The 1,082,268-nt window shown below is 39.1% G+C and overlaps 16 protein-coding genes and 1 long non-coding RNA gene across 66 annotated transcripts; 6 read left to right on the top strand and 11 right to left on the bottom strand.

Annotated features, from left to right (window-relative positions):
* The first annotated feature begins 124,624 nt into the window (after nt 1-124,624).
* Nucleotides 124,625-617,904, top strand: LOC127482446 (poly(rC)-binding protein 3-like). Of its 24 annotated transcripts, XM_051812771.1 has the most exons (17): nt 124,627-125,145; nt 227,935-228,072; nt 319,342-319,398; nt 385,731-385,881; nt 442,274-442,370; nt 554,150-554,300; nt 567,720-567,743; nt 567,839-567,871; nt 570,536-570,652; nt 576,016-576,147; nt 578,823-578,951; nt 581,060-581,203; nt 585,883-585,939; nt 586,426-586,501; nt 588,306-588,358; nt 597,366-597,535; nt 603,304-604,300. In XM_051812771.1, the coding sequence occupies exons 6-17, from the start codon at nt 554,223-554,225 to the stop codon at nt 603,647-603,649; spliced, it is 1,359 nt and encodes a 452-aa protein (XP_051668731.1). In that variant the 5' UTR covers nt 124,627-125,145; nt 227,935-228,072; nt 319,342-319,398; nt 385,731-385,881; nt 442,274-442,370; nt 554,150-554,222; the 3' UTR covers nt 603,650-604,300. The 24 variants fall into 24 exon arrangements, with proteins under 24 accessions (XP_051668741.1, XP_051668742.1, XP_051668731.1 ...); XM_051812781.1 differs by lacking the exon at nt 385,731-385,881 and having other exon boundaries at nt 124,625-125,145; nt 581,060-581,134; XM_051812782.1 differs by lacking the exon at nt 385,731-385,881 and having other exon boundaries at nt 124,626-125,145; nt 581,060-581,134; nt 585,883-585,924.
* Nucleotides 599,357-825,049, top strand: LOC127482463 (uncharacterized). Of its 6 annotated transcripts, none has more exons than XM_051812823.1 (4): nt 815,479-816,384; nt 820,619-820,986; nt 821,748-821,896; nt 824,508-825,049. In XM_051812823.1, the coding sequence occupies exons 1-3, from the start codon at nt 816,243-816,245 to the stop codon at nt 821,751-821,753; spliced, it is 516 nt and encodes a 171-aa protein (XP_051668783.1). In that variant the 5' UTR covers nt 815,479-816,242; the 3' UTR covers nt 821,754-821,896; nt 824,508-825,049. The 6 variants fall into 6 exon arrangements, 5 of the variants coding, with proteins under 5 accessions (XP_051668781.1, XP_051668783.1, XP_051668784.1 ...); XM_051812824.1 differs by lacking the exon at nt 824,508-825,049 and adding an exon at nt 823,115-823,221; XR_007908607.1 differs by lacking the exon at nt 815,479-816,384 and adding an exon at nt 818,576-819,967.
* ZNF830 (zinc finger protein 830) lies at nt 612,820-624,133 on the bottom strand. Its single transcript, XM_051812804.1, has 10 exons — nt 623,511-624,133; nt 623,274-623,373; nt 622,077-622,197; nt 621,503-621,536; nt 620,348-620,553; nt 619,911-620,001; nt 619,199-619,262; nt 616,674-616,754; nt 615,246-615,322; nt 612,820-613,490 (listed from the first exon to the last, which is right to left on the bottom strand). The coding sequence occupies exons 1-10, from the start codon at nt 623,630-623,632 to the stop codon at nt 613,307-613,309; spliced, it is 1,080 nt and encodes a 359-aa protein (XP_051668764.1). The 5' UTR covers nt 623,633-624,133; the 3' UTR covers nt 612,820-613,306.
* BAG1 (BAG cochaperone 1) lies at nt 626,947-637,795 on the bottom strand. Of its 2 annotated transcripts, XM_051812829.1 has the most exons (7): nt 637,543-637,795; nt 633,645-633,773; nt 633,412-633,494; nt 632,582-632,695; nt 631,971-632,078; nt 629,860-629,922; nt 626,947-627,634 (listed from the first exon to the last, which is right to left on the bottom strand). In XM_051812829.1, the coding sequence occupies exons 1-7, from the start codon at nt 637,583-637,585 to the stop codon at nt 627,545-627,547; spliced, it is 630 nt and encodes a 209-aa protein (XP_051668789.1). In that variant the 5' UTR covers nt 637,586-637,795; the 3' UTR covers nt 626,947-627,544. The 2 variants fall into 2 exon arrangements, with proteins under 2 accessions (XP_051668789.1, XP_051668790.1); XM_051812830.1 differs by lacking the exon at nt 632,582-632,695.
* On the bottom strand, nt 637,903-648,031 carry CHMP5 (charged multivesicular body protein 5). Its single transcript, XM_051812816.1, has 8 exons — nt 647,850-648,031; nt 643,221-643,325; nt 642,439-642,485; nt 640,779-640,872; nt 640,627-640,698; nt 639,481-639,589; nt 638,985-639,097; nt 637,903-638,498 (listed from the first exon to the last, which is right to left on the bottom strand). The coding sequence occupies exons 1-8, from the start codon at nt 647,916-647,918 to the stop codon at nt 638,448-638,450; spliced, it is 660 nt and encodes a 219-aa protein (XP_051668776.1). The 5' UTR covers nt 647,919-648,031; the 3' UTR covers nt 637,903-638,447.
* On the bottom strand, nt 648,825-664,735 carry FH (fumarate hydratase). 2 transcript variants are annotated; one of them, XM_051812752.1, is made up of 10 exons: nt 664,570-664,735; nt 659,766-659,900; nt 658,900-659,010; nt 656,495-656,671; nt 655,513-655,695; nt 654,398-654,563; nt 652,402-652,605; nt 651,677-651,804; nt 649,596-649,749; nt 648,825-649,032 (listed from the first exon to the last, which is right to left on the bottom strand). In XM_051812752.1, exons 1-10 carry the CDS (start codon nt 664,690-664,692, stop codon nt 648,890-648,892), a joined length of 1,524 nt encoding a protein of 507 aa, XP_051668712.1. In that variant the 5' UTR covers nt 664,693-664,735; the 3' UTR covers nt 648,825-648,889. The 2 variants fall into 2 exon arrangements, with proteins under 2 accessions (XP_051668712.1, XP_051668713.1); XM_051812753.1 differs by lacking the exon at nt 664,570-664,735 and adding an exon at nt 664,143-664,161.
* On the bottom strand, nt 666,088-682,146 carry SDHA (succinate dehydrogenase complex flavoprotein subunit A). The gene is made up of 15 exons (XM_051812731.1): nt 681,994-682,146; nt 678,365-678,451; nt 677,900-678,061; nt 677,013-677,156; nt 676,716-676,880; nt 675,358-675,506; nt 673,978-674,102; nt 672,755-672,923; nt 671,992-672,187; nt 671,021-671,192; nt 669,575-669,693; nt 669,114-669,225; nt 667,896-668,026; nt 667,215-667,328; nt 666,088-666,432 (listed from the first exon to the last, which is right to left on the bottom strand). Exons 1-15 carry the CDS (start codon nt 682,057-682,059, stop codon nt 666,346-666,348), a joined length of 1,998 nt encoding a protein of 665 aa, XP_051668691.1. The 5' UTR covers nt 682,060-682,146; the 3' UTR covers nt 666,088-666,345.
* CCDC127 (coiled-coil domain containing 127) lies at nt 682,757-687,435 on the top strand. Of its 2 annotated transcripts, none has more exons than XM_051812818.1 (3): nt 682,757-682,766; nt 683,077-683,205; nt 683,854-687,435. In XM_051812818.1, the coding sequence occupies exons 2-3, from the start codon at nt 683,085-683,087 to the stop codon at nt 684,525-684,527; spliced, it is 795 nt and encodes a 264-aa protein (XP_051668778.1). In that variant the 5' UTR covers nt 682,757-682,766; nt 683,077-683,084; the 3' UTR covers nt 684,528-687,435. The 2 variants fall into 2 exon arrangements, with proteins under 2 accessions (XP_051668778.1, XP_051668777.1); XM_051812817.1 differs by lacking the exon at nt 682,757-682,766 and adding an exon at nt 682,776-682,805.
* Nucleotides 696,032-718,460, top strand: SLC6A19 (solute carrier family 6 member 19). 2 transcript variants are annotated; one of them, XM_051812734.1, is made up of 12 exons: nt 696,032-696,107; nt 704,863-705,003; nt 706,489-706,626; nt 707,670-707,851; nt 708,590-708,700; nt 709,446-709,558; nt 711,832-711,960; nt 712,725-712,881; nt 713,460-713,664; nt 714,124-714,283; nt 716,486-716,648; nt 717,781-718,460. In XM_051812734.1, the coding sequence occupies exons 2-12, from the start codon at nt 704,871-704,873 to the stop codon at nt 717,985-717,987; spliced, it is 1,698 nt and encodes a 565-aa protein (XP_051668694.1). In that variant the 5' UTR covers nt 696,032-696,107; nt 704,863-704,870; the 3' UTR covers nt 717,988-718,460. The 2 variants fall into 2 exon arrangements, with proteins under 2 accessions (XP_051668694.1, XP_051668693.1); XM_051812733.1 differs by lacking the exon at nt 696,032-696,107 and adding an exon at nt 696,413-696,786.
* LOC127482430 (sodium-dependent neutral amino acid transporter B(0)AT3-like) lies at nt 720,181-747,063 on the top strand. 2 transcript variants are annotated; one of them, XM_051812735.1, is made up of 12 exons: nt 720,181-720,922; nt 729,993-730,133; nt 731,690-731,827; nt 733,527-733,708; nt 734,113-734,223; nt 738,872-738,984; nt 739,267-739,395; nt 740,046-740,202; nt 741,476-741,680; nt 743,269-743,428; nt 743,895-744,057; nt 745,127-747,063. In XM_051812735.1, exons 1-12 carry the CDS (start codon nt 720,766-720,768, stop codon nt 745,337-745,339), a joined length of 1,869 nt encoding a protein of 622 aa, XP_051668695.1. In that variant the 5' UTR covers nt 720,181-720,765; the 3' UTR covers nt 745,340-747,063. The 2 variants fall into 2 exon arrangements, with proteins under 2 accessions (XP_051668695.1, XP_051668696.1); XM_051812736.1 differs by lacking the exon at nt 720,181-720,922 and adding an exon at nt 721,036-721,319.
* LOC127482481 (uncharacterized) lies at nt 725,816-748,582 on the bottom strand. Of its 9 annotated transcripts, none has more exons than XR_007908610.1 (9): nt 747,429-747,639; nt 745,091-745,356; nt 744,157-744,340; nt 743,226-743,413; nt 740,112-740,230; nt 738,231-738,307; nt 736,284-736,398; nt 730,121-730,215; nt 725,816-729,384 (listed from the first exon to the last, which is right to left on the bottom strand). It is a non-coding gene; the product is annotated as an uncharacterized LOC127482481 (long non-coding RNA). The 9 variants fall into 9 exon arrangements; XR_007908612.1 differs by lacking the exons at nt 725,816-729,384; nt 730,121-730,215 and adding exons at nt 734,538-735,026; nt 747,666-748,582 and having other exon boundaries at nt 747,429-747,560; XR_007908613.1 differs by lacking the exons at nt 725,816-729,384; nt 730,121-730,215 and adding exons at nt 734,538-735,026; nt 737,450-737,582.
* Nucleotides 748,953-780,496, bottom strand: TERT (telomerase reverse transcriptase). Of its 7 annotated transcripts, none has more exons than XM_051812672.1 (16): nt 779,822-780,490; nt 776,838-778,722; nt 773,686-773,881; nt 769,247-769,436; nt 768,079-768,261; nt 766,614-766,775; nt 766,136-766,231; nt 764,121-764,206; nt 761,614-761,727; nt 759,800-759,871; nt 757,754-757,939; nt 756,093-756,219; nt 755,747-755,808; nt 753,940-754,064; nt 753,452-753,589; nt 748,955-749,909 (listed from the first exon to the last, which is right to left on the bottom strand). In XM_051812672.1, exons 1-16 carry the CDS (start codon nt 780,437-780,439, stop codon nt 749,806-749,808), a joined length of 4,344 nt encoding a protein of 1,447 aa, XP_051668632.1. In that variant the 5' UTR covers nt 780,440-780,490; the 3' UTR covers nt 748,955-749,805. The 7 variants fall into 7 exon arrangements, 6 of the variants coding, with proteins under 6 accessions (XP_051668633.1, XP_051668635.1, XP_051668632.1 ...); XM_051812678.1 differs by lacking the exon at nt 779,822-780,490 and adding an exon at nt 779,374-779,810; XM_051812674.1 differs by lacking the exon at nt 748,955-749,909 and adding an exon at nt 752,966-752,984 and having other exon boundaries at nt 779,822-780,493.
* On the bottom strand, nt 787,117-816,635 carry CLPTM1L (CLPTM1 like). 2 transcript variants are annotated; one of them, XM_051812742.1, is made up of 17 exons: nt 816,361-816,635; nt 815,353-815,453; nt 812,956-813,145; nt 812,022-812,164; nt 810,000-810,078; nt 806,135-806,252; nt 803,729-803,823; nt 802,013-802,097; nt 800,244-800,347; nt 798,591-798,656; nt 797,454-797,504; nt 796,736-796,818; nt 794,474-794,508; nt 794,119-794,174; nt 793,979-794,023; nt 790,795-790,910; nt 787,117-789,399 (listed from the first exon to the last, which is right to left on the bottom strand). In XM_051812742.1, the coding sequence occupies exons 1-17, from the start codon at nt 816,535-816,537 to the stop codon at nt 789,315-789,317; spliced, it is 1,629 nt and encodes a 542-aa protein (XP_051668702.1). In that variant the 5' UTR covers nt 816,538-816,635; the 3' UTR covers nt 787,117-789,314. The 2 variants fall into 2 exon arrangements, with proteins under 2 accessions (XP_051668702.1, XP_051668703.1); XM_051812743.1 differs by lacking the exon at nt 790,795-790,910.
* Nucleotides 825,050-826,340: 1,291 nt separating the features above from the next.
* Nucleotides 826,341-889,865, bottom strand: LPCAT1 (lysophosphatidylcholine acyltransferase 1). The gene is made up of 14 exons (XM_051812744.1): nt 889,531-889,865; nt 882,835-882,977; nt 881,057-881,271; nt 871,238-871,350; nt 870,507-870,567; nt 868,028-868,086; nt 862,966-863,000; nt 860,404-860,458; nt 857,489-857,571; nt 846,013-846,138; nt 839,011-839,164; nt 838,081-838,179; nt 833,860-833,998; nt 826,341-831,502 (listed from the first exon to the last, which is right to left on the bottom strand). The coding sequence occupies exons 1-14, from the start codon at nt 889,645-889,647 to the stop codon at nt 831,318-831,320; spliced, it is 1,584 nt and encodes a 527-aa protein (XP_051668704.1). The 5' UTR covers nt 889,648-889,865; the 3' UTR covers nt 826,341-831,317.
* Nucleotides 889,866-999,448: 109,583 nt separating this feature from the next.
* On the bottom strand, nt 999,449-1,000,616 carry MRPL36 (mitochondrial ribosomal protein L36). The gene is made up of 2 exons (XM_051812842.1): nt 1,000,556-1,000,616; nt 999,449-1,000,480 (listed from the first exon to the last, which is right to left on the bottom strand). The coding sequence occupies exon 2, from the start codon at nt 1,000,468-1,000,470 to the stop codon at nt 1,000,165-1,000,167; it is 306 nt and encodes a 101-aa protein (XP_051668802.1). The 5' UTR covers nt 1,000,471-1,000,480; nt 1,000,556-1,000,616; the 3' UTR covers nt 999,449-1,000,164.
* Nucleotides 1,000,617-1,000,629: 13 nt separating this feature from the next.
* Nucleotides 1,000,630-1,007,559, top strand: NDUFS6 (NADH:ubiquinone oxidoreductase subunit S6). Its single transcript, XM_051812840.1, has 4 exons — nt 1,000,630-1,000,817; nt 1,001,865-1,001,918; nt 1,005,475-1,005,597; nt 1,007,413-1,007,559. Exons 1-4 carry the CDS (start codon nt 1,000,659-1,000,661, stop codon nt 1,007,476-1,007,478), a joined length of 402 nt encoding a protein of 133 aa, XP_051668800.1. The 5' UTR covers nt 1,000,630-1,000,658; the 3' UTR covers nt 1,007,479-1,007,559.
* A 63,833-nt stretch (nt 1,007,560-1,071,392) lies between these two features.
* On the bottom strand, nt 1,071,393-1,081,404 carry IRX4 (iroquois homeobox 4). 2 transcript variants are annotated; one of them, XM_051812756.1, is made up of 7 exons: nt 1,081,266-1,081,404; nt 1,080,671-1,080,867; nt 1,076,040-1,076,198; nt 1,074,855-1,075,106; nt 1,074,193-1,074,299; nt 1,072,921-1,073,243; nt 1,071,393-1,072,730 (listed from the first exon to the last, which is right to left on the bottom strand). In XM_051812756.1, exons 3-7 carry the CDS (start codon nt 1,076,082-1,076,084, stop codon nt 1,071,973-1,071,975), a joined length of 1,485 nt encoding a protein of 494 aa, XP_051668716.1. In that variant the 5' UTR covers nt 1,076,085-1,076,198; nt 1,080,671-1,080,867; nt 1,081,266-1,081,404; the 3' UTR covers nt 1,071,393-1,071,972. The 2 variants fall into 2 exon arrangements, with proteins under 2 accessions (XP_051668716.1, XP_051668717.1); XM_051812757.1 differs by lacking the exons at nt 1,080,671-1,080,867; nt 1,081,266-1,081,404 and adding an exon at nt 1,080,369-1,080,522.
* Between the last annotated feature and the right edge of the window lie 864 nt (nt 1,081,405-1,082,268).

The following is a 1,082,268-nucleotide window of genomic DNA, read 5'->3' as shown; positions in this document are numbered from 1 at the left end:
TTGTTTATTAACTATAAGGAAAACTTCATCTAATTCACCACATGCTTACAATTAGTTATAAATATTCCACTTATATGGCTCTTTGAGACCACTAGCTATAAAAAGCTGCTAGCTCAGGCATGGCAAAAATCAAGATTACAACTTCTAGTTTATCCCCGTGAAAACAAAAACAAACACAAAACCCAAACTACACAATAATAAAAAAAAAAGGTTTTTTTTTCACTGACAGATGGTATTCTGTTTGCACATGGATGGTTGTATTTAGTAATAAAAATGGTGATATATCTCCTCAGAATTAGAGATGATCATTGTGAACTGTTTAGATTCTTGGTTTGTGGCAATCTTCCACTCAGGGAAAAAAAAAAAAAACCCAACTAAAAATGAGTGTTTTACATGAACAAAACCCCAGCAATTATACTCGAGTTGTAGCAGAAGCAAGCATGAAAATATATTTTTGGTGGCTTAAGTGGAAGGAGGCTATTGATTCAAATCACAAGAATATGCTTCAGCACTCAAAGGACTAACTCCAGCTCTGAAGCAGGTTCATAAAAGCATTGGCATGGCCCTTGGGATTTTTTCCTAAATATCTTATTAGAAGAAGAATCGGTGAGAAGGCTGTGCCTGCTTGATGGCTTGCTGTGCGTCCCCCGACACTGTCAGGGCTGTGAGTAATAACACCCATAGGTGCTTAGTGCCACCTCAATAGCTGAGGAAAAGCATTTTAGGAAGGGAACGTGAGAGCAGACAGGGAAACAGCCCCTCAGCCATGGCCGAGTGGAGTGGGAAAGACACAGCCCTGCCAGAATTATAACCCTGTAAGCCTCTGCATCCTCCAGCCCTTTGTGGTCAACCACTTCCAAGACAGTATGGCCATACAGCTTAATACTTCCCCTATTAGGGCCAACATTTCTAAACAAATCCAGATCAGCAGGTTGAGAAGAATCCTGACCCTTCAGGACAGGCCACACGAGAACCTTAAGCAGAAACACAGGTGCTGTGGTGATTTGACGGAACTAACCATGCATCCAGCAGGACCAGTTGCCTCTCAATGCCACGCCCCTTTTGCTCTCCCATTCCACTAATGCTCAGTGTTTCTTTCTACCTTCAGTCTGCGTGTGCTATCCACTTCTTCCTCCAGTCTGTTTGCAACACACTTTCTCTTGTAGTTGTCTTTAAATTTGACTAATTCTTGCTCACCAGTGATGATTCCTGAAACAGATCTGATTCCTTACAAAAATAGCAACTTATCAAGAGATGGGAAAGAAACCCTTGATGGCACAGCTGGCACATTCTGTCCCATTTCCACACTTGACTTCAGGCCTGTGTTTTTAAACTGTAAACTCTAGAACAAAACCCTTTTTTTTCTGCTGTTACTGACTATATTTGTTCAGTGTTCATTGCAATCAGCCCCTGTTTTGAGGCAAATACCAGTCCCCACCTTAGATGGCAAGTGGTGAACATCTAATGGGTTTAGGCCATAAGCACGGATGCTCAAGGAAAGTATTTAAGTCCTGAAAGTGCTATTATTAAACTTTATGTTCAAAGGTTTTAACAGTTATTAAAATATGATTTATTACAACAGCATGACAAAGCTTTGTGCTTCTAATGAGAATCCAGAAGTTCAAAGGAAGACTTGATCACATAAGCCTCTGCTTTCGAAAGGTTGATTGTGTTGCAAATATGACATGCACGAGCTTGACAAACAGTAGGTAGGCCTCTTTCATTAAGTCATTCTGTCATTTCTGGATGGAAATGTGAGAAAAACTGAAGGACTGAACAAAATGCCAACCTAAAAGTTATTTTAATAAGAGGGACAAACCTCAATGTTTTTGAAGAGCCTTGTACCCCATATGGAGACCATAATATTGCTTGGAATTCAGGTTTTACTATTTGATCTTACCCATATCACCTGCCCAGGCAGGACAGTTTTATCATGAGTTGCCTGTTACAAATCAATACTGTGCACAGAAATTAACATAGTGGTAATGCAGGACTAGGTTCAAAATTATAGTCTTTGTATCGTAGCACATCCAGTATGGCTAGATTTGCAAATGCATGTGGCATACTAATACATTTTGCTTTTAATGTAATGTATCCAGACAATATAAACACCTTCTATCTCTGACACAGCTACAAGAGTCAGGAAGATATTTTATACTGAATTATTAATGTGGTTTGGAGAGTCATAATCTTGCTGGTTGAGGCTTAGTGATACTGACTTTAAATGGCAAAACAGCTTTTTACAGTTACAAAATCCAAAACATTTCATATATCCACGTGCAGAAGCGCAGAGAAGATTTCTGTACTGCACAGTAGATGCAATGCAGTCATGTATGTGTTGTTTATAACCATGAAGCTTACAATTTACACCTGTTATCACAAGCTATCCAAAAACATTCCCAGCGGTTTAGCTTTAACACACTGGCAACTTTGTAAAAAATTTAATTCTCTTTCTTTGAAATAACTTTGCAGACTTAAAAATGTATCTAAATATGCAATAATGTTTCTCATCCAACTTCCCATTCTTAAAGGTTTTCCATTACCATTTGATTGTTTAGCTTGAAACATTCAGCATCTTTTGTGCAGACTAAAAACCAATATGAAACAAATATATGATGATCTACTCTTACCAGTTGAGCTTCCTTACTTTCAATATATTGCTTTACTTTTAGGGTACTCACTGTGTTTGTAGGTAATATATTTGAGGTCTCTCTTCAGATACAAGCTTACAGTATATTTGATACCATTGATCGATCAACTGTCACAGTTTAACCCCAGCTGTCAACTAAACTCCAAACACCCACTTGCCCATTCCTTCCAGTGGAATGAGGGAGAGAATCAGAAGAGTAAACCCAAGAAAACTGATAGGTTGAGATGAAGACAGTTAAAAGTTACACATGCAAGCATATTAAAACAAGGAATGCATTCACTACTTTCCATGGGCAGAGAAGTGTTCAGCCATCTCCAGGAAAGCAGGGCTCCATCATGCATCACAGTAACTCAGGAAAACAAACTCCATCACTCCAAACATTCTCCACTTCCTCTTTCTTCCCCCTGCCTTAAATGTTGAGCAACATCAGCCCAAGTCCATGGAGGCAGATGGGATGCACCCAAGGATACTGAGGGAGCTGGCAGAAGAGCTCATCAAGCTACTTTCCATCGTTTACCAGAAGTCTTGGCTAACCAGGGAGGTCCCAGGTAATAGGAAGTTAGCAAACGCAAGACTCATCTACAAGGAGGTTTGGAAGGAGGATCCAGGGAATGACAGGCTGATGTTGCAAGCAAGTGCACTGACAAGTGATAAACCCTGAAAGTTAGTGCTTATATGGTTACATAACTGTGTCCAAATGCCTAATTCAAAAGGGGGACTTAAAATCACACTGCACAGTGCTCCTATTAATACTGAGTTCATTAAAACTGAGTTCACTGGGTTGTGTGCCATAGAGGTTCCCTTAGTGCTTATAGTCTGTTTTCCAGATTAGATGCCACAGAAAAATATTTAATCTTAATGTACTGCATTAAACCTGATCATTCTGACTCCGGACTATTGTGTGTCCTGAACCCTCTTCCAACTCTGTATTCACTATCAAACACATTTTGACTTTGCAGATTGTCTATTTCTGGATAGAAAAGGACTGCATAATTTCATTGAATCATAGAATTGTTTGTCTTGTAAAGAACCTTTAAAGCCTTTAAAGTCTTCATCTTCAACTAGACTTCTATCAGCTAGATCAGGTGGCTCAGAGTTCCATCCTACCTGGCCTTGAATTTTTCCAGGGATGGAAAAATGCCCACCTCTCTGGGCAACTTGTTCCAGTATTTTACTACCCACCCTCATTTATAACAAAAGAGTTGAGTTTCAACACCACTGGTGTCAATGAAGGACACTAGAAGCACTTTCTCGCACTCGAATGACTTCAGAGTTTGATTCAAGTCCATGGTTTACAATAGTAAAGAGCTACATTGCTTAGCCAAAGAGAGGAATAATCACCTCATGTTGAGTCTAAGAAAAAGATTTTGGAATTGAAATTAAATGACTGCACAGTGAAACTTGTGCCAATTTACGGTTAGAATTTGGAGCCAGATGCACTGCAGCAACACTGCAAACCTTAAATTTCATGGTACACCCTTTAAAAGTTTTCACTTAAATTTTTTATGCTTAGCTTTATAAAAAATTAAAAGAGAATTTTCCTGCAATTAAGAGTACCCCATGTACTTTTAGAAGGGACATTTTTTAAAATGTTGGGAGGTAGCATTTTGTAATTGGAGTTGGCACTTAGCAAACTGAACATGCACACTTGACCCTGCTACAAAGTCCCTCATCTTGCATGTGGAGACATCTCTCTACAGAATCTGACTGGCAGGCAGCAGCCCTCAGTCAGCTCTTCAGCTTGCTGAAATATCTGGGTAAAGCACTAAAAACAGTCAGAATTTATACTGCACAACAAAGAATAAGGGAATTTGTGAAAAGGAAGTGAAAAAGGAGTAATTTCTGGCTTTCTTCAAATTCATAGAAATTCATATTAATAGCATAAAGAAATAAGAGAATGTTGTATAAAAGTGAAAGGGCAGGGAGAAGCACCAGGCAAGTATCCTTTCAAACATCAGAGACACCTACCTGCCCCCTATCATATAAGGAAAAGGAGTTAATGTCAGACCTTGACAGGCAAGTCTGAGAACTTTTTTACACTGAAAGTACTCAGGTTTTGGGGAATTTTTTGTCTTTACAAGGCCTCTGAGACAGTAGCAAATGAAGAAATAGGAGGAAAGGGAAGTTTTGTAAATAAGACAAAGAGGGAATTCAAGTCAATCTCATAAAGGTTATGACAGGAATATAATGAATATAAATCTAAATCTATTACCCACAGCAACAACAAGCTACTTCTGGGATTTCTCTTTGAATGACATACCAAAGACTATCTCAGCTTTTCAATATCTAGCCAAAACTGTGGATAGATAAATCTCTCTGTGCTGGCAATCTTCATATCATTGCTGCGTGGGTCTGGCAGCAGTGCTCACAGTCTTGTGCTGACAACACTAAAAGCTCACCATTTCTAAAAATCAGAGATTCTTGAATTTATAATGAGAAGTTACTGTCACTTCAGAAAAATGCTGCCATGCAGCTTCAAATTTTTCAGCAGCCAAGTCATCCAAAATCACCCTATGCCTATCATATGAGTTCTTGAGTCAGAAGTCTGTGGCTAGGTACTGACTGAAAAGATAATCTGCTTTGCTTAATGAGATGCAACCAAGGCTTTTTGTGTTAATTGGTACTCTGAGAATTTCTTGATAGCAGCAACTGTACAGTAGTTAGTGTTAATAAAAGCATCAATGCACCCCTCTGCACCTAGTCAGAACTAAAACTGTGCAAATCCTATAAATTATAACAAGTTACATTTTTGTTCATTAAAACTCTGTGTAAATAAAGAAAATGTCACTTGTCCACATTACAATTTTTAGTATGGTTAATAAAAAGAAATATTAGCTTACAGCAAAAGAGACAGCACCATGCCAACATTTGCAAAACTGTTATTGGCAAAGCAAATAATTTATTTGCAATAACACATGCTCAACATTTTTGTCTCCAGATACATATCCAAAAGCTGAAGAAAGGAATGTGCAGAGTAATTTAATTTATTTATGAAATATGTATGATTAGAAGCTTGATTCTAATTAGGTCATACAATTACCATAAGTCTCTTTGAATCAAGACCTTGCCTTTGATAGTAACAAATAAACATTCAAGCATAAAGCACAACAAAAAAAAAATTCAAAAACAACTACTGACTTATTTTTAACTATTTCTTGCCAAGAAAAGCAATGATTTAAAAACTACCATGAACTACATTAGTGTACACCATTTACTTATGTATAGATCATAAAGACAAAACTAACAACATCACTGGCTTTGTATGCAGGAATTAAAGGAAGGATTTAGCCTTAGAAGATCTAGACCTCCAACCCGCTGCCTTGGCCCCTCATTTCTCTGCTATGCATCTACCATACATGAGATCAATTTTCCTAAAACCAAGTGAGCAGAGACTAGGAATACTACAAAAACATATGAGGGTTTTCAGGAATTTAAAACAGGGATTGTGGAAGGCAAAAATCATTTACAGGCACTCTCAGCAAACTGCAAACAAGCCAAATGGAAGAGTTAAAAGGACTATTACCTCTCTCATAAGAATGTACAAATTTATAGGATCCAGGGATGGTGAAGAACTGAGATCAGGACGACAGCATTTTCACTGTGTCAATGGTAAAGTTGATGTTCAGGAGCAGAACAGGCTGTTTATCACAGGAAGGGTATGCATATTTTTGTGACTTAGTAAAATATCAAAGGCTTAGCAGATCCTTGTAGTTTTGTTCTACTATTGTAAACTTCCATTTATCTTATGAGCCATTTAAAAGAATATTACACAAAGAGACGAGTAAAATTCTATGAAATGCAGACTGAGACTTGTCCGAAATTTTGAAATTCCCACATCAGTTTACTATTTGGTGAGTTCAGGTGGGGAAACACAACAAAATACAAGATTTGGATTCTTATTGTTACACAAGACAGCAGGAAAATGTTAAAAAAGGTGTTTCAGGGTCAGAGACAACTTCATGATAGTAATAGATGAAGCCAGCCTCTCTCCTCACTTCACATGCTTTCTCCCTTTCTAGTCAGGAGAGAGAGATAGTTGGTCTTGTTTCAGGAATACAGAAGGAAATCTCTTCCTTGCTGTAAGAACTTGAAAAGTGAAGATCTTGAAATGTTTTTTTCCGCAAACAACACTTGAAAAAATTATTAAAATTTCCAATCCTGTCATTCCAGGTTACATAAACGCTTCTAGACCTGTGGCTGACAAATGCTGCCTCCGCACCCCACCCTGCACCCTCCGCCTCCAGTATTTATATTTCTTGACATGTATGAGCACTGTATAATAAAACAATTAGTAATAATGATATTTTAGCTTACATAATGTTTCTCAACCGAAGTTATCAAAACATGTCACAAAGCTTAACAGTCACAAGGGATTTAAAGCCTCAGTACTCCACAGTGTAAGCCAGCCTCACTATGAGACAAAAAGAACAGCAGGGGGAAATCCTAAATTATTTCAAAATCTCTTTGATTTAGTGTTCATGAGCCTTTCTCTGGAGCATATATATTACTGATCTTTCTCAAGGGCCAAAGAGTGTTGTGGTCAATAAGATAACGATTTTTGTTCCTACTCCGTTTTTTAGACAGGAAAGCCATGAGGTATGGCTGAGATACCATTGTATATAACCAAGCTGCCTTTGAGTTGATCAGATAGAATGATTTAGATACGGCCACAAACACAGACTGGCAGTATAAATTTTCCCCTTCTCAGTCCTATACTTTGACCAGTAGATCACACCTGTGCTCCCTGAAGCCCATTGCCATTCAGCAGTTTCAGAGCTGTGGTGTAAAATATTGTAACCAAGGCTATTTGTAGCATAGAAAGAACTGAAGCATTGCTACATATATACCTCAAAGATGTGTATATTATTCTATTATGATAATCTTACATAACATGTTGCTTGTTTGTACTGTGTACTGAAAGAGGTTCCATTCTTAAAGTAGAAAACCAAAATAAAATGAAAAAAAAGTTGGGGTATATTTCAAATGACTCTGAAATTAGAAAAATACTGATTTTTAAAATTACTGATGTTCATTGCTGCATTGCAAAAAAGTGAAAGATTAAGGACATTTTTCACCTTCTATTAAGAACAAAATCTGTTAAAATAACAAGAGACTTAGTTGTCACGGTATTTGTGATAAGTATCACACTACATCCTAACAGAATAATGAAAAACAATCATCTTCTGCTTGCACACATGCAATAGTCATCCCTGAAAGCTTTCCAAATCCCAGTGCAGGTGATGTCAATAGAAAGGATCAGAAAGTGATGAGTGATGCGAGAGGATACAAAGAAGCTGTACTGGCAGACACAGTCAGAGAATTTTGAACAGAGCTTTATCCTCCTAATGCACAGTTCTATCCTAGGTTTCCAACCTACATATGGCAGCCAGGATAAAGCCACTGATTTAGGAAACGATGCAGAAAATTTGAACATTGTGAAAAAACTCCTTTCATAGATTCACCAGCCCTAGAACCACAACCAGGGCTTCAAATCTTGTAAGAATCTTGGCATTCCTGAGCCAACAACATTAATACACTTAAGCTATTACCTATGACTACTGTAAAAAACATTATAATTTTAATTTGGGACGAGTGACTCCATCTCTCATTCTTAGTTTAACTGCAAAGCTATGTCTGAAAAGCATATGTGGCAAAACTGTACACACTAACGTCATAATATCTATTGCTGAGCAAGCTACTTAATTTAAGTTTCTATACAAGTTGGGGGAGCAACTCGCTGGTATAATCTGTTTTTCTCTTTTTAATGCTATTCCTTCATTTTTATTTTAAATCACAACTCCAACCACTCTTAACTGATCTTATTCCTTATGCACAGCTCCCCTTACCTGTAAACTGTTGTCCTTCCTTCAGCAGGTGCTCACTGCACATACAGAATCTTGCAGCTGGAGCTCCTTTCCTTTAATGAGATGAATAATGGACTCAAGACAAGGACATTAACATCACTTCCAATGAGATGTAGTGTAAAGCAGAAGGCTTACTCCTTACTCATGAAGGCCCCCATGGCCTCAGGCAGAAAGTGAAAATCAGGCCTGGAAGTACAAGATTCAAAACTGAAAAGCCTCAATAACATATGTTTCATTAGAGATTAAATGTCTGTAAGATTGACAAAATCAGTATTGTACAGCATACTGCCACGTACTGGGAAAATCAGTCAATAATACTAGAAGAGAAAGAAATTAGCCAAGTGACAAAGGCTGTACCTGTAGTACGTCCTCCATGTCAGGCTGTTGGCAAAGCCGCCAAAGCTGTCATCCTGCAGAATGTTGCCTAGTGCATGCTCTAACCCACATCCCCTCCCATCTTAAGAGCTGGGTGACCTGGTGTCAGAAATCACCAATTGCTTGGCCTCTTCAAGTGATGTGTGTATAGAACCTAGAAGAAAGCTTTTGCTTTTTTGGTAGCCTGAGTTTCTCACACACAGCCTGAAGATGTCATTATCAGTTCCTCTGAACTCATCTATTCTGAATTGTAGAAAATGGTGTGACATTTTTGGATTTCTGTCTAATGTTAATTGGGGTTAATAGATGATAATGGTAAGGGTAATTAGTTTTAACAGGCACTAAGTCCCATAACCCAAGCCTCTTATGTCTTATAACTGAAATAGAACAGCAGTCAAAATGTGGCATGAGAAATAACATGGCAATATCCAGTTATCTGCGAATGTAGGGAGGGTGGAGATTACATATGCATTTGTATGAACTTACATATGTTTACATGCATCAAACTACTTTAGAAAAGGTGTAGTCTTGTCCAGGGTGCAATTCATTGCATTTTTGTTATTGACATTGGCTGAAATGCAGCAAGCTGAGGCTTGCCAACAAACACTCCAGCATCACGTTGGGAAGTTACACCACTTTGTCCAGGAAGAAACAATTCCTTGAACTATTATTTAAAAATAGATTCGGGTGTCAGTGCAAGTTTACTAAAAGTCAGCTAAATCTTGTACATTTTTGGAGGATTCCTTCCCCCTCTCCAAGTTTGGTGAAGCATCCCATATGAAAAGAGAAGAGAAAGCAAAGTCAAAAGCAAAAGTTACAATTCTTCAGACTAGTGCAATGGCTTGAAATCTCAGGCAGGAGCTGTCACACTGAAAACTGAGATGACAATATGCAAAAATTAAAAGACTATCTCACTTGATCTTCCCACACATCCCTCCCATTTCCTCTCCTATCAAAGGTTTTCTCATTGTAAGGCAGGCACCCCTTGGGTTGGCATCAGGTTGTTTGGGGTTTGTCACCCTAACAGTGCATTTAGATGACCCACAGCTTGACAGCTGTACCAACCAGGCATCACCCATGTTCCTGCTGATCAGCTGAGACTGGCCTACACATTGTATGCTGGGACCCAAGTTATTCAACTTATTCAAGTTACACAATATTCAAATTTTTTATTGCAATTTCGGGGGGTGAGGGAATCACCAAAAATCAGTGTTAGTTCTGTTTTTACTGCAAGTACAGTAAAGCATAAAAGATGGGTAAAACTATTAGTCTGTGAAATTTGGCAGAATGTGGAGAAAACCACATATCCTGTTTGGGCCTTGTAGTGGGTTTCTGTGGCTGGGTTTTGGTAGCAGGGGGGCTACAGGGGTGGCTTCTGTTAGAAGCTGCTAGAAACTTCCCCTGTCTGGTGGAGCCAATATCAGCAGGCTCCAGGATGAGCTTCCTGCCTCTGGCCAAGGCCAAGCCAATCAGGAGTGATAGAAACACCTCTGTGATAGCATATTTAAGAACCAAAGGTTGTTGCGCAGGTGAAAATTCCAGCCAGGGAAGAGCAGAGTGAGAACATGGAACAACACCAAGATCAGTGCAGCCTGCTGCAAGCCTGGAGCAAGATGTGCTCCAGGTGCCAGAGCTGAGGCCACTCCAGCCCATGGTGAAGACCATGGTGGAGCAGGTAGATATCTGAAGTAGGCTGTGACCCCATGGGAGGCCCAAGGTGGAGCAGAGTCTTGCCAGGGACCTGCAGTCCGTGGAGAGAGGAGCCCACACTGAAGCAGGCTTTCCTCAGGTAAGACTTGTGGCCCCTGCAGGGGACCCACACTGGTACAGCTCCTTCATGAAGGACTGTACCCCATGAAGGAGTGACTCACAGGACAGCAGTTTCATGAAGAACTGTTGCCTGAGGGATGAATTCACGCCACAGAGGTCCATCAAGGACTGTCTCCCGTGGGAGGGACCCCATGGGAGCAGGGGAAGGACTCCTCTCTCTGAGCAGCGGCAGAAAGAGCAGCTGACCATAACCCCCATTCCCCATCCCCCTGCACCGCTGGGGGGGAGGAGGGAGAACATGGAAGGAAGGAGGGTGGGGGGGAAGGTGTTTTTAAGATTATTTTATTTCTCACTCTTTTGCTCTGACCCTGTTAGTAATAAATTCAGTTAATTTCCCCATTTTGAGTCTGTTTTGCCCATGATGGTGATAAGTAACTGACTTCTCCCAGCTCCTGTCTCAACTCATGAATCCTCTGCTGGGCTTTTTTTGTCTCCTCTGTCCAGTTGCAAAAGGGAGTGAGAGAGCAGCTGTGGTGAGTACCTGACATCCAGCCAGGGACAACCCACTACACACCTTATAAGCAGCTTTAATTGTAGAGGCAGCACAAAGTAATGGTGTTGTTGCCTAAAGACTGGGAGCAAAAAAAACTCCAGGTGAATTTACTATAGATAAGATAGAGAGCAGGTCTTTAATGAAGGCCTTCTGGCATAAGCAGTACAAAGGTGCATGCGCATGTCCAGTGGTTCTACAACTTTATAGTATTATACATCCAATCCGAGAACTATCCACCCTCCAGAAGCTCCCCAAATCTGCCCCTTGGCATACCTCCCTGGGATAGTCAGGGGTCCCAAGACCCCTTTCTTCCTCATCTTCCTCTTCTTCACAGCACGTGCTGTCTTTGGAGCTTCTCAGTATCTTCTTGTTCAGGCCTGGGGTGCATATGTTCTTAAACCAAATGTTTTTACTATAGTCCTGCCTTGAAAGGAGCCTAAACAACCCTAAAGAATTTAGAAAATTCAATATGAAATGGAGGAATAGGTTTTGGTAAGTGTTATCTACTATTCTAAAGTGTGGGAGACTATATAATTATACTAAAACCCTATATTTACTACACAACTACTTTAAAATCTACAAAAATCTAAAAATCCTAAAAATTCTGAGGCATCCTCTTATACTGAAATTAATGAAATCCACACTTATAAAAATCACCCTGTTTCAGAAAGCTTGACAAATATTTGAGATTGAGACACAAATATTTGAGAAGATACAGGACTGTCTCCTCAGGTTGCAGGGAAGATGGCCATTCCCAGGACTACATCATAAGAGTAACTTTTTAGACCTCTTGGCTAGGCTGATGGAAGATGACTGGGGGTATAATCACAGTGTGACAAGGAAAGCTTATGGTCGGATGGCATAAAAGCCTGATCTTAAGTTTTCCTGAAGTCTCTAAAGCAGATATTAAAATAATAATGCAGGTAGCAAGCACTTGTAATCCCACTGAGCTCAATTACTTCTGAATGTGCTCAGCACTTTTGAACACTAAGCTCTTTGTTTACTTGTCTATGTGTACATCCAGGCACACATTTAGGTACCTTGTCTTAGACAACAAATTTGACAACACAGGGTTTAATCATTCCACTCTCTTACCCTGAAATGCTACTATAAATCCTTTAAAATGAATAGTCTTCCTTCAGTTCTGTTTTCATAGGAATAATCTGTGTTTCAAACATCAGTAGAAAGACAAACCAGAGATGACATTTTACAATTTCAGTATCACCTGCTTGAGGCTGGAGCATGAAAGCTGGATAGCCACTTCACTACGACTTGGGTTACAGAGCCGACATGAAGGAAAGGTGACTGTGAGTCCAGTTTAGCCTTAAGACTGAGAGATGAGGTGACTGTTAGCAAGATTCCTATCTCTCACCCATCCTGTGTGCACGTTTTTCCAAACAGCTTTCAGCTGCACATAACTAAGTTGCATTACTCACAGCTATGTTATATCCCTGCCCTACTTACAGGAACAGAATCCAATCCAAGGATTTTTAAGCATTTTGTGAGTGCTGGCATTGTGAGCATCATCCCGATTGCCCAGTAAGAGGAATTGTACTTCATTACCATACAACACATTGCAAAGTTACCACAGGACTTCTTGGGAGGCCTGTGTGTACTGCCAATTAGATGTATAGGTTCATCTAATATACTGTAAAGTAATAGGTTTTAAGATCAAAAGTAACTGGCTACAATCCTGTAACCACACTCTGCAGGTCAGAGGAATCTCCTGAATGAATTTATTTTCTGTCTAAATAAGGTTTCTCTGGGGGGAAACATCACACAATCTTGATACGCCAACTTCCAGCTACGGGCAATCTACAAAAATCTTTGACGAGTTGCTCCAATTCTCAGTGACCTCAAGGCTAAGAATAATGGAACAGATCAGCTCTGTCATAGTAAAATATAATCAAGTATTATCTCTATTTTCCAAAATACTCACAATAATGTTAAGATCCTAATTTAATAGACAAAATTTCTATATTTGAAGAAGCATCTGTATCTCTAAATCATTATTTGCTAATGAAAACACCATAAATAAAAAGCTCTGTTAAATACTGTGAGTTACTATTCAGGTAAACTCCCTACATAGCTTAGTGTCACTTGTTCTGTAGGAAAGACCTTTTGCGTTATTGCTTGTGAAAAAACAGATATTAGCAATAAGAATCCTTAGAAAATGTCATCTTGATGCCACCTCTATCATTCCATCTAGCACAGCATTAATCTTTCAATTCGCTTTAAAGGCTACTTCATAAGAAATATTTTACAGAAATTTTGTGGATAGAAAATAATATACAGTAGTGACTCTATTAATAGTTATGATTCCAGGAATTTTGGGGCAGAAGAGGTTTCTAAATTAAGCTAAATGTCTCCTTGAACCAGGCATCAGAAACATCAGCAGAAATGTTAATATGAACCCATGCCAGTGGCACAGTCATGAACCTCCGGGCCCAGTTTGAAGAGAATGAGCCCTTTAAAGATATCTAGGAACATAAGGCTTTGTGGCACGTTAAAAAACAAAAGTCCTTTGTACTTTCTATAAGGTTAAAGCCTTTCCTTTCACTAGTTATTTCTGGTTTTCAATCTGGGGAAGAACATCCCTGCAGCCTCCTATTTCAGTATTTTTCTGAGCCTTCAGGAACTCAAGGAACACCAAACAGTGCCTGGCAGGATCAGAGGATCACAGAATATGATGAGCTGGAACAGAATACAAGGATCATCAAGTTTTGTGTCATCTGCAAACTTGCTTAGTATCCCTTCCAGTCCTGCATCCAAGTCATTTATGAAGATGTTGAAGAGCACTGGACCCAAGATGGAGCCCTGTGGAAACCCACTAGTGACAGGTCACCAACCTGATGTCACCCCATTCAATATTACCCTCCGTGCTTGACCCATGAGCCAATTGCAAGATTTGTTTATCCAGCTGTGTGCTGGACACTTAGTCCAGAAGAATCCTGGGAGAGTCAGTATTGAAAACTTTACTGAAATCCAAGAAGATTACATCAACTGGCTTCCCTTGATCAACTTGGTGGGTTACCTTGTCATAAAAGGAAATCAGATTTGATAAGCAGGACTTTTCTTTCATGAAGTCATACTGGCAACACCAGTAACAACAACTACCATTGTCTTTCAGGTGTTTTTAATTACCTCGCAGAATAATCTTCTCCATAACTGTACCAGGCACTGAAGTGAGACTGACAGGCCTACAGTTTCCAGGGTGCTCCTTCTTGACCTTCTTGAAAATTGAGACAATATTGGCCATCTTCCAGTCAGCTGGCACCTCTCCGGATAGCCAAGACCACTCAAAAATCAAGAGAGGTTTTGCGATGACATCAGCAACTCTTTGAGGATTCTCAGATAAACCCCGTCTGGCCCCATAGATTTGCAGGTATCCAGCTGGAGCAGCAGACCCCACACATCTTCAGGGTCAACTGGGAGTTGATTATTCTTGCACTCATGGTCCTTCAGCTCAGGGCACTGAGACCCCCCTGATCTGTCATCCATGTTGAAGACAGAGGCAAAGAAAGCATTAAACACCTCTGCCTTGTCTCTATCCCTGTTTGTGAGGTGACCATGCTCATCCTGTAACGGGCCAATGATCATAGAATCATAGAATCATAGAATCAGATGGGTTGGAAAGGACCTCTGAGATCATCAAGTCCAACCCTTGATCCACTACCACCACAGTTGCTAGACCATGGCACTAAGTGCCACGTCCAGCCTCATCTTAAAACCTCCAGGGACGGAGAATCCACCACTTCCCTGGGCAGCCCATTCCAATGTCTGATTACCCTCTCTGTAAAGAATTTCTTTCTAATATCTAACCTAAACCTCCCCTGGCACAGCTTAAGGCCATGCCCTCTTGTCCTACTGCTGATTGCCTGGGAGAAGAGACCAACCCCCACCTGGATACAACCTCCTCTCAGGTAGTTGTAGAGAGCGATGAGGTCTCCCCTGAGCCTCCTCTTCTCAAGGCTAAACAACCCCAGCTCCCTCAGCCTCTCCTCACAGGACTTGCGCTCAAGTCCCTTCATCAGCCTTGTTGCTCTTCTCTGGACCTGCTCCAGCACCTCAATATCCTTCCTGAACTGAGGGATCCAGAAATGGACACAGTACTCCAGGTGAGACCTCACCAGTGCTGAGTACAGGGGCAGAATCACTTCCCTGGTCCTGCTGGCCACACTGTTCCTGATCCAGGCCAGGATGCCATTGGCCTTCTTGGCCACCTGGGCACACTGCTGGCTCATGTTCAGCATCCTGTCAATCAGCACTCCCAGGTCGCTTTCTGCCTGGCTGCTCTCCAACCACTCTGCCTGGCCCAGCCTGTAGCGCTGCATGGGGTTGTTGTGGCCAAAGTGCAGGACCCGGCACTTGGCCTTGTTGAACCTCATCCCGTTGGAATCAGCCCAACTCTCCAGCCTATCCAGGTCCCTCTGCAGAGCCCTCCTGCCTTCCAGCTGATCAACACTCCCTCCCAACTTGGTGTCATCTGCGAATTTGCTAATGATGGACTCAATCCCTTCATCTAAATCACCGATAAAGATATTAAACAGAACTGGGCCCAACACTGATCCCTGGGGGACACCACTGGTGACCAGCTGCCAGCTGGATGCATCCCCGTTCACCAGCACTCTCTGGGCCCAGCCCTCCAGCCAGTTCCTAACCCAGCAGAGAGTGCCCCTGTCCAAGCCGTGGGCTGCCAGTTTTCTCAGGAGTATATTATGGGAGACAGTGTCAAAGGCTTTGCTGAAGTCCAGATAGACCACATCCACAGCCTTCCCCTCATCCACCAGGTGGATCACTCGATCATAAAAGGAGATCAGGTTGGTCAGACAGGACCTGCCCTTCCTAAACCCGTGCTGGCTGAGTCTGATCCCTTGTCCATCCTGTAGGTGCTGTGTGATTGCACCCAGCATGATATTTCTATACTACCTATTGCCATTAATATGTTTGAAGAAAACTCTTTTTATTGTCCCCCGCGTTTCTGTCCAGCTTCAGTTCCAGCTGAGCTTTGGCCGCCTGATTTTTCTCCCTACAGTGGCAAGTAGAATCTCTGTATTCTCCTCATGTCACTTGACCTTGCTTACACTGGGCATATACCTTCCTTTTTTGCCTTATTTACAAGAGAAGATTGCTGCTTAGCCAAGCCAGCCTTCTGCCTCTCTTGCTTGACTTCCAACTTTCAGGAATTGCCTGCTCCTGGTGCCCTTAGGAGGTGATGTTTAAAAAGTGCCCAGCACTGATGGACCCCAGCACCTGCAGAAACACCTGCAGCAACAAGCTCTCGAGCAAAACAAACCTACTGCACACACGTTGTTCTTTGTATCCTCATTTTTGAGGACCAGCTTTATGTTAAAATAGAGTGTCACTTAAAAGCTAAATTGAGGAAGCTTACTTCCTCTGGAAATAGTTCAGGTCTACGAGTGTCCTTAAAAGAAGTTCTTGATACATTTTCACTAAATGCCTTCTCTTGGAAAGTTTTACTCCAGGAACTTAATGTTTTTTCATCTTTGACTCATTTGTGAGGGTAAGGCAGGCTGCTAAGGTGGTCTGGGTTGGGAAAAGCAAAGAGAGCACTAGTACTGGTAAGAGTTCAAGTTCTCTGATTTTGGTGAGAGAAGCACTCACTATGCAGAGAAGGATGTAAAGAAACCGAAAACATTTATAGTGCACTATTTCATCTGTGAGTTGATTAAACAATTTCCAGGGAAGTAGTTTTCTACTGAAAGATGCCAAGTCAATGAAATTTAAATGTATGTCAGGTAGTATTATTATAAAATGCTGACAAAAAGTTATCACAGCATCTTGATACAGTTGAAACAGTTTGTTTTTAAACACACACAAAACTCAGATGCGCCTTTACTCACAAGATTACATTTTCACTATTGATTGCATTCTTTAAATTTCTCATCCTATTCTAGGAAGAAATTAAGTTTTGATAAATCCTACCATTTCCTAATAAAATAAAAAAGTAAGTCATTCTGTTTTTTGAGTAGCTTAGTTTAGTGTATCTCCATAAATTCATTGCAGATTTTTTGGTTTGAAAATAATCTCTCCTTTCTTCTTTTCTTATTAAATTCTTCATAATCCTGATAGGTTCTTTTTCAAGAATACAAATTAGTCAAATGTCTTTTGCTGAATCTCACCCTGAGGTATTCTCTCTGGCCTAAAAGTTTCTGATTGTGTTCTCTGTAACAGTTGCCCTCTCACTTGCCTCTGATATGTTCCATGGATGGTTCTTAAACAACTCTGTTGATAAAGTACAAGAAAAAGAAATCAAAGCATCTCTCAGCAGTGGTACCTCTGCAGGGCAAACAGGAATAAAGCACGGTGAAGTGTATTTGTGTCACTCAAATTAGCAGATGGGAATCTACTCTACAAGAAATGCAGTGAGAAAAACTCCCTCTTTAATGTAGGTTCATTTCAGAAAAGCACTATACTTTAGGAAAAATATCCCACTACAAGTGGTTTTTGAGATCTAAGTGACTATCTTCTGGCTTGTCAAAGTTACTCTTACACTAACAGATTGCAATGTTTTAAGAACAGGTAGAAGTGCAGAAGAAAGTGGAAATGTAGCTAAACAATCCTTCTGAACAGTGTTTGTGATGATACTAAATACCGCAAATACAACTATTTCTGGAGTTCATAGTTGCCTTTTTGAAAAGCAGTTGATATGAGAAAAAATTTAGGGCTGTTAGCTTTGAGACCTCTGTGTATTACTGGCAAAAAATAGTATTAAATATGGTATCAGCATCCTATTTGGTGTGAAAGGTTGAATTCTCTCCCAACAACATTAGATTATAGAGGAAGAAATAGCTCAGTTCATCATTCTGGAAGAAGTAAAACAGAGGGAAATTGAATTTTTGAGCAAGCAACTCAACTCATCATATTATTTAAAATCAGTAAGGAATGCTTCATTTCATTGCAAGCCTCATCACAGCAGTCCTGGGACATCTGGACAGGTGTCTGGTAATAAGCACATTGAAGAAGCTTAACTAGAGCAATTTTAATCAATATTATTTCAGATATAATCTATCTTTATATAGCATTAAAAGACTAGGAAAATAGTGAAAATTAATTACACTTATCTGCAGTCTGAACCATTCTGGTTAGTCTTCAGATTTTAATATTGTGTGATTTAACAAATCTGATACCATTGAAATATCACCGTTGTGCTACAAAGAAAGACAATACAGAGGCAGTATTTTAACTGACTGATATCAACCCTAGATTGTAAATTGTCTGCAACACAACAGGTTCAATGGAGGGAAAAAACCCAAACAAAATCAATAGTTTGATGCTGAGCTGATGGTTAAGAAGCAAAGTATACCACAGGTATGGCCCCTTTTGTTCAATATCTTCATCCACAGATTTGATAGTAAGAGAGCACACCCTCAGCACATCTCTAAGGAGGTTCCATCCAGAAAGACCTTTAGAAACTTTGAGCCAATACATGCCTCAAGAAGCTCAGCAAAAATCCCGAAGTATTACACTGGGGATAAGGTGATCCCAACTGTCAGCACAGCTGGAAGAGAACTGGTTTAGGAGCAGCCCTGCTAAAACGGACCTATTTCAGTCAGAACCAGGTCAAACAAGCCAACTCTATGCTGTCACTATCAATGAAGGAAACTAGTGCTGAGCTACATGAGGTGGAACTTTCCTCTCATTGCTGTTGAGACTGCAGTTGGAATACTGTGTCCTGTTTTCAGCCTCCCCATTAAAACAGGATGCTGAGGAACTGGAGAGGGCCTAGTAGATTGCTGTCAGGGCAGCTGGAGCCAAGAGCTGCTCCTCAGAAGCTGCCTGCTAAGACAGCTGAACTTTGTCTGATGAAGAGAAGACTAAGGGATAATTTGCTAATAGCCTACAACCACATGAAACAGTTAAAAGACGATGTAATTGACCTCTTCTCAGCAATGACAGTCAGTATAAAACAAAGGGAAATGGCTAAGACCTACAGCTTGAGAGGTCCAAATGGCACAACAGGAATAATTTCTTCACGAGGAGAATAGCGCAGCACTGGAATAAATTACTTTTGGAAATTATGATGATTTTTGGAGGATTTTCTTACTTGGCTGCAGAAAATCATTGCTAAAATATATGGAGATGCATGCTTTTGAGTGGTTGAAGTAGATCGTGCTTTGGCAGTGGTTGAAGTAGACAACCTTCAGAGGTCCCTAATAATCAACACTTCTATGGCTGTGCCATCGGTTGCTGATGATCTGTCTGCAGCTCTTAGCAAGGACATAGAGCTGGCTTAACCCAGTTCTCCTCCCTCTTTTCCAGTTGAGAGAACTGTCATAACAGACAACTCTTCTTTTGTCTCTCAAGACTGATTTAATTTTTCCAACACTAACACCAGCCTACTTTGGAAGCATATGAGACAACACTTATGGAGTGCCTCAAAGCAAACCTTGAAAAGCTCACAGTCAGCAAAACAACTGCACATCTATTTCTACCACCTTCATTAATATGCTCTAGATTTAGTGAATTCTTGCTGATTTTAATGGGAGTGTTCATTATAGATCTAGGGTAATAAGTAGGCCTTAATACAGATGGCCTCTCTTTCCACCTTCAGCAGAAGTGCATGAAGGTTTTCATGTATAGCATTTAAATATCATAATAAAGACTGCTTTAGAAACACTCATGTTAGAATAGAATTTGAATGCATCTTCAGTTCTGTGTAGCTTTAATTTTCCCATTTCCCTGGGGGATTCTTAACAGTCATAAAAAACATTGTTTGAGAAAAACATTTTTTCTTTTAAAGATTCGAATTTTTCAAGTGTGCTTTTTGGACATTTGTCTGGGAAACAAGTTTCCATAATAGGGAAGCAAAGGGGGATTAATACACACTAAAGAGAAATTTTCTATTCAAACTACCGACTAATTTTTATTTTGGAAATTTTCCTTTATTTCTCTTAGGACTGACATCAAATTAAAGGATTGAACTGAACACAGATGTTTCAGTTGATCCATCCTGGAGTCTTCTTTGTGGATGGAAATTTTAGGCATTGTCTCTTGTTACTACATGGATGTCATTCAATTTGAAAGTTATCCTCAGACAAGAAAATCCAGCTTCATTCCAGTTCAAAATTTCAAGCTCGTGTTACATATGTCTTCATGAGGAAGGCAATATTTATGGACAGCAATACATAATTGCTAATTATTAAGAAATACAAGGGTTATACTATAAGCTTTATATTTCCCTGTTTCCATTCCATAGATTCTCTTCATGTATGTCTGAGCAGGAGTGGAAATACACAGTGTAAGCAATGCCAATACTCCTTTTTCTTCCTGTTCTGAGAGCTGACCTTGCTCTTCTGAGGTTAGAGAAACCGACAGCTTCATGTCCTAGCAGCCATATGTGCAGCACAAAGCAGCCTGACACCTACTTTCTGCAAGTTTTTATGATACAATGCTCCAAACCAAAACAGGGGGGGAAAAAAATCCAGTTAGTCACTGTGCTTAAGCTCAGAAATACATTTCTGGTGTGGCTTGACCCCAATCAGACACCAAGCCCCACACAGCCGTTCGCTCTCTCCCCCGCCATCAGGATTGGGTAGAGAATCGGAAGGGTAAAAGATAGAAAACTCATGGTTTGAGATAAAGATGGTTTAATAGGGAAAGCAAAAGCCACACACAAGCAAAGAAAAACAAGGAATTAATTCACTGTTTCCCATAGGCAAGCAGGTGACTTGGGAAGACAAACGCCATCACTCCAAACATCCCCCCTTTCTTCTTCCTCCCACTGAGCATGTCATATGGTCTGGAATATCCCTTTGGTCATTTTGAGTCAGCTGTCCTGGCTGTGTCTGCTCCCAGCCTCCCATGCACCCCAAAATTCCTCACCAGTGTGACAGTATAAGAAGCAGAAAAGGCCTTGGCTCCGTGTAAGCCCCACTCAGCAATAACAAAAAGATCTCTGTATTATCAACCGTGTGTTCAGCACAAATCCACAAATTCAAACCATTAGATAACTTAAATTTAAAATTTAAATCAGTTAACCTTAGTTTCGTGATAAATTTAAGGGATTATTCCACAAAAATAAAGATAATTTTTATGAACCAGACATCAGCTCAGCCGGTACAGGTCCTCAATTATTTAAAGTTTGAACACTTACTGTGTTCTATTTTTTCCTACTACTCTTGAAAAAATCATATGATTGGAAAGCCCTATGCTTTTTTGCTAAATATATCCTGAAAATGGAAAGCAGGGCCTCAAATTGTGGCAATACAGTAATTTGCCTTTTTTTCTTTCCAATTCCCCTTGCTCATGTAGAATTAGATTCTCCTATTAAAAAAAAAGTCTAAATGGCTTGCTCTGTTTTCAGAGGATAAAACAAAGTCAAAGGATTACAACCACAAAGCATTCCTTTGCCCTCCATAACGTATCTCATTCTGCTACAGCACATATCAAGTGGACCGACAGTGTCTGCTGATGTTCAGTGTCTGCTCTGGGCAGGGGAATTCAGAGCCTGGCAGGGCTTCTTGCCATGCAGAGGCAGAGGAGAACATTTGATCCAGCATTATTTCAGTTCTACATCTACCTTCTGCTAAGCCTGGTATGTGTATGATAAAAGTATTTTAATCAGTTGTTCATTTTGTTGTTTCTTGTTTTATTTTTAGCTATATAAGACAAAACTTTGAATTAATAAAGGCCAGCTAGTATGATACTACTTTACTTGTGAAGATAGTATTTCAAATGCCTATTGAATTCCTTCATGTGTGATTACAATACTTTGTGGAGTCTCAGTTGCTACAGCACAAGCCTATAATTATGATTGTTCAATCAATATTATAGATTCAAAGAAGTAGCTTTTCTTCTGTTCCCTATCTTGTGATCAGAGTAATGTTCAGTTTGTATATACAGACACATACTTTGCTTCTGTGAGGCTTTTCTTCCTCCTTTCAATACTGCATGCCAGCTCATCACAGGATCATTCCTGTTTCTTTCAAGGTGGAAAAATGCCTACCTTATTAGGAAAAAAAAAACCCACCTCCCACCAAAAAAACCCTAAACCAATGGACTGAGTCAACAAAAAAGCAGTATATATCACAACAAGCTGGAATAGCACAAAACAGCTTTCAGTCCTCATGATACTGTGGGGTTAGATGTCTTGAGGAGTGCAGACTTCAGGTAGCAAAGGGTAAAACCTGCTCTTCGCTGTATTCATTTCACTACTATAAGGAATATCTTGTTGTGAAGATTTGTATCTCCCCGTGAGCAAAGCACAGTCCCATTACACCTCAGAAAGCTATGGTCCTCCTCACCTGTCCCTCAGCTCACACTCCTCTTATTGTAAGAGTCTTATACCAGGCAGTCAAGGTGTTGTCACAGTTCCTGAGATTGCTTCCCCCAGCTTCTACCTTCACTTGAGTAGGAAACAAAGTAATTCAGTGGGCAATGAAGGTGGATTGAGCCTCCTTCCCTTCTACTCAACTAGGTGATGGATTCTTTTTGTCCACAAAGTAAATTCATGCTGTAAACTATCCGTTGTGAAATGTTACTTGAGATTCTAGTATAATAGCTATTATTCTGCTACTGATTCATAGTCAGCTCATCGTAGTTAGGAAAAACATGAAAGAGAGGTGATTCAAGAAGGAAACAGCACAGGACAAGGATCAGGAGTTGTGCACCAATGACTAGATTCTAAGTTCTTTATCCTCATTATCATCTGTGTGCTCATAAACCCAGAGTGGTACCACATAAAGGAAGGACTTTAATACTGATCCAAACAACTGGATGTCAAGATTATGTAGCAAAGTTCCCATGGATTACATTGTCTCATTGAACAGAATGTAGCAACTTTTGAAACTCGGAAATAAATAGGCACAGTCTACTGTAGCTTGAAGTTTTGAAGTAATGGGGAAAATCTGCAATACTGCCCCTATGTGAAGGACTCTTCACATAAATGGGACTTTTGTGTAGGCAACCAAATGGATAAAATATTTAGGAGTTGGAATAAAAAGAAACTTGAAAAAGAAAGCCAAATTTATTTTAAAAACAGGAGTAAGTATGGTAAAAATGGATATAGGCAGATGGAACAGAACTGAAAATCTCCCTAGAAAAAGGCCAGTATTGCTAAGATAAAGATTCTAAACTACTCTGTATTTTTAGCTTCTCCTCAGTATATATATACTGGTTTCCAGTAACATGGTGCTGTTGCTCTACTCTCAAAGTTAAGTTCTTTTTAAAGAGTTTCAAGATCTGACATTACCAAAGATGTGTTCCATATCAGAAAATGAATAGGGATTGCTTCATTTGTATCCAAATGATGACTGAGAATGTTTGCAACCCAGGAAGTAAAACACCATGACAGAATGAAAATGATAGGTAAAATAACTAGAAAACTAAGTAAAGAAAAATAAGTGGATTTTTTTTCTATTCTTTTCACTGTATGAGGCATCTAGCCATTAAAAAATAGTTAGCAAGTAGAAAGGGTAATCAATAGTAACGGTGCAAGGCAGTATTAAAATTTACTTGATGTTGTGTTGACTAAGTTATAGTAATGCTGATAAGAATTTCTCCATTTTATACTTAGCCGTTCTATGTATTGTCTGTAACACAGCATAAAAGCCTTTTAAAATGACAGAGTAGGAAAGATTCCTAGCTGTCTGGGAGGTGATGGAAAGTGCAGTTCTTAACTGAAAGCTGGAAGATAACAGGTCTGCAGAAATGCCTAAGAGTTGATTCTTGATAAAAGTCTAGTCTTCGTTTTTCAAAGGAACCAAATTCTTCTCCCACCACATCCCACTTGGTGTTTCTCCACTGGAGCTTTTAGCAAGTTCTCAGAATCTTGCATCTGGCCCTGCTGGGAGTAACTAATGCAGACAGAGCATCTGGCATGACTTTCTGAGCATAGTCTATCTGTTTTCTGGGTAAACAGCTTTTCCTTCTTTTCCTGTTTCTTTGTGGTGAAATAGGCGAAGGATTTATTCCTCTGACTCAAGTAGCCTAAAAAGTGTTTGATGGAAACCTGAAAACTAATATCCCTGACATTCCCAAGATGGCCTTACTCAAACAGAAGTTTCTGTATTCTACTCTGAAATTACACAGATCTTTGGCTTCTCCTAATGTGATTCCATTGACCAGGGCTTCTGTTCAAAGCCATTCCAAATGTAGAGATAAAGGTAAATTTGGCCTTAAATGCTTTCTTGACTGGGGAAGGCAAATAGAAGCAGCGTGGAAATGCAAAGGCTTCTCCGATGAAGTGGAAGCACACAGAAAACAGTGAATCCATAGAATAGAAATACACAGAATCTATGTATTCATAAAGCTGTATTTCTGAGGCATTACTCCTGATTTACACGTGTGTGTAATCTTAAAACACATTCCAAATCAGGTATAGAAACTGTGGACCCAGTTCACCCCTGTATTACACTATTTTGACATCTGTATCTACCTACACCAAGAGACTAAGGTGGGCACAATGAGGAAACACAGTCATTAAGTTCTTGGATGCTGACTTTGCTTCCCCTCCCCTCATCTGTGGTTTTCTTAAAGAAAAAAGACTTACGAACTTTGAGATTGTCCAGCTTCTTAAAGTCTGAAGGGGTTGAGAAGAGAAGATTCTGGTTTGGTCTGCATCTGTGTTGAGTTTCAGTTTTGTTTTGCTCATAATATGTGAAAGTAAGTTTTTGAACAGGCAACTAAAGATTCTTCCAGTACTTCCAATGTTGTCCATATCCTCCCCACCCCACTTAGCTTTCCCAGTCAAAGAAATAACTTGCTATCACTGATCTTTCATTTTGAATTTGGGTTATTTATTTATAGTCTGGATTTATATAACACTACTTTTTACATCTTTGATAATACAATTCTTTCCACATTTTCAATAACTCCAGAGCTGAGTGATATGGACAACAAATATAATTGAGCACCCAAATATGTTACTGCCTGTCTGGAGAAATAGTTATCATAAGCACCTACTGAAAAAAAATCACACTTCATTAAATACGTGTATAATGCACTAAAGAAGATTATATAAACATGCACATTTAGTAAGGAACTTCCAAATACTCAGAGGAAATGCCTACAGAGACAGGCAAAATCATCCTCTGCTTGCAAAAAATTGTGCCTAAAACTGGCAGCAATATGTCAATCGAAAATCACCTGCTGCATAGAGGAAGAAGTGCATGAAATCTGTATTACCCGAATCCCCACAGCATAAAATGCATTTAATTGCCAATTCTGTCCTTTGTTAAACATATATCTCTCACCCTTCATGATAAAACTTGTCCCATCAGTCAAAGTTTTACCAGAGTATCGTTCTGGCACCTTAGATTTCAGCAAGAAAAGCTCAGAGGGAATCTCCTGACCACACATTTATGCCCAAGGTAAAGAAAGGCATACAGAATTCATACTCACAAAGTCACTGTCCAAGGGTGTTCAGATCTTTCTGCAACTCTTCATTTCCTGCTGAAGAAAAGCAGTCATTTCATTGATGGCTAAGGAAAACACATTGTATTTTACCTCAGATATCACTGGGATAAATATGATTAAGTTATTTACTCGGCCACCTGAATTCAAGACATAAATCATAAGATAGGTTGGTTGGTTTGTGATTAGTAATGCATTATATTTATTTATACATATTTGTGTCACTAAGAAATGTGCATGCCTTTGGGAGAGAAATAATCCTTGAGTTTAGTTACTCTTATTTATACTAATATATGCAGATTCAAAGAGTTTATGTGGAATTTATAGATAAATTGCATCAGGTTCTCCAGATGTTGGAAATAACTTACTTTGCCTGTCCTGCAGCATTACTATTTGTTTATCATTTCAAAGTTCACGAGGTAGTGGCCTCATTAGCTGTTCATCTAATTTCACAGAGAAATGACAATTTCTAGCTGCTGAGGTCATGGCCCATCAAAAATTATACTGTCTGTAATTTTATATCTGATCTCTGGTAGATTTTAATTTGCTTATCTCCGTTCTCATATATCGACTAAATTGCTGAATTCTATTAAAATCTCTACCAGCTCTCCAAGATTTAAGACTGAACTACTGAATTGAGACTTATTGAATTATTGAGACATTATTGCCAATATGAGTCAGTAAAACAATAATTAAAATATACAAGATTAATATGCCTTTTCGTTTCCTGTATACCATTTGAATTCAGTCTGAATGTGTCTCTGTACACCATACATATGATATTCTATCATTCCAGAGACAAATCATGTCTCTATATTTTTTCTTTTATACAATTACTGACCTTAACTGCAAGAGCCCGGAGGAATAAAGATATTAAAACTATTTTGCAAATTTTCTTGGGTAGATAGTGCAGTATTTTTCGAGTTGGATTTTCCTGTATAGTGCTTAAAATCGAACCCTTTAAAATGTTGTTCTGCAGTATACACTGAAGATCACTTCCTCTAAAGAGTTAAACTTGGCACTGTATTTAGCTTCCCACTCTAATGTCCCAGTGGCAGATACTCTTGTGATTGGTCAATCTTGGATTCACATTTTCCATTTTTGGCACTGCTGCCACATTTCTGTTGCTGGAGGAGGGAAGGAGATTGCGTAAGTAGCAAACACAGTATTTAATAAAACCCTGTTGACTAATCATTGCCTGGGTCTGGCAAGTCATGGTGAAATTTGTATATCTTCACATCCCCCTTCACCCTCCTGCATCCTTGCTGGGTGAGACTGTGGACCCTTAGGAGATCCCACTTGAATAGGTAACTCCTCAGAAGTATTATCCCACTCAGCTATCTTATCACTCTAAGAACTACACTTATCTACTCCTATTTCCACAAAACTGTTGTTTCTGACAGCAGTTGCATTTTCACCACCAGTTAAAAGCATTACCAGCATAAGTGAGAGGCAGTGATAGTTGCTGCATCTTCTTCCACTACTCACAAATCTGTAAATTTGCAAACAAATATGTTTCAGCTAGATTTGTGATTTCAGTGCCTGTTGACCAGCACCTCTGCTTTACCACTTCATCACAGCAAAACTAAGCTAAGGCATGTGTCTGAAAGATAATTTCCTCTCTGAAAAGCAGGTTCCCAAGGTGACATGCAGCCTTATTTTCTACTAGGGTACAAAAGTAGCCTCTAAATGAAAGTTGTAATAGAGAAAACAAATTTTCAAAATATGCCCAGAAAGACTGATTCTTCACTAGAAGAAAGATTTAACTTCTCATCACCATTTTTCTTACATGGCAAAAATGCACTCAAAATCAAAAGAGTTTGTAGCATTCATCACCAAAGGGAAAAACAAACAAACAAACGAAAAAAGACAAAAGATGCTTACCAGCACTTCCCACAGTGCTGCTACTTGTGGATGCATGGAACTTGGGAGATGATTAATCACAAGGCTGAAAGATCAGGTTATCATAAGCTGTTTCAGATATCCTTGGTACTTCATCATCAGCTTGGTATGGTACAACAGAGAGGAAAGTCGGCATCAGAAACAATGCACCCTGAGGTCACTTGCCTCTCATGCCTCTCGTTGCCAGAGGTAGAACTCTGATTGCTTTTGTTCTTGTAAGTCATTTACCAGTTTGTTCAAAGTGTAGTACTGCATCACTTTCTCTCTGTGACTTCACTTGTGTGTGTCTAGTGACAGGCTCAGAAGTACCCTGTTATGATGCTTCTCATTGGCCTATTTTAGCAAAGTGAGGAGGTCTTGCTACATGCTGGTTTGAGTAACCAGGAGAGAAGGGAGGGAGGGAAAAATCATAGAATGGTAAAATATGCTACGTATATAATCCAGCATTCTGTATTTCTTATGCCCTGGTATGTTGTTCCTTCAACACATATCACATATGGGTTCCTTCACATATGGGTGTTTGAAGTCCCCCATAAAGACGTGGGCTTGTGAACATGAAGCCACTCCTCTTTGTCTATGAGGGCTTCATCTGCTCTGTCCTCCTGGTCAGGCAGCCTGTAGCAGACTCCCACTATAATGTCACCTGTCCCTGTCCTCCTTTAATCCTGAGCCTTAAGGTCTCAGTCAGCTCCTCATCCATCCCCACGTGAAGCTCCATGCACTCCAGCTGGTGATTGACATAGAAGGTGAAACCTTCTCCTCATCTCCATTGACTGTCCTTCTTAAAGAACCCATCCATTCCAGCATTCCATTCATAGGAGCCATCCCACCACATCTCTGTGATGCCAGTAAGATCATAGCCCTGGAGGCATGTGCATATTCCTAATAAATCTTGTTTATCTCCCATGCTGCATGTTTGTTTTCATGAACATCTTCCAGGGCAGCTAACAAGAGACTCATTCCATACAAATATTTAATTAAAACTGGGTGAGTGTATATTGACTGGGAACGAATTCATTTTTTTGCTTCAAACTGACTATGAGCAAGTAATCGTTTCTATTAACATATTCCCTAATGGAAAGTACTTGCCAGCTAGTTTGGACATACCATTTCTTATGTCAAACTGTCTGCTTGCTGTTCGTGGTTCATAGAATCGACTGAGTTGGAAAAGACCTCTGATATCATCAAGTCCAACCTTGATCCAACACCACTGGGGTTATTAAGCCACGGCACTAAGTGCCACATTCAGTCTCATCTTAAAAAACCTCCAGGGACAGTGAACCCACCATCTCCCTGGGCAGCCCATTCCAATGTCTGATTACTCTCTCTGTAAAAAATTTCTTCCTAATATCCAACTTAAACGTCCCCTAGCAGAGCTTAGGACCATGCCCTCTTGTCCTACTGCTGGTTGCCTGGGAGAAGAGACCAACCCCCACCTGGCTACAACCTCCTTTCAGGGAGTTGTAGAGAGTGATGAGGTCTCCCCTGAGCCTCCTCTTTTCCAGGCTGAACAACCCCAGCTCCCTCAGTCTCTCCTCACAGGACTTGTGCTCAAGTCCCTTCAGCAGCCTTGTTGCTCTTCTCTGGACCTGCTCCAGCACCTCAATATCCTACCTGAACTGAGGGGCCCAGAACTGGACACAGTTCTCAAGGTGTGGCTTCCCCAGCAGGAGGAAGCCTTCCCTGGTCCTGCTGTCCACACTGTTCCTGATCCAGGCTAGGATGCCATTGGCCTTCTTGGCCACCTGGGCACACTGCTGGCTCATGTTCAGCTTCTTGTCAATCCAAACTCCCAGGTCCCTTTCTGCCTGGCTGCTCTCCAGCCACTCTGTGCCCAGCCTGTAGCGCTGCATAGGATTGTTTTGACCAAAGTGCAGGAACCGGGACGTGGCCTTGTTGAACCTCATCCCGTTGGAATCAGACCATCTCTCCATCTTGTCCAGGTCCCTCTGCAGAGCCCTCCTACCTTCCAGCTGATCGACACTCCCTCCCATCTTGGTGTCATCCGAAAATTTGCTAATGGTACACTCAATCCCCTCATCCAGATCATCAATAAAGATATTAAATAGAACTGGGCCCAACACTGATCCCTGGGGGACACCACTAGTGACCAGCCGCCAACAGGATGCAGCCCCGTTCACCACCACTCTCTGGGCCCGGCCCTCCAGCCAGTTCCTAACCCAGCAGAGAGTGCCCCTGTCCAAGCTGTGGGCTGCCAGCTTTTCCAGGAGTATGTGTGGGAGATGGTGTCAAAGGCTTTCCTCAAGTCCAGATAGACCACATCCACAGCCTTCCCTTCCACCAGGTGGGTCATCTGATCATAAAAGGAGATCAGGTTGGTCAGATAGGACCTGCCCTTCCTAAACCATATTGGCTGGGTCTGATCCCTTGTCGATCCTATAGGTGCTGTGTGATTGCACATAGGATGATCTGCTCCATAAACTTGCCAGGTCAGGCTGATGGGCCTGTAGTTTCCTGGGTACTCCTTCCAGGCCTTTTTGTGGATCGGTGTGACATTCACCAACTTCCAATCATCTGGGACCTCCTCAGTGACCCATGACTGTTGGTAAATGATGGAGAGCGGCTTGGCGAGCTCTTTCATCAGCTCCCTCATCACCCTAGGATGGATCCCATCTGGTCCCATAGACTTGTGAGGATCCCAGTGGCTCAGCAGGTCGCTAACTGTTCCCTCCTGGATTACAGAGGGGCTATTTGGCTTCCTGTCTCTACCAGCTCTGGAGGCCCGTTGTCCTGAGGACAACCTGTCTTCCTGTTGAAAACTGAGGCAAAGAAGGTGTTAAGTACCTCAGCCTTTTCCTCATCTTTAGTGACTATTTTCCCACCCATGTTCAACAACTAATGGAGGTTTTCCTTGCCCCTCCTTTTGTTACTGATGTATTTGTAGAAACACTTCTTGTTATCCCTAACAGAAGTGGCTAGATTGAGTTCAAATTGTGCCTTTGTCTCTCTAATTTTCTTTCTACATGACCTAACTATATTCCTAAACTCTTCATTAGTAGCCAGCCCTTTTTTCCATGGTCAGAAAGCTCTCTTTTTTCTTCTTATTTCCTTTGAAATATCCCTGTTCAGCCAGGCTGGCTGTCCTCCCCGCCAGCTCGCCTTTTGGCACACTGGGACAGCCTGCTCCTGTGCGTTAGAGACTTGCTTCTTGAAGCATGTCTATCCCTCCTGGACCCCTTTGTTTTAAAGGGCTGTTTTCCAAGGTACCCTCTGAACCAGTCTTCTGAGTAGGCCAAAATCTTCCCTGTGGAAGTCCAGGGTAGTAGTTTTATTGATGGCCCTCTTTGTGTCCCTGAGTATTGGAAACTCTATTATTTCATGGTCACTGCGCCCCAGACGGCCTCTGACCACAACATCTACCACCAGCCCCTCTCTGATTGTAAACAGCAGGTCTAGTGGGGCCCCACCCCGGTAGGCTCATGGATCAGCTGAAGCAGGAAATTATCCTCCATACACTCTAGGAATCTCCTAGACTGCCTCTTCTCTGCCATGCTGAGTTTCCACCAGACATCCGGCAGGTTAAAGTCATCCACAAGAGCAAGGACTGGTGATTTTCAGACATAGCTAGTCCTGAGTTACCAGACAGTATTTGTGCTTCCTGATTAAAGGTATGAAACTTTTTAAACAAAAGATGACGAAACAATAAATAGCAAATACTGAATTAATAACACACATCACATTTCTGATAAGAACCCGTTGATGAAAAATCACCTACACTAAGGAATCAGGAATCATGCAGAACTCATGAGCACTTTCAGAAGTATTTGGCAACTGTTACAAACAACAAATAATACAGCTAAAAACAGCTTCTGAATGAAGCAAGCCTATTTTTTCAGATTGTATTGATGAACCTCCATTAATCCATATTTATTGTCCCATAAGGATCTTCCTCCCCACTGCTGCAAAAAGTTTTGAAATATCTGCTTTACTCTCACTCAAGCCCCAGACAATTACAAACAAGCATGATGTTATCCCTAGCACAATACAATTATTCAGAATCTGCTTTTATACATTAATAATATGTTACAGGGCTCCCCAACAACATGCACTGTCTTTGTTGAAGTGTTGAGTCTGTCCAACTGTTACCTCAGCCACCTGCTAGTTGTGATGTCTGCTATTTACATCAATGTCCTGGCTAGCAGGCTGATGAAAACACTTCTGATTGTATTGGGAACTTAAAAAAAGAAAGCATACACATCAAACACATGTTAACTCCTCCTTAATTCACCTTTACTTCCATTTCATAACATCTGGTTGTCCTTTTGCTCTTAATAGTTTAATAGATTGTGAGAAGAGGCTGCATGTTCTTATAGGGACTTTTTTTGCTTTCTCCAAAATTTTCCTATTTTTGACAACATAACAGATTTTTCTGCCCTGAAATTTTGCTTTGGAAATCAGTGGTCATAAGAATATATAAAAATGTAAGAAAACCCATATTGAGAAGATAAAAGGTCTAGGTAGCCTATCACCGGCCTTCAGTCATATGATAATAACTCATGCCAAAGGAAGAATTAAGGGAGGAACATAGCAACAGTGGCTCAGCATCCTCTCCTAACCTAAGGTGCTAGCTGCTTTAAGGGCTTCCTGAAGCGGAGATGGTGCCTTAAATATTTAATAACCTTAATTAGCGTTTCACCCAGTAACATGCCCAATTCCTTTTCAAACTTTGAAAACTTTACTGTCTGTTGCACTCTATGGCTGGGCATTCCACAGCTCAACCACAGGCTTTGCCATGGGGTAAATCTTTACTTGGTATTAACTTGGCCCATGCTAGTTTTAATTGATGCCCTGCAGTCCTCGTATACACAAACCATTTATTCCTGTAAAAAAATATACAGATTTTATATATCTGTATATATATATAAAAAAATTAGATCAAAATGCATATTGTCAATAAGATAATTGTCATCTTTCTATTATCCAAAGGCAAATAGAAAGTACAAGAATAGGCTGGGAAAAGGTACTAGCAGAGCTCCAGCAGAGATTCTGCCTGGTGCTCTAATATGAAGACTGTAACCATTGCTTTTCAGCATTAGTCATGCTTATGGCCAAAGACAGCCTCCATAACATCACCACTCCTTGCAAAGCATGCAAAATTCCAAAATAACCCCATTCATTTATCTGCACAGGAGGAATCCAGGCTATCTCAGGTCCTCTCAGGATGACTCTGGATGCCTGGCAGACTGAAGAGCTCTGCAGAAGCACGATGTGTTCCTTGCAAAGGAGGAAAAGCAGAGCCACCTGAACCCACTTATGAACAGGCACAGATCCATCTGTCAAACCCTCTGGGCAGCAAAGCTTATGAAGACCGGATCCTGCACTATTATTACAAGTTAAAGCATCAACTATGAAGTAGTCCAGATCCTGAAAAGACTTTCCTAGGACTGTTCAACCGAGTAAGTGTAAGCTATGCACAGGGCTCTCATCTATCAAGACAAGCAAAATTTGAATACAAGTGAAATCTTCAGGTCTGGGTCAGCATACCCCTCTCCCATGTTTGAAGACTCCCAGACACTTCCTTTGACAATATAAAGTATTAACTAAGGTTATTCAGCTTCATATATAACTGAAAAATTTCCAAGGATAAATTTCTCAAAATCTGCAAGGTGATGTTTTTTGAAATGGAATATCTCACAGAAACAGAGCTGGCTGCAGCACATTCGGGATGCTACCAATGGCCAAAGCAAAAGAGGTAGAGCCAAAAACTCTACCACAGAAGGGCCAGTGATTATGATTAGGCTGCAGGAAATGCCTAGGTATTTGGCACAATTCTGAATCGGGGATGAGATTTTAACCAGTATTTCCTTAGCAGCCAGCATATTGCCTACTCTGTGAACAGAAGCTCTGTTGCAGACAACAGCTTTTCATGAGATGCTGAGACTTTACTCAAAAGACAGCAAGTTGGCCAAGACCAAATCAGAAAACTAGGTGATAACTTGCACATGCATAAAGTCACTCAGGCTTAAATAGTTTCCTTCTTCTTGGGGAAAAAAAATCCTACCACTTTTCTGTCTAGGTTTTAACTAGATAGTTGCAAGTCATCAAAAGAAGATACTCCTAAATAAACATGAGTCATGCCAGACTTAATGTTGTATATTAAATAAAGCAGTTCCCACTATGTGTACGTTGTGTAATATTGCTGAAAAAGTGTCAAGGGATGGAGATCCTACAAAGCATCATTATCTCTCCCTGATGAGGAGTCTCCTATTTAATTCCTCTAGGATCCTACTACTGGAAACATTGTTGCTCTGATTAGGCCTGTTTACATGTTAGCCATTTTCTGCAAATCCAAAGATGAAAATGTTTTGAAAGTTATGATTAAAGCTATTTGCTTTAACTCTAGATGTTCATTCAACTTGTGATGTATGGCCTGCCATAGTTCTGAGGTATTTCCTGCAGAGATAAATCTGGAGGAAATGAGTCTTTTATCGAGAGTTTGCCATGGAAAGTTATAAATGCATAAAAAGCAATCTTTGCAGCTTAACCTATATGAACAATGTGCCATCCTAATTCTATGCAGCCATGTGGAATTTGTTTTTATGTAGATTACACTTCATCTTATTAATTACCATCATATAAACAACATCATTAGCAATCTGAAAGAGTTGCTTAATAAGAAATGTATATCATATTGTGCTGCTTTATCTGTGTTCAGAAATCACAGTCATTTAATTTGCTATGGGAGTTGGACAGTTGCTACCATATTACTGTACTTGAACCTAATTCTACCGCTGCCTTGCCCTTGGAAACAGTCCCACTAGCCTGACTGGAAATGGCAAAGAAAGGATTTTGCACTTGGACAAATATCACTTTGGTCAGAAGGAAAGAAAAACTAAATTTTTTACTACTGTCTCTGAAGCTAAAAGGCACTTTAGTGCCCAGGCAAGTGATTTTGCTCTTTGGGGAAGGTGGAATCAGATAAATCAATTGCATAAATTCAGAAGCTCTTCTCAGGAAACTCACATGAGCTTAGCCCATCCCACTAACTGGAAGCCAGAAAACCCTGCTCTAGGTCTGCACATAACTAATTGGTTTGATGCAAGTTTCATGCATTTTTCACTTTGAACAAATCTCTGAAGTCTCATAAATCTAGGTGTACCGTGTTTATAAAGCTACAGAACTCCCAATTTGTACTCTAATTATGTTTTGTTATTGTTATTATCAGCTTATTCTTGCTATGAATGTTTTTTTATCACTTGAAATTGATGCTAATACTCCCTGACATACAACCTGACATGTATTAAGAATGCAGGAAATGAAATGACAGAACTAATTAAAAAACCATCTGTTCAGTTAATTTAGAGGTGTGCCAAACAGTTTAAATGAGACTTGGTCAGCAGCAAATCACATCCACCTGTACCATTTGCTTAACAGCTACTGTCCCAAGTAGTGTTATTTCCTTAGAAACACTTCTACTATTCAGTCCAGAGACTGCACACTGAGCAGTGAGAGCATGAAATCATAGCTATTATTCTTGAACAGAAATAGTACACATAAAAATGTAGTATGAGCCTACTAAATGAAAAGAAGACATACAACAAAATGCTGTATATCATGTTGACTTGCTCCATTAATTGTAATGACTGTGCCTCCAAGACACGGAACAATCACATCAGTATTACCTATAGAGATATTGCAGCTCCCTATCCAGGAAAAATTTCCCCCTTAATGTCAATGGTCTGTGCTTTTCTCTCCTGTAAGCCCATCAAAGTTAATAGAGTTGTACCAAGAATACATTTGGTCTTATCTGATTATGGCACACTGAACATGTTATCTTATAGTCTGGCTGCTGTGTTACTGCTTTACATGCAAAAAACATAATAATTCAAAAAGCATTCAACTGGCAAGCTACATCTTTTTTCTTTTAAAAAGAAAGGAAAATAAGCATGTTTCAGTCTGGTGAGCAGCAGTCCATCATTTGGCAGAACTATATTATCAAAGATTAGGTATATTTCCTCTATACCAAAGAAATTTTGCTAGATTAAGGAAAGCATCTATATGTAAAATCAGCTACTTGGCATTTTCTTCCTTCTAGTTTTGCAGTCAGCTTCCCTCCAGCATGTACCACTTGGATTTACATTCCAGACTCCAGAGAAGGCAGTGTGTGAGCACTCCCACGCACAGAGGGATTTCCTTAGGTGGTCACTTTGATTTTTGAAAACTGCAACCAGTAGGCCACTTAAAATTGTTTAAAGCAGACAGCTTCAATTGGAGGCAAAGCAGACAGCAGCCATCTGCCTTTAACATGAAGCTAATAAAATAGCCATTAAGGAACAGCAAAACAGCAGTTTCAATTACATGAACGAACTATTTCTCACCAGAAAAGCTTGTGCCATTTCCTGTGCTCAGTATGGTTTCAGGTCAGTATTCTTGTTATTGTTCTCCAGCTTCTAATTTTTGTCATTCTGGTATGCTCAGGAATATGAGCAAATGGATGGGCAAGTGCAAAAACACTGCAAACTGCAGTAGAGCCAGGAAGGGGAAGCTCACCAGAAGTAGGTTATCAGTGTACCAGCTTCCATGGACAGACAATTTGAACATTACCTCCCTAAACACGGGCCCAAGGATGGATGCACACCCTTTGACATGCTTTTCTACATTTCTACAATCATGAAAATGAGGGCAGAGCTGGCTGAGGGCCACAGTATCAGTGTGGGCAGACAGAATCCAGAAGGCATGAAGAGAGGAAGTGGAGAGAGAATTTTTACTGAGACCAATTTGGGGACTTTAAAACTCATGACTTAGCAGTGGCAGCGAATACATTGAGGAAAAAGTGAACAAGAGAGATGAGCAAAAAAGGTTGGACAAACTAAGACGGAGGGATGCGAATCAGGATTCTATCAAGATCCCTGAGTGAGTGAAAACTCAACTGCTGTAAATCGTTCAGCAGCATTGAAAGTATTTCTCTCCTGTTTATTCCAAAATCGCTAAGGGGATCATATGTCTCTAGTTATATTAAGCCTTCAGAAGTGCAATGTCCAAATCCATGAAGGTTTTTATCAGGGAGTGGGGTGTTCACTTCAGAAGCATTCACTGAGCAAGGAAGCAACCTATGCCAGAAACCATATTTCACTAACTTGCTGGGATACTGGTTATTGTATCAAGTGATGTCTGGGACAGCAGGAATCTGACTATGCACAGAGGTGTAAAAGACAGTCTAGTAAGAAATTCAATATTGATCTCAGAATGTGGGATCTGATTAGCACTTTACTTCTATTGTCAACAGAAATAATAATTTATCATCCTTTTCAGTGACAGCAACTCATCGAGAGACAAAAAAAAAATAAATCTCACAACTGATTTATATCTTACTAGGACAAAATTAAACTCCAACAACCAATCAGGGAGGCATCACTATTATCAACTAACAAGGACAGGTTGCTAAAACTCTGTGTTTCAAAAACTGTAATGATCTGTCAGACATCTGAAAAAAGCATTTCAGCTTCCTCTCTGTGTGTAATGTGACTTTTTGCATTGAAAGGGAGAGATTTACTAGATGCTGCTGCCCTTTGGGACCAGTATTTAGACAGGCCTGTAGGAACATCTAAAGTTACAGCTACACCTTTGATGTTTCTGGTCCAAGCCAAAATAATCTTTTCTGGGCTTGCTCTGCACAGTTTTAGGACAGAGCTCACCCCAGCCTGTTCTTAAACACCCACATCAAGACCCAGCTGTGAGAACACATGGTCAGGCTGTGGGAGACTTCATTTTGGAGCAGAGTCTTCACCCTAAGCACTGAGGCTTAGAGAGGAATTCTTTAATTATGGAGAAACAGGGAGAGCAGAGAGTTTGCACTCTCAGTCCCCAGTGTGGAAGACTTCCATGTTCATACACCATGTTAATGAGCTTGAGTGGAAAAAAGTAGACTGGTTTTGTTTTGTCTAGTTGGGTAGCTCCTAGCAAATGAGAGAGCTTCAACAGGAGATACTGAGTCACTGCGGTCTCGTTGGAGCACTGTAGCCAGACCATCGGTGTGTAAATAGATGGTTGTTTTAGATTCACATCCCAAATGGAGATTAAAAAGCTGGGCAGCACAGGAGTTCACTGTCTTATGGATGAACACATCGCCTGGGAGTCCTTGCAGGGCTTTGTGCGAGGCTCATGTCGGCGACTGCGCTCCTACTCAGACCTCACAGGTGACACCAGCATAGCATTGTCTGGTTTGGGGATCTCTACATGAATTTATCTGCTGAGGTGTTTGGCGCCAGTTTTGTGTTTGATTATGTCCACCAGCAGATGTGGAGAAATATAGGTGCTTCAGAGATTAGGCTGACTCCAGGATTTGGAGCTGAAACTAATGGTAGCTACTAGGCTATCTGATTCTAAAACCTTGTTCAGACACAGTAGGATGGGAGAAAATTTTATATTTTTAGAAGGTAACCTAATTAATAGAGGTGTAAGAGCAGAGTGAAAACTCCATTTACAGAAGGGAGGATGGAACAGCTCAGTCAGAATTTAGGTGAAGATCACTGAGGTTTACTAAGAAGTGTTCAGTTACGTTTCTGTGGTACCACTTTCCAAGGAAAATTCTCACTCCCTAAAAAAAATACAATCATTAAGCAATATATGTGTTACTTTCCCACAACTATACCACTTTTGTAATTTCTTATCAACCCTAGAAGAAGATTTGCACTATGATAAATCTGTAATGTCTATATCCCCAGGAGGAAATTAGCATGCCATTACAATTTGTGTTAATATTTGTTTTAATTTCCAAACATTTGCTGTTTCTTTTTTTTCGTTGAAAATCTGGGATAAATTAAATTAATAGCATGGGTGGCTGTATTGTTTTGTAGCTTTCAGTTAACTTCCATGATCACTCTTGGAATCTAGAAATCGCCTGAAATACCTGTTACAAAGTTGTGAAGCTGAAGGGCTGCACTCATAGCAGCCCCAGTTTCTAGACTCCTTGAGCTGTAAGCATATTCATATTCACTGCTGAAAGTGAATGAAAAGACTCCATTTGGTAAGCCAGTACTCCAGGAAAATGTTATCAAATATTTAGGTCTATCTTAGAGCATCCTCTGAGCTTATTTTCTGCACAGTTAGTTTATCACAGTTAGGTCAAGGCTATCCACACCCATTGCCTCAACTGATCTCAAATGCCATTTCCAAGGCTTTCCAGGTTTGCATGCCAAGACCATTGAGTTCTGACGTTATTTGAAACCCATTTGGAGAAACCCCAAGACTGAGGAAGCCAGAACCATCACTATTTAACCCAAACAATATTGATAGATTTATAGTGGTTGTAAACCCATGAAACATTCTGAAAAGACAGATCAAAGCCAGTTGAGTGAAGAATAGAGGTTAGGGTTCATTTAGCATATTATTCCCTGAAAATTCTTTCAAAATATTTTAAGTATCCAAGAAAAGTTATGTCCCCCAAATTGCTGGAAAGTACTTTGCACTTCGAAAACACAGGTTACAGTATGCATATCTTTACCCTTTGTACATTGCTGACATTGCTTTACATTTCTACATCTCACAATAGACTGAAATCCAAGTTGCTCATTTTGTCTCTCCATATGTTTATACCACACAGCCTAAAAAAATTGATGTTACAGTTATTAAATGTTAGATGCAATTTAACATTTACTCCCCAGAACATATTTATAGCCGCAAATAGGTTATTTTCTCTTCATTTATGCAACATTTTGCCTAATGAGCTAAAACTTACTGATTCATTTTATTTTACTGAATGGAGATATTCATATGCAATGAGCCTCATTTTGTTAAAAGGGTAAGCCTGGTAACTGAGATTCACTGAGCCAAGAGCTCATGTCTATGTGCATAGCAGTGTAATTCAGCATTCAGTCAGCAGATATATGATCAAAGCAAGTTACCTATCATGAAGACAGCAAAGACTAGTGAGGTAGGAAAAACAGTGTTGCATATTTTAACTTATACCTTCTTGTGTTTCTTTCTTTGTAGCTACATTCCTGACTGTAGGACCTAGTGTTTATTGAATTATAACCAAAAAGCTTAATTTCCTGTTTTAAAACTCTCTCTCCAATTCTAGTGTCCACTTGCTAAAAGGCATAATGAAAAAAATAGGACAAAGAAGCAAAAAAAAAACCAAAATTTGAGAGAAAATGCCCTTCAGTGAGGACCTTCATCTGTTTATACTGTCAGAAAAAAACATAAGACATAGCTTCACAACATAATATTACCTCCTTTGCAGAGAAAGAAAAAGGGTTTAGGTGGTGATTCTGCCAATACCTGGAAGATGACACTCAGCAGATTTGTATTTGAACTAAGATGTTCTTTGAAAATTGATCAACTACTGGAACAAGTTTCAAGGAGACATGACTTCACCCTTTCTTGTTGTCACTGTCCAGCACAGTGATAACGGAAGCACTCCAAGCAATATCATTGCTTAGAGGAAATGCCTGGAGGCCCTCTGCAGTGCCCACCATCCTCCAGAGAGCACACAGGCCACCTCCACACTGTGTACTGCTGCCCTAGAAACACACCTCAGAATTCTGCTCCTATGGGGCAGACTCATCTACAACAATTTCAAAGCACAGGTAGAGCAAGCTCCAGCATGCTGCTCGACAAAGCAACATACCTTTCAAACAAAAGTTATTCACCTTGGTACAGTAAAAGAAAACTAGACAAAATATAATGCTCTGATATTCAGAGGTCAGGCAGCCAGGCTTCCCACCAGCCTCAGTGCACAGCTAATACCTATCATATGCTAGCTCCTTCACAAAAGTGTGCCTTCTGTTACACCAAAATATTATGTCACCCACCACCTCCATACAGGCTGCAAAACAGCTGAGTAGTTTACCCAAAATCATAGATGTCCAAACAATGCAAATACAAGAAAGCATGCTAATTCCAGTGTGGAGAAGTCAACCCTAAAAGTGTAATGTCCTGATTATTATACAGAAACACTGAACATGCAGAGAGGATGAGCAAGCCAATTTCTCAGGACTCTTCTGCTGAGGCTTTTCCTCTGGGTAAGTGTCTGCCCAATTCTTTCTGCTCTATAGACTATTTAAGTGGAAAATGGCTTATTTCCAGGGGAACCTGACTGCAAATATAAATTTTTATTTTTTTTTAAGATGATAGAAGATTAAGAGCTTGAGAACACTGTGCCAGATCCATAGCAGATGGAAGTTTGCTATAATTGCTGACTTGCAGAGCTAAAGTGTAGACAAATTGACGTCTAAATTAGGGGCTTTTTCAATTCACTAAAACATGAAAAAGACAGTTCATCATGGGCTAAGGATACATTCAACTGTCTCTGCTGCAGTTTGTTTCTTTTCAAAAATCCCAGAATAAACTTCACGAACCACAGACACATACTATTTTGCTTTACCCCATAACATTTGGGTTCCAGGATTTGGCATGATGGAAGGGGAAGACTAAAAAATCTTAAATCTTGCTTCCATCTGAGACAAGTGTCTGTTAAAGTTTGGGCAAGACACTTAAAACAAGAACATTGGCCCTTAGTAGCTAAACTAGGCTCCTAGGAAGTTTCCTGTGCTTCCAAGGTTACACCTAAATCCAAATTTTTCTAACACATTGTAAAGCTTAAAGAGTTTATGAGCTGAAGCCTCAGATGAAGTTTGCTTAAAGTGTTCTAGGATCCTCAGTAAATTGAAATCAGGGAAGCATACCACATCACTCTTTACTCCCATTTTGGTAATTTTTAACTTTGCATTTATTTTAAACTATTTTAAAAAATATGTCTCTGACGCTCTTACTGTTAAATATTCAGCCCAGCTGAATATTCTTCAGATGGATAATTGATCGTTTTACAGTACCGTAAGAGAAATTAGCAACATTGAATTGTAGCCGAAAGTGATTTATATATTTGAATTCCTGACCATGTTCAAACTTATTACAGGGACAGACTTTTTCATCCTCCTGTTTCATGGCTCTTCATTTCATTTTTGTCTTACTGGCTGTTTTCACAAGGAGACAACTCTTTTACCAAGGATTCCCAAACATTAGACCAATGGATTCCTGCATACTCTCAAGATATCCCATGGGGCTCAATACAGCCTCATTATCTAAATTATAATTTAGAAAAATAATTTTTTCTGTTCTGTACAGTTTCATAAGCTATGCCACCACTGCCTGCTGGATTTGTTATGGAGACAATCTCATGAGTAAGATCAATAGCATTACTACTTTTGACAGCTTTCAGGTTTTTGTTCCAAAAAGAGGGGGAGAGAAGGTTTTCGCAATACAGGGTGGTTTTCTTTGTTTTGATGTTTCATTCTCATGTTGGTCCTTGTGTTCCTTTCTTGTCCCTCTCTCCCTTATTTTCTGTAGCCGATAATAATATGGGGGAAAAAAAAAAAGCTGTACAGCAATGATTCCCTGCTAAAAAGGTCGGACATGCAAGATTCTTGAGGTACATTTCAGATACCTCCCCCACTCCTTTTCTCTCTTGCCAATTATGATGTACTTAAGATTAAAGTGTGATTTTTTTCTTTGAAGGAGAGATGAATGTGTTTTCCCACTTTACTAATTACAACATGATATATGTGGCAGAAAGCCTTGGAAGAGGTAGCACAGCATGCAAGCACAGATGAATAATAATTAGGCTCACATGTTTCAGAAATTAAGATTTTATTAGAAGGTTGTTATTTGAAATTTTTAGTGCTGTTTGTAAGTGCAGTTAATATAAGTGGGCTTTTTAAAAAAAATGCAATCAACCAAGTCTTGCTTATAATGTAGAGGCCTCTACTAACTCTCAGTAAATTCAAAGACTTTCACTGACTTCAAAGGGAATTGATTCAAGCCCTAGAAAAAGGATTTGTAAAAGTGATTAGTGTCAGGGCTTTGTTTTAGAGCTAAACTGTAACTAACCAGAAAAAATGTTTTTATTATAAAGATTTAATATGCATCTGGGAATAAGGATTTCTCTTCCAGTTACTGTAAGACACCCAACACTGAGGAGAAAGGAGAGTCCTATTGCTTTGTTACAATCCATGATTTCTTCATTGTTGATAAGTTTGTGCTGATACGACAGCATATCAGAACAGTATTTTCGTTACCAAAGTGTACATCTCCAGGAACACAGTGGGAGAGAAGCTCTAGAAAGATGACTAGCTAAATTATGCAAAGCCATCTTTTCCAGCAGGGCATAGGACAACATGTATCCTTAGCATCACTCATCTAGCACTAAAAAAAAGTAACCCAAAAAACATTGCTGTTCCTAAGCAAAGTCTCTATAATAAATCACCTTTATTCTTACAACTAAGTATTTAATTTAATATGTCGGTATGGACATATTCAGTTTGCAACCTATGGAGGGAACTCCTGCAAGCCTTTTATACCAACCCAACCGTCAATGAGGAGATCAGGCACCAATACTGGTATAACGATGGTGACACAGAGTTCAGAGTGTTCTTTGTTGACCTGGGTTGCAACATGCAGTGTTACAGGCATCCATTTTAGTTTAAAACAGCATCTTTCACAACTGCCCAGATACAGCAGCTGTCAATATATGAAAAAGTGTGGCTCTATCAGTGCTTTATTTATACTGTGAGCATTTCCAAGTATTTAGGGTTTTAGGAATAAAAAGGGTCTGCAAATAAATTTAAAAATTAAGCACAAATGATAGATATGTGCTTAAGTTACCATGTTCAAATCCAAGTTCAAACCTCAAATTCTGGTGATGTGTCAGTTTGGGATATGGGTTCAGTTTAAAGATGCAGAAGTGAGTGCATGGGGAGCTGACCAGAGACCTGCAGCCACAGTGTGAGAGGTACTGTACATGAAACACCAAGCAGCGAGCAAGGTGAAACATCTGTGCTTGAACCTGAAAATGCTGGAGGTGCCCACATCTTTGTATATGCTTTAGTTGTAAAACCAGATTAGCATAGGAGTTCTCGAATGCATTTCTTCCTAGTAAGGTCTCCAGGAAAGCATGACAGTGACAAGTATACTGACATGGAAGAGCTTTCTAGCCACTGCCCCTTCAAAAGGAGATCTTTGACTCTGTTGCAAACCAAGGGACTCTCCATATCTGTTTGCAGTAGGTTATCTATTGATTTTACCTGCTTTAAGTCTAGCAGAGCTTTAGTAAATTTCATACTGATCTATTAAACTTAATCATTATTGGTTTTATGGGTTCTGTTAAAACATATAGTGTCCAGGTGTCCCAGTCAATACCTATATACTGTTTTCAATTAACTCTCTTCAAGGAAAAAAAAAATCTGTGGAGCATATCATATTTATTTTGCTAGTCCATGTCTGGACTGCTTATGCAACTGACCAAATCAATTTTTAAAATAATGTAACACAGATGCAAAATATCATTGAAATTCAGGAGGAGTCTTCTAGTATTAACTGCTTAAGACTGCACTAAACATACAAAGCAATGCAAATAACAATAACCTGTTTTAGTTTCATTCCCAGTTTAATTTTCTCAAAATATTATGGGGTCCACATTTGTTTGCACTGCACTGTGGATCCTTCATAAAAAGGGTTCTGAACATGCCAAGAGGAATTAAAAGATGGAGCTACACACTGCATCAGCTCTACCAATAACAGGAAAGAGAAGGTTTGCTCAGCGTATAAAAAGTCTGCATGGCATGAGGGAAAGGAATCTTAATTTTGCAAGATACTGTGCCAAATTATTATTTTTTTTTTTTAGAGACCAGATTTCTTTGCTAGTTTTCATAGAGAATATTCTCCTTTGTTACAAAAATAGGAAAAAACCATTCTTTTCTCTCATTCAGGACCACACTAGTATTGTCAAAGATCTTTTCTGTGGTTTATTTCCACCAGTCAAAGTGTGTCCTGCCAATTTTACATCAAGCTTATCACAGCTGGTACAAATCATTCCTGTCCATCACAGCTGCAGTATACCTCAGTCATCCCCTGAAATCTAGAGAATGCTTTAATCATTTTACTGACTTCTGCTGCTGTTCTGACACTGCAGAACTATTAAGTAAAGGAAAAGTTCTAAAACTGGGTCAGATGAATTGTTGGCATAATAAATGAGTTTGTTTAAAATCTGGTTTTATTCCACTTTGCAGTTTTGGAAAGTGCTAATGGTACATTCTTCAAACTTCATTATTTAAAAAGCAACTCCTTCCTATTTTTCTCATTTCTTTCCTCCAGATTATACATGTTTTGAGTTCCATGATGCAAATTGCCATAGGCTGCTTCATAATTGGATAACACTTCTATTCAGAAGAGTTTCTTGGACAATTTTAGTGAAGAAAATCTAACATAATCTGAACCTAGATTTTAAAATAGCTATTTTCCAGACACGTATTGTACTCATGGGTAAAGTGGGCAGTGCATTTAATTTAGGTTATGTCTTCTCTATTTGCAATTTATCTATTCAAGTTTTGGGAATAACATTTTTAACCACATAAGTAAAACAAATTCAATTTTGAATGTACAATGCATTTTGAAAGGGAAAGAGACGTCAGTTTGGCCTACCAGCCTGGAGGCAAACCTTACCCCCATTAAAACACACTTAGAAAGTCTACTTGTCTAAGTTGTATGAAAAAGTTTGTGCTGTCAGCACAAGAAATAAACTATAAAGGAATATCCATTTCTTCAGGAAATCAAGGAAAGAAAGAAGTATAGGAGATGCACAGAGCTCACAGTTAATCCTTCAAAACAGTGATTTAGCAAAGATTCCCCTCTTTTTTTTAAAGAGATGGGTTACTAGGTTTAGATTGCAAGTACATCAGACACATGTTCCAGTAAATCCATTTTACCTAATCTCTACAGTAAGAAAACGGAGAAAAGAGGAGCTAGATCTACTAGTTAAAGTTCTTCTTAATTCTCTAAAAGTCTTCTTATGTAGTAGATTTCTGGGTTTTATTATGTTTTGCTCACATATTGTGATCTCTGTTCTGCAGTTAGCTTTCTTAGCTGCTGTGTGATATTTTTATGTTTGTTTAATCAGGATCTAGAGTGAACAAAAATATAAAGTTGCACCCACATGTGTTTTCTGTAGAAAGAAGTTCATATTGCACAGATCAGAAAGCCAAAAAGTCAAACAGAACAGCCATCATCATTCAAATCTTTGTCTATCAGGGTTTTCATTTACTTTCTTCTAGAACTACTAGACAACTCAGTTGTCTTACTACTTTCTAAGGAGTTTAAAATGGGTGTAGGTTTGTTTCTAACTTGAACACCACCCTCACAATGACCTCAAAATGTGAAAATTGCTTGTCTGAAAAGAATTGCAGCTTTCCATGGCAGATCCAGGAGGCGATAAGATAACACTGCACTAACTCCTATTAATGTAGGACAGCAGTTATTAATGCAGCACAACTTGCTAATTTACTGGTAATGGTTCTTTCAGTTTTATTTTCACAGTTTTACAACTAAAACATTAATTTTGCTAAGTGTATGAAATTTTCAATTATTATTATTCCTAAATAAACAGACAAACAGGAGGGAAATAAGAGGGATGAGTAAATTCTTCAAGTTAACAGATGAAAACAAAGCATGATAGAGTTAACTAGTGTGGGAAAAATTACTTCTTTGTTTGGTAGAGATCCATCCGAAAGAGGCAGAGGATATCTGAATTTAGAAAACCCTCACTGGAGCTGAATATGAAGGATGTGAACAGACTGTTGTGGAAAGAGCCTTGAATGTTACAAGCACAACAGACTACTTATGTCTTTCTCAAAGACAAAATTTCCAAAGCTCATGATATTTGTGGGTGGTTGGGGTTATTTTTTTTTTGGTTTGGTTTGGTTTGGTTTTTTTGTGTGTGTGGTTTTTTTGTTTGTTTGTTTCTAAGAAAGCAAAACAAAGAAGCAGCCCCTCATGATATACATATCAAGATCACAGAAGTTACTGCAGAAAATGTGAGACAAAGTAAAGAAGTTTCTGAGCAAAGGGTCCAGAGAAATATTTATCATTGTTTCCTTTTACGAAAATACAGTTCTAAACAAACCTTTTTAGGTAAAGACAATCACAGGGCCACAAAAAACATATCAGATAGATAATGACATGTAAGGGCAGTTAGTCTCAGCCTGGTTTAAAATTTTTACAAGAGGAAACTATACTGCAGGCACGAGAAAAATGACTGTCAGTAGTGGAAAAGGGCATTTGAAGACTTGTTGACAAGCTGTTGCAAATAAACTATTCAATTAACAGGTTTTCTCTTTTCACCTACTCCTGTGGTAGGATAACTGCTGAATACAAACCAACAGATGTGCATTTCTTGACTTAAAAAAAAAAAAGGTGACAATAAGCTTATGCCCCCCTTTCACCTGTTCTGATTCCATCATGAAAAAATATTGCATGCTCTTTTTAATGGCACAACTGATTGCAGGAATCAAAATTCTTTGCTAAGAACTGATAAAAAATCAGGCATGTTTTCTCTTGTAGTCTAAGTTTTAAAGGGTTTTAAAGACAGCCAGATGGAAGATCATGCATATAAATTAGATGATCTTTGGCCTATTTCAGAAAACAGTGACTCGGTCTATCATAGAGCAACTCTCCAGATTATTTATTGGGATGCTTGTCTCCTAACAAAAACATCAGCAAGCTTCTAATTGTGTTAGGTTCAGCTAAACAGAAGTTCCACGTTGGCCTGAGTGAGAAGGCAGCATTTAGCAACCATGAGCCACAAAAAAAAAAAAAAATCTTATGTCTGTTTCACAAAGGGGAATAAGATGCTTTAGCCAGTATTAATGCAGATTACCTCCCTCTTTAAGGAGGCATTACTTACAGCAAATGCAGTTGACGTGCTTATTATCTAAGGTGGCTCCCCACTGTGTCCCTGCTGCAGGGCATTGCCACCTCTCCCAAGGAAGGCGTGCCACCCTGCTTGTGCACTAACACAGCCCTTCATTTCAAGCTCTCTGGAAGCTAGGCCAGCTTCCAGCAGCACAGCAGGTCACATCAGTCTGGTACGTCTGGTGCATGAGTTGAGGGTGTGAGACAGGCACTCTGCTTCTGTGCACTCAGCAGGGCTGTATCACCTACCTGGAAAGGCTGAACCCAAGGGAGCCTCACTATAAGGTACAATCCACTCCTGCAGCCTGGCATCACCCCCAAAACCCATTCCATGGTGTCCATCACACACTCACTACTCAAAAGACAGATGCTATGAGACTGCTGAAATATTAAATTAAGCATCAGATATGTGCATTAAATAATCAACAATAAATAAAAGAAATACTTATCTCCAAAACCCAGAAACCTCGCTCCATCATTATTGACAACTGGTTAAATCCCATACCCTCTGCTCAAATAAACCAGGTGAAGATTTATATTTTTTTTCCTGTATGAAAATCTACAAGAGGAAACAGACAAGCACAAATATTGCCTGCAAATCCCTGGCATGCTGAGAGAAACTCTTGGGACTATGAGCAGCTCATACTGTGCCGACCAAATAAACTGAGTCATCCTCTCTCTAGACATTTATCTAATTCAGCCTGCATGATTTGACCTTGGAGTTCATAAACGTACATCAGAAAAGAAAAGATCTCAGCCTATAAATCCAACAGAAAATTTCTGAGTTTTGAAAAGAAATTTCCTTTTTCTCTCTGGAGAAGAAATAGAACAGTTTGTGGGAGTCTTGTGTTTGCATACAATTGCTATCACACTAATTATCACTTATAGATGTACATGTACAGATGTACAGCATGTTTTACCAGCAAACAACAGTATGTCCTGAATACACTGACCTTGTCTGCAGCACAGAATTCTGCTACAGCAGTAGGTACAGGATGGTTTAACCTTAAATGGGTGGGCAGAGTGCTGGAGGAGCAACAAGGCTGAGCACATGACGTACAACACCACTACTAAGATTCAAACCATTCATCTGCAATCTAAAAATATTTTCTTCAGCACAAAACACCCCTTAATTAAATTTGCAAAATGGTTAATTCTTTGCATAACCTTTAACAGCTTGTTCTTAAAAATCTCTGCAGCCGAGATACATAGCCATTTGATTAGGCAAATCTACATTCATTCCTATTCACCACAAACTTGAACAGCACCTGTCTCACTTCTGCTCCTCCTATTTCCATTCAAAAGGTCAACAGGATTCAGTTGGAAGTGGGCCTATAACACCTTTGGGGCTTTAACATTTTGTGACTTTCTTCTACCCTTGCAGAATTTATGTTCCATCCTGCTGTAGCTGGTTGCTACTACATAGACCTGAAACGCCACGTGTTGTGTGACTCAGTTTCAAGCCTAAATAAAGCAAAAAAAAGCTAGACAGAAAGCTTGTTTTCTATAAGGGTAAGAAAGGATGCCATGACAGTGCTATATATCGTTCAGTATATATATATAGCCTTTTGCTTTACCTTGACACAGGCCAGACTTCTGGTTTGTTTTTTTTTTTTAAGAAAGACATATGCAGAGATAAACCTCAGGGCTAGGAAGACTTTGTACTAACTAGCCAACAGTTCATAGTCAGTTTAAATGAAAGCATATCCCACCTGGTTTGGATTGTTTTTTTTTTTTTGTAAACAAGCTTTCAATGCACTGAGATAACATAATAAGGGATGTCTGGAGTCCTGTGAATAATTTATGCAAAAGCTATTAAACAATTCCTCTGTTGGTGTGCTTCCTAAGATGTTACATATATTTAAATGCCAACATCGCATTTGTACCTATATATTTTTCTTCAATGAGAGCACATTTCTCTCTATTCCTCTTTCAGAAGTTATATTTGAGCCTCAAAAGTGTGACAGTAGTATACATAGCTTAAGCAGAATCAGAAAGCTTGAAGTCATGTTTTCCTGTAAGTCCATTAAGTCAGGTGATAATGAACAAGGGACAAAAATGTTTGGGAGGAGAATTATTACCTTCTGAAGGAGGACAGAATCCCAGCAGTAAACCAAACATTATCCAGATGGGCAGCTGGTATACTAAGGAACACCAGAGCAGCAACTTTATCCAAATAATACAACTATCAAAACTTAATACTGGACCTAGAAAGCTGGAAAGGTAAAGGAGAACACCACCAGAATTTATAATGTTCTCCAATGCATCTGAATTTTATTAGAGCTCAGAAGATGGTCAGGTGTGATCTATCAACAAGGCTGTCTGTTAAAGCCCATTAAGCAACTTGAAGAATTTCTATAGGGCACGTCCATCAACTGCCGAGTGTTCTTTCTGAGTGTTTAAGTTTCCTATTTTTCTGAATTTCACTGTTCCTTGCACACTGGTAGAGAGAATATTCTAATTTCTTTAAGCCTTACAGATCCTAATATTTAATCCTATGCTAAACAAAGCTGGTGGCTTACATTAAGACAAAAACCCAAGATAGGTTACCTGTAAGGATTATTGATTAGAACCTTTTGGAAGTAGATTAGGGTTTGGGTTGTCGTCCTCAGGGGCAGGTATGATTCAGTTGTTCTTAACTGACATGAAGTAGATGAGACTCTCTCCTCTGACCTTGAGCTTCTGCAGTGATAACAATTATGTAGTCTTTCCTGACAGTTTATTCTTTGTCAATTTTCTTTTATACTGGAAAGTTTTCCCTAATATCAAAGTTACATTTTCTCTCTCTGCTTGAAGCCTTTGGCTTCTTATCTTCCTCTCTAGATTAATCAACCATGACTGTAACATGTTTAATATAGAGATTATATCTCCCCATAATCAACTTATTTCTTGACCAGACATACACGACTCTGTTTTTTCCTTGTACATTCTTATTTTACACACCATTTACTGATGCTTTGCTATCTCTAAATTTTCTTCAATTTGTCTGTCTTTCAGAAAATGTGGCACCCATAATCAAGTGAGGAACTCTGTAAGAGCAATGAATTCTTACTTGTAAAATTGACAGTGTGGCATAATATCACTCTTGCTTTTCATATTATGCTGACAAAGAATCTGTGTGTTGTTTTGATCCATTATCATCCTCACTGCTCAAACATCTTGTCACTGTGTGTCTTATGGTTGATTGAAACTCAAAAGATATCAACAGTGCATTGCAGGTAGAGCTGTCAGTGCAACTGGTTGTCAGGATTTGATTCTAGAGAGAGCACACTATCTCTGTCTTATAAGTGAACTGAAAGGATGATGGAAAAAAATACAGCAGTTCATCAAGAACCACAAAGATGTGGGAGACCTGCAACCTATAAGATTGTTTAGAAAGGAAGTAGGAAATAAAGATGAAGATGGAAGGGGAAAACCAAATGGAAAAGACAAAGTTTAAATAAATCTAAACCAGGTAAAAATGCAAATTTAATTTTGGAAAATAAAGCCCAAATAAATTATGGGGGCTTATTACGTTGATTAATTACCTCTTCCCTAGAACTTCCATCCAAATATGCTAACATACCTCCTCACTTATGTTGTATTTACATATATATATAAATAAGTAAGACTGTTCCTCTGGAGTTTAGAGTACAGGTGCTTGTAAAATAAACCTCAAACATGGAATGGGAGACATTTGTGTTTATTTTATCTCAATTTCTAAATTTAGGGTTTCATATTATTGATATTAAATCCCAGTCTTGTAAACTCAACCAGCTTCTGTGGGTTCTAAACGAGGAAATTAAGCTTGTGTTAAATAAATTGGGATGTCCGTTATATCCACAGAGCTTCCATTGTCTTCAAGTTATGTTCTCAGTGGCACTGAAGAAAATTTGCTGTGCAACTAAGTGAATAAATCTTGTTGATGTGCAATGTACCCAAGGTCTAGAAGAATATTAGGAGAAAAAAGCTATTTTTATTTTTGCCAGTGAACGTAGCTGATAGAGACTGCAACGCAAAGATCTGCACTCAGATCAAGAGAAGAGGGAGTATTTTAGGTTCCCATTTTTCCAAACTAAAATACTCTTAAAGATTTCATTTCACTTTCATTTTACTGTCTTACAGTTTGTATTTAAGTCATTCTCCCAAAGCATGTTAAACTCCACCTTGATATGTATTCTCACTGCTTTCAGTCCTCATTCTGTTCTCCAACTTTGCATTTCAGCAAGATGCTGCTGAAATTGAGATGCTGTGGTTTTTTCACTAAGTATTTTCCAGTTCAATGGTGTTTAAACAGACAGGTATGTAAGCTTAATGCTGTTTCAAGACATTTGGTGTCTTATTTTCGATGATGCTAAAAAAAAAGAGAGCTCCTTTTCTGTCATCTTTGCACTCTCTGGGCTGTAAAGCGGATGTCAGAGTGTCTGGGCACTCTGCTCGCCGCTCATGTGTCCCAATGTGGAGAATCACACCTCAGATTTTTTGGCTACCAATCGTGTATGTTTAGATGACAGCTGTTTCCTGCAAGTAAAGTCACAGGAACAGACTGTTGGTACATGAAGATCCACCTCCTTGTACAGCGTGGAGTTATGTGGATCAGTAAAAAGAGAATTAGTAAAAGCAGCTCTCCTTTGAATTAAAATTTATTGAAAAATTCTCGCCATAAAATTCCTGCAATTCTCCTCAACATATGAGAGAGAAATTGAGACCTGTGCTTTTATATCCATTTCTTGTTATGAATCATTGATAATGAACAGCTAATTCACTAAAGGGAATTGTTGTATCATGTGGTGCTTTACTGTGGCTAAAGACTTTACTCAAAGTAACATATCCCTTTGGAGCTTCTGTGCCAGTTTTTGGACATAATGTCAATGTTTTACTGATATTTACTAGACTTGCTCAGAGAAGTGACAGATTTTAAGGGACCACACTCAGCATCCCATTTTACCTTATCTGTAATCACTCAAAATCACAGCTTGTGCCATTATAATTGAGACAACTGTTTGTGTTTGCTTGCATTTTGTTTTAAGGTCTCCCTTTCCCCAGGTAGCTCCGTCTGAGTGGTACTTTGATAGAGCAGTAATGCGTGGTTTGGGCGGCACTCTTGCACTGAGGTCAGCACAGTGGTGAGGGACTGAAAGCAGTTTTCAGAAATGACTGAGACCATGATAGACCTGGAAATCACAAGGTCTTGTGAGAAAATTTCCACCACTAGAGAATGTTTAAGCCTCTAATTGCTGTCAATGCAGGTTGCATCAGTTCATAAATTTTCAGTGGCTTTTTGGAAAAGACATGGACTTCCGTGACTTTTTTAGAAATCTTGCAAACAGGCTCATGGTGTGTTACTGCATGTTCCTGTGATTTCTGTGGTCTTGAGAGGAGACTTTAGTAGTTATAAAAGAGCAAATTATTCCACCCACCCACCTCCACGTCACCCTCCCACCTTGGAAATTTTTTGGGAAACCACTCGGCCTCTGATTTGCAAGGTTAGGAGTTGTTCTCAGTGAAAATCTTTTCACTCCAGTGGGCCAAAGATTGTGCCATTGTGAGGAACTGGACACTTTTAATTGCCTTAAAACATTGTTACTATAGAGAACTGTGCAAGCTTCCTGCCAGGAAAGTGAGGATAAAGGCTAAGGGGAGGAGGCCATAGCCCACAGACTCTTAACTTTGTAGGCCTCCAGCCTCTGCAAAAACTGTCCCCCCCATGTGCCCACAGTGGAGGCATCAGAAGGGTTTCTGAGGGTATATAAACCCATCTAACTTTATGTTTCATGGGCTTCTCTGCCCCACCACTTCCTGACGGACCAAGACACCAGCGACAGACAACAACCAAGTTTTCCAGCAACTTTTCAGTGAAGACTGTGAACTTTTTATTCTTTTTCTCTCTGTTAACTATTATTCTCTCTCTTTCTCTCTTTCGCCTTATACATTTTCTTTGATGATACCTTTATGCTACTACATTGCTATATTACAACCAAAATAACTAAATAGCTACTTTTCTTTGCAATGTCTTTGTGCTTTTATATTGCCATGTTACTATAGGTAATAACAACCAAAATGGCTGCATACCTGTTTTCCTTTGAAATCAAATTGTTCTAAAATAAACCAAATACATATATCTGTAAACACTGACCATCTAATGTTGACTTACTTTAATTCACTCCAAGGGATATATTAATAAAGCAAAAGTTAGTCCTGCCTGGCAGAGTAGGTCATAACAGCTATAAATAAAAAATAGTGGTGAAACATGGGTGATATGGACACTATGGATAAACAGGTCATTGGAGCTTTGATGAAAATTTACTACAAATCATTAACTCTATTCTTTGCATTCTTTTTTTTAGTTGTATCATCACCCACAAAGAACATGTTCTTTAGAGACTACTGGAACAATCACAGTAATTTAGATGAAAACACAGTGTGAAGAAGGTAAGCAGTTGGTAGTGAGCGTGAGTAATTTACTACGTATTCCCCTCTCAGCATGGATATAGAAATAAATGTTCTTTATTGGAGTAGTTGGCACGCACAATTTTGACATTAACTCCAGGCCATTCTGTTTTACAGTTGCAACTGTTAAACCATTGCTGTCTTGATGGCTCTTTCAGTACATTTTTCTTTCTCTAAAAACTGTGTGTCTTCATGCTTGCAGTTGTAGACACTCTTTTGCTCTCTCAAATATTCTGGTCAGGATTTTCAAGGTACCTTTATGGATCAAGCCCTCAATATGAGAAATGAGGAGAACTGCATACCTCACTTTCATAAGCGCACTTGAAAATTCCACTTTTCCATGCAAGGTCAGGGCTAAAAGGGTAAAAAACATATACTTTCAGGCCATAATTGTGTAAGCATTTCTGTACACAAGATGAATTAGGCATGTGCAAAAGCATTTGCAGTATGTAGATTTAAATGCAGATTTGATTAGAAAAGGACCTTTATATATGCAAGGAAATGACATTTTGAAGGAACATTTTAATACACTGGTGTGTCTGTGTTTCCTGGATATTTAGCAATGGAAAAAGGAAAACTTTTTAGCTCCAGTATAGCTTTGGATTAGCAAGCAGGTCCTGTACACACATTGTATTTTATATACCGTGAACAGTTTCCTCTGTATTAATCCAGCATGCAAGGCTTTCATTTCTTACTGAGGCCCATTTTTTTATTTCTTGCAGATTTGAAAATCTGTTGTGTTGGCACTTCACTTCTTGGAGACCACTGGTGTCATTTGCTCCAAATTGTTACAGTAAACAGTCTGTAACTCGAGTAAGCCAAATGTGGGTGTATTAATCTTCCTAGTGCCAGCTAAGCAAGCCTGGCAAGGCACAGTTTAATTCTGATATCAGAAAAGTAGTAAATAATAATCATTTTTTCCCCCTTTTTGGTGCTGAAAGACCTTGATCCTTTTAAGTATATTTGGTTCTTGTAAGTTAGAAGATGAATAGAAGATGAAGGAAATTCTTTTTATAACCATATACAGGAGCAATGGTGAGCAAGTTAGGAGAGGAAAAGAACAGCGTGGAATATTTTAAATAGCGGACAAAAAGGAGACTGGCATATACAGATAGTTGGCATCATCAGTGTGAGCTAAAAGCTGACTCCACTACATCAAATAAAGCAACACATGACTTAGCAAGCATTCTGCAAGAATATTAAGCTAAAACTGGCTACTGTTAGACTTTCAAGATATCTGCCACTCTACTTAGGGAGAAACCTGTCTGACAAGCCAATACCTCAACTTCAGCATATGGCTGCATCGTGAGATACCCTCCTATACTGTGGCCATGGAGTAGTCCAGGTCAGCTTCCTGCAGGACGCTCAAGCCTGACTTTCAGAACTGAGGGTGTAATTCAATCCTCAAAGCTTGCTCTGTGTTAGCAGAAGGTGTGGTGACAGATTTCCCACTCCTTGAGTTGAATGTCAGGAGCTGTTACTTCCACAGCAATGTTCCCCTTGCCCTGCAGCCCACAGACAGAGCTCACTGGGTTTCTGGATCAGGATATATGGCACAAAGGTAAAGGAGAGCAGGAGGCAGGGTGAAGCCAAAGGAAGGATCCAAACTGTCCTGGCAACAGCATACTTCAAACAAGAAAATATGGAGAGCCTCAGTCAGTAATGCCATATTTGCAAGGGCATTGCTGGTGCTTCAGGAATGTACATGAGCAACTCACTACCCTCAAAACATTTGAAACATCCAGGGAGATTATCAGCATTCTGTAGCCAGTTTCATGCTTTCTCCTAGGAGGGTAAATGTCTCTCCTTGCATTTGTAATCAGGAAGCAGAGAGATCCCATCACATGTCCATTCCAGCAAAGCTCACATGTAACCTGAATCCCCATGGAATTATTAAGCACTATCTTTGTGTATTTTGTATTCATATTCCACACTGTCTTTAAATGCCTTGCTGGGAGAGGGCCAGAGCTCCCTGTCATCTGAGCATGGGTTACTAGGGAAAGAACAAGCTAACATAACACCAGCTTTAGCCTCATAAAAAACATCATGGATCAATTCATCTATAGGCTTCAGTATGACCTCAGATAAATCACCCAAAGCTTTTGAGATCCAAGCACTCTTAATTACTGTTGATGTGAACAGGGTGAAATGGGTTGCTAAGTATCCTACCATCCCTAAAGTTTCAATATTTACATCTAATGGAGAGGTTTGCAAACACAGAGTCCTGTATTTCTGTAATGTTTTCCTTTACAGGAGATAATAAAATTCCTCAGGAAAATAGGGTTGAGTAATCTGTCCCAGAAGCTTTACATGTAATAATTTACTGCTGTGCTTTCAGGTTTCTCAGACACGCACAGTATTCTACCCCATGGAAAATTACTGATACACTCTGTCAGAATTCAGGTGTTGCCATATGAGGTCAACAACATATCTCAGAAAGGTTCTGAAATGGTTGCTCTGTTTTGTTTGTTTTGGTGAGAAGGAGAATCCTCCCTGATCTGCAATGACTGTTCTGTTCCTAACAGAACAAAATCCAGCTCCTTCCTTCCAGACATAGACAGCCAGCTAAAATCTACTGCTCTCTGCTCCCCACTAATAGCAGAGAATGCCATAGTTGCTGCTTTTCTGTGGACAACAGAACAGCAGAGAGAAGAATGGTGGGGCTGCTGAATACTAACAAAAGCATTTCTGGATTTGTGCAAATAGGTAAACATACACTTTAAAATTTTACTTTAAAATTTAACTGTAGCTACAGAGATGTTTGTACTTAAAAGAAAGCATTGACTTTTCCTGCTTAAAATCAATAATTAATATTGCATTTTCTCTGACATTCCTGAAATGAATGCAAATAATCATAAATGCACAAGCAAGAATAATTTGTCAGTCATAGTCCATCACTACTTGTTCTAGAAGTGAACAAGTCCAAAATATGGGACAAGAGCCAGTAAGTAAAATAATACTCCAGGAAGCTTTAATGCTTACTGTAACCACAGCCTGAAGCATTAGCATTTCATATATCAATAATTTACAGGAATAGATAATCACAATGGTTTGATTCAACTTCTCGTATGCCCCACAGGGAAAAAGCCAACTCAGGTAAGTGGAGACACAAAGCAGCGAATTCTGAAATGCCAGATTCTGTAAATTTGGGTCTAGTACTGTTTCTGAAGCTACTAACAGATGTGAGGGGTGGGCTCAAGTTTGTTGATGTAAGGGAGAATCTTACCATTTGTTTCAAGAGGCTTTTCAATGAGGCCCTTCATGGCATTTCTCAAGAGGCTTTAAGAATTAAACCAAATCACCAGCTTAGTCTTCTAAGAGAAAATGCTTAATTTTGTCCATTCACAAAATTTAGACACCTCTGGGATGTCAGGCAGCAAACATTAAACCCAAGCATTATTGTCCCACTGAAATAAATGGGCATTTCATCATTGGTTCTGAGACTAATTTCCTATGGTGCCAACATGCAAGCACAGAAACAAAAGGAGGATCTGCAGGTGATTTAAAGAAAGTCTATACCCACTTTTCTTAAGTGAAAAGTAAAACCTACATTAAAACTGAGAAATTTTGACATTGAGAGAAAAGTACATCAGCAGAAGGCTAATGTAATTGCATTTTTCTAAAATGGCAATGTATTTTTAAATATCTTCAATTCATTCTCTTTTAAATAAAATACAGTGAGATAATAGAACCAGAACAAAATGCTATCAAATTATAACGAAACCAGCTACTTTAATCTGCAGGTGACAGAACCAATACCACCTTCATGCTTTATTGAAATGTGTTATAGATGGGCTCAATTTCCTTATTCCCTCCGCTTCAGGACAGTTCACTATTTAAGACTAAGAAGCATGGTATGTATTGGATTGGTACTGGGTAAAGGAAAGTCATTAGAACAAGACAGAAACTGAATAGTACACAATCTATATTATGTTGTTTTCCATGTCTGACATATGTGACACTTTTTACTAATCTAACATCTACATTCTCATCACTATGAATCAAACGTTTTTCTAAGTCCCAGGTGTCCTAGTTAGAACAGCTGGGACCAGTTCATCACTGTGTGGGTGTAACCCAAAACTGTATATTCTATAGCCTTACATGCCATTTCCCAGAAACTGTCAACAATAAACCATTTACAGCAGCTGCCCAGACTATGCCTGACTCCTCAGGCTATAAGCTGGGTGTTAACAGGCCTGTGAGATAGGAGGATGCTCCTGTCCTCACACCCATTGTGGAACTCACCGCCCTGAGGGAGGTACTGGGCATTCCTGCCTGAACCGGAGGATATATAATCTTGGGGGTCTTGGGACTTTGGTACCACTCGTGGGATCCAGAGAAGAACTGTGACCATCACTCTCAACCAGACTGCAACCACCACTCTCAACCAGACTGTGACCGCCGTTTTCAACCAGACCACGATCACCACTCTCGACCAACAGGTTTTCTCTCTCCTTTTACTTTGGACTCAGGGGACCCGAGGAACACCACTCTGTTCATGCCCCAGGGTGCTGGGTTATACATTTGGGTTTTGTGGGTTAAAACCAATTGTTTGTCTGTATAATTGTATTTATTGTATTATTTTTATTAAATTGTTATTCTGACTTATAATCTCTCTTTTGAGTTGGGTTCATTTCCCCTGCTGGTTTACCTTTAAACCAGCACACCAGGTCTCTTTTCTATTGATTTGTGTGGCACCTCATTCAGGCCCCAGGTAAGTGTCAGCCCTATATATTCAAATGCCAGGTGGTTCAAAGTACATCATGAGATTGTTTTTTAAATTGTAAAAATCTAAATCAAATCAGGCTGTGGGGTTTTTAAATATATTTAGCCTCAATTTTTGTGACTTTCAAATGTTGATTTTCAAAACATATCTGCAGCTGTGACAGCTAGAAAGTATTTCAGAATTAAAATGGGTATTATTTACTTGTGTGACTACTGATGCATTATGAAACACAAGCCATATCATGAACACAAGAAACATCAAAAAGCACATAACACATTTTAAGTTAATAAGACAAGGCATGTTGTGAGAAAATCCCTATCTAAATAACCCGTTTTGCCTGTCTGGGGGCTTCGAGCAAGATCTTACAATTTTTCTGTCCAAAACTAATAGGTCTTCTGGTTCATATTGAAGATGTGTTCACATGCTTATCAACAAACAGGTATTTATCAGTATAAAATCAGAGAACACCTCAAGAGGGTAGGACAGAATTTTTGACATTTCAAAATTTCACTAACTTTTATTTCTGGACTGAAACCATTGCCACTGTGGCACTGCTGCCAGGACATAGCCGATGGAAGTAAAGGAGAGGAAAAGACATTTGTGACAGCCTGAGTAAGGTCTTTCCCAAGCACTGCCCCAGTGGTATGAAGGGACCCAATATCATCCTGTAGTTGTGATAACATCCATAAGTTGCTGTGGACCTAAGCTAGGATGGAAGAGGAAACAGAAGCAGTGGGCCCATCGACATACAATTCTTTCTAGTGGACTACCTATGCAGCCCAGCCTTCCCAAAGGCGAATGTTATCCCACCAGCTTTCTGGCACATGAGGGTCACACTGGGAAGCAATGAGTCTCACAGACTCACTTCAGGCTTTTTACTTCCCACTGTGGCTAAAGCAGATGCCCAAAGGTGTCTGTATGCTCTTCTTCCTTAGATTTGACTGTCCATCAAACTGAAAGTAGCTCAAGAACAGCCAGCAACATACCTGAACCATTTGGTACTACTTGAATCATAGGCTGTACATGCTCCCATTACACACAGGGAACAGAGTATTTGAAAATCTAAGAAAAAGCAGTGGACTACAGAGGTCAACACAGAAAAGATGTGCATCGTCAGGGCTGTTCAACACCCTCCTAACTCAATGCTTGTTCCCATCTCCATGTGTTGTCTGTCACCACAACTGAAAGCACCTATGAAGGAGCAACTCTCTCTTAGGTGTTCAGGTAAGCTCTGAAATATCTTGAAAATCTGTCTCTAACAAAGAATACAAGTCCTTTGAAAAATCTAGTGTAAAGGAAATAAGGATCTCTGTCCCACAGTCTCTACATAGAAAATGTCAATTAAAAATGGAATAGGAAACAGGTTTCACCTAGACATTTATTATCAATCACAAAGGTATCTTCTAATAAATCAAGTTATTTCAAACACACTGCATTTACATTTCACTTAATTTCCTTTCAAAGTTGTTACAGGTAATATAACAACATGGTCATTGTTTTAACTCCACAGGGATGTTGTCAAGACAGTATATCATTATACAGGAAGTTAAAAACCCCATGTTGCCAAATTTATATTATCATGCAATTCAGTTCCCAGTGCCATAAATTTCAGGTAGCAAGTTTAGCATTTTGAGCAATTCATCTGAAAAAGTGATAGTATATTTATTTCTACCTTATTTCTCCTCTGATTTAACATAGTAGAAGTAACTGGAAAGCTATAGCAGACTTGTAATGTAGTAAATATAGCACTGCATAAGATATTTGGGAGCCTTTGACAAGGCAAACGCATAAATGTAGCCCTCAATAAATTTCAGGTTTGGTATAGCACCTGTTGACCAATGTCATTTCCTCTGCCCAAGTATTGTGCAAATGAGTTCTGGGGAAGATTTACTGGGAAAGGGAGAGAACTGAGAAAGGGTTTTTAGTCTCAGCCATTAATCTCAGCGGTGCAATGCCCTCTCTCTTTTTCAGATGACTTGGGGTAAGTCCAAAGATACTTTACCAGTTATACTGAGGCTCTGCCTGACTCTTCCATGTGATGTGCACCATAGACATATATATCATAAGCACATTGTTCAGTGGCAGCTCTTATTTGTGACAAATGCAAGTGGCACACATATATATTCAGTTCTTTTTGCTGGGTGGTATAAACTGACCCTCAGTAATTCGTTATTAGGAAGCTCCAGCTTCACAGAACTGACATTATGACACCCATAATATTTTCATAAACTGTGAAGGCTATTAAGTGTTATTATGGAGTAAGTACTTCTGTCTTTTCATGAAGTGCTTGATAGGATTGGACCTTCTCTAGAGGTAGGATATGATTAATATAACCTTACCTCCAGATCTAAGAATACTTTGATTATTTGCCCAGATAATTAAAGCTGTTTACTTGTGCAATGAAAGGCCAGTTTAAACAGATTGTGAATCTTAGCCTAGGGAGCACTAAAGAGTTCTGTACCTTGTTACTGGTAAAGGATGAATTTTAATTCTAACATAATTATTTCATCATTATGAACATACTGAAATTGGTACAGATGCTTCCTAAAAATGGGATTATGATCCAAGTGTGCAGATATACAGAAAGCTGTCAGCTATTTCACAAGCCTGCCTCATGGCTAGGAATAAATTATTCTATAAAGAAAGATGGAGCACTAGCTATAACCTTTAAACAGCTAAGGTAATTATGTTAACAAATATAAATATGCACATGTATGTAGTGTAGCAGAGTAACCAAGTTACCATCATTTGGAGCATCCAAACATATGTTAAGCTATATTATTTCTTTCCCTGCAGGTTCTGGTAGCAGGGTTTTTTTTCTTCGTACTAAGTTCATCTGTATTCCCTTAGACCTCATGGGAAAATGGATTATTAGAGGCAGGGATGATAGCCAAAAGGTATGGGCTGTAAAATCTTTGCAAAGGGCTGGCAGGAAAAGAAGAGGATGTGTTATAGAGCCATGTCTATGTCAGGAGGTCATGCCCTTATCAGGTACAATGGAAATTTAGCAGGCATTATTTCTGTTCCTTTAACTCTCTCTTCAGGCATTCATATTCAGAACTAAGAGAGAAATTTTTGGCTTGGGATTAACCAGAAAAGCTGCTGGGGGTTGAGGAGGAGTGATATCAGGAGCCACTGTTTCTGAGAAGGGTGCTGTGAGCTGCAAGGATGACTTGCATTAACAGACTGAGTGGATGCTCTTAATCCTCTTCAGTGCAATTGCCAAGGTTAGAGGAAGTGACCACTAAGCAATATCTCCTGTCTTCATGTGGTTCACAAATTCAATGTTTTCTGTATGTGTGCAGAACTAATGACTGCCCTAAAATAAGTAAATAAGTAAGTAAGTAAATAAATAAATAAATAAATAAATATTGATGCAGGACCGTGGAGAGGTCCAAAATGTCTGTCTGTATTCAAACCTATGCATACTTATAGTGTCTTCTGAGGACTTTTATTTTTCACTTGTGGTGAAAGTTAACAGATTTTGTATGGAAGGGTTTTTTTCCAGTTTCCAACGTGTCGTGGATACAGACAAACATCAAACTGACTTTGTTTTAAAGGCGAGAAAAGAGTGAAGGGAATCCTGACTGCAGTCCATTTGCAGTTCCAATAGGAACTCTCATTTTCCTCCTCTAATTGTAGGCATAACCTCCAAACTGTGATGTCACTACTACCCAGCGGCAGGGAAAGATCTTCTGTGGAACAGTATACTCCCACAGAGGGAAATCACATAGATAGAGAAAAAGGAAAATGGAAACAGTACTCAGTTAATGAGATATAAAATAGTGGAATGGTAGCAAAAAATACATTTGAAAGGGAATATGTGAGTTCATGTGGGGCCTATGTGATATAGTTTACACATCCATTGATATTTTAAAAAGATGTACTTCTGGTCAATTATTATAATACTAAATTCCACCCAAGTCTCATGTAGATATATTTTTTTTTGCATAAAAATACATTACAGGAAACAGTTTTAAAATGTTCCTCAACTCAAGAAACTGAATTTCTTCTTGGAACATGTTACAAAAAAACTTGCTAAGGTAGTATTTTGACCCTTCTACTACACTTAACTCTATTTTCTTCAGCTGGGTATAGGTTAGATGAAGCACAGTAAGCTAAATCTTTTCTATTCTTGACAGCAGGAGACAAAACAGCAGGGAGAAAAAAAAAAAAAAAACAAGCAAAAACAAAACAATAAAACCAAAACCTGAGCTCTTAAGAAAATCAAGAACTCTCTGCTAAATGAGTCAGCAAGATCTAGATCCTCACTCTTCACACAGTCATGTGCAGAAGTGACTCTGTGACAAGAAATCCTTTTAAATAACTACATTTTTAGGTAGGAGCATGAAAATCAAATATAGGGTTTAAAAGCCATTTGATCTCTTCTCCAAAATACTCTAATGCTTTGCTAGAAAGCACTGACATGCCGAGATGCCATCCTCTTTGATTTTAAAGTAAATAGGAAATGAGAAAAATAACAGAAAGTATCCTTAACCTCTAATTGTAAAATCCACTTTTTCTTTTGTTCAGTTATTTAACGAAAAATTAAAAATCAGAGTGAACTTCTGATACATTAAATGTTTTAATTAAAGTAGGCTAAGGAGGTATCTGTCCTCAGAAGACCATATGGCTTAGAAGTAAGTAATTCCACATCACTGATTTGCTGGCAATAATGGAGTGAGGCGGAAGAATGAATTAATTTTAAATCATATCCATAAGGGAATGGATTTTTCAGAATGTTCTTTGTGCCACACAATGACTGTAATTTTAAACTGCTAATACCTTACAATAAAACCCATAAATGGGTTATTTCTTGCCTTTCGTAGGGCCAAATTCTTCTCTTTTGATGTTCTTGTATAGCTCTTATTAAGAACAGTAGAAGCCGAGCCAACTTTTACAAGTGTGGGATTTGTTTGAAGTCTATTTGGACACAGATAAAGCTGGGCTGCCCAGCTCAGCTGTTCCTCCCCACATGCCACAAAGCACCTGCCGCATTGTGATGTGCAAATGTGAGTTTCTTGCCCAACTACCCTCTCTCCCCACTTACAAGGAGTCCTTTGGGTCAGGGGTTTGCATTCAATTTCTTCTTTGCAGACCTGGTTAGCTCAATGGGTCTCTCTTTCTCTATCACAAGTTGCAAGCGCTGGGGCCAACGTGCCTCATGAGCAACTTTCCTGGAAAACATAAAATGTGAGGATGTGTCTTTGAAGCAAAGGATGCATCAGACAAAGCAGAAAATACAGTTATTGATTTAAATAGTTCAAACTATTGCACCTTCATTGCCTGTAGAAGAAATCTATTGTTGTTTTGGTTGTTGCGTGTTATGCATGGTACAGTCAAGCTGGAGGCCTTGATCTGCAGGATCAATAGGAGGTTAAAATCCTCGCTGTGTCTGGAGTGGTTATTCACCAGCAGCATCTAACACATTGGCTATTGGCTGATTTATATACGGGAGCGTGGATACAGGTACTTAATTAAATATAACTGAATTACAATGATCATATCCTTGAAGGACTGAAACGTAAGTGATAGCACTGCAGGGCTTTGGAATTTTCTTCCTAGTTTCAAGCCTACCTGAAGAGAGAGGGACTATGTTGCAGCCCCAAGGGCAGCTGGGCAAAGGATATGAGCTGTCCTGATGTAATAACTGCCCACAATCTCAGCAAGGCACAGCCTGCCCCTGGGGCTACAGCCTGAATGTGCCTAAATCTCCCTGGTATAACCAAAGGGCAAGCCTCTCAAATTCTAGACCCTGTTTAATCTGCCAAAGGGTCTGCCAAGCAGACCTACAGCCATAACTGAATCTCCACATATCTTGCTTAAGTTGCCAACCAACCCTGAAGACACCTGAAGCCCAGAGGTGCTCAGCTTCTCATTGACAAAGGTCCCACAAATCCACTGATGATGCGCTGAGCAGCTGTAATCTCCAAACCAGGAGCTGCCTTGCTGATGCTGCCTTACTGGCTGGGTTCCATACAAAATAAGAGGTAATGTGAGGCAGCTCTCTGTTTTTGGAAAAAAGATCTACAGATAGAAAATCTGGATGTAGAAGACCTCAGTTAAATTCAGTCCTCTCTCTGAAGGCATCTGAGTCCACTTCTAGGAACTTGCGAGGCATTATACCATGTAGTAGGCAACAACGGAGCATTAGTCTTCTTCCCTGGCAGGATTGCTCCCTGTCATGTGACATATCTAAAATACCTAGACCACAATGAATGATATTTTAACTCTGAAATCTATACTGTTTCACTCAGTATTAAACTAAATAAAGCCTTTACTAGTGTGAGTAATGGCACTCAGGTTTCCCTGATTCACATTATTAAACAACAGGACCAGACCTGAAACCCTTTCTTTGTATGCTGAATATCTGATTTTTCTGTGCTGGGCATTAGACCTCAAATCAGAATAAATCTAAGGAAATCATCTACTGTCAGAGGACAGAGCTATTCCTTTCGTACCACTTCAGGAAACATTTTTAGGGGGAGGTACTCTGTTGAAACCCTGCTAATGAAGCAGCTGCGCCTCTGCGCAGGTATGGCCTTGAGATCTCTTTTCTACAAAAGATGAATGTGAGATCAGGATTATTAACTGTATTAATGTAGAGAAGCGGACAGAGAAAGATGGCATGACCTAAAGGGAGGTCCATAGGAATCTGACAGGAATTATATTGATGCTTTCCTATATTATTAATATTCATGTTCAGGTGTATTCTCCTCTTAAAACATTCATCAGCAATCATATACCATGCAAATGTACTTCTTTTTTCCTCATATGGAATCAGAAAACATGCACTTGCACATTTCTCTTTCCTGTATTGTTTTCCATTAAGTACATTTGTAAAAGAGTAGAATTGACTAGAAGAGCTCTGCAATGCTGTTAGTTCAGAGATAAGCATCCTACTCAATTCCTTTCTGTAGCTAGAATGTCAAAATGATGGAAAGAGGCAGAAGAACAGTGGCAGAAATAGAAGTATTATGGGGTAAAGTAACAGAATAGAAAAATTGGAAGAGGCTTAAAAAACCTTCAGTGATCTTTGCATATATATAGGCAGTTTAGAAAATATTGTCCTAGTTGGAATGTATCCACTGAAGTCTAATCAGCCTCTGAAATTCTATTAAGAACAACCCAGAGCAACAGCTAGGTCATAAGAATGGAGATAAGCTCAATTTTTTTGAGTCCTTACAGAGACTGAAATTTCAGCTCATGTTCTACAGAGCAGAGAACCTAAACAACAATGGAGGCCTGCTCAAAAATGAGCAATACTTTTCTTCTTACAAGCAAGTAAGCTCTGTCAAGAATTTTAAACAAGCAGCTCCTCAGAAAGGAACCCCAAACATACCTACAGCTTTGTAGCAGTAAACCTGCATTATATGGGAAAACTGTTGTTTAAACATGTCTTAAAATGGCTTTTTGTGGTCTCTTTACAAACACATGCTTCTTCCCAACACCCCCCACAGCAACTGTTATCTCCCATGCAGGAATGTCCTGGGAAGATGTCCTGAAGTCTTCTCATTGGCCCCTTTTAACCTCTTCCTATTGGTTGTTAGCCCCTTCCTGCGACCTGTAATTGGTTACCCTGTGAATCTTCCTAACCCTATAAATGTAACATCCCCAACAATAAACGCTCTCTTGCCTCCTCTCCACGCAGGTGTGCTGTCTCTGTGCCGGCCATGGAACCATGTGGGTGGGGGGAGGAGGGGAGAGCACCTCTCCTCTCCAGGCTCAGGACCTGAAGAAAACCCTGATGCTGGAGTTCCCTTTCCCTATCCACCTCAAGCCGTCGGAAATGGTTCCTCAGATGGAAATGGAACTAGAACTGGGCCACCCCACGCCATGGGGGGAAAGGGATCCAGACAGCTTAGCCCAGCCACAGGAGGAATGGGTGCCAGGGTGGGTGAATAAGAGCCTCGTGTCCTGGGAGCATGTATGTGAGCCCAGAGCAAGCTCAGCTCACAGGACAGCACTTGCCTCCTGCTTAGAACTGACTGACCTCGATTCCACTGCTGCTGTGGAATCTCTGCTTTCTACCTCTGCAGCTCCCATGGGAGAGACACTGAGGTCTGAAGCAGCTATTGTTTGTGTCAGCTGGTGTAAATTGCTGAAGGAAAGGGCAACTTTTGGATCCTGTTTCTCCCTTGCCTGTCTCCACTCAATTTTTAGTTTTCCTTACAATTGTAATAAAGATTCACCTTAGTGATCACCTCTAGCCCAGTTCCAGCAACAGAGAACCTGTCACCTTTGTGAAGAAATTACTTCAACCATACCAAAATGTGATCAAAACAAGAATGACCTGGCCTTAACCAGTTCTCCTTGTTCACAGTGATATGATTACAGAGCCTTCTTTTCTCGGCAGGGCATCCACAATTTTTTTTTCCTGGAATCATTGAAGTACATGAAGGCTCTCCACAAAGAAGTGAGTGTCACAAAGGAACTGTCAGGGACAGAGGGAATGACTCTCATTCTCTTATGCCCTGAGATTGATTTATGTTCTGCTGCACATGTGATGGACCTCAGAGTGTACCTGAAAAAAAGAAATCTGTTCATATCTCCCTAGCACTCCTAGGATGTTACAGCGGGTCATCGCATGAGTTGAAACAGGTTGTCTGTGTGTCATCTGGGGCTTGCACTGTGTTTTGCTTTTACTGTGTACAGGCAGTGTCCTAATGGAAGAAAATTTTAATACAACTGCACTGAAGAGCTCATGGAGGAACAAGACGCTTACTGGAAGCAGAATAAAATATCCCAAGTCCAGCTCTCAGACATGCATCCTGTATTCTCTGCCAGTGCCTTCCTGACAGAAAAACTGCCAACCATAGCAGCCAAATGTGCAGCACTTCGTCTTGCAGAAGCTGTTACTGCCACACTCTGCAAACGTACTCTCCCCAGGCATCAATTGTGGTAGGTATTGTACCAATGTAGCAGCCAGCCCTAACTAACTTCATTCTGTTCCCAGATACACTTATGCAGCTGTCTTTGTTTTGCTCTGCTGTCGTTTTGCATAAGAGAACACGTAGAAGTTCAAATCCTCTGAAACTAGCCAGTGGTAGAGTGGTGTGATGGTAAATAAAAGTGACAACTGTTGGACATCCTTGACTCTGTTCCTGATCTTGACTTATTTTGGGACTGTATGCAAGTCATTCTATCACTTTGTGCACTTTCTGTCTGCAAACTTTGCTTTGACTGCTTGGATGACTGCTTGGATATTCCTCTTCCAAATGAGTCTGTTCATTTGGATTCTAGTTCAAACTACACGATAAATAAACAAACAGCAGTAATAAATGCCATTTCTTGGAAACTGTGTTAGCAACACAGGAGCGGATCAGATAAATCAAGGCTCTCCTGTGCACTTTTTCCAGGGGAGCAGTACATATGAGCTAAGACAGATGTTGACCTCCCCCTTGGTGAATCAGGATGGCTGCATCACCTGAGAAAGGACTAGCAACCTCTGCAACTCTTGTGACTGCACTGCAACACTAGCCAGCCCTGGACACAATGGGGAAACTATTCAATAGCACTGAGCTTCAATTTGCTGAGAGGGGTAAACACTTTTAAGGTAGAGTGCTGCTGCCACATGGTCCTGTCCTAGCTGACGAGAGCTGAAGAGCTGGCCTTGACTGTTACTCCAGGTAACACGGCTGCTCCAAGTCCTCACTAACCTTCACATGGTACCAGGAGTGCTGACACAAATCCTAAAGAGATTTTTTAAAGGCAACCAGAAAGATACACCGGAAGAAAAAGATAAGGACTGGGAGCTAAATCAGAACCAATCAGGCCTCCAGCTTCATTGTTTACTGTAGAAAATATGGACTGTCACTGGAAAAGTTTTAAGTTACATCTCAACAATTTTTGCAAATTATAAGCCTGATAAACACAAATTAGCCTTGCTTCTTACAATTTCAGAGTCATTATTGATAGTTTTAAAGCATTACATGGGTAGAATAAGAAGAAAAACGATGGCAAAAGCATTTGGTATCATTTATTTTTATCAACTCAAAGCAGCTTTTATTTTGGGGGAAATACAATGCTGGAATGTTTTCTCATATTTCAGTTTTACATTTTCTCAAAAAGTAGTTGCTAATTTTCCATTGTTAGGCATCTGAAAGGTTCTTATTTCATATTTAAGTTAAATATTTTATTTGCAGATCTCATGCAATTTTGTCTTTACGCATGTATGCACCTAATCGTGAATAAAGGTCATAAGTGTTAGTCATTTATGGAGAATGATTAACCATTATGCAGTGGATTCACATATCTATTCTTAATATTCCTGTAAATCTATTCATTTTATGGTAAATTTAAGAAGCATCTACATTGCATTATTTTATTTTTTTTTTTTAGATAAATGCTCCATAAACAACCAAGACTATAAAGCTAGCTGAAGTCTACACTGTTTGGTCTCAAAAATTCAATACACTGCAGTAAGCAAAAAAGATTAAATGACTTGAGTTCAGTAGTTTAAAAATATTTTCCAATTCTCCTCCGAGAGGTTCGAGATTGTTCACATGACTTTCTCCCACTGAATTACGATCACAGAAAGAAAGCAATTACTCTTTCATACTCAGCCCAGAAAAGAAAACTTACATTGAAAGAAAACTGCTGAAGTTTTACAGTTCAGCACTCCAGCAATAAGAGATAGATACTACATTTGCCACGCATTAGCATCGCTATATCAGTATCACCGTTTTACAGACGGGAAATCCTAACACAGAGAGATTAAGGTAAAAAATACCCACTAATTCTGGTTGCTGTGTTTGAAATACCCTGGACCTACTTTTTCAAAGGATTTACTGTATACAGCAACTATATCAAAAGACAGCTTCCATGGATTTCATCAGTATTTGAAACTTATCACTATTTCTGCAAATGAGACCCTGAGGTATCAACTCAGATATCCAGAAAATGAAGAAAACACAGTAAAAAGACTACCAGTGAAATATCTGCTTTATATGATTTTTCAATGCCTTTTTCTGCATTTTCTTTCTGCGATGCCTGTTTTCCTTAACTACACCTCTTCCAAATCCTGAATGTCTCCCAAATTCTGTGACTGGTTTCCAACAGAAAAGGAAACCACATTCCTAGAAAAATTGCACACCACTCGTAAACTGAAGAAAAACCAGTTGATGCTTTCCTGTAAATTGGTGATGTATTGAAAGGAAATAACTTTGAGGAATGTGCTGTCTTGAGTTCTTTGAATTTATTTTCTCAACTACAAAATGTTAGATTATCATAGTTGCAGAATAATACAGTTATATCTGTAATTAAAAGTCACTTGTTTTGGATGTATTTTATTTTGTGGTGTAACAAAGCTTAAAGGGATAAATGTCAAAACTTTTCGAACATTATGAATAAGAAACATGTCACTTGACTTTTTTTCCCCAAATTAGTCTGAAAAATGTTTGGGTTTCTATAATTCTTTGGTTTCCTTTGCCTTTTCAGAACATATCTCTCAGTCCCGATCACGGAATTTCAGAATTTCATACAAACTGGAAAAACTAGATCTTGCAAATGTCACAAGGCACTTTAATATACATATGGTCTGTTTTTCAACTTGGCCAGTCTGGGCTCTTTTTTCCTGCTTCTTTGCTCATCAGTTTCCATTTTCCTCACCATATTTATTTTCCAACCTCCTTCACCTTCTTCATCCACTTCTGTTGATCGTTATTCCCAGTTTTTGCATCCTGCCCATCACATCTTTTTCTCCTATTGCTTACCAACCTCCTCCCTTATTTCTCTTTCCTAAGGAGCTCCTTGACAAACTCCCCTTTTCCCCCCAGTCTTGGTTTCCTCTTCTCTTTCTCTGAGAAGCAGCAGATTTTTTTTCTGAGCTCCAGTACAACAGCATGGAGAGCTCTGAAACAAACTTGTTACTCATAGTCCAGTTGGCCAAATGAAGCCAAGAAAGTTGCTGCTTAAAACTGTACTTGCCAGATGCTGTACAGCATCACACTGGACTGTGCTCACCAGAGACAGAAAGTTTGGGGAATTTTGCCCATTAGCAATGACGATACGTTAAGATCCTTTTTAAAAAGCTTACTCCTTGTACAAATACATGATGTACCTCCCTGTCATAACAGTCTCTCTTCACAAAACTTCTTGACCTTACTTCAGGTAATGAGGAATAGAAAATAAAAATTACTGATGCTTAAAGAAAAAGACTGCTAGGTACCATTTTGGTTTTTAACTTGTGTGAAATAACCAAAGCTTGTCAGGCATTATTGTTTAATAGAGCTGGAATGTATTGAAAATAAATACCTAAATAAACCCCACAAATGCAGACAGAGGCAGAAGCCTTATCAGCATGAAATTTTAAACATCAGTAGTTAAAACCTTGACAAAGTTAAAAGAAACTGAGAGGAGTTTCAAGGGCAACATCCACCAATTTTAATAGTAGGCAGTGCTATCTGCTCCACTGATAATAAAATAAGAAGTGAAATTACCCATGAGTAAAGTAATATGTTAGCAACAGTGTTAGCAGATATTAGTCTCCCTCTAGTCAAATCCTTCTGGCCCAACATTAAACCCACAGGGTATCAGAAAAAAGTTGACAACATGCTTTGGGATTGAATTAGAGTCTTCTAAAGTTACCTTGCCCTTTTTAAGCTCAAATCACACAAGTATATGCTTGAGTTTCCACTGCTAGTATGAACCCTGCTTGAACCTGAGCTGATCTGTAGAGAGCCAGATAAAATGCTTAGGTATTGATGTTACAATTTCTAAAGAAAATCTGCATAAAGCATCACCCATGAAGATGAAGGAACTGGACATACCGACACTGGCAGTGAACAGGACTCACTACAAAACAGTTTGTGTTATATGAAGGATGCTTTAAAAGGTGCCAACATTGTATGACCAGTTATTAAAAAAAAATAAAATTAAAAAAGAGTGACTTAGGTACGATTTGCATGAGGTTTACTGAGAGTATTCCCTTTCAGCAGAATCACAGTGACTGATGATGACTAAAATCTTATTTCTCTTGTAGCAGCATTTGGTTTTATTTTCATCAGTCATGAGATTGACTTCATTCATTGTTTTTTATTGGGTTGAGATGTAACGAATAAAAAATGGCTGGCAGTTAACTTGGTCTACTCTAAAGGAACAAACTGTGTGGGATGAGTCTCATCAAAGCCATTGTGCTGATCATGGTTATTCAGACAATGGTTAATAGCTGCTAGAAAAAAGAACTTTTTATTCCTTTTGGGGGTTTTTATTTTTAAAGAGGAGTGAATGTCTTCTGACTTGCCTAATACTCTACTCACTTGTTGGAAAAAAAAAAGTCCTTTCTTAAATTTGGATAAAAGAGGTATCTAATGGGGTTTTCTGGACAGGATGAGGATCTCAGTGTCCACTCCTCATAGTGAGTTAATTACAGGTCTTGGACAGCTATTAAAGCAGTATTTGACTATGGACAAGTGCAGTCATTAGTGCCTGTGCCCTCGAGACCACTACGGTGTGTGTCTTGGGATGTCAGGGAATTTTGACAAAGTGGTCCATCCTTTCTGAAGCTCATTTGTGATCTGCACATAAATCCACACACAAAGCAGCCCCAGCTTATATTAGTTGCATAGACTGTCATTGACTGTTTATAAATTGGCACCAATATTTGTTAGCCAGCATGTTCAACAGAGGAGGAAAGGCATCATGAAACTAGACAAAAGGTGTCAAATGACAAAATGCAACATCATATTAACATACTTAATGCATCTAGAATTTTCCACAGATACAACACACTCTTGGTAGTCATTCAGGCAAGAATTTGTTTTCTTCTGAAAGGAGATGAAACTATGGAAAGACAGAGTGAGATAAGGGTGTCTTTATATATATTTTTACATATTGGGGTCAAACAATATTTGCAGGATCCAGGGCTCATATTTCACTCACCAGCCTAAAGCCTGGTGAAAGAGAACAAGCCATGACACAGATATAGAAAATACTCCCCCCTCCAAGAAAGAATGCCTTGTTTATGAGATAATTGGCTTCATATGTGAAATCAAAAAGGAGAAATTTTTGAAGCATTTATAGCAGACTTCAGTTTGGCAAGTCTGACGTGCTGTTTGTAGGGTTTGTACAATCTCTAATGCAAGATCAGATTGTAATGGGCCTCAGAGACATGGAACAGAGATTAAAAATAATACTTCTGAGAACAGGTTTAAAGATATCAGAATAAGAAATTGAAATTTGCCAGCCTGCAAAATGTACTCATATCAGATTACAAGTTTTGATTTCTCTTTTTTTGGCTCCTTGGTGCCACAGTGGACTAAGTTTAAAAGAAAAATAAAACAAAACCAGGAATATTCAGAAACAAAATAAAAGTGAACCTGCAAGAGGAAACTGTTTTCCAGATTGGAACAAAGAATGTCAAGACGACAGTGATAAGCACAGCACTAACTTGCATTTGGCAGAGTTGCTCTCTCTGTAAAGAAATAAAGCCATTACCCCACAGACTCACTGACAGCACCTAACAAAAAAAAAAAAAAGGTATACATATACATTAGTTAGTTGCAGAAATTGATCCAAAAAAAGTCACATCCACTGTCTGGAATACTACCTAGAAGCTTTGACATTCAGGAAATCTCACAAGTGAGTGTGATATCTGAAGTCAGAGTTCAAGGTTTGGAGAGAAAACATAGGTATAAGGAAAGCGATAACAATGATGCATTGCAGAAATTACTCTGAGAGTGGGTGGATATGAATGGGGCATATAGGTAAGATACATTCTTGTAAACAAAAAGTTTGAAATTGTTTCAAAAATTTTTGGGATGAATACATGTAATATACTAAATACCAATTACAGTTTATTTTATAGAAAGGCAGGCAGCCAAGAAGGTGGTAAACATGGATATTCAAATAAAAATGGAAAGAGTAGCCATGGTTTCAGCAAGTAGCCATATAAAGGAGAAAGATTTCTCAACTTTTAGAAATCATGGTAACAAAGAAAAACACATAGAAATGTATGAAAAAGAAATGATATAAAAAATATCGGTTTGTATCAGATTGGTTTGGAACTGTTAGTGCTGGAACATTTGTGAACTGCTTCTTAATTTATATTCCCATTAAACACAAACAGCACTGAGTCTTCATGTATATCCCCATCTATACAACCAAGCATCACATTAGGGTATTTTAGTTGTAGAATTTTTCAGGATGCTTTTACTGACCATCTTTTGTGAAGTTTCGGCTTTTAAATTTTCATATATTTTGGCTGGTCTTTCACCTTCCTCTAGATTAAATGTGGGAACTGTGTTTGTGAGACAAGCTATTTTGGAAACAGCCTGGTGTACTGAACAGTAAACTTTTCTTTTGAGCTGGCACCACTTAATTGTTACTTTTCACTTAAATATTTGTGCCACCTTAAAATGTCATCACTGACATTTATATTAGTTGGTAGGTCACGGATAAGAAGGATGGTTTTGCCTCTAGACACAAAATGCCTGCTGGCTCCTACAAATCATGAAAATGTTACATTATTTTATGAAAGAAAAGGGAGAGACAAGCCAGGAAAAAAGAATAACACTTTTAATCTTTTATCGGGCACTCAGATTCATTGATGGAGAAATGCAAATGTGGAGAATTTATGCTTAATATAAAGAGAGAGCGTAATCTGCACAAAAAAAAGCCTTTGGAAAAATCCTAGAAGTCACAGAGAAAAGATCACTGGCCTTTTTTAAACATTTACGACATGTTTAATATGAGGAGATTTTCACACACATGGCATAAGAAAAAGCTTAAAGTAACAGATGTTATGGATCTCTTTGTAGGGAACATGGGGCAATTTTTGATAAAGCAGGATACAGTACAACTAAAAAACATAATTGAGGAAATAGACATTGACGACAACTTTGAGGTGGATCTGTCCAGGCTTTCATCTCCAATGAACTCTCCCTCCAAGACAAAAGCTTTTAAAGTCAGACAAGTCAGGTTTTCTTGTAGTATTAACTAAGATCCTTAACTTGTTTGAAGAGAGAAAATCTGAAGTGACTATGCCAGATGGAGTCTAAATACCAACAATTAAATTAAAAGGTTCATAAATAACTCCTCCTTCCCACTGTGTCCTTGCAGGTGAGTCATTTCCTCAAACCTACTTTCAGTGACAATTCAGAGACTCTCTAAATTGCAGCAAAACCACATTGCAGCTCCTGGTGCCTGGGATGTTTTTCAGCAAAACTTGCCTGCTGCCTGAGTGAACGGCAGGCTCCCTGCTCTGTACTTATACCCTCTTTTCTACCATGCGCAGCGGGCCCCAATATTTTGGCCCCCAAAACAGGCTCAATTCTCCACCACACTCCCCTCCCTTCTGGGAATTTCACTCAATTCAGGCTTTTTATAGAAAAATAACACTATTGCAAATATATATATATGACAAAAATTATAATATTATTGTGCATCACTGATGTGTCTGGTGTCATGAAACAAAGCTGATAGAAGCTTGATGCATACAAAACAAAGGAGGTAGCTCTTCACATGGAATGCAGCAGAGCACTCAAATGCCTTCCAGAAAGACCAAACCATTTTTAATGGCTGGCAAAACTTTTGCATGGTTACAAGCAGAAGCTAAAAAAGTATTTGGAATAAAACTCCACTGAAGGCTACCAAGCTCAAGAAATCTTCAGAGTTGCAAGTAGTTGAATGCTGGGAATGTATGAGAGTAAATATCATGTGCTTGCCCTGTTCTTTGCCCTAGGAATCAACTTATGACCACTGCTGAGAGAGAGTACTGGACTAGCACTCTGGCCTGAATCAGCACAGCTCTTCATAAACTTTTGAATAACAAAGAAAAGCTTAAAAAGTATTGATATCCCAAACCAAAGATATGGATGCTTACGAGCTCAGCACACAGGCTGTCTCGTGCTTCTTATGTCTCAGTAGGACTTTATTAATACAGTACAGACCACTGACACATCACTACAGTAGATTCTCATCAAGAAATCTAGACAGATATATCTGTATGTACCTATATGTATTTGCGTGCATATATGTATGTATATATGCCTGTATATAAGTACGTGTCTATAGCTCTCTCCATCTCTCTTTCTCTCTCTCTCTCCACCTATCTAACTTTTTTTAGTCCATCTTTCTGTGTTCTGAGAAATGTATTCTTTCCTCTGTTGATCACAACCAGCATCAATCTCAGAGTGCAAAATGCATTGAACACCAATTACAACTCTTTATTCTTCAGGTAATCTTACTTGTTTAGTTTTATTTTCTTTCCAGTCATGACCCATTTGGTGCTTTTATTCCTCAGAATACCTAGCTTGGATTATTTTTCCTTCAGTTAAGGTTTGCTTCACATAAAAGCAGACTGCAAACATATCATTTTTAGATGAGCTACCTAGATATTTTCATTGCTGTTATCATGTCCCATTTTTGTATAATTGTACTTCTTTACCAAATGTTTACAGAGTCTCTGTGGATCACCTTTCTTACCATTTGCTGAAGGATTGAGCACCAAACTCCAGTTTAATTATTTCAGGGCTGGTCACTTCTTTTTTCACTAGCACCTTAGAAGACTGTCAATAACCTTCTAATAAGGATGGATTCTCAATTTGAAAATTTCTCAGTGTGAGATCTCTCTCTCAGTGAATCAGCAACTCCACATTAGAGTTGGGCCCCAAAGAGGGAAAGAAACCTGGTGCATAATGAAATGAGTGTTATATTTTTGAAAATATTCTTTATATGTTTCATAAATATCATAATGATGGACCAGATGGGGACATTTCACTGTAACATACAACAAAACATAGACTTCTACTATGTATTATTTATTCTTATTATTTATCTATTTTTATTTGAAGCTACTTATCACTCACTACCTTGTGAAATGTGTAGCTCAGAGTGACATGCCCAAGATCCTGACACCCTTGCAGAGACTCTAGTCTGCACAAGAATAAAAAGGAGTAGATGGTAGCTGGGCCATCAGCACTGAGTACTTATATCAGGAAATATATGCAACCAAAAAGCAACACACAGGAGTGACCAGCACTCAAATACCAGGACATTAAATCAGCACTGCAGGATCCAGGACAAGGAGCAAACACCAAATCAAGGGTAAATTTTTGGTCTGAAGGCACAACAAGTAACATCTAGGCAATGCCTATCTGGATCAGGTTTACTTACACTTAGTTATTAGGGAGAAGACAGTGAAGACTTGCTACCACCAGCTGCAAAGGGCCAATGATCTCAGTAGGAACAGAAACTATTGACTGAGATTCCTCTTGAGGTAGCAACTGCAGAAACTTCCGAATCCCAAACAGACCAGATAGTCCAAAAGTAGTACTGCTGTAATTACTGCTTGTTCACAGAATCACAGAATCACAGAATGGGTTGAAAGGGACCACTGGAGGTCATTTACTCCAACCTCCCTGCTCAAGCACAGTTCCCTAGAGCACTTTACTCACAGGTTTTGAATACAGCTCAGTTCTCATGGGCCTTGTAAGGTAGTATCAATAAGTTGTGCAAATGGTACAAATACTGAATTTCACCAAAATCTGTCTTTTTTTGAACTGAAGTAACTCATTATAATCAGCAATTTGAAGGATATAAGCAAGGGAGATATTTAGCGTCTCTTAACTACATAACTGTGACAGAAACCAGAGTCAGCCAAGGTTTTGCAATGAAACTACCTAGACCTTTTCTTTGTAATGAGATCCCCAAAGAAGACTGAAAGACTCTGAAATCAGAAAGCAATTTTTTATTAAACCTTGAAGCAAAAGCACAAAATTGAAAACCAAACCTACAAAATTACCAGTTCAAGCAGATTAGCAATAAATAAAGATCTCCTAAGCATGTCTTCCTCAGTTACAAGTTTGCTTTTGGTCAACTCAGTGACTTTCTAAGTTTGTCACAAACTTGACTAATCCCCTCTGATCTTAGGAACTCTTTTCCACCAAACCCTGAAGTCTGCCTGTCTGCTCCTCTTGAGCTGCAGGATCCCAGCTCTGTGCTGTAACTCTTCTACATGCCACACTCAGCTGTCTTGCAAAGTTTTTCCACCCACATATGCCCAGCTGCTGGATAGACAGGAACCATCTGCTTTATCCTCCAAGGGACTGCACCTGACCTAGCCTTCATAAACAGACGTATTACAACTGTGAACAAAGGAGAAAAAAAATCCTGTCCAGTATGCAAATCTTCAACAATTTAATGATAATCTGTTTATGGCTTTTAATATAAAGGGGAATGCTACCCCTAACAGATGCAGCACCACCCTAAAATTACTGTTTCTGAAATATAAAACTTAGACAAAAATACAATTACCTGCCTTGTCCACATATATTTGACAGTAAGGCTGAATATGTTAGCCATAGCCTTTTTAAATATCTGATAAAAGAATTACAGAGTCACAGAATATGCAGAGTTGGAAGGGACCCACAAGTATCATCAAGCCCTGCATAGGACCATCCCCAAAAGTCACACTGTTTGTCTGAGAGTACCGTCCAAATACTTGAACACTGTCAGGCTTGGTGCTGTGACCACTTCCCTGAGGAGCCTGTTCCAGTGCTCAACCAGAGTCTGGGTGAAGAACCTTCTTCTAGTATCCAAACTAAACTTCCCCTGACACAACTTCAGGCCATTTCTTTGGGTCCAGGCATAGAGTAGAAGTGACTGGATTTTACATTTCTTTGTGAGGTTGATGCAACACAAAAAAAGATGTGTTCTTTAAATGGTATAACACAGTAAACACATAAATGTCTCAGCTGTCACCATTGTGGAAGTGGAACAGAAATGGATACCTGAATGAAATGTCAAAGATTAGCACAAGACACTGATACACTGGAGAGGAAAACATTGTAAAGTTTTGAATATGGGTATAAGGTGGTCAGAAGGGTGATGTTGATGGCTGAACATAGGCTAACCATGGCAGTTCTACTGGTTCAGCATGAAGTATGAAGGATGAGAGCTCTAGAAAGGCATAGAAAAGCATAGCATCATGGTTTAACCCCAGCCTGCCACCAAGACCCATACAGCCAGTCTCACTCCCCCACCAGCAGTATCAGGGAGACAATCAGAAGGGTGAGAGGTAGAAAACTCATGGGTTGAGATAAAGACAGTTTAACAGGGAAAGTAAAAGCCATGCATGCAGAAAAAGCAAAACAAGGAATTCATTCATTCACTGCTTCCCATTGGCAGGCAGGCATCCAGCCATCCCCAGGAGGGCAGGGCTCCATCACATTTAACAGTTGCTTGGGAAGACAAACACCATCACTCCAAACATGTCCCCTCTTCTTCCCCCCAGCTTGATATACTGAGCATGATGTCATATGGTAGGGGATATCCCTTTGGTCAGTTTTGGGTCACCTGTCCTGGCTGTGTCTCCTCACAGCTTTCCACGTACCCCCAACTTCCTCACCAGCTTGGCAGCATGAAAAGCAGAAAAGGCCTTGGCTCTGTGTAAGCACTGCTCAGCAGTAACAAATGCATCTCTATATTATCAACTCTCTGCCCAGCACAAATTCAAGACATAGCCTCATACTAGTCACTGTGAAAAAAATTAAGCAAAACCCCAGTCAAAACCAGCACACATGGGCACGGGAGACAACGAATAAGGACAAAAGGACCTGGATCTCATATGGAATCAGACCCAAGCATCTTGCACATGCCTCATGCAAAGGAGTTATTTGACTTAAGTTTAAGGGTAGTGCAGAAAGTATATAAACCAGTCTGTCAGACTCTGCACAGGACTTTACAGAGCTGATGCTAATAGGAAGCCTATGTGCCCCCCCCCTCCATGATGATTTTTGCAATCAGGGTAGCACTGGCCTGAAGAAAGCAGAGAGATGAGCTATGACCTGGTACCGTTCTACCTCTTGTTTATGCTTTAGCTTTAACTGGTGGGAAACTAAAAGAAAAATGCAACGTTATGTAACAGCCTATGACCAGCTTATATGACCTACCAGCATAAGTGTCAAGACTGGGAAACAAGGGGGTTCAAATGCCAAAGATACAAAGGAACAGCCAAAGGTTTTAAATTTGCCTGCCTTGTATGAATTAAATAATCAAAATGATTTTCCAACTTACATAGAATCAACCTAATTTATTTCAATTTCACTAAGTTATACAATCAAACATTTAAAATCATGCTACAATATAAAAGAAATTAGCATATTCATAGGCTCAAATTTTAAATCACCTAATCAATATAACATATATTCAGATTCACAACAACTGTTTCATTGAAACCTGACACTGATAGCACCATTTAAAAGTGGGTACATTTGCAATATACGGTAAGTGACAGAATCTCTACATGAGGCTGGAGTAGACTAGTAAGATTTGAAGATCTGACAATAGGGCTCTCCATAGCCAGTAAAAATTTGGCAATAATATTGAATTAAACATGCCTTGCACTTGGCTCACTAAGAACATTTCATTTCAGCAGAATACTATGTTCACTAATGACTGAAAATTTTTTTGTTAAAATTGTCTAGTATTTGACTTTATTTGCTTCAGTCACGGGAGCTCATTCTGTCTTTCTTTTTTATTAGTTTGGGATATAAGGCCTAGTAAAAGCTCTGTCAGCTCTGGAGGAACAAACTGTGTGGGCTGAATCTCATCAGATTCACTGATGTTATGCTGATCATGTTTAATATCTGTTCAGGGATGTAAAAAATTTTTCCAGGAGTGAAATTGTACTGGCTCTGCCCAGTTCCTATGAAAGAAAGCTAATTTAAGGGCAACTGAGGGAATACTATTCATTTGTTAAAAATTCCTATTTTGAACAGATTCTAAAGCTGGCTCTAAGCAAAGACACTTTTTCCAGATTAATAACCCTCTCCTTTCTCAGAATACTGAGCAGATTTACATAGAGTCCTAAAGTTAGTTCATAAAACATGTTCAAACTGATGGAAGAGAATTTTATAAAAGAAGTAAGTTCACTCATTTTTAACCTGTACAAAAATGAACTCGATATTTCTATTAGGTACCTACGGATATGTTTATTATTTACTGCCTCCTTCCAGTTAAAATATCTTTAAGTGCAGCCCTCCCTTATTCTCAAATTACTCAATTTCATATCAAAGAGCTGAAAGAGATGCCTCTTTTTAAACCTGTCCTTTAAACAAAATAAATCAAGAGGCTAGAAGAGCGTCACATAGCAATTCATTCACAGCTCTGACTTTCCAAAAGACGTAAAATCAAGATGAGTCTGAGACATGCATATGCAAGTCCCTGAAGAAGTGAATCTTTAAACCTGCTTTCTCCTTTTCAGGTGCTTGCAGAGCTCCTCCGCTCTTCCTCTGCCCGATCTTCTCACTCTGAGGTCTTTATCTGCCAGCCTCCCTCCTTTCGTTTTGTTACCACTGTGGGACAGGTTTATCTCCCCCACTCCTCTGCCGCTACCCTTTTCTTATATCTTCCAAGGATCTTTCTTGTTTTTAGGCATCCCCTCACGCACAGCAAAGCCCTCCCACTTACACCTGCAGTTGCCCACCCCAGTAGGTGCCTGTCAGTGGGGGACTGAGGGCTGCTAGTGGGCAGTCAGCCACACTAACCAGCTATGAGATCTCCCGAGTCCTGCTGAGTCTCCCCTGTTCCCTGAGTTTAAATGAGAAAATGCCTCCTGGATGCGGCAGGAGGAAGGCTGGACCATCAGTAAGGCATCAGAGAGCAAACGATCTGATTTCTGAGATCCCAAAAACTCCTTGCAAGGCACAGGGTGACCTTGTTGCGCTCTGCCTTCTATGGAACGTTGACTCTGTTCAGTAACTTTTTGGGTCAGATATATACAGCAGCTAAAACTTCTAGGCCTGTTCGGATAACTCATTTAACAGAAGTAGAATCCCAAGTGATTAGTTTTCTGAGGAAAATCTTCTACTGAAATATTCTGTGTCACATTCCTCCTATCCTTTAATCTACGGGCAGTGCCTTGAAAACTTATTTGGGGGTAATTTGAATTTAAAAGAGGAAATAAATCCACCCAAATCATCCCAACAGCAGCTGACTTCACTAATGAGAAAGATTTTTACATAGCCATGGATCTTTCATCAAAGACATCAGGAAACCTTCAGTGGAGTCACTCAGGACTTTGCAGGATATTATAACGCATCTTTCATTCAAGCACTGTCTAAAATTCATTATTAAACTAAGACTGTAAAAAAATGAGGGTGAGGTTGGGCAAGCCTTGTATGAACATAAGAAGCTCTCTTGCACAGAGCCTCAAACAATTCCAGCACCTGTACTCCACTCAGACACCTCCTGTGGGCAACCCTAGAGGATGGAGCCTGCAGCTTTCACCTGTGTTGAGCCGTGCTCACTTGCTACATGGCACAAACTCTCAAGAGTACTGTGAGGTGGCATGTGAGTTCTGACCATCTGATTTTCATACCCATTATATTCAATTAATGAACTAAAGAGTTGCCTTAGTTGCCTTAGTTTGCTTTTGATTTTGGAAGTGTTCTCTGTGACAGACAGAACTGCTTCAGTTCCTAGAGTAAAATTTCAGAAACATCTCACTGAGTGGGAGGATGTTAGCTTGATCTCCCATTGAAATGAGGGTACTTTCCTTATTCAGTCTGCACATGCAGATACAAGGTGGTTGCCTGATTTCTAATCAATTGCTGGACTTCAATGAAATTTGACAGAGATTCTGTTAGTTGGTGAAAACAAGGCAACAAGCTAAAGAGCTGTTAATTCCCACTGTGAAAAAGACAAATAAAATGACAGTCATTTTTCTTAGGCAATCAGAGGCTCAAAGAGTTGAGAGAATGAAACAGTGTAAGAGAGATATGTTGAAAGCCAGGTTTTTCGCTTCTTCCACCCAAGGAACTGCTTGTTCCATTGTTTTTTTCTATTCCTGAAGGTAGGACCTCCATCATTCCTGCCACATCAACCATTACAATTCCAAGTTTTTTAGGGAACACAGTGCATTCTTGTTTCCAAAAATTTCTTTTGACTTTTTTTTTTTATGTGTAGTTGGAGAAGCAAGAGCCGAGAGAAAGAGAACCTGTTACTGCTTATGATGGGATTTGTTGAAGTTGTCCTGCCAATATCTTATATGTCAGCAGTCACTACTGTGTGAATTATTGGCAGTTGCTGCTCTGCACTATTTTGTTCCCATCCACTGGCTCTGTAAATAGTGTGGCAGGTGACAAACTGCATGGTTCAGTGCTCAGCTCTTGCTAACCAAAGGGCTTCCAGGAAACATTGAGTTGCTCAGAGTCCTTGCTGTGAGGCAAGTATGAATCATATTTGACAAAAAAAACCCACCAAAACCTTGATTAATAGAACAAATGTGATCTTTTCTGCTTAACGTTTAGGGTAATCCTTTGCGTCCTTGAATTAGGAAGGCCAATGTCATGCCAGCTGTATTGGCATGGTTTAAAATTCAGCCTTTAGCACAGAATAATGATGAAACTTGGCTTTAAAGGAGAAAATCTGATTGAATTCCAAAGATGAAAATACACTCCCCCAAAATAGAAATAATGTTAGTAATTAGCTAAAAAATAGTGAGATTCAATGACTTAATAGTACCATTCACAGTTTTAAGCTCTTTATAATTAAGAAAAAGTTTAGAAGAACAGATTATGAACTCTCCTGTTATGAATGGAGGTAGTTTGCTAGGGGTGTTTTGGCAGCAAAGTAATTCCCAAAATAGAGTACTGGATTCACTCCCAGCTAAAAGGAGCAAAACTTGCAGATGTTGCTAATGCAGACAAAAACCAGAACATATATATGTGACCAGATGCGACAATTCTAAGAATTGCATCTGGCACAAAACATGTGGCTGTTTTAGCATCACACCAAGAAGTGTTACTCAGTACTTATGTACTATATCTTTCAGAAGAAAAACCTTTTAAATACATGCTGAACTTTAATATGTAAGGCATCCCGATGGAATTACTCAGGTGCAGAGGGACAGGTTTAAGCAACTTACTGAATCAAATAATAAAACCCTTAACAACCTGACCTGACTTTGAGTCAACTGACTAACAATATTCACCATTTTTCCTGGAGACAAAAGCTCTTTCATTTTTTCTGTACTTTATTTGCCTCACTCTATTTCCTTCAGATTTATTTCTTCTCTTGGGTTTTGGATTGCCTGCTTCCTATTGTTATTGTTCATCAAATATTTCACGTACAAGTGCTTTCCAAAACAAGGCAATCAATCCAGAGCAACATATTTCCAGTAATATATAATTAACTGAGTACTTTTTCTGTCATGCAATTGCTCTAGGATTTACAAAATTATTTTTCTGCATGCATTTATGCTGATAAGCTAGAAAAGTAAATAAAATTTCATGCAAAACCCTAAAGAGAGCAATAGAATGATAGCTATTTGGCCTCACTTTATGCATAACTACATTTTGGATTTTCAATTATATTCACAACATGATGAGGAGTTGTTGGGAAATTATCCACTTCACTACTTTCTTCTTCAGCTTCTTTTTTCAGCTCTGGACTCTCCCATCTGTCTTGCATTCATGAATTTTCTGTCTGAGGACTACCAGAGATGGTGCAATGCAAAGGCTTGAGGGTATTGATTGATCATGGGAAATAGCAGATGCCAATGTTTCCTTAAATAAATAAAAAAGCATAACACAAAATTTCCTGCTTCTAACAAAGGAAATAAAAGACCTGTTAATCAAACATTATAATAATCCCTTCTACTTTTTTTTTTTTTAATCCTTACTTTATTTCCTTCTTTCTCCATAATTCTTTTCAACACTGGGACTTCATACCCTGGCCGGTGAAAAGGAAATGACAGAAAAGTGTCATTTGTTCCCATCACCACACAGAAGAATTGACTGGGAGACATGTTTATAAGGGGGTATTTTCTTCTTGCCTGGTGCTGTCCCTGCCTTCCTCACTCCATGGTCTCTCTCTTGATTGCCCAGATCTCTCATTCTCCCTCATGCCAGCTCTAGCATTCTTCACTCTCATGAGGCAATGTAACATGCTGACACAGCAGTTAACTAGCCAGAGTTGTCACTGCGTTTGCTTTCTGCTGTCAGGGAGGTCCATGGCAGTTCACCGACAGGCCTGGCAATCGCCAGAGCCAGCCCAAGACAAGTGGTGGGAATGCATAGCCATGAGCAGGGTGGTACGTGGGAGAGAAAAGTGGGAACTCCATCACTGAACACTGTGCAGTTCTTCAACTGATCCACAAAACAGTATGCTTAAGATGATGCAGGTTTCCCAAAGAACTTGAACCAGAACCACTGGCAGTATTCACTTCTGATGGATAAAATTTCCATATGTCGTCAAGGGATAAAATAGTGCCATATCTCCTACGGAAGATATTCCAGACATCCCAGTTCCACATGTTCTGCAAAGAGTCCAGTGGAGAGCTGGGTACTGGAGGGAAAAAAAACATCAAAGCAAGTGCTTCTTTAAACTGTTGACAGCAACTTATTTACCTAGCTCTAATGCTTTATCTACAAGAACATTATGAGGATTAGTTGTTGTCTGTGAAGTGTTTTATGGATGAAAGTGCTAAGTGTCCACGAAGGAGGCTACTGACACCAACTGCTTTCTGGCATTCTGCAGTGTATATGCAAAGAAAGCAATGAATTAAGACAGGTTTACTAAAAACCATTTGATTAGAAAAGAAAACATTCCTGAAAGTGCTCAAAGGCAAAACTTCTTGCAGGAAAAGAGGACAGTCTATTTCGTCATTCTGGTGCAGAAGGACACAGTAGTCCTTGTCATCTAAAAAACATGCTTAAAATCTTCCAGGTGTGTGAGAAAACTCATTCATTAAACAGAGCAATGCAGTGAAATCCTTTCCTTGAGATCTAAAAAGCAGAAGATTGCAGTTAAGTATTTCCTGATGCCTCCTTGAAGACAGCCCTTTCAAAGCTGAGCAGAGGGGTCACTTAGGCCATTTGCCCTGGGAGCAGGTCACCCAATTAATCCCTATTTAGAAGAGCAGAATAAGTGGTCTCTGAAGTAAAAGGTACTCATTCAGATAAAATCTAGATGTTGTAAACTTTGAGATTTATCTATTCCTAGTTATTAACTTTCATCAAACCTAATTAAGCCCTGTGGGTAAAGCTCAAGCAGTGAGAGATTTTATACTCATGTCATGTTTTCAAAAGGGAGTGTAAGCACAATGTCCTTTACCCCCTTTGCTTTGCTAAGTGGGAATTCTGTCATCCAGTAATTTTCTGCAAATAGTGGAGAACATCAGAAAGTACTCTGTCTGGAATAACCTACATTTCTGTGGTTCCCATAGAACATTAGGCATCAACGCTTACTTCAGGAACCCTAATTACTGCAGCCATGTAAGTCTGTTTACCTTAAATGTCCTGTGTAATTCCTCCATCAGCACTAAATATATGACCAAGTGTGAGAAGCTCCCTAATTTAGAGAGAGGAGCTATAGCCCTGAACATTTTGTTCAGTGTCTCAGCAAACAGAGCACGTCTGTATATCAAGTTTATCTAGATATCCATTATCAATGCAGTGATGGATACTGAAGCTACTGTGATGGTTTAGCCACGCATGACCTAAATCTCAGTTCTGCAACAGTTCAATTGTTTTATTGGAAAGATGTATAAAAAGACATCTGACCCTTTAAGATTCACAACTGAGTCACACATAGCTGAGGTGAAGCTGATGTGAGAGATTCATATTCTACAATTCTCATTGGGAAACTGTTCCAAGAAAAGCCTGTAAGGACTAGGCCTTGTCTGTCTATACAAAAATAGGGAAACATTTTTAAAGTAAGTATTGTGCTATGCCACAAAACTGTAGAGACTTTAAAATGATGGAGTATGTTCTTTTTTTTATTGCAGCAGTTCCTGCTAGATTTCTTCAATCCCTGGAGATTTTACTGTGCTTCAGCGATTAATTTATAAGTTCCATGTTTGCAAGTGGCATGAGTGCAGTATTAAAACCTACAATGGTGATTTTCAAACTGTAGTCTTTTTTGTCCATAGGGAGCCAAGTAGCTCCATGATATTGCTGGCAAGAATGCCTTAAAGCATGGAATTGGAACTGCCGCTGCTGGGACTGCTACATCAGACAGAACCACTTCAAGCCCAACAGGTAGAAGCATGTACCACCAGAAATTCAAGAAGATGGGAGAATGGGAAGTACTGCTGCCGTAGAAATAGCCACTGAATGGGATTTGCTATCCTCACCAAGAGAGTGGAAAAAAGATCAACCACTACTGTGGTATAAGGCTACTTCTAATGAGATCTCCCACCCATTTCATGAGAAGGGATGAGTTTAAGAGGACTGCAGGAGGATAATAAGGTCTCTATCTCTCTCTCTCCTGAAATGCCCATCTGATGCCGCATCAGATATCCAGTCTTCACCTCCTGCAAGGTGCAGCATGTGGTCCCTGAACAGCTGGTATGTACCATGACATGCCTTCCCAGCATTGCAAATGAGGTTGGTGGTATGGTGGCAAGTACAAACCAAGAAAAAAAATGGGTTGTTGGACTCGTTGCCTGGAAAATCCCCTTCACAGACCCCAACAGGAGCATAGATCAATGGAAAACAAAGGCAGTCCTTTCAGCATGAGCACTAATCTCTTATTGCATAAGCAAGGGAATCATTCTGTCACTTAAGACCAGAAGGCAGAGTTGATTCAAAACCTCTCTGAGATGGCAAGAAAAACACACATTTTTGCTGAACATGTCAGCCTTCCAGAGCCTCCTTCCCCTGAGGTTCAGCAGAACCTCACTTTGTGCATGCCAAACAAAACAGGGAGCTTTGTTCACCAAGTGGGAATTAGAAATGTTTTCAGGAGCACTGTCATCACTATCATCTTCACCCGCAGGTTCAGAGATGACTCAGTGCATCTGAGGATGCCACTTAAGGAAATCAAGTTCTGCCACTCATGCCAGAGACGGGGCTGATGTCAGGCTTGCTAAACAGCCCTGGCAGTCATACACTAGTTTTAGGTGTTGAGGTTATTTGGCTTCTTTAATTGAAGGGAAAGGGGGCTGTGTATTACAGTTCTGTGGCTAAAGTCATTACAAAAGAGCTTAACCAGATCTGGCTGTGAATCAGTGGTCAGAAATTGTATGAGTATATAATTCAAATTATGTGAATGCATTGTAGGACTGTATTTGAATGATCATGCACTTTATTTTTAAAGGCTGATATGTAAAATCTCTGCAGCATCTTCAAGCTTCAGTGAGGGACATAGAAAAGATACACCTTTTTCTTTGAATGCAATACTATTTCCATTGCTAAGATGGTACTTCTTAAAGAAGTGAAAATTGGTTTCCTTTAAGCTTAGTTGATCTTATTTCTTTTATATTGGTAAAGATACTTGCTATTTCTAATAATCGTTAATGATCAAACTCAAAAATATCTAGAAATCAAGTTCATTTTTAAACAAAACCACATTTTTCCTGATTGTATCTCAAATGCTAGTGATGAGATAAAGACAGAAAAAGCAGCATGAACTGCTTTAGTGGAGCAGCAGAAGAAAAGAAATCTCCTAGGCAAGATTTGCTAATACCAGATTGGGCGGCATGGTACGATCCAAGTGTTTAAAAATAACAGTATGACATTACTGTATCAATGGCGTAAAATCAAAGGACCGCTGTCCTGGTTCCTAGGTCAGGAGTCTGGCATACACTGCTATTTTAAGTGGCAGTAAAGTCTGCATGGTGACAGTAAAACCAGGAAAACTTTACTAAAAGATACACTGGTCAATTGTACCAGTGACTGAAGAAAAATTTTAGTTGCAAGGCTGCCTGTGCATTGCAGGTTGAATCTGTCCTACTTGTCATGTATTTATTCTGGCAAAAAAAACTGCACATGTAAATGTTCACAAGCAATGTGGACATGATGAAGGATGCACAGGTACTTGAGTAAAATCCATTAGTCTGAGCAAGACAGCATGCCTGGGTCTAGTAATTATCACTTGACTCTGGGGCCAAAGTGTGATGATCGTGGAATTGGCTGCCATGGTAATTATTCTATATTTGTCACTGCATTTGTGACTTCCATGTTAATACCAGTGAAATTAAAAAGCTTATAGAAGTAGGACCCTGCTCTGTCAAGCATATCTGGATGAGAAGTCCATCCAAGTTTATTCTTTGTTCTTTTACATATATATCAAATCACTCAGATTTTTCAAAGGTGATGAAATCTATCACCCATCTTCAACAGTCTTAACCTAAACTTTACAAGTCTTCTTTCCTTGGTTGCCAGTAAAATAGGTAAATTTCTCTCATTAAGAGATTCACAATCAGAATTTTGTGAACAGCGTGAATTTTCTGTCAATGTTTTACTCTTAGTTAAATATAGAAATGGTAGAGTAACTCTCTCGGAGTGGATCATTTTAAGTCTTCTAAGAGGATTAAAATATCTGATTCAGAGACACGGCCATTAGATGGATGACTTTTCAGAGCAGAGCAAAGCTCAGCCCTGCTCTGATGTTTATCCTGAAACTTCTATACTTATTAAAGTTTACTTTGAAGGTATGTTACCAGTGTGTTGATTCTGTATTTCAGTAATACTAAATGCGATTGCTTATACTTTAAGTGACTTTTACTTCATTCAGTAAGACATGCAAAGCTATAAATAAGGAATGCGATTTTTTTAGCTATGCTTCCCATTGGCTTAAGTTTACTGGGAATTTGAAAGCCTTGCTGATGCTCTGCTTTAGGATTATACTGGAAAAAGAAGTAGACTTTTCCTCATTCTAGACCCAAAATCCTAATGCCAAAAGGATGAGTATTACTGCTGCTATTCCTATTGCATTGCTACCTACAGCTCATACCTGACCCTCATGCCCAGCACAGTGCAAAGCCTCAGCATGACATGTCTTTCACCTAGCAGCTCATCTTGTCTAGATAAGAGATGATGTATCTAGGTAACATCTATCATTTACATGTTTTCTCCAGTAGGGATGGCCATCATTTTGCCCAAACACTTTGTTGATACTACATCAGTTACAAAAAAAAGAGTGTCAAGACCCTTGTATTACTCCTAAATGGTAACAAGTTGAATTAGCTGTTGAACTTCCAGTGTTATTTCCACTTCAGCAATAAACTGCAGCACATTGTCCTCTTGAACTGTATGCTATGTCCTTTTATACAAAAGATATAGTCAGAAAGACAGCTTCATGTATCTGAAAGCATGGTTCCAGATTTTGTGCTGAGACACAACCAAGGTATGCCAGCATGCTTGTGCTATGTCTGTGTGCTGCTTTTTTCAATTTTTGCATAAATTAAAGCAAGTGAATAAAACTTAAATATGTGAGACAAAATTGGACATCTTTAGACACCTGTGACTCAGCACTAAATTAGACTCTGATCCAAAAACAAGCATTGCTCCAGCAATCTTAAATAGTTCTTTGGTAAACTTCAATCAAACTAAGGTAGAAGTTTGCAGGCTCTGACCTGGAGCACAACTTAAATTAAATTTGTGGAAAAATGTATTATTAAAAAATAAAGGAGCAGACACTCCTTTTGAATTAACTGGGAACGAATTATTACCTTCTTGGAAGTGACAGCTGGAAGAAAGTCTTCAGACTCTGTTCCCCATGGTTTTCCATGGAGATATGACAACACAGTTTATCAGAGAATGAGTCGAACACAGTAACTTTACTGTATGAACACAGGAGACTACTATTTACAGTGGACAGCTGGAATTGGGAAATACTTCATGGTGCCACGACTAGACTGGTACCGCTTGACTCACTCTTGATCTGTCTTTCTTTTTCCTTATAGCACGCCCTTTCATCTCAGAGAATCACAGCCTTCTCAATGTGCAGGGGTCTTCAGCTGGAGATGCCTAGGCTAGCACTGGCTTGTCATGTAGTTTTCTCAAAAGCATTCAGCCTAACAAGAAATAAATAGAACTGAAATGTTGAGGTGAATTTACCAAGCTATGGTGCCATTGCATTTATATTAATTCATTCATACAGTCATTCAATCAGCTCTTCAAGTTACTAGGTTACTTGCATGAGCCTCAGTAATTTAGTTTACAAACAGAGCATCAAACGAAGCTTACCAGCTACATAGAAAAAAAAAGGTGCAATCTTGTAGGGAGTCTCATATTTTAGAATATCTGCTGTCTGTTTTGAGCTTAGGACTGAAAAGCTATTTTCAAGGCTGAAACAGTAGAAATTAGTTTTGTGCATTCCTTTCTTAGAGCGCATAGATGGAAATGAGATTTTTTTTCTTAAGTATGTCTTTTACTTAGCCAAGGGGTAAGCTACATGCTGTAAAGGCTTTCACACCCTGAAGGCATGTCTTGAGGCAGATGCATAGGATCCAGCCCTTGCAGATGAAATTGGGTTCTATAAAGCATGCACATGTGTGAGCCCACCTGTCTCTCCCTGCTCTATTTCTTTTCAGAACTTTCCAGGAGGAGATTTGCTAAACGCTGAAGGAGGAAGGTGATAGTCCCTCCATCTCTGTCACTAACTTTCTGAATTACTATTGCTTCCTCCAGTCAGACCTGGCTATGTGTTTTGGATGGACAATGAAACAGATCCTTGATTGCTAAAACTCAGCCATAGTAATTGATGGAATTTTTACTGATAGCCACAGTAAGAGTCTGTCCCACTCCAGTGGGTGTCTGGTGATGTGTGTTGCAGAGTGAATGCATGTGAATCTCTGCAATTTATATATAAAACACATTGGTAGAGCTTACTTTCAATAGGTATAATAATCCTATTGTCTCCAGTTTTTTATGGTTCATAGCACGCACTAAAGAGTTTGCTCATATGAATAAGAAGCACTGAGAGCAACTGAGTTATTGAAAGATTTTGTCTTTTTACAACATTACTATGCTAAACAGTCAGATGCATGTGATGTTCTGTTTTTTCTAACACATCCCTGTTTATTCCCATAGAAAAGCCAAATCATCTTTTCTAAATTTGTAGTTTAATCACCAACGTAATACAGGTCCCAACATTTCTAACGTTATTTAAGTTGCACATTTTTCTCTGATACAATATTAAGAAGTTAGGTTCAAGTTAATTAACAATCAATATTAAAAGAAAGAAAATGAAACCATTAAAAATAAATCAAAGTAAAAATTCACATTCAATATCACTACCCTTAAACATTCTCCATTGCACTGAAATTTATATTTTGAATCAAAGTACGTGGTTCATGTTTACTGTTTTCTTGTAAAAACAGAATAATTTTGACAAAAATAAGCAGAACTTAACAATGGTTAATTGCATTTCCATACCACATGTCATTACAAAGAGAGTAATACTGATAAGGGTATTCCCTTGACATGACTACCTATTCCATCCCATGCTTTTCAATAATGATTCTTTAAATAGTGAGACACTCACAGGGTTTAATTTTCCCAAACTCATTCTATCTATGTGGAAAATAGAAATAGTGATTAATTTTTCAAAAGGCTTTGTTAAAGCCTTCACTGTTGAAAAATTAGGCAGTAGGATGATAACGCAAAACATGATTGTTGCTGTTGTCTTTATAATGGTTTCTCTTCTGAAGTATTGGATTTCACCAACTGATGTGTCTAATTACTATGTAGAAATTGGCACTTGTTGAACTGAACATCGGATTTTTTTAAACTGAGAAATAAATATTGCTAGAATTGAAGTTTTTGCCAATAATGACCTTGTTAGAATACAAATCTCTATACTGATAAGTCATCATATACATGGAATTTTTTTAACGCTTTTTATTATTGTTTTTGTAACACTTTATAACTACAGTTTTGTGCAACTGAGCAATGGAATGTACTGAGGAAGAAGGCCTTTCACGCCTTTCAGAAAGCAGTAATCAGATGTCCTAGACCACACTTGGGAACAGGACTGGCATGGTGGGTTTTTTTCCCTGAATTTTATTGCACAAGAAGAAACACAGTAAATAGGAATCATGGTTGTAGCAAATCAATAAGCACCAGAGACAGAGACAGCAAGCAGAAGACAATTCCTCATATGCCCTTCTCATTCAATTTTCTGTGCATTTGGCACTGTTTGTAACTACTTATGCTGAATCTCGTGACCTAAATGCACAAGGGGTACCTTTTCTTTTTAATTATCTAGCTGTAGAAGGAGGAAGTGGTTTAAAACAGCACAACCCAGTACCAGAAATAAGGAATTTTAGGAATTAATCTTGCCTCTTGGTGATGTCAACAACAAAACTAATGTCCTGATCTTTAGCCACTGAATATTATATCCATCAAAATACAAAGTAAGGAGAGGGAGAAACCCAAGCAACACTTTATAACACAGGATTGCCAAATTATATGGATTTAGTACGCAGGCATAAATACTTTGAGCAGGGCAGGGTAGAGCAGGAAAAGCTACTTGAAAAAAGCTTCCTCAATTTCTCATTCAGCTTTTAGGCTGAGAGCAACTAAACTTATTCTGTCTGGTTAGCACAGGCCACACTAATGAAGACATGGGCTAGCAAGCAAAGTCCAAGTCTAAGTTTTACAAGAAGTTTATATTTAGTTTGCCAACCCACAAATCAACCCTTTACAGTATATTATTACTACTATTATATGCAGTCCCTGAACCAGAGCTCACATGTGCATGTCTACTTGCCATGCAATTGCATATCTATTTCCTACACTTATTCTTGACACGAAGCATGAAAGATAAAGTCCAAAAGAAAAACGGATCAGATGTCTTTGTGTTTCTCAACCCTTTTTCCTCTCTTCTCTTTATATTTCAGACCTTATTTAATCAGTTCATTGACCTACCTGCAGGATTGTGCCTCAAGTTATATTTGTGCCACTCATAGGATATCACTTACACTCACTGATATCCCACCTTTGTCAACAATCTTTAGGAGTAAGCACTACCCTGGTGTTCTGTTATCCTTTAGTACCATACTTAGAAGCATACTTTATTCCTTTCTGTGCTAACTCTGATGACAGATGTCTGTTGTATCTCTTCCTTTAGCATGCATGAAAGCAGCAATGGTTTTGATTTGCCCTTTGATCCTTTGAGTTTTACTTTGCTTTAATCAAAGGCTGAAAAAAACATTTTAGCAAGACAGCAGGAGAGTAAGTGTCCAGGAGAAACATAAGTGTGGGGTGTGGCCTCTGTGTTAAGCAGTATCAAGATAGCATCTCTCTCAAAAATGAAGATAAGTTTGAAGACAAAAAGGATAACAGACCATTTTATATGTAAAATGGGGACATTCATAATGTTTCTCTAATCACAGAAAAGTAATGTAGGTACCTATAGCAACTAGATATTTCCATTCTGCTCCAGGTGATCATTTAGAAAAATTAAAACTGTCTCACATAAGTATGTGAAGATTACTAAAATAGAAGGCAACAGTGCAAAGATAGAAATAGAAGTAAAATAAAATTATTTTAAAATACGCCCTCTATGCAAGATGTCAAGTCCTAGTCAGATTATAAAAGGGATTAAATAACTTCAAAGGAAAATTAATACATAAAGTTGATTCTTAATATCAGAACCTGGTCTGTCTAAGCACAAATGTTAGAATTTCTTTGGATATCAAAAATGTTAATTTCTTTCTGCCTGCTATCAGTACAAATTGCCTTGCTGGCTAAAGGACAAATGCCCATCCAGTAATTTGTCAGTTTTTACCTAGCTAAAACCTCTGTGTGTCTTTATAAGATGGAAAAATATAAGGAAGGTAGATGCTGACAAATGATAAACTGTCATCACTTTACTGGATATATTCAGTAATTCTCTTGTGGCTATTTTTAGTCATGCTGGAATTTAGGAAGATTTACCGACCTGCTGATATTGCCTGCCCTGTGGAAAAAAATAAAACCTCCTTAGATGTCCCAAATGTTTTTAAAGCAGTGAATAAAAATGCAGTAAGAACTGAATGTTCAGAATTTTTACAGCATCATTTTATCTCTCCAATTGTTTGTGTTTTATATTTTAATCGCAGCCATTTTATGTTGCAGCAGGTTTGCATTTTCTGAACACAATCCTGAACTAAACTGCAGCTAACCTTACTCTTTGCCAGATTCCACTCATTTTGGTTAGTCTATAGAATGTAACTGCCCCACGAAAACTGTGCGATTTTAATTAAAATTGGTTTTGGAGCCCCAGACTAAGAACACAGTGTAGTGCTCAAGAAATCTAAACGTTAAATAGTGCAACTAAAAGCTAGACCATTTTAGTGTTTTTGGTTTGAAAACAAAATAGGACACCAGAATGCCCAACTCTCTTAATATTGAAGGAAATATTTTATCCTAAACTAATATAATTACAATTAAGAACAAATGGATATTTTCCACAATTCACAAATTAAAGGAGAATTAACTGTGAGTTATTTTTCTTACATCTGATTTTCCCAAGCCTCCAGGATTTTTTCAGAGGATCCTGACTTCAAAGCAACTAAAATAACTATTCAGTATGTCACTACAGGTTTTCTAGTGTCACTTTCTAATGAGAGTCTCCTGTTGGCCTTTTTTTGGTTTCTAGTCTCACCCAGATAAATCTTTTTAATCAGAAGCATTGTAGTGACAGTTGTTGTGTTCACAGTCAGGACAGGATAATGAGGATTGCTGGCCAGATCTCTGGGTTTAGGGGAGTTTTTGATGTACACCTACAGTTCAGCATGAAGCAACTGGACAGTTCACAGATGCTTTGTGTCAACACAGGTATGGCAGGATTCAGGAATCACTGCTTCCTTTCTGGTCTCAGAGGAGAGCTGTTGTATGTTGGCCACAGTCTATTCTATCTGTTTTGCTCTCTGTTTCTTTCTTACCTTTTATCCCTTGTTCACAGTCCTTTCCTTTCTTCAGGTTGTTTATCAACATCCTCATTGCATACAATCTCCTCACCTCACCTCAGTCTTTTCTCCAGACTGCCAAGATCTGATTCCCCCATGTACTGTTACCTCTATACAGGTGCCATATTTCATTGTTTAGCTTTGCCAGCACCTCACAGAAATATCCCTCCCAAGTCTGTGAGAAGTTCTTGCCTTCCTAGGCTTTATCTTGATGCGTAGTTCCAGACTAGGTGTCCTGCAGGGCATTATAGCTAGTGTCTTGTCACAGAAACAAAGGGATGGGACCTTTCAGCCCATATGACTTTCTCTTTTACTGTAGGAAACTGTTTCCTAAAACAGAACAAACTTCAGACAAAAATCAAATATTGTCTGTTCCAGATCTCCCTTAACTTGCACACCACACTTCACCAGATACAGTTTATGTTTGTACCCTTTTCCTTTGTGCCAATATTGTTCACACTCCATGTTGGCTGATTTACTTAAAAAGAGTAAGCATGTCCTCTTTTTTTATTTTTACTAAACTAAACAAGATATGCTCTAAAATAAATGATTTCTGCTGATGCCTTAAGCCCCTAATGGTTTTTTATTTTTCTAATTTTCGTAAGCCTTGTAAGTTTTATAAGTAGCAAAAGTAGATTTTAAAAGCACCATCCCCCACTCCCTTTCCCTGTAGTGCAAATAGTTTACAGATTCCTTAACCCTCTTACCCCACTTTATGCTCCCTATATCACTCCTACCCCCGAATCCAGTAGAAATGTTTAGTCTTTTGTCAAGGCAAGGCCTAGATTGTTTGAAGAATGCTTGTATCTTGGCCTAAACTGCAGAACACGGACAAGAATTAGGTGACTATGTACCCTTTGTGCTCTGAAGAAGGTGAAGATGATGAAGTAAAAGCCCCCAGACCCATTTTTCAGGGGGTGGACCCAGGGCGGTCCAGAGTAAAGGCCACAGGGTGGACACATTTGGGATTGGATGGATGGTATTATAAAATGTAACATCTCAGGCATGGCCTGCACGTGTCTTGTAACATCTTTTGCCTTGGTACAATAAACCCTTTCCTTATCTCACCCCTAATTAACTGTTCCGGAGATTTTTTAGCACCAGCCGAGCAGGCATCACTGCTATTCTAATTTCCCTCCTCTAGGTAAAATTTTCCATTACCCACTCATTTTAATTCTCTTGCTCTGCACCTGTTCAAGTCTGGATTCATCTTCATTAAACATTACCACCCAGAATAGAACAAAATATTGCAGACTTGGTCTTAGATATTAGCACTAATACTTTCTTTACTGTACTGGAGATGCTACGTCTTAAGCTTTCACATATATTTTTAAGGGTATGTGAGACGGATGCCTCATATATTCCCATAATAGACTTAGATTCCCTGTTGCTTTATCCTCATCAATTTTTAAGAGTTGACAAGTTCCAAATTAATTGATGAAATTAGCATTATTCATTCCTAGGCCCACTTCCAGCTACTGTACTGAACCCTATTTGTGCCACTCCAGTTGTCAGTGATATTATGAAGTGTACCCTGAATGATATCCTAGCTCTTCTTGAATATTGTCAGCGCCTCACAACTGCTTGTTATCATATTTAGCACACTGCCATTTTTGGTGTCAAGGTCATTAATAAAAATATTTAATGAGTTCTGTCTCAAGACCAATCTTTGAGGAGTAATCACTCTACAGCCAGATAAATACTCTTTCAGCACATTCTAGAGCTCCCTCTCATTTTTTCCTTACTAATCTTATAATTCTTCTATAAAAACTGCATCTTCTACAGTTTAACTAATAGTTTCCTACATGACATCAGGCTGAAGAAAAGACAGACAAAGAAAATGCAGTATCCCTAATCTGTAAAATCAATTCCCTAACAAAAAAAGGTGTGAAGTTGGTATAGTGTGAGACGTCTTCAGCAGGATCAAGTCATATTTAATTGCATTTTCACTTATTTTAAGCTTTTAGTTATTCTCCCCACAAACATTTCCACAAAGACATACCATGCCTAGGAGACCAAACACATAGAACCTGTTATAATGATCATCCCCCCACCACACACTTATTTAAAAGATTTTTATTGTACTTTTTGTCATTTTGTTATACAGTCCAAACCCACAACATAATAGTTCTGTTCAAACTCCTTGTTATGAACCGTTCAAACTTGTGTGTCAGTTCTTTCTGTATTCTGTAACAGATGGTGTATCCAACTACAGTGGTTCGAGAGCCCTGTGTCCTCTGTATGCTATTTCCAGTTCAGATGAGCTTATTTCTACTTCTGAACTCTCACCTCCTTTACACTTCCTGCCTTTGACCCTGTACTAAACATCCCATCCTCCTTATCAAGGCTGGTATCTATTAGCCAGCTCTGCAGAGGTTCAAAATCAACAACCATTGATTCACCTGCAACAGTAAATATTCAGCATATTTGCAAACCAGACTACAGTAGGATGTGAAAAAGGGTGTGACCCACAGCTGGCAATTATTTTAACACAGGAGGAGAGTGAATCCTGCTTCCAAGGGCAGAGAATTCAATTATTATTTATTTTCTACTCAACTCGTGACTCTCAGTCCAAGGCTATGTGTCTGCCCCGACGGCCCTGTTCTCTTGCCAGTCCTGCCAGTTGTTATTTCCTTATGCAAACTGGCAAGTTAGCTACACCCAGTCCACCACTAATTTTCTGTGCAAAGGGATGGCTTGAGGGATGTTGCAATGCAAGTGGCAGTCAGGCTGGGAAGGATGTGGCTTTCAGCTGTTAGGCTGGCTCTCTAGCTGACACTTAACAGAAACCAGATGAAACTGAGGACAAGATCATGGTTTTGAAAAATGAATTTAAGGCAACATGATGCGTCTTCCAGCTGAACCTAGGATTTAAGGACACACCAATGTTACCGTTTTAATTTGGGGTGAGAACACAGAGCCTCAACCTGCTGAGCACCCACCCTGCTTACCTGCTCATTTGTAATCTAGTACATGTCAGCTGGCTCTCCAAGCAGGGGTACAGGGCTAGGGTATGCCAAAACTCCGCTGCACTGACAAGCAGTTGGCACCGGCAATGCTCAGAATGAGGTTCCTTGTGAAAGAAACTCAACTCACTTTTCTGCATAGCCAACTGAGGAATATCATACACCTCTGGACTCCTTTAAAACCACAAATAGTGTCAAAATAGAGGAGAAATCTTTGCCACTGTGATGCAGTACAGCAGGCTCTGACTATAAATGGTTTGTTCAAAGTCAAGTAGGAAACCTGTTGGTATAAAAAGGAAGGCAACTCAGTTTTTCCAAATTTCAGAGATAATTTCAGCCATATTTTTTTCAAAATTTAAAAGAAAAATTTAAGCTTTACAGTTGAAGATGGATGAACTATTCATAGCAAATAATGTAGCCATCAAACAGAGACTTTTAGTCACTTGATGTATTATCAATGAATAGACTGATTTTTATGAATATGCTCATTAGCCGTAATTGTTTAACAAATGATTTATCTGAAACAGTTTCATCCCCTGAGTTGTCTCTGATCTACTTGCTCTTTGATTATTCACTAGATGTGGTACATGATTATTTTGCTCCCTCATAGAATAAGTAAAATATTAGCAGTGCCTGTGAACACTTGCAACATGAATATTCCTCTGTGAATGCACATGTTATATGACCTGTCATTAAAGGTATCCATTATCCTCCTATGAAGAGTAGTTTGACTCTTTTTAAAAATAAATGTAATTTATTGTGGCATTTATTCATTAGCAAGGTTACTTAAAATATAACTAAATAATTACTTTTAAATGTTAATTCATCCCTTGCTGCAAATATTTTTTCTTTTAAATACAAATTTTAAATGCTGCCATAAACATAGAAACTGGCTTCTTAACTCTTGTGCTGCCAAATACACATTTTAGCATGGGTTATTTTCAGAGAATCAGCATGTCTACACAGAAACCCATTGAATGATAATTTGCATTCACATATACTATGTTTTCCTAAAAGAATTTACACTGTAGGAGACTGAGAAAAGTGACATGCATGAAAAACTAAACTACCCAGGAAACAAAATATTGTCATAAAGAACACAAGTTGAAGTGCTGTGGAAGAGTTAAAAACTCAACAGCATGTAACAATAAATAACTCAGGAGAGGAGGACACTGAAGCTGGAACCTCTACTTGTAACTCAGGTATATTAAAGGAATCTTTAGATCTGAATAAAAGGCTGGCATTAATTTATTTGCTTACACTGGAAAATATTATAAAAGCTGTGATAAAACTTTTAAAAAACAAAACTTCAAAAGCCATAGAAAGAAATTCAGATCCCTGCTTGGTGCCACAGAGTTTCACTGAACGGTTCACTGAATAATTGCATAAAATGCTTCCATAGACTTCAGTAGGAAGTTGACAGCATCTTACGTTGTCACTATTGCTAATGAGAGTATAGACATTTTTTATTAACTATGAGAAATGAAGCAGACTATGTGATGAAATGCAAACTAAGTTAAAGCTTTTTCATCTATAAGACTGTGAATATAAAAAGAACAGGAAAACATGGGTCCAGAAGCAAGTGTCTCTTTGAAAGATGTTATCTACTCACTTATTGCAGCAATTGCTGAGTAGATCAGCAGGAGAAATAGGAGGCCTTCTCAGACATGTCTCCAAAGGAAGGAAGAATAGAAGCTGTACTCTAAGCCTACAAATAGTAAACCAGAATGAGCCAAAAGGTACCCAGTGGATCAGACACCACCATGGGATGTGCTGTGTAAAACTGTCCAGAAACTGAAACCCACGACCTATTGTGAATAAATACAAGACTGGAGAGACTGAGTCAGACTGTTGTGTTTTAAATATTGTATATCTTTAGTCAGGAAGATGGAGATATTTTACAAAGCAGGCATTTAGAGCTGGGGTTTGGCATCCATGGAAAATCCTACTAGAAATCTGACTCTTGCTCTTTGCATTTTACCTTTAGCTTTAAGATTATGAAGATATCTGTGGGATTCCAATGAAAAATTTCATTATCTACAAGTGGAGAACTGTACTTGGTACCTGGAAACAGAAAAAAAGAAGAAAAGATAGTGGAAGAACAGCAGGGCAACTAAAGAATCCAATGTGGAAGAAAACACAGATCTAAACAGATATGTACTTTTGGATAGAGTTCCTATAATAGTGAGAAAAGAAATTGTTTTGCAAAAGATTGTAAATAAGAATAAAAGGCGCTGATAAGAACAGAAGTGTATGCATTTTCAAAAAAGAAAAGTATTCAGGAACAATCAAGATCATTATAATAGCATCATTAAGGATTTCTAGTGGAAGAATTAGGTCCAGCAACTTGAATAGTACCTTGAATATAAATGGAGCATGTGTTAATTTTAAATTGGATGGCAGAAATCAGGTCCAGTTGCACATCAAAATTACAATTAAAAACTCAAAAGAAAACCTAGTCATGTGGAACACAGGTGGTAAATTTAACATTCTACAATAGAAAGGCTACTTCTAGTGTGAATATTTGTGAACTGGTTATTAAGAGAAGTAAAATCCTGAAAAATTATGTAAATTGGCTCTGGTTTTCCTTTCCATGCTCCACTCTATGTAACTGAATTTGATTTTAGTACTAATATCCTGAAATTTGTGCTGCTTATAAAGGTTAAGGTACCAAAGGTAAACCAAGCTATTTGAATGTCTCACTTTAAATTATTCTTTTCTGGTTCTTCTGTCTTAATATAGATGTTTGAAATTTCAAAAATATAACTGAAGCTGTTCTGCCTATGCCCATCTTTTTATTGATATATTATTCATACAATACAGATTGAAGACAAATTGCCTCAATAAATTGTGTTATTTCATGCAATAGTGGGTATAACGTTGTTCTCATTGCATTGGCATCATTGGAAAGATATTTGATTTTTATAATGTCATAGAGATTTTTATTTTTTATTTAGTTTAGCCCCATGCAGTTTATTGCTTTTAGTTTATGCTTTGATTTTTATTCCCCTGCCACCAGATATCCCATTCAAAAATCATAATCATATGACTTCCTTTATGGTGAATGAATAGTACTTTGTAAAAATCCCTAATAGAATTTAATTGGATTCATTGGAGTTTTCAGCAGTTCATTCTATCCTGCTAAAAGAATAGATAAAAAATTCTCTTTCTCTAAACTAATGGTGAAAACATAGTTATTATAATATGAGATTTATGAATAGAAGATTTTCTTAGATTCCCACTTGAAATACTGCACCATCAGTTACTGGCTTAAAAATTTTTAAGGCATGAAGTAGTTGCTGAAGGTACAGGAGCCTGCAGGAAAACCTGAATCCCAGTATTTGCATCTCAGGTTTAAGAAAAATCTCATCTGAAGCCTGATTGCTTTTATTAACTGATTAATTTTGTCCAAAATGGTGATGTGGTAGAAGAGCTGCAGGAGTAAAATTGGGAATTTTCTATATTTTGGCTAAATATATTCATAAATGTTGTCTGTCTAGCTGGTGTGTTGGGTGTCTATTCACTGATGCTGTTATCCTATGTGGATATAGTTAAATGAACAGGATTCAAAAAGGAATAATATTTCAAGATTTTAAAGTGCTAAGGTAACTTGTACTACTTTCTCCATGTGTCAGCATACAACCCAAAATGGATGGTGACACCCTCTCTCTAAAATAATTTCTCATCTTTCTTGTGAGTTTCCAAATATATGACAAAAGAGAGTGAGAAAAAAGAGACAAATATAGATGCTGATAATTATAGGAAAAGCCTTCTGGCACGTCCAGAAATAGAATGCAAACTTCTGACTCATAGGTCTGCATCCTTGCCACTGCACCACACTGCTTTTCCTGGAGACTTATTTTAATGGAGTACATGCATATTTCATAAATATTAAAATTGAAATATATTGTAAAATTGTCACAAAAATCTCCTTCTAAATAGTGTTATGAGTTTACTGTGTCTATACACATTTTAAAATAATGCCCCAGAAAAAAACCCCCAGACTGCAAGATGTTATTACATCATTTCATTACTATATACTTAATATTTTATAAATCATCAGTGTTAATCTATCTGAGCTGGGCTATAAAAATCTTTCAAGCGTAAGTAATTGGAATTTTGCAAGGGTCTTTATTTTATGAGGAAATACAAAAATGCCAAATGATTGAGGTGTTTTCATGAACAGAGACATTATGCTATTGTGAATGAAATTAGTTTTAGCTTAACATTTTGTCAACATGGAGGAAAGCTGTGTGTCTCTGATCTTCATTATTCACTCTCTCTGATTTCATTGTATTTAGGAAGACATCTTGTAAACAGTTTGAAGGAGATTTTAATTAAAAAATCCTAAATATAAAATATTGTAGTCTCTAAGAAACATGTCTTAAACGTGTGCTCTATGTAGTGTTTAGTGTCTTAACTCAGTTCACTGAGTTCTATAAGCTCCTTTGGCACTTTTTGCATACAAGTATCACCCTGCTTCTTGGATACATAAATTATACAGAGAGATTTCAGTACCTGAAGGGAGCCTACAAGAAAGATGGAGAGGGACTTTTTACGAGGGTATATAGCGGCAGGACAAGGGGGAATGGCTTCAGACTGAAAGAGAATAGCTTTAGATTGGATATTAGGAAAAAATCCTTTTCTGTGAGAATAGTGAGGTAATGGAAGAGGTTGCCCAGAGAAGTTGTGGATGCTCCATTCCTGAAAGTGTTCAAGGTCAGGTTGGATGGAGCTCTGAGAAACCTGGTCTAGTGAAACGTGTCCCTGACCATGGAGGGAGGAAGGGGTTGGAACTAGATAATCTTCAAGGTCCCTTCCAACCCAGGTCATTCTATAATTCCATGATTCTCTAATACAGGTTGGGGAAGCACAAGAAATACAGATCTAGTGTCTCATATTTATGCAGATTTGTAGAAATAATATACATATATAAAAACATTCTTTACATGTTACGGCTTTTGGGTGCGGGAAAATCAGCACTGTCTTATACTTTAACATATTTTAATATATGGGAAAGGAAAGGGCTTGAAGTTTGTAGAACGTTGTTTTCCATTCTGCGTGCACAGGCAACCAAGCAGTTGGGATGATCTACTTGGCACACATGAAACTATCTGCAGAAGAATAGCCTAGCTGCAGCCAGTGGTGGTACCTGGGCAACAAAAGGAGACAGAAATAAAGTCAGCTCATATTTAGTTCAAAATCTAAATGTTGAGAACACAATGAATCAAAATACCAAAAGAAATGAAGATTCCTATATGCTTATGTAAGAGAAACAGGTGAAAGATATTCAGACTGCTTCCTTATGAGCACACATTTCAGTTATTCACTGGAGCAGGAAGGGGGCATATTTAAATCCTAGATATATTCTAATATATTCCTTCTAAGGAATGAGACAGCAAAAGCAAAGGGGGACAGAGTGTTCTTGCTCATTCACCACTCCCAGGACGTTCAGCACTTGAAACCAAGAAGTCTTCAGTTGTCATGCACCCCCATTCCAACCAAAAAATCACAGTATGAATAAAGTAAACATGTTCCTCCATCAAATCTGAGTGCAAAGTGAGTACCAAAAGTAATTTTTAATAACATCCAGGCAGGGAAATTAATTATCGTGGCTCCTTTCTCACCAGCTGACAGATGTTTCAGCAAAAACTACACTTCTGCCCCTGGAACTTTTAAAACTACAGATGAATATACCCTGACCTGCAAGCGTGTTTGACCTGAGGACGTTGTGTATCACCGAGTGCTCAATTATCAGGTTAGTGATGTCTAATTCAGTGAAAGTGATGGGTTCTGATTTACATTTCTTATGTAGAAACAGAACCAAATACATAACTGTGTAACCAATATGTTCTAGATTTGGTTCTTTAATAGGACCAACTTAGAAATGCTGAAAATAATTATGAATCACATCAGTCAAGAAAAAAATATAAACAGAAGCATCTGAGAGATGACTGGAACTATTTCACATTTTATTCAAAATCCACAATCCAAAAAAGTGGAAAAATATCCACACTGCCTAAAAAGCAATTTAATAAGGGGGGAAAGCAGGTACAACATTATATTCAATTTATATATGTACATGTATTTTAAAAATGGAACAGAAGTAATCTATCCATAACTGTTCAAAGTGTTCTGACTGTGGTTCATTATCTTAAAATGTGTATAAACATGGCGTAAACTCTCAACATAGTGCTCATAATAAGCTTTTGATGAGAATACTGTTCATTCCTCTGTTTAATATTTATGAAATAAGCATTTACTTAGTGAAAGTAAGCCTTTAACTGAAGCAGTGTGGTTCTGTGACCAGAATGAAATGAATATAAATAACATAAGTTAGAAACTAAGAGCTGTAGAAAATATATAAAAGTAGGAAACAGGAACATTATGAAAAACCTCTAGTCAGCAGAGTTAAAAACAATGCAAATGAGACTTTTAAGTAAACTAGGAACAAAAGAAATCCTGAAAACAGTGTCAGTCCATTGCTTTTTAGATAAAAAATTCTAGTCTTTGTCTTGACTTAACTCAGAATTACACTGTGACAATGATGCAGTCTCAGTGCAGGGAGAGGTGGTAGACGTATCCCACTTAATTCAGGGAAAGAAAAGTGATCTATCAGAGATGTGCCATCCAGCAGTGGGATGCTGCAGCAAAGCCCTGCGGTGATGAGGACACTGCAATAGTTCCCACATCACCAATACTCTGGTCAATGCCACTTCACTGCTTCCTGAAGTGAGGTGTTTTAAATGAGCACATCCTTGTAACCTGTATTTTTGTTGTCTTGATCTTCCAACTGGGAGCTAAGTCTTTAGCTTTTGTTTGTTTTCTCTGAAGACTCCCTGGAAGGCTGTATGAAGAGGATCTCTGCAAGATCTTGCATTCCCACCTCACCTATAGCATGCCAGTCAGACAGCTGTAGAAGAGCCTTGATAACCTTCCAGAAAAATGGTGGAGAACCAGAAACCTAGAAGCTCAAAGATTACCAACCTGCAAACTGCTAAGCACCTGGCTACTTTGCAATTCAAACTCTCATGGGAATCTGGAAGGCTGCTAAGGACCTAGGAGCAGCAAGGGCCATAGGGTCTTCAGTTATGGGTCAGAGTGTCACATGAATTGCCCCAGAGTCATGATTCTTGGCCTTTCCTTTTCCAAAAGGATTTCTTGATTTGTCAGGGCCTGACTGTATACTCCAAAAGTGAATGTATTGCAAATCCTGTGCAAAAAAATTGTCTACACAGGTCCTGACATTGGCTACAATAAAAGGTAACCTAGGAGAATGTTATATCAATGGAGAAGACTTAGGCTCTAGTTTCTCTATTGAGGAGGAGGTGAAAAGAAAAAATCTCAGCACAGGGCACAAAGAAGTCTTAGGCAGTGTGAGGTAGAAGAAAACAGCATATCATCAGAACTGTGCTATTGGAGATGGAAAAATAAAATGGGAATTGTATTGCTAGTCCCACAGACACGGGTACCTATTGATGTTAATGCACTCAGGCAATGTCACTATGCCCCAAACAATTATTTAGTCAGGCTGGGGTTTGGGGGTTGAATCATTAATCAGTATGGCAGCATTGCTTGTGAAGGTATAGCAACACATTTACAGCATAGCAGAAAAAAGGGGAGGTCATAGGTGTTTCTGTAGGATCTGTAACCAGAGGAAGGCACTGCCTAGAATTTCTGGATAGAGGTTTGGGAGCCGGTCTCAAAAGCTGTCACAGTCTCTGTCATCACACTGTACCTACCAACATCCTCTTCAGTCATACCCTCAGTCTCACAATAATAAGGTCTAGATATCTTGTTTCCATTCTGATGGACAGTACACATACATAAATGGTAGAAGGACTACTGTGTCCAGAGAAGTTTCGTAGATACAAAGAAAATCATTAAATAGAAGCCAGTTTTTTGTTTGTTTGGGAGTTTTTTGTCCTTTCTGGTCCACTAAGAGCATTTTTAAATTACTTTTATGTAAGCTGCCTTTTCCTTCTCCTAAACAATGCAATGCTGTTCAGGGTTACTTACAGTTTTGCTTAGTCCCCTCTCATAGTTTTAGTACCTCAGTCCTACTGAGGTTCTGCACCTACACCCATCTGTCGGCAACAGATGTGATTTGGGAATGCTCAGCACCTTTCCAAGTCAAGTCCTTCTTTTCGACAGGCCCTTTTCTAATCACACAAAGTTGATTGTCACACTGCTGTGAGTCCCATGCCAGAGGCAAGTTTTCAACTCCGTTCCTCACATGCCTGGACTAAAACCTGCAGTACAGTCTTCCAAAAAAGGCACTATCCCAGCTTTAATGTGGCATACTTAGTTCTCTTAAAGCCCAGGGCATTTCAGCAATGTTGGACTGGAAAATCAATGCAGTTTTACATTGCATTGAAGGTCACGTCTGAAGTTTTTTTATGTTAAGCAGTCATAGACCTGTGTTTCCAAAAGCAATGTTATTTTGGGAGTTTCAGTTTTACAGGTGCTTAATCAAAAAGGCTTTAAAGAATTAATTTTCTCTGAAATTCCTGAGAATTTGCCTTAGGAATCAACTCTTACAAAAAGAAGAAACATTTAAAAAAAAAGAATAAAAGAGGCAAATGACAGGAGAAATGGGGAGTAAAAATTTTGGGGCACTATCCCTTTGCTTTCCCTACAGTAATTTTTTTTCCCTAAGTTTTAAAACAAATTGATTTTTTGAAAATGCATCAAATCTCTCTTTTCCTTTCTATATCTCTCTTGGAATATGGTTTGAACTAATATTTTAGACACATGTATTTTAAAATATTTACTTTAAATTGTGATTTACATACTGCCAAGTATTCAAATGTAGTTGTAATTACGGTGGTTGGGAGTGACAAACACCAGGAGACCATCTATCTAGCTAATTAATCTCCCTATCTGTATCAGTATCAATCCACTCACTGTTCTTCTTTTACAGTAACAGAGATAATATGGTATTTACAGTGTTACATGTTTGCCAGATGCATATTAATTAAGAGAGAGGAGATTTAAATGTATCTTTGAATGGTTTCTTCATTCAGCTGTCTTGAGAAATACTCAAAAGTAATTTCCATTAACTGCTGTGCTATTTACTGGAGAGGACAGAAATGGTCATTAGTGACTCCCTGCTGCTGAAAGCAGCCCTCTCCTTCTTCATCATAATTCTTGGGGAAGGTTTGTGTTAAAATAGGAAAAGAATGCCAAAAAGAACTTTATCTATCATTGTTCCAAACTTGCTGCCTTGTCATAAATGCCAGCATAGACTGATATCCATTTTTCACCTTAGGATGTGAGTTTTAACAGCTGAAGCTAGGCCTGGATTTTCAACATCTTAAACCAGGAAAAGTTTCTGGAAGATTTCTTTTACATCTTTTCTGTTTCCTTCTTTTTGCCAATATGATGTGCAGAATTTCTGGAATAGGATAGGGGTGGCATCCCTGCCAGTTAAACACAGGGAAATGACTTACTGTTTACTGCCCTGTGCCATTCTATGCTGTAGCCTCCATAGGGCTGAATTTATTGAATGAATCATTTTAGGGCATAGCGACCTTGCATGGTAGGCCTTCCTGGGTTATATTTTCACATGGATGAACTATTCTTGAACGGTTTCTCCATTCTATAGGACAAAAATAGACTTTTCTTCAACAGCAGATGAGTACTGTACATACTCTTGTCACACCCAACTATTTCACAACCAGTATATTTATTGCATAACTAGTATATTTGTTGTGGAAGTTGGGAGAAAAATCAACTGGCATTATTTTTATAGTTCCCATGTTTTTCTCTCACTGAATCCTGAGGTCGTAGCAGAATAGAGTCTTATTCTCCACCAACATTGTGACAGGAAAACGTGATAAGTATTTGTTGGGGTTTGGTTGGGTTTTTGTATAGTATTTTTTACTTTCCCCACAGCATTTTGATTGTTCAGGGACGTGACAAACTTTATCTTTCTGGGAAGTAATTAGAGGGTGCTTTTTTTGTAGGAGTTCAGCCCTACTTAAGAAATACAATGTGAACACACACAAGGCAGTAGTTTTCAAATATCATAATTAATGGGCTCAATACCATCAATAAATCAATCCATGATATGGTAAAAAAAGCAATACAAGCTATTTCCATGATCACTGCACTTTTGGCAATCTCATGTGTTCAGTCACTTGTGAGGGCTGTCTCTTTTAGGTAGACTGTCTTGCAGAGCTACCAAACCTTTCCCTCCACACAAAATTCCCTGTTAGTCTTTTAAATAGACTCTCCTCTCCAAAAGAGCATATGAAATATCCCTATAAATATACAGACACCTAAAACCTACCCATAAATTGATGCTAACATGCATATCAAAGTTTCTCTACAGAACTGCAGAATGCCAGAAGCACTTTTCTTTTTCATAAAAATCTTAATGAAGCTTAAAACAGCAACTTAAAACCAACATCTTTACTTAGAGATATAGAAGCTTGTAGGTTTTTTAATAAACATGTTCACTGATTTCTTTAATTATATGCAATAAAGTGTATAGGTTTATATACACATCAAATGAATAAAGTGATGTTATCTAGATAAATGATGTTCTGGCACATGGGGAAGATCTATTAAAATGGGAATGAGTACTCCATGAACTCTGACTGTTCTGAGAGAAGCACTGAGATTTATGACTTACAAGTGAGGTGTCCTCTCCACCAAGAAACTGTCTCTCATTCCAAAAAGCATCTGCTCTCTTCTTTTTTTTTTTTCTTTCCAATTGGGGAAATTTTCATAAAGCATTTTAGGTTAGGAAGTACTGATCAGATATTGGTTACAGATAACAAAAAAATACAGGAAAATTCCATTTTGCACCCACACAATTGTGGCCAATGGGGAGGCTTGTGGTTTGCAATATTAAAGGAAATGCACAATCTTTGCAAGTATAGGGTTGTAGTTATTTCCTTTCTTTGGGGAATGATAATGCAGTAAATCATACACCTGTGAAGTTTTATCAAATATTTATCACAAAGATTTACCATTCTTATTAGTTTCACCTCTGCCAGCAGTGGAGCTTTCACAAAATGGAATGTGATTTCTATTTTCCACTTCTCAGCCTTTGACTACAATGCATTTATTTTTCCAGATGTGTTTTTCTTTCTTTGTGCTTAATTTTCTTGTTGTTTTGTTTAATTTTACACTTGACTGAGGTGTATAAACTGAAGGAGCCGAGGTAGTTTTGAGAAAATACATATGGGAGTTAAAAAATGCTTCAATTATGATTTTGAAAAAAAAAAACCAGTTGCAGCAATAACATAATTGTCTGGAGTCTGTGTACAATTTGCTTAAAAAAACCCTATGATTCATAACAATGGCACAGCAGTGGTGTAAGAAGCACTTTTCCCAGCTTAGATCAAATGACGGATGGAGGTATGTGCTCCATTTCTAACTTGACCTCAAGCTTTCTCACTCATGTTGAGACTCAATAAAGGCTACCTAGAGTTGGTTACCTAGGACTGTGTCCAGATGGTTTTTGAACATCCCAAAGGTTGGAGACTCCACAGCTTCTCTATTGAACACTCTTTGAGTGTTCAATGATCTTCACATGAAAAAAAAAAGAAGTGTTTTCTGATGTTCAGGAGGATTTTCATGTGTTTCTATTAATTCCCATTGCCTTACATGCTGGAACACAGTAAGTGGACCTTGAGGACAGTGGAACCTCACACTCCATTCAACAGTGAAAATCCAAATGAGAAAAAAAGTCCTCAAAAATGCCTGAAGTTGCAATTATGCTAAATATGAAATGAGATCAATGAGTCAGAACTGGAGTTTAGATTGTCTGTATATTACAGACAGTCAGTTTGTTATTTCAGGTCAATATTCTAGTTATGTACTGCTCTGTCTGGATCTGTCCATCTTCCTCCATCAACCTAACAAGATTTCAGGCTTTGTTCAAGGCAACAGTGCAAGTTTGCTGTGTGCTTCTGGCATTTTCTAAATGAAATCAGCATTGAATTATTAACTAAAGCCATTCGTGATGTCAATAACCTGAAATATGGTCCCAGGCCTTGCAAGCTGTGCTCCCCACAACATTGTGTCTAGTTGCTTTTGTTTGCTACTATCATAGCTGTGATGCCTCCCAGATAAGCATATGCCATCTCTGGGCTCCTCAGCAACATGACCCTGTCTTCCACTGACTTCTAAAAGATTGACCCCTGGACTCACTCACATTTGAGCCCAGACAGGTTGCAGTAGAAGCCTGCTGAGTTTCCACCAACCCATTTGTACCAGCAAACCATGTGGCTGGCATTCCTCCTGTGTACAGGCGACTGTCTAAGGAATGTCTGTTCTCTCCTGGCTTCAGACTACCTCATGTTCTCCAAACCACTGTGGTATTCCCATGTCTGCTTAGGTATAAACTCCATCCTGTTCCTGACTAATACATTTGTTTGCAAAACACCTGACAAGCAGCATTAAAAATGTTTAAATACCATTACTTCTGCAGAAGAAAATGACTCTCTGACTAAGGAGATCTATCTTCACAAAGACCTTATGCTATTTCCTAGACACTGATGCAGCAATAAATGTCCTCTCTTTCTAGGTCCCCCATCCTTTGGAAGGAATATGGCATGAATGTGCAGGAGGGGAGAAGCAGTCCTGGTTGTGTCCATGGCCCCAAGAAATGCGTCCAGATAAAGGTACTTATGTAAAGGTGACAGAAGCTGTGAGAGTTTCCCCTGCAATGACCTTGCTCACCTACTGGCCTTGATTTGTATTTCCTACTGCTCAGCTCCATGCCACCTCCTTGGACCTCGTACTTGTCAAAGCAGGAACAACACAACCCCTACTTCAGTAATTATCCACTGACTCCCAAGCCTATGCCAAAGACCACCAGTCTGTATCAAACCAACTTAGGGTCAAAGGCCTTGATCTGCTTTATTGACAAAAACAAAAGACAAAACCAACCAAACAAAAAAACTCACCCAAAACCAAATGAACAAAAAAAAAAAAAAAAAGAACAAAAAAAAAAAAAGAAAAAAAAAGAAGAAATAAAAGCATTGTTGCTGTACAAAATTTTACGGGTCATGTGTGATATCTTGCTCAGAACCAACTCAGGTATAGGCTAAGGGATCATCTCTTTTTATTACAGGAAGGCATACTAAGTTTCCCTTGTACTATTAAAATCTGTATCTTCGCAAATTCATTTACCCACACATCCAGAAAACGAAGTCACTTAGTGGGGTAATTTTCCTTCCCTAAGCCTTGAATTTCACTTCTTTACCTTCTACTACCTATGGCTTTTTCTTTCAGTCGGAAAGTAACTGTTTCTGACAGCTCATTAATTGGTCTCCTGTATTGCAGTTAGGAATAAGAAATGTCCCATTTGCTTTCAGTTTGTGCTGTTCTTATGGTATTTATTTGAGAACTCTCTCTTTGACGTTTTCATACCTTTCTAGCTAAACCCTCCATTCCTTTAATGTTTTGGATTTTCTGTTATGTCCAGACTGCAAACCATCCACAAATTAAAGGCTTGTATTACATTACTTCTTTTGCTTGGTAAATTCTATTTGCTTTAATGATGGCTTAATTCTGTGTCTCCTCTTTTCAAGATCTGTTCTCTTATCCAAGGTACAAGTACTCAGAATTGCAAGTCTTATATCAGTCAGAAACTCCTCTATGTTTTTCTCTCCTTCAGGTAATCTCTGCTAAAATGCATCTCTCTATATATGTATTCATATTCAAATGAAACACAATACTCCTCAGATTTCTGCAATACAGTTTCATAGTCAGCCTCCCCTGTCTGGGATAGCTGAAAACTATGAAAAAAATTGCTGCTTAAGAATCTATTATCAGAAATAGACCTACCTCCACCTGCCTTCTACTACTGGTGGGCACTTTTTAAAATCTCCTTTATCTCTAGCACCGTGTGCTGTCCATTAATCACTCTGACATGGATTTTATCAAAGAAATGTTTCTTACTACATCCAAATTCCAATAAACCATCACATTATATTATGGGGTTTGGCATAAAACAACAACCCATTGACCAATTCATACCAGAAAATTCTAAGGCTTCCTACAAGCTCTATAGTAGTAGAGCTCTTGCATTTTTACTCCTTTTTTTTTTTCCTGAAACTATTCTGAATTGGTCTCTATGCTGTTTGGTGGTGGTGGTGTTTTGAAGGTAGTAAAACAGTTTTACCTTAAATAATACTCTCTCCATTGATATCATTAATACATTTCCTCTGGGAAAGGAATGGAAAATTCACAGAAAAATTGTATCTTAAAAACCTTCAAGTTTTTCACTATTGCTTCCTCATGACTCTTTCCCCCCATCCCCTTCTTGTAATAGCTTTCACTATATATTCTGAAAATTCACAAAGGGTTCTTCCAGATAAGAAATTGTCACAGTGCAATTCAAGTCCGAGGTTTTGCACATTCCAGAAGCTTTTAATGTTTTCCCACCACTGACTTTCCCATAGAAAGGAGATAGCTAACATCTCTTTTTTATTACCACACACAGAGCAAGGGAAAAGAATATCCCTACTATTTGGTGAGCAAGGACTACAGACAAGCCAGAATGACAATTCAATTTTCAAAGTTTTATTAAACTTGGTAGGTTAAATGCTAATTATGGTTTATCTGCAGTTATTTTGAAGCTGTGAGGAGCTTCTTGCTGCTTATCACATCTGAATCTGGATGTCAAAATCTCACAGGGCAGACTCAGGAGCCCTAGTACAATAAAAGGTAAGAAGAGTAGGAGCCATTCCATCCTATCCAGAAGTTTGCAGAGGTGCACTGCACCAAACTGCATTCACATGCCCACTACTAACCTTACTCTTCAGACCTCTCTTTGGCAGGGAAGGAGGGATCTAACTCTCACTAAGCCCCACTACAAGGCAATGCCTCCCTGTCAGAAGTTGTTACAGCCGGTAACCTGCAGATAGAAAAGTTCGTAGGCTCTATCTCACCAGAGGGAAAATCCATTTAAACTGTTTACACTAACCCAGATGATTTTGCCTGAGGCAAACTAGAGAGCATTCACCTCTGCTGGTGGCTGTGACTCCCACCCTGTCCCCTGGCACCTGGGACTGGAGAGGCTCCAGGCTCAGGGCCACAGTGAAATAACTCTGGGACATGGTTGGAAGGCTGTATTTGTGCAAATGAGACTCTTGAAAGCACTTCTAAATGATCCAGGACGGTCCCTGTCTCGAGGGACACTGGACTTTTGGTTCATCTGCCTGAGGCATGTTTGTGCTGAGGAGTGACAAGTGAAAACAATTGGTATTGAGTGCCAGTAAAGAAAAACTTCTGAAGAAGGTCAGATTGGTGAATAAAGGTTCTTGTAGAATGGGGATCAGCATGGAAAGATTCTTAAAATATTGATGGAAGCTGATATGTCAAGTGGAAAATAAAAACAATTTTCATTGTTGGTTGAAGCAAAAATACAGAAGATTCAAATTATTCACAGAATCTGCTTCTTCCTTGATGACATAATCAAATAATACAAATGAATACATATACTAATTCAATTCATTTGGCAAATTACATGCTCAACACTCCATATTTAACAACTTCAAATAATAAATATAATTTATTATTATTTAAATCAAAGTAACTTGAGTATGTGCCTCCCATTTCCATACTAAAGGACTACATCCTGTGTGTTCTTCTTATCACATACTAGAAATAGTAACACACCTTCTACATGTCAGTTTAAAAATAAAAAGGGATGTTTTTCCTGACAGCCTCTACATAAGACTTGATTTAAAGTATTTAGGTTCCATAAATCTGATGCTTCATGCATTATTATCTGAAAGGAAAAATTAATTGTGGTAACTTAGATTATCAAATCTGTCAGACCATGCATGAATTTAAGTATAGGAGTAAGAGTAAATTTGATTATGGGTCAGATTAATAAATATTAGGGTAAACTACACTTAATATGGTTGATTTGACTCTGATTAATTCACAGATAGCTATCTCTTTTCAAATATAGCCAGAAGAGACTGTCCACAATATGTGTGCAATTATTAAGTAATATCTATGTTCCATTTAAATATTTTTTTTATTTTGCTTCATATTTTCATTCCACTTGTCTTGGTAAGTAGCATTTTAATTCATACTGTCGTTCAATTATTTTGAAAGCAGGATGGGTACAAAAAGAATCAGAGGTAGGAATAATTTTTCTGTTGTAAAATCTTGATAAGTTTTCTACTTTTTCCCTGTATTCTGTTTATTAATTGAATTTAGATCATGAAACGTAAAAAAGGTAAAATGATGTGAAATACTAAAGTGTTGTCAGATATTTTAACAGAACAGAGTAATACGAATTTACATTTATCTTAAAATACACTTCTGAATGTGGAAGTATAAAATGATATTGCAATTGATTCTTATTTTGTAAAATTGCACATTCGTCCAAGGTTGACAAGGACAATGAGAATTGTGCCTAAATCTGTGATTAGGAAGCAGGAGGAAAATGGCATTGAGTAAATCTGAGTTGACAGAAAAATATCATAAGAACTGATGATGGAAGGGCTGAAGATGCATGAAATGGGAAGTGGCATCATTAAGTAGAAAGAAACATTTTAAATTGAGTACATGGGTTGAGAAATCATTAGGCCCAAGTAACAGTGATCTGATCTAAGCTCTCCTGATGTAAAACTACACTCACATCACTGCAAGTTCAAAGTTTGATTTGCTTTAAGTCAGTAGTCCCTTTCTAATAGAGTAAACAGTGAGCCAAATACATACCTAAGGAAAGAGAGTAAAATGCAGTCAGCTATAGATTTGATGCTACTTTGGCATTAGGAAATTCTTGGCACAGCTCAGGGCACAGAAGTTGGAAAACAAAAGGTAGAAACAAAGGGGAAAAGAGCCATCTTCACACACATCTTGGGTTGGTTTTTTTCCTTTTTCTCCAGTTTATAATCACCCATCCTCTACCTCCCTCTTTTTATTATTTCTAGAGTGGTTTATTGCTATACACCTAGTTTGCATCTCCTCTCTTGTTCTGTGGCCCCTCCTGTTAGCACAAAAATACACAAAGGAGCAAGCAGAGTTCCTTTCACCATCACTTCTCCAATTCCTCTTGGCTCTGAATGCATTAATAAGCCTTTCTGCTGCTAACCAGCCTTACCAGAGGCCTTGACTCACAACACTGCCCAGGGACACAGAGGCTTTTTTAAGCTCTTAATCTCTTTTTTTGGCTATGCTGTAGGAGTATTGGTCTTGAGCTCAGCCACAGCTACGCCTGGCCATGTGTGGTTCTGATCTGCAGCCTGAATATCCAGCTTAATCTCAGACCTTCTCTCTTATGATGGACATGCCCAGAAGTCACTGGACTTGATCTTGTTGTCCCTGACTTGTGGATCGATTTCATGCAAACTTGCCTGATTATCTGGATTCTTGCTTGAACCTGACCATTGATTCTAGGCTTGTTTTGTTCAACTCACTTGGCTGTTGTGGAATGAGCGCTGCAATGGTGGAAGGGGTTATCCCCCTTGGTTCCTTGTTCCTTGCCCTTGAGGGAGTTTCTGGACCTTGCTGCTCCTTGACATCTGGTCTGTTGAGTTCTAGGATATTCTTAACCCCTACATAATCCAGCTTTATCCTAGAAGTTAAGAAAATGCTTCCATTAAAAAAAAAAATCTATGGAGTAAAAAAAAATATAATCTTCTATTGCAACTGGATTACTACTTCGAGGATTCTCTTGGGTTAGGGCTCTAGAAGTTAGGGGGATCCAAGACAGCTGGCTAATACTCAAGCATCACTTCCTCTGAGCTCAAGATCAGTGCATTCCTATGAGTAAGAAATCAAACAAAGGGGGCAGAAAACGTGCAGGGACGAGTTGGGAGTTTCTGGTAAATCCGAAAGAGAAGAAGTAAGTTTACAGAATGTGGTAAAAGGGATAAGCCACTTGATACAAAACTGGGAGGAGTAGCTGGTACACCAGAAGGCTGTCCTGCCACTCAGCAGGACCCAGACAGGCTGGAGAGTTAGGTGGAGAGGAACCCAATGAAACTCAACAAAGACAAGTGTAAGGTCCTGCACCTAGAGAGGAATAACCCTATGCACCAGTACAGGTTGACCTACTGGAAAGCAGCTCCACAGAGAAGAACCTGGGAGTCCTGCTGGACAATAAGCTGTCCATGAGTCAACACTGTGCCTTTGTGGCCAAGAAGAAAGCCAATGGTATCCCGGGGTTCATTAGGAAGAACACTGCCAGTAGATTGAGGGAGGTTATCAATCCTCCCCTGTTACTCAGCCCTGGTGAGGCTGCCTCTGGAGTGCTGTGTCCAATTCTAAGCTTCTCAGTTCAAGAAGGACAAGTTGCTATGGGACAGAGTCCAGAGTAGGGCTGTGGAGAAGATTACAGGACTGGAGAACTCTTTTGTGAGGAGGAAAGGCCAAGATAGTTGGGCCTGTTTAGCCTGGAGAAGAGATGACTGAGAGGGAATCTTGTCAACAGACACAAATATCTTAAGAGTAGATGTCAAGAGGATGGGGTCAGACTTTTTTCCATGATGCCCAGTGGCAGGACAAGGGACAATAAGCACAAACTAAAATACAGGAAGTTCCACCTGAATATGAGAAAAAACTACTCTTAACAGTGACAGAGCACTGGAACAGGCTGCCCAGAGAAGTTGTAAAGTCTCATTCTCTGCAGGTATTCAAAACCTGTCTGGACATGATCCTCTGTAACCTGCTCTAGGTGAACCTGCTTTAGCAGGGGGTTTGGACTACATGATCTCCAGAGGCCTATACCAACCCCAACCATGCTGTGATTGATTCTGTTATTCTGACTGCTTACTATCCTTGGTATGCAAAAATTTAAAAAATTCTCTGGAATTTAAAAGAATTCTTCTGCTGTTGATAGTTTTTTACATGCACAATGTCAGAAGAGGGGAAACTTCATGTCTTTCTCTCACAAGCATGACAGACAAAGAAAACAAGGCCAAAAAGGCAAAGTATGTGTATCCATGAGTGGAGTAGGACTCTTCTATATGTTGCTCTTCTATTTTATTGAGTTGATACTGCCAGTGGTGTCCTGTAGCACCACTCAGCTACTGCACATGTCTTGCAAAGTCAAGGAATCCCATTCTTATTGTTCTCAGCATATTTGCTATAAGTACTTGAGATGAGTTGTAATCTCTGACTCACCGTATATGATGGGAAAGACAGATTTGACAAATGAAGAGCAAGTTTTGACTTTTTTTTCTGACAAATGAAGAACAGAGACTGACAGCTAAATGAGAAATCCATTCTAGTCTCCCTTTAAAATGGATGAACCTGTCAGTAATCTTCTTGGTCAGATAAGAATTACCAATAAGTCTGAACAGATAGCCTACCAAAGTTTAATAAATAAGCTAATAGTATGGGGGAAGAGCTAGTATAATCCTGATCCATTGGAAAGAGCTTGTAGAGGTCAGCCTTGTAGGTATGGTGCTAGGTGCCAAAATAAAAAGCATGCTCACAGGTAAACAGAACATGGTACATTGGCCAGGACTTGGCGCAGCAGTTCATGCAGGCAGGGTGAGCAGGAAGGGCACTGAGGTGCTGTCGTTCAGGCAGTTAGTTCAGTTGGTGGTCCACCACCCTTGCTGAGAGAGCTCAGGTATGGTGTCCACTTGGAGGGGAGCCAAATCATCTACACTTGCCAAAAAGGATGCACCGATCCAGGTAGAGCTCCCAAAAAAACATGCAGCTGTCCAGGTTTCAGGCTGTAGGGAGTGCCTAAGCCTTTCACTGGATTGTAGCAGAAATAGCTGTTGTGTCAAATGTGACCAGGTGGACAACCTGCTATGATACACTGGATTATTATATTAATTATTGGCTTGGACCAACTCAAGAGTGTGCGTGGGGAGGGTGGAAGGGACAGGTCAAATTTCATGAAGGTGGAATAGTGCCTTGTTCCATACCCCCAGTCCCTTCGAGACTCCTTGGGCAGCCCCAGAGCAGCTGTCAGTCACTGGCACACTGGGAGCACTGCCCCGTATCACACCTCAGAGCCCCTAATCCAGCCTCAGAATGGCTGGCACACCAGGAACACTGCCCCATACCCTGCGCCCTAGGGCCCCAATCCAGCCCCAGAGTGGCCAGTGGGCCAGAAATCCCACATGGGGGGGGGGTGACCACAGAGGACAGAGCTGATGTGTGGTCTCCATGTTGTCTTGGCCTTGCCATTTCTTGGTCTTCTGGTAGCTGGATCTACACTGGACCTAGGGTGCAGTCTCTCAAAGTATACAAAGAACTGAAGGCCCTTTTAATAAATTTGGTGGGTAGATCTTTGGATCCTTGTATATTTTCAATGTAAAACCTCTTCGATAAGCTCTTAGGGCGAGCCTGGGGTCTTACACCTGCTCAGTGTGGTAGCAGAGCTATGGGATAAGGTAGACAGGCTAAAGGTATACTACAGAATCAGAAGGGGAGATAGACTGGTGGAACCAAGCTCTGGCCTCCCTGAGACAGAAGCAGACACCAGAAATAATTCAAGATCAAGGGGATCCTCTACTTATCCCCCAGCAAGGAGAAGGTAGCAGTTGTAAAAGAAGGAGTGCATGGAGGGTAGTCCGTGTTTGCTCTGAGTGGCAAGCGAAATCCTTCTTCACCCACCTCATCCCCCAGATGTCTCAGCACAATAGGTATGAGGTTTGTATGTGGAAGGCCAGAAAAAGATGAAGAGGATGAAGGTCCAATTACACCAGAGGTGCCTCCATAATCAGCAAGGTCAACCCCCACCCTATTACAACCACTTCCAAGAGATAGAAAGATGGGTAATAGTTGTAGGCAATTCCCTTCTAAGAGGAACAGAGGGCCCATTATGCCAACCAGGTCCAACCCATAGGGAGGTCTGCTGCCTCCCTGGGGCCTGGGTTAAGGACATCACCAAGAAATTTCCTAGCCTGGTGTGGCCCTCAGACTACTACCCATTACTGATCTTCCATATAGGGGACAATGAAGTGGTAACACGTAGTCTGAGCATGATCAAAAAGGACTTCAGGGCCTTGGGATGGTTGGTAAGGGAATCTGGGGTAGAAGTTATTTTCTCCCCTATACTTCCAGTTGAAGGCAGCAACATTGGAAGAAACAGACAGACCGAGTCTATTAATACACGGTACTGCAGCTGGTGTGACCACCAAAATTTAGGAATTGTTGGCAATGGAACAATTTCCTCAGCACTGGGCATGATGGGGGGGTTGACACTAGATGACGTTTAAGATCCCTCCCAACCCGAGCCATTCTATGATTCATTTTTTAAAATGCAATTGTAATTTCAGAAATCACTGACGCAAAACGTCATTTTGAGAACTTGTCGATTATTTGCTGGAAAAGGTATGTTTTGTGGTGGGAGACAAGTAACTTTGAGTAGCTTCTGGTAAGTTTGCGACATAGCTGTTGAAACATAAAAAGCGAATGGGAGTAATGCATCTTTCACAGAATCCCAGTAGTTCTAGTCTATGTGACATCCTTGGAAGAATGCAGGAAATAGACCGATGTTGTTATTCAATAGTAAAAAACAATTAATTGGTTGGGGGATGGGGGCAGGTGGGGGGGAAGTGCTCATTGCTGTCATTTACCAATTTATCCTAGAAAGGACTGTTCACTGCTCACACCTTACGTGACCACAGTATAAATGAATGCGGAAAAGTTAGGTATGACAACTTTCCACAAAACCCCTTACAAGCCAAGGTATCACATTTTGAGTAGTTTTGACAGGAAGTAGACACTTAAATACAGCTGTGTCTCCAGACTAGTGATCACAATAGGCATTTTCTTGGATAGAGGGTAGAAACTTCATATTAATAGAGAACTTAAAATAACAGCTACTTCTCTGCTGAAGGAGAAGGGATTTCCCTCCATAACTCCATCATTTGTCTGCCTGGTTTCCAGCTCAATTGCTCTGCCTCAGTCTGGAACAAAAGATTTGCTTGCAAGTGCACATTATTAGGCTAGTTCATGTTAATTCAAATTGGTATGTAAAATTGTATCCAGATCTATCACAATGTTAATAATTTTAGAAGAAAAATATGATAATGCATGTCAGATTTATATTAATATGTAGTTAGATATTTAAAATTGCTGACAGTTGCATCAAACTGCAATCAAATACCAAACAAAACGCATTCAACACCACACAGTATTAGGGATGTTTAGCATTTTAAAGACATGTAGGATAGAATAATTCTAACATTTCAAAAGAAGTCTTTGATAATAATTGGTAAAGTGCATAAAAATATTAACAAAGCAATAACTATAAGATCAGAAGACTTATTCATGTTGGTCATCTATTCCGAAGTGTTTCATTTCAGTGTTGTTTTCTATTTAATTTTTTTTTTTTTTTCAATTCAAAAGCCTGTTTTATTTCCTGGTCACATTTTCAGAACTTTAACATCACATTTTAATATCACTTGTGAAATAAATCTTCTTTCACAAATGTGGTAAATCATACTGTTAAAACCCATGGAACATATGCTTCTATTGCATTGTACAAGAGAAAACAAAGTTGCAAGGCTACACCCCTTACAGAGCAACAGGTAACTGAGAGATAATTTCTTACAGGGTACAGTGTGAAGTAATTGGCTTTTGTGATCTCTGGGAACTTCCCAACCATCTTCAAGTACTATTGCTTGTACATTCACACTAAATTTGACAGTGTACATTAAATGAATGTTTTGACATGCTCCATGAAAAGTTCCCAAGGATGTCTATAACCTGTGAAGTGATGAGTGGACTTCCCTCACACCTGGCCATGATTCATACACTTTACCGTACTCAGGTGAAACAGAAAAAAGTCTAGACATCAGGAACAGAGGATCTCAAATGGACTGAAACAATAAATACATGTATTTCCATTTGCGTGAGATAATATTATTAAAGACAGTCTACTTATTGGCCTGAAATTCACTTTCTAACTTACACTGATAAGAACAGCATCTGCATATACCACTAGCAAGGACAGAGAGACTGGTACCATGCCTCTTCCAGACATATCACTAACATGCACCATTCAATTCATGCTTGGTGATCTAGAAAGAATTTTTTATTATGTCTCTACCCACGAGAAGAGATGAGAGGAGATGAGACGAGAAGAGGTGAGGGGAGCGGAGAGGAGGGGTAGGGGAAAGGGAACAGGAAGGGGAAGGAGAAGGGGAAGGGGAAATTTTGAACCATTCCCACATGGCCTGTTTTTGGGTACCCAAGAGAAGAGCTGAGCACTTCTCTCCCCGTGTCCTGTCCTCAGGGAGCTGTAGAAAGCAATGATGTCACTCCTCAGCCTCCTTTTCTCCAAACTAGACAAACCTAAAGTCCTCAGCTGCTCCTTGCAGGACAGCTTTTTCACCAGCTTTGTTGCCCTCCTTTGGAGGGGCCCAGAATCACACACTACACAAGGTGAGACTGCACCGAAAGTTCACCTCGTGTTGGCTACAGCACGGTTTTGAGGGAACAGTTCTAGTCAGCAGAGGAGATCTGCAGACATCTGCAACAGGTTGAATGCAAAGAAGGTGCTTTTCGGCTAGGTCTACCCTGCAGCAGATAAAATTTCTGCTAACAGGTACTACCAACTGACAAGGATCCGTATTGGCCTGGTTCATACCTCTCAACAGTGTAAGGACATAGTCTTTATCTCCCTACCTCAAGGACTTCTTTGTTGCTCTGTCAACATACGTGATTTGTGTGTTTCATATTGAACAAAACGCAAAGTATGTCTTCCTCTGGACAGCCTGAATGAAAACCAGAGGAAAGCTGCCCGGCATTAACTGTTTGCAGCAACAGTGACACCCTGAAGCAATATAATGAACTGTGACAAATGATTTTGTTTGTGTCAGTTTAGATGTTCTGTCTTGTTCTCTCAATAACCTTTCTGACTAGGTTTGAGTCATTTGAGCAATTTAGGCAATTATCTGTAATGTAGATATATTGCCTTCTGGAAAAAGGATTTCTACAGGAGCTCTGTAGATAACAAAAATCTCTGATTTTAACCCTTGCCATGATTTCCATACATTTAAATGTATGCTTAAGCTGTAAAAACTCTCTGCTTCCCAGCATGTAAATAACTTGAGTGCCAAGTTATGCTTGTAAATCAGACATTAAATATGCAGATCCTATGATGTGGCAACTGAAACGAACGTTTTAAAAAGATATGCTGGTTTTTAAACATTTTGTGTTTAGGTGTTCCTTAATACTACCAGTGTGTGTGCTTTTCATTCAACTATATTCATCATTTAACTATAACACCATTCATCAGAGAGGGGTTTGGGTTTTTGGGCTTGGGTTTTTTTGGGTTTTTTTGTTTGCTCATTTTTTTCATTTTTTTTTTCTGGAGAATTAGAATTAAAAATAATAAGTCTGTGCAAATTTGGGAAAGTCAATAGGGACAGAGAGTTATAATTTACAGTATGTACCACCCCGATATTCCTGGGCATAGAGTGACTCAGGGAACTGGTAATGGTCAGAGCCTTGTACTGCATACCAAATGCACCCGTGGTTTACAGTAAATTTATGCTTTTGCAACAGTGCAAGATGACTCATAAATATTAAAAAGAAAGTTCATGTAAATACATGCTAACTGAGATATATTTTCTTGAAAATGAACTGAAATTAAAGAAAATATGTACCAGCATAATGGATAAAACATTACCCCCATTTCAATGTATAAAATGTTTCCCCAACTTAGTTATTGCAGAAATCAAGACTCAAAGTAGCACAGAGTTTATTTCCAATATCTTTAATCCCCTTCATGGGGTTGTGAATAAGTTTGCATATATTTTTTAAAAATTGAGACACATGATCTTGGATTCATCCTTAAACTGCTGAACAATTTAGTTCACAGATGAAACTGCAGAAGAAATGGGCAGAAACTGAGCCTGCAACAAGACAGAAGAGGATCTTCTTCCTCTCAGTCCTGTGAGAAGATCACTAAAGGAACTATATCCTCTTATTTTATTTATACTTCATATGAGAGGTTTGGAAATTTTATTATTCCTCCAGTTCCTCTGCTGTAAACCCATAGGAAGCACCTCTTTATCTGGAAAAAGAAAAAGAGTTAAAATACAGGATAGTGAAATTGTTGATTGTTTCTTAGAATGTATTTTTCTATTTAATTTAGCAAGGATGTTTTGGTTCCAAGAAACACTTCAGTTCAGAAATATTTTACCTCCTCCTCTATTTCAGCTGATAATGAGTGATAAGCCAGAGTACAGAGATAACTAGTTTATCCCTGGGAGCCCCTATGGGAGTGTTCTAAAAGCTCCTGCAAGGCCAGAGTCACTCTCTGAATGGAGAATAAAACTAGGCACTCCACATCCCTTGCCATATTGCACTAATGGTATGGTATCCAACAGTTTGGCCGCCATAACATGTTTAACTAGATTGCCTGCAGAACCCACAAAGGCAGCTAGTACATGTAACATCCTCTCTGTGGGTACTGAGGCCAATATTTAGGAGCAACCACTACATACCTCCACAACACTCATTCCAGATAGCTTTATCTACTGCCAGGTATCAACAAACGATACTAGTGTAAGTGTCTTTCTTAGCATCACTTTACATCCTGGAACATATCCTTTTACTATTTACTATATCTATTTACCATATATACTTATGGAGTAAATATGTACAATTACAGAGTTTACATACTGGAGCATATCTTTCTACTGTTTACTATATATGCTTATCTCAGTGTAACAGAGGTGCTGAAGCACAGCTTGTATATCAGTTGCAAGTTGTGAATCCAACAGCTTGGCCTGCATTTGCTCTCATCATTTATGGGGCAATGCCAATTCAAAATCGCAAGTCATAAACAGACATATTTACTTACTGTTGTTAATAGCACTGTAGATAGAAATAAAGCACTTTTTAAAGCTCAATTATTTCTCTTAAATTTTCCATCTCTTCTCTTTTTTTTTTTATTTCTTTTGATCTAGACAATGAAAATATAAAAAGGTGTCTGGATTTTTTATATTTATCTGCTTAAAAACAACTTCCACGGGATTTATTTTTAGTCACAGAGTATTCCTGGGGGTGATAAGTCGGATAAAAGCTTCCTTCGGTAACACCTAGATGTTTGCTGGATTTTATCAGCTGTTTGAGATAAATGTGACCAGCTGATAGTCCTCATCAACAAAATGCTGTGAGTGGCTTCCATTTGGACCAAGGATGAACATCATCTGCTGGCGCCGCTCTCTGTGAGCCACGCTTCTGTATTAAAGGCAAGGCTGGATGCAGTTTTACTACTTTTAATACAAATAAGTGCAGTTCTCAGCCTCCTTGGTTTGTTGCTGCTGCTTTTCCCAACGATACCGAGCGCCGCAGATGTGCCGCCGATAAAACAGCATTGAGCTGTCCAAACGCCGGCCGCCTTTCACCATGCCCAAGTTTCGCTTCCCAGCCCCGAGCTCCCTTCACCCCACGGGCGCCGCGGGAGGGCTGGGCGCAGGAGTGGAGCCCGGGCTCCGCACGGAGACCGCGGGCAGGGACGGGGCTCCCCCAGACCCGCACCGGCACTTCTGCCCCCGCAGCCGCCCGCTCGGCTCCCTCTCCGCGGCAGCAGCCGCCGGCACCGCGGAGAACGCCCGCTCCGCCGCGCTCCCGCCCGCGGGCGCGGCTCTCGCCGCCGCCGTCCCGCTGGCCCGGCCCCGCAGCCTCCCCGCGCCCCGGCCCGCAGCGGCGGGCGGCGGGGGGCGCCCGCGGGCGGCGGCGGCGGCGGGAGCGCGGGCGCGGGGGTGGCCGAGGAGCGGCGGCGTGAACGCGGCTGCAGAGCCCCAGCGAGCCGCGGGAGCGCCGCGCCCGCCGCAGCCGCCGGAACCGGGCGAGGAGCGAGCCCGGCCGCCCGGAGCCGCCGGGAAGAGGCTCGGGCCGCGGCAGTCCCGCGGGGAGGCAGCGAGGGGACCCTCGCCGAAAGCGCGAACAACACCCCCCCACACACTCCGCCGCGCCGCCTCTGCCCGCCCCCAGCGAAGAGAAACAAAACACAACCCTGGCACAGCCACGCTCTCCCTCTTTCTCCTCTCGGCATTTGGTGGTTGTTTTTTTTTTATTAAATTTTTTCTCTTTTTTTTTTTTTTCTTGGGGATTCTTCTCTCTCTTGCCAGACTGACTTACACGTTCTTGATAATTTCTCTTCCCCTCGTTTTTTTATACTCTTCTCCCTGCTTTCAAACCCTGTGTCTGTGTGTTTCAATACTATCACAACCTCTGCTAAAAATAGATCTTTTTATATACCCTTCCTCCTCTCTGACCCCATCCAACACCCCTTGTTAAGGTGAGTTGTGTCTTTTCATCACTTTTTTCCTTGTGTGTTGTTTTTTTTTTGTTGTTTTGTTTTAGTTGCTTTTTAGGTATTTTGATTTTGGTCGTCCCCTCCGCCCCCCTCCCCCATTTAGGACAGGTTTTAGGGAGAAGGGAATGTGGAGGAGAGAATTTCATGGGGAGTCAGGCATGTTTGCAAAGCCTTATTTTGCCTTCTGCAGCCTCAGCATCATTACGGACTGCTCCCTTTTATCCCAAGGATGTAGCTAGCTGATGAAAGTGGGGAACTACTCTTCCTTAGCTCTGTATGCTTGGGAGCCACAGCAACAGCAGGAAAAAAAAAGCTTCTCTTTACTTCGCCCTCTCCCTCTCCGCACCCCCCCCCCCATTCCCTCCTCCTTTCTGTGTTTTGTTGTTTTTTGGTTGTGGCCTTTTTTTGGGGGGGGGGGGGCGACTAGTTTTTTTTGGTGGGGTGTTTTTTATTTGTTTGGGGTTTGGTTTTTTGTGTGGTTTTTTGTTGTGGGTTTTTTTTTTTTTTTGGTTAATTGGTTTTTTTGTTTCTTTTTTGGGGGGGTTGGTTTTGGGGTTTTTTTTTGGTGTGTGTATGCTTGGTTTCTATTTTTTAAGCAATACACAGGGGACTTGGAATGAATTGCATGTGATGCCGGGGGAGTGTGTGTGTGTGCACGTGTGTCTTGAGAGTGAGCGTGTGTGCGCATATGTGTTTGTGAAGTGCATTTGTATTTCGTGTTCATGGGATGATGAGTGTTAAAGCTTCCAAAGTCACTGTACATAGAGCAAGGAGCACAGCAGAGACTGCTGATGGAGAAATCGGTCAGGGATGCAGAAAAGCTACAGAGCTCTCCACAGAGTTCAGTTCCCTGTGCTCCAGGACATCTTTCCATAGATCATTACTGGCACCTTCAAGGTGATGGCTCCCATTTCTCTCCCGGCTTCTCAGTAGAGGAGTGCTGAGAAGGAAAACTTTACAGCTAATGTGAATTGATAGCATTTCTATTCCTCCAGCAGCCTGAGACAGTATTATTCCAGGGATGAGTGGGGAAAATAGCATTGTGATCCAAAGCAAATGGATCATTTGCTGTCACATATTGGTATTCAATGAGAAAAAGAGAGATGAAACATCATTTTGGCCAGCCAGCAGAAGCATTGCAGTCCGACTTACTTCCCAGTTCCAAAGTTGTTTTAAACCATTTTTCATTCTTCAGCGAACTGTGCCTATTGATGTCAGAAATGTGTTTCTACAGTAAAACAGTCTATTATAAATCTACTGGGGAACAATTTATTATTCAGAGGCAATCAAGTAATTTATATGTTTCATGGATTTGCCCCAAGTCTTTTAGTGCACTTTCAATTATGTACTTTACCTGTGTGTGTGAAGTGGGGTAATATAGATTTTAGTTGCATTTTAACAAGGAGTTAAGGCATAACTTGCAGGATGCCATTTGCAAAGTGTCACTTAATATAAAGCAAAATAACAGCCTCTAGCTCTTTTTCATGGATTTTTCACATCTCTCTTGTTTGTTTCAAAACACGCGGTGATTTTGCTTAAGAACTTGGAAGGAAAACTGGCTTCACAATGATACACGGTTTCAAGTATTCAGAGCTCAAAAGCAGTACACTTAGTCTGACTGTGAAACTTCAATTTACTTATGAAGTCTAGTATGCAAAGTACATGAAAGAGCACTTTGTATAAGTGGTTTTCTAACAGATTGAATCATTTTTGCATCTAGAAGTTTACAAATGAGCTAAAACAGTTGTTTTTATCTGTGTTTGGGGGCCTTCATGTATACAGGAACATCAATGTTTCCTATCTGGTTAATGCAATTCCAGAATAACCTGTCTTTCCACATGTTGTGTACATCAGCAAAAATGAGCAGTCATGGGAGTAGTCTTGTGCTATCAAGGGTGATTTCATCATTTCTCGTTAGCCTAAATTAAAATATTTTACACAAGTTTGCCTTGGATTTTTTTTTTTCTGCTGTGGCTGGCTGATTGTTGTGAAAGTGGGAAGCATACTTTGAGTGAGTTGTGGCATTCCTAAAGCTTAATAGCAGTGAAGGGAGAGACACCTGATGTGCTGTGCACATCATCCCTGAAGGTATGCAGGGTAATAAAAAGGGATGGGAAACGAGCACAGTGCACCAGCAGTTTAGATAAATAAATATTGGTGATGCATGTTACCTTGTCAGCTGCTGTTCTGCTGAGCCCTGATTACTAGCTAATCGCGTTTTCTTGGTAAGCGCTGCGATGTGATACAATTTTTCTGATTTGATAGAGTTTGCTGTTAAAATCACATGTAGCACTGAGCAGCTCTTGTTCTGTTGATAAAAATCATGCCTCCTCGTTTTAATCCACAGAAGGCTGAAATATCCACAACTCCTGCTGAAGTCACTAGGAGTTACTTGTGTTCAGCAGTCGTCAGAATTTTTTCCTCAACATGTCAGGATTTAGGATATTTCCAAAGGATGTAATTGCCAACAGATCTGCAATGCCTCATTTTATTTAGACTTTACATTGGTGCATATTGTATGTTTACAGATAAATGTTTTCTTTTACAACAGCAACACTAAAACATGTCAGAAAATGGAAAAATTTTAACATTTTTTTTTCTCATGAGCTTTTAAAGAGGACTGTCTTGGTATCCTTTAACTGTTTCTGGAAAAGCAGCACTCACTTCACAAAAATACACACTAAGTTCCCTATGCTGGTTGTTTAGCTGTTGACAGTGGTGAAGAAAAAAAAAGATGGAGCGTTTGACAACAAAAAAGAGCAAGTCATGTGTTTGTCTTTTTTTATCATAACAACTGAAAGGCAAGAGTGCTTTCAGCTGGATATGAAAATGTTGAAGCAAGGTTAATGTTGAGTTGTCTGGTGGTTATTCCCATTGACATGAGTGGCAGCACACCAACACTTTGCTTATTTAAAAGTCCCTTTAATTTTTGTTTTGAGTCTTGGATAAAACCTCAAACCTAGGATTTATTCACCTCTAAAGCTTTTTTTGTTTGTTTTTGAAACAAACAAAGATGTGAGTTGCTATAACCAAAGTAATGGAGTGTTCAGAAGTCACTCTGACTTTGTGGATCCTGTTGCTATAAAAGTAAGGTGGAATTTCCCTATACTGTTAATCAACTGAAATGATTTTCTTGTATTATTGCACCTTACTATTCTGCAATATCAGTCTAAAGTACTTAGTCCAAGGAGTTTTTATTCTGCAAATGTGGAGGGTTCATAAAAGAAGAACATATATTTTGTCTTGTCCTACAACTACCGATCAGATTCAGCGACATTTTGTTGCAGAGCAAAATTGCTGTTACATTTGGATATAATTATTGAGGAAACTGTATTGATCACAGTTTTTTTTAAAATTTTTAGCAAAGTAAATGAAAACTATCACAATGTTGCCTGGTATTTTTCGGAATGGGGTGCAGTGATTTTATCTAGATCCATGCAGAGTGCAATCCCAATATACATTAAAAATCAGTAGCGTAATCCACCTGAAAGCAAATTAATCCATTCCTCTCTTTCAGTACCTCCTTCTTTACTAGCTTTAAATGGTACTATGTGAGTGTGGTTTCCATCTGAGTGTATATTTGTAATTCTAAAGTGTTTAGATGAATGAGGTTCCTTATGTGAAGATGACTATTTGTGTTTTGTCCACTGATAATATAGTTTTTGTAATAAAATAGATATTTTTCTTCTGCTGTACTTGCTCACACATAGAAGAAAATTAGTGTTTTCCTCCTGGGAAACACGTTACTCTGAAGAGCCAGACACTGAACAGGTCTACAAGTAGTTAGCTTCTCAGTCTTGGTGAATGTAGATGAGCGTCAGCAGTAACAAGTGCTTAGGCATAGCAGGGAAAGGAGAAGTGTGTCTCTTCGGAAAGCAGAGTGTCTGACGATCTGGTGCTGGAGTGGCTGAGTTTTTCAGCGCTAAGGTAGCAAGGTGCTCCCTCACCCTTAACAATATTAAAATCCTCTACCTCGTGGTTGGCATTTGGCAATTTGCTTGGTTTTCCCTTTTTATGAGATACGGAAGACTTAATTACAGTCTGGTAGTGCTAACACAGCTCTCTGATGACAACTGTTTGTAGGAGGTCAAGTGGAAAATAATTGTTGGGAGGGGTCTCCAGACACAGTGTTTCTTCTTTGTGATATGTTTTTATTTACTCCAGTTTTCCCTGGATTTGCATCCAGCTATTATACTCTACTTGCCCGCATAGGCTGAAGGCTGTTTTGTATGGAGAAAGTGTTCGTAGGAAAGGGAAAAGAATATTATTGTTAATTATGGACAACACAATGTAATATCTCTACGAACTCCAACCAAATGCAAGAACAGCTGTGGCATTGTAGGTAAAACATTCAGAATTTGCTTGACATGAATATGAGATGTCATGTCTCATGAGGGGAGACACATTTTTAAACATAATTCAAAGGGAATGTTTTTTTCAGAATGAGAACTCAGTATAAGTCAGTCCCCCAACTCCTGTCCTGTGAGATCTGCTTGGAGGAGCCCAGTTAACTCCTTGGTTGAAGTGGACTGAGGGCAGTTTCTCCCATTCACTCCCCTACTTGAACTCCATGCTTGAAAGTGGGTACCTGTTCCAGTGTTCCTGTCGTATCAGTAACACCTTAGGTTTTGTTTATAGAGCAAAATATATAACACACTATTGATTTCTGCTAACGGGCAATGCTTTTAACAGGGTGTATGAATCCAGTAATTTTGATTATGGATCTATGTATCTTGCAACATCTGTGACTTTCTCATCTGTGCATTAAATTTATTTAGATGCTGTGGACACTTAATAGATTGCAGGGAAGCAAAATGCTTATCATCCATAAGAGACTGATAAAATAATTAATTCATTTGTTTTTCAGAGGTGTGGATAGTTCAGGACTACACCTTATTTGATTGCAATTTGGCTCTTGGTTTGCTTATAAATAGTCACAGAAGGATTTATTATTAATATATTTAGACAGTCTCTTCTGTATGCATTTTAAAAAATGGTTAGTTTTATAGCAAGGTTTTAGGACAGACCACTGAGGTTTGATGAGAACTTTGTCCTCTTAATAACTAGTTGTTATCATAATTTCATTAATATAAATTAATATGGTTGTGGTTTAACCCCAGAGGGCAACTAAGCCCCACACAGCCACTCACTCACTCTCCCCCCACCAGCGGGATGGGGGAAAGAATCGAAATAGTAAAAGTGAAAAAACTCATGGGTTGAGACAAAGACAGTCTAACAGGTAAAGCAAAAGACATACAGACAAGCAAAGCAAAACAAGGAATTCGTTCATCACTTCCTATGGGCAGGCAGGTGTTCAGCCATCCAGAGGAAAGTCTGGCTCCATCACCTGTAACGGACTTAAGAAGACAAGCACCATCACTCTGAGCATTGCCCGCTTCCTTCTTCCCCCAGCTCTATGTGCTGACCATGATGCCATATGCTAAGGAATATCTCTTGGGTCAGCTGGGGTCAGCTGTCCCAGCTGTGTCCCCTCCCACCTTCTTGTGCACCTCCAGCTTCCTCACTGGTGGGGTTGGGTGAGAAGCAGAAAAGGCCTCGATGCTGTACAAGCACTGCTCAGCAGTAATGAAAATATCCCTGTGTTATCAACACTCTTTCAGCAAAAATCCAAAACACAGCCTCATACTGTGAAGAAAATTAGTTTTATCCCCGTCAAAACCAGTGCACATATATGGTGACACGGTCTATTTCAAATGTATTGGCACTTTGCATGAAACGGTATATTTTATAATGAATCATTTGAAGTTCCCATAAAGATTTTTTTTTTCATCTGCAGTGAAAGTATGAAAATTTTAAGCAAATCAAAGCAAATCAAAGTGGTAGAGTTCTTTGAGCTCTGGTAGAATAAAACACCCATGACTGTATGATTCCCTTATCAGTCATACTATTGGTGTTCTTTCACCTGGGTGAGCTCAGTATAAACCAGCTACAAGCCAACCTTAGAAACTTGGAGCAATATCTTTAGGTCATGATGGCTGCTTCAGTATCCTTAATGACTGCTTCTTCAGCGTGGTGAAAGACAGGGAACATCAGCTGGGAAGGAAATGGCATCCTGAGGTGGGCTTAGAAAACCCCTCAGGATAAACAAAAACATTTGTCTTTCTGGAGGAGAAGACAGCGCATGGCCATGACATACTTGTATGTTTCTTTGGACTTCCTTGAGTGACAAAATCCCAGTGTTTATCAGTAGTCCAGAAACTTAATGAAATTTCATAGAATGACTTGGGGTTGAAAGGGTCCTTAAAGATCATTTAGTTCCAACCCTCCTACCATGGCCACCCTCCAGGGACACCAGGTTGCAAATTTGTATAACCCAGCAGAAGCTGTAACAGGAACAGAAAGGAAGAACTTTGCAAGTGTAAATACTTATATTTAAATCAGAATATGAATGGTTCCTTTTCTTGTTATGATACCAATGGAGAAGTGTGTTCTGTTTCATTTGTGTACCTTTTGAAAACATTTATACATTTTGCCTTATAGTATTGAATGGGGAATGATTTAGACTATAAAAATATGAGAATTCAAAGTTAACGCTTATCTCTCACTTAGTAACTATTACAGAGGTAAGGTCCATGTCTTGGGAGTTCTTGTTGCAGGTCTGAGAAACATCTCCTAAAGTGGCACTGAGTGTGGGGTTTGTGTGATGCTGTTCCTACCTGTAAAATAGGATAGCATAGCTAAGGCTAAATTCAGCAATTCCTATTTGTGTTAAATAGTTGCTTAACTTCAGAAGGATTGCTTACCTAAGCTCCTAGAACAGTGACAACAGGGAAGGTGTGAAGTATCTATTATTATTACCTCAGAGGAGCTTATCTTGTATGAGGTGGCTCATGTTTCAGGCAGTCTGCATCACTAGACCAAAATTCCTTGGCACTTTCACTTGATTTCTGCAACATGTCACTGCTTGGTTCTGTGGCAGGATGAAATAAATTGAAAGTCCTTTCTAAAAGCTAAAGTCTGAAGAAAGCATACCTCAAGAATAGGAACATTTTAAATATATTAATTCTATATGATACAAAAATATAATGTTTTAGCTGTATATTCCTGGATGTCCATCCATGTGCGAGAAATTATTTTGTCTATATTTGGATTTCCACCTAATATAAAAATGTTTTATGAATTCTGGAAGCAGATGGATACTTCATTGGTAATTCTTTACATGTCACAGATGAGACGTTGGTGAGACACTGGAACAGGCTGTGCAGAGAAGTTGTGGATGCCCCATTCACGGAATTGTTCAAGACCAGGTTGGAGGGGGCTTTGAGCAGCCTCGTCTAATGGAAGATGTTCCTGCCCATGGCAGGGGGATTAGAACTAGATGATCTTTATGTTTCTTCCAACCCAAACCATTCTGTGATTCTATGTTAGACATCAACTAATTAGTCATCTCAGCAACCCCTCTCTTGGGTTTTGTAGTACATAGACAAAATTTTAAGAAGCAGTAATAGTAAAATGAAAGAGCAGGAGAGGATAACTTATTTTCCTTCTCTTTTTATAGTTAGCTTTCAGTGGTAATGTGGGGTAGAGACCAGAAAAGAATTGTAGATTTGACTGTTCCTAGCCAGTGGCTTAGTTTAAGACTGCTTTTTGAGTGGGGATAGGTGCTTGTATTAGCATTTGGGCTTGGCAGGATTCCCCTGCCTAGCAATACGCAAGAATCTGGGAAGAGAAGGATTTTGATTCTTTCAAGTCTGAAGGTGAAATCTGCAGTGCCATATGGATAATATCAGATCATCCACTCCTGTGAGATCTTTTCAGCACATATTGCAAAGGCAAACTCAGGCTCGATCTTCAAGGCTGAGATCTTAAAAGCAACTTCTAAATTTGCACTCTCACTCAGATTTTGCTTGTGTATGACACCTATATGTGCAGTCTAGAGATATAAGCAATGGAAGGCAGAATCAGGGATAGTAAAATACCTGGAATCGAGAAAAGGATTGAAGAAAAGGGTAAGAAAGTACCTCTATAAGCAAAAATGCCAAATAAAAGGTAAGTTTGGGGACGTAGTCCTTGCTTAGGAGTGAAGATGGAAGAGAGAAAGGCACTGCACAGGAATGGGATTAATAAGATTTAACAGAACACAAGAGATAAAAGGCACAAGACAAATATCAGAGATGGAGGCTGGATTGGAAGAAAGCGCAACTAATGTTAGAAAGCAAAACCTCAGGCTGAAAGGGAGCTGTACACTGTCAGTTTAAAGTATAGTTTCAAGCTTAAGTTGCTCAAAATTCCAGATGCTTCTGCAGAGGGAGTCCTGCACACTCCTCCTTCCTTTCTCCAAATGGTGTGCTGCAAGTAGTGATATGAAAAAAGAAAAATTCATCCCAATCAGATCTTTGATCCATCTGACTAACTGCTCATATTAACATTACAGCCTCCTCAAGGCAAAGAGAAGGGGGGGCACAGGAAAGGGCAGCATAAAATTCATTTAGGCTGATGACAGATCTGTGCTCTTGGTCTGAAAGTCCTGATGAAATTCTGGGTTATAAATTATTTAGAAGAGAGGCTGGCTAGGAAGACATGGAGTGATAACACAATGGAAAGAAGAAGCCACCTGGGACAGTGCTTACAGTGAACAGTTAAAATGGCTACATGCAAAGGAAAAAAGATGCTAAAAACACTTAGGAGGCAAAATCAAGCATTTAAAAGTTACAAAAAGCCAGTATTTGTATTTTCTTTGTATTTATCTCATCATCCATAGGCACACCTGCTAATGTAGTTTTTAATTACATGATCAAGTAGGGCTTTTTTTCCTTGGGGACAGCTTGAACAGTGGCAGAGGGTCCTGGAGTACCATACTCCTCACAAATGGCTGCCCTGTCTCTCATTACCCCTGCTGAGCTGAGCCGTGCCTGCGAGCTGGGGCTGACTTCACCTCCTTGGATCATGACTGACAAAGTCCAGTGCTCAGCATTCCCACCAGCAGCTTCGCACTTCATCTCACAACCTTCTTGTGCATTTCCTTCAAGGGCCCCACATATTCCATACTGACTTGTTACACTATTTATTAACCCAGTGTTTATGGCTCCCAAGCAAAACGTCTTTCTGCCCCTTTTTGTCTCACAGCTGCACCTGCAGTGTGCTATACATGTGCAGACCGTGTTAAGCTTAGTTTTAAATGGTAACATATGCTTCAGGTTTCTCTTGGAATAAGAAGAAACAATATAGAAAAATAAAAGTAAATTCGGAATAAAATGCCTTCAGAGAAAAGGGGGCAAAGACCAGAATATGTTTTGTAATAAATGAAATATAAAGCTCCCAGGTCTTATTGGTTATCTTTTTAATGATTTGTTTTAAAATATTAAATGGGGAAATCAGATTATGCAGAAATACACGCACGCTAAACCACATTATGGATTCCACTTTTTAAAGGAGAGGGTTGAAAAAGAACAGTGTACCCAGCCCTGTAAGAAATAAGATGCTGGCAGATGATGTCATGCTGTCTAGACTGGAATAAAAGATGCGTTTTAAAAAATCTTAGCTAACTTATTTAAATAAAATATTTTGAAAGTCTAAGAAATCACAAGTGCTGGCTGATGATCTTAGATTTTACTTTGATCATGGCCTATGGGTTCTGGTGTCTTTTCATAACAGATTTTTTAAAAGCTTCGTTTTCTTCCTTTAAGCGTACCTATAGAGAATTGCATGCTCCTAAGAAGATATGACTGATTCTTCTGGGTTATCCAGTTCAGTCACTTGCTTGTGCAGCCAAGATGTCATACAATTCCTTTCATGTACTGATCAAACTCTTTCTTACAACTATTTAGGGATTTTTTTAGTTCCCATACTCTGTTTGGAGGCTGTTTCAGTTTTCTGGTTTCTTTTCCCCTTAAATATGTTCACATGGCCTGCTTTTATTACTTTGTTCTTAGACTAATTTTGTACTTGAGCTTCAGTGGCCTTTTCTGTATGATGTTTACTGACCCAAAGTATGGAGCAGTCCTGCTCACTGCTAGGCTTAAAAAGAAAAGTTCTTGCCAGACAGGGGTCAGCTCTGGTGATGACTCCTAAATTCTTGCAGAGGGTGGACAGTGGTCTAAGGGTAGACACAAGAGGTTTCTGATCATGCTGCTCATTCATGGATGACTAATCTTAAACCAGACTTCACTACTGACCCTCAGAGAGTGTCAGAGATATGTTAAGTGCCTTACCCACACTTCTCTTTTGGGAGGTTTGGTCTTCCAGTGCACAGTGTTCCACAGGGTTTTTAGCAGATTCATTTTCATTTGTCTTAGTTCTGGTTTCTTACTATAAATAGTTCAAGTAAAATAGAAGAAACCTTTGTTTTTAGCTTGAAAAAAAGTCCGGTTTCCCCTTTGGATTAAATTTCAGTTGGTGAGAGTTGATATTTTAACACTTACACAGATGCAATATTCTAAGCATTAATCTTTCAAATAGGAGGTAGCCATTATGCTCTAAGCAAACTTATTTTCCAGTCAGACTATCTAACGGTCTTAATCAAGAATGCATTGGATTTCATGTAGCTTTGGCACGAGTACTTCATTTGTGAAGCTGGAAATTACTGACTTTTGATTCTGCACACATTTTTTAACTTTAAAATTACTGGGACAGGAAATAAAAGTGTATTTCTAAAAGTGAAGGGCATCAATGTTGGTATAGCCTCACCTTGAGTACTGTGTGCAGTTCGGGGCCGCACAGTTTAAGAAGGATGTGAAGATCCTTGAATGTCTCCAGAGGAGGGCAACAAAGCTGGTGAAAGGGCTGTAACACATACCCTGTGAGAAGCTGCTGAGGACTTTGGGCTTGTCTAGTTTGGAGGAGGCTGAAGGGTGACCTCATTTCTTTCTGCAGCTTCCTGAGGAGAGGACATGGAGAGAGAGGTGCTCAGCTCTTCTCCATGGGACCTGGTGACAGGATTCATGGGTGCAGTTCAGAACTGCACCACGAAAGGTTCAGATAGATATGAGGAAGCATTTCTGTATTGCAAGGATAGTCAAACACTGGAACAGGCTTCCTACAGAGTTAGTTGATTCCCCAAGCCTATCAGTGTGAGAGACATTTGGACAGTGCCCCTAATAATGTGCTTGAACTTTTGGTCAGCCCTGAATTGGTCAGGCAGTTAGACTAAATGATCATTTTAGGTTCCTTCTAATTGAAATATTCTATCCATTCATGTTATTTTCAGTTTGCTGTTTCTGGTCTTTTTCAGAAACCAAAGAGAAAAGTTGTAATATTGAACCTTTTAAATAATTTGCAGCTTTAAAGTCATTGCCTCTGTGTGTGAAATATTTTAACCAATATGATTTTACAAGGAAATGTGAATGCTTCATAGTTAGATTGATATGACTCTCACTGTCATTATCAAGTTTAGCCAAATGTAAACTATTTTATATATTACTATGTTATACAGGTAGGTTAGTAGCTACCTAAAGTGGAATTACTGCATTTGTCAATTTAAAAAAAAACCCACTCTTTCCTATATTACTTGTCATTAATCTTCTGTTGGAAATGTAGTATGGATGGATAAGATACAGTTCTGCTATATTTATTAGATATTTTAAATATCACAGTAAGCAGCATCTACTACAAAAATGCTATAATACTGCTACAATAAGCATTATCTGAATACAGTAATATTCCACAGTGAATGAAGCAGCTGGAACTGCACTCATATCAGCTGCATGACACCAAACACTCCCTTCTGCTTTCTCCTGGGGCCACTGACATTTGTCTTGCCTGCAGAATGACTGTGCATGTTATCTGCAAGGTATTAGCCCATTAGTAATGAGCCACCTTTAATCCTGGTGTAGACATCCTCTTCATGGAAAAGGGTGTGTGTCACAGCATTAAAGACTTCTGTATACCTGGGTGTGCAAATAACTTTACTCGCTGGATTTGTCCCATTTAACCTAGCAGGGCTGCTGTTTCGCATTTCAGTGTTTATAGGTGTCAGCTCCAAGTCATATTTGTCCTGCAAACCTGGGCATGGAAGGGATTCAAAATCTGTGTAGGGGAATAGATTGCCATTGTGTGCATGCAGAAAGGTTGGGGCTGGGAAGAAGCCTGGAGTCCTTAGCACTAACGATTCATCAAGCCAGAATGTTTATGCTGGCTGAAAAGAATGCAGCAATGCACGCAGAAATGTTATGTTGCTGTTATTAAAAATAAAATAAGGGTTTTTTTAATTAAAAAATGAACTCTTGTCTGGGAAAAATTTATAGTAATATATCCTATCACAGTGTGTGACCTGTTTTCCTGTGATGGTTTGAATGTTTTTTGATTTTGAATTTCTTTTTTCCACATGCTGTTGCTATGGTAAGAATCAGCACATCAAAGAGAGATATCATAGCAAATAATATCATAACAAATAACCTGTAAGAGCTTTGTATTTCCTGGGACAGCATAGGATTAGTTTGGAGTTTCTACTGAAGCCCTATCAAAAGTTTTCAAACTGTGAGTGGCATTCAGGAACTAATTTTTCATGACCAAAACAAGAAAGTTAACCTTTTTATCAATAAGGTTATATTAACTACAGATTAATTCTTACCTCCTTTAGGAAATGTTAGGTCTTCCATAAATCAAGGAGAAAAAAAAACAACAAAGCAGCCAGAAGGAAATAAGATAGGGTAATGGAGATGAAGCTAAGAAAAGCAAAATCAGAGATTTTCAGGTTTTGCAGGATGTGGGAGCGGAGAGGGAGCAAGAAGGGATGATGTAGCCCAAGGTTTATTCAATTTGACTTTTAGTAATCAAGTCATGATAAAATTGGGTGAGTACAAGAACTTGGAAATACCAGCTGTGGCCTATAATGGCATGCCAAGCTCCTACATAGTAAAGATTGATCAAAGTAGTTGAGTATTGAAAAACAGGTGGCATCATCAGATGGTTTCAGACTTAATTGCTGCAACTCCATTACCAAGAGTACTTGTGTGCCACAACCTACTGAATAGAGAACCTGTTGAAGACAAGTTTTGAATTTAGTGAACAGAAGCTACCTACATTTCGGAATGTGACAAATCAAATTTATCATGAGATGAAGCTCTACATGGTAGATTTTTAAAATAGTAACTGTAGCTACACAGGTTAATTAGATGCATGAGAAGAGGTGGAGAGGGGATTGGAGACTCCAATTTGTCTAAATAGCTGAAGATACAGGAAGGTCAGGAGATCAAAAAAATAGTACTTACTCAGCACTGGAAGAGAGCAGGTTTACCACACAAGTCTAACTCCAATTTCTGCAACGAGATGCTGGAGGAAAATCTATGAGAAGACTGTTGGTCCTCTCCAGAGTTATGGAATTGAATACAGGACACTCCAGTCTGACCTGCCCATTAGATAGCCAGAACTAGGGAGATTGACCAAGAGAGTTTAGTCCAAATTTAATGTTTGTCACCATGAACCTGATGGGGTTTTTTATATAAATGGTTCCATCAATCCAGATGTTGCTCTAAACATGTGACCCAAATGCCACATAGAAGAGTACCTCCGTAAAATTAAACCATTTAAAGTGGAAAGTATAAAAATATGTTTATTTAGATGTTTAGTTAATTCTTAAGACTGTAATGACTTCAGTTATTTTTCAAGCAGACACCTCCTAAGTTACAGTCAGTGGCCTCATGCCGAGCCCATCATCCATTCGGAATCATGCAGAGTTTGCATTTCAGTAGTGTTTTAGCAATGTGACAGGCTTGCCTTCAAATGTCCTGCCTGCACTTTGCTCACAGTGACATCATTCAGACCCAGCTTTGTGTCTCAAGAATTTAACTTTCTGCTATTCAGCCTGCTTAATGTTTTGATCCAACATACCAGAGCTCACTTGCAGAATGGTTTGCAAACTCATGGGGCAGCAAAGTTGTGATGAAGGTGTCTCCTTGGCAGCAGAGGGACTGTTTTTCTCCTGAGGAATGCTGCTGAAGGCCAGCAGACTTGGCCATCCTGAGATTGGATGGTCCTGCTGCCTGTAAGCATAGGTGCTCTCACATAGTGTGATGACAGTGGAGTTCAACTAGAGTTGAGGAAGCAGGGGGATAAGCTGTATAAAAACTTACTCCTCTTGGAAAATCTCACTGTGACATGTTTCAGTCACTAACTTCCATCAATATTAAAACAGATTTTATGCCAAAGATCTCTGAAAATCCTGCTAACCTTCTGTCTTTGTCGGTATTAAATGTGGATGTTTCAAGTCAGAGTGCAGAATTACTGTTATTTTTCGACTGATTTTCTGAAAGGCTCTTGGCCATGTGCTTTTTGCCTTCCTCCTCTTGTCTCTGGTAATTCTTGTGTTCTTTTGCTGATATCAACCACATCTGCCATGAGACTGTAAAGCTCAAAATACGATCCAGTCCCTAAAAGTTTCTTCCAGATGTGTGCCTGGATAGATGAGGAGGACGCTGTGATTGTCTGTGTTGGGCTCCAAGCAGACCCTTGGCATACTCCGACAATAGGAGTCAGTCAATGGCTGGACCTTCTGAGACAACTAAGACACTTGCAATCAATAAAAGTTTGTAGGCCCTCTCTGTAGTGCTTGTGTTCATAACCCTGACTTGATAACCATCCATATGTTTCATGGCTAACCATGGCATTTCGGGATGCACGGCGCTGTGAAGACCTTTGTTTTCTGCTGCAACTTTTGTTAGAATTGTGTTGATTTACATTGTTATTACAGCTTCTGGTGCATTTCGAATAGTCATATATTTCACTAAATAGTTTATTTAATATGCTTCTTTGAGAAGGGTAGCATTTTGAGATTCTAAATGTGGAAGGTCTGAATAAAAAGGAACATTCTTCTTTGTAGCCCTTTTTTGAGGATGTCTTCTGACACATGAAACTTTCATTATACTTTAATTATTGATAGGAAGCATTTTCTTACCAGCATAGCACTTACGCACAGTGAAATCACTTTTCAGGAGAAATTACTCCAAGCAATCTTTGGATGAGTTTCAGTTTTTGCAAATTGCTTAGGTTTTTTTACTTTGTTTTTTTCTTAGTACCCTATAAATTAAAGCACAAATTATAAGCAAGATCATTATACTGTCATGAATCACTCAAGTACTAATGGCCTAATGCACTAAGCCTTAATTAGTAATATTGTATTTTTAAAAAGACAATATTGTGAATGAAACCTGAACATGCACTGTTTTATGACTGGGTTTCCCAGAAGATTTTAAATGGATTCCTCTTCTTAGTGTGTTTTTAAATAATTGATACGGCCACTTCAAGCCCTTAGTAGACAAACAAATTATTGGCTGCTAGTGACAAAATTTGGTTTGGGCATAATAACTTCACAGAGACATGGCACTGCATACATCTGCTGCTCTAATTAGAAAGTTTGCCTGGGGTGCTTGTATCAGAAAGAGTGGGAAAAAATAGTGCTGCACAATCTGTTGTAACAGAGTGATTCCTGAAGAATGTGATTTATACAAGATTTCTGGTTAACACTTTCACTTCTTGCTGGAACACTCTGATACCATTTCAGCAAATTTTATACAGGCAGAACTGTACTGGCCTTACCTGAATGGCCTGCCTGCTTGGAAATGCCACTGTTGTATGCTAGATTTAGGGACTGCAAGTGCATTGTTCCATGGTGCAAAAGACAATTTTGTTGTCTTCTGTAGAGCACACCATTGAGACCATTGCTGCTCTGTCCTACAGAAGTCTGCTAACAGGCTGTGAGCTGCTCCAGCCACAGAGAATAGCAAACAGCCCTAGTGCTATGTCCCTTTATTCCAGATAGGCTTTCAATTTATATTTTTTTAACACAGGTAGCAAAAATAAGGACTAGCAGCTTAAAAGGAGTTTTAGTAACCCAGTGACAGCCATGCATTTTAGAGGGGAAACTTTTTAAGCTGGGATGAAAAGCAGTTGCTGTGACACAACGATTAAGTGCATCTTGTCTAACCTGGGAGCATCCAGCACTCAAAACCAAGACCCTTCTTACTGGAGCAGCTGTGTCTCATCTAGCTGAACAGCATTCAGCTCAAAATAAATAGCTGTGGTTATGGGAAGAATTAATTGGAAGTGTACAAGAGTGGCTTTTCTTGTTGCTGACTTAAATTTACCAATTCACCAAATATTTCCTGGGAAAGGATCAGTTTCAGCAAATACCATATGAGTTCCATGACAACACACAGCAGAAGTTTGGTATCATGGAACGATAATTTATTGCAGCTTTCTGCAGAAACATGGTAGGCTTGTTGGAGAGTATAGAGAACCAGGTCTTGTTTTCCTTAGACTCCACTTGAGTTAGTGAATAATTTCAGAACAAGACCCTTTAAGAGCACAGAAAATAAAACAATACAAATGTTTCAGAAAATAGATAAATGTCTTAAAGGCAAGTACAGGTGTTTTGGGAGATGAAACTCGATTTTACATGTCAAATTATCTGTTCATACTACACTATTGTGGAACAAGAAAGAGTCAGAACAGGCCTTCAGATGCTAATGAAATGTCTGTGAAAGCAAAATATGATATCAGAAATCGGAGAAATGTAGCAACCTGGATGAAGCTGTATTTCTAAAAATCTGTTGTTCTTTTGAATTTTTCTTATTGATATCTTTACAAAGAGTCAGAAAGGATGAAGCAGTATGTGACATACATTTATAGACATACACCACAACATACAGCTGGATCTGAATTTATTTTTTTTTACAGTTTTAGGCTCTAGCTAATCCAAGTACTTAAGTATGTTGTTAACTCAATGGTCGATGTAACTGAAAGTCTGTCTCCTTTTTCCAAGGCCACAAATTATATTGGTAGAATGGTATATAGACTATTTATACATTAATAAATCTGTGCATAAAGAGCATAAAGTCTTTATATTATTTCCATGAAATATCAGAAATTTTCTAAATAATGGAAAGGTAGTGGTTTTTTGCCAGGATATGGGGGGGAAATTAGAAAGGAAAGGAGAAGAGGAAGCCAGAAATTGTTGTCATTTATTTGTTCCCCCAGCAGCAAACACCTAAAAATCAAAGAAATCTGACTGGAATGATGAGAGACTTTAAATCATCTGGTGTTGAAGTTAAGTTTATTTTCCCTGTCAGGTATGCTTATAGTGTTCTATTTATGGGTATTTGAGGTTTTTAATTTTCACTGAACTGCAATATATGGTTCTAGGGAGGATCTCATAAGGGACGACTGTATAAAATTCCTTTCTTATCCTTCTAAATTATTCTTCTTTTTCAGTGGGTCATTACCTTTCATACAGTGTGCTCTGTTCATTTTTGGACTAACTTTTGACATAAGTATTATTCATGTTGTGACCGGTATTCAAGTTTTATCAATGATTTCACTGTCCAAAAGAACATTAGAAAGAATGAGGAACATAATTTTTAATGCACTCTACATACTTGTTCATGTTGGACATAAACCAAGACTTTTTGCATATCCTTTCTCAATCACTCTTAATACACAAGTGATATTGAATTAAGTATAGAATTATTATTTCACCTTCAGCAAAGATGCATTTTATTCTCATTTGTCCTGCTCACCTCATCGACAAAAAGACCGTATATACAGGTAATTTCTTTTCTGCCCTTTCAAGTCCCCAGACAATGGCACAAGTCCAAAAGCACAACAGGAGATAGTTTTTATGCTCAGATTGCTTCCTCATTTCAGAAATTATCACTCTTCAAAAACAAACAAAACAAACAAAAAAAAAGAAATGAAAATCAGAAACTAATGGTCAAAAAGTACAAAGGCGGCTAAAACCTAAAATGCGACAGCTTGAAGATGTTTCTGTGGCATCTTGTGTCCATGGCCTGAAGTTCAGGGGCCTTACATCTTTTTGTGATTTGAGTTCCTGACCAACCAGTGTCCCCTGGTGTAAGGAGAAGCCTTTTCCCTTTTCTAGTGGATTATGGGAATCTAATGGCAGACAGCATCATGGAAGATCTAGTCAAGACAGAGAAATGAATGAAAGTAAACACATTTCAAATCACATGTGGGAAAAACTGTTACTTCCAAGTGCGAGTTTTCCAGCTTTGACTAACGCTGGAAGACTTTTTCGGTCAGACATTTTCGTGGACAGCAAGTTTTTCTGCTGAAATGGGGTGAAAAAGGTGGGCATGGAATATTTATCACCAAAGTATTTTTCTGTTGAAATGAATTTATGAAACAAAGTGTTCAGTCTAGCTCTTGTGTAATAGCACCACATGAGCAGGATAACACAGGATGTGTCATAGCACCACATGATCAATATAAGAAGGATGAGCAGCCAAAACCCCAGCTAAACATCTTTTTGGACACTTGTTAGTAGACCTTGAAGGTTCCTTGGATCTTGTCTGTAACTGTAACAGAGAGCTAAATGAAATACAGTACCTGAAAACAATAAGGAAAAAAATCACTCAAAAATTTGAGTGTAGTACAACTATGTGCCAGCAGGCAGCAGGGATTCACAGAATGAAATTCCTTATTAAGCTGTTATATATGTATTCATACAGATAGATATATGAAAAGAAATTTACAAGAACTTAGAATTTATGTGATGTTCTTAATGGAAAAGTAGACAGCACTTGTTAAAAAACTCAGGTAATTATTTTTTATGTCACATGACCTAAAGGTTGGATGAAGAAAATCTAAAAAGTGCTGTCAGGTGACTGAAAGGATCCTACAGTTCTTGTTTTTTAGGCACACTTTCTTATCCACTACCAATTTTGAAGTTACTTATTGTTGGCAATCTTTTGAATGTCTGAAGCTCTGTCACTTTGTTGCAGTGCAACTTATTGCAAGATAAAGAGCTGGACTACAGACTGGAATAAGCTCTAAGAAAAAGGATAAGATCTCATTCTTAATAAAGTAGCTCTCAAACAGAAATAGTGGAAGGAACAACAGAGGAATCACTCAAAAAGTCTAGTTGCATATTGTTATTTACACATGTTGCTTCAAATTATACCTAGACTGAGTAGATATAATTTGACACCTACCCTGCTCTCAAATATTTGTTGTGTAATAAGCAACATTATCTACAATGTCTCTCTTTTTTTTTTGTTATTAGAATATCATTGTGTGTGGCAGACTGTAGGAGTCACCTCAATATATTTTCATTAGCATTTCTTTCAAGGAGAGTTGCTACCCTGCCTGAGCTCCTACAGATTCCCTCCAATACTTGAAGCATATTTTCTGCTGGTTGGAGAGTGGGTTGGGTAGTCACACTGATATGAATTGGGGACTTAATGAATAAGAGTGTCTCATACAGATGCTTAAAGAAAATTTCTCCTCCTGAGCTCACTCTTGTGAGATTTATTATGGGGAAGAATATTCCAGGCCAGTATTTGCTAATTGCGTAGTTACAACTGAGGTTTTTTTCAATCTGCTATCTGCCTAGATATTCACAGTTTTCATAAAACTCAAAGCTTGAGAAATGCACATATGTGTGTAGTTACTCTGTGCTTTATTTCTCTGCAATGATATTGCATGGAAATGCACTTGTATATTCTGTGTAGAGAATCAGGTTGCAATTTTCTTGTTCAAGCCCCAATGTAGTTACAGTCTTCTATGGTTTTGATTTTTGTTGTAGAACTTCTCACAGACAGCTTTACTGGGCTTTTACTATGAGTCATGGTAGTCTGCTAGTCTCATCTGTTTCTGCCTAATCTCATCTAAAACTTTGAAAATAATATTGGGTTTCCTTTTTATTGAAATTTTAACCAGTGGGATAAAATATAAAACATTACTAAGATATTGCCAGTCAGCGTAATTCAGTTTAGCTGACATACTTCCTTCGAAATCTACCCCAATAGCTAACATGTACAAGCACTGAGGTTTCTGACTCTCTGGGTAAGCTCGATGTTGAAATCCCTTGTATTTGTTTCACCATTTTGAACACTTTAACATATTCCACCACAAGGTCTCTTGCTGCACAGAAATATTTTAAATAGCTCTGTTAGAGCAAGTTCAAAGCATGATATCTCTGACATCCATTCTTCAAAGCAAGACTACTTTTCTCCGCAACAAAAAAAAATGTGTCTTACCTCTCCCCCTTCCTACTGTGAGTTGTGCCAGAGCTGTCATTTTTTCCGTAGGGATTGTTTATAAAAAGGACCTATATTCTGCTGTTCAGCACAGCAGAAACCCTTGAGTTTTCAGTTTCAGTGTATAAATATTGATTTTGTACCTCACCGGTTTTGTTAGTTAACTCAAAGGTTATAGCATTTTTTGTTGAATGAATGTCTTTAAGAAAACAGAATACTGTACCTTCCTGAAGAATAAGGGCTTGTTTCAGAAAGTGACCATTTAATCCCAGCAGCTAACTACAGTTTGTTTGGGGTATTCTGTCTTGAATCTGATGTGTTTTGTTGCTTAAGGAAACCACCCTCAAAAACAACCACAGATGGCTGTTTATTCTTGATGCATTTCCTATATCACTTTACTCAATTCTTTTAACATAACTTTAGATTAAACGTAAGTATTATTCCTCATTGGAAAACACTGGATTTTGCAGGCTTTGCATTTCTGTTTTCAGTATTTCAAGAAATTAGGAACAGAGGATAAGTTAGAACTGAGAAGGGTCCCATGCTTTGATCCAGTGAAAGTGATTTTCATAAAAAGCCCTTAAAGCTAGTTATCCATGGAAAAACTGCACTTTGAACAGCAGGCTCAAGCTATGGGACTTGATTCCTAGAAGTCATATTTGCAGCTCAGTGACCAGCCTTCACTCCTCTTCCTGTGAACCTGACTTCAGAACTCCAGCCAGTTGGAAAGCACTTCTGTAACCAGAATGAGAACAGCCTCAGGCTTGCAAAGATAACAGATAGAGGATACTTGGCAATATGAAAAATCACCCTCACTGGTGTATATTTCAACACTTCTCTGGAAGCTCAGTTTTTTCGTGTTATTGTGCATAACTCATCTGCTATCAATTCCTCCTGAAACCAGTGGACCAAACCCTCAGCTTCAGAAATCAGGGAAACTGCTACTGTCCCAAATATATGCTTGATTACTACAGAAAAAAAGTCACATCAAACCTGAAGATGGTCTGAACTCTCAAGGCTGCCTATTTTAAGTCTTCAGTTAGACACAGTGCTATTTGGTAGGAGGAAAAATTTCCGATCAAACAGGTTTTTGGAGCATAGATGAGGAAGTTCCTTTATTTTTTCTTTTGAGAGAGTAGTTTTTTCCTTTCCCTTCTAAGCATTGTGAATCTCTTCTCCTCCATTGATTAGTAAGATATGAAAAACCATCTCTTACTTATGAGCAATTTTTCTCTTTATTCGAGTACACTCAGATGATGGTTGATGAGCATCACCAGTTGTGCAAGTAGCACCATTTCGGTTACTCTGGGCAGGTATTCTCTGCCTCAGACTTCATGAATTGAAGACTTGATGGTGTTCCACAGCAAATACAAGAAACAGATCTTCTTGTGTTGAGTTTTCCTAGGAGATTATGGAAAAAAACTGAGGAAGAGTGAACACAGCTATTCACATAACCCAATAACATCTCCTGCTTTTTTCAAAAATGCCACAAATTTGACAAACACAGAAAAGAGCAAGGAGGGAATGGAAAATGAAAGGGAAACAAGTATTCTTGTGTCTCTACTTGTCCTCCTCCTATAGTCTTCCAGAGAGTCTCACAAAATGTTCAACACCACGCAAGGTTTTTCACCCTGTGAGCCCTGGAAACTCCGTAGAGTTCCCCAGTAACTCTCACAGTCTTGCCCATATGGAGAATGACAGCTCAGGGCTCACTGTCAGAAGGCTTTTTGTGCATTAATGAATCCCAGTATTTCAGACTTGCGGGAAGGCACTCCCTGCTCAGAACCACTACTTTCTTAATGTTGTTCCTTTCATATTTAATTTTGAAGCAATTCAGCAGGGCATCCACTCCTGGCTGTCTCCTTCCTCTGCTAGGCTTTCATGCCTTCCTGTTTCATCCTCATAATGAAAAAGACATTTCACATGCACTTGCAGCACCTGCGTGACTCAACTGCAGACTTTATTTGGGGCAGCAATCCGACCCTGGTTGGGCGAGCATGTCTTCACAGGTGCAGTGGTGGCAATTTTATGTGTCTTTTAGTCCAAGTTAGGAGTGAATGTTCTTGCTATGCTATTTATTTAGTTAGAATCTGAGTATTACATCTTTGCCTTTGAATTGTACCCGGACATAAAGAAGGCTCGATTTTTCACAGCTCTTTTATAGTTTAATGTACTGCAGTTTCTTTGGTCACTGAAAGTGTCAACTTTGCTATAGGGAAACAACACCTTGCAAGCCATCTTAATGAAGATGAAGATATTGCTTCTCCATAACTGTCTTTCTAATCCTTTAAACCTTTCCTAGCCCAAATTCCTGTCAAATTCATAGGAATACAAGAATCTAGGACAACAACTTACAACAATTACCAATCTGGTCTCTGTTTGAATAATGCAATAGTTGTATAAATATTGAAGTTAGGAGTCTACATTTCTGTTTGAGTTATTTCTAGCAACTAATCCTTCAAGAAACCAAGTGGTTCATAAGTGAGAAGTGCTGCTAGCTTACATAACCCTGTTTTGACACTTGTTTTCTCTGTGAATACTTGCCTGGACATAGAAAAGAAAATGCAACTAAAATTCCATTCGCTATATACAAATTTTTAAAAATTTTTAATTGTCTTTTATTCGTTGTACAATAGCTAGCAAAGAAGCTGCATCTGCATGTATTATTTGAGACAAATTTCTATTTTTAAGGCAAGGGCTGTGTAAAATGAGATAACTTCCTATTTTTAAGATAGGGGCTGTGTAAAAATGATTTGAATAATGTCTGTTGGGGTATGGCAGCACCACACAAATCTTACTGTCAATAGAGCTAGTAGGAAGAAAAACAATTCAGAGAGCACATTAGCATTCCAAAGCACATACTGTTAGTTCCACAAAAAAATACTTACAGAGCTGACAAACACTGGGCAAGATTTTCCTTGCTGCACTTTAGGTAAGGGCAGCTTCTCATTCCCATTTTAAAACAATACTTGCAATTAAATGTGTAATCAAAGTGTATATACGGAAAGCAGACATGCTGATAACTATTGGCTCAAACTTTCTCACCACGTGTGCACCGTGATCTCCTTCTTTCCAGAGTCTTTGCATTGTACTGCTAGCATCCATTTCCTGTTAGGCATCAGTGCTCAGTATCTCTGAGAATTAGGGAAGAAATAACTTAGAGAAAGAGATCACTTTTCTCCTTCTTTTAAAACTAAAACTGATATTCTAAAGCAAATGTAAAAAACTCAAACAAGCCAAAAATTAGTAGTTTGGAACATGGGGCACTGACAAGGCTATAGCTCTGTGTTCCTCCCAGGTAAAGGCAGAGTTCCTAGCAGAGTTTTCACAAATGATGTGCCATCAGCAGTCAAACTACCAGTTCTCTAAGAGACTGGTGTCCAAGTGGCAGTATTCTTGACTAATTTTGAATCTTCTGTTACAAAATACACTGCTTGTTTTGATTAACATAATGCTTAGAGAAATCTATATGGGAATCTGTTTTGAACATAACCTGTGTGAGAAATTGATATCTTTGCCCATTTGCAGTGACCTAAAAAAGGTATGTACAGGACCCAGTCTCTCAAATGTACCAAACTCCCATGATGTTTTCTATGAATCTTGACATGAGTACTTTTGAGGATCTCAGTCTTGCCCTTTTGATAACCCAACCTCAACTGATGTAGCTAAGCCTTTAAGCAACTACTGCACTGAAATACTATTTTGTGAATCAACATCTGTCACAATAAGTCTTATTTTAGTATCAATGAGATATGCATCTTAGGATGAGAAGCCTCTCCAGCCAACCATTTATTATAAATATCATGCATTTCCCTTCTTTAAGCTCTTGAGCAGCTGCCTTAAGCACATCTGTTAGTCAATGTAGAGAGCAGGGAACTTTCAGAGAGGCATTCAGTTATTAAATGGATCTACTTACCCCCAGTTTTAAGAGGATGATAGACCCCGGTAAATGAAGTGTTTTAATTTGTCCTGCAAAGACTTAAGAAAAATTTCTGCGGGAACATAAATAATAATTGTTACATGGATCACAGTAGTTTTCAGTTGTGATTTACAGACCCTGCAGGTATCTGTGGACTACTGATGTATCAGTGAAAGGTGATTAACAATAACAACCCACTGGTAGAAAATTTTATTTTGTTATCTAGGCATCCATTCATTCATTATAAAATTATTGAGGAATATAAACAGAAAAAAATGTTGAAAAACACAGAGAGATGCTTCATCAGAGCCAAATGATATTAGCAGTTGGATGAACACGCTAAATAATGATACAAAACCATTCCTTGAATAGCTCAAAATTTTAAAGGGGTTTTATCAACATCTAGAGACAATAGTGATCTTACACTATTTCTGTCTGGGAGTTGTATTTCCTATATGACTATGTTTTCACAGGGCTCACTGAAACTGTGTTTCTCCTGAAACCAAACATCTTGAAATAGGTCTATGTTTCTGAGGCAGTTCTTCCAGCCTTATATTCATGAGTGAGAAATTGGACGTTTGAAGTGAGGTGTTGTGGTTGTCCATATGTCTGTCTGTGGCATCTGGTTGCCCAGCAGGCAAAGGGTGAGAGCTTTCAAGAGTCCAATTCTTTGAGATCATTCTGTTCACACTGATGGCAAAGAATACTAATAAGATGCCATATAAAGAGAGAGAAGCAGTTCAACTCAGAAGACCACAGCTAGTGAAAAGAACAGGAACATTTACACAGGTGTTGCCGGAGGTTTTGGTTTTAGGGCATACTGTCAGAGGGGGGATCACTGATTCACTTTTATTTACTGCCCAGCAGCATTTTTAGAGCATTTCTCTTTCTCTTCCTTGTATTTATAAAGATTTGTGCGTAATTACTGTGCCCGAGGTTCTCATGACTAACCAAGAGGGACAATTTACATTAGCAACTTTACAGAGAACTGTGTAGGTTCTGTGCAAGCAGTTGAATAAGAAGAGATCACACAAAAGGATTTCGTTCAGAAAATGAAAATCTACAAAGGAAAATAAACCACCACCCCAATAAGTAGTTTAACCTGAAGTGAAAATTGTGCTTATGCATCATTTGGGTGTTTAAACTTTTCAAAAGAAATACAGCTAGTTTTACTCAGAAGCAAATATTAGAATGATTTACAACTCCCTAGATTCTTTTTCTTACACAGACAAAAAAAACCCAAGCCTTTTTACTGAATTCATTTGTTCGTGGTGAATTTTGCCAGGGCAGGCCCATGGACTTTTTTTCTGTGTCCTCAGGAGAGTGGCATGTCCAGACCTAGTATCTGCACTTTTTGAGTATGGCAAATGCTAAGTTTGAAAAGGTCTGTGATTTTTCTTTTCCCCTTTTTTTTCTTCAGGGAGATGAAAATGTTTCTGATGTGATTGACATTGTCTCAAGACGTCAAATGCCTAGAACTGGAAAATGAGAAATGTTTGATATAGTAGTCTGAGTCAGGCTTTGTGTGTGCTTTGTAAATAGCTATTTAGTTGTACAGAAATAAATGGAGACTTCAAATTCATATCTTGTCTTATTAGCACATGTAAATTATATTCAAAATATGCAAAAAAAAAAAAAAGACCATACTGCATTGCCCATAAAATGCTCTTGAGGTATGGTAATCTGATAATAAGCAAACCACATGGAATAGTCTTGTTATTTTTTATAAAACCTTACTAGTTATGTGAGCAGAAGTATGCGGAAAGAGATGAGATTGCTCATTTGGAACAGCTTCTCTTCAGGTTATTAATCTCTTCCCTGAAATGTTGATCAGCTACTCTTGAGTTCCTCAATGGAATCACTTCTGGGAGTAAACCCACATTATCTGTAAGCAGTGTGACTTAATGGAGGTAAGGAGAGTGATCCAAACTCTTGAATTTTCTTAAAATAGGGAGTGACAGAGAGATTAATCATTTTGGTGGTGGCTTTTTCCACCTTTCCTTTTGCCATATGAATTTTGCTTGAATTTTGAGCAAGTCGTTAACCTTGAGCAAGTTGTTAATGAGTTGAGCTGTGTGCATGTGTGTGCGTGTTAGAGAGTTTCAATGCATGTGGTGAGTTTTTCAAAGGACCTTAACACCTAAAACCTTTCCATGTGTCTCAGGCTAAGATCAGGGCTCACTCTGGTGAGCTTTTATAAAAAGCTGGACATGAAAGTAAGCAGTCAAACTGAGGTCTCAACTGGTATAAAATCACACTCCATAAATTGATTCTGCAGAAAGAGACCCAGGAAAACCGTCAGTAGGCAGATGCTTCCCTCTCAGGTAACCCTTTAACAAGGGGTTAGATTTTCATGGAAGTGGTTTCTGTAAGCTATTAAATCAGCAAGCTATTCTTGTCCAATTGCCATTCTTGGTTGTCAGAAACTTCTCTTTGAGCATCAATATGTAATGCTAGAATAAAAAAGAGAACAGTAAAATCAGAGTTCATGTGGCTCACATTTCTATCCCTATGTCTACAAGTTATAGGATGTGATCTCTTTGTAGTCATTTGCTATTCCGGCAGAAATTTTCTGAAATCTTCTATTTGTGAGATGATTGTCCAGTTCTCTATCCTACAAAAATATTAGGATGGCTCTGCTGCTATGCTGAAGAGCTGACAGGAAAAAAAAATATAGTCAATCTCTGCTACATGTTGATCCCTACAAAAGCAAGGAGTTCCACGTTCAGATTCAAGAATAAATCAGGGCTGGTGGTCTTCAGCGTTTATGGCAGCAATTGCAAGCTTTCAGGTGACATCAGGAGCATGCTAACATTTTGAATGATGAACCCACCTGTTAATTCATCATTCAAGACTACCTGCTCTTGAGCAAATCTGGTTTGGGATCTAGTGTGTCTCCTCTGAAACCCGTATGTGTTTGTATGAAGGTATGAACAAAGTCAATGGACAACTTTTTCTTCCAAATTGGTTTCACTTAAAGGGAAGGCTCACTGTAGACCAAACAACTACTATGTGTATTTCAATCAAGTAAGGCACTTTAGTCAGCAGTTCCAAGATACACTGAATGAAGGTCATTGACAATGCTAATTAACATTAAACATTCTGAGCACTAAATCTTTCCACCTGTAGAGAGGTTCTTCATGAATCATGTTTCATCATTAGAAATCTTTAGGAGTGAGTTATGATAGTGGCAGTGCTGCTGCCTCTTTCATGCATGGAAGGTGCATCAGGGATATCTCATAAATAACCGGAGATAGTTTCACACCCTGAATTTTAGCAGATGGGATTACTGGTCTGAGGATTGCCATTGTCACAGGCTGGTTTTTGTAAGAGCATCATGTTTTAGTTTTCTGGCAATAAAATACTAATTGGCATTTTCTTGACTGAAAGGTTTATCAAGCACATGGGAACAGGCTGCCCAGGGAAGGGGTTGTCACAATCCCTGGAGTTATTTAAAAGACGTTGATGTGGCACTGAGGGACATTATTTAGGGATGGACTTAGCAGTGTTAGGTTAATGGTTGGACTCAATCATTTTAAGGGTCTTTTCCAACCTAAATCATTCTATGATTCTATGATGTATTTTTAAGGGGAGTGTCTTGAATTGTGTGATCATAAGTAGTTATCAAAACATATATAAATATTTACAGTAAATTTAATAAACAACTGAAACAAAACTGAATGGGGAAATTCATGAAGAAAGGCAGTATTTAAATCCTCAGTACTACATTTATGTTGTACAGTTTTATCTCCCAACACATTCAGCATAATCTTTTAAAATACTAAATTGTCTTCAGAAAATTATTTCTCAAGCATTATTATTCAACATTATTTAATCAAACTCATGTTTGTTCTTATTTGATGCTTTCACATGTAATTTTCATTTTAGGTCATAAGAACCATGAAATTATTCTACCCAGTAAAATAGACATATAGGAAAAAAAATAACACCTGCACTCACATACTTACTTAACTTATTAGGGCACGTGATGTGACTTCTGAGGATGGTCCTGTGCAGGACTAGGAGTTGGACTTGATCCTTCTGAGTCCCTTCCAACTAGCATATTTTGTGATTCTGTGATTATTACCTATAGATGTTTCCATTTGTTCATAAAATTTTGAAAAAAGAAAATTTATTGTAAATTCGGGGATAGGGAACAACTTTTCACCTTGAGATGGTGTACAAACATAACTTTAAAGTTTTGAAACATTTTTGGAGGGAAGGGTTCAAGCTTTTGTCTTGAAGTCTTTGAAAGGTAATATGGTAATAAAGCAGAACGCAGCTGAGCAAGCACTGGGTAAAATATGTTTTGAAGTGACCTCTAGAACATACAAATGTTTTTTGATGCTTTTCGTGGGTGGGGTTTTTTGGGTTTTTTTGCTTTAAGCATTAAACTTTCACATGTTCAATCCTGTGTAATCAAGATAGTTCATGATTGTGAGGCACTGAAGCTGCCTGTCCAGTCCTGAACTCTTAGTCGAGTTGATAAGTATGTGTCCTGTTGACTGTTTTTTACTAAACAACAATTAAAAATTATTCATTGCCCTGAATAACATTTTTTCTGTTCATATACTTCTAATTTTTAGCATCCAAGAAGAGTCTAATATGAGTGAATGTAAATATAAATTGCATTTCCTCTTCCCAAGCCAACCCTTCTGCAATTCTACATCATGGGCTTTCTCTTCCATCTTCTGTACTATTACTGCTCGTACTTGCTTAATACTGGTGGCTTTCTCCTTATATGTCTGACTAGGTATTATTCTGTCTGAATTTATGCCCATTCCTGTTCAAAGGAGAAATATTTGCTCTTCATATTCTTACACAATTTCACATCTTTAGGCAGTGTAATAATTGGAGAGTATATTGGGACCCCACTTAGACTATGAATAATTCATGCCAGCGTGCTTTCTTTCAGTGTACATTTGACTCAGTAGAACAATTCAGTGATAGGGATGCTAAGATTTTACTGACACTTCAAGAAGAGCTGTTATATATGGCTTTTAGGGTACTTAAAAACATTGGTTTTATTTAACTTCTGGTCAGGTACCTCACCTTAGGTTTCATAACCTGTCTCCCTACTGTATTAGTCTTGTGCTGCTAGATACCATCTCAGTGACTCCAAATAAGTTTTTCAGTGTACAACAGGTAAATATAGCAGTTAATATATCCCAGCTAAGTATGACATTTGACATAAAGTGTAGAGACCTAGAGTGTTTTTATCTTAAAAGATTTTTATTCATTATTTTTATGTGTAATAATGCTTTTATTGTTTCACTGGGTGTAGTGACAGTATCAGTTACCTAGGGTGGGTTTGTTGGTTAAAATCAGCTTTTGCTGCAGTGCAGAGTGCAGAGTTGTGATCCAAGTACTATGAAGCGATACTTTAGGTTGAATGATTCATCACGGAAAACAGTATTTTAGGTGAACCAGAGGGTAGAATGGTGTGATGATAAATGAGCTGATTCATGGACCTTGTTCACACGGCTGGCTAATAATACCTCTGTGATGGTCTGCATTGACTCCTCTCACAAATACAGCCAGATAGGGTTACTGCTTTCATGTGGTTTTGGTTTGGTTTTCTTCTTCCTTTTTTCCACCTGCTTGTGAGAAATACTGAAAATTATACACTGGACTTAAGAACTTGTAAGAGGAAGTTGGTGTCCTGTTTGTCAAGAATACAAAAGTTAACTATTAAATAGTTGTTTAAAGCTCTGACACAAGCTTTATCAAGCTTATTTTTCCTACCTGCTGTGCTCAAGTTATTACTGATGTCCTGTACTTTAAATGACGTAGAAAGTATGGCATTTTCTTGGAGGAAGCCTCTGTGAGATGAATTACTGGATAGAGCTGACTGATTTAGGAGCTTCAATACCATCCTTTCTCTGAAACCTTATCAATCTGCTGAAATGAATGACTGAAGGTTAACCATATCCCCCCCCTTTAATCCTTCATCGCCTATCTCTGCTTGCTTTTTTGCACTAATTTGGAGCACTTCTTCTGCCCTTCTGAGAAACTCTTAACTCATTGATGACACTTGAAACTCAGGAGCATCACAGGGCAGTGTAGTTAATAATAACACCTTCCTATCTCATGGATTTAGTACTTTTACTGTAGCCACTAGCAACTTAATTTGCTAGGTATATAGCATAACAAGAAATCTATCTGTCTTTTGATTTGTCCAGAAATTAACATTGTCAGCTGGATTGACTAGGAGCATGCTGCGGTCCTTGATGTCACATGTAAATCTGCCTTCGGAGATCTGAAAAGTACCTTGGGAGAGAGAGGGAAACAACATTGAAATTTTTTTTTTCTCTTTCTCTAAATATTCAGTGTATTTAGCTAAATGTGTTTTGATTTTCTACGTATTTCCTATTTGTAGAACTGGGAATTACAGGTTGAGTACAATCTATGCTATGGCCAGAACATTGCAGGAGTCATGTTTTCACTGTCTGGTTGGACTGCGTCTGACCTGTCAGTCCATGCATTTGGGTTATGAGAGCAAGAAGTGAGTTTTGATTTTGCAGCACTCACCATTTCACAAGGAGCAGACAGAAAGGGTCTTCTTGCCCTGATGAAGGCAGCACATCCCACCACCTGTTTCACCAATAGCTCCTCTTTCTTATGGTTTTCCCTAGAGCTGAAGCCTTGCCCATGGCTCCTCTTGCTTTGGTGTGCTCTCCCTCCTGCCTCTCCAGCTGCCTGCCTGTGGCTGTGGCAGGACACTAACTCCACACTGGCTTCTAAGCTTATAAGCCATGAAACTTATTACCTCTTATTGAGTTTCATGTGCCACTTGCTGGCAACCCAGCTGCCCAGAGACATGTATGATTCACGGGTATCGCATGTAGCATGAAGATCTCTTCCATTTACATAATGACTTTTTTTCTTTTTGAAAACAACACTGCTGGTATTTTCCATGAGAAAGCTTCTGAATAAACACTTTTCCTCCCATTTTGTTTTTGATTTGATAGAATTTTCAACAAAATATGAAAACCAACAAAGTTCAATGTCCCTTTACTCTTCTTTGCTTTCCACCTTTTTTTTTTTTTTTTTTTTTAATATATGGTATATCTTCCTTCTCCCACAAACAAATCCCAAATCCAGAAGTTAGGAAAATATTTTCAATTTACTTTTTGTCACCATCATAGGTATGGTTATGTGTAACAGTAGTTTACATGATGGAATGTGCAGACTTGTCACTATTTAATTTTGAATAGGAAAAAGTTCTAGGGGGGAACCAGTATAAAAGTTGGCACGTGCAGTGATTCTCTCTTGTTAAAATACTTTGAAAAATAACTACATGTTGAAAGTAAAGTAATAGAACAGGAAGTGGATAAGTATTTTCAACCTATAGCCCCTGATGTTTTATGTCAACTTCATTGTGACTTGTAGGAAATGGGACATATTCACAGCACCAAAATGAAAATTCCCTTCTTACTGTGGCAAAGAGAAAATGAAAAAATGTAGGGAGGTAAGATAAACAGAAAATTTCACTGCGGCATTAGGCACCAGGAATAGCGAGGTACTCTTTGGAAGAAAAATGTTGCAATTGCTGTGATAACTGGCATTATCTTTGAGTTAGTATTCATGAAGTTTATAATTAATTAGAATGTGGTGTTACTCTTGCACCTGAATTTTAACTCTACAGCATTTTAGCATGCTCTTTTTTCTTTGACCTAAATCCATCTAATTTTTTGTCTTCGTTAAAAGCACAGAACAAAAACACTATTGTGTCTTGGGTTGTGCTCAAGCAGATCAAGTAAGTTTGCATTGCTAAGCAAAGCCATATACATTTTAGTCATCCCAGAAATGTTTGAGCTTGACATAATTAAGTGAGATGAGTGTCGTGATGGAAATGTTAACTGTTTTTGCTTAAACCTGTTTGCAAAACAGGCAGTCCAATAAGGGAACAAAAGAGGGGGACAAATCTGAAAACGTAATCAGGCATAATAGCACTTAAGTTTAGAGAGGCGAAAAGTATTTCATTTGTAGATGTAAATGAAATGTCATTACAATTCAGTGTCTTCAGAAGAGTTCTTCATTTATGTTCATTAACATTATCATTTCTTAAGGATGATTTAATGTATATATTTGAAAGCTTTTTTTTTTAACTGAGAGATTATTCAGAAAAGCATGACTACATTCTTGCAGATATCATGCAATCAGTACTTTCCAATCCTGTGATTAAGATTTCCATTCTAACCAGAAGAAAATGGAATACATTTTAAAATGCTGTGAAAAATAATGAAACACCCTACGTGTTAACACATTCAAGACAATTGCTCATGGTGTTATTAGATTCTGTTTTGTTATTTGAAAGTTTGTTCTATTTACTCTCTTTAAAAAACTTGATTTTTATTAAAAACATTCTGTGGGTTTTTTCACCATGAAAACAGAGATCTTTGATCAGTTGATAGAACAGGACAATATTTCATCCAGGCATGTCTTGCTGATGCCTCATGGCCCAAAGTGAAAGAAATTGTCCTCACAGCCCAGTGGGTGTGTCAGTGTGTACTCACAAGGCTTGTCCTCTAAATAAGATGTGAACCTAAAGGCCATGTAATGCCAAACCAGGAGACGCTTCTGCCTGCTAGGAAATGGGGTGGCCACTAATTCTTTTTAATATGAATAATGAGCTGAGATTCTAGGAGAAAGGCTGATGTGAAGATATGAGTATTTCTCATCAGCAGTGTGAAAAAAACAGGAGGTACAGAATTCAATAAGTTTTGAAGCCTTTAGAACTGAGCAGATCCTGCAAACTACTATTGCCTATTGCAATCTTTATTGAAGAACCTCCAGTCTTGTAACACTTGCATAGACCTCTGGTTCACATCTTTTGCAAGATGCAGCACTTAGGTCCTTCTGTAAATATGAAAAATTATCAGTACATTTTAGACTTTTTAATAGGTTCCATTGTTTTTTTCAATCTCCAAAACTTCTTAATGCACTGGCAGCTTTTCACGAAAGGTTTTTCTGCACTTCACTGTCAAATGTACAACCAACAATTACCTATGGAATTTTTTTTTAGGAGTATCTGTAGCCACCAGACACCTTGTTTCTGCATTTCATTAGCTTGCTACCCTTTTACAGATAAAACTGTGGACAAATAAAACATCCTTGAAATGCAATAAACGTCTGAAGGGGGAATTGTGCGTAAGAACAATTGCATATGCAGGATCTCACAGCAAAGAGAAGACACACAAGAAGTTAGAAATCCTGCTCTTGGTGTCTTCCCTTCTTCTATCTGAATCAGTTTCTGTGGATTGAGATGTAAAGATAGTGGGGGCCTTTTATTCCCAGGAGAAGATTTTCGAGGCAGATTTAAGAAAAATGTAACTCCAGACTGAACTTTCTGGTGTCCTGGTTGTACGCACAAAGCACTGGTGGAGCTATAGCAGAGTGAATTCCAGGAGGTGGATTATTTCTGAAGGCAGGCAAAAAGAAACGAAGGTCTGCTCACCCTATTTCAGGATTGTTTTATCACATCTTTATTCCACAGTGAGGAATGCGTTTATACACATATGGTTTAAACTGATGACCCAGATAGAAAGAGGTATGTATCATCTTACCATACCTAAGCTACCCAGTCTCCTCATAGCTTTTGTTATTTTTTTGGACAGGTTTCACCTTCCTCTATGACATTTCCTCTGTTTAGATGTTTTAGAGGCATGTAGTTTTTTTGGATGGCTGGGTTTCAGGTGTGCTGATGATCAAGGTGTGCTGATTAATTTTAAATGTTGGCAGTGCTGTTTCAAATGTGATTTTATGATATTTGTTATGAATGTTTGTTATCATGCTCTATATTTTTTCTTTTTTTCTTTTTTCTTTTTTTTTTTTTTTTGCCAGTCCCTGGAGGTTTTCAAGAGTTAGCTGAGCATGGTCACAGCTGACATCATCTTGTGTTAGTGGTAGTCCTTACTTTGAGGGGGAGGTTAAACTAGATGACTTCCAGAGGTTTTTTTCCAAGCATTATTTCTATGATTCATCGTGTATTAGTCATTCGTTTTCTGTGTATCAAACATGTCCTTAACTTTATATGCTTCTTGTGACTTCTTAACAAGTTTGTGATGGTAGGGGAAATAATTTTCTGTTCTGCAGCTGGTTGAAATCTCAAGAGAGACAAACTCCTGTTAGTGACAGAGAATGTCACATTCAGATGGCATGCGCTGTTAATAAAAATCTGAGTTATTCTGTAGTTGTTACCTGATCTTTCCCTCATGGAAGAATCGTTGCACACTTGCAGTGATGGGGGAGACCTCAGAAATTGTGTGTTCAGACTTATTTCAGTGGTTGTCTGAAAAGCTTCACATTTTTTGCACAGATCTGTGAGGGCTGAATTTGAGCAGATGGTTAAATAGCAGAGAGGAAAAAAAGAAATTACCTAGTTGGAGAGGAGGATGTAGCAGTGGACAGTACATCTGGAACTTAATTAACTAGTGTTTCTCCCGTGCTATGCCAGATGCAAAGTTGACAAAGCAGTGGGGTTATTTGAGACCTAGGCGCTTGATATTTGCTTGAATAGACATTTGCAGAATTGTAAATGTGCTACATGTATTGCTATATTTGTTGGGCCAAGGTGTGGTATCTCGCTGAAACCTCCAGCAGACCTTGTACCCATGCACTTTAACATGGCAAGAGATAAATAGATTGGCAATGGGTAATGGAAAAATGAGAATCAGTTGGGGAATGAAGAAGGTTGTTAATTGAGCTGAAGATAAAAAATGAATAAAATTTAAATGCATATCTTGGCTAAGTGAGAAACAGATGGAAGAAATCTACAAATTTTGGGGGTGTGAAAGCTCTCCTGGAAAATGCAGCTCTGTTGAAATCAAAATACTTCACAAAGCAGGTCAACTGCAGTAGACTTTTGCTTCAAAAAAATAAAAAAGTGTGTCAGACAAAACAGATTTTAATATTTTGGAATACATATTTTTAAATTCTTCGTTTTGAAGTGATTCTTTCATTTTTTTATCTTCTTTGATTTATTTAGAAATTAGTGTGAACAATAAACAAATAATCAAAGGAGCCATTGAATTTTCCTTCCAAGATTATTTGAAGTGTTTCGGTTTTGCTATAATTTGGAGCAAAGCCAGAGTATAAAATCCTTGGCAATTGCTATCATCCGATCAGTTCCCAGGGGGGCCTGAGAAGGACTCTGTTCTGCATCGCACTTCAGCTAGTATCTCTTGAGATGCAGAAGCACCAGTAATTGCCTAGAGCTGTACTACAGCTCATTTGCTTTGCACTCTGGATTGCAAGGGCTTGACTGTACAAGTGGTTTCAACATCACACTATGCCTGATGTCCAGCTGTAGTGGTAGTGCTTTTCCTGTCACACTGCACTGAAAAGTAGAAGCCTTGTTCTTTTTTTCCCCCACATGCTGCACCTAATCTCTTTCAGGATCAAAGCATTTGTAAGGGAAGATTTTCCTATTGACACTTTCTGGGGACTATATAAGGGATTTAGCAGAGCTTTTCTTTCTCTGACATCCTTTTCCTGTAAAATCTAGTATGAGGTGACTGAGACAAGTGCTGACTTTGCTGTCTTACAAAAAACAGATCAGTTGTGCCATTGGCTATTAACTAATTGTTGTGTACCATTCAGAGATTCTTCCTGTGTTTGCACATGAAGGGTTCGATGATACAATCTTATGCTTGAGTGTTTAAGGTGTTGTTTAGTGCTGAAAATGTTATTGTTCTTGTGGGAATTCACAGAAAATGTGTCTTGGAAAAATATTTGCTATCATACTTAACATAGTCAACAATAAATCTTTTGAATTACAGCAAGTTGGTTTGCTCTTTTTTTAAAAGATAAATTTCATTGTTTTTCATTATGTCTTGTAGGTAGGATATTTAAAGAAACACATAGATAGGACCTCATTTAGAAGTCAGACAATTGATTGAGGTTCTCAACTGAGCATGAAAACCGAAGAAAAAAAGACTTGTAATTTTCATCCTGGTTCTGGATTCATGTGGTTTGAGAAATTTAGCAGGATCCATTCAGCATTTTTCTGTCCACTTTGATGCGGTGCTGTTGTTACTGTGAAATCCATGTTCGAGGGCATTTTTTCCTCTCAGGCATGCACATTGCTTTCACTGTGGATAATTGGTTATGTATGGGAAGCATAGGAAGAAGACTTTTCTCAAGTGCTTGCAAAGATACTACTTCAGAGAACTGCAGTAAATAGTTACTTTAGCAAATGGTTTTAAAAACTAATTTATTAGTTTGTCCTTTTTAGACATACTGACCTTTAAACTAGCAAATACAAATTGCTCTATGGTTTAAAGACGTTATATGACATTTTGAAGTGCTACTCAAGAGCTTTGTGTGCTTTTAAGATCAGTGGCCAATTTGGGGAATGGAGGAGCTAGGTGCTCCATCTATCTATCTTTTCAGCAGATTCCTTACTAGAAAAGAAAGTAAATTTGTCCCTGTTAAAACTTCAGTTCTTCTGTTTTGTTCTCTGTAAAACCAACTTTGCTCTGCACAATAAGTAATGCCACTCCAGTCTGCGTGACAGCTGGGGTAGGATGCTCAGAAAGTCTTTGGATTTCTTGTACTGTGTGAAATGGAGAGTGATGAGTCTTTCAACAGAAATGCCTTTATAAGATACTGTTTACGAAGAACTTGTATGTTTGTGCTTTGTACCACTTTAACTGGGATTCACTGTATTTCAAGTAAAAGGTTTTTATTATAAAACATAAAGAGAATATTCTATCATATTAGTGGGGTTAGATATTTTGAAATTATAAAGTGTTTTTAAAATTCAAATAAATTACTTGAAGGTGGGGAAGCAAAAGAAAGATTTGTCATTTCTATACCTATGCAGGGAAGGTACTTAAGAGCTATTGTGTCTTTAACAGATAGTTAACATATGTAACATGGAAATTCGCAAAACTTACAGGCCACATTGCAAAGTCCTGATTAGAGCTACAAATGTAAATAGTGCAAAAACTGGAGCTGTCTTCAAAAGAAGATGTTAAGAAGTTCAGATTTTTAGCTTTGTTATTTTGGTTTGGTTTGGATTGCTTTGTTAATGAAAAAGACCAAGCTGGATATGAAATAAATAGCATTATGTACAAAAAAGCATCTAATAGCTTTACATAATATCTGCTGAGTGAATTGTTAAAGTGCGTCATACAAGCTAAATTTTGTCAAACTTCAGCTCTTTGTGTGTGACAAAGAGATTTTCTAATAGTAGATGCAAAGAAGTAGCCAGAAATCTATGCCGATCTAATGACAAAGCAGGTTATGAACTCAGCTTCATTTAGGACGGAGATCAATGTAATACCAAGATGAGGGCCATTAAGGTTTATTAAATTTGTCTGACAATATCAACCATGCTTAATTTAAAATAATACATTTATTATTTATGAAATATGTACAGTCTGGAGCTAGTTTGCTTTCAAATCATTCCTGTGAAAAGTAGTCCTTTATGATGATTTTATAAAGCCACTAAATGGCTAGACTGAATATATTATTAAAGTGCTTAAGGAGATATTTCATACAGCAGCAGGAAGCAATGTGTGTTCCTGTTGTGATGCTTTTCCATTCCTGAGACAAAATGTTCTTTTTTAATATATAAATACTGAATTTGTAAGATATATGTAGAAAAGCTCTAGTAAGATCCTAGGAGCTCCAGTTCAAGGCTTAGCTTGTAGAATGTCTGCATGAGGTGCAGATGAGTCCTTTGAAGACAGATAAGCAGAACAATGGTGGTTCATCAAGCAGGATCATGGAGGAGACTCTTCGAAGTGATGGAGGCACAAGCCACCGCCTTTCTAGCCAGTGTGGTGTTTAACAGACATTTACCTGTCCTGAGGTGGTCACCTGGGGTGGGAAGGACTGCTTCTTGTCAACGCTGGGAAGGCCCACTGCTAGCTGACTTTCTCTCAGGTGACCACAGACCTGAGAGCTGGCTGTGCTGATCTCTCAGAGGGGCAAGATCCAGGGCTGCTGGGTAATACACGGAAGTCCTATTCCTTGGTCTTCTAGTGCTAATTGGGCTCGATCTAAAATGCCTTCACAGAGCAGACCCTTGTGACTCAGAGTAACACGGTTCTTGAATAATCTTTTCTCAAGATGTATTTTGGTACTGCATTATGTAGGCAGAGGTCAAACTTTTTTGCAAATATTATACAAATGTGTCACTGCTGACTTCTCCTGATGTCTGGCCTTCAGAGCTCAGTGCCGTGCTTATTCAGGTGTAGCCTCATAAGCAACCACAATCAGTCACAAAAACACCTACACTGGAGGGTACAATGTGAAGGTGGAAATAGATACTTAGTTTAGATCTTCTCAAACATTCAAGAAAGCAATTAGTTAATGGCATTTTGACCTTTTAGGAGACATAAAAAAAGATGTCTTCTCTTAGTGATTTAAGATTTCCCTTTTTGAACCTGTCTTCTGTATCTTGTGCTGATCTTTTCCAAGAGTCACTTAATTGCTGCCTCACAGGAGCTTTTGTGGAGTAACTTGAAGCTGTGCAGCAGTCCTGAAGCCCATGGATAAGCCAAGGGAGCATGCTGAGAGGTTATAATAATAGAGATACCAACTACTCTGTTAAAAACCTTGGTTTGCCCCTGAGCTTGTCAAAGATTTCTACACTATCTTGCCTCTTTTCAGTACCCCTAGAAAAGCTCAGTAAGCAACATTCCTTTTCAAAGCCTTGCTAGTCTTGCACTGCTATTTTTGTACTAGAGAAGCCCTAAAAGGAGCGCTCAGAATTCACTAATTCTCTTTTTTTTTCCCTTTCCTGCAAAACGTGTGGAGATATTTTATTCCATTTCAATATGTTTATTTAGTTAATCATACAGACAGAAACCCACATTTCTGTCAGGCACATTTCCAGTTCAGTGGTCCATCAGGGAGAGTAGAAAAATATGAAATAGATTTACTGGAATATATGGAAGTGGCACAAGCATCTACACCCAGGTAATCTATCTCATAATGTTATCTTTATTGCTATTTGTACATGAGCATCAGACATACTTCAGGCGTCATGCATTGTGAAGACAGACCCATCGGATGTGAGGTTAAATAGCTTGTGTTATTTTTAAAAATTTGAGCATCAAATAGTAATATAGCTGGCTAATTTTTTAATAGGTTCAAATATAGTATTTTTGCTTATGTTCAGCGGTGTTCATGAATCAATGATGAGTTGAAAGGGCAACAGTTTTCAGAATTAAAAACAATTTCTTTTTAGTGGGCTGAAGAGTCAGCATTCTTTATGGAAAGAGTAACCTTTTTTTCAAATTCAATTAATAAATACAATACTGATTTAATTACAGGAGGAACTTGCCATCCCTTGGATATGATGGAATACATTTCCTATTTCACTTGTTTCTTGCTGATTATGGAGCAAACAAAACCCTAGACATGAGTTCTAGGTTTTACAGAAGTGCGTAAAGCAGTAGTGGGTCAGATCACTTTTGTTGATAGTTGGATGAGACATGTGTGTTCTAATTTACAGACTCTTTAGGTATTAAACTACTAATTCAGAACAGTTTTCTTCTTAAAGGATTAATTTGTTTGTAGATGAGTGTGTTACTGATATAACTTTTTGATCCTAAAACAACTGGACACGTAGAACAAGTAAGGAGTTCAAAAAACTGCTTTTAGCAATAGAATCTTTCAAAAGAAATAAAGCAGAAACAAGTTACAATTGTATTAACAAAAAATCATAAAATCAAAATTAAATTCATTCATTCGGTGAAAAGCACTCCCTGATGTACAAAAACCACTCATAAAAATTAATGAAAAATATATAAGATCCATGATTTTGCTTTAGTTTTGTGAAGAGGCAATTCTTCTTCACAGTATAAGGAGAATTCTTGTCTTTTTACATACATAAGCATCAGCTTTGGAAACTGTACAAAAGTAAAAGAAGTGGATGAGTAGGCCACCAAGTAGAGAATGTATTGCACACAGAGTCTTAAAATACAGTGGTTTACTCTTGACTACAGCTATTCCTTAATTTATTATTATGTTTACTTATTTCAGCTTGTATCATTCACACAATCTACAAAATAATTGTCTGTAAGGAGCCTTTTTTTGCATAGAATAAATAGTCTTCTAGATAATATGAGAACACAGTAATCCTGAAACACCATTTATTGTGGGTGTGGCCAAGTGTTGTATTCTTTAGTTGGGGTCAGCTAGGTTTGTTGTCCTAAAAACATCTGTTATGGATCATGGAGAATTTGTGGTGTTTTTTGACAAGAACGATTCAGTTGTTCTATATTAATGTTGATCATCCCTTCTAGACTTTCAGAATTGTTTTAGGCTTTAAAATCTGTTTGTCAGAAATGCTGTAGGAGCTATGATAAGATGTTTTGCCTGACGTAAGTTCCATTTTTATACCTTACTGTCTTAAAAACAGCAGGAGAAAAAAAATTATCCTCAAACAAAACAAATTGTCATGCAGTAAGATATACCCTAACCTATCAGTTTAAAAAATGAAGCATATGACTTGTCTTACAAACCAAAAAGCAGCATCATTCCTACCTTAATTTTTATCACTCTTTCTGCATGTTTCTGTTGTTGTGGCAGTAAATCTTTGCCGGTGTGATCTGTCATGCTATCGGTTATCTTCTCTAGCTTCTGGGATTTTGAAGCTTATTGTTGTCTTCATCCATGATTCAGAGGACAGTGGGGCCTGCAGCAGTGAACAGAGTTCTTTCATAACTGGCCATCTGTGATGAGTTGCTGAGGAGGGCAGTACACACAATCCACCATCATAATGGGCAGATGAATAGGAGTAATAGTGAATAGGGATTAAACAATCATTTTTTTTTCCAGTTCCTTCCTGTATGGAAGGTTTCTTTGTTATTGAAGAATCCTCAGGGAAAGACATTTCCCTGGCTGACATATCCTGTCCTTCATTTCCAGGCATTTCCAAGCATTTCCAAGCTGGAAAGTTCCTGTGGAGCACAGTCCCTTTACTCTGCTGTTTCTTTGAAAGCAGTGACCTTAGATCTGCAGTCCCTAAACATATACTTGATTATAGGAAGCATTTCTGAATGGGATAATTCCCCCACTGCCCAGCTGTAGCATCAATGAGATTTGTGATTTACATTTCATGACTCTAGCTGCTAGGAGTAAATAGCATTTGCACTTTTTACTTTAAGAGCTTTTTGGAAATCTGAAATTTTGCTCTTCCTTTTTAGACTGACTTCTGAATCCTTCCCTTTTCTAAAAGAGATGTAATTCTTGTTGAAGTAATTTTTTTGAGGAAAAAACCTCTCAGTATGTCCTCTTGTCAGTGAAGTTTTTTTTCTTCCAGATTGTCTGGCCTTCAGATATCTGTGGATCAATAGCTGTATATATAATTATTATTTTTCAACATTTTCTAATCAGTGTGGTTAGTGTATATTAGTTATAGAACTGGAGTGGGTAGACCCACACAAGATCCATGCAAAGCTACCCCGGATGATGATCATTACATTTGCAAGAGGCATCCTGTGATTGTTCTGACATTGCAAGAACCAGTTATTTTATATTCAAAACATAGTAGGTGTGGTTCTCACTCACCTGAAAAAGATGTTTTGATGACTCTGATTCTAGTCAAAAGTAGAGTATAGTAAAAATATCTCCAGAGGCAGACCTGCAGATCTGGGGCTCCCTGCAGGATATTATCCTCAGGTTGGACCATTATGGCAGTTCTGCTCCTACAGTGAAAATCTTGATCCTGTCTAGAAGTTTTGTAACTATTAATCAGACTGGGATGAGGCAGTAAGAACTGCTCTTGGTTAAACACTGCTGTCGTGCCACTGAAGCTTACAATACACGTTTTTCTCCCCAGGAGTATAATTGGATTGTAGGCTTTTGTAGCAAACTACAAAGTGGTCCAAACTTCCTCAATGAATTTCTGCTAAGATTTTCATTTCACACAACAAGAAGAGTATAGAACATCAACTAATAAGCCTATATGGTATGACCTTGCCCATGGAGAGCAGCTGAGTGTTGCTGTCCAGGAAATTTTACTTTAACAAGCCTTTGAACATTAGTGATGCTGAGTCTTATAATAACATAACCTCTCCAAAATCTGTGAGATCTTTTGTGTACTGAATACTGAAGTAGACTGCTGCAGTAGTAGTGCTGTTTTATATAAATGTTAAAGCTACATATGTTGCTAAATAAAAACTACTCATAGATTTATAAACATATCTCTGTAGAAATGTGACATAGAAATTCTGACGTCTCTAAACACAGCATTTTTTTATTTGGTGTTTCTTTTCACTTGACAGATACCTCAACTTAAAAGTAGCCACACGGTTCCCAGCTGAATATGAATTTGAGAGGGCTGATGCACATTGCTTAGTCTAAAAGTCTAAAATAAGATACTCTAAAGCTATTTGCTCTGAAGTTGCCAGACTTTACAGGATATACATAAATAACTTTGTGCAAAATTTGAATCCACTCTCAAAGTTAAGCCATATGCCAGTATCAAGATCTCCAGCACAAGAGCATTAGACATATGAACCATTCCCTAATATTTCAGTGGAGCACATGTTTCATAGGAGGCTGCAGCTCATGCCTCCTGGGGCTTGAGTCAATGGAATGACTTCTGTTCACCACCATAGACTTTTGCTCAGGCACCATCTGTCTGGATTTTTCCCCATCTTGGTAGTAGACATCTGCTTATTTGAGAACAGGATCAGGTCTTACATAATACTGTCATGTATTTAACGGGCCATTGAAACAGGCAAAGTAGAGCTGATTGTCTGGATAACAGTCTCAATAAAACAAAGCACCCAAAATGTTTCATTAATAATGCAACATTAATAACGAAGGAGTAAGCTGTTTTCTCAGAGAAAAGCATTTCCTCAACAGATAAATCCTTTGGAAGAATGTAGGACCTACTTATGAGAAAAAAATACTGGAAAACTCAAGGAATTTAAGAAAGGAGGATGAAAGGAATAAAAGCCCTTTTTCCTCCCTTCCCCCATTTGTTTTGTTCAGAGGGACACTGTGAATCATATGCCTCTAGACACTCACAGGAATGATCTTACTGTCCAAATGGCTTAAAGAGAGCTTCACTAGGAAAGAAAATAACCAATAGCATGAGATATTAAAAGGGATTTTTTCCCCTTCTTACTCCAGGCAGCACTGTCTACTTTCTATTGAATTTATGATCTACAGGAAATTAAACACTGACAGCATCACCAGCAAAGATAAGCATATATTGCTTAGGGTTAATGACTTGCTGAATTTTCTAAATCAAGCTATGTATACATTAGTACCTCAGCTTTTTATCAAGTGACTGTTGGTAAGTAACCATGGATAATGATAGCAAACGAAAATTCCTTTTATAAATGACAAAGTCGTGATGTTGCATTTTAAACTCTGGATTTCCAAATGTCTACCTACTGTCCTGGCAGAACTCATTTACATGTGTGCAGTATTTTGTTTGAATAACATAATTGTTGTGTCATCCACTTCTGCACACACTTATAAAGCTCTAGAAAACGAATTAGAGATGCCAAAGCAGTTTGCAGTCTGGCATATTTTGAAACGTGCCCATGGTAGACTCTAAATTCATAATTAGGCATCTAAATTAATGGTTCTATTTTAAAAAATGGTGGGTTCCCAGGAGTTCCTTTATTTGCTTGAGATATACTTATCCTAAAATTTGGCCCCAGCTCATGGTCTCTGCAGCTCTGATCAGATGTTTATCTTAACTTTCCAGCTTCCCCAGAGCTCTAGGCTCCTTCAAGCTCAAGGCATAAACAGATTGATTAAGCCTGGAACTTTTTAGTTTGCTTCTGTTTTAAATCACACAGTAGGGTCAGGCTAGTGGCAGATCAGTATCCTTTTCCTTTCAGTAGTACCAAAGACCAGTTGCCTTTCCAGACTTGCCTCATTGACATACCATGAGGAGACTCCTTGGTCACCAGGGCTGATGTTCTTTGTGAAAGCTACCCCACAAGATGATCAGTGGGAACTGGCTGATAAGGAAAGGGCTGAGTGATACATGCACAAACAGAGAGCCTTGCTACTGTCAATATTTAGGTTATCTATTTGGTCACAGGGCAGAGAAACTCCACGCAGAATGTTCTGAATAATCTGGAGGATCCTGTGTCTTTCCACTGGTCACAGGGGGAACCTCATTTATCAATCTAAACTAGATATATGAAATTCATGCAGCAATTCTCTAGTATGGCTGAGTGAGTTACTGTAGATAGTGTTAACTCACTGTTTTCTGTATGCTACCTATGTGATCTATTCATTTTTCACTAGAATTGAAGGAGGCAGTTGCAAAACAGGTTTATTTTTTGTTTTAATGAGGAAACGTAGTGGCAAAGAAAAAGCAGTTCTGCCAAAACTGAAGGAAGAATCTACAGAGCAAAGAACATTTCCTTTGGGATGCATAATGTGGTACATACATCTCCTTTACTTTTATTCCTTTGAGGGCCTCTGTTGGGGCCCTGGTCAGACACAACATACCCTTGCTTGTGTGAGCTGAAAAGATTAAAGCATAGTTAGTTTGGTATGCTTGGTTGGTACTGGGTTTGGTTTGGTTTTTTGTTGTCGGGTTCTTTCTTTTTTTTTTTTAAACTATTACTTGAAGCCTCTGGGGGTGACAAAATGGAAAGAGGAATAAAATCCGGGTCAAGTACATAACATTACATTAACAGATCACTGGCACTGGGTTATCAGGAGGAAAAACCAAAACCATAAATATTGTGTATGAGTAAATTTTCCTTAGAAATTATATATGAAAATGAGAATTTTAGCAATAAACTTTCCCCCCTCATGCCGCTTCATATCTAAAGCATTTTGTGGCTTGCTCAGTGTTTTACAAACAAAATTACAGTTGTCAGAATTCGTGGCAGACCAAATATAGTTAATACAGACAAGAAATAGGCCTTTCCTTTGTATGCTGCTCTCTCTCCCACCACTGCCGTTCTCTCAAATTCCAATCAGGCAAAGCCACAGCCAACAAAATAACTCAGATATAGGATTAAACAGAAGAAACATTCTTCATTTCCTGCCTTATTATGAAAGACAAATGCCACCACTCTAACACAGACGCAAGCCTACTGCTTGTAACATCTCTTCCTGGTCAAGAGTTAATCATGTTCAAACCATTTTGGTTTATCAGCCAGATGAAAAAACAAATTCACTTTGCCAAAAAGAAGAGTGGCAATCTAACCCTTTTACATTAGCTATCTGTTAGTGAACCTTTATAAAGATCTCTCTGGTAAACTCAAAGTTGGCATAATTACAAGACTGCAATTTGTCTGCATCGCTGATAAATGCACTTTGGCACCAACAGAAAAAAAAGGCAAATAATAGTATATGAAATTCATTAAATTTCAGAAGTCTCCCACACAGGTCTTTAAGTGAGGAACAGATGATGAACAAAAATGTATGAATCAATTGTCATGTGGCAGATTCAAAGCAGGTGAAAAGCCAATATTTTAGCACAGTTGAGATTTTGGTGGCAGTTTAGACAAGAGCAGACGTCATGAAGAATTAAGCATTTATGGAAACACAACCATCAGAGTAAAAATAGTACTAAAAAGAAAAATATTTATAGTAATACAATTTCTTCTATTTCAGTCTTTGGCTGTTTTTCCTTTGGGTTTTGGACAGGTTAACTATGTGTATTTCTATTTAGGGGCCATTCAGGCAACTTCTTTCTTAATTAAACAAAAGTACATATTTGCTGGATAAAAAAAGAAAGTGATACTTCATATTGAATCCAGAATCCATCTATGAAGACAAAGACTGATATACTATTGTGATGCCTAAAAGCAGGGAGGCTCAATTTCTGGTCTCACAGAAAAATCCTGAGAATGTAGAGGGAAGAAGAGCATCATTTGTTGAGTTGTGGAACAGATACTGTCTTTCCTGCTTTGTCCCCATGGTGTCAGGGCTCCTTTTTCTTCTGAGCAGAAGCACTGGTAGGCCCCCGTGTTTGCATGCTGCAATCCTCAGGGAAAGGCTTTCCTTTCAGAACACATACATTGTTGAAGAGAGAACTAATTTTTGTATTTTTGGTAGGTGCATGCAACAGGCTAATCATTTGGAAATGGTACATGTTGAGTCTTGGATGACCAAGTTATGAAATGCACTAGTTTTGTAATTAGTGAGTTTCATAACTTGGTCACACCAGACAGGGAAAATTGCTATACTGTACTTGAATGCATAATGTCAAAAAAAAAAAACAAACAAAAAAAAGGCATTTCATATAAGTATTCAGGCAAAGAACGTTTTCCAGATGTTCAGGATCAACTTTTCGGATAGGTGGATGATCACTGAGTTTTTACAGAATAGGTGTGTGGAAGATCAACATCTAAAAATTTGTTTGTAGGGAAATTTCAAGTTGCAACCAGTCAGACTGTTAGGATATTTTGAGTACTCAAAGAAGCTGGTGGGACCATAATGAGAATCCAAAAGTAAAACAGTCACAGAATTGAGTCTAAGTTAGGTATCTAAGTTCTGTTAAAAATTCTAGCAAACACCTACACACTTCTTTTGGCAGAAATAAATGCCTCTTAAAATCATGCCTGAAATTACAAAGGAATATCCTGAACATCTATCCTACTGTATTTTTATCAGTGAACTTAAACAAAACAAGCAAACAAAAAAAAAAAAAAAAAGAGGGAAAGTGTTTTGATACTTGTAAATTTTCAGAGATTAACAACAGATTTTTCCTCTGACACCCATTTTAACTTCAACTTTCTTTATAAAAAAGCTCATTTCTAGCCATCCCTGTTACAGAAAAAAAAAAAAAAAGCTTGGAAACCTGATTCCACATATATTTTCTTTTAAATTACCACAAAAATATCTACTAGATATTATATGTTTTATATGACATTGGATATCTATTAGATATTTTTTATGTTATTTTAGGAAGTCAAAAATGTCTTTACAGCTCAAAATCCTTTTCTTTGGCTTTTTGCTACTTTGAAAACATTATATAGTGTCAAGGTGAATAATGTGTGAATCACAGTAATAACACAGCTGTATCTAGAGACACAAAGGTCCATGGCATTCCTGTTTTATTTTGTGGTTTACTTGTTCTGTGTATTCTATCAGTAGTGTGGGGTGACATGTAGTCCAGGAAAATAATCAGAGGTCTGAAAAGAAGCAGAATTCATAGTAGCAAATTGTTGTGTTTTGTTTTTTTTTTTTTTTTAGTTACTGTTTTCCATAGCAACTCTGTTAAAATAGAACAGAATTTCTGATGAAAGTGTGGAAGGCTATGTGTCACTCCCTTCTCCTCTCTGGCAGAAAGAGAAATTAGGACAGGGTACTTTGCACTGCTTAAATTACACTGCTCTGTCCTTCTAGATTATTGTGTAGAGCAGAAACTTAACCAGGTGGTCAGCAGTCCATTGAAGAAATATGCCTGTCTGCATTAACTGTGGATGACAGCTGAGAGACAACAGCCGCCTTAAGCTTTGGTGTGCTGTATACCATATCCTCCCTCCCTCCCTCCCTTCCTCCCTCCCTCCCTTCCTTCCTTTCTCCCTTCCTTCCTTCCTTCCTCCCTCTCTTTCATTCTCCCTCATTCCTTGCATTATATCTTACATACCTTGGAAGTTCATGCTGATCTAGGTGATGAATTACAGACCTATGTAAGAGATTATTTTTTTTTACTGTATCACCTCATCTGTTCATGTATTACCAGTTCATCTTCCTGAGCACCTATTTGAGTGTTCAGAACTTTGGAACTGCTTCAGATCACTGATTTAGTTTTCAAAATAGCAAGCAGTCTAACCTGATGCTATTTCTTTTATTTAAACTATGGCCACTGTATCTATAGTCAACAAATACCAGAAACCACTACTTGCAAGTGATCTTCTGGCCCAAAGTGAGGCAGATTGGGCTGGCAGCACCCCCTACACAGCTGCAAGTCCACTGCATCACTGCTCACAAACAACTTGCTTCATGAGCCAGTCAGCATCTTCCCATTCTCCTTCGGCTCTACCTCATTGATTTCAAAGTGCCAGTTCCTTTTCAGGAACAGCCCGTTAGGGGATTTGCAACACTCAGTTGGGAAACTCACTGTATTAAAATTATCTTTGCCATGTTGTACCACTGGTTTTCAAGCAGGCCTCTCCACTCACCAGGGTGTCTGATGTAAACCAGGGGCATAGTTTGGCTCTTTAGCAATAAGGTTTGTTCAAATAAGAGCAATCTCTGTTGCAGTCACAGGAATACTTCCACACTGAAGGAATAAACGTGCTTTCTATTTTAAGCCTGACTTTGAATTGCCATCCTGCCCATCTCAAAATAAAAGTTTCAACAACTCCATATTTCTTACTGCCTGCCTAACACATTTGAGGGTAACTGGGACAAGATAGCATTGAAATGCAAAAGCTTGTTGAAAGGAGATGATATTTTCTTTCTCAGAGCAACGGCAGCATTCGTGCCAAGAAACAACTTTATGCCCCGCCCCTAATCTCAAGAAATAGTACTGCAGCTCTGTGTCATGAAGTCCTGCATGCATCAGATAATTTGTGATTTCCCTCAGTCTTTACAGCCCACTATAAATACATGTGTTAACAAAGTAGTGCATTCAGGAGATGGTCTTCATTGTTTGTTCTCTTTCACCACGCTGGCACTCTGCACATACGTCAGGTACCCTGGAGGCACAGAAAACAAAATTTTTCTCGGGGCATTTGTTCCTGGGCCAAACAAGACAAATTAAATGTTTTACTAGACATACACACTTTCAAAAGCAATAATTCTAAAGGAATCACCTAATTTTACGTAGATAATGGCATGAAGGACTTCCAGCAGCATGTGCAAGATCCAGTGCAGTTCCTGAGAGGAGTACGACATACAGCAGCATATTGATGGAGAAGCAAGCAATCTGTTTGCAGCCTTATCTCAGCCCCAGCTCCTTATCAGGCAATCTTTTATAGACATGCCGATCCTGCAGAGAAAGGCGTAATTAGTAGCTGTAATTGCTTCCTGTGCTGGAGTAGACTGTTTAAAAAAATACTGTATAGAAAATATAAGTATCAGAGCTGCATCTGAAGAACAGTGAGAACTCAAGGCATCCTTTTCCATAACCAGACTGTGATTTTATGTTTAATATATGGAAAAATCAGTAATGTTTTAAAACGCATCATTTCATGTATTAAGCAGTACATATTAAAGTAGATTTTAGGCAAGACAGAAAGGTTAGACACTGATTATTTATGGTTTGGATTTGTAATTTTACTGGGAAGTCCTGTCCACCTATGTTTGGTTTTGGTTTTTTTGCTTTTTTATTTTATTTTATTTTATTTTTAGTCTTCCCTTGGCAGTGAACATGAAGGTCTGTTTAAATACTGCTTATTAAAATGAGTGAGTATTGAAATTTTCTGTTCAACCAGCTTCCTACCACCATTTTTTAATTTTTTTTTTCCCCAAAAATATGTTTTTTGGCTACGTTAGTAAACACATCAAAATAACCAGTTTGTTTATTTGAGATATGGCTTAAAAAATGAGCAGCAGTATCCAAATTGTCTGTTGGATAAACTTTGACATTCTGTTTTACAAAGTTTTTTGGATTCCAATATTGACTCACAGGTATAATTTAAGATAATGACCCAAACACAGTGATAATTATAATAAGCAAGTACTTCCTTAGGAGTTTCAGAAATAATTCTCCTCATTTCTGTCAACTAGAAAAATGCTATACATACGTTGCATAATAAACAGTGTAATATCTAATAAACCTTTAATGAAGATCTTCAAAAGCCATCTAGATTAGTCTTGGGCAACCTGCTGTAGGTAGGGGTTAGACAAGATGACCTCTAGAGGTCCCTTTGCACTTCAACCATTCTGTGAGTCTGTGATTCTGTAAAGATGTGTTATAACTCCCTTTTTTCATTGGTGAGCCTGTCACCACTTGGCATCTAACATCCTCTGACCTGCTAAAGTATTTATTGCATACTGTTGAAATATAAGGATGGCTTGGTTTGGATTTCTAAAATATTAAAACTATGACATTATCTTATTTTAAATAGAAAACATACATATCTTCACTTTATAAGCGTCTGATGTTGATCTCAAACACACCATCATAGCTCAGGAATAACTTACTATTTTCTAGCATTGCAGTAGCCTATAAGCTGAAGGGCTATGGAATATCTGATGTGCATATTTTTCCCTATGTCATAATTAAAAAAAAAAAAAAAGCTGTTTGTTGCTCAGAAATCATACAAGTCCCTCCCATGGTGGAGGTTTTTTTCAGATTTTCTGGGCCACCTTCAACAGGAAGGAAGACTGGTGTCCTTTGTTTACCTCATTTGGGTTTTCTGTATAAAAACTGGAGTTTCTCTATAAAACAAGCAGATTATACCTATAATCTAGAGTGATTTTTTAATGTCTTTAACTATTTATTTACTCACAGGTGAAAAAAAATTAGTTTCTGTTCAGTAGTTTTACCTGTAAGGAAGAGATTTATCTCTGTGAAGCCCTGAGTACATGTCTGTACTACAGATTTTAGTGTTGTGAAGAGATACTAGAGTGAAATTTAAATATATAGGTTGATTAGTCAATGCAGTCTTGTCACAAAAGCACAGGGTCATAACTCCATTTTTAGCATGTGTGGAGTTTCCACTGCTTAGTACAAATTCTTCTGATGCTCAAAAAGCACATTTAAGGCAAAAGTGTAGCTGCACCAGATCTTGTTACAGAAGTCAGTGTCACAACTGCTGACATGATTCCCCAAAGGGAGAGCAGCTGACAGCCATCCAAGGAACCTCTCCAAATACATTGATTTGGGGAAAGAGTTCCTTTTCTGCAGTTCTCTGTTCCTGTAGAGTGACTGAATAGCCTACTCATAAGTCTAACCCTAGTGGTGATGCTTTTAGTGTGATAGATCATACTTTTGCTTCTTTAACAGGCCATGGAACTGTGTCTAGAAAAAAAAAAAGGCATTTTGAAGTGTGTTATGAAAATCAAGGAGCAGAAATATTTATGTTCTGGTCTTCTGAATCAGAACTGGATTTTGGCAGAAGGTCCTAGAATATGGTGGATACGATGGCAATACAGTAAGTGTGACTTTCAGCTGAGGAAAATTTAACGCTGTGACTGAGAATCAGATGGAAGTGTTGGTTTTCACTTGCCTTTTCATCACAAAAGCAAAGCAAGGACACATTTCTCAGAGTGTGCCAGACTGGGCCCTCATTAGAGGACGAAAAGATAAAGATTCAGCAGTAAAATATACTGGGCAGGACAGGACAGGAAAATAGGGAGGTGAGAGTATAGAAGCCATAGATTATCATTCCTGGTTCATCTCAGAGTCCAGCCATGTCAGTGTAGGTAGCCATGCGCTTCTGTACCCAGACTGGCAGTACAGCTTCAAGTCAGAAAGACAACACTGTGCTTAACCTGCTACTCTTTCTGCAGAAATCTTCCTAAAATAAGAGCTTTCCCAAATCTCCAAAATGTTTGAAGATAACAGCCTTGCATCTCTTAGCCATTAGTCAGTACGAATATGCAATAGTGACAACTCCCTGATATTTCTGACATTTAGGTGCCTCATCACACTTGTTCTGTGATCTTCTCAAGTTTTGGATTCTTTATGCTTCCTTTATAACTATTATTTGCATTTTACCATGTCAGTCATTGCAAACCTCTAAGCTGAAGGCAAATTTCAGTCCAGCCAACTTGCCATGGCCTTGATACAAAAGTTTCACATTGCTTCTTTAGTATGAGCAGAGGTGAATCTAAGTCCTGGCTCCAAATATTTATAAGTTCTGGAATATTTGACATCCATATATTTCACTTGGGGCTTGTTTTTTCCGCTTTCTCTTTGTGGTTCTTTATGTGAGCAACTAAGGATTTTTCAGGCATCTGTGAGGTTTAGCAGTACAAACAGGATCCTAGTCCTAGGGGAACTGAAGAACCACAGGGCTGTGTGCCAGCATTTTCCTTTAGTAAGGTTCTCCCCTTACTGACTCCTCTTTGTAAGTTCTCATCTCAGGCCATTAAGGGAAATGACCTACCATTTTTTTGGCAGCTGCATTAAAATAAGACCTTACTGTATATTTGTTAAGAGAAGGGATTAGGTAAATGGGAGCAACAGAGAGCCCAACAAATTCCTTGGCTAAAAAGAGACCTCTTCATAGCTTGAGTCAGCAGTGCTCCACTTCACCCCAGCAAGTGTCTCCTGTTTCTGTCTCTTTTGTTTCAATATTACATTTAATGCAATGTTGTAGGGGAAGGCATGTCCTTGTTCCTTTTCATGCCATTAAGTCACTACCTTTAGAAATAGTACAGGATTATCAATGAGATTTCAAGGTGTCATGAAACTGTAGGCATAAATGCTGCACCTCCAAATTTCCTATGGTAAAGTAGTAGTATTTCAGTTGATTCAGGGTCCTAATTGTTGGTGGGTGGCACTCAAATATTTTACAGGGATGTGGAAGTAAAATATCAGGCACTTCCAGTCTTGAGTGCTGTTGTAAACCATAGATCTTGTGCTCACTGGGAATACACTGCAAATGCACTTCTCCTTCCTTGTATTTTGAAGCCACTTTAGAAATTATCCTACAAATTCCATGCTCTGCAAGTCCATTCTGGCAGGTCACGATTTGTGAAAAAATGGAAAAATTAATTTCTTGATCAAGGAGGAGAAGAGGAGGAGCCTGAACTGTCTCAGTTTTACCAATAATTCCTCATTTACTAAACTTCTAAGCTTAGTAGTACTCACGTTTATCCACGCAGATGAATTTTCTTAACATTAGGTATATTGGAAAGTATTGGAGCATCAAGCCTGAATGAGCACTTAAGAGAGCACGGAATTACCATGGGGAGAGTTCTGTTAATGCTTCTTTTCACTTGGCAGCAGTCTTTTGTCTGTGAGGGTATCCCTAGCATTTGTTGTTGAGAGGAGGAATGGAAAGGAGAGATCAGCTGTTGGACCAAGGTCCCTCATCATTGCCTATTAGAACAGTGCTGGATTTTATATGCTAGGCACCAATAGAAGCCATTCCCTTAGTGAGTGTTTTTACAGTTTTTTGGGGGGGGTAGTCACTTTTTCTGGGAGAACATTACTGGGAGTTGTGTATTGTATTGTAAATATGCCCATTGACAAATTGGTCTACTTCAGCAGAAGGCAGATTAAGGTTTAAAACTCTTTAAGAGGACATGACTGTTCCTTTTTATGATTATTCTTTTCCTGTTCCTCCCTCTTTTTCCTTTTCAGTACCATTTCCATATGGATTTAGTCCTGTTCCAAGTCCACTAGCCACTAATGCTGCATTAATGTTGACTGTCTATATAAGATCCTTCCTGATGTATGGTCCTAGCTCCCATGGCATGTATAACTAAAGCGACTTAGTTTCCCATGGCTTCTCTCATTCACTCCTAATGTATTAACCCACTCTGCCTACTTTTTTGAATCAGTTTTATCACTGGCTATGTTAATGCTGCCCCTGAACAATGAGTGGATTTGGAGATATGAAGTATTGAAAATTTACTCTGAAAAGATTGGAAACTGGAAACAAATGGAAAAACCTTGCTGAGGGTGATGTGTTCTTCTTAAGAACTGTAATGTTCTTAAGCACATTTAATGATTTTAAATTGTCTGAATATCAAAAAGAAGAAATGGTACTAATAACTATGTGTTTAAATGATGTTAGGGATACTTTTGTCCTCCCTCAAGTACTGTAATTCATTCATACTACTAAATTGCTTTAGTAACTTTTCAACCTGCTCTTTTCATTTGGCAGTTTTCCTTTGTGAATATAACAGTAATACTTTAGCTTAAATACTTTTTTTTTTTATTTTATGAAAACAAAGTATTTGTTTTCATTTTATATTCGTCTACAGAATGCAATATAATGTTTCCTCAGTACTCATATTGAAATTGTCAGATGTGCATGTGCACTGTCAAAATAATTGTAGAATGTTAAATAAATTGTGACATCTGTGAGCAGCCTAGAATGATAAGAAAGGATGACTCTGTGGAGAATAAATGTGATGGCATGATGGATAGCCAAGGAAACATGTGAAATAATTTTTTCCCCTATTCCACACTGTACACTCTTGGCTGTCAGAAAGAGCTTGTGTTATTTAGGTATTGTGTATGTGTGAATTTGTAAAATACAGAGCTGATGGGTTTCACTCAGGAAGGAGCTATTCCTTTCAAAACATTTGTATTTAGAGGGGAAGAAGAAAAATTTAAGACATTGTTTGGGTAAATATGCTTAGGATCACCATAGACTGAGGTGGTTGTGTGTAGCCAGTTTGCTTATTCCCTTCAGAGGACACTGTACCAGCTCCCTCTGCTGAAGACCAGAAGGTCAGGGAGTGACGGTGGGGGACAGGGACCAAATCTGGCCCAGTGTCTGGTTGGTCTCAGGCAGCCCCTTTGCAGGTTCCCAGTCACTCAGCTGCCTGATGGATTGTCATTGCTGCCCAGTGCTGACTACTGCATCAGAATTCTGCCAGGGAGCAGTGTGGCACTCTCAGCAAAAGGTTCCCTGGAGGCCCAGAGACAGAAGAGCAACTGGTTCCATCCTCCAGCAGTTCTTGAATTGTCAAGTTAACTGTTATCCTTTAACAGGAGTTAATGCAGATGGGATAAGACTCATATGCATATGTAGGGTACATGTCTGTAAAGAAAATGAACAGGGAATTCTGCAAGTTGCATTCAACAGAAAGCTTTAATTCAGGACATCTTGTTGTCCATATCCAATGAGGAAATTGTGTTTTATATAGTTTATCCTTCTAGTAGAGTTTTCCTTATGGCGTAACCCAGGGGAAAGCTAAAATAAAAGCAATTCTAGTAGGTATTTTGTATAAAGACATTTACTACTAGACTAAACAAATCTAATATATATTTTAGCAGCTCCTTTATTAAAATTGCTTAACCTATGAGCTGCATTCTGTTTTATTTTATTACTGAATAGGATCCTTCTGTTACTGAAATATTTAGTGGAATTGGTAACCTATTATATTTTCATATTGTAAAATTCACCACGTACCTATAGTAGGGGATAATACTGGTTATTCATATGTACATTTGTTTAACCTTCCCTAAGTTGTATATAGTGCATCTGTTACTGCATCGGGGACATGGTTCTTTGTTGTTCATTGTCCTAAAATAAATGATGAAATACTGTCCTGAGGAATGATATGAGTAAATTCCATTTTGTTCATGCAAGAAAAATGGTCATTTAATCTTGGAAAACCTAATTTCTTTTTTCTTTTTTTGGGGGGGGGGGGTGGAGGAGGAGTGGGGTGGGGTAGGAGGATGAAGGAGGGGGCATGGATACTCCTAAATGCAGTGTGTTCTACTTACAAAAAAAGGCCAGGCAAAAAAGTGTGACATTGAAGAAATAAAAGTAAAATAAATTACTTGTAGTCGGAAACCGTGATCTCATATGCAGAGGGAGGAACATTTTCTTATTTTAAATATGCAGAGTGGATGACTGGAGGCTAATAGTAATTATTATTAAAATAAAATTCCACTGTGTTCTAACCATTGCAATCATTACACTCTTACCGATGACTGAAATCAACCACTAAATGCTTTGAACAGGGCAAAATTATTCCCAGGGAGTAGTTTGATCTCTAGCACCACTTTGTATTCTGATACGAATCTGGATCAAGTTATTACCTATAATGTCTAGATAATGCTATGAAAACCTATGCTAATGCTATGAAAGGTTTCAAACAGCACTAGGTGTACTTAGTAACCAAGAATGTGGCCTTGAGCACTTTTGCATGAATGGTAGAAAGCTGGTATTTTCAGGCAGGTATTGATGAGACAGGATTTGGGTCATACTTGTAGGAGGCTATGGAAGAATTGTCTCTACCAGGCAAAGCCTCATACAGCAGCCTGTTTGTTAAGGTTACACTAGGTTGATTTTTTATTTTCTTTTATGAAAAATGACTTGTACTGTCACAAGGTCAGTTCCTTCCTTTGCAGTGCCATCTGCAATATATTCAGCATTTTTTGTAGTCACTGAAAGGTCTTTCTCTGCCCATTGCACCTAAAAAAAAAAATAAAGAAATTGAAATATTTACACTCGGTTCACTCAGCTCGTGAATTACAGTTCTTATTCTATCTTTTACCTGTAAGACTTTCCAGCTGCATAACAGAATTTCAACATTGTGGAACTGAAGATAGATGACATATAGGAAAAAAAAATGTAATTTTACATATACCAGAAGGCAAAAGAAGATTTGACTTGGAGATGTTCTTAATCAGATCTGAAGAGCAGAGTAAATGTGGATCAGCAGTATAAAGAAGTAAGGCATAGCAAATTACGCATAGTTTTCATAAAGCAATGTTTAAGCTCTCCTTCTGGCTGAAACAGGATTGTGTGGCTTAATAAATGAAAACACAAAATAATATTTTTAATTTATATGCCATTTTTCAAATTTCTGTCACACTCATTGCTTTACATTGCTCAGTCTATGCTTACAAGTTTGCTCAAATGCAGCCACCTTACAGACAGGCAGTAGGTAGCAGTTTCATAGCATACTGCAAAACAGTGGGAAGGAGGAGGAATTTTGCCAAAGATATTGACATAAATGTCTCAAGAAAAATGCTGCAGAGCAAGCAAGTAACACAGTTTTTAATACATATGGGTGCATTCACACATGGGCAGGCTCTATGTAATCTATTTCATCTGTAGTAAGCTGGTAGGATGAAAAGCTACAATTTTACTGATTCTAGGCACCTCATGCCTGACGTATACAGCCCTTACATCTTCCTTGTGGTGAAGTAGAGGCTTTAGAGAAAACTACTTTTAGGGTAAAGAGATTTTTAAAGGCTGTGAATATCCAGCCTGGAAGGCTTAAATTTATAGATGAAACTGTTATAGCTGGATATGGAAGAATAACCTACAGACAAAAACAGTGCTCACAGCCTGATATTTCAAACATACCGCATTGCCGGTCATTTTTTCAACAAGTGGGGCTATAGCCAAGTGTCAAATTTAATTGTGATCACCATATATTATTGGTATGGGACTAGATGATGAATTTTTCAGTCATGATTTTGAGCAGTTAATCAAGTGGTAAGTTGTATTTGCAGTGCATTCTTATGTATTTGTTTTAAACTTGCAGATCCTTAAATTTCTTCACTTTTTCAATTGAAAATTATGATGGCTTTTGTTCACTTCTTTTTTGCATTTACTGTGTCTCTTAACAGAAAAGAACAGGGTAATAAAAGAAAGCATAAATGAAGAATCATCCACTGACATTTTGTGTGTTCAGTCATTCAACTGAGATCTAATAATCCAAGGATATTGTCCAGGCCCTTCAAAATAAGTCCCTTTTATTGAATAAGGAATTTTAAATTATTTTTTTCCCAAGTACTGTCCACTGTCCTTCTATGACTCACTGTGAGGCTGACTTCAGCACCACAATGACTCAAAAAATGCCTGTAATTCTTTTCCCATAGTAGATCATCAAAGACTGAAACACTGAGATGACAATTGCTGATCATGTTTTCCTCCCTCTGAATTGGGTGTGATGATAGTACATGCATTGTGGAAATAACAGGCTTCATACATGACATTTTGCCATGGAAATCACAGAATCACAGAATATGCTAAATTGGAAGGGACCCATAAGGATCATTGAGTCTGACCCTTAGCCCTGCACAGGACCATCCCCAAGAGTCACAGAATGTGCTTGAGAGTATTGTCCAAACGTTTCTTAACTCTGTCAGGCTTAGTGGTGTGACCACTTCCCTGGGGAGCCTGTTCCAGTCCCCAGTCACCCTCTGGTGAAGAGCCTTTTTCTAACTGCCAACCCAAACCTCCCCTGACACAACCTCAGGCCATTCCCTCAGGTTCTGTCACTGACCACCACAGAAAAGAGAGGGGCAGTGCCTGCCCCTTCTCTTCCCCTCACGAGGAAGCTGAAGACTGTGATGAGATCTCCCCTCAGACTCCTCCAGGCTGAACAGACCAAGTGACCTCAGGCACTTCTCATACAGCAAATAGCCATGGACTAAATTGGCTGACTATTTGTATTGGTTTGTGGTGGTGGTAGTGGGTGGTGGTATCATTTTAAGCAAGCGAAGGCTGAATATCTAATTTGTTTTGTCTGGTTTGCTTGATTCTCAATTCAATCAACAATGACTCAGTAGCCTCAGCATAACAATGATTACTGGAAGCTACTTCAGTGTGCACTTTGGGGTATGTATTTGTATTCAGAGTTAAATAATCACGGTTTATATGGATACTCCATGAAACTGAGAAGGTGAATATAGTTCCGATCTTATTCAGGTCTATGCAAAAGCCTTCACCAACTTCCCGGGGACTGAGAACTGTCATCGCATTATACATGATGATATTTTTAAGGAATTGCCACTAACTCTTCCAGAAGGCATTTTTTAAGATCAAGTGCCCCTTTAAATGTGGCATAGATACTTAAAAGACTTCAATGAAAAACTTCAGGACCATGCGTGAAAAAATTGACACACTTTTCCAACATTATCAGAACAAATAAAACCATAGGCACTTGTTTCTATTGGCCTGACATAAAGTATCATAAGGGAAACATTGCATTCACATTAGAAAGTGGTAGGTGCAAGAACTTAATTTGGTCACCATGAGCTAGAACATATGTACTTTTTGGAGGTGTCCAAGAAATACTTCTTGTTGCTTATTGATGGACACCTTCGTCACTTCAAGTAGTACTTTTCCCTGTTTTCAAGTGTTTGTTCATGTATCATAAGAGATGAGTTATGAACAGGTTAAATTGGGTCAGTTACTTATATTTCCACTTTATATATCACCTGCTTTAAAAAAGAGCCTGCTATAATTATTTTATTTCACAGAATATTCAGATATTGACAATGACAATCTAGAGTCTAATTCTGCTATAGCTATGTTACTCTAAGGACCAGAAGTCAGATGAAATTCAAGGTCTTCTGTGCATTTTACTGGAAATCCATTTCCATCTTAACATAAAAAATGCATTTTCTGTCTCTGTAAATGCTCACTCAGTACTAGGTGACTATCAGGTGATTTTTTTGAACCTTTTCCTCTCTTTGTTCTCATGAAGTGAATAAGACAGATTGGAAAAGTTCTTAGAAATGTTGAATTTTTCCCCACTATTTAAAAATCAGAAGTGTCAGAAACACCTGTTCTGGTTCTTATTTTTGGAATACTTACCGGAAATCATGAGGATGTATATTGCAAGTTCTCACACTTAAACTGAGACAAAAAGTGTTAACAAAAATCTCTTCTCCAAGCTGTCAGTCATTGGAGTCGCAGAATTTTTTAAAGAAACAAAGAATTTTTATGTCTAACAGCATCAACAAATTCTTTTATTTACCCAACTTTTATTTCCTTTTTTTCATAATGTCCCTTTTTTAATGAGTTACCTTGTCATTGTAATTTACTGAGGTAAACAAACTTTTAATTTGAAGTAGAAAAAAAGTAGGAAAGTAAAACTAATTCTTTCCCCCAAAAAAAAAAAATCATATTCTTGATTTGCTACACAAGGCAAGTCAAAGAAACAGGACAGAATGCCAGCCTTGTTCCATGCTTTTTGCTAGTTCCCTTTACAGGTAGGTCTTTATTTATTGGAGGGCACCCAGAATGACTTTGAATCCAATTTAAAATGTTTTGCATAAAACTTCCCTTCCTCTTTTTCACATCCAGCTTTGTCATAATTTGGTTCCCTAAAATGTTAGGGATTTGGATTTATCAATTACTTTTTGCCTCCCAGGTAATAGGCACTGCATATTGGTTATGTACTGTACTGCACTGGTATCAAATACAATACAAGAAAAAGTCATTATTTGTTCAAAATTAGTCACCACTACTAATAATTTCTGCAGGAAGAAATTTGCACTTTTTCATGGATGTTTCTGCCATTGAAGTGAACCAAACAGAACTTTTATTTCTGTGGGATATCTGCTGGACTGGACCCTTTCTGGTAGTTACTCCTGTACTCTCCCAGAAACTGAACTTTAGAGCATGTCTGTATAAATGTGATATTTAATGGATGAATGGGTAGAAGTTAATTCTGTAGATATTTCACAGACTACTATTATCCTATCTGTTTTAGGGCTATAAAGTTGATGAGGGAACAGTTAGAAAACAATTTTGTGTTAAAAGCAAGACAGAGTATTTGTAATAATTGATAATTCGGATCTTTTACTCCAGATATGAGGCAGGTAGTACATAGTCTATTTGACCTGTTTTTGATAAAATGAGGAAATGATAGTGCTGGAAAGAATAGCTTGATAGTGTTCATTGCCTGAGGATTGATTTAGATTTATGCAACATGGCATGTATTTCCTAAGATTAACTTATTCTTCTTAGTATCAGAATTAGCTTTTTACTTAGTCACAATCACAGTTTCATCTCTGTAAATAAAACCAACTGTAATGTGTTCTTCTATCCTTTCAAATATTATCCTGCAGCTCCAGTTGTATTGGATATCAATCAGTTTTGCCCACTTATTCTGATCTTGCAGCAGTTTATTCAGATTGTGTGTGTTATGCTCATTATTTTCCTGTATTGTTCATGTTTCAACAGCTCATTCCTTATGTTTTCCTTTTAAATAGTGTGACTCATCTGTAACTGTCACACCAGTTTACTAAGAATGTCATTTTATCTTTAGAGAAAATAAGGCTTAGAGAAGTTGCATGATGCGGAGGTCAAAGGCAGCAAGAGACTTCAGGTCTTAATTTGCATACACTGCCTACACACTCATGCTACTTAGATATTATATGATAACCTTGGAATGACAGTGAAAATCTAGGGGAGAGAGAAAGATTCAGGAAAGAAAATCATCATCATGGCTAGGCTTCACGAACGAAGATTTGGGAAGGGCTCTACCCATGTTTGTCACAAGCACACTGGTGGCTAAAAAGGCCAATACGAGACAGGCATGTCCGGTTGCAAAAGGCACAGCAGAAAGACTCCTTAGGTGCAAGGCACGATTCTTTCTGCATTGTCTTTTCCAAAAAAAAAAACAAAAAAAAACTTTTCAAAACCAAAACAAACAAACAAACAAACACATTGGCTTTCAGGTAGAATTCCTTCTGCTATAGCAGGAGACAGAAAGATTCAGGAAAGAAAATCATTTAACCCAGAACTGCATGTTTCTGTATGTTCGTGTGGATGTGCGTGTGGAGTTGAATAATCAGGAAGAGGTGCTACTTCCCTTAACCTTTAACAGTTTGCAAATGATTCAATGGAGGTATAGAATCAGGGCAAAAGGATATGATTAGCTTAGTTTGGGCTGGAAGTGGTGTCAGCATGCGTAGAATTTCTTTATTACAATTATGGACTGATGACACTATTTGTGGCTACTTGTAGCACAGCCAGGAACTGAGTGGAGTGGGTTTTTTCTCACAACAGAGACAGTGCATCTCAGGTAGAAGTGACCACAGCCTCTGTGGTATCATACTGCATGGTGACTTAAGGTACAAGAGTCCTGCAGGAATTGCCTTCAGATCACCAGTCACTATTCTCTTCTGGCTGATATTGGAATGGGAGGGATTTTTCCACCCCCTAAAAAGCAATTAAGTACTGGCTGAGTCCAAATATTCTTAATTATTTAGGTTTGTGTTATAGCAGAAGAAAGACTGAGTCAGAATACGCTTATGGATGCTCTGTGTGTCTTTAGAGGAAGAGGTAACTTGGTCTTGCTTAGATTAGCTATGTCTTGTCATATGTTAGTCCAGCACCTACCAGCAATTCCAAAATAAATTCTTGTAGAAGCAGAAGTAATCTATAGCTGGACTGTGCAGAAGAACTTTGGAACTAAGTTGGATTTTATGTGTTCATGCTTGTAATACTGGAATGATTCCTTTTGTGTGCTAGATTTATTTACAACTCTAATCTAAAGCACAGTATAACCCCTTTGGGTATTTCAAGAGGACCACTCACGAAAAATTATGAGGTAGCTAGAGATGGAATTTATGGTCCACATTCACTCTCTTGGCTAATACGTTTTTCAGACCTATTTAGGTTATGCAAACTCCATGTAATGCGCCATTTTATTCCCTGTCAAATCAACATAGAAGAATACTACAATTTTAAGGCAGTGTTTGAGGTATTCTACATTTTTATAAAAAAAAAATTATCATGTTTATATTATGTCCCATAGGGGGCATTTTTGATTAGCAAAGACTTGCAAGTGTGAGTTCCATGGATCTTAATAAATAAGAATATACTGCAACTGAAAACAACCAGAACTTCACCAAACATCTAGTCAACACTTTGCAGAATGCAGAAAAATGTCTCTGTTTCATTCAAAACCTAATTATTGTATTACAGAATTTTAAGACACTAATAAGGATGTATTGAACGTCTGCAAGCCTATTGCAAGTAGGCAATTTATTGCACAGTAAATGCTCCTCCCGTGATCAGATAGCTAATGGAAAGTGCTCCAGACTTGAAATAACAGCATGTTCTTTCACTATTAGCCCAATGTTTGCATTTAAAAGATCAATGAGAATTTTTATTAGCACAATATCTACCGAAGAATGTTCAGATTGACCCTGGATCGTTGAAAAATTATGTATTTTACATCAGGCTTTGAAAGAGTCCCCTGGACTTTGGTCATGGGCTAGTTTTCCCCTAGTTTTATTTTCAGGCCAACAATGTGTTTGTTTGGGTATTTTTTCTGCATCTATTACTGATGGATATTAAAGTTCTTCCTCAGCAATAAAAATCTGAAGTTTATCCTTAATGTATTCCTTCTAGACATATGCTGCTTTGCACAGTACCTCTCTATAGCTTATTTAAGCTTCTTCTCTGCCAACTGCCGTAGCTGTGGGGTCAACTCTCATGTTTCGTCAAGAGTACTGTCAAGACAGAACTGGAGTCTGGGGCTGCTCTGTAGAGACGTTTGTGACTCCCTTGTGGAGATAAATGTACAAGGATGTCATGATGTTGTTGAAATCATGGCATTGTACTCACAGAGTTAGTTTCTATATATTGATGAGTAGATAGATTGTTTTGATTTTTTTCCCCCACTAACCTGGAGCTCACCATTTCATCAGCAGAAATACCACGTGGCTACAATTAATTGTGTTAAATCCTGTATTTCAATATCCCTTGTTTGCATAGGCAACCTTAGCCCACATAAAGTTGAGAGCACAAATCTATTTGTTGACCAGTTCTTTCATTAGACTTGGCTACATTTGGCATTAATCTGCTATCTGTGTTGTGTCTCATCTTGCAGCAGGTAGTCCAGAAACAGACAAACTGGACTCTAAAATTGCATTCAACTGTTAATAGGTACTTTATATTTATATCTGAACCTACAGCTAAGATTGCTTCTGTATGAAAAGTGTTAGAACTGCACTTGCCACTAAATTACTGCGGATATTCCTCATGTATTGTAAAGAAGAATATGTATGCCTGTGCTGTCTCTTGGAAGTTGACCTGAGTCAGCACACAGTATTGCCAGATTATTTGTTGATCCAAACAAGGTCCTAGATATTTACCGAGGAATCTTCCCTCCACAGAGTGCAGGACCCAGAATATGCACTGGCTTGGTCAATGCAACATCTACAGCATTTCTTTAGTTATGCTACGGTCTGCCTATGGGTGGATTTTGGAGAACTACTAACCTCCTTGATATTTCTGAGATATAATTTCAGACTGTAACTGCCATGGACGTATGATGACTTCTGATGACTGGGGACAGAAATGGATGAGAAGGAGGTCGTCTCATACCATTATGAAAAGGTTTTGCAGACACAAGAGAGGTGTTGCCAGGTTACCAAACACACAGAGCAATGCATGCTGTTTTCTTACCCACTATTGATAATTTTAGATGCTTAATATAACAGGCTTCTAACAGTTTGATATCTCCTCTATTTGTAAATATTCAATCTTTAAACAACTGAGAAGGGACCTTATCGATGTCTGTAAATATCTGAAGGGAGAGTGTCAAGAGGATGCAGCCAGGCTCTTTTTGGCAGTGCCAAGCAATAGGACAAGAGGCAATGGGCAAAACTGATGCAAAGAAAGTTCCAGGTGAGCATGAGGAAAAGCGTCTTTACTATTGCAGACAACCGAGCGCTGGAACAGGTTGCACAGAACATCTGTGTCTGGAGTTTCCCTCATCGGAGATATTCAAGAACCGTGTGGACACAATTCTGTGCAACATACTCTGGGATGGCCCAGCTTGAGCAGAGAGGTTGGTGATCCACTGTGGTCTCTTCTAGCCTTACCCATTCTGTGGTTCTGTAATTCTTAAGAATAACCTCTTCATTCTAAATGAATTCTCAGTAATAATCGCATAGAAAAGAAGTGCAATGCTAACAATTTAGACCATGGCTTCATCATGAACAAACAAAAATGACTGTTTGGCACCTGCTGTATTGCCAGATATATATAAAGTGTGGGAGTGAGTTTTATAAGGCTTCTTATACCTGAGCACACAACATCTTGAAAGTTTAGAGATAATAGACCTTGTATACAACAGACCTTTTGCAGGATATAATTTGGTTTCCATATATCCTACAAGCATTAGGATGCCATTTATTTGCTAGGTAGCACCGAGGGAAATAAGGGTTCAAATTCTTTCCTTAAAAAAAGTTACTCATGTCTGCATAATAACAGTCTTTTATTTCATTAGAGTGCACCAAGTAACCTGATGTATATAATTTAATTTGCCAGAATTTTCAACATGCCAGTAATGATGAGAAGAAAAAAAAAGAATAAGAAAGCAGGGATGAGAACAAAAAAAAAATCAATGATGAAAAATGCGAGAGGAAGTAAATCTTTCTTCTTATTGTGTTGCAACTCGCTGAGTCACTGGGCTTGAAATGAGATCCCTGGATCTGCACTTCACTCTCGTGTCTTGCTCAGTTGAGATGTGAAAGCTTCACAATCTTGAGTTAATTAAAGAACTTCCATTAATGCAATTTTGTTTGAAATTAGCTTCCGTGCTGCATGCACAGGGTAGAAAAAAGTGGCTGAGGGGCAGAAATCTATGCGCGCATCTGTGTGCATCTTCAGAGTCCTAGGTCACCTTTGGAATCCAGCTCTTCTGTACATGTGGAAATCATCATCGCTGAGGTACAGTTCTCTCATGGAGTACTCATTTCAGTGAGGTTCTGGTCTGCACATCCATAAAAGCTTTTTCTATTTGGATAGGACATTTAATGTGAACTGCAGAAGATGTAACAGTTTGCATTAGCTTGCTACTAGTTGATTATGTCCCTTGTGCAAGAATTTCCAAAATCGTCTTGGTACTCTCTAAGACCATGTGGGTGGTTTTCCTGCGAACCATTTCTCAGTCCTAATTTAATCCTTTCATGCTCTGTATTAGACCACCAGGACAGAATTTTCCTGCTACCCCACAATGTGTATTCTTGCGTGGATATTTATTCACTCCGACTCCACAAGTGTGGTGACCTTACTAGCTAGCCAGTGTCTTTGGTCAACGAGGGATTCATTTTACAGAGTATGTCAAGTCATCTACCAAGATGAGTTTACCTTATGTTATCAGAAGATAAGATGAGATGCAAATTATGGGCAAAAAGACTCTCAGATCTCTGTTTGAAAACCAGACCCTTTTTCATTCTCAGACTTAAGTGGAGGGAAAGAGATTAAGTGTTGTCACTCGGATGAGGATACGACTACTATACATCTTTAACAATTGGACTGCTTTTTCTTCTGCCCTCCATTGTTGCTTTCTAGGGTACCTCTCCTGAATATATTGTAAGCATTATTTGTGTTCATTGGGGGATATAAATTGCAGGCACACAGCTAACAGTGATGACCTAGATTGTTTTTCTGTGCAAGTAAGCTTCCCATTCAGGATTATTAGAATGTAAATATGACATGTCCTCTGATCAGAATAGTGAAGACTTTGAAAATTCATTTACCTATCAAGTATTAATGGAAAACTCACACCAGATAGAGATTTTTCATCATTTACATTTTAAAGTACTCCCTCTTAGAAAGATTATACTGCATCAAAAGACTTGCATTTAAGACATCATTTGAGTAAAGTAATGCTGCAAAAAATCTAATTTGGTTTAAAATCAAATTAGAAAAGGAAGCCATATTTTTTCTCTAAACAAAAGTCAAAGGTAGCAATTTGTAGATAGCCTCCCACATATCAAACTGCTGATCATGTAGGCAAAATGCTGGGGAGAGCATGCCTTTCTTATTGAACATAGATTATGGGCTTGTTAAAATGTTATAGTGAAGGTTAATGGTTTGATAAGTGAAAATGTTAACCTTTGCACTGCTCTTTCTGGGCTGGACATGCACCATCCATACTTCCTCTTAACATTGCTCTAGTACACACCTCATCATCACTAGATGAGATTTAAGTTTTCATTTCTTCAGTATAGCCTCTGATCAATGTCACAGCTGCCTTCAGTCCTTGAAAATGCGTTCCGTAACTAAGGAAAAATAATACTTTTTAGATGAAACATATAGCGTGAGCACTGTTGTCCCCTCTGACTAGGGGAGTAGGTTTCAGTGAGTGTACAATGACTGTAATGGAAGCAGAGTGAAGTCCTTTACTTGACAGCTTGAATGACAGTGTCCTTTACACAGTCGCACACTCAGAAAGATGAACTTCCTTTGGCCTCCAGGAGCATGAAGTGCAAGGAGATAAACTTTTCTGTAAAGTGGACCTGTGGGATCTGACACAGTTCTTCCTGTCCATAACATACAGATACCCAGACTGCAGAAAGGGGATTATGACTAGCTCTAATTAGTTCTCTAACATCTTGCTAGGACCTGTGAGCATCTGGTGTGCTGTGGGGCCTGAATTCTCCATTGTGCTCAGAGACGGGAGCCTGATTCCCGTAGCTTTGGTGTTACCTGATTCTCTGGTATCTGGCTCAAGCATCTGTGCTAGCAAATAACTATAAAAATTATAATTAGAAAGAACTTATCATTATTTTGCGTAGTTTAGTAACTGACAGCAAAAGGCATAAATGAAACAGATCCAGGTCTTGCTGGATTTGGGCTGGTCATAGAAGTAGAGCAGTCTGTTGCTGTCATTGCTTTTGATGTGTCCAGCATGGGTAAAAAGGGGATGTTGCACCAAACACTGATACAAAACCCAAACAGAGTTTTATTCACTGGAGCTTTCATACCAGCTTAGTTCTTGATCATTACATTCATAAGCAATAAGAATAAGAAAAGTAAATTAATGGATTAAAGTGAGTAAGTGGAATATAATGCTTGAAGTATTGAATTATTTAAAAGAAAGTAGGAGATGAACTATGATGGCTTTATTTTCCTTTTTGAATCAAAAAATTCATTGAGCCACTAAATTAGACAAGCAGATTTATGTTTTGTTTCTTGTGTTTTTATGACTGGCATTAGCTACATGGGCATTGAACCATTTTGGAAATTGACAGGAAAAAAAAGTACTGAATGACAAATGCCTTTATTCCTGCTTAAATGAACTAAAAAGAAAATAATTCTTAGATTGTAATGTAGAACTGTTGCAGTGCTATCTAACCAATAGGAAATAGTGTCCCAAAGAGGGTAAAAATTTTAACAAAACATACAAGCTTTTTGTTATCATGTCGGAATTCTCAGCAGTGCAGTACCCAGCAGTACTTTTGTACATTAAAACAGATGGTCATACCGTAGGTTTCTCTGCAGCATAGCTTAAAGATGCTGACTAATTTTGCAACACAGCATTTGTGTCATGTTGCAAAAAAAAAATGGAGAATATCTTTCTAATGTGATGTCCTCATGTCGGCCATTGAGACTAATCAAATCATATAAAAAACCCCAATTTTTTCCTCTTTGCCTTTCTCTGTACAGCAGTTGGCCATCTATGATGCTCATACAATGCATTGAAAATTTTATCTTGGAAGAATCATTGTGAGGTTTTGTAGGAATATTTTTTTTTCCTCAGTGGGCCAGTCTTTCATTCTGTCTAACAATAAAATAGTACATTTATACGAACATAGACTGCCTTGTGTTTATAGTATTTTCTGCTGAGTTATTTTTTCACTGAATGTAAGTAAATAGTCTTTAGTGTCACATAGATAAGAAAAAAATCAGGTCCAAATACCCTCTTAAAAATAAGGAGAAAAGAGAATGCTAAGAGCTTAAGATTAGTTGTTGACGTTGTCAATGGGTCAGTGTGTTTGACAGAGATTGGGAGAAATTTCAGCCAGTGTGAATTTGTTAAGTCCTGTCGATTTGGTTAATTCATCTTGTACTTCTTCTTTTACTTTCTGAGGAGTCATAATTTCATGCTGATCTGTGCCGGCAGCAAACTGTAACATGTTCAAACAAATACATTTCCTCAATAAGTTAGTAGAGAGCAAAGCACAAGCCGTTTGTCAATACTTGCTCAAGCCTTTGCCAACAGATCGTGTCTTCCTCAACTCAGGGGGCTTTTCCTCTTTTGAAGGGTACCATCACAAACTGTTAGATATGATTGGTCCTGCTGTAGGTTTTAATGCTTAAAATGACAAATTTAATAAGGTCACAAGTGGATCAAGCTTTGCTGAATCTTACTCCAGCACAGCAGTGTGAAAGGTTATAGCATCTTTTGGGCTGTTCCTTCCATCCTCCAGTACCCAAGGGCCCTAGAGCAGAAATAACAAAAGAAAGCATGTATCAGCTTCTTGACCACTACAAATTAGTCCAACATATCTACTTCCACCGCCACTGCATTAATAGGCTGTCAGCTGGAGCCTTTAAAGAACAGCCAACTTTGCTACAGGAAGATTAACATCCAGAAGTGGAGAAAGAGAGGGTTCAATCAGTTGACCAAGAGCAGAATAACCATGGTGCTGAAATTTAGATTGTTGTCCAGTTTACTTCTTTTTTTTTCTTTCCCTATCTGTAGCTTTTTGTTGCTTCTGTACAGTAAAGGCTGACTAACAGTTTTTTTGTTATCATGACTTCTGTTTGTTTGCTGAGCAGATTTAATCCCACAAGAATCTTTTATATATTCTTCATAAGTGTCCATCGTGCTTTAAGACAAAGGAATTTAAAGAATACAGTAAACACACTGAATGCAGTGAAAATGTACATTTCTCCCAGTATCTGCCAGTCCAAGCGTTGTATCTAGCATATATGTACTGCTGAGCAGCTTATATTTTTTACAAAACATAAGATGTTAATGATACAATATGGCTTTACTTAAATATTTCCTTAAATCTCCATTCTTACCGGTATGGTATTACTCAATAAATGTATGAAGATTTGAACATCTGTTCTAGAAGTCTCTCATTAGGCTTCAGATTCACTGAATTATTAGCCTACTTGAGCAAAATGATAACGCAATGATATTTTCACTGAAAAATTCACCAAAGAAAGGATTTTTTTATTTTTTATTTTTTTTTTGCAAATACCAGCATGCTGATTTTACCTCATGGATATTGACATCATGACAAAGTTTATGAAAATGATACTTCTAAAGTACTACCAAGCTTTGTGACTGCAAAACTTCAGGGCTATATTTTGTGCCTTGAGTGAACTCAGAAACTCCAATGAAAAAATCAGTGGATCCCTCACATGTAATTATGGAAAGATTTCCATATAAGAATATGTTCCAATGAGATTTTTTAAGGTGTCTAAAGGAATGAAGTGCCTTGTTTATATATCTGCGTAAAATTTTATTCTCAATCAGTACTTTCATCCCACAGCTGTTAGAGAGCAAAGCTCCCCTTTGATGCATAAATGCCCTGTAACTTAAATCACAGTTTGGGGGAACACATATGTCAGTCAGGCATGGCTGATCAAATTACTGAGCACAATGGCTCAATATGAAATTTGCCTTTTTAAATTTCCTATTAGGCAAACAAAAACTATGGCCTCTCTTTTTTGTTGCATTTGCAGAGTGAGAGTGAAAGGTGAAGGCTGTAAGAGAGAACTTCACTTGGAGCTCAGCAGCCCTTGAATTTGGCATGGGATGCTTTTCACTCTGCTAATATTTTTTTAATAGAATACAAGTCACTAATACCTTGTGTGTGCCGGACTAGTAAAGCAGCCCTGCATAGCCCTGCCAAAACAATCTCTTCTATGTGATTCTCTTGTTTCAGTCCCCTCTCTGTTTGCTCTGATGTTGCCAAGACAGAAATGCTGACAATGATGGGGGAGTAAGAAAGGAGAGGTGGAAAAGGAGATAGAGAATTACAAAAAAAACCCAACAAACAGTGATCCTGAGGTGTTGATATAATATAATACAGTGAGATATTTAGCCCTGAAATTATTTAAGCCACCTTATAAAGTTCAATTTAAAATGTCCTGTTCCCATTTACATTAATGTGGTATTATGTTTGGCTGGTGTTCCACCTCTTTGCTATCCCCTTCCTCTGTTCTTCTCCTCCTACTACTCATTTCATTACTGACTGATTGAAAATCTTGCAAACTGGTAGGTGTGGATGAGACTAGCACTGACAAGTGACTGTAACTGGCCTTTTCATTTTTGCTTCTGAGTGCATGTGGATTAGCTGTCACTCTTTCTGGTATTTATATCACTGATGAAGATACTAGGCTTACTGCTTGAAAGCTTTTCCATTTGGGGGAGATTTTTTTTTAAACACTGTAACAACAATGCAGGTTTCTACTAATAAAATAAGAAGCAAACAAGACCCTCAGAAATTACAGTACAAACAATAATCCAAAGATAATTTATATTACTGTGTCCTTCCAATTTGTGCTGCTAGATGGGCAAATTATGAAACTCCTGTGGTAATCCATATGAGCCAGGAGACATTTTCCTTTGAGCTCTACAGTGCAAATTTTTTCACCTTTGGACAGCTCCATGAAGAAGGTAGGATGCTGCAGTCCCAACAAACCAGCCCAATTTATACAGGCATTCTTGTGTGTAATGGGTCTTGTTGAACAGCTCAATATATGAGTTACAGAATCCAGCCCATTCTGCGAATATTTAGAAGGACTACTTGACTGCAGTATTTTAATTCCAGGTTTATCTCACAGAATTCAGTCTAAGCTGTTTAGGTCCTCTCCAAATTAATATTTTTTGCTTTTTGCTGGTTTCAGCCACACCATGCAGTATGAAGCAAGATATATATATTTACAAGTAGGTATTCACAGATTATTGTTAAATTTAAAAATAATTTTTTCTGTATTTAGTTATTGATAATGTTCAATGGCAGCTAACAAAGTTTATTTTTGAAGGGGCTATTATAGCTTGGGATTTTTCTGTGCATCAGATTTTTCTGTGCATTTTTCTGTGCATCTGAAGCAGGTTAAATCTACCCACTGAAATAATAGGATATATCAAATTTTTTAATCACTTTTCTGAAGTGCAAAAAGCAGTCTTGTGTTTCTCTTACATCATTAAAAAAAAAAGAACACTGAAGGACTTAATTGGATTACAGCAGTAAATATACATACTTTTATTTCACCGAACCACAGCATCATTGAGTTAAGGTTGGAAGGAGCATCTTGGGATCACACAGTACACCCCTTCTGCTCAAAAAGGCTCAAACTAGAATAAGCTGACAAGGACCCTGTCCAGTCGGGTTTTGAATATCTCCCCAGAATGAGACCCCACAACGTCTCTAGGCAATCAATTCTAGTGTTTTTAACAATTCCCGTTGCTAGCAGTTGTTAAATAATGCAGTACAACATATGGTAAAGATAAGTTATAAGGATTTTTTTTAAAACTTAAATAATGTCTTCAAATGTATACAAGATCACCTGATGGAAACTAGATTTAAAAAACTGCAGATCTGAACCTCACCTTGCTCTCAAAAAAGGTATAAAGTATAAGTACAGAACATGGTTTTCTTTTGCATTTTCTACATTTCCTGTGGTTTTGGAGCTGGGGTTTTGCTCCTGTCTGGAAGACATAATAGCTCTAGATATTTATTTGAAAATAAAATGTGGGATTTAGAGCAGGAGAGGGGGCTTTTTTTACCTCTGTGAAGGTATTAACATTGCTTTTTCACATATTGTATTTCTTTCACTATATGAGTAAACAGTTCACATGATCTATACAATATAAGGATTTCTTTGATGGCAAGTAGTTTTCCATATCCTACAATTCCTATCAATATTTGGACATTTGAGAATGTTATATGGGTTTGTAACATTTCCTAGAGATTATAGGTCCATTAACAGTATCCACGAATATTTTTCTATGATATCTATATATAGGCCATATTAATCCTGCAGCAAATAAGAAAAGGTAATTTAATTTAAAATAATTCGACTGATCATTTTAGGTTATTCTTTGTGTCCTTATCTGAACATGTCAAAGTGGAAACTGGTAACCAAGCTATACATGAAATTTTGCAGGGTACCAGGTGTCTTTTGTGAGGCATGAAAAATATACTCATATGTACTGAAGAGAAACATGCTAAAACCAAAAAATGAAGTGTTCATTTGGGCAGTAAATATTTTAAGTATAGATGATAAAATTTTTGCTAAAATAAAATATTTAATGACAGCACTATGTCTGTAAAAGCAGATTACAACAGTCAACTGAGTAATGAAACAAGAAGAAAGCACTAACAAAATTTGTGAAGATTTGCTAAGACAAAAAAAAAAAAAAGAAAAGAAAGAAATGTCTTAGAAACCGAGGAAAGTTCGTTCTTTCTAGAAGGGACAAAGATGACCAGGCGTGTGTTTCAAAAGCAGGTGTTTTATGTTGTTCAGACTACTTCTCTCAGGACTACACAGGTGATCCAAGAAGATGTGGACAGATAGCGGATAAACTTGGAGGGAATTCGCTGCCGTCCATTAGGCAGGCAGTCTCATATTCCAGTGCATTAATGCACCTACACACCAGTGGGTGTACAAGGCAATACTTCTCAGTGGAAGCAGGAATAAACAGACCCTGCAAGAAGCTAAATGGTCCTAGTTGAAGGCTTGATCTGAGGCTTTGGGCAGAATGAAATGTTAGAGGGAAACTGCCTGGACTGTGGCTTGTGCTTGGTAGCGGAAATGCCAAGTTGCAGGAACTAGCTATGGAACAAAATGATCTGGGAATCTGTGACTGTGACCCTGAAAAACAGGAAGAGGGGAGACTTCTTGGGCACAGGGCTTGTTGTAACAGAAAACCTGATCAGAATAAAACCTGTTTCTTTTTTTTTCTTTTCTTTCTGCTGCATTCAGAGAAACAGGACTTGTCTTTTTATTTTTTTTCCTTTTGTGTGTATGTAAGGAGCATTACACAACCAAAATGCTTACTTTAGGAGAAAAATCATTATAAAGGCCACAGTTTTGGGTAATGTTCAAGCCAAGGAAAAAATGATTACAATAACAATATTTTTGTCACCACTGCACATCTGTGAAAATCTCTGATCTGATGGTCAGATCTGAATAGCCTTCATTGAATGACATTAGAATTTTATTGAGAAAATGAAACCAGTTCTTTCTTCTAGGAGTAAATCTCTGAAGTCAGGAAAGGTTATACAATAACTAAAACCCAAGAGCTGTATTCAGAAAACTTTACTCTGGTTGAAAAACATTGTAAATAATGTCACTGAATTCAGATGAGAAACATGAGTGTAATTCAGCTAGCCTCTGGGTCAAGGTGGAAAACTTTGATGACCCAGTATTTATTGTTTATCCCAAATCTTCGTTTGCGAAGCCTAGCCATGATTTATTTGTTTATAACTCTAAGTGCCTTAAGTATATTCTTTAATCTTACTGAATAATTAGAGTATAGGTCTGTGCTGTGCATTGTGCTCCACTTTGAAAGGAATACACAGATATTAGCAGAATGCATCAGAAAAAATATCCAGAGCGTTGTGGTTGTTAACTGGCAGCTTGTAACCCAGTAGATTGGTCGAGAAGGCACACTTTTTCCATCCTGTGGACCTTGGCATTAAATGATATGATAAGGTAAGATGGCAAAAGACTGCTCTTGAATCCTACCAGGTAACCAATGGTAACTGGTCTATTTGGGCATTGTGTCTACTTGGGAAAACACAAGCAGATTACTTTTTTGTTCAGAAACAGAAGGCAAAACAGAGAAGTGTCCATTAATAGATGTGCTTATCCAATGGGGCTGGGCTGAGGACAGTCTGAAAAGACAGTGTGCATTTCTGTTTAGCAGAACTGGTGCCTTGAAAGGCAAATACAGAAAATGAATAGTTCAAGGACAGTGCTTATAAACCAGAAGGACTTTTGTCGTGTTCCTCTGAGGTAGCTGACAACTCAAATTCAGTAGTTTCATTCCTGTCAGACCATTGTAACTGGGACCAAAATCAATTCTGCTTTGTTTAGGAACAGTTCTGGGAATGTTTGATTGATATTCACTTCCCCTTTTGCCTCTGAACACTTAAGTGATTTGTACCTTTGTTCTCCTATATAGCATTTGTTATGCACAGACCTCATTGTGCAGTGTTTATCAGCTGAGAAGTCCATGACTTAGAAGAACACTTTATTTGATCCACATGGGACTGTCAAAAAAAAAAGAATACCTTTTTCTTCAGAGCAAGATCTAAAGACTCATTTTATAAAACAGTCATGTAGACAGAAGAGATGGCCAATTTACCATTAACAAGTTAACCACAGTTGAATATTTTTCCCCCTGGAATGCAAAGGATATGTAATGACCATTCCCTCTCTTATGGGTAACAGTATAGCAAACCCATTACCTACGTTCTTGTCCATTCTTGAACAGCCTTTAGCTCTCAGCAGTGATATGCCACTGTCTGTAATCACTTTGGGTGGAAAGCAATAGGGACATGTAAATAATTGTTAAAAATCACAGAGTTGTGAAAACTGGTCTCTACCTACCCAAGTGCCAAGTGGCACAAAACAAAGAGGATTCACTTGTTCCATTCAAAAGTACAGAGCAATTTAAGCTTTCCAAAGCCCACAGGGTTTAGAAAGGAAAAGTTCTTGTGACTCAAGTGTGTATCAGCTAACAAATTCCTGCACAATTGACACAGAGCTAGGAACTTCTCCTATTGTCTTCATTGCACACAATGAAAACACCTCTCCCCTTTCTCCCAGAAGTATGTGATAATTTAATGGGACTTTAGCCTCATCAAGAGGCAATAATATTCTTGAGGTGGCTACCAATACAGCAAACCTGTCATGAGGCTACATTTATTGCTTGAATATACCTTTCTTCACAGGCTTAGTGAAAGGGTGACCAGTCTTTTCTCCTCTGAGATTTCTTGGTTAGGTAACAGCCATTCATTCAATCATATTCTCATTTGCACTGAATTCACTGAAAATAGAATCGTCATAAAATGATAGAATGGTTTGGGTTACAAGGGACATGTCATCTAGGTTTAACCCCCTGCCATGGGCAGGGACACCTTCCACTAGACCAGGTTGCTCAAAGGCCATCCAACTTGACCTTGAACACTTCCAGGGATGGGACATCCACAGCTTCTCTGGGCAAACTTTTCCAGTGCCTCACCATCTTCACAGTAAAGAATTTCTTCCTTATATCTAGTGTAAAACTACCCTTTTTAAGCTTAAAGCCATTTCTCCTTTTACTGTCATTGCATGCCCTTGTAAAATGCCCCTCTCCAGCTTCCTTGTATGCCCTCTTTAAGTACTGGAAGGCTGCTAGGAGGTCTCCCTGGAGCCTTCTCTTCTTCAGGCTGAACAATCCCAATTCTTGGCCTTTCTTCCTAGGAGAGGTGCTCCATTCCTCTAATCATCTCTGGCCCTCCTCTGGACTTGCTCCAGCAGGTCCATGTCCTTCATGTGCTGGGGGCCCCAGAGTTGGATGCAGTACTCCAAGTGGAATCTCACGAGAGCAGAGTAGACGGGGAGAATCACCTTTGTGATCTTCTGGTCATGCTTCTTTTAATTCAGCCCAGGACACCACTGGCTTTCTTGGCTGCATGTGCACATTGCCAGCTCATGTTGAGCTTCTTGTCCATTCATACTCCCAAGTCCTTTTCCCCAGGGCTGCTCTCAATCCATTCTTTGCCTGAATTTGTGTTTGGGATTGCCATGATCCCCATGAAGGATCTTGTGCTTGGCCTTGAGGTTCACAAGGAACCACCTCTCAAGCCTGTCAAGGTCCCTCTGGATGGCATCCCTTTCTTCCGGGGGGTTGATTGCACCACAAAGCTTGGTGTCATCAGCACACTTGCTGAGTGTGCACTCAATCCCACTGTCCATGTCATTGACAAAGATGTTGAACCAGTGACGGTCCCAGTGCTGATCCCTGAGGAATACCTCTCGTCACTGGTCTCTCCTTGGACATTGAGCCATTGACAGCAACTCTTTGACTGCAACCACCCAGCCTGTTCTTTATCCACTGAGTGATCCATCTGTGAAATCCATGTCTCTCCAGTTTAGAAACAGGATATCATGTGGGACAGTATCATATGCTTTGCACAATTCCAGGTAGATGATGTGAGTTGCTCTTCTTTCATCCACCAACACTTTAATCCTATCATAGAGGGCCACCAAATTTGTCAGACATACTTTGCCCTTACTGAAGCCATGCTGGCTATCACCAATCACCTCTTATTTTCCATGTGCCTTAGCATAATTTTCAGGAAGGTCTTTTGAAGGTATCAAATCCTGGAGTATCAAAATACTCTGTTCCCTTTAGCAATGGCCATTATTTTTCCCATCACGTGTCAAAGAAAAAGTAATTTTGAGCTCCTGCAACCTGTTGGATCTCCCTGAAAAAAAAGAGACTCTTAAAAGGCTTCTCTCTATATTTCCATCTAGCATATATATTGTTTATGGTGTTTATATCAATATTTACTTGACTGAAAAGATACTGCAGATAAAATATATCTGCAGAATGTCTTCCACTTATTATACATTCTTCCAGCATCTAATGCACCATCTGTATTTTAAGATAACTCCAGAGAGCACAGAAGTTCCTTATAATTTTCCCAACTTCTTTTTTTTTCTTCTTCTTTTCCTTGGCTTATTTGAAATTAATTCATGAACTTTTGGATCTGATCTCCTGCCAGCAATTTCAGACAATTACAGCCTGAGCAAAAATCTTGATCTAGTTCATCTTCTTTCAAAGTAAACTTTGCTGAAATGGGACACTTTTGTTCAGTGTCTTACCTGTGTACTACCTGTGCTTCTCAAATAGATGACTCTCTTGGGATGGGAGCAGGGGATCATACAATGAAAACTGCCTTTGAAATTTCTCAATTCCCAGGATTTTGAGGGGTAGAGTTACTCATGCAGAACAGTCATTTTGTCATTGCTCTTTATGTTGCCTTTCAAACCAGTCTTCTCTGGTTTAGCTGCTGCAACAGACTAAGAAATTTATGTGGCAGTAGCAATCCTGTGTTGAAATCCTTCACACCAGACTTATTTATCTATGTGACTTGGCTATTGATGCTGTCAATATGATAGCTTGATACATGGCAATTCTCATAAATCTCTATTTTCTAAGATTGTATTTCTATCTAAAGTCAGTATCACTTCATGAAGGGAGCAGTTTAGTTATGCACCAGAAGAGAAACACTAAAAATCTTCGAAAGGCAGGTTATTTGTTAAACCAGAATAAAGCAGTACTTTACCATAACTCTTCACATGCCACTTAAAACCTACCTTTTGAAGTAGCCCCTTTTGAACAGCTGCAGTCTGTTCTCTAGCAAGTGTGACTGCAGTCATTTGCACTTCTGGTTTTCAGGTGTTGGTCATAGGCAATTTTATTTTCTGCAAGATTATAAGGTCAGACATTATTCTCATTATTGTGAATCTAAGATACTTACCATAGAAAATTATTTACTTACAAAATCCAGAGAATTATTTTCTTTCTCCCAAGTAGAATTTTTTCATTCACTTAAGTAGTGAGTTTTCTAGACTCACTCCAGCAGGTTCAGTTTTTCCATTGCCATGGGAGGTTTTCAAAGACAGAAGTTTCCTCTAGGTCTTTGAAAACCTTCCACATGCTTATTTTCATTTTTTGTGCAACCATTTCCCTATGTCTGCTGCTTTTCAAGCCTCTATAGAAACACTCGTGAACCTGGAGGAAATATGTGTTCTATAGTCAACTCCTAATTGCCCTACTGGGTCCATCTCATTAAATGTTATGTTTTATTATCCATCTATATCTTAGCCTTCAAACATAAAATGTGACCTTGGGCTGTGCTTCAACCCACGATCAGATTTCACTACAGCTTGTACAAGAGATCTTCAAGGGGAAACTAAGATATCTAAAAAAGGGGTTTAATGATTGCATAGGTGACCTCAGTGAACCACAGTATCAAAGGACCTGATACGTACTATCTCACCATTTTGTGAAAAAATTGCTGCATTTTATACCAGTTCTAATCATTAAATACTTGATGTCATTTTTCCCAAGAATCAGTTAACAAAAAACCTTAACTTTATCTCTGCACATCAAAGCACTTAAACTCATGTGCAATGAACTCAACTGCCAATCTGTCCCTTCTGGATAAATAAAGCTGATGACCAAGTCCCATAATTGCTATGGACTTGGCAATCATGAGTCAGTAAAAACTATCAAGCAGTGTCTGGTGGAAGGAAACTCCTCCCCAGGATAAACAGTGTCCCCAGAAGTCTTTGTTGACACCAGCATAAACCATTTCTCCTTGGGTTTGGTCATATAAAATGCTCACTACATGTAATTGTACACATATGATACTTTCATGAAATGGTATTCTAATCAGTCTATATTTGGCTTCTGGAGATTTAAAATATGTAAAATTATGACTTAGGAAAAATTCTGAATGTTTTTATCAAACACCTACTAATAAATGGTGGATCCCTCCTCCAAGTGACATACTAAACACAATACTGTCCCTTTATGCAAGTGACAAGACTGATAGAGCCAGAAAAATGCCTCCATTGTGACTAAGATTTCTATTTTAGTAATAGAAATTTTCATAATTTTCATAATTTTAAACATCTGAAATATTTCCATATGAAAAAAGCATATGATGATAATATGTTAATCTAGGCTAAGAACACAAGTATTAAAAATAGTATTTATTTTTGTGTATAAATGCATACCCATATCCACATGCACGTATAGACAGACATATGTTCATATAAACACAACAGCTGTCAAAATGAAAACAAGATGGAGCAGTTGAGTATAAAACTGAGGAGTAAGATACAGGGAGTTAGGGGGAAAAAAATCACACACCTGACTCATCATGGTTGAAAAGTAATGAAGCAAGATAGGATAATTTTCTTTTCCTCTTGAATCAACTAGCCAAAACATACTGTTAAACCGGAAACATACCACTCATTAAAAATGGTGTTCCAGGAAGGAAATACTTTCCTTACCTCTCTGCATAGCAGAGAATAACATCAGAGGAGAAAGGGGTAGTAAATTAAGTCTTACAGGAGATAATTCTTTAATTCCTCTTACGGTACTTGCAAAACTGTAGACTCAGAGTCATATAGAAGAGAACCATGTGAATCTGGATTAACCGCATTTGTCCATACCTTTCCCATGGACTACTTCTTCCTCTATGGTCACGTACTTGCAGAAATCCACGCACTGTTAAACTCATGGATGACACAGTACAACTGGGTTTTTTTCTGTGCCTCTTAGATCGTTCTTTACTTAGTTTCCTTTAAAGGTAAGAACAGATTCTGTCAGAAGTCATGTATTATAGGGAACTGCAAAAAAAAAAGTGAAGGATTGGTGGAAAGGTCTGCTTGAAAGGTGAGTGAAGCATTCTCTACAGTGAATACTTTACTGTAGGCTTCTTGAACTCAGCAAAGTAGGGGATGTTCCCAAATTAGCATATACACCTTAACAGATACAACTGGTCCAATTCAGATGTGACATAAATAGGAGCAGACAGAGGGAGTAAGCAACACTCCTTGGTGTTCGTGCTAGAGTTTGAGGTGGCATCACTTGACTAGCAAAGCAATTGGAGAATACAGCTGAAACAGGCAAGCTGACTTGCAAGAAGAGAAATACAGAGCATAGCGCAGGACTCTTACTGGTTTTGGAAGACAGACAGATGGGAAAGAATATATGCACTATGTAGGCCAGAGACTGAGCCTTCAAATGTTGGATGTTCAAGCCCAGGTTGGATGGGACTTTGAGTAACCCTGTCTAGTGGAAGGTGTCCCTGCCCATGACAGAGGAGTTGCAACTAGATGGTCTTTAAGGTTTCTTGTAATCCACACTATTCTATGACTCAGCAGTATCTCCATGGGTTTTTCTGAGTTCCAGTTTGTATCAGTGGTGATCTTAATCAATGGCACTTTCAAGTTTTAGCTCATGGGCTACCACATGAACAACCTGGCAGAAGGATATGAAAATGTGTCTGTGTGCTACTTATTTGGAGACACTTGTGGTACCAGTAAGTGCTGCAGGTAGTTGCAACCTACTTACTGAAATAGCCTTCCACTTTTACTGAGGAAGAAAGCCAGATTTTTTTCTACTGTTCTCTGGAGCTAAGATCTACAACTGTTTCCAAATTTATTTATGCATATCACAGGTCACAACTTGTACCCCCTGCTAAGTTTGGAACTTATAAATTACCTAGATACAAGAAGAAAAAAATCAGAATACTTCCTCAAAAATAGGAAAGATATTTGCTCAAGTATTAGTTTAATTAATGTTATGTTATGTTATGCAATTAAATCTGCCTGGAAGAATGAAAAATGGAGTAGAAAGAATGAAAGCAAATGATACATGTGAGCATACAAGCCTTGGAAAATATGTCCAGTGGAAATGGAAGACTTAACAAGGGGAAATAGATAAATCATGTGTTCAAAGAATATTCTATAAGACTTCTTCCTCAATGTGTTGTTTACTTTCCAAGATAGTCTTCTGTGTGTCAACGGAAGCATTCCCATTAGTAAATTTATAGAAAATTATATTGTAAGTCCTTAAAACATGAAGTATTTCTTACACAGTTAAAAGAACTGGTTGAAGAAATTATATGTAGATAGTTTGTTCTTAATTTCAGTTACATAGCATTTATTATCATGCTTCAGTAATGCATGGAGTGTCCTTTCCTTTGGTGCAGTATTGCGTCTGACAGCACAAGTGAAATCTGCCTATAGTAGATGTTGCCTGTTCTGGATGGAAACATTTATTAGGTCTAGTATGTGCTGCTCCAACAGACAATAAAAAAGATAAACAATTGATTGCAATCAAAAGCCAAAACAAAAACATTACAATAATGCTACTTATTTGCATATCAGTAATTTATGGATGATATAAAAGTCACTTTTAATACATGTACAAGTGTCTACACATTTTAAAATTAATATAAAAGCCTTTGTACCTTATCAGTAACACATTTCACATCAAAACAGTCCAGCTACATTTCTCCCAATATATTGATAGCATCAGAGGTCACACTCCTAAATAGTATCACATGTTAATTTCTTTACAAATAACTTTTATGGAATAGTTCAAGAAAAACATTTACTGTATAATTACTTATAAATAATTTCTGTCATTTAGATCAAAAGACCGTCACAGGATGTCCTTGATTCACTGCCCCCATGTATCAGAGGAACGGGCTCAGCTGAGCCACATGTCTTGTAGAATTCCAAATCGATGTTTCTACCTGTTTGCACCTGTAGGATTCTATGTGCCAAAATCTTATTCTTTCTCCTGCATCTGTGAAGAGCCTCTGAGAAGCAACAGCTAGCAAAGCATTTCCCCTCTCGCTGTCATGGTTCAGAAATGCCGATGAGCCCTCCTGGAACTATTCAGCAGTATACAGTTGCTCCTAAATTTGAGACAGAGAGTTTTGTTGCCAAAATGAGAAAATAAAATGGTAGCACTAGAGCTTAGAGAGATGAATTCCTAGGTGATGTTTTTTTAACTGACCTTTACATAGTGAATGAATTTAAGAAAATGGCGTGGGGAGATAGACACCAAACAGTATTAGATTGTGTGGTAACTATTGGCCTCTTTTGTGCTGAATATGAAACTCATAACCAAAGCCTGGCAGAAATAAAAGAGGAAACTTGATTTCAAACTTGGTGTTGAATGGGCAACTAAACTGCCTAGTTGTGGGTAAAAATGGCAGTTTGTTCTCAGATGAAGGTTTTGGTGGAGTTTCTCTATGAAATTCTGCCTCTTTAAGAAAGATAAGTTTCTTTCTCCAACATAACTGACTGGCAGTAACAGTCAAAGGCAAAGCCTTCATGGTAGTTATTCCTCTTCAGAAGTCTTTAGAAATTGTAATTTCCATTTCACCGAACATTGTGATTCCAATATTTGAATTTCCAAAATAGAATACAATACTAAGTAACACTTTTCCATTTTGTCTCTGAAACAAAGCTGATGGAGGAAAGAGTGCAGAGAGATATTAATATAAATAAATATATAATCTTTTTCTGTTAATGACCAGCTCTGGCTTTAGTATGTACACATCATTGTATGTTGCTGTGCAATGGAAGTGCTCTGAGGAGCTGACCTCTTTCTACCTGTATTCATTAGGAGTATAGGGCATAATTCTGGAAATCTGAACCTGTCCCATCTCAATTGTATTTTTTTTTTGTCGCACCAGAGTCTTAATTGAAACTCCCAATGACTTCAGCGGAAGCAGCACTGAGACCTAAATTCCATAAAAAAATAAATTTAAATGAAACTCAAAAAGCAATACTTCACCTGTTCCCAAAATGGACTAATACATTGATTTTGTAGCCATGGTTTGGAGAATCAATCACAGATTAAGTGAGGCTTTTTTTGAGATGGGAATTAGAGATATAGCAGTGGGAAAATACTTTAAACAAATTGTTCATATTGGCTGCCAACAACTACTTGTTTTTTGTAATTCAGCATTACTGATGGTGCTAAATTAGAACTACATATTGTAAAATGACATGATATCTATTCTATGGGGGCAGAAGAATGCTGATGTGAAACCACCTTCTAATGAGGAACAATTAATATATGTGAGGGCACTTTTATAGTTTTGTCAAACAACATAAAAGTGTTATTATGGATTTACTAGCAGGAAATAAAATCTAAATTGAAATTAGATTTTTAAATGGCATGAAGTTCCAACACTTTTCATATCACCACTAAAATACTCACATATCCCATTAAATATGGAGCCTTAAAGTTGCAGTCGTATATTGAACAAAAACCAAAGAATATTATCTTCTCAAGGAAAACTTCTTTCTGTGTTACTGCCACTGGAAAATGAATAAGTATTATTCTCTATATTGTCTTTTTTATAATTTAGTTGCAATTATTGATAGAAACACTGGCTCTGCCATATCCTTTAAAATATGTCTGTAGAGGGTTCAATCCTGACATCTTGTCTTGCCATCCTTCCATCTTGAAACCTCAGCGAGGGTTTAGCTCTATAACAATTGACATGCAATTTGGGGCAGTTTCAGGACACATACTTTTAGTGTTCAAATCTTAGAAGTACAGTCCTGAATAGTCTCTTGAGTCAAACTATGGTTATTGACTTTTGAAATAGAAGTGATAAGTTTTGTTCCTTTTTTTCCATTTTGGAATGGAATATTTATGGCCAAACTCAATTTCTCCTTATTTGATCCATATCATCAACTTTAATGGAGAGAATAAGAGACAGGGTTCGGCCAGTGGGCACATAATATTGAAAAACAGGCAATTTCATCTTTATCATATTTCACATTTTTGCATCGGTGTCTGCAGGGCACTCAGTTGTTTACGCTCAAATTTTGTGGTTCACCATTGCTTGTAGCTGCATATAGTCCATTTTCTGTTCCTTTTCAAGACTAATTCATCTCTTTCAGTGTTCACTCTTGCTTTAGCTAGTTTTAGGACAGAGGAAGGTGATGCAGGCACTAAACTTTATAGAAGCAGGTCTGCTTGTTTGATATGTTGAGTGTTTGTCTGTGAAAAAGTAAATCTATTTACAATGTCTTCAAAGCAAGAAAAAACCCTCTTTTTCTCTTTCTCATTAAAAGAGAACCTCTTTGTAGAGTGTGAAGTGCTTGGGACAAGATAAATGATGAGGTTTTTTTAAAATAGTCAAGCAAACAGTTTTCTATAGATTGGGTTGCATTAAAACATATTTTTCTTCCTAAAAGACAAGTGCAATGACTCCTTAATCTAGATTTAAAATAATTTTAGGTATTATTGACATTATCAACAGGCAAAGAAGAGAGCTTGTTTGCCTGCTTGTGAAAAGAATCTGAAAGTGAAAAGGTAGGACTTGTTGACTCTTTTCTGACAAGCAGGAGTTCACTGACTTCAGCATGTAAATCAACATGGTATAGTCACAAACTGATGAAGATCACCTCTTGTCTGGGAAGAAGAGCTCAGAACGACTATGAAATTACAGCGCAGGATTTAGAGTAACCTATCTGAATTATATTATAGGTATTCTTCCCTTGAGCAGTAAAAGGTATTTTAAAGGGAAGGGAAGCAAAGCCGTGTTTAACCTAACTGTGCTCTGCTGTGATATCCCACATTGTGGGACCAAAGTCTAGCCTGTATTGTGCTCTCCTTTCTGTCCCTTAATGCAGAAAAACAAAAAGGCACACTTCTCTGGTATTTCCTGCTGTTGTAGGAGGAGGAAATAAACTCAGTCCATGGAAAGACAGTCGTTCTGAATTTGAGGCAAAAGTGTTGGCTTAGAGACCTTGAGATGAGGTGATCTGGGGTGAGAAAAAGCAGGGGTTTGCACTCAAGAGCATTGTGTTGTCTGCTATAAGGATTGGTAACCAAAAATGTATTTGTAACTGGAATGTAGCAAAACTGTGTGATCTGAAAACATAGTAAGGGCTGGAAGGCCGGAAAATCTGAGCAGAAAAATTTACTAATATCTCAGACAGTAGTCTGAGTTCAGTCATTATTTTTGATAGCTGAGAGCAGGTTAACCTGTTGTCTTATTTCAGCCTCAGGTTGCCAGAGAAGGGAAGTGCTGAAGAAAAAACAGTCAAACAACTAATGACTGGGAAATCTTGGAACTGCGCTATTTTCTCTGACAGGTTTAGACAAATGGTGCACTCCCAGCCAGTGTGCCATCAATTTATTTCATATGGTCATTTCTTGCTGTGTGGCAAGACTGGATTAAATTGTGCTACTAACTGCAAAGAACCAGCTCAGAAATCAGGGAAGCAAGAGTGCTCCTGCTCAGACTGTTTACTTCATCTGTTCCTCTGATTTATGGATGTAGTGGGGGATTGACCTTATCATGTTTGAAAACATGAAATCCCATAAGAAATGTCAGGATACTGAGTTGCAAACAGGCCACGATGAAGTAGAATTTTAGATGCTGTAGATTTCTGTGAACGTGCAGGTAGGATCTATCCTGAAAAGAGATTAGATCCTCCAGTTACATTGGATAAAGGAACCAAACTAATGTATGTATTAAGGTTTTTAACTTACACTGATCAGAATTTTATCAATTTGGTATGGCAATTTTGAATATAGAAATCTTTCAAAATTCACAATATAGAGTCCTAGGTGATTTGTAGAAGTAAAATACCTAGAAATATTGCACGTTAATGATGCATACGTTTTTATATGTTTTAATATCAAGTCTGAAAAACTGATTGTGTATGATCTAAATGCACCCGTTGTTTTAGAGTAATCAAGCCTGATTATAATTTTCCCTTTTTAGTCTTCTTAAAAAACAACCCTAAACCCAAACAAAAATAACAATTTTCTCATCTTCTGGGGTAATATGCAAATGAACTGCTCACTCGTAATTACTTGTGTTTTGCACAGATTGCCAGCTTGAGAAAAAGTTATGAGAGACTGCAGAATTTTGTATCTAAATATGTTTTACTGCTTTTGAATTTTCTAGATGCTACTTGCTAATATTTACATGGGGTTTATGTCAGTAAAAAATCAGTATTTTATCCTCCAGACCTTCCATTTAAAAAATTAACCTGTGATCAATAGCTTCAGTTACTGCAATGCAGATGGATTTTGAAAGCTTTTTGACAAAAAAATGCACCTTTGGATATTTTAAATGCAGCAGCTGTAGAGCACTCAGTAGTTTTATTTTGTATTTTTTTATATTCATAGTGATTGAAAAAGCAATTTCAGTTAGGATCACAGTATAATAGCATCAGTTTTATTCTTCTCCAAAGTTTGATTTTCTATTTGTGTTTAGGAAGTTGACAACCATGTCTGAAACTCATTGATTAACTGCTTATAATAGCTCCTCGTCTCAATGGAACAGATCCACAAACGTTTTCCACTTTGTTGAATGTATTCTAAATAACAACAAAATGGGGGCAAAGATTTTTTAAATTGAATTAGAGTAATTATAATCTAAAATGGTTTATTTATTCAAAAAAGCATTTTTTAAAGAATAATTTGTGATCCATTTAAATGGAACCATTTAAATGAATTGTTCTCTTCAATGATCCAAAAGAGTTATATTTATCTGTGGGTTATAACATTGTCTCATAATAACATTGTCTCATAATTTTATTTGCTTTTCATCATAAATTATAAACATCTTAAAACAGAGCATGCGTTCAATTAACATTATTTAATGTACTGAGTCTAAGGTTTTCTCTCCTAAATTTTTTTAAAAATCATATAATATCCATTGCCCCATGCACCAATATTTTATAACTTGATGTTTGCTACTTCCTTGTTAAATCTCACCAGATTAACATTGTTATTCAAGTGGGTTGGCTTAGATGGATTTCTTTTTAACTTTGTATTTAAAATCCAGATAATCTGCTGTGTATTCTTTTTCCAGTTCCTCAGCCTTCCAAACATGCCAGAAAACAGAAATGTATCCTTTCTATGATGAAACCAAGGCAACCCAGAGAATGTCTCTGCTGAAGAACACAATTGACTATCACAAATGAAAACAAATTGATAAATTACAGTTTGCAAATCCCTACAATAGAAAATTAACGTAGTGATTTGGAATAGAGCAAATTTCAGTGTTTTCAGACAGTTGCTTACCACTATCTGTAAAAGAAAATTTTGTTTCTTTTTCGTTGAGTGTACAGAAATTTTTATATAAACAGAACTGAATCCTTTCAAGAATCTGTATTTGCTCACAAGAGAATGAGATGATCCTTCACAATGACCTTTATATATGAACAGGCCCGTTGATTGACCTCTTATTTTTGAAGAACTTTCAAAACGCGAAGTAGAAAGAAATGTAGTTCTCTGATGTTTATTTTGGGGAGCAAGTTTGGGTTGAACCATATGCTTTAAGTGACTCAATCCTGGATGTTTGAATTTCTTATCAATATTTTGACAGAATGGATGTAATGCGCAACCTTAAAACCTGTTAAAATGGTAGGCCAGGATGCCTGTGAACATAGCTCAAAGATGTGTATCATCCTAGGATACTGTCATTTGGTTTTGATAATTCAGTGCAGCAAAAAAAGCAGCAGTGAAATGTGGACCTATCAGAAACAGATTTTGTTTGAATTAATGATTTTAGTGTTCAGTCATTTAACATTAGTAATGTGTAAAAACCAAAGAAATTTTGACATCGGTGTGTCAACCCTACATTAGTTCATAGAAACACTTGGAACAGGAAATTATGGCATTCTTACATTGATCCAAACGGAGACGTATGTCATGGCAGTTCCTGTCCTGTACTCTTCTTGCTGAGGCCAGGCAACTTAGCTACCCTGAGTTTGTGTGACGGGGAAAATAAACTAACTAGAGCTCTGCTTCTGTGGAACAGCATTGCATCATCATGTTCTGAGACTACTACCAACAAAATGCATGCGAATTCATCTTTCACTTTTAGATGAGTCAGGTTTCCCTTGGAGCCTTTCAGTTAGAAGAAAGAAATAAATACTTAGCAAAGGTTACTGATAAAATCTACAGTTTTACTTCTTTTCTTTTTTTTTAATTTTATTTTAAATAGGAAAATGTGCAACCTCCCTTCTAGCAAAAAGATGTAAATTGTGGATTTTAAGAAACAAATCCTGCTGCACAGCAGGTTTAGACAGTCTGCTACAGTTGGGGCCTTAAGGCATTCTGTGGCTTCCCTGTGGTAAGCCATGATTCTAATTTGTAAAGCCAGGAGAATTCCCACTGTTGCTATAATCATATGCATGATCCTTCTTCCATCTCAGTGCTTCCAGCATCAGTTAAAAAAAGAAAAATAGGGCAAATGTTGGTTGTCATATAGCCTTTCCATAAGCTTAGGAACTTTGTGTGTTTTGCAGGATTTAATTTTGTCCTCAGGAAAAGAATTAAGCCTTTTAGTGAAAACCTGTGAAAAAAACCAACAAAGCACCAACTAACCAATCAAACCAAACCAAACAAACAAAAGAAAAAAAACCCAACAACAAAATCATACCAAAACAAAACAAGTGACAAGCCACTGAGCTGGTGAATGTTTTCCTGATTCAGACATGGCAGAAAGGCATGAGAATTTTTTTCATTGAGATTTTTTTAGTTAAAATATTCTCATTTTCCCTGAACTCCAGTTTTCCAAATATGGAAAATCCTTTCAGAAAAGACCGAGTTCATCCCATGATCCTTGCTGTGGTATACTTTCTGTGTTCTTTATGCCATTACAACTTGGTGACTTCCTGCCCAGTGTTTGATTCTGCAATTTTTCTATTAACAGCCCTTGATGAACTTGTTTCAGCATGTCCTTTTGATTCTCGCTATTCTTTTGATACCCAGAAAATATAAGTCAGTGTGTTTCACAGGTGATTTGTGCGTAAAAATACTTTGTGGTCTTTCAAGCCAGCCTTCCCTTTGAAAATTTCACTTTATATCCTCTTCTTCCTGTACTGTGAAAAAGGCTGAATATCTGTTCCCTACATACCTTCTCTAGGTCTTTCATGATGCTGTAAACCTGTCTTCCCTCTTTCTGTCCTCTGTCATTTTCTTTTCATTGATAAAGAGTGCTAGTCTGCTGCTTCTTGCCTGCTGTGGAAGCTGCTTCGGAAATTTCATTGTGCCTGCTGCCATCCTGTCTAGAATCAGGGAAAAATCTTGATTGCAAGGGGCCTCTGGGGGTCATCTTAGCCCACCTACAGTTGACAACAGGGGTTTGAACTAAGTTACCCATTGGCCCAACAAGACAAGTCTTGAATTACTTACAGTAAGGGACATTCCACCACTTCTCTAAACAACTTGTTCCAATGTTTAGTTGTTCTCACTGTGAAGAACTTCTTCATATATATGCTTTTCTTCTCTCTGTGTCTTGCGAAAAGAGTATCATCTTCTCTATAACTACTTTCTAGATATTGAGAGAATGTTTTAGTTTAGCAAACCGAATTCATTCCACCTTTCAGCAGGCATCAATGTCTCCTATCAGGTTGGTGGCCCTTCACTGAACCTTCTCCAATATTTCAATGTCTCTTCTGAAGTGTGTGACCTAACAAATGCCAAACAAAACAGTCATAATCTTTCATCTGCTGGTTTTACTTTGGCTGCTGAAGTCAAGGCCCCAGGTTGGTTTCATTGCTACAAGGATGCACACCCAACCCAGTCAGTCCTTGACCTGTACTGCTGTTTGGGATTATTCTGTCCCAGATGCAGAATCCTATAAATATATTTGTTAAACTTTATGCAGTTCCTGTTGGCCCAGTCTTCCAACCTGTTGAGATCTCTGTATGGTTTAGTGTATAATATATACCTTGTTGTGTCTTGCTGTATTTTTTCTCACAGAGTGTGGAGCAGAATTCTGTGCATCAGTGGAGGTATGGACCCATGCTAGTTTTACACATTATCATAGTAATAACAAATAAAAACAACAATAGTAGTAGTAGTAGTAGTAGTAGTAGTAGTAGTAGTAGTAGTAGTAGTAGTAGTAGTAATAATAATAATAATAATAATAATAATAATAATAATAATAATAGTGTATTGTTTATTATTATTGTTATTATTTGTTTATTATTGATATTGTTTTCTGTTTTGTTCTATGTTCCTTTACACATTATCAATAATTATATGTTTGCCTTTTGGACCAACAGTGAAAGTGACTGGATGTTTTCACAAAAATGTCCATGGTGATTCTGAGATCTGTTTCATCAACGGCAATAGCTAGTTGTATAGCAGTGTATTTGACTAGCAAAAGGACATTTTTTTTCTCTCAATATATGCATTTTAATTTGTGAACACTGAATATCATGTATTATTTTATTGCCTAGTTTTTCATCTTTGAAAAAAGAAAACTGAGATGAGATATGGTCTAATATGAAATGGTAACATTAAACAAAACCAAGCATTCAGTGTTTCTGGCAGTGCAAGAAACAAAAATCTTCAAAACAAGTTGCAGAATTTTGAAAACACACAGAAATACTTTTGTTTCTACACTATTTTCAATGTTGAAAATATGTATGATTTTAATACAAATTTTAAAAATTTATTTTACAGTGATCTTTCAAGACTGATTAAGGTCAAAACAGTCCAGACTCAGAAACTCCCAGTCACAATGATCACAAAAATTTCTTTACTTGACAGATTCTTATATGTTTTTTTCACCATGAGTATCTGTTGTTAGCTATTATCAAAGTTAGAGTACTGAACTGTATGTTGTGATCTAGTACAGCCATTTCATGTTACACTTCTGAAGATAACCTGCATCAACTGCTCAGTTGAGCACTGACGAATAACATGTATTTTGAAGGAAATGATGGTGAGAAAGTTCATTGCAAATAGCCAAAGGAATGTGCACAGAAATGTGTTTGAAAGACTCATAAACAGATGCTCCTGTACAAGAGCTTTTAAGTGTAGTAGTGATCAGTGATGTATAAGGAGCAAGCTTTTCCAAACTCACTGAAGTTTGAGACAAATACTAATATTGACATAATTTTATAAATAAACCATTGGGAGAGTCCACAGACTGTGTTGGCAAGCAGTATATGGCTAAAATATCTAGTAATGTGTACATGCGTTTATATTTTACTTTTGGGATTTTTCACCCAGCAAATTTACACCCTGTGTCTCCATTTTTTGTTTCCACAGAGCATCATTCCATTTTTAAAATTCCCATGTCTCCTCACAGACATAATTCTCTTTAATTGCCAGATATTTGTCACTCATCCTTTGGTATGCTTTCCTATTAGAAGGTCTTCAATTCTACAGTGTTTGTTGCTATAATCATATTTTCTTCTTTTGCTAGCAAATAATGGAAATACATTCTTGGTTGGGTGTGGCAGATAGTTCTGGAATGTAGAACAAAGAGTTCCTTTTGTTTCGGGTTTGCTCCCTTTTCTGCTTCTAGGAAAGAGAGTGGAGATGAGATCAAGCACTTTAAGCTTCTACTGCCACTGAAGGCATCGATCCTGTCCTCCTTCCAACCCCACTGCTTTATTTTTTTGCCTGCGTTTTCTCTGGTGTTACCACAAGTGTTTCTGGAAGGAACCGGCCTTGGTTAAACCCACAAAGGCAGCAATAACTGAGAGATCCAGGACTACATTTGGAAGCAGCATCTGTTCGTACCAACTTAAAGTGTTAACACTTTAGCTTAAACAGGCTTTATTTGCTAATATTTGCGACTTCAATGAGCAGCTTTTACACTTCCAAATGGCTGTATATGGGTAATCGCACATATCTACCTCACAGCTAGTCCCTTAAATTGGTACTGAATGGCTAAACCAGCTAATTTTTGTTTTCTCACCCTTTGATAGAGAAATAAAAAAAATATGGCTTTAAGAGTAGACCTTGCAAGACCTTTAAAAGTAGTATATTATAGGTTAATTCCTGATTTTTCCCCATGAAATTTCTTGAATGTTCCCCATTGAGCTACTTGGTAGTGTAGAAGTCAGCTTCTTACTAAAATAAAATGGTATCAGTAAGTGCTTGTTAGCTGAAGAGATGGCCTGGAACTGCACATTTAAGTTAATTTTAGCAACTATTCAGACAAATTCTCACCTCCTCCCCTTCACAGATATGTTCTAATTCCCAAGGAAAAAGGCATAAAAAAAGCCTGAAAATGATGTTTCCAATTAGTGTAGCTTTCTCATGTTTAAATTCTGTGTGTCTCTGCCAGATAATTGAAAAAAATGTGATACATGCTTTTGATCTTTGTTGAGATGATGTAGGCTGTAAATATTGTTTTGTTATACCGTTCATGTTGACATATATTGTATTGTGCCACTTATAGCTTCTTTGGCACAGCTCTGGAATAAAGTGTTCAGCAGTGATTAATGACCAAGAATATACAGACCTACTGTTGAGTTTAGGAGCTCTCTAATCTCTGCTCCTGTTCTTTCCCTCAATTCTAGCATTACTTCACGTGGCTTCTGTGAACGCAGCATTTCTGATGACTTGTCATACAGCTTGTACTGCCAGCAACTAGCTTAGTGGTAGCATAGAGCTAATGATCATTAAAAGCTCAGTTTTCTTAATTCTTGCTTATTATTGTATCTCTGATGCCCTTTCTCACCCTTGCAATTTTTTATTTAGTGTTTAATACAGAAAAGGCTTTTAAACTTCTGCTAGCCTTTTTTTTTTTAGTCCTTACACACTGTACAATCATTTAATAGCCTTTGATATGTTATGCCAATTAAGTGATATGTGTGTTAACATAAATATTTAATTTTTAAAAGAGAGATCACTTTGGCCTAAAGCTTTAATTAAATTAGATGCTTTTCATATGATTGCCAAGATTAAGCAGTCCATTATGAACATTTGCCATTGCAGGAGATTTCTTCTTATTGAAAGACAAAAGGGTAATTTCATCTAGGATTGTTGTAAACTGTACGAGTCCTTCATACTGATAAGGGAATTCTCCCTCTTTTAACCTTGATATGTACTGTAGTAATGAATTTGTGAATCTTTAAATTCAGTCACATCATTAAAGTGGGGATATGATATTAATACTGTCAAGTAAATTAGAGGGATGAAAATTTGTCTACATAACAGTTAAAGAGATCAGAGTCAATACCAATTTGTCAATAATTACCAATGCTTTAAAAGCAAAACCAACATGATAAAAATAGACAGCTATGGATCTTTAGGCAGCTATGGATCTTTATTTCATACTAACTGGAGTTTGATTAGTTCCACCTTAGATTAGGCACCTAAACTATAATTCCCACGAAACACACTCATGCTAATATGGAATTCAGCTGTTTCATTATCAACCCAAAATATTTCTGGTTTGGGGCAAAATGTTCCTGTATTGCAGTTTTGCCTAATTATGTGAACATCTTCCACAGATCAGAATCCTGTTTTTTTGATATGCTGTAGACTGTAGTCATGTGTAATCTCACACTGAAAACACGTCACAGCAGTTTCCTTCAAAATATAGTACAGCTATGCATAATGCATGATAAGACTAGAGAGATGTGCAATGTGAATCAAAGTTTTAATGTCCTAGTTTTCCAGATATTATTATCTATTCACTGTGTTTTTAAAGGAGCTCTGATTAAGAATCATGTCAGCTGTGACAAGCCATAAAGCCAAGCAAGACTTCCAGTGAGAACCTGAAAAAGACTCTCACTGAAAAAGTTTTAATATTAAATCATTATTGAGGAAACTCATTCTTATTTTGCCAGGGGGTGGAGGATTGCATCAGTAGAATTCCACTTGCTGGCAAGGTGTTGTCACCAAAGACCTTCGGGCAAAGTAATTCAAAGCACAATAGGTTTTCTCTTTGTGTCCGACACAGGTGTCCTTGCTCAAATGGTTGGTCTGTATTGGCTCCTTTGTATTTGTTGACCAGGTCTTCAAAAGAGAGGATGCAAAATTTCAACCAGCCTTGTCATCCTGGGACATGTTCTTAAGCCGAACATTTGGCTTGACTTGAAGTCTTATCTGCGTCCTTGATCTGCAAAGCATACAAATGTCTTAAGGGATGTTTGAATGTAAAACAAACAGCTCAGTTTCATGTTTGAGTGCAATCCTGTTGTGCGACTTGACCCTCTCAGGCTAGCTGATGTATTGTCCTTACCCAATATCAGACTACTGGAGTCTACCTGAAATTTTAGGCTAAATGAGGTTCCTACATAGGCTGCAGCCTTATGGAGAGCCCAACCATATCCTGAGTTGCTTACTGTTCAAGGCAGACACAATGAAATTGTGAAGGGTGACTAAGATTATGTCTACACAAGTAAGGGAAGTTATATCTAGAATAAAATGGAAATGAAAATCAAACACCTTGCTACTTTTGCAGGAATATTGGGAAAGGTTCTCACCAATGTGAGAAGCTCTACTTTTTTGCTGTAGGGCAAGATACTTAAGCAGGGATGATGATTTTCTCTTGTTCCTCACTTTGTGTCCACAGAGATAGTGAAGGAATAGGTTTGTGGAGGTGCTTTTAGGGTTCCAGTCATGTAACAAGTCTAAAATTAATTATTTTAGGTACTTGGATAATTCTGTTGTCATGTTGTTTTCTTTAATAAAAACTATTTACTGAGCAGTATATTATTGAGTGTATTTATTGAGTCATAAGCAACATTTATTTGGTAATTTGTCTATAGTTGATGGTAAACGCAGAAAAAAAAAAGACAGCAGTGCAAAACTGTTTTCTATACTTTGAATGGTTGAGAACTGATTCTGTTTTATTTAAGAATTTTAAGTGTTATTAAAGTGGTAAGCTAGAGAAGGTGCTGTTTGGCTGAGTGCTTTACTGTCCACTAGTAAGGCAGATGATAAATTTCTATTGAAAAATCATTTGAAAACCTAATACGTGGGATAAGTGCTTACTGGGTTATGGATGCTCATTGATCACTTTTCTAGTTGTATTTTTTTACTCTACTGGGAACCATAAAAGGAGAAAAAGACTGGTGGGAGTGCAGGAGGATGAGGACCAGTATGAGGAGCAGGTTGAGAAAGTGGAAAGGAATCAGACCAATGAGGGAAAATACAAAGATTTACTTATAAATGTGTTGGCAGAGATAGGAGAGAGTGTGCTGGAGGACACTTCAGTAGGAGGTGCTTACAAAATAAAGGAGCAGATCCATGTAGCAGGGAGGGATCAGGAAAAACAGGCACTGCTTAATGCCCTGTTTCTCATTGGTAAAGGTGGGTCTTGCTGCCACATCTCTATCCTTGCCTTCTGCTCTGTGACTGGGGCTGAAGCAGAATTGACAAGAGCAAAAGGGTCAAGGAAAACCTGGTTTTCATCCCCTGCCATATTCCCTTCCTCCTGCTGCCCTTGTCCATGCCTGCCCTTACTAACGTGAGTAAAGCTGAAGAGCAAAGCATGTCCGTTCACTTGAGGAGGTGAACCTCACATATCAAGAGCAACATTTTGCGGCTGGTTTTGCCAGAGAAATTGGGTGTAATGGAAACTGAGCTGGGCAAGAGCGACCAAGAGTAGTCTTTGAATCTAAGTGTCGTCTAAGTGACAGTCTGTGGAGAAGGTTGTCCAAGGCCACTAAAAATACCATTAACTTGGACATCTCCTTTATAGATGACTTGACCTGTTAATGGAGATACCAACCTTTAAAGACTTTGCCTGCCCATACCATGTGAAAGGCTGCATGGGACCTGCAGTAAGATTGCTTTTGGTGCCTTCTGCCAATGGATGGGAGGACACAGTGCACAGACTATTGTGTACCACTTTTGTTTTCCCTCTGCATTCCTCTCCAGTATGCTGATGCTCAGCGAAGCACCGTAAGGGTTAGATGGTGTGGATTCAGTAAACTATCATTACTGTCTCCAGACTGAGTGAAAATGCATCTACCCAGGGAAAATTATGCATAGGAATGGCTCATGCTCCCCTTCCTCATGCCACATTGTCCTGGGGCTGTGCTAAACATCACAGGCAAGCATACACTGCATTTAGCTCACTGCATAATCTAATGCCAGCTGTCCTGTACTGTATAATCATAAAATGTTGGAAAAACATAGTGTTTGCTGTGTTTTAAGAAAAAAGGTCTTTTAAATTAGAACTTTAGCTAGCTGAAACAGATGAATTCTGTGAGAATGAGCTTGTGATCCTAAAGCAGATGTGCATACCCACATAGTGAATTGGAGTAACCGAAATAAAGCAAAAAACACAACTCTGAAGAGAGTTTGTTTTTACAAGCATTGTTCTTGCACATGTAGATTGGTTCAACTTACCACATAGAAGGGATTTTGTGAATACAGTTTTTGCAAATAACTGCAAAAAACTTACTTTCTTTGCAAATTCGGAAGTCTGCTGAAAATTCAGCCTTAAGCAAATGTCTTCATAGCTGTATACTAAAAAATTTGTGATGGTCTGTAGATATACAACGAAGAAGCTCAGGCAGAACATTGACCTGCACTGAAAACCTTTGTGTTTTTACTACTTACCTCTGTATTGGGCTTGTGATTTAGTATGATATGGGTGAGATGTTGATACTAGTACACAGGAAACCCTTGAACATGGGAAATAGTACTTACTAAAATAGATCACATTCCCAAGGGGGAAATTACATGATATTTGTAGAATAGGGAATAAAATTGCCCAATTATTTAATCCGAGGTATTTTTTCTATCAATATAATATCTTGCTGAGCTTCTGGAGCATAATTTAGAGTAGGCATTTTGCCTCCAGATCACAATATAAATATTTTATATGATCTCCCACACAATTAGAATTATAGATGTAGTGTTATTTAATCCACTCCTGGCAAAGGAGATGCTTACCAGAATGCATAAAGCACTGAAGGACCTGGTTTTGTTGTCATTGAAACTGGTTGATAGAATGATTTATCTGAAGTTAGACTTCTCATTGCGGAAGTGGATTTGATGATGCTTGTGAGACATAATTTAAGATTGTGTTGAAGTCTCATAAAAAAAATACATTGTCCATGGAAATGAGGTTAACAATAGGAGGATGAAAAAAGCCTCTCTGAAAGGTAAGCGGATAAAGCAAGAGTCTTGTCTGGGTGGGAGGGCTTGAAAATTCTTTGAGTCACTCAGTAGAAATTGTGACCACAGATAGTGGAGTTGAATACACCTCTTGAAAAGCAGCTGCAAGCATAGGAACTATGAACTTTAGCAGAAAGCATGCAAGTGCTGTGATGTCTGCCTAGTGGTCTCATGAAGTATGTTGCAAGCCAAGAGGGGTGGAGAACTGTAAAGTTTAATAAAGCTTTTCCTAAAAATACATTTGGAGTGTAATTTAATGCCTCTCTAGACAGTCATTGTCTCTTATTCTTGACCAGCAACACACGTTTCAATATCGGCTATAGTTACCTATAGTTGATATGCTCCAACTACAGTCCTTGGGTCTGAGGTGGGTGTCACAGGAGGTAGGGTAGATGGTCCAAATACTTCTTTAGCTTCCATTTCCACAAAGTGGATGAGAGATGAGTATTGATTGCTAAGCATCATAATTTTGCACACTTGAAGCAGGGTTTAATAATCAGAATTCTACAATCCTATGGAAAACATTTCATGCTATGTCCTTTTTCCCCAGGGTGATTCTGCCTAAAAATGCTTTGCATAGGGAAGGATAAAAAGATGACCATTTTCGTGTGCATTTGTACATCATATACTATATCATTCAACACTTATTCTATTTATTTATGCTTTATTTTTCATTCTTATTGTAGCTTTTATTGATATGTTTGATAACATGGCATCAGCTGCAAGGCAGAAATGTTTACTCTGTTGGGGTTTTGTTAAACTTTTCAGTATAGATTAAAAAACTTCAGCAGCCCCTGGATGGATAGACTTAAGTTGAAAATTTACATGGGAGTAACAAATATTATAGTGCAGATGAGCCAGACAGCAGAAAAGGAGATTTATAATAAAGGACTGCTTTGGCAGTATTAGTCTGCTTTGTGTGTATTGTGTGATGAATCATCCCATGTCACCACAAGGACTGCTGCTCCTGCTGCTCCTGAGCTCTGCCAGCAAGTGGGACAATAAAAAGTGTGCGTGGAAGGGTGGAGGGGAGGGTACACGCAAGAGAAGAGGAAAGGGACAAAAAAAGAACAGCTATTTAAAACTGGACATCCCAAGCCTGGCCAGTAGTTCATGTTATATATAATTCAGCCAATTCATTGCGTAAATTATTTCATATGCTCCATGAAATGCAATTTGCTTCCATGGCCAAGCATGACAAAGGTTTCACAGAACTGCAGCTGGATAGTTAATTCAGGGCCTGTGAGATTGCTAAGGCATCTTGTCAGAACATTAAATAATCACACAATGTCATAAGGGAATATCTAATTAAGAGCTCAATTTCTCGAGGGCCTGAGTACCTGTTACAATGTTCTGAGAACCCTTAATTCCCACTGACAAGAGCGCCAGCTTAGGGTGTTCCCAGCAGGAATTTAATAGGATTGTGCCCTTACTTCATTTGGCCGGTGTAAGTCCAGGCCAGTCAGGTGAAGAGACAGTAATCAAACACGACAAGATAATGACAAATAGGGTTACATCCCAGCAGGCATGTTATTACTTGCAGATGATGAAACATACCCACGTGTGAAGTCTCTGTAAAAAATAGGGACAGATTTAAGAATGCACTCTTAGGGGTTAAATTTGTGCCTTTGAGAAAGATCTGTCTGTATTCAACCCATGCAAAAAGATCTGTAAAAGGCAAAATTAATCATTTATCACCCCAGACTGTCATCCTGTATAAACAAGTGACGGAGATTCCATTGGCAGTTTGATCCCAAGAACTTCAGTGATTTAGACGACCTCATGAGGGCTGTCTGCCTTACAAAGGCAAACAACACTTCATCCAGTGTTGGGGAAGGATAAAGCTTCAGTAAAGTTGGGAAATGTGGATGCTGAAGTTTCCTGAGTAGCTTTCTTGTGACTTGAGAGGTACAACAAAATTTGAGGTGGACAGATGAAGACTTATCAATAAGACTTTTCTCCCCTTCTGGTATGCCTGCAGTTATATAAAGGAGAATAATGTTAAATGCAGCCAGAAGAGAATAAACATTGGATTTTGGCTTATGATGCTTCTTTTAGTCAGAGATGAAGGTAGAAATAATATTCTTTTTTGTCGTGAAGTGTTACAAAAGGACTAAATGTGTAAGGAACATGGCATTATGTTAAGCACTTTTGGGAGAGTGAAAAGTTAAAATCTATCTTTCTGCTGTCAGGCTCTTAAGTAAGGAATGATGCATTAGACTATATGATTTTATTAGATTTGTTACTAAACCAGAACTGCAGTGCTGTTCCTTGAACAGAATTACAGGCTTCATTTGAAAAGAGATGCAAAGCACACACATCATTCTGGAGTAGATCAGCACAAGCATTTTCTATATCATGAGTAATGTTTACTGGAAGAAATCAAATTACTGTTACACAGACCATCTGTTTTCCTTGCATGCAATCATGTAAGTGTTTTAGGACAAGCCATCCTTTTTAATCAATTGTAAATCTCTTATCGGAAAGCACTGTTTTGTGTAATAAAATCTATTTTTATGATAAATGTAAGAGTTTTAAATACTGGTTTCTTCTGCATAAATATATATTATGTTGTGAACATATTGTTCATAACATAAAGAGTAGGGGTGTACAGCATTAGTTATTATCTGTCAAGAACTTAATGTTAGGGCTTTTTGCAGAGCCATTTTTGGATATTTGTTGGATCTGCAACTCATTGGTGTTCAACTATTATAACAGATAACATAATGAGTAATAGTTGGAAAGTTGCTTCCTATCTACATTTAGTAAATGTAGTATAAGACAGTCTCTATTTTGTAGTATGACTACTGTGATAAAAGTGAATACTGTGGAAGATCATTGTCCATTGTCTAAATTCTTACACTTGGAAATACTGAAGAAAACAAGGCATGGCTTATTAGAAAATGAGTCTTTGGTATGGCATAATGACATTAAAAAACTTGAATTTATGGTCCAAGAAGAAGTCAATGATAGAGTGTGAGATTTACTTCATGTTTAAGGGTATCACATTCATAGATGTACGTGGTCCCATTCATTTTAGTGGGTGCTAAATTAAGCTCGCCATTTTATTTTTTCAGCACTGCTGTGCACTTCCCTGATTCATATATTTTCTGTGGGTGCACATAGATTGCTCTTGAATTCAGAGGAAGCTGAAGGTCTGCATCTTAAGCAAAGTCTTCTCTGGTTTCAAAAGAAGCTGTGTGACTGCAATACCAGAGGTTGCTCTGTATTGCATCAGATGACCCTGAAATAAAGAAACAAGCATTGTAAGTAACGCAATTGGAAAGTCCCTGAGCAGGTTGGCTGTCCTTCTCAATGAGGTTGTCAAGCCTGAATTTCATTTGTTCAGACACTTCCAAATCAATGGTATTTTGTCTGGATAATTAACCTGCTTACTCAGGCTTGAAAAGTGTATGAGGGTAAATTCTTGCACTTGTTTTTGGTAAACATGAAGAGGCAAAGAGGGAGAAACTGATGGACCGTGCACCTGGAGAAATGATAGTGCCTACAGTCTAGTGCCATCCCATGGTACAGTGGAAGTTTTCTGATCAGAGAAACATCACATGAAATGCAGGGCCCCTGTAAGTCCTTTTGTGAAGGCTGGACTCATGACCTGTGTATTGCCACTTATTAGAATGTCTCGTGAACTGACAGTATGTGGCACAGGGAAAGCTGCCTACCAAACCAGGCTCATCAATCCTAACACTTACCTAGACTAGATCAGTCAAAAATCTGCTGAGAACTAGGTCATCAGTGATTTTTTTTTTTGTCAGTCTGCACTAATTCAGTAAAAGGAAAAAAGCAGAACAAGATGAATGGCTTACAAAATCATACAGGTAATAGAGAGTGAAAGATAAAAATCAAACTGCAATTAGTAGTGGTCTAGTAGTTTCACCTGTCTGTTTGTTGTTTGTTTGTTTGTTTGTTTTTTAATTCAGTATTCTTTCTTTGAAAAAATTATTAAAAATGAGATATTTTTTACTTTTTTTCCCCCCCTGGTTTTTCTTCTTACTTTTGCCCTTCTTTTATTCAGAGGGAAGAAAACTGCAGGCAAGTTAGGTATGTCAGAGAAACGCAGCATTGTGTTGGTTAGAACAGACCTCTGGAGGGCATCAATAGTGTCTTAACCCAGGCAAGAAAAAATTACATAACGGCCATGCTCAGCTGAATTTGGAGGATGGACATTCACCAGCCTTTCCCAACAACCTTTTCTTCAGTTGTCCTTTTGTTCCCCTAGATGCTCATCTGGTTGCTTCTTGTGTTCCTCAGTGTTCCTCACCCATTTCAAATCCAGCTGAGCTCTGGCTTCCCCAATTTCATCCAAGCAGGCCAGGATGAGGAAGTTCTGCTTTGCTCCCAAGTAGCCCTCACAGCCCCTTCATCCTCTGCTGCCCATCTGCTGTGCCTGCATGACTTCCCACTTGGCGAGCTGGGAAGTCCCAGTGTGCTGGGGAAGCAGCTTCCTCTTCTGGACCTTTTTGCTGTCTTGGCTTTCAGGAGACACATTTCAGTTTGAACTGTCAAAAAAGTTGATGAATATCCTTGGTTTAGATTTTTCATGCCATTCTTCTTACTTTCATCTTCACATCCCCAAGTCTTTTTCAGCAGGATATATCAGGGTAATGCGAAGGATGTGAAAACAATCTACTTCCACAAGGTTTTATTTTTTAGCATGATTTTTCATTTGCATGTGAGTAAATTTACTACATTTTTTTATTTTTTTATCTTGAATTTTTTTTTTTTTTAGCCAGAACTTTGGAACAGTCACCATAAGTTCTCTAGCAGCTTTAGTAGAATAGGCACTATATTTTCCATCTGTATGGTCTGGTTTTATCCAGTAAAGACATTGATGTATTTACAATTGTCATAGAAGATATTGACCTAGTTCTAAGACAGTAAATGCTAATAGTACTGCTTGCAAATTATCACATTTTTATTATCAAGAAACAGTTCGGCAAAATTACAATAATTTGCTTAGTCATAAAGACAGTGGTAAACTATGAATTACTGTTGTCATAGTTACAGTGTATTTTGATACAGTAGATTTGTTCATCTAAACCATAATAAAATAATTTGTTCAATAGCAAGTACAATGCATATCTTAAATTACAATTAATTACTTATTGCAGTGAATATCTTAAAATATAAATGCAGAACTCCTGATCCTTTTTAAGTGCAGTAAGGAGAGAATACGGATGTTTATTTTGGGAATTTCCTGTGTCTGCAGTGCTGATTACACTGAAGTGCGAATCAATGACAATGTGCAATATAGAAGACTTTATTTATAGTAGGTTTATAACTGATCTAAAGTGAGACGATAGGTTTTGATACCCATGACCTTTAATAGAAAGCTCTCTGAAGAGAAGTTTCCAATTTTACCTCCAAAGTAAACCCTAGTGAAAGTCCTTTGTATTTGAGACTTTGTGAGACAATTAAAATAATAATCTATTCTTGGTTTCTTTTTTTTTCTGAATTATTCCTATTTTGGCTATTCAGTTGGCAAAACAGAAAAGTTATTCAGGAGAGATCTACAAAGTTAGACAATTTGCCCATTTCAGTTTTTTTATAATATTCTTAAGTGCAGCATGTTTGGGAGTTGGCACGTTTGCTTTTCTCCCCTTGACCTATCGCAGCCCAGTGGCCATAGAGGATATCATCTGTGCATGTGTTCCAAATTCTCCTCTTCTGCTTCTTTACCAGATGCATGGTATTTCTGAAGGAAATGGAGTAGAAAAGTGCCATAGACGATTGGACTCCCTCAACTCACTTGGTGGTACTGGAAGCAAAAGAAGGAAACAGAAATGATTGGTCACAATTTTGAGATATATTAGGTCTGACCAGTTTGTCCTTAAAGAGGAAAAGTCTATAGGTATTCCACAAAAAAAAGCAAATAATCTTTAAGGAAAACTTTCTGGAGTGAAAAACAAGTAGAAAAAATAGTTTAGAGATGGTACAGGGAAGAGATTATGTGTAGAATGGTGAGATTAAATGAATATTTCAGAAAGGATCTTGGCTATTGCTGTAATATCCAAACAGTGGGATAGAAACTAAAAGTAAATGCATTTAACATTGACAAACAAAACCCCAACTTATTATCCACTAGTTAACAAAGTTAAAACAAAGTTGGGATAATAAGTTGGGGTTTTTTTAAAGTCTGTTAACTAATGGAATTAATTGAGTAAACCACTGAAAACTCTCCTCACACGTATTATTTCTTTACAACTAAATAGGTCAGCATAAAAGGTTCTGGCCCTTACTAAACAACAATCCCCCCAGGCTGCTTATTTGTAAACCAACTCTTGGGGTTTTTACTCCTCCATATTGGCTACTATTGAAAGCAGGAGGTAGGAACTGCTTGAATTACAGTATGATTGGAAATGTTTGTTCCAGTGCTTTCATATGCCACATTTGGTCTCTATGTCCTCTCTGTCACAGGTAACCATCTTACACACAGATCAAGAAACATAAATTCACTTGGCTGTCCTGTATCTCTAAGGAACCTGATGCATGACTGGACTAGAGAAGGGGAAGACAGAAAAACTCCAAAGACCTACATATCATCTTGCTGGCAGGGTGAGTAAATGTCCTGTCATCTCAGTGATTTGTTGTCAGGTACAAAATGACTGAGCCTGCTTTAAGCGTTGGCTCAGAAATTTCTTACCAGTAATTATTGAGAACAAGATGATCAAAATGTCTCATGTTTCCAGGACTCTGATGCCCCACATGCATTCAGAAGCACTAAGCCAGACACCTCCTATATTTTCAGGTTAAGCCTTGAACAGGGATTTAATAAATAGGCAGTTCTGTGTAGTAGGGTTTTTTAATGCACACTGTGCTGTTAGGGCTTTTTTCAAATTGGGTGGGTGAAACAAAAATGTCTAACTATTACTGAATGAGTCCAAACTCCTCATGATTCAAAAAGAGATCCAAGAGAGGAAAGAAAGGAAGAAAACTCATTTTCCCAGTGCTGACTGTACTTAAATTCCTACAGATGTGGGCCTGTGTTCTCTGCTTTCCCTGGGCAACTTTTTCTTGCTTACAAAACACAATGGAAAAAATTACCTAGCTGAGAAGCAAGCATGTAGTAGCTTTATATGATAGTCAGAACCTAATTAAATTATCCCCTTTTCTCTCTGGGTTTGCCTGTTCCAAAAGGTGGTAGAAGAAGAGACTGCAGCAGGTTCTGGAGAATTTCCTCCAGTTCACAGCAGTGAGCCAGGGGTTCTGTCAAGTAGCAACAAGCCAATTCAAGAGAATCAAGAGTCCCATGTACAAAGGATGACTTATTTTTCAAAAAGTTGATGCAAATTGAAACAGATGACTAATATGGCAGAAAATCCAAACAAAACTTGAAAAGATTCCTCTGTCTGGTGGTTTGTGCCTCTACAAGAGACATAATAAAAATGTTGCCCTCCTCCATTGGGATAGCTGTTGTTCCCCACTGTATTTGGTCCTGCCCATTTCTGCACCCTAAACATTGGCAAGGCCCTGTATGCTTCTGACTGCTCTGCTGGGGCAAAAAGCATGAGCACAGCAAACCCATCTTCCCTGCACCCCAGGCCCAGTGGACACTTCTTTTTTAAAGGATGATGTAGAGTACCTGAGTTACAGTTTTAGCTGTGTGAAAGTCCACCCTGACTAGGAATTGTAAGACAACTGGCCAAAGCCTTCAACACAATAAAGCAAACAAAACAAAAGGTACTCCAGAGGACAAGCACTTTCCTGTCAACTGCTCTCTGATAGGGAAAGAAATACCTAACAGGAAAATAGTACCTTCACAATTGCTATTATTTGATGTGTTTAGTATCAAATGTTTTTTTCTTAGCATATAAGCAATATTTTGGCTCTTTCCTACTCCATATTCTTTGAGGGGATCTGTCTGAATGCAAAAGCTGTCTGGACTTTGCTTTATGCTCCAGTCAGAAGAAGGTCAATTATGCTATTTTTGCTTTTTTTTTTGCTTTGTTTTTTTTTTTTTTATTATTATTTTCAGTAAGTACTCCTCTGAGTGTGCTGGAAGATGAATTTAGTGTGCAGAATTTTTACAGAAATTGCCAAGGGTAATTCCCTTGGCCACTCTGAACCCAACAGGAACATCAACAACCAGCTCTGCTCTCTGTTGCTGGACTCTGGAATCGATAGGAGAAGGTGTTCATATGCTGAGGAGACACTTTTCTGTTCTAGCAGCTGCTTCTTGCCTCCCTGTGGAAAAGGCAGTGGTGCAGATACAACCTTGGGTTATAGGTTTGTCCATACTTCACAAATAACTTAGTGTCTTCTTCAGCAGTGGAATTACACTCTATTTTAATACAGTATTGTACTTTCTAAGCCACCACTTTTTTGCCCCTTAGTTCTACTTTACTTTATATAATATCTGTGCAAAGGGTATGGGCTTGATGTGTTTTGACACAGGGGTATCATTAATTGAGGATCATTGTGACTGAGAGAAATAAAGGTGTTCAATAAGATGTCGACATAGTTGAAGCTTAAAGTTAGTATTATTTTTATTCTTAAAACCATTTCTATGTGTATTGCGTTTTCAATTCGCATATAAAATAAAGTAAAATCATCCTTAAATTAAAATCTTATTGACACTTCTTGAACGTTACTGCAAGGAAAATAAGAGGGTGGCAAATGATTAAATGTATAATTAAAGGTTTCGCATTTAATCCTGTCACTGTAGTGATTTATGGTTTATTATTTTGTTTAAGTAATACACTTTTTTTTCCTAGTGTTTTTCTTTCCTTCATTGTTTTTAGTGTCTGTATTATTATGATAAGGAAATTTATCTCAAGGACAACACTTTTGTTCTCAGAAGCAGATACAGAGGAGAGTTAAATCAATGCATAGAAGATGCAATACACTTCCCACTGCAGTTGGTGGGGGAATTGTGACGTGTTTACAACGTTGGGCCAGAAATGCTTAACTTGTAAGAACAAAGGGCAGGATGTAGCCTCTGTGTTCTCTGCTGTCATATTTAGGGCTGAAACAGGTGTCTTCAGTAGCCAGTCCCAGAAAGGCTCAATAAAGACATGGGGCTGAGACACACAATCTCCCTCTGTAGTGCATGCCAGAATTGGGTGGAAACATGCAAACGCAGCAGAAACAGCCTTGAAATAGCCCATAGCCAAGCCTGAGCGGAGTCCAGTGCCTACAGGCTGTGGCGTGCAAGCTCTTCTCCAGAGGTAGGTCCCCATAGCAGGATTTTTTAAAAGGACTCATCAGGCTTTATGGTCACCATAGCTGCCTGACAGATATGTGGGACCTCACTGTTTGCATGAATTGATGGCTCTTCCCTCCCTTTCTAAGTTGCCCAGCCACTGGGCTGTGCTATCCTCATGCAAGGCTTTCTTGCAGCTACATGAAATTTGCAACTTTGCTCTGGCAGGGCTGTAGTATGCCTAGTGGAACAGTTCCAACTCCTGTTTTCCAGACTAGCTTGTAGTTCTGCTGGAAATGGGGTGTCTACGCTTCCTCAGAGTGGGGAGAGCCTGGAAATGAGATCCCTCACACTCAAGTGTGAGTGTTCCAGGTTATGCTCACGTAGTACAGGATATTACTTCTTCCATCTGCACCCTAGAAAACAAGCCTGAGCAGATCTGATGTTTTGGAACTTAGGTGTTGTTTCACTGTCACATGGGCTCCTGAACTTGAGATGAACGCCTTGTTGCTGAGGTGGAGTTGTTTGTGGGACTTCAAAGGAAGAGTGCGAACTCAGTTTTCTGTTGAAAGTTTTCATATTTAGATATGTAAATTTTTATGTGCTCCAAAATTCCCCTTGATTAAGAACCCACTTAAAGAAATAAGATTTATTCTCTTACCAACATATGGCACTAAGATTCTCCTATTCAAGTGATTTCGCACAAGAAGTGTTGTTCTTTTCCAGAATATTGCAGGATGAAATAACTTGGGTTTTATTTCCGGTTAGGAGTTTGAATTCACACTCATATTAACTTCACCTAGAGCTGTTAACCTGAGCAGAAAAAATATGTTGTCATCTTCACTGTTTTAACCTAAACGTGACTAGTAGATACACTTCACAGCAAGGTTTAACAAAATTTAATTATGCTCTGTTGAAGGTATTGTAATTTACATTCTCCATACTATTCTATAATATTATTGTGATTCTTCATATTCTTTGTCTCACTGAAAATACTGGGGCCATTTCTTTTAATCCTCTGCAGCAATTACAGTAGAAACTTCTGAGATATCTTTACAGAATTGTAGCTGAATAAAAAGCATAAAAATAAATTTTCTTGAGAAATAGTTATGTAGAAAAGTTTAGTATATCTCTTTGTCTTTGAGCAAGTTTTTCATTGCCCTAATATTTTCCAGCTATTGTTTCTTTTTTGTTGTTGTTTCTCTCCTTTTTTGTTTATTTTAAGGTAGGCAACCAGCAAGAAAATGCTGTTCCAGGAAGTTATAAGAAGTCATAACTCGAGTAGTACCTTTCTTAATATTTTTTGAGGCTGATATTGCTGCTTTTTGAGCAGGTGTGTGTTTGTTTTAGAGAAAGACTTGTTCACATGAAACTTGTAATTTTTCCTGGAGTTATAATAGCTAGTTTAAGATCTAGCAATCAACGTTAGAAGTTCCTGCTAATCTACTCAATCACCAGACCTTTAATTGGCAGCCTGGCATTTTCCCTGCCATCACAGACTACATTTGAATCAGAGGTCACTCAAAATTTCATAACAGCTTTCTTTAGATCTCACTGATTTAATTAGTGGTTGGTTATTATCTCTTCTTCAGAATAATAATTAAATATATGCAACAAATCGAGGCCCACACAAGTACTGTGTTTTACCATCTTATGCTGATGATACAATACTGGGGGGAGTGGCTAATCTACCTGAAGGCTGTGCTGCCATTCAGTGGGACCTTGATAGGCTGGACAATTGGGCAGAGAGAAATCTAGTGAGGTTCAACCAAGGCAAGTGCAGGGTCCTGTCCCTGGGGAGGAATAACTCCAAGTACCAGTACAGCCTGGGGGCTGACCTAGTAAGGAGCAGCTCTGCAGAGAAAGACCTGGAAATCTTGGATAACAAGTTGACTATGAGATGGCAGTGTGCCCTTGTGGTCAGGAAAGTCAGTGGTATTCTGGGGTGCATCAGGAAGAGTGAGGTCAGCATGTTGAGGGAGGTGATCCTCCCCCTCTACTCGGCCCTAGTGAGGCCACATCTGGAGTGCTATGTCCAGTTCTGAGCTACTCAGGACAAAAAAGACAAGGAGCTACTGGAGAGGGTCCAGTGGAGGGCTACAAAGATGGTTAGGGGTCTGGAGTATCTCTCTTATGAGAAGAGACTGCAGTAGCTGGGCCTGATTAGTCTAGAGAAGACTGAGAAAAGATCTTATCAATAAATATCTCCAAAGCAGGTGCCAGACTCGTTTCAGTGTTGCCCAGCAAAAGGGCAAGGAGTAATGGACATAAACTAAATCACAAGAAGTTCCACCTCAACATGAGGTTCTTACTTCTTTACATTGATGAAGGCAGAGCACCTTCTGCCAAGGGAACACACTGTTCATGGACATTGTGGAGTCTCCCTCTCTGAAGACATTCCAAAACCACCCAGATATGTTCCTGTGTAACTTGCTGTAGGTGACCCTGCCTTGTCAGGGGAGTTGGATTAGATAAATTCCAAAGGTCCCTTCTAACCCTACTGATTCTGTGATTCTGAGATTCCCACCTTGCTGTTGTTTAAAATCTTTTGGTGTAATCATTTTATAGGTACAAAAAAAAAAAGTGTGGTATCAGCTACCCCTTAGGATGCTTGGTACTTCTAGCCTTGCACTGGGAAGCACAATTGTAGGTCACCTCACAACAAGGTCCTGGTGATTTCAGTGATCTTCCTTGCGTGAGTCACAGTTTAAAGATTGCAGCATTTGCCTTCCTCATGAGAAGCTTCCAGAAGAGCATTACTATGTCCTGCCATCCATAATATTTAGCCTTTTATGTGCTTAGAAGTGATAATTTATATTTTGTAACTGCCATATACATGCTTATTTTGAAAATACTCTGTTTGGTTGGTTTTTTTCATTTATCAGGCAAATACCTTCTTTTCATAGTAGACTGAACGACTTTTGCTTCTTCTGAGCCATAGAAACCTAGTGTGTTAATTCATTTGAGCTTCAGGATTACTACCCCTTTAGGGTTTATGATGAAAAGCATTAGCAAGACCCTGGGGCAAATTCTTTGCTGGAATGAAGTGGCAGAGGTTATTCAGAGTCAACTGGTTGAGCTGATCCGTTACGCAGCAGAAAGGAATTCGGCCTCTGGTTCATATGCCAATGGACTATACTGGAGTTTTTGCATATACTACTAGCGTATAAATAGTACAAAATTTGTAGGCAGAGTATTTTTTACTGTTGTCTACCTGACTCAGTATTAGAATTACAAAATCATTAATGTCGGAAAAGACCTTTAAGATCATTGAGTCCAACCATTAACCCAATACTGCCAAGTCCACCACTATACCATATCCCTCAGTGCCACACCTATATGTCCTTTACATACCTCCAGGGATGGTGACTCAACCACTTCCCTGGGCAATCTGTGCCAATGCTTTCAGTAAAAAAAATGTTTCCTAATATCCAATGTAAACCTTCTCTGCTATAGTCTATAAGCAGCTGGGAGAATATTTCATCAGCTTCTTCATCTTGGTTGGGTGGCCTATAGCAGAATCCCTCCAGGATATCAACCCTGTTGGCCTTCCACTGATTCTTACCCATAAACATTCAGCCCTATAGTCACCATCATTAAGCTCTAGACACTTCCTATCATACAGGGCTACTCCACCACCTCTACTTCTTTGCCTATTCCTTCTGAAGAGTTTATAGCCATGTTTTTTGGATTTTCTAGATGCTACAGTGTTACGTATGCCATATTTAAACTTAAGAGATAGAACAGATATTTTAATGGATTGAGAAGCTATCTGCAAAGTTTGAGGTCTGTAGTGGAGGATGCAAAAATTACGGTTGAGATCCCTGAGAATGCTAGTTCAAAACAAACTTTGCTGCTCAGATTGGAGTTCTGTTGAGGTAAAAAAGGTCCTTTTTAGTCTCATTGTACATCTTTTTGCCTTTTTTAGCATGGAGCTGTTATGCGACATTACAGCTGTTTCTTCAGAAAACATTGCCAAAATCTGCTTTCTCTAGATCACAATAAAGAGGAGACACAAAGGAGAAAATGGTGCTTGTTTTCTAAAATGCATGTTTTCTGAAAAAAAAGCCATTCCCAAGAGCTGCTGTAGTCAGACTGTTCTGGAATTCATGGCAGGGACCCTACTTTCTTGTAGCACTACAATGCACCAGGATGAAGCTTTTTAGCAGAAAGGATACACTCAGAGAGAGAAATAAGTGATGGTAACTTTGACAATTGTATGATGTACCTTGAATATCACTTTCTAGATTTTCAATAAAAACCCTATAAAAATTATTGCAAATATTATTGGGTTAATCTGGACTGTCAGTATTCAGAAAAGAAGCATGAGGGTTCTGGAACTTCATCACACACCTTCTGATGTAAAAGAAAGGCAACATTATTCTTTCTAACCACCAATTCCATACTGACTGAAAGACTAAATTTATTTTCCACAAACTACTAACAGTTACCTCTTCTTGCTTACCTGCCGCTGCATCTACTTTGATGAAATAATTGCATTCATTCTTTTTGAAATATTAGAATGAAATTATTAATATTTGCATCTAAAGCAATGTGTGTTTAAGCATCATAGTTAATATTATGTTAAGGGGGAAAAAGATTCACTGTGATATTATATATTTTGGCAGCCCAATGTTGTACAGAGAACTGAAGTTTATTAAGCCACACTTCCAATTATAAGCAACAAAAAGGCTTCTACTTTGCGTGACATATAGTGAACTTGGTGTACCATGTGTAGTATCTTTTAAAGATTGACAGCAAATTGCTCTATGGTATTATAAAGTTTTACAGGATAGGCTGTAATCATGTTTTAGATATATGATAATGGTTTTTGATGGGTTTGAGAGATGAATTGAGACTAGAAAGTATGGCAGTTTTTTTAGTGAGGCTTATTCCTTTTATCTTGTTACACATTTTTGTGGAGTGGGAGGTAGGAAGTAGGTATGGTAAATGGGAGTCCCTGGGGAATTTTTGAGGCTGAATGGAAGAAAAACAATTCCGGTGGGCTTGAGAGTAGAATGACTGGTTTCTTCACTTGCGTGATTGCCTCTGGTCGTTGTATTTAAGAGTCAGTAAACTTTATATATAGGCAGAAAAGATGCTTTGAAGCAATAAAAATTGAAGATTAAGGAAAATGAGAAGTATCTTAAGTAAATGAGGAAAGCCTGTGGGAAAGAGCAGAGTGACTAAAGCAATATTCAAGTGAAAAAAAGTTATTTGGGAGATGGGGAGAAAGAAAATTGGTGTGGTGGGACTGATAATATCTTTGTTCTTGCAATCTTTGGGATTTATTCGCTGTTTTATCTGCATGCAAATAAACAAATCTCACACCAACCTGTGTTTCAGTGTATCTGACTCCACTTACTACATTAAATTTGTCTCCATGCTTACCAAAAAGTTTTTGAGAAAAATACTCTAAATTGGAACCCAAAGTAACTTAAATGGATTTCCTTTAATTAAGTAAAAAATTGAATATTAAATCCATATCTACACAGTTTCCTAGCCTTTTGTTTTTTCCTCAAACAAACCTGGAATAACCTGGGAGATTTTACTGACTTCAAATGCATTAAACATATTGATTCGCAGAAAGCTTTGGCGTCAGGCTGTCTGTAGCCTGTGTCATGCTGTCAGAAAGTAAATGCTTTTGATTTTTTCTACAGAAAAAAAAAAACCAAAAATGAAAAATATTATCAGGGTTTCAAATTACTCTGGAAGCTGGAGAGGCCAGGGGAATTGGCTAATAACAGCTGTATTGCAATTAGCGGGGAAGAGCTTGGCTAAGAGCAGCAATGATTCTTTTTAGCATCTCAGAAAACATTAAATGTGCAATTTTGAAAAATCATTTGCTCAGAAATAACCTATATAGTCACTATATACCTTCTCACCAGGGTCAGCAGCATTTTGGAGGGGATGTTTTACTTATCCTTTCCTATTTATAACACCATGTTCTTTCTTCATAATGAGGTTCCCTTATTGTCAGTACAGTCTTCTTTGCACTCTGGACTAGTTTCAAGCTGTGAGTGGGTTGTATAAAGCCACTCAGCTTTGTCTCCTATTTTTCTTTTCTTTTTCAGTAAGTTGCCTAGGTTCAGTGACTTGCCCCCTTGAGTGTCTTAGTGCTTAGTCAGGTGAAAGGTTAGTTATCCAAATACACTCCTCCTGCAATTACAACTCACACAAATTGTCCTCCACCATCTTCTCACAGGGGCACTAAGTCAAAGCTACAACAAATGTTAAATCATTGTGGTTTTCCTGGCATAGAGTTTAACTAACGATGTGACTTTGGTCATCAAAATCAATCTGGGTTCAACAAAAATAGTTAGAGGATATGATTGCTGTCCCAAGTCACTTCCTACTCCCTTGATAATGACTTTTTCCATCAGTAATTGCCTGAAGAAACTTTTCCTTTAATCAAGCCTAAATAGGACTTCTAATGATCTTTAGCTGCACTACATAAACACATCCCCTTAGAGCATCCACCACTTTAACGCTACACACTACACAAAACTCCCCTGCCCCCATCAGCAGCCATCCACATTTCCCTGGTCCCATCATATTCCCTTCTTCCCTGCCAGAGAGCACTGAGCTATCTACTGCATTTTGCCACACAGTACATCTTCTACCAACTGTTACCAGCAAGCCTTGCATATACATCTGCTTAATGTGTGGGTTTCTGCGGCCTCAGGTGCCTCAAGTCCCTGCCTCTTCTCTCTTGAATGTAGTGTAAAGCAGTGCAACTGGGAGTACCAACAGGAGGAGGACTGGCATGGCATCTCTCTCCTGAGTTAACCACATTGTTCTGAAAATTAGGCATGCTTCTGGGTGCTGTTCACTCTTCAGATAGGGTAGTTGGTTTGAGTTTTGTGGTTTTTTTCAAAAAATGTTGCTATATGAATGTTCATCCTTTTTTTTTCTTTCTAAAACATTTTTGTAAGTATTTCCACTCTTACAGTAGTTCACACCTCAGTGCAGAGATTGCAGCTGGTTTATATTTATATTTTACTTAGGTAACATATACTCTCATAAAGTACCCAGTCTTGCCTAGAAACTTTCTACAGATTTTTCTGAATGTCAGTGCCACCTTCACAGGTGCTGCTGTTTTGCTTTCTTTATTCTGATATTTAATTATCCACCCAAAGAGAACAAGAACCTTCCTTTATGGCCCAGGTTAAAGGTCTCTTCTCATTACAGTCAGTTCTTATCTGGTGCCTACCAGCTAGCACTAGGGCTCATTTTTGCTGTGGAGCTCTGCTGGAGTAAGACAAGGAAAATCTTCTGGTAAGATAAACCTGCATTGCAAATGAAAATAGGGTGTGTCTTTTACATTATATCTAATGGTTAGTTACCAAAAGTATGTATAATAATATAGTTTCCTAAAGGAAGTGTTTTATTGGTGTTGTTTGTCTGGGTTATCCTTCAAGTTTGAAATGCAATATCATATAGAGCATGAATAGAGGTGCTGCTGAGGTGAATTAAAGTTATTTTCTATTGTGTATCTGTAGAGTATTCTATTCTCTCAGTGGTAAGGAAGGAAGAGGGATTGGAAGCTGTCTTTTTAAGTTTTCACTATCAGGACAGAGGTGATTTAATTGAAGAAAACAATAGGCCTGCTTATTCTATCTGGTACTAGAGGCTTAGGGTCAGATGAAGGCAGAGGGAGTTGTGATGCTGATGAGATGGGGAAAGAAGAGGAGAGATTTGAAGTTGTATCTTGAATTACCTGAACACTGGTGCTGTTTTGCTCTTTGATCAGCTTGACCTCTGCTATTTAGTAGAAACTGAAATTAGGAGCATAGGATTGGAAGGGACTTGCTGAGTAATCCTGTCTTTCCTCTTTCCATCGCAGCTGCTGTAGTATATAAATCTCTGAGAAGGTTGTTACAGTCTATCTTCAGTTTGGCTCTTTGCCCTGTTATAGGCTGGCTGTTCCCCAGTTGAGCTCCTGTGAAAATTGAAAACTAATTTTTTCATTAAGGCAAGTTCAAAGCCAGTTTATTTTGGTTATGGGTTTTTTTTTGGTTTTGTTTCATTGTTGTTGTTATTTTACTGCTGGTGTTGTCCTTTAGCTTAAATTGTTTCACTTCTTTGTTGCATGTGAGATTTCCTCAGGTTTTATTTTTGTGAGAGTTGACAAACTAAGGCCTTTTTATGTCTTTTCAGATAAGTGAGATGGGGAAGGGAGGTTTTGTTGTTTGGCCCTTTCAATTAGGTGTTTAGTCTACTTTCTCCATTTTTAAATTGTTTTTGTTCTAGAATGTGTAAAGCTATAATCACTCTGTATTTCAAATCACTTTTCCACCAGTTTCTACAGAATTGATGCTTCCTAATGTAAAAACATTTATTGATAAATCTTGGCTCTCCTATGGAGAGAGACCTTATTGGTAGCTTGTAGACTTCTTGAATAAGATGAATCTTCCCTTTCTCTGTATACCTGTGTCAGAACTAGCCACCTTGGGCTGTCTGTATAGTCACTAGAGAGAAACAGGTAGGTCTTGGTTGAGATTAATCTGACCTATTTTAGGCATCCAATTTTGGATGAAAGGAATTGCACCCTAAATCTCTGAGAACCATCGAAGCCTAAGGTGACTTGCGTTGATGATAATTTTTGTACTTCATCAGAATAATCCTACTTGTTTTGACTGATTAGCTCCTGGTTTATAGTGGTAATTCCTGTTACTTTCTATGAATGTATGTACTTCTGTTTATAATGGGAACATGCTAGAATACAATGTTACTGCTTCTCAGTTCTTAATGTATGATGTCAAATGCCAAAGAGAAAAACTAAGACCTGCTACAGACCTACTTGTACAAAATTGATTTCTTTTCAATATGTTTCTGAAATAGTAAATATGGAGGACTGATTCTGCTCTGAATCTTGCAACTCCCTCCAAGACTTGAATGTTGGCAAAGCAGGATTTTCTCAAACAAAGTCTGGGAGTATTTTTTCTGACATCTAACAACTTAAAGTTGTTAGATTTTAGACAGGACAGAGGGATTTGGCTGCTGTCAAGGAATAGGAAGGCAGATGGAAGACCTCAGTGTAAAACCTTCTTTTTAATGTTTTTAGTAAAAAAATGCTTTTTGCTATATAGCCCACTAGATAATATTCAAGTAATATTATCGAGGACCTAGAGCAGATTAAGAACTTTCAAGGTTGGTCAGTGCTACACAGGCCTTGAAGGAAATATAAAGATGTTCAAAATGCTTGAAGCCCAGGTTTGAGTCTCACACTGAAGCCAAGGATAAGCTTGGACTTGTATTGATTTAGTGTTCTCAGTCAATCTTTTTCCTAAGGAGGCAACAATGTCTGTAAAGTCTTGCTGAATGATAGTTATTCAGAATTATTTGTAACAGTCTGTTTGGAAATGCTTCACAGCTGTCTGCAAGCCTTGTAAGTAGTATTTCAGGAAACATGCTCAAAGCTAGTACAAAGTTATCAAAAAGTGACTTCTCCAACATACATACAGATGGTCAGTGGGATCATAAGAGCTACTGAGTCTACTTGTACTTAAAAATTTGTCTAGCCTGCCACTCTTCCCCTGCCCAAAGTGGAATTCCTCACCTAGAGGAATGACTTAATTCAAGAAATATTAGTCCTTCAGGGCTGGAGGGCAGTTCAGGCTGGGAAACACTTTCCACTTGGCTGGGTAAAGGGGAAACGTTCCTCCCTTTGCAGACAGCATTTGTTCAGAGCTGCTCTTACACAGAGAGAAGAGATGGATAAGAGGAGTAAATGCAACTGAGACAGTCCTAAGCCTTTGGATGAGCTGATGGTCTGTGGCAGATAATGGCTGATGGTCTGCGGCAGAGGGTGGGGCAGATAATTGTGTTCTGTGGTAGGTGCATTCGAAATGAATGGAAATGCTGTTATTACTATGAAATGTAAAAAGAATGAAATTCCATGGAGGATGTTGAGGGAGTTTAGGATTAGGTATTTTGTCTTGCTCACACCATCCAATGTAACTGGAAGTCCCACTGATAGATTTGTCTGTCAAGGTAGAAAATGAAGTGTACAGATTTTGTGTCTTGCCACTTTATAGGTTTTGAAATATTGATATGTTTATTTTCATGGCAGAATTGCACTTTCTGAAATAATAATAACTTTCATCTAATTTACATCTGCCAATAAGATGTCTAAGCATCACCTTGATGGCTTATGAATGGACAAAACCAATTTTATTCCTGAGTCATCCTTACTCACAAGTCATTCTGCTGTTTGACTTGGCGTGCATGAGCTTCACTGTACAATTGCTCTTTTGTGGGTTCAGAGCTGATTCCATCCGGAGTCTGTGTTCCTATTGAGAAGCATATGCCAGAGCCTTTTCATGTCACTCCAGAATTTCTGTACTTCTTTATCCTTGCAGTTGCTCCTATGGTTATAGAACTGAAGAATTATTTTTAGGGTAGTGTGGTCTATATAATACTATATTTCATATTGAAAGATTGACCCATATGACCCAGTACCTTGGATCTCCTACAGTGACTTCCTCTCCTTCTTCTTCATGGCATCTGCAGTAGCTGATACAAGAACCAATATGGGAGTAGTTTTGGTGTCAGATTTCAGTACAGGGGGTTGTTTTAGACTGTATACCCACTGTTTCTTTCAACTGTGCTGGGTTACAGGAGTGCTCTTAGTGGATGCTGCAGGCAAAGCCTCTGACATGGCTAGTATGAGACCAATATGGTAAGAGTAAGGGAAGGATTTAGAAAACAAGAATCTGAAGGAGAAAGTTCCAACTTCTTATTTTTTTTACTTGATGAGTGGACTGGGATACGCTGTGTGGTAGGAAGGGATGCAAAGGAAACAGATCCAGGTGGTGAAAATGGAGTTGTATCTAGCCAGGGCACTACAAAAGAATTTGTGAACTTTTCTTCTGTCAGACTAGTACATGTCTCATTTGCTTTGTTTTAACTGATTCCTCAACCTGTAATCTCTGGAGATGTGTATTTTCGACTACTCCTTTTTCTTAGTTGTACATATACTATTGTAGTATCTAAGAAAAGAAGTTTTTCTATTCTTTTTTTTCAGAGTTAAAATATTTCCTGTGTTCTATTTGAACCACATGGTATATTTTGAATAGACTTGGGCAATCAGTTGGATTCAGTTTTTTCCTGATTAAAAGAAAAAATCAATATCTGAGTGAAGATAAAACCTAGTCATATAAGAAATTATTAAAAAACTTGTACAAAATATTTGTTAGATGCATGAACAAAATATTTTTCAGCCTTCTCCTTCTGTTCCTCGCTACCATGCAAGACTACCCTTTGCAACTGTTCTGTACCTCTCTGTGGAGAATTTGTCCAGTTCTATGTAACACAGAATATAGTAGTCTGACCGTTGCTGGAGAGCGTGTTTAATTCCAAAATATCCTTCAACTTATGAGACAATAAAAAACTAATTTCAGACTTTTGAAGGCTAACACAGCATAGTGTATACATGTGGATTTTTGAGCCATGCAAATCCTTAAATGGTGCATATGTTGCTGTTAGTACAGGTAAAATGTGTTTTCTGGAGGTTCACGACCTGCATGTGTCTTTGTCTACATCAACCAAAACCATATCACGACAAACAAAAGCTGTAATTCTTTCCTGTTCCTTTAGAAGCTCTGTGACCATCACTGCAGTAGCCATAGTTCTCATTTTTTGTCAGTGCACTGGAAAGGGTGATGTCTTGAGATGTCCAGGCAGTGGAAAGCTAGTACAAAGCTTCCATTGCATTAAATACAGCATGCCATTGTTAATGTAAAAGAATTCTTTTCTATCAATACCAGGTGACCCTAATGACCATGAGATTTTTAGTTCCTAAATATTGTTGTATTAAAAGTCCCTCTATATTTTATGGCCTGGCCCCATATCAATTTTTAATTTAAAAATGCAATTTTTAGAAATGCATCTTAAATTACAGTCTTTGTCAAACAAACAAAGACTGAGGTTGCTTTACTGGGAAGAAGACAAGCACTGATACCTCTGTTGCTCTGTTAAAGCACCTAGAGCTACCTTTTGCTCTTAAAACTGGAGATGTAAATTTCTCTCAGCTACAAAAGATGAATTCATGTCATGTTTGTACAGCATCAAATATGATGGGGTCCAGACCTGTGATTAGGATCTCTAAATGCTGTGATGTATCAACAAAAATGGTTACAAGTGGAAATTTCCAAATTGGTTGTAACTTAGCCTCATTCCTAGTAGCAAGACTTATTGAAAATGTTCATCCTGTGTTTCTGAAATATAAACATATGGTTCAAATATTGCTTAGGTCATAATTGTGAATGACTGGCTCAATGGTAGTGAGCAAACCTAAAGCAAGGCAGACCTTGTATAAGAGCAGGTTTTCAGTTTGTTTAGTCCAAAGAGACATTCTGGGGCCTTTATCAAACTAACCACTGCCAGTTTCCCTCCCCTGAGGAAATGAGAATCCTCAGTGAAGGAAGAAATTACTTTTTGGAGGTGTAAGTTGCATCCACCCTGCCATAGTCTTTGCCTTTCAATGAGCAGTTTGGGACATCGGAAATAACATGTTAAAATATACTACAATTTCCTCAAAAGATCCTGAAAGAAAACGTAAGCAGAAACAAAGACATCCATTTCAATCATAGTTAAAAGAGAAATTCTCACAAAGTATGCAGACAGTTTGCATTTGGGGATGAGGAGGTGAGTATTTTGAGTTTCTTTTGGTTTTGTTTTTTTAGCAGGTGCTATATAGCATACTTCAGGGACTCAATAGAGTTTTCACACATTTCTATTTTCCTTCCCATTTTGAAGTACCAAGAAAACAATTGCCATCTTTTTCTCACTTCCCTTCCGGCATTATTATAATATATTTCCTGAGCAGCTTCTGAGATAAATGTAACAAGTGTTAGCACATAGCTATTAAATCTTCTAACACTGCGAAATAGCTGTTCCTGTCTGTCCATTTGCAGCCTAGTAATAAAGCACCTTTTAACTACAAAATCTATCAAAGGTATAGGAACGTTCTCACATTCTGTTTTCCCATTGTACTCCCTGTTAAGCCTTGAATGTACAAAATAACATCAGTGTCAGCTGTTACTCTAGATTCATATATGCACAACTAAGAGTGTAATAGAATTTTTTCTTTTTCTGTTTTCATCATGGGACTCAATTGATAAAATCTTTGCTGTTCAATACTAATTTTGATTAGATCTTCCAGGATGAGATCTAGAATACAGATGCTGTTTCAATCATGTTTTTACTCAATAGTATAAATTATTGACTTTGTTTTAAGCTTAGAATTCGTTCCACCTTTAGGAAGGTTTAAAACCTATTCCCCCTGTAAGATCTGTTCTACACTTGCACACAGCTCATCTTGTCTCTATCATAAGCATGCAGCTTGTTATTTCTGGCCCATTACTCTTAATAATGCAATACATGTGACTATGAAATTTTGGAGACAGGAGATATTCTAATGCTAGTTTAAGACTTTTTTAGTGGTGAGGTTTTTTTCCTTCCATTAATTCTACTACAAAGATTATGTGATTTTCAAAGCAGTAAGATGAGAATATAGATGAGGAACTTAGTTCTACCGTATCTTCAGACACAAGCATATCCTTCTTTCATTTAATTTAAACATCTTCCTAAAAAACATGGTCCACTAAAAATGTTCCTAGAAGACGTGAAAGTATCTGCTAATATTTTTAAATTAAAGGTTGTACAACTTTGTTTTCTTTCATTCTGCACCTTCAGATCCACATATGGTTTTATTACAATTCTTTTATTCCTTTGGGTAAGCTAAACAGTTGTCTTCAATGTTATCTCCCAGATTTTCTTGTCTTTCTGTTCCCTTCTGTGTTTATAATTGAGAAACAAGACACTTGCTAAAGTTCTTGAAGGGAAATTTTTATTTTACTAATAATCTCCATTTTAGGAAGCTTTAAAGTCATATTCCCTTACTATTTTGTAAAGGAGTAATGCGAGTACAAACCAAATAAAACATTATCCTGGATTGAATTTCTTAAGTCAGTGTTCCATTAGTAAATTGAATAATTCCACAGTACCTTTTTACCGTTTCCTAATGCACTGTTTAAGGCCAGATGTTGTGTGAAGTGGGCTGCTGTTGTTCACTAAGCAAGTAATTTTATTCGTAGGTTACTTTATTGGACGAATTTGTAGAGTCATACCATTACACAGACTCATCCCTCTTCTCCCTGGCAGTAGCTGTATCTGCTCTAGCCAGATGTGCAGCACTGCTGTGCCTACAGAGATCTGAGCCATCTGCTCTGTGTCAGTTGGACGTACCATCAGTTGTTAAATAATTAGGTGGTCTTAGCAATAATTTTAAGATACAATATTTGACATAGGCTGCAGGGAGAATAGGTTTCAGATTGTGAGTTCTGCATACATTTTTGACTCCTTTATAACCATAGCAGTCAGTTACTTCTCTAGTAAACTTGATGTAAATCATCCAGTGAAAGAACAAGAGTGTGGTTTTCACACAAACAGAAAAGAAAGTCTGGCTTCTACCCACTCCCCTTCCTTCCTCATTCTTCTTAAAGGGCTTAACCCTAGAGTAACAGCCTGATATCTGCCTGGGTTTCTCTTCAGTAGGACTACAAGTCACAGTAGCAATCTATCTTCCTCTTCTTACCTCTGCTCTAACTGGTATGTGGTGCAAGGTGTTTTACAGCCCCACAACACTATTCTCACTGATGAGCAAAATATTTCTTTCCATCTCAAAAAGGGAGAAAAATATCAGTTTTTTAACATTACAACATCGCAATTTCCAGAAAAGTAATTTTGAATCATTTTAGAGAGTATAGCAGTGTATAAATACAAACTTCTTGACAAATTGTAGCTTTGGTGCTTGCAGGATATAAGACAAACCAGCATTAGATTATGAAGAACAAAATAGTGCTGATGCCACAGTATTTTACTGTTGTTAGAAATAAATTATTTGGAAACATTTCTGGAAAGGGATATATTAGTCTTGATTTTGTGCCTGCAGTGTTGTTGTTCCACTGATTAGACACTGAATATTCCCTCTTATTCCAGAACCGAGCATTGAATTATCCTCAGTGTGATCTGAATTGGTTCATTCATTGGAGGTAACCCCTGTGAATTGCTTCTAATTTTGATGCATTTAATGTAGCTACTAAGGTGTTCTTAGAGTCATCTTATTTGCCCAGTCTGGCCCTAAACCTTTAATAAAACCTCTAGGTCTGTCTTATGATGTTGTTTAAAATAATTTAGCAAACTTACACTGATACTAATTAGATCTCCACTGACACAGAACCTCACAGAATGGTTGAGGTTGGAAGAAACTTCTTAAGATCATATGGTCCAACCCCCCTGCTCAAGCAAAGTTTGCAAGAGCAGCTTACCAGACCTGATTGCAATGGTCTTAAAGTAGGACAGGATGCTGTTGGACTTGTTTACCATGAGTGTACACTGCTGGGTCACAGTCAGTTTGTGGTTCACCACAACCCCAAGATTGTCCTCTGCAAAACTGTTTTCTAGACACTTTTTCCCCAGCATGGGTACTGGTGTTTGAGATGATTCCTGCACAGATACAGGACTTTATACCCCCACTTGTTGAAGTTAATGAGATTCCTCTCTGTCTGTCTGTCCAGGTCCTGCTGAATGGCAGCATATTCCTGCTGGATAGCACAGACTGATACCATCTGGTGTATCACTCAGTCCTCCCAGTTTTGTATCTTCTACAGACTTGCTGAGAGTACGGTCAGTTTTATCATCCAGGTTATTAATGAGGGTGTTAACAGTATTTGCTCCAGTGTAAGCCTATGGGATATACTACTAGTAACTTTCCTCCTGCTGGACTTTGTGCTACTCATCATAACCCTCTGGCGCTGGCAGCTCAGCCAGTTTGCCATCTATCTCACTGCTTACTTATCTAATCCATACTTTGTCAGCTTGTCTGAGGCGGTTATGTCCATTTGGAAATGGTTTCCAAAGTAAGTTGATCTATCACTTTCCAGGACTAAGGTGCAGCTGACTAGCCTGAGCCCAAGCCCACTCCCAGGTGTATTAAATATTTCCTCCTGTACATAAAGCACAGATCACACCAAGTGTTTTGACATAAAATAGTAATAGTAATAACCATCAGGTATTTAAGCATAGTGACTCCTGTTTTTCAGGTTAGAGGCTTCTGCTCTGTGATGCAGCACTGTGGATCGCTCTAGTCTGGCAACAGGGAGGCACTCAACCAAAGGGAATTTTAGATGTTCCTAACATTTGACAGCATATATGAGAAGTAGGCAGACTTCATCAGTGATAAAAGGTGACATTCCTATCTTCATTATGGCATGTTCTTGTTCCAAGAAGAAAAAATGGTAACAGGTTGTTCTGACCCTCCAGTGCTATCTGATGTTACCCCTAAGTGTGGAGGTTAGACCAACTGCAGAATTGGCAATGAGTCAGTGAGGTTTCCTTGCTTCCTCCTTGTTTCAAGCTCTTACAAGTCTGTCTTAAATGTTTTCTGCAACTGTAATTGGCAAGTTGATGTACTTGAAGGTAACTTCCCTTCAAGTGGAGTATCATGCCTCATTATAATTTATTTCTAGCCCAATACAGCTGTTCCTCATGTTAAAAATATGGAATTTAAGAGTCTTCTGATGAATTGTGCTTCTTATACAATGAGGGGTGGGTGGGGAGGAGCTTTTTAAGGCAGCTATTTCATCTGTGCTCAGTTTTACCACAGCAGCATGCTGTAATATAAAATTTAAGAGGTCAGTAAACAACTTGGCAGTAACTAGCAATTAAACAAAAGCTTCTCCTCAGTATTTGGTGGCTGGGGAGAGAGGAGGAGAACCAGGGTTCCATTGCGTAATGTGATACCTGAGTTGCCCCATTTTTGAAGAATTGTGTTTAAAAAACATAGTAACTTTTGTGTTAAAATAGTAGATTTTTTCCCCCAGATCATCGTTGAATTTGTTTTTTGAAAGTGATTACTGACATATTGCTGCTAATTTGTCCTGTATCCTCCAATGAATGTAAAAAATGTAAAAAACTCTCCACATTGGAGAATTTACAACTGAGTTACTTATGTCACACTTTTTAGCAATTAGAAAGATATACAGTCTGCATGCAACTAATGAAGGTACTGATTCATGTTATTTTTTTTCTTTAAGGCATTTATGTGCTCTTTTCCTGACCTAAAAATATTTTAAAATATTCAGTCTATGATAAAACTTACTTTCATTAGCGAAGCTGCACTAGTATAGTGATATGGCTTATTTTATGCAGAAAACATCCTGCATGTTAATTATTAGACATATGATTGTTTTGTTTGACTACCAGGTCAAGACTTTTTATAGACTATTGAATAATGCTATAATCCTCTAACAAATGGATGTTAGATTAGCAAAATATGTAGATCTGAATTCTTCATCTATGTGCATCTCCTCCTGCGGTGATGAATTTTTAGTTACTCTTTAACTATCTTCAAGGAAAATTCTGATTATAATTCAATCAGTTGGATATTTTTTGTGTAATAAGTGAATTCATACCAATAACAGATGTGAATTTTGGCATAATACACCATATTTGCTTTTGTTATTTGGACAGAAAGACTAGCAGGAATCATGGACTAAATTAAATATCACTGGTTTTGGAAACAACCATATAAACTGTTCTCAATGAAATTGAGAATTCAGTAATGTTTGACTCTAAGGTTTTTGGTCTTAACCTTATCTGCTGTTTCACAGATCTGCAGGCACAAGGTTAGCATCATTCACATTGGTCCTGTGCATGTGCATGTGTGAGTGTGCACACACAGGCATGCAGGACAGCATCTGCTGGAGCAGGACCAAGCATGGAGATGGCACCAGGATACAAGTGATGAGGGGCTGTCAGTCAGGGCAGGTAGACACTGCAGCAGCACCAAACCTAACCAGTGGCAATGCACAGCCCTCCTAATACCGTACAAGCATACCAAGCCTTCATCTTCTCCATGCTGGGAGCACTGTGCAGAAGGACCAGTAAGGGATATGGGGCAGGTCCAGAGCCATTGCTTTCAAATTGCTTCTTCAGCTCCAGATTTTGAGAGCGCAAGTTTGGTGCAAAGTGTTGCTCAGGAAAGTAGTGAGTGCTGTTGCTTTAGTCCATATATGCACATGCATACATACATATATATACCTTTTTATGTTTCATACCTGCTATTATCTCTAATGATTTTTGTTATATGATTGGAAAAGAGCAGCATAAAGTGATACAGGTGTGGCAGGTTGATATTGGTCAACAACCACTAAGCCAGTTACTTGCTCACTCTCTACTCTTGCAAAATGATGAGAAAAAAGAAGGAAGGCAAGTAGATGGATAGAGATAATGATAGTTTAATAGGAAAAGCAAAACCCATGTGTACAAGCCAAACAGTGGGAGGCACATTTGATCCTCCCATCCCATTCCTTTTTTTCTTCTTTCCATTTTTATGCCTGAAGTTTCCTCTCACCAACACTTACAACTTACACTCCATGCTAAAAATGTATTTACACTTAACATTCAAGTTTTTATATCCTCATTAATCACAATTGTCTGTTCCTTTACCTATACACAGATATGATCTTCATGTTCCATACGGCTCTGTCAAAAGTTCTTAAGAACATTTGATAACTTGGGCTCCATCTGTCAAGGTGGTCTCAGGGCAGGAGAGTAGGCATGTTGGGTTGTTGACTTCGAAGACCAGTTTGTGCTGAGTCATAACCATGCTTGCCTGTTTGTAGTGATGTTCATTCTCTTGAGTTTTGAGTAATTCCTACTGTAGTATTTTCTATAACATTCAACTCAAATCATGGATCGTTTTCCCTCAAGATTAAATCTCCTTGAGGTACACACTGAATTTCTTCATCCTTTGTGTTTTCCACCAAGTGTACCTGGGTCCTTGACAGAAGGCAATCTCAGTAATGGACTTGACTTTTCCCAAGGAAGGAGAAGCCCATGCTGCTTTTTCCAGCCACTTTCCTACTTTCACTATGAGATCTTTATCTGTTCCCATAGTATGTAAGTGCTTTGTTTGGGCACCTGCCTAGGATGGACATCTCCTTTAGTAGCCTGAAGCTTTACACTTCAACAGCACTGAAACCTATGATTTGTTGAGTTAAAGCTGTAGAGAGAAGGTATGATAATGCTTTTCTCAGGCATCTGTTTCTGAAAGTATCACAGAATCACAGAATATCCTGAGTTGGAAAGGACCCACAAGGATCATGGAGTCCAACCCTTTGCCCTGCGCAGAACCATCCCCAGGAGTCACACTATGTGCCTGAGAGTATCATCCAAATGCTTCGTGAACTCTGTCAGGCTTGGTGGTGTGACCACTTCTCTGGGGAGCCTGTTCCAGTACCCAACCACCCTCTGGGTGAAGAACCTTTGAAGGAGGGCTGTACAAAAAACTTCTTTCCAAATGTGGTTCAGCCTCTAATGAGGATAGAAGACATTGGTGGTTCCTTTCAGCAGCTTGGAAATGCTTCTCCACTGGGAAAACCTGTCCAGGTAAGCAGGAAAAATGTAGTTTCAAGTACAAATGCTGGCTACAGATAGATGTAGTATCTTTGGTGACAATTGCTTCAGTGTACTACTCTCTTCAGGTAGCACTAATTTCCTTGTTAATTTGAACAGAGCTAGAAAGTACTGCAGAGATTGCCAGGAGGCTTAGCTGTTGGCATGGTCTTTAAGCTGGGGTTTTCCCTGAGGCCTGGGAAAGTGACTTAACTTCATGTAGATGAGACCTCAGCTTTTACCTGTGAAGGACTCCAACCTGAGTCCCTCAGAGAAGTGAAGGGGTGCTGTGTTGACAATTCTTACCTGTTAATTTCTCTGTGATGATAATGTGCTTGCTGCTGTGTGCCTTGGATGCTAATTGCATTACTGTTGGACCCACTTGAACTAACTAATCACAACAAATGCAAAAGTAGTGGTGATTATGCTTTGGATGATCTGATACCTATTTGCATATTGGAGGATGTGTAAGCATTGAAAGAAAGGTTTTTGCCAGGTGTGAGGCTGAAGGGAAATGGTATAGCTCTGAAGTTCTCCTGATGTGACACAGTGGTTCAAGTTAAACCCTTTGAAAGGCAGAAGACTGGAGGGCTGACTGAGCATGCAGCACTTGTGTGTTGGGCAGCTGTGACCTGCCAAGGCACACAGAGCTTCTTACATGGAAGGTACTTGCTTCCCTGGAGGAAAACTTACTTAGCAGTCCTTTGTGCTGGTTCAAATGCAAGGATGAGGCAATTTTAAGGAAGCATAACTTTGCAACCAGTGGTGAACAAATCTGTACAATGCTTTGCTTCGGAAGGCTTTCTTTGGTCTGAGTGCAGGGCACTGTGATGGGTGGCTGTAATGTGATCACTGCAGCTCTGTCCCTGTGGCCAGTATACTGGTGCATGCCACACTAATTGTGTGAGGTAGGAAAACCCTGTGAGGAAACTTAATACGGAGAGAATTACAATAGCTTGTCTTTGTGGCTGCAGGGGCATGTGTTTTGCTGTTGTGAGACTGTACAGGGATAAATAAGGGGACAACCTGTTCAAACTATGCAGCTGCATGAACTCTTTTCATGGTGCATCTGATGCTGTGCCTTTTGGTGGAATGAGCAAGGTCAGAAGTATTGTAAGGGTTCCTGAAGTGCCACATGGCTTTCACATATCCTGAGTGGCAGGCATGATGCTTCATGTCACATTTCCAGGGGCAGGGTGTCCCTCCACTGAGGATGGCTGCTTCTTGTTATGGAGATGTCTTTTGACCAAACAACTCTGTGGAAGTGGATCCAAGTTAAGCAAGTGGTTCAGAATGAGGAATATCTCTTTTTAATACTCATATGCTGAAGATAACCTGAAAATGAGTTTATTCACACACTTTCCATGATTCTATGAAATACTGCTTCTGGTGTATGTCTCTCCAGTATCGTAAGTTCTCATTTTGTGGAAGGAAGGGAAGTTTCACAAGCATCACACAAGACAATAATCAAATGCTTCAAGATCATGGCTAGGCTTGGCGAGCGAAGATTTGGGAAGGGCTCTACCCACATTTGCTACAAGCACGCTGGTGGCTAAAAAGGCATATATGAGATAGACACGTCTGGTTGCAAAAGGCACAACAGAAGGATTCCTTAGGTGGTATTGGCAAGACCTGATTCTTTCTGCGTTGTCTTTTCTCCTCAAGAGTGATCCTGCGTGTTCTCAAAGGAAGCAGCAGCGTTATAGATGGTGTGTCTCCAGACCTCCCAACTGGAGGCCAGAGTAGACCAGTTATGTTGATCAATATGGCCAAGGCTGAGATGTTGTTTCAGGGAGTCCTTGTATCTTCTCTTCGGGGCTCCTCTCTTGCAGCAGCCAGTGTCAAGTTCACCATAAAGCAGGATTTTAGGGAGGTGGTGGTCCTTCATCCTGGAGACATGCACTGCCCAATGCAGCTGTGTTCTCAGTAACATGGCTTCAATACTCGTAAGTGCTGCCTGTTCTAGAACAGATGTATTAGTCACATAATCTGACCAGTGGATGTTTAGGATTGTACGGAGACAGCGTTCCATAATAATGTGGTAGCCAGTTAGATTGATTTTTTTTTTTTTCTGATCTGAAACTGAGAAAAAAATTGTTTCAATGTAAAAAGAATCAGTTTTCAGTTTGAAATTATTAGTGAAATAGAAGAAATGCTGAGATTTTCCATTGATGTTCTCCTCCATCAAGCTTTGTGACTTCTCCCTGCTTACACAGGGTGTACACAGCACATCACAAGCAGGTGATTATTGCCAAGTGACACAGATTGTTCATTTTAGTCCAAAGGGGTGAATGTTGTTATAGAAGTGCTCCCATTCACTGTCAGGCAGTGTTATCATTAGCTTTGACTAACTTTGCTTCTTCTCTGATCCTCTGGGATTCTTTTTTCCACATGTCTGACTGCTGCTGAGCAGAGAGCTGAACGTATTTTTCCTGATCAATGCCATGCTGAATCTGACTGCTGACAGTATAAGGCCTTTTGCAGCTCATTAAGTCCTTTCATTTCTTTTTTTTGCTCCCCTGTTTTTTGCATTTCATAAGTTATTTGTATGTCTGTGTTGGCCCTTGTTAGCATAATCTCTGTCCCAGAATTTCTCACGTATGCGAAGAAGGAGGAGGAGAAATTAAGCAAAGTCTACAATGGTTTTCTTCATCAGTCTAAATCTAATTTTTTTAGTTTCACGATATTCTGTGATGGATAGGACGACCTCAGGGCCACAACCTTACCTCAAATACATGAAAAGTTTTCACTATTCAGAGAGTTTGTTATTAGACTGTGTCTGTTTCATTCCCACTGCAGGAGAACTTACTACCACAGTGCTTCAGGGAACAAATCGAGTACAGGAGGTCAAATATGGGTGTCTGAAGAGGAGATAAATCATGCAATGAAGACACAATTTCCTATTTTTTCCCCCATGTACAGTACAATGCATGCCCTAGCAAGGCTAAATGATACTAACCTGTAAAGTAGAGTGGTTTTACACTTATGTACCTTGTAATGTCATTACTACTTCATACTTGTATGCACCTATTATATATGGAAGATTTGAAGCTTTTGTATAAAGATGAATTTTATAGCTTGCTTTCCTCTTGGTATTGGTTGTACTAATTATCCTTCAGTTCCTCAGGGCAGTTTGAAAGAACCAAAAGGCATAGGTTGGTTTGGTTTTAGCTATGAAAAATCTGGTTCTTATTGAATGGTGATCTGACATTTGTATAATTGTAGATTAGGGATTGAATAGGAGAATATGGCTTACTTTGTTGTGTTGCAAGTTTAACTGGTGGTCTGGGACTGAGGTTTTTTGCAAGTGGAGAGTTAAGAAGGATGAGTTGAGTGGTGAAACTTCCACATATCTAATAGTCATTTTCTGAGGACAGAAGAGGAAGTGAACATAGGAATAATGCTGTGTCTCTGTAAAGCTGCAAAGACTAACCTCTACTCCCTTCTGTGCCTTACCACGTGACCTAACCACTGACAGATGGAAACTGGTTTGCTCAGTTTTGCATCTAAGTCACGTTGTGGTTTAGGAGTGGTACTCTCCAATTTACAGAATCACAGAAAATGCTGAGCTGGAAGGGACCCACAAGGATCAAGTCCAACTCTTAGCCCTGCACAAGACATCCCCAAGAGTCATACCACATGCCTTAGAGCACGTGCTTCTTGAACTCCAAATGCTTCTTGTACTCTGTCAGGCTTGGTGCTGTGACCACTTCCTTGGCAATCCTGTTCCAGTGCCCAAACACCCTCTTCCTCTGGGTGAAGAACAGTTTCCTGATATCCAACCTAAACCTCCCCTGACACAACTTCAGGCCATTGCCTTGGGTCCTGCCACTGGTCACCACAGAGAAGACACTTAGTGCTCCTACTGAGACTCTCCAAACCGTGCTGCCACTCGCTCCCCCCATCCCCCTTCTCCTCCCACTTTGGCAGGATGGAGGAGAATTGAAGCAGAAAAGGAAGGTGAGGATCATAGGTTGAGATAAGAGCAACTTGCTGGAAGCAGCAATGAGATAATAAAACTAAGCGTAACAGCAATAGTATTGATGACAGAGGGTACAAGAAAGAAGTGAACAACTCACATGGAGCCCCCCAGGGCAATAGACAATACTCAATTGCTCCCTCCATCACGCTACCCCAAAAATGATCCCTTTTCCCTGAAAGAAAATCCCTCCCTCCCCCAGCAATGACGTGAGGTGGTATAGAATAACCTCCATGTCCTAGCCATGCCCCTCCTGGCTACTGCAAAAATTAACCCTGTCCTGGCCGGAACCAGGACAGTTGTTTCTTTAGTTCCTCTGCAGAAATCCCGGTATCCATATAGAATCATAGAATATATTATTTATCTAGAAGTATAAATATAATATATTTATTATATAAATACTTTAAATGTAAAATATAATATAAATATAATTATAATATTTATATGAATAACATATAAATATAAAACATCCATTTTCATGGCCATTTGCTAATACCTCTACTCTTGCAAATATTCCAGTTTCATTTGCTTCTATGAACAGACTGTTACTGCAAGGATGGGATATTCTGAGCTGGGGTTATCTTTCCAGTTCTGCAGCTCTGTCACACAAAAGAAAGGTACTTATCGAGCAAGACAGCAAGTGTTTATGTTGTCTGAGAGACTGAAGATTTTTATTCACACGTCTGCTCCAGTGCATGTATAATGGCAAAATTAGCAACTCTGACTTAAGTTTTACACCACCCCAGAAAAACTGATATGCAAGCAGTGAGATTTCTCCTGGCATATAATTGGTTTAATTTAGTAGGACTAAGGAAATACTCTATGCAGTAGGATATTGGTTAAAAGGGAATGATTAGGGCTTTCTACTTCTGTATGTGTGTGCATCCTTTCTTTCTTTTTAAGTGCTCAAACTTGTATATTTAATTTTGGATTTAGTGGAAATTTTCATTTGATCTGAATACAAACAAAACTGTTGTGAGGTTTGTATGTTCATGTTTGCTTTTGTTCAGTGGTCAAACCAAGAGACGTTATCTACACAGTCTTACATTTGACTTCCTTTGCAGGGACGGTGGTGAAATGTGTGGGAAATGTGAGAGCTCTCTCATTGTAGTCTTTCACCTGTGTGCAGAGTTCAGCCAGGGTTACAGGTCTTAAGCTGCTGTAACAAGTTCCTTGGGTTTTTTTCCAGATTGGATCCAGATAAGGTGTGTGACAGCTTCTGAGGCAAAAAGTGGCTTAGATCCGTGTTACATTAAGCACAAGGGCATGAACTTTAGGGTAACAATAGTTTCATTACATCCTAAAAAAAAAAGACCTAGTTGGATAGCTTGTCTAAGACATAATTTACCTACAAGGACAGGAAAATTATTGTATGATAAACCTGTTAATGTTCATCTTCAATTTACATTTTGGAATGTACTGTTAAAGGGAAAATTCCTAATAGTATCTTTGTGAATGAGAACTTGCATTACTCCTCAATTCCAAAGTTTAATTGTGAAATTGCTGGTGAAATGTTTTGCTGTCAGGGCTGGTTGCATAGAATTTGTCAGTTTGCCAAAGAGCCTTTAATAATTTTCCTAGTTTTAGGGCATTTTGCTTCCAAACTGTTCATGCTCAGAGAGACTACAACACAGGGTCTTGTAAATCCAAGTCATTTCTCAGGCAGAGGCATCCAGAACAAAAGGACCCTTTCGGTTTTGCTTTGTTTTTTCTTTTTGGCAAGATGCTGAATGGTAACTGTGAAGCAGTTTGGGCTACTCTTTGTAAGCCTGAAGTATCTTTGCACTGGCTTCCATGCATTGGGAATATGAGAATAGACTTATAAAGAGGATACAGCAAAGCTGATTTGAGTATTGGAGCAAAGAACTGCTTGAAGTTCATATTAATGCTCACTGAATGGTGTTCTCAATTTCGGTTAAGTATTCTTGTTTCATGGAGATGTTACAGAGATTTCTTTAACCCCATTCCCTACTGTTTTGCAAATGCCACTCAACTGATGCAAGAGACTCCTGTTTATCTGTGGTGGAAGGAGACAGAGTAGAGAAGGACAATTACACTGTGTGGCTGTGGAAAGCAAATACAGATAATAAAAAGCATATGCAGATCACAATATAAAAATATACAGTAAAATGGAGATGAGATGTCAATGAGCTAATACTCACCTGAGCCAGCTGGACAATTGCCATGTGAGCCTGGTTATTTGGGTACTTAGTCCAAGCTGGCTCTGCCTGGAGCCAACACAAATGACTCTGTGCCTGCACCCTGTGTAATCCAGCACCTGAGTATTCTGACCATGATATGTAGTGAGTTGGCTGGGTTTGATGTAAACTTATTTGCCTAATTTTCAATGAGTCCTTTAGCACTATATTTTTTCCTTAAGTGTTTTTAACCCACTTTTAAGCCTATAAAAACCTTCCTCTTTGATAGAGGATCTCTTGTCTTTGGATTGAAATTTGTGGCTTTTCTAGGAATGCCATGAGATTTCTTTCTACAGGATGGGTGATATCCCAAGATTTCGGTTATGAATAGATATAGATCTATACAAGTATATGGTTTTTCATTAAATTATCATTAATAATATGTAGATCTTCATAGTTGATTTTAGTAGAATATGACAAGTCTTCTAAATCCACAAAAGAAAAACAAGTCTTTTAATGATAAACTAAGGCCAAGCATAAAATTGGTGTGAACATGAGCACATCTCTTTCTATAGTGCGAGTGAAATACTCAGTAAAACTTCCTGACTGAAGTGAACTGAAACATGGGATGGAGGGAATTCATCCCTGCTCCCCAGCGTCTGCTGCAGACACCTGCATTGCTGCCAAACGTAGACATCCTCTGACCACTACAGCCACCTTTCACTCTTTTATTTCTTTATCCTAGTAAGCTGACTTTCACCACAGTTTTGGAGCAGGTGGATGGTAGCTTGCATGAGGCTCTTAGTGACCTCTCCCTCACTTTTAGAAGTAATGGTCTTTCCACCATTGTATAAGCCAGGATAAGATTTTAGCAGAAGTACGGCATAAGCTATGTCTCATGCCTTTGAACATCAAACAGCAAACATCCATGTTGTTTGAATGCCATTTGGAAAGCTTAACCTCTGCTAAATCCTGCTGCCTTTGAAGTCCATGGAAGTCTTGCCACTGAGACCAGTTGGCATAGAATTTAGATGACAAAATTTCTATTTACCTTTGTTTCACATAATTTTTACATAGATTCTAACAGACAATAATATCTACATATGATCAGGACTGGATGAGGGAAGAGGGGATTTATAAGCAATATGTCTCTCTGGCCTAGTGATGGAGAATTTTGTATTTCACTGATTTTATGAGGTTATAATGCCAGTTAAGTTTTGATCCTGTTGTCTTTTCTCATTCCCTTTTAGGAATCATTTACTAGTGGCATGTCCTGACAAAGGGAAATTTAATTACATGAACTCGGTCATCATACCAATTATCTAAAAATCAATTATTCATACAGTGCTGCTTTTCCTGAACGGTGAAGAAATATTTACCCTTGTTAGGAAAAGCAGATGAATGATTTCAGACACTCTTGTAGTGATTGATTGTATGAAATATTTAATCTTTTGGTAATATGCAGTTCCACACCGGTGGAATGTATAGTCTTTTATTTCTGGATCACTTACATGCTTGTGATGTGTAGTATGCTTTTAAGCATCTGCTTAGCTATTGCCTGCACTTAATATTTTCAGGATCTGTGATTATACCATGTGCTGTCATGGAGAGGATTATACTGTCAGTGTTGTGTCAGACTAGCATGGAATTGCAGTCTGATGCATAATTAGAAGGATATATTCAGGAACGTTTTTTAGTTGGCTGAATTTATATTGATTATTCAGAATAAGTGCACATCAAGTTACAGACTTTGCATCTATGTAAGAAGCATACATACACTTCAAATTCCACAGGCTGAGAGGACACTGAAAAAATATGGAAGGATGAGCAGAAATGGATGTGGACCAGATCAAGTGCTCAGAACAGATTAGGGAGAGGTGTTTTGTGCAAAATGATTTTGTACTTAGTGGCTCCTCATCTTTCTTAGTGCTAGACTGTTCCTGTCACACAGATTAGAGATGGCTGGAGGGTGGATTCCATTCGGGGAGCTCTGAAGGGCCTTGCAGCAGTCAGCACCTATAAGACACAGCAGCATGTCCGTTTGGTGCTGGGATATACAAGGAGAGGCTGGTTTCATAGAATTTTTTGCAGATGGGAAGAAACTACCCTGTTCTGGTACATGCTAGATTTATCCATGGCAGGATACATCAAAGCAGCCCTAGAGCTTTGGGAAAACTGGCCCTATCAACTGCTGCAGTTCTGGTGCCAGATAAAGAGGAATAAATGGTCTAAATTGCCCAAGATAAAGGCTACTTTGCTTTTTGCTGACCAAATAAAAAATAATGGTTGAAGAAAGTCTCCCTTTTGCCCTTGTTTTTTCTCAATCCAGAAATGCAAATAATAACAAATAATGTGAGTTAGATTTAGAATCTCCAACTGTTATTTTAGGGATACCTGGGGGGGGTCATATTAAAAATATAATAGATAATATTATAAATAGATGATTTCATATTGTATGAAACCAAAGCGCATTATTTAACATCAGACATAAGTGAACTTCCAAGTGCTGTATTTCAGTGCCTTGATGTCTGTCCCTCACTGATGAGATACAAACCCATATAACTGAAGAGCTTGTTCTTATATTTCGCTTACCAGATGCTAGATTGGAGTTTCAGATGCTTATCAATGTACAGTTTAACCCAGAAGAAAACATATGTCTTCAGTGAGAAATCATTGTAAATGTAGAAACAATAACTATTACTAATTTACATGGGATTGTTTATACCAGATGTGTTATCAGAATCTTGCCTGATTTTTGTATCACTGTAAAGCTGTAGAGCTCACTGGAGTTTCTAATTTGCAAACCTGAAAAGAAAAGGATGATCATGACTTCTGTCTGTAGAGTTGTGTGTAAGAATGCACAGCACTTGTTATGGTTGCCCTGCACAACTACTCAATATTTTATATGAAGTACTATTTTGAGTATTCTATTAATTATTTAAAGCTAAACATGGTTTCCCTTTGACATATGAGAGATTTGTGAGTGTCAAATGCTAAAGTGTATGGAATATTGTTGCCAAAACTACTTAGTTTTTGCGGTAATCTGCTAAAGACAGATGTATTGGAGCAGCGATGAAGGTAAGATTTATCTCTTAGATAAAACTAGTCACTGTAACAGGAATTTATAAATGATCATTTAGACCAGCTTTGTGGCTTCTTAGATTTAGTGTCCTATCCCTGTTTCTAGCTGCTCCTAGATTTTTTTCCATCTATAGAATTGAGATTTTTTTTTTAAGACTGTGGTTAAAATTAATTCATCAGAGTAATCTCATTGGTTCTCCTTTATCTCCATATATTGTTGATGAATTTCAGCTGTATTCTATGCTGCTGAAATTGTAAGTAAATAACACAGTTTCTGTTTATTAAAAATGTTCCCTTGAAAAGCAAAGATAAAAACTATTACGAATATATAAACTATTGCAGCACCAACTGTGAGACACCTACATGAAAAAATCCCTGATATTTTAGGGCTGAGCTATCTGGGGTTGTTTAACCTGGAGAAGAGAAGGCTTCAGGGAGACCTGAAGCAGCCTTCCACTACCTAAAGGGGGCTTACAGGAATCTGGAGAGGGACTTTTTACAAGGGCTGAAGGATTAGGTATAATAAAGAAAGTTTTTGCAATGAGGGTGGTGAGATGCTGGAACACGTGGCCCACAGAAGTAGTAGATGCCACAAACCTGGAAATGTTCATGGTCAGGTTCAAAGGGGCTCTTAGCAACCTAATCTAGTTAAAGATGTCCCTGATCATTGCAGGGGGTTTGGACTAGATGACAGTTAAAGTCTCCCTCCAACCCAAACTATTCTATAAGTCATTTCAGTCCTAGTAACCCAACCTGATGGTCTTTTTTTAGCTGTCTTTTACCAGTAGCATCATTTATTGACAAAATTAATAGGTTACATTATATTATTGCTTTTTAAGGTTTCTGGTAACAACCTTTTCAGATGGGTACATCACCTAATTTTAAACTGGTGTACTCACAACACTTGTTCTATATACCTCTTCCATCATACAAGAAAATATCTAAATTTTTTTATTCGATTATTTTGCTTTATAGTGCATACTTTTCCTGTTTAAGAGGTTTAGGGATTTTCTTGACCAGAAAAAAAAAATGCTAGACAGTAGTAGTATACCTAATGATGTTTAGAATTCTGTTCAGTTCAAGGAATTGAAAACATGCATAATCTGATCTAGAGTTCATGTAAATAAATCAGGCTTTGAATACTGCGGTTAAATTCATACTTAAGACTTATGAGAGACTATGTCTCTGGTTTTAGTATATTATACGGAAGCTTGTAAAACTCATTCTTTCTTGTCACAGTCAGTGATACTTGGATGTAAATTAAACTGAGAAGCATCATTGCATTCACACATTTCTGTTCTTTTAGCGAGGGCTTACATTTATCTCCCTGTCGTATCATAGATAATCATTATGTGTAGGTCTAGTCCCATGGTGCTGTTTATCAGATCTGTAACCTTGCTGTAATATTGCAGGAAGAAACAAGGGTGCAGCACTGAACAAAAAGTTCTGTGGGTCTGTCGCTTCACTTCTGAGTGGCACTTAACAGCTTGTGAAAGTGAGTGAGTAGACTCCTGGGATCTCGCCTTTCCCTGCCCACCTTGGTGGCAGGGTTCTCTCCATCCTTCAGCTCTGGGAGGCAGGCAGGCATGCCAGAAGGGCGATGTATTGGCCCCTTTGTTAACCCATAAAAAGAGAACCCTACGTTTCTTTTGCATTAGCCTATATCTCTTTTGATTAATTTTCTAAGTGATTGTATCTATGCATTTGAATCCTTAAATTTAATCTCATAATCTCTCAATTTTTGGAGTTGTGACATAGGATTTGCAGGTAAGCAAGAGTAGCTAGATAACTGTGCAGAGTATAACTAAAGCATAAGTTTTTGACTCTCTCTTCACAAATGTTTCCTAAGCTTGAAAGTGAGTATGAGTGGACTCCACAAGATTCCTTTATACATAATTTGTAGCGTTACAGAAAAAAAAAACTAGTCATATGTATTTGTTTATTAGTGTACAAATATATTATGGTTGTCTGTGGATCTCCTTTTTCTCTGAATATATTTGGAGACATTTGAGATTTAATGGATATATTTGATATTATATGCTTAAGAGGGGCTTAGAAGAAAAAAGTCGACTTGGATTAAAAATTGATTTATTTTTTTTCTTGTAGCTAAAGAAGCCATGTGCCTTTTTTTCTAGGCAGTGGTGGTGCATACTGCTTCTCAGGGCTGCTGCGTGATGGGGTGTTTCCTCTCTGTTTGAGTTTGAGATTTTTAATAATATTTTTTAGAGAAGCTGTTTGGATCTGAATAAGTACTGTTTAAAAGTCTCAACATATCTCCTATCCCACTTCTGAAGAGCATGACAAAATCAGGCTTGCATACTATTCTTGGGATTCAGTGGTACTGTCTTGTACTTCATTGTTCATTCAAAGGGTGGAAGTCCTTCTGTGAGCAAGGAATTCTTCATTGCACTCTGATTCCTACAAACATGTTCAGTGACAGTGAAGTGGTTTTGATGGTAAGAGGTGGTGGCTGTGGGGTTTGTTTGAGAACACAGGGTTGCTGCCAGTCAGTGTTTTATCTGAAAATTTTCTCTGTGGGGAGGATGCAAGTCTTCTGAAGCTTTCATACATTGTAGTAACAGCCGTGACTCATCAGTATTAAACTTAATCTTTTGCCAAAGTTTGGTTTTATATGTCAAAGTGTATATATCTGACAACCTTTAAAATTTAACCCTTACTTCATCTAGAAACTATGTTGTGCTTGCAGTATCTGCATGGTCCTATTATACAAAAGGATGTTTTCTGCATCTTTGTTCTCTGCCTTTTCTACTTTTTTTTGCTTTTCATTTTCTCTTCTAGTATTTTCCTGACACTTTACCCATGATATTTTTTTCCCTTCCTTTAAAGCAAATAATTTCTCCAACTGCTTTCCTACCAACTGGCTATCTGCTTTTGAGGATAAGTGAGATGGGTGAAACTGTTAGGTGTTCCCATCCTAATTTTAATGTCATGGGAGCAAAGAAGCAAAGCTATTATTTGCCTTGACCTCATAATTGGTCCCTTCAGGATCAGGAACATGAAAACATTTTGGCCCCTTTTGTTTAGGCGGCAGTACAGGGCACACTATAAAAGCACATTCAGGTTTGGGTTGTGTCTAATTTCTTGCCCACGAGACTCTTTACGGCAATCCCTATGCTGAGGATTTGACGTTCTTCTCACCTTGCCTCCTTCTCTTCCCTGCTTCTGCCCTGGAAGGACCTGGATACAGCAACTGCTACCCACATGGGATGCCGGCAAAAACCCAGCAGGGCTTTTCTTCATTAAAAGCAGACAACCTGTGGATTAAGAGGGTTGCACAGGGGGGGTAGAGTCTAACACAACTAGCCAGCTTTCTGCTTATGCTATGAATTCTTTAAGCCTTGCACCAGCAGCAGTGGTGTGTTGCTCACTTTGAAACACAGCCTGCATCAGATCTTCCTTTGCCTGGTTGCGACTGAGGCTTCCTCTGCTCTTTACAGGTGGCTAAAATGGATCATTCCAAAGGTGAATGTATTAAGCATGTCTTATGCCTAATGCTGGCTGTGTTTCGTACTGTCAGTGGAGGTGGAATGCTTCGGCTTTTTTTGGTTTTGGAGTTATCCTATTCTGTTACCCCAGGTAATTGAGTTGGCTAAGTGCCCTCTTTTGTAGGGAATTGTGCCAGGATTTACTAATAGCAGTAGGGCATCCCTGTTGGTTGCTGTGGGTACATCAGCTTAGGTCTTGTACAAATACGTCTAAAGCATCAGTGATGCTAATAGGAGTATCATCACTGACTTCTGCCAAGTTCAGGATTTTCTATGTGGCTCTAAAGAGAGATCTGACTGTGCAGTTGTTCTCCATTTTCGTACTTAGCTTGTGTATGACCTGTATTTAACCTTGATGCTCTTGATACCAATATTTCTATATATGCTCTCTGGTTTCCTATGTCTCAACTTGGCTGCCTAATCAGGAAGAGGATTTTTAAACAATTCTTTAGTAGGCATAAGAAACAAGTGTGCTTAACATAACTGCAAGTGTGAAATAAGCAAGCTTCTGCTCAAAGTTCGCATGCCAAACACAACTAATCCACCATATGTGTGACCTAAAAAGTACAGACATATGGATATTCTTCCCTCCCCCAGTTTCTCAGTCTTTTCATGGCTGCTGCAATTGTAAGTAGCCCAGTAACAGTATATGCTTGATCATTGTATGGGATCTGTGATGGTATTTTGCAGTTAGGGTTGCTGCATTGCATAGCATGCCTCTCAGTGAAATGAAAGGAATACCATAAGCTTTTCAGCTGTGACATGCCACCTCAGCAGTCGTGGAAAAAACATAGAAGTGTTACAGCCTTTCAGTAGCCCAGGCAGGATGCTCAGTACCACCAATTACTCTGTTCTTGATTCTTATTTAAGCAGTTTGTATATTGCTGATGAGTTTTTCATATGAGGGACACAAATCTGTCCTTGCCTCTGACTGCATCTGCTATAACCCTGGAGTTACCCTGGTTCCAGTGTGAAGAAGAGAATAAGACTCATGGTGTCCTGGACTATAGGAAAATAATAAGAATACATGCTTTTAGAAAAGAGTCTCTTTCTTGGCCATAAGATGGGGAATATATGGCTGTCATACCCTTGGGATTTGTTTTCTTGCCTCCAGTTACAAAAGATTAAGCAGAAGCCAGTGCTGCAAAGTCATTTGAGGTCTGATCCTGCACAGATGTCACATAAATGGCAGAGTTTTTACTCATTTTCAAATAGTTTGGTACTCATCATGTGTCCAGTTTTGTGACACCTAACTCATGTCACTTATTATGTAGATTGGAAAAACAAGCACAGTATGTACTGCGTCATAGCCAAAGTGTAAGCACGTGCTTCACAACTCTGTTGTAGGCAGAACACAGTGTGACCAAAGTGAGTATAATCAGTTCATTTGTATGCACAACTAAAATTACTGAAGTTTCCAGATAAGGATTCATTTAAAGAATGTGGCAACTACCTAATTATCTATAGGTATGGCTTTAATTGCAGTCTGTAGCTGATAAAGAATATATTTGGTCTATAGAAACAGGCAAAGAAATAGAATATGTGCATGAGACGGTTTAATATTTAAAGTACTGTTTGCAAATGCAAGCTATTAAAAAAGTGAATCATGCTGTAAAATGGTCCCAAGCCATAAAATATTAATTGATCATTAAGTCCTTGTAAGAGCCACTGATATATACCCTGTATCTAAATGTGTCCACTTTTAATTTCCATCTGCTGTTTGTGTACACCAGTGAGGGGGAAAAAACACATTTCTTAAGAATTAGAACAAAACAAAATGACTGCATTTTACAGAGAGTAGGGTGTACAAAGGTTGACCAATATTTCACCAATAAAAGATTTTGTTTTAATGGAATGATTGCATTAATGTTAAGGTTTTTCAAAGCAAGAGAATATGGATAACCATGTCTCTTTGTCATCCCTTCCCTCCAGTGCATCTGCACTTACAGCATGGTGACATTAGCAAAATTTGCTGAGGTTGTACTCAATCCCACTCTCCATGTCGATGACAAAAATGGGTGCCAGTGCTAACCACTGAGGAACAACACTCATCAGTGGTCTCCATGTGGGCCACTTCACATGAAAATTAGATCTCCCAGCTTAAAATGTCGCTATGAGCTGTCCAAGGGGGTCGAGTTAGACACAAAAGGAAGGAGTCAGTTAACCAAAACACGTAGCTGTGAGTCTGTAATATTAATTGACAACATCAATTGTACAACAGGTAAATGGTTGTATTGATCTGCAATACATGCATACATGAGGAGAAAAACTGCAGAGCACATACTGAAGTGTGCTGGATTTTTCTTGTGCTTATTGTTTTCTCTGTCTACTTATCTGGGAAAATCTGAGTTTTTCTGCTGTGAAAACATACACAAAAGAGGATGCTATCTGCATTACTTAAATACTTAACATGCTAGAGCAGGACTAAAATACTACCAAACAGTACTATATATACCGTCTTGCTGTACCTTTTCCGAAACTGAAGTATGGTGGCCATATGTTAAAATAAAGGAACAGGGATTTCCCTGAAAGGTAATATTTTTTTTGCTTTTAGCAACAGATGGATGTAGTGCTTTCTGCCAGTGAGAGGGGAAACATCATAGTTGGGAAAGGGGATGGAACTGGGACCTGTTGGCCCACTCACAGGACTAGATTTCTCTTTACTTTTTTTTAATTTGTGATTTCTAGCCTTTCTGAATACAGACTAAAATTTCTGATACATTCTAGTGGGAATTTTTGGTTGTGTCGATCCTTCCATTAAAGAATAAAACTTGTCAAACTATTCTAGTGTAAATAATTAACCCAAGGAATATGAAAGTATGTATTCCAAAATTAATACCTTAATTTCCTAAAGTGCAGGAATATGTACCCCCTACTTCAAAATAGTCTCTCGGGAGGTGGGGGGAGTTCTTTTTTTTCCTTCCTAACTTTTTAAAGAAAGTTATTCCCCAAATTAAAGCACGGATGAAAATCAAGGAGGAAATGTCTACTTCACTTACAAGTGTTAGATACTGCTTCTTTGCATTTAAATTTTGTGTTTTCTCTGACCTGATGACTATCGGACAATTTATTTTAATATTTGTATCATGTATATTTTTGGGTTCTTTCAAACTATTGCCCCCTAGAAAGTGAGTTTATGGCAAGTAAGAAGCATGGCCAAACAACAGTAATATAGTTGTCTGCCTATAAATGGTGCACTATGGGTACCAGTTTCATTGTATATTTGGAATTTTTGTAAAATGTTTTGCAGAATTACTAAGAGAAATTTTTTACTTACCAAAACAGTCATATTTTATTCACTGAGTAATAGTAATGGAAGTGGACTCCTCAATTTCAAATGTTTTAAATGTTTAATTTTGCAAACTTTAGATTTGTTCAGTTTCTCACTACCAGAATATCTTGGTCACTGCTTGTACCATGGTAGAAAAGGAAATACTTGGCTTCCTCCTTGTTCTTTTAGCAGGGCATGCCAATGTATCATACTTACTATACTGTGTGATGTGCACCTGTCAGCGTCAAAAATAGCGCAGGGAATAGTGGGACCAGTACTTTTTCTCCTCAAAGCTGGACCAACCATACCCATGGTACTCCTCTGTAGGTCTCACTTGTCTTTCATGGACAAATCAGCTACTCTCTGTGTTCTCAACTAAACTAGTTCCACACATGTGCTACAAATTAAAACCTGTAAACCCCATGGATTTCTTTATTTCTTTTGCTTGTTTACACTGATAGTCATGGCAGTCCCTTTCATCACCACATTCATACCAATCCCCACCCATCCTATGACATTGCAGGCAATTCTTCAGTGCTGTGAAACCCACAGTATCTATTGCCTGTGGGCAGCCTACAAGGAGCCATAAAACATTTATTTGGTGACAAACTTTAAATTAAAGTTAAGATAAAAACCAACAACTTCTACTGTCCTTTCCCACAACAGAGTCATTGCCCAGAGATGCTGTGAGGAATTGAGGTCATTATAAACACACAGTCTTGCTACAGCACAAGACTTGGTTATAGCAAAACTCATTGCTTTAGACATTATGCACACTTTGTGTTCATATACTGTGTTATGTGGAGACTATTTAGAGCTGTCAAGTCCAGAAGGAAACAGGGAAAGGGTCCTGAGGGAGTTTACAGCATGCTAAAATTAAGGGTTAGATGTTTGAGGACTTTGTTATTATTCAGTATTCTGTGTTGGAAAGACAACTAGGACTTTCTTTCTCTGGAATTTGAAAATAACCTGTAACTCTCTTCCATGGTCAAGTAGGGATGGTTGTTAAGTTTCTCTAAGTGGCCCAGTAGCTGGAAGGACTGATGCAGTGAGGTCTGAAAGTTGGTGGGAAATTGAGTGGCTGACTGTGGAGAACTGGATCCTTTCTCTACTGACTTTCTGCTGTGTGAGAATTACTAGTGTTCTTATATTCTTACTGAGAGCAGATTTTAGAGCCATGAAACTCAATGCCTGAGACTGTCATCAATCTAGTGACATACAGAGAAAGAAGGATGGTTTCTTTTGTGAAATGCTGCTGATTACAGGCAGAAAATATTGACATAGTTCGGCTTTGCAGATTTTTATACATCTACTCGTCACTTAACTAAATTCCTCACCTGAAGCAGGGATAAAAAGTTGAAATAACATTCTGAAATTTTCTCCTAGGTTGGACCCAGTTAAATAAAGCAGTATGGCTTGATTTTTGCCCTTTTATTTCCTCTTTTTTTTTTTTTTACCTGAATGCATACTTGTTCTTCAAAGGTTTTGGGGTTGTGGTTTGTTTGGGTTTGTGTTTTGGGGGTTTTGTTTTTTGGTTGGTTTGGGGTTTTTGTTTGTTTTTTGTTGTTGTTTTTGTTGGGTTTGGGGTCTTTTGGGTTTTGTTTGGTTTTTTTTTTTTTTTTTACTTGGGAATGGGCACCCTAAACTTGTAAAATTTTTCATAATTTATTTTTGCTTAAAAAACCCCCCCACAAAAAACAACAAAAACCCTTATGTAAAGGCATTCCCTATAAAATGTCAATAATAGGTTCCAAGCAGGCCAATTGTATTCTAGCTGTGTAACTTTGTTTCTGTGACTCCAGCTAGATTCATTGAACACTTCTTGCTAATCAGAAAGAGAGATCATAATGAAGGACTATGGAAATTACTAAGGTAGTTTGGGTACTGGCATCACTGTTGCCATATTAAAATAGTGTTGCAACATGTTTAATTGATGCATCTGTTATCTCTCAGACAGGTAGCATTACCTGTAGGTCAAGTAAGTTTGTTTAACTTGATGAAATCCCTATTCTCTGTTGAAGGAGAATACTTTTCTGTTCTTTATTCAGTGTTTAAGCTCTTGTTCTGAAACGTGGAGGTCCATAGGAGTCCCTGGTGCAAATTAATCTTCTCTAGTCTTCTTTCAAGTGAAACTAACTTCCATGCTAATCTTTTCTGTGTGGCTGTCAAGCCGTTTGAAGACATTGATCCTTGCCACGATAGAACAATGACACTTGAGCAACAGCAAACTGCTTTTGAATGTTTTCTGATGTATTGCTGGCATTAATGTTATTCAGGTTAGTAACTGGGCCAATTATGTTGTTTTGTTTCACCTGCTGTTGCTCTGTTCTTTGTATATTGTCTTTAAATATGAAGATGCTTACAATCTAATTTACAAAATACCCTAAAAACAGACCTCCCTTTTTTAAAGTAGATTGCTGTGTACTACTGTGGGTTTTATGAATAGAGAAGCAAATACACCCTAGCGTTGTAGTTTGTTCCAGTTCTGAAAAAGGAGAGGAAGACTCGCTAGAATCTGTATTACACATGAAGCCACGACTGCTAAAGTGTCTGGGTCACTGAAATCCTCTGGGCATGTGGAGGCAGGGCAAGTATGTGTATATATACTCTTTTTTTGAGTGTATAGGTAATGGAAGCCATATGGCTGCACTAGTCTTTGGACATAAATGAATTGGAAGAAATATCTGTTATAACTGAGACCTGTGAACATCTTATGGCAATTTAGAGAAGCAGAGCATTGCAGAGCTTGTTTCATATGACCTGTTCAGAGATATTTTTTTTTTTTTTATTGAACTGCACTGAAAGGTGCACGAGAAATTTAAGGAGGCTTCATGGCAAAGGGGGAGGAATGTATGGTAACTACAGCAAGAATGCATATGACAGCAGGAACAGTGGGACAGTTGTCATACTTATTTGTTGGTGTCACTTCTTTCCAGAAAAAGAAGCTGCATAATATGTCAAACTACAGGAAAAAAAGAGAATAAAAGGACAATGTGTAGAAATAGGGCACAACTCAAAAACACTCCAGTTGGACACAGTCAAACTTTATTCTAGTATGTCCAATATACTGAAGCTTTTATGAATAACCTTGCAGGTTCTCTGGAATTTCAGGCCATGCTTTTGGGTGGGATTGTTTGCTCAAGGGCAGTCAGGAGGATCTCGAGATCACACACAAATAGCTAGATTTAGATAGTGCCTACACTCAGAGAGGCACATGAGAGACTTACAATTTCTTTTAGAAAAGTAGGCATTGATAAAATACTATTGAAAAGCCATTTTCAAGAAATACATCTCAGGGTAGCAGTCACACAAGTCAGGTGTTTGATGCAGCTATTTTTATATGGCATGTGGTAAATGTGCTGAGTAATATTCTTATTAACCAGCCTAGTGTAGCTCCAGACCTACAAGAAATATGTCTTTTGTATTATGCCCAGGGCTGGAAACAGTCTCAGAGATGCAATTTGGCAGACAGGAAATAGATGAGGGTTTCAGCATCTTCTCCAATGACCACTCAGAAACGCTACCTGCTGTCTCCTCTGGCTGAAAAGCAAAGATAAAAGGCACAACTGGTAGCCCTTATAAACAGCATCAGTTTGACAACAGCTTTTTTCACAGGAAGAGGTTGTGGGGGAAGAAGAAGGAAGAGGAAGATTGCAAGCTCTGCTGCACAACAGCAGAGCACAGGTTAGAGGGTAAATTGAAGACTTTTCTTTAGACCAAGGTGAAGCATGTGTAACATGAGGTGGGAAGAGGGCCAGGCATTGTCAAGGGGACCAGAAGATGATGGGGACAAAGAAATAGTCTTTGAAGGGTCCTGAAGACGGTGCTCTGTTAAAAATAAAAGTACGGTTTATCCCTTCTGCCTCTTTCCCCCCGCCCCCCCCCAATTTGTGTGTCTTTGTCAACATATGACCAGAAAGTGGAACAGCATGGATATATTGTTTCTAAGTTGTGACAAAGCAGGTTGCTTAATCTTCTTATGAAGATGTAATAAAGAGTTATTTCCCTTTCCATTATCCTGAGGAACTCTGAAAAGTGATTAAACATTGGAATGGGACACCCAGGGAGGTGGTAGAATCACCATCCCTGAAGGGGTTTAAGAAAAGACTGGACATGGCAGTTAGTGCCATGGTCTACTTGACGTGGCGGTCATAGGTTGGACTCCAATGGTCTCAGAGGTCTTTTCCAGCGTAGTTGATTCTGTGATTCTGTGAATTAAAATAAGAGATTTTTTTTTAATTGAGTTTACCATTTAAAAGTCTTACATCGCCCACATTAGTGACAAAATGGAAAAGAGAAAATCTGAATATGTATGAATGTAATGCATGAGAGGTGACCATCGCTCCGGGGGTAGCTGTCTGCTAAACTCCATATTCAGCTGTCCAGGCTAGGCTGCATCCACCAGGACATGCTCACTAGGAAAGGGCATTGCAGCTGTCACCTGACAGGGCCAGAGGGGAGCCATGTCTGCATTTGGTATCCTGTTGCTGATGGGCAGACAACACAATGTGGACAGACAGCACAACGTGCTCCTCCATTCCCTTCAGGACCGTGAAGGTCAGATCGTGGTTGGTGGAGGCCCTGCCTGGTGATATGAAGCAGAAAGAGCCTTGCTGAAGGAGCAGGGAGATGAGAGGCTCTTTGTCTCCCATAGCTTGAATAAAGAATCCCCTTTACACTCCTTAGAATTCAAATACTGGTTTCACTCTGCTAGGAAGGATCCTGCAGGCACCAAGGACGGGGAAGGTGCTTAATAAGTAATAAAGAACAGCAATAACAACTGATTAGGTCTGGGAAGGTAAGAAGAGGGGGAATACTTTGTGAGTATTTAAAATCTTAAAATGTATTGCAAGCAAGTTCCTCCACGCACTGTTGTTAATTACCTAGACAACAGAAGCTGTGCAATCACCTTCAATCAAAGTCTTCTATTTAATAAGCTTATTGTAATGTATTGCAATTAAGGCTCTTCTAACAGTTTGTGCAAATTTTTGTTTTTTTCTCCCAGGGCAGCATTGTAAATCAGGCTATAAAATTCATTGGTAAAGCTACTTTCCCCCTATTAAAGTAAGTGGATGAAATTACCTAGTGGGAGAGATAAGAGCGGCATCCTCTGGGTGGTGCAAGGCATTGTCAGGCAGCACCGGACAGCCGCAGCTGTGCTACCCAGCATGGCATGGCTTAGCCAACTGATTGTGAAAACTCTTGGGGGAAATCTCACATATCCAGTAGAAACACGTGCACATTCACACTTTCAGTGGCAAGAACAAGATCCCATTTGTTGCTCATGTATAGCTAAATCAACCAAATTCCTGCTCTCTTGTACCAGCTCTTTTCGGAGCAACACCATTATGGGAAGTTGCTCCAACTAACATCAGAAAAATGAGAGCAAGGTTTATCCCGGTAAAGTTCCCTCTAAGAATTATTTGCCAGTTTATGGATTTGGCTGAATTTGTTTCTTAGGTGTATCTAGAACATCCAGAAATATCTGTATGCACTCGTGAGATTCTGCTGGCAGTCAGCTCTAGTCTGTGCGTATTAGTAGTCACAAAAACTAAGTAATGAGAGAGAACACATGAGAATGATTCTGCAAAGATAATACTGCCCAGGAAACAATTTTTACAGGCCAGATAGTACTGCCTAGGATATTATTCCTTGGCTATTTTTGACCATAAACTTCCTTTATGATATTTTTTTGTTCCAGTTTAGATTTAGGTAGTGCACTAGAATGCTGAAATAAAAGAAGCAGTGCAGTATTTTGACACCCTCCACCCTAGCAATAAGCATTAAACTCTCAGAAATATTTCTCCTGTCCTAATACTTTGTTTAGACTATTTACAGAGTTTGCAAAATATTTATGGAGGTGAAATATCTGCAGCACAATTATCAACAGGCAGATGAGATATTTTGCCATTTAAAAAATGTGTATGTGTGGTATCTGAAGATACCACCCGATGTGTAACTGGACAATATAAATGCCCTATGTGATGTTTATATCTGTATGACTCTTCAAGCTGGAGGTTGAGCAGGGGAAAGAGAGGAAATTCTAAAGAGATAAAACAAGGGCAAATAGAGGCAGTTTTCTCTGCTGCCTCTTCTCTCTTTTTGAAGTGTTTTCTAAGCAGAGAGCATTTTATTTTAGAGATGATTGGACCTTTTATTGAAGAACTTATACAAGGGATGGTACTTAAGCTGCTGTCGCTAGTTCTTGTAACAGGTTCTGGTGCCACACAGGCTGTCCTGTGGAGAGTCTAATGTTCAGAGTTCCCCCCATCCTGGTTGCCTGGCAATTTTGGGAAGTCCTGCAGCTCCTTCTGATGCCTCTGCAAAGGTCTCCTTCCTGGAGGTGTGGGAATAAAGGAGGCTGAGGCAAAAATGGAAGGGAAGGAGGATGTAGGACCAGAGCTCAAGCCTGAGCTGGAGGGAAGGTGGTAAGAGGAGCGCAGCCAGCTCCCACAACAAACCAGCCAGCCCCTATTGGATACCCACTGAGGGAAAAAAATTCCTCTTTCGGGAGAAATATGAAAACTTCAAAATGAAAATATTTGGTTTGTTTCCTTTTAATACCTGTCTTCATCTCCAAGTAATCAGGCTTTCAAATTAACTTTGTTGGTGGGGGGTTTTTTGTTTGTTTTTAAGTTATTATTCTCTCCCCTGTGAAAGTTCTGAGTCAGTTCTGTTTTAACAGTTTCTGTTATAGAGATGGACAGGAGGCAAATGCTTCAGTTAGAGGGAACAGCTATAGCTTTAATCCCATTCGCTTCCCACCTCCCTCCCTTTTTTTATAGTATTCTTTCCTTCCACATTTTTGCATTGGTAAGAAACAGGCAGAGAATAGCTTCTGTTGTATAGGGGGTGGTTGCAACTGCAGCTTGAATGTGAGATGCTCAGAGACTCTGAGCTGGGTCCTGCTGCCTAATTGGTGATCACAGAATCACAGACTATGCTGAGTTGGAAAGGACCCACAAGGATCATTGAGTCCAACTCCTGGCCCCACACAGGACTATCCCCAAGAGTCACATCATATGACTGAGAGTATCATCCAAACGCTTCTTGAACTCTGTCGGGCTTGGTGCTGTGACCACTTCCTTGGGGAGCCTGTTCCAATACCCAACCACCCACTGAGGCAAGAAGTTTCTTCTAATACCCACCCTAAACCTCCCCTGACACAACTTCAAGCCATTCCCTCAGATTCTGTCACTGGTCACGATAGAGAAGAGATTCAATGCCTCCCCTCTTCTTCCCCTCATGAGGAAGTTGTAACTGCAATGATGTCTCCCCTCAATCTCCCCTTCTCCAGGCTGAACAGACCAAGTGACCTCAGCTGCTCCTCATACAGCTTCCCCTCAAGGCCCTTCATCATCTTCATTGCCCTCCTTTGGACAGTCTCTAAGAGCTTAATATCTTTCTTATACTGTGATGCCCCAAACTGCACACACTATTCTACGTGAGGCCACCCCTGTGCAGATCAGAGCAAAACAATCCCCTCCCTCGACCGGCTGGTGATGCTTTGCCTGATGCCCCCCCGGACACGGTTGGCCCTCCTGGCTGCCAGGGCACTGCTGACTCATATTCAACTTGCCATCGACCAGGACCCCCAGGTCCCTTTCCATGGCAGTCTTAGGGCAAGCAACATTTTGGTGCAAGCAACCACGACCTCTGCCAGGCTGTTGTTCTTTGATCTGAATTGCAAGAGCTTCTCTCTGTAAAGTTGAGTTTTTACACATCTATGAAATATTTTGATTTTTCTGGGTTATGGGACATCCAATGCATCATTATTGAGTTCTCAGCTAGTAATAGTGATGCTGTGTTGTTGTTATGAATGTGTTGTCACTTTGATTAATGGGCTTAAAGGGCTCAGCTGCATTCCACTTCTTGTAATATATATTCCTATCGCAAATGTTGTCTTAGGTTTGCAGGATAAGTCAGGAACATTTTTAACTGCACAGACCAACGAATGTGAGAACAAGGCAAACTGTTGGTAGTGTTGAAAGACCTACTGGGTCTTAAAGTTCGTGAAATGCTACAAGCTGGCTGTCTGTTGAAACCAAGCCCCCAGCTGAGAAATAAAAATGAATATTGTATAGATTAATTTTGTTTTCATGCAAGGCAAATCTGTTCACCCATAATGCCATCTATTTGTGGAAATTAAAGGCAGAAAACAAGTTAATTGAGGTAACTACTACAAATGTCCACTAAATGCAAGTATGAATAAACCACATATTCATCTTTCCTTGAAGTGAGAAAAAAAAAGATTTCAAAATATTAGTTTTGCTTTTTTTGGCTTTGTTTTTTAGTTAAACTTATGGGAGAAAACAAAAATCTAAGGCAAGAAATAATTTGGGGGAGAAAAATTCAGAGAAAAGATTTTCAGAAATAATAACGTTGAAAATAACAAACTCCAACCAGAGAAATATCTTCTGTATGTCAAAATTATACAGCTAATATATTTTGGACATTTTTTTCTGTGCTCGTATGATGTTGTTTGATAATTGATCTTTTTCCATGTGCCCTTCATCATGTATGTAGTTTGAAGAATATCTAGATAATTATTCTCTTTCCTTTTTTTGCTTAAAAGAAAAAAATCAACAAACAAGTTCTTATAACATAAGCAGGAAATATGGAGTAGGATATCCATAAATTAGGAACCCTTATTTTTGCTCCATATGACTGGAGCATTTTGATTGTAATGTGTCTGTCTTCCAGCAGAATCCTCTGAGACCTTTACCACAACTTCATTCAGTGATGTTTGATATGTTTAGAGGCTTGAAGGGAAACTTTAATTAAAAGAGGTTATCAAAGCTTGGAAGGTATCACTTGCAAGATGTCTGTGCAGATGTGACAGCTAGAGTCAACCTTCACATATCTGCACAATAAAACTCTTCCTTAATGATTCAAACACCCTATAGATTTGGGAAGGGTACGGATGGCTAGTACGTGTTACTGCCTTATCCTCAGTCATTGGTTAGGCTTGTTTCCACTGCAAGTTTTGTTATTTTTGCAGTGGAGTTACAATACATTTGCCTTTTCTCTTACATAATTTCTCTCTAATTACTTATACAGAGAAGTCATACATAAGATGATACAAGTTTTATAAGAGACAAGGAAGATTTGGCAGAAAGAAAACATCTATCAGGGAGTCTTGAGAATTCTGAGATTTCAATGACAAATCTTTCAAGGAGTTCTTTCATCTTCCAGTTTCTTAGTGAGAAACAATGGTCTTGAAGTACAGACTGTATGTCTGTAACCAGGAATGGTGACTACTGAATTGTGCTAGAATTAGTGTTGTAAAATGGTGGGGGGAAACTTTCACAAATCTTGTATGCTTGGATTGGAAGTATGGGAGTTGATTACTGTCAATATTTAACAGATAACTGTTCAACTTACCTATACGTAAAGTCCCTGAGATCCTGATGTTGATGCACATAAATATAGAATGCTTTGTTGCTTAGCAGAAAAATAAAATCTAGCATTATGTAGGTTTTTAGGACATGTCTCTTGATACATAACAGATGTTCTGATTTCTGAGAAATGCTGAAATAGTTTTGATTGTGCATCTTGCTAAAAGCAAATAAATAGACAAAGATATTTTGCAGATTCCTAGCTGGGAAGTGTATGAAAATGTGTTTAGTGCCACCGTGTTTCTTTTTGCAGTGTAGAACTGTCCTTGAGGTCAAACCATATTGTGAAGGAAGTATACCCACATCGACTCCTTGGATATTGTTCTTCACAAGCTTATTTGCAGCTGAAAGATAAAAGGATATTGGGAGTGCAAGAAACAGTGATGCTTGTGTGGTCTGTGGGATGTCATGATTCTTTATAAGTAATACTGACTAAAAGATCTTTCACAGGTAACTTTGTGAAACAGTACTTTGATACTGGAATGATTTTGGAAATTGTCTTTTAACTTAAGCCTCTATGTAGCTGCACAAAGAGATGATACTTGGGAACAAGCTTTATATCATCAGGAAAAAGAAAGATGACATCTGGAAGTTGAGGGAACTTCAGACTGGGAATGTGGCACAATTTCTCAATAGTGAGGGTAGACCACTATTAGAATGCTGAAGTATGTGGGTAACTTAGCACTTCTAGACCTTTAGATCAGTATCAGATGGTTTTGGGAAAGATACCTTTTGTCCAAGTGTATCTTTTTATGTGAAAGGTACTCTTATTAGGCATATTAAGATTGAATATGAGAATTAGGAAATAAAATTCTCTGATAGCATATTAAGAAAGGGTGACTAGATAATTTCAGTAATACAATAAATTTTTATTTCCATCAAGAGGTATTGGTAAGGAGCTTTTTGTTTCATTTTGCAGTTTAATAGTAGTTTTCCATACTAGATTGTAATGTATACATTTCATACTTGTGAGTTGGAGGCATATCTTTTTCACACAGTGCCATTGGTCCTGTTAACATCTTCACCTTTTGGATGCTAGTTGCTGTCTTACTAAGGCTTTGACAGAGATTCTGGATTTTCCCTCAGCCCTAAAGATGCCATTTTTCTACCACCAACAGCAGAACCCAAATGTTCTCAATACAGAGCAGAGGCAAATGTCAATGAGTTTTTGTACTTCTGCCACTTCTCAAAGTGGAACATCATTCATGAGAAAAGCTTTTCTGTATTATTTTTTCTAAGGCAAAGGTATTCACTCCAGATACTGAAACCTCCTCTATGTTATGAATATGACTGGAGATGGCAGATGTTTTATTTTCAAGAAGTCCATTCAAGGTCTAGTTCTTGAGCAAAGAGCACAAACTGTAGGTAGTGCAGTAGGGCAGAAAGGCTAAAATGTGTATCCAGTATCTTTGTCTCTTCATTATAACAAAAATCCTCTTACTTTTCTGTCCTTTTGAGAAAGGACTTGGGCTAAATCTGCTCTCCTGGGTAAAGGTAGGGTCTTCCATTTCTGAGTCATTGGTTTTCTTCCCCTATTCAATTTCCATGGACTCCTCACTTTGGAACTCAGATGACAAGAATTGATTCAGGGTAAGATAATTTTTCTTACCCTGATTACTTCTTCTAAAGTCTTGTATCTGTTGATAAATGAAAGTATCTATTGGACTGTAATCTCAAAGGGACAAGAATTATTGTGATGCTTTGTGGACAGTCATGCAGTCTAACAGATTCATTGTGTATATTCCCAGCTATTTGAGTATATATTCAAAAAACAAACCACCAACAAAAAACAATACAAGCTTTTATAGGCATGAAATAATGTTATAATTTATGTCAACACTTATAGTATACGGCATTTTTCAGTATAAAGGAAACCTCATTTGAGATTTACTATTGCCAGAAATTTGGTCTGCAATGTAGGTTATCAGTCAAACATGACTAAACAACACTGGAAATATAGTAGGTGGAAAAACTTAATTTATATTGCCAAGAATTAACTGAATATGCTGGGGGCACCATGGAAAAAAAATGGAAGAGAAATAGAAATTTCATATGCATTAAATCTGTGTTGCCAGAAGGTATGCATCTTGAATGCCACCGAAAATCCTTACTATCATTATATAATGAGGTTTCAACAGGTTTGGGGGTTTTATTACACTAGAGAAATTATCCTGCAAGGAATTAATTGTTGGTAATGATGAAAGACAGGAGTTTGAATTTCTAGGTGTACCTGAACAGACTTCCTCATGTCTAGCTTGCTACAAGGTCAGCCTAAATTTTGTGGAAGGAAGTTGATGATGCTCATAGGGAAACTGGGGGAAACAGTTGCAGATCTAAACAGAAATCAGTATGTAGCAGTATCAGAGAGCCTGATAACTAAAGAATCCTTGCTAAAGTGATGAGAGATTTATGTTACAGCTTTTTCTGAACATTCACATTGACTTGATTGCACACATATCCTTCCTCAAGATCATTTTCCTGAAAGGGCACTTTTCCCTTTCTCTGAACTGGGAAGAAGGAGAAGGTTCAGCTAGTGAAGTCCTAGAAAAGAGAGAAGGGAATGCAAAACAGCTGTCCATTTCTGTGGGTGAATTGAAATATCTGAGATCAATAAACGTAACTCATATCTTTATTTTAATATCTATTAAAAGAAATTTTTTTTGTTGTTGTTTTTATGGCCTGAGAATTGAGCCATGTGTTATGAAAAATGTAAGCCTGTTTAAAAATTGCATTTTCATTTAAACTAGTGGAATTGGGAGGTGGGGGGGAAAAGTCATCTTCAGAATAGAAGGCCTTTGTCTTCATGGGGTTTTTATTTTGGTTTTTTTGGGGGTGCTTTTTATCTGTTCAAAAATAACACATATCCAATATTGTAAAACTTATGCCCTATGGTCAATTTCAGGAACTTGTTTAGTTTTACATCTAGCAGGCTACATATAGGCATTACAAAAACAACAAGGTTCATGTGAAAAACTGAAAATTAGGATATTAATCTTCACCTGTCAAGTTTGCTTTTTTCCCTGTTTCCAGAGAGAAGTGCTTTTTAAAAATTGCTTATATATCTAGAAGAAAACCTAAAGCCCACTTAAACAGCATGGAATTAATCTAGATTCCTTTGTTTTCATAAAGGTATTTATTGCTCTATACAGAACACAGCTATAAATATCAAACAACGTGAATAAAATATTATTGCACTGAAAAACTCATTTGCATTTTTATAATGATTTATTTCAGATATTAGTTAATCTACTTTAAGTGCAAGTATGCATTTACAACATCCATATACTAATGAATTATTTATTCATCCATTTGTTTTAAATGTATCATAGTAATTTTATTTTTCAAATCACCATACTTTAAAAAGATGTAAATGCCTCCAGTAATCAACAGCAGGAACAATGGCTGTGGAATCTCAAATTCCTCTCCCAGTTTGAAAGTATCCTTGTCTTTGGCTTATAAAATATCTTTCCAGAGAACAGGCAGGTTCTCTAGACATGCTCATTGGCCTTGCAGTTTTGGAGTGGGCCAGTGACTCCCAGCTGTCAGAGCTTCTTCAAGTAGTACCTCCTCATGTGAATCTGGGGCCAGAAGAGATTTGGGAGCTCAAGTAGGAAAATAAATAAAATAATATTTAGCAGAAGTTCCATTTAGGATTTTTGCTTTCCCGAGGATATTGAATGTCACCTGTGGCTTGCTACGGTCAATTTTAAGTATTTGAGACTTGATCTCTTAAGCTTTTGTGCAACTTAAGTAAGTACTGGCTTACAGTAGTGAAAAAATCAGACTAAGCCTCTTCAGGTGGTAAAGCAAGACATTTGTGTAATGAAGTTTTACTGAGCCAGCAAAGTTAGAAGCTTATCCTTCTCGGAATGGGACTTCTACACTTCTTACTGCCTTTGGATGTGACAGAGAAAAACAGGATTTTGTTTATGTCTGGTCAATTCTAAGTTTATGCTAGAATGGGCATAAACTGAAAAATGGGACAACAGACTTTTCAAAAAATATCTGCAGACTGTGATGCCCTCAATTTTAACAAGAGATTTACAAAGCAAGAGGTTTACAAAGGAATCTTGTCTTAGCTCATTTATTCATCAAATGAATTCAAATTTATTTTTGTCTGTAACCCTTCCTCACCCCTTCTACTTCCCTCAATTGTCATGAAAACATAATTTGGCAAGATCTTTGAACTTTAAAAGTATTCACAAAATATTTCAACTAAAATTAACTATTCTGCATGGGCTTGGGGGGCATTGTAGTGGATTTTTATTGTGTCTGTGTTTTGGTTATTTAGGTTCTTGTCGTTGGTGAGGGGAGGGGTTGAGAGGGGAAGGGTAGAGGTCTTTTTAATATAAGGTCAGTTCGAGATCATTGCCTTTTAAAAGAAATAGGTGCCAACATACCTGAAAGGGTCAGTTGAAAATATGTAAATATGAGGAGTCAGCTCTGCTGCAATGAATGAAAAGCTTATTCCAACTGAGAATTTGCTCGAGTATTTTGTTTTTAAAATTCTGTAAGCCTGCATGAAAATATGCTTATTTTTACAACCCAAAATAAACCTTTTTGCAGATGCCCTGCAGGCTCATAAACAGCTTAAAAGCAATTCTGAGAGCTGATGTTATTAGCAACTGAAACTCTGTTTTGATTGACTGGGAGTATTAAATCAAGAGCCCTCCGCTGAACCTCAGAGCATTACATCAGTAACTCTGAGTAAAAATGAGATCATGCCATCATCCTTCTGCAATCTCAGCTTTGTACTGTACCCACTGCACATGCACTTTCTGGGTTGGTTAGAATTGCTATCTCTTTGCTTTCATGGGAACTGATTTCATTAACAAGTTTAATATACAGTAATGAAGCAGACTTTTTTTTCCATTGCCTTGTGTTGTTGGGTTTTTTTTTTATTTGCTACCTGAACCATGAAATGTGAAGGTAAGACTACTGTATAGTGAACAGGGAGTGAAGAGTGAACATGTTTCTGATTTTATTTATTTTATTTTAGAAAGATTAGTATGAGTCAAAGGATGAGCCTAGAAATAGCTGATTTGGGAGATAGTCTTCTCTAGCACTTCAGGAATGGTGTAAGCAGAGGAACTTGAGATCCAACAGATGGTTATGTGTCTGTGATTCATTGTCACAGCTCAGGGTAGAGCAGCCTGAAGGCTGGTTTAGTTTTTGTTCACTGGGTACAATGACTAAGAGATCATTAGTATTGGAGAAGACAGCAATAAGACAAACTGTTTGAATCCTTTCCTGGTTTCACTTTCAATGGGACTTCAGAGGCAACATCTGAGAGAGAGTGCATTTATTACATGGCTTCATTGCTTCTTTCTTTTTAAAATACAAAGCGGGATAAAAGATTTTTACCACTAAGTATTGATTTTTTTCATTGGTTTTCAATATTTTTGATCCTCAAGTAAATACATGGAACACAACAATTTCAGCTTACTAAAAGAAAAAAGATATCCTATTTGATATTTCCTCAGCACCAAGTTTGGTGGTAGGGGTGATAGCAACTGAAGACAGGTAAGTTGCCATGCTTTCTAAAGTAAGTTTGCCACACAACATCGAAAAGATTTTTCACCAAAAAAATTTTTAAGCCCTAGCACTATTATTCCTATTATATTGTTCTTTTTCCTTCAACAATTCCAATAAATTCAATATCGGATTGCATCTACTGTACAACAATAAAACATAATGTACAAATTGATTTTTCACCCCCAAAGAGCTGTACCTGTCTCAAACATTATATTTGGAAGTCTTCCATGACAGTCTTTTTTTGTTAAGTTTCTTCTGTTGCTGGTACACAATTTTCTTTTCTACTTTTGCATGGTGTCTATGGCCATTTTTAATAAAGTTGGAGGAACGAGACACTTATTCCCACATTTGTGTTCATCAGGGATCATTTCTTAACCGGAGATTCTTAGATGGACTTCGCTACTGAAGAGCATTTGAGGCTCAGGTAATTCCTGTGGTGATGAACAAGTGACTTGTATTTAAGAACTCATATAACTGGAGAAGTTGTAATAGTTTTCATTGTGCATAAGAAACAACGTGATGGCCGGTGGCTGTCCTGCTGGACAGTTAACTTATTTTGTGTTTTATACTTGTTAAGTTGAAACAGTCACCACCATTGAGCAGTGTGCCGTGTTGTTGTCCGACCACGACTAGTCTGCATTGCTGCTTTTCCTTTATTCCCTGCATTCTAGGGTGTATAAGAGCTTGACTGCATAAGAGCTCAAAGTAAACTTCAGGAAAATTTTAGAGGTCTGCTGTGGCTGTGTTCCTCTTTTGCAGGGTCAGGAGAAAAAAACACTGCTTCAGTTTATTCCTGCAGTGACTGGGAGTGGAGAACAGTCCCAAGGAGATGCAGAGCTTCACCAGTCCCAGGAGGAACTGATATTCATGCATAAAGCTATGCAGTTATATGTTATAGCATAAAGCTATATGTTCCAAAATGTTCCCCAATCAAACTTTTGTTGTATTGTTCTCTGGACAAAGAGGAAATCTGTCCTATAACAGTGCAATTTTTACTCTCAGGAGCTCTGATTAATTTGTTTTCATCTTTCAGAGAGTAGTATAAAGGTCTTTGGGGAACAGAGTTTTTTTCTTCTTACATGCATGCAGTACAGCAACTTGCTCAATAAAGCAGATATTCCCAACTGGTGCTTCTACCTTCTGTCCTAATGGAAATTATCTAAAACTTTCATTTTGAGTTTTTTTACTCCAGAGTTTGTTTCTCCTAATGATGAGTCTTTAATTAATGGTCAATCTCTCACTAAGTTGTTCATTTTGATTAGCATATTGCATCCATCAGCCTGGGTACGTTACCTGCTTGATTAGTGACTATTAAGGAATCCTGTATTTCTTAGAATTTTTATTAATAAATATATGCTTCAGTAACACAGATCATCAGGGTTATTTGTGTTCCTGTTTGTACAGTTCCGGCTGTTTTTCAGGTTGATCCCTTTGTCATCAAGGGATGTAAGAATTTTGGATGTGGAGTCAGTCTGCACATACTCCCTTATCCAAAAATAAGCAGCAGAAGCATTTGCTTATGCAGGGGTCCTGGCAAATGCCTGCTATCTACTCTTGCAAAGTAAACATATCATTTCCATAAACACTCCAGGTATGCAGCTTCTACCCAGTTTGAAAGGCATGGTATTTTAATATGTAGAGAAGAGGCATAAATCAATCTTCAGGTTTCAGGAGCATGGCTCTCTTCCTGATAGATACTTTTTGTGCTTAGTTTGATGAGCAACAGGTTATATTGCACACTCCAAATATGAAAGTTTCTTACCAGAACATGGCACTAGACCAAAACTGATATATTTGAAATGCAACCAGGAGACTCATTAGCATTAAACTCAGTGGATGATCTCCTCTAAGAGGAAAGGAAATATAATGCCTGGATTGCATTTATGAACAACAGGAGTCAACTATTTGTATCAACATTTCAAACCTTGTTCTTTTTTTAAACTGACCCTTTTTTGACAGAGTAATCTAGAGAAGAACAATGGCTCTAGGAAAGCGACATGAGAATCATCAGCAGAACACTAGCTATTGTAATGGGCACAACTGTAATTAGCTTCAAGGGGATTGAATTCTATGCATCACTTGGCAGCAGGACAAGGACTTTGCCTCTTAGAATAAAATAGCACCAAAGGTGGGCTTTCTAGTCGCATTTCTAATGTGGTTAGAGCCCCTTCCACTTCTCTATGTTCCATAATCCTTGCTTGCATTTATACGCTACTTGTTTTTAGTTGCCATTAAGCACATCATAGGAAGCTTTATCTTTCATAAAACTGCTATATATACTTTGCTTTCCCCTTGTCCTTTGTATTTTCTAGCCTCAACACTAGGAATTTTTGCCACTTGCCTTTTCAGTTGATTGCTGATTTATCGTGTAAGTGTAATCAGACATGATAAAACTGGTAATTAACAGTAACCCCCTTCTTCCATTCTGAGATGTTTCTATCACAAGTACTCAGAGCTATTTATGACAGTTCATCACATGCTGATGTAACTATTCCTTTCTGTAGGTTCTCTAGAAGTGCATGTGCATACATATGTACACACTGTCATAGTATTAAAATAAAATATGGTTCTCCATATTTTAAACTGATATATTGCAAGTTGTACTTGCAAAGAATCTATGAAAAATACTATGAAAAATAAACTTGTTTTTCTTATTGTTACTTTAGTCAGACTGGCTATCTCTTCTGTCTAGTGATATCTGTAGTTACATTTTTTCTTTACACTCAGCTCAAAACTTGGGGTTAGTTGAAGGTTACAGTTAAAACTTCTGAATTTCTCTCATATTTTTCCTGTGATATAAATTTCCTCTTGAACGTGTCTCTTACATGAGAAGTACTGTGATTATTTTTTTCTTCTTCATGCTGAGTTTAATCACTTTGGTAACTATACAGAGTTTCATAAATTTTAATGAATGTCAATGTTGTGCTTAACTTTCTGAATATCAAAATTACTTCTTCATTAATTTGCTTGTGTTTCCAGTATATCTGTTTTAGAGGCAATAATGAAGGTTCTACATAAGAACTTTCATGAGGACTTCCATTGACTTCAGAATGTATAGAATCATAAAATATCTCAAGTTGAAAGAGACCCATAAGGATCATCAAATACAACTCCCTGGTCTTCACAGGATTGCCTAAAAGTAAGCTATCTGACTGAGTTATATTCAAACACTCTTTGAACTCTGTCAGGATTGAGGCCATGACTACTTTCCTGGGGAGCCTGTTCTAGTGATCAACCATCCTCTCAGAAGAACCTTTTCCTAATGTCCCATCTGAACTTGTCCTGACACAGCTTCACTCCAGTAGGATGTGTCTAGGGAACTGAAGGACTATGCTGACAACTTTAAACCTTTCTTCACTTTCCACTTATCTTTTTACATTTGCATTATGCACGGCCAAACTTTGCAGGCCCTTCTGTGAATAAAAATCTCAGGTTTAAAATTGCTGTTTAAATACAGTACTTCACCTGCTTCAATGAGTTAAAATTCTTAAAAATCTGATATCTCTAATGTGCCTCATACATTTGAAAATTAATTAGATAAAATATGTCAGCTTCAGGAATGGGTTTGGGTTTTTTATAAATTTTGATGTTTTGTGAGACTGTTTGAGTAAGCTTGACATCCCATTTCAATTTATGTACAGGTATAGTCCATACAGAACAAGAAGAAACCTGTCTTTTACAGACTAGTCAAAAGGTGTCCTTTATTATCTTTCCCATTTTTGTCTGTGTTGTACTGAAGTGTGCTTAATCTGAAATTAATTTTACGTCTCAAACTTATTCTATGTCCAAATTTAAAGAGAAGAAAATTCTTTAAATTAAAAGGACATTATTTAAAAGAATTTTTTTTCTACACATTTTTTGAAGGAAAGACAAAGCAGGCGGCACATTCTTTAAAAGTGCATGGGGGGATTAAGAGACCACCATGTCTTTGCTTGTCCTGCAGAGGTTAAACCAGCTTCCTAACCTTTTCTGAGTGATGTTTCAACAGTGACACTCAAGAAGCAGACCCCACTCTTTGAAATAGCTTCTCAGGTTGCAAAAACTTACTGACCTAATCCAACAGCTGGTTGTCATCTAAACTGGTAATCCTGTTTCCGCCTCCATCAAAACTGGCTAGGTGGTCTTGTCTTCTCCCTTGCTTTGACCCTGCTATTTACTGGTCAGCCAGCATGCTTTGCCAGCAAAACAGACAATGATGGCTTTTTATCTTTTTTTCCTTTCCCCCTCCCCACCCCCAACTTCTGGTTTAATTTTTGTCTTAGCAGGAGGAGATGTTTTATTATGTTGTTAGTCACTTAACACAAATTCAAGGTGGAAAGGAGGAATGTTGGTGAAGGCGTGAGATGAGGAAAGGGAGCAGACACACATCATGTCTCTGTCAGGATCTGTCCTGTGCCTTGTGCTCCAAACCCATGGTTTGTATGTGGTGATCTATCTGCTAGGCATTGTAGACCTCTGAGGCAGCATAAATCTGAAGCAACCAAAAATTGTTTATTTCCAGTTGGTTTTTTTTTTTTTTTGTCAGCCTATTTACTGAGGTAAAATGTCCAGGCACTGGCTCAGACAAGTGCTTATGTCAGTGGTGAGGAGGCAGGGCAGCAGCTGGCAGTTGGGCTGGTCTGTTCCTCTTAGGACTGCAACATGTCCTAGAACTTGAAGTCAGAAGATTCTGTCCTACTTGGAAAGGGCTGATCTTTCCCAAAAAAGGCCTTTAAGATTTGTTAAGTTCTTTTTTTACCTAACGCTTGCCCTCCTGTTAGCTTGATCTACCAAACCTTACATCTTGATTTGCAACATATCATTGAGATGGATAAGGGTAATACTTCTGAACCAGCAACCATAAGAGCCCATCTCTAGCCAGATTTCTTCAGATGCAATTCAAGAGCCACCTTCTTTGTGTCTTAATTATGCAGAATTCCCTGAGGCTTCAGCAGGAGTTTTTACTGCACAAGTGATGCTGAATAAGATCTCTAGTTTACAGGTCTAATTGCCCCTAATTGCCCCAGAGTACTTTGCTTTGGCTCAAAGTACGCAATTACTTCTGGAGAAGGTAGTACTGTAAGAAGCCATCTCAAGGCAAAATTGGTTTAATTAATGTCTTTATAAATTAATGCTAGTGATTCTTTGCCCTGTTTCTTACTATCCTTTTTGCACTCTTCCAAGACAAAATTTGTATTCAACCCGGTGTGAAAAAAACGAAAAAATCTGTACTTCATACTGCAACATTTGCCTCTGTTATTTGTTCACAAGTGGTATCTGTAGCTGCAATGACTGTCGCCGTGACTTTTTTTTTCTGTTACATGTTGGCTTTCCCAGTAGACTTTTGGTTTTCCCAGAAGGTTTCAGCATATTTTCCAGCATCGCTAGCAATAAAGAGATCTCCCAGAAGGACAGATTTTACTTCCAACTGGGATCTGCAAGTGACTTGAAAAGTCTTGATAACTCATGCAGAAAGTGGCTTATATTCCAGAGGAATTACTTAAATTACTTCCTTTCTTACTTCAACTCTGAGTTCAAAGTGGATTCATATGGCACCCACACCACAAATTCTGTCTTTAATTCAGAGGCCAAAATGACATCAAACAGGAATGAAAAGCCCCTCTACTGTCCTCACCAGCTGTGCAGTGAACTTTCAGCTCAGGGGAACTATGATACCCAAAAACCTTCTAAGAGACCAATTGTTCAGCAGCTCTTTCAGCTGCCTGCGGGAGCAGCCCCACAGAGCAGTGCTGCTGGATGCTGGAGAAGTCCTGTTACAATAAATTATGCATGATAGTGGTACCTGCTGATCCCATATCTGATGCACTTTGAATTCAGCTGGAGTATATTTGATGGACTCAGTACCTCTTGCAAACTCCACTTTCATAAATTATTGCTAATTAAAAATAGCTTAATGTTCAGTGGTGCTTAGAACTGCAATTCCCATTGAAGTCAGTGAGTATACTTACAGCATTAAGTGAGTCTCCCAGCAATGCTTGTGAATTGGGTACCAGATTCTGATTTAATTCCTGTATGTTTTTTGCCTTGGTGAGCAGGCATACTCGTCTAAGAAAAATATTTTGGTTTCAAATCTTTTGTGACTTTGTTTTTTAAGAGTATTATATATGCTACCTTTTTATGTGGTTAGTGAATGCTTTTTTCCTCCTCATTTCAAGGAGGTTAAAGACGGTCAAAGTAAATGCTATAAAGGACTTATATTGGAGTAACTGTGGGAAAAGTGTCTTCATCAATTAAATGCTGGAAACTGAAGACACTAACAAAGCTAGTGATCTTTATTCAGAATTTTTTGTTTAGAATTTTCAATAACAGGATCTTTTCCAAATGCTTGTTTTTCATTTTTTCCTTTTTTTAAAAAAAAAAAACAAAAAACAAAAAACAAAAACAAAAACAAAAACAAACAAAAAAAAAAACAAACACGAAAAAAGGGCAAGCTGTAAATTCCAATCCAATTCTTACCCTTTTGTATTGCTCCTTCAATCCTCCTCACAGATGTCAATGATAGATCTTAGTGTCTTTAAAAAAGGCAGAATTTATTTTTTTTTAAAAAATCAGGGTAGGAGTAGTTTTTTTGTGGATCATGATTTCCTCTTTTTAAACTTAGTTAACTGGCCCTTTGTACCATGCTTGATACAGACCTCTTACAATAGAAAAATTATGATTTTGACACATGGAGTATCTATCTACCTAATGAGTTATAATAATTTTACTGTTTTGATTTAGTTTAGATAAAAAACTAGGCTCCCTGAAGAAAATAATATGTGATATGTTGCCTAGTGCAACTGACTTCCACAGAATTGGGTACGCAAACACACACAATTTGAATTTTTCCTTACTTATTTTTCTCTTTCTCTCTATCTGTCCAACAGGTTGTTGTTGGACAGAGGATAAAATAGAATTCATGGCTGTGATGTGTCAGTGGTTGATAAGTGAAATGCTATTTTAAAGGCCATTCAGCTCCACATTGTTTTTCTAGTCAGTTGTTCCTGTCATTCAAATTATGATTACAGTAGATGTTAAAACAATCCCCACAGATACTGCTGCTCACTTGGTATATTTAACTTGATTTATTGTGGTTCATTGTCAGGATGCTTTGAGGGACAATTACATCTTCCCTTAACATTTTAAACAATGTAAAAATGTATTAATTTACTTCAATGAATTCATACCGAACTATAATTTCTAGATCAATTGCAGTTAGCCATTGGGGAATAATGTGAAGATTTATTTTAATGCTCTTTTCTCTTGAACCTGATGAAAAGCTAATGGATCTTTGCGAGCAGGACAAAACAAGGATTTAGCTCTTTTGTTTTTTGTCGTTTTCCTTCTCGTGTCTATGTGTTTTGGCATAACATGGGACAGGCAAAGCAGCATGGGTGAAATGATGAAAGAATCAGTCTCTGAGCATCTGCATTGCTGTCAGTGCAAGGACAGGCTCTGGTTCGCTGGGGGATGCTGCTGCTCTTTTACCTCATTCTCCAAGGCTTCTAAATTCCATTTTTCTCAGGTACCATAAGGAAAATTAAATATATCTAAGATTTTTGTATTGGTCTGTTGTCTGACTGTCAATGTGTTTCCCTTTTCAAATACAAAGCATGTGAGTCTTGGTTTAGGAAGAAATAAACAGCTTGGTCTGTGGTGAGGGGTCGTTTGGTGTGATATGGGATACCTCACCTCAGGTTTTCGCTCTGTTCAATTCAAAATAGTTTTACATCCTGTATCACTCACTGAGACAGCTCAGACACTTGAACCCGGGCTTCCAGCTTCCTAGCTGATGGTATTTGTCTTAGTTTGCTTTTCTTGTTCCTAAAAAATAATTTCACTGAAAACATTGTTGAAATGGAAGTGCCTGCATGGAACATGTTGAGTTTGATGAGTTAGCATATATTTAACAGACTGCACAGATCAATCTTAGTGTCTAAAGTTGGCAGGGTAGAGAAAATGCATAAACAAAGTTGCAAGCAGACTACAATGGAGTTAATGCTGAACAGGGATTTTTGTAGACAGTGAGAGAGGTGCTGTTTATTTTTAGCCAACACACGCTTTGTTAATTCAGTTACTGTCAACTGGTCTGGGATTTGAGTCTCTCCATTTTGACTCATGAAAACTTAATTTTGCATGACAAAAATGCAGAATGATGAGTATGTGTTTCCAATTTTGAGAATATTGTTAAGGAGGATCCAGTCCTCTGCTAATGGAAATCCTGCTGCTACTCTTGTGTAGTGGAAAAGCAAGACTTGAAGGGTTGCACAGACAAGTGCTCCACTTAGCATTACATAGGGGATAGCATTTCAGCTAATGTGCTGGGCTCATTTCCTGCCAATTCCCACTCCTGTTCTTGGTTTTTCTCCTCTTTTCCCTCTTGATGTAAGAGGGAAGGCTTCAGAGACTTTTATTGCTCGTGACTATGGTCTAAGCCCACCCCTTGGCCTTCCTTGCACTTGGTTACCTTGTGCTGGTGCTGGCATGCATAAACTAGAAAATATGCTTATTCTATTAGCTCATAAAATTACCAGAGTCCCTGGTATCCTGACCACTAAGGCAGGTAAAAGTGATATTGCAACATTCCCAGAATTTGATATTTTTATATATGAGTCCTGCATCTGTTGCTGAACTGGTGAGGTTTATCTACTCAAACCATATTATGGATTGGTGTACATTTGAGGGCTTTTTCTAAACTTAGTTCTACATTTTTGGCTATTGGGCCAACTTCTATAAAATTGAGAGTTTCAAAATCAGATAATTAATATGCAAAACAGAGCTCTGTTATAAAATGTATCCCCGTTGTAAACATTGTATGTGTAGAAGAAAGGGGAAACTTTTGCAGTCTGGGCCTTACATGTTTTAGAAAAGCACTGTATGTGTTTATTTGAGCCAGTAATATTTAAATCAATTTGAACTGCACGTAGAAAATCCTGTAAAGAATATAAGCAATGACAAGGCCACATGCTAAACTGTGGGAGAACAGCTTGAAGGATGCTACTCTCTGAGGCTTGTTTTACAGTTTCAGTTTTGAATGTCACAATTTTATTTTTAATTTTGGGACTCCACGTAGAACCTCCAAGACTTTTATTGTTTCACTTGCCAACTACCATCATTGTTTTCCTCTGTTCATTTGCCTTTTTTGTGGCATTGGCTAACCTACTCAGTGCTATGAAGCTAATCAAGCACTCTGCTCAGTGAACACTCTGCAGTGTTCACTCCTTCATTGTGGATTTCCTCCTTTGCACTTGCCAGTGTGCAGTGGATTACTATCAAGCCATTCCCTTCTGCTGCTGGTTCTGTGGCTATGCCCACCTTGGGCTTTGTCCATCATTTTTGTCACAAATGATGCTGCAACTTCTGAGAAATTATTAGAAACTTACCATAAGTATGTAAGAAACAGGAAATCATCAATCTTGATGCTGTTCTCTTCTGGCTTCTGTTGCATTTGCTGTTCTGACTTCCCTCCAAATCAAGAATCCCTTTATATCTGTTAGTGGCTTTAATATAGATTAACCATGCTTTTAAATGAAATCAAGATTGGGCCAGTTGTACACTGGCTTTGCATCTTAAATGGTGCTACTAGACTAATAGGTATTTCACAAATGCTAAGGTTTCTGAGGTGGGAGCCTTATGAAAGTTCAAAATGACAATGTACAGAATTCCTTTAGGTCGTGGCTGGAATTCCTGCCTTTGGAACTATGATCCTGTCTTATGTACCTTATGAAGTTGCATTTTTAGCACATTCATTAAATTTTGATTCCACTAATGCTCAGATGGCATTTTAGAGAAGTAGTGTGGAGCAGTATTTGGATCCAGTCTTGAGAGATAACAATATGTATAACTTGGAGCATAACTTGAGATGTACTATCCCATTATTAAGACAGAGAAACTTATTTTAATAAATGCCATTTGAAATATTTAAAATACTATCTTTAAGCTTCTATAGGGTGCCTCAACATATCATGTTTGTTTTACTTTGCACTTGTAAACAATAAAATAATAATAATTAAAATCCTACTCAGATTTGAAAGATTAAATATCAGCAATTAACAACAGAGTACATTACTATAAAGCTCATTCCTCAATGAGAAAACACATCATTTGAAGAAGCTAATGTTTCTAATGGATTTCCTCCGATCTGGTATCAGGGAATCAAACAAATGCAAGAGCTGCTAATCTGGTTCTGCTCATAGTATAAGGATCCCTGAAGAAAACGGTTTTGCTACTGTAAAATTGGGACAAATGAAAATGGAGACTAGTTTAGTAGTGCTTGGGGTGTTAGGTCTTGGGGGAGGGGGGATCCTTGTGATCGGTTTCCCCATGGTTTGCAGGGAATAGCCCGAGTCTAGGTGGGGACAAGGGAAGAAAGGAGTTCGTGGGAGATATGGTTGCTTCTGTGAACTGATTAACAAGATGGGTAGTTAAAATTATTGAGTGTTATGTAACTTAGAGTGAGAACAGTCCATCTTTTCAGTCAGGTATGCATTATTCTGAATATACACTTCTGTGGCTTTGACCCTATGTAGTCATTCCTATTAAAAAGCGCTGTGCTAGCACTTGCTGTAAGGGTACTGAAGGTTCTAGAGAGGGAGCTAGGGTGACTGCAGACGGTATTCATCCCACAGAACGAAGAACTAAATAGGCATTCTTGAGCTCCACCTACAGTCAAATCAAAGCTGTGCCAAAGCACGTGTAGGTTCACGCCGGCACCATGCCCACAGCTAAATTTGCTTGCATTTTTTCACAGCATGGTTATGTTAGAATGGTGCTCTGGGGGCTGCTATTCCCTGTTTCTCAGTGTAGTCTTGAGCATTTTGCTGATAACTTTATATTACTGGCAGTGTTGCTGCTGGCATGTTCGTGTCTACCTTGGGTATCTGCATCTGATTTCCTGCTGCACATAAATGTGCCCAGCTTGGACTGGTTTGTACTGAGAGCAGGTGCAGTTTGAGAAGCTGCCTTGGACAGATCACTTCTATTTTTTTTTTTTCCCTGCCTTTCTTGTGTGTGAGTTGAAAATAATGCTTTTGAAATTGCTTTAAAAATTTAGGTACAAAGAGTGCTGCATAATATCCTCAGCATGTTTAAATGAAATAGTTTACATGGTGAAGGGGTGGAGATAGAGGTCTAATGTGCAGCTGGGCTGTGTCCAACTTGGATTATGAGCCTCTGAATTTAGAGGCACTGCCTTTAGGGAGGGACAGTGCTTCTCTTTCTAAATTGTACGGTGGTTCTTAGACACAATCTTAAAGGCTCAAAATGCAATCAGACTGTAACTCTCCAACTTTCTGAAAATGTCTCCCTTTACACCCTTTTGAACAAATTTCCTTTCTCCACCTCCATTTCCAGCATGTACATTATACCAAGCAATAGTCATACAAGACAGAAAGGAAGTAAAAGTTTAAGTTTTTACCATTGTCTCCTTCTCAACTGGTATAAAGATTCCCCATATGGAGTCAGACAGAACATATTTTATTCCCTCTGCTGCTGTGTACCCTACTGAGGTTAGTAAGAGTGATTGCCCTGCTCTGAGCACCCCTAAACCCCTGGAGAAAGAACAGGTTGGTGATTCCTTCTCAAAGTCACTAGAAGATGTTGCTCCTCAAAGTGAGGGAGAATGGGTGGGAGAAAAGAGGGGTTATCCCAGGGGTTGTGTACTCACTTATTGCATCAACTGCTGTCCTATCATCCACTTCATCTGAACAGACTGTTCTAGGACTTCTGAGAATTATCGCCTACTTTTTCTCCCTTTCACAGGCCCACAGTATGGTGCTTTACACTTCACCCTTGTCTTTTGCCTGCTCTGGTGCTTTCAGGATTAAGCTGAGAAATGTGACTCTAGAATAGAGATCTTGAAGGAAAATTCAACTTGCATTGCTGGGATCTTCTGTTATAGGTGCTGGAAATAACAATTTTGACTTAAGTGGGGGGTTTTTTACATTTATTTAGTTGCTCTAAAACATATGCTTAACATCCACTGCTATATCCAAGACTTGTTCTCTGTTAATCAGCAGCAAAAAAAACCAAGCCAATGTGGACCATGTGTGTAGAGAAAAATCAAATGAATGAAGACATAATCAGAGCTATTCTTCTGTTAATATTCAGAGTGAATATTAACAAGTGTTTTATGATAAACTATAATGAGGACATTAACTTACTGGGGCAAATAACAGGCACATGTTGCTGTTTCATCAGATGCTGACTTAAGCAGTAGTATCTAGTTTTCAGTAAGTCTGCCTGCATAAATGTCTGTCTATAAAAGGGTGGTTTATATTTATGATGCAAAAATTTTTGTGAAAGTGTTCCTGATTCCAATTTGATTTTCCCACTTGCTTTCTCTTCTTATAGAGTTAAACAGATTTCATCTCTATTCACATTTTTGCAGCTACAAGCATAGCCAAATACGTATTTATCTGTACCCATGCATATTTAGTTAGATGTGCTTTGCCAATTGCCATACTATCAGAAGCTTTTATGCAAAGGTAAGCCTGATTTTTGGTCCAAATTTATATTTAGATTATGCTGTCTTTTATTCTTGCATGTTTGAATCTGTGTAATTCTGTTGGAATCACTGTCAGTGCATCTCAGATGCACATTTGAAATAGAGAGAGGAAAGCTATGACCCTTAATCTGTTCTACTGTTGTGTTGTATTTGTAATAGAGCAAAGAACTTCAGTCTAGACTATGGCAACAAAAATGGAAATGTTAACTTAATTAAAAAAAAAAATCACACCCCTCCCCCTTAAAAATCCCCCCACATTGTTCACTATCAGCAGTGGAAGTAACCCAGGATAAAAAAGCATTGGTTCCACTTAGGATTATACAGAAGAAAAATGGTCTGTGTGATTTTGGAGGGGGTTTTGTTTGTTTGTTTTCCAGTGGAATATACTCTATGCATGAAAATTATTTTTGTTTGCTATAGCAGCAACAAAAGTGGAAACTGATCACTATAAATTCATGTAATATCAGAAAGAAAACAAGCAGAAAAACACATGCAGTAGATTAATGCAAAGATGGAAATGGGCAAGATCCTTGTTCCATAAAAAAAATCCCAGTAATCTTCAATTTTATTTTGGCTGTGGTGATTCATTTTTCTTCATAAGTTTCTTAACAGCAACAACTGTTGTATGCTGTCTTTGAGGATGTCTTTGAAACCCACATGCTCCCACTGAAGCAGGGTTTGAATTAGCATGGAATTTGGCTTATCAGACTGTGTCTGGGAAGCCAGCAGTTTTTGTCATGCCAGATTGCATCTGGATTAAAAACTGAAGAAAAATGTAGTGACACATTGTGAAAAGAAAAAGACAAGCTTTACTGGCTTCAGTAAAATCTCATAATCAGATAAATGTTTCATACTTTGGATATAATAGTTATTTAAGAAGTAATTATATTCATTAAACATGTGCTTTAAAGTTAATGTTGTTGGAGATATTTCAAGTATTAGAGATGTGCATATAAGTCACTTTCCATATTAAGACATCTTCTAATCCTCATAAGAATTTCATGCTTTTTGATGTGTTTATATGAAAATCAGGATGGAAGAACAGACTATTTGTCTAGAAGCCACAAATACAAAATAGTTTCATTTGTGATCATGTCTTAGGAAGACTGATGCCATGTCCTAAACCAGTATGGTTTTAACTGAGCAGTGGCTTATTTATCTCATTCTGAAGAAACACTAAATGCTCTTTAAGTGTACATTAGTAGTCTGGACAGCAAATGAGTAAATAAAAGTTCATATCTTTATTTACAGAAGGTTAGGTAGGTTGAAATTGATTCTTTTTCCTGGAGGGAGTCTGGCCAGCAGTCTTGTACCTCTTTCTCAGCAAGTATAGAGAGCACTTCAGTGGCTGCAAACTGAATAATAACCTAGGAGAAACTGATTGCAAACTAGATTGCGAACACCCTCTCCTGAAAATTTGTCAAAAGCATAGCTGTGGAAATTGGCCATTTCTAGCTAATCATAGCTAGATTATCAAGAATGTCCATTTGATGGGGATGAGGGAAGAAATGGGCAGGAATGGGACTGTCAGAGTTACTTCTGCAAATGACATCTGGCACAAAAACAATTAAGGTTATTTGGATAGCTTGCCCCAAACAGCATATTTCTAGCCTTTGTCATTAATGGAAGGAGTAACTGCCTGTACTAGATGTGGTTTTGTGTAAAAATATCAGGATTGTGCTGCAAAAAAAAAAAAGGTCATGTTTAAGCTAGCTGTTGTAAAGTTTAAAACTGAATGGGTAATCTTAGTCTAATCCAGTCATTACAATACTAAACTTTTATTAAAAAAAAGTGGCAGATCAATCTGCATTTTATGTTAAATCACAGCACAAGACCCAGTGAAATCCGGTTTTATCACTGCCAGCACTATGTGCACTGGAATACTGAAGACTGAGGTGTTTTGACTCTGAGAAAAGAATGTCAGAGTTGCAAGGGTCTTGAGATGTAAGACAGAGAAAGAAAAATGTAAACTCATACTAGTCTGAAACCTCAGCAGTTTGCCCTAGTTTTATAATAAAACAAAACAGAACGAGATGACCAACTCCCACAGCATACCACCACCAGAGTTAAGTTAGTATGTTACCAGCTGATGACAGTGATAATGATGTTAAAGACTGCCCATATAGCCCCCCCCCCCCCCCCCAGGATTAATTTGCAGATAAAATTATGGAAATTCAGTTCTGTGAATATTAGCTGGGAAGAACAGATGAAAATATTGGCTTATGCAAGGGCTTTTGAGAAGGATTGGCTGATGGAGGTGGAATAACAGCTCATATAACCTAGAATGATCTGGGACACCAGAGGAAGCAGATCTCCCTTGGTTTCCTTGGCACCAAATGATGCCTGAACATAGCTGGCCTATCCATGTGCATGTAGGTTCCTCCCCAAGTTAAAGGATTTGCTCTGGTACTTCCCTTTAGTTCTAAAGCTCTTCCGAGGCTTTCTGTAAATGTCAGCAAGGTTTATCAGGTTCTTACTCAATTTTTCAGGAAGATGGTAACTATCGGGATGCATTAAGATCTGAACTTGTCTCCCACTAACATTAGCTGTAATGAGACAAGGCAAACACAGGTCATCATCTAACACTAGCACAGTTGTAGAGCTTGAGATTTTGTTCTTGGTTTTTTTTTCAGATGTGTTTAACATGCCTTATCCTTTTTTTCCTTTGCAGTAGGGGCAGATTTTCATGCTGCTTTCCCACTAACCAGATGGTACTGCAATCACGGAGCATGCGGGCTCACGTGAGGTTAAATGGTTTCCTCCATTTCAGATTTTTTGCAGACCAGATTTAAATTCAACAGTGTTTGTTTAGGATTCTGTGCTCAGCACTTCTCTATTAGATGAGAAGAAGCCCTGCATTTAAATTATTCAGTCTCTAGGACTGATGAAAATTGTCAATCACCTTCTAGCATATTTCACTTATCCTAAAGGATGCTTACAGGTGCAAAAATTCACATCTAGTTTCATTTATGTATCATTGGGTTTATTTTGTCACTGAGTGACTCCTTGCCTTCTGGTGTATTTTTGTGTTGCTCTGCAGACAGTGGGCAGAAATCAGTTTTTGGGTATAAAAATAATAAATTCCATTTTCCTCACATTGACAAGACTGACAACAAAACAAATAACATGGAAACATTAAACATTTTGTGACATTAAAAAACAATGGCCAACATGTCTTGCCTAAAGTAGGAGAAATGCCACTGCAGCAGGTTATTTACTTGGTGCTAACTGCGGAGTCAGTAAGTATTATAATTATTTCTGATATTTACATTCTGTCCAGGCATAAGGAGAACAGACGGTGTTAACTATGAACTGACAACAGGGCTGAAGTGAAGTGGGGTTGGGGTGTGGAATCCGACAATGTGTGTGCAACACACCTGAACTGGACACCCACCTTTCCCATCCCGCAGCGCCAAAATTCTTCCACCCCACATCAGGATAATAGCCAGAGCCTCACAGTGTATGATTAAAATAAATAAATAGGTAAAAAAATGGCAGGATCCTTCCAGGACCAGCCTTTTCAGAAGGTACACGAGGCTGCATGGCCTAGGCCTGCTTGGAATGGCAGAGGGACATGAGGGTGGCTGCCTGTGACAGCGTGTCCCTGGCATCCAGCCATCACGGAGGCAGAGGCTGGAATGAGGATTGGGAACAGTGGGGATAAGGTGGTACAAAGTCCCAAGTCAGCACCTCATGGATGTCCAGGGTGCAAGGAGTGGCACGGAATGTGTAGGCTGCCAGTTGAAATGTCTCCTCATGGAGGAGTTGGAGGCAACACTGCCCCTGAAACAGGGTGGCTGTGGGGTGCTGAAGGCTGGCAGGCACTGTGTTTGCTGGCTTGGGGCTTGGCAGAGTAGGGAATTCTTCCTGACATGGGTGTGGTTTCATTAGGAAACTCCCAACCTGCTCTGCCATTTGTGAAAACAGCTTGGTCAGGGCAGCTGTGTTCTCCCTCCAAAAGTAAGCCCTTGTGAGCACAGTGAGCAAACCACAGAGGGAGAGGTTTGTGCTTTTGAGCTTTTTCTGGGTTTGAGGCTATTTCAACCAAAAGAGATAGTCCCAGAGAATTGGTTGGTAGCCTGAAAGTCATGTTTATTCATTGCACATTTACCCTTCTGCAGATGAAGATCAACCAAGAGAAAACAGTTGTCTTTATGCCATGTCTCAGTCTTGAAACTAGAAGGACAAAAGCCTGTTGCTAATCTCCATATGGTAACAACCTTTATTAAAAAGATGTTTCGAAGGAGAGTGATGGTTGAAGTATCACCATTGATAAGTGATTATTGAGCCAACACTTCGAAACTCTTTAAGTAAAACCATCTAAGGGAAATTGCCACATCCCATGTCCCTCAGAGGGTACTGTGGATTCATACAGCTTGTTATAGGTTAGAAATCTGAGGGGGGGAATTTTTCTTCCCCCTGCCCCCACTGTAGGAAAGAGAGTTTGAATGGAAAAGGGGGGCGATTAGCTTTACAAAAGAACCTAGCTGGCCGGACCGCATTCCTAACAGATGGCCCATCTGAGGCTTGGGGGAGAGGGGAGGAGTTTTGGGGAGGGTTTTGCTGGCTCTTCTCAGAAGGGAGAGGTCAGTTTTTGCAGAGCTCTCGCTCTGGGATGGAGACGGGGGTCTCGCGTGCCTGCTTTTGGAGAGAAGGCCTGGAGGCCAGTCTTTCTGGTTTCTTGCCCTGGTCAGCCCTGACTGCTGGCCTTGACTTGCAGGCAGGCTGTTTTTGTCTCCAGCCTGGACCTGCTGCGTTTTCATTGGAGAGTTTTTGTGCTCGCTGGGAGAAGAAAGGAGGAGCCTTGAAACACCGTCATCTGAGGACAACAGTGAGTTCCGTGGGGGTGGACTGTTTTCCTTTCCCCCTTCTTCCATTGGGGGAAGGGTCCTCATTTTCTTTTCGGCTTCTCCCGCGATCCGAGACCACCCCCAGACCCCTCCCACGCGGTGACCACCAGAGCCCGACAGCGCCCCCTGCAGGCCAACACTGAGCACTGCAGGCCCTGCACCTCCGGTGACCCAACAGCGCCCCCTGCCGACCGTGATTAGAACTGTGCTAAAGACAGGGAAGTATTCAGACTTTTGTTTGAAGGGGACTTTTTGGGTACAGGACTGTTGTCTAGGTTTTTTGTGTGTTTTGTTACTGTTCTTGCCAACATACATATATCTTTTAATAAAGGGTTTTTATTTCTTCTGTTTTTTCCACACTTCCTTGATTAAAGCCCCTTAATTTTGAATTTACAATTGCTGAGAGAGAGAAGTTTGGTTTGTCTCATAACTCATCCTCTTTAGCAAACATTCCAGTCTCTTCAAACTGAGACACAGCTTCATGCTGCAGTGCTTTTAGTGAACCTGTGGTTACTTTGTCCTTCCATGATGATATGGATTTCTGTGAGAACCTCTTTATGGACTTTCAAAAACCCCATCCGTAATGAGGAGGTAGAAATACCAGCCTCTGACCTGCATGCATATACTCCCAAAAGGACAGTATAAATAACATGTTTTACTTCTTCATATCTAGAAACTTTCCCTAAGTCTACTGAGCGAGGGAGTTAAATTCTAGGCTACGCATTTTTTTTTCTACATCCTGCAGTTCTCTGTACTCTTTTTCTTTTTTCTTCTTGTGAATCAGGATCACTTTTTTGTAGGATCATTTTTTCGTAATATCATTTTCTGCCTGACTCAGCAGTTGTCTGTATGATAAATCTGAGGGACAGAGGAGGGGACAGCTTTTATCTGGCAAAAATTTAATGAGGTATGTGTTTCTTTCAGCTCTCAGTGGGAATAAAACTTTCTTTGTAAAAACCTCTGAGAAATTTATCCAACTGAGAGTTGTCAGATTTATGTGAGCTTTTTTCACTGGCTTAAAAAAGAAAAAAAATCAGGCCTAACAGTCAGGTGTACAATGTAGATGTGCAATACACCCTAGAGGACTATGAAACTAATGAATAGTTATCTATAATGCAAAGTATCTCATCCATGATATAAAATAATCTTAATTTTTTAATGCTTTCAGAAATTCACATGTAAGGGAGATTGGCAAAATCAAAGCATCCATATTAGAAAACAGAAAAACACTTTGTTTAGATCTCTCTTTTTCTTCCTTTATGATAAATTGATGGGAGTAATTACTTCTTTTATATAACTATTTATGATGTTTCTAACTGTAGAAGGATTAGAAGTACTTAACTTGAATGTAAGATTGCAGTTTCCTCATCAAGGTTCAGTCCTAAAATATTGTTTGGATGGTTTTGAAGTTTATCAGGTAAAAAGGAAGAAAGAAATAGGGGATTGAATCTTTAAAACTAAATTAGCATGATGTCTGGGGGGGAATAGCTGATTAATGAATGTCAATAACATCATGTCAAATAATCATTTATTGGAGCTACAGGTGTCCAACTGTCAGATGGGTCACCACGTAATTACTTACCCATTTCTGAAGACCTTTGCTTTTGTTGTTGTTTTATTCATTTGAAGTGAGGGGATCATGCTGTCATTTTTATCACTGATACCTGTATTCCAGTTTGGAGTGTGCCTAGGAATCATAAAAGAAATAAATCCTTGCGGTTTATCAAGAACCTGAAACTCTCACTTCTGATAATCTGCCAGTCATTTGCAACTAGGGAGATGTCCATATGAAAGGCAATTATTTTTAAAGGGCTTGGGAAAGAGAATAAATTCCTATCTCTTGTCCAGCTGGTGTGTGAAGGCACCAAATATCTTTGAAGATACTTACATTGTTTGAAATCAGTTTATGACTTTTCTGTGTGCTTTGAAGAAGAGTGCCCAAACCAAATGGGTAAGCTGTTACATAAGCCATCTTATCAACTGTGTATTGCATAGTTACATTTCACTACTATCCATATCTAGGCCTTAGTACTTATATCCATTCCCTTATTTTCATAGCCTCTCTTTCCAACACAAACTTATGCACTCACATTTTCCACCTTTTATGCAGTGTAGCAGTACTAACACTGACTCTTATCAGTCAAAGGGTCCTGCCTATTCTCTGGATTTACAATTCAAAATGCCACTTTTTAGGACTCTGATTTGCCATTTCATTACAATGCGTATACCTGTTTACTTCTCTACTGAGGTGTTACCCATGGTGACCTTACATAAACATGTATACTGGGGCAAGGTTCAGAAGAACCAGATCTGTGAGGAAGGAATGTGAAGAAATTATGGTTTCTTGGGGAAAGTATTTGTGTGTTTGCAAGCTGTTTGGGTGTTAGAATTGGTACATCAGGATGATCGGTTGTGTAACTAAAATAGTCCTAATGTTTGCTGAATTGGGACCCTTGAAGTGGTTCACTGATGTCACTTCAGTAAGGGGTAGTGCTTTATCCTTTGTTAGCCCTGATTATTTTCTGAATGTAGTACAGATTTCTCCCCATCCCTGTACTTGTCAGCTTCATCATCACCACAAGGCAGAAAATGGTCTTTTTGTTTTTAAGAAGATCCAAAACCAAACCTTCAATGTCACTGACACACAGTCGACTTGCAGAATTGGACCACAGTGAACAACTTTTCTATGTCCCTGAATGCCTTGGAGTCAATTGTTCTGTGAAATAAGATTGGGATGCTTTGTCTGCATGAAAACTGAGGAACTACGTATACCTGCTGTGGGCATTTCTCTGCTCAGTGCATATTTACCTTACTTAGCTGCAGGGGAAAAAGGTCTTGGTGAAAAGATGCAGGTGCAAACATATTCCACCTGCCTCTGCACAATCCAGCTCCATGGAGAGATACCGGCTAGGGCAGGCTGGGGCTGTTGTCTGGCGACAGCAGAGTTGTTCCCTGTAAGGTAGCTGGAGTTTGCTGGCAGGGCTCTGCAGCTCATGCTGAGCTCTGCTGTGGTGGTAGTGTGGTTACTGATCCCCGAGTTAGCATAAGTGTGCCCACAGAGGGCATTGGTTGCACTTTTGGGGTATAGTCAAACTGCTCAGACATTTGTGAAAGTGTGTGTCTTTGCATATATGCGAGAGCAATTTTCTGCAGCAAATCACAGGTGGACTAATAATGAAAGTTGCCAGCACCTCAGGATGCAGTCAAACTTTTCTGAATTTTTCTCAGAGGTATGCTCACCATCTCTGTTCAGAGATTTATTAATGAATAAAGAGACTTGGAATGTTTTGGCTTCTACAGTACAGATGTAGTCATGAAACTTGAAATAACAAAATAATTGTATCCCTAATTTTGTTTGCCTGGAGTATTTTTGTTTTTACTCTGAGAGAAAAAATATATGTAGCTGAAGAGTAGCACAGTATAAAGTATATAAAAGTATCTTTTTCTTTCAGAATAGTTGATCTGTGTGTAATTTTGCATATCCTTGGATATTTTGGAAGTTCATTAAGGAATTTATTATCTGCTTGAGGGAATTAAATAGGACTATTTCAGCCTAAGTTGTTATTTTTTCTCAGATGGTTGGGTCTTCAATGAATTGTCCCCTCCCTCCTAGTCCTCAAAAAGCACAGTACTTCAGGATATCTCTCAAGACACAGATTAAAATACTTTTTTCACAGTGGTACTGCCATCTAGCCTGTGAATTGCAGCTTGTGTCTTTCTGTTGCTTCTATACTCCACTACAGACTCTGCTCTGTAAGCAGGGTAGCCCTAACCAGACTGTACCAAGGTACCCCTGTGTTTTGCTCCTGTGCTGTTTTTGACTGGGATAGAGTCAATCTTCTTCATGGCTGATATGGGGCTTTGTTTTAGAATTGTACTGTGAACAATGTTGATAATATAAAGATCTTTTAGTTTCTGCTGAGCAGCGCTTGCACAGCATTGAGGCCCTTTTTGCTCCTCACCCCACCAGAGAGGAGTCTGGGAGTGCTCAAGGAGTTGGGAGGGGACACAGCCAGGACAGCCAAACCCAGCTGAACTCAAGGAACATTCCATACATACGGAATCATGCTCAGCATATAAAGCTGGGGGAAGAATAAGGAAGAGGGGGCCGCTCAGACTGATACTGTATGTTTTCTCAAGCTATTTCATTATTGGGCATGATGGAACCTGGCTTTCCTGGGGGTAGCATCTGCCTGCCCATGGGAAGTGGTGAATGAATTCCTTGTCATGCTTTCCCTATTAAACTATCTTAATTTCAATCCATGAATTTTCTCACTTTTACCCTTCCAATTCTCTCTGCCATCCCACCAGGGGAAGTGAACAAGCGGCTTTGAGGCGCTTAGTTGCTGGCTGGAGTTAAACCATAATAGCTCCCTGCCTGTCTTTAGGTAGTCAGGGCTACAGAGCAAGGCTGACAGACAAGTGCAAGTGCAAAACAGGTTGTGACAGGGTGAGTTCTTTGGAAATGTTCTACTTTGCTTGGAGGGGGGAAAAATATTGCCCAGTCAAACATAGTGTTGATGATGACTGTGACTGCAGTGCAGTGTCAAATTTGTCCACCAGAATGCCTAAATTTTCACTTTCTTACTGTATTATTTCTAAGTTTTGGTTCTGTATTTTGCTTGCCATGTCAATTTTTTAAGTAGGCATAATGGATTTTTTGTCATTTAATAGGAATTACAAGGAAAGATATACTAGCAGAATTTAAGCTTCTCTGATTAAGAATTTGAATTACATGAGGCCAGGGAAAGTTTGTGGGTCTATTTATTTTTCTGAAGTATAAAATATTTAAATTGAGAACTTCAAAAAAAGAGCAGATTTCAGATGATCTGGAAAACAGGAAAATAATAACAAGACCAGTAAAGCTACATAATCAGAGGACAGTGTTTGTTGTCTTAAGGTAGAACTATACAGATGCACAGTGGTTATTTTTAAGCACTTAAACCAGAATGCCTACAGCAGATTTACATGTTTCAGATTTTACGAGGTGTGTTCACATATTGTTCATTCTGATGACTCCTGTTCCAATTAACATCATCTTTTTTGTTTTAATGAACAATCTATTACTCTAGAGTTCTCTCTAGCAAGACACAGAACATAAGATGTGGTTTGTTGAGTGATCCTTGCAAACGCAGACCTTTCCCAGTAGTATCAGACGTTATTTGATTTACCTTCAGCTATGCATGCCTTTGAAGTTTTAATGGAAATCTGCCAGAAACTGTTGACAAGGTAAAGAACTGCATTTTTTCAACATCTCCCATCTCCCTGCTTTATTTATAGTTAGATCTTCATGTTTGGGCTCAGAGACTCTATCTAAAGTTTATGGTATGTGATTTGACAACAAAAATCTACAACTCAGTATCCCAAAGCTTTAAACATTAAATCCCAAAAGCTTTTAACATTAAATATAATGTTGAAATCACCCCAGGATACTGCCAGAAAGCAATAAAATGGTTTGGTGTTCCAAACTCAGGTGTTATCATGGTGCTCTGATTGCTCTGCAGCAATGGTGGGTTATGACCTTACCAGTAACTAATGAGGGATGCATTCACAAGCAAAAGCATGCAAATGTGTTTTTGGAAAAAAAGGTTTTGGAAAGCACTAACTCAAATCAAACACTCTTGACAGTGGAAAGTCTTCCTTATGTCCATCTCGTAGCTGTCTAAAATTGCACCAAAAAGAATAGTATTTTTGGCACTGAGTCTTTTATCACCAAGGTTTTGACCTACAATTTTCAAAATATATAATATCAAAATTCACCCAATTTTCACAAACATGTCTGTGATGCCTGAAAATTATTTATGAAACTTTCTGTTCTAGGAGATATTTTATTGGTTTTATAACTTACTGGCGCAACTTTGTAGTTCTTCTGAGAAAGAATTTATGGAGCTGTAGACCTTAGCTGGGTAAACATTCCTGATTTTTCTTTTCTGATACTGACCAATGCAAATGTAGGCCAGAGGATAGACAGGACAGAAGAAGAGACTGAACTAATTTTCAAATGAATTTAATGACATTTTTATGGCACCATAAATACTAACAGTAATCATCGTTACTAGAGACCTCATAAATCAGATTAGGAGAAAAGTGAAAAAGAGCCCTGTGAATTTGAAGAATTTGGTTTTGCAAACTACGGAGAGAAACACCCTTACATTGTATCCAAAGACCTCTTTCACTTAAAAAACATGTCACATATAAGATGTTAGAAAATATTTTGAAATCTTTGCTTTGGTCTTACCCTTGAAGTGTAGGGTAGAAATATCTTTATTATGCATTATTACCATTTTATAGGGAATTGATCTTCCTTGTTAGATGCTGCAGCCTTTCTTTCAAGGAAAAATTGCACTGAAGTATCCTGACAGATATTTTCTCTCCCTCTTGCCTTTTCAGAGGCATAGTGAAGGTTTTGGGGCCAAACAGAAGGAGAAATAAGAAGCCATTTTTGTGTTTTCCTAATGCAGAGATGCCTTGAAGGCAGAAGGGATCCCCCGGGTAAACTGGCCAGCTCTGGCCACCTCTGTAAATTGTGATAGTCTCTCTGGAAACTGGCTGCAGCTTGATGAAAACCATAAAAGATTTCATGGCGCTGAATGCTGTGGCCCTTTTTTTCACACCACTGCTTGTAGCAGCATCTGTGGAAGGCAGCTTATAAGTCATCTTCCAAAGTACCTGGGAAAGGGAAAATTTTCCACTTTAACCTAAGGCTTTGGGACTATCTTTACATCACTTGAGCTTGCTTAATTATTTTCTAGTAGTTTTGTGTCAACCTTATAAAGAACTTCTGTAGCAATTATTTGGAAAAGTTATTCATTAACAGAGCCGTATTTTCAGTTGCGTTCAGCTCCTCACAGTAAACACAAAATGTCTTTGCTTATGGCTAAGTTTGCTGCCCATGGTTTCTTAGCTTTTGTTCTGTTTTGGGCCAATCTCAGAATAAGAAGAGATCAAACCTTTTGTGTTTGATGATGGGATGTAGAGGGACTAAATTGCTTTGTGGCTAGGGATAAGAGATACCTCTTATTCTAGCAGTTTCAATATTGATCTCATAAGTTGGTTTATATTACACTGTCACTTGTGTTTAAAATATAAAAATAAAAAAATTTTATTCAATCATTAAGGACTTGACTTTGCTTTTTGAATAACACATGTGACAGGCCAGGATACAGGTTACGGTACCTTCATCTTTAGTCCAATGTACAAGGTTTTAAATTAACAGTGCCAGGTGTTCTTCATCTTTGTTTTGTACTTTCTAGGAGGGATTTCTTTTGGAAGAGATAGTAATAAACTCCTGACTTTGCATAGATCTTGTTTCTAAATTTTGTATCTTGTTTAAGATTATCTTAATAATTATCTTCTTGAAGTGGGAGGTGTGAGACCAGCAAGAATGTTCCATCAAGAAATATTGTGATAAATAAACATTTATGGGACACAAAAACCTTGTTTGTCTTAGAATTTGTATCTTAAAATAAATCTGATCATCTGATATATGTTTCAAAATAGAATTAACTAGGCTGTTACCTGAAGTATAGAAAAGTAACATGGTTTTAGGGGATTCAGAATCTCCTTAAACCAAGATGTTAAAAAAAACCCTAAATATACTTGTATTTATAATTTCTAAGTGTACCATAACTGTGCTACATTATCCTGGATTACCATTTTCCATGTAGTAGTTTGCTTCAAAACACAGACATCCAGTCCTATTTTGTAATAAATTAATGGGGTCTATGACCTCATCAGATCATTGCATTTCATATTTTCTTTCACTGGCTGTTCACAGAAAAAATATCTCTGAGTATACATGAGATACAAAGTAAGAAACTTCCCTTCTTCCTGCTTTCCTCATGAAAATATGGAACTTGTATCTGAAGTGGCAGTGTGGGTGCAGTATCAGTTCCAGTGATTTTGCTGATGTTCTCCCACCATTAAGGCTGAGAATAAGTGCACATCTCCATTCTTTCCAGCCTTAGTGGCATGAGATTGGGTCCCCTTAGGGTAGTAATGCTTTGGTGCAGGGCAGGAGGCAGTGCTGTCACTGGGAGCCAGCTCCCATCTGACAGATCATGTTCAAGTATGTGTGGATCTGGATGTGGATGGATTGCTTCCAGGGCTAGATCTGGGGTGGAAGAACTGTGGGGTGGGTCTTGCAGTCTGAGATCTGGGGAAATAAATCTCCCTGGGAACCAACTGGTTCCATGCACATCCATGGCAGGTGTGTCTGTGCTATACTTCTTTTCAGAAGTCTGGGAGATAGTGGTGGTCCTGAGCAGCCCATGCTCATCTCAGCTGACTGATTGGACCCAGTCTTGTTCCTCAAGAGCTACTTAAAAACACAAGAATCCTACTTCCTAGCTTTGCTGTTCCTTGATAATTTTTTCATTCATGGAATGACATATACTGTGGGTACATGGGACATATCAGTTCCTATGCAAAACCAGGCTGGACCCCTTAGTAGTTGTTAGCTCAGTAGATGTAGAACAGCTAAAAAAAAAGGAAAAAACAAGTATCCTATTTCATACAAGGGTGTCCTGCTAAAAAGTCCAAGCAGAATCCATAAGACTTCAGGCAAGGAAACATTTGTATGAGGGAACAGAGCTAAAAACTGAATCAGTACTATTAAAAAAAAAAAAAAAAAAGGCTTCGGATGAATGGTTTTAGCAGACTGATGAAGAATAAGTATAATGATTTAAGAACCAGAAAGTAACAGGCAGTTTAGGCAAATGCCTCTTTTTTTAGACTATCTTATGTTTTAGAGCTCGAAACTTCCCTGGTTGACAGCCCAGAGAAATACTGATGGGCCCAGAAGGGAAACTCTGCCTGTCTTAACTGCGACAAAATCTTTGAAAGGAGACACAGGAATAATGTCAGCATTTTCAGAAAGGAGAACAACACTCGAGAGTCCTGAAAATGCTTCAGAGCAGCTTCCCAGTGGGGCTTTGTGAGCAGTTGAAAGAGGCCGTGTGAATTCACAGAAGGGAACTAGGTTGCCCTTTGTCCTTTGTGTCAGATAGAGAGTTACCTTTCTCCCAGTGAGCAAATAAATTGCTTTAGGAGGTGAATAACTAATTTCAGGGGAGAGAGCAGCATTCAGTGATGGATCTCAGTGCCTGCAAGAAGCAAGCACTTCCTCCAAAAAGCTGAAGACCCTTTAGACACAGAGTCCAGAGATATGGCTGTTGGCATTTTGGGCTCTTGTATAACTACCAGAAGACCCAAGATCTGATTGCATAGATGAAGCTTGAAAATAATCTTATAACCTCCTATGAACAATCATTGACCTTTGAAGTAATTCTCCTCATTCACGGCACAAGCAGAGGGCTCTGAAAGCATGGCCAAAATCCAGCCCTTGTTAGTGCTTCAGAGGCAAGTGAGAGTCCTTTCTTTCTAATAGGTAATGGAAGTAAAATATGTCACTGTGGAAAATGGAGATCCTAGAATGACATTGCCAAGCTTTGACACTTCTTGCAGATGAATCTCATGTGGAAAGACAGCTGATCATGATATCAGTACCACACCTAGGAATTTAGGCTTTGGAATCAGCCATGTATTTTACATGTGAAATGGAAAAGCTGTTCACTTTCAAGTTCTATAATGTTCGAACCCATCCCTGCCTGGCATGCAAAGTCAAAATGTGTCTGACCAATGGCTGAATGATGTATTATTGTGTCTTGTGGTATCATGAATGATAATTGCCTGATACCCTACAGCCTTAAGAATTATGATAATAACATTTTTATTGGGTGCTGTAACTATTTTTTCAAGGAAAGAAAGGATTGTGGGGAGAAAACATGGAGGGCAGGGCATTTTCAGCAAAAGCAAAATCATTTTTGCACGTCTGTGTACTTTATAAAGATAACATGAACATTTAAATTCCTGTTGTGGACTTACAGTGTTTGATCAAGGAATGTATATTGGTTACCTGCAGTAATGTATTTACATGGCAGCTGTCAGCAAGGACATGAACCTCAGCACACAACAAAATTTAATTTTGAGGGAAAGACTCCTGTTCTACCTTTATCTTTATTCATTTCCATTTCTTTTAAGAAGCATTTTAGCATGTTCTGTTAAAATGAGTCTTATTGATTTTCTTTTTACTTTTTTTTTTTAATATTCTATTATGAATTCAAATACATACTGGCATCTACAGGCTCTTTTCAGAACCAGATTGAGGCATACCATGCTTGATGAACCTGTAAATAAAAACTTTTACTTTCACCGCTGTTTTAACCAGGGAATAACTATTAAATTGGGGAAGAAAACAGAACACAGTTTTCCTTCAGTTGTGCTGGGTTGTCTGAAAGATAGAGACGGAAAAATGTGTTTGAAACCTTTTTGTGTAAAACTAAATAAATTGAAAAAACCTTTTCTGAAAATTTTTAGTATGAGACTGTTCAAGGAAAGGAGAAAATTTACATTCACATGCATCTTAAATGAAGGTAGATAAAGCTGTGATAAAGCTGTCGAAGCAAGAATATTTTACCCTCTTGTAATACTTCAACTTTGTGAAGGAAGCTAAGGTATATAAAATTTGGTAACAGTTGAGAACTTTTTCAGATTGTTTGAGATAGAAATCAAAATAACTAATAGCTACTATTATATGTCAGCAGTACAGTTGCTGGGTGTGCAACCACACACAACTGCACAAAGTCTTTCAGTTGTGCATTTTCCCCCCATATTCTAGGAGAAATAATACATTATAGAAGGCTCTTATTGCTCAGATTTCATTTAAGTTTTTGCAAATTCAGGGCTTAAAGTGTCTATAGTCTTGCATGCTAAACGTACATTTTCCTGGACTTTTTAAAAGATTAAAGAGAAAGTTTTTTTTTCTGGAGTAACTGGAAAAACCAACCAGAAAATTACTGCATATGTTAGCACTGCCTGTGGAAGCAACAGTTCACACATGTATGTGTAGTAAGCTGATAGCCATTTGAAGTGTTTGGTATTCTAGTATCTACAGAGTTGCAGATTTCTATTTCTCAGTAAAAATTCTGATATCTAATGCATATTCTTTTCCAGTTGCTTTCTTGTCCGCTGTCAATTTATACCTCCAAGTGGTAGAAAGTGGCCTTTGTCAGTGGTTAGGACAAGAAGACTCTTTCTTTCCTCCTAAATTTGATATACTTAACTGTCTGCTTTTGTTTCTACCTTCATTATTTTTTTCCATTTGAATTGAAATGTACACTATCGTTTAAACATACTTGCTTACAAATACTTTTTGATTTCTTTTAAAACCATGACTACTTCAGTTACCAGTACCACTTCTCCAGAGAGAAGTAGTTAAAATAAAATAAAAAAAATCTTCTGAAGCAGTTCTTATACAGCTGACAATTTCACGTGTTACTTGGATATTCTGAAAGTTCAAAACAACACAAATTCAGTAATTTCTGGAGTCCAAGGAGTCCATATATAGCACTCAGAAAAACAACCTTTAAATAACGTGGACAAAATCCAAATCACACTTCTGACTTTGCAGAAGAGTGAAGCAGAAACGAGTGCAGATAGATCTACTGAAAAAGCCTTTCAAAGGTAATGTGGAATATGTGTAAAAGAAAACTGACCCAAAATTTAAGACATAACCTGCTTTGACTTTTTTTTTTTGTGATATCTATTTTTTCGTCAGCTGGTAACAAATTTTTACCTGGTTTGTTCTGTCTCCCGAGCCAGTTTTAAATTTGCCCCTGCCCTACCTTTCCATTTCCAACCAAGTGCTTCCTCTCTCTTTTGATTGGACCTAATTTCCTACTTGAAAATAAGCCAGGTGAGACAGAGTTCAGATGCCTGTTTATTTAAAATGCTGAAACACACAGGGTGTCATCACTTCATGCATCAGGCACTGCTTATGAACAGTGAGTGGGGTCTTGTAGAGCTAGTCCCAGGTAACATATTCAAGATACTGCACTCAGCATGGTGATTTCTCCTTAACGCAATGCTCACCCTTCCTTCTCCTGCAGTGAAGTGGAAAAAGGATGAGGATAACACTTGGTACTTGTTAAAAAAAACCAAACCAAAACAAAAACATGTAACCATAATTTTTGCAGAGGAAAGCTTGTAAATGTGGAAGAGTAAATCCCAGAGACTTGAAAACAGGAAGGCAAATGAAAGTACTCAGTTTTAGAAATACGCTATTTTATTTAACAGCTGTGAAGATGTATGTATGCTCTCACAGTTTAGCAGAAAGCATCTCTTCCATCAGTGGTATCATTCCTGTTCCTGTAATGAGCACCAGTGTTCAAGGCAAAGTGCACAGTTACTCGCCTTGGCTAAGCACCTGAGGAGGGCACAGTGAGAAACTCTGCCAGTTGCTTTAGTTAGGGCAGCACTGCAGTTGGAGATGAGGTGGGTATGTTTGAGTAGTTTGGGGGATCTGGAAGCTGTGCTGGGAATAAAAGTGGTGCTATGTCCTGTGCTGACAGCATGTTGCTTTTCCCTGTGGCCTCACAGTCAGACCCAGACTTCTTTGTAGTGACCAAGAGAAACAGTGGTTGGGATAACTGTGTGGGCTGCCTATTCAATGCACATTTTCTCTCCTGCCCTTGGATGTTTCCTTTAATTGGCTTCTGCTTGGATTCTGTTTAACAAGATGGCTTGTCTATAGGAAAGTATTTGCTAAATCTAAATGCAAGTTAATATTGTCATTTATGTGGGATTTTCTTGCTGTGAAAACCAGTTTTACAAAACTATGAGATAGTGGTCATATTTTTCATTACCTGATAGTTTTCTATTCAATACATTACAAACATTTGTATTAAGGTCAGTTTGAAGATTTTATATAAAAAATGGCATATAAAAGTGGGTTTTTTGATAAATAATGGTGAAACATTTCCTCAAGATCAAAGAAAGTCATGCAGTTATTCTTTTAAAATAACTGCATAATTATAATTACATGTTGATTTTTAATTTATTTTACAGTTCCAAAACAGCATCTAAACTGAAGAGAAATCCAAGTCTCTTGCTTTTCTATAGTCATTGGCTCTAGTTAAGGGATTGTTTAGGAACCAATATGCAATATTGAAGCTAATTGACCTGAGAAGGTGTTTGCAGTAATTTTATTGGTAACACTGAAAAAATTAATCATAGTTTTAAACCAACTTCCCCCAATCTGGTAAATTGTTCTAAGTTGTTAAAATAACGATAGTGGTGGATTTCTGGAGACATTTATTTGAGTCATCAAGCACAGGGAGAGGCATCCTGCTGTACATGTGCCTCCAAGTACAGTAATTTTAAAGCTGTGTAAATGCTGATCAGGGAGGACTACAGACTGAGGTAGTTCAGAAGATGTGAAACCTTACACCTGAAGTCCCTTTTAAGGTCTCAACTACTAGCCATGTAATGACTCTGAAAACGTTAGAAAGATCATAGTTTCAGATTGTTAAAATTCAGTGTACTAGTTTGGAGTAAAGCTAAGCTGCAAGCGTGAAAAGTCAGCTGAGACCAACTCAAAGTCAATGCTTTACAGGCAGCCAAGAGCAAAAGAAAAGAGGGGTGAGTATAGTAGGAAGCTGTGTGCTGCCCTGTGCTGATGAGAGCCTTCCTGACAGGGAGTTGCTGTACTGGAGGTTCCCTGATTAAAAAGGCTGGGAGGTGTGGGTGTGGGGACCTGTGGACTAAAGAGAAAAGAAGAAATTCCTGTGTGGAGAGTGTGCTTGAAGAGAGAAGGGAGGCAGAGGGCTTTACGCCACATTTAAAAACGAGAATTCTGTTACTTTGGAAGTTGTATCCAACAAGGTTTCTCAAAACAAAAAGAAATGCTGTCCCTATTAAGTCAAAAAGGAGTTTTATGGATGACTTTGGGGCTTAAATTTCTGTGGCAGGAATTATTATAATTATATGCTGAGTGCCAGCGTATTAAATTGCTGATTAAAAGCTGGGCTAGTTTTCAAATGATGGAACAGAGAGCACAAATGTTGTTCTTTGAAGGTGGAGACAGAAGAGAGGTTTGTGTAGGTGTTTAACGGTATAATGGTGTGTTTACTAATAAGATTCTTGCTAATTTTAGTGCCATTACAGCAAGTGCTGCAGTATCCACATAGGAGTAAGAATAATGCAAATACTGCCTCCCAATGTCAGCTACTTTGCTCTGAATCTCACGGGTATTTTGGATAGGCATGATATTTGGAAGCGTCTGCCAACAAGAAATACCCTAAGAAACAAAATTCATAAACACTATGTATGATTTTAAACTAATTATTTTTTTCCTTTTTGTTCCTCCCTCACTTCCTTGAATAGACAGTACCTTTCTTTCCCCTTTCATCTTTGTGAGTTGACCACTTCCATTACTTTCTTATTTCTGCTGAGGCTGGTAAGCTGGTTTGATGCATTCAGCAGTCAAAAGTGCAGTTCTGTGTGCATTTTTGTTGGCTGACTAAGCAAAATGAAAGAGGCTGACTGTGAAAGTGAAAAGGTGATTTACCCTGGTGTCATAGTACTGTGCAGTAATAACGCACAGGGATTGTTGGACACACATTATATTGTACAATTATATAATTATAAACAATATAATTGGAGGCAGTTGAGCTTGAATGCAGCAGGTTGTTATTTAGCAATCATCTCTTTCAAGGCTCATTAAACGCAGATTTATACACAAAATAAAAGGTTTGCTCTATAAAGGCTAACTATATAGTGGCATTTATTCCCCAAAATGTAATACATAGATCTAAAGCTGTCAACGCCTATAATGGATTTAGTCAGTGATTGTGAATGAAGTGTTTCAGAAGGTATGAGAATCTCAAGCCCTTTGCCTTTATTTACAGTATTATTTCTGAGACTTTCTTTGTATGTCTGTTTTGGAAGGCTAAAGAGCCTGGACATATAGCTGTGATCTTAGATTTTGAAACCTGACAAGAAGAGACACTACAGATGGTAAAGTGTTCTGAAAGGTAACAAAGATCTCTTAAAAATAATCCATATTTTGGTCTTATTTTAGCCCTTTAAAGTTTTATAATTCTGAAATTATGAATGAGTTTATGGGGAAGAAAATTGAGAAGCTAAAATATTTTGTTGCTGCTATCCCAAGGCATTTAGTTTTATTACCTGATATAAAATAAGTTTGTATTAAAACAAAACAAAAGGATAAGAATCTTATCAACAAAGAAGAAAAGCCACAGAACTAAGAACCTTCTATGATGTGGAGATCTACAACACATATAGTGATCCAATCTCAAACTTTTAACAGTTGGCAGAAGTTTGGAACAGAAATCTATATTCAAATATATATATAAACAGAAATTTATGTGCTTAAATTTTTTTTTGGTTTTTTTTTGAACATCTAGAACTCCACCTGACTTTTAAAGCAAGTTGTTAAAGAACAGTATAAATAAGGAGCATTCTTGAAGAAGAGCCTCCATATTCTGAGCATGGTTCTGTGAGAGTACAGCTTGACACCATGAAGTATCTGGCCCACATGTGCTCAAGACACTTTGTATTTGTTATTTCACACATGAATTTTTAAATGCTCCATTTTAATGCTACTCCTGGCATGTCATTAGCACCAGTCTCATTTTGTAATTCTGTGTGGTGTGTTTAATTTTCATTCCTTCTTTAAGTGATTCACAGGAGCCCGATAGATGCAAGGCTCCTATGGGTTTCATCATTCCTCTGCACGGTTACTCTGGCATGGTACAGGTGCTGCATCACTGTTTCCAGCCTCTTACTAAGTTACTGCATTTTACATCACTAGCTTTCACTTTGCTACATCTGAAATTTTTTCTGCACAATAATTGCATAAATTCACTTATTATACTGGAAAATATTAATATAGTATGAGTAATTGTAGCTAAATATTTTGAATGTATGTAAATCATGTCTTTAGCAACTGTATCTTAGTTTTAGCTTTTGGTAGTTGCGATGCAGAGCTGTGTTTCAGAGCTGTTTTCCTTCCCCCACTTCTGCCTTGTTTGCTCATTTATCTAAATGTGTTAACTCACAATGTTTATCAGAGTCACATTAGTGAATTAACAAGGTCCATCTTCTTGTAACACCATTTTAAAACTATTTAGTCTTTTTAAAGTTTAGAGATAAAGCATTCCCAAATGCCAGCCATGAAATTCAATCTTTCTGGTAAGGCTGATTTTGTCTGCTTTTTATAAAAAAAAAAAAAAAAAAAAAAAAAAAAAGAAGAAAAAGAAGTGAGTATTTTAGGAACAGAGGGAGCATAGAACAGTCTTCACTGGCTCCACTGTAAAATGGTCTTACAACATTATGACAGTGGTTTGATAGAGAGGTTTTGGGGGGAGGGGTTGTATCCTTTATGCGAATCTGCACAATCTAACTAGACAATCTCTTATCTCTTACATTTGGGTAGTTGGTTTGGTTTGTGGGCTTGGGTTTTCTTTTCCAGAAGTCCATAGATAATGAACTTCGGCTGGAAACAGCCTTGGAAAAGCTTACACTGCTCATGTTCATTCTGTATCTTCTGAGTGCACAAGGAGTGCATAACTCAGATCCCCAAACTTTCAACTCCTCAATTACATTTTAAAAGAAAATACTGAGTTATGTTAATCAACACTCCGTTTTTTGTTTCTATTTAAAGTTCTCTCCGTTCAGATAAATTCCCGGTGGTCTTCTGGTGCACTGGATGAAAGAATTAATCCTTATCTAGTGCTTACAGCATTTCATGGCTAGAACACAGATCAATGTGAAAATTTGTCCTGGTTGATCGCTATAGTAGGGTGTGCAGCCTTGTATGATGTGCAAAAAATTGGAGTTAGAACCTAAATCAAGAGCTCATCTTTCCACATGTGTTTTGGGTTTTTTGTTTCAATTTTGAGTTACTGTCTCCTTATGCTTCATAGCTATGACACAGGAATTGCTAAATTACAGGGTCTTATGACCCTATGGGGTGGCATAAAAGAGAGGCAGTGTCATGGGATTTCTCTTAAAATTCATGTTAGCAACATCTCCCCAAGGTGCCCAATCCCTTGAGAGCCACAGACGGGATGATCTCCACCACAGGAGTCCCACACTGTCTTTGCTTTGCATGACTTTGCTGTCTGTCTGTCCTTTCCATGAAGGGTAGCAGTTTATTCTCTAGGACATCTAGTTTTGCTCCGCTTATTCCATCATGACTTGCCTATTGGGAAGCTCTGCACAGGGCCAGAGCGGTGGCTGACCAGCCTGTGTCTTTAGAGGCGCTGTGATATCTGAACTGTTGCTGTTAATGTCTCGTCTCAGACATTAGGGAATAATAACTTAAAGTTGAGGATCTTTAAATTGCCATTTGAGGGAGAATAAAATAACACGTATGCTGTAAACGTAAAACAACCTTAAGAGGAAGATAGAATAACACTGCATGCCAAATAGTTCGTATCACTCACTGAGTAATCAACTCTTTTTTGAAGCTTTAACTCTTTTAAGAAATTGTATGTTGGTTTGAGTGACTTGCATGTTTTCCTACTCTGACAGTTTAGTCCAAAGATAAAATGTTCTCTATTGTAAACAGCCATATTGCAGAAAAACAGTAAAGAGCACATCTAATAGGATTCACTCAAGGACCTTTTCCCTCATTAGTATTGCACAACTGTGTGTTGTGCACCGTAAGGTGATGGTCTTTTGAAAGAAAGAAGCAAAGAGAAGGTTGAGTCATGAACTCCATCTTGATCTAAAAAAGGAAATGGTACTTCATTTCTCTATATGAGGAAATACAATATTTGAAATTAAAAGAAGAAAGGTGTTGTGTATCAAACTTACTGTGTGAATTTTCAAGGTAATTTTTTTTATCTAGATAAACATACGTATCTATGCTTGAATAGGTTGCTAATATATTTCCGTTATACTGAGGTTGATACATAAACCTTCCTCTAATCAAAAATACAAATAAAGGCACTATAGGTTGAAAATATGATGAGTAATATTCTTAAAGATATTATGGATCTGAAAGTTTTAAAGAAAAAATCTTTTCCCTTCAAACTTTAGCAAAGAGATTATAAAGATTAGGTAGATATGTGAGTGTTTATCCTGCCACTCGCCTTTTAAATGTTTTGAGATCCTCATAGGAAGAGCTGTGAAAGCCCTTCTCAGTCATGGCTGCTCAAATGCCTGGACTACCCACTAAAGTCCACAGAAATTGTGCACCTTCAGAGGAATGTAGAGAGAGACCCTTCTGAGAACAGCAGGGGACTAAAGGAGCTAGTTTCATTTCCTACTCCTAATAGTTTCAAAGACAGAGGTTTGATTTCTTCCAAGGACCTAATGCAAATACTACTTCAAAGGTATTCAAGCCACAGGAAATGTAAATCAAAGGAAAGTATAGTTCACAAGGTTGGGGGTTGTCTCAGTTTAAAGAGATTGGAGTGTTTTGTTAAGGAGGATGAGTTATGAGGTAGACCAACCTCCTCTCTCTCAGCAATTGTAAATCTGAAATTAAGAGGCTCCAATCGAGGAAGTACGGAAAAATGGAAGAAATAACAACCCTTTATTAAAGGATATATGTATATAGGCAAGAACAGCAAAAAACCACAAAAACAACTAAACAATAATCCTGTACCCAAAAAGTCCACTTCAAAAAAGGAAACCGTTTGATACTTCTCTGTCCTCTAGTGCAATTCTAATCACTGTCGGCAGGCGCTGTTGGATCACTGGAGGTGCAGAGCCTGCAGTGCTCGGTGTTGGTCGGTGGGGGGGCTATTGTTCTCTGGTCGCCACCTGGGGGCCCCGGACTGCAGGGGAAGCCAAAAAACGGAGATTTCCCCACACACACCCCGAGGAGGGGAAGGGGAAAAAGGGGGAAAGAAGGGCAGTTTCTTTCCCACTAAACTCACGCTGTCTGCAGCTGGCTGTAGACAGGAGTCCCCCTTTGTTCGTCAGTGAGCACAAACTGTACGATGAAATCTGAGCAGATTCGGGCTGGAGACAGGGCAGCACACAGGCAAGCCAAGGCCGGAGAGCAGCCAGATGACCAGGTCAAAAGAAAAACGCCTCAAAGCTTTTCCAACACACATACACACCTTGTCTCTGTCAAGGCAGAAAGTGAAGTGCCCTGCATTTGCAAGGAGAGGAGAAAAATTCCTCCCCCCTCTCTCAGCCTCTATCAGGCTGGAATGTAGTTCTGCCAACCATCTCCTTTGTGTAGGTAATCACCCAAGGCAGAAAACTGTCCTCTCCATTCAACATCCCTCCCCTACATGCATGTAGCAGGGGAAAGAAAATTCCTGTTTGTTTTTTTTAGAACAAGTAAACCCATGACAAGGGTGGAGGATCAGCTTTGAGTTGTTTGTTTGAAAGCAGTCGATACATTTAATCTGAGCTGCAGAACATTGTCCAACTGACTTGAAGCTAATCTCTTTTATTATTGAAATGTTCCCTAGGAATATTTTGTAGTAGCAAACAAGTGATGCAAATCAGCACAAAGGGCTGTGTAACTCTTCTCTCATATGGAAGGTGTGTGTGACAAGGCAATTTGCTGGCAGGCAATATTAGAAACTTGATGGTCTGCATCTCTTTCCTCTTTATGCCATGCAAGCATGTGTGACACTATTATTCCAGAGGAAGTTTCCTGATACAAAGCAGATTGCTGTTTTTTTCCTTGCATCATGTAACAGTGTTAGTTTTTACTTTCTTGTTTGTACTTGGCTATGTCTAAATGTGGCTCACCACAAAACAAAACATGGAAATAATCCCCTCTCTCAACTCTATCAAATAACTGAATTTTTTTTCTTTTTTTCTCCCTCTTATATCCTAAAATATTGATGGATATAATTCTAGCCCAAGGTAAGTAAAAGGGACATGCAGGATATCTTTTGCCATTCAGGCACTGCTACAGCTCCTAATCAAGTTAGTGGAAGTTCTACCACTCAACTGAGTAGAAATGGGATTCAACCTTTGCTTACTGATCTCATTCTGATGCAGTGGAGTTTCCTGCATTCATGTGACCAAGGGAAAAATAGGAAGGCCCATGTAAATAGATATTGCGTAAAAAAATCAGTATGAGGTGTCATAGATTAAATGGTCCTGACTTGACATATTTTTTCTTAGCTTAGTCTGAAACAAGATTTCTTGTGCTGCTTAAGTGGAGTCAGTGAAACAATTTAAGTCAGTAATGGTGAATTCATGTTTTGTGCTTCACTTGGGAAGCAACTAATATAGCACACTTACAGTTCTGTACACCAGAAGATTGTGTACTGTGTCATCTCAAACTCAAAGTTAGCTAATAAAAATTAATGTTATATTACTGTCATATTAGTAGGGACTTTAAGCTTGACCTCTTTTCTTTTCAATAATATTAGCATTAGGAATATATTTTACATACATTAATGAGTATTGGGCACCTCTGACATCTGCCTACTTTCTAGTGAATGTAGGCTACTAAAGAGTCTTGTTTGCCTTGCTTTACAGATCAAGAAATTCCAACAAAACTGTTCAAGATCTCAGTTAGGTTGTGTGAGTATAAGAAAACTAAAAACTTGACAACTACGATTTTCGGAGAGATGCTTTTATAAAAATGCAATTGATGTAATGGTACTTTTGGTATAAAAGAGTCCCCTCATTTCCCCGACAGTCCTTACTATTTCTTTCCATTTCCTTTCTTTTCCTCCCTTCTTTTGACTTTACTCTGAGAGAGATAAAATATACAGAAAGGAGAAAAGATGAAAAGCAGAAGTAAAGGAAGAATAGCATGTTTTGTTTTCTGGTCTTTGCAGATTTGTTCAAAGGGCACCATAAGAATTTGTGTGTACCAATTTTTAACAATCAATAGCCTTCAGGGGTTTTTGTACATCTCTCTGAGATACTTCCCAAAACTAAATGCTGTATCCCAGTGAACATTGTATAAATATTAAAATGACATAGAGTACTGACTGGTAAATCTAAGTTATCTGTAAGTATTTGAATTGCAACAGAAGATGGAAACAAATTTTGGGACTCTAAGTTGTCTCTAGTGCTAAAGTGCTTTTGGTTCTTCGTCACAAAAGTTGGTGACCTGTTAGCCTGTTCTAAAGAGTGCAAGACTTCATCATGAGTGAAAATGTGTTGCTTCATATTCAACAGGTCAAGTTTTCTTCAGATTGAGGCAGAACTGTGGCTCGTGAACATCTGATGTGATAGGTAAGTTGAATGTGACACATCTTTTTACATTATCACCACACGAAAAATATTGATCTTGATTATGCTAGTGTAAGTGAGCTCAGAAAATCTGGTGTAACTGAGGCATAGCCCACGTGTTCATAAAACAATAGATAAGTGTTTGGGTATATTAGTGGTGAACATTGCTAAATAACTTAGTGGCACTGTTTTCTTTTCAGCTATTTAGTCAGATGGGCTGTGTTGTAAAAAAGGTATCCTAGCATGTCATTAGTGCATAAAAGAGAGACTAAGGTAAGGGTAGAGTTTTATATTGTGTTTTTTTGCTGAATTTTATTATTTGTGGCAACTGTTCAATACCTAGGGCATACATCTTTAGACTGGTTTAGTCTTATAATCCTGAAACAGTGGTGTGACCAAGCAGGAGTTTTGCTTACACTGATATATGTGAGGCTGCTCCAGTTCCAGAGAAATGGTGAAGAAAATGTGAAAAAATTTCAGTTAAGCTAGTGTGAGGCTCTAGAAACCCCTTGTCACAGGGACATCCACCATGGAAATGATTCCTAGAAGGGTTTTGGCAGTCAGAAGCAGGTAGACAAATGGGAGTGTTCTGCACTGCTTGTGTCAATAAAACAGATGCCTTGTGGAGAAGTGTATTTAATGGTATAGAGTTGATCCGACAAATAAATACAAAATTTCTTTTGCAGTAGAAATTTCTAAGTATGTAAAAAAAAAAAAAAAAAGGAAATGACATAAAGTTATTAGTTTCCCATCTCTGGAATCCAGTTTAGGAGACTCCTTAATGATGTAATTTTTCAAGTTGAAGGGTAACTTTTTCTGAAGTAATCAAGCCAAGATATATATGCCTAGTAGGATTTTGAGTCCTATTTACAATATATGTTGTTGTCTACATTCACTTTTTTATGGTTAGGATTTAAAAATGAAGGTAGGAAAAACCATCAGTGCTTTCTCTACTAGTCTGAACATAATGATAAATTTCTAGAACTTCAATGTTGATACTTCAGAGTTTTCTTTTTACGAAGCTATGTAGGAGAGAGTTTAACTCCTTTCAGTCTGTTTTAATTCCATCACTTCTTTCAAGGTATCAGATATGTTTCGGTTTTTTAACTTGCATTTTTCGTTCATTTTGATACAAAGGCAAAGGTAGTCTGGTAGCACCAGACTAATATTGGGATGATGAAGTGACAGTAAATGTAATGACAGGGAAGGTAAAACATATGATAATATTTTTAGGACCAGAAGAGTTTACCATCCAGACCTATGTATCACACATAGATTAAGCAGTTTCTAAAACGTCAGTACATTGTGATTTATATTTCATAAACTAATCCTTTCCTAGATAAAATGAAACATTAATTTGTGTGTGTGTAATATCTTGCAATTAATTATACAGGCAGACACTTAATGGGGTCTGATCATGAATGCCTCAAATGGGAGGTGCATTCATATTGCACGAGTGCTTGAGAGAAATTGGTGTTGCATCTGTATCTTATGTAAATGCGATTGGTAACACTGGATCAAATGGATATCTTTTTCCATTGCTGTGTAGCCTTTCATTATGGATTGGATAAATCCATTCTTACTTATGGGAAGAAGAAAAAGGAAAAATGGTGCTGCAGAAATTTGTGGATCTTTCCTTCCTTGCAGAAAGGGAAGGACTCATCTCAGAGGAGAACACTCCATGAGCTCACGTTTTCAGTAGAGGTTTTCTTCTCTGTGTGTGTGCTTGTGTTTGTGAGTATCTCTTCTGTAGCATAAAAGATCAAGGTATTTTATAAATAGATCTTCCCTTAAAAGAGGCTGCACAAAGAGGATCAATTTTTCCCTAAATGTGTCAGGAGCAAGTGTCCAGTGTTTTGGAAGGTCTGATCATGAGGAAACGGAGTATAGATAGGCTGAAGGTGGAAACACAAGACTGAGAGAATACAGTCTGTAATGCACAGACAATGCTCTCAAGCCTTTAACACACTCAAAATTTTTTGAGGTAGCATAATCACTGTTTTAAAAGCGCACCAGGAATATAGATGTCAGCCAGTGGATTTGATGTGTATATAGCTCATTATGTGGGCAGAGGGATAGAGAGACTTTTATTGTTGCAAGAGGAGCAGCAATTTGCTGAAAAGGGGAAGCAGGCACACAGGTAACTGTTTCAGGAAAGGAAATTCCAGCAAGTTGGAAATATAGGGCTGAGAGAGAAATGAAGAGCACAAAAGTGAGGGCTCAGTAGCAGATATTATAATGGAGGAGCTACAGTGAGAAGCTGATGGAGGTGAGAAAGTGAGCAAACACAATGAAAAACATCCTTCATTATCCCTGGCTCGGTGGATTGGGTTCTGTCGTACTAGTGCTTAATTACCTGTTGTGATGGTAGCTCCCCATCTTGATTCATTCTGCTTTAATTACCAGTTGTATGGCTTGAACAGAGCACAAGGACAAAGGGAATGAAGTCGAATCCATAATGGCCAGGTTCAGACAGGTCCTCTAGGGATGGCAGAAGAGAATAGAATCTGCTGAAGGTATTTGTGAGAAGTTGCTTCTCTGTTAAGGAATAATGCTGACAACTGGTGTGTTGAGAAAATTAAGGAGCATCATCCACATGTAGTTCAAATGTATGGGAGAGGTAAATTGTGCAGTGAACATGCACTATATGTGTAAGAACTCAGAACAAACTCACCTTTAAAAATTAGTCATCATATTACTTTGCTTTTAAATTGATTATTAGAATTATTTATTACAGTGACATCATTATTTATGGTTCAGCAGCCATACATTGGATAGTGTTCCACACAGAGATAAATTGGGAATTGAAAAAAACTAAGATCAACTTTTAGTGGAGACAGAACTGAAAATGAGACTATTTCTGTTCTGGCAGTGTTGTTTCTATTAGAGGGCACTGCAATGTGCAGAGGCTCAGAAAGATGTCAGTAAAAATAACAACTTGACATTATATGTGTAGTAAATACTGGAAACTAGAGACTGTTTTATTATTTTTGTTTTATGTGTGGGTTGTTTGGTTTTTAGTTAATGCTAATCTGCTTTATATCTCATTATTTTTCTCCTTTGGTTTCATGGCAGTGTAGCAGTCTGTGTTAATGCCTATTTCTTTATCCAGTCTCATAAGGTCATCATTTGACAATGGTAACTTAGTTCACATAAATATTTCCATAAGTTAATATCTCTTTTCATTTAATATGGGCAGACCGGAAAATTTGGGACCACTTACTTTCAACAAATTGTACTAATAATATAATTAAGTCCTTTGAGACTAAGGTGCAAAATTCACAGTCTATTAGATTGGATACCTAATCAGAGTTCATGACAATAATATAATTATTTGTGATTAAAAAACCAAACAAAAAAACCCCAAACAAAAACAGACAAAAGAAACCAAAAAAATCATTCCTAGTGAGGACTTGGACGGTTTAAGAAAAGCAAAAACCCTTCCTCTCTATCTCAAAAAACCTCCAAAGCTAGAATTGGTGCCAGTGTACTTACTCCTGCAAGTATCAAGGTACATAGGTCTTAAAAAGCTGTATTGTAGTAAACACTGGACTGAATACTTTAAAAAATGTGGGGGTGAACGGGGAGTGGAAGCGGTCGCTGAATAACTCGGGTGACTTTAAGCAACTATGTGAGAAAGTGTTTGATTTTTATGATGAATGTTGACTAACTCTTGGATGTAACTGAGGAATCCTAGCCACATGAATGAGCCACGCAGTGCTGGCTAGGTTGCACAAGCAGGAAACTTACCATTGGACTTGGCTAAGGTTGGGAGCCACAGGGTCAGCATAGTATGCGGAGCAGCATACTAAGCTAGCTGATCATCAGCCAGGAGGTAGTCCTTGCTATTCTTTCTATTTTGTGGCATTAAACATGGAATTTGGAGCAAGGCCACGGTTAGATTTTGATAAACAGGGTTAGATTTTAATAAACTGTATTTCCTACAAGGAGGTCACTTACTGCAGTTTAGTCTATCTTCATGTTGTCTAGGAGGACATATTTGGTTGAGCCTTTTTTCCATCCCTGCATTCAGGTCTACGTGTATGGCAATGCTTGTACTATACTGAATTAGCAAGAGATCTTCTATAAAACTTTGTTGTCTGCTCTAGCAGTAATTTTAAAGTAACGAAATAACAGGATATCTTGTAAATTATTGTATGTCCTAATAAATTCATCACAGTGTGAGGGAAATCTTCCTGAATAGTGGAGATAATGTGATTCACCTTTTCTCAGTCCACACCTTGCTGCTGTGGTTGTTCTGAAAATCCTTTGAGTTTGGCTGGTGGCTCATGCCATGGCTCAGCAAACCATAAGGCTCACATTCTTGAGACCTTAATAAGACTTAAAGATATGCTGAAATGCCTTTTCCTGAACAATCACATAAGTGTGATCGAAAATTTTAATGTGACCTTAACTGTTATCATAAAACTTAACTTTGTGTTAAAATATTCTGTGTTTGAAAATTGAATACATTTTAAAAGCTCTAGCTTTCACTTGCCCATGTATGTCACATGTATACCTCATAGATTGAGTTTGAAAGTATTACTGTTAATACCTTGAGGAAATGTCATTTCACAAGTCTGATGTTGCTACCACCTCTAGATCATTATCCTTCTTGTGCTCTTTCATTAGTTCCTGGTAGGAAAAAATGTCTTGTGCTATTACGTTTTGGTATAATTTGAGAAATCAGAATATGCAAACAAATATATGACTTTTTGTCTGTAACTGCACTGAAGTTTCCTTTCTGCAGCTAGAGAAGAAGGAAGCAACTGTGGGAGCATGTGTGTTTGAAAATGTGTAGTTTCACAGTGTGGTAGATTTGTTTTGTGACAGGAGGGTCTTTCCTAGAGTGATTATTCTTGTGCATAAGGCTTTCCTTGACCTGCTGCTTCTCTTGGATGCCAACTCACTTTTGCTAACCTCAGAGGAAGGGATGGGGGAACTGGAAACTCAAGTCCTTCTGAGCTTGTGGCATTTATATTGTGAGACAGTTGAGATCAAGTTCATTTTGCTAAGCTGCTCACCCATAATGGATCTGTCACAGCAACTTGACAACATATTTGTATCCATAGTGGACATTTTGTTGCTCGGCGTTCTCCCTGTGAAAGTTTCCAGGAGACCACTCAGATTCAATGTTAGTAACCACCCTTCTCTCCCCCTCAGAATACATCTCTCCTTTTCATAAGCTTAATAGGCAGTTGCTTGTTCCAACCATGCTTTACCTTTGAATTAGTACCATGTAGCTGAGAGCACCTCTTAATTTGATCCCAATTTTCTATTGTTCAGTTGGCATAAAGATGGCCCAGCCAAATAATAGAGGGTATTTTGTGTCAGAAACTCTATTATATTTAACTATATAATTAAAATAAAAATTTGTTTGATTTTCTGGTTTGTTGGTAATTTACAAAGACTTTTTGGATTTTTTTTTTCTCATGTAAATATGTGGCAAGGGTGGTGGGAATGAGAGTAATGGTATCTCACACACTGAAAATCTGACTTTCCTGCCAACTGTATCTGGGGAACCAAGTTATCTTTCAGAGACTGGAGCTGCTAACAGATGAAGAAATAAATGACTGCCTTTTTGTTTCCAACCACTAATGCTGAAATTATGTAATTGTATTTACCTCCAAATTCTGATTCAAAATTGGATGTCTTATTCTACTGCTGACTTAGTTGATTCTGAAATATAATTTCAGTCTTAACAGCACAAGAGGATGTTTTCACCTTGCCCTTTCTCTTCCCCCAGTAAGAGAATTTTTTTCCAGTTCAAATCCCTGAATAAACCTGCAGGAATAAATCCATTTCTAAATATAGGCAGCTGTACTAAAGGTTTTACCAAGGCCTGGGGAACCAAGTGAAAATGAAACTACTGAAAATGAAACCACTGAATCTCTTCTCTACTAGTTCATCCCCTGTCTCTCTACTTTTCAGATTTCTTTTTTTCCCTTCCCCTCCTTCTTCTTCCCCTTCTCCCTTCAGTACTGCTTTTTCTTTAACAATAGTTATATAATGCTGTCTCTCCGTTGGGATGCGTCCTATATAGTATAACTTGTACATGTATTAGTAGATCTGTGCAAATCCTTAGGTTTTCAGTTCATTGCAGAGATTTGTTTCCAAGCTTGAGTTCAAATGAGCAGTGGTTTTCCCGGAGAGCGCCAGTTCTCACAGCAATGCCCTGGTTCCAGGTCAGTGCGTGGAGTTTAGGTTTAATAGGATGTCCTTGTATTTTCTTTGTTCATCCTACGCAGCCCAATCTCTAGTATGACAGCATCAGAAGTGCTCTTTTTGTGTTTGCTGAGGCAGATAGAAATAATAATACTGGTCAAAGGGTAATGCTTGAAGGGGCATTTCTTTTAAAAACAGACACAAGTTCAATGAATTCTACCATCAAAGGGTGGCAGTTGAAAGTTAACTATGAAAAGAGAGTGAAGCTGGCTTCATTCCAAACAAGGTCCATTTAGCAAAGCTGATCTTGCTCACTGGTGAAACTCACTGCAAGTAGTAAATAAATAAATTTTGCATCTGGTGCTTCTTTGTGGGATTTTTTTCTTTTTTTTCTTTTTTTTCTTTTTTTTTTTTTGGTAGCATTCTCTACTAGAACTGTCCATCTGTAGCTTTCTAATTTGCATGATGTTGGTATACTTACTGTTGGTCTTCCATTACCCCCCCTTGAAAATGCATGTGGGAGACAGGGAGACCACTTGACAAATCTGCTGGTCTTCTGAGATCTTTCCATCACTTCCAGTGTGTGTTATAATTGTAAACGCTGAAATGAAATACTTTGGGCTGCACTGACCTCTTCATCTGTTTTTTAAATAGCATATCCATCCCATAAATCCTCTTAGAGATAAATTAAAAATGCCTGTAGAAGAGATATAGCCTGAATGTAATAATTAAGCAGGTGCTAAGCAGCAGTCCATTATTCATATATCTGGTTTTCATATGATAAAAAAATTTAAAAAGTTATTACTGCTTGAAGAGAGACTTAACTGATCACCATCTCCAGCTGCCAAAGGGTAGAGCTGAGTGATTGGAGAAAATCTTCTGAAAGGGACCAACCATCAGCAGAACAGAAGTTTCCTCCTAAGAAAATCAACTTTTTGGAGTTGCTTCCTCCTTGCTAAGCAGTTCCTTTACATTTTTTGTCTGAATGCCAAATTAACTCTGGAGGGGCAAAAACGTTCTCTGAGTACAAGGTGTAGATGGAAACAGTATTGCTTCTGTACTAGTGTCATTTAAAATCTATTTTTAGTTATGCATACAAGATAAAAATGGCAAGCCTGTGGTTAAGCAGTGGTGTATCAGACACTGCTGTTCATGAATCATTCAAACTAAGGATTACGGGGTGGTCCCAACTTGCAGATGAGAAAACGTGCAAAAAATTTGATACTATTTCTAAATTGGAAGGTGGAGAAAAAACAAAGGCATTTATTTAGTGTCACAGTAAATTCAGATATTTAGCAAGCAACTTCTGCAGCAAGTTTACTATTTTCTACATAGAGAAAGTAACCAACTTGGGGTTTTGATTTCGTTGGGTGTTTTTATCTTTTTTTTCCTTTTCTAAACTGCTTCTCATGAAATTATGATCACTAGCAATTTGGGAGTAGAAATACCACACGGGAAATGAAAAGCCTCAGCTGCTTTTTCAAAATGAAATAACTGTGTCTAAAAGGACTCTGCCTAGACAGCTTCCAGAGGGCTGTGGAGCACATTGGCTCTGTGTATGCTGTGCTGGCGAGAGGACAGCCTGGAGCCTGGGTAACGTGTGGTTTCCTGAAAAGTCGGTGGAGAGATTTCAAATGCTTGATTGTCTTCAGAATAAAACCTTTATGCATGGAGTTGATAAATATTACTTTAAATCTTTGTGTGAAATTGCAGCAATGTCACTGGAGAAGGACCTGTATGCTGGCTATGACTGTGCTATCACCAGTAAGACACGTGTCACAACCACTGGATTATAAGCAATTTGGGGCAGATAAAACATCTACCATCGTGCTTTGTACTGTGGTTGGCACAATGAGGCCCTACTGCTACCTGGCTCTGCTGGGCATTATCAGTCTGGGAGCATTACAACAGCCAGGAAATTTGTAAAATGCACAGACAAGATAATTCAGATAGAAGGGGTACTGGAGCAGTGTGAAACTGAAAAAGCTTTTGAGAGATTTCCTGGTTAAACATTTGCTACTCTTCTGTGTTGTTCTGCTACTCTTCTGTCCTTTGTCATCACCCCCAAAAATGTAATTCACTAAATTCATTAAAAAAAAAAAAAGAAAGAAAAGGTATATATTTATTTATTTATTTCTATAGGGAATGCCTGCAAAGTCCAAGTCAGGACTCATTCTATGTGCATATTTTTGTTTTATTTTTTTGTTTAATCCAAAATTGTTAGCAGAACTGAATCTGAGCATTTGGGTTTGAAGTGATGGAAAGGTTGAATACTCTCCCTTCTTTGCCTTCCAAAAGATTGCATTGCTTTTAATTAGCTGTAGTCTTTTTGATAAGTAGAATGAAATTGCCCAGCTGTGTAGGAGGTGTGGGCCAGCAGAAGGTGTTGGAAGCTGGAAGCGCTGAGACCCTGTTTCCAACAAAAGCATTCATGAGCCAATCTCATGTTCAGAATGAAAACATCAGTGCAGTGCTTTGCAGTGCTGCTCTATTTGCAGATCTGGACTGTAACCACATCTTATCTGGCCAAAATGTGCTGGTTTTTGGCTTTTAAACTTAATTGTAGTTAAACATTATTATTGAGAGTTTTCATATTTCCCAGTGCAATTACACACTGTGATCTGAGCAGCAGTGCCAGTCCTGTGTTTACCAAGAATACCAGCTAATTCTTTAACTTGATCCTTCCCTGGTGTTTGCTTGATGGGTTAATTTGGGGCTTTCTTTAGAATTATTCATGGAAGATCAAATGGCAAAATTAGTGGGGGCCCTTCTGCAAGCTGATGATCATTTACTGTATGCATAAATTATTTTTTCTGCTTTGTTATGTAGTCTGCCTTCAGAGTGAGACCACCTTGTCATCTCATGCTTACAGCTGATTCTATTGTGTGTTGTAACTTATGTGTAAGTGGGCTGCTTGTTTAACTTTTTAGTTACTTTATGCCATCTAGGACTTAGTCTGGAAACATGAGCTGGAAAAATGGGTAGAGTGTGATGTAGCTTCTAAATTTAACTTTGAATTATGATTAAACTGTTACATTTTTTCCTCCTTTTTTTTTTTTGGTGCTGGTTGGTTCACCTCCTTAAAATAGTCACATGGAGTTACTTAGCACTTCTACGTAGAAAGAGATGTGTCTTTAGTATTAAAATCAGTGACCACATTCTCTCAAATGTGCAATCCCAACATGACAGAAACAAGATAAATGCCACATTTCAGGGTATCTTGTAGGAAAAGGACATCAATGAGCCAATTCTTTAATATCCTTTTTAACTCATAAAGCACATAGTTTGTATATTTGGGAGGGGGAGTCATATGTGTATATATACAATCCTACAGTAAAAGAAAGCTACAATAATTTACTGATTTAATATAGCTCCAAGAGCATTTCAAATATTATTTTTACTTACCTTCTGCATATTTACTTAAGCAGGATTAAATACTTATTTACTTTAAATCCAAACAAATTGCTTGAAAATGTTAATCTTGAGGGGGTTTATCTCTTTTGATTAGTTATAAAAGCACTGTAATCCTAAAAGAAGTGTGGTTTTCTTACTGCACTGTTTGATCAGCAGAAATTGGATGCTGTCCTGTTGAAGACAAAGCATTCTCATATGTATGTGTTATCAAAATGTTTAGCTCACTAGTTCTTTATTCTCTTCAAGGTTTAATTCTTTTTTGCTAGGTTTGTCAAATTATTAAAATGAATAGTTTAAATGTGGATAGTACAGAAGTGGCCAACTTGGCTGATGAGACCAAATGATTAAGGGCAATGAGAGCTAACTCTTGTGGCAAAAAGTTCTAGGAAAACTTTACATTATAGAATGATTTTTCAGTAAAATAGAACATGAAATTTCAGATTCAAATAGTAAAATTAATTCATATTTGGAAATAGCCTACAGTATACATATTGTATTAATGGTTCTGAAATTAGCTATTAGCATTTAGACAGTAGGTCTTGGTGCAATGCTATATATCGGTCCTTGAAAACATCTCTTCAAACTCAGCAACAGTCAAAACTGGGCACTATTGAGAAAGAACACTAGGCAGAAAATGTCATTATGGTGTTACGTATATACTTACATAAATCCATGGGGTGTGAATGTATTGAAGTTTTCATGATGGTGAATGTTTCCTTCTCAAAAGAGAAAGAGGGAAATTACAAAAGAATAAAATGGTCAGCAATTAAGAGTACAAGACAACTTATAAATAGGAGATGAAGTTCACTTTATGAGAAACATATCTGAACAATAGCTCAGGGTTTTATATACCTTTATATACCTTAACGGTGTGGAAAGGAACAGGCTATTTATTCTATTTCTTATGGTGGTGCAATGAATCAGGGCATCAAACACAATTTTTCAACCTGAAAGCTTTCAAAATTTTTAAAACTGTTGGAAATTCTTTTACACAAGCAGGCTGTGAAATCATTTAATGAATTCTTGGCAAAAGCCCCCTAAAGTGCTATCAGAGCAAAGGTATAGACACAAACTTTGGCTTGGGAATTCCCTTGACTGTTGAGAAAATATTGCTGCTATTCCCTCACTCATTTACTCTTTCCTTAGGTGTCAGTTGCTTATAGTGGTAGTCAGAGACAGAGTAGTGAAAAATGGACATTGCATCTGACTGATTTTTTTTTACTGCCAATGCCATGCACCATGCACATATAATTTTTTAAATAAAAATATATTTTAAGGTTTGTTTACAGTGCTTATTTGATTGATTTAGTAGATGAAGGGAACTGGTTTTCTTTAAAGTGTAACATCTGTATGTGTTTCATGAAAAATTCTTAAAATCACAAATACACTGAATGTGTTTCCAGACAGAATTTGTTATTAACTAGGGAATATTTGTTATTAACCTGCCAGTCCAGGTTCCGATTTTCTTTATTATCAGCTTCACTATACTTGTTTTACCTTTTGGGCACACAGAGACCCGCCTGTGATGAACAAATTGCGTGGGATACAGTAGGAGCTCATTCACATTCTGGTTGCAAAAGGCTGCAATTGCTATCCTGACTGTGAGAAACAATAACGTTTTACAAGACTGATTTTTAATTGCATCTTTTATTTGGGTGCAGAGCAATCTCTGGAGAATGCCTTTTCCATTCTTAAAATGAAGAAAAAAGCAGTGCAAAAAGATCACGTTCAAGGTAGAAGCAGTGTATGTTTGGAACTTGCTTGCTTGCTTGCTTATCTTCCTTGTTTGTTTTTAACTGAAGAAATACTATATCTGAGACAACCTTGTTAAAAAAACAGTAGGTTTTGAAGAGAGCTTTCAGTTTTTTAATTCTAGTTTTACAAAACAAGTCACCATGATTATGATTTCCTAGCTTTGGAATGAATTAACTGAAGTTTTATTCTTTTTAGGAGCTCTTGGATAAAGAATTTGTATGTATAATATCATTATATTTGATTTCATTAGTATGCTTAGTATTAATAAAAAACATAATGCATGTGACAGGTCTTGAAAGCAAAAGGCCTCCTAATTCACTGTGACTGTGTTTCATTACTATACTTGCATGGAGATCCATGAGCTACTATTAAAGCCTAAAGGAAAAAAAGCAAGTTTTTTGTCAATGAGATTGAACTTGCAGTGCTTCCACTGTGAAATTTTTAAAGGTTAATCTCAAAATAGTTGAGAAAAAAAATTGAATTTGGGCACCTTCTGTCTTCAACTGTTCTTTGCCAATAACTGGCAAAGTGTGTTATGTTAGGCAAGAAGTAGCAATGGGGCTCTCTGTTATTGTGCATATCTACACCTACCTTGGACTCAGTGGGGTACAGTGCCTGCAAGCCACACATGGCATTCCTGATTCTTTGTTTTTAAATACTTTTTGAATACATGACCTGCCTGGAAATTGGAGCAGCAAATATGTTAAAAGTTTGTGTGCTGTGGGTCACCTACACCAGAGCGTAGGTCTGGATTGGCAGCGCTTAGTGAAAGATGATGCTTCATCTGAGAGTCAGATGATCATGACTCTATCGTATGGTTGCTGGTATCCAGTGAATTTAGTGAAGAGCTGCCTCAGGTACTCTGTAGGTGACTGAGATTTGCTTGCTTTCATTCCTGTCAGGTACTTATGCTATTCAGAAATCAACTTTCTTCCTTTTACTGACTGTATTCAGAGTCCAGGATGGTGGGTTGGTTATATCTCTTATTTCATCTGATCAGATTTGGTCTACTGGGAGTTATGTTCTGCATAGTGCAGCAGAAGGAAAAATTTTTCCCTAGGTATCTGTACATAACTAATCCTGTGGGTATTTAATTACTTGGAAAGTTGTTGGATGGTATTCGAGTTGGAAACTGGAAGTGGCTCCAGCAGTTTTATTCCTTTGCACTGGTAAAAACCCTTTTTTTGGTTTTGAGAGGAAAATGAAGGAAACACAGGATTTATGGTAGTGATTATTCTTCTCTGAGATTTCATCTTATGGCTTGGAAGATTATTTAGTGGCCTATGCCAAATAGAATAGCTGCAGTGGAAAACAGAAAAGCAAGTAGATTATTGATCAAGTCAAAGCAACCTGGAACATACTGTTTCATAAAAATTTCTCAACTGAAAAAAGCATTCAAATATTTCCCCCCAGAAGGTGTTGAAAGAAGAGAGAAAGATTGTTTGTTAATGTTTTTTTTTCCTTTGGAAGACACTTTTGATGGGAAGATGAGGCATATTTTGAAGTAAAAACCTCCAGTGAAGTTTGATAACTGATGTGTAAGGACAGTAGCTAAAATTTGTGCCTCTTTCTGTCCAGACTTTTGAGGCTTTAAATTTAGAGTCATAGAATAGTTTGGGTTGAAAGGGACCTTTAAAGGTCATCTAGTCCAACCCCCCTGCAATGAGTAGGGTCATCTTCAACTAAATCAGGCTGCTCAGAGCCCCTTCCAGTCTGATCTTGACTGTTTCCAGGGAAACCACCCCTGGGCCACCTGTTCCAGTGTCTCACCACCCTCATTGTAAAAAGCTTCTTCCTTATAGCTAATTAAATGCCTCTATATTTGGTGCATTTAAGTCTGATAGCTAAAGTTCTGGAGGATACTGTATGTATTATAATTATAAAACTTTTTTACCAAAAATGTAAATGCTTACAAAATTTTGAAGAATACCAGCTTCTAACTTTTACAGGAAAGAAGTACTTCCTGGGTAGTTTTGTCAATGCTTACATATTTTTTTAGCTGTCATATTTCAGATACATTCATATTTGTATGCCTGGTAACACTACAGCTTATGAGGTGACATGAATTACTCATATAGTATTCCATAAATTTATGCCACATAAGATACACACAGACAACTGATTCTGACTGTATGTTTTTCAGTCCAAGATGGTTCCCGGTAGTTGTGCTTATAAGGACTCCTATTTGCAGGTTATGAACTGTCCATTTCTGTCTGTTTTGTGGTATGAAGAGATGAAAGTGCAGCAGTCTGGCTGCCAGGTAACACTGCAATGCACATTGTTGATATTAAATAAGAGGTGAATGCGCAGCTAATATTTTCCCAGTTCTGCCCTTTCTTGTGTTAAATGGATGAGATCAGCTCTCCCTGCTGAGGCAGGCTCCTTGGAAAGTCAGTCAAATGGTGTTCTCCAAGTAAGGGAGAAAGAAGAGCATCAGAACTCTGTTCCCATTCTGCAGATTACCAACAAGGAAAACATAACATACCATCAAGGGAAGACTTCGTGGCTGATGCTCAGAAAATCAAAGTGGGTTGAAAACTACATGGATGCAGCCTGACAATCTTACTTTTTAAAAGCAGGGCTGTCTGAGGGTTTGTGGAGTGTACCAGACTTAGAAAGGGAAGCAAAAACAAACAGTCATTATGATTCTAATAAAGGCTACAAACCTGTTGTCTTAAGGAGAGAATGAATAAGTCTATGGGAATTTAATTTATTTCATAGTTCTAGTTCTCAACCAATCAGGTTCTGTGTCTAAATTTTGTAAGCTGTTAGTAACCTAAATGTTGTCAGAGATTCCTAAAAATGTTAAAAGTTTTTAATAGCCGCTAGCTAGTATGATCTGTATTTATTGCAAATATTTTCAGTTGTAATTAAAATTAAAGACTTTTTTTAGAAACTTGAGGTGTTCACAAAAATGCAAGTTCTGAAAGCTACTACTATTTTTTTCTCTGTTAAAATCGTATCTAACTGGAAGTACAATATGATTTAATGAAATTCCTCTGATATTTGAAACTGGAGATAGAATGCCTTTTAGTTTTAATTCCAGTATTTCATTGTGGTATGTAGCATCTAGCAAAGGATTTCTGCAAGCTTAGAAATAGTTGTAGTAGTAGCCTTCTATAATTTGGTTCCCTTCTGATTACACTTGTTGGAATAGCTTCACATTTTCAGGAAGGATTTAATAGGATGGAAGCAACCCTCCCCACCAAACTTAATTAATCAGTCCTTTAGGTGACTAATTAGACATGCAGAATTTTCGGTGAGGTGTAATGTTTCATCCTAGGTCTTCACGCCTGTCTTACCCAGCTGATATCTGCAAACTGAAAGAGGATGTTGTTACAGTGCATACTTCCTAATAAAACTCAAATTAAATAATCACCTCAATTTTAGATTAAAAACTCAGGTTCAACAATTACCCAAAAAGCTCTACTTCATTGAAAACCCATAGTCATGTAACTACTCCTTTCTCTTCCTGTCTAAATTTATAGCTCTCTCACACAGACATAATTTAGCTCTAGCTTAAATTTTGCCCTAAATTCTTTCCATTATCTCAGCCTGGAGCAACCTATGTCTATTTCTGTGGGTACTGCTGAATATTAGATATGTGCTACTGACAATATGCCTAATGCAAAAGGTGTATATTGCCTTTTGGGTGCTTTCAGAAGAAAAACTTGCCTTGGACTTCTGTGGAGGTACAATGCTAGCAGTGCCATTAGACTGAAAAACTCAACTGATTGATCCACAATGCAAACATAGAATCTTGGAATAGTTTGGGTTCGAACGGACATTTTAAGGTCATGTAGTCCAACTCCCCTGCTGTGAGCAGGAAGATTTAACTAGATTAGGTTGCTCAGAGCCTCATCCAACCTGACCTTCGGTGTTTCCAGGGATGGGGCATCCACACAAATTCTCTGGGCAACCAATTCCAATGTCTCACTATCCTTAAAATAAAGAATTTCTTCATAATATCTAATCTAAACCTACCCTCCTTCAGTTTAAGGTCGTTCCCCCTTGCCCTATCACTACATGTCCCTGTGAAAAGTCCCTCTCCAGCTTTTTTGGAGGCCCTCTTTAGGTACTGGAGGGTGCTATAAGGTCTCTCAGACCTTATATGGATCTCTCTGTTCTCCAGACTGAAGAACCCTAACTCTCTCAGCGTGTCTTCATAGAAACAGTATTCTATCCCATCAACCTTCTTTGTGGCCCTGCTCTGGACTCACTCCAACAAGTCCATTTCCCTCCTGTGCTGAGGACCCCAGAGCTGGAGGAAGTGCTCCAGGTGGGGTCTCATGAATGTGGAATGGAGGCGTCTCCAAGGGACTGCTAAAGCTTTGGCTCTACTAGTCAAAGGTGAAGTGCTGAGGCTGGAGCAGCTTCCGAGGCTGAGACCAACCTCAGGAGAAAGCAAATGAAGAAAAAGCTGAAGGGGCTAATTTAATGTTCTGACTGCAGCTTGTGCCTCAAGTCTGTGTTGGCATAGTCACTAGGAACAGGAGTAAGGAAGGAGAGGGCTATCACTGCCTATCAAGGGGATAGTACAGTTAATTGGAATTTAATTTACAGGCAGAGCTAGCAGTCCATCAGTGCTGCCATCTGCATAAGTGACAGGCCAGATCATTCAAGACAGAATTACTTGTCCTGGGGCCAGGAGAATGAGTGCAAATGTGAGACTAGTCTTCTTTTTTCCTAAGAGGGCAATATTCAGAAGCTATAGAGTTTTTCCAAGTGTCCCTGGAATTTCAGGTCTGTTCACATCCATACCTGGTTGTTCTTGCTTCCTCTTCCACTTCAGAGAAAGCTGGACAAAGAAGCATGTGGCATCAGGAGGAGTCAAGAGGCAGGGCAATGGCCTGGTGCTGTAGAGTTGCTGCTGCAGATTTTCCCATCCCATTTGCCAAGGGGAAGGGGGCTTTGGCTATGGAGCAAGCCAGAAAGATTAAAGAGCTGGCAGAGTTCATGGTGCTAACTGGTGTTTCATTGTGTGATTTTCAAAACCTTTTAAGCTTAATATGTGAAACCTCTTAAGCTATCCAGCATGATGTGGTGTTTGTAAAGATTTCACATCACCAGCGTGATGTGGTGTTTGTAAAGATTTCTCAACTTTTAAGTTTCCATGCTTTCCCCTCCATAATTCCATAAGGATTTTGAAAGAGCAAAATGAGAGCAATCTGAGAGTGGACAAGAAAACCTATTTGCCCTACCAGAAAAGACACAGAAGTGAGGGTTGTGCCTGAAATAACTTAATCTGGAACTCTGTCATCTTTGAAACTTATGTTTGTAGCTGCCTTTTATGTTCACATTGTCTTTTATGAGAATGTGGATGGTCTTGTATTTAGCATCTTCTCTTAAGCTCTTGCCATATATATTGTTCCATGAGGTTAACCAGTAAGAAATTACCTGTTTATAGGAAGGCAGATAGAGCCCATGTACCTTCTCACATGTTATATTTACTTCACTGGTTGGTTTGAACCACAATGTAATAGCAGAGATCCAGTTTCAGTAGATGGCTCAGGTATGTCTTCATGACCTAATGACCATGAAGATGGTATCAAACTAGTACTAAGCATGAATGGGAGAACTCCAAGATTATGAATCCTGTAAAGAACGACTTTAGAAACGGGTCCATCACAGCAGCAGCTCCCCGGAATCAAGCAGAGTGAAAAAGCAGCAGTGATTTGCGTTCTTTATTGTACAGTTTTCCCTTGGTCTATGTAACCACACGGCCTCCCCCCACTCGGCACCATATTGTCTCACCTCCTCGAACATGGTCCCCGCCTCTGCACGAGCAGGATTGGTCATCTCCCCAGTCCCTAGCCTGTTATGGGACCTCGGTCCTCCTGTATCCCCCGTTGGTTAGCAAAGCCCTCCAGCCACTCCCTTTCCCCTGGACCTTATAAGCTGCAGGAGTTTCGAATAAAGGACTTTTCGCCTTGGAATCCAGAGAAGAGATTCGGTCGCTCTCTCCTCCTGCCGAAGGGGGACCGTGCGACTGAGACCCTCTCTGAGAAACCGCGAGCGAGGAGTTGATACTCACCAATTCTGTTAAGCATGCACTCATGTACTTTGCTAAATGAGACATTGATTAAAAGCTGTCTGGGATGATCAGATCTACTGAAGTTGAATCACTTCTACTTCACTGTCAAGTGACAGGTTTTTTGTTGATCACTGAAAATTGTTACCATTTTTTACCGAGACTTCTGTTGATTACACAGATTTTTACAATATATTATTATTATTTACTTAGCTTACTAAGGAGTAGAAAGAGTTATTTTGGATTTTGCACAGTTGACAGAGAAGAAAAATAATTACTCTAAATGCAGGAAAAGATTCTATTTTCCTGATATATTTAAAATGTAATTTTGTCTGGCATTTAGAGCCTATAAGAGACTGACTGCCTCGGTATATCAGGTTATGGCCATGATCAAAAAGAGTCCACTTTAATTAATATGATTATTGTACATTTTGTAGTACTCTAAAATTGTTTAGATTCCCTGACATTTATTAAGAATAAACTTCTCTTTTACCCAGGGATGATTGCATGATGCAGAATTATTAATAGTTAGTCATAAGAAACTAATCAAGTTAGAGGCAACGTGAAGTAAGGGAATGAGCACAGAACCAGCGCCTAAGTTCTTATGTTAATTTGATACATGGTCTTGGAAAAAATCACTTACTGCTCATTGCAGTTTCTTGATTTTCCTTCAGCTAAGGAAGGAATATTAATACTTATCTCCCGACTTTACCAGTGTTGGGAGAATTAGCTAATGCACATGTTTATAATCAAAATGTCACTGTTTCAAAAATGTCAAATTTTTTTAATCAAATATTTATATATGTGTTTATGTGTGTATGTGTGTGTTCAGATAATTAATAATGAAACTGGAGACCCAATTATGCTATTTATACCTTTAGTCAATCCATCCATTAGGAAGGAACATTATCTATTACCTACTTAAATTGCTTCTATCACTGACAGGAGAACTAAAACTCAAGGAGAATCAATGCTGGTTTTTGGGGCCTTTAGATGTACCTGTAATTCAAAATTGTACTTGCTCTTAGCTGCTCACTGTTTTATTTGGAGTGAAAATTTTTCATGTATGTTGAAGTACCAATGTTTTGATTTTTTTTTTTTTTTATTATTTTTTTTAAGTTGTTTGCTTAAGGAGATACAGTGTAGAAGGAGTCTAGGAATAGAATTTGATTGTATTGGACTCCTCCTCATTTATACCATGTAATTGCAAGGCTCTGTGAGTTAAATAACTTGGGCTCGCCTGTGGTGTAAGCTTATTTAAATTAAAGGCTCAAGCTCTGAGATAAACCTTATGTATTTGTGTAAAAACCCATTTGCTTTCACTCCAGCAAAGCACTGTAATCTTTTGGCTACCAGAATTCTTTCCTCCAGGGTATGAAATGCTGTTTGACGAAAACACTGAGCCTTGAAACAAGAGAAGGCCTCAGTCACGTTGTGTGTTCCTTATCGAGCGATTGTACATTTATAGTAACAAATATTAAAAATTGTGGAGTCATACAATAAGTGAAACCAGAATGGACTTCTGAAGGCCATCTGGTCCAAGCCACTGTTCCCCTCAGCACCTGCACAAAACAGGGCTATCTTCAAAGTTGGAGCTAATTTCAGATTTAGATCATGTTACTTGGGGCCATCTACAAAATGTCTACCACTTCCATGTTCCTCATAACTTATTGTGATGGGATCTCTTATCTGGCATCATCTGGGTACTCCTAGAACTTAGTCTTCTCCTACTAAACTGAATAATGGTACAATCCAGCTGAGTCAGTCCTTGATTGCCTTGTCTACATTTTCCTGGACACTAAGCTTTCTCAGATATGCTTGTGATTTTGGAGGTAAATTTTAGGCAGGCGACAAAATCATAAGGAAATATTTGCCTTGAACAGTTCCTAGACCATTTGACTGGGCTACAAATAACAACCTCCAATGTTGTTCTGCTATAGTGCATTTAAAGGCAAAATTTAGTATCTTATGTTGAAATAATGTTAATGCTCAGAAAATTAATATTAAGGTTCTGTGCCTCAGAAAAAGAGACGGGGGGGAAGAAAAGAAAAAAAAAAAGGAATAAATTAAAAAAAAAAAAAAATCTAACAGATTCCAGGACTATTTCAGACCCTTTTTAAGCCTACAGTGTATGCACTGAAGATACAGGTTTATGCAGTCTTAGTCATCGGACAGATTTGCTTGAAAGGTTCTAGATACTTGCCTGTGAGGTAGTCTTAGGATTCATCACGAGGTAAACTAACATGATGTATGAAAGTATTCATCCCCTAGATTTATGTTAGATTAAGTGACATCAGAAGTAGGCTGTTTGGGTTTGCTGTTATGACAGATCAGAACTACTGGAAACCCGAACTTTTGTGCAAAATAAAGCAGGTGAAACAAATAATTCTCCATAGCAATTGTGTCAAACTTTTGGTTAGAATTGAAATGAAAGGAAACTGTGCCAGAAATGCTCAATGAAACCGTTACAGAAAACCTAGCTTTCAGACTTCTGCCAGAACGAGCCCACTGCACCCACATGACATGTTTTCTAAACTCACTTAGATAAGCTCACAAAACATTGACAGGAGCTTTGTTCCAGCAGGCTTCATGCCCCATTGCATATCATCTGTTCTTCCGCAGCCAGCATAAACACATCTACAGTGTACAGTGTGCCTCAGTGGATTTCAGCGCAGTGCCGCGGTCTGTCTGTGCCTGATTTGGAACATGCTGCTACTGCTGAGCAAACCAACAGTGCACAGCTCCAACCCTTGGGACCATGGCAGTATGACTGCTGGACGCTCACATAAATCTGCTTCAGTTCTTTGGTAATGCTGCTTATTAAAAGTAGAGTTCTAATTTCTCATAATAAGGTTTGTTAAAGTAATTTTTAATCACACAGGGATGGGCTTTTCTTTCCAATTTTTCCTTCTGTGGCATTTGCAAAATGGCTTTTTAATGACTTCTAAGACAGGAAACTATTATGAGTATTAGTAGTACTCAGAAAACTCATTCTTTACCTGAACAGACAACATGCTGCTTTCCTCAGGTGTGAAAATTCAAATCGATACCTTACTTTCAAAGCATAAAATGGTCTCTGCTCTGAGACAGAAAAAAACCCATGGGATAGGCATAATAAGCAACTTGAATGTTGAATAGTTTATAAAGTGAATAAAATTAACATTTAAATGTATATTTTTTTTCTGAGCTGATTAGTTTCTGAAGATATGGTTTTAGTCTGAATTGTCAAAATATTGAATATATGTATTAATCAGTTTGGACGGACTTTTTGCCTTTCACACACTAGCTGGCTTTATCTGGTTGCATAGTTATACAAAAATATATTTTAGTATCTCCTGTTACTTATATTGGAAATAAAAGGTTTTCTGAGGGCTCTTATAACACCAAAATTATGGTACAGCCAACACAATGACATCTTTCTGTGGTAATGGTTTGACAAGTAACTTCCCTGAAATCAATGCAACAAGTTACTTCTTCAAAAATACACTAACATATCTGTTGTTTTTTGGGCACTGACCTGTGAGCACTCATAATAATCCTATGCAATGACTTTTTAAAAGAATTACATGAACTACTTACCCCTGCACTGAATTTAACACCACAGACACATGTGGTAAAATAAAAGATGATGCTTGTTTTCACAGTAATGAAAATATTGTATGGATATTTTAAAAAGCACCTAGAATATATGTTTTTTTTTCTTAGTGACCACTTAAAAATCAAGGATTTGTTTTCTCACTTCAGGAGCAGCAGGAAACAAAAAAATAAATCTGAGATTAAAATATGTTTCATCTCTGTTAAATGATACACATTGAAAGAAATGGAACAAAAGCAAAAATATCTTTTTTCCCCTGTTACGTAAGTTTTACGTAGTACAATATTATAATATAATATCCTAAGGAGGAATTGTAATGCTGCCAATTAGGTGGTGAAATGACAGTTGAAAATGGAGACAGTAAGCAACACTGTACAGAATTAGTAAGTTCAAGGGAAAGACTATCCTTAAACTTTGGGCAAATTTTAATCCCTTCAGAAATTAAAGACTTGTGGCCTCTGAAACACAATTAGTGTGGATATGTATTCCACTTTCTGCTGATTTACAGCAATATAGCCACTTTCTGACAGTCTGGTAATTGTGTATGGTTTTATACCTGTAATGTCTGAACAGTTTATGATTCTCAATGGCAGTTTCTATCCCTCTGAGTTTGGAAGTGCAATTTTTATATTAAGTCAGGGCACACATAAAGCAGGGTCATTTCATGGAAATATAGGAAGAATATACAGTCAGGATTCATAGTCAGATACTCAGCAATCATCAATAGTGTTTCATTCTAACTGTATTTCTCATCTTTTTTTCCCCTTCTTTTTTTTTTTTTCTTTCTTTTCCCCTCCTTAAACCTAATTTCCTAAGGAAACAAGACTCTTGTGATCATTCTCGGGTTGTATTTGATAGTTATCTGCTTTTTAAACCAGCTTCAGACAAAGTTGAGAGAGGAGTGGATTTCTAAAGCTATTGAGCTACAGTGACTGCCAACTGTCTGTGCCCTCACTGAACAAAAAACAAACAAAAAGATCAGTCTGTATTGAAAACTAGGCACTGCACAGTCACCTTGAGAAATCTGTGCTTATTGGTACTGATTCCCATGATTATTTATTTTATTTTAATATTAGTTGTATTGGGCATTTTCTTCTTGTTGCAGACAAGCTATCAGTTGTACATCAGTGTTGAGTGTGTTTTATATATACATGATTTTACATATGCATACATGTGTATATGTCTCCTGACCAAAGTATGTTCAGAAAACGGAAGAACCCATCCTATTTCCTCTGTAACTTCAGACATTCTTAAATAAATTTTCTAGTTTCCAGACTGAAAGGAAGCTAATGAGCTTTCCATGAGCTCACTGTGTAACCTTATCCAAGTCCCAACTCCTTTGTGCAGAAAATGCATATTTTCATTACACATATTTAAATATGGTTCCAAGTGAGGAGCAGTGGTTTGGGTATGCCAGATGTTGTTTCAATGATGGAACTAATGTATTCTTGCCATGAAAAAGAAGGGGGCTAATAGCATAGAAATATTTACACCAAAAAGCATTGGTGGTGGGACAAATAGAAAAAAAACACCATCAAAACTAAAATTTGGAGAGATTGCTGTAACCTCTTCGTTCAGATGTTGAAGTAAAGTACTGCCTAAATAGTTACTTGGATTGGCAATATTTATTATACATTTTTTCATTTAAATAATTGGAAAGTTGTTCTCATTAATAAAGACTTTACTGAACAGCAGAGCACTCTTGTAAGGTTTGCAGGTTTTTTGGTTGGAATCACTTTTGTGTTTCAACCTGTATTGCAGGTCTAATAGAATTAACATTGTATTGTGCTGAAGTCTGAAGATAATAATCTCTAAGAATATGTCAGAGCTCTATTAGAACAGTCAGATGAAAATTCCTCTGTCACAGCCTGTCGAGAATAATATATGTTTTGGAATAGACTGTTACTATTTATTATTTGTACTGTAACAATACATTCGGTTCATTGCTCGGGAAAAGAACCCTCTGGAACTATAAATGTGTCCTCAAGACCTTTGGTGTAGGAGTCTCCCTTGATGTCTACTGGGACATTTGCATGTGGTAGCACACCAAACTATGTTCCTGCCTGTTAGATTTCCAGCTCTGGATTGAATCCCACCCTCAGAGCTGGTGAATATTTGAAAACAGTCTGTTTCTGTTTTCTCCTGGCTTTTTGCTGAGCACAGTTTATTCTCTTCCTGCCATGTACCTATCCAAAATGCTCATGCTGCTCATGCATGGGTGGATAATCTCTGAAGCTGGCATGCTAATGACACTCTTGAGAACTGCAGCTGCATGTCCAGTCATGACTGAAAAGGGTAAGAACTATGCAAGTGATTCAATGACTATTGTGGTGTATATTAGGATGAAGAGAATTAGATATGGTTGGGTTCCGTTCTTAGCACTCCTGGCTAGTGGAAGGGAATGGGTGCCAGACTGCATTTGCAGTATAAAGAAGGGGTACTTGAAATGGGATAAAGGCTGGCAGTCAGGTCAGCTGGAAAACCCTGTGCAAGATGCACAAATATGTAATGTGCTGTTTAGAAATAATGGACAGGGGAAGAATCACATGCACATTCTCTGGATCTAAAAGATCCTACATCAGATCAAGGCTGATGCATCACTGGTGTGGTGCCTGCTCACTGTATAGTCTGCAAGCACAGCTCAAGACACAGAATGGAGACAGACCCGAGTGGCTTCCTTTTGGCAACAGACCTATGACAGTAGTGCCATATTGGATAATGTTCTCCGAAGTTTTTTCTTTAAGAACAACCATGATTTTGATTTCCAGCTGATTATAAGGTGACATAATATTTATGTCAGACCTAGTTTATTAAAAATGGTGATACAGCCCAGAGGTAGTATTCTCAGGACCAAGATTTCTAAAAAGAGTAAGAACTTGTTTGTGCAAACTGCCAGACTAGGATGCCAAGTGTAGAAAGAAAAGAGTTCTGGAAGAAGGATGAGAGTTCAAATATGATCTTTCTTTTTTTTTAATTGTTAATCTGTGATGTGTATTGAGTTAGGAAGTCCTTTTCTGTGGAAAGAAAAATGAAATTTGACAGACCGTCAAACGATTTGTGTGATTGGTGGGTGAAACAGTTTGAGTTACTTTTTTTTCCCCTAACCTTTTTATGTGAGCATGCACAAAGATTATATTTTTGTTCTCACAGTAAAGAAAGCAAGATATTAATGCCCTTGTTTGCAGAAAAAATAAAAAATTAGAAGGTCATAACACTGCAAATAACCTTTCTCTTGTCAACATTGTTACATCCCTGGTTTACAACTGATTCAAGGCAGATGTTTTCTAAGAAAGGAAAACAAGAATGGGATCATGCATGCATGGATATTGGTTGGGTTTTACAAGCAAATATAAAACTCGAGTGATTTGTGTGTTCCTGAAATGATTCATGACTTTGACACTTTTTAACAGCTTGAATTAAAGTAAATGTAATATAGAAGATTGCATGAGACGTATAAACATAGGTAGAATTTGATGCAGTTTAGACACTGAATTTAGTTGTACCATAATTCTCCCTCATAATTCTCCCGTCTAAGTAATCACTGCAATTGGTCAGTTGCTTTGTGTGGGGCTTAAATCACTACCTAAAAATATCGAAAAAGAAAAGATTATAAGTGAGGTGAAATTTTGTAAGTGAGGTGAAATTTTACAAGAGAGAAAAAACCCATCAAGTTTACTGAGAAAAGTCTGATTTCTGTCAAAATACGGAGACGCTGGTATTATGTTTCATGGGTTTTTTCACTGAAAGGCACATGTGAAAGACATCAAGGTCATGGCAACCTCTACTGCAGTAAATAAAGTAGTTCTAGCATGTATCTCTCTAATTTGTAATTATTTAAAAATGAAAGATTATGTTGAGAATTTTTTTAACTCTTTCTCAAATTTATGGCTGAACAAGATGACATTAGTGCACGAATGAATGTTGGGGTTGCTTTAAAAGATATCTGAAAGTGGCTTCCATTAGCACTGCTCCCAGTTAGAAATGAAAGGGTTTGGCTGTGTGTTACATATCCCAAATTCAAGGCATCGCTTCTCTGGGATTGTGTCCTCACTCAGGACAACCAGTGTGTGTGGAGGGGGGTATTACTTCGCATAGCTTTGGCCGAATCCCTCTTGCAGAACCAGAAATTTCAAGGTCTGCAAAAAACAACTGGTAGCTTTTAAAGAAACTCATGCCCTAGTCTGGTAAAGCAAACAGTCCATATCACCAAACACTATATGGATTCACAAACTGTAACATGATCTCATTGACACTGATTTCAAACTTTTAATAAGATGAGTTAGTCTTTATCACCTGTAGAACAGTTCCCTCGATTTGTTGTGCCTGAAACAATCTCATGCTTATCCTCTCTCTCAGGACCATTTCCTCCTTCCTGCATACAGGAGCAAGCACTGTCACACTTGGCACTTGCACTTAAAATCGGAAGACCACGTGAACAGAACCCTGCAAAGGTGACGCAAATTACAGTGGAAAAATCAGGCTGTCAGGGGAAAGTTGAGCAACATGAAGGCAATGGGTTTGTCTTCTCAATAGATCTGCTGTCTTCACTGACACAGGACAATGGTTTGATATTTGCTCCTCAATTCAAGTTTCCAACTTGTCAGGTAGTATGCAGCCTCTGTGCCTTTGGGCCAGCTGTTCGATAGACTGCACACATAAGGCTTGCACAGGTGTTCTTACAGGAGAGGAAGTAAATCTCTTCCTAAATAGGCCATCCCATAGGTTCTATAAATGTGGCACTCTCTGTTAACTGTACTTTAAATAATTCAACAGCAGGGAAGATCAAATTAGGATCTACCAAGAAGGTTTGGTAATTTTGTTTTTTAGTTCAAATTTTATAAGTTTTTCTCCTATTTCTGTCATTATCTTGTTGTCTTTTCCCATCACGTGCAGTTTCTCCCTATTTAGAGAGCAGTTGGGGGTGTCACACCTCAGGATAGCCTGGGAGTTGCCCTGTTGATTTGAAGGCGGCTGGGGACATCTCATGCCTCTAGAAGAAACCAATGATGAGTGATGATGCTCATGTGGCTGAGTGCAGTATGTTGAAAGATTTCTGGGGAGCAGGAATTCCTCAGACTCTGGGGAGTGGACCTGGGAATATGGAGTGGCAGATGGGCCTGGCTTCCCCAGCAGGATACAGGGACGAAACTTTGGAGTATAGAGTGGAAGGGCTGATGAAGCAGGAATGCAAGTCATGTCTGCTGTATTCTCAAGTTATGGAGAAATGATCATGCTACTAGGATGCTGCAGTGGGCTTTCTGATATAGACCTCCCTTTCCCACAAGCTTCTTTAGGATGAAGTAATTTCCAATGGACATTTTAGAAGTATGAGCTTGCAGACATAAAATGTCTCTCCAGTCTTAAACCTGATCTCTCACATAACTGGCTTACTGTATTTACTCACAGTTTTAGAAAACTTCTTAGCAAAACCATTTTCTGGGTTAGCTGCATATTATTTCTCTTTCTTATTGTGAGGCTCCTCACATTGAATCTCTCATTGAAGGGATGTATTTGTTAATGTTTTTATTCTGCTAAGAGTTCCCTCTCTTTTTCCTAGCTCTCTGTTACATGACACCACACTTTTGCTGAAGCATATAACCAGCTAGAGACGCCATTCTGAGCTGAACATATTTCTCTGTCTGACTCAGTATTTCACTTCTTGTGACACAATAAATGTTCAGGTGATTCTTTGGAAAAAGCAAATGCAATATTTTCCCAACTGCCTCTGCTTAATGGATGAGTCACTGTCTCTTCTCTAGAGAGAGACAGTTTTATCCTGTTATATACAAAATTACCTAAAGGCAGATGGCTTTTATTTCAGTAGTAGTTAATTCTTACAGCCATTTTAGAGATTCCCATTCAAGTTTTGAAACATCTGCAGTAGGTTCTTTACAAGGCCACAATAGATTTATTGTATGCCTTGTTTGTGGTCACAGCTTAAATACGTAAACGAAGAATGATTCTGCTGAGATAAAGGATAAGTTTCTGTGCCTTTGAACATGGTGCTATATCTGTCACTTGTCCCAGGCACCTCCCAGTTTGACCAGAAAAACAGAGATGCTTTCATGAGCAGGATGAAAAGAAATGAAATGTGTACTAAACAAGGGCTAAAAATCCTACAATCTGTATTTGTTTTTTGTGGTAGCCTTTGCCTCACTTGCAGATGACTGCTGTAGCAGTGCTTCTTAATAAGCCCTGTACCTGAACTACTGATGGGTTTCTAATTTCAATTAATCAAGCCTCCCTAAGATAGCGAACTTCCTTTGCAACTGTCTGTCTCTAAAAAATTACATGAGTGAGTGATGTAGAGGAGTTGGAGGATTTTGGTTTTATTTTGGAAAATATTGTGACTGTTTGATAGATTACTTTTTTCCTTTACTATCTACTTTGCTTCCTCTCCTGCTATGATTTTCTTTGAAAAGCAATATTGTGTTTACCTAGTGACAGTGAAAGATCGGTTGTTCTCAACTGTCAAACAGGAAACTTCAATTTGGGTTTGACCGAGAAACAGTTAATGGCAGTGTCTTTTTCAGTGTCAAATAGGAAAGCTGGGGAAGTTGGGAACGATCTATGAGATGTTAAAAAGGGATCTACTTCACAATGCATGGAAAAATAAAATTTTGTGAGAAGTAGAATAGATCTTTCATTGTTTGTTAGAAAGCAATACGAGAAAATCTTTTTTTTTTTTTTTTTACTGGTAAGGAGATATTTATAAATGCAAAGTAACATAAGGTAGATTTTTATCTCAGGGTACCAGACGCTGCTTCTTCTCCTAAGCGTACAACCTAGACACCACTGTATGGAAATTTGCTGTCCGCAGAACAAGTTACAGAGGCTGAGGTTACTACACACTCTGCCTTAGATCTGTGGGTTCAGGCATGCCCAGGTCTACCATGAAGCACTTTACCATATTGAACAGGTCAGTCTGGCCTTTGCTCAAACACTGGTGGACGTTAACATCCTAGATAATTGCCTATTACTATCCCTTCTTGTTTTGAGTAAATATAGGGAGAAAGTTATGTATGGGGAACTTTATGACATTTTTCACAGCGACAAACTTGGTTTTGGCTTAGTAATACATCTGGAATATTTTGTTAATTTTTCTCTTTATACCATGAAGTGTCATGGCATGTGTTTATTAAAGTTTTGACTGAACATAAAGAGCACTAAGTAGTCTACTTTTCTTGCTTTGATTGTGAGTGGTGTTGCAGCATCCTGCACAGCTGAATTGCTAGGACTCTTAACTGTGATAAAGTTGTAGGTCTTGTGTACATAATATTGGTCAGATGTAGTAGCTGTCTGCACTAATTTCTGCATATTAGCTTTTATAGTCTGCTGAGTGCTTATTCCTCTTTAAATTAACCTTAACTAGCTGCTAGGTTCACTTTGTTCTAGTTAAAAAACTATTTTTATACTGATATCTAATTACATAGCATAAGGTGTTTGGGTTGGTTTTTTAATATTTTTTTTATTTCCTGATCATATAAATATCAGTGTCCCTGGCTGTGTGGATCCTGTACATTTGATTGTGAGAGTTCTAGGACTCATTACACCCCGATACTTTAAGGCATCTGTATATTTCTCTTCTTTCTCAAGGCTATGAACTTTATACCCTTTTCATTATAAAAAATTGATGGCTTGTGCCTGTAGACCTAGACTTACATTCCATATATATGGATATCATTACAGGGTTTTTTATATTTTGTATTCACTGAAAGGCTTTTGTCTTAAAACGCAGTAGCTGTTCAACTGATATTCTCAAAAGAACAGTCAGTTTCCCAGACAAGGAATCTGATTTTTTACAATGCCATTGACTGTCCATGAATAATGTATGATTATGTCAGTCCACCATGAAGGCTGAAGTACTTGAGAAATCTATTTAATGACATTTTTAGCCAAGCTGCATTGAATGCTGTTGTGGATGAAGTAATGGTTTTTGATAGCATTTGGAAAGTTACTGTTGTTAATTTCTGTTTGTACAGATTCCAGCCAGCCACTATGTTTAAGTCAGCTTGGTTATCTTACGGTCAGGACTTCTGGCAAACCATAACAATCAGGATTTCTAGATGTAGTGCAAGCAGACTCTGACTTCACTGACACATATTTAATTCTAGATTTCATTAGAGTTGCTCTCCACATATTTAACATGTGACTGAAATCTGACTCCATTTACGCTGGTACTTTTGTCAAATAAACAATAGAAATTGCAATGCAGTTCAAGCTAGAATTTTGTATCTTTATGGCACAAAGTCTGAAGAAAACTAGTGATTAGAGGTAGTGTTTACTTTGTGGATAATTTATGGATTTCACTAGAACTCTGTGAACAGTAAATGATACATCCATATCTTCAGAGCTTACATTATAAATGCAAAGCAAATAATTTTTATTAGTTTTGAATTGAGCACATATAAAGACAACAGCTTTAAAATGTTAACAATTAGAAAAGAATAGTGACATTAAAAATGGTAAGTGTTGACAAAAATTGTGTTAACAGAAAAATGAATGACAGAAGAGCTTCACAGCACCTAAAGCAGTGATAGGGACTGTTATGTGAGCTTTTGAAAATAATTGAGAGATAAGTGATTTTTAATGAAAAAGTCTTAGACTGAGTTTCCACTGATGATGAAGATTTAGAGGTATTTATCAGGAACAGGACAATTATTTTAAAAAGATGCCATACTTACTGTTGAGAAAGTTCTGTTCTGGAGCTTTGCAGAGCATGCATGGGCATAAAGATTTCTTTGGCATGTAACAGCAGAGAGAACAGTTTGTTTAAAAAGACTGGGGAAGAAGGGGGGGATTTGACAATCTCCAATGTCCTAAATAAAGAACCTTCATTATGTTCGCCATAACTGAGTTCTTTTTCTTCACTCTAAATAGTGCTGCAGCTTGCATTCATCTAATCACATAAGGAGACAGGAGTTTTTATCCTGCTCATTTCCTTTTTCACTCAAGTGCAGTTTGGCCCGAGATGATGATGATTCCCAACACACTTTATTAGAAACCTTTAACAGAAAAAAGACAAATTCACGTCCCTGTGTACAGAAGCCATTAGCAACCGATTCTCCAGGAGCCCATGAAAAGAAATAAACAGGAACAGAAGAGAAAATTCATGAAGATCTCTGAAGTGAGGGAAGTCTGATACAGTACAGTAAGGTGCAAATGCACTCAATATATGTCATGTGCGCTGAAGGTGAAAATATTTGAAATTAATTTCTCTTCACTAAAAGAATTAGATCTGAATAATGGTGATCTTCTTGCAGAAGTTAATGTTATTCTGAGACTGGAGGTAACCAGTGTATGGTCATGCTTTTAAAGGACCATGCAGAGACCTGGGGAGAATGTGAAAGTCTCTGAAGAAACACATGCGATCAACGAGGTATTTTGAGTTCAGTATGAGTAAGGAAAAATACACAAAAAATTGCCTGATTGCTATGACCTTAAACAAGGACCTTTCAGATGAAAACCCACTTTGATACCATCAACCCACTTTGGGTTTACCTTAACTTTAACCTAACAGAAATGGAATATTCAGTACTCTCTTTGTGAAGATCATAGGGTTTTAGAAGTTCTAAAAGATCTAAGTAAGAATCTATGCCTTATGATATGATAAAATCGAGGTTGAACCCTCAAGTCCTGAAAAGTGCTCTTTACTACTGGCAGACAGATATATAGCAATTGTCCAAGCAATAAATTTTGCTTGTGTAAAGAAAAAATCTTATGTAGGATTGCTTGTGATCAACCTGAAGATCCTTAAAATTACATTCCTATTAAAGATGACTATGGACAGGGAATTGGAGATGCCTGGGCCTCTGATTCAGTGATGTTAAGCAGCTTGATTACCCTTCCCTCCTCAGTGCGTCGTGTGTATTTAGCACTCACAAAAGTAAAAAAAAGCCAATAGATCCTAATTTCAGCAGAATGATAAGCCTGTGGCATGTTCAGTGAATGAGGTTTTTTTCCCCTTGACCTGTTAGAACAGTTGAAATAGCCAACTATTTTTTGCTGTAAGGTCTTAAGAGTAATTGTCAAAGGAAACAGAACATCAATACTAAAGATTAAAAATTGCTTGAAGTATAAGTAACTATTTATCTTGTTTTCCTCCTTGCTAGTTGTTGCAGTTAATTTTTCTTACAATTGGATGTAGATATTATTTTACTTCCATTAGCATGCACTTCTTGCACATCTTTTCCATCTCAAGCATGGATCAAATTAATCTATTATTTATGTCCTTCTTTTACCTGCCTGGGACTGACTATGCTGTCATTGTTTAAGTATAGGATTTGAATGGCTCTAGTAGAGATATGTAGCATAGTGTATTTAAGCTATTTCTGATCCTCTTTAGGACATCACTTGTTTTGCTACTGTGATGCTATTCTTGGCACTGCTTTCAGGAGCACCAAACTTTCAGACTCTGTTCTTCGAAGAAACTGTTAGCATCAAAAGGGATAGAAGAGGACTAAGCAGCATGTGATTGAGAAAACTTGGTGGAGAGGAGGCTGCTTGTGAGTCATCAGTGTGCCCTGGCAGTAATGACGGCTTGTAATAAGTGAGTATTCATTAAACAGGACTGCAGTTAGATCAAAGGAGGTGATTATTCCTCTTTATGTGGCCTTTCTAGGCCATTTCTTTAATGTTGTATCCAGTTTTCATCTGCTAATAGAAGGAAAATTACAAACTGGAGCACACTGAGTGAAGAGTCACCAAGATGATTGGGAAACTGATGTATTTGCCCTGTGAGGAGAGGTAAATGGGGGAATGGGGCTTGTTCAACGTGGGGGAGAGTGTAAAGCTAACAGTGGCCTGTCAACACCTCTCAGGAAGTTAGCAAGGGAACAGAGCCAGGCTCTTCACTGAGATGTATGGTAGGAGAATGAAAGGCAAGAGTTGTGAACTAAAAAGGGAAGATTCAGGCTGCTAGATATAGAAAGAAACTTTTTCACCTTGAAAACACCTAAGCATGGGGGATTTCAAGATATGCCTGGAAAAAGCCCTGAGCACCTCAGTCTGGCCTTATGATTGACCCTGTGTTGAGCAGGAGATTGGATTGGACCAGAGACCTCCTGAGGTCCCTCATAACTTGACTGGTCCCACAAATCCGTAAAATAGAAAAATTTCTGCAGACAGTCTTAAGATCACCTGGGAGACATTTCTTGGCCATCTGAGTTCCACTTTCAGTATTCTATTATTGCCATGTTTAAGAGGAACTAAAACTGTAGACAACTGAACTGGTCTTTAAAACTTACACCTGAACAAAAACAAGAGGGCTTGTTCAATTCTGGAACTAGATATGCTGAAGGATCTAGGCCCTGTATTTTCTGGCTGCTTCCTGAAGGCAATTTAGGCAGAAGTAGACAAAGTTTGGGTCTGACTCATCTTCCTTGCTTGCTGTCTGGTCCTTTTGAGCCAGAAAGGGACCAGGCAGAATAACGTATATCAGTGATGCATCAGGATAGCACATTAATGCACCAGTCCTTACAGAGATCAGATTACTTGAGATGTGACTGGACTGAGAATTTTTGAGTGTGATCGATTTTGAAATACAAAAAGCATGATTGAACAGACCAGATGTCAATTTTGGGACCACGGTTTTCTATCTGGCTATTAATGTGTCATAAATGAGAAACTGAGAGTTACACAATGAAGTTAAAAGTTTGCAAAGAATCAATTAACTGACTCTCCTCCCACCTCTGCAGAAAGTGTAAAGCTACCTTGGAAGGCAAGGTAGCTTTCAGAGAAACTTGATTCTCATTGAAAAAGACTCCCTACTCTTGCACTTTTTGGTAGTTCTCTGTAGTCTTAGCATCCTACTCTGGTCATACTCACAGCTCTGTCCTCCTCTGACATTTGCTATCTTGCTGACTGCATCTTCATATTCACTTTTTTAAACTCTTTATTATTTAGAACTGAATTAATTTATCAGAAAAAACTCATAGGACTTGTATCCTATTAAGAAACAATGAACTTGGTCTTCATGGCTGGTAAAACGGTGACAATCATTCTCATTTGCACAAAAATTCATTTCAAAGCTTCTAGCAAATTGGTATACGATGATAGGTGAAGAACTGTAATTCCATTACTAAATTGCGGTCATTTCGAAGGGTCAAACTAAGCAGCTGTTTAATAACCTTGCTCTTGCAGAAAGTGATGGGGAAAGTTTGAATAAGAGATATTGTGTTTCCTTTTTAATGCATCTTAATAGAGAAAACAATCTTCAACTGAATAATAGTTTTCAGAATCCTTAGTTGATTAAGTCCTAGCAGGATATAAACATGCCATACTGCATAGTTATTTGCTGGAGATATTAGTGTATCTGTCTTGCAGTACACTTGGAAGAGAAGCCACTCACCAACCTCAGATATCATGATTTCTCTGTGTAGTGCCTTCAGTCATATGCATGTGGATTCAGGGAATCTAAGTAGAATAACTGAGGAAACATGAAGGTGGTCTGTTTACTCATAATCTTCACTCAGGAAGGAATTAAAAGCAAATGGCATATTAGTTTTCTTTGTCTAGTCACTGGGAAATTATGCTCAGGAGTGATGTTTTGAAGATGCGTTTGTAATCAGAATGTCGTTTCATTTCATCTGCTGAAAGGTTGATTACAAAATGAGTACAAGGATGGAAAGAAGAGACAATCATCTTAAAACTGTGAGGAATACATCATCTCTCTGAGCCAGCTCAAGGCTTTGTAGCAGTGTAGATAGAGCTTGCTACTTCTGATACTGTCAGGGGCAAGATGTCAGATGATGTTGCTTAGGGGGATCTTTTCTTCCTTGAAGTATCCGTGTTCTCCAGCTCAGCCTTGCCCTCTGTGGTAGCAGCAGGGCTGAAGGGATGTGCAAGGGAGAGGAGTTGTATGTGATGCTGACATTGCTGGGTCTCTTCTCCAGCCACAGTCACCTCAACAGTTTACTGTGACAGGCATGTTTTACTTATATGAAGAGTAAGGTCCATGTCTCCTGTCTGGCTGTTGCAAAATCAGTGTGGACTGAGCCTCATGGAAAAATAAGAATAGATAGTTCTTCTCTTGAGGATATCTGGTTTTGATGACACTCCCCATAAAATATTTGGAGGAAAACTAACCCTATTAAGCAGCAAGAAATCCACAGAATTCTCATGACATGACTTATCTCCTAGTTAGTGTCATTTCACAGAGCTTTATTAATGCAGCTTGTACATTTGAAATTTTAAATAAGTGGGTAATTTTACTTCCCTCCATGTCATAAAGAAGCCTGGACATCTTTCTGCTTCTCATATCAACAGACATTGTTCCAACATAGTCACAGACTGTTTAGTTTGATGGAAGCTCAATTTCCTAGAGAACCTGAGAAGCTCCTAGTTCTGGAGATTAACTGCCTCTAGCTAGTCAAGGTTAGATTTGTTTTGTCACAATGCTAATCATATGCTAGCCAGCTAATTTAGCAAGCATCCTTTGTCTGAGACAATTAAAAAAATGGTATAATTTCAGGATAAGTAGCAGTTTCTGTACATAGATGTGTGTATTTATACCTATTTAAAAATTCATACGCAAATTTGATTTATGTTGTTGAAGAACTCCTCAGGATGATAGAGCTATTTCTCCATTTCCTCTCTTACTCCCTCTACTTCCTCCAAGGAGAAACTACTACTCTTTCTTTTTCCCAAATGAACTTGATATAAAGAGCTGAACTTGATATAATTTAGGCTCTCATGAGGCTCTGAAGCATTAGTTTGTCTTTAACTGCGTATAACATCTAGATTTTCAGATGCAGTATTTTAGAGCAACAGTTTTGAACTAGAGCAAACGATCTTATGTTAGGAAGAAGCAGTTGGGCAAATTCATCTGGTGCTTCTTACAGTTTTTGAAAGCATGATACTTCACAGCTGCTCATCAATGCATTATATTTCTATGTCAGGGTGCACCTCCTGGCTATTAAAATAGCTGCAGAGCATGCCCAACACAGTGTTTAAATCCTTTGAACCTTACTAGGTCAGAAGTCTTTCAAAGGATCAAGAGCACTAAGCAAAGACCATGTGCATGGGCAAGGACCATGTGCATCTGTCTCATCCCATCTGCTTTTGAAGTAGCTGTGTTGAAAAAGAGTAGAACGCACAGTCTGGTGTTCTTCCTCTTTCATATAAAAACAGATGGCAGATTATTTTTTTTAAAAGTGTCCCCAAAATGTATAGGTTTTACAGCTTAAGTTACATTAGACAGGCTCACAGCTTAACAAAATTGGTTTTGTCTCTAATTTACAGGTGCATGCTGTACCTAACAGCACACTGAGGGCGGAGGCAGAAACTGGGGAGAGAACTGGGAATTGTGTCACTTCAATGATCTTCTCTGGAGTTGTGTTAATTTTCCTATGAGAAGGATGTTACATAGCACTTTAGAAAGAATTTTGTTTTGCTCTTTCCAAATTTCTACTGTACAGAGTAGTCATAAGCATTAGAGCCACATTTCACTTCAGCAGGGATGCAGTTCAGTCTCGCACTATATTTAGTCAATTCAGAAGGATGAAACACAACTCTACATGTATTTTATAGCTGACATCCATAGATGCTCCAGCACAAGATGTAGTTACTGCTCCTGATAAAAATTGACAGAGCAGTAAGATCAGGCCAAGAATGAAAACTTCTACATCTACAAATTTGTTAGTGCTTTCTTTACATGGATTCATATTGGAGAAATTAATAGAAGAAAAGCATCAAGGTTTGCCAAATGGAAGATAACATCTTTGGCTCAGGAAGCCCTTGAGTTGCTAAAGTCTGGCAGAAGTATGTTTGGCCTTTTCTTACAGTTTTCTAGACAGCTACTGCTGGCAGTGGTAGCAAGCTCTTACATCTTTGTTGGACTTCAGTAAGATTATTTGCAAAATACCAAGCATAGAAGAAATGAACCTTTTTCAGGTCATAAGTATATGCTATTCAGATGTACATAGCAGTGGATAACTCCAGCTGTAGCATTTGGAGAAAACAGTATGCCTGGACAAAGAAATTATGCCTTCATTGAAATACCTTACTCATTTTTAGCAAAACAAAACAGGAATAGGTAGAGAAAATTTTCCCCAAGTGTTCCTTGAAATGTCCAGAAAGCAATCAGAAACTGAGCTGCTGACATTTCTATTAGCAGTTTCAGATATGGCTTCTAAGGCAAGATAGAAAACATTCACATCCTTAAGTGAATAATTGGTTATCTTCTTTGCCAATTGTATAGGAAATTAAAAACAAGTGGAGTGTCATTTAAAAAGACTACCAAGAGGGTAGTGGTATGTGTACTTCTAAAGAAATTCTGTCAATCTAAGAATTGAGATGGAATTGGAATTCATAACTAAATGAAGACATGAATAAAATAGTGTATGTCAACATCTTACTGGAAAGAAGGCAATAAAAAAGATACTAATACCAAATATACAAGAAAAATAAGGTGGAATACTAATAATATTATAAGTGAAAGGAGATAAGATTCAAATTACATTAGTCAACTCACTACTGCAATTTTTAACATCAGAGTTAATGTGGATTGAAATTCTGAGTGTGGACAGGAAGAATATAACACTTGGGCCACATTGCTGACTACTTGACCAGAATGGTAGAACATACAACTTCTCAATGGAGAATGTTACAAATACAAAATGTAGGCTCAACAGGACATTGGAAAATTACTTAGACGAGAGATGTGTTGGAGATAGCTTTTGTTGACATGTTGGTCATTACACAAGTTCTGTTGTGTCTCAGCTAGGATTATCAGCACTTCAGAGTACCTCTTTTTATTATTTATACACTTCATCACAAGTTTGTTAATTTCCCTCCTACTTTATAAAACCAGAAGAACTCCTGCTGACATGATGTTGAACTGGTGATAATCAGGTTGATGACTGATTTAAACAGAGACTGCTGGTAGCAAGATTTTCCTGTGGGTAACAGAATGAAAGCTCTTGGGTTTACATCTGTTCATGAATTTTTGTGTAATCATGTCGGGGTCACCAGGGAAGGGGTCTTTGCACCCCCACCAGCTCCTCAGCTTCTGCTGAGGTCTCTTCCTGGGCTACAAGAGAACACTTGCTTTACCAGGTCTTCATCACGAGATCCAGGATGTCAGCTTTTGAGTTCTTTCTCCCTGGTTCGTGAAGGTTCCTCCTAGAAAGTAAGATGTTCACTCTTTCCTCTCCAGGTTGCAGGGTTTCTGGGTCTGGCTCGGTCTTTTTGCCCCAAATAGTTTTCACCAAAAGTCCTTACCCAGAAAAAGCCTGCTTGGTTTGGCTTCTCTCTGTTTTAGCTGCTGCAGCTTCAGCTTCCACGTGTTATGGGGAGGCATTCCTGCCCCTGCATTCTTCTTTCAGTTTTCGGCTGCTCCCGCCCAAACCTCACATAGGGTCTCCTCCGAGCCTCTCGGCCCATCTCCTGTTCTGCTTCAGTCTCCACTCAAGGTCTCTACCTCTCCCCCGCTATTATGGGGTGGGAGAGGGTAGCAGTGAGACTGCTTCAGTGTCTCTCCTCTGCCTGGAGTTCTTCCAGCTCTGCACGCTCGCAGTTGCTTCTCTAGACTCCAGACCACCCCTCGGTCCATCTCTGGCTCAGCATAGGTAGCTCCAGCCCCCTGACTGGCCTCTCAAGTCCATGCCACCGCCTCTTCTGGGCAGTGGGAGGGAAAAAGCCCCCTAGCCTTTTGGTCACAGGCACCCGATCCAGTTATAATACTGTCCCAGGCTCCCCGCAGCCTGACCGGGGGGGAAAGAGGGCCTGGCCCCCCGCAAGGGGCCCGCCAGCCCCCCTCCTCTCACCTCATGGCTCTGAATCTCTCTCTCGCACACTGCCAACAACTTCCTCCTGGTTGTTGTAATATCCGAATTTCACAGGGGCGAATAAACAGCTCTGATTGGTCCCTCGTTGGAAACTCACCTGCGACCAACCACTTCCAGCCCCCCCCAGGGAGGGTGGCAGCTCAAACCAAGACAGTAGTGAAGTTAAGCGCTATTTATTTACAATATGGTAGGTACGGTTCTGATTGTTTGTGCTCTTTCAAAGGATTTTATCTTAATTTCGTTGTAGTAGAGCTAGATCAAAATCTAATTTTCAAAGTTTCATCTTTTATGTAATTGGAATGTGCTAAAAATTGTTTGTATAATTTTTGATGTGTGAAAAACGTGGCATTTTAAGGTTTTAAAGGGTGTTTTTAAGCAGAATAAAGTTGTATGTGGTGCAACTAGGAAAACAAATTTTTACAAAATTTTATTATGATTCAGGATACATTCCTTTTGCCAAGAGAGGAAGAGCAAATGGGTTCATTTAAAAGTGAGTAAATCAGGAAAAGCAGTAACATGTTCTGAGAAAAATTGTGAAGAAATAAAAAGCAAACATAAAATACGAGGATTTGGATTTGGAAGTGAGGAGTTGTCAAACATCTTAGAAAAAAATGGAACTGATTTAGGAAATTATACCACTTTTTTATGGGTGGCTGAGAAAATTCTAATACCACTAAATCATTGAAAAAGTCATTACACCAAACTAAACACAGTAAGAAACTGTGGCTGCTATGTTATAAAGAAATAGAGTCACTTATGAGTCCCCATGTAGGGTTTGATTTGAGGTGTGGGGTTTTTTGAGAAATCAAAGCTCTGTCTTCAGAACACCTAGAAGCTGTAACATACAAGTGAGTCCACTTAGGAAGAATATAACCTTTATTTCTGCAAGTTCGTCACACAAAGTTTTTCTTGGGTTTACATTAGTGCTTGTTTTCTTGTAGTTTTGTCTTGATTCTCCTCAGTTATTAATGTGTTTTTTCACAAGGTCCTTTTCTTTCTCACAGATCCAAATTTCCATTTACTCATATCCATACCTTAGGAGGCCTGTAGTTCCCAGAAGGAGTTCTTTTTATAGTGTTTCTCTCTGTGCTGCTACACTGACATTTTTATGTCTAAGCAAAGTTTAATAATGGAAATTAGGGGAACAGAACACTGCAGTGTGGGAGGATGAGAGAGAAACACGGTGTTGTATTCTGAAAGAAAAAAATTTCTTTGTTGTTGTTAAAAGAATGAGGGGGAAGGATTTTTTCAGTTGGTCCCTGTTTATATGCATCTTTCTTTCCCTAGTGTTCTAAAGAAGGTGTTTATCTACAGCCCTACTATGTCATGTGCCATTACCAGTCAGTTGCTTCTTAACAGTGGCTTTGCCTGTCATATGCATAGATAAACTTGTTCTACTCTTTACCCAAAATCTCTGTAACCAAATGAAAAAAAAAAAGAAAAAAAGACGGGGGCAGGGGAGGGGAGAGAAGGTTGGAGAGGAAGGAAGGAGTATGAAAAAATTTTCAGGATCCTTCTGCCAGGGAAGAAAATAAAATTCAGCTTCCCATAGTCATATTCTGGGTAAGATATGTTTGCTGGTGATTTTTATGAGCATCTAAAGTTCCATTTCCCAGATTCCTATTGGTAGGGAATAACTTACATGAACTTGGTCTGTAGCCCTGGTGGTAGCACAGAGCAATTTTTAAAGCAATTACAGAAACTCAAAACCTAGATGCAGCTATAAAGAACTCCCAATGTATTATTTAAAAGGCAGGAGAATCTTGAATTATTAATTAGTTATTAGACATGAAAATACCTATTTAGAGCAAGACTCAGGTTTTGACTTTCCAGTGGTGCCAACACTGGAATCTAGTGAAACTAGTCTAGAATCCCTCCCTCATGCTAAACACTAGCTGAAAACAAAAAGCCAATGAAACCACCCTCCCATGTGAAAAATGTTACTTTACCTGTTAAGTCTGTGTGTGTAAACACTGAACTAGTGAAAGGAGTTTGAATAATTGATTTTAAACCTTATCTTTGCAAGGGACTCCTTTGCAAGGTTTTTGTTGATGCAGAATTCATTCCATTGTCTCAGAGTGTTTTCTACTTCAAAAATGTCAGCCATTGTCTGGTTCCCAAAAAACTCAATGTGGTCAAGAAATTTTTAACAGAAGTTCTTCTCAGCTGTAGGGAAATGAATGGAAAAAAGACTTCAACACAAAAAATTATAAAAAACATCCTCTCATAACCTTTTTATTCACACTGATAAGATACTGAAGTTTTTTTGTAAATGTTACTGGAAAGACTTAAAAACATTGGCTAATCAAAAGTCCCAAGAAATCCCTTGGATAGATGGGGGAAATATGTAGTTTCCCTGACTTAAACAGCAAGGTAGTGATAGGGGTGAGAAAAGAAGGGCATAACATTTCCACAGACTTGCTGAAATGGGGACTACAGCTCTAAGTCAAATATTTGTTGAAGGGTCCTACTTTTTTATCTGTGCGTTTTTTAATTTTATGGTTTTAGTAAGTACTGTTTAGATAGGAGATATCCTGAAATACATTGATTACATATCAGAAGCCATTTTATAGAAGAAAGCAAGATTGTGCATAATTTTTGAATTTTCATGAGTAAAGAGGTTCTCTAATGATTATACACTCGCTTTCTGTTTGAACATGCAGGAGCAGTTATACTTTCTGCTTGTCGACATTTACACAAAGTCCATTTTTTCAAGCTGAAATACTGATTTGTAGTATTCAGGCTGATTCTCTTGCAAAATTTCATGACAAAATTGCTCTTGTCACCTGTAGTGGAAAGATTAGGAATCATAATCTAGATCTCTGGTATTATAATGATGCAGGAGTTATGATTACAGCTGTTTCATATGAGGGTAGAGTGAGTTAATTCAGCCTTTTCTGAGATACTGAAATGACAAATATATCACTTATTTCAAAGTATAACTACAAAGAATCCCATGCCTCATAAATATACAGCGTCTCTTTGCCTTTCAGGGGGTTATCAATGTTTGTTAAACAGCACTTCCTTTCTTGCAGCATTGCATGTACTGTAGTTCATTTTTTTAATAACACGTAATCAATGGGTGTTTGTTGCACTGTCTGATTTACTGGATATGGATATTGTCTTCCAGACCTTTCAGACCTCTGATCTCTACATATTAGTGTGTTTCTGTAGCATTGCAAAAAATAAATCAGAAATCAGATATTCTAATATTATAATATACTGTACTATCACCTTCTCAGTTTTTAACTCTGTCACTTACTGTAAGCCCAAATTGAACTTTCAGTACCAGAATGGATGATCCTAGCACTCCAAATCTGAAAATATGGTACTAGCAGATTGAGGTCAAGAATTAGCAACAAGAAGCACATTAACAGAATGCTAATCGAAGCAAACCTTTCCTCCCTGCCTATGACTTTAAGATCTTGGTCACTCCTCAGTCATTTAATCAGCCTGTGTCACTGCAGTGTTATACAATGGAGACCCAAAAAGTGCTGCTTTATAACAGCACTGGAAACAAGAGATATATAAACTTTGGACTTAAAAAGCTCAAAGGGAAGGTGTGGCCATGATGGCTCATGCAGTCCAGAGAAATTTATTAGTAAGTAACAGTAACAGGAACAGTAATCAAAGGATGTCATTGAGGTAGGCATCATACATAATTAATGGAAAAATTCTGCCGTTGTTCAAGAACCTGAGGACTTGTTACTGTGTCTGCCATCTCAGGCGGCTGCTGTTTAGGTTTTGCTTCTGACTGATCTTCCAGCTGATGCAAGGGTGCAGGAGAGCACACGTGTATGCAGTGTACCATGAACCGTGAAATTTCTGTTCTCAACAATGTATGGAAACGTGGATTGGACATCCACACAGTTCTCAGTCTCGAGTCATGCTGATGGGTGTGGATGGATAAGCTTTAGGGTATTCAGCACTTCCTATTACCAGTGTGGTTGGACTGGATGGAGGGGAGCTTGCAACCTGGATGAAGGCAAGGGGTTTTGAGTACTTTTCTGTTCTGGGTCTGAGCTGCAGCTGAGTATGTGGATCAACATGTGAAGAGAGATTGGGTGTGTCTGGGCTACAGCAAAGGCTTGAATATGTAGTATAAATGCATAGTATGAAGCCAATAGCATGAGCTTTTCTATAAGCTATTCTCAAACATCAGCAGAAGAAAAACGTTATGTTAGGCTTAGTCTGATGACATAAAATTCTTTTGGAAGAATTCTATGGTTTATTATTTAAATAATAATAGTAATATTCCTGTTGTCTGTTTTCCTGTAGATGTGAATCTTACCACGTCCTTCATCATCTTTTCCCAGAAACATCTCTTCTTGTTTTCTGTTTCTTTGTTTTCTTAGGGCAGACTTTTAGATTCCATTCACTGCATCTCTGCTTTCATTTCACTTTCCTGCTATTCCCTCTTTGCATCAGTCTTGAGTATAAAAAGAATTTTAATACTGTAAAGTTGCATTTAAATCAAAGGGGAAAAAAGAGATAATAAAAAAAATAAGAAGACATTTGGAACACCAAGACAAATTAGTATTTGTCTGACCACTCCTAAAACAATATTTCTTGAATGCTGTGCTCTGCCTTCTCTGCATATGAAAAAAAATACTCACTTTTCTGTTTTTTCAAGTGTTCCCCTTTGGGTGACAGTGAAGTGGTTTGTGAGGTGACTTCATTTCTGACACCAAGGCATGCCTTGATGATCCACCTGTGTTCCTAGGCCTGGAGACACCCCAAGGAATGTGGGAAGGAAACGACCCATAAGCCTGTTCTCTAAAATACCAGCAAACATCATTACAGATACAGTGCATTAGCTGCAAGGATGCAGCAAGAGCAGCTTGGGGAGTCATTGGGGAAATGTTCTCATCCATTTCTCCCTGCTTCAGCTCTTGCATGATATAATTACAAATTGTCTCCCTTTCAGTCCTGTCCCTGGGGCTTTTGAAATAAGTCTTTGATAGGCAATGTTCTGCAGGCAGTTTTGGTTTCAGAGTAGCTGTTAGGAGATCTGCAGTGTATATAGAGGCTTTCAGAAAGGATGAAGGAATAAGTACAAAACATTTAAGAGGTTCAGATAAATAAGGTTTTATCCCCCTTTGGCTATAGTTCAGACATGTATTTTATTGCAAGGCTTGAGTATCAACCTAGAGGCTAGCATCCTTTCCTGCCTGTGTATGTAAAACGAATTCAATAGGCTGAATTAATTTGGTCTACAAAAATCAGTATATATCTCTTGCCATATGGTAGGGTATTAGCTGAATCTCTGGCTCTCACATTGGGTAGGGGGTACAGATCTGTCAGAAAATGGAAATGTGTTGACTAGTAAGCCTGTATAAGCACAACACATTCCTGTTGCTGAGATAACGTACTCTTTTAGTCTTTCCATGAGTCAGACTTAATGAACAAATCTGATAGGTTCACTGGAATATGTTCACCAACAAAAATCCTCAGCGATAATAGTTGGTTATTCCGCTTGTCAAATAATTCAGTAAATACTGAATTTCTCCAACGCTGTTGGAGAAAAGGTTTTCCTCTCCAGTGCTGCTAAGGAAGTTAAAATGTTTCTCTTTTCATCTTTGTTCAATTTTCATTCCTTTAATGAAATAATTGAGAATCAGGCCTTAAAAGTATGATTGCTTTATTAATAATGGATGGGCAACATTAGAAAGGGCTAATCAACCTGTTAGACTATTCTTTAATAATGTGTGCAACATGATGTTAGCATCGTAACACTCTCATTTGAAGGGATATTTTCCCCACTGGTTGCATTTTCTTTGTAACTGATTCATTTAGTGCAAGTGGCAATTTTAAATCCACTACTCGACTTATCATTGCTGTCAACTGAAATACATCGAACTGGATTTGTAACAGGTGTAAGGTAATATATCTATATTTAGGTGAGATGAATACACCAATTTATATTATCCAGAACCTTAAAATGCAGTTTAGGCTAGCTCTCAGTGGGACTCAGGGTCACTCACCCACCCTTGGCTGTCTTCAGTGTACTCCTCGTGTCCCATGGGCCCATTTCCTCTCTTTGCCTGACATGTAGGGGCACTGCCTTTTTGTTGCACAAATCACAGGTATAGCTTTTCTGTTTTTCTCTCTAGCTTTACTTTCAATTTGCGTAATTAAGCTAAGCGTGGCGCCAGCTCAAATTTAGTTATAATAGCCTGGGACTGGCTTTTCAAAATAATTTTTCTCATATGTTCTTGTGTGTTAGCCTCCAGCATGCAGCAGTAGTTTTGAAACGCTCTATATATTCAACAGTTTAGAGATGCAACATTAGTAAAATTGATCAGATCTTTATGATGTGTTTATTTACTAGAGTAGGAGCTGGATGGCATTCCTGAGATCTCCACACTCTTCCCATTAATGTCATTTTTTTAATAAACAATGTGGGTTAATTGCACCCCATGTAGCAACAGCATAAGCTGGGGCATATCTTTAAGTGGAAATACGTAAAATTGAAAAACAGGATGAAAGATAGTATGTGCTGAAAGGTGCTTTGGTAATGAATGTGCGTTTTGTCAGTCTTGGTTTTTATTTGCAACAGTAGTTGAAAGAGACCTTGTCAAGCAATATATTGCAAATGTGCTGGTAATCTTGTGATTTCCTGTTGCTTCTACTCTAAAATGCACCCTAAAGTTCTGGCAATATAGCTCAGTAATAATAAAACCTCATTTTATTTTGTATAAATATGTATATAACATAAGTGTAATTAGACACACACATGTAGTAATATGTGCAATACATATGCACACATGTATGCATTCACTGTATGTGTCTTTATAAATATCTTTCCTATAAATACAATCATTACAAAAAACTGCAAATCCAATATGTCAAGTTTTGGCAAGATTTTCAGAACAATATTCTTGGTATTTGTATTTTTCTTTTTGGTATTCTTTGGCCACTGAGAAGAAGCTGTTCCCTAGAAGTATCTTTGCCAATGAATTGGTCTTTTTTCAGCTCCTCTGAGCACTGATAAAAAAATGCAGGATCCCATAATGCACTGTCCAGGAAAGGTAAGGAAGGACATCATCAGGCAGTCAACACTTCTGCAGCCAGAGCTAAGTCAGCAATGACATTAATATGTACACACGTGTGTGATGTTGGCTCTGGGAGAATCCCAAGCATTAGACTCTGTTAAGGTGTGCAGGGTGACCAACAAAGCAAAAAAGTTAAGTGCCTCCTATCAGTATGCCTTTTGTGTTGACATCTTCAAGAAAGGATTCCTTAGGAGCTCTTCAGATTACACACTGAAATCTTGCCTGCTTTAACCTTGGTCACACCACCTCTCTGTTCTGCCCTCCATGTCAGCCTGAAGCTTTCCTTACACTTCAACTCAGAGGTGAAGACTGAATACTGGGAACCTCAGATTTCCAATACAAGGTGTATTACACAAAAAAAAGTTGTTTAGCTACCAACAGTTATAAATCCTGTGAACTAATAGGCTGGGTGACCTTGTAATCTATCTACACACTCACTTGTATGTCAAATGCTGGGAAAAACACTTGAAACTCTGCAGGAGGAAACCATGAATTCACATGAAAATGTGCTTTTTACAAAGTTGTGTTAAAATAAAACAATGAAGGAAAGCTTTTCACATCTTTCACAAAAGAATATATTTCTGCCTGTATTAATATTCTACTTTTACCCTTGCCTTCTGGCTTAACCTTTTCTTAGGTTGTATAAGACAGTCTTTTGTTGAAGCAGACAGTGAAAACCTTTATATCAAAAGATAGTACCATAATGAGATACAGTGTTATATCTAGCCCTAATTTCTTTCTACTTACTCTTTCTTTCCTTCTTGTGTTTTCAGTTCTTCCTTACCTCTATTGCTGCTGCTTCTACCATTTTTTATCATGACAATGGCTGAATGTATGAATTGTACAGACTAATAAAATAAGTTCTTTCACAATCTTTTTCACATTTTTTATTCTTCAGCCCTCAAAAAACCCCCAAAAAACAAAACACCAAACTTATTTGTTGCGCATGTAATACCACAAGATGAACCCATTTATGAATGCTTTATTTTGTTTGCAAACCCCATTCTTCCCTCCCCTTCCTTCTACAGAGATTCTGCACTTGCACCTGCAAACAGTAGCAGCAGCATGAAAAAATGTTCTTTTCTCCCATTAACAGTCTTTAAGATATTGCTGGGAGAGGTTTTCCCTGTTAGGTAGTGCAGAACATAATTAACACTGCTAATACTTTATGACATTCTAGAAAAACTGAAAAGGCATTATGTGAGATCAATCACTGTGTTTCTCTCCTGTTGTGAAATCATGGAACAGTGCAAATGCTGCCTGGCCTTCCTGCAACACACTGTAAATCTGTATGCAGTGGGTTTGATTTTTTTTTTCTAGAGGTCTCTGCATACTTCTCAGCTGAGAGCAGCCACCCTGACTGTAGCATGAAATGCCCTCTGGACTGCTCCATTTCTCCTTTTGATCACGCATTTTCTAGGCAGAACATATCTCTGCGGCTTCAGCTTGAGACATGGAGATAAGGATGAATAGTGCAAAGGAGGGTCTCCAGGCTCTGGAGAAAAACTGTGTGCCTGGGGCTAGAACCAGAGCCAGAACCGCCTCTACAACACCCATACTGTTAGTGAAAGCTGATAGGTATAACATGCATAACAATATATTTTAGTATTTTCATGATTTTCTGTCTTCATACAGTTTGAAAAGCAGTCCTCAAAAAACACTCATTTAATCTTATACTGCCCTTTCCAAGTACACACATCTAAAAACTGGAAAATCAGCATGTATTTCTGTGTCCATTCATTCACCCTATTTTGATGTCTCTTCAGTGCCTCTGCAAAGAGTCAAGTACAAGCAAGGAAGGGCAACAGCAAAACATCACCTTTCCAGCTGTAGCTGAGTGGTAAATGATTCTCATCTTATTTCATCTTTCTTCTTGCATACACACTCTGCATGTGTGCACATCTGATGTGCACCAGCAGCTACCAGAATCTGTACCTCCACTTGTTTCTGAAGTGATTTTCCCCCATTTGAAACAATAGTTGCTCTTCCTATTCCAAATCTTGCTTGCTATTATTTCACACTCCTTCTCAACTTACCAGATCATTACATGCTTTTATACTGCATTTGATTTTTCTCTCAACTTACAGTAAAAAGTCTATTAGCTATAGTTGGAAAATTGAACCTCTTCCAGCTGTGGGTAGCTCATATAGCCAAGATATGTTTTGCATGTAAATGGAACATATTACATGTCAATTGAATTGAAAAGCAACTCTTAAAACTCTTTTTAACTTTTATTAAGTTTCAAAATTATTATGCCCTATGCCTAAATTAAGTTTGGGAGCATTTAATTTTCATTTTTGTTTATCTTGTTATGCAGTCTTATTTGGCTAATTAATGCCTTTTTGGCTTATTTGACATTCCCAGCAATAATTTCTCATGCAGAATATAATTGAAAAATGAAAAAGAAAATTTCAGTTAAAGAAAATTAACCTTCTTCACCTATTATTTTCTAAATTTATATATTTGGGGGATTTTTTTACCTATTTAAGCAAAATAATTTGTGACATTAACTGTGAGGGGTTTTGCATTGGTTTAAATCAAAAACAATGCTATGTAAATTCTTGAGTTTACTTTTCTGACTTTTCTACTGCAGTAGCTACATACAGAATTTTTAGAGCTTTGTAAATTATCACTTAAGGGTGTGGAAATCTCTGATGGTTAATGCTTTATCAGAACCTCAGTGGGACTTCAAACAGTAATTAAAGCAGTTTCAGTACTGTTCCTGTGTCTATGTTGTAATTGGTGACATCATTAGTTGATTAGAGTAATCAGCTAAAAGAGTCTTGAGCTCAGTTTTGGTTGTAATATTGAGATAAACCTGAAACTGAATTATGAGTACTTTCTGAGCTTGGTATCTGAATTTAGATCATGAAGGAAGAAGAGAAAACTGAGACAAAGAGTAATAAAAAACATAATAGGACAAAAAAAAAGAAATATTGCCTGAATATAGTCTGGGTTTATAGTTAAACAGGATCAAATTTGCTCATTCTAAGAATCTGATTTTAAAATCAGGAGTTCATTTTGATATGTTTCTGCATTATTCTTGCTGTGACTTGATTCTTGTCTCTTGAAAATTTCAATGTGTCTATCCGTTAAAAATAATGGGATTGGTTCCATTTAAATGTTGTATGATTTGGTTTCAGATTTTAGATGAGCTGAAATTCTGAGTCTCGTTATGGATGTGTTTGCAAACCGTATTGATTGAAACATTTAAATCAAGATTGAACAAATTTGTGGTAAATATCTAGTGCGGAAGTTTTCTAAATTACTTTCTTCTTCAGCAGAAGTTGGTGTTTAAACCTATTTAAGGTTATAATTTTTATTTTTTTCTAAATTAAAATTTAGTACTTCAGTAGAATTGATGTTAATCTCCTTGAAGTTGGAATACATTTGCCAAAATGTAAAGCAGGACAGAAGAGTTGCAGCCAGTATGGTATCACATTGGTATTTTTTATATTTCATAGAAACCTGACATCAAAGAGGTTGTCTAATACCTAGACTACAAAAAGATATCTCCATATTGTTTCTGTGAATGAAACTACCGTGGTTGGCCAAGAGGGTTGTTTGTTTGTTTCTTTGTTTATTATTCCTTTCATTTGTGGAGGCTTTAGTTGCAAATATTTCCATAAATCTTCCTTCTAGGACAGTGGCAGTAACACACATGCACAGTAGTCAGAGTGCTGCACATTTTGATTTTGTCCCAACTTGGGGTAATATCTGACCACCAAAATGACCCATCTGAAAATGGTGTAGCTGATGCAGTTGTTGTACTTGACCGTAAGTATCTGCTTACTTAAGGTGCTACAGGAGTATAGTGATATTTTCATTTTGCATCTTCAGGAAAGTCCTTTTCATGTTCTGTTGAGTTTTAAGATTGCCCATACTGTTTGGGAGTAATTTTTGTAGCCCTTGTCATCTCCTTAAATGCAAATATTTTCATTTTTCCCTTGATAGCTGATCTTCAAGTCTACTAAGAATTCATTTTATGTGCTACCTTCTTTTTCTTTCAAAACTGTTTTTAAAGCATGCTTTTACATCATCCTTTTTATTCCCTATTTCCATTTTTAGATTTTAATTCCATAAAATGTCAGCTCAGTTCACCTGCCTCCTACGACACCTCTTGTTTTAATTTAAAGCTTGACTCTCAAGTAGCTTCTTTCTCTCTAGTCATATTTTCAGCTTTTCTATCAGCTGATCTCTACATGATCATTATTTTCAATGAGTTCTCCCTATTTTTCAGATTCCTAATGTTTATGCTTATAAAACTCAAGTTAACTTCAAAGGAAGCATTTTCCACTCTGTAGTATGTACTGAGGTTGAAATTCTTCTTGCTCTATTATATTGTTTCTTAGGCTTTATATAAACACAATTAATCAGAATAGCATGTATATACAAGAGAAGACAGAAAGTTGGGGGGAAAAAATTCCCATAAATGAAAGTTCACTAGAATGTGATAGTCAGAAGAAAACCATGTATATCTCTGCCGGGTCTTGCATTTGGCAAGTTTGTGAACTCTGAGAATCTTTTATTTTGAGTTTAACAAAGATCTGAACTGCTGCAGTAAATGATACACTTTATAATCTCTAGAAACACTTAATTTCAGGGATCACATATTTTAAAGGATCTATGAGGAAAGCAGCTGAGTTAGTATTTAACATCTTGCATCCATTGCCACTGGTTCTTCTAATTTATTTTAAAATAATGTTGTAATTTCTGAGGTCATTGATCTTGACAGAAATTGGTAAATCAAGGTTCTATGAGAAAAACAGTTTTCCTGGTACTTGCAATATTTGCCAATTAGCACATCTGTGAAGATAGCTTGAGAGTTCTGGGTAATCAGAAGATATCCCATGCAACAGTCACAGACTGAAACTACCACAGACTGAGTCGTGAAATTCAAACTGGAGTCTTTCAGAGCTGTTTCAAGTTTGGTTTTGTCGGTTTTTTCCCCAAATCAGAGATGCTGGTAACTAATGTTCAATTTTTACAAGTTCTGGTCATATAACTGAGGCATAATGTTATTTCTGTGAGAGAAAGATCTGAAGTTCATGTGACATAGCCAAACACTTTGATCTGACAATCTGTTGTTCACTGTGAATATTTAGAGATGCTTCTGTGTGATGCTTATCAGCGTAACATTTGAATGATACAGGTACATTAATATTTTTATAGTTTATGGTAGAATAGGTAAGTGCTACTATATTTATTTTTGAATGAAGAAGTGAACAGTGTAGATGAAATGAGATGCTCCAGGGCTCACAAGAAACCCTTTGGTAGGGCTGGGAATCAAACCCTGTTCTTTCCAAGTTCCCCTCTGCATGGGACTCTGTTAAAACTATGTAAGCAGCACGTAGACATGTGCCCAAAGGCAGTCAGCTGCAGAAACTGAGCCTGAGGAGGTAGGAGGAGGCTGTGACCACAGGCATGTTTTCTCTTTTAATACAGGAGAGAAATTCCTCTCTGAATTCTTCCTGACAAGTGTCAGCAAAAGGAATCAGCTACCCTGTTTCAGATATTGTTTCTAGAAGAATGTAAGTGCTTTGTCCAAACTCATCACAAGTTTCTATTCATACCCAGGTTTCAGTAGCTTTAAAAATCTGTCACCTTGAAAGAGTTTTTTCTTCTTACTTGATAAAACTTGTTGCCTCTTGTTTTACTTAAGTTGAAAAATAACACAAGCCAAGTAGTGCATCATAGGTGGTACAGCCATTCCTATAGCCCTGGCTTTAGCTGCACAGATCTTCAGATGACAGTTCTCCCTCCAGAGTTTCCACGCATTTGGTCCAGATAGGCTCAGAAGTGCGCAATTCGTTTCTCTGGACACTGACTCCAGATTGGTTTTCATATGGAAGTCCATCTCCTCAACCACCTGCTTCAGTTTTGTGAAATGACTTTTATCAGTGAAGCTGATGCCTCATGTGGTCTACCCACAATCTGTTGCTTTGCTGCTGATAATGTTTGGAAAAACCAGCCTTCTCAAAGAAACCAAAAGTCTCTAGGAAAAACTAGAGACCCAGAGCAAAACATGATTGCTAACTAACTTTCTGCTTTTTCCAAGAGAGACCCTGGGTTTTGCCCTGCCCAGTGTAGTTGACCACCAAGTTGGGGATATTTTCCCATGTTTTGCAGGCAATCACTAATACAACTATATTAGGAAATTAATTTTAATTGTAGAATTGTGTCATGCTCCAAGTAATGCATAACAGCAGCTGCATTCTTCAGTAAAAAATGTAATTAAAGTGTCTAGAGAGGAACTTTTTCTTTGTTCTGTAGAGGAAAACAGTTAGTTGTTTCAGGGCTTATACTTCTCCTCTAGCATTCACTGAGGAAATCTGTTTATATTTATCATATCTGTCTTCTTCCTGTGCATCCCTTAAGAAAAATTTTTTTCAAGACTAGGAAAAAATAAAACTAAATATAGCACAATAATATCCTCTTTTAAGCTCAACAGAGTAATTTTTATCTATTATCTAACATATATTATTTTAAATACCAGAAAAATTATACCCTAGAATGAGCTGTGCTGCACATTGAGTTTTAATCTCCTTCTCCCTAGCAACCATCAAAAGGAACAATAAGGGCAATAAATAGCCAAATAGTGTATCAAAAATGAATAAAAATAGTGTCTCTGCTGGGAGAAATGGGTCTTTAATTACTTTTCCTCTGATGTCCCTAAAATTGAAGGTTAGAACAATTAACTGTTGGAAAAAGCAGTTTCGAAATAACCTCAGAAATGGTCTTAGTCTCCAGAACAATAGACCTTTTCTAAAATAAACATGATAATACCCAGGGGATCTCGCTGACTTCAGGAAGTTCAAAAGACATCTATGCTTCAACACACAGAGAAAGGAGAAGCAGCAGCCTCGGGGCCGTGTCTTCACTGAAAAAAAGGGATGTCTTTAAACTGCATTAAATTGAGATGGCAGAGGTGTTGCTTTAGTATGACAATGGAGGCAAGAGTAAGGTAGTTTTACCTTTTGCATGGGTAATTTGAGGTCATACTTGAGCTGAGGTACAAAGACAACCTTGATGAGGCTCAGTAATTGTTTAAAGTTGGTGGTTTAGTGAGTTTTAATAGCCATCCTGGGTTATTTATTTAAATGAAAAATGGCAGTGATTCACCATATCCATGTGAGGTCGAGTCAGAATATGTTGTACACCATCAAGCTGACTGCAACCCTATAGCAGGAATTAAAATTGCAGCTGCTCTGACTTTTTGTGTTTAACAGAGGTTATGTTAAAATAAGCGATGGTGTCTCTTTCTGTGCAGGCCAGAGTACTGTGGAGTTTGTATTTCCAAGGGTCAGTCTCCAATTGAAAGGGCTGAGTAGTTGAAAATATCTGTATTTGGGTAAATAAATGGTAATCTAGGTAGTTCTCTAATGCATTGCCTTTTGCTCTCTATGCTCTTCAAGATAGATGAAGCATGTTACAGAGGTATGTTTCAACACTGCAGCTGTCTGTGTTGGGAGAATGAAATGCCAGCCCCAGCAGCTCTGTTAGGTGGAAGCAGCAGAGTACCAGAACTGTGCCTGAAATTTTTGAATTTTAGACTTAATTTGCTAAATGTGAGAGCAAGAGGAACCAGCTAGGTGTTATATATTACTTGACTGTAAAATGAGTCTAGGAAAACTAGTTGTCTACGTTTGCTGGCTAGCATTACACGACCCAAACATATGCTGCTCTCCAAGTGAACTGTAGGTTTATAGATGTCATTTTACCACTCTGAGTAACTGACCACAGTGTTGTGCCTCCTAACACTTTAAGTGTTCAGTCCCTCAGACTGCTAATGCATTTTTTTTACAAAGGCTCATAACAGCTCACAGGAGTCATTGGAAGTTTCGCAACTGACTTACAACAGGAGCTTTTCAAAACCCCAATCCCAGTAGATTTGACTTACATTTGAAAGTGGTGACTTGCTAAGTGAGATTCAAAGATATGAGGATGCAATTTATTCTTCATCCAAGGCTGTTGTCTGCCTAAATGCGTTATTCCTTGTGGGGTTTTTTCCTGGTCTATAGGTGGGAATTGATGCTGCATTAACTGTGCGGGTTATCTGGAACATCAGCCTGGACCAAACATGCTGCATCATTGGGCTTCCACTTGCACCAAGGAGGATGAAGTTTTCAAAAGCATACAATGGGAGCTGGGTACTAGTTGCAGATTGATTAATTTTTTTGCTTGTTTCAATAATTTTTGTCTGTTTGTTTTGTTGTTTTTATTTATCTATCTATTTTTTTATTTATTTGAATTTAAAAGTAAATGAGTCAGTAGATTCATGGTAATACCATAAAGAAATTAATGAGCATTTCATGTTTATTAAGAAATACAGTTGAGAGAAAATCGATGTGCTTGCTTTCAAAAAAAAATTCTGGTTTGAAAGGTTCTTCAATTTGTAAGAGATTTCTTACCCACAAAATACTGTTGTGATAAAAAGATTTTTCAAGGAGAAATGTTTCACCGAAGGCAATTTTGTATTATTGTGTATTCTGTTGTGGTTTTTTTGTGAGACTTGAAGTTTTCTAGGAGGAGAAAAAGTCTAAATAAAACCAAGAACTAAAATTTTTAGCTCATATTTTTAGAGAATCCTCTCTCATTTGTTGTTCTGAACTCAATATACTTTTTTTTTTTCCTTGGTTTTGAATTTAGTCTTGCAAGTTCACAGGAGAAAGCTGGCACAGAGAACTCTCTTAGACTGCTATTTTACCCTTGTGGGTAACTTGATGAGTTAGCGTGTGCATTTACATTAAGAGATGTGATCCTCAACATTTTCTGAAGAAAAGTGGTATGGTGCAGTCAAATGCACTGCTGGGAGATGTTTCCTCATCTAGTGTTACCCCCAGTTTGCTTCTTGTTAGGATCATTCAATAATTATTAATTTTTTCCTTTAAGTGAAAGTATTTTCTCTCTCATTTCATTGCTTATGACATTCTAATACTTGAAGATGATTTTCATACACCCTATCTTTGTAGTCTTTATTTAACCATCTTTTAATCTTTACCCAGAAATCACAATGTCCTCTGCTTTAATAATATTTTCCTCTTTTCTGTAAATTTCCTATATTTTTTGTGATAAAGACTTTTCAGAAACAGGAACACAATATTTTAGATGTCATCTCAGTGGTATATTCATTGGGATTTTCTTATATCTTGTGTCAGAGGTAAATAATACCATGTTCCTTTTTCTACTATAAAGTGCTATCTGTACTGTGTAGCTGAAATACATATTGTGTTTCTTCTTTTCTTTTTAGCATTGAGTGTTCATGATATAAAATAGATCTTGCTGACAGAATCCAGCATGGTCTTCAACTAGAAACCATTACAATAGGGGAACTTCTCTTACCTCCACCAGTCACTGACTGGTGAAGCAGACACACTACACTTCTCAGAGAACATGCTGTCCCCTCAGGGTCATTTTTCCTCACTTCTATCTGTACAAATGACTGCAAAAGAGGAAGACCAGACTCTGTTTGTATGCTGTATGGTTAGATAGCTGTAGACACTGTATCTTTAGATAGTTGTGCATGGAAATCTCTAGTATAACCTCTGTTTCAGCTGAATATCATTGATGAATCAGAGGCAAAATTTTGTTATGTTTTCCTACAAAGAAATTAATCAGAAATGTATCAGAAATTAATCAGAAATATGAGACATGTAAATGGATAATTGCTTTTACCAGCTGAATATTGTGTTCTTAGATAGCTTTTTGAAACAACAAAGTACACTATGCACAGCGTTTGCAATCAAACCTTTATAGGTACCCTTACAAAGGGTAAATTTGCTAAAAAAGATGGAAAAAAAGAGTACAAATTTTTACTCAAATTCAGCCTTTCTTCTCCTTTGTGAATCATTTGCAAGCAGAACTGAATTTCCGTAAACTTGTATGTTGCTAAAGGTTGCGTCAAAAGACATTTCTGTGTATGTACTATAGCTCTGTGGCAGCAACTTGTATTCAGAAAAACTAAAATTTTGAAGATCTTGGTGTGACTGCCTTGCTGTGGGACTATATAAACACTTCTAAGTACATCAGTGACCAAGCTCTTTGATGCACACAGAGAACTTGTCACAAATGTCTACTCTCTTGTTAGCCCTTCAGGCTATTCAGAAATCTATTTTTCTCACCAAGCACACACTTCTGGCAGAAGCTATGCTCTCTCTTGGAAACTATGCTTTAGCAGTCACATCTTCTAGTCTTCACCTCTTCTTATTCTCTTGTCTTTTTCAAAAATCATATTTTTCGCTGAAGAAATAATGGTCACTTGGCTGGCTAGCCCCACCCAAAACATTCATGCTTTATTCTCCTTTCTCCCTCATAAACATCATTAATCTGTAGCACATGACTTCTTTGCATATGAGTTTGGAAATGTTTAAAAAACTAGGAGGGAAGAAGGTAATTGCAACCAGGTACTACCGAAGAAAATTTATTTGTCTATATATGTTATTGGAGAGCAGCTCCGACACCAGTCAGAGCTTCTGAGGAGCTGGAAAACTTTCATTCTGCAAATTAATTCCTACAGTCCTGTTGAAATGGTCAGTTTGATGGAGCAATCAGGGCTGACAGATGCCCAGTGCCTCCCAGAGCAGTGATTTTGTTTCATCTAAAGAGATAAAAAGCAATACTGGCTGACAGAGCAAGGTCTTTGGAGCCTTTCTTAGCAGGATACGTCTTTCTACACTTTGCTCCTAAGCGCTCAGTATCCCATGGCAACCTCTTTTCTTCAGGGGGCTTTAGATTTTGACATATCATTAATACATGAGTTCAGGAAGCAAAACCGCAAAGCTGGAGATTGGTTCATGGATTAAGCTGAGGTAAATAGCAAAGAAATGTAAAGGCAGGCTGAAACTAATTTTATGGTCCTTCTTTTGGGATTAATGCCTAAATTTGTTTGTCTGGTAATGAAGAAAAGTAATCACCTGCAGATGCAGGTAGAAATTGTAGAGGAGAGGTGTTTTTAAAGAGGAGACCTGCAGGACACTAATGCCAAACAGTTTTTAAAAACTAGGGTATTTTAAAGCATTAACTGCTAATTGAAAAGGAAGGCTAGTGTAATTCATTCAGTATGGAAGTATTACACCCTGTTTGACTGCAAAATAGATTTTAACGAGAGGGCAGCAAGACCACTGGTAAAAAAAGTAGGGTGAAGTATAAACTTCATATGTGCTTTGGTACATAATAGACTGAAACACTGCATGGAAATTAGAAACTGACTCAGTTCATCCTTTTAGTATGTTGGGTCTTCAGATACTGGAGAGTAGTTTTGCCTCCCAGTTGCTCTAGCAGAGGCATTTGCAAAGTATGGGACTCATTCACAAGCTGCGAAAGATAAGGATCCTTCACATGTGTAAAAGGTAGTATGAAGATAATAAGGAGCAAACACTACTTATGCTGACTGTACTATTCAGGATTATTCATTAACTAACCTCAATCTTTGATTTCTGTCAAGCTCAAAATATGATGACTGGTCAACAACATCCGAAACCCCTTTCCTCTGGAGTGCACAGGGCCTTGCTTGGCAAGAAAATGAGAGTGTGTTAGCATTTCCAAGTGCTTATTGTCTGCCCATTATAGGCTTATATCAATATTTGGAATGTACAGGGAGGAAAGATACATAGATGCAGCTGTGGAACCAGATTCTTACTTTTTTTATTTATTTATGAGATGCAAAATCTTAGCTCCACCCAAGGTGCTTGCTAGTTTAACTGAAGGCAATTTCTGAAGCATGAGCTACATCAATAAAGGAATACAGGGACGTAAAATACATTCATGAATTTTGTCCCCAGTTGTCTCTTGGTGCAAATTTGTCAGAATATGGCTTCAAACTTAAAAAATAGTTGGTTGTGATTGTGGGTGAAAGGAACTCAGGAAGAAAGTCAGAGAATTCAAAAACTAATACCTTGTAGAATAATTTTTCATGGATTGGTAGAACTTCATTTATTCCAAAGTAGACATGAAAAGGATGTATATATGTATACTTCATCTGGAGAAAATAAATGGTAGGTTGTGTAAATTCTCTACTTTTATGTCTTATTTACCACCACTGACACACAGCAAGGTGTCTGAATGCATTTTGGAAAGACAAGCTGCTTCTGCACATACTTTATTGAAAGGACATATCTGAAGTTGGTGATCTAGTAAATCAAGCAGAAGGTCCTGCTTTGTTGTTTGTTGTTAATAGCTTAAATGTAAAATGGTGATCATTTGTAGGAGATAGTATTAGCAAAGACCATTCCATCTGAATGAAGTTGAGCTACAGAACACCTGAGAAATGGTAAAAATAACTTTTTAGATGCTGAACTTTCTAAATTAGATCTGACATTTTGTGTTAGTTCTTCAGCCTTAGATTTTGTAAATGCATCTAGAAGATTTTGGGAGAGAAATGTCATCATCTGTTCTGATCTCTTGCCCGGTATAATTTTCCTTAGGCCAAAATAATGTCTTAGACAGTAGCACAGTTAATTTTTCTACGTCCTGTCTGAAACATCAACTTTCAGATGTTAGGGAAAGATCACAGAGTGATACTCGAAGTATTCAAAAGCCTGTCAGAAAAATACACAACAGTAATAAAAATGGAAATCTGTATAGAAAGCCTTACCTAAACTGGCATATGGTTTTATTGAGCCTGAAAAAATTGTATGTCCAGTCAGATATGAGATCCTCTCTAGAGGCTGCGGAAATGCTGTGGCTCTTTAGAAAATAGCCATCATACTTAGGATTGAAAGTGCTGTGCACTTACATAGATGAAGTGTTACTGCTATTTTTTCTTTAGTTCACCATATCTGCTTAACCATAGCTCTGATAGACTGCTTAGAACATTGAACAAGTTTTCTGCAGAGTGTTGTCTGTTTGTATGGCCACAATCACACAGCATTCCTTGTTCATCCTTCATATCCAAACTTTTTGTGATCAAATGGTACAATACCATGCTATTAATTCTGGAAACTTTACTGCAAGACATATAGTTGTAGGTTTTCCTTAAATCTATAGTTATTGGGAGAAGCCAAAAAAGAAACTTAATAGTCTTCATGATAACAGGGGAAAGTGTGAAAATACGGTCTTACTGCACTTTGGAGATTCAAAGCCACATTTAAAACTTCCAATTTTGTGTTTAGCCAGCTAGTGTTTGGCTAAATTACTGTCCTATTTGGAGCTGATGATGCAAATGAGATCCTCAACTGCATGTTGATGGTCATAAATGCCACTTCGAGATAAGCCATGATAGCTACAATAACTTGGAATATGTTGATCTCAGAACACTAGAGGTGAATTAGCTGTGGTGGCTGTTATGGTCCAATATTTGCCCTTCTTCCCATGTCTTTCAAGGAGTGACTTCTCATGAAGAAGATGGAAACAGATAGTCAGGAATCCTTCCACTCTCTGGGGAATGACAGCTTTTCTTCCCACAAACTGAACACTCAAGCCTAACCTAATGAGATGTGGGGCACTGAGATTGTTCATGGCTGGACATATGTGTAAGATGTGGGACTAAATGGTGGAAGATCTTAGATTCTTGATTTAGAAAAATGTGCTCTGGTTGTACTTTAATACGCCTCTAACATACATTTCTCAGATATTTTATTCAGCATGACTTCCTGCTATTGAGAGATATTTAAATGAAAAAAGGCCTGGAAAAATTGCAACAACTGCAAGAAATAAGTGTAAGTATGCTAGTTTTGTTGTCAAGCCATCAATATGAATTGCCTGTACATGAGATGATTTTTATAAGGGTGTTAACAAGCTACCTCCTACAGAACTTGATCGCATTAACATCAAACAATCCTACAGCTACTGGGGAAAAGAAGGTGCAACTGTGAGTGAGTAGTGCATTTCATAACATTTTTAAGAGGCAGATTCCATCTCAGAAGCAGCAGAAACAACGACAAAAAAAGGGCTTTTGGTTGTGACCAGGCTTAAGTGAACCGACTGACTGCAGGTGGCCTCACAAATAAAGAAACAAAAAAGCGATTAGAGCAGCTTCAAATATCCTTTCTGTTTTAAGAGACATATACTTGAATGGGTCTTACTGTCTATACATTTTAGTTTCCCAGCTACAGTATGTAGCTGAAACTCCCTTGTTATATGACTCCCTTCCCATGTGACTGGGAATTTTTAATTTAAAATTAATTTTAAAGGTACTGCAATGCAAGCACAGAGAAGGGATGAGAATGCTGATGTGTCACACATCTTTTTCTTCATCCCTCACCACCCCCTATCATTGGAGATTCTTAAATAAATTTTGTTACATTAATATTTGTAATTTATGCTATTTTTCCATTTGATTGAAAGCTGCTTGCAGGTTCTGCAAGCAGAATAAAGGAGCTGATGCTTGTTGCTCTCACAGAAGTTGCAGCTGGAAGATGCTATGTGTCTCTGTACATGTACAGAAGGGGAAAGGCTGCTGATTCAAGTATCTATCTTGCCATGGTCCTGCTTCACCACCATGCCCCTAAAACTCAGAAACTGATTCATTTGGAACTGTTAAACAAGTATTTAACTGTTAGCATTTGTTCTGTACCCTTTCTCCACCCTCATATTAATGAACTTTTTCTTCCCATGTCCTTTCTGATACCTATATGAGGCAAAAGGGAGCATGTGCTGTGCGTGGTGTAGCACTTTGTCCGCTGGGACTGTCCCTGCAGTGGATTCATGTTTGTGTAGCAGCCTAAGGCTCACTGTCTCAGGTATTTTTGCAGCAAAGAACAGTTAGATTAAAGCAAGATAGCAAAACAGAGTGCTAGGGGTAAAAGTTATCTGCATTTGTTCTACAGGTCCTTCTGATCTCTCCTCTGAACTGCTCAACAGTTATAGGACTTCATAATACTCCTTGTCACCGCGTGCTGCTCTCGTTGAAGTGGCTGGGCAGTGACAAGACATCAGAGATGTTTTCTGTCTCTGACCACAGGACGTGTGGCCTTTCTGTATGAATGAATACATTCATTATCTTTATCTATTATTTTTTTAATCCCCAACTCTGAAGTAAGCTCAGAAACTACACAACAAAATATTTTAAACTGTTCGACATACATAAATATTTGAATTTGGAGTGGCTGCTAAAGTGGGTTTTAAGCACCTTGTGTTTTCTTCAAGCAAGTCAGCAGTGTACTTGTGGCACAGATAAGTAATGCAAGGGGTCCAAACAGAGTTAGTGTCTTCCATCAGATCACTAATAAGTCAGAAAGATGGACAGGTTTTGGCAGTATGGTCCTTTATCTATGTCATATATACATATGAGTACGCAATAAGAAGTGCACGTAGCTTTAGTCTTATCTTTTTATTCTATAATTTTAGTAGGCTGATATTAAAGGCAGAATACAGTCCTGTTTCTGACAGAACTATATCATCTAGTAGCTTCATTTTTTCAACACTCTCTTGCTCTTATATGGCCCCTACCTGTTTTTGCATGTAACAGCATCCCAGTGCAATTTTACAGAATTCTGATAGTTATGAAAGCATGCCTACATTTTACAGCTTTTTGTCAGGACAGAAAGGTACAATTTTATCTGTATCTTAGATGTGTAGAACCAGAAACCTAAAGAAAGTGAAAAAAAAAGAAGCATATAACTTTCTTAAACACATATAATTGAAAAAACATTCTTAGGCTCAAGTGCTGATTTGGATGGGATATGCAGCTTTGTCAGAAAGGCCCTGGAAGTTCAACCGTTCTTGTACTCTGATGTTCTTTAGTGGTCGGTGTCAGCCCTATGACCCACACCAAGACAAGAAGAAAGTAAGAGGTAAATACAGAAAGGAAATAACAAGTGTCTTCATATGTCTAGGCATTCCTTTCTCTCAAGGGTGTCATTGAGTAGGATCATTCATTATTCTTCATATTTTTGTAATATTAGAACAGTTGTCACAGAAAGACTTTTAAATTATGCTATATCTGATCCTGCATCCTTCTTTTTATCTTAAATAATGTTCACTGTCTCAAACTGTCAGTTAGTTTTGCAGAAGATATTTTTCATGTCTGATCTTTTCAATGACTTTATCATTTACCTTCATTCTCTCACAAAGGTTTTCGGAGCTGTTGCAGTTAAACACGCTTACAATTTTTTGGAGTTCAGTAGGAAGAAGACAAGTAGCAGAATTAAAACAGCAATGAGAAATCAATTTTACAGTGCTAGACTCCTGAAGATCTATGGACCAGGGAATCAAGAATTCTCTGAGGTGCTGTGCAGACACTGCACTCCCTCAACACACGTGTTTTGCCCTGTAGCTTCCTCAAAGAGCCGGATGGGAAACAGAGCCCGAAGGTCACATTCTGTTGTTCTGTAGGCTTGAAGGCATTCATCACTGTGCCGAGTCTTCGGTTGTGTTGTGTCAGCACTTCATCATGTTTCATTTCCTTCCCCTGTCTCTCCTGCCTGTGTGTGTAGTGGGAAATAGTTTTTAAAAAAATGGCTTCTGCTTTCTTGCTCTTGTCCTTAAGCATGGCAGATGGTAGCTCTGTTTCACAGTGTGCTCTAGCAGATTTTGATTAACAGTTAGGGGGCTTTCAGGCTTTACTTCCAGTCATATGCCAGTTCCCCACTATTAACTGTTACTGTTTTCACTGAAGTTCTTTGCTGAATTGGTCAAAGCAAATTCCACAGTGACAGGTTTAAAAGTGGAGAATATAGCTTTAAATAGAAAATAGTAGTATCTTTGTATACGTCACAGGTAATTTAACATCTACTCTTGTATCTAAGGTAGTGACCTTTTGTTAATTGTTGAAGCAAATGATTGCATCATCATCAGAAAATAATGTCTTTAGCATACTTTACTGCTAGCCCAGTTCCAGTTTCTTTAGCGTGTTCTGACATCCCACATCACTGATTTTCTGGATAGTTAGAAGATGGTAGTCTCCTGAGAGTCCTCTTTCAAGCTCTGCACGGTGGTAGCTGATAACTTTATGAAAGTAAAAGGGACAGTATAAAACTGGAAGAAAATCACAGAGCTTTAAATGTTTCCTTGATATTCACTGGACCTCTAGAATGAGCAAAAGTAATGCCAGAAATATTACCCAGGAGGTCAGTTAATATCTTTCCTACCTTAAAGTCTCAACTGTTACTGATGCTTCATAAAGCTATTCATTTCTCTGTGGAGTTTAATAGCTGTGGGGTTTATGGTTATTTTTAGAGAAAACATAAAGCAAATGTCACCTGCTTTCTCTCCCTCACTCCTCACCAGTATTGCTCTTCAATGCTCTGTGCCGCTGACTGCAAAGCTTAATGTTGATGGATACTTGTACAGTCCAATACTTGGTTTCCCATCATTTTCACTGAAGCTATTCCCATTCAGAGGAATGGGCTGACAGAAGTGTCCTCCTGCAGTTCCTTTGAGTTACACAGCAGCAGCCATGGTAAGATTCTCATTGCAGAGGAGGTATGTCTAGACTGTTGAGGGATTCCTCAAGCCAGGAGCATGGTAAGCTTCAATGGTGGCATCTTTGCTGCCGAGGATTTTGCAAACTGCCCCAGCTTTTCCCTTGGGATTCGTTGTACAAAGGTTGTGAAGTGCAGTGGAAACCTCAAAACTTTCTGGTTTTCTTACACACAAGAGTAAATATTTCATGTTTCCTAGGTGAGTAGATGGATTTAGTCTCATGTAACTAAAAGAAATAAACATAGAGTAACTTGCCTTCACTCTAAAACTGTAATCTTTTTTCTTCTCATAAGCTATGCACTCAGGCTTGCAAACTGAAACAGCTTGTAAATATACTAATGGGGAAAGACACATTGTGAAACATTTCTCACTCAACTCTGAAACTTAGATTCCAGTTAAGTTTGTAGAGCATTTTAACTGCATATTCAGAAAATACTAAGGTCTCAGTTTTCTATTAGGCATAAGTAAGCTAAAATGGTTTAGACTACCTTATCATGCCGATATACATGAAACTTCATATGCATTTCAGATCAGAGAGTTTTGAAACTTGGAAGTATTTTGATGATGTTATTTTCCTTTCTCACCTATTTGCACCTTTGCCTCTGGGTTCGGGCAATGCCTTGTTGTTTCTGAAACGAGATATTCCAGCTCTTCTTCCAATTAAAATGGTGGGGGGTTGGCTTTTATCTCAAAACTGTGTGTTGTTGCTGGTCAGGTCAAATCAAAATGCAGCTGTTTGGGTAGAGCTTCAGAATATGCCTCTTCTTACTCTCAAATATCTTAAGAGGGTTAGACCAGAATGCCAGTCACTTGAATTAACAGAGCATGAGATGTAATGAAACTATAACACTGTGATTATATGAGAAGCAATGCTTTTCATGCTGTCCTTTTATTATATTTCTCAGATAATACTAACAACACAGGCTCACTCTGAGAAAATGTCAATTTGGATGAAATGGGATGTTTCTAAACTGTCCCATAAATATATTATATAAGTAATTAAGCAAAACTAGATGTCAGGATGACAGATACATTCACAGTGTAATGACTGTGACTCCTTCTTACTGAGAACATTGTCACTCCTGACTTTCTTGCTGAATGTACATATTCAAAATTTATTATTTTCTCATATTTGAGTCTACATATGTAGATGTTCCAAAAATAAGGTATGCTGTTGAAGAATACGAATTGTTATAAACTGAAAACTGAATTAAGATTACAGAGTAGGGGTTTTATGTTTTATCAGCATGTGTGTTTATATATCTTTCAAAGGTATAGAAGTAATGCATTCAGCTTGTTGCTTATTAATAAATTCCTGTACTGGACAGAAGTCCAGTCACTTTATCTCACAGAATTTTTCCCCTTTCATCTCAGCTAAATTTATAGTTTTCATTGCTTGCGTATGATGAAAAAGTTAAGGCCTAAATGCAATAATGAGGTCAATGAGAGTACTTCAGAGAACAAGAATTGTGGAATTGGTCAGTTTCATTTAGGACAATGATTTGTATTCTCTGATTGACATGGTGTTCATGGACCTGGAGTTGGAAAGGACAATGAAAGTTCTTCTGTAGTGCAACACCAGCAGCCTGGTAGGCATGACTGAATGAACGTGTAACGTGTCGGTCAGTTGACAGGCACTTCTACCACTAGAAGAACCTAGTGAAGACTTGCGGCTTCTCTGCTGCGCTGATCAAACCCAGCTCTCCTTTTCTTCCCTTTTAGTTCAAGCCCTGATAATAACTTCTCAATTTCTGAACAATCCTACTACCATGCCATTCATGGCAGGAAGCAATAACATTTGCTTTTCTTATGGTTACTTTTCCTTCCGCAGGGTTCAGGGAAGCATCTCTACCAAGAAACACAGTAGCAGCCTGGAGAAGAATAGACTGAGCAATGAGAAGTTTTCTGGGCCCTTTTAATTAACGAAAGTTTTAAGGATACAGGCAACTTGTGAATCGAGGGTGTTTAAGTAGGTACTGGGCAACTATAAGTTTAATACAAATTTATTCGTATCTGAAAACTTCAGTTTTAATTTTTTGCTACCCATTTATATATCACTTCAGCTTAAGAAAATGAATCTGCAGAATAAATCTACTTAAGAAAACTCTCTTTAGGAGTTAGTTTCTCTTTTGTGTAGTATCACCAAAAAAAATTATTTCCAAGTGATCTGGTTAGGTGATATCCTCTTTTGGCTAGTTTGTAGCAATTTGATATGTAATTCAGTATTGCAATTTAGACTAGCACAAAAATCTGAACTCTTGGAAATCAATAAATAGAACATGATGCTTTAACACAATTCCTCAATGATGCAAGATATGCCAAGTGCAAATTAAAACTGCCTCTGCTTTCTATAACTTCCCTGAGAATTTGAAATCAAATTCAAAATGACAGTCATTTTCTCCTGTAGTGATCCCCCGGAGGCAATTGGTAAGCTCAATCCTAGGGAAAGAACCTGTCTCAAAAGTACTGTTCCTTTGTGATGCAATTTCTCACTCCTTTTAAATCAAAGTAGATAACTTGCCCTATCAGAAACAAATCCAAGAGCCACACAAATATTTTTGAAAACAGATGGACAGCATATTAGTTGCCATATTTAATTTACAACTAAACAGAAAAAAAGGTTGTTTAAGTTCCCTTACATTATTATTTCCCTGTTTCTGTTTGTTTACTAGTAATGAGTGGGAACGTGCATGCCATGTTTTTAAATCTTTGATTAAAAACAGAAGACTTTTTTGATTACTTGTTGGACCAGTTTCCAACATCTTTTTAGTCACTGGTTGAGTAACACTGTTCTAAGATACGGGTAAAGTGCAGCTTTATGATGAAAGAGAATTTGGGAGAAAATGGTTCTTGGTTGATCTTTCTTAGGAAGTGAGAATGATCACAATCTTATACTCGCCTCCAGATATGGAAACATGTTTTTGAGACTACTTTTTCTAATGAATAAACATTGTCTTTTATGGTTATCATATTTTAATCTAAGAAGAGGAAAATCTGTTTCTGAACTGGGCACCCTGTTGCACTGGGAAGATGATAAGTTAATGAAAAGCATATGTTTATGAAAAGCATAAGTTTATTTTTGAGTCAAATTATTTGAAACTCTAAATATTTAATTGATTTTTTTTAAAAAATCACAAAGCAGCTTATAATTGAAAATCACTGGTGGATCATACCTCAGTCAGTTCTTATTGTGAACAGTTAAGAACCATAAGCTTAAAGAAAGACTGTAAGTTTGCTTTCATTTCTCTTTGTACCTGAGTTTCCTCTCGACCTGAAGTGCCTACTACATGAAACTGAGCTTTCAATTTTCTCTTTCTGTTCTGCATACTAGTGTGAGGAATAAAGTAGCAACTTAAATATGTGCCTGTGAACCCTATTCTTTCTGTATGAAAAGTTGGTTGCTACAATCCACAGATGAAATCAGAAATTAATGCCCTGACTGAACTCTGTTTAATATTTATGGTCAGATACAAAATAGTCTTTAACAGAATTGTGAATGCGAACAACAAAATAAGTAATTTAAAATTGTGTTTTAAACATTAGATGTTTTAAACATTAGAGACGATGTCAGGAGATGTCTCCACACCAACCATGCTCCTATGGTTAAATCTTTTAATAAATTCATCTGTGGCATAGGGATGGTGTCTGTTTGCTTGTTAAAGGAAACAAAAAGTATGTGAATCTGAGAATTATGCTTGTTTGCCTTGTGGTATTAAGGTCTGGGGGTGTGCACTTGCATGGCACTGTATTCAAGACAAGCAATACATCATACTTACCACTGAACAAAAGGAAGTGAGAACAGGTGTGAGACACGCTCCTGAGAACTGTGAGAAAATCAAAATTCACCCGGGAGAAGGGTGTGAATTTTTAGCAACATGGTAGAGCATGGAGTCAGGAGGTTCATCCTTCCTTAGGAAAATGGGAGAGGTGGTGCTGTATTATGAAATAAAGGCACTGAGTAGACAGCCCTGCAGACCAGATGCGGTCTGCTATGGCCATCCCCAAATTTGTGTGATAGAATGGAAATTCTGGCACTAGAATGGTCCCTGGCAGTTATCTGAGAATTTTCAGTAACATGGCACTGCCTCTGGCAGGTGTTTTCAGAGCACAAGTCAGTACTTTTAGTTGTGCAATGTTAGTGTTCTAATACAGGAATCATATCTCACTTTCAGAAAGAATGACAAGAACCACATCTTTTTGACAACCCTTGGGATACAGAGAAATGAAGAGTGCTGCTTTGCACAGCAGGAACCAGTGACAATGTGAAGAAAGGCTAAAGACAGGCAGAGGAAGAGAGATCTTTTCTCTAAAATCAGGTCCAAGGTAGTGAGACTTTTATGATTCCTTGTGCATTAATCAACAAAACTGAATTTCTGATATGGTGCTAGTGATGGTAATCAAAAGCTTTTTCTAAATAAGGTGGATTTAATTACCGCTTTGCGCTCAGCCAGGCATTAGGAGGCTGCTCTGTGATAGCTACATCAGCATGGAGCAATCTGGCAGTAGTCTTTCAAATATCACAGACTATCCAATGCAAGAAACTTCAGTTTTTGAATGACTTATTGGTAAAATGATCAAGGAAAGAGTGTGGCTGGGAAAGACAGGTGAGTGGATGTGAATATAAATGTTTAGACTGCAAGCCTCATAATGCTGAGGAGGCAAGCACACCAGTATAAGTGAAACATCCAAAATGTAGTAAAACACCTGTAAAAAGGAATGCCTTTGAACCACAGTGTCAGCTCATTCCAGTGTTTTCATGAACTTGCAGCTACTGCTGAAGCAAAATTGTGGATGAATGTGTAAAATATGGATGGGGATAGCAAATAATAGTGTAAACCATTAACATGTAAAGCATTTCTTGATTTCAGAGCTTAAGAAAGTCCTGTGTCTTGTGATGGCAACTATGGAAATTTCTCAGATCCAGAGGCTTTACTTTTATTTTGCTGTTTTCTTTAACACTAGGTAATAGTGAAGTGTAGACAAGTTTTGTTAGTGAACAAGTTTTGTTAGTTTGTTTAAGGAGGTGATGAAAACCCAGTTCGCTTCTGGTTTCTTCAGGAAGGCTTTGCGGTTCTACTCAACATAAATTTTGCAGTGATTGTAGGAAATGGTGGACTGTGAAGTCCAAAAAGGGTACTTTTATATCTACAGAAATATGAGACACTTTTGCTAAGAACTTTTCTTGCCTCAGAAGGACCACTGCTATATGTGATGGAATTGAAATGTGTGCTGTTTCAGCCTCATGAAGCTCTGATTTGATGATCATGGATTGTGTCTTGTGCCTGCTTTCCAGCTAGTGTGTAGAAAATTATCTGTCCAAAACTGGGAGGGATTAACAACTTAACATAGTCTGAAAAAGAAAATGCCTGCTAAGTATGAACATTTGGCAAAAACTAGTGTAAAAACAACTTACTATAGATAAGCTCTGCCATTAGCAATAGGATAAGTTTTAAACCACTCAAGAAAATAAAGACCTGCTTATGAGGCATATATCAGTTGTATTTTACAGTTAACCATTATTTATTGTACACATCAAACTTAAGACATAAGCTTAACTACTTGCTTCTTCCAGGTCAATACAAGTATGTCTCAGCAGAAAATGGCTATGGTGATAATGAAACTGCATTTTACTGTCTTTTCTACAAGCAGCAGAGAGAAAAAACAAACCTGTTTTGCCATTGTCTTTCAAATTCTCCTTTATAAGGGCAACTCTAACTCTGTAGGGAGTGGAAGGAATTATTTAATGGAAGACTGAGGGAAACTACCAGATTGACATCAAAGTTTTGATTTTTATTATAATTAAATTTTTTATATAGGTTATCCCCATCTATCTGTAGGTATACATGTGCACATACACTTGCTTTTATATAGTCAGTTAAAAAAGCAAAATAAAAGCAAAATATTTCTTTTTATTTTATAAATAAACCCTCCTCCTCTGGAGTCATGTTCACCGTAGAACTAATATGTCTATTAGAAGCTGCTGGTTTACTTATTTATGTAGTTTCCATCTGGTGACTTCAAAGTCTTCAATGGATTTATCTTCACAATAAACTCTAGAGATAATGAAGAACACCCTCCAGCTGCTTTTAAGAACATTTTAAAAAAGTACCCAAGAGGTCGTGGTGAATAGCACAAGTAACTTTTACAATGAGACCCAAATAAACCTCTAACAATGTTAAATTTGTTCTTTCCTCATATTTAAGTCCAGGAGCTTCTGTGTGCTAAGTGATGGTGAAGAAGAGGTAGGCTCAATGTCCTCCATTACACTGTCCTGTACTACTTCAGCTCAAGGCAGCGAAGGAGGTCTGTCCCTCTCTCCCCCTGGTGGAGCAATGAGTCCCGCAGTGCTCAGCTGGATACATCAGGTGCTAAGTTCAGTCTTCAGTCGTAGACAGGGACAGGGAAAAAGTGGAGCTTTCTTAGTAAGAGCAAGAGGTTGAGGCATTTTACCTAGCTCTGAGAAACCTCCTAGAAGTGTGTAAGCATTTTCATAGCAGTAGTTCACATTTTCGTAGTTTGGCCAACTTTGGGAGGATTTGCATAAGAATAAGGAGCATATTTCTGACACAAAACTTTACCCACCAATCTTGCAAATTGCACCTTACACTTCCAGTGTATGAGATGCTACAATTTCTCAGGGAACAATCACCTGAATTGCCTGAAATTGCAGACCCATGGAGTTTTCTTTAACTTCATTCATGGAAATATCTGAACAGTTGTGTCTGAAAATGGGTGATGTGATTGTGTGGGGGAAATCCAGCTGCAGACTGTCAGAAAATGACAATCCAGTTGTTTATTTTCCCTTCTCTTCTGGGCTTTGTAAGAAGAATTGGTAGGTAGCCCTAACAACTGGGAAAGCTGTGAGTTCTGCCAGTTACAAAGTTATTGATACAGCTACCAGCATTATTGGCTTTCTAACAAGGCACATTGGCTGAAAATGACTAGTGCTCTTCTTTCTGCATTGTCAGGATTCAGTGTAGGGTTTTTTGACTGCTAACCAAAGACCAATATTAATGATGTCTGACATATAACGTCTGGCACACAAATTCATCATTGGCATGGGTAATAATGCTGGAAGTTGAAGGTTCTTTTGTGTTTCTCAACTGTTTATGTTGTAGGTATGCAAATGTAATATATCCACTGTCATGATACAGTTTGCTCCTTTGTACTGAGATGTACATGAGAGTTATTCTAGAAAAATGCAGGAAAGCAGAGTTTGGCAACTACTGTAAGTGGAAAATTTAAACGTGATTCAACTTTTAATTAAGAGAGTCATTTTCTTTCATCTCTCTGCTAGACATGTAATTCTAACTGGTCCTTCATTAGTACAGCTTTCATCAGTATAAAGATAAAGCTGTGTTTAAGAAATTACTTAAGATTAGAGTTCAGTATGAATTTTGTTTACTATCTAAAAATGTGTTGCATTTTTCAAACTGTAGTTTGACTGAATATGTCACAAAAATGTGTTTCTTCTGACTTTTTTTAATTTTATTTTTTTATTTGAGGGATGTGGTAGTGTTCTGGATGGCAGAGTCACTCTGAAACTCTTCAAATAGACATGATATCTGTCACACACAGTTATGAATTAGTGGAGGAAAGGTTGAGAGTAATTTGTATTAGCAGAGGTGCATGTACTATTACATAATTTATTGCAAGTAGTGTTTTGTAAAATTAATATAAAATCTAATGTAGTCTTTAAAGGTTTAAAGTCAAAAGACTAATTGAGTCAGATCCATTTTATTCTATTTCCTGCTTAGTGAATTCCAGCTGACAGCCTAGGAAATCCACACCTCATTACCATATTTTGAAACATCTGTTAAGGAAAACAGATCTGTTTGCCAGAATTCATCTTCCTTTCAGAAGTGCCAAGTATGTGAAAGAACCATTATTGCTTAGGCAAAGACCATGTTCAGCTTTGCTGTCATCAGCCACATAAGGCTGTTTTTGATTCAGAACGTAGGTAATATACTGAGGGAAGCTATTCATAGAATGTTACCGTAATTACTGAAACATGAATATTTCTCCCTTGTATTTCATCTGAGAAATAATCCTTGAGTATCAGACACATTCATTTTAATTCCTCTTTTTAACAGCTTACTACCTGTTAATGTTGTAATTACAACATAAAAACTGCCACTCTGTAAATGAGCTTCCATCAGAATCCAGATGATGAAGTTGTGTTATACACGAAGGGAGATGGTGTCCTTCAGTCCATGGTTCCGGGCCAGTGGTTCAGACACTGCTTGTCTCTCAAAGTACCCCTTGCAAGAACAATACTTCCATTAATTCTAGTCATTAAAAAATCCAGTAAGTCTTATAAAATGTGCTTATTTAAGACACTTCACAAAACCAGCGAAATGTTAGCCTTTTATATTTCCACACTTTTTTCTTTTTTTGTTTCTCTAACTTTGCTTATTTCAAGTCTCTGTGGCCTTAAAGGGATTCAGTTATTGACATGTAGGCAAGTAGAAGATGATGAGGTTCTGGAGGTCATCAGTTTTCTGCTTATTTCACAGAATCTTAGAATATGCTGAGTTGGAAGGGTCCCACAATGGTTGAGTCCATCTCCTAGCCCTGCATAGGACCATCCCCAAGATTCACACCATATGCCTGAGAGTATCATCCAAACACTTCTTGAACTCTCTCCGGCTTGGTGTTGTGACCACTTTCCTGGGGAGCCTGTTCCAGCACCCAAACACCCGCTGGGTGAAGAGCCTTTTTCAATATCCAACCCAAACCTCCCCTGACACAACTTCAGGCCATTCCCTCGGGTCCTGTCACTGGCCACCACAGAGATCAGTGCCTGCCCCTCTTCTTCTCTTTACAAGGAAGTTGTAAACTGTGATGAACTCTCCCCTCAGTCTCCTCTTCTCCAGGCTGAACAGACCAAGTGACCTCAGCTGCTCTGCATACAGCTTCCCCTCAAAGTCTTTCACCATCTTCATTGCTCTCCTTTGGACACACTCTAATAGCTATGTGTTAGCTTATGCTGGCATGAGAAAAAGGAGAAGAAGGGCAGTGCATTAGCACCCAAAAGTTTATTTTGGTGGTAAAAGCTTCATGGTACATGAAGATTGGTTTTCAGATGTTCTTTTCACTTTCCTCCTCTGTATGCATTTATGTGTGCTTTTGTAGTGTTTTTCTCTTTGCTATTTCCCCTTATACTTTCATCTCTTTCCTGCACTTCTTGATCAGTCAGCTGTACATCTGAGTGTGAATTTATCCCATTAGCTCTCCACATATCTCTGGTCCCTAGTAGAGTTAGGGTACCTTTCTTTATACTGCATGTTAAATTCATGCCCAGACACATGGATTTCTAGCCCTCCCCTGACCTTTTTCCACCTGCTTAAAACTCTGTCACCTGTGCATGGGCATCATCTGCTCTGGAGCCCTCAAACAGGGTTAGCACACTGCAACAAGTCACGTCTTTACATTGTAATGGAAGTGTATTTGAAGGTGTGAAAGAAATAAGCCTTGAACTGATCTAACAGCTTCCCACAGCCACTGAGAGGGGATGTTATTGTACTTTTTTCCTTCATCTTCCCTCGTTCTCCTGGTCACACAGTTCTGTTCAGTACCTTGGGCCAGCTCTACTGCCTGCCCAGGCACTCCTTGAAATGCTTTGTTCCCCTGACCTGTTAGGAAACTCACCCAGCAAAGAGAAGATAGACAGACCCAGTACAAGGAAACGAGATGAGTCACAGGGCTGGCTGTGGGATAGTGGATGAAAGGAGCAGGGGAGAAGAGATTGGAAGCAAGACCTTAAACTTGGCAGCAGTTTGGTTTGAGCATACTTATTGCCAATCTGACCTCACTGCTGGGGTCCCATTTAAGAAATTACCAGCTGACTGCTGAAGCAATCAGGTGCATGATATTTGTATAGATTGGTACTGACTGTTAAGCCCATGGCCAGGCCTAACCTACTCTATAGCTGTGCAAATATTGGTGACGTGTTGTCTTTCTGCTGTTAGGAAAGCTGGTGACACTAGGAGTTGTCACTAGTCCTTGAAAAGGCCAGCGTACTGTAATCCCAAAGCCCAAGCTCTTAGTAAAGTAGTTGCACTACTCTTTCCTTTCCTTGCCACTTTTCCCACTGCTGGCTGAGTAATTGCTGCTTCTCCTAACTCAGCCAGTGCTTTGTCATGTGAAGCACCTAAAGCAGCAAGTGTAGTAATCACAAAGTGCCTTTCTAACTGCACAAGTGACACTCATCTGTCACTTGTAAATTATTGTCCAAACATCTACTCCGTGTCTGCGTGTGTGTGTGTGTGTGTACTCTGCCTCTGCTGTTTGCAACCAGAGGACCTGATACCACCACCACAGTTTAAAAGAAAGTACCTGCAGGTCAGGTGGGCCAAGGTTGAGGCTTCTGGCCTGAATTCAGTATGCCATGCAACCACATCCACCAACTCGTTTTTCAAAGCTCTGTTTGAACTTCTGAGTCTTTGATCTCCGTAACAAATCCAGAGGAAGTTTGCTAATCTCAGATTTGCTGTTTGTGTGCAAATCAAGCATTTTGAATGGTTTAGCAACACATTGTTATGCCATGTCTTTATGTTCTAGTTTACAGTTGTTAAAAAATTTACCCTTCTTTCGTAATCCTATTCTGAAGACCTTCTTCCTATGATGTAAAAAAGTACTGGTAATTAACTGCTGCTCCCACCTTGTCCAACACCACAGGAGAGGGACTCCAGTTCACTGTCACAGTTGTTGGTTTGCCTTACTTTTCTAGGCTTGGGACTTGTTTTGGAATATTATTACTATCTCTGTTTCACTAACATATGTGAATTAGATCACCTCTGGCAGCATCTTGAGCATTCAGATACCAAAAGTTGCCAAGACAGTGCAACTTTCATACATCTTTCCTTCTTCTGTATTAGTGGTGGACCTCACTTGTAACTCCGTTGATACTTATAGTAAGGATATTTCACTTTTGCTAAAGAGATATGAAACAGTGTTAGACATTCCTTTGAGAAATGTACCTTGATGATATAAGATAAATGAAGAAAAAGGGCATAAGGCGAGAATGTATCCATAGCAGGGAGTTGAAACTAGATGATCTTTAAGATCTCTTCCAATCCAAAACACTCTATGATACTATGATTTTTCAGACTTCTCATTGCTCAGGTATGTGATGTAGGAAAATGGTTTGGGGGATGGAATGAGGTGGAAACTTCTAGGTGAGCATTTATCTAGAAGGAAGTGTGGTTAAAAGGGGCTGGCTTGCTTACTTGCCTGCTTAATAAAAAGAAAAAAAAAGAAAAAAAAAGAAAAAAAAAGATGTGCTTTGTTGGTTTGGTTATGGAGCTGGAATGGGAAAAGCATAACTCACTAAGAGACATGTTTTTCCAAAACTCTTTTTTCCAATAGAAGTCAGTTCTTCATCCCTCTCTGCCTGTGGGAGCAATTATTCTTCATTTGTCTGCCTATTTGGGGTGAAAATTCTTCTCTCAGTGAACATTTTTGCAATTTCTCCCAAAATGGGACTCCTGATTCAAGAGGGACTCCTTAGTGAGACTGCTTTTTAAATACAAAATAGGGCTAATAAAATCAGTTTCATGGAGGATGAATATGAAGGCCGGTGGAATTTCAATAGCTTGATCTCAGCTGTATCGAAAACATAGAGAATCTGAATGTTCAGGCACATATCTAAAAAAATGAAGAGGTTACTTCCCTATCAATGCAATCCTGAGACATGGGACTGCCAGAAATTGTTGCTTCTGCCTTTTGGACATTTTTTTTTGTTTTCTTGGAAGACAATCCTTTTCATTATCTCTGCCTCTGCATCCCAGTCTTATTTTTGAGAACTTTCTCTGCCTTCTCCTGTGCAACTCTCAGGAACATATTGCATGGAGAGCACATAGAGCTGACAAGCTGAGGGTGTCCCTTTCACCAGGAGTAAGGAAAAAATGGGCTTATATACCACACCCCAACCCATCTTGGACCTATTTCTTACACCTATAGGTAAGGTGGCAAATTCTGCCTAAGATGATGATTTCCATCCGTTTCATGGCTGCTATTTGATTTCTTGGAGGGTGGACTTCCTGGGAAATTCCCTTTGATTCTTCCCTTCTTACTCGGATGCATGACAAAAGTTTGGCAGTAAAATGTTGTTACTCCTTTTTATATGTCCCCCATTTCACATTCACATTACCTCTCTCTCCCCTCTTTTTGCTTCTTTCTCTAAAGGTTGAGAGTGTCTGAAGTAATTTATGCTTCTGCATTTTGAATTTTTCTGAACTGTTTATAATGTGATTGCCAAATGCTTTTGTGACTGAAAGAAACTACAGAGAACCCAAGGGTGTAATATAAAACACTCTGAGTGTCTTAAAATCAGAAAAGAGTTGGGTTCAATTTACCATCAAGATTTGACCTTTCTGTAATTTTACAGGACTGTGAAGGTCTTCTGGGACAGAAACTTTTTTTAAAAAAATCTCTTTGTAATCCATTCAGCACACTAGGGTGCAAGTCCATTCCAGAGTACACTGCAGCTTAAATAATAATAACCTGTATTTGTATATGTCTAACTTGCAGGTTACCTGCTTGAAAAATAGAATGTCATTCAGCAACAGAGTGGGTTGTATATGTGTGTGAGTAATAAAAAGATGAAAAAATTTCCCTAGAGTCCCTCCCTTGTCTGTTCCCTCTCCCTCAGTAACCCCAGCTTCACCTTCCTTGCCTCATATTTCATTTGAGTTATCTCAGGTTGCAATGTGTATTTTTAAGGAGGAGTGCCTTTACAGGTATGTGTGGTTATCTGAGCACAAAAGCTTTACATATGAAAATACAGTGCTACTAATAATATTATCTGAGTTTGTTTTAATCCCATGCAATGAACTATTAAATTCACTTTAAAAAAAATCTATTCATCCCTTCCTCTACTGGACTAAAATCAGGAAGGGGTTGATTTCTTAGACATGGCAAAAGAAAATTGCTCTGAGTAAATTTTCATTACATGCTTAATTGCTAATACATTTGAAATCATATTTTAACTAACTAGTACTTCTCTGCCCTGTGCAATAAAAGTCACATAATTACTCAATACAACAGAGCACCCTGTGGTAAACTATGTCCATGGACATACCACAGCTATGTCCATACATTTCCTCCTGCAGAAGTGAAAGGGACTTTTTTACTGTCTCCATCACTATTTGTGGAACCACAAGGAGTGGGCTTCTGTACGGTGGAGTAAAGCAGTGGGCCAGACTACTTTCTTTGGGTATCAGATTTGGCTTTAAATACAAATATATACAGTTTTTACTAACATGTTGAGAATTGGAGTGGAGCGAGATGACAGTGTCCTGTGGTAAAGAAAAAATTTGCCACTACTTTCTTGGGAGCGAGATTTATTCCTTGGTAAAGAAAGCAGAGCTGTACTAATCTTATCTAATACTAATCCTTATATAATCTCTGCAAAATTTTATTGTCGAAACGATACTTCAGAGCACCTCACACCTTGTCTAAGCTCCATGAACCCTCGAAATTTGGATGCTCAAACTTTCATTATGTTGGAGACCATTAAAATTCAGCTGTATGCACTGTGTAAGAAAACAATAAAGATGTGTCATAAAGCCCTCTGTTCTTTCTCTGGAAAAGTTTCCGATAGCTTAGGCTTCAGAGGGGTGAGCTGTGCCGGATTAAGATACAGCAGTAAGGACATTATTGCTTCCAGGTGTCCATAGACTGAGCCACGAGAGACTGGCAGGTATGTGGTGGAGAGGCAGAAGGGAATGCTGTTCTCCTCAGCATCCTGCTGAGGACTGCTTAAACGCTAAATCCAACAGACTGAACGTAGCTTAAACTAATTCACTGAACTTGTGAACTCCAGTGCCCAGAGAGACATTGCTTGTTTTGCATGCTGTTTCTGCTGTCCTTGCTGTGAAGACAGTAATTGCTAAGAGGGTGGATGTCCAAGAATGTAATATCTTAAGCTTCAGCACTTTAATCCCAGACAGAATAACTGTGGGAACACTGCAGGAGATCAGATCCTCAGTTTAGAAACATGAGTAGACTTTTTTCTTTTGCTTATAAGATCATGACTAAACATTTATATCCCTTTTGGGTGTGTTTGTTGTTGTTTTAATTTTCACACTGGATATATAACTTAGTGTGCAACTCTATGATTGCTTTCTCTTAAAACACATTCGGTGTATTTGCTATGAATACAAATGTACAATGCAGAAAATAAGTGCCATACTAGATAAAAAAACCAATTTGTCATTATTTATTCACTCAACAAAGCTATAAAAAAGTTTACTACATAATATACCAAAGCTATTCCTTTTGTTCCACCATTTATTTTAACTGATTTATATCAGGGGTAAATAGAAACCAATAAATCTGTGTAATAGCTCCTCGTCTGCTACAATATAACATGATTCTAAAATTATTGCGATGCATTTCAGTTGATGACACAGGACTTTGCAGTCTCTTACTGTGATTCTCTCCTAACTGTCGGATCACACTTTGCTTACTTTCATGGAGCCAAATGACGATGAATTCTGTGTTACTTGTTCCACTGTTAGGTATCTTTTTATGGTTACCGGCTTACTTACTAATGCAAGATAAAATAAACCATGAAACTATAGGGACATCTATACCAAAAATTACATCAGAGGAACTAAACCTTAAAGACATCCTTCTCCATTCTAATGCATTTACAGCTATGATTAGACTCCAAGAAGGAGCTTTGTAGTACAGCTGTTGTCCAAAGAAACCTTATTTCAACACTGTGTGTTTTCCTGGAATATCCCATGTATCTGCCACTGAGATGGGGTTAGTACAGATAGCAAGTGTTTAGAGAGAAAGATTGAGAGGTGCTCAAGCATTAACATAACACACACTGTAGAAGAGCTTATGATGCCACTTTGTATTGTCTCTGTTTTGTGGAAAAGTCAGAAAGGGGATTTATGCCAACGTGCTTGCAAAACCTGGCTGCAGTACATCCTATTCTTTTAGAGCCAACTAGACACCAGCCATGTGCGTGCAAGATGTTGTGATTGTTTTTTCTTCACTATTTGCTTGGAAGTAGAGATCCCTAATTTTATCTTCATCACACACAGAAATTCAAGATTATCTTCTGTTTTCCCCATTAGAAAATTCTGCCTGTATTCACAATCCTTACAGACACAGCCTTGGCGTACTGTTTTTGTCTGAATTCTTGCCTAGAATAACAGACACTCTATGAAGCTGGAGTGTCAAAAAAATAAAATAAATTAAAAAAACCAAACCAACAAAAATAACACCATTAACACCATTCAATAAGAAAGGAAGACAAACTTTTCATGTGGAAAATTCTCCCTTTCAGAGATTTTTTCAGCATTTCTTTGGAAGACATGAACGGCTGGTAGTCTGTCAGGTACCAACTGAAATATCTAACTTCTTTTTTGTAGGCACCCACCAGTTAGTTCACTAAGGCTTATCTTATTACAGTTCTGTGTATGGCACTTAGCTTAATAAGGTAGGAGGCTGCATTTTTTTTTCACGGAGTATTTTATTCAGAGACAAAGCCTCTTTCAGTTGTGAGTCTCCCCACTCAACTTTTGTGAAAGTTGTATGCGAATAAACTTAAGTTGAACTGTCTGATATAATAGAGAGCACAGTGATAACACTGTTATGTGAACACAAAGCCAAATGCAGAGATCCCTCTGACTTCATAGTCCCTGATGTTACTTAAACTTTCCAAACCACTGGACCTCAGAACCTGTAAGGCAGTCCTTTTGAGTACATGAAATTACAATAGGTTATCAAATCAAAGCCCAGAGAGTCTGAAAAGGAGAAGTGAAAATAAATCTGACATACCCAAACCTCCAAACTATACTTCAAGGTATAACCTTACTGTAGATAATAAAACCTTACTAGGAATAAATGAGGCCCATTACTTCTTTTTTTCCCCATTGTCAATATGAAATTCTGATGATAGTCACTTTATTGCTCTGCATGAAGCAGCATATATTATTTAACTAGTATGAAAGATTTCCATCTATTCAGCTATGTGGGTAGCTTTCATGCGATAAAGTTTTATTCTGGCAGGGGAGTGCTGCCAAGTTTTACTTTGGTTAAGTACATTAGAAGAAATTCCATCATCTATGTGATTCTGCATTGTAAAATTCTGTTTTGCTCCCTGAATATCATTTTTACTAAGGTTATCAATGCAAGAAACCTTTTCAGTAATCTTTAGCACATGTTTGCTATGTACATCAAATTATGGGTAGCAGATAAAACTTTGCTAGGGCTTCTAAAACTGAAAGTGTAAAATGTATTTGAATTCAACACTAACTTAAAGAGTGAAGAGCTTTGCTGTCTTACAAAATTCTGAATATACAGCTGTTAATTCTCCAGTTCATGGCACATTCTATTTTGGTGTCCTTGTCACTAAAATAATTTCCTCATGTTTAGGCACTACTATAAACACTTCTTTTGTTTACTAGCATACATTTTATACTGTGAAAAGTAACATCAAGTCTTATTAAAAGATTGAACTGAGATCAGTCTTCTGACAAGGATATGGGAGAGAAAAACTTCTTACATGTCATCCTGCTATCAACAGTTATCATGACACCTATTACTTTGGGGGTTTTGGAGGGAAGGAAGTGAACGTAAAACATTTTCAGTCCCAGTACTAACTTCAGGTGTGTTCTTCTCTCCTGTAAGAATCAGTAGCATATGATTTTCCAATCTTTTTTACAGTAAGGTAACACGCTGAGGCACTATCACAGTGGGAATGATAAGCAGGAAACACTATTTCAGAAAACAAAGGGCTCAGACTACTTTCTTATAACGTTCTAGGAGGCAGAACTGTTCATCCTTGTAAAATCCTGTTCTACACTTTGGAAAGAAAATGTTGATAACGGAGCAGAATGGTTTCATTTTAGTTCTTTTGAGCTCAGGATTCAGATTTGTCTTGACTGCAAGGAGGTAGTTCTTGGTACATTTGATCAAATAGACAGGTTTTTGTCTGAAAAATTGAGTTCAAAGGCCTCTGTGCCATTCTTTCTTGTCATGATAGTTGCTTTGGAGGCCATAGTGGGATGGTTTAATACTTTTCAGGTCTTCTAGAGCTACAGATAGTATAGATTTGATATTTCAGAAGTCCTTTAGCACTCCTTCCCTCATTCTTTTCCAGAATTACTTTACGTTCAGGAACCTGATACATCTTTTCAGTATAGCCTAGTTATCACCACGATCCTTGCATATTTTGAGATGGACTGTGCTTACCTCCACCAGATTCTGATTCCTCTCAGCACTGACCATGTTGCACCTACTTTTCTACCATTTACTTTTCCACTTCCTCAGAATATTCATGTAACTTCATGGCTGCTTCTGCTCTGCATTGCCTTCAGTTCTTTTCTTGACCTCTTCTTTTCTTGGTTTCCCTTCCCGTCTTTGACTTCTTCTCTTGGCCATAACTGTTGTCTTCTCTTCCTGCAGCTCCCCATCAGCCCTTGACTGTGGCTCTGGACTTCTCTTTGTAGGCAGTTCTAGTACTGCCTGCTGCTTCTCTGTGCTGAGCCCTCATTTACTGTGTCTCTGCACTTCTGGTAACACAGTATTCTCAAACACTCTGGTGCAGGTCCTTTTTTTCCCACATGTGATTAAGAGTCAAACTTTACTCTTTAAGTGATTGCCAAGAAGTATGAAGAGCAGCAATTAGTCAGCCGCTCTATAAAGCCAGGTGCATAGTGTTTTAACTGTTCAGTCAATTAGAACAATGGGAACAATCATAAAACCTTTAGTGCAAGAATGGTCTTTTTGTCTATAAACACCTGCCACAGTGGAATTTCTCATTTCATGACTGTAGTGCTTTGGCTCTTTCTCATTAAAAGATAATAATTTTTGAAAATAACACAAGCACTCAAGTTGAAGACTGAGAGAGTCCATGGAGAAATTGCATTTAAATGAAGAACCCTAGATAGATAACACACTCTCATCTTCTTTTTTTTGTTTTAAATTTTCTTTTGGACTTTATTGGGATGAAATAAAAGAAGAAGGTAAATTTTAGAAAGTTATTGCTGTATTTCTGAAATAGATGCTTATGTGTTGCTGTAGAATCTGTTCAGAGACCTGGATTATGTCAATCCATGACACCGGAAAGTGAATCAAGGCTTGGCAGAGTCTCTAATTTTTCTATAAATGTTGGCTACATAGCATAACGTTAGCTGCTCTACATATCCCTCTATTTTATTAAGTAGAATTAGTAATGTCAAAAATGCTTCAACAATGAGCCACAGTATGGATCATACTGATGGCTTAAACACTTTGAACAGTGGTGAGGTTACACTGACAGCCCTCCATTTTTGGTTTCTTCCCTGTACTTTTCTAGAATAGGAATTAAAGATGTCTTTAAAGAGCATAACAGGCATGTCTAAAAGAAGTTTTAACATTTCAAAAGACCCCCTAATTTTACTAAGAAAATAGAAAGAAGTAAAGCAGAAAAAAACCGCTTCAAACTAGTAAAGCACATTTTAAAAGTTTAATTTCATCTCAGTAGAAATATCACAGGCAGCTATAATCAAAAAGAGCTTGACTAACACAGCAGTAATCAACTTGAAAGAAAACACATTTCAAGAAAGAAAACATCCAAAGAGAGAAATAAACTTAAGATCAAATATATTGTTAATCTTCTCAGTTTGAGGAATAGTCACATAGGAAGTATTTTCTTCCAGAATTACCAGGAAAATCTGGTAGAATATGCAGTCTTATTAAGCTTACCTTAGACTTTAGACACTGATAGCACCATACTGTTCTAACTATGCCTTCCCAAACTTCAGGCATGCACTTAGTAAATCTCATTGAGAACCACACACATGATTTTTCTAGGGTCTGAATGAAGACTATTGCAAGGGAATATTGCAGACAGTGAAGAAGCAACACATAAATATATATATAAGTATGTTGAAATTCCTTGGATCAACCTCTGAATTTTGCCTAATTTCCTTCTGCTGCAAGTTTTCTGTTCAGTGTCTCATAGTTCTCTTTTATTGGTATGTTTGTATGTGCAATACTGGCAAGCAGCTATAGAAACAAACACAAAATCATATGAAAGCTCAGGAAGCAGCTAATGGCTGGAGCAGCTAAAGAATCCTTTACAAGTATGAGGGAGCCAAAAGAAAGCAGAAAGGAAGCATCTCTCATCTGACCAACAAAATACAAACAACCTTGAAGAAAAACTCTTCTTTCCAAGTTGGAAACAGACACAATAGCAACTGCTCCAGATTAGGAACAATTTATGTTGATTTAACTTATTGTACTGTTTGATAAGATAATTTGGAAGACAATAATAGCTGACACCTGTGCAGCAAAAGGATGACATGACAGTGTTTTGTTTTTTTTCTAGAAGGGAGAGAAAGACAAGTGTTTATCGCTTACAGAAGGAGATCTGGATAGGGGGAAATTTATACTGCACTGTAAAGCATAATATGTGCTCCTTACAGGAGTATACTCCTTCCCAGTTATTTTGCAGGCTGTTCTCTTGGAGCTATTTCCTGCATCTTCCTATAGGATCAGAACTAAGCTAGAACTGGAGCTCTATGGTGGTGCTGTGCTGTGATGTAGCTGTCCTCTATCCATTTGCTTTCATTTCAAAGTGTAGAGATAGTTTATTTTTTTGCACATTTGTTTTCTTTGAAGGCAACGTAGTGAATAATAAGTGCATTATATTTGGGAACACTGATATAAGATAAAGGAGAGCAGAGTCCTTCCCGTCTCCATACTCTACAAAGTATTTACAGTGATCAGTTTATGTAACTTAAAACACCTTAAAGTCATCTAAAATCTCATTCAGAAGCTGTGCTCTGTACAGCTTAAACCACATTAAATTGGTCACAAATTTCTTTACCTCTTGCAAGACAGTCTCCATATGCTAATTACATGAAGGGGCTTCACATTTTTCATCAATTTTTTCATAGTTGTCCTTGTTCACCCATAGACAAAGTGTTAATTTTGTAGCTGTGGACAGTTGTGTGAATGTATCACTGTAAAATAGTTCCTAAATTTAAAAGACTCGCAAATCAAATAAAAACACACACAAACACAAAGACCACTGAATATTTTTCACACTGACTGCAAGCTAACTGCAACTATGAAGTATGTCTACTTGACAGACCCAAGCATCTGCTGATGCTTCTAGCAGGCCCTCCAGGTTTTGCCCTAGCGTAAACTGGATTGTAACTAGTGTAAGGAGGTGGAAGTATATACAGAGATCTGTTCTAAACTTGTTTGACCTTGACCTGCAAACTAGTCATGACTAATAGAAAAAAATCCCCTTTACCATTGAGCGTGTATTTCGATTGAACTCTTAAACAGAATACACATTTTTAGAAACCTTGTCTCATGTCATCTTACATTAATGTAGATTTTTGCATCTATGGAAGGCCACTCAGCAAAAGCAAATAACTTTCTGCACAAGGTTTAGCTGGAGAGTAGCTTCACATTAAAGTGATATGTTACCATTTCGTTGAAGTTTTGTGGTTGCATTTAAATTTCCCAGGCACTGTAACTCCTTATCTTTTCTGAAAGGTGAGATGGAGGAAAAAGTGTTTCACTCTGTAGCATAAGTATGATTTGGTCAGATGGGGTATGTCTACCCCATCTATGGCTTTTCAGGTCAGATTAGGAGGGCACTTTTGATGCAAGTCTCCAAACTCTCCCTACATGCTGTGCTTTGGATGCAGTGCAGAGCTCTCTTAGAACATGTGAAATGCTTTCCCTCAGGAGGAAACAAAGCTGTGAGATTTTCTCCAGAAGTGTTCATAATATATTCCAGTTGTAAGGAATCATTTGGTCAGTGGAATCAGGCCAGGGCCACTCTGAAGTGAAAACCTGCAAAATGGGAAAATAGCAGATGTGGGATCTGCAATTACAAGTGTTTTGCTGCACAGAGCCACTTTTGCTGGAGTACACAATTGGCTAAGGTAGGGACAGCCCTTGCAATTCAGGTGAACAGTATGATCATCTGGGCAGATATTCCCCTAACTTTCTGAGTAAGAGAAAATTATTAATTTAAATCAATGCTGGGACAAAGGGCATATAGACATATATAGGCATATATAGACATTAAAGATGTCTATAGGCACAAGGAAGATTTAAAGTATGAATTGTTTGAGGTACATTTTTAAAAAACAAATATGTGCTGTAGGGAGCTGCTTGTCCTGGTTTGACACAGATGAATCATTCCAAGCACTGGAGGCATCTGCAGACACCTAATACTAGCAAGTCAGTTCAGCAAAATTAAGACCTAGTTATTAAGTTTAATCACCAGTGTTTATAGAGCAGATTACTGCTTTTGGGTACCACTGATGTAGATATCTGATATACCCCCAGTGACGTACCAAGTGAGAACTTGATTTTTCAAGGCTCATTATGTAATTAGTTCATATTTTTTCTGGGTGTTTTTTACTGTAATGTCTCCATATCAGCTGCAAAATCTGTAATGTAATTTTCACAGATAATTTATCAGCGCAGAAATTCTGCTGTGCTAATTAAGTATGAGAAATGTACTCATTGCATTTGTGAATATGCATATCATTTCATATGAGGTTTCTTGCAAATCTATTAAGGGAATTTCTATAGGCAAGTATGTAATCATGTTTTGGAAAACTTACAGTTGTTTTTCCCATATTCCTGTGTTTCTTTTTCTGTAAATGTGTAGATGCCTTATCCATGCATGGAATAAATTATTTATTCATATGAGAGTAAATTCTGCTGCTTCCTCAAACCTCCAGATAGGAGTATATTGCAAAGGTAGTTCACCAAAAGCAAGACGAATTACTCGTGGACTTGATGCCCTGGCTCTCCTTCAGTCTGTTGACCTGCTCAGTCCTTCCTCCCACCCATTCTACAGGTGACAGCAAGGAGGCGTAACAAGATATCTGGTGGTTTCCTGCATGGCCCACTGTACAGGCAACTCAGCAAATGGAAGTTTTGAGCATATTCTCTACCCTTGCACTTTTGGCATAGACCAGGTCAGGAGAGGAAAAAAAGTTTCTCCTTGCAACTTATGATTAAGGAGATTTTATTCATCCTTGTGGGTAACTGTGTTGTTGTTAAACAATCCAGTCCGGTTACTTGAAAATGTCCAGAGTTACTGCTCCCATCCTGTGCTGCAATGCAGGTACAGAATGGACACCACATGGCCAGTGCCTATTTCTTCTTGTGCTTTCCTTGGAGAGGGGAAAGGGTGTGGCAGGGCAGAAGGGTAGCCTGTTACAAAGTGGACTCTGGCAAATCCCCTTGGGCTCGACCTCCAAGATGAATGTAATCATGTAGCTTATTTACTCCGAGTAAATAGAGTCAGTGTTTAACATTTATTGTATTTGATTAATGAAGGTTTTGCTGTTCCTTTGCTGAAGGAAAGGACAGATGTGTTTGTGGTCCACTGCTTCCACTTAAACAAACACAAAATTTAGTTTCAAATCTTACTCAAGGGCATACTACATCAAGGGAACAATATATAGTCTTCAATTCTGAAATCAGCTGTCAGAAGCGGAAAGTACTGTGTTTGGTTTTTTTAATCCTAGGTGAGAGAGTAGCTGTGCTTGAGCATCTGACTTTCCATACCATTGAACACTGCCCAGTGTTCAGAGCCAGTGGAAGAAACAATAGCCCTGGAAACCCAAGGTTGGTTCAGCCTTGGTATTCTTCATGTCCATCAGCATATTATCACATATCTCCTGCTTCAGGTTCCCTTTCAGATGCCCAGTGCCCACAGCGGATACTGTCTAATCTGAATGATAGCTATCATGTCATGTTTAGTTTGATGTACACTACTTACTCTCAGAAACCACATGTAGTTTACTGCCATTTGTAGCAAAACAAGTCCTGTATATCAAATATGCAAATGTTTTAGTCCGTTCCTCCCTTAATCTACTTCATTTACAGATTTTTTTATTATTATTATTTTCCACTGCAAAGTGTCCATATTAAGGATAGAGTAACTATTTAAGTCTTGAAAACTGAGACTGCTTTATACTGTATTCACTGGCTTCAGCGAGATGCCAGTACCCTGCACAACTGCCCTTTATTCTCCAGCTACCCACTGCTGCTGTCAGTACATTGTTTGCTTCTGAATTAGAGGCAGGCTCAGTCATTGTCTGTACATCTATCCATTTGCCATAAGCACAGCTGTGGTCTTTTGACATGCAGGCTTATTTGCCCACTCAGGGCAAAATCAGAGGAAGAATAGCAAGACTGCTTGCTTTCAGACTGACTTTAAAAAAAGAAAATTGATGTGAAATAGTTAGCCATGATTTTGTTTGTGAAAGAACAACAGGATGATGAAGAAGTATTTTAGTAAACATTAAGCATATCTCAGAAGCAAAATCTCTTTGTTATCAGACTTTTCTCATGTGTAGAAGCTGAGTATTGTAGTGCAGAAGCTTAGTATTGCAATAAAATCACTAAAAATACATGGTGATTTGCATTGCTTGCAGGCAGATGTCCCCATTGACCACACTTGAAAATCTTACACCAGTGGTCTCTCATATTTGTAGCTCATCTAGTAAATACAGACACTGTTACTAAAGAAGCATCTTCAACATTTTTGTTTAATTTGCTAGCTCTAATACAAGCTCCTTAAACTGAAGAGGTTATGACTTTATTTACAAGAACATAAGCAGTGTGCATGATAGTGACACCACTGCTGACTTTTCAGTTGATGGTGCACGAAGCAGAACATTTGGACGTAAATGTTTTTCAGGACAGAGACTCTCGGTAAGATGTGCTGTTCTACAAAATGTGTGTATTACTGCTGCTGAAAAAATTAAACCAGAAATGACAATTGCTTGGCATTTTTCTGTTATTACTATTAAGGAAAACTTGAAAAATAGCAGAAGGATGACTTTGTGCAGGCTTGTGCTGGATGGAGTGACTTACTCTCTCTGCAGAGATAGCCTACTAGTTTGTCTAGATAGTCAAGGCCCTGAAATGGCATCTATTTCTCATATGTATCTGGCAAAATGACAGCTTATCCAGGTCCAGTATTTAGAGGTCAAGAGATTGACCTGGAAATTCCACAGCAATGAAGTTACGTGAAGAATTCCTATCAGTAGCAGCTTTTCTCACGGATTTTAACTGATAAAGGCTCCTCCTACTGTTTGGTTTTATCTCAGCAGTGTTATGCATGTGGTCACGTGAGGCTTATGGGGCACACAGCTTCCTCCACTGAGGTGAAACTATCACAGGGCTTTACATTGTTGAAAGGAAGAACAAGCTTGCAAAGTTTTGTCCTGTGGTACAAAGGCTTTTTTTCCACCTGAAAAGAAAAATATATAAAAGATTTTCCTAGGAAAAAAGTATGACCTACATTCTAGATGTGGCCAAGGGTTTTCACATCAGTATAAGGCAAGTGTGCTTAAACAATCTTAAATTTATTTCACTACAGTTGGGAACATGGGATAGAGACATAACCGTACTGTCTCTACAAATTGTTGTGGGTATAAGTAACTGCTAGTTCAGGTTTGCACTAAACTCTTCAAATCATTTCAGCAGCTGTTAAAGCATGGTAATGAATTTATTTAGGAAAATGAGCATATTTTCACTTTATGTGTACTTACAAGAATCCTTGTCACAGGGGAATCAGTTAGAGGACTTTCTGATTACGTCTTTATTCTAAAAAAGCTGACTGTAAGTAATATTTCCAAGAAATAGCCTGGGTGTATTACTGCATTACATATCAAAAGTCATTCACCAGCAGGAGAATCAGCAAAAAATGTAAAACATTATATGCAGCTTTATTTTCATCAAGAATTTGAAAGCAGCAAAGCATATTTACTGCTTCATCTTCCCATACACCATCAGAATAGATTTTGAGGAGACCAGGTTTCCAGACAAATTCGGACTACCAAATTTTCAGAGGAAGGCATGCTGAAGTTATTGTTTCTAGTGTTAATTATTGAAATAAATTTAATAAATTCTTCGTTAAAAATATCAGCAAAGGAAATGGATATACAGATATACAAATACTTTGGAGTCTTCCAGTGAATAGAATCTGAATGAAATTGAGGATGTCTGAAGGAATGGTAAAAATTAAAGAATCAACAGAAGTATTGATGGCAAGATGGAGGAAAAAAGTTCTTGCCCAGTCTCTGAATACTGGAATTGTATGTGTGAGCTCTCTGTACTTGGTGCAATTATTTTGTATCCTGCTTATTCAAGACATGCAATTTATATTATGCAAAACTTTGGAAGAATGCAAAGAAACTTAAAAACACTTCTTAGACTTTATTCAGCAATACTTTTCAAGATATCCATTTTCCCCCCTCTAAAACATATGAAAAATAGGAGAAATTACATCCTATCAATAAGAAAAGATAGAGCACTGAAACTGGTTATTCACAATCATTTGCTAGATTATTCAGAACAATATATGTTTTCTACATTCTTTTAGTATGATAACAGGAAAGTTTTTGAAGCAGAAACATAACCCAAAACCAAAATCACCAGTCTGCATGTGTAAATTTTGTGTGTGTTTCTTTATATGTTTTAAAAGGTTGTATTTCCCAGGTATTGCATTGCTAAGGAACTTGTAATTTCTATACACTTTCAAATCAAAATCCTCATAGGAAATAAGGAAAAACTTAAAGCACCATTTTCTTGAATGGGTAATAAACCAGTCTAATATATGGCATTCCTACTTTAGACTACTACTCTATTGATAGTTTCATGGGATTTATTCAACTGCGAAGGCTTCTTTATTTTGTTCTGCTTTTTCTAATTTTTAATGGTGAATCCCAAAAGAGACTGAGGCATAGACACACAAATAACTTATGAAGTAATACACTGACAAATCTGATAAACTGCTTTGTGCTACATTTGGTTAGACCTGGACAGATACGATTAGCAAACGTTCATTTTTAGGGATTCCTACCAGTTGTCAACGTGCAGGACAGCTGAGAGCTGCCTGTTCTTGAACACGAATGCTACCATAGTCTTTGTTTTCGGTTTCTGGCAGAAGAATATCAAGTCTGTTCTGAACCTGCGGGCAATAATCTTATTTTACCAGAATGCCACATTCCAAAGGTTCATAACAGGATTCCCAACTGCTTTTAGTGCTTAGAGCACTGCTGTACATTCAAAGCTGGCATCCACCCAGCAGCTCTTTTCGCAGTGTGTGGAATACCAGAACAGCCTGCACTGAAAGATGGGTTTGTCTGAAACTCTAATCACCTCCTGCATTGCCACAGCAGTACATGCTGCAGATGTCATGTGTCTCTTGCTGGAACTGTGGTATAACTCCAGTGTACCTGTGAAGGTGTTCTTGTATTTAAGCAGTAAAACCCAGAAGCAGTGTTGAATCAAAGCCACTTATGTTTTTCCGATTCTATATATCCTGTCTTAAGAAAAGAGGACTAGAGTCAAATTAATTTCCCTTTTATGGTAGACAGGATTTCTTTTGTTTCTTCTTTAAGCACTATACTTGTGCTTGCATCCAGGAGGATGCCCAACTGTTGTAGAATTCTTTAAAGGTTTCTTGAGAATCCTTATGATACATCCACACTCCATACATGTTTGCACTCTAAGTCTCTTACACAGCATCTATCTAAACATCACCAGAAAGAGGAAGAGCATAACTTTGCCAGCTGCATAGAACACATTGAATTTGGGAGTGTGATATAGCACAGATATTTCTTCAGATAACCTGAATGCAGGGAAATCCAGTACAGGATGACCTTCATATTTAAATTTTCAATAAGTGTATTTCTGGGGTTCCAGATGCAAATCAGGCCATGTGATGCAAAAATCCTAAAGCTGCTGAAGTAAATTTTTATTATGGTTTGCGTTTCTCTTGAGACAAGCATGTCTTTGAACCTAAAGGCATTCCGTGTCGAAGCAGAGGTTAATTGTCAGCCTGCCACTTCAGCATGTACCACAGAAACCACTGCACAAACCAATGCAATGGTCACTGAGTGGCTCCAGAGCCAGAGTACATTTACAAAGCATGTCTTGGGAGTGTTTTGATAGCTCTGTGGTCTGGTGATGCTAGTCAGTTCATCTGTTTCTTAGTCCTAGTCATCTTTCTTTAACCAAATTATGAGAATATTCTGAGCGTTGACCTACTTTTTAGTCTCATAGAGGACAAAATATCCTAACAGGTGTGACTAGCATGACCTTAGTGCTTGGGCATGAAATGGGCAATTAGAGTAAGTAAACTATAAAATATTCATAGCACATGATATTGTTGTGATTTTCTGGCAGATTGATTGCTTCAGTCAGGCTGAGGGGACTGGCTGCCAAGAACTTACACTGGCTAGTTAAAGCACTCATGATAATAGGTCCTCCTGGTAAAAATTACAGAACCTGGAGGTCAAAGCACATAAAGAAAAAAAAAAGAGTGAAATAAAAATGGCTCTGTTGTGCTTCTATTCTGTCCTAGGTGGGAGCAAGCAGATCAGCATGCTAAAATACCTGGCAAAGGGTTGCTTGCTTTTCCCTGTGCAACATTCCATTAGGAGTAGGGAAAAAGCTCTTCTTTTAAAATTAATTCCTGATAAGGAGCTACTAGCAGAAAGGTTATAAGGTTATGCTAAAAGCTACTTGACAGAACTTGTCCTTACTAAAGAATTAGTTTAAATTGCATGCACTCAAGCTAATGCCCCTCAAGTTAATATTGCTTGAATGAGGAAAGCCAACCTGTAAATTAACATTATAGCAATACAGAGTAGCTGTGTTCATAGCTGATGAGTTAGTAGCTGAGCTGATTAGCTCAGGAAATCAATCCCCTGAGCTGATTTCCGCTGATGGGCCAGACAAATCCATGGTTGAAAGCATAACTATTCTTGAATGAGAGTTACTGGCTTTTTTGGTGGGTATTTTTTTCATGAATGGGACCCAAGTTATCAACAGCAACAACATTAACTGAAGCTAACTCTGCAGTGAAAAAAGAATCATGTATGTCTTAGTGATCTGATGCTTTCAGATAAGTCAGTGAGCAATAGGTCAGAACTGCTGTTACATAGATTGGAGAATCCAACCAAAGGCGACAGGTATGGAGTTGAGAAAACAAATGAAGATCTCTGATTCTGAAAAGCATTGAACATCCTGCCTCCCTGTAAGGTACTGGCTCTTGACTTCATTGGAAATCAGACCACTTATTTTGTTCTCTGGAGCACAGCTTTTTTGAAGAGTTTGACTTGAAGACTTGATGACATTGTGTTTTCTGGATGAGAAATATTAAGAAGTCTCACGCTCCCCTACGGCTCTCCTCTAGGGTCCTGTAAAGTCCCCAGCTCCCTTCACAGGCTGAGAGAGGAGTTGTCTCTGCATGTGGCCAAAGGCAGATCTTGGGAAGGATGTTCCCACTGAAATGTGCATGTTTCTCTTTTTGCTTTTACACTTGGAAATTTAGCAAATGAGACTTCCTCCTCTCACTGAAGTTCACAGGAGTTTTGCTCAAGTAAAAGTGAGAAGGCACAGCTTCAGCTTTGAAGATAGGCTTGGGCTTAGATGCAAGGGAAAGATATGCTTAAATAACAGAATGGCTGTCACAGAAGTGACAACAGACAGACAGGCATATGACACAAAGGAGTAACTAGCAAGTGAGATATTAGCTACTGCTGTAAAAGTACAAAACAAGGGCACTGCTGAGGCATTGAAGGACAAAGTGTTACTTTGCATTTCCTTCTCTCAGTGGCTACTGAGTGGTAGTAGTTGAAGATTTAAATTCTCTTTACAAATTCTTTATGAAATTACATAAATTGAAAAATATTTACCTGTGAAGAAGAAATAATGTATTTGGATGCAGTCATGTCTCTAGAGTAAATACCCAGTTAGGCAGTTGTTTGAAATGTGTATAATTTTCCTCAATAGCTACTCAAGTCTGACAGTTAAAAACAAGTTTACAAGCAGATTAAGGGCACTGCTATAGAAATTAGATTTAAAAATTAATGTAAAAAGCACAGACGGGAACCTCTCTTGTTAAATTTCCATATTCAGCTTAATTCAAGTCAGGCCAACTTTCCACATCAGATCAAAGAGAGGATACTAAGCTTCTTTTTGCAATGACCAGATACCCAGGCTACTTCATGTGCAAGGTCAGAAGGTAATTTCCTTCTTTCTGAAATACTGAGGAGTTGTGTCTGTGCTCGGGACAACATGGGGACCACAGCAGCTTTAATCCAGCTAGTGATTTAGCCTTTCATTTCCTTGTTCTCTATTTTCTTTTGTATTGCCTTCAGAAATTAAGTAACCACATTGTATCTTATATCCTTTTAAAAAACTGGCACAGTTCTGTGTAAGGGTAGAAAATCTAGAAGAAGGAAAATACAGACAAAGGTAATCTCTGAGGTGTGGCAGCTTTTCCTATTGTCACTACTTGAGTTGAACACAAAGACTTTCTTCAGAAGGGGGAGATTTTTTATCTTTTTATATCAAATAATTTTACTTAAAAAGCTCTAACATTATATTGCTGTAAAACTCCCTAATGCTAATGTGTTCCACATCCCATTAAAGCACAACACCGTTCATTTAGGCAACTTCATACTGATATACTCTGTCCCACTGATGGAACTACTTTAATAGGGACTATCATCTGTTACATGTATAAATACCTTACATGCTGAGTAGAATTTGAGTCTATGAAGTGTTGCTTGACCTCTGGGTGGTGTCATATTTATATATCACTTCCAGTGTGTGAAGTTACCTTTCTACTCTGCATTACCTTTGCTGTCCTTACTCAAAATAATGCAAATTGGAAAAATTACAATTTCCCTCCAGTTCTGTCTTACTGTTTATAGCTATGGAAATTGAGACCATGAAACTCTAGGACAAATAATTTTCCTGTATCATTTTGTGGTCTGGAAGAAGGAAGAGCTGCAATGCTCTGCTGTAAGCTCTGATTTTTCAGTCAGGTTTTCTCTTCTCTTTATGAGACAAATAGTTCTGTATCACATTTCACCTGTTCTGTTAGAGTTACCATTGGTTGGTGAGAGAATCTCATTATCATTTCAGAGTGCTTTATCTTACTGATCTTTTGCAGGTCACTGTTGTAACTTGGAAGCATGGCAAAGTGGTAAAAGATTCAGTAACTTTATATCTGTTCTTTCAGGGCTACAACTTGTGTTTCTTTTGGGGGCAGAAGCTCTCAATGCTCTTTTTAGCATTTTATGGAAATTTAGCAAGCCAGTAGAAGAAAAATCAAATAACATGTAAACTTTTTTCTCTTACAAAACTAATTACAAGAGAGTAGTACAATCAACAAATCAAATTTGTAGTTAGAGTTGCATTGATTGTGCTTAGTTGATTGAATTGATCTGATAATGAATTAGTATCTGTGTGAAATTAAATCAACAGCCTCCAGTTGCAGATGGAAGGAAGACTCAAATTATGAAGCTGTTCAGCACAGCCAGAGAAGTGCAAAGAATTTAGCTCCCAGCTTTTCAACGCACAACTGTAACAATCAGATTTGCTTCATGAGTTACTTTTTTTTTCTTTTTTTCACCTACTTGTTCTGCTGTAGAGAAGGCGGGATTCACAATACCAAAATAAATGTTCGCAGTGTAAATGTTGATGTAGCCAGCTTCTCAGTTAGCACCTTTTTAGTTCATAGAGAGTAATAAGTACTTGTTGGATATACATCATTCCATTCCAAATTATGTGTTTAAAAACGGTCACATAAATCATACCTTCCAACTTTTTATTTCTCTTCATTGACTCTAAAGAAAGTGCAAGGTATTATCTTGACTGTAGACATCTGCATTGCAGATATAAAATATTAGGTGGAAATTATCTTATTAAAATGGCTCAATTGCTTTTTTCCAGAAGATTAGTTTCATACAAACACACTCTTGCTGTATCCAATGAAGCATGCTTATTGAAGGTAACATTTGCTAAAATGTAGATACCGAAGTGTTAGTACTTCCTTATGCCCACAGATGTGTATTCACATTTTGTGAAGTGTTACAGAAAGATCAAAATAAGGAGGTAGAAAATCGTAATGGTATAAAATACAGAAGAAAAGGAAATAGTATTTAAAGAAGAAGCTCCTCTGATTGCATGGAATTGAGCTCTTCAGAAGTAGTAACATAGATGAGAGTGCTCCAAGAATGCCTCTGGTTTGCAAAGCAAGCTTGTAGTTTTCTTATTGCATAGACCATAAAACTACTAAGCTACAGCTCATTTCTGGTCAGAGAGGTCTAGAAGAAATGCACCGTCTCTGGAACACAGTTGGACATTTGTGATTGCAATCCCATATTTCCTTCTCAAAGAGGAGCTAAGGAATTCATATCATCTGGTAAAGTGGACCAATTTGGAAAACAAGCTAAGAATATAAGTTAGTTAAAGAGTGTCTTTGGTTTTCTTCTCTCTGTAAATTAGATATCATATACTGGGTTTTGGTTTTTATAATAATATAAATGTATTCAAATAATTATCATAATCAAAGTAAGAAAAGATAGTGTTATCAGTGGTCATTTGCAAGGACTACTACATCTCAGATGGGGAAGGGCAGTTGGAGCGTCAATGAGTTCAGTTTCTTTGATTTTCTCTGGTTTTGGTATAGCCAGTTACTTTTCCGCCCTTTTGGTCATTTACACAGCTACCTTTTTAATTTATCCTTGTTTTGTAAATGGGAGACTGATACATTCCTGATAACATACTGAGCAGTGGAGGCTCCCCTCCAAGAGTGCAGCCCCGGCAGTGCTGGCATGCTAGCACTCTGGGAGAAGTTCCCATGGAATCTCCTTAGTGAGTCAGTCCGGTGCAGGAGATCCTCCACAAACCACGTTGTCCTAGTGTCTTTGCTCATGAAACTGCCTAAGAAATTTCCCCTTGTGCTGAGCTTTGCTCATGAAACTGCCTAAGAAATTTCCCCTTGTGCTGAGCCCTCATCTGTGTGTCAGGCTTTTAATAGGGCCACCCAGCAAGAACATAAGGAGGCCTCTGGTTTATATCCCATTGCAGCAGGAGCCCTGGTATACAGCAGTGATTCTAGGAGAAAAAGAAATAATTCTATGATTTCTTTTATGTGACTTGATGTATTGACTGTCAGCTGTATTGGCAGAAAGCTGCTTTTCCAGTTCAGCCGTGTCTCCGCAAGGGAAGGCTTACAAGCTGTATCAGTATTTTTTCAAATCTTAAATTATTGAAATAAATGTATTTAAATTATCAGATACATTCAAAAGCTCGAGAGTAAATATTCATCACCCCAAAGATTAAGGAATCTAATCATGTTTTATAAGAGATATGCTCCTGAACTCTAACTCTTTCTTATCTGGTACAATAACTTAGTAAATGATTCTGAATAGGAGGTTCTTATTCATTTTTTTTAATGCACTCTCTCTGATACAATCATCCTTTGTGAAGGATGCTTACATTTTCCTTGACTGTCATTCAGCTGGTCAGCAGATAACCTCCTTATCCTAGCATTCTCCAAAATTTTTCAAATGGAACTTATCTAAATTGGATGCTCCAAGTGCTGCTCTGAAATCTTTTCTTCATGCAGCTGAGAGCTAGTAGCAACACCTTCTTGCTGAAGCATTTTTTCCTTAAGGAAAAATAAATGATCTGCAGAACAAAAACATGATAAAATATTACAGTATCTGAAACCTTCAGGACTCAAGTACTATTTAATTCACATAGACAAGCTTTATTAAAAGAATATTAATAATGTGACCTAAGGAAGTGAAAGCTGGGAAACATAGGAAAGGATTAAATAGCAAATGAGTATGCATGACAGGTAATGTTATGCAGATTTTCCATCATTCCTGGCCATTGGAGATCTATCCATTAATAGTTTTGTGTTTAATGATAAATCATAAAATTTATGGTTTGTATGGGAATACTTCAGTTTTAATTTATTTTACAATTTTGACCTTAAGCATGAGACAATCAGGACCAAAACTAACTTCCAACAAAGAAACTTGATGTCCCTACTTTACTAGTGTTGTAATGCTACTCTGAGTTTGCAGAATATTCCTGTTGTGTTCTCTCTCCTCTTTTGAAGCAAAGATCTCCTTATGTCTCTGTTGAATCATGTCACTAGGAACTAAAGAAGCATCTACTGTGAGCTAAAGACCCACATATAGTAGGATTTCTGAGAATGACATAAGATCTCCTTTTATATTAAAGAAAAACATCCGATCATGTTTCTTACTTTTAAAATAAACTTTTATGCCCAAAAAGTAGGGAAAACAAACATTAATATATTGAAAGCTCATATATGTGCATAGATGTACTCTACTCAGTTTAATTAAAAAAAAAAAAACAAACTGTAGCTGTCTAGCCTTTGTATGAATTACTGTATGCTCTCCCTTTACAATCTTTTTATTCCTGTGTAAGGCTGAATGGAAACCTTACAAAGAAAATCTCCTAATGAAATGGTTTTTACTCTCTACCAGTGTATTTTTGCTCTACTACTATATCATTCTATTTCCTTCACTTATAGCTCTACAGTGCAGTATCTCCAAGTGTTTGTTTTTCAGATTATTGAAGTTCTAGAAAAATTGAAATAGATCTTTGTAGTATACAAGAATTCCTTCAAAGAAAAAAAAGTCAACAAATTGATGCACTTTTTTCTGCCTTTCTAATAGCAAAAAAAATGTATTTGAGGTTATTTCAAGTTGGTTAGGAAGACTGCAAATTGTATTCACAGAACAATAGCTTTAACAGAGGATGGCTATAATGTACTCCTCTGTGTTTATAAGCCAGCCTGCAGAGCAGGCTGTCACTTGGGAAATTTCTACCTGTTGTTCTATTAACAAGCAAGGAAATAACAGATCATTGCAACAAGAGGAAATATTCAGAAAAGGTTATGGGTAAGACTTCCAATTAACTTGGCTAACACAGTTATTATTGAAATTTGGAACCTTTGACTGTTTTCCCCATTATTAGATTTACACGCAATATATAAATATTCAGGCTTCTTCACAGTGTGTTTTCAGATACATTTTTTGCTTTGCAGTAGCTAATTTACTCCTTATAATGAGGCTTCCTGTGAGCATACTACTCATGAAGCATTGGTTTAAACAAGTTTGTAATATGGTATGCTGGCATACATATATGGAGTTTGCCTGTCTTGGCACAAGAATTTTATGTGGGCATTTTATTGACTATTATCTAGTAATTACAGTTTTCAAATCATTAGTTTGAGTGTACTAGTTGTAATAACTCCACTACAAATTATTAAAAATTAACAAGTTGATGTTAAATTTGCACATCTATGTGACTTGGTGGGGAAAGAATGTTCATGTTCATGTCACTTCTTATGCAACTTCTGTATGTAACTGTATGCAGTATGATCCAATAACATGTTTTCATCCCTATGCCCAAATTCAGTGATTTCACATTTTTCCTTTCTACAGAAACATGTCTCTGTGTACATTACTGATGCTCTTCCTTAACAGGCTTTTCTGGTTTCTATTGCTAGGTAGGGCTGAACAGAAACCTCAAAAAAACCCACAACAAACTCGTAATGAAATGTTTATTTCTCTTTATCTGTCTATCCATCTATATTCTTATGGCTCTGCTACATAGTATCTCTGAGCTAAATGTATTCCCTTGCCTTGACTATGGTGTTCCTTGAACTCCTCAAGAGGACTCTTCTGTGACTCAGTCCACTTAAACAGCAGAAAAAAAACCTCCTCTAGACAGAGTTTCAGGGTATGACTTTATCCAAACTGTCTGGTTTGTTACTGCAGAGCTTCAGTTCTTGCCCATCAAAGCCTAATGTCTTGCTCACAGCACCCACCTTGTGCCAACTTGAGTGCCATCCACAGCAAGCCAGTTCAGATCACTGAAATGGCACAAAACTAACTTGGTAAAATCTGCTTAGACAGACATTGCAACTTCACCCTTTTCACAGTTCCTTGCATGCATCCCTCTCTGAATAATACGTAAGAAAAGGACTTCTGACTTTTGGTAAATTGCCTTTTTCACCTTTGCCAATGATGCTGGGAAGCTGTGTTGTGCATATAATAATTGATGAAAAAAATAGCAAAATATGGCAAAACAGGAAAATATAGGTGCTTGTCCCAAGCCTATCTGGAAGAAAAAATCTGTGGCAGTCTAAATATCTAATGTAAAAATATTCTGAATTCACCTTACACTTTCAAAAATATAGCTCATAATAACACAGAGAATCTGTCTCAGCATTTGTTATTGTCCCCTGAACTTTTACAAATAAGCTTGATCCTCAAGGCTTACAGGATTGCATCCCACTGATTTAAGCAGTTTAGAAATATACAAGCATATACCTCCACAGCTATAAAACATTAAACCTCTAAAGCTCTTAGGGCTACTGCCTGGTATCAGTTTCATTTCCTAAGGTCTGTAGTAACTTGTATATTTTTTGACTAGCCTGGAGTGATGCAGATTGCTCATGAAATATTAGCTGCTATAATATCTCTCTTATAATAAAACTATCCTATTAGTATGTGGGAAAACAAAGTGATTTAGTGCTAAATGTTTTTTAAAAAGTCAAATCAATAAAGAGCAATAGCAAAAAAGTAAGAAACACTATATGTTGAAAAGAAAAAAGGTCTGTCCTTCAGAACATGGACATGTTTTAGATCTCCAGCTGGTTTAGATCTATCTGAGGGCTTTGGACAGCATACATTGCATGAGCTAGTGCTGAGCCTGTTTACATTGCATGCAGTTATACCCATCCCCGTTACCTTACCTGGGGCACAGACCTGCACTACGAACCTCTTCTGAGCCCTATAGCAACAAGTCCCTTCCCTTTCCTTTTGGAAAGACTCCAGAGGCCCAAATGGGGCACCAGACTTAGGCAGTGCTGGGTTGCCATACTACTGTCCTGCTACTCATGGCACCTTTCAGCTTGGTAATCCCATCATCGCAGAAAACAGTACAAAAGAATCCTGTTCTCACCTTTAGCTGTAAGAGAATATTGAAACATACTGTAAGCATTCAAGAACATATGCATTTTGAAATGAGAATTAATGTATTTTTAACATATTTTTAGATTATTTTCCCAGGGCAACAAATTGTGAAACTTAATCACACGGTGAATGACGACAGTGCTAGGCTGTAACTAATAAAATTCACTTTTTTGTGTTAAGGCAACAGTCTGACTCCTGCTGATAATCATTTTTCCAAGCTTGATACACAAAAGGAATGGACAGTTCTGCAGTCAATACTTTCAGTATGCGATAAGCAGATAATAAAAGTTAATCTGAATAAGAAATAGGCAGATTTTGGCATACCTCCAGGTTAACATTAAGGTCTGTCAGGTCTCTGTAATGTTGTCTTTGGTCTGCCAAAATGTAGTCTATCTAGGACTAGCTAATATGATGCAAAAAATACACTGTTTAATTTGTGAAATTTAGGCCTACAAGCTATTGGTGAAGGTAAAGGCATACATAAAGGATTTTTAGTATAGGGTAGCAATATCTGTTCAATTTTTATATTGTATTTTCCAAATAATGTCAGACATGTTCAGAAGCTTATCTGTCAGACAACTATGGATAATCATTTAACTTTGAAGCATTCATTCTTATCAGAGTCACATTCATCCACTTGGACATTGCAAATCAATAACTGGGAATGATTTGGAGAACATTGTGGCAAAACAATGTTTTGTTTGTTTTTAAGTTTTCCATCAGGATTACTATTCAACCTCAGTCTATCAGAGGTAGCCCCTAATGAAGTAGATATTGTGTATGTTTTTTCAAGTTGGCTAAATGTGTTTGATGCTAGCAACAAGTTGCTGCTAGCTGTGTCTTTTTAGTGATTTAAATTTCTGTAAGCATCTTTTTAAATTCAGGTTTAGGCAGAACCCGTTTTGAACTAAAGGGTTTGCTATATTGAGAAATCCTAGCAATTTTTCTCAGTACAACATGTTGATGACTTTGTTTCTATAAGTTCATTCTGTGTTATTTATATCTTTCAGTAAAAAGCACAACCTGTACCCAGTAGCTATGCTTGAACAGCAGTACAGTCCTTCAGAAAAGCATCAATCCTGATTTGACATTACTGGCAAAATGTAGCGCTTTTCTTTTCTCTCTTTTTTCAGTAATTACCCTCCCTGGTTAAAATGAAATACATTAGTAAACAAACCTGCCTTCTGTCTTTTCTGAATGTATTTATATTTGGTTTTCAACCACTGGACCTCTGATAACTAGGCAGAAGATAAACTCCTTTAATGTCAAACTTCTGCTCCTCGTATTAGATGTGAGACTATGATTAAGTCCCAACCCCTTAACCTTCTCTTTGATGAGCTAAGTAGATTAACCTCCTGGAGTCTTTCACTAGTCTTCTAATTCTTTAATCATTCCCTAAGCTCTATTATGAACCTTGTCCAATTCCTTAGCATCCTTGAAATTCGGATGCTTGAAATAGGCACAGTGTTCCAGCTACAGTTACACTGGTGCCAAACACAGAAGTAATATATTGTACTTCTGTCCCCCTCAATCAAGTCTTACGAGTAAATTGGGAGTTGGCCTGCCTCATTTTATACAGATGAAACACAGCGACACCATCTTACCCTTGAGACTTATTGTCATCCTTTTTGCCATGCTGCGCCTGTGGTAGCATCCAGATTCTTATTCTCAGTACTGCTCTTCTGCAGGCTTGTTGGAATGGGACTTGGTGGGTTTGGCAAGCTTCAATTTAGCTTTCACATAGAGCTCTCCACTCTGTACAACACATAGAATTTTTTTCTTTGATGACGCTCCATTCTGGAGAAGATGTGTAATCAGCTGTGGCAGCAAGCTGGCATTTTAAAGAGCCACACAGCTTCCCTCCAGTAGCAGGAAGTGGGTGAGCTAAGAAAAGACAGCACACTAAGCTGTTTGTAGCTTTGTTCATGCATCCCGATGTGTTCCTGGATGGGGACAGTAAGAAAACAAAACTGCTGCATGTTGGACCTCTGTCAGCCTCACACCTCAAGAGAGGAATGGCTAAATCAATACCTGGGATGGCACAGAGAAACAGACCGAAGTTAATATTTTATACTTCATTTTCTTTCTAAGTTCTTAAAGAGGTGAAGTGCTTCGTGGTTCTCTTTTCCAATATTACCTCTTATTTTTTTCCATTCCCATAGTGTTCTTACCACCCATATATCTGTTACCACAAATTGTTTAAGAGTCCCTGCTATTGCCACTTGACCCTTTTATATCTTGGGCCAAATTCCCAAGTTACTTTATAAGTCTGAGGGTGAAACCAAAGCTTTGACAAAGTCAGAAGGTACTCTGCTGTCAGTATGGCCAGGGCTAGACTCTTCCCTCAGGCTTTTTCTGCACGTTCTTAAAATAAAGGTATTTAAGTAACTAGATGCCTATGGCTCTTTATTTTTTTTCTCCTGTGCATTTAAAAATTGAAGACAATATTTCAAGTGTAGACTAGTTGTTTTGACCCTTACACTGCCCCCATCTTTCAGGGGAGTGATGTCACTCAGTTCAGTGCAAAGACCAAGTGTACAAAAGAGTTTGTTACTATTTGTTGACAAATAAGAGTGTATAGTTTCATAGAGAGAGCTCAAGGAAGGTCATTCATTGGCTTCAGTTAGCAACAAAGGATTGTTCCTACTGGAAGGGAACAATAGAGTAACTTGCATCAGGCTTACAAAAAATCTAGGATAAAAAAATTCCTTTCTTAAAAGCTTATATATGCAGTTAGGATTAAATTAAAAATACCAGCATGAATTGAATAAATTATAAGTAGCTGAGGTATATTACAAACCATTTGGTTAGAAGATGCATTGTGGTAGGATTTACTTCAATGAAGGAAAGTGTTCATTGAGCTTCCAACGTGTCCTGCTCTGCTCTGTACTGATGTGGCCTCACCTCGAATATTGTGTGCAGTTTTGAGCATCACAATGTAAGAAAGATATTAAGCTATTGGAGAGTGTCCAAAGGAAGGCGATGAAGATGAGGAAGGGCCTTGAGGAGAAACCGTGTGAGAAGAGGCTGAGGTCACTTGGTCTGTTCAACCTGGAGAAGAGAAGACTGAGGGGAGACCTCATTGCAGTTACAAGTTCCTCATGAGAGGAAGAGGAGGGGCAGGCACTGATCTGTGATGGCCAGTGACAGGACCCAAGGGAATGGCCTGAAGTTGTGTCAGGGTAGGTTTGGGTTGAATATTAGAAAAAGATTCTTCCCCCAGTGGGTGGTTGGGTGCTGGAAAAGGCTCCCCAGGGAAGTGGTCACAGCACCAAGCCTGACAGAGTTCAAGTGTTTGGATGATACTCTCAGGTATATGGTGTGAATCTTGGGGATGGTCCAAGATATGGACTCGATGATCCCTGTGTGTCCCTTCCAACTCAGGATATTCTGAAATTCTGTGGTTCTGTGACTCTGTAATTCAGTTTTTCTACATACACGGTTGTACAAATGACTTTTCAAAGTTTTGTGAAAACATGTTCTTGTTTTGAGGTTCAATAGTAATCCTGATGGAAAACTTAAAAACGAACAAACAAACAAACACCAAAAAACCCCACCAAAAAATCACCAGAACCATAAAGTTGAAAAATACAGTTGCAGACACAGGTGTATAAGTGTATTTATTTTTTCAAGCTTGCAATGACTTTGAGAATGAATGAGTGAATCTATGACCAAAAACACAAAAAGGGAACAGACACCAGATTTTCGGATGTATTTTTGAAGGATAACAGGAAATGCTATGGAAGTTTCACAGGTAAGAGATACTGCTAAGTGGACTATTATTTTTCTTATTCTCATTTCTATATATGGATCATGTTCACATTTACTGTACCTCTTAAACATGTTACATATTTTTAGGAAAGCATCTGCTTGCCCTGGTTTCCTTGCCACTTTCCATTAGCAATAAAGCAGCAATATTTCTGAGTGTTTCATTTTATGGTTTTCCTCTTTCAATAGTAATTTCTTATGAGAAAGCAATCAAGGAAAAAGCTAACAGTGTTCATCAACTCAAATTAGTCTTTGCAAGTGGGAATGGTCAATAGTTTTACAGGAAAGAAGTCCACATGTGTGACAATGAACTGTTGATTAAGTGACTGATTATAAATTGTGCGATCATTGTATTTTAAGATTATTTCATTATTCAGAAACTGATTAATTAGTGCTGCTATTAGAATTTATGCTGTCACATTTGTAAGATACTCCAGCAAGGGGCAGTGCAGGACACACAAAGCAGTCTTCACAGTAAATCAACTCTTCCCTAGAGAGGTTTAAGCATGTTTATTTCAGTTATTCTTTGTGCGTATCATAGAAATTTAAGCAAATTAAAATAATTTTAAGTTGAGCAAACACTCCTGTTATTGGTCTATATATTATTTCTGAAATGGTGTTAAAAAGGCAAAACTCCTTCTTTAAGGCAATTAATGATTGTATCATTCCTGACATTTGTAATCTCTATTAAGTCTAAGACAATGGAACAAAAGATAAGGGCTGCAGAATCAGATGTGTATCTTACTGTTTAGCTTTTAAAAAACAACTATATGAAAGGTTTCTCATATTCTTCCAGATAGATGAAATTCATAAAACATCCTGTATATATATCCTGTCACAAGCAGAAGACAGGCAATGATTTGCATCTTTACGTAAATCAGTAGAAAACATCAATCAGACCAAAATGTCATTCAGAAACTTTTATGGAACTAAACAATGCCTGCAAAGAAATTTTCATTGAAAAAAGCCATTTTGTATAACAGAAAGAATTTCAACCTTTTCTTATTCCTCTGTTGATTATATCAGTGGGGCAAAAGAGGACATAAGAGAGTGCAGAAGTTGTTCTAGGGTATTTTGCACCTTGGCTTGCATTTGTCTCCTGATTTTCTTAGAGCAATAATCAACCTGATGATTGATAGTGAACTGAAACACAGGTGTCAGAATCTGAACTGTATTTCTCTGTTAAATACTACGTTTGACAGATCCATTTTTTAAAAGTAGCAACCTATTTGCTAATGGTACAGCAGTCTATGAAATCAGATTGAAAAGATGGAACAGAAAAATACAAGCATGTTCTGAGGTAAATTGGACATCCAGTTTATGAAAGCTTGGATAAATTCACCTTGTCAGAACCAGTGATATTATTGACCTACTAATCTAATTCTAGTTGTCTCCTATATATTTAGTTATACTTGTTTCCCCTTATTTACTGTATGAATTAAATTTTGCAAAGATTCTGCATTCCTCCAGTTTGATTGAACCTTAAATTTTTTAACCCGAGAGCTTTCATTTTCCATTTGAGAAATGCAAGTGATATAAGTTTAGTGTGGTTCTAGGAGCAACAAACCCCAGTGCCTCATTTTTCAAGGATGTGCAAGCTATTTAAAGCATTTGGGGTTTGTATACCATTTGTAAATTTAAGATAAAAATAATTAGTCTATCAAGGTTAGCTGTGTGCGAACCATGCCCAATGTCCTGTTCATCATGAAACTTCTCCTGTTTAAATTAAATACCTTGCAATATTTGGGTTTTAATAAGAAGTGTAAATGTCCTCAACAGACTAGGCTTTAATCCTGTGTGTTGGTACAGTAGGTTTGTACCCACTTCTACTGTCATTAACAGGTAGATGGACCTTTCTAGTAGCAGAGCATTAACACCATTCAGTGCTTCTGACCCCAAAAAGGAAAAAACAACAGAAGTCAATTAAATTTATTCTTAGCATTGTGTCAGATCACTAACATTTCATAGTAAAATAGATATTGAAGATCAGTTAATATATAAAGCCTTAATGGATTCAGTTAGGCAAGCTCCAGGCCTTCACCATGCTTGTACAAAGAAACTGTCTCACTCTCACAGTTTTACTGAAACAAAACACGACCTGCAGTGGAGCTGACAGCTGAACAGTTAGGTTACAAATCAGACTGCGATGGTAGGGCACACAGAATGAATATTGCCAGGCAGCTTGTCAAAGGCAGAGTAAAAAACAAGGCTCGATGAATAGAGGAGCTTGGTGTATGTAGTGCAAGGATGCAGAAGCAGCACGAGGGACCCTGGCCGACAGTACCTACAAAAAGACGTGCCATGGCACATTAATTTTCCCATGTCATGTGAGTGTGAGGCTTTCATTAACAAAAAACATTCCAGAAGTTGAATGATGAATATTCAAAAGGAGAGGTATTTAATTAATATCTGTAACAGTGACAAGCAGTGACTAAAAAGAGAGTTGAACCAAGACCATGAGCTTTTTCTCCCACCATGTGAGTTAATGGACTAATGACAGCCTGTCTGCATGACATTTGTGTATGGAGTTGTAATCAGAAGGATGATTTTAACCAGAAGACTTTTGCTGTGATCAATTAATGCTGATCAAATGAGTTCCCAGCACCGATTTGGATCAAGCGATAGGTGATCCCTTTGAGTGATTCTAGCATGTAATTCTGGCTTCCCAGGGAATGCACTTCTCTGCAGCCTTGCCTGGCAAATGTAATTGGCAGGGTAGTACTGGTGTCTTCCAGTTTTGCTTTCTCATCTTGATACATACCTACAGCAGGTCCTCTGGAATAACATTTTGGGCACTCAGAGTCTGGGAAATAATAAATATTTTTGAGAATATAGAGATTTTTAATTTTATTACCAGGGACATGCACAACTATTTTCCAGATCAAAATGCTTCCGGTAAAGAACTGCAACTCTTCACAACAATAGTAAATGCTGTCACTGAAAATAAGAGCAGATACAGGTTAGAATAAAGGTATCAGCACTGTGGAGTACAATTTGGGGTTTTTCTTTTTTAATTAAGGCTATTGGAAAGCTACATAATTGTTACTTGCACATGGAGGAAAGAAGATCAATGTGTGCTATAGAGGAGTTCAAGAAAATAATCTATCTTAAGAAGCTAAAAAGGTAGACTAATTTAAAGAAAAAATGAACAGCAGTGGAGAACAGTAGTGAAGCAATTATGGGAGTCATTGCAGAAGACTGTAAGAGATGTATGCTACTGGCCTTGGTTTCTCTAAGTTTTAGCATTTGCAGTGGCTCTGAGATAATTAAAATGCAAATGTACAGTTCTGCCTGGTGAGAGAATGGCAAACACCAGTGTCTGCTTTAGGTTAGTAATCCAGGGCGCACACCCAGCAGATCTACAGTGCCACCTTCATCACAGTCCATCCTGTGATCCTGTGGACAAGATGCCATCAAGTCTCTTAGTCTTCAAATCAGATAAGCCAGCTTTTCCTTGTTTTGCAGCAAGGCATGTACTCTGTCACCTCCGTTTTCATGTTTTCCAGTGCCCTTGGAAATTGGCAAACACACTGGAAATGTCCTAACCCCTCCATTCCTTAGAATAATTATTTTAATATCAACACCTTAGGAAGAAAAAAAAAACAGTCTCCAAGGTGGTTTTGCCTCCCTCCATCCATGCTGTCCTGTTAGTAGAGGAAGGAGATGTTTTAATATTTTAACAGCAGAATATCTTAAAAGTAGATCAATAGATAGAAACTTTGATTGACCATTGCCCCTTTAGCTAGTACACTGTTGCCTTAGTAGCATGTTCTTAATAAAAATCATTGTATCAAAAAGAATCTAGTTGAATGGGTTGCAGCTCTTAAGATGTTGTCTTGTACATATACATGTATATCTATTTATCTATCTATCCTCTAAACTAAGTGTTTTATAATAATTATTTATTTGGTTCTAAGTTGCTGTAATGTAAAATTAATGATAAGGAGAAGGAAGGAGATACTGGACATAATGAAATATGTGGTGCAGGTGAAAGGGGATGTGTTGCCAGAGATGGTGCTAAACCTTCTTACAGTGAAGGTGAAGATCCAGAGAAATTCTGTGAAGCATATGCTGGTGCCTGTGGAGCCATAGACCTACTGTGCTTTATGCCTGAGAAAGCCTATGGCTCTGAAAGCACTGACTGCACAACCTGAGTCTTAGAAATAGTATCACACTACATAAGCTCTCTCCCCTTGCAAGTCAGTCCCTCTTGAGCTCTTCCGAGGCCCTTGTTCCTCTGTCTTCACTAATGACAACTACTATGTCATTGGCAAGCTGGCTGAGTTGATTAAAGGGTATGTTTAGAGGTATGATTTCACCTTCAGTTTTGTTATAGCCTTCCTGGGAACAGGGAACAATGTACCTGTCTGTCACCTTCTCTGCTGACAAATTTTTCTCCCCTCGGCAGCTTTGTTTCCCCTGCCCTGTCCCCTTTGGGAAAGGAGCTAAGGGAGTCGGCTTCGGCCCACATCTCTTTGCTGGTACAGTGTACCCCCCTTGTTGACTGCTCACATGAGCTGGAGGCAAGAGGACAGACAGGTTCCTGATGTCAGACTCAGGGCTGCAGTGTAAGAGACTTCTTAGAGCTCCCTCTGTGTAGTCAGGCTGCAGGAGTCACTGCTGTTGCTGCCAAATGTCTAAGTGTTGCACAAGAGGCATGATATTTGGCAGCTCTCTCCGTTTAAACAGAAGGGGGGGGTCCTGTTGCAAGTAGACCCAAGTAAAGGCAAGCACATCATGATGGTACTGATTCATATCACAAGAAATTCTTAGGCTTGTCCTTGAAATGGACACTTCTTCAGGAGAAAATTATGGTATCTAGTCTGTGTGTTACCTCTAGGGACTGAAAAAAGTTATTCATTCATTACACATTTATGAGACTGGTTATTCATCTGCTAATGTGTCTAGGAGTAAAAATGCCTATTTACTTAGATGATGTCTTGAGGTATTAAAGCTCCTATAACAGTATATTTCAGTCACAGTGGACTTAATGGTCTTATAAGTTCTGCTAGTAGCAGAAATATCTGTTTTAACTCCTGCTTTCCTTTTGCATATCACGGAATTCATTGGGGATAGAACTGAATGGAGATTTTCACTGCTTGTAAAGGTAAAGGCACTCAAATGATCAAAAAACCCATGTTTGTTGCAGATTATTTGGTAACATTTCTAATGGACTACTCCACTGTTCCGCATTTATCCGCTTCAGACACTTCAGGAATAATTTAATCAAATAAACATAGTTTTTTCCTTCACTTGCTACATTATGTTAGAGTCATAGATCTAAAAGGAACACCAGAAGTCAGTTCCCTTGTCTTGTTGCAAGCTCATCTTTAATAGAAGTTTAAAAACTTTAGGGAACATTTCAGGCAGCAATAGAAAATCTGTCACCAGAGTTCTGGACACTCTGTTCAAGAGCTCCAGGATCTTTCTTTCAGAGACAGTTTTTTCTTGTTTCTAACCTGAATCTTCCTTGTTGTGACCTATGTTCATTATTTCCTGTCCAGCCTATTGTAAACATGAAGAACTCTTTTTTTTCAGTTTTATGCCCTCATCTGAGTCTTCCTGTATTAGGAGAAGCAGAAGGATCCTTTTGAATGTCGTTCTTCTGTTATGTATCTCCAGACAGAATTTGCCCTTCTTACAGCAGAGTGAAACTCATATAGTGACCCTCTATGAATCTTATACCCTTTTTTCCTCCATATTGTTGTGCAGTACTCCTATAACATCAGTAGTTTTCCATCCTGGTATTCCATAGACAGTCAGAGAGAGTGATTGATACAGAAAAAAATTTGTGAGGATCTTATAATGGGGTAATAAATGCAGTAGGAATCAAATCTCCTCAGCAGAATGGTTGGTGTCTGTCTGGTGGTGATAGGAGTCTCCATTGCAAGGGCACTTGCAGCAGCATTTTCAGCTGTATGGGGTGAGGCCCTTGAACCACTGCTCTGCCCATTCATAATCCAGTCACCACCCAGCACTTGTGTAATTGATCACTATTTATATATCTATAATATCTTAACTACATACAAAATTTCTCTTAAATAACTGTACATAAAAGACTGTCCTACATGATCACTTCTGCAGGAACAATTTGTATTAATTACTTACAAATATTTTACCTATGTAAAGCTCTGCTGCAGGAACCACCAAGAGCAGTCTTTGGGACACTCCACCCAGGGTGTTAACACAGCCATGTATACAAATTGGACTAGACACAGCATGACCTGGAAAGATGGAGTAATTTCCAGAAGTGTAAATTCTCACCAGGAGGCCTCCTATAATATCAGTCAAACACTGGACTGTGAATGATCATGCCATCATCTCGTTGCAGGCTGGTCCCTGGTCTCAAACCAGTGCCTTTGTCTCATCTATTCAGGTGACTGGTTGGGGAGTTCCTGGATTAAGTAAGGATTGAGTGAAGTGCACTGGGTGTGCATGAGCTTCAGCCTTGATACCCACTTACACCCCAACAATATGTATGAAACAAACTTGATTTTCCTACCCATAACTCATTTAGAACTCTCGCCACATCATACTTTTGCAGTTGAACTTTTCTACCTAAGAATAATGTATCTCACACTTTTTCCATACTGAGTAACACTTTTTTTTCCACATAATTTATCCAACTTATTGACATTGTTTTAGATTGCTATCTTATTTTTCAACATCTTTGCAGTCTTTCATAGTTTGTAATCTGTGAACTTGACAAGCACACTTTCTTTTGTTGTCTACATCACTAGTGAACATGTTGGGCAATACTGGATGCATGACCCCTGGATAACCCTGCTTATTCCATCTTTTGATTTTACAGTGCTTCATTGACCAATCTGATAAATTCAGTCATGTTTCTATCTATTGTATGAACATTTCATTCAGACCTAGTGTTCCTCATGTTACTTGTAAGAATATTATATGAGACAGTGTAAAAATCTAAGCAGCTCTTCTAAAAAACCTGTCATCATGTTGTAGAAGGAAATTAGTTTGATTTGACAATATCCTTGGCAAACCCAAACCGTCTTCTAATCATTGCTTAACCCACATCCATTGTCTTTACAGTTTTCTGAACTAATTAGTAGAAGTTCACAATTTTCTCATCTTTTAACAATCTTTTATTTTTTTCTCATTTTATTACCATAAATGTGTAAAGATACCACCAAATAAGTCCTGACCTGAACTTTAGGCATACACAGAGTAAAATGTTGGTCAGCAGCATTAGGTGTTTACTGCCTAAGTAAAAGATGAAAAAACAGGCAAGGGAGATACAAGGTGACAGTGAAACCTGTGTAAAGTTAATGGTCAGCACTGCTAATGGTCTAGTATTGCACTGGCTTCACCAGTAAAAGACGGAAATGTTGTTCTTCATTTCCACAGTGGACTGCAGCAAAGGACATCATCTTTGACTGCTTTCTTAAAGGAAAAGTCTGGAAATTGAGAAGGGAATATTCAGAAAGTACTTGTATAGATCACTTTGATCCAGGCAGACATTCTGTCACTGTGGAGACAGCAGCAGTCTTCAGGAATAATCTGCCACTGGCTTAGGAAGATGGATAAATGACCTCCTATGGTCTTTTCCATATCCTTTTCTGTATTCTGTATTTATAGGCATTATGGAAAATAAGAATTTTGAGATGGAATTTGTAGGATAATTGAGTAGTTTCAAGTCTTTGTGTGAAGCTCATCTTAAGTATGAAGCAGAGGGCTGGAAGAAGCAAGTGTGGCTGCATATTCAACAAGTAGTTAGATAAGAGGATTTCCATTCCTTTAAGCATTTCATTGTCTGCTCCATTCAAACTTTAGATGAATGTAGGTGCTTTTTCTCCAAATAAATTGTTGTAAGAGATCATTGTGACTAATAAAATGTGAAGTCTTTAAAATATTTTTCTTTGAAAAATTAAGATTTATTAGTTAGTGTGTTTTGTGGTTGAGGCGATGCCATCTGAAATTTTTTAAAAAATGCTTCTTTTTAAACTGATACCTATTACTTCATCATTTCTAACTCTGTGGGTGTATTACATAAATTAATTTCTTTCCATCTGAACAGAGGTATGAGTACAGTTTATTTTCCTTTGATGTGCCTTTGCAGAAGCTGTAATTCCCTCCCTTGCTCCCCCACGCAACTCCTTACACTTTCTCTGGGCAGAAAGGGAGAGTAGGAGGTTCTGTGGTGCAGTAGCATCTTCTCTTAACAGCTGAACCAAAAAGGGTCATCTGGATGCAAGCCTTGGTGCTCTTGAATTTGAATCTTTTCTCGAGCAAATAAACATTGTAACCAGAGTGAGAGTTTTGCATCCAGAAGGGTTCCCAGTTACAAAAAGTTTTCTTCTTATATTTATCTTGCATTTCTGATACTCAAGGAACTGAGGTAGACTTAAGAATATCACAGACTCAACACAGTATTACTTGACCTGTAATCACTCTTCAGGCTCTGGGCATCTCTCACTGGCACTGGCATCAGACTGGTAGGAGTGGAATGGATTGCACTTCCCCTCCCCTAGAAACTTTAGTTTCAAGCCCTCTTTGCCAGCTTGCTGCTGGTTTTCATTTTTTAATTTAATTTTTAACATAACAACCTTTGGTTTTAAAGCCACCTTCAACTGATGAGCAATGTCAAAGTTCCAGAGAGTAGAGCATTGCTGTGTTTCTCTTCCAAGAAAATATGGACCTCAGAAAATGTATACAACACAAGCCACAGAGTATGTAGTGCTGAGGATACAGGTTTTAATCCATGATCTGCCATAGTTTTTAACATACGTATTCAGCTTTGACTTGACCTTGGTGAGCAAGCCACATACCTTGAAGTACCTGGTAGAATCTAAGCTGTGCAGAAATAGCTCACTGGTTGTCTGAACCTTAATTACTTTTTTATTTAATAAATTTATTTTTTTAGGGTCTGGAAGCATGGAAACATCGATATGATTATATGACGAAAATAAAACATGGCTTAGGTATGGATTCAATACCTTAGAAATAAGGTACAGCAGAGAAAAGGTTAAATGTTTCAAATGTTCTGTGGAAAGAAGAGTGAATTCTGATTTTCTGGTCTAGTTTATTTTCCTGAAGGATTTACTGTGATAGCTGGAGATTTATTGACTGAATCTGCATCACTGAAAGAAGCAAATTAGTGCTTTGCTGTCAGATTCTGTAATAAAGTTCCATGCTGTGATTTGGTCTGTTTCAGCAAGAAAACATCTTTTTTTACTGTCTTGTCTTATTTGTTTTACTCCTGATGCACAGAAGTAGTCTTCCCACCCTGTTTACAGCAGTGCTTCAACATATTCATTGCTCAAGTGATAGAAAAAGATCAATGCTAAGGGATGTGTTTGCTTCATTTGTGCTGTAGACAAACTGCAAGTTTATATAAAAGACTTTATCTTGATTTCTGTTAAGTGGATTTGATCAATAGTTGAAATCTCTGAAAATGTCAGTTAGTGACTAGTGGTTGTGTGGGCAAGGGGTGGTCTGGTGGTCAAAACACATGCAGGTCCTGATTCTGCACTGAGCTAGGCTGGTGTGGCATCACGTCATTATGGGCTTCGGTGGGGAATCCTCAGAGGAAAAATGTGCTCCTCAGTGAAGTGGTAAGCCCAGCATTTGTATCTACTTTGACATAAATGGAGTTTTGTTGGTATCAAATCACTATATTAAGCAACTAAAGCAATCTTTGTGAATAATATTGAAAGGTACTGTGCTTTTATTTGCCAGCAGCGGTGCTTATTTCCAAATCTAGCTTGATATAGATGCCCTTCTGATAATTCCATCTTGATATTGTGAATCTAGCAAAACTAGACATATTAAACTCTTACTGTAATCAATATATATCTTGATCCAATTATCAGTGCCATTAATATTAATTTCTCTTTGTATTATTGTTGCCCGTAAACAAAGACACAAACCAACAGAGTGCCGGTTTATGGGTGCTTTATTCGGGGCCCCGGGAACCTGCGGGCTAACGCAACATTATGTTGACTTGCTCAGTTTCTCTAAGTGGACAGCTTGTAAAATGCTAGCAACCCCTCATGGTTATTTTCTCAATTTGTTTTCTAAAATATACAAACCACCAAAGCTTAGCAATGAGGGAGCACAGCACTGGATGCTTTTTGACTTGTGCTACATCACTAGCAGGTGAAAAAGCAGTGTAGCTCTGAGATTGGTCTTAAAGTTATTTCTCCCAATTGAGGATGTGACCTAGCGTGTTCAGGTATGTTTTGACCATACAGCTCAAAATCTCTTTTATTTAACTGCTCACTTTTTCCATTTTTGAGTCTCTCACTTTAGTGCATCACTTCATACTCTCTGCTCCACTGTAAATTTCTAATTAAGTATTGGAGGAGTAGCTGGTCAGTACCCAAAATAATTTATGTGTAAAACTATATGTGTGCAGTTGCACAAATAAATGAAATAAGCTTGCTCAACAGGGGACGTGTGAGTCAACAAAAAAACCCAAGGCACTGTGCTAAAACAAAACCTAAATATGCCTTGCCTATTGCATTCCAAAGCCAGTTTTTCCAGGTTCTCTGGATAGCTGAGAATAATTGAACTCACAGTGCCTGTCTGGTTTCTGTTTATCTTAAAAGACCAGAGAGAAATTACCTTTATTTTTGAAAGGTCAAGAACACCTTAAAATAGGCCAAGACATTGCACATGAAAAACTGCATCTATTTTCAGATGACTAACAATGTTATTTCATATCTGATTACTGAAAAACTGAAGCTCTTTGTTTATATTCATGCTCCATAGAAATGACTTCTTCAGTGTAGTTAAAATTAGATGTTTTCATCTCTTTCAAATGGTATCTTTCTGTTTGTTCCCTAGTTTCCTACTCAATGATGTCAGCCACATAAAAATTTTTAGGAGATATTTGCAATTTGTACTCTTTTAAGGGATGACCTTCCATGTGAGCATGAACTCATGTAAATAAAAAGGATGGTAAATACTTTAACAAAACTTATAATTTTATTCAAATGAATATATTTTAATAATTTTTGCAATATTTGCTCAAATATAGTACAGTGTTCTACATGCAGATGCATATACAGGTACATGATCATTATCCCTGACCTTCGGATTTCTCTTTTTATATTGCCATTAAACACCAATTTGTTACTAAAGCATACTTTGCAATTAAAAATTTATTGCCTAAAAAGAAAAGGTAACTTCCTGCCTAGCTCTTAATTAATCTTTATTTAAGACACTTAAATATTTATAGTGACTTACTTACTTCTCTTTTCATTATAAATACTATATTGATTCAAATAACCTTCATGTTTCTGAAGAATTTTCACTTTTACTGCAATGGGTACTCATAAAAAAAATCAACATCTCAATCCATAGACTGTGATGTTATTTCAGCTTTAGGTACAAAGACGTGAGGTTTAATGGTGGTGGATTGGTGCAGAAAGGGTCAGATTTCCTTTAGGCCTCATTGTCTCTCACTGAAAAGTGGAACGAAGTGCAGGTAAATTATTGCTCTTCCTGCTAGACATAAACAAGGTGCCACTGACTTCAGTTCATGTAAACTGCACAGATAAGGGAACAAAGAATTATTGGATCTATGGGCTTAACCTTCTGCCTGCATCAGCATATGTTATGCCAGAGTGGCACACTGCTCTCCTGAAGGACAGCAGCAGTAAGTGGCAGCAGGTTTATGCCAAACCACAGCACGGTGTTTATGCAAGCCCCAGTCCAGTCTCTGCACAGACGGTCGGGTTATGCTTCAACCCCTGACCAACCAATTGCCTGTACTGCAAACCACTTGACTCAAATCCCAAGACAGTTTTTTAGAGCTTCTCAAATCTGCTGAACCCCTGCTTATCGCGCAGATTTTCCCAGGGGTGCCTCAACTGAGGCCTTTTCAGTATGCAACCTTTCAATTCCCCCAACTATTCAGTGTTTTTGGTAATGATGTAACTGATAGCATAGACTGTGCTTCCTTTTTACAGACAAACTTACTCTGGAGCTGGATGGGAGGAGCTGGTCAGCAGTAATTACACAGTATACTGTTTCTGACCTTCTTTCCTTCTGTAGAGCCATTTTTCACTCTATCACCTTTTCTTTTTTTGTCGTTGTTTTTGTTTTTGTAGTTTGTTTGGGGTTTTTATTTGGGTTTTTTTGTTGTTGTTTTCTCTTTAGAGGAGAAAGGAAAGCATAATTTCTAAGAGGAATCCCATTTTTGTTGACTAAAACCAAACAAACAGCTTTGCTTTTGAAATGGTGGATAGAGGTGGGAAGGGAGTAGTTTAGGCTCATAGTCAAGGACTTACATACCAAGTGGAACTCTGCATCACATATTCTGAAGGAGGTCACAGTGATCAAAGAGGACCCACTGAATTTTGCATAATAAAGTCTTAATCTGTAAGCAATGGAAAAGATGGTGGTTTTTGTTTAGCAAAAGGAAGGGTAAGGTGGATTTGTGCATGCAAGTTAAATTACAGAAACATCACTGTGCTTCGGCATGGTCAAATTGCCTTCAACAATAGGATCACCACAGTGTTCTGGGAAACATAGCAGGTAAAATTGCTAAGCAGTTATGAGAAAACTGAAATCCAAGTTGCAGCACAAGCAAATGACCTGCTGCTATAAACTGTACCCTTACAGATTTGCTTACTGATTGCAACATGATATTTATTGTGCGTATAAGCTGTAGCTTGCTCAAAATTATTTGTTTCCATCTATATCTTGCTGGAAAGTGATGGGAGATCACTCTTTGAGTGAGGTAGATTTCTGCCAATCATTCTCATATGTAGAATGAAGAAATTGAATAAGAATTATTTTTGTAGTTTTCAGCTGAGTTATTTAACTAGAACCATAGCTGAAAGGGTGGGATTTTTCACCCTGCTTAACTGGAAATACTTAATGTAGCCAGAGATTGATATTGATGCTTGAATGGATGAAATATCATTTAAAGTAATGCAGTGCTGAGTAAGGATAGCATAACAGTATAACTGGTGATGTGGAATATGCATCAGGGATGTCAGCTGACCATATTAAGTGAAATCTCACTCATCTCAATCATGTGAATGATTTCAAGCATGTCCCTGAATAAGATTCTTTTCTAATGTAAGACCATTGATTTAATGTATAAATGAAATAGGACTGTGCTCACAGATTCTTTTAATAAGATATGCATCCATTTATTCTAGTCCTAGAATAAAAATAGTGGATTAAATTGATACTATGTTAACAGGGTTTTTCTTCCTAGTATACTTCTATTTCTTGTACAATGTGTTCTCTGTGCAAGCTGTTATGTTTGTGTTATGATTAACCTGTTTCTTTTTGCTGGAGAGTGGTACTTTAATGGGTGTCATTTCTGTGATGCTAGAAACAACTTCCAGCAATTCACAGTGAGACTTTTCTTCTCAGTTGCCTTCTGATAGCATCACCATTTCATTAGCCTTAGCTAATTCCAGAGGTAGAGCAGTTTACCATATAATGCAACACCATGAAGGTTGAGTAAGCCTCACCTATGTGACATGGGACATCTGCCCTTACCTCTTAGACATGTATGATCTATGTAAAACTGCCTGTATTGAGAGTTCTTGCATAGCACCTACAAAAGCTGACATAAATTTTATTTCTAGTTCTACCCCTTTTATTGCAAGACCTGAGGCAGGTGACTCAGCCTCCTTGTACTTGTCTAATACTGCACCTCAAATAGTAAAGGATTTTGATACCTACTGTGGAGAAGAATGATAATTCTGGAAGTGTTTAATATTCCTACTGAGCAATGTGCCACAGTAAGCATACTAGTATTTTCTAGGTTGAGATGGTGTATGAACCAAATACAGTCTCTCAGAGATGCCCTGTTCTTAACCATTGCTGATCAGTGTCTATTGCATAGAGAAGAGGTTATCTCCTACAGAGTGTGTCTCTGAAACAACCCTTGTTCTTTGCTATCTGCACATTTTTCCCTAGCTGCCAGTCCAAGCTGGTCAAACAAGGATACCGTGCTGAGCACCACACTCCTTTTTGTCCATCCTCCCGAAAGCAATGCTTACTCAACTGTGTAACGTTCCTCACATGTATCTTTGCATTGTGCATGTTCTTACGAAACTAAGCTGAGGCAATTAGAAAAGTTTAAGCATGAGTATCATTTCCTGACACATCAGGATAATCTTCAATAAAATACCTCGTCCCTCCTGGACGAGGGAGCACAGTGTCTGCTGCCTAGGATTACCTATGTGCTTACTGATTGGAGTATTGCTCAAAATACAAGGACAGAACATCACAAACAGGCAGGAGATTTCTCTAGCACAGCAACCATGAAAAATCTCAGTGCATTATGGACAGTTGGGACCAACTGAACAGTCAGTATCGAATTAAGGAGACAGCTGGGGGGACTTGAAATCTTTTCCTCTCTTGTCATAGATACTGTGATATTGCCTGTCTCTCTAAATGAAATAACAATAGGGAAGCCCCAGGGCAGATTGTCTGCTTCCCCTCTCTTGGGGAGTCTGCCTTTTTTCCTCTCAGAATATTAGAGGTGGCTGATCCATTTTAATGCAATGTCAAAGGCCTTTGGGACTTAAAAAATGTTGTGTGTGTGGTATCAGAAGGGCAAAGAAAAAGCATTGACCCTACTAGACATGATATTTTCAGGTGGCATGTAGGTTTTAAGGAAAATCAGGAAAAAGGAATGCACTTGGGTTGACCAAGCTTAAAGCAAATGAAATCATTCCAGGTGGTTGTCCAACCTTACAGCAAATATAATTATTCTAATTGATTGCCCCCATAGTTCTTTTACTCAGAACTCCTTGAGGAATATGGGAACCTTTCCATTGTAGATTGCATGAAGGTCACAATAAACTTATTTTCTTATAAACTGATTCACTACTACTGTAACATTTGACAAAAATGTTTGTTAGATCCAAACAGCTATTTGGTTTGATGATATTTCAATTCATTTCATGAAGAATGGAGAAACACAAGCAAGCATGAGGAGGCACTTTGCCTTGCTGAATGTTTTGTACTCATATACAAACAACAAATCCAGATCCAAACTAGTATGGTAGCTATTTGCTTTTTGTTATTCCTTCATTTCTTAACCACCTGTGTCTTGTTGAAAGTTGTTCTCATCTGTTCAGTAAGTAGAAACATTACTGTTGCTATGAGGTGGCCATTCATGAACAATATAATTTTTCCTGCACCATAAGGCACATAAGGCTGAAGTAGAAACAATTATTAACAATGCATAGCCAATAGCAAACAGCTGACAAACCACCCACACGCTAAAAGTACTTTGTCCAAATAATTCAATGCATAATTAATGAATGTGTCTGAAGATAACTGCCCATTAACAATTTCCAAGTGGAAAATAGGGATGGATAATGCATTTGCATTTGCAGGGTTGCATCCTGATGCTCCCAGAGAACAAAATCATTCTTTGTCTATATAAGGATTGCTCAGAGCAGTTCAGTTTAAGTTAACTGAAGGTATGGAACTGTTGTATATAATTGAGGTGCAACAAACCAGTATGGACACTTCCACTGAAAGCAAAGTAGCATAAATGTGTTGCCTGTTCCAAGGATCTGGTGGGTTGACCTTGGCCAGTGGCTAGGCACCCACCCAACTGCTCTCTCGATCCCTCTCCTCAGAAGGATGAAAAAAGCTCATGAGTCAAAATAAAGAAAAGTAGATCATTTGCCAGTTACTGTCACAGGCAAAACAAACTCAACTTGGGGAAAAGTAGTTTAATTTTCTGTCAATTAAAATAGATTCAAGCAGCAAGAAACAAGAAGACAACATTAAAACAACACTTCCCCCCATCCTTTCCCAGGCTCAACCTCAGTCTTTCACACCTAAGTCCTCTGCCCTCTATAGCAGTAGTAGTAAGGGTTGATAAGAGTTATGGTCATTACAAAGCAGTTTTGCTCTACTTCTGCTTCCCTCTTGCTCTTCTCTTCTGCTTTTTTAACATCCCACAATAAAAAAAAAACAACAAACCAAAACCAAACAAACCAGTTTTTTACTGGGGAATCTGTCAGCTAGTCAGGGACTTGAATACCTTGCCTTAGACCAACACAACTCTGCTAGCTGAAATATCAGCGTAAATGCAATGATGTCCTGGGGCTCACAGCATTTTGCTTCTGTGCCACTGGAAGATGTTCTTCTGAGTGTGCAGTTAACCTGAGCAGCAACCCTTATAGAGTGGCCAGGCATTGGAGTAAGTACATGCCTGCATAAGAGTGTCTTTTGGCTTGGACAAAATAACGATTTCATGTTAATAGAGGTAAACTGTTGAAGAAACTTTTGCAGACACACTTACTTGTACATAAAACTCATTTGTTTCCCATCAATTGTGAATGGTTACCATTTCTCAGTATAGAGTACAAATTTCAAGAGTAGTCACTATTCCAATGTGGGTAGTCAGAAGTAGCTTTCTTCTGCAATATCTCTTCAGTCTAGTTTCCCTTTTTTGGTCAAGGCTCTTAGGAATCACTCCAGCTAGTGTGCAAGAAAATTTTTGAGGGCAGAAAATTCTGAGTTTTTGGTATTTTCTGGTACCCCTCTGCAACTTCACATTCTAGGGTAATTAGAATAAATGAAGGGTTTTATTTCTGGAGACCTTACAAGACCATCCACAGTTTTAGAAATAAAAAAAAAAAAAAAAAAGATAGTTATAATAATACTCCATACAGACTTGCTATAATCTTTTAGTGTATTGGTATCTTGCATAAATGAGTAACTAAAAATGTCTATATTAGGTCAAACAATTCGTCTACCTAAGCCAGTATGCCACATACAACAGTGGCCAAAATACCAAGTCAGTTTAGGCTAGCATGACACATTCAGCTTTCAGGACATTTAACATTTTAGGACAAACATTTTTCACCCTGAACAGACATTGAGTAACCATTATGAAAGTACCAGAAGAAAATCCTCCTCAGGCCCAAATCCTGGTTCACTTTCCAGCAACTTGGGATACAGAAGCTATGCCCCATCCCTCCTCTCACATGCTGGTTTTCAATGAAAAATAACATGGGGAGGTAGTAGGAGGGAATAGTGATAGCAACCAAGGTAAGTGATCTGGGCAACCAAGACTCTGGGCACACATGCCTCACAACTGAGTTGCCACCTGCACAAGCAGAGATCTAGTCAGCCAAGGTCAATCAGAGCATTTCCTTCACAGTGTTCTAAAAGCAATTCCTGAACATGGCCTTTTATCTGACAGGAAGCATCGGCCCTCCCATAGTGGAACTGGCAAGCCCTTTTCTTGTAGCATGACAGTTAGCAGGGCAAAGTCTTTAATGAATCTGCATCAGATGAACAAACGATGGATACAGAGTTAAGCAACCTTGCTTATTCAGTAACATAATGGTATTTTATCACCACAATAAGTGAAAAGTGACTGTGCCTATGTATTTGTCTGGAAAAATCTGTCTCTATTCCTCCCATCATGAGACAGATGAAACAGTTAAGATGAAGATCATTAATTACAAAAGAAAGACTGTACACTTCTTTTCTGAGGGGAGAAAAGTCAGTGTCATTACTTATTTCCATAAAATGACAGTTTTGTGTATCAATCCCTTTAGTCTTCAGTAGCAGTTGGATCCTCAGAAAACCCTAGCCTAAACCTGCATACCTGAGTAGGCTGAACAATTTGAACTTAAAATGGTATGTTAGCCCCTCTGTAGAGGGCTGGATGTTTACACAAATCTTAAATCACATATTTGCACTAACACTCTCTAACATCTGCATGTAGAAAGAAATTACTAAGAACTCAATAATAAGGACACTGCAATAGTTGTATTTAAATCAGACCAAACGACAACCTCTCATGGTATCATCCTAGAGCAGTCCATAATGCTTCTTAACCTGATGATTTATACTGTGTACCTTTGTGTAAAATACAGATTAGTACTGGTCAATGTTTCTTTTACTACCACAGTGAATTGTTTTTTGAAGCCTATACATGTACATGGTATCCACCACATCCTGTGGCCATGAGTTCCACCCTTTAATTATGATCTTTGTGGAAAGCATCCTTTCTTGGGTTTCATATTTTAAATTTACTAACTGCTCATTTTATTGTGACTGCTTCCTGTGGTATGAAATACAGTGAATAACATTCTTTATTCCCTTCCTTAGCTCTGTTCATGATTTTCCTGAGGCTCTGTCACAGTTCTTTCCCTCATTTGTCCCTCTTCCATATGAAAATCCTAAAGCCTTTCTTTTTCCTTTCCTAGTACAGAAGCCATTACATACCTTTGATCATCCTGTCACCCTTTTCTTTATCCTTCTATTGCTATCCTGTCATTTTTGAGATGACTGGAACCATATTCAATATTTAAAATGTTAGGTGGGCAATGGATTTTTATGGCAGCGTTATCATGTTCCTTCTGCTGTTTTCTATTCTATTCCTAATATTTCCTAATATACCATTTTAATTTTTGACAGTTGATGAGGATTTGGGTGACATTTTCGTAAGGCTATTTCCAAGTTCTCTTTCCCAACTACCAGTTAATTTCACTGTGTGTTTACAAACTTCCCACTGTACAAATATGGGACCTTAGTTATTTAGCCTTGAAAATACAGCTAAATTACAAGAGTTGTTAGGCTGTAAACAGGAGATTGCTGAGAGAATTTAATAGTTGCTCAGTTCTACTAGCAATTTTTATTTTTCTAGGTTTTATTATACCAGAAGTTTCTCACAAGTATGTGAGGCAGTGTGAATGTTTGCCATGGATCTCGTCTTTTTAGTCGGTTGTTGATTATTTTAACAGAATATGAATTCTAACAAGAAATTCATTCAGGAAAGAATTCATTCAATGAGATTTAGAGGGAGTGTTGCTAATTTTGCCACTATAAGGCGTATCCTGATCAAAACCAATGGAATCCAAACAAATGCATAACCCTTTGCAGTACTAAGGTGATAGATATTTCATCCCATAGCCTGCAATATCAGGTAGAGATGCATAGCACTTCAATCTTTTTCATAGATGAAATGTAAGATCAGTATCACAATTGCTAAAATGGAGTTCTGGAGCTTAATGTAATCTGGAATTAAATAAATCACTTCAAGACTGTTAAAACAACTGTGAAAGAACTTTAAGTAATTGTTTCTAAAATCAGTGTTGGCAGAATAAATATATTACTGCAAGTTGATCAGTTTCATCTTTAAACACTTACTATGTTATATTTCAAAAATTCCTTAACAGACCAAAGAGACCTCAGTATCATATCACAAGCAGAGCTCTTTTTCAAATTAGGTTTTCAGCACTCTCCTTTCATCGAGTATGAGTCATTTGACTTGATCCTTGTTAATGTAAGCTCTTGTTTTCAAATTTGTGACTGCATTACAGAAGCTAGAGGTCTATGAATTTTTCCTGCTACTGTAGTTTTCTCTGAGAAACAGTTCTGTTCCTTACTAATTCTTTTATTCCTGTGTGTTATAGACAGAGTTTTATTTGTATGGATTTGTTTTCCATTCCAGTCTCAGTCCTGGGTATCTTGGAAAGATCGGCGATGGAAACATTATTTTATAGCTGTGGTGGACTGACCTTGGCCAGCAGCCAGGCACCCACCCATCACTTCCAGCACACCCAGCACTTCACCCATCTCACTTCCTCTTCTCAGCAGAACATGGGGAGAAAATATGATAGAAAATCTTATGGATTGAAATAAAGACAAGGAAATAACTCACTGATTAACATCTTGAGTTGATGCCAATTTTGCCCCCAAAAAGGCGCAGAAAACTGTTCAGAGACAATTTTTAGTCTTTAAGCAGCGAGGTATGTTTATTGAGCAACATTGGAGAGCAGCCAGCTCGCACTGGACAAAACTGCTCTGCCTCTGCAGTGAATTTACAGGTTTTTATACCATTTTTACAGGTGATTGCAACATGTTTACATAAATATTCATATAATTGCAACTTCTGATTATAATATTCATAATAGGTGGAGTCTAGGCGGAGTCAGGGGCGTGGTCTTCAATTTTGGGAGAATTCAGGAGGGTCGTTCCTGTTTCTTCATCCTTTGGTGGTTGTTTTTACTCCACTTCCTCGGCTGAACTTTTCAACTTTCTTGATTTTGTCAGGCTTAATGGTGTATTTTGCAAGATTCTTGGACTCAAGTCCTATTTTGCCCCCTTATCTTACTCAGGTTGGGGGTGTGTGTGCATTCTTTCAGTGTGCAGTACCATCTAACCTCTAAGTACTGGCAGTGCATCCTAGCTAAGTTTTGGCAAGGCTCTTTGTGCTCTCATTTATACTCATATTTTTATATCCTGCTTATATTCCTATATTCTGCTTATATTCCTATATTCTGCTTAGATTTTAGCTCTCTACTTGTTTTCTAGGTCTTGTCTGGCTTCAGAGTAAGAAAATCCAGACTCAATTTGGGGGAAATTAATTTAATTTTTGCCAATTAAAAATAAATTAGGAAAGTGAGAAACAAAGACAACACTAAAACCACTTTTCCTCTAACCCTTCTTTTTCCCAGGCTCAACTCCACTCTTTAATTTCCAGCTCCTCTACCTCCTCCCTCCACAGTCTGCACAGATCGAAGCACTGGTCAGCTCCCAGTCTTTCATTTTGCTTCAGAGAGCTGAGATGATTCCTTGACTCAAACTGCCCTGTCTTTTAAGGACAACTGGAAATTACAAAGCTAGACTTTAATGCAGAATAGCATTGTGAGTCCAAAGAGACTTCTGCATCTACTAGATTACGAATCAGGAGGCCAAATAGATGAACTAGTCCAAAAGATAGACAAGGAACACTAGTCAATTGTTTGAAAGACATTTAGGGACATGATTTTATCTGCTTGCTTTGGAAAGTCATTTACTCCCCTATATTGGTTTATTAAAACAGAACGGAGCAAGAAGACTTCTTTCATTTTCAATTTTCTCTCTCAGCTAGAAGAGCTTGGGAATGTAGGTATGCAAGAGGATAAATTAAATAATTACTCTTCTCATTGTTCTGATTCCCTGTGCGCTGCAGGAAGTTTGATCTGAGCAGTTCAACTTCTGGAAGCTCATAAACTCACTACAGATTCAGTGGTGAAATCAAAACATATTCTATGAATTAATAACCTCATAATATGGAAAAATAATCTATTTTGGACAGGTTTTTTTTAGCATTTGATACGTGATGAAATTACTAAATCCTTGATTCTTCTTCTTTTCAGAACATATTCAACACTCTTAGATATCTTGAGACCTCAGAGTGACTACAAAAACTGACCAACGACGGCATTTTTTAAAATATCACTGGTCTCCTGACAAGTAAGTTTTTCATTCTCAGTTTTGTTTTCTCCCTGGTATTTCTGACTTGTATTTTATCCTTGAATTTATTATACAGACTACCATATTCATTTTCTGGGCCAAGTAAATACGACTGCAAATTGCACAGTATGGAACTGCCCTTAAACTTTCCCAGTTAGAATGAAACTTATCAATATTACAGATATAATTCAGATAAAGCACTGACTCATCTAATTATTCCAACTTGTAATGTCAGTGGGACTATAGTCATATTTCTGGATGTTTTGGGGATTTGCCTGCTAAAAACCTCTTTTCTGCAGGAAAAAATAAACTTATTTAACAATTTGGAAGTCCTTACTGGACTTAGGGAAAGGAAGCTGGAAGAATTTGGAAACTGCTGCAAATAACAGTGTCTGAGGATAGCCTCTACAGTTAGAGGAAAGAGTATTAGAAGGACTGGTAGGATAGGAAAAAGTGGAGAGGGAAAAAACCTTGCATTGGAAGCGGAGGAAAGAGGATCCTTACTAAGAGGAACAGAAAGCTCCTTTCCATTCAGGACCTGCTGAAGGAGAGCTTCAGAACTTACTAAAATTTAGGTTTTCCTGTTCATAAAGTTTAACTTTGATAAGAAACTACACTTTAAAACACAAAACTATTTCTAAACAATGGAGTCCACTCATCCTAACTTCTTAAGTGAGGGATCTTATACATCCAGAGACTGCTCCTCCAAAATAGCAATGAAGATTCTCATATCACTACTAAACTGCATCTTTTTTTGCAGTTTCATACAGCTACATTAAATATTATGTTATTTGCTTCTTGTTGGAATATATTCCACTTCTATGAAGCTAACAGATTTTATGAAATGCATTGCCTGGCTACAGGTTGATTCAGCTTTGACAATCCTATTTGATTACCCTTTGGATGATAGGTATTGAAATTTTAGGACATTGTCTTTTTTTGCCACTGCATATTTCTGAGATAAAGAAGAAGATAATACATTGAATGTAATTCATACAGTATATCACAATTAAGCAGGTCTATCTAGTAGTAGTCTCCAAAACAAAAGACTTCTGATGTATTATTTGTTATAAAAGAAGAAAAAAGAGATGTAAAAAATACGCACTATTTAATAACTGTTCACAGAAATAAAAATATTGAACACATGAAATTTCACATTCTATGGAAGGAATTGTAAAATTTTTCTCAATTTCTGTTATTTTTACCAGTGCAAAAACAGCTTCCTTCTTTCCTATTGCTTGCTTGGTTGCTTTTCAGGGTTTTTTTGCTATAAGCACACAGTCAAAGTTTTGAGTCTTATTTGGGTTCTGAAAGGATCACAGGGTCATGACTTCGATTTCTTTCCTCAGAAAGCAGATGTACTGAATATATCACTTGTTACTAAGTGATCTACCTGTCTGCCCTTCTGTTGGTTCACTTTCCTGTCAGGACCATAACATGTCAGAGATATACATAACAATACAACGTTCTATATGTACCTAATTGACCATTCACTTGGATTTTACTAGGAGGACAGACAGGCTAGAGCCGAGAGCTTCAATTCTTCTTGGATTTGTCTCTAAGACGCAGTTTTGAAGCTCTGTCCTGTTTACCATGAAAAGCAGACCGTAAGGAAGTTGAGACTGTTTGACACAATGAATTCAAGCCTAATAATTGAATTACTGAATCTCTGTGGCGTTAAGCATGTCAGGACTCTGCATGAAACTGATTTATGAGTTCATCAACCCAGGAAATAAATAATAAATAAGTCAATCTAAGTGGAGAAAAGGGAGGGTTTCATTTTGAGATGGATGGAGTGGGAGAGGGGGCACACTTCAAAGAAAAGGGTCCCTTTCTATTTAGACTGATTATTTCATTTTCATTAGCAACGTTGTGGTTTGAGGAAGATGCTACAAAACAGAAAAGAGAAGGATAGGCAGATTCACAGCATATGTAGAAGTAGTGATGGTCAAATCTCCTTTTATTTTGTATTATAGCATTGTAATAGTCAGAGGGTCAATCCCCTCTTCTACTAAGTAATATTGGAACACAAATCCCTCACCTCTGACCACAGTACCTTTCAGCTACCTTAGCTCTACAGTATTACCAGCAAAGTATTTATTAGAGTTTACTTCCATCTATTCAATATTATAACATTAACTCTACAAAATATCAATGGAGACATGTTAAATGAGCACATCACAGAAAACACCAGGCAAGACAAGTCGTAATTGAGGGAGAGTTTTTGCAGAAGGTTTTAATGACATTCACAATTAGATGTTTTCAGTATTTTTCAGACAACCTGGAAGCTGACAGAATATCATTGTCAATGAAATTTGCAAAGAATACTAACAGTCTGGACCACTTGCTCTATCAAACAACTTGGGTTGCTTGGTAACCTCAGTCCATGTATGTATAACAACATACTGAGTTAAGGCTGAAGAATACTTGCTTCATTGAGAGCAAGAGGAACTGTATTGTAGGGGGTCCTAATCTTTGAGGGAAATATTTCAGGAATCACAGCAGATAAGCAACTTGAGCAAGAAAACTGGTAACATAGAATGAGGGTTGTTGCTTTGGTTGTGAGTCTGATGTTGATGAGTCTGATGCTAGTAGGCTGTGTTTTGGTGCCCCTGCTTTAGGAAAGTGTGTTGAAAATAAAAAAAACCACAAAGGGTCAGAAGAAATCATCACTTTCTTTCTTTTGTGCATTTACTTTGTAATTAGCTTTCTGGAAAAGGGTTTGTTCCTCTCGGTTGGTATCATTCAAGTATTTTGATTTTACAGTGTAGCAGTAAATAATATGGTGGCTGATCTCACTTGTTTGATAATCTAGATTGGGAAGTACATTATTACCCAAAAAAGAATGGGTAATATCCTTTTACATCATATTCTCCCTGCTTACTATATTGTTGATTGGCAGCATAATTCCCATGCTCAAAACGGTGATGGGTGAAAAGTCTTTGATCACTATAATCAATCCTGTTCCACTGTTGTGAGAAAGTCATACAACAGATTATTTTGGCTGCTACTTTGTTTACATTAGGTACTTCTGTTGGTAAAGGTGGAGATATATTAAGTCACATTTAGAGAATTACATAAAATTTCCTGATATATTTATTCAGAGTCTTGATATTGACTTTTTATCTTAGAAACCAATGAATGACATTTCCCATTTACTTCATATTTATTTCTTACTTATATTAAAGTGATTTATTAGTCAAATTAGCTATTCGTTCTACTGTGTAAACAGAACTATGTGTTTCTTTCTTTACTGTGCCCTGCAAGATTTTAGATTTAGCAGATTTCAGTCTATGCCATGGAGTTTTTACCGACAGTAGAAAGTAAGATTTTCTGCCTTTATCAGCTCTCAAGAGATAACTTTGAATGAACTAGATATTGCATAAAGTTAACCTGATAAAGTGAAGAAAATACCTTCTCTGAACCTGCAGAGGAAGCTACAGATATCAAACTTGGACTAAACACTTCTGTCAGAGGCTGTTTTCTCCAGTCACTTAAACTCTCCCAGCTCAGTAGTTTGATGGACAGCAAATCTCTATCAACAGATATATAATACGTGAATGCTGCATGATACTTAATGCAAATCAAGTTATTGAACTTAAGAAGTTTGGTAGTACATTGTTAAAATTCCGTGTTTAATTTTAAATTATCCTATTTTAAATAAAAAGATAATCTAAAATAAAAATACATATTTAATTTGAAAAAAATGCACTTGGTTAAAAGAAAAAGAAAAATAGTTTGAGCAAAACCCATTCTTGTATCAAAAAATGATGCATGACTTTCTGTACAGGCTGCCAGCAAGACAATGAAAAATGAAGCAAGCAGCTCTACTTCACATGGCTATTTGGAAACCCTTGAGGTGTTAAGGAAGTAAAATAGTGGCTTGCCTAAGGCAACAACTGTGTTAAACTTAGATGTTGATTTGTTTATTTAATAAGCATAACAAAAAGGCAAAATACTAAATGCATTATCTTATGGAAATAAAAAGAATTCTTATCATAAAGAAAACAAATATTATTTCTCATTTAGGGAATTTCAGAATCGGAATATATGGACATTAAGATATAAAGGGAACATATATTTTTTTTTGAGTTTTTAAAGACAAGATAACATCCAGGCAAGTATATTTGAATTCTGGTTGGTAGTTACATATATGAGGAAAGAATAAGCTAATGTGGACTTTCTTTTTTCCTAGAAACACACCTTGAATCTGAGGCACTACTCTAGCTCCTTAATGTAAAATTCTGTTCAACTGAGTGTAGTGGATTTACTTTCAGGTATTTTTTTGCAGGTTTCTAGTACCCCTTCTGTAGCATGAAGCCAAGTAGCATCGAAATCTTTGTTGTAGGAAAAGGCACAGGAAAATTCAGATGAATGTGGAACGACTATAAGTAAAAAATGTTATCCTCTGACCCAACAATTGTCCAGAAACAAGTGCAATTATGTAGACAAATTGTGCTTTCCCCACAGAGTGGCAATTGCTTGGCATAGAGCATTGCTGAATGGATGGATATGCTTTTGACATCAGCAGGATGGAATGCGCCTGTCCACAGTGAGATAGAGCAGTCATTGACTGACAGGTATAACAAATAAAAATCTTGGCCATGGGAGATGTTGAGCACCTGTGACACTTGTCTTTGCTAATTCAGAGTTTTGCAGGTGAATGCAAGAGTGAATACGAAGGGTCACATTCGCCTGGTTTGGAAGGCAGCAGAGGGAATATCTGAAAGAGGAATTCAATTTTAGGGAGCCTCTAATCAGGCAAGAAATACCAGCGGCACCGGACACAAAAATTCACTGCAGTTGATGTGTTGAAACGGTATTCAGGGACTACCTTTCCCCTCAAGACTTTGGGCCAGAGCAGGCATTGTCTGTCTTTGCCCCCTGATGCTGAACCCACAGGCAACACCTTCACCCCCTGCAGCAGTGGGAAGCTCTTCATAGCTCTTCCTTCCCTCCTAGTGTCTGTGGCCCCAGGCCTGATCCAGGAGAGCATTTCTGCTGTGGCCAAATAGTACCTGGGTGAAAGGGATCAAGCTAGTCAGGGCAAGTGAAGCAGCCTGAGCTGCAGTTACGTACACAAGGGTCCCCTTTGAGGGGACCTCTGCAGGGGTGCTCAGGGCTACAGGAGGAGATAAGTGGGCAGGTCCTGTTGGGGTGTTGCGTGCTGCAGTCACTGCTCTCATCCTCACAGATTCTCATTCCTCAAAGATCCCATGAACACACATCGGTCTAACTTCTGGCATCTGACAGTGGATCCTAAGTTTAGTGGTACCTTCATCTCAGACTCTTCCAGTTAACATAGAGAAGGAGTGATGGGAGGGCAAGACCTTGCGGGATCATGGTCCATTTAAGATCTCAGTGAGCCTTGCAACGTGCCTGTTTCTCTCTGTTGTTGGCCAAAGGCAACTGTTCTCCCGAACCAGGAGCTTTGGTTAAGTGCCTGAAGGTAGGCAGTATCAATGTGAACTTCAGTCCTCATTTCTGTAAGTGAAGAAAGTGGTCTCTGCTCCTCACAGTGCACAGGCGGGCTGCTGCCCCTGCTGCTCTGTTCCTGCTCCCCAGCAGGCAGAGGGAGCTGAGCCTTATAGATTTGGATTCCCCCAGCCTCCTCCAGTAGGCAGAAATCATGGATGCCCCATGGCAGCCCTCCCAGTGAGCACGGGAGTCTGTGCTGAGAGGGTCTGCAGGGTCAGTGAGCCTGGCTCAGCCCTTTGGCTGAAGAACAGCGCTGCATCACCCACAACATTAAAAACAGAAGAAATTGGTGTCACTGCAGCTGGGATCCCTGGGGCTATGGTGTATGTCTGTGACACCCTGCCTACAGCAGCTCCTCCTGGGGCTCTGGCAAAGGGCTGCAAATTCCTGACGGCCCAAAGAATTTGGGGCAGAGAGCAAGTGTTTAGTGTCTTTTTAAGGAGGAGTGTCACTTCCGAACTATGATTCTCCCGTTCTGATATGACAGGGCAGACTCAGTCCAGCTTAAGAACAGTTTGGCTTAAATGCATTCTTATGTAGCTCAACATGAATAGTATTTTTGTATTGTAGTAGTAATAACCAGTTAAAAGATAACAACACTTATTAGGCAGATACAGACATATTCTTTGCCTGTCTTGTCAGGGTGGAACTGAGCAAAAAGCCAGAAATACAGTAAATACAGGTAATTAGGAAGGAACTAAGCCATTTAACTATCCTAAGAAAACTGCCTTCCTAATTTATTTCTTGGGGGGGGGCTAATGGTTGCAGTGTTCTTACTATTCACTGAGATGCATATATTGCAATAGAAGTGCAGAGTGTCTGTATTCTGGCCTTTCAGTTTCATCAGACTTGGGGAATACAGGGGAAAAAAAAGGAAAAGTAAATATGTGAATATAATGGCAATAACATTGAATTATTTTATGATGCCATATGGAGTTAAATTGGTTTAAAAAAAAATGCAATCGCATTTCAATGCAATTTGTTTTATAATAAAAACTTCCCTTTCCTTCACACTTCTACTTCCAGAGGATTCTTATTCAGTGTATTCAGTCCTAGCCAAAAGGTCACTGCTGTCTTACAAGAGAGATCTCCCTCCCCTTCCTGTCACTTCTGGATGCTGTGAATAGAGCTTCCTTTCTCTGAGGCTGAGATTTATCAGTGGCAAGGTGCACTGGGAGCAGCTGAGTATCACCCTCCCCTCCTGAAGGTCAAGTGTGTCACCCCTGGGTGCTGCAGAAATTGTGGGAAGAGAAGGATGGGCAATCCCACCAGTCATACTGGCTCTCATTCTACAGCACCCAGCATTCTGACCACCTTTCCACTGCATTGTGCCATTAATTTAAATTAATTCACCCTCTTTGACAGAATGTTCCCTAGATAGGAAATTTTTAGTTTTATATTAAATTTCTCAATCTATGCATTTAACATTTGTATTTGAATACACACTTTTCTTTGTAGACTCCTGACTTTGACAAGGCATTGATGTAGTAACACATCCTCCAATAGGAAGCAGTTGAAGGGCTGTTCATTCCAACCAAATTCTGACACTTCTAATCACAGTAAATAATATGTTTCATTTTAGTTTTGTCTTGTGGTATTCAGCCGGAGTTCTTATGGAGTGACATTCAAATCCATGTGAATAATTCTCTGCCTGGACTGCTTTCTGTGATATTGGGAAAGGATGTGCAGGAAGGCTGTTGCCGTTCCAGCTTGTGCTGTGAAGAAATGAGAGACTAAATAACCAGTATGAAATGCAGACAGGACTCTATCACAAGGCTACTGACCTTGGTGATTTTGCTGGTTTGTGATCAGGGACCTTTGGTTGCACTGGATGGTTTGAGTCAGAGTAGAACAAAGAGCAACAAGCCCAACACTGGAGGAGGATTTGAGCTTTAAAGGAAAGGACAGACTCAGACCACATGGCAGACAGGTTTATGGAGAGATGGCCTATACTGAAAGAAATGGTTGTGAGGGCATAAAGGGACCTTTTTCTGCTTGTATTTTCATACTTCCTAAATTAAACTGTGTGTATGTGCCTTTACAAGCATCCCTCTCTCTTCACTTGCTTATAAGAGCTCAGAGCAGCTCCAAGATCTTGCTATTCACAGGAAACAGAAAAGACATTTGAAGAAAAGAAAATACTCATTACTTGCAGGTAAAGGCTCAGAGGGAACAGGATATAAACAGCGCAGAAGAAATCTTTAGGGAGTCTAGCTGCCAGTGCTTGGCATGCTTTTACTCAGCGTCTGCAAAGGGAGATTTGGGGCAAAGCTGGAAACACTCAAGCAACAGAGCAGAGAGTGCACATGTACCATGGGGGACACTTCAGCCAAAATGCAGGTCTGTATTCTGAGTGAGCAAGTAGCAGAGTTTCTTGGGAAAAAAAATAAGAATAGCTAAATACTGTTTTGCAAAACAGCTACATCAGTTTAATTGTAGCCTTTCAAAACACCTAACCTCACACAGACGAAGAGGACTTAGAGGTTTCACTGAGGATTTGAAAGTATGATAAGGTTGCAAACAATCTATAAACTTTGGCTTAACTGTAATGTTTTTTATACTTTATTATTGGCGATGTTTTCCATGTACTGCCATAGAAAAGGATAGACTAGAGGCTCCTAAAACATAACTCTCATAAGGCAGTGAGAGTGTACACATCAAAATGACCAGAAAGGGACTAGATCAGTCTCCAGCAAATTAGGAATGTATATTCATTATGCTTGCAATAATGATAGTATGTTTTATAACATTACACTTAAGCAATTGTAATTTCAGTCTTATGGAGCAAAGAGCACTGAGATTTAACTTTTAAATAGTAGATTTAATTGACACTGCTTGAAAAATATTTATAGCCCTTCAATAGTAGGCACTGTGTTTCCCCTTATCCTACATGTTTTTTTTTAATTTAAACTAGCTCTCTGCTTTGTGCATAGAATTATTGACAAAAATATGTCTTTCTTCAGCAAATGATTAGCTAAATCATCCTTTTATTTACAGGCAGTACTGTGTCCCTGTGCCCTAAATCTTGCTAGTTGGAAGAGTAGGAGGGAAAGCAATTTAATTAAGTTAACTTTATTGACCCACTGGAGCTGTTGTTTAATAGCATGGCTCCCTGGAGTGCAGTGCAGGTAAATTGAATGAATGCCACAGAATATCACTTCCCTGCATTGCATATTTCAAACCTCTGTCAGGCAGTTTGGGATGAGCAGCCAATCAGGAAAAAAGTTTTTCCAGCCTTGTTCTGTGGATGGCATTTCCCGTTGTGCTCAGAATGAGGTGCCGGGTGTTACCCATGCGTTCCTCTGAGTGTATCGAGAGGGATAACTCAGTACTGTGTGTTGTGCTCAGCTGCTGCATTTGGAAGTCAGCTTTGTGGATTGGCTCTTCAGCTATGTATCCAAAAATACCTTTTTATGAAGGAGGAAAACTAGTCTGTGAGTCTGAATGAAAGTGCTGTGAGTAAAGTATTTAATATTAAAATCTCAATACATTCATTCTGCATGAGAAATCAGAATCCAGAAGGATAAGAGAGATTTTCTGGAGCTGTGCTTGTCATTAAATACTTGGGAACAAAAAGAAAAATTACAAAACTTGCTTGTTTAACTGTTATTTGATAAAACAAAAGCTACAATGTATACTCAATGTATATATTAGTGTCTGGTACTATTTCAGTTACTGCTTCTGTTGTTAAAATATTTATCCAAATGTCTTATTAGTCTATAAAATATGTACAATCACTCCTCTGCAACTGACTGGAACACACACAATTTTCTGCACTGTTCTGCAACACTGCCCACCAAATGATAAAAGACAGTATATCAGTCTGTTGAATCTGTAATTGCAATAGTTTCTTTTAAAAGTCAAGCCATATATGTAGTTCCGTGGTGTAACAGCTATTTCATTTAGCTTTAACCCTTGAAGAATTTAATTTTTCTTTGATTAAGGCTGAGACATGAAGATCCAGCCCTAAAGCTTTGCTTAAAGAATTAAATACAACCACTTAGCTAATTTTTGTTTTGCTTGGAATATAAAAAGAGGTGCAACTTTAATTACAATTCATAGTTTTCTCATATTCATTCACAATTCAATGTTTCAAAACCGTTTGTGTGTGATTTTTTTCTTTTCTCTACAAACAGGTTTTTCTTGATTTCAAACTGCTATTTCTAATTTTAAATGCCTGTCAGATGAGAGAGGTGGGTTTCTAAGGTAGGGGTATCATTTTTTCTGGTGTGGACCAGAATAGCTGGGAGAAGCAGGCAAGTTTCAAGTGTGTAGCTCCCTTAGGTCAGAATTGTTGCTTTTAAACCACCATATGTAAAGAGTTGTAGTCATGATTGCTGCTCCTATGGCAGGTTTACACCGGTGATGAGACCAACTGTCCTTTAGAATGCAGTTTCTCATGACAATGAGTCACCCTGGGTGGTGGAGGGAAGGGGTCACCCTTACCCCGCGATGTGAAGTCCAGAAGGGAAAACTGCCTTTAATTCAATATTAGATTAACACGGCTTTTGGCTGTCACTGCATGTTTGTGCATTTGCAAAAAATGATGAGGTCTTGCGTGAGTAACCCTGAGCAGTTTAGTAGCTGAAAGTCTTTAGTGCTTGAATACTCTACCTACATTTAATATGTGTGCTTTGGTAGCCACCGCTTGAAGTCCATATTCCATATCTGTAAGATAAGTGAAGCTTCTGTGCTAATGATTGTGTCTGGGGTCAGAGGCAGGCTGTAGCAAGCAGATGATTTTCAGGTATTTTTTGCTTTCCTATGGAGTTTTTTTTCTAAATATTCTGAAAGCTTTATTGTGTGTCTATTAGAATGAAAACATATATCCATGATGCCATCCCACAGTTCCTTCCAAATGCAACAGAGGAATCACACTGAATGGCAAGTGACTGTTTTCCTGCATAAGAATGCATACAGTATTTTTAGGTGAAGTTCTTTAAAAGTGTTAAAATACAAATACATTATAAATACCTGAATTTCAGTTTTACTTGATTACAGTTTTAAAGAACTATTAAATCAAGGTTTCTAATATTATTTCTTTAGCATGTTTAATATTTGCCTGAACATTATTTATGTGTATCTTAGTATTAATATAAATTAATATTGCTAATTGGCAATTCCGAGTGGGGCACAAAACTCATGTTTGACACCATTTTAGACTTCTATGTGCATAATTTTTGGTGGAAAAATTGAAGCATCTCCCACTCCTGTCCACAACCTTCCACCTATTTCTGCCCCTTTCCTTCCCATTGTGCTGGCATAGTTTTTTGTAGGACTGAACACTGAACTGGGCTAGCAACCTTGGAAGATTACCCATCTCCTTTCTCTTTTTCTCAAGGACTCTTATAAAGCAGAGCAATGTGCTCATCTGGTTTGCAGTGTAGCCTCCAAATCATTGCCCAGTGTAACTGAACATGCATCATAGGGAAGGGAGCCTCAGTTCAGTTAGGCCAGAGAAAAGTGCCCATCACACCACCACTGGATTTTAAGATATGCCACTTGCTTGATGCTTTAGCCTGTAAATTCTACATAGACACACAGATTAAGTACTAGTAATGGTGTTTTCTCTGAAGTAAATCTTTGCTGAAAACTTTTGCCAGCACAGAAACAACATTTGGGGTTAGATTTAGCTCTTGAAATTCGAAGGTTTTACGAGTTTGGAGATCTTCAATGCCAAAAGCTAGGAAAAAGCCTAAGTCAGTGCACTTATACCACAGATAAGTGTTGTTTGTTTATCTGAGAATTGGGTACAAAAAATTTTGCTTTCTATATTTAAAAGAGTTTGCTGATTTACTAACTAGTTTTGTGTTGAGGGTTTTTTTCAAGTTTAACCTATATCAAGTGGCTAGAAGTAACATACTATAACTTTTTTTTTTTCCCAGATACTAACAGAAGCTTTTCCTGGGGTTAGGTCTTTCCCACACCTAAGAGACACTGAGGCAGAAGTTTTACAGCTGCAGAGGGATGGCATCTTCTAGGCTCTGGCTGTTCTGCTTAAAGACATTCTTGCTTTCCACTGTCATTGGCACCCAGCAGCTGGCAATGCTACCCCTGTGGTTTTGCTAGTGGAGTGGCTTGCATGATTGCTCATTAGCCTGAAACGTGCAAACTCAGCCAAGCCAGTTCAGATACACAGTTCACACCACTTAAAATAAACCAGCTCCTTTTACCTTGAGCATTTTAGAGGGTGCCCATGCAAACCCCTTCACTGGCACAGCTGTGGGGCAGAGTGTGAAAAAAGGGGAAGAGTAATGTTGTCAAACCAGAGCAACGTTGTGTGCAGAGTGTTTGCTATTCCCCAAGTCTGAACCACTCTGCCACCAGAGAAGGCAGCAGAAGTGGCTGTAGCATGATTGGGTCCAGCAGACTTGCATTCAGGTGTGAGGTTAAGCACGCAGCCATAAGTAAACCAATATGCAAATATTTTTGTTCACACTGATATTCAGATATCCATTCATGGTTCCCCCCCCTTCTGAAGACTAAAGCTGGCTTATGCCTGCATTTCGAGGTTGGTTCTGCTCTACTTCTCATTAATTGACTGTTCATTTATTTCAGTAAATAGAGGCCAATGGGATGTGTCAAATCTTTGCTACACAGAAGACAAACCTTTGATTTAGACTACAACATTATGTCTAAGTCAACTAGTTAGAAACATAACAGTCGATTAGGAGGTGCTCTCAGCAGCTCACGGAGCTTAACCTGGCAGCAGACAGCTAATGCTCCATAATCCCAGCTATGGAAAGGCCTAAGGAGTTTGAAGAGTTCAGTTTGCTAATTTACTAGGAAATCCTTGATCATTCCTTCAGAAGACAAAATTAAGTATATGGAGAAAATAACATGGCCTGGACACCTGAGGATGCTGAACAGGATTCATTAGTCTCTGTCCTCAGTCAGAAACCTGTTGCTGCAATATCTAAGTGTATTGTCTGCCTTGTTGTGTACTTATGGAAGGACGGCAGCACCAGTGTTACAATGAGAAGATCTATTCTCTGCTGTAATGTGTATCACCAACAAAATTGCTGTTTAAATTCTCTATCAGTAGATTACAATAACCCTTATTAGTAGAATTAACAGAAGAAGTGGGAGAAGAAAGGCAGTTTCTCAGCTTGGAAGTTACATATGAGAATTAATTAATCCCAGTGGTTTTTTTCTTAAATAAAGGAGTTTAAGTAAAATCACTGAGAGGAACCTCATGCCCTTGAACAAATGCAGTGTAGCATTTCTAAATCCTGACCACAGGAGAGAAGAAAACATTAGGAAAGAAACCTTGTTATTACAAAATCCAGAAATCTGAAAGGAACTCTGTAGTTAATTGGTAGTAGAGGTACTCTGATTCAAGAAACTACTTCAGAAGCACATCAGTCAAGTCAGAAGTGATATTTTAAAGACTTTTATTGAAGTACAAAAGGCCAGCAATAACCAACATCTTAATCTCTGCCAGAGAATAGGAATTAAATAGTCATTTCAGTATTTTATTTTATGAGTATCATTAACTGTCTTCTGCATCCAAGTTCTTAGATATTCCTTAGCTGTCTTCTGCACCCACAGAATCACAGAATCACAGAAGCAAATAGGTTGGAAAAGACTTCTGAGATCATCGAATCCATCCTATGTCTGAACACCACTATGTCAACCAGACCCCTAAGTGGCACTAAGTGCCATGTCCAGTCTTCCCTTAAATACCTCCAGAGACAGTTGACTCCGCCACCTCCCTGGGCAACCCATTCCAATGTTTAATCATCCTTTCTGTGAATGAAGGTTAATGGGACACGAGGAGAACTGCAGTTTAGGCCAGGAAACACCCCATTTTTTAAAAGCATTACGTGTCTGGATTTTATGTTTTCTTTCCTTCATGATCACTGTACCTTTAGCAAAACTACTTATTTTTGTATATCGTTCTTACTGTTTCGGGAAAGGGATCAGATAGCATTATGAAATGCCAAGGCATACTGAAAAACTACCCTGCATTAACATCATAAAAATGTGCCTCTTCGTAATGTTTGCTCATATGTATTTTCAATGGGGATATTTAATAGGCTTTCTGGAACAAAGAATTCCAACATAATTGCTAATATAACCCATGGCAGAGGATGACACTGGCTTTACCCTGCTGTGCTGGCGTATGGTTCCACATAGATGTACTAGCCACTTCATGGGGTGTTTCCATTCAGCTGTTTGTCAGTTCCTGAATTCCTCACTTAGCATGTCTTCTCTGTAGAGATTTATGAATTTATGCTCTACTTGGAGGAACCCAATTAACTAAGCCAGAGAATGAGTGTCCATACTGCTCACCCCTGCTTGTGTGCGAGTGCTCAGGTCACAGTAACCCAGTTCAGGACTCACAGTGCTCAGGGCAGGATGCCATAAATTATAACCCCTAATTCTACAGTAACTCATGTAACCCTGTGAAGTGTTTCATGTGGCACTGTACAATAATAAGGGTGGCTGGCCCAAACCTCTTGTTGTGAAGCTATGAACACAGTGAAATAGATCATCTCTGCTTCTCCATGTGTGATCACAAAATATGCATGGCCATCAGGTAGGAAAGTTCCTTCTGAATTGTTCAGAGAGTCTGGTGAATTACATAAATACCAAAAATGAGACACCAAATGAGACATGCTGGTTTTCTCAGGGGCCCAGTGCGAACGCTCACATGCTGTGTTAGCGTGTCCACCAGCACTCTTATTAAACTTTCAAAAGCCTTTTCCTGTTTCTCTTCTATCCCCAATCATTTCTAGGAGCTAAGGAGTCCTGTTAGCAGAACAGAACCCTTAGCATGGATGCTGAACTCCTTTAAAAATCTGCCTCAGCTTTTATTGCATTGGGTTGGCTGGCTTTATTTTACTTTCCATCTTTTTTCTCTTTTTTCCTCTCTATATGGTTGTTGTTTCTTGAGTATGGGTATCCCTAATAATTTAAAATTTATCTGGAAGACTGAAAAATAAAATTTCTGGTTATGCCATGGTGATAGTGGATAATTCTTTTGTTAATTCTTTTGCTAATTCCAAAACATGACTAAAATATGGCTTGCATTAGCCTTACGTCTAAAGCATAATTTCATTACAGGCTGTGCTGGAAAAAATTACTTGTATTATATTTGTTTGACATTCATTGATTTTTCAGTTAAGAAAAAGGTCCTGTGGGTCAAATTCTACTCACAGTGACACTGGTGTATACTACAACATTTTGTAGTTTCCTCACATACCTGCTGTGAAAGGGGAGAACACAACTGTGTGACATTCCTACCTTGATTATTGTAAGATTTATGGAAAAGCATATCAGTGTTCCTCTAGCCCATTCCTGGAAATTTCACTGATTTCTGGAAGGAAAAGGGAAAGAAAGGAAAAAAAAGTGGAAAAAATAAACAAACCACCAAGCCAATCCCCCAGTTACTCCAAGGTTTTCCTGGAGTTAACAAAGCCTCCCTGTCACTTAGATGACTTCAAGTGCTGCGATGTCTGTCAGCAAGGAAGCAGCAAGGGCAGAATTACATTCAGGTGTACCAAGACCACATTTTGTTTACATGAGCAGTTCTCACTGAAGCTAATAGAAAGTGTGACTGTGATACTTGTGAACTTACATGAAGGCAGCACTGATTGCACTAAGAAGCTAGGGGTTTTCATTAATTGCCAGAGGTTTTAAGGGTATTTTGTCACACTGCTGACAATCATATTTCTGTTGCCCTAGTTTTAACACAGTGAACAGAAATTGTTTCAGATTTATTATAACCCAGAGTCTAGCAAGACAGATTTGTTCCAAAAGTGTAGTGTGGAAGTCCTTCTCTGTGCCTTTTCCAAGGATGGGATTTCAAAGAGTCATTGATGACTGCTATCAGCAACATCCACAAAGAAAGGTGAGAGAAAGCAAAATTAAGGTAATTTCAGCAAGTTATGTCCCTGCAGCCATTGTGTTTCCTTGCAGGCAGAACTGGTGTGACTGTATTGAAGATGGGAGATGAATTTGGAGGAAGTCCTTCTCACCATTCTTTATGCATTAGCCATAGTTTGGGACATGCCTGGTAGATGGGTTATCCTTAAAACCTATCCCATTCCTTGGCCTTGAGGAAAGGCTGAGAGAATGGGTTGAGGGAATAAGGTCATATTCAGATAGCCTAATTTCCATGTAAATTCCTGTGTTCAGGTATTACCTAAAGTTTTAAAGTCAATTAAGCAGAAGGAATTAGGCACAGAAATTGGTGTCCATACATAGGACCTGTGACAATGGCTTATAGTTGGTACATAAAGGATAATATCTAAATGTAAGTAAGAATCACACAGCCACTTTCCTCTTGGACTAGCTCATTTATGGAAAACATGGTAAATGTAGGAATATCAATGGTGACACGTTAGCATAGCAGATTCACAGCTTTATTTGTGCTCCAGATTACCAGTCACAGAGTATCATGGTCCCCTGACTGGAAACAGAAAGTAGTTTGTTAATTTGTGTGTGCTAATAGATTTTCTATGTTGCAGAATATATATATAACTTTGAATAATTCTGCTCTCGTAAGGTGTACATTTTCCACTATAAGTAACTACTCGGTCTTTTAGCATTAATTGTTGATATTTTTAAAGTTATGGGTTATAATCGATATCTGAGAGTTATAACTATTGATTGAAAAAAGAGCCCACTGAAATAACTAGCAATTACTACTCAATACATTTCATGTGGAGTGGGTGCAATTGCCATAATTCTAGTTAAATAAGAGGTTACCTACATACTGGCCTATCTAATGGGTTTTACATCTAAGGAAGAAAAATCAAAGAGAAAAATCTAATGGTCTGTCTCTAGATATTCTACTTTTTATTTCAGGTTCCGTTTTATGGCTCCATTGTGGCAGAAAAGAGATGTCTTTATTCCTGTGATATAATTGTATTCTGAAGCCCCAGGCCTTGCCCAGCAGAACTAGCTCTGATGAGTAGCTTCAATAATTTAAAAGGCAAATCTAGCACTGGGAGAGGAGGGGGAAAACACTTTTTGTGAAGTTTGACCCAACACATGCATCCAGCAGTCTGAAAGAGTTTCAGGGAAGAGCAAGACCTACTGTTTACCATGGAGCTGTAGTAGTGCATATCACTTACAGGACCTGTCCTTGGCTAGAATAGCTTTGTAAGTTACAGGACAACCAAAAGAAATGGTGGCCCTTTGCTTCTAGGGGACCTGGTGAATGGACATTGCTGTAGACTGGGTTTAGATCCTATGTGATGGCACAGATTTTCCCTACAGGAAGTACTGGAAAATTTGAAAGCTGCTGTTTTTCAGCCTTGTATATATGCTCCATGAAAAGGAACAGCATAAATAAAAAGAGGCTCGATGTGAATAAAAGGAGACTGTGAATGACTGGCAGTGTTATGTAGAAGTAGCATAGCAGAGACTATAGGAAGAGTGAAGATGAACAGGAGGGAGGGAAACTATATGAGTAGCAAAGAGGAGAAAAGAGATCAACAGACTGGGAGAAGGGAAGTATGCAATGATAGAAGGGCCAGAAAACTGTTAATGGAAAAATGAGAACAGGGAGAAGAAAGAGAGATGGCACATTTTGTTATTTAATGAAAAGCTTAATGTGCCAGGTACTCAGAAGAATTTTTAATCTAAATACGGCAACTGAGTCATCTTCTTAACCTGAATTCTCTAAGCGTTCCCTTATGACCAGATGAATGTATGTGTCATCTCATAATGTGATTATAACAGAAGATGCAAGCAAAGCAGGTTTGAACGCAATACCTGTAGCATATAGGGACAGCTCTTAGGAAAGTTGAGAATGGATGGAAAATCAGTGAACCCACCCAAATTTTAAAGTACAGTGCTAGAGAAAGCTGCTTTTTTTGTTTAAAATACTGCTTAAGGATCAGGACACCTCCTCTCCCCCCTTAATTTTCCCCTCTCAAAGAGGGAGAATTGACAGCATAGTCCTTTGGTTTTAGCTACATTTCAGCTCAAGGAGCTAGGCAGATCTTGATCCCGTAATAATTTTTAAGCCATAAAAGATGCTTTACCTACTCACCTTATAGGCAACTGGGTGCAGCACAGACATTATTCAGTCAATTTTTTTGCAGAGAATATATCATAAATTCATGCCAATGAGCAAAAACAACTTAAGACAACATCCAATTACTTCTGTGTTTATTTAACATGATTTTATAAGACACTGTACAATATTACAGCTTCTTGTTCCTCAGTAGTGTTGCATATCTCGTTTATGCTGTAGGGGTGAACTTCATTTCTCCATTTGCTGCCCTCTCCCTGCCCCCATGTGTGACATTGAACTGCATTGCTTTGGCCAAAATTGACCAAAGTCATTTCTGTAATAGAGTCCAAAATGGCACTCTCAGATTTACAGTGAGACTGTTTCTAAAAATACTTTTAGATAACTTGATGGAAAAAATGTTATAAAAACTGAAATTTAAAATTTTGAAAAACTATATGTTTCATACAGGTTTCCTTACTCTAAGGCATACAGGCTCCATTGTTTGCTTTTCATGCAAGAAATACTGCATGAAGTATAGACACAGATTAGCTCAAATAATTTTATTCATCAGCTATGTGTGGAAACACAGGATACTGAGAGAGCCATCAGTAAGCTAAGAGATTATTTAAAGTGATACTGCCAAATTCTCAAGTGCCACTTCAGTATGTTAGTGGATTAGTGTTTAATCATTACTTTAAAATGTGTTGCAGACTCCAAAGTGGTCTGCTTTACAAGGGAGAATTTTGAAAAATTAAAAATGTGAAGGCTAGATAAGAAACGCTGCCTAGATCCTGTACAGGTTGTAGGACAATTCAGAATCTGAAATCAGAGCTGGCTTCCTCCTATCTGTGACCAATGAGGTTTGTGTGCCTGTGTGATATAACAATATGTAGTGAACTATAACATCCAGGAAACTAAAGTAACAAATTAATGACTATTGTGATTTTGAAGCACATTGATCTTTCTCCCTGTCCAAGGTGATGACGGCAATGTGTGTGTCAGGAAAAGCTATTTTCAGTGTAACATTTACTGGGAAAAAGCAATGCTAGGGGACGTTAAAATCCAAGCAAAGTCTTCAGGTTTTGCAATATTAAAATACAGATGATGAATCACAGTCCATGTAGATAAACCACTTACCTTCGCAGTGCTGATGTGGAATGGGAGCAAACGCTCCCCACTCAAATATCCTGTTGGATGCCTGTATACAATCCGACAGGCAGTAATCAGGGGAAAGCACTGCTGAAATTAATTCCTGTAATACTGAGGGTTTTAATGAAAATCCTGATGACAAATTATCTTAGTTGTTCTCTTCAGCATTTTATCCCTTGTATCCTAGGTTAATTACATGGCATTTTAATAGAAGCTTTTTGAGCATACTATACATGTCGGAGAAAAAGTAAAATGCTGTCACTTTCTGGAACATGCCTTAACTCTCACAAATGTATATGAATTTAATTTTGATAGTGTTTTACCTTTCAGGTTCATCGTTTATATTTTTACCTGTCAAACACTCATTCAGCTTCTCTTAGCATAACAGGTGGGAGTAAAAAAACCAGTATTCTCTCTCTTGCTTGTCTTTTGTGAATAAATTGAAAGAAGCAGTAATTGCACATCTCACAACCTCATGATTTAGGACTAAAAAACATGATTACAGAATGTTTAAATTAGACACTGCTGTGAGTTGCAACAGAGGCAAGACAAGGTTGCTGAAAAGTGAAACAGATGTTCACAGGTAGCAAGAAAATTTGTGAGATGCTGAGCTGGGAGGGGTTCTTTGTAATCTCTCTTAATTTTATTTTCCAGCCATATTGTCAGACTTAGTCATGGATCATTATTTACAAATTAGTATTTGAAATTACAAATAATCTAAATTATTTATAGTCAATAAGCATTAAGCATCGCTATTCCATTATTTTTCATTTCAACTCAGTGAATGAACAAAATTTAGTGACTATGGTTCCTTGTAAATGTTCAGCTGTATCTAACTTTGATAAATAAAAAAGTTTCATTTAATTTTGTTTTTAGATTTTAAGTAAACTTGATTTTTTGAGAATTTTTTGTCTGAAATGAACAAGTACTTTGAGCAAAATTGGAAAGTTTTCAGAATGATAACAACAAATGAAAATAGAGGGTTCAATAGCTCATTCTGGGAACTGTTTGGCAGGTTCCCATGAGAAACTGCCCTGAAGGGAAAGGGGAGGGGAAAGGGACCTGGAGAGGATGCTGGTCTCTGAGGACAACCTTCCCAGACCTGGGCTTAGCCCAGCCCACAGCCGAGGCAGTCACACAGGCACAAAAGACAGGAAGGAAGCTCCAGCCTGGTCTCCTGTGAGAAAAGGCAGAGAAGGCAAAGGAGGGCTACTCAGGAGCAGTCCAGAATTGTGTGGTCATGTAAGCAAGGAATTAGGAAAGTCAGAGCTCAGCTAGATTTCAAATTGGTGAGGAATGGGAACAGCAGTAAGAACTTCTGGAAGTAGAATCAAAAGGAGGTCTAAGGAAGATGTGAGGCTGTGAAAAAAGGCAGCAAATTTGGTAATGAAGCACACAGAAGAGGCTGAGCAATTCAGCATCTTCTTCTCTTTGGTCTTTTCTGGCAAGTTCTGTCCTCACATCTCCCAAGCAGAATTTGGGAAAATTGAGTTAGTGACCAAATAAGCAAACTGTGCGTACACAAGTCCATGGGACAAGAGAGGATGTATCTGAGGATGTGCAGAGAGCTGGCTAACATCACTGCAAGGACTGCTTTGCATCTTCTTCAAAAGGCCCCTAGGAATCAGGGGAGATTCCTGAAGGCTGGGAACAGGCAAGTGTTACATGCATGTGAGCAGGAAGGCAGACCTGGGAAACTATTTGCTGATAAAGCTGCCTCCAGTTTCCACAAGGATTTTGGAGAAAACCCTTCTGAAAACCATGTCCAGTCACTTGGAGGACAAGAAGGCAATTGGGAATAGCATGGATTCACAAACAGCAAATTGTGGCTGAACAGTCTGAGTGCTTGCTGTGAGGAGATGGCTGGTATGGTGGATGAAGGAAGAGCCCTGGTTAATTACCTTGGCTTCTGCAAGGCCTGTTACAAGGTATGCCTGCAGCAAAATTGGTGAGACACGGACTTGAGAAGTGGACTACAAGGTGAATGCACCCCTGGCCATATCAGGAGGCTCAAAGAGTTGTGATCAACTGTATGAACTGCAACTGATGACTGGTTTCTAGTAACATCTATCAGGAGTCAACACCAGTGCTGACAATCATTCATACCTTCACTGGAAACAAAATACATCCTCAACAACTTCACAGATGATACCTGATTAGGGGAACAATTAATATACCAGAGTGCAGAGCTGCCATTCCAAGCACTCTTAACAAACTGGAGAATTAATCTGGAAGAAACTTTTCAAAGTTAAGCACAGGCAAATGCAAATTCCTGACCATTCAGCAGGCCAGGCTGGGCACCAACTGGTTCCAGAGCAGCATTGCATAAAACATCCAGGGTGTCCCAGCAGACAACAAAAACTCCAAGGTGAGTCAGCAGCGCATCCTGAAGGTCAACACCATCCTGGGCTGCACTAGCAAGAGTGTAGCCAGCAGGCTGAGAAAAGTGATTCTTGCCTGTCCCCTGCTTGGCACTAGTGAGACCCTACCTGGAGGACTGTGTCTTGTTTCGGATTGCCCTGTACAAGATGGACATTGACATACTGGAGCACCAGGTACCTGGAGCACAGGATATACATGGAGAAGCTGACAGAAATGAAAGGTGAGAATAAGGGGGATAATCTAATTGTTTTAAATTTAAATTGTTTTAAACTACCTATTGGCAATGTACAGATAAGATGAAGTCAGACTCTTCTAGGCAGGGCACTGAAATACCACAAGAGGCAGCAGTCACAAGTAGCAACAGGAAATTTTGTCTAAGTATCAGAAAAATCTTTCCTGCCTTGGGGGGAGTGTGTGTGTCAAATATTGGCACAGGTACTCACAGAGTCTGTGACACCTGTAGTCTTGGAGATAGGACAAAGTTGTTTGTGCAAGCCCCTGAGCAAACCCTGAACTCAGATGTAACCTCAAAACTGATCTTGTTTGAGTGGGCCCAGATGACCCCCAAAGACATCTTCCAACCTGATAATTGCAACAGAATTTCATTTTGCTTACCTAAATGGCTGCTTTAACAATTTTAACAATATTCCTGGGACACTCTGTATTTTGAAGAAAAAGAACAGTGAAAATGCAGATCATTATTATTACCAAAATGTATCTCATTGCTGCTAGGAAATATTGTAGGAATGGTCATGTATACCAGCATGCCGTAATAGATTGTGGGATTTTATTAAATGAACAAAAAAAAATCAGTGAAGCATATTTAATCCACACAGTTCTGTAGACCTTGTAAACAAGTACAGTGTAAAATTAGGTCAATTTGGGTGATTTACTAGCTTGGAAAAATCCAACAAATATATTTTAATATTTTTCTGTATTGCTTCTTTCCTCTGCTTGAAATGGAAACCACTTTCTTTGCCAGTTTTCCCAATCTTTGCAAGACTTTATGCTTCCTCTTATGGTCCCAAAACTCCTCCAAGGAAAACCTACACAACTGAATGAAATAAATGCCTAGCTTTGGTGACCGACAGAGTGGTGATCATCACTTCTGAATGTACCAGGCTAATATCCAGGCTCAGAGTGGACTTAGGCTTGGGTACAGATGGTGTAGAACACTCAGCATGAGATGAGAAGCCTTCTGCCCCACCTTTGCTGCCCTGACACATGTTGTTAGTGGTTGGTTGGGCAACCCTGTGCCTCCTTGATGAACTGTATGGGTCTTCTGCTCAGAGTACAGCTCTCCTGAGGGCAAAAGCAGGAAAATGGCTCTGCTGGGTGTAACCACTAGACCTGGTGTATTTTTCTAAACATATATGATTATATATATTTCAAGAGCATAAGATGGCAGCTTTAGGGGGATGCATTTCCCAGTACTTGTCTCAGCCTTTCCTGGTCTGAAGTTTAGGTTCTTGGCTAGAAATTATACCTTTGTTTCTAATAAATATTGGGGAGGGGGAGCAGGATACCCCGTGAATTTGTTTCATTGCTTTTTGAGAGCCTATTCAGGCTTTTAACATCTGCAATATCTTCTAATGCTTTACTCTTTAACTTAATTATTCAGTCAGTGAAAAAGTGTATTTCCTTTTATAGGCTTTAGTCCAATATGCTAACATTTCATTTGCTGCTCTTTCCTTCTTGTATAGAGGTGAATAGTCTGTACTGTTGTACCTTTCTCGGTGTGACACATGATGGCATGTGACACAATTTGGGCATGTTTTTCTGAACTATCTGTTTTCCAGACTGAGTTATCCCAACCTGCTTATTGATTCTCACACAAATACTGTCCCTCACCATTAATTACTATCTATGCATCCTTGTCTATATGTTTTCTACTTCAGGTGAGTCCCTTGGGGCTTAGAAGATAAGGTTCATTTTCTTTGTGATCATAAAATCTCTCTCCCATTTCATTTTCCTAATAATTCATAATAATCCTTTTGCTTTAGGCTGATGGTTTCATAGAATGGTACACGGTTTCTCCAGTTGCTGTAGCCATAATTCAGGGTTGTAACAGCTCACTTAAAGCTCATCACTGAGTATGTATAGTTAGGACTCTTTGGTTTTTTTTATTCCAGTTTCAACATTTATCAGCATTACTTTTCCTCCACGGTTTTATCACGCACTGAGATTATTCTGCAATTTTTCAGTCACCTTTGGCTTTAACTACCCTAAATAATCTAGTGTGATTCTCTGTCACCTCACTATTCAGCCTTATCCAAATTTCCGATGGCTATGTTGAACAGTGCATTTCCCTACACTGATCTACTAGAAATCTCTCTGCATTGTGAAGAGTGACCATTTAATTTTCTGCTATGTATTTCCTATTGTCTAACCAGTTTTAAGGGGCTTGTGCCCTGTAAAGAAAGGTTCTGGCCTGGAAACCTCCGAAGTCTGTTCCATAGTGAACACCTCTGTAAAGAATTCTTTTAACTTTGCTGAGGTAGAGTCTGATCCTGTTTGGGTTCCCCTTTCATACTCCAGTTACTTATCAGCCCTAAAGACTTTCTAGCAGAATTCCTGTTTCTGATGTGCTTAAAATCATTTTATATTGGTTTTATGCCTTTGGAAAATTGCTCTTCAAAATCTTTTTTTGGCTGGACTTATTAAATTTACCTTGCCAGAGTTGATATTCTTTTCTATTTTTCTAGTTGGGGAACAACTTTCAGAACAACTTCTAATAATCACCATTACTGTGCTGTGTATTGAAATGGTGTAGAAAAAAAGAGAACTCTTGGGAGTTTCTCTTTCTACATTCCTTACCTTTTCCCCAAAAATGACTTGACATTAACTGAAAGAGGGTACATTTAGATTAAATATTAGGAAAAAATCCTCTACTGTCAGGGTGGTGAGGCAGTGGAACAGGTTGCCCAGAGCAGTTGTGGATGCCCCATCACTGGAAGTGTTTAAGGACAGGTTGAATGGAGCAACCTGGTCTAGTGAAAGATGACCCTGCCCAAAGCAGGGGAGTTGGAACTATGTGATTATTAAGGTTGCTTCCAAGTCAGACTGTTCTATAATTCTATGGAGTTAAAGTTATAAAATACTTTTTTTTTCTGAATTGCTTTCTCTCTCTTTAGTGCCTCTTCAGAAAAGGTACTCAAAACATGAAGGAAATGCTCATAAAATTCAAACCAGGGGTGAAAAATCATAGAGAAAACATTTGCAAAAATGAATAGAGAAAGGAAGGGTTGGTGTGAACATCCCTACATGGATAAGAGAGAAGGAGTAGAACAAAGAAAGAATGGGTTGGGAAAACTTACACAGACAAATGAAAAAGTGATTATACCAAAATAATCACCTCTGCAATACTGAGATTTCATTTCATCTTGCAGTACAGTTCAGTTGAGATAGTCCTAGAAATATTCTGAAATTATGAAATAGTGTGTTTTCTAAAAATTATACCCAGATATAGGCAGAGGTGTATATATATATATACATATGCATATACATATACATATATATATATATATATGCACGTGTGTGTGCATGTCCTGCCTCAAAAGTGAGGAAGACTGAGACACCAAAGCTTCCACATGCTTTGATGGGATTTGAATAGCAAGCAGATTCCCCCAGACTAGAGGCAAATTTCATCCTTGAGCAGCTGCCCAGATTTCATCAACAGATTCCAAATAGCAGGCTCCATCTCCTGTAAAGACCCAGGTGTATACAGATGTGATTCCTGGGTATATCCTGGCAGTGGCCAAGCACTGCACACTGAAGCAGCAAAGTATGTTACCAGATCATGTCAGTGCCTTTGTAGGATTGAGTCCCGCAAGCTTTTGCTCATGAACCACTCCAGGAGAGTTGCTGATTTCTCCCCGAGCTTGCTGCTCTGCACAAAAATGTTGGGTCTGTTTAGAGTCATAACAAGGTAAGGCTTTCCGGAAATGTATTGCGAACTTCAACATTTCTCCAGATTTGCAAGGAGAAGATATCTTACCTCTTGGAATTGAGCAATTATCAAACTTTTCAAATGCACTTAACACCCTTGAAAATGAAGTAAATACAAAAATTACTGCCACTATACATATAAATAATGTATCTATTCTTACTCTAGGAGTTCTATTGTATTCTGAATTCTTTCTTGAAAGGCCAAGTTGCAGTATCATTTTTTAACTAGGCTTAACAATGAGACTTTTAATTTACTTTTCTGAGGGCAAAAGATTAAAATCAAGGTAAATTACAGCACTGGTTGGTTCTGATTTGCACTTCTTGAGAATCCACTGCAGAGGACAAGGGAATAAGCAGATGGAAACCATCAGCACCTGGGCTGCGATCAGCCCATAAACCACATTTTGTGCATGCAACAGCTTTGATTTTTTTTCCCAGTTGGGTCCAAGATGTAAAATTTAACCCGTAAAGCCTCATGGGGTTTGAGCTGTAGCAAACTCGAAGCAAGATTAGCAACTTTTTGCACTGAGCACTGAAGAAATGCTTATTTCAGGCAGATACCCTGAAGCTTTCATTACCTCTGAGGTGTTTTACACGTCACTAAAGGTCTACATGTATTCTGAATAAAAGCCCTCTGATCAGTCACTCTTCCTAATGTCAAAGAATGCTTGTTGGTGTAAGGCTCTCCTTCACCTCTGTAAAGGGAGAAAATTCCTTCAGGAGGCGAAGCAAGATGGTTCACAGCTTCAGGATGGTTCACAAAGGAAAGGCTCAGAGTAATAAGAAAGAAGATACAAAGATGTGACTAAGTTTGGCAATACCTACCTATTTTCAATCTAGAGAGCCTGTCAATACAGGAGGAATAAGAAGAATGCAACAGTGTAGAAAAGAAGTACTGAGAGAAACCTCATCACAGTTATATGACACAGAGAAGTGACTGAAGCAGGAAGAAGACACAACACAGTACAAAGCAAAACAAGGCGACAGAAAATAAAAAAAGAAAATGAAAAAACAAATGTTCAAGAGACAAATTTAACTTTTTTGGGAAAAAAAGCTCAGTGGAAAATGTACACATAAAATGGCACATAGATAAACCATTTTTCTCCCACAAAGCTGTAATGCTCCAGAATCTAAATGGACTGTACTAATAGCAGCTCTGTGAGGTAGGATAAGGTTATTATTTTATGTTCTTGGAACTAAGGCGCTGAAAGAAAAAGTGAATTTCAAGAGGGCACAGTGAAAATCTGCAGGTGGAGAAGGGGGTCTGAATTTGGTGAGCATCACTGAAGCATTTCTCCCTCTGTAAAGTTTTATATGGTAAAAAATAAAATGGAATTAAGTGCGATAGGGAGTTGGATATAAAATGTCATTATGGTATAGCAAGGTATGATTTTATGTTGAACAAAATTATTGTTCTCGATTTTTTTCCTGTTGTTGCTACATAGTGGCCAACAATAGTATAATCTGTCAGAAAAGTTGTAGCTAATAGGCTTTAATAATTCCAGCTTGAAACACTAATATTTACTGAAATTTGAGTGTTATCTACCAATATTGATGCAACACATGTTCTGATGGTCCTGTAAAACGAACAACTGCCAATATATATTTCAAAGGTGTTCCTGATTTTAAATCTATAATTTACTCTACAGCTCTTCAGTAGTTTCCTGATCAAACTTGTCAACTTCCTCCCTAACACAGTGATAACTCTTATTTTGCATCAGCATATTGAAATATCTCACGGTAGCCTTTTACATTAAGAATTTCACTGCAATCAAACCCTTTCATAAGGAACTTGAAGAGCACAATATGGACAGCATAATCATTAGAGATGAACTATTTGTTTTTTGAGACTGATTTTTTACTGATGACCCTTGAGACGAAATTAAGACTGACACAAGGTGGATTTCGTGTGCTCAAGGTCAAGGCCCCTGACTCTCAGAAGCATTATGACACCAGTGAATTTAGCTTTTGTTGAATCTTCTGAGAATGCAGAAGAAGCCAAGTTAAATTGAGTCTTCAGCTTCCAGCAGCAAACTGAGCTGGCTGTGAGCACAGGCAAAGCAGAAATTGTCTAAGGTAGCAGGCTCCTGGAAAGACAAAGTGCACATCCCCTAACATCTGCACCCCCTAATTTTGTCCTTATTAGGACAGGGAAAAACAGGTTGTCTGAAACTGCTGCTGTCCCTAAAGCAGGAGTGGAAACTATTGGTAGAATGCCCAGTGCCAGCAGCTGTGATAGCTGACTAGCATCAGTCCCTGGAGGCAGCCAGATTAGCAGTATGGATCCTCTAGATCTCTCTATTGCAATTCCTTGCTTTTCTGTGGCAGGCAGGGGTGGCCCTGTCCCATCTGTTATTTTAGGAGGACTGACTGTCAGTTGTGTCTGAGCTGTTGAATAGTCTTGTGCTGGTTCTAGAATAAAAGGCATGCAAAATGTTTACAGTCTTAAATGAGGAATAATCATGGCATTACTTATATTTAGAAATTCAGGGAGCGTCCTTGGTCTCAATGTCATATGTACCATGCTACCCATTCCAAAATGCAGATGACATTATCAGTTTTATTCTCCACTCTTGGCTTTGCCAGTTTCTCCTTTTTCTACCCCAGGTTCTTTGTGAAATGAATAGTTTAATGTTAAAAACACTTTGTATTCAGAACGGATGGATGGACGGTCTGCCATCACTGCGTGCATTTGAGATTTGAACCACAAAGGTGTTTCAGTTTTGACTTTCCAACTTGCTTGTGTTTTGGAGATTTTTGTTTGGTAATTTCTACAGCTCCTACCACTGGAATTTCCAGACATTACCAGTAGCCAAATTCAGAGACTGGAAGTGGAACTTCCGAAGTCTCTTCCACAACTGTCTGACTGATTTTTGTGCCCTGGAGCTTTGTTCCTTCAGACTGGCAAACCTCAGACTTCAAGAGACAGAACACAACCATTCCTTTAGATTTGTGAATTGTTCTCTTGATCCATTCTGTGCTTGTGCTATTCCCTCATGTTTTTCAAAGTGGCAGAATTTTTGAAAGTAATTGCTTCTCTGGTTTTACAAACCAAGACAACTTTTTGTTTAATTAATTTATTTATTTTTTACAATTGTTCATGTGTCACAATGAACATATCACATATTATACCCCTCCTTTTTGTCATCTGTATTAGGTCATCAAGAGCTGTATTGTGAGGCTCATGAGGACCAGATTTCTCACTCCTTATTTCATACCCCTTATGGCTGCTTCCTCTTTGGTATAACACCAAAGGAACTTCCTGTGAGTTTTGCTCAGACTTGGTCTAGGGCTGCACTCTAGCAAGTTCACAGGCTTCCTTGCTCTTCCTATTTCTGGCATAATTCTGTTTTTTTCTCAGATGCAAGTTATTTTTCCAAGAGTAAGCAAGCTCTGACGTTTGTATGCAAACATCCTTGCCCTTCTCAGTGAAAACCCTTTGGGCATTGTGGCTGGATGCTTACTTCAGCTTTTGGGTTGGACAGTGGCTCCCGTTATTTCAGTTGTCATTATTGTCAAGGAGCTTGACTGGGTTTTATATTACTCCTCAGTGAAGACTGGATGGTTGCTTCCAGTCTTTGATAAAATATTGGGAAAATACAAGAGAGCACTCAAAAAAAAAATCACTTCTTTGAGAAGAAGAAAATGCTGGGTGATTTTAAATTATTTTTAGCTCTGTGATTAGTAGAGTATAAATGTTATTTAGACTTTATACAAAACCCACAGTATTCTCTTCTTTGTGTCAGACAACGAGCAACTCCTTTTACACCCACTGGTAAACTTAGTCACAGTTTTGTAAACCTTCACAAGCAAACTTCCCAAGGGCAGTTTTGATAAACTGGCACACTCCCCATGCCAGTGAAAAATTACCTACTGCCTTCCTGTAACAACCAAACACAGTCAGAGCCTGAAAACCCAAGGCTCACCCAGAACTGTGGAGTGTTGCTTTGCCAGCTGCTTTATGTAGGAGAAGAACTAGTTCATGCCTGTTACAGATAATCCTCTCACTGCTAGTAAAGTCATCCCAAGCCAGTGACCCTTTGAAAATAGGAAGGAAAGACTTGCCATCTCTAGGCTTCTATGACCCTGCTGGAGAAGGCATTCATGTCTCAAGACAACCTGTGCACCCTTCTTTGATTTCTGCTCACAACCTACTGGTTTCGCTGTGTTTCATCTTGTCTTTCCACTGCACCAGAATAGCTGGGTGGTGAAATACTGCAAAATTATGTTAAGCAAGACTTAAGGGCAGACATCCAAGTGCAATATTGGGAGCAAAAGGGTATAAATAAAACAATGACAAATTCACTTCCAGCCTATACTTAACCATGGCTCCTCTTTCAAGTATCCCATGAGGGATTTCTTTTGCACTGCTCTGCAGTGAGAGCAGAAGATGGTGGATTTGTAGTCAGACTTCTTCCCAGGTGGTGAGCTCACTTCTGCATGGCTTGCATTTCTAAATGCCTTGTATTCCTTTGGGGCTGTGCTTTTGGATGCACATGCAAATACTGATCATGTCCTGTCTTGAGAGGGACACTACAGATACTTAAATGGTTATTTCCATGATTGTTAGCAAAATCCTGATGATTTTGCCTCCTGAGGTCAGAAGTATTGTGTACCAAGAGTATATTCTTCCTTTGTCCTCCAGCAGTCTGCTGACTAGCTGCCCCTGCTCATAGGATCCTTTTCATCTCATCATGCTCCACAGAGATAATTTATACAATCATAATGTCTCTATTATGAGATATCAGTTATGCATGTGTTCAGCAAGGTTCGTGATCACTGGTACCTTAGTGACATTCTGTAGACATCACACTTTAATGACATAGATATCAGATGTCGTCAAATTCATATGGTAGGAGTATTAATGCAACTCGTACCTAATGTTTCAGATACAGTGTCTTTTTTGAAGATCAGCTCCTCTCTGTTTTGCTGTGTGTCTAGGTACAAAGTGCATTTTCTTCTGATATAACTGCACTAGAATTCCAGGCAAAGGATGTCACTTTTATAGAGCTATACCATAATTCCATTAAAAAAAAAAAATCCTGGTTTTATCTTATCTTGGATGTACAGTGCTCCTGGTTCCTTGTAGATACAGTCTCCCTTGATACAGAAACCCAGACACTGATTTTCAAGATAGAGTTCATTTTGGTCTTTATTAAGGCAATAGACCTTGGTTTTGGCTGCCTTCAGAGAACAGAATTTCAGTCAAGCAGAGCTGATGTTGTAATCTTCGATGATGATGGCATTCGTGATTGTCCAGTGAGCCTTCCAAGGGATCAGCCTACATCTCTGGGTTTGGACTCAATTATTATCATTCTGACAAAATTAGTGGTGGTGTGGAAGGAGAACATGACTATAGCTGGATTTAGATATTTAGATATTTAGATATTTCCCAGACATAAGATGTTTTATTATTTGCATCATGTTATACTTTTTCTGCTTTTTTAAAATTTTCAAAGTCAGTGGAGTAAAAGGTCTGATTTTTTTTCAAAATGGTGTATGAGGTCAGCTGTGCAGAGGTATTTATCTCTTCACAGTATTTTTAGGAAAAGAGGCAAATGTGTTGATTTTTTAAATTATGCTGAAAGAGACATCACATTGAGATTTTAACTTTAGAAAAAACTGGCTATGAATGAAAGGCTTCTCTTACCTTCATTAATTCATTTTAAAAAATAGCCTGGTGTTTTTGTTCTTTTTTTTTTCTTGAAATGATACTTTGTCTTCATCCATATAAGATAGCCGTAAACTCACCAAAATTATGCATTTAATTGAACTATGTGATTCAAATACCATATATGTGGGGTTTTATCCCTTTTCTTCCTCCCACTAATGAGGGAAAGAATTCTATGTTTATGGGATTATACCATGAGGCTCATGAGTTCTATGTGAAGCTCAAATAATTGGCATTGACAGTCTTATCAAACAAGAATAGAATTAGGATGGTATTGTAAATGCAACATAGAAAAATGGGACAGAAAGCAAAAAAAAAGGAGTAGGGTTTTTCCACTACTAGTGTTTTTGTACTTGGTGGCCACAAAAGCGTCTTTTTGAGATGTATTGCTTGTTGTGGTGGACTGACCAAAGCAAGGAGAGAGCAACGATCAACAGCTTTCTCAGGCTTTCCAGCTACAGATACTTGCTGATGAACGGGGCTCCTAATCACTCGATAGAGCTTTATGCTTTATGCCTCACTTCGTACAGCTTCCTGTTACAATCTCTGGTTTATTCAACAAATTATCTAACAAATTTCATTGTGCTTACATTTTTTTTTGAGAACTAAATTTTTAGTGTTTATCTATTCAAATGTTAGTTCCTGTAACTCTTGATTTGGAGTCACTTGAACATGGGCTATTCTTGATTCAAAGATTAGACCTTATTTCCAAATCTTGGATAGCTTTTTGATTTTTTTTTCTCCCTCTTTTTTTTTTTTTTTTAATGTGGTGCGTGGTGCTACTGTATTTGCATAGCGTGATCCAGAAGAATTGAACCACATGCTTAAGGAAAAGAATGGCATGTGGTTCATGAACCCCATAATTAGTTCCCCTTCCTAGCTCTAAGCAGTAATTAAATCTGTCACTTCTGCTCTGCTGATTCATTTATTTAGCTATTTAATTGCTCAGCTCAATACGTCTTTATCTCTGGAACTGCAACATTTTATTCAGGCAAAGGAATAGCATAAGCCATTATTATTTTTTGTCCAACGGCAGGGACATGTAAAAGAAAAGAACACTAATACTAGATGATTTGGTGGTGTTGTCAGTTTTCTCTTACCAAATAAAACAGTATTTAAGGAAAAACTTCAACCAGTGCTTGAGAATAGCTTTTCAAATACAGGCTTGCTTCTCCCAGAAATTATGTCAAATTCAAGGACCCTATGTATGTGATCCAGGTTTCCATTTACATAATGGGTTAACTTAAAGCACTTCCAGGTAATACATAATTTTCTATAAAACGAGTAGTCTTAGCCTGATCTGCTGGAATATTTTACAAACAGTTTAAAATTGCAAATATACACTAAATTATTTACAAACTAAACAGTATATTTTCTTTATACATTTTATTTTGGGGACATTGCTCATGGAGATTTCTGTCACCTGTCTCTCAGATTTACCATCAAACACAGCATTTTGACCTGTAAAGCAAATGGCATTTGGAATACTTTCAAGCTTGCAAAGACAGCACTCTGAATGCCTCTCTGTGAGGCATATTTCCATATATGCAATTTCCTTCATGTTACATCCTTAAGTGGCGTTGCAAGATTCCTCCACTATTTCTCTCCATAGGTTGGAAAAGCTGGTGTAGGAAAGCAGCATGCAACACAATGACAGGCAGATCAAGACAGATCAACTCAGACAGGGCCTTTTGGCAAATGAGAAAATATTTTTTATTTTTATAACCCTTTTTTTTCCCCTCTCTGAACTCCGCAATGATAGCTGATCCAGGAAATGAAACATACAAAACTCACCCAAAATTCAGAGACAAGGATATTTTTCTGACACTTCTGGCATCAGTGTCTCAGTTCCATCAATTTATTCATCTGCCTTGCTGGCTAGATTTTTATACTATACACACATTCTTGCATTTCACTCCATTCGTGACTTATTTTGCTGTCTTGTTATTCAGTTACAACTATGCAGCTATTTAAGTCATAGCTCATGTTTTTCCCAGGTAAGCTCATTATTCTAAAAATCTTTTTACTGCTTACCTGGAGGGGGTTTTATTGTTGAGGATTATGTCAGGTTTTTTATCCCTCCAGCGAGGGTTCTGTCCACTCCTTTGCAATGCAAAACATGTCTGTCCTGCTGCTGTGGACATCCAGCTTGGCCCTCCTTGCAGTAAAAGCAGGACCCTGTGTAAAGATCAGTTGGTGGAACTGGCAGGGTTTATTAGTCATATTGCATGCAATACTTTGAAAATTCAGCTGGACATACTGCCATACCTCTGACTGCTCTGCTGGGCTACATGGACCTGCACCATGCCTGTGCCAGAAGGGGGATCTGCTTCCCTCTCCCTCTACCACCCCACACTGTCATCAGGGAGGGCTTTGTCAACCCATGGGCTGGCAGCTTTGGCCTGACAATGCTCAGTCTGTGTTGTTCGTGTTGGTGTTACTGTTTTGCATCTGTGCAGTCAGGGTTACTCAAAGCTCTTTGTTGAAATAAAGAACATTTCTGTCCCTGCTAAATCTAGGAAGTCTAGAAATCTTGCAGACAGTTTTCTTTTTGCAAACCTGTGCATGCAATTTTTGGTTTAGTTTTGCATGAGCTTCACTTAAATATTCTCTCTTTTAAATGTGTTTCTTCAAATTATCTTCTAAAAGTACACTCTTTATTATGTTGAGCACATGCTTAAATTCAGGTAATTAATAAAGCCGCAAAAACCCTCTGTGGACATCCTTTGAGGATAAGGGTGCTTTGAGGATAAGTCTGTATGTGAGTGGGTTTAGTTTGAGAAAGTAGCCTTCACTGCACCAGGACAAACAAGCATGATGAGAGGAGGGCATGGGAATGAAATGGAAAAAATAACATTTATTTGTAGTAGAAGTTTATTGTTGAGTTGGTGGAAACCAAACAGTGGGAATATAGGGTTAATTTCAGGCAGCTTTTATCTCAGTTCTAAAAGAGCATGAGGTTAGTCAATAGGATTAACTACTTTTGCACAGATTTGTACATAAACATTGAGGCACGAGACTAGGAGGGACATCCTAGTGCCCTCCCTTTGCGACGATTACATTCTTGAATGTCTGGGGAGGGAATTAGGTGACAGTGACTATTGGCTTCCCCTCAGATGAACCTAGTTGTTGTCATCCTGCCATCAACAGACTGGAAATTACTATCTGAAAGGTACTTCAGAGTTTACAAGCAGCCTTATGGGCCTGAAACCACTCCCTTCTCCCACTCTGCTCTCCCCATGCTGGAGCCAGTGGCATCCAGCAACTAGCACGGTGCAAACTGAAGGGTTGTGAAGCGGTGCAGAAGCTCAGGGTCTGGGCGCTGCTGGTGGAGGCACTCTGCTTGATCAAGGGTGGTTTTATTTGCTTTGTTTGATTGTTGTTTGTTATTAGGGGTTGTTTGTTTGGTGGTTCTGTTTTTGTTTTGTTAGTTTTCAACTCTAACTCACTGCAGTTAGAAACCTCAGGCTGGAGTTTCTGCTCACTCACAACATGGCATATGTTAGTGTAAAATGTGTCTAAATCAAATTAGATTAAATCCCTCAGTCTTGAAACAAATGCACCTCAGTCTGTACTGTATTCAGTGTATTGACTTACTTATTGGTCTATTTGAAACTTCTTTTTTTATTTTAGATAAGTCATCGCTTGTTCTATTTGTGCGATGCACCATATCTGTGGGGTCAGAAGCTACCTCTGCCCAGCCCTGGTCAGTCTACGTGGTTATATAAGGTGCACAGACTTGGGTACCTATAAATATTAGCGAGCAGCTGTCACAAAGGGACAGTGAGTGAGCTGCTCAGGACTTTGAAAACACAATAGCTTGGCACCCAGAAATACACAACTTTGATAACATATTACAAGGTTACGTGTTGGGGGGAGAGGGTAGGGAGGTACTTTTAATCTTTGTCTCTTTAAAAAAAATATATTTTTCTTCCTTTGTACTTTTGGTATACATCGAATCTTTACAGGTTTTATCACATTAGGATATGACATTCCTGGCCTTGCCAGTGCTTTTGTTTGTGTATTTATAACAGCTTCTGATCATTGTTGAGCAAAGGCGATTGCCCTGCCCTCTGGCCCTTTCTTAAGCAGATTTTGGGCAGAAGCTCCTCTCATGTGGCACTAATTGAAGTGACTGGCGGAGGGGGTGTTGTGAGCACGCTCGGGCTGCTCTGCCAGGGGCTAAGCCAGGGGAGGAAGAGAGGAAAAACGGGAAGAAGAAGGGGGGGGGGGGGGGGGAGGAAGAAGGCAAAGTGGGGGAGGGAAAAAGGAAAAGGGAAAAAAAAAAAAAAAAAAAGCCGGGCTTTGCTTCACTGTGTCAGAGCGGAGGGCTGCCGGCCATCTGTCCGCGCAGGGCGGCACGGAGGGAGCCGGCGGGTGCAGCCCCGCGCAGGGCGGCACGGCGGGAGCGGCGCACCCTCGGCAGGCGGGAGCGGCGTGCGGGCTCCGGGGCTCCGGCGGCGCGGGTCCCGCTCCGCAGGTGGGTGTGCGGCCCCGGGCGCGGGAGGGCGGCGGGAGCTGCCCGCGGGGGTGGGCGCTGGGGCTCCTTTGTTGTAAGGCTGCGGGAGCCGAGCTGCCGCCCCGCCTCGGGGGTGCCTGAGGAGGGGCCGCGTGTGGCCGCTGTGCCGGCCCGGGGCGGGCTGCGGCGGGCGAAGTCGGCGAAAGTCGTTGTGAAAGGTCGGAACCAACAAGTTGCTGTCGAAGCGCTCCGTGCGGAGATGGGGCTGGATCATCGGCCGCGCGACTGAGCCGCGCGGAGAGAGATCCATCAGGGACTGTCAGTCGGGAAGTGTGGGCTTCCCTCGGGTGAGTAACCCCGCCTGAGCCGCAGCTCCAGCGCTCAAAGGCGATAATATCATCCGGAGCCTGCTCCGTATGAGTCCGTTGTCCCGGGCTAATGGTTTCCTGCAAGTTTAACGTGAAATGGGGAAAGGCCAAGGGAGACCGCAGGGGTTGCGGAGGGGATTAGGAAGGCAGAGGCTAATAAGTTTCTGACATGGTGTAAACCAGCATCGCTGTCAAAACCAGCCAAGATGGAATATTGTCCCGCATTTTGGCATTTTCATTGGAAGTTATCACCTTTCATTTAGCTGTTAAAGTTTCTGGGGGCTTTTTTTTGTTGTTTTAAGTTGCTGTGTAAACAGCCTGAGTAAACAACTGTCGCTCTGTGAGTTGTGTAGTGGGGGGAAAGTGAACTTTAAAAGTGTTTCTTAAAGAAAAGTTAGACAATATATGGTAGCTCTGAGTTAACAGTAGTGGTAAGAGAAGTCTGGACACCATACCTCATTATTATGGCTATTAATATTACTATTTTTAAAGATGCAAGAAATTTTGTTACTATGCGCCTAAAACTATGCATCTGCTAGACTGTCCTGTTAGTGGATATGGTTATTTTTTAGTGTACAACTTGTGTTCCTGATAACCCTATTAGTACCACTGGAAAAATAAATAATCAGTTATCACACATTATCTAAACACATTTCAGCAGCTCATGTGTACATTATAGGCAGCAAAATGCAGTCATAACTGGAAATTCTGTTGTGTGTCTATCTTCAAATGTTAAAAGAAAAAAATCTGTTAGGAGTGTGCATACTATCCAGTCTATCTGTAGCTCGTGTTTGTTTCTTTTCTGTATGGTTCTAGGTGTAGAACAATAGTGAAAAATGGAGTCGAACAGCTGGTAATCCATTTGTCCTTTGCTTATCCCTACAAAGATTCCTGGTGCAAAGTTCATGAACTATCACTGAGAATGGTTGAAAGCAGAGTCCAGGAATTGGCCATACTAAAATCCGTCAAGACTTTGTGAAAATAAAATAAACTGAAAAGCTGAGGCTTGCTTCCTCATAAACCTCTCAAGAAATTGTCATCTGTCTAGTATGGGACTCATTGTATTCAAGAAAAGGAAAAACTTGATCGATCAAGTGGTTATTGCTCTGTACTGTCTTAATCTATAATCAGGGGAACAAAAATATTTTTGCTTTCCTTACAATCTGAAATAGCTGGTTTCTTACGAAAGACCTTGCCCCCCTTCTTTCTCTCTCATCTGTGTCCTTGCTGCAAAAACAAGTCCTCAAGAATATAAATATTTGTTTTACTGGTTATGTTCCATATCATTCTTACTTTCCAATTTATGCTGGTTTGAATATTTCCGTAATACTGAAGTCAGTCGCCATTACTTCCTTCAAAGACCCTATTTAAACACATTTGTAGAGTGTGTACAGTATGATAACGTGTAGCACCATGGATATATTAATTTTATTCTTACACGGCTCAATATACGTTACTTCAGAGAAGCTAGGGACATGATGAACACTCCATTAGTGGTATTGGTAAGAAATACATTACCGCAAGTGCACAGTCAGTAAGAAAGCGCTTTTATTTGAAAGCGTTCTCATAACAGACAGTGTACTAATAATCATAACCTGTGCCGCATATCTTCAGTGCTAGATTACATTTGCTTTTGGGTTCTTTGTAAATACAATTTTTATTCAGGATTGCCGCATTTCTAACAGATGCCCAGGCTCCTGTTCCTTTTCAGCCTTTGCAGCCTCTGAATGCTGCAGGAATTTGCTGGGCAAAGGACTGGGTGTCCGTGTGGTAGACATTTTAGGATGCAGCCCTTCTGCTTAGGAGCCAGCCTTGGTATTGTAGGGCATTGAGGTCTGATAATAATGTGAAGTGAAATGTGGTATTAAAAATATAAGTCAAATCCAAAGACTGCTGTGTTGGTTGGATACCCAGGAGCAAGCTGGAGTAGCCTTCTCTAACAGATTACTGAAAATATGGTGAGCGACTTTTGCAAGCCGTGATGGGAAGCGCTCAGTTTTCTGCATGTGAAGCTGCTTGCCACAGAGCCATCACAGGGCAAGAGGCTTTCCTGGACAAAGGGTGAGCATTTGCAGCCCTCATGGTGCTCTGTGCTGGGGGAAGATGGACAGGACATGGGAAAGCACATCTTGAGTTGGCCCTCCTGCTCAGACAGCTGGGAGTCTTGGTCCAAGAATGCTGGGCAGGGACAAATGCAAAGGGACCCTTGCAGTAGGGCAGGGGTGTATCACTGTGGTGGAAAGTTGTGGAGCAGCTTGCAAAGCTAATGGGGGAATGTGACTGCAGTCACAGGTGTGTGTGGCAGATGTGTAAAACAGATATTTGTAGGAGGGAAGGGTTTTGGAGTGTCAGATGCTCTGACCAAACACATGGTGGTCATGGCATGATGTTTCGGGGGAAGAAGAGGGGTCAGAGATCTGGTGGAGCAAGGAGAAAAGGCAGGCTGGTGGCCCCAGGAGCAGCCAGGAGCCAAAGCTTTTAATGCTACCACAGGGAGACTTTGCAGCTGGACAGATAACCCAGTTTGGGTGCTTTGGGAAGAAAGAGTCAGGAGCTGGGGAGTGACTGTGGAGGTTCCTGCTTGTCCTCATGGACCAAGGAGGAAGCATTGGGCAACTGAGCTGAGGAGAGATTAGGTGCAGCCGGAGGTCTGGCAGCCAGGAGGCAGGGGAAGAGTGAATAATCTTTAGCCTTTTCTGTGGCGTATGTGAAATTGGGAAGACATACTTACTGTTTGAAACACAACGTAAGGTTAGTAACCCAAAATGAATTGAAGCTGTTTACTCTCATCATTAGTCTTTCCCAAAGATTTTCAGTTAGTGGGGTCTGCATCTTCTGATGTTTATAAGTGTCATGATTGGAGATTGTACAATGCACAGAAATGTAGTTTCATAGACTTTGCCAGATCGTTTTTCTTTAAAAGAGACCTAGTTGCACTTTTAATAGCAGATGCACTTTGTTGTGTTCACTTGCTAAGCAACAGACTCCCTGTGCTGCCTATGAAGCACAAAAGCAAGGGAGGCTTTGACACACCAAGTAAAGCTTACGTAAAGTTTGTGAGCAGCAACAGAAAGAGTGAGTGATGAATGCCCTGACTTTTGTTCCTTACATTAAAATAGTTTAAGATTGGGTATTTTTCTCTGCTGGCTGCCATCAGCAATAGAAGTATCAACAGGAGAAAAATGGGTCGCTTGGGTTTTAGCATTAAGCAGCAAATCCAGGGCCAATAGGATTTAGCTGGGATGTTAAGGTTTATTCAGTGCATTTAGTTAATGAAGTTGGGGGGAGGAAGAGGAAAAAGTCAGTGTCTGGGCTTGGGGGAGGGGATGAAATAGCCTGCTGCCACCGGGTGCATCCTGCAGTGACTCCTCCTGATTGATAGCTGCTTCACAAGACAAAAAAAGACCTGAGTGAAGGAGGTTTTAATTAAAAAACGCCAGCTCTTTTGGATTAAAATCAAGCAGAAAGTCTTTGTAACAAATATCCACCTAGTCTTGAGGATGTATGTGTTTACCCTGAAGGGTGTAGTGTCCATCGGCTAGGGGAAGGCAAGAAGGAGATGGTAATACGTCCAAGCATCTGTGAAGTGGTTACAGAGCCACAAAGATAGTCAGCAAGCGCAGTTGTATGTTAAAATTTGCCAGACAGGCACAGAAATCAAGTTGAGGCTAACAAACTCCCATTTGACCACTATGCCGGATTTCCAGCAGACAGCCCCATCGTCCCCTATGCACATGGGTGGCCCTTTGCTGTGCTTACCCGTATTCTGAAGCCTTTGTGTCCCCTGCCAAAGGCTGTCATCTTGTGTACACACATGCTGTTCAGCATCTTGACTTGCCTTCTGAGCCCAGAAAGCCTTCAGCACAGAGACACGAAAAACAATTAGTATAGAAAGTCATTGTCATTTAAAATAAAAGATCTATACTTTCAAAAAAAATTGCAAACCAATGTCAGTTGATCTTTTCTTCCAAGAGAGCTAGTAGGTTTATTTTTTTGTCTTGGTTTGGCTTTTTTTAATTCTGGTTCTCTACAGACCAAGCTCCTACTCGAATCAGACTTTGTTTTTTCCAAAGCTGTAATGGTCGTTTAGAGTTTGATGAACTTTCTTGTTGTGCCCACCCCCTCAGAGGTCTGTGCTTGGTGCAATATCTAGATGCTGCTGGGAGTCGTTGCGCAGCAATTAATACTGTCAAGATTCAGCCCAGTGACCTCAGCAGACTTTCCTCCAATAAAGGATGTGGGCATCGATGGCAGAATTTGACTGTAACAGTATGGAATAAATAAGCAGCAGGCTTATAAAATGAGTAAAAAGAGTCCATGTACGTGTTGTTCTTGGCATGATCTAATTGCTGAGACAGCCTATATCTTGATATAAGTGTGTGAGGAGGACAGTACAATATTTCTTAGTGTTTATTGCAGTGACACCTGAAAACTTCTACAAAATGGTCCAGAGAAAAACTTGAATGTGTGATTTTCGGCTTTGTTTCTTTTTGATCTTACAAATATTTTAAGATAAGTATTTTCAAATACTTTTTAAAAAAAGCAATGAAAATGCTTGGTAAAACACTGCAGTTTTCTGCCTTGTTTTGTACTGTTTTATTTCTGTTAAATTCAAAGTACATTTCCTGAAAAACTTTTGGCCATACTTACAGAGTAGTTTAGGGACATGTCTGTAATAAGAAACAAAGAATAATTTCACTGAAATTTAAAAAAAAAAAACAAAACCAAACAACAAACCAACAAAAGCACTTCACTGTGATGCTTACAGCAGGACTTTATGAATGTTCAGCCAAGTTTTAGGAAATGAGGGTGGCTGTGTCAGAACAGCAGTCCCAGGCACAGCAGCAAGAGTCTGGGCAGCTGCACACAGAGCATGTGGAGCTTGAGGAGAAGACTCCTGTTATCTTTTATATACAAATAGATATGTATTTGTTGGTAAGCAAATACAGATATTATTGCTGACCTTAGGATTTCATGAAATGAAATCTGAACAGTGTGGTTGTCTCAGTGGCAACTAGGGAAGCAGAATACCATCCCAGATGCAGAGCATACTACGAAAAACTACGTCTCTCAAAAAGAAAGAATATTTTTGGATGTATCGACATGGTAATGAAATGCTTGATGCAATGTCCCCCCCATCTAGTCCTGTATTTATGATGCTCTATTACCTTTACCCCTGATGGGCTTGTATTTTCTCATCAGCAGGCAGTAAAGCACCTATTCAGTGTTTGAGCCTAAACGACTAGAAAGACAGAATCTGAGATTTCAAGACCATAAAATTACTTTTCTGTGATTTCATTCAATTAACGAAACTATGTGTGTACCTCATTAGCATGATTCTGGCTGTGTGCCAGCATCTGGCCAGAAGAGCTAATGGAAAATTTGCTGGCTGTATTGTAACATTAAACGTACCATAGAACAACAGCAGAGATTTTAAATGAAAAGGCTGTGAAACATTGGGAGCTGATGCAACCTTTGTAAATGCTGTAAATCCATTCAATAATTATTGTATAACCTCAATAATTACTATATAGTACTGGATTAAATACTGAAAGTCCCTGAGCTGCATGGATCTGGTGGAGATTTGCTTACACATGATCAAAGTGATTAAAAAGACTGTCTTTTTTGTAAATGTATGTTATACCTGTGAGAGTAAATAAAAATAAAATGTTTTACTCCTGCAAATAGGAAGATATGAAATCTACTGTGGTTCTGATGGACAATTTTATAGTTTCTATTCTCAGTGATGAGAATCAGGTTTGGAGTTGCAACTCCTTTTAATTCAGGGATGTTTAAATCAGCGGATTTTGTTCAAGTAGTAGGGAACATCAAAAGTTAAACCGTTAGATTTCTCCATGAAGAGCAAGGGCTCTGGGCAGACACTGAGAGAGAGAGAGAGAGAGAGATACACTTTGTTTCCTGCTTTCTCCTTCCCCTATCAGCATTCACACTGTACAAGTACAGATGCCTGGCAGGTAACGAAGAGACTGTCACTGTTAATTTACTGTGAGCATCCCATGATGCTTACTGTGGAGGGACAGAGGAAGCTCAATAAAAATTATAAGACCTATCAAAACTTGTTTGCAACAAAATTTAATGTCCTTCAGTGTTTGTAATGTCAGATAAGTAAGATTCTCAGAATCTGCCCCTGTGTTTTATAATACTTTAATTTGAAATGCTTAAGTTTTGGAAGCCTCTCTTGTTCGTGCGGGGGTGATACATTTCTGATAAAAGATTCCAACATAAGCCCTGGTGGGGGAGCCTCCTGAGGCTGTATTTTTGTGTTGACTAACTAGAGCAGCTCCCCAAACAGCCTCCAATCCTGACAGAAATGCATATGCACTTAGGGTTGCTTCCTGTGACCATCAGGTGCTGGGTGTGAGTCCTTCCCACACTTGCAACCAGTGTGGCGGTTGGGTTCCTGTTTGATTACAGGAACTGTAATTGTCAGTATATCTCTAGGAGCTTCAGGACCAAGTACTCTGTTGGTATATTCTATCATAACTTAGTATGTGACATCATGGTATTCAGCCTCTTATTGGCCGGTAAGTGTGAGTAATTAGTGTTTGTGAGTAATTTCACCCCTGTCTTAAAAAAGCATGCTTTTAGAAGACCCTGATTTTCAGCTGTGACATTGTAACTTTAGGGATACCTGTTCCTGTTCCTGGCTGTGGAGCAGAATGCATTAGCTTAAACACTAGAAATGCAAATTCCTTCTTTCTGTAGCTGTTAAGACTGTCATGATGGTGTGTAAGGGTAGCTCACCTGTTACTCTCCATGTTGCAGTTGCATAGGATCACATCCATGACCAGGTACTGAGTGCCAGCTGATGAGTGATGTTCGTCAGTGGTACTTCTTAGCTAGTGGGTGAAACAATCTCTGTGCAGTTGTGTGAATGTACTTTAATGTACTTGGAGGATTCTTTTTGATTTCTCAGAAATGTCCTTCCTGCTCTCTTGGTTTCCAGTTTCAATGAAAGATAAAAGGCAGAATTATGGCTACTTAAGTGACCTGTCTTGATATTTCCATATTTTCTGTTACTAGCCTTTTTCTGAGAAAGGTAGCCTTGGCCTTAACTTTTAGAGGGTCTTATTTGCATACTTTGTTGTTTGGCTGAGCAGTTGTATGAACACCACTTGTGGTGGATTACATCTATATTTATAGCCAGTTTTGTTGGTGGTTACTTCTTGACCCCAGACTTGTGAGGAGGAGTTTGCTGACACACAATTTGGTCTTTGGACTTTGCCTTCTCATTGCTGGGTTTCATTTTAAGGTATTCTGCTTGCTGGGATCTATTCACTTCTAATCCTGTTCATTGTCTGTGAAGAAGTCTCCTAGCACTGTGACCTTTTCTTGCCTGTTGTACCTCCTGTTAAGAAACAGCCCTGATCTTTCTTTGAGTGGGTGTATGCAGTTATTGTGGTGTTGGCAATAAAATGCAGGCCAGGCTTTACAAAAAAAGCATACAGAAACTATCCTTTTTACTGTGCTTTTATTACACTGGATTCTGCACATATGGATGTGCTTTTAGTTGGCTCAGGTGTAAAAGGCCCACCAATATATATCTAAACCTTTCTGAAGCAACTTGAATTCCCTCAGGAGAACTGCATTAAAGTTCCTAAGAAAATGGAGTTTTCTTTTACCTTGTGACCTTTCTGGTTTCCCATCACTAGACAGGAATGACCCAGTCTCCAGTGAATATTATTATTATTAGTCAATAAAGTTAAAAGCAGCAGATCATATATATATAGGTAAATAAATAATAACATAAGTAACCAGAACTAGAGTTACCTACGGCTACTAATAAAATGTCACCTTCCTTTTAGCTCTGTATGCCTCCAAGATCATACTTAAAAATACATTAAAATGTGATCCTCTCAATGAGAATATGGCTGAGTTGACAGATAAAGAATTGTATTTCTAAATAATAGCTTTAAAATATACAGGACAAGCTTAAAAGATTGCAAATACACCTAAAATCGGTTTCAGTTCTGTTTCCTATGCTGCTAATGCAAAGGGGTAGGCTACAGTAATAAACAAAAATGAGGTTATAGCTTATTGTGAGGCAAGCTTACATGTCTGCAGCTTTGGATAACTGCTGCCTATAACAGTCTCTTGCCTGTGTACTTCTCATACAAGAAAAGGACTTATTGAAATGTATTTGTTCAAATAAATGGGTTTTTTAAAATGATGCGTAATCAACAAAGTATGGAGAACATCTATAATAATTTTAAACTAATATTATTCAGTTAATATTTGGTCAAAGTCAGTAGTTTTGCACAAGCACGGAACGCCTAATCTAGATACCTATCTGTGGTTTGTATATATGCATAGTGACTTTGTGACAGAAATGTTATTAGACATAAGTGTCTTCTGTTTATTGTCAATATGAAGTGCTGTTGATCTTCATTCTTAGCCGATGATGATCTTATATTTGTAACTGTAGTTGTATTTTAATACAGTTTACCTGCTTAGTTTTTGCAAGTTGAAATAGCTATTTCTGTGTATTCCACTCATTTGCTGCCTTAATTCTTTGGGACAGACTGTGAAGGTTGTCCTGAATTTTAACATGTGTACAGAAGACCAAATGTGATAAAGTCTGAACTGGAGATAGCCTTGCCCTGTTGTAACATCCGGGGAAGGAATTATTCACTGAAAGAGCTATTGGACACTGGAATAGGCTGCCCAGAAAAGTGATTAAGTCACCACCCTTGGAGGTATTTAAAAGACATGTAGATGTGGTGCTGAGGGACATGGTTTAGTGGTGGACTTGGCAGTGCTAGGTTAACTGTTGAAGTCGATGATCTTAAGAGTCTTTTCCAACCTAAATGATCCTATGTTTCTGTTGTCCCTGGAAATTGTGTTTTCACAGGCTCTGTCTTCTTTCTCGATCCATTTCTCCTGACTTTTCCTCCCCTCTTCAGAAGTTTTAAACCTGACTTTCTCCTTCTGTTGGGGGTAGAAGAAGAAAGGATAGGGTTTGCGAAGATATCTTGTCTCAGTCACGGGACCAGTGCAAAGTGAGTATGGTGTGTCCATGAGACTAGAAATACAGTCTTTGCACTATGTTTGGATAGAAAAAGCTTACCTTGGTATGTGGATTTTTTTCACATTTCTAAGAGGAGATAATATTTTTATTGACATAGGAAAGCTCTAGTGGTTAGTATGGGAAGACTACACCATAGCAGCTATTGATTGTGTCCACCACCACTTCATTTCAGTAGGAATAGACTTTCCGAAGCTTGTGCATTTTCATTTCAGTCCCTTGGAACATTCAGCAGTGAAATAACTAAAAGATCATATTTTAGGCAAGCTTTATTTTACCACATTCAAATTAGCCTTCTGAATCTCATATTAATCATAAGGCCAGCCTCTTCTTGTCTTTTTATAGATCTCTGCTACTCTGTTGAATGTATTTGCCAAGTCAAACTTCCCGTTTTTTCAGGTTTTGAGGTATATCTCTACTTATTCCAATTCATATGAGAAGGTATGGCTTTACATTGACATTATTTGAAAATTTGCAAGTTGGATTTATTGGGAGCAAGTTTTCTCTTGCTGTTTGAGACGCATCCTGGGCACTTGCTGTATGTCCATCTTTACCTGTTATGATGGGTCATTTGCCATGTTAATGCCATTTTTTCTTTACTGTGATTCGTATTAACGACCTGTCTTCCATAAATTGCAGGGGAAAATACTTTTTTTGGACAGCCCTGTTTTCTAAGTTTAAAGTTATTCTCAACTTTGATGTCTCTTTTGAATTCATCTCTGCTATTGGGTACCCAGGCAGCAGAACAAATCCCAGTACATTCGGTGGGCAGATGACCATAGGATCGGGCTGTGTCCTGTGAGGCACAAGACTTGTTTGTTTTACTTGGAGCTGCCACATGTGTGAAATTACTCCACCTTGATTAAAATGCAGTCACATGTGTGCTGCCGTGGGGTATTAAGTTTTGTAAATATCTGACCTACCTTCTTCTGTTCAGTTTTTCCTTCTTTAGCTAAAGGAAGTTGCTTCTCATCTTACCCTCTACCAGGACTCTGAGTAATTCTCTTCTTTCATCTATATTGTTACCTGTAAGTTATTTATAGACTATGATCATATCCTGCTCAATCCTCTTTTCTGGATTATATAACTTTAGCTTCCTTAGTCTGTCTTCATATTCAGTAGCTTATCCTCCAATTCCTGTATCATTTAAGTTAGCCTTCTTTGTATATGCCTAGTCATTTTATATCTTTTTTTTGCAATATGTTGAGATAAGAGCTGCATGAGATATTCCATTTGTGGTCACGTCATGGCTTTATACTATGGAATTATTACCTCCTTGGATTTATACAAGACACATGCACATCAAAGACCAGCAGTTGCTTCTTCTGCAAACAGATCAAACTTGCAAAATAATCTTCAATCTCCAACCAGTTTTTGACCCTACTTTCCGATGGCATCACGCTCTACCCTTTTAGACGACGGTTGGTGCTGCTTATATTCCAAGCTAAAGGAAGAATAAGTTTGCTTATTATGAGTAAATATTGCCCTGTTTTCTACGTCAGCACATTTCAAGTGTTTGTGGATTACTGTCCTCTTTTGTAGAGAAAGGCAAATCAAATGGCAAGATGCAAAATATTTCCTTGAAACTACATGAACTTAATGCATATTGACTTAAAAAAATAATAAATAATTCATATTTACTTGATGAGTATTTGAGTTTTGGTTAATTTTCATGAGTATTTGTCATTTTTGATTTCAAGAGAGCAACAAAGTAAGAGTTCTAAAATAGAAAGAAACAAACTGCACGTAAGACCAGCTGCTGACCATGCCAGGAGTTTTAGAAAACCAACTTCAGTTTCTGTGTTTAGGAGGCCTCTAAATTTTTAGAAGCTCGATTGGTTTTGTTTTCACTCCACTCTCAATGCCCCACTGTACATCAAATCTCTGAACTATCTGATTTATCTTTCTTGAATTCAAGATGTTTTCAGTTTGTGTGATCCAACAGTGAATTACATATATAAATAAAATTCCATAGAAATATCATGTGGATCTACTAATGACATCTGTAGTAACTTTTATAATAAAAAAATCTTTATTTCACTTTCCTGTACTTTTCTTGTAATGTGCTTTTTGAAGTCAGTAGTCTTTTTCTGCTAAATTTATCTTACTTTCCTAATTCTTTCTCTACTGCTGTTTCTCCTCCCCTGATTAACATTTAGCACCCTTTACTTCTTTCCAGAGTGGCTTATCTATGAAAAAGCTCACACTGTACTGACATCTTGTATTATTCTTGCCTGAGTGAATGGTAGAATTTCAGAACTAGTTTGTTACCTGATTATCAAATTCATCTACTCATTCAGATGTAAACACTTAAAAGATTTTGTTCTGATTGTATCACCATTGGTGGTTTCTTATTCTTCGCATCCATATTTATCATTGTCATAAGTGGCCACATTTCTTATTTGCTTCCATGCTGGTCTATGCCAGAGATTAATTTGTTTCATCATCTTCAGTTGGAAAAAAATTAAGTGTTGCTGTAATATTGTACGAAATATTTTGATGCGTGGTTCTGGATGACACTTTGTTATGATTCAGGTGAAAGCTGAATAAGGCAAGCTATCTTTAAAATATGTCTGTTTTCTTCCATGATGGAGGTCGTTTCCAATTGTTGGCAAATCCATTTTGACTACTTGGTTATATTGGTTATTTAAAGTAATAATAAAAAAGTTTTAAATGCATTAAATGCTTTAAGATTAGTGCCAAAATGAATGTCATTAAGTAGTCTAATGAACCAAGTGTGCTCCCTTTTGAAGTTAGCAGTCACTGAGATCTGGGAGAGCACTCTTAGTCCTGAAAAGCTGAAATGCAGTCCTGCTTTTCCAGGGGAAGCCCCAGGAAAGGGGACTTGCTGCAAAAATTGAACTGGAATCGGAAAATAACAGGATTTAGGGAGGAAATTTAAGCCATTTGAAGGCATCTTTCAAACCCTGGAGCTGGAATCTTATCTCATACCTCATTGCCACTGAATCTGCAGAGATGTGGCTTTGATTACCATCTGCTCAGTAGATGACTGGTTCCTTCCTAAGGTCCGTCTCAGGCTATTAGACAGGGAGTTAATCTTCACATACTGTGCTGGGAGCAGAAGGGTTCAGGATGGTTATTCCTGGTTTGCCTCCCTGATCTGTAGAGCAGGTCTCTTGAATGCCTTCGACATTACTGTTAACAGAAGGGTGGTGAGGGGCAGTTGGGGAGGGGGGGGTGGTTCCATGAGTGCCTGAGTTTGGGATGTTGGAAAGACTAGTTATTTATTTATTTTACTTGGTGTCATTTAAGATTAGTAGCCTGTCCAGGAGGTTTGTGTTGTAGTACATAAATAGCAAAAGAAAAAAGTGCAATGAAAGACAAGATATGTAGAAATTCCAGGCTATCCAGATCATTTAGTTCCTACTTATACAGCTGAAGCTTTCTGTATTGTTTGGTTTCCGAAACAAATGATGCTGCCATGTTACTGCGGTAGGCTACAAAAGCCTGGGGGTGCCCTTGCAGCTCTGCAGATCTGTCTGGCATCTGGCAATGAGGCCAGAGAACAGAAAGACAGTGTGAGTGGGCTCCGCACCGCAAGTGTGCGTCCCCATGGTATTTATAGGCTCTTACAGCACTGTTGGTGGGCAAGGCACAGAGGCAGGGACTGTGCGACCATGCTGCTTGTGGTTGCATTGTCAGCAAGAGAGAATAGGTATGTGCTTGGTTTTGGGGTTTTTTTTGTTGTTGTTGTGGATGATTTGGTTGGGTTTTTTTTTTTTTTTTTTTTTTTTGCAAAGCCAGCCAGGTTGATTAGTTTGCTGAGTGCAGGCAGCAGGGCTACATGGACTAGTTGTTGTCTAAGTGTCTGTGTGCCTTCTGGGATGAGCAGAAGTAGCTGTTCCAACAGTTTCAACTCACAGACATTGTAAATGCAACTACAGCTGCTCCTGAGCCAGCAGTCATGTCTCTGTGTGTTTGCAAACAAACCAGATTTTCAAGGTCTGAGCAGTAACTTGTACTAAGTTTATTTGCATTGTAATCAGCCACCCTTGCAAGGTTAAATAGGAAAATGGGCTCCTATTCATAGAATTTCCTGGTGTCTTGGAGCAGGGGGAAGTCTGTATGCACTAGAAGAGCCAGAGATGAGGAGGTCATTGGACATGAGTGACAGCTGTGTGTAATGCTCCCTTTCCTGTTCCCACATCTGAGGCCATGCCTCTTGCATTCACAGGCTGTGGGATGCATTCAGGCTGAGCTGGGACCCAGCTGCATTTGGGACATGAAGTCCCTAAACGTTGCTGGCAGTGGGCTGGTAGTAAGGCAGCTGGGACGCACTGACAGAGCATTAATCCATTTTGACAGGGAGTCAGAGTTGGGAAGAGATGATTTTGTGGAAAATTAGGACATCAGAAGTTGATGCCACCACGCCACTGTGGGCTTACAGTTATTGTCTCCAAACTGCTTTTAGTGACTGGGTAATCCTTGCACCTTAATTGCTTTGTTCTTTGGCTTGCAGTGAACATGACCACTATGGTGCTTGTCATTAGGTCTGTCTTTAAATTGGAATGGCGCAGGGAATGCTTACAGAAGCATGCTCGCTCTCTCCTTCTACCCTCCTTTTTTTCCCTCCATTTTTTCACCTTTTTTTTTCCTTATCTGCCGAAGAAAATGTAACACACAAATCGGAGTAACAATCGCTTTGTACACTTTTGACATCAAAAAAGAGATCAGCTCAGGACAGTTAAGTTGCAAAGTGCTGTGAAACAATCACGTTTTAAGACCAATGAAAAGTGTGTTAGTTGATAATGCTCTGAGGGCTAAGTCACTTGGGTTAACTCTCAATTTCTCCTCTGTATCCACTGATCAGGCAGTTATCAAATGGTAAGGAAACCCTTTCTGGTGTGACCTGAGTTATTTTACTCCATGTCTGGCAGTATTCTTTGCAAAGATAAGCCTGTATGTTTCAAATTCACTTTAAATTTTCATTTATTATGCACCAAGGGTAACAAATTTTAGTGCAATTTTCAACAGCATGATTCTTTTGGGTTTTTAGTAGTTTTATTAACATTACTTTAAATTTTCTCTAGCTAAGCAGACTGATTGCCATTGTGTGAGGTAACAGAGATGCTCAATAAGGTTTTACGACCACATAAAGGAAAATCTTACGTTTTATTTCATCCGAAAATATGACAGAATTTTTTCTGAAGTAGTCAGTTATTCTTTGAAACCATTCTGGACCACTGATTCTTAGCTCATCAAAATCAAGTTTTTATTTGAGTGCTTTACAGATTTATAGTAACACAAATATGAACATTAGATCTGCTGGGATGTTGTACTACAACCTGTGGGAGAAAAAAAGTGTACCAGTCTCTGTTCTGCATCTTTTGTTCCACAATCAAGATTTCTGGTGTTGGGTGATCTTTATTTGTATTTCATGTACTTGATCTGGGTCTCTCTGAAAGCATGGTTGCTCCCACTTACAAATGAGAGGTGTTGACTCAGCCACAGTTGTTAGTCAGTCAGGCAGAGACTAAAAAAAAACAATTTTATTTTTGTTGATCAAGTGCAAGAGTACATGCATACAACTCTTCTGGTTGATATGCTTGTGAATTCCTCTCCCCCCTTTTTGATCCATCTTTGATCCTCACAAAGAATCTTGAATTTGAGCCAGTTTTCTCTGGGAAATTGTCCCCTTGATGATGATATTTGCCAGGAAAGGGATTTCCACAGTGTGTTAGCACTGTTAACGCTCTGTAGGTGGGGGAATAGGTAACATGAAAACCACCGTGGAAAAAAAATGAGATTATTCTTTTCTGCATCATATAAATACATAAGATTTTTTTTTTCTGGTGATTCTATCAACCTGTCAATGTTTTGTCATGTTTTCTATTAAATTGCACTATCCCTACATGAGAATTATTCTGAGGATTTTTTTAATTATTGTTTCCTGTATAACTTATTGAGGGGGGATGCCGTTATTGTAAAGAGCCTTCATATTCATCTTGACTGGGCCTTCACCAGTGCGTGGTGGCTGTATTGTTCTTTCCTCTCTGTAATACAGAAGCTGTGAGGTCCCGCTGCCAAACACCAAAGTTAGAGCTGAAGCTCAGACCTTTAGTTGAAATTTGGAAAGTGACTGGGGAAGAGAAAGTACATAGGCAGGAACAATCCTGTTCAAATTAATAATTTCTTTAAACTACACTCTCTAAAGAGCAGTAGGGATGCTTATGTTCAAAACCAATGTGTGTACAAAACATGGATTGAACTAAATGCTCCAGGGGCTTTAATGATCAGTGGGCACAAAGATGCTTTTGTTTCCAAATTTGTGCCTGAGGGGATGTGCCTAATCTGTCATGTAGAAGAGTCTTCTCATAGGCCACATGGTCCTGGGCTGGGTCCTTTGGGTGAATCATATCTGTTGCTAAATAGACACATGAGAGTCTCCCAAAGGAAATATGGAGAGGACTATACATAGTGTGAATCACTATCAGAGCAGCAGGCCCTCCCCTTGCTCTAGTGGAGCTGAGGAAAGGAGAGAATTCTGCAGGCAACTAAAGATATTTTAAAATAAACAAAAAATGAAATTGTTTTATAGGTTGTTCTCATGTCTGGTAATTCTTGGGCAAATGTAGGTGACACGCAGGACTTCTCCAGGGTAGCACTTACATACCTCCCTGGGCCCCAGGTCCTGTATTGGCATTTCACTTTGTGGTGTAAATTAAGTCCAGATATTCTGACTCTGAACCAAGATCAGATGCAGATCTTGCATGCTGAAGGTCAGTCTCAGGGTTCTTTCCTTTGTGATGGAGTGCTAATAAACTACAAAAAGAAGGTTTGTAATGCAGTTTGTACCTAAACCCATCTACAGTGAAGAGACCTGAAAATATAAGCATCTGTGATTTCAGTTCAAACAAATCTTGTCTACAGAACACGAGTAGTGTGTCTCTTCTTCCTCCTTCCTTTAGAGGAAAGCTGTGAAAGCAAAACAGCTAAAATGTGATTAAAAGATGTCTGTTAAAAAATGTTTTCCAACCTATGGTCTGAGAACCGTATCTCAGAAACCCGTGACAGGTAAGATGAAAAGCAAGCATTTTACCTTGGGCTTAATTTTGCTATTCAGAGGTCTGCATCTCCACTGGAAAATATTTAGGGATCTGTGAATTGAAAACAGTTGAAAATCACTGACCTGAAAATACATTCCCCTGTTTTCAGAAAACCAGTAAGACTGATTTTGATGCCTTTCCCTCCCATCTCCCATCCTACTAATGGATCACATGATCTGTAGCTAGAATATAACCTTTCATTTCTTATCGTCCTTCTCTAATGAGATCTTTCTGTGTTGAAACATCAGCACAGAGCTTTCCTAGACTGCTTGTACAATTATCCAATGTACTGCACATTTAAATGGAAATGAAAAGTTAGATTAGTTTGAAAAAAATCATGTTTTCCGCTTAATTTTAAATGGTCAGTCTTGCCAAAGGGATCTCCCATTATAATTAAGATGTGGTATAGTCCTGGGATCAAGGTTTGTTTCAATTAGGCTCAAAAAAAAAACAAACGAAAAAAAAAAGACTGCCATAAATGAAACAGATGCTTCTACACTAGATATCATAATTATCCATGACACTGCAGCCTGCCTTTGGAACTCATGTACTACAGGCACAGCATTCATGTATTACAGACCTCTGACCTTAAGCAGATGTCATTATTTAAGTCATATGGACAAGCCAGAAGGAAGGTTAGAGCTCATTCATATGTACATAGTTCTTTATTTTATGTATACATGTGGTATTTTTGCTTGGAGTTTTATAGGAAGTTATCCCTAAAAGGTGTTTAGGGTGGAATTGGGCTTCCTTCTGACAGAACATGGTGTTTTTGCTGGTGTGGCATTGTTTTTTTGGTGTTTGGGATTCCCCATTGCCTTTTATTTTTTTCAGCACGGAATATGTAGGAGGTTGCTGTTCCCTAAGTTATGCACTGAAATCACTAGGATTGCCTGGAGGGAACATCAGCCCAGACTTTCTTTCCCTCGAAGTAACTGCCATCTAAAGTAACTGTCATCTTGATGAAATATGCTCATGTCTGATCATAGCTGTGGCAGCAGTCTTAAACAGGAGAACACATTCTTTCAGTTCACGTGATTGTGGCTGGTATTTGTTGCAGACCACTTCCAATGCAGGTAGGGAAGCTGCAACTCATGGAGTTAGTTGAACTGCATTTTACTGGAGCAGTGCTGTGATGTTTGTGACCTTCCTCCTTTCGTTTAACTGAAACCATATAATTTCATTTTGTGATATTGCCTGAAGCTACCAGGTTATCCAAATAACTTGCCAGGCTCAAAGCAAAACATCAAACTGTTTCCTAGAGACCCTTTCACCCTTCGCTACTATCACCAGCAAACTACTTTTTTTTTCGGGGGGGGGAATGCAACCCCAACCTCGAATCATCTTGCAATTACTAACGCAGAAAATGGGCCTAATTCAACTAAAAGGACAAATGAGCTACACAATAAAGTCCACCCTGAAAGGAAATGGATAGGTGAGTTCCTGTGTGAAACTGCACCCTTTTCTTACATTATGTGTATAAGCTGACAGCTGCTTTTTAGCTGAGTAACTGAAGTCTGGGGTACGTGCTTATGATTCCAGGAGAGCAGAACAACCTATGCTGAGAATTTCTCACGGTTAAGTCACAGACCTATTAAAGCTTAAGCAGCAGCTCAGCAACACTGCAATGCTATCTTACTGGTAAGAATAGTCGCAGGGATTCCTAACACCCACAAATTTATTGAAACAAATGCTGCTTTCATCTCTTTAATGAAAGCACCTGCCTTTAAGCAATGGCCAAAAGATGCTTATAGGTTGTGAGACGCACTTCAACTGCATGCTTTCCTATCCCTACAGAAGCCTATGCAGCATCAATATGACCTCCAAAACACAAGTAAAAAAAAAAAATCTTCTGTGTGTATGACCTCAGTTTTGAAGACCATGGAACTGCATGGTTGCAGCAGTCGGTATGTGGAAGCTAATTCTGTCCATCATCCTGTACAAAGTCTGGACTACTTGGTCCTCTGCAATATGGTCCTCCTGGGCTCGGTGCTCAGGGAGAAGCCCAGGCAAGAATTGTTGAGCTGACGCCAAGCTGCAGCTGCCCTCTGCTTTTGTACAGTCTGTGCTTCTTAATGCTTTTCGTAAAGATAGGGAAGAGAAACTTGGCTTACTTGTAAAGGGTTTGTTACTTAGTTATGTGTATTTTAGGGAGGGAAAAAAAGCCCTTGTAACTTTGAAAACTGTAGGAACTGACAGCTCAATTCCTCCTTTTACCAAAATTCTTCTCTTTTTTGCATCATCCACCCTCGTGTTGTGAATTGGGGCTGTAAAGTTAACAGAGCAAGATAGGGGCGAACATTTGTACTGTTTGGATCTCTCAGGCCTTAAAGGAGCCAACCAAACTGTGTTGGGTTAAGATCTGTTTTATTGTGCTTTTTGACATAGTGCTGTAGAACTTCTATTCTGTAAGACTCAAAGCTGTTAAAGTTTGAAGGAAAATAGATGAATTATAGAGATGTAAGAGTTCACTTTCAACTAGGAGTATTTGACACCTGTTTCCAACCACAGGTGGAAGGCTACATAATTTGGCACAAAGATACACAGAAATAACCCCAGGCATTGTTTCTGTGTGGCACTAGACCATATCAAAATTACTTAGGGCATGACAATATTTAGATCAAAGCTTTTGAGCTGAAAGGGCATCCAAACTTCACTGCACCTAAAAAAAAATCAAGTAATCCTTGTAAAAGCTTTGGCACAGCATTCCATTGGTGGGAGGGGGAGATAACTGTTGAAAAAAACTGATGTTTGCGTTGATTGAAAGTGAAAATTTAGACTTGTATACTGACAAAAGTCACTTTTAAAGGATGAAATTGCATTGTCTGTTCTTTTTTTATAGAGAGATTATTAGTAATCTGATATGAAAATGTCATTTAGCTTCTTTGTATGATATGCGAGTCAACAAGTGTGCACTATGAGTTAGCCATGCAATATTCAGCATTGCTAGTACTGCTGGTATAAGTCATTTAAGTTCCAGAACGTTCTGCGGGCCAAAGTAAATCGTGTTTGAAAATCACTAATATTCTAAAAGCCCCTTTGCTTCCCAGCTCATGCAGCTGAAGTTCTTAATATTGAAGGAATGGAAGTTAAGGCGTAGTTTGTATTCTTTTATAAGTGTGATGGGCATTACGGTTCCACGCAAAAAAAAAAAAGAGATCCATGGGTGGAAGGGAGCTTTTGACCTCCCAAGCCCCTTGCTGATAACAAAACTGTCCCTCTGTATCCAATGTCCTCATTAAGGAAAAAAAAACATTTAGCTGAGGATTTGCTTAGGCATAGGGGCTTAGGAAGTCTGAGCTTTTCTGTAGCTTAGCTGTTTAAGAGTATCTTACTAGTTTGACCTAATAAGAGTAGGAAGTGATTTTTCACCTAGAGGAAAAATAAAGAAACTATAGGGGGCAAACCTGTAAGTTGAAATTGGATAGGTCCTTTTAACAGCAACTTTCAATTTTTGTGTTAGCCTGTGGAGAGACATGTCTCTGTGTCTTTACTGTAAACCTTCCAGTCTTGAAGCAAAAAATCTGTTTTCTGGGCCACATTGGAAGAGTCCTAAATTATGCTTTAAAATTAAAGCCAGCTACAATCTGCAGGGACCACGATCCATTCTATAAAACAAATGTTAAAGTGGGAAGGATCAAAACAATGTGAGTGACTTAAGTTCCAGTTGCTTGTTGATGTCCAAACTATAACAGATTTTGGTCTGACTCTGCAAGATAGGTATAAAATATTGCTGTTACAAATTGATGATGTTTTGCTCTCCTTTTGCAATGTTACATCGTAAGAGAACAAAGCCAACCAAGTTCTGTTATCTGTGTTGCCGGTAGGGAGATTTTCACTGACTGAAGACAAATGCTGTAAAAGCTTTAGCTGGTGGTAAACCCATCACAGGACTGAAGGCAAACTGCTTTATCTGTACTTTGGCACAGATGCCATTCTTTTCATGGAGAAGAGCATGGGGCATCTCTTGGCAAGTGAATTTTGTGGATGTTGCACCTCTTAAGATTTCTCTCATTTTGATAAAACTCAAAGGACAAGTTTTTTTTCTGAAAGGGATTTATCACTGCTATCTATTAACTGCCTCTAAACACTGTGTACTTTAAATATTTTACAGCTACATGAAGGGATTAGGGCTCAGGACACTGTGGTTTTATGCAGCTTATCTGTCAAATGGCTGTTATACCTTCATTTTCAGAATATGTTTTACCTAGAAATGTGATTACCAGAACACATTTTTAAAGATAACTCCTTTACACCGGGAGCAAAAAATGGATATATAAAGTCACTCCTCGTAGGTCTTTTCATGTCGGTCCTTTGTTTGTTTGGGTCATTGAAACCTTTAACAATGCATAAGAATAATCTCATTTAATGACGTGAACAAAGAACCAGCTCCCTGTTTTCCAAAGTTGCAGCAGAAAATAAAGTACAAACAATTTTCCAAACATAATTTATAAATTCACAGCAGTGACATCTTGCCTCTTGCATAAGAAATACAGCATATACATACTAAGCAGAGCAGTTCATGGTAACCAGATGCAGGGTCATCCATTAGCAATACTTTATCTGATTAATATTGTTAATGGAAGGGCTTATCCAGCCATTTCGTAAAAGCAGATCTGCTGTAGATCATGGTTTCTTGTCAATACAATCATCAAGGCTATCATGGTTACGACAGCCCAGTTATTAACCTGCTAGAGAGAACTGGACAGAAAAATCTACCAAGCAGTCAGTGAAACAGAGACCCTTCCATTTATTTTTCTTCCATGCATAACATTGCCCCCTGCACTGCTACCTTCTATGTCATTTCGCTTGGCAAGGCAGATTATTTCTGCAACTTTCTTTGCTCAGCTTCTGATATATTCAATGGCTTTATTGTGATAATTTATGATAGTTTTGATTTTTGTATTCATCATGGTCTTGATAAATGAGAAGGTAGTACAAAGAGAGCATACTTTTGGAACAGGTGGAAGTACCATAGTTACACCATAGATTATCCTAAAACATGTAGATTAGGAAGCAAAACAAAAATTCATCTTCTACCTGAGAAAAGAATGATCTTGAGATTGGAATATCCTACATTAACTTTGAAGATGACCTATCTAATATTTTAATTTTGTACAATACAACTTCTGTTGTTTGTTGAAGTATTTCTGACAACGATCACAGTATTTAACGATCTGTCTTCATTATAAGTAATATGGTTGGATATTAACAATTGAACATAATTTTAATCAAATAGGATTTATGTAGAAATCTGTTCAACAGTTTATATTTTGTTTGGAGTTATCTATAGTATTTTTGAATTTGGTTTTGAAGTCACTGTTCAGTTAAAACATAGCGGATTTCTTGTTTATTTTTAATAACCTGGGGGAAAAATCTTCTGTTTAGACATAAGATACATGTTTTTAAACAAAACAGGATTTCCTAAGCTATTTGTCTAGCTCTGAGAAAATATTTCTTTTTAATTTAATACAGTGATGCGTTTAAAAAGCTGCTATGAGTTTAAATACATTAAAAAATAATCCTAAAACAAGTGAGGACATACTATGACTTACATACATGTAGCAGACGCATGAACTAGCTTTACTATTGCAGAGCACTGAAACCACAGAACTTGTCTCAGTATTGATCATGATCCCAGCGCTGCCTTTGCAACTCCCATGTCAGACCCTCGCAGCAGGAATTCAGCTCTTTGTTACCATGGTTGTAGAACTGCGCCATTAACTTGGAGTATCTTCTCAAACCAAACCCATTCTTTCCCTGTTTTCAAGAATAAGATATGTTTCATGAAAACGTTGGAAATATTTTGAATTTTATATACCTCCTACTAAGACAAGGTGATTTTCAGTGACATTTGATTATATGAGGGGATAGTGTTTCTTTTCCTAAAATTATAAGTGAGCTTACCTACTTAATTTTAGGGTTTTTTAAATATCCTTTTAAAAGGATATTTTTTTCTTTTTCTGTTTCTTTCTTTATTGCACGCACTTTTTTTTCATTCATTCTTGTCTTCTAACCGTGCTTGCGTTTCTTTGTCCTTTTCTTTATTTCCCTATCTTTCTTATTTTTACTTTTCTATTTTTTCCCTCTGTGTTTCCCTCCTCTAGATTGGATACAGGACCTTATGTCCCTTGCGCTAGGTGTGTATGTCCTTTCCTGTTCATCTGCTTGCCTCTTTTACCCTTTAGATAGGGGTAGGGAGTAAAACCTGAAAGACTGAACAAGTATTTTCTGGCAATAAATGCATCTAATGTTGTCTGCCATAACCACAATAAGATCACAATTCTTGAATTGCTGCATGAACTGAGAAACACTAAAAGCTTTAAAAACTAGCAAAAAGACAACAGCATGCAACTTTTAGCAATGAGGACAAATGGAAAAAGGTCTATCTCAGGCCTTTTTGCAAAATCAGGATATAGCTAGAGAACAAAAATCACACTGAGGGTAGAGGATTGTGTGATTGGCGAGATGGTAGACCCGAGGAAGACCAGAGCAGGAAGGTCTACTGTGTTTTATCCCTGTTCTTCTTGAACTTTTTAATTGTTACAGGAGGTGTCAGAATGAAAGAGCAAAATACAGACTAGAGAAAAGAAGATGGATATGTGTGGGAGAGGTAAATCAGTAATATCAGCATAGTAGTCCAATGTCTTGATGAGTTTACCTGGAGAGTAAGATGCAGAAGGTAAAAGAACATAAGACAGGCCCCTGTCAGATCTTTTCTAAAAATGATGGAGGGAAGATGAGGATTATTGTCTTCTGTAATAATTAGAGGGGTAGGTAAAAAGTGCATTAAACTTCTTGGATAAAAAGCTTCTGACTGACCCTACAGAAAGCAGTTGGAGGGCCAGGGTACTGATAAAACACCTCACCAAAAAGAAGATACTAAAGCCTTCAGTGAAAACAGGTGTTTGTACAAGAAGTAGAAGCCAGACTGCAAGAGGTCAAAAAATGGAGAGAGTTGCAGTCATTCAGCCTGGAGAAGGGGCGGCTCTGGGGAGGCATAGAACACTTTCCAGTACCTAAAACAAGAGTGCAAGAAAGTTGGACAGGGATTTTTTACAGGGACATGGAGTGAGAGGTCAAGGGGTAACAGCTTTAAACTGAAAGAGGGGAGGTTTAGATTAGATACAAGGAAGAAATTCTTTACTGGGAGGGTAGTGAGGCAGTGGAACAGGCCATCCAGGGAAGCTTTAGATGCCTCATCCCTGGAAGTGTTCAAGGCCAGGTTGGATGGGGCTTTGAGCAACCTGGTCTAGCAGAAGGTGTTCCTGCCCATGGCAGGGGGATTGAAACTAGATGATCTTTAAGGTCCCTTCCAACCAAACCATTTGCTAATTCAACAAATAAACAAAAGATGATCAGACGGAGCAGATAGGAACCAAAAAGGAGTTAACAGAAGAAAGCGAAAAGAACAACTGGAGTTTGTGTAAGGAAAGGAAGCAGATGCTATGAGGCAGTAAGGGTTGTGGTGAGAGCCCTAGGAGACTAACAGATGGACTGTGTTTTTTAAAAAAAAAAAAAAAAAACCAAAACCAAAACAAACAAAAAACCCCAAAAGCCAAAGTCCAACAAAATAAGACAACAACAAAACCCATTAATGACATTCAGGAAACTCATGGGCTTAATCTGCCTTCAAGAAGAAAACTCTTAAATAGCTAGGATATTGTAGTCAAATGGCTAAAATGTTGTATATGGCTGTAAACTGCGGGTATGGATCCCCACATGCTGTAAACTGAAAGGTAGCTGGCTCTGAATTTTTAGCTTGGCAGGGTTCTTCCTGTGTACCAGAGTGTGAGTGCCTTGCTGGAACCTTAAAACTGAAAAGCAGCAAACTCAAGTTTACATGCTGCAGAACATGCACACAGTAGTGAGTTTAAACTCATGCTCAAATGCATTTTGTATCTAGTGCCTCTCATATCTTGTGCCCTTTGTGTCTTTTCTGCATTTTGTTTCATATCTGAACGCTTGCAACCATAGTTCCCAAGTTGATTCTCTGAAAAACTGTCTATGAGGTGAGAATTCTGCACACTTAACACAGTGTCTTCTTGCATTTAGAGTTACCAGAGATCTAATCAATGGGACACACTCAACTTTCAAGTCATATAGTTATAATCAAATCAGGAGATATCAACTCAGTCAGAACTGGTGTGCTTTTGATGACTATGCTCTGAATTTGCACTGGTGTCCTTCAGAAGAGAATCCAACCACTTGGTCTGCACAAATATAGACAGGATAAGAGTTTTTCTAAGGGAATGGATTACTTATTCCTTGCTAGACACACTCATATACCAATTTCCTTCAGGTTTTTGTATTGTAAGCTTAAGGGACTGAAAGTGACACAGCAGTCATCCATGCCAAATTATATACAGCGTGCAGCACAATAGCATGACACCAATGCATCCTCTAATGTATGCTTAAACATCCTGATGCCATATTTGACTTAAAAGCTATTGTTGTCCTGTTACTGAGAATGACAACTGTGCACTCCCCCTCCCTATACAGCATCTCAACTGAACAAGCTACTGAATGGAATATGCCCTAAGTGGCCATATTTTATATTAAAATTTGATTAAATCCATTCTGTAGGCCACTTCAATGTGAATCATAATTATATTATTCTGCCAGTAACTGAGGTAATATGATAAGAAGAATGTCACATTCTCTGGACTGCTTTTAATGGAGTATATATTATAGCTTGGTGCTTGCTGTATTCAGCAATCCTCACTTAAGAAAGAAATTTAATACTAAATGGCAGGTTAGAGCTGTAAAACTTGGTGGGTCACACTCTTCCTGCTCATGCATTAAGCATCATTAGGTGTAATGAAAATCTGCACAAGATGAAAAGTCCGGTGCAGGATTTGAAAAGAAGTGAGGGTGGTGATAAAATATCCTCATATTATTAAATATTTTTCATATACACTCTTCATTATTGCAAGGCAAGTGGGGGCACTGTACTATCTTGGTTGACCTCCTCTGTGACTTATTTTCAGCTCATCTCCTTCAATAGATTAGAATGGCCGTGTCTCTCTGTGGCAGTTTGTTTTACTGCAGCAGAGCTAGCAATAACATTTCATAGCCTTCCCTTGGAGAATGCAGCTCCTCGTGTACTGGCATTGTTGTGTGGCTTTGTGTTTTCAGCCATCTAATACAGTTTTGGTTTTAAAGAGTGTCCTTAAAAGAACAAAAGGGGAAAAATCTTGGTGAGGAACTAAAGAACTGAGAAGTAGGTAAGCAGTTAGCACCTGTGTGCCAGGTTAAAGAATATAGTTTCCAAGTAGGTATTGTGTGTTGTGGCTTCTCCAATATGCAGGGTGCAGTAATCTATTACAAAATAATGATTCACAGTTGCTTATGTGATGCCAAATGGCCTGAAAAATCACACCTATAGTTGTAGGTTCCTACATGTACAACATACGGTTGTAGGAAAATAGAGCCTTAAAAAAAGATAACTCCTTTGGAAAACGTATTGACTTTAGTGAATCAACAGCTTCAGATAAGCAGTAGGGTCATTACAGATGCCAGATTTAGAGTTTAGTTTACTATGCTGCTGTTTCTGGGAGGTCATTTTGTCTTAGTCCTCTCCACACCATTGTTCTCTTTTCTTAAGCATTTTTGACAACATATGCATTGTGCAAGCATTCTTGGACAAACTTCCAAGAACAAAGGGTTTGTGCTTTGTATCCAAAGAAGAGCCACTCCGAGTCCATTGCAATTAGTCTGTGATGGCCAAGGCACTGGAAGTAAGTAGGGAGGTTAGTGAGATGCTTCCCAACGGACGAAATTAATTTTCTGTGTATTCCCAGTCAATGTACCTGGCTACTCTTTGGCTTGGGAGCTGCACATGCAAAAATTAACAGCTGTGCTCTGAGCTTGGATGAAAAAAAATAGTATGTTATTGTTGATTTGGGTTGGTTTTTTTCTCTGTGCCAAACAAGCTAAAAGTGTCAGGAAAAAAAAATTAGTGACCTTGTCCTGTTAAGCCTTGAAATGGCATTGGATCAGCAGCTGACTTTGGCCAAGTTCTCTTGTAAAAACACCCTCAGTAACATTGCAGCGTGAATAAACAGCAAGTGTCATTCTAATAACAATGCAAAGGTTGAATATAAAAATAAATAAAAACAAGGATAATAATTGCTGACCTGAGGCCCAGTTCTCAATCATAGAAGTCAGGGGACTTTTCAGTATGTTTCAAAACAAGCAGTATGTTATGCTGACCACGATTAGTATTTTTCTGGTCCCACTTGTATTTTCTTTCAATGCCACCTTACAGTGATCACTGTTTACACTGCGATCAGATCTTAGTTGCTCTACTAGATGTGGATCTTCTTTCACTGCAAATTTTTAGTTGTAGTGAGTTTTATTTTCACCTCAGCAGCGGATTCAACTTTTGCAATAATAAAATTGTCTCGTGTTAGCTGTTGCCTCTTGTGGCTGTGTCTCTTCTTGTTGGGCTGGGCTCTAAATGTGGGATGTCACTGAATTCATTAATACATGGAAATGATTCATTTAAGGGAGGTTTCTCTCCCCTCTGTACACGCTTGCTAATTAGCAGATGAATTTTGATGTTCTAATTGATCTGCTGCAGGGAGACAGCTGTGCGCCCCAGCTGTCCTCCGCTCCAGTGGGCCTCCTCTGCAGAAGGGAGGCAGCAGCCCTGCTTCTGACAAATTGATTTAACTAGAGTGCAGTGCCTTGGGGGAGCCGTACAGCACGCTGTCGCTGCAGATGATTGCAGCCTTTGCGGACAGCAAACACTGGAGCACTGTAATTGCCGAACAACGTCCTTTCCATTGCCTTGCTGCTGAAATTCAGTTCTTCATGCCTCGCCAAGCTTTTCGGCCCCCCTCTTGCCCCTAGTGTGGAAATACTGTATTCTGCCTGACTGCCATTTTAGGTAAAAATTCAGATGCTTGAGAATGGGGCTTAAATTGTATTTAAAATGCTAATAGAAAGTAGTGTGCTCACTCAGTCACATATCAAAGTATTTGCATTTAATTCGTAAGGAAATATTCTCTAGTTATATTGTATTTAGCAGGAGCCTTTTGCTAGGAACCTTTCAACAGTAATCTTAGTGCATCACCGTTCTTCCACATGGTGTACTGCATCTGTAGGAATGGTGGTTGTGGTGCCCTTTAAACATTTCCTCTTTCAATTTTAAGTATAAATTTTTAAGGCTTCATGTCCACTTATGCCCTATTTTTTTAAACCTGGTAAATACTTCCATGTAACAGGTACATCTCTACAAAAATGACAACTGTGGCTCAGAAAGTACAACTAGCTAATTAATCCTTTGTGTCACCCTCCCTCATGAGTGGATTTCCAAGCCGTGCACTGCATCATCTGCATTTTCTGAAGGCCATTGATTTGGCCTGAGTATTCCTCCTGGGGGGGGAAAAAGGCACTACAAAAAGTGCATTCGTGGACTCTAATGTGTGCCACATCATTACCTTTATGCATATCTGATAGATAACCAAGCTCATCCAGCACATTTATGGGTGTACAGATTTATAGACTACTAATATGTAGCAGCTGTTCTGGAAGTACACAGGTTTTGTGTGTAGAGGACATACAGGATTCATGAGAAATGGCTACCCATTGCATTTGCAGAAATGTAATGTCACTACTTATGATTATTATTTTCCCCTGTATGTTCCTTTTTTGTGTGAGTGCGTGCAAGTGATGGGCAGTGAGCAGGAAGGAAAAAAGGTATGGGTTTATACCGTTGCCTGTTGAGGCAGGTATTAAGCAATAAGGCTGCTAGAGATTTTGTCAAAATGACCATATGTTCAAACATAAGTGATGGCCAGTAAAAGTTTTCAGAAAACTACCTTTCTGTATTACACTGAATTGTAGTCCCAAAGGGCAGCAGAAAGGATATTAAGAGAGAAGAAGTCAGTATTTCATCCATCTTGTATGCCACTGTTCTCCACTCACGCACCCACAAACTGAACCAAATGGGTTAAGCTTAAGGAAATAGTATTTAGGTAAATGTGTCTTCCTTGATGTAAAATGGACAATTTTCTTAATTAGCAGTGCTTTTCTCAAAACTGCTGTTATAATTTACATATCTTCAGGATAATTCCTCTCTCTTAGGGTCAACCCCTGTTCCACCTGTTGTCACTATTTTCATTCTTCATTAGCCTGTCTTGTTTTCTTTGTTGTATTTCCAGTGATATAAAATGTAAGCAATTAGGCATTTTTCCCTCAGAGAATGACGAAAACATATCTTGCATAATGAGTAAGGCACTTTTGTGGTTAAAAATATTGCTTGTTGGTCATTTTATTTCAGTTTATAGCAGCAGCCGAGGATTTACTGAGTACTGCTTGGTGATACTGCATGAAATTCATGGACTGAGGAAGCAACCTGAACTCTTAATCTTTGGCAGCATGGAAAAAAGCAATGCCCAGTGGACCTTCACCAGGAGGACTGGATTATGTTCAGCTCATTTGTAAGACCTTAGTGGGCAGAATGGTATTCCTAGGCACGATGTGTGCATCCCACTACTGTGTGCTGTAGCCCCAAGGGGTGTAGAAAAAGGTGTGTTCTCCAGACATCCCTGGGATCCCAAAACCTGAGAATTTCTCCTTATGGACTTCTGTGTCCATGGCTGTGCCTGCAGATGGCTACAAGTCATGGTTGCTGCTTCACTGGGATGGGAATGGGATGGATGCTGTATCTGCTTGTCTTTGTCCAGTTATCTTCTGCAGGGCATTACCCTGCCAACCTGCTTGTAACTTTGTACCAGCTGTGTAGTTATGGCTGCTAATAGAAAACAAGAGACCACAGTGGAGAGGTGGAGAAATCAAAAGGTCATATATCTTCTCTGAATGCAAAATTGCATTGTGAGGCAAGTCCTGTTTATCCTAGAAAGGCCTGAATTAATAAGGCAGAGAGGCACCTTTTGCATGTTGCTCAGAATGAAAGTTCTCATGCTCTGACAATGTCTGGCTGTATGAGTACCATGTCCTAGATGTGACCATCAGTCACATCCACTGACTCAAGGTCTTTGCATTACAGTGTATTATTTACTGCAGAAACTACTGCAGGTCCTGGGGTCTCCATGGAGGGTCAGATGTTTTTCTCACCTAATGTATGACTCTTTTTCATTATCTTACCTCGGAGGGGGAAACATTCTGGCAATCCTGTTTTGTTGTTAACACTGAGCATATGCTCTCTAGACTCTCTAGCCCGTATTCTAGATTCCGTCACTGGGAAAAGCCAGTCCTTCCCTCCTTTCCCTCCAGCTGAGGTAAAAAGCCAGCAGCTATCTCTGGCTGATGCCAAACCTCTCTTTGCTCAAAAGCTTTAGTACACACTAACAAGGCAAGCTGTTTCAGAGGAGCACTGGAAATTGGAAAGATGCAGGGGTTTTACCACTTTAAGGATTAATTTGCTGGGATGGGATTTTTTCCCCACAGTCAAGGTGGTTTATATTGAACATTTTAAGCTGTCGCACCACCTATTAGGTGCTACTTTGCGAGCAGCAGGATACCGAAGATTGCCCATCTTCTCATGCATCTACATTGTAATGTTTAGCTGTTGCGGATCAGAGAAGTGTTTATTCCAATATATATTGCAAAGTACCATTTTGTGCTGCCTTTATTTAGTTTTGTTTCACAAGAAGCGAATAGAATGGTAAAGGTACATCTGGAATACAGCCTCCACAGTATATTATCATGGCTAAGGCATTAGGAACTGCCACTTCAAACAGGCAAATGAGTACAGACACCAAAGAAAATGCAGTGCTTAGCTCTTTTATTTCTACCACTGTAATGTAATTACTTATACTAATCTTTTATTATATTCCCATGACTAGCAGAGACAGAGACCTAATTGTGTCTCTAGCTGTTGCTACTCCAAAGTACCTTTTAAATCATATTAACATCCATACTTGATCTTCCTACTGGTTTTGACATGTAGATCACAATATACTGTTAAATTACTCAGCAAGAGGGACTGGCTCACGTTGTATCCAGGCCACAGCATAGCAATGTATCTAAGTGTGAGTGATTTGATGGAACTAGAAGAGGCAGTGACCCCTCTTCTCTGGGAAGGCACTTGACCTTCCTTTTTCAAACCATTGTGAGTTCTATGCAGCATTCTACTCTAGCTGGTACTTCAATACCAAAATGCCAGAAATAGTGAGAAATTTAATTATTCTCCTTCTGGCTGTTCAAGAAACTGTGCTTCCTTTGCTTTGGCACAGATCTAGCAGTAGCGATGAACATGTTGTGCACAACCAAGCTGGATTATTGTAACTCACTGAAGCTGAAGATAAGAGCTCCATATAAACTTTAGCAATTGCAGAGCGCAGCAGCCTACCTCATTAAGTAGGTATAGCACTGCGAGCACACAGAGCCTATGCTGTGCATCATCAGCTGGCATCCCATTTGCTTTAGCAGCCAACTGGGGGCTCATTCAGCACACAATCACCAAAGGACTGATATGGATGCTGTTGCCATGCTAGCTTCATGCCTCTGGTACAGTGCTGCCAATCACAGAATTAAAACTTCTTGGAACTGGACATGGTGAGTTTTATCCAAAGACCTTTTCCAGAATCTCAGAGGCAGCTACAAAATTTATAAACCTTCATGTTCTTCTGAAGGAATCCTTCTACAGTAGCAGAAGAGACATTTAAAGATGTGTATGTCTGAAAGAAAGGATATTGAAACTTGGGAAAAGTGTAGAGTCCACTCTGGAGGAGTGTGTGAACTTCCAATTTTGAAATTACCGTTCTAATGATGTAGCAAAACATGTCACAGAAATGCTTTAGCTAGTGTTTTACTCATAAATATACCATAGGGTACTTGTGGGTAGAACTCAGTCTTGCTGTGAAGTCAGCCATCAAAAGGTCATTTAGCTCCTCTATGTAGCCTGGTTCCTCCAAGAGCAGCAGACTGATCCCCATAGTCCAGAGGGAGATGTTGCCCATGCAAAGGTGTGAGAAGGCTTGGGAGGCCGTGGCAGAGGGTCAGGGGGAAGGCAGCAGGGAGCACCAGGAGTGGCTACAGAAGCACTCCACGAAACAGCAGAAAGCTTTTGGATGATGTGCTGACAGAGGGACTTGCAAAGAAAGCATATTGTTTGATTCCTCCTGCATGCAGGAAAATGGAAATTTTGTCACTCAGCCCTGTTATGCAGCCCTGTATTCTCAGTCTCAGAAATACAAGACTGGAGGGTAGAGCGCTGTGAGGGTGACTCCTGCAGGCCCTTGGATGGGAGCACTGAACCCTCCCAGCCCTTCCTCAGCTGGCATGAGAAGCTGGGCTACAGGGGAAAGGGGCTCATCTCTTCCTCTCTACTGAGTGGACCACCACAGTTCTTACACTGCTTCTGCTAGAAGGGATCTCTAAAGGTCACATAGTTCTGCTAGGGTGGAGAATTATTTATAGCTACATTATCTCCTACAGAACTTTTTTCTTAGAAATCTGCAGTGAAGCGGATTGCATGCAGTGATCTATTTCTCTGCTTTGTGGTCCTTTTAATTACAAGGTCTGTCCTCTTGTTAATTAAAATCACAGAATTATTGGGTTTTTTTCTTTTTTCCTTCCTTTTTTTTTTTTTAATTGCAAGTTAATGTAATTTTTTGTCCGGAGATGGAGGAAAACAGCACAGTCTTCATTTATAACAACATCTTCCTCTTGGAAAACTCTTATCTTTTTCTAAGAGCAGGAAACCCCACCTCTCAGTCTCCTTACTGATCAGACCTTCAGAAAGATCTTATGTATGTTGCTTTCTTTTAGATTCTCTCCCATTACTCCACATTCCATGCAAGTGCAGAGCCCCAGGCACCAAATGGGACCTCCTCAGTGCTGAGCAGAGCCCAGTAATTGCCTCTTGTCTTTTACCACTTCTGCTAAAATGTCCCTCCCCTGCCCAAACAGCCTTACAGTATCGATCCTTGTGAAAGTCATAATTCGTTGTGGATCTCAAGTGGTTTTGTGGGTTTTGTTTTTTTGGATTTTCTTTTGTTTTCTAGTTACACCCTGTTGTGTATCTCTTATATTTTGTACCATAACTGAAGGTGTGTGCATCTAAGGATGTCTGATTTCATTGTGAAATTTTTTGCCTAATGAAAGTAGTCCTCTGAATTTCGGTGTATTGTTAAGGTCAGAAAGAATATCAAGAATTTTTCATGAGGTACAGTGGTCTGCATGTGATGAATAACACAGTCATTAGAGCATCTGGCTTTACAGTTGGTGAGAAGAAGGATTGATTCTAGTGTTTTGTACCATGGTACATATTAGTGGAGTAGAAACAAATGAGGATCAGCTGTTGTTTTCCATGCAAAGCCAAACTGTGGCAATGAGTCAGAAAGCCTTGCAGAGGCCAAAGCAGATTCTGTGGGTTTCCTGCTGAAATAAGTGGCATGCCCTGCAATGTATGACATGTCTTCCGATGACCTAGGACACCTTGCTTTTAGCAGCATTCATCTCTGCAATTTATACAGGCATTCATATTTCACTTTCTCCAGTTAATCCTAATAACCAGCTTTTAGAAGAACAGGACAGCATAACATATGGGTGGTAAAACTGCTCATAAACCATAATAACATGGCCAAAAAAGATTAGATAGATAGATGCACTATGCTTATTGTGACATTCGCTGATTAAGAGGTCTAGCTACTTATTACAGCCATTACCTTGGTGACTTGGAAGCAGACTGAAGCTGTTATTTGAAAAACAGGTTGTAAGTCCAAATTTAAAACAACTGTGTACTTACTACATGTAAGAGATATAATTATGTTTGCAATTCTGTTCTTCAGCGTGCAGATGGTAATTTTGTTCATTTATGGTTGCACACTGATGTTTTCTGTAGAACCAGCATTGGCAGGATTAAGTGTGTGTTAACAGTAAGTAGGCAGTTTGTAATACATGGTTATAATTTTGTTGATAGGATTCTGGTGGGATGAAAACCAACAAGAAACAGAAGTTCAAATGATTCCTTACTGTAGCACCAAGGCAGGCTTCCTCTGTGTGTGTGTATGTGTGTGTGGTTTTGGATCTTATTATTTATTTTTATTCTGCGAAGAATTTTTTCTTTTTTTCCTTTTCATTTGGAAACTTTTATGTTAGCTTCATTTTCAGTGTAGGCAATAGCATTGGGCATCTGCAGGTTTGTGCCTGTAGGAATAAAATTCACTTGAATTAATTTGAAGTTTTCAATTAGTTTTTTAGGGGTTGATATATTAGTATACACTTATCAATGAGTATATGAGAGAGATATAAAGAAAAAGCATCCGTTAAAGGTACCCTTTGGATTTCATATTTTCTCAGTTGTTTGAGGGCAATTAACAGGATATTTTCAACAGCTACTCCACTTGTCCAGATTGAAAGGGAAACAGATAAATATGCGGATCAAGTCTGTAAAATGCTTTTAAGATATTAAGGTTAGGTGTTAGAGAGTCATGGTACAGTAAAGTACAGTTCATTATTGAGGTTTTTCCAGTTTAAGAATTGTGTGGCACTCTCACTTCAGTTTAATTAAAAAGATGTAAAAGGGGAAAAATCCAGTTATGTAGCAAGATGCATAACAAACATCCTCTATTGTTACTTGTTGTTTAGCCAGTACAAGGAGTTTCGCAATGTACTGTGAAAGGAAAAAGAGCATATTGCACTATACTGCATCTAATCATATTTGTATATAAAATGTATTACATATTGTATGAATTATATGTAAGTATATGTATTAAAAAAGTAGACTGTGTATTGCAACTATCTATGCATGTTTATATGTTAAAAATTCTGTATAATGTGCACAAATTTTATGGCAGAAAATACAAGCGCCATGAAATGTATTGTCTTAGAATGGCCTAAATGGTGTAAATTCTCAGAACAAATGGAAAAGCTCAGTCTAGGCTTTAAAATTATGCTTTAGCAAGTCAAGATTTTGCCAAAAGCATCATAGCCACCAGAGCCATAAAGCAAATATGATTAAAAGAAGATCTCATTTAGTATCACAAAAAACCCTTACTAGTTTATGGTATTTTATTGTCCTCTACATCAGTAAGTTTCTGAAAGCAGCATTATGGCTAAATGAGAGTGTTTTATGTCAGTTTTCCATGGTTATGAGAGGAGATAATTACTCATGGAGCCCTTTGAATCCTGTTAGGACCAGCTCTAAAGGGTCTTCCCTTTTTACCTGTAACTTGTGGGCTGCAGCCTGATGTGAACAGACCTTCCTACACGTGAGGCTGTGACTGGCACTTCAGGAAAATGCACTCTAGTAATTGCGTTGCACACAAATGTGTTTAGTAATGTGTGCACAATGTTTCCTGCTGTCTTTCCACTCTCACTTTTGTCTCTGAAGACTGTAAGCCTGCCAAGGCAAGGATTACATCTGTTCTGTAAAGAACCTAGTACTGTTGTTGGCAATGTAAGTGTAAGGAATATTAAAGATCACTCACATTAGCATGAGCAAACATATTCAGTACCTAACCAAAGCTAATTCTTTCCAAGATTGAAATGGTTATAGTGATTTCAAGAGAATATATGGTTGTTTATTAGGCCCTTTGGCTCCTCCATTCGAGATGTGTTAATAAGTCCTTTATTGGGTATTATTAGCACCAATTTATTACATTCTTCATAGATATAACCATGCCACTTAGAATATTTTAGGGTGCTTTACAGGCAGATTGAGTAATTCATGAGCTTGGAGACATGAGTGGAGATTGTCATGGGAGTCATGAATTCTCCTACAAGGCAGTCCCATTTTAACATCTAGAAGATAATTTGGGCTCCTTTTTTTTTTCTTTTTTTTTTTTTTAATAAACCAGCATAGTTGACTATCTGTGAATCAAAAAATCCATTAATTAACCTGACATAAAATTCTGAGAAAAACACAAATTTATTTTTAAAGAAAGGAATGTTTGTTAATTTTGTAACTGAGAACAAATTACACTTCAAATACAGTATAGTTAAACATTTGAGTATGATTAATAGTACACAAACATACATTTGTTTTCTGGTCTGTAGGTCAACTTGCCTTTCCCTGCCCCTTGTTGATCTAATTGTTGATTAAAGGCTGTTGATACTTCCTTAAATTGTTACAGCTTTGGGCAAATACTCTAATACAATTCTTGTTCTTCCACCAAGCAGCAGCATGGCTGTCCTGATTTAGCCCCTGAAGAGTTACAGCTTTAAAAATGCATCCTTGAACATATATTACAAGTTTCCCAAAGAGTTTTTTCTCCTTCGATCCTAGACTCTCCTGGAAGTCAAGGCACCCACCTGCTTGGCTTGCAGACCACCCTGCAAAGTAGCATCTTTGGAAGACATAAGGCACAATTCTCCCAGTTGGTCCTCATGCATTTTTGCTCCTCTCAGTCACTCACCTTCCCAGTTTAGAACCATAAGTAATGCTTTCTTCCTGCCCTCTTATTCCTTCCTTGCTTTTGCCTCTTTCTGAGAGAGTAAAGTCTTTTCTTCAGACAAAACTGGGACTTTGATTGCAGAGAAGGATGTGACCTCAGAAAAAACTCAAACAGGATGTGATAATCTGTTTTCAAACTGTCGAAAGCGATATGACTGGTTTTGAAACAGTCAGCAAAACTGGCTTTGACAGTCTCTGGGGTCTGAAAATGTTCCCTGAGAGATACTGATGACTGATTATTAAAAGAAAAGATGAATTTTATGAGGCAGCTCCCCTCCACATATCAGGAGCAGATACATTTTTCCCTGGATGTCTATGCAGGGAAAAAAAAACCCGCAACATTTGAATCTGGAGATTTTTGTAGCATGTTTATTTCTTATATAATCATTAGCAACCACCTCTTGTACAGTAGGTTGCTTTGTATGGCAGCAAAAGTGGAAAGCAGTCTCTCAATAAGACTCCAATGACTTATTAGTCATTGGCTAATAAGTGTCACTTTTTGCATAGTTAACCTGTGAATAAAATTTTAAAATAGTGTTGGAAATTAATCTGAATTGTGTGTTAGTGACGAGATAACATAGATAACCTTACATAAGTAACAGATTAAGTTAACAGGCCAATATATTGTATGTACTACCTAGGGACGCAAGCTCTGTCTTTGCTATAAATGCGGTCTAATAAATGGGGCTTTGCAAGCAGAGTCGTAGGAGAGAGTGCTGCAAGGCACCTCAAAAGGTCATCTAGTGCAGACCCACTGTCAGAAGGATCAACTTTCCTTAATCATACCCTGAAGGTCATCATGTTCTAGTTTGTTTGAAAAATTTGCTCCCTGCTGTGGTCTACAGTTTGTTGCCCTCATGAAGAGTATTGGAGTTGCAATCCCGGAGTTTTTTTTGTACTATAGTGAGAATCCACTCTGCAGCTGTGACAAAAATGTGCATGGAGAGGGGCAGTCACTTGAATGCCAGAACCCCACTGTTACTGGAGGTGGTGAAGCCATGGAGTGTGAGTAGCAAGGCTAGTGTCTCTGGGTGGAAAAGGTTCATCTGCTCAGGTGCATGGAATATGAGGTTGTCTGGACTAGTGATGTGAAATGATCATGTACCAGCAGGGGATGGGGAAGGAGGAAGTAAATAAATCTATTCAGCATGCATTGGAAAATGGGACATAATCTGTTTTCCCTCAGCTGGTAGGGTTGATGGGGACTCTTACAGCAGGGAGCTGTTGTACAGTGGGGTGGAGGACAGAGCATTGACCACTGTGTTGCACATGTGCTGTTCTTCAGGACTTGTGGCTCTGCATTGGAGATGTAGCAACCCTTTTGCCTCCTAATGCACATTATCCATAAGGGCTCATAACTAAACTCCAGGAGCTGTCCTTTCTGCATTGTGGTGGCACCTGCAGGTGCTCTGTGGATTAGGACTATGTAGTGCTTTGACACTTAGAGAAACTCCTTCAGTAGCTGCAGTCACATGGGAATGGTGCAAGAGACTATGGTGCCCTCAGGGAACACTGCTATTCAGCTTGGAGTACCTTGGGAGAGTGGCTGTGACCTTCTTGCTACTGATTGTTCCTCATTACAAGAGTCAACTGGATTTGTGTCACGTGAATAGACAGGGAGTTAATACATGGTCTCTGCAAATGCACTGGTGGGTAAGGAAGGACACTGTGCGTGACCAGTGGAGATACTAGGGATTGTGAGATTGTGGAAAGGACTGTTATTTAGAGCCAGTCCTCTATTCCTCTTTGAGTCATACTCCTCAAGGCAAATGCGGTGAATGGCTTCAGTCAGCTGTGCCCTGTGCCACAGGCTAATTTCTGTCTGAATGCGTGATGTATGAGTGAATAACCACCGTCTTTCAGGAAGATCTTGTGCATTCCCAAAGAAAGGGCCAGAATCTGCAGCCTCCAGCTGAAAGGGCAGTTGAATGCCTTCCTCCTTGATATGGGTTACGTGACCTTGGCATTGAGAGGGAGCATTTTTCTTGCTGACCATCTCCTAGGCTTTGTACACTATCAGGTGCTCCAAGTAGCCTTGTAGGTTTCTGGTCTATATCTCTCAGGCGAGCAGTGCACACCTAATGGAAAAAGTAATACTGGAAGAAAACAGTATGAAAACAAATGTATAGTAATTTAATCAGAGTGCAGCAGCTTAGTTATTCACTTCCCCCTTCTAGTGGGTATTTGAACAGTTTCGTTTTTCTGGAAATAGAATTCTGCACAAGTAATTTCTAGCTTTTCTTTTCCGACAAAATTTTTTTTTGCTCTTTGTTCTGCCTTCTCAGACGTTTCCTGATGCCCTTTCAAGCCTTGGTGGTTGCCATATACTTGGTTGTGAATTAGTATGTATGAAAAAGATTATATGGGCATGCTGCCTTTGGTATGTAAGAGGTCTTTATCCCCTGCAGAATCTAAGTGGCCTGTGGTAGTTAACCCGTTTCTTTCAAAGACTCCAGAGAAGAGCAATCCATCAGCTTGTAAAACAGATAAATGAATTCACTTGCTGAAGATCAAGCTAAAAGTCTTTAGGGTAAGGGACACAAAGCAAGGTCTCTTCTAAGCCTAGTTTGGTAATGTGTGTTCTAGACCAGCCACTGTCTCTGATAAAGGCAGTCAGAAGCATTCAAAGGGATATTTAATTTTGGAAACAGCAAAGGTCATTTCTTGGAAACTGTTATTGTCTATATGGTTTATTTATTTTTGTATTACTGTCCACCATTTGCTTTTGATCACAGCTCTTTAGGGTTTTATTGTTTGGATTTTGTTTTTATTTCATTGTATGAAATGTTAGTGGTTAATCCAAAGAAGGGCTAATTCTGGTAGAAAGGACTGTAGTAACTTTCAGAGCAAAAGTAGCATCAGGTTCCCAGTTGATGGAGATCACAGGGGGGCTTCAGAATTTCTTCTGAATTAGGTCGCGTTCTTATCCAATACCTTTGTTGCATTTTCTTGTTGCAACAAGCAGCTGGCATTGCAAAATATTTGTTTTTCAATACAAATGTGATGGGCTTGTAGTTTTCCAGACCTATCAAATACTGATGGTTGTCCTAAAGGCATCACCCAAGGACCTGCTAGCCCAGCAAGTACACACTTGGTAGGTTTTGCAGTGCTTGTGCTTGTTTCAGGGAATCTGAGGTAAATTGGGAGTGTCCTGAGGTTTCAGTGCATTGCCTACGCACTGGCTGTGGGACATCATGGTGGAGGAACAGTAAAAATAAAAAGGCCCAGCAAGGGTTAATGTACTGTAATGACTGACTGAAATGAGCACTGTTCAATAAATACTTTATGTAATTTGTAAATACCTTCTTCTGTTAATAAAATGAAGCTGGGGTGGGGTGCAGCTGCTTGGGGACAGGGAGCATTGAGAGGGGATTTGAGGCTCTCTGTCAGCGCACTCAGCGTCTAGTAATCTCTTAGACCATTTTTAATTCACAATGGTTTTTCAGAGTATTTGTTGTAGTCCTTTTTTTGTGCTTATTCAGAGTGCTCCTAATGTTTTAATTCCCACCCCAGTGGAACAAAAAGTGAATAAACAAGGAAATGAGTGGAGATGTATGAAATGATGATCTTAAACTTAACAAGCTTGTTTGTTTTTTCAAGCTGCTGAATAAATCCTTGGTGGTGTGCGCTGCAGAGGTCAATGTTCTGCAGTAGGAAATGACTGGTTACATGTCAGTATTCTCCAAGAGTTCATCTCAATTACTGGATTTGTCAAACATGACAAGCCTGAATGACTGTGTGGTGAAAATAGCGCACAGTTTGACTATTAAAGTAATTGGAGCATTGACATTTAACTGAACTGCAAGAGAATTGCAGTTATAAGTCTGAGGAGCACAACTACAAGCAAAGTGGAGAATAATATTTTTATAAAATCCCCAGTGAAACGGATGCTTTTTTTTTATTAAGGTAAATTTCAATATCTTTTTAATTTAAATTATAAGATTAAAAAGGAAAAGATAATTCCTTTTTGCTACTTTTTTGGAAGAAGTACTAGTATTTGTATAATTGAAAATTGCATTGAATTAATACACAGCCTGGTGCAATGTTAATATTGTTATGAATAATCCATGAATGTATTTTAATGCCCTCATAAAGTATGTACACTATACAGTTAAAAATTTATGAATGTGTATACGTGTATATGGAGATCATCATGTGACAATCATCACAGAATTAGGTTATAAATGTGTCTATTACTTGATCTCTACTTGCTGTTCTACCTTTCTAAAGAGATACTTCCAGGCTTTCAAGCCTGAGGTGTGGGAATTAAAACTGATTGCTTTGGTAAATGCAAAAGAGCTTTTCTAAAATAATTTAAAAGTCATTTGCTTGTATCTATCTGCAATGAGATTTTCATTTTTTTAAAAAGAAATTATTTCTGATGGTAAATTCTGCACACATCAACTTTTCTGAGACCTATTAAGACTTTGCAGAACAGTATAACTATCAATCACTGTGGATAATTTGGATTTATACTTCTGGATTGGACTGGATTTTACAGTCACCAAAATTGTGTTTCAGACAATGGCTTAAGCCACGGCCTCTTCTGATGTCTCTGGAGCAGGGATTGAAGTAATAATGATTTACGACATTAGTCTGAGGGGGCTCATCCTTGCGTGAGTTACCTGCATTTTGGCACGTTAATTTTACCTTATCGAAACTTTAAAATTTGTTATCTCCCGATGATGGGAATATGTCTTCCTGTGGAAATTGGGACTCTCCTAATCCTGATGAAGTAAACCAGACAGTAAAATAATCCCAAAAGACAGATTCAAGAGCATGGTACAACCAACAGTATGTTTGAAGTACCTCAATTACCTTAATTTATAAGTATATTTTTTGTGGGGTACAGAGTATGATTTGCCATTTCTTCAGCCATGTCTTAATTATTGTGCAATCACAGGAGCACAGAGCAGTACTAATTAATTTAATCTGTTACTTACCTTGTCTTACTTAAGTCTCATCTCCACAGAGCAGTTGAACATCATGCTTATGTCTGTCACCCTTGTGTAAAAGTAAGTATATGGTTTAAATCCTTTTGATTTCAGTGAGATTATACATATAGGTAAGCCTTTAGCTCAGTAGAAATAAACCTAAGCATATATTCAGCTGGTTTATTGAACTTGGGACTTGAGTGATCCAAAGCTTAATATATTTAGTGATAGCCTAAGTACAGAATTTGGGTAGTCTTCTGTAAGGACAGACACTCCAGTATTTCCCTATGGAAAAAAAATAAAGAAGAATTCTAGGAAATAGAGTAGATGCTTGGCTATCTGTTTGCTGACCTTAGTGTGAAAATAGACTACATGTTAGGACCAGAACAATATCTTGGGAAAAACAAAAGGTGCAGATAACAGTCTTAGTTTTGGTTTGTTTGTTTCCTCCCTGAATTACATCCTGCAAGTCTGTATGGACTGGAGAGGGTGTGTTGGGGGGAAGGATGACAGAACTGCAGACTGCTTCAACTTTTTGAAGTACATTCTATAAAACCAGTTATCTCCTTCTCCTAGGTTGTTGCTGTAAATCTAGTGGATGTCCTGAAGTTGCTCCCAATTTGCCTTTTGTGTATTAGAGATCAGATACACATTCCCACAGAACAAGCTCCTGTTTGAGAGCTGAAGTGGCACTATCCCTACCTAATTTAAGCCCATTTGCTTTGAGTGTTGTGACACATTGCATTTATCCATCTCCTACTGTTCTTGCCAGCTTTGCCTGTAAATTAGCTTTGAAGATCCAAACTCATACTGAAGTGTTCCTTACAAGAAGTGACTCAAATAAAATGAAGTAAATAAATATAAAGGAACAGCAAGCTGTGCCCTTTTCTGGAGTTTGAGGATCTAAAAGTGGAAACCTCAGATTCATGCATGCAAGAAGAAACTCCCTTATTAAGCATTAAACAGTTCAGACAATTTTAGGTGCAAAGGTTAATGTAGAGTCAGTCATTTGAAACATTGGGTGCGGAGTAAGGATTTTTTTACTATGTACCATATGGTGGAAATGGTGTCTTCCAAAGGAGAAACATGCATCCAGTTACAGGAAAAAAGAGTCATGATTCTGATTGAACAGTAAAATAACAAAATAGTTTGAAACAGGTTTTTTCAAAGCTTCTGGAATGGGAAGTGATCAGGTAAAAACTGGAAGCAACGTTAACTTTCAACTCTTGGTTAGAGGGATGAAGGCAGAGTGCACTCTGACATTAGGGTAGCATAACCTTGTGTTAGCCACCCAGCCCGTCAACCATGTTTTGAACTTTGAGGTGATGGAAATAATGCAGAAACACCTGATAACAAAGTAAATCAGCATCCAGCAAAAGGTTTCTGCCAGAGATCTTCAAAGCAGCAGGAGGACCTTGTAGCAATTTTACATTATGTATAGGCTTAAAGTCTGAGTACAGTGAGTTATGTATTGCTCTTAAGAGTATGAAAGAAAATGCTAGGGAGATCTTGTGGATGACTGCCAAGGAGTCACTGTCACTAGAGACACTTGGACAAGTGCCAGTTGTGTTAGGACTTCTGAGACAATCTGCATAAATCCCAGATGGAAGAACATTGATTATAAGATACCAAGTTTTCCTTTTGATTACTGGCCCTGTAAGAAGATGACAGTCTGCAGGGCCTAAAAATAGTAACTCTGAAATGCAAGAGTTACAAAAGTATGCACAAAATTCTTTTAGTCAGATTTCATTCTGATAAGTGTGCAAATTTACCCAAGATCCAAAGCCACCCAGGCAGCTGCTTTACTAGTCAGAACTGTCTGTCTAAGAAGAAATGTCACCTACTTGGTGAAATGAGTTATAGAAAGTTTAGTTCCAGAGATTTTTCAGTGATTTGGCCAACAAAAGAAAGCAAATTGCAATATACTTTAGCAAATCCTATTGTAGGTAATTTATATTGAGCAGATGAGGAGCAGGGCTGGGTTTTGCTCTGTGGACTGTGATTGAAGAGCTCCATTGGTTCAGGCTGAGGCTGTTTAAGAAGTTACTGCCATTTACTTTGCCCTGCCTCGGCTGAAATTCCTTATCCTTGAGGTAAAAACAGCAAAAAGTAGTATGCCTGCTCCCCAGCCACTGCAGCTCCTAGTTTGAGGGCAGTGTAATCCACCTTCGGGTTTTATTTGGTGTTGAGGCAGTGTATGAGCTGAGGTGGCAGGAAGCTTTGAATCACTAACTCCTCAGATTTAACTGTGGCAATGGTGTGGTGCGGGAATAGGATGCAACCTATTCAGCGACGTCTTCAGTCACCACTGCTAAATCCAGTAGGAATTGTTTTGCAGAGTGCTTACAGTCCAGATTGCAGAAGTTGCAATGAACCATTTCTTTCCTGCAGCATGGTTGACCAGTGGTTTACTATCTTCATGGGATAAAGGAACCCTCTGTTATCTAGTCACTGTAATCGTCTTCTAATTGAGCTCCTTTAATGAGTTTTCTCAGAAAAGCCTTGGTGGATAGGAAGTGAATACTAAATACGGGTAGTAAGTAAGTAACTGCTAGAATGGAGTGCACTCATCTACCTACATGGTTTTAATGTTTTCTAAGGGATAAGATCTTAAGTTTCAATCCAGTAGCTGATTTAGGGCAAAAATAAATACTCTCAAGTGACAAATGGCTAACCATGCAGTCAGTAGGTATAAAGCAGTTGTGCAATTCAGAGGTGCTTCTGGAGTAATTTTTAAGAAACTATCAAACTCATTGAATATGGTGAGCGTGAAGGCGTGTTTACGAACTATGATACTTCTCTTTAGCAAATTTTAAACTAGAAATTAGATTATTGTTTTTATTGGGTTGGGAGAGTGTCTTTGAAATGTCCAGAGGGCCTTCTGAAGGGATCTAAAGTTTTGAATTTACACTAGAAAATATTTTGTGATACATCATATTATTTTTACAGAAAAAGATGTATAGGTTCATCCCTTTATTCATGCTTATACAACAGTAAAGCTTTTAAAGTAGGAAGGCACTTTGGCACTGGTATAATGCTTAAACATATGCTTATCTTTGAGTCTAGAAGCATTCAAGTACCTCCTTGGAATGGAGAGGTACAACTCTGAAGCTTTCTCAGAGAGGAAAGGGTTTGATTCACCTTTCTTCTTCTCTGTGAGGGGACACAACTGAGCCTCCTTTTTTGAGAAGGGTTTTTGCTATAGCACTCAGGGAGCAGCAGGGAAGTATGAAAGGCTTGGAGGAGATTTCTTAACATGTCTAACACTCTTCTGCCATGAGACAGCATAATTTAATCATGTTTTTTCACTAAAATAATGTGAAAATGCTTCAGTTTTATAGTATGGAAACTTCAAGACTTTCTACTGAGTTGTGCTTTTGCATTTAGTATCCCTTTGAAAACAGCACTCAGGTTTGTGAGCGCATCAGCTTTGCTCATAGCCAAAGACAGCATTCACTCATAAAACCCTACAAAGTCATTATTAACTTATTATTAACTTCTTAATGGCAAAACTTGCAGCTTTCTTTGTTATTATTTTTTGGTAAGGGAAAAAATAAAAGTTGCTTTCATTTTTAGCTAAGTTGGGTTATTTAAACTGAATATGACACTCAGGCTTCAAAGAATCCTGTGCAGTACATTTTTAATCTGTTGTTTTTAATGAATTCTAGTCACTAGGAAATACTGTTATGTAGGTCAGATTTTTTGAATATTATTTTTCTGTGGCTGTACATCCTGCTGTGCTTTCTCTAAAATGAGCTCCCCAATGAGGTCTCGTTGTTTTACTTTCTCACAGCTTCCTGGAGTAACTTTCCTAACTATAAATGTAGGTTTTGTGCTTTTTTTTCAATACAAATGTACCAGTGGCTGAACCACCACTGGTGGTTTAAGACTCAGTCTTTAACTTTCTTGGGGGACAAGGGGAAAGGATGTAAAATACCTCAAAGTTTTATCACTGATATCCTTGATCCCTTCTACTTGGGAGGAATGGAAAAAAGATGAACAAACCAGAATTTACTATTGAATTTCAAAGGTGTTGTTATAACTGGTTCTCAGCTACTCACAGCAAAATGGGCTTATCCAAATGGCAGAGCAAGACATCACTTGTCATGGAGAGGCACTTAGAGGCTTCTGAGCATTTCAGTTCTTCTGGAGCTTTATCATGACATCCTTAGCTATACCCTAAATTACCTCTTAGTATGTTTCTCCACGAGACTTCTCTGTACCTTGAACAGGAAAGCATCAGGACTGTTAGCCATGTTTACAGGAGGGGACACTCAGCAGTGGTCACCTTAGATCATCCAGCACATAGGAGGGGACACTCAGCAGTGGTCACCTTAGATCATCCAGCACATAGTGGCAGAGAAAAATTGCACCAGATTTTCTTCGACTGGCGGTCATTTCCTTTTCTGACACCACGTTTTCTCCAACACGTTGCATGGATTGGGCGTGTACCTCCATGTTTGTTGACAGAATATCACTACTCAGCTCCGTAGTTTCTTTATTTAATTGATTCTTTACTCCTGGAAAAATTATTACTTCCATAATGACATTTACAGGGTTGTCTAAACAGGTAGATGTTTTTAACTTCTGTCATCAGTGATAATTTTATTTTTGTTTGTTATTGTGCTAAAAAGAAATTATACAGACTTACCTGGTAGCAGACACTGTGTAAGGGCTGATACAAAGTTCTCATAAGAAGTTCTGATTTAGAGGTGTTCAGTTGGAATCCAGGATGGCAGATTAAATCCACATAGTTGTCTCCACACTGTTATTTACACTAAATATTTGTGCCATCAGTGCCTCCCAGTGCTAAGTATCAGTGCTAAGCACAAACAGTGCTGCAACAGTGTGTTGTCAGGAGGGGACACTTTTTCATCTAATAATGATGGGGTGGAAACATACTTGTGCAGCATGGAAAGAACTAAAGTCCTTCCAGTGAAATCCTATCAACTGCAGAATTTCTACAGAAAGTGTTATGTGACTACATAAAATTCCAATAAGTAATTAAATTATTGCATGCATTTTCTTAAGCATATCTTGGACAGGGAGATTGTTTTCAGCTCACTGAATAAAACAGGGTGTCATAGAATTGCCCTTTTTACAGACACAACTGTAAATTGTAGTCTCAACTGTGTCATAACAAAGTAGTTCATCTCTCAGGATTGTTTTCTTCATCAAAGAAATATTTAAACTTGTAATTGTGACAATTTTTTATGTGGGGTATGAATTTCTGACAGTGATGTAGCAGATCAGCTTATAAGTAGCTGAAAGGAAAAGCCAGTTTTATGATCTAAATGGATAAGAAGAGGAAAGCAGAGAAATGATGTGGAGTGTATATCAGAATAAGGATTCTGAAACTGAAGAGATGAGAAGAAAGCTGGATGACAGTCTGCTGAAAGCACTTCCAAGGCAACTCACTCTGTGCTCCCTCTTCTGGAACTCAGGGGTTCTGGACTGCCTGTCTCACTGAGATCTATGGCAAACCTCAGCAGTCTGAGAACAGGGGCTGTAGCAGAGCACTTGAGGAGCAGTTGCTCTTAAAATCTTGAGCTTGGGTTGATGGATGCTTTCTTCTTGCTGGAGAAGAGAAAGTCTGGACAGTCACTGGTGCCAAACCTAAATAAAGCTGACTGGTCCCAAGGAGTTCTGAGCTTTGGGAATGGTAGCTTGGATTACTTTTCAGTGTTAACAGAAAGCTTAATTCAAATAAATAAACACATAAACAAATAAATAAAAAGAATACTGCAGCTTTACGAGACGTTTGCAGCTAGCATTGGAGTACAGCCAAAAAAAGAGAGATGCGGACTTCAACCAACAAGAAATCCAGCTATTTAAACTGACCTGACCTGGTGTAATTTTATTGTCAAGTAACACAAGAAGGACTTCAAAAGGCCCTTGAATAGATGGTGGATAATTGACTCCTAGCAATGAATGCTGAATATGGAGGTGCCTGTGCTGGTTATTATTAGATGTATTGTCAGCCTTTGACACCACTGATCACAAGGCTTGTTGACTCATGTGCTGTATGATCTGCTTCATACCTATGTTAAGCATTCAGGCAGGTGGTCAACATAATAACTATACCTCTCACAAGTCTTATTTAAACCCTAGTTTGAAATTTCAAGAGGGACTTAAAGCTGGCTGGCTCTCTGCAAAAAGGGAGATTACTGAGGTGAATTTTCCTGTCTGAAGGAGCCACTGACTGTGGATTTGTATTTCAGTAAGCACCTGTCTCTGATTAGGTCTTCTGACACTCCTTATGGAAAAGGTTGGGACACATCTATGGAAATGGAGGCTCTTTTTAGTAGCGGTTTGAAAATAAAGTCTTTTCAATCCTTTGCCAGGTCCATAAAACACTCAGTTCTGGTTTTGTAATGTAAATTAAGTGTCATTAAAGACCAGCTGTGGTGCTGGCTTTGTTTTTATTTGTATACATTGTATTTGTGCTGAAGACATATATCCTTAGAGGGTATTTGTACCTTTTTATTAAAGGTTACAATTCTTCTGAAGCGTATTTATTTGGACATCTCTGACCAGTGACATTTCAAGATCAAGACCTTTGAGATTCAGTGTGTAGAACAAAATGTTACGATTCTTTTTTTTCTACCTTCAGATTCATTCATTGAGATGGCTGAAACTGTGCCTGGTGAATCCACGGAGAGCTGTATCTTGCCCTCTTCAAAACTGGTGGGCAGGGATGGGAGAGGACAGCAGGGTGGCATTTAGAGAAAAATGTCATCTTCTCCACAGCATTGGTTGTCTTGCCCTAATGGAAGTGCTGGTACTGATAATTGGCCTGGTTTTCTATGGGAAAACATGGGTTCTTCTTTCTGCTCCTGTATCTATGTAATCATGCAATGGGAACAGTCTGCCTGTCACTGTTGGTTAAGGAATAGGAGTGGGATTCTTGAGGACAATAGATGCACAAGGTCATCCAAAGAAGTTTTAGAGAATTTCAGAAGTATATCAAGCCCAACAGCAGGTCAGGGTCCCACTTTACACGGGGTTGTCAGCACACTCCATCTGAGTTGATAGAGCATCTCCTTCAAGTGCAACAGCATGGTTGTTCACTGAGCAGCCTGGGCTGCTGCATCCCCTCTTCGAGGTGTGTGGGAGTGGGAGCTGACAGGCATCCAGGCTTTCTGTGAGTTCCCAAAACCTATTGCCCCTTTTTTGGAGGTGGAGAAAACACCCAGATATAAAAAATGTCCAAGTTCAAAATCTTCTCAAAGCTAAAGGTAGATCAGCTTGTGCCTTTCAAAAGAAACAAATAATGGAACTTTAACGGATCAAGATGATTCGTTGCTCAGAGCCCCTCCCTGAAGAAGAGACTGGGAGAGAAAGCAAGGCAAAAGACATTAGCACAATGTTTAAGCAAAAATACTCGGTCCTGCATTTGAGTTCTTTAATACACGCTAAAGCAGCACTACAGACATGGGCTTTTTGCCTAGCAGTTCATCTTTAAAGAGGAAAATAGCCTGTTAAAATGTATATATTATTCTAGCATTATGGTGACAGGCTAATGTTCACATATAGAGGGTGACTAACAATAGCCTAAGGGTAAATGTCTTTGCATTTGTAAGAATGCCAGGGACAATCTTACATTTAATACATCTTAATTGACAATGATGGATTTACTCTAACTTTTTATTTCACTAATTGAGTCTGTAACACCTAACATCTATATTATAACAAATGAATCTTATGCTGACTTTTTTTTCAGTAAAGGTGTGTTGGTAGACAATTAATTTATCTACGATTTCCACTACCATTGATGTAGCTGCCATTTGTTCTTATGGCAGATCTCCCAGTGATTTCCACAAAAGAATTCTTGGACTTTTAATTCGTGTTTTCAGGACTTAACTTTTGCAAGAAGGTGTGGATTTAGAGGACTTTAAAAAATTGTTTTTTTTCTTTTAAAATAAGATACTTTTTAAATGCCTACAGCAAGTGTATTTGGCTATTTTTAGCATTGTAGATTGGAGCCTAATTTGCCTTACTCTTCCCTATGCAGTAATACCAATGAGCTAAATTAATTTACTCTAGACTTTTATTAGTCCCACTGAAAACATTTAGTGAGATGGAGGAAGTAAAGGCTTTATATATGTAATTTGCATATATATTTTCAGGGAAAAAAGTAAAAACAATTCTGCTAGCTTTGTTTGACCGAATTTGTGTACAAATGCAACTAGCAGACTAACAATGCATAATGTGCTCTGTGTGTGGGGACTTTGGAAGAGCCTTCAACTCTAGGTGTGTGACATTTTCAAATAGGGTAACAGCTTCAACAGGTAACATCTATATCATCGTATGTGTTTGTCTATTGAATTATTTTTTTAAAAAGGTGTTGATTGCACATTTCATTGAAAAAAGGCTCATCCGAATGCTCAGTTTCAAGAGACGAATTACTCTTTTCAGGTTCTGGTTCAGAAAGTGCCATGTTGTTTGGATAACAACTGGATATATTTACTATGATGATTTGTTATTTTGGAGAATGGTGACTCATTGTAAATTGTTCTGGAGCTCTCTGACTCCTTTGTGTTTCTCCATGCCTTGTTCACTTACTCGTCGTGCACTCCAGAGATTCTCTTCACGCAGTGGCCTGGTTTTTGTCTTTTTATTAATATTGTACAGTCTCCCACCACTTACACATGGTCAAAAATTGCATCATCAATTTTATTCTTGTTATAACATTACCCTAGAATCTTCCAGGCGGATTATCATGTGTTGTCAGTATAGCAGCTGCTTTCAAAATAGAGCAGGGTCCCTGGGGCTTCTCTTCACAGGCAGTTTCCTAATAATGTGTTCTCCGAGGCATCTTTTCTCTCTGTTTCTCTGTCTGGCAGTGGACAACTGTTTTGAAGAGTGCTTCTTCCAAGAACTACAGGTCCAGTCCCCTGCTAATTTGTTTAGCAACACAATCAGTGCTGCTGTTCCTAGCAAGACGAATTTCACTGCTGCGTGGATTCAAAAATAGGAGCCACAGATGCCTAGTTCTGTTGTAGAATGAAGCCTGAATTCAACAGGAAACAACACCAATTTTTCTTACTTTGGCTGAACATTTAAAATGTCTTTATAAAAAAAATAAATCATCTCATTGAAGCAGTTTCACACTGGTTTTATGCTAAATCTTGCCAATTTCCCAGCTGCCTGCTATTCAGTACAAAGACAGGTAGCATTCTCTGTTGTGCTTTTTTGACCCAGATTCTTTATTCAAATACGTCCTGTTTGCAGTAAACAGGAATTTGCAATAACCCAGTGCTGAATCCTGTTGTCTTGTGACTAAGTTTTTCAATCTTTGAATAACTATCCAGCAGCAGGGTAAAAATAAAGCAGAGGAATAAAGCTTCAAATACTCAATAAAAAATACAAGTGAAGATCATTTAAAAAGTGAATATGCAAAGTTTATAGGAAGCTACACTGAACGATTTGCATATGTTGCAATTTACAGTCACATCTGCTTTGCACAGTCTGCAGTCACTTCTCTAACCCATTCCCATCATAATCAATGCAGACTATCTACATGAAAAAAAAAACCAGAGACGTCTGAAGAATTTTTCTTCCCAACCGCCTCCTATCTGTTTTTCTTTAACACTGTTTTAAACTGAAGTGGGTTACATGTAATTTCATAAAGCATATCTTAGTATTATCACTATTCTTGAGCTGGATTTGTGCAAGTTTGCAAAAATAAAACAAATTCTGTTTTTTACGAAGTTGTAATAACAGTAATAAAAAGAAATCAACTAGGAAGCCTTTAACTAATGCAGAGTAAGCTCATACATCACCCTGGGAGGCAAAGCTGCGATTAGCATGTTTGAATGCCTTACTACAAGTGATACTTTGTGGAAATGCAGCACTTTTTGTGGGAATGAAAAGTGCAGTTGCGAAGCAGGCTGTTAATTAACAGAAGAGTTAGTGTAGTGTTTGCTGTGATTTCATCCTAGCTTAACAGAGCAGAACCAAACTGAAGAGCCAAAATATCAGGCAAGCAAGAGCCTTGGTGGTGGTGGGGTTTTTTACATCCTGAGAATTTGACTTTATGCATTATTCTAGTTCCCTGTACATTAGAGTAGGGGGCAGAAAATAGTGGTACTGATTTTAATTCAAGCTTCCGTATGTTATAAGTAGGTACTTCTGTTTTTCTGAGATATTTATAGTTGTTGCAAGGCTAGGAAACTAACAAGGCAGTTTTATGTTGTTGAAATCTTATCAACATTTTAGTCTTGAGTTTTGCAGAGGAAATAAGGCATCCGTCTTCTTCACTGTTGCCCACTAATCCCTCTGCCTAAGCAAAGTATGTGAATGCTCACCTGACATTGTGTCTGTGACATGCTCGGAAGTAGGCTACAGATTAAAGTGAGTGGACTTTATGTCTTTGGATGTCTTTGCCACTGACCCAGTGAAAGTTGTTGTGGTCTGCCTGTTTGGAAGGTTTTATAGAATTACTGTGAACAAATTAGGTGCATTCTGACATCTCTTGATACAGAAAATCACTAAATACATACAGTCAGTGAAGATCAGGATTAGCAATACCAGAAAAACACATCTAATTTTATTAGAAAAGTCCTTCAGGTAGGCAGTCCATTCCAATTTTTTAACTGATACCCTATTTTCTCACATGTAAAAAGCAGTAATATTACCGTGTCCTCTTGTCAGATGAGAGTAACTGATAAATGAAGTTTCTTTCAGTGTTAAACTGTGTGATAATGCAGGGTTGACAAAATGAAGTGAGTTATAGATCACTGACAGCTGAAAAGTGCTCTGTCCAAATTGTATCTGATACCGTGCTGTGGCAAAAAGACCATCTCCGTATGTGCTGCTTTATGAAATTATTTGCACTGCTTGCTATTCCTGGGTTACTAAATCACTTTGGTGCCTCACATTATATATGCTCATGTTCCAGTAGAGAACAAAACAATACCTTCACATCCTGGCAGTCTTAAAGCAGACTCTTAGCAAAGTACTTTTTTGGGGAAGGGCATCAAGAAATTTTTTCTGCCTCTCCAGCCTGAAGTTACCATCTTTGCTTAGCAGTAACTGAATAAGGGCACCAATAGCTGATTTTCTTTGATGCTAGGGTTAGTGAAGATGGCAGTTTGTTGTGGTCAAAGAGAAGATAATATTGTTCCCAGGTTTTGAATGTATTACTGAAGACCCACTGAACAGCAAGAAATGTTTGAGGTTTTTTTGCCTCTGCTCCCAAAGTAGCTTCACATATTCATGGCTCTGTTTCATTTATTCTTAAGTGAAATATGCTTTGTAAACTAATTTTCCTTGGCTAAAGGCCCATTTACAAGTAAGGACTTAAGCCTATGTGACTGCAAATGAAACACCCCGTGCTGTTGAAGTGCCCAGGTCTGGTCTGAGGCCAGAGAGCTCCTTTGACTGCTGGTCCACACTCACAACTGCACAGCTAACTTCCAGGGTTTGAGTAGGTCTTCTCTGCCTCCAACTTTATCACTCATGACACAACTCTGCCCTGGAAGCATGGTTTCTCTGAGGCAGCCTTGCCTTATGATATGGAGAACATTAGACCATGTCCAAAATGCAAAGTAAAAGGCCTTGGGACAGCCTGAGCAGGTCTGGGATGTGGCTCGCTCCGTGTGAACTGGCTATGAAGAGGCACAGCTGGACAAACTGTAAACCATCACCCATTACCCATTGCTGGTACCACTCAGTGTCTGAAATGCTAAGAAACACTATACAAAAGACAGTCTTTTCAGCCCCAAAACCCATAAAGACATGTCAGTTGGATTGCAGTTGTATATTAATTGTACAGCACTGAACATTAGCAAGAAAAGATTGTTTCATTAGTAATACTGGTGAAAAATCAAGTGGTGTCTTTGTGACCACTCTGAACAGGAGTGCAGTTGTAAGCCCAAAAACTGCAAACTACAAAGCTTTCTTGTTTCCTGTGATCAAGTTATATTCTCACATCAATGTGCATAGCAGCAACTTCAGAAAACAAAGAGTCTTTGTTCGAAGTAAGTGATTATTCAGTCCTTTTTAATTCAGCATAGAGTGACCCTTTTTATTCAGAAGCTTGAACATGTCTACAAATTTTTGGAGTGCCTGAAATTCTCGACATATTAAAATAGCACTTTTTAGAAATTAAAACAGTGAGCATAGCAGGGAGAGGACTCTGGCTTGCAAGGAAGAAGAGGGCAGAATCAAAGGTAGTGCTGCTTTTTCTTGGCGCTGGTCTCTTGCATTCAACTCTGACTGTCGTTTAAAAAAATGTCAGTGTGTGATGTTGTGTGATGCTAATTGTAAGGCAGAGCAAAAGTGGATGTGATATTGATTAGAACAATGAAGGTTAATGAAGTAAATGCTAGGGCGTAGCCTCCATACTGAGGAGGCTTAAAGTGCAAGTTGTTTGCTCAAAAAACAAACCTACCCAGACTGTGTTAATAAATGAAGATTGGTTGAACATGGGAAATTAAATGTCTTTAGTCTATGCTGTAAGTGCTGCCATACTCTAGACTGGTAACAGTATAGACTTACTGTTGGGTTAGCTTTATCTCCACCTGAAGGAATTCTCATGCATCACCTAGTACTGGTACAGGGTTATGATGCCTGTAGGTTTCACTTTGCTGGTGGTGGGAGGTGATCATGAAGTTCTGTGAGGCCGCAGGGGTTCAGGCTCTTTATGCATCTTTTTTGCTTGAAAGGATATTCCTCAAGACAGAGATTCTCCTTATATTTGCTTCCACTGTGGCACTAACCCCAGGGTCAGTGCTTAACAAAGAATATGTAGCATTGCACTGAAAAACAACATGAAAAGAACTTTAAAGTGGCAGAAACCTCTTGGAAGTTAGGAAAAGCCAAATGTGTGATTTCTTTGCCTCTGATTTTGCCTTATTATTCATACATACTATGTTACAGTCATGAATGACATCATTGCAGCCGTTTTTCTAGTGGAGCAGCATTCCCTTTGAGCATGACATGAGCAGTGTTCTGGACATGAATCAGTTTGGTGTGATGAATGAGGATGTTGTTGAAGAAGTTAATCTAAGAACTGACAATTGAGTGATGAAGAGCCAGGATGACTTCAGGAAAGGAAATGATGGCCTTGTGTTTAAATCAGATGAACTTGAGGCAGGAGACTTCACTGCTGGCACTGCCTCAGAGTGGCAGAGAGGACAGCACTGGGATTAGGAACTGGCTCTGGGCAGTGTGGGAAGGGAGAAGTCCAGCCAGGCTTATCCTTCCCTCTTGGCTTCTGGCCATGGGCAAGCCAGTTGGGTCTCCTCCCTAAGGTTCTCAACACAGTGTGTACAGCTGTGATGGCAGCAAGTGGAAGTGGGGGGCAGCTGTGGGACCGGCTGAGTTTTGGATGTGCTGTCATGCCAAGTTCCCAAGTCTGGAGGGTGCAAGCCAATGGTGAGAAATGATCATTCTCTGGTTTGTTATGGAGGGAGAAGAGGTGTCTGTCCAGGTTGGAAGTTGTAGAAAAATCCAAGTTGGTCCAAAGGTATTGTTGGCAGGAGGCCACCGGGCTACCACACCTGCAGAAGACAGCACAGGAAAGTTTGGAGCCGAGAGCCAGGAACAAGTGTCAATGCAGGGTTTGTTTCAGTGGGCAGGATGTGATCATGAGCTTGGATCAGTGGGTTACTGAGGACAGCAAGACCTCTGGGGAGATGTTAGGAGCATGCAATCCTTAGCTGCTTAGGTCTTTGTGGTTTTGTGGTCACTGACGTGTGCTCTCCAACTAGCGAGAAGTAACAATCCTTTAGTGATCTAGAGTCACTTAAGGAGAAACTGCAGGTATTTTTCAGAGCCTTATTTGTATTGGGAAAGGCACTGCAGATTATTAAATTATAATATAGGGAATTATATTTTTGGATGGAGAATAAAAACAGAAAAGAAAGATAATCCCCAGTTTTGAAGCTTAAATCTTTCCGTTGGGGCTTGGTGGAAATATCTGTACTTGTCAGTAGAGTTAGGAAGAAGTGCCACTTCAGATTTCGGCATTCTTAGCTCAGGTCTTGATTTCAACCCATCTACAAAAATCACATTAGCAAAATAGTCGGAATAAGATGGTTGCACAAAGACGTGCCACGATACTTGCATAGAAATGGGATGGTAAAGTTTCCTTCTGAGTCTTTGATAGGAAAAGCAGGAAACCTGCTGGTAGTAGTTGTTGTTCCTCACCGCACACTTCAATATGAGTATCTTCTTTATTCATTCTAGGAGCTTCTAAACTAATATGATTACTCTTGTGTGGTTCTTCCTGCAAGACAAAAATGAGGTTAAATCCGTTCCAGGTGAGCCAGGAGAATTCAGTTAATAACACTGAACCATTTACACTGCAGTGCCAGCAGATCACTAAAATAAATTCAACTGGCTTGGCATGCCTTTGGCAGGACATCTGCTGCTGAATTTCACCTGGTAACATCTGGGCCCAAGTGCTTTTCTAAAATGGGGAAAAAATTGTCATGGAGACATGGTGTCTGCCTTTCTACTGCATTAAAATTCACCATAAGCATTTTGTGTACCATTTTTCTAAGGATGAAGAGGTGGTAATTTTAACAGTAAGGCTTACACTTTATCTTCTTTCTGGGGATCTCAAAACATTTTTGAAATGTGAAAGAACATTTTCATTCAGTGATCAAAATGTGTTTGCAATAAAGCTTTCATTTTCTTAGAATGTTATAATTAATATATAAGAAGACACAATAAATACTTTTTTCTTTTCTTGGCTTTTCAGTCTGTATTGAGCATTTACCTGTCACAGCTTACTGGAAAACAATATATGCTGCTCTTTTCAAAAGAAAAAGATCACACCTGTGATTTGATGTGTAAATTGTTGAAGAAAATTTGCAGGTTAATTTAGCTTCCGTATTTGACACATCTTTCCAATTTGGTTAACTAAGAACACTGCAGCTCCTAAGACTGATAAAGGCAGCAGTAGTAAGAAATGACCGCTCCTCTTGTTTTGCTAACACAAAGGCAGTTGCACTGCACACTGTTGAGACATTCAGCTCCGCAGTCATGTCCCTCCTTGGATGGGGAGAGTGTGATTGAGAAACAGCAAGGAATTAACAGACAGATACCAAGTTGTCACCTCGTCCATTGGAGAGAGCATAAAATTTTAACCTAGCCAACTAGAAGTGGACAAAATGACTAGGGAAAAATTAAAACATCTGATTCTTCAGTGCCATCCATTCTGTATAGCCAAGTATGGTTACACAAGCATTTTCTCAGCCAGCAAAGCTAGTTTAATAAGGCACTGTTCCTGCACTGTTTTCACCCACTTCTGTGTTGTGCCAGATGATTATTTATGGGGTTGTGCTATAAACCAGATCCAGATTTTGGATTTATTTTTTTGGTTTGGTTTGGCTTTCAAGTCAAATCAATTTAATACAATTTTCTTCAGTGTATGGTTGCATCAGCATGACTGAGGGGATAGAGGACTGCAGGAAAGAAGCAAATATATAGAAAAAAGGATGAAGACTTCTTAAACTGCATTTGTCATCACATAAAATGTTTTCTGTATCTCCACTTTCATTTTTACAGGGTAAAGGTGTCCAGTGCCGCTGTTCTGTTGTGACAGCACCTTCTTAGGAGTTTTGTAATGATAAAGAAAGGTGAATTGTCAGAAATATCATTATCTGCCACTACCCAAATAGTTTGCAGAAACAAAGCAGTTTCAACAGGTTACCAAAGGGGGCTGCTGAGGATGTGAAAGTAGTAGCGTGTGTACTGGAGATAAGGATGTGGAATGTGCACATGCGCTTGCCTGCTGTGGTAGCAGGAGCTTTGGAGCCTGAGCTGTAAGTGGCTTGGGGTCACTCACAGTTTTTAAATATATATATATGTACATGGACAGAGGGAGAATTTTTGATTGATTTGAAATTATTTTTATTCCATTTGCATGGAAATTTTAATTCGGCTTCATGGCCACGTTTAAAGACCTTTCAGAGTTTAGAAGGGCTAGTTACATTATGCATAAAACCGGAGTCAGAAACTAGCAATCTCTAAACAAACTGTTAAATTAGAAACTTTTTATTTGGATCTAACAATGCCTTTTGAAGGTACTTATAAACCAGGTTGTATTAAATTAAGTAATACTATTTTGTAATATTAATTTGAGCCAGATTGCCCTATGGAATAAACCAAGTTTGGTGCACGCACGACCGTCCTTGAATACCAAATGTATGTTGTCCACTCAATTTGTTATTCACCACAAACAGTTCAGGATAAACCTGTAGGTAGATAAATCAAACTCGGTATCCCTGAGAATGGCAAAGGCACTTATAAAAACTTTATTTTCTTTACAGATAATTTACCAGCAGGATAAAAACATGATATTTGTCAAACTGCTTTCAAGGAGTGGTTGAACTAGGTCCGGTGTTCATAGTGATCACTTAACTGCCACAGAACCTCAAGATTTTGGATTTAATCTCCTTCAGTGCCAGTATGTGATAAATTGTAACTCTGTCATAAAAAGCATGCACTCATAAAGCACCTTAAAGCAGGGACATGTACCAAAATAAATGGATTAGCTTTTTACATACCAGGAACAAAAGGGACACAGAATCCTCTAAATTAAATCTATTTGAAAGGCAAACTCAAATGAAACCAGCAGCTTTAATCTAGTAAAGATGTAAATGGTTCTCACCTTGCAAAGTTCAAGGTAATGTTACCAGCATGAGGATAAGGCCCAGTCCTGTATACCTTCAGTCACTTAAGCAGTCCCAATGGAAATAAGGATACCTACTGTGTTTACAGTTTGGACTGCCAAGTGAGAATGTTGTAGGTTGTATATAATCTCCAAACATTGTAAACTACTTCTGGTAGATACATGATTTTTGGCCATATATTGGCCTGGAAGGTTGCATCAGCAGAACTTTAGCACCCAAAAGCTGCATATTCCTGTCCCTCAATAGCCCATGCTGGCAGAAACTTGTTGATCTAGTTAGCCCTTACTAGAAGGCAGATAATGCTCTCACAGCTAAGCCTGCATTTAGAACTAGACGTTGTTTCCATTTGCTTTGGTCCTGTGTAGCTGTGGCCCCTTGCTCTGAGGTAGGTAAGTCCCCAAATAGTCCATGGGATGTTACTGTCTTCAGTGGCTGCAGAATTTGCTGCACCATTTTTGGCAGTGAGAACATATAAGTTTGTGAGTCTTGAGGCTGCAGTCATAGGAGGTATAGGTCTAAATAGCAAGGCTGGGCTTGGCCAGAATTCCTGTAGGATCTGGAAGACAACTGCAGTGTAGGAAATGGCATGAGTAGATGGATTGACTTCAGCTGCACCTGAGACCTTGGACTCAGTTTCTGTATACTCTGGCGGCACCCACCAGAGGAAATACTGGACACAGGGACTTTCACCCATCTGAACCTGGACTTCAGGGTACCTGCCATTGTCTGTAGTGTGCGTCATGTCAGTGTAGGGCTTCATGCCTGTCTTTTGTCGTTGCTAGTGTTTGCACTCCAGCCACCCTTCCATACCTGTGTCTCATTACTCATGCTGAGCTGCTCCTCTGTGGAGTGAATGGACAGGGGACAGTAGGGTGTCCCTCTTCCACATGGAGGCAGAAGTCCTCCTTCCTCTCATAGTCCAGAGAAGTGCATTTGCGTTCAAGCAAGGGAGAGAATGGGCTGAGGAAAGGGAGTTTTCCCTGAAAGCTTGGGAGAGAGTCTGGTCAGTGGGTTCCCATTTTGGTATTCTACCAGCTACATGAGATCTGCTAGCTGCCACTTCATCCAGCAAAGACCTCTCCCTGGAAAGAGCCATTGTTATTCTAATACATGCTGCAAGCGTATTTTGTGAGAAAAATTGGAAAGTGGGATTTGGAATGTTCTTCATGCAAAAAAATAAGACTTTGTTTAAAATTAAAAAGAAAGGAGGAATAGAACAACTCAGTTTTCCATGAAAAAGATGTTTTCATGATAGTCTTCCAAGTAGTCTGTCACTTACTTAGGGATTTTTGGGAGAGACCACAAAGATGCCTTTTGTAGTAGTCTGTGTACAAACTTACTTCCAGCCAAACCTACATGTCTCAAAGTTACAACCTTGTGTTTTGCTAGAATATGTGAGTCATTTTATCCTCCACTACATGGATTCTTAATTTTTTTTTGTATTTCTGAAAGAAATTTCTTGGCCACAAATAAGAAACTCTGGTCTGATGACTCTGGTGGCCAAATTAATAACTCCGTACCTTGTTTTCTGAAAGAGTGCAACTGTTACTATATTCAGTCTACACTTAAAGTCAAGCCAGGTTATGTTAATAGTCCATCAGTAAGGAGGTGGTAAGACCCACTGAGTTTTACATTATGTATTTCCAAAAGGTGGATGGCAAAAGAGTCATTTTCAGAAGTGCTGGGATATCAGCAGCTGGGGAGTGGTTTGAGGGGGTGGACGGGGGAAGAGAACATGTAAGCTGCAACTATTCCTCTACAGCAGCTTCTGTGCCTCTGTGATTCAGGAAATAGAAAGACTTGCATTATGTATTTGCACAACCTGAAAGGTACTGCTGATGTATTTAGTCATCTTTGCATTTCTCTTTTGTTGTTCTGTTATTATTTTTGCTATTACTATTAAGAGTACAGTAACATTTCAGTACTGTGGTTATCTTGGTTATCTGAATTCCTGGAAGAGCTAGCTTTCAATGTTTTTCAATTGCAGAAATGTCTGGGAATGGATGATATTTTGACATATTGTTAGGTAACAGAAATGGGACTTTGCTGAAATACCTTGCTGAAATTCAGAATATTTTTATTTGAGTCTCTAGAACTAACCAGCAGAGACCTGATGCAGGGAGGAAGGCTTGAAGTGAGGAGAGGCACTATCAGCTTGCCCAAGGCTTGGAGAATGTCACCAAGATGTCCCTTTATTAACCCATACACACTTCATATAAAAAACATGATGCCTTAGGTTTTGTGTAGCATTTGAAACTTCATCTTTGAAGAAATACTCTGGGAGGCAGTGTTGTGGTTTTGGAGGTTTGGGAGGTTTTTGTTCAGCTAGCCATAATAACGAACTACCTGTGTAATTCTTTTCTAAGGTCCTAATGTTTCAACAGAATTTATGCTTCTCAGACTTTAGAACAAAAAAATTCCAAAACAAACCACAAAATTATTAGGTTTGACATTTTCAGACAGTCTACATCTTTTTTCCTCAATTTTGTCATTAATCAAATCTGTTACAATGAGAAACTGTGAAGCAGAGCCATTTGGAGGCTGGCGCAAAAGCCCAGGAAATCCTTCAGAGTGGTTCACCACCTTTTCTGTTTAGAACACAGGGAAATCGAGGGAAACAAAGGACAACAATTAACACACCAGGTATGTCTAATACTTCTTTTTTCCTAAAATGCCTTCTCTTTCACACTCTTAGCTCACAAGCAGCCACCATTAACATTTTATAATCAACAGGTTGCTGTAGAAACAGTAAAGCAGTGATTCTTTGTAGAAGTCATCCACCAAGGGTTGTGCTGTTCTCCTTTACATGTTTTTTAGATGACTGACATCCTCCTTAAAGGTCTAGTTTGTGCCCAGAAGAGCCCTACCTGTGACTTTTCGCTCCCCAGTCACCTGTGCTCACAGATCAGAGAAGCTGGATCATTAATTTTACATATCCACAGAAGTTGTCCTGCCCTGCTTTTTTTTTTGATGCTGCAATTTAGGGGTTAGAAAGCATGGACTTAATATTTTATTTGTGCTTCTTTCACACCAGAAAGGCAAGACCAGCGTACCCCTTTTGGGAAAGGCTTTTCCTTCTGTGAGGTGCTGAGAATTCATGCCTCAGCTCCAAAGGAGACTCAGAATAACCTGGGGCATGTCTGTAGCCTGTGAACAATCCAAACTGACATTTGCATTGCCAAGAACAATACATAATCTGACATTTGTGTATAGAATGACTGTGTGATAAAACAATGGTTGCTGCTGCATTTTATGTGATCAAAATATTATCTCTGAGCACTGGATGAGCATTGGGGCTGATGCGGGCAGTTTTATGTGGAATGAATAGATATATATATATGTATATGTGTATTGCATGGCTGATCTCTCAATTATCTTGATTTTATATTACAGTACAGGCTGGGAAAACTAGGTAGTGTGACTGAATGCTGTTGCAAAGACAGAGCTTCCGCTTTATGGAAGCAATTGAAGACAAAGGAGATCCTGCTCATGAGCTCAATATTAAACAGGCTTGAGACTGTTGCAGTCTGGGAAAATCGTGATTTGGTTTTGGAGTAACGCTGACTAGTTCCTCTGGCAGTGTTTTGTTGTCATTTCCCAATTTATAGAAAATACATCAATCCCATTACCACTGCACATTGGTTTTATAAGTACGTGTGTGGACATGAAGGTGCACAGTGCTGTGTGTTTCACATACTAAACAGCAGCTAATTAAGTAGAGACCAGTGAAGCCTCCCACATAGATCATTTTCCTTTTGTATCTTATCACTTCCCCTGTTGAGTTGAAGGACAGCCACAGACAGAAACTAGGTCTGCCCATTGCAAAAAGAGTCCATTTTCATTTCAGCCACTTTTAATTGATTTCACTTCAAGGATGTATATGTAAATTGAAGATGAAAATCAATTACATAGCTGAGAAATGGAGCATCAGAAAGCAAAGTAAGTTTCCTTAAGTGCTGCAACAAAATGGTTAATTTGTCTGGAGCATGTCAAGGGGAAAGGGGTAAGGAACAGTTAATATGCTATAGTGCTTTGGTGCTGTACATTGAGCAGGTTGGCTCTTCTGATGTAGCATGGGATGTAACTAGTTGACTCCAGACAGTCTTGGACAGCCTCTGTGGGTAGTTGCTGGGAGATAACTGTCCTGTAATTACGATCTTAATTTTTAAGATAGAATGACTGCAGACAATATTTTGTTTCATGGTAGCAAGGTTTGGTGGCATGGTGGTTTGGCTGCTGCTGTGCCCACAATGGGCAGGCTCCAGGATCCTCCACGTGCTTGTTAATTCAAGCCTAAATCACTCCATTTTATAGTCAGATAGAACCTAAATAACTAAGGACCTGTCAGCACTCAGGAGGCATCTCTATTGTTTTTACTGACACACAGGTTTTACTTTTGGAGGGAGCTACTCCCTGTTACCAGTGTAGCCTTTATAGCATCTTCAAAAAACATTTCTGTGCCTTGCCTAAGACAGGGTTGGTGGGTAAAAGGCAGGTTGTGCTTCTGAATTTCTCTTGCTGATGGAGTTTGGTGGAAATGTCTTGGACAGAGCATGAACTGTTCTTCCTGCTGCTTCCTGAGATGTGTCTTAAGCGCTTTGGATGAGCCAGTGGTGACAGGAGGAGAAGAACTCTTCCCCAGTGAGGACTGCTGACTGTGTGACAAGACCCAAACCAATTTCCACTGAATTTCCACTCTTTCCAAAATGGTTTTTCAACTTTCCTCAAAACACAAGTTTGACTTCTTAAAAAATTGCTTTTAAGAGGACAGACACATTATCCTCACACTACCTGTCTCAAGTATTTATGAGTCAAGTGTGACCATACCTATACCCTGACTTCAGGGCTTTGAACTCTGTGCCAGAGCACCCACCCTGGTGCTTTTTTCAACTTTTATGCTTACTTCATTGTTAATATTGATCATGGCTGATGCAATCCCAGACTCTTAGCACCAGTTTGACTGGTCTCTTCCCTCTTGTCAGTCATTCGATCTCTATTGACTCTTTGCTCTCAATGCTCCCTTAGAAAAAAAAAAACCCAGCCAAGTTAGCTGGCAACTGTGTTCTCTGCTTTTTGCATCATGGGGCACCATCTTCCCTCCACAAGTGATGGCAGAAGTACCCTTCTCTGACTCAGTGCCACATTTTCACCCTTTCTCCTTTGTCTTCTCCACATGTCAGCTCCACATGGCCCTCTGCTCCCCTGGTGTCAGGGTGCAGCTCCCACTCTTTTCTCATTCAACCTTCCTTTTCTGCGTCCTGCTGGCAGGAGAGTCTGTCCAACACTGGGTTAGTTGTTTACCGAAGTACATACCCAACCTCTGAACATCCGAGCAGGTGCTAGCACCAGCATCCAAACTGGCATCAGCACAGGCAACAAGGTTACAATTGTATTGTTAAGTAACCCGAGTAAAGAGGCACTTGCCCCATGCTGCCCTGTCCTGGCTTGACCCTGACCTTATAAATTGCTTTTATTACCAGTGCTTAAAGGATTGCATCGCTTTCTATCTCTTCAGAAGCTACCAGTGGTTTGAAAGCTTCATCCCAAGTTCATGTGACTAAACTAAGGTAAACATCTGTATGTTCAAACAGTTATCCTGTCTTTAGGGACCCTTTTTATGAAACAGAAATGCCGAGCCATGTCTGACCAGCAGTACAGCACAGTACATCTACTCATTGTCCAATAGTGGTCACTAGCTGGTACTTCATAGGCAAACCTATTTTCACGTTGGCTGTTAAACAGTAAATTCCTACAAATTCTTTAGGGAGAATTTCTAGTTAAGCATGATGGCTTTTGTTCTTTGGTAATACTGGCAAGACGACAAAGCCTTGTCAGATCGTAATAACCTCTGTGTGTCTTATGCTGTGTACAGTTTACTTCAGAACTCTAGAAAAGCAATAAATAATTTCTTTGCCATTGGCCCTGCACAACTGCTGTGTTGCAGCCCAAGCTTGTGGGGTGGAAAATGAGAGGAGGAAGTAAATTTGCCTAAATTAAAAAGAAAAAATAAAAAAAAGAAACAAAATAATTGTTAATAATCTCTGTTAATAGGATTTTCACAGCGTGCTCTACCACTGGAGTGTATTACTCTTCAGGGCAGCTTCCCTATCTGATTTAGCCAAATAGAAACCTTCTGTGAATAGCTGGTATCTTCTATCAAATCTTCACCTTGCCTTCAGACATCAGAGAGATATTGGTGGGGGTTGGTTAGAAATGAGGGGAGAGAACCTTGTTCTCCGAGGTTTCAAATAATTCATCAGCAAAATACGCTGATGACTCTTTTCCTTTTTCTAGCTGTGAATTTTTGTTTTGGTCTGTTTCCTTCCAAAAGTTTGAGTTGTTTACTTTGGAGATTATGTCTTTCATGAAAATAACCAGGCTTCCAAATGCAGTCTGTCAAGATTGCCAAGTTACTAGATACACAGGTTGCCAGTGGAGTTTTGCTTCTTGTATTGCTTGTAAGTAGATCAGCAGTGTGGGAGCTTTGATTTTTTTTCATGTCCTCAGCTCACCTGCCATATTTTGCTGAGGAAAGGTGAGGCAGTGCAATACAGAAGAAGTGGAATTTTTTGGTTTTCCCTTTTGTGACTTTCTGGTAGGGACAACAGTAAAGTGCATGGGCACCTCTTAAGAGCATGTTACATGCCCTAGATGGATGAAATCTTAGAAGCAAGCTGGGATCTTGACTAAGACAAGAGTCATTCTGGTCATATGGGAAAGGAAAGCCCAAATGTTCGTTACAGTTAGTTAAGGCTACTCAACCATGGGAATCGGGCTATTACAGAATTGTTTGGGTCCAGCTGTTGTGCATTTCCATGGTACCTATTACTTCTGGGGACAATGATTTTTCTTCATTGTTTTTCTGAGAACTGTAAGGCCTCCTTTGGGGTTGTTTTCAAGTAATTCTTAGTAAAATATATGTGTCCAAAGCAGCTCATTTCTGACGTGCTTGCTAAAGCAACATAGCCCAGAAGACCAGCAAATAATACAGAATAAATCTCCAAAAAGAAAGGAGCAACATGACAGGCAAGATTTTAAACTCTCAAAAGTAAGACCATGTTAGGGATTGTTCTGCTTGTTATCCTTATGGTCTGTTCCCTCCAGTGCTTTGAATTTTAGTGGCCCTGGTCCTTAAAACCGTGTTGTCTGCTTCTGTTGCTGGAGCTGCCTCCCTGCAGCACTTTCTTAGGGAGACAGTGGATGTTTCTTGACAAATATCTGTTCATCTTCTGAAAAAAATAAGCAAAAAGAAATAAAGAACGAAACAAAACACAGCCAACAGCTGTGATCTGTTAGAGAATATTTCTTTAAATGCTTATAATGGTTTGTGTGTTAACAAACCCATCCGTAACACAAAAGTAAACATGAGTCGACAATGCTGGTTTCCACTGTGCTGAATAAAAGCTCATGCAGGCAGGGGCATGTTACAGAGGCCTTGCACTTGGCCATCTGATACACAGGTGACCCAGTTCATGACTGATAGTATGTGGGAAGTTATCCACCAGAGTGACTGCTAAACTGTGCTATGGCACTCTGCAACAGGTGTTGACTGTAGCTGCCTTTGGAAAGATGTCAGGTCAGGCTGGAGCCTGGGTTTAACTCATTTATTATAAGGACTTTTGTCAACTGCTACGGATCATTTCAGACTGCTTTGTAATTCTCAATGGATGAGGTTGCAAATGTAATTCCTGAAAATTATATTAAACTGATCAAGCACAACATGAAGCTTTGGCTAGAATGTCTTATGTATTGCGGCTATGAACTCCTCCTAAACGTTAAACGGAACTGACTTAGTGACTCATCTTTCCATGTATCATATCATCCATCAGATAACAGCATTTTCAGAAGTACAGGAAAAGGAGAGATTATTTTGATGTCTTCTAGGGCATGCAGCATAGATTTGCTTTCTCTTTTCTCTCTGTCTCTTCCCTGTCTCCATCTCTGTCTCTGTGTCTCTCGCTTTTCCAATTTGTGTGGATTAAACAAGTCTCTGATTATTCTTTATGCCACTGCAAATAAAGTCATTTTCAGAAACAGATGTCGAAAGAGCCTAGTGAAATAATCCTGGAGGCAGATGCAGTCTTCCATAAGCTGCCAAGTGCATGGTGCAATCAAAGTGATGAAACAAAATGGAACAGGCTGCAGAAAAAGTAATTAAATTATAGTTCCATTGTAGAAGCACATTTTAAAATTACTGAGATTCAGAGCCCATAATGCTGGTATTATAGTTGAAAGAATACTTGCCATGGGTCATGAGCATTTTTTTTTTAACAGTTATTAATCATGCTTGACTGGAAAGACATGTGTAACCTACAACAAGCAGTGGCTGTAGTTGTGCCAAAGGAAGCTTTTGTTCCCTGAAGAGAATTGTATCAAAGGCCAGTGTGTCCTATTATTACGTGTGCAATAGCAACGTGCAGAATCTGAAACGGGCTTTTCAGATTTCAATACAGAGCACTGGAGGGGAAAAAAGAAAACAAGTATTGTATCTTTTTGAATACTATATGACCTCCTTTTCCTCTTACCAAGTTAACTTACTTATTGACTAAATAATAGTAAAAAAAAATTCTGAAACATCCCTCTCCTCCCTAACTTCAGTAAAAATAATGCCAAGACTCTGGTAAAAATGGAAAAGAGACAGAAAATGTCCAAAGTCTTGGAGACTGGAGATTAGAGACCTCATCAGTTCATGTGGCTCTGTTTGCTTTCCATTACAAAGTGAGTCTATAGAAGATAGACTGGACAGTGGCTAAAATTCACCTCCGTCTTTCTGTCATTTTTAACTAATAGGTGTTTTCCACTCTTCTCTCATAAACTACTTTTTCTTCTTCCACTTTTTCGGGGAAGGGTGGGGAGTTGGGGTTCTTTTTGTTTTGGTTTGCTAGGGTTATGGAGTGTCCAGATACAAATATGAAACAGGAGATGGTTATGTGAACATAAATGTTTCCTCTTTCCCCACTTCAAAGTGTAAGTTTTCAACCTTTATTTTGTAACTTTATGTCATCCCCAGGCCTTTCGTATCATCGGAGCCTTCCAGATTTGACTAATTTTTAAGAACTGGGTTTCCCTAGCTGTTGTATTTGTATTGTAAATATATTGCTTGTGTTGTAGATTTATTGTCACTTTCTTTTCACTGTGTTACTTTTTGGGTTATTATCTTTCTGCTCCTATTTGAGCTCTTCTCTTTTTTTAACATCTGCAGTCCTTCCAAATGACTGTCATTAATGTGTTGCTAATACCCTCTTCTAGTTATTGATGTAGATACTACCAAAACTTTAGTAATGCTTTTTTTAATTTTGGGGGGGGGGGGGGTGTTAAAATTTATTTAGTAGTAACCTATTCCTCAGCACATCTTTGGAATCTCTGCAGTAAGTCAGTAATTACCTTCTCTTGATCTTTACTTTTTTCTTTTAAATGAACGAATGGACTACTTTGTGGTCCCAAGACAAAGGTGGGAAGCTAAGGGCAGAGTCAAATTATTCTCATTAGCAGAGATCCTGTCTTGTTTTCATAAAGAACATAGAAGACCAAAGTACACATCCAGTTATGTCCGTGAAACTCTGTTAAAGGTAGTGGGATTGTGTATGAGTCACAAAGCTACTGGAGCAGTGTGTGTGGGGGGGAAATCGAATATTTGTCCTGTGTCTGCTTAAAGCACCTTTTGTTGGGAGTTTCTCTGAATATGGGAGCTTTTTCAGCAATTGTGTTAGTTGACTTTCAGAGTCCTCTCCTCCCACTTTGCTCTCTTGCAATTATCACTATGAGAGGAGGCTACCACATGGCGTGGCTGGCTGTGAGCTGCTGAGCTCAGTGCCATCAGTGCCACATCTACACCTCCTTTAAATACCTCCAGGGATGGTGACTCAACTGCTTCCATGAATAGCCTGTTCCAATGCTTGACAACCCTTTTGGTGGAGAAATTTTTTCTGATATCCAATTTAAACCTCCCCTGGTGCAACTTAAGGCCATTTCATCTTGTCCTATTTGGTTCATACCAGAACTTTTCCTGCGGTCGAACTGTGACCTTGTGCCTCTAGTTTGTGTCTCAGTGAAACTTGTGTGAACCTGACGCATTTGACATCCCTGTATCTCATAAAAATGTTGAAAGTGGTTGGGAAGCTTGTATACATACATGCACAAATACACAGGTAGGTATGTATACATGTATTTGTATGGAAAGGGACTGAAGTTTAGACAGAAGGACAAATACTTCATGAAACACTGTTTCAGATGAGTTACTGGGTGAAGCAAATGAGTGTTTATTCAAAAATAGGCTCCTTCCATTCTAAAGATTGCAGAGAAGTAACAAATGGATGGCTTTAGTACTGTTTTTTTCCCAGTGCTAGAGCAAGATATAGTGGCTCGCTTTACAACTAGCACTTTGAAGTCACTAATAAATAAACTGTTTGATTTTTTTCCTTTTTTTTTTAATACTTCATCAATTAGACTGGCTTTTGAGTTTTAAAGAGTCTCCTGGTTTAAATCAGTGACAAAAATATTGATTTAAGTGGCTTAAATCTTGGCACGTGTTTGGCTCTTTACTCTGAGTATTGACGGCCCATAAAAGAGTCATTTATTGTGGGCTGGTTGTTGGTTTTTTTGATTGGGTTTTTTTTTGTTAAATCTTGTTTCAAATGAGGCCCTGGAACTTACTGGGGTTTTTTATTCACTGCATAGTCTTGGGTTTCACAGTAAAATCTGTATAATGCTGTATGTTTTGACTAACCACCGGTGACTGAGAACTTAAATATTCAGTTTGTGACTTTTGAAGGCAACAAATCCTGGCAGGACATGGCAATGTTGCTTCTTGTTTCCCTTTTATGCCCATGAATGATGGAAGTCTTTGCAGTGCTTAGCCATATTTGCAGCTGTTACAGCTGTACTGCTGTTGGACCAGTTTCTCAGACAATTCCCAATCCATCCTTGCCTCAAGGAAGCACAAGTGTTGTGTCCCAGGAGGGAGCCCATGACTTACATTCCAGAGGCTGGTACCAATCCCTTTGTGACAGAATGATGGGAGCTCATCCTCTTCCCTTCATTAGATGCTGTATGAATTTCCCTTTCTTTAAATAAGTATTTATTTTATCCATCTAGGAAACGTGAAAGGATTTTCAAATCACAGCCTTGTAAATAACATAATTAAGGTGATGACAAAAGTGATTATTTTTCTTGTTTGTGTCAGAGATTCAATAAATAGATAGTATTTTTCTGTTTAATAAGGTGAAATGTATTATTATTATTAACCTCTTTTCCCTAAACTACAACCATGTTTGTGGTTTGAGTGAAACAACTGACCCATGTTTATCAAACTAAATATGTCTAGAAAGCCTTTAATTTACAAATAGGTTGGACAAAGAAATATTCTAGGGCAGATATAATTTCAACACTGATGGAATTATAAAAACCTAAAGATATTTAAATATCTGTTTGTTCTGTGCCCATTCAGACCATACTTGATGGGTTAATATTTCTAATTAAGAAGCTTCCATATTTCTTGGACTATTCTACTGCTATGGGGAATTTTTTCCTTTGATCAATAAGAAACTTATCTGTACTCCTGTATGTACTGACAAAGAAAATTACAAATCTCTATGTCTGTGAGACCATTTTTACTAAAGATAAAAATCTCATTTTTAAAATCAATCTATTCTTAATATTTGCTCATTAGATTATACCCCGGCAATCTTTTATCCTTGGCCACATACGTCATGTAAAAAAATATACCTTACTTGCTTCCTAGCATTTAACCATATTCTATGCACATATGCATTCTGTATTGAAATGTGTCTTTTTATACATGTATGTAAATCTAGTTCACTTACAATATCTTGGAAACAGACCATGTGAATGATTTCTCAGAGATTTTCTCTCAGAGATTTTAAAAAATGGAAAAAGTAACATTTTTTTAGCGTTGACTTTCCTTTGGTGCCAAGTGGATTTATTTTTAAATCAACAAGCAAAGCTATTGCTTTATTTGTTTTAAACTGTATTAAGGTAAATGTACAATTTAAATGCTGTTTAAAAATAAAACCATTTAATTGAGGAAATGTGAAAGTCATGCGTTTGACTTTAGTGGGCAGAGATAATTTAACAGGTATAACAGATGTTTACAATGTTTAGGTTAGAATGTAGGGTTTTTCCAGGAACAGGTGTGGACCAAAAATCTGTTTTTATACAGTAGGCCATTCTTGTAAACAGCTCTGTGCTGGACAGACCACTATGCTACTGGTGGTGGTGGTGGTCTGCTCAATTCTTCCCCCACCTTCCCTGTGGGGGTTATCTCACACCATATGGAATGATTAATTCAAGCTTGTTGGAGTATCTGTTTCTTAGTAGAACATAAGCAAGTAAGGCCAAATTTCTTTTTCAAACAAGCAACATAAAAAATCCCAGGGGTTTGAGAAACATGGTGCCTTGCTTGAGGATTTTGGAGCCAGAGGATAAAGTGGCGGGTAAAGCTGATTTTGTGCTCAAAGCTATGACTAGAGCTTTAGATTCTTTGGTAAATAACTGGTCTACCATATGCATACATTCTCTTCCCTTATATTGCAAACTGACAGGTTCATGATGAAGCTTACTGTTAATTTCATTGCTGCCATTAGGAAAGGAAAGATAGCCACTTTCTGCTCTGCTCTGTCTGTCCTGAACTCGTCGTCGAATCCTCCTGGAGATTATGTCTGCGGAGTAATTTATAGTGGGCTGCCACAATTTCTTATTAGTGGAAGCATTTCTGTTTCATTAGTCTAGCATGGCAGCTTCTATCTGCAGGAACTTTTATCTGCCTGGCTTTTTCACATATGCAGAAGTGTTAGTTGGCTACTGGATCTGTACGGAGTATCGACATGCACACTGCACTGCTTGTTTTTCAGTTCATGGTGAATTCTAAAGATGCTCTCTGCATTCCTGCCAAGGTAATTCTTTCTGAAAGAATTACAGAAAGGAGAAAAAAAAAAAAAAAAGAAAGATGGAAGATACCTTTGGCAAAATAATCACTGTGTTTTCCATAGGCTGGAAATGACTTACTTCGCTCAGATCCCAGATCTGCTTGGCATGTGCTAAATGCCATGATACAGTTTTTCTAAATTTCCTGATACTTGATTTCCAGGCATCTAATAGCATTTATTAGCTGTTTGACATGTGATGTTTTCTGAAGGGATGACTTTCTTTATTTTTGCAGTGTGTAGCTGTCTATTCACACACAGAATAATATTTTGACATTAATTTATGTTAAATAAACAATTTGTCATTGAGTGTTGATAGTAGGAAATGGTTTCATGAACAACGAGACAATAGCCTTTATTGTGCTTCTGTAATTTTTATTCCTGTAATAAATTCACAATACCATATTGTTTAGTCAGAAGGCTTTACAAAAAGCTTTATAACTAGAAGAATTAATAAATAGGTTGCTGTTTGCTTCCTGCGATAAATCAAAAACGAAACAACCAGTGCCATTGGCTGAAGCATATGCTTTTTGACTAGCATGAGGAGAAGTGGTCCAATGAAAGAATGGGACTCATATACATCAAGTTCAGCAGCTAAACATTCATGAGTTGAGAATAGAAAAAATAGGTCTCTAATCTTTTGCTATTCTCTTCAAAGATTATTCGACATCTAGTGATCTTCAGCAAATGAGACATCAGTTGTATGGAGTGAGGGCATTTCTTGTTTTAAGGAGAACACAAGAGAACTTCTTCTATAGATAGGATAGGTTCTTCCTCTGGCTAAATACCATTAAACATATCTGTCAAGGAAAAACTAGTGCCGCTTCACAAACTTCATAAAATTACATTCAAACGACTGGAGTCTTGCCAGTTTTTATACTTGCTTTTGCCTTACATATATGGCCAAATGTGTTGATTTCTGTTGATAATATCATCATTTCTTGTCCTGTAGTAATTTTCCTGTGTTCCTGTATTCCCTCCAGTTTAAATGAAAGATTAAAATCATGTGAATAGCATAAATCTGCCTCCGAAGAACTGTGCTCTGCTGAAAGCACAGGCCCTTTCTTCTCATCTCGATCCCTGGCAATGTGTTTCTTCCAATTCCTCGGAGGTCTCCCACCACCCGGAGGCTTCTGATTAAGAACACTTAGCTACAGCCCTTTCATGACTTCCTGTGTTTCAGTTTTCTCTGTTCTTTTCTATTCACCCTTGCTATCTTTTTTTCTTTTTTTTTTTCTTTTGGTAACAACTTTTTTTTAAGAGTTCTTGCTAAAACTCCGAACTATTTCTTCATAACACCAGTGTGTTACTGTCCAACTTCCAATTCTTCATAACTCTTGATAATTCTCTTTGTTCATCTTCAGGTTACTCTGATCTTGTCTTAGTCTCCTTATTCATCCCATCTTTTCCTGCCCCCGTGCTATGGCTTGATATCTGCCTAGCTACCCCTCCTTTGGTGTGTTTCCACATATTGTGAAAATGACAAATTTACTGTGAGAGACTGAATGTTCTTATGTTTCCTTTATAGTATAGAAGTTATCTTTTTCTAAACCTACATATACATGGAAACCATATGACTGAGTTTAAATGTCCTCATTTAAATTAGACGTGACTTCTCCTGAATGTCAGTCGCTATACTTTCCCCATTCTTTTATCTTTTTTATTTTTTTTCTTCCAGTGGAACAACTGGGTTTTTTTCTTTCGAATTTCATCTGTAGATTCTTTCTTGCTTTCTGCATAATGGCATTTTTCAGTTGGTGGTGATGAAGCATCATAATTAGGTTCAAGAGGTTTTGAGGCCCAAGCACAGGGAATGCTGTGCTGGGTGCTCCGACCAGTTTCATTTTTCCCAACAGACTCAGATTTAACAACTGTATAATCAAGGTTTCAGATAACGGAGCAGGCTTCCTCCTTTATGTTTCCAGGTGATTCTTACTTCCACATTGATTTTTCTCACATTATTCCCTGTATGAGCTATCGGAAGCTTCATTTCTCTCTTACTCCCTGCCTTTCTCCTTCTCTCCTCTTTGCATCTCTTTGCTTTCCAGCACACCTCTGTGACTGTGCAGCTTCATCCCATATCACCCTGTACACATTCTCTCTCCCTCCTCCCTCCCATCCCTCTGGATCATCCAGATGATTAGCTTTCTTGGAAGATTCACGGATGTCGCGTAATTTATTTGGACTTTAAACTCAGAGATCAATTGCCTGATGTCTGCCTTGGTACTATGTTGATTTTATTCATCTTTGGTATCCTTGCCTGCTGCTTTCTTATCCTGTGTGCCTGAAGTGGTCACCTTAGAGATTTAAAACACACATATTTTTTTTAAGCACTGTGCTGCCATATTCTCTGCAATGGTCTGTTTGTTTTCTTGGAAGGGATTGATAGGCTTGAGGGGTAGGAAGAAAGGAGGTCATGAGGTTGATTTTCCATGTCTCAGGCTTCAGGCAGCCATCTCACACTACCCCCTTAGCCACATGGATTCCTAACTTCCATGTGTGAGTATGTGTGGGGGATGTGACACTGCCCTTCAGTTGTATAGTTCATTTTGTAGCTTTTATTAATTCACTGAAATCCCTAAGGAACTGTGTTGGGTTTTGTAGTAGTCTGATGAACATGTGGCTTATATGCTTATTGTTTTATTCGCCCAATCTACCAACCAAAGCCGTGTTAGAAAATTGCATGTAATGAATAGTGAGCATATAGGACATGCAGTTTTGTGCCAGCTTGGGATAGCTGATACTAAAAATGTGTAGAAACACATACTTTCAGATAAAAGGCATTTGCATAAGACTACATGCTCATTTTATTGGAGTTTTTAAAAGGTTGTGTTTGGTTTTTTTAAATGCATTTGCATGTCTTTTTCTACCTGAAGAAAAATGTTCACCTTTTACATGATAAACAGCAGTGAAAATGTCCACAGGACAGTGTAAAAGCCCCACAGGAAGCAAAGATTTGCAGTTTGCTGGGAACCGTCTGACGTGGGCGTGGTACGTTTTACTTGTCACCTGGAACTTCAGAACCCCAGATCTTGGATTGTGTCCATTCTGGTCCAGAGTCCCAAGGTCAGAAAGATGATGTTGTCCAGCTGTCCTCCTGTCACTGCCAGCTCTCTGCTGAAGGCAGGCTAAAATGCATATACCCTCATTCTTAAAATTTAGCCATGCCAGTGACTGTATCTGTCTGCACAATGCTCTCTGCTCACCTGTGGAGTCCTCTGGCATTCATGAAAAGTGTGACACACTGATTTTTTTTCAGTCTAAGACTCAGCTCTCCCAGCCTTATGTATTTAGCCTTCTTTTTGCTTGCAGAGAGACACATGTAAGCCAGGAACGTAGTAAATTGTACAAAATACTGATTTTGCAAAGGAGAGGGAAATTATTTTACTGATTAGATATTAACAATGAGCATTTATATTACAGCAGTAGGTTTGTAAATACACAGATGTATTTCTGTCTGGTAGGAGGCTTTGTGGAAGAAAACCATTCCCTTCCCTGTGCCATGATCTGACATCTGCATGCACACAGAGATCTAGATCAGCACGTTTGCGATGCTGTCTGCAGAAAATTTTGCTTTAATTAGTTAAAAATAATGAAGTACAACAATGCATTTTAATCTGTCTTTAAAACTGAAATACCCAGGCAGTTAACAGTGCTATATGTTTCCTTTATAAAAGCGTAAATGTTTTATCCAGAATATTTGCACTCTCAGGATGACTGAAGCAGATGTAAATGACCTGGCACAGTAAGTCTTCTCTCTTCATGGTATCTGTACAGGTTTCACATATTTCCTTATCATGTGAGACTGCCTTTTTGAATTAATTCCTTTTGTATCTCACACAGCTGCCTAACTCCTTGCAGGCACACACACTCTCAGCCCTCCCCCAGACATCTGTTCTGTTTCTTAGTACCAGGTGCCAGAGTTTAAGCTTGTTGGGGGGAAGGACAGTAACAAAATCCTTTAAAAATTAGGTAGCATTGATATTTTTAATGATATTTGTGATGGAGTTTCATTTTTAGCCTCTGGCTGTCAGCAAAGAGCTGGTTGAGTAGCGTGAGACCATTCCCTTTCTTAGTCTGGGAACAACCACAGTCATCTACTCTGCTCCTCGCTCTGAACTTGTTGGAAGGGACTGTTATGGTCATCCAGTTGCAGGCTTTCCTCTGAGTCGTGGTCTAACCTTAGAGAAGCAGAATACAGCCTGATATCTTTCTCTGCCATTCCCTACCATCTGCCTCATTTTCCTGTCACCCTCTTGCGCGCATAATGCATCAGAAACATGGCCAGGGTGCTTCTGTTTTCTGCCTTCTCATGCAGCCACCTGTCTGCTCGTCTCCCTTTTCTCCATCAGGATAGGGAATATGTAATGTAAGCGATAAGCCTAGAAATGTGGCATAAATGGATTTATGTCAGTGTCTACAGACTGGGTGATGGATCATATGGTATTAAATACACTGAGTCTGCATTGGGTAAGGAAAAATCAGGAAGGAGGAAAGAGGAGTTTAAGTTGCTCTTTCTTCTCACCTCTCCCCAGATATGTCAGCTACTTACTCTTCTAGTCACTGAAGGAACAGAAATTCTTTGTGGTCCTTAGTACTCCTACAGAGGTTTGAGAGAAAACTCTGCATCTTCCAATGTATTTCCCACCAGCAAAAATGTCAGGAGTGGTTTGGCCACTCACAGGCTCAGGCTGAAGTGAGAAGCTTCAGCAATCAGATTAGTGACTTTCTGGAATGGTCTTAAGATAGTACTCACAGGGCAAAACATGTAACAAGAGCAAATTGAAGGCAGATAGAGCAGAGCACTTTTTTCCACACTAATAATGAACGTGCGAGACCAGAACTTTTGCAGACCAGATGTATGGATTCAAGAAGGCATTAGACAGATTCCTGGAAGAGTGGTCTGCCAATGGCTTCTGAAAATGTGGATCTGGATGCAGTCTCCCAGAATACCATGACTGCTGGCAGCTCAGCAAGTCTATCAGGAATCACTCCATACATGTTTCTTGTGCTCTTTCTTTAAACATTGCTGTTGATTGCTCTCACACATAACATGTTCAACTAAGGTGGGCTTCACTTTAGTCTAGTAAAGCGCATAGTGGCTCTTAAGATGGAGCTTAATCAATGGATGAAACAGTCTGCATGATAGTTCCTCCAGTGTTTTTAGGGGAATGATCCCGTAGGTCCTTCCGATAGTTTTGTCCCATGCCTGAGCAATCTCCACAAGGGTACAATAGCCTGCCACCTTAATGAAACACTGCTGTACACTCTGAAACACAAAATGGTTGTCCCTAGGAGTGCTCATTAGCCAGTGCCCGAGCATGGCAATTTTTTGGGAAGCTCGAAGATGCAAAGCTAATGCGGTTGTTAGAGAGGATGGGTAACAAAAGGGATGGTTACCGAGAGGCACGGTCTGTTTAAGGGTTTTATGCTCTATGAGCTAAGTCTGAAAAGGACAAACTGAATAAGGAGTCGCTAAGCCTTTTCTACTGTGGAATTTACCTGCCCTTGGTAATATTCCTTCCTGCCCCCATTTTTGTTTGTACTGATAAATTTCCTTGCATTAATAAACTCATAATGCATCTTGTTTATCCCTTCAAAGCCAGCCCTTGCAGCTTTCATTAGCATTTTAGGATATTTATGGCTTTGTAGATGACTGAAAATCTGCAATTTGTCATTAGGAATTAAGAAAAATCTTCCTTCTACTGCAGGCTGAAGCTCAGCTTTGGCCTTTGAGGGACTGAGCCACCTCTGGGCCTCATAGACAAAAACAAAGTCAGACAGTGCCCAGATTTACAACAGCAAGTGGTTTTTAGTTATTCAGATGTCTTTGATAATGTGTCATCCGCTGTTGCTGGCAGGGATCAGTGTTTAGGCTCAGAATTAATTTCTCTCTAGCTGAAGAGAAAACAAAAATATCCCTTTTGCAAGAGCAAAAAGAGAGAGAGGTAGTAACGAGGAGAGAAATGAAAACCGCACAAGGCACATGTAAAAAATACATGCATATATATATGTTTCTCATATAGACACTGCAAAGGTTAAAGTGCTGTTCACAAGAAAACGTCATTTTTCACTCTGCTGTGCTCTGTACTTTCAACTTTGAAATACAGGAAGTTAAGAAAATTTTTTAAGGTTTCAGAAAGGAATTTATCTTGTAATTGGTGAAGGGCTAGAGTTGGATGGGGAGCGATAATAATCAAAGGAGCCTTTTCAACACTAAGCTGTAGTCCAGAAAATCAAAGGGAGGAATGTTAATTGGTTTGTACAACATGATATTCTCATTTCAGAGTAGCTTCAGCCACTCAATGGTACTTTTCTTCTTTTTTTTCTATCTCTCTCTGTAGGTTGATTAAGTGAATAGAAAAAATAAAAAAGAAAAACGAAGCTACTTTCAAGTATTGAAGATACAAGGCCAGGATGAACACGAAGGACGGAAAAGTGTCTGAAGGAGGTCTCAATGTCACGCTTACCATACGCCTTCTCATGCATGGCAAGGTGAAGCATTTACTGTGTGTTGAGTGAGTTTGTGCAGTTACCATCAGAGCCTGAGAGTAACATTGACAGAGGGTCTGCTCCTCCTCCGACTTGAGTCAAAAGCGCAATTGCCATGACCAAGAAATCACCCCCTGCCTTTCAAGGGATCCTGCTGAAGTTCACACTGCAGCCCAAATTCATTGAAACAAACCCTTTTGAGCAGATCCAGAGACGAAAAAGGAGTTCTTTCACTGATAGTTAGCCAAACTGGGCAGACCCTTGCACAAGGCTGACTTGCATACAGCTTGCCTTTCTCATCATTTGCTGGGTTTTGCAGGGCTTTTTTTGAGATACCAGAACATTGACTTGTGTGAAATAATTGTGACAGAGTTACTGTCTATTTCTGTTGAATGCAAATAGGATAGTTCTTCATTATTCTGATGTTATTAGAGTGAACCCCCTGATACGCCAAGCGTTTGTCCAGATCCCCTGTGGGTTTGTTTTGGAAGACTGAGTGTCATTTTGTTTCTGTCCAGCACAGCACTTAAGCATGCAGATAAGTGTGAAATCTGTGCCACAGACAAAGTACCAGTTCAGTATTGTCAGACTTAGCAGTCTGATCGCTGCTTATTTCACATTGCCAGATCACAAAATGGGCTTTTAATTAAAAAACACGTTTCATAGGTATGTTTGTAATATTTGCATCAGGCAACACCAGGCTTAGTGAATGAATGTTATATAAAGGAGGTGGTTTGGGTGCTTTCTTAACAGGGAACAGTGAACATATATATGTATTAATCTGGAGATTAAATTTATATATATAAATCTAAAGAAGTATTTTTACTCCTGGAATTTAATTTTAAAATAAAATACTTTTACATTTTAAAATAGTGGAGGTTTTTAACCGATAACATGAACACACGTATGATTACTCATAGCACAAATTGGAGACTAAGGTATCTCCCTCTGTATTTTACTTATAGAGAAGTATGAGGGGGTACAGCTTAAGTTTGCAAATTAAAAACCTTGGAAATTAAGTTATGTCAGATCAAATTATGTTTTTTCTCAGAAATGATCTAACCATTTTGTTTGATTTTTTTCCCCTGAAATAGTCAGCTTCAGGCAGGCATCTGGTGTGTAAATCTGCATCTTAAATAGGGATCTGTCAAACAAATTTAATAGCACTCTCTCTCTTAGAAAACCCACCTAAAATCTGTACACGTGTCTGCTCAAAATTAGGTCTTAGGGATTGATTCTACTGGGTTCTGGTCCCAGTCTATGAAAGCATTTGAACACATGCTTATCCCACTGGGTATAAGCAACCCTACTGGTTGCAGTCAAATTCCCATGTGCTTAGTTGTGTTTTGTGTTTTGTTTTGTTTTGTTTTGTTTTTAACCACTATCTGACAGCTCTGCTTCTTTCAGAGTCATGTGTAATTTTCAGGACGGTTTACTTAAACAGTGGGCCAGGATTATTAGGTTTTTTTAAATCAGAAATTAAATCAGATAATGCTTGTTTTCTCTGTTAAACATCATTGATTGTGTGTGCAACCTCTTATAAGAATAATGGATATTATGTGTCCAGTCTTCTATGCATATGTAGCCCCAACCCATAAAAGCTACCAAGTTCAAATTTTGACTGGAACTATACCATGCATCCTCACTTAACAGGGCATGGTGGGTATACCACTAGCTCCACTATGCTCTAATCATGTATCCTGTTGTGCCTAAGTATTGCAAAGAGTACATTAAATCAGAATTTATTTTGGTGATAAAAGTCAGACCCTTATGGTTTCTTTGATGTAATTTCTATGATTTAGGAGTAATAATACAGAGGAATGAAGGATGTCTGAGTCAATATGAACTCAGTGGGAGAAGACACTCTGAAAGCTGTATGTGCCTCTGAAAAAGAAGAAACAAGTTTCTAGGCTCTTCCTCAAGATTTGTTGTGGTAATGATATCAGTGGAAATTGCTGATCTCTAATTAGTATTTCTAGACAAAACAATTAGCTGAAGCAGAGCTTGGTCTGTAAATAACTGGTCAAAGCTTGAGAGAGAAGAGAGGAAATAAAAGGTTTTTAAAAATAACAGTAGCAAACTGGATTCAGTTGTTTTTGAATTAAACTAATTTTAAAGTTACTTATTTATTGATGTCTTTCATGGAAATATGAGGATCTCTCCCCACTATCCTTAACTCTGTCTGTAAACCTTTATTACCAGTGTACCTTTGCATAGGGAACTTCTATGTGTTTTGTGATATTTGCATTCATTTTGATTGAAAATCCATAACTTGTCCTTGGTTATCTCAGCTGTAAATCATTCATACTTAGGAAATTTTCAGTATGTACTTTTAATGTGACTTGTATAGAGGCATAATGTCAAGGATGGACATCTTAATTAGGCAATTAAGGTAAATTCTGTACCTGCAGACAAAAAAATTACAGTTTGTATGAATGGACAGACCTCTGCAAGATGGCAGGGAATTAAAAAGCAACAACAGCAAACAAAATAAGTAGCAAAAATAAAAGACATTAGTGTCTGGTGAAAGGAAAACAAATGGGAACAGTCCTGCGGTCTGGGAGAACCCAGGGCCAGTGCCTCCCCAGTGCAGATAGGACACAACTCATCAGCACCTCTGCTTTGTCTTGCTTTGAGGGAAGAAGCAGCTGTAGGGCCAGCTGAGTTCCTACATAGTTTTGTGCAGCCTCCGACTGAAAAGGCTGGGAGGAGCAGCTAAGCTGCTCACCCACAGTGTAGCAAGGTTTGGGAGTAGCCAGCTGGCAACGAGGCAAGGCACAGCCGTGATATTCTCAGAAAATGTGGTGTTAAGGAAGGGCAGCAATTGTTTTATCTATGGAAGTGGAGAAAGGGCTTGTGTGGGCCCTGCAGAAAGCTAACCACTGCAAGGTATAAAAGGGCAACCTCAGGGTAACCTCAGTGTTTCCAGGGTCTGATATAAAAGGTGTCCTGCTCAGCCAGGACTTCAGAGATTTTGTGATGATGTAAGCTGAAAGGCCTAGTTTCATCTTGTACCATGTTAGATCAGTAAAAAAATTATGATAGTTTGACAGCCCTGAAGAGAAACCAGGAGCAGCACAAAACATTTGTAATACTTTCTTGCACTGAATTAGAGGGCAGGTGTTAGGGAGGATACTACAAGGGCAGTGCTCAGGCATTCTTTGCATCTGCAGAGAAGCAACTGTCAGTGTTTGCAGGAATTATTAAAAGCAAGATTAGGAAAAACTTGTTAGGTGGATTTGTGAGGAGGGGAGGAGTCTGTCTGGGCACGCTGCAGCATCCGTCACTGAAGGTTTCTAAGGACAAGTCAGACAAAACTGAATTCATCCTGTAAAGCTGCCATGGCACTGCAGCCTTTTCTGCTCGGGACCTTTTTGACTGAGTTACCTGAATGGTGCTTCATTGAGGTCAGGAAGAGGAGAGCCTTTTGAAGCATATGCAGAAGTTGGATATATAGAATATACTAAATAATGCAGATATGCGTTCTCATCTCTTATTAATGAGAAAGATGTACCCCATTTAGAAATAAAGCTGTTTAATGGATTTCAGTAGAGAAAAACAGAGAATATGGATTGGAGCTATTTACAATACCTGCTTCTGTATTTTCCGTCTAATTCGTGCTGTTTCTTGAAGTAAAGTAAGTAAAACCTCTGTGTAGGACAGAGACGTGAATGGATATGGGTATTTTATTTTCTTTGTCTGCTTCAAAAGTAGGAAGGATTGGAATATTGCAGGGATTGCATTCTGCTTCCAGCAAAGGCAGTATTTACTCAGATCAGATCAACATTTTGGAAGGACTTAAGGAAGACAAACTGAGTGTATGCTGTCAGAGCCCTCTGTATGGAGAGGCAGAGCTCGGACCCCAGAAGAATGTCTTTTTCTTCCTTTTTAAATTTTTGTGAAAATAGAAATTCTTTTGGCTCTCAGCATATATGGAGAGAGAGAGAGAGAGAGAGAGCGAGAGAGAGAGAGAGCTCCATATTTCTCTCTTACCATTCCTTGCTCGCCTTTTGCTGAATTTTCTATTCCCTTGACTTGTGGCTGTCTTTTTAACTTGCTTACTGCCACAGGTAATGAGGTTGGAAGACTGGAAAATTGTAGCCTTGCCCACAGGTATCTGCCAACATACCTTAGTACTTGGCATCTGCAGTACTCTTGTTCTGATTTTGGTCAGTTCATGCCCAGAAAGAAATAGCACCTACTTTGACTGTACTGGATAATGATTACATGAATTTGGGCTGATTGGGTTTTGTACGCAGTCAGTGTTAACTGACTGGTTAAGACCCTGGAGACTCACCATTAAAGGTTAATTTTAGATGTGGATGCTAAGAGATTGTGCTGGTAGAAAGATCTTAAATCTCAGGAAAGTAGCTTAATGGAGGTTTAAAAGCCAGGTCCATGAGGTGGAACCCAAGAAAATGTTCAAATGGGCCAGCACAGAAAGGCCGACCGGGTCACAAATCCACTCCATCTGAGTCTCCATCTCATAGCAGTGGCACAGGAGTCTCTGCTTCTTCTCGCCAGTACAAACCTGCAGAAGAAATAATGCATTGTTTCCAAAGGCACTGTGTGAACATGAGCATTGATGAAACTGTCTTACTGAAGACTGTAAGAAACCAAAGTAGAATATGGTAATGTATGGCATCTGAGGAATCTTTTAGAGAAAGGGAATGGAATTCAGAAATAAAAACTAAAATGAATTATTGAAGTTGGATGGTTAGGAAGAACAAGGAAGTAATTTACAAGTAGGATGAAGGAGGGAAGGGAAAACTGGCAGGGAAACAGGGCTCTTGCCAAATATTGAGAGGTGTAAATTGGCGAGTTGAGGCAATTATTGGAGAAGGTAATTTAGAAGATACATGTTCAGTGACAGGAGGAAATCTGGAAAGCATGAAAAGTTGAAAAGCATCAGATGTGACAGTGTCTAGAGAGTGGCACATCTGGGATATGCCAAGTTGGAGAGTAAAGCTATTGCAGCAAAAGTATATGCAATTTTGGATGTATGGTGTTGGTGTGTCATGGGACAAAGAGACAATAATTACCTTACTGTTCTTCTGGCAAAATCACACCTGCAGTTCTGTGCTCAGCAGCAGATGCCATGTGTATGAGTGATGTTGAAGACTGAGCAGAGGGGGAATTCACAGAAAAAATAACAAAAGTTTTATGAGGCTGAGGAGACTGTGTCTAGCTTTCTTCACACATTCTCATAAATACCTGGAGAGAATAAATACAAGTGTAATGGAGTGTAGTTATTTTGAATGCTGCAAGTGCTTGTAGCTGGAAATAATGGGATAAAATAAAATTTTGAAAATAAATCCTAGTAAGAGAATACCAATAGAAATTCCTGGTATTGAGATTTTCACGAGGTTCTGTAAGTCTCCCATGCAAATTTTAAACATGTCTGGGAAAGAGTAGCATATGTACTATTAGACTGTATAATCTGCATTGATGGAGGAAAGATATGATGGCTGAGTGGAGCTTTTCTTTCCCTGATGCCATTTACTCAGTGATATGTTTCTCGTAGATTCAGCAGTAGCGAATTAGAAATATGTACCTTCAGTCAAATGTTTGGGTTTGAACAAAACCCTATGAGTACCTTGATTTTTAGGCGCTAAACTTACAGCTTAGTTTTAGGTTCCCTGAGGAACTCTGAGTATCTGAGTTCCCATTGATTTTAGCAGGATCAGCAGACTTGCAGCACTGAAAGTTCTGGTTACCGTGGACTTAGGTCCAGCTTCAGTGGTGACTTTCAGACATGTTGGTGATTACTTTATGGTGCTCTATGTAGAACGTTTCACAAGAAAAAGAAAGAAAATTTAGATTCATTAAATGATTGCTCACACTTAACAGCTCAAATACAGAATAAAATCATGGAGAAAATTGCCATTTTCATCAGTACAGACAATACAATTATAGTATCAGGGATTTCTTTTAGTGGGCACTTTTTCGTGTCTCCTTAATTGCCTCCCTGGAAGAGTTTAAAGCATTAGAGAAATAAATTTTCTCCATCTTAAAGTCCTTCTCCTTTCTCATTTTTTCTTTTATTTTTTACTTTTTTAAAATACAGAATACAACAAAGTAACTTCAAGAATCACCTTGTCAGTAATATAATCCAAGCAGTAAAATGCCAGTCAAGCCAATGTTTGTTCTGTTCTTTTCGGTTTCCATGAACGCTGTCAGGGTATTATGAGGATTGACTGTCCTGCCTATTGCTATTATAGTTCTTGTTTTGTTTGCTTGCATTACTGTGATACCTGAGAGGTCTAGTCATGGAACAAAGTTCTGCATGCAAATATGCAACACGAGATGGATCTCCTCTCAGTGTGTTTGTAGTAGCAACCGAGAGCCTCTCACTAGCCTAAAAAACCAACAGAAAGGAGAGAGAGAGTTCCCCCAGCCCTTAGGCACTGTGTATCGCTGAAAACAATCTCTGTAGCCGAATGTTCCCACTTGTACCAAACAAAATCTCCTCATCAGTCCGCAGTTGTAACCACGACTGCAGAAGGCGCACGCCCTACTCAGTGCTGCTGCTTCAGCATCACACGTGCAGGGACAAGCAAAGGGACAGAACTGGTTTTTGGGTTGGTTTTGCAGGGGAAGGCTGTGAGCTTTGGTGTGAAATTGAATGTAAACTGGATACCCATCTGCCATAAAAAAGCAAATAAGAAACACCCATTTGCACAGCAGCCCAAAACATGCTAGATGGACTTGTGAGAGATGCGTAACACTGGCATTTCCATCAGGAAGACCATGATTTGCAGGTTTCCTCATACACTACCGATTTATTAGCATAAGATTTGTCTCAGTAAGGGCTTGGACTGTAGTGCCTTACTAAGTTAGGGCTGTTAGCATCAGACAGTGACTACTGAAGCATCACCTAGGAACGTGAGATCTCCCGTGTCAGTGAGGCTAATCCCACGTAATCCCAGAACACAAATCAGATTCTCAGTTTATCTGAGGCAGCCATTTGTTCCCTGAGGTAGACACATTACATCATGTTTCCCCAAAGTGACTTTTCTTCTAGTCTCTGAAAAATACTGATGACCCACATGCTCCATGCAAACACAGTGTTCAGAATGTCTTCATGAAACAGGAATGTTCCTGGAATCTTCCTGGAATCTTCCATGCAAGCGTATTCATGAGTTTGTTCAAGTATTGACAACTGTATCCTCAAAACAAAGTGAAGAGAGAGAGTTGAATTATGTATGCCTCTTTGTGGAGGGGAGAAACTGGTCTGGGTCTAGAAAACTTTATCAGCCCAGCAGTCATTTGCTGTTGCCAGAGCCCCTCCTTGTCCCGTGACAGATGTGTTTTCCCACCATGGAAGGCTGTATTTCTTTCCTTTCAATGCTTTTCTAGTAGGCTTTTTTGTTTGTAAAGTCCAACCGTAATGGTTCTACCTTATCTTTGCTCATAGAAAGCATAGAAAGCACATGCAATCAAAGCATTGCCTGAAGGAATTGCAGGCTTTAGGATGGGCCCTGTGACTTGTCAGATGCTTTGGGATGAAAGTATGTATTGCTATACTATTTCTTAAACCCGTTTCGTTCTAGATGTGGCTTTATCTCAGGGATTCTCTGAAGCTTTTGTTCTATTTGCCCCGTAGCACTGATAAAAAAGTTGTATGTCCATGACAATACAGCAAGACCTGTACTTTTCTATGCTCCCACAATGGCTACCTGGTTTTGTTTTGATTTTCTGGGACACAGTAATTATTAAACTAACCTCACACTTCGAAAAAATTATGGAATTTCACACTTCATGTTTACTGACCAAAGGTTAATCTTTAAACCGTGGTTTGTAACCATTTGTTAAGCTTCTTGTTTTCTTAATATGACTGATTTCTTTCTCTTGTTATTCAAAGGACACACCAAATAATTGATTAGGAAATAGCTTTCTTCTACAGCCTGTTTTGTATCTTTGTTTAGTTGTTCTCACCAGCAAGAGCCCTGCAAAAGCCTTGGGTCACAGACTTTGCTGCTGCCAGCTGGTGCTGCCTTGCCTTCACCACAGATGATGTAAAAACTGCACAAACAGCTTTCTGCTCTTTGATGGGCCCACTACTCCCCAGATGTTCATTAAGAGCAAAATTTATCCCATTTGTGTGAATAAGGTGTGCAAATAATATTATATGCTGCATTCCACATGAAAGAAACCAGCCCTTGTTTTTAGCATTGCTCTTCGTCAAGATATCTACAATATATTGGCTGGTTGGCTTGCAGTATACTTTATTGATACTGAACAGTCTCCTAGTGTTTGTTCTTGAAGTTTACCCCTTTTTGTTTTATCTGTTTTATTAGAAATATCGTACTAAAGAAAACTGTAGTGATGACTCAGGCTTGAGAATTATTTTCAGGCTTTCTGAAATCAGCGTGTAGATTTTCCTGGGGTTTTCCAAAGGGACTCTTGGAGCACAAGTGTGAGACTACCCTGCATGAGGTGCTCTCACCAGGAGATGATGCCCTTTGTAAGGCACTACCTGGGCTAGGTACTGAGCACAATCTGAAACTTAGGCCCCTTGCATGAATCTCAAGATAGGCATCCCAAATTGCTGTCATTTCTTGTAGGAAAGTTGATATCCATCTGTTTAGTGCCTGCATGTATATACTGACTTTACACACAAATATATGTGTGTGTGAGTATACATATGTATCAGTGGATGTAGATAAACACACACTTGCAGCTTTTTGGAATCATCCCGTTCCTCCAGCGTAGTTGCTGTGCCACATCTGCTTCTGAAGGGTGGGTGTTTATATGCTGAGGCCAAGGAGCCTGCATAATACTTTTAGCTCTGGCAACAGTCTGCCAGGTTGGTTTGGACCTGTCTTTCTCCCAGATGAGTTTTAATTCCTCCCTTTATAATTTCTTTGTGAGAACTACTTTTTGATCTGCCGTTGAAATGTGATTATTCAAACTCAGTGATTGTTGTCATATAACTTATTTTTCTACTATATTTACATGTAGATGGTTAGTCAATGAATAAATCTGAAATTGATTGTAAATAGTTACCATTAGCTTATATTCCTGAGCACTGGAAGACAGCAAATAGTTCAGGAGTTATTAGTATATTCTAGTAGGCAATTATTTGCTACTGCAGCTAAATCAAACTCCTGTCTGACCTGCACTGACGCTGAATTTCACATCAACTGTAGGATTCTGCTCACCAAACTTCGCATATGTTAGTGTCAGTTTAGGCTGCTTCTTCTGCAGATGAAGAAAGCCAAAACCTTTGGGAGTACACTTCTCTCCTCCTTCTTTCGGAACAAAATGTCCTCCATTCTCTCTCTCCCTGAACTTCAGAAAAGGCTGGCTGCCTGACTTACTTGTAATGAACCAGTGTAGGTGACATACATCTTAGGCAGTTAACTACAGCACACTGGTGTCTGGAAAATTTAGAAACATTTTCTAAAGGAGATAAAACCCTCAAAATAACCTTGGCTAGAAATATTGATAAAACTTGAGTGTCATAAAAATGGTGTTGGGTATCTCATTTAGCAGTAAACTTATTTCAAGGTGATATAAGAAGTTATATGAAACAAATACTGAACTGTATAAAGAAACATTAAAGGTTTGATGAAGTAGCTTTGGTAGTTTGAAGAGTGAGGTATAAAGAGTCTTTTGATTTAATCTGTGGCTGAAGCCCTATCATAATTGAAGACATGATCTGTTGTCACCAGTACTTCCTAGGAGCTTTCCTAAAAACAGCTAGGGGCCCAGAAAAAAAAAAAAAACAAACTCTAAAGTGACCCATTTCAAACCATTTTGCATTTTTATTTTTTTTAGTAATTTGTATGGATCAAAATTCTGAAAAAATTAGAAATGTCCATGTAACGTTAGTGCTTCTCTATGTCCCTGTGACCTTACCCCACACTGCCAAGCAGAATCCCAGTTTCCAGTGTAGAGGAAGAGGTGGCTGTTGCTTGGAAGTTTTGAAATTGCCTGCTTATAGAATAAGCTCTAAAGTCGCCCTTTGAGGAGGAGAAGGTTTGAAGTACTCCATAGGATTACAGTGACATTTGCTAGCATGTTCCAAGGAACTCATCACCAGTCTTATTGAAATATTTTTTTCTCAGTGGGATTCACACTGTTCATTCATTCAGTCCTTTGGCAGCTTGTACTCTTTGTTAATAAATACCAAGGTGATAATCAGTCAGGTAGAATTCCTGTCCCCTCTGAAATCCATAGCAAAAGTCCCACAGAATTGAATGGAACAAGCAGCTTGAAAATCCTAATATTTTGTGCTCTACTTTGCTTGTTTTAATACTCTTAATCTCTTTGTTGGAAATGGACCATCTTTTTTTACCAGTGCTACAAACAGTTTATTGCTTTTCTGTTTCGAAGGCAAAGTATGTTTTCCTATTTCCAAGGAAGATATCTTTGTATTTATTAGCCATGACCCATCCATACATTTCTGAAAGAACAGCATCTGTCATTAAGACCCACCCAAGATGATCAAATGGGTAGGGGAGATTTCATACTAAGTTTATACTGACAAAAACTTGCAGGTTCAAGAGCAGGCCTAAAGATTCTAATGAAACTTCAGGTATACAAAAAACCCTGAAGTTATACCATGGACTGAAATACAGTTGCTTGCCCATAGCAACTGAAACCCAATACACTCACCCCTAGCTAAAGGTCCTTCTACCTCCTAAGAATCTGTTTTATGAAAGTAATTATTTCTGAAAGCTGGGACTGAGAGAATGGAAAAAGTTTTCAAGGTAAAACTGCTGAATGTGCTAAGTGGGGAGATAGGAACTGCCAGACATGGGGACTTCCCAGGCCTTACTCCCTGTATTGTTTAAGCCCATTCAACAATTACAGACAGGTTGGCAGAGTTACAGTGACGATGTAAAAAAAAATAGTATAATCTTAAAAATTTGGGGGAATGGGTGTCCCAGATTTCTGTCACTGCTAACAAAAAAGCTGCATCTCGTTTTAGAGCCCACACAACATGCTGGTGTAGCTGTCTCAGCCATGTGATATAAAGCCACATATTAAGAGAAAATATTAAGATAATTTGGTAACAAGACAAACTGCAGTGAGTCTGCCTCATTAATTCCCATTCTCACAGAGCTGCTGCTTTGCGTTGTGTGTGCAGATGTACAGATGTCTGAGTCTCAGATGGAAACAGGAAGCTTTAGCAAGAACACTCACGGCTGTGTGATCTGTAAAGCTCTCCTGTACATCAGCCTGCAGAACTATAGGTTTGCAAAGCACATATATCTGGAAGATTTGCAGTGCCTGTCTGGACAATATGTGTTCTCTGATCAGTATGTACAAGAGAGCAGAATGCCGTCTTGGAAGAGCAGTTGGAAGGGAAATAAAAAAGGGAAATGGGAAACAGAAAAAGTAAAGTTTGAAAATAAACGTGAAAAGGGGCCTCACTGGATTGAGGAATTTTTTGGCGATTAAGGCACTGACTTCAGTGGGTATAAGGCTGTGATTGAAGAATCACAGAGCCCTGAAGGTTGGAAGGGACCCCAAAGGTCTCCAGTTTGACAACCTGAATCAAGCAGATTCCATTGGAGCAGGTTAATCAGGGCTTTGCCCAAGCTGAGTTCAGCCACCTTCAAGGATGAGGATTCCACATCTTCTCTGGGTACCTGTTTCAATGTCCAGCCATTCCCATGGCAAAAAATATTTTCCTCGTATTGAGTAGGAATTTGGTATTGTAGCATGCTTTCCTTATTGCACATTGCAATGAGACTCCCCACTCATTCTCTTCTTAAGAACAAATGCAGTTCTCTTAGCCTCTCCTCATGTGTCCTGGGCTCCAGTCCCCTGACCAATTTGGTGGCCCTGCATTGGATTCACCTCTGTGTGTCCTTGTCTGTCTTGTATTAGGAGCCCAAAACAGGACACAATCCTCTAGGCATGGTCTCACTGAAACAAGAAGACAAGAATCATTGCCTCAACCTGTTGGCTACGCTCCTGCTAATAAAGTCCAGTTCTTTCTTTGATCAGGGCTGCACTGCTGATGCAGTAATGTATTCAGGTTAAAGTTGTGCAATGGGACCCTCAGGACTTCTTCTGCAAAGTCAGTTTTGAGGTAGCAAGTTTTTGTCCTGCATGGACTTTTTCCATCCCAGACACGGGACTTTTCATTTGATTTTTTTCCACTCCTTGAGGATTCTCTCAGCCCGTTTCTCCAGTCTGTCTAGGTGACTCCAGATAGGAGCCATGTCCAGCAATGTCTGGACTATTCCCCAAGCCTGGTGTTATGTGCAGACTTGCAGAGAGTGCAAAGAAACCATATGCCAAAGTTCTTCATTGAGATAGGTAACTTCTCACTGAAGTCTTTACATCTTGTGAGCAGGATGTGAGGAGCTGCAAGCACAACAGCTTCATGGCATGAGCTTATAAGCAACTGGTGAAAAATAATTATTAACGTCACTGCAGTTAGTTCTCTACTGCAGAGTGAAGTTTGTACCACTTTATCGCTAGTCCGTCATTGGATAGAGCAATGGAGGACAGTTTCTAAAATCTAAACTTTGGACTGTGTTTTAGGATGAACCACACAAATATATAGACTGAGTAGGGGAAATGGTGTATCGTATGTCTGGGACAGCTCAGCCATCTGAGACAGTCTTTAACGATTGAAGTAGATTTCCCAGTCTGTGTATAGGAGAAGAGTTTGTTTTCCTTTATTTGGTCTCTCCATCAGATGATTTCCAGTCTGATGTCACAGCTGTGTGATTTGTGTAACATATCCAGACTACTCCCTTTAGAGTTAATAGTTTCATTTTTGCTACCTTTCGGTTTTATTTCCCAAGCTTTAACCCTTGGGGTGCTACCAGAACTGTCACATTGTTCCCCTATTCTATGTTCACAGCCATGTTTCTCAGTATTTTCTTTCCCTTCAGAGAAAATTGTAGGAGCCTAGTAGCAATTCCCAAATCCCTAAAAAGTGATTAGCGGTTATTGTTCTGTAAGTGCCTAATAGGGAGATTAAAACAGGCCACCAGGTGTTTACACAATAACACTTGGTAGCATGGAAATTCAGCTCTAGTTATTACATGGTGTAAAGGGGGTAAATGCCTGCCCTTGGAGAAACCAGCAATTATTTTGATGCTTGTATTACACCTCATTTTCTCTAATAGATTGTGCGGTTCGGTTATTTCTTAACTTTTCGTTCCCTGATAGGGATTTGTCTGTGTTTCACTGTAGCAGGATTGATCTGTAACCACAAGATCAGTTTCTATTAAAGGTGTTTTTCTTGCACAGTCAGTTGACTGCAAAGCTGCATTTTTAGTCCACCCCTTTGTATCTAACATGGCATATTTGTATACAGAAACAGTGAAGGGGGTTATGCTTCACACTGCAGGTTTTGAAATAAGTGATGGCAAAATAGCTTAGAAACTAGAGCTTGCTGCTCTTCTGCAGCAAATTGTATCATTCACAATGTCTTTTTTTCTGTTTCAGGAGGTTGGAAGCATTATTGGAAAGGTCAGAAAATTACTTTATTTGTATTCATGTCAAAATATTGCATATCAGTTCTCTTTTTTAGCCCAGGCTAACGTTTTTTTCTGTTTCTTTAACAGAAAGGTGAGACAGTGAAGAAGATGAGAGAGGAGGTAAGACAAGCCTTGATGTCTTCACTTGCCTTTCTTTCCAGCTCGGAGAACAGGGAATTCAGCATATGCAGACTGATGCTGCCATCAAGTGGGCAGTTAATTTAACATCACCATTCTTAGCAAGCGGTGGTGTATAAATATGCTGGCCTCAATTAAACATTGTTGTTAATGTAACCTCCTTATCGCAGCAGCAGTCTGGAGTCTTTCATTCCCACAGCGATATGCCTGCTGCTGTCTTATCTCAGGAACAGCTTACCTGCATTATTCTGTGCGTCGAGCCCATTATATCTTTCATTAGCATACCAGCATCGGTCTTGCATGGGGCTTGGCCTCCTCCTAGGCAGTTTCCAAAAATCTGAAACCAAGCATTAGACTGATGCACATCAAGTTTGAGGGTAGACACAAGCTTATCAGAGCTGGAGACAGACTTGTGTAAGCCAAAGCATCCCTCTGCCATGTCTTGGCAAAGCCTTAACTCTTCCTCAGTTTGCATCTTTGAGTAGGATGTGGGCAGGGTAGACCTGCACACCTGCCATTCACGTCCTTTGAAAAGGTCATAGACACAAAATGATTAACTAAAACAGGGCACTGCATAAACCTCAGTCTTCCCATTGTCTACAGGTTTCTTTCCCTGCCACAGAGCAACCTGCACTGTCTTCAGAGGGGTATGCGCAGGTGGAGGTTACAGACCCACACTGGTCTGCAAGGCATCACATCTTACCTGGAGATCTGGGTCATTTTTCTTCTTTGAAGATACTGTTAAAAGTCAAAAGGCTAAATCCCACTGTTTAAAACTTTAGGAGTAGTGTATAGAGAGGATGCCTCAGGAAAAGTCAGTTTGGTTCTAGTAAAGCTGCAGTGCATTACTATGTCAGCTGCTTTGTTGTTTTGTCCACTGATAGAAGGTCTGTGGCAGGAAAATGTCAGAGTATTTTAGTCAAGAAAATTGCGGACATCCATCTTTAAATATACACAATAGGGATTTCATTGTCAGGCTAACTGAGTTCAGAGCTCCTTTTTTGACCATAAGAGCTTTCACCCATGTTTTCATACATAAGTACATTTGCTAAGACTTAAAAAAAAAGGTAAGAAAAAATGTTTCAAATATACTAGGTAATCCTACCAGTTGATTAAACACATTTTAGTTTAATTATTAATTATGACCATGAGCAGATATCTGTGGATATAAATTGCATGCACAGAAGGGAAGCCGTAATTGGAGAGTGTTCCTGACTTCTGAGTTAAACATCTTAGAGAAGAGTTATGATCCTTGGTTTGTCTTTCAAGATAAATATCAAATGTTCTTCTTCCAGTCCTGGAAAACACTGTCATGTATCTGTGGTCAAAAGGCACTGTGTTTGTTTGGTTGTTTTTTTAAAATAATGGAATTATAAGCATCTTTGAATCAGCAAAACACTAAGAGGCTATGTCTCCACATCATGGTAACTTGGTCCCCCTTTAAATTACTACTTTCTTCAATACTTCTTTAAAAGAAAAAAGGCAACCTTTCTTTTGGCTTTCCTGACAGATGTGGCATATTGCATGCCATCTTTATGATATAAAATGTGACTCCGTCTTACTCTGTCATTCGGGAAATGTCAGAGACAACTTCAGGCCTAAAGAAAAGTACAAAAACCGCAGTTCTGTGCCCAGGTCTGTGGCAGCACGATTTTTTTATCAGTAGTCTTGGGCTTCATTTTGCTCTTATTGTGTGTGGGTGCTTACATATGGGGAAATATGGTCTTTTGCTGTAGAGAAGCAGCGAGGGTGGGAATAAGGTCTGGGACACACAGCACCTCGGGTGCTCATGGTGACCCTGAAGGCAAAGGGCCATATTAACCCAGGTTGTCCCATATTTGTTTCGGGCCCTGGTCCCCAAGGTCAGTGCCTGGGGATGAGTTGAGGCTCCAGTGACTTGTTAGGCTGCATTAACACATTTCCATGCCTGAAACCTCAGGGAACATATAGAGTGGGTCTTACCTGAACTGGATTTTATCATTATCTACACCAAGATCCTCTTAAATAAATATATATCAAAATACAATATATAAAACCCTGTGGTTTAGGGGTTTTCTCTGTGATACCACAGTAGCATAAAGAGGACTGAGTATACCTGAGAGCCATCCTGGCTGTCTCCAAGGCTTATCAGTGCATATTGATTGACTGCCTTCACACCAGACACATCCCTCTATAAGGAGCCTTCTTCATAGTGTGAAGTAATGCCCCAGCTGGAGAGGTCAAACCCTGCCTTTGAGGCTTGAAACCTGAGAGTTGCATCATTCCTGGGAGATGTTGATGCCCCCTGGAGACAACCACCTTGTCTTAAATTCTGCAGCTGCAGTCCTACTTAAGGTTAATCCTCCAAGAGGGAAGGGAAGAGACCTGATTATGCAATTATTTGCAACTTTTGAGTTACAGAGGTGTGATTTGCATATTGCAAAGAAGGCTGTGTAAGTATTTACTCCGACAGGATCCTGCTTCCCGCAGTTAGATGAATTTTTGAAATGAGATCAGTTTATGCTGAAATTATATGATGTTGGGGCTGCAGTTGTAGGGGAGGGAATTAGATGCCTCAAGATATTCCTTCCCAAACTATATCCCTAATCCTGCTTAGTTTGCTCCCTGGGAAGTATAACTTTGAAAAATATTTGTTCCTTTTGACAGAGTGGTGCTCGAATCAATATTTCAGAAGGCACTTGTCCAGAGAGAATTGTGACAATAACAGGCCCAACAGATGCAATTTTTAAAGCTTTTTCTATGATTGCACTAAAATTTGAAGAGGTAAGCAAATAAAATATGGGGGGGGGCTCTCTCTTCAAGTTGAAATACAAACACTGTTTGAATTTTCTCATGTTTGCTTTAATGTTAAATAGGATTTGTTTAATGTTCTATTTAATAGCAATGAAAGTGGTTGTATTTTTATAAATGCTTTTGGCAGCAATGCTGAAGAAAAATAATGGGTCAATTTACAAGCTGTTTGATCATTTCTTTTGCTTTTTGGAGGCTTCAGGGAACAGCAATTGCTTTTAGTAATGTGCACTAATGGTAGGAAAAATGTCTTGTAAAAATTCTAGTCCCATTGTGGGTTTGATTTGAAAAGAATAATTGCCTAACTTTTAACTTTGTTTTTATGTAAACCCAGCTGGTATTGATGTAAATTTTAGATACGTCAAAATGAATATATAACTCATTTAACTAAAAAATTTTTATTTTAAAAACAAAGTGTATGATTTCCACTTACTATATTTAAAGCTTGGCTTTTAAAATCAATTAAAATAAAGGCACTAAGAGAAAGTAAGGCAAGAGCGCAATTCACTGTAGAATAATTGTTCTGTGCAGATATGTACGTAAAGTGCTGAGATCTCCTTCAGTTTCATGGGCCAACTACAATTAGATATGGTCACCACTTAATCAGGAACCTCACAGAAAAGACAGTAGAGTACAGAACACGAACTCTGGTCACTCTGGAGAGGATTTAATTCCCTCTACTTTTGAAAATCATATGTCTAGTCCAGGCATCTCTCCTGTCATTTCTGGAGAGACAGATGCTCTTGCAGAAAGCATTTCACCTTTTCCTAAAGGAAGAGCCTGCAGACAGGTGGACTGAATCACCTACAGCAGAAGAAAGGGGCTGTGTCTGTCCAGAAAGGATTCAACTAAAGGGATGTTAATCCCTTTCTTAAGAGTACTTATTTTTCTGAATCAGTGAGGTTAGTCTCCACATTTCCCCATAGCACTGGAAGATGCTGACATTGATGAGAAATGTCAACGTGTGCCTTTATTTACCCATGGTGATTGCTGATGTTTAGAACAACAGAAGAGAGCTTATAGGCCATCAGATGCAGTTGTCATCTAGCATAAGCCATATGACTTGCAACTTGCAACTTCACAACATGATTAAAAACTATTTTGAATTTTTACTGCTTCCTGATCCTGGATCCACGACTTCGGGTCTCTCATAATCTGACACTTTCTTTTCACTCCTCACCTGAATTTATTCATGAACAGTTTATGCAGCTTTGTTTCTGTGCCAGCACTGGCCACTGGTTTAAATAATTCTTGCCTTTCCATCCCTGAGGATTCCTCTCTTAGAAGTGTTTTTAGAAACTGATTTTATCCCCTCACATTCCCCACTCCTCTCGTGACTGTAGTAGTCCCTCTCTACCTGTTTCCAGTTACAGTTTGTGTTTAATCTGTGCATTAATTGTGGACAGGTTGCAAATGAAGTTCTACAAAGGTTTATTTGATTGCACTAACAGTCTGCCATCCTAGTTATCATGATCACACATCTGTACCACTTCTGGAAATGCCTCACCTCTTACTAGTGTAATGCTTTGCACACAGCCATGTGCCTAGTGGGTATCCCCAGCTCCTGCTCAGGTGTTTTCACCTCTTCAGTCTTGGCAAGCATTCATGTCAGCCCCCAGACAAATGACCTTTTTTTTTAATATTGCAAATGTTAATCCTATTTATATTTCTTCCATCCTTCATGGTTTTTTAGATCTTCCTGTGTGATATCCCAGTCTTTCAACATGTTGATAAAATATCTTCGGTTTGTGACATGGCACATTTTACAAGAATGCTAATTTTTTTTTCTTGCCTGTTATTAATAAAATAATAATGATTTTGAGGTTGAATCCTGCAGAACCACACAAGTAATTCTGTCTAACCCAGTTTTAGTACCACCTATTGTCATCTCTTCCTCATCTCTTATCTCCTACCCATCTTGAACCAATCCCTGTTTCTTCTAGCTTAAGAGGTAGCTTTGTGTACAGTACCATACCCTCCAGTCCACAGAGTCCTGGAGAGAGCCATCTCTCTGCTCTCTACATGAAAAACATGTTCTGCATAGGGCCTTATCTTGAAAAGTGCTGAGGGAATCATTAACACAGATAATCCTTGCCAGTTCCCACCAAAATGAGTACCCAGTGGAAATAATGCTGCATTTTTCATAAAAACATCAAACACTGCACAGCATCAGATCCCCAGCCTACCACCCAACACGATGTAGTCTTTGAAAGTGCTGTGGATAGCAGTAGGAGAAGAAATCTGAAATTCAGTCATCTGGATGGATTTTATGCATATTTGCACTAGCAGAGTTTAGAAGGTAGTCTGGACTCTTCATATGAGTGTTAGCAAAGGAGTATTGACACTCCTTGCAAATCAAGTACTGCCATTATAAGTTTTGAAATATCTGTATTTAGTTTTAAACATAATTGGTTTGTGGTATATTTAAAAGAACAGCAGTAAATAAATATGTTTCATATAATCAGTTAGGTTTCCTATAAATCTTCCTGTCAATAAAATGAGATAACTGTAACACTCTGGAGGCAAAATAAAGTACTGTTTCAGAAATTACAAATAAGCTAGCTACCAAATGCTATTTTTCATGCATATCTTTTTGTTGGAGATTTCTTCAGTCATTTAAAAAATTCAGTCCAGCTCTGGCTATTGCAGCTACATTCAAACAGGGAAAAAAGGTGCATGTGTGAGACTGCTGCTTTGAGGAATTTTTTTTTGGTATTTTTTATGCACGCCCCAGGAAGCATTTTGACATGAAGCCCTTGAACCCTTAATTTCAACCCCTACAGCTGTATACCTGGGGATAAGGAAGGGCCTAGGAAGAAATGGAAGCCTTGGAATGCCTTTCAACTGTCAGTAAAAATCTCAAAATGTGTCAGATAGATAGAAAAAAAAGAAAGGTTGTGTTCTCGTTGAGGTTGCTCTGCAGCCTTATATCACTCTGCTTTGACCACCTTCCTAATAAAAGGTGGTTTTCTACCAGTCTTAGATGAATTTACAAGCTCGGTAGGTAATTACATAAATAATTTAAGTATCCACCGCAAAGGAAAAAGAGAGTTGTTAAAAAATGACAGTAGCCCTGGCAGACCACTGGAATTGCAAGAGAGGACATTTTAGAGCAGTCATTTCTAGACTGGAGGCTGAGACCTGAGAAATGCAGCTGGAACTTCACTGGTGAGCGGGGCAGCTCTAGCTTTGCTTCGAAGTGTATAATCCAGAGGAAGCACGTGGTAGTTAAGCACTGGAGTAACCAGCAGGTACAGCTCAGCTGGCACTCCCAGCACTTCCAGGCTCCCATTTAGCCTGTGCAGGCTGAGGAGCAGCCCACCAAGCAGGCAGAAAGCCATGCGAGGTCCTGCTCTAGTGTCTGACAGAGCCTTGAGGAGATGGATGCAGTGCCACAGAAAGAGCCCTATTTGGGAGCCTTCAGTTCTGAAGGGGATTTTTTTCTGCTCATTTCTCTTTTGTCATGTTTTTAGGCTGGACTGACTCCTTTATGCACTCCACACTGCTGAGCCTGCATATTTAGATTTTGCTCTTTTTAAATGCTGAGGAGAAAATAAAGAGAATACTGGCTTTCAGTTTTTGCAAAGTGCTTTTGAAAGCAGCAAGTGCAGCGAAGGCTTTGAGGCCAGGCCACAGATTGTATGGAGACATTATCAGGGTTGTGCTGTGTGGCTAAAGAGGGTTATTTACCTACATCTGGATGATCGTGTGCCTGCACCTGCCACAAACATGATATAGTGAGATGACATCTTCCAGCTGAAAAATCCGCATGACTTGGCCTTTATTTCAGATACATGTGTGCTGCAAAATTTTGCTATCCCTCTCACTTTATTTTGGAATGCAACCTCTCACTGACACAGGCACTAAACAAAATGTGAGTTACTGCTGGCTGGCAGAGGAATGATTGTCACATGCAGCAGTGCTTCATTCCATGCAAGATTTTTTTTTCTTCTCTTTTAAGCTGAGCAAGGTCATCCCAAGCCATTTCTTGGACAGAAGAATGCTGCCATCAGAGCTGGGGAGGTACTGTAGTGATCAGTGCTGGTGTTACTGGGCTTCCACACCAGTTCAGTGAGACATGCAGAGTTGCTTGAAGTACTAAGTAGTTTGTTGGATTTTTTTTTTTTTAATTTAAGGTCCTGATTGCACAGTATAGGCACCTTTTTTTGTTTTTCTAACAAGTGATAAGTGAGAATGTAGGGAATCATATCAGTTCTGTCTGCTGGAAATCGTGTTGCATCACAAATGAGTTAAATTAGTACAAAATGCATGTTTTCTCATTCCTGTCCAAATCTCTTGGGTAACATTTCTGTGAAAGGTATAATAGCTGTGCCCTGCCACCTCACAGATGGATGAGACAGTCTTTCTAGTTCATAGCTACTGTTACCAAAACACATTGAGATTCTTACGAGTTGTTGGACAGGTGCCATGCAGCTTGTGGCTTTTTATTTCTGTGATCCTAAGTCCCCTTAAGAGCATCCCATTGATCAATGGGAAGATAAGCTTTGTCTTTTCCTCTGTGATGAAGCCTTTAGAGGGATTTTTTTGTATTGCCTAGAAGATTTTTGGCAAAAAAAATATATTTAAAACAGTTTAAACCTTGCAACAAGTAGTATATTGAGATGCTCATGAGAATGTATAGCATAGTCTCATTGGATAATGAGATACACAGATATATGTTACAGTACCTGGATACAGGCAATTGCTGTTCTGCTGAGCATTTCGTACTCTGGTTACATAGCCATGATGGAAAAGATTTTGAAACTGGGTAGCTCTGCGAGTGCTTATGGATCTGCTACAGAAGAGAAATTGTATCTAGGGGACAGCAAAATATTTGTCAAACTAACCTGATTTTCTCTGCTTCAGATTATTCACAGGTTCATTGTCATCCCCTTTTTTAATCTTTGTCTTTTGTACCAAATCTGAGAAGAAACTCTGTGAAATGTAAAGACATATCATATAATATAAAGATTCTAATTGAGTTGGTGGAAAAGAGACCAAGACAGGACTTGGAAGCCTGTGAACACAAAAGCCTCTTTGCCTTTTTCATCTGTTTGGGCTGGTCTAATGACAGATACCACCTCCTCCTCCCTGTCTTGCCCTCTGACCCCACAGCATGGACTTGCAAACAGCTGAAGGGTTCCTCTGGCACAAGCCGCTTGTGTGGCTCATGCTTATGGTGTATCACCACCAGAGCCAGTGGTTTTACCCACCAGAAAACAAACTAGAACTGGTTGCACGCTCCCCAGGTCTCCACGGGCATTTTCTCTGAGCCCTTCAGTGCTTACCAGGAGTGACAAATCCCCCGCTAATGCTCACTGACATTGTGATTACAGGACATAAACGCTTCAATGACGAACAGCACGGTGACAAGCAAACCGCCCGTAACGCTGCGGCTCGTCGTCCCGGCAAGTCAGTGTGGATCCCTTATAGGAAAAGGAGGTTCCAAAATCAAAGAAATCAGGGAGGTAAGTAGGTCATGGGATGTCTGCTGGGGACACTGGCTAGCTCAGCATCCTACTGCAGCATGCCCTGCCAGCATCACCCACTGCACTTTGCTCATCGCACCAGCATGAGCATGAGCGAGTGAAAAAACTGTAAAAACCTTGCTGTAGGAGAAGCAGTGGGTCCAACTGTGCTGGACAGCTGTACTGTCCTTGACACTAAAGACCACGTGTGAAATAGAAAAACAGCTTTACAATACATGAAGCCCTTGATGCACAATTTAATGAAACAACAGTGACAGAAATGGATCTTCAAGTTTCTCTTCAGGCACAGGCCCTTCCCCAGCCATACTCAGGTTATCCCAAGTCAGAGAGTTGCAACCATTTCCAAATTAGTTACCATGCTTGCAGACAGAGAAAGACCCAGGTAGCACTGGGAAGTCCAGGTTCTACTTTTTAGAAAAATATGATTTTCATGCTCCTGTTCTGTTTCTCCCTAGTGTTTATGTGCTACAGGTGAACTGGTTTCATGTATTACAAACACATATTGGGGTTTTTTTTAATCCAAACTTTAGCTAAGGTATTCACTTAATGTGCTAGCAGCCACTTTTTCCTCTAACCAAAAAATGCAAAAATTATCGTACTTTGCCAGTTTTAATTCTTCCATGCATGACTGTAACAATATGGCACATGCCAAGCCAAGGATTTGGTGTTTGTAATCAGTACTACAAGAAAATTAGGAACATGCTTAGTTATATAGAGAAAATCTGACTTGGAAATTTTAGAAAAGTGGATTATTAGTCTGAAGAAAGTGACAGTATTCCATCTAAATTTGTATTCATTCCAACAGAGGATGAAATGTTGAATATTAAGATAACATGTTGATCCATTTTTTTTATTTACCTGTGTCAAAAAACCCACTTTTGACAGGCTTTACCGTGTTCCTTTTTTATCTAAAATGTAGATTCAAGACAGTAGGTTTTATGAAGCTTTAAGTTGATTTTTTGGTTGTATTAAAATTGGAGCAGGCATGAGTGTGAACTGTGTGCTAGTGAGTACTTAGCTCTAGGTTTTGCAGCTTGGATTTTATTTTAAGTATGGGTAACTCCATTGAGAGTACTGAAAGAATGCATTTAGGACATAGGATTTTAAAGGTAAAATTGGTCTGTTGGTTAAATTAAATGACTGAAGTGATTATCCTGGTGAGCATAGTGTCATAAGCAATTACCTTTAGTCTAGTACAAGGAAGTAAAAGGATAGTGTTTGGCCAAATAGGTGTTTTGATAAGGCTAATGTAGCAAGAAGTCACACTGCACATTTTCTTAAGCATAACGGACAAAATATTACTCATTTTTTCATTGCTGATGTATGACCAAAAAGACTGACACTGGAAGCAAATGCATGAATGACTCTGGCAGTCTTTTGTGCTAGATGTACACATACCCAGAAATGTACGTTAAAAAGCAATTTCTTCATCACACAACACACAGAGTAGCAGTTGCACGAGGGATGGTCTTTTGTGTTCAGTCGTGCATCCAGAAACAACATGGAGGGTTGCAGTACTATTTTCAAGATAAGATTACAAAAAGAAAAAGAAAAAAAAGGCATGATGGTTGATCAAATTATGGCAAAATTCCAAAGCCTATTACAGAGCAAGGAATTGATATTTTGGCCTTAAAAAGCAGTAGTGAATAGAAGATACAATCAGTAATTTAATCAGTCTTTGGAGAGAAGAATAACATGTGTTGTGTGTAACCAGCAGGAAAACAAATTAACTCCTTGCTGACTGACATGAAGTCAGTGGTTACTGAAAATACTTTTTTTTTAAAAGCCCCAGATACTGCAGTACAACAACAGTCAGGAATAGATCTTTTTTGCAATATGTGGAAGACCTAACTCAATATCAAATGCCTGAGTTTTTTTCTAGGAATTAAAAAGGTCTTCCATGTTTGTGAAATAATGTCAGCATTTGTTTTGACTGCTAGTATTTTTTTCTTTCTTTGGTTTTTTGTTTGTTTGTTTGTTTGTTTGTTTTTTGGTTTTGGTTTTGGTTTTTTTTTTTGTTAACTAACACACATTAGTGCCAAGATCAAATTTTAAAAAATAAAAAAACTCAAAAGTGGCTCATTACCTCCTTGGGTTCATTAATGAGCTAAAAGTTGATGATATGCATATATTGAATCAACACTAATTATAATTTAGAAGTGGTTCTGTACCATCCTGAAATACAGCATAAGGCAGCCTCAGATTTCAACAAGCAACACAAATCAGCCATCAATAGATTAAAGAGCCATTTATCTGAGACACATTTGATTAGTCAGTCTTCTTCAGTTATTGGTATTTTTTTCCTTTCATTTTTTTATTATTGAAAAGTACTTCATTTCACGTTTTTAACTTTTTAGTCAGCATTACAACTGTCTGTCTTCAAGAGGGTTAAAAGACTTCTCCTGAAATTCAGGTCACAATTTGATTCATTAACAGCAGCTAAGGACTAATCCTCCTCGGATGGGAGTGCTGACGAATTGGCTTGAACAGGCAAATCCATGTCCTACCAGACCCCAGTGTGGGGACGAGTTTTACATACACGCTCCACCACGTGTCTCGGAAAGAAAAGACAAAAAGTTTAGAGGTGAATGACTGGGTTTGGCGAGGTGCCATTTCCTCGTGGTGACACTCCCTTTGCTTTGTCTCTGCTCAAGTCCACAGGAGCCCAGGTGCAGGTAGCAGGGGACATGCTGCCGAACTCGACGGAGCGCGCAGTGACTATCTCGGGCACTCCCGACGCCATCATCCAGTGTGTGAAACAGATATGTGTGGTTATGCTGGAGGTGAGTGAGCACTTGGCATTTCACCTCTCACTCGGGAGCTGCTCAAACACAGTATTAATAATTTTCAATTGCCATGGGCTCCCCTGGGGTACTGCCTGCCCTTCCTGTGCTGGGAATTTCCAGAGGGCTCTGTTAGACTGTGCCCTTCTGGGTGTTTGAGATCCTCTCGCAGCAGGGATTAGCAATCAAAGATCAAGGCTGTCATGTCACTGTCAAACAACAACCAGGTCCAGCACAGAGCTGCAGCTGTTCTGAGAGAAATGCATTTTATTCTGATGCAGAATAGGGAAGAAAACCCCTAAGTCTTGTTTAAATAGAAATAATTCTGACTAGTCAGGATATTCCTTAGGGTCAGGTCATTGCATAAGGCCAGAATGTTTTATTTTGATGACAGGGTTTTTAGCTCTTAGTTTAAATGATACAAAATTAATTTATGTAAAAATCCCCTTGCTGAAAATGCCCATAATTTCATGCAAGTACATTTCTCAACTGAATGGAAATTTGTAAAAAAAAAATTTTAGCAAATCAAAATTAAGTATTTTGACCTAGTAATTTTTGACAATGAACGTGAAACATCTCTGCTTTTATCACATTTTCCACTGGAAAATTTTCTGTGGTTTTTAGGTTTGTTTTGCTTTTTACATAATCTAGTCAAGGACTGTCTCATGGTGGCCTCTGACACCCTACTGTTTTGTTATTCTTTAAAGAGGGGAGAAACAGTGGAGTATCTGAGACAGCACTACAGCTATTGGCTGTTCAGAAGTATGCAGTGCATCAAAATGACATAGAGCCTTTGTGTTAAAATGTCATACAGCCTAAATGCAAATAAAAGCATAAAACCCAATAAATCCCCAGTGTTTTACTGGGGAAAAATGACTCTTCCTTCAGTTTTTGCTGGACTACTGTGAGGAAGGGATTTCTGTATAAAAATACAAGAGAATAGAAACTAATATTAAGAAATAATTTTAGTTTCTTAGAAATATTTTACATGAATGCAACAGTTACTAGCTTTGTAACTACTGAATGTAGTCTACTGTCTATGTGACATTGGTGGAATAAATAGTTATTTAGTAAAGAAGAAGAGAGAAGCTGCTTCTCAAAATCAGAGAGACACAATCCTATTTCTCCACAGGTAGAGCCACTTTTTAAATAGCCAGCTTTCACTTAAGAGTACTTAATTTTAGGGTTAGGCAAATAGCAAGCAGCACAAAGAGGACACTGGCTTAGCTGCAGTTTGCTGCTTCAAACATTTAAGAACACATATGGGCTCTAATTTGTAGCATATATTTAATTTGGCAACAAGCACTTTCATTGACATGCAGTAGCTAATTATATGATACCAATTCATGGACACACAAATTGCTGTAACCTTCTCTAGTTGTAGTCAGCACACTGAAATCAGGGTACCATTCTGCTAGGTGTTCCACAGACAGCTTGAAGCCTTTTTTGCAGACACATGCTCTTGCTTTACTTAGGAGGATAAAGTTAGCCTCAGGCAGGGGTTTCCCCTTGGGTTCTTGCCTTGGGCTACAGGGAACAGGTCCCCTTTTGATGCATTACAGACCGTTGTTACAGTCCTGCTGAAGGTGAGAGGATTTTTCTCCAGCCTTCCAGCTCAGTCAGACGAAAGGCAGGATCAGGCTGATCATTTGCAATGGAACAGCTGACTTAATTGAGTTGGTAAAAAAGAAACCTTGAAGTGTAAGCAGTATGGGAAAAATTGATAAGCAGGAGAGAGGCTCTCTGTTAGCAAAGCAAGAGGCCAGGCTGGACTCTTCCAAAACAATGACAAATTTCAAAATTGTGCCCGTGTTTCCTGAAATGCCTTGGTATGCTTAATTAAGCTTCATAGCTTCATCTGACAGTGGCAGTAGTGAACCACAAGTGTCACCACTGCCTGTTTTGGCTGTGGAGTAGGTCCTCAACTCTTCCCCTGAAAGCCCAGACAGGAGGCCTCTGGCATTCTTTTGATCTGATGGGATGGAGGACAGGGTGGGCTGGGTTATCTGCATGCCTTGTTGTCTGAGGTGACCAAAATAAAGAGAGATTTTATTAATACAAGATCTGCTTCATTCTGCATTTTGATTGCTTTGTGTTTTTGTCTGCAGTCCCCACCCAAAGGTGCCACCATCCCCTACCGTCCCAAACCTGCCTCTGCACCTATCATTTTTGCAGGTGGCCAGGTAAGAGCAGACACCATTTTGGCTTCAGCTGGAAACCACACCGTCTTGGCCCAACCTCAGCCAGCGCCTGTTAGTTTTCAACTTTTACTCTTTCTTGCCTGGTATAGTATTGATGTGCTTTGTCTACTCTGCGTGCTTACAGTTTGCAGGACAGGAGAACACTGCATTGCAAACTTGATGCAAAATGTGATGACTGGTATTTTACCAAGATTTAAAATTGAATTCTGTAATTAAGAAAAGTTTGCCCTTCTGTGAATTGAGAGGTGTCCAAATCAGATGCTCATTGAGTGGGACAAATCTCCTTATTGTAGGGTCAGTTTTTTGACTCTTAATTTGTAGCTCCACTAGCAGTATAAGCAGTTTTGTCAGTTTTCAGAGCTAATCAAACAGCAGGACATCTCTGCTCATGAAAGACATAATTTTTCTCTCGTAGTTTTCATATTTTTTGGGACCAAATAGTGCGTTCTGCAGTAAAAATTTACACGCGCACAATGTCTGCTGTTTGTAGTCCCTTGGGACCAAGTAGCAACGGGTTTCTGAGGTTGCACGAACTACCTACATACAAATGTAGACCTTACCAACCACGGCATGCAACAGCCTGATTGATAACATAAGAACAGTGTTCCTGTTTCTTTTTTATGCAAGGAGGTTTTGATGATTCCCCCTTCATGTTAAGCTATATCAGTCAGGATTCTCATCTGCCTTTAGAAACCCATGTGCAGTGTGATTCTTCTGTGTCTTTTGGTAATGCTCTGAAATGAGTGTTCAACATGTGGCTGAGACATAGCAGAAATTTCTCTGCCATCATCCATTGCAGGGGGAATGCAGCTGTAGTCACTGATAAGCCAATGATGAGCACAGTTGATAAGTACTCTGTAAAACACCGTGGGAGGCTCACAAGGGAACCTGTATAGCCACCAGACTACGGGCAGTGGTGGAGCAGTGAAATGCTGCAACCCTGTCCAACTCAAGGGGAAATTGATCCCCTAAACCCAGCCTAAAGGAAGGCAGCCATCTCTCTACTCAGGATTCACATATGTAAAGCCTCTTTGGCAGTAAGGCACCCCCACCCAGCCAAATTTTTTCCCCATGGTGATGTCAAGACCTATTTTTAAGCAGTTACCCATTTACTCACCTACATGGTGGAACATCTGCAAGCAGGTTCCACCTCCCGTCCCATCAGCCCACCTCAGGTCATCACCCTGTTGTGGGGTGTGAGCTGCTGTGACAGCAGCCCTAGAGACCATGTCCCACCCCAGGCAATTTGGAAGTCATATGAGAAGCTGGACACTGGGTTCCTGGTGGGGCCGAGGGCACAAGGTGCTGCTGGTATTATTGGTGTGATGACCTGTGCCACCACAATCTGCTTGTATAAGGAAGCTCCTGCAACTCTCAAGCAAACACCAAAATGCCATTACTTCTGACAACCCTTTATCATGAGCTCTCTCTGAATTTTTTTGTTTTGGAGTTTTACTTTCTAGTCTGTAAGGATACGTTGTGATGTTTATGCAGATTTTTATAACTTGGATGTAGTATCTTTCCTCATGTTCAAACCTGCCAATGCTAATTGTCTTCAAAATAAGAAATCTGCTTCCTTAGTTACCAGAGTTGAACTGAAATTTAAAATAGCTTGCCAGAAATTGGTCTATGACTGAAAGTTCAGAATAATTTACTCCATATATATGTTTACACTGCAGTGCTTTCCTTTAAGAAATATGTGTATATGTATGCAGCAGCCCATTCTACCAGTATTGTAATTGCTACTGCCATCAAAAACTGTCTGCGTATATGACTGCTCAAAAGTATTGAAACTGTTTGCTAGAATGCTCCAAGCAGTTTGTATAAATAATTGAAAGCATCCTATTTTCCGTTCTTAATACTCTTGTCATCTTCAGTTTTATCAGCTAAAAGAGTGTTCTCACTTTTCTAATGCAGCCTTGTTGATGTGAGAAAGAGTGTTAAGAGACAGACACTTTCTATGTGCTTTGACTTTCTGTGTGCTCTGGCTAAGCATATTTTTTAAGAAAATGCTTAAGGTGTGTTTGGACATCAGTATGGAAAGACATTTTAACCATGTTTCATAAGTGGAAATTAACACTGAAAATAAAATTTTATCAGCACTGTTAATCACATTCAACCTTTTAGCTGCACTATCAGAAGTTATTTTTCTGTTCTATATTACAACATGGCTATCTCAAAAGGTTTTGGTTTCTTTAATACTTGCATATCAAGCAACATCAGCAAAATAAAATTTTTAGTTTTCTTTAACAAATTGGGGTTCTTCCACTATAAGTATTGTTTTTAATTCTCTTGTGCTTCTTTGATACTGCATTGCATAAAAAAAACTAAAAGGAAACTGAATACTGCCCTGCTCTGCCCCTTTACCAATACTTAGCATATGCAGTGGTTAAATTGGAAATTTCTACCCAGTGTGCTACATTGGTGTTCAGATGGGTACTCACAGGGTGCAGCTTTGCTTTATGTCCCATAGCAGTTTTATGGTTTAAATTGAGGAAGAGTTGAAGACCGGGTTATCCCTGCTGTTACTTACATCAGTAGGAAAGTTGCCCTTGGCTTTAACATTTCACTGAGACATGAGCTATGGATCTGCTTCCATCAAAGGACAGATGTCTCAGCAGACTCTCCCAGGCTTGTGCTGAGTGTGCCTCAGCCCCAGAAACACGTGGTTCCCCTGCTAAGGGGTAAAGCTGTCAAAGACTTTTTTCTCAACCTAAATCAATCAAATGACCTTTTGGGAACCCAAGAAATTAAGAACTTCCTTTTTTTTCTTTTTTTTCTTTTTTTTCTTTTTTTTTTTACTGAGAAAGAAAATTCAAGTCTCATATTGTCCATGCTGCTATGATGGTTTTCATTGACAACCAAAGTGACCAAGTAAAACTAGTCCAAGCACTGAATGTTTTTGTTATTTCTCCAGTCTGTTTGCTTTGTTGTATATGTACATGGAAGTATGAGGGAGCGGAATGATGAGATAAGGGCTGAATTTCGTTAGGTTCACTGGTGATTTGTGAGATATTCTTGCTGGTTTGCAGACCACTGCTTGGGAAACAGCCATGTGAAAGATGTTCTCTCAGCTAGGTTAGAAGTAAAGCTGAGACCAGAAGGGACACTTGTGATCCAGCACAGAGGGTCAGACACCAAAGTGGAGTTTCCAAACCTGAGGCTGCTCCTGTGCTTGGCTAAGCACAGAGCCCCCACTCAGCTTGTCCTCATTTGGTAAAACAGTTAAACACGTCTTGTTTGCTTGAACACGTGCTTCCTTTAGACCCACTGATGGCAGTGATCACCTGTTCTGGTGGACTGGAAGCTTGTCTTTTGATACATAAACCCTCATTGATGGCCATCCGCTATAGATGCACATGAATATGTTTGCCCATGAACATCCCATTGAGCCCCACACTTCTGCCTGAAAACTACTCATGTGCATAATGTTTGCCTGATTACAGCCTGGCTTTATAACTAATTTAAAAACTAAATGAAATGTTTCTTCTCCAGAAGGGAAATTCTGCTGCAGAAATGTGCATCACGCAGTTGAGACATTAAAGGTTTTAATATCCAAACTCCATTAAATGAATTGTTTGATCATTTGCAGAGGATTCATTGCTTTCTAAGAGGCCTTTTGTCAAATAAGCATTTTGCAAACTAAGCTAATCAGCTCTGTTCCTGTTTATAATTCTCCCACTACAAATATTTATGTTATAATTTGTCCTTCTGTTTTCCTGCCTGTCTAAGCACAAGCACATTAAAATTTTTCTGGCATGCCATACCTTTCAGATACAATAGAAAATCATAAACTCTCTGTAGTTTGTAGGCCACTGCAGAGAGTTGAACAGAACCAGCAGAAGAGACAAAGGACTGTGTTTACTGGTGCCAGTTATATCCCTTCTCTGTCACATGCTTTTTTGCCTCCCCCACCTCAGCCCAGTCCTGCCAGAAGTGATGCCAGAAACTATACCCCATGCACTGTTCTTGTGGTGCAGAATGGCTGAATTTGGAGGGAGAATATTTGGCTTTTTGTGGAAGACAAGACCACCATGCTGGGGGTCTCCATCATGCTCCTATCTCCAGGTTGGCCTGCTGGCCCTGTACCCAGGCAGTGCAGGACAGACTGCCATCCAGAACATGTACTCTCATACCCCCTGGCATGGCAGCCTGGGGTGCAAGCCCCATGAGGTGTCCCAGGGCACGTGTTTGCTGGCACTCAGCATCTGTGGCTGTCGATAACCAGAGGAGGTGACTCAGAGCTGACTGGCATGTGTCCATGCACACACATAGCAGTCAGGAGCTGGATGGCAGAGCAGGGCAGGGCATCCACTGGGCACATCTGTCCCCTCTTTGCTGTGCCCCTTGCTGCTTCAGCATCAGCATCTCCCTATGTGCATTGGTGTCACTGGGCAGATAGAGTAGCAGTGAGGGGAAGTGGCCACCCCCTGTGCTCCTTGACCCCTTCAGTGTCCTCAGCTCTGAGGTCCTGAGGGTCAAGGTTGTCAGAGCTCAGGCAGCGGCACTGGGCATCCTCTGCATGCAAGGGGTACATGGACAGCCTGACAGAGACATTTCTGTTCTGTGCCAAGAGTTATCAAGCAGCACAAGACAATTAAACTTCACTCAGTGTTGAAAGCGATGCAGGTAGCATTTACCTAAGGGGCCAGGAGAAGCTTTTCTGATGAGAACAGGAGCACTGCTTGTCCCACCTGACTAACCTGTGTCTTAACTGTGCTTGTTTTCAGGCATTCACGATTCAGGGGCAGTATGCCATCCCTCATCCAGACGTGAGTCCAGCACATGTAAATTACTCCCTTTTTGTTCCTTTCCCTCTTATTTGTTCTGGGCAGCATTTGCTTTCTACAGGTAGCAATAAAGACACGGCCTAAGGACACCTTTCCTGAACAACACACTGTATAGCCAAGTGTTAGCTCAGCTGCATCTCTTACCTTGTGTAATAATTGCTAGAAAGTACAATGGCCCAGGAACAAATGACAGTTATCTTGGTCTTTTTTCGCATGTGATATATTTGAGTTCTTTTAATATGTAATCCTACAGTAATTAGTTAATATTAACAACAGCCATTACATGTAATAACAGTAGAGATGTCATTTATAACCAGTTTGGGTTTTCTTTTTTTCCTCTACGGTAGAATAGAATGAATTATTAAACCTTTTTTTTTCAATATAATTTTAATTAATCCAGTTTTAGAACATGTAAGATGGTTTCTCTGCTCTGAAATAATTCCATTTGATTGGTTAGTTCTAATTTCCCATCCTGCCCTGCAGTTGACCAAGCTTCACCAGTTGGCTATGCAGCATCCCCCCTTTACTCCCCTTGGGCAGACCACCCCTGGTTTCCCTGGTACGTACCCATGACCCCCTGGGGATGTCCTTCTTCTTAACAGCTTTGTTTCCCGTGGTCATTACATCATTTTAATAATAAATGTGGTCAATGACCAGCAATCCTTCTGTTTTTATACATTAACCTGTCTTCTTCCCCCCCAAACCTCTGTTACAGTTCCTGTCATCACTACTAAAACATGCTTTGTTTGTTACTTTTATTAATCACAACTGCTTCATTTGTGCCATTGGCTAAAAGCCCTGAGTTTCTTTTGTTCAGTCCTCATAAAGTTATTATGGACCATACAGTATGTACCAGTTGCTTACAAGTGAAGTACTTGGGCATGCTCCTTGTCCAATTTAGTAACATAGTTCAGAAAGAAATGAAAATGGGAAAACAGTATGTATTCATGGTACAGAAATACCAATTAAAGAAATTATGGCATGCTGAAACTTGAATTCCTGTAGAGCCAAATCTCTTGAGAGCATCTGTAGTCAGCACTGCTGGGACAAGTGCCTCACTTCCTACTAGATAACACAGATAGCTACAAAGTCCAATGGCAGTTTAGCTAAGGACTACAAATTTGTTCTATGCTTAATAAAGCTGAGGCTGAATTCTTGATTCAAGAGTGAGAAGTCACTTAACCCTGCAAATAAACATTTTTACTGTGCTTCACGACAAACATGCTTGGTACCTAAAAACTTCAGAGAACAGAAGTGCATATGTGCTGGTACATGCTTTGTATGGCAAATAACATTTTATCACATACATCAAATTCCGTGAGCAACTTGTTTGATATTTTTGTAGAATGTGACTTAAGCATATGCAACTCATAATTGAATGTAAACATCAGTAAAATGTAGGCAAGTCACTTTTCTGTAGAGTATTTATTTTCCACCTTTTCTAGTTGGAAATTGGTATTTTTGGCATGTCTGTACAGATAATACAATAAACAGCAAAAAAGAGAACATAAGAGAAAGAGACATGACATCCAAAATGTTCTTTTGTTTCTTTATGATGTATCTGATAAAATACCTACAAGTAATACTAAACTGCCTTTCCTAGCTTTGTATTTTCCTTATTCTTGTCATTAACATGCTGCTCCCCAATCTTTTCCTGGTTATATTTGTGAGATATACGTTTCTGTAATGTCACTGTGTGTTAGAGCAGTAATTCCATTTTTCCTGAGCATTTTCCTTTTGTCCACCCAATTTACAAACAAATGTATGCAGCTTAGAGTATTTTGTCCATTTCCCTTCCAAAATTACCCTTCCCAACATTTCTTCAGCAACTAATCCCACATATATAATTTCCAAATTTTCCTAAGTTAGTTTCCTTGTCCTTACTTTAATTTGTTATTTTTTTATTTTTCATATCTATGTATTATGTTCTGCTAATTGTTCATTTGACATCCGCTTTAATTTTCCATATTCTAGAACTCCTGGTAGACAGGTCAAATTTCAGCCATCCATTAATTTCTCAGTTGATGTGTTTAGAACAAACTTTGGAGACTATTTTTAGGGGAAACCCTTCATTTTCCAGAAGTTTTTTATGACCTTGTGGAATCTCATGTAACATTTGTTGCTTTGGTGGGTTAAAGGTTAATTAAAATAAGACTCATTTAAAATTAGTCCAGCCCTCAGAGTTTTGCATCCTTTGCTTTCTTTTCTGTTTCACTAGCAGTTCTCTTTTTTCTTTGCTCCTCTCTTCTCTTTTTTTTTTCTCTCCTGCCTTCTGTATGTTTTCTTCTTTAAAATTTCATTTGTTGTGTCTTGCCCTTCTTGCAAACAGCTGGCGTAACATTTTCCCTCTGTCCCCTGAATAGGACTGGATGCCACTACTCCAACCAGTTCCCATGAACTTACTATTCCCAATGATGTAAGTGGACCAATAGTCCGTATCTCTTTCTCTTCTCTCGCTCCTCTGCCACCAGAGGGGAAACCTCCCATCTTTGGCTGATCTGTAAACAGTAGCCCCCAGAATAAACTGTACAGCATTTAGTCTGTTGGGGAAAGGGTGCTTAGAGGTTAGTGAAATGCTGGATGGAAGCAGCAGAAGTGACTGTTCCCTCTCGTGTCAGGTCTCCAGCAATGCTGGGTTGGTTGCCTGATGGTGCTGGTGCCGAGGTGCTTCATCGACTTCATTAAAGCCTGGGTGCCTGCTGCTTTCCTAGATGAGTTCCCAAAACTCATCTCTCAGATGGCAGCAGCACGGGTGGTCTCAGCAGAAGGGCTAAAGGGGGTGTAAGAACATGCAGCCCCATGTGCTCTGTGTTGGGCTGGAGTCCTTTGTGCCAGGGAGTGGAGAGCTTGCTCCACAATGGCTCATGCTGTACCAGTCCCCACTGCACCTGCACTTATCCAAGGCATCATTTTTCCTCAGCAAAAAAGCTACTTCGGTTATGTGAAGGTCCAATATAAAGGGTTATTTGAAAAAAACAAGGGTTAGAAACACTCCTGCTTCAGCTACTGAGCTGGCTATGATCAACAGGCCCAGTGTCCATGAGCAATATGGTGCTGAACCTTAAAACAGCTACTCAGAATGCCCAACTGATATACTGTGCATCACGTAAAAATGCCTTCCCCTGTTACTCAATTTCATTGCAAACAGGGTTGGGGTTTTTTTTCAGTTTTCATTGCAAATGAGTCATTTGGAAAATGGAAGTTTTCCCCTCTAGTAAAAAAAGCTTTCAAGCATAAGTGGGAACACAAATAGCAATTAGACTATTTAAAAGATACTTACAATATTGTGCAAGCCCTATTAAACTCAGTGGCAATGATTTACAGTAAGAAAAAGATACAGAATAACAAAGAAGCAAAGGTGTGAGTGCTGTGACTTCATAAGCTTTCTGTTACTTAAAAGATGCGATTTATCAGTACCTGCTTTACAACCCAATTTGTTGTATGTTGAGAATTTTATAGGAGCAACCTGTTTGTCCTTACAGTGCAAATTTTTTTAATATCGCTTTCAGGCAGATCTTGTTCTTGCCATCAGAGATATAAACCCAAGGTCACTCTTTTGACTTCTTTCGGGGTTCATAGCGGAGAAAGAAAAGGAGGAAGTTTGCCTTGGGTCCTGTAGTGGAGTAGAAAATTTAAAAAACCCATCAGTTTCTCATGTGGGAGGTGTGAAATGCCCCAGCTCAGCACTGTCAGTGAAAAGCAAACACACATCCACGCTTTGCTTCTGACAGAAGATTTTTATGGCTACGCCGTGTGAGTCTTGCTGTTGTTGCTAAAGGAGCAAAGTCAAGGCCAAAATGGGGTTAGGCTTAGAAACAGCCTGCACGGGCTCTAGAGGTGGTAAGAGGGAGTTCTGATGTTCACGGGGTGTCAAGGTGTGCATTAAAGCACCGAAGGGCATTAGTGCTGCCCACCAGTGCTCTGTGCATGCCCATGTCTGTGTGTGCACACTTGGTGTTGCAGTGCCAGCACAGAGGGGAGAACAGGCTCCCATGTCTTATCAGGCATCTGGAGCTGCTTGGGAATTTGGAGGGGGACAACCAGTTTCCCTGTGCATTTCCCCAAGGCATTTGCTCTGCCTGTGCCCCAGCCTATCAGAGGTGCCTTGCCAGGCTGTCCTTGGGCTGCATCAGCTAGAGGGTACCTTCCCTGGGGTCTCCCATTTATAGAGTATCCCATCACAGCTTCAGTAAGGCTGCTCTCCAGGCAGCCCAGTGCCAAAAATTTTGTATCAGAAATGGTGTGACCAGCAGGATCAGGGCAGTGATTGTCCCCCTGTACTCAGCACTGGTGAGGCCACACTGTGCATCCTGTGTTGAGTTTGGGTCCCTCAGTCCAGGGAAGACACTGAGGTGCTGAAATGTGTCCAGAGAAGGGCAAGGAAGCCGGTGAAGGGTCTGAGCACAAGTCCCAAGAGGAGCTGCTGAGGCAGCTGGGGTTGTTTAGCCTGGAGAGAGGAGGCTCAGGAGGGACCTCATTGCTCTCTACAGCTGCTTGAAAGAAGGATGGAAGTACTTACTTACTTCCCAAGTAAGTGAGGTTGTGCCAGGGGAGGTTTTAGGTTGGATATTAGGAAAAATTTCTTCACCAAAAGGGTGGTCAGACATGGGAACAGGCTGTCCAGGGAAGTGGTGGAATCATCATCCCTGGAAGTGTTCAAAAGGACAAAAGAAAGAGATCAGGGCAACAGCAGTTGGGTAATTTGTCCTTGCTTTCCCAATAAGCATCTCCTAGTCCCAGTCTTGATAGACAGGCCATCAGTGTGGTATAATGGTTATTTATCTGGTTGAAGGTGAAGGAAGCTGCAGGCCCTGGCACAGAGCTGCAGTGCAGCCCCAGAGTTGCCCATGGCCAGTACCCCTGCCTGCCCCAACTCCAGGGATTCCCTGGATTCCCTGTGCTGCACGAGTCCCACAGCTTTCTTATTGTATGTACTGATTTGTGTAAAAGTCCAGCACACATGAGAACAACATGAGACTTGCAAATACATGCTTTGCAGCTACTAGAGAAGTCAGTGTATATCTACATGGGCTACAACATACTCTTTAAAACCAAGATAATGATAAGCACATAAAGCCAAAGCCTCAGTGAGAATAAGGAGCTGAGAGTTTAGCCTAGTCTACAGCAAATAGATGTTAATAGCCATTTGCAAATTACCTACCTTCATATTGAAATAAATTTTCTTCATTCCCTCTGGCATTAAGGCTGTGACAGAATTTTTTTTTATGTCATTAATATTTTCTGTAACAACAGTATGCTGCTTTCTTCATACAGTATGCTGACAGTACCACCTAACCTGTTGCTTGATAGCAAAGAGATTCTGGAGAATTAAAAAAAAAATGTTTTACAGAAGGTTATTTTCCACATGCTAAAAGCTGAGGCTTCCTCTCCAAATAATGAATTCAGAAGATTTGACTTTCTAGGGTTTTTTCATAACCTCTGTGTAACTCCAAAAAGAGAACAGAAAGGAAATTTCTCTTGGCCCCTCTCAGAAGTCACTTTGATCCTTACCTAGCATCTCCTTTTGCTCATCAAAACCTCTTACAGGGGCTTACAGGTTGCCTTTCTTTTCTTGCTGGGATCTTGATTGTCCTATCACTGCTGCCCAAGTTACTCAATATAAGTGTGTTTCACCTAAATCCGAGAAAAAAGTGGCATTAACAGTGGCAGGTCCTTAAAAGAATGGAAGAAACAGCATCCATGGGTGTAGGGGATTGGATACAGAAAGTAGATGTCTTAAGATTTCATAATTCAATCTTCCAGAATGCCCATTGACAATAAATGAACAAACCAATAAAAATTAAACAATGTCTGATTAAAATTTGGCCACATTTTGCATATATGTGGGAGAGACAGGGACAAGTAACGGGAAAGGAACTTACCCCTCCAAAAGCACCAAGAAATTTTAAGATCAGTATTCCATAGACAGAAATGCCAGTCCATCCAATTTGGATATGGCGCACTTGAAGAACTGCCTCTATTTCTCCATGGTGCCTTAAATACTTCCCTGCAAATAACAAAGGGGGACCCACATCAGCAAAATTTTCTTGGAAAATACTGAAAATACCCAGTATCAGCTCCACAGGGAGCATGTGGCACTGCCTCTTCCACCAGCAGTCCCTGGAGGACTGAGCTCTCGTCTTTGCAGATCCCCAATCCACTGCCTGCAATGGAGAGAATGGGCACAATCCATTGAGGAGAACATTAGGGCAGTATCCAACCCTAGCCGTGACTTCCAGCGGGGCCACCCACTGCAAACATGTTACAGGAAAAGTACACCTCACCCTCCATACAGCCCTCTTCCAGAAAAGTCCCGAGAACAAGTGCCACGTTCTTACAAAACTAAGATGCTGGCTAAATCCATCCCTGCCTCAGAAGCTTTCCAGTTGTATGAGAGGATTTAGAATCAATGGTTAGGCAAAGACTTAATAATCCGTACAAGATGTGCCGGGAAAGGTTCTGCAGTAGTGTAAGTCAAAGCACTTCTACTGAAGGCAAGGGATTTCTGGATTCAAGCTCAATAAATTTACCTTACTGCCGACAGCTTCCCGTGTAGTAGAGAAATAATGCTCAGAGGAAAAACACAGAAATAACCAGATTCTGTCAGTTAGCAATGCCTATGAGGATAGTTTTTGTATTTTTTAATATGTTTGCACATGGCCTGATTTGCATCTCCCCTTAATCTAAGAAAATGGCATTGGATTCCTCAAGTAGACCTGTCCGAATGAGCTCAAGAATCAGTAGAATGATTTTGCAGACTTAATATGTATCAGAGGCAAAGTGAAACCATTTATGGGATAAGGCACTGTTTAGCATTGAAAGTAATATTCCCCAGAACCACCTACTGCTCACTTTAGGGAATGAGATGGAAAGCGGTGTTGGGCCCTCAATAAATTGAAATGCACAACAAATATTGAGTTATAAAACCCAATAAGAAGGCTCATTTTTGAACATGGGTTCTCAGTTTTCTATATGTCTTCTTGCAAAGTCTGTGAAAATTGTTATAATCCAGATTTTGCATTATCCTAGCAAGGAAAGTGACATTTCTTTTCATTATTTTTGTTTTGTTTTTAAGAGATACAGAGTATTTAAGAATCTTTTTCCAGGCCCTGCTGTAAGTCAGTAAAGAACTGTAATCAAACCTCAGGAGATTATTTCTCCCTATAGAGTACTATGCCCTGGACTTTCTAATTAAAAAACCACAAAACAAAAAAACTCAAACCTGAAGCTAAGAAAGCTTGTATAGCTTTCTGAAAAGTGATTGAAGAGTCTCATTGATGATGCTCAACTAATGAAGAGGCTTTGCCAAAGCAAATGGACTTGTTCTGTGTTGACAGAGGAGAACCAAGGGAAACCATGTGTACCTGTGGACAGGTATGGTCAACTGCTCCAGATAGCAGATACCAAGTTGCAGAGGCTAATTCTTTGCCCTTTTTACAAGCACTACATTATAAAAATCCTTTTGCCTTTGAGAAAAGCAAAAAGATTTTTTTTACCAGTATTTAAAAAGAAAGTGATCTCCATGCCACTTCCTGTGGCAATCAATGTTCTACAGCATTGGACTGTTATTATTAGGCTCTGTCAGTTCTTAAGCATTACAAGAAAGATATCTAGATATATAGATAGATATATAGATATATAGATATTTAGCATTTATATTTACCATTGTGGAGAAATAAAAAAAATGGAAGAGAGGGACATGAACCAGAGATGACATAGTGTATTGGGAGAAAATGTCAGGATCAAGAGTTTGGGAGGAATCACAGCAGACTTTTGAGTGCCACTCGTTAAGAGTCCAGACTCCTGATTCAGTCCAGTTTGCACTCGTACCAGCAGAACTTTACTGAAGAACGGAGTAAAGCTAGAAAAAGGCAAAAAGCAGAACCTTTGTTTTACAGTTGTTTGGTTTGGAGTTTTTTTGGTATGAGGAGAAACTGAGGGTAAGGGAAGATGGATGGAAGTGGTATAGAGAAAGTGAAAAGGGAAACATTTTTATCTGATGCTCACAGTCCAAGAAGAAGGGTACATCAGCTGAAATTTTGAGTTGTGCCAACGAAGGTGATACTTACGACACAGAACCAAGCTCTGCAGGTCACTGTCGTGGCCCTTGGGCAGCAAAAGGAGAAACAAGTTCAAAAAGAAATTGTCAGACACATGAACTATAGAGCATAAAGGCAGAGATACCAGGTGCTGCTCAGGTATGTAAGCCTTAGATGGAAATTTGGAATACCAGTGGTAACTTTTTTTTATACCTCACACTGGTTCTATCTTCTTCTTTTTTGTAAGGGTGTGCTACTGCCACAGGCTGCTGGGCTGGGTGCACATCTGATCCAAGCTCTTCCACTCACTTCTTGAGAAAGTTAAAATACATGTGGGTATACATGTACATATATTGTGTGTGTGTTATATATTTATAATACATGCATTCACAGAATTCACAGAATGGGTCAGATTGGAAAGGACCACAGTGGGTCATCTGGTCCAACCTCCCTGCTCAAGGGTCATCGTAGAGCACATGGCACAGGATTGTGTCCAGGCAGTTCTTGACTACTTCCACTCAGGGAGACTCCACAGCTGCTCTATCACCCACACAGTAAAGTTCTTCCCCCCAAATCTTTGTTCGTGAAGCCTAGCCATGAAAGTTCTTCCTCATGTTGAGGTAGAATTTTCTGTCCATCAGTTTCTGCCCGTTGCCTCTTGTCCTATTGCCTGGCACCACCAAGAAGAGCCCGGATCCATCCTCTTGGGCCCCCTTTTTCAGATACCTCAGACATTGATGAGATCCCCTCTCAGTTGTCTCTTCTCAAGGATGAACAGGCCCAGCTCCCTCAGCTTTCCTTATAATCATCTTTGTGGCCCTCCTCTGGAGCTGCTCCAGGAGCTCCATGTCTCTCTTGTCCTGAGGAGCCCAGAACTGGACACAGCACTCCAGACATGGCCTCACTAGGGCTCCATAGAGGGGTAGGATCACCTCCCTCGACCTGCTGGCAATGCTCTTGCTAATGCACCATAGGATATTGTTGGCCTTCTTGGCCTCCAGGGCACACAGCTGGCTCATGGTCACCGTGTTTTCCTCCAGCACCCCCAGCTCCTTCTCAGCAGGTCAGCTCACAGCCTGTACTGGTGCCTGGGGTTATTCTTCCCCAGGTGCAGGACCCTGCACTTGCCTTTGTTGAATTTCAGAAGGTTCCTCTCTGCCCACCTCTCCAACTTGTCGAGGTCCTTCTGAATGGCTGCACAGCACTCTGGGGTATCAGCCACTCCTCCCAGCTTTGTGTCAACAGTGAACCTGCTGAGGAGGAATCTGCCCTTTCATCCAAGTCATTGATGAATAACTTAAACAATACTGGCCCAGTATTGAACCCTAGCGGAACACCGCTAGTGGCAGGCCTCCAACTAGATCCTGTGCCACTGATTATTATAGTATTATACTACAGTGTATAATGGGCTTGGTAAATTCTACAGTAGGTTTGGCTCCTCTCCCAAGTGGGACAGAGATAGGTGTTTGGATGCAATTTGACATGGTTTTATCTCAAAGCAAGGCTAGGCAGGTGTTTTTATGTGAAACCAAATGTTCGTGGCTTGATTGATCAAAGCTTTTTAGATGAAAACTTCTTCAAGAACTCATCAGCTCTTGATTATTAAGGTACTGCACAAATTGCAATGTAAGTAACGTGTAATGGGAAAGGCACCCCAGAGAGACCCCCAGCACTGCTGTCCTTCCTGCATGGCAAATGGAGTAGTGTATTCTGCATGAGCAGAATACATGCGGGTTGTGTCATGGATTGCAGAGTGTGTTTAAGCAGCCTGATGTGACAGCAACAAAGGAGGACTTTGGAGAGCTTAAGATGAAAGGTTACCAAACCTCTCTTCGAGATGATTGCATCACCAGTATCCATGACTGGTCTGGACTGAATCCTCACTCCATAACTCAAAGTCAGCTAGGAGATTGCAAATTCTTTGCACTGACCCACCTGGGTTATAAGCTGGGGGTCACTGGAGGACCTCCAGCACATAGAAGTGGCAGCTTCCTGAATGACCCATCAAGTGCCTTCTCTGTGCTCTGGTTGCTCTCTTGTCCTGCATTACCTTCACTACCTGCAGACCAGTAAGGCTGAGGTGTAGGAAGTGGAGGCTTAGGGATCCCTGTGCTACCAACAGCTGGCCAATGCGGGCAGATTTGTGTGCACAGACAGGCTGGAGGCTCCCTGGTGAAGCTCAGATCAGTCCTCTGCACTGGCACGTGCAGTCACACTCTCAGACAGGTCCTTGGGATAAGGACAGGGAGCTCAGCGAAGCCCTCCTGTTGTAACAGGATGGGATATCCTGTGTGCATTTCCTGCCACCCCATTTCCCCACCTCGTGGTTGCTCCTCTTGTGCTTGGTCTTTGTTTCAGCTACCCAGGTACCCACTTCGGCTTTCTGTTTGTCCCTGAGTGTGAAGCAAGGATTGCGTTGGGAGGTTTTTCTTCTTTTGATAAAATGTCTGGACAATGTGAATCTGTTTCTGGCAAGTTACTTCAAGTACTACAGTACCAGAAAGGGGAACGTGTCAGGGCCTGAAGCAGCAGGAAGGGTTGGAGGGGAAGGCAATCTCTGCATTTTGGCACATCCTTCTGCAAAACTGGCAGCAACATCCCAGTGTCAACAGATTTGTAGAGCAAAGTTTCCGTTTTCTACCCGTTCTGGCCATCGCTGAGCTTCTCAGCACCCATCCTTCCTTAACACAGAACAAAAGCCTCCTCCTCACCCTTACAGAAACCAAAACATCTCTGCCTCACCTGCTGGCTCAGTGCCTACTTGCTGGAGGAGCAACACCCCGGTACACACATGCCCACACAACACACAACTCAGGCTCAGTTTTATTCACAATATATGAGTTTTGGTAAGCGCCTGTAAAGGAAAGCAGATAAATTTCAGTCTCTTCCTATGCCTGCTTCTGCCTGCAGTTACAGAGCTGTAAATCCCACTGACTTTAATCACACAGTACCTGGCCAAGCAAGAACCACATGTTCCCAGGGAGGTCTAGGACTAGCAGCGCACTGGAAGGGTACAGAGCTGCACGTGGCAGCTTTGGATGGTCAGCCTGACTTCCAGCTGGTGTTCTTGGCTTGCTGCTGCCACTGGCAAGTCAGGCCAGGCTGTGTTTTGTTTTCCTCAGCACCACGGCACACTGCCATTTTCTGCCATGGGAGATAGCAAAATAGTCTGATAGTGAGCTAATAATAACCACGTAGCAGCAGAGCTAGATCTAGAGCCATAGAGCCAATAGGCTGCACCAGTTACCCCTTCCAAACAGCACAGCAAAAATCTGGTTTGCTACTGAGCTTTTCATAACCATGTTTTTAGCAGTACTACAGATTGCAGTTAAGTGGTTTTTGCTTGTGTCTGTGGCACTAATCTCGGTCTTTGTCCCGCTCCAGTTAATAGGCTGCATTATTGGCAGACAAGGCAGTAAGATAAATGAAATCAGGCAGATGTCAGGAGCGCAGATCAAGATTGCTAATGCCACAGAAGGCTCCGCAGAACGACAAGTTACAATCACAGGATCCCCTGCAAACATCAGCTTAGCACAGTACCTCATTAATGCAAGGTAAGTTTGCTTTGTAAGTGATCATGCTTCTGCGAGGTTGCTCTGTCTGCTCTCCAGCAAATGTCTGTCCTGGGTAGATCCAGAAAGTTGCTTTGCAGTGTCCATTTCGCATAGTATTACTCAATTCCTAATGGGTTCTAAAGCCTGTATCATTAGAAGCTGTGTTTGCTGTTGGTTTATATGGAAAGGAGCTTAATCTGGTGCAATTCCAGGTACATGTTGAATGACAAAAGCTGCAAAATCTGAATACTCATACTGTCATCCATCCTAAAATATAAGCAGATAAATTAAATTAAATGACAATCATAAATGCTTTAGAAGAAAATACTTTTCACAGACGCATTTTACTGTCCTAAATGGCAAATATAGTGAAACAGATTGCAAAACAGATTTAATTTACCAAGTGGAAATTGCCACTCAGAGTTGATTTCAAACTGACATTCGGTTGCTCAAAAGGCATGGGATTTATTTTTTCAGAGGCAGCACCACAAATTTGTGAGAAGCATTCCCTAATGAGACAGAGTGAGACTCCCTGCTTCTTCACTTCTCGGTCCCAGAATTATTGAAAGCACTGGCTGTTTAGCTAAGCCATGACGATGGTTAAAGTGTCTAACAGTTTTTATATGATTATATAGAAAAATATTAAAATTGATACCGCCTTTACTTGCAATTATCCAGAGAAGAAAGTGCAATGGATGTAGCGCTGTCTCATAGATCTACTTGCAGACAGTGGACTGAGACAATATATTGTGGGGGAGGGGGAGTATCTATGTATTTTATGGCTTTTTATCTTTTATTTTTTTCCCCCCACAAAAATACTGTGATATGAATCAAGCTTTGTGTTTAACTATGTTTGCTGTTAAGGTAGTACAAAGCATGTGATTTATGTGGGGGCTGTAGTCATAGCAGGTCTACAGCTTCCTGTGGTCCAACCTCCTCTCCATCCCAGCTGTGTAGTGCACCAGTGAAAACTACTGTAAATGGAGTGGAGGACGTTTGTGCAGCTCTGTGTTACAGCAAACAAAAATACTACTTTTTATAATTCAGTCTGAAAGCAGCTTCCTAGGGAAAAATATATTGAGGGGTGGCACTGTGAAAACTAAGATAAGCCGTTTCCAGAATCTTAAAACAACCTACAGCTCTTTTGATTTATATTCTTTGTAGCAAATATAAGTCACTTCCGTAAGCCCTGTAATCAAATAAAAATGTGTTCCCTCCTTTAACCCTTAAGGATATGTTCTTCTCTTGGTGTTCAGGGATTCCCCACACATCGAGACGAGAATAGACCCCTTCATTTTTAGTTGCACAAACACCATATGGCATGCATCTGGATCTCGGAAGATAACAATTTAAGATCTTCAAGACAGCTAAAGCATGCAAATAAAGTAATGCACTTATTAATGGAATTGCAGTGAGCTGCTCACCAGAGACAAACTCTAGTGAACAAACCTGTTTGACTCACTTTAGAAAAGCCTGTGAACTCTCACACTTCTGTTGATTACTGTCTAATGATTCTTTTGACGGAATGGGATCTATATGAGGTCTTTTAACATACTTTCGCAAAGAAGAAAGCTTCTCAGCAGTCATATACTACGGATACTCAGTACCCTGTGAAACCAGAAACAAAGTATTTTCTTCTTGTTAAATTTCTAGATAGAAGTCATTTGTTACCATCGTCTACAATAAACCATCATATATTATTATGTACCATGTGTTGAAACTGTATTTAGATGAAGTGACTTCATTTGTAAATGAAGACCTTAAAGTAATGTTTAATAAATTAAGCTGTAAGGTAACATAGGAAATTAAGGTGGCTTTTTCATTTTAAAAAGTGACACTGTTCCAGATCTCTCCTTTCGCAAGAGACACTTCTGTCCAGCCAGGTGCCACCACAGCAGCAGTGCTTGGTGGCAGTTGCACTGGAGAAAGGACTGAGAAACTGTCAGGCAAGTGGGAGGTTTGCTCTAGCTGGGGTTTAGGTGCTCAGGCAGGTGTCCGAGGGTCAGAGCCAGGCGGCTGCTGCTGCTGCTGCTTTTGCTGCCTCTGCATGCTGGGGACGTCTCAGGGTTGTCAGTCCTAAACCTGTCACAAGTGATGCCTTCTCTTTTAAAGATGGTGGCATAAAACAGCACTGGGGAAGAGATGAGTACAGTATAGTACTGCCCAAAGTATAGTCTGGTATGGGAAAATAATAATTATAAAAAATAAAAGCCATATAAGCATTCAATGTAAGGTAGACTTTTTCTTTTTTCTCCCGCACCAGATCTGTTGTTTATGGAAATTTGGTTTCCAGGGCCAGTATCTCTGCATAAACTAGTGTCTTTCAGCAGCATAAGATGTAAAAAATCAAAACTAATCTATCCACAGTAATCCTGAAACATTCTGCGTGTATCTTTAAACTATCCTCCAACCAAAGTTGCTAGCTATAGAATAATTTATCAGCTTGCTTTAAGACTTTTATTGCAATCTGGTGTTGGATATGTACATAGTATACTCTAAATTATAGATATATAAATATATTGATACAATATCAAGACAGAGATATAAATATTTCTAAAGTATTGTTTTGATTCTGTGTTGATTATCTGAGCACTGACCTCTGTATGAGTAGAACATGTCCTGGTTTGTTTGCAGTAGAACTGTCTTATTTCCTGTAAAACATTCTGTCTCTTAACTGGTCTCCACTGTAGTAACTGGATTTTCAGTACCCAATTCCATCTTCTAGCTTTTATTAAGAACGAACTGCAGTTTAGTTTTCCTGTGTAAGACTCAGCTTTGGATTATAAATGAACTGTAGCCAGCAGCACTTGCTCCTTGTTGAAGGGCAGTTTCCTGAAAGGTATTTTTTTACTGTCCTTTTCTCAAGGGGTTCATTCATAGAGCTAATAGGACTGCCAAAGCCACATCTGAGCTCTGTTCTTTTCAACAATTTTGGGTGATGCAGGATGTGGCCTTCAGTGTATATATTCAGAAAGCATAGTTCTTCAAAGGGACAGTGTAAAATTGTATGAAGGCTGCCTCATCCACTTTCACATTTAATTTTATTGCATCCACAACCGGTTTGGGAAACCGCCACTGCCATGAGGCAACTGACAGTTAACCTGATGAACTTTCCCCTTATGTGTTGCCCTTATGTTTCCAGTAACAAATGGGAAGCAGGGCAAATTACTGCTACAGTCATACCTGTGTGAGTACACCAGAGACAGGGAGTTTGAATGGCTGCTACCAACACCAGCATTTGGTCTGTGGGATCTGTTCTCCTTGCTGGTGCAGGAAAAATCTCAGGCTCAAACACCTTGCCATATCAGTAAGGATTTTTTTTGTTTCTGTTAAATGCACAGTAGGCAAATCTGGAGTCACTGAAACACTTGAGTCCTGCATTATCTTTCTATATGCCTCCCTACCAGAATAATACTGAGTCATATTAAAAAATCCCAACTGTATAAACTGAGTTTTTCAAAACATACAGGGTATCACATATAACTCCTACACCCCCAAGTCGAGGATGTACACTGGAGTTGGATTCACTGATTCAGTGGTCTTGATGTAAATCCCTCAGTCTGAGTAGACTGCAAGTAGCATGTGCTGACAGCACAGGGATGCTCTTCTCTCTGCAAAGAACAACTCTGCTGCGAGGGTTAGAAAAATTCTGAGTTGCTCATCCATGGGGACAGATAAAGACCACCAGGGAGGAAAATAAAAACTTTACCTCGCACAAAGCAGTCTGCATTTCATGCAATCACCCTCCTCCCCTCCCATCTCCGCACAGCTAATGCGCCCCTTCCAACTTCCCAGCAAAAGCCACTGAGGAGTTAATATTCCAAGAGCCCTCTTTCACAAGAAAGAGAGAAGCTCCGTGCTTAAGCTCTCCCTCTCTTCTCCATTTTCCTCTCCCCAGCTCAGACCCATTCCAAATATCCTTTAGACTTCCCCTCAGCAGCAGTGCTTTGGGAAGCTCTAGTCCCATGTCCCCATTCCCTACGTAGTGCTGGTTTATCACTTGCATCCTTGCAGGAACCTTTCTCTGGCTGTTAATAGCCCACGGGCTGTTACTCTCAAAACTGCGTGTAAGTCTAAGGTGAGGAAAAGCGAGGTTCTTGCAAGCCCTGTGTAGGGTGATCGTGCTCCCCTCCCAGCCTGTAGCCTGGCTACAGCTGCTCTGCAGGCCTGCACACCCCGTCCCCAACAGGGACCAGCACAAACCCTATGCTAGGAAGCCTCGTAGGGCCTGATGTGGTTTGGTAAGAAAGGGGCAGGTCCTCTGCAGAGACAGCTAGCAGCTTGTTTGCACTCCACTCTGGAGGGGAGGAGCTTCTGCAGCTCCTCAGATCACCTAAGGAGAAAGCCCAGGAGCCTGACAAGTTAGTAATTACCACAGAGAAAACCCCAAACTTAATAGGAATATACATATGACTGTAGCTAGCAAAGATTTCCTAGCCCATAGTCCTATTTATATGCTAGGCTGCCATAGCTCACAGCTGGTCACCTGCAAAATGCATCCTGAAATTAATACTTAGGTTATTTGTTGGCCCAAAAGCCAGTGCACAAGCTGCAACAAACAAACAGCGAAGGGAGGATTTATTTAGGCAAACATTTTGTCATCTGAAAAAAAAGATGCGTCCTTGGAAATACTGTCTAAAAATGTACAGAAAAGCAGGAGTATGTGGGCCAAACTCATCTCACTGGCTGATGGGTGGAGTTAGGCTAAAGTGACGGTGGTTTGATACCTACATCCTCCAAAAAGAGACCATTGCTGCCTTGGGCTCGGAGGTTGGGTCAGTCTTGAACTTCCTCATGCTGTTGGGGTCTGTCTGAGGATATGTATGTTGTATCCATGTAGTACCTTGTCTGTCAGCTGGTAAGCTTTTTCATGTTCACTGTAACCACTGCCACAAGCTCAGAAAGGATACCACTGCTGTGTAAGCCGGGGTGTTTTTCAGTGTTCCTTTTTTACTAATTAACTTATAATTAGGTTGCATAAATATTTTGTTGTGATATTAAAAAGTCTGGGGGAAGTACAAACCGAAGTGAACACACTGGCTAATCTGGTTTGTTTTATATGAAAAATGCACACTGACCTCACAGTGAATGAAATGAAAAACTAACTTGCTTAAAAAAAAAAAAACAACCAAAACTTAATGCCTTAAATGGAAGCAGCAAAATGTTGCTCAGTCTCCTCTCATCCTAGCAAAATGACAAAGGGTACTTTTTATGTCACAAACTGACAAATTGAAAAAATTACCAAAACCCCCCGCGTCCCCCTTTCAAAAATACCCTAATTATGAAAAGCAAAATTCACCATATCAGTGCTGGGGAGTAAACTTCATAGTTATTTTAAGTTTTCTCTTAAGTTTCGTTTTTTCCATCTTTTTGCCATTACCTGCATTCCTTAGATTTCTTTTTTCATGCGTAAAATGAACTAGCAAACCCCCCCACCCTCCTTTTCTTTTCTGTTCCAGAAGAACTTTAGAGTCTCAGTAATGTTTTCACCATCGAATCATGGAAAACCCTTTTGTTATTTCTCTTCTTTAACACATAACATGTTCCTCCTTTGACCCTCATTTTCCCTTTTTTTCTCTCTCTCCCCCTTCTCCCTCCCACTCGTCTTTCCCCCTCGTCCACCGATCTAATCCTGCCCTTTCGTGGTTGCTGTCCTTCCCTCCTTCCTTCTCTCCCTCCTTCCTCCTCCTCCTTTTCCTCCTCCCGGCCCCACCGCCCTGGCTGAACCCTCCCAACCTGTTTGTTCCTCTTCCTCTCTTCGTTTGCAGCTTAGAGATGGCTAAAGTCAGCACCCAGACCGCTTCCGTCACGACCCCTGTTGACCTCAACATGAACCTCTCTCAGTCTGCCACCCCTACCTCCACCCCCACCTCCATGGCCGTGCTGGCGGCCTCCGCCGTTACCGTCAGTACCCCCCCTCCCCTACCAACTCTGCCAACCACCCACTATGCCGTTCCTGTCTCCAGTCTGCTTGGCATGAAAACTGTCCCACTCCTGGCACTAAATGCCGCGGCCGCTGCGGGGGCCACGGGGAGTTTGTCCGCTTACACTGCCAAAATTCCTTCGACGAGCGGGGTTAAGAAATCTGACCGCCAGAAGTTTGCTCCATATTGAAGGGATGAGACACACAATGCAAGCTTTGCCAGCTCTACCAAGAGTCTGTGGTAGATCCTAGTTATCAAGGAAACAATACGGCATCTTTTATTTTCTGTTAAATTGCTAGTGTTAACTGTTGCCAACTCAAGTCGTCTTCTGCTCTCCATAACAACTAACACCCAGGCACCACCTACCAACTAGTTCCAACAGCGAGCAGACACCAGCCTGGGCTCCTTCTCCCCCAACACTGTCCCTCTGGCAGGGCGGCAGCCAGGCAGGGTTGCCCCCACCCCAGCAAGGAGAAATGTGAAAGAGACAGAAAAAACATAATTGAGGCAAAATTTTGACAGCCAGGTCCTGCTCCAGCAATACTGCCCAGCATCTAAATACACTTATTTGCAGGTATTCCTCCAACTCCAGAACAGTTCCTTATGGCAAAGTGGCATCTCTGATGACTTTTTCTCTTGCTGGGACCTGCAAATCTGGCACTTGTGACAATCACTAGCGCCCCTGAAATCCCACGTGAAGTGCTGTTGGCCCCCTCAATCGTTCTTCTGCTCCCAGTAGGCCTGAAAATCCCTGTCCCCCTGCCCTGAGACCTGCCTGCAAGCAGGAGAGGGAGGCTACAAAGTACAAACGTCAGGTACTTCTGCATACAAAAAAAAAAAAGTACAGATGAAGCTTTCTGGTCTGACAAAAACTGCTAAATTAAAATGATTGGAAAACAACAAGGAAAAAAATATCGGGCACCTGTGCCATTCTTTTAAAGGGTGCGACAATTTTTCTCTGCTTTGGAAAAACATATTTTTAAGAACTCTGCTTTAGGAAGGGAGAGTGGGAGGGAGAGCAGGCTCTTTGTTTTGCAGTCAGATGTTTTATATATACTGACAAAGTACTTATTTCTTTAAGTACTTAAAAGCAGGTGCAAATCAGATATGCAGTCACTATTCTGGTACCTCCTCCCATGTATATTTTATTCAGCCAAAATGACCTTTTTTTTTTTTTGTTAGGTTTCTGTACAAAAGACATCCCTGTCTAACTCACCACCAATAATGCAGTCAGGTTGTATTGAAATCATGAAAATGATGTAGCACTTATCAAAGGTCATTCAGAAGTTGCTGCTTGGACAGATACCATCCCTTTAACAAGAACTTAAGGATGTTCTGTTTACAGACACCTAATTGCAACCAAAGCCAAGAGAGCTGGGGGATGGAGTGGCTGGTTGCTAGCTGTTGGAACTAGTTCTTAACCGCATTTTCTGTTTGTCCATCCACCTTCCTTTTAATTTCTGTTGCATAACTCAGTAATGCAATATTGTTTTCCTCACCACTTCCAAATCCAGAATCCCATTAGCCTGCCATGTTCATCCACTTTGCACTCCTTGGACACAAAGCTTTAACAATTGAACTGTATTCAGTGCATTTTAATATAAACTAAAAACACAATGCAAATGCAATACTTTTTAAAACGTGGTATTTCAAAGTGTGTTATTGTATAGGGCTAAGTACTATCTCAGTATTTTGTGTCATTTCTGTATTCTGTGGGCTTTTCTTCACCTTAGCACCTTTGCACTAAGTTTTGTCACTGTAATCATTTGTAGACCTGCCATTGTTACAGTTTGCATTTATCCAAATGGGGTTTTTGGTTGCTTTTGTTGGGAATTTTTTGTTTTGGTTTTTTGTTTGTTTGTTTTGGGCCTTTTTTCGGTTCTATTTTTTTTTTTTTTTTGAGTGTATATAATGAAGGAAAAACTGGAAATAATTTCAAGGTACCACAACTATTCAAAAGCTCTAGAAAACTGCTGTAAAACTGTTCTGGGCTATTGTAACTGTTTCAGTAATTGACATTTAAGAAAAGAAAAAACAAATCACCAACCTGTGTCAGAAAACTTGCCTGCACTGAAATGCTGTTCTATGCTGGTTGTACTCAAGTGGTATTTTTTTAATAGTGAGAAGATTTTTTTCTTTTTTTTGCCTTTTTCTTTTTTTTTTTTTTTTTTTTTTATTTTCCTCATTTTTGTTCCTACATTTTAGGCTGTCTTCAGAAGTTACTGGCCTGGGGGCTCTCTAATGTATCTCTTCATGCCCTAGTGCATTAGCCACCAGACAGGACTTTTCCAAAGCCCCATGAGACAATGCTTTCTATGGACTAATCTACAGAGGAGTTTCTGCCATTTCTAACTTTCTTATTATTCTGAGACATCAAAAGAAAATACTTCTTTACTCTTTAAGCAACTGTGCTTCCTAACTCTTGTGTTGCTTTCATTACTGTTCCAGTTTTAACTCTGTTGTGGCTCATAACATAAAGCAAAGACAAGTTATTTTCGGGGGTTAATTTTTATTGATGTTCATGCTTTGGCTAATCTGTATAAAAGCATGGGCCGTTAGTGTTCTAAGCCACTGTATTCAGCTAGAGACTTGACAGTAAATTAAATGAGACGTTTTTATAAATAAATTTTTTTCCTGATTAAAAAAAAAAAAAAAGACGTGGTAGCTTTGTGCATACAACTGTTGTGTTGTTTAAATTTTGTTCTTTGTAACCGAGTTGCTAATTTGTCATTTAAGAAGCACTATTTTATGAATTGTCAAACTAAGATCACAGACAAATCGCTTGTTTTCATTAATGATTAAACGTTCATATTATCACGCTTAAGGTCCCACTGCTCATTGGGAAAGAGTGTAACACCTGTGCAAAACAGGCAGCGTTAGAAAGGATGTTAGCCCGTTGTCAGGGATGATGAGGCTTTTCAGGAGTAGATGGAGCCAGATTGTGTAATTAGTAGAGTAAGCAATATTTCTCTATAACTTTATTTGGTGTTTAACAAAGTTGCTCTTTAAGAACCTCACACAGTGAACAGAAAAGACAAATTTGTCTTCTTGTTACAAGCAGCCGCTGGTTTGTATCTCCAATGTTTTCCAATTGTTTGTATCTCCAATCTGGTTTATAGATCAGATACTGGGGAAAGAAAAACAAGAACAAAAGAATGAACTTGGGTACTGAGTACAGCATTGCTAAGACCCTTTGTTCTTTCCCATTCCCAGCAGCATTGTTGAGTGAGGCTTCTAGACAGCACCTTCCCTTCTGCCAGGAAACTGGGAGGAGCATGGCAATTTGCATTAGAAGAGGGAGAATGGAGAGCTGAGGAGGCCAGGGGACTGTCTCATTCTGCCCTGATACTCTGCTCGAGCAGTTCAGGTTCTCCTTAGGATCTGCTGAAGCGCTGCAGTCACAGCCTCAAATTCTCTCTTCACACACAGGCAAAAGAAAGGTGCTGGCCCTGAGCTGCTGTTGTGATCCAGCATCTCTGGCTGCACGCTCTGGCCACCTCTCCTCTTAGGGCACTGGCAGTACTTCCACATTTACTGCTTGCTCTACCTTCATGAGAAAAGCAGAGTTTTCTGGTAGTGCAAGTGAGTAGCATCCTTAATGACATGAGCCTGATTCTACAACCTTCATCTATTAAGGTCTCTACTTGCTTCTGGGAATTTAATTTGGGGTCCCACTTCCCTTCCCTGCCCCAGCTGAACTTGTGAGCCATACCACTATTATTTTACACTCTCTGCAGGATACAGACAGCTCTAAAGTGTCTGGATCTTGAGTCTGAGCCTGGTACTGTATGACCAAGATGTGCATACAGACTTGCACATCTCTGTAGAAGTCAACAACTTTTCCAATGCAGATGCAGCCACAGAGCAGTTCTTGACAACGAAGGCTGCCAAGGAAGATTACAGAAGAGCTCTTTGCATCCCAGCATCCAGGAAGCCTTACCCAATGTTGGCAATTAGCTATTTCAACCCTTAGGTTAAAAGAACTATAGGCCATAGTACTAACCTTGATAAAATTCTGTTGTTATTATTACTTAAAAAATATTTATATTACTTAGAATATATTTAAATTCATACTCTTGAAAGGAGAGCTGAAGCTGCTTTTACAGCAGAGACCTCCACAGTCTTCATTTCCACAACAGCAAAAGCTATTTCTATGGCTAGCCTGGCTAACATAAACGAAAAAAAAAAATTACTGCAGCTCAACACTAAGTAGGTCAAGACTTTGCTCTCCCAGTAGAGCTGCCAGGCAAAGGGCAGCAGCAGCAGCTCTGTGTTGTATAGTATCTTTCACATTAATAATTCACGTATGCCTTGCAGAATTGGCTAGAAAAGACCGAGATTTAAATGAACTAGTGTAGGGACACGTTTGTGTATGGAATGAGGAGACATAAAAGCACAAAGGAAGAAAAAGAAGTCTTTTGAGAGGGTTTTTGCAAAAAAATACAGGCAGAAGTGTGATAAACTCTAGGCTCATTTTAATTTCATTATTTTAGTTGGAAAATATTTCTGAATGGCAAGAAAAAGCTCCTGAATAGCTTTAGTATATAAACCGGGCAAACAAAACACTAGAAGGTATGTCTGGAGGGGGGGGAAAAATGCAAAAAATAGTACTACTCAAGACAAAAATCTAAACCACTCATGCCAAAGGTAGAAAAGAGGAAGCATGTACCCAATGTGAAAAGGTCACTGCCCACACAATTGTGAGTTTCCAGATGAAAGACAGCACAAGTTCTGCAGCTTCCGCATCATCAAATAGCTGTTAGGTTTCTGGAAACATCTCAAATGAATTCAAGCAGCTCTGTTGTGTTTCTTGAGTGAAAAAAATTGAAATTATGAATGTTGGCTGGAACAGTCAACCAGAAGGAAAACAAAGTTAGTCCATTGTTAATATGCAGAGTGCTTTGTGTTCTCAGGCATAGCCAGAGGGCATCTGTGGGCCCCAAGGTTCATATCTGTGCCAGTCAAAGCTCCTAGGAAGCTAACAGCATAAATCTCACTGGTGCCATCAATGCAGGCACCTGGTAAGGGCCTCAGCCTCAGAAGGCTTGCATGGACAAGGTGGTGTTTGTCAGGTTTCACAAGAAAGTGTTAAAGCGTGTGCTGACCCCTTTCCCACCCAAACCAGGTAGAAATGGAAACACTGCCGTTGCTTTCATTTTTAAATACCCAACGGCATGGAAAAAACAGTGTTTCTCTCAGATGGGAAAGATCCAAATCCAGTTTATCCCACAGCCTCAATAGCAGCTGAACGTATTTCAGCACTATTTATGTACTTGGAACAGGACCTTCCCCTTCTTGGCTGAGTGCCACGATTATCTAACAAGAAAGTCACATATACTCACTAATTCAGTCATTTTACAGGGGCACAGCTTCTACAGAAAAGACTGGAATTGTTAGACTGCTCAACTAGGTCACACAAAGTGGCCGTTCAAAGGACAGCATTGAAAGGAGGGATTTGAACAGAGATCTCTTGTGTCCTCCGTAACTGCTGCAGCCACCAATTGTGCAAGGCATTTGTTCCTCCGCTGTATTTTTGGAAGACCTGGTTTAGATGTCTGCACAAAGGAAATGCTCGCATTTCTTTTCTTAGCCATCAGGCCAGGATAGTTGTAACTGAAGTGATGAACAGAAGATCAGTTGAAGGCAGATACTGAAAAACTGCTTCACACCTGAAATTTCCAACTCTTGGCCTGAGCAATCCTTTCTAGGGATACAAGTACACACCGCCCTTCCTGGCACTGCAGTGTACTCGATCAATTCACTCGTTCTATGAAGGAATGCAGGAATGTTGATTAAAGCAGTGTCTGCATCTGTCCTGTGTCCTGGATGCATGTGTCCTGTCACTCTACAGAGTGGCATGTATCTTAAGACAGTAACTGAAATGAAAGAAAAGTGTCAAATTCATTTGATGCTACCTAACAAAAGGGAATTTCTTTCACATTATATACTCACATTAAGGTTTCTAATGGCAACAACATGATTCCTACAGGCTGAATGTCTGATTTTCTAGTGCAAGCTTTCTGAATTATAAGAAAAAAATTCGGAAAATATTGAAATATTTGAAAATATTTGAATATTACTTCTCATTAGTTATTTCTAGCTCCCTGTTTTAAAGATGATAAAATGCAGAGAATCTAATTATAGTGGTATGAAATAAGCAAAATCTGTCTCTCCTCAAATTGAAATTATTGGCAGGTGGCCTGGCAAAAGCTAATGTTAGCGTTCTTTTTAATCAGTATTTGCAATTCTGAAGCAAATTTTTAAATTAAATTCTGTGGTAGAGGAATAACAATCATGTTAGCAAATGAGAACGTTGTTTGGTTTGTTGTTATTTGGGTTTGGTTGTTTTTGCACGGTTGCTTCTGGCCTTTTTCCACAATCTATTTTCCAAATACAGACCTTTTTCCACATCTGCTTTTAAGTCATGACAGCAGCAGCAGCAGCTTGTTTCTTCCAGGGCAAGAGAGAAGGTAGCACACCGATTACCATTTGTGACTGACTGCACTCACCTGCCAGAGAAGAGCTGATCATGAGCAGCTGGCAGCTGTAGCTGTGGTAGCTGAGCCTGCAGAGCTGCTACTTGGAACTCCATTTCGAACATTCATGCACCTACAGGCACATACATCCATCCTGGCCCTGCAAGGCACTTAACCAGTTTCACAACCACTGAGCAGGGGAACCTCAGCTACTTTTTGGTGGCCTGAAATTCCTCAGTTCTTAAGTTTGGACAACACTCTCCATTATTATTATCAATCAACGAGGATTACAAATGTTAAGCGCCTTCCCCCTTAATTCTGATTCTTCAGTTTTCTGGAAGTCCTGGAGATCAGAGAATTAAAATAAGTCTTCTCAATTCCAATTAAAATTTCATTTTTAATAGTGGCTATGGACAAAGCTAGTTATTAGGACTACTTTAATCTTTATTGTTTAAAAACAGAATTCAAGAAAGTTAAGAAATGAGAGAAATTAAGGAAGTACACGTTTTTAAAACAATTATTTTCTCTGATTAATAATCAGTCTAGCTCAACAGCTCATCAGAAGTACATAACATTGTTTTCTAAAGCTGAAGATATATTTATATTATAAACTAATTATGCCTATGTTTTTCTAAGACACAGGAGATTATTTACCTTGATAAATTAGCTTGACTACTGAGAAAGGTTAGGATATATCCCTCTTCTCCCTTATAGCCATGCTACTTCCGTTGCTAAAAAGCTGGATGATTTCTTGCCTTCTTAACATAACAGCACACGTACATCAGTGGTCACAAAGGGCAAAGTCACTACTCCCACCACCTTCACAAAGCTCTCTAAAAGCTTTGTTCCACATGCTGAAGAAATGTACAGTACACAGCAGTAAGATGGATAAAACTTGGATACAACATTATGTGTAGATCTCTGAGATTCCTCCAAGAGCATCAACCCCTAAACAAGAAGCAACCAAGAGGGACCAATGCTGTCACTTCCCCAGCAATGCATACACGCACTGGCCAGTCCATCGCCTTTACTCTTTCAACAAGTTGTGCAAGGATAATGAATAGAACGATGAGTGATCTGGTGTTTATTCCTGCCATCTCTTCCTAGTAATAACAATGGGCTGCACTGGTTTGGATTTCAATGTACAAGCTCCATGCTCTGTAACTAAACTCCCTGCCTTTAGCTTGTTACCACAAGATACCCCTAAAGATGAGGGCAACTGAACTAAAACAGCTGAACTGTTTTAATGCTCAGTTCATTTCCTGTTCATCTGCAGCTGAAACCATGATTTGCAGGTTCATGTACAAGATGAAAGTAAAACTACAGAAAAACGTACAAAAAAAGAGATGTCAGTTATAAACTCAGAGATTAACATTTTCATACTGTCAAAACATGTATGTTCATGATGCTCAGTGTAACCTGACATTAATCACATCCTGTTTCTCCGATGTTAAGCCAAAGGCAGAGTGGTTCTAAAGCTCAGTGTTAACAAGCTAGGATGCTTTTGTGAGTGGGGTCAGTGAAAAGCAAATGTAAGTAGAACAGTTAGAAACTGAGCTTAGCTCTTGTCAGAGGGAAAGTGGGGGTCTGTCTTTCATTTTGTTTTGAAAAAGACTGTCCATCTCTTCAGACTGTAGCACTCTCTCAGCTCAAAGTTCTCTTTACAGTGATAAATGGATCTAGAGATCTTTCACTGCAGCGTGCCAGGCACCTTAGACATCAATATTCAAGTGTTTCACGCTATAAAAGGAAATTGTATTTCAGTTTTGGTCCAACTAAGTCTTCTCCAGCTTGTCCAAACATTCTTATTTATTTTGATATCCTCTGAATGCTTATTCTCTATTTCAGTACTCTCTGAATATTGCTATTTTAATGACAGTACTAATTCATGTAAGACTGCAGTGTTTCATCAAACATTTTAGCAGCAGCAGCTACTTACATTTAGGGTTATTAAATCAACCAAGACCCAATGGCTGTAATCCAGCACATGTGAGCAGGAATAAATGGATGCAATAAACTGCTAAGGACCATTGCTTGAATTTTGACAGCTTTATAAATATAAAGAGCTGAACCCAAGCATCATGGAAATCAGGAGTGATAAAAAAGCATCTCTATCACTATATGGAAAGGGCTCCCACCGTATCAAATCGTTCTCCCAAAACAGGCAAATCAAATATCTAACTTTAGTTTTAATCTTTATTGCTTGGTCCATAAACATCTCTGAGACAAGTAATGAGAATGCCCTCATAAGAGTAAAGCTTGTTTTCTCCCTTTAAAATCTAGCTTTGAAAGTAGAATCTTAAAGGAAAACGTTAAACTGCTCCTTCGCAACTTTACTTTTTGATATAAATCAAGCCACACATCTCCTATTTTTTCCAAGTGCTCAGCAAATTTGAAATGTTTTAAGATTTGCTTCATTAAAAAAATAAAAAAGAGACACTTACCCATGCTTAAGGTAGGTCTGCTTTTCATGTCCCAGTCTCGTCAAATTTGTTGGTTCTTCATTTTACTTAATCTGTGTTTATCAGAACAGAAATTAATTTTAGATGCTCTCAGTGCCTAAGATAATATTTAAAGAAAATTTCCAGTATTTACAGCTAGAGAAATTATTTTACCTTCTCAGTGTCCAGTGCAGTACCTTCCTCTCTGGCATTTTGTCACCCTTTCATTTAGTTATGCAGATATGTAACTACTGTATTCTTATCCCCCTGGTTCAAGAAATGTGAGGTATGCTACATGATGGCTGCACTAAGCAAAACAGGATACTATAAAGAAAAATATTCAGCACTGCCTATGGCACATCACAGAGTATACACTGTGAAGAAGCTGTAACTCAGCATTTCTGAGCTAGTCCTTATATACACAGAGAAACTGTAACAGATCCTGAAAAAAAATGTACATATTTTATTGGAAGCTGGGGCAATGGACAGAAGAGCACTTAAAATTTTAAGAAAACATAAATATATAATATTTTCCTTTCCCTAACCCCACAGTCTGGAAAAACTCCATAGACTATTCAAATCCTTTACTTCTATACACAATAAGCCAAGTCTCAAAATTACCAAATATAGTTAATGCTTCCAAAACCTCAGAGATTCTTTATAGACTTATTAATTCCACTAAAATACTTCTGGTAAGAAACCAATAATTTTAATAGGAAAGGTGCATTCAATATTGTAAAACATTTGCAATGTACAGTTTTTACAACAAGTAATACACCACTTAGATCTACAAAGATTTTTTTTCTTAAAACACTTGGCTCTTTACCATCTCACAATCCTCTTTAAATAAATAATTAACAAAAGTGTCTCACTTCTAATAATGGAAGTAACATTACAGATAAAAAGAGTATCAACCATGTTGCAGAAATGCTACAACAATGCCCCTTTCACCCGCCAGTCTTGAGACAGCAAATCCTGCAGCTCTTCTTCATCTTCACTACCAATATCCTCATCCTCTTTCTCTTGTGTTGCTCTTAATCTCATGGCTTCCTTTAGCTTCTCCTTCATCTCGTCTTGGCGGTTACGCAAAAGCTCGACACGGCGATAACATTCACTGTTGAAAAGTAAACCACCTATTAACACTTATGGCCTTTTCACATTAATTTGATCATCTACAGTGCTGGATTTTGCTTCTCCAGCTTTGGATAAAGAAGCTTTACAGCTTCCAATCCATTTAAAAAAATAAGCTTTCAAGATGCTACTGCACCTTCTCTGTGTTAATGAGGTGGAAAGAGACCAGAGGAGAGGAGCGGTGTGGGCAATCTCTAGCAATGAGATCAAATCCAAATATTTTAACAACTGCAGTACCACCACAAATCATTTTTTAAAGAGCACAGAACCAATATTTACTTCCACACAAGAAGATACAGCATTCTTTCCTCAACCTGTGGTTTTCATATGTGCTAGAAAGGTGAGACATCAATTGGTTATCAATTTTGATAACTTAGAAGTGGCATCTCTGAAAATAAAAAAGCAGCACAAGTGTTCAGATTCTTTATCTGCTTCCTATGTGCTATAGCAGAACATTTTAAGTAAACATAATCCAAAAGTTTCAGTTTTCCATTTACTTAAAAAGTTCTGTCCTTGAAATATGTTCTGTAACAATTATTCTAGCCATTTTAAACACTGTATTTTGTTGAAAATGCCAACTAGTACCTGCCTGATTTAAATACATCTTTGCTAAGAAAAGACACCAGGAAAAGATTACAATCCAGATCCTGTTTCCCCTTGTATATCTCAAATACAGTTACAGGGAGTCATAGCTGAAACTCTGAAGGCTAAGGAAAACATTAATGTCTCTGGAATTAATTTGATTTTCAGTTTAATTTGAAATAGCCTGCATTTAAATACAGTCAAAAGACAAAGCTACAAAAACTCTAAAAATCTATTTGTAACTTTTATTTTGGAGAAAATTAATTTCAGTAACAAACTTGAAATTCTCTACAAATTTCTGAATTTGGTTCTGTGTATCAGAGCATCCTTAGCTACTGAGAAAAGTGAATCCTCAGAGAGGCAGGTTTAGCTCTCCCCAGCCCTCTGCAGAATTAGATGAACACTGTTAAAAGACATTCCTGTAATACCAAAGCTCAGTTTGAACCCCATGCTATTGTTATTATACGCTGATGTGTAGCGTGCAAATCTGCCCAGATGTCTTAAGTGTTGCTTTAATTTTTTGTGTCTTCTTTTTGTTGCAAGGTTCATCAAAATCAGAATTCATCTTTTCAGTCGCTACTACTGCCATTATCACTATTAATCAATGTGTTAAGCTACATGATAATGGTAACAAACTGTTCTACAAAGCTGTATTTCAGGTTACTGAGTTTAAACTAATGCTTATCCAACCGCCACATCTGCCATTTCAGCAAAACAAAACAAACCACTTCATTAAATGTAGTACATTGTTCAACATAAACTTTAAGTAAACTTTTACTAGAAACAAGCAGAGTTGGTCACAGAATAGAACATTTCAGTACAGCAAATGCTTTTTAAAAATGTGCACAGAAATTCCAGAGAAATAAAAATTAAGACATTTGACAAGGGAAGGGGGGACAGTTTGTTCCAAGAATTTGCCTTCTGTACTTTCAGTGATTCACGTGTGTTTTTTCTTTGGAGAAAGTTACATAACTTTGCACCAGAACTCATGTCTTTATTAGGTATAATTCTGCAATTTGAGGGAGTCTGTCCTTCAAATATTCAGGTGATTAATGAAAGGTAGTATCACAGATTAAAATGTTTTTATCACTCTAGTCAAGTAGCAGTCCGTTACTGCTGGAGAACAGAGAGTTTGAGGAAAAATTGATCTACTTACATCTGCTCATCAATTTCTCCAATCTGGCGATCTAGTCGTCCCTCCTCATCATCTTCTGCCACTATTGCTTCTGAAATCTAAACCAGAAAAGCACCAAGAAAATTCACCTTCATCCTGAATTCCACTTTCGTTCCTTTATGATGTCTGTCTTTCCCTCCTCCCTCCTATCTCGAGTTAGTGTCAATCTCCTATATGTATATTCCCACTTTCACAAGGGCAAATACAGAAAAAAAAATGGTATGGTTTGATATGAAATGGAAATGTTTTTTCATAAAAGCAAAAGTAGATTGGCTGCTTTGGGGTTAATCTTTTGATTTTTTTCAATACACTGCAATTTGAAACTGAGCATAAACAAACTGCACACATCCAAAGTCTGAGGTTGAAACAGGAGCTATACCCCAGTGCTTGGGACTTAATTACACACACTTATTGAACATATCACTTAAATATTCCCGCTAGATCCCGAAGTGTTTCTAACCTGTTATTTTTTTCAGCATATACTTTCTCAAATCTGAATGTCTGGGAGATGCTATGCAATCAATGGTCCACGCATAACTAAGAAGATTCCTCCTAAGCTGAAGAATATCTGAATGGCTTATGCTAGCAAAATGTATCCACCACTGCTTTTGTATGAACATTCGCTCTGTTTATAGTGCTGACGGCTTTAAAATGAGCAATGATAAATTTTTCTGCATCACTTTTCTTAGCAGTTGACAGATGAGTAATTATTTACAATTAAAATAACTTAAAAAAAAGCAAATATTCTAGGGGAAGACTGAGAACACCAGGTATTCTTTAGTACAGTTTTATATTGTACAAAAGGGCAGATGAAAACCTGCTGCAGGAAGACTTTCCATGCAATGCTAAATAGTAAAAAGTGGAAGTACAGAAAAACTGTGGCCAATTCATGTGTCTCACACACAAACTCCTTTGTCATTTTCCCAAATTTTGGGGTTCCTTTCCAGTACATTTAAATTAACCATGAAACCCAGGTTACCTACACTTTATAGATACATTTTCAAAAAGGCAGACAAATGGGCGTGTTTTGTTCTGTGTTTTTAAAGGTTAAAATATACATATATCTCTAGATCTAAAGAAGAGTCCACAATCATGTCCTGTTTGGATACAGGACACTGATCTGAGGTATATAGTATTTAAATAGTATTTAAATAAAATACAATTTAACAAATGTAACTAGATACACACTGATGACTGGATCCTGATCAAAGGTTTTTCAACTTAATTTCCTTTAAGTGGAAAATAGAAGGAACCCTTTGCTCATTTATACAGTGCATTTAACCACACATTGCATTGAAACAAACAGCTGACAAATGCAGATGTCAGTCATTCTGCAGAGCTGCATGAAACTGTTGTTTTCTTTATTGTGTATAGTATTTAGAATCAATAAAAATAGATTCCATTACTTACTGTGTTGACCTGTCGCATTGCCTTTTGAAATTCATCCCATTCTTTGTCCATCTGATCCTTTGGAGCATCAACTTTTCTCACCTAAGGAACATGAAATTTGTAAGTTAACAATTTATGTCTAGTGACTCCTTGGGGCACTGTAAAATATCAGGAGAAATAGGAAAAATTATGCTATCAGAAAAGTCTGGTCGATGTACTTCAGTTTAAGTAATGCATATGAGTAAGAGAGTGCACCTGCACAATGGTTTTGGAGGAAAAATCTGACTCCTGGATTAAAACAACATCAGTGACTGTAGCATTAAAGAATAATCAAGCATGGCTGGTGTGGAACATCTGGAGTAACAAAAGTGACTAAGTCTGTTAATTTGATGGACTGGAATTCCTCTGTGTCAGGTGATAACTTCTAAATTCTTCTGTAAACTGCCTGTTCAATTGCATACAGTAGCCATTTCACAAGCCAAAAAGCAGTAAATTATTTGTCTTTGGCATAACATAGAACATCAGCTTTTTCAGTCGCTGTTGTTGTTAGATAGTCTGACTGTATTTCAAATCTAGTCTAATTCTGTTGGCTAACAGAAGAAAATGTACAGCTACAAACCAATTTTAGTGGCACGTAAAGCTTTTTATTCTGTGGTAGATGGCATTAGTTACTGAGACATGAAGTCTGAAAAAGCAGTAGCTGTAAGAACGTGTTTAAGATCTACAACTAAGGTAATCAAAACCAGATTGTGCTTTTAATGCCAATAAATAAACAAGATAACCTACCTGTGTAATCAGAACTTTCACAACTCAAGACTGGAAGATGTGGCATATAACACGTTAGATGACAGATTATGCCTGACTCAGGACTGGGTAGAAATTATATAGCTTGGAGAACTAAGCAGTTTGAACACAGTAATTCATGACACCATCTTTTTGCATTAGTTTTATTTTTCCTTTATTTGTTCTGCTCTTTTGGTGACACATCAGTCATCACCTCGGTAAAGAAAACAGTTTGGTACATTTTGTTCCTGAGTAATTATACAAAATCGAGTAGTATGAATTAAGTTTATAGAATAAATTAGAAGCTTCCAAGCAAACTCATACTGGGAAGTAATAGTCATCATTTCATTTTTCTGTTCTGTGATTATTTCTATCATATGTGTATGTACTGTGTTATTATGCATTGTGGTTGTCTTTTGTAATTCATAATTATTTGTATTTCTTACAATAAATTTAAACACTAAAGTTATTTTTTCTTGAAATATTTATCTAATCTAGAATTTATACACTTTACAAATACCCAATGTAAATAACAAACATTTTTGATGCCCACAATCTCCCTTCCAAATGGTCAGATAATTTTTAAAATAATTATTTTATGTTATGATTCCAAAACAGGACCACTGCAGCCATCTCAATTTAAGTGATGTCCTTTGTCTGAGTATTAGCTACACTCAGAAACTGAGTTCATTAAAAGGAAGAGCATCTGCACCAGTTCCAGGAAGAGCTTGTTGGAACAAGTAACTGCTTGTAAATTTTATCAGTTGAGGCAATAACCAGAACAAAGATCACTAACCAGTGTCCTCACAGATATAAGCAGATTCTCCTCTGCCTGCTAGGTATTCCCAGCTTTGTACAAGCTTCCCAACTCATGATGAAACTAAGTATTTGAAAAATTTAACACTTCAGTTAGTCAAAGCGAAGAAAACAAACAGAAAATGAAAAACACCCTCCCCCCCCCCAAAAAACAACAAAAACCCAAAACCAACCAAACAAAACCAAGAAAATCAAACCAAAGCAAGCAAAAAAAGAAGTCACGTTTTCAGCTACGTATTTCAGTATTCAGAACATCACTATTCAAAAACTATTCACATATGGCAACATGTGGTCATGAGTGGTGCCAAAAGAATCTTGTCAGAGTAAATAAGACACCTAAGCTTGTTAGCTGAGACAATGGGACTAAACATAAAGAAGCATTATTTGGAAGGTCTCCAAATTAGATGTCATGGTTGGACCTCACAATGCAATTTAAATACAACAGTAGCCTTCCACAGTGTGAACAGGGAAATATACTCATGGAAAATAAAAAAGACTTGAGCCCTATAGCACTATTATTTCAATAAAGAAAGCAAGAAAGTCATCAAATCTGTGGCAAATTTTACAAAACAAAACAAAAAGGTTGGTAATTGAAATATCAGTGTTTGTTTTGGTCATTTGGCACTGTGCAAGTTGAAGGAAGTGTGAGGGTGGAACAGGCTTCCTGGAGAGGGTGTCCATGCCCCAAGCCTGCCAGTGCTCAAGAGGCATTTGGACAATGCCCTCAATAACGTGCTGTAACTTTTGGTCAGCCCTGAAGTGGTCAGGCAGCTGGACTAGATGGTTGCTGTAGGTCCTTTCCAAATGAAATAGTCTATTGTATTCTAAGTAGTTCAGTCATTTTCTTTTATTCTGGTATGACTGATTATCTGGAGAAGCATCTACTCAGAAAATGATTACAACTGGTAGAAATAAATCTTGCAGCATAAAAAGAGTAGATCACTTACTTTTGCGTCCACTTCAGGATCATCAAAGAAACCTTCTGGCAAAGCTTCAGCAGTGTTTTCTTTCCTGAAATATTTGATTACTATAAGCCCAGGTTAACAGTTTGCAACCTGATTTATTGTAGAGTTAAAAAGTCAAGAATGAAATCCATAATCTTTTATAAAAGTACCTAGAAATGGACCACGTTTTTTAAGACCCAAATTTTACCTATAATCATCAAAACTTCCTTCTTCAGCTTGGTCTTGCCTCACTGACAAGGAAATTCACAAAAGGGTTTAAATCTCACTGTGAAAACAAGCACTACGCTTATGCTTCTTAACTATTCTTTCCACTGTGCTGAGCATCCTAACATTTTAACAGCACAGTCACTACTTCTGAAAGACTAAACCACTGTCTACAAGTGCTCAAGTAAGCTGAACCATTACTACAAAACAAGCAGTTATAAGCAGTGGCTGACATTAAGCTTCCACAGCACCCTGTGTTAAAATTTGCAAATAGACATGTCTAACAGATATTGTATGGCATTCCTCCACGTCTTATTCTGTCCCTAAGGTGCAAAATACCTGTCTGAAATAATGCCAGAGGGTGGCATATATACAAACTATTCTGAATGCAGCTTAACAATATGACAGATTTCTAAGTGATCATGGTCTGTACTTCCTGTAAGAATAATTACAACTCCTAAAACTATCAATATTTGATTTGGCTGCTTACCTTTCCACTATCTTCTCTTGTACCTCTGCTTTCTGTATGGATCCTGAATGGGAAACTACAGGAGCAGCAGGAGTTTTGCTGTCAAAGAAGTCTATAGGGAAGGACAGAAGTCTGTGACAAAAAGAAGAGCTATTCAAGCAGTTTCTAAAATTCTGACTAGACAGGAATATCAATTAACACCTTACTGAATCAAGGGAAGAACACCCAGGCATTATCTCACTTGACAGCCTCAAACAATTAGAACATAAAATCAATAATCATGCTGACAAACCACCACATAATAACAAACTAGCAAAGAATCTCCTTCCTCTAATTCCAGTATTACCCACCCTAACCAGCTAATAGCAACAATTAGAAAAATAAATTAAAAACCCTTCATCATCAGTTAAAATACAGCTTTTCCTTACTGAATCACTTACTATTTCAGTCAGCATTACCTGCAGGCAGAGAATTAGCTATTGCTTCTTGAGTTGGGATTTCAGTTTTATGCATAATGGAAGATTTGCTTGACTGTTCTTGTTCCTCCTCTTCATCATCATCGTCATCATCATAATTTCCTGACAATAAACTGGGACCTGGACCCTTGGAAAGCTGTACATTTGCACTGTCTTGCTCCGCTTCATCAAAAAAATCTGATGGCAGCCTAGTAAAGAGCCCACAACACAACGATTTCAAACTTCACAATAAACCTTGATAACTACATGTAACACAACTACTTATTTTGGGTACCTACTGCTGCCCAGAACTGCAGCTCAGAAAAGCCACACAGGTTCAGCAGTAAGAAAACCCAGATTTGCTTAGAATAGCTACAGGCCTCCAGGCCAAACAATTTTCCATGTTATATTTTAAACTAATCACACGGATGAGTTCAGAAATCAACAAACCTCTCAAGTGTTAATTTTGCACACAAACTCAAAACTTCTACAAGGTACATAATATCTATGCAAGATAATAATAATTCAGCCTGTGAAGTGTACAATAGACCCTCAGGTCTCATGTGACATCTACCAATCCTGCAAAGATGTCCGAACATATCAGACATTTTTAGTGGCAGTAAAGGTGCTTAACCCACTCCCTTGAAGTCAAATACAGTCCTTTATTTGTTAGAGTTCAACTGCAGGATATGCACTTACATGAATTTTAAGTGACAAAAACCATCTTAACGAAGATCTACTGATGACATTTGTTAGCTGTTTTTGTAAATATAATTTAATTATACATTCAAAATTTGTCTTAATTTCAGACTACCACCTCTTCTGCAGTACTCTAGCATTAAAGATCAGAGTGCATGCCATAAACCAGTTACATTCATTCTAGCAAACTGTATAATACCACCACGTTAATATCTAAAAGTCTGATAGTGACAGTAAAAGAATTCCTGTTTTCCCAGAGACTCTAAGAGTAGATAGGACTTTCTCATCTGCACTGAGGAAGATGCTGCCATGTTCAGGAATATACAACCCCATTAGAAAATGATCGGAATCAGGGATTTGCTGACACTCTGAATCTTTACCCTTGGCTAGGAAAGAGTGACAAGGAAGAACTGGGCGAGAATGCAGCTGTTGGTAGTTACAAAGAAATCATCTACTTACCCAGCTGTAGACGTATGTGGCTTTTCGTCTGTACCTGTACAACAGCCAAGAGTCACTCCTTAAAATTCATGCTTTTACAAGAAACAACCCTCAGACTCCTACTACAGAGGCAAGTTCACAAATGCACACTTTGGCGTATTTCAAGGGTTTACATGTCTACACCAAGAGAAAAAAAATTAACTATCTTTCCTTTAGCAAGAACTTTGAGGCATGGGTTGAGGTAAAACAGTGGCTTGATCCCACTGAAAAGGAGTAACACCACTTCTGGGCAAGTGCTTCTACTGCTTAGCTTACACTGCTACTGGTTCTGTTTGGGCCAAGCCCACAGTTCCGTGATGTACCAAAAACCCAGAAGAAAACTGCCAAAGGCATTGTTTTCTCCTGACAGTGAACTAACAGAGAAAGACAGATTTCTTCCTTTTCTAGCCACAATGGGCTGACATTAACTCAACAGTCTTGTGTATTCATGTGTATTCACGCTCACTTCCAAAGGACAAAAAATAAACCAAAAACATTCAGGATGTAAAATGGCTGGATTCTGGCAGGTACTTGATAAGTATTTTCCTCTCCTCACCTTTTACTCTTTTTAGCTCTGTATTTTCCGTGTCAACAGTTTTTCTCTTGACAGGATGAGACGATGTGCCAGCAGCTGAACCAGTTGCAGTCTGCTTTGTACCCTTTAATTCTGCAACTCTCTGTAAAGAAATAAAAATTCAGGACACTTTCCTAGCAGTAACTTCTGGATTGCATCTTAAAATACAGTGCTTTTAGAACAGATTATAAAAGTGAGCTAATATCTTTCTAGAACAGGATCACTGAAACAAAGACTGTCAACCTCTGGAATGATGTGACATGGGGACAGGCACCTGCACAAAGGAAACTGTATGAGTAAGAAAGGAAAGATCAGTGATACTGACAGCAGTAGGGCACTGGAGGAGAAAGCAGGAGGGCTGGACTCATTCTAAGGTCCTGGGATATTAAGTGTTTTAAAATTAAGACACAGCACTAGCGTTAAAGACATGTCAGTATGCCTTGCCATGGTCATCTAGTCTGAATGCAGGCAATGAACTAGGAACCCCTCAGTTCTTTTGGTCTTTTCCTCGGTACTTGTAAAATTAAGCACGATCTCCCAGCTTCTGCTAAGAAGCAGCAGCAGAACTTAGAAGGATTAAAATCCCTCCCCCAGATTTAAGGCTGCATCCAAATTACAAGCTCCTTGAATCATTTTATAAATTCTTCATCTTTACTGCTAAATTACAAAGAAAAAAAAAAGGCATATTTTCTTAACCTTAACATATTTTCCTAAGCTGTCACTTGACAGCACACAGGTACCAGAGCAACCCCCAGAGGGGTTTCACAGTCCGAGCTTCAGACAAGTGACAGCCAAAAGCTGTGGCTTAGGTGGGAACCGCTTCACCTTACGGGCAGGCCAATTGAAAGACACAGGACCCCCCTTTTAAGCGCTGGCCTTTCGATCCCTGCACAGCTTTTAAGAAAACAAAAAGCGGACGAACCAACCAGGCTTGTTTTCACACTCTTCCCGCACCCCGGAGGGTGCTGCGCTGCTCCCATTACTGCGAACCCTCGGGAGCAGCGAACCCCCAAGCCCCCGATCCGGCGGGGGGACCTTTCCCCAATAATCCCTCCCCCTTCTCATGTGCTGGCCCGGTACTCCCGAATGGCAAAGCCCCAGACAACGCCGAGCCGAGACCCGCATCCCCCGGGACCAGCGGCACACCAGCACCACCGCCCCTCCGCAAACCCCGCTCACCTCCCGGTGCTGCTTGCCCAGGACGTGGGTCTGCCACAGCAGCTCGCTCTTCACGGGCGCGTTGCACAGGGAGCAGCTCAGGTGCCCCAGGCTGTTGTACGTGTCGGCCACGTTAAGGAAAGAAGCAGCGTGCGGGCGCGGACTCCCTCTCCCTCTATCCCTTCTTTCTTTCCTCTCTCCCTCCCTCCCTCCCACAGCCCCCAAGCCGAGCGCTAGGGAGCCCGGCGCCGAGGATATTTGGCGAAGGGCGAGTCGATCCGCTTCTTCCCCGCGTTCTGGCGCTGCTTCTCCCGCATGAGGCGCCGCAGCTCCTCCTGCCGCACCTGCTTCCGCCCCGCGCCAGCCCCGGCCGCCGCCATCTTCCTTCGCCCGGCGCCCGCCGTGACGCGCCAGGGAGGCGCCGGCGGAGGAGGAGGAGGAGGGTTGGATTCTCCGCCCTCGTCAGGCTGTGCGTCGGTTAGGCCTTTGGAGCGCCGTTAGCACTCGACAGACCCAGCAATGGAGCTGTGGGACGCATCTCCGAATAAATTCCCTAAAACATGCCCCCTCGCCTCCCGCCCCAACCCCCAGTAAGTAAAAAATAATAAACGGTACGTCCTGTACATCCAGATACCACAGAATGGGTCCGGTGGGAAGGGTGAGTCATCTGGTCCAACCTCCCTGTTCAGGCAGGGTCATCCTAGAGCACATTGCGCAGGATTGTGTCCAGACGGTTCTTGAGATCTCCAGTGAGGGAGACTCCACAGCCTCCTCTCTGGGCAACCTGTGCCAGACCCTCGGTGCACAACGTAGTTGTGAAAGGAAAAAGAAAAAAAAAAAAAAGAAAAAGAAAAAGCTGCCACAAAACCCCACGGCTTTTCTTTAAGCTTTGGCTCACTGCCAATCCCAGGAACATTCCAGGCCCTGGATCACTGCGCCCTTCAGAAGGCCCCCCACACCCGGTGGCTGCTCCCAGTGCCAACACTGAGAGCGTGTGCACCTTCCCCACTAAAATACAGCCCATCTACAGAATTTAGTGACCACAACATGACCAAGGACAGCAGAGAACTCTCCTTATTTTATTGTCACCTTTTCATTTCATTTTATAATAGTAGATAGTACAATAAAGTAAGTTAACAAAAAAAATCTAGTGCCAAGTTCCACTCCAAACCATGAGTGTCCATTAGAAGTCAAAAAGTGTTGCTCCAGGTTTACAGCGACATTAGAGGACTTGGTCACAGAGGATGCCACTAATTTTATGCTGTTTCCAGAGAGCAACCCGTCCCACGGCTCAAGACTCCACAGCTCCCTGAATGTTGGGTTTGGTTCATCTCACACCAGCCCGTGGGATCTGGGGAAGAAAATGGGCCAAGGGAGTGTGTAATTCAATTTCCATTTTCCTAAAAGACAAACCATTTTGCCCAGATGGCAAGTCCAAGATGTGTAAACACAGCCAGAGCGACACAGCAACTGGAGGAAGACAATGGGATAAGTGCAACTAAGGCAAAAGGGAGTAACTTCTGTTTTGACATGATCAGGGCAGGTGGCTGGGGTGAGGAAATGATTCAGTAGCAAAACAGGTATCACAGTACACCTGGACTACAGAATCATTGAGAATATAGCTTAAGCTTGCTTGAGATCTATATTTACAAATTCTAAAGAATATTTAAAATCTCTCCCTTCCCCTTTCTCCCACAACTGTAGTCTGCTGCACTTTTCAAAAGCATAGATGCTTGCTTTTACCGAAATTTAAGGCTATTATGACAAAAAAGTGTAGGACTCGTCTTCGAAAACTAAGTATAAAAGTCAATCCACTCTAGAATGTCTTAGGTAACTCTAACTCATTTTTGTATTTGGAAGACAAAAAAATTTATACTGCAAAAGTTGGTCTTCATACACATTCTTTTGTCCTAGAAATCAGACACCAGGAGTTATCACTGTAAGGTGAGTTCAGCCCAGGACACCCACTCTCTGCAGAATACAGATGTGCTGGTGGGAGAGGTTCACCATCACTCTTTTTGCCTAAAAGTACCAGATCATCAAGAGATCTGCTACAGAACATCCTAAAATTAATTCACCTTGCTTTGAGACAGGCTGAGGATGTACTCACATAAGCACACCTCGAGAAGCAGCAGCTTCTGGGAAGAAGTGCTGGGAAGATGATGTCTACCTGCAGCCTTAAGTGTTCTTGCCTGAGAGAGAAATACAAAGGAACAGCAGAAATGGACATAGTTCTAGCCATGACCACAGCTCCCAGTTCTCTTTGTGGGCACAAGAGGATTATTTTGTTTATTATACATGCACCTGTGAAAGCTCAATGCATTAGAGGACCTATAGCTGGGAGGGTGAGGATCCTTTCCATCACAGGAAAGTGGATGATTCTGCATTCCCTGAATTAGGCAAGTGTTGCTGGTGGTTTAAGAGTCAGCTGAATCTGGTCCAGAAGCAGCAACAGGCTAGGCAAGGCTTCACAAAAATGGCTACAACCAACGCTTCTTCCTCTTAACCCTAAAGTGCTAGGAAAAATGGAGCCATGACCAGACTAGTAGCCTAGGATAAAACCTCCACAGTCCTACGATACCATTTCCTAACATAGATAAGGTTCCTAGGAGTTTAGACCATGAAATCCTCCACAGATGCTGATAAGAGAATTTCATAAGTTAAAAATACAAGCTTGAAATAACTGGTTAACAACATGGCAACACAAATCTTGGTATGGTCAACCAGCATTTTAGAATAGTGACCCTTTCTAATGCAGGACTATCACTTCACTTGTCCAATGGCATTTTTCACTAAAAAGAAAATGCTCCTCCAATTACAAACATCAAAGATAATACTTTAATAATAACACTTTAGGCATTGTTTAAGTTTTATAACTTATTAGAAGTTAAGATCTTTTTACATACATTTCCTATTTTTATCTTGAAAGGACAGCTAACATTAAAACATATGGATAAGGGCTCACTACCTAAGGGCCATTTCTAAACATTCTCAGTCTGACTCATTTGGGATGAAAGAGCTTTATTTTTCCCACAGAAAGAGGCTCCTTACCAGTCACTACTTCACCAGCAGCTATGTGTATGACTGACCTACCAACCAGAAGCATCAGTGAAAAAGCAACTCCTATTACAGTTGTGTTAGCTACAGGCGACCACCTACAGTATGGTCAGAGGCTCTGACCGTAGGCTACAGCCTCTGACCAACAACTGCAAAGCTGGCTGCACCCACTCAAAGTTCCTATCTCTGGCAAAAACCTTATTTTTCACCTAACAGAGAAGGTTAAGCACGACACATATCTGACTGTGAGAATCAGTCATAACCCTCAGACAAATGGCATTGCTAAAATAAAGCTGTGTCACTTTGCAATGTGTTATAAAAATTCACTGACTGCCTTAACATACTAGAAATAATCACTGCATTTTTCCATTAAATATAGCATCGTGAATTCAGTAAAATCAGAAAAAAGTATAAAAAACCCTTTCAAAATAGCTCCTTAATTATACCTTGCTTGAACTGAACCCTTGGTATTTGAGCAGCACGAGTAATCTCATTTCATTTCCCAATATATTTTAAGACAGAACACAAATAATAAAAATACAAATAATCTATAAAAACCACAGTACCTCAGAAATCTATGTAAAAAACATACATCTGTATCAAGGAGCTCGGTAACAACTTAAAGCACCACTCAAAATTAAGTACCATACATGTTACAGTACATTCCATTTATTATGACAATTTAAGGCTAAAATAGGTACAACTCCCTTATAGTCAAGCTTTCTTATATTTATAAATGCATACAAACATTAAGTAGATACAAATGCGTAGGGTTTTTTATTGCTCTGAACTGTCTACTAGAATGTTCAGCTTTCCCAGATGTTGTCTCAGTTTGCCTTTTTCAATCAAGCTGAAGTCCTACAACTGCAACTTATGGCACTTGTACAATTATACACCTTCTTTGATTTGAGCTGTAAATAAATTCAAAGATACATCAGACAAAATTGCCCATCATCAAAAACTTCATAACTTAGTTAACTAAACATTCATCCGTAAGATACATAATTCATCACAAAGATTAGTTCTGCCATTCTTCAGGAAGGATTTTCTTTTCAAAATAATATTTCTAACCAAGCGGCAAACCAGCAAGAAATGATTGACTGGTACCAGTCTAACAGACTGGGTTTAAAAAAGAAAAAAAAAAACGGAAGCTGGATATGTGCTCCAAAACAAAGAGCAAACTTTTCTTCTTGCTCATAGAGCAATTATGTTTCCTAATTATGTAAGGCGATGCCTCATTCTGCCAATGCCAAATTCTTTGACTGTAGCTTGTCCATTTCTTGACCAATATTTCCTTCAATGGTATCACACTGGGCAAGAAAAACCTAAGAATAAGAAACAAACAAATGTCACTGGTTATGCAATTTAGCAGTGGAAGGTGCCTCTTAAGAACAGAAAGTTCCTATCCTGAATCTGAAGATGCTAACTCAATAACCACCTTCCAGCTGTTTTGATAATAGCTTATTCACAACTGCATTTACCCAGAACCCAAAAGAAACATGACATTTGATAAGGCAACAGCATGGCTGCCCATCATCACCAGTCCTGCCGCTGAAGTACTTTCATAAACAATAATGAGAAACATAAAGGTTCAGACAAGTTAGTGCTTCATTCAGTTTGGAACATGACTTTTAAGCTCCTTTCCAAAACACATACTTCAGAGGCCAAGGGGTGGGAATGACAAACCTACTCAGTCAAATCTAAAATGAGCTTTCATTAAACCAAGAGCTCTTCTATTTCTCTGGACTACAGGGCACCATTGAACCTTCATCTTTATCAGTAAGTAGCATTTAAGCCAATAAATGATTTTAGGCCAATCCTAAGGTAAGCAAGTACACTGCAGTTTCTGAGAAGATTCTTCCACTAGCTATTCAAGTCTTGCACTTGGTTTTGCTATGTCTGCACCAGACTCTAACAGTCAAACCAGATATTTCACATGATTTACATTAAAATGACACTAAGAAACCTCTTTCCCTCTAGAGCAGCAAACTGTTGTGCTAGGTGAATGTTTCTCAACCATCGCACTGTTTTCAACCAATCCAATCCCTTGAGCCATCATCAACTTACATCATTAAGGACTTGAGGGATAAAAAATCAAGGTGATAACAACTGCTGCTGCTGGCTGCAAGTGTTTTATACTTATCTCTGCATCCTAGAAGATATATGACTGCCAGCAATAGAAGGCAGTTAATAGCTCCCCCTTGCTTTCATGAATACTTAGGAGTAACAAGCATAACTTGCCACTGTTTTCTTGTTCTTGCTCTGGAAAAACAAACTGTTGTTGACTGCTCTGGTCTGCAACCCCTAAAGATTCTTCTGCAGTCCTCAAAGGGTTCATGACCTACAGTTGTAGAACACTGTGCCTATAAAAGCACATCAGTAATTCTGATCTCTGCTCAACAGAGTCTGTTTTATACTTTAACAGCAATTCTTATTCAAAGCCCCACTTATTTCTGCTGTAACTTCATCCAGGAGTGGAGGTCTAATAGCTTGCCACAAAGTTTATAGCCATCAGTCCATGCTGCTGTGGTTAGGCATAAGGAATCAAGAGCACGTTCAGAGCCCCATATAACACAGCTACTCCAGCAACCACCTTCATTCCAATTTGCATTGTCTGAACTTATCTCAGTAACTGAGTACAAATGCTTTGTCCCTAAAGCTTTAACTAAAACCATTTCTACTACAAAGTGCTTCTTCGTAGGCCCTCCTCTAAAATAGATGGCTGTTTTAAAAAGCTTGTGAAACACCAATGTGAAGTACTTAGTAAGGTTACAGTAAAAGACAGAATCTTTCAACTCCATATATGAATGCCAGGTACTTAACACAAATAATTTTTAGGAGTCTAACCTGGGAATAAAGCAAAACAAATAAAACCAGTAATACAAGTAGCATTAGCATTCATTTATGTAAATTTGACTGGAGGGGGCTGAATTCCAGTATTTATTAACAAACCTTCAGTTCAAAGTCTCTAAGCAAACAATGCCTAGGAATTTATAAGCATCATAAAAAAGCAAAGCAACTTAACCCCTCGCCCCCAGCTGCTCTTCTGTACAGATCTTATTTTAAAGACCTACTCTCCATACAAAGTTGGTACATTGCAATAGAAGCTAAATTTTCCAAAGAACATCTCTGGCAAGGTCAGGAGTAGATCAGCAGGGGTTACAGCTGACTGCATCCTTGTGCCCAGACCTCAGTCATTACTCCAATCCACCAGGATGCCAAAAAGAAGGAATGATCAATCCTGTTTTCCTTACTAGTTATACTTTATAAGAATTATTTAACATTATCACACAGCAAAAAGGCCAACCACTAATGTAAATGGCAAGCATTTACAACCAGCACGAGCAATGAAAATCTGTATTGTTGTATGCTGTTTTATAAAGTATTAAATACCTCTCAAAGGGAGGTCATAAAAAATATCAATGTCAGAACAAACACTGAGAAAATCTAAACAGCTCATTTTCACAAACTCTTGTGTACAAGTGCCCAGCATTAATGGGAAAAAAAACAGGAAATAAACCGCCACCAAAAACAAACCAAGAAAACTCACCTGAACCCTCTTCACTAACCCCTTCTTTTTGAGTTTGCAATCACTGAAATTCTCTGGCAGATTCTGCAGTAAAATAAACAAACAAGCTGATGAAGCTTAATGGTGAAATTAACATATTAGCAAAAACTGAAATTATCAAAGAATCCCCTGAACAGGCATCCTGAATGTCATGCCTGCTTAGTGAGGATGATTACACAAGAAAGAATTGATAAGAAAAAGTAATAAAAAAAGTCAGGGATGAGGCATGCTGACTGCAAAAAAACAGAGTTAGAAAATTTACCACTTGTCTTTAGGTAGCATACAGAAATAAGCTACATAATACATTAACTCAATCATTTGCCATCATTAGAATGTATCATCAGTAATGCAGACATTGCCAGTCTGTTAGAGCTGTATATCTGATCATCTCTGCAATGTACTCACGGAAGGCAACAGATGTGAGGTGTTACACGCTGTCAGCTTTTAATTTAATTAAAATGGCATAATTTTCTGTACTCCTACCACCCAATATATATTCATGTATTTCTTCCTGGCAAATGTTACGTCTTTTGTCCTTTTCGAGCTATGTGAAAGTGGAGTGTTGCTGGGGAATGGTGCTCAGGTTTATGATTTTTTTTAACAGTTAAAATACCCGTACAGATAATTATCATTATATAATGTTTATGTAAACATGTTTAGAAACATTGTGCTCTCACTGTTGAAAATACATACAGTTCTTGAATTTTCTCATTAGTACACCTTTTATTTTCTAATCTAACTCCAGATCAAGAATAGAAGTTTCTTTATAGTACTGTTTCATTTCAGCAAAAATGTGAGCCCCTCTGCAAGGTTTAGAGACATAAACTTTTGTAACAATCAAAAACAAAAAAAAAAGGTGCTCTTTTATTGTTCAGACAAATGGTTTCTAATCCTCCTGTTTGTTGGCCGTGCCACATGCGTTGTTGTGAGGCACTTCAGCTGGGCTGTCAGCTGTATCACCTTCCTAGAGGAATACTTCTTAAAGCCTTTGAGGTATTTCATTGGTGTTTCCCTCTTGGTTCCTAAGAGCAGGGTGTCTGGAGTAGAAAGCTACAACTTAGTTTTCACTACTGAAACTTGGTGGGACGAATCCATGACTGGAGTCATGAGATGGCATTGCAGGGAGGCTGGACAGCAGCAGGTAACATATTCAACTGTGGAGACCCGTGAGGGGGTCTCTCATGCTGTTGGTGTGTGTCCCTGAATCTTTCCTGGGGTGCCGACAGACTAATTAAAGGTGTGGAGACCCAGGAGGGGGTCTTTCTGTCTGCATGTAACCCTGAACAGGTTAGCTGAACCGCCCTCCAATCCACACTGCTCAGTGAAGGGTCCCCATAACAGGACACTGCAGACACATTGGTTGGGCAAAGAGTCTTGGCTCACCTGGGGCAATGACAGATTAATCAAAGGGTTTGAGAAAATCTTCCCTTTCATGTGGTGATGCTCCTTGAGCTTTAGAAAAATTGTCCTCTGAAGCTTTAAGTTTATGTTTATGATCCATGCTAAGGGATTGAAGGATTATACTAGGGAAAGCTTATCAAATGCTTATTGATCCAGACAAATTCAAAAGTTTAATAGTAAGTTCTCATCTTATTGTATGTGGCAAAACTTCCCAGAAGTCTGGCAAATATTTGCTACAGGCACAATGATGGTTTTTCAGAATACTTCTTTCTTTTAATCCTTTAAATGTTAATTTGGTATAGATTTACCAGATGACAAGTATAGCAGGGACAAGGAGAAGTTAAGTTTCATCAGAACAGCACCGTAATTTAAGTTCTAAAGAAGAACTATAACTCAAAAACATCCTCAAGAAAGGAGGATGGGCCACCAGAGCATAATTATGAGTCAGTAACACTATCAATGTCCTCACTCCTGATACATGCAATTTGACAGATTTGTCATGAACTTATGTAAACAAAATCAGTGACTGGTATTTAAGAAGAGACAGCTTTTTTTTCAATTCTTAGAACAACCTGTTCTCTGCAATATTGTCCTTCTAGATTACAAATCTGCCATTTAATAAAAAAAACATATTCTTAACAGCAAATTTCTGTTGGGATTTTACCCTCTTCTGTGGTTAGTTAGTTACTTACAATGGCATCAATCTGTTCCAGGGTTTTCATGAACTGCTCTGCAGTTCCTTTTATCCTCTTGTCCAGCTGTTTTAGTGCTTCTGCTTGGAGCTCCTTTGCTAAAAATCCCTGAGGAAGGAAAACCAAAATTATCCCATACCCTACAGAATACTCATCTTCGAAGATCTGCCAATCCACAACAACAGAAAACACCATTTACTATTTGTGTAGTTTCAAGCATGGTAGGGACTCCAGTCTCAATCTGTATTCTATCAATCCTTGACATGGTAAATGTAAGATCTGCTAGGTTTACTTAAAAGATAAACAAGTAACAGATATTCTCCTTTGGACTTTAAGTGAATTCTTTAATGTTTTTCCAGATATAAAGAATATAATTTATCCCACATGAAACAAAATTTACCTTTTTCCAAAAAGTGCCATGTCTCTATTTTGCAAACTCATAAATGGCATTTGAAGTTCACTAAGAATTATACAGGACCCTTGGACAGTTAGGAGGGACAGCCTATTACTGACTACTCAAAACCTTTAAACTGTTTTGGTTTGGGTTTTTTTAATACATATACCTACAAAATTGTTTTGCAAAGATATAAAGTGATACAAAACTGGCATACCTTCTGGATACTTGTGAACTCTTTATTAACTTCCTCTAACTTATTAGCTATTTGCTCCACTGACTTCTCCAAATCTTTTAACTTCTTTAATTCAGCCTCTTCTTCTGGACTATTCTGTGTATTCAAAAGTACAACATTCACAACTATGGAACAAGTGGATACACAATGCAGCTAAAAAGCAGCAGCAGTGGCGACACAGACATAAAGGCTTCTGTTGGTTTACATACTACACTGTGGCTATTCTTTTCATATTTGAGAATATGTAAATTCTCATGAATAAGCTTCTTCCAAAGCTTAATTACAAATATTAGAAGAGTAAGGTATATAAACACACTAAATGAAATTAAATTGAAGGGAAAAAGGAAAAGTGCAAACTTTTTTTTTCTTATTGTTAACTTAGCATTTTTAAAGTAGAGGTAGCATTTACATCACAAGATTATTACCTTGTCCTCTACTTGGCAAAGCCAGCCACAAGTCCTTTCACCAGAAATAACCCAGCAGACTCAGTAGCTACAGTTGGGGGAGGTTTTTATTAAACCAGAAAAAAAAAGATGAGCAGATAAGGTCATGGTTCACAGAAGGTTCATGAGCACTGACAATAGATTACGCAAAGTCTTGTCAATAACGTAAAGCAGAAGCCAGTCAATAATGTAATTTCAGAAATGTACAAACTGCAGTTATTTGCAGGGTAACATGAGATTGAATTCAATTTTGTGGATAGGTATACAAAATTAGGTTAATGCTGTAACCTGTTTCTGTGTTCAGCATCTGACTTACTGACAAAAATTACAATAATTTAAGGAAAAAAAAGGTCCAAAGGCAACACTTACCCTTTTCCCAATCAACATGACTTTGCAACCATTTTTAACGCCAAGTGCTGATAATGGTTGTTCCAGTTCTTTCAGAGACTTTCCTAAATGAAAAACAAGAGAGAAAAAAACCAGCTAAAGTATGGTTAGTGGCATAAGAATGTCTTTTTAAAGATATTCAAAACATTGACACTTGAAAGCGACTAAGATGAAATGTTATCATCTATAAGAAATGTTGCAGATTTATAAGTTACCTTTGTATATCAGTTTCTGAAAGGGAACTGGAACTCCAGTGACTTGTTCAATAAGTACAGCCATGTCTTGTAGTGTAGGTTCACCGTCTTCTTGTTGAGAAGCAACCTGAATACTGTGTTTTTCGTTGCCTAACAGAAAAACAGAGTAACAGTAATACCTAGAAATACCTAGGAAACATTACAGAAAATCCATTTCTAATATTTATTTCCATTAATGCAAAAAGTTCTCAAACCACTGATTCTCATGTAAAATCATAATTTTCAGTCTTTCCTCTTGGAGTGACTGACCTGAGTTGAAAGTTTTGGTTTACACTGTAATAATCTGAAGAGTTCGATTGGGTGTATTTTACTGGCATAATGCTCCTGCTAAATATTACTCCCTATCTCTTTTTTAAGAGTACAGATAGTGTCCAGACATTCCACAAGCTGAAGCATGAAAGCCCACACCTTCCTGATGTATCCCATTTCCCACTTGTAGGAACTTTTAATAGCATGAGTCTTGGTATCTGAGACAATTTATCAGTTCCTTTGCTCCCCACTCCCCATACGTGAGAAACAAGCAATCAGTGTCTACCCTGTGTTGCCTCCACACCAATTAGACAGAATTCTCACAGTCCAAAAACTACTTCTCCCCATAATACTACTGATAAGTAGCCTTAACCACTTTGAGAAGTCCCAGTTTATCTGTCACAATCCACTTATGGAGCATCCTATTCAGACTCCCTAAGATTACTAGCATGCAGTAAAGAGGAAGTTCTTAGGAAAAAAGGAGTATGCCTATTAATCTCTGCTTTGCAACAGACCCTTTCTATAACCCTCTGTTCCCATGCATTTAAGATCTGTCAATCTGAAAGCACCCACAGGAATCAACCATCACTGGCTGCATGGGAAATCAAGACAGGCATTTTTTACTCTGCAGGAAGAGAAAAGTCCTGAGCAAATACCAGAAATAAAACTATTCTCATGCCACTAATTTTAAGTGCATGTATCTTTGATAAAGAAGATTAATATTAATATTGATATTAAAATACTCCAGCCTCCCACAGTCACATGAAAAGTGACACTGTGGCCTCAAAAACTTTAAAGCTCTAACAATACTTGTTAATTCTAAGACATTTTTAAGCTTAAAATTACATTACGCCCCCCTCACTGAAGCATTTTCCATAAACAGAACTTCCCAATTTGTTGTGGAAAAAAAAATCCCACAAAGCACAATCTCAATATATTTCAAACACTTGTTTTGATATACAACTGCTTTGCATAAGGGCTCTGCCTATGAGCAGTTGAGAAAAAAAAACAAAAACAAGCATTAACTGAGGAAAAGAACAGATGAAGCCTGTCTAACTAGAGAACCAATTTAATTAGAAATTATAAGTACCACTTTAGGCAGACTATAAAAAAAAAAATTACTGTAAATTCACAACAGAGGTCCTCAGTGGAGCAGAGATCCACCTGCAGCCTGTGGAGGAGACACACACCAGAGCAGGTGAATGCCCTAAGAAGGCTATGGCCACTTTGGGAAGCCTGCACTGGCAGGACCTGTGGCCCTCTGAAGAGAGGAGCCCACGCTGGAGCTGATTTGCTGGCAAGGCTTGTGACCCTGTGGGGAACCCACACTGGAGCAGCCTGTTCCTGAAGGACTGCAATCAATGGGAGGGACCCATACGCTGGAGCAAGGGAAGAGTGTGAGGAAGAAGCAGCAGCAGAGACAGAGTGTGATGAACTGACCACAGCCTCCCTTCCCCTGCACTGCTCAGGGGGTAGGAGTTAAAGAATTTGGGACGAAAGCGAAGCCCAAGAAGGAGGGAGGGGTGGCGGAAGGTGAGTTTTTCTCTTTTAGTTCTCATTATTGTACTCTGATTTGAATGTTAATAAACTACGTTTCCCCGAGTCGAGTCTGTTTTGTCCGTGACAGTACCTGGTAAGTGATATCCCCCTGCCTTTATCTCAGCCCACCAGCCTTTCCTTCTATTTTCTCTCCCCTGCCCGGCTGAGGAGGGGAGTGACAGAGTGGCTTTGGTGGGCACCCGGCGTCCAGCCAGGGTCAACCCTCCATACTTGCAGATTGTGAAGTGATGCATGTGGGTCTACTGCTGTTCTGTTTCTCAACCCTAATTTGCATCTTTCCCCACTTTCACTCATGCATGCAAAACTTTACTAAAAACATTTGTGCAAAGTGTTAAATCAGCATCTGACAGCAGCAGGTGTAAATCAGCCAGCTGAAGCCCAAGGTGAACAATGGCTTCTATTTGCTATTTATTAATGACAAAGTAATTACCAGGTAAGAAAAAATAGGAAAGATGAAAACATTCTCACATAAGATGACTGATGGCAAAGAGCAAGATGTTGGAATTATAAATATGTCAATATCTCGAAGTTATTGACATCTTTGCAAATGAAAACCCCTCAGACCAAATGGAGCTCTCCGAAGACATCAACGAGCACATGAATCATGACAATTCAAACATATTATTCCACAAAGTTCCTCACCAAAGACTCTTAAATAAAACTACCAGGTGATAAAGAAAACATTTTAACAAAATAATGTAACAATTTGAAAACACGAATGAGCAAGCAGAAATAAACTCTAAAGATGGAAAGAAAATCACCAGCACGGTGCAAAAGGAACACAGGCTGAATTTATTATTCAATAATTTAAAAAAATCTAGTCAAAAAATTAACAAGTTTTGCTAACAAAAATGAGCAGAATACCTTGCTGATTTAATACCTTACTATCCTCCTCAGTCCTCCTTCTGTCTCACTTCACCAAAATTTAACCATGGTATTTCCATACTGTGGAGTCAGGGCTATTCTCACCTCTTCACACTACCTTTTTATATTTTTTTGCAGATATAAGACCATCTTCCCTTCCACCTCCTTCTCCCTCCTCATATTTCTTTTTTTGAGGGAAAAAACCTCAACTGTGTAAGCTGGCCTTTGAGTGACCCATTCCACCAGCTCAGCACCCATCTGTCATACTGAAGAAACCACACTCTCTGTTGCAGTCTTGCAGCACACTAGCTGCAAACATCCAAGTATTTTTCAACAAAGAAGAAGAAAACCTATCAGGTAGCACCTGCCTTTAACATGCAGTGCTGACTTCAGCAATATATTGCATCTAAATGAAGATTACTACCGAACAATAGGATCACAGAATGGGTCAGGCTGGAAGGGACCACAGTGGGTCAGCTGGTCCAACCTCCCTGCTCCAGCAGGGCCATCCTAGAGCAGATGGGACAGGATTGTGTCCAGATGACTTCTGAATATCTTCAGAAAAGACCACTGCACAGCCTCTCTGGGCAATCTGTTCCAGTCCTCAGTCACACTCACAGTAAAGAAGTTCTTCCTCGTATGCAGGTGGAACTTCCTGTGCATCAGTTTCTGCCCACTGCCTCTTGTCCTATTGCCTGGCACCACCGAGAAGAGCCCGGATCCATCCTGCTGGCATCCCGCCTTTACACATTCATACACATTGACAAGGTCCCCTCTCAGTTGTCTCTTCTCGGGGCCGAACAGGCCCAGCTCCCTCAGCTTTTCCCCGTAAGAGAGATGCTCCAGCTCCTCGATCATCCCCGTTGCCCCCCACCGATCCCAGCTCTGCGCTCCCTGGCAAAGGCCGCCCTGTCCCCTGCTCCCACTATCCCCCCTCACGGCAGGTCTACGCCTGCGATCCAGCCGGAGAGAGACACTTGGAATCGGTGGCCAGCAAGGAGCGAAACCTTATGGCAGCAGTGGGGATGGAGAGCGGGCCGAGCGGGGCCGAGCCGGCCCCGGCCGCTCCCCGCTCCCCGGGGCAGCCGCGGCCCGCCCGCCCCGCCCTGCACACCGAAACAGCCGGACGGAGCCCCCGCCGCCGCAGCCGAGCCCCCCGGCCGCTCCCCTGTCCCGGGGCTCTTACTGTAAGTGACGGTGACGGTCACCGGCGCTCCGGGCGCCGCCATCTCACCCCGGCACAGGGAAGCGTCTGCGGCACCTCCCGGGGCGCGCCCGTAGCACGTCACTTCCGCACCAGGAAAACGGGAATGCCGCCTTCCCGGGGCGCAGTTATTGCTTTCTCCCCACCACAAGCAGCAAGGGCACGGCCGGGGCAACCCGGCCGTAAACGGGACGGGTTTTTTTGCCACCCTAGATGCTTCTGGGATCAGATCCAGACCCCGCCTCTGGCAAATCCTGTGCTTGTGCCACACACTGCGCTGATAACCTGCCCCCGCCCCGTCTGAAAGACCAAATCAGTTACCAAAAACACCACACAGAGGGATCTGCTAATCTACGTGGTTTTATGTCTCCATAGAATACATAAAGTTAACGACGACCCGATTTGGTACAGTTTTCTGAAAGGTTACAAGTACAATCGCATAAAAGTCTCGAGACTGCAGTAGTTTAAAAATTGCGTTGAGTTCTTTTATCAAATAAGCATAGTAATAAGGGAGCTATTTTACAGAGAGTAAGCAGCAACATACAGTCTTAGTCTCAAGAAAGAGAAACATAATACATAGTCAAAATAAACCTCAGCTATCAACAGCCACCACTACTCTTCACGTTTTACTTTGTCCATTAGACACGGAAATCAAAACCTGTAAGACTGCTCCCACCGAAGGGAATTGTGACGAGTTTTCCATTAACAGAAAAGTCAGTAGCAGAACAACTTTCTTCAAAGAAAGAACACCACCAGCCATTCATATTGCATTCTAGGATGTAGTGATATTAAGGTTACACTGGAAGGACAAGCTCTCCAGGATTTAAAAAAAAAAAAAACCAATTTGTAAAGTATAGTTCATTATATCCATTGTGCTTTTGAAACATTTATGTTGCAGGGATCTTTGGCAATCCAAATTCATCCACCAATACACCATCCTGTAAGAAAGAAGAAGAATGGGTTAACAACTCTCTACCAACCAGAACGTTTCACAAATGTTTCCTTACCATTTCTATAAAGTTTCTATATCTGCATTTGTCACTGTGTGACAGCTGGAATCAAAGTGTACTTCCTCCACATGGAGCTCTATTAAAGCCCCAAAAGCAAACATAGAGAAAACTTTCTTACGGTTTTAAGAATAACTATTACTAGAGTTGTAACGGTACACTTAAATTATACTTGCAGTCTGAAAATGTTTGATAGGAATTACAAAATGCCATTTTAGTTATTTTCTTTAAATATAATTAAGAGCATTCCTGTACCTGTATTCTGTCATATGTAGTATTCAAAATACATAAAACATTAAGCACACGTTTTTGTTCAAAATATTAATGGTCCCAAATATAAAGTAACCAACACAAATATGATTAATTCAAAACAAACAAACAAAAATGTAATTCACTTTTAAAAAGCAAAGGACTCACTTTGTTTTTTGTGTCTGTAGGAGTGACCTCTGGGATTGCTGGTGCAGATGCGGCTTCATCTAAGTAGGAATTGTCTTCATCAGCTAAAAGCTCGTCACCTAACGCATCCAGTTCTGAAAGTGAATTATGCTGGTTGAAAAATTATGCAAGGAATTCCTTTTGCAAAAGAAAAGCTGCTCTTACAAAGAAACACGGTTCATACTGAATGCTTACATTCAGACTTAATTAGCATTAGTCATCGGTCAGAAATACACACACACATACACACTAGAGAGAACCTCTTTCCCTGCCCTGCAGCATTCCATTGGTGAGTACCTCATGTTTGTCTCATGCTCTTGTTACTGCTCTTAAAGGAAATGCAGATTTAATGTTTAAAAAAACCAGTTTTTAAAAAATACATTTAAAGCATTTGACTTATCAAATTAAACCTCACTGTATGACAGTATGATGATTTTTACATTCAGGAATATAAAAAATCATCCTCTCCTTTCCTCACCTGCTTCCAAATCATCTTCATCAATATCTGGTGTTCCATAGCTACGACTCAGTGCCTCCTGGACTTCATTGGCTTCTTCCATCATATCCTCCAACTGATCTTGTATGTCCTGAAGCAACAATCAATTTCAATTGGTCGATATTTAATCAAATTCTGTTTAGTAATTCCAACATACAAAGCACTCAATTCTTTTAATGCATAAACCATTTTTTTGAAGCAGCATTAATACAAGTCAAGGCACATGCATTCAGTGCTAATGTGGCTTTAACTACTATTACAATTATAATGTATGAGATAGAAAAAGAGGAACCTTGAAACATCTCTGCAAAATCCTTTTGTTTGAAGTATTCTTCAGGGAAAACTAAAAACCTCTAATAAATTAGCCAGTCCACCATTATCTTGAAAAGCAGAAAGGGTATGAAATCTAGACAAATTAAATCTACCATCTGGAAAATAAGCACTAAGCTAAGTTGTGCCACAGCAAAATTTAGAAGATACTTTAGCACACTTATGGGCACTGTACTTGGGTACAAGTAAGGAGACAATAGTTGCCTAAAGGTTTACAATTCAGGTCACATAACTGCATAGGAAAGAGAACTTGAAGGAATTCAGCACTGGCATTGGATAAGAGCTTAAGTGCAGCATTTTTGAAATTATATTTAATGAACTTATCAGGGGGGTTATACATTGTCTAAAGTCAGGGCCAGGCCTTGCTGATTTCTTGAAATTACATTTTTTTTGTTTGATTGGTGTGTTTTTGCTTTTAGGTTTTGTTCTTTTTAATCAGGCACTTTCTTAAACTGGGGGAGTAAAGGACTAATCTGCATGGGGGAAAAAAAAAAGGACAAGAAAAGCCATAGCAGGAAGTATCCACTAACATTTATGCTGAAGTGCAGAGGAGAGGAAGGGAGAGAAGGGAAAGTTCAAAGATTAGCTCAGCAAGGAAACAATAATCAGAACAATAAGGCCAACAACTGATTACGCAGTACCAGAAAAATCAGGAAGGGATTACGATGGTGGTCCCATAAAAAAAGCCAACTAAAATAGTCAGGAATAGTGGAGTATTAACCTTCAAGTTAATAGTCCACTCACCACTATTTCAGTACATTATTTCTGTTCTTTAATCATTTAACTATAGAAGCTCACCTCAATTTGATCAATCTTGACTTGCTTGTACGCTTTCTTCATTTCTTTCACCCCCAGTTTCATTGCATCCACCTAAAAGAGAGTCAGACCACATGCTTGTATCTGATGTAGCACACACAAATTAAACAAGTGTGAGATTAATAAACTGGTACCGTTGTCTTTGTATCCTTCAGTGCCTGAATAGTGTAATTAGCTTGTTCCATATTAAAAGACTGCTGTGACAGATTATCCCTCTGTTGTTCATACCTGTTAAAAACAATACAAATAATGGCTTTAAAACACCACACTAATTATTACCACAAACATTCTTAATTTTTTTTTAAAAATTGAAAAATCAGCAGAAGTAGTCTAAACATAGGAACAGATTTAGGGTGTTTTTCATTTATTATAAACAACTGCAGAATAAACAGCTTCATAAGAATCTAGCCATTATGCATTTCTGTTTATTTGAAGCTGACAAAGCTATTCCTGAACTAAACTTCTGTTTTAACTGACAGCAACACCAAATTTGCCTAGGAGTAGGTGAGCATATAGGAGGAGTTTAATCACCATAAGCTTGACATGCATGCCATGCTCACTAATGCTCTAAGCAGAATGGAAGAGTTGCCAGGTTATCCAAACCACAATGGCTCTGCACTGGAGCTTTGCAGGGCAGGGAGGAGGGGGAGGATAGGGTACCAAAAGGAAACCATTAAGGCTAACCAAAAACAAAAGGGAGATTTTAAAAATCAAGAAACCATCCTTCTCCAAGGTAAACTTGTATTAAATCAAGAATGTAAACTACGTCAAGTTAAGCAAAAGAACAAAAGCATAAAAATGAACGAGTCCTTCAAACATCCAAAGTGGGAGGTCTGCAAGACAAGGATGATCCGAATACAAAATCTTCTGGACAACTAATAGCTAAATGCATTACTGTTCAACAAGAGGGAAAAGAGATGACTGAGGGATATGACAATAGCCTATTATGAGGGGCCTGGCAACTGTAAATAGAGGAACAACTAGCAAGGAAGATTAACAGGCAGCACAGTCAAAATACAGAAAAAAAAAATCAAAATGTAAACCACAAAATCAAGCCCTCCTCACAACATCTAACTAAACTACTGCATTCCTTGCCATATGATATTTTGGATGGTAAGAGTTCACAAATACTTAACAAGTAATTGAGTAAATCTATAAAGGTACAATTTATCTGAAGGACATGAAATACAAGATGACACAAGCTTTGGCTTTGGCTCAGGTAGCATCTAAGATTTGCAGTTCATGGACTGTAAGATATTGCAATGAAACATTCACGAATACTTGCTTTGTTCTGACATCTTTTCTTTGGATCTGTTCAAGATACTTTTCAAGCCAGTATACTAGACAAGACCAGAGCACATGATCACCCAGCCTGTCCATTTTGGTTTATTTGCATAAACACAATTACCTTCGCTACATCTGCTCAAGTCCTCAAGGGTGTCCCCAGAGAACAGGTAAATTTCCAATAAACCAGAGCAAGGTCTTCAAGTACACAATTTACAGTAACCAATTAATAATATAAAATGAGGCAATCTCTCAGAATGTTTAGGAGCCAAACACAGCTGCACTAATGAGCAGATTTCAGTCACCTTGTACCAATATAAATTTATAGACTGACATTTAAATGCTGATGCAAAATCTGTAAGAAGATGCTTCTGAAAGGCTTGTTCTTTAAAGGCATTTTTCTTTAAAGAATGCTCAGAAGAGTACTGGAAAGAGAGATGAAAGTGTGCCACCCCTCCTTAAAGAAAAAAGGCTTTTATTAATCACAAGCTGAGAAAGGCTTCAACTTACATTCGCTTCTGCTTTAACACTCTCAGTGCTTTCTGCTTTACTGTATTCTGAAAGACACAATATTGTTACATTATAAAAAATATCTGACTTTACACTTGATTATACTGTTTAAACCTAATGCATTAGATTTATGTTTTCTAAAAGATTCCTCAGTTACTAGTGCCAGGAGGTTAGCAATAGTCACATTCAGCGTTGTCCTGCATTAGTGATTAACCAAACAGGTGAGTACACGAAGCTTCTAATAGAAAATACTTTCAATTCCAGGCTTTTGAATTATGTTTTCAATAAACATGAAAATCAAGCTTAGTCCATCCGAGCCATCTTTCATTAACACATTTTAATGGTCAGCATCAAGTAATACTGCAACAGGTGCTTTAACAATACTGTTTATATCAGATATGTTTATTATTGGATACATCTTGTATTGTAAGTTCATCCCCTTTAAAAATGGGTTGTCCTGCTCCCTTTAGGCATAGTGCAGACCTTTTGGTTTTGGCTGATGAACAAAACAGACTCTCTGTCACACTTAATTAATACAAGGAACAAGGCAAGCAAGTTACTTCTGACTGAGGAATTACATGACACTTTAGAAGAAATAAAAACCAATGAAAACACTGTTCAAACACGCATGCCTAATAAAAATAATCTTGCAGGATCTTATATCTCATCTGCAGGGCAAGATGCATTTCTAAGAACCCGATGAACTGGCTAAATCACTCCACTACATGACATGAAGTGTGAGTCACATCCTCTCATGCTTAAACCCCACAGAAGATTCTTACCTTTGCAGGTCCCTCTCTCATCTTCTTCATTTGATCCTTATACTTCACCAGTTCTGCATCAAGCCTAGCGATTTTCTTGTCAATTGACTCAGCTCTGCTATCCACCTTTAATATATGACGGGGAAAACAAACAAAACAACTTTCATTAAGGTTTTATTCAGGTATTGGACAACGAAATGAACAACGTCAGTTTCAATATGTTTCTAACTGAATTGTTTCTTCGCTCAGTGGTTTTATAAACAAGTGAAGTCTAGATTTTGCAGAGAATCCAAAACCAGAATCAAGTGAAACAACTTGTACAAGGAGCACAAGAAGCAACACACTTGAGGTTACAGGAAGCTCTGCTATTGTAACATGTTCTCATCATTTTGAGATGCTCCCTTGCAAACCCACTCAAGTCATGTCTCCATGCAACAATTTCTAATAACAACCCAGTGCCAGGGACTAAACTGGAATGGAAAAATGTATAAGTGTACCGTGGTAGCAGATCAGGGGGTGATGCAAAAGTGAAAGGTGCGTGTTCAGCAAGGCTTGGAGTTTATTTTTGGTGGGCAGAGAACATTAATCCTTCAGAATGATATCTGGATTACAGGTTACATCTAAGAAGCCCAGACTTAAACAGTTTTTCAAAGGTGCCTAACTGCTTTGTCAGAGAGAGATGCTGTTCCCATCAGTTCCCACAAAGGGTCTCAGGACACAGCACTTTGACCTGGTAGCTACTCTGAATTCTTACTGTGCTTTTGCTCTAAATCCCAACAGTAGTTTCATAGAGAGACCCCCAGCAGCCAACCCTAACAGCCCTGGTGCAATGCATACCACAGGGCTGTCATTAGGGAAATATTTTAATCCTTCACCATAAGAGGGTTAAAGATGACAATTACATAACCGAGAATGGGTATAGGTAATTCGAACAGCATACACAAATTCATAAAAAGCCTTCTTAACATGAACTGACTATCACAGCATTTCTCTGGAAACAATAGGATAAAGCTTAATCACTTCTCATTCCAAGGAGCCCCTCTAGGGATTAGAATACAATGACATTCCAATTATAGCAGGAGACATCAGTGCAAATTTACAATTCTGACTTGCTAATGCTGTGGCTAAGCACATACAATTATGTGGATTTTCATTCTGGTGTTTCAATGACCCTTCAAAAACTGTGCTCTATGACAGCAACATGCATTTGCCAGAGGCATCCTGAGTGGAACATTTGATATGATCCCTTCACACAAGATAGTGAAGTGCCTGGGCACAGCTGGTATTGAAAAATTTGTATTAAGCTTTCTATTATGCGAAATATTTTACTAATAGCAAGAAAGAGAGATATTAGTGATTTTAAAACTCTTCTATGTTCAAAGCATAGCACCTCCTCAAGATCTTCATCAGCTAAATGCATCTTTGAGGTCAGCCTCTATAGGGGAAAAACAGTTAATTGGTTTATTATGTAATGATTCTTTTAAGAAGTACTAGCGGGAAACTGAGAGAGAGCCTCCTACATCGATTAACTACATAAAAATTTCACACACACATTACATGGGACCTCAGCTTTTAAAAATGAGACCGGGCAGAAGAGGGGAGAATGGATCTAATCTATCCTGAAGAAAATTAGACTGCGTATTAGGACTTGAACAGTTGTTGTATACTATTCACAAATAAGGCACACCCAGGTATATTTCATTGCTACATATTAGAAGGGCCCCAATCTACACAAAAGAAAGTGACCCTGAATTTTAACACTGTTGTCACAACTTTTGTCCCTATGTTTTCTGTTTACTACTCTGAAAAACCCTAGGTTTGGAGCGTTTTTTTCAAAGAAGAAAAAGTAAAAACACTACTAATGCCACACTTCCTGATGCATCCTTCCTCCTACTGGTCTCGTGATAACTTTGAGTCATCTGACTGTGCCCTGACAGCAAGCATAAAAAATCCTGCCATTAAGTGCAATGAATTTCAGATATCTAAACTTGCCTACACAGGAAAAAACATCAAAACACAGGTATGATTACTGCCTAAGAGTTGTCCACATTTTTACCAAATGTTAACTATGAATATAAATTGTTAGTCACCGCATACAAATTTTCCTAACTGCCATTTAATGGCTAATTAGCACTGAAGTAGCATGGTAAGAGATTTCCCAAAATAATTTGACTCTTTCAAAAGGTAGAGCAAAATGTGTCTAAGACAGAAAATACCACAGAACTGACATTACTTGAGCCTCCAAACTGCCAAAGTTAACATGGTAAAGAAACAGTGCACGTTTTTTAATATCTCAAACAACTCTCTTCAACAATAATTCACATGTAATTTAAGAAAAAAAATCTAATCATGTCTGTAGTTCTTTAGCAGAAGCTATACTAGAGACTTCACTATAGTGAAAATGAACTGAAAATACAGCGAGTCTTTCACAAATCAGGTTGATTACTGCATATAACTTGGCACAAAAAGTTAATTCATAAGCTTCAAACTTGTAAAAGGAAGCATATTACCCATGTTTACTAGTATACAGAGATGTCTTAAATTTTAATTTCGTCCACAGAAATTGAGAGTCATCGAAACAGGGTGGTTTATAGACTTCCTGTGATGACACACCCTTAGCAGGTATGTTTGCAGCCAGCCCTTCATCTTTCATCAGCTGACCAACACAGGCTCTTGATTTCATGTTTTAAAAACCACTCTGTAACTCATCACTGGTTGCCAAAGTCATCACATACCTAAAATAAACCTGAAACTCCGCTTTTCAGTTAACTTGCTGTCTTGCATAGTCAAATTTTCAGACAATGCAATTACAAACAATAAGACGAAGATCAAAACTGCATTCAGCAGCTGATTTTGGAAAAAATCCTAAAATTTACAGCTGTTTAAATTACACTTTGATGAATCCCAAAAATCCAATGGGATTGACCAAGCTCTTTAGTAGAAGACAACCTGCAGGCATATCTAAATTGTCTTTTGATTTGCTACAACATTAGAAAACAGACATTAACTTGGAACTGGCAGAATCAGCATGAAAAATCTAACAGACTAATACAGGAGTTGGTGGTTGTGAGGAAAACAAAGTTTCCTGGTCTTCAGCTGATACTGCCAAAATGACAAATTTAAGTACTAACAACAGTATCTCAGATGTATTTTGGAGTTCAAGCCATCCACCAAAGTGTTTACTGGCAACAATGGGAAAGCTAATCCTGATTTTCAATCAGATAGTTTATTCATTGTTCTAACTAAACATACTTGGACTTATGTTTGGGCTTAATACTGCTAAAAAGCAATACAGATTCTCTGCCAGTAAAATAAGGTACCAGAAAAACACTATGACCACTTCTCTCCCTGTACCACCCAGTGGCATACACAAGAAGCCAATGTGTAGGCTTGTGTAGGTAGCACTGACAAATATTAATTAGGTATTTTACTTAGAGAGTCTCTTCACTGGGTAGCAAAATAAATCTTCTGTGAGGAAAACTGTGATTTTCCACAGAAGGTTTTGTTGTCAGGTTCCACTGACAATGCTTAATTAACATCCATTTATACCCCCATGTTACTGACCTTTCACTGGACTTTGTTAACTACTGACACAAACACGACCTCTGTGTTCTTTTTTAACCTTTTAAAAGTAGCTTACAACAGAAGGAGCTGCAAAAACATCCTACAGTTTTCTTCAAAAGCTTTAAAGTCAAAAAAAGACTATGAAATTACAAGACAAATCTTCTTAAAATTTTTCCTTAATCTTCTTTTCAGGCAGGCCAAGATTACAACAGTTATAAAGTGTTCTGCTGTGCCTTTCCTCATAATTTTTTACTTGGTTATCTTGACCTTGTTTATCTGTCCATCTGCACACACCTTTGGCAGCAACCCTACAGCAATCCTACTCACCAAAAGAGACAGAACACTCTTCATTAGAAGAATTCATCACAAGAGGGAATTGTCCTTCCGCTCTCCCACCTTCTGTATTGGACAGAGAGGCTGGTTTTCTTGCTCCTGCCCCTGCCTTGCCACAACTTGGCATGGCAGGAGTTAGCCAGTGGAATCAGAGGAGGGAAGTCCTCAGATGGCAATACTGAAAATATCCATGAGGATGTAAGGAGAGCCATGCCTTACATGCACATCGTGTGCAACTGCTTATGGGATGTGCTTCTACGCACGGGAAAAAAAACACAGGCATAGGTGTATATACACACAAAGGTACACGCCAGTGTACAGGCACAGGTTCATGCTAAAATACATGTATGTATATGTATATTATATATATATATATATGTACAAACGCGCTGCAGCAAAACGTAGCCGTGTATCTGTGCACACCGAAGGACAGTGTTCAAGGCCGGGTGGGACAAGGCTCCGAGCCTTCAACTGAAGGTGTCCCTGCCTAGGGCAGGGGGGTTGGAACTGGATGATCTTCAAGGTCCCTTCCAACCGACCCCGTTCTGAGGTTCTACGACACACACCCATTTCCCAGAGGCACACACCCATTTCCCAGGGGCACACACGCAGTGCCCACGCCAGCCGTGTCCCCCCACACCCCGACACGCCCGTGCACAGGTGCCGCCACACGGCCCTCCCGAGGCGGCGGCCGGGCCGCGCAGCGCCCAGGCGGCTCCGGGCCCTGCCGGGTGCCCCGGGGCGGGCACTCACCGTCCCGATGCAGTCGGTGAGGCTGGGCGGGGGCGCCTTCGGCTTCGCCTTGCCGAAGAAGCGGTTCATGGCGGCGGTGCCTCGGAGTCGCTCCCGACCCCGGCCCCGGCAGCGGCAGCGGCGGCGGCGGCGGCAACAGCGTTCCCCGCCGACCCGGAACCTCCCGGCCGGCTCCACCCCGCGGAAGAAGGGCCGCGGGAAGCAGGAAGCGCTCTCCCGGCGGCGCATCCCTGAGCTCCCGCCCCCTCCGCTGGGTGCCCGTGGCCCTCGGGGCCGCACGGAAGCACGGCAGTTCCGCACACGGAGACGCTTTTCTCCCTCGGCGTCCCCCGTGTAAGGAACTGCTGGGCTTGCACCGCCTGCTCGAAGTGTGGAATCATCCCCGTAAGGTCATCTGATCTGATCTGTTAGAAGCGCCATGAAAACAGTCACAAAAGTGACTGTCCCCCTATGCTCAGCACTGGGGAGGCCACACGTCAAGTTCTGCGTCCAGTTCTGGGCCCCTCAGTTTAGGAAGGACATTGAGTGGCTGGAGCAGGTCCAGAGAAGGGCAACAGAACCGATAAAGGATCTGGAGTGCATGTCCTATGAGGAACAGCTGAGGGAGCTGGGGGTTTTTAAACTGGAGAAAAGGAAGCTCAGAGGAGACATTGTCACTCTCTTCAACCCCCTTAAAGGAGTTAAGTGGGGGTCAGCCTCTTCTCCCAGGCAACTAGTGACTGGATAGCAGGACATAGTCTTAAGCTACACTAGGGGAGGTTTAGGGTGGACATCAGGAAGAATTTCTTCACTGAAAGTGTGATTAGACATGGGAATGGACAGCCCACCGAGACGGTCGAGTCACTGTCCTTGGAGGTGTTTAAGAAACAACTGGATGTGGGACTTGCTGCCATGGTCTAGTTGCCAGGGTGGTGGTGGGTCATAGGCTGGACTTGATAATCTCAGAGGTCTTTTCCAACCTAATTAATTCTGTGATTCTGTGATATCATATTTGTTTTATTTTTTTATATTAAGAACACTTTTTTTATTTTGTACAGGAGTTACTGAGGACCTAACATATCTTTAGGCTTCACCCACTGATCAAACTGGTCTGACGTGAGGAACCCCAGCTTTATAGCAGCTTCTTTTAACGTTGTCCCCTCTTTGTGTGCAGTTTTGGCAATCTTAGCTGCTTTATCATATCCTGTAACAAAACAAAAGCAACAAGTTAGCCATTCGCAATTTCAATGATTCATTAGAGGTGAGAGAAAAGTGGGACAGTTGGTCTTTGGAGAATTATTTGCCAGGCATTGCTATTACTATTTAACTCAATTTGCAGTAAATGCACACCAAATGTTTACACTAACTCCTTATTTAAAGTGAAGGTAAATTCTGTTATCCTGGTCTTAATTTACTTAGATCAAAGATTTATGGGACCTTCTCCTTTAAAAAAAAAAATCTCATAACATAATCTTTCACTTATCATTATTAGCGGTCAGTTCAGGAGAACAGGTTCGCAAATTCTCCCAATCCCCTTCTGATTCTAATCAGAGTTATTTTTCTAATGCGCTGGTATGGCCACTGCAAGGAGGACACAACATCTGCAACAGCAACAGCAATTGGTGATGTTGAAGTAAATTAACTTTTGACCTGAGCCATGACTTGGTCTCCTAAACATCGTGACAATACAGATAGCATGTGAAAAATAATGTTGCCACAACATATTTCAGTATAATGTTTTGAGAACTTTCTGAGCATTAAACCTACCTATATGTGGGTTCAGTGCTGTTACCAACATCAAAGATTCATTCATCAGTTTGTTGATCCTGTCCGTATTGGCTTGAATTCCTACTACACAGTTGTCAGTGAAAGAAACACACACATCTCCAAGAAGTCTTGCAGAGTTTAAAACATTTTTAATCTAACAAGACAAAGAAGGAAACACCAATTACTTCATTCAGATATTACTAGTTGCACATTCTGGCACATTTGTTCATAACCAGTGTCCCTCTTTCAATATAAAATTATTTAACAGGCTATTTTCCTTCCAGTATTTGAAGGTGGTCTACAGGAAAGCCAGAGAGGGACTCTTCATCAGGAATTGTAGTGATAGGACAAGGAGTAATGGCTACAAACTGAAAGAGGGGAAATTTATGCTAGATGTTAGGAAGAAATTCTTTACTGTGAAGGTGGTGAGACACTGGAACAGGTTGCCAAGGGAGGTTGTGAATGCCCCAACCCTGACAGTGTTCAAGGCCAGGTTGGATAAGGCCTTGAGCGATCTGGTCTAGTCGGAGATGTCCCTGCCCATGGCAGCAGGGCTTGGGACTAGATGATCTTTAAGGTCCCTTCCAACCCCTTAACAGCAGTACAGTAAAGAGTATGACCTCCTCCTTCTGCATTCCTATTTAAATGAATTTGTGAGAAGCAGAATTCCTGCGTAAAAACAAGCACAGTATGTGTAATCATTTTGTTATACCAATTCACAAATAACCAAGTAAAAAATACGAGAAGGCATTTGATTTGTTGTATTTTTCCCCCTCAGGTACCAATTACAAGAACATATCTAAAAATATTAAGGACAATAATGTCTGGCATTAGTTGTCTTCTTTGATGATCCATAACATGCCACCTCTTTTTTTTTTTTTGGAGAGGTGACTGTTTCTATCAAATTTATCTTCTGACAGGTACACCTCTTGGCTGTTCAATGTAATTTTTTTTTCCTCTTCAAAACCAGGTGCTATATGCTTAGAATAAATATATTCAGATTGGCAGAGAAAAAATTACCCTAAGCAGACAGTAATGAAGAGATCAAAAAATGCTTTTATTGTAAAATATAAATTTTCTTTCAATCATTTCTAACAAGCATAATAAAAATGCAGCATCAGTCAGTACAGGCTGTGCAGAAAAATTACATGCTGCTTCTTTTGTGCCTCTTATTTTTAACAAGGCAACAAAACCTCAAAAACTTTCCTTTTATTTCTATTTAGTATCTTCTCTAAAAGTCACCTTAATTCTTTTAAAACTATCACCGCTACCTTAACCTCTATGTCATTCTTTCAACATCTTATATACAGTTCTCCACAATCTTCTGATTTGGTGCTTTTGTTTATATTCTTGTCCTCAATTTCTCCTCTGTTTAGTTTACCCTCTCAGTTTTAAGGCATTAAAAAAACCAAGAAAAAAGCCCCAAACAAACCCAAAGTAGATACTCCAAAGGAAAAAATAAGAATTACGACTTCTTGTCAAACCATACAAATTTCAGTTCAAGGTGATTTGTAACACTCCACTAGCTTGACTTTTATTTAAAATTAAATATACAAAAGCAGCAGCATGTATCTTGGTATATCCTGCTCACACTGTAGAAGGCAGACATTATTTTAAATACTGAAGTCTAAGGCTAATCATTTACAATTTTACATGCCTCACTTGCAAAAAGCATGTAACCCTTTGGCATTCAGCAGTAGCAGAAATGAGTAACAGATAGCTGCTAAAGAAAATAAAAATCCTTGTTTTTAGCTAAAATACCAAATTCGCTGTGGCTTTGTACAAAAATCTTGCCTCGTTTTGTGTCTCTGCTTACTTCCTTAGGCTGATGATACGCATACATCATTAAGGCAGAAGCTTATTTGCATAAGATAGTTTCACGTAAAAAAGATTCATAGCTCCCTGTCAAAATAACAAGGGCTTGCCATACAAAATAATAAAATTTGTTCTCACAATTTATTAGCTTCTCTGGTGCTTGTATTGACCAATTATTCACTGAGGGTTTTTCTGCCCACGAATTATCTGACTATAACAAACAATCCCTGGAAAAGTCCTAGATGTTTAAAATTTCATGAACTTACCATCATGGGCTTAAAGACATTCAGTTCAAAGTGTCCATTACTTCCTCCTACAGTAACAGCAACATGGTTTCCCATAACTTGGGCTGCCACCATCGTTACAGCTTCACACTGGGTAGGGTTCACTTTTCCTGGTTATGAAAGGGAGAGAAAAAGGTTACCAAAGAAGGAAGGAGAAAAACCAACCAACCAACCAACCAACCATCACTAGTCAGAAACCAATGGTTTCCTCATCTACCAAATCACATTGAATAGAAAATGATTTTTAAGAGGTAACAAGTCTTACTAACTTCTGTGCACCACAGAAGAAAAACTATTTCCATAAATGATATTAGATTGACTGTAAAGACTATTCCAGTATTTCAGCTAGGATTTTTAGAAGAGCTCTGGCTGCTTTAGCAATCTACCAACACTTCAAGAGCTTGATCAACTGTGCATGAGCTAAGCAGCTGTTCATTACCATGGTTCTTAATAGTCAGGAGTATATAACCTTACTTACCAACATACAGCCGTGCAAGCAGGTATTTTTATAAATGCAAATTCTGGTATAATAGATAAGAATTGACAGAAGGATTGAATCATGGACTTACTGACATTTGTGATCACAGAATCATAGGATATACTGAGCAGGAAGTGACCCATCAGGATGCTGTTTGGTAAACATTTGTTAAGAGACAGTGGTCCAAAACAAAAGAAACAGGTAATAATTCTCTCTGCTTTCTCTGTACCTGGCATGATGCTGCTTCCTGGTTCATTTTCAGGCAGGATGAGTTCTCCAAGTCCAGAGCGTGGTCCAGAACCCAGGAAACGAATATCATTAGCTATTTTCATCAGACTACAGGCCACCGTGTTCATGGCCCCACTGAGTTCAACTAGAGCATCATGGGCTGCAAGCGCTTCAAACTTATTTGGAGCAGTGACAAAAGGCAAACCTACATGGAGGAGGGGGAAGTATTAAACCAGTGAGGCACTTCCTTGCAGACATAAACCAGCTAATCGAACACATGATTAGCTTAATAAAAAATAAAAATTAATAACACTATAACATCACCTCTCTTCTCTACAGCTTACTTCACTTAGTTCTTAAACAAAGTCAATACGAAAGACACAATAAAAGTCATTAAAATACAGAAGAATATGACATTTTAGCATCTACCAACAACAAAGGCACAAATGTCAAGTTTTCATTTTGTTATATTGCTTTTCATCACAGTATTTTGTGAATGTCAAAAATCTTTCAGAATTTAGCCCAAACTTATGTATTTCTTCCAGTAAATCAAGTTAGATAATTCAGATTGTTAGTTGCTTTGATGGGTTCCCTCAGTTATAAAAATAGATGGTTTTGCAGCATTAAGGTAAATGCAGGCGTTAAGGTAAATAAGAAGTAATCACAATGGAATTAGCTATTTAAAGGAAAAAGATGCACCTGAGTGCCAGCACTGGAAGCAAACAATACACCACTCAGAACATGTGAAAGCTGATTCAGACTTAGGAGGATGCCTGCCAACAGCAAAAGCACAGCAACAATGGAAGTAACAGCTCTGTTTATGTTAATTAAATGCCTGAAGATTTAAGCCTAGCTTCCGTAATGAAAAACATTTCTTCAGGACCTTGCCCTGGAAGGAAAGTCGAGCAGAATGCTATTAGTGGGAACAGATATCATTAGGGACTGACTGTGGGCTGGACTTCTGCCCCACAGAACTACTGATGTGAGCTTTCATCACCCATTCAAAGAAGAGCAGCATAACCTCCCTAATTTCTTGTGTTTGGCAGCTCCTGACAAACAACACCAAATCCCGCCCAATCTGCATGAGCTTCTGAATTGCACAGCTGCCTTCTCAGTTGCAGAGATCCAACGAAACTTTTCCTCTTGTCCTGGCCAATAAACATCCTCTATAAGAACATATGGATCTTCAAAGAGTCTGCCCTACTCGTTTTAAACTCGTACAAGCTGCCATTAGGACACCTAAAGAGCACCAAGATGGAGAGCTTCATAACACCACCAAAACATGCCCCGTACTGCTCCTAGCAGCTGTTGTTTACAAGAAGTTACTTCTTCCCTCTCAGGGTACAAGAAAGTATTGACCCTCTCCAAGACAGTGAATAATAGGTCCATTAAAAACAAAATACTGTTGATAAGCAATTTTAGATTTTACAGCAAATGTAAATGACGGATGTGCATGTTTATTTTGGGGGCATTTTAAAACCTTATATTGTGACACAAGATCTGGTTTACAGATCAAAAAACTCAGTATCATTGTAAATTAAGTTTTAAGATCTATCAAGACAGCATTGAAAGAATTAGAAAGCTAACCTTTACTCTTTCACATGAAAAAACCAGAGTGGCTTTGGGAGCTTTTTTCCCCTTCTTTTGTGCTGAGTCACTATAAATTAAGAAAGCCAGAGGAGCAAAGATCAAGACAGAAGCATTATAGTTGGGCTAATAATAGAAGTCTGAAACTGTATCCATATTCAATGAGCCTTGCTCAGAAAAACACCATAATTTCAGTCACTTTCAATCCACTGAGTATAATTACAAAAATACACTGCAAGAAAAATCTGAAGTAGAAGGCATATAACAAATAATATTAACAGAAAGTGTCATGTTAAAATAAAAATACAATTTGAGCTTATTAGAGGTAAGGAAACAGAAAGATTTAGTTTGAATTTGACTGTGTGTTACACATACCGCTTTACTGGTAACTCCAAAATATCATTCCTCACCTGTCAGTTCAGCCACTTTAGCAGCAACTTTCTCAGCAAAGCCAATTCTTGTGTTTAATCCTGTGCCAACTGCAGTCCCGCCAGCTGCCAGCTGATATACTCTTGGCATGGTTGATTCAATCCTAGCCACACCATATTTAATTTGTTGCACATAACCACTAAATTCCTTTGAAAGAAAGGAGGACAAGATAAAGGAACAAAGACAATAACCAAGAATAAACACCTAGAATCATTTAGATTTTTTACATGATTTGACCTATTTTTTAAAAAACATGCAAGCACTGAGTTTCACCCAAATGCTACATCTTAGCATGTTGTCAGTAAAAGTATGGAAATATTAGATGACTGTTCCCACACAACAAACAATTATACATAAAACCAATCTGAATACATAAAATAAAATTATGCATAATGCCTTTTATCTCAGGCGTGTACTTAGTAGGATCTGAATCCACATTAAAACAGCTCCAAGACTGAACTAATGTTCTCCAAGTACAAATAAAGAAATGGATCTTGGGCTTTGTTCACTTGACTTTAGTTTAGTAAAACCCACCTATGCATTCTTAGAGAAAAAACCCACAAACTTTACCTGGGTATCAATTCACTTTAGCTCATTACCAAATTATTGTAATATAAGCCATTCTTGACAATATGATAAGATTTGCCATCTTTTATGTTTATACACACATACACAGAGGATCATATATCTAAGCTTTTCATTCAAAATACCTAGTAGTTTTGTTTGTTGGCAAAACCTCATTTACATAAGTTTACAGATTACAGACTGCAATTACCTCTTCCTTGCAACGCCAGCGTAACTGAAAAATCGCGTTGTGTTATTTGGTAACAAAACGTCATTTAACAATCATTTATATCTTAATACTCTTAGAAGTAAAACACACATGCAAAAAGCTAAGAAAATTTATGACCCAGTTATTAGAGTACAGCATATTCAGCAAACTCCAGCACAGACTGAAAATACTCATACTGAGATTCAGACTATAATTTCTCTTAAACTATCAACTTAATTAAGGCGTTCTCAAGTTGGCCTCAATATCCTCCAGTACATTTACAAGAATTGTCCAAAGAAATGCCTAATTTTATTTTTTTTTTACCTGTCCAAGTGTAAGTGGAACAGCATCTTGCGTATGAGTGCGCCCTATTTTTATGATTTGGGAAAACTCTTTGGATTTCCCTTCAAGTGCATTCTGTAGCTTCTTCAGTCCAGGTAACAACACCTCATTAACCTCCTGGGCAGCAGCAATATGCATTGCTGTTGGGAAAGTGTCATTTGAACTCTGTGAAGAAAGTTCAAGAAATTTATTTACAAGCTTTTCTCACCACTGTTGCTGTAAGATGTGCACGTATGGCTTTCTTCTCTTTATTTTAAAAACAATTAGAAACTAAACTAAGAGTAAGCAACTTAGGACTGTTCCACAAGGCCAGAGTCTTATTGATAAATCAACTTTTTATAACTATACCTTAAGAAAGTTAAACTGAATATAGATTGTTCACAACAACACTGGGACAAAAAAAAAGAAAAATAATTACTACAGTAGTTATGAGAGACAGGTAAAATGGATGGATGATTTTAAAGGAATTGTAGGTGACTTTAAAACACCTATGTGTTGCTTTGATAATGTTAAATTCATAGTTCACTGGATACTGAGTAAGCAAAAAAGATCAGGAAGGGAAACAACCAAGTCAGTGGCTTAGTATTTTGTTCAGATCAGCTGAAGTTTAAGAAGGAAGTATAATAAAAACGTCTACCATGATCCAACATTTAGAAACTGGATCTATATTTAAGTTCTTTTAAGGCTGCAGGAATAGTCATTGTCATAAGGCCACCTCTGCCCATTCATTATGTGTGAATTTTTCTGTCATGAATGAGTTCAAAGTTTTTAATCTCAACAGCTCATACTGTCACTGAGAAACATCTTAAAGTTCATTTAAACTGAAAAAAATGGAAAATTGTTGCCAAAGCTGTACCCAAAACTACTTTTTTTTTTTTAATTTAAACAGTGGATATAAGAGAACTCAAAATTCAAAACCCCAAAACCTCTGAAGTTCAAAGAAGTATAATACAAGTATAACAACCTGGCTTTTGTTAACATGGTCATTCGGATGTACTGGCTTTTTGCTCCCCAGGGTGCCCCCCATTATCTCAATGGCTCTGTTGCTGATGACTTCATTGACATTCATATTGGTTTGAGTTCCAGACCCAGTCTGCCACACTACCAATGGGAAGTGATCATTTAATTTTCCTTCAGCTACCTATAATGGAAAAAGAGAGAAAAGTTATTCTATGAGAAAATAAAGTAAAAGCATAAACCTTAATATTTTATAGCTATAATTAAAACCATGCTCTCTATTGTATTTTTAAATCTACATATAACAATTGTGAATACACACAAGAATAATTAACAAGTTTTTGATGTAATACCAGATATTAAAAGGGAAAAAATCATTTGCTATCTTTTTGAAGATGCTGAATTGTGAAACACGAAGTTACATAGAACTTGATTTCATATTCTACAGTTATAGAAAGAAAAGATTTTTAAAAGGTATTTTAAATTATATCTTCTCTTTCCCAAACAATGCAGCTGATTTTACAAGTCAAACACATCATCCACTTTACCAAATTTTAAAGCCATTTGAATTCTAATCCTCCTGGATAGGACTAGAGGTAGTACATGCTGGTTCTCCCTTCCACAGTTATTTGCTCAAGTTAGAAAAATTTTTAAGGCAAGAGAAATATCTTAAGAAGTTTTTCAATCAGAGCACATAAGGTGCTTCACGGTGCAGATTCAGTGTGGTGTGTCTCCTTCGGTTTTGACCATTTCGACAAGGCTTATCTGTTCCCAAACTTCTCACCATGGGTGTGCTGCTTTCTTCTAGGAGATCAAGATCAACAGCTGCACAGTTTCATCATGTACACTGATCACAACTATCAGCTCGAATTAGAGGCACTGAGAAGTCAGTTCCTTTGGGAAATAGTCCCCCAGAAAAGGTGTTTTTGCCAAACATCATCAGCCATCCACATGCAGTACATGAAATCTGTGTAACTGGACTGTGATATTTCACAAAAAAAGAAATTTCATACAGGAAGTTCCAGACCTCTTACACCTGTAGACATAACATTTTGCATAGACAAAGCCAGCAGGTGGCTGATAGTAGCAAACACCTTCTTCCTGTAAGGCACGCTCCTCTTTGATCAACAGTTTTTAGAGTCTATTGAATCTTATGCACATTTAGAGAGTTTTCTAAACATGTGTTTGTGATAGCATCAAAATCTGTGCTCAGAAGTATCACACCCGTACATATGAGCCTCAGAAAAGCAAAGGATCTGTTGTCACAACTCTGAGCCTAGATAACCATCTCTGGATTATCAGGATACATCAGTCCTCCTGGAAACATGTTTTTCAGAAAAGGATCTTACATATTCCCCATCTTATACAGGGGCAAAGTTCCCACCTCCAGGAGTAACTTGATTCCTTGATGTATCTCTTTAGGTTGTATTAGAAAATTATTTTGTAGGTAAGAGAAAGGATATCATTGCAAGGATGTTTTTAAAACACAACAAAAAAAAAGCCCCAAACAACTTTCAGAACTTATGAATCTAAACTAAGTAGCCTTTAGCCACCAAAACTTCTAATCCACCTTTAACTAGGGGAACCCTAGAAACAACAGAAAGAGCCTGGATATATTCTGGAATCCCCCACAGCTATTGGCTCTTGGGACTTAGGCTGCTACAGCTGGTAGAAAGAGGATGAGGCTTCTGCAAATACTGAAATATTTTTAAGCAAGTTAGAACAAGAAAACTCTGTTAACAAATGCTTCTAGATAAACAGATCTGTTGATTTATACAAATCAACACACTTGGTATTACCACACCTCAAATAATGGTCATTTACAACTCTGCACTTGGGTGGCATTTATCCTAAGAAAGAGGAAGATGCCCATTTGTCTCATCATGTCCTCTTTAGCAATAAAACTGATACTTAAAAAGCACAGATTTACCAGTAAGCCTAAGTATGGAGAGGAAAAAGACCAGTAACAGATAAACTACTCAAAATGCAGACGGTCTTCAGATTACCAAGATCCAATTGCTTTACAGATTAGAGACTTCCAAAACTAAAAAGCTTTGCTTGGCAAATCAGACTTCATTTAGTTAAATGAACTGAGACTCTATTCCCCTCCTAGGTTCTTTTATACTGTTCGTCTGGTAAGAGTCAACACTATACAAGTAATAATTATTCTTAATAGAGGGGAAAAAAATCACATTGCTTTAAGTATCAAAATGCATTTGAATATTCCATAATTTCTTTAAATGCAAGAAGTAAAATACTAAAATTATTATATAAAGTAAATGATTTCTGGAAAACAAAATTCACTAATAAATGCTTTTCTCTAGCAATCGGAGAAATGCAATCCCTCAGGTTCCTTGAAAAGCTTAACAAAAATACAATGGCAGTTCTAGTATTTTAACAGTTTGTTCCTACCTCATTTGCTGCCTGTACAATAGCTTTAGCAATCTTTGGGTCGAGACCATAATCTTGATTTACTTCAGCAGCTGCTCTCTTCAAGATGCCAAAGGCCCTTATGACTTGAACCTGAGACACAAGGGTAAGTTTAAATACACAATTTTCTTCCCCCAAAGGACATGTTAGGAATTTATAGTGCATGTCTAGTTCTAAACCAAACTCCTTCTGATCATAAATCCAGCAGTAGTTCATTGAACAAACCAGAGAGCAATCAGGTCCTATGGCCTATGCTACCATTAACAGTAACATTCATCCAAGCAGGCCAGAGAGCAGTATACAGCTTTCTTTGCAAGTGCATGTATGCTCTGTGCATCAAAAATTACATGCGTTAAAATTGAACTGGTTCTATTTCTAAAATAGCTTTTTGAGGGAAAACTGACATATGTTTCAGTACATGGAAAGTCAGTATATGACAAAGCAAGTGCACACTAATGCTCTATGCACAGCTACAAGTGAAAAAGCAACTTTATATCAATTCATGCTCTGCTTAACAACCTCAATAAAAAAACTATATAAAAGACACAGCAAACAAATTATTCCATTCAATTTTTCATCTCTGGGAAAATGAAAGACAGATTTCCACTCATCCTGGTTATTAAAAAATTAAGCAACACAATAAAAATTATTCAAAAGCAATATTCAATTTATTTCAGTGTAACAAAAAAAGGATTTCTACCACAGAATGATATATTGCTATGGAATTTGTACCTTTAATTAAAATTCAAAGTTGCTTACACTTCCAGCAGAAGTCTAAGAAAAAGGTATTCATTTTCACATCCAAAAAGCACTTAAGAAAGAAATTTACACAGCTTCAAATTACTTACTGGCATCCTTTCTGAAACACCTCCAATTTTGAAGTTCATTGTAGATCTTACAGTTTGGGCACCGTAGTATTTGTCACTTGGGACCTTAAGTTCACCAAAAGTATCATATTCTATCCTAAAAGCCTCTTGAGTGGACTGTAGAAAAACAAAACAAAAAAAATTCAAACACTGGTAAATGGCACATCCATTTTCAAAGCAAGCAGTCAAGAAAAAAAAGCCAAGAAGGGGGAAAAAACACAAAGCAAAGACATGCGGCTAGTCATAGGTAGTTTTATACCTTTGAAATTAAGATATTTTTCTAGTTTGAGCACCTGTCTCACTAGAAGTCACAACTACTACCACTGTGAAGCCCAGCTGTCCCACTGGTGACAGGCAGCACTGCAAGACTTTTAAGACCTCGGCTGCCCACTGTCATCCTGATGAGAGACTGTTTCTTCTTTTCTAAGAATTAGTACCTTAGCTTACAGTTTACAGAACTGGTGTTTTGTTAAAACCAAACTGAAGAACTAGCATAGTAAGAATTCAGGTAGCATCTGCCCAATCAACATACATGTAACATAATTCCTATTTGAAACCCACACCCTACATGACACTTAATACTGGAAGGGAGCAACTGACTAATCCAGGACCAAGTTACTGACCATTAATTATCCCCTTTGGCCTAATAAACCAGAAACACAGTTGCCCTAGCTGTGCAACACGAAGGAACTGCATCTAGCTATATTTTGTGCACTACTTAAATATGGCAGTATTTCTGTATCATGTATACACCTCGCACATGTTATTATCTAACACAGCCACAGGCAAAATAATTTTAGCTGACATACACCAAAAAAAGTAATTCTTTACTTTTTGTAGAACAACAACATTCATTTGGGATGATGTGATCACATTCACATGCAGCTCTACAAAGATTATGGAACTGGAACAGGAAGCAAGACCACTTTATTCTTCCTCTCCCTACACCTTGGTCAGCCAAGTCCCAGTTTTCTGTGGGAAAGATATTCATCCTTCCTCAGAGGAGGTTACCTTCTTCCAGAGTCTTCAGGAAAGGGAAGAAGTAATTTTCAATTCTTTATTGTGGATAGAGTAAAACGATCCCAGTCCCACAGGTAGCATATATACATACACAATGCCAGGTCCTGACCTAACCACAACCCTTAGGGGTGAGCCCTTGGGAAAGCTCTATCAATAGAGTCAAGTCAGTGCTGCAGTGCAGTCAAAGGAGAAAACCAAACCCGAGGAACTATTGGGAAAAGCAAAAGATATAAAAAGAAACATGCCACCATGTTCATGCCTTGCCACCATGGTTCACCCATAGTCCAAGGAAACAGTTCAAAGAAAGGCAATGAAGTTGATAAAAGGTAGGGAACACCTTTCTTAAGACAAGTGGCTTTTTTGTTCAGAAAAGAGGTAACTTGGGCATTGAAGGAAAACTGAGGTCAATAAAAGCACCAGTATTAGCTGTTCACTGTCTCTTCCAATACAAGAAACAGGAGCCATAACATTAGGCTAGTAGGAGTGAAGTTCAAAGCAACGGAGAGGGAGCAGCTCTTCACACAAGTCACAGGTTGATGAAAATCCTTGCCAGCTGATGCTGCAGATGAAGGAAGTCCGCATGAGTTCAGGGAAGATGAGATAAGCACTCAGAAGAATAAACTGGGTTATTACACAAACCAGGGACAGTGACTTCACCACTTCCCTGGGCAGCCCATTCCAATGTTTGACAACCCTTTCAGTGAAGAAATTCTTCTTGATGTCCAACCTGAACCTCCCCTAGTGCAGCTTGAGACCATGTCCTCTCATCCTGTTGCTGGCTGCCTGGGAGAAGTGGCCAACCCCCACCTTGCTACAATGTCCTTTTCAGGCAATTGCAGAGAGCAATAAGGTCTCCTCTGAGCCTCCTCTTCTCCAGGCTAAACAACCCCAGGTCTCTCAGCTGCTCCTCATAAGACTTGTGCTCCAGACCCTTCTCCAGCTCCGTCATCCTTCTCTGGACTCACTCCAGCACCTCAATACCTTTATTGTAGTGAGGGGCCCAGAACTGGACACAGTACTCGAGGTGCAGCCTCACCAGTGCCATGTACATGAAGAGTTTGGGTCAGAATATAGGGAAAGCATCATACATGTTAGCACAGTTCCTACTCTTCCCCAGGAGCCCACTTCTGAAGTCAGACTGTTCCTCTCTTTTCTTGGTTCATTTTACTCACTCCTTGTTAGGTGGGTCTCAGTCTTCTTGGGCAGGAGCACAGCTGTGTATTGGCCAGAATGCTCTCTCCAGCAGCCCTGACCTTCCGCAGCAGCTTGCCCAGGTTTGCATCACCACGGATGGCATGTTGCGGGAGGGGAGAGGGGAACGTCTCAGCCTTTTTGCTGACCTAAGCATCATTCCCAGCCAGATGGAGACACTCTGCCATCAGGTATTCCATCAGTCTCATACTTTTGAGTACTCGCAGAGCAGATGGTGCGCATGATCCAGAAGAAACTGCAGCCCAGCCCCCAGCAAGGGTTAGCTCTCACACTGCCATCCGCTCCCCGTATCTTGTGTTTGGGCTGATGCTCTCCCAGACACTGACTTCACAAGAATAGAAAGATTAGTGTGACGTAGTACATCATTCCTATGTTCTTTAATCTTCTTTATCCTATTTGAGACACTTAGCATTCATTTACATGCTGACAAGAAACAGAACATAGTAAACACATCTTCAGTATCTTACTGCCAAAAATGTTTAATAGGGATGCTTGTGGGTCTTACTGTACATGTGCACATATTAATATTCCAACGGTTGGGAAATCCCTGGTTTTGATATTTTGGCACCTTGTATAAGCAGACAATGTCAAGCTTTCACAGAGCTGGATAAGCAGAACCAATTCAGTTCCAAGCCCAGCTCTCGATATGATCAGTGGTTCAATCACCAAAAGCATCCACGCTCAAACGATATAAAAAAGATAAACTACTTGTGAGCTTTTAGACAAAAAAGCTAGCAGTTGCACAACTGATTCCTCAAATTTACATAATCCCAATGTCAACAATGGTGAAACAAAGATAAACAGGATCAGTGCATACCTGTACAAGTACTTTCTAACAATGAAATCATTATTAAAAAAAAATACTTCCCTAGCAAATTCCACATTACACATTCACAAACTCCAATGAAGTTAACAGCTTAAGGTGCTTTAAGATGAATGTAATTTGCTGATTCACAGAATAAGAAGTGACATTAGCTAAAAAAGCAAAGTGCTATTTTTCATACATACTGAAGTAACTAAACTGTAGCAAACTGAAGAAGCCTTGTCTGAATCTGAATGTAACAAACATGCTTCCCTCACTCCTCAGCCGGAATTCACCCTCTTGAGTGGCTTTATGAGCGGAAGGTCCCAGTTCCTGTATGTAAAGCGGTTTCTGCAGCCACTCTCTGATCTACAGGATCTGCTATAAAATGGTGCATAATCAGCACACTCTTGTCAACCCTCTACTCCCCCACCCCCTGAGCCACAGAAGCCACAAGCAGACCTAATCAACTCCACCATGAGCCAAGGCAAACTCTGTGCTCTCACCTAGTTTCTATCACAGCTACAAGCCTCTGCTCAGAACTACTATTCCTCACCTTTACAAATTTATTTTTTTTAAATTCCTTAAAAAGGCCTGACAAGGCATGCTCTGCCCTCCAAAATCCCTAGAACCCGCAGTCCAAAGCTAACAGAGCTAGACAAACAGAACTGTACTTTTGCCTTATTGGAGGGAACTAATCAGCTAGAACTGATTGCACTCTAACACGCTGGAGATACTCAAATGGCACAACTGCTGCAATATTGCTTCCCGTGGAAAATTACATTCTGATTTACAGATGCACCAACTTTTGGTATTTCAATTCAAAGAATCATCGTTTTTAGCCTGTCAAAAGCATTTTCTGAGGCCATCAGAAAATGCAATCTGTGCTCAACTGCTATGCTTTAGCAGATGAAGGATGTTTCCATTTTTAAACATCATTTGTCCTTTATATATCGGGCTGCGTGCGCTTGGCGCATCCTAGGTGTTATTACCGAGATTTTGAAGTTCCTTATTCGAATAGCAGTTTTGTTTCCATGTTGAACTGTGTGCAGTAATCAAATCCCACTCATGTCTGAGCCCAACACTCTGTACCTGAACAATTACTGCGGATGCCTGCTAGAGGCCACGGGCTGCTCTCTCAGCTAAAAGCTCCCTAGTTTTCAGACGGCCCCAAAGATATTCCAGATATCCGCACTCCTGTGAGGACGCAGCTTCTCCTTATTTGTACCTCAACAGCTCTAAGAAAGGCTCTCAAATTCCTGTGGGAGCAGCTGCCGCATGGTAGAGCTCCGTTAGACCAGGTCCTGCACCAGCACCTTTCCTACCTGACTCCCCTCGCCGACCACAGCAAGGCGGCTCAGGGCCGTGCTCACGGCGTCAATGTCATCCCCCGGACAGCTGCACATCCCGGCCCGCCCCGGGAGCAGCTGCCGCTCGGGGCCGCAGATCCGGGGCCGTCAGCGGGGCCGAGCCAGGCCCGGCGCTGCCGCAGGAAGGATGCGGGAAACGGCCGCGCAAGCCCGGCAGAGAACGGCGGCCACGTCCTCCCGCTGCCGGCGCGCTCCCGACGGAGCAACACCCCGGATTAAAGCCCCCCGGATCAAAGTCCCCCGCACCCGGCCCTGCCCGCATCCGCCGCTCCCTCTGGCAGCGCCCGCTGCCCGTTCCCCCGGGGCGGGGGCGGAGCGAGGGCGGCGGCGGCCGGCGGTGGCACTTAGAGGTCACCGCTGCCCGCTCCCCACCCGGGCTCACCATGGCGGCGCGGGGCGGCGGGATCCAGCGGGGGCCGGCGGGATCCAGCGAGGGCGGCGGCCGGGAGAGCAGGAGCCCGGCGGAGCGGCCGAGGCGGCGGCAGGCGCGGAGTGATCGGTGCATGGTGGAGGGGGGCCGGGAGCACGGCGGGGGTGGGAGGCGAGGCAGCACCGCCCCGGACGAGCGTCACGGGGCCGAGCCATCCCCGCCGAGGCTCCGCCGCGCCAATCGCGGCCGCGGGGGGACGGGCCGGGACAGGACCGGGATGCCCGAGCGGGGGTGGGGGCCTGGCGCGGCCCCGGCGAAGGGCAGCGGGGGAGGCGCCAAACAGCGATTTTTCCCACGCTGGAAAAAAACTTATAAGCTTGTCCTGCCTTACTGTAACCTTGTCAAAGATGCATAGAGCGTTATTTCCTCTCCCCCGCGCCCCCCCCAGCGACAGCCAAGGCTCCTTCTATTAAAAAAAAAGGCTTCTCCCTTCCTGCCTTTGCAAGGGTAGTTCTTCGACGTGCTACGTCTCGCCCTGGTGCGAAGTACAGAAACACTACAAGAGCGAAATAAGGCGTATTGAACTTTTCTACCCAGCACCAGCAACATTTCAACACTTCAGGTTTTCCAAACTTTTTTTTTTCCCAACAGCAGCCAACATTCAGCAGTAAACATTTTTTTTTTTCAAACATCGCAAAATGCTTTGTTCAATTGCAGTCTGCATAGTTACACTTCCGTCATCCAAGAACTGTAAGTTATTCACAGAAATGCTGCTAGAAACTGCTCTATTAATGCCTTACAAGTTACATCTTGGCACTAAATGCACATTAAATTTGAGTTTGCTAAGCTTTAACTAAGCAAGTCTTCTGCCCCTTGATTCCTCTGACAGTAAAGAGGAAATACACACACAGGGCATGCCACAAAAATGGCTTTAAAAGTTCCAGAGTCAGTAAAGATTACTATTACAGTCTACATTATATAGAATATCATATTATTCTATTACGGAGGAAGTAAGCAGAAGCCTCTTGTTTTATTCAATAAAAAAAAAGTATTACAGTACAAAGTTATAATTACTAGTGCATCATTCTTCTTTTCTGCAATGTTACTTATAATCATAAATTATGATGTTTAAGTCCCCACATCACAAAATTCAATATCTCCATTGTGTCTAAAACTAATGCAATGCGTTTCACAGAAAGGTTGGAAGGGCCCTCTGCAGGCCATCCAGCCCAACCTCCCTGCTAAAGCAGGTTCACCTGAAGCATCGTATCCAGGCAGGCTTTTAACTTTAGAAGGAGACTCAACAACCTGTCTGAGCAGCCTGCTCCAGTGCTCTGCCACCCACCATGTAAAGAAGTTTGTCTTCATATTCAGATGGAACTTCCTGTGCTTCCGTTTGTGCCCATTGCCCCTCGTCCTGTCACCAGGCATCACCTTTCTTGTTCTTAAAGCATGGAAATTAACTATACATTCACGATAAAAGCACTGTAATTATATATATATATATCAGCATATTCAAACAAATACGAATACAAGACTTGTAATGACTTTATTTAGACACATTTTGTGTTGTTCTTGTCAGTTTTGACAGATTGGTGAAAGAACATAAGCTTTCCTGCATTCTATTTTTAATAATTGTACAATAAGCCACAGCAGAATACAAGCTGGAGAAATGTTTAGTCAGTATTTTCCATTCATTGCTAGTGATAACATTGTTTTGTTTTGCTTGTGCTATGCTTATGTACACTGGCCCCATCTGGGAGAGGGCTTCAAGTGAAATGCAAGTTGCTAGTAGGAGCGGATTGCAGGCGGGACGGTCTGGCAGTCTTCCTCGTTCAAAGTTCTGTCGATCACAGGTCTGTATTTCAAGGTAACCTGAAGCAAAAGGGAAAAAAAAACAACTTTAGGACAAACAAACATCCTGCATCTAAACAAGACAGTCTAGCTAATAGGAATGGCCAAATAACACAGATAACAGAACGACTTCATGGATGTTAAGCTAATTTCTCCATTAATTTCCTTCCACAGAAAATGAACAGTTTGTAACCTACAAGGAATGTTAAAAGTTCCATCACATTACCACTGACTAAATTCCTTAAAAGCAAAGCCTGACCAGAAATGGTATCAGAAGACTGACTCTAAAAAGGCCTTTGAACAAAAGTAAACTTTTGGCTAAGACTGCTAGCTCCTAATTCTTTCATCTAGGAAAGCCCTGCAGATGAGAACCCAATGGGATCAGTTAGGAGACAAAACTGTTTCTTTCCATTCTCAGCAGCTACTCAGGAAGTGAAGTGTTCTCACTTGTCCCCAAACTAGTTTCAAGGAAGTTAAAACTGGCTGGAGAGGAAATTAAGAGGATTCAGAACATGAGATACAAAAAAAAACCCCAAAGGTCAAGACTTCTATAGGGTCACAATTCAGTTCTATCTTTGAAATACCATAAAGCCACTATGCTAAACACCAACAACAGGTTTTGTCACCATTAGAAAAGAAAAGCTTTTGAACTAGCCTACACAAGGGGAAACACAATTCCAGTTCAAATAGCAAAGTCACTCAGCAACAAAATAAGTTTTGTGACAGTATTATCATGATTACAAAAGCTGTCTATGCAAGCAGCTGTCTGTTGACAGCAAAAAAGACCCTCAGGCATCATGTACCTTCCCAGATGGGATATCCACGAATGAAAGGGTGTGCTTTCTCCAGTGCTCTTCAAATGGCTTTCGCTGTTGGCCTTCGAGTGGCTTAGAATAGTCAAACTCATCTACCCGTAACTAAGAAGAAAATTAGGTTAGTTTTGGCCAGAAGTTATATCTGCAGATCACTTTAAAACCGCACAATTAGTTGCACTTCAATTACAACTGTAACACAGCGTGTCTCCAAACAGACAGCAAGCTTTATCTTAACACTGCTCATGTCCAATTTTAAATCCTCAGGCTTAACAAGGGTTTTAAGGTAACTTCCCTTGCATAGGACAATTATTTTGTGTGTGCAAGCTTATGTCCTGTTTATGCATTCATAATGTTATTACTACAGTCCTACTGTATTACTAGAAAGTCCTCTGTATTACTGTAGAGAGCTATAGAGGTCTCTAATCATTCAGATGCACACACTGAACAACTCTTCTCAAGACTGTTGCCCAGTGTTGCATATATTGGTCATTTTATATATAACAGATAAGAATAGATAAAGCAGAACAGATGGGACCCCAAACAAATACTACACTAATCATAACACTGAAGACAGTACTTAGAAAAAAATTACTAATTTAAAATAATCCATCTGAGGACACATAACAAGGAAATTCAATCCTACATGCAGGTCACAGAAAATATTTATACCTTATAATCCTCTCTGGCATGGGCACCCCGGGACTCTTTGCGAGCCTCAGCACCATAAATGGTTTGTAGAGCACAAAGCATCAGGTTTTGCAGTTCGAGGGTCTCCACCAAGTCAGTGTTCCACACAATACCTAGTAAAATATTAAAATACTATGGAAAATGGTCTACAAACAATCATTCCTCAATTTACTTCTGTCCTATTGTTGATACTTAGAACTGAGCTACCCAAAGCTCTACATACTGCAGTCACAGTACTCCACAACACTGAATTACTCACATTGCTTGCAAAGCTCAGGAATGACTCCAACACCCTAACAATCATCATGAATCTTAGAAAAATTAGAGTTCTACCAGTCCCTGTTGCATGTGTACTACTAAGACAAAATTACACCATAGATTCTTGCCTGAAACTCAGTCCCCATACCTCATTTCAGACCCTAAGATCTGACTAGATGATAGCTCTTTAAGTATATCCCTAGTAGATCCACACAACAGGGTTTCCCCTTCCTTCCTACCTATCTGAGAGAGGAAAATAAATCCTGCTAGTCATACAAGGTTCTTCAAGATGGACTCAAGTTCACTTACACAAATGTATCTCCATTCTAAGCTATTTTAACTTTTCTTGATGCTTAGCAAGAGCTGTCCAAGAAACCCAGTTCTATTTTTAGTGTTAGAAAACATGCCCAATAGCAGTAGTTGAAGAGAAATACATGTGAGTGAACAAAAGGTACATCATCAGTTGTACTTAAATAACCAAGTTCTCTTAAGATACATTGCCAGACATGGCAGTATCTGCATGCACTTTGATCTGCTCAGATGAAGAATGAAAACTGAGTGTTAAGTCTATGAATAGTCTTGCAACTCCCTGGCCTTTTCAGAAGATACTAATGAAGTTCATCATTCATCTTAATATCAGAACAACTTCACCTCATGTTCTGAGAGAAGAGCAGTTTGTACCTCACACAGTTAAATCCAATTTCAGTCTCTGTTTCTTTGAAAGATAATGCAACCAGAAAATGACCAATAAGATCAAGTATTTTACTGATTACCACGTTTAGTAAGTAGGGCTCTACAAAATATTTTGAAAGATTCAAAATGGTCAAAGTCTTCAGCCAAAGTTTCAAGAAATACATAAAGTTTATGGGACAAAAACCCCAAACACCAACACTCTTCCCAGAGAGTACTCTGACCAAGGTGTATTGTTTGCTATCAAATTACCTCTGTCAAAAGTCTTTAGATGAGCCAGATCACTGTAAATTTGGCTAAGTTTTTCACAGCCTTCTTGGAGTACAGAACCAGTACGAAATACAGCAGCATGGTTTTGCATTGCCTGCAACACAGTAAAACAAAATCAGTTTGATATGCTGCATGTAACGAACCCATGTAACCTCCTTAGCTCCAACAGAGTTTGCTACAGAGGGATTTGACTCCATTCTTCTATTCACCCCAAACAAATGAAACCCCACTCGATTATACAGCAAGTAAACCACACAAGAGGAATGACCATGAAGGGAAGAAGAAATTAACAGAAGACATACAACCTTTGCTGCACACAATCTTATCACACACTTTTTTACTTCTGCAAAGCAAATCCTGAAGTGCACTTTGCAAGGTGATCGAACCCCACTGCTGCTTGCAGCTTCTCCCACCCTGTACTTGGAGAGCTCCACCAGGCTTACCTTCTGCATGTTAAGTCGCACTTCTGAAGTTCTTATGCTCCCGTTAGCGAACCTTAATTTGTCAAGATTAGCAACTGACTCTTCACCAGCATTTGGTTTAATGGGGGGAACTGGCTCTCCTAATAAGAAAGTGGCAGTAAGTTTAGTAGTTTGGCTTGGCTTTGGTTACTGGCAGTTTCACAGACTAACGACTACTGAAAGATTTGACTAAAACACCGTATGTTTGTTTCCTCTGAGGTACACATTAACTGTAACTTTCCTGAACTCCCACCAACAGTATCCATACAAAAATAAAGTTCACAGAGGAACATATGAATCCCATTCTTTACTATGACAATTCATAGAGGTTTTACAGGTTTGGCTGAATTCTGCTGTTCATTCCTTAGAAGCAGCACTTGATCAAAATTCTTCTAAAATATGGAATAAGCTTGTGGTCCTTAACACCTTTTCCTATACTTTCCTTGTCTCCTCATTCCCAAACCTCCCACCTTCCCTTGGATCTGTTAAGGCACCAGTACAGGTCCATAAGCTTGGCAGTTACATGAGCTCTGCTTCTTAGCTCTAATACTGGAACCCACGTGTTACCAGGTAACAAACCAAACACAGGATCTGACCAGCACAGTTCACTTCACCTGTAGCTTTGCGTTCAGACTAATAAAACCCTTTCTACAATTTCAAACTCTAAGGAGCCACAGAGAGATTCAAATAAATGTTGGCACAAAGCCAAACAAGAAATACCACATGATCTAAGCCAATACCAACAGGAACCATCACTCTGCACCTCGTGCAGTCAGACTGAAAAAATAATCTGTCTTATTATTTTGGACATTAAGCAATGAGAAAATAGATGATGACTGCTGGAATTCAGCTGCTCTGGCAATATAACTGCCACTAACAGTATTTTATTGGGGGAGTTGTTTGTTTTTTCAGCTCAGTAACTGTTGCTGAACCAGAGTATTTTAAAATATTTAATATTCAGCAGTGAGTATTAAATCTCATCAGGGAATGAGATGTTTAGTATCTATCTGTTATCACTTGCATGTAAGTTCTTCTTATAAATCAGCAAAGTGGCAGCAAATTGCACTACACAAAAGTGCCAAGTGTAAGACAGACTACATTTTGACATAGAAGATAGTGCAGGATGTAGAGAAGTCAGTCTTCACATTCAGTATTCTGTTTTAATTTGTGAAAAAAAACAAACTGTTTTTGCCAATAGCACTGACCCAATTCTAGTTTTAAAAGTATCAACTTACAAAGCAAATGTTAATGTCAAAATATTTTCACAGCAAAGAACACGCCTATAAAAAGCATCAACACTGATTTCTTTCTTTTGTAACAAATAAGAGCCTATGTCTATCATTCTAAATTTGATTCAGGCAGCAACAACTCTGTGTTGGGTAGAAATAAAATCATAAAGGTGAACGTCTCTAAAAAAGTGAGACTTACCAGGCTTGCATGTATTTGCAATAGTAAGGGCACAGGCACGACCAAACACCACCAAATCCAGAAGTGAGTTTGCTCCAAGTCTATTTGCACCATGGACAGATGCAGAGGCTGCTTCCCCACAAGCATATAAACCAGGTACCACTTTATCCTGACCATTCACATGTGTAATCACCTGTCATTTCAGACACAAAATTAATACTCATTTTTCAAAGAATTTATAACATTGCAAACCTCCTTATTGGCAGAGGTCATGTGCATGTAAGGATGAAACACAGCAACTGTAAGTTTTCTCCAACTCTAAACCCATAATTACCTTACTTCTAAAGGGTAAGTAGTAATACTATACGCAGATGGAACTAAACCCAAATACTTCTTTATGCATGCTTATGAAGAGTACATGGCCCTGTTTCCCGACAATTTTGCAGTGAGTTGGAAATGCACAGGAATAGTCTGATCTGCTCACATTTCTAAGGTTAAATTTTACAATAAAATTTTACAAGTACAATACACGAACAGAGGAATTTAGCTGACATGATCACATTGACTTCTAACTCGTGTCAGTTGGAGGAATCTACTTTAGTGTTCAGATCACATGAACTGCAGAGAATTAATATATATTAACTCAAGTTACAGATTGCAACAGAGCTCTAGTTTGATCAGTGTTCAACTATACTATCTTCAACTTGATAAACAGAGAATTTTTGTCAGATGTGACAGTAACTTCATTTTAGATGTTTCTGGGAACTCCCACCTCTCCAGATGGACTGGAATATGGTTTTCAGGTTATTTTTAAAAACAAACCAAATTGTGTGTTTGAAGTATTCTGACATCATCATTATATTACTATTAATAATGGTATTAATCATCCTTACATTTATGAAAAACATTCTTAATGCTTTTATATTTGGGAAATAATTTCCTATTACAATGATGATGAAAAAAAAAAACCAAAAGTGATGTATATTACTTACCTGTCCTTTGTAGTTAGTAGGAATACCTCCCATGTTATAATGCACAGTAGGCAGAACAGGGATAGGCTCTTTAGTGACATCAACTCCAGCGAATATCATAGCTGTTTCTGAAATCCCTGGGAGACGGGTTGCTAGCTGCTGTGGTGGCAAGTGGTGCAACTGCAAGTATACATGGTCTTTTTCAGGACCACAACCCCTACCGAAAAAAGGGCAACACTGGAATACATAACAGGAATTTACAAACACTAGTAACATTTCTAATCCAGTTTGTTTTGCTTGTGAAAATAAATAACTTTTTTTTTCAAATGTTATCTGACAAAAATTAATATCTAGGACATTAATAAGACTCTTGCACTTGGCAGAATTAAGACCATTTTCCAACTCCCAGCTTTCTTTTCATAATAATTCACACTGTTTAAGACTTTAAACCAGTATATCTCTGCAGAAATATGTACAAATAATTAGTCAAGAGAAGAGAGCACCAAATTATGTTCATTGTTTGCAGTAAGAGCAAATATATTAAGAGCAATTGTCTCTAGACACATCAAATTCAAACAGGAGACTCCTAACATCTTCTGTTCTCTTTCAGTATCATTAGGAATTAACAAGAAAAATTTCAGCCTTACACGAGGAGATCAGCTAACACTTATTAAAGCTCACTCTCACAAATTATCATGTGCTTATCAAATGACCTACTGCACCGCATAAAGTCTAGCATGATTGAGTATTTATTCTGCAGCTTCATTAAGAGTATGTAACTAACCTTCCTTCACGGATTTCTATGGTCATAGAACGAGACACAACATCCCTGGAAGCCAGATCCTTAGCAACAGGTGCATATCTCTCCATGAATCTTTCACCTTGACTGTTAATTAGGATACCTCCCTCTCCACGACACCCTTCCGTTATAAGGCAGCCAGCCCCATAGATACCTGTTCAACAAAGAAAATACCATCAAATGAGATATTTTCTACACAGCTTCACAATGAGGATGACAAACGCTGAATAAACAAGATCTTCCTAATAATAATGCAAGTAAGTCAGATGGGCAGACTTCATTCCACTCTAAATATACCACTAGGAGTTGTCCCCCAGGACTACATAGAAAAAAGTGTTGTTATTCCTTTCAAACACTCTTCCTGAAAGGTAAGTAAGTTGATTTGGAACACCCACATTATTTAAAATATTAAAACTGGAAGCGATCTGCATCCATCAATGTGCAAGGAGAATTTTACAATTATTTGCTTATTTTTGTTTCCTCTTCTCCTGGGCTAAAGCAGTACAGACTGACTTCAAATTGTGTGGAATATTCAGTTTTCTTTTCCTTTAGAGAAGGAAGACCCATCTGTTAGCCTTCAGCATTAGTCACCACAGAAAACAAAACCACAAACCAACTCATGCACTTGATAATTATCTTAAAAGCTACAGAATTATCACACAACCAATGAAGCTTCTTTAACTGGAAAAACTTTAAGTCAGTCAAATAAACACTGGATGTCTATGATTGTAAAATTAAGCAAACAGTTAAAAAAAACCCCGCAAATTAAAACGAAGCATTTAATCAGCTACAAAAGAAATCTAGTTTGCAATCATTGTTCACAGTTTAGATACTGATTCGTGCTATAAAACTACAGTCTTAAATATGTACCTTAACCGTTAAAATATTAAAGACAAAGGAGATATAAGTTTAAGAGGTGAAGCGGTTTCAGCTTTGAATTCATAAAACCTGTTAGTAAAGACAGTACCTCAAGATATTTAACACTGGTCTTTAAATTGGAACAGCTGAGACTTTTCCCACACCGTAAGTCTGACTCTCAGATTTATATTCAAAGGAGTTGCAGACAAATCTAAACACATCTCAAGCAACTAATGAAGTGCTGCAGAAGAGTGCAAACTGACTTGAGCACATTTTAAAGCAAAGCAAAGCCTGTTGCTTTCTTCAACTCGTTAAAATAGTGTTTGTGAGTATTATTTCATATTCTGTACCTGTAGGGTGAAACTGAACGAATTCTAAGTCCTGGCAAGGAAGCCCAGCTCGTGTGACCATTGCAGTGCCATCACCCGTACTAGTATGAGCAGAGGTACAACTGAAGTAAGTGCGGCCGTACCCACTGCGGAACACAAAAGGTAACAGAATCAGCAGGAAGAAAAATTAAAACATCACCAGAACATGTCACTCAATTATGGTGTTTGTATAACAGTGGAAATAGAGCAAAGGGTCAATAAGAAAAATGCATAAGGTTTGCCCTCTCCTGCACTAAGTTCAACCAAAAGAAAACAAAACTGGTATTGCCCTGTTACGCTCAACCATATTTGAAAATGGCTGGTGACGGAAGGTCAAAAAAAAAGAATACCAACTCCAAAGCAGGCTAGTTAGGGTAATATCAGAAGCCTTTCTGCCAGCAAAAAAAACCAAGTTATTTCAGGAAATTCTATCAATCCAATACCATTCAACTTAATTCAAACTATTACTAGCAGTTTTATAAAAAATTGCATATAACAATGGTTTATATCCTCAATATGGCTCCTAACTTTATATTCTTATATTTAAAAACTTAGTTTTCTAGGTATTAAACATGAATTCTTACGCTGAAAACTAGGTTAGCCTCCCATGTTATTGAGAACTGCCAATAAGCCAAAGTTCAGGACAAACTCTCAAAAGAAATATCAATGTACATATTGTATGTACCTAAAAGTACACAAGTATGAAAATTGCCTTGGCTTTAAGAAAGCAATATCACATAGGCAACCAAGCTAAATAGTTTTCTTTGACATATATGTTTATAAATGTTTTATATACTGAAATAGATAGGAGACAGCCATAAGCAGCAAAAGACTAATGCATATAGCACTATAATAAACATATACAAACTTTGCAACCAAGTAATGTTAGGTTACACTCATATTCTGCTAATTTCATCCTAGAACAGTTAGAATTACAATGGTAACATCTTAATGTCATAGATTCTTCAGAATTTTGACAATAGCTGTTTTCTAAAGGAAATTTGAGACTCTACAGATATACATACACATTTGTAGCATTGCAACAGTATCTGCTTTAAACAGCAAGTTTTAAAAACCAAAGACCAGTTTAATCACACATACCATTCTTATACATTCCTAGTTTATGTCAGTGTTCTAGAACTCAAAGTCAGATCTCAAACCAAATTTATACTTGGTCACAAAATTAGTATGTGCCTTCTTTCAGAGGGAATGACTGAATTCAGTTATATCGCTTTCGGGGTAGAGGGAACTAACCTATAACGTATCCCCTCCACACTGTGGATTCAAACACATGCACAAACGCACAGACTGCCAACAGTAACACTCCCAAATTTCTGTCCCTCACCACAAACATTACATTACCCAGTGGCAATGACCGTGTTCTTTGCCCTAAAACGATGTATGGTGCCATCTTCTATGCACAAGGCAATAACACCACGGCATTCTCCATTCTCCATAAGTAGGTCCAAGGCAAAATATTCAACAAAGTAGCTTGTATCATATCGTAGGGACTGGGGGAAAATTAAAAAGGGAACTTTAAGAAAAATTGAGACAATTAAGTAACCTCTCTTCAAAACTGTCAATGTGTGTGGGCTGTACCAGTATAGCAAACACCACCCACCAACTCTCAGGGAAGACTGTTTGCACTCAAATATTTATAAAAAATTGCTAATTAATCTATTCTAGCTTAGAAAGACACAGGTAACTACCAAATCCCTTAATTCTGAGAAGCCATAGCTAGCCAGCAGACTTGTTATTTCACCTCTACATTTGGCAACAGGCTACCCCAGCTGCAGTGCTGGATACACGTACAAGCACGTTTTACTTAAGCTCTCCAGGAGGAATGGAATATATCTCTGGGAGCCTATTATACCAGCAGGAGCAGCGGGCACCAAGTCAAACATTTTTTCATGCCCTCAAGGATCAGAGCAATGTTTGGCAGCACTGAGCATTTGAATTGCAGCCGCACACACAGTGCAAACCTGAAGGAGTGCAATTAGCTGCCAAGTAAATAAAAGACAGTAGGTATTAGGTACTTAATTTCAGGTTTCAAGCAGCTCGCTATGATTTTCAAACAACCAGAACTTTCTTCAGTTATGATCTGTAGAATTAATAGGCAGAAATGCTGGAACACCAGTCACTTACTTGCCACAGAGCAAGCTCAGAAATGCACAGTGGGCCTTAATCCAGCTACACCTCAACTTCCCCTGGTCCTCGTTTGAATAACAGTGAAAGACAATGCTGTCTTGTACTTCTTTTCAGAGCTCCCCAATGCTGCTGTCTCAAATGTTTTGAAAAAGAAGTTTTTTTGGGGGAAAATTTACACAAATTCTTTCTGGGTCTATCAACAGACACGAAAGCACTAAGAGTGCAGAATTACTCCAGACCATGAAGCTAACAGTGTACACTAATTAACATCCATTGTCTTCATGAAAGCCATTATATTTACAATCTTTCTATTTATTCTGTTTCTGCTTACTCCTGACAAAAAACAAGTATCACCTAGGCTATATCCTTCCACATTGCCCCACAAAGGAAGGAAACCCAGAACTGTTATAAGCCATTCCCCTGGATTCCTCATTCATATGTGAACAGCTACAGGTTTTGTTTGGTTTTGGGTTTGATTTTTTTTTCAAACTCTAGGAGAAAAAAGGAAAAAAAAAAATATCTTTAACTGTAAATGCAAAAACCCAACCCAAATTTACTTTACCACTGCTTACCCTGCCATATAGAGTATGTAAGAGTGAGTGTCCTGTCCTGTCTGCAACACAACAGCATCTGTGAGCCTGTCCTCCTTTTCCAAACTGAAGACTCTGTCCACCAAATGCACGCTGATAGATTTTTCCTTCTTCAGTTCTGCTGAACGGCATGCCATAATTTTCCAGCTGTTGAACCCAAACAGAAGCATCAGAAGCTCTTGTGCATAACAATCCAACCAGTTATTTTAAGGAGATCTCCTTGGGAGCTAGCCTATGTAATAAATAACTACAGCTGACATCAGTTCCAGTGGGTCTCACCTCTATCACCGCAGCTGGGGCTTGCTCAGTCATGTAGTGTATGGCATCCTGGTCACCCAGCCAATCGGACCCTTTCACTGTGTCATAGAAATGCCACCTCCAGTTGTCATCCTCCATGTTTCCCAGAGCAGCATTGATCCCTCCCTGAAAGTGAAAATCCATTTGCCTAGAATTACATTACTAAAATACAGTTTTAGTAGGTTTATCTCATTTCTATTAAAAAAAAAAACAAACACACACCACTTATGCATCTGTGTACATGAAATACAGTAAAGTCAGATTTCATGTGGCTCTGAAAAACTTGAAATTTCTCAGTTTCACAGTGACTCATCTTGCAGTTTTGTGAAACACAGTGAATCACAAACTTACACAGAAGCAGCACTGCATTTTGAAAATCTTTAGAAAAGGGAAGAAAAAAGAGGCAGTATGGTGAAATGAATACATAAGTGAGGAAATAAAAATTATAAGAACAACTGAAAGGGAGATTAAAAAAATGTGTCTTGCAATGTCATTAGGTTGGAAAGACACTGAAAAGTACCTGTTACTTAATATAAAGTTTGGCAGTGTTTGGCTAATGGTTGGGCTGTATGATCTCAGAGGTCTTTTCCAACCTTAATGATTCTGTGATTCTACGATATACTGCCCTCCATGAAAGTTTCAATTAAATATGTAATATTTATAAATGAAAGTGTGGCCTTGAAACATGATGTTTGGGTGGGGCTCTGAGCAACATCATCTAGTGGGCGGCACTGTTGCCCATGGCACAGGTGTCGGAACTGGATAATCTTTAAGGTCCCTTCCTACCCAAACCATTCTATGATTCTATATCCAAATCAGCTTTCTGACAGCAAGCATTTTTTAAACATTTGTTCTACCTCATTTCTCACCTGTGCAGCAACTGTATGAGATCGGGTGGGAAACAGCTTGGTAACACAGGCTGTATTAAATCCAGCTTCTGACAAACCAAATGCAGCCCGCAGACCTGCTCCTCCCGCACCCACAACAACTGCATCGAATTCATGGTCCACTACTGGGTATTGTGTAGAAATCTGGAAAAATAAATCAGTTTGTTATGATCACAAATAGTTCAAGATACATCAAACAAGTTTCATAGAAACACAAGCAGTATAAGTTCAGTGTTCTTCACAGACTCTTGCAGCAATTGCTACATCTGTTATACGCTCTTGGGTGAAAACTATCATTAAAAAAAGGCAGGTATTTCAGCAAATCAGTCTCACTAGGTACTTGAACACAACACTCCACTAGAAGCCAAGTACCTGGCTGTTACACACTCTCAAGCATTAGGTGTATTACTTAATCTGTTACTCATGATACAAAACCCACAAACCTACCGAATCAGAAACCTTCGTAGAAGCGTTTTTCTTTCCATAGACGGTGAAGTGTAAGTTGCGTGCAGGAATCTGGCATGCCGCTGGCCACTGCAGAAAGAAGCCGAGACAACTGTTTTAGAACAAAGGTTTCCACAAGGAAGACTCTGGGCATTCTCAGCTACCCTACGTTCATAACAAATTTTCACTTACCACTGACACCATGCACACAAGACTATTGTATGAATACATTTTAGAGCTACATGCAATGAAGTTCTATCTTTCTATGATCACACTGAGAATAAAAAGCAGGAAAGTATCAAGTTTTGACTGGATGAGAGAACACCCTGTAATTAACAGGATGTCACAGACTATCCCTTATGTACTTCACGAACAGTGACCAGTCTCTCAGACCTCTCTGAGGCAGCACCAACAGAAGAATATGTTTGTAAATAATGCTGTAGATTTCTTCCATCTTTTTTTCATAATTAAGCAAAGATGAAGACAGCATAATAAGAACCACAGGAAGTAATGGCAAATACCTCTCATATTGAGCAATCATCATAATTTGAATTATTTCAGGTAGTCAGAATAATGAAGACTGAAAAAATAGGTTGAAGGGAATGCTGTTCCAGTTAAGCATTTCTTCAAAAGTCAGAGACATTTCTTTTTTCTCATGCTCTTATTAAATTAGTGACACACTTAAAAACATTTATTAATACTTAAATGAAGCACAGGGGCACGAGTTTTACCCTTCTGCAATGTCATTCCCTCTCTCCTGACATATTCAAAAGCAAATCAAACCAAAAGCACCCACACCTACTCAGTACTGAGCCTTTGCTTCAGTAGATTAAAACAACTAGAATTTTAGTCTCCCCCTCTCCAACACATTGGAACTTCTTTACGAAGCCCAAAAAACACACCTAAATCAGCATGTATGACTGCTGAGAAGAGCACCACAAAGCCATACTAGTCACCTGCCCAGTGACATCAGCACTTCCCTATTTGAAATATATCCTAAAATGCACTGGAGTGATATCTGTCTTTTCCAGCAACTGTTACATTCATAGTTCCATCGCCCTACACTACACTACCAAGCAGCTCTTCCATCCTCATCACTTCCAAATGTCCACCTCTTTGCTCATCTCTTACATGAACTACAGAACACTTCCCTCAACTTAGTTTTGTCATTTCTCATACCAGTTTCCTCAAATTATCTTCTTGAATAACAGCAAGTTACACAAGTCTGTGTACTCAGACTTGCTAACATATTTCTGGTTTTTACAGTTATCTTAGAATAAGATCAATCTTAACACTGCCCTGTTATCATGCCTTGGGGCAATTCCATGACCATCTTAACCTCTGTATCAATCTTCTTCATTAACATTCTTCATTCATATGCAAAAACAGATCAACTAGTCCACTGACAGCCAGATGAAACCTAAACATCAGACACAATTTAACTGAAAACCAGCTTTCCCAAGTCACAGCTCAAGTAGAAATGGGGTCGCCTCTTTGCAGCAAAACTACTTTCACAGGCCTGGAGGGAAACCCACAGAACTCTACGCCCACACTTGAAATGCAGCAGCCACGTATTCTGTAGCAGACACTACCTGCTTGTTCCCAAAACGCTGTTCCAGCAACAGTACAGCTCCTTTCACTGCAATAAATTACTTCTTACACATGTGCAACAACACATTCAGTTATTGGATTAAGTGATTCAAACAAAATCTTAACTGTATGTGAAGACAGCACACAAAGAGAGATCTGTACATACTTGGTATTGCTTAAAGAAAGTGCAAATGACTGAAGGGAGAAAACCATAACTGGTTATGCTCTAAAGCCTCAAAAGAAATTGAATCTTTTTTTTCTCCCCTCAGACTAAACAGCCTACTGCGATCTCCAGTCAGAATTCTGACACAATACCTTGCAACTGATTTACTTTCTAAAAACTTTTATTATTTTCTGAAGTCACTATCAACAGTTATCTAATACATTTTGCATCAGAGAACTCTGGAAGTATATTATTAAAAAAAGCCACAAAATATACAACTGTTTAGCAGATTGCTTTTCTTTTCACATCTAAGCTTCTGCAAAACAAGTCTTCAGAACTGCTATTCCCATTCACATACAATTGTTTTGTTAGAGCCATACATAAGAATTTCTCTTGCCACTGAATTTGGTTAGAATGAGTCTGAACAAAAGTCCGCAAAGCAGAAGAAGGTGTTGTAATAAATGTGAAGGAAACACTGATCACAGTAATCCTGAACTGTAATGCTACAGGGAAGATTGTGACTCTTATGAAATTAAAGGTCCCATCAGGGCCATCTAAAACAGACACACTCTTTAAACTTTTCCTCGTCTCAGTAGATTGTATTTTCTGCACTTGCTGTGTAAGACATGGACAAGTACAGTTGTATTTACAAGGTCCTTTTCCCACACGTTTATCTTTTGTAACCCCAAGCTCGTACGGACACACACAGGGTGAGAACAGGGGAAAGAAACTGCAAACTCCCACCTCACCACGGAGAAGAAAAAACCTTCCTTCGGGACCTGCAGCTTACAGCCCAGCTAACACAAACCTACCAGATGCCTCAGCAGCCCCTTCTGCCAGAATCACCAGCAGTTTCAAGCAACACAAAGATATACACTGGCTTCCTATGCAGGTCCAGAATCACAGAATCTGTTAGGTTGGAAAAGACTTCTAAGACCATCAAGTCCAACCGACGACCAAATACCATCACTGTGAACAAGACCATAAACACCAAGTGCCACATCCAGTCTTTTCTAAACACCTCCAGGGGCAGTGACTCCACCACCTCCCCGGGCAGCCCATTCCAACGTTTGACCACCTTTTCTGGGAAGAAATTCTTCCTAATGCCCAACCTAAACCTCTACTCTCTCATCCTATCGCTGGCTACCTGGGAGAAGAGGCCAAGCCCCACCTGGTCACAACCTCCTTTCAGGTGGTTGTAAAGAGCAATAAGGCCACCCCTGAGTTTCCCCTTCTCCAGGCTGAACAATCCCAGCTCTCTCAGCCAATCCTCATCAGACTTGTGCTCCAGACCCTTCACCAGCTTCGCTGGCCTTCTCTGGACCTGCTCCAGCACCTCAATATCCTTCCTGAACTGAGGGGCCCAGAACCGGACACAGTATTCGAGAGGTGGTCTCACCAGCGCTAAGTAGACTTCTCTGGTCCTGCTAGCCACACTGTTCCTGATATATAGGGAGACTGCGGTGACCTTTTCACCCCGATGCTGGAGCTGCACCTGCCAGGCCCCTCCAGGGCCTTTCCCCGGCACATCCCTTTCCCGCTGCCTCCGTCATTCCCTCAGGACTCCGCTCACGGCCTCAGGCTACGGCGCTCGGGAGTCGCGGCCCGGCCATGCCCACAGCCACCTACTCCCTGGTCTTCCCTTCAGGAGTAACCTGCCTCCAGGACACGAGCAGCAAGGTCGGCACGGCTCCAGAAAAGACATCAGAAAGACCGAGCCTGCCGAGGGGGGGGAGCCGGGGGCACCAGGCGGGTCAAGGTCACGGGGGAGACAGCGGGGTCGGGCCGCCGCCAGCGGCGGCAGGAGGGCAGGGCTAGGGTCGGGCAGCGGGACGGGCAGGGGCACAAGCAGGGGGCACAAACAAGGACAGGCACTCACCGCCCGCGAAGCCGCCGCCGGGCGCAGCCACCGCCTCGCCAGCCCCCGCGCAGCCGCCGCCGCCATCTCGCACCGCGGGCACGGGGGGAGCGGGCGGGCAAGACGCAGGCGCGAGGCTCGGCGGAACAGACCAACCCTGCCGGGGGGGCGGGGGGACCAAGTCACGGGCTCGATGCCGCCTGAGGGATACGACCCGACAGCTGCGTGTTTGCTTTCAGAAAACCTGCTTGCGGGTGTGTCTTTTCCGTGAGGAAAGGCTCCTAAACAGCTTCTGTTTTCAGAGGAATTAAAAAAATAAAACAAACCAAAAAACCCCCACAGAAAACACGAACCTAGAATTCTGTTACTGCCATTATTTTTTTCTTGGTGAAATACTGAAAAATGTACTTCTCCGGCACTGTAGGATTCGGCCTCTCCTCTCTTTGACAGTGCTTGAAATATTGCCGCTTAACGAACAGGCCACAATTATTTTTTTTAAAGCTGTGGGAAAGATCGCTTTGTAAACATAAGGTTTGGGCAAAAGAGTGAGGAAAAGACTGTGAAGCATTTTCTTTATGAGACAAAAAACAAAACAAATCAAAAGGAGATTCAGCCAATTCGGAGGGTTTAGATGCCACTAATATTTGTGTTCCGCAGCCGATGTTTATGAAATAAAAAGGGCCCGTCTGGGGCGGGGAGGGACGCCCGGCAGCGTCCATTTATTGTCCCACCCCCTCGGCTCCCCCCGCTTTGTCTCGGCTGATGGGCCGGCCCGGGAGGGGCGGGGCCGGCAGGTGAGTGGCAACGCCAGGGGCCCGCGCGCTTCCGGACTCGTGCGTGGGGGTCGCGCTGGAGGGGGATGGGGCCGGAGATGGGAATGGGGATAGGGGTGTGGGGACGGGGACGGGCCTGGGGTGCCGCCGCGGGGCGGTCCGGGTTGGCCGTTCGGAGCACGGCCAAGCTCCCAAGTGTCGGGGCCGCCGTCCGAGGGGCTCGGACAGAATTCCCAGCCCCGCAGCGGGAGGAAAGGGTAGCAGAGGGAGCGGTCCCTGCCCCTCTGCGCGCTTCGCTGCTGAGGCCGTATCTCCCCTCTGTACGCCTCAGGTGCCTTCATGAATAACTTAAACAACCCTCCCCACTGGAACATCCAGCCCAATCGGCGCGATCCCGGTGATGACGGGAGCAGATGGAACTACGCTCTGCTGGTCCCCATGCTGGGCTTGGCCGCCTTCCGTAAGTAGCGCCGGAGCCGGGGCGTGGGGCTGTGCCCCGGCCTCGCCCCCAGTCCAGGGCGAGTCTCTGCTGCAGCCCAGGGATAAAGCCATGCCCTGTCTGGGGGTTTCCTCAGGTCGTCTTGTTTGTAAACAACCAGTACTGCTCATAACGCTAAGGCAGTGGCCATTTCTCCTACATGGAACAGAATCTATGTTTAATAAGATCCAGTTTATAAAGTTCTCTCGGAGGAGTGGACCCAACACGTACTAGAGAGCCCCAAGGTAGCAACCCAAGAAGTTGCTGATGTATATTTATTTACTGGACCTCAGAGGTTCTCAGTGCAGTACCTGCGTTGGAAACCTCCAGTTTGTTTCTGCATGACTTTATTTTCTTTCTTTAATCCGAGTGTTGCAAGTATTGGCAATAAAGGAATAGGGAATATTTTACTTCGGGGGAAAAAAAGATTATTTAAAGTGACTTACTGTGAAAGAGGGACCACAGAAATACATTTTGTGGGGACATGTAAATAGAAGTGAGTATCACTGGGGAGGGCAGGAGAGAGAGTTATTTACCACTTAGTAGCTTCCTTTGAGGCATAGTTAATTAATCACACCTATCACTGTTTTATGTTATACTCGTGTCTGAAGTCTCATTTATATATGGTAGGTTGGATCTGGACCAGAGAGTGTCAAAAAGAAATAGAAAGAGAAAAACAAGAGTACCATAAAAAGCAGTCATCTTTACAAAAAGACCTGGAAGGCAAATACCGGGATATAATCACGGAGAACCGTCGTGCTGTTGCTCACTTGGAGGTGGAGCTGGAAAAGGAACGCAACAGAACCCTGAGTTACCGCGAAGCCCTCGTGTCCCAGAGCCGCAAACTAGTAGAAGAAAGGAGGCTCCTAGAACAGGAACAGGAGAAGTTGGAGCGAGAAAAGCAAGTCCTCTTGCACTCAGGAGCAGAAGGTAGCTTGTACCAGAGTTGCCTGGCAAAGGAAGAAGAGTGGCAAAAGAGAGCCAATATTTTACTGAAAGAATTTGAAGAGGGACTTAAAGAAAGACAGGACATCTACTGCAGTCTCGTTATACCCAGAAGTCAGAGACTAGAAATAGAGAAAAATCTGCTAGTTAAAGCAGCAACTGATCCTGTTGCTATGGCTTTACATGTGGAAAGTGGCTTAAAAGATATTTTCAAATATGATAACTACTGTGGTAATATGCTGAACAGAAACAAAAGTCAAAATGGAAAGCTTATGTGGCTGTATCTGAGAAACTGGGAACTAGCTGTTGAACTGCAGAAGTTCAAGAGGGTAGAAAAGGCCATGTTAGGAAAACACTAAGTAGGGAAAGTAATGGGATTCTGCGTGATCCACCGTGCATGGTAGGGACAATCACAGTTGTAGTCCGAAGCTGTTAAACTCTTCTACCGTGTTGCCATCTCCCCTCCTCACTGCACTTGTATTTGCATGGGACATGCGGTGCTGGTGCCTTTCCTTTCACTAACAGCGGACGCTCCGGCGAGCTGTGCATGCTCTTAAACTCTGTGAGTGTGTTTGTATTGCAGACTGCAGTGTAGTGTAGAGATAGGCCAGCTTCCACAGGTATCAGAAGCAGCAAAATAGAACTGGGTTTAGAGGGATTTACCTAGTTGGTGGTCACACTCCATCAACAGGGAAGTGTGGTTTGTCTCCCCCAAGTGCGGTAGCACACTGTGCTCCTTATCCCTGACTTTTTACATGGTATCATAAGACTATCTTTTTTTATTATTATTATCATTACTACCATTTTTCAAAGTTTGTTTAAGCAAGACTGATTTTGAGGCAGATATTCGGAAGGGACAATGTTTGGGCAAGCTGCTTGACACAAATCCTACATGTCTGTACATACATTCATACAAGTACGTGTATGCGTGAATGTGTGTGTGTATAAATGTATGTATTAGTATTCTGGGGGGGGAATAGCATGATCCTGTTTCAAATTCATCAGCCTTTCATTGTCTTCCAGCTTGATATACAAATAGTATTTTAAGAATGAAACATAGGGAAGATGCTAATTAAAATAACATGTAAAGAAACAGACTGATGTGAGTCTCATTGGGGCTCAGGATCCATTCTTGAGTACTAGAGTGTATAAACTTGAAGTTACATTCTTATCGTGTTGGAGATATGTTAGGAATACTTGTATTTTTTTCTCAGCTAGAGTTTTAGTTGTAACCCAGCAATGTGCCTCCATGAGGGATGATGTCACCATGCTGCTGCCTCTGCCTCCCAGGACACTGGCTGCTACCTGGTTAGCTTGTAGGAACCTCCTTGGGTTACAGCTGTTGCACCTGGCTTTGCTCCTTGGACAGGTCCTGTTTGTTATTTGCAGGTAGAAACTTAAAAGCAGCCTGCACTGGTAGCCACAGTCTCCCTCTCTGACTGTCTCCATTCTCCCAGAACTGAAGTACACTTCCCCACAGCTCTTAAATTTTGACCTTACGGTTCACCACTTCATGTACACCTGACCATGATAGCCTACAGATGTACAAGCTTTGCAAACTTTTAAGAGAGGGGACTTTTTAATTTAGTTAGTAAAAACAAAATAGATACGGTAAAAATAAAATTATAGATAGAGGAAAAGAAAATAATACAGGAAAATAAGCAGCTCTAGATTAAAAAATACCAACATCAACAAAAAAGCCATTGCCTGAAATCTCTTAAAACTTTGAGTATACTTTGACTCCTTTTAGCAATAGAAACCACGTTCTTTTTCAACAGTGCCATGTATTTTGGATAACTTTTTTCTTCCTCCTTTGTAATCCAGCCTTAGACCTCAAAGGGGCAATGTTTAACCTTCTGTTTATACTATCTGGTCTTCTCTGTTACTTGACTTTGATTAGTGTTGGTAGGTTGTCAGGTCTTTAATTAGCAGTTCATTATTTCCTGAGGGCTAGACTTGGTAAACAGGTTTGCTCTAGGCAATCATCTAGAATCATGTCTTGGAAGCAATCCAGCTTTGTGAATGCCCATCCAAGTTCAACAGAGAGCTCTTACAGATGTGGGGTTTTTTCTGTTACTGTTTTCTCTTGGTTTCATCTCAGTCTGGGCACAGAAGAAAGCAGATAAATCTTTTGAAATAGTGTGTGCAACCTAATCCAATTACTCAGCAAAAATACCTAACATGGAATGAGATTCCTAAACGAAATAGGTGCTTCCCAACTACTCAGTTTTGCAGTTGTGATTTTGCTCACCTTATTGGTACTAATTATACTGTTATGTTGATCTATTAGTATTTTATGTACTATTTTTTTTTAATAAAGTTGTAGTCGACAAACCTGGAGGAAAGAAAAGAGCTCATCACAAACACCAGAAGGGGCACAGTGTGTCTGGATGCGAAGCGTTATGTGGGTTGGGAGATGAGAATGCAATTGAGTTACTACTCACATGTGACTGCCTGAGCCAAGCTGCTGCCCCTGGCCATATACACACACTCTAACTGCCGAGTAGAACAAATCAGTTTGAAAAACTTACCCCATGTGCAATTCCTTCTGAATGTGGAAAGTGACCATCCAACTGTGGCGCCTTTCGCAAGTCGGTACAGGCAGTTCAGCCACTCAGCAGACAAACGTCAGATGAGAAATCAATGCCAATGTATTTGAGATTCATGCCTTGAATTTGTACATCTCAGTATTAAAAGAGCAAAGATTTTACGCTTTTTCATTTTTTGTAGTTTGTCACTGACATCATTTAAACTGTTAAAAGAAATTGTAATCAAGAGGGTAAAATATTTTTTGCAGTATAAATATGTATGCTGAAGCATCATACGCTCAGTTGTACAGGGTTGGGTGCAATAGAGTAGATGCACTTCTTTTTTAGAAGTGTCGGTTATTTGTTCAACTAATCACTGAACTATTGTTCATGGACTTTGAAGATCACTGTATAAAGACTGAAGAGTTATGTCAGGAGGCTTTTTAAAAGTGTGTAACTGGTTTAGAAGCACTGTCCTGTTAGTTTCTACCCAAACCCATGTTTGTATGTGTGTGATGTATTTTTGAAACATTCCCCCTTTGTAGGTTTTTATGTTGAAAATGCTAATTTAAGTTTTATCTTGCCCAGCACTGTTATTCTGGATTGGTTAATTGTTTGGAACTGCCCATATATATTTAGAATGCAAGAAAAAATTTAAAATATGTAATGAACTTTTTTTGTTATGAAAATTGTCACTCGTTAAACAATAACAATTAATAAAAACTTACGTATTTCTGCACTGTTTTGTAATTTGGACAAGGCGGGTGGGAGGAATGGAATTTGCTATTTTATTGCAACTTTCCAAGCTAATTGCACCATTTTAGGTTTAACAAATTGTACATTTTTTATATTGGCATGTAAAAAGTATTGATCTTAGGGCTAAGAGAATGTGATTCTTAGGAAAGAACAGCATCATCAAACAGATAAGTGCACCAGCATTAACTAAAGATATGGGATTAAAGATGACGATCCCTCTGAAAGACTGGGGTCATCCTTCAGTAGATGTTGTGTAGGATATTCTGCCTTTGTGCAGAATCCCTCAGATGATCTCATTCTGCATGTCATCTCTTTTCATTTCCCTCCTCTTCCTCCTCCCTGTGAAGTGCTACAACCCAGGTGCTCTAGGGTAGTGTTCAGACACTCCGGAAATCCTTGTTCCCATTGTATAAGATCCTCAACCTATTTGTATTTGACACAATCCTTTGCCACCTCCTGGCTCTGTAGAGCATGCTTTTGAGCACTCATGTGTGGGGATGAGAAAATAGTGAGTGAGACAAGGCAGAAACTGGTCAGCGGTTCAGGTATTGTGGTAAAATCAAAGGAATTTGAGTTATTGCTGTGATGCAAGGATGAAAATCAAGTTTATATTTGCAGTTTTGGTGCAGCTGGATATGAAGGCTTTGCTGGTCTTCATGCCAAAGGCACTTGATCATTGACTGCCTCGTCCAGGAGCTTTCCAGCTAATCACTGCATAGCTGAGACAACAGATGGATCTGCTAAGAAGTAACTCATTGGAATTTAGTAGTTTGACATTGAGGAGATCAATGGCCACGTCACAACAAAACAAGCAACTGATTGCTGCAGGAGCTTTCCCAGCAGCAGGGGATATGAAGGGTTTTCCCCACGTAGCTCCTGCTGATAGGCAGGAACTCTGCTCTGTAAGCTGATGGACTTTATCTGTATGTTAAGATATATTGCTTAATGACTTGGGGTGAAAGATCCAGTACACAGCCTGGGATTTTCCCAAGCAGCTCCTGTTGTCAATTCAAGAACTGACCAAACCGTACATAATTTTATATAGCCAGTGGAAATTGTTCCTGCCTATGAAAAGATAGGTACGTGGCGCTGTCTTTTATTCATAGTTGTGTTTCTTACATAGCTTAAGATAATCAACAAGAACTGATCATGCATATGCTGTAATGATCACATAGAATCACCAGAGCAGTTTGGGGAGTCTCAGCCCATGTAACTGAAGACACCATTGAGGGATATTTGCAACATCAGCATCCAGGCAGTTGTCTTGGTCAAAAGATCCAATTCCCCCCGTGAGCATTACCCTATGCAAAATATCCCAATAAAAACAGTAAATGTTCTCTGTGTGAAAGTGTGCAGCAGTATATTCAGTCAGTAAAGTTCAAGTCTAAGAGCGAGAAACCATTTCTCAACACAGAGAAGCGGAGAAGTTTCAAAATCTTGTAAAGTTGATAAATTGGCCTTTTAAGCTGATAACACCTAAGCACATTTTGAAGGAGATAAAGGAAAAGTAAAACCTCAGCACCTGACCTAGACCAAGTAAGTTTAAAAGGCCTTGTACAGACAGACCCCCTAAGTTAGCAGAACTTTGACTTTGCATGTGTACTGGGTAGTATCAAGGAACACAGAACAATTTTGATACTGAAATCAACTTAGATGACAAAACTGAGAGTCCTATCACGATCTGATCAAGCATCTTAGTACTCTTTACGTGGATTCTGACAACCAGGGTAACAAAAGCTTGGCCTATTAATGGTCAGTGGGTAACAAAGAGGCCTTATATCTGAACCTGGTTTCTCTGAGAGTGTACAGACACTCTAAGTTGTCATTCAATGTACTACCAAAAAAAACAAGCCTTGTGGGGAGTATTCATGGAAATGGCCAAGGCCTCCTACTCAGTGACACATGAGCATACCTTTTGGTCCTGAAGTAAAGAGAACTATCTGAACGTGTGGTCAGATGAAACTTGATCTGTAAGTGTCACCACCATGACAAAGGATCATACTAAGCCAATTACTATCAAGGCCACTGTTAAACAACAGGATCCAATGTCACCAAATCAATCCATTATTCTGCAGCCTAGAAAAATATGTCTATGGATTCCTCCAGAGCAAAACCAGATTAACCACCTTGGCCTTTGTTGATGACTTGGTCTTGCCAAGCAACACATGGGAGAGGATGCAAAACACCTCAGAGCAACCTTTTTGTATTTGCACTGATCTAAAAACTCACAAGAGAGAAATGTCATGGCTTTTTCATCAACCCCACCCATGACTCCTGCATGATCAGTGACTGCAACCACTGGCAAGTATTCAATATAAACTGAACACGATTGCTCCAGGAGACTCTGAAAAATACCCTGGGTTGAAAATATACCTCTGTATAGGGATATCTAAACCTGAATATTGAAACCTGATTCTTGGTTTTCTAACCTAAGAAAAGCTCTGTCAAAACCTTCACAGAATGCTGATAACTTTGAAGACCTACCAAGTACCAAGAATCACAAATATGGTGAACTATACAGATGTTAAGGGGACAACCTGGATGTTAACATCAGAAGGGCTGTTAAAAAATTATCACACCTCCCAGCTTATACATGTGATAGACTACTGTGTAACAGCACTAAAGGTGGTGGCTGACAAGTCACCTGTGTGGCAAACTTTATTCCAAGTGGACAAGCACAGTAACAGCATATAATGCTACTCACAAGGTACCACTGTCTGAGACATTACTGTGGAAGGAGTTTTGCAAAAAGACTAATTACAGAACGATTATGGTTAGCCACTGGAGAAAGTCAAAAGATGAAACACTCCTGGTAAAATAGCCCTGAAAATGCTAGTAGCTGTGTATAATACTCATGGCAACCACCAAAAAACTGAAAGTAAATTGTGCCTCTGGAAACAAGGAGTCTGTGGATAGAAGGGTTTGAAGAGAGCTGAGGGATTGTGAGACCTGTACTGATGGCCATTTGCAGTCATGCGCCCTAACAACCCTGTGTGCTGATAACAGCCCAAGCAGTCCAGCTGCTGAAAAAAATGCGTCTTCATTCTTCTCTTTATAAGAATGGTTTATACTTCTCTAAACTTGACTTACACAATCAGAATGAAATCCTCAGGTACAGCGGTTGGTGCTTCGTATCACTAGTTGCTGCCTCCCCCTTGTGGCTAATGGCTCTTCCAGACAGCAGCCTCAGCAGCACCTTCTGCTCCCATGAGCAATGCTGGAGCACATCTCCGATGCTACACAGTCAGACTCCTCTGGCCCCAACACCACTGAAGCGTAATAACAAGAAATATGAGCAAGAACGCGGTGTTCGGTGACCAAGACAGAATGAACTTGTCTCCACCAAAGTGGGTACTGCAGTAGACCTCCATGCAAAGGTGACATACAAGACTTGGATGTAGTTCAGCACCTGGTTAGCATCTCATTGTATATTAAGCATTGGAAAAGAAAACAGTAACAAACTTGATTCAAGAACACTGTTCATTGCTTAATGCATATAGCAAGCAACAACCTATAGCTGTTAACATGTTCTGCTGCCTGCTAGAGAGGAGATGTTTGGTGAGACAAGATGTAAGTGAGGCAGATCCAAGCACTTTACTGTCTAAGAAATTTAGGGAGATGCTGGACACCATAAAATTGTAGAATGGTTTGGGTTGGAAGGGACCTTTAAAACTCATCTATTCCAACCCATCTGTGATGAGCAGGGACATCTTCAACTAGATCAGGTTGCTCAGAGCCCTGTCCAACCTGATCTTGAATGTTTCCAGGGATGGGGCATCTACCACCTCTCTGGGTGACTTCTTCCAGTGTTTCACCACCCTTGTAAAAAAATTCTTCCTTACATCTAGTCTAAATCAACTCTCTTTTAGTTTAAAACCATTACCCCTTGTCCTATCACAATAGGCCTTGCTAAAAACTTGTCCCTCTGTTCATATAAGCCCCCTTGAAGTACTGAAAGGCTACAATAAGGTCTCTCCTGTGTATTTTCTTCTCCAGACTGAAGAACCCCAACTCTCTCATTCTGTCTTTGTAGGAGAGGTGCTCCAACCCTCTGATCACGAGATCAGATAATTTGGTGCTGTCCACTGAAGCATTTCTATACCTATGCCACCTACCTGTATTTTCCCCCAAAGTTATTCCAAAGATGAAATGTATTCTTCAAAGATGAAAGGAAGAAGATGATGATCTTCTGACTGTACACAGTGAAATATTAAGGACAGCACATCTCCCTCCTTGCTGTCAACAAGAAGAACCAAACAAAGCAGCATGAGCTGATATTACCTTACTGAAATATTTATATATAACACTGAAGTAAGTATTATGGAAACTACCAGAATAGACAAATATAAAGATTGCACTTCTTTCTAGGAGATAAAAAGGAGAAAAAGGCCACACAGACATCAGTGTCAGCTCAGTTCTGGATAAACTACACTAGATATGCTGTTCATAGCTTGTTTCCTTAAATCCTGCTATGGCTAAGAACCCTGCTACTTCCACAATAAACATGAACTGACAATTCCTAGGTATATCAGATTGCTGAAGGAAACTCCTTGACACCATACAACCACTCCAGAATGGGATGTTTGTGGAAGTCATTGTGTATGAAATCCCACCCCTGTTGTGTTTCCAATAGCCTGAGACAGATTTTCAATGACAGCTCAGTGCTGTCTTATTTCTCCTCTGCAGTGATACTTGATAGCACCAAAAGACTTCTTTCTCAACTGGAGAAGTTTGCAGTTTCATGGGATGAGATTTAGCTTCCACGGTTTACTGGATGACTCCAAAGCCTTCAAGGTATTCCTGCTTGAACTGCTGTGGGTTGATGGCAGCAGCCTTGAACTACAAACATAGGAAATTAAATCATGTCAGCTGAAGAGCTGTGTCTTTTGGTTACTTATCAGGTAGAGTTTGAGAACAACAGAGCATAAAACTTAGATCAAGTTAAAGATCTACAGATAATTTATTGGCAAAGTAAACTGCATGACCATTTGCCATTGATTATTACCCTTAAAACTAAGCAACTCTGAAATATTTTGCCTGCATCTCTCCCCTTCTAATACGATCATCAGTGTCCCTTAGGCTGGTGATTTTGAGTCTCCTCCCGAACCTGAGGTTCAGTGCTCCCTCTTTGCACAGCTATTCAAGAATGTGACCCATGGGCAACTTGTAGAAGGATTTTGTGTTTTCTCCACATATTTTAAAGGATGGTCCAAACAGGGATGGACTTTGAATTTTCTTCTTCTTTTTCACTTTTATTACATCTTTACTAGTTTACACTTCCAAATGAGAATCCTATGCTTTAGGCATTTGGCTGTATAGTTATCACCATCTTTACTTTTCCATCTTTTCCTGGTTTAGGCTTATCACATAAGCAAGAGTAATTGCATTACTGTATATGATGCTTTGACTATAAAGTGGAGACTGACTGGAAAGAAAATATGACTAATGCTGGTAAGACAGTGCTATAGAATTACTAGAGTAAGAGATTTCAAATCAGTATCTGCTACAGTACTAAAAAGGGTCATAGAATAATGTAGTTAATCCTAATAGCATGCTATATAGTAAGTCCAGATAAAATTATCTGGAGAATTACAGATTTGTCCTATGTCACACTAGGAAGGATGGAATCACGAGGAAAGGACTGTATTGTATTTCATGCCTGAAACTATGGCTGGATGCAAACTACATATATTGCTGGTGCTCTCTGCTTTTCTCAATGGCTTTATAGCAAAGGATTTGTTTTTTTTAAAGAAGAGGTCCCTGCTCTGTCATGCTGATTTCTCTTTGTCCTCTCCTTCACAGGATCCAGCCAAAAGCAGTTCCCCCAGTGCAGTTCCTTCCAGCCCATGATGGAGGGCAGAAGAATCATAAAATATGATTATCTCAAGTTGAAAGAATCATAAAATATGAATATCTCAAGTTGGAAGGGACCCAGAAGGATCATCAGTTCCAACTCCCTGGTTCTCACAGGATCATAACATTTTAACTCAAGTAATTCAATCTAAGATCTGTTTTCTCCTGCATTTATAATTAGCAGTTTGCAATACATGTCTTGTTTAGCAGCCTATATCATGAAAGGATGGATTTTGTGGAGGTTTATTAGCCATAACAAACCCTGTGGGACTTGAGAAATGTAAGCTCGACATGAACGAGAAGTTTATCTCAGAGCACAGGAAGGGGTTCTGCTGAATAAATGTGTGACTATGACTATGGAAGAGCAGCTCCAACTTGCTTGTTCAAATCCACAGGGGGGCAATATAGACAACCCCTTTGAGCACCTGCGGGTAGGAGCTGGTGTCATTGCTGCCCTAGGTCCTTCAGAAAAAAGCACTGTGCCTTCCAAAGTCATTAGCTATTATACTGATAAAGAAATTTGAGCTAGATGCTATAGCAACACATTTGCTTCTGCAAATATTTAACCACTGATAGATAACTAACAACCACTGGAACCTTGCATTACTGAAATAAGATAAAATTCTTCAGAAAGAGGATTTGTTTGGTAGAAGGCAATCTGGAATGTGGTTTTGGATCCTGATAGAAACTGCTTGCACGTGAAACAACAGAGAGAAATTTTCAGTAGACCAGTTACCACTTGACCACAACTAGATGTATGAACTGAACTGAACAGGAGATACAACATGAACAAAGTAGTGCAGTTGATGCAACAGAAGGAAGGGATGCCATCCAGGGGGGACCTGGACAAGCTTGAGAAGTGGGCACATGAGAACATAATGGGGTTCAACCAGTCCAAGTGCAGGGTGCTGCACCTGGGTCAGGGCAACCCCAAGTGCAAATGCAGGCTGGGTGGAGAATGGATTGAGAGCAGCCCTGGGGAGAAGGACTGCGGGATGTTGATGGACATAAAGCTGGATATAAGCCAACAGTGTGCTCTTGCAGCCCAGAAGATTAACCAATCAACTCCTACATCCAAAAAAGTGTGACCAGCAGGTCAAGGGAAGTGATTCTCCCCTCTACTCTGCCCATGTGAGACCCAACCTGGAGTGCTGCATCCAGCTCTGGGACCCTCTGCACAAGAAAGATTGTTGGAGTAAGTCCAGAGGAGTCCACAAAGATGATTACACCTCTCCTATGAAGACAGGCTGAGAGAGTTGGGGCTGTTCAACCTGAAGAAAAGAAGGTTCCGGGGAGACCTTAGAGCACCTTCCAGTACCTAAAGGAAGCCTACAAGGAAGCAAGAGAGGTATGTTTGACAGGGCATGCAGTGTTAGGACAAGTGGTAATGGCTTCAAAATGAAAGGAAGTACGTTTAGATAAGATATTAGGAAGAAATTCTTCACTATGAAGTTGGTAAGACACAGGAACAAGTTTCCCAGAGAAGTTGCAGATGCCCCATCCACAGGTTGGATGGGGCTTTGAGAAACTTGGTCTAGTGGAAGGTGTCCCTGCCCATGGCTGGGGGCTTGGAACTAGATGACCTTTAATGTCCCTTCCAAACCATTCTATGATTCTATGATGACTCTATGAACAAAGAACTAGGTAAAGATCTAATTATGATGGTAAACTCGTCTGAAAGGAGAAATGGTGGTCTAAGGGGAGGTTACTATGGCAGTTCCTTAGGATCAGTTTAGGAACAGTGTTTTGTCATTCTTCCACTAATGACTAAGGACAAAAATAGTAGCATGTTAATGAAATACTCATGACACAATCTCAGAAGTATTGCGAATGCTGAAAAAGTATCAATTCAGGAAGAACTGAGCAGCTCAATGCACTGGAGCAGCAGAGAGTGAGTGAAATTGAACATATGCTTTTGGCAACTTAAAAGAAGTTGTTCTGCTGCAAGCTAGGAAACCTGTAGGTGAAATCACCAAAGGAGAAGAAAGTTGATGATCCAGTGGTTAATCAGGAAAGAGCTCATCCACAGACCTGACAGGGTCATGAAAAAGGCAAGTGCTATCACTAGGCAGACTGAGAGATATTTCAGGTTAAATTAGGGAAATATTAATACCTATTACAGGGAAAATTCATTTAGGCTACTATATACAATCGTCCATGTGAAGGATGAAGACTTTTTGGTAACTTTTCTATTCAAAAGATAATGAACAGCCTTTGGAATCAACTTTGAATCCACATGATAAGGTTGCAAAGGGATGCTGTGATGTGTTCACCTCCTTTGCCGCAGGCTGGAATTACAAGATCTTTTCTAGTTCTTTATTTTGATGACCCTGTATAATTGTATGCAATGAGCCTGTAGGGCTTAGCTGAAAAAAACTCTTAGGATAAATATAGTGTTAGATTTTATGAATAGTTTTCAGTGGCAAGTACTTATCTTTTGATAACACTGAGGTACAAATGGCAATTCTTTTATCATTGTGCTGAAATAATGAGTATGTGGCTAGTATCTGTGGTATTTGTTAACCAGTGTCTCTTTTTTATTTTGGACCAGTGTATCTACGGTCATTTAAAAGGTGAAGGGACCTTTGATTTCAAGACCATTTATAAAAAAGACACTCTGTTCTTCAGACCTTGTAACGATTAAAGGCATTAGTGTAAGCAGATTATGCTTATGACTTTAAATATCAGATTTTATAATCCCTTTCATTTCCCATCCTTTTGGTCAGAACATTCAGGTCTCTAACAGAGGAACATGAAACATACGATTTTGTAAGTGAACGCTACGAGAAACTGAACGTGATGGTGAGTCACAAGCAGTTTATCTTCCTGATAAGAAATGATACCAAGTTTCTATATTTGGTCTTAGACCACTGGCACCTTATTACTTCTTATTTGCTTGGGCTATGTATGTATTTCAGTGAGTTTAAACAAGGGAGTGGCAAGGGATGTTATATATCCTTATAGGCGATTACAGTTTATAGCCAAATTATCTCCTGAATTACATTAGCTGAAATCCATGTTTTCTACTAGATGAACAGGCTGTTCCATAAAACCTTGACAGATAAAGCATTAATAAGTGTCAGAGCTGACTTGGTCAATCGAATGATTTGCTGACGCTTCTTTTTACCACAAGCCTGCACTTACAAATCTAGTGCCAAAGGTTCACTATATATAGCTGAAGACAGCAAATAGATGGTCTCTTTTTGAGCAGGTTTCTGACTAGCTGCCTGTTTCATTGTTCCTCACTGTGGCAGTGTTTTCAGTCAGGAAATTTAAAATATGGTAAAGCTAAAGTTGCCCAATCCTGGCCTGGAGGACAGGATACCTTCTCATGCTGAACTTGAGGTCCTTGAGAAACAAGAGGCAGACTCCAGACCAAAATGGGATAACAAGGCTCAGTATATGCTGACATGCATAGGGTTTTGTGTGGGCTTAGGAAATGTGTGGAGGTTCCCGTATCTCTGTCAGAGCCATGGAGGAGGTATGTCTTTAATATCTTAAATAACTTTGGGTATAAACCAGGTTTAATCTCTCTTTTGGGAAACCAATAATAGAATATATTTAGAATTGGTCAGTTCCTATAAGAGAGTGATGTTCTCTCTAGAAGACTGTACAATGGAAAAGGTCCTTTCACAGGTAATGAACATCCACAGAAGTCATGTTAGTGATGGAAGAAAAGGAAGGGTCTGTTTTTTGCTTCAGGACACAGGATTGAACAAATCGGTCTTGCACTGTTATGTACATAGTATATTTTCTCAGTCTAAAACCAGTGTTACTTTATGTACATATATAGAGAATGTGTATTTTAAAATATTAATTAACTAATTGGCACTATGATTCTGATTGCGATCCCCACTGATGTTTTCATCATAGGGTTTTCATTGGGTCTGGACTGATCTGTGTATCACCTGTAGGGTCAGTGTGGGTGTAATTTGTGCTAGGAGTAACAGCATGAAAGTAGTTAACATTGAGAATATGTTTTTAGAAGTTGCTGTAACTAAGTAATTTAAAATCCAAATATGTGGTATTTACTGGGACTCCTTAGGGTTCAGGTTAGGTCTGAATGACCATATTAAAAATTTTGTTTCACTGTTTTGCTGTTTGTTTTAAAAGATGATTTTGAGCTGAACCATTGCTTAAATATTATACGACAACGTAAATGTCTCATTTTCCTACAGTCTTTTCTCTCTGCTATCTAGTTGTTGTCTGCATTTCAGTTTGGGATGTGTGTAAAAAAAAAACTTTTGTTCCTTTGTAATGTTTGATCTTAAAGAAAAAAAATGGCTTAAGGAACAGTATTTCAAAGTAATTTTCATTAAATGTACAAGGTGAGTTGTTTAAAAATTGCTCTTCCTAATTAGAGTGGGGACAAATGAGAGTTCTGTGGGAAGTTGCTCCTACAAAGTCAGGGACATGTAATGACCAGTGACTCCGTTGCAAGAGTAGATGCTTTTAACATTAAGATTTTTCTAACATGGACTGGGGTTTAGAGTTTCCAGAAAGTGGAGATGCTCTGTTTTCCACAGTAGACTTATAGGCACTTTCCTGCTTTTTGGTATTTCTTTCCCTTGTGGTCTAGTCATGTGAAATGCAGCTAAAAAGCAAACATCCAATAAATGCAAAGAACTTGGTATGGATCATGGTTTTCTGACTGATGTCGGTGAAGATTTATAAATTGCTTATGTGTGTGTTTCAGTACTCTGTTTTAATTTGTCCTTTGACAGCAATTATTTTCCTTTCTCATCATCCTATTGCTTGTCCTTTCTCAGGAACACTAACAACAGTTATCCCTGGGTTTTTTGTTTCCCTGGGACTCTCTCACTCAAATTTTAGGCAGAATTTGAAAGGGAGCAATAACAAAGAAATTATGTAGCTGGGTCTGCACTTAGAGCTAATACACAGATGTGTGTCCTTCTAGCCAGTATTGCTACCTTATTTATCAATTATTCTGCATAGCACGAAATGCCATGACTCATATCAATGCACAAGAGTCATCAGGAATGCCTTCCTGTTACTTCTTAGAAAGGATTCCTTAATTTCATCATATGTGGGGATGGAGAGCTACTGTGCTTCTCCTTCTCTGCTGTACAGTGCGTCTCAGACTCTTCTGGTAGGTCTAAGTCCAACTCCTGCCACCACTGTCATCCTCTCATTACAGTGTCTGCTCTCAAGCTTCTCCCTTTGATCAGGAAAAAAATAAAAAAGACTCTTGCTGATGTTTGGATGGATGGCTTTGAATTTGAACATGTGACACCATAAAACCACTCCAGAATTGGATGCTTGTGGAAGTCATTGTGTATGACATCCTACCTCTGTTGTGTTCCCTCTACCTGGCTTCACATAACTCCAGTTGGAAACACGTATTTCCTAGATATTTTATACGAGTTTTGCCTTAGTCTTTGCCCCTCAACATGGTCGTCAAGATAATTTATTCATCTTTGCATTTGTGTGGCCCACTCAGGGGCACAGATTTGCCTCTATAACAGAGTAGGGGGAAACTGCAACGTTACGTACCTTCTTCCAAGTTATCCTTTAGAAAGAATACACCACACTCATGAGTTCACTGTGGAAGCTCCATTTTCCCCCAGCAGGTCCAGTGCCTTTATTCTGGATGGTGTATGACTTCACACTTTGTGTCTTCAAGATATGTTTTCACTGAATCCTGAGTGCAGGAATCTCTGCTGCTGCTCTGTCACTGGAAATGGGGATTATGTTCCTGGCATGATCATGGGTTATGGCTGTGCATCAAGAGATTTTAAAAAAAAGCTATTTCCCATGCAGTAAATATCTGCAGAGGATGACAAAAAGTCCTATGTGATCACATGGTCAGATACTAGGTACATACTGAATCAAGGCTGATTGTCCTGAAAATTGTTTCTAATTTCTAAGGATTTGCTTTGCTATCTTCTTTCTTTTTGAATATGAGTTGTATGGATGAACACTTAGATCATTTAGCATGGATGAGATCTGGTAGCAATGATGTAGATAGTATTTCAGCCAAGGACATTCCCAAATGAGGCTGGAGTCCACTTTGTGAACTGGTGTTTGCAAATTTTCTATACCTTATGAAACATAATTGGACCACAGTGAAGTATAAAATTTGTGCTTGTGGTACTTAGACTTCAAAGAAGGTGGATTTTTTTCCCTGAAAATTATCTGTAGTGAAGAGAGTTAGGAGCACTGAGTTTATAAGTAACTCTTATTTTCAGATGTTTGAACTTGAATCTGGAATCATTTAAGAGCTGCTTCTTCCTAAAAACAATACTGTGATAATGTTTTAACACTGTGATACCCAAATATACAAAAAGAAATGGTGTTTACATAATTTACTTATTTTCTTGTCATAGAATTTGAGTTTGTGGGTTTTTAAATGGAATATTTACCCTAGTGAAATTTAGTAGAGCAAAGCACATTTTATCCTTTAATGGCTTGAAAGTTGTCAAATACATCATTACCTAAGGAGAACTGGAGTTCGATATGCACACAATGTAAAACGTATGGTGTTTGCCTCAGTGCTTTTACCAGCTTAATGAGATTTTAATTTCCTTTCATTTAATAGCTGTCTCTGACATTGCACATAGCTTTTGTTTAATCTTTATTGAGCAACATGTCATTTAATCAGCTGTTGAGCATTTTTGTTTCATCCCTTATGACCATAATATAAAAGAAGATGCGTATTTAATGTTTGAATCATTGATTTAAAAAAAAAATGTCTCTAAGTCTACAGCTTGCATATGGAAACCTTGCTTCTGCATGATAGAGAACTTTCTTATCTCTGTGTGTGCCACACTGAATGAAGTGACAGTAATGACATTAGCAGTCCCTTACTGGTACCCTCATTACAGTTGAGGTCTAAGAATATGATAATATAGTAAAACACCTTTATCTGAAGTCTACCTGCCTTCCCTTCACAAGGAATTATGTGCAAGCAATAATAGTTTTTTCAATTTCACATTAGAAGCTCTTAGATTAAAGAGAGAGTAATAGCAATATGGACGCTCAAACCAAATATTATGTGTTCCGAAATACAGTACTGAAACAGGATGAGAATCTAATATCTTAACTATAAGGTTTTTAGACTGAAATATTAATCATTATTTATATACAACTATACAGCATCTATTTTCAGATCATTTGTTTATTTGTTAGGTTCATAACACTGTGACAGCTTCAAAAGTATTGGTTTATTTTTTTATGTCCCATATGAACCTGGAAGTGTTCTAAAGTCATGTGGATGTGGCACTGGGGACATAGTTTAGTGGTGAACACTGTGGTTATTGTCAGATTTGATGATCTTAGAGGTTTTTTCCAACCTTAGTGATTCTATGATGCTATATAGCAGCTTTGCAGAGTCAAATTATTTTTTTTTTCCATTACAGCTTCTTTTGGAAAGATTGGGGAGAAATTGAGAGAAAGGGAAAACACAGCAGAGATGGATTTCTGAGCTGGCTGTTAGAATTGAACCCTAGAAAGAGAAGAAGCCAAGAAAAGGAAAAAAAATTTCATATATAATTGAGAACTGTCATTTTATTTCTCTTGAAAATATAACGATATTCTTACACCTAAATACCAGTAGTTTTAGTAATTCATCCAGTTCTGACATGGCACACCATGGATTTTTACCTTGTCAGAGCTACCATGATATACATGGTTCAAGCCAGAAATACTTTCGTTGTATCTGCTTGCATATGGATATAGTTCCTGCACTGCAGGTCTATACACACACCATGTACTTCATGTCTGTGATAACAAAAGGGGTGGACAGAGACCCACCTGCTCCATGGGGTATCTTCTTGATGTTGTCTATACCAGACTTTTTGAAACAATCATTATTGCAAAGTCTAAATTTTTTGGGTACTTCAATAAAGTCTGCTAAAAACAATAACACAGTATCAAGTGGCCACTATTATAATGAAATCAGCCAACTGCGCTTTTTGCTTTCTACTCCTATGGAATTCAAGTAATGATAGTTACTTACTTGTCTTTCATTGACATTTTCAATGTTTGCTAATCAAAATCAGCAGTTTTGAATACATAAAATGCTACTCAAAATGCTGAGCCCTTTGTGGCACGTGCCACACATCAGGTTGAATGATCAATCACTGATGCACTAGAAAAGATATTTTTTATTGAAGCCACTTGCCAAAGGTAGCTGTACAGACATAATATTCTCAGACTTCTATAAAGCATGTCGTTTAGAAACAAAAAAAAACCCCTTCTTACTAAAAGTTTATCAGTTTTTAAAATCAGTGTAGTTCATCTTGCATGCATTAAAAACTAGCTATTATTGTAAAAATATAGACTAACTGAAAAGGTTTCAGAGGAAAGCCAGAAGAATAACTGACTTGGGACATACTTTTTGTTAGTCAGACTGAGGAACTCATTATGAATTGTTATTTGCAGAGATGTTTGCTAAACTTTGCTGACTATTCCTCTCTTTCTTCTGTGTCAGTCTACCACTTCAGGAAAAGGAATATGTAGATGTCACCTCCAAGGAGAACAGTATTCTATTTGTTTTCTTCCCCACTTTTCACATCTCAGCTACATTCCCTTTTCATAGCCTTTGCAAGAACAAAAGCCTTGCATTAATGTGGAGCAGCTACATGATAAATCTAGGAGCCTCAGGCTGGTACTGTTTCACCTTGGAGAAAAGTGGCTGTTTTGTAATGCCAGAAAGAATGAATTATGGTGATCCACCCTAGTTCTGAGGAAACTGAACTCTCCTAGTTTCAAATTCAAATTTAGCACTGTGGTCTTAGCTCAGGTATTGTTACAAATGGTGTCAGTGCTAAAGCAATCGGTTTCTGACTCGTGTCTTTCTGACTACGTATTTTCATGTCACAAACCTGTGAAACATATAGGGCATATTCCAGTTCCTGAGGGACTAAGTTCACTTCCAAAACAAGGTTCTTCCCTCTCTCTTCCCACCTCTCCAGGGACTTCTACAAAATTATAGATAGCAGGAGCTGCTAATGTCAGATGTAACAGGGCAGCCCTCTCTCCTTACTTTGTTGACTGGTGGCTGAAAGGCAGCTATGCCAGAAATGGTGATAGACTCTTCATCTGCCTGTGCCCTGGCACCATTGTTGACAATGCAAAGGTCTTCCCCAGTGTTGGCAGAGGTTCTGGATCTCATTGAAACTGTGTCACACTCAGTCACTGCAAGGAACTGACTCACTCTGTCCTTTCAGTTTCTAAAGGTTTGTCCTGTTTTGTCTCTATGGACTAGCTTAGCTGTGCTGAAACATGCTCTGGTATGTACCTAAGGGCCCCTCTTCACCTGGTTGGATAAGCAGTGCATGTAGATTTGGCTTCAAATAGTTCATTCGCTACTAATACTTACCCTCTTTCTGTGAATAACACTTCTCCTAACTGTTTTATTCTTGCTTTCATAGAAATTAGGATTTTTGCAGGGTATGCAATGAATGTCCCCTCACGGTTGTGTTTCACCCCCTTGAATCCTGATGGCTTCTTTCCTACATGGGAAGGTTGGTAGGACAACCTCCATACACAGAATGTCTGGCCTTTTCCAAAGACGAAGTTACTTGTCCATGTGAGGAACTACAGGCAGCCATAAATATGTCATGTTCTCGCACCCCATGTCAGGCTGGCGCACAGTTTCCTTCCTGTCACACTCTGACCAGGAGCTCTCCTGAGGGTAAGATGAGAGAAGGACATGATCATTGTGTTTATACCAGCATTTTTAAGTTCCAGAGCATTCTCTCTCTAAAAGACTCGCTAAAGAGTTTGTGTGACTACTTCATCTGGATCTTTTCCTTTCACCTGCCCTTTTGGATGCCATATAGGTCTCTGCCATACCACAGTTTCGCTTCTCTCTGGTGAAACCCTTCTTTGGCAATAGTAAGAGTTAAGTCCAGAAGATGGATCTGTACAGCTACCTTATTCAAATACTCCTTATTTGCACTAAGGATAAGTCCTTGTCACCTTTTGAAACTCAACTTCCAGTAATTTCAAATAATCTCTTGAAACTTAAGAATGGATTTTCAGTTAGTTCTGCTAACGTGCTCCTCATGGAGAGATGTCACTTTTTTTTTTAATCAGGTCACAGTAAGATCACTTAAGGACTTGATTAGAAATTATCTCCCTAGTGAAAGATCTTGTTGAGTAAGGAAATACACAACCTTTGTATTCTATTCAAGCTACAACCACTTGTTTCTTATCGTACCTTTCAAAGAAAATATGTTTTGATAGCTGCTATCTCTGTTAGCAGAAGGGGGAGAAGATCAGGCCATTTCCAATGCAGTATTAGAAAGCATTCAAAGGTAGTCTGAACTTTTTGCTTTCAGTAGACAGCAGGCAGATTGATATTCTGATTTGGGCTTCATTTTTCTCACACTCGAGACTTTCTTGCAAACCTTAACTGCAAAATACACCTCCACTCACACAGTTTTAGCAGTCTGGGTAGACATCATGGCTTATTCTCCAAGACAGCAAGGTTCAGCAACAGCGCAGTCCCTACACTATAACTCTCCCTGTCAACAGTGGGTAAAATTCACTGCAAGACTCTCAGAATTGAACTACCCTCTGCCGTGGATGTGCCAAAAGTGCTCTGTCAGCCTTAGGGCATTTCCTGAGGCCTCAAGATACTTACAAAGGTACCTTTATAGAAGAAGTCTTCAAGCATAACATATCTATGACAGAGCAGTCAGATGAAGGGACTCCATGACGGTCCTTGCACAGACGTAAAAATAGGAACGGAAAAAAGTGAAAAAGGTGTGCTGTGTGCTAATAGCTTCCCAGCTTTCTTGCTACCCTGGAATCATCAGGAAGTAGGTTTCAGCTTCTGGCATGGTTTTCATACTCCAAATTTCCTCTTTAAATTGCTATTTGATTTTCATAGCATATATGAGGAAGAAGTCAGCAAATTCCCAGACCTGAACCATTCACACACTGGTCTGCGATTTCTTTAATGCATTCAGATTTTTTACTCCTATTTAAATTGTGAAGTTAAAGACATTTTGCAATGACAGATAACCATAATTCTATTATTAGCTATATATAATACATATGCAATACATAGTTCTATTAATAGCTATATTCAAGCATTTGATTCTGCACTTTGGTAGTCCAGTATGGTGTTCTATGTTGTCTCTGCTTTATCCTTGCTCAGGAAAAAGTTATTTAAAATACTTGCCCTATAGTAAACAGCTTTCTCATAATCAACAATGTTTGAACCCTGTACTTAGATCTCTTCTAATCAAACATAAAGGCAATTTTGCAGGGAAAAGAAAAAAAAAGGAAGTCATTCCAGGAAAATAATTACCTTTCCTCCACTTGCAATAAACTTTTTCAAAGTTTAACCTTGAGTAATTTCTGTTTATGTTTGTCCTCTGGGAAGAATAAAACTTCCTACCTGAAACCACATATGTAATGAAGTCCCCTACTTGGGCAATCAGGCAGAAACATTGCTCAGAAAACAGAGAAGGGTTTCCACAATGATGCTTAAAACTCACTTACTATGTCAACATCTCACAAACCTGATGTTTGTGTTTTGTTGTAGCACTTCACTGATCATTAGTTTTCTTATCCATTCCAGGAGCCTTCATGATCCCTTTCCTGATTTTGCTAGTCCTGGAGGGTATCCCCCTGCTTCATCTTGAGTTTGCCATTGGTCAAAGGCTGAGGAAAGGCAGTGTGGGCGTATGGAGCTCTATCCACCCTACCCTGAAAGGAGTTGGTAAGTCTGACGAGGATACAAAAAGCCACCTGAGAAAGCACAAATCTCTGAAATTGTGATCTGTGGAGCAAATCTTCACGATTTTATTCTGGCATGCCATGAGAGATTCCAAGATCTATTACTTTTCCCTTCTTGCTAACTCTTCATTGATAGGTCAAACTAATCATGATGAACAACTATGACAGTTTTGTGTCCACGTTCCTAAGTACCACGGGCCCAGTTAAAACATGTCTTTAATTTCAGACCCGTTTCAGGCCTCAGAGATATTTTCTGTGTTATTGATATTGGTTGTTTTGCCATTAGGATGAATCTTTAAGTGTGCCAAAATCTATTCTGTAGCTGTTCTGTGGATAAATAATAGTTGAATATTTATCTGGTGGACCTCAGCTCCATCTAATGTTACCTTCTTGATTCTGAGAGGTACTAGAAGCCACAGAAGCAGTATTTTGCAGAAAATACTTCTTCACATCTGTACCAGACTTCTGAGTATGGTACTGCAGTAGAAGCAGCATTATGCACACAACATAAGAAACTCTACAGATACCTCATTACACAGAAAACACAGAAGGTGCCACATGAACATCAGGAAACACTGTGAGAACGCGAAAACACTGGCACAGGTTGCCCAGGGATGTTGTGGGGTCTCCAACCTCACAGATATTAGAAGTCTGCCTGGGCATGGTCCTGGGCAAACAGCTCTATGTGGCCCTGCTTGAGCAGAGGATTGCACCACATGACCTCCACAGATCCCTGCCAACCTCAACCACACGCTTGAAAGGGAAGAAACACAGACAGTTAGTATTGTTTCGTCACCTCCTGCATTTGTAAATCAGTTACAAAAGAAAATTATTCATTGCATCTGGAATTTTTCAAGTTTCTTTAGAACCTAAGAGTTCTCAGGAGCTAATCATTAGCATTTACTATCTGCCAGAAAAGTCACCAGAGGCTGATTACTTGGGAACAAGTAGAGAAGGAGAGATACCTGCACCTTGTCACAGACTGTTCGTCCTGGCAGCCATCCATCCTATACAACACACCCTCTGCTGAACCCTGCAGTGACACTGTGGAAGAAGAAGACTATCTGGTCTCATTTAGGCAAAACCCCAAGTCAGCTGAGCTTTACATGTACCCAGCATCCCAAACTCCTTCAATATCAGCTGGCAAGACTGTGAACAGGACTGTGAGGTGTCTGTAGATAGTCAGTCTGCTCACAGTGTTGAGTCCTAAGTGGGAGTCAGTTTCAGTCTCAGAGCAGTTTTAGGATATACATCTGCATAGGAGTCATTTGTCCAAACTTTAGGTAACAAATTCACAGTGATTAAACCTACACCCAAAACAAAGAGAGGAGAGGGGAAAGGCTATAAATCATAGAATTAGGGTGAAGAGGGGAGGAGGGAATGATTGAGGCTTATACCATATACTTTGGTATGTGTTGAAGACAAGACTGTTGAAATTTACATTATATTCTGATTTTATTTTTTTCAGGCATAGCATCAATGTTTGTATCCTTCCTGGTGGGTTTATATTATAATACTATTATTGCCTGTGTGATGTGGTATTTCTTCAACTCCTTCCAAGACCCCCTGCCTTGGAATAACTGTCCTCTCAATGAAAACAGAACAGGTATATTTTATGAAATATTGTATTTTGTTGCACAGCACATACTTCTGTTTCTAACAATTACCCTAATTTAACCTCTTTCTGTAAAACAGCAGTAAGGCATGGCAGTCCCGTTAGGCACATTGTGGTATTTTGATGCTTGTGTTTTGTAAAAATTCACATTGCATAAAATGAGATCAACTCTTAATCTTTCAGACAAACTTTGACTTTTTATATGAAGCTGCATGGTTGATTGTGACAGATACACAGAATATTCACAAAGTGGAAGTCTAACATAAACATTCAGATTTTTAAGATGAGACTGGATGTGGCACTCAGTGCCATGGTCTAGCAACCGCAGCGGTAGTGGATCAAGGATTGGACCTGATGATCTCGGAGGTCCCTTCCAACCCAACTGATTCTATGATTCTATGATTTTCCAGATTTAGGCAATATGTTTCATTCGTCTCTTCACCAACAGCCCTCCATTAGCATACTGAAAAGGAAAGAAAAAAAGGAGTTGCATAATTCATATGAAACACCTGTATCCCTCAATATGCTCTGTGGAGACTGCTTGGTTTTCCATAGTCAGCCCTGCGTGAAACCGTATGAAGCAGGTTTTTCCAGTGGGTCAGTGAACAGCCGTACAGAGCACTTTGCTCCTCTCCTCCCAGAATAAGTATGAAAATCCTCATTTAAGGGAAGACCAGGGCAGAATATTGCACAGGTCAGCACACTGCAGGGAGCTGAGAATCCAACTTGAGCTAACAAGACCTGAAAGGATGTCCCACAAAACAGAAAGACAAAATATTGATGACCTGAAGGAGGTATGGGAGGGAAAGGAGGTGTGGGAGAGGAAAAGCTGCCTTATTAAAATCCCTGTTAAACAATTCTCTTTTGAATCTCTCATTTTACCATGAAACCAGCCTCTAAAAATCTGAAATCTGCCAATAACAAATTAGTTGGCATTAGGTGGTACAATTTAGATCACTGATATTTATTGTTTAGCTTGCTTATTTCCAAGTAAATAAAAGACATACAGAATGACGACCATTTTGTTGTTACAGATTATGTAGAAGAGTGTGCCAAGAGCTCTCCTGTAGATTACTTCTGGTACAGAGAAACATTAAATATCTCCACTTCCATTGAGGATTCTGGCAGTATACAGTGGTGGCTTTTGCTATGTTTGACGTGTGCATGGGGTGTACTGTATGTGTGCACAATCAGAGGCATCGAAACAACAGGAAAGGTAAGTTATTTTGGAGGTCTTTTATGAGATGATATTAATCATGCTGTTGTGATTCCTTATTTATACAGACCTAATAATACTGTAGAAACTGTTTCTTCAGTAAAAGCATATCTAAAATTTTGTGTGTCATCACTGGGACTGCTTTTTGAAGAAGGAAGATGAATGAAATGAAATCTGATTGATTTACGTGAGCAGTTTGTCTTCCTTGTCCTTACAGGTCTTAGTAAAACATTCTTTAGGTATTATCACCTTAACATTAATATTAATCTTCAATGCAGGACCTAGGGACTCTCTTTTTGTTATGCCATTCTCTTCAAAATGTACATATACAGATTTATTTGGGTTTGTGCTATTCCTAAATATTATCTCCTTGAAAGAGCAACCGATGTTCTGCTGCCCAGCAAAGCCCTAAGAGTCCATCCTTGCATCCTTGCAATCTGGTCTCAAGGTGTAGATTATTTTTGATGCTGCTTTTGAATGATCTGAGTTGAATTTCAACAAAGACAACTTGTCTTAAATAGAACACTATTGCTGCAAAAATGTTTGTTGTCAAAATATACCACACATACTGTTTCATTTGAACACTTCCAGTAGTATGCTAATTGTGACTCACTTGAAACTTGCCCTTATTGCTAATCACCATACCTTGTTTGCTCTCCTCTTCTCTTCCCTGCAATGCAATTTTTATTCAAATGTTCTGTTTTATTTGAGTGTTTTATTTACATTCTTTTTGTATAGGCTGTGTATATAACTTCAACTCTTCCATACGTTGTGCTTACCATTTTCCTAATCCGTGGCTTGACGTTGAAAGGATCAACCAATGGAATAGTGTATCTCTTCACCCCTAATGTAAGTCACTGCGTGGTTCTCCTGTCAGTGAAACATGATGTAGTTCTCTCTGTAATTAACCAATTGAAAATTAGTTCTCTCCACTGGTGCTTTTTCAACTATCCCTGAGACACCTTGAAAATCTTGATTCTGGGGGGTGAACCCTTTAGATTGGATGGAACAAGTGTACATATACACAGACATTTTCTCTCTCTTTCTCGCTCTCCATCCTCCATCAAAATCTGTTATAAAAAATTGAAGGATCATCACAGAAAAACTGGGTTGCCATTGTGTAACTTGATTTCTTTTCTTGTATTCTAATTATGAACAAGTCTAAAATTAAAGCATAAATCATGTATTTGGGAGTAGAACTAATCTAATGGCTACATGGACAAAAGACCAAAGAGAATGAACTATACAACAGTTTTTGAACAAAATTAAAAGGGGTTTCATTTTCCATGAGCAGACCTCTGAATGATCATTATTAGTGCTAAATATTAAACACCTTTTCTGAAAACAGACATGGCAGCTGTCAGCTATGCAAAGTAATTTTTTAATCAATTTTCAAAATACTTGTATAAAAACTACAGATAGGTTTTTCTTTTGGAAGAAAAAGGTAAGTTTGACAAAAGTATTGACCTATCTGTTGAAATCCAGTGAGTTTTGCATGGTTAATATTGTTGTTTTAATGATTGTTTTGAATGTCTCATACTTAGTTTAAATAGCAGTGTTGGATATGCTTAAAGCTGTATGTCTGATGCTTCAGGTTACTGAGCTGGCGAACCCACTGACATGGTTGGATGCAGGTGCTCAGGTGTTTTATTCTTTCTCCCTGGCATTTGGAGGCCTCATTTCATTCTCCAGTTACAACTCTGTTCAGTAAGTAGCCAGGCAAAAGCCAAATTTTGTATGAATATTTCATTCTTCCAAATGAAACATCTCTACTTTTGCCCTATTGTTATGCTACTTGGAACTGGGACAACATCCCCTCAGATGTGTAAGATGTATCTCCTCTGGCTGATCCTAACTCTCCTGAGACAAGATTTCAGGTCTCAGTGCTGACTGACTTCCTATAGAAAGATGTAGTGGTGCAGGATAGAAAGAAGGGGACTGGCTATCCACCCCCAGCTGATGAGCAGAAGTTTCCTCTGTGGGAATGCTTAGTGCATGGTGATGACCTTGGTCTCAGTGCTGTCAGAGTAGGATGATAGTACACACCTTTCAAAGCAAGTCACACAGAACAGTTTAAATCCTTAGTTTTGAGATGAGAAGATATATCTAGTTTCAAAATTCAAATTCAGTGCCTTTATATATGATTAGTGAGGCCAGGTAGTGTGAACTCCCATCATCCAGGGACTGCCCCATCCTGCAAAGTATGATGCAGTGCTATATTCTACACTCTGTCTCACAAAATACTGGAGAAGCCACCAATGCTTCTTGGTGCCTGCCATTCCTTCAGCACTGTCTGTCCTCTTGAAAGGCAAACTGTATGACATTCTCTAAACCTAATATTTTTGATAAATGTCTCTGAATTATGTTTTGGGTATGTGGTTTGGTCATGCTTTCAGAAATCCGTGTTTCAGTTTTAGCTTGGGTTCAATTACACCACACCAGAATTTCAGATATTTTTGAAAAGATCATCTGGAATTTTTGGTGCCTGCAAGTCTCGGTGCAAGGCATGAAGCCCTGCTTCAGGTCCAAGTCAGTGTCCCACAACCATGGGGAGCAGGACTGAGAGTGTTCTTCATCTTTCCAAAAAGGCACAAAGGAAAGGAACAATGTCCTCCTGCTTTTCCAGCACAGAGGGCTGTGGCACCTGGCCATCCTCCTTCAATGCTCAATCATTCATGACTTAAGGGGGAAACTGCAGAAAGTCATTATACTCCCAAGGAAATGCAAGGGAAAAAAAAACCCAAAACATGCAAATTTCACAGTGTTACACTGTGGTGTTGGGCCACTTGCAGTCCAGCACCAGCTGGACCAGGTGTCAGTGACTCTGCCTGTGGATGGTTTGGGAGTATAAAAATCTCAGAAAATACTAAAAGGTTTTGATGCCATCAAGGATTCACTAATTCATAATGAGAAGGAGCTTGAGCATCTTATTTTCTCTAAAAGGAAGAAATGCTTTTATCAAGCCTGTCATTGAGAATCTCATGTTACAATTCAAAAACAGACATGAGACTACAGCAGGAAATTTTCATTCAATGCCCTACACCTGGTAAAAACCTATTTGCAATGCTATAAATGGGTAAAGGACACAGCGTGACAGGTCTTGGCTGGACAGGCTTGTCCTGAACACCTTGAAGGTGTTCAGAAAATTAACTAAGACAACATCAAGTTAATTTCAATAGTCGTATTTTGTCCAGAAGGAATAAAGTATCTACAGTTTTACAGTCTTCTCGTAAAACCATAAACTAACTTAGTGTTGATGTTTTATCTTGTCCCTCAGATGAAAGTCTGTTTCTGGCTCTGCAATTTTTCTGTCTTAGCACAGACACGCTGGCAAGAAGTGCCTGCAGCAGAGAAGTTTCTACAGACAGCTTTTCTGTCCAACCTTATCATCATATAGTTCCACTGTGTTTCCAAAACTTCAGGATATTTTGAACCATCTTTTGTTCAACAGTCAAACAATACTGTCCCAAGTCCTCTTGGCTACTGCAATTTCACCGTATCTAAGTGCTATGGAAACTTTCATTCACTTTTCCTTTTTGGCTATCTAATTCAAATCCAAGTCTTTCACCTTGCAGCAGAATACACTAGCAATGTAGATACATCCCATGGCAATATGTGTCTGCACACATGCATGCCAAGTTTGAAAAGGAGGAGACATATTCTTTTGCCCCTCATACTTTACTTCCTGTGACTCAGATATGAAAACAACTCAGGCAGTTATTCCTTATGAATAGGATTATTTGAAGGGTAAAAAACTACCAAAAAAACCCCAAACCAAAGCCATAGCTATTAAATTGTTTAAGACACCAATTTTTATTTTACTAAATCTATCTTTAACACCAGCACTTGTCTGCTCTTAGAAGGTACACTGATGTACCTGTGCATCTGTAGGCTACTCTTTTCTTAGTCTTAGTAGCCAGTTTTAGTATTTGTTTTGGGAATGTGTTTGAAATCCATTGGTTTTTTTCTTTGAATTGCAGCAATAACTGTGAGAAAGATGCTGTGATTGTCTCAGTGATCAATGGTTTCACTTCCATCTATGCAGCAACTGTCATATACTCCATCATTGGATTCAGAGCCACAGAAAGATATGATGACTGTTTTGACACGTAAGTTATTAGAAAAAGCCCCCACAGAATATGCAGGTGTTTGTTTGGCTGAGTCAGCTCTGTTAGCCTGATGACAATGGATTTATCATTTCTGAATAATTGTAGGGCTTGACCCACATGGTATTGGAACTACTCATTACTCAAAAAAATTTGAATCATGGAATAAATCCCTTGGAAAGCGATAATTGTTTGAGCCACCTGATCTCCTACTTAAATGTTGCATAAGGAACCATAATTGGCATTATTCCCCATGCTGACATATGGCATGAATGAAATATTCCCTGGGGCCCGTGTCAGCTCTGTATTTAGGTTTCCTCTGGAAAGCTTAAATGCATAGGTCTCATCAGAATTACCTCATTTTACCAGGGCAACCAGACTCTTTTCTAACCGGAACTGTAAGACTATGTGGGTTCCAGTCTAGCTCCTCCACATTCAACTGCAAAAGTGCATGATTCATAACTGCGGACAACTTAGACATTCCCAGAAGCTGCCCAGTCTGGGAACTGGTGCCCAGTCTGCAATGTAAAGATAGACACCTAATTCCTGCACAGGTTCCTAGAGTGTCCATCCATTTAGTGATCATCTTTACCATGAAAGACAGCATCAGACTTACCTTGGAAGAAGAAAGAAAGACTTGCATGTGCACATCTACTGGAATTTCAAAATCTGACCTTGATAATGCGCTCTTAGTAACTTGCTTGATGATGAAAATGAGGATGCTTAAAAATAAATAATTTCAAATTTCTTGCATTTCACTTTTTCAGAAATATTCTTACTCTGATGAATGCATTTGATTTGCCGGAAGGTAATGTAACCCAAGATAACTTTGAACAAATGCAGCAGCTGTGTAACATGACTGATCCGGCAACTTTTGCAAGCCTGAAGTTTGAAACCTGTGATCTGGAAACTTTCCTGAATGATGTAAGTTTAACACCCAACTCATATTGATACCTTAAATATGGTATGAATGCGTAATAATTATTTAATTGCAAAATGTTTTTTCTTCTGAGGTGATTGGTTTTTTTTATATTTCCACCGATGGATTGCAGTTGGCTTGGAATGCTCTTGGACTGAAGAATTACTTTTGTTTGCCCCGTTTTTCTTGTGAAGAGATAAACTGTTTAATTCCCCTGAAAAGTATCAACGGTCTGTCACAGTGTTCTAGGCTGGCCTCAGGTAGTTGGCAAAATAGCAGCAGGTCTTTCTCTGAAACTAGCTGGTTACAGCTGTGGTGGGACAAGATGACTGGGAAAGAGACACCCAGAGAGAGGTTAAAAAGGTGGTGAGTTACAGATGAAAATAGACGTCCATGAAATTCCATAAAAAAGAATATTAAATAGATTCTGTACTATATTACAGTAAATATATCCCTGCATTAGGAGATCTTTGTGGAAACAAAAAGCATAAGTACTATGGTATGTGTAGCATACATCAAGTCTAATGAATGCCAATAAAAATTTAAGTGCTGCATGATGTTAAGGAGCTTCAATCTTCCACAGGGAGCTGAAGGAACTGGCTTAGCCTTTATTGTCTTCACTGAAGCTATCACCAAAATGCCCGTCTCACCTCTGTGGTCCATTCTCTTCTTCATCATGCTTTTCTGCTTGGGTTTGTCATCTATGTTTGGAAATATAGAAGGTGTGCTTGTACCTTTACAAGATCTTAAGATTATACCCCCCCGAGTGCCTAAGGAAGTTGTTACTGGTAAGTGCCTTTTAAAGACAAGTGACTTCCCCAGGGAACAGCTTTTATGCTGAAAAAGCAACTCACCACCCATCTACTTTCTGATCTGGAATGGTCCTAAGACACCCAGACAACCTACTGAAGACTTTCTCATGTTCCACCAAGAAGGAGGAAGAAGACATGTTGTCCCTCCTCAGCTTTCTCCCCTTCTGTTTGTAGCATCTCCCACCTGTGCAATGTTAGGACAGTTTTGCCATTTTACCTGCATAGAAGCAGGCCTTCTTGGAGTGCTATTAAAAAATAAAGTGGTGACCTTCAGGCTGCAAGAATTACTTATTAAGCTTTATAGTTACTGGGAAAAGACATTATTATTATAATTATTGTTATTATTATTGTTGTTGTTGTTGTTATTTTCATTTTGCTTTTGCTTTCTTTACCTAAGTGTCCTGTTGTTTTGTTGTTTTTTTTTTTTTCCCACAGGTCTCATTTGTTTGGTGTGTTATTTGATAGCTTTTGTTTTTGTGCTGAATTCTGGTAATTACTGGCTGACTCTATTTGACGGTTATGCTGGCTCTATTCCATTGCTGATAATTGCATTTTGTGAGATGTTTGCAGTCGTCTACATTTATGGAATAGACAGGTATGAAATACAGCTTAAACATTATTAGATAGCAGTGTATAAAGTGATTAGTTGCATAACTACAATCTTGCTGCATCTCCGTGCGTAGCATTTCTGTTATAGAAATCACTGAGATGATGCAACTGTAGTTTAGGCTTTCTTATATGTTTTAGCTTTGTTAAATAGTTCTCAACAAAAAGAAAAAATATTTATTAGGAATTTGTACCAGAAACTTCTCCACTTTATTAATACATTATAATAAATAATGCTCTTTAATAACCAGCTCAAATAAACACATGACTAAGATACTGTAAGAAAATATTTGGCATTAATAAGTGCGCTAGAGTGTAATAATATGAGTGTAAATAATTTATATTTAAAGTAGGCATCAGAATGTAGGTGTTTGCAAGTTACATAAGAGCCACTGTAGCTCACTTACATTTTAAATATGGTGATATTTACAATAACTCTTCTTCAGGATAATTATATTAAATATTTAGTTAGCAGAAACAAAGTACAAGTGCACTGAGCTCAAAGTTTAAAACAGAGGTATATCCCAGGAGTGTTTACAACAAATGCTTAATGATACTGTCCAATGCAGGCTGCAGATGCTGTTTTACAGCAGGATGCAAATCCAAGGCTACTGAGATACTTTCTTAGCAGATAGACTCAGTACTTTATCAGTTGTAGCAGTGAGTAATTATCCTCTCAACTTTCCAGAGATGTAATAAATCAAATTTCAGCATCTTTATGTTTATAATTAATATGTAAGAAATATGAAAAGGAGCACAGGGAATTCAATCACCCATAGGATTTGCTTGAACCTGTGCTAGGTCCCCCTGCTGCTGCTCCTGGCAATGGGGTGAATGCCCTTGTGGCCAATGTTCCCATACTTAAAGATTTATATTGCCTGAGTCGGCATGAATCAGCTTAGATAAATTAGACAGAGTATCCTTGAGAAAGAAGGCTTATTTTAATTTGTTAAGGACAGAAAAGTCTGTGTTGACCACTTTTCCTTACCTTTAAGATCTCAGAACACTTTACAAAGTAAAATTAAAGCTATTCCCAGGACACAAATGTGGGCTGACTTTAAAAAGGGGTGGGGGTTCATTCAGAACAGAGCTTCACACCAAACTTTAATGTTCCTGGCCAGTACAGATCACTGTAGCCGTCTTTGAGAACAGGGCTTATTGGAGCTGCCCAGAAGTGCTCCAGATGAGTTTCTGTGATCTTTTTCTGAGAAAGGGGCATTGGTAAAAAGATAGATCTCTTGCTTGAAGGATAATGTGTATTATCCATGGCACTCACAGGAGCTACACCTGGACATGCCCTGAAGTTGGGATGTGGGGCTCCATATCATTTTAGGACACCTAGATCTAAGAAGTTAGGGATGAAAAGATGAAACAAATTTATTTGAGGCTTTGCTGAATTCAGTGTGTTGTTCACAGCTGAAAGACCAAGTGAATAGCCCCCTTAGGCTTATCCCCACAAGATACACAGGAAAGCCAGACAAGAGGACTAAGAATAGAACCCCAAACTTCCAAACGAACTATTTTTTAAGAAGTGTGGGCACAAGGTGTTGTCATAAATTGGTGCAGGACTGATGCAGACAGTATCACTCTCAATGCAGGGATTGTTTCTTCTTATAGAAGTATTTTTTCCCCATTGTCCACTACACATTCTTTGAATAGTCCAAATAATGCATTTTTAGATGTTCTTAATAATGTGGAAAGTTAAATATTGTTTCAGTACTCAACCTGAGAAAACTGGTAGAAATCCAAATTAAGCTAATATTATGTACAGAATCTAATTAGTAAAATTACTGCAATATGCTTTTGTTCTTTTTTAATATTGTGCCATTCCTTTTAATTTATACAGTAATGAGATGCTTACCAAGAAGTTGTGAAGCAATACAACAATATGTTTTAGGGAAAGTCCATCTGTATTGACTCTTACCTGTTGAAACTATTTTGCACATGCCTCACAGACTTCTAGAAGATAGTACATTTCCCAAAATAATTTTCTTGACTTGTAATTATATATGCTTAAATTGAACTACTCAGATTTAACTCCTGATGTTGTTGACAATTCCAGTTTCACATTGACATTAGCAAAGTCCTGGGAAGCACAGCTAGGGGTAGTTTGGGCTTTTCTGTTTATGAGCAGGCACTCTTTGATCCTCACCAGTTTTTACAGTCCTGAACTTCCTGTTTTTGTTTCTAGGTTTAACAAGGATATTGAGTTCATGACTGGACACAAGCCCAATATTTTCTGGCAGATAACCTGGAGACTAATTAGTCCTCTCATTATGTTAGTTATCTTCATCTTTTATCTTGTGGTGAATGTCAGCAAAGAACTGCTTTACAGTGTTTGGGACCCTAACTATGTAAGTATATAAACCAAAATAGTTTTTAATAATTATGTATTCTTCTTTAATGTAAAAGTCATGGTCAGATATATTCATCTCCCACCTGAAACACTTTTCTAATTGAAACATACTATGAGAAAAAGTAATATTAAACAATTACACTTAGAAAAATAAGTCCTAAATTCAGCTGTAATACCTGCAACTGATATGTAGTGACACCTGAATAGCTTTTCCAAAGTGGATAAAACCAAAACACTAGCTCAGTTTTCATGCAGGTCTGAAACAGATATCGGTTCCCCAGTAGGGATTATAGAAGATCTGGAAATGTCACAACCTTTCCATGTTGACAAAGGACCAAATCTTTGAAGCCATTTTGATATTGCATTTCTTTCTGCTTGCATTTAAAATCACAGAACAGCAGTAGTGCTGGTTACTCATCACTGATAGAAGAAATTAATATTAATATTCAGATGTCTCCTTTCCTCTTCCAAGTGTTTTGGTTTGATTTAACTTATGATTGCAGCAATAAGTTACCTACTTTTCCTTTCCTCCCCTTGCAAAACAAAAAGCTGTATGTGGTACAGAGAAAGGAGTATTAGAAAAAATGTGAGTCCTATCATTTTCTCTGTCAACCCACCTCTTCTCTGCCTGTCTAGCTCTGCTTTCTGTTCTATGACCTTATACTAGTCACCATCTTCAAAGCAGAAGCAGTCATGCCACACACTTAATTTGTAAAGATAATTTTAATTTTCTTAGGGCAGACACAGAAAGGGAGAGAAAGGAAGATGGGGAAATAGGAATGCTTTCGTCTCTCCTCCTTGACAACCTCACTTCCTTCTTAATAAAGTTTCAGCTCTCCTTCACCCTTTGATTTCAGCCTTCCCACCCAAAGGCTGTTTGACCATCAAACTTGCTTCCTTCATGTCATCTTCTTTCCATCAATTTTAGGTAAAAATAATTCCAAAACAGCTGAGACTGGAAATCCTTGATCTGAAAGCTGCTGTGGAATTGGCAAATTGTTGCGCCATTGTGGCCAGCTACTGTTCCAATTACATTGTTGTTCCATTGAATTATTGAATGTGAATTATTGAATATGTCCCAGGTATTTACTCTTCACAACTTTCTACAACTTGATTGTTTGCTCTTTCAGGAGGAGTTCCCCAAAACGAAGAAGCTCGAATATCCCCCTTGGGTGTATGCTGTTATTGTGGTCCTTGCTGGAGTGCCTAGTTTGACCATCCCTACTTTTGCCATCTACAAAGCCATCAGAAATCGCTGTGAGAAAAAAAATGACCGTGCAGGCCTTATTGCTACATCTGAGACTTCCATTAATGGCAACTTGAAGTATTCATCATAAATCTACTTTTTAAAATGTGGAAGGAAGCTTTGACAGTGAGGAAAGTAAAAAAAAATTTTTTAAGAATCAGGAGTTTTCACGGAAGGGTAACTGTGTTGTTTCCAGGTAAACATTTACTTGGCAATGCAATGCTCTGTAAAGAGTTGATGTCCTGGAAGCAAATGGTGACATTTGCAAGTGATTGGGTCACCAGGCCAAATAGTTTGTCCTCCTTCTGGTTTTGAAGCCAGATTGTTTGAAATGGGCTTTCATCCCCTCTGCGTGGGGAAGCACTGTGCTTGAAATGCTCTGTGACTCTTTCATGTGCAGTCATTCTGGTTGGTGGCTAATATGAGGGGTAACTTAATACTGTATTCTCTTGCACATTAAATTGTTTTTGTTTTACATGCCACTGTGTTGCACAAGGCCACCAATATTATTTGTCTCATACAGAAGTTTAAAATATTTAATAAAAACATTTCTAAGTATGAGAATGACAGCTTGATTTATTTAGAATTCTATGTATTTTATAAATTACTTTCAAGTTCCCGGCAGATAGTGATGCTTCTGCTGATGACAGCAGAGGTAAACTTGCAATAGGGCAGGAGCAGTTCAGGAAACAGCAAAATCTGCCTTCTCTGGCATCCCTGAGCAAGGGGTGCACCACTTGCCTGGGAGATCCAGGCTGATGGGAGAGCCATGGTACCCAAATGGTGCAAAGGTTCTTGCCCTCATCTGTCACAATCAAGGTGGGTGGCTCTGGTTCATGTACACACACAAACACACACACACAGGCACACTTATCTTACAACTATTTCAAGTTTCTAACTTCCATGTGACTCAGAGGAGCTCAGTGAGAAGTCCCACTCATATGACCAGCGGAGACAGAAAAGGGCACTGTTGAGCACCTGGGCTGAGTGCCAGAAGCAGGCAGTGTACATGTCCCCTCTGCACAGGTGGTCCTTTTCATCCAACTGTCCATGTATATGGGCAACACATTTGCAGCAATCCCTTGCAGCAATCCCTATACTCACATTTTAAAACAAGAATGGGTCCAATTTACACCCTGACACTGACTATAATTGAAACACTCTCTTACAAGAAATAGGTATATTTACTATAGAATGTATCTTTAGAGTAGTATATCTGTTCTAAATAGAGAGTAAAGTAAGAGGCATTGCATGTGTACTTCATGGAGTCATACAATCAATGGTTTGGTTTGGAAGAGACCTTAAAATCATCTACTTCCACCCCTCTGCCACAGGCAGGAACACCTTCCACTAGACCAGGTTGCTCCAAACCCCCTCCAGCCTGGCCTTGAACAGTTTCAGGAATGTGGCATCCATAACTTCTCTGGGCAACCTGTTCCAGAGAATTTGAATGATCAAAATAATTTCCATTCCAATTTCTATTTTTTTTGGTTACCCAAATGTGAGTAATTATTTAAACTATTTAAAGATGTTATTATTTAATGGGAAAAACATTTTTTGTTAGATTTTTCTGCTGATAAAAAGATCAGCCACCACGAATGGATAAAACTGAGTTTAAGTGTCTGGCTGTAGGTGGCAGGTGTGGAATTCAGCATTTTGCTAGAAGGGCCCAAGTACAGCATGAGGCACATTCCCGACTGGAAGTACGGCAGCGGCCGGGGCGATGGTGGTGGGTGCCATGGCAGCACCGATGCTGTGTAAGGTCTACCAAGCCTCACTGCATACACAGACTCGTGTGGCCTGTGAGACAGTCTTGATAAGAGACTGGCAAGTTGAGTTGCTCCATCTATGGATGTGGATATTTGCAGAGCTGCAAGCAGAATGAGCTGTACCAGCCTGGAAAGACTCGTGTAGCCTAGATCTGAATCCGGTTTCTGGTTGCATAATCTGCAACCTGACCATATTTTTGTGCTTAGCTCCAGAGCAGGGTTTTTATTTTGGAGAAAACAATTCACCTTCACTTAGATACTCTTCCCATTTCAAGAGGGTAATCCAGCCACAAAGTGTTGATTTACTGAACAAAGCAAGCAGACTGGCTGCTCTGTTTGGTGTGGAATGAACTGATTCAGCTTGCAAACTAGCAAAATCTTGGTATAACTGAAAGAAAACAGAAAAATATTCTCACATACTTTCAATTGAAGAAAAGTATTCAGCTCTTGCATTCGTCAATAACTATTTAATGAACAATAAAAATAGTCATTGGGGATTCATTGACAAGTGGGAAGTGAAACTTCTAGCAGTTACTGTAAAAATGGACCCAATTCTTATGTCTGAACATACAAGGTCTAATTTTTCTTGCTTTTCTTCCTAATTGACTTTTTGAATTTGCAAAGGTGCCTTCATTCATTTACTTCTATTAGCAAACTAGTAAAGGAAATGGTAACATTTTATTCACAGATTTTTACCAGTATTTTACAGTTTTAATTAGTCTGTTGTAAAGGTTTCTTTTTAATTATATTCAGTGTCACACTTCTCTGACAGATTCTGAGAACAGAAGGAGAACAGAAAATAAAAACCTGTTTGATCCCAGGTTACCCATTAACAACATATTCCCAAGCTCTCTAACTACAGAAAGAGCTGCAAAAAAACGCAAGAGTGGTAACTATATAATAACAATTCCTGGTTTTGTCTTTAAACTGCGGCCTTGGCAATGACACATTCCTTTGTATCAGATAAAAAGAGAGCTCCACCTCTCTTCTAGGATCCTCCTGTCACCCTACATAAAACCTGTAGGATAGACAGGTTTTGAAGCATCTTCAAAAGCATCTTATAGGGAAAGGGGCTAAGGAGCCAAGGATATTTCATTAAAATGTCAAAAGATTTATCAGCAACACCTGAAATCCCTAAAGAAGATGGCAGACCCAAGTGGGACAATAAGTTCCAGTATATTTTAAGCTGTATCGGATTTGCTGTTGGTCTGGGGAACGTGTGGCGATTTCCATACTTGTGTCAGATACATGGAGGCGGTAAGACTGAAATGGGACTTTGCCAAAATATTACACTGCAATTCTAATATAATTGTACTGACTTCTGAGAGGTATGGAAGTTATATAATTTGTATCAGTTACATCACTTTTTTTTTTAAAAAAACTATCTAATTCTCATAAATGTTTTGCTCTAGTTAGATTAACTTTTTCTATAGAAGTATATTTCATTTTAAAAGGATGTATTTGTTTAGGAAGACCTGACTGATGCTCGCTCTCAGAAAAGGCTATTTTAAAGTTTTTACATTACTACTACAGTCCCAATGGGACCAGGAGACTGAACCTGCAACTGGCTACCTTAAGGAGAAGCGAGAAGTCCTAGGGAGGATTGAGTGAACTGGCACCCAGCCAAATGGCCACTGAGTTTTCCTTTGGGAAGGTGAGCAAACCATTCCTTCTCTGATGCTCTTAGGAGCTACCTCATCATCTGGAGCTGTCCCTGCAGAAAACTAAATTGTGCTTTTCGATGTCTGAGAGGCTGTTTAAAATGCTCAGCTGATAGAACAGCAACAGGAGCCTGTCAGGTGGTGTGGACAGGTGCCCAAACTGGTTCCTGGGCACCAGTTCCACCAAGAATTGCTTTAGAATCAGACAATTTGGTATATATTAATGGATCAGAAAAGAGTGCTTGGTAACTCATCATCCATAGTAGCTTTTGAAATCTGCCACTGTCTAAAGCAGAGTGAGACAGCAAAATGTTTCAGCTCAATATTATTTGTTATTTTTCAATTAATTGGAGAAACAGAAAATTCAAACCTGGAGAAACTGTCAAATGACAGAAAACATTATTAAATCCAAGCTTGTTTTACTAAGGTATCTGTATTTCTTGATGAACTACATATATTTCAATCAACCAAGGAACCAAGAGTGGATGTTGCCTTTAATGGAAGGTGTTTCAGAAAGGAGTAGCTACTTAGGGACTCTGGTAAGCAGCTCAATGAATGAGATACAGTAGGTTGTATCAACAGAAGGAATCTTGGCATATAAAAGCAGAGCACTAGGAAGTAGGTAGAGATATTGCTACCAATACTAAGTCAACTTCTGAATCTCCGACTTTTTCTGAAAGTCTACTTTTCAAAGTCAACTTGAAAAATTAGACAAAATGCAGACAAACCCCAACAATTATTCAAGGGCTGGAAAACTTGTGGGACAAGAAACAATTTAAGAATTCAATCTATTTAGGTAATGAAGTTGAAAATGAAAAAGTATGTCTATCATAGTCTTTAAACAAGAAAATGGAAATTATTTTGGTGGCAGGGAGCTTTTTAACATCGAATATGTAACAACTGAAAGTTACAATTACACAAATATAAATAATAAAAGACAAGATGCAGTAGGTTAGATTCCTCCCAGGAATTTTGGTGGTTTCCATTATTTATTTTCAAGATGAGAAACCCAGTGAAATTCCCTTAGAGAAGTGCCATAACTGGGTGGCTAGAAAGCCATAGGTTCACACTATTTCTCTGCATTTGTCCATGGGAATGACTGGAAAAAAACTGGTCATTTCAGTTGGTGATGCTTGCATTAATGAGACATGATAAAGACCTTTAGAAAGACATCCCCATAGCAGATATGGCATGAGACCTGCAATGAAAATGTTCTGGAGCAGGAACTGCAGGTCAAATACTCAACAGCATCCCAGGTGGCCTTTCAGTCTTGGAAAGCTAAGGAAGACATGTACAGTATTAACAAATAACACAATAAAGCTATGATATTTTTGTAATGTAACGAATGATTAACACAAAGCATTCAGTGGAAGGTTTGAAACTCACAGGCAGTTCTCATTGCACAGAGCTGCTTCTGGGGCCACCAACTGCGTGAGGCTGCATGAAATTTGTGCTTCAGAGTTTTGTGCAAATCTAGATTAAGATGAAATATTGTGCTACTGACTCTAAAAAGGTTCTCGAACCTTCCCATGAAGCACCAGTCGTTGTTTCTCCATGCTGGAGGTGGGGGAGCAGCTTTGGCCAACAGTTTTTCAGTATCTTCAGATCCCAGCCTTGCTTCAGAAAACAGCAATGCTCACCTGTTACTGTGGTTTGATCTCTCTCATCCATCCTCCCTTCTGGGATCCCCTGCATCCCTGCCCTACAGATCTCACCATTCCAGGAGAAGTGTGAGACAGACTGCAAGGAGACCCGTGGTGACCTGTCTAATGGATTGAACAGTGTTCAGAAAGTCTGTTTGCTCGTGTTATCTGGCTCCAGATCTCTGATATTTCCCACAGGAACTGCTGGGACAAAAAATACGGGGGTTAGAGAAGGTTTAAAGATAATAAAAATAGGAAAATGCTGCAGGGATAAAGGCTGAGTTGCTCTTTTGCTCTGTGAATAGTAATGTTGCCAGTGAAAAACCAGTTTAAAATAGCTATCAGACTCAGTAATGGCAAACAGCTATTTTGCATCATCACAAACAGTGGCACAAGACAGTGGTGATTTAAGGTCAATGTATGGATGTGCAGCCAGTGTTTGGTCACTCAGCCTCAATAAAGGGCTCGAAGAGCTCAACAGCAGGATGAACTCTGTAATAAATTGTGGTGGGGTTTGTGAATAATTTATCCCAAAGAGATGACATTGGAAAAGTTGAGTGGGTCATGAAGATCACTGAGAAGACAGAGCTGTTGGTTTTACACTAGTGCATAAGGTAGTTGCATTTTTCTTCTGTTAGTTTAAGGCAGTGATGTGATTAGGGGTTGCATTTTTGAAAGTAAACAGCTCAGACGCAAAAGCCCGATAGATTTTCAGGAGTACTGGAGCATAAATCCTGTTTGTGTGCATCTGAAGATGTGAACGTGGGAGAGAACAGCAGCAGTGGGAGAGAACAGTTAACTAGGAGCCCTGAGAGCTGCAGTGGATTGTGCCTGCAGCTGCAGTCATAAGTGCAGCTAAACCTGGTATGGATATGGCATAGACATGCTCGAAGGCTGAATAGTTTCTGTGGTACAGTTTCACAGCTGGTTCAGGTGGTATCCAAGTATTTAAGCGTTAGGCAATGTACTTTTCCTCATTTCTACATGTTTTAAAAAACAAGAGATGAAAACAAGTGCTTGCATTTTTGCCTCATGTCAGCTGTTCCCATCAGACCTCTGGACCTGATTCATTGCACATTAGTGTTACTCAGTAACTCGTATCTAATATAATATCAGTTTTGCTGACATTTATCACCTGCTGCCGTTACTGATTATTTGGATTTATTGCCTGAGTTAAGTTAGTTATTTACTTTTCATGACTAATGGGTATGAAGGTTGTTTGCCACAGTCAGTGCAGACAAACACAAATGTTCCCAGGCAACTGGGATTGAAAAGAAGTCTCTAAACAGCCCAGTATATTGTTGAGACACTGCAAGTGTATATTGACTCAGTATATATTGAGACACCAACAAGTCATATAGCTATATGTGTACACATAGAGTCATCTGAGTATACTTCAGAAAAATCATCACAGTTCTAGCTGAACTGACTGCAATGGTTTACTTTTAATTTTTGCTAGTATATGCTTGCCTAGCTCATGGGCATTAAAAATGTGCCTGAGCCTATAAGGTGACTGAAAAAATAACTTTAATATAAAATACAGTTTCTTTCTAGGAAAAGAAATACACATAAACACTACAGTCATAGTAAAAAGGGAGAACTGTTTACTTCTGGGGCAACCATTTACAGACTTTCATAACCCTACCTGACCTTTTGCTCAAACTTGAACTATGACTTGCTGCTAAATGCCTGGCTCACTGTGCCCTCAGAAAGAAAACAAAACCCAAGAGGAACAACATGTATACCTGGAAGATACTGAAAAGACACACAAACCCAAACATAGTATGTTGGGAAGTGCAAAACAGTTCACTCTCTGACAGAAAAATTGTGTTACAGCAAGCAACAAACTTAATTTTCTGAATTGTTGTCGTGTTCTGCTCAAGTCCTTGGTGTAAAGCTGTGACATTTGGAGTTGATCCTTTCACAGTTTGTTATATTTGTTTGCCCTTTACAGCTCAGGCTGGTGCAAGTGAGTGTGGCTTGCTTGCATCCTTTAGTCATGAGTATTTCAAAGGAAGTTCACCAAGACTATTTTATAAGTTGATCTATGGGTGTTACATGTCTTTGTTTGAAATGGCTATTGCGCCCTTGGATTTCTGGACTCAGCTTTAGCTCCTTCAGTGTTGCTCAAGGAAATATGGTAATTTACAGGGGAAATTCAACCCTACCAAATCTCAGTCTGTAAGATGTACAATGTGACTTGCAAGTCAAAATCAGTGCCATCATAAATATGCTGCACAAATATGATGTTTATACTAGCTCATACTTTTCATCTGAATTGAGGCACATGCAGAAGACATAATAAAGGTCATGAAGTACATTTTCTAGAGAGAGGAGTGAGTGTAATTAAATTGCTTCTTTTTTCCTACCACATGTCTTGATGTGATTCCTTGCCGTGTTGACTACTACATTGCTTAGCTGAACTCCCATAGAGAAAATGGGACGGGTCTGATAATCTGCTTTCAATAGCTAATAGCTTTTTCTCTGTATCTGAACAAGTAATTACCACCTATTGCAATTTCTTGTAGGTAAAACACAAATTGTTGTAGGTATCTTGCCATTAAGTCCTCAGCATTTTGGAAAAGTGCATCTATTGCCCTTCCTCCTATATACCAACAGAACCAGTAAAGTGGATCTCTGAATTCTTGTTGCATTGTATCACACTGAGATGTGCTTTCTGAATTTTTCAGACTCTACAGATGCATTTGAAGTTACTATTTTTACACTTTCCAGGTCATTTCAGTCTTTATCATAATTATTTTTTCTATTACTAAATCTCTATCTGAAGGAAAGTTATTATTCAAGTTCTGCCCTTTCAAATGTTTTTTGTGTCTTTAGATCATCATTTCAAATCGCTTGCCTTTCTTCTGCAAGCTGATCCACAAGCACTGCTGAGATGCAAAATTGAACACACAGGTCAGTTCCTGCAAGTTTTTCTCCAACATTTAGGAAGCCTTCCTTAGTATCCCATCATCGAGCAAAGCTACTAGGTTTTCTTCTCTACTTCTCACTGAGACTCATTGATTTCTGCTGATCTTGGTATATGTAGATCAGGAGGTCACCTGGCTGATTCTTCAAGCTGCCTTACATTTCCACTAATCAGGTCTGTTGGTCTCTCTTTCTAAGAAGTTGCAAACCCAGTTAGGTTCTTTCACTCTGTTTTGCTGGTTGATGTGAACCAACTTTATACTGTGCTCCTTCCTGACCCTCCTTGTCATTCTGCCCTGTGGTGCATCAGCAGCTCTCCCCAGGCTGCATCATAGCACTTCTCATCCTGATTGTCATGTGCAGGTGATATAACAAAGATCGTGCTCTTCGAGTGTCATTCTGCTAAATATGGTTGAGCAGTTGCCTGTGCATTGCAATCAAGGGGTCAGCTTAAAAACCCTCAGTGTACCTTGAGTGCACCAGGTCCTTTCTTTTCTACTGCTGCGACTGTGGAGCTACCTCCACTCCAGTGGTTCTTCACCAATTGTGTCACACACTGGTGCTCCTTGTCACTTGGGACTCTATTCTTAATGGAACCAGCTCACCAGTGTGTCCAGTATTTGCAGTTGTTGATAGCCTGATTCGAAAAATTCTTGAAGGCTTTCTGTGCCTTCTCATGTGCACAGGGATTGTTCCACAGCTTTGTGGCATCCTTGTGCAGGATCTCCTTCCAAAATAACTTTTAACTCTCATAGATTTTGAACTGGGTTTCCCCCTTCCCCTTGAGCTTCTTTTAGTACTTCATGTATCTACTTGCTTTATGAATCTTCAGTGTCTTTCTGACAGAAGGAATGATGTAGACTAAAATTTTCCTAGCTCATGCCTCAGGGATGCAACTAAATCATGCTCTGGCAATACTCTCAATTTTTATGGGCATTTCTCCAGACTTTAAAAGTACTTAAAAATACTTCATCACTATCATTTTCTTAGTCATTTTTTGAGAGGAAAAAATTACTGAAAATAAACCTTTTTTAAAAGAGGTTCCTCCCCATCCATGGCTTGCTTCTTATGTAGTTTATTTTCCTTTCATTGTAGAGCATATAGATCTAGAATATCTAGATATAAATATACCTAGAATGTCCAGATACAGGATAATTTGTTTCTAGTGTTTTATGATTGTTTCTGCTAAGATTTCCTTCTCCCATGCCTCATGGAAGCCAAATCTACAGAGTTTCTCCTGTGCCTGTGCTACGCATCATATGGGTTCTGATGGGGTTTTGCTGTGCCTGTGTTTGAATGCTCTGGTTTGTGATATCTGCTGTGTGTTAGGTACCAGCTTGCTGATTCATTCTGCTCCTTGGATTTTCTGCTTGCCTTTTCCACTGTGAGATTTCTCAGTGCATTTTTTAAAAAACGGTGCTTAAATTTTGCCTTCTTGCACGTCCTATCTATTAAACAGAGCCCTTGACTATACAGTACTAGAGGGTTCCTACTCACTATTCCATATATGATACCTTTGTGTTAATGCATTTCTGGTTTTGCTGTAGGTGGGGGACTTTATTGTGGAAAAAAGTAAGCTTCAAGTGTTTCAGCAGGCTGACTGTCCTTCTCCTGACTGTTTTCTTTTTGCCTAAAAATAGGGTAATGCAAAGGAATGAATAACTGAAAACTTAATTTTACACTACAAGCTGTTTACTTCAATTAGATTCGAGAAAGATTGGCTTCATAAACTATTTCTTCTTAACCAAATCTGCCATATTTTCATATTTCGCAGATAGCAGATTTTTTATAGTGTTCTCATGAAAAACCAGTATCTTCTTTCCAAGTGTGACATTGCATTTTGCCATGCTGTAAATATGCCTGGAGGTACACACAAGCCTGCGCAAAGTAAACAGGTTTTTATCAGCAGAATGTCTAAATGCTTTGCTGTCACTGGCTCAACTAGTAAACAGAAAAGGGGAGAGAGATAACAGAGGGCAGTTTGCACTAATTATCACATAGTTATTTCCCAGGAGATATGATATGGGAGATAGGTTGGGCTCTTATGGAGTGCTCTGTTAGCAAGGCCTCAGCATTGTGTGGATTGCAGCAAGACAGCTACTGCCCAGAGCTGGTGTATGGTCAGGCAGCCGGACAAAGAAGTAGAGTGCTCCGTACTGTGGTGCTCTGGTCACCTGCCTGAATATTTTGCTCTTCTCAGGGGCCAGTCCAAAGCATTGGGCTGTCAGCTGTGCTGTGGAGAGGGATACTGCAGCAGGTTTGAAGCAGAGCACAGAACTCAGCATGGCAAGAGGTTACTGAGTTCTTGTGGAAGGGACCTCCAAATTCCTTCACATTTACATGGGAGCTTTGATAAGTAGCTCCAGGTGAGATTTCATCAGGTGGCAAATAAAAATAAACAAATTACTGTGGTCCTTAAGTCCGTCTGTAAATCTCCCTTGGAGAGGGGAGTTTGTAACAGCCACTTTAGAGCTTCCTCCAAGGACAAGGACTACTGAGCAGGGGTACCAAGGATCCAAATCAAGGATTTAACATACTGGGAATTAACTGCGAGACTCCTTTTTCAAATCTGCTTCTTAGCAGTTAAAAACATCTTAAGAGTTCAGGTCATAAGGCAAGACATTTATTTCCACCTTTGGTAATTTAAGAACAGTCTTCCATTGTGAAGAGCTTCGCTGATTTTTTGATAGAAGTCTCAACCATTCAACACCACACCTTCTTGGGATGTTGTATGTATTTATTGCAGCTCCTAGCAATAGGTAGTGAATTTACTGCAATACAACACTAGCCTAAGCGATTAGAATTATCTGCCCAGCCTTTCTAAATAACCAGTGATTGCAGAATCCTGGCGCCACTCCAGGTGGAGACGGCAAATCCTTCTGCATTCCCCAACCTCCCTCTCAGGGCTGAAGACTGAGCATAGAGCAGAGCTACTCTGTTCTGCTCTCTCGGATGGGGATGGTGAGGCTGATCTCCCTGCCAACCTAGAGGGAGAGGAGAAAGTTTCCAGAGCTGGAAGAGCAGAGCTGAGCAGACTCAGATACAAGATTTGGAGGCAAAGTAGAAATGGTAGAACAAGGCACAGGTTTATTGACAAAGCAATGAGGAACATAGAATCAGTACACATTGGTAGGAGGACTGGGAGGTGGCTGAGGCAGGACTTCTGTCTTTGTTTCCCCGGAGAAAAGAGGCTTCATGGTCACAGTGGTCGTTGGTCATGGCAATAAACTTCAATCTATTACACCATTTCAATTTGATTGGACATTTGGGCAGGTGGTATAAACATCCTGATGGAACTTCTCCTGGTCTCATAAAAATCAGTATCTGTGCAAAAGAAGGGAGACCCAAACCCATGTCCTTTCTGAGGGAAGGTGTGGGAAACAAGGAATTGCATACAGTTTAGCAGGAAATAGTAAGGTTGCTGGCAGGACTGGTCCCTTCCCACAGGTAACCAACAGCATGTGCTGCTTCTGGCCCAAAGGAGATGCTGTGAGAAAAACAGGAAAGATGTAAAGGATACAAACTGGGAAGAAATTGGTTTTCGTTGCCCCCATGTCTAACAGAAAAACTTCAGCCTTGCTTTCAGTTTTTCGTTAGCCAGAGGCTCTGTGCTCTGAGCAGAACTTCATGTAATAAAGCAACCTGGTCTCTTGGAGGTATCCAGCACAAAATCATGCTTTAGCAGTGGAAGACGGAGGAGCACATGCCTGAGAGCTTTAAGAAGGGGAATAAGCCAATGCACTGAAGGGAAAACAGATGGTATAGGAGACAGGCAAATCCTTGTTCTTTATGAGAATGGGGACAAAAGATGCTTAAAAGAAAGGGAAAAGGATGAAATCGTGAGTGAAATACTTATAATGGGCTGTAGAAATGCCTGAGGAGAAGTGTCCTGCAACACTAAGCATCCCAGTCTTTCCTCCTCCATCTTCACCAACAAAATTACCAGTAACAAATTTGGCAAGTGTCCCTAGAAATGATCCCTCACTCATCCTACACAGACTTTGTTAGGTTCATAAAGCAGATTAATGACCAAACGGTAATTTTAGTGAGATGTAGATAATCATGTGACTTAATTGCACTTAATTGTCTTTTCAGGGGCTTTCCTGATCCCATACTTCATTGCTCTTTTCTTCGAAGGAATCCCACTGTTGCATCTTGAATTGGCCCTAGGACAGTGCCTGAGGAAAGGCAGCATTGGTGCCTGGAACACTGTCTCGCCTTACCTTGGAGGCGTTGGTACGTCTCTTTGGATCCCAGCTCAAGGAATTGCAAATGAGCTCCCATCCAGCACACACTTCCTACACACCTATGCCTGATGCTTTTTAAGATACAAAAATTAATGAGTGTTAGGATTAGAGAGAATTTCTTTTCTATGAGGGTGGTGAGATACTGGAACAGGTGGCCAAGAGAGAGGTGGTTTCCCCTGAAATTGTCATGGTCAGGTTGGGAAGGGCTCTGAGCAACCTGGTCTAGTTGAAGATGTCCAACCCAAACAAATCTATGATTCTATAATTCAATATTGCTCTCATCAGGTATTACTCTAGGCACACAGGAGCCTAAAATGCAAACCTCATAACCTTTGCTGTTGGAAGCACAATGAATGTGAGCTCTGCTAGCCAACACTGTCCTGTTCCTACCATATCTTGGTGCTCACTCAAGGGCTGCCTGCCCACAGTGCTTCTTGCTCCTCTGTGACAGCCCCTCCAGAAGCCAGTCTTCTCTGTCCATGAATAGTCAGACTGAAGGGAGGACAGAAAGACATGAAACCAGGAACAGGATCCGGCCTCCTCCTAATGAGTTTAAAGCACCTGGGAAAGCTGCCCTCCACAAGAGGGGGCCACAGTGGGGCTACTGAAGGGACATTATTAACACGGCTGGGCACATGGTACAATCCACATGGCAGTGTGCATCAGATTGGTGTGTAGGACTGTACTGGCAATTCTTTTCTATTTATTGAATATACACTGAAAAAACACATCTTGTGTCCTGCATGAATTGTTAGGCTGTAGAAGTGATTGGGAACAGCCACCATGAGGACTGAAGCACTGACTCTACTAGGTATTTGAGATAGCACCCTTGTGCCTGTAGGGCAAGGAGAAGCCTCTGAATGCTCCAGCCAGCCCTGCTGGATCATGCCCTGCATTAAGCAGGTGCTTGAAATGGGCTTGGCACTGACAGCCATGCCTGTGGGCACATGTGGGAGAAGGGATGGGTGAGAGAAGTTATCTAAGGGCCAAGGGTAATAAGGAAGAAATACCAAGCAACAGGGTGGTGCTTCCAGCTAAGCCCACATCCTTCAATTAGGCATGTCCTTTTTAAAAATACAAGCAAGCAGAAAATGTGGTGATTTTCTTCTCTCCTTGTCACAGGAGCAAAACAGAGATCAATTTGGGGCATATGTGCATGATTTGGGACAAAAGAGTGGCCTCATGCAGCTACAGCATGCTGTAAAACTACAGTCTCTTTTGGTCTCTACTATTAAAGTTGTCCCATGTTATAGAAAACAATGTATTATGTACTAGGGCAAAGGTTTCAATCCTAATCTTCTATGTAAGTAGAGAGTGTCAGCATTCTTGGAACAGGGTCGATGAGCTGGGAGACTGTGCACTAATGTTTGGCTACTGAGGACACAAATGCCCATCTTTCAGGGGAAAATCTCTAGGAGGGGCAGGGGAGGATGGACAAGAAAATCTTGAAACAATAGGAAGTGTGAGCTTCCAAGAGCTAGTGCTGTGACTGACTGATAATTTTTTCCAAAGCTTTTCTAAGCTGAGATCTTGCGCTTTCTGCAGGTGTTGGTTCGTGGGTGGTGTCCATTCTGGTGAGCTTATACTACAACACTGTTTTAACCTGGGTGATGTGGTATCTCATAAACTCCTTCCAAGAACCTCTTCCTTGGAGTGTTTGTCCTCTAAATGCAAACAGAACAGGTAACTACAATACCATGATCACTGCTAGCAAAAGGAGGATCAGAAACATCAGTGTGGGCTCACCAAGAAATCCTGAAAAGCCACATTTGATTTGGCCCTGAGTTGTGCACAAGTCCTGGTTTGATTTCACGTTAAAAAGGTCCAAGAGTCACAATAGCCTACTCAAATTCATCATCCTCACAGAAACAACAAGATCCAGAAAATCCATGAGCCATTTTGCTTGATTTCAAAATGGAAAGCAAAATAACAGTGTTAAAAAAAAAAAAAAAAGGATAACTAAATAAGCAGAATAACTACTTAAAGTGGGATTCTTTGGTGCTCAGACCAAAGTCATGCTACCTGTTACAAAACTTTAGTAAGACCAAAAACAGACAGTGTAGCTAAGCAGAACAAGGAGGACTTATGTCAGGTCTTTAAAATTGTTTTTCAGCTTTCTTTTTTGCTCAGTTTGAGAGAAAACAAGCTCCAGGCAGAGCAAGAACCATAACCTGAGTTAGAGGCTAAGTGAAGAGACAAAACATAAAGAAGCCAACCTTCTTTTGGAGGCCATAGGACTGTTCTAGAGTAGGAAGACAATAAGACATAGCCCATATTTCTTACAGAAGTAGACAAAATTATTTGGGCCTTAAGAAATAGGATTCTTTCATTTCTCAGGTTCAGATGTCCCAGTTAGGGAGTTAAACAGATGTTTTCCAAACCTGCTTTGCAGATCAACTATTTAATCAATATTTGGTATACAAAACTTTGCATTTTTAGTTTAGCATTTTTTGAAAATAATGAAGAAATCCCTTAAGGACAGATTTTTCAATTTCAGTGCAAAGATGGGAAGAACCTGCACTTCTCCATCACAAAGGCAATGCTCTCTCCAAGGAGCTGCTTCCTGAGACAAGTAGCAGCTGTTCCTATCTACCAAGCTTAGGTGAATGCAGACTCCCCCAGTCTTGATGTGTGCTGGACCTCCTGGTTATGGGACAGCTATCAGTGCTGCCACACTGTGTAACTTCAGCTTTTGGAAATGCACTTAGTGTTCTCAAGACACACCCATTTCTGGTTGGGAGCAATGGCAGGGGCTGCAGCAACCAGGGAACTCAGGTTTCCAGTTAAAGACAGCAGGTCAGTGGGTTTCCTGAGGATTCTCTGTCAACCCCCTCTTCAGGGATTTAGGTTGCTCATAGGCAGAGGGGTAAGCACGGGTTGTAATGTATGTCATGTTCCCCATTCCTTTTTCTTCAGGCACAGAACGTGGCTGGGGAATGTCCTCTCTCCTGGGTGCAGGCGCCTGAGGTTCCCACTAACAGAACTCCTGGAAACATAAGCCAAAGAGGCCGATGCCTGGGTCTTTCCCCACTACAGGGCCATGACATCGCCAGGGGAGCCTGGCCTTAGAAGTATCCTCAGGTGCCTCAAGCCTGTTATGGCTCCACCAACTTGCAGACATACACCTAAAAATTCCATAGTCTCTAGTGCCATTAATTTAGATTTTACCTTGCAATGCATACAACACTGTTTCTATTTAGAAAGTTATCCCCTGGAGAAATGCTGGTGATGTTCTGGTGAAGGTCTCAAGTAAGTCTCAGAGTCTCAGAGTGATGTGACAGAGTTTGTCTTGCTGCACTTTACACAGTGCAGAAAGTCCACCTCTGAATTTGATTTGGCAGTCCACAATTCATTCTAATACTTGCCACATTTTTTTTTTCAGGATTCAACAAAGAATGCTATGAAAGCACTGCAGTAAATTATTTTTGGTATAGGAAGACTTTGAACATAACACCTGATATCTCTGAGAGTGGCACATTACAGTGGTGGCTCATTTTGTGCTTAGCAACTTGCTGGGCAATTGTCTATCTCTGCACCATCCGAGGAATTGAAACCACAGGAAAGGTACACAGGACAGAGAAATGCATTACCCCAACTTTTGCATCTTGCTCTCCAGATACCGAGTTTTTACCACCAAGGAAAGCCTTCCCTATTTACCACACTAGCACCATTTCACTGTGCTCCTTGTCCGACGAAGCCAGAACAGCAGTACAGGTGGCTTGCAATGATGCTTCTCTCTTTCTCCATTGTAAATGCTTCTGCTCTACCAGCCTTCTCTCCCACAGTTTTAAGGGCAATTTTCTCAGAAATATATTATGCAAAAGTACACCCTGCTTCTTTTAAAGATGGCAGTATTCATCTGTAGCTGTCTTATCAAATATTATTAGGATTATATGTTGCAATAATTTAAATAGGTTTTATTGAAGTTATTGCCAGTAACTGTTTGTCTTCTGACTTTCCTACTTTAGGCAATTTACGTAACAGCAATATTTCCTTACCTGGTCCTGACTATATTCCTTATTCAAGGACTCACTCTACCAGGAGCCACAGATGGTCTGGCTTACCTCTTCACCCCTAATGTAAGTACTGCTGCTATAGTCAGAAATATTTTTCCTTTTTCTCCCCCTCAGATTTCACACTGCATACTCATTTTCCAGCAACTCTTGATCTAGCTCTCTATCCAAGAGCTCAGATAAGCTCTTTTTTCTGAGATGAAGTGATTTAGTATTTTAATATACTTCGGCAGAAAAAAAAAAGCATCAAAGTATTTAACAATCCAGTAGTAAGCATATCAGAAAATACTGAAAAATTAAGTATGTTATGGGTGCCTCAGTCTTGAATATGTAAGTAAACTTCACAAGCACATGATAAAGATGAGATTTTCATGCCAAGGTTATAGAATTTACACAACTTTAATCTTTTAAGAATTCACAAGGAAAACTAATGAGGAGTTACACACCGCAAAGTGGGGTTTTTTTAAGGTTGAAAGTAATTTTCTCCTATCCATGTTTCTCCTTAACTGCAGTTTCCTCCCCTTCATTGTAGCTGTTCCTAAAAGACACAACGGCTAGAGAAGAACGCCTCTCCCATTTTTTCTCATCTTCTCAAAGGGATGGGAGTTCCAGATCCCTCGTTTCAGAAGGCCCTTTTCACACTCTCCTTAGTGGCATTCCCAAATGAAAAGTCAGACTGTCCCTCTGAATGGTTGCTATAAACTGTAAGATCCTCACAGCTCTGCCTTTGTGCTAAAAAGCTCCATGAAATGGTGAGTGCAGAGGACTAAAGCAGCACCCACTGATAGGTGGTCTCAGAGCATCCACTGGTTCTGCAGCCACAGCAGCACTTCCAACCACAGGAGCACTGGGTTTTTCCCTTTCCTTTTCTACAACAAGAAAACAGGCATTAAGGAAAACATAAGTCAGGTAGCCCAGAGATATATTACATGCCAGGCTGGAAAGGGACAACAACAGGAGAAAGCTCAGAGGAGACATCTCTTTATCCCTCCCTCTGCAAGCCCAGTGGCATGGACAGCCATCTAAATGCTGCCAGAGCTCAAGAAGGACAACCTTGGTTATTACAGGAGATCAGGACATACACTTGCATTTTTTTAGGGCCCAGACGCGACAATAAAAGCTTGGTGCAACATCTTAAGGAAGACAGCAGGTTAGACAACACAACCAGGAACAGGGCTGAGCCTGTTGTCATTTGGTCTCAGCCTGGCTGTTGGGTTTCTCTGGAAGAGCTCAGGCATCTCTGGGACTTGGGATCACTGCACACTGAACTTAACACAGAAAGTAGATTTGTTTATGTTCCCAAAAGCTTGGAGGTATCGCAGTGCTAAGGAGGAGTGGATCATCATAAAAAGAGCCGGATGGATTTGTAGACTGGTGCCAGAAGTCAGAGTGGAAATCCATCTGCAGTCAACCTGCAGTTAATGGTTAGCTAGTTTGAGGAAGCAAATCCTGGGGACATACTTGACAAGTCATCTGAAGATGATTCTAGTGATGAAACTATGTTCTCATCTACAAACATGGGAAAGCTGATGCAACAGCCTGGTAAATTGATACCTGCTGTGGGTGTTGCCATTGCACAGAAGGTTATAGTGTAAGAGAGAGAGAGATGGCTTTGTTAAACCAACCTACCAACTGCTATGGAGGAGTGTGGCACTTCAAGGACTTCAAAAGACAGTAAGCATAACACTGCCCTTCTCTCTTCTTCCCCTTAGCCCATAACTGCAGTACCAATGTTTTCTTTCCTGTTAGCCTGTTTCATGAGGAACTATTGCCACCCTTGCCATCAATAAACACAGTCGTGTTTCCTGTTATACTTCCCCACAAGGAATGTCCCGAAGTGAGTTGTACAGGGGGGCTATTGGTTTGTGGGTTGGGGCTTTTTTGTGTTGTTTTTTTTTTTTTGGTAGAGATTTACCTGGTCCATCCAGACCACACTTGCTTACAAAATTGTAAAGTGTGTTTCTTAAGTGTATGCTGTTTCCTTCTTCTTTTCCTGTCTTTTGCAGGAAGTTGGTAAAGTTTTAGCAAAATAAAGTAAGAATTAGCTCACCTACTGCTTTTTCCACTTTGCTTTTAAAATAAATATATAAATAAATAAAATCAACCTTCTTGACATTTCCACTCACCGGAGGCAATATTTTCCAACTTTTTTCCTACTTTGCAGTGCAGCACAAATTGTAGATTCTGACAGCTGCCACATCCACCTTCTGGTAACTGTGACACCTCACTGTTCTTGAAAATCTGCGAAAGAAGTAACGCCTAGTGCTAAAAGTTATATCTTACCCAGTTTCAGGATCATAATCACCCAAATGAATTTTTTTTTCCAAACCATCACTGTTTAAGTTTATTCACTTCCTAAGTTTGTATTTCAGTTCTCATTAAAAAATATCACAAATAACAACTGCACTCATATGGATTTAAAATGTGGCAGGCTATGCAGAAATACATAGGTTTTTTGCCATCTGACTTACTTTCATACCCCAAATTTTAGAACAAATAATGAATACTTCTTTTCATTGACTTTCAGACATGGAAAAGTCTGACAATTCACTCACTCTTTCTAAACTCTTGGCTACCTGGAGAATGAAGCTGCCAAGAAAATAAAAAAGACTGAAATGATGTTCACAGACACTTGAAGGGAAAGTAGAAGTTGTCAAAGATGAAGCAACACAAGAGCTGGAACAGACTTTTGGAAAGGTTTTTGAAAAAAATAAGTAATGAGAGGCAGCAGAAAAGAGATCCCATCAAGCATCAGCAAGAGTCTGCATGGCACACCTTCAGTGGACATCTGTGCAAGCTCAGGAAAACAAATGTCTCCTTGTCCAGTCTTTTTCACATTTGAAAGAGCTTCAGAGACTGTAAATATTTGGAGGCTTGGCAATGAAAAATTCCAAGAACTTGGTTGGGCAACTGATGCCTGTGCCCAGAGCTCTGCAGCTATTTAACAAGCAGTGAGAATAGCCAAGAAAAAGAAAAAGGCAGCACAGGCACCAAATCCTCTATCCACAGAGGCAATTTGTAACTTTTTCCTCTGTTTTGCAGTTATGATATATTACTATGCATGGACACTTAAAGCTTCTTTCCAGGTACCTGGACTGTCCATACTGTTTCTGGTATTAAGGAGAGCAAAAGCATTGCCCTAATGAAATGCTGCCTTTAAGTACAGTGTTACTTGTTGGCCTTATGAGAAAAGCATCAGTTTTTACACATCACAGGGACCCAGTAATTTTTAATTCTGTTTTAAGAAAATTTCTGTCTGTGTTTCATGTGTTCCAGTATCCAAAAATCTTACCACTCATGAGGCAGCAATTATACTTCCTTTCCTCATTACTCCCGTGTTTATTCATTGACATTCTGGTTGTATATCTTCATCTGCATGTTTCTGGCATCAGCACATCTTTTCTTCTGAAGATACTTGGTAAAATCTGTATGTCATATTACTTAAAATGTAAATAATATTTTTAATAATTTGCTTAAGAGCAGATAATGACATTGCCATGGCATGCTTGCCCACCTGCTATTTCTTCAAGTTTGGGGGTTGATTAGTATCTTTTAGAGTCAATAAGTGCATTGCACCTAGCACCGGTCATAACTATCCCCAGACTCATCTGCCAAAGTCCACAGCCAAAAATCCAGACTTGCAGGAGTTGCATCTGTCAGCACTGACTTGGCAGCACTTAATCAAACTGTGAAGGTCATACAGTAATGTGAGGGCCAAGTTTCTGCACTGCGATAGCAATCTAGATCTGTATCTGCACAAGGCCCTGCCAGTGAGCACTCTGGCCTTTGAGGGTTTGGTTATGATCTTTCAAATTAATCCTCTAGAAAGGTTTGCCTAAGCTGAAGCATTTCAGCCAGCAGTGGTTACACATATCTGCTTGTTATGCTATGTTGTACAAAGGGTTACACCGCTTTTGCTGGGGCCAAAGCACTGACATCCCTGTGGGGAGGGCATCTGCCGTAATGGCATTACCTGCATCCATCCACACTGAGGTGAATCCATTATTCTTGCTCTTCAAGCCTGGGCCAGCCACAGAGAAACCCAAAATGCTATTAAGGATCTTTTGACATACCTCTCACTCCTGCAAATGTTCTCAGTCATGTACCAGGATCAGATAGACACAGAAGACACACAAGTTGTCCTGCAAGACTGGGATGCAGATTTGACTCAGTCTGATGTAAAACAAAGTGAAATACTCTGCAGTCCCAGTATTACTTTTAAACCATCTTGTTTCTAAAACATTCTTAACTAAATACTGGTTTCTATTCCCCCTCCTTGATAACAGATTGGAAAGTAATTCACCTGGTAGGCCATGAATATATCATGCCCTTTCTGCAGGAAACTAATATTTATTGACCACATTTACATTTTGCCCACTACTTATGTTTTATCTTTCCCAAATCTGCGTTCGCGAAGCCTAGACATGATGATGTTTTATCTTTCTTTTAGACAGATTTCAATGGCAAGATTCCTTAGTGCCACTATTTAAAACTGCTTAACATTCTCTGTAATCCACTTGCTTTTTCATTTAGCTTCCTGTATGACATTAGTTGCCCTTACATCAAAATTCAAATTTCACTCTGTCACTTTCTTCTTTTTCCTTATATTTCCTCAAAATTTCAGAACTGAAATAAGAGATGAGCTACGAGAACTGGAAGAGAAAAAGCAATTTTAATTTAAGCCTAATACATGCATTTCTTCCAATTATTTCAGCTGAACACTTTGAAAAATCCCCGTGTATGGCTTGATGCAGCTACCCAGATTTTCTTCTCTCTCTCTTTGGCTTTTGGAGGGCTTATTGCATTCTCAAGCTACAATCTGCCAAAGTAAGTAGAACTACAGCCTTTATTAACTGGCTAAATTCTTGCTGCATTCTGTGCTTTTTTTTTTTTTTTAAATTTTCAAAACTCTTTCTTTAGAATATTTATAAATTATCTTAATTTTTCTAAAGGATCTTAAAAGATGCTGTCTTTCTAAAAGGCCAAATGGATCTTCTAACAGAAAGGGGGGGGGAATCTAAAAAATTAAAGTGGTTGCAGAAATAACTGAATCACAGATAAAATACTGCCCTTTTTAAGTTGTTTCACTTGTTTGAATGCTATCCCTAGAAATGACTGTGAAAAGGATGCTGTGACAGTAGCAATTGTGAACAGCATGACATCCCTCTACGCTTCCATTCCAGTCTTTTCTGTTTTGGGGTTTAAAGCAACCACAGCCTACTGGGACTGCTTGGACAGGTGAGAAAGTTGTGTTCCCAACGTTATAATGTGGTTCCAATGCTTAAATAGATAATGCGTTATTTGAAAAACATGCATTTAGAGAATTTATTTTCAATAAAAAGGAAAAGCATCCACGGATGACAAGCATGTATGGAGAAGTCTAATGTAAAAACAGAAAGTATTATGGCACTGAGGCAAGAATGGTCAAGGGTAGCATTCATAAGAAGCAAGATGAATTATAATCATATAAATATATAACCATAACCACATAAATATACCCATTTTAAGTAGTGCATCAAAGTTCACATCTCAATCTCAGAGTAGCACTAGAAGTAGTAAGAAACCAACACATTTTTCTATTCCACCAGATTCACTAAGTTATTAAACATGAGTGGTGGAAATGATCTGGAGAACCTGATAAAATAAAAACGTTTTAGAGACTGCATCTGCATAAAGTACTCAGAGTTTGTATCTGAAAGAGACGACTTTAAATAGTCTATTTTTTCCTGTTTTATAAAAAACTGTCAATTAATATTTTCCTTTATATTGTAAAAAGCAGCACAGGAAGTAAGCACAGCTTTTGAGTAACATCTGGATACACGGCACAGCATTTCCAGTCACATCATCTGCAAACATTTAAACTAATGCTATGTTGGCTTCTCTGGCAGGAACATTATGAGCATCATTAATGAATTTGATCTTCCGGAAGAGAGCATCATGCGACAAAACTATACCTCCTGGATTAGTTTCCTGAATTCATCACATCCAGAAAAAATTGCTGGACTCAAACTGAAGAGCTGTGACCTTCAAGAATTTCTTGATCAGGTACCATAACTGCTTCCAACAGGTAACCCTTAAACAAAATAATGTAGAAGGATTGGTATCTTCCTTTTTCTTTTAAGTGCTTGTATTTTGCTCTACTTGTAATGAATATATTATATATAATCACTGAACAAATCAATTTTTCAACATTTGAAATAACAATACCATTGTAGGGTAGTTTGAACTTAAAGCTGTCTGTTACAGCATGCAAAATTACACACAATAATCACAAAACTAATCTTCAAGGGTGCACCTACCTGAAGCCTACCACGGACACTACATTCAGTTGTACTTTGGTTTATAGGAATAAGCATAACAGAGGACACACATCTAGATGAAAGATTACAGAAAAAGGATGCTGAATGGGAATTTCCCAAATCCATATTTTGGAATCTTCCTAAATCTACATTTCCTAAACCTATACTTCTTAAATCTATATTTCCTAAATCTATATTTAGGAAAGCATCAAAAAACCTATAACAATGTACACTGTTTGCCACCAAAATACATTAGGATCCTCTTCTTTTCCTTATTTTCTAATCCTCCTAAAACACTTCCCCTATCACTACACATGGATGTTTCTTCTCTGTCTACTTGTCCTACCTCATTCCATATTTTACTCACATGATGGAGAAGTCCAAGGAGGACATTCCAGCCCTCCAGCCCCGGCACAAGTCAGTTTGTTTTGTCTCACTTCTTCTGATGGCACCCATTTCTGATTTATGGTTTGAAGTATCTTACTTCCAAATTATGGCAACATTAGTATCTTTCAATGCTTATATTTAAATATCCTTGTCCTCAGGAGACTAAATAAAAAGAAATTTGTCTGAAATTGGCTTTTTCCCCTATTAGTCTTTTCTGCCTTTGCAATTATGGGGTCCTTTGTAATCAACAATTCACCATTTGTCTTGCTGCTAGTGTGACAATCATATCCTTATTTACATCTCTTCCTTTCCAGAACCATCAGAGATTTTTTGAAAAACACACTTAAGATGGCATTAGCAAAACAATTGCTATTTCAATTACAACTCTCAGATCTGCTTTACTGTGGACCTATCTCTCTGTGCAAGCCAAAGCTCTGCTCCACGACTGTCTAGACACCTCTGATAGAAAATTTAAACTCCCCACTGCACATTTTCTCAGCTGCAGCTGCCACAGAGCCCCACAGGCTAACCAGCACCCTTGACTTCAGAGAAGGACAGAAGTGTGGCACAATTACTCATGCATGAGAAATGACATTACAATGCGTATTTTTATCTGTTTGTGAATTCTGCAGAGTGTATCAGGAACCGGCTTGGCTTTCATCGTTTTCACTCAAGCTATCATTCTCATGCCAGGCTCCCAGGCCTGGGCCATCCTGTTTTTCATAATGTTGTTCAGCCTGGGCCTTTCTTCGATGTTTGGAAACATCGAGGGTGTCTTCACTCCTCTTCTAGAGCTTCAAATTGTATCTAAATCAACACCTAAAGAGTTATTATCTGGTAAGGTATTTGCTTTGTTTGAAGAGGGTGGCTTCTTTATAGATGCACAAGCTACCAACTGCTTAGTAAATATCACAGAGGAATTAATAATTCGTAATGTTAATTTAGCTTAATGTCACAGTGTAAGTAAGGGCAGTGGACTGTGTTTGCAGAAGATAAGCACAGAGATGAGGTAGCAGTTACGGTAGAAGCTGTCAGGTTACTATTATGTTGCCTTTGCCATCTTTTTTCTAAAGTTTGCAAGGTAGTCGTTTCAGCCTGAGAAAGCTCGCTAAATTGCTATTCCTGGAGTCAAGTTCACTCTGAACTGCTGTAGACACCAGGAAGAGCTTTGTCTTCCCTTAAGCCTTTGGCACCAATACAAATCACTTTAAGGCATCCAATGACATCGGCTGGTCTGCCATAACCACCTGCACATGAACTTCTGTCACAATTGTAGGAGAGGTCATTCACCCCTCATTCAGGTTTATGATCGTTTCACGTTTACTATAAACATGCCAGAGTAGAAAATTACGACTTGGAAAATGAGGAACTAGTGTGTGTGATCCTGTTCTTGCACCACAACTGGGATCTTTTCAACCAGAGGTGGGTACTGAACCCAACCTGCTCCTTAAGAACCAGGCTTGATGAGAGTCTGAGAGATTCTACTGTGAAACTGGTCCAGAAAAATTGGTCCAGAAAAATTTCTGGAAGTTTGGATTAATACTTCCACAATGTGCCCTTTTAAATTCTCATGGGAAATACTGATGTCATGCCTTTATTAGAGTTTTCCTGGGGCATTTAAATGATATCCTTCATTTTACAACTTTTTATGCAGAAACAAATTTATTCACAACCTGATGAGGTAACCATATTAGTTTGAAATTGATTTTCCAATTGTGAACTTCCTTAAGTAAAATTAAAAAAATGTCTGGAGCCAACTTTTTACAGAATTGAACCAAAGGCCATCTCAGAGCCAGAAGAAATTAATAACACATTAGGAAGACATACAAACTGATGTGCAGCCCCTGTCTGCGTCCAGCAACACTTTCCCTCCTTCCCACTTTTCGCACAATTACCACAAATCTAAATCTTGCTAAAGCAGAACTGACTGTACAGAAGAGTGTGCTGAAACACAAACCATACACACTGGAACATAAGGGACATACACCTTTCTAGCTCTGGGCTCTTTGAGGAAGTGGGGGACAGAAATTCAGGGAGTCTTTACACTTCTGAGGTGACAACTGCCTGTGCTTTGATTCTATGGCTGCATGGAAATCAGGGCACTCGAAACTCACTGCATCAGCCAAAAATTAACACTGGGCAACAGCATAGCACAGCCCAGGCTTTCTAAAGGATTCACAACAGGAGGATGTTCCGAGTCACACAAGTGCATTCCTTCTGCAACAGTCGTGCCTCTTGGCCAACACACAAGGGAAAACTGAATTTGGGAAGTGATATTAACTCCTGTAAGGTAAAAATAGTTTGTTGTAGCTCCATAGAAGGAGAGAGAATAAAAATTACTAGAACAAGAGCAAAAGTAATTTAGAACAAAAATATACTTACCAAGTTCAGTACTCCAGTAACAAAGATATCTTTTTTTCTTCAGGTATAATATGTCTAATTAGCTTCCTCATTGCTCTGTGTTTTACACTGGGTTCAGGGAGTTACTGGATTGACATTTTTGACAGATATGCAGGCTCAGTGCCTCTTCTAGTCATTGCTTTCTTTGAAGTAATTGGAGTTGTGTATGTCTACAAAATTAAAAGGTATGTTGGAAACAGATGGAATTTTTTTTTTCATAAGACATAAATACAACTCAGGTTGCAGTAATTTTGTCCCTGACCTCATTTGATTTAGTGCTGGTTAATTCAGACTTCTTCCTAACACGCTGTTTGTTCCCTTGATAATTTTGCCTTTTTATTTTAAATATTTGAATAGTCTACAGAACTGCTGAAATATTATCATTTATTTGTACTTAGAAACCTTAGACTAGGTGTTCTGGTAATGTAAACTGACTGTGAAAACTGGTCATTGATCTCTGGTAGGGATCAGTAAAGACCTACTTCATTGATATTATTATTTACTCAAGTCAATAGTGAGTTATTAAAGAATGGTATGGAATAGAAATGATTTAGGGTGCTGTACCATGTGTTTAAAACTTACAGAAAATTATAAAAACTGAAGCTGTTACCACTTTAGATCTGACATCATAACCATGCTCTCTTTTACAAGGTTCAGTAAAGATGTGAAATGGATGACTGGTCGAAAACTCAATCTCTACTGGCAAATCACATGGAGGTTTATCAGCCCTCTGCTCTTGCTAATTGTCTTCATGGCCTTTGTTACTCTTCAGATGCTGAGGCCGCCAAGTTACTCAGCCTGGAACCCTAAATATGTATGTTCCCAAATATTTTCAGAACCTCTAATAAAAGCAAGAATTATCTATTTTTCTCCCTTACCAGATCCTTTAAAATCATTGCTATCTACTGCTTACCTATGGAATGCAGTCTGAAGTGATGTAGTGCTCAGAATGAGAAGGCTCCAGTATGCAAAGAGGTTACACAAACTAAAATGTGTCTCTTCTTGAGGTGTCCTACATACTGTGTGCTCCATATTTGTTATAGATGTGTGTAATGCTGAGAAGTGTTGAAGTGAAATGTCTCACAGACTTTCCATACCTATATAGGGTTCAGAGGTAGAACAAATGCATGAGCAGAACTGCAAAAAGGATGTCAGGGAGGAAAACAGTTCTCAGTGAGAACTACCAACATCACTGCAGTCCTGAAGAATATATGAATGTGTACTTCTGGCAGGCAGACAGGAAGGGAGCAGTGGTCTGAGAATAGTGTTGGTTAATTCAGCAACAAAGTCATGTCAGTGCTCAGAACAACTGATCTGGGTGCCACTGTCTCATGCCACCTGCAGTTTCTTGGATCCCTCTCAAATACAACCTGTGTAGGGGTTTGGAGATTGATTCTGGCCCTAAACTGTATGACAACTACACAGGATCAGTATCTCCTCCAAATGCCATTAAGTATGTATCATTCCAAATAAACCCCACAGCCACGGACTTGCAGAAATTGCTTTACCATCATTCCCTCAAAATCTCTGACAGAAATCTTGCCTGTTTGACAAAGAACATGCTCAGTCATTGCTGACACCAGATAAGCTTTGAATACTAACACGAATATACAGACTTTAATCAAGAGAGGGTGAAGGTTTGATAACTCTTTGGGCCATCCTTGTATCCCTAGTAATGTGTCACAATTACAGCTATAAATCTTTGAAACTGTAAAATACTTACAGCCATCTTTAGACTCGAAGGGTTTACAGAGGACATGGCCACTGAGTGCTATTGTTGACCAAGAGTAAAATGTTGCTATCCTTACCAAAACGGTGTGAGAAAATGCAAATGTAAGTGTACCTACCAATTATTTCTTTCTCTTGCTTTTTTGTCTCCATAGGAAGGCTTCCCCATGAAAGAGGAGAAAGTTTATCCACCTTGGGTACAGGCAATCTGTGTGCTGTTAGCTGCCCTTCCCTGCACGTGTATACCTCTGGTAGCACTCTTCCATCTGATCAAACAAAAGCGCAGAAGCAAGGACACAAGCCTTGTATCAGCAGAAGTATTTTCATGTCAGGGGGCTAATAGCAACTTTCCTCATCCAAAAGAATAAATACCCATTGTATCGCTCTGCAAGCAAAAATAAGCCTTTGTTAGGCACGATGAGCTGTCATACGGTATTATCAACCAACCTGGTATATGCAGTTCATACACTTACAGCCAATCACTATTACTATATAAACAGTAGTGCTATGTTTCCTTTAATTTCAACCTATTTCACTGCAGCTACATTAATAAAATTGTGCCTCCTGCATCCTGTCCTAAATCCTGCACACTGACCTAGTACCAGCCCCATTGCTTTAACTCTTCTTATGCACAGGAGGTTGCTGCTGCAGCAGCTGTGTGAGGGGGATACTAAATCTAAAAAAAAGAAAAAAACTAAAAAAAATTAAGCTGCAAGATAGAAATCATCCCCTCTCCCTCCCACTTAAGGTTGGACTTAATGATTTTGGAGGTCTTTTCCAACCTTAATGATTCCATGATTCTGTGAACTGTCCTGGACAGTAAGATTCTCCTGAAGCAGTGATGGGAATAGAAACAGTGGCATCCAAACAGTCTACACAAAATGATGAAAAGCACACTGTGACTCTGCCTGCTAGAAAGAAATGCACAGGGTAAACAGTCTGTGTGTATAGCAGTTGCCAGGCCAAAGCCTCCTGGCTCTTCCCCTATGTGGGATGAGCAGTATCACCTGCAAAACAGTTAAGTGCCTGGGCTACATGTTTTTATTTCTGAGAGCCGTGGACTTGGCCAATGGTCTGCATGAGAATGTCCAGCAATGCCCCATGGTAGCCTGCCAAGAGCCCCAGCCCTTCAAGTCAATAGAGGGGCAGGTACCCCAGCAGGGAAACACAGCTTCTGTCAACAGAAACCTCACAAGTTACAAAGGTCTAATCAGAGTTCTTGATGTTCTGCACCTATGCACCATAAAGCTTTTGACAATGACATGGAAGATTTAAATCACTACTCTGCCTGTTGCAAATAAAATTTGAAATGTTATGAGTAAAAAATGCTTCCAAAAAGAATGAATAACGAAAAAAATAATTTAAATTTTGTGCATGTATTTATATAAAAGATATGAATACAAACTAAAGCATATACTTTATAATCATGTCTCTGACCACAGGTAGCTAGATGTTCATTAAAATCACATATGCAAGTATATGCAGCAGGTTTAAGCATCTGGTCAGAATTCTGTTGTTACACAAAAACACATCCAATCAATGCAGACACAAGATGAGAAAATAATTAAACTACATATACAAGACTTTCAAGTCTACAAATCCATCTTGCGTCGCTGGCGATGCACTCACAGACTTGTTGACTTTTGAGCTGCCCCTTCCCATTCAGAAGAAGAGAGACTTTATGGGTCACTGGACATGCAGTTCAGCCTAGGACAGGACTCAGAGAGAAGACAATTTTCAGCTCCAGCAACTACAAATGATAGCAGGGAAACACACTATCTGAAGTTACTGTTTAGCTGCAGGAGACGTAGAAAACGTGTTGAGCAACTCTCACAGGAACATTCTGTTTCTGTTGTCAGTGCCCTTCTGATGCGACCTCTACCCAAATTCCTATGCCAGAACTGTAGCCTTATTCCAGTAAAATCAGTGCTACAACCTTCCCCTTCCTATTCATGTGAAGCACAGCATCTTATAAGTACTATTTTCACTTGAATTGCATGACTGACTCTGTTACTTGGGGAAGGATGTGCATGTAAATATGTAACCGAACATATTGAAGTCTTACATACTAAATGCTTTCTACTTCTGCTCACTCCTCTTTGAATTTTTTATCTCCATATCCCAACAAATTTTTCTATAATACTCCGCAGTGAACTCATACCGTTCTGACAGACAAGACTTTTCTAGAATTGTCTAGGCTCCAAGGACAGACTGGATTCTTTGGGGGTAAATTAATAAAGGACACAGGGACAGCCTTAAGCAAAATCCAAATCCCTAAGACAAGGAGTTCAACTGCCTCTTAAAGGAAAAAGCATCAAAAGGAGCATTGCAACAGCACTATAAATAAGGACATATCCAAATTATCACAATACAATAAATAGAGGAAAGATGCAGAGAGAAAAGCATATTCCTTCTGGAACACAGGCAGTTTCCTAACTTGGAAAACTTGATACCTACCTCAAATTGAGATTCACGGTCCGTAATTCCCTCCTAAAAGGAAGTAGTGTGGAGAAGGATGTGTTTAATGAATGCCTCCAGATACTACAATATCTTCCAGAGGGACTTCTGTCAAATTCCTCCCTTCCAGCCCTGCACACACGTGAGGAAACAATGTTCAGCCCTACCCCTCTTCCTCCCCATATAAACCCTCCAGAAAGCTCACTTACATTGAGTGGCTTACTTCTCTCTACTGACCTTCTCTTAAATGCTGAGACAACCTTAACCTTCACCCCAACCCTCAAATCTTTTGCAATTTTCCCAGCTGTCCAATGATTGCTGAAAATCCACATTACAGATTCAGAACCGTCCTAAGCTAATTCATTTAATATTTCCAGATTCAAGTTATTCAATCCAGCCAAACACTTCCTGTCAGCAGTTGCTGTTTAACGCACTGCCTTACTACCAATTAAGTAGAACATATTTTACCACCATAACATACAGCGCTATTTCTTTTAGAACAGTTCTGTGCAGAAGCTTTATGCAATATTTCTACCTTCCCAACAGTATAAACATCTAATTTTAGACCAACAAATGCATCCCCTTGCTATGGTTAATCTATTCCTTACATGTATGCTCACAGTACTGTTTTTCCAATTATCATGAGCCACCGCAGCAAGTTCAAGTTTCTAGTAGAGACTGCCAGCTCTTCTTCAAATATCCAAATTCTCCATTTGCTAAAGCACATACTAGTTTCAGCTTTACTTTCACTTGCCTTCTTGAGTGGAGGATATTTTAAATTAAATAGTCTTCTCTTGTGATTTCTGCATTGTATTTGTATCTGTTTACAAAGAGCCTTCAGAAACAGCGGTTACTGTTCAAAACTAACGACTCGGCCAGTAATTACAGGTAAAGACAAACATCAGCTCAGGGAATTGTAGGTATTACACTTTATTCATTTTTATAAAATTGCACCTTCAACTGAGACCACATCAGCAGTTTGCACACTCACAGTATCCATTGTGATCCAGAGAAAATATGTTCTAATCCAAGTCATCAGTGAAGTTTACATTCTCTCCGTTCTTCACATTGGAGCATCTTGCTGTCTCTTCCTGCCCCATGATCCAACCAAATAAAGCTTCCTGCCAGGCCAGGCCTCTCTTATGCGATGTTGTCCACGATAGTGCTCCCTCACACCAGTATCACTGCAGACCATTGTGGGGCACAGGAGTGTTTAGATGTTTGAGCTGCTGGCTGAGAAGCAACTGGGTTGTTCTTCATCTCTAGTAGGAACAATTATTTATGCCTTTTTTATTTTTATTTTAACAGTGCCACTTTTTAGAAAGAAAAAACCAAACCTGTATGACTGGTTGTACATTTTGAACTGAGTTGTGATATTAATGGAGAGATTGCAATATGGCAAATCAGCTTCTAGGACTTGTGTTGCCAGTCCCTGTGTGGTGGTCTGCCAGGGATGAGACTTCCATGACTTCTTGGGGCAACCTGTTCCAGTGTCTCGTCTCTCTCACAGTAAAGAATTTCCTCCTTATATCTAATGTAAACCTACTCTCTTTCAGTTTAAAGCCATCCCCCTTGTCCTATCACTATATGTCCTTGTAAAAAGGTTGTTTTTTTTTATAGAGGCAAAGATAAACCTAAATAAAAAACAGTAAATGCAAACAGAAGAACAATATATGTGGTATGTTTTCTAATCAAGAACTTCTGTTTTGTCGGTATAAATGCACCAGCATTGTTCCATATAACACTGTATTAAAAATATCACCAAGGATTCAAAATATATAAAACATGCACTAAAAAAATCCAGTCTGGACAGTGAAATTTTGTCATATACTAGCTGTGACCTCCAAAGCATAACATTTCCAGCCTGTGCATCTTGCTAGCTAATGCCATGGAATGCACTTGCCCTGTGAAGGTAACTGTTTTTCATGACATAACCCAGCTGGGCAGAATATTAAAGATTACTATAAAATAAAGGCACTGGAAATAAGTATGTGTTATTGCAATTAACCAGGCACTTTATTATAAAATAGCCTGCAACACAGAGAAGTAAAGAACAGTCCTTCAAAACAACTCACTGAAACATGAAAGTACATAATTTTGTACAGAACATTATTAATTTCTTCATCAAGAGGATGGGAATCACTGCATGAAACCAAGTAAATTACTTCAAATAGCCTGTGAATTTAAAACAAAAAAAAACACAAACAAGAAGGTACTAACAAATTGTGTATTCTTCTTAAGTCCTTGTATGGTATCCGAACTTCTGAACAAAGTTGATTTTGGTCCACTCTATCAAAACAAACTAGAGAGAAAAGTCACCTAAAGCCATAGCATTTATTTTCAAACCTGAAAAAATTATAAAATAAATATCAATCTGTTAGTCCAGGATAGTTTTGAAATCTTGACAAAGAGACGGTTCTGTCACTGTCTTCAGTAGTGCCATAGTATCCTTTGAGATCTTCCTGAATAGTTGCATCTTACCTACCAAAACATCAGAAGTAATTCATCATAAGTGCAAGTAACTATCAATTGTTGTTTGGGGAAAATACTAATGAAGTAATGAAATCAATAATAGCTAAATCCAATTAAAAAGTTGAAACATCTGGAATATGGGGATAAAAAAAGCTGAAATAAAATGTTACCACTCTTCTACCTTTAAATAAGGCTAATAAATAAAAAGACTGAAAATTGTACATGAAAATATTAAAAAAGAAAACCAAGGAGCAAATTCCTCCTACTTTCATTTCTTGTAACACTACTTTGTTTGGATTTGAGAACTTCATTAAATATTTTTGAAAAGTATAAGACCATTTATTCAATAACTTTATCCACCAAAAAAGGCCTTCTGTCAAACCACAGTTACTTTGAAAGACCCTGTTTTAAACAATGCTAAGGACAAGGGACAGGTCCTTATCTGTCGCAGGAAAGTATTCCCAAACTGTTTCTTTTCCCCTCTACTTTCAGATATGTCATTGCCTATGCCTGGAACTGACATATGCAAAAAAGATTAAAAAAAATAAAATCATGTGGAAAATGCACCTTTTGCTATAAGACTGGAAACAGTAATTCTCCCCGCTGTGTTTCCATGCAGGAGAAGAGAGGTTAACTGGAAAGCCACCCTTATGGTGGAAAATACTGAAGACTAAATGAGATTATCAGGAATTAATTTTTTATAGGAGAACATAACAGTTTGAAACACAGAAGGTCAGTGAATGCCCCATCAACAGAATTACAGGCAGTAAAAAGGACTTTTTAAAGATTAGGAGGGACACGTAAAATCCTAGCAACAGTTTAAGTCCATCACCTAAACAGAGTCAGCAAAATTGTCAATGGTGCAGAAAGGCAGGAGTGCTCAGTAAACATTTGTCCTTTACTTGGAAAGGAGACAAATGATGTATTTATATCTTATCATGATAAAGAAAGACTCTTGCTCCTTTCCCTGCTGGTAATAATAGGAGAGATGTTAAACAGTAACTATGTTTTAAATACTTAACTCTGAAGAATGATGACAACTCGTACTGACAAGCCCCTGAAGCTCATATTTAAAAGGTTTGGGAATTGGGGGAAGAACCTCCTCCCCAAAACCTATGAGCTTGGTATTAATTTCCTGTGGAGAGTAATGGAAAGGCATGTGCAGGGACACAAAAACCCCCATGTTTATAAAAATTACTATCAACAATATGATCTTACAGGGGTAATAGGTTTTATACAGCCAATACAAACTCAAAAATGACAACAAAAAAATGTAGCTGTTAAGTCAACACAGGGGCTATTACCAGCCTTGGTTATCCTGTGCTACAGATTATTCTACCGCACTGAGCTAACTTTACAGGACCACACCTGAGTTAGTGACTTCCCTGTCATGACTATTCCAACATCTACACATGCTACCTGATTTCCAGAAGTAAGACAAAAAATTTTGTCTTACTTTCACAGTAGAAATGAGTCAATGCCTGCTAATTGTTTAGGTAGCTATGAAGCAAAGATCTCTAAACCCTTGACCTTTCAGCAGTTTACCTGAAGTCTCAGACATTTACAAAAGAAACTGGGCCCTGTAGATAAAAAGACTGCGTTGTCTTGACACTGTGGATGTGATGAACAGATTCTGCCTTAGATAAGGTAAGATTTATGAAAGAATAGCTGGAAATTACTCTTTTCAAGAAAACATCACCACTAACTTTCTACTGACCTTTGGACTTTTCCTGCTCCACCTCCACAATACTCAGCAAGTAGAGTGTTAATAGGCTTTCCAGGAATTTAGGAAGAAGGATGATTCCATTTCTCAGGGGCAATTCTCACTGCCAGAGAAGCCAACTGATAGATGGTCAGCCTTCCCTCTTTCCCTTCTTGGGCTAGAAACTGTGCACACAGGCTTGGACCACACGCAAGTTTCAGGTCAGTACTGCAGTTAGGCAGGCAGCTGTATGGGTACAGCAGAAGGAGCCTAGTGACAACCACTATTCCCACTAGGGAAACTGCACCTTACTTCCCAGCCCATTTTCCCTGCCACTTGTGGTGGGGGGGTTCTGTGGAGGGCAGAAACCACTTTTATGGCAGATGCATGCAGCCATGGAAGACAAGATTCTACTGAGCAATAACGCTGCCTGGGGCTGCGCCCTCACCCTGAAGGTACTGTCAGATTCAATAGTAAAGCATGCACAGAGAAAGATGAGGGAGCTTTGGTTTGGATTGTGGTCTGCCAGTCAAAGATCCCAAGAGCAAAACATTCTTCATTAAAGACGAAAACTCAAATGTGCCCTATATGGATCTTGGAGAAGTGAGGCAGCTCCCATAGAAGCCATTGTCCTACAGGGTATGACTACTGCATTCCCTGCTTAGTTTTTCAGTTCCTGCCCTCTCCAAGTGAAGCAAGTAGCCACCCCTGGTACTTCTCTGCAGCAGTAACCAGACATGGGGCCTCTGGTTTTGGTGTCAGTGAGTAACTCAGAGAAGGACCTTCTCTGGGAGAGGCTGCTGGAGTTCTGCTCCATACAGAAAGTCCATAGCTGTCAAGAACATGGCTGGTAGAATCTCAATCAAGTCTGTTTCCTGTCAAAGTTTAAGTGACATCTTGATACATTCACACTGCACCACCAAAAATCAGACTGTGCACTCAGGCATTGCTGCAAGCCTTTGATCTGGGAAGAAAATGCTTCCTTTCAAAAGGAGAACTGCTCTCCTTTGGGGGCACTGGTCCTCAGTACAGGTATCAAAGTAAGCTTATGATACATTTCAAATCAAATAGATGTTATTCCAGAATGAGACTGAAGAATTTCTCAGTATTGTATAATAAAACTGCCCAAGCAATGACTCATTCAGAGTCAGCATTGAGAGTCTGGCCTTCAGCACAGCTAAATTCATCAACAGTACTGAACTGCTTCAGGAAAACCTCCTGCTGTTCACTTTTAGCATCTTAGAACTGAAAATTCTATTATTTCTGTGGCTGACCAACGGACAGACCACACAACTGCTTAAGGAGAGAGCTCCCCAGAAGCCAGGGACACAGACAGCTTCTTTACCAAGTAGAAGTGTCAGAAGGATGCCAACACCACAACTCTGTAAGAATACAGGACATGAAGTGCAGTCAGTGTTTCTGTTTCAAAGTGACCCCAGTGACACTTTTTGGTAAAAGTTTAAATTGTCAGAGGAGCTTATTTAGTTGCCAGTTAATCTACATTTTTAAAAATCGGAGCCTGAGCATTTGTATTTCATTTAGTTAAACCTGCTGAGAATGCTTATATGATTACCTCAATCTTATTAAGCCTTCTGAACTGCACAAACTTATTAAGTGCCAAGCATCAAGAACTGTCCTGTAAGGACAAGGCTCTAGAACACGCAGTGCTGAAAAACATACCATTTTAATTTGCCTACTTATCCTTAGTAAATTTGATTAAAATCAGAAAGCATATTAATGTACATTTTATAACAACATTTTACGATGAGAAAATTTGAAAAATCCATTACTTGCCAATATTTATTAAAAATAACCTTAGATAAAACTGTAAAAATAGTTGAATACTTACAGATTTTTAAGGGCGTTAGCAGGCATTTGTAAACAACTTTGTGATTTGACAGTTTGACAATGAAGGCATGGTAGCAGAGCCATTCTGCTGCCTCAGAAGGGAACATGTCAGATGCACCTTTGTTATCTAAAGCAATCCCTAGAGACAGAACAGGAAAATAATGTCACTGAAAACGATGAGCATCAGGAAGAATGTCTGATCTCTCCTCTTTTTCTGTAAAACTACTTCAAGACTTTTTACTAAAGACCTATTTAGTCAATGATACTGCTCTTAGGCCAGCAGAAAACTAAAAACTAAAGCCTGAATCTCAATCTTCAGAAAACTGAGTTTAAGAAGAAAAATGGACTGTGATTCTTATCATACACTCCATATTTTTCATTCCTGATCTTTATCTAAAAATTACATTATCAGACTGCACATTCAAGATGCTTCATTTGTCTAAAAAAACCCCCAAAACCAAATACTTCATTGTCATTAACAACCTATACCTGCATTTTTTGCTTTCAGGATGCCATAGCAGCATGACGCAGTCTCAGAGATGATCCTTAGGAAGAAATAAGGATTTTTTCTAACTTGCTGGTTGAATGGAAGTTGGAGAACACAGGCATGGAACCTGTTCACAAAAACCAGCCTATTTAATCAAAAGTCATTTGCGATTTCAAGTGCAACTATGATTACATACCTTAGGCACTACACAACATTTAAAAGCACCCAACAGTCTTTAGCTATATCAACACTGTTACCATATGACACCTCTCCCAGATATACACATTTCTGGAGTGTCGGACGCACAGGATATTTGTTTCTAGGTTTTATGCTGAATGAAGATCTTGAAGCCATCTGCCTTGGTAATAGAATTCTCTTCTGAGGACAACAACTGTCTTATGTGCAGGGAAAAATAAACTACACATCGTCACCAATTCCATATCACAGACCATGCCATCCACATGAAAGAGTTTGAGAGGAAATAAAAGCAAAGGAAAATTCCACAACAAATTCTGTTCAGGTATTCAGGAAAACAGAGTTCCAAATGATGTGGTGTTCCAGAGACCAGGATACTACCTATTTTGTGTATTTGGAAGCCAATTCTACAGAAGTTATTTGTATCATATGCCTCTTTACACCTGTTTGAAAATACTTTAAAATTGCTGACTTTTTTTCCCCCTTTTTTTTCTTCAGACTCCGGCATTATAATCCTGCTTATGTGAATATAGCCAATTAAAATGCTGACTTTTAATTATTCAACAATGTATATACTTTTTCATTAAATTAGTGTATTGCAATCAGTTTAAAAAATTCTGACATTTTCAAATATTTAAAGCTGCATTGAGGTCTCTGGATGAAGTAACCTGACATGCAGCTGTAGACAGTTTTTAAAATAAGATATAAAGACCATTGTTAGAATGGTACCCTAAAAGCATACAGAAGTAACTAAGTAATCATATCCAACATCAGAAAAAAACCATAAGTCACTCAACACAAAAGTTTGACACATTGGTGCTGTACTAGACAAACCCAATTACACTTCTTGGACAAAGAATACAGTTTGAATATAGATCAAGACGATTTTAAGAACAAAACTAAAATGTCACTTCCTAACAAGTACGAGCCTAGCAAAAGATCTGTTAAAACAATAAAAAAAATTACTTTCTGTTGCCAATCATTCAAAGTTTTCAATGCACAGAGTTTAGTATTTTCTCCCAACCTGCTTATCAGTTTTAATTTCTCTCCGTTATCTTTGTTTATCATTTCCTCTGCTGATCAAGACCAGCCCACAGCGACCAAGATACTACAAGCTAAGGAGCAATTAAGACATTATCAGCAGGTAAGAAACTGCAGTTAACTTGGTAGAATGAAACCTCACTTTACCTAGTTATACTGGCCAAAGTTCTATATGAATTTAATAGATACGAAGTTCTAAATATAAACTGATTAATATTTAACTGGTCTAAATATAAAATGGTTAATAACGCTTCCTGTCATACTCCTGAAGCAAAACAAACTGGTTTTCTTGGAGTCAGTTGTCAATACCAAGAGATATTGAAAATCTACTTAGTGAAATATCACTTCAACACACACATCAATATAATCCTGTATCCTAAATCTAATACTCTTACTTAAGAAGTGTTGAAACAAGAATAACTTGACTTGCTACAGATATTTACTAATGCACAGATTACACATATATATACACAGCACATTTATATGACACACTTTTTTCTAATCCACAGCTCCTCCGTGTGTTAAGAAAGAGTAATGAAATATTGACAGTTACTACAGAAGACCGTGACTCACCTGTAAGCCTGAAGTAAAAATATCTTGTAAATGTTAATGAGAACTGTTCTAAGGCTGTTGATCTAGAACAGAACAGAAACAGAACCTTAAGAATATTTTAGTGTCATAATAGGACTTGTTGAAGATCTAGATAAAAAACATTTCATGCTAAACTTCAAAAATTTCTTTTATGCAACTAAGTTAGCAGGCTCAGTTCTGGAAGACCCTACAATATAGTTGATGTCAACAGTCCCAAATTATACGGATTACCTCTTAAAATAAACTCTTTATGTTACAACTCAAAGCAGTTTTAATGCTCTTCATCCATAATCACAATATTTCCAAACATCCATTTTCATATTCTCACCTGTAAATCAAGAAATAAACAATGACATTTCAGTTTGAGGACTGCAATCAGTTTGTGTTTCATGTTTTTCCCAGCTGTTCTACTTGAATTGAAGGAAAGACTTGATCTGATAGAAGTATAGGAGTAACTAGAAAAAAAAAAGAAAAAAAAGTAGTTAAACTCCATGGGTCAATAGACTATATTAAATTCTGTAAAGTAAGCCTCATTTAACTTCCCACGTTACAGAGATTCCTGCTAATCAACGAGCCAGTAGCTAAAAGATGGTCATAACTAAATTCAGTGTTGAAAAAGACTAGACACTGTGGCTTTAAGGGTATTACCTAAGGAACAGCTTCAATACCTCAGGGCTGAATAACTCACCCTGCTAAAAAAAAGCCAAACCAATAACCTTAAACACAAACAAAATGTATCTCTAAAACACATAGTCTAGCCAGAGTATTATTAATTACTCCAGTGACAATAAGGTTATAATCTAGGATCCATGCAATGCAGGATCTTAGGCTTGAAGCCATCGCAGTTGCTGGAACAATACCAGCGTTCCAGTTACTTAAGTCAAGCTTATCAAAAGCAAGGTAGTCCTTGTAACAAACACCATGGTGGACTTGGCAGTCCTGGGTTAATGGTTGGATTTGATGATCTTAAAGGTCTTTTCCAACATAAACAATTCTATGATTTTATGATTCTGATTAGTGTCTCCAAGACCAGTAGCGCCGATGCCATTTATCAACATAAACTGTTTCTTTCAGAAACACAGCTAGTGAATAAATCTCTTTGGCTGCTGGTTTTAGTCCTTTGCTATGGAAAATCAGCTCATACAAATTCCTTTCCTACACTGACCAAGCTTTTCTGTTTAGGAAGACTACTGAAGAACTTTACCATTCAGTTGGTGGAAAACATCCTCCTAGTTTCCCACTTAAATGCATGAAGCGCTGTTTATACTAAAAATGGTCAATAAGGCAGCAATATTACGCTTGAGTTTAAACAGTTCTTTCTTTTCAATCTTTAGCAAATGTCTAATGTCACCTCTAGTAGTCCATGTAAAGGGTCTACAGAGCTTTTTAGTAGGATACATTGTCCTGTCTTGAGTTCTATGCCACTTCAAGCTGTTTTGTGTAGATAGTCAAGAAGTTAACTCTCCCCTACACTACCATCTGAAGGGAACACCTCTGATGTTGAAAGGATTACTAGTCCCTCCAGTCTATACCAAATTAGTCCCAATCTGTAGCAATCGCAATCCCTATCTCAAGCATAATACTTCCTGCTTCTTTTAGGAAGGTACAAAAAAAAATAATTTCAAAACTATAAATATAGTTATATGACCTCAAGTGCAACACAGTGCATAGTGGTGACAGAAGCTGAACTGAGCTGATTGAATAAACTTTTTCAGAACCATGAGGCCATCATGTGGTATATGCCTTCTGATCACTAGTGAGTTAGCCACATTTGATGGTGTTAATGATATGCACATTCCACCAGGGTGGAATGAAGAAAATAGCAAGCTGTACAACAGAATAAAGTGTTTAGATTACCGTATAAGAATCAGAATTGTAAAATATATTTTGCAGTTAATTCAATTACACCATTCACAAGACACCCTTGTGCCTCTTACACTATGTACAATACACTGTAAAGCTGACACTGGAGTTCACAACTCTATTTACCTGGAGTAATCGCAGTAAACCTCAAGTGTCTGTATATCTAATAATAAACCACACCACGGGATCAAACGACAATCTGGCAGCTGTTTAAATTTGGGACATCCTGGGATATCATCAACAGGAAAATTCACGACTGTCTTATTTGGGTTTATTAAAAAGCCATACTCAGGAATACCTGCTGCTAGAGTCCTAAAACAGACATAAACAGTTAGCCTAACTCTCCCCACAAAAGCAAACAAGATCTAGCAGAAAAAGTCAGAAATCAAAGAATAAAGGGAACCTTTACTCTAGGTTAACTCTAGGTTAAGGAACACAGCTAGAAATAAACAAAAGTGAAGATATTAGAGGTAAATACATATATAAAATAAACTTTAGGATAATGGAGAAGAAATTTCACAGATTAATGCAAATATCACAGATTAATGCAAATTAAGCACTTCAGCCATGAAACATTTGAGACAAGCTGCATAAACCACACTCACAGAAACCACTGAGATCATAATCACTGGAAAAAGACAGATAAGAGTTATTGCTTTTGAAAGTTAACAAAACAAAAGAGAACCCATATAACAGTAACCTCATTTATTTGATGACAGGTTTTGAACTTAGTGGAGAAAGTTTCCCCTAAGGATGTTTTCATTGGCAGAATGCCTGCTGATTATCTACCCCTACTGGATTAGTGGTGTCATGGACAAGCAGTAATTTGTCTTACTTGGCAATGTACTTATGTGCAGGCTTCGTCCTTTTAAAGAGTGAGAGGAAGAAGTAGGCTCTTCTTCTTGGGGTGCCATAGTTGTAATGCTGTCTCCTCATAATTAATTTACTGAGTCCCCATGTTGCAATACTACACTAGACAAAACTGTTACTACTCCATTTGTGGCATAGAGTTCATAGGATCTGTAAGCAGTTCTGGAAAACTCTCACAGAAGAGGTTGCTTCTCTACAGAAAATAACACAGATGGTGCAGAAGTTGATATAGAACAAAGGTGCAGGTAACTTCAAAGGGCAAGTAGGACAACATCTGCAATGCTACTGCAAATGACATTGTGTTGAAAACATACTATAAAGATTATTAGCTTGAGACACCCCCTGCCTCTTAGTTCAGTTTATAATTTCCAGAACTGCAAACCCACAGATCCCTAGAAATTTCTTTCTGTTCTGATAAGGAGATGAGGATAAATGAAGTCTTAAAAGTACATTGTCCACTATTTCGTACAATTTATACTTCAATCTGTACTTAACTGATTCCTCCATCACATTTCAGGTTCACAAGACAGCTGCATCTTTCTCACTATTGAAAAGCATGATGCAACTGACTGCTTTGCAGATCCTAAGCTTCAAGACCTGTCCTTTGGATCCATTACATTGGCTTTGGCATCAGCAGAACTCTCCTTGGATTGACTGTACACTCCTACCTACGGTAAGCAGGAACCTCTTTTGGGTTTTAAAAGAAATTTTAAAGAAATTTAAAAGAATTTTAAAAGAAAAGGTAGTTCTGAAGCACTCTACAGAATTACTGGTTTAAAACTTCTGTGTGAACTGCATGCTGCCATGCTATTGGTATCTTCAGATACTCATCATGGAATGTTAATGACCAGAAAATTCTTAGCAATATTGGATCAGACAAAAGTTGCACTCTTTCCCAGGGAACAGAAAGTAGCAGCACATCTGCTCAATAAAAATATTTTAGGAATATAAATACGATATCTTCAAAATTTGAGGGAAATTGGTCTTAAAAGACACCTGTCAGCTGCTTTGGTTACTAGTGCACTACTAATTTTTGCTGGAAGCTCCATCAATGTCAGTAGGTAGGTCCCTAATTTAAACTTCAGCATCTGAGCTGCAACAGATTGTAAGCTGGCTATCAAGAATGCAGCTATTAGGATTCTTCCCAAGCACAAGCTTACACTAAGTAAGGACTCCAAAACAGCCCTTGACTGTTAACTCATAAAACAAATACACCTATATGCATAAGCATGTATAAAGACTAAAAAGAATTATGTAAAAGGTGTTAATGCTTATTACTTTAAAGACTGTCTAATAGCATACCTTAGAAAAGTTCTTGCCTGCGATAAATGGGGTGTAACCAGCAAAAAGTCATCAATGAGACGTATTAGGACTCTGTAATCAAGAAGAAACTGATATCAGATTTTTTAATATGTAATCCTTTCAAATTTTTGTCATACTCTTTAGAGCAACAATGTGCCCATTTTAATTCACAAGATGGTAGAGGCCAATATGATCTCCAAATCCAGACTTATGAAGAAATTCTCAGTTCTGTTTCTTTCCTAAATATAAATTTAAAAAAAAAAAAGTAAAGGGACTGGCTACATGAAACATGAAGGAATTTACAGCACACAAGCCATTCCACAATAGCTCCCCTGGATGCAGAGTTGCACACTTTTCCAAGGCAGAATTTGCATTATCTTAATCTATAAGACAAGAAAAAGAGGTAAAAGACCAGGTATATGGTATTTTCAAGAAGAAACCAGATTCTTGATGGGCTCTAATTCTTTATCTTTGTTTACCATATAATAACTTGATGTAAAACATACTGCCATCTACCACTATAAAGGCTGGAATTTTTTTTCCAACAGAATTAAGACCCCAAGCATGCCCATATTTTTCTGATAAATCCTGCCTAGCAGATCACAGAAGCTCTGGAGATGATCTTGTAAAGTCTCCCCTTCAAAGCAAGAGTATTGTCACCACTATGATCAGATCAGCTGTGCCTTTGCCTACCCAAGTCAATAGCCACATTATTCTTTTGACTTAAAGGATAAAGAAAATTATCAAAATCATTCAACAGGTACCTAAGCAGCATTCTAAAATCTGTTTTTTATAAAACCAGCTGCAACATTAAGGAGTGCATTCCTCTAAATCAGTTTCATAATTTCAGTTTCATAAACAATATCCTTTGAAAGCAATAGACAACTGTTCAGACTCATCACAGAATCCCAGGGCCTGTAAGAACTCTACTAGTTTTGTAGGGATATGTTTAAAATTCTGAGATTTTCCACTGCCCAGTGAGCCTCCCAGGAAGAAATAGCAGACAGATGCACTTATCTGGAGTATTCCTACACAATTCTCAGTTTCTTTTTTCTTTCTTAGGATGGAATTCGCAGCAATGAAGGGAGATGTCTGAACACAGATAGGTTTCAGGGTCTAGTTCATGCCTAAATACCCTGATCTGGGATTCAGTTTTACCTCCAGTTCACATGGAGGGAAAAGGGACCCCAATATTTTTAGAGATAATAAAGAGGTAAAGCTTTTATATCAAGCTCCTAAGAAGCAAGCACATGCAGGGCACAAAGACTGAGAAGATTTACCAAGAATCACACAGGCCTTCAAACAAGAACCAACACCCTTCATAAAAAGTCTACAATAGAGCTGTGTCCTATGTTAAGATTTACACACAGTGGATTGGAAAGCCAGCAGGCAGAACTCGGGAGTATCAGAAAGCCTGTAACAAACATTGCATCTTGTTTGAGGTCAAAAGACCACAGATGATGTGGGAATGAGCGTGGCAGAACCATAAACTTCTTAGATGTACAAAACCAACTTGTCGGACTCTCTACAGCATCCCTAATACAGTTCTCTTTGTAGGAATAATTCTCCTACCAAAGATACGGTAAAGCTTCTTTTCAGCACTTTTCCTCCTAATCTTATGACAAAAAGGGAAATTGCCACACAAAATAACCACAGTTTCACTGAAGCTGCAGAGATGTTTGTGGGCACCACACTCCTAATGAAGAGTTGGAAATTCTTGAAATTGAAAGTTAAACTTCGGAGAAAATTACTAATGCATATACTACATATTCATATGTATACATATAACAGAGCACAGAACAAAGCATCCCTACCCATCCTGCTGCACTCCACAGAGCAATTTGTTTTCCATGTCTCCATAGCATAAGCTGCAAAGTAAGGTTGACAAAATGGAGCCCTGTGGAATTCCACAGCACTGTAAGTAGTACCTAGTAAAAAATAAAAGAAAACAAAAAATCAAGACATGCAACAAGATCACAATAGCCATTAAATATTTTTTATTTCAAGTGTAACATATGTTTCAATAAGAAATACACTACGTTTGCCAGTTAGCCTCACTTATATTTGTTTGTTCTTTCATCTAAGAATCTACATATGGATCTAGAAGCTTAAAGAACGAAAAAACCCCAACTAATACACATATTCCTTTCATATTAACAAACTCTAGGAGACAACTGTCATTAAATGAAAGAAATCTTATAGCTGATCTCAAATCACAATGCCTCCTTCAGCTGCAGAGACAGCCTTCCTTTGAGCTTTTTAATTCTTTATGTTACATCTCACACAGCTTCAAAAGAAGTGTTCTTGTACAAAAAACAAAGTGCTCTGGGTAGATCCTTCAAACTATAATGTATTTATTTTTAATTTTTGCTGAGGTATTTATCTTTTTTTATATTTGCACAGCATGACCGGGCCAAGGAAAATATTTTCATGTGGTTTTTGGTTTTGGTTTGTTTCTTTTGGTGCTTTTTTCCCCCCACAAATAAATATCATTTTAATTTTAGAGAAATTTCTGATGTCTTAGCCCAATAGAGCACGACCTGGTTTTATACATCCCAGCTACACTCTAAATCACATTTATTTCCTCATTTAGCTCCTCAGGAATGAAGCTATATTACTTCTAGTTAGGAAAAATCACTACATCCTGTGAAATGCTAACCTTTATTATTTGTAATTATAGTCAACCTCCCCGCTGCCCTGCTTGAAAAGTTCACTGAAGTTTTCAGTTGTCATTTTTGTTTTGATTTGTTTCTCATGGCTTCAAGGAGTTCACACAGACATAGCAGAGGGAGGTTAATTAATACTTCTACTTTGTTGCTTGTGTACACCCCATAAGACCACACAGAGTAATAGTAATGTATCAAATCTAGATATGATACTAAAGACAAAATCCTCCAAGAACTTGTGCCTTTTCTTGTGCTGGCAGCAACAGAAGGGTTATGCCTCACAAAACACACAGGAATTATTTTCACAACACTTCTTTGAAATAGGGAGATGTTATAATGTCCATTTCAACATTACTACATGAATGGCTTGGTGAAGTTGAACAAAATGAAATTATGCAACTGGATATCAGAGCCACATACTACTTTTGAGCACTGATCTTACCTATGTTTTGAGTCATCTGCAAATTTTCCTAGCAGGAATTTTACTTTTTTACAGACATTTGATGAATGTATCAAATGGTATTCAAAGATTCCTCCTAGGTACCCAGCTCAACAATCAGTATTTTTCTCAAAAACAACAAGTGAACGTTGACTGTGACAGCTTTTTGAGAACCATCAGTTAAAGAGTCTATTCATTCACTAAACTTATCTGCAGTTTTGTTTTTTTTTCTGAACAAATGAGAATAAGCTACTTAAAAGGTGCAAACTCGTTCCAGTACAAACAGTACTTCTTGTTACAGCTTGACCGAACTTAAGTAAGTGTGAAGCTGGCTTTGTCAGACTGTGCTTTCTGTAAAACCAGTCAACTTTCATGAAACACACTGACGTTGGTTAGTCATTCTTAAAGTCATGCCACATCGGCATTCCTGTGATCCTCCCAAAGTGAGTGTAAGCATCAATGCCAGAAAAACCTATAAATGCTCTTCTGTATGCCTGCTTGAAAGCTTTTCTCCCTCTCCCTCAGTCCTTTGAGATTAAGTATTCTAAAATAAAGGTATTTTTTCAAGAGCAAGAAGCTATTCATTCTAATACACCTCACTCTGAATTTACAAATAAAGATCACGTAAGTACTTGCTTTCTAGACATGGTACACATTTGCCACCAACAGGTAAAATGTTAGCACGTAAGCAACACAATAAAGAATCTGCATTACTACCCTCTATAACATCTGATTCTTAATTCTGGAGTTGCCAAATTTTAATTCCTACTGCTATTGCTGTTGATTTTTACTGTAACTTGCCAAATAGGAAAACCATGCAGAAAAGGTTTAATTTTACACTACAGGGAAATGACTAAACAAGGCTTTTGATTGGATGGCACCTTGCTTTTTTTCACCACTGTGGATCCCAACATTTTTAAGTATTTTCCCTTTGAATTACACTTAAAGTCTTAGATCAAGAAGGTTACATATCTATGAAATAATGCATTCTGTGTATAGGTAACATCATCCAGGTGGGAAAGAGAAATTTTATTCAGTATAAATTTGATTCCAAACTCTTCACACTTTTATGGAGTTTAATTTCAAATTAACATGAAATAAAAATCTTTTAAAAATAGCTATCAAAAGTCTCCTGAGCCAATTAAAAGTATCCTTAACAGAAAACAAACAAACAAACCAAGCATGCTATACAAAGAAAAACTAACTTCTTTTTTACCTGTTCCCAATCTCCAGGATGTTGTTATGTATCGTTTGAAGAAAAAAATTAAACATGCTGGTACTTGTCTCATTAAAAGTTAAGCTCTAGAAATGGGACAAAACAAAACAAGATTTGAAACTAAAAATACAGTATAAACTTTGAAGATGCACAGAAATCTTAAAAAAGGTAGACTATAGCAGTTCGAACCTCTAAGTAAATGAAAAAACAAACCCTAAACCCAAGATCTGGATATACATACTAAAAAGTTGCTCACATCCACCAAGTTAATTTTTTGTTGGGTGTTCTTTTTTTGTTTTGCATTAGGAGAAGCTGAATATAACATCTAAACCCACTTTTTAAAGTGCTGGCATATTATATTGGATTATTACAATCTATGAGACCTCGTTCTTTTGGTCAGTTTCTGTCCTGTAGGACAATTTCTGTAACTGTTGTGACTAAGTCAGGATTCCGTTAAGATTTCCCAAGTCTAGATACACCCATTACCAGTTCTGCAAAACACCTACTTTGCCAGATATTACCAATGATTCCATGCATGACTGTCCGCCTAATATTTATGAAGCTTTTTGTGTTAAAAACTGTAAAAAAAATCCATTTAGAAGAGTTTGAATACCTTTAACAATGACTTCATGCAAACTAAAGCAGAATTAATTCCTACTTGCATAGATTAGACAGCAGACAAATGCACCCAACTTCTGACAGAGCCGTACAGAACACCTGGCCTGACATGATACTTTTCTCAGAATACTTTGTTCTTTCAAAATAATGACACACAAATTGTTTTCAAATGTAAAATACTTTGATATAGAATGCTGCTATTCACACAATATCTAGCACAGTTATCTAAATCAAATGTACACTGGAAAAAAGAACAAAACAAAATGTACTTATACATCATCAGAGATCCAGCTAGTTTTCATTTTCATCCATGTACTCATTAGGTTTTCTGCTTTTTGTAGGATCCCGGAATTGTACACCAGCCACACTGTATATTCTACTCCTACGTCCACAGATGCACAAGATCATTTTACTCGTATGTCAGAAATTACCTTATGTCAACCTTGTCATTTTCCACTGGTAGGTTTAGAAAAGAAAAATTTAAAGGGGAATTATTAGCCTGTTAGGAAATACCTTTTTGGTCATCTGCTGCTCAGGTAATCTTGTATGATGTTATTACTATAGGACACTGGGATTCCAAGCAATGAAACGCATTAAGAAACTGAGTATATCACCTACATCTATGCCTTTCTCTGTCATGCTCCTTGCACAGAAGGAAGTCTTGGGAACAAACACTGGCATCCCAAAAATTAAAACAGAAGGATGCTTGCTTCTTACAACAAAGTCGCAGTTGGAGTAAATATAAAATACAGGTAATTTTTAACCATACTTTATTTCATTGAAAGTGAGGAATCTCTTTTAATAAAAACTGTAAGAGTTTCTTATTTTGTGTTGCATTAAATGCTCTAAAGAAGAATTCATTCTTATCAACCTTGGCAGGTAATCTTTGAAATAAGCTCTCTGATGAGGCATAAAATAAGCTCTTAAAAAAAAGTTATCTTTCTATTCTGCGAAGTTTGCTATTCAAGATGCCACATTCTTAGTTACTTGGCTTATAATACATTTTTCTCACTCTCATGTTTTGGAGACAGCAAGTGTTGAAGTCCTTCTTTATTAGATAGTTAATTTCTCACTTGAAAACTCTTACAAGAAACAATGAAGTTAGGAAAAAGAAAACACTGGTTAAAATGAAAGTTTGAGACAACAGTGAGAAAATCTGGGAAAAGTCTAGAAGGACATTTTGTCAGATTTATTGCCTGGAGCACTCCTCCCACTGAACACTGAGAGCCTGTTTTATAAACATCACAGAAGAGATGACAAAAGTCTTTCTACAGAAGGTGCTGGGTAACTAGAAGTGGTGTCACTACATAATATGTACATTCAATCAAAAATCCCAATCTTCTCTAATTCTTCTGTAGCTTTCTTTTCCAGTTGAAAAGAAGCCCCACAATACTTACCTGCTCAACTACTATTGCATTTTGCAATGAGGTAGTCTCCTGAAGATGGGACACAAAATGCTTCATGTCTGGCTTAAAATCCTTGAAAGTAGAAACCTGCATATTTGCATAAATTGTGAAGAAATAAACAACAAAAGCAATAGAAAATTCAATCATAGACTTTTTTATTCAGTGAAGGTCAAAGGGCCAGTTATTTTAAAACAACGATTCTGCTACTGTTAAAATGAAATGTCTCTCTCATAAACCCCTATTTCCACAACACATTTATCTTTATTCTTACTATGAGTGAGTAAAAACTTTAAAAAGTACAGAGAAAAAAGAAGCTTTTCTACCTCTGGAAAATATCAAACACTATTAAAAAAAAGGGTTTATGAAGTATTCAAATTGCAACTATAAAAAGCTAAAACCAGCTACAGATAAAATCTTTCCTTGGACCAAAATATATTTACAGTAAACAGAAGAAATCAGCAAGTCATACATGTCTCCTATAGAGCCTCCTGGCTTTTCCACTTGTGGTAATCATAATCACAGCATAGCGCCGTATGCAGTAGACAGTTCTTTTCTCAGGCTTTAAGATCCGCGAAATCACTTCCACAAGTTTATCATGAGGAATGCTATCATAAGCCCTGGACACATCAGCCTGAAATACAAGAAATATCTTCCATTATGTATTCATCAGTATAGCTGCAAATATTGTGGTAGCATAAAAAAAAGTATATAAGCAAGGCCAAAATATAAATCACATAGGAGTGAAATTACTGCATTATTCAGTCCAAATTTGTGACAAAACAAAACCTCATTGCTTATCTGAAAAATTCTTCCCCACTCATCGATGAGCATTCCTTTATAAGGGATATCCAAACTATCAGTTTTAGCACAATTCAGAAGATGACACCATATGCAGTTGCACTGAACCCTCAATCATTTAAATTAATTTCTCATATTTTTATATGTTTAAATATTTGAAGAAACTTTCCTTGCTATATGATCATGACATCTTAGGCTTTTGGAAAGCTGCAAACCTACATATTTTACCTTTCCTAAACCTCATATTGCAATACTACCTCTGCTTGCATTTGTCAAAAACGAAACTCTTCTAAAGAAGCAACAATCTTAGTAACCTGCATATTATGTCAATGACATGATCCTTTGGTTTGAAAGATAATGAGACAATCACTGAAAGGGTAGTACGCCAACTAACATATGAGACACAACAGTCATCCCATATAATATAAATAAATGTGTAATTTACATACATCTGTATACATTGCCCCAACTCAAAGCTATGAATTGAGCTCAAACACAAAATATTGCCTGATAACTGAATATTGCCTGATAACTGATAACTGATAACTGATAACAAAATATTGCCTGATAACTGAAAAGTGTGAAGAAGAAAATCCTTCAAATAGTAGGATATGAGAAGCACTCACTTTTCCAAAGTGGAAGAAGGAACGTGTTGGAAAAAAACACTAGAAGTGTTCATTTTCAACAGAAACTAATGATACTGAGATAGAACAGACCAATTTTTTAAAAGACACTGAATTTATCCAAATGCACATAGCAAATTTTTCTGGTTTTCATTTGGAATGATGGTTCAAAAAGTGTATCTGAGCTTTTATCTTTGTCCCATTTTTATACCCAATGTATAAACGTAACTTCAAAAATCCAGTGCATGTACAGAAGCAAGAGCTTCTACATCACAGAGAGATGGACACAAAAATATCCAAGGACAGGAAGCACTACTGCAGGGACACCCATCCACAAAATGCAACCAACCACCCACACCAGAAAACCAACCCGAGTATGTGTTAGGTATGCACAAAAGTTTATTTTGAAAAAGAAATAATTATGCAGTCAGATCACAGCTGTTACAGTTATAAAAGTATCTGCAAAAGATGGTTTTGAAAAGCTAGTGTGAATATGTAATTAAAAATACATACCTTTACACAGTAGAAATGAGGAATTTCACCACCAGATTCAAGAACCTTCATAACAAACTGCTTCCATGTCTTGTAGATATCATCTTTCCCGAACACAGAAGAGCCTAAAAAACTGGTGTTTATAGTCCGTTCATAGTTTAACACACTAAATAGATTTTTTAGTTGAGTGTTGTAATGATGCATCTAAAGAGACCAAAGAGAATCACCTCAATTTATGTTGGAACATATTAAATTCTGTGAAATACAGAGATTTCATGTTTAGATGAAGTTTGAGATTAAATTTATGTATTTACTATATTATTTTGGTCAACAGAAGCTTTCAGAAAGCCTGAATATCACTGCAGCAACTACTTGGAAGTCATAAAACAGCCTTAGAGAATTTTTTTTTTGGTACAATTAAATCCTATGGAAAATGTTTTTGTTTCTGTACTTGACTCTTGGAAATCAACAGTTACAGAGAGAAACAGGTGAACACCACCAAATAAAACTGCCACTGATTTGAAGGTAATTCCTTAAATATCATTCATTCTCTCTGCTGGAGGTAACAACTGCAACAAGACTAGCAAAAAGAACACGCGCCCTGAGATTTTATGCTAACTTTATGCTGAGCCTCTAGAGGTACTTTATACAGGTACGATAGCAAAGATTACATAGATTATACTGTGCACTGCATGTTCTGTCTCTGCTCCCACACTGGAGTTATTCTCAGTTTCCTTCCTATCTCCCTTCTGTGCTCGATCCAGCTTCCTTGCCCCTCTTAGACCTTCTCCTGTAACACACCCGGTTCATCACTGTTCAGCTCCCTGGACTGATCTGGCTCCACAGACAACTAGTCAATCAACATGCACAATCAGTATTCAGGTAAATCCTAACAGGCCAGACTCATCCATCCCAAACAAAATGGGATTACTTGACAAGCCATGCCATTCTGTTAGGCTCATTTCCATAAGACAGGCTTGCAAACAGCAGTATGTGATTCTGGATCTGAAGGCTAATGGTAATTAAGCATTGGGAAGGGAGAATTTAAGTTGTAACAGATCAATTCAGTCATTCTGATTAGAATGTTTCAGTTCACCACATCAAAACTAGTTTACTGTAACAAAAATCCTTACTCAGTTTATTAGCTGCCTACAACAAATACACATAAAACAATAATGAAAATAAAAACCTTCTTTTCTCTGCTTTCCCTGCTGAATGCTTGTGCTTCAACAACACCTTTCACTTTTACTATGGGTCTTAACCCATTTAGTTTGGGAATAAACCGGAGCTTTGATGCCATAAGAACAAATTTTTTTTGACGGACAGCTTCCATCTCCTTTGAAGATAAAGGTCGTAGACGTACTCTGGCAAAATGGTTTCTGAAATACAAATACACCCTTAGTGTAAGCAGTGGGAAAGGCAGTAAGTTAAAGCATGTAATATCTTTATGATAACTGATGCCAAATATTTTTCTAAGATAATACAAATACTAACCTCTGCAGAAAGTGACATGGAAACCCAAGTTTCAGAAAAATTTCACAGTATCTTAATGACAATGTAATACAATAAGAAGGGAGCACACATTTCTGCTTGATGCCAATAAAATCCTCACTTAATTAACACAAATTAAAATTTAAGCACAGATTAGCAGAGTACATTTGAACATTATGACAAATGTTTTACGCAAGAAGCAGGATGCCGTATATTTCTGATGGTTTCAGAAGTTTGAAAGACATTAACAAAGTTGAACAGAACCTTCTGAAAACTATGCTAGGAAAGCTCCAAGGAAAGACTTACACACTGTAATGAGCTGTTCCACTCCCAACAGTTAGGGGACCTACTACTTATTAAAAGTTATAATTAACTGAGATGATAAGATACATACACAACATAAGGGCATTTAGGTATCCAGGACTGACCTGATGTGCAGTTGTCAGCTGAAGTGAACAGCAGAAAATAACGAAAACCCAGAGGCTCCCAAGTCACAGTTCTGAGTTTTGTAAGTTCATCTTACTGGGAAATGTGTTTCCCCCTCAGACACCCCCTCAGGATTTACAGTTCAGTGTAGCTTAGCCCAAATCAATACTTTCCATACAATGAGTCAGGAGAAGGAGGTGGAGCAAAAGCCCTTGTTTTTACTTTAGATGCAGCATTAAAGTACCCCACTTGCAACATAAAAGACCTGGATCAATCTCCTGCACTGCTTGTATTGTTCAGAATGGCAAAATATGCCATGGTAAAAAGCCCTACAGTCTACTGGTTATGGTCCTCTGCTGTGAAGTGAACCTAGGCAATTCAAGTCCCTGCAAAAGAAGGAACGTGAATCTAAACTTGCATGAAGACTTTTCACATCCCTCACTGGGATGGTTAGCAAAAGGAGGCCACACTACCACAAAAGGCAGTTGGTGGATGATGGAAACCTGGTAAGCATGCACTGGGAGACACCCAAGAAGGCAAGGATGCAGGTACAAGAGGCACACAAATACTTTGTATACGTCTGTATGCCTTTGTATGCCAGCACAACTCACACACAAGCTAACGATCCAGCTGCTTGGGATTGTTGGGATCTGAGGTATACAACCCAAGGCAGGCAAGCTGAGCTATTACTGAGAAAGAGTTTTGAGGATTTCTATTCCGACTTTGGAATTAAATTCCTGGTACAGATGCTGCCCAAAGTAAAGCAGAAAGGACCTATCTGCTTTTCCACAGATAGAGATCACTATTTTTTGTAGAATTACATTATTTCCTGACCACGTAAAACTTCATCCTCTACTATAGTATTAGGTAGATCACCAAGACAAATCAAGTGACTCCAGTTCAATAGAAAAAACTGAATTATCAAATCTCCATCCCTCTTTAGCTCACATTCAAGATGGGAGGGGAAAAAAAATCACAATCAACCTCAATCACTATATAAAAAAAATAGAGACATCCTTTGAAACTGAAAACAAAGACCAGTTATTGGCAGATTTTCACTACTACCTCTGGCCAGCTGTAGAATTGCATGTAATTTTGCCTTCAGCAACACTCATTGTTTATTTCATGGCATCTATAGCATTGCTAATGATTTTGACTGTGTGCTAATCCAGCAGGCACTGAACCGTGCTCTCACTGGCACACTCACAGTGCTGTTAAGCACGGGAACTTGGAAGCAGCTGAATGGATGGTCCTGCTGTCTTTTGACATCTCACTGCAGTCTCACGGGTGAGATTCAGAATTTCTACAGCATTTTTAATCCTCAGCAGCCACTGTATATGGCACAGGCAGGGAGGGCATGAGCATTAAAACATGTGCTGTAACCACAGCACTGCGCTCACTATTTTTAAAACATAACTTTACATTCTGCAGGCCATGGAACTTGAAGCAACGTATCATGAAATATTTTTTTCTTAGTAAATACTGTTCTTAATTTGGGGTATGAAGTTTGGTATAGCTTCAAAAATCAACACAAAGTTGTTTGTGTGCAGTGACCTGCACACTCACACCATCAATGCAGCAAGGCAAACATGGAGATCCAGGTCCCCTGTCAGAACCACAGCCTGTATCCTTGAGAGGGATTCTGCACAGGATGATCTACTCATATGGACAGTCCTTCAGGACAAGGATTTACTCCCTAATGACAATGCAGTGCAAGGGTAAGCTCACAAGTAAGATCCAGGTCCACTCAGCCCATGCTTGTTCCATCTATTCTCTTTTTTCAAAGGAAGATGCAGAAGAAATGGAAAGGAATTAGTAGCTACAAATGCCTTCCTGCAAACCAGCTCAGAACAACTGCTTTGAGCAGCTCCAGCTGAGGAGAACCAGAACAATCACAGAACAGCCATTAGTGAACAACTAATGGCCACCAGATACTCCTCCTCCAGGAAAGACGGAAGCAGCTCAACAGCCTTTGGCACTGATTCACCAACAGCGCCTGAAAACACTGGCTGGTTAAGAGAGGACAGTGCTTGGACAGCCTCAAAATGGCCAAGGCAGCCATAAACACTTGTTTCCCAATATCTGTAACCCCCAATTTCTCTCCTCCCATGTGAAGTAGGCAGCTGACCACGTGTATGAATGCAGTAAACTGGACCACTGGCAGACTTCACATTGCACTACAAACTGTAAAAAGCAGTGCTGAAAGCCCTAGTCAGCAAAGCTTAAGAGTAGCTGTTGGGATCAGACTAAAAGTCCTTATAAACTACGTATCCTGTAGCCAACAGCAAACATTCCGTTCTTAGAACACGCCTTTGGCAAGCACACAGCAGCACTTCCTTGGAATGTTTCTCAAGCTTCCAATAATCTGCAGTTCAGGGACCTCCCGAGCCAAAGGTGAGAAGGGGCTTCCTTTATGGTGGGAAAATATATAGGGAGGAAATCAGAAGGAAGAAGACGAGCCTAGATTAGAGTCTTTTGAGTGAAAAGCACCTTGGGTTTTTCTGGGAAACAGGGAAGAGGGACAAAAGACCCAAACTCCAAGTTACTTGTTTTCTTTAAATCACATACCCCAGTAAAACCAGCAGTATCTCTATTATGTAAAAATTGCTCGATCGTACTTCATGACAAAAAGTAGCCCTTAAGTACATTACAACTGCATAAAACACTAATTGCAACACTAAGGCTGTTAGTTTGAAGACAAGACAAACAGAATGTGTGGGACCGAAAATTACATTCTACTACTACTATTTAAAGTGCATCATCTGTGCTACAACTGCAAACAAGATCGAGGCCCCATTATGTGCAAACATATATGCAAAGAGTTGCACTGGAGATATCAATGTTGAAATCAGGGAGTGGTGGGGCAGAAGGGGAAAAATCACACATATAACATTGTAGACCAACAGATCACTGCGAAAGCAAAAGGTTCACCATAAAGAACAGCCAGTAAAACACAAGATATCAAATATGCTCATTTTTCAGTTCCAAAGCTCTCTCAGACACCAACATTTTATAATGAAAACCTGAAAGATGTGAACAGTATAGATGGGTGCACAATACTGTTCGTTAAAATTGCCTTCAGGTATTTCCTGTTTTCTCACTTAATTGCTTAAAAATTTACCTTAAATAATGCCCTAACTTAAATTCATGCATGCATTTTTAATACCAAAAACCAGCATGGAATTCCACAGCTGCACTAAAAAAGAAGCTGTGGCTTCTAAAATCCCTTTAAAAAAACCCACTTCTAAACCTACAAGGCTACTGTCTGAATTTTATTAGTAGAGTATTACAGGATTTTAGCAGATGTTTGGTTTTCTTGTTTTTAAATTAAGGCACTTGAAGCAAATTGAGTATTTTTAAAATGAACTTCCACAAGGATACTCTGGGGATTCTATCACTATGCTTCACACACTGCTAAAAGGTGTAAGAAATTTACTTATCAAAAAACAAAAACCTCTTCATAATGGATTTTATTATTGCAAAGGTTTCTCCTACCTAAGAATTTTAAATTTGCATCAGTTTTCCCCCACAAAATATTTCTGAAATTACAAACTCTGCATGCTACAATGGTAGGTTGAATTTTCTTTTGGGAAGTTAAGCAAATAAAAGGAGGATAAATGGGCAACAAATTAAAGCAGAAATATAACTTTACACGACAAAACACAGTATTTCTACATATTCCATGAATTTTAATTAGTTTTCTTGTGTTACCTAATTCCAATGTTCTGCAACTTGCCCCAAATAAACTTTCGGTAGTAGAAAAGCATGTTTTTCTGGAACATGGTCTCGGTGATATAGAAAAATGATCTGAGCAACCCAACAACATACGTATCCATCAGCCAGTACAGGAATTTGGCCAAAAGTTCTTCACGGAAACAATGTTCGTCGGCAGGAACAAAGTGATCACCTTCAATAAACAATTCAAAGGTAGTTATAGTAACTATCAACTATTTGTATGAGCAAAGAAACAGATCACACAAAAAACCCCCCCACAACATTATTTCCTTAGCTTGAGGTCAACTGAAAGAAAAGAAGCAAGCTGCCACTCCAAATCTGCACCGGCATTAACGTGACTGACTCAAGCTTAAAGTAAAACACAGAAACTAATCTGCAGTGACAAACGTACACAGAGGATACAAACACATGCCGTTAGTAGTCCAAAGACTTACTTTCTTCCCCCAGCATTGACTGGGCAAGACCATTAATGCACAATGGCAAGATTATTGTGAAAGGAAAGGTAAAATAAAAAGAAACAAATCCACTACAACATTAAACTTTTTTTTTAAGAAAGGAAGCAAAGGGTTGAAAATACTTAGGTACACTGTAAAAAAAGAACAAAATTAAACTGGGATGGCTTGGGGATGAGAATGATATTCAGATTTCCCAATTCCCTGAAAATTAATTTCAGGGTTAGGCTTTATTTCAGACATCCTATATAAAACCTATTGCTGCAGTAAAAGAAAAAACCCCAAAAATTCAAATCACCCCAAGTCCACGTGCACTTTCAATATGTAGATGGGGGAATAATTATGAACACAGAACATTCCTAACTACTGTCAAATTTAAGGCCACATAGATCTGTAATGATGTCTAAATATGGATAAGCACGGAATAAAACCCTGGGCTACAATAATGATTTTTTTTGCCAACTTCCAATCATAATTTTTCTAATTAAATTTAAACAGTAGAATTTAGCAAAAGACAACAGGACATTTAAAGAAACTGTACAGAAACACTAGTTTAGCTGCATAGCACAAATCATGATTATGGCACGAATGAGTTAAAAACAGCTTATTTTTGACATAACAGAGCTGAAGCTTAACAGTGAAACTTATAAAATGGAAATAAATTTCCAGTTCTCTACCTTGTTTAGTTTTTGTGTGCTTCAGGGCAGAGACATTTTCATGTATTTACAGCACCTAAGAAACAACTACCATAAAGAGTGTTCACTTCAACAGAAGCCAAGTAACACCAATGAAAAAGTCCAATGACTGTTAGAAAACTCTTTAACTGAAGAGTTGCAATGTGCACTGGTAATACACAAATTAAATCAGGATGCTGTTCTGGAACTCACAGCTCTTCTGGAACTAGATTATTTGTTTTCTAAGTTCCTGACAACAGATGTAAATGATGACTACAATTCAGGGATCTGACAAGAAACCACTACTACAGCATTTGGAGGAAAAAAACCCCACCTCCAGTGCAGCAAAGTAAATGCGTGTTTAAACTCCAATCACAATGAAGTACTTTCACGAAAATTAAAATCAAGCTTATGTGTTGCTTTACCTGGAATACAGCCAGACAACAAGAGGGTGTTACATTTTTTAAAGATAAGATGTTCCAAATGACTATGAACCAAGCGTATATTTTAGAATAAAACCTTTAAAAATATTTAACTCCTTTTAAATATTTAGCATTTTGAAAGGCATGTTTTTGAACTATAGTTTCTAAAGCAAGAAACCACATATTTCCAAGATTTAAGTTTCTTTTGAAAGCGTAACCTCTCCTACTTTTGACATCAGTTCTCAAACATCACTTTTAGATCTCCCTCTGACACTACAAAGAACCTGTAGTAATTTCAGCACTTACTACACCTTTTAACAAAGGAATACCATTTTCAGCTCACATTACTGTAGGATCCAAGTACAATACCAGCTAAGAATAAATACTGCAAACATACTAGTTAAGAAAGTGCAATCCACATTTTATAGATGGAGAACAGAAGCACAGAAAAACGAAAATACGCATTAGATCCTACAGCAATCAACGACAGAACCACAGCTTCAGCCTAGATTTAAATCTTATCATGGTGTCTGAAGAACAAACCTGAGGGAAGCAAGATTTACCTGTCATCTGAAAAGAGGACTAAACAGAAATGGATTCACACAGAATTTGGAGCACTCATCAGTTGCCCTCATGAAAGCTTTTAGCCAGTAACCACTCAGTGAGGTGACACCTGCACCACCAAGCACACAGCCTGAAGCAGTGCTCATTAAGGGTCTCTTGATCCTAGAGAAGGGCTCTAGAAGGTGACAGACCTTTTTACAAGGGCATGTAGTGATAGAATACAGGGCAATGGTTTTAAACTGAAAGAGAGTAGGTTTAGATTAGATGTTAAGAAGAAATTCTCCATTCTGAGAGTGATGAAGCACTGGAACAGGTTGTCCAGAGAAGCTGTGGACATCCCATTGCTGGAAGTGTTTAAAGCCAGGTTGGATGGGGTTCTAAGCAACCTGGTCTAGTGAACTGTGTCCCTGCCCACAGCAGGGGAGTTAGAACGAGATGATCTTTAAAGTCCCTGCCAAACCAAATCATTCTGTGATTCTATGCTGGGCAACCCCTGTATTGAATGGGTCCCATACTCACATCTTTCTCACGGGGCTGATGCAAGGGGGTAAAAACACCCGGTTTTTTCCCTCCCATAGCAGATAAACACATGCCACTGCAAGTGTCTTGATCTGCTTTCAGTTCTTTATGAAGGCTTACGGTGACAAACAGGCAGACTACATTTTTTCCTTACATGCTTAGGTCATACTTCAGTTACTGCAATTTGGATGGTAGGAGTGGATGGGAAGGAGTTTTGGTTTGCTTTTTGTTTGGCCCAGGTTCTGATTTCATGTTTATGAAGACATCATTCTATTAAACACAAAAAGCATGAATGCAAACAAGTTTTGGAAGGAAAACAGGTTTAAGCATGCTTCCACCATCGGTTACAAACATTATTAGGTTTGCTCTCAGCAATGGTTATTATCAATGAACTCAGGAATTCTGACTCCAGATTCAATATCCTCCCCTTCCCACCTTAAACACAAATACCAGTCATGTGACAGCCCCGCCACTTAGTTCTTTACTATAATAAGTACCTTTGCCTAGACGAAGCCACATGCAGTCATTCACTCTCATCTTCCACATCAACTCCTGCAACGAAAGCTTAGCAAACTTCCCCCTGGAAATGAATGCTTTCACATTTTTTAGGAACCGGCACTTGTTATGGTTTGAACCCCAAAGCTCAGCAGGGATAACATGCTCCATGCATTCCCTCACAAACATGTACACCTGCCAGTGGCTGCTGTGCTGCTTGAGGAGCTCCCTGAGGGCTGAATCACACACCTCTCCTGGGTTTTGCTTCTCACTCTGCAACTCTCCACATACAGATTTTGCAAGAGGGGCACGTAAGTTGCCTGATACAACACTGTGACCAGATTCACATTTGCTGCTTGTCACACATTTAGTAGGCTCCTTCCCAAACTGTTCTGCTTGCTCACGAACCTCTGCCTGACGAGGCAGATTGGTTTTTCTCCCACTTTCAGATATCCGAACAGGGCAATTTTTTTTCAAGAGAGCTAAGTAGGGACACTTTCCATGGTTCTTTAACAGTTTCTGAAATATATGTCTCATTTGCCAGTAGCGTTTGGGCAACCTCTTCTTTCTCCAGCGGCGATGTGGCAGACTTTGGTTACGCCTTTGCTCCAACAGATTTCGGCTTAAGAATATAGTTTCTATAAGCCTTCTTCCACCTGCCTGACAGCCCTGCAAACGATTCAGAGAAAATGATTTAGGAAAACATTCTTGGAAACTCCTCTGAGAATACAGAAGAGACTTCCTGTCAATGTATACAGCAGAACGCAGGAGTCTATTTGGTAACTTCTTTGCCAAATTATGCAGGGGACTTTCCTGCTTTCTGCATTTTGAAGAATTACCCTCCACGGGCTTGATTTGTACAGAATTCACCTGAGGTTCACACATATGCATCTCTACTCCTTTCCTATGGGATTCTGCTTGCATTTCAATACTGGACTTCAAAGGTTTGTTACTCTGAACTCCTTGCAGAAGAAAGCTTTCACCTGCCACAAACTTCTTCCTGTCATGAGATGTGTGAACTAAAGAAGGACCAGACATAGCACTGTTACTTCTTTGAGAAATGTGGTTATTTTTAATGAGGCTTTCAGGATGTGATGCTACATACCCAGTTTCATATCTCTTGGAACTACTTTGGTTTACATGAGGAGTAAGCTTACAAGCCTTTTCGTCTCTCACTTTCTCCTCTACTTTTGCTCTCTTAGCTGGAATTTCAAGCTGTTCCCTGTGAAGCTTCCTTTTTAGAGATGGTGCTGTAGATGACAAACATAAACTGTAGCTATTTGTTTTTTCCAGATGTTCAGTGACCACTCTGATCTGTTTGCTTGCTTTCGAAACATCTTTTGCAGAATACTGGTAACTGGACACTAAGCTTCGTATGTTGCTATTTTTTTTATTTCCCATGCTGGAGACATTATCTTCAAGCCTTTGTCTGCATTGCCACCTATGTGACTTTGAAAGATACTTTCTATGAAAACTAAGTCTTTTCTGCACATAGTCAAGCAAGCTATTACACTTATGCTTTGAGACTCTCTGTTTAACAAATACTGGGAATGAGTCTACATTTTGTGAAATAAGTTCATAAATTGGTTGCCCACAAACTTGGTAACAATTACTAGGGGGAACCAGCATAAAGATTGCACAGTGTTCTAATAAATACATCATCACATCATCCCCTATCCTGCTCAACAGTGTTTCCCAGAGGCCGCTGATACGAAGAGTTTCTGTGCTGGTATTGGACAAGTAGCTGCATATATTTGATAATGGTATGATTTGGAAAGGAGAACTATTTTCATCCACTAAGGAGTATCCATATGCAAGGACATTCTTCTTTCCTTTTTCACATAGTCTCTGCACAACTCTTGTGATGACTTCATTCTGACTAGATAACTGAAGAAACAAAGAAAAAAGAAAATTAGCTTTTTTCACCAACTCTTCCATAAACCACAACATATTTTTTAAATAAAAAGACAGGCAAGACACACAGCCCTAGACATCAGCTGTCTAAGCAGTATTAGTGATTCCCAAGTGCCATACCCAAAAAGAAAGACTCTTCAAGTGTACCACGAGGTGTTCACACGTAGTAACGTAAACCTACGACTTTAAGGAAGTCTTTTTAATGTCTGCCCTTTTGATCCTGGTTTTCATTCCCAGGAAACACCCTACACTACTCCCCCTGGCTCCCTCAGCAACCCAGACTCCAAGGCCTTCAGGTCACTGTGCCCGTAAATACGCGCTCCTAGATCCAAGTTTGTAGACACGCGTTCGTGGATACGTGCTCGCGCAGGCTCTAACCTCCAGGGAACTAACGCTCGTTTTCTTGAGGCCTCCATTTCCTTTTATGTAAAGAAAAGTTCAACTAAACGACTCCGTACGCAATTCTAAAACCCACTCAACAAGCTCGCGAAGGCCGCTTCCTACCATAGCACGGCTTTGCTCACACACGCGGCAGCACTGAGAGAAAAGCAGCCTTTCCTCTCTGAAAAGTTTCCTCTGCTTATAGGCCGACCCGCAACCCTTTCTACCCCGCTCTCCTCTAACCTCTCAAGAGTAGGTCGGGAAAGTGGCACCTTCCCTTTCCAGCCGCTCCCCGGCCACGCTCGGTTTGTTCACCCCGACCCCGCAGCGGAAGCAGGGAGACAGGGGAGCCCCATGCACGCAGACCTTTTGTGTTCTCCACCCGCTAGCGCACGGACTTTGCTCACCCACTCCCCAGAAGGGGAAGGGCGGTGATCCCCCACCGCTCGCCGCTGCCTCGGGCCGACAGCGGCGGAGGCTGTGGGGGAGCAGCCGAGGCCCGGCGGGCAGCGGCCACGAGGGGCCCCGGGCCGCCGCCGCCCCCGCGCTCACATGGAGGGCAGGAAGCGGCCCCTCGGGAAAGCCCCCCCGGGAAAGCCCCCGCCGCCGCCCGGGCCCCCGGCAGGACTCTCGCCGCCCGGCGAGGGCTGCGCTGCCGCGGCCGCCCCTCGCCCCCCGGGCTCCTTCCTACCTGCTGGAAGGTGAAGGGCCGGGGGATGGGGCGGGCGCCGCGGGGGACGCACACCAGGCATTGCCCCACGAAAGTCCGGTAGATGGGGATGTCGTCGCCCCGCAGCACCTCGGCGTCCCCGGCGCCGCTCTCCCCCAGCCGCTGGATGAAGGTCTCCAGCAGGGTGGCCTCGGCGTAGCAGCCGCGCAGCGCGGACACCACGGCCGCGAAGGGCTCCCTGCCCGCCATGTTGCGGCCAAGGAGCACACGGGGCCACCTGGGGCGGCCGCTGCTCCCCTCCGACCCCTCCGCCCCGCCGCCGGGCAACGGGGAACTGCCGCTTAACGAATAAATAAATAAACAAATAAAAGTATTAAGGGAAAGGAAAAAAAAAATTAAATAAATTGCAGAAAACGCCCTCGCACACCCGCAGCGCGGCTGCAGCGCCCGGACACCCCTAACGTGGTCGCAGAGGGGCGGCGGGCGGGGCGCGGCGGGGCGGGGCGGGCCGGGAGGCCGCTGTCCAGCTCCACAGCTCGGGAACGATCCGCTTGGATTCCCCTCCAAGGAACCGTTTGTTTGTTTTGGTGTTTTTTTGTTGGTTTTTTTTGTTGTTTTGTTTTGTTTTTCCAGGATCATCACTCCGTTGAGGATCTGTCTGAAATGGGAGCCGCTGTAGGAGAGGTTATGGTGGAGATGAACCCAAGTGGCTGCTCCTGGGTTTCTCTCCAAACTCATGAATTAAGAAGCCAAATCACTTGTGGTAGTCTGTAACCTACTACTCAGAATTTTTCTTAGCATCTGAAGACTTCATGGTAAAAAACTTGATGCCAGACTATGAGAGGGACAGCAATGGAATTGGGGGGAACTGTAGGTCTATATCCTGATATTTATTCCAGGTGAATTAGTAGAAATCATAGAATCATAGAATGGTTTGGATGGGAAGGGACCTTAAAGTTACAACTTGTCTGCCATGGACAGGGCAATATCTGTGAAATAGTAGAATATAGGATTAGTAGATGCTGGGAGAAATACAAGTTGCTTAGTCAGCATTACTCCTGTAAAAGGGAGTCCTGCCTTAGAATTCTGTCAAGTCTTGGAAAAACATGAAAATTATGGTCACCCGGTTGAAATATGCTACTTAAGTTCCCAAAAACCTCTGCAAGGAAATTTTATCAATAATAATAAAAAACTAAAATAGAAGGTGCTAGTACAGATATATTATTTTTTAAACATAAAAGATAGAGGTAGGGATAAATCATAGAATCATAGAATGGTGTGGGTTGAAAGGGCACTTAAAGATCACCTCGTTTCAACCTCATTGCCACGGGCAGGGATGCCACCCACTAGAGTAGATGGCACAAGGTCCCACACAACCTGACCTTTATGGTCAATTCTTTCAACTGAGGAAAATCTGCACCAGAGTTCCCCATTAGTCTGCACTGTGTTACTTTCATAAATGATCCAGAAGTGCCATAAATAAGCAGTAAGTAGAAAGATATGCTGGTGGGATAAAGTTATTCAAAGCAGCAAGGACACAAACAGAGTAGAAAATTGCAGAAGAACTTTACAGGACTGTGTGATTGAGCAATTACATGGCAGATGAAATTTAATGCTGATAAAACAAGTATGGCACAGAGGTGAAACACGTTCCTAGCTTCATGTATAACATGATGAGTTTTGAGCTGATTAGTACTACTCAGAAGTGAGACCCCAAGGTTACAAGACCCAAATAGACACTGTGCTCAGCAGCAGTCAAAAAAGAAAACTGAGTTTTAGGAATGATTGGGGAAGGACTAAAGAGGGCATCATTATGCCATTGCATAAATTCATGGTTTGCCTATACCTTGAGTGCAGTTCTGGTCTCTGCATCTTGAAAGGATGAACTAGAATTAGAAAAAGTGGATGGCCAAATGTATGGAACAGTTGTGTGTGAGCCATGACATGGTAGGGTGGAACTGGAAAAGAGAGAAGTTAGTGGGGAAGGGCAAAATGAGGCATGCCATGATCCATCTCCTGATGCAGCTGAGTATGCGCCCCAGGGCCTGGTAGTCTTACAGGCTGCTTAAAGCATGTTGCAAAGGCATGGATCACCAAGTTCCTCTCCAAGTTCAACTCTTCTCTTCCATCTGCTCTGTCCTGCTGGTATCTCACATGCAGTCAGAAAAAAGAAAGGGACTCTAGTTCCCAGTACAGGTCTGCTGGTAAGGATGCACTCCTGGCCCAGGGGCTGTAGGTGCTAAAGATTAAGAACAGAGAAGCGTGTGGCACGACACATGGCAAAAATTAAAAAAAATGCAGGACCCTAAAGTAAATGTTTGAGCAAGATGGAGTTAGCACTCTTCTACAGATGGTGGGGTGACTGTCTTCTAGCTAGGCTTCATAGTTGGGTTTCTGTGAGTACCCTGCAGGAATATAAGAGTTCTCTCCTTCCCAAAGATTAGAGAGTATCTCATCTTTGAGAGGAATCAACTAACAGCTCCCATTGTGAAAAAGACTTTTTTTTAGGTGTGTCACTAGGTGAAAGTTTTACCTCACCATATATGGGTTATTTGATGAAAGGAGAAAGGAATGCAGCATTACCCTGCAGAGGCTGCTTGGTCTCTGCCACCTGCCAGGAGCACTACCAGAAGAATTGACTGCTTAGGGTTACATTTGCATGTGTGGAGTAAATGCTGTACAAGTGCTCTGAGTATACCTAGCTCATGTTTGTGACTCATTGTACCAGAAGGCAGAAGTGTGGCTGCTCAACAGCCCAGTGTAAAACAATTCCTACCCCTGTGACAGCAGGATATGAGAGCCTGTGTGCACTAACCCTTAGTAGTGTCCTGAAATGGTCCAGTGATAGAAAAGCTCTGCATGATGAATAATCTAATTCTGCTTCTACAAAGCACTTTTCTTGGCATTTACTCTTGGTCTTGGTGATTCTGTGTTGCTGTCTCACTTCACAGATAGTCCATTCTGATAAGAAATTTTCAGCTTGACTCTAAAAAAGAGTCAGTAGTTGGCAACTTCATTAGAGAAGGAAGTATCCTTTCACTTCTCTGCCGAGTCCTTCAGAGCTCTGCCACAGTACTGTGATACCACAATACAGTCCCAAGAAAGAACTACGGAACTGTCGCTGGGTATCTGTCGAAGGGGTCCCGGTCCAAGGGGGGAAGAAGACGCACAACACACATGAGGATCGTGAGACAAAGGGATGTCTGCCTGCTCAGAGCAGCAGGCAGCCTTTTATTAGATTTTCCTGCCTCTACTTTCTCACACACATAGCACAAACATCTTTCTACAAAAATACTAAGGAATGTGCACCTGCACACAGCTCAAGGCTGTGTCCATGGGGATTATCTGGTTGGCTTCACTGCTCCCATGAAAAACGGCCTAACAATCCACAATACTCCAAAGTCCTCAGACTTCAGCTGTGGGGCTGTGACTTCCCCCCACATCATGCCGTCCAACTCTCAGGGCCGCTTCCATGGGAATATGCAGCCACCTCCACCTTTCTCAGGGGAACGGTCTTACTCCCCTCAATGCCTCCAGCTCTTTTGCTTCCAGGGGGCCCAGGGGTTCCATGGGCCTGCCATCTCCCCCCACATGAAACTACATTTAACCTGCAGAAAAGATGCTGGGGAAGATTAATATGAAAAGAGGCAAAATATATGATCATGATGGTAGCTGAATATAAGACCATTACCTTCAGTTGGTCAAATCTTCAGCAGAATAAAACACCTGTTTTGCGTATGAACTAAACTAGCCTTTGTCACTGGAAGACTTTCAAATAATGTGCTTCCTTTAGAAATGTAGAGGTCAGAAGCTTTTCTCAGCTTTTTCTTTCTCTGTTTTTTTTTTTTTTTTTTCCTCTGGAAAGACTGGAAATGGCTGTAGCTAATCAGCAAGAGAAGAACACAATCCTTTCTGAGTTCCTGGGACAGAATATCAGAAAGTTTAAGGGACTTGTTTGGTACTCCAGCTACGGGTATTTATAACTAATCATGTAAAAACACTGGAAAAAAAAGAACTGTCATCTTTTCCCCTTGCCCCTTGGGGCTGAATGCATATCAGGTTTGAAGTGACAGGTGGACAAAAGTAGTAGTGAAGGACATGAATGCTCTTGTATCTTCAATTCTGAATTTTCAACTTTTGTTCAGTGGAGGTTTTTGATAATAAGCAAACATCCATAATGTATTGCTGATCTTGGCACATTTGGCATAGCTAAAGAGGATCAGAGCAGCGTGTATGAGGCTGCAGAGAATACTTAGTGTGTTCCAAGGATAATGGAGACAAGGTTTGTGATAGGGATTTTTTCAGATCGCATGATCCTCTGATATTAATCTGAGATCTCCAAGTTTACAAAAACTTAAAACTACACAAATTCCTCTTTCAAGTTTTTTTTTCTCTTTTTTTTTTCCCTCCTATGTACCTATAACAACTGCTGGGATGGGAGAGAGGTTAGCCAGTTCTTTCTCAAGCAAGTTGATGAAGGGTTTGTTGGTTTTACCAAATGAAACACTGCTTATTCCTTTTTGTTCTCATGGTCAGTACTAGGCAAACGAAACACTTGCTTATGATGGAGACTAAAGAGCAGATGTAGCAAGAGCTGAGAATTTCAGCATAGGAAATGTAAATTGCTAAGTCCAGTTGAAAAAGTAGAGGCTATACTCCAGTAGATCGTGTGAGTCCAAAGTAGGTACCTATGACAATCTTTGAGCTGAAGTGCAGATGGGAGGTTGCAGGGCAGCAAGGAGGCAAAGCGTGCTGGATAGACACTGCTGGCTGGCCACAAGCCAGGCATTGAGCTTTACACCGCACTGAGCTGGAGGTGTGCCAGGCCTGCTGTTCTGAGTGGAATGTAGCTGTGATCCTCAGGTATATGCTCAAAGAAGCATCTTGCTTCCGTGGCCAAGTGAGTAGCTGGACCAAAGCATGCAGATGAACCACATCAGTGACACATTTACCTGGCTACAGGCCTCTTGATACAGACTAACCTGTAGTTAGAGACTGCTAGAGGCAAATAATGCCTAGTAAAAAAGTTTGGTGTCAACCCTTCAAAGTCCAAAATAAGAGTAAGATAGTCCGTGAGTCTCTGAAGGTGCACAAGAATAGGACAAGAAATCATCATAAAGGCAACCAGCAGAGCTCTGTCTTAACAAGGATTGTGGAACTGTGGATGACAAAGGAGAACATGAGGATACAGAAACTGAGAGGTGACTATACCCAAATACACACTTTTCTCAAAACAGCTTGCAAGAAATTTTATGGCTAGTGTATGGCAAGTACTAAAATCACAAAGTACTGCTAAACAGAAAGCAAGGGGCAACAGGAGAGAGGCTATACTATTCTTTTCACCAAATGTAGGAAGGCATGAGCCAAAATGCCCCAATGTTAAAGTGTTTGTCTTTTGAATCTATTTTGTTCCTTTTGATGAAGGGGGGGTGTAATAAAAAATAAATTAATAAAACACCCACAAAATAAACCAGGATTTTTGGGGACCTGCTATTAAAAGGAGCAGTAAGAAACAGCATAACATAAAGGAAAAACTGGAGCAAACTGGTTAGCTCTAGATATTCTTAAAAAGGAGACATCACAGTTCTCCCTTTGTACTCAGAAGTCTTAAATAGAATCATAGAGCCATAAAATATGCTGAGTTGGAAGGGACCCATCAGGATCACAGAATTCAACTCCTGGCCCTGCACAGGAACATCCCCGAGAGTCACACCCTGTGCCTGAGAGCATCATCCAAATGCTAATTGAACTCTGTCAGGCTTGGTACTATGACCACTTCCCTGGGGAGCCTGTTCCAGTGCTCAGCCACGCTCTGGGTGAAAAACCTTTTCCTGATATCCAAGCTAAACCTCCCCTGACTCATCTTCATGCTGTTTCATTGAGTCCTGTCACTGGTCACCACAGAAAAAAAAGAGATCAATGCCTGCCCCTCCGCTTCCCCTTGTGAGGCTGTTGAAGACTGCAATGAGGTCTTCCCTCAGTCTCTTCTCTAGGCTGAACAAATCAAGTGACCTCAGCTACTCCTCATAAGGCTTCCCCTCCAGACTCTTCAACATCCTTGTGGCCCGCTTTTGGACACTCTCTAATAGCCTAATGTCTTTTTTATACATGCCTGTAACCACTGGAAAAGTGCATTGATCTCACAGATACAGGACCAAACCTCTCCTAGTGTGAGAGGTGAAGCAGTCAGAGACTGTCATTGGGCATCTGTAGAAGTTGGGCTCTTTCTGGCTCTATTTCTCAATACCTATAGCTAGATTTATTCACTCAGAGGGTTTTACACAGCTTATAAGAGGGGGAAGATGCTGTGCTGGTAACGGGCACCCACCTGTTTTAGATCTTATGATACGGCAAAGCTGTAAGCTGTAATGTAAGGGGCACTAGCACTATATATAAATTGCCATGTTTCACTTCCTCAAGATAAATCTCATCTTCTGATGGAAAAACTGGAAAGCGTGGTGTTTACAGACAAACTACAGGATTATCTGTCTTAGTGGTTCTGTCACCAGCTGTAGATGCTGCAGTTACTGGAGCGCTGTATTAAAAGGGAACATGTACTGGTGCTGAGTCCACATTTTAGCAGCAACACACAGCCCCTGCTCCAGCAGGAACAGAAGCAGAGCAGAGCAGAGCAGACTTCTCGAGCTCTGCTGGTAGGACAAAAACTGTCTGTGCTGCTGCCGATTTTGTGTATCAGTTCCTCCCGTGGCTCCAGACAAAAAAGTCATAAGGAGAGAAGGTCAGCTCCCGGAGAACAGGGTCATGGTGCAGGAAGTAGCAGGATATGGAAGTGGAAGGACCATGCAGGAATACAGCACAGCCTCCGTCACAGCCAAGACGCACTGTGCCACCAGGCCATGTACACCCACAGAGAGTCAAGCCAGCTGCCTTTTGTCACTTATGTCCTTACATAAGTGTAAGGAATCACAACTGCTACGTTATTATGCACTATTAAGTCCTGTGCAAGAGCAGCTTCCAGGAGTGTATGATTTTCTCAATTAATTCTAAAACAACCCCACCCCCCCAAGCCATTACAAGCTTAATGAAGATGAGGAAGTGAGATGGTCCTATTAGAAGTGAGGAAGTTTTTAAGTTACTCTCAAAGAGTTAAATAGGTCCTAGATACTGATAATCCAGCATGAGCTGCAATACTTCCAATGAAATTTTATGTAAGTTTTTCTTCCACATTAATCACACTTTTAAGCTGATGCCATTTCCACAACAAGGTTAAAACACTAAATATCTCCAAAGTTATTCTACTTACATACTTTTTCCACCACATTTATTTCTAGTAACAAAAGGTAACTCTTTATCCCGTATGACAAGTCTTTTATTTGGAAATGGAATGCATAAACAATGACTCAAACGGGAAAGTCTTGCTCATTTAAAGACTTAAAATATTCTAATTTTATATGCTTTATGACTATTGTATAGGATATTATGAGGTCATTTCCATCAGAAATGCAAGACAGAGGACCAATAAACTCACAGTATGTAAAGGTGGAAGAGTGATTTTTCAACAGCTATATAAAAAAAATGAGTGATGAAACACCAGAAATATCCAAATATGGTATTCTGGATTTTCAGAAGCTACTCTAGAATAATCAGTGACTTGGTTGTTTTGAAATGGTAAAAAAGGGGAACATGCTATATGCATTCTTTATATCAGGAAAAATTTTCACACACATTTAACTTATGAAATAGGAGCCACAAATTAGTTTGCTTAAAAGAAAACAGCTCATTCCAAACAAATTCAAAACAGGTACAAGATATACCAAATGCAACCCCAGTTTTGCATAGACTTACTTATGTGTGTTTGATGCTAAAATCAACAGTCCTCCTTAGTTACAATTAACAGCATAAAGAGACTTTAACATGAACAAGAGCTAAATATTCACTTCAAGACTCTTTTCCATTGCCAGGAGCACGTAAGGAGGACTTCAGTATAGGAGAGACATACTGACATTTCTTTTGCCCGTGACAAAAGAAATTAGACACATTTCTTAATTTTTTTGGGACCCAAATATTTATACGTTCAGACTTTTGCAGTATCAGAACTGGATAAAATCCACTTCATTAACCAGTTACAGACCATAGGAGTTGACCTGTGTTCTTCAAGGTTATTCAGTGAATATTTTCCATCAATTCAGGTTTAACAGCTTTGCACAAAGAGCATGCAATTGAAGAAACTTAAGAATCGTTAGGTTTAGTTTGTAAACATACTGACCAAAGCAAAACTAGAATTGGAAAGGAGAATTCTGCCTTTTGGAATTGTTTTAATTACATTTTATTTGATGCTGAAAGGAATGCACTCTGTATTTCACTTACTGTTACTAAGAAACTTGCTTTTTAAAATCTAGAACCATGGTTTCTAGATATAGCTGATAGCTGTGAAGTTTCTATTTTGGTATAATAATTCAACCTGATTATTTTACCAGTTTGAAAGAAATAGAGCAAATACTTCCCTTAATGAATTCCATTTCCATGGAATATGAAAAGGCATACCTGTTCTTCACCAGGATATTTTTTTTTCCTCTGTATTAGGGTAGTTTGTTGAACCTGTATTGTATTTAAGCGAATTTATTCCACCTGAATGAGGCATGTTTCATCTTATAAACAGGATGGGGCAGGTAGGGAGAAGAGAAAAGACCAAGGAATTATTCCCTTTGAAACATGACAGAACTGACCTAGTAGGTCACTGAGGTACCAAATTATGAACAATTTAAGATGTGTTAGAGACTTTCTTAGCACATAACAATGATTTGCATTATGTGAACAGCTGCTATGCAAGAAATCAGGTTTGTCAACAATGCAGAAGGATTTATGTAAACTTGGATACCTACCAAAAGAAATCATGTTACAGTTTTTTCCACACCTTCATTCAGTTTAAGACAACTAAAACCCTCTGCTGTGTTGTGGACCAAGAACGTGGCAGAATTTGAAGTTAACAAGCCCATCTGTCTCATCCGTCTCATCATATATTTCCAACAATGTATTTTTTAAGTTATGAAGTCACAATTTCTAGAATTTTCATTATCTCCATCATCAAATGAGAATTATTTGTAATTAATCCAATATTATATCTTTTATTTTTGACAGCCTCTAGTTTGGCAATAATGCTTGGTTCTTTAGTAATGCATTGTCTCGTTTTTTTCACTTTTCATGGCCTAGTGGTGTGGGCACCACACTTTCACTTAATAAGTTGTCTTAAAAACATAGATTTGGATCTTAATTACCATGGTCAGGATGCTTAAGCTTTTACTGAAGAGAAGCTGAAACGCAGGAAGTTTATATAATGACGTCTGGCAGACTTTGAACCTTGTGAGGACAAAAGAGGGTCTTGAAACAGGAGGATATCAAAACTAGATTTTGGCAATATAGAAGATGTATTGTCCATGTAGTTTTGTCATAAGCTTTAAAAATACTCTTATTAAATAAGTTTTTCCTTCCTTAAGACCAGATAATACACAAAGCAAGTAAAAGTCCAGGGGTCAGAATCTTCTTCAGTTCTTAGTTATTCTCTATGAGCTTTTTTTTTTGTCTTTTCTTCATAAGATTCTCCATATTCATTTACTCTGCTCTTATCCACAGGATAAAGCCTGGCAGAAAAAAACCAAATTATTAGTTACATTATAGTCTGCTATCTGAAGGAATTAAACAGCTCTACGATAGTTAATTTTAAAAGTGAATTTGTCATCATATTCTCAGTTTCATATTCTCTGTCCATTTGTGGCAAAACCCAAAAGTTTTAAAGATTAGCTACAGACATAACAGCTTCTTCACAACATGACTTAACCAGTTGTCTCGTAACAGGACCTCTTAGATGTATTAGCTCCCCTAAAGCTTGGCTGGAGTACTTCTCAAGCAATCCAGGATACCTTTCAAACTTGAAACCAGTGTCCAGCCCCTATTTGAGCTCCTAACTTCTAGGAAAATACCTCAGAAGGAGACTTATTTTACTACACTTACGTATGATTATATAAACCCCAAACTGCATTTAGTATTCATAGAATCATAGAATCAGTTGGGTTGGAAAGGACCTCGGAGATCATCAAGTCCAACTCTTGATCCACTACCACCATGGTTACTAGACCATGGCACTAAGTGCCACATCAATGATTAGTTAGATGTACACATCCATATATCCTGGTATAATCTGAACTTGTCTTAAAATTCTTGTTTGCTCCACATGTAAGTATTTATCCTTGGGAACAAGAAAACACTTTCTGTAGCTTCACTATGAACAATATTTCATGAGTATTGCATATAGCCTTCTTCCCCATCTGATTTTAGTTACTAAAGAATCTGAAACTCATTAGGTACTCAACTTACAAGAGAACCAGATAACTTGTGTTTGCAAACTAGATAAAGAGAAAAGCAGAGCAGGGAAGTCCCTCACCAGAAGACACCTTTTGCTACTGCCTTGCAGAGCAACTTGGAAAGCATGCCTCAGATACTGAGCATCTGCAGACATGTGGCCACTCAGCAAGGGTTAGAAGCCCAGAACTCCTAAGTGGGTTTGTGAATACAAGTTTAAGAATTTCTCTCCTTCTCTCTGCTTCAGGTATTTATGTCTCAGGCTTTAGTTGTGGGGTATTTGTTTGTTTTTTGGGTTTTTTTTGGTTTTTTTGGCAACTCGAAAATGTGAAACTATCTGTTGGGAGGGAAAAAGGGTAACTGACAAAACTTCTGAGTCCTGTGAGAAGAGGAACTTTTTGACTACTCTGTAGCATGTCCACAATTACTGTCATTTATGGGAAAATGCTTTTGTTCCTCTTATCTCAAGATCTTCTTTACAGAATCCCCTGCTCACCATTCCATTCACTAGGCATATACACAACTACCACTATCCAGACCATACCATGCTATATATTATACTATAGTATAAAAATTCTGCTTGAAGTCTACTCCAAACTGTAGTTCTTTATAGCAATAAGACTGCAACCATCTACAGCATTTCTAAAAACTCCAGTGAATATTAAAGAAAGTCATACCATCTTTGGTAAAGATACACCAGGAACACAACATCATCTCTAAAGCATGCCAGCCTATGAGATGTTGGCATAGTGATGATAAAAGCAAATATATCATCAATAAAGGTGTTGAATGCCTACAAATAAAAGAAAAGCATACTTCAGTGGGCTGTGAAGAAAGGAAGTCATCAGTCACACAAAGCTAGATTTCCTATGTTTTTCAGTAGGAGCACAGACTACTTCCATATTTATAGCAACACTTAAGAGTTACGTGAAAAACTAATTAATGCAAACTTTAAATGGCTTTCTTTGAATGAAGACCATACTGTCTACTACTGTTATAATTACGAGTAAAAAAGAAGTAGGACTGTTTCAGGCAAATGAGAGTATTGTCATGGGAGGGGAAAAACATGGGGTTAATTTCCGTGAAATCTTAAAAAGAAACTGGAAAAAAACCCCACACATTTGTTCATTTATTACTCAAATATCTTAAGATTTGCTAAATGTCACTTCACTTTCATTTTCTGTAGAAATGAAAAACATGTTAATTTATTGCTCCTAAGAACATTAATCATTGGAGAGATTTTAAAATATTTTCACTGATCTTCTGGAAGTAATCATGTCTTGAATAAGGGATGGATAATGTTCTGCACCATTTTCACTCAACTAGGCATACTATAGGTTCTGTTTCTGCAGCAATAATGAAAGGTAAATAAACAGAAGAGCAACTCCTCTGGATCTGGCTCTACCCTACAGGGAGGTTACAGAAATCAACTCTTAACAGTGCACTGGCTCTAATGCTCATATGTTGCAATAAACAGTTTCAACTCACTAAAAACATCAGGAAACAAATCCAGCAAAGAATATTCACTGTTGGGTTAACAAATTCAGTCATTAACATGGCTTCTCCTTTAAGTATCAGCAAGCTGTACATTAATCCATACCATAAGAAGGGGGGAAGTGATGTATCTAAGCACAGAAGGACTCTTCAAACTGAACTAATGTTTATATGATAGAACAAAACATCAGCAGCAAATGGGAGTGTTGGAGGGTTCTGATTAGTTACAACAGGAGAGCTCTTTCTGTCAGGTCAGAACAAATCCGTTAATCTGAAGTGACTGAAGAATATGGATGGCACTTCTCAAGTCTATTCTTTTGTCACAGAACAAAAAAAACAGGCCTTGCAAGTTGGAAAAGACAGTTTTTCCAAGTCAATACCTAAGTGAGTGATCCTACAATGATAAAAGGAAGAAAAAGCTAAGTGCTCTATCCTTCAGGCACATAGCCACTGCAAGTGAATGCATCAAGGCAGCCCATCTAATAGTGTTTAGACTAGATAATTTTCTTTTGAGAATACCTCACTTGAAGGTACTTCTCACAAATGTATAAAGGGCATAAACATAAAACCTACAGAAACTGGAAAGTCAGAGTTCAAATTAAGGAAAAAAAACAACAAAGCTCTCTAAAACAATGATCACAGATGAGCCCTCAGACTCTTCTTTCCACCTGAAGTGCAGGAGAGAGCAAGCAATTTTAAATATCCATTAAGAAAAAGTAAGTTACTCTCTCCAAAGCCCAGTAAGTTAAACATAATTGAAAACACCATATACTTCTTCCTCCATACGTACAAGCCTTTGTTCTGGGCAGTCTACGGCATCTAAACAGGAACATTAAATGCTCTGTAAGAAAAGGCTATTCAGCAAGGTTGTATTACTTTCAAAGCTTCTTGCTTGAATAACCTCCCTTCACTGTTTATTTAACTGCTAATGGCTCTGCTCAGTTACCATTTTTTGATGGTGAAGTGAAATTGTGAAATTATTTCACTAATACACCTTTTACTTCTTTTTTTTAAGAAACATGCTGATTTGCCTAGTCCATGCCTTACACACTATGTTTATTGTTATTTTTTACTCTATTTCCACATCAAACACTGCTTAGTTGCTATTCTGCTACCAGCTATATTTCAATCTGTTTTCCTAGATGTACTCTAGTTTCTTAAAAACGTTAAGACAGTAGAAAGTTGGGCTATTGCTGTAGGCTTACAGAAATACTAAAGCCTTGAAAGGTTTTTTAAATTTTTAGATTTTAGTTCTTTTGTCCCAAATAATCCGTTCAGAATTGGACACCATTTCTTCAGTGTTTTTTAACACTGATTCTTTTAAAGTACTGATGTTCTGTAGAACTGTAATACGTCAACACAAAGGAAGAATGAAAGCATTTATGAATGGAAGCAGAAGTAAAAAGGGCACAAGTTGATGGCATCTAGGTCTTGATGATCCAGCACATCCAGCCAGGGTTTCTCAGGACACAATAATCAGGAAAAAAAGGACAGTACAAAAATCCTAATGTCTGAGACTGGTAGGAAACGATGGAGTCAAAACACTGTCAGTTCTTTAGGGGTACAAGAACAAAACTAGCATATAGTTGCCAACTGAGGAAGAACGTAGGAGACCTACGAACTCAACACGGTTGTCACTTGTTATCTATATCAGCACAAGGAATCCTGACTGGGATACTTGGATATATTCATCTTGGTGTCTGAACACAATACACACCACGAGGACACATAAGTATACCTGTTATACACGTATCAAAGCGTTAGTAATTTGATTTTGTTTTGAAATAAACTCACCTTCTCCTTCTCCAAGGTCTGATATTAAGCTTTGTTGCAGCACTGCATTATTTCCTACTAGGGCAGACTAGGCAGGGGGGACACCACAGTGCAGCCCCTATTCCCCCCCCTGGAACAACCCACCACACACCATTGCCCAGGAGCTCAGAATTACCACACCAGCACAGTGTGTATAACTTCAGTCTCTGGTAGCTCCTGGAACCTGCCAAAATAAGGTCTCTTAGCAGTCCTATCTGTTTCTTGAGAACTATTCCTTGTCACTATAATCTCTCTCTTCCTAAAATGATGCATTAAACTGAGACTGATTGATTTATCTACAGGACCAACATCTGCACCCATACAAGACAGGTGACAGTACAAACAGCAGTATTATAATAAAAACTAGGATGCAAGTATTCTCATTATAACAAAGTCATTATGAAAACTGAAAATTTATTTTTTTTAAGGAGAGTTGCAAACAAGTTTAGTTCTTAAACAAAAAAGTACTGTCAAGCTACATATTACTAAGATGTTTCTTACAGAAAATAATTTTCAAAATGACTGCACCAAACTTCAAACTAGAGCTTTACTTACTTTGTATGTGAAAGCCTTCCATGGCAAGTGTGCAACAGATTTCATCTAGAAATAAAAAATATCAATTTGTAATAAATTGGGAAGTCTGGAAGTCTATAAGAAGAGACTAGAAAAGCAGACAAATTACTTTTCAATCTTACCTTGTAGTTTACAAAGAGTTGGGGCAGCATAAACAGGAATCCAAAAGCATACACTCCTGAAGATAAAATATGGAAAAAACCCAAATGCACACAGATGTACATCACACAACTATACCTTCACAATTAGTGATTTAAAGTAATTTTTTTCTAAAGAGAGAAGATGTATCTAATTCTTTTGTTCACTTGAGTTTACTCTTCTCCCTTTCTCAATCACTGTGATTATTTTGGAACCTACAGCCAAGTTATTGCTCTGTATTACACTGATCCAACTGACAGCAGTCAATTTTCCACTTTTGGGTCTTAGCCTCCATTTGAAGAAATAAGAATAGAAAAAAGAACAGAAGAAGGGACTCACCATTGACAAAACTGTTAATCAACCAGGAGTACCAGCTACAAACAAAGAAGACAGTCCAGTTATTTTTTCACTTCAGCCAAAATTATAACACATCCTCTACATGACTGTATGCTGACTACACCAAGAAATGGCTATGTTGCAAATTACTTTACACAAGAACTAAATACCTCACATCCTCTTTTGATTAGGAGGGGCTTCAGAGAAGGTAGTTTAAGCAAAGGTTGCTTATCAGTCCATAGATGTCTGGAGAGCTTTATCAACTGCTTTTATAATTTTTCAGACCATTCTAAGACTTCTGTATCCAAACTGACATCAGATAATACTGTGCACTGAACCCTGATTATATTAAAGCTTGCAAATGTAACACTCGATTCTAAATACCAAAGAAACACTTAATATGGCACTGTAAGGACTTATCAAATTTCAAACAACAAATATCATTCAGTGCAAGCCATGATAGTAGGTACTTTAGAAAAAAAAAGTAATCACAAGGAATCTACATTTTTCCTTCCTTACATCTAATAACCCTCCCAGATGTTCAACAGAGCACAGTCTTAACAAAGTAACAGTAGTGATACAGACAGTGTTTAAGTTCCATACCTTTGCTAGTGTTAGTAGAAACAGCTAATAAATGTGATGCTCAGGTTGCGTCAATTAAAATTAAACTTGCACTGCTGTGTTAGTGATACGTTAATAGCAGCAATACAGTTGTAGCAGCACTTCAATAATCCACAAGCATTTAAAAAATGCATCAAAAAATGCCTCCAAGATAAAAGGATAATCCACTGTCAACATTACTTGTTCTGTCACATTTCCTTACAGATTTAACAATGGTAAGAATTCTACGATATGAATTGTTTTCATTTCCTTAAGCTGCAGCTCATAAAACACCTGGCACACACTATTTTCCAGTACTGAATGAATTCACGAATTTTGCGAGAAAAGTAGGATTTTTAAATGCTGCATATTTGCTAGTTCATTACTAAGACAAAAGTCCTTTGAAAAAACTGCTTTTCTAACAGCCCAGAAACTGTCCCAGTTTCTAGTACAAGTGCTACGGCTCATGAATGCAGCAACAATAATTCTTCCTGATGTTATTTTAGCTACTGCTTGCTCGCTCCCATCCCTTCTGGGCCTAAAGACTATAAAAAATATGTCTACATGGCTACCACCACGCTTGTGTTTGCAGATTTTTTCTACAACAAAGTCTCACGGCTGCACACTTGCTTGCATCCCTCCAATACAAACCAGCTATTTTCACAGAATCACAGAATATGCCGAGTTGGAAGGGACCCAAGGATCATCAAGGCCAACTCCTGGCCCTGCACAGGCCATTCCCAAGAATCACACCATGTGCCTGAGAGTATCATCCAAATGCTTCTTGAAGTCTGTCAGACTTGGTGCTGTGACCACTTCCCTGAAGAGCCTGTTCCAGCACCCAACCACCCTCTGGGTGAAGAAGAACCTTTTCCTATTCCCTTAGGTCCTGTCACTGGTCACCTCAGAGAAGAGATCAGTGCCTGCCTCTCCTCTTCCCCTCATGAAGATGCTGAAGACTGCAATGAGGTCTCCCCTCAGTCTCCTCTTTTCCAGGTTGAACAGACCAAGTAACCTCAGCTACTCCTTCTACGGCTTCCCTTCAAGGCCCTTCATCATCTTCATTGCCCTCCTTTGGACACTCTCTATTTTGAGTGAAAATGGATAAGGATTTCACCTGTTCATGAAATATTGACCCTCCAGCTCTTGCTGAAGCATTAATATGTTGCAGGAAATCCATAGATTTAAAGGAATAAAGAGGCTTTTCTCAAAAATGCTTTTGCTTGCTTGCCATCCTAGCTATCTTGTTTAGGAACAGACAAGCCTCTTGGTCAGAGCAAATAATTTTGGGACAGTTTTTGCTTCTCTCTGTTACTGGACAAGTTCAACCACTGAATTCATGTCATCTCTCCTGTCACCATATTGGTCCTCTAAACATCAATGGCAGCTTTCTTCCTCCTCTTCTGACTGACAGCTAACTCATGGATGCAAGTATTGAATTCTGTTCTACAGTAATATCAGATTACTTGTGAAATACAACAGTCTGTAGCCTTACAGGGTGTTAAAAAACCAGCCATACTCTTCAGCTTTAGATACTACAGAACAAGGAAGCTTTCAGTTCCTGACTTATGAATTAAATAACCCATCATCTCCAATTCATTAATATAGAAAAAATGTGAAATGTTTCAATTCCATATAAGATCATTATTTATAGAGTTATAGTACCTTTTGTATTTGACATTCAGCAAGGAATAACCTGCACCTCCAATACACAGTGGATAGAGCAAATATGACAAGTATTTCATAGCCTAATAGACAAGGAAAATAGTTTGTTAGTTCACATTTGATATACAGATTTTTAATGGCATCAACCAGAAGACAGCAACATAATTTTTTCCTCAAAATCTTTTTCCTATTCCCAAATGTCTGCTATTATTTCCACTATGCTTCCAGTTCTAGTGGTGGTAGTGAAAATTCCAATGCCCAATTCAGACAACCCTTAGAGCATAGGCACCAACAGGCAGCACGAAGATCAGGGTCTAAGAGTACCTCCCTACTTAGCAACAATGTTGCCACTTATGCTCAATTCCTCTCAGAAATCAGGAAGCACGTGAACTATCCTTCAGTATAAATAACAAGTACAAATATCAACTTTCGGCTTTGTGAATGAACCCTTTCAGATCTCTCTTCTGGTAGTCAATTGCAATTCTACTTCTCAGAAAAATGTTTCAACCAGATTCAGCTAACAAAAGAACTCTTTTGCTGTTTTGCTCTTTTCATAAATTATCAGAATCAGTCTTCACTATCTGATCATCCACACAGTGATGATCCACTTGACAACTATGAGAACATGAAAATGCACTTGCAGCAAAAAAAGAGCAAAATAAGTCAGTCAGTAGGTCACATATATAGACTTCATAGAAGTCATATGATTCCCTCTTACCTGGGCATCATACTCCTCAGTTTTCTTTTCAGAGTCATTGTATGTACCAAACTGCAATACATATAAAAAGCATAATCAAGTCAGAACATGGAAGGAAAGCACTTGCTGTCCAACTCCCTAAACTCAAGATTTAAACTGCAAACTAATCTGCTTAGACATTAAGTAGGTAACAGTTCAAAGTTCTTATAAGCTTCTATGCAAGAGAGTTATATATCTGTGCTGTGCAGCCTTACAAGGTAGGCAAAAAGATTAATTTTTCCCTTCATATTTTACACCAAACTTCCAGGACTATTTTGCTTAGAAAAATGTTGTCAAGACAGCAGAATTCAGAAAGCAAAAGCATAGTGAAGGAGCTAAGATTTTGGCAGATATAGGAAGCCTTTATTAAAAAACCACGTCCACGTAGAGGTCAGTTCCACATGTCCAGAAACTATGACTGCTTAAACACAGTTCCTTGAATACTGACAAAGGAACAACAAGAGCTGTCAGTTGCTCAAGGCACAGACTTAAAGCAGCACAAAATTCCAGTACTTGTTGTGAAGTAAACACTGAAGATTAGACAACTGTTTCTCCTACCAACAAGATAAACTTTCGGTGTAGATTGCAATTTCAAAAGATTACACTCACATTAAAAAACGTTAATTTGAATCTCTGCTGCCACTGCATGTTCTGCAGTTGCAGGACTTCATTTTTACCCAGAACAATCATCAGAGTGTGCTGTTCCCAGAACATGTCACATCTTCTATTAGTTCCCCAATGGAGAAATTACACCTACAGCTTCATGAAAAAGATACTTTCATATTTCAAACCAGGATGTCAGTTAAGAGTGCCTTTCCAACAAAGTGGCAGGAGCATGGTCCCACCTCAATTTAGCAGGACTGACAGAGAAGTTCTGAGGATTCTCACACCATTAATACAAACAGCTGCTTCCTCTACAGAGCTCAAAGGAAGTAATAAGTTTGAAAATGCTCATCCTGCTTTTGGATTAAGCCCTTCCTAAAGAGCAGATGTACACAGGAAACTTCAATGGGTTTTCTTTTTGAATCTTCATCTCACTAAAAGCCAAGTTGTATAGTAGTGTGAAAACAGATGGATGACTCAAGAGTGTAATCATTAACAGGGCAATGTCTACTATACCTGAAATTTGGGTCTCAAGCCTTGCCACTTGATTGTCATCTTCAAGGCTTTCTTCACTTTCCAGACCTGTGATTAGCAAAAACAAAACATGCACGTAAAAGGTTATCCAAAGGAACGTCTTATGTAGGATCCAGATAATTAGAATCAAGATTCCAGAGCACCTATTTCAAGCACCCATTGCATAAAGCAGCCTGATTGCAGCCTTCTGCCTGTGTCTATACAAACCAAATGCCATGTCATCAGACAAGTACAACATTGAGAGCCTGGACTATTATGTCTCTGTACCAGATGATGAACTTTAAATGAAATAATGTAGTCCTTCCAGGATATCTGGATTGCAGCACTCAGGTGGAGGTTAGATGCTCTCAGCACCAATAGGCACCTGAGGCATTTAGAGTTTGACCCTAACGCAAACAAAGGTTTAGTTCATCTGAAAATTTACTCAGGTACTCATGAATTTCTGATGTATTTAGTTGGTTCTTTTAAATTATTTCGATCCCAAGGATCAAAATATAAGATACTCTACAAAAGAAGGAGCATATTTATAAGGGCATATATATATATATTTATCCCTGAAACTTAGTTAAAATTTCAGACAGCTAAAGAACATTTGAAATATAAGACTAAATTGCTATATATAGGAACAAAACCACCAGAAAATCTGTTACAGAAAACCTAAAACAGAGAAATACATCAGACTTTAAAATCTCAACTTACAGGAAAAAAAGGTTACAGTCAATGAAATGGTACTATTTAAGACACCACTGTTCATTACACAACAAACTGAAATTTAAGAATCACTTTCTGACTTTGCATTCAACAATTTAATCACTAGAAGTTCTGAACTGTTTTGCTTCCACAGGAAGTATCTGCAACTATAGTAGATGTGTAGTCAAAAATTCCACAAGAGTCTTGAACTTATTTTTAAATGCTGAGAAGTAAATAGACCTACAAGCAATGTTAGGTAGAGAAATCTCACCTTCCCATTACTGCTGACTTTGTGCTTTATTACACATAAATCAGGCTTCTAAGCAGTACCTGCAACCCAGTGACTGGATGTGGTCTTCTGGAATAATGAACACAACCAGCAGTCTCCCCCTTTTCCTCCTACCCCAATCACCTCACAGTTCGGGCACACTGTTTGACAGCACAAAGCCTGCTCTTTGACAATGTTTCCATGAAGGCTTGTTGACATGGTTATACTTGCCTGGCCAGGAGTGATGCCTATCAGATGATGTGATAGGAGGAACCTCAGCGTTGCTATATGTTTGGTTTCTACAGTATCATCTGGACCATCTCAGAAAAAACAGATACTTCCAGTTTATTTATTTGATCAAGGGACACAATCTCCTCTGCCACTGAAAGCCAGTTAAATAATGATGCAAACACAGCATGGTACAGCAGAATTTTCCAGTAACTAGTTTAGCATTCTTTTTCTACAATAAACTGCAATAAGCCTTCTGCATTTGCCAAGCTCTGCCACGCTAGCGGTCCTTTTCTAGGAGGGAGTTGTGGTGAAGCTCTTAGCAATTTAGTTGGATTCATTACTGGGTGCGAAGGCGTGCTTGTGGTATAGGCCTTACTTGTGGTATAGGCCTTACTTGGATTTTGCTGCAAACACTTGTAGTTGGTTCTAAAGCTTTAAGAACTCACCTCAATCAGTGCACCAATGCCTGCTGGGATCAGTACCAATAAACTTGTTTGTTCATCCAAAAGGAAAAGAAATATTACCACAGTACTAAAGCATCGCCAAAGCACTAGACAGAAAAAATAAAAACAAAAGGCTTATTAATATTTAAATGAACAGCTGAGATGACAGAAGACTCCTGGTCTATTTAATGTAATATTGTCTTACACAGTGTAAGAATGAACTCCTGTATACATCTTGATATATCTAGCAGCCCTAGAAACAGACAGTGAACTCCAGGCAAATAGGGAACAAAAACATTTTATGCAGGCCTTATCACAAAAGATGAAAGAAAATTGGAACATTTAAGGAAGACTTCCGTACTGCAGCAATTCAGCAATGTATCACTACTATTATGAACTATATTCATGATTCTTGTTTCCAGGAAGCTGAAAGGCTGTGAGGTAATGTAATGTCAGTCTCTGAAACTCACACAACTAAATTAATGTTTGTAAATGTTATGTAATACATTTTATATACTGTCAAATAGATCTATTTTATGTATTTCATTTACTTATTTCTATTTAAGTTTATTTTTCAGGTTTTGCAAAACCTTGGATGCTTGTAAGTGATTCCCAACTAATTCTTACATTGAATATCCATCCCCCCAAGCACGGAAAAAAGGAAAAAATAGGTACAACACACTCAGACATCAACAATTACACTGTACCACTCCACACCAACTGCCTGTCAAACTTCTCCCTTAAGGTAAGAAGGAGGCACAGGCAGAAAGGTGACTAAGGCCTGCTAAAGAGAGGATGGAACTATCAATATCTGAAGACTGATACTTTAACAGTAAAAACCCCTTAGCTGCTCTTTTCAATTTGACTTTACTGACTTCTGAAACTGAAAATTGACACAGTTCTGAAATTCGATGGACCATTTTGAATTTTTACTAACCTTTTGGCATACACATGCCAACAGCAGTATAAGTGCTTTAAAGAAAACCAAATGCACTCTAATAAAAATGCAAAACATGGCAAAATGCATGGGAAAAACACATTGCTATTTATTGTAATTTAGAATGCCTTTTTTTCCCTGGTATTGATATTCCTCACATGTCCTAATCCATCTGTAAACATGCTAGAATTAGGGATAGTCTCAGACGTCAAGTGACTCCAGGTTTATCATTTTGGTTTATAATCAAAAATGGAAAAAATCTGTTAGAAAAACCTTCATCTATTTCTAGAAAGGCATGGTAGGATATCAGATAACTATGTTCCCTCATCTTTTCTATATACAAGACAATTCAACCCTCCTATGCTCTCCCACTCCCCACGTTCCAGGAGTCTCTATTGCTCCTGTTTACATCAAAGCCCACATCAAACAAGAGCATTACACAACAGCACTTTCCACCCCCAAATATTTTGGAACCTGGGACTTGCAGCATTACCCATGATAGCACACTATCTCCACCCACAGAACTTTTTCTGGTCCTCATGCTTTTTTCAAAGTACCCTTCTGTTCCTTCAGCGAGGAAAATACAGTAATTGACTTAATATTAAATTCTCAGTTGCAAGACAGTCAAACCCAGGAGTGACATGAATGCTTAAAAGCAACTAATACTGAAGCTAATGAAGTTAGAACCATCTAACTCTATAGACTGTTAGCCATCTTTTTTCACACACAAAACCATCTCATTTTGCTATCTTGGTGAATCTACAAAGTGTCAATTTAGGCTAAGACTGAAAACACACAGCATATATTGCACATAATTTTGCATTCTGGTCCATACCTGCTTTTGTAGACATCCCAATCATGCTCCTCTTTTTCTTCCAAAAACTTATGTCATTTTTGAATGCAAGGAAATCAAACAGAAGCTGCAAATAGCAAGAAACATACTCATTTACTTGAAACATGCACTAATTAGAGACTGCCAGTTGAACTGTTAGAAATGCATTTAAAATGGAATTAAAGAAAAACCTGTTTCAGAAGCTTCAGAAATTAAAATTAAGTATCACAAATAAAAGCTAAAAAGAAAAGCTGTTTTAGGAGCCCAGGCTCTAAAAGCAGTGCAAAATGACAGGATGAATTTCAAATACTGCTTCTGTGCAGCTGCACAAATCAGCATTCTGTAAAGAAAGTCAATGACCCAATACAGGGTAACACATCACAGAGGGTGAAGAACAAGGACCCTGATGAATTCTGTACCTCGAGAGACCAGGGAAAGGCTCACTAAATTAGGTTCAAAGTGCTCTGTATTGGATTCATAGTCACTTTAGGTTTGTATAGTACCAAAGCTTTTTTAAAAAAAATCCTACAATACAGCAAGTCAGGTTTCTTCTCTATTTTGTCACTAAGCTGACCTAAACTTCCAGGATATTTTGGAATTCGTAGGAAGTTGGTTGTTTTTTAATGCAGTATTTTCATTTAATACATTTTTCAGTATTTCCTTTAAACATTCAGTGTCTTAAAAAAACAGCACAGATTCAAAGAATTCTTGGGTCAGAGAATTTTGATGAGAAAGTTTTGGGGGGTTATTTTGTGTGTTCCCCACCCCCCTCGGTTTTTTTGTTTGTTTGTCTGTTTTTGGCTTTGGGGGTTTTTTTGTGTTTCAGTTTGGTTTTTGCTTTTGTTTTTTTGTTTGTTTGTTTGGGATTTTGTTTGTTTGTTTGTTTTAATTTGGGCAACCGATGCATGGAAGTAAACAGTACTAGAAAAGCCTATCCCAGTGAACAGGTATCTTACAACCTGACAATCAGAATGGAAAAAATAAATTAATATGCATGGGAAACCTAATGCTTTCCAATCAAATTAACTGTATGCAATGTAAGTATAAAGAAACATAGCAAACATTCTCAGCAAGTTCTTAACTTTCCCAAAGTAATTGTGTTGAGTGTAATTGTAGACTACAAAAATGTTCACAGTAGAACAACCAAGTCTAAAAAAAATTGTTCATTAAAACAAAGATTCAGATTTAAACCAAGACACACACAATGTATGTGTGACATACACAATAACAAATAGGTATGACTGGACACCTGTGCTCTGCACTTTACAGCAACATTTTTGGAACAATTTATATCAGCTGATCTAAATTTCTCCAGGGATTAGAAGTCAGAGATTCAAACTCTAATATTGGTGCTGCAGTTATGCCATTGCAGTGGTAAACTTTGTGACATGTCAACAAAATTTGAACCAATGTTGACAGGCATATTAAATTTAGGGGCTTTGGTTCAACTACAGAATAAAAAAAAGTGATTATGAAGTTTATGTTTTATATTTCATCAAGATTGTTAGTTTTTATGTAATTTATGTAATTTTATGTAATTATCCCAATATTCTGTCTTATTTAGGATTTTTATAGCTGACTTGTACCAGAAAACACTTCCACTGCTCTACTGAAATTACTGTTTCCAAGACCAATTCTTAATAAACAACTGAAATTCAGACAACTGACCTTTTTTTTTTTTAAAATATTATGTAGTTCCTAAAAATTAAAGCTACTTACATGGAATGCTGCTACAAAGAATGTCAGAGCCAGAAAGTAAAGGTTAGTATCAACAAAAATTCCTTTTACTTCATCTGCATCCTTTTCTGAAAACCCTAAGAAAAAGAACAAATCATTATGCAAGAAGTATCAGGCAGTTCATTGCTGTTATGCTAGAATATGAAAGGAATCTTATGTCACCTGCACAAGTTTCGTTAAGAAATCATAAATCCAAAACATGACGGAAACTTTATTGGTAAAACCCAAGTCTACCTATATTTTGACAAGTTTTTGGCTTGCCTTAAACTAAACCCATTAGTTACAAACCTTTAACTTGTGTAATTACAATGTGTTTTGTAACATGCCTTTAAAATGTTGTGTGATTACAGACTAAGCTGAACATCTGACAGACAAATGCCAACACAGAGGAAATCATTTTGGCCTAAGTTGGAAGAAAAGGGGTTATTCAAATTGGCCTCTGAACTTTTGTTTGATACACAAGAAGAGTTAGCTTCACATCAAAAGCTGAAAAGTCAGAAAAGGAATATACTGTAAAGGACAACAAAGGTCAGTGAGAAACACAGTTGTAGATGCAATGGTGTGATTCAAGTCTACAGTTCTCAGAAAATACACAAGGCTGCGTTTATGACACTGGTGCTAATTCCAACACTGGAGAGTTCAGCACCAATTTACTTCACCATCACAGTAAGAAGAATGTACTCATTTTCAAGTGATTTTGGAGTTTTGCTACTAACCTAAGGTGATCTTTCAAAAATTTTTTCCAAAGGGAAGATTTCAAACCTTATGATCCACTATCTACAAACTTACAGAGAACAAGCAGCATCTTAGGCGAGCTTTTTTTCCAGGCAGAGGAAGCACTCTTAGGATAGGTCTTCCTATACATGTTCATCACAAGACAACCAAGATATGGAACATGAAAATTTCAATTATGCCATTCTGAGGGGGCTCACCAAAAAATCATGGAGAAGTGATGGTGGCTAAATACCCTATAAAAACTCTGAGCAAGCAGTTACTTGATTCTTTCAAGACAGTTATTTTTAGAGGACATACTTGCAGCTTCAATATATATTAGCCTGAGCTAAGGAGAAGCAGTTGGATTCTACCTGGAATGACTTTATTCCTTACTTGCCCTCTCTCCCCCAATAAAACATGAGAAATGTTTAGACTGCAAAAGAAACGGAGAAAGCCTAGGCTCTCAGTTAAGTTACACTGTATACAGGTTCTGTGTCTTACACCACTACATTCTGAAACCAGTGCTGAACCAGAGCAGATTATTTTTTCCCAGCAGAATCAACGCTTTAAGTGTTAAGTTGTCCATCACAAAATATTAGCTCAGAGATGACAGTGAATAACCAAACCCTCTTGCCCTGACTAAATTTTGGTGAACAAAAAACCAACACTGAGTAGTATGAAAGCAGCATTATGTCTGTTGGGAAACTAGTAGAATACTGCATTTATCTGTATTGGGAAAAAAAAAGATAAACTTGGAAGAATATAAAAAACATTACAATAATACAGCACAGAAGCTTCAAAGTTCAAATTGCTGTCTGAAGAGCTCCAAAAAAGAGGATCAGAAAGAATCCTACTCTCATAGATCAACACCAGTTCAGTTACAATGTAGCTCCTTAGAGAAGCATAAAGAAGCTAACAACAGTTTTGTACCAGAAAACTAAGTCAGCAAATATAACCTTGAAAATTAGATGTGGATTTTTTTAAGAGTGATGATTGGACTCACAAAGGTGTGCATCAGTGAAACAAGCAAAGACAGTAAATGTTTAGCTTGGCTATACCATCACCAACAGAGCACATGAACTTCAGAGTGAAAGTGTATACATTCCCCATTACATGTAAGCGAAACATAGAATTTAAGTTTCATGCATGTAAAGCCTTTAGTTTATCTGAATTACCTTATAAATATGTAACTGAGCCAAAGCAAGAGGTCAGACAGTTTTGGTGTCAGAACAGTATGATCAGAACCCAGATGATTCCTTCTTCATGCTAAGCTCGAACTCAGAGACTTTGCCGTGCCTGACTGTGTTTCACTGTAGATATATGTCTACACTGACCTGCTGTATATAACTTATATCAAAGCTTATGTACCACTGACCCAGCTTTTCTGTTCCACGAATGATAGGAGATACCCATGGTGAAAATTCTCCTCTTGATTATGTCCTCTTATGCTTTGACAGAGTACTATCCAAATAAATTTCCTTTTAAAAATGGCTGGTTTACCTCTGTATTCTTGTTTCCGACCACATGTCAACGTATATTTTCATCTTTAACTTAAAGTGAAACAACGCAAGATTTGTAGCATGAGAAAAAAAAGCGTCACCTGTGTACTTAAAAGAAACAAATTGAGGGGATAGTTGTAGTTTTTTGGCCTAAAGACATTAAAAATAAACATACCGAATTGCTGGAGGGAGTACACAGCATCCTGCATGTGGATCCAAAATCGGAGTTTTCCAAGAGATATTTTGTCATATGACACTGTAAGAGGTAGCTCTGTTGTTGAACGATTTATAACCTGCATTTCAAAAAGATATAGTTTCATTTTTAACAGAAGAAAAATGGCAACGATTACTTCCATTCTTTCTTTTTATATATCATTCTATAATTTAATCACACAATTTTAGGAAGTCTGTTTTTTGAAAGGGAATAAGATCTTAGACTTCTATATCATGCTGGAAGTCTTAGGGGTTTTTTCCAAGAAATGTTAAATTACCAGTTTGTTCTGTTCAAGTTCTTGTATCAACCTCACTGTTCCTGTATACAAATGCCTCTGGGATGGCAGCATAAAGTGGGAAAAGCATACTTGAGATAATTCTTTTGACAGTACTTCTCTGAATGTAAATGCTAAGATTACCTAAACTAGAATATTAAAAAAAACCAAACCCCAAAAAATTGCCACAGTCAGAACTTTAGCAAATTGAGGCTGGTTTTGAGAGAAACTGAAAAGGGAAGCAAGATGATGCTACTAGCTCAGACTAGTGAAAACACCACAGCTAAAGCTAAGCAAGATACTTTGCGATCTGGGGTGTCACAGAAAACTTCGTCTTGCCCCAAAAGAAACAAATTTCAGCTAATTCTATTGTATCATTTACACTTCAGTTAGATGAGAACTACTTGAGGCCCCTTTAAGATGAGGGAAAAAAAATGTCCTAAATTGCCTTAGCTCCTTCTGCATGATAGTTGTCCATCTCTCAAACATCCTCTCAGATGTCAGAATTCTCTGCAGCTACTTCAGTACAAGTTTAGGTAGTATGTTTTACATTTCCAGGGATAGCTCAGGAACTCTGCAATAGTTAAAGATCTATTGCTCCAGGCTCCTAATTACTCCCAATCATGATTCCCATCTCAGTCCTGCTACTCTACACTGTATCTATTTCTACAGTAATTAGTTATCTGACACTTAGCCAAGATGAATGGGCTTCTTCTGATTCTTGTGACACACAACATGGTTTTAGCCTCCCCATGTATCAGTCAGGTGTGAACTGGAGTTACATTCACTCTCCCATTCACTGTTTCCTTCAGTGAGTACAAATGAATCTCAATCTCACCACCCTCCCAAGACCCTGGAAGTTTTTCAGACTGTGGCAGAACATGCAGGTGTACTAGAGATACAAAGGGAAGCTGAGAAAGTTTTATGAATACAGCAGGGAGAAAAGCTTGAGAAACTAGAACAGTGCCAGGAATCTCTGAACTGAATGGAACAAAGGAAAAACAACTGGGTGAAACCAATGTGGATAGAGCTTACTGTAAGGAATGCTGCCAAGATTCTACAGCTGTTTACCAAAAACTATATAAACATCTGCTAGGCTGCTTTTCCTTTTTAAAGGATTCCTGTAATCTATCTACTCTCCTTCCAACTTGTCAGTCTACCCATGATAGCATTAACATTTTTGGAGAAAAGGAAAAGAAATTTTATCTGTGGAGGACAGACAGGAAATAAAAATTTTACAAGTGCCTGTAAATTTTACAAGGCAGCATGCAGCAAGTGTACCTCAAACAAAGAACTACTAAGAAGTTAGGGGTAGCATAGGGAGAAAATCGGATTGCAATACAAGACAGAGACAGGAATTCTCCAACAACAAAAGCAAATTAAATGGAGATAGAAGGATTAGAAGAATGAACCCTTTTTCACTGAGCAATTAAAAGTCCACAAGTGCTGCCTCACAACCTTGATGTGAGTGTGATGGTTACTAAGCCTTTGAAAGCTTGAAGTTACCAAACCTCTGCAACACAACCTGCTCTTGTAGTACAGCGTCAGAACATCACACATTACTTCCAGCACTCTACTTAATCAATACGACAAACCAGCATGTAAGCAGTATGAATTTAAATTCTGCGCAATCCCCAAAACGCCAGCACTGCCAAGCACGTTTAAAAACACGAGGAACACACCACCTCTGGACCGCAGTACTTACCACAGAAGACGTACATCTTGATCAAAATAATAGTCAGTTCACAATCTACACAGCCTAGCACAAGCAGGGAAAATGCATCTTCAGCTCCATGACTTTAGATCTGGCACAGCAAACAGACAGTATCTGTTCCTCTAGCCAAACGTTAACCTGGCTCCACAAAAGCTGTACCACCTTTTTCCCTTATTCTTTCCTGCTCTTCCCTTACCCCTCATCATCTCACAGTATATTTACTACAAGACCACTCTTTCTGCAGTGCTTGAGAGCAGTGTGGCCAGTCACTACTGAGGTGTCACATGAGTCAGTGCTGGAGGGGAAGTCTGCTAGTTTTAATGGAGTGTCTGTAGCACTTTTCAGGATCTTTAATGACTTCAAGGCAGTGAGTTACAACAGCATTAACTGTAACTTGATGACAACTGCAGGAATGTCATTAGTAACATGAGAATGTGAATTTGTTTGTAAACAGGGTACATGACTTGATCAGTTAGAAGTTCATATGAATGTATTGAACTGAATGATCTGTGATATAAAAACTTAAAACAAAGGACAAAACCGCTAATAAAGACACTGCAAAAGTATACCCAAGGAAATATTGGACAAAACTATCTGCTATCAAGACTTGTAACAAATGCTCAGGACTTTATTTTGTTGAACAACCTTGGGGTGGAAGGGATACAAGTTCTTAAAGATTCTCCCCAACACTAAGTAGCAAAATTCTTTGAGCTAAAGTTAATGAATTGGAGAGAATTTAGAAGGTCTATGGAAAGTTTACAGCTACTAAGGCTTTCATGCAGAAGATGAAGTATTCAAACATACTCATTTAACAATTTTGAGACACTCCCCAAGATGGTTGGTCCCAGTAACTCCTAATTACCAAATTCCAATTGGTACAACTGAAAAGAACTGCAAGGCTTAACGAAGAGCTGCTAAGATGAACACGTTTTAGATACAGGGGACTGCTATGTGTAACTTGTAGCAAAGGAACTGCATAATTTCCTACAAGAGAAGATTTGGGCAAAAACTGAATACAGAAAATTCTATTTAAATTTATAAAAAACTCTTTCTACTTTTTTTTTTACTTCTGGAGTGACTGAACACTAGAACAAGTTGCCCAGGGAGGCTATGGCATCTCCATACTTGGATATAACCAAAACTCAGCTGGAGAAGGTCCTGAGCAACTCGCTCTATATGATCCTACTCTGAGCTGGGTCACTGTACTGGCAATCTCCAGAAATCTCATACAATTTTATCCTTCTGTAATTCCACTGATTAATGTAAGAGCACAAAATCATGGGATGTACTGCAACATCAAGCTTTCAGGTGCTCAAGTTGCTCTAACATGACAGAGAGCAGTACCAGAAAATTTAACCACAAGTGAATTTTGTGGATATAAGAGAATGAGTAGCTACTGACTTGTGTCCTTGTAACTCCACTATCAGTTGTAGATATGTGAATATGTTTATTTCCTAGAAGATATCAGAAGCCACTCTGGGATGCTAACACAACTTCTTCAGGTTAGGGAGTCAAACTACTCATGAGACTTCTCCTGCCACAGCTACAGTGATGTCCTCCATATCACCCAAAAGACAGAAACAATGGAATCCAAATATCTTTTGGTGGAATAGAAGACAGTGCTTGGCAGATAATTCTGCCAGAAGAGAATCTCAAACCCGGATCCAGCTTCTGCAGTACCACAGTTGATCACATTAAGTTAAACTGTCATTGAGTTCTTTTGTGCTTTTATACTTTTTCATTTCAGCAAACAAACAATGAAAAAAATCTTAATTAAAACAACAGTGAAGATTACTGTTAAAACTGTTAAATATAATTAAAGATATTCTATTACTCACCATCAAATCTTTCACTCTGTTGCTTAGCTGATCAATAAATAATATTGGAAGGTAATGCACTGTCTTCCCCAACTGAACCCTAGGATGTTTAAACATGGATTTTATGACTGCAGTGATCTAAAAAGCAAACTACTTTTATTCAAATTAGCACTCATTCATCACTTTCAGATCTACCCACGTAGATATTTCCCACCATCTTTTCAGGCACATTTTCTTTTAACACATACCAAGAAATTAGCCACTGGCCTAGAATCTTTCACTGAAAGATATTTGCATTAAAAAGTTTTGTTTCTTTTTACTCTTCTGTAGAAAGACAGAATAAGCAAATAAAAAGACAAATGAAATTGGTTGTGATGATGCTGAAGCTTTTGCATGATCGGGGTAGAGGAAATCTACAACTCCGTGGAAGAGAAACATGCTGAAGACTACCACCATATATTTGTATCCTTTGTCTCAAGTATCCTGCTCGTATTGCAAAAATAACAACTCTCCACCATCTTCCCCACTCCTCTGCACCTGGTAGGTCATCTATCAGGTCAGCAGCATCATATGCTCTAGCATGAGGGCTGGTGTGCACACAAGGAGGCCAAATACTACCTCAGAGAGCGCCCAAGGAGCAGAAATCTCCCCTGCCATCTCTTCCACAGAAGGTCTCATTTGGATTGCTCTATCACCTCACCAATGTGCATGAATCCAATAGAAACCACCCAACCATTGAGCCCTCTATCAAGTTGATTAAAGCTATTTAGCAAATTATAACCTATATGCAATTGCTTTGTCAGTATCTTAGAAAAGTATTTAGCCCAGTGCTCTAAGAGAGACAAATTCTTAAGGTCTTCACTAGAAAAGGAGTTATCTGCACTGTGATGTTCTCAGTAAAAGTCTATGGAACTAATCTAAAAGAGCTTTGTAAAGCCTGAAAGCTGAATTTTAGTTGTTGACAAAAGAAAGAAGTCTCTGTGCATCCTAAGAAAGACTGCATACTAAATATACAAAGTGCAACAGTAACACAGAAGAGTACTAAACTGAGGCTCAGAAATATTGCTTGGTTGTTTAACCAAAGCGGTTTAGACTTCTAAGTAATAATTACAATTAAAGCTATTGCTAGTGGAATTGCAGCAGGTTATTTCATATCCAAACTATTTCCTGTACAATATAATGACAAAACAGCACTGATGCAAATCTAAACATGACCAGAAAAACATCCTCGTTCATCCACTCCAGTTCAACAACCTCTTCTTGTTATGTGCCTATCATATGAGTTACTAAGTTTTTTTCTTCTGGCTGGAAAGCTATCCCAGAACCCCAGTTGCTTAATCAGTCTGCTGATTAAGCAACTAATTCTGGATTTAACAGGATACTTGTAGAGAAAGGCATCATCATACAACAGCACAAGCCAATACAGCACTACTTATATGGTTGACACTGGAAGTGACTTATGCAAGCTGTGAACAGAAGCTGCTGTCTGCATCTAGTGGCCTAAAAACCTATCTCTGCTTTTTAGTGCCTTCTTGAGAAAAATAACATAATGCAGGAATACATGCATTAAAGTAAAACAAAGCCAATCATAAAGGCAGTAAAAAAGATACCATAGGAGGCCACCTGTGCCTGTTTTCAGCACTTGGGGTTTGTACAGGTAACTCGCAGAAGAAGGATAACTGGAAAGGGTCTAGGGACAGTAACTGCTCTAAAGGCTAGAAGAACAACTGGAGAACAAAGGCAGAAGCTGCAGAAGTCTGCTGGAGCATTTTACTTGTGTCTGCTTGTCCTGCCATGATAACTCCTTACAAATAAAGTATTCTAAACTCTGACCTGCCCAGGAGCAAGGTATCTCCAATCAGGTTTTCTAGTACACAATAACTTAGTAATTTCTCTCTAAGGAAAAGCATTCAGAGCTCCTATTCTTGTCTCCTAAGTGCCCATTTAAACATAAAATTACTAACAGTGGCCAGGGAGGATTTTTGAAGAAATGTGTCATAAGTTTATAATAGCAAATGTATAAAAATGAAGTCATCAGCTTACATTTTCATGTAACGGTGAACATCAGCAGGGAGGGATGATCCATCAAACACAAAATCTTCCACCATGACATTTAAGGTTAATCTTGACCTCCAGTGAGAGATAGGTTCATCCAGAGCATTTGTGTGCTTTTCCGCTTCGATTTGCTTTAAAAGAAGAATAAAAATACATGCTGCTGAACAACACAAAATTTTGAATGGGATAATAATGTAACTCACAGACTCTATGGAGTCATTAACTATATTACAAAAAAAAAGCCCATGAAGAAACACTTCACCTTAATTTTGACCAGATCAAGTATTTTGCTCAAATGCAACAGAGTAGATTGTAAAGGCCCACCATAATCTGACACTGAAAAAGTGGAGTGACCAATCACAGCCTTGTTCATCAAGAATGAATATTCACCTAATTAATCTTCATACCTTAGGAATGTGTATACTAGTAAGAAAAACTCACTTTGAAAACAGGACTGTACAGTAATTAGATGATATTTCAAAACAGTCAAAAGGATGTGGATGATTAACCAAACAGCATATCTGTTTGTTTTCATATGTTATTCTGCTATTTTACAATAGCAAAGCATATTATTTCACACAAATTCAATTCACTATAGAAAGCAGCTCCATGCTGTCACAGAGAATGGATTCTACGATTCTATTACACAGCAATATTTCTACCAAAAGCAATGAATTCTTTAAGTAATTAATGTTAACTAGAGCAGTGTTTTAATAGCAGTGTTAAAGAAAGAGTTCTGCCTCTGCTCTGGGGAGTGGTCTACTGTTGGCACATGATAATCAAGGAGTTTTGATTTTTTTTTTCTCCACAATATCATTTTTAGTTTAAAGACGCAAGCACATCACATACTAACACTACAAGTGTCTATAAAAGAAATCACTTTTTTTGCAGTTCTTCTTTTGTAGATGGAAGAGCTACCTACCTGTGTGGCTGATTCTCCAGTGAGCAAATTAATCTCTTCTGGTTTGGGGACCATGTATGTGGTCAGAGGGCTTACTATATGCACCTGCTTACCATCATGCCAAGGCAAAATGCCAGCATGATGAAGAAATATATATGCATATAATGTGCCATTATTTCGCGTTTTCTTTGGTACAGAGACATTCACTGTCCTAAAACACAAAATAAATACATTATGAGATGTACACGCTGAAATATTTAGCTATTACTAAACATTTGGGTTGCCTGGAACACAACAATTACTTCTAGTTAGTATGTCCTAATGATGCATGCCTGGACAGGATAATTTTTTACGCTCCAGTACATATTACAATATAAGCATTTCCAAAGTTTTACTATTATCTTAAGATAGTTTAATCTTTGTCCATTTCATACTTTACTGCTCTAGCTAACACAGGACTGCATCAACAATTCTTTTGTTGCTTTCCTCTACTGCTATGTCATAGGGCCAAAATTATGACAACACTCACAAAAAACAGCCTTCCATGTGCTGAATATGTATCACAGATTGTATACACAATACAAAATCTAATAAGAAAATCACAAAGTTTTGCCATGCACTTTGCATTAATAAAATATCTTCTTGGCTATGGTATGCCAAGCACAGAACTCTAAACTGGAGACCCAAACCATGAAGTCACTCCCCTTATTTTAGCCAAGAAATCATTCTACTTGCAACCTTGCATAATGCCTCCTCTGTTCCTGTACTCTGAGACACAGGTAAGATGCCTCTGCATTTTTAAAATAAGGCATTTTTCTGGTTTACTGAAATAAGTTGTGTAGTTCTTTTTTATGCGTTATGTGGGGTATTTGGTAAGTAGTAATTGGGAATTTGTATTTGGTATTTTGGATATTTTGGTATTTTGGATATTAATTTGGGAGTTCGGACTCATCGGTTTATTTGCTTTTGGAACCGGTATTTGGTTTATTTTGTATTGTGGGTTCTTCAGGTTCCATAGAAGGAATTGTGAAGAAATCACCTTCGGGTTGTATTTTAAAACACTGGAGAGAAATGGGACAGACCTCTGGAGAAAGAGCTAAAATTGCTGTCCTGGGTGGCCAATGTAAAGAAAAAAGGCTGCAGGCAGAAGCATTGCTTGCTGTTGAGCTGGAAAAGAGGCTGCAAGCAGAGGCATTGCTTGTTGCCAAGGATGATCATATCCAAAAGCTTCAGGTGGAGTTCTGGAATGAGCATGAAAGAATCTTACAGGAAGATCTGCAGGATGTAGAACCTGTAACGTTCTCTGAAATATGGTCTTGTAACTAAAACTTGCTGTGTCCACTGGAGGAGCTGAGAGACTACCATCTCAAAGCAAGTCTGTTGTTCTGACAAAGAGCAAAACGCAGTGTTTGCATTGACATCTGATGACGACAAAATAGCATGTTGACCCTTAATTAAAGCTGAAACCTCAAATGACTGCCACAGTCAGCAAACAGCTACTAAAACAGTGCCGTGTACAGCTACCAAGATATCAAAGTCTGGCCATCTATCGGGTGAGATTGAAATCCAGTCAATATTAATGCAGTGGGATGCCGAGAAGCTGGATCCACTTCCCAGATGGCAGCCAATCACTGGAGTAAACTGAGCAAGTGTTATCTGTGTAACTGATAAGGCTAATTCATGGCTCCAGGGTAAGAGGCAGAAGCCTGATAAAAACCCTAGAAGAAACCCAGCAAAAGCAGCAGCGGCTTGTTGAATTTGTACAAGCAGTCTCACCCCCTCCAAACATGATATTAATTGGAGGAGATCCCCTTGAAAAGATGGGGCAAGCAAGAATAGCAGTGCAGCAAGCACTTTATGAAACAGAAGCTAAAACTCCACCTGAGAGATACCAAGTTCACGCAGTCAAACTTCCTTCACTAAGGGGTAACTTGCCTGCGAAGTCTGTGTTGTTTTTTTTTTTCTAGGAATGCCAGCATCCCCCCCATTGAAGATCAAAGGTACCAGTTCAGACTGGGGAAACTACCAGGGGAGTTACAGGCAAAGATGTGATAACCATTTTTCCCTTAGGATCTGTCACCTTTGTGAATCTCAGCATTTCAAATTCAAGTTACTGCTTTAGTAGTATTATACCAGCCTTCCTTTTAATAATCGATCTGTATTGGGCCAAATTTTCACATACCTTTTTATAGAAGACTGCCAACAGATGAGATAGAGCTGTGTGAAACCTATGAAACTTTTAATTGCCCCATAGTTGGTTGTATTATCAGTTTATTAATTCTTGTGATTTGTTTGTGTTTGTGAAGCCTAACTTTGCTTCATGCATACTTCTGTCCATGTAACCACCAGTTAGGATTTTTCCTTCAGAATTAAACAATGAACTCTGACATCTCAGATTCTACTAGTTCAGATACTTACCTTTCAAATTTGGACTCAATATCAAAATCCTCCACATTCAAAACGAGATCTATATTATTCTCAGCACCAATGCTTGACCTTGTGGTAGTATACACGCTTAACTGAAATCAAAACACAGCATGAAGAAATCAGATCATGGAAATATTAAATCCATGCATTGTTATGCCTAAAGTACAGGTCTGTATTTTGGTTTCACTAATTCCCCAGTCACAGGAAGGTTATATACATAGAAAATAATGTACTCAAAAAAAGTCTTAACAAAGATTTCAGCTCCTTTGGGGGACAAAAATACATGATAACACAGACACTGAATACATTTTAAAAGGATGACCTGTCCAGGAAGTTGAAGGTAGTGGAGCCATCTCACAAAATCACAGCATTGTTAGGGTTGGAAGGGATCTCTGGAGATCACCAGTTCAACTCCCCTGCCAATGCAGGGTCACCCAGAGCAGGTGACACAGGAACGTGTCCAGGTGGGTTTGGAATGTCTCCAGAGAGGGAGACTCCACAATCTCCCCGGGCAGCCTGTTCCAGTGCTCTGCTACCCTCAATGTAAAGAAGTTCTATATCAAGTTGAGGTGAAACTTCTTATGTTTTAGTTTATGTCCATTGCTCCTTGTCCTGTCGATGGGCACATCTGAAAAGAGCCTGGCACCATCCCCTTGGCACCTGCCTTTGAGATATTAACGAGCATTAATGAGATCCCCTCTCAGTCTTCCCCAGACTAAACAGGCCCAGCATTCCTCCTGCAATGCTGCTCTATCCAGTGTGCGTGTGCCAACAAGTACACGAAATCAATAAAAAACCCAAACCCCAAACGCTTCCACTTTCCCCGTGCCAGCAGCCACGGGCGCTCTGCACAGGGCAGGGACAGGGACGGGGGCAGGGACATGGGTCATGGACAGCGGCCAGAGGTTTGGGCAGGGGCCGAGGGCAGGGACAAGGGGAAGGGCGGTGCCGAGGAGCCGGTGACACCGAGGGGCCGAGGTCCGTCCCGGTCCCGCTCACCTGCAGCTTGGGCCTCCGCGCAAGGTAGGGCCAGACGCACCCCCCCGCCGCGCCGGCCGCCGCCGTCGCCAGGCAGGGCCGCGTGTAGACGATGCCGTACATGACCCAGCAGGTGTGCGCCACGTACACGGCGAACACCCCCACCACCAGGCTGGTGAACGAGCTGCGGCTCAGCATGGCGGCGCTGATGACGGCGGCCGCCCCCGCCTCCCGCCGCAGCCCCGCTCGGGATCCGCCGCCGCCGCCGCCGCTCGCGCATCCCCCAGGCGCCACCCGCCCCGCCCCGGCATGTCCGTCACTTCCGGCGGGCGCGGGAAGCACCGCCCCCCCCTCCCGGCGACCAGCGTCGGGAGCCGCGCGCGCCCCGCGGGGACGGAGCGGCCCTGCTCGCGGCGGGCGCGTCACGGCACGGCGGGGGCCGCTGGGGGGCGCTGTGCCCCGCCAGGGACCGCCCGGGGTTAAGGGTTAGGGCAAGTAATGGTAATGGTAGTGGTGGAAATGGTAATAATCCCGGAATCACAGGGTCGGTTAGGTTGGAAAACACCTCTGAGATCATCGAGTCCAACCTGTGACTGAACACCACCATGTCATGTGGTGTTCAGTCCAGGGACGGTGGCTCCATCACCTCCAGTGTTTAACTAACCTTTCCGAAAAAGAATTCCTCCAAATGTCCAACCTAAACCTCTCCTGCAGCAGCTTGAGACTATGTCCTCTCATCCTGTTGCCAGTTGCCCAGCCACAGGAACCCTACCTGGCCACAACCTCCTTTCAGGTAGTTGTAGAGAGTGACATCATCACCCCTGAGCCTCCTTTTCTCCAAGCTAAACACCCCCGACTCTCTCAGCACTCCTCATAGGACTTGTGCTCCAGATCCTTCATCAGCTTTGTTGCCCTTCTCTGGACCTGCTCCAGCACCTCAATGTCCTTCCTGAATTGAGGGCCCCAGAACTGGACACAGGACTCAAGGTGTGGCCTCATACACGAGTGACAAGTACAGAGGGAGAACCACTTCCCTGGTGCTGCTGGGCACACTATTGCAGATACAGGCCAGGATGCCATGGACTGTATCATCATGCTGGCTCATGTTCAGCTGGCTGTTGACCAGCACCCCCAGGTAATAATAACAACAACAATAATAATTGTGTAATAGTAACAACAGTAATTGTTGTAATAGTAACAACAATAACAATAAAAATATCCTTTGGCAGTCTAACAAAAAATTACCTTACTCACAGACTGCAAGGTAGTGTAATATGCTGGGAAAAAAAGTCAGGGAAAGGAAAGAAGCAACACTTCAAGGCCGGGTTGGATGGGGCCCTGAGCAACCTGGTCTAGTGGAAGGTGTCCCTGTCCATAGCAGGGCAGCTGGAACTAGGTGATCTTTAATGTCACTTCCAACCCAAACCATTTCCGCTCTACTCTGCTCTGGTGTGGCCTCACCTTGAGTACTGTGTGCAGTTTTGGACACCGCAATAAAAAAAGATACTAAGCTCTAAGAGAGTGTCCAAAGGAGGGCAACAAAGATGGTGAAGGGCCTTGAGGGGAAGCCATATGAGAAGTGGCTGAGGTCACTTGGTCCGTTGAGCCTGGAGGAGACTGAGGGGAGACCTCATAGCCATCTACAAGTTCCTTGTGAGGGGAAGAACAGTGGCAGGCACTGATCTCTTCTCTGTGGTGATGAGTGGCAGAACCCAAGGGAATGGTCTGAAGTTGTGTCAGAGGAGGTTTAGGTTCTTTTCCCAGAGGGTGGTTGGGTGCTGGAACAGGGTCCCCGGGGAAGTAGTCACAGCACCAAACCTGACAAAGTTCAAGAAGCATTTGGACAATGCTCTCAGGCACATGGTGTGATTCTTGGGAATGGTCCTGTGCAGGACCAGGAGTTGGACTCAGTTACCCTTGTGGGTGCCTTCCAACTAAGAATATTCTGTGATTTTGTGAACAGGAGCAAACAGCGAAGGGCAGTGGCAGAACCCAGAAGAAGGTGTCCATCCGTCAGCAGCTGAAGAAGCACCCTCCGGGCAGTGCACCTGCCAAGCAGTCACACTCTGTTCTTGTAGGCCTGAGCTACCAAACATTGTCCCTCGGGGGAGCTGGAAAGGTTCTTCCAGGCCCTTTGCTGGGAGAGACAAAGGAGCACTTCTTGTGGTCCTTGTATGCGCTCATAGGGGGGCAATCAGGAGAAAGTGGTGGTATGGGTATGTATCTCAAGTACACCTCAGCTGAGGAGCTCGGGTAGAAGGTACACTGGGGCAGAAGAGGCATAAATATGGGTTAGAGATGACTGCTCAGTGAGGTGACAACTAGGAATTTCCCTGCAACACAGACAAGGGAGAAAACAGGCACTTGGGCAGGTGAAGGGTTCAGGCAGTCTAGGGCATTACCATAAGTGTGTGGCAGGTTACATGGAGCTTTGAAATACCATGGGGGAATATGAAGATGGATATCTTCTTTAAGAGAGGAGAGTGGTAGAGAAAGGTGGGAAGATGAAGACGGAGAAGAAGGAATGATGTGAAGTGTCACAGCTCTTGCTGCTACCTTATGAGAGACCATGTCACCTGAAAAGATGCCAAAACAAGAGAGCAGCAAGGAGAGGCTGGCTGCAGATTTAGACCCCCATCGGTTCCCTGTTGATCCAAGCAGCTCAGTGGCAGGAGATGCAGAGTAGAGCTCTGCTGCCAGGGCAGAGCAAAGCCAGGGCTATAACCTGTCACCTCTGGCAGGCCTCATGATACCCTGAGGCATGCAGCAGGGAAAAGAGGGGTTAAATCAAGATGGTATCAGGTAGGGGAATCTTTACCTCTGGAAGAAAGAAATCTGACACGCATTTTATGCATCTACACATCTGTAATATTTAAATTATGTCAATCACTTCCATTTTGTAATGAATAAGCATTTGTGAAACTGTGCCACACTCTGATTTTATCCTCTGGCATTAGTTGAATAATTTTCTAGTTTAATCTACTTTCATAAAATAGAAGACATAAGTTATTTGCATTTTAGAGCAAAAGAAAAAGCAACAAAAAGAAGTTGAGGTTTTAAAGCTTTTCTTCATAAGAAAGCATGCCACATTGCTGCATGACTAGTAGGACTTACTGAAAGAAGAAATAACTAGATTAAATTGTGTTTTAGACAAATACAATATTCAGTCTTTTTTATTACTTAGAATAAAATTACATGCATCTGCTATCATCTAGAGATGTCTGTTCTTCCACATAAAAGACAGAAAAGACTCTTTCAGGCAAAAGAAAATACTGAAACTCTGCATCCACGCCAATCCTGGTTTCAGCTGGGATAGAGTTAGTTTTCTTCCTAATAGCTGGTACGGTGCTATGTTTTAGGTTTAGTATTAGAGTAATATTGATAACACACTGATGTTTTGGTTGTTGCTCAGCAGTGCTTGCCCCAAGTCAAGGGCTTTCAGTGTCTATGCTCTGCCAGTGAGGAGGCACACGAGAAGCTGTGAGGGAGCATAGCTGGGACAGCTGACCTGACCTGTCCAAAGGGATATTCCATACCACAGAATGTCATGCCCAGTATATAAACCGGGGGAGTTGGCTGGGAGGGGCCAATTGCTGCCTGGGGACAGGGTCTGACATTGATCAGAATGGTGAGCAGTTGTACTGTGGACTTGTCTTTCTTGTGTTTTATTTCTCTCTCTTTTTGTTGTCTCCCTTTTCATTACTATTACTATTATAACATTGTTATATTTTATTTTATTTAAATTATTGAACTGTTTTTATCCCAAGCCACGGGCTTTACCTTTTTCCCATTGTCCTCCCCATCCCACTGGGGGGGGGGAGGGTGTGTCAGTGGCTGCATGGTATTTAGTTGCTGGCTGGGGTTGAACTGTAACAGTTCTTTTTGGCATGTGATGTGGGGCCCAACGGGTTGAGATAATAACAAATCAGACAAGAACACATTAGAACAAATATAAGCATTATTAGTTTAATAGCTGCTAATTGTACTGTTGATTTATTTGCTCTCAAAGTTAGTGTGCTTGTTCTTAAAGTTGTGTTATGTGATGCCTTACTTGCAGTCTGTGTGTCTGCTTTGTGCTGTTTATCACCCATGGGAACTGGGCCAAGGTTATGATTTTAATGTAACTCTTTTTTTAAATGGAACTCTGTCTTATGATATGATGGAATGGCTGGACTTGAAACTAATCTGGTGTTTGTACTCAGCACTGCCATCAGGTCTGGACTTTGTGAGCCATCTATTGGAAACTATTAATAATTATGCCTTTACCTTTTCTCCTCAGAGACCCAATCCATGAAGCAGATACCTTTTGAGAATTCTGAATATCCTTGGGCTGTTCAAACCAGCGTGTTCCTATTGCTATGTCTCCTGCATGTGTTCCAGGGCTGGTCTAAGGTTAAACAGCTACTTAAGAATCCCACCCAGAGATTTGCTCTGGGGCTGGATATTTCTGAGTGGCAGGGTGTGTGGAATAGCATGGGCAAGTACCTAGGACAGTGGGCATCTCCAGCATATTGGAACTTCACCCTTGAAGAAGTGCAGAATCTGGAAAAGCTAGTAAAACATCTGGAAAAAGTATGCTGTCACCCTGTCTATTCCAGAGAGGCACAAAGGACTGCAACATGCTGGGGCCTGGCCCAGGCCTCCCAGGTAATCTTTGACATTATTCATTATCCTCAAGAGAAAAAGAAGCTCTCTGAATCTGATGACAAGACAAAAGAAACTGGAGCTACTCCAACCTTAGTGACAGGCACTGAGGTTACTCCAACCCTGGTGTCAGGCACAGCACCTGAACCAGGGAACCAGCCTGTGCTGGTATCAGTTGCCCCTATACACAAGAAGTAATGGACACAAAAGTCAGCTTCTTTAGTAAAGGAGAACAAAGCCACCACAAAGAACAGGAAGAAGAGGCAGAACAAGGTGGGATCTTCCAACATCAGGATACACATTTAGCAAATGCCACCTGGTTAATGAACACTAAGGGATCTGCCAGCTGGGCTGGCCCTGCTCAATCAGAATTTCCACCTACTGTAGAAGGGGATAAAGTTCCTATAGTGCATGTAAAAAAATCTGCTGGGGAAAACAATCTGGGTTACTCCTGCCTCAGGCAAAGGTACACCCATCTGTGGGACTGCTGTTGCTCAAGGACCTGGGTGCATTTGCTGGGTAATGTGGAAGGACTGGGAATTCCGATGCATACCTCAAGGGAATTTGATTTTGGATGAGAATAGCCAATGAATTAAATTCTATGTTAATTGCTATTAACACTGTATTATCACTTCTATAGTGACTATATGCTCATCAGTGCATTGTCTCTGCCACTCCGATTTGGGGATTTGACCCTGACTGTTCTTATCTTGACACACAGGTTTTTCCTTTTTTCCCCCCAATTCTCCTCCTCTTCCCACTAGGCATGAGAAAGCAGCTGCATGGTACTTAGACACCAGCTGAGGCTAAATCACAACTTCATCACTTGAAATTGGAGAATAACATTACAAAAACCACTAACAAGTCTTCCCTTGAAATCTTCACATCATGATGAATATATGTACTTTATCTGGTAAGCTTCCCCACTGTTTCACTTGTATTCTTAATGGTTCAGCTTATATCCACTGGACCTCAGAGTATGCCTTTTTTCCACCCTCCATTATCAAGTTTTCAGGTATGTAGGCATCTGAACTGTTGGATCCCTTCTTGGCTATTCCCTGGACAAATGCAAGTAGCCAGAGCTACTTCAGTCTAATTTAGACAGCTTTATTCTCCAGAGTTCTGGAGCACCTTTTCCAAATATTTTTTGATCTTTCAATATTCTTTAAGCACACATAATAGAACTGGAGTCAAGATCGCTGTCACACAGGGATATTGTTTTTTTCTTTTTTTTTTTTTTTTTTTCCACACAAACCTCCCCCTTAAGCCCCTGTATTTCATGCTCCCAAGTTGTCAGGTAAAGAAACACTGTTTTCCTACACACACTGACAGAGAACATATATCAACAAAGCAAACCTAAACATATACAGACTCAGTCTCATTCACAGTTAGGGTTTGTATCCTTTCCCTTACTGTAAACCGTGTTGTTTATAAAAAAAATCTAAAACAAAATCCAGAGGAAACCAAACATTTTTTGTTTCATTTTTAATTTGGCTTCACGCTGAAAATTCAATTTACAAGCCATTCATGAGGAAAATGTCCAGTTGGGAAGAATGAGCCATGATTGTGTAACTGCACATCAACACTTGTAGTGTATCATTTAGTTCCCTTTTTAGTAAATCATCATACGCCTTCTATAGCACAGTTTAGGCATCTACATCATACGGCTCACTTCATCACGCGCTATAGTCCATTCCAACCTATCAGACAACTAACAAGAGAAGAACACTCAAATTGAGGTATTTTCTTTAAAAATTTACTGATCACTGGTATTCAGAGGTAATGTTAAATCATATAGTTTTAAACATTGAAAAATGTACAAAAAACAAGTTCATTTTTAAAAAATATTATCCTTAGTCTTCCATGCATGTTAATAAAAAATATAAAAATCAAATTTGTAGCACTGAAGCTATACTTTTTGTTCTGCAAAAGTATTTCCACAATTGGAACCAGAAGGTACAGTCATCTTTAGTACACTACTTGTTTTTGCTCTTCATTTATGAAGTATAGTCAGTTCAGTGCAAAGGTAATAGTCTATGTACACATATCATAGGAGCCACATGAGGGAAATTTACAGCAGAAAATACGCATTCAGATCATTATTATCCAGTAGCACTATATATCGTTACAGGTTTACACTGCATATCCAAGGGCTCTTGTAATAAAAAGCTTGCAGTCAATATGCATCTTTAAACACATCAGGTCTGCTTGAGCAGCCTTGAAGTCAACAACAGAAGTTGTACCTCTGATGGAACAAAAATGTGATACCTTCCAAGTGAGTTCCTACAAAACAGATTCCTGCTCTGTCAGCACAGGTTTCCAACTAAAAGCATCCTCTTCATGGCAGTGCCTAACTTGGATTCAGTAGCGGTAAGAGAAAATTCCAAAATTTGATCATTTAAAAGGTTCACTTTTTTGCTTTTGCATTTAAAGTTTCAAGTGTATTCAAAAACATAGCAATATTTTTTTCCAAAATATAGAAATTATATCCTCAATGCAAGTTCAACTATAATTCAAGAGATCAAAAACTTTTTTCCTGAATTATTTCTCAGCTTGTTGATTACTCAGTTTTATTCTTCCAAAAAGATGAACTAATACTTGTGATCAAATTAGAAATGTCTCACACACCTGAAGAGATGCTGGGAATTACAAAAAGGATTAGAAAGTGGTCCCGTTGAACAGATGTCAAATACTTTCAGCACAACGCTGCAACACTGAAGTTTTATAGTACATAATACAAGGTTAGCTGATGCTTAGTCTTGGTCCTTGTCCAGGAAACAAAGTCTACCACTTCTAAAGAAATTTACTTCTGACTTCTATTTCTAACATTACTGATTTACATGGAGCTCTTAATACCCTTAGAGCAATTGAGAAAGCAATATAAACAAATCACCAAACACAAACAACTATAGAGACAAGTAGCTGTAACAGTTTCACTTTTTGTCTAAGTATATACAATTGCTAAGGAGACATGTTTGACTTAAAGGAATTCTAATTCACATATTTAAAAATACAATTTCAATTTTAGATGTTTACTTTATAGCTGTTCTTGTAGTCTATAAAGTACAGCACTGGCTAATCTAAGTGTCCCTTCTGAAATATAAGAAATATTTTGCTTGAACTTCATTATAAAAGAAAACATAAAACAAAAAATATACCTACTTAGGGCAAAAAAGATCTTTAAAGGTTTATTTCTTTAGCATTTAAAATACAAAACTGTCTTCATGCTGGATAGTGAATAAAAGATATGTATTTGGGTTTTCCCCATATACATTCATAGACTTAGAAACAACCTCGTCAGATGAATTTAATTTCCAATACCATGGTAGGATGAAAAGTGTCTGAGTGTCACCTTTCTTCAGTATTCATGAGGAGACTTTGTCTGCGATCACATTTATAGATTCTGTATTGGGAACTTGGAAGTAAACAGGCTCACACTGAAAGTGATACAGTGAGCCAGAAGTCAACCCCATTTAAGGTTTCATTGTACTGTATTTGTAAATTTGATTTCTTGTTGTTCACAGGAACAAACTGAATCTCATAAGCTCTTTCAGACCTGCTGTCACCTGGACACATCTGCAATGGTTGAAGTGTGCGAAAAGAAAAAGCAACTCTTTACTTAGCGGCAGGCACAAGCTAAAACAGTACATGAACCCTTAGTTTTGGGTGGCATTAGCAGAACAGGACTTTAATATTCAGCTGCCACTCGTGGCTCAGGGAGAAAAGTGTGTGAATGTCACCTAAGAGGCAGCAAGGTCTCCCTCAGGCTCTCTCTACAAAGAACAGACAGCACAAGCAAGAACTAGAGACACAGTAAACTGAATTCACCAGCCCAAGGTGCAGAAAAGATCCTTCTTTACTGTCAGAAAAGGTCAACTGCAGAGTAAAAGCTCTGCTGCCATGCTAGCCTTGATGGGCTTTCCTACTTGCTGGTTTGGGATCAGAAGTTCAAACTGATTTTTCTCCAGCTGACTTTGGCTCAGAACTGGCATTCTTAAATAACACCCTACTGATAACATAAAAATAGAGTATTACAAAAGTCATTATGACTTTCCTCTTGCGCCTAACATTTTTGGTCAAGGTAAAAAACCTGAAATTTAACATTTTACTGACAGATTATCATACAGCACCTTTTTTGAGATCCCTAAGCTAATCTCAAATGAGCTCTAATGTTCATATGGCTCTGTGCAATTTAGCTCAGAGTCAAGCAGCATGACAATTACATTCATAAAAAGAAATACCCCAAAGAGATAAGTTAATTAACAGTTAATTACGCCGGTGTGATGTGTGCTAAGGTGATTCTATCATTTCTGTTCCCAGAGACTCATCATTTTAAAACTGCAGATATGTCAGTATCAGTTACAGATGGCCTCCCAAAGCCAACCTGCACAGGAGTGCTCTGCTCTGCCACTCTGCTAAAGAGAATAAAATAAGCAGCCACTGCCATCACACAACTACTAAAATTATTTTGCCTAATGATCTTGCAAGACAATCTAGGCAGTGTCAACAGCTGCAGAAATGTCTTAGCATATCTCACAGAAACATAAATGCTCCATTTTATAAGCCTCTTACATCCTCTCCTCTCTCGGTATCACCCACTTCAGTTTAATCCCATTACACATCATAAAGCACATCATACCATCTGGGGAAAAAGAAGCTGCTTTCTACAAAACAAATCACTCCTCCACTTGTAGAAGTCAAAGTAATTATTATCTTGAAATAAACCTGAAATATTTCCTAGAGAACGAAACTGCTGTAACTTGAGCACTGGGAGATTCAGGAAATACTCACAGACCCAAGCCCCGGCACATCTAATGGATGACCAGTTTGCTGCTGTGTTCTCTCAGTAGTTTTACATCAGTATTATATAATTTATGCATGGTTTATTACATAATTTATGCGTTGTGTGATCACAAGGTGTTGGTGACTAACATGTATACCCAGTTCACTGCCATAGCTATAAGCATAGAACTATTGTCTTTGTTGATCACCTCCGAGGTGGTGCTGGAGGATTTTACCTTTAAGATCTTACAAGGTTTGAATACTGTCATGGTTTGAATTTTTTTTTCCAAAATTCAAAGGAAAAAGGCAGGGTGAGAAGATGAAACCTCACTGGCTGCACTGCTGGTGACCAAGATGTTACTTGGATACATGATGCTGCAGTACTTTCAAGAAATCATCCTCTGACTGAAGACCAGCTGGCTTAATTTCTACCAAATCAGGATAGCAAAATTACCTAAGTGACAATCTCAGCCTTCCTGCTCATATGTGAAACAGATCTTGCAGTTTTGCTGGACTGAACAATAACTGATTTAATTAATGGCACTGATGACAAATTCTTACTTTCCATTTTGTACTCTTCCTCCTTTTCTTATTGTAATGATCTATTCAGAATTATTTGGTAATTTAAGTTTTCCAAATGAGGTGAAGTTCAGATACCTAAAATGTAGCAAAGTATCTGAAATGCTTTGTTCACAAGGAACTTCTGTGTCTCATTATAGCTTTAGGAGCTGAACTTTAGTTTTGCTAATACAGAATCTTCGGGCAGCACATATGTTATGTCTTATTTCTGGAGCACTCATGAAAGGGCTGCTAGGAAAAAAACCCAGAGGCTTCACATTAAGCAAAATGCAACATTTCAGAAGGTCTTATGACCCACCACACTCTGACCTAAAGAAGAAGGAAAGTGACTTGGTCAGAGCTTCTAATCAGAATTTTGTTGTCTTTCCATTCTTGTTTAGTCCCATAACATATGCAGAGCTGTGCTTAGGGTGGTGGTTTTTTTTTTTCTGAGATCATAGGATCTACAGCATGTGCTGCTAGTTTTGCAACTAGTATTCTTTAAGTCAGGGTGTGTTGGGGTTTTTTCCTCTGTCTTCTTTTTTTTTTTTTTTAAATGGAATTCCATTTTTGAAGGAGCAGAGAGCAGAAAGAGACTACAATAGTTAACATGAAAAGTTGTACTTACCACATGGTAATATAAAAGCAGGAAGAATAATTTAATGGCAGTACCAAAGATGGCCTTATCAGGGAACTCGTAAATTAATAAAACCACATCTGCTTTAGAAAATGTATCAGATGCTGAAGTCCAACAATGACTTTGCTAGAAAAATGTTTACTACATTTTATGAATATAAAAATATTCTAACCAGCCCAGTGCTTAAACTAGCTAACAAAGCTATTCAGTTTGCACGAAAATATTAATAAAGAGCTCTGTGCGAATCTTAGCTCTTTTTACTTCTGGCAGCTTTGTCATTAAAGAATGCATCACTTCCCTTCTGCACACGTCTGTTTTTCAACCTTTGTGGCCTAAGGATTTACACCTTCTAAGTGGGATTAGCTAACACACACAAGTCTGGTCACTATTTATCACGCTAAGAATATTCTAGCTAAGACAAATGCATTGAAATGTACAGTGTAATTAATTCATATAAAACAAGTGTACAACCTAGTTTCTCCATAAGGCTTATGAATTACCTATAAAGCCTTTTAAGTGTATCTGCTTACAGCAGTGGACTCTGAAAAATCTGTAATAACACTTGCCATACTGTGGTAGAGATAGTGGTTTAAACATGTTTTGCAGCTCCCAAACATGTTTGGTTTTAGTGGGGTTAGAAAGAGATATATGAAGTAAAAAAACCCAAACCAAAACCCGGAAACTTCAGGTATCTTGGATATCATGGTTTTCTGTGTAACTTTAAATATATTCAAAATACAGAGTATACTTGTTGAGCCATACAAGAATAGCAAAGCTTTGGCTGTGTATCTCATACAATATGTAAAAATTCAGGCTGATGCAAGAGCTCTTCTGGGAAGGGATGGCAGTATCACATAACAGGAGAAAAACGCTCATCAGAAACATCAAACGCCTTCGCACCCCTGCATTTTCTGTCTAAGGATCATTTATTAAGTTAAATAGTTGCAAAGAAGTGAAGTAATTTCTTTGTATCTCTCCCTTTATATTTAGGGGCTGTTGACACCACCAGTTAAAATATAACAATCTTTCTGTAAAATCTGTAATATTTTAATGGAAAGCATTTACGTGTCAATGTATGGTGAAGGGGAAAGGAAGTTTTTACTCAGAATCATAGAATAGAATCATAGAATCAGATGGGTTGGAAAGGACCTCTGAGATCATCAAGTCCAACCCTTGATCCACTACCACCACAGGTGCTAGACCATGGCACTAAGTGCCACGTCCAGCTTCATCTTAAAAACCTCCAGAGACGGAGAATCCACCACTTCCCTGGGCAGCCCATTCCAATGGCTGATTACCCTCTCTGTAAAGAATTTCTTTCTAATATCTAACCTAAACCTCCCCTGGCACAGCTTAAGGCCATGCCCTCTTGTCCCACTTCTACCCTGACTTTGCAGCAAGTCACTAAAACCGGACTGTCACAACCCAGCTGCTCCAAGTCAGGTGCCTTTTAAAAAGGTTTCTCATGGGGAACTACTAAAACACTTCAGGAGTCAGAGTTTGATAGATGAGTTGTAATGAATATTGCTGCAATCATGCGATGTGTTACAGGTCTTAGCCCTCAAGAGCCTGAGTTCTCAACCCTGTGGTAATGTGGCTTTTCTCTCACTACAAGACAGTCTAATATTATAGCTTAATATTCTACAGGTGCTAAAATTACCAGAATCATATTAATTGATCTCAGCTTTTTGTGACATGATATGAGATCTAAAGATCTTTCCATGCAGGCTGATCCTTCACCTTATCATTCATCCTATTTACATCTCTACCTCATTCAATAATTTCTCAAAAGAGGAAGAATCACAATTCATTCCAGAATCTAAGTGTTGTTTTGCATTATGTTTTATTTTTTTTTTTTTTGAATTATTGCATCCACCAAGAGTACCTGCTCACCAATCAATGTGCAGGTCACTGGCCTTCTTCAGCAGGCAGCTCTGGTCTGAACTCACAGACACACAGGACTTCCAGTGCCTCTTCAACACACAATGTGGCGTCTGTTTAAGGGCCCATCTATTACAGGATGCGGTGCCCTTCAGTCACTCTGTACAGCTTAGCTGCACACAAGTATAGCCATTACACTCACCACAATTAAAAAACATCTCCTTCACAAAAAAATTATGAAGCCAAATGAACCTATGGGCTTCCAGAAAACAGACCCCCAAGATACACACACCATATATGCAAATTAGACACACTCATAGTCAGCCAACTTCAATCATCTTTCTTTGCTCTTTCACAGATGTGGACAGAGTATCTCTTCCTCTGGAGCTTTTCTCACTTCAAAGTTGTCCATGGGATACTAAGCTTACCTTTTTCTTCTTTTCAGACATCTCTGAGGGAACTCTATTTCATCCCCTGTAGTCTGAAATTCTCAAATCCCAAGCTCACATATAAAGCAAAAGATAACTATCTTAGGCAGCCAGCTTGTGCCACGTGCCGTAAAAAGCCTTATAGAGGTGATGCAACATGTTCAGGCTACATGTGCCTTCCCTTACATACTGAATTAAATGCATACTGTAAAATCACAGAAAACAGACCTCAGGGATATCTCCATGTGACCAATAAAATCAAGTGTCTCCATCTCAGCTGTCTATCTTCTCTGTTTTCAGAACATCCAGTGAAGGAAGGCAGGCTCCTCACCCCACCTGGAATAACCTATTCTTCTTAGTTTAACTAGGTGTATTGTAAGGAAATTTTCCTTATGTTTAACTTGCCTTTTAAATTAAGAGCCTGTATCTACCACCCATGTGGAGAAAAGAACATTCCTATCTTCTCTACAACAATGTTTTCCACATTGGTTTTCACATCTTCCTCCAGTCTCCTCTTCTTTGGATTAAAGGATAATTTTGATCTCTCTTTTTGAGTACGTTCTGTCCTCCAGACTTAAACCAGCTACTCCCCATCTCTCTCAGGTGCCCCAACATGGACAGGTATTTCTAAGGACAGATGCCAATACCCTAATGAGCTTTAAAACACCTCCTGCTACTTAAAAAATAGTTATAAAAGCATTTGGTACAAACAGATTTCCTTCTGCTAAAATTTGTCCCATTTTAGCATAGCCCTACAAAACTAGTCATAGAAATTACTTGAAGGATTTTTTTGTTTGTTTAGAAGCAGAGTTGCCATCACAGTTATTTTGTAACAGAGTCCTCCTTCCTACTCCTTGAGGCTTTTGTAACATCTACTAATCAGTGAAGTGCTGTGGTTTTATAATAATCTAGATTTTTCTCTGAGACCTCCAATGGTAGTTAAGGCATCTGGCTTTACAAAAGGAAACATAAGAAGTATTATTAATACAAGTGTGGTGGTTTTTTTAACAGTTTTAAACTATTTTAAGCTTTATATACGTCATATGCAGTATATGTAATGTTGCTATAGAGATGTAACTAGCACTTCTTCAGGATGTTCTGCAACTTGTTGCTGGCTTGGCCTCTGAAGTAACTGCAACCTTTTCAAACTTGAGCTGATACAATGAAGTTTCTATGATGTGTTCCATGCTGTGTTATCTGTACAGGCTTGCTACAAAAGAAACCTGTGATCCCCAATAAATCTACATCAAATACAATTGCATAAACATCTCCCATTAAAATGTGGACGTGATTTGAATTGTTTATAAGAGAAAAGCACAGTTTAGTTATGTATTTGCAAACAGTTACGTGGCATGTCAGTTTGGAAAAAAAATCATGTTTAATTGCATCCGGAAGATTACAGTAGAAAAGTGTTGGGGTGAGGGATGAAGAGCCCTTCCTTTTCATTCTACCATGGAATAGATTGAAAGAAAAACAATTTTGTCATTCAACAGTAAAAATAAAAAATAATCCTTAGCAAGTTTTTGTATTACTGTTTCCAAACTGTTTACTGAAACCAAAACAAAGGGCCAAAATATGCTTGCTCTGCTCAAGAGAATAATCCAACTGAAGTCAACAGGACTGACTATGCAACAAAGTTTGGCCCCAAATAAACATCCCCAAAACTAGGGAAAACACTAATCACCAAAGTGCACTTAACACCATAGTAGCTACAGTTTCTTTTTACATGCACAGTTTGTGCGACACTTTGTACAGGAAACTAACCAATGGAATATAAATAAGTGTGCCGCTTCCTTTAAATATGAACATTAATAATGAAGCACATTCACATTTTTGCCTTTCAAAGACCTTTTCAAAAAATAAAAACACCTTTCCCAAAGTAACCTGGAACATGTTGTTAAATACAGCACATATGATTCAAAGAAAGATATTAAGGTAGAAGAACTTTCACACACAAAACTGGTATTTGCTGTATAATTGGAGTGACTTGTGAAAATCCCAAGAAAAGACAACCCTCTCACCAGGAGAGGAAGGTAAGAGTTGCAGTGTTAATTCAGTTTCTTCTGTAGGGGCTTGTTTTTATCTTCAGTGTTATCAGGGCTGAAGTCAGTACAGATACCATTAGGAGCAGAAAGAGATGAAGTCTCCAAGCTGCTCTCAGCTCCCATCTGATCAGCATAGAGATAGTCTTCTGCAAAGTGTGGGTGCAATTCAGCAAATGTGTAGAAGTCATCTAAAAAAAAATTGTTGTTACACAGAATCAGCTCTTTGAAACAGAAGGATGCTAAATTTGAATACTTACACATATATAATCATATGATCTCTTTGGAGAAAAATAGCAGCAGTTAACATAATGCTATCCTCATTGCTTGTTTCAGCTTCTCAGCGTAAGTTTAACACATCCCCAGAACTGAGATGCTGCAAAGAGTCATCTAAGCCCTCTTAAAACACTTCAGGCCAGACCTCACCTTGTATGAAGGGGTAAACAGGCTCAGATTTGCATTAAAATGCATGATGAGCATTTTACACGCTCTGACATAGCATCTCACTGCTCACTGGGGAAAGGGCAGAAGCCCTCCAGCTGAAGATCACTGAACAGCAAGAGTAGTAATTTCTTAAGTTCTTAAACTCTTTTGCAAACATGCCCTTTAATGTTTTGCTCCAACCTAACAGCAGCTGTCATTGCTGCCTTCCACTTTCAAGATTTCAGCATTTTGAAGGTCTTAATATTTTAGAGAACAATATTGTGAGATGATAATTTATAACATTTTATAAAAAACCTAATTCTTGCTTCACATTCCAACACCCTAGAAAGAGGGAGACTTTGAGCAGACATCTCTGCTATGTGTGTACAAAGTAACATCAGTACTTTTCCACCAGACACAATGTTTTGATTTCTCAGAACTTGTCTGGACAATATCTTCAGAACTCTGTAGTCTGCAAGTTTTTTACCTCTCCTTCCTAGTAATTAAGAGCAACAAATTCAGCATGTGCGAACTTCTACATATTCTCAGGAAAGGCAAGAGATTGAATATTTATGGCAGGAACTTTCAAGACAAAAATGCAATACCAAAGGTTTATTTGCCTCTTCTAATTCTCTACCGCAATATTTTGGACATTTATTCTTACTATTAGGTTTTTGGATATTTTAAAGTCACAGTGCAACATTTTTATTACAGAATGATAGCTTTTAATGGAAAAGGAACCAAGGAAAGTTTTAACGAAATTATGTAAAAACCATCCTACTACCTACTTTGTGTAGCCTCAAAAAAGACTGTTCTTGACTACAGGAAATAAAATAGTGAATATGAGAGCCAAGCACTTCAGTGGCCACTGTTGTGGCTTGGCAGTCCAGATATTCTTTGATTTTGACCACTCAGGGGAAAAGTGCAGGTTAAATGCAACTATTAAAGATGAATATTAAAGTATTAATTCCTTGGTAAATCACATGAACTGGTCTGAATTCACTTGTACATGATTTCAAATTTAGCTATTCTCCAACAATGAGGAGTGCCAAAATTAGAGTTCTGCTAGGTTTACCAGCTTAAGATTCTTGATGGTATTTTTGAAGCTGGCAATGGGGAGGTGGGGAGAAGAGTTGAGTCACTGTACAAATCAGTTTGGAGTGACAGGTAGGAAAAAGGCAATGGGCAGGATGTATGTGGAAATGCTGGGGATGTGACAGATGAGAGGTATGAAAAGGAAAGGGGTAGTACAGCAGGAACCCAGGAGAGAAGACAAGAGTAGTCAGGAAAAAAGGAAAGGGCAGTGGCAATGATAATCGTTAAAGTAACTCTAAAATATTTCTGCAGTTGAAGCTTTACGTACATATTGTATGACTGAAACATAGGAATTACTAGTGTAGAAACTATGATTTATTAACACTGATATCCTAATTTGTAAATTCTTTACAAATTAAATACATACTGATTATCCTAAAGGAAAACAATTAGAACAGGTTATATCATAAGCACCTCTACTGGAGATACATGATATGCTGGCTATGAACAACTCAGTTCATACTTAAATGATACAACTAAATTTAGAGCCTTACTTCAGATTCTTCATGTTTTGTGCAGTAACACGCATGTACTTTGGCTCCCAGCACAATTTATTCACCCAGGTCTCAATTTTTCAAATGCAACTTTTTCGCCTCCATACCACCTACATCACACACTACATATTAGGTAGCCTGGTTAACCCTCTCATTTCCTGCCCCCAGATACAAGAGACAAAACAAGAAGACAGAACTAAGGTACCTTTCTTTAAAAACACATATTCACATACATGGAAGTCACAGAACAGAATATTCTCTAATCAACATATCGACATACTCTCTAATCGAGTTAATTGACATATTATGTACCAATAAGGAAGAGAAAACTTCTGAAAACATGCAAATAGGGTACTTGATATCAAAGGTGAAACTCATATTTGTTAAAATGTAAATTTACTTTGTTGCATTGCTTTTATCACCATTAAAGACAAGTCAACAAAAGGTAGAGTTTAATAAAAATATAATTGTATATCAACATGAGTTCAGGCAACTTTGACATTTTGTGACACTTCTGACCCACTTAAATTACTCACCATATGTAATCTTTCCTTTTTCTTCTTCATCTACAGCTCTGAAGAGATGTGTAACATTAATCTGTGATACACCCATGGCAGTCTTCAGAATATGAGCTAAATCCTCTTCTGTTATAGTTCCACTTTCTGATTGGTATAGCTACGAATCAAGACAGCATGATAAATCATTGCAAAGCCAAATGCCAACTCCTATAAACAGCATCACATTTAAGTAATGCAAAATTAAAATTTGGTATTGGAAATTCTAGTCACTCTCAGACTGATGCGATATATTAAGGATTTCAGATTAGTGTGGGTAAAATATATCCATCATCAGTTCACCCGTGTATGCTTAGAAAGTAAAGCTTACTATATTCAGAAAAAAATCCTATGCTTACATGCCTAACCACTTGAATTACAGTGGACCACTGGAATTCAGTGACAAAACTGTTTAATGCTAACATATTTTGCAAATATGTAACTGAGAATAATATTTAGTCCATTGAGTTCCATGTCCAAACTCCAAGACAGTCTGTGAAATCAGAAGATAAAAGGTCAGCATAAAGTAGATGACCTTTCCACTTGGTCAGATGTAAAACTCTAGATTCCTTTGACCAACATCCAAAAGCCAGTTTGCATAAAATGCCTATGTGTAAATGGTATTAATCAGCAGAATCTTCCCCCATACAGCGATGGGCCTATACTTTTCTACAAATACTTATTCTAGAAAACAATAATTTGCATATTCTTACATCCTGAAAAAGAGCTGCCTCACAGAAAGAGTTAGCTTTACTACTGATAGATTGATAACTAAAAATAATTGTTCACAGTCTCATTTCATCTTCACATATGTGCAGTGTTTTTCCCTAAAAAATGGACCCGTGTAGTTCAAAACATCTGTACCAAATACACAGCTTCATTAAACTTGCTTAAAATAACTCAATTTGCCTACACAATGGAACATGAGACAAGAGTTTTTGAAACATTCCTGTCTCCTTTTCAAGCATGACAACACTGTAAATATCGAACCATGTAAAGAATGCTAGTTTGGAAACTTCCTTTTAATTTCTCTACATCATTAAGAAGGTGGGAACTGATGAGATTGAACAAAACAGGCATAAGGGTGCATTTTTCCACAAGCAGAAGTTGCTGTCACAAGACAGTACACCTCAGTGGAATAAAAATATTGAAGTTCCACAGAAGACAACACTCATGATTAGATCAGGAATCTTGACTTTTCTTCTCTAGCACCTAATTTGCACACTGTTTCACAGGAAAAGCTGCAAGGCCAAGACTTGTTTAATAAAACCTGCTACATTTTCACAGAACAAGTAGTCAGGTGATACTTGGTGGTCAGGTTCACACGCATCACATTGACAAGATTTACAACACCCTTTAGTTTCACTAGCAGTTCAGAAGGGAGGACGTGTAGCTCTTATTCTGGAATGCTGCTCTTAGACTTGATTGCCATAATACCCCCAATCTCTTTTAATTGTCCCCCGCTGTAGAAATCTGGTGGCCCTGTAACTCCTATTTTTCACAATCACAGAATCATTACAGTTAGAAGGGATTCCGGAAATCATCTAGTCCAACCCCCCCACCAAGGCAGGGTCACCTACAGCAAGTTACACAGGAACATGTCCTGCTGGATTTGGAATATCTCCAGAGAGGGAGACACCACAACTTCCCTGGGCAGCCTGTTTGAGTGCTCTGCCACCCTCAATGCAAAGAAGTTCTTCTTCATGTTGAGGTGGATGAACTTCTTGTGTTTTAGTTCATGGCCATTGCTCTTTGTCCTGCAGCTGGGCACCACTGAAAGAAGTCCTCTTGACAACCACCTTTGAGATATTTATCTGCACTGATGAGATCCCCCCTCGGTCTTGTTTTCTCTAAACAGGCCCAGCTGCCATAGTCTCTCCACATAAGAGAGATGCTCCAGACCCCTAATCATCTTTGTGGCCCTCCCCTGGACCCTCTCCAGTAGCTCCTTGTCTTTTTTGTACTAAGGAGTCCAGAACTCGACATAGTATTCCAGACGTGGCCTCACTGGGACTAAGTAGAGGGGGAGGATCACTTCCCTCAACCTGCTTGCCACACATTTTCCAACGGGCCCTAGGATACCATTGGCCTTCCTGGCCCCAAGGATACACTGCTGGCTCATAGAAGACTCACAGGCCCTTCTCCACAGAGCTGGTGTCTACTAGGTCAGCTCCCAGCCTGTACTGGTACTGGGGGTTATTCCTCCCCAGGTGGACCCTGCACTTGCCTTTGTTGAACCTCACTAGGTTTCTCTCTGCCCAGTTCTCCAGCCCATCAAGGTCCCGTGGAATGCCAGAACAGCCTTAAGGTGTATCAGCCACTCACCCCAGCTTTGTATCATCAGCATACAATGATAATATTTTTCAAGTTCTTCAGCCATATACCAAACACCTTCACTTTGAAAACTTGTAGCTATGTGAAATGTTGCACTTTCCCTGAGAGCAAATGACAAGGGCAGAAAGTACCATGTGGCAGAGGACAGAACTTGTTCAAAGTCATATCTTCATGAACTGGTTAGAACCTGCAGTAACTCCAGATAAGCTCTGTGAATATCTTACGGTACATTAAGGTAGGATGTGAGGTAGGAAAGGATTAAAAAAAGGTTCTCTTTCCTTTTTTGCTAGAATAATGAGCAAAATTTCCTCAGCTTGAGACTTTTCTTAACCCTTCCAATCATCACTAGCATGATAAAATAAGCCATACCCACTTCCCCTTCTTAATACATGTATAAATCATCTTTGTAGTTTTACAGCTAAATTTATACTTTGCAATTAACCAGGCAACTCAAAATTATGTGTTAGGAGTTGAAGAATGAAGCAGATAATGAAGAGCAGAAATTTTACTAAGAAACAGTTCTATTAAATTCAAGTGCTTCCAAAAGGAAAATAACTGTCCGATCTGAGCTCTTCCTCCTCTCAAATGGTAAAATTATATTGTGCATTATGAATCACAACAGCTAAATTTCACTAAAATATTTCCCAAAAGCCCCCTTCAAGTTTACTTTAAGCTTGTTCATTTTACTATGACGACACAAAGTTGACCAAACAGCACCTGACTATTTCTCTATGCCACTATATAGATCAAATTGACCAAGTAAGGACAGAGACCTTTCTGCTTGTGCCTCAGAAGTAGCAGTAAGTAGCAGCAGCTACTAATGACAGATTTCCCCCAATATTTATAGGAACTACATATTTTTGTTCGTTCCTCCTTTGTCAAATTTGATTCTGGTCAACAGGTAAGCATATACATGTGAACAGTAAGCACCCACAGGAAGTCATTTCTTTAGTGTGACACAGTTAAGGTTACACAGGTATGGTGAAGAACCTGAAAATAACTACTTGGAAAATAAGGCTACATATATAGTGCCATGCAATTGAATGTTCTCAGCTCCATGCATTAACCAGTGAAGACAGCATCAAGAGTTAGCACTTTTAAGTTTTAGCAACATGAAAGACCATGTGAGTTCAAGGCAAAGGGAAAAGATGATGCAGGATACAGCGGAGTTTGCATGTTGAAATAGCAATATTGAAGAAATCAATGGAAAAGAAATAATTCAAGGTGTCAGAAACCCAACAGAATGACAAATATTAAGCACTGTTGCTGTCACTTTCCCAGAAAGCCCTTATTAATAATCTATGCTGATGCTACAACAAACCACTGAGAGTAGAACAAGATCAGAAGCACTTCCAGGAAGCATAAAGTCTGGAAAACGACTGCAGAACCACCACAGAAGCATGCTAAGACTAAGAGGGAAGAAAATCTTAACAGGAGATAAAAAAATAATCTCTACTAACATGTAGGAATTTTTTTAAAATACTTTATTAACTTGAAAAGTATGATTTGATTTAAATATTCTAAGAGTTTACATTCTACAACTTAACATTCTACAAACATTCTACAACTTAATAGCATTTAGTTTAGAGGAATCAATACAAAGGACTTGAGGTTTGAGACTCAACTTGCTGAGAAGGATTCTACCAGAGTTCTACAAAGAACAATTTCAAACTGCAAACTTCCATAATTTCACACAACTTAAACTTGCAATGGATTTGCTCTTAACATGACCTCTTAATCTAACTTTCCATTGTTTTAAAATGTAATAAAGTATTAAAAGGGAATGTGAAACTTACTGTTAAGTCTAATGGCAGTATAAAAAATTTCTAAAAATAAGTAAACCATGTAAAGCACGAAAATGCTGCTTACCTGAAATGCCAACTGAATTGTTTCCAGAGTTTTGGATGGCTTACAGACAACTGACAGAGCAATGACAAATTCCCGAATGTCAATTACACCATCTTCATTCTGTGAAGGAAAACCTCCCCTCAAAACAGTGCAGTTTTTCATAAATAACAAACAGTTACTAAAGATGCAGAATATTCAGAAAGATAGTTACATGTGTCATGGAGTCTCACTGAAATGAAATCACATGAGGGCAAGAACCTGTGTGAAAGCTGCGCATGACCTTTTCGGAGTCTCAGTCAAACGTCATAGTCCAAATATTCTTAAATGACACTGCTGCAGTCACCCTTCACTTGCATATCTAAGATTTTTACATGAAACCATCTGAATTACTTGGTTGAAATTAAAACCACAGAACCAGAGGACAACGCAGCCTAATTTAAGCCATGAATACAAGACATCTGCTCTTTGGTATAAGAGAGAACAATGCAGACATATCCACCTCCTGGTCCAAACAGCACCTCATCCAGACAGAGATAATAGTAATTTCCCCATTCTGACTGCCAGAGGAATGAAAAATCCTTCAAGTTTCAGGCATCCTAGAAAAACAAGTAATTTATTTACAAGGTAAGTGAAATATCGGCTAACAGACACTGCATTGAGTTGCAATGAGCAGCAGCAGAGGTTTAGCCTGACTCTACCTTTCTTCCTCTTCATATTTTGCATCTAGAAACTAATAATTTTTTTCCAGCTGATACTCCTTTTAACTTCTACCTGAACAAATGCTTTATTTAGCTGATGACAGCTGCCCTTATGTTGCTGAAAGGGAAAAGCAGTAGGCAAATACTATGGTGAAATGCTCAAAATCATATCTTAATGAATGCAATTGGAAAAGAAGTAGGCTACAGTGGAAGTCATAAAAAATACTAACTTTTTTAATATGTCATTTCTTACCTCATCAAAAAGTGTGAACATATTTTCTAATGTGTGAGAAACTGGAAATTCCAAGTATGCCGAAAATTCTTTAAGATCAACCTTTTCTTTCTTCATTTTCATGGCACTTGCAGCATATTTATCAAGATCATCTTCAAGTGTTTCTGGCTTCAGCCTAGAAAACATTATTTTTGCACATTTTAAAAATAAATCCAGTATTAACAATGCACATTTTAATGTACCAAATGAAGCAATGGATGGTAATGGTGTAAAGTACTACAAAATCTGGAATCAGAATTATTACACAACTTTTTTATAAAATACTGGATTCCTATAATTTTAAGGCTCTCATTAGTTCTTGAACCGTATTAGAAGTTACTGCAAGGGTTTAAGAACCCTGGACATAAACTTGTGTCTTTTACCTTAATTATAAGTCATATGTGTAAGCAGTTCAACATGAAGAAACACAGTCTAGAACTAGCTAATAAATACCAAGCATAGAGAGCTAGGAGGAATTCAGGTCACCTGAATATGGCTGTATTGTAGGACAGTAACATAAACCAATTACGTTTCCAAATTTACTAATGTCACTGAACAGGAAAGACCTGATGCATCCTGCGTAAAAAAAAAGATCAGGGATTACATAATAGCGATTATACTGTTAATCCTGTTTGTCAGTGCTCATTTTTCACATTCAGTCCAGAGCTGGACACATTATAAGGTGACCTAAACAAAATTATAACAGTGCATACAGCTACAGAATTTCCTCAGTCCTTCTTCTTGCAAAACCAGATTTTGACTGATGAACGAACAACTTTATAATTCTGTAGATATCTACTTCATGGTTGGTTATTTTTTTTCCCCCTAAGTCAAGCTTCCTGTTTCTGTTTTGCAAAAAAAGTCTTACAATGAATGTAATAAATGGTGCTGCAGGCATGCAAGGAAAAGTAGATTCTCTCCCTAATACAACATCAAGCACATCTTGATCAGCAGGTTTCCTCTGAAGTGATTTAGGGTAACATGGGCATCCAAACTTTCCAGTCTGAAGACAAAAGAAGGCAATAAAGTCTCCTACAAGATCCTTCTGCAGTTGCCTGTTTTCCTGCTTGCTGCTGCAGACAAGGAAAGGCAGTTATTTACAGAACTCAGAAGCTCACACCAGAATTGTTCCCAGGCTGCAGCTGGGACTCCTCAGCAGCTTCCTCTCAGTAACAAGAATGAATAAAATGCTTAATATCAGCATTCTCAGGAGCTTCTGAAAAAAGATAAGAGCATTTTTGATAGGAAGATTATCTGTTACATCAGCTCCAGAACTTGACTGCTTGCTGTAATGATCCTTCCTAAACATCATGGCTTTTCAGTAAAAATACAACTACCACGCTGTCTGTCATGACCTATACTGACCAAATATGTATTACCTAAACAATGCCAAGTCCTGCATTTCTGGATTATAAGATCTGAAGAAGGTCATGCAAGAATTCTTCCAGAGACCCATGGCTCCCACAGAACATTCGTATATTCTCCATCCAAGCATTAAAGCACCTATCTTAAGATTTAGTTCTAGACAGTATGAAAAGATGAGACACTCCTCTGCAAACATTCACTTTTCACAACCAAGTAGAAAAGTAGAAGAAACAACACAAAAGAAATCCATAGAGGATTTGAGACGCACCCAGAACTCAGCTACTCACATGCAGGATTACATGCAAGAAGTGTCCCCAGATAATACATCCCACTGTAGTAGCTGAAATGGATTTTAACTGTAGGATAAGGACAGCTGGCATCTAAATCCTTCCCTGAGATAAGCCACCATTGACACAGAATATGTAGTCCAACATCTGTCTCTAAATCAGAGAGATTTGTTTTGCAACAAATTGACTCAAAATTCACTTTCTATAACTGAGGGAGTACCCCTTTGGTGAGTAGTATTCAAGACTTGCAATAAATATCTCTGTCAGTAATTAAATTTGAAAAGCTAAAATACAGTTTGAAGGCAAAACCTTGTATGGAAAATAGCATGACTTACCACAAATCTTACAGACATCTTGTGGTTTGTCTTTTGTAAATACAGAACATGTGAGCCAATCTCAAAAGCAGTATGTGGATCAGTGAGGCAAACACTCCTTCAACTTGAGTATAGCTGCATTGTACTTCTGGTAATCTAAGCTGGGCTTGCTTCCCTCTAGCCCTTCAAAATCAGAAAGTAATTGACGTGTTGATGACCAAAGCTGCTATGCTAAAGTTTTCTGAAGCCAAGTGCAAGTCTCGTAAATCGGTTCTGAACCAAGGTGAAATGGTTTGAATGTCTCAATTCCTTTACAATTATTATTTTTATCTCAATGGAGGCCATAAAAGCTAGAAAGCCAACAGCAAATGTCTTTACTGATGAAGTCATGCTTGTTGGCCTAATGGCATCCACGCAGGATCTAGGCTTTATGATAAAAAATGTTATTTGCTGTTGTGGTGTTTTGCTTTATTTTTTTAGGTCAGTGCACACTAAAGAGAAGAAAAAGCCATTCCTGAGTCCATGAAGATGGAAAGGACATTTTTCAAGATTAATATTAAATTCTGAACATTAAATTCTTCACAGCAGACTTCACAAGGAAAACCAGATCCCTGAAGGTAGAATATTTTCAGCATAATTACCACTATTTTTAGCAAGTAAGCTAGTTTTAGCTGCATTTGACTATTTGAAAACAAACTCCCTTCTTGCATGCTGGGAACCTGCCAAAAACCTTCTAGTGTCTGACAGAGCTGGAAGAACAGCTGGATCCTGTAGATAGCTACTGTAAACTGCAAGCACAGAGAAACATGCCCTAAGCTAGAAAAGCACAATACATTCAGTTTTGTGTCTGCTGATGTACTTCTGTGACACTTCATGTCATAATGGAGAAAGGATACTGAACAGCTGCAAAACTGACCTTCTTGAATACTCTCAGTATTGCTTTTATCAGAAATGCAGATGGACAACATCCTCCAGAAGTTTTTTTCTTTTTATAGATGATCTCTGAACACTTAGAAGTCACTGAACTATTAGTTAGCTATGAGGGTTATTACATTGGAAATTCAAAGTTCTGCCTACAGTTTGGACCCCCATTTCAGGCACACGTGTAAAGCAGAAGTTTGCATTGTAGTCTGGATGCTAAAGACTGTTGAGCAAGAATAGACAGGCACCAGGCCTATGAGGTAATTATTTACTCCTTACAGATCTTTTTAGAAGCCTATAGCAGCATTGTCTAGTAGGATCCTCACAACTGACTTGATAATACTGGAGAGTAGTAGTCAAAATGGAACTGCTCTTTAGTTCATGCCATTCTTACCAAAATACTAAGGCTTCTCAGAGACAGCAGAATTGATTCAAAACCAGTCAGTTTGAATTTCACTGAATTTCACCAGGGCCAGGGAGTATGTAAGGAGGTAAACCTTGCAGGCATGCTAAGGTCATTGAATATTCTTCCAGGGCAGACATCACTACTACCCATCACATGGGTACAAGATGCCAATAATACTCAGGGCAGGAAAGCAAAGAGACGGTTAGGAATTCAAAAAGAATTCAAACCCAAATTGCTGCCCATTACTAAAGATAAAAATTACTAGAAGTAATCCTACTGCAAAAGCTAAGAAGTCTAAAAGGCAAGAACAGTGGATTTTCCTGAAATATGACCTGAAAAAGATAATGTGGTGCAAACTGTATTTTTTGAAAGTAAGACATAATCAGCAAAGCCATACTGTCTTCAGTGAAAAGTACGATGAACCTGAGTCTGTGTACTAAAGGAATACACCACACCAAGAACCTGCCAAACCAAAGAGTCTTGTGCCACATGACACCAATGATAAAACACACATTCACCCTGTTACTATATGATAGTTTTGCTGTATTTTCTATACTCATTGCTTTTTGATGCACAAAGTGGAGGCCAACTACCACACAGGAAGAAAAAAAATGTGTCATTTTGGACAAGTATCAGTGCTGCCAAGCTTAAAAAAAAATTAGGGAAAACAGATGCATAACCTTCATTTCTAGAGAATATTTTTTCCAAAAAGACTTTAAATTAATAAGAAAAATCAAGAAGTAGAAAACAGTCACCAAAACAGAAGGACATAACACACATCTGCTTTTGCTATATGTTCCAAATCATACCTAGGGTTTTACAAGTGAAAGATTTGGGATAAAACAACTGTGAAGCAAAAAAAAAAAATAAATCAAGCATGGGATATGCAAACAGATGATCCTTAATCTGGCTCCAAGTTTGACAAAGTTGTTGCTTTCTTTCTCCTCCCCTTCATAACCTATACCCCCCCCCAAAAAAAAAAAAAGTGCAAAAGGCTGGGACCACTAGAGTAAAATTTCAGGTTACTTTAAGACCTGACTTTATAAGCCCCATCTAACAGCATGCAGAACACAGTCACTAAAAAAATTCTACTCTGGATTGCAATATGTGCTCCATTTGGCTTTTTTTTTTCCTTAGAAAAGAGAGATATCTCTAATTTTCAAAACCCAAAACAACTAAAACTGAGAACAATCACACTGAAAAAATTAGAAAACTGAATTCTCTAAGAAGACACTGATGGACTAAAAGCCACTGTTCCATAAGAAAGGGGAGCAACAATTAAAGTTGGAAGGTCCTTTTAGTTCATGAGCAAAGTGGATACAGGAATTAGAACAAACAGAAGTTTGAAACAATAGAAACAAATCAATTCAAATCAGAACTCAAGGATCTCCTTGCAGGTAACTGCCATAAAGTAGCTCATAAAAAGATGGAGATGAGATTTAATTAACTGTATTAACACTTCCTGAAGGAGATAATCTGAAGACGTCTTTAGTAAGGCACAAAATCCAAACAAGACTGAATGTCTAGAACATGGTAATAGATCCAGCCCAAGTAAAAATAGACTCACTTTAAACTGTGGGGTAATTAATTACGCAACAAATAATCAAATGAAGCAGAGGATTTACAATGTATAAAAACTATAATACAGACTGCATATAGTTTAGTAATCAGCTCATTGGTCAGACATAAATTATCAGTCTCAAGAGATGCATGACTGCTTGAGGACTAACGAATGCACAATTTGAGAAGGTTAGTCTATGATCAATTGATCTCTTTGATAAAGCAGTCATTTTACCAAGGAATTCAGTATGAAGCAGCTGAGTTTCAGCCAGCTATATAGCTCCGTTAACAGAGCCTGAGCTCTTCGTTAGATGAAGCATGAGAACTCACTGCTGTGGCTGCACGGCTTCTGGATTGAATCCCAACCAGTTGAGCACAGACCAAGCAAATTTTTCAGAAAATAATAATGAATCCTGTAGATACATAACGTGTACAGAAATAACTCTCCAGTGTAGCAAACTCACGTCTACGTTGATTTCCAAGAATGTAAACCAAAAAGGAGTCTGAATTTGTCTCACTACAGAAATCTTTTAAAATTGCATGTTACCTCAAAGGTGTGTCATTGCTCAAAAGCAAGTATTAACACTCGATGAAAAATCCATTGGATAAAACTTACTGCTCCAGTCATTTAGCTATGCACGTGGATGATCTTATTGCCTCCCTGGCCTCAAAACCTTTGAATAAACAGCAAAATGACTACTTCCATCAAATGTGCATTAGAGATGAAGTCATATTACAATCTTCATCCAACTGTGCCAGAAAAACACCATCATAATAGCCTTCTTATTGGCACATACCCAACTCCAGACAGGATATTTCACCAATGAATAATTGCTCAAACCAGAGAGGGAACTTTTGGGCTGCAGGGAACTTCACTCACAAATGCATGTAATTGTTTTAGAGGTCAAAACAAAAACCCAGAAAAGCATAATTTGAAAGAACAGCTTTAAATTGAGCAGACAGAAGCCAGACAACTTAACAAGAGGATTAAACTGAATCCTGGGATTATCAACTGCATAATAAGAGACGTGGGTGGTTGGTTTGTTTTGTTTCGCTTGCTTTTTTTTTCTTGATACAGTAAATTCAGAGCCTTCGAAACAAAGTGAGAATCTTTCTTTGCCCTTCCAAGTCTCTCCTGTCCTAATGGAAGTCTTTTCAGATGGAGGTCCTGACAATGGATTAATATATGTTTATCATCTGAATGCACAGTGTATAGCTGTCCTACATTCCTTATTCTCCAACACAGCTTTGCTCTTCTTTATTTTCATTTATGTACACAAGCTGAAGATGAAAAAAAAATAGTGAAAGGAAATAACAGTACAGAATGAAAACATGAAACTATGCTCTATACTTTCAGGTGATGAGAAAAAAAAGAAGGATATTTGCATATTAAAACAGTTAATAGGATGAGGCTGCACATGTAGTTTGTGGTTGTTCAATAGGATGACTGAAGAAGCAGAAGAAAAACTGGAAAACAGCAGCAACAAGTTCTACTATTTGGTTTATGTGAATTTTTCAGGTTTGCTGAGGCTTTTCTGAAAGGTAAAGCCAGCAGGAAATGACACTATGGGAAGAGAGAAGATCTACGCTGCATATACTGAGCTACAGTTTCATTAGAAAGTCCATCTGGCAGCAACCTACTCAAAAGATCAACTACCACTTTCTGCTGCTTGGGAAAGGGTGACCCCTCTGTCCTCACTATCACGAGTTTAATCCAGTCACAAGACTGGATGTCCTTGTTTGGCATCCCTTGTTTTCCCTTCACAGATGTCACAGGAAAAGGCAATTGACTCTTAACTGTAACAAACATTAGGAATCCCACAGTATTCCCGACCCTCTTCAGAAAGCGTTTTTAGTTTTGCTCAGGAATGACTGCTTCAGACTCACTCTGCTGACTTGTCAGATGGAAAGTAAGAACTTTACAACCTACTTCACAATCACTAGGATTTGGGGTGCTGCTTGCAAATGAATTATAGTATTGGTTTGATTTTATACTAGTGTTTCCCTGATCATATTATGACAACATTCCATATATATTCATAAATGCACTATTTTTATATGAAGGGAAAACTATATAAACATGGATATATAATAAATATGCACCTTACATATAAATATTGTATATGCTCACCCAAGGCTTCTCACAAGCTTTGCAAATTCTAAAAGACATGTATCTGAAGGCAGACGAAGTTGTCCTTCAGCCAAAGCTAGCTGACAGTCTTCAAATGTATAATCTGTCACTGAAACTCCCAGCGCCCTTGAATAAACCAAAGAAACACTGTAAATGAGACAATCTAAGAAAAATGAATACAATCATCACTTTTTTTTTTAACAGCAAGAAATCCTGTATTATGCTCTCTAGACTGAAAAATTATAAGGAAGAGCCTACAAAATAAGCTCACATAAAAAGAGCAAAATATGGACTCGAACCATTGCAGAACATCTATTTTGATTTTCTGAGTCCATCAAAATATGCAAAAACAAAAGAGAAAAATTAGGCAGTGCATATTTTCATAGACATATAAATTAATTTATATTTTCATATAAGTGAATAACAAAGGTTTCAAGATTTTTAATCCAGAACACACATATTTATCAATAATTATTTTCAATATTTTTATTGATTTATTAATGTTCGTGTAATCACTTGAGTAGACAACCTATTACTTTATGCTAATACTAATATTATATGACAGGTGACATTTCTTTATAAAGAACAGTTAGAATATAACACATAAAAGCAAGTAGAGTTAATCTCCATGCAAACACAAGTTATTTTTAAGTGTATGACGTAAAAAAGGTAGAAGAAAAAATACTCCCAAGCTTTTATATATCAACAATTAAGTATTCATTTTTGCTTTACATTTAACTTCATGGTCTGTAGTAATAGTAGCACCACAATATACTCCAAAAAAATCCTGATATTGTAGCTGCCCTTCATTTGCTATGCAAAGTTGAGAGAAAGACACTTTGGTTTGGAAGAGGCCTTTAAGATTTCAGCGTAAGATAAAATTTAGAAAGGAAACACTGCCCCGTATGAGTTACTCATGTGCCATGACTTCCATCATACTTGATTTTACTTATACTAGTAAGGAACATTACCTCCTTTATGCAGTTTTTTCTAGTTTAACGAAGCCTCAAGAAATTTTTTTATTGACTTACCTTCATTCTTTCCATCTACAGTTTGTCTAACTTACTGCTAATCACCTTTTTCATATGTGAAGTTAATATACACTAATGGCAAGATCGATACAAAACCCCAAGGCATGCCACAGTCATTTTGGCTTTGATGGAAACTCTGCATTCAATTCTATGCTTTATTATAAATAATTCAATCTGTAACTGCAGTTACTTCTCATGCAATGAACAATTTCTGTTAAGCAGTCTGTTCCTCAGAATCTCATTCTAAAGCCTTTGAATGCCAATGGAAATAACATAAGCCAGTTCTCTTTTGTCCATCAATTAACTGTCAAAACTTCAGGAATTCTCAGATGTTAGTAAGACATGCACCTAACCTTAAAGCTACTGGTCAGGGTTTCTCTCTTCTCTTTAAGGCTGACAAAGTCAAATATTCAGGAAGAACACCTCACTAATAGATATTCAAGCTCAAAAGTACCAGATACATTAAAAATAGGTATTCTTAGTAAGCTATTTGTGAACAAAATAAGGACATACAAGGTAGTGATCTTGAATCAACAGCCTTCCTTTTGCCAAGAGGAAACAAAAACCAGGAAGAAATAAAAGGAAAAAGCCAACTAAACCAAAAATATTCAAGTACATAAAAAAGTCATCTTAAAATCATGCAGACTGTTGAAGACTAGATTGCCTTATATTGGTGATCTTAAGCAATTAAATTCAGTTCCCCCAAATTTTTCTCTTCTTGATGTGCTTCTGTTCCTCCTCCTAAGAAGTGTCCTAGTAGTATTTGTAAACCAGTAAACACTTAACGGAACGGCCAAGAGATTCTTGTGATACCTTACTTCACCCCATAGACTTAGGGTTAACACAGTAATGAATACTGTGTAAAATACAGATGAAGATGTGGGGACTTAAATCCATTTCCAAGTTCAACCTGACTTAGAGATCAGGTACTGTGACTTTGTCAAAACTTCTGTTTTACAGTATTTAATATACTGTATTATAAAAGATTAAATCACTGGTATGTTACAATACAGAATCAATTTTCCTCAAAAGAAGAAAAAGGAGCAGATGAGAGAAGCAGAGTCTATCCTGCCAGTTGAGATTACTTCCCATTCCCTTCTTTTGAAGTGTCTGCGTGCTCAGTCATCCCTATAGCCTTTCATGTCAACTGTCAGTGAAATAGCTGAACACCTAGGTCAGCAAGGACATGCTATAAGCAATACTATCAAGAGCAGCATACATAAAATAATATGGTAATAAACAAAGATCTTGTCCAGCCAAGCACATTACACCAAAATTTATCAGTTCTTAAGGTCACAGTAGGTATAGTATGCAAGAGAAATACAGGAACTTAGAGGCAATCAGCTAAAGCACAGGGCAACTACATCTAAAAGAGGAAGCTGGTTAAAAATAAGTTAAAAGAAACTGGAAGGGTAAAGTGTTCCTCTGTTGCACCTATTAGGGGATCAGAAGTAGTAAAACATTTAGCAAATAAGATTCTGAAAGGACAAAAAAAAAATTAGTGTGACTCAAACTGATTAAAGGTGCCAATTAGAATGAAGAGACTTTAAAAAAACCCAAATGAAAACCACAACCGTTCCCTAAGGAAAACAAGAATAGAGAGACAAGTTAAAACATAACCATAAGGTGGCAAGCCAAAGCAAGAAACAATAACTTGTTAAAATCAAAAGCATGAAGCTTTTCAAACACATCAAAAGAAAGATGACTAAAAAAGATCAAGGCATTCAACCTGGCGTTGAAGACTGACTGCCATCCCAGAACCAATGCCAGATTTAAATAACTTCTAAATAATGGTCCATGAACATGTTGAACGAGCCTAGCCAAAGAGGAATTAAAAAACCCCAAACAAATAATCAACAAGCAACCAAAACTTAAGATCCAGAACAAATTCCAAACAAAAGCAGGGATCACCTCAGACTTAGCCAAACCACCAGCGGGAAAGACAACCTTCATCTTTTTATAGCTTTGTGCAGCTCTAATAAAAGGCACGGTATTGGGCCAGTACAGGTAAATGCCCAACACTACTAATACCTGCATGTAGGCTCAATGTCAACACATACACAAAACAGGACTGAGAAGGACAAAAGCAACTTCTCTTGTTCACCTGTTGGCAATTTTCCAGCCATTGGACTTCAAAAAGCAAAAGGGACAAATGGACTTAAACAGTGTCTCTATATACATATATATATATACACACATACGTATACACGTCCAGACTTTCACAATAACAAAGATCAGAAGTAGAGAAGGGAAGAAACAACTTTAGCTCATAGCAAAGTTCAGTCATAGAATCAACCAAGGCCAGATAGAGTCCAAGGGGCTCTTTAGTTCAGAAGACAAATTACAAGCTGTATAGGGCTACCAGTTTAAAGGACCCTGATTTCAGCTCAGAATGTTGAAGAAACTGAAGGTGGAGAACACATAAACTTTATTATTTGTGATAAGACTTGTGAATTTTTCAGCTTCTTAGAATAAAGCCTGGCATCCTAGAGCTCTCTGTGAGGCTCAGGTACAACTGCAACTCACAGGATTTTCTACAGAACCAGTTACTAAACTATTTTAACTTATCTCCAAGGCAACCTTTCTCTACTTCAACTGGAAAAAAAGAAGAAAACAGATAATTTCAATTAGTGATGAAAATCAAAAGTGCAACTCCATATTTTTAGTAAACTAGAAATAAAACAACTTTTCCCATGTCTTTATTTAAAAGCATTTTTTTTCCTCTTCTCTTCATATTACCTCTGCTTTCACAGCCAGTTAACCTGAACCTGGCCTTTTTAATGTTCAGCAAATTTGTATGGCCTGACATGCATGTCTGGCTTGACACACCTTGAGGCTTTTTCCCTCCCTGCCTTCCCTGAAATGCTGGCTATTTACCTTTCATGATATCATATGACATAAAATTTCAAAGTCAGTAAGTCACTTCAAAATAATAAACCCAAACGAAGCAAAACCCCAGAAGCTTTCCTGCAAACCCAATCTGTGACACACAACAGTTGTACTTATATCCTGATGTCTTACACCAAACAGCTCCCTACATCTAACACTTGTGCAGTCATAATATAAAGTGAATGATCAACTTTCTCATTTTCTGCATACCAATCCACTAGGCATGCAAGAGGCTGAACATAAAACAGAATGTGCCTGTTGTAATATGATGAGAAGTGAGAGAAAATAGTACAGGCAATATTGTGACATTCTGAATCTCTGCTTCAACAAAAACACTTTAGAAGTGTTTTAAGTTGTTAATAAGCAGAACTGTGAACTAATGAATACGCCACAGGCTCTTTAAATCAGCTATAATCTTTATAAGGTACTGAAAATATTAAGATTACATCAAATTTGGTATTTTTCATTATGAGATGTTGAGCAAAAAGAGAGACACCACAGTGGGCAAATAACTCCAATTATTAGTAGTCATTTGTATAGGAATTTCCTGAACCAGAGACCACTTGTACCACTATGTTTTAGAATCGCTGATTAACCACATTTTTTTTACAGTATATCTCAGCTCTGATGGAGTCACTTTATGTATCTGGTAGTGAATGCCACAATTTTGTACATGTTTTAAAGACTTACTCCATTTAATTTCAGCTGATCTACTGTTGAGTGCTTTCCATCTCTTCTGCTATGGAATCCCCTACTATGCATTTCCAGACCACTCATCAATTTTGCTGACCTTCAAAACAATCCTCCACTATTTTTTTTTTTCAACCTTTCCCAAACTGAAGAGCTTTTACCTATTTAGTTTTGGAAGGCCAGAGTAGATAGTCCTTTTTTTCTTCTCAGACTACTACTTTGTGACATTCTCCAAGCAAATGAAGGTCTAGTCAGGAGTCTGAAGTTCACATCAGGAATAGAGTATCTCATGATGGTTTAATTTTTAGATGGAAAAAGAAGTTGCCAACAGCTGCACTTCTCTCTGGCTGAAACCGGGTCCTGTAATTGTTGGTCTTGCAGATTTGCACATCACAAATCTTCAAGGGTGAAAAACGAGGCAGATTTTCCTTGTGTTGTCAGCATTCAAAAATCTAGCTCAAACCAAACTGCTGCAAATTATTACTTAATTTTAAAAAATTTATTTCTTCCATGAGAAAATAAATGTAGCAAGAAGTTGCACAGTTAACCCTGTTCTGTAACTGTGTTTGCCCAACTGCCACAACTACAGCATTCACAGAAATGAACAGAGTGCACAATGTATTTCTCATGTCCATTTTTGTATGTGACCTGAAACCCAAATAAAGCATCGAATCCTTTAGGTTGGCAAAGACCTCTGAGATCCTTGAGTCCATCCTCTGAACGATCACCACCTTGTCAATGAGGCCGCAGAACTAAGTGCTATGTCCAATTATTTCTTGAACACCTATAGGGATGGTACAGGGATGCCTTAGATGGAGTAAAAATACAAAAAAAAAAAAGATTTGAATTTCAAAGTTGAATGCTGAGTGTCCAAGCAGTAGCTGTGCAGAATCACATACGAAACATCAGACAGCATAGGCACAGAGCACAGCAGCTTTTCCAAAGTTAGATTTAACTGGCCACTGAAAACAACAGATAAATATGAGATAGACCAGTAAGCTACTGTAAACCCACATCCTCAAGGCTGCTCTTCAACAACTGGCATTACTGTATCCCATATAGTGGCAGAGATCACATACTGATGCTGTCAAAGCCTTCGAGAAAAAAACCAAAACTGATTTTGACTGCGTAAAGATGAAAAAAGGTAAGATGGAAACAGAAGACTATCTGTAATATTCTTTGCCTTCATCAGCATACTGGAAAAAAGTATTAATTTTTCAAAAGCAAAAATGTAATGCTCATATGTCAGACTGGTAAGTTGCTGCTCTAACTATGGCATGCTCCAACAAGTGGAAAGTGATCCTGGCAGGCATTCGACAGAGGAAATGTAAGGAAGACAGACTGCTTTCAAGTTTCATGTCTAATACGCTGCATTTTAATCGATTTCAGCATCTACTGTAAATATGAAAATATATCTTTAAATGTTTGTGTCAGTGAGGAAGAAAAACAAATTATTGGAAAAATGCAAACTGGACTATTAACATTTTAGTACTTCTACAGGAAGTCTGCCATACCGGGCTCACCAAAAGAGAAACTTCAGAACTCCAGGCCAGTGTCACACATGTAGCTATAATGCTGAGTTTAGCATTACAAATATTGGAAAAACAAAATGTTCAAATCAGGAGTGCTGACAGAACTTTGGTTCTGAGGTTCTTGCAGTTTTGAAAAACAAAGAAGCAAAGGCGTCCAGTTTCCATCAGGTTTCAGTTTAAACACCTACCCCATGCAATAAGAAAATTAAAAAATTTGCAGTATTTTAGCTTCTGTCTTTTCCCCAAATTGTACCATCTAAACCATATTCCTCCCTATTTCAAAGACAGTCTCTGTAAGAGAAACTAAAGGAAAACAAATCGTGTTTATATGTTAATAAGCTACCAATGGGTCTGAGTATAATTATCTAATCAGTTTACATCTGTAATTATGGGTGAGGTCACTTTAGACTTGAACAAAGGGCCTGCAGTGCAAATTTTCACAATTAGCTGCCTACACCACCACTGGCTTACCTACATACAAAATGAATTTTCCCACCTAAATAGAAGCTGAGCAACTGACATACTCCTTCCAAGTATATTTGATAAGGGATAGCAAGGTAACAAACCAGTTTTTTTTTTTTTTTTTTGCAAAGTGGGAGTGAAAGAGTTACCTACTTTTTCTTTAGAATAGAATTTCTATACTCTAAACAGTACTTTGATTACAACTATTGTCTTACAGAATAAAGCTTTAATGAAAATTAGGTGTTTAAGAATCTATCCAACAGGCAAAAGGCTACAATCCCATAATGAAAAGAGGCAACTAATTTTTTTTTTTTTAAGGGAAAATAGCCTAAACAAACTGCAAAACATAACTAACTTTAACTGGGTATAAAAAAATTAGAAACTACAATGCAGCAAAACAACACAGCAAGGTAAAGGATAAAAAGTTGCAATTGATGCAGCTAAGAAGCACAAGACTTTTTAATGCATAAGAAAAAAATACCAAAAATAACATAACTTACTACTAGTGAAGGATAGTAAAATTGTCAAGAGCCAAAAAAAGCTGTGATGTGCAATAAGTACTTTACACTAGGAAACAATTAAGATGACATATCTTATGAAGAAAATTAAGTACTTTCCAATGCTCTAACAGTGGTAGAGATGTTTCCTTTATCACTATGAAATTTTTAGAAATAAATACTTGTGATGGCAAGGTCAAATGATTTGTTCCTAATAATTCTGGAAAGCTGGGATTAAAGTCTCAAGTAGCTGACAGTTTTACAACACTACCATAGTTCAAATAAATCATGACTTAATCCTCTGAAGACAAGAAAAAAAAAAGTGACAACACAGGCCAGAAAGTTCGTCACTTAACCACAAAATATATAGAAGAAACTGTGTAGAAAGTATTAAATTAACAGATCAAAACAACCTATGTTGACTACCATCAACAGAAGATTATGCACAAAAGACTAAAATCATGATTTTGCCTAAGTAATATAAAAGTGAGGCAATATAATATTTACCCACATGACCATAATATTTACCTACATACCACCTGACTAGCAAGGTGGTTTTAGAACTGTGTTAGAGCAATAAAGAACACATAAAGTAAATTAAAGCTCAAGACAGCACCACAGTTTATTTACTGACTTTAAAGAGAGAACTTGCCTGGACTGTTGCCATATTTAAAAGCATTCAACATTTTCTGTGATTGAAAGTGACTCTAAACACACTTTTTGATAGCATGTTGTGGATGAGATGGGCATCAACTACACAGAGTAGCAGTCAGAACATAGTCAGAAGGACCAAACAAGAGAGACTCGCTCAAACAAAATATGTTCTATGCGAAAATCAAACGCAAAGCATATTGTTAAGGAACAAGTAGGGGACCATACTTTAAACAGCAAATTAATTTCATCTGCACATAGCTTTTGTTCAGAATACGCAAATGATCCAAAGGAAGACAGGCATATTCAGCAGCAGTGGCTATTCTGTATGAGTAATTACAATTCTGATGACACAGATAATCCCCAAAACAGAAGAAACTGTGAGCTGCATGACTGCAACAGGACTGCATGATTCAAGATTTTAGCCCAATGCTATTAAGTATGTATCTGTCAATGAGAAAAAGGCTGAAGATCACAGGCATCAAAATACTGGTCATCACACAGGTGAGATTACAAAATGCTTTTAGAAAGAAACTTTGGACTTTTATGGATGCTGTAAAGCTTCTAAGGCTTGGATCTTACTCATCTCTCTGATGAGAAGTGCTGAAAGGTATCACTCCAGGGTAGTACTGCAGAAGCAAACAGCCGTAGTTCCAAGTGAAAGGTCTGTAGAAGTTGTGACCCTTAAATTCATTATCTACCATGACAGTGTCCTTTAAAAAATGGAAATGTATCACCTGGGTTCTTGTGGAATTTGGTGACAGATCAGTGCATAATACTGAAACACTGTTCATCAAGAGATCAGCTCATATTACATTTGAATTAATTAAAACATGAAGCAGGTTTATTTTAGAAAAGAAGTCTGTGAAATGAGGTCCTGAAAAGCAGCAGGAAAGGGTTCTTACAAAATGGTCACCCAGACCGCAGGACTTTCTCACATCAATGAGACGATCATCCCCAATATGGTTGCTGTGGTTTAACCCCAGATGGCAATTTAGCCTCACACAGCCCCTTGCTCACTACCCTTGGGTGGTAAAAGTGGGAAAACTCAGGTTGAGATAAAGACAGTGTAACTGGGAAAGCAAAAGCTGCACACACAAACAAAGCAAAATAAAGAATTCAATCACCACTTCCCTTGGGCAGGCAGGTGATCAGCCATCCCCAGGAAAGCAGAGCGCCAGAGGGCTCCCTCAGGCATCACCGTGACTTGGGAAGACAAACAGCATCACTCTGAATGTCTCCCCTTCCTTCTTCATCCCCCAGGTCTACATGTTGAACTTGATGACATATGGTATGGAATGTCCCTTGGGTCAGTTGGGGTCAGCTGTGCCCTCCCAACTCCATGTATGGCTGCCTGTTCCTGGCCTGAAACAGAGCCAAAAGGCCAGGCACACCTTGGATTTCACTTTTTGGGCAAGTAAATTCATCCAACCTGCAAGAAACTAATGTCCTAAGGAAGCAAACCTCCAAGAATGACAGCATCTCCTCCATCAAATATTCAATTTATATGCATAAGTGAAGAGGAACTATCTAGAGACCCCCATCACTGGCATCTGTGGCTGCCCATGGAAAAGCTAATCAAATAAGGTTAAACCAAAAGTTTTTCATAGAATCAACAAGAATAAGCAGCATAAGAATCAGTTCTTATCAAATTCTTATCAAATTATCAATCAAAATTCTTCTTGTCAAATGTTTTGTTCAACACTTAATAGCAGCTGTTCACAAGAAAAAATTATTGTGAAGGCAAACAATTTCAGAAGTGGAAATTGTACCTATTGCTGCACTCAGCAACTTCTATCAATTTCCCCTGGAATCAGAAGCAAGACATAAGCTTTCCACAACACTGGTTCTAGACTCGCAAATACATTATTATTTGGGACTGCCACCTCTGATGTTGGAAAATATCCAGTAGGATTAGACTATTCCTCCAGAAAAATATGAAAAATATGGAGAAGAAGGGGAAAGCAGACATCTAAATAGATCCTGACCCCTTGACAACAAAATGTGACACTGCCACCGACTTAATCTTCAAGAAAAGCTAGACAAATCTACATGAAGCAGCAATAATGCCATTTGTTCAGCAATGCAGAATACAAGGCTAGCACCAAAGGGTACTTGAGGTACTTGAGTTGCAACTGCTACAGCTCCAGAACAGTCTGACAGCATCTGAGCTGGTAGCTCCTGTACCAAAAGCCACAAGAACAAACTGGGAAAGTCTGGAGAACTGCCACTAGAAGTAGGCATCTGGAAGCTGTCAGAAGTAAATAATTTTTGACTATGTTGATGCTAATTTGTCTATAGTTATCCATGGTATCCAGGTACCAATATTCTGTTTCATTCTGCATTTTAACTTCAAGACTTTGATATCCCATCACATTTATTTTCCCATTCACATCAACACAGCACCTACAGCCCCTTCTTCATCTCAAAGCAAGTTGTATCTGATAACACTCATTCTGATCCCCTTTAGACCTGCATCCCACTTCTGTTACCCCAAATACTTAACTTCTTCAGGGATGGGAGAAACAAAATAACGTCTAAGCACACATAGAAGGGAAGGCTTGCAACATGCCTGTTGTAAACTTCTGTAGGCTTTCACAGTTTCTCCTTATAACACAGATATATAACATACCTGTCATCTGATTGGAGCAGAGTTCAGAATGAAGGTTTAAGAATACGGCCTTCTATCCAAAGTCTGAGAACAACACTTAGCGTAGTGCCAGCTGACTACCTTAAATTAACAACCAAAGTCTTTGAGGTCAGTCTACAGGTCCTTTTGTACAATGGATCAAGTATTGATCTATAGTTATATTATAGTCCTAACACCCTTACGAAAAATTCCCAGACCCGTGTTCTGCTTATAAATCAGAGAAGAATTATCACTTACTATCTACAAGCTGGCCTTTAGCTTAAACTGGTAACTTAGAAACGGAAGAGAAGTTGCACAAAGGAAATTCCGATTTCACAAGTTCTTTCAAAATCAGGACTACGAAGATTTGTACATCTCTCAAGAGTTATCAGTGATCATAGACCTGAGCATTTGCTGTAAATACCAAAAAGAGTATCTATTGACTAATGGAGGATTTACTGAAAGGACAAAGAAGGAATGAATAAGAGGGGTTAATCAAAAATAAAACAAAAAGAGCAAAAGTATTAAATGTAGCCTTTATTATAGATTATAGATAAGTGTTCTAAATGTTGTCACATGAATATTTGATTTCAATTAATTTACATTGTATCAGTGCTCTTCCAACAGAAGAGACTTTCCTGTACTTTACTGTTCGAAATAACCACAGGCTAATAATGAATATATGAAACAATTCTTAACCTCACTAAAAGAGTCACAGCTTAAAATGCAACCCCAACAGCACAAAATTTGGTTACATCAGCTTTCCTAAAATTCACCCATACCTTTCCCCCAAAAGACTAAATACCCACAGGAGCAAGCAGAACTGGCTCATTATATGAAGACACATTAAAAAAAAACCAAACAATCAACCAAAAAAAAAACCAAACCCAAACACACCAGCTCCTACAGTTCTTGCTGTATTTATGGCTCCCTGGACTCCTCACAGAGGAAGGCAACTGCTATGTAAAAAGTTTTGCAGACTACAAGCTTCATCGCAAGCAGGCAACTATGCCGACTTGATTTTGTGATATTTTCTTCATCCTAAAATTAAAATCACACATTATCTATTTTTATTCTGTATTACAAGATACTTACTCTGCCATTACACGTCTGACGTTATTGGCATATAACACTGGATTTTTTCTTTCTTCTTCTGAAGGAATATACACAGGTAGAAACTGCATAAAGAGAACTGAATTATACCAAAAATATTTAACATTTTAAACAATTTCTCTTATAGCATTATGGTGAAAATTGTGTACAGTTTGTTGTTACTTACAAAATTATATTAACAAAAGGACTATAGAAAAAAATTATAATTCAACTCTTAAATGCTTAAGCATATGTCATACTTCTAGAAATTCATATAACATAGACTCTGTTCAATTTTTATCTCATGGAACCCAGGCAGAGTAAGTAAGACTAGGAATTTTTAAATAATTTACAAGTATTAGCATTTTCTTGCATAAACCTTTCTTTTACATTCTTTTGTTCAGCTCTTTCCAGATAACCAAAAAATTTCACACTGGTCTTTAAAAAATAAAATAACAACTGGGGAATAAATATGAAGTTATTTCAGCAAATATTTCTCAATAACTTTGAAGTTAGTTGTATTGTCACAATTACATAATGGTATGATCAGCAGTGCTCTAATGTTGCCATTAGATGTTTTTCTTATAATGGGCAAATCTTGAATTTATTTTGAGTTTTGCTAGTTTTCCTTACATGTACTACTGCAACTGCAAACATATGACTCCTGTCTTCTAGGTTTACATTACAAGCAGATACACCAGCCTGATTTAATATACAAAAGGACAAAGACTGAAGTTAACAGAGGTGGAACAACTGTTCCTTCAACTTCCAAGTCCTATTCCATTTCTTCGAGTTGCAAACTGCTGTCAAGTCATTCATCCAAACACAGAACAAGTTTGAAGATGAGGAGATTTCAGAGGTGCTCTAAATGTCCGTGCCTAACTTGACATAAATAGCATGATAGTTCAACAGCACTCACAAAACCAGAAGAACTCTCAGCTGCTGCAGATTGTGATGGATGTATGAACACTGAAGCAGACAGGTCAACAAAACAAACTGACATGAGCCAAAACAATCTACATGTGCAGATGATCATATCTCAGTTCTTCTTCACAACATTGCTTGCATGCCAGTTCCAAGTACAGGATGGATAGATGGGCCAATATTTACAGAAACCTATTATAAAACCTACATAGATGCTTGATTCTCAATATACATACTGGATGACACATATGGTATGCCAGAACATATGTTATATGCAGAGAAGCACAGACTAATTTTGGATCCTGAGTGTTGGTTGTTTAACCTTACCAGCTATCATTTAATCAAAAACAGACCGATGTTGTGTTGTTCTGTTGTATGTCTCCCTGAGTTATCGCATCATCAGCAGTAACTGTGGTATCAAGGCTGGTTGGTATTTGCTAGTATCTCTGTGCTGATGGAACAGAGTGGGAATAAAAACCAACAAACTTTGGAGACCAAGGGAAAAACACGGCTTTGAACAACTAGTTTTTCTTCTACATTCCTAAATCTGCCACACTTCCTTACAAAAACAGATTCAACAAGTAGATCTCAAGTATTCTGCCTCATACTTGAAAGCAGCCTTGAAAACAGTTCTGTTCCTCTACCCTCTGCCAGCTCCTGCTCTAGTATGGAGTACTTCAGAAGGTCACTAGTTAGTTTGCTTTTTTTTTTTAAAGACTATCAAAGATCATAACTTATTATGCAAGATCTGTAAGAGCTACAGAAACTCAGCATCTGCTAGCAGCTGCTGCCTCAAAAATCAAGAAAGCTCAGCAGTGTTCACTTCTGTGTGAAAGAACATTTTACTTGCCTAGGGCAGAAAAACATGTTCCTGAGATAGAGTAAAAATCCTGCCAAGTAACTGGTTTGTCCTATCCCTGCATAAGGCAGTCACTCCCTGGCCTTTCTGCAAAAAACAGGTCACTATTTTGGGAACCAATTTTTTTTTTAATATATGCTATTAATAGCTGATGATATCCAACTAAAGTGATAACACAAACCACAAATTTCTACAACAGATACAAACATTCAGTGGCTGGTATTTTGTACGTTCATTAATTTTGAGAATAACTGATTGCATAAATAAGCAAACAGAGCCATGATAAGTACTGTGATTAGCATGCATTATATGTCACTACTGTAACACAATGTATGTAAATATGCAATAGTTCTTCCTACAGATTTACCCTGTCATCAGTTCCATCTGTCAGAGCTAAATAGCTGCTTCATTATTCAGAAAGCAAATGAATTGCAGAACATCTGTCAAATATCCTATATAACACTTTCCAAATACTGTAATTGTCCACAAAATGTAATTACTCTGTCTAAAATACATAAAGACAACAATTTAAAAGGAATGGCTTTAATAGTTTTTGCATTGTCACTACAATAGTCTTCAGCCTTAGGATCACACAGTGTTTTCCTCAAAACAAAGTTAAGAATATAGATAGATTTACTTTCTATTTTCCTATTTCACATTCTGACTAGTGCAGCCTAATTAAAAATTAGCCAGACATTAAATAACCTATCCAGCCTGTAAGAAACCACCCATGATTTTCCTCTACAAGACAGCCCTTAGTTTGTACACCAGCATTCACACGCTTGGATGTTTAACATACAAAGTTGGTACACTATTCGGAATAGTAATCAGGCCGTTAAAAGACAAGAAATTTGTTCACAAAAGACTCTTTGAACAGAGTCAGAAATTTATCTATTCAATTTAAATCAATAAGAAAGTAAAGTCTTATGCCAAGGGGAAAACTGTGTTTTGCTATTCCATTTTTAGACTACATTTTCAGATACAGAAGCCATTTGCCTAAAATATAAGTGGTATTTTAACCTGTTTTTACAGACAAACATACGAAGTTTGAACACAAACTTTTACTGCAGAATCAAGTACAATATTACATATTCTGAACCTGCTCAGAATAAACTGGGTTTCTTTTTTTACTGACCTCGATTTCCACAGAATTGTGAAACTGACATAAAGTAAGCCACAGAATTTCAAACCTAAAAGGAGCAAGAGATGGGAAAGGATGGAGAAAAAAAAATTTATATGTAGTGAAACAGTAGTACATTATACTCCAAAGTCTTCAAGTAGCATTCCTACTTGTAGGTGTGATCATATTCAGATAAAAGTAACAGAAAAGGTCTTTGAAAGTACTTCTACACATTACATTCCGTAAGGTGCAACAAAAGCAGTTTACCCTGAATTGGCATCTTAAAAAACACTCAAAAGCAGGAAGACAAACAGTAAAAGATAATGTATGCATAATGTGTAAAGAAAGAGTAAGTCTGTTTCAGGAAAATGCTGTATTCAGCACACAGTTGGCAAGATTAATTATAACCAGTGAGATTTATCATTACCTCGGTTTGGAATCAAAGTTCATTATACTGCAGAAGTCTGTTAATGAAATTCTATGTGTGCTCTATTAGCCGAAGATACAAGATAACTGGAATCAACTTGACCTTGGAAAGCATTAAGGTTCAAATCCAGAAAAGGATTTAGTAAACCTAAATTAGGGAGCAGCGTTAATAACCCCATTTTTATACAGTATCCAGGTAGTTACAGAAGTCAATCATTGTGAGGGGAGGGCTGGTCAAAATCCTCGTAGGCAGATGAAGTGCAGTTTCTAGAAGCAAAACCCTACTCATTTTGTTATACACTCATGCAGGGGTGCAAAATATTTTCCCTCCTTCCTTCCTACTCTACTTCCAATGCATTAAAGCAAAGAAAAGGATCAAGAACAACAGTGGAATCTGTGATTTGAAGTTTATGGCACTGATAGGAAACATCAAAGTCTAGTTTGTAGGTCCTTGTCCAAGAGCATTAAAACCCCCCAAAGAGTTATAAGTAAACTTTTCTCTCTGCCACCTCTCTGGAATCCTAAGAGATTAAACTTTAAATTTAAATAAAAGTCTAAAACTGATAAAACCTGTATCTAACTCAAGTCTAATGTAGAGAAAATTGAAGTTGTATACTATAGACATTCTTTGTTTTCAAGGTAGTCAGCTGATCTGCTCTGCATACTGTCAAATTAGTAAAAACATTACTTTCAGTAAGTGGAAGAAAGTGTGTAAGTTTGTATGTGACAAGTTTTCAATCCACTTTATAGGTTACAGCACCTTTGAACAAACAATACTCCTGGATACAGCAACATTTCCAGATTAAGTTTTGACTAACACTAAAACAGAAGAGAGACATTTGCTGAGAAAAAAAAAAATGTATCAGTCTTAACATTATTTTCTGCTAAGACATCAGAAATACATTTTGGGTCACTCACCAGAATTAATCTTAATTAAGTACAGCTGTAATTTAAACTGACCCAGTCAATTTGTATAACATCACATGCTGCCTCAGATTCAGTTTGGCTTTAATTTAATTTAACTTTTTTAGCAGATGTCAGCACTTCAGAATAAAGGCTTTGTAGACATTACAGTGATCTGAGGCAACACACCTACAAGTTTCTTCCCTCTTCCTCCTTTTATGTGTTCTTGACTCCTCAGTTAGGACACTACGCTGGAAGTAAGCTACTTGCCTTTCTCCTCTATGGCTGAGTTACTTTTTCAGGTGAATTGCAGTGCAAATGCAAGGGAAGAGGTAGGAGCTCATGAAAACAGAAATCCCTTCATGCAGTAAATGCTACAGTGCCTATTTACATCATACGCTATCATGGATTCACCTACTTCTATTGTAAGATGAACTTTTAAAAGTTATCAATTAATTCCTCAAGTCTCCAAATCTAGTCATGGCCTTAATTCGACTTGGTTCCCAAGTGCAAAACTAACTGACAAAATTCTAAATTAATTGAATCTTGGCTAATCCCAATAGTTTCCTTGTTACTACTAAAATAGAGGATCTCAGGTAGGACATTTAAAACAATAAAAAGCATTAAAAAAAGAATTCAACTCCCCTTTACTTAGGGTTCAAAATTTCTTGTTTTCACCTTCACCTAAACATTTTAGAATTTCTATTCAAATTCCAGCATGAAAATAATGCTTAAATTTTTTTTTAAACAATCAGTAACTGCTTCATTTAATATTTTATATTACATGAATTTGCAAAATCAAAGTTATATTTGAACAAGACAATGGAAACAGTATCTCCAAATTCTCTGAGTGGACTTTTTCCATGAGACTAGACTAATTTCAAACAATAGCCCTACAGATTTTATACAGTAATATACCAAATCAATTTGCAGGCAACAAAATACACAGAGCAGAAATGAGTTGTTTTACTTCAGGCATTTGGCTAAAAAAAAGTAAATTTGAAATAAAAACCTAAAATCCATTCTGCAAACCAACAAAATCATAGTGGCAGAAGTACACTGTTTATACCTGGATTTCTCTAAATCAGGATTATCACAATTAGGGAATAATAGATAAAAGATAAATTAATCCCAAAGAACAATCCAATAACCAGGAATTGGTTGACTATATGTGCCTGCAAGTCATGTAAATAAAAAGTAATGGAGGAAAGCAATCATGATGTAAGCAATAAAACATAAACCACTTACGCTCCCGGCCCTTGCCATGTCCATGTGATCGTGTCCTAAGAAAAGAAGTATGACAGTTGCAATTAATTACTGTGCTTTCAACTTTTTATACTGCAGACAGCATAACTGACAACATAGGACTAAAATGTTTTCATGGAAATTTCAATGCCCTTCTTGCAAAAGTTCTTAACCCTGTTAGGAATCAGCCTATCTTTTACACAGCTAGGAAATATCCAGTAACACAGGTCTTAAACACCAAATATCTACATTCATAAAACATTTAAAGGTCTAGGTATTCTTCAAAGGCTGTTAGCCTTCAAAAAGAAAGTTACTTAGCTGATGTTCCTTGACATGCATAGTCCACACGCATTTTTTTTCTTAGCCCACCCTGTTTGACAGTGTCCCTACAGTGTACTTGGATGTCCCAGCAATAGATATGAACACTTTAACACTCCTGAAGTGTCCTGTGGAGATGACTGTAAGGAAGTCTGCTCAACCGACATGAAGCAGTAGGATGGGTAAAACTTTATGTCTTACCTCAAACAGTATTTTCACAGTTGCCTTTACACACAGACACCATACATCCACCTGCCTGATCCAAGAATCAAAAGGTACATTCTAAGACATCTAAACCTACAAATTTATTCTCAGGGAAGACCAGCAGCACTTCTGCATGGCCAAAATGAACACTGTGTGAAACACTAAGAGAGGACAAACAGCAGTGAAAGCATTTGTTAGATGTGAATAGCAAAAAGGGGTCAGAGACCTGGAAAGGAATATATGACAGATATAAGAGATAACAGGAAGGAATATGACAGTAAAAGTAATCACATTTTTAACTGTAAGACTAAGAAATAGCACAGGAAAAAACCTGCAATACTTGGAGACAAGATTTAAGTGTAGAAGTAAGAATTTAAAGACCTGAAAATTAGTTCTGTTCTAACTGGAAAAAAAAAGCTCAAGTCATTAATGGAAAGACAAGAGGACTCATTATATTCAGGTTTCCAAAAGATTAGATCAGAAAGATATTTATTTCAACTTACTGCAAATGTTCCAGTTCAGTTCTATTCTACCATTCAAATCCATTTTAGAGAGTTCAGGTGATCACATGTGCCAAGACCATGAAAAACCAAGTCAAATTCCAGTTTTAATTACCATTTAGAGCAAAAGCCCATCATAAGTAAAAAGGAAAGAAAGTAAATCCATCCATAAAAGGTGAAAAATGTGATTTATGTAATAGAATAATTCTTTATCATATTTTGTTTGATTGGAAATAATTGTTAGAAGTCAAGTTTTAAATTTTTAGTGGACCTTCCTCTTCAAACCATTTTTCTATCTATACTAAGTAACATACTTATATAAAAGAAGACTTATCCATGTAGTGATCTTTTAGAACTTTACTGTCTATAGCTTTATTGTTACACTGTTTCTGGCTATTTTGATGTCTCTGATAACACTGCAAGTAAACACATTATGGAGTTTGGTTTCTTTCCACAAGGAACTTTCATTTACAAACCCTGAGAAACCAGTGTAGACAGCTAATAATTTATCTAGACACTAGATCTGCCTTAAGAGAACAACACCACAGCATTACACATACCCAACTCAGCTCTCTAAATTGCAACAATGCAGAAGGAGATAAAGAAAAATGAAATCTCCACAAAAGGATTCTGATCACTGAACAGAGAATAAGTATGGTCGGAATCCAGCCCTGTGCTGGCTAGCCAGCAAGTCAAACTCAAATAACCCATGTATCTATCAACAATCCTGCAAGAAAATTCCCAATGTGAATGCCACAGCAGACATGCATGATTGTTCTCATCAAGAACATCAGGATGCAGCAGGGATGATGGCTATAAATGCAATTTTCTAGGGGAATATAGGATTCTGGTCTGCAAGAGGCAGACCTATGCTATAGCAGACTCCTACCTCATAAAAATATCCAATATTTTTATGATAAAAACAGCAGGCAGACAATGGGAAGAGGCATTTTCCTTACAGAGTTACCTTTAATATTTACCACTGCTACCAGCTTATGCCTATGGACAGCATTCACTACAACAGCATTCGGAGTACACTTTGAAACTACTGTATCTAGGTAATACTTTGAACTGTGTGGAAGTACATAAAACTATAGAATGGCTTGGGTTGGAAGGGACTTTTAAAGGCCATCTATTCCAACACCCCTGCAACAAGCAGGAACATCTTCAACTAGATCATGTTGGTCAGAGCTTCATCCAACCTGACCTTGAATGTTATACTGCCTATTATTTCCCCTCAGTACGGGAGGAAACAGAGAGAAGAGCCATCTTCCATATAGTTTGAATTTGACACAAGAAGATACTGAGAATCATGCCAACCTTTAAACAGCAGATTGGCTGTTGTTTTTACATGTTCAGTCAACCCTGACATACCAAAACTGCACAGGAGATGCTGCCAAATCTCTTAGCAAATAGCAGTTACTTGTGGAAGACACTGGGACATAAAAACACATTTAAAATGGCTCTGTGATAATTACACAGGTATACAGCCTTTCATAATCACCAGCACTCTGACAGAAAATTCAAGTGAAGAAACAAAGAAAATAAGTGTAAAACCAAATTGCTGTAGAACCTATGATGAAGACATTAGAGCATTTATTTTAATTAGGGTATAGGCAATAGCTCTCAAGCATCCAATACCCAAAATATTACCAAATTAGATAACCAGTAGCAAATTTTGAATATCAGGTCTAAATATTTTAAGCCTTAAAATTTCTTTCTGATCATGGATAATACTAACATACTACTCCTAAAGAAACATTGATACAGGTCCAGAGATGTCATCTAACACAATCACAAGCCCCAAGACAACAGGTATCCAGGGGGCAACCCTGACTATAAAAAAAAATAAAATAGAGAGTTCTTCACAGTAACCAGAGCTACATTCATTTCCCAGAAAAGAACTGAATTTACTCCTTCCCTTTTGTCACGTTTCAGTCCACTGCAGAACAGCAGTGCTTTCCCCAGTTCTTGAATAGAGTACAATGAAATAAACATGTAAGAGTGCCCACACCTACTACATTCACCCCAGGCTCGGATCTCAAAAAGCCTCCAAATACAGTAGGTGCACTCAAAGCCAAGACTGTTCTCATCTGTACTGTGGAACTCAGAGCTCTGAATGTAGATCAGAGCAGGTACTTCAAGTGAAGAGCAGTGGGGTGACTGCACACAATGCGTATCTGGAATTCACTGGCTAAGCCAAGATCTTAAGAAGTTCCTTTCTAAACCTAAAATTATAATATGCAGTAGCTAAACAAGGCAACAAATAGGAAGCCAGGGACAATTAAAGTTTGCTAAAAATGGTGTCTCAGTGTATGAAAAACAATATTCTCTCCCTACTCTGTTGTTCTTACATGTGTTGTGGTTTAATCCCAGCTGGCAACTAAGTACCATACAGTTGCTTGCTTACTCAATCCTCCCCCAGGGTGGGTAGGAAAACCACAAAGAAAAGGTAAATCATGTAGATTGAGATAAGAATAGCTTAATAACTGAAATAAAATAATCTAACTCTGCATCCTAACCAAAATGAACCTCACCTTCATGTACCACATCATATTCCTCCTTCCTCTCCTCATTCTAACTCTGATAAAACTCGTCTGCAGCCCCCAAGCTAATGTAAAAATCAAATAGTTATGGCAATTAGTACCCCCTTCATTAATGCTTAGATCTTATGAAGGTCTCCAGGAAGTAGACCTTAGGGGTTAAATGACACAGAAAGGCACTGAAAACTAAGTGTTTCGCAGCAATTAAAAATACTGGGGAAAAGTAAAGTCCCATATACAAATTCATGCCAGCTCACAATGGATATCTATTTGAATAGTTACAGGTTTTTTATGATATTTTGCAGTAACACAAAGAAATTATGAAAATTTTCATTTGCATTTATATTGACTTACTTCAATGTTAAAAGCTCACAATTTCTGTCAATAAAGTGTTAGGAACATGTAATATTACTTTACAAACTTTGCATATTATGTACTACAGGTAATAAGGACATCTCAGTGCGCAACTGGATTAAAAGAATCTTTTTTCCTGAAAATAAAACAATCGTGTAATGCAAAGTCCCAGGCAACCTGCTACAATACACTTAATACTATGTAAGCATAGCAGGTTGCTATTCTTGTCAGAGTGTCTGCAAAGATGATTTTTGCATTTGTTTCTGCAAACTAGTTGACTGCCATCACCGTCTCAGTAAAGAGATGGTCTATATATATCGACTTTGTTTGGGTACTTCTCTTTTTTAATCAATCTTATGTGTTATATCATTCTGTAAGTAGACAGAAAGAACAATACATAGAAGTATTTGTAAGAAACTCAGGTACCAAGACGAAACAAAAATCCTTCCTTAGGACAAGGGATTATTAATGGGCTACTCAAAGAGACAGAGATCTTCTGATGTGACATGCATCAGCTAAGACTCAACGTGGTCTCATTTTTACTTCTCACACTCCTCACACCCTCCACAGAGGGCTCAAAATGAAACTTCAGGTATTGTAAATAAACAATATCATTCGCATTTTACCTGAATCAGATTTATATTGAAGGACTACTCCGAATTAGCCATTGTCTAGCATTCCTTAGCCAAGTGAATGTAAAACACAGACAAGACACTATATAAAGGTGCCGAGGTCCCCATACACTATACTATTCAATCCTATTAATTCAGGACTAACATCCCCAAAGGCAGGAGGCACAGAAGCATCTTCCAGCTGTAAATGATGTTAAGAAAACTCTCCAGCAGTAATAGGGAGAACATGGCAACACAGACCCTGGACAGAAATTGAAATTTGCCTCATGCATACAGTGCTTCTTGTAACAACACAAATAACTTTCAGAGCACTGTTCAGGAGTAACCTAATAAAAGCAGAAACATTTAAACTGTCTCAGACTCTCTATATTGCTTGCGACTTAAGGAATACATACTTAGCCAGTAAGCATTTATCAATAATTTCCAAATTTCTAAAATTAAAAGATTACACAAGTGCAAACGTTTTTAAAGGAAAATGCCCTGCACTTCCAGCCACACTGCAAGCTGAACTTACCAGTTTGTTTGGATAACGTAAAACCACTGGTTGTACAGGAACTCCAGGAATAAATGCTCCTAGAAGACACATATGACACATAATTATTTTATTAGTGCATTATGCTACAAAAGAAGTTTACTGCAGCAAGAAATAATTATACAATTAATGGGTTGATAGGAATAAGTTGATAGTGAAAAAATAAGATCTGAAAGTAGCCTCACAAGTAATTGAAAAAGCAAGCACTGGAGAAAGACAATGTATATCCATCTTTTCAGCAGATAAATAATGAAAAATACTTTCTTGTGTTCTCTTAATTATCCTCTACCCTTTACATATATTGTCATGCACACAAGTCAAAGCTCAGTACCAAATTCAGCTTGATAAATGATTAAAAAAATATGAGAATGTACAAGATAGTTCAGCAATATATTCCCCATGGTTATTTTTCTGGTGAAGAATCCAAGCTTGCTTATGCAAAAGAAGCTTTCTATTTTTATTTGAGCAACAATTTATAGGTAATTTATCTTCTCTGAAATAACAGAATTAACATAACTTCTATTCCCTAGCTATGGAAAATCTAATAGTTATAAAGTATTGAACTGCAGCAATTATACAGAAGCATTGTTTCATTTCATATGAAAATTGCAGTTCTGATTAAGCAGCACAACATCTACGTCATTTGCTAAGCATTTTCTTGATTTCTAGTACAAAGACTGGGTAAGCATGATAACTATCTTGCTCAGATGTTTAGATTCCTCTAAACATCTTTTTCTCATGAAGAAATTAAAACAGCTTACTCAAACTACATTATTTACAACAATTTACTAAGTTATCTCTAATATTCCGACTAAAATTAAGAACTGAATGATTGAAGTGTACCGTATTCTTAGCATTACATTGGTTTTAAGAGTAATTGTTGAGATATAAAAGTAGTAATTGTTAATGGAGTATAAACATCTTTAAATGAAGGTTGTCTGAACAGAATCCTGCAGAGATTCATGGCCAGTAGAACTTTCCAGAACAGTCTCGAAGAACATTTGAAGTAACTTTTGAAATAATCCAAAGCTGACAAAATCTGAGCAGTAGATGACAACACCACCACTTGAATAAAACTAAACTACCTTGCCCTGTATGACTAGCTTGCACAAACATAAAACCAACAAAAAGGTAGTTAAGGGCAAGGGGCATAGGCCACATGAGTAGAATGGGGAAAGGCATCCAGAAAGCAGTTACTTGAATAAAGACCTAAAGCAATGTGATATAAGTAACAAATTTTCAGGTAAAGGCTTTCTGAAAGGCTAGATGGATACAGAAGCAGGTTTCAGTAGGAAAAGTGAGGCAGTCAAGAGGCAGACAGCAGCATGTATTAGGCCAGAGGAGAGGAAGCTAGAGTGAGAATTTGAGATGGAAATACATGGTGCCTAAAAGGTCTATGTCGCAGAGGGAAGGTGGTAAATCAGGGCTTAAATGAAGGATTCAGCTTAGTTTCCAAAGCATAGTCAGGATTCTGGTGGAGAGAGATGGAGAGCAAAGAGCTAAAGAAGTGGGTGTTTCCCTAACCACCACTCATTCATCTAAAGAGGTAAGAGCTGAGAAACAAGCCTGAGATTCTTTCAGCCAAATGAATCAGAGCAAGGAATCACAATGCTGACTCACTGCATGGTATTCTAATAGTCATATGTAAGTTGCAAGCAACGCAAACTACAAGTCACAAAGTAAGACCAGAACACAATGAGCTAGGCAGAAACCTAGGAAGAGTCAAAAACCACGTTCACAACTGCCTTGCTCACTGAAGCTTCTTCACTGACCATCTCCCTGTCTACATGCTAACGGCAGGTTTACATTAAAGGTTGGTGGTTCACTGCAGTATTGGCATTTCTCCCTATTGGAACTGCAGTTTACAGCTGCAGCAACGTTCAGTTAGAGCCCTGTCTAATCTGATAAGCTAAAAAGGTGATAGTAATTGTAAAGAGCTTAGAAAGTGGATGTTACACAAAAATTGTAACCTTCCTAACAGTGCTATATGGGAAACTTTTGTGCCACCTTCACCAGAACGCAACTCCACAGAAGAGGAATCATCCATACACAACACAGCAACAAATGCTGAGGCAGGCTGAAATAGATTCACGTTGCTTCCTTAAGCTTTATAGTGTATCTAAATGCTGCATGACAGACTCAAAATAGGAAGAAGTGGAGGAGGCAAGAAAAAGAAAGAAAAAGAAAAGAGACAGCCACAAACAAAAACCCAGTAAGAAACACTAGTCTTCCAGCTCATATGCATCTCAGAAAACAAGAAAAAACCTGAATTATCTAAAATGTCTTGTTCAGTTGTGGAATTACAAACCTCCTGTAGCATCAGAAAATTTCTATTCCAGTTTCAGCCTATTGCAAGATTTTTAACTCAACTTCTGCAACAGCAAGCAAATTACAATGCAAGTGGTATTTCAAGAAACAAAGATACAAGAACATTATGTAGAGAACAGAGTATAATACCTACCAGGTTTGAATGTAATTAGACAGGATCGGTTTGTGCAAGTGCCCTCTGGGAATATCATTATCTTGAAGTAAAAGAAAAGTTAACTTTTAAAAACTATTCCAATGTGAATGTATTTATAAACACATATTTTCAAAGCTGATTACAGCAAAAATGTTTTCAGGGAAAAACAATGCAGATAGATTAAAAAAAATGGTGCTCAATAAAGAAGTCAAGTAAAGTTCTACCTTAATAACAACAATATTTTTGTTTATCTGCGAATTTGCCTCTTTCTTGCCCTCAATAATAATTTTATTTATTCCAACACTGACAGCGACCAGAAACACTTGTAGAGCATAAGAGTATTTTCACCAAAGGTTTCACCAAAACAAAATTCCTGCTCCCAGGCAGAAAAGAAAGACAGTTATTTTCTTGTTGCTATTACTTGGTATGTGCACAGATGTCCAAATTTTTTCTTCTTAGAGAACTTTATAAACAGTTGTGGTCTGTCCATTTAGTCCCACTTAGTAGAGCTCTCCATCTCATGTACTTAACAGAGCTCTCCTTGAAATACAATGCAATGAGAAACATAAGAATCTTAAATTATATCTTCTAGAAAAAGGGGGTGGAGGAAATTTCACCCCCACGCCCCACCCCAAACCATCTAAAGCCACTCACAACAAAAAAAGTAAACTGCATATCCAAAGCTTGGAAATGACAAATACCATTCCTCAAACAGTAGCAGAACACAGTACCTGTGGCCATTTCCCATGAGACTGAGCACGCCTCTTTATCTCTTCAACAGTTTTCCTGCGAGAATCCTGGTCTGACCGAGACACAAATACTGGTCGGATGTATTTGATTAGAGCTGAAGAGGAAGGAAAACAAAACCAAACAAATCAGCCTTTATTTCATCGCTGTTTGAAGAAGATCCCCCCACCTCACCTCTGCCTAGTAATCCTCTGGACAAAAATTTTGGTAGAAGAACGTAACTCTTTTACTATATTACACTGCAAACTTAAATACTCAGCTGAATTATTAGAGTTTTATTGAAATAGTTCCAAAAATCCTGGTGAGGAAAACCAGCTTTGCTATTTTGGCATTATCTTTTCATGAATTTCTGTGAGGAAAACCATTTTCACAATTTTGCCACTTTGTAATAGTTCAATTTTTAATAGACCAATACAGACCAATATATACAACACACACAATGTAAAACATGATGGCATATATTATGCACAGTTCTCTGCAACAATGCAGCTGTGGCTTCTATAGGCCATTTCTTCCTGCCACAAAAATCACAAAGTCTGTAGTCCCTCCTAATCCAGCAAAGTAGCAGGAATCTCCCTCTTCCAAAGTGCTTCCAAAAGATATCCTGTGGGTCAGTCTGTCTCTGGTTTTTAGAGCTTTTATCTTCTATGACAGCTCAGTTTCACTAAAGGTATACCACAAAAGATATTCCATATCCTGATGTTATTTTTTCGTGAGGACTCAGTATCATCAAAAGAAAAAGTGTGCTTATTTTCTCAGCTGTCATCTGCTTGCCCGTTTCTCATACCAGCTGAATTAGATCTCAGACATCCTCTTCCTGGCTCAGTGGGAATCCTCTTGTACATAGCCAGACACAAAATGAACATGAGCAAAAATCGGAAATCAATCCACAAGATCCAGTCCATGCATGTCAGTCACCAGGACACCAAAGACAACTTTCAAAATAATAAGCATATGCAGCTGTTTTGCAGTGTCCAAAAGCACTACAAGTGAAGTACCTTCAAATATACTGCTTCATGCTTTTATTTAAGCAGGTTGTCTTCAAATACCTTTTAATAACTTTTTTTATCTTGTATTTTTATTCAAAGGTTCCAGAGTGTGGTGGTTTGGAAAAATATTGGCTATTCTATTTGCCCAAAATACTGTTTTCATATTTCCAACCACTGTGGGATGAGTTCACTGCCACTAATTGTATAATCTTCTTTTGCCAAGGATAGACTTGCTGCATTAATGGATCAGCCAGTGCTTAAAGCGTGAAGAAAAAACAAACACTATAAGGAATTACAGTCCTGTACTCAGCAAAAGCTGCTGGTTCTGGTGTTATCCTACTGGAATTTTAGCCAGCAACTCACCAAAATCATTCTGTGGCCCTGAGAAACTAATCTGTCAAAACTTACAGCAAGGTCCCAAACATTCAGCCAGCCTCTGAAATATTGCTTTTATCCCCTAAGTTGCCAAAGCTTAGGAAACAGTATATCACAGAAAAGTTACCTTAGTCTTGCACTTATTCCAACATGCCTGCTCTTAGACAATATCTATACAGCAATGCTTGCTAGGGGAGCAAAGATCATCATTGGTCAGCTGGGGTTACTGCTGGGGGAAGCTAAAAAAACCAACCAACCAACCAAAAAAAGCCCACAAACAAAAACCAAAATATTAATACATAAAAAACTGGGAGGAAAAAAAAACCCAAACACAGAACAAGCAATAAAAATAACAAGGGAAACCATATCTGGTATCATAATTGTTTCTTAGTGATGCTACTCCTGAGTTTGTCCTACTGTTGCAAATTACTATTCCATAGCAAAACCATTATAAAATAAAAGAAAGCAAAAGAAGCAAACATCCCCAGCATTCACTCCAAAGTTTCTTTTACGTTAGGCCCAAATGATGCAAATTGGGTTGCTTCAGGCCAAGGAATAAGATAAATCCAGAGCTCCAAGGCTTTGGAGGATTGTTGCAAGCAAGGTCTTCTCTGTAACACAAGAAATTAAGCAAGCAGATAGATTTTACTTAGGGCAACATGACAGAAACATCAGATTACACTAATGTTGTCCGTATCTGAAAACTGTACAGGTAAGTTGTGCATAAACCTGGGAGCTTTACTATTACAACCTTCCCAAAAGCAAGCTACTAAGCTCCAAAGTACTGAAAAAGAACAGAGACAACTGAAAGCTTTGTTTCCTATGGATTTGTCCTGCCTGTTGAATTATATGACACAAAATAGTTCAAACAGTATTTTCATGCAGCTTGCAGAACTTAGTATCTTTTAAACGATCACCTTTTTTCAAATACATGTGTGAAGGCATCACTGTTTCAACCCATCACATCAAATCTTAGACAGGGTGGTCATATTAATTCTTATTTCCTTAGAGATCAGACTAAAAGCTGACAGAATTCTTGTTTTACTATTTAACAGCAACTGAAGATCCTGTAAGACACCAGCTACCAGATCTTTAGTGGTTAAGTCCAACAAGTTAAGTGAAACTGAAACTCTCATCAGTAGGAAGCTGAAAGCACACACCAAGGGAAGGCTAGCTCTGTACTTGCCTTTCTTCATACACTCTTTTCTTAATCACTTTTGAAAACAGAGCACAAGGCTACATAGACCTTTACTCTCGCCACATATTTTCATATTCAGTAAATAGACAGAAATCTGAAAATTCAAAGGCTGTACCAAGTCAATCTCTGCAAGAAAGTCAGGGACAGGGCCAAAGGTTTGTAAAGAAAAGCTGAGAAACATACCAAATAAGTGGACGAGATGAGACTGAGGTCACATGTCAAGTCAAAACACAGGGAGAGCATACCATAAGGTAGTATGTGATGCAAGCAATAGGCAGGACTAGAACAAAGTCAGGCCAGGAGCAAAAAAGCAGCATGCATGAAAATGCACCAGACAGCTGGCATACTGAGCAGCTAAAGGAAACAAGCAGAAGTGTGCAATATGTTTAATAAACAGAACATAATCATATCTTTCTCTACTCAGCAATTTAACTGTCCAAGACTGACTGTAACCAGGTACTGAAGACCACAGCTCAAGTATTCAGAGATTCTGAAAAATGTGCTTGTCCAGCTCCTCTCACACCACTAAAACCACCCTTGAATTATCAATTCTATCATGCAAAGACAGACAACCCCTCAATTCACAAAACTGACCTTGCCAGTGTCAGTCCTGAGGACAGCTGACATGCTGTACTCTACCTTCTTAGGCAGATGCCTACAATTTAAACAGTACTGCCTGTAATTCACTAAAACCTCTGCCTTACAAGGCAGCCAGACCACCACAGATATGCTAACCAACTGAAAGCTGCTCTAGCACAAAACAGCCTTTATTAAGAGAGCCTGCAAAAATTCAATATTGCTTTAATTAATTGCAGGGTGGCAGCTCCAACTGACTTCAGAAATGTAACTCCCATGCAATCAATTTAAGCACCACCTCAGCGCATATGAAAAAAAAAAGGTTTCTCCCTGATGAGTTGAACACATACAGCTGGTGTCAATGAACTCCTTAAGATAACAGCAGAAAAAAATTATTTCACCTTTCTATTTAGAGGCAAATGAGTGTGAGGAAACCTTGTTTCAAATCAAGACAGGAAGTGCTATATAACATACAATAGTATTGTAGCAAACCATTTAAATTATGTTTGGCAGTTACAACCACGTAGTAGATACAGCTACACTGGCAACTTCACCACTGGTTCTGCAAGGCATCAGGGAACACAAAAAGCTATGGAATAGCAATGTGGCACTAAATACAGTTCTTCTCAAAGGTATCCAAACACACACTTTTGAGTAGGCAGTTACATTTTCACCACTGCAGAATCAGCATCAAACGAAGTCACAGATCTGCTGCAAAAGTAGAAAATGATGAACTTGAGGCTTTCACTTGGCCTCTCTCCCAAACAAGACAAAAATCCCATCACATACATTCTCCTGACACACTAAGAGGGCAGCCTCCTGAGGTAGTACAACTGGCTCTGTTTGCATTTAACATGGACGTAAGCTACACAAGTAGCCTTGCAGTGGGCTATCTACTTACAGTATTTACCCCGATTTTTTTCTACTATGGAAAAAATACAGATTATATTATTAGTTGCCCCCTTGTGCATTTTGTATTTAAGGGTACAAAACCATGAAGGCTTTTTAAATGCAGTAATATCTAATATGAAAACCACTCTTTTCTGTAGAGAAAAGAAGAAAAAAAAATCTACAAAGAAGTCAGAAACCTTATAAAAGTTATGGGGGAAAAAACCCATTAAGGCTCCAGACTAAAATTACTTCCTGTGTATATGGACACAGGGACCTTAAAAATGGAAAATCTGAAGCCCACACACACCAAATACATGAAGTTGTATCTATGTACAAAACTCAAGTCAACCAAAATTAGGATCTTTTCCATTTGAAATTATATTGTTCTTACAGAAAAAGAAAAAATTATTATAGTCATGGTACTCTACACGAGATCTGTAAAGTTAGCGGTAGAACATTATTAGAGCAACAAATATACACAGAAACAAATACTGAAGTGTAAGACTAAAATCTGAACCAACCACTGAAACTCAATGCACACCAAGAACTTCTCCAAGTTTGACTAAATATTTAGCAGATGGACCACCTGACAGAAGGGATACCAAGTATTCTTGGTATAGAAGCAGCATTAACAAGAAAACTCCCCTCTCTATTTCCAAAGAGAAAGGCAGGACACATGCAGTCTGCAGTACAAGGAAAAGTCAGTAGTGGGAGGTAAATAATGAGTGTCCTCTTAGCTTTAACAGAAGTAAATTCTGTGGTATTTGGGTTGGTCTTTCAAAATGTAATCTATTTCCCTTAAGGACTTCTTGAGGCACAAAGATCTTTTTTATGTCCCAGAGATTGCTGTTTGCTTTCACACCTGCAATACCTGTACGAGAGCATGGCTGTATGTTTCAGCTTTCTACTGCCAGTCTCAACAGTATTTAAGGCAGGCAGTAGTGTTGGTTTGCAGGTTTCCTACATACTATAGTAACTTCCATGAACCATATTAAAAAGTATGCTGAAAAAATATGATGGTGGTTTAGGCACTCCAGCAGTAGTTTAAATGAGAAGTAATTTTTACTTAATTTCCCAGGACTCCAACCCAAATAATAAAGGCATACCTACAATACACAGACGATAGTGCAACTATTTTAAGTCTTTCCAAGAGAGCTCCTGTGAGGACAGAAATCTTGCAGGGCCATCTGGGTGTCCACAGCCTGAAGGAAACCTTAAATTTTGAAACAGAAGGTTTTAAAGGAAAGGATGAGATGGATAAACTTGGCAACAACTTCAAGATGCTCATCAGAATGGGGGAGCTCATTCGTGTACTCAAAGCAGGCTATAATGCCAACATAGCATAGGAAGCTGGCTTCCATCCTGGCAACCTTAGTGTTTAAAGCTGCTGATTTGCAGTGTATAAAGACAAGAAATCTGTGATGCCTTCACCTTAGAGCAGGTTTTTCCAAAAGGGATTCAAGGACTGTTTTGATGAATCTCAAAAGTACCTGAATGTGAGATTCTCACTGAAGAACTACAGGGTCTACCACAGTTCTCTTCCTTCTGTGCTTTGGAAGGGGTGGGGGAGAGGGAGGGGCATGTGAGTTGAAGGACTAAAGGATTAGGTTCCATAAAAGAGCTGATGAGTAATTTGACATCTTTTAAGGTTTGAAATGAAAACACACCCAGCTACTAAAGCATAAATATTTCCCCCAAATTACTTATTTCTTCTCTTTTAGTCATGATGCTTTAGAAAAGCCTATAATGTCCTTTCAAAAGATGAGCTTGAACAAAAAGTCACGAGTTTACTAGATGTGGAAAAAACCACCCATGACAGAATTGATAGTTTTACAGCACAGTGTGATTCTCCCTTCCTCTACAGCTCTTCTGTATTGGGCCAAACAGAAATTACCTCCTTCCTCTTTATAAACTTAAGCTAACATATCCCCCCCTTCGTTTCACAACTACTAAATCCCTCTTCTTTTCAGAGGGTGATGTTAGAGATGCTGAGAAGTTGCTTAAAGTTTAAACTAGCTTATCACCTTAAATTTAGTTTCTAAAAGTTCACATCACTGAAGACGTTCAAATCACAGAAGTGATCCAACAAAATCCCCATAAACCCACCTCTTCCTTCTTATTGAAGCATTTCTGCAGCAGCACTGACCACTTCAGCAATGAAAAATTACTTTTTCCCAGGTTGCTTCAACAGTCAAAAATAAGGCAGTGTAACTATCCAGAATTTATGCAAAAACCTTGTCCTGACTTAAAGTGAGATTCAGCAGACAAAACAGGAAAGTGTAAGGATTTGTGCTGATAAATTAATTGATCTGACTTCTTCAGTCCATGTAAGGTATAACAGACTCCTAGATGTCATCTTCCCAGCTGCACGTTTCACACTTAAGTGGTCAGGAGAATTTCACATCTCCAATCTACCAAAGCTCTGGAAAGTCACTGCATGGAAACATATGTCTTCCTTCAGCATCATGATGTCTGTTTGGCATACTCTACTTCCTAGATACTGACTTTTTTTTGGTTGAAATCTTGTTTTTATTTGGGTAAGCAGTTCCTCCTCAGAGTTTGTTAAACCTGTGTGTGTGCAGAGTGGATAATTTTCTTCACTACTGACCACTAACTGAAGAGTTCAATACTCTTCTGTCAGAACAAAAGTGCATTTTTAAATTTGAGTTTTCTTCTCTTTGTTTTCCTAAAGAGGAAGATGTCTGTAAGAGTCACAAGACTTAAGTCTGCTTCTGAAATTGGACTTTGTGGTCCAGAAGAGGGGCCTTCAAGTTAGAAAGCAATAAAACACTCATGCATAAGCACACTTGTGGAATGTTCCAATCCCATGAAGAACAGGCTTTTAATAATCTGGACTTGTAAGTGGATCAGAAGCTTCCACGACTAGCAAACTAAGGGTACAATAATACAGTTCCAGAAACCTATTAAAGTATTTGCAGAACCAATCTTAGTAACCAGTTAGCAATCAGATCTTTTTGCACCTGCTAAAGCACCTGATCCCTTTGATATAGAACGTACAATGTCCCAATAAACACTGTCATTACACCAAAAAGCCGACTTATTTATATCAAAGTCCTTGTCCTTGAAAACTATCTTCAAATTTCCCCTGTCATGTCATTTTTTACATGTCTGAGTCTGTTCAGAGAGTTAAATAAATGTACTTCATTCAAAGCTTCCCAGAAGGTTCTGAATGACCATTAACAAGACTCAATTAACAGATAGGAAGGTTAGGATTATCGGTGACTGGCTACAAAACTTTACTGGAGACGGTATAACAAGTCTGCAAGACTTACAAAACTGAAGAACATAAAAACCAATTCTGACCTCTCTGGGATAAATTCTAGATGAATGTCTAGAGTGTTGACAATTCACAAGGCAATCCAATAAAAACATAAGCACCTTTCTACAGATAGACAGCATGAGAGAAATATAATTTTTTAACTTTTTTTTATTTTTTCATGCGTGTGTCTGTAGAGAAGTGTAAATAACATTAGGATTAAAAAACTAGATCAAAGAAGATAGCACTATTTGCTTCACAGAAAACTTCTTTCAAGCAGAAAAATAAATAAGTAAATGACAACTTCACTAGAAAGTTTTCACTAATTTTTAAGGCAAACTAATCTATATAGTGATTACTCACCTCTCTGTTAAGGTCCATTTACTTAAATAACACAAGCTGCTGTAATTAGTGTTGCTCATACAAAAGTACTCCTCTAAAAACAAAAAAGGTTTTTGAACTCTGAATCCCAGTTACGACCCTTGCTATGCCTCATTTCTGTGGCATTTTTGTGAATACTTTAAAAGGGACTACATAACTTTTGTGGCTGCATAACATAAAGCAAATGCAATGATACAGGACAAAACATCCATTTATTTGACTGCACTGTACATTCCAGTAATATTCCACCAAATCACTACATGTTTTCTGTTTTTCTGTAACTGGTTTTACTCACACATGAACAAAATCAAGTGAATAATTTTTAAAATGTATTGTAATAAGACTAGACTTTCAAAACAATTCTTTAAAAGTTACCTTAAATTAGGTACATAGAAATAGTTTTAACTACTTGATGTGCATTATTTGCGTTTCATTCAGTGGAACTGCAATCTCCATATCCCTACGAATTCTCCTCAGGCTTTCCCACTATTTCCCACTGAATCTACAACGTGGGTAGTTAAGTACCCATTACAGCATTCTGTCAAATGCCATTCTGCCAAATGCCATTCTGCCATTTCATCACATTTCAGTAACACAACATGGCCAAGAGTTACCTCATCTAGTTTGGGTCCTCCATACAGTCCACCTTCAAGTCAAATGGAGTTCCACACAGACTACTTTATTTTGCTGAGCCAGCAATTACTAAACAGCAAATTGAGTCACCCGAGAAAGAAGATAAATCTTCCATGTCTGCTTCTATGTCTGGCCTGCTTCTAGAGCCTAAGCTGGCCTGGATACACCTATGCCATATGAGAGTGCCAACAGACTGTCTCACAACAGTATCTTCTCTCAGTACTTGACAAGGGTGTTCATTTTCCTTTTGTTTTCACACTATGCTTGTTTGCATGCATCCGTTTTCAAAAGCACATGCTTGCACCCTTTTTGTTCAAAGCATCTATTCATTTTTACACAGATTTTTCACTGCCACAAACTTCTAAACTCTATTAAGATATTCAATGAAATTGAGATACAGCTCCAGTTCCAGCCTGAGCTTTACCTGATACAGGCAGACCTTTATAACATAGGACTCTCAACATGAAACTTCCATGTGTAACCATTCACCATTTCCGGCCACGTCTCAGCTTCAAGTTTGGAATGCAACCTCAAGAACACATTGTCTAATGAAATTTTAGGAGGACGTCAACACCAACAGCCTGATTCCACTCAGTTGCAAAGGAAGCCAAAGCTTTCATTTAGACTTTTAAACTAAAGAGTCCTACCCAAGGCCAGAGTGAAATCTTTTGTCATTTTTATATTCCCCACAAAATCTACATAATGAGATGAAGGGAGATTCTTTGAACTTTGCCAGCTGCTAGACACAATACGATGGACTTACCCAAAATGCTTCCACACAGATTTTGTTTAGAAGTCTACAAGCCCAAAAAAATTGCACTTTTTTTTTTTTTTGGCACAACTGCACCAAAAGTCACATATATCTCTCAAACATTTGTGAGAATTTACACTGAAAAATGATAATACAAGATACTATTCAAACACTACTGACTCAGGCATCTGCTCTTCTCATGACTAAATCTGAGCGCACAACAATCTGCTCTTGCTCATCTCTCACACCCTGCCAGAAACAAACTCTGTGATGCATGAAGGATTAGAAGCACTCCCTCAAGGCAGGGTACCATTCAGAGCAGACAACATTCCTAAAACATATTTCTGGCATGGCATGCCAGCTCACACCGAGTAAGGAGTTTTGGTGGACTTTCTCTCTAGCATCAGTCTTTGCTTCCATAGGCCCATCCTAATTTGCTTTTCTATCTGTCAGGTCTTAGAATGTTGCAATTTTACTGCAAATTTAACCTGAGTTCTCTAGGATTGCTTTGACTTCATACAATGATTCAATTTTGGAGAAAGGGGAAAAAGAACAACATCTCCCCCAATTTTTTCCTATCAACATTCCAAGTAGATCGGTTTAAAAAAAAAATCTCACCATAGGTTATAGCAAATTTTTCTTTGTGTTTCAGTCCTTCTCATACAAAGCCAGTGAACTTCCTAAGCAATGATTTTTGATTGTTCTTGAAAAATCAAGTATCGACCAACTTACTTCCCCAAACAGGAATATCTTTGCTTTCTGCTTTCATCACAATGGAGGCGAAGGTCATAGTTACTGGAATGGCATCAAAGTAGGAAGAATGGGGAGCCACAGTTAATATTGCTGCTTCTGCTGGCAGTGCCCGTCTGCCTTTAACATTTATCCAGTGGAATCCACCAGCAAGCCACATCATTCTCATGATTGCCTTCAGCAAAACATCCACTATCCTGTAAAGAGTTGAGAAAACGGTTATGCTGCTACAGGAATACCTTACTACAATGAAAAGAAAAACATTGCTTAAAAACTTTATATACATGAGAAAAGTACAGACAGGATCCGATGCTTAAACAGAGCTTCAACACTGCACAGACTTCTAGTAGATTTAAGACCACTTTCAAGGTAAGATGCTGTTCAATTAATTTTATGCCTGAATATTAATCCATTTTAATCACAGTAAGATTGGCATTTATTTTATCATTAAACTAATTTTTATTCAGGCTATGAATGTTGAGTTTCTTCTACAGAATGCCTAATGTTTTCTAGTAACACTTAAAAAGCTGTAATAAATTGAGTCCTAGAATACCGCTAGAATGCAATAACCCTGATTCTTGGTTTCAAGTTTATCCAAACAAAATAGTGGAGAAATGTAGGGCAGAGATTCTCAAATACAGGAATGCCTGTAGAATACATATGAGAGCACCGGAAATATTTTGCTTTCTTCCCTATTCTCCAACTCCTCCTAAAGTGTTTTGGGTGATGTGTTTTTGTTTTTTTTGCTTTGTGGAGGTTTGTTGGTTGTGGCTTTTGTTTTGTTTGTGGTTTTGTTTATTTGTTGGTTTTTTTGTGGAGTTTTGGTTTTCTGTTTTTTTTTAAAGGTTCTGATAGTCATAAAAAGAGAAACTTTAAACCAACAGAGTATAAAACCCAAACACAACAAATTGTTACACTTACAGGGACTGGGAAGCTGGGGAGCAGGGTGACACTGAAAACTGGATTAAATGGGGGAGGGACAATTTAAAAGGATTTAAAATAACTGTATGCAAGACTGAAGGCAGTCCATGACTCCTTTAGTTATTATACTGACATCACTACGAATGAAATGTAAAGTGACACGCCTCTGTGGTTCTCAACCTCCTTCCCTCCTGTGATGCAAAACACAATCAGCTTCCCTCATGCTAGTGTTAGACCCTAATTTTAAAGTTCTCTACAGACAAGGTTATACACTCTTCCTTTCTTGCTCCTCAAATGGCAGTATTCATGGATGGGCGAACACTATCTTCTTACCTGCTATCTTAATCAGCATTCCAATATCAAAACAAGTACAGACTTTTAATAAGCACTAAAGTATGGGGCAAGCCCTCAGGCAATCAACACAAGTTTTGTCAACTCACCACAGGGTAGAAAACAATGGGGTGAAGCAGTGTAAAATAATGATTTAGAATATGAAATCTGGGCACATTCCATAGAGTCAATCTTCATAACCAGAAGTTGACATTACAAGAATAGGTGAAAGTGAAGGATGTCACAACAAAGCTTCACACTATATACTCAATAAAGATAAGAAGCCAGAGATACCAATTTTTCTCCCTGTAATTCTTGGGTCACCTGGTAAATCCAAGAGTTGAGGTATCTTAGTTTCCCATCGGAGGAAAGTGTTTAATTTTTATATTTTTCTTTTGAAGAGAAAAGCACATCTCTGAGACAGAGATGAGGTATTTCCCATCTTCTCTATTTCAAACTGCTGAACTATATGATGGTTCTCTTAGTAGTTCATCACATCAGTGACTCACCTTCTCCACCAGGAGAGGGGCTTTTCAAGCTCTTGCTCATCAGATCCCATTGAAGCAAGGAATGCAAAAGGCCAGGCCAGCAACATCATAAAAGCAGCAAAAAAGAGTCGGATAGGAAACAGAGTCAAGGTCATGAAGGCAATCTGCAAAACAATAGTAAAAAAAAGAGCATTATTCTAACACAATCTCAGACTGAAAAAGTCACCCATTCCTAGAAACTGGTATCAAGTCTTAAATGAAAAATACCTAATATTAAGAACAGTAGAACGTGACTCAATTGCAAACAAATAATTGTGGGGTATGCACAACAATTTTGTATTCACAATCTTAGCTGAAACACAACGTGTTCAATAGAGCTAATGGAGTTTTAGCTTTCCACTCTTCTGCTTACCCTCTGTTTGTCAATGAATACAGCCTCATGCTCTTTTTCCCTTTCTGCAGCCTCACGTAAAGCAAATATTTAGCATGAGTGTGTTGTAAATTTTGTTGCACTACAGAGAAGTCAGTCAATCACAGCAGCTACCAGACAGTGATGTACACTTCAGCAGGGTGCACTCATACAGCAAAACAGGATGCAAATGGGAAATCTCTTCCTCTCTAGTATGTTCTTTGAACCAGAAGTTGTGGGAATACTGTACAGAGACCCCTGGACAAAGATCCAGACATGTATAGGATTTTAAGCTCCAGGTCTGCGCTACGAGGCACAACTCCCTGGAAAGCAGAGGTTTCCAAGAAATTATCCTCCTCTAGGAAGCCATGGTGAAGCCAGTTGCTTCTGCACCTCCTCCTAGCACTCTGGTTCTCAGAGAGGCCATTCCCTGACAATCAGCCCTCTTCCTTCAACTCTGCTGAAAAACATGTCATGCTGGAACTTCTCCCTCAGTCTTTCAAAGAATTCTCCCAAAAGTAGAGTCTTTCCTGAGCTGTTTGGAGTTATTTCCAACTGTCCTCCAGAAAACACTATCTGTGCAGTGATCCACTTGCTCCAGGGAACAGTTCCACGGTCCAAGTCACATCTTTCTCACTCAGAAGATAGGAAGAAAGACAAAAAAACCCTCTTAAAGTGGAGGGGGTACAGCTTCAGGACTAGCTAAGGGAAACAGAGGGAACTGAAAACTGTTTGAAGCTGACTGAGGTAGCACCAATGTTCCTCCAGCTGTACAATGGAGGCTAACAGAAGATGAAGACACTAGGAAGCAAGGGCCATGTAAAGAGAATTTAAAAGTAAATATGCTACATATTCACAGGTGTAACTAAATAAGGTTAAAAAAAAAAGCACTTTTCAGCATCACAATGGCTGGGCAAAAATGAGTAACAGGCATAAGCTGCTGTCTCATGTTATGCTTAATCTGACGAATCTCCAGGCTGCTGTGGAAAGCTTTATTCATATTCTTCTCTTCCCTGATGCAGATCCAGTCATCATGCAGCTCAGTTTCCCATTGATCAGTTCCCAATTCCTCTCACTTCCCAAAACAGCTCAAGAACTACCTCACCCTGCAGCTGCACATATCTGTAAATCTAGGGAGGGAGCATACAACAGAAGAAAAGCCCAAGGTATCAGTTTCAAGGCCTAAGCTATCAGCCCACTGCAATACCAGATTTTACAGTGATGGTTCAGACCGGCAGTGTTACAAGACATCATCCTGTAACAATAAAGGTCTCACTCCCCAAACCAGGATTCCAGTCCTTGTGTAGACTGCTTTAGTTTGCAGAACTGATAGAAAAAGGATTTTTTTTTTCTTAGATAGGCTATTTTCTCAGACAAAATAGTAAAACTTCACACACTGCAATGGTCAGATGAGCGCCAAAGTTATACCAACTCACACAACTCTGCATCCACAGAGAAGACCACCATGTCTGGAAGCAGATAGGGGAGCTTTCTGGAGATGAGAGAACAGCTGCCTTCTAAGGTCTTAAAATGAGAAGGACCAGCCATCAAGAAATAAGGGAAACAAAATGCAGGTGAGGACACAGTCCTCTGGGATTCACACTCTCTCCCCTCCCACTCCTCGAAGTCTCCTCCTATACCAAGGCAAAGCCAAATGGTAGGTGACTGGTAGTGAAATATTCCATCCTTTGCATCTCTGTAGCAATCCTTTGGATCAAGATCATTTTAGTGCCACATCACAGAAGGGAAGCAGTACTTGCGTCCATCACGTCATGAAAGGTAGCATAAATGTGCAGAAAAGGCCTCTTGATCTTCCAAAGACAGCATTGGTGGTAATGGCCAGCAAGAAGGAAGTGCACCAAGTGTGCAGGATTTGGCTGTGACACCAGCCTCTTTTTAGCAGGTGGTAGTTCAGTACCTGTCCACATAAGAAATTTGGTAGGAGAGAGAAATATACTTAGCCCCTGAAGGAGGTAAGGAATCGTGAAAGACACTAACATTTGAAAACCAGTTCAGTCTACATCTATATTCAGACATCTTCCTGGGTAAGAAAGCTTCTATCCTGTAAAACAGGATAGTACAGTAATAGTGTCAGTGTCAGACAGAAAAAGGGATAAGATCCTGTCCCCACTGGCTATTGTCAGCAATCAGAATGCAGGAGATACACACTTCTGGTCTGACCTTGTACAGATATCTTATGTTGAAGATCACATCTTTACACATTTAGGACATTCACCCAGACACATCTCCTATTAAAATTACAAATTCTGCCTGCTAATAAGTCATATGTAAACAGATGTGTTTTGAGATACATTTAAAAAACCCTAAAGGTGCATTTGGAGCTGTATTTTGGGAGGTTCAGCTTATGATCAAAATTCTCAAGAGGGGTTTGACTACAGCTTATTTAACATTTGCTGGTCTACAGGATCCAACTTACTTTTTCAGAAGTTGAAGTGTAAACTGTGAAAGACCCATGGACAGCAGGAAGGGAGCGGATGGTCTTACAGCTTGTAACAGAAGGCTGCCCTGGGAAACTGATCTCCACTCTGCCATCAGAATGGCTTCAATCTAATGTAAGGCAAGTCACTTAAACTAAAAAGGTATCATATCTTCTCCTTGTTTAGAGACTCTGCATTCAGATTTGAGTGTGAACTCACGATGAAGGTATAAAATATGGACTTAAAAGGGACTTAAGTTCTTCAGAAGACCCAGAGCAAGAGAATCAGAGAGTACCCTCGTTTCTACTTCTGTGGGTCCATTTCCTGTCTTGAAATCCATTATCATACCTCTCACGCACAGAGAGGCAGGAAAAAATGCAACTTTGAAATTAGCGATAGTGAGAAATATCATTAAAAATCAGTTTATCCATAACAAAATTTCCATGACTTGTTATAAAGTAATTGTAACGTACTGAAAAAAGGAAATAGTATTTGACATGGTAGAAGTTTTGATTTTTCTTTTACACATATCAGATAGAGATTACATCTTGCCCCACACTTTTACTTCTTCCCTATAGCACAACTCAAAGATGGCACTGAAGGAGCTATGAATTCATCCCTCAGCAATTCTCTTTCCCACTCTCCAAATTCCCCACTAGACACATTCATGGAAACAAACAGAGGAGTAGAAATTTTTATGTGCAACTAAGCCAAGCTAAGAGACCACTGCTGCTAAAGAAAGTGGTCCTGTTCACTCCCTCCTCCATCCTCCCCTTGAGTCAGCTCTAGCACTTATGTGAACTTGCAACCAGAGAATATAGCTCATTAGTGGGGGGAAAAAAAGCCATCCCAGCAAAAGAAAACAATCAGAACACAGAAAAACACAATGATATGCTGGTTTAATGAGCCAAATCAGCTCACCAAGGCACCAAATGAATGCCAGCATTGGTGAAATAAAAGGGCCAGAAACACTGGAAGCAAGGAAAACGGCATCATACTGTGTTTTTAAATAGCAGGGAAACAAAGCTATGGACAGTTAGTAACAGCTCAGCTCCGGTAATGCTTCTGCCTGTTCTGCAGCAGTAACTAGAATTAAGAGCTTTGACTTACGTGTTGGTGCCTAGAAGAAATTCATGGTTAATGAAATCATGTCTGTCTTCTTCTCAGAAAAGATCTTTTTATTACAGTACCAAAATAAAACAAGTAGCTTCAAGAATGACCCCTACTGTCACCCTCAGATCAGAGTAAAATAGCCATCATTTCTACAGGATGAATGAGATTCAGTTCTGAAACAGCCTCACTGCTTTTATGCTCCTGTAATCTCCCAGATTATAAATTTTATAAAGTCAATAAAAGACGATGTGAACAGTTCCTCCACAGTCAAAAGGATTTCTTTTTGCTGTTCTTCCCCTTTATGGTTGTTTTGCCATCGTACTTTCAATCTTTCTTTCGCTCCCACAGTCTCAGACTGAAACATGCTAAAATGCACTTACTTTTGAGTTGTATTAATGAATAAAAAAGCTAGTCTAACCTCTTGCAAAATGCAGGACGAGGTTGTAGGGAAGATAATGGGGCTATCTGGCAGACCATCAGCAACAGACAACACACCTTCAGACAAAGAAGTCTTGTCTCCCAGTTTCCTGTGCTTCCTATTTCTTGTACCTGCATTCCTGACTTTCCTCGATAGGCTCTGCAATCCCAAATGTCCTCCGCTAGATTCACAGGACAGACAGAAAAGCCTGTGACACAATATGTGCCCACAGCTGAACAGGAAGTGAGTTCAGCTGTAGCTGGCCAGGACTGTATGGAAGAGAGCATGCACTGCCATAATTCACCCTGGGGAGCACTTCTTGTGGGAGCATTTCTCACAAGTGGAACAGTTCCACACCTGTTCTTTAACAGCTTCTATCTCAAGTACAACTTTTAATTGGTGAAGAAGCTGGAAAAGCATGATTGAGGCAAAGAAGAAAATCTATCACAGTTCCGTTTGTCAGCTTACATGCTTTTTCCTCACATACAACTGCGAAAATAAGACTGTAAGAAAGGTTGGGTTCAAGAAATCGGTGCTGCTGTGTATCAATAAAATATAACTCACTTAAAAAGCAAGACCGAGACCCGCTCTTTGGCAAGGCAGCTATTCCCTTGGTCTGTGCACCGTCAAAAATTACAGAGCTTTAAGCGCATCTTGCAGTTTTCACTGAATGTAATAAATCCTTGAAGTCCATTAGCAAAGCTCACATTTTGTACAGATACACAGGGCAGCCCACACAGAAGGCAGATATGTTCTACAACCAGTCACTTCACTGATGAAGCACCTAAAAGTCTGTCAGGACTAAGAACAGATCAGCAATGCTGATAGCTCCTATAAGACTCAATACTGCAAAAACTGTAAAACTGATACTCTGCTCTCCCAGCAGTATTTTCAAAATTTCTTATAAATAACCAAGTAGAAAGTAACAGTTAAAAAATATAATAACACTGCAAAATGAAATATTGTTATAACTGGACACAATTCTTGTCCCTATGAATACATGCTATCTTTGCTTCTCTCTGCTCCTTGAAAGACTTCTACCTCATTAATTACATAGAAAACGTGACTTCAGGAACAAAGTAGGGGAACACTGAAAGGAAATCATTACAACTATGCAATTTATTGAGGAAGCCCAAGGTATAAACTAAATGCAGCAAATGACAGACACCTTTTCTCACTTTTGTGGCTCAAGCAACAGTTTCTCAGTAACCACTGAATACATACTGGGAAACTTGATTAAAAAAGTAAAAATCTTTTCTACTGGAGTCTACTATAAATTCCTTGGCTGCCAGATACGTAACATGAGGCACATTCCAATGTTTTTTAAGTCAAGCCATACATATCTTGTGTTAAATATCTAGACAGGGCATTGCAACAACGAACTTCACTCAAAATGTAATTAAATCAAAGTCAGATCTAGAGCACCTTGATCCAAAAGGTTCGCTATTAGTGGATCTTAATTTCCAATATCGATAGGTACTGTACGCTGTTACACTCCCAAAACAACAGCTTTAAAGAACTTAAGTATTACAGTGATGGAAGTCACAGAAATGGCCAGCCCCTCATAAGGTGAGTCTCCGGCGGTATTTCTCTCTCCAGCAAGTGACCCAGATCTTACCGAAAGCCTAAGACAAGGGCCATGCCCTTTGAATACCCAGCTACCTACTGCTCACAGTGCGAGGCGAGTGAGGCTGAGGCACAGAGGGGGCGGAAAAAAACCCCAACCAATCAACCAAATAAAAAGCCATGCAACTGCAAATTTGCATCTTAATACTGCTTCCTGTCATCTCACCGCTACCTGTACAATGCCTAAATTACGCCGCAGGGACTATTTACCTGGGAGCCAAACTTGGGCTGCACGGGATGCCTCGGCCCAGGGTTAATACCTCAACCTGACGGTGGAAACCATGGGCTCCGCAGGGCCGCTTCTCCGCCCCCCATTAAAAGCCAAACCAAACCAAAAGAAAAAAAAACCAAATACAAACCAAACCCACTAAAAAACAAAAAAAAAGGAAAGAAAAGAAAACAAAAACCCACAGGGTTTTTTTCCTTTGAAGAAGGCATCGGAGCACAAGTTGAGGCGCTACAGCATCACAGCCGCCCCCAGCCCCCCGCCCGCCCCGGGCACGGTGCCGCCGCCCCCGCCCGCCCGCAGCCCCCGCCCGCCCCGCACACACGCACACACGGAGGCACCGGCTGCCCCCGGCTCTCCCGGCCCCTCGGGCTCACAAAGCGCCGGCGGGGAGCTCCAGCCCCCGCCGCAGGACGCGGCCCGCCGGCCGGAGCGCCCCGGGGCCACGGCGCGGAAGGAGGAGGGGGGGGGGCCCGCTCGCCCCTACCTTGGCTTTCTCCAGGGGGCTGAAGCGCAGCTGGTGCACGAAAGGGCTCCGCGGCGGCGGCCCGCGCTCCCGGCTGCCGCCCACGCAGCATCCCCGGCCCCGGCTGCTCAACTTCATGGCGGGGCAGGACCCGGCGCGGGAGAGGGCGCGGGCGCTGCGAGGCGGCCGCCGGTGCCCGGGCAGCAGCGGGCGGGAGTGCGGGAGAGCGGGCGGGGACTGCGGGCGGCACCGGCGGCCGGAGCGCTCCCCACTAGACGCCGGCCCCCGCCCTGCCGCGCATGCGCCCTGCGCACCGGCTACAGCGGCTCGGCTGGGCGCCGGTTTCCGCGTCGTGTGGGAATGGGAAGCGGGTGGGAATGGGAAGCGGCGTGGGTAAGGGCGGGGGAGGGGGGGCTGGCCGCGCACCCTCCCGCCCTCCTTCCCTCCGCCCACCCAACCACCCACCTACCCACTCTGGGAGCGTCCCCCTCGGGCATGCCGGGAGCGCGGCCCCGCCCGGCGGGATGAGGGGCGCCGCCCGCCCGCTGCCGGGGTCCGCGGAAGCGCAGCATCAGCGTCGCCGGTGGGAGTGGGGGCAGTGTCGCGAGGGGCGGCCACGGGGACCTGGGGTGGGGGCTGGCATCTCGCTCAAACCCCGGCGCGGGGGTGCTGCTGGGCGTGGGGTGACGGAGGGGAATTTTAAAAAAAAACCCCGAGGAATAGAAAGGGCTGAGGGATGCGAGTCGCTCCGGGATGGAGGTGATCCTTAGGTGCCGCGGCTGTAGCGGGGCGCGCTGCCGGCGGTGCTGAATGAGCATCGCCGGCGTACCTGGGAGAAGACAGGTGCTGTGCCGGCATCACTTGGCTGGCGCTGGGGAGGTCCGCGGGGAGACGGCTGTTGCGAGCGAATCTAGACAGTTTTAATGATGTCTGGCTAATTTGCACCTTGGGATCTTGGCTGAGTTGCCTGAGGAAGTAGCTAAGCTTGGGGTTTAATAAATCTTTAAATATAAAATATGTTCTCGAGAAGTGAAACGAACAAACCCACTCGTGTTCTGCCCACTTTCAGAAGACCAAGCAGGGTGACCCGTGCTGTTCTCGACTGTTTAACAGCAACCAGAGGGAAAGCAAGGGAAAATATGTAAACGATTTGATAAGAAATATGTGAGATATCCTTAATATGAATCACCTCACTTGACTTACAAACCAGTTCTGATAGCCTTATTCAGTGACATTTGCAGGTAAATTGATAAAAGTAACTGCAGAAACATTATGGCTACTGTTTTTAATGATTAGGCTTAGAACTGCAAAATGGTCTCCGAGTCCTATGTTTAATACCAAATATACTTCTAATGGCTAATGCTTTTGAATGGTTAATGTGTTAAACAAAGAAATCCTTTCTGACTTTTGAAAGAAAATTTTTCGGAGGTTAGTCTTCATGGGTTTGGGGTTTGCAAGGTTCTGCAGGCTCAGCATCTTTTAAGGTTTTTATGAAATATCCAGAATAAACTCACTTTGTTAATAGCAAATCCGTGGATGTGCTAAATGGTAACTTGGTAAACTACTGTGAGAGCAACTGCAATGTCATCTGGACTGCTTAGTAAAATTAATACTTTCAAACAGGCTGTTACAGCCAAATGTGTAAGCCAAATTTACAGCCAAATTTTCCAAGGATGCAAGCCACACCTCTGGAATGAGAGGTTAGGTCTTAAAAAACGTCATCTAAAAACCATATCAAGCAAACTATTATAGATAAGGTCCCAGTGCAACGTGTCCAGTATGAGTGTTGGATGTACTACCTGGATTACTGTGTGTATTAATGAGACTGATAGTAGAACTAGGTGTGTGGCTCTTGACATTAAAGATCAAGTCATGCAGAAAAGACCTGCCAAAGGACTCCAGCACTGGAGGAAATATAAAATACGTTGAAAAAGCATTATCGATTTGTCAAAAAGATCTGCAAGATTTGGCATGCTAAAGCTTTTTGAAATGGTTGAAAAGAACACAGAATAGAAATCAGTGTTTGGGAGCTGAGATAACCTAATGCAATTATAATAGTTCAATCACGAACAAGATCCTTAGTTCAGTTTGGGACTAGTCGAAAGACTTACTGGCCAGTGGTCAGTGTGTGATCCAGCGATCCCTTTTAACCTTAAACTCTCTGAAGTATTTTAGCTGCATTCCAAATGATTTGGCTTCCCTCTCCTTTTTTTCCTCTCCAGTGTCTTCCAGCCCATTGCTAGTTCAGCCATACAGGGCTGATTTCAATAATAAACGACAGAATTCTTAAAGAAGGAAGCAGAGACTCTCTAACAGGGCCCACATGCCACGTAGCCAGGGAGGAGTTCATTCCCTCAGGGATCTCTCTGACTCGTCAGGCAATAACAGCTGTCCTGGCAGGTCAGCAGGCAGGAGGTTGTGGCCACTGCCTATCCAGCACACGGCCCATCGGAGCGCTCACTCCAGCACACACACTGCTTCCCCATCCAGTAGGTGTAGGACACCAGGTGCAATGAGGGTACTGGAACAGGTTCATCTGTGAGATGCAAGCAGGCTTCTTTATTTCTGCTAGTTGTGTTTTATCCGTTTTCTAAAGCCAACTTCCAACAATGAACTAATGTTATTATTAGTTGCACAAGAGCTTTTGGTATTTGTAGCGTCTTCCTCAGTTGTAAAATCTAGTGAAGTACTTGCCACCTGACTGATCCTTTGGCTCTTAAACCTTTCCTCCAAGAACACTTGTTCTGTATTACTGAGTGCATAAGCAGTATTCTAACTTTTTATTACTGCTTTCATGGTCTATTATTTTTTAATTAACCACATCTGTAACACCTGACAGAGTTTCCAGGAGACTTTGTAGTTTTACAGAACTCATTCATTCTGTAGGAATAATATTCCATGAATTGTAGCGTCATGACCATCTTCTAGGTTGTTTTAGAGTCTATATGTACTTACATGAACTATTAGGAGGTTAAGAGGAGCTTCCCTGATTTTTGGTTCTCATTTGTTTTCTTTAAAATTCTGCTGTGATCAGTATAACTGAAGACAGATAACTTAAAAAATGTACAGCCTAGCTGTCTTAAATTTGCACAAATGTGTTTCCCTTTCTCTGTAGTCCCTTTAATCTGAAGTTGTAAAAAGATGGATGTCAGCCCTGTTTCTTGTGAAAAAAAAAATTGCCCAGTGAAGGAACTGACCATGAGCCCTGGATCAGGGGCAATCCCATGGCAGGACTTGAATGGGGAGGGCAGGCAGGGAGTCTGAAAACAAACCAGTTTAGCATTTGATAAACAGAGTGGTGAAGGGACCAGCCAACATGGCAGGGTGGAGTAAGCCACACTTACACGAAGATACCACTTACTGTGCAGAGAACTAGAAAATTTATTTGGATCCTTCCAGAAATACATGATAAAACTTGCTTCTGGAGTGTTACTATATGACCCTAGGAGGATGGGTTTAAGACTCTGCAAGCATGAATAAAAAAGGGGCAGTATTTTATCCTTATAATACATGGAATCATAGAATTATTTAATAACATGTATAATCTTTGTGAACTAATTTGGAGCTTGAATAAAGTATGTCAATATTATTGGGGTTTGATAGCTAATTTTTTGTGCAAATCACTAAAGAGACATAACTGTGGTGTTGCTATCAGGACTAGCATATGCTTCAGAACTCAGCTAATAAGGGCTTATAATGATATAAGAAGAGGTGATGAATTTATTGCAGGATTTATAGAATTTACCTTGCTTCACAAGAGGAGAAAATGTGTGATACATTATGTTGGATGTAAGTGTATTATGATACAATTGGAAAAGGAAATGTTGAAGCTGGCTATCATGAGAATAAATTGCAGTAAGCTCTCAAATAATCTCCCCAGGGGAACTGTGGAACCTGAAACCATTAAAACAGGACTGCACAAACATCTAAGTGCTATTCTACCCTGGTGCAGAAAAACCTCTAATTGGTCCTTTGTGTCATTCACTTATATGATTTATAGGGAGCTGTATAAATAAGAGGACTCATGCATAAAAAGCATACAAATATTAATTGTGAAATATGCTTTTGTGAGCCTTGAAGTAGGAAAAGGAGTATTCAATATTTAACAGCTAAACTGAAGTGGTTTTCTCAAAAATAAATCAAATAAGTGTTCATAAAAAGCGAGTATGTTGACCACAGCACTGAACTTTATTTCAAAATAAAGAAATTCTTGTCTAGGAAAAGTCCTTGCTTTGATTTTTATGATGGTCCTTGACCTTGATGGCCATTCGGTAGAATCAGCTGATACCTATTGAAGCATGATTCAGGTGCACTTCCACCCTTAAAATGATTTTTCTACAGTTGATTTCACATGTTCCATAGGGCGTTTTGTCTCTTTTTTTCTTATTTTTTCCCTCATGACTCCCATTGCAAATTTATTCACTGCTTAAACCAGGAAAAGTTGAAGAAAAAAAGTATTTTGTGAAGGGAAAAAGCATATAAGGTGAATTACTAGCAGTAGTACAGATTTTACAATGAATATGTACTCACATTTGTCTTTTGATTTGTGAGGAAATGCAGAATCCATTTGACTATCTTCAATCACGAAAGGAACGTCTGGAGTTAGTGGCAGGTCTATGGGAAGAACAGCAGTTTCTTTTTTTGATAGTTCTGTAGTATCTTTGATGTGTCAGCCTGAAGAAATGAGGCCCATTTTCCAAAAAAAAAAAGCGATAAGACCTCCCTCATTCAGGAATTATTAGAAAACATAATAAAACATAATTCAGGGTTTTCAAGGAGTAGTTGTTCACTAATATGTACTGTTCACTTCAGGATTTGCAGTGTTATAATTCACATGATCTCGGCTTCAGGAATTGCAAACAAACTCATCAATTCCCACCTGCTGATGGCCTCTCCGTAGTGGAGGAGGAGCAGGGAGAGGTGTTAGGTGTCACAGGGTCTTTGCCAGGTGCTGAGCAGTCCACATTTAGTGCACAAATCCTGCCCCTGCACACTACTGGGAGTGAGTGAATTTAAGGTGCAGTGTGGGCTGATTTCATCCTTTTGTAGTTGAGGAAAAGAAATTGTGGGCCTTGCTCAACTCATTCAAAGACTGATCCAAGACTGTGAACAAATTGCTTTGGGATTTGAGATCTGGCTCATACTTGATCATTTGATCAATGCTATGCCAATTCATCCTGTGTATTTAATTTCTCTCTTGCTGTTCTTAAACTGAAACACAGAATAAAAGTCCATACTATTTCTGGTAATATCTCACAGACATTTAAAAGTATTGCTTCTTAGGAATGGTTTATATCTAGACTGAACTCCTCTTAATTCTTATTGCAAAAACCACATCCTTGTAAATAGCCACACACACACAAGTTGTATGAAGTTAAAAATAGAGTGCAGATAAAGGGAACTAGGTATAAATTAAAGTAGCAAATATTTTCAGTGATTTACTATGATTGTAGTCCCCTACATCTGTATTCATTTCTTTCTCATCTTCATATACACCTTCTCCCTCTTCTGTCTCTGAATGTCTTTATGTTTCTAGTTCTGTCAGGAAAGAACAATCCTCAGGAAATGAAACAGTCTCTCCCTCACATAAGATAATCTTGGAAGGTAGGGAATGAAATCCTTGAATTCTCTTCTGTGCCTTTTCAGATATATCTGTGGTTTGTAAGTAAGATATGCATGTTCATAAAATTCTACAGATGTACTTATACCCCAAAGAAGCAATTTTTCTCTCCCCCCATTTAAATACCATGCCCAGGTATACAGCAGCTAAAGCTCCATGACTGTCACGATAATTTCTTCAAGTTAGAACACTGAGTCAATATTTTTCATCCTCAAGATCACATTATATAAAGTAGATAAGAACATCTAAAGCTTTCTGAATACTTCACTTGTATCTTTGTGCAAATATTGCAATATCTTATGAAAATACCTTTTGAATTCCAACACATTTGAACTTTAGGTTTGCACATATTCTCTTCCGCCCACTTCAAATGATTTCTCATTTCTAAGTTACTCTACTTATTTACAGAGGTTTTGTATTATGCAACCTTTATTTAAAGAGCACTACATTAACTTTATTCAGAAGATGAGTAAAATGGTATCCGAAGATTTATATTAGGAAGCTTTGTTCGTTGTTCACGTAACAAAATAGTCATAGAGATTGCTGATAAGGTGGATCAAATTCATATAAATGATTTCACTAGAAGCAACCTTCATGAAATCAATACCATGATCAAATTGCATCTAATACAATTTTCCAATCACAGTAATTACTTAATTTAATTTTTCTGAAGTAGTATACTACTTAATATGTTTTAAATATGTATTTACTATAAGCTAATAACACTGGTTAAATATGCAAAACATAATATACAAACATTTTATGCTTTTGGAAGTGCAAGTAGGATGAGCTGCCAAAAGATCCCTGGGAAAGAATGTCCAGATTCAATCTATTGCCTTGGGAGGCAGATTTTAGGGAGGCAAAATCTCAGCCTAGAGAAAAGGAGACCATATGGGAGTCACAGTGGTGCCAGTGGCCTTATGCCCAGCTCATACCCCTGACCATGCCAGATCCCTGGCAGCTCAGCTGCAGCCCTCAAATGAGACAGGGCAAGGCAGAAACAGGCATCCATCTCTTTCTTACTTGTATACCCCTCCCCATTCTGCTGTGGAAAGAAGGAGATAAGTAAGTATGTATATGGGGTGTTGCTGGTGGGGAGAACTTCTCTCCAAATACAGATGGATGCATGGATCTTTCCTAGGGTCAGTAAAATCCAGGAGTCATGTGAAAATACAAAATATGGCTGTGCCATGGTGAGTGTTTCTGGCTTCCACAAATAAGAACCACAAAGGCCTGCACCTATATATCTGCCAGTTATAACCCAGGGACAGGACAGGACACAACACAGGGAAAGCAGTGTGTAGCCAGTAGAACCAAGTAAGATGATAAAGAACTGCCAAATACAGATACATTGCTTCAGGATGCGTTATGTACTGCGTCATCCAGTGGAATAACCCATCTAAATCTAAGCATATTAAGTTCTCCAGTGAGTGTATTAATGTGGGCTAACACCATCTGTTTGTGGACGCAGGGCATTTTATCTCTCATTAAAATGATACAGCAGTTAAATTTAGATAGGTTCTTGTATGAGCTCAGAATCACTTAGCTGTTCTTCATGCTAAGAATGATTTCTAGGCGCTGGAGAACAGAGTGGCTAGTTAATATGATTGATTGTACCTAACTTTTCTACAACTTTTCTTAAATTCAAGATCATCTTGCCACTAAAAAGACAATTCTTTGAATAGAATATTTTGTGTTAGCATTTCAAAGGAAATATTTTACAACGGTGAGTGATGACAAACTAAGGATGGCTAAACAGGATGCATTAATTTAATGTGAAAGTTTTAAACCCTGTCAAGTAGTAATAATCACTTGAAATGATCCAGTTATAATTTGCACAGTCCTGTTCTATACTAATCTTGAGCTCAGGTGTTAACACTTTTTCATTAGCTCTTGTGAAAAGGTAATTGATTTTTTTTTTCAGTGTCTGTTGTAAAAGATGGCAGTAGGTATCCAATTTTTAATTTGCAGGAACTCCCTGCTAGTGGCTTTTGCTTCATTCATAGTGTTCTCTTGCTGGCTGGATCAGATTGTTTTCCCAGAGCTTTGATAAGGATGGATAGATCTTAGAAAATCTACTCAGTGGTAGAGAAGAATAGCCATACTGATGGTCCATAGAGCAGCCCCTGTTAAACAGGGGCTTGAGCTCGTCTGTGTGACTTCACATAACTCCACCCACAACCACTAGTAATTACAGGTCAGCCAGCAGAGGATTTGCAAAGGGAGCAGGGAAGGTTATTGTCCCTGCACCTTGCTAGCAGTACAGATCTGCTCACATGTTGTCCCAAGAGGTAGTTGCAGGCCTGCATGGTGGTTGTAGCCCCTCAGCGGAGCAGCCATATCCATATCCTTTAATTCATGTGCCGTAATTCTCTGACTCACATAACAGTGAGCCAGACAGAAGGGAAAGAGTATTCAGAGATGATGCATTTATTAACAGGACAAGAGGATCATCAGCCCAGAATCAGCTGATCCTCCCAACACGATATTCAGGCTCCCACTCATGTCACAAACATGCCATAACCTGGCTCTCCTGTTTGGATTGAGCATGGGTCTGTCCCATTGTCCTTTGTTTGTGGCGTAAGTGAGATTGTTACCACAGTATCACATCCTCATATATGACACTAGTCTTTAAGTGAGGTTTCAGCCAAAACACAAAAGAATATTCTGTGGTCTGGAAGAAAAACAGCTGGTGAGAAATTTGGAGACTGATTGTACTCTGTAGGATTCATAATTACATGCACTTAAGGAGATTGCCAGTGGTAGATGACTCTATTCCTGCAGAAAACAATATCATAACAAGACTCAATGACTGGAAGTAGAGGCTAAAAGCATTCAGATTCAAATTACATTGGAGAAGAGCAGATTTGGGGAAAGGCTGGTTAAAAAAAAATTAAACATTCAAAGGCTGCCTTTCAGATGCTTACTTTTCTCCCATTAGATGTTTGTAGTAAATATTTTCTGTTTTTCTGAATAGAAATAGAAACTCATGCAAAAGTTACTGTCTGGGATTTGGGGCAGAAGTTACAGAAATCAGCTTAGGTAGTCACATGGTGTTCTGCTTGAATGGCCACTGCTCCAGAAGTGTTGGACTTTACCTCTTTGTCTAGTAAGTTAAACTACTGAACTGCAGAGAAGATCTACCAGCAGCCAGGGACTTGGGCTATGGTCACAATCAGCATCAGAGAGAAAAAGCCAAGTGTGACAGGTAGCCAATATATTTCAAGGCTCCACTGCCCTAAAAATCTCAAATTCATTATCTTTAGCATCAGTGAGACTGTTGTTGTCACATGATGTGTTTGTGAAGTTAGGGAATGACAATGACTTAAAAGGAGGTTTCTCAGAAGACAGCTTTTTCTTCAGATACACTGCTGCTACGGTGTAAAGCATTTTTTCCCATCCTTTTTAACTATTCTTTGGGATTTTTCAAAAAACGTGAGAAAAGCTTATACTCGTGTCTTTTTTGTGCCATCAACTCACTGCCTTCTGATGTTTGATATGATGAAGAGAATATTTTATAATGCTTTTCAAAAATTAACCATGCCACAATCCACAGTGTCTGAGGAACACTCTCTTACCTTGGCCCTCTCCCTTGTAATGAATGTCAAATTCTCAGAAATTGGCTTATTGTCTGACTTGCAAGAAATATAACTCGGTAGCCTCTCACTTCAGCAGAAGCTTTGCAACTGCATCATATTTGTAAAAATATACTGTATAACAATAACTTATATATAGTCACACACACGGATGCATACGCCAGACTTTCAGTTCTTGGTCTCATGTCATTTACCATATAGAGACTGGTTGCACACAGATAATTTGTTGCCACAGACCACATACAAAAACTGTAGTTTCATATCTTCTTGCAAAAAATACAGGTCAATTAACCCACAATGTCTTTTCTTCTTCTGGGAAACCCCCAAACCTCTGTTACACTGACGTTTTGCTCTTCTTCACTTGAGACTGCTGCTAAGTGCTCTTTCCTCATAGAAAAGGACCCAAAGGGAATCATCTTCACTGTATTTTTCAGGAAAGATGCATTGACAAATTGTACAGTAGGTTTTTTTTTTTTTTTTATTGGTAGATATTTTTAGCCAGTCTTTATATTCTGCCAGATTTGATCCTAAGTCATGGAGTGTGCATCTTTTGTTTTCAAACTTTTTGCTTTAGAGGCTGAAATGTTTTGACACACACCAATCTGTTGATAATATGGATAAAATTTGATTTTTGTTGCATGAAGTAGTTCAATAAGTTTCAAGATAATTATTATTTCTTGATATATCTCCTTGTTCCTATGTGATTTCCAGGCAGGGTTCTTACGTAGAGGTGGCTTAGATAGTTAACTAGATCACAACAGTTTTCACCCATTACCATTTAAGTTGGGGCAGGAGGTGATACTCAGTACTGAGAGCCATAAATCTGGGAGGAGTAGCTATTTTTATTTTGGGTAATGTGCTTAACACTCACTGTCCATGATGCTTCCCTTTAAGGGCACTGCTTTACTTGGTGCACAGGCATGCAATCCATAGCACACAGTCAAGGCTCAATGTGGCAAGGCAAAGTGGGCTACCCCCATCAGTTACAGATCTTCATAGAAGGGACATCTGCAGCTCAAACTTCAGCAGCTCTGTCTGTCCATTTCTTCTCTACCTCTTGCTCATCCAGAATAGGCTAAATGGATCTGTCAGCCTCAGCCTCAGATTTCTCATTTGTCTGTCAGTGCAGATTTCACTGTCAGTCAGCCTAGGGCCAAGTTCAGCCATTCCTCTCTTCTAGCAAAGTAACTATTAAAGGAATTTGAAGCTTAGAGAAGAAAACAAACTGTCTTTCCCTATTAAGAGTGATAAGCCAGTCTTACTGTAACTAGACTTCTCTGTAACTCTAGCAAACAGCAGAAATATTCTTTCCATGAATAAACTCAGTGTATTGGATGCAGGAATCTCACCAGCAGCCCACATGACTGTGTGGTATTTCCAAAGGCATTGCAGCACTGGGTACTACTCCTTCATGATGGCAGTGTGTACTATGTCACAACAACTGGTTTATCAACAGTGCTGTAGTTATAGCAATTGTAAATGGTGATCTTCCAGATGTAAGAGGAAAATCTTACATCCCGAAGAGAAATCTCACTTTAGTGGACTGTGGCAGTACACTTTTGGGACAAAAATTTTGATGGTGCTGCCAGCTGCTGGTCTGTTCCACCAACCATTGGTAGCTGTTGTGAGCCAAAGGCAGGTCTTAAAAAAAAAGTGTCTTTGGGAAGACTTCATAGTCTGCTCAGTTTTAGCTTCTTCATCTCACAATGCACATGAAACCAACTCTGCTGCACACTGATGTTGGACTGAGCTAAGTCTGTTTTTTTTGTTCTATACTAATTCTTAACACTCTTTTCCTATCTTGGTATGTGATGTTGCTCAAGCACTTTTAAAGTGAACAGATTTGAACTCTTTGAATCTCTCACTGGGAAATACTTTTTGCTATCTTTGATCATTTTTGAAACTCATCTCTCAAATATCTCCAGTATTTCAGCATCCTTCTATGTATGTTACTGGTATGAGAGCGGCTGATGAAAAAGCTGCTCTGCCACTAGATGGAAGAGAGTACAGGGGAAGGTTAAAGAAGTTAAAGAAATTAATGCCTTGTGGCAGGGGATGAGGGGGGTGTTGATTTGTACTATGGTATCTGCCAATGAAAGAGCAAAAGTGAGTGCTGTGGAGAGCATTATTTAGGACATTTTTTTTTCTGTGTTTACCTGTCAAAAATGAAGAAGATGGTAACACTTAAGGAAATAGAGGAGGAGGTAAAAAGAAGAGCAGTAAGAATGAAGATGACCAGATATACTTATTTTTTCCTAAAGTAGCTTTCTGAGAGATGGCATTTCTGCATGAATCTGCTTTGCAGGAAATATTTTAGAAGCATCTTTACAGGCTTGTGAAAATTTGTGGCTGAAGAAAAGACTGAGGCAGGAAGACCAGTGGGTGGGAAGACTGGAACATGAGAATGAAATTAAAAACATTACACTTGTGAGTACTTAGGAGATGTGAGAAAAGAGCAAAATTACTGCAGCCTAGGGATCTAGGATCCCTTGCATTGCAGCAGGTTAATCCGCTTACGGCTTCCCTAAAGCTAGGAGCACCATCTAGCGGAAACCTATGCTGGTCCAGCAAATAATCAAACCTGTTTTTAGAGGACAATATTTTGTATTTATGTTCGAGTAAGTATATACACTTGCTTTTATCTCTATCTACAAACACAGGAGAGAAATTTAAGTCTAGCATCACAAATCAAATGAATTACAAAAGTGTTCTTATTCTATCAACATTCCTATCTAACCACTGTTACTATCAATTTTTATGGCCATCATAAAAATACAATATCCCTTTACACAGTCCTTTATTTTTAAAAGCTGTGGATTCCCCATTCCTATACTTAACATTTGGTGTTTTCATGTTCGTGTTACAGACCTCAGTGTCCACACCAATGCCCTTAGAGTCAGTTTATATGCCTGTAACTGTCTGAACTAGGACCAAGGGGTTCAGAAGAGTCTGGTACAAGGGTAGAGTCTGTACTCTATGAAAAGTCGGCACAACTTTTCCGTAGTAGGAATTGCAAATTATAGAAATAAATGTTTATCCTTTAAATTCCTGTGCTTTATCTGTAATAAATTTTGACATTAAACTCTGAAAGCTACTTCTTAAAATATGTACTTTCTAAAATTTTATGAGAATAATTTTGCAATGAGTAATAAATATAAATAAGTAAATGAACTGCTTCAGGGTAGAAAAGAGCTCTTTGAATGTATGGAAAATAACATGATAAAAATCCCCTGTTTTTTTAATATCTTCTCATAATGTGGTGAGTAGAGCACTTCAATGAAGGTGTCATGGTTTGAGATAGTCCCAAAATCCAATCCCTAGCTCCATCCCCCCTCCCACATCTCAACCTAATGTGAGATGGGTTTTTCCAGACAAAACACACTAGACTCAAAGTGGGGGAAAGGGAATATATTACAATGACTGTACAAATAAATACCATATCACATTATACACACGATCACAACTATCTCTACCATGACATATGTATTTACAGTGGATCAGATCTCTTCTCCCCTCCAAATAAAAGTCCAGGAGGGAAAGAAGGACAGATCCCTTCCAGTCCTTAAGCAGCAGCATCTTCTGAGGCAGCAGTCTGTCTGTCTTCTCCACATGCAACAGCTGATAGCTGGCTTTCTGCCAGCATCCACGAGGGAGGTATCCAACCTCTCTCGGCCCCATCGCCTCCAACCGAGGGGTCTTCCGTGGGCTTCGTAACCCCAGACAAGGCCGTATCACCACGTCATATCACGAAGACACAGGGGGGTCTTCGTGACGGTCTGGTATCTCCAGGAGACTCAGCTCCTTGCAGGGCCTCTGTGCCCTGTCTCTCAGGCTGCCACCGTGGCAGCAGTGCAAGGGGGGGGAGCCAAGGTCAACTCCCCCCGCATTCCTCTGGCCGTCCCGGTCCAGCTACGGGACACTCTGAGCTTCTTAGCTCCTCTCTCTCTCCGGTGCTGCATGTTTAAAACTCTTCTCCTTAATAGGAGTCCATCTCCCTCTCTTCTCAGAGGGATCTCAAAGGAGTTTTGGGGGGCTGGTACAGTCTTACCCCCAGAACTCTGTCTCTCAGGCTGTTGGCTCTCTTTCTCCCAGCTCTGTCTTCCAGGAGTCTTCTCTGCGGTGCTGCATGTTTCTGTTGCTTCTTGGTCTTATCTCTGGCTCTCTGCCACCGTTTCTCTGGTCAGTGCCTGCTGCTGCTCTGTGCCCATGGAGAAAACATCTCCCGGCATAACTACAGGCACCTAGCCCAGCTTTATGCTGTTCCAGGTCCCTGCAGCCCCCAGCCAGGGGCTGGGAGGCCCCAGAGAGCCCAAGGGGCTCAGAGCCCCTTCCTCGTGGCTCTACAACATGGCCACCACTCCTACCACAACCAAACTACAACTCATCTTTTCCGGTGAGATTGTGGGATGTTGACATTTTTGCAGGAGCGCCCATTGGACAGAACTCCAAAACTACCAGGGGTTTCCACCCCTCGGGGTCTACCACTTTTCTTAGCCTCTGGGGAAAACAAGATTCAAACCACGACAGAAGGCTCTATTAACAAAGTAACAAAGATAAAGTGCATTTATAGACAGTTTACAATAAGAGTTCAGAATTCATTGTTGCAAGATAATATGGAGTCCACATACAGGTTAAAAAATGAGATTAAGCATAGTTTAGGAGGGTAGAACCTGATGTTGAACTCAGCAGCTTAGCAGCAGCCCTGGAAATCTCCCACCTGCTGCTAACTAGAAGCTGATAGGATTTATCAGTCCTAAGAGTAGAGGAGTGGATAGACTACTACAGATCATTGGCTAACTAATCCATTATCCTGACTCCAACAGTGTCAAAAAACATATGGCTTGGGAACAAAAAAAACAAATGTATAAAATATATCCCTTTTAAAACTTCCCCAGCTGCAGGTATTTCTTGAGTCTGCTGTGGTCTCTTTTGCAGCACTCAGAACCTTTTCAGTGCTCCTTCAGACTTTGAGCTCCACCAGACTTCTTGAAGCTGCAGCCTCTTGAGTGAAGAGTTTCCCAGCTCTCTTATCTGCTGCGTGGTGAGCCACTTCCTTGTATTTGTTTTGAATGTGGCTGCTACTAAATTAATTTTATGGCTTTTGCTGCTTGTACTGGACAAGACAGAGAACAGCCAGTCTCCTTTCCATTCAGGATATTGCAAAATTGCTCACTGTGGGCCATTGCTGACCACACATGTTACTGGAGAACTGCTCTCAAACTCCAACTCTCCTTGGTGCATGGAGGCATGATGAAATTCCAGTTGATTCAAGGCGTGTTTTCATTGCAACATAAAGCAGACTGCTCAGGGCTACTCTGGTCCTTTTGTCTCCTCTTCTTCTTCCATGATCCTGCTGCTGGCTGAAGGCTTCTGCCACTTTGTACCAACATCAGTGCAATTCAAGAACTGTGCCTGTTAATATTATCGAGATGCTTTGAGCTGCACTACCTGCGTTTCCAGTTCTGGAAATGTGGTGCAGGGATCTCTGGGCTGAATTGTCTCAGAATGGGTTGAGATGAAACCAGATGGGCTTGAAACCAAAAAGCATAGGTTGTCCAGGACCGTGTCTCCGCCCATAAACTCTTTAAGACCTGAGATGACTCTGCAGGTGCTTTGCCTTCCTACTACAGAGCCTGCTGAGTGTGGGGTCCCAGGGAGAGGGCTAGGGGTGAGCAGGCTGCCAGAAGAACAGTGTATCCCAATGGCTCAGGGCATGTTCCTGGGGCCAAATAAAATAAATCTGTCTTTGGAGCTGGACTCAGACATCCCAGACTTAAACAAACACGATGATACTATGTGCCTCTATTTTGACATCTCTTTGTAAACTACTACCATTACCTAAGTTGGTTTTTACTAACCAGGAAAAGCTTCTAGACCAAGCAGTTTGCTTGAGACAGATTGGCAACCTCATTACCAATATTCATGTAATCTTTTTCTTATTTTTCTTTTTTTTTTCCTTTTGCTTTGCTTCTCTTTGTTGCTCTTCCAGACTCTTTCTTTACATTACCTTGTCTTACCTGCAATTTGTTTCCTTCTAGCCTTATGGATTTGCTTTGCTGCTATGCATGTAGCAGAAAAGAGTATGTTAAGGATGGGAAAGTCCATCTTTTGGTGAATTTGGTGTATCCAGGTCACTGATGTCATTTCAACTGAGTTGGCTGTCTTGGGAATGGAGCAGTGCTATTTGAAACAGCAGCTGCTCTTGTCTGAGCCTCCAACCTTGTAAGTATGAATTGTGCCTGTGGCAGCGAAATTAATGGCTAACATAAAAGGAGAAATAGAAAACAGCCAGATCTTCAGGACCACATTTGTACTACAGAGCACATCATCAGCCATGCATTTTCTTTACCCAAAGTATTTTCTGTAGCCCTTTTCTGTAACCTCACCTCTTATTTGACCTACAGTCCTCCCAGAGGCCCATCCATCAGCCCGGGAAACTTGATATTAAAGTATAATTAAAATGAATGTGTTCAAGCCCCAGTAAAAAGGCTGCAATGTTGCACTCATCTATTCATAGTTATTTGTAAAAGAAATTGAGTCATGAACACCCCTATTCTCAGAAGAATGTGATGCCATCATGCAAGGCAACATGTAGTTGAAGTCTGCATCTTCCTTTCTAATTACAGTGAGTGATCTCTCTTTGTTGATTCAACTCTATGTCTCACTTGATCAAATACACTTAAAATTACTTTATCAGAGATGAACTGGAGGCACAGAGATCAGGTAGGGCTATGAATCTGGTACATCTTTGTAACATCTCAATTTTTTTTTACAGCTCTGCAGTCTGATCTACTACACCAGAGGATCATTCCCTACCAGTGGCATAAAATGTGAACCTTATATTTTAAAGACCTATTAAAGAAAATCTGCCTTTTAAGACAGGCAAAGTGAGCTACCTAGGGGTTCTTATGTGAGTAAAAGCTGATAGACTGGGCAATCCATCTGAATGGGTAATTAATTCACCTAAGTCTACATTATGTGATACACATCGATATTACAGAAAAAATTATTTGTAACATTTTGTAAGTACTAAAATTAATGTTGTATGAATTTGTCATTTCAATAGAAAAGTTATAGATTTTGTGTATTATAATTTCATCTTGTTAATGTAAAAGTAGGAATTTTGCTTTTGCTGGCCTCTTGGGAAGCAAAAAACCAGTGTATCTAATTATCTGAACACTCAGAAACATAAAAGAATAGCAAGTGGTGGAATTATAAATCTGTTGGAACAACTCCATGTTTTCTGATTAAACTCTATTTCTAGTGGCTCTCAGCAATCATGTTCCTCCTATGTTCATATAATTGCATGTGTCAAAGCTGAGGCCTTGTGTAAACTGTACCAAATGAGTTACAATTTTAATTTAGAAGGAGATAACTGTATTTGCCCCTGCAGGCAGATTGCATCGGGTCAGAAGTTTAAAAACGAATAAGAAAGAGTGTAGGGAGGGGGCCTCCAGGTTAATAATAAGTAGAAAATCTAATAAGGCTTTCATTACAACAGTTAAATTTTAGGAGAGGGAGGGAAAGAAAAAATGCAATTTGCAAACATGAAACCAAACTCTGTTACTTGCATACGATCCCTGTATATGAGTGCACATTACTATATGTATGTGGGTATATTTTGCTTTGGTACAGAACTATCTCTGTGCTTTATAGTTGAAGGCTACAGTGTACTTGACCCCTGTACTACACTGATGAATAATTTTGAAAAAAAAAAAGTTTTCAAAAACGTGCAGGCTCTCAAAACCTGATGTATTTTCACAATCTAAAAATATCTACTCAATCCCTATAATTGCAATATGCTTCAGATTGCTTTTGGTCTAAGCAATGCACTAAATAATTGTTTTAATGTGATGTTGCATTTTGAAAAGTGTCCTCATGAAGAATAATAGATTTTTTTCTGAATCTAAAATATTTTCTTTATTTGAAAATTTGATCTAGGCTGTTATAAATATGGATGAATACAGCTCTGAAGGTACACTAATTCTGTGTATATTTGAAAGCAATCACTTTAGTGATGACTAGATGCTGTCAATAATTTTGCTTAGTACTGGGATGTGAAGGTTGTTTTTTGTCTGACCTTCTATGGAGAGGCCCAGTCAGACCCAAGGGTTGTTTGAAAAGAATGAGCAGATACTACTGCCTATAATTAAGACTTAATTTAATTTGTCTACAGCCCTGCAAAATTTCCCCTTTAAGAAGCCTGCCTCAAGCTGATTCTGTGTCTGTGCATGTTTGATTTTCACCTGAAATAGTCTGGTCATTTCCCAGAATGATATTACAAGAAGAAGCGTGTTTTCTGTCTGTTAACATTTTCTTTATAATTGCTTCATTACAAAGCTGTAGTTCCTTTGTGTTTCAGTGCAGGATAGAATCATAAACTGTTTTGGATTGGAAGGGTCCTTAAAGATCGTTTAGTTCCTACCATGGACACCTTCTCAGGGACAACTAGACCAGGTTCCTCAGAGCCCTATCCAGCCTGACACTGAACATTTCCAGGGATAGGGCATCCACAGCTTCTCTGGGCAACCTGTTCCAGTGCCTCACCACCCTCGCAGCAAAGAATTTTTTTCTAATATCTAATCTTTTAGTTTAAAGCTATCCTCCCCTTGTCCTATCACTCCATGCCCTTGTAAAAAGTTCCTCTGCAGCTCTTTTGAAGGCCTCTGTTAGGTACTGGAAGGTTCTATAATGTCTCCCCAGAGTCTGCTCTTCTCCAGGCTGAATGACCCTAACTCTCTCAGCCTGTCTTCATAGGAGAGGTTTTCAGCTCTCTAATCATCTTCATGACCCTCCTTTGGATTTGCTGCAATAGGTTGTTGTCTTTCCAGTGCTGAGGCCCCCAGAGCTGGACACAGTACTTCAGTTGTGATCCCAGGAGCATGAAATGGAGGGGCAGAATCACCTCCCTTGACCTGCTGACCACGCTACTTTTAATATAGCCCAGGATGTGGTAATCTGAATAGTTAATTTGAAGACCATGAGAGACGGATAATTGGCTACTTCCTCTATTACCATGTTTCAGAGGTAAACTACCCTCCCCTTTAAAATATTCTGCCTGTTTAATAATGGGAATGTCAAGCTTTAGCTTTCAGCCTTTAGTTTTTGTTGCATTTGTAGGTGCTGGTTTGAAAAACTACTTAATACTTATTTTAGTATTTTTCCCTCATAGAGGTAATTATACTTTTCCCTTATAGAGATAACTATACCTTGTAATCATTTCTCCTCTCAGTCTGCTCTTTCATAATTTAAAAAGATTGAGGTCTTAAAGTCTCTCATTCTTAGAGGCATTTTTTACAGTTTGTGAATTTTTGAACCTTTGAACCACCTACACATGCACTACAAAGGATGGTGAAATACTTTCATTACATTTCTGTATTTAGAAGGAAATGTGGTCTTCGTGATTTTTACTATTCACTGTATGATATCTTCTGAAATGTTTTCGGCTCTCACTTCAGTTTGAGGTCTGTTGCTCCCAAATAATAGATCTCCCTGGTCTTTCTCAGCATCAGCACAAACAACTTGCTTGCATTTTCTGCAGGTCCAGTACTTCTGTGCATGTTGCAGATGAATCTCTCAGCTAAATTTGACGCCCTACTCTATGACAGTGGTCGTGCATCCTGAATTCTGAACAGGGCCCTTCAGTCAAGACAGGTGATGCTTTATTAAGAACTTTAGAGCCAAACTCATGTGTTTGATTTTTAGTGGGTTTATTTTTTGTGGGTTTTTTTTCATTCTATTGACATGTATTAATTTTTCATTGCTTCGTTAGTGTAACCCAAATCATCTTCTGCATGTGTATGAACACAATATGTAGGAAACAGAATCTGCAAGGACAGGGAGACAGAGTAAGAGTACAGGAAACACAGAAACATCATTTATTTTTCTACAAATGACCTTCATTCATCTTCTTTTTGGATAGGGTGCAGGCTGGAGGTTCAAGGGGAGTACACACAAGTATTGGGACATTTCCTTTTTTTAAAAAATCAGTTCGGCGTTACAGTGAAGCTGATCATGTCTTTTATGCGCTGAATGTGAAACTTTAAAATATGTTGGATCTGTAATTATTCCAAAATGTTAAAAAAATTACATAAAACTAATATATATAATCTGGATTATGGTCTTCAATAAAGTTTTCTTTGACTTTGTATATATCAACCGTGATTACAGACTTCAAAATGCCTAATGAAAGTTGATAACTTAACACATCTTCCACTAGCATATTTGCATAAATATATCAAAACACATTTACTTATCATGTCTATTTGTTTTTTAGTTTTGTGTGTCACTTTTGAGCAGAATGCCCTAACAATCCATCAAGAATACTAAAGTCTGTAACTTAATAGTTTGAAATTGATTGTGATACTGATTTAATATTTGAAGAAGAATGATAAGACAGTAAACAATGTGGGCAGACTTCAGCTCATTTTCGGAGAGAAGCTTTCATGTAGTTTTGTACCAAAATGAACCAGAGATGTAAATGTGCTCATGTCTTTTATATAAAGGAAAGTATTATTCAGACTAAGGGGAGTAAAATAGATTATAGGTTATATGGTCCTTAGCAAACAGTTCTATCATTTCCATTTCAATTTCCTATAAAAAATTTGCTGGGATAACTTCTGAATGGCTGAAAGCAGATGAAAATACTTTAGTCTTTTGGCAAACAAAACTAGTTTACAGTAGAGTCTCCTGCAGTGTTTTGTAAAATGGTGGGTTTTGCAAAGTAGTATTGGTTCCATAGAAAAATTTCCACCCTCCAATTTCCAGAGAGGAAATCTGTCCTTTTTTGTTCAAAAGCAAAAATGCCTTTAACATGAGAGCCAACGTGAATTTATATAATCAGACAGTGTAGCATGAAGTATTCAAAACCAGGATAACATGACAAATTACAGCTTAGCTGATTCCCTTGGAGTTTCAAAATTACATAATTAAATGTTTATCCTGTTCCATGTAGTTTGTTAGCAAACATATTTCCATTGGATGCAGACCTGGTGTTTTCTCAGAAATAAATAGTTGTCTAGCACTGGGAAATGTTTAATAACTCATATAAAGGAGTGATTGGAAAAAGCTTTCTTTCTGTAAATTTTAGCTTTCATTTATACATTGGGAAAAAAATTACATGGAACAGTCATATGCATAAAACCTTCTTGTATGCAGGCAGTTACTGCTTATTTTGATATTAGTATTTTTGAAAAATGAGCATTTGGTTAGTATCCATGAGATGTGAATTCTGATAAAGGACATTGGCCTTTAGTGATCAGTGACTATATGAAGGCAATTGAAGTTACTGCAGATTTACATCAGCCTTAAAAGAAAGTGGAATCTCTCTCAAAGTAATGTAATGAATTCCTTCATCCTACTTAATCCTGTTTCGCTGCAGGAGCTACTACAGCTTGCATGCTGTTAATTACTGTTAGTGAAGCATACTTGACTTCAATTGCTCCTCAGAGCCCCATTCCCTGATTCCAAATGACTTTTTGTGGAGATCTTTTCTGATTAAAATAGCAAACAAAAAATTATACTGTATCTACTTTCATTACTACCTTAGAATACTAGCTGTTTGTTTTAAATTTGAACTTCTATGTGTTTGCTGGTTTTGTTTTCTGGAAAACTATTATAGAATTTCATTCTTTGCATGAGAAAAAATCAACTTCAATTTACTTCATTTTTTTCCCCCAAAACATCATACAAAATTGCATTAAAAAGACCTCCTGTAAATCAGCCTTAAAATATAGCAAGATTTCATTGTGTTTGCTTTCACTTGTGGTTTTGTTTGTTTGTTTGTTTTTGTATGTGTGGGGGTTTTGGTTTGGTATTTTTTACTTTTAGAAAGAATATATATTAATATATATATATTAGTATATATATAAATATGTATAAACTAAAACTTTGTGTACTATAATTACATATATTTCTGACATTTTAAATCACTGTGATATAGCCACATAATATTACCAGCTAAGGATTTGAAAGGCTTATTATTCTTCCAAAGTGCACTTGAGTGTTGCTGTTTTGCCATCGTTTTATTACTGATAGCTCTGCCCTGATTTCTTACTACAATCATAGAATCATAGAATATGCTGAGCTGTCAGGGACCCATCAGGATCATCGAGTCCAACTCATGGCTCGGTGTAGGACACCCCAAGAGTCACACAATGTGCCTGAGAGCATTGTCCAAATGCTTCTTGAACTCTGTCAGGTCTGGTGCTGTGACCACTTCCCTGGGGAACCTGTTCCAGTGCTCAAGCACCCTCTGAATGAAAAACTTTTTTCTGATATCTAACGTAAATCTCCCCTGACTCAACTTTGTGTCACTGGTCACGAGAGTGAATAGATTGGTACTTGTCCCTCTGCTGCCCTCAGTCTCTGTCCTCTTCATCCATCCTTCTTTGAGATTTGAGTACACTGACAAGGAAAAGTGGTACTAATTTTCGAAGAAATATTAGTCCTTGAGGTTGAGATGGGAGTGATAATAAAGAAGCAAATAAGGCATCAGTGTTTCACATCCTCAGCAGCAGCCTTTTCCCTTCAGCCTGTCCCTTCTTTGCATCCCTGGGGCCACTCTCAAAACTACCACCCTTTCCACTGTTGTCTACACCATTCCTCCAGACTGACCACGACAGTGATCACTGAAGCAAGAAGCCAAGAAGCCTCTCCTGGCCTTCTGCTTGGAACAGCTCAAACCAGCCAGACTTGTGATCACTGCTAAAAGATACATAGGAACCCAGAGTCAGAAAACACATACACAGTTTCTCCTTGCCCATGTGATTGAGTAATGGTCCCTGCTGTGTAAATGACCACTCCTTTTTGCTGCTGATTTATCATTGAGCTCCCTGCCTGGTCACAGTCTGCCTGTATTTTCCTGCAGAACTGACATGGAAGTATTGAAGAGCATTATCCTGACAACTGATCCCTGAGAGAGTTTATTAGGAAAACACTTATTATCAATGAGTCCTCAGTAGTGATTATATTTGGGCAACCATAATTCAACCACTTTACAACCAGTCTATGTGAATAACTAATTTTGTAGTAATTTTTTTTCTAAATGGTGTGCATTACTAGACAGAAATCTTCAGGGACAAAGCTTTTTTTTACATCTATGCTTAACACTAGTACTAATAAAAAGACAATGAAATGCAATGCAGATTGAAATTGGACACAATCAATGTGTTCCAGTGGCAGTCTGTCTAATTTCTCCGTCCTTTTTGCCATGAAGTCATCAGTCCCTGAAATCAGATTTTTTGTCTCTACAGGGAGTCATCAAGATATAAAATTTGTGCCTGTGTGATTCTATTTTTTTGTAAGAAAGTTTGCACCCAAACTGCACTGCTGTATGCACAACACAAATATGATTTCATCATGTGTGCCAAAGATTAAAGTGAAGGCTAATCCATTGTCATGACAAATCTTCACAATGATGTCAAGTCCTGCTCCAAAGTGAATTCAAGGCCACTCATTTGGATTTACCTCCAAGATCAAAATGAACTAAGAACCCAGAGCCAATTACAATGTTTATAACAGTGATGAGAGTGGCAAAAAAGGTGTCCTTGTTCTTCTTTTTTTTGCCTGAAACTCTTCACATACAGATTTCAAAGAGCCTAAATTTGAAGAAATTGAATTGTTGTATTTTTCCTAATGTACATCCCAACATTACCAAATGATGGAAAATAAAGACAAGGTTTTATGTACACATGATCATCTATGCCCAAAAAACTAACATTTTTTTTCCAAATATGAGTTGGTCTAGTAAGGAATGATGATTACAGATCTTGCCATTCTAATGTCCTTAGAATATCAGGGCTACCATAACACCAATATAATGTGTGTGTTCAGAAAAAACATTATGTCTATAAAGAAAGTTTCATCGCTAGCCATTGTCTTTCAGTAACTGGCATCATCAACAAATGTACTCTTTTTCAAACCACTTTAGTACCAGTTTTCTCAATTTTCAAACCTTTAAACAGTATTCATCTCTGAGAACCACTGAGCCCTACAATGGAGCCCTTGTGCTCTTTGCTCTTAATTTTCATTAAATAAATTATGAAAGTTTTCAGGATTTAATCCAACAGATGATGAGGCAATTAGCACAGACTGAAACATACAATAAAATACTGTATTTGGAATAAACAATCTCCTGATGTATAACACAAAGACACTTGCTCCAGAAGCTTTCAGCAAAACAACAAAATCTTTGTTCGTATCAGTTATGGCACGTATCTTCTCTGTGCAAGGACTAATTCATCTGCATCATGTAGTCCAATATTTTCACTAATTGACATAGGTTCACCATATTTCTTTCAATCCAATGATGGGATTTCCTCCACGGACACAGATATTGCTAAGAATTCATCTGGAGAGGGAGTTGACTCAACTTACAGCAACTTTATAAAATTTAGTCTTTTTCTGGTGTACGTATTGCTCCCTTCTTAGCAGTGTCAGTATAGGAAGCCCTTGTGCATCCCTCTCGCATGCCTGGGCATACTACTGCTATTCCAGAATTAGTCCCAGGAAAGTATGGATTCCGTGTACTACCCAGTTACCGCTATAATTTTCTGATAGTTTGCATTATATGCCTTATTCTCTCTGGGAAGGTTTTGGCACATTTCTAGCCTTCTAGAACTTATCTGAGTTTCCCTTTTGGGCTTGTGGTCTCTCAGACTGAGGGACTAGGTTGACAAAATGTTTATTTTGCTCACAAATCAGTCAGCCAGCTCTGTGGTTTCTCTCACTTAGGTAGGTTAGATAACTAGCTGGCAAGCTGATATCAAGGTGAGGGTTCTCAAACCTTTCTAAATGCCTACAACAGCAAAAACTGAGAAAAAGACCCTTGTTTTCATCTCTGCCTAGTTCAAGTTTAGCAATGTTTGATAGTGTTCTTACCTTTGTCATAATGCTGAATGAGAAAAAACATCCTGAGAAGCTGATTTTAACACACACAACAAGAAAACTCTTCAGTCAGATAGCCAACTGCAATAGTACCATGTGTTTCCCTCTGGGAACAGGTCTTTTTTACAAAAGACACATGAAGAGATGGGAGTAGTCTGCTGTCAAATCAATCAAAACTCCAAGTTTAGGTGCAAAGCCATGATTCCTAAATTCTGAGCTGGGGTAGAATAAAGATAAAAAAAGAAGGTAGGCTTTTTTAGTAAAGTTTGATAGTCGTGAATTCCTGGTTGGAATTGTTAATTTGAATGTTTGAGTAGAGCAGCACAATTAAGATGTATGGCTGTAGCTGAGCACTGATGTTTCAATATACAGCCATCAGAGATTATGTTTAGCAGTATCTCTGCTTCTATTGCCCTTGGTTTGCCTCAGGAAATGGAATCTTACGAACAATTTTAATGAACAAACAAACAAAAAAATCCAATTTAGGTCAAATGGAATTTGTTTTGGGTTCAGTATTTCTGAGGTTAAGTTTTTTAGTCAGGCAGTGGTGTTTATTGCAACAGAGAATTGATTGGGTCATGTAGGGCACAGAGTACAAATAGCAGTGTCATTCACCAATAGGTACCACAATTTCCTCCAACATGTACTGAACTCCTACTGGTCCTTCCAGCACCAGTGGAAGAGAAACAGGAGAGACTATCAGAAAAGCACACTTTGTTTTCACTTCTATGTCTTAAATAAGCCTTGAGGCTAAGGCTCAAATGAGTGACAGCCTAGCTTATGTTGTTTTACTCTACAAAAGGGTTTTATCAAATTGGCAGTGCCGTGTGTCAGTTATATGTGACCTCTGTATGGAAAATGTTCACACAATATTATTAACTGTTTTGCTCCAGGGTTTCCTTATGAATCTGCTATATTTTCTGCATTAAGAAATGGCAACCAAGCTTCCCAGATCTCCAACCAACTTTCCAGAAACAATTGTTTGAAAATATACTCCTACATACACTTCTTGTACAGAGTCTGATCAAGTGCCTTTATTCAGGTGTTTGGAAGAAAAAGTTATTATAAAATTTTAACTTGGGATTTCTATGTTGCTTGTTGGACATTTAGACACTGAATACATTACTAGCTGACAGTTCATTCTCCCCTACTTAACAGTATATAAAATAATAAGCAAAGACAGATGATTATCCAACACATTGATAGAAACATGATATTCTCTAGTGCATTATTTTTAGAAATATGGCTTTTTCAAAAAAGACACATAATTTGCCCAGATAAATTCTGTATGGTGTCTACTTTTTCTAGGAAAAGAATTTTTGTTTTGAGTCACTTTCAAAGTCCCTTTCAGATATACATATTCCCCCTCTCCTTTTACACCACCTCTTTAAGTTATGTTTTTCTCTCCTTCTTTTCATTCTGTCTTATGAGATTTCTTTTACTTGGGCAAGGTTGTTTCTCCAGAGCCAGAAATAACACTTTCATGAGTGATCTGTGATCTACTCTTCCCCACTCCAGAAAGGGCTTGTATTTGAAAGATACACCTGATCTTTCATATCCTTAAAGAGAAAACAAAGCATTTCAGGTAGAATCTTAATGCCTGAGCTATCTTATATTTTCATATAAAACAGACTCTGCAGCCTTGTGGCTGGGTAATGGAACCAAATCTGTTCATGTAGACTGTGGTGGTTTTACAAGTGTCAACTGTTTTACTCATTAGAGCTCTTTTATATGATCCTGACCCACCACTCAGTTAAGCTGTATTCCCACTAACTGTGTGTTGTGGGAGGCAACAAACACATTGTTGTTCCCCAAGCAATAAAGTGCTCCTTATACTGGCATGTTTTGCTCCAGGGATCTGGTTCTTTGATGGCTCATGCAGAATATGCATTCTAGAATAGTAGCATCCCCATCTGTAGCAAACCATGTAGGTCCATCTGCTGACAAACCCCGGCATGCTTCAAAGAATAGTTCACTGAACTATACAGATGTAGAATTTTTATAAGAATGGTCCTCCAGCACAATCTTGCTTTAATCGCTTGCATCTCACTTTGACAGACTCCTGTAAAACCTCACAAACATGCTCTGACATGTTTTACACCACCTTGTATAAGGATGCCACCATGACAGCATGTCAGTAACTTATTACAGTTTCAGGTATCTTGTTCATTTTCGGTTTCTGCCTTCATGTTAAACCCATGAAATAGTACCTGTGGTCAGTTAAAAAAATTAAAACTCTTACAGTCATCTGCTTAAATGGCCAGGTCAAGTACAGGAAGGGGTACTTCATGTTTCATGGTCTTACAGGTTTGGGGTCAGTGCTCTGTACTGAGCTTTGGAGGAGCCTGACCTGTATTTTGATCCTCTTGGTCCCTGAAGGAGGAGACAAGAAAGGAGAGGAAAGTTAACTTCTGGGGATGCCTTATTGACCTGTTTTTCCTGCCACCTTGTCTGGAGAGATTGGAGGGACACATGGAGTGAGGCAATGCCTCTTTGTCAATACTTTTTTCACTCTTACAGAAGACCAGTTCTCCCCACGGATCCCCACTGATCCCCACCCAGGCATGAGTTAGCCTCCTGGACCCTAAAAATCCCAAATTGTTGGAAGGACAGTTCCACACAGCAACTAGCTACATCATCACTCAGGTTTTTGATATTCAAAAAGCTTATTAAAAAGACACTCCCTTCTCAGACAGACCTAGGTGGTCAGCCAGGTGCCACCACACACACACACACACCCCCACTCACCTCAGTCTCCCAACACTGATCAAATGCCCGAGCACTACTTTAATTCTTACACTTGTGAGACCTCAAACTCATGCAGACAGAGCACAGATAAATGCTGAGAACATCTGCAGTGCTCAAGTCATGAAATTTAGTGATTTCTTTTTGTCTTACTGAATTCAACTCAGTCTCTGCAGAGACATGAAGTGGTGCAAAAGGAATTTTCCCTCGCTTGCATTCCCTAGGGAAATGCAGGTTGTCAGGGTAAATCAATAAATTCACATGCCACAATGATTAAAAGTATAGTTCTGGATTACTGTGCACAAGTTGGGAAGCCAAATTTACAGTTACTGTTTAGATTTCTTCTCAGCTCTCTTGCACTTCTGACCTGTACAGTATATGACATGGGAGTCATTCAGGAGAAGTTGCACATGCTCACATACAGTAAATCTGTTTAATTTGTCTCTGAGATATTTCACCACTATCGCCTTACTCTTTGGTACAGAGAGTCACAGCCACAACCCTTCTGATTTGTACATAAGAGGCATTAGGTTATTTGTTACTTGTTAAAGCAGAAAAACTTGTCATTACAAACGTGCACACATATTAAATAACAGTAGAATTTCCTCCCGATGAATTCTTGGTTGTTGGAAGACCAATATGTCAGCTTAAACACTGGTTACAGGCTGCAGACACATTGTAGATTTAAAGCCTCCATGTCAGTGGCCACGTTAAGTCAGATGGCAAGCAGTCAGCAGAGCTGATACGAGCCAAAGACTTAACCTTTTAACAGCAATAATGATGAGTGGAGAGGCTTATCTAAGTCTCGCACTGAGCAAGAAATTGGAAGCTGAACAGGAGATACCTGTAGATAAGCATCTGATACATGAAAGAATTCAGTGTGCTGAACATGTCCTTTAGTCTGCTTAGAAGTCAGGAAAGCATCCTGATGCTATGCTTGGTGCAAAACCAAGCAACATTTTGACCTGATTTGAAAAAAATTCATATGACATTGAGTAGTCTCATGGAGATGTGCTTCCTCAGGAGTTTGTCACAGCCTGTGCAGGCTGGTCAGGTCTGCCAGCAAGTTTTCTTGTCTTCCTCCTGGCACCTTGGGCTTTCACTGGGGCAGATTATTTTTTGCTGAAGCAAGACCCTGTTGAACTCAAAGGACGGCTGGAGGAGGAGGTTCAAGGTTAGAAATATTGCTTACAGTTCTCCATTAATTCAGCCTTGGGAACATTTACATTTTAGAAAAGACAAGTCTTATTTATAAAATGATAGCTAATAGTAAGCTGCCACTGAAAGGTAAGGAACACATTGCTTCTCATAGCATTTTTTATTTGGTTCGTGTGGTTGCAGTATGGGGCAGTTTGGGGCAGCCTGTGCTTCCCATGTCGTGGCCAGTCTTCGCGAACAAAGATTAGGGAAAGGTCTCTACCCACGTTTGTTACAAGCGCGCTGGTGATACAGGGCTTTGCAAATGCAGGTAAGGCCTTCGAGCCTGCGCGATGGATTTTTTACGTGAGGCACAGTGTGCGCTGAACTGAGCCCACCCTTTAATCCTAAGGTTCATCTGCTGGGGCCGAGCGAGCTTGGACGGTGGCAGCGAGGTCCTCAGGACGTAGCTTCCCATGTACATTCTGTTAAACAGGGAGAGGAGATAGCTGCTGTCGTGAGGGCAGAGAGCTGAGGCAGGTGGAGAGAGAGGCAGGGTGAGGCAGGCAGCAGCCCTGAGCGAAGGACCTTCCTTAAAAGGCTTCAGTGAACAAGAGACTTGTTTAAATAACTGTGAATTTACATCATTCACTTAATAAGATTTCTCTACCTGACAAGTTGCTCTGCAACAATATATTGTATGGAGATTTCTAATAAATCCTCCTTTAAAAGCTGGAGGCTGATGGTGTCTTCTGGTTTGATCACTTCAGAGTTACGTGCAGCAATTCCACCTCAAGGTTCTGGTTGATTCAGTCCCACCATCATCACTGATCCCAGCAAACAGCCACAGACTGCACCAGGTGAAACTGAGAAGCAAGACTGTGTAGAAGGGATGAATGAAAACAAATTGAGATCTGTAGAGGTAAGGTTTTGCACACAGAAAAAGGAAACATTAAGTGCTTGGCCATCTTTTACAATGAAAATAAAAAGTCCCAGACTGGCAACACTGTCTGCAGGGTGTTTTTCTGGCTTTCAGATGCTCAGTTGCCTTCACAGGAAGTACAAATGTTATTGTGGCTAACGATGCAACTTCTATGGCAAATATTAGTGCTTCAATTTCTTTACTTATCACCTCACACTACAGACAAGGACAGCTGCTGTGATCTTGTCAGCCAGCAATGATGAAGAATGTTTTAAATGAGATATTCCAGCTTTGGCAGGCAAAGCGACTCAAATGCAAGCCTGGAGTTTGGTGTGAACATGACTGCCAACAGTTTGCATCCTCCTGGATTCACCCAAGAGATTGAAGTATCAGCATGAATGTATCACACATGGGTTTCATGTACAGCTTTGAGAATTAAGTATCAATTCTTAAACCAAGTTTTTATATCAATAAGCACTATTTTGCTTATTGGAATAGTGCTTCTAGTGGGAATAATTGTGACAGCCAAGAAAACTTGTGCTTGCAAACCCTGGATACTTTTCAGCTTTTCTTGGACCAGCAAGACATAGCTTGCCAAATGTTTAATTTTATGCTGTTATCTTTATTTTGGTGATGAGCACATATAAGAATGCAGATTTTTTTTTTTATGATATATTGTGTATTAAACATTTTTTGGATTTCAAAAAAGCATCATCTCCACAATGCTGAAAACTGAAAATTAGTTACTTGTGGATACAACTCCAAATTTCCCAATCCTTTTTGAGTGATTCAACTGTAACTAATTAAAGATCACTCCATGATACATACAGTGACATAGATTCTCCCTTGGAAATGTTTGGTGTTCAGTAACCACTGCCTGATATTTTCAAAATTATGACATGTGGTCATACGTTGGGATATTTAACAGTTTGTATCTTAATAGAGGTAAAGGAAATGTTTTAAGGTAATGGAAGGGCATTTCCTTGGCCAAAAGGCTTTCACTTGAATATTAAAAGTCTGATACACCTGAAACAAACAATTTCTAGTGAAAAAAAAATCAGAAAAATATCCCCAGATATACCATGTTTAAGGTTTAAGTTTTATTTACTTGTATTAGAGTGTAGGCTGAAATTGGGTGCCAAATGCAATGATTTATGATATAGTTTACAATTACACTTTGTTCTTTCCGCAGGACTAATGCCTCATCTACTACACAAAAGTGATAGCTCTAGCTGACTAAAATTGCTTTTAAAATATATTTTTATTTTTATTAGTCAACAGATGGGCCCTGATTTTCCATTCTGAATGCTGTCCAGAGCTTGCACCAAACAAGGACACTAACCTGGTTTGCCAAGAAAACAAGCTGTGGGTGTTATCAGAGTGTGTGCCCATTTCTCTTTTCCAGGGACCAGCTCCTACTCCATGCAGTGACATTCGGTGATGCAAGCAGTCATTGTTCTCTGGATATTGAGAGTTAAATATCTTTATCAAACTACCTCCAGTAGGTTTTTTTCAGGGGCATGTCTACATAGAAGAAAAATATTGTGTCAAAGCATAGAGATGACCCATTAAACCTCTGCTGCTTGTCACAGGTCTGAGAGAAGAGCTGACCTTCTGCCTGTAGGTCATGGCAGCTACAAGTAGCCTTGAATGGATCCAATGAGTAATTTTAAAATGATGATTTTCAAAATATTCGTGGCTGCAATTTATTGATTTTTAAACACCTGCTCACTGTTTTTCCTCTAATGAATTTTTAGACACAGGGCAGTTTATGTAAAAATTCTATTTTTTGCCTTTGTGCCACAGTGGCACCCAAAGAGAGTCTTTGAAGGCAGTTGCCCAAAAAGAAAAAAGGGTATTCAAGCCTGTTTGCAGCTTGATTTATTCATCCACAAACACTATCTCAGCATTGTTGGTAACTAAATAGCCTGTTGGATAATGGTTTATTTCAGAAATCTTAGATCCGTACAAATGTATGGCTCCCAGGGAACAACTCTTCCTTAATGCACCGAAGTAGTTCTTTCTAGTTCCCTAAAGATTTCATACAATTAAAGCTAGCTGCCACACATTAAAGCAAGCCTGAGCCACCTTTTCATAAAAAAAAAAAAAGAAAAATCAAAAGGATAGATTGTATAAGCACCATTTCAGCATACCTCCTTAATCTTAGCAAATACCAGGCCAAGCTCACTAGCATTCAAAGGAAAATGGGACACCTGCACAGAAGAGAAACCTTGCTAGATACGAGTATGTAACAATTCACATTTGTAGTTGGAAATCCTCAAACTGTGATTTCTACAACAACGCTTGTACAAATGGAGAGTGGATAATAAAAATTCTTTGTGTAATTATTAAAGCATAAATTTCTTCTAGCAGAAAAATTTCTCTTGAAAGACCTTAAACATGTGCTTCAGGAAGTCACAAGTCTCTCACAACCATTGTTCTTATGTCAGTACTATTCCTCATCTACAAGTATTGTCATCCGCACCTAAATAAAAGGAGTCTGTAATGGTAGCTGAGAAAGGAATTAGAAGATGATTTCTTTTAAATCCTTTTCTCAGTTAAACCATTCAGCCTTGTTTATTTTCCAGAAGACTCCAACAAGGAACTATAAGCTATAAAATACTGTGTTTGCTGCAGTCTGGGGAATTGCCCAAGTCTGTGCTGCTTCTGCTTTATCTGCTTCCTCTATCCTGGAAATCCCCTCCTTGGCAATTGCAGAATCTCAGAATCATCAAGGTTGGAAGAGATCTTCAAGACCATCTAGACCAACTGCCAACCCAGCACGACCATAATCACCCCTAAATCATATCCCCAAGTGCCACATCCAGACGCCTCTTGGATGCTTCCAGAGGCAGTGACTCCACTACCTCTCTGCACAATTTGTTCCAATGGCTAACCACTCTTCCAGTGAAAATTGTTTATCTGTTATCTAGTCTGAACCTCCCCTGGTGCAAATTAAGGCCCTTTCCTCTCATCCTTTCATTTTAGACAAAGTGGTGACAATAATTACCTCTCAGCAACAATTTTGTTCTTTGGAATAGAAGCTTTGGCTTTTCTTACTTTTTGGTCAATGCACCAACATCTGTCTTAGATGAATATACATTCTTCTTTAAAGGATTTTCTGTGACTTGGCCTATTGTACTGGTTTAATCTCTAGTGCATGGTCACAAAACTTAATTGCTGTAAGGGGACAGCTGAGGGCTGTGTGCTGCGCTGGGCTTGGCAGCCTTCCTCTGTGAGACCTGTTTTGCTGGACTGTCTCTCAGTACTCAGCCCAAGATGTCCTGCCAGCCTGTACTCTCCTGGTTTCACAGCTTCTTTGTTGCATAACCCCAAAGCTGAGTGGCCTTAGCTCCCTGGTGAGATGAAAGTTTAGCGCTAGCAGTGAGTGGGTACAAGTGGCAACAGAGCAAAAGGCCAAGAAAAGGGTGCTGAGGTACTGTTTGTCCTAAACAGGGGACTAATTTTCTGTGAGGATATTCTTCTGCTCTATTGTCCACTGCCATGAGCTGAAGGCTACACAGCATGGCCTGTATCAATAATGCCAGTGGCCATACTGCATGTTTTTTGGGGAAAAAAGCTAATAGACATATGGTGCTTGGGGATGAGAAAATTCAGATTTTATGTGGGCATGATCAGGACATTAATGTGGCACTCAAGTTTTCCTCAGCATAGCAAGGATGCACTTCTGATACAGTCAAGGACTCCTAGAGTCCAAAGTAAGTTATGAGATTAAAAATAAGCCTGAAAAGAGTCAATAAAACCTAATCAGTGGATAAAGAGATTGAGCTCATCCTGGAAAAAGGTACTCAGGACTCATATTCAAGTGTACTGAGCCTTGTGAATGGATGCTGGCTGTTTGTCCCAGGTGGGTTGTCAGGTACACGCACAGATCTACAGAAACAGTGGTTCAGACCACAACAGCCTCAAAAGTGTTGGTTTGAGTTAGTCAGTGCCCTTTGTATGGCTGCAGAATGCTCCACGGGATTGTGTGTGGTGTGGTTATACAAGGATTAGAATAGTTTTGCCTGGGCTGATGAGGTGAGTGGTGCTAAAGGTGCCCTGAGCATTGCGAAGTAGACCCTAGAGCTTTAGCTTATTAAGCATGGCACCTTTTTCCTATTTGTATGGGCAAGTTAGTAAAGCAAAGATTATAATGAAAGTAAAAAGTGCTGGATTACAAATAAGTTACAGGAAATATAGAATGCAACTGCGATTATTCATTCAAAAGCTTGAGCCATAAATCAGTCCAATGACTCTCGAATGCAACAGCAAAGTGGCATGACTCATAAATCAGGTTTGGAGTTCACACATCAACTAGGCAGGATTTAAATCCATTGTTTGACAAGGTATGTCAACAATTCAAGACATAAATAGTATTGTAAGTATATTCTGACAAAGGTCATCTCGGTTGTAGTCAGTGCTCAGTAAGAAGGTGGAGGAAAGAGCAGATGGTATTTCTGCATTTGCTACACGAAAGAGAGAAGAGCTGCTTTTGCCACCAGGAGGAGAAGGCAACACAGCCACCTCTGCAGGGAATGCCAGCCTTGCACAGCAGAGATTGAACAAAGATCTCTCTGCTGGCCCTGATCCTGCTTGGCTGGAGGATATAAACCATACATGTGCAGTGCTGAGCTGAGTTAATTCGCTTCTGTGTTTAAATGTGGCTGGGGATTTTAGGTTTGTACTTTTGCAGTGAGCTCCACTGTTCCACGTAGGTGTGCTGGCTCCCAGCCGAATGGGTATCTCTGACGCTGCACTGCACTATGCTGTGTACACATGTCCTCTGCCAGCTACATATCCATTACAAGTTCTTGTGGAAATGCCAGGACAACCTAACACTCTGGGTAAATAAATCATGACCGAATGACAGAGCCCAGTGTGACCGTGAGCTGGGAAGCAGGGTTAGACCTGGGTGGCTGGGCAGGATGTGGTATCTCTGGAGCACAGGGCTAATCTCTTGCTTTAACTGAGCTCTGTGAGTTTCTCTGTTATCTTAGATTTATTAGGCATATGGCTGTTTACTGCAGTCACCAAAGAAACAATTATTCATTATCATACTTAGTTGCAGTGGAATGACTTGCTGCATTACAAAATCACTTAAAATATAAGACATGTCTAAGAAACTAACAGTCCAATAAATTTGTATTGTATTTTCCAGTACATATAAGAATCCAAAAAATAAAATCCAAAAGTTACTGTTGCTTCTTTTTTTCCATTTTAGGTAAGTTGTTTGTTTGTTTGTTTGTTTGTTTTTTAATTTCATGGATTTTTATCCTTTCTCTTTAGAAAGATAAATGAGATTTATATAAGCCTCCTCTGCTTCTTATAGCTATTTTACTTTTCAAGATCTGAATGAGCTAAGTTTTACATTTACAATTCCTTTTTCCTTTTGAAAGGTGAAGCTGAAAAATCACATGTGGAACTTGGATTACTCACAGCTACTAGCTCAAAAAAACCAGAACTTCTTTAGAAAAGCAGAAGTTTCTTATCAAGATGTGGCTATTGGCCATCCTATTAAAATACTTCATTCATCATTTCAGCAGAAAAGACTAAGTGACTTCCATGTTCACCCACAGTTGTCTCCTGCTGAAACCAAGCACATGTACACTGCAGTGAATGAGACAGGGAGTATCCAGATCCAATCAAAAAGAAAGAGAGAAGACATGTCTTGAGGACCACAATATGAGGATGAGCATTCCCCAGAGGTATGGGGAGAATGGGTCCTATCACCCTCTAGTGATAGATGGGTTCCCAGAGGAATGGGTGTAAGGACCAGATGGAGACTGCTGTGAGATCGCAGGAGGTAACAGAGATGTTCCTGAGCAGTTACCGAGACTCAGATAGTGCTGATGTGGGCACATCCCTGTGCCCACACACGGTGGTGTTGGTTGGGAGAAGTCCAAATCAGAGTCAAATGAATCTGGCAGGGGCAGGGCACAGATGTGGGGGCACAAATATAGTTCCTGCCAGTCTCTGCAGTCAAGACACTGGCATGGTTGAGGGCATCCTAGAGAGAAGTACACAGTTCCGTATCTGATGTTGGCTCCAAGCTTTGGAATGTTGTTCCAAAAGCTGACGAGCACAGATAAGGGCAAATGCACCTCAAACAAAAACAAACACACAAAAGTGGACAATTTTACATATCAGCTTGCAGATCTACTGGGAAGAGCTTTAAGGAATAGGTGTGACAAGCTTATTAGGAAGGAAGACTGTAAGTGAACCAGGCAAATGTATAAGACTCTGAAGACTTATATTTATTTTAACAGAATAAGGAATAAGGAAGGAATAAGGAAATATGGAAGGAATAAGGAAAAGGACAGTGAGTCATCTTAAGGCACTGGTAAACTAATGCAAAAGACATGAATAAATAAAAACAGCAGTTATAAGCCAAATCTTAATTTGCTATTTGCAAGGCCAATACAAGGTAACTTATTTTTATGAGAGTATCAAACTAGGTTTTCCTGACGCTGTCTCCCCTGAGTGGGAGGGTCCCTGATGGACAGTCCAGCCTCAGATGTGCTTGGCTTTGCCATGGCCTAACCTGCCTTCATTCTTGATGCTGCTGTTAGCAGTGACGAGCTTAGGGCTCTGTGTTGGTCAAGGGCAGATTTCAGAGTAGCAGCTGGAGTGAAAGAGGAGGATGGGTTCTCCTGGAACTCCTCCAGGGCTTCTCCCTGGCATTAGCTGAGTAAAAAGCCTTGGTGATGGTACTGCCAGGACCAGGAATCCTTCTCATTGACATTCAAGCAGCTGTTTGAGGAGAAAATGGTAAACAGCAGTGACTGTACTGTATCACCTCACGTTGCCTAACCTTGGTTTGGGAGCAGGGAACAAACTAGATGCCAATTTGAAAAACTTTCCAGTGCTGAGTTTTATGATCTCGCCAAGCAATCTAGATTACTGTGCAACTGGCTGGTCCTTGGTATCACCTATCACACCTCCAAGTTGCCTGAGGTCACCACACCTTTGTCATTGCTGATTTTCATTTTTAAGCATAAGAAATGTTAATTAGTATCAGACTTAGCACTGATTCTTCTTTTACTTTACTGGGCAAAAAAAAGTTTTAATATTTTCCCATTAATGACTATTAGGGTCTAATGATAATTAGTCATCGTCCAAATTAGTCACTGCTGCTGTGCATTTTAGCTCCATTACATGAACACGAGCTCCACGATAAGGTGCTAGGGTGATTGAAGTTTGGATTGATGCAAGCATGGGTAGCATAAAAGGAGAGTGCATGTCCTATGATGAAGTAAATGCTTTTGTTGTAGAGCAATTAAAAATCTGGACTACTATCTCATGAAAAGGGAACCGTTGTATCCATATTATACATACGAAGTACATTAGCCTAGAGCAATTACAACTTCTGTATGCATGTTTTTAGATTTCACAAAATATGAAGCAATGTAATGAATTAAGCCTCAAAATGTCTCTGAAGTGGGTGATCAAATACTCTTATTCCTACCTTTTCAAACATGAAAGCTTAAGGCAAATATGAGACTAGCTGAAAGCTACTCTACACAGACCTTGAAATCATAGGTTCCTGATAGAGCTTTGCTCACATTATCTGTATCCTGTTCCTTTCCTTATATTAATTATGTAATTAGAAGGTTAAAACAAAACCAAGAAAAAGGGGACACATATACACACACTGACACTGGTCTGACTCTGCGGGAGAAGGAATCATCTCACAAAAAATATAGATCATCCTAAAAAATACCCTGAACCAGTATTTTTTTCCTGTTAAAATAAATATTCTATTATGTTCTAATTCTTAAGAAGTTTTTTTATGGAGGAACAGTAATAAAAAGCCAATTACAACCTAAGGAGTGTCTAGAAGATGGTTGTACATCGAGGACATAAGAAGATGGTTGCAAAGGTCTAAATCACCAGGTATAACAAGGTGCAGATTGGTCACAGCTACTATTTTTTTCCCATAGGCAGGAAGCTTTCTGCAGCCCCTCCAGTGGGGAATAGCTCCTCCAACGGTGGTTGCAGCTCTGAGATGAAGGGCACTGATCTCCCAGCTGCGCAGTGCTGCCCTGTCTGTGTCCCATCACGCTCCTACCATGATGATGCTGCTTACAGAGGCTTACAGCTGCTTATGCTCTCCCACTACATCTATACATGAGTGCTTAAAACCAAGATCTCACAGTTTTGTGTACTTTGTAGAACTGTGTCTTTTATTTTCTGTTTCCTGGGAGGAAGGTATCAACAAAGACACCAGTAAGAAAGTAGATGGACTGGCCATTGCAGAGCTGTGTTTGTAACTGCACAGATAAGATGTATCCACAGGTTTATCATTCCATATTTATAATACTTAACCTGAAACTTGTCATTTGGGAGGTTTTCTTTTTGTATTCAGGACATTTCATTTTGAACTTAATCCACTTTCTGAGCATGACATATCTTAGTTACAGGTCAGGACTTGGCTTTTCTAGTGCTATCGTGCTAGTCAAGTGAGTATTGTTGTTTAATATCACCCAACACTTTGAGTTGTCAATGTCCTGAATATGATAACCTGCTTCCTCTTTCCTGCAACATGTCACCCATTAGCATTCCACCTGCATTACACACTGTCTTTAGGGATACAAAGTTAGGGCACCAGGCTCTCCTAACATTAAACAAGAGGACTGTCTTGTGTTGAACATGCAGAGTTCAGCAATACCAGTTAATAGAGATGAACACTCATTTGGAAAAAAGCTTTCAGCTAGCTAAATTTAGAAAAAATACAGTGTCTTTAATTATCTTACTCGTCCCTTTAATTAATTTGTGAGTTAAAAAACAATTTACATATTTAGTAAAGTTGTAACTTCTGAAAAATTATTTGCTCACTGCTTATATCTTACCTCTGTATTTATTTCAATCCGTCAGCCAGCTCCTGCTTACTTAATGTACTGAATTAGTAAATTTGATTTTAAGGCTCATCTCATTCTAATAAAGCAATCAGAATTTGGGTCATATAAAGTAATCCACTGGAAATAAAATATACAGTCATTCAGTGTGGATTTATATTTGTAAAATTGTTGTTTTGAAACAAAATAAAAGATAAGAGAAACCAGAATGTAAAGTTTCTCTTAATATAAAAATTCCATCCATTTGCTAGAGTCTCATAGTTTTCCTTGTATTTTTTCCAATCCAATTTTAAAAAACCCAAGGGAAATTTAGCAACAAATTAGACATGAGCTTCCAATATTTTGTGCCTATGGAAAAAAGGTCAATGTGGTTTTGGGTTGCATTCACCAGGCACCCTATCATCCTATATTGGAGGAGGAAGCTAATAATCTTTCTTTATGTGGTTTTAGGATGCACAACATGCTCTTGCAATGCTGTGTTCAGTTATGGGCATCTTATTACCAGAAAGATATTGACAGATCATAAAAGCACAAAGGCTCAGGTCATCTCCATTTGTCACACAGTGTGACATTCCACCCTTCACCTTCTCCCAAGAGGAAAAGAAAGCACAACAGAATTTGACTGTAGAAATATTCTGATTTGTTTATTAGTAAGTTATGGTAATAAATGCATTGTTCTCATATTATATTATGCAAGTTTAAGTGACTTGCTAGCCTTGTGAGAACAATTCTGAATCCTTGACATGGGTCAAAACAAAGAATACTATGCTTGAAGGTGCAAATGAGAAGTATACGACGATGTGGCTATATACTTCCTGCATCAGAATAGCAAAATAATTTGTGTGTCCTCACATAGATTCACCATTTGCTAGAATTTGTTGGCATCCAGAAGTCTTTCTAAGATATCAGAAAATCATGGTGTGTCCATAAAAAGAATGATTTTTTTTTCATTCCTATTAGAGGAATTATTATAGTTTTAAACATTTAGAAACTTGGAAGCACTCTTAAGCTGATCACACTTGTCAACTTTGTAGAGTATTATTAAGGTTTCTGAATTATTAATGTATTTGTATTACAATCTCTTGTGATTTTATGGATATTTTAATTTTGTTTCATAACTAAGTGCCCAAAGAAAGCATTTCTCATTTCTTTAATTATGGAGCAGGTAGTTCAGTAGAATTTTTTCATTAATTTTCTTGTAAAAGCTTGTGCAATTCTTTGGAGTTTCTTCAGCTTCTCACTGGAGAAGCAAAAGATTTCCAGAAGTAGACCAACTTTTGCAGCTTTATTCTGTATCCCATTGAATTTAAAAATATCCTTTATAAATCTGACGCATGGGGCTTCAGATATGCTTTCAATTACGCCTTTGGAAGAATGAATGCATTATATGCTTAGTCATGTCTCATGGGAGACTTTCACCCAGAAAAGGACATGATCTTGGCCAGAGTGGGGAGTCCTTTGGCAATATGGCCTCAATCACACCACGAGCTGTTGGAATCTGGGTAACTCCTGCAAAGCCAGAAAAGAGGGGATGGATCAGAGTGAGGATATACTCCCTCTGCCTTTATGTCTGTCCATCTGTCTGTGTCTCTTTCCCTCTGTGTCTCTTTCCCCCTGTGTCTCTTTCTCCCTTGCCCCACAGTCCATGAAAGTCCATAACATGTGAAGTTCAATCTATATCACTATACAGGCACACAGAGTATAAGACATAAATGAATATGTTTTGTTTAAGAAAGGCAAAGCTACTGAGGGAAAGAAATCCTGTGGCTCCTGTTGTGTGGGGCAGGCTTGGTAAACATCATGGTTTCTTTAGTCCTTCAAATATCTTGATCCTTGAGCGACTGAGGTTAAGATGCCTGGTGTTGGAGCTGCCTGAGGACATTGCTGCAGCAACTCCTGCTCTTTGATGAAAATGTGAGGTTATAAAATTAGGGTCCTGAAATACAGACGCACATAGCCTGGAAACATTGTGGAAAAGTTTGAAGATGCACTTTGGGTCATTCATTCTTGGTGAAACTGAAATTCTTCCTTAACTACCAAAACCGTTTCATTTCCAGTCTATAGTTTGGTAGTTATAATATTGTCAGGACTATGGGAAATGACTCAAAGCCTAGCCTAGTGTTTGCGTGTTATTTTTCAGTTGCATTTTCTATCCTGGGCATACTCATTGTACAATATATAGTGCTATTTACTGTGAGGGTGGTGAGGCACTGGAACAGTTTACCTTGAGAACTTGTGGATGCTGCATCCCTTGAAGTGTTCAAGGTCAAGTTGAATGGAGCTCCAAGCAGCCTTGTCTAGTGGAAGGTGTTCCTGCCAATGGTAGAAGGGTTGGGACTAAATGATCTTCAATGTCCATTCCAACCTAGGCGATTCTGTGATTCTACCCCGAGTTCACTCTTCTTTGAAACACTGTTTTATGCAATATCATATTTACATTGGTCTCTGCAGTGCCAGCATCCCTCTCCCTGTGTGCCAGCATAGCTCCAGTCACTTGGTGGCCGGCAAGAATGCTGCTGAATCTTTCTTGAAGCATGTGCCACTTAGCAATGGACAAATTGCAGCGCCCTACTCCCCTTCTTCAGCCTTTTTGCCCCCCACCCCTAAACACTGTGTAAAGTGAGACTTTATCCTGCGATGAGAGCATTTCGAGAGCAGAAATTCTACAGCTCCCTGTTTCTTGCAAAGGTAATTCTAGTAATCGCGTATACACATCAGCTCTGAAATGTCACCCTGTTAAAAAATCTCTTCGGCTTCGGTTTCCCTGTCTCTCCCTTGGAAGGATGTGGAAGCATGCACTGCTTCTGGCCAACAAATGGTGGAGCTCTTGCTTTGAGAAATGGGAATGATCATTTCACTGCTCCCGAAGTGATGCAGAAAGAGGAGCTGGCAAGGCACATATCTGCGTGAAACTGTAGGACTGCTGAAGGACCAGTTCTGTCTGTTTAGACGGATGCCAGTAGAGAATAGAAATGCATAATAGCTAAAAAGACTATTTTTTTTTAGGCAGTTACATCAAAGAAGGTGGCTAAAGGATGCTCCTGATTCAATAATCTTCATTTTCTGAAATTCGTATAAACTAAGAATTAAATGCAGCTCATTTGATTTTTTTTTTAAATTTAAAAATTATGTTTGTGTGTAGCAATTTGTGTTATAATTTGGTAAAGAAAAAAATAGTTTTATATTTTAATATTAATCTCAAGAAGGTAAACAAAAAGTAGGCTGTGGATTTTCTAATGCACTCAGTTTTTGTGATATTTTCAACACAGTAGTTCAGATCATTCATTAGAACTTCAAGAAACTATGTCACAAAAGGAAGTATAAAAATAATAGCTTTTATAAGACTCTTCTATCATTCAAACCAGATTTTTTAGATTTCCTAGAATTGCATTTGTACAAAACTTTATTTGGATACTTTTCAGGGATGTGTTCCTAAGAAATACATGTGTTTTTTTTTTCACTTGAAATGAGGCACAATGATGGGGCTAAAAGAGTTAAAAAATAGTTTATCCCATGCAGGTAGCTTTTCAGAACATAGGCAATAAAGTTGTATGTGACTGCTAAAGATATTTTTTTTGATCCTTAAACATAATGTTGCTAATATATATTTGTGTGAAATATACGTGTGTGCTCAGGTTTATATATATCCAGTTACATCTGTCTAGAGCAGGAAAATATCCCAGATCAGTCTTTTTTCCCTGTCATTGCAATACATACACAAAAGCACGAGCCAGTGTTACACTGCCAGTGTCACAGCCCAAGTACTGGCTTGTTCCACCCCAGCTACTGACAGTTTTTCAAAGTCGGAGCCAAAACGCCCTTTACAGCATGTAAATTATTCTTGGGATATACAAATACCGTGTAATAGTAAGGCACTAATTATGTGGCAGATTAACTAGTATACCCTGGGCTTTCTATTGTGTAATGTGTTAGACAATTCGATTGTAAATTGTTCCACAGAGCAGAAACCCAAAACAAAATAGAAACCCCACACATCCTCAAATTTAGCCTTCCTACTTGCAAGGAAACTCCAAACAATGTGAAGCATTTCAGTGCAATTTGGTTTGGAGCAGCTATATGGAAGCTGGACAGCCAGGAAGGCTTTCCCTCTCCATTTCTTCTTTGCCATTCTGTTTTTCTTCAGGACAGAGGGACTGCTTGTTGTCAAATAATGCCTGCCTCGGTTATTTCTCATCAAGAGCGATGGATGGGGTGTTAGCATTGTGTCTTCTCAGACCCTAAAGGATCTACTGATACAGCCTGCTGAAAAGCCATTATATTTGAAGGAGCATTTAATTTGTGCTTTAGTCTTCCTGCACTCGTAACTACAGACGTGGGGATTTTTTAAGGGCTCATTTCTAAAGGGGCTGCAGGGTTCACAGCACTGCAGTCTTTGCCAGTCAGATAACACTTTGCACACCGTGTTTACCCCTGGAAGTGACTACCACAGTGATTTAGCCCGAGTGCTGCTCTGAACCTGGCTGGAATAGATTTACTTGTTTGGGTCTCTAATTGACTTGCCACAAAACAGTTTCTATCAATCAGTGCTCTTTGTTACTTTTTTGACTGTCTCCTGAAGCAAAGGGGGAAAAAGCCTTTTTATAAGTGGTGTGGCAGGATTTAAAAAAATGATCAGACAGAAATCTGGATGGGCAAATGTAGAATTTGAAAATTACTGCTGAATCCTTTCTAAAAGTATGGGTATATCACAATGCTGTTGCCACTCTTTAACTGAACTTGTGACAAAGATTTGAAATTGTATTTCAAACACTAAAGCATGTTGGAAAGCATTTAAACTTCGCTTTTGCAAAGAAAATCTGTGTTTGCAAACCTAATGCTGCAGCAGAATTCCCTGGTTGGACTTGTAGGCTGGTCTTAGGAGCAGCAGACACTGAGCTGGAGGGAAGGCTTGCTCTCAGGGGGCCTTCAGATTTCAGATGCTCCAAAATTTCTAATTTTTCAAAATCTTCTGCTGGAGCAGACTGCACTATGGTTTTAATAACTTCTTTTGATAAGATACTGTATTGCAGTGATAAAATGCCTCAATTAAATTTCTCATCTTTTATAAAAAATGACTGAAATGTAATTCGATATTATAACTAGAAGGTGCTTAGATGGAAGTGAATTTGGGATGTTCATTAGAGTCAGTGGCTTGGAAGGAGGCATTTAGATCCATTCCATCAGTTTCCATCTCTGCTAATGTCAGAGAAAACCAGTCTAAATAGCTGTCTAGAAAGATTTTCCCCCTGTGGTGCTGTGTTTTAAATTAGACGATTATGAAGTTTTCAATGCAGCTAAGTGAAATTTATATTAAACTGAAGTATATCTTATTATTTCTGAGGCTGCGCTTGAACCTTTGGTTTCAGGTTGATGAATAATTTTAACAGTACTCTGCATATTAACTCACTTCTTACAATGGATGCAAATGATTGAAAGATGGGAAACGGCTGGTTAACTTGGTTACCTTGATACTGCAGTGCTACAAAGCAGAATAAGTAGATGTGAAAACTGTATAACTTTTGCCAGACCAGTATCTCTGCAAATATCTTCATATATTTCTCATGTTGGGATACTCAGCAAAATTGATCTGCTGACGACTGGTGGCCAGGACCAAAACATTTATAGGCTATTAGGGTCCACAGAAGCTTGAGACCAACAGCTACCTTGAATTGCTCAGTTCTCTTGAAGAGCAGACACTATTTCCATTTAAACTTCTATTACACTTTAATTTCTATGGTTATTTCTGATTTCAGGGTAATTTTCCTTTTCTGTAATGTTAGCTTTGCAGACTCCATCCATGTCTGTTCTGCCACGATAGATGGCTGCTGTTTCTAAGCTAACTAGTCTGAAGCTGGCTTAGGTTTCTTCCTACCACAGGGTACTCCCTGGCTGTCACATCCAGGCTAACTGCAATATATATGTACTGACAGCTATAGACAAGCTGGCACCATGCTACTCTTACGAGTACCAGCTATACCCACTGCTAGTTAAACCAGACAAAATTTCTTTTCCATTTGCCTACAGAAAGACTCATTTGTGCTCTCCTTTCACATTTCCTCTGGGAACATGCTGTTGGATCTCTTAATCTGCCCTTAAAATTTCTCTTTATTTGCTTTTACAGACACTTAACTTTTTTCCCTCTGTAACACTTAGGAGGAGAAAGGTAAAGCTTATGGAAAAGCTCACTCGAGGATGTTGATTTTGAAATCATCTACTTCTTGAGGGGATACCCTAGGCAAATTCCAGGAAAGTTAACCTGTCAAACCTCATTAGCTCTGCTTTTTCAACCCGTGATACATCTTTCTCTAGTCTCTTCAACATTTATTAACATAATTCACTTCATAATTTTTTTCCTAAATAAAATATGTAGGGCTTGATCTTACACTGATGCAAAGTGGATAGTATGCTCCAGCTGAAGATGCAGCCCCACATTCTGCCAAAGAGATTAGTTTGCAAGACTTTCTACATGCACTATCAACATTGCAAAAATTTCTACATGCAATATGGACACTGATGAGACATAAGCTGGCTTTGTACATGTATCTATTCTGTTTGCTCTTTGTATGCTAGAAAAAAAAAAGAGTTATTGCAAATTAAGATCTTCAAAGCCAGAGAATATCAAAAGGTTCAGCATGGACTACATAAACTTTGACACTGCAGTGCTGAATATATTTTTATTGTACAGACTATAATTGAGAAACGGAATGTAGTTGTACAAAAAATACTTCCTATTGTCACACTTTCAGTATCTTTGTAACCAGAATCCCAAAGCACTATTTTTTTCCTTTTGTTTCTCATAAGGTCTCTTGCAAATAAATATTCATAGATAGTGGAAATATAAGACAAGGAATTTGTCTATGCAAGTAAAGAATGTTACAAAATCTCGGGAATGTTTCCATTCCCAAGATGAACAAAAAATTTTTGACTGATGCTCATGAGCTCTCCTTGTATAATGAGTCTCAGAAATCCTTTACTCTTCACTGAAGTCTATTGAACAATGAGTGAACTTTATAGGATTTTTCTTTACTTAGCTGATCTGTTGTAAAGGCTAAAGCATACAGTTTACACATATTAAACTTCTGGTCAATTATTTTTTACATGCATTAGCGCTGGTTAAATTAATCCACATTAAGTGACAATGATGTTAACGCTGTCCTGATTTAGTGACAGTTATTATCATTCAGTATGTCTAAGTAGTTTTCCTAGGAGAAATCCTAAGACAACATATGCTTGCAACAGCAATGGGCAGTTAAATACATTGTACAACAATTATATTTTATATATGTGTGGAGAACTTTTCATCAAAACATTGCATTATGATTGAATACTGAATCATGTTCCTGCCAACAAGTGATGCATCAGATCAGTATGATTACAGTCAGGATTGAATCAGGAAATGAACTGTCAGAATCAATTGACGGTTACTCTGCTTTTGGAAATTTGTAGTTGCATCAGTCAGAAGTGGACTTGAAGAGTGGGCCAATAAATGCGTATGAGCTTCAGAAGGCAAAAAAATCACAGATCTGAAACTAAACACAATATCAGAAATATTGTATGCTTTATTCTAATATAAGCTTTTTTAGAACCATTTTTAAGATTCATAAATCCATAATCTAAATCACCAGCGTAGAAATGGGAAAAGAAACACAGCAGAAAATTAATAGATTGTGCTTCTGACATCATCACAAATGGAGAATTGTTCCATACTTCTTCCCAATGCAGTGTCTAATCATCCCAAATCCTGTTACAGCCTAAGTACTCAGGTACTTGTCAAAGGTCTGCGTAATAATCAATGAATTACAATATTGCCAGGAAATGTTAGAAAGCCTCAATGATTCAAGGAAGGAAATTAAATTTAGACAAAAACAGTACAGTGAGCTCCTCTCTACTCCCTTGTTACAGCACAGCAGAAATGCAAAGATGAGGAAGAACTTTGACTGTGTCATTGCAGCAGCAGTCTCTGCTTCCAGCCTTTGTTTCAGCAACTTGGTAGCTTTCTGAATTGCAGCAAATTTCAACCAGATCCTTCCAGTCCCTAGAAAGTATTGCCTCTGGGACACAGGTGGCTGGCATCCTGCTTCCTTCAGCAGCCTCTCAGCCCCTTCTGCACTGTCTCCTGGGTCAGTGCCTCCCATCTGCTTCCTGCCACATCCCACCCTATGAGAGCTTCTCCCCCTGGAAAGTGCTCTAGGGCAAGGACAAGTGGGACTCTCCTCTTACAAATAAACAAAATTACAAAACTGAGAACAAGAAAGTAAAGCAGACACTGTCCTTCAGGTTGGGTGACTCCTTTCTTTGGAAACATGACTGCTAGAGGAGATACTGCTGCATCCCCTTTCATCCAGAAGCTCAGGGGACCCCTCACTCACCCTTCTCTTTCTTACATGAATGTAACACTTCCTCTCATCCTATCAACCCTTTATTGTTAACTTGTTCCCACTGAATTGACTTGACTTCAGGAGGGGGATTTGGTAGAGTCCCCATGGTTGAGTATTTTCAAGATGCGACTGGTCAGGGTGCTAGATAACCTCCTCTATGCTCCTTTCCTAAGAAAGCTTGGACTAGATGATCTTTGAAGGTTCATTCCAACCAGGGCTGGTCTATGATTCTATTGCTTTTTCAGGAGTTAACTGGGCCAGGAGAGACATGACTGCAAAGGAATGATAATGGCATTAATGTAAAAAAGTGAGTACTGGGTTCTAATTTGTGCCACAATAACTGAATTAACTTTCTAATTTACACGTACATTACATAAATGGCATGTATAAATTCTAGAGCAAGAAATGGAAGCTCTCACTTCTTCCCCATCTGTGACACCACTACATCACTAACTCAGGGTCCATTTTCCTTCTCTCTCACTTGTCTCAAGCAGATGTGTTCCCCCTGTTACACAGCACAAAGACCTGTGAGTGCAGTGCTCCTCTCAGAGGCAGATGTGGAGCTGAAAGGTCTTAGGCAGGGGAAGGAACTTATTTCATCACTAATCATTGAGCTGTCCTGTGAGAAAGAGGCTGCTACTGCATGGTTTGGTAGAAAACCCTTGCTGCTTCTTCACCTTGGTTGCTGGAAGTTGTTCAGGCGAAAGCCAGAAGAAAGGGAGCCTCAAGAAAAGAGCTTGATGGGATAGCTGAATGTCTTGAGTAGGGAAGCCATGTGGTGAAGGATGGGCACGTTTTCAGAGCCTGGCCCCAGCAGGGACAGCACTGTTGGCAATCCAAGATCTGCTCTACAGCCACAAACTTGATGAGGAGACAGTCCCAGGGACTAGGAAGGTGATGGAGCCTGCTGTGGTCCTGGAAACACTGGAGCTGTCTTGTATCACTGAGCACCAGGATGGTATTTGGAAGTAATGGTCCGCTGTTGACCTGAGTACCTTCAAAAAACAGTGATTCACAGACCGAAGCACCCAAGTGCAAGCATGGTTCCAGGGGGAAAAAGATGACTACTTTTTGCATCAGGCTGGGATTGAAATGATGTCCCAGTCTAAGCATAATTCTCCTGCAAGCTATCCGTATGCCCAGACCTTCATCCCATATGTCTGTAAGCACAAGATCACAGTTATCCACTCCCATTGCTGCTGGGCCATCATGTCTCCCAGAAGGTAAAGTTGCATGGCAGGAAGGAGTCTCATGCCCCAGGAGTTAGAGCATCCAGCTGGAAGTAGAAGTCCTGGAATTTACTATCTTTTCCTTTGATAGTGTATATATTTTATGCTAGACACCTGTTGGATAAAAATGAAACCACTGCAGAGCATATTAGAGAGAGAGATCTATACCAAGAAACTTGACATTGCTGAAAACATATGAGTGAAAGAGGAAGGGAGTAGAGGTAGTTAGTGTTCAACAGTTAATCTGAACTTTTCAGTGCTAGCCAGCCTATGGCTGTATTAAGCAGCGTTACACAGTTTAGCACCTACAGACCTTAGAATATTGGAAAAAATCAGCAAAACTAATCTGAGGATATCAAAGACATTGAGAGCAATATATCAACTGCCAGGAAAGAGATTCAGGACCAAAAATTCTTGAAGAATATTGCCTCTACCACTGCTCATAGAATCAGGTTACTTATAAAACATGGAAAAATGAAATGCAAAAATAAAATATTGGTGGAAATATTTACTGTTAGAGTTTCCCAGCTTTGAGTCATGACTGAGCTGTTTGGGTAGGGGGAAGTAGTTGTAATGGACATTGCCAATGACAAAATGAAATAACATTGTAATAGGACTCACTGATCATCACAACAGATAGAACTTATTTCTAATTGTATTAGGGCGTAGACCCTTTTTTAACATTTTCCTGTATCCTCCAAGTATAAAATGTTTGCGTGAGGCTGGAGGATCTTTAGTTAGACTATTTTTTTTATTTCAAAAGCAGCAGCTTAATATTTTGTTCCAAAATTTTGATTTAGATGACTTGCTGAGTAATCTGATACTCAGACTTAATCTTTAGAGGCTCGTTTGCTACTATGGTAAAAAATTATGTGTTGGGCTAAGTTCTCCAGTTCTTATTTATGAATACTCATAGGAATTCTGACACAGTGACTGGTGAAATGAGACCAATTTTTCACTATCAATGAAATTATAAGAGGAAAAAATTAAGAACAAAGCAGAAAGAAGATAAGCATTTGCAAATCGCACCTAGGACACCAATTTTGCAAAGAGCTCTACTGATGGCAAGCAGACTTGCTGACTCCAGTTGAACTCCTAACAGTGTTCCAAGGTAACCATGTGCCCAAGGCATTGCTGGACGTAAGTGTTGATCAATAAATCATCATTCAGAACAACTACCATAACATGACAAGCCTGCAGAAAAAGCACAACTTAAAAAGGAGAAACATCAGAAGAGAAGTGTTTATTTCTTTCAGTGTTAAATTCTTCAGAAGTAATTGAAAGATGCAGGCATTCTATTTACATTAAGAACTAAAACTAGAAGCATCCACTTCAACAGAGGATGCAAATAGTGTTGCCTCAGTAGTTCAACATTAACAATTAACAGTGTTGAATTTCCTATCAAAACCCCTTGAATACATGAAAGCATTACTTGGTGTTGTTCTATCTATCTATCTATCTATCTATGAAAGAGTTGGGATTTTATTGATATGGTGGTTGACTACTGATGGTTGGAAGCCAACCACCCTCCTCTAGTCCACAACATGAAGACAAGAATGAACACTGTTTTCACCAACAAGTGACTGGGGACTTATTGCTTTAAAGCACGATCAAATTATCACATTAACTAAACATCCATAAGCCAAATATCCATGTCTACACTTAGCTTTAGGTACATGAAAGAAAATTGGAATTAACTCAGCTCACATTGAAAAACAAGTGGGGAGTTAAATCACGTTACCTGCTCAGGCTAACCCTTTTCCACTATATTTCAATTGATAAAATCATTATCAATTATTAGAATTGAAATATTAAATATTATGGTGACACAGTAGGCAGTATGTGTAGATTAGTTTTGCCAATTCTCAAAATAAAATTTGGAAAGTTCCAAATATGTTTTACATATTATACAATATGAGTTTTTCTCAATATAAAAAGAATTAGAATGTTTTTTTCCTCACTAACATTTCAATGCAATGAGACCAAAACACCACAAAACCCCATGTTCCAATGGATTATTTATGGAACTAAGTTTACTCTTCCCATCTTTATCACAAATAATATTTTTGAATGAGAATTTCCCAGTAATTTTTAGTTATAAGATAGAAGTTACCTTTTTTGTTTCACTTAGGTCAAGTTTAGAGACTTCCATCGTATTTCACAGTGAATTAACATTAGTTTCAGGCCTAGAAGAGAGATCCTGATTGCCTAAAACCATACTTAATACATTCCTACTTTCTATGCAAAAACCAGGGAATTATGTATACCACGGAAAAAAAAATGTTTTGGATTCAAGTTTTCTGCGACCTTGGGTATATAGCTAAATGAATACCATTAGCTCGATTTATGGATTTGAAATATAAAGCTCTTGACAAAATAAAGACCAGATTCGTTGGTTACGTTGAATAAACCTTGTTACATGAATAGATACATTCTTTTTAGTGGGATTTAATGGTAAATCATTACTCATTTTGAATAAAGGGGTAATGAGTACAGCAACCATCTGTCACAATTTCACTTCCCACAGGAGGGATTAGGCATAAAACTGAGTTAGCAATTTTGATATTTCACCTGTGTAATGCCCAACTCTGGGCATACCACACAATTTTCCAAAAATTGGCCCAGCAGTCAAAAAGTTGTGCTTTTTCTTATAAAAATTTAAAATGTCATGCATAAAAAAGAAGATATCTGTAACCACTTTGTGATTTGATATAAGGCACACAATACTGTAAGACTGATCACTATGAACTTCCATATCTGTAAAATGGGATCAAATCCACTGAATTTATACACATTCTGAAAACACACAGGATTTTAGAAATGTTTTCATACTTTGAATATCATTATTAAGTCAGTTTGTATATAGTTACAGTCTCTTTTCTTCCCCTTTGCACTAGCAATCATTGCAGGCTAAACTAAAAAAATACTGGTAGCAGAGCTTACACCTATGGTAATGATCCTCAGCTTCCTGTTGTGGAGAAGCTGCAAGGACTAGAGTAATGAGTTGGACTAGAGGTAAAGTATTGGAAGTTTCATGACATCAAATGTTGTGAATCGGAGCTTGAAATTTAAAAAAAAAATAAGAAAGATAGTATCATTTTCTCCAAGACAGAAAGACATAAAAAACCTCCAAGAATTATCTCAGATAATTTCTTGGTATTACTTTACCTTCTTTCCCTTTTCCTCTTCTCTGCAGGAGATAGTCCTGCCTCCTTTTGAGATTTACTTGAGCCTAAGAGAGCTGTTCTAAGAGGTCTCCACTCTCTACCTCCATAGCTCAGTGCAAGGCACGATACTCTGTAGGGGTAGTACCTAGGAAAAGCACAGCTCAGGATACTAATGAACCTTGGGCTGCTGCTCCTCCCCTTCCTTTCATGGACTGAGAGCACTTCTGGTTACAAGCAAAAAAAGGCAGGAGTGCCCTGTCTGCTTCCTAAGCAGCTTGGGTAACTGCTTCTGTCCAGAAAAAGACGTTTGGAAAGTGAAGTGTTTTTTCTCAAACAGGCCTAACATTCATTAAAAGAATAACGTTTCTTCCATGGTACATATTGGCTGCAGAATGGGGCAAAATCTCAAGAAAAATCCCAAGCCTGGTAAACTGAAGTAGATAAAAGACCTTAGGTGCAAATGTAGATGTGCACAAGTTTCTGCAGTTCTCAATTTTAGAGAATTTGGATTTAGGTAATTCCTTTTCAGAAACAGACACATCTATGAAACCTGGACTCAGGTTCAAAACTGTGTGTTGGAATGACAAAAGCTGAAGAGAGTTTACAGCTTGAGCTTTGGTTTTTGTAGACTGGAAAGGTTCTCCTGGCCAGCAGCCACGAGAAAGATGGTCTATCTTATGTTATCAAACGAGAGACCTCCCGTGTTAGTGAGTAATGTAATGAGCTTACAATCAGGGAGGCTTTCAGAAAAGAAATGGCCAGTACAAGAAAAAAAAAAAAAAATGTAAAATTGCCACCTGAGCCTACCAGAGATCAAAGAATTCCAGCAAATAGTGGATGCTGTTGTGCTTTTGCACTTGTTAACTGATTGCACAAGAGGAAAGACAAAGGAGAAGAGCTTAGTCTAGGCATCTGCTTCTCTGTGAACTGTGACAAAGACATGAAGAGGCATTTACTTGTTATCATCAGCCCAGGGAGAGCCGTTCTGAGAATGGAAATGCTAATCATCAATCTCCCTGTGCATGCAATGTCTCTGTTTAATAGCTGATAGAGCGTCTCCAAAGGGGCTTTTTTTTGCTCTTTGTTTAAAATGACATATAATGGACCTGGACTTATCAGTGTCTCTAAATGCATTTTCTGTGCTTTATCCTTACTAAGGGATTTAGTCCGTTCTAATGAATATGTGCAGAATTGATTTTGAGCTTGGTATAATTTAATCCATCAATTTAACATTAAATTAATATGCGAAGGGGGTCTCTTTGTGGATGAAAAACAGAAGGGGAACATTCTTATTAATTTAAAATGGACTTGAGAAATGGAAAGAGGCTGCTGCTATTAGTATCTGCCACTGGGCTTAACCACTGGTTAGTGAGTTACTGTGTGTGAATACTGCAGCTGCTAGAGCCACAGCAGCCGAGAGATCCCTGGTACACACTGAGCCTGAACTCTGAGAGTTGAAGGCTTCTCACCATCCTCCTACTGAAAATCGTTTTCTGCAGACCAGCACCTCCCAGACAGTTTTTCACATGAGAGGGGAGTCCAAACCAAAGCCATGTGCCAAGCACTGTTAAATCTCTGGGTCTGTGATCAGATTTCACAGCAGACTCCTAGTTCTTGATTTGGACAAATTCTGAATAGGAAAAGATATTTGGAAAGTGACGTTATGCAGCATCATCAAGGAGCACAGTTTTAAACAATGCTTTTAATTCACGTGTGGTAGTCTAAAAGAACTCACAAAGATGGCACATAGCAACAAATAAAGCTTGAAAATTATGGGTATCGTTTTTAACAAGGAGATGGAACAAGGGCACTGGGAGCTGAAACAAATTTGTTCAGAGCAGCATGCTTTTAAAAACCTTTATTAAAGAAACATTTTAATCACTCCTTTGTTTTCCTTGGGATAAGGTCAGAATAACAGGCCTGTTAATGGATCTATCTGGATTCTCATTTTTAAGCAGAATACAATGCTAGGAATGCTGGAGGACTGAGAGAAAGCTGCCTTTCAGCTGCTACTGGGAATGACCCAGGAGGTTCCTTAGTTTTGTCTTGAACAACTCCTGGGAGCTGTGTGCTCCGGACTTGCTGAACCTGTGGGCATTTTTTAAAGTTGCTGCTGGAATCCTCTGGGATTATGGATAAAGGAGAAAGTTTTTGACTGTTATTGTATGAAATGAGTGTATAATCTGCCTCTTACCCTTAGGAACGCAGATTCCCAAGAGTGGGAAGGTGGAAAAAAAACATGCTGGAGCTGATCCAGGAGATTTAGAAATACTCCAGCGAAATGTAACAAGTGGAATCAGTGGTTTAGAAGAGCTTTAGGGAGACAAAAATAAACTAGGAGTCCTCATCTTGGACAACAGAAGCTATAACAAAACATAACAGGGAAAAATTATTGATTTGTCATATCCAGGGAACCCACTGACAACCAAACTAAGTTATCAGGAAGAATTTAAAACAAATGGTAGTTTTTTTTCATAACACATAATGACATTTTAGAATGCATTGCTGTAGGGGATTGTTGAAGGTAAAACTCAAAATTCAGAAACACATTAGAAAGATTAGTGAACTTATTTGTGAATATGAGTATTTTAACCATAGAGCTGGCTCCTCGGGTAGAAATGATACTGTACAAGTATTTAGGTTACTGATACACTTTGTACAAGAAAAACATCTTTTCTTTTATCAAATCATCGAGGCTTTTTTTCCTTATGTGGCATCTGCTGATTTGCAGCAGAAATATTAACATTAATAAAGAAAGAATGCAGATTCCAAGGTGGGAATGCACTGATAAGTAACATGACACCCTGGATAGAAAGACTGGATGGTCTTTACCTCTCTCCTAATAATATATGGACGATTTCTCTTGCAGTATTATCATTCTAACACATTAGACTGTAAAAAGACTGATTTGCATGGATTCTTTCTCTTGAAATGATTTAATGTCATTTAATAATTTTGTCTGTTCAGGTACACATCAGTTCAGAGAACTGTCTGTCAGAGAGTGCCAGTGAAAGCAAAAATTGGTAGGCCAATTACAGTGGAACAGATACCACCTCACCAAATAGAAAGCACACTTATTAAAAATGTGAACAGCAAAACAAAGTTAATGGCCTTTGAGTCCCTTAGCTTTAGCTACATACTGAAGCTGTGATGGGTCTTCATCAGCTGAAACACCATCTGCCGACAGAATACTGCAAGCGACATGCAAAATGATGATGCAAAAAAGTAAGGGGATGAGAAAGAAAGATTTTTCCCTGCCTACAGCTCCTCTATATAGCCCTTAACACTTTGGAAAGGCACTCGTCATCAGGACCAGTCCTCCTTGGAAAGGGCAGATCCTTCATCAGAGCCTCATACCCCTGGAGAAGGAGCCTGCTCCAGCACCTTTAAGCAGAGGGATGCAAACCACTGTCCCTTCACTCTCTCCCCACCATAGTACAGACTCAACTCTGCAACTCCAGTGCTACTGAAGGTGAAACAAATGTGTGATGCTAGCAGACTTCCATTTTTGTGTTTTCTTCTGAATTTCCCCTCCACAACTTTTCAAAATATATGCACTTAGTGCCATGGTCTAGCAACCGCAGCAGTAGTGGATCAAGGGTTGGACTTGATGATCTCTGAGGTCCCTTCCAACCCAGCTGATTCTATGATTCTATGATTCTATGATTCTATGATTCTATGATTCTATGATTCTATGATTCTATGATTCTATGCTTAAGTGTGGCAAGAAGGGGAAAGACTCATCTGCCTTGCAGATTGTCCACAATAAATGCCTCTGGAAGAAAATTGTACCTTGCTAGAAGACCTTCTACATTTCTAAATATACTCACTGGCTCTTTGCAAAAAACAGCTCATTACTTCATCACCTAGTGTGTCCTTATGTCATTGTAAAATTGCTCTTATGATGTAATTACTCAAGAGCTGCAAGTACTAGCACACTACCTGCACTCAGTTTAGCCTATGACTTGCCATCATTACAACTGCTCAGGTCACTTTTAGCTTTAATCCTCAACAGAGATGGTAGTGTCTTGCCTCCAGACTTGCGAGGACAGTAAAAAAATCCCTGCTTGAACGTCATCCCCCATCCAGTCAGTGCACTCTGGTCTTAGGCACTATCCATTTGGGAACAAATCCAAAAATGCACCAGCAGCAAAGATGTGCTGCAGCTGTGGCACTGGAGAAACCGCCACTGCTAAATTTCTTCTGCCAGTTCTAGAGATGGGAGGAAGTGGAAAGATAATTTTTTTAATCTTTGTGACATCCATGTCCTCTTCTGTTTTCCAAAGGTCTGTTGAGCTCACTGTTCAGAGAAAGAGGAGAGTTTGAAAATGTTTTGAAGTATTTTAATTTTTTTATATATGTGTTATTAATTTATTATTAATTAAATCTAGTTTTTGCTTTATTTTGGTCACCTGAGTTGAGGTTCCATTTTCATCTGGTTGTTTGAGTGTCAGTTCCAGTGTTTGAAGGATTCTAGTTTAGTACCAGTACCCTTACTCTACTGTTTTTCCATTGTAATTAGGGGTGTTAGCATTTCCGTAGTAGATGGTATAACCATACTCTGATTTTCTACTAAGGGGCCTGTAATAAATCAGGAATGATACAATGCAATACAATAAATATAATATACAATTTATATTAAAGACATAAACATTTATTATAGGAATTTTACCCTTTTGAATGCTTTTATTTTGCATTTTTGTGCAGATCTCCTTTTCAAAATTAAAACTACCATCATGAATATTTTGGGCTTTTTATCTGGGAAAGCAAAGCTAAATTTAATACATCATGTCACACCATTGCAATGTGGTTCTTCACATAAAGTTTTGGATCAGATTCTGCTCATGAGCTATTTCCTTTTGTGTGTGTGTCAAAGGTCTTGGGTTGGACTCCAGTGGATCTTCATACATCACAGAATCACAGAATATGCTGAGTTGGAAGGGACCCACAAGGTTCATTGAAGTCCAACTCCTGCTCCTGCACAGGACCATTCCCAAGAGTCACACTGTATGCTCGAGAGTATCATCCAAACAATTCTTGAACTCTCTCAGGCTTGGTGCTGTGATTGCTTCCCTGGTGAGCCTGTTCCAATATCCAACTACTCTCTGGGTGAAGAAGCTTTTTCTAATATCCAACCTAAGCCTCCCCTGACACAACTTCAGGCCATACCCTCAGGTCCTGTCACTGGTCACTACAGAAAAGAGATCAGTGTCTGCCCTTCCTTTTCCCCTCATGAGGAAGTTGTAGACTGCAATGAGGTCTCCCCTCAGTCTCCTCCAGGCTGAGCAGACCAAGTGACCTCAGCCACTTCTCTTGTGGCTTCCCCTCAGGGCCCTTCACTATAACTCCTCTATATGCTCTCTAAGAGCTTAATATCTTTCTTATATTGTGGTGCCCAAACTACACACAATATTCAAGGTGAGGCTGCAGCAGTGCAGAGCAGAGCGGGACAATCACCTCCCTTGACCAGCTGGCGATGCTTTGCCTGATGCACCCTCCTGGACATGGCTGGCCCTCCTGGCTGCCAGGGCATTGATGACACAGTGTGATAAAAGCTATGTGACTAAGGGGCCAAGATGCACAAAGGCAAAATGTCACAGTTCAGCCAGAAGGAGAGGCAGAGGGTGTGTATGTCCTCCAAAGCGCTGCTGCAGTCTCCTTGCACCACAGGCAGTTCCTCCATGTGTTGTTGGACACCAAGAGGTTTCTCCCTTTTCTGGTGAGCTTTTCCACAGACTGTGGTGTAGGGCAAAACCCGTTAATGTCTTTCCCTGTACTTGCTGTGTTTGGGTGAAAAGCCCCTGGAAAAACAGTGAGAGTGATCTTGGGGATGAAGGCTAGAGAAACAGAAAAGAGGTGCATGGGCCACTTTCTCAAGTATCAGTTTTGGCTGAAATAGGCCAGCAGAATGGAAATTATGAGGAAGTAACATATTCTGTGGTCAGAGGGAGGACCTGATGGATGGGCAGGTCACAAAAGCCTGATTTTCATGGGAAACTTCGCTAAAAATCCACACAGGCTGTCCTGGGCTGTTGAAGCTACTGCTATGTCTTTAATGGGTTCTTGAGTATTTATTAGAAATGTGGGATGACTTAGACTTTTTCTAGTCAGGAGTGAGAAAAATTTAATAAATACAATAAATACAACTTAATGTTGTTTTTTCTATTTTTACCTATTCCTTTTCTGTGCAAGTCAGTTTTTCACCCCCTTTCCCTGTAACTCAGAGGTGAATAAATGCTACTTTCACAGATAGAACTGTGTAGCTATGTTTTATTTGTTTTTAAAAGGATGACAGCATGGCATGGGAATCACAGAGATGACAAAGCTTTGAAAACAGCTGGAAAGATTCCTTTTTGCACTGCAAAGGTATACAGTTCAAAATGTTCAAAAGGTAGCTGATTTTCTTTTTTTCCAGACTTGCTGCCTGAGTACACCAGGAGAGTAACACACTGACACTTTCCTGTCTTTTAGGGATGAGATTGTGCTTGAAACCAGGTGACTAAAGAAATAAAACCGTAACATGGAATTGCTAAAAGTTTGTTATGTAGTTGACCTCCGTAAACATTATTTATGGAAAACTGGTATTTTTTTTCAGAATGACAAAAGTGAAGCTGTTGAAGAATTTACCATGGAGCTGTAAGCCTTGCCACATTTACTGAAAGTCCAGTGGCTGGCATGCTGAAACAATGAAGGGTCTAGCATCTGTGCTGTGATAACACTGGGTGAAAATTATAGCTGAGAGAAATCACTGTAACTAGACAAAACACATAGTGGGATTCTGCTGTGTGGACAATATCTGAGACATTATACCCTAGCAGTGGCCTTTATCCCAAAATTGTAGTCAACCTTTCTAATTGGCTAAGCCACATAGCCATAGAAGGTTTGACATAGTGTAAGTCACTGGGTTTCTAACCTGCTAAGAATATGGTGTGTGGTGGATGCTAGGAAGAAAAGCAGTTGACTGATGGGGCTTATCTCAACTTCTGCGTCACTATTGGTAAGCAACAATTTTAACCTGAGAAGATCCATATTGAAGAATGTTGTAAAAAACCTCCTTTGTAAAAAAACACATGATGTCAGATACATTCTCAAGAAGCCAACTGTCTAAGGTAGGGGACCACAGGTGACTGTGACTCTGCTGGATTTGACCTCAACTGGCAGAGCTCAGAAGAGTGGCTGAAAGATGGCTAGCCTAGCAAACCAACCAGAAGAATCACTGACTTGCTCAGTGCAGCCACAAGGATGGTGGCTTGCAGTGACACTCAGTCCTTTGCAGTGTGGTGCCCAAAGACCATGCCATAGGCTAAACACTGATGAAGTGGTATCATATCCTTCCCTACCAAGAGGTAAAATAGGAAGGAATGATTCAACTTTGAGAAACTTGGATGCTCTAGCAAAAGATGTCCCTGCCTATGGTGGGGGCGCTTGGAAATACATGACCTTTAAAGTCCCTTCCAATCCAAACCATTCTATGATGATTCTGTGATTCTACACTTCCTCACAGACTGTCTCTAGAGCCTCTTTTCCTTTGTTTTAAACTGTTAATGAACTATCTGACAGGATGCACGTGGTGACGCAGGTGACACGTACCAACAAAATAGGTCTAGAGCTCAATCCTTTCTTTTGGAGGGAATGAGAAAGGCCTGCTTGGGGCCATAGTTCGAATGGTGCGCAGTGGGTTTTTTATTCTTGGGGGAAAATAACTTCATAGCATGCTATAAAGTACTGGGGAGAGTAATGTTTCTGGGAAGGAAACTGGATTTGAATGAGAATGAGAAATTATTTATAGCGCAAATTTTTGGATTAGCTGAAAGTATTAGGTGTTTCATAACCCCAGGTTTTATTAAGCTCCTAAAATACGTGTAGGTTTTTAATTCTTTTCTGCAGCCAGGAAGGCTAGAAACAGCCATATTTTTAAAACTAAAGCCACAATGGAATAAAAAGGAAAATTGCAAGTTTGCAATGCTGATCTTCGATATAGGGGAATCAAGATCTACCCAGACTTCCTCCTGACCTTTCAGCAAATAATTTAGCCACAAAGGATAAAGATGACAGAAAACTGACAGGTCACTGAGGCAGTCCTCCACATTGTAGACAACTACACAAGATGCCCTTATTAACACTTATTTCAGTCTCTCTTTTAGCATTATATAGGTGTTTTGCCCTCCACAACTCCTATTAGAGGGCTGTTCCAGAACCTTGCTTCTCTGGTACTTAGAAATCTTTTTCTAATTTCCAGTCTAATTTTATTCATGACTGCTTTATACTAATTTGTTCTTTGCTAACATTATCTTTTTCTTAAGTAGCTCATTTCCTTCTGTGGCATATAGCCACCTGCTGAATTTATACAGCACAGTCTTAACTCCTCTTACCTTTCATTTTTCTATGCTAAACAAGACAACTTCTTTTATATTTCCTCTTGTACTCTAGGGTGTTTGCTCACTTAGCCATCTTTTTTGATCTGTTTTACACCTATTCCTATTTAAACTACTCCTTTTTTTTTTTTTTCAGTGAGTGGCCAGAAATATGTATAATAATGTGTGGAGGGTCTCACCAGGGCCTTATAAAATACATTCATATTTAAGTTTGTATTAAAAAATATTTTGTTTGGCAAATTATCTTTTTTTCTTTCTTTACCTGATCATCTCATAATGCTGTGAATTCTGGTTTTGAGTACTACAACCATCTATAAGTCCCCTAAAATCATGAAGCCATATTCTGACAATAATAGTGCTATCCTTAAAAGTAGCTCTGTTCTAAAAATCTGCTACAGAACCATGACTTTGTACATTTGTGTGGCTACAGTGCTAGATATATATCCTGGTGAAAAAAGTCTGGAAACTTAAAACTTTCATCTATTTGGAATGTCTTTGATAGAGCATAGTTTAAACATATCCTTTGATTCTGATTGCAAAACCAGAACAGTAGTAACAAACAGGAATAAAAAGAATGAAGAGGAATGATTTGGCTTGCTGTTTATACTAACTGATTGGGGAAAGGGGGACTAAACAAAGGTGACTTAACTTTTAAAAGTTTAGGAGGCAAATGTTTAAACATCTCAGCATGAACAAAAATGCCTCTTATGTTGCATAATGCATTAATGCCACTAAATTTTTTTACAGACATACCTCTTTTTTAAATTATCCCTTGACCAAAACTGTTGGTGTCCTCACCTTTTAGTAGAATCTCCATACTCTATACTAAAAAGTGTAAAAAATATAGCTAGTGTTACATGAAGCCTTAATGTGTTACAGCAACCAGCTAGATCTTTCTTTTCTTTCAAAATTTCTCTGTGTAAAGGCATAACACAAGGTATTTGAGCCAAATAGGTTTAGTAAGGCACTGTTTTTGAAAAAAAAACCCCAAAACCAAAACAGAGCAAAAGGCTAGAGTATTGCAAAATAAGAGAAACAGTAAAACAAACTATCTATTCCATGAAGTACATAAAAGCTAAAGCACTTAATTTTTTCATTGAAAAAATAGCACAATATGTAAGGGATGATGGTTCTAACACTTCCTGTGCTTAGGAGGACTCCTTTATAGACTATAAAAATGCAACTTCCTTATAGGGAATTTAAATATTCCCTTTATCTGCAACTGGATTTTAAAATCTTCAGGTGAAAAGAAGCCTGATTGATTGGATAGAGCATCAAACCTACACACTCTTGTGAAAGTTTAATGCTTGAAACATGTATGAATTACTGGTTTTGCCAGTACATCCTAGCACCAACATAACTGGAGTTGAGCTGTTCTTAGTGATGTTCCTAAGGAAAGCTGAGCTTTGACAGAGTGAACCCACATCTTTGCATAGACTAAGAAAATTACCTTACTAGTCTCCTCTCATGTAGTGAATGTAGGACTCTAGAAGGTTTTAGATAATAATGAATAAGACATGGGAGGTTATATAAATGGGTATTTCTGGTGTCAGTAGAGAGACTTTTTTCCATATGCAGTGTTTGACACTTTAGATCTACCTATGAAACATGTGAGGGCACTGATCATCTGCCAGAAATGAAACTCAGCAGCAGCTCTGGGGAAAACTCTTTGTATGGAGTCAGTGAGAAGACTCAACACGAAGGATTTTCTTTGCTGTCCTGAGGTACTGCCCACTCAAAAAGCCATCTTCATGGAAAGATAACATAGAGAGCAAGTCTTCAAAGACTCATGTAAGAGTCCTAGCAAACCCCTGAGCAATACATTTAAACAGGACTGGAAGACAAAGTCTGTTACTGTTTGAATCACTTTAATTCTGTCTTGCTAAAGCCAATGACTGGCAGGAGATTGGCTGTGATTACAGCATGGTAAATTGAATGATCAGATAACTTATCTTTGAAATCCAGAAGACTCCAGGGTGAAATGATCTCATTGTAAAGCAGTTCTAGCTCATTAACTGAGTGTCAGGAAGTCCTTCCAATACTAAAGAAGAATATCCTACCCTGGTGTTAAGAAGTGCTGCTCAGGGGTTGAGAGCCATCTGGATCCATATTTCTGTGCTGAAATGGATAAGCAATCACTTTGTCTCTTCTTAGAAGAAACAGGATTGCTTTATTTGGGCTGGAGGAGGAAGGTCATTGCTCTGTACCCTCTGTACCACTCAATATCTTCATAGAACCCTGCCCAAGAGGCAACTGAGATGCTTCACAGCCAGGATTAACATCCACCATGGCAGCCTTGAGCCTGTGAGAAGGAAGCTTACTTCTGTGTGGGCTTCATCATCACATAAGTGAGATACTGTGATGAGCACTGACATACTGAAAGGTATCACCTCATAATAGTTCTGCAACTACTGTGAGTGTAGGCTGGTCTATATCTTTATAGAAGAAGAGCATTTACCACCTCTAGAATCTTGGTATTGGATCTCAGTGCCTCTAGCACACTGAATCACAAGCACCTGGACCAGGAATGTCTACTCCTACAAAGGCACAGTGTCACTTTACATTCTATTTGCAACTATATTTCAGCACTCAACTTTCTAACACTGTGAAGAAAGATTCTCAAGCAGGAAATTGGAGCTTACTTTCACTTACATGTCATTTTTTTACACTTGTTGAAATGGGACAAACACAGCTGTGTTGGGGAACATGAGCTACCTGACACTGGGAAGCCTTTGGCAGCCTGAATCTGGGGACAACAAGGTCCTGGCAGTCTGGAGGAGGTTCCATGACCATGTCAGCTTGTGGCTGCCTGCCAAACACCACAAACACATACACACAACATGACAGGCTCTTCAAGCACAAGGGCATCCATGCCCTGCTTACTGACAGCTGGGCACAAGACACTACCTATAGTGACAGAAAAAGAGGGAATGGTTTTCAACTGAAAGAGGGTAGATTTAGATTGGACATAAGGAAGAAACGTTTTTGCGATGAGGGTGGTGAGGCATTAGAATAGGTTTCCCAGAGAAGTTGTGGATGCCCTATCCCTGGAAGTGCTCAAGGACAGGTTAGATGGGGCCCTGAGCAATCTGGACTAGAAAAAGATGTCCCTGTTCCTGGTGAGGACGTTAGAACTAGGTGATCTTTAAAAAGACCTTTTTAAAGGTCTCTTCCAACCGAAACTATTCTATGATGTCATGATTATATGAGTCCACTGATTGCTTGCAACTGTCTGGCTTGCATCACTGCTGGGATATGTGACTACACTACTGCAGATTGCCTAAATGCTTCTCAAGCAAAAGTCATATGTGAGAAACTTCTGTAGCCAGACATTTCCACAGTCATACTGTACAACAGATAGATTGCCTGTGCTTTCTAGGAATACAACTCCACACACATATTGTTAGCATCATCATTTGTAGATAGGGTAATGAAAGTTTAGTGACTGAGCTGAAGTAAGTGTTCACAACCTTGTGCTCCCAACACTCCCCCTATATTTTCTCACCTCTTTTCCATTCGACTCACTTTTTTCTACCTTCCAGTAGAAAGGTAGAAAAACATTTCCAGTTCTGGAGAATGTCCACATACTCTGGGGGATTACCCCACCAACAGAAAGCTGGTCTCCTGGCAGGCTCTAGCACATGACCCACTAAGGTCACAATATACATGTAATTTTAGTCAGGGACAAAATTCCTGCTTCCTCGTGTACAGCCAGCTGCAGACCCGGGACTGCATTAGATATGCCATAAAGAGGAAACATGAGAGCTTTTTCTCTACCCTTCCTCAAGGCTTTTTGGCTTGAAACCATGAGACACTCTGACCATGACAACTCAGATGAAGGCCTGCCTGGAATAGGAAATACTCTGACTTTGCCTGTGGCTGGTGCTCTAGGTTGGTGTGCAGCAGTAGAAGTAGTCATGTGTATCTGACCTGTTCTGGTAGCTCACCAAGCAACATGCTGCTATGAATGGCTGAGGAATTGGATGGTGACCAGCAGCAACTCATCGCTGCTCATCACTGCTCATCTCACACATGCCAGGGAGGGGCACTGAGAACGGCACAGTGGTTTTTATCCATTAACTGCTCAAAATACAGTCAGTCTGGCACATCTGGTAAAGACAATATGACCAAGTCTTCTCAACTCCCTTGTCCTTTCTCCTTCAAGCAAAACTAATTTGTAAGTTTTGGCAGAGCTGGAGCCTCTCTGTCAGTTCTAGCTCTTTTACTATCTAAATACATGCATATATGTGTGTATATACATATAAAACATTTCTTCTTTTTCTCTCCCGGTTCTTGTTCTTTTAGAATACAATCTACTCTTGCTTGGACATCCTCATTTACAGTCATTGGGTTGGTAGCCTTGCTAGCTTTAGCTTTATTGAGTGGTTTTCAAGTTATTTGATATTTTCCTTTTTACACCAGAATTCTAATACAAGGTCTTCAAAACAGTATAGAATCATAGAATCATAGAATGGCTTGAGTTGGAAGGCACCTTAAAGTTTATGTGGTTCCGAATCCCCTGCCATTGTCCCGGCCAGGGACAATGTTCACTCGATGAAGTTGCTCAGCCCCCCACCCAACCTGGCCTTGAACACTTCCAGGGATGGGATCTCTTGCAAACATTTCTTTTTAGAAGCTTGTTTTAAACTCCTATTCAAACCCCTCTTTTTTAACTGAAATTCTGAGACTTGTTCATTCCATGCAATTTTGAATTTCAATATATCGTGATTACTATTATACTGTGGCCTTTTCTTGCCTTGTGCATTCTCTGGCTAAGCACTAAGAACCAGTCATCACTTTGTGTCTAAAATTCAGAAAACATCATGCCCCTGTGCACAATTCCTCCAGTTTATAGAGGAGCAAGTGAACTCATCCATATTTCTAGTTTTTCTCTCTTTAAAACTTTCCTAATCTTCCATAACACATCACCTTTAATGACCATTCTGATAGGTTACTTGTAACATAGTCCCAATATTATATGATTTTTAGAAAGACATGGGATTCAAACCCTTAGGTATATGATAACTGATTATCTATTTCATGACTTTGCCTTATTAACTTGACACTTTAAATCTGGAAAGTCATTCCTTCACAAGCTAACTTTATTACAGTAGTCTACTGGTGTTTTTTCTTCTACATTGTTTAAAATCTGTCAAGCATTGTTCATCTGCCTCACTTACCTTGGAGTTGTACAGAAATATGTCATATTTGGGCTTAGTCTATTGCCTGTTTTTATGTTTCCTAATAAAAAAGAACTTTATTTATTGATATTGTTCTTGAATTTTACTGGTTTAAGTCCATTTTTTCTCATGTTTACAGGGTGTATCTAGAATCATAGAATAATTTAGGTTGGAAAAGACCCTTAAGACCTCAGTGAGTCCAACTGTAAATCTAGTACTGTGAAGTCCACCACTGTACTGTGTCCCTAAGCCACACATTTATGTGTCTTTTAAATACCTCCAGGGATGGTGACTCAACCATTTCCCTGGGCAGCCTGTTCCAGTGCTTGATAATCCTTTCAGTGAAGAAATTTTTCTGACATCCAGTCTAAACCTCCCCTGGTGTAATTTGAGTTCGTTCTTGTTCTATCATGTGTTACTTGGAAGAAGAGGCTGACCCCCACGTTGCTACAACCTTTCACTTTGTTGTAGGGAGTGATAAGGTCTCCCCTAAGCCTCCTTTGCTCCAGGCTCAACAGCCCTGGGTCCCTCAGCCATTTCTCGTAAGACTTGTGCTCCGGCTCCTTCAGCAGCTTTGCTGTTCTTTTTATGCCCTTTTTTGTCATCCACTTCTTGGATGGCATCACTTGAGGAGGATATGTCATCCTGAAACTGTTCTGTTTTGCATCTGCTGGTATTTCCTCCCGACTTCCCTATAATCCTCCTGACCACCTACATAGCTGTATCTGCCAGCCAGTCATTTTGTTTTCCTATAGAGATGACACTTATAACATTTGTAAAAATAGTGTTTTATCTGCAGATAGTTCTTCTCCAGGCTTACTATTATTGCTAATATTATTATTTTGCTACAAAAAGTTCCTTAAGTTGTGAGACTAAAGGCTGTTATTCACTGAAGACACTGAAATATACAGTCCATCAATAGCTCTAGGGCAATTTTTCAAAAGAGGTAGTTGTCTGGAACATACTTTTTTCCTCTCTCTCTTCAGATTTTTTATTTTATTTTGGCAATTACATGAAACATTACTTCATCCGTTATTATTCTCTTGCCATTCCTAATAAGCTCTGTTTTAATTTAAAACAGCAATTTACAATTCAATTAATATATAACAACACAATCCATTGTAATCATGATGCGATAAATTTGTGTTTTAAGTAATTTTTAATGCTCATAGCAGCTGGATCTGTGAAGTGTGGAAATAGCTACCATTTTTCACTATGTGCAATACTGCCTGTGCAAAGCACCATTTTTTAATTATATCACCACCAAAGCTCTATGTAGGGAAAATGGAGCAACCATAATTGCAAAGGAAGAGAGTCTTTACTTATATTATAAAATTAATACAGAAAATATAAAAGTAATGCCAATATATAATTAGCAAAACTGATATAAAGTTGAATTCCCCGATAAAATCACTATTGAAAGAGGTGTTTCAGATTTATATCTTTTAGAAAGTTAAGGGGATGTGACTAACTTACCTCAGCCAACAAAGAATTACAAGATTACTACACCTAAACAGAAACTTATTCTTTAGAAGTTGCAAATAATGCATTATTTTACTAATGGATGCTTTTTCCTTTTCTTTTGTGACAGTCATGTATTTTTTCAAATTTATGCATTTCTAAACTATGTAGATAAAAAATTGCAATAAGGCTAGATCTTCAACAAGCTGATAGTTTCTTTGACTTCAATGAAACTACATTAATGTCAATGTAATTAAAACTTTTATTTGTCTGTAGTTCCACTCCAAAAGAGGTTGACTTCTCCAACTAGAACTCCTCTTCTGCTCTTACCAAGGCTGTTGAGTTTACTGTGAACACAAGCTCTGGCTAATACAGAGATTTATCAGGAATAGAGACTTTTCACTCTTCTGTCAATGTTTTCACTCTTTAATCTGGAGTAATTGTATTGAAAGAAATTGAAATGGTGCAACTGTAAAATCATAAAAAGATCTCACTACGTTTTTTTCCTCTTCTATCTAGTACAGCATTAACATAGGGGTTTCCTGTAATCCTAATTTACTTCTAAACGAACTTCAGTACAAGAGCTTTCCTTTTATTTCCCATCCCAGTAGTGCACCCTATGTCAGTTTGCTCCAGGTCACATGGAAAGTATTCATCAGAATTAATAATGCTACTAATGAAACCTGCAATATATGCTTGAAGCTTACAGTTTTTGAAAATGGAAATTAAGTTGCTTTCACCAACCTGCCATTTGATTTAAATTCCTTCTTCTTTTTTTTTAACTTAAAAATGTTCCCAGAACTATGAAAGATCGCATATGCAAAAAAAAACCCAACAAAAAAACCCAAATTAGAATATATATCCCCTTTTAAGTTACTGGATAACAAAATCTTAATTAATAGAATGATACAATCTTCACATTTCTGAAGGTCAATAGGAAAAGAAAACAGGTAATAATTAAAACAAGTAAATATGTACTATATGCTGTAGACAGAAGAGAAGATACTAAAAATCATCAGATGGGGAAATGTATCTATGAGTTGGTTTTCCTCAAAAGAAATATTTTTGCACGGGCCATACTGAACTTCTATAAATGTATATAAAATAAACATTTATATTCCTTTATGAGAAGCATCATTATAATACTTGTGGAAAAAATACAGTGTAGATGAAATGTAAGGCTTTTATTATTGGAATCTTCTGTTGTATGATAAAAGTCCATTTGAGTTTAAAAATTGGATGTACTTGAAACAGAATCAGGACCAGGACCCCAAAAATGTTAATTTCTTACTATTCTTTATTCAAATGAAAAGATACTATCTCTGGCAATTGTGCCACAGACAAAAAAATGCTGTTCTTTTATGTTATTACTGGCTTTTCAATTCTTACATTTGTCATTGATATATGTGGCATGAAAGTAAAAAATGCATACATAACATAAAGGCTGGGTAAATATACATTAAGGAGAACTAACCCATCAAGTGATTTTACCCTTATCTGCATTTGCAGGTTGGTTAGATCCATCAATGTATGTACTACCAAACTCTGTAATTCCATTATAGTGGTAGGAGGAAGAAGGTGGGAGTCTTTGAGGTGACGCCATGCATTGTATAGTAAAATCCAGCAAAGTTTCATTTTCAAATATCTGGTGGAGAAGTGGCAAAGTATTCCAGTAATTTTAAGGACATTTTCCAAATGTTTATTTAGATAAAAGATAGATAGCAGTAAAACTATAAAACCTGCAGCCAGATAACTAGGTTTTATTAATGACCTGCCATATACCGTGGCCGGATAATTAAAGTTCTCCCTTCCTCCTAACCCCCTCCTCCCAGAGAAGGAGAGAGTGGACAAATTTATTTGATAGTTTGATAACCAGGGGACACTGGTTGAAAACTATTGATATAATCAGGGTCTATTCAATTTGCTCACGACAGACACTCCTATCTGCTAATTTCACCTGTGAATAGTTAATTATGCCCTGGATGCATATGGTCAAGCCATTAATAAAATTTGTCTGTCATAGGTTTCTGTATTTTCCTTTTTTGTCATCCTCATGAGCATTTTATCTATGGGAATCTTTCCCTTTTTTTTTCCCTTTTAACATTGCACAAGACAGATGTTAGTGTTATTGGTATTTCAGCAAGGCTACGTTATAGATGGCATGCAGCATGGATCAGGATTGCTCTTTTAGCCTGTAAAAGACTGGGCCTGTGTACATAATGAAGTTGCTGAAGCATGAATGATAATGGAGTTCTTAACCATTGCACATTTTCAAGCTATGCTTAGGGAATTTGCTTCCAACTAAAAAAATGCAAGGGAAAATATGTTGGGCTTTTTTTTTCTCATGAGGATTCTACATATATAGAATGCCTGGTTTTACTTTGTTTCCTTTAAATCTGGCTGCTGTCCTTTTTTAAAGACATTTCTTTGGGTGAATGTAGATATCAAATCCCAGATTTTCTCCCTCCAGTCATCTGAATTTAATAAAGTGCATATTGTACGCCAAAGCAATTTACTTTAATCTCTGAAAGGCCTCTCAGGACTTAGAAAACTTCTAAACTTCACATCAAATTTGCTTAATTCTGCCATTTCCTTTAGTTGGGACAATTTTCTCTCACTCTACCTTATTAAGAGATTGCTTAGTTCATCAAAAATAATTTGTTTATTCATAATACTGCAGGTGAGAACATGCTGCTTTTCCTAATGTCTCTGAAGCCATACCTTAAAAAATTTAACAGAGGATCACCCAAATTCAGTATGGATTGGTACGTGGTCTCCAAATGGTTTGATGAGTCTTGAAACCTTAACTTCAGCTTTACTTCTAAGATCCTTTAGGTCCACTCCTCTGTAAGATGACTGTGATTATCATGGTGTGGTTTTCTTAAAAATTCTTTCTCTCTGCTAGGCTGCATCAATACTTCTCTTCCAAAGAGCTGAGTTAGCTTCGTGCATTTTATGCTTCGTGAAGTCATTCTTTAGGTCAGAAAAAAAAAATCTGGAGATTCTTGCTACCAAGTTTTCCCTTTTCATTCCTTCTTTTGAGGTTTCTAAGAACTCTCTTTACTTGTTGGAAGCTAAATGATAAGGACAAGCTTGGATATTTTGCTTCTCTCTTTGCTCAGCCTCACTGAATGACAGTACTAGGTAGGTTGCTTTGCTGTTCTCATCACAGGATGATCATCAGTGGAAGTGAGCAAAGGAGACCTGGAGAGCAGACATGGGGAAAGGACTGTTATTTCTGAGTGTGTACAATGCCTACAGAAATGTTGTTAGAGTCAATAAGCACCATCACAGACATAAAACCAAATTAGTAGAACTGGCTGAAGTCTTTCAATGTGACTTTGGTCAAAAATTGGATTTAGAGTGAAAAGTTTGGCAAAAGTAGCCCAATTCTGACAAAAAAATTTTGACAGTCAAATCCATGGAAACAATGACTTGAAAACAAAACAAAACAAAAGAAGATTTACATAGTATTAAAAGCTTCCCATTTTCTTGAGTAGAAGTTGATCTCAAATTGGATCACAAACATAAAAATTGAAATTTTAGTGACATGGAATTTTTTGTTTAAATTTCAGAGCTTCAACGGGATTTGTAGACAGTGACACAATGAATTATCACCCCAAATATTTTATCAGAGTCCATTCAAGATATCTGAGAAGAAGGCCTGATCTCCATGGGTAAAACAGTATTGTGATCCCATTTTTAGAAATAGTCTGGTACAGGAGAAAAGGACAAGTCAACAATTATATATTAGACACCACAATACATGAAAGGTATTAAGCTCTTAGAGAGCATTCAAAGGAGGCCTATGAGGATAGTGAAGGGTCTTGAGGGGAAGCCCTACAAGGAGCATCTGAGGCCTCTTGGTCTGTTGAGCTTGGAGGAGAATGAGGGGAGACCTCATTGCACTCTACAACTTCCTTGTGAGGGGAAGAGGAGGGGCAGGCACTGATCTCTTCTCTGTGGTGACCAGTGACACGACCCAAGAGAACGGCCTGAAGCTGTGTCAGGGAAGGTTTAGACTGGACATTAGAAAAAGCTTTATCACCCAGAGGGTGTTTGGGCACTGGAACAGGCTCCCCAGGGAAGTGGTCACAGCACCAAGCCTGAGAGAGTTCAAGTGTTTGGATGATACTCTCGAGCATATGGTGTGACTCTTGGGAATGGTCCTGTGCAGGGCAGGAGTTGGACTTCAATGATCCTTGTGGATCCCTTCCAACTCGGGGTATTCTACAATTCTATTCTATGATTCTTAGTAATTGCCCTCCACCATCCCCCTAATTTCTATGGAACTGCTTTGATTCCTCCAGCTGTTGCTGCTGTTGTTTTTGGGCAGATTTCTTCTCAACTTCTGAAGGCTCCTTACCAAGCCCTGCCCTGCTTTTTTTTGTGGCATGGAATTAGCAAGAGAAATCCAAAGTAATGAATCAGCTTGCTTAGAAATAATGACTTTGGCTTAAAAAGGTAAGGGGCTGGATGAAAGATGAATCTGGCACTTATCTACACTCTCGTTTTGGAAATTTTAAGGTGAACTGAGGACAGATTTCGTTCATTTCCCCACAGGATGAGGTATAGAAATATACTTGTTTAAAGTTAAGGCTGAAATTCTCACAGTGCTCCAGCCTGGACTATGATGCTTCTGCATTGGATTGAGGGCTCAAAAAGTCTCCTGGGCCAACTTCTCCTTTGATTTGTTCATACTTCTACAAGCAGGGTAGACATAATGACAGCAAGTTATGCAGAAATTCAACCTGAAGGTCAGAAAAAGAACACTAAAGTGCCCAGCTTTCTGTGGCCTCTGGGAGTTACTGTTCTGTTTGTTTGCAAATTCAAATCCCTCTAACACACACCCCTTGATTATGTTGCTTTGGAGGCAAACATCACGTAAGTATTGGGACAACAGTTCTGTGAAGTAACATCATGCTCAGGGGACTTCAGTATTTCCTTATGGCCTCCAAGTAGATCTTACAGATTTTTGATGTTGACCATTTCAGACTCCTCGCCCAAGCTTAGACTAAGAGGCTTCTTTTATTTCTAAATACTTTCTTGAGGTTGCTACTGCTTACTTCCTTTTTGTGTACTGTAGATGAAGGTCCTAATAGGACAGTTTCTAGGAGAAAGAACCTGTTCTGGAAAGCATTTCTAGTTCAGAACAGTCTTATTTGTCTCAGAAGAAATATGGAATTCGCTCCTCAATCTACTTACCATGACATCACCAAAATGCAGAGGAGCGATAGGGGATCCTCTGAAGTCACCTGGAGTCACAAGGACGAACCTCTGCTACCTGTTCTCCCAGTCATGCTCCTTTGAGTAACAAGATTTCTTTATATATGTATATATGTATATATTTATATCTTTACCTTGTTGATACTATCAAGATGTTCACTGACTGGCAATTTTTCAATTTTTTGTAGCCACTGGAAACTGGATTTAACTACATTAACTTATTTCAAAAAGGTCTTCCCTGCACCGAATTGTGTGGTTGCAAAGAAGGTCTCTTGCAAACATTGGAAATGTGCAGACTTCTCGAGAAAAGGTTTTTAATATTCTTTAATGGGAAGTCATAGGTATGAAGGTAATATCCACACCCCTAATAATAAATGTGCAGGGAACCTTAGAGGCTTTCTGTCTTAATTGGACTGTTTCACTTCAGTAAGTTCATAGTATGAGCAGGAAGTACACAGAGGACAATGCGTACAAAACATTTAGAATGACAGCTTGAATGCTCAAGACTGAGAGGTCCATAGGTAGATATAATGAATTCATTCAGCCCTAGAATGGCCAGAAGAAATATGATAGAAAGAATATGAACTTGTTTTTATTGTAAGGACTGTACTGTGCAAGACTTTCCTTTTATTCTTTGGCAAAGATAAAATTTACACCTTTATAATTAGACAGAAATGACTCTTTTGCTTGAGTTTTTTGGCAGGGGGAGGGGACTGTTGTTTATATTTTGGATATGTATTAGTAAGAAAAGGATTTTTTGTAAGATTTCTGGAAACATCTGCTCTGTACTTAGCTGTTATCAAAAGGCAAGTAGATCAGCAGAAACTGTTGGGACAGAAATAGAGAACAACATAGAAAGCATTATCATGTCATTATATGAAATACTGGTGTGCCCAGGGATAGCGTGTGCAGTTCTAGCCCTCTTCATCATCAAAAAAAATAAAAAAAGGCATATTATAAAACTAGTAAATGTGCAGAGAACAGTGACAGGAAGGGGATCTGAAGGAATGATTTCTGTACAAGAAGAGATTAAATAGCCTTGTTCTGCAAATTGTTGGAAGCTGAATGAGATACTGTAGGGATATACTACCCAATGCTTTTCTTTGGTGTTTTCTTTCTAAGCATCCATTCATGGCCACAGCTAGATGCCCAATTCAGAGTGAAGTGGGCCTTTGGTCTGAAATTGCAGATATTCTTATGAGTAGAATGTCTCCTGGCACAGCGTTCCTCACCTATGGGGAGCAATGCGTGTGTGCGCGTTCATATAATGTAAGAGATCAGATCAAAATGTGGATGCTGTGAAAGGAGAATATTCAGTTATGGGACCTTAAAAAACATTCCTGCAAATTCTGAGTATTTGGTAGCTGTTGAGGATACTGCGAACAATGACACTGGGCCTCCTTCCAGGATTAATTTTCATAATGCTGCGTAAGTGCAACTGTCTGCCAGTGCACTCTGCTCTGTACAGGAAAGTGGTAAAGCAAACTGCCAGCACCAGGGCTGGCAGAACTGTTTACAGTATACTGCGACTAGTAACCTCAGTTCCTAACATGGGGCTCTTTCCCCCACCCCCTCTGCTAGCTGGGTAGATGATGGAAACTGAAAGTACTAGATGGCACTCCTCTGGAGAGCAGGGCTGCCAGGAGTCAGCTGTGGAGAAGGCAGATGCTGTCTGTTAGAGGCCTCCAGCAATACAAAAGCATTCTCAGACCACAAGACAATGCGGTATTTCGTGAGCCATATGAGCTCCCATGCACTCCTGAAACAGTGGCGTTTTTCACAGGAAAATGCTGAATGACACTTGTGTCAGCAAATGTCAGCAGTGAACTTGACTGGCTGCCAGATACCATGACAGAGAAGAGTCAGGCTAGAGGGATGCGGATCACGGGTGGTCCTGAAGTTGAGAGGAACAGAGTAGAAGTGATCAAATAGACAGCAGTTAACACCAGCATTGGCTGAGTAGTTTTAATCTGGGAAAGTCAGAGGTATCAGGCCATAAAGATGTTGTACTTTAGGGGACAAAGAGAAGAAATTGAACTGGCATAACCAGAACTGTTTAGGCCACGTAGAACTGACTCAGAGTATGGCACCTCAGCCTGCCCACCTCTGTCTTGTTCTGTTAGCTGGTTCATGAAGCCAGCCTACTGCCTATGGGGGCAGGCCCGTGTTTGGAGATACAGTGCATCCCTGCAGTGCACCCCACGAGGTCCTCTCCCTTCAGGCAGACAGACCTTTCCTGCCAGGAGGCTGCCGGCTCTCTAGGTGAGTCCTCCCTCTGGCTGAGATCAAGTGACATGAAAAAATCACAGAAGATCATTTTCAGAGCCATTTTTGTGGGAGATTGTCTCTCAGGGTGGGTAAAGATGAAGGATGGAGTGTCAGTGAGTATCTTCCTGGGAGTGGCATGGGGCATGTGGGCAAAGCAGGCTGTGAGGCAGAGCTGTGGGCACTGAGCACAGCAGCAAGAAAGCACAAGCATGCTCAAAATGAATGTCCTGAAATCTGTGCTACCATCCTCATCCTCATCCCTGCACAGCTCACCCCCATCCTCACAGACCTTTGGCGTCTTTCTCCCTTCAGGAAGGAGATATATTCTGTCTGCCCCTCCTGAGACCACTGCACAGCCATGGCAGGATGCCACACTTTCACATCCTTCCTCTGTATTGAGAGGGGTAGGAAAAGACAGAAAGATCTGGCACGGTGCTTGAAATGGTTTTTTCTTAGCAGGGCTGTTTCCTACAAAGAATGTGTCAATAAATTTTAAATGTAATAAATGTTCTCTCTCACTGAGATGGATTGTCTTCTGAATAAAAATCTAGGATGAAAAAAATTGAGTATTTGTTTATATTAAAAGATTGAGGAATTGCTCTTTAGGAAACAAAAATTAAAAAATAAAACAACAAACAAACCAAAACAACCCAAATGCCACCTCTTCCATACAAAGCATATGAAGGCTGCCTATAAGCAAGTCAAATCATAAAATAAAACTTTCTTGTACCTTTACATGCACAGGTACAGTTATCATTGATTTTTATGAGGTGCAATTAATAAAACAAGTGATATTTATGTTTAACAAGGAACTACTTGCAAACCATGTAGACAGCCATGTTATATTTTGAACTAAAGCAAAACCCAACAATTAGATTGTAGATATAATTGTCCTAGGAAGAGCCAAAGAGGGATTTTTTCCTATGAGCTGTTGTTAGGAGATTGGGATCTTCCCTTTCTCTACAAGATGCATTAACCTCTGCTGCAACTCGTTGTGCAAGTACAATTCTTCTTTTGATCCATTAGCAGAATATGCAGCAAGTAGGTCTATCTCACTGCCAGGCTTAGTCACATTAATCCTGGCACTTGTCATTAGACATTTACATGCAATGTTATCCATTCTCTGCGTGTTTTGCTAGACAACAGAGGGTCAGAATACATATTTATCACTAAGGATAAGCAAATTCTTCCTCTGTTGAGCACTCCTGCAGTTGAACTGAATCTCATGAGCCATGTGCCTAATTTGATTTCAATATGGGTAGACACTGTAAATATTTTGTTGAACAAATCACACTGGTTTCTTGAGACAAATTCTGCTTCTGTTAATATTTGTAATATTGTTTTAAAGTTTCTGTTAGCAGTAAGAGTGATGGTCAAAACTTTTGGATTTACAGGCATAACTCACCAGGCACAAAAGATGCCTGCCTAGAGCAACCCTAATACCAGTGGCAGCAGTGGGATGAAATTTTTACAGTTGTCTTCCTTCTTTTTGTTATTTCTGTAATCTAATAATTCTGTAGTATTTTCAGTTTTCCGCCACAAAAGAAAACATTTTTCCACTACTTCTGAATAATATAACTACATTTTAAGGCAGCTTAATATTTCTTTTAGCTCAAATAAAAACAACATAACAAGGGCAAGTGTTGCAAAGGAATGGTATTAATCTCATTTGGAAAGTATATTTTATGTATAAGCAGAAATGGGTAAAATTCAGGTACAACACCCCAGTGCATCACTTTGCACTGCCTTTTACCTATTTGAAAGAAGAGCATCTTTGGAAGTGTTTGCAGCTCAAATCCTTCCCTTTGTAAGAACAGCTACAATGCAATCATTTGTTAGAAATCAGAGGAGGAAAAGCGAAGAACCTTAGTAGAAATGTTAGATATTACCAAATAGCTGAAGACCTAACTATGTTCTGTGCCTGTGATATTTAATCAGGAGCTTTCATTTCTAGTAGTTTAATGTGTCTTAAAAAAAAAATACAAAAACAAAAACAAAGAAACAAACCAAAGAAGCTCTTAACTTGCAAATTGAATATTTTTGCTTACTTTGGTATGTAATTTGCTTTATGTTGTTACTACACCTCCATCGACCAACCATTGACCATTAAGGCTAATGATCATTACACTTCCCTTTGAAAATAACCACACAACAGTGTCTTTACCTCCATTCCTAGCACATTCATTACAGTTTCAGTTCCTAATAAACCTATTAAAATAGTGTCAGCTATTGCTGTCAAGGCAGTGCCTTGGAATTCTATGTGAAAATCATGCAGACTTGCTGATTTAATGATTAAGTTCAGTAGATACTTTTTAAATGTTGTTCTAGATAATGTTAAAAATAAAGACATAAACTCAAAAATTTGATCAGTATTTCTCTTCTGCCTTTAAAACAAAGCCCCTGAGTGTTACACTTCTGGCTTTTCATCAGCTTTTCCAAATTCTGTTACCTGATAGAAATAGATTTGTAACAGTTACTGGGATTTGTTTTGTCACTGCTGGATAGTTAAAATTGTAAGCTTCTGGCCTGAAACTAGATTGCAATAAAACCTTAATTGATACATTCTTAGCATATGTGTATTCCTTGGCAATTAAGTTCCTTAGTATAAACTCTACATTATTAATTAAATAGCTCTTTTTTAACTAATTGTTTATTAGTTTTTTCTTGTATTTCATTACTGGTTTTGTCATTTAAAACAGCAGAACTATTTCATTACTGATTAATTATGGCATTTTGATTGCATTTTGGACTTAATGGTATCAATTTTCTTTCATACTATCTTGCTGGCATTCTTGATTCCAGGTCTTTCTGTTCAAAATTAATTCTAGCATTAGGATTCTAGCCTTTTTCACTAGTTGCCTAATTAAAGTCCCAGGTGATTTAGACATGTGCTTAATGCTTAATCTGAGTTACGTAATCTGACATGTAAGTGAATTTGAGTGTGTATGTGCTTTATAGACAAGAAGACGGACTGCTGAATTAGGCCAGGCTGAGAAATAGGAGTTAGTCTGATGAATTCTCTGGTGGATAATGAGTACCTTCTGTGGCAAGATGGCACTTCAAGATCTGCGAGATTTTTGCTGTGTGGTATATGATAAATCACAAACTTTTTGTTTCTTGTTATTTCCATCTCACAAACATATGATGAAAAGGCCTGAACCTTTCTGGATTCCCTTTTGTGTGTTTGGAAAGTAGGTATGCTTTGTTTTACTCTTGGTAAAAGAAAAAATATTCTTTTATATATTACCTTCCCTAGTACAGTTTATTGACAGAAAATCTACCATGTTTTAAAATAAGAGACAAACGTGATGCTACAAAAACATCCTGAACTGAGATTAATCTTTAATGTTATGATGGATATCACTAGATTCTAGACACTTTCCAAAATTCTTTTTCAAAGCATCAAAAACCCAGAAAGAAACTATATACTATCAAACATGGGACTCTGGGTTTTGCAAAAGGCTTTTGCAAGTATCAGGAACACTTTCTCTGTGCTAGTTTAACTAAAATCAATGTATAAGGTGCAGCTGTTTCCTCTGAACTTACTCTGATGTTGGAGTTGATATTTCTGTGTTAAAAAAAAGAAAAAAAGTTGTTTGTAAAACTTCGCAAATAAGAATATTAAAAAAGAAAAAAGTCTGATCCCTCTTTAAGGAGAAATATAGACCAAACCCAACTGAAAATAATAGAAGTCTCTAAAGTGTAGCCTCAGCAGGCCTCTTCTACACATGTTGCAATTCTCCCCCCACCCTGCCATTTCTCCACAGTGGTGTCTCATCTTGTGCTGAGATTAGGAAAAGTGATCAGATGGAGAAAAGAAGAGTGTGAACATAGCAAAATAGTGAAGTTAGTGTATGACAATCACTTGTACATTACAAATATTTTTTAAAGTTTAAGAAGCTAATAAAACCTTATGCTGAAGCTGATTCAGTCTTATAAAACTATCTGGAAGAAAATTTTAACTGTAAAGAAATATTATTAGTCATATTTATAATACAAGATAATATGGAATTTTACTGTATTTTTACTGTATTTTTTACTGTATTTATATTCTTCAGTCACAGATAAATGTACTCCATTTTACAGGTGAAATAGGGTTTCATATAATAGATACATTATAATTATGAAAAAACATAGAATAAGACCATAGAATCATGCAATAACGTAGGCCAGAAGGGTGTCTGGTGGCATGTGGCCCAAACTGCAGCTCAGAGTGGGGCTGACTTTGAAGTGAGACGTAGCTCTCTTTGACCGTGTTGTATATAGCCTTTTCTGATTGAGTTTGGAACATTCCCCAAAGAAGAAAATCCCATGGCCTCCCTGGGCAACCCCTTTTTATGTTTGTTCACCTCACTGTGAAATAGTTTTCCTAATATAAAAATGGAACTTTCCTTCTCTCAAACCTGTTACCATCATTCTTTTGCTGACCAATTCTGGCTCTGCCTTCTCTGTAATGTCCCACTAAGTAGCTGCAGTCAGCAATAGTTCCCCTCAGCCCTCTCTTCTTTAGAGGTCCCTCGATGCCTTACACATGTGAAGAGAGAATGATTATTTCCAACTTTTGTCCAAGTGCGTGTTTCTAAACCCACATTTTGCAAGCCTTCCTCCTTTAAATACCAGGTGACAGAGACCATTCTACTGAACTTGTGAGTTCCTAAAAGTGTGTAGAGCTAAGTAAATTCTCTTTAGCCCCGTATTGGTATTCTAATGATGGTGCACTCAGTAGCATGCTAAACTTTGATGGCTGTACCTCATTTTGTGTTCAATAAAAGATAACATGAGAGATCATTAGAGTAACTATGTCAGATTAAATGTATTTTCTTGTACAAAAGTCAAGTCCCTTCAGGAATCATTGCAATTTACTTTGTCTCATGGAGAACAATATTTTCCCGCTAGACCTCAACACAAAGGGCCATTACAAAATGTAATTCATATTTCATATGTTCAGAAACGTTCAGCACAAATTACAAATGGAGACTTTAGTGAAGTATTTATGTTCTGTTACCAACAAGATATGTATAAGTAATATGTGTCCCAGGGCTTCAACCTACACTGCTTACATTTATTTGTTACAGACTGCACTTATACTTTGCAGTTAAACATAAGGTAAGTCATGTTGCTTCTTAGAAAACATAGAAAAGTGCAGCAGACAAAAACATTATTGTTTCTGAGATTTTCCAGTAGCTGCAAAATGAAGAAGGTTCTGTGCATCACTTAACTGCTAGAAAAACGATATCCTACCCAAACTTCAAAGGACTCTTCGGTGAACTTCATCTCTTTCCCCTGAAAAACTTGAGGCTGAGTAAGTGCATTTAGAGACTAAAATGAAGCCCTTGGAGAGAATTCTGTAGTGTCCGGAATGTGCAAATACAATATTTTTAGTACTAAAAGGTATACAGAGCTTGTGGTCTTCTAAAGAAAAAACACAGGTCAATAAAAAATCCATGTAGCAAACAGTTTAAACACTGTTGCATATGTGGATGAATGTACCATGTTAAACCCGTCAGAGGGCCCAGAGTGCTATCTTCTCATAAAGCAGTAGTTTATTTCAGTTTTTTAAAGTTTCGATTTGATGAAAACTTGTACATCCAGAAGTAATATTCTGCTAGACAGAATCGTTAGACAAATATTTCTGCTAGGATTATTCTGCTGTTCTTTTTATAGTGCTTTCTTAAAATCACAGTTTAGATAGTGTTAGTAACAGGACAGTTTAAAAGTCCACTGGCATTTGAATTTTGCAGTTCTTGAATTTCAATTTCAAACAAATTGTAAGCACTGAAAATTATAGCAAGACCAAGTCAGGAAAAGCAGAGTATCTGACAATTATAATCTCATATTTTCATTGCTAAACAATTATAAATTCAAGAAAGTAGACATCTCATCCTGCAATATTAATTTGGACTCACACTCACTAGCTATTACTGTCACAGTATTTTTCCTTCATTCAGGTGAGTCACCTATCAGAGACCACATTAATGTTTCTCTTCAAGGGGTATGATAGTCAGTAGTGCAGCCAAGCAGCAAGGTGCTTCAGTCTCTAATTCTTTAATCTAATTTCTAACTTTACTCTCAGATTGCCCAACAGAGAGAGACAATCCCTCCCTATTTACCGTCCCACTCTGCTCCTTCCTCACCCAAGGCAACAGCAGTGTCTGTGCACGTGTGCATGTGAAATTACATGTGGGTGTGAGTGTGCATGCACCATTTTGAAAATAATTCTCAGAGATTCCATATCAGCATGGAGGTACAGCACATCAGCACCATTTGTGACTGATATTTTGTGTTTTGTCTTTTTATCTGGGTATGCTGACAACTCTAGCACTCCCCTGTGACACATGTCAATAATGGTAATGACTTGCTAATCTCCTATGAATCACTCAGGAAAAAACCAACTAATAAGGCTGTTTGGTATAAATGAATAGGAGAAGAGCAAGTTGCATTAGAAACAGAAGTAGCATTAAGACTCATTTCATATTATTATCTTCACTAACTGTCCATATTTTTGAAAGGATGTATGGAAACTGAAGAAAACAATCAAACACAAGGGCAGGAAAAAATACTGTAAAAATATGAAATTTGAACTGCCCAATTACTTTATCAAAAGGAAGACTGAAAAATTATATGAGGGCATTACGATAAAAGGGAGAAAATATCCAATAGTTGAGCATTTTTAAAACTCCAGTGTATAATCATGTAATTAAAAATGCAAATTAAAAATATGCAAATGGGAAGCAATGGATTCTCCACCCTCACATCCAAAATTTATAGATTACTTAAAAATATTTTGTTGTTACACAGGAAACATCTTGGGAGAGAGTTCAGTGGATGAAATTTCAGCACCTTATGTTGTAGGTGAAGGGGGAACAACAGGATCATCACGTAGTCCCCCATAATCTCGTAGTATCTGAGATAGAGTTGAGTAAGCTGAAGAGGATCTTGGTTGTTCATACGCAATGAAAGTGGGAATATTTTAAAAAACTTTACTGGTTACATTTGTAAATTAAACATGTGCTTACATTTTAATAAGATTTTCTTACTGAAGCATGATATCCACTCGCCTCTGCTATAGTGTTAATCCTGATGCGACATAACGGTGGTGATTTCTGTCAGGAGCAAGAACATGATACAGGTGTGAGATGAGACAGAGGTTTTAACAGTTTTGCAGAAGACAACAAAAACATAGAAATTGCTAAATAAACAGTCATAAGTATGGTATGATACAGATATTCCATGTTACATAGAAGCAAACAATTTCTTCCACTGAAGTGTCACTGCTAAAAGAACAGATGATACCACTTTAGGTTTCATTTTTGGTTAGTGATAAGGACACTTAAGTGAAATGGAAAACAGAAAGAAAACTTAGTTTACTGATCACAAGTCAATTCATCTTTAGCTAAATGTAAGGCTAAATATAAACAGACCTGTAGCTAAGTAAGAAGGTAAACCTGAATAAACATGGGAACTGGGTAGTGAATTCAGGTAGAATGAAGTCTCAGGGCCTTCAGCATCAAACCCAAGGTGCTGATGTTATTAAAATTTGTCTCAAACCAATTGGAAAATAATTATGGGAAAGGACTCCAGAGCTAACTGGATATATAGTCATTTCAAGAAGGATGTCAGCAATAAGCAGAGACTCAACATGAAGTAGACCTTGCAGAGAACAGCAAGACAAATGACAAAGAACTAAAGAAGAAGTAAATCTGCTAGACCTTCTTCCTCTAGATGGAAGGCATTTTCAGTTTAGCCTCCAAACTAAGTAAATACTTTGATTCAGTTTCAAATAATGTGATGTTTTAGTGAGAGCAAGAGGATGGAAAATGTTAATAAGATTATTGAAACATAAATAGCTTCAACTGAGACAGGAATAACACTCAAGAAATGTTATTGCATTCAAGTTGGGGGAAATCAAATAATCTCAAACAACTAGCAAAGGAATTTCCAGTTAAAACATTGCAAGAAAGATTTTTCAGTAGTCTTGCAATCAGATCAGGAGAACAATATTGGGGTATGAACTAGTGCTGTAAAAGATTGAGAATATGATTAAAATTGTTGCAGGCCTTGGAACCTCATCTGAAGTATATATTATACTTTTGAAAGAACAGATGAAAAAATTTCAAAAACAAAGAGAAAATTAGACAAAGTGCGATCAGAACAAATCAAAACAAAGTCTCATGGGACTGACAGAGGGAGTATATTTCGTCAGTTTGATTTACATCTGTGGGCCTGAGGAAGTGCCATGTGGGAAACCTCAAGCAAAACTGAGAAAATGGGATTTATTGGAGAAAGTGTAAGGAAGGTAGGAAGCGAGGAAAACAGGTGAGCAAAGTCTGGAACAAGTAGTGCTGAAAGGGGCAGGTTGAAGTATAAGGTTGAAATGTTACTAGTTAGGCTCATGAACTTTCAAGTCAACCTTTGTTAATATTTTCTTGATTGAACATCAAAACTGTGTTGGAGTTATTTTGAGTTTACCGGTGCAGAGTCAAAAGCTCCATCAATACTGAAGACTTCTGGACTATTACAGGGATAGGCAGTAGACATGGAGAAGGGCTATTGACATTGCATTTTGGTATTGCAAGGCTTTACAATGGAAGTGATTCTTTTCACCCGTGTCCAGAAGCAATGAACTCTAACTGGATCAGATGCACAGAGAGGCTAAGAAGACTAGAAAAACAGAGAACCCATCTTTATGGAAAGGACAATGCAGAAGGCTGACTTGTTTATCTAAGTAGATTGAAGTATGGAGGAGGCTATGATTGCAATCTATTAATATATCAAGTATGTAAACACAGTGAAGGGAAATAACCTTTTTAATTAAAAGGCAATGTTGGCATAAGAAGAAATAGACATAAAAATATTATAGATGCATTTAGATCTGAAATTATGAGGTTCCTAAGCATTATCCTAGTTCTTCCAGAGAAGTCATTGCAGTTAAAAAGACCTAACTTTGAAGGTAAACCAAATATGTTTATCAAATCAGTTTTAGGATACTATTGTCTGTGATATCAAGGGCCAGGATGCAAGGAAGATCCTAGTCCTATGTTTCAGTGAACCGTATTTAAGGTCTTCATTAGTTAAAGGAATAGACTTATATCTACAGAACAGCATTTATATGCACCTTTCTCCGTGTTTCTAGGTGTATAAGCATCTGCAATTATTGAGGGGAAAAAAGTAGATTTTTCTTTTTCCCCCAGCTAGGAATAAGGAAAAAAGGAGTGCATTTATTACCAAAGACACGTAGTCCCTGCTATGCTTTCTGCCACTGTAGCTTATGAATGTATTTCTTTACTTTCGGAGTTATTTGCGGCAGAAGAAATTTGTTCCATATGAAGAAAGAGCTACAAAGTTAAGACTGCACTCTGTGATATCAGATGGAGACATTTAGTACAGACATCCATTGGGTAGAAAGTAGGATCTCTGGGGCCAGCTATAGGTAATGATGCTATTTCTGAATTTAATATAGCCAGACCTGTGACATATGTAGTGCTGCAGCCTATGAAAAAGCACCAGAGCAAACTACAGACTCAGGATTATTTGTAGGAGTCTGTGTTTGCCTTTCACACAGTGAAGGTATTGTGAGACGTTGTGAGGATTATGAAGTCAATATCAGCTGTGAAGGACTACTGAGGTGGATAACCGGTGCATCCTCTGGGTTCCAAAGAATAATGGAACAAGAAATGTTAGAGGTAGATTATATCTGTTATCTGAGTGGCCTTAATTACAGGGAAGAATTCAGAAAGGTCCTTAAAGAAAGGCTGAAGAACGTTCTGAGGAGATTTCAAAATTTACAGTGGAGATTGTATAAATTCAGAATGAGAGCATGCTAGCTCAACAGAATATTTCACAACCTTGAGACTCTCTAAGGGGCTATTTTAAACTGCTTTTGAAAAATTAATATCAAATGTATGAGTTTTAATCACTCCAAGATCTGTCTTAGCTCCAATACCACTGGTGCAGACTCACAGGGAATGCAGCACATGCCATTGTCTCCAGAGGTACAACTTCTACATGCACCTCCTGTGCTGGGGATCCAGCAAGACTCATCTGCTACACAGGGAAAAAATTTCAGCTAGTACTTTGGTTTCCTCTTTGGCACAGCAGTCAGGATGGTGTTGTGTCCTTAGCAGTTCTGTGTGAAGAATTCATCCAAACTTCAGAATTGACTTTAGATTAACTGAAGCAATCTTGTGCTGCATTACAGAAGAAACACCATATCTTTAATCCTTATCTGACTACAATGTTATGTAGCAAGAGCAAGAAATTGGGAGTCTGGGGAAAAAATTGCATGGACCCTTTTCTTTCTTAATTTAGCTTTATGGATGTCTGTTGAAATGAATACGTCCACACGTGCACACACACACATTGACTGTTCTTGTCCACCAGAGCTTAAATACAATTATACTTTTACAATGGTTTGTTTAGACATCTCATGTGCTATGATTCTTCCTTTCTCACACTTTGGGGATTTAGGACTGGAAATAAGATTTTTTTTTCAATAGTTAAATTGATAACCAGAGATGGAGTGGAATTTGTTTGTCAATCAAACAACACTGAAAAGCAATTTCTTTCCAAAAGAGGTAACCCAGTTCTTACATATGTAATTGCTGTCAGAGGGAGAGGATGAATTTGGTAATGCCAAAAGAAACTTGTTTGGTTAAGTGAAAGGCATTGTGGAAGGAGAAAATAAGTAGAAGAAAGAAAGTTTTGGCAGGGTAATTAACTGAGATTCTATTGCTCATGTTCAAGTTATTTTCCTTTTCATATATCTCCTTCCTGAAGACATAGTTAAACCAAATCTAATTAATCATAGAATCACAGAATCAAACAGGTTAGAAAAGACCTCCAAGATCATCAAGTCCAACCCTTGATCAAACACTATTGTGGTTACTAGACCATGGCACTAAGTGCCACATCCAGTCTCATCTTAAAAACCTCCAGGGACGGTGAATCCACCGCCTCCCTGGGCAGCCCATTCCAATGTCTGATTACTCTCTCTGTAAAAAATTTCTTCCTGATATCCAACCTAAACCTCCTCTGGCACAGCTTAAGACTGTGCCCTCTTGTCCTACTGCTGGTTACCTGGGAGAAGAGGTTGACACCTACCTGTCTACAATCTCCTTTCAGGTAGTTGTAGAGAGTGATGAGGTTTCCCCTGAGCCTTTTCTTTTCCAGGCTGAACAACCCCAGCTCCCTCAGCCTCTCCTCACAGGACTTGTGCTCAAGTCCCTTCACCAGCCTGGTTGCTCTTCTCTGGACCTGCTCCAGCACCTCGATATCCTTCCTGAACTGTGGGACCCAGAACTGGACACAGTACTTGAGGTGTGGCCTCACCAGTGCTGAGTACAGGGGAAGAATCACTTCTCTGGTCCTGCTGTCCACACTGTTCCTGATACAAACAAGGATACCATTGACCTTCTTGGCCACCTGGGCACACTGCTGGCTCACGTTCAGCTTCCTGTCAATCCAAACTCCCAGGTCCCTCTCTGTCTGGCTGCTCTCCAGCCACTCTGTGCCCAGCCTGTAGCTCTGCATGGGGTTGTTGGGGCCAAAGTGAAGGACCTGGTACTTGGCTTTGTTGAACCTCATCCCATTGGAGTCAGCCTATCTTTCCAGCTTGTCCAGGTCCCTCTGCAGAGCCCTCCTGCCTTCCAGCAGATCAACACTCCCCCTCCACTTGGTGTCATCTGAAAATTTGCTAATGGTACACTCAATCCCCTCATCCAGATCATCAAGAAAGATATTAAACAGGACTGGGCCCAACACTGATCCCTGGGGAACACCACTAGTGACTCAGGGCTACTGTACCTCCCTCCACCTCAACCATACACCATGCATTCCCTTCCACTCCTTTGCATGTGCAGAGGTGATCCTTTTCTGCAAGCTGATCTGCCCAAAACTTAATCACTGGTTTTGTAAGGTTTCAGTTGGACCTGGCTGTTCACTTGTTTGCATTAATGCCAGTGCAAGAGACAACATAAGCACATGCTCTCAGTTCTGCATCAGCACCAGAGCACATGAAAGGGTCCATGGACCCCCTGCTGTGGTGGTTCAGTTGTTCACTTTGGAACATTCTTTCCTCTTACCGTGGGGAGTACAGACAAATCTAAGTCTTAAAAACTATTCTAATCACTAAGAGAAGGAATATTTGGGAAAAAAAGAAAGGACAAATTCCTGATTTATTCTCTTTCCAGCATTTCCTTCTTTAGCATAATCATACATTTTTGAGGAATACGAGAATGTTAAAAACACTGTATATAGTTCCACTATGCAGAAAAGCAACATCAATACCGAGCAGTGGATTCATTCTCACAAGCTTGCTCTTTATCATAGTGGTTTCAGACAAAGTGGAACAACTCCAACTGGGGACACTTTAAAAGTGGTGCCTTGAAGTAAATTGTAGGCTAATGGTTACAATGCTCTTCAGTCGAGTGCAAAGCTCTAGTTCTCATCCTTCATGCATGTATTATAGCAGGTGGTTATATAAAATGCCTCTTATCTTTCTAAACATAGCAAATATAACAACTCTTTTGTTTAGCACCCAAATCCAATAAATTATCCATTATTTCTGAAATCATGGTTGTAATAAGGCTAGGTGAGGAAAAATGTTTTATGTGACTCAGATAAATCAGTAGTAAGCTTTTTTTTCTTAAAATGCTTCTTTTATCTCTGTTTCTGTTTTAGTGAAAAAGTGGCCTAATAGTGAAAAATATCAGCCTGAAGGCAACAAAATTAGAGGATTTAAAAAAATCAATACTCCCTAAAAGATAGAAGCATATCTTGATGTTGGGAATGACTGCAAGTATTTCCAAGGCATAGACAGAAAAACAGGATCCAAATATAAAGAACAGTAGGAAACCTATTACAATGTAAAAGAGATAATGAGAAATGCAGACTAATTTTCAATTATTGCCAAGGGAAATAGTGAAGAAAGTGATATCAAAAGTGGTTTCCTGAAACAGTAGAGAAATGTCTGAGGCTTTTGTATTCTTCATCTAGTGCCCTGTGATCATTAGATTGTGTAGATGTGTTTAGGAGATGGTCTAAATTGATTCCTGCCATCTCAAGTATACAGAGGATAAGAAGGGATGAGTAAGAAGCCAGCTCATCTCAATGACAAGACTTCCATTGACTGCAGTGGCCTTCAGATTAAACTCCAATAATTTCTTTTAGATGAAACAAAAAGTTCATTTGGTAGGTGTTTTTGTCAGTTTAGGTCTATGATATGTAGCATAATGTTTGTAAGTTTTTGCATTGTTATACTATGGAAATATTTCCCAGATTGCCTGCAAAGAAAAGACTTGTGTATTCTGTGCGTGTAGTGTTTCTTCTTCATGCTTTGCCCTCAGTATGTGAAATTGGTCCTAATAATTGGCTGTAACTCTTCACGTGGCAGTCACAATGACCAAGAATAACTCCACAGATCCTCAAGAGAGAATGGTCTTGAGGAAAATGGTCTTGGATCTCCCTGGTAAGACAAATACAGGTGCAGTTACATTACTAGAACTTGGAACCATATAACACAGAATGATGAAGTAACTGAGGTTTATTCTCAACAAAACTACAGTTAAAAAAAATAAATTACTAGTTCAGTGCCATTTATTGTGATCCAGATTTATTTTTTTGTTACTTCCTATAGAATGATGAGAATAAAGAAAAACTTTACTTAATGAGTGCAGATTCCAGTAAATATCAATGTAGGGCCAAATCCTTTTGGCTTTATCTAAGTCGAGCCAATTTCAGTTACCTTGATGGGGCTATTTATCCTGGATTTGCCTCAGAATATATAAAAAATGCAAAGTGCAACCTGATTTGAACAAGCCAGTCCTATTTGGAGCAGAGAAACAGGAAAAAAAGTGAAAATTCAGGTATTTGAGGGAAGAAAAATGAAATCATATATTATGTTCTTTGATTTAAATTACAGAGTTGTAATTGAGAGTTAGATTCTTTTAATCTGAAAATGAGCCTCTCAGTAATATGAGGTGGTATCTGGTTGAAAGTGTGTGCTAAAAGTTTGTTTCTTTGCATCGTATATTTTAAAACCATATTATGTGAGTCTGTTTACTTTTCATTTGTACTCTTTCCCCTGTCTTTTCTGCATAATATATTGGTAAGTAATAAGAAGCAGCGCTGCAGCTACAATTTAATGGGAAACACAACTGTTTATTGAACCAGATAGCCATTATTAATTTAACAACTGAATACAAACGCTTCTGGCAATCAGTGCAATAATTCCGTTTCCTTGATTACTTAAGGCTTGCCATTGGCTCCAGTGGAAGCTTAATCCAACCCTCAGAGGGGAGAAGTGCTGCCTTTTAAGACTTGTAAAGAAAGAACAAGTATGAGCCTAATTCAGCTACCATGCATACAATCCCTCTGTCATCTTTTATAGACATACACATCTCTCATGTGATTTTAGGAAGAGATTTAAACTAGTCTCTTTTTCATCATTTTTCTAATATTTTATGACTCGGAGTGTGAAATATCTGCAGCAAAGAGGCTACAAGTATTTTGTTGCAATGAGTTGTCAGAGCTCATAGTGAAAAAATATTCCCATCTTTGTCTTGAAATTGTATTACCTACTTTTCCAAGCAAGTATGGTATCACTCAAATTGCAGCACTGCATAATGAGGCCTGTAAAGATATGTACATTTCAAAGATAATCTGGAGAGGTTACACCAGCGATTAATTTGGCCCAATGAGACTCTAGAGGGCAGTCTTGGTATAGTAAAAGAAATATTTATTTTTCTGTCACTAGAAACCTCAGTCATGTAGAGTCAGTACAAAATGTTACAGTTAAAAAAAATAACTATTTTTAGAGACAATTTTTACAAAGTTGGTTAATTTTAGCTGAAATATGAATACCTTTTGATGTAAGATTATAATTCACAATAATACAGTCTAATTAAAAATTCTGCATATTTTTTATACTGTTAAATTGGGTAGCCATAGGGTATAATGAAAGTATCAGAACCAAGAGTTTGCTTCTCGGTTTCAGTTTGTTCAAGCAGTAGTCAATTAAGATAATGCATTTCCATCAGCAGTCTAAAACTTTACTAAAAGTCCACCAGAAGTCCTTTGCTTAAAGAGAGTACAATAAAATCCATCATACAGTGCAGATGCAATTTTAATGTCAGTTTTTAAAATATGTTTTACTTTATAAGTAATTAATCTTTATACACAAGTTTTGACTATTGTCGGCAGAAATCAAAATTGCGTGCCTTGTAAATATTTAATCGAGCAGTTCTTAGATTAAAAAAATGCATTAGTCACTTTGACTGTGTTTAATATTTTAAAAGAAGTTGTTCTGCAAGAAAACAAATCATTGGTAATGAAAAACAATGTGCAGCTTGTAAGTACTTACTGTGCAAACTTTTGAAACATGTAACCTTTGTTTCATTGCAGGCAAACAATATTGCAGGCTTGTTTTAAAATGGGAACTTACTTCCTGTGCGAGACTTTCATCTGTATATTTCAAAACATCTAGAAGGGAAAATAAAATCTTTATTCCCATTCGATAGAGGGGCATTGCCTTCTCTGTTGGCTACAGCAGTCATACTGCAAGCTAGTTGGTGTAACGGGATTAGTCCAAGCGACCATAAGTTTGCTGGGTCATGCACACAAAGAGAATGGGAAGAAGTGCCAGACAGACAGCAAGCCAAGCTGCACCCCAAAAATTCTGCTCTGCTGTCCCTTGTTCCTGAAGCAATGAAACTGCCTAGATGTCTCAGTCTTTGACCTAGACGATTTTGGGGAGCAGAGGGTCTTCCTTCTGCTGATTCTCCAGGCAGGAGGGACTTTTCTGCTCCAGCTCTGCTCGTTTATGCTCATACTTGAGCAAGACTATGAAGCTATCTGCTTCTCTGCCCATGTCACATGGGTTGACCCCCCAGCTGCAGTCTTGGGGCCTCTCTATAGACTGGATTTGGCAACCAAAAATACAGCTACATCCATTTTAAACACAGTCAAATGGAAAGAACCCACATTTTAGAAAAATTACAGGTTACAGACCTTTTTTTAATATCTGGCAATTGGAGCATTCACCCAGACTATGGAAACTGGATTCAGTACCCACTCTGGCCCAGGAGGCTTTAAATTAACATTTTGTGCAAATTTGTTCTCCCTATCTCCCTGTTTTTGTGGGCTGACAACCCACACACACACAAAAAATTATTCATAGGGCTAGTGGGAAAAATAGGGAGGAGCTTAAAGAAGGACACATTGTAGGGATCTCCCTGCTAACCACAGGTAGGCTGGGGTGCTCTACCTGTTAGAGCAGGTAACAAATATCTACTGAAAATTCTACCTTTTTTATAGTGTTATCACCATTTTTAACATTGTAAATATTGTCTTGTCTTTTGCTGATGCAATGCATTAAAATTAGAGTAATAATGATTTGATGTATTGGAAGTTCCAATTTTTTTCTGCTTGAGGATGTGTCTTTCACCTCTCCCTGAAAGTATACAAATCTTAAGCGATGAGTATTTTTGGTTTGGTATTTGAATTTCAAAACAATCCAGAGTTCCTAGTGATAGGGACTTATGCTTTTTGCAGTCTCTCTGAAACTAGAATTCTTTTTCTAATAAATTAAAAATACATTTAAAAAAACCCCTACCAACAACCAAGCAACAATTCTGTTATTCTTTGCTTACTAGAAAATGCCTTTAGATTCCTATTCATGAAAAAGGCCCTTACAGAGATTTTGTTCTAATATCCAAGTTCTTAATTCAAATTGTTGTTGATTTTGTGCAATGCTTGATTAATATTAATACAAAGGACAATAATGTTTAAAACAAAAACAAACTTGCAGTCTTCTTTGTTCTCAATTTCTTGCAAAGTTTACTAAGGCATAAACTGTTAAGTGTAAGCAACTTAATATACGTTTATGGTTTTGATATACATGTATCACGTGAAGAAACTAATGCTTTTGTCAATTTTGTTCTTTTTGAGGGATAAGTGTTTAAAGACTGAATTCTTTTAAAATATAAGGATATAAAAATAATGCAAATAAGCCTTTTATGTACAAGTCTCCTCCAGCAACTAAACAAAAAGATCTGTAGGAACATATTATAATTTCCACTTAGACAATCAACTGAATAAAAAAAAATACAATTCAAGAAAGCAATGTATATTTAACCAAAATTTACTTTTCTGTTACAATTTGTAGAATTATAAATAGTGCTAGTAAGCCTAGCTCTCAGAGAAAATTAAATAGTCAAATACTAAACAACTCTTATTCTAGATAAATATAACAGACAATAGAGTACATGGAAAACAGTTTCCTTTCAACAAATGCTACATTCTCATTATCTAATTCTGCACTTTTAAAGAATATTAAAACAGAGCAACTTCCTTCAAAGAATAAATAGTACTTTAAAAGGAAAATGCCTTTATCCAAACCAGAGCTCTTTGCATTATTCTCAGTTCCCATATAATTTTTGTGAACTACACCACGAATTTTTACCTGACAGTCTCAGTAGTAACACTATCCAAATTTCACTGCTGTGAAAATTCAAGTGGAAAAAATATAAAACTCAGAAGTAATTTTATTTTCTTTTGTGGAGAAACTGTTAACATAACAAAATAACTGCATTCATCATTTTCAGTCTTAAAATAGAGACTTGGAAGTATAGACAACTGTTGCCGCTTACAAGCTTCCTGTTGATCTTTTCCCGTCAAAGGGAGCTCACATACCACAAGAAAAACCAGCTGGGCTAGCACAGCACAAATGAGATGGCAGGACAGCATATGGCAAGGGAGACGAGGGGAATATCCCAAGGCCAGTACCACCACTGGACACTTCCAATGGAGGCACCATAGCAGAACAGCAGTTGTGTCTCATCTGGACTTTGTGGGACTTTGTTGCTTGTTGCCAGACCTGGTTAGAGGGTTTGAGGTAGATGTCAGTTTTCTTTAATTGTTTCTGCCAACACCTTTCTTTAGTGATCTTGGTGGTAGATCTATAAGAGCAACTTACACATCCAAAAAAATCCCTATATATATATGTAGTTTGCCTTAGATATACATATAATATTGAAGTTCATAAAAAAAATATTTGACCCAGACGCATCCTCAGTTCTTACCCATGGAAACATTTGGTAGGACACACTAATTTCTAAGGACAAACCTCATGGAAGTCTACAGGTCTATCAGTGCCATAAATTCCTATAGATGGAAACTGAAATGCCAAAATCCTTATCATCCACAGCTGGGGCCTCTCCAGACGTTCTCTTACCACCTGTCAAAGTACCTGGAAAGAGAAAGTGTATACCCCAACAGTTCCTTAAAGTGAAAAAAAAATGCATTTAGATTCACTGGATTAAGGATAAAAAATGTGAATGAGCTTAATCATATCTAAAGAAATAGTAGAATTTCTTGAAATATGTCCATGTTGTAGTAGATCACATCATCTAACAAGCTTCAGATTGCTTAGAATAAAAGCATGTTAAAGATATGACAGGGTTTGGCTATCTAATCCTAAAGCAGCAGATGATGTGACAAATTTGTTGTTTTGATGGGGCTTTCTTGGGTGGGGGGTTGTACTGCATTCCAAACCTTTTGTAGATTAATTAGCTGTTTGTAGCAACAGCTAGACACAATTTCCAGTAAGAAGATTAATATCAAATGAAATCAATATAACAGTAGTAAAAGAAATTATTACAGTCTGTTGATCTCAAATAGTAATTGTAAATGACAATATAATAAAATGGATATATTGTCTATAGCACAGTTTACCTCAGTATCAATGGAAATGTAAATAATAATATGTGGAACAACTGGATTTCTTGGTTGTTTATTTAGGTGCCAATTATCATTTTATGTTTTTGGTCCAGAGAAGCATAATATACATCACATGACATACACTATGATAGGGAGGGTGTGGTGTCATTGTAAGAGAAAGGAAAATATTGTGTATTAGGAAGCAGCAACTGAGAAGCATTTATATTCGTCTATGAATAATCAATTGAACTTGAACTCTCCCATTCAATACTGAAGGTAAGAGTATATTTTTATAGTCTTTCACAGACAGATATTATCCATATCACTTAGCCTATGTTTCATACAAATGAAAATCAGTTAGCAACATTAATACACTGTTGAGACAAAGTCCATGCATTCTGTGTTGCTCAAGGCTTTTTTTCTGCTCTTAATGAGGTACTAACTAGAGCCATGTGGCCACAAGATGCATTGGAAAGGAGCTGCGCTTGCTCATCCTTGCCTAAAGGAATAGAATGTAATGTTACCCTACAGACAGCTTATCTGATCTTGGAGGGAGATCTACATTTTCAATATGTGTAAAAAAGGAAGAGGTAAGAAGTACTCAGTGAGTTTAAGAGGTGTAATATTGAGACTACCCTCCAGCTGACAGCATCTGCACTCTAGTGCTCCATCGTCTCAAAAGGTATGTTGATTAGTGTCCTGATTCTGGCCAGGGCAGGGTTAATTTTTGCAGAAGCTTGCAGGGATCATGGCCAGGACCCAGAGGTTATTCTATACCACCTCGTGTCATTTTTGGGGATGGGGGAAAGGCTCTCTTCCAGGTCAGGGCTGCGTGGTGGAGGGAACAGTCAGGTATTGTAGGGGATTTCTGCGGTGAGCTATAATATTTCTTTCCTTGTACTCTCTGTCATTAGTAGAGTTACTGTCACTCTTTGTTTTCTTATCTCATTGCTGTTTCCAGTAAATTATTCCTATCTCAATCCATGATTTTTACATTTGTGCCTCACAGGGTAAGGGCAGGGGGGAGCGTGTGAGCAGTTTGGAGTGGCTTCAGTGGGAAGGCTAAACTGGAGAATACCGTTCCTAAACCATGACAATGAGCCTAAAAATAGAAATTTCCTCAAACATCACTTCTGCAAAGTCAGTCCCTGCTTTAGCCTCTTCTCCAATATGAAATACAGTTCAGCAAAGTTTGCAGTAGTTGCAGATGTTTCTGCAGCTTGCTGGGTTAGAAGCCAGAGACACTTGGTATCTCCAGTAAGGGCAAGTACATCTTTGCAAAATTGAGATGCTGAATGCTGTTTGTGTATGCTGTCAGAGCATATGGAATAATTTTAACCACAGGTGTAACTGTGTCAGTCTTTGCAAGAATTTCATTAGGCATAACCTTGAACTCCCAACTTTTTTTCTAGTCATTATACGAAAAACCACATGAATATAGATATAAGCACTGTTGACTGTCTCATCTGATTGTACATATATGCTTCTCTATGAAAGACAATCCTGTTTCTTCTTTCAGGGAGGAAGAGAAAGATTTTAGAGACCTAGCTCTGAGTGAGAAATGAAAACCGAATAAACAATGCACCTGACCTATTACATACACACTTGGGTACCAATATGGGCTGAAAAAATGGGTGCTCTTAGTCAAGGTCATTTACGCAGCTGGATGTGTTGAGAGCTTGTGCTGTGGCAATGAGTCCAAGACTTCCCCTCCTGAGTGGAATAACTAACAAATAGCTACAGCTGAAGAAATTCCAGTATGAATTAAGAGAGATGTAAATCACTGTCAAATTAAAAAGGTTGACAAAGTGGTTCAGAAGTTCAGCAATGCTCTCTGAAAGTCTGAAAGCATAGCGTGGAGAATACAAATGAAATCTGCAGGACTCCTCTAAAGGGTCATTAATCTTTATACCATGCTAAAGCTCTACCCAAAGTGTGTTTACAAAAACTGCAAATAAACATTAGTTTTGATCAAGAGAAAACCTCAATAAAATTTAGATATGCTTTTCTTTAAGATACTGGGGCAAGGGAACCCCACAGGCATTTAAGGGGCATTTGAGCCCGGGCCAATGTGACATGCTAGATCTCAAATGCAAGGGGTTTTGCTGGACCAAAGTTTAGAGAACTCTAGCTGGTTCCTCTCTGTACAAGGGAAGTCTTAGCTGGCAAAGGGCTAAAGAACAATCTTTTTGAGTATAAGGGAACTGTCTCAGGTAATGATTAATTGGGAAGGAGTGGCAATTCTTCTGTCATGAACATGCTAGAGGATTAGGTGTCTTGCTCTTCCCTGTCAGGATGGAAGATTATTTGCGGTTGAAAAGACTTGAGTACTAGCAAGGTCAGCATTATTACTTTTGTTAATCTTGATGTGGTGTGATGTTTCTTATTTAATGCTTGTTATTTGTATATCTTTATGCTGTGTAAAAAAGAGCTGCTACCTTAACTTCCAATTATGGTGTGTGACTGAGATAATGTGAATGGGCCGATGGGAGTGGGAGTATGGCAGTACTGATGAGTTCTTTCTTTCTGCCTTTTGCTGCTAAGCAGTTGTCATCTTGTTTATTGTCTAAAATTACTAATTGCCACACTGCAATCACATAAAAGCCAAATGAAAACACCACCTAAGCACTTCTACAATTTTCTTTTGCTGGTGCATTGAACAGAAGCATGAGTTAGAGCTTAAGATATTTTAGGGTTCTGAACTCCATGGCTCCCCAACAGAGACTACTGTGCCTCCAGAAGAAGGGGTATTAGGGCTACCAATGTATGATTCTCATCAGTAGTCATTTATCTGCATCCATCACTTCTGGAAAGTCTGTGACACCCCATGGTTATTTCCTCACAGAAACCATAAAGCGTACCATTTAGTTCATTTTACAAACAACAGAAACATCATAACAAGACCTAAAGCCCTTTTCTTAAGGGGTAGTAGCTCTTATTTTGTCATCAAAGTGAACTAAAATGTCTGCACCACAAACAGTGTTGTAGCCCATACAAAACAGTAGATCCGTGAAGAAATTCCATTTATAAATTCTATTTTTCCAAGGGCAGTCATAATTATGAGTAGCAATTTCCTTCAATTTTGTAGTTGCTGTGCCAAAATAATGGAAAGCCACTGTCAATCTAAATAAACTCTAATATTTTTATTTATAAGAATTTTTAAGAATGTGTACAGGAAAGTAAGTGTGCTAAAAAGTTCAAGTGTGGCTTTAAATCATTAATATATTACATGGAGAAGTTCTGACCTATATGTGTAAATATTATATATAGTTTTTGAACCTGCCCAGAAATCAGCTATGTTCATTGACAAATTAGTCATACTTTTAATGCACAGTAGGAAAGACATCTATGGGTATTCCTCATGATGGTGCCACAGAGAAGCTGGAGTCCTCTAATATGCAGCAATCAGCACTTCAAGCCTAATGACTGGAAGTGGGAGCACAACCTGTTTGATATTCCACTAAAGCAAAGGAGTAGCCGATATGTTAATGAGGTCCACTATTACAGACAGAAAAATCTTTCCTTTTCTCTTTGTTTTTAATGACTACTATGGGATGGTGATCAGGGAGAACACATGTGCTTCTTTCTGTTTTATCTTGATACCATCAGTATGATAATATCTTCTTTTAATTCAGAAGTAATTAGTTGACAAGGCAAAGTAAAGATAAAATCTACATTTTCTACAGTCCTGTTCAAGGCATTTCAACTGACAACTAGGATCTATATAGCTGGTTGGCTTGCCTTTTTTATTCTGCTGTATTAAAATAATTTTATTTTATTTTTTTAATGCTGTTTCTATTTTTGGCTTCACTTCTGTTAGTATCAACTTTTCTCTATTTTTAAGTTGTTACCTCCTGGGATTCTTGGTGTTTCTTTGTTTAATTGTTTTGTTGTTGTTTTCTGGCATGTTCTCCAAAACTCAGTTGAACCCAAGACTTAGACAGTATTTCAATAATACCTGCCAGAATTTTACATTTAATTATAATATACCTACGTCAAATACATTCAGAAATGTCTTGTGATTCTACTCCAGGCAGAAAATATGCAGAATGATTTGCGACTTCCCTGACAAGGTCCCCTTACAGCTGCCTTTAGCTTAGCTGCAGGAGGCTTCCCAGCTCCAGGTAAGCCCATGGAGATGCCACAATGAACAGCGCAGAGGGATGCTGTGCTGTTCTTCTCAGCAGCTCCTTGGCTAGGACCAGCACAGAGGAGTGCTTAGCTCTCAAAAACTTGCAGCAAGGCACTGGCCCATGCCTGCCCTACTAACACCAGGGTGCCAGCGATGGCCGGAAGAGGCAGAAAAAAATTGTGAGAGCAAGTTGTCTGTAGGTGAAAGACCACTTTGCCCTGCATTGCTGTTACTGACTGCTTCCAGACCTTCGGATAAAAAATGCAGAGAGTTCATCTTCCAGACAAAGAAAGGAAAGCACAGGCCAGTGCCCAGTTCCTCTCCGTTTCGGAGCAAAATTATCCTGCACAACAGCTGAAGCTACTACTGTGCCCTCTGCCACACACTGTGGTATGTGGTGAGATCCACCAGGCCAGGGTGGCCAAGCCATTTCTTGGAGTCCTGTGAAGAAGCTTTGAAGGACTCTCACTGCTGGCTTTTGGTTCCCCACTGTCTCAATGTGACCAGGTCTACCTGATGGGACTACTTCTCTCTCATGCCAAACCCTTGGAGATTCTCTCTTGGGTGCTCACTGATCCTGGCTGGGTACTGATCCTGGCTCTCCAGTCCAGGGCAGCTCATGCCCTGACCAAGTCCTCAGGATACTGCCCACTCCTTCTCCCAAGGACATGGGCTGTGGTCACCCTGCAGTTGAAGGCCAACCTTCACGAGCTGATCGGATGACACATGTGACTTCTCGGCATGACTTCTAAATGCATAGAGAAGTCATGTCACTACAGTCTGGATCCAGTTTGGGGAATGTGATCCATTCAGGTCAAACTTGTACTGTCTTCGATCACCACTATTTTCATGATCTGTTGCTGCTTCCAAGATCTTCTCTGATTGACTTACCAGGATCATTTGTCATCTGGCCATCTAGCCTTTGACCAAAAAAAAGTGATGGACAGGCTGATCCATGACAAGGGCTCTGCTAAAATTAGCATTTCTTTTACACCCACCACAGGGTGTTCACAACTTCCTGTCACAGGACATGGAGGATCCCACAAGGAATGGTGTGCAGCTCAGCCTCATACTAATAAACAGGGAAGGCCTTGTTGAAGATGTGAAAGTTGGGGGCAGCCTTGGCTGTAGTGACCATGAAACCATGAAGTTCAGTGTTGGGCAAGGAGGAAGCAGGGCAGTGAGTAATATTACAACCACGGACTTCAGGGGAGCTCTAGTCTCTTCAGGGATCTTCTTGGAAGAATCCCATAGGAACAGGCCCTGCAGGAAAGTGGGGTCCAAGAAACTTGGTTGATATTCAAGGATCACTTCCTTCAGGGTCAAGGATGATGCATCGTGATGAGCAAGATATCAGTCAAAGGTTTACTCAAGCATAAGCAGGATACACACAGGAGATGGAAGCAGGGTCAGACCACTTGGAATGAATACAGAGAGGTTGTCCGAGTAAGTAGAAATGAGACAAGGAAGGCAAAGGTCCACCTGGAATTAAATCTGGCCAAAGATCTGAAGGACGACAAGAAGGGCTTCTTCAAATACATCAGTAACAAAGGGAAAACAAAGGATAATGTGGGCCTGTTGATAAATGAAGGGAGGAGCCTGGTAACAGAGGACACAGAGAAGGCAGAGTTACTGAACAACTTGTTTGCATCAGTCTTCACTGACAAGACCAGCCCTTAGGATTTCTGACCCAGAAGACCAGGGTAAAGGAATATTGTAAGGAAGACTTTCCCTTGGTCAAGGAAGATTAGAGAACACCTAGGCAAACTTGACATCCATAAGTCCATAGGTCCTGATGGGCCGTGAATGCTGAGAGAGCTGGTGGACACCATAGCAAGGCCACTCATGATCATCTTTGAGAGGTCATGGTGATCAGGAGAGCTGCCTGAGGACTAGAAGACACCAAGTGTGACCTCAGTCTTCAAAAAGAGCAAAGAGGACCACAGGAACTGCTGGCCAGTCAGCTTCACCTCAATCCCTAGAAAGATGATGGAGTATCTCATTCTGGAGGCAATCTCTATCCACATGGATGACAAGGTGACCAGAAGTAGTGAGCATGGATTCACTAAATCATGTTGACCAATATGATTGCCGTCTACAACGAAACACCCATCTGGAGGGATGAGGGGAGTGGATATTGTCTGCCTTGACTTCAGCAAGGCTTTTGACACTGTCTCTCACAGAGATCTGTCCAACCTGCCCCACTTTTATCAGGAATTCCTCAATCTTGGATATCATTTTTTAAGGTCAGGTTCACAATGACAACTGGGCCAGGAAATCGAGGATTTTAAACAAAAAGTAGCCTTCAGTGTAATGAAGTAACATATTTTTTTTTATCACAAACAATGATACATAAAATGCCTAAAAATATGTAGACTTAAGCAAAAATCATACAGCTAACCTTCTACTTCTTTTTTTCATTTTAATTTTAATGTATAGGTTTTGTCTTTATTTCAAGGGGAAGGGGTAGGAAACAGGGAGAAAAGAGAAAATTTCTTCTCTTTTAACTTCAGAGAAGTGCTACTGAGATACTTTTTACCTTGAATGAGTTTTATTTTTCTTGACTGTGGAGTCATAAGATTTGGGGTCAATCAAGTTTCTGAAGGAAGAGAATTCCACATTAAGAACACTCATCTTTCTCTTTGCTTGAGAAAGGCTTTTAACGCTTCTGTACTGTCGACTATAAAATATGGAGCAAAAGGGTGGGAACATTTAATACACTGGAGCAGAAACTAAAACCTGGACAATGAAGCATGAAATGAAGTATGCCTGATATCACAGAGAAACAGAATTAACAAATAGGTAAGACAGAAAAAGTACGTAAAAGAACAATCTTTATGAATAAAAGGACACTAGGATTATTGTAACTCAAAGAGGCCAAAATTAAAGGTGGAATGCATTTATGAAGAAATGAGTTACAGCATGTGCAATCATCAGAACACTTAGAATGTATCATAAAAATATCTTTTCTCTTCTGACCTATTTCAAAATGGATATGTGACTGGATTGCATGAAGAACAGTGAGTGCTTCAGAAGTGTAGGAATTTGAAGTATTATAAAGCAATTAAAAATTACATTCATTACACTGTGCTGCTTGATAGTACTATATACTCGCCTCTTTTGAAGGAAGGACGCTCTTCTGTTTCCAGTGACAAGTTTTCTTAAGGGGAAACCATAACAACAAGAGAAACATAAAGAGTTTCTATAACCTTGTAATCACACATGTCATACACAGTGTACTATTTCCCTCTTTATAGCAGAAATACTCAGAAATAATATATAGTAGATGCTTCAAATTATGTTTTCTGTGACAGAAGTTAATTCTAAAGTACGTATTCCATGAAAGAGAAACAGAGAAAACATTTTTACATGTCTATCATTTGTCCTTAGAGGACACAAAACAAATATGTTTTTTAAAGCTTGACACTGGTATTATTCTGTGTGGCCTCCGGCTATATGCTTTTTCCAGTTTGTAGAATTGAAGGATAAGAAAACAGCTTTGCATTAAGAGGAACACATTGTACAGGTTAATCATAACCATGCAGAAATCAAAATGCTGCCAACAAAATAATGGCGTACTAGTGCCAAGGGAGTCACCAGGATGACTGTGAGGGAAGCTGTGGGAGAATAACAACTCCTTTGCATGTGGGGAAGTATTTCAGGCATGTGCTTCTAAATTAATTATTGATGCTGCTGAAACAGAAGTTTTTACTACTGTCGACAATAGCAAATACTCGTAAAAATTTAATTGGCTAAAAGTTAATTTCAGTGTTCCTCAATCATGAAATGCATTAATTGAGATGAGCCTTTTTTAAGATGTTTAAATTTTAAAAGGAAATAAAGCAGGAAAGCAGAATCAGGCAGGGGAATTTAACAAATGTAAAAATGTTGACAGAAGTGAGAGTCATTACTTAGTCAATATTGTATCAATTAACCAAACTAACTGTAGTCCCTGATGAGAACTGAGTAAAATGGCATGATTTTCTAGTTTGTCTGACTCATTCCCATTATCCATTATGTGTGTACATTAGTGTATACAAATCTGACAAACTAAAAAGCAGTGCCACATAAAATGTGGAAGAATTAGACAAAATAGTGTTTTTAAGGGTTTTAAATGCTCTAAATCCATTAAGTAATAAATAAATCATGATTTGTACTGGTGACAGTTGCTACTTTTGAAGGAGAGTGGCTAGTCTGCTCCCAGCTACCAGTTCTCCTTAGGCTGCCATGGGAACATCTGAGAATCACTTACCTATATTCTAAACAAATGGAATTCCAAGCCATTGGTAAAAGTACTTACAGTTTTCAGTGTAGCTAGTTAAAATGTAACTATAAAAAAAAAAGAGAAAAGTGAACATGAACAGATTTTTTGTTAAGATGTGTGACATCAGGCTGAGACTGACCTGCAATCATAGTCTTTTTAGGTAGTACTGACACTGAGTTTTTAATTCAGCATAGTTGATAGCTTAATATAGCCATATTTAAGTAATTATTTAAATGGAAAACTACATATATTATTGGAGGGTTAAGCTTGTAAAATATTTTCTTTTCGCTTACTGAGTTTATATTTATAGCATTAAGTGTCTCTATACCTCTGAGAAGCTGTTGAAAAGAATCTGTTCAGAAGGTACAATATAAAAGGTAAGAGCACGCAATTTTATCACTTGAGTAACAGGACAGACTCTAGTTCCATTTGAGGGACTTGTGGTAACCCAGAATAAAACTCATATATTATTGCTATGTTCAGACACTGTCAAGTGTCTGAACATAGCAATAAATTCACAGAAATACCTGAGAAGACCACTTGCTCTCCAAATTCCCCATATGAGAAACTGTGTGGCGAAGCTTTCTTTGCCATCAGTATGGAAACCATGGAGGACCTTAAGAGAAAGTGTTCACAACACTGTGGGTTTCACTATAAATTCTGTATTTTCTGTTTCTGGACAGCAGTGAGACTGCAACATTTCAGTGAGAAACACTTCTGGCACACAGACTCATTTGATGTTGCCATGTCACCACTGTTCATTGCGTAGGAAGCACCCAACAGAAAATGATGTAAAACCTATTTTATTTAGTTATTTTAATATAATGGTCATATGTGGAGGGCGTTTCTTAAAAAGTAACAATTCCTTTCTTATCAAACTTTCTCTGTTAAAATAAAAAATGTTAATTGGTAAGGTCTAGCTTTCAGCTCTGAGCTACAATTACACATGAAAAAATTATTTGGATTAAACTGTACAGGAGGCTGTCCTGAGATCATTTCAGCTATGAGGTTTACATAAATAAAAGACACCCACCTCTAATGCTTTTGTGACAACTATGGTCATCTAACAGGTGCCACAAACCTCCTTCCCATTGTGGCTTATTCAAATGATTACCACAATGTACTACACTAAAGTTTCCAAAAATATTTCTAGATCACAGATGGGTAAAAGTCTCATTCACTTTCATCCCACAGTTTGAAGACCTGCACATATACTCATTTGTAAAAGAGTTTAAAAAAATTCAAACAATGCAGTAAACTACAAAAGAAGAAGAACCAATGGACAATCTTTTGTTTGTATAGTTTTACCAATACTGATAATACAATATCACTATAACTAGATCTAACTAGTAAGATTATCCATTAAAAATACACAACATACAGTGTGACGTTTGAATTTTTTAGGAGTAAATTTTTCTACTGTTCTTATGAAAAAATTTTTCTACTGTTCTTATGTGTTCCTGTTTAACTGAGGCTGGGATACTTATTAAAAGTCTTCTGAAGCAGCTGATTTGTACAGAAGCTCAAGATTTCATCTGAAAAGGCTGCTTCATGGGTTAATGTATTCATCTATAAATAAAAGCAGTGACAGCTCTCCTGTCAGTACATGCTGATGGACGGTTCCTTTTTCCACCATTACAGCCTTGTGAATGTGGGAAAATTAATTTAAGTGGTAGTTAATTTCTAATGAATTCCATTCAAGCGGTTAATATGGTCCCTTGATGTTATGGTAACCTTCATGGATCATTGCATTATGTAAATAAATTCTACTTTATGCTGGTTTATTAAAAAAAAAGAGGAAGATTGGTGAGTCCAGTCAAACCTTCATGTATACAAACATGCAAAAAATTTCTTAAGAAATCACCAAAAATAGACTGTTTGAGTGGAATACACTTGATATCCTTCAAAGCATACCATTCATCTTTATAAGACATCTAATTTTTGTATAAGGTTGGCAGGATCATCTATTATTTGGAGCTGAGAATAAGACTTTTGGAAAGGAAATCCTCTTCACTCGAAATGGTATTACAAATGCAGCTTGCGTGTCCTTGAGGAACTCTCCAAGCCCTTAGATCAGCTGTTTTGCACAGGCATGAATCACTGGACTGGTTTCACACATCCCAGCTCCCACCTTATTCCCTCTTCTGGGGGGAGACTTCTGACAGGGCATGCTCTGAGGAGAATGTATACATGGCATCTTACTCCTTGAGGTCACTTAGATGGCCAAATGAGTTGTTCAAAGGCAATCTAAAAATACGTAGAGTGAGGCAAATTTCCAAGAAACATGAGGTAGATATCCATCTGTCAGACCAGCAAACCCAAAAATATTTTGGGAGGACAGAGTTATGTAAAATATTTCAGGAAAGATTCACTCAAAAGGTGTATGGCATAGCCAACAACGTCTACGAATGTATGAGAGGGAATGCTTGTAGGCAGAAGTAATATCTTTTATTAGACAATTGAGACAGTTGGAAAAAAAGCTGGTAAACTTTGGGCATATGTGAGAATGACTTGTATACTCAAAAGCTTTCCTACTGAGTGATCTCATAAAATATATTACCTCTCCTTACAAACCTTATCTCACAAATTCAAAAGTTACACAAAAGGGTTATTAGGATGATAAGAGGAGCAGAAAGTCTGCTTCATGAAGAAGCCTAAAAGCGCTTGTTTAGCTTAGGAAAACAAAGATTGAGAAAGGACATAGTATCTACCTAGAAACAAACATCAAGTGGGTAAATTCCCATGAACAGAAGTGCTGTTCATGGGAAAAGATAATGTTGGCATAAGTATAAACAAGTCACGAAAAAATGTAGACCTGGAGTGAGAAGAAGATTAGGAAGAGGAGGGAAGTTGACTGGCTGAAGAGTGGTGTTAGCAAAAGACACTTAATTTTCAATGCAGAACTTAATGTATTTATTTAAATAATATTAAATAGTTGCCAGAATAGCAGGGAGTTTGAGTTCGTGTATATACATTGCCTTCATGACTTTTTCCATTGGTCACTGTTCCGCGGACAAAGTGTCCTAGAGCTGACTGTGACCATACTCCTCAGGGGCAGGACCTTTACATGCCTGGAGACAATATAGCATGCTTAAGACTATATACTGAAGGTTTCACAGGCCTTAACACCAATGACCTCCACCTTCACCCCTATCAACAGCCCTGCCACCATAGCTCTCTGCCCTGTTGCTCATGGCACACAGACATTGTCTAATTCATACTTAGCAGCTAACTACGTCACCTCTCCCTGTGAGCCTTAATGTGAGATGCACTTAGTTTCACTCTTTAATTTTTCAAGTAATATCAAGGGATGCCCCCAAAACTCACCAAAAAGGATCTTCCATAAAAATATTTCTGCCTTTCCTTATCTATTTTTCCTCCTGATTGCTCTTTGAACATCACACATAAATCTTAAGTTCCTTAAAAAACAGCATTATTTTCTAGGTGCCCAAGAAAACAAGATGGGTAATTTTCAGCTTTCCATGTTTATGCTTTTGTTGGATAATGCTGAGGATGTATGCTGTGTGCAGGCAGCCATGGAATGAAGTAATATGAGATATCAAGGCCAGCTGGAGCAGTACTAGCAACCTGGGATGGGCTGTATATGAGACTACGACTAGCTACACTAGTCTAGACACAACTGTTTCTAAATCTGGGTTTTGTCTGAAGAAAGGATCCTGGAAATTGTCATGGATGCAGGGCAGACGATCAAGTGAACAAGATGCAGGAGCAACACCAGAATGATTCAAACTGACTCATGAGATGCCTTATGTTTTAAAACTCCAAAAAAGCCATCCTAATATATGTATATCAATTCACAACAACTTGAGTGACATGTCAAAATATAACTGCAAATGGGAACCACCATGAAATTTGAATGTCTTTCACTGTGGTTTCAGGGGAATTAGGGCAAGTGATACATAACCTTGCTTTTTTTATTAGCGACTCAGGAGTGATATAGATCAAACACTGATAAAGTCAAGGTAATAAAAGTCAGCAAAGTAGTAATAATGATAATGAAGTAATGAGGAAACTTTTATGCTGCTCAACACACTGAACATACCAAAACCAGGTTCGTTTTGTTACATTTAAATGCAAAGTCATACATCTAGCAATCAGACATTGCAGCTACACCTGCAGAAGAGAGGGCTATGAAGTGTTAAGCAATGTAAAGCCTTTAATGGTCATAAGAAACTGACAGTAAATAAACTTTTTACGGAAAGCCATAGCAGTAATTTGATCTTCAAATGAAGGAAGCAGAAGATTAGTGAGTACAAAATTTGGGAGCATTTTAACCTCAGTGTTCAGCATCACTAAGGTTGATTCTACCTATAGTTTCTGTGTCCATATTTTTAAAAAGAAATGGCAGGAAGGTACAGAAAACAGAAATATCCAAAGGCTAGAAAAAAACATTTTATACTGAAAAATTAAGGTGATTAATCTGATTAGCTTAACAAAAGACTAAAAGGGTGACTCAAATTTAGTGAGTCTACCTTCTGAAGGGAAAAATACAGGACTTTAACAAAGAAAGGTTCAACAAAATTCAGTAACTGCAAATTAAAGAAAACAAAGTCACCTTTTCAACAGTGAAGTGACACTATTTTGAAACACAACTGTAGCTGCAAGGCTGCTCATCTATCCACTACATGGTCTCTGGCTGCAGCCCTACCTCTGGTAGAGTAAAATTCTTGAGCCTACAGATCAAGCCTCATGTTACCATTTAATATTCACTGTATTGTCATTCACTTAAATACATCATATAAGTTCCTTTTTTGCTACTAAGTAATTGGTGATCAGAATGAATGACCAGACAACATAAAACCTACTTGCTATTTATTTAATAGCTAGATGAACAGTCAAAGCAAAACTAAAGTACTTGGCGCACAATCTACATGCAATAGTTCTTACCTAAAGCCTGAAGTTCCTGTGAAAGGAATCTATTTTAGATATCTCAGCTTTTATAAATAGTAGCCTCCTAGGTTATTTCCTTCATAGTCATGAGTCTCTTTATAAACTAAAGAATCTGAGACTGCTTACTCCCAGTCTTTTCCTCATCTAGGCACTGTTTATTACCAAGCTTCAATCACATACAACAGAGAGGCTTACATTACTCCCTGCCTGTTCCTTTGCTTACTTTCAACCACTAAATGGAATCAATCTATTTTTAGATCAAATGACTTCACAAATTTCACTTTTTATTCCTTTTTTGCACAATGTGGCACATAAGGACAGGTGGCTTCTTGAGAAATACCGCTCATTTTCAAAACTGTATTCACATTTACAGACAACAGATTTCAAAGTCTGATGCACAAACTTCTAGATGAAATGGTGAATTTTTCATTTCTGGAGGCAGGTGGATAACTCCAGCAAATGACAGCTTCATCTTGGGTGCCAATATTCTCTCTGTACCGACTTTCATCATTTTTAGATCAGGTTCGATGTCTTCACTGTGATGAAGCTCTTATAAAGATTGCTACCTCCACTACAAGTGGGATACGGAGCAATAATGAAACTGCTGCAGTTTATCTCCCAGAGGTATAGAAGTAAAACAACACCACTTACCTAAATAAACTGGGCTGTAAAGTATGACAGTTCAATAACAGCTTCATGGGCAGTTCAGCTATTCCTACAGGAAGACAAATTCAGTCCCGGAGAACAGAGGAGACTGGACAGGTGAGGGCATGACCCCTCATAGGTCTGGTGAGTTAAACTGTCCCAGCTAGTTGGAAAAAATCCAGCTTCTTCTCAGCCTCTGGGACTAACATGTTCATGCTCCCAGCTGATTTCAGCTATTGGTACAGATTTCAAACTCCAGGTCAATAATCTGATGACTTGCAATAGAAGGAATGCAAGTATTTAAATTTATAATCAGCTTTATTAAACTGAATGGGATTACTGTGTCCTTAACTTACATTTTAAAAGTAATTTGATAGTTTTCAGCAGTGTGTATCAGGTTATGTCCACCCTTGTTGATTCAGAACTTTAGAATATGGTGATGCTGCAGATAAATGTAAACCAGATTTGGTAACAAAACCTCTGTAGTGTCAGGTGCATGGAGCTCACTGAAACCACAGAAAGACCTTGGCGTTGCAAAGAAGATACTCTGAACAGTGCCTGCAACAGCATGTGGTGTCTATTTGCACTGTTAAACAAAGAGGAGAAAGCATCTCTGCTTCTGGCTTTCTTTTTCCTTGTTTAAGAGTATTTTTATTTTTATTTTAATTTTTCCAGCAAAACAATACTTGCAACTTTTAGTTTTCCTTTGCGTAGTCATAGACTCATGGATATTAAAGACAAGTCACTTACTTCACCTCTACATATAAAGTTTCCAATTGCTAATACTTGGAAAAAGCATTAGCAATTGCTAAAAATTCAAGATTCTGGAACAGTCACCTGCCAGGCAGCTAACCTCAGGGTGTACTGCCTTGATCTGAGCAGGCACAGCTTCCCAATACTACAGTTCCTAAAGACTTCTCCCTCACCTGTCATTATTGAAGAGCTATGGTCCTGAATTCAGCAACCAATACTGTAATTCCCATACACACGACCACAGACAAAGTCTGACAGTCATTAATATACATGAGCTCTAAGATTTATCCTCCAGTTGACCTAAACACATCTCTACCTGTTGCGCATCAGGAATCTGACAGTCTCATTCCCTAGAAGAGTTCTGAGGAGTTAAGCAAGTTCAGTCACTCACAGCTGCAAATGATTTTCATAATTGTACAATGGAGACAGTCACAGGAGACATCAGTTGTCACGTTCCCGCTCCACTGTGGGGATTTAAAGAAAAATGAAGAATTTCTAGAAGGGGCAACCTAGACACAAAACCAGCAGGAAGCCAAAAGCTGAAAATGTAATTGGAGCCTGAGTCTTATTTCAGTTCTCAGTGTATGGATTTGTCTTCCTGTGTTATTGGGTCCTATTTCCCCCCTTAAACCGTTTCACGTTCTAGCTGCACTCTCCTTATCATTCCTCTCCCTTTCATCTTCATGGGGGAGAAATAAAAAAGAAAATGCATACAACTGTGGAACTAATATAGATTGGTATTTTTAGTATTCCAGGACTAAAGTTTTGGCCTGTGTAGCTTAAGTAGTTGTTGTGTACCCCACTCTTTGCCAACAGCTGTTTAAATAGCACAACATTCAGGTGGTCTGTAATGAAGGCTGTGAACACTTAGATATCAACAACTAGGCTACTGGCTGACATTATTTCAACTACTCATTTTGCAGTTGCTGTAAACAAACCTAAAATAAACACATATCACCACCAGCTCTAGTCACCCTCATGTTATTCAAATGACAGAAAGCTATAGAATCTGATTTTTTTTTTTAACACCTCTGTAACAGTCTGTACACATCAACTAAAAAACGGTACTTACAAGTGTGAGATTCAGTACTCCCATCTAACATTTGGAAAAACTGAGACAAAGGCAAAATTACTTTTTCAGGATTACAGAGCAAATATGCTGTTCCAGTGATGGCCGTGAACGCTCCATTCTTTTGAACGCTCCACCCCAAGTATCACAAACTGACCATCCAGATGACAACACATGAATTTTTTACAGCTATAATAAACACCTGAATTCAAATTACTTCACATCTCAAGTTTCAGACCAGTAGTGCTACAGTCAAAGGCTTTAATTAGGAAACAAATTTTTCTCATTCTAAGTTGTTGAAATAGGCTGCTGAGCCAGCACTATATAAAAGCTTGTCTTAGGCTAAATGAGATGAAAACATAGTAATTTGTGCCTCCCTATGCTGTACAGTAACCCTACCCCTAAATTTCACTCCCTTTTTCTGAGTATAGACCACGTTTGACTGCGTGAATCTGTCCCAGATTCCCACATACTCCTGAATTCAGAAAGTCTGGTCAGAGAACAACTGCTGCTCCTTGTAAGTTGTACATGCAGGTCTCTCTTCACCATCTGATGCTGCTCTTGGCAAATGGAGCCCTGGTTTGACCACCCCCCCAGTGGCCCACCAGCAAAATTTGTCTTGTACCAGTGAGCTACCTTTTTCTGACAGCATCAAGGGGCTGGATGAACTTTTTGGGAGGCAGTAAAACCAGCTGCCAATTATCTTTCCTAAAAAAACCAACCAACTTGCAGACCTTCACTTCATCTGATGGCCAATCCACAGCTCAGTCCTTGCACAGTTCTTACCATCCTCCAGAACAGTGGATAGGTCCGGGTTTTCTGGACATACACAGACTGTTTACCTTAAAGGTGTCATGGCTAGGCTTTGCGAATGAAGATTTGGGGACCTTAAAGGTGTATTAATATCTAAATTGACAAGGTATCACAAGGGTTCACAGCACATAGGCCTTTTCTTCTGCTGGAACAAAACACACAGCACACACTTAGAAATGTGTAGCATTAATACTGAGAATCAGAGCTTTTAAAATCTCTAGTTGTTAAGACTGCTTAACCGAAAAAGCATGTTAAAGGTGTAAGATTTTTCCATTAAATTTCTCTGCTTATATTTTATTTTCATGCACAAGCAATGGGTATTCAGAAAGCAATTCTTTTTCATGACTGTCTGAATTTCAATAAAACCTTTTGAAGTACAGCAAGTTTTCTGCTACTTCAAGTTTCTTTCGTTTTGAGGAGGCTTTTACATTTTGAATCAGTCTGTCTCTCTCTAGTTAGATGGAGCTAGCCATTTCTCTCTCCCTTCATTGCCATGAACTTGTTTGATGTCCCCCAAAGATGGATGTGTATGTTAATTAACCTGCTCCTCTTTCACCAAACCCACACTTCCGGTGATCAGATAGATAAGTGAAAAGACAAGCCGCTCAACATATGGAAAACCAGTCAATAACTATTGCCTCTGGGACACTTAGCCACAGCTTTCCAGGCTTAGTTTCTCCTTGTCTACGAAGTACCTAGTAAAAAAAGATGTAATTATAAAAGTTACTGCAATTGTAAAGTTATGGAATTATCATGGCTGGGCTTCGCGAACAAAGATTTGGGAAGGCTCTATCCACATTTGTTACAGGCACGCTGGTGGATAATGAGGCCAATACGAGATAGACATATCCGATTGTATGGAATTATAACTGGGCAGAAAAGGTCCTCAATACTATCCAACGTTACAGCAACTTCAAAAACAACGTTCAACCCATTTCACCTCTTCTAAATCTGGGATGCTCTCTCACAGTACTCTGGCAAACTTGTAGCAGTAACTTGATAGTTGTCCTCAAGTTTACTTTGGTACTTTTTGCTAACAACTTGCAGTTTACAGGAAAATTGAACATTCCTGCCTCAAGCATAGCCATATTCTGAAGCACAAGGAACACCTTCGGGGATTGCAGCAATTTTGGCTAATTAATTCATGGGTACCAATCTGTCAGTTTGCATTCAACATTACGCTTGCTTATGTGACCTCTGAGGCATTATTGCTCTCTCCAACCTCTATTACGAGAGAGTTGTTTCAAGGGACACAAGAAAAAAAGAATAATTCTAAAGCCTCACTCACTGATTCATTGCAAGTGAGCCTAAAGCTTTGCAGAAGCTTAAAGTAAATTAGGTGGAATCTGAAATTGCTATTTTTACCTTCTTTGCTGTAGAGACCTGCACCAAATGGTTTACAATACCCACCTAAAAGGCAGTGATTCCTAGGCACTGCCTTTTCATTTGCGTTACGGTTTGGGAAACTGTAGAATAGCAGGTACCGTAGAAACCATCAGGGGACTTGTTTGAGGGAGGCTGTAAACACTTCTGAATACACAGTGAATGGTCAATATATCATTAAATTACTTAAGACAATAAAACTTTAAAAAGTGTTTATTACTGTATACTGACTAAAATACCATCTCCCTTCAAAACCCAGTGATAAGCAGCAAGGGTTATTTACATTGGCATTACTGAAGCTACACAGGATTATGTCTGCTGTAACTCAACAGTTAAAAGAAATTTCTACCTCACCTATGAACCAAGGCAAAAGCTAGAATATTATCTTGCAATGTGACATATTTCATATCATCTGCTACTTAAGAGCCCACCTGAGTTTGAAACTATTGGTTCTGTTATCACAGTTTTCAACATCTCATTTTTTTTTTTAAGAAAACATTGTATACTGTAAGAATTAAGTTTATTTTCATTTTGCTTTAATTAAACAGAAATGCATCTCAGATTCCAATGATTCAGCTTCATCCTTACTAATTTAACAGCGAGGCGATTTTAAGTAAGGCTTCACGACTAAGATGACGAGAGGTCCTGAGAGTTGTGGCTTCCCATTTCAGTTCCCAGTATCCACGGTCTGAAGTTAAGGCAAGGACCGTCCAGGATCTAACTCACTCTACATCTGGGTTAGGATGAAACATTGTCCCGCGCACCGTTTTGCGGTCCGTGTGTCCGGCAGTCGGCTCTCTGAAGCCAGGGCGTAGCCGGGTGACAGGCCGCGGTCCGGGGGCAGGGACAGCGGGGGGGCTCCAGGCCCGGCCGGCGAACGCCGGGCTGGTTCCGTGCCCGCCGGGACGGCTCCGGGCCCGGTTCTACCCCTTGCGCTGCTTGTGCCGGGGGTTGGTCTTGCAGTACACGTAGAGCCGCCCACGCCGCCGCACGATGAAGCAATCCTTGCAGCGCCTCTTCAGCACCGTCTTCGTCTTCAGCCCCGCCACCAGCGCCGGCAGCGGCGGCCCGGGCGGCGGGGGCACGGCCAGCAGCCCGCGGGGGGCCCAGCACGGCGTCTGGGCCCCGCTGCCCGCCGCCCGCCCCCACGGGGCCAGCGAGCAGAAGGGCGAGCGGCAGAGCGAGCGCAGCGGGCCCGCGGAGGCGGCCCGGGCCAGGAGGGACAGCATGTTCCGTGCCCTGCGGGGACAGCGCGACGGTGAGGAGACCCGCCCCGATACCCTCTCCCCTCCGCGCCGCTCCCCCCGCTCTCACCGCCGCCACGAGGGCCCCCCGCAGCCGGAAGCGCGCGCAGGGTCCGGGAGGGGCGGGGCCAGGGCCGCGCCCCGCCCGCCCGGGATCACGTGCTGGCGCGAAGATGGCGGCGCCCGCCGCGACCTTCCGCTGGCTGGTGCCGCGGGGCCGCCCGCTGCTGTCCAGGCCCGGGACGGCCGCCGCCGCCGCTGCTGCCGCCGCCTTTCGGCCTTATGGCGTGCGGGTCTCTGAGACCGGCGAGCTGGTGACGCACACAGGGCAGGTGAGCGCGCCGGGCCCGGTGCTGCTACCCCTCCCCTGCCCGGGGAGGGCGGCGGGCGCGCCGCGGGGAAATAGTGCCGGGGCTGCGAGCAGCGCGCTGGCATGCTGTGATGTAAAGGGGCGGCTTAGGTTGGACATTAGGAGGAATTCCTTCAGAGAAAGGGTGATTAGACATCGAAATGAGCTGCCCAGGGAGATGGTGGAGTCACTGTCCCTGGCGATGTTTAAGGAAAGCCTGGACTTGGTGCCACGGTCTGGTTGACGCGGTGGTGTTGAGTCAGTGGTTGTACTCGATGGTCTCAGAAGTCCTTTCATGCCTGTGATTGATTCTGTGTGATTCTGTGATTCTCCGTTTAGTAGGCGCTGTGGAAATTAGTGTTCTTGGATGATACGTACGCAGGTTTCAGAAATAAAAGAACCCTACCCTGTTAATTAGTACAGGGTCATTGGCAATTACCGGGCGTTCCGGTCTGAACCCGGCATTTGACCCAGCCGAGGAGCAGACGGGTGGGAGGTACGCTTGTGTCAGTGCTTTGTAGCTCCATTTTCTCTCTTCTCTAACGGAGAAACTGAGCGTGCGAGAGAGGGATGCTCGTGTGGTGCCCTGTGGAAATGCGAGAGGGGCACGACTGGTGGATATAACCTGCGAAGGCTCTCACTGTGGTTAGTTAACTGAACATAAATAAATACACAACTTGAATTTCCTAGTTTGGTTTGCTTTCTAGATGACAGTGGGAGATCAAGGAAAGGAATTGTGAGTAATAAATCTGTGTTCACCTTTATGATCAGAACTAAGGCTTCTGTTTACTGGCTTTCATGTCACACCCCCATACCAGCAGTTTCCTTTTCTTTTCTGCTTTATAACATGGAATTTATTTTCTTGTGTGAGAGAAATGGAAACTACTTTTCCTATGTAGCACATACTTGTAAGATGATGATAATACTGGAAATCAGGGAAGCAGTTCAAACTGTTTATTCTGTAAGCCTTTGTGTTCTTTATTTATAGTAGTTGCTATTTAAATAAGATCAAGTTTATTTTATGTTCTAGGTATACGATGAGAAGGATTATAGAAGAGTTAGATTTGTTGGACGACAAAAGGAGGTAACTCATTCTTCTTTTTCTTACGGAGGAGGGGGTAGTTTGTGGGGTTTTTTTCTTTGTACCTGATAGTGATATCCTCAACCTGATTGTCATTGAAAAAACCCAAAAACCAAAAAATTGCCAAAATAACCAACAACCAAGAAACCAACCAAACCCAAAAACCCCAGCCAAAATGAAACAAATTGGTTTGGATTTTGAGTTTCAGTGTTTGGTTTTTTTTCACTACAATGAAAACTCTTTTTAAGACAGTTTATAATGTCTTCTGTCGACCTTCCTACTTTTGACAAACTTGGAAAACTCAAACTTGCTCTACACCTGTTAAGTGCTTGCATTTAGGTTGTTGAAGTTGTAGGCATTTGAGCATCTTAAACTCGGAACCGTTTTTGTTTAAAAAAACTTTTTGTATGTTTTTGATGTCATTGATAAGTCTTTTAGCACTGAGTTTTCTCAAATGATCAAGCAGTATAGCTCCATCAGGGATCTGCTGGCCTTTGGGAGAGAAATAGAGGTTGTTTCATCTAAATTGTATTTCTCAATTTCTGAGCCTTTGATTAGTGCTTTAGTGTTAATGCTGTAAATGTTTATGTGTAGTGGAGGCATTAAATATCAGGTGTGGTAGATTTTTAATGTAGTTGCAGGTAATTATTTTCTTCTTAAATCAACCTGAACTAATTATACTGATTTCCAAGTTTTCATAATCAGTTCACCTCATTGTGTTGTGGATACAATTTAACTCATGCTGTGTGACAAAAATGGGGATTCTACATGCGAAATAATTAAATGAAAATGTCAAAATGCTGAATTAGCTTACTTCTGGAAGGGTAATTGGCAAAGGAGGTAGGTCTCTTCCAAGTGTACTGCCTGTTTCTGTGCTACTTCTGTAAGTTTGTAGGAAATGCTCCTTAAGCCTAATTCTCCACAGGGCAGGGTCCCTCTAATGTGCCTGGCCATCAGGTGATTTCAGACTCCATGTGGTGTGGAACACCTAGGGTTTTCAGTTCAATTCAGTTCTTGCTTCTCCAGCAAAAGTCAAGCTTTAAGTCTGCTGAGCAAGGTTTAGTGCTAAGTTTTAATTGTGAAATTGGGACAAAATTTACACCTTAGATACTAAAATGATCCTTATCTTTGCTTATTAATGGGATCTCTCTGTAGGGGCTTTGCCATTGTCCCACAGTGTGTTTCAGCTGCTGGTATTAGGGTTTGACATCCGTGTCTGTAGTCTGAACGTTGTCTTGTTTCTGAAGCAAAAGCTCACCTGTGATGCTGGTGACTGTTCCTTCTCATCACTTCCTCTCTTTGCCTTCAGTATGGGCCACGTGTTTGAGTCTGGCTTGTGATCAGCCCAGACCAGCCACTGGGCCCAGAAAGCCAAGGCAGCTTTCTTGTCTGGGGACACGGCCGCTGGGCACCCGTGGGGGGTCTGTGCCCGTGCTGTGGTGCTTCAGGTGGCCAGGCCCAGGGGCACAGCCTACCATATGTGGTTATTGTCCCCTCAGTTCTGCCAGCCTAATTGCTTAGGAAACCCACGTGTTTTAGCTGACATCATTGCTCTCTGTGCTGGATGTGCAGAACTGGGGGATTAGTGCTTTCTGGCAAGGGCCTAAAGCAAGTAGCTTTGACAAAACCGAGCATGGCAACTGCTAAACTGCACCTGCTGCAGTTCAACTAGGACTGCCCTTCTATAACCCCAAAGGTAGCACAGGACCCAATTCAACACTGCCATCCTTACTTTGGCTCTACCCTTTCTGTTGGGCTAGTGCAGCAGCTGAAGATGTGAGGAGAACTGACCTCAGTGTTGGTCTGTTTTAAATACTCTCTCCTGCTTTCCCTCTAGGTCTTTGGACTTGAGTCAAAACCAAGTTTGGTTTTACCTCTTTGGTCTCCTAGATTGTGTTCTAGTACAGGCAAGTAGGTGGAAAGAAACAGCAATGGAATTGTCAAACTGACACTGTGGCCAGGAAAAAAACTGCCCACTGAATTATGCATTGGGCATAATCTGGATGCGCTGAGGGAAACATCTCCTTCCTGCTAAGTACTACTGTGCTTTAGTTGAAGGGACTTGATGTAACTGAAACCACTTCTTTTTTCTTGTGGTGTGTTTTCCCTGTGAATTCCTGGACTGTCTCTTGTTTAGTAGGCTGAACCACAAACAAAGCAGCTATAGAGTGGTTTAGAAGTTCTTGCTTTCCCCTCTCCTCACAAATACCTTTGTGGTTAAAAAATGTTGGCAAGAGTGGAGTTCTTGCTTCTGAGCTTGAAGCAAAGGGGTATCATGGTGCTATCTCCCTCCTTCTTTAGCACGAAATCAAAGATGCACATTTTTGAGCGTTATTAAAAACAGCAGTAAAAGCCCTTGCTGTTTGGCAGAAGTTACATATGACTTGTTGACACAGGCCCCAGGCAGTGGGGTTCTTGATGTTGCGAATTGTTTCAATACCAAAACTTAATTTTTTGTTAACTTTTTTAAGCTATCATCTTTTGGTAAAGACAAATTTTTTGTTGGCAAAAGTGACTTTTCCATTTCTGTACCAAAAATGCAGATTTTGGGGAGACTTCATTGGAGACTTGGTGAAAGATACTATATAAGAATACTGTTTTAGTTCTTAAGAATTCATGTAATGGATGTGTAGCTACCTGTTTCCCAAGAATTTCATCCTCATTCAAATACCAGCATGTTTATGAGCCTTATACACAGAGCAGTGGATAGTGCCTTCTTTGGGTGTACATATTATTTGATATTCATGTGTGTATAACATCACCTTTGAAAAAGCTGGTCCCTCCTGGAGTATTTTTACCTGAGCTGTGGTAGTAGTTGTCTGCTCAGTGCTTCTTTGGAGTCTATTGGAGTGCTGTAGTTCCTGCTGAGGCAAAAGTTGCCAGCCTGTCCAGAGATGGATATGTTTGCCAGGCCATGCAGGTGTGGTCTAGGAAAAAGCCCTACTTGTCAGTGATGTGCCTATTCAGGAAGTGAATATAATGGATTTACAGAGCGGCGTAGTGACATTTAGAGACTTTTCTTTTTTCTAATGATGAACAATTTGTCTTTCTGACTTGTTTTTATACACCCCATTCATGTTTTTGTGAGATTCTTGTGTGCGATAAAATAAAGTGTGTGGTTAGAGACTCTATATTACCGGCAATTGTTTTATCTCATGCCTGACCTTACTTGTCTCACTATTATTTTTGAGTTTATCAGCAGTGATTTTGCAGTTCTATCATGTAGTCACTAAAGCAGAATACAGAGGCATTGTTGGTTAAATATCTTCTGTTCTTGTCTGCTTGTTCCTGCTCACCTCTCTGCTGAATCTGCTTGGGTCACGTAAACCCAAGCACTGATGTGGCCTGTCTTATCAGGGGAAGGGGATTACTTTTTTAGAGTTTAGCGTGTAGTTCGTTGATCTGGCTTATGGCACAGAGTTGGTGGAGAAGATGGAAGAAAGCCTGTGCAGTGACTTCTCACAGTGGCTGTAGTGGAACTGCTTGGGAGGCAGCAAATAGCAATTGCTTTCTGTTTGACTGGGGAAGGTAACCAAAAGTTTCCCTCTTTTTCTTACAGGTGAACAAGAATTTTGCAATTGATTTGATAGCAGAGCAGCCTGTGAGTGAAGTTGAAAGCAGAGTGATATCATGTGATGGTGGTGGTGGAGCTTTGGGACATCCTAAAGTATACATCAACTTGGTAATATCATTATTCTGCCTATAGCATATTTTGCTTGTAAATTGTTTGTAAGATTATCTACTTTTTGTCATGTTAGTTTAACCAAGTAAAAATTTAACCAAGTAAAAGGAGTAACCCCTTGAAGTGCTCATTTTATTTGTTACCTACTATAAAATAGGAAGAATTAGAAGGCTCTTATTTGAAGTCACAGAAATTTCTTTTTGAAATTTTGATTAATAGGACAGTATTTTTTAAAAAAAGAAATTAAGTGAAGTAGTAAGAACAAGCAGTGCCTTGAGACCAAGGAAATAATATTCTCACTGTGTTTTGAGACTCTATTTAAATGCCACCATGTAGACTGACAATGCATTTGCAGTATTCTAAGGAATATGCAGTTTATTTTGAATTTTGAGAGTTTAAGGGGAAAAAAAAGAGAAAACCAACCAAATAAACCCCTCTTTCAGCCTTTAGGAATCTTGGGAGTTTTGAAGGTTGAATGTTTCAATCATAGACAGAGTCAATGAAAAATAATTGTTGTATTGTCCTCCTATTGACTGTAGTGATTATTTCCAGTGTATTCTTGTTCTAGAGAGTAAAAATACTGAGGCTACTGTTATATGACCTTAGTGGAATCAACGATGATGACCTGTTTCTTAAGTACTGTTCTCAAGCAGACCATGATTGCAAAAGTCCTGAAATCTCTGCTTGCTTTGACATTTTCTTATTGCCCAAAAGAGCGATAGGGGAGAGCTGGTGTCCTTTAGTGTTGTCGTGACTCCTAACTATAACCACAAGCACTTTTATTTTGAAAAAAGAACTTTGTAATGATTCATTTGACATTATTCAAAGTCAAATGCTGGGAGGTTCTGATTCATAACACTTAGGAAACTTCAGCCTTAACTTGTGAAATGTTCTCCTGCCTTAACTTGTGTAGCACACTAATGTTGAGTTGCATTTATGTTGATTTGTTTGACCAGTACCACACTCTTCTTGAAGAATGCTTTGGTTTGTTGTGAATTTTGAGGTCTTTTTTGTGTTAATAATCAAATTACAAGATGTCTGATTTAGATCTTGAAAACTAAAGTCTGCAAACAGAGAGAATGGTTTTAGATCAGCTTGTTTCCCCTACTCCTGACAACTGAAATCTAGGCTTTTGGGAGTGGAGGGTAGTTTGGATTATTGGCTTTGAATCTTGTAATAACTAATAATAATGAATCTTGTAATTGACTGCAAGTAGTTGTGTTGCTAAATAACAGAAGATTCCTGAGTATTTAACTGTCTTGTATTGTATCTTTTGGAGAAAATAATAAAATTTTATACAGCAGTAACTACTCCTTTTCTCTAAAATATTTTCTTTCAGCATTTCTCATGGATTTCTACTGAAATTTTCCTCCTTCCTGTAGTGAACAATAACTCTCTTACTTACCAAAATTCCTGTCTTGGAAATGCCAAATCCTATTCTGTATTAAAATAATTATGAAGTGATCTTTTCAGAACATTGAAACAGATATAACTGAACTAGCTTAAGGTGTCCAGTTTGGAAAGAGGATCCTTTATTGCTGAAGAGATGTCATTTGGCTTGACTTTGAAATTATATTGTCGAAATTAGGCCTGGTAGTTGAAAGTGTGGCAGAAGAAGAGCTGCATAGGATATAGAAATAAAGCATGAACCTCATACCATCATTTTTTCTTCCAGTATTTCAAATAAGATTAAACTCAGTACTTCAGCTATACTGATCAGTTTTAAGATAGCACAAATAAATAAGACAAAAATTGTAATTTCTAAAAGTTTTATAAAGTGAAAATAGCAGCTGTTTCATTTTTATATTTTTGCAGGACAAAGATACAAAGACTGGAACATGTGGCTACTGTGGACTTCAGTTTAAACAGAAACATCACTGAAAGATCATCCCTGCATGATTGCCAATTTCTGTTCAGATGTTAACGTTCAACTATAAATAAACAATATATTTAGAAAGCCAAGATTAGCATTTGTGTTTGTCTTAACTATGGAAAGTCCAGTCTGTACCTTTTTAAAACCCGGGCTCGTCAAGTATTCCGGAACTGAATGGTATTACAGTATCTGCTTTGTACTTAATTTGGTCTTTGTGTTTGACAGACTTCTCGCAGGCTTGGAAGTGGTGTTTGGCTGCAGCATAGGTTTGGTTTGTACTGGGTAGATATGTATTCTTTGCAATAGTGAATTGGATGTAACTGTTTACTAGGTGATTAATTATCCTAGGTGTTTGTCTTTTGGCATTGTGTGAACTCTAGTGGGTTGACCCTGGCTGGATGCCGGGCACCCACCGAAGCTTCTCTATCACTCCCCTCCACAAGTAGACAGGGGAGAGAAAATATAACCAAGGGTTCATGGTTCAAGATAAAGTTTGGGAGAGATCACTCACCAAATACCATCAAGGGCAAAACAGACTCGATTGGGGACATGAATTGAATTTATTGCTAACAAAATCAGAGCAGAATAATGAGCAGTAAAATAAATCTTAAAAACACCTTTTCCCCCACCCCTCCCTCCTTCCCAAGCCCTACATCCTCCCCCACTGTGGCGCAGGGAGATGGGGAATTGGGCTGTTAGTTCATCATAGGTTATTGCCGCCATCACTCAGGGAGAACAGTCCCCTGCTCCAGCATGGGGTGCCTCCCACGAGAGACAGTCCTCCATGAACTTCTCCAGTGTGAGTCTATCCTACAGGCAACAGTTCTCCACAAACAGCTTCAATGTGGGTCACTACCATGGAGTGCAGTCCTTCAGGAACAGGCTGCTCCAATGTGGGTCCCCCAGAGGGTCACAAGTCCTACCAGTAAACCTGCTCCAGCATGGGCTCCTCTCTCCATGGATCTGCAGGTCTCTGCCAGGACCCTGCTCCAGCATGGATTTCCCATGGGTTCACAGCCCTCTCTCAGGCATCCACCTGCTCTGGTGTGGGTCTCCTCCATGGGCTGCAAGTGGATCTCTGCACCCCTGTACACCTCCATGGGCACAGCTGCCTCACCATGGTCTGCACTGCAGGCTGCAGGGGAATCTCAGCTGTGGCACCTGGAGCACCTCCTCCCCTTCATTCTCCACTGATCTTGATGTCTGCAGAGCTGTTCCACTCTGCTGTTTGCTCATAGTTACATCTGCACAATAACTTTTTTTTTTTCCCTTCTTAGATATGTTATCATAGAGGCACTACCACCATTTCTGATTGGTTCGGCCTTGGCTAGCAGCACCTCCGTCTTGGAGCTGGCTGGCATTGGCTCTATCAGACATGGAGGAAGCTTCCAATAGCTTGTCACAGAAGCCACCCCTGTAGCCCCATCCTCTCTACCAAAACCTGGCCATGCAAACCCACTACATTGACACTCTCTTAATTTGTTCATGGCCTAGTATCTATAGCTAGATTTACAAATGGAAGCGCAAAGATACTATCTTTAGCATTACAACACTCACTCCTGGAAGCAAGATTGTCAGCCCTCAATTAAGTAGTTGCACTTGCTGCTTGTTTAAAAGAAACTGCCAGTGCCTAGAATGGTAATCAGTGTGAGCTGGAGAGCTACCTAAGCTGGCACATGTGAAGGTGAGGACATAAACATTTGCCCTTCAGCTGAGAGGATGAAGGTGTATCTGATTCTGCTTGGGATTTACACCCTTGAAACCTCTTTAGGAACTGGGTCTTGTCAGACTCAAAGTAGGCTTTGGTCCATTACAGGTAGCAATTTATGCTCCTTTAATACAGGTAATCTGACACTGAGAGCATCCACCTATGGGTAACACCACCCACGCTGTGTAAGGCCAGTTGTGGGATATCATTTACCTACTTGCTTAATTTCACTTGGGTAGCATTCCATCACGTAAACATGACTTTCAAACAAGGCTTCTGCCTGAAGAGTCCAAGTTTTGTTTGGTCTTTGCTCCAGAGACCACTTTAATCTGTTGTGAGTAAATTACTTGTCTTTTAAATGCTGGTGATGGAACATGGTCCCAGGTAGTAATTGTGGCATGGCTAAAGTTTAACAGGCCAGGATTCTAAACCTGCTGTTCGTATCACTGTAGTTAAATTGATATGGTAGTATCAAGTTGAATCATGTGGGCCTAAAGTTGTTTAACTTGCTTATGTCAATTTATAGACGAAGTTGAACCAACTCAGACTTAAAGCTTAAAGCAAGGTCTGAACTATTCTGTCTGTAGAAGTCATGTGTTTGGAGGCTATATTGCATGTGAGTAATTGCATGGACACCCTTCCTCTTTTTTCATTCACTCCACCTACAAGAGCTTAACCTCCCTTTCTGTCTCTTCCCCTTCTTCCTCCTTCCTTCTGTTTTCCACCTTTCCATTGCTGCTGGTTTCAGTGATCATCTGTCTGGCCTTCAATTCGTACTTTGTAATGACCTAGATTTAGGAAGTAATAGTTATAGTTATAGTTATGCATTGTAATGCTTTGCTACGCAGTGTAGGTTACTGAGCACTGACCTTTCTATAAGACCTGGGTGTGTTATGATGGTTGTAATTTTGTGATATTAGTACAGTGGCTAAGTTAATGTGTGTTATATTTTGAGTAGCACCTGAGCTTGTACAAAGATGGCAAAGGATCGTTCCATGAAACCCAGTAACTTGCATTCAGCCTATCTGACCTTATGCAAATTATCTGTCAACTGAGCATAAATATGACGTTATGAATGGTCTTCTGATACGTCCATCTCATGCTCCAAATATAAAATAATTACTTGGAGTAGCCTTGTCTGTTTTTAAGCATAAATCTGGTTGTATTTTAGTCTGGCTCTCTACCAGTTTGTAGAACATCTTGGCTTGCCGAGTTCTCTCATGGTACAATCATCTCTGCAAAGAGACCTGAAACAAGTAATTTTATGTGGTCCTCTTTCTTGGATCTTTGATGTTCTTATGAATAATATATCTGCTTGGATCATTGCTGCTCATAATAAATTAACAATGTTTAAATTGGCATGGCATCTGCTGAGGACCCAGACAAATCCCATCCCACTGGTCTGAACTATGGAATGCTGTTCTTGGATGTTCTCCCTAAAGTACTTGTGATATGTGAAGCTGTTGACACCAGTGATACAAAGAAGTCCAGTGATCTTCATAGAAAGACTTTAGATTTTGCTTCTTATAATTTTCTGTGGGCTAAGTTCATGTACCTACTTGGGAATAGCTGTTTATATGAAGTCTGGCACTTTCAGCTACACCATCCACTTACCTATGGAAAAGCCAACCTTGATTTGCAGGAAAAAGAAGTGGGAAAAAGCAGAAACTTTTACTGTCATTGCCACAAGCGGCTGCACGTGGAAATGGATCTATGAGGACAGACTAACATCAGTATCAAAGTAAGATAGACTAAACGAGATAAGTAGCAAAGCAGCATTACAGTTCTCAGGCCACCAATTCAGCCTTGAAACCAGTGTGAAATAAAACTTTCAGACTTAGATTCTATCAGTCACTGTTTTGTTCCTCACAGATAATTCATCCCAGGCTGAAACTATAGTCTCTTGGAGTACAAACCATAGTTCATACTCTGTCACTATGAAAATGTGAAGTATTCTACACTGATGTGTAGACTGTCTTAAAAACTTTATCCCGCCTTTACCTAGTAAAACCAGATAGACTTTCTTCCCCTTACTGCTGCATACATTAAGCTTGGTGAAAATCACTGTGTATTTATACTTCCAGAATAAATAAGAACCATCCATCCTTTCTCTCACATTACTTGGTAGTCTGTCCTCTAAGTAAAAAGTAACTAAAATGAATTCACAAGGCAAGTTCTGTTTGTTCACAACAGCACATATCATTACTATGACTATGGCACAATATGCAAAGGCACCTTTTCTAAAACTTGTCAGTCATGTGGCATCTGATTGTGCTCTGGAAGTTGATCTTATAACAGGCTTCTCCAAATCACGAAGTAGCATCCCTAAACTTCTTACTCTCTGACCTGCCAGTAATACTTACCCTTTTTAATTAATGGCCTTGGAAGTATCAGACAAAGTACAGCATACTGTAATAGCAATATAAATGTTTGGTTCTGTAATATCCACATTGTTGGCATTGTGTAGTGTGTTCCCTGTTAGTGGTATACATTGTTTTGAGAGGCAATGCAGTCTTTCCATGGTGGTCTCCAGATGTGTAATCTAGGTTTAAAGCCAGGAATCCTTGAGAAGCACATCTGACAAATTCAGTCTTCCCAATGGAATATGTAGATTGGGGGAAAATGACCCTGAATTCACCTTGTCATAAAATTCATGGCACAAATTATCATGAGTTTTTCTCTCCAGGTCTCCATCAGGACTTGTGTAACTAGGGGAAAATGGCAGTTTCAGTTTTCATTATCGGAGGCAATACAGTAGACCAAAAGAAGTAGAATTACCTACATAACAGGTATTGTTGCTGTAAATGCCACTGTGATGCAGATGATCATCTTTTCATATGCTTTTATTTTTGTCAAGCACTGTCCAATTTTAACAGTGTATGCAACAAGATATACCTTGAAGCCCTTGCATGCCCATGCCTTCAGTCCATGCTTTCCAGATCCCAAAGCATTTTCTGCTGACTAATTGCAGTGGAGGATTTTAAATGGAACATAATTATCAGTTTTTTCATGTACAAAGCAGCTCATGGAGCTCAGGTGTGTTTGAGATATGGTGAATTTAACTGACATTACAGGAACTTATTTTCTACACCTGGAAGTTAGGCAGTCATTACTGATTATTCCTAGTTCGCATTGCTATCCATCACCATCCAAATCCCACAGTATTCAGGTGTCAAAAGTTGAACTGAGAAAGCAAATACTGCCATATGAAAGAACAGATCACAGAATTGCTACAGAGGAATCAGGAATGTAATCTGTACAATATGGGAAAGATGTGATGGAGCACTGGGAACATTGCCTTAAAAGCATCTCTCATTTATTTAAAGGATCTGTTAGTGTCCCTCGATGTGATACAAATGCTGTGAGAATATGCATCACGGCAGTTATCCATGCATATTCTGCTGAGACAACATCCTTCATAGGAAGTCTTCTCCACCAGCCTGCTGTGCACACATTTTTGTTGCTATATTGGCAACTCTATGCGAGGACAAATGCTATCAATGGCACTTTCTAGTGGAGATGTCCTTTCAGTGAGCTCTAGAATTCAAGCAAAAAGGCAGTGTAAGCAGTGTGAATCCAGTCATGCAATGAAAATATATTTAGATAGTATGGAATTTATAAAACTAATTGCAGATTTGTAGGTGTTTTTCCACATATTTTAAATGTTCAGCTTTGGATGTGTTTTATCCTCCACATTTTTTTAACTTTCCTCCTGTTTTCGTTCATGTCCTCTTCCATGTTTCTCCATTCCCTCTGCCCTCCCCTTGCGTTTCTTTATTAAGGACTAGGTCTTTGACATAGCAATGGTTATCTTACAATAAAGTTGTCTTTTTGAGGCAGTACATGATGCTTATCTGCAGCTTCAGTAAAAGAGTGCCTAACTCAAAAACCTGTTTCTTTCTGAAACTCTTACTTGGTCTAAAGCATAAGTTAAAGTGATCTACATAGGCAGGCATTTGGCTAAATTTTCTCTTAATGTTGCATGGCTTGAGAAATCTAGACTGCTTTTACTAGTCGTTAATTATTAAAATGGAATGCCTTTGTTTTGTACTAATTAAAAACGTAGGAGAAAGATCGAAGGAAATTTGAGAATTTAGAGTTGCTATACTATATGGTAAAATAGTGCAGAAACTACTAATCCCTTATTGGTTTTAATGGCAGGTTATTTGCATTTGTGTTAACTTTGTATGAATATTGAAGTCACTGATTTAATTTGTAAGAATAACTTTCGAAGACTGGAATTTGTTTTCTCTATTAGGGATATTAAGAAAAGGGGGAGATTAGCATAGAAGCCTGGTGTAGGATATTTTCTTGGAATAGAATGGTTTGAGTTTGGTGTTTGGTTGGTTTCAGGGGGTTGTTGTTGTTGTTGGGGTTGGTTCTGTTTGCTTGTTGTTTTTTTCTTCTCCTGAAAGATGTAATTAGGAACACACACATTAATTAAAGATTTTTCTGACCATATACATTCTTTTACTGAACTTTGATATGTGGAAGGAAAGAGTCAGTTTCAAGAAAATTTTGAGTAAATTGGATCTTTGTTTCTAGGAAGGAATCATTGATTAAGGGAAGGAGAAAAGATGCATCTTTACCCTCCTCTTTAAATAGTCTGCAATTGGTAGCGCAGCTATGATTTAGTACCTAATTAGACTTAGGGAACTATCTTAACCTTAAGATTAAGGAGATTACATTAAAAGATTGCATCTTTTGGAGCGTGTTGTGCTCTATGGAAGCTTTACCTTTTACAAAATGTAAAACGTGGTCCCTGGGCATCAGCTGCTGAAAGGAATTCTCAAATGTGTTTTAGATACTATAAATGGATTTACAAACCAATTGGGGTAACAGCAACTGTAACAAAAGTACTCAAATGGTGCTATGGATCTATTATTAGCCCTAAGGATCTGTTCATTATCTGTAGTGAAAAAGGCAACGCTGTATTGGAGAATTCTGATGTGTGCTGCAGATTCGGTGTTAACAGTCTGAAATCTTAACCTAACCTATTAATTTATGTCCTGAACTCTGATTTGAAATAGTAAAGATGGGAACTTTCTTTCAATGCCTTTCGGTAAACAACTGTGAGATGTTGAGTTGGGTTGGGGTTTTTTGAGTGCTTTGCATGAGTAGTGAGACTGTACAAAAAATAACTCAGTCACCATATGAGTAAATAGGGAAAGCATATCAGGTAGGTGCTAAGGATAGACATCTTGCTTAATAGAAAGTTGCTTTCAACTTTAAATTTTAAGATAACAGAATGCCATTATCCCTTTTGTGTAATGAAGGCATACTGGAAGTACAGCACTGTTATTCAAGAATGGGATCTGCCTGACCTAGTTGTTACCTGAGTGCCTGGATATAAGGGAGACTGGATATAGAAATAAAAGATTGTCAGAGGGGAAAAGGCTTTCTTCCATAAACATATTCCACATTCCATGTGGCAAGGATTCCACTCTCAACAGACTATGTCCTTCTCTGAGGGTAGAGGTGGAACTGGACCTGCTCCCAGTTCGGTTTGTTTCAACCGTGAAAAACAAGCTGAGTGACATGCAGAGGGGAGTGTGGGGACTGTGTTTGATTGTACCAGTGACTCATAACCATGAGGATCAGGAATCAGACTATTGCCTGGCTACACATGGGAGAGGTTTCTTACCTAATATTGTTAAATTATTAATTAATTTATAAACTTTCTTGACTTTATTTTGATTCCTGTTCCTTTTGCACAGGTGTGTTTCCAGAGATTTAAAGTAATTAGACTCAGTGCCTATGAAGTGGATGTGGTAAAACCTAAGATTTTCAGATTCGGCAACTGAGTTTCCTAGATTTCTGGATCGGAGTTCAAGTTGGCTGTGTTTATACTTGAGGGGGATGTGTTGCTTGGTTTTTGGGAAGAAACAGTAAAGTATTTGAGCTGGCTTTTTTTATTGCTAGCAGCCCTTGGCAGAAGGATTGCTGACGTATACATGCATCTTGCAATGTAATCCACAGTTCTTGTCTCCAGTTATGAACACTGGATGTCAAGCCAGAACACATGCTTGGGTTTATTTTTTTTGGCTTATGCTCCTCAGTGACCTTCCTATAACCAAATCAAAGAAGTATAGTGTAGGGCAAAAGAATGGGACTAACATTCAGCTGGGTATGCAATGATTTGTGGCTAGGGCTTTAGAGTTTGGAAAGCCAAGTCCTATGGCTGAGAAGCAGCCCTGCAGGCCTGGTTCCTGAATCATGGCATCACCTACTGGTAGCACAACCAGAAATAATGGTGATTTGTTTGTGCGTAATAAAGCTGTACCAGTAAAACCCTGTTCAACTTACTTGTAGAAGGCCTGAAAAAAAGGTCTGGAAAGTGAAATGGCTAATCTTCTGCATCAGTTTATTTGGGAGAGAGACAGTTATTCTGAAGAATTACCAAAGGAGCCCTTTAGACTGACTGGGCAACGTCCTCTACCCCCACAAGCAACTGAAATGTGGGGTGTAGGTAGATGTAAAGTGTTGCACGTGAGCTTGGTTTCACCTATAAAATTATGAATCTGAGATATTATCAACTATTATCTGAGCTGGATCAGACAGGAGTGAGATTCTAGGATTATCATATTTCTATTTTAAAAAAATCATCTTAAATCTCAGAAGCAGTTGCAAAAATCAAGTCTATATTACAGATTTTTGTGAAAGGAATAGAGTGAGACAGAAAACATCTATGCTGCTGACTAAACTAATTTTTTACCCACACCTTGTATTTTCCATGCAGTTCTGATCCTCCTATTAAAAAAAAATCTTATATTAGAATGGGAAAAAGGTTACAGAACAACAAACAAGATAAAGGTTTCTACAGAAGGAAGGACAGGTCAAGTAGTCTTGGACTCTCTTAATCTGCTTAGGGTTATGATAGTGGTTTAAAAAGTCCTGAATATTAGGGAAAATGTGGATTGACTGTTTGAAAGGCCAAATCACTGATATTTGTAAAAGCCAGAAAGTAATGATGAGCTGATACTTTTGGGGGTATTTGTTCAGGTTAAAAAAGAAAAGGGCTTATTCTTTGTTTTGTTTGTTTGTTTCTTTGTTTAAAAAAAGTGTATGTACTTTATGGAAATTTTACTGGTTGGTTTACAGCTAGGACTAAAAGAAGTCATGTGGGTTAAAAACTTATCCCCATGTTCAGTAGTCAACTAGTAGAGCTATAAAATTAAGTAATACATACATTGTAAACAATTGAAGGAAAATGAAAACAGAAGGGAAATAAGACCAATAGTAAGCATGACTAAGGCCAATATGAAGCACTGAATCACTTTAGAGTCAAGCAGATGTATTGGTCTAATGTGAGAGAGATGTGGTGAAATTGTTAAGTGATGTAAAAAGATAGGAAAATTAAAAGATGTATCTGTTATATTATGTAATTGTATAATAGGAAGTCGATGAAATAATTTCCAGTAATAGGCACTCAAGGGGTTGCTCCTTAATAGTGGCTAAATTTAAACATTTTTAAATTGGCATGCCCAGATAATGAGTTTCAACATGGCTGTCCAATGAGCTTCCTGGATCATTAATGTTGATTTTTCTTGTAAGCTTTGAAATATTGGAAAAAGAGCAGAAAAATGGCTAACGTGCCAACATTCAAAGAGGGTAAAAGGCATGACCTGGATAATTACATGTCTGTCAGCTTGACATCACTTCTGGGCAAAATAATAAGGGACCTAATTAATAATGAATTAAGGAAGTGTTGTATAATTAGTGCCAATCAACATGAGTTATAGGAAAGCCAGACCATGTCAAGCTAGCATGATGTATTTTTGATGAAATTAGAAGTCGTGGTTGATAAAGCTAAAAGTGTTAATGTTATATTCTCTGATTTCTGTGAAGATTAGAGTTACTAGTCCAAATTTTGATTCAGAAATGAAAGTCTTGCAAAATCAACCAGCAACACTTCACATATTTCATATGTATTAAAGGGTAGCTAATTCTTAGGTGTGAAAATGCCAGTGTAAAATGAGACTCACTGCTGAAAAGATGCAGTCTTCTTGGACTCTTCATGGCATCCTTTCTCAGTCCTGTGGCACTTAACTTCTTATGAGTGTCCTATGTAATACCTACTGATGGTTTGCTGAGGACTGAAAGATTGAGGCATTGTTAAGTAAGGTAGAGGATTCAGCAGTGATTCTGTTCACTGTCACTTACCCAGCCAAGGTTGGCACAAAGCTAAATGTGTTTCAATGCAATGAACTGTACAGGAAAAATAAAATGCCGTCCATATTTATTGTAAAAAAAAATATTTCTGTGAAATGGTAACTATAACAGCCTGAGTTGCAGTTTACTCTGTGTGAGTAGCAGCTTTAATAACTTCAGGTAACAGGAAATACTGACTCCTACATTTACATTTGACTGGGGGAGCTTACTGATCATCGGATTGGTATGATTTTCCAGTCCAATTCCATGTCTCAAATAGCTTTTATGAACTTTGGAGAAATAAGTAGCGATGTATTCCACAGGCATATCTTTCTGAATTGGATATGAGTGCATTTGTTACTTGAATACTGTGTCCAGTTTGAGGTCTGTGGTTCTTTAATTAATATGGCTAAATTAGAGAAAGTTCAGAGACAGCCGTGGCACTAATTACAAGAATAGAAAATGTATTGTGTAGTGAAAGATCTAACAAGCCTCATCTTTGCACTTCCTCATAAATGAGGTTAAGGGATGACTTGGTCGGGGTCTACCAGTACAAATGCAGGGAACAAAACCCTGATAATGGGATCTTTAGTCTGGCTAAAAATCATGAGCTCTAGGGGCTGGAAGCTATAGACAAGCAGATTCAGAGCAGGGGAAAGGAGGCTTCACAGTGTGAGGGATTTACCAAGTGTTGAAGTAAATTCTGCAGCATTCCTGACTATTTTTAAGGCTGGTACTTTCAAAAATGTGTATTAATTGAAACAAGACTGAAATCTGAAAACCATTATGGACTCTGTTACAAAGGTAATTATATCATTGCAGTGGTCCATTCTTGGTGTGTGAAATGGAATATGTATCAGGCCAAAGACAGTGTTCCATTGAACAATGGTGCTGTTAAAAATGCCTTCCGGACCTTTTTCTGAATAAGACTCAGAAAGGACTTGAACTTTGTCTTCCCACAAAAAAATACTCTAGTAGTCTGAGTGATGAGGACTTGAACTCTGCTGTTGCAAAAGAATATTTGGCTCTGTAGCAATGTGAAAAAAGACCAAACCTCAAATCCTGATACTAATTATGATGAGGAATTGTCATAATCTGCTCAGTGTCTAACAAAGCCAGACAAATTAAATTTTTTAAAAAATCAGTGCTTTGGGACATGGACAATTAGAGGACTTCAGATTTGTTCTCACTTTCTCATTTAAGAGAACATATGTGAAATCTGCACTGCCTTTTGGGATGAAAACATAAAAGGATTGTTTCCATTCAAACTGAAGTCCCAGCTTCCAAAGGTTACTCTAATTTTATTTTTGGCGGTATTGCTTTTGTGGTGCTCTTGATGCTGTACCAGATTCTGGAATGAAGAGGCTTATACCTTTCTAAGCTTTGCTTACCCTCTTAAATGCCACTCCTTATTCCAGTGGCTTCTCACGTTTTCCACAGCTTTGATGAAGTAGCTAGCATTCAGAATCTCCAGTGTTGGGTAATAGCATCTTCCTTAAGAACAGCCATGGAATAAAGTGTTTATTGTTTTATCATTAAATGTCTGATGTTTATGCCAATTAGCAGAAATTAGAAATCAGATTCAGACATTTTTGGGGAGCCTAAGGCCATATTAGGGGAACTTGTAGATATCAGTAAAACATCTGTCTTTATTAATGCTAAGGGCAATTGCAAGGATTTTTAAAGTCTATTAAAAAACCCCCAAAAACCCAACAAAAGTCCAAATAAACAAAAAAACCCCATCCCTAACAATAATCTTTGATAGTAGTTACATTAAAGAGATACAAACCCCAGGAATATTCAAAAGAGAGAAAATATTTAATAAATTATGTCCAGTGTAATTGGAATACAGCTGATACTTACATTAAACAATGGTGAATTATGTTCTATTTCAACAGTAAATGGAAAGGGTATTAGGTATATACTCCCAGTAAAGACCTTTAGACCTGCGGGACTGGATAACACTGAAAACAATTGGCTAAAGAGCTTTCACTACCACCCATATTGACAGATCAAACCTGAAACACAGATAAGCCTCCGGAAAACTGCAGGAAAGTTAATACGGCAATATTTAAAGATGCTGTTGATGATAACATCTTGCAGCTCATTCTGGCTGTTTTCTTCTCTGTTAAAAGAGTAATTAGTGTCTGTTTTTTTACCCCCATCAAGGATTTTATATACTCTACCCTGTAACGTTTGTTTTCTTTTGCTAAGATGCACAGAACAAGGTTTTATCTTTCGTGACTCAACACTCAGCAATTTTTCAACACATTAAAGTATTATTAGCTACAGTGAATATAATAACTTAGCATTGAGCACAATGATGCTGCATGCAGAAATAAAATAGTGGGAAGGGAATCCCCTTTTTATGCAAGGGAACACATTCACCTGCTTGGATAGCATAGTGCTGGAAGCTTATGCAGACTTGGTTGTCCCCTATGCCCTCTAGATCCTTACTCATTGCAGTTCCTATGCTACAAATTTGTTCTGTATGCTAGTTCTGTTCCTGTGTGACCCTGCACTTGATTGTTTGAAATTTCATTAAGCTTAGATGCGCTCAGCTGAGTGGTTCAAATCACTTTGTAAGAAGTTCTCTGTTTTTTATACAACTATTTGCATAACCAGGTGTGGTCTTGTATTTCTTTATAATTCGGATAACAGTTTTGCTTGGTGTCAGGCCTTGCCTAATGAGAAACATCCTTGTTTGAGAAGGATTTCCTCATTTGGAACAACTTTTTGTAATCTGCCACCTAGGTATTTCTAATTTAATCTAATCTTAGAAATATAACAATAGAATAAAACTTTTCCTAACACGCTCAAACATTTACTGGCCTTACATCTTTTACAATATGGATTTTTCCTAGTGTCCTCTGTTCTATAAATTTTGATTAATTTATGTAGAACATTTTCTGTACTCCCTATTTTTTACTGGTTTTAATCTTTTGTTTCAGTTGTTTTGGTATGATTGTATGCATCAATAGTTTATGTAGTTATTTGTGACTATGATCTACTATTCCCTCTTAAAGCAGGCTGTTATCTAAGGTTGTTAACTCACTGAAAAGTGCTTAAAACTTCAGAATAGTAGTAATTTTTTTCTGACATTTTCTTCTTCTTTGCAAATATTGGGATGGGCGTGTTATTTGTGGTGGAGGGAGGAATACCCAAACCAGGAATTATTTATTTATTCAATTCATGAAAAGTAACCTCCATCATTTTCCAGCTTGTGATTTAGTTTTTCAGTTCTCAAGTTCTATCTGAATACTTGGAAAATATGTTGCAAAGCAGGAACGTTTGGGGGAAAATAAGCCCCATTCCATTAGGAATTTTTTTCAACCTTTCATGTATATTTTAAGAGGGTTTTATCAACAGTTCTAGTAACATTTCTGTTTATTATTTAATAAACAAAAAAAATGGGTTTCTTGAGGTTACTACTGTTATTCAATTTATTTGGTGAAATTGTTCACTTCCACATTTGAAGTTGCTGTTATGAACTCTGCAGTTTACCATGTTGCTGTTGGAACAGGAAAAAAAATACTTGGAAGTAAAATGTGTGAACCAAGAAACCTGGTCTGCTGTGCTGTATCCATTCAAGTCAGAGAGGAATAAGCACATCAGAATTTCTGTCTTGAAATTGCTTCTACTTCATCTAAGGTCAGAATTATGAATAAACTGACTTCTGATGACCCGTGTGGTCATAATCTATGAACTGTTTTCTTCTCCTTTCAAAAAGGGTAGAAACCTTCATACTCCATGCTCAAATTCTTCTGTTGCTCAAACAGATCATCCTACTAGCCAATGACAGTTCCTTGGCAGGTAGCTTATCAGTGTTTTAGGGAATTTCCATTTTGTTCTCCTAATTATTAATTTTATATACATCCCCTTTTTGAATTTTCACATAACCTGATAGAAGCGTAGTTGGAAGCTGAAAAGAAGCTGATATTATAAAATTGTTACGATCTGAAAACTATTCTTTTCTATATTTCTGTATTTCACCAAAATCATCATAAGAGTACATCTGCTTACTCACCTCCACTTGGACCATTCCATACAATTACATGTATGCAGGTAATATGCCATGGTTTGCCTTTCACCTCTCAAATTTATTTGTAATAACCCAGGGCTTTGTCTCTGGTTGGTGCCCTTGCTGTGGGTGAGTGAGCAGCACGTTGGTTCAGGCATCACCAACGAAGCAGCCTGTTTGAAACCAGCCCTGCTGTGCCATCTGCCCTTCTCAGGGAGTCCAGGCCACTCCTTATTGGCACCTAACAGTGGCAGCCTGAGCTGGGACTAGACAAAACTAAAACTGCTACACCTGCACATGGACATACACCAAAGGAGGACCTGGACTACAAGTCAATCACTTTATGCTGTAAAAATTCATCACCACCCTGGGCTCACTGAGCTCTCCTTTGAATTAACCCCATAATGACTTCTCTTAAAAATTCACAGAGCTCCTTAAGCAAATTGCTGCTAAATTGGAACCTATGCCCACAGTCAGGGGAAAATGGTGTGGGAACACATGCTGTGTAGAAATATTTTAGTCTAAAACCTTCATGGGTTTTGGTAATGATAGACTAGTTAAAGTTCTGTATATCTGAACCTCTGAAGAAGTGACCTTTTCTATGAGTCATATTTGTGGAGATAGGAAAAAACCCCCATAATTTGTAGGAAATGCCCATTTTATTTCATTTTACCCTCTATCATCCATAGATTATTCTGCTCTCCAGACTGTCTGGAGAGGTGGAGGGGAGATCCATGAATCATCTAAAACAATGTAAGGAAGCATTAACTAGGATTCTAATCCATTTGGCATCTAGCTGAGTGTCACAGTATCAAAGCTAACGTCTGCTTTCTTCTTGCATGTTTTTTTCCTGAGGGCATGAATTTCTTCTGAGTTGATAGGATGATGGCAAAATGTTAGCAGAAGGATGGGCATGGCTGCTTTCTTACAGTAAGAGTTCTCTGTTGTGTAGGGTGTGCATAGTAACACAATGACTGATGGTGCAAACTTTCTAATAATGAGCACAGGCATCAGAGCTTTGGTTAAAAAAAAAAAAAAAATTCCTTTCTTCCTTTATGACTACATAATATCATCTAAGAGGTAGAGCTGGAGTGTATGCAACAAAACCAAATTGGTCAGTATGGGACTATAAGCTTAGATTATTTCCTATTTGTCCCTACTTTTTACTTTCCATACAGTCTTCTCTGGGTCATAATCATTGTATAAAGATTTCACTATATGGATCTTTAAAATATTTTGCAAATAAATAGATAGGCTTTCATGGTGGTATGTCTTAACTTAGTTACAAAGCAAACATGATGCAGTACTTTATTATGAAAGGTGAGCGAACGGAGCCTTACGTAATTCGAATAAAAATATGTATGTGTGTACTTGGCAGTTGGAAAATGTTGGGGGGGAAAAAGAAACCCATAATGATTTAATACTTCTTTTTGATGGCTTGCCAGTGAGGCCAAGGAAAGTCACATTGTCAGCTCATCACTCTGAACCCCCTGGTACTATCTGAAGTGCTTCATGTATCATTCATTACAGCAGGTAGAGGGACGGTGAAATGTGGTTCACTTTAGCAGTAAAGTCCTTTAGGACTGTTTGGTTAAGTGACTTAATGGCTTATTCTTAATGTTCTTTTCTTTTATCTTGAGACCTTATAACTCAAAATGACCGAAAATAATTCAAATTCTTCTTGGCAGCAGGTCACCTGTGAAATATTTTCTGTCTAACTTTATTACTTTTGAATACAAAATGCCAAGAAAAACATGTGTGCATATCTGGGTATATGAAAAACTTACATATATATACATCTTCTATGTACATCTATGACTCCTTTTTATCTTCTGTATACTTCTGTGGGCATTTACAATGGCAACGAAGAAGAAGTATTTTAAATCACATAGTCTGTACCTCATTATAATCTGCTCCATCCTAAAAGCACTTAAGTCTTGATATAAGCCACTGATAAGTGACATAAAAGCAGAAACAAAGGGGAATTAGAAGCAGTGGGACTTAATGGGATAGGGAAAGATGTAGTGAAGAAAAGATGAAAGCTAGTGAGTATTTGGGGAAAAGAGGGGAATTCAGAGGCAGAAAACTTAGGTCTAAATTTTTGTCTGTTTGTTTGGGTTTTTTTTATAATACAGAAAATATGTATACCTGTTACACAGAGGAATTTTTAGAAATCACTCAATTCCAGGTACAAATAGAAGAACTTGGAAACATTATTTAAAAATAAAATGCCTTCGGGACTTCTTAGAAGGGTAATTGTATTATTTCTCCGTACATCTTTTAAATTAAATTATCAGAAAAAATAAATGAACAGTCAAAATGAAGATTTTATGTAAATAGAATTTGCCCAGGAAAAAAAAATCCTTTCTTAGATATCTCTTTTGCACAGATATATAAAAAGTGGCAAGTTCAAGGGTAGTGGTGTCCTAGACTGTGATCAACAAAATCAGATTTAATAGTCCCTCTCTGTAAGACCCTGATTTAACTGTAAGTACAGCAAAACAGATTAAATACAAATCTGACAAAAGGAAGTGAATCCAAGCAAAACATATATAAGGTGACAAATAGCAAATATCTGATAGGTAACTCTTTTCTAGCTTATGTTTTATGTTTAGCTAAGCAAAATGGAACCTATTTATTAGCATTTTGTGATCTACCTATTAAGCAGTGAATGGGAGAGGTACCAGGCAGCTGCTAGAGGCAGAACAGGAGTACTGCGATACTTTTCAAACTTGACCCAGAGCCTGGCTGTAAGACTGTTGTTCTCTTCTTGCACTCCTCTCCCTGAAGATATGAAACAGCCTCACAAGTACTAAAGGAAGCCTCCTATTTACATTTAAAAAGCCTGACCAATATAAAAACACAGTCGATTTTGGTTTGAAGCGGATCCTCTTGGAGCCTATACATTTCTAACCTTCTATTTAGAAGAGATTAACTAATTTTAATGTTAAAAGCTTGAACAGAAAGTCTAAAAGTGACTTTGCAAATGAGTTGAAACATCCTTTTACTTTCTAATTTTTTTCAGTATAGCTATAGCACTGCTTTTGTCTACCTTTAATGGTCATTGTTTACCATATCTCATTTTGTGTCTTATCTTTCTGGGCTTTCTGATACTCTCCTCACATGTTTATGCTGTTGCCTTTATATTAATTTTTCATTATGTACCCCTAACATTACTTCCTGTATAAATCCTTTCACGGGACAGATTGTTCACTGCAGATTTCAGGAGCTGGTGTACTGGTACCAAAATCTCTTACTGAGAGCTTCATGCAATGTAGCCATGTCTGCTCAGGTAAAATATTTCTTGAAAACTTCTTCCAATGTTTTCTTATCCTTAAAGTATCTTTAAACCAGTATTTGTTCTAACCTTGCATTATAACTGCTCCTATGTAAGTTTACTTGGTTTAAGTGAAATAAAACGGAATGTATTGTATGCCTCTTATACGCATGCACATCCAAAGATGTATCCTCTGAACAGACTGGGGGAACAGGTTTGTGGCACTGTAGTGATATAGAATGTTAACATGGGGGAGGATTATTTTCTTATTTCTAGGAAAATTGATGTGACAGGTGATTTCATTTCCTTGGCAGGCAGTTCCTTAGATATTGTTGAGGCAGTTGCAAAATAATCTTGAATATCTGCTCTTCAGCCAGAGAAGAAAAAAAGGAAGTTGGGCAGAGCAGTCACATTCTCATACACTTCAGGCAAGACAGATAAATGCCAAGAAAATGGTAAAGTACATAAAGTTAGGGCAGAGGGTGAGTGATTGTCCCCTTTAGAATGAGCAGAGAGGTAAGGTTCACAATTAGATACTTTCAAAGTGGAGGTCCATTCCAGGCCACAGGAAAGTTCTGTGCCTCTTGGTTTTAAACCTCCTCTTTGCCAGTGCTCTTTGCAACCAATCTGGCTACTTAAACTCTGGCTTTGGGTAGTCCATCGGAAACTCAAGGAGTTTTACTGTTCAGATGTATCTTGTGTACTTCAATTCTTTGTACCATATGCAACTACCCACAAAGGAATCTAGGTGATCAAGGAGAAGAAATTACATTAAAATTATTATTACTATTATTTTTAGCAGTATATCCTTATTTTTGATGGCATTAACCACTGTTTCCATTAATATCTTAGCAGCTTCCAGTTTAGTTTTGTCATCTGCCTACAAAGCTGTCTCTTAGTTCATTTATAATGTTGTTGTGTTAGTATAGTCCTCAGGATAACAAATCATAAAATATAATAGAGTTTGAGTAAAAACGTGCTTGAAGAGTCTCTGGAGCTTTTGTTAGGGTGTATTAGGTTTGCATGGTAAGGTTTTGGTAGGGGAGGGGCAACACGTGTGACTTCTGTGAGAAGCTGGAGGCAATCTCTGTCCACGTGGTGGACAAGAAGGTGATCAGGAGTAGTCAGCATTGATTCACTAAAGGTAAATCATGCTTGACCAATCTGATTGTCTTTTACAATGAAACAACTACCTGGATGGATGAAGGGAAAAATTCATACCTGTTCAAAGACTCTTAATTTCTCTCCAGCACTGTGGTCACTTGTGGATGTCAAGCCAGCTACTTTTGCAATATCTACTAAAACTGCCTGGAACCTGATCTTCCTGAGCATCTTGCACAGCCTAAAAAAACCAAAAAAACCAAACCCAGAGCACAAACCCCACAATGATTTCTCTTCTTGTGCCCTTTTCACAGAAATAATCCCAATGAGTAGTTGAGATTGAAGCTGTGAAACTATTTAGATGCTGTGTAAAGATAGTCAGTGCCCCTCACCCCACAAGATTTTCTTAATAATGATTTACATCCATGTTAAAAAAACAAAGAATAAGTTTGTTATCTTATACCTGGTATATTTTTTTTTAGCTAACATTTAAAGTTCTACGTCCTCTCGTTATTTCTATATTCTTCCTGGAAACTCGCTAAGGCCTTAAGAGTCTTCAAAAAATTGAATGCAGTAGTTATTTCCCCAATCGACACACATCTTATGGGGAAAGATGTATTTTGGTGGGATTGTGTTTTCCACTTTTATATTTCTTGACTTCCTTGTTGGGATAGGTCTTCTTGATAGGTCTTCTGCATATGCTTTACAATGCAAAAGAGAACTGGTAAATGTGTTATATTTAAAATTCTTGATATTTTAAAGGAGGATTTTAAGTATTTATCTGAAAATTACATGCTGCTGTTGTGTATGTGAAATATAGATTTGGATATTTTTCAAGTGGAAAGCCCTTGAGTTGTAGAAATGCCTTTTTAATTGTCCTGGAAATTTTCATTCCTGTATAGTGGTAAGATTCCCCTTTTATTTGCCCTTCTTAGGACTATCCGGTCTGTCAAAAGCTGATGAACATCTGAAGAACCCAGGTTATGCTACTGCCAAGGCAGTAACAGCTGCTGCTGCAGCAGCCAAAACTGCAGCTGTGGTGACTACTTCTGTGCTGAAAATGCTGACATGTCACTGTAGCAGAGCTTGGAGGTTGTGACTTCTGCTGCTACAGTTCTACAAAGTACTGTCAAATTTTGGTAGTTGTTTTTAAGATTCAAACAAAGAAAGAATCAATTTTAAGAATTTACTTTTTTTTAAAAAAAAACAAATTATATTAGAAGAATATTTCTGTTGTGATTTTCAGCGTTCAAAATCCAGAACTGAGCCTACAATTGTCTGCACATGCTTTCTGAATCTCTTTTCTGTATCTGCATTCTAATTCTGAATTGCATTGTCGTATGCAATTTTTCCCTCATTAATCCTGCCTTATTTAGACTCCAGAGTAGAAACGTCAAGGGGTGGAAAGCTGGTTGTGTGAGTAGCAATGGAATTGTCCTTTTAAGTATCACTTTTCAGTAACAACTTCCTGATGTAGTCACTTGCATTTAACTTGACGTGGTTTATTATGTGTCCCCTTTTATTCATGTGTTTGCTAAGTTTAGTGATTTTAGTCATGGAATCATCAAATGGCTTGGCTTGAAAGGGACCTTTAAAGATCATCTGATTCATAGCCTCCAGCAAAGGTCAGAGAGATCTTCCAGTAGACCAGCCCCGTCCAACCTGGCCTTGAACACTTCTAGGTGTGGGGAATTCACAGCCTCTCTGTGCAATCCGTTCCAGTGTTGAACCAATGTAATCATAAAAAATTTCTTACTTACATCTAATCTAAACCTACCCCCTTTAAATTTGAAACCATTAGTCCTTGTCTTTCACTACAGGCCCTGGTAAAAAGTCTCCATCTGTCTTTCTTGAAAGCCCCCTTACAGTATTGTAAGGCCACAATAAGGTCTCCCCAGATCCTTCTCTTCTTCATGCTGACTCTCTCCATCTGTCTTCACAGGAAAGGTGTTACAGCCCATTAGTCATTTTCATTTCCCTCCTCTGGCTGGACCTGCTCCAACAGGCTCCTTGTGCGGGGGACCCCCAAACTGGATTGCAGTATTCTGGATGGGCTTTCATGAGAGTGGAGTAGAAGGGGAGAATCACCTCCCTTAACCTGCTAGCCATGCTTCTTTTTATACAGCTCAGGACATGGTTAGCTTTCTGGGCTGCAAGCATATACAGAGCTTTACACTGGCTCATATCAAATTTTTCATCCATCAGTATCCCTAAGTCCTTCTCTTCAGCACTGCTTTCAGTCCATTCATCACTCAGCCTGTACTGATACTGGTGATTGCCCCAACACAGGCACATATGGCCTCATTGAACCTCATGAGGTTCACAGTGACCTACTTCTCAAGACTGTGAAAATCTCTCTGGATTGCATCCTTTCCCTCATGACATTTCCTATGCAATCAAGTTTATTTTTAAAAACTACTACTCAGATCTCTTAACATATGAATATCTTTGGAAGCAAGAACATGTGTGTGTCCAAATATGGTGGGTTTAGGCATGGGGGGCCTGTGGCTTGAAAGATAACCAAATATGGGTATCTTTCAAGAAGAAGGAGGGTCATGGGGGCTGAGAGCCCCTTTCCTGGGGTTTATGACTGCCTGCCAGGATTTCCATGCCAGACCCTCTTTTTCTGGGCTTGGGTTTGTATGCTTGCTTTTGTTTGATTGTGGGATTTTTTAAAGATGAGTTTGGCGAACTGAATTTTGAGCAGATGTTTCAGAGACTATATTGTTAAATTAGATATAACAGCCTACTTCAAGAAGGATTCATCCAAAGGTTTTAAAAGAACTGAAATAAAACACTGTTAAACTAATAATTCCAGTAGTAACTGTATCATCTAAGCTAGCCTTGTTGGCAGAGACATGGAAGATAAGTTATACAGTATGCATCTGTCATGGCTGAAGCCCAGCCGGCAACTAAAGTGCTACGCAGCCGCTTGCTCGCTCTCCCACCAGTGGGATGGGGAAGAGAATCAGAAGAGTAAAAGTGAGAAAAGTCATGAGTTGAGATAAAGGCACTTTAATAGCGTAAACAAAAGTCACGCACACAAGCAAAACTAAATGTAATTCATTCACCACTTCCCATGTCCATGTATTCATCTATCTCCAGGAGAGCAGGGCCCCATCATGTGCCATGGTGACTTGGAAAGGCAAAAAATCATCTCTCCAAATCTCCCTCATACCTCCTTCTTCCCTCCACTTTATATACCATATGGTATGGGATATCCCTTTGGTCAGTTGGGGTAAGCTGTCCAGGCTGTGTCCCCTCCTACCTTCCTGTGCACTCCCAGCCTCCTCACTGATGGGGCAGTGGGAGAAACAGAAAAGACCTTGAGCTTGTGCAAGCGCTGCTCAGCAATAATGAAACCATCTCTGTGTTATCAACACTGCTTTCAGCAGAAATCCAGAACAGAGACACATACTAGCTACTGTGAAGAAAATGGACACTATCCCAGCCAAAACCAAACACAGCACCTTTTAAAGGAACTCCAGGGACATTCAAGTGGTTCCATCACTACATGTATCTGGATTAATGAATTTACTGTGTGGTCTTCTTGTATACTAATAACTGTCCAGGGGATGAGGGAAAAGTTATGCTTATAAGAGATCAGTTTTTGTGACAGGATACATCAGGAATCTGTAATAGCTATTCAGTGTATGCATATATCATCTGGAAAAGATAAAAATGATTGCAAAAAAAAATTATTATACAAAATTATTGAGGGCAGTAACAATTAAGAGTCACAGAAGATTTTCAATTACAGAGTGAATTGTAAAATGGTTTAGGAATTCAATATTGGTAAATGTAAAATAATGCACAGAAGGGAAGAATCTATGCAAGGAAGAACACTGAAGTTGTAGATAATTCTGTTAAAAGTTTGATTATATGCTTAGTGGTACTAGAGCAGGTAAATCTAAAAATGATTAATGAAGGAATTGTAAGGAAAACTAAAAAATCATTATGAACCCATATACAAAATATGCACTTGTGTCTGGAATATTGACAATAATTATTGTTACTCCCCATTCCTTTTTAAAAAAGATGTAATAAAAACTAGTGAAAATAAAGTGTAAGACATAAAAATGTAGGAACTGCTTAGATGGGACATACCAAAGACCTAGTAACCTGTTGCTAACAGCTGGGAATGGTGGGTGCCAAAGAGAGATGCTAAGCTATATGTAGTGATGCTTCACTCACAAAGCTCAGGAAATTCCTGGGGTCATATCTTTGTAATTAGTTGCACAGAACAGATTTTTTCCCCTCACTTTGTTTAATCCATCTTTGAACCAGCATAAACTTAGGGCATCTGCAGAACCCTGCGTCAAGACATCTCGCGGCTGCCCTGGTCAGAGGTACAGAAGTTCAGCATGAAACAAAACTAAACAGACTGTGACTCTTTGGCTTGGATGAAAGATGGCTGAAAAAGAACATGATACCAGGCTACAGAAGAAGACAATTAACTGGTTATTATGGAAGATAACTGAAAAAGGAGGGATGGGAACAAGGCTAAAAAGAATATAAACAGGAGATGGATACCAGTGAAGTCCTCCTGGTAGTGCCTGGGACTCTGTAATCATCCAAGGAGGCAACAGATGCTGTTCATTGTTGCTTTGCTAGGAAATATGAGCCAGTACCAATACTAACTTGTTGGACTCTATCATGAAAGAAAGGCGTGCAAGCTCTTCATGAGTCTAGTCTTCGCCCTACACCAAAACCAGTTCCTCCAATTGCGCCTTAGGATTTAGAAGAAAATGACTGAATTTTTCAGTGGAATAATGCAGCTGGTAGAGGGAGCCCTGGTATTGTCAGTAAAGACAGACTCTCTGGCACCAATTTCCAATCAGTATATTGGCTCTAACTTGTAATGGCAGGAGAGCAGGTAGCAGAGAGTGAGGTTGGTACAGCCCAATAATGGGAGAGTTGGGCTGGGAGATGAGTATCCTGGGCCAGATGGGGGAGTAGGATTTAAAGATTTCCCGTATACTGAAAGGAACAAAGGTGACCCAACAACTAGATTCCTATTCTCTCATGTCTAGCAAGGTTCATTCAGTACCAGGGGAAAAAAATCATATATCTCTGTCTCTTGGAGAGTGTTGCCATGACCAAAGGTCTTATCTCTAGTTCCCATGTGTATGTTTTCAAATGGGATAATCTTACAGCCAGGAGACTACAGATGCAGGGTAAGGATGGCTAGAGACCCTGGCATTTCTAGATGATATGTCAAGAGATGTCGCTGCAATTAGGGGCCAGGCAGCAACATGTCACACTTGATGCACACTGTAGGGGCTGATCACAGGATCACAGAATATTCTGAGTTCAAAGGGACCCACAAGGATGCCCTTGTGTTCACAGGGGAACAAAGAAGAAGTAGGTCCATGACCAGCATCAGGGCTGGGTGGAGCTGGATTCATGTGTCTGGTCTTTTAGCCAGAGCTTATGTCCCTGTATTCCCCATTCTGCTAGATGAGGGGAGTGTAGGAAGTACGATGGTGAAGTCAATGGCAGATCTTGGCTTGTTCAAATTTTGTCTCTGAACTGTCTGTGGTAGTGGTGATACTGACAGCTACGATGAGGAGAATACAGTCTAAGTGCATCTGTTTGTAGGAGAGGTCATAACCACATTTTGGTAGGAGCTGCTATGTGTTGCAAGAGAGGAAGCAAAAGAAAACTGCTACAGTGAGGAGAAAAGGGTGGAAGGTGTGGAGTGTAAGGTGTTCATGCTAGAGAGGGAAAATAGATGCAGTGGAAACTGAGGAAGAGGGAGGGAAAATGAAGGAGAAACGTCAAAGTTATCAGTGTCTGTAGAATGCTGGAGACTTGGGCTCCCAGTGGGAGGTAGAGGGACAGCAGCAGAGATATTCTCATGTTCTTTTAAGAGTTACTTGGGACAAATACAGTATTGGTGTATGTACAGTTGGATGTACATACATCCAACTGGGGGAAAGGCTTTGTCTCTGTGACTAATAGGACAGCATTATACTAACAAATAAAATTTCATTTAAATGTCCTGCTTCACGAAATTCTTAAAAAGAGAACAGAAATATTGTTTTGTCCATGCAGTATAGAATACAGTCTTCAAGTGGGAAGATGAGTTGATGAAGTTTGCCTTAAAGTACTGGGGGTTTTTGCCGTATCTACTGGGGATTAACAATTTGTTGGATGTGAAATGGCATATTACCCCTTTAAAAAAAAAGTCTAGCAAGGTATTTTTGTGTGCCAGTATGTAGTAAAGTGCAACTACATTAGACAAATGTTGGTGTGGGGTCATCAGTGATGTTCACAAACCACTGTGAGTATAGTCTCAGTATTGGTCTAGAAGCATGAGGGTTTCAACTCAAAGAAGCATCAGAAAAAAAAACTCAGAGAAGGGATTAAAAAAAAGAATATATCACAGGTGAAATGTTAATACTGCATGATGTATGGAAAGCCAGCTGCAAATTTTCTTTGTTAATATTAGAAAAAATGAGCAAACATGAGACATTTAAAGATAGAGGAAAAATATTTTCATACGCAATATATAATGAACTTGTGCAAGTACTCAATATGTATTGCAGAATTATAGGTAGATCTTTTTTTTTTTAGAAACTACTCTTCATTCAGAAATTGTTTTATCTGAAAAATGCAAATGCTTATATTTACTAGTCATAAATATATATTCCAGCACATTTTTCCTTGTTTTGCTTTTCTGTTGCCTTTTCAGCTCTTCCTCAGAACTGGTAGTTCCCTTAGTCCCTGCTAGATGGCATGGCAAGCCACCACAATAATAATGATGTGCTAAGACAGAGGTACTAGTATATTCTGTGCAGTAACCAAGTCAACTGTTCAGCCAACATTATTTCCTTCCCTTTTTCTTATATTTTCATCATGTTTTCTTATTTATATATGGGAGATCACAGCTAGGGTTTTAGTTTCTTAATTATTAAGCAATTATAAGCAGAGGTAAAGTTCCTCTTTCTCCTATATAGATGAAAGGAGATAAAATCAATACTGCTTGTAGCTGTATTGATTGTATAAAGCACAATTGAGTCCTAATAGGTGTTCTCTCTGCTTTTCCCATGTTCCCTGCTGTAGAAAGGCTGTGATCCAAGTTCTGTCAGTGTGCCATTCCTTCCCTCACACTCAACTACAGGTGAAACTTTCTCCTTGGTCTCATAAGATCTTGTGAATCAGTGCACACTGTAGGGACACTCTCCTGCTGCTCATCTCACTTTGGCTTCACAAAGGCTTCGCTGAGATGAGGGCATGACGTTTAAATGCTGCCAGTAACAAAGCAAAAATTCAGGTTTGCCTTCAGTGTTTTTCTCCCTCTGAACATATTAAAGCCTCATTCTGAAAGCCTGATTCTCCTTTTTACTCTGTGAAGATGAAATTGAGAGTAATTCCAAATAACTCAGTGAGGTGACACTGTTGTAACTGCTGTTAGCAAAAGCACAATTGGAGCACAAAAGATTTACATGGAAACATTTTCAAAATTACACTTTCGAATGGATTTTAGAAAGCAATGTTTTAGTTACTACTGCTCTACTTAGTAATTGCTTTTAAAACAAACAATAGATGCAACAGGGAAGAACCCAAGGTAAATGGTATAAGCATGGATTAGCTATGAGCAAGTTACCTGTAATAGAATTCGGTTAATATTTGCAGGTGCAGGCTTACAGAAAGGGATAAGGGCACAGGAGTGCCCATCTCCATCTCCTTGCAGCACTGGGATACTGAGTATCCAACAGCACTGCATTGGTCTTTCTCCTTGGCATCTTGGTCACAGGAGGCGGGTGTAGATCACCGAAGGGGATCTGTGACTCCATGCAGCAGCTAGTGAGGGGAAGCCTTGTCCTGGGTGCTGTATGATGGGACAAGAAGGATCATGCCTCAGCAAGTTGTGCAAGGGATAAAGCTCCTCTTCTGTCCCTCACTTCTCCCAGTCATGTGGGGACTGCATTGGCCCCTACAGCAGCTTGACTTGGCAAAGCACTCAGACATGAAAGAAAGAGGCTACAATATTAAAGAGGTTAATGTGCAAAGATGTCATGTAAAAAAATCCCTGCTCTCTTTTTACCATAGTGTGATAGAAAAAGCTTTTCTACACTGTAGAGTTAGTAATTCTGCACACACAGTGAATGCACAGAACTAGTGAGTCTATTATAAATAGCGCTAAGTTTATCAGTTCTAATCTCATTTGTTTTCCTAAAGAAAAGGTAAACATTAACAGACTTAACTTGTGATAAATGAATTCTATTGCACTGTATTTCAGAAAGCATCTAGCTATGGAAAACTCTGGCGTAACACCTGCTTAGTGTAGTAAAAACAGCCTATTTAAAACCTGCACAAGTAATTTCAAGTGTTAGTGCTGAAAGTATTACAGAGAATGTGAGTAATGGATATGAAAATATGGTATTGCATTTAGAAAATGCCCTGGAGAGGCAATATGTGATTATAGAGTCTGAAGTATCTTTTGCGTGAGCCTTAATGTGAAATCTTTATGTTGTTCAAGTCAGTGGCGAGGGCTGTGTAATGACACCAGAAGGGAGAGGAGCACAGAGCCTGTGTATTGATTAGTGATACTGTCTTTCATTAGAAAACTCTCTGAAGCAATGTATACCTCCACAGGTAATCCTGTAGATAACAAGGGTTAGATGTGTGAAAAGACTTAAGCAACCATGCACTCCTTTCGGTGAACAACTGTAGTCTTAAGGAACTATCAAGATTGCTAAAGCCTTAGTTCAGTGTCTAATGGGCATGCATGAATGCATACTCACAGCCAACACGGTCAGGATCCTTTTTCATAATGACTTCAGTGGAATTCCTACCAGAATCAGTCTCCCTCAGCTTAGCCAAAGGAAGACTTTTTGATGGGTACCTTGCAGTGACTATGGTTATTCTCCACGCACTTCTTCTCGGATTCATTACTCTGTGTAATTCAGAGCAGACTTGAACCTATCTCATCATCTGTGCCAGAAAGAGTACTGCAACCTCTTGGCTGTCAGATATTCAGAGGGGAGGGGAAGAGGGAGGAGAGCTGTCTCCTGTTAAAACTCTTCCAGTATATACAAATAATGACAATTCATTACAGCAGAGACAGAGATTGATGACATAGGCATATAATTAGGGCTATCACCTGGGAAGTGGGAGAGTCAGGTTCTGGTCCATGCTCCAATGAATATTTAATTATTAACATGAGATGGAACAGCTCTATCAAGCCTGGGTAGGCTGCACCTGCAATTCTTCAATGGTTTTCTGCTGCAGGCGGTCTTTTGGCCAGTAGGAGAACTGGATTGAACTCCTTGTTTCCAAATTAATAAGTATCTCAGAGCATATCTTTCACTTTCTAACTGAAAGTACTCACCACTGAACAATGCTATAAAATAGCAAAGATTTCAGTAGCTTTTATTTATTTCTGCGAGAGGTCATGTGTCCTAGGCATTTAATTTGATAAGAGACAGAATTTTTAGAACACCCTCACCTCTAGGATGAGTTACTTTGTATTCTGCCAACCTGGCCAAAAGTGAGGTGTGAGGACCCAGCTAGGACATCCCATAATTTCTATGAACTCCTAAAAAGGAAGAAAGAAAACAGAGATAAAGTCATCTCTGCCCTTTCCCAGCTGAATAACTGGGGAATCAAAACTTCAGTGTGTGAGGTTCGGTTTCAACGAAATCTCTGGAGAAGTTTGATTTTCTAATAGGAATGGAGTGAAAGGCAGACTTACAGCTCCAGGCCCTCCAAGGAGGTCAAGCTAAGGAATACTCAAGGAGGAGAGAGAGATTCAGTTGCTTAAACAGGAGTGCCAAGTGTCACTTTTGGTGTTGTCTCTGACATTTTAACCTTGCCTGGCCTCCACTTGCTGTTTTGCAAGGGAGTGGATCTCCCTGTATCCTACCTCAGACCTACTAGCCTCCTGAAGGTGTTGTGGCTGTCCCTGAGCATCTCAGATGGCCTGAGGTGAGAATGTTTAGGCTATTGAGTCCCACCTATCCTGTCCATCTTGCAAATATGATACCTCTAGACTCTGAATTTCTCTTGTCATTCTGCTTCACCAGTAAGAGCAGTGACTACTAATGTGAAAATCTGTCTCAATCTACACAATGGCTACAAGTGGTTCTTGCAGAGGAAGGAGAAAAGCAAATATATCAGTTTGAAAACCCTTGTCATAGAGTAACTGGTCCAGTTTTTCACTGATAAAAACAATGTGCTTTCCTTTTTATTGCTCATAAAGTAACTTCACAGTCTACAGTACAATTTTTAAGACATGGTTTGCAAAGATTGACTGAATTTTAATAGGTGTGTATTGGAAATACATAATTTTATTTGCTTTTAGTATTTTCCTTACTCATTTTAAAAATATTTTTGTAATTAATTTTAGAAGGTTATGATGATGTAAAAAAAAAAAGCAAATTCAATTCTAAGAGATCAAAAAAGACTGAAATGCATCAATAACTTCTCATTGGAAAATAATAAGGCAAGAACAACACAAGGAAGATTATAATGGGAAAAGATAGAGATCAGGGACATTCTGCAAGATGTTGTATAAATTCAAGGTGTGCTAATAACAAGCACTTTCAGTTGTCAAAGACATCCAGCTTTCCATTTTGTATCATTCAGATTTTAATTCATCTTGATTGTCTTATATTTGAAATGCTCTTTGCCCTTAATATAAGCAGATTTGGTAAGATCTGCTATTTCACTGTATTTCACAGTCTAGGATTCCTGACCTTGACTGACACATATCTGGCTATCAATTACATTTTATTAAAAAGTATATCCATTGTAATATAAGCACTTCCTCCCTCCTGCTTGCTTCAGTAATACTTACTGAGAACCAGGAAAAAACTTACAGGTCACACTGATACAAAAAGACAAGACTGACTGAACCTTTCTGTGAACAATGTACTACTAAGTGCTCCATTTTACAGATAGTTTCTATTCAGTGTGAACATGGATTCAACATTGATTTTTCAAGAAGTTGTGTGGAACTACTTGTTACCAGTCATTCCTCTTGGAAATGCCACCCAACCCTTCGTACTTGTGTGCCAGACCTCTTTTGACTGTGTTTGTTGGCTGATGTGCTAGTTCTAGTCCAAGAATATTGCTGAGCACAGGCCTTGCCCATCCTGCTCAGCACCATTTTCAACGCTTGTGTGGCAGTTTGTATTCCAAAATGCTGTGTGATGTGTCAGCTAGTTGCATTGTTGAAGAAGGCCAAGTCTGTACACAAACTGGCAATGAACTTACACTCAAGTGCTGTCCTATGATCAGTATAGCTCTGACAGCTCAAGCCTTGCCTGCCCTCGTGCTCTTCCAATTACAGTCCTGCTTTGGAAGCTGGCTTTCTTTTCCAGGAAAGCAGCCATGTGTGCACTACGTATACAGAGGGTTCCAGTCTGGTGCAGTAAAGGGAGTATTTATTAATTTCTGGAAAAAACATTTTCTGATACAGAACTTAAGCAGCAGGCTTAGAAAGCTGATTTGCTATCTGGTAAGATAGCAGTGTGGGATTATGGATGACTGCTAACCACTCCTGGGATCAGTAGAATAAAAGAAATTGATGCAAGCTGGTAATGGCACCATGGCAAGTATTTGACATTAGAAGAGCAGAAGGGGGATTGGGGTAGAGGCCAGTTACCCATCATAGAGCTACTCAGGTAGTGGGATGAAGACAACCTTCTCCCAGTGATAGATAGAAACAAACAACCAACCAAACAACCAAACACGCACACACACACAAAAAGAGCAGCACCCTGAGTTTTGGATGACTCTGTGGATAGTTTGTGCCAACAGTACAAGTCCAGTAAACTGCAGGACCACCAAAATGATCATTAAAATTTACCTTAGAAAGGATGAACTAGTGGTGACGGGAGCTAAACCAAGAGCTTTTTCCTACTTTCTGAGAAGAATGTCAGCTACAGCAGGGTTTCTTCTGACATTGTCACTGAATGGAGGAGCTGGAATAAGCAGCATAGTCATTTTGCTTATCTGACTCTTGGAATCATCTGTACTGTCTTTGTTGAAATTCTCTCTACTAGAAACTTGATTAAAATTGTCTGACTTCATATGGGCAATTCAGAAAAGAATATTAAGATATTGACACAAATTATTATTACTTAAAAATGATTTTATTATGGAAAGTTATTTTGCAAAGACAATGCCCCTCCTCTGCTTATTTAATCAACAGTGATAGCAGAAAACAAGTCAGCTACAGTCTGTGAAACTAAAATGCTGTAGAGAGCCCTAAGTCCTCAAAGAAATCTGAAGCTTTTCTTCTTACTGTATAGTGTGTTTAGTAAGGGAGTGAGGGTCCAGGCAAGTTATCTGGAGTCAGTGCAAAGGTGGGATTTCTTTCTGGGGGCAGCAAGATGAAAACTGAGGTTTTTTCTGGCAATAAATGAGAATCTTTAATCAGTGATTGGAAACATAAGAGAAGATAACTCTGCAGGCTAATAATTAATTGTTTAGTCAGTTTGGGAAAACATTCAATGCTGACTGAGTAGGAAAGAATATATTCACAAAATTTTCTCTGCTTGCTTCTCCTTTTTTACATCAGAGACTTTGCTGTACTCTGCAAACTCTTCCACTACTGATAACAAGTCAGTATTTAGGTTTCAGAATACACCCACAAGCTATGGAGAAAAACTAGAAAAGGAATAAAGAAAGAGCCTGGTGCAAGGCTTTTCTGTTCGTCTCCTAGTTTTGCGCAATGGAACGTCTATGTGCAATTTTGCATTTTTAGGGGAAATAACAGTAAAGAATAGAATGCAGCTTGAAGAGCCAAACTTTAGTCCATTATTATTCTACGTAAGCAGACAATATTTTTTGTTCTTTTACTTTGGATATTTTTAATGTTCAATAAATAATCCAGTTTTCATATTTTAGATTATTTAAAACCTTTCTAATATCCCAGTACTCCTTTACATATTGTTAATTAATTCCTCTCACTCTTAAGGATTCATAGTATTTAAATATTTATAAAGAATTAATGTTTCACCTTGATCGTTACTTAGGGTAAGTAACTTTTTTTAATCTTGTCTTGCAAGCAGATCCTTTCAGCTTCCTAATTTTCATCCTTGCTCTTCTGGACTCAAACAAATACGTGAGTATCATTTTCTTCAGGGTTAGGATTCTAGCCTGCAGATGGTCTTTGGAATCAAGGAAAAAAACCCCAAATAGTAATACAGTGCCAATATGGAAAAAACAGGTCTATAAACCTTATTTTACTTTTTTTGTAACTCAGAGAATTACTATCAACAGGTAATAAAAACATATAATCACAATAGTTTCTCTGAAATATTTTCTCCCACGTAGTTTAATTTATAAGAGAAATAGATTATCACTTGAGAACATTTATTCATGCATTCTTCTTTTCTATAATTTTCACCATTTTTAAGGGATATTTTGTTATTCCACCTTTATGGAAAGTAGGATTTTTTTTTTTTAATCCCCTCCAGATTGAAAAATACTTTGCTTAGGTTGAAGGTCTTCTGGTTTGTCACTGAAAGGCCCCTTTACTTGCTGATTTCTACTCATTAAAGTGGTAGTTTATCCACCTTCAAATGTCTCTGCTCTGTGTCACAGACACTTATTTGTTCTCCAGCCATCAAAGTGTATTAAAATTAACAGCAGTCATCACATGAGTGGAGGGTAGCCATTCTCAGACACACAGATAGTTATATACTCACAGCAGGAAACTTGCAATCAAATTCTAACAAAAGGTCACATTTGCAATAAGTAAAGGAAAATGTAGGTAATTGGTTATGGAATCAGTTAATATCTTCACAGGCCTTGAAAGGCGCTCTGATTAACTTGAAGCCCTTTTGTTCAAGTAATTAAAACTGAGGTATTGTCGTAGTATTAAAAAACTCAGGAAATTTTTGGTGTGCTGTAAAATAGTGTCGCTACAATGGCAAACAAATTCAAGAAGGAAAATTATTTGTGGCTTGTTTGAAAAGATATACAGACTTGGGTTCTGGCTGAAATGCAGAAAAGGAATAGGGTATGAAGTGCAGGACAATGTGAAGATTAGCCCTAGAAAATATGCTTTTATGACCGGCTTCAAGACACACCCACTGTTTCCCTCAGCTGACTTAGTTTCATGGCTGCTTCAGAAATACCAGGTTGGGGCATTTTCCCAGGCTTCCCATAGACTTTGCTGGTTTGGAAAACAGTGACTGACTTTCTGGGGCTGGAAAGCATTTCAGTGTTGGCTGAAATTCTGTTCCTTCTAGTGGTACAATGCAGTCCTGAGAAGTTATATGCCACATCTAGTTTGACTGTATCATAGGTTGGGCAGGTCCCTGAGCCTTCTGCATGACCGACAGGAAGGGAATGTGCCACAGAAGAGGACTCTGAGTAGGCAGAGCATGAAGCAGGGCCCTACCAGAGGCATCCACCAGGATAGGCTGAGAAAATGTACTGTCGTTTTCTTTATCCATCAAACACTCCTTTTCATCCAGTTCAACCTAGGAGTTTCTGACAGTTTCTGGGGACAGCGACTTTAGGGCATCTGGTGTGAAGCCCTTCCTCTGCCTGTAGAAAAACAAAGTTGGCACCTGAGAGCCCTCAGCAGGAGCTGGGAGCTCCCTCAAGCAGAGAATAGTGCAGGCCGTACCTTCCCATTTATGCTCTGGTGCTCTGAAGCATGAAAAAAAGATGTCTGTTGGATAGAAAAAGTGAGTGATTCAGGCATTTTCCTGAGTCTATGAGCTGGGGCACTTGGTAAGAAGAGGGAAGGTATGGTTTAAAGCCTCTGTTTGAGTAAACATTTTAAATAATCAAACAGCTGTTTAGTAAACTCCAAGAGTTCTTTTCTGCCCACCAAGTGCTCTGACAGCTAGGCTAGGCTGTTACGCTCACATCAGCTCCTCTGTGTCTTAATCCAGATTTGATAGCACCACCATTCAAATTTTGACCCCTTCTACAAACATGAGGTCAGGCTCATTTTTCTCTAGAATAGCTCCAAGCCTGGCATTCAGAAAGCTTCCTGGTAGCTGAGGAAAAGCCATCACTGAGCCCTGGTCTCTCCAACTACTGGCAGGCCTTCTCCTTACTGAGCAAACAAAAGGTGAAACTGGCCCTACATAAATTTGGTGGAGGAGCTCCTTCATATAGCACGAAGCAGCTTCAAACCTCTCAGAGGTCCCCAGAGAAGTCCTGGGAGCTTTCCTAGCTATGACTGGCAGCAGGTATTGAACCTGATATGTGAATGAGATGCCCGTGGACTTTCAGGTTGCTTCCAGGCAGAGGCAGGTGTGCCTGTGTTGTCACAGATAAGCAAGGGATATAGGATTGTAATTGTTACTCCCTTAAATGAAAAGAAAAGCTCACAAAGTAGGAAGCTTTTTGTTCCATCCAGAAATGCTCTCTGCAAACGTTCTGAAGAATATATGATAGTTACCAACAGGAAAACTTAAACTCTTCTCCCATTCATTTAATTTTCCAATAGCTAAGTTATCTTAACAAAGGCATTCCATTCATGATCTTGACACAATATATGGATTCTCCAATGGGAAATTTGGGAAGAGGAAAAGAACTTCCAAAGCAGAATCAAAAACTCATTAAGATAAATTTATTAGGAGGGAGACCACAGACAGTGCTTTCTACAGGAAAACCTATTTCAGGGACACTCCCTCTCTCCAGGCTCAAATTTCCCCTTCTAACATGTCTATTGGTCATGTTACCTTAACTCTGCACTATTTTTAGTGTTTCTCCCACAAATGCAATCCGGGGAACGGGCAAGGCAGAATTTGCTGTGTTGTCCAAGCAGAAGCAGACAAAGAAATCACTTTTACTTCTTTCCTTCCCTTTCTTTCTCTCTGGTGTCACTTACACCAAAGCTTCCATGAAAAGTGGTTTGCCTTGTATTAGAGAGAATGACCAGTGTCATCTCAAATATGTGCTCCTGAAGCTCTGCTGCTGTGTGAGTGCAGCAAACAGAAGGAGGGAAAAGCTGGTTAAGGTTTGCCCACCGTGAGGTTTTTAATTGTACAGTCCTGACTGGCCATTGTGTTCATCCAATTTATCATAATAATGGAGTTTTGAAAATTAGTGACAACATTCAAAAGACTTTGAATTTTGAACATTAAATATTCCAGAGAACTGTATGTCTGAGGGAAGAAGGGAAAGAACAACTCCTGCTAGCAACGCATTGGTTTTATTTGAGGATCTTTCCCCAGAGTTAGCAAGAAGGAAGATAATAAAGCATTTCCTGACTTGCTAGGTGGAGACTATTTGTTTAGTTCTAATTGAAATTATCACAGGAAACTCTTTGTAAATTTACAAGTCTTTCAGCTAATAGGAAGGGGGAAAATACCCAAACATCTTCTTGTATTTAAATAATAAATCATAGCTGGAAATTAGAAGTTTGAGTAAGACAATATTGAGATCAATGTTTGCAGTAGGTAAATGTTACTTTATAGGTTGAAAGACCTTTGACTAAGCAATTTGTTACAAAATTTCAAAATATAAATAAAAAAAGACATAATTTTTGAATATAAGTAGGGATCAAGTTGTTGCAATTAATGAATTAATTTATCCAACTGAAAGGCAAGAAAATGGAAATGCTGAATAAAAGTAGTAAGAACCTCTCAGAATTTTGCCTCTTTCAAGGCTAAATTATGGTTAAAAATATCTAATCTAAAGCAATTTTCATGTAAGTTATGTTTTTTATATGCAGGGGTTTTTGGGGAAAATGTGTGAAACTTTTTTTTAGGACATTGTCTTTCAAAATACTTGGCCATGTGAGATCAAAATATTCAAGCCCTGTGGTATGAGGCTGTGAGAGCTCATCTTGCTCAGCTTACTTGAAAAGAAGATCAAGATGTAACTTGATCACTGGCAACAGGAATTTCATAGTGGAAAAAAGCTCCGACAGTAGGGGATTACAATCTTGTTGACAAAAGCATCCAGAGGTTCTACTGAAGCTAGATGTCATTTCTTGAAATACAATACTGTTTCCTTGCTGTGAGGGTAACAGAGCTTTTGTTGCATATACATCTAATCAAGTTCCTATTCTGGAAGTGTCTTGGTCTCTGCTGTCCTCTGCCTTTGATTGACCGAAATGTCACAGCCGCGGGGCTTGAGAAAAGGTATTTGATTGATTAAGGACGTATGAAATTTAACTTCCCTGAGAAGATGATACGACAGTCCTTTCAAAGCATATAAAAGATATCAAAATATCTTATTGAACAGGTTTGGGCTTGCTTAGGGGGTTTTTTCATAAAATTTTGAATTAATAGTCTGTGTTTGGGTTTTGTTAGGTTTTCGTGTGTTTGATTTTTTTTTGTTGTTTTTTTTTTTTTTTTAATTGATGTAATTACTTTTCAGTAGTAAAATTCTATTTAGTTTATTTGTCTGTTTTACAAAATCCCACAGGAGCATTCACACCACGCTTCAAAATGGATCTCTGTTGTCTTATGAACCTGAAGCTGTTACTATCTTATTTTCCACTTTCCTTCTTCTGCAACTTTCCAGTGTTGTGCTTCTCCATTCAGATGTTCCACCATTTGCAGCTGTAGTCAGATATAGATTAAATTTCAGTTGCTAGGTTTTTTGCAAACTGGATTTATTTCTGTAGGATTTGTGTTTGATTATCCTCATGCAAATTCCCAATCACTCTTTCAATGACCAAAATACCTCGCTGGTATCTGAATAAAATAACCTTTGAAAAATAAAAATCAAAATCTTAAAAATTGTATGGTAAACTTGAAGGCTCAGAGGCTAAGTGTAGCACTGATTGGGCTGATATTTATAGAGTTTCACACTCTCAATCTAAGTCACAACTTCAGCTGCTCCTGGTGACTCCAGCCATGTCTGTACAGTCTGTGCTCATGGCTATGACACCAATCTGCCCCCCTGTTGAAGATATGCACGTGTAAGTAACAACTGTTTTCCTGATCTGAGGAGAACATTGTTTTGCAGAATGGCCCATTGCATCCCTATGCTACCTGGATACTTGCTGACAGAGCCATGCCATGTTGAAAAGCCTGAGAGAGCCAAAAGGCTTGGCAGGATCACATCAGCTCTCTGGATGCTTCTGAGGGGGGTTAGGGGAGAAGCCAGTTTAAACAGTGAGCAAGTGTTTCCTGGCCTGTCTTCCTGACTTACTACTTGGTTTTCTGAGGACAAGATGGTTCAAATTTTCTTGGTCTTCCTGATGTCACCCTGTAAGGAGGGTGCTGAGTCCTAGCCAAGTGACAAAGACTCTTTTTCCTTCATGCATTTCCAGAAAGAGATGTATTGAGGACATAGAAGGTTTGGTTCATGGTAGATAAAGCTGTTCATGGTCTGTATTTCCTAAATATTAGAGGATTCAGAAAACAGAAAAATAATCCTTGCTATAAAATATTTATAATTTATCTATTTATAAAGCTGATAAACAAGTAATTTCATAAAACCAATTTAAAATGTCTTTTTATTTTTTAAAATCTCAAATTGGTTCAGCTCTCAGGATAATTCCCACTGTAATTTTTATGTTGCATATTTAATACTATTTGGTTTCAAGTAATTATATGTTTTAAATCTTACTGTTGCAGTTTCCTTGTATGCCCCAAGGCAACTGTGTGTAAAGTTATCAAAAAGATGCTATATTCAAAAGAAAAAAATATGTAAATCTTTGTCATATTTTTACAATCCCATGTATATTTATCATAGTTTCTAATTATTCTTTTTGCTTTACTGCATATTATTAGTTTAATTGAACCATAAACTTTAGACTAATAACACCAATTTGTCTTTCATTATACTTTGCTCTATTAACTTTTACAAATGGGTTCATTTCAGCCACTGATTGATGGGCGCACAGCAACTGTGCTAGATTTCTTGCCCAAACAGCCACGTTGCATTTTCTGTTCTCGGAAAATGCTTTTTCTTTTTCTTTCCCTTTTTTTTCTTTCCTTCTCCCCCCCCCCACACACACAGAGGAAATGAGTTTTTATTCTTTATTCTTGAGGTTTAAATACAAGATACATTTTGTAACTTCCCTCTTCCAAACATGAGCCCTTCTGGCAGAAACCGCAAGCAGTAATAAGAGCTGAAGTTGTCAATTATTTCAAGTCCCTTTTCAAAATAAAATGCTTGGTTCAGAATCCCAGTAAAACCCTATTCTCTTCAGAATTTGAGGAATTTAAATCTCCTAGTGATCTTCACAGGCAAGCATTTCTCTGTCAAGTGGTGGTAATTTCATGAGACTGTAGAATTACATACATGTCTTGGAAAAAAACCAACTCATTAATATAAAGTTAAACAAAAATAACAGAGAAAACAAACAAACAAAAAAATGCGCTAAACAAACACAGGGCCACTTGCAAATTCATAGTTTGGTTACAGGGTTAGGACCAAGACTTTTTAACAGCAGAATCCTCATATCCCCTTCTACTCTATTCACAAATCTAAATTAATCTGCAGGGTGAAAAATTAGTGTGGAAAGTAAGCTGGTCTCTAACAGCTGGGTCAAATCTTGTCTATGGTCACAGGCTCAAGTGATGCTCTACCTTGTCCTGTCCTGTTATCAAACATAAATTTTGTGATTATTGCCCATGTCCTGTGAAGACTACTGGATGTACAGTCCAACTGTTCTCATCTATGAAAAATATAGAAACAAACCCCTATCTTTGCTATTGTTGTTGAGGCTCTGTTTCTCAAATACCTTGAGACATAGTTTTCTCTCACCCATGTTCTTCTGCCACTTGGAAAAACATTTTCTCTTTTGTGCTATCTGTTCAGCCGCATTCACGCAGGCCTCAAATGTGGTTGTCTTTCCAAGACTCCTTCCAGGCAGAAATGAAAGAAGGTCCAAGCCATCATTTAGGCATATGACATTTGCAGTGTCATCTAAACATGCAGGGAAAATGCAGCCACTGCCAAAGAGACCTTCTTGAGTCTGACTCCCCCACCCCCTTAAAATTATGGGAGATTTCAAGCAATTTGAGTAAGGGAAAATGAGTGATGCACAAGTGAGAGATACTTCTAAAGTTATCTGTGTATCACCACATTCATGATAAAATTACTGGGGAAAAAATTTGAAGGGCGGATGAAAGTAATGATAGCTTGAGAGGCAATCAAGCAACATGAGAGTAACAGGGAAGAGACCTGTGTGAGGAAATTGGGAAGGGAAAAAGATATGAGAAGATGCAGTGGGGAAGAAGTAGAGTGAGCTGCAAGCCATGCAGTCTTATGACACCCAAAGATCCTCTTCTGCAATAGAAATATTGCAGTTCCTTGCTATGGAAATACCTTTTTGTGCAACTTGGTCAGTAGAAAGTGAGGTGTGCTTATTCCAAAGCCGTGGCACCCCAGAAGAGTGTCCCTAAACAGCAACCATTCTGAGGGACAAAAAAAAAAAAGGCATTTTGGAACCACCATGAAGCCTACCAGTAGGAAATATTTACCTCGGAAATTTGATAATCGAAATGGTAATATCCTAGAGTGGTATTCTGCTCAAAGCCAGTGTCTCATCAGATAGAGGACTGTGACATGCCTTTCATTTCAGCTTTTATATGTTGTGGGGTACTAGCAATTATTAAAGACATGGAAAAATGGCATTGAAGCAGTTTTGTTGAAGCAGTACAGTAAGAAACAGCAGAACAGGAGTATGGAAGGTTCTGTATTTCCCCATGTCTCCATCACAGTATTTTATTATATTCAGATGTCTTCTTTTCTGCATAGCTCTTGCTGGAACGTGTCGGGAGTTTCAGAATTTCAGTGAGTTTCCAGTGTCTTTCCAGTGTTTCGAGGGAATATTATAACTGCTGGGCTAATAGAAAAGAAAACATTGTCTCTCTTCCTGGCAATTGTTTTCTGTAACTTCAAGCAGCATTAGTTTCAATTTAGTGCAGAAGGTAAGGATAATGAAGAGGAGGAGAGCAAGTGAGAGCTGCATACTGCCTACAGTAATTGCTGTAGCACAGTAAAGCACGATGGTGACATTTTATTAGGTTAGTTTCTATGTCACTACACTCAAATATTCACAAATGACGACTCAGGCTTGTAAAACAATTACATCATTAAATGAATTATGAGACTTGATAATAAATAATGCATCTGAGGACTCTGCATTTGCCATCTGCATTCTGAGAATAATCCTGGAATATTGTGAGATCCTGTTTTCAAGTGTCTTCAAAAAACGAGCTTGACTGCAAGCTGATACCCCAATCAGATTGGGGCAGAGATAGCCCAACAATCACATATCCTTGTAGATTGTGGCTTCAGAGTAAATTTCACCTATATTACAACTCCAGAGAAAGCTGTGAGAGCTGTCAAGGTTTCTAATCCCCTGTAAAGCATTTTTATATGTGTGTGATATATCTTGAATATTTTGTAGCCAATGTTCAGGTTTTGAAATATGAGATATAATATTGAGATTTTCAGGGGTGCTTGAGTTACTTTATATACTTCTGTTCTTTGGTGGCTTTTAATAAGGGAAACAGCTATAACTTTTTCGAATACAAAGAGGCTTTCTTTGTCTACAAAAGTCACCACACCCTGTATATCACATAAAGGGACATCTAGTGAGCATATAACCTCCTGCAACAAAGCATATCCTTACTGTATCATTGAGCACCAGACCATATGGTTTGTCAAGCTAAATTTTAATGTAGATAATCCTGTGATTATCTAATTCGTGTGTAAAGCAATTATATCTTCACTACCTGCACATTTGAAATGACAGTAAACTTTTTACTAGGGAGCTATTAACTTCTGATCGTATTTTCAGTATATATTTTTGAAAGGACAACTGAATATTCTTCAATAAATGAGTTAACTATTTTTTTATTATATCTACTGGATCTGAAAATACTATTTAAAGTAGAAAAATATAAACATTTCTTCTTTCACTTGAAATTGGTATTTCATTATGGTATTTCATATCATATTTGTTTTATGCTGACACTCACAATAATGAATCAGTTCAGCTTTAGCATATGTAAACTTTTATTCTGTTCCTATTCTTAGCTGATCAAAATAACAATATTAAAAGGGATCAGTTCTGGAATCACTGAAATCACTGAAAATTATTTGTTTCCTTTTTTTTTTTTTAATTTATCTTCTTTGCCTCAGTTTCCATGTCATTTTTCCTGGTGGCAGTGGTAGAAAATAGAAAATGTCATTTTGCTGGAACAGAAACACAGTTTTCTTATTGAATTGCTCACTGCAGCCACCCATGTTCTTATTAGCAAGTAATGTAAAGTTCTTACAGAAGATTTTTCTTAGTTTTTAAAATGGCAATATGGGTAACAATTGTTAATAAATAGAATTTTTATCCATGGTGCATTAAAGTGAAAACAAAGAAATTAAACATCAGAAAAACCCCTACATTATAATAACTGAAATATACATGTCCCGTTTATTCTTTATTGAAATATATGTTTGATTCCTATTCTTGTTGCTATTTGACCTGTCAATTATTTAAAATGCTAACAAACTTTATCGCTGAATTTTCAAAAAAAAAAAAGTGTAACTATTGACTCTTAAGCTGGCACAAAGTTTTTCACATGTAATTAGTAGAGAAATACATTACTTTTTACTATAGAAAGGACTTTTTTTCCTATGCAACTTCTAAATTATTTTTTGGATATAGGCTTTTTGACTCGAAAAATTCTCCAGCTTATGAAGTTGTTTGTTATTTTGCTGTGATTTTATACACAATGGAAGGGTGAGAAAAAGGTCAGCAATAACTCTGCTGTTGCATTTTCACTGGGAAAAACATAATATTGATCGATAAGAAAATGGAAAAAGCACAACTATTAGCGTCTTACTTGATCTTCTCCGACCTTTACCCTGCCATGTTGATTTTATTCTTAAATGTTATGTCTGTTGTTCCAAAGGTTTGTCCTGTTTAGTCTTTTATTTAATTAATACATGATCTTGTTTACTCTTTCTAATGTTAAAACATGAAATTCATTTTTACTCCTTGTTGAACCGTTGTCCTCTTCACACTCAGCAATGCACACTGGATAATAACTCCATGTGGACACTGGCCTGCTTAAAAATACTCTAGAATCATAACTGATGTGAATTGAACAGTTCATGAAACCGTTTTTCAGGTTCATAGGATAATTAGCTTTAAGGATGTGTAAGCTCTTTAAAAAGAAAATTTAAAGCTCACACTCTGAGACTTCTTGGGTGTCGAGAGATGAGCAGAAAATATGCCATTGAATCTCAGTACTTTACTAAACATCTATGTATCTGCTAGGTAGTGACTACAAAATGTACTCCAGGAAGCACTTTCCACCTTGAGGACAGTCTGCATACAGTACTGTATGTCGTCCATGTGCTCACACAGGGCAGGGTGCCATGGCAAAAGCCCCTGGAGTGCCTTGGTTTGCCTTTTGGCACAAAAACTTCTTATGCGCTGCTAAAGATGACAAAATGTATGTTTTGGCACTAAAAAGGAATAAGGGTGCATTTTATTCATGGAGGTACAAGAAAACAATTGAAATAAATTAAATATGCAAGGATAAATGCATAGAGAAAGGGTAGGAAGTTGAATTCCTTAGAATCATAGAATGGTTAAGATCATAAAGTAATTTGGGTTAGAAAGGACCTTAAAAATCATCTAGTTCCAACCCTCCTGCCATAGGCAGGAACTCCTTCCACTAGACCAGGTTGCTCAGAGCCACATCCAATCTGGCCTTGAACACTTCCAGGCATGACACAGCCACCACTTTTCTGAGCAACTTGTTCCAGCGTCTCACAGTAAAGAATTTCTTCGTGATAATCTGTCTGAAACTACCCTCTTTCCATTCAAACATGCAGACACTGGGCTTTTTGGACTGCACATCTTGCTGAGGAGCAAGTGGTGGCAGCATGGCTCCCAAACTTGCTGGGAGCAGGGCACACAGGTGTTCCTGCCCTGCAGGCAAATGAGCATTCTTGCCCCAGTCCCATACCGTGGCTGGCACCTTCTTATCCCCACACTTCTTCAGCCCATGAAGCACTCACTGTCTTTGACAATGCTTAAAGAAGTAGAAAAAGCAAACGAAACCTCAGATGGTGAACCTTGTGGTGTTTTTTCCTTCCTGCTCTCCTTCTTACACTTCTTCTAAAAAGGGACAGAAAACCAGCCCAAACTCGTCTCAGTCTGAGGTCACTCGTTCATAGGTCCAAAGAAACATATGGAGAATTAAATATGTTAATAATTGAGCTTGTAGCTACGTTCTAAGTTGGGTTTATAACTTCTTACTTCAGGTGCTCTGTAGCAAAAAAAAAAAAAAAAAAAAGTGGTCACAAAGTAATTTCCACTGCTGGAACTAAATAGGCTTCAGAAACAAGTTAAACAACTGTAATAAGGCCTTTTTTTTACAAAAAATACAGTTCTTATCATTTGAATCCAAGAGTTTTAAAACAATTGCTCCTGGTAACATTTCAAAATTTCAGAAAGGAAGAGAAATTCTAAAGGATAGCAAGTAAATTTTTACTTTATAATGATCATTAGAATACACCTATAAAGATGACATCCAGTCTACAAAAATAATGACATAACTGATATGAAAAATAAAGCACGAGATTATAAGTCCTTTCAGTTGACCTTTTTTTATGTGTATTTTTTACATCAAACTTCTTGCAGCCCTCATTTCCTTTCTTAAGAGATGATTGGCTGACTAAAGGTACCTCTGTTAGTCTGTTCAGGCTGAATATCTGTACAGTATTTCACATATTACCATGCAAATTTCTCACTATAATAAGGCAATATGATATGTGATATATGAATGATAAATATCCAATAGAGTAATTACTAGAGAGTCATAATCAAGTTCAATTGCAACTGAGATCTCACACAGATCAGTTCTTGCTCCAGTGCAACCATAAATCATTGGCAAAACCATGTAAGAAATATAAAATAATTGTTGATAAGATTTGCAGGTACCAAAAAACAGATGAAATAGTAAAAAAATCATAATACAGAGTTATTTGTACATGATCCTCTGCATTATTTATTAAACTGGGAAAAAAATAACAGGTATTGTAATATAACCAAATGCAAGGCCAAACACCTAGGGATAAAAAATATGAGATTTAGCATTAGGGAGCACTGAGCCTGAAAGGGCAATGGTACTTTTTGAATGAACATGTTTTCTCATCCAGTATAGCCAAAAGAATTAGTGTAAGTCTGTGTATTTATAAACAAGAAATCACTGAACAGGGGGAGAGAGCTGTACTGTCCACAAAATTAATGACACGATTGTCAAAATGCAGTCGTATATCTATTCTTCAAAAAAGATAGTAAAAGCTTGCAGAATGTTCAGAGAAGAGCTATAGGAATGATTTTACAGACAGAAAATTCCACCTTACAACCAAACGTACAGGAGGCTTAAAATTTCTAGCTTCTCTTAAAGAATAGTACCCAGGAGATGTCTGTGCCTTGTATATAGTCCTCTTACTACCAGAAGTGTTTCCTTCTAGTAGGGTACATGAATTCAGAAGACAAAAGCACCTGTTAGAGAAATCAGAATATAAAGTCATAACACTATGCATAGAAAGATTTTTTTTTTTAATTTGAACTTGTACATCAAAACTGAATGTTGGGTTTTTTTCTCGTTCCTAAACAATATTTTGCAGTCAGTCACAAGTCTTTAAATGCAATACTAGATGAAATTAAATGGCTAAATCACACAGAAAAACAGATAATATTCTGGTTTTTAAAATTTATTAATCTCTATGAATTTTGCATACACCAATGCTTCTCTGTAAAAGTCTTTGACAAAATGCCAGAATAAAAGGCTGTGCTTATCATTATTTGTTCACATTATTTTTTTCTCAAAGGTGAACAACTGTTGAACAAATATTACAGGCTTTTTTCGTAACAATGTACTGCTCTATCGTCATATCATTATTTCCCCAGCTCTGTCTCTTTAAGTGCTTGAAAGTTACTTTCAATTGCAAATTAGCCAGGTCAAAAAGAAGATGGCATATGAGATCTCTTTATATAGACCACGTACATGATTTTAGTGACTTCTAATCTCTGATATCTGTTGTAAATAAGGATTGTATAATAAAGAAAAGGTTGATAGATATATTTGATCTAATGCTGGCTATTCCTTTTGAAACCTGATTTGTTTTTCTGCAAGGTTTTGCATATTTCTTTCACTGTGTGAGGTTAGGAGGAAGAGCCACAGATAAGAAAGTATCTGGAAGACTCAACAAGTTATCTGCCTTGACCTTTGGAGAGGCTTAAAGGGAAGTGTTGTCACTGAGGAGATGTAGAGGTCATACTAGGCACAGAGCCAGGCTACAACTTTTTTTAGAGTGTGTCAGAGGCAGGGCAAAGTGAAGACAGACTAGACTTAATCCTTTAACCTAACCTGTCAAAACTGCATCAAGTCAGCGCTGCCAAATCTGCAGCCACCTCATAACTCAAAAAGGTATGCATGAGTGCATTTATGAATTTGCTTTTGAAAAGCGGTTTTATGGTTTGGTATTCATAGCATTATGAAACCTGGCCACATCGCTGGGTATGCAAACATAAAGCTAAATGCTGCCAGCTGCATGAGCAATTAATCCCATTGAGGAGTAAGAAGATGTGAAATAAGATTATTGCAAAAAGTGATTGTTTTTAAGGGATACCTACTTCCAAATGTAAAAAATGCAGACTTTGTGTTGTTTTAACAAACAGTAGAAATAACCTATTTTTCGAATCCACAGCAGTGGATAAAGCGCGCAACATATTAATCTGATATTTTATAATCATTGAGTGGGAAGAAAATATTGTTCCTGTGCAGTGATGATTGTTTAAAAGAAACTTTTTTTTTTTTATTTGGGGGATTTACATTTATGGATATGTGCATGTTGGCTTCTGTGTATATACGTATGTTCATGTGCATTTTGTGTGAACCTGCAAATAGTTATAAAAGGAAGTATCCATGTGAAAAATAGCACAAATGCATGCAAAAACAGGGCCATATCCTCACTGCTGCCAACTAGCTTGGCTGACAATGGCACCACAGCCACGTTCAGACGTGACAGTTGTCACAGCTCTCTATATGGCTGTGAACTTTAAATCATGAATATTCTGTGATGAAAAATGAAAAATGCTAGAAAGCTCATTTTATGCTATTAATCCTTGAGCTTTTCCTTTAGATGTGTGAAGACACAGTAACAGTTTTACCTGTTCTCAAGGAGAATATTCTGAAAGCTATAGCCTGGATATACAAAGGGACTGAGGACTGTAACCTCCTCTTGAAAGATAGGATTGTAACTTGTGAGAAAATAGTTAATGTTTTGGTCCTATGTTGTGCTAGTGCTGCAAACCTACAACGAGGCATGAGAAATATATGGCCTTCCCACCTTTTTCTGTGAAGGTTCACATGGTCCTTGTCACCAGAAGCACCCTGCAAGCCACAGCACAGGCTTCCTTGTCTGACACCGGACAGGCCAAGGCACCAACCCTTGCTCCAGTGTTTGTTTAAGTGCCTTTACTGTTGGTTTCCTGCAGCACAGTGAACAACTTGACCCACTGGAGCAGCTGAGCACCCAAGTGGACCTTGCTGGGTCCATCTGTTCCCTCTCAAATGCAACAGCTGTGACATGGAGGGCAAGGCAACTCCTTCCCCAGAGCTGGTTGTTCAGAGAGCATGGGGGTTTGTAGGGATCAAGCAGCCTTGAAGACACTCTGTGTCTCTGTGTGTGCCTGTCTGTCTGTCTGTCCGTCTGTCTTGCGGGGGGGGTGGTGTCTACCATAAAGAGATCTGTGTCTGTGAGGGACAAGGACAGAGCATGAGTGTGTTGTCTGCCTTAGTGATCAATTAACTGGGAAATTGTCAAAAGAAAACACAAAAATGTCAAAATTTTGTTAAAAGGTCTTGCTTGTGAGCTTGTCATTAAGAACTCTTAATGACACTTTGGGATTTTTACACTGGAAACATCAAAACTAGAATGCGGTCTTCCTTTCTCTTGGAAAATGGGTGTGGTCCTATCTTAGTGAGTCATCTGAGCAATTCCAAGGTAGGACAAAGAAGTTGTTATATTACTTTCCTCATGGAACACAACAAAATTAGAAACCTGTGAAAAGTAGACCAAAACATGAAAAGAAAAAGGAAACGAAAACAGAATGTACTGTTGAAAAAAATAGAAGTGTCTGAATTATGAGTGAAGTCAAGAAAAAATTATCTTAAACACACATTTAAGGGGATTTTAATTAATTTGTATCACTTATGTGAAAACTCCATCAACTCCATCAGCTAGTCAAAAATTCTACTTTCAGAAGGAGCAGTGGGTTGGCAAATGTTCACCACAGTCTTTGTGCTTTTCTGCGGAACGACTGTGGCAGTCTATTTATATATGATAGTACAATGATCATATTAGGTACAAATATTAACTTTCTCAAGTGGATACAAATTGAGTAGTCTAGCTGATTGCTAACAGGAGGAAAACAAGATCCTGTTACCTTGAAATCAGAATAAGATTGAAAAACTTCAGTATCACTACTATTTCAAAGGAACAGAAAGTATGTTGTTTCTTGCCTAAATTACTGAAGATAGTTGATATAACATGCATATAGAATATATTTACAAGGACATGAATCATAATGCTGCTATAAAACTGAAACACTACTAGTTTGGGATAGACATGAGTCATTTCAGAAGAAATGTGAAGAAAAACAGATTTCCAAATTCAAATTCATATACAAGAGCATATTTTCACTTACATTTTCAGACGTTAATGCAAGAAGGGCAGTCTATGTTTCTAGGATGGATGACTTCATAACCCAGGCCATAACTTCTGTCTCAAACCTCTAAAGGTTTACAAATGGCCACAGACCTGAATGTACACTCAGACCTAAAGATTTCCATCTTTCAAAAGAGATTTTACCTGTTTTTCTCATTTGCCACAGTCTTTATTCAGCCTTCTTTCTTGTGCCTTTTGTAGAGAACAACTGCTCTGTAGTGAGAATATACGTTATGAAATGCTTGTCTTGTTCGTCAAGTATTAAAGAGCCACATCACATGTTTCACAAGTAATTCTGTAAGAATACCTTGTAAAAAGGCATAAGTTTCTCCAGAACAGACATTGCAGCTTTGGACAGTTTAGAACTTATACAGCCGTATGTAAAATTAGTCTATAGTTAATACCACTGGTGTAACAAAATGAATTAAAGATGACTGTGGATTAGAAAGCCTGTGGTAGCTGTACTTCAGCTGCACCTCGGTATGAAAGTTAATGGCTTTGTTATCTGGGAATGAAGAGTGGGAGAGATGGCCTTACCATACTCCTGTTAAGTGTTTATGAATCATCCAGTATCTTGAGAATGATGAAGAAGAAAATTATTTTTTATGTGTCACACAACAATTGTGTAGTGAAAAGAGAGCTCAAAGTAGACTCTGGCCACACAAAACTGTTTCAGTGAATGGAAAGTCAGAAAGTGAAAGTTTACCATTTCTAACTTATAGCCTTTTGACAGTTTGGTTGTTTTGTCTTGCCCAGATACTCAAATAAAAATTGTCACTGGAGAATAAGCATTACCATTCACACTATCTAAAGTATAGAGGGCACAGAAGTATTTACTTGTATGATTTGAAGAGTTGAATAAGGTGCATGTTGTCCTACTGAGCAAAAATGCATAGGAAAAGAGATCGGGAAGAAACAGGAGGCAGCTTCTTGGATGTAAATGTGTATTTTCTTCAGGTATTTACATGAAGAAGATTTAAAGCTTTTGCACAGGCACTCCTGCAACTGAAACAGAGAAAAAGCATGAGATCTCCCAGCGCCATGGCACAGCAAGTGCTGGCTGAGCACTATGCCATTTGGTTGGCAAGGGAGGAGGCATTGCCTGTGCTGCTGAGAGTTGTGAGCAGGAAAACTCCTGTATGGGCAGAAGTCTCTAGCTCTGTCTCCCGTGTCTCAGCAAGGAAAAGGCTATTCCAATGGTCTTGGTGGTGCAGTGCAAGCCTTTTTGTTGAGCTCATTCCTGAGGGTGTGGTGAGTTTTTCATACTCGGAAGTTGATGGGTTTACTTGACATTAGTCCAAGGAGACAAACTTTTTATTCTGATCAGACTCAGAAACACCCTCTTTCACCTCTGACAGGAGCCTGATTGCTCTAGTGCTTTAGATCTGAGTTACTTAAAGATATCGAATGAGGCTGATCAGATGCTGAAGGGCTGCCAAGATTACAGGCCTGTTGGCCCTATCACTTTTGTTATGAATTATGATAAAGCTGTGCAAACTGCAACCTGGTCCATTCAGTGCAGATGCTGGGACAGCTTTCCTTCCTTATAGACCCCTCTTTTCACTCCTCCAGCTATTCTTAGCTAGGGGAACAGTCCCTTGTGGGATGATTGTCATCTGGTGTATATACATTGCAGCAGCTGACTCAGATAACCAGGAAACTATAACCAGCTCCCTGATTGTCCTGGGAACTTGGCGGCATCAGGGAGTCTGGCCCAGTACCAGGAACAGGAACACAGCCATGGATTACATGTTGTAGGAGCAGAACACGTGTTTCTGATACTTTAGTGCTTTTCAGACTAACACCATAAAGACCTTTGCAAAGCAGTGAAATGTAGACAAATATCCAAATTGCAAAAATGAGACCCAGACTTAAAGACAAACAAAGAGATATCTGAAGGATCTTGACAATGTTTGTATGATTCCTGCCTTGTATCATCACTGTGGAGTTCTCTGCCTCTGTTTAAATTACAAAACCAGTGTACCATCTTTTGAAAATCTTGCTAATTCCCATACACATTCCTCTATCGGTCTTATTCTATGATTCTATGATTCTGTGATTTTTTGTCAGTGTGTCTGTTCATAGCAAAGCAAGTGAGGCAGAATTATTAAGACAGTATTAACCCTGGGTGCACAAGGTTACACCCTCCACAAACACCCTTTTCCAAAAGTGTCTGTTATTAAATTCATTCTGATCTGATTTCTGAAAATTAGTCTTCCACAAAAAAACCTGCAGGAAAGGAGAGGGATTACAAGCAACTGCATGACAGGATCTCACTAAGGCGGTGGGGCCTTGGATCTGGGAGGACTTCCTTCTTCTGGTGGCAGTGAACAATTCTATCAGCTTGAAATATGCATATAACTTCACCCCAAGGCTTTAGTTTCACAGGTAGGCGAGCCCACTATGTCTTACTGCAGACAAAAGAAGGAAATCTTGTACACCCCATCCTAGCTTCCTATCCTCCTTCCCTGCTCTTTCACTCTGTCTCTGCTCCCAGCTGCAGGTCTCTGCCTGCTCTTTTTGGTTCCTTTGCTGATTCACATCAGCTCACTTAAATAGCAAAAAACTTAATTTTTTTTCATGGCTTACTTTTCCACTGTTATGACAGACTAAGTTAGCTCATACCAGAGCACTCTTAGCCTCTGCACTTTGACCCACAGAAACAGCTGAGTTAGGACAACACACTTCTGTGCCCCTGCACAAATGGGAGAAGAGGCTGGGGCATTGTGCTCCCTGCTTCTTGTCCATTCACTGCCTAACAAATGTTTGGTTGCTCCTTCTGTTGCACCTGAAGGATGATGATGGGCTCAGCCCTTGTTTTGTATAAAATCCTTGTGCCTACATTTGCATTTAAGCTCTTCCTTCCATCAACCATTCATAATGACAGCACTGCTGTTTAAACAGAGCGGTAGAAGTAAGCAGAGGAAGTGCTCAGGGTGGATTCATCGCAGCCCCCAGGATGAATCATTTGCTTGAAGAGCTGATGTAACTGTATTCCTTAGTGGCCAATGAGCTGCAATTTCAGGCTTCTCTTGACAGCAGGTATTTCTGCCAGCTTTGCAAGTCTTGGCATTGTACCATGATCTGTCGTTGGAGTCTCCCTGTCACTATTTCTGCTCTGGGGTTTCGACAACATTCTGGTTTACAAAGTTAAAATCCCTGGTATTGATCCTTGCTCGGCCCTGGTAAAGCCTTTTGCCAGCTCTCCACTTTTGTTCATTACTATTCAGCATTCAGCTGACTTCTGTTCCTTTTGAACTGATCTCACAAAGAAACCCTATATTTCAAGAAGGAGATACAAGGCAGTCAACACACCAGGACCATTTGACTTAAGAGCCAAGTCTAGATCCTAGAGATCAATGAAGTGGTCTCTTCACATTCAGAGATTCCCCCAAAAAGCTCTAGCCACTCTCCCAAAGCCTCAGTGCACAGATCTGTGCAGAGCGAATGCAGCCTGTGGACAATAAGCTGCAGTGGACAGCTGTTCACACGCTCTGGAGGACTAGGAGATATAAAGTTGTCACAAGAGAGTATGGCCAGTCAGGAGCTAGTAGCAGGTTTTCCCACTTATCACTTCTTTTCTTCATCTGTCCTCATGTCAGGTCCAAAGTACCCCTTTTCCTCAGGTAGTGAGCAGGAAAGATATAGATATTTCTTCTTCCTTATTGTAGGGCCATTTAAGGAAATAGACATGTCTGAGAAGCCACTCAGAGCTTTTTGGAGCTATTTACAGCTACTAGGAGTGAATGAAATTTGAGGGGGGGAAAAAGAGAAGTTGGAAATTAGGTTGAGGCAGGCAAGTTTCTTTGGGCGTAAGAGGATGCAGAACAGTAATGGTGAGAAACTGAGAGAAGAAGAAAGAACAACAGCAGAGCTAGTGGGAACAGTGCCAATGCAGAACTAGGATGAGTGATAAGGGTCATGGGAAAAGGGGGAGAAGAAGAGAAAGAAGATTATGATTCATGAAAGCAAGCCAATCCACCCTTCCTAATTCTGTGGCATGTTCCACTTTGAAACCTTTTGTGTTGTATCAAAGCAAAAACTGTATCACACAGCCTGAGCAGCCACCACACAGTTGCAAGCCAGCAGGAAAGGGAAGAAGTAGCAGCATGCCACTTAGGTTTGCATAATGCTGATAGCAAGCCCTACAGGATGGAGAAATATGCTAGCAATGTCTCCCTTATTTCAATAGGTGTGAGGGATATTTAGGTCCCAACTGTACTTAAGAAGAATAATGCTGTTCCCTCTTAACAATTGTTTTGTGAAAAGTCAGAATCAAGAGACATAAACCAGCTCAATGGACTGTGCCATTCAGGGAGAGACAGAGAAGTGGCCACCATATGTCCAGATTATTTCATATTTAGGCATTTTGTCTGAACCAGTGCTGAGAGCTCTACTTGGTTTAAGGGAAATTTGACAGTGCTATTGGAACTGCTGAGAGGAAGCTCCAGCCAGGTGGAGTTACCCGTGGATGCTGTGTCCTGGCCCTCAATTTTAGGGTACCATACTAGCTACTCTTGCCTAGCTACTCTTGCCTCAGTACTAAATAAAATATGCAGTAATCACTATTTCTTCAGTATACCCTGTTCTGCACCTGAAGGAAACCTGAACAAGCAAGGAGGGAGTGAAGATCTGCTGCAGCAATCCCCTGCTGTAGGTAGTCGAGGGATTGGGGCTCTGAGAGTAAAGGTACAAGCTTATTCCTCAGTTCAGAAAAAACTTCAGTGTCAGCAATGTTGCTGAGGTCTCGTGAACAAGTCAGCTCCTGGAATGTCCTTCGGGGTGTTATTAAAAAGTGTCTAAATAAACAGACCTGCATGCTGTGACATCTTAACCCATGACCAACATGTTAGAATGAAGTAAGAGCCAGTGAATAACTAGGGAGGAGGAAAGACCTGAAAAGTACTTGCCTAAATTCACAGCAAGCCCCTGAGTGGGATTCCTCTAACTCATCATGGATATTGCAGGTCAGAGGACCTGTCATAGGAAGCATCTCTTTCCATTGGTTATAGAGGAAGTTAAAAGTTGATTAGGTGGAACACCATATTTTTTTACTCATTTGCACTCTTCTCATTATGCAGGAACAAATTCTCTGTGGGGCAAAACGAAAAAGCTGAAAATATCTAAAAATAAGAATCTAAGCTCAGGCAGTAAGCCACATACTTCCTTTGGGTTAGGATGAGATATTTTAGTTACTACAAAGCAGCCTGAGATTTTTGAACTAAAATCCTGTGCTTCTGTTGACTTCAATGTGTCCAAAAGGAACCAAACTATTTGTTTTCTGTCTATGAGTGTAACTGAACATAATGCTTTGAAAATTAAAGTTTTGGAAATAATGACAGGAAAAGTATAAGCTGTCTTAAATGTCCTGTGCCTGCTGCCTTTTTCTGCTTAAAGTGCTCTCTGCTTTCCCTAAAAGTTTCAAAGCCTTAGAAATGTTTTTTGCTTTTGTCACATTTATAAAGCTAATGGTTTCCAGACAAGGGGCTGGGGTTGTTGATTTATGTGATCAGTCATACATAGCAGAAGATACAGCTCTGCATTTGAAGAAAAACCATAGTCTGACATTTGTTCACATAAGTGATATGACGAATAATTATGAAAAATTATCTAATTTGTGAAAATTACGATCAGGTCATGTACATTACAGGAAAAAGAACTAAATTAATTATGTAATACATCTATAATGGAAAGTCAACCATATATAAGGTTGCAACTGATTTCTAGAAAGCCTGAATTCCTCCGGACGTTCATGTTTCTTGGATTCCCAAACTCCTGTGCCGTAGCTTATCAAACTGTACTTGTAAAAAGTCGGACCGGGATTTGGAAGAATCTTTCAATGAGGATTGTTGTTCTGTAGAAACAAAACCATAGTCTGACTGCACCATCTGGGGACTTGTGTTGCAGGGCTCAGCAAAGCTCCTAGTAGAAGTACTAGTTAATTACTGAGTGCCCAGTTTTTGAAACCTAACTTGTGATAAATAAGCTAACTGTGAATCACTTATATACCTGAAAATGTCCAAAGAGTAGTCTTTAAGAATTTTGGTCATAGTGTCGCATCATCAATCCCTTAATTTATAATAGTGGAGTCACTGGTATTACTAATCTACTCTAAAATTGCTTTTGTGTGAAAATTCTCTGAGTTTTTACTGGACTTGTTTATTTGCATTATAATGAAACTATTTAAAATTTTTAGTGTAAATACTCTTTCCTAGAGGTGTTGAAAACACCATTATGTCTGCTTTGTGTTAGTTATTAAGACATGAGCAGTAAAGAATGAAAAATTACTAGAAATGACAACATAAAAACCCATCTACTTTTTTATTGTTTTATATACTCAAAGAAATCTGAAAAAGGAAGGAAGTGTGCCAACTGCGAAAAGTGAGAGGCTCAGCTTTCGGTTGAAGGAGCTGGTGTCTTTGCCTTAAGTGGCACTATTGTGACTGAATTCAAATTGTATTCCAGTTATAACTTTGGGGATTGCTAATAGAAACATAATTATTAATTTAAAATACCTTGTCCTAAACTTAGAAGTAGGAATTTTTACTCTAATTTTGTTTTCAAAACCAGTAATCTTATGACTCAATGTGTACATACTTCACATTGACTTCAAAATGGGAAGGACACATTTTGTACAAAATACAGATAAGTAAGAATAAAACCCCATTTCAGTATGGACAGGATGTTCACAATAAGCTCGGTGGGGAGTTTGATCTTACAGTCAATAACCATGTATTTACATCTGCTTAGTTTTTCTTCTATGATTACCTGAAAAGATTTCTTGCTATATGTCATTTGAATCCTTTGAGGTCTTTGAAAGAAAATGAGAAGACTACTTAAGCAAAGTTTGTAAATATATGTGTCTGTTCATATATATTAAAGTATACAGATAGTTTTAATCTTATGTCATTCTTAAATTTATTAAAAATAAGTGAAATGCACTGAATTTTATTACAGCTAAAATGTGCAGCTTAGCTAGTTTATATTCATTTAGCTTTTGCTGACATGTATTCGTCTGGGACCAAGCTCAAATATTTATACTGAGAGAATGAGAAAAAAATTCAGGAATATGCCCAGCAAAAACATCTCCTTCTCTACTTATGGACATATATACATGCAGATATCTGAGACTATTCAAGTAGGCATTTTTTGTTTATATAATCAATATAAATAACTGTGGTAATCAAGAAATTGATAGTGCTGAAACTAGATAAGGTTATATAAAGTACTGTGCATGATTTATCATGCAGATTTCCTCCCTAGTGCACAACAATCCCACTCTGAATTACTAGCTCATTTTTTTCTGTAGTCCCAATATTGTCAAAATGCACTAAAAAACACAGATCATGATTGGCATTTATGTATGTACGTGGTAGGCAAGTTCAATTCGGTTCAGTTAAAGCAAATTACATGTATGATGGGTCACAGTGAGAGAGAGCAGCTTCTGTGATCCTTTTGTCTTCCTATGCCCTTCAAAAGGGTAGGGCCAAGACCCAGTGGGCAGGAGTGAAAGGTAGGAGAAATCAGCATTTGAACGGGAAAAAATATTGAACCTCTGGGCTTCTTACACTAATTTAATATCAATATGGTCTGCATAATGCCCAGTTTCTTGTACCAGAATATTCAGGACCTGGCAGAGGAACAAAGGAGGGATGGGATACCCTAGTCTAGTCTGAGCAAAGTTTTTTCAACAGTATTATTTATGCAAGTGCTGAGGCCCAGATCTGGAAGTATAAAGGACCTGCTTAACCAGTTTGCCATGCATCACCAGCATACAGTGAAATGTGATGCAGATAAAGCTCTGAAGTGAAGGTAGAAAAATGGTCCAAAGTGATTAACTCCATTTCTCAGACAATTGCTTAGCCTTTAATCCAAACCCCCAAAACATGTGGCAGCCTGTCATTGCTGAAGCTGTTAGAAAATGTGTTACTGATTAAGAGCATATATTTTGTTTTTGCAAGAGTGCAATCACTGAACATATTCAGTCTTAAATTAGGCTTACTGTTTCCACAGAAAAATTTGGTGACATGGGGTATGCTACACTAAAGTCCCTTCTGTTTTTATCCCACACTTGAATCTGCATGTGGAGTGGATTTGGTCTCTTTGCTCCAGCTTTGAAGAAGGAGGCATTCTTTTTGGAAGCTGGATGGAATAATCATGGCCACATATCCTTGCTCAGTTCAGGAAATATCACTGGTTAGAACTGTGCCAAAGCCTGCCTTTAAGACAGCATTATCTGACTCAGTTTTGGTAACATATGCAAAGTCAGGAACTTATCCTTTTCCAGATCAAAAACAATTAATATATTACTTCCTTCTGGTAGAGCATTAATCAGGATAAGTCAAGACAAAGGCTGAGAACCTTGCTTCCTTATATCTCAGTGCCTGAAGAATTTATAGTAGTTAAAGGCAATGGAATGAAAATAAAACACTGTTTTCTTAACATTGTCCTATTTGTAGAGCTATCTGTCTACCAGTCAGCTACCTTGGTGACAGCAGCAATCACGGTTCTGTAACAGTACTTCCTATCTCATTCTCCTGACCATCTAGAATGCCAAATACTTAAAAATAACAACCCCAGGGGCATACCAGCTGAAACAAGGTATGCCCAATAGAGGAATCTCTGCAGCTGTCTTTGCAAGAATCCTTCTTCATCTGTACCTCTGTGGCTCTCCCATATACATAGCCTCACACAGCAGCCACTCACAGCAAGCTGCTCTTATTTCTTGGTCTGCAAAAATCTCTTCCTGTGCTCAGCTGACTTTGTATCAAATTTGGGAACGCACTTTCAGTAAACAGAACATTGCATTTCACCACTCTCCTGTAAGTGACACATCACAAATAAAATGTCCCTGGTCCACTCTGTCCCTATGTGCCCTACCACTGGGATTAGAGAGAGAAGGATGTCAGCAGTTGCTCACAGCTTAACAAGAATGGGTTGCATCCTTTCTCTAGCAATCCTGGGAGCAGCACTGAGAAGACTTCAAGACACACTGCATTGTCCCCACCCTGTGGGTCCCTCACACTCAAGAGTAACAAGCCTCTTTGTTAGGTTGTGAAGTGCTTGGGACGTTTGTGAAGGGTTGGGATATTAACTTATCTCTAGTCAGCTTGGGACATAAGTCTGAAAGGTAGAGCACCAGGCTAAAATTCAGCCCAAACCATCCTGATACAATGCTGATCAGAGAGAACAGTAAGTAGATTGATTCCCCCATATATTGTGACTCAGGTTTCCAGACTGATACTATAATACAGTTTGCCTGCCTTAAAAACTGGGCACTTTCAGTTATATAGTTGGCTGAGTCATGCTCTTCAGGATTAAGGAACTACGGTTTTGAATTAGCAGCAGCTATAAATTAGTTCTATGATACTGCTGTGCACACACTATGTCAAGCCTCTTTGTTTGATTGTTATTAATTGGAGAAGGATGGCATGGGAATTGTCTATGCATAGCTAATTAATGCCTTTCCAAAAGCAGGAATTTGGTGTTTCCAGGAAGCACCGATGGACATGTTTCAAGAGACTGCAGTATTATCTGGTTTTGTGTTTGCTTTCTTCAGACTCATACTATATGTGTGCAGTACCATTCCCCTAAACTTCTGTCACTCCCATCAACTAGGAAATTCTATTTTCTTGATGTATAACTCAGTTTCTGTCTTGTTTACTTGCTTGCTTGCTTTTCAGCTTTTGTTTTTTGTAATGGAGATTCACAACAAACAAAGATGAGACATGGTGTATTAGCGGAGAGGTCAGGCTTAGTTTCTGCATCTTGTTCATCCATAGTTTGGATCGGGATTTGGTGTTCATGTCCTTTTGTTTTGCTCTTACCATGGAACAAAGCTCATTTGTCAAAATCACCTAAGCATTTTGTTATGATAAGTTCCTTCCTCTTCAATGAACTTGCAAAATTGCCTCACTCTATTTTTTTTTTTTTTAAGATCTTGAAAAAGTTTTATTTCATTGAATGTAATGAATGTGTAGAATGGATGTGTTGTGGCTGTCTCCAGTATTACCTTTGTATTACACAGGTGCTTAAAATTGCAGAATTCAGCCCAGAGCTGACAATGCCTGCCATCCACAGTGATAGGCACAAGCTTGCATATGAGAGTCTGGGTTAAAGTGAAGGACATCTCTTCTTGCCTGATTTTTCTTCCTCTTTCATCACTTGTCCTAGAAAACAAAAACTCAGGCAAAAGAAGAGCAGCAGCAAAGACTCATGCATAGCAAGAGAATAGTTGTATCTGAAAACTCTCTAGAGACTAGGTTGTGGAGCAGCAGATGGGAGAAGAGTAAATGTCCTTCTTTCCTTCACAGTTCTGTCAACCAACAGAGGCTTTGCATTCCTCCAGATGGGAAGATGAAGAGAAAACTCTTGATGTTTCTTTCTCCTGCATTACTGTCAGAGAAAAGAGGCTCAGTGGCAATGTTTGACAGTAAACCTGGCAGTAAGTTTGAGAATCTGACTTCTAGCCTCCAGGTTTGTTGATTCCATTTGCTTCAATTTAATACAGAAGTAAAATAACATGAACTGGCCTGCTTCAGTAAAGCACTCTGTTATGTGTCTAAAACCCTTAATCTAAACCAGTTACACACTGTGAGGTTCCTTCATGTACTTGATAAGTGTTGTTAACCCACAGACTTACATGCAGGAACTGTGTCAGCAGGGGGTTTACCCTTCACAAGGATCCTTCCTGCTGCCTGATATGATATCATAAGTATGGAGGAGCTCCAACGAAGCTACTCTGAGCTAAAACTGAGCAAGTCTGGTGTTCATGAAGGCAGAAATCAGTACTGAGTCAATGTGTGGACTTAATAAAAAAACTTCAATTCCTATCACAAAAACTTTCCATCCCCTTGTTCCGTCCCCTGCTCCTTTTTATCTAGTGAGCCTTCTGTCCTAGTGGGATTTTCTCACCTTACTTCCCCAGTAAAATTAACATGGACACATTATTTTTTGGTTGTTATGTATTTCAGCTAGTGAAGGCCAAACCTGTGGTAAACTGACTACAAGGCTATCCAGGCTTGTTTAGATCTGGTTTACTTTTAGACTAAGGTTATGAGATTGGTCCTTCAAGTGAGCAGATTTTTACTTGTTTCTCTCTGAAGGATGTAAACAAATAATTAAGTCGTGTACACCAGACTTTGTGGCAAATAAGACTCTAAAAATAATGTTATCGGTACTTGATCACATATTTGACATTGAACTAAAAATTAGCTGTCACTTTTATTTGCAATGACAGCAACAGCTCCCAGGTTCTACCTCCTCCGCTTAATATATCAGCCATTTGTGTCACAAGGTTGGTGAGAAGATGATGGGACATTCAAAAAGAGGGCAAGCTAATGGTATGAAGCCTCAAAAGCAAAGCATTCTGTTCACATGGCTACCAACAACTGAAGTCATGAGGGCTGACTTATGTGACATCACTTTCACACACAGTGCTTTTGTTTATGCATGCTGTAATCTAAACAGGACAGAAGGGAAAACATCATGCTTGATTTTATACGCCTTCTGTAAGGGCCTGGCTGGTCATTTTTCCTGTTCACAGAAAGGAAGGAAGGAAGGAAGGAAGAAAAACCCACTCATAGAGGATTCCCAAGCACTTCCCTCTTTACTCATTTCTCCTGCCCTGAAAGCGTTCCCTTCAGCTCATTCCTTGGGTGTTATCCTACCTTTACAATTAACTTTCTCCTTGGTAAAAATACTAATAATAGTGAACTTGTTCATTAGTTGTGCACCTTCAGATTGAGGACCACAGTATCAATATCCCAGTATCAATAGATACTATGATAGAGGACAAAGCTTTAAGAGACTCATCAATCTTTGATGTAGCACATTTTCTGTCATAAGGACATAGGTATAGTGTTGGTTATTCAGCTTCGTTCTATATTTCTAGCAAATGTTTTAATCCTGTTTCATAATACAATGCATGTAAGAAAGTATTTGATGAGATCTCTAGTACATTTTTTTAATTGTTTCATTTTTGCCATTCCATAGGAATCATATAAATCAAAGAAATACTGTTGAAAATAGATGTTTGCTTGGTTCCATTTCATCGTCACTGTCATCCTTTGGAGTATTTCAGAAAGGATTCCTGAGGTAGTCTTTGAAAAATGGCCTGATTATGATTCCATGGAAACCACTGACAAAATACTCACCAACTGAAACCCATTTCAAAATTTAAATCATGACATGCTGATTTGGAGAAAGGAAATAGACATAAAACTGAGAAGAAAAAGATTTTTATGCCCTCGTTTTTGTCTAGCCAAATGAATGAGTAAAAGAATTTTTTAATGTCAGGAGGGAAAAAAGAACATTAGGAGAACACTTTCCTTCAAGATATTTCCTTCATTTTCATGCATTCCTCAAACAAGGATGGACAAGAAATAGCTCTTGAGCCTTGTAAGTAGGTCAGTCCCAGTTCTCATGCCCAGACCACGTTCCCCACTGTGGGAAGTAGGATATCAGCAGGGCTTGCATATATGCACTTTCTCTAGGTCTCATGGAGACTTCTTTCCTTCCTTCCTGAACCCAGTCCCACTTCTCAATGGAGTGGGGGCACACGGGGAAGCAATTGCATTTGAATTGCTCCCAAGCATTTCCTCTTCCCTTGGTTCTTCAGGCTATGTTAAATGTACCTTCAAGTTCTAAGCCAAACTGAGGTTTTGCTATATAGCCATACGTTACAGGAGACCAATGGCTTATGTATTAAATGGCTTCCAGACATATATAGTTGGTGTGTATATAAAAACTGCTTTTTGAGTGGCCTACAGATCTGGAGTTATTTTCTGCAGTGATGCCACTTCACAAGGAGTATGAAGAGAACTCTTCCCACAAGTCCTAAGCATCTCGTAGCCTTTTTGATAGTACATGTGAGTTAAAACATGCCAAATGTAACACTTTCAGGACTGGTGTTTTGACCATTAGCTATTTCAATAAAAATAGCTTCCTCTGTAAGGGCAGGTACAATTATTACTTTTTTTTTTAATCAGGTAAATAAAAATATATAATTTGACAATTAACATTCCTCCATTCTTCTTTTTTTTTTCATGCACAAAGTTACATGCACAGCCCTCAAGAGACATGGGACTCAGACCCTAGCTCATTGCTTTGTGGCCAGAACTAACTTCATCTAAGTGGGAACCTAAACATTTTGACCTTTGGTGAAAACACAGTGGTATTTTAATGATTCTTTTCCACACCATTTATCTACAAATCACACTCATTGAAACAGTTTCTGATCCCTTGCAAAATCAGCAAGTTATAATATTTTCTTGCATTTTACAGGATTTCTGCATGAAATGGTACAATGTGAGCATTAACTAGTTTTTGGCATTAAACTGGATACACTTTCACACACTGAAGCCTTCATTTAATGGAAAAGGCAAATGTATCCTCTGAACCGTTATATCTTAAAAATATATAATGTTCAAAGTCATGCCAAGACTAAGTCTTCTTAGACACCCCTTCATGTGGCTGATGGGAAGGAGCTGCTACACTGGGTTCTGTGATTATGAACAAACTACATGACTTTAATAGTCAAATATGCACTCAGGATGAAAAGAAATGTGCTCCTAAACATTAATAGACAATGTGTGTATCATTTCATCTATCTGTCTTTTAATTAGACACCTATAAATAAGTTGGTTGTTGCAAGGTGCTTCATAATCAGCCAGCCCTTCCCGAGATTAGCCTTTACAATTACGTGAGATAGCTACAGATTGTTAATTGTTACTATTTCTTCTATTATCATCATCATCATCATCATCATCATTTAAGGAACAGGCATTATGCCCCATTGCAATTTTGCATGCATGTCTGGGAAAAAAAAGTGGATGACATAAATCGCATGCATAATCTCAGGAGACAATCATTTTAAATCTTAATTGGCTGCCTTTTAAATATCATTTAAGGTCTCGTTTTCCCTGCCTCTCTCTCTCTAGTTAAGAAGGTGTTGTGTCAAAGTCTATTACCTTGCTGGACGTCTCGCCTCTAAGTTTTTTTAAAAAAATAGAACCATCAGCAGAGGTTTGAGAGGTCGATAAAGCTTTTAGATTTGGAGATGTTTTCAGGGAGCCCATTTCCTGCGGCTAAGAGTTGTTAATGGAGCTTAAGGAATTATCTTATGACTCGAGCTGGGAGAGCCGTATATTTCTTCGCTCCTGTTCCCTTGTCGAGGCTGAATATGCTCCTGTCAAACTCGCTTAATGAAAAGTAACGCGTCGCTGATTACAGTTTTATTTGGGCTCTATGTAAAAAGCACTGTTAATTTAGCATCCCCTCCTTTGTGTGTTTGAATTTGCCATGGCTGAATGATTTAGAGTCTCTCAGTTTCAAGCCGTTTCTCTATGATTTTCCCCCCTCCTCTCTTTCTTTCTCAGCCTACCTTTATATTTCTGCTTCGTACAGTCATACGAGCTGCTTTCCCTTTCAGCCCTGCAGCCTCCTCTAAACCAACTGAACCTGATCTTTGACTTGTGCTACTGAATCAAATGGCAAGATTATTGTCTCGCACCCTTTTTTTTCATACTTTAAAAAAAAAAAAAAACAAAAAAAAAAAAACCAAAACAAAACAACCAAACAACAAACCCCCCAACCCTTTTGAAAGACCACTGCATTTGATGGCTGCTCTAAGTTATAAGATCCGTGTACCAAAGCAAGAAACTGTTTTCCCTCCCCTTTAACTGACACAGTCTCTTCTCAGGATGGGCAATGTTTTGGTGTGAGCACACATAGGCACAGGCAGATCAGTCCTCATATACGGCCGGTCCCCTGGTCCGGAGAGCCCTGCTCTTGTTATACGGCAGGCATAAACTTACTCAAACTTGTTTTAGACAACAGTAACAAGAAAATGAAGGGATAAAGGTTCGAACGGCTTTTCTTTTGGCTTCTGGTGTTTCAGTGCGACTGTGTTTTGCCCACAGTGTTATCACCTTTAAGTCCAGAGGGGGCGGGGGGTGGGCGGCGGGTGTTGCCTCTCAAACAACGGGATGTCCAAATTGCATCCCTGACCTAGCCAAAGCCGACCAGCAATGACTTATATCGGTGTGCGGGCTCACCTGCCGAGAACTAGCCCAGGGCGGCCAGTGGTGCTCGGCACTCCGCGAAGTCAGGACGCTTTTCAGGCTGAGAAAGATTTTTGACTGCTCGGGGGAGGAGACCTCTCCTTGCACACAAACACACGAAGTCCACACACACTCGGCTGTCACTCTGTTGGGAGCAAGACTGGAGTCCCCTTCCACTCTACAGAGCCTCTGGTCGCATGGAAACCGAAGCCCACCGGGAGCCCTCTTGCCCCCTCCAGTCCCTGCACATCCAGCAAGGCTGGCGCACACAAATTCCCCCCGCTTTAACATTACACAGTCAGAGGGGTTTATGCCCCATCTCGCTTGCTTCTGCCAGTGGTTTGAGGACAGCCCGAACACTCGCCTTTCCCCCCTTCCCTCTCTCTCGCCTCCTTCATCCCCATCTCCTTAGTTTGGCTGAAAATAATTTGCTTTGTCTAAAGGGTTTCAGAGGCAAAGCTCGCCGGCCGCCCCGGCTGCATTAAAATTCCTGCCGGCCCAGCCTTTAGCTCAGATCGCGGCTCCCCGGAGACTCCACTTTCGCTATTACTGTCAAGTACCCTTGACTCTTTATTTTTGCCCTTTTATCTATTACAACTAATTCGAGTTCTTTTGCCCTTTTCAGTTTAAGACGTGGGCTTTCTATAAAGCCTCCCCCTGCCACAGAGCTCTCTGGGTGCAGAGCCTTTAGAAATTGAGGGGTTTACTGTCAAAATGAAAATTTCACTTCAAATTATCTCGGCTGATGCACGTTTTCCAGGCCGGGGGCTCCTGTCTGAGCCTTTTGACAGCCAGATCAGCAGAGGGGTTCAGTGATCTCGATAATATCATCCAAGAGAGCGAAAGTCAATACAATGACAGGGAATATGACTGGATACAATCCAATTACGGCTGTTCGCAGAGAGGGGAAGGGCTTGATCTGATCTCCGCACCCGGATTCCTTTATTCAGTCCTTGCACTAACAGGTCTCACTAGAAACTTCGCAGGCTGGAGTATGTTTTATTTTGACTGAGTGTTGTCTCGGTGGTGTTTATAGTTGCCTTTACAAACATATTTTTTCCCTATATTGTATTCTTATTTATTTATTTGGGGGGAGGGGAGAAGTTGGGCTGTCGGGGAGCCGAAAATGGGATGGGTGAGAATGCTGGGAGACAAGGAAGACTCTTCTGCTTCTCCCGGTGTCAGCTCGGTCCTTCGGGTGCTCTCGATTTTCCCCCGCAGCGCCGGGCACCGGAACTCAGGGGGGTTAGGCCGCCCTGGGTAAGCGGGATCTGTTATTGCCTCGCAGTTCTTTTCCAGCAGTTCTCCCTCTCTCCCGGTCCAGGGATCAGTAAAGTTTGTTCCCGTTCCGGGGAAGGAAATGAAATCTTTTAAGCGCCTGTTATCTAAGTGGTAAATTGGCTGAGAGTGCTCCTGAATCACACGTCGAGAGCGCTCTTCCTCCCTCTCTCTTTTTGTTGGCTGCACTCTATTTAATGTCAAAACGGTAAAGCATCTGTACTGAAGTGCTGAAATATTCATGGCGGATCAGCGATTCTCCGCACTGGCAGAGGAGCTGGAAAGCTAAAACGGTTCTTTAAAAGATCAAATTTTCCATGTGAATCAATTGCTCCGCGCACGGCGGAGGAGACGCCGCAGCAGAGCCCGGCCCTTAGGGGCCCACTCCCGCCCGCTCGCAGCTCGGGAAGGAGGGGAGAGGGGCAGCGGGGGTGCTCCCGCCCCGTCGGGCCCCCGCTGCCGGCCCGAGCGGCGGCTGGGGCCCGGCGCTGTCCCGCGGAGGCGCGGTACGGCGCGGTACGGCGCGGGGCGCAGCCCAGCATCCCTCCTGCGCGCAGCATCCCTCCCGCGGCTCCGTCCTCAATCCCGCGGCAGCGCTGCGCTGAGCCTCTCTTCCCCTTTCCCGGCAGCCTGTTGACAGTCCTTGCAATTACCGGGACAGGCTCCAAAGGGGAATTTTGAACATAAAAGTTGTTTGTTGCCCAATGCAAAACGCCACCACTTGTGTTAACCTCTGAAACAGACAATTTATTGGAGTGAGCATACCTTTTAACATATTCCTTTTTTTTATCAAGATAAATTTGTGCAGTAGGTGTAAACTTAGTAGAAGTGCTGTTTGTGAATTATATGCTAACAGGGAAATCAGGAGGAAAAACTCTCGAAAAGTCTTTATAACTAATATTGGCATGCCTTAAATTAAATCTGAATTAAAATTTCCCGTTTGTAAACTTTCAGATGTAAACTTTATAAGTAGGTCTACGCTATAGTACGTGCTTTTTGGACATGGAAATTAAATAACTTTCACGACATTGATCCCTTAAAGTCGCAGCCAGGAGAAAATCTTCAGAATAGCAATGAGCAAAGTCTGTTCGCTGAACTGAGCAAACTGAACTTTAAATCCTCGTTTCTGTTGTTTGTTTAAAAAAAAAAAAAGGAAGAAGAAAAAGTTTTATATTTAAATTTAAATTCTTGCAAGTCTCTTTTCAGTGTAGATGACTCTTCAAGCGTTAGAAAGTCCTTCGCCCCTCGGCGGGCCTGTTAGGAACAAAACATTTTGCTTCCTGATTTGGGAAACGCCAGAAACTCTTTGTTTGAGTCATGATGGGCCAGGTTTGAGAGCTGCCCCTTGAGCACATTGGCGCCGTTCCCCACCGCGCGTCCCAGGGCGCCCGTTTCCAGAATGGCTCCTTTGGTGGTAGCCCAGGAAACTGTCGTGTTGCTCAGGGCTTGGTTCAAAGTACTGTGCCTGAACAGGGGGTCGTGAAACACCCCGTCCACCCAGTTCCTGAGGTTGGTGACCGGCGAATCCTGGTGTCTGTCGATGACGCTGACTGAGGCGGGAGCGGCGGCGGCGGCCGAGCCCCCGGGCCGTTTCAGCATGCAGGAGGGGTACTCGGCCTGGTTGAGGGAGGTGGCGGTGTGCGCCAGGGACCAAATCCGGGGCTTCGCCTCCAGCAGCTGCTGCCCCTGCTGGAAGCATATCTTGGACTCGCAGCCGCGCTGCCGGGCGCCCAGCGGGTCGGGGCCGCACTCCTCCGCCGCCGTCTTCAGGCAGCTCCGCGCCCGCTCTGCCGCCGCCGCCGCCTCCTCTTCCTCGTCCCCGGCGGCGGCCGGAGGCGGCATCTTGGCAGGAGGCTCGGCGGCCCTCGGCGGGTGGCTGCCGGGGTGCGGGAGCGGGTGCGGGAGCGGGTGCGGGAAAGGCCGCCTCAGCTCGCACTCCGAGCTCTCCGACTCGGCGGCGTCCAAGTCCTCCAGGTCGCTGAGCTCCAGCTCCTTCTCCTCCTTGCCCGTGGGCTCTGCGGGGCGGGGGCGGGGGAAAGGACAGCAAAAACAAGACACACGGTCACTGTCGGCGCCGCGCTGCCCCGCGGCCGCCCCCACGAGCGAGGCCCGCGGCCGCCCCCACCAGCGAAGCCCGCCCCGGGGGCGAGCTGCCGGCCGAGCCCCCGCGGCCGAACCGCTAAGTGACTGGTTTTAGCAGGGTACCCTCGGCTTTCCCGCTCTTCATCGCCTCTTCCTGCGAACCCTCCTCCTCCTCCTCCTCCTCTTCCTCGTAGGGCCGCTTCTCGTCAGAGCACTTGTTCCGCGGGGGCCAGGTCATCTTGTTCTCCTTCTTGAGCCTCCGGCGGGCGTTGGCGAACCAGGTGGACACCTGGGTGAGGGTCATCTTGGTGATGATGGCCAGCATGATCTTCTCGCCCTTGGTGGGGTAGGGGTTCTTGCGGTGCTCCTGCAGCCAGGCCTTCAGCGTGCTGGTCGTCTCCCGGGTGGCGTTTTTTCTCCGCGTTCCGCCGTCCATCGTCCCGTACCTGCGGGCACAGGGTAGCCCCCGCGGTGTGACACCGCGCCCTCACCCCCCGCGGACCTGCCCGACGCTGGATCCCAAGGCCCCGACCCCCGGCCGCTTGTCTGCAGCACCCCCAGGGGGGTGGCTAGACCGGAGAGGGGGGAGATGGATGAAGATGAAGACAGCTCAGTTTTAAGGAGGATGAGGATAGCTCAGCTTTACGAGGGGGACCTCGAGAATTCGGAACGAGGAAGGAAAGCAAGAAGGAAGGGTTCAGCTAGCAGCAGCACCGGCCAGTGCAAATTCCCGCTGTGCCTTGGCGGTGGTGCCAGAAAGAGGGAAGGAATCGCCTGCTTTTATTTGCGGTAAAGTCAATGTCAACATTTCGGGCAGCAGGGAAATCCTAGCAGCTTGCAAACTCACAGAAATACCACTTTCCTGTCCTTTGATTAGTCCTCCCCAAACAGAATTCATCTAGGTGACCCCAGGGTGTAAGTGTTAATAGAAATATATTTCCTCTTACTCCTTTTATTTGTAATCTCCTCTACCCTTTTGTTCCTGAAATTGTAGGAACGTAACGCAGATGACACTGGGTTGCGACTGAATATTTAATGCACATCCTCCAGGAAAGGTCACCGGCGCCCAATGGGCCTCCGAGCTGGAAACGGTGTGTAAGTGGGTTTGCGCTGGTTTAAAACTAATAAACATACACCGGATGCCCAAGCCTGACTCCGCACAGGAAAAGATAATTACCACCCCAGTGGAGAAGGCTCGCCCCCCGCTCTGCCGCCCTCCCGGGGAGGCGGAGGACCCCGTGTCGGTGTGGGAAAGGGGAGGCGACATGTCTGGGGCCGGGAGATGCTGAGCGGCGAGGAGGCAGGTTGGCGGGGCGGGCGGGAACGGGATGTCGGGGAGGGGACGGAGGAGGAGGGAGGGCAGCGAGCGGGGCCGGGAGGGGTGTGTGCGCTTACCTGTCGTACTGGTACTGGCTGAGGGTGTGATCGTAGGGATAGTAGGCAGTCGCCGGCGCGATTCCCGCATGCGCAGACCCGCTCCCGTCCTTCGCATCCAAACTGTTCTGCAGGAGACACCGCGCCGCCGCCCTCAGCCCCCACCGCCGGGAGAGCCCGGGACCCCGCCCTGGTTCCCCCGCCCGGGTCCCGAAGGGGCGCGACGGACCTTCCCGGAGGCCCCTCGGCCGCGGCAGCCAGCGAGATCAATAGAGACATTAACTCGCGCTGTTACGGTGCGGGGGGGGGGGGGAAGAAAAAAAGAAAGAAAAAAGGCTGTCTGGGAAGAGAGCATCATTCTTTGAGAGCCTGGGTCTGAGTCGCCCTAAACTGCCCGCCCCGCCGGGCCCTCCGCACTCGGCCACCAGCTCGTCAGGCGCGACTTTTAATTGCGTTACCGTGAGGACGGAGCCGCCGGGCTGGAACAGCTGCGGACCGCGGCGCTGGACGCGAACGCGGGGAGCGGCACGGCGGAGCGGGGGTTCGCAGGAGAAGCACCCGGGCTATCCCCGCCCGCGGAGGGGTCCCGCCGACCAGCCTTGGCCCCTGGGGGCTAGGGGCTTGGGAGGGGGGTCGGGGCTGGCGGGCGGGAGCATCCATGCCCCGCGGCGGCGGGCGCTTACCAAGGAGTAGAAGGCGGGAGCCTCGGTGCCGTAGGTCACGTAGTTTCCATAGCCCTGGGGCCCGGTGTAGGGCCCACCGTAGACCCCCAGGGCGGCGGCGGAGTTGAGCTCGTGGCGCGCGGTGGCGAGCAGGCGGCTCTCGTACACCGGGCAGTACACAGGGGTCTGGGCGGAGGCGGCCGCCCCTGTCTCAGCCAGGGTCCGGCCGCTGGACTCGCAGCACGTCGTCAGGGAGTTGGTGCTCATCAGGAACTGGAGGGAAAGAGAGCGGAGCTGAGCGCGGGGGGGAACTTCCCGAAGTGTAACCAAGTTTGGGTTCGGTTGTTTTTTTTTGTTGTGTGGTTTTGGTGAGTTTTTTGTTTGGTTTTCCTTTTTTTTTTTTTTTTTAATCAGGTCCCAGCTTTGGGGTGTCGCCCGTCCTCCTCCCTCCCCTTCCGTATTTTACTTCAATCGTGATAGAAACTCTCTGGAGAAACGCAGAAGTGCTAGTATTTTATCAGGTTTTTTTTTTTAAAAAAGACCCCACAACAACAACAACAACAACCAAACGCCTCGTGACTGTGGGCATTTAATCCTCTGTAATGCATTCCTCCGGCCCTCTGCATTTAAAAACTAACTTTTCTGGGATGTTCTCAGAAGACTGAGGTTTACACCGGTTTCCTCCTCTTGCAGCACAATGCTTCCCATCTGCGTTTTTAAACCTTTTTTTCGAAGTCACTCATGCATATTTATTTTGACTGCAGATTTGTAGCAACCACGCACGCATCTGCTATTAACCTGATGGCTTAGAATATCTCATTCTGTTTGTACGGGCCGGACCTCCATGCGTCCATGTTTGATTGGTAAACTGTGAATTTAATCATGAAAGAGGAAAAAAAAACTAGAAAGGAGAGAGGGAGAGGGTGGGGGTTGGGGGATGTCTAACCCCCTTTCTCACCTCCCTCATCTCTGTAATCCTCCCTCACGAGTCATTATCACCCCCAAACACCCTAATACAGCGTGTTCCTTCCCATTTTAAAATCGGTGCGCGACACAGAACTTGGGCATCCTGGAAAGCTGCGAAGCGAGCAGCCGCTCTGCCGCTGCCGCATGCGGGAGAGGATCGCTGCCGCCCTCAGCCCGGACGGAAGGCATCGATAAAGACTGAAATGCAGTCAATTAACGTTGGTAGGCAAAAAGTCTTACCTGGGGTGCAGAGGAGTAAGGGTAGCCAAACTGAGGATAGGACATGGTACAGAGGCTCCCAGTTATCTAGAAACAAGGCGAGACGTCTGATCTGCACGCTATTGCAGCCTGACTCTGCTCTGTTGTACCAATTGATTGGTAACCACAGGTCCCTAGATGCTTATAGGACGAAGCAGAAAAGCACATTTACTTTATTTACATGAAATCTTAAACTTTTTTTCCCCCCTTTTTAAATATATACAGTGATTTTAGCGCCTTTCTTACTACGAAACAGAAATAATTGTTACATTGGCTCCAAGGCTGGCATACGTGATGGTAGAAATACATACTTTGCACCCACGGAAAAAAAGAAACGTGATACAAACACATCAGTTCACAAGCACGTTGTGTTAAAAGAGTCAAGCCTCTGACGTCACGCAAAACCTATTCAAATTAACCTGCCTGTAAGTTTAACACTCATTTTCGGGAACCTTTCCCCTGGCGTGGAAAATAGACTCTCCAATATCGCTTTCAGAGTGCCTAATAAGGGTGAGAGTTTGGGAAGCTCTCTGGCAGCGGCAACGCCTGCTTGCAATATTTATATATATTTCTGCGGGCAAGGGAAGGAAATGAATGTTTTTAATCTGAAGGATCAATGTTGTATCAGCTAAGATTTTCCCTCACCCTCCTTAGTCACTGAAAGGCTAGTAAGCACTTTTAATTAGAAATTAATTAATGAGCAGCTGCTTCTTCCCACCCCACAGTAATAATTAGTCTCAATTACAAACAAGACATATGAAGGGACACACGACTGAGTCTTCATTTAAGATTTAATCAACAGTTAAAATTAGCACTAACGCTGACAATAAAGCACATGATAAGCAATCTCGCTTTTCTTTTCCGCTTTTATTCCAGAAGTGTGATTACAGGTAGAAAACCTTACAAGCATCTTTCGGGTAATAATGGAAAAGATGTGACTTTTCACGTTAAAATGACTTTGATCCCATCTCAAAACTCCAACACCCCCTTCTACCCAAACCATCCTACCGCTGCCATCAGCCTCCCTACCCTCTGGGGAACTGGGACGCCCCCCACACACGAGTAGGCAGCATCCCCTTCTGCTTCACCCTCGGAGGGAGCAGGAATGGGCCGTCAGGGGAGGATGCTGGCAGCCCCAGCATCTCCTCCTCGACGGCCGATGCCACCGAAGCAGGGCGAGCAGGCAGCCCCCGGGAGGATGGCAGAAGGAGAGGAGTCAGCTCCGAGGCTGAAGCTGGGCTGCTGGTGCGGTTGAACGCTGCTCTGTGGTGTGCAGACTTGCTCAGAGAGATTCCTGGGTTCAGACATGTGAATAGCCCCAGGGTCACACTCTAATTAATGATGATGTTCTCTTCTTCTCCCCAGCTGGAAGACTGCCTCCCAGAAACGAATCTGCCCACACTGACAGCTCGATTGAGGGTGATTGATGACTATCTGGAGACCACAGTACACATAATATAATATCTGATGCGTAATTGCTTTAATTTACAGATGAAAATACTAGTTCTGGGATTGAGTTAGACTACAACAAGAGGCATTTTATGGTGCTTTAGAGTGTTTGCGAATAAAATATATCAGATACAGTACATGCAAATTTTCCTGACAGCTCAGTATCTGTAGCCTGGAGAAACGTACAAAGAAAGGGAGTCAAATGACATAAATAATTTGTTTGGAATTCTGTATTGATTTTTGGAGGGGAAGAAACTGCTTTTTCTTTCCTCACCTGAAATGTTAATTCCCTTTTCTTTCTGGGAATATTAATAACTTTGTCATTGAGTTTCTTTTACAGAAATGCGCCCACATTCTTCTTCCTATATTATACCCCGGTGCTGCCAAGGTATAATGACACTTTTAGAGACTCTTTACGAGCAGCTTCCTTCTGTGCGGCATACTGACGGGCTATCGCATTGTTTGTGAAGAAAAGACACCCAGTGTTTACACAATGGTATGCACGCAGTGTTCGGTGCTACTCCCTCTGCCTTCTGCGCCCATTGCGCTGGGGGATGTTTGTTTAAGCTCCGGAGTAAAACTCACCGGTGCTAGGAAAGAAAATAGTTGCACTTATCTCAAGAGTGGCTCGGCGTAAAGCACTATAATTAGCTGGGAGAGCTGGAGAACTGTCTGAAGAAGTCCTCCCAGTTTTCCAGGCTACAGTTTGGAAAATGTCCTAGTGTTGTGGGTTTGGGGTTTTTTCCCCCTTCTTTTGATAATACTGCAGATGTCAACTCCGCAGTGGCCCACAGAATACTACAGGTTTTGATATTTAGATGAGTCTATTAAACTTTAAAATACAAGGAAAAATTCAATATTTATGGTCCTTGTCTATTTATATATCACAGTTGTCTTTCACTGTGCCATGCAAATACTCTGTGCTCATTTTTGCACTGAACTTTCCTGTATTAATCATGATAATTATTTGTCATTTTTCTTTGCAGCCTGCCTGCTCTATTACTCTACCCCTGGTCAGCTTTGTGTCAGTTCCAATCTGTATTCCCTAGAAAGCAGTCGTCAAAATAACCCCACCAAAACAAACAAACAAAAAGAAAAGCGACAAAAATACTTAATAACCTTAAACGCTAAAAACTGACATTACGTCTTTCCCCACTGCTGATGTCTTGTTTCACTTACAGTCTACAAATAATGGCCCTTTGTTGATAAGAAATTCAACACAATTATATTTCATCTTGAATTTTTGGTACCAGAGCACAAACATGCATTAAGCCCCACAATGATTTAAAATAACCTTTGTGGTTCTTGCACATAAACAACGTAACACTGTTCAAATCCAAGCAAAGACGCTTAATGCTGTGGGCTATATCCTTAAGCATTTGGAAAATGCAAGTCTTTGCTGTGCAATAAAAATTGATCCTTGTCAAAGCCCCTTTCCTGTACAAAGCGGTTAACAGCTTTCGAGAAAGAGAAACACACACACTGCTTTCTCCAAACTTTGAGCAAGGAAACCCATCGGGATCAATAGAAAACGCTGGAGAGTTCCCTTCTGGTCAGAGCCAGCCTGCACACCCAGGCAAGCAGGTATTTCCCATCCAAAGACCAACCAGGTCTCTCTCCCAGGTCTATGTATTTCTTGTCCAAGAACCTGGAGCCAATGCTCATACAAGTTTTATTGTAAAAGCATGGAATGAGAAGGAAACACTGTGATTCTGGAACAGGCCACAGCAGGTAAAACAGAACCTCTTCAGGATTCATGCTTTGATGGACGTCTTCAGGGACATGATCTAAAGGCAGTTAATGCAGCTACACTTACTATCAGCGTTTTCATCGCCTTCTCTTTTGGAAGGGTTATTGCCACTCCTGGAAATATTTCAGCAACGGAATTTGCTTATGGGCTAAACAGACTTTAGAAAGCTCATTCAGTCAAGTTTGCTTTGTTTTCATATTATAGATTTAAAGCAACCTTGACACCACCTGACAAACACTGTGAAGCTCTACATATTGCCCATTTGGAATCTGACATGGAACTGAGGGCAGCCTACACAATTTTCAAGTAGATTATCTCATAAACTCGCTATCAATATCAAATACGATCCCCCCCCTCCCCCCCGAGCCTATTTAAGATGTAACTGCACCTCTTTCACTCTGAATCAAGGGACAGCGAACCGATGCTGCCGACCTGCACAAACCCATGCCATGGCTTGGGCTCAGCAGAGCCATGATGACCAACAGAACGGTTGCATAAGAAGGAGTCGCTAATTAATTTACTCAGATTACAACTACAAGTAAAATCAGTTGTTCAAAGCTATCCATTTGAATGCTTTCATTTTGTAAGTCTTCAATCCCCTTGGCAAACAATCTAGATTAAAGCAGAAAGGCCTCACATGCTCATTCTGTTCTTTGTATTTATTAACTTTTCACACTTAAGTACTAGAGCTAACACTTTCTCTCTCTCTCTCTCTCTTACACACACACACACACACACACACACACACACACACGCACGCACGCACACACACAAAACTTTTCAGCAAGAGAAGCAAACGCTGTAACCCTGGCAGCTGCTCTATGGCTATAGATGAACCCTACAACATTCCCACATTTACCTGCTCGGTGCAGAGCATCACAACTACGCTTTCATTAGCAAAGTAAAGATTGTATAAGGTTTCCTTTACCAGCTCCTGTACCCCCAGTGCCGCAGACCCGCAGGCATTCAGGCGCCACCACCTTTGAGCTTTCTGGCAGCCGACAGCTTCAACTTACTTCCCTACGAAGGTAAAACTTTACTGCTTGCGAGGTCAAATTCTATGCCTTTTAAAGTTCTCCTTAAAATCCAGAAAGTTTGACTCGGTACCTTACCTTAGCGCTCGTTGAATATCATATCCACACCCCCTTCCCAAGAAATAATACACATATGTTACAAGACATTTGCCCTCTGTCCTAGGTAAAGATTGCACAAAGCCAAATGATTCATCACAGATAGTTTCTCTTCCCTCCAGCAGTTCGTTTTCAGCTGCCTTGCTGCTAAAGCAGGCTCCGAAGGAGGAGGGGGGGATAAGCCCCACTGCTCCCCCCACCCCCCGCTTCCGTAGAGAGAGAGACACACACACACATATACACACACACAAACATCACCACCAAAAGAAGAAGAAATTTTTTACCTGCGATCACGCCAGGTTTCCGCTAAAACCTGGTAGCGACGGCTGTGCCATGGCAAGGCTTCTCTCCTCTGGTCTGTGCTGGCCGGCGTGGCAGGGAGCTGCGGGGAGCTAACGCAGACATGTCTCAGTGCGCGGTACCTGCGCGGCGCGGCAAGGAGCCTTCGGTCCCCAGGCGCCACAGCCACTTCACTAACCCCCTGTACCAGAGTGACGCTCAAGTGAATAGTTCCACTGATTACACTCTTTCCTACTGATTAACACTTTCCAACACGACCAGGCACTCCACTTCCAACTTTTCCCGTTTTAAAACAGAAGCAGACGGCACCGCTTGCTTCCGCGGGTTATAAACGCCGTCTGGGGCGTGGGGGACACCATAATTAATAGCAGGTTAGTAAAATTAGTGCTGCCACTCCAATTGTTGTCCTTGTTGCCAACAATAATTGCATTGATTCTGGAAGGACACGAATGTCCTCCATTTAACCTAATGATCTGCGGGTTGCACACGCTGTACGGCAGCCGTGGCGGTGATTAACTGCGCGCACCTCCAAACTATCATTTATCTCCGCGAGTCACGACTGAAAGGCGCTAAACTTACAGGCAACTCTCCCTGCCTCTCTCGCCGTCTTTGTTTCCCTCCCGCTGGAGGAGGCGGGCTGGGACGTCGGCGTAGCCCTGCGCGCAGGAGATGGGCACCTGTACCTGTCCCCCTGGCCGCCTCGGCTTTATTCATAGCCCGAGGGCAGCGCGGCGGAGCCGGGCGCCGAGGAGCTACCGGGGGCTGCCTGGGCCAGCGCCCCCCGGCCGCGGGGAGGGAGCAAGGGGGGGTGGCGCGGCAGCGCCCGGCAGCGGGGACCCGCTCGCTGCAGCGCCCCCGGGGTCGGCTATGCCGTCGCCGCCCGCCCTGGGGGCAGCCCCGCGGCCTTCCTCCGGGGCGGGGAGGGATGGGGGGTCAGCGGAGCGGGGAGGGGGCAGGCACCGGCGGCAGCCGCAAGCAGGTAGAGAGCAGGAGCGTTTGCTCCCGTTTTGTCCTCTCCGTCCTCCTGCGCCCGTCCCTCCGTCCGTCCCGCCCGGTCTCATCCGCCGGCTGCCACCGCCACCGGCGCGCTCTCCCGCGAAGTTACTCGGTTCCGAGGCTGGGCGAGCCGGCAGGGAGACCCCACTCCGAAATGCCTTTCCCGGTGTGCAGCCTCCCGCCACCCTCTCTCAGTCCCGGGCGCCCAAGGCCGCTCCGGGCTACGGCCCGGTGTCCAGGGCCGCGCAGCGCCCGGGATCCCCGCGGGAGCCTGTGCATGCCAAGTTCCACCGCGCGCTCGGTACTTTCTTTTCTTAATTGTTTGTTCAGCAGGAAAAGGGACAAATCGGAGTTGACAGAAGGGGGAGGAGGGATCAATATCATTCCTGTTTAAAGGCGTGAGCCTGGGCAGACGTCTCAATAAGACAGAGGAGGAGAAAAAGAAAGTATTATATCCTACCTAATTAAGTGAAGACAAAGAGGTGTGGGGAGAAAGGTTCAGCAGAGGTGGGGCGGCAATGGGAATTTTTAAGCCGGTGTCTTCCCACAGTAACCACCAAGGCTGAACAGTAACGTTAATAGGGAA

The sequence above is a fragment of the Manacus candei genome, unplaced genomic scaffold (assembly GCF_025592945.1).
Source record: "Manacus candei isolate 608988 ecotype Guabito, Panama unplaced genomic scaffold, ASM2559294v1 h1tg000088l, whole genome shotgun sequence".
NCBI classification, from domain to species: domain Eukaryota; kingdom Metazoa; phylum Chordata; class Aves; order Passeriformes; family Pipridae; genus Manacus; species Manacus candei.
This window is presented reverse-complemented; position numbering and strand designations above follow the sequence as displayed.

Bases quoted from the DNA above. Each gene is read 5' to 3' on its own strand.
- LOC127482446 (XM_051812773.1), top strand. From the start codon at position 554,223: ATGAACACGAAGGACGGAAAAGTGTCTGAAGGAGGTCTCAATGTCACG. The intron at 567,744-567,838 runs GTCAGAAAATTA...TTTCTTTAACAG, and splicing joins TTGGAAGCATTATTGGAAAG to AAAGGTGAGACAGTGAAGAA. The intron at 567,872-570,535 runs GTAAGACAAGCC...TCCTTTTGACAG, and splicing joins TGAAGAAGATGAGAGAGGAG to AGTGGTGCTCGAATCAATAT.
- NDUFS6 (XM_051812840.1), top strand. From the start codon at position 1,000,659: ATGGCGGCGCCCGCCGCGACCTTCCGCTGGCTGGTGCCGCGGGGCCGC. The intron at 1,000,818-1,001,864 runs GTGAGCGCGCCG...TTTATGTTCTAG, and splicing joins TGGTGACGCACACAGGGCAG to GTATACGATGAGAAGGATTA. The intron at 1,001,919-1,005,474 runs GTAACTCATTCT...TTTTTCTTACAG, and splicing joins TTGTTGGACGACAAAAGGAG to GTGAACAAGAATTTTGCAAT.
- CCDC127 (XM_051812818.1), top strand. From the start codon at position 683,085: ATGAATAACTTAAACAACCCTCCCCACTGGAACATCCAGCCCAATCGG. The intron at 683,206-683,853 runs GTAAGTAGCGCC...TATATATGGTAG, and splicing joins GCTGGGCTTGGCCGCCTTCC to GTTGGATCTGGACCAGAGAG.
- TERT (XM_051812672.1), bottom strand. From the start codon at position 780,439: ATGATCCTGGAAAAACAAAACAAAACAACAAAAAAAACCAACAAAAAA. The intron at 766,776-768,078 runs GTATGTATTTTT...CTTGTATTTCAG, and splicing joins CTCATTTCTACTGTGTAAAG to GCTGATGTGTCCAGGGCTTA. The intron at 753,590-753,939 runs GTATAGGTTGTT...TTCTGTCTCTAG, and splicing joins CCTGAAAGCAAAAAATGCAG to GGATTGCTTTAGATAACAAA.
- LOC127482463 (XM_051812821.1), top strand. From the start codon at position 816,243: ATGGGTCATGGACAGCGGCCAGAGGTTTGGGCAGGGGCCGAGGGCAGG. The intron at 816,385-820,618 runs GTAGGGCCAGAC...TTTTCTCCTCAG, and splicing joins AGCTTGGGCCTCCGCGCAAG to AGACCCAATCCATGAAGCAG.
- FH (XM_051812752.1), bottom strand. From the start codon at position 664,692: ATGCACCGATCACTCCGCGCCTGCCGCCGCCTCGGCCGCTCCGCCGGG. The intron at 651,805-652,401 runs GTACAGAGAAAG...TTTCATAACCAG, and splicing joins AGGAAGCAGCATCATGCCAG to GAAAAGTGAACCCTACCCAG. The intron at 649,750-651,676 runs GTAAGTTCATGA...TTGTCTTGTTAG, and splicing joins ATGTCTTTAAGCCCATGATG to ATTAAAAATGTTTTAAACTC.
- ZNF830 (XM_051812804.1), bottom strand. From the start codon at position 623,632: ATGGCGGCGGCCGGGGCTGGCGCGGGGCGGAAGCAGGTGCGGCAGGAG. The intron at 621,537-622,076 runs GTGAGGAGAGGA...GCTGTTGTACAG, and splicing joins AGAGCTAAAAAGAGTAAAAG to GTACAGACGAAAAGCCACAT. The intron at 615,323-616,673 runs GTAAGTAATGGA...TTTCTGGTTTAG, and splicing joins CAATGCGACAGGTCAACACA to ATTTCAGAAGCAATAGTGGC.
- CLPTM1L (XM_051812742.1), bottom strand. From the start codon at position 816,537: ATGCTGAGCCGCAGCTCGTTCACCAGCCTGGTGGTGGGGGTGTTCGCC. The intron at 815,454-816,360 runs GTGAGCGGGACC...TTTTGATTTCAG, and splicing joins CGCGGAGGCCCAAGCTGCAG to TTAAGCGTGTATACTACCAC. The intron at 798,657-800,243 runs GTGAGTTCTTAA...TGCTAATCACAG, and splicing joins GCATTGGTGCACTGATTGAG to GTCTGGAAAGTGAAGAAAGC.
- IRX4 (XM_051812756.1), bottom strand. From the start codon at position 1,076,084: ATGTCCTATCCTCAGTTTGGCTACCCTTACTCCTCTGCACCCCAG. The intron at 1,075,107-1,076,039 runs GTAAGACTTTTT...CTTTCCCTCCAG, and splicing joins CTTACTCCTCTGCACCCCAG to TTCCTGATGAGCACCAACTC. The intron at 1,074,300-1,074,854 runs GTAAGCGCCCGC...TGTCTCCTGCAG, and splicing joins CTCCCGCCTTCTACTCCTTG to AACAGTTTGGATGCGAAGGA.
- MRPL36 (XM_051812842.1), bottom strand. From the start codon at position 1,000,470: ATGCTGTCCCTCCTGGCCCGGGCCGCCTCCGCGGGCCCGCTGCGCTCG.
- CHMP5 (XM_051812816.1), bottom strand. From the start codon at position 647,918: ATGAACCGCTTCTTCGGCAAGGCGAAGCCGAAGGCGCCCCCGCCCAGC. The intron at 640,699-640,778 runs GTACCAGTTTAT...ACTCTCTTTTAG, and splicing joins TGAAGGATACAAAGACAACG to GTGGATGCAATGAAACTGGG. The intron at 639,590-640,626 runs GTGAGCTTCTAT...TTGTTGCTTCAG, and splicing joins TCAAGATTGATCAAATTGAG to GACATACAAGATCAGTTGGA.
- BAG1 (XM_051812829.1), bottom strand. From the start codon at position 637,585: ATGGCGGCGCCCGGAGCGCCGGTGACCGTCACCGTCACTTACA. The intron at 633,495-633,644 runs GTAACTTATAAA...TTTTTCATTTAG, and splicing joins TCAGAAACTGATATACAAAG to GAAAGTCTCTGAAAGAACTG. The intron at 632,696-633,411 runs GTAAGTGTTGCC...TTGAATACACAG, and splicing joins TCATGTTGATTGGGAAAAGG to AATAGTCCAGAAGAAGAGGC.
- LOC127482430 (XM_051812735.1), top strand. From the start codon at position 720,766: ATGTCAAAAGATTTATCAGCAACACCTGAAATCCCTAAAGAAGATGGC. The intron at 733,709-734,112 runs GTACACAGGACA...TTCCTACTTTAG, and splicing joins GAATTGAAACCACAGGAAAG to GCAATTTACGTAACAGCAAT. The intron at 734,224-738,871 runs GTAAGTACTGCT...CAATTATTTCAG, and splicing joins CTTACCTCTTCACCCCTAAT to CTGAACACTTTGAAAAATCC.
- SDHA (XM_051812731.1), bottom strand. From the start codon at position 682,059: ATGGCGGCGGCGGCTGCGCGGGGGCTGGCGAGGCGGTGGCTGCGCCCG. The intron at 674,103-675,357 runs GTAATGTAATGT...TGTGTTCCGCAG, and splicing joins AACACGGTCATTGCCACTGG to TGGGTACGGCCGCACTTACT. The intron at 672,188-672,754 runs GTTAGTTACATA...TTTTTTCGGTAG, and splicing joins ATAGAAATCCGTGAAGGAAG to GGGTTGTGGTCCTGAAAAAG.
- SLC6A19 (XM_051812733.1), top strand. From the start codon at position 696,585: ATGGTAAAGCTAAAGTTGCCCAATCCTGGCCTGGAGGACAGGATACCT. The intron at 709,559-711,831 runs GTAAGTAGCCAG...TTTGAATTGCAG, and splicing joins TCCAGTTACAACTCTGTTCA to CAATAACTGTGAGAAAGATG. The intron at 714,284-716,485 runs GTATGAAATACA...TTTTGTTTCTAG, and splicing joins TACATTTATGGAATAGACAG to GTTTAACAAGGATATTGAGT.
- LPCAT1 (XM_051812744.1), bottom strand. From the start codon at position 889,647: ATGAAGTTGAGCAGCCGGGGCCGGGGATGCTGCGTGGGCGGCAGCCGG. The intron at 868,087-870,506 runs GTAGGTATTATA...TGTGTCTTCTAG, and splicing joins TCTAATTACATTCAAACCTG to GAGCATTTATTCCTGGAGTT. The intron at 838,180-839,010 runs GTAAGAAATGAC...TTTCCTTCACAG, and splicing joins TGTTCACACTTTTTGATGAG to AATGAAGATGGTGTAATTGA.